Source organism: Bufo bufo, chromosome 3 (genome assembly GCF_905171765.1).
Source record: "Bufo bufo chromosome 3, aBufBuf1.1, whole genome shotgun sequence".
Lineage (NCBI taxonomy): Eukaryota > Metazoa > Chordata > Amphibia > Anura > Bufonidae > Bufo > Bufo bufo.
The window spans coordinates 425,366,799-426,520,231 of record NC_053391.1 but is presented as its reverse complement, the minus strand read 5'-3'; the positions used below and the strand labels follow the sequence as shown (position 1 = coordinate 426,520,231).

General features: G+C 42.6%; 3 protein-coding genes, 1 long non-coding RNA gene and 1 pseudogene across 7 annotated transcripts; 3 read left to right on the top strand and 2 right to left on the bottom strand.

Moving 5' to 3' along the window:
- The first annotated feature begins 179,661 nt into the window (after positions 1-179,661).
- On the top strand, positions 179,662-724,062 carry FRMPD4 (FERM and PDZ domain containing 4). The gene is given in 20 exon segments (XM_040424984.1): positions 179,662-179,724; positions 272,802-272,930; positions 496,699-496,815; positions 597,464-597,624; positions 625,156-625,258; positions 686,546-686,591; positions 687,049-687,157; positions 693,010-693,013; positions 697,593-697,629; positions 697,632-697,694; positions 705,222-705,353; positions 707,595-707,714; positions 708,192-708,328; positions 710,280-710,406; positions 711,946-712,035; positions 712,376-712,558; positions 713,679-713,814; positions 714,736-715,773; positions 716,042-717,289; positions 722,291-724,062. Coding segments are annotated over 20 exon segments (5,367 nt in total). The 5' UTR covers positions 179,662-179,683; the 3' UTR covers positions 723,637-724,062.
- Positions 724,063-765,891: 41,829 nt separating this feature from the next.
- On the bottom strand, positions 765,892-769,555 carry LOC120995641. Its single transcript, XR_005777639.1, has 3 exons — positions 769,477-769,555; positions 769,024-769,118; positions 765,892-766,171 (listed from the first exon to the last, which is right to left on the bottom strand). It is a non-coding gene; the product is annotated as an uncharacterized LOC120995641 (long non-coding RNA).
- A 34,255-nt stretch (positions 769,556-803,810) lies between these two features.
- On the bottom strand, positions 803,811-804,846 carry LOC120993452 (annotated as a pseudogene).
- Positions 804,847-860,273: 55,427 nt separating this feature from the next.
- Positions 860,274-929,839, top strand: PRPS2 (phosphoribosyl pyrophosphate synthetase 2). The gene is made up of 7 exons (XM_040424983.1): positions 860,274-860,587; positions 900,795-900,978; positions 920,842-920,940; positions 926,678-926,802; positions 927,708-927,881; positions 927,966-928,125; positions 929,492-929,839. Exons 1-7 carry the CDS (start codon positions 860,466-860,468, stop codon positions 929,582-929,584), a joined length of 957 nt encoding a protein of 318 aa, XP_040280917.1. The 5' UTR covers positions 860,274-860,465; the 3' UTR covers positions 929,585-929,839.
- A 106,095-nt stretch (positions 929,840-1,035,934) lies between these two features.
- Positions 1,035,935-1,126,355, top strand: LOC120995636 (toll-like receptor 8). 4 transcript variants are annotated; one of them, XM_040424980.1, is made up of 4 exons: positions 1,035,935-1,036,105; positions 1,037,466-1,037,511; positions 1,083,076-1,083,317; positions 1,122,514-1,126,355. In XM_040424980.1, the coding sequence occupies exon 4, from the start codon at positions 1,122,520-1,122,522 to the stop codon at positions 1,125,649-1,125,651; it is 3,132 nt and encodes a 1,043-aa protein (XP_040280914.1). In that variant the 5' UTR covers positions 1,035,935-1,036,105; positions 1,037,466-1,037,511; positions 1,083,076-1,083,317; positions 1,122,514-1,122,519; the 3' UTR covers positions 1,125,652-1,126,355. The 4 variants fall into 4 exon arrangements, 3 of the variants coding, with proteins under 3 accessions (XP_040280914.1, XP_040280913.1, XP_040280915.1); XR_005777638.1 differs by lacking the exons at positions 1,037,466-1,037,511; positions 1,122,514-1,126,355 and adding an exon at positions 1,106,782-1,107,184; XM_040424979.1 differs by lacking the exon at positions 1,037,466-1,037,511.
- Positions 1,126,356-1,153,433: the final 27,078 nt, after the last annotated feature.

Here is a 1,153,433-nt window from a genome sequence, read left to right as displayed (position 1 = left end):
TTGCTATTACACTTTTTGTGATGTAAGGTGACAAAAAATTGCTTTTTTTTTACACCTTTTTTAATTATTTTTTTTACGGTATTCACCTGAGGGGTTAGGTTATGTGATATTTTTATAGAGCAAGTTATTATGGACGTGGAGATACCTAATATGTATACTTTTTTTATTTATGTAAGTTTTACACAATGATTTCATTTTTGTAACAAAAAAAATCATGTTTTAGTGTTTCCATAGTCTGAGAGCCATAGTTTTTTTCAGTTTTTGGGCGATTATCTTAGGTAGGGTTGATTTATGCGCCATGAGATGACGGTTTGATTGGCACTATTTTTGGGTGCGTGTGACTTTTTGATCGCTTTCTATTACACTTTTTGTGATGTAAGGTGACAAAAATTTTCTTTTTTTACACCTTTTTTAATTTATTTGAGCAGGCACCTTGCTACGATTTGAGCAGGCACCTTGTTCTGATCACCGCCCGCTGGGCGGCGGTGATCGGAAATACACATGACGTACCGGTACGTCATGTCCTTAAGTACCGGGACAACATGCCGTACCAGTACGTCATGTGTTCTAAAGAGGCTAAGTATAGTAGATCTTTAAAATGATGAGAAATTGTCAATCTCTTGTAACGCAACGAAAAAGCAAAGCAAGTTTTGGTTAACAACCACGTTCAGTAACTTTGTAATAAAAGTCTTTAAAGTCTTTAACAAGAAGTCAAACTAAGGTAAAAATTGCCTATGAATATTGTTTTAAAGCACAGCTATCTGAGGTGATGCGTATCCTATTAAGTAATGCTTCGATTCTACAGTCGGGGTTGTGCAGATATATCACCCTCAAGAAAGCCCAATAGTTGTTCTTTGTCAGACATAATTTCTGCCAAAGCCACACATTTGGTTAGAACGTGCACTGTTTTAATTCAACAAAGACTGCTGGCAATGCACTGTCAAATTTTATTAATGCTCCAAGCACTATAGGCTGTGAGTAAGGAAAATTGTGCATTACAGATTTGAAGTAAACAATCTATCTTGATTTATAGACATCCCAGCTTTGTGCGAGAAAAGGATTTAGGATATACAGCTGGAGAGAGTCCAAAGACTTACGTTATTAATATTGTTCTGCTGGGATGTAGGTACTGGATGAGTTTATGTACAGACAATTTAAGATTTCACAGTCAAGACAAAAATATGACTGACAAGTCCCCAGGAACATCCTACCAAAATAAATCTGCTTTACTTATATGTTATTCGAGGCCAGGTATGAAAGGCTGTTGCTTACCAGTCTAAAGGCCAATCAGAAGTGGTTGCAAATTTACCAGGGTATATTATTATCGGAAAAAATATCTAGATTCTGATCTATACCCTGTGTTCCTCTTACTTACTGACAAATGGGTCGCCCGACTGGCTTACCGGCGGCTGCTTTAGAAGAAAAGATGCGTTAAACATTCACCATTCATCATTCCTGACTCATAGGCCAGTATGAGTCAGCGTACCTTTTTTGTACCTTATATAAAATTAACAGAACACTATGGGCGACATACGCCACTGTATTCCTATACAGTGCCATATGTCTGCACCGTCTTTCAGGAAATATTTCCAATGTTTGCGTTCTATCTTCCCATTGGAGGCAATGTGCACAGTCTTACAGATGTGCTTATAGAAAAAGATGTAATCATTAAAGGCATGTAGTTTGTCCGAAACACATTTATAGTCAGGGTGCCGTGATTAATTGTATGTGCTTGCTGTATTCAAGAATAATGGATTGTCACAGCTTTTAAGAACAGTACTGGTTTTTACTTTGCTGATAGAAAGAGGTCTGGTGACCCATTGTACAGTAGGTGACATTTTAAAGGGATTCTGTCAACTCTTTTTACCCTATAGAGATGCGGAAATGCACTACTAGATCGCCGCTAGCATGTCCGCAATATACCTGTCCTATATCACTGAGTGGTTTCATTGAGTGTAAAAGATGATTTTGTATATATGTAAATCAGCCTGGTAAGGAGCCCAAGGAGCTGTACTAACTGTTCTGGAGCCCAGCCACACACCCCTGTGAAGGAGCCCAGCACCGCCTGTATCCACGAATCTCCTCCTTGCTCACAAAGTCAGATCGCCATAATCTCGCGATGTGCGAGCTCGTGCATGCGAAGTGCCGGCATAGTGTTCCTTTCCTGTGCTGGTATCAGCCTCAGGGAAGGAATTGCGCATGCGCGAGCCGACCAGCCAATTTCCAGTTGGTCAACCTCTCAGTGATTTTAGATATCAGGCCAATCAGGTTAATGAGTCGGTGTCCAATCTTAGTGCTAGGCTGGGGATTATGCTCAGAACAGTGCTGCATTTCTATTGGACCCTCCAGAGTATTGACCTCGGCATGTTTCAAGATTTAGACCTTTAGGCAATTAGGCTTCTGCTAATTCTCCTAGCTTGATTCCTGGGCTTGTTTCTAGATTTACCCCTTGTCTGCTCGCTTGGCCTGTGACATGTTCTATTGTTGTGCTGCTTCTTGCAGTCTGACTGGTTTTCTAACTATGAGCTTGCATCTGCTGCCTTACTCCACAGAGCTATCCTGTCTACCTAGCAGCCAAGGTGAAATTACCTTGCAACCAGCTCTGATGAACACCTGAGGGTAGCTTTAGATCTACTCACTGGAGTGGTAAAGAAGATTGGTAACAGATTTATAGTTTCTGGAGGTGGACAGTGACCCTGTATCCATTTATTTGATACATATGCAAATTAACCTGAGATGAGTCCTGTCCCTGACTCATCTCACGTACAGGACTCATCTCAGGGTAATTTGCATATTGATCAAATCGTTTTTTTAAATGTTTTTTTGTAAACATTAGCAGTGCAGGTGGAAAAAGTATGTGAACCCTTGGATTTAATAACTGGTTGAACCTCCTTTGGCAGCAATAACTTCAACCAAATGTTTCCTGTAGTTGCAGATCAGAAGTGCACAATGGTCAGGAGTAGTTCTTGACCATTCCTCTTTACAGAACTGTTTCAGTTCAGCAATATTCTTGGGATGTCTGGTGTGAATCGCTTTCTTGAGGTCATGCCACAGCATTTTAATCGGGTTGAGGTCAGGACTCTGACTGGGCCAATCCAGAAGGCGTATTTTCTTCTGTTTAAGCCATTCTGTTGTTGATTTACTTCTATGCTTTGGGTCATTGTCCTGTTGCAACACCCATCTTCCGCTGAGTTTCAGCTGGTGGACAGATGGCCTTAAGTTTTCCTGCAAAATGTCTTGATAAACTTGGGAATTTATTTTTCCTTCGATGATAGCAAATTATCTAGGCCCTGACGCAGCAAAGCAGCCCCCACCATACTTCACAGTTGGGATGAGGTTTTGATGTTTGTGTGCTTTGCCTCTTTTTCTCCACACATAGTTTTGTGTGTTTCTTCCAAACAACTCAACTTTGGTTTCATCAGTCCACAGAATATTGTGCCAGTACTGCTGTGAAACATCCAGGTGCTCTTGTGCAAACTATAAACGTGCAGCAATGTTTTTTTTGGACAGCAGTGGCTTCCTCTGTGGTATCCTCCCATGAAATCCATTCTTGTTTAGTGTTTTACATATCGTAGATTCGCTAACAGGGATGTTAGCATATGCCAGAGACTTTTGTAAGTCTTTGGCTGACACTCTAGGATTCTTCTTCACCCCATTGAGCAGTCTGCGCTGTGCTCTTGCAGTTATCTTTACAGGACAGCAGCAGTGCTGAACTTTCTCCATTTATAGACAATTTGTCTTACCGTGGACTGATGAATAGCAAGGCTTTTGGAGATACTTTTATAACCCTTTCCAGCTTTATGCAAGTCAACAATTCTTAATCGTAGGTCTTCTGAGAGCTCTTTTGTGCGAGGCATCATTAACATCAGGCAATGCTTCTTGTGAAAAGAAAACCCAGAACTGGTGTGTGTTTTTTATAGGGCAGGGCAGCTGTAACCAACACCTCCAATCTCATCTCATTGATTGGACTCCAGTTGGCTGACACATCACTCAAATTAGCTCTTGGAGATGTCAATAGTCTAGGGGTTCACATACTTTTTCCACCTGCAATGTGAATGTTTACATGGTGTGTTCAATAAAAAACATGGTAACATTTAATTCTTTGTGTGTTATTAGTTTAAGCAGACTGTTATTGTCTATTGTTGTGACTTAGATGAAGATCAGATCACATTTTATGACCAATTTGTGCAGAAATCCATATCATTCCAAAGGGTTCACATACTTTTTCTTGCAACTGTAAGTCAGCTAAAAATCCATATCCTGTGCATGGAAATGGGGTATCTGCAACCCTGTTCACATGTATCACGGGAAAAAAAAATCGAATTTGGAAATAAGTGAAGTGTGACTAACTTCAGCTGGAAACCCTAGGATTAGCCCCATTGAATTCAGTGAGACAAATCCTCAGAGAAATATGCTGCAGATCTTCTGCACACCAGCAGCACAACCGTGGCAGAAGTCCAAAGTCCAAAGAGCCACTGTTTTTGACATCAACATGGTGACAGCATTAGTCTTGATTTTTTTCCCAAAGAATTTGCCCACGGGAAATGGCATGCAAGTTTAATAGGCCAACTATATTTCATTTTAAACCAAGAGATTGACATTCAGCTTTGACTACTGACAGTCAGCCAATGTGTCAGATATTGTACCACCATGATAGCATCATACACTTCACATAAAGATAATGGATTTTTACATTTATGGGTGCATTCTATGTTTCTTAGCCATATATCACATTGATGCAACTCTAATGGACAAGCAAATGTATTCCCATATGAAGAGATGGAATTAATGATAATATTTCTTGAGCTAGTGTTAAAGCATATGCAAATGTATTGAATCGGAATTGTGTCTCTTCATTATCTACACAATTACCTCAACTAAATTGTGAAAGCATAACTCAGTTTATTATTAAGTGACTGATAATTAGCATTTCAATTCAATCATAAATGTTTATTGCCAGTTATACTCATTCTACCTATAACATAATTTTTCACTTATTGACAACCGGAAGTAATGTTATAAGAATGTAATATTGTTTATCTGACGATTTCACATAACTATTTGGTGGGAATTTGTTTTTTATATGAGTATTTTAATGTAATCTTAACAGGAAGCTGTAGTTTGGAGTCATATCTAATATCATTATCGAATATTAGCTCCATGCAGGGCTGCTGGGAGTTCAAGTTTTCCATGGCTTCCCTGCTGTTTACTGTCGCCTGTATTCTGTAAATAAAATGGTGATATAGGGTGTAAGTCTGAATTATCTTTTTTTATGATGGGCATTGCTACTGCATGTAAAGAGAATCTGTCATCAACTTTATGCTGCCCTCACTGAAAGAAGCATAAAGTGGTGTCAGACATGCTGATACAACCAATGTTTCACTCATGAGCTAATATCAAGTGGTTGCAGAGAACCTAAAGTACAATTATTGCAGCCAGTGCTGGAGAAGAATCAGAACTGCATGAGAAGAATCATGGTTATTCACGACCTCATACTCACCTGCCCACCTATTGATGATTAACAGTGCACCAAAACAGCCCCTACGTAGCGGATGGAGCCTTCTGCTTACAGATCCATCCAATGTTTTTTTCTGGCACCCGTGGCTGCTGAAATTATTTTGTTTGTTTATTACCTTGTTCCATATTGGAGTGGTGTTAGATATTCCATGGAAGCATTTGCACCCTTTACAAATTCTTATAGATATTGCAATCAACATAGAGCCCTAGAGCTTTTCCTGCTCATATGCCATCTGATATCATCAGGAGCAGGACAATCCTCCATTGGACGCAGATAAGTAACTACAACTGACAGTATAAATCCAAACACTATTCCGTCAGAATTTCTCATTGCTGCTCAGTCTCCCCCCCAGGCTTTGTATTTCAGCTTTACCTGTTCATATAGATTGCGTATCAAAACAAATTGCAAGTTGATATTACACTAGTTATAGGATGATTATAAACTAAACGACCACTGAAAAGGAAGCCCTGATTGGGATGGTTATTGAAAATGAACATTTATATGAATGCTTCTCGATAATTGGCTGATATAAATGTACCACCAATCACCTGATGAATGGGAAAATGCTCATTAATTGAGTGCCTCAGCAACCAAAATCATTATTTCTGAGCAGCAGATCGTGCCGTGTAGACAGGGATCTGCAGCTCCAAAACAACAAATGTATATGGGATGAGTGATTGCAGTAGTAATCCTTTGTCCCCATTCAGAAGAGATTATTAATGCATGTAAAGCATTATGGATGCAGCAGCCTGTAATCAGGGATCTGCAGCTCCAAAACTTGAGTAGCATGGTGGCTCAGTTGTTAGCACTGGTGGCTTTCAGCACTGGGGACCTAGGTTTGAAATTCGACCAAGGACAATATCTGCATGGAGTTTGCATGTTCTCCTCGTGCTTGCTTGGGCTTCCTGAGTACTCCAGTTTCCTCCCATTATGGATGCAGCAGCCTTTAATCAGGTATCTGCAGCTCCAAAACATGAGTAGCATGGTGGCTCAGTGGTTAGCACTGGTGGCTTTCAGCAGTAGGGAACTAGGTTTCAAATTCGACCAAGGACAATATCTGCATGGAGTTTGCATGTTCTCCCCGTGCTTGCTTGGGCTTCCTGAGTACTCCAGTTTCCTCCCACACTCCAAAGACATGCTGATTGTGAGCTTGTGAGTGATGATAAGGATTGTACTGTTGGTGCTATGTAAGTAAAATAAATAAGTTAATTAATTGCAGTAATAATTAATTAATTGCAGTAGCAATCGCTTGTCCCCATAGCGAGATCATTGCTGCATGTACAGTACATGCAGTTATCAGGAACATGTAACCTGTTTTTGATAATTGCTTGTGTATCGGGCTGTGTAAAAATAGTACAGACAAATATAACAAACTTTGAAATACATCAGGGAAAAATGTCTTTGTTATCCACTCTTTTCTACTTTTCCTTTCTCTGAATTCTGGGAAGAATCCATCTCAAAAGACCAAAACAGGCTACAACCTCACTGAAGGATCAGATTATATAATCTCACAGAAATCTTTGGAGAGGGGGTTGGAGCAATGAGCAGCAGAGTCAGACAGAAAGACACATGCACAATTCAAAGTTAATAATGGATGCTATACCTCACCCAAGTGCTTTATTCACATCTATGCTGCTCTGTACTTTTTTATAGTGTCCTATATGGTGCTTCTGATTTATTCTGGGTGAGTGAGAGAGAGAGTTATGTAGCAGAATATGTTGTTCATGTGTAGTCTATTGGTAGATACTTATTACAGCTAATCTCAACCTAGCAGTTCAGGGACAATTGAAATTTACAAATGGAGCCTGCAGAAAAGAAAATTGCCAAAAACACAGGTTACAAATAATATAATGGTCAAATATAGTGCTATCACTCATGGATACACACGTAACAGCATATTCGAAAAGTTCTCTGAACCTGTACAGTAGGCTTTACTCCTCCACACCTCCTTGTCACCTACTCTGCCACAAGTTGGGTTTCATACTACTACATGTGACATTTGTTTAACTCTTTCAGGATCTCCGCTGTACATGTACAACAGAAGTCCGGTCTCTAAACACGGCGCCCACTCACATGTGCAGCGGGCGCCATAGCCACCATATTTCGGCTTTTTAAAATAGCAGAGACCCGCGGCACATGTATGCTATGAGCCATAAGGCTAATCGCATACATTTTACCCTTCAGATGCCATGGTCAAATATGAGCACGGCATCTGAGCAGTCCGGAAGTGGGAACTGCGCTCTCCGGCTCCGGTAACAGCATTCCCCGGCTGAGATCAGGAAACCTGTTACACTGTTCTAATAGCCCGAAGCCTCAAGCATGCTTCAGAGTCTATTAGAGGAATATACCAATAAAGGCCACTAGGTGGCAGCACTGTATTGTTATATTGAAAATTAAGTGTTCAATGATGGCTATATAGCCATTAATGAACACAATGGGCAATCTAATGATTGCCAGTTATTTTCACCCAGGGTGACTTAAAAAAAGTAAAAAAAAGTTTTTACAAATATAAAAAAATAAAAAATATAAAAGCTTAAATCACCCCCCTTTCCTTAAAATAAAAATAAAATACATAACCAATAAAAAAAAAACATCATGGGCGTCGCCATGTGCAAAAATGCTCATGCAATTAAAATATAACAATATAAATAGCATACAGCAAATGGCGCAATAGGATAAAAAACAGCAAATTTGCCATTTTTTGTTACTTCAATAATTTTTTATAACAAGTGATCAAAAAGTCACACACACATACACTTCAAATTGGTATCACTGAAAAGTACAGGTCACCCCACAAAAAATGAGCCCTCACACAGCCCCGTACACATAACTACATAAAATGTATAGGGGTCAGCATATGGTGATGATAACGTTTTTTTTTCTCAAGTGTTTTTAATTTTTTTCAGTATTAAAGCGCAAGAAAAATAATACAAGTGTGGTATCATTGTAATCGTAGTGACCTGGAGAATGAAGGTAACAGGTCAATTTTACTGCATAGCGAAGGGTGCAAAAAAATGAAACCTTTGTCAGAATTCCACCACATTTGGAATTTTTTTTCTGCTCCCCACTACATTGTATGCAACCATAAATGGTGCCATTATGGTTGTCCTGCAAAAAAAAAAGTCCTCATAAGGCTATGTGAACAGAAAAATAAAACAGTTAAGACTAACTAAAACACAAAAATGGAAAATCGCAGGGTCTTCTAAGGGTTAATAAAAAAATGAAAAAATCTATGTAATGTGTCAACTGACATATAAATAAAGTAATAACATACACGGATTTGTGCAATATCTCTGAATTGTTTGGTGTTACATACCTTAACTATTGATCATTTGGGAATTGCTGGTAGTTTTACATTAATCTTTGGTAATTTTATGAATTTTGAACATCATTCACAATATCAACAATGTCAATGAAAATCTTAGTTCTGAAAGGGTAACTCGGTGGGTCTGTTTCTAATATGAACTTTGATCTTGGTATTCAACTAATTTGCAGAATTAATAATAATAAAACAGCTTAATATAGTGCTGTAAGGCCTTACAGTGCCCTAAGTGAACTATTTTATATCGAAGGATGACACCATGAATATAACAATAGAAAAACATAAAAATGAAAAAAATTAAGTCCTGTATATAGTAACCTAAATGGAAAATGAAGACGCAGCACACTTTCTCGGTTGGGTGCAAAATCAGGCCAATATGAACCAGTACCACGGTCCCATTCAATAAGGCGGAAGAAGCCAGCAGCACACCATTAAGATCAAAAAAACACGTGCGGTTTATTCACCCAGTGTCATGTAGCAGCGACGTTTCAACCGCTTGTTGCGGTCTTTCTCAAGCTATGTGCACATGTGTTACAACCACAATATATATATAGGTGTATCATTTCATAGTACAAAATAATCAATTAACAATAAAAGTGAACAAAATTCATAATAAATCACATTTAAAACATATAAAAATTCATCCATATCAATGTGAAAAGAATATAATTGAAATAAAGTGACGGTGCCATATGAATAATACATGATATACAGTGACAGTGCATAATAAGGTATAATTGATAATTAAAAAATACAGGTGTACCCATTGATTAGTGTGTATTAAAAGACTCACACAATCAGCTGATAGACTGCGCACGCCGAGCATAGCGGTCTCGGTGGCGTCCACACTCGGTTACTGCGCATGAGCGGGAGCAATAAGTCTCGCGATATCTCAAGCGCAAGGAAACTCAATAGTGACCACATCAAAGATGGCCTGATCCGACGGTGCTCGCATGTGCGCATGCCTACGCAATAAAGGCCACCCACTCCAGAATCATGTGATCCTTGTCACATGATCCAAATAGAATCAGGTAAACAAAACCATAAATATGTAAAGGATCTGAGCGGCAGACTGCGGGTCAGGATCGCACAAACAGCCCATGGTTCCCCATTAATCAGCGGCTAAACCGCTGCCATGGAAACCCAAGGTCAAGCATCCTTCCAACCTTCCTGCCGCTATACAGACCCATTCATGGAATACACAATGCGGGAAAAGAAAGTGTCTCACAGTCAGGACCAACCGGATCAGCAGTAAAGTCAACACTGTAATAGGGCAACAGCGGCGTCGGCACGGGTCACCATACCCTATGAGGCACTAAACAAATCCACACATGTGTCCTATATGAATAAAACAAAAACTGGCATAACCCTTTGATAGAGAAAGGGAACAACACCTTTTCTGGTATAACATTCAATTCATTAAAAACATTCAATGTGTAAATGGACCTAAAAATTGCCATATGCAGCGCGTCACATGTGTGGCACAATTCAGACATGACCATCATAAAGGTTATTTAACAAAGTATATAAAACAGAATGTGGATAGCTAATGGGGACCGAGATGCTCTTGTCTTCATGCAGAGTATCAGCCATGATCGTGATTGATAGCCGAATCTACAAATAATACAAAAAATGAAAATATTAAAAACAATTTATATTTCAGCTTGGTTGTATTATTCACATGTTCACTATATCCATATCAGGGAATACGGACAACACAGTACACGGGGAGAGACACCACTAATCTACCGTGAAGTCAACATTTAAACCATTTGGCCTGAGGGTCTTCAAGGTAAAGATCCAGAATAGCTCCCGCTTTTTGAGGAGAGCCTTCCTGTCTCCACCACGTCTACCCATCTGTATCTGTTCTAATATATGGAACCTCAAATCTTTTTCCGAATGCCCCACCTCCTTAAAATGCTTGGAGACTGGCAAATCCATTTTTTCTTTTCTAATGGAGTATCGTTGCTGATTTAAACGTGTCCTAACGTCCCACGTGGTCTCCCCAACATACCACTTCTCACAGGGGCATGACAATAGGTAGACCACGTAGGACGAATCACACGTCAAATACTGAGTGATTTTGATAATTTTATTGGTCGCAGGATTATAAAACGAATCCCCCTTAAGCACAAGGCAGCAATTCACACAGTGATGACAGGGGTAGCAACCAGTTCACGTGGAGCCACATAGTGACCTCACACTGGTCCTGCTGCTGCCCACATCAGACTTCACCAACCTGTCACCTATGTTCCGCCCTCTACGGTAAGAAAAAAGTGGGGGCGTGCGAAACTCTTCAATCTGAGGGAAACTATTCCCTATCATCTTCCAATGTTTCCTGATGACAGTCGCAATTTGCGGACTGTCAACAGAAAATTGTGAGATAAGAGGAATCCGCGGGACTCTTGTAGTATCATTGCATTGGGTTGATGTAGGATTACTATCAGCTCGCAATATACTCCCCGCAATAAGTTTCTTGGGATATCCTCGGGCAGCAAATTTCTTGCTCATTTCCTTAAATCGTACGTCCCTAGTTGATTTATCCCTCACAATCCTCTTGACTCGGAGGAATTGACTGTAAGGTAACGACTGAATCATGGATAGTGGGTGATGGCTATCAAAACGCAACAAAGTGTTTTTGTCAGTGCTTTTCACATAAAGATCTGTGGTTAAACCCTGACCCACAACCTGAACCTCTGTATCCAGAATGTAGTCTAAATGTAGCTTTTCTTTGAACTATTTATTCTTTACTATATGTACCTGTAAATGTCTAATACAAGAAGATTCTGACCTCTCAGAAGAAAGATTATGTTCATGTTTGATTGATAACCTCCAAAAAGAACAACACTGCACAACAATTTATAGAATAAAACTATACTCTTCTTTAGTACATCATATCTAAAAAAAACACAAAGATTTAAAAACAGAGCAGGAGACAATGTTAGAATATGTTTACATACAGGTGAAACTCAAAAAATTTGAATATCGTGCAAAGTTCATTTATTTCAGTAATGCAACTAAAAAGGTGAAACTAACATATTAGATAGACTCATTACATGCAAAGCGATATATTTCAAGCCGTTATTTGTTATAATTTGGATGATTATGGCCTACAGCTTATAAAACCCCAAAGTCACCATCTCAGATACCCTTTGCTCAGGGGGTATGGATTAATTAGCTGACTAGAATGTCACACTTTGAGCCTAGAATATTGAACCTTTTCACAATATTTTAATTTTAATTTGCATTAATGCAACTGCTTTTAATTTGCATTACTGAAATAAATGAACTTTTGCACGATATTCAAATTTTTCGAGTTTCACCTGTATAAGAGAGCAACAATGTTTTACAGCACAGTGCAAACCAATCATACCAGTACTGAAAGGTGGTCAACTACAAGTATATACAGTGCAAGGAATATCAAATAGCAAAATACCGACCACAATGGTTGCTGAAGCCCCAACCCCAGAAGAAACAACTGAGAAAATGAGTTGGGGTTTCAGAAACCATTGTGGTTGGTATTTTGCTATTTGATATTCCTTGCACTGTATATCCTTGTACTTGACCACCTTTTAGGGCTCATATGATTGGTTTGCACTGTGCCGTAAAACATTGGTTGCTAAATCTGCAGTTGTGGGGACTATCGATATTTTCCTAATAAATAATCGTATAGTCTTAGGCCGTCTATGTTATAACCATTTCGTGGCGTCCCACATTTTCAAATGGTGTTAAAATCAGCACAAGAGCAATGTTCGACAAATAAATATTAGGAATCTTTACTTAGCTTTATGTATAGAAGCTTATTCGCGACTTTCTGCTGATAGGCACTGTAGCAGTGGTCAAATGCTCCGCTGTAGAATATGGAGATCTTTTATATGGCGTTCCACGTGCAGTGGACTTGGCTTTCGGCGTCCCACGTGTCGTTACTTTCGAACACGGATTCGATAGTTAACCCAAGCACTGTAGCATCGAATCCGTGTTCGAAAGTAACGACACATGGGACGCCGAAAGCCAAGTCCGCTACACGTGGAACGCCATATACAAGATCTCCATACTCTACAACGGAGCATTTGACCACTGCTACAGTGCTTATCAGCAGAAGGCTGCGAATAAGCTTCTATACATAAAGCTAAGTAAAGATTCCTATTATTTATTCGTCGAACATTGCTCTTGTGCCGATTTTAACACCATTCGAAAAAGTGGGACGCCACGAAATGGTTATAACATGGACGGCCTAAGACTATACGATTATTTATTAGGAAAATATCGATAGTCCCCAAAACTGCAGATTTAGGATCCCAATCTGCCTATAGCGTTGACCTGCGTTTTTTGTGGTACTGGACATTTCAATTGGAACTCCCCCTTCCCACCATTTTAACATATTTACATTGCTCGTTTGATTGCCACTTTATGTCTTGTTTTGTGCTTTTATGATATGCCTTTTATTGTATGTTTTTACTTTTGCTGTTTTTACCACCCCAATTGTCTATTTTAGACGTGTTCAATAAATCGCTATATATTCAAATTTCTATGATTCGATGTGACTCCATATGTTGAGTGCCCTTCTACACATCTTTACCTTATAACCTTTACCTCTTGATTTGGGTGCATCAATTGCAGTTGGAGCACCATAGAAATCCTAAAGCAGGGTGAGCCACCCCATATATTCTTTGCTTTCATGTGTAAACTTTGCCTTAGGCCTCCTGCACATGACCGTAGGTGTCCCGTTGCTGTATTGCGGATTGCATTTGCGGATCCGCAATACACGGGCACCATTCCGTTGTCATTCTGTATCACGGATTTGGACCCATTCATCCCAATGGGTCCGCAAATCCGGAGATGCGGAACGGAAGCAAGGAACGGAACACTACGGAAGCACTACGGAGTGCTTTCTGGGGTTCCGTTCCATGCCTTCGCACCGCAAAAAGATAGAACATGCTCTATCTTTTTGCGGAACAGAGGGATCGCGGACCCATTCAAGTGAATGGGTCTGCGATCCCCATGCGCCTGCCCCACAGAAGGTGCCCGTGCACATGGTCGTGTGAACGAGCCCTAAGGGTGGGTTCACACTAGTGTTAGGGATTCCGTTATGGCTCTCCATTATAACATGGTTATAACGGAAAATAATGGAATCCAAAAGACTTGTATTATGATGGAATGCAACACAAAAGCCTTTAAAAGACATTCCCTTTGCTTTCCGTCCTAATTGAAGTCTATGGGAATCAAAACGGATCCGTCTGGGTCCCGTTATGCAAGATGGAAAACATCAGGACTTTGTTTTCCGTCTTGCACAACGGGACCCAGATGGATCCGTTATGCTTTCCCATAGACTTCTATTAGGACGGAAAGCAAACGGAATGCTTTTTAAATGCTTCCATTTTGCATTCTGTCTGGGCATTACGTTATTTTCCGTTATAACCATGTTATATCGGAAAGCCATAATGAAATCCCTTAAGCTAGTGTGAACCCACCCTAAGTTGAAAGCTGCAGGTATATGAAGCTCCCAGTTCAAACTACCTTATCTTGGGCTAGATTAAGGCTGGACCCATGATCCTGTTTTTTTTTCTTAGGGCTCGTTGACACGACCATATAGCTTTTTCAGTGTTTTGCGGGCCATTTTTAACGGATCCGTTTCAGTAGTAGTTCCGGTTCCGTTCCATTTTTCCATATGGCATATACAGTATACAGTAATTACATAGGAAAAATTGGGCTGGGCATAAAATTTTCAATAGATGGTTCCGCAAAAACGGAATGCATATGGAAGACATACGGAGTACATTCCATATGTGTTCCGTTTTTTTTGCGGACCTATTGACTTGAATGGAGCCACGGAACGTGATTTGCGGGCAATAATAGGACATGTTCTATTTTTGATTGGAAGGGAAAAATGGAAATACGGAAATGGAATGCATACAGAGTACTTTTTTTTTTTTTTTGCGGAACCATTGAAATGAACTATTGAAATGAGCGGACCGTATACGGAACTCAAAAAACGGCCCATATACGGAAAGCAAAAAACGTTTGTGTGAATGAGCCCTTAAACTGTAATGTAGCCTCAGCTGGAGCATTTAGTAGCAGTTCCCTCTGCAGTCACATTATTAAACAGTCTTGCCTAAAGACAGCTTGGGATAATCAGTCCTCTCCTATTTCTGACACACATATTTTTTATTAGTGATTAGTGAAATTTTTTGCATCCAATATTTTTTTTTACAAAGCAGCAGATATATTAATAATACAAACCCAGACTCCTAAAAGGACAATTGCAGTAAATTACCATGCACTGCTTTTCTCCAGCAAACAAAAGGCATTTCTATTTTTAAAGACAAGGATTTCACAATGCATTGAGCTTTATTGCAAGCATCACTTTCTCAGCATTCTCTGTCACCAGTCACCTTAGCAACTGGGAAAGAGAATGATCCTAATTAGTTATGTGTTATTGATTTGGGAGCAGCCAATATTTAGGTCGGCTTTCATGTTGTGGATTAAATTATCTGAATATATTATTTAAATTACTTTGCGAGTTGTGTTAATTGTAGTTCTACTGAAAGTCACGTAAATTGATTAGCCATCATAAAATTAATATAGTTTTCATAATGTATAAAATTATAACTGTGCTTTATAACATATTTAGATAATAATCTTGAGTAAATGAGGAAATATAATACCAATAAGTTCCTCTTGTTGTCCCACTGATTCAGTAGAATGTGTAGGAGTAAGACTCCTATAAAGGCAATGTTTTTTTTTCTAGGGTAAGGGAACTGTTATCTTAAGGCCATTTGCAACTTTCTTTCCTATCATGTACAGTAAAATATGTACAGTACATGTACAGTAATATATCATAAGACCACCTAGATCAGATTTCCTTGACATATTTCAGTTCCATCCTATAGTATACATATTAACCATCTTCTTTGAGAAGACTACCCCTCTTGAAGACCATTTGGTGGGCATGTCAAACAGTTTTCACTGTATAATGATTATTGTTAAGTGAATTGAAGTTAAAGAAATGGACTTGATGATCCGAATGTCCGGAGAAATTGTATTTACCTCGTGCTTCGTGGTAGTGAATCGATTTTCCCTGAAATAGTGGTAAAACAAAATAAACTTACCTCATCCATTTAAGCGTAAAGAGGTCATTGTGGCCATTAGAGATAAGCAAATTAGAAAAAAATTTGATTCGCCGTTTGGCAAAATTTTTCGGGAAACATTTGTTTGGATCTGAATATATTCGCAGCGAATTACGTTAAAATTAGCTATTTCCTGGCTGCAGAGAGCCTTTATAGTGGTGTAGAACACTGTGCCTTGTAGTAACACGCATAGGGAGTCTGCTTTGGTAGTGAAATAATACTGTGGGTCCGTATGACATGCAGATTACATGCGTCACTCTTAGGGCTCATGCACACGAACGTACAGTACAGACCAAAAGTTTGGACACACCTTCTCATTCAAAGAGTTTTCTTTATTTTCATGACTATGAAAATTGTAGATTCACACTGAAGGCATCAAAATTATGAATTAACACATGTGGAATTATATACATAACAAACAAGTGTGAAACAACTGAAAATATGTCATATTCTAGGTTCTCCAAAGTAGCCACCTTTTGCTTTGATTACTGCTTTGCACACTCTTGGCATTCTCTTGATGAGCTTCAAGAGGTAGTCCCCTGAAATGGTTTTCACTTCACAGGTGTGCCCTGTCAAGTTTAATAAGTGGGATTTCTTGCCTTATAAATGGGGTTGGGACATCAGTGGCGTTGAGGAGAAGTCAGGTGGATACACAGCTGATAGTCCTACTGAATAGACTGTTAGAAATGGCAAGAAAAAAGCAGCTAAGTAAAGAAAAACGAGTGGCCATCATTACTTTAAGAAATGAAGGTCAGTCAGTCAGCCGAAAAATTGGGAAAACTTTGAAAGTAAGGGCTATTTGACCATGAAGGAGAGTGATGGGGTGCTGCGCCAGATGACCTGGCCTCTACAGTCACCGGACCTGAACCCAATCGAGATGGTTTGGGGTGAGCTGGACCGCAGAGTGAAGGCAAAAGGGCCAACAAGTGCTAAGCATCTCTGGGAACTCCTTCAAGACTGTTGGAAGACCTTTTCAGGGGACTACCTCTTGAAGCTCATCAAGAGAATGCCAAGAGTGTGCAAAGCAGTAATCAAAGCAAAAGGTGGCTACTTTGAAGAACCTAGAATATGACATATTTTCAGTTGTTTCACACTTGTTTGTTATGTATATAATTCCACATGTGTTATTTCATAGTTTTGATGCCATCATAGTCATGAAAATAAAGAAAAATCTTTGAATGAGAAGGTGTGTCCAAACTTTTGGTCTGTACTGTATATTCCTTCCGTGTCCGTTCCATTTTTGCGGACCGTATACGGAACCATTTATTTCAATGGGTCCGCAAAAAAAACGGAAGTTACTCCGTGTGCATTCTGTTTCCATATGTCCGTATTCCTGTTTCGCAAAAAAATAGAACATGTTCTATTATTGCCTGCATTACGAACAAGGATAGTACTGTTCTATCAGGGGCATGGACATCATCCGCATTTTTTGCGTGCCACAAAATACATACGGTCGTGTGCATGAGGCCTTAGAATCACTGCACACTTTACTTATTAGGGCAGTCACGGGCCAAAACTGACCAAATAATTCAAGTATGAACTCAGCCTTACAGGTCGATGTTAGTGTCAAGAAAAAGTGCACCCCTTTTACACCATCGCCAGCTGATTCCACATAGATGTCTACAGAACCTGCTCTATTAAACGCGTATACAAGTAGAGCCCCCCGGACAGAGTGCAGAGGGTGTCAGCAGTAAGTTTGTGTTAACATCACTGATTAATTTGCCTTTCCTCTGATCCGTCAGAACAATAACCCACAAAAAACGGATCCTGTCTGTGGAGCATGCGCCTTCACTCGGTCAGCATTTGCTCAATAATCCATCAGTATTGCTAATGCCAAAAAATAACAGGAGTGGATGTAAAACAGAGATGACACGCAAATGGAATATTTGCATGTCTTCTGTGTTTTCTACCCACTCCTGCTTTTGGCTACCAATCATAAGCCAATTCTGATAGGACCATACAGGCCTTACAGCTGCTACACAGAGAGGATCTGCTGTGCGTCTTATTTTCCCTTCCTTCTGACAGATCAGAAGAAAGGTCAAATAAATCATGATGTGAGCCAGGCTGAAAGGCAAAATAGTGGCCCAGTCATTAAGTGGGGAGGGTAGGAACAGCATGAGAAGTCCACAGGGTGGACCTATGACATATTGATGAGGGGGAAGGAGGATACCCCAGAGTGGCAAGGTGACATAGTGTGGATATGGCAGCAGCATCAGGAGACCACAGGTAGTGAATACGTATTTCAAATTTTTATTGTAAATATCGTCACTTCGAGAAGTCGCAAATATTTAGAATATAGAGCTATATATTCGTAATCGCAAATATTCTATATTTTTTTTCACGAGCATTTCATGATCCCTCCCTGCTTTTAGCTTGTGGGCCCATGAGAAGGCTACAATATCTTTGTCAGAGCTTAGCAACATCCCTAGCAACCAATAGGAAAGATGCCTACCCCTTACTATATAAGAACCTCTCCAGCAGCCATTTCCTGCAGTTTTTTGCAGTTGTGAGAGAGAGAGAGGAGTGTTGTGCTTTGCTGTGTCATCAATACATTACATTAGATAGATCATATATATTATATAATACAGATAGTTAGTTAGTGGGAGATACTCAGTGTAGCTAAGTTAGTGATTAGTTTAGCTGATAGGTTCAAGTTCAGGGTGTTAGGGACATTGTATAGTTAGTTAGTCAGCACAAATAGATTTTACAGATAGTTAGGGGGAGATAGTCAGTGTAGGTTAGTTAGTGAGTGTAGCTGATAAAAAGTATTTCCCTTGCTGTTTTAGTGTCATTGTCTTAGTGTTTCGTGTGCTAGAGAAGGGAGGGATTATAGTCGTCGTTCGTCTGTAACAAAAAAAAAAAATTGTATTTTGTCTTAGGGTTTCTTGTGCTAGAGAGGGATTATTGTCATCATCGTTCGTTTGTGAAAAAAAAACTAAAAAAGTCTTTTGCTTGGTGTTTTAGTGTCATTGTCTTAGGGTTTTGTGTGCTAGGGAGGGATTGTTGTCATCGTCGTTCGTCTGTGAAAAAAACAAAAAACAAACAAAAAAAAGTATTTTGCTTGGCGTTTTAGTGTCATTTTCTTAGGGTTTTGTGTGCTAGGGAGGGATTATTGTCATCGTCGTTTGTCTGAGAAAAAGAAATAAAAATAAAGTCTTTTGCTTGGTGTTTTAGTATCATTGTTTTAGGGTTTCGTGTGCTAGGGAGGGATTATTGTCATCGTTGTTCGTCTGTTAAAAAAAACAAAAAACAAACAAAAAAAGTATTTTGTCTTAGGGTTTCATGTGCTAGGGAGGGATTATTGTCATCGTCGTTCGTTTGTGAAAAAAAACAAAAAAAAGTCTTTTGCTTGGTGTTTTAGTGTCATTGTCTTAGGGTTTCATGTGCTAGGGAGGGATTATTGTCATCGTCATTCGTCTGTGAAAAAAAAAAGTATTTTTCTTGGTGTTTTAGTGTCATTATCTTAGGGTTTCGTGTCTATTTTATTAAATTTTTGAACCATTTTCCCAAACTCAATAATGTTAGCCCAAATTCCCTCTTCATTTTCTCTCTATTTTTTTGGTGTTAAAAAACAGTGTTTGCAGAATCGATCACGAGTGGACGTGGGCGTGGCGACAGCCTTGGTCGCGGTCGGGGAGTCGGTTCCAGTGCTGGACCGCTGCCATAACAGGGCAACTCCTCTACCCACAGAGGGGCGGGCACAGCTGGCAGGCGCGTCTGCCTCATCAGAGTTATTTTGGGTGTGGCAGATGCCCCATTTCATCTCAGGATGCCGAGGCAGTTGTGTCATTCGTGACACAAGCCAGTGGCTCTGAGTCCTCTGCCCCGGCTCGGAGCAGCAGCAGCTCTCTGCCTCCTGCAGGACCAGCCCCCAGCCCCCATGACTCGTTACTGATGCTGTTTGACAACAACAGCGAGAGGGACATCTTGGGGGAGGTAATGCAGGAGAGTGAGCTGCAGCTTGGTCTTGATGTGCAGGACCTTTTGGAAGGGATGGAGGAGGAAGTACCGCCTGTCAGTACCCCAGCGACATCCCTTCCAACTTGTGTGGGTGGTTTCAGCCACAGAACCCCCTCACCTAGTCAGACCCAGACGTCAGCCGGGGGACAGCGGAGCCAGGTCAGGGGCTACACGTCTGCTGTTCCCCTCAGTCCACCACTGTCGACCTTGGGTCTGACAATGCAGGCGAAGAAGAGGAGGGTGACTAAGAATGGGTGCCACCTCCCTTGTCAGGTGACAGCAGCACTGATGAGAAAGGTAGGTACATGAGGCATACGGTGCACCAGGTCACCAGGGAGCCCAGTGGCAGGGGCTCCACTGGTAATGGCAGCAGGAAGCGGTGGCAGCAGTAGGTGCGGCAGCAGCAGCAGGTGCCACCTCCACCTGTGTGCACCGAGCCTGAACAGGCGCAAGCCAGCACCACCGACAAGAGGTCGGTGTGTAAGTCGCCTGTTTGGGCTTACTTTACCCTGGCAGAAGACGATCAGACAATTTGCATCTGTCAGCTGTGCCATGCCAGGGTGAGGAGAAGGAGGCCTGTTGCTCAGCTGGGTACCAGTGCCCTTACCCAGCACCCGAGAGTCAACCACTGGCCAGAGTGGGACCAGATGCAGCAGCACCATCAGCAGTGAGAAGAGGACAGCAGCTCCTGCCACTGTTCTGCAGCCACCCAACCCTCTTCCAACAATGCATTCCCACTCGCCCACGCCTTCTCCTAGAGGTATTGGTACCGGCAGCCAGACCTCTGCCTCCTCTGCACCCTCCTCTGTTGCCTGCACTGCCGTCCGGTGCCAGCCGTCGGTCGCCAAGGCATTTGAACGCACCATGGCCTACGCACCCGGGGACCGACGGGTACATTCACTCAATGGGCTCCTGGCAAGGGTTATCGCCCAACATCTGCTGCCCTTCAATATTGTGGACTGCAATCCATTCCGGTAGATGTTGGACCAGGCCCAACCCAGATGGCGTGTCCCCAGCTACGATTTCTTTGCCAGGACCGGCGTCCCTGCCCTACATCCGCACATTGTGCAGAATGTATCCCTGTTGCTGGATCATGCTGTCAGCGACAGGGTGCATCTGACAATGGATGTCTGGACCAGCAGACAAGGGCAGGGGCGCTATATCAGCTACACAGCCCATTCTGTGTCCCTCCGAGGCGCCAGGGAGGGATCATCAGATGTGCCGCACCGGGGTGTCCAGGGGAGAACTGCTGCTCTCCCTCAAGCCACTGTCTCCACCGCTGATGAGCCCCCCAGCAAGTGTCCCTGTAGCTACACAAGTGTGGGGCACGTCCTCTGCCAGGCCGTGCTCCAGCTTGTGAGCTTAGGGGAATGGAGACACACTGGACCTGATGTTCTGGCCATCCTCCAGGCTCAGGTCCTCAAGTGGCTGACACCCTGAAGGCTCCAGACAGTTGTGGTTGTCTGTGACAACTGCAGCAACCTATGCCGCTCTCTATGCTGTCAGTCTAACATGGCACATGTCCTCAACCTTGTGCATGGCCTCAACCTTGTGCATGGCCTCAACCTTGTGCATGGCACATGTCCTCAACCTTGTGGTACAGAAGTTCCTACGCACATACCTATGGTTGAGCGACATCGTGCAAAGGGTATGGAGGATTGCCAGCCACTTCTGATGCTCCCCAACCGCCACCGCGTCCCTGTCCAAACTGCAGCAGGACAACAGCCTGCCACCTCACAGGCTGATTGTGGACAGTGTGACGTGGTGGAACTCCACCCTCCACATGCTGGAGAGGTTGTGGTAGCAGCGACGGGCGGTGAAAGAGTACCTGCTGGACCAAGGCACTTTTGGGCCATCACACCCACTCCCCTACAATACCAATGCAGAGTGGGTGTAGATACATCACGTCTGCCACGTGTTTGCCCCATTCGAGCAGGCAAACAAGATGGTCAACGGGGAGAATGTCGGCCTAAATGACGTGCTCCCCATAGTGTTCCTGCTGGACAGGACACCAAAACACCTGCACGATGCTGGGGAGAGTGCCTTGGTGGAGCAAGAAGAGGCAACACTGCTCCACCAAGACCAGGCCCAGGACGAGGAGGAGGAATTTTTTGAGGAGGTTGTTGATGTCCAGGAGTCTGGGCCTGGTAAGGAGGGAGAGCCGGTGCTGGGGGCACCGTTAGTCCGGGGGTGGGGCGACTCCTAGAGGGAGCAGCAGCAGGAGGACCAAGCTGTCCTCTTCCCCATTGCTGCCCACATGCTGTGCTGCCTCCGGAGGGACCTCTGGATCAGGAAAATTAAGGAGAGGGATGATTTTTGGTTGGCCATCCTTTTAGACCCTCGCTGCAAGGGGAAACTGGAGAAGTTCATCCCAGCCAGCCGGCGGGATGCCCATATGCAACGCCTGTGGGCCTGTCTGCTCCGCTGGCTGATGGGGTGTTCACCGACAAGCGGACCCGTCTATCCACAGACTCTGTGGATACACTGACATTTATCAAAATGAATGAGTCCTGGATCGGCAGCGTCTTTTTAGCCCCCCCCCCCCCCCGTGGGTTCAGGGCGCTGAAGGGTCCCTTGTCAATCCCTCTCCTTGGTTCTCCCTCCAAAACACCGTTGTTTTTTAACTTCTATATAGATTTCTGGATGATTTTATTTATTTAGGGATGAATTTATTTATGTATTTATTTATTGATGACTTTGTTTAAATATTTCTCTATTAATAAATTCCTTTATGTATTTATTTGGCAAAGAATGTATTTTTATCAATCGATGAGTTTATTTATCTATTTTTTTATTAATTTATTAAACCTCTTATTTATTTATTCATTCAATTCAATATTATTGAAATATATATATTACACATTAAGCCCGTCAGAATAACAGGCGCTAGAACAGTAGTGCATAAACATTAGTAGGAACAGTCTATATTAAAGGGCAAGGGAACTTGACCACATTGGCTTTTTCAATTGAGTAATCGTTTCAGCCCTACTATAGTGTACCCCGTAGTCCTCTGTGTGATCTCTGGACACTTCCCTCCATACATAAACCATACTGGAAAATAGACCTCTCAGATACCAATCGCCACACAGCGCTCCACACGCTGCCCGCATCGATCTGCTCTCAGTTTCCATAATGGGCACATTGAGTCTGGAGAAGAACACTGAGGTAACGCAGCCTGCCACGCCATGTGATGATTCCTACAAGCCAGAGGGCAGCAGGACTGGCAGGGTTTAGCAGTGGCGGTACCCATGCCTCCTCACAGACAAAAGGAGGATGAGAGAGCCGCTGTTCAACCCCGCCAGTCCTGCTGCCCTCTGGCTTAGAGGAATCAGCACACGGCAGGCTGCGTTACCACAGTGTTCTTCTCCAGACTCAATGTGCCCGATATGTAAACTAAGAGCAGACTGGTGCGGGCAGCGTGTGGAGCTAATGTTGTCCTAACTTATTGTGGGCTTTGTACACCTAAAATACCTTTGAAAAAAAATATTGTCAATGGAAAATATTGCATTTTGCATGCATGGGAGCACATTCCTGCTCTAGACGAAGAACCTGCTGCTGTCAGAGGTGTCTAAGTTAATTTTTTGCGTTGCCCCGGTCTGGTGGGGGCCCATTCCTGGGAACACATTCCTTCTGCAAACAAAGAACCTGCTGCTGTCTGTTCCTGCTGAGTTAGGCCGAGCTATGTGTAGGCCTTAGACTCGACTATTACCATGTACCTGGTGCTGTTGCTGTCTGTTCTGACCATGCTGAGTTATGTGTAGGCCTTATACTATAGCATTACCATTTATCTGCTGCTGCTGTCTATCCAGATCCTGTTGAGTTAGGCCGAGCTATGTGTAGGCCTTAGATTCGACCAATACCATGTACCTGCTGCTGCTACTGCTGTCAGTCCTGATCATGCTGAGTTATGTGTAGGCCTTATACTCCACCGTTACCTTTACCTGCTGCTGCTGTCTGTCCTGATCTTGATGAATTATGTGTCAGCCTTATACTGCAGTATTGCCATTTACCTGCTGCTGCTGCTGTCTGTCCTGATCCTAGTTAGGCCCAGTTATGTGTATGCCTTATAGTACAGCGTTACCATTTACCTGCTGCTGTCTGTTCTGATCCTGCTCAGTTTGGTCAAGCTATTTGTAGGCCTTATTCTACAGCGTTACCATTTACCCGCAGCTGTCTGTCCTGCTCCTCCTGAGTTTGGTCGAGTTATGTGTAGGCCTCATACTATACCGTTAACAATTACCTGCTGCTGCTGTCTGTCCTGATCCTGCTGAGGACAACCAGAATGGACCACTTATTTTCCCTAGGACTTTATCAACTATCGAGTATTAGAATTCTCTTAAACTGGTGTGCATGCTTCATTTTTGCGCATGTGCTCTGTTCATCATATATTGTCAATATTTATATATATATATATATATATATATATATATATAAAGGATCAATTGAATAAAATACAATCATGCAGTGTTACGCTTCATTTACCAAAAAACGTTTTTTTACTTTATTTCATTTTATATGTTATAATTTTGCTTTACTTGGGTTTTGGGCAGCCCTGGTGTGGTTCTTACTAAAACTAGGTGGGGACCGCATGTGGGCTTCCCTTGTAAAAAGGACTTGTGCAGTTAACATTGTACAGGACTGATTGAGGAACCTTATTACATGTTATTATTTTTGTTCTTGTTTGTTTTAATCCGGATTTAGGTTCGAACATGGTGTTGTCTGTCGACCTGAACAGGATGCCTGACTTCCATGTTGACCTCTCTACATGGTTGGGTGTGACTGGTGTTATACTCATTAATGTGGTAGTCCGTTTTTGGGAATGAAGCGTTATTGCCACATGTGTGTATATATATATATATATATATATATATATATATGTATAAATGTATATGTATACATCTATATACACTAATCTAAAGAATTATTAGGAACACCATACTAATACAGTGTTGGACCCCCTTTTGCCTTCAGAACTGCCTTAATTCTACGTGGCATTGATTCAACAAGGTGCTGATAGCATTCTTTAGAAATGTTGGCCCATATTGATAGGATAGCATCTTGCAGTTGATGGAGATTTGACGGATGCACATCCAGGGCACGAAGCTCCCGTTCCACCACATCCCAAAGATGCTCTATTGGGTTGAGATCTGGTGACTGTGGGGGCCATTTTAGTACAGTGAACTCATTGTCATGTTCAAGAAACCAATTTGAAATGATTCGAGCTTTGTGACATGGTGCATTATCCTGCTGGAAGTAGCCATCAGAGGATGGATACATGTTCTCATTCTGTTTACGCCAAATTCGGACTCTACCATTTGAATGTCTCAACAGAAATCGAGACTCATCAGACCAGGCAACATTTTTCCAGTCTTCAACAGTCCAATTTTGGTGAGCTCGTGCAAATTGTAGCCTCTTTTTCCTATTTGTAGTGGAGATGAGTGGTACCCGGTGGGGTCTTCTGCTGTTGTAGCCCATCCGCCTCAAGGTTGTGTGTGTTGTGGCTTCACAAATGCTTTGCTGCATACCTCGGTTGTAACGAGTGGTTATTTCAGTCAACGTTGCTCTTCTATCAGCTTGAATCAGTCGGCCCATTCTCCTCTGACCTCTAGCATCCACAAGGCATTTTTGCCCACAGGACTGCCGCATACTGGATGTTTTTCCCTTTTCACACCATTCTTTGTAAACCCTAGAAATGGTTGTGCGTGAAAATCCCAGTAACTGAGCAGATTGTGAAATACTCAGACCGGCCCGTCTGGCACCAACAACCATGCCACGCTCAAAATTGCTTAAATCACCTTTCTTTCCCATTCTGACATTCAGTTTGGAGTTCAGGAGATTGTCTTGACCAGGACCTGCCCCCCTAAATGCATTGAAGCAACTGCCATGTGATTGGTTGACTAGATAATTGCATTAATGAGAAATAGAACAGGTTCCTAATAATTCTTTAGGTGAGTGTATATATGTATAAGTTTATTTTTGGTGTTGCCCCAGTCTGGCGGGGGCCCACTCCTGGGAACATATTCCTGCTACAAACGAAGAACCGGCTCCTGTCTGTTCTGGCTGAGATTGGCTCAGCTATGTGTAGGCCTTTTACTACACCGTTACTATTTACCTGCTGCTGTCTGTCCCGATTATGTTGGCCAAGCTATGTGTAGGCCTTATACTACACCGTTACCATTTACCTGCTGCTCTCTGTCCTCATGAGTTTGGCCCAGCTATGTGTAGGTCTTATACTACCTTGTTACCATTTACCTGCTGCTGTCTGTCCTGATGAGTTTGGCCCTGCTATGTCTAGGCCTTATACTACACCCTTACTATTTACCTACTGCTGTCTGTCTTTATTATTTTGGCCAAGCTATGTGTTGGCCTTATACAGGTGAAACTCGAAAAATTTTAATATCGTGCAAAGTTCATTTATTTCAGTAATGCAACTTAAAAGGTGAAACTAATATATGAGATATACAAACTAAGAAGACAGGTTGGCATTAGCAGGAGCTGCTCAAACCCACATGCAGTTGTGCATATATATAGGGGAGCAAATCCTGCACTTGTGGCCCGTTGCTAATGGCAATCCCCAGCAAAATGCATACAATGGAGGATGCCCGCGGCGAACCACAAGTACCACAATAGACATCCTACACAAGGTAACAAGTGTGGATGTGATAATTAATATAACAATATAACAAAACAATAACAAACATAGGTGCACTCTGCAGTCTCACTAATTCTCAAACTGATTTTAAAATTGAGAGATTAGTCAACATGTCCTACGGTGTAGAACATCTCTAAGCCCGGACACCACGACAAGGTTTCTCAAGTAGCCCGGGACCCTACACTCTCCTACCTGAGCCATATGGGCGATACCAGGAGCCAGTGGGCAAATTACAGGAGCATAAGGCCGACTCGCAAACAACTCACCAGTTACCTCCAGCATGTGGCCATGCTTGCAATGGGAGGAGGGAGGAGTCTGTGAGTCCCACTCAAGACTTGCTGATATAGCCCAGGCTTCACAGGTGCACCTAAATGTGACCTGTAGATGGAAAACAGGCACATTTAAATAGGAGTTTATACACCTCCAGGAATCTATATATACAAACTAAGAAGACAGGTTGGCATTAGCAGGAGCTGCTCAAACCCACATGCAGTTGTGCATATATATAGGGGAGCAAATCCTGCACTTGTGGCCCGTTGCTAATGGCAATCCCCAGCAAAATGCATACAATGGAGGATGCCCGCGGCGAACCACAAGTACCACAATAGACATCCTACACAAGGTAACAAGTGTGGATGTGATAATTAATATAACAATATAACAAAACAATAACAAACATAGGTGCACTCTGCAGTCTCACTAATTCTCAAACTGATTTTAAAATTGAGAGATTAGTCAACATGTCCTACGGTGTAGAACATCTCTAAGCCCGGACACCACGACAAGGTTTCTCAAGTAGCCCGGGACCCTACACTCTCCTACCTGAGCCATATGGGCGATACCAGGAGCCAGTGGGCAAATTACAGGAGCATAAGGCCGACTCGCAAACAACTCACCAGTTACCTCCAGCATGTGGCCATGCTTGCAATGGGAGGAGGGAGGAGTCTGTGAGTCCCACTCAAGACTTGCTGATATAGCCCAGGCTTCACAGGTGCACCTAAATGTGACCTGTAGATGGAAAACAGGCACATTTAAATAGGAGTTTATACACCTCCAGGAATCTATATATACAAACTAAGAAGACAGGTTGGCATTAGCAGGAGCTGCTCAAACCCACATGCAGTTGTGCATATATATAGGGGAGCAAATCCTGCACTTGTGGCCCGTTGCTAATGGCAATCCCCAGCAAAATGCATACAATGGAGGATGCCCGCTCCTGTAATTTGCCCACTGGCTCCTGGTATCGCCCATATGGCTCAGGTAGGAGAGTGTAGGGTCCCGGGCTACTTGAGAAACCTTGTCGTGGTGTACGGGCTTAGACATGTTCTACACCGTAGGACATGTTGACTAATCTCTCAATTTTAAAATCAGTTTGAGAATTAGTGAGACTGCAGAGTGCACCTATGTTTGTTATTGTTTTGTTATATTGTAATATATGAGATAGACTCATTATATGCAAAGCAAGATATTTCAAGCCTTTATTTGTTATCATTTGGATGATTATGGCTTACAGCTTTGGCTACTTTCACTGCTCAGACGGATCCGCTCCTATAATGCAGACGTTTGTATCCGTTCAGAACGGATCCATCTGCATTATAGTTTGAAAAAAATTCTAAGTCTGAAAGTAGCCTGAACGGATCCGTCCAGACTTTACATTGAAAGTCAATGGGGGACGGATCCGTTTGAAGATTGAGCCATATGGTGTCATCTTCAAACGGATCCGCCCCCATTGACTTACATTGTAAGTCTGGACGGATCCGCTTGCCTCCGCACGGCCAGGCGGACACCCGAATGCTGCAAGCAGCGTTCAGGTGTCCGCTCGCTGAGCGGAGGCTGAACGCTGGCAGACTGATGCATTCTCAGCGGATCCGCGTCCACTGAGAATGCATTAGGGCTGGACGGTTGCGTTCGGGGCCGCTTGTGAGCCCCTTCAAACGGAGCTCACGAGCGGACACCCGAACACAGGTGTGAAAGTAGCCTTATGAAAACCCCAAAGTTACAATTTCAGGTACCCTTTGCTCAGCAGGGGGTATGGATTAATTATCTGACTAAAGTGTGACCCTTTGAGCCTAGAATATTGACCCTTTTCACAATATTCTAATTTTAAGTTGCATTAATGCAACTCCTTTTAAGTTGCATTACTGAAATGAACTTTTGCACGATATTAAAATTTTTTGAGATTGACCTATACTACTCCATTAGCATTTACATGCTGCTGATGTCTGTCTTGATGATTTTGGCCGAGCTATGTGTAGGGCTTATGCTACACCATTACCATTTACCTGCTGCTGCTACTGTCTGTCCTGATCCTGATGAGTTTGACCCTGGACTAAAGGGGCCTTACTGCAACCTTATCGTTCAAAATTACACAAAAACAAAACAATATAAAAAAACGGAAGCACACATTAGAACAGATTTTTTTATTTTATTTACAAACATGCCTCTATGCCAACTTTTTTAGTTGGTCATGAAGTTCCAACATCTCCTGCATCTGTTGAGGTGCAGCGCCTCCATCTTCCGCATCTGCTTGCACATCATCTTCTGCATCTCGTACATGCTGGCTTCGTGCTCCTGCTGCATCTGCCTCATTTTTTTTTATTAATCAGTACTGTTAGGATAAAAATAAAATATGAAAATGACTTGCAATTCAGATTAAGAGGCATGGATACAGAATTATTTTGCTATGTGCACATATTTACCCTCTTGGGGGGGGGGTGGTGGAAACCTCCTCCTCTTCATCGTCATCAGGCGCTGGGGGGGAATCTGGCTACTGGGAGGGTCCAGCCTCTTCCACCACCACCTCTTCGCCCACATCAGATGGGGTGGCGCCTGAAGCTGCTGGGAAGGTCTGGCCTGCTCTGCTCTCCCTCCTCTCCCTCCTCGGCAGACAACACCACCACCTCCAGATTCCCTGTCGAAGGCCTGCGGCGGACGGAGGGAACGTTAACCCCTGTAATCACACAATGTTAAGAATTTAGACAAACAAGTCAGAACTCATAACAAATGCAAATTAAGTGTGGGATGTATCTAATGTAATTTTTTTTTTTTGATCAATAATTTTTTTATTGAATGGTATATCGTAAATGAGACAGTTTACAAATTATGCATAATGAACAAAAATAATATTACATACAAATAAATAATAATAATAATAGAAGGTACCAACAATGTGTACACCAGCATATACAATCAGAGTATGCACCATGTGCGGTGAGTATAAACACTGATCCCAGCGCTCCTTACACAGTATAGCAAAGGAAGTACGTCTCAAACACAAATGTACATTGTATTTATACCTCAAATCTAGAGCAAGAAGTGAGGGAGTGGAACCGCGTATGCGCTGGACAACCAAAGTAACCATGTGTTATGTGTTGCTATTCTATTTTTCATAGAGGAGGCAAAGGTAAATTCGCACTGCATATGATAATTAACCAGACCAATGACTTCGCTAGTTGATAGGGACTGTAGACCTTTCCATTGGCGAGCAATCACTTTTTTTGCAGCTGAGAGGATTTGAGCTACTATATTCCTGCTATCATTAGGTATGTCCCCTAGGCCAATGCTAAGAATCGCCAACTCCGGGGTCAGCATTCCCTTGATCCCCGTGAGGGATGTATCTAATGTAATGATGGACGGGGCGTTTTACTGGAATACAGAATGATGATTGCAGTTTATGTATATATATACAGGGAGTGCAGAATTATTAGGCAAGTTGTATTTTTGAGGATTAATTTTATTATTGAACAACAACCATGTTCTCAATGAACCCAAAAAACTCATTAATATCAAAGCTGAATATTTTTGGAAGTAGTTTTTAGTTTGTTTTTAGTTTTAGCTATTTTAGGGGGATATCTGTGTGTGCAGGTGACTATTACTGTGCATAATTATTAGGCAACTTAACAAAAAACAAATATATACCCATTTCAATTATTTATTTTTACCAGTGAAACCAATATAACATCTCAACATTCACAAATATACATTTCTGACATTCAAAAACAAAACAAAAACAAATCAGTGACCAATATAGCCACCTTTCTTTGCAAGGACACTCAAAAGCCTGCCATCCATGGATTCTGTCAGTGTTTTGATCTGTTCACCATCAACATTGCGTGCAGCAGCAACCACAGCCTCCCAGACACTGTTCAGAGAGGTGTACTGTTTTTCCTCCTTGTAAATCTCACATTTGATGATGGACCACAGGTTCTCAATGGGGTTCAGATCAGGTGAACAAGGAGGCCATGTCATTAGATTTTCTTCTTTTATACCCTTTCTTGCCAGCCACGCTGTGGAGTACTTGGACGCGTGTGATGGAGCATTGTCCTGCATGAAAATCATGTTTTTCTTGAAGGATGCAGACTTCTTCCTGTACCACTGCTTGAAGAAGGTGTCTTCCAGAAACTGGCAGTAGGACTGGGAGTTGAGCTTGACTCCATCCTCAACCCGAAAAGGCCCCACAAGCTCATCTTTGATGATACCAGCCCAAACCAGTACTCCACCTCCACCTTGCTGGCGTCTGAGTCGGACTGGAGCTCTCTGCCCTTTACCAATCCATCCATCTGGCCCATCAAGACTCACTCTCATTTCATCAGTCCATAAAACCTTAGAAAAATCAGTCTTGAGATATTTCTTGGCCCAGTCTTGACGTTTCAGCTTGTGTGTCTTGTTCAGTGGTGGTCGTCTTTCAGCCTTTCTTACCTTGGCCATGTCTCTGAGTATTGCACACCTCTTGCTTTTGGGCACTCCAGTGATGTTGCAGCTCTGAAATATGGCCAAACTGGTGGCAAGTGGCATCTTGGCAGCTGCACGCTTGACTTTTCTCAGTTCATGGGCAGTTATTTTGCGCCTTGGTTTTTCCACACTCTTCTTGCGACCCTGTTGACTATTTTGAATGAAACACTTGATTGTTCGATGATCACGCTTCAGAAGCTTTGCAATTTTAAGAGTGCTGCATCCCTCTGCAAGATATCTCACTATTTTTGACTTTTCTGAGCCTGTCAAGTCCTTCTTTTGACCCATTTTGCCAAAGGAAAGGAAGTTGCCTAATAATTATGCACACCTAATATAGGGTGTTGATGTCATTAGACCACACCCCTTCTCATTACAGAGATGCACATCACCTAATATGCTTAATTGGTAGTAGGCTTTCGAGCCTATACAGCTTGGAGTAAGACAACATGCATAAAGAGGATGATGTGGTCAAAATACTCATTTGCCTAATAATTCTGCACGCAGTGTATATAAACACACACACACACACATATATACAGGTGAAACTCGAAACATTAGAATATCATGCAAAAGTCCATTTATTTCAGTAATGCAAATTAAAAGGAATTGCATTAATGCAGCTTAAAATTAGAATTTTGTGAAAAGGTTTGATATTCTAGGCTCAAAATGTCACAATCTAGTCAGCTAATTAATCCATATCCCCTGAGCAAAGGGTACCTCAAAACTGTGACTTTGGGGTTTCATAAGCTGTAAGCCACAATCATCCAAACTATAACAAATAAAGGCTTGAAATATCTCTTTTTGTATGTAATGAGTCTATCACATATGTTAGTTTCACCTTTTAAGTTGCATTACTGAAATAAACTTTCTAATATTCTAATTTTTCGTGTTCCACCTGTATATATTTATGTATGTGTGAAATGCACGAAATCAGCTGGTTACATCATACATCTGTATCTCGCTGTTAGTGTTGAGCGAACCCAAACTGTAACGTTCGGGTTCATACAGAACTTTAGGATTTTTGGAACCCGGACCCGAACCCGAACATTTCAGTAAAAGTTCGGGTTCGGTGTTCAGTGATTTCTCTGCGCTTTTTGAAAGGCTGCCAATCAACAAGCGTTTAACTCTGTGCCCTTAGAAGCCATCACAACCATGCCTACTAATGGCATGGCTGTGATTGGCCAGTGTAGCATGTGACCCAGCCTCTATATAAGCTGGAGTCACGTAGCGCTGCACGTCACTCTGCTGTTACTAGTGTAGGGAGACGATGCTGCTGGTGATTTCAGGGAGAGAATAGGAGAGAATCTTTGCTCAAAACGTGAATCTAACTCAGTGATCTACATACATTGTGTTGTGTGGGTGCAGGGCACAATTTTTTTATCCTGCCCTGAGCCCAGTGACCGAAAAAAAAAAAACTTTTATAAGTCAGTTAGGTGGGCGGCGCTGGCCATTTTATGCAAGCTCAGTGCACCAGCACTGCATCTGAGCTTTTTGGACATTGAAATCCAAGTTTTAAAAACAGCACAAATAATCTGTTTTAAAAAAAATCTATTTACAACATCTGGTGCATTTGCAGGCTTAGTCAGTGTGCAATTTAAGCTAGAAATACAGCCATCATTTACTGGGTTTTTAAAAACACATTTTTTCCAAAAAACACAATTTTCCAGATCTGCAAGTGTTAAATTCAAGTTTAATATATACAGCCTTCATATTCTGTTACCAAAAAAACACTTTTTTGACAATATACAACATCTGGATTTTTCACCCCATAAGACGCACTTTCCCCCCCCCCAAAAGTGGGGGGAAAGTGCCCCTGCGTCTTATGGGGCAAATGCTGGCAATTTACATCTCAGTCTGCGATGTATTAGTGAGGAGGGAGGAGGGTCTGTAGTAGGCGGGGAGAGCGGCGGAGCCGTGCAGGCACTGTACTCTGGCCCGCCGCTCAGTATGTACTGTATTATACGTATTGTTAATCATCATATCTAAACTGCGCTCCCCCTGCTCCCCATGTGTACCGTACTTACCGGTACATGTCACGCTCCTGTAGTAAGCACTAGCAGCTAGCAGGCAGGCCGGGCTGCAGGCGACCGTAACTCACTGAGGTCATGTGCCTGCTCCGCCTACTTCATTCATAAAATAGGCGGAGCAGGCACGTGACCTCGGTGAGTTACGGCCGCCTGCAGCCCGGCCTGCCTGCTAGCTGCTAGTGCTTACTACAGGAGCGTGATATGTACCAGTAAGTACGGTATGCAGGGGGAGCGCAGTTTAGATATGATGATTAACACTACGTATACAGTACATTCTGAGCGTCGGGGCCAGAGTTAAGTGCCTGCACGGCCCCGCCGCTCTCCCCGCCTACTACAGACCCTCCTCACTAATACATCGCAGTCTGCGATGCTGCAGAGCATTGCCAGCATTCGCATCATAAGACGCAGGGGCACTTTCCCCCCTCTTTTGGGGGGGGGAAGTGCGTCTTATGGGGTGAAAAATCCAGATGTTGTATATTGCCAAAAAAGTGTTTAGGGATCTGTAGATGGGATAATGATGGGGGGGGGTGTCTGTGGATGGCATTATGATGGGGGGATTTGTGGATGGGACTGTTATGGGGGGATCTGTGGATGACACATACAGCAGTGTCATCCACAGATCCACTACCCCATAACAGTGCCATCCACAGATCCCCCCATCATAATGCCATCCACAGATCCCTTCCACCATCATAATGCCATCCACAGATCCCCCCCCACCATCATAATGCCATCCACAGATCCCCCCACCATCATAATGCCATCCACAGATCCCCCCACCATCATAATGCCATCCACAGACCTCCCACCATCATAATGCCATCCACAGATCCCCCCACCATCATAATGCCATCCACAGATCCCCCCACCATCATAATGCCATCCACAGACCCCCCACCATCATAATGCCACCCACAGCTCCCCCCCCCATAACAGTGCCATTCACAGATCCCCCACATAACAGTGCCATCCACAAATCCCCCACCCCATAACAGTGTCATGCACAGACCGCCATTAGTTAAAACCCACCAAAAGCACACCTTTTGGTTAAAAAAATATTTTTTCTTATTTTCCTCCTCAAAAACTTAGGTGCGTCTTATGGGCCGGTGCGTCTTATAGGGCAAAAAATACGGTAGTCAGTGTGCAATTTAAGCTAGAAATACAGCCATCATTTTCTGGGTTTTTAAAAAGACACTTTTTTGCCAAAAAACACTATTTTCCAGATGTGCAAGTGTTAAATTCAAGTTTAATATATACAGCTTTCATATTCTGTTTCCAAAAAAACACTTTTTTGGCAATATACAACATCTGGATTAGTCAGTGTGCAATTTAAGCTAGAAAAACAGCCATCATTTTCTGGGATTTTAAAAACACACTTTTTTGCCAGATTCCACTATTTTTCTGGCCTTGCAGCATCAGCACGTGTGAAATTCCAGGGTTATATACTGCTGTCAAATTCAGTTATTAAACAAACACCCGTTTGGGCAAAAAAAAAATTGTTGGCAGCATTTGCTGCAGATGTCATTAGGAGATACAGCCTTTATATACTGTCTTTCTATTCAGTTATTTGAAATAAAGCCATTTTGGGCGCAATTCTTTGATAGCGTCCTAGTGTGGATCAGGGCGTGTGAAATACACTGTTTAAATACAGGGCTTCTATTCAGGTATTTGAAATACAGCCATTTTGGGCAAACAAATTTAATTGCGGACTAGTGTGGATTAGGGCATGTAAGATACACCCTGTATATACAGGGGTTCTATTCAGGTATTTGAAATACAGCCATTTTGGGCAAACAAAATTAAAAGAAGGCCTAGTCTGGTTCAGGGCATGTGAGATACATCCTTTAAATACAGGGGTTTGATTCTTTTATTAATAAAACACCTTTTTTTGTGCAAAATACACAATTTTTCAGGCCATGCAGCATCTTGACGTTTGAAATTCCAGGGTTAAATACTGCTGCCATATTCAGTTATTAAACAAACACCCATTTGGGCAAAAAAAGTCTATTTGGCAGCCTTTGCTGCATATGTCATTGTGAGATATATATACAGTACAGACCAAAAGTTTGGACACACCTTCTCATTCAAAGAGTTTTCTTTATTTTCATGACTATGAAGGCATCAAAACTATGAATTAACACATGTGGAATTGTATACATAACAAACAAGTGTGAAACAACTGAAAATATGTCATATTCTAGGTTCTTCAAAGTAGCCACCTTTTGCTTTGATTACTGCTTTGCACACTCTTGGCATTCTCTTGATGAGCTTCAAGAGGTAGTCCCCTGAAATGGTCTTCCAACAGTCTTAAAGGAGTTCCCAGAGATGCTTAGCACTTGTTGGCCCTTTTGCCTTCACTCTGCGGTCCAGCTCACCCCAAACCATCTCGATTGGGTTCAGGTCCAGTGACTATGGAGGCCTGGTCATCTGGCGCAGCACCCCATCACTCTCCTTCATGGTCAAATAGCCCTTACTTTCAAAGTTTTCCCAATTTTTCGGCTGACTGACTGACCTTTATTTCTTAAAGTAATGATGGCCACTCGTTTTTCTTTACTTAGCTGCTTTTTTCTTGCCATAATACAAATTCTAACAGTCTATTCAGTAGGACTATCAGCTGTGTATCCACCTGACTTCTCCTCAATGCAACTGATGGTCCCAACCCCATTTATAAGGCAAGAAATCCCACTTATTAAACCTGACAGGGCACACCTATGAAGAGAAAACCATTTCAGGGGACTACCTCTTGAAGCTCATCAAGAGAATGCCAAGAGTGTGCAAAGCAGTAATCAAAGCAAAAGGTGGCTACTTTGAAGAACCTAGAATATGACATATTTTCAGTTGTTTCACACTTGTTTGCTATGCATATAATTCCACATGTGATCGCACTCTATATCCAGCATTCTGCCCTGCCTCCATGCTGGATGAGACATTGGTGTACATTTTGGCCAAAGCGTAATAAGCCACTCACCGCGTCAAGGTTGCCTCCATTTGAGTGGTCCCTATCACTAGTTCCTACCTGTTCATGGGCCATGACAGCCACACAAAATCCAGGGAATGCAGGTCAGCGTGCACGCCAAGCACACTCTGCTTTTAACCCCGTCCGGTGCCATTACAGCTTTCATCGGATCCAGGGATGCAAGTACCAACATGCACGCTGAGCCCACCATACACTTCTCCTGGAGCCAAATGGCCACTGGTAGGTTCTATACAAGCAGACTCAGTTTTATACTGACTTTAAAACCAGCCTCCAGGACAGATTAACTGGTCAGGTGTGCATGACTCAAAGGAGATCGCCACGCCTCCAATACATACTACAAAGAAAAATTTTTGGGAATTGAGTCAGCACAACCTGTATATAGGTGCAGATCACTATGGCGAAATACATACACAAACGGAGAATACAAATGTGATCGCACTCTATATCCAGCATTTTGCCCTGCCTCCATGCTGGATGAGACATTGGTGTACATTTTGGCCAAAGCGTAATAAGCCACTCACCGCGTCAAGGTTGCCTCCATTTGAGTGGTCCCTATCACTAGTTCCTACCTGTTCATGGGCCATGACAGCCACACAAAATCCAGGGAATGCAGGTCAGCGTGCACGCCAAGCACACTCTGCTTTTAACCCCGTCCGGTGCCATTACAGCTTTCATCGGATCCAGGGATGCAAGTACCAACATGCACGCTGAGCCCACCAGTTAATCTGTCCTGGAGGCTGGTTTTAAAGTCAGTATAAAACTGAGTCTGCTTGTATAGAACCTACCAGTGGCCATTTGGCTCCAGGAGAAGTGTATGGTGGGCTCAGCGTGCATGTTGGTACTTGCATCCCTGGATCCGATGAAAGCTGTAATGGCACCGGACAGGGTTAAAAGCAGAGTGTGCTTGGCGCATTTTGGGCAAACAAATTTAATTGAGGCCTAGTCTGGTTCAGGCCGTGCGAGATACACCCTGTACATACTGTTGTTCTATTCTACTATTAATTAAACACTCATTTAGGGCAAGATCCTTATTTCGAGAAATATGAGGAGAGCGTCAAATAAGGGACGTGGCCCAGGTCGTGGTGCTGCTGGTGGAGCTCCTGTTGCAGGGAGAGGACGTGGTCGATCTGTGCCAGCTACACGCACAAGTGAAAACCCTTCCTTAGGTGCGAGTAGGCGACAGAACCTGCAGCAGTATTTGGTCGAGCCTAATGCGGCTCTACGAATGGTGAGGACTGAACAAGTACAGGCGATAGTAGATTGGGTTGCTGACAGTGGATCCAGTTACTTCACATTGTCTACCACCCAGTCTCCTGCTGAAAGACCACAGTTGGCACATGCAGCCGATGTCCATCAGTCTTTCACCTCAACCCCCTGCAAATCAGCCAAGCAGTCTGAGCCCCAAGTTATGCAGAAGTCTCTTCTGCTTTTTGATGACTCTGTTAGCAGGGTATCCCAGGGCCATCCACCTAGCCCTGCCCCAGAAGTGGAAGAAATTGAGTGCACCGATGCCCAACCACTTATCTTTCAAAATGAGTACATGGGAGGACCATCGCAGCACGTCTTGGATAATGCCGAAACACAGGTGCCAACTGCTGGGGCTTTCGAAAGTGTGCAGACCGACAAGGAAGGCAGGGGTGAAGACTGGGTGGAAGATGATGTGGAGGACGATGAGGTCCTTGACCCCACATGGAATCAAGGTCATGCAAGTGACCTATGTAGTTCGGAGGAAGAGGCGGTGGTCGCACAGAGCCACCAGCACAGCAGAAGAGGGAGCAGGGTGCAAAAGCGGAGCGGCCATCCTCTAGACAGTACGCTTGCTACTGCCCACTGCAGCAAGGGACCGAGCACACAAAAGCCAGCTCCAAGGAGTTCCTTGGCGTGGCAGTTCTTCAGACAATGTGCTGACGACAAGACACGAGTGGTTTGCACACTGTGCAATCAGAGCCTGAAGCGATGCATAAACGTTCTCAACCTGAGCACAACCTGCATGACCAGGAATTTAAGTGCTAAGCACGAGCTGCAGTGGAGTAGACACCTCAAAAACCAAGAAAGGTCTCTGGCTCCTCCTGCTTCCTCTTCTGCTGCAGTCTCGGCCTCTTCATCCACCTCTGGTGTGACAGTGCCACCTGCCACCCCGCAAACAGAGGATCTTCCAGCAACGCCACCACCTGGGTCACCAAGCATCTCCACAATGTCCCACGGAAGCGTTCAGCTCTCCATCTCCCAAACGCTGGAGAGGAAGAGGAAGTACCCCCCTACCCACCAGCGATCACTAGCCCTGAATGCCAGCATTTCAAAATTACTGGCCTTTGAAATGCTGTCATTCCGTCTGGTGGAGACGGGATAGTTTTAAAGGCCTTATGGCGGTGGCTGTCCCACAGTACGTCATGCCCAGCCGCCACTACTTTTTCAGGCGAGCCATCCCTTCCCTGCACAACCAAGTGGGGGACAAAATCAGGTGTGCACTGCGCAACGCCATCTGTGGCAAGGTGCACCTCACTACGGATACGTGGACCAGTAAGCACGGTCAGGGACGTTATATCTCCATAACAGCACACTGGGTAAATGCAGTGGCGGCTGGTCCTGAAGCGGATAGCAGATTTGCGCATGTCCTTCCACCACCGAGGATTGCAGGGCACTTCAGTTTGCATCCTGTTGCTTCCTCCTCCTACTCTGCTTCCTCATCCTCTACCAGCTCCTCATCCGGTCAGCGTAACACCTTCACCACCAACAGCCAGGGGTAAACGACAGCAGGCAGTTTTAAAACGTATCTGTTTGGGGGACAAACCCCACACCGCGCAGGAGCTGTGGACGGGCCTTGAACAACAGAACGGTGAGTGGTTTGTGCCAGTCAGCCTCAAGCCTGGCCTGGTGTTGTGCGATAATGGGCGAAATCTCGTAGCAGCTCTGGGACTAGCCGGTTTGATGCACATCCCTTGCCTGGCGCATGTGCTGAATTTGGTGGTGCAGAGATTCCTTAAAAATTACCCCGATATGTCAGAGCTGCTGCATAAAGTGCGGGCCGTCTGTGCGCGCTTTTGGCGTTTTCACCCTGCTGCTGCTCGCCTGTCAGCGCTGCAGCGTAACTTCGGCCTTCCCGCTCACCGCCTCATATGCGACATGCCCACAAGGTCGAACTCCACCTTGCACATGCTGGGCAGACTGTGCGAGCAGCAGCAGGCGATAGTGGAGTTTCAGCTGCAGCACGCATGGTGAGTCACTCGGCGGAACAGCACCACTTCACCACCAATGACTGGGCCTCCATGCGAGACCTGTGTTCCTTGTTGCACTGTTTCGAGTACTTCACCAACATGGCCAGTGCCGATAACGCCGTTCTCAGCGTTACTATCTTACTTCTATGTCTCCTTGAAAAAACGCTCCTGGCGATGATGGAAGAGGATGCGGCACAGGAGGAGGAGGAGGAAGAGGGATCATTTCGTAGGGTTTCCGGCCAGTCATTCACAAGTGGCTCCAAGGGTGGGTTCCTGCACCCACAAACGCCAGGTACACAATTGTCCAGCCAGGGCACAGTTCTGGAGGATGACGATACACCTCCCACAGAGGACAGCTTTTCGTTGCCCCTGGGCAGCCAGGCACACATGAGCGATTTACATGCTGCAGTGTCTCCGCAACGACCGCCGAGTTGCCCACATTCTAACTTGTGCTGATTACTGGGTGGCCACGCTGCTGGATCCCCTTTGCAAGGACAACATACCGTCCTTAATTCCCTCACTGGAGCGTGATCGTAAGATGCGCGAGTACAAGCGCACGCTGGTAGGCACGCTGCTTGTGGCATTCCCACCTGACAGCGGGGGCACAGTGGAAGCACAAGGCTAAGGCAGATGAAGAGGTCGCCAATGCAGCTGGGGCACCGCCAGCACCTCAGAAGGCAGGGTTAGCATGGCGAAATGTGGAAAAGCTTTGTCAGCACGCCACAACAACCAGCACCACCAGCTGATATGAAACGTCTTAGCAGGAGGCAGAATTTTACCAACATGGTGGAGCAGTATGTGTGCACACGCGTACACGTACTGAATGACGGGTATACCCCCTTCAACTTCTGGGTCTCCAAATTGGGCACATGGCCTGAGCTTGCCCTTTACGCCTTGGAGGTGCTGGCCTGCCCTGCAGCCAGTGTATTATCTGAACGTGTGTTTAGCACGGCAGGGGGCATCATCACAGACAAGCGCAGCCGCTTGTCTACAGCCAATGTGGACAAGCTCACGTTCATTAAAATGAACCAGACATGGATCCCTCAGGACTTGTCCGTACCTTGTGCAGAATAGACATGTATACCGGCACTAACCAGCCAATGTTATACTGCAGCACAATTGCTCATTCTTGTATTTTGGATATTTCACACTCTTTTAGAGTGTACCCTAATTAAAAAAAATTAAAATTAAAACCAAAAACCTGTGTTGGCTACCTCGTCCTCCTCCACCGCCGCTTCCACCTACACCGCTACGTCCACCGCCTCCTCAAACTCCTACTCCATATGGAACTCCACCTCATAAATCAAAAAAAAATGTTTATTTGTACGTATTTTATTTTATGTCATTTCACTTCTTTGTCATTTACATTTTCGGGTGAAATTCACCATTTTTTGTGTGTATAGTACCACTGCTATACCTAGTAGACCGGTAAAAAAAAAATATATACAATTGTAATTTACATTTTCGGGTGAAATTCACAAATTTTAGGGTGTATAGTACTACTGCTATACCTAGTAGACCAGTAAAAAAAATTAAAAATTGTCATTTACATTTTTGGGTTAAATTCACCAATTTTTGGGTGTATAGTACCACTGGCTAAACCTAGTAGACCGGTAAAATTTTTTAATAAAATTGTGAGTTACATTTTCTGGTGAAATTCACCAATTTTTGGGTGTATAGTACCACTGCTATACCTGGTAGACAGGTTAACAAAAATAAATAAATTGTCATTTACATTTTCGGGTAAAAATTCACCAATTTTTGGGTGTGATGTAACATAGTAACATTGTACATAAGGCCGAAAAAAGACAGTTGTTCATCCAGTTCAGCCTGTCATCCTGCAAGTTGATCCAGAGGAAGGCAAAAAAAAAAACTGAGGTAGAAGCCAATTTTCCCCACTGATTGGAGTCAGGAAGGAATTTTTTATTCCCCTAGAATAAAAAATTCCTTCCTGACTCCAATCAGGCAATCAGAATAACTCCCATCACCACCTCCTCAGGCAGAGAGTTCCATAGTCTCACTGCTCTTACCATAAAGAATCCTCTTCTATGTTTGTGTACAAACCTTCTTTCCTCCAGACGCAGAGGATGTCCCCTCGTCGCAGTTACAGTCCTGGGGATAAATAGATGATGGGATAGATCTCTGTACTGACCCCTGATATATTTATACATAGTAATTAGATCTCCCCTCAGTCGTCTTTTTTCTAAAGTGAAAAACCCTCATTTTGATAATCTTTCAGGGTACTGTAGTTGCCCCATTCCAGTTATTACTTTAGTTGCAACCCATTATCTTATTGGCCTTGGCAGCAGCTGCCTGACACTGTTTTTTGCAGCTTAGTTTGCTGTTTATTAAAATTCCTAGATCCTTTTCCATGTCAGTGTTACCGAGTGTTTTACCATTTAGTATGTACGGGTGACTTGCATTATTCCTACCCATGTGCATAACTTTACATTTGTCAGTGTTAAACCTCATCTGCCACTTATCTGCCCAAGCCTCCAGTCTATCCAGATCGCTCTGTAGTAGTATACTGTCCTCTTCAGTGTTAATTACTTTACACAGTTTAGTATCATCTGCGAAAATTGATATTTTACTATTCAAGCCTTCTACAAGATCATTAATAAATATATTGAAGAGAATAGGGCCCAATACTGACCCCTGAGGTACTCCACTAGTGACAGTGACCCAATCTGAGTGTGTACCGTTAATAACCACCCCTGTTTTCTATCCGTCAGCCAGTTACTTACCAACATACAGACGTTTTCTCCCAGTCCGAGCATTCTCATTTTATATACTAACCTTTTATGTGGTACAGTGTCAAATGCTTTGGAGAAGTCCAGATATACGACATCCATTGATTCGCCGCTATCAAGTCTAGAACTTACCTCCTCATAGAAACTGATTAAATTAGTTTGGCATGACCGATCCCTCATGAAGCCATGCTGATATGGCGTTATTTGCTTATTTCCATTGAGATGCTCTAACATAGCATCTCTCAGAAAACCTTCAAACAGTTTACCCACAACAGATGTTAAACTTACCGGCCTATAGTTTCCAGGCTCTGTTTTTGGACCCTTTTTGAATATTGGCACCACATATGCCACGCGCCAATCCTGTGGGACATTCCCTGTCAGTATAGAGTTTACAAATATCAGAAATAAGGGTCTGGCTATGAAATTACTTAATTCCCTTAGGATACGGGGTGTATGCCATACGGTCCTGGCGATTTGTCTATTTTAATCTTTTTAAGTCGCTGTTGTACTTCTTCCTGGGTCAGACAGAACACTTTTAATGGGGAATTTATTTTTACATTCAGCATTTTATCTGACAGTTTATTTTCCTCAGTGAATACATTGGAGAAAAAAATATTTAACAGCTTTGCTTTCTCCTCGTCGCTCTCTGCGACTCCCCCCTCATTTCTCTTCAAAGGGCCGACACCTTCAGATTTATACTTTTTAACATTTATATAATTGAAGAACATTTTAGGGTTAGTTTTACTCTCTTTGGCAATTAATCTCTCGGTCTCTAGTTTGTCCGCTTTTATTTGTTTTTTACATGTTCTATTTTTTTCCTTATAGTTTTTTAGTGCTTCTGTGCTACCCTCCTGTTTTAGTGTTTTATATGCTTTCTTTTTGTCATTTATTGCTTTCTTTACAGTTCTGTTTATCCACATTGGTTTCTTTTTGTTCCTTAACCTTTTATTCCCATAAGGTATGTACCTCTCACAATGAGATTTTAGGATGTTTTTAAAGATATCCCATTTTGGGTCTGTATTTTTATTTTTAATGACTTTGTCCCAGTTAGTTAGGCCAATGGCCTCTCTTAGTTGGCTAATTTTGGCTTTTTTGAAGTTTGGTATTTTTGTTCCTCCCTGTAGAAACACCCTAGTAGACCGGTAAAAAATAAAATAAAAAAATGTCATTTACATTTTCTGGTGAAATTCACCAATTTTTGGGTGTATAGTACCACTGCTATACCTAGTAGACCGGTAAAAAAATAAAAAATAAAAAACAATTGTCATTTACATTTTCTTGTGAAATTCACCAATTTTTGGGTGTATAGTACCACTGCTATACCTAGAAGACCGGTAAAAAAAATAAAAATAAAAAACAATTGTCAGTTACATATTCTGATGAAATTCACCAATTTTTGGGTGTGATGTACCACTCCTATACCTAGTAGACCGAATTTTTTTTTATAATTTTCAGTTACATTTTCTGGTGAAATTCACCAATTTTTGGGTGTGATGTACCACTGCTATACCTAGTAGACAGGTTAAAAAATAAATAAATTGTCAGTTACATTTTCAGTTGAAATTCAACAATTTTTGGGTGTGATGTACCACTGTAACCCCCTGACGAAGGTACGCCGAAACGCGCGTCGGGATAACGTCATCCCAGGTACTCAGGTCTTTGTCACTTCTAGGTGAGTCCGTGCTATTTCAATCCATACTCATGGCTTGTCACACATAGTCAGGATACGGCTTCAGTGGGTCTATACAGCAGCTCCCTGCTGCGTCTTTGTGTATAACACCCTTTGGGGATACTACCTGTTATAGCTATACTGTTTGGCAATTTTGCTATGATGTTTCTATACTAGGACTCGCCTCTATCAATTAGTGTGCATGTCAATGTGACGGTATACATTTACACTCTGTAATGCTGGGATGGTGTTTTTTGCTCCTTATCCCCCTTTTTTATGGTATTTATTATGTATTGATTTTTGTAACTAATAAAGTATACTATTTTTCATTATTGGACGTCTATGAGCTTTAGTTCTCTTGTTTCTTTCCTGTATTTAAAAAGCTTGTCCAGTTATATATTGTTGGGTAGTCTGCTCATATAGCTGCACTATTGCAGTGTACACTTATTCGGCAATTGACACCCATGGTTGTTGTTTTTTTTTCCACTGCTATACCTAGTAGACAGGTTAAAAAATAAATAAATAGTCAGTTACATTTTCCGATGAAATTGTGATGTACCACTGCTATACCTATTAGACCGGTAAAAAAAAATATTAATTTGTCAGTTACATTTTCTGGTGAAATTCATAAATTTTTGGGTGTAATATACCCCTCCTCTACCTAGTTGACAGCTTAATAAATTTCCATAATTTTTCTTTAACATTTTGGGTGACAATAAAAAAAAATTTCTGTCATAGAAATCTCTACCAAGTAGACGGGTTAATAAATTTCACAAATTTTTCTGTTACATTCTTGGGTTGACATTATACAATTTTAGACATAAATAAACCCCTGCTCTGCATAGGTGACAGGGAATAAATTTTTATAAATTCTTCAGTAACTAATGCGCGCCACATCCTTTTATTCAATGCTTAAACTTTAAAAAGTTGTCACACTTTTATGCTTTAATAATTTCTCCCATAATTCAACTCTGTAATTTTAAATTTGAAAAAATGAATCCTCCCTTGGATGTGGTCACTCTTTCTCACGCTCCCTCTCTGGCCTGGAACCCTGATTCCCCGCCACCCGTGATCACCATGGTAGGCGCAGAAAAGAACATCGAAAGTTGATAGAGCAGATATTAAATTGGATCGTTAACATCACGGGGATGTGCGACATGGTGGAGCAGTAAGTGTGCACACACCTACACGAACTGACTGACAGGGGTCAGCCCCTGCAACTTCTGGGTCTCCAAATTGGGCACATGGCCTGAGCTTGCCCTTTACCCCTTGGAGGTGCTGGCCTGCCCTGCAGCCAGTGTATTGTCTGAACGCGTGTTTAGCACGACTGCAGGGGGTTATCACAGGTTATATTTCCCAATGTTTTGGGGTGTACCCTAATTTAAAAAATTAAATTTAAAACCAAAAACCAGTGTAGGCTACCTCCTCCTCCACCACCGCTTCCACCTACACCGCCACATCCACCGCCTCCTCAAAATCCTACTCCATATGGACCTCGTCCTCCTAGATCAAGATTATTATTTTTTACGTATTTTATGTTATTTAAAGTCATTTCCAGATCCACATTTGTTTGCAGAGCACTTGCCATGCTCTTAACCACATTTTGATGCCATTTGCAGCCCTCTAGCACTTTCCATGACATTTTTACAGTCATTTTAGTGCTCAAAAGTTTGGGTCCCCATTGACTTCAATGGGGTTCGGGTTCGGGGTCAAGTTCGGGTCCCAAACTCGAACTTTTTTCCAAAGTTCGGCCGAACCTGTCAAACCCGAACATCCAGGTGTCCACTCAACTTTACTCGCTGTGTGTATAAATATATATATATATACTCATGGCGAGGTAGAGATGTATGATGTAACCTGCTGATTTGATACATGTCACACCAGGTACTAAGTAATCATTTGTAAAGGGATGAAATACTTATTTGCATAACTGTATATATACATTACAGAGTGTTGGTGAGAAATACAAAAGTAATGTAGGCATTGTACCTGAGAATATTCTGTCACGGATCTCTCTAATCCGCTCCGAGTTCCTACTCTTCAAATCGAACCATTTCTTTAGTATGGCCATCTTCGTGTGCCTGCCTTTAAACTTCCGCCATAGCTCGAAACTGATCCCCCTCACGATCCTCTGCTTGTCAGACTGGACCCGGGTCCTGTCATAGCCCCGCTCCAACATTCGCTGCAGGATAAAGATGCAAGCATATAATCCCATTATTTTTTTTTAATACAAGTATTGAAAATAATGTCCTCAACAAAACAGCAAAAAGTATACAAGTCTTTGAAGGGGAAATATTAGATTTAATGCTACCATTATAAGATCGGATTGTATTGCGATTGTATGTGTGTGGGGTTTGAGCAATGGGATATTGGCCAGCTGAGCAGAGATGTACCTGTCTAGTGAAGCGACGGTACGGTATGGGGTGTAAAGCTGGTTCGCCTCCCCATGGTGCACCCTGGGTAACTCTAAATGAACCTGAAAATACTGGCGGTCAGACAAAGAAAGCTTCGCCTGAGTCCTGACCAACAGGACACAAACTCTAATCTATAGACCGTGTGTGTGTGTGCGTGTGTGGTATAAAGTGTGCGGCAGGAAAATAGATGTGCAATGTGCATGTGAGAGATATTTCTCTGCTGTCCATACATACATGCTACAGATATAGTGCTGTGATGTCACAACAATACTTAGTGCACCAATCAGTAATATCTATTGAGACCTGATAAAATGTGAAGTTGTATGTATTGCGAAAAAACATTCGCATCATAAGCGACGATTTGCGCAATTACGAATATTTAAAAACACTCTATCTGCATATAAAGTGATTGTTCTGACATGCATGTGAAATGTAATAAAATACAATGCTGTAATGTCAAATTACTTACAGTGATCAGGAATTCTTCATCACAATCGCGAAAATTGCTGCCAACCATTTTTTCTAATCTTGGGTAGTTTGAAAACAGTTGCTATATTAGACCACTCTCGTTTCGCGCATGCACAGTATGCGAATATTACATTGCCGATTTTTGCAATAAAGAAAATAATAAATGGATATATATGACAAATATTCGCCCAAATAATCGCTAAATATTGCGAATTCGAATATAGCCCCTGCCACTCGTCACTAACCACAGAGTGGCAAGGTGTTATAGTGTGGAGATGGCAGCAGCAGCAGGAGGATACCACTGAGTAGCAAGGTAACATAGTGTGGAGATGGCAGCAGCAGGAGGATACCACAGAGTTGCAAGGTGACATAGTGTGGAGATGGCAGCAGCAGGAGAATACCACAGTGTGGCAAGGCGACACAGTAGGGAGATGGCAGCAGCAGCAGGAGGATACCACAGAGTGGCAATGTGACATAGTGTGGAGATGGCAACAGCATCAGGAGACCACAGAGTGGCAAGGTGATATCGGGTGGAGATGGCAGAAGCAGCAGCATCAGGATTCCACAGAGTGGCAAGGTGACATAGAGGGAATATGGCAGCAGCAGCAGCAGGATTGCACAGAGTGGCAAGGTGACATAGTGTGGAGGTGGCGGCAGCAGCAGCATCAGGATACCATAAAGTGGCAAGGTGACATAGTGTGGATATGGCAGCAACATCAGGAGACCACAGAGTGGCAAGGTGACATAGTGTGAAGATGGCAGCAGCAGCCGGAGGATACCACAGAGTGGCAAGGTGACATAGTGTGGAGATGGCAGCAGCAGGAGGATACCAAAGAGTGGCAAGGTGACATAGTGTGGATATGGCAGCAGCATCAGGAGACCACAGAGTGGCAAGGTGACATAGCGTGGAGATGGCAGCAGCAGCAGGAAGATACCACAGAGTAGCAAGGTTACATAGTGCGTAGATAGCAGCAGCAGGAGGATACCACAGAGTGGCAAGGTGACACAGTGTGGAGATGGCAGCAGCATCAGTATACCACAGAGTGGCAAGGTGATATAGTGTGGAGATGGCAGCAGGAGGATATCACAGAGTGGCAAGGTGACATTGTGGTATCCTGATGCTACTGCCATATCCCCACTATGTCACCTTGCCACTCTGTGATATCCTCCTGCTGCTGCTGCCATCTTCACACTATGTCACCTTGCCACTCTGTGGTATACTGATGCTGCTGCCATCTCCACACTGTGTCTCCTTGCAACTCTGTGGTATCCTCCTGCTGCTGACATCTCCACACTATGTCACCTTGCCACTCTGTAGTGTCCTGATGCTGCTGCTGCTACTGCCATCTCCACAGTATGTCATCTTTCCACTCTGTGGTATCCTCCTGCTGCAATCTCCACACTATGTCACCTTGCCACTCTGTGGTATCCTGAAGCTACTGCCATATACCCACTGAGTGGCAAGGTGACATAGTGTGGAGATGGCAGCAGCAGCAGCAGGAGGATACCACAGAGGGGAAAGATGACATACTGTGGAGATGGCAGTAGCAGCTGCATCAGGAAACCACAAAGTGACCCGGTGACAGAGTGGAGAGATGGGTGGCAATACCGGTACCCGCTGATGAAGGTGGCTGAAATAAGGAACACTTGGCATCAGATGTGTGGCATTAGGCGGGTGGCAGCAGGTGGAGTAGTAGCTGAGGCAGGTAGTCAGAAGAAACCGGTCTCTTTTATCAAAGTGTTGGTGTGGCACCATGGAAGACCTAGTCTGATGCATCAGGAATTGGTGGTTGGAATTCCTGGCTGATCCACACCTGATGCATCTTGACAAAGGTCAGTCTTGGGGTAACTATGGCCCCGCCGCACTAAACACCCGCTCGGATGCCACACTACTGGCCCTTGCGGCCACAAATCCAGTTTGGCTGCCCAGTAGTCCAGCGGATCTTCAATGTGGGTTGGCAAGGCGCTGTCCAAGTATGCCACCACTTGCTGGTTCAGATCCTGCTCCAGGTCTACCTGCTGCTGGTGAGTAGCTTCTTCACTATGCGGGTGAAGAAAGCTACACATCAGCTACTGTAGACTCAGGCTGCTGCTGATGGAGCTGGTACTGCTCCTGCCACCCCACCCCTCCCCAGCAGTCATGGCAGTGGAACGTGAGCGCAGAGGCCCCCCCGGTTAGACCTGCGAGAGGATGGACGATGGCACAGATAGGCAGCGGCCAACTGACTACATAGGATGTCTCTGTAGTAGTTTAGTTTGTCCTACCGTACCTCTCAGTAGGTGTAAAAAAAGGCCCCCATTCTGGACCGGTAGTGAGGGTCCAACAAGGTGGAGAGCCAGAAGTCATCCTTCTGCTTAATGGTGACAATTCGACTGTCACTACGCAAGCAAGTGAGCATGGATCAGGCCATTTGTGCAAGTGACTTGGAGGGACTCCCTTCCTCCATCTCTACTGCATACTGACACGTTGTGTGTGGGTCCTCTGTCTCATCTTCCTCATTGCCCTGGAGCTCTTCTGGCTGCTCCTGCTCCTCCTCTCCTGTCACCTGAGTAGAAAAATCACCCATGGCTGTGCTCCAATGTCCTCCTCCCCCTCTTCCTTCTCTTCTAGTTCAGCCCCCACAGGCCTCATGTGGCCGTGAGATCTAGGCGCCACATCTCCAGTCCCCTGGCCAGCCATTGTTACCAGCATCTGTTCCAGGACATGAAGTGGAATGACGTCGTTCAGCCCGTAGTCCTGGCGACTGACAATGTTGGGGGATGCCGTTCTGCCACTGCAGCTCAAGGAGGGTGTGCTTTGCGGTTTACAAGTGGCTAAAGTGCATGCAAAGTTTCCTGGCCATTTTTAGGATGTCTTGCAGATGTGTGGAAGACTTCAGGAACCGCTTGACAACCAGATTGAACACGTGTGCCATGCAGGGCGCATGGCTCAGTCCTCCTTGACGCAGCATCAACACAATGTTCTTCCAGTTGTCGGTCACCATGGTTACGAATTGAGTTGTCGGGGAGACACTCAGGATTCGATTTCTTGATGAAGGACACAGAGAAGTTCCTCCCCTGTGTGACTCAGGCAAACGAGGTGCAGAACAGCTTGGCACCGCCGTGCCCTGCACATGTGGTATGTTGGAGGGGCACTGTGACTTCTCCCTGCAGTAGAAGCTGAGGACATGGTGGAGGATGAGGAGGCAGAGGCAGACATTGTCGCAGGACCACGGCGTGACAACGTGGAGGCGGAAGCGGCGTGACCTGGCCAAGTTGCTAGTGTGGCTGTGCAGGAACCACATTCACCCAGTGGGCCGTAAAGGACATGTATTGTCCCTGACCGTAGTTACACCTCCACATGTCGGCGCTGCCGTGCACTTTGGCAGACACTGACAGGCTCAAGGACTGGCCCACCTTCTGTTCTACATATTTGTGCAGGGCTGGTACTGCATTTTTGGCAAAGAAATGATGGCTTGGAACTCTCCACCTCAGCTCGGCACAAGCCATCAGTTCTCTGAAAGGTGCAGAGTCCACCACTTGAAAAGGGAGGGACTGCAGCACCAGCAACTTGGACAGGAGCACATTCAGCTTCTGCGCCGTTGGATGCGTGCACGCATACTGTTGTCTCTTGGCAATCGCTTTGGCGATCGATTGCCGATGGAATGACTGACGAGGAGTAAGAGCAGGAACATCTGGACCAGCAGAAGATGGGAATGGCAGACAGCTCCCTTTGGCTGAGGTGGTGGAGACTCGACTGGCTGAAACCGGATGCGTGCCACTGGGTGATGCAGTGGTAGCTGCGGCAGGCTGGACCACCACATCGAGGCCACTGTTCTTCCAGGCCACTGCATGGCGATGCTGCATATGTAGTCCCAACATTGGCACCCTGGCCATGCTTCACCTTCTGCCCACATATTCTACATGTGGCCACGTTAACCTCCTCTTGCAGCTTAATAAAAAACTGCCACACTGCCGAGTAGGTGATTTTTTCCCCCAACAGTCCGCACTGACTGACTACTACCGCCGCTGCCTCTGTGAACCCCTGCACCACTACTTCCCGGGCAGATAGGCTGCTGAGAAGAAGTTGGTCTACCACAGGTACGTTTGGCTCCCAACCTCCCACTGCTGCCACCCTGCTGACTCCCAGCCATGCTACCACCTTGCTGGCTCTGTTGCTGCCTCATGGGCAAGCGGTCACCCTCTTCTCCTGATAATGATAAAGCCCCTTCTGCACCCGGCTCCCAAGTGCAATCGGCTTCATCATAATCAAGTAATATCTGCATGTCACTGATGTCTTCCTCAACAGTCTCTGGGTCAGGAGCCTTACCGCTCGCAACACCACCTCCCACGCCACTCTCCCCATCACTACTTGGCCGCCTAGCGGAGGAATCGGCGGATGTCTCCTCCACATCTTGGCTTGGCAGTAGCTGCTGACTGTCCTCTAGTAGCTCGTCCTCGCTGTACACTGCGTGCAGAATTATTAGGCAAATGAGTATTTTGACCACATCATCCTCTTTATGCATGTTGTCTTACTCCAAGCTGTATAGGCTCGAAAGCCTACTACAAATTAAGCATATTAGGTGATGTGCATCTCTGTAATGAGAAGGGTTGTGGTCTAATGACATCAACACCCTATATTAGGTGTGCATAATTATTAGGCAACTTCCTTTCCTTTGGCAAAATGGGTCAAAAGAAGGACTTGACAGGCTCAGAAAAGTCAAAAATAGTGAGATATCTTGCAGAGGGATACAGCACTCTTAAAATTGCAAAGCTTCTGAAGCGTGATCATCGAACAATCAAGCGTTTCATTCAAAATAGTCAACAGGGTCGCAAGAAGCGTGTGGAAAAACCAAGGCGCAAAATAACTGCCCATGAACTGAGAAAAGTCAAGCGTGCAGCTGCCAAGATGCCACTTGCCACCAGTTTGGCCATATTTCAGAGCTGTAACATCACTGGAGTGCCCAAAAGCACAAGGTGTGCAATACTCAGAGACATGGCCAAGGTAAGAAAGGCTGAAAGACGACCACCACTGAACAAGACACACAAGCTGAAACGTCAAGACTGGGCCAAGAAATATCTCAAGACTGATTTTTCTAAGGTTTTATGGACTGATGAAATGAGAGTGAGTCTTGATGGGCCAGATGGATGGGCCCGTGGCTGGATTGGTAAAGGGCAGAGAGCTCCAGTCCGACTCAGACGCCAGCAAGGTGGAGGTGGAGTACTGGTTTGGGCTGGTATCATCAAAGATGAGCTTGTGGGGCCTTTTCGGGTTGAGGATGGAGTCAAGCTCAACTCCCAGTCCTACTGCCAGTTTCTGGAAGACACCTTCTTCAAGCAGTGGTACAGGAAGAAGTCTGCATCCTTCAAGAAAAACATGATTTTCATGCAGGACAATGCTCCATCACACGCGTCCAAGTACTCCACAGCGTGGCTGGCAAGAAAGGGTATAAAAGAAGAAAATCTAATGACATGGCCTCCTTGTTCACCTGATCTGAACCCCATTGAGAACCTGTGGTCCATCATCAAATGTGAGATTTACAAGGAGGGAAAACAGTACACCTCTCTGAACAGTGTCTGGGAGGCTGTGGTTGCTGCGGCACGCAATGTTGATGGTGAACAGATCAAAACACTGACAGAATCCATGGATGGCAGGCTTTTGAGTGTCCTTGCAAAGAAAGGTGGCTATATTGGTCACTGATTTGTTTTTGTTTTGTTTTTGAATGTCAGAAATGTATATTTGTGAATGTTGAGATGTTATATCGGTTTCACTGGTAAAAATAACTAATTGAAATGGGTATATATTTGTTTTTTGTTAAGTTGCCTAATAATTATGCACAGTAATAGTCACCTGCACACACAGATATCCCCCTAAAATAGCTAAAACTAAAAACAAACTAAAAACTACTTCCAAAAATATTCAGCTTTGATATTAATGAGTTTTTTGGGTCCATTGAGAACATGGTTGTTGTTCAATAATAAAATAATCCTCAAAAATACAACTTGCCTAATAATTCTGCACTCCCTGTATAGTGGAGCTGAGCCCATAGCATACATAACTTCTCTGGCTGAGGGAACAGAAAAGGACAGCGGCAGGTTGAGGACAAGTGAGGGCACAGGGCCTGCTCCTGGGCCAAGCCAACTAAGGGTTGTGTCTGACGAACCCACCAACTGTTGGCTGGGGTGTCTGATGTCACTTGGGATGAAGTGGATGTCCGAGTTAACCAATCAAGAACTGCTGGGTTGCTGTTCAAGACACGACCGCTAGATGACACCGGGAGCTCAGGCCTCTCACTGCGACTCCTGCTGCCAAGCCCCCTTACTCTGCTGCGATCTCTGCATGCGCCAGAAACATTTAGGCCTCTTCCCCTCTTCTGTGCATGGCCTGGCACTTCTCTGTCTGACATACTTTTAGTTGCGAGTCGCATTAGTTGCGAATCAAAATTTTTCGCTCGTCTCTAGGGGCCCTCTTGCTTGAAGATCCCGCGCAAAATCTTGTGTGCATGGATGTTTGATGTCAGCACATTGGCTGAAGCTCAAAAGGATGAATAAATAATTTTTCCACATTTTTTATCAACCCCTAAAATGTTTTAATATTGATTTTAGATGTTGTGATGAACGCGGCATCTGAGAGGTTCAATGACGGGGGCGGCGCAATCAACGTTCTCTGTCATTGCACACGCTACTTACAAAAAATGCACTTTGTGAGAAAGTAATTAGTCACAAAGCTAATTCCTTTTTCAAATTCGGTGAACCAGCCGAATTGAATTTTTAACAACTTCGCTCATCTCTAATAATGATTTAATCAGTAGACTGCATTAATAGGCATCTATACTGGAATTAGAGAACATTAAAATGAGACATGTATACATGAATTATTAGGAGCATGAAGTGTAAGAGTATGAACAGTACTAAATGTAGTAGACATATCCCTAGAGTACCTAGAGCTTGAGTAAATTTGTTAAAAACTAGACAGCACCAATCTAAAAAGCTCACAGCAGAAAAGACCAGCTGTCCCATCAAGGCTGCCAATTTAGTTATTCCAGAATTAATCTTTTTTCACCCCACACATTTGTTTTTCCTTATTGTAATTTATTTTTAATTTACAGCTTTCAAACTCCTACAGTTTGCTCTAGATATGTAAGAGGCCATGGGTATTTTTATGTTATGCAGTATATTCATACTTATACAGTATTCATCTATAAACAGGAATAGGTTGACTACTCAGGCATTATGTCATGGCCTTTGGTGCCTATGCAGCATCTCATCAGTTGGAGCATTCCTTAGGCTGAGTTAACACGTTGCACCTGCATTGCATCCACTGTGATTTTTTTTATAACATAATTGTGGCAAAGCGCTTTGTTTTTGCCACCATTGCTGAAAACCAAGGCAAAACACAGACACCAGACACATCGTTCCATCCTCATTGCCCCAGTGCTAAAATATAAACGGTTCTCAAATGCAACTGTTTTTTAAAGCAAACCTTGCTTGAGATTCACCCCCCTACTTCAAAATTGCCATGCTACAACTTATTTTATACCTAGTTGCCCAGGGATTTGTCCTCCACTAGTTTATTTTGTCTAGGTTAGGCATCATTGGTGTCCTTTTCATTCTGTGTAGTAAGATGGCATAAGAGCAGTAGTGCCATCCTCACTGAAGTTTGAAATTACAAAAAGGAGTATGTAATAGCCACAATAGAGATGTGGGCCTGGTCTTGTTTGAAAGCCAACAATCTAAGCTTTAAAGCAAGGCCAGCATTATTTCCTCTACATAGAGAGATATAGCCTTTAGAAATCAGGTCGGGACTGATATAAATAGTAAAAGCCGCCCTCCACCTTTTAGCTGGCTGTTATCTCAGCCAGCCTGGAAAAGGAGGGGGGGGGGGGCAGTGGGGGAGCTGACAGGTTGTAGGGAAGAGAGAAAAAAAATCTCTCATAACCCCAGGAGTAAACTTGTTTGTGGCTGACACTGTTATGGGGGTATCTGTGGATGACACTGTTATGGGGCTGGTCTGTGGCTGACACTTATTGGGGTCTGTGGGTGACACTTATTGGGGTCTGTGGCTGACACTGTTATGGGGGTATCTGTGGATGACACATAGCATCTTATGCTATGTGTCATCCACAGATACCCCCATAACAGTGTCGCTGTTTAGTGTGAATGTAATGGCAGCGGGGCCCGGTGCAGTCACTGTATTGCACCGGCCCCGCTCAGAGTAGTAATACTTTGAATAACTGTAATAATAATAACGATCTTCATTTACTACATGGTGAGGCAGGAGGCCGGGCGGGCGGCCAGGCACTGGCAGCGTAACTCACTACGTCATGCGCCTGCGCCGACTGCTTCATTCATGCAGTGGGCGGAGCAGGGGTGTCACTTAGTGAGTTACGCTACCAGTGCCTGGCCACCCACCAGGCCTCCTGCCTCACCATGTAGTAAGTGAGCGGGGCCGGTGCAATACAGTGACTGCCCCCCGCTGCCATTACAATAGGATGCTGCACATGTAGTGTCCGTGGAGTGTGTGCCAATAGAGTGGCGCCTGGCCGCACTGCGCGTGTGGGGAAGCGGGCGCATGCGCAGTGAGGCATAATGAGTAAGATAGCCGGCTCTCAGTGTGGACAGCTCCCCGGGATCTGTGACGGCTGCGCTGTCCCGTGTGCTCCGGGCAGAGTATAACTCTGAAAGCCGCTGTGCCCGGCTCCCGACGTCCTCCTCCCTGAGCGCTGCTGTCCCGCCGCTGTGCCCCCGAGCCCGGCTCTGCGACCTGGATTGGCCTGTGTGTGTGTCCGTCCGCTGAGCATGCGCACTTCTATAATCGGCACACACGCACGGACACCAGCCCTGAGCACGGACACAGGGCTTTTATTAGTATAGATAATATTTTCTCTTACTGTAATACTGACTTATATGTAGCTGTAATATGCGTCACTGGCACTGACTTTTGGCTGAGACTGCAGGCATTGTGACTGGTGGCTGATATGACTGCCACTGACTGGTAGTGCTGAGACCACTTGCACTGTGACTGGTGACGGATACAGCTGTCACTGACTCGTGGTGCTGAGACCACTGGCACTGTGACTGGTGGCTGATATGGCTGGCACTGACTGGTGGTGCTGAGAGCACTGGCACTGTGACCGGTGGCTGATACTGCTGGCACCAGTGTCGGACTGGGGTACCTAGGGACCACCAGTAAAATTTATTTTGGGGGCCCACCGTACGGATACATTCAAATATAATAAATAATCTAACAAGTTTTTTATATGAACATAAGCTGGTAGATGTGCTGTAAATTGAATATATGTATGTAGTGTACTAAATCTAATGTGTTATGTGCCACTTGTGCAGGGGGTGGGAGACTAGGGGCCCACCTTGCTCAGGGACCCACCGGGGGATTCCGCTGTACCCCTGTGGGCCAGTCCGAGCCTGGCTGGCACTGATTGCTGGCACTGACTGCTGGCTCTGACTGGTGGTGCTCAGACTGTGGGCACTGTGACTGGTGCCTGAGATGGCTAGCACGGACTGGTGGTGCTGAGACTGCAGCTGATGGCTGAAACAGCTGGTACTTACTGGTGGCTGAGACGACTGGCAGTGCCACGTGGTGCTGAGACTGCTGTCACTGTGACTCGTGGCTGATACGGCTGGCACTGACTGGTGGTGCTGAGACCACTGGAACTGTGACTGGTGGCTGATAGAGCTGGCACTAACTGGTGGTGCTGAAACCACTGTCACTGTGACTGGTGGCTAATACGCTTGGCACTGACTGGTGGTGCTAAGACTGCTGTCACTGTGACTGGTGGCTGATACGGCTGGCACTGACTGGTGGTGCTGAGACCACTGGCACTGTGACTGGTGGCTGATACAGCTGGCACTGACTGCTAGGACTGACTGGTGGTGCTGAGACTGTGGGCACTGTGACTGGTGTCTGAGATGGCTGACAAGAACTGCTGGCACTGACTGGTGGTGCTGAGACTGCAGCTGATGGCTGAAACAGCTGGCGCTGACTGGTGGCTGAGACGACAGGCAGTGCCACGTGGTGCTGAGACTGCTGGCACGTTTTGGTGTCCGCCTGGCGGTGCGGAGCCGAACGTATCCGTCCTGACTTACAATGTAAGTCAATGGGGACTGATCCGTTTACATTAACACAATATTGGTGCAATTGTAAACGGATCCATCCCCCATTGACTTTCAATGTAAAGTCAGGAGTCCCTATTTTAGGCTACTTTCACACTTGCGTTAGGTGCGGATCCGTCTGATATCTGCACAGAAGGATCCGCACCTATAAATGCAAACGATGGTATCTGTTCAGTGCGGATCCGTCTGCATAACAGCTTTTTCAAATATGAGTTTTCACTATCGTGAAAACTCAGATCCGACAGTATATTCTAACACAGAGGCGTTCCCATGGTGATGGGGACACTTCAAGTTAGAATATACTAAGAACTGTGTGCATAACTGCCCCCTGCTGCCTGGCAGCACCCGATCTCTTACAGGGGGCTGTGATCTGCACAATTAACCCCTCAGGTGCCGCACCTGAGGGGTTAATTGTGCGGATCTCAGCCCCCTGATCGGGTGCTGCCAGGCAGCAGGGGCCAGACCCACCTCCTTCCCCAGTATTAAAAGCATTGGTGGCCAGTGCGGCCCCCCTCCCTCCCCAGTATTAAAAGCATTGGTGGCCAGTGCGGCCCCCCCCCCTCCCTCCCTCCCTCCCCTGTATTAAAAGCATTCGTGGCCAGTTTGGCCCCCCTTTCAGTATTAAAAGCATTGGTGGCCAGTGCGGCCCCCCCTCCCTACCTCCCCAGTATTAAAAGCATTGGTGGCCAGTGCGGCCCCCCCCTCCCTCCCCAGTATTAAAAGCATTGGTGGCCAGTGCGGCCCCCCTCCCTCCCCAGTATTAAAAGCATTGGTGGCCAGTGCGGCCCCCCCTCCCTCCCCAGTATTAAAAGCATTCGTGGCCAGTTTGGCCCCCCCTCCCCAGTATTAAAAGCATTGGTGGGCAGTGCGGCCCCCCCCTCCCTACCTCCCCAGTATTAAAAGCATTGGTGGCCAGTGCGGCCCTCCCTTTCCAGTATTAAAAGCATTGGTGACAGTGCACCCCCCCTCCCTCCCTCCCCAGTATTAAAAGCATTGGTGGCCAGTGTGGCCCCCTCCCTCCCTCCCCAGTATTAAAAGCAATGGTGGCAGTGCTGCCCCCCCTCCCTCCCTCCCCAGTATTAAAAGCATTGGTGGCCAGTGCGGCCCCCTCTCCCTCACTCCACAGTATTAAAACCATTGGTGGCCAGTGCGGCCCCCCCCTCCCTCCCCAGTATTAAAAGCATTGGTGGCCAGTGCGGCCCCCCCCTCCTTCCCTCCCCAGTATTAAAAGCATTGTGGGCCAGTGCAGCCCCCCCTCCCTCCCCAGTATTAAAAGCATTGGTGGCCAGTGCGGCCCCCCTTCTCCCTCCCTCCCCAGTATTAAAAGCATTGGTGGCCAGTGCGGCCCCCCCTCCCTCCCTCCCCAGTATTAAAAGCATTGGTGGCCAGTGCGGCCCCCCCCCTCCCTCCCTCCCCAGTATTAAAAGCATTGGTGGCCAGTGCGCGCCCCCTCCCTCCCTCCCCAGTATTAAAAGCATTGGTGGCCAGTGCGGCCCCCCTCCCTCCCCAGTATTAAAAGCATTGGTGACCAGTGCGGCCCCCCCTCCCTCCCCAGTATTAAAAGCATTGGTGGCCAGTGCGGCCCCCCTTCTCCCTCCCTCCCCAGTATTAAAAGCATTGGTGGCCAGTGCGGCCCCCCCTCCCTACCTCCCCAGTATTAAAAGTATTGGTGGCCAGTGCGCCCCCCCTCCCTCCCTAGTATTAAAAGCATTGGTGGCCAGTGCGGCTCCCCCCTCCCTCCCTTTCTCAGTATTAAAAGCATTGGTGGTCAGTGCGGCCCCCCCTCCCTCCCCAGTATTAAAAGCATTGGTGGCCAGTGCGGCCCCCCTCCCTCCCTCCCCAGTATTAAAAGCATTGGTGGCCAGTGCGGCCCCCCTCCCTCCCTCCCTAGTATTAAAAGCATTGGTGGCCAGTGCGGCCCCCCTCCCTCCCCAGTATTAAAAGCATTGGTGGCCAGTGTGGCCCCCTTCTCCCTCCCTCCCCAGTATTAAAAGCATTGGTGGCCAGTGCGGCCCCCTCCCTCCCCAGTATTAAAAGCATTGGTGGCCAGTGCGGCCCTCCCTCCCTCCATCCCTAGTATTAAAAGCATTAGTGGCCAGTGCGGCCCCCCTCCCTCCCCAGTATTAAAAGCATTGGTGGCCAGTGTGGCCCCCCCTCCCTCCCTCCCCAGTATTAAAAGCATTGGTGGCCAGTGCGGCCCCCCTCCCTCCCTAGTATTAAAAGCATTGGTGGCCAGTGCGGCCCCCCCTCCTCCCTTTGCCAGTATTAAAAGCATTGGTGGCCAGTGCGGCCCCCCCTCCCTCCCTCCCTCCCTCCCCAGTATTAAAAGCATTGGTGGCAGTGCGGCCCCCCCTCCCTCCCTCCCCAGTATTAAAAGCATTGGTGGCAGTGCGGCCCCCCTCCCTCCCCAGTATTAAAAGCATTGGTGGCCAGTGTGGCCCCCCTCCCTCCCCAGTATTAAAAGCATTGGTGGCCAGTGCGGCCCCCTCCCTCCCCAGTATTAAAATCATTGGTGGCCAGTGTGACCCCCTCTCTCCCTCCCTCCCTCCCCAGTATTAAAAGCATTGGTGGCCAGTGCGGACCCCCTCCCTCCCCAGTATTAAAAGCATTGGTGGCCAGTGTGGCCCCCCGCTCCCTCCCCAGTATTAAAAGCATTGGTGGCCAGTGCGGCCCCCCCTCCCTCCCTCCCCAGTATTAAAAGCATTGTGGGCCAGTGCGGCCCCCCCTCCCTCCCCAGTATTAAAAGCATTGGTGGCCAGTGCAGCCCCCCTTCTCCCTCCCTCCCCAGTATTAAAAGCATTGGTGGCCAGTGCGGCCCCCCCTCCCTCCCCAGTATTAAAAGCATTGGTGGCCAGTGTGGCCCCCCTCCCTCCCCAGTATTAAAAGCATTGGTGGCCAGTGTGGCCCCCCTCCCTAGTATTAAAAGCATTGGTGGGCAGTGCGGCCCCCCTCCCTCCCTTTCCCAGTATTAAAAGCATTGGTGGCCAGTGCGCCCCCCCCCTCCCTCCCCAGTATTAAAAGCATTGATGGCCAGTGTGGCCCCCCTCCCTCCCCAATATTAAAAGCATTGGTGGCCAGTGTGGCCCCCCTCCCTCCCCAGTATTAAAAGCATTGGTGGCAGTGGCCACAGGCTAACAACCTCCCCCATCATTGGTGGGAGCGGAGCTGCATTTCCGATCGGAGTCCCAGTTTAATCGCTGGGGCTCCGATCGGTTACCATGACAGCCAGGACACTACTGCAGTCGTTGCTGCCATGGTTATTTAGCTTATACTTACATGCGCTGTCTGTGGCCGGCCGACACTCCTCCTACTGGTAAGTGACAGGTCTGTGCGGCACATTGCTTATAGCACAGACCTGTCACTTACCAGTAAGAGGAGCGCCCGGCCAGCCACAGACAGCGCAGGTAAGTATAATGCTTCTAAAATTGCTAAGTAACCATGGCAGCCAGGATTGCAGTAGCGTCCTGGCTGCCATGGTAACCGATCGGAGCCCCAGCGATAAAACTGGGACTCCGATCGGAACTCTCCGCTGCCACCAATGATGGGGGGTGATTTTAATTAGGGGGGAAGAGGGGAGGCCACACTGGCCACCAATGAATTTAATACTGGGGAGGGAGGGAGGGGGGGCCGCTCTGGCCACCAATGAATTTAATACTGGGGAGGGAGGGAGGGAGGGGGGGCAGGTGCGGCACCTGAGGGGTTAATTGTGTGGATCACAGCCCCCTGTAAGAGATCAGGTGCTGCCAGGCAGCAGGGGGCCGTTATGTCCACAGTTCTCAGTATATTCTAACTTGAAGCATCCCCATCACTATGGGAATGCCTCTGTGTTAGAATATACTGTCGGATCTGAGTTTTCACGATCTAACTCAAATCCGATGGTATATTCTAACATAGAGGCGTTCCCATGGTGATGGGGACGCTTCAAGTTAAAATATACCATCGGATTGGAGAAAACTTCGATCCGATGGAGTGTGTGCTGATTGGTTTGTGCGCCGGGCATGCGCACTTCACTAATCGGCACAAACGCGCGACAACAGCCGTGAGCACGTACACAGGGCTTTTATTAGTATAGATGAGTAAACAAGAAACTCCATTTTCTTTCTGTTTTCAAGGGCTGTGAAATCAGTCTGCAAGAATGAGGAGAAATGGGATTATACAGGCTATTGTTTATTGTGTCATCTCTTTTTTGTTTTTTCAATTTAAATTTTGAACTAGGATATTGTCTGTTACCTGATTTGAGTTAACAAATGCAAATTATACCTTTAAATCAGAGAACTGCTTCTATTACAAGGTATAATGAGCACTTTTCAGGTATCAAGTGAGCAGCATGGAAAGGAACACTCAATTAAACTGGCATATGTCAACGAATGCTGAACAAATGACAAGTATGGAGTTTGACTGTAATACGTGTTCATTGGGATTGATTTAATATAAGACCATTTAAGCAGCTGTCCTTGTTTTCCTTTAATTTGTGTGATATATCTTTTATTTCTAGCAGCAATTGCAATGTATAACTTCTACTTGTCACTGGCTAATCTATTCATTGCTGGAAAAAACATGCATAAAGATTAGACTGCATTAGAGTATAAGCTTAGAAGAAGACACCTATGTATACAGCACAGTTTGGCCCCATGTGAATGGTCCAACTACTCCTCTGTACAAACTACGAAGCAGTAATACTTCACACAGAGCAGTCTGTTGGGGTTTTACATACAGTATGTCTGTAATCTTCTGATTTCATATAGGGGCATACCTACAGTAGTATTTTGATATGAGTGTTTCTATAAAGAATTGGTGACATGCTAGCAACATCATATGGTGCAATGCAGAGTTATTCTCATCTTAAACAGTGACCATACATTGGCACATGGACTATGTAGTACAGGGACTTGTGCACAGGCTTCATGCACACACATTTGCCTTGTGCATGAGGTCTTAGGGAGATGAAAAGCATTATGCAACAGAAAAACACATTGTTGATTAACTTTTTGGAGGCTGGCTTGCACAGTTTCTTGTGGGAATTTTCCATCCTTATTTTCTACTATGACCAATAATAGACCATTGAAAAGAATGTGTTCCGTTGGTAAATTAAATTAATAATCTACAGCACAGTATTGGCTGTTACATTGGACTTTTTTTTATGTATGGCCTTCCAGATGTGTAATGTGTGGCTATACATGACTTCATCCTCATTGGGTTTTGGGGGCTGGTTGTATTTTGACAGTGCTTTGTAAATGCTGGATGTGTTAGGGCTGCTGTTGCAGTATTGGAGATTGGGTTTGACAATATAGGATCATGCATATACCCACAGACAAATAAATTTGACACAAATTTAAAGTACTCAGATTGTCCTCAAAAGTTGTGTATGAGACCCTGAAGTCTCCTAGGACTGTATCCAACTCATCAAGCTCTTTAATGCCAATATAGCATTTTTTCAAAGTGACAGTGACATATATAGCTATGGGTAAATGCACAGTAGCCGGTGGTAACAAACCGCCTGTTTAACAACACACTATCGGATTATATTTTAAAATTAAATCATATGCAGTACCCCAGACCCGGGGATATCTGCAAATGTTACAAATTGTTGATGCCATTATATTTATTTCAAATCAGTTTTTATTAATAAAAGAACATAACTACAGTTACAAATATGCTCTCACAAGGAGGATGTATACAAAAATGGATAGAATAGACAGACTCAGCATATTGGAAATACAGTTATGACGGTTACATCACTTAGTGACCTCAATATCCTAGAAGAAGAAAGTGCAGAAAAAGGGCGACTAGGAGTCAGTATAGGACCTGGGGTCTATTGGCAGTTGTCTTATTCCAGCGCCTCTTAAAATAAATAGTGCAATACCTCTTTGGCAAAACAGAGGCTACATGAACCACTGAGGTCCAATTGTCTCGGATACTGTTATCACACTGTGTGAGCTGAGCTCCATATTATAGAAAGTATAGAGAGCACAATGTAAACAGAACAATATAACTGTAAAAATAAGAAATAAAATAAACAATAAAATAAACAAATCACTCCATAAGTGTCCAGTATATGTGTCCTGAGGACCGGGGAAAGGGGGGAGTGGGGGGGAAGTTGGGGAAGGAGAGAAGGGGAGAGGTATAGGAAGGGAGCGTGGGGTTTAGTCATTGGAGTTTTGAGGCTGCGCCCTAACTGGGGCTTAACAGAGAAGCCTCATTCCTCCACCTCCATTCTAGTGTAAAGAGCTATGTTCTTTTATCTATAAAGTCTAGCCATGGAGTCCACATCTGAAGATACCTCGTTTTGGTGTGGGACTCCCAGCCCGCCAAATCCTCCAATCTGCAAATTTGGTGCACTTTGTTGATCCATTGATCTAAGGTCAGGGAGAAGTTGACTGCCAGTGAAAGGGGATCAACAATTTGGCAGCAGTGATGAGTGAGGTTATGAGATCATGTTTGAAGGGCTTGAAGGGGCACATGTGAGCCAGAGGAGGATCAATTCTTTGTCTAAGGTGACCTTGGCACCAGGGCAGATCTGGCGTAATGCTCCCTCCAGGTCCGTCCAAAATTGTTTGAGCAGTTTACACTCCCAAAATATATGTGAAAGAGTGCCCACATGGTCACCACATCTCCAGCACATATTATCTGTGGAAACCCCAATTCTGAAGAGATAATCCGGTGTTCTATACCAACAGGTAACAATTTTCAATGTGTTCTCCTGTATTTTTACACATCTAGAAAACCCATTAGAGTGAAGAAGGATTGTGGATATCTCCTTCTGTGTGAATGTACAATTGAGCTCCCTCTCCCATAGTGTGATGAAGGCAGGTTTGGGAATAGTGTGGTCCCTAAGTAGGGTTGAGTAAATCTTGGAGAGGGTCTTAGGAGGCGGGCAGTCAAGAAAAGTAAAGTTCTCTAACCAGGTTGGATCAAGTTTATGATCAGTACTTTTAAGCTTAAATTTGCGAAGAGATGAAAAGAGATCAAATGAGTGTAAGCTAGAGAGTAGTGGACCTGAATGTTGGTTGATCAGGGACAGTAGAGCCACTTCTGTAGGAGATCTGATGGCTTCTGTAATTCATATGTCAGGAAGTGAGTCCCACCATGTGGGGGTATCTTTATTTGCAATAGCTGATGGCATAGCACTCAAGGGTGCTAGGGGAGAGACCAGACCCTTAGACATTAATAGGGTGGGGTGGCTCTGCATACCTTTAACATGCCCCGTGTCATATCAGACTCATGCCCCAGACTCTATATCTAGATGACAAGACCTCTCTCTCAATCTCCAGGTATGGATTTTTCAATTGGGGATTAGCCAGTAGAGTCCAGGGTGCAAATTGAGTACCTTGGAAGCATAGCGATAAGTCAGGTATGGAGATGCCTCCATTGGATGGTTTTTGAGTGAGATGGAGATAAGGTAGTCTAGCTCTTTTGTTGTTCCACAAAAATCTTCTAAATAGTGTTTGAACTCTTGAGAAGAAGGAAGCTCGTATATATCTATAGGCAACACTTGTATCATATATAATAGCTGGGGGGGAGAACAAACGTGGAAAGAATGTTCTTTCATCCAAACCAGGAGACATATGGGACCTTCCAGTCTTGGAGGGTTTCGCTTATTTTCTGGAGTAATGGAGGGTAGTTAAAGAGGACCCAGGGGGCGTGGCTTGGAGCGCACCAGAGCAGACGCATGTCTCTGTAGCTCCGCTTCTCTCAGTCTCAAAGCGGCTCAAAGGATCCTTTCACAGAAGCTATTACTAGCCTAAATCCACCTTCAACACCTAAAGGCTTGACCCCGTCATGCTCAAGATGCCGAGGGGCAAAAGAAGACCAGGAACACCAGCTAAACTTACAAGTTTCTTCAGTCCGGCATCGCTCCAAAATGGCGCCGGCGCGCGGGAACCTGCATCTCCCACGAGTGATGAAGCTGCCCCTACCTTCGGTTCTCCTCACAGCTCACCAGCTAACAGCTCACCATCTTCTGCATCACACAGAACACAAGGCAAGTCGCAATCCTCCTCTCTATCCCCTGTTCATCCAGAGCTTATGGGTGCAGGGAAAGCTCATAACGCAGATCCCATAACGTTTGAAGCTATGAAAGAGCTACTGTCTGATTTGAAAACTTCATTTAACAATGATCTCAAGACAGCTCTCTCTTCACTAAAGGCAGATATCACTGCCATAGGGGATCGTACAGCTCATCTTGAAGAGAAAATGGAGGAGTTCACAAATGCACACAATTGCCTTGTGGACGCTCATAACTCTGCCGAAGATGACATAGCAGCTATTAAGCTAAAGTTGGCAGATATAGAAGACAGATCCAGAAGGAACAACATTCGCTTTAGGAATATTCCAGAAACAGTACAGGATGATCAACTGCAGGACTATTTGATTGATATGTTCTCGGCTCTGCTACCTCATGCCTCTAACACTGATCTACTAATAGACAGAGTCCATAGACTTCCCAAACCTAAGTCTATTCCAGCTTCTCTGCCCAGAGACACTATAGCAAGGATTCATTACTACCATATTAAAGATTCAATCCTGAAGGCTGCTGCCAAAAAGCCAGATCTCCCTGAAAGGTTTCAAGAAATCTCTCTTTTCACTGATCTGTCACCTGCTACCCTCGCCAGACGCAGGGAATTTATTAAAACCACACAAATTCTAAGAGAGCAAAAAATTCTCTACAAATGGGGTTTCCCAGTTAAACTCTTAGTGTACTACAATGGCCGTACTACAGTGTTGATATCCCCCAAGGAAGCAATGAACTTTCTATTAAAGAACGCTCTTACAAAAGATCCAGAGGAACCAAGAAGCCCTCCAAAGAAAAAACAGCACACACTTGCCCAGGAATGGACAGTAGTAGGCTCTCCTAAAGCCAATATTTCCCCCAGACAAACAACAACTTAAATACTGGCTAGTATTTAAATAAGATGTTCTACTTTCAGTCTGACCCAAACAGTGTCAGACTGGTGTGATAATGTTAGATGCAAATTATTTTTCTAACTTTCACCTCTACCCCCCACGTTATGATGGCGGCCTGGGGTCGCATTGGTTCACATAGAACCGGACTTTACCATCTCGCTTTTATGTTTTTCATGTTTTTAGTTCTATTTTATTTCAATGTTCTGCTGAAAATTATCTGTTTGTGGTACATTAACACTTTATGGTACTCCTCACTATTGCAGGTATACTTTATATTATACCCCCTCTGCGCACTTCTTTCCTCTAAAGAATTATGGTCATACAAATTGCCTCCTTGAATGTTAAGGGCCTTAATAGCCCAGCCAAACGCTCTTTTCTATGGAAGGAAGCTCACAGACTGGGATGTGATATACTTTGCGTTCAAGAAACGCACCTAAATGAAGAAGATAGCTCTAGAATTGGTCATAAAGACTTTCCCACTATCTTATTCTCACATGCTGTTAACAAAAAGAGAGGGGTTTTAATCGCTGTAAAGAAATCGATTGCCTTTCAAACTCTTTCTCTGGATGTAGACCCTATGGGTAGATTTATTATTGTTACATGCTTAATCAACAACTCTCCATATACGATTGTGTCATTATATGCCCCTAACTCTAGAACTTTAAGTTTTATTAGGTCTATCTTGGAGTCTCTCTCAACCAAAAAGAAAGGCTCCACCATCATCTGTGGAGATTTTAACCTGGTAATGGACCCTCGTATTGACAAATCGTCTCCCGTAAGTAGAAATGACAACTATAAACTTAAAGATCTGTGTCATAAAGAAGAGTTGTTTGATGCATGGAGGTCACTGCATGCCTCTGAAACAGACTACTCTTTTTTTTCTAATCCGCATAACTCATATTCCCGGATAGACTTCTTTTTGGTTGACAAATGGTTACTCCAAAAAGTAGTAGACTCCAAGATAGGCCTGATTACTTGGTCTGACCATGCCCCTATTACAATATCCATCCAAGAGGACTTCAACCTCAAACATTCCTCTCCATGGAGGCTAAATAACCTTTTACTATCTAACAAACACTATAAGGAACTAATTTCAAAGGCACTAACAGAATATTTTCAACTTAATTCTAACCCAGAGATTAACCCAACTACGCTGTGGTGCGCTCACAAGGCGGTAATAAGAGGTCTTTTTATAAAATATTCCTCAGAGGAAAAAAAGAAAAGAATGCTTAAGCTAGAAGAGTTACACAAAAAACTTAGAATCTTAGAAATAGGAAACCAAAAATCCCCAACCCCCCTTATTTCTCAAAAAATCATCAGCACTAGACATGAAATATATCTCTTGATGCAAAACAACTTCGAGAGGCACCTCAGACAATCTAAAGCACAATTCTACAGACAAGGAAATAGAGCGTCTAAAATGTTAGCCAACAAACTTAAGAACAAGGCAGCAAACACTCGAATTCCCTTCCTGTGGTCCTCCAACAAGAGCAAAATAATTAATCCCCTTAAAATTGCTGAAGAATTCGCTGAATACTATCACTCTCTTTACAATTTAAAAAATGACACAAACTCCCACCAACCAACCACAGAAGACATTAACTCATTTTTAACCAATATATCACTCCCCCTATTATCCCCAGCCCAACTTTCTTTTTTAAATAAACCCATTTCTCTACAGGAAATTCTGGACACAATTTCCACTCTTAAAATAAACAAATCTCCGGGCCCAGACGGATTTATAAATGAGTATTATAAATCCTTTTCCCATATATTAGCTCCTCATTTATTGACCTGCTTTCATAATATGATGTTAGATAAAGGCATTCCCACAGAAATGCTCCAAGCAATAATAATTACCTTACCCAAACCTGGAAAAGCCCCTAACACACCAGCTAATTTTAGACCTATCTCCCTCTTAAACTCCGATCTAAAATTATTTTCCAAAATCCTAGCGAATCGTATGGCAGACATATTACCGAGTCTGATTGACTCCGACCAAGTAGGTGTTGTCAAATACCGACAAACATCGGACGGGACAAGGCATTTTCTAGACCTAATTGAAATAGCCTATACCCGTCGGACGCCTTCCATGCTCATTTCCTTGGATGCGGAGAAGGCGTTCGACAGGGTGCACTGGGGATTTCTTAGTTCTGTTCTGAAGAAATTCGGATTCACCGGTCCCTTACTATCTGGCATTTTAAACCTTTACTCTTCTCCCCAAGCCTTTGTGTACTCTTCCGGGTTTAAATCCAACCTCTTTCCCATTTCAAACGGCACTAGACAGGGCTGCCCCCTATCCCCTTTAATTTTCGCCCTGATAATGGAACCACTTGCTACCCATATTAGATCATCCCCCCACATTACTGGCATTTCAACTCAGGGGAAAGACCACCGTATAGGTTTATTTGCGGACGATGTTCTTTTGCTACTATCCAACCCAGCCATATCTCTTACACACACTTGTAACATACTCTCCTCATTTACGAAGGCTTCCTATTATAAGATCAACACCACAAAATCTCAAATCCTAAACTTGGGAATCCCAGGGAAAACTGTAAAATCCCTAAAACTCGCTTTCCAATTTAATTGGGTTAAAAAATCAATCCCTTATCTAGGAATTAACTTAACTGCTATTCCGAGAGAATCATTTACCCTTAACTACATCCCTTTATTTCAAGAAATCAAGTCTAAACTGGCCAACATCAAATCACAAGGCATTTCCTGGTTAGGCAAAATTGCTGTTATTAAAATGAGCATCCTGCCTAAAATTTTATATTATTTCAGGAACCTACCTATCCCAATACCCATCAAATACCTCAAGGACCTTCAAAAATCCCTTTTAAATTTCATATGGGGAGGCAAATTTCACAGAATAAAAGCGGATATACTATATCTTCCCAGAAAAGAAGGCGGTTTAAACTGCCCCTCTATCATACAATATTACAGAGCTACGATTCTAGATCAACTTAAACACTTATGGCATAATGATCAGCAGAAAGAATGGTCTCGCATCGAAAAACTTTCTCTTGGGAAACATTCTCTAAAGGACATTCTTACTGCTATGTCCCTTTTCAAATTCACTCCAAAAAGCACCTTGGCCACCGTTAAAGCTATTTTCAACACTTGGGACATTATTACCAACAAACGTCACCTTTTTGCGTTACCCCTTCAAGACTACAACATCTCAGTTCTAGAATCTTATATTCCAGATTTGGACATTTCATTATGGAAAAAGAACGGTTTACATTATATTAACGATCTCCTAACAAACAACATTCTTAAACCCTTTTCGGAATTGTCACAACGTTATGATCTCCCTGTGAGGGATTTCTATAAATACCTCCAAATCAGACATGCTATAACCAACACCATGTTTACACAATTTCCTAGACTTAACAACAATAACCCATCCTCGATCCATTTCACAAAATGGCTTTTAAATCATAACATTAATAGCAAAGAAATATCCAAGTCATACAAAGTTCTCATTATTCCCTTAGAAGACCCCCTACAAACGATTAAGTCTAAATGGTCCCAAGATTTCTCCATTGACCTTTCTTCTGAACAATGGTCATCTGCACTTGATGCAATTTTTAATATGTCTAGATGTATTTCGCATTTAGAGACATCTAGGAAAATTCTATATAGATGGTATTATCATCCGATGAAACTAAATAGAATTTTTCCAGATACATCCTCAGAATGTTGGAAATGTGGAACCCCACAAGGATCCTTCCTACATTGCTGGTGGGATTGCCCCCCGGTCAAATCCCTCTGGTTGAAATCATTTTGTATCTTCACAAAAGTCTGCCAATTCCCAATTGTACCCTCACCACAATTGGCGCTTCTTTTTATTGGCATTGAAACAATTCCCTTTGACTTCAGAACTATTTTTGGTCATATATGTATTGCAACACGTTATCTTATCGCCACCCACTGGAAATCTAACCAGATTCCCAATAACCCTGATGTTATTAAACTAGTCGAGGAAAACTGTTGGTATGAAGGTGTAGCCGCTTCTGCTCTCTTTAAAAAAGGGAAATTTTACAATCAATGGGGTATGTGGTTGAAAAGCAGTTTCCATACTAATTCCATTACAGCAGACTCACTAGCTATTTAATTAAACTGTAGCTGGTTCAAAATATATCGCTAACCACTTATTTTATGTTATCAATGTCCATAATGAGATGTAATGTATACCTATGGACATCCCTATTAATGTACCACCTTACGTTATCTTACGTTATTTTATGTTAATGTACTTTACCATAAATTGCTGACTATCTGTGAAAAAGCGTACCTTTTACGATAGGCATCATCAGTAAATCTGGTTCGTTCACAATGTAATATTTTATTATCCTATGCCCCTCCTTTTCCTACCCCCTTTCTTTCCATACCTGCATTCTTACCTTATCCATTCTTCCCTACCCCTTTCCTATCCCTTCCTGTTCTTCCCTCCCCTCCTCCACTCCCTTCCCCCCCCAAAAAAAACTCCCTCATGACTACATTTGTAATCATCGCTTGATTTGTACCAATGTCATTATTCTTTAATTATTTGGAAAAATTTCAATAAAACTTTTATGTTTCAAAAAAAAAAAAAAAGAGGACCTTTTACCTGAAAATGAAAGTTAAACTAAAGATATAGCCTTACTTACATGCTCCCGGTATTGCTTATTCAGTCATTTTTCAATCAGTGCCCCCGTTTGTCCGCGCTGCCCCCCAGAATATTTGCCGCCTTGTATGCTAATGAGCCATTCGGCTCAACTGGGCAGGCACTGGGCGCTGGGCAGGCCTGAGCTGGGCGGGCCTGAGCCGCGAAATCGCTCCAGTTCTCGCGAATCTCGTGAGAACTGGAGCTTCTTCTACCTGGCTAAGAGCGGAGCACGCTGATTGGATGCGCTCCGTGCCAGGGAGAAGAATGACACGCCCGTGATAACTTTTGAAGGCCCGCCCAGTTGAGCCGAATGGCTCATTAGCATACAAGGCGGCAAATATTCCAGGGGGCAGTGTGGACAAACAGGGGCACTGATTGAAAAATGAATGACTGAATAAGCAATACCGAGGGCATGTAAGTAAGGCTATATCTTTAGTTTAACTTTCATTTTCAGGTGAAAGGTCCTCTTTAAGATGAAACAAGTAGGTCAGATCAGCTGGGATATGGACACCTAGGTATTTGATGGCATCTGAAGGCCATCGGAACGGGGAGATTTCTTTGACTAGAGCCAGCTGGGAGCCCGAAAGAGACACATTTAGGGCTTCAGACTTGTCTAAATTAATTTTTAAGTTGGACACTCTGCCGAAGTCAGCAAATATCTGTAAAATAATTGGGAAGGCTTCCAAAGGGTTTGTGATAAGCAATAAAAGATCGTCTGCAAAGGCAGCAATTTTATGTGTGAAGGTGCCCAGTTTGAGGCCTTTGATCTGGTCAGATTGGTGTAATTTTAGAAGAAGCATCTCCAGACACAAAACAACTAATGAGGGGGATAGAGGGCAACCATGGCGCGTTCCATTTCGTATAGAAAAGGTTTCGACAGAGTGCCATTTATCTGTATTTTAGCCGTGGGGGAGGTGTACAGAGAGAAAACGGCTTGGATAAATAGGTCAGGAAAATAAAAGGCTTGTAGTGTATATCTCATGAACTCCCAGCTGACCCTGTCAAAAACCTTCTCTGCATCTGCTCCCAGCTAGACCAATGGTATTTTCTTTTGTTTGGGATGATAGGCAGCATGTAGAACCCTAGAAACATTGTGTTTCCCCTCTCTTCCCTGAATAAATCCCACCTGCTCCTCTCTGATAATCTTAGGGAGGAGAGTCTATGTGCAAGGATCTTTGCCCACCATTTGAGATCCGTATTTAACAATAGACATTTAGAAATTGGGTGATAGCTACTACAGAGCTCGGGGTCTTTACCTTCTTTATGGATAATTGTGACGTAGGCCTCAAATGATTGAGGGGGGAGTGTAGAACCATGCACAGTGACACAAATTTAGGGAGTAGGGTCTTCTTAAATGTTTTGTAATATATTATATGGAAGCCATCTGGTCCCGGGCTTTTCCCAGATAGGATAGTACCAAGGACCCTCTCGGCCTCCTCCTCTGATATGGGGACAAGCAATTGGGTCCGGTTCTCGGTTGACAATGTAGGGATATCTATGTTGTGTAGGAAGGAAGAAATCATGTAATCTATGGGAGAGTGGTCCGAGGCGTCAGAGCCATCCCTAGTAAGTGGATGCAGGTTATAAAGTTCTGTGTAGAATTGATGGAGCTGTTGTGCTATCAAGGGGGTGGAAGTAACACTTGAGCCTCAAGTGGTTTTTATAGAGGAGACAAATTTTCTGGTTCTCTGTTTTTTCAACTAAGAGGACATTACCCTAGTTTCCTTGTCCCCATGGGAATAATATTTATAATGTAGGGATTGGAGTGTCTTTGCGGACTTTATATTCAATAAGTCTTTGACCTGGCGTTTAATAGAAACTAATTTATCAAGATGAATGGCTGAGTCAGAGATTTTGTGGGTGTTCTCCAGATGGGTAATTTGGCTAAGTAGCTCTTTTCTCTCAGTTTTTTAAGCCGACTGCCCAATGCAATTTATTCTCCCCTAATGAAGGCCTTGTGGGCTTCCAACAAAATAGGGTGGGAAATGGCTGGATCTTCATTAGTCCGAAAGTAAGATTCTAGCTTTTGGGTTAGGGATTGTATGTGGGATGGATTATCTACGATTGTAGTATTAAAGGGTAACTGTCATGTTTTCATAAAAATATCAATTTTATCATATGTTACTGCTGCAGCAGCATTATGCATAAAGCATTCTTTAGTTTCTTCACATGCCACTGTTTTCCTTGAGTTTTTCCCTTAGTTACAGCTGTTTTGAAGGATCTGTTTTTTTATGAGGATCTTCTTTAAGATAGCACCTCTTCCAGTTCTCTGAGGCCAAAACTGCTTTCCCTCATTTCCCATACACACTTGCTCTAGGCAGCAGCTCCCTGCCAGCCAATCAGATTGGATTACTGAGTGACACCCCTCCTCATTCTGAAGCCTAATACAGGCATGCAGTGTGAAGGACCGCCCCTCTGTCTTCCTGTCTTCTTAGCCAAAGACAGACAAGCCCTAGCAATTGTCTTTTAAGGGAACAGTGGAAAGGGACAGGGGACATTAATGAAAGCTGTTATTAAAAGGTAATAATAGTTCAAGAGCCATGAAATCTGGCAGGTGTTAGGGGCGTAAACATTAGCTATAGTTATTGTTTGGCCACTGTAGGAAGGCACAAGGGTCCATTGTTTATGGAAGGTATGTGTCACTGAGGTTCCTGGCCTCGGTGAAGTAAGAGCCGCTATTTTCAGGTGTCAGCGGCAACTAATGCTGATTGACACTTTGCTATTTTAGTATGGCTGTATAGCTGATCCGGGACGGCTCTTACTAGGAGTAGTCAAAGTGCTGGGTGGGTGATTACTCCCCACGTTCCAGACCGGGTCTTGACTGGCCTATAAAAAACCCAGCCAGCAGTGTCAGCTGGGAGTGATTACCTCTCTCTGACAGAGAAGCTCTGGCAATCGCTGGTGTGGGAACTGAGCCCTGTGCTGGGCTGAAAAGCTGAGACCTGTGTGTTGGGAGAGCAGGCCACCTAAAGCCTGCATTTGGACTGCTGGAGGCAGAACCACCGACAAGGTGACGTTTTTTGTTATGCATGAACTTTCTACTCGGTGTGAACAAAAACAAAGAGTGTATTTTGTTTGACCTGATGTGTGAATAAACTTGTACATTTGAATTACAAACTTGTACTTTGGCTCTGTACTGCACATGCTTATCCCAACTACCAGAGCGAATCCCTACACCACCCAGAGTGCCTATCACAATTAGGTATCTTCCCTCAGGGTCTGTGATCAGGGATGACATTTGAAAAGGTGTGGAGCAATGAACTGCAATCGACACAGCTCTAGATGCTGAGGAGTGTGTACTATGGTACCATATAGAGTACGTTCTGGTAGGCAATGCGGGAATGTGTCTATGGTGAAAATGTGTCTCTTGGAGTAATAGGAAATCTGCCCTCTTCCCACGGAGGAGTCTAAACATCTGGTTTCGCTTTTGTGGTGTGTTTAAGCCCCTAGCGTTAAAGGACACAATATTCAGATTTGCCATATTAAATGGAGTAAGGTAGGGTGCTGGCGTAGCCCTATCACTAGACACCTGGAGTATTTAACAAAAGTACAATACAAAGTAACCCAAAAGAACATAAAAGAACTTAGTGAGTGTGTAATAAACATGATTGTGAGGAAGAGGAGCGCCTCCGGGACCCACAGGCCACCAGTAGCGGCCCGGGAAGCCCCAGGGGGGACCCCTTGTGGAGTGGGAGGCGGGTGCCTCATAAGGCGACTGTGATGCATCTCCACCTCTACATGTGAAATAACAGGTACTTATCAGAAAGAGTCCACATGGTAAGTTATACAAGCATGCAGGTCATCAATAGTCAGTCCCGGAACTTAGGCTCCAAATAGAAAAAGGAGATCAGCAGCATACAATAGTGTCTACAATATAAATGAGGAAGAGGAAGAGAGAAAAATAAAGAGAAAAAAGACAAGCAGCAAATCAGGCTCTCAGGTTGGAGCGTAGGCTGCAGCTGTAGACGGTATTCTGGGCAGCTTGTTCTATCCAACCACTGACCAGACCTGTGACTGAGGTAGCTTTAGGAAATCAGTTGGAGAGGATATGGGAAGCCAGGATGGAATTTTCATAGGAGGAATTTCTAGCTTTTCCTAAAGCTGTTCGAGGTCCTCAGGAGAACGTATGATGGTCTGGCGGCCTCACTAAATTACAGCAAGTCCAAATGGGTAGAGCCAGCGTATAGGGATGCGTTGCGCTCTGAGAGCTTCTGTGAGGGGCTTCAGGATGCGTCTCTTCACCAGGGTGCTGGCTGCTAAATCTTGGAATATTAGTATGCACACCCCCTCATAGGAGATTTCTTTAGCTTCTCGGGCGGCTCGCAGTATAGCAGCCGTATCCAAATAGCTGAGAAGTCCACAGATAATGTCTCTAGGGGGGTTGTCTGGTATCGGCTTGGGCCTAAGGGCTCTATGTACGCACTCAATGACAACCTGTTGGGCTCTTTCCTCCCCTAATAGCTGAGTGAAGATTGAATTGAGTGGACTGCCTGTGGGATGGCCTCTGCACCAAATCTTTCGAGTAGGATCTGAAGCCTAATGTTCTTCTGTCTGCTACGGTTCTCCTGGTCCTCAATCTGCAGGAGAGCATGGTTTATATAATCTCGATAGGAGGGGTGATTGTCTCCAGCATCTTGCTGTGTTGTATAAGCTCTGACACTCTCTGTCCCAGGTGTTTCATGTCAGCCTTTATGTCCGCCAGGTCTCTCATCACTGGGGCGATAGCCTTTTTGAGGGCCTTGGTTAGGAAGGACTTAGAGATATGTGAAGGGTCCAACTCACCAGCCGCATCCAAGAGCGCCTCTGAGCTTTTCTCCTTTTGGCGCCATCTTAGGTCTCCCGGCTGGGGAAGCATCTTTCTTTTGAAGGTGTAGAGGGAGCAGTCTCCTGCATCTCTCTTCTGATTTTGACCACCTCATGGGTTATGTGGGCTCAGATTGCTTGAGATGGAGGTGATTCAGTCAGGAGCGCTGCAGTTATGCGGCCATTACACAGCACGGCAAGCTCCGTCCTTGATGCCATTATATTTGTAATGTTATATAAATACACCAGCAATGAATAGGTATGGTTGGCAGGGACAGGGTTAACCACTCTGCTCCTCACCTCTTGGTAGGAGTGCTATAAGTTATATTTTGAGTAAAGAAAGACTTTCAATCTTTTACTTCTGAGCTAATTCTTCAAACCACCTTTCCACTGCACCGATCTCCAGAGAGCAACAGCTAGAGGGAGTACACAGTGACACAACATCTCATCAGTGCCACTACCACTCCAATCCTTGTCACCGGTTTACCGCACATGTTCCACAAATTATCCTTTTAGTAGCAGATGCCTTCTGTGTTTTCTGACCTGAAAAATGGTGGTGGCGACTTTGACAGATTCGTCTGAATCAAATCGTAAAAGATTCAGATTCTGCTGGAATCAGAATTTGTAGTAAGTTCGAGAGTAATCTGATTAGTTTAGAATCATCTCTAGTCATATAGGCTATGGCAAGCCCTATTAGTTTGATGGCATCTTACTTAACAAGATGTCAAGTCCAAGTTTCTAAATTTATATTTCTTGCTGGAGCAAATCAGTAGCAGCTATTTCCTATGAAATGATGCTGTTCAATCGAAAGCGTTTGGATGGCCACCCTAAAACATTGTCATTATTATCAATAAGGCCACGTTCACACTTCAGTTATTTGGTCAGTTATTTCCATCAGTTATTATGAGCCAAAACCAGTAGTGAAGCCTACTCAGAGATAAGGTATAATGGAAATATCTGCACCTGTTCTGTCTTTTTGACCCGCACCTGGTGTTGGCTCACAATAACAGATGGAAATAAATGACCAAAAAACTGAAGTGTGAACTTGGCCTAAGCCTGTTCCTAGAAAAACTAATTAGTCATATACTATATTCTTTTATTTTTTTATTTATTTTTTGTTAAGTAACATTTCAGTATACTTTGGCACAAAACAACATGGCAGAATTATGTCAATGAATCCAGATGTGGTTTATAAATAACTCATGAATTTTAGCACCCAATCTCATCCATCATCAGAAATCCATTGGCATCATAAAGAGAAAATTGCCCTGTTATTAAATAAATTACAGCCTTCCAAGTGTTCAATGATATACATAATTGACCAATCTTGACCATGCAAAGCTCTGCTGTATTATTAAGGAACTGCAATTACAAACATCTCCAACGGGTGATCAGCATCCATCAACATAAGAACCTATTGTATCATAATTACCAGCATTGTCATTTGTAAACAACACTAGAGGATATTCAGTGCTAAAGCATTAAAATTCAGACGTTTTCAACGTATGTTTTTATTTTGGTGTCATTAAAGTCCATACATTTTCTTTCAGCCCAAATCGAAAAGAAAAAATGGAAGTCTTCCAGTTAATATGAGTAGGATGGTATAGGCTTTTCTACTGAGTGCCGCTGCAATTTAGGGCAAGTCGCAAACTAGGGGACCACACCTTGCTTGTCTGTGGGATTCAAGTTGGTTAATAAGTTCTTCCCATGTGCCATGGGATGCGGTCAACCTAATAATCAAAGACCCAGACACTTGCTGGTTAAAGGATTCTTTTATGGGCACCGCCCATAGAGCCAATTTTATTAGTTGTACATTAGGGGGTCTAACCACCCCTTCTTTAGCCATCAATTTTAATATGTCCAATCACAAGCACTTATTAAAGCATAATGGTATGGAAAAATACATCTAGACATTACATCCGGGTGCCCCTCCACACTCTATATTTCATAATGTCTCAGTGTCTGAGTAGTTTCCTATTTGCCATGTCTAACTTCTTTGTAAAGGTTACAAAACAGAACCAAAGAAAACAACAGACTATATTTCTTAATTCAACTTAAAAATTCATGCTCTTCATAGATATTAAATGAGAGACAGTTGCCCTCAGTTGTTTCTTATTTTCTGTGAATTCCCCTCTTTTTCCTCCCTATGGCATAACTTACACTTCCGAATATATTGATTGAAGCTCACAATATGATAGCATAAAGCTTCCCTTCTGTTAACAAAAATATTATCTGCATCAGCATATGCATATTCCATTCAGAAAATAGAATGTCAATAAGCAGTGGCGTAAATAGAGAAGTAAGGGCCCCATAGCAAGGATCAAACACAGGACAGAAGGGTTTCTGCCTAAACCACTTTCGGTGACCCTTGGGCCATTTTTTCCACTGCCTCATTTGCTAAAAGTTGTTCCTTTAGAGGGTAGAGTTCTGACCAAGTTTTCACCTCCAGTAGAAGAGGAGATAATCCCAACTAAGACTGGGCCCTCTCTTGCCCTGGGCCCTATAGCAGTTGCATGGTCTGCCGCTATGGTAGTTACGCCCCTGTCAATAAGTCAGCAATGAGTAGATCGTACTTTCTCTTGAAAAAGAGATTTAGTAGTATCTAGGTGTTTGTCCGTCCAGCAGCATAGGTAGTTTTTTTCCCCTTACCATATTTTTCACACTAGCGTTCGGGTGTCCGCTCGTGCGCTCCGTTTGAAGGGGCTCACGAGCGGTCCCGAACGCATCCGTCCGGCCCCAATGCATTCTCAGTGGAGGCGGATCCACTGAGAATGCATCCGCCTGCCAGCGCTCAGCCTCCGCTCCGCTCAGTGAGCGGACACCTGAACGCTGCTTGCAGCGTTCGGGTGTCCACCTGGCCGTGCGGAGGCGAGCGGATCCGTCCAGACTTACAATGTAAGTCAATGGGGACGGATCCGCTTGAAGATTACACCCTATGGCTCAATCTTCAAGCGGATCCGTTCCCCATTGACTTACAACTTAAAGTCTGAACGGATCCGCTCAGGCTACTTTCATACTTAGAAAATTTTCTAAGTTTTAATGCAGACGGATCCGTTCTGAACGGATGCAAACGTCTGCATTATCGGAGCGGATCCGTCTGATGAAACATCAGACGGATCCGCTCCGAACGCTAGTGTGAAAGTAGCCTAACAATGATTAAAGGGAAAAATGGGTGGCTAAATGGAATGGAAAAGCGCTGTTGTAACCAAAAGAGAAACAGTTGGTTTGTTGTGACCACTTGGTAAGGGGGACCTTAATAAAATAGTGTGAACAAAAACCTAAGGTGATTTTCACATGTCTCATGCATACTAAATGGACTCAATTATATCTTTCTACTGCTATATTATTTAAGGTTCATTTTGATTTAGATATTCATTGAAAAATCGGTCTCTGAGTCATAAGGTGACAACATCTATATTGCTTCAATTTTGCCTCCAAAATAATATAATTTTACCAGTGCATAAGGTAATAATACTTTATGACTAAATGTATTTTACAGTGAATACAGCAATCATAACATATCTAGCCACTTTTAATAAAGTAACTATTGTGACCAATATATTAAGCCTTGTTATATTAGACTGCAAAGCATTTGCAATCGCCTTGGAATAAATCATCCCATTAACAAAGGTTAACAGCACAATTATTTTAATTAACTACATTTTGCTGAGCTCCATGTGACTATGCCTATTATAAAAATCATTAGATTTTACTCACATACTGACATGTGTCTCTAATAGTCTGGACACAAAGCTCATTTACAGTATCTTCTACTAGAGAATTGAACAATTTGCACTAACAAATTAATTTGCTCTGTTTTGTGCAAAATGAATTACTAAGCAGCAACACTTACAGCGGTACGCACTACATATAGCTATATATCACTATGTTATGTCAGGTATGTTCTGTTATGTGAAGTTCTACGACTTTTGCTTAATGGGGATTACATGTGGAGCTTTATGCAGATTTATTTGCCCTGTATTTGAGACGTACTGTATCTTTACGACTGTGGTGATGGGCACCTGGCTTGGCTAAAGTCAGGGATTGCACATGCAGATGCTGTTGCTTTGTGCCACATGGGTTGCGTCCTAGGTGGAACCAAGTATAAAAATGAGGAGATAGAGCGCCTCATGGTCAGTCACCTGATGAGTATGGCAGAGTGCTGCTGAGCTAAACCCAGCTGATGTTTGATGTTAATGCACAGTGAAGAGGATTTGCAGCTGGGCCTGCTGAGAGAACTTAACCTTGAGATCTACAGACTGTAACGTGGTAGGTCCAAGCCTGATACTCTGGATGTAGGAAATGCCCTGCAACTGCTTGGTATAAGCACCCTGTGTATATGGATTACAGACAGTGTTCTGCTGAGTGACGATGTAGATTCTAGAAACTGCCCTGCTACCTGAAGCAACAGAAGACTTCTCTGCAACTGTTGACGGCTGCTGTTAGGGTTAGGGGATGTTGACACAATGGTTTTTGAAAACAAGCTGAAAAAATTAGCACGTTTATGACCTGTTTTTCATGCATCTTTTTTAACCAATGAATGTTCCCTTTAATACAAAGATCCATTTTCAGCTCAATGTTTTTGAAGCGGATCTACGCCAAAAAAGTGCAGAAAACGTGCAAAAAATGCATGTACTTACAAGGAACAGCTTTCCATTAATTTCAATGGGAGATTCAGCACGGATTCTGCCCCAAGATAGAGCATGCTGTTTCTTTTTTCCACATGGAAAAAAAAGGGCTGCTTCCCATTGAAATGAATGGGAGACTGTATTGAGGCATTTTTGGAGCTGATTTTGAGGCAGAAATAAAAAAGCTCCAAAGAGTGAATAGGCCTTTATTTAGCAAACCACACCTAGAGATTGTACGTCAGTAACCACCTCTGTGCCACAATATTAAGAGCAATCAATATGTTTGTGCCCTGTGCTCATTGCCTCAATTTGGGGAACCCTTGCTTATGTCCAGGCGCAGGTCTGCAATCTGCGGTGTGGCATGTGGTGGCATTTTTAAAATGATTTTATGTGTTTATTTTTTATTTTGTCTTTATTTTTTTCATTTTACACTTTGTGGTGCTCCTATAAGATCATAAAAGACCAGTGGGGAGCATTTAACATTACGTATTTATTTATCCTATAACTGGAGCCGACACATCAGCCCCAGTTACATTAGGAATATAGCTCCCAGAGACATTGCTTATGTATGTGTTATGAACAGGGAGAGGTAAGCAGGTGACAGACACCTCTGGTGGTGGCTTGGCTTTGATCAGAATAAAAGGATTTAGCATATTGAAATCCAGCAGCTTCAGGATGCCTGCATACACTTTAGGACTCTTTTTTTCTGTTTACGTTCCGTTTTTTGCGTTCCGTATATGGACCGTATATGGAACCATTCATTTCAATGGATCCGGAAAAAAACGGAAGGTACTCTGTATGCCTTCCGTTTCCGTATTTCCGTTTTCCTGTTCCATTCAAAGATAGAACAAGTCTTATTATCGTGGGAAAATTGGTATATGACACTCTGAGGTCTCCTAGGTTTTCTTAAATATCTTTTTGTTATTGCCTTTAAAATTATTATTATTTTTTTTTTACAAATGTTTGCCCTTTCTCTCCTCCAGGAGTGACACTGACATATATAGCTATGGGTAAACGCATGTTTGACAGTGTTAACAAACAGTGTGCTTAAAAACACACAGTACTGTCACATATGCTTTTTCATATTAAAAATCTTCCAGCCTTCCAAACGTGTCCATTATTGGGGGCAGATGATGTTTAAAAGCACATGGTGTAATGGGAAAAAAACTGTGACTTTTTGGGACCAAGCGTCCAAAAATGATGCCTTAATGGTGGCTTATCCCTGCCCCTGTTTTTAAACACATGAACTCCTTCCTGACATACGCTGTACATGTATGGCACAGCGGGAAGTGACTTCTCGACACACACCGCAAATGTACAGTGCGCTAATCAAGTGGACGCAAAAGTTGCGCTCACCCGATCAGCGGCAAGTGCCCAGCTGTTACATTTTTGGTGATGCTGGCGGATTAACTGCACCATCTAAGGGGTTTGCAGAAGGAGGGGGCTCCTTCTGTCTTTCCATCGGCCCCCCGCATGGCCATAACAGGGAACTGATGGTTACCATGGCAGCCCCAAGCCTTTCAAAGGTCTTAGGGCCCACCAGCTTTGCTAGCCTATGATGTCCAGTCCCCAGGCTGGGTCTCGTAGGCGAACTGTCAGTGTAAGGGCTCATGCACATGAAAGTATGTATTTTTCAGTCCGTAATACATGGATCCCCAAAAACACAGATGACATCTATGTGACATCCGTTTTGCATACATTTTTTTTTTAACCATTGTAACATGCCTATCCTTGTCCACAAGGCACATTGAAGTGAATGGTTCCACATACGGGGCACAAAAAAAAGTGAAGTGTTTTTTAAAGATAAAAAAATAAAAGTTTCAAGTAAAAAAATAAAAATAAACACCCTTTACCCTCATCAAGCCATTTACAATGAAAAAAAATATTATATAATATATATATATATATATATATATATATATATATATATATATATATATATTAGGTATCGCCACGACTGGATCTATAAAAATATCACATGATCTACTCCACTAGGTGCCAAAACAGCCATTTTTTAATTACCTTGCCTCACAAAAAGTGCAATAGTGAGCATTCAAATAGTACTATGGTACCTACCTACCAATGAAAATGTCAACTCATCCCCAAAAAAATGAGCCCTCACACAAGAACATGGCCAGAGAAATAAAAAAAAAATATATGGCTTTTAGAAAGTGGTGACACAAAAACAGGATTTTTTTTTTCAAAAATGCTGTGTAAAAGTAGTAAACAATAAAAAAAAAATATATGAAATTCATATCTCTGTAATCATACTGATCAGAAGGATAAAGATAACAACATGTTTTTCCTGCATAGTGTATGCCGCAATAACAAAACTCAAAAAGCAATGGCAGGGTTGTTGCCTTTTTTTTATCCTGCTTCACAAAAAAAGAAATAAAAAATTTAACAAAAAGTCGGATGTACCTCAAAGTAGAACCATTGATAATGACAACTCATTCCACAAAAAATAAGCCCTCACACAGCTCTGTGAAGAGAAAATTAAACAAACCTAATTGGCTGTCAGAAAATATCTGTACTGGTGCCTTGTTCAAAAGCACCATTCCTTCAAAATCTGTGCTGCCGCAAGATAGTCTTTACCTTCTGAAGCCTGCAGCATATGCAAATGGCAGTTTACGTTCACATTTATGGCATTTCTCTCCCTAGTAGAACCCACCTAACAATTTAAAGGGCGTGGTGTGTCTCAGGCTGTCTTTCAGTCTCTGAGCCAACCAGGGCAAGCCTCCCCCCACGCTTCCAATGTGTCATGTGATCCTCCATTATCTTACTCATTCTAGGTTTTCCCTGCCAATTTTCATAGTAAAATGGCTCTGTGCTCCATTTTTACACAACTTGCCCAAATTGAAATTGCTAAAACTTTTTGCGGATTAATTGAATCCAATTCATTTAGAATCTATTAGCTCATCTCTAATGTTAATCTAATGTCTATGGAAACCCTTAAAATGATGTTATTCACTATAGAGTTGGGTAATGTCAAAGAGCCAAACACAAAAGACCGGGAGACAGTTACCTGTAATTGATAATAAACCTATAAAATGCTCACCCATGTTACGCTGCCTGTCTACCTTAGGGCAGATTTACTGATCCTGTAGATGGCATAATTTTAGACAGGTTGTCTAGATCTGCACCAGATTTATCACATGGTTTCCGACTAGATGATAAATTTGGTGCATGGGTAGACACTTTTGTCTAACTGTATACCAAACTATTGGTTGGCTTACTTTGAGACATAATTTTACACTACAATTTTGGTGCAAAACTTCACATCTTAGGCAATGTCCCCTTTCCAGCAAAGCTACACCCTTTGTTTTAAGCCACTCTCCTTTTGGACTAAGCAAAATACAATTCCTCTAAACCTAGATGTCTACAACTTTTAGGGGAATCATAAGGATAATAGTCAGGATTTCTTGAGTTTGCATTGACATACTTTGCACTTTTGTCTAGATACTCCTCTGGTTTTTCTAACATGCTCCCCACTGGAGTAAGTTTGCAACTTTTTTGAGACTGTTAAAAAAAATTCTCAGGGGTAAATCTCAAGTACTGTAAAACTCATTAACATACGTAACCATGCATACTTGCCCACCCACTTTGCAAAATTGGAGTGAGTGGTATAAAGGGGTACGTGGCATAAGGTAAGGGGGTATGTGAGACTGTCCTAGCACCTAGCAGTGTTTCATTGCTAGTTGCTCAGGTCTGTCCACAAACAACTGTATCACTGTCCTCAGGATAGCAATACAGGAGAATACTGTGGCAAGGCACGGGAACCATTGTCTCCCTGCCCTGACATTCACTCCCAAAGGCTACAGGCCAGTAAGATGGTACAGGCAGCGATGACATCATCACAACCACCTGAACCGGGCTGCAAGCAGGTCAGGACATAGGCTGGAGGAGTCCAGTTTCCTGTACCGCATTACATTCAGCGACATAGAACCAGAGTGAGGTGATTATTTCAGTTTATTATTTTCTTTTGCCACCTCAGGGCAGCATACTATTGGGCCACTATAGGTGGAATTATTATTATTATTACTGAGGGGCATTTTTGGACATTATTACTACCCACGGCACTATAAGGGGGCATTTTCTCTACAGGGCACATTATGGGGCTTTTTTTTTTACTACGGGAGAGGCACTATAAGGGGGTATTAGTACTTCTGGGGGCACTTTATGAGGGTATTATTACCTCTGGGCATACTATAGGGGCTTTATTATTATTTTGAGACACTTTAGAAGGCATTAGTACTACTGGGGACACTATAAGAGGGCATGTTTACTACAGTGGCACACTATGGGGGCTTTATTGCTACTGGGGGGCATTATATGGGCTTTTTATAATTGGAGGACACTATGTTAGGCTTAATTACTACTGGAGGCACTGTGGTGGGCTTTATTTTTAACGTACAGTAAGCCACTGTGATGGGCTTTATTAGTACAGAGGCAATATAAAAAGGCATTAGTAGTACTGGATGCCCTACAGGTGGGCATTATTACTATTAAGTACCTTATGGTGGGCTTTACTACTACTGAAGGCACTATAGGGGGAATTATTACTACTGGGGGATTAAGATGTGCTACTGGGCATTTATGGGAAATATTATTACTGCTACTATGGGCACTATGGGGGCATTGTTACTTATGGGGTACAAATTGGGAACATTATTACTATTGGAGATACTTTGGAGCAATATTAATTCTAAGGGCACTCTAGGAGAGAATTATTACTATTGGTGGGACTTTTGGGAGCATTATTACTATGGTTGGCAGTCTGGCATACTATCAATTTAGCACAATTATTTTTGGGCGACATTATGTTTGCAGCACTATTACTGTCAGGAGCACTATTTTCTGGGCACAATTATATTTTAGGGCACTGTGTGGCAATAATCATTGAAAGGTACACTATCTACAGTCATGGCCGTAAATGTTGGCACACCTGAAATTTTTCAAGAAAATTAAGTATTTCTCACAGAAAAGTATTGCAGTAACACATGTTTTGCTATACACATGTTTATTCCCTTTGTGTGTATTGGAACAAAACCAAAAAAGGGAGGAAAAAAAGCAAATTGGGCATAATGTCACACCAAACTCCAAAAATGGGCTTGACAAAATTATTGCCACCTTTAACTTAATAAAGGAATTAATCGATAAAGGTGGCTCTACTGAATAGAGGGAATCCTGGCTAGGTGCACGCTCAAATGTAAGCCCCCGTTTACCAAATGAGATAGGATTATATGAATAGATCGGCACTCACAGATACAAGGGTCACGCAGATTCAATGAAAAAAATTTAAATTAAAATTTATTTAACTAAAATTCCATATACATAAAAACTTGCACAGTATGTATTGGCCGATACTCAATTGCTGAAAATTTACGGATTCAGAAGAATTATGCAAAGGATGATCAACCTGGACGGTTCTTAGAACGACTTTATAAATCGAATCAGAGGCTCATATACAATAACTCTGGTTAAATCCAAACATGCACATCTTGGTTATGAAACTGAAGATTCTTCAAATATTATACTGGATAGGTCAGTTGTGCAGGCATCACACTTCATACATCAATAGCTGCGTCTTTTTAAAGCAAACAAAAGTAGCTGGATGACTTTTAAATAGCTACACAATTCCGTTGTGAGAGCTTGCTAAAGCAAACGTTCGATAAGAACTTGATGAAACAGAAGTTCAGTGTACACACTTGTTTAAGCAGCCATTATTAGATATTCGTGGTTGTTTATCGATCAAAAATTTGCGTGATATATTTATGCGAACTTTCTGATCCAAAAGATTCGGTATAGACACACTGAAACAACGTTCATGAGGTACTCACGATTTTTTCGGCCTTACGATTCAATTCGTATATTCCAAGGCATCCGAATTACCACATGATGTTGGCGTGTGTTGCATTCATTTCCCGAATGTCCGGGGTATGTTATCGCGAGATTACCTCCGTGTCTCACTTCCTGGTTACTGAATGTCTTTAGCGAAAGTTTACTTGACTTTCATATCAGATCGATGTTTTCAAAGATGTTCACTGCTGGCAGTATTCTTAAAGTTTTTTCTTCAGATGGCACTGGAGACCAATTTATTTAAATGAACCAAACGCGTTTCGGAGTATAATTTTGGTCTTACTCCTTCCTCAGTGGTGATTTTGTGAACTTCCATGTGCCTCTTTTATATCCTGTAAGCTCCACCCAAACAATTCAGAAAGCACAAAAACTGGGGTGGAATTTTCTTTAAACTTAAAGGAAGGACCCCGAGGTCGGAAAAACACCTCCGAGGTCCTCCATCAATTCTGGAGCCCCACCCCATACTTATAAAAATCCAAATACTTCCATATCAGCGTTCAGACCTTGCGGTACTGAACGCCGATATGGAAGTACAGTATTTGGATTTTTATAAGTATGGGGTGGGGCTCCAGAATTGATGGAGGACCTCGGAGGTGTTTTTCCGACCTCGGGGTCCTTCCTTTATTCTGAGGCCCCACCCTTGTAGACGATTGCATACCCGCGTACCTAATACTGTGTGACACCTGAAAACCCTATAATAGTGAGGGGACACGACCACCGGCTCCCTGCACTTAATACGGACGGAGTCAGGGTCACCTAAAATCAAGCCAGCAAGGAAACACAATAAAGTAAATGACTTATCTGAACAAACAGCAGAAGCAGCCTCCAGCAGTGAACACCTCATCCAGGAAGTAGTATAAACTGCAAAGTGAGACAGTATGGGAGGGATTATAAAGGAAGACAATTAGTCGAAATAAGTGACACCTGGCAGAAGGAAAGGAAAGTGAAACCAAAACAAAGAACATCATACAAGAGGTAGAGAAGAACATCTGCCAGATCTTCTCACAGAACTGGCGGTGACAGTACCCCTCCCTCTACGGGTGGACTCCGGACACTCAGAGGCCACCTTCTCAGGATGTGACCAATGGAAAGCCCTAATGAGACGAGTGGCCATAATGTCCGCCACTGGGACCCACATCCTCTCCTCAGGACCATAACCCACCCAATAAACGAGGTACTGAAGAGAACCGCGGATAATGCGAGAATCCACAATCCTAGAGACCTGAAATTCAAGATTACCATCAACAATAATCGTAGGAGGAGGCAAAGAGGAGGGTACAGTGGGTTGGACATAGGGGTGGGCGATATGGCCTAAAATCTATATTGCAATATAATTTTAAGCATGTGCGATATGCGATATACTGTATATCGCAATATATTGTTTTCTATATTTGGGGGGTGTTTAAACTTTTTTTTTTTTACTTTTTATTTAATAACTATTAGCCTCCTTAAGGGCTAGAACCCTTGTCATTTTCACCCTAATAGAGCTCTATTAGGGTGAATAGGACTTTACACTCTCCCTGCTGCCCTGTGCTTTGTGCACACAACAGCAGGGAGCTGACCATGGCAGCCAGCCTCTCATGTGCTCCCCAGCCTCTGATCCGCCCCCCAGCCTCCCATGTGCCCCCCAGCCTCTCATGTGCCTCCCAGCCTCTGATCAGCCCCCCAGCCTCTGATCCGCCCCCCAGCCCCTGATCCGCCCCCCAGCCTCTGATCAGCCACCCAGCCTCTAATCAGCCACCCAGCCTCTCATGTGCCCCCCAGCCTCTCCCTCTTATCAGCCCCCTCTGGTAACTCAAACCCACCCCCCCCTCCCTCCCCAGTATTAATCATTGGTGGCAGTGGCCACAGGGTCCCCCTCCCCCCCATCATTGTTGGCAGTGGGCAGTTCCGATCGGAGTCCCAGCAGTGTAATGCTGGGGCTCTGATTGGTTACCATGGCAGCCAGGACGCTACTGAAGTCCTGGCTGCCATGGTATGTTAGTGAGCAGCATTATACTCACGTGCGCCGTGGCCTTCGGGCGCTCCTTCTTCTCATAGGCATTAGCAATGCGCCGCACAGACAGAAGAAGGAGCGACCGGCGGCCACGGTGCACGTGAGTATAATGCTGCTCACTATCGTACCATGGCAGCCAGGACTTCAGTAGCATGACTCCTGGCTGCCATGGTAACCGATCAGAGCCCCAGCATTACACTGCTGGGACTCCGATCGGAACTGCCCACTGCCACTAATGCAGAGACTGAAGAACATTCCCGGCACCCGACCTCTGACAGGACGCTGTGATCCGTGCGATTAACCACTCAACTGAGGGGTTAATTGCGGCGGATCGCAGCGTGCAGTCAAAGGGGCCGGAATATGGCTGGCACATGAACGCTACGTTGGTATTTAGGCATTCATTGGTGGCGCAGTGGCCACAGTCCCTCCCCTCCTCCTCCTACTCTGTTCTTATTGGTGGCCAGCGGCAGCCGCGCACAGTGGGGAGGGAGGGACTCTCTCCTTCTCCACTGTGCCTGCTCAGGAGAACATGGTGAGTGCCGAGAGCGCGATCATTCACTACCGGTCATATCGCGGTCCGGAGATATAGGCGATATGCGCAAAATCCATATCGTGGCACAAATTTATATTGCATATCGCTTATATCGCCCACCCCTAGTTGGACATAAGGTTTTAATAGGGACTTGTGAAAAACATTATGGATCTTCCAAGTCTGAGGAAGATCAAGATGGAAGGCAACGGGATTGATGACAGACAAGATCTTGTAAGGCCCAATAAACTTAGGACCCAACTTCCAGGAGGGAACCTTCAGTTTGATATTCTTTGTAGACAACCACACCAGATCACCAACATTCAGGTCCGTACCAGGCACACGTCTCTTATCCGCCACACGCTTATATCTCTCACTCATCCTCTTCAGATTACCCTGAATCTTTTGCCAAATAAATGAAAAAGACGAGGAAAATCTCTCTTCATCAGGTAAACCAGACTGCGGATGAAACCCATATGCACCAAAAAATGGTGACTTATCAGAGGACTCCTGGCGACGGTTATTTAAAGCAAACTCAGCAAGGGACAAAAAAGAATACCAATCCTCCTGATTCTCCGCACAAAACAGCGCAGATATGTCTCCAGATTCTGATTGACGCGTTCGGTCTGACCATTCGACTGCGGGTGAAAAGCAGAAGAGAACGACAACCTAACCCCCAAGCGAGAACAGAAGGCCTTCCAGAATCTGGAAACAAATTCCGTGCCCCTATCAGAAACGATGTCTGAAGGAATGCCATGCAATTTAACGATATGATCAACAAACGCTTGTGCCAGCGTCTTAGCATTGGGTAACCCAGGAGAGGGAATGAAATGTACCATTTTGCTAAAATGGTCCACTACCACCAGAATCACAGTCTTCCCCGAGGAGTGAGGCAGGTCCGTAATGAAGTCCATGGACAGATGCGTCCAAGGACGGGAAGGAATGGGTAACGGGAGGAGAGAACCCGATGGCCGTGAATGAGGGACCTTGGCACGAGCGCAGTCTCGCAGGCTGCCACAAAACTCTCAACCGTCTTACGAAGAGCTGGCCACCAGAATCACTGAGCAATGAGATTCACTGTGGCTCTACTCCCAGCAAGGACAGTATCGTGGTGCTCATTAAAAATCTTGTGTCGTAAAGAAAGAGGCACAAACAACCTCCCAGGAGGACAAAGATCAGGAGCCTCTGCCTGGGCTGCCTGAACCTCTGCCTCAAAATCAGGATAAAGAGCAGAGACGACCACCCCTTCAGCCAAAATGGGACCCGGGTCTTCAAAGTTCCCCCCTCCCGGAAAACAACGTGACAGGGCATCCGCCTTCACATTTTTAACCCCAGGGCGGAACGTAACAACAAAATTAAACCTAGAAAAGAACAAAGACCATCTGGCCTGTCTCGGGTTCTGCCTACTTGGCCGATTCCAAGTAGGCCAGATTCTTATGGTCGGTAAACACCGTAATAGGGTGTCTGGCTCCCTCTAACCAATGGCGCCATTCCTCAAAAGCTAATTTGATGGCCAACAACTCCCTATCTCCCACATCGCAATTTCTCTCTGCAGAGGAGAGTTTCCTTGAGAAAAAGGCACACGGTCGCCATTTGGCAGGAGAGGGACCGTGAGATAAGACCGCACCCACACCCACCTCAGAAGCATCCACCTCAACAATAAAAGGTAGAGAGACATCAGGTTGTACCAAAATGGGAGCGGAAGCAAAACTCTCTTTAATACTAGAAAAGACTTTAAGCGCATCTACCGACCACGAGGAAAAATCCACCCCCTTTTTAGTCATATCAGTGAGTGGCTTAACAACAGAGGAATAATTCAAAATGAACTTTCTGCAATAATTGGCAAAACCCAAAAACCGCATCAGCGCCTTCTGATTCTCAGGAAGCTCCCAATCAAGCACAGCACGGACCTTCTCAGGGTCCATCCTAAAACCAGAAGCGGAGAGAAGTAAACCAAGAAATTGAATGTCCGGAACTGCAAACACAAATTTTTCCAGTTTAGCAAGACCTGATATAGGTGGTCCCGATGAATCTTGAAATCAGGAGAAAAAATCAAAATGTCATCTAGATACACCAGTACAAATTTCCCCATTAAATGATAAAAAATGCTGTTCACAAAATGTTGAAGACGGCCGGAGCATTCATCAAACCAAAGGGCATAACCAAATTCTCGAAATGACCCTCAGGGGTATTGAAGGCCGTCTTCCATTCGTCCCCTTCCCTGACCCTGACTAGGTTGTATGCCCCTCTTAAATCCAACTTAGAAAAAACTTTAGCCCCAACAATCTAGTTAAACAGGTCCGGGATCAGAGGAAGCGGATATGGGTCACGAATTGTGATATGGTTCAGCTCCCTGAAATCCAGACAAGGTCTTAAAGAAGCATCTTTTTTCTTAACAAAAAATAAACCAGCAGCAACAGGTGACTTAGAGGGTCGGATGTGTCCCTTTCTCAGGCTCTCAGAGATATAAGTATGCATAGCGACTCTTTCAGGTTGGGAGAGATTGTATAGTCGTGATTTTGGCAGCTTGGCGCCTGGGATGAGATTAATAGGGCAGTCGTACTCCCGGTGAGGGGGCAACTCCTGGACACCACTCTCGGAAAAAACATCTGAAAATTCAGAGAGAAAAGATGGCACAGTCTTTGTAGAAACCTCTGAAAGAGACGCCGTGAGGCAATTCCCTCTGCAAAACTCACTCCAACCATTTATTTGCCTTGCTTGCCAATCAATGGTGGGGTTATGTTTAGTGAGCCACGGTAGCCCCAACACTAGAGGAGTAGGTAATCCGCTTAAGACGAAACATGACATATCCTCAACATGAGCGTCACCCACAGTCAAACGGATATTGTGAACTATGCCCTTTAACGATCTTTGAGAAAGTGGAGAGGAATCGATAGCAAAAACAGGTATATCCTTTTCCAAAGTGCATACCTGGAAACCATGCATTGTTGCAAATTGATTATCAATGAGATTGACAGCTGCTCCACTATCTACAAAAATCTCACAAACAATGTTCTTGCTGTCTAGCGCCACCCTGGCAGGTAGGAGAAAACGGGAACTACCAGCAAACGGCAAACCTTCAATTTCCGCATCAACCTTGCCAATAATAGCAAATGGAAAGTTTTTAGAGTTTTTTTTTGTTTTGCTTTGTTTTTATTACCCTCAGAAAACGCCATGAATCTCTTACAGGGGCAAACATTAGCCAAATGATTTATACCCCCACAACAGAAACAAACCCTCCTCTGAGAGCTGAATCCTCTACTATCAGAGGCAAGCAAACCCAGCTGCATAGCCTCCTCCTCAGAGGGGATTGAGACAGACTGAGACCCCTGCGCACTGAATGAGACAGCCCCACTGTCCTTGGGCTGAATATGACAGGAAAGAGTAGTCTCCTCTCTCTCTCTAAGACGCCTGTCAATATGAACAGCTAGAGACATGGCTGACTCTAACGACGCTGGTCTCTCATGAAAAGCGAATGCATCTTTCAACCTTTCCGAAAGACCATGGTAAAATTGACTTTGGAGTCCAGCATCATTCCAACCAGTATCAGCTGCCTATCTCCGAAATTCAGAACAATATATCTCTGCGGACTGTTTACCCTGGCATAAAAGACGCAGTTTAGATTCAGCCAGAGCAATACGATCCGGGTCATCATATATCTGCCCCAGGGCTACAAAAAATTCATCCACCGATTGGAGGGGCCGTGCCCCCACCGGCAACGAAAAGACCCAAGACTGAGCGTTATCCCTGAGCAGCGAGATGATGATTCCCACTCTCTGCTCCTCATCACCAGAGGAATGGGGAAGTAAGCGAAAATGGAGTTTGTAAGCCTTTCTAAAGCGAACAAAATTCTCACTACCCCCGGAGAACGTATCCGGGAGCGAGATCTTAGGCTCGGAACAAACTCCATGAACCGGTCAGCTGAAACTGAGACACAGTTTTACGGAGATCTGCTACCTCTGCTACCTCCAGCGAACGACCTTGCATGCGGTCAATCAAGGCTGAAACCGGATCCATGCTTAAGACGGTTATGACGGTTTATAATGTCACGGATGAAGTTAGCAGATAGCTGGAACATATAAATAAACGAGCGACTGGCTTGATCCCAAACTAAGGAGCTTATAGGTGAGCCCTATAAAACCCTAAGAGCTCTCCCTGACTGCTATGCACATGCAAGGGTCTGTATGGTAGACGATTGCATGCCCGCGTACCTAATACTGTGTGACACCTGAAAACCCTATAATATTGAGGGGACACGACCACCGGCTTCCTACACTTAATACAGACGGAGTCAGGGTCACCTAGAATCAAGCCAGCAAGAAAACACAATAAAGTAAATGACTTATCTGAACAAACAGCAGAAGCAGCCTCCAGCAGTGAACACCTCATCCAGGAAGTAGTATAAACCGCAAAGTGAGACAGTATGGGAGGGATTATAAAGGAAGACAATTAGTCGAAATAAGTGACACCTGGCAGAAGGAAAGGAGATGAGAAAGTGAAACCAAAACAAAGAACATCATACAAGTCTGCCAGATCTTCTCACAGAACTGGCGGTGACACATCCATTTCTGGGTGCTTTTTGACGTATGTTTGGGGTCATTGTCCTGCTGGAAGACCCAAGATCTTGGATGCAAACCCAGCTTTCAGACACTGGGCTCTACAGTGAGACCCAAATTCCGTTGGTAATCCTCAGATTTCAGGATGCCTTGCACACATTCAAGGCACCCAGTGCCAGTGGCAGCAGAGCAACCCCAAAACATCAATGAACCTCCACCATATTTCACTGTAGGTACTGTGTTCTTTTCTTTGTAGGCCTCATTCCGTTTTCAGTAAACAGTAGAATGATGTGCTTTACCAAAAAGGTCTATCTTGGTCTCATCTGTCCACAAGACTTTTTCCCAGATGGATTTTGGCTTACTCAAGTTCATTTTTGCAAAATGTAGTCTTGCTTTTTTATTTCTCTGTGTAAGCAGTGGGGTCGTCCTGGGTCTCCTGCCATAGCGTTTAATTTCATTTAAATGTCGACTAATAATTTGCGCTGACACTGATGCTCCCTGAGCCTGCAGAACAGCTTGGATATCTTTGGAACTTGTTTGGGGCTGCTTATCCACCATCCGGACTATCCTGCGTTGACACCTTTCATCAATTTTTTCTTCCATCCACGCCCAGGTAGATTAGCTACAGTGCCATTATCAAGCTTCTTGATAATGTTGCGCACTGTGGACAAAGGCAAATCTAGTCTCTGGAGATGGACTTGTAACCTTGAGATTGTTGATATTTTTTCACAATTTTGGTTCTCAAGTCCTCAGACAGTTCTCTTCTCCTCTTTCTGTTGTCCATGCTTAGTGTGGCGCACACAAACGCACAATGCAAAGACTAAGTGAACTTCTCTCCTTTTTATCTGCTTTCATGTGTGATTTTTATATTGCCCACACCTGTTACTTGCCCCAGGTGAGTTTAAAGGAGCATCACATGCTTGAAACAATCTTATTTATCCACAATTTTGAAAGGGTGTTAATAATTTTGTCCAGCCCATTTTTGGAGTTTGGTGTGACATTATGTCTAATTTGCTTTTTTCCCTCCCTTTTTTGGTTTTGTTCCAATACAACCAAAGGGAAAAAACATGTGTATAGCAAAACATGTGTTACTGCAATACTTTTCTGTGAGAAATACTTCATTTTTTTGAATAATTTCAGGGGTGCCAACATTTACGGCCATGACTGTATATGGTTCTAGCATTTTCTGGGGGACTGTTTCTGCAGTATAGTATTGGGGAGCACAGAGGGCACAGTATTGGGGGTGGTAGGATGGGGTGTTCAGAAGGTGGGGAGGATGATGAAAAAGCAGGAACCTAAGATGTCTGTGTGGCAAACTCTACAGAGTTCAGACATGGTTGATGACTTAAAGAAATCATTGTGGTGGTCTGGTCCAAATGGAGAAGATGAGGAACATTTATATCAAAGTAGACATCATTGGATGTAATAGGCATGTAGTGCTGTATTCTCCTGTATATTTGGTAGCATGGAATGTAATTAAAAAAGTAATAGTCGTCTATCATGGGTCCTAATGTGGCATCTATCATTTTGACAGGAAGATTAGTGCTGCATGCTGCACTATTCTTATTGTCAAATCTCAAGGAACTGCTGACAGAGGCTTGGAACAGAGCCTATAAGAGTGGAGTGAGAAGAGCTTTATTTTGTTAACATTTTAAAGTGTTAATTTCATTGGGAGAAATCACTTCAAAATGTTTGTTACTAGGGGGCAATTGGAGTAAAAAAAAGTTGAGAAACACTAATTTAAAGCATGGACAGATTGAATTTCTTAGTTAAGATTAACATTGTGAAATACAAAATTGGAACATACTTAGGCTGTAAAAGAGCTTATCTTTTTTCAGCTGTACTTTTTACACAATCCTACACGCTGGTGCCTACACTTACTGTTGCATGACTTCTGACACAGAGGACTTAGACAATTGGAAACATCGAAAAAGCAAAAGAACATTAATAAAAGCTTCAGTCTGACTCATTGTGGTTTAAATTATCCAGACCGAGCTGTCAAGCCAGACAGAAATAAAACTAAAAGCTGTAATTGTTACACTGATGGTGATGTCCCACTTTCTCGGGTGGGCACCAGTTCTGCTCCACAATCAACCAGTGTCTATCCTAGTTCCAGCACTCTAGCAGCAGGCCAGCACCCTTTCCTGTGTGTATTAGGGCTTGTATTCTTTAAACTGCTGTCTGCAAGAGTTAATCTTCTCCTGCCTGGTGAGATGCTGCATGGCTGTGTCGAATTGTTAATCAGCTGCTCCTATATAGCTATATATCTGGCTGTTTCTTTCGGTCCTTGCCGGTACAATATGTTTCTATGGTCTGCCAGACCCTGTTAAAGAGGTATTGCCATTTGTCTGCTTGTGCACCAACTTCTGCCTGACTTGAGGACTCTGTTTCTCTGCTGTCTGACCTGACTGGTGCCTTTTCACTGTACTGACCCTGAGCCACCTTCCCTGACCTGTTTGCTGACACATGTTGTAGTCTCATCCCTTGGTATTCTGCACCAGCTGGGTATGCAGCCAACCACACTGAGACTACTTCAAGAGGTAGCGGCCTGGTGCGTTCCCTGCAACAAAGGCCAAATCCCTGTATAGGGGATTAAAAGGGAGAATATCAGGGAGTGTCCAGGATAACACCCTCAAGTTTAACCTTAAGCCAAATCCGTTGGTTAGCACAGTGAATCCACATCCACTGGTCGTAACAGTAATTAATTACTATGGTGCTAGACTATACAAAATAATACTATATCTATTATACCAAAAAGATGTCTAGGCAAGCTATCTCTCATCTACAGATGAAGTATTCAGTCAACTAACAGGGATGGCATGCTACTCAGTTAAAATAACTATTAATATTTATCTAAATATCTATCATCTAATTAATATCTAATTATATACCTGTTTGTCCATCTATCCCATTCAATTTATAAATCAAAGTAACAATGCTTGTATAGAGGTTTAACTTCCTAATTTGCTGTATGACATGGGACCCAATTGTAATAATAAAAGTTAAGCCATTAGACATTCTCAGCTATTTTAACTTTATACACTGTACAAGACATAGACATATTTAAAGAGCATAATACCACAAAACATACCATATCATGGTGTTGCTAAGCTGTCCAATTTGATGCAAGTTATATAATGGCCAATAGCATTTCTATTCTTTCCAGATAGATTTTAGTGAACTCATTATGTTTATTTATTATCTCACTTACCATTGTGAAGACGTGCATTATTGTATTTGCATTGTAGCTACCCTTCAACATTATAAAGCCACATTGTAGCAGATGAAAACCCCTTGAGCTAAATAATTTCCTATGCACAGATATTGTCAACTGGGCAGTGCAAATTCAGAGCGAGGAAGAATATGTTTCTATCGCTCACAGTGTGACAAGCTGAGGACTCAGTAGGAAAATCTTTCAATCTCATTTAAACAGCATGGACTTCTGTGATAATCCATTGGGGCTCTTCAGAGTGATTCAGTAAGTAATCAGGCTCACTGCAATGCACAATTTGTGTTAATGTGCAGAAGGCGCCTTAAGTGTTATAGATTCATTATGTTTTGAAGACGATTTGAAGGGAAACCTGCTTGGTACTCTCCTTTGGTGTACTAAGAACTTTACTGAAAGGTTTATTTAGCCACAGAAACATGCTTGTGCACTAGAAATAGCATGAACGTCATTGCACATTATTTCACAGTTTTATTATTAGAGTGTTGGGTGAGATCTCTCATTCTATTCAGATAGCTCTCTGCGAAGCAATTGCTCACTCAACTGTGTTGTTGAATCTGAATGCCAGAATTTAGTGAAAGAAAAATATTACATATCTTTTTATAAAAATAATTATCTTACTCCTTCTTTTTTTAATATATGCACTTATAATTCATAATTGTAATACATATAAAAGGATTTAACCACTACAAGTAATTGCATGTAATTGTCTTGTGACACGCCGATAAATTAGATCTGCTTTGCATTTATCATCTGTAAGGGGAAAAAAAACAACCTAGTTTCATGATTTTTCCTGTACAATAACTTATAATATTAAGGCACATTGCTTGCTAATAAGAACTGGTGTACAATTTTTTATTTTTTTTAGCCCGATTACTGTATCCACTTATATGCCTGATTTACTGGCCAGTAGGAAGCCATGGTAAATCTATTCTCCAGGACTGAGAGTTACTTTTGGCCAAATGTTTTCTATGGATCAGCAAATCGGCAAAATTGGCAAATGCTTTAATAATGTAACTCGGGTAGCAGCAATAAATGTCTTACGCTACTTTCACATTTGCGTTTTTGCCTGATCCAGCAGGGATCAGCAAAAACGCTTCAGTTTCTGATAATACAATCGACTGCATCAGTCATGAACTGATCCAGTTGTATTATATTTAAAATAGCAATGACGGATCCGGCATGAACACCATTGCAAGTCAATGGGTGCCGGATCTGTTTTCAATTGTGTACTAGAAAACAGATCTGACCCTATTGACTTGCATTATGTGTCACGTTGGATCCGTTTTGCTCCGCACCCCATGCCGGACAGAAAACCGCAGCTTGCTGCAGATGCCGGACAGAAAACCGCAGCTTGCTGCAGATGCCGGACAGAAAACCGCAGCTTGCTGCAGATGCCGGACAGAAAACTGCAGCTTGCTGCAGTTTTCGCTCCGTTATGGGAATGCAACCAAACGCAAATGAATGCATTTTGGAGCATTCTGTTCTGTTCAGTTTTGTCCCCATTGACAATAAATGGGGACAAAACGGAAGTGTGAAGTGTGAAAGTAGCCTCAAAATGAAAATAAGTTATACTCACCAATTTTTTCCCTCGCCCCTTCCAGCTGACTTGATCTTCCTGGCTGCAGTGGTCACATCCTGTACATTACAGTTCACTGTGCAGCTAATCACTGTCCTCAGTAGTATATGGGACATAGTATGTTTGGGGTGCCACCACTGCACCCAGGACAACAAACACTGACAACAAGAACAGGAGCTGGAAGTAACATGGGAGAAAAGAGGTGAGTATATTTTTGTTATGTTATAGCATTTACTGCTACTGCTTGAACTTTATTTAATGCACACAACCCGTTTAATAATAGCAAATGTAATGATAAAAATCCAAAGTATGCATTTGTATAATTTCTCCGCAAAGTATTATATTTATTTAATAATGTACGAGTAATAATAACAAACTAATATTAAATATATATTCATTGTCCTTTCTTCTTATTAATGCACTCATTAATATTAAAGTAACAATAATGAATAGTATTATTCATGAAAACAATGCCATAATAATCTTTTCACATGAGAGAGCAAATCGCTTTTTAAAAGGAAACCTGCAACTTTTTAGAAGCCTCCACAGACCTGTCACATAGGCTGCACCTCAGTAGTAAAACATAAAGGCAAGTAAACTGTTGCTAACATTTTAGTGGGCATTAGCTCATTATTATTTTGCTTGTGGCCTGAAAGTTGAAGACTTAGTTTTTTGTGAGCTGATACTTTTGATTTGCTTTAAAATCTAAAATTGACACAACACTTAAAGTAAAACTCTCATTTCATTTTTAGCATATAAGGATAGTGAGTATAAGTGTTTTTGGAATACTTTATTAGGGAAATATTAAAATATGTATTACCAAACTCTATGCAAGGTCTCCCGTTACCAACCATCTAACTACTGAACTCTAAAAACTCTGGATAAATCCATAATGCAGAGGCAGGCTTCTCAGCCTTCCTCTGGTCTCCTTGTCATACCCTCTGCCTACTTACCTCAGCACTGACTCTCTGAAAGCACAATAGAGCTTACTTGTGACACGTTTTCTTGCAGACAGTATATCTGCTAGTGAAACAAAACTTTGTGGCACTCTGCTGTGCTTAGATGCCAGAAGTCGGGTTCCCACCCCATTGTCAGTGAAAGCAAATCTCCAGCAATGAAGTAGTAAACTTGTTGAATTTTATTAAGGAACGCGGCTGTACAAATAAAGTGTGATGTTTCGGCTGCCTGACACTGTTTTTTGCAGCTTAGTTTGCTGTTTATTAAAATTCCTAGATCCTTTTCCATGTCAGTGTTACCGAGTGTTTTACCATTTAGTATGTACGGGTGACTTGCATTATTCCTTCCCATGTGCATAACTTTACATTTGTCAGTGTTAAACCTCATCTGCCACTTATCTGCCCAAGCCTCCAATCTATCCAGATCGCTCTGTAGTAGTATACTGTCCTCTTCAGTGTTAATTACTTTACACAGTTTAGTGTCATCTGCGAAAATTGATATTTTACTATGCAAGCCTTCTACAAGATCATTAATAAATATATTGAAGAGAATAGGGCCCAATACTGACCCCTGAGGTGCTCCACTAGTGACAGTGACCCAATCTGAGTATGTACCGTTAATAACCACCCTCTGTTTTCTATCACTGAGCCAGTTACTTACCCACTTACAGACGTTTTCTCCGAGTCCGAGCATTCTCATTTTATATACTAACCTTTTATGCGGTACAGTGTCAAATGCTTTGGAGAAGTCCAGATACACGACATCCATTGATTCGCCGCTGTCAAGTCTAGAACTTACCTCCTCATAGAAACTGATTAAATTAGTTTGACATGACCGATCCCTCACGAAGCCATGCTGATATGGCGTTATTTGCTTATTTCCGTTAAGATCCTCTAACATAGCATCTCTCAGAAAACCTTCAAACAGTTTACCCACAACAGATGTTAAACTTACCGGCCTATAGTTTCCAGGCTCTGTTTTTGGACCCTTTTTGAATATTGGCACCACATTTGCCATGCGCCAATCCTGTGGGACATTCCCTGTCAGTACAGAGTCCGCAAATATCAGAAATAAGGGTCTGGCTATGACATTACTTAATTCCCTTAGGATACGGGGGTGTATGCCATCCGGTCCTGGCGATTTGTCTATTTTGATCTTTTTAAGTCGCTGTTGTACTTCTTCCTGGGTCAGACAGGACACTTTTAATGGCGAATTTATTTCAACATTCAGCATTTCATCTGACAGTTTATTTTCCTCAGTGAATACATTGGAGAAAAAAATATTTAACAGCTTTGCTTTCTCCTCGTCGCTCTCTGCGACTCCCCCCTCATTACTCTTTAAAGGGCCGACACCTTCAGATTTATACTTTTTAACATTTATATAATTGAAGAACATTTTAGGGTTAGTTTTACTCTCTTTGGCAATTAATCTCTCGGTCTCTAGTTTGGCCGCTTTTATTTGTTTTTTACATGTTCTGTTTTTTTCCTTATAGTTTTTCAGTGCTTCCGTGCTATCCTCCTGTTTTAGTGATTTATATGCTTTCTTTTTGTCATTTATTGCTTTCTTTACAGTTCTGTTTATCCACATTGGTTTCTTTTTGTTCCTTAACCTTTTATTCCCATACGGTATGTACCTCTCACAATGAGATTTTAGGATGTTTTTTAAAGATATCCCATTTTTTGGCTGTATTTTTATTTTTGAGAACTTTGTCCCATGTCTTACATAAAATAACATCTCATATCAATCTCATGTAAATTCATGCATAAATGTATGCAATACGTATACTATATAGAGTTAATGGAGCCTATGGGTATGCTCCTGAGATGGCAGCCAGTAGAAGTATGTTCCTATATAAACCTATATAAGAATATATAAACAATTGTATCCATCCAAACGTAAAAACACAAATGAAATAGCACTCTGCAACCAGCACTTTGCCCTGCCTCTATGCTGGATGTTGAATAAGGCATTGGTGTACATTTTGGCCAAAGCGTGATAAGCCACTCACCACGTCAAGGTCGCCTCTATGAGTGGTCCCTAACACTAGTACCTACCTGTTATGGGCCATGATAGCCACACAAATTCCAGGTAGCGCAGGTACAGCATGCACGCCAGGCACGCTCTGCTTTTAACCCCGTCCGGTGCCGTGACATCTTTCATCGGATCCAGGGATGTAAGTACCAACATGCATGCTGAGCCCACTATATACTTCTCCTGGAGCCAAATGGCTACTGGTAGGTGCTGTAAAAGCAGACTCAGTTTTATACTGACATTAAAACCAGCCTCCAGGGCAGACTAACTGGTCAGGTGTGCATGACTGCATGGAGATCGCCACGCCTCCAATATATACTACAAAGAAAAAATGTGGGGGGTTCAGTCAGCACAACCCCGTATGCAGGTGCACATCACTATGGCGAAATACACATACAAACATAAAAACACAAATGCAATAGCACTCTGCAACCAGCACTCTGCCCTGCCTCTATCCTAGATGTTGAATTGTATCCATCCCCCTGGATGTATAGTCAGTTCAATGTGTCCCCTTAAAGGGCTTCTGTCACCCCACTAAAGTCTTTTTTTTTTTTGGCTAGTTAAATTCCTTATACTGCGATATATGAATATATAATGCTCTTACTCACTTTCCCTCAGCAGTTTCTTAAAAAAACTGACTTTTATATTATGTAAATGAGCTTTCTACCAGCAAGTAGGGCGGCTACTTGCTGGTAGCAGCCACATCCTCCTTTCATAATGACGCCCCCTCCTAATGTTGATTGACAGGGCCAGCGAATGTGCTCGTCCTCTGGCTGGCCCTGTCTGCGTTCAAAATCTGGCGCCTGCGCCGTACCTGTCTTCAGTCGGATAAGTGTAGGCAATTAAGGTTGCCGGGTTTGTGAGAGGGAAGGCGGGGCAGTTTGAGGCTTGTTCACGCACTGGGCTATTTTTCGTCGCGGCATAGGTAGGTCTCTGCAAACTGCTCAACCGACACTCACGCTGAGCATACTACGATTTCCTCACAGGTCTGCCCGGCGCAGCTGCTGCCCTCACCCTCCTCCCCGTGTTTCATCTGCAGCGGTCCGGTCCATCCGGGCCGCACAACATGTGTAACGGCATCTGCCCCCTCACCTGCTCTCACCCTGCAGTCGGCACACGCACCCTCTGGCCGCCCTCACTGGCACCTCGTCGCTCCTCCAGCGCGCCATGTGTTTGTCAGCTCCCCATGTGTCGGGTCTGGTTCAGCTGGGTCCGACATGATGGCGGGAGCCCTGGTTGGTGGCACGCATATGATGATTGCCACCTACCGGCGACTGTTGGTATTGCACCTGTCTAGTGGTGCCTCATGTTGATTCAGTAGGATCTGATAATCCAGTTTAGGGTTGCTGGAGTGGTAGGGTGTTTGGGAGAGGTAGTTGTCCAGCAGGGAAATAAATGAAGTGACATATGTTAAAAAAAAAAAAAAAAAAAAAACACAGCGTTTAGCCATACTTATACTTGAGTAGCAGGCTTCTGTTGGTGAGTGCAGCTTCCGTGTCCTTCAGTAGTATCGGGGGTTGAGACGAGCCACTTAGCGTTGGCATCAGTCTGTGCTTACACACGCGTGGTTCAGTGAGTTACTTTTGTCATGCAGCTTTGACAGGGGTTGTGAGGAGCGCTATTAGGTCAGGGTAGGGGTGCCGCAGCAGTGATACGTTTGGTCACCTATTTGTTATTACTTGTTTAGGTTTTCAGTTTGGCCAGCTACTCTGCTGTGACACTGCCGGGGTAGGTTGCTGACATGGCCGTCAGGTGAGTTAGGCGCGATTCTCACGTATGGGCTCCCTTTCGTGCTTTTTGGGGTTGGCAGGGGTGGTTGAGGCCACCATCCTGGGCATACAGGCACGCAGCCCTACTTTTGCTAGTTCCACATGGTGGCGCTTACTGTCGTGGCTACTAGGGGGGGTTTGAAAAAAATTAATTAAAATTATTATTTTTTTCCCTCCATGCAGGCACTGCCAGGTCTGTCACGTCTACAGACTCGTTATAAAGCCTTCTTTCAACACACCCTGTGGCTCCTAGCCAGGATGAAGTTTCCCCTAGCACCATCCTCACATCGCTCAATCAGCTACATGCGGCTGTCAACATGATGGGTTCGTCCATGTCAGACATGCAGGCTAGGCTGGAGACTATCGAGGCCAGTCCTGCGGTATTCCGCACAGGTGTGCAGACATCATCAGTCGCCGGCTCGTCAGCCTCCGGTGCTCCTGGTGGGTCCGGTCTTTCTCACACGATAGCACCGTTCCATTTCGTACCCGCTAATATCCGACAGGATATTTTGGAGGGCAAGGACATCAATCTGGCATCTCTTCTCGTGGCTGCACACGAAGCCCCGGACAACAAGACCATTTCATGTGGAGAGGTCTCTGTTGTGCTTAAGTCTAGGGATGACAAGTTGAATAGGAAGCTGAATATCGCTGAATTTGTGTTGGCCTTCAGCCTCCATCGGGACGTGGTGTGCACCGTTAACCCCCTCAGAAGGGAGGAATTAGATTTGTATTTATTTAAGGTGGTCGATTTAGGGTACAAATACGGTGTCACCGCGTTTTACGACTACCACCATTCCTTTTCAGCCAAGGCGGCAGCCACTCTCAACCAGTGTAACCATTCCGTCACTTTGCGGGGCTTAAGGCTCCGACTTGCTCAGGTTGCGGATCCTACGCCCATACGGCAGGCTGGTGTTCAGAGAGTGGTAGCTCGTCAGGGCCTTCTGTAGCTGGCACTCCCCCAGCCCAGCCGGCTAGCAGGATTCTCTCGTCCTGCGACAAGTTGGGTCGCCATGTGAAGTATCTCGGCAAATCGCCGTTATGTAATAATTTCAATTACGCAGTGTGCCACTACAATCAATGTAGGTTGCTTCATTTATGTACGCTGTGTTTCAGGACCCACCCCTGCATTGCTTGCACGCAGAAGGGTAGTAGTCATGCAACCCCTGAGGAAGCCGGATTGCTCCGGCGATACGCGTTGGGCGCTTGTCATGTTTCCAGGTCCACTGTACCAGCTGGCCTTATGTTGGTCTGTCTGTATCCTCATTTCTAGTGGTCTTACCTTACCTTACATTTGCTTTATGGGAACCATTGTATTGCTTTATATGCTGGTTGATAACGCATACATCTATTTGCCGTAATTCAGTGGACCTGTGTGTGTCGGTTACATACATTTTATTGCATACCGCACTTTGTTCTATATTGTATTCAATTTTTTAATGCGTGTCTGTTGTTGTGTCTAATAAACTTTATATACATTTTTAATACTCCCTTATTGTCGGATGTGCATTCATGGGGTGGCTCTTTTTGACTCACTCTTGAGTCAGGTCATGAGTCATGCATGACTAAGCGTGGTCAACGTGGATCTCCTCGCCTGTTTTCTAGCCGGTCATCCAAACTCAGTTTGGGTACAGTTTGTACTCAACGGCCTACGTTACGGCTTTCACACAGGTTTGCTTGCCCTTCCTCAAGCCCCGCATGAGTGCAGGAACTTGTTATCGGCAATTAAAGATCCGGAAACAGTCACACAGTTGATACGGCTGGAGCTAGACAAAGGATATTTGGTCGGCCCAGTGGCACAGCCCCTGTTTGATTGTTGGAGGGTTAACCCGATCGGGGTGGTGACTGGCAAGTTTTCGAATAAAAAGAGGTTGATTTACGACTTGTCGGCCCGCATTCCTTACCCGTTCCCAGTTTGAATTCGTTGATCCCCTCAGATGAGTTTTCAATGAGGTACACCTCCATCGATGAGGCTATTGAGGTCATACTCAAGTTTGGCAGAGGCACCTGGTTGTCTAAGGCGGATATCATAGACGCCTTCAAACTGCTCCCCATCCAGCCAGACCTATGGCAGTGGCATGGCATCAAGTGACAGGAACGGTACTACTTTGCCAATAAGCTGACCTTCGGGTCCAAATCGAGCCCGTGGCTCTTTGACCAGTTGGCAGCCGCCTTGCATTGGGTATTGTCAGATGTCTTTCGGGTCAGTCATGTCACACATTACCTGGACGACTTCCTTCTTATTGAACCCCCGGCACAGCAGCTTTAGGACCTACAGCGCTTGCGTACGGTGTTTTCCGATCTGTGCGTGCCTATAACTTCTCACAAGGTAGAAGGCCCTGATACCGCAATTACATTCTTGGGAATTCGGCTGGACACAGTGCGCATGCAAGCTAGTCTCCCACCTGATAAGTTAGATAGGGTTAGACAGGTTGTGCATAGGTGGGCTCGAGTGAGAGTGGCGACCAGAGCGGATCTTCAGTCCCTCTTAGGCATGCTCAACTTTGCCATGCGCATCATCCCCCAGGGTAGGTCCTTCATTTCGAGACTCCTAGCATTGCTCCCCCAGGCCCGCGCGCAGGACGAGATGGTGGCTCTCGGTCCGGAGGCCATGGCAGATCTTTTAATGTGGGATAGGGTTTTAACTCAGTGGAATGGAGTGTCTTTGTTCCGGTGATCTCGGACGAGTCTCCTGTAGTCCACACTGATGCCTCGTCGTCAGTCGGCTTTGCCGCACTGCACGGCAATCATTGGTTTGCTAGTGCATGGCCGATAGCGGTCGCATCAAACCCGGGCTTCTCCTCATGTTCCTCTTTGTTCGAGGTGTATCCTATTGTAGGGGCAGCGGTTGTATGAGGCGAGCAGTGGAGGAACCGTACGGTGCTGTTCCTGACTGACAACGCAGCAGTCGTGGACATCATCATGAAAGGCAGGTCTAGTTCCACACAGATTATGTAGTTTGTCAGGAGGTTTGTTTGGCTGTCTTTGATGCATGATTTTCGTTTTGTTTGTAGGCACATTAGTGGACACCGTAATGTCGTAACAGATGCTCTGTCCCGCCTTAATTTTCAACTTTTCTTTCAGTTTTGTCCGGGGGCAGATCGGTTGCCAACGCCAACTCCTCACCAGTCCCAGTTGCGGTTGGACTATTCTCCCATCTCGCCGTAGCTAGGAGGCTGATGGCCAAGTCCCTGTCAACTAATACCCTGAGGGCTTACAAGACGGCTTGGTGCCTCTTCCTAAAGTATATTAACACCTATTGGGGTTTGTCGGATTTTGCCACTCTCAACTGAACCTGGCCTATAGCACTATTAAATTGTACCTGGCAGGTGTTCAACACCATTGGTACATGCTGTGTCCGGACCTACCGTCGCTCTTCTCAGCCCACCCTATCAGAGCGACATTAAAGGGTTTAAGGAAGATGTCCGCTAGGAAACGGCATACTCGGCAGCGTTTACTGGTGATATGTTTAGGGCTGTGGCTGACAAACTACAGGATGAACCATTCGGGCCGCAGCTTAGTGCTCTACTAGAGACAGCCATGTACCTGGCCTTCTATGGGTTGCTCAGGCCAGGCGAGCTTACGGGCGCCAACACACCTGCTAAATTCCTGCGCAAGGATCAGCTCCACCGGCACGGCTCTATATACGTCCTTACCTTGGCCTCATCCAAGACTTCTCGGCCGGGGGAATCGGTAGAGATCAGGTACTTCCCCTCTGCCAATAGGTAGTGTCCGGTACGGGTGTTAGACTAATGGTTGCTTATGGTCGGGTCCGAGCCTGCAGATTCCCCATTGCTGAAGCTAGGGGCTGCACCTTTGTCTACTGCGTCTTTTCTCAGGTTCATCCGTATTTTGTTAGCCGGTTCAGGTATTGATCCTCTGTCGATCACGGGGCACTCTTTCTGCATCGGCGCGGCGGCTGCTGCCTCCATGGATAAGGTGCCCGTACACGTCATCAAACGGTTGGGACGCTGGAGTACCTCCTGCTACATGAGCTACATCCCAGATCCCCAATGTGAGATGTCGCTGGCCTTTCGAAATTTGGTTTTGTAATGCTGTGTTAAATAAAGTATTTTCAACTTCTAGGCGTTGTATCTTTTGGCCCCTTTAGGCTACCCTTCGACAGCAGTTCCAGCATAACCCTGCTGCTCTTTAGGTAGGGGGGGGGAGAGTAGGGTTAGTTAGGGTAACATCTCACCATGAGCCGATCCGAGCACAAGTGTAGGCAATTAAGGTTGCCGGGTTTGTGAGAGGGGAGGCGGGGCATGGCCTATTTATGCCGACCTCTCCTGCTCACACTCGTCGGTTCGAGCGCTTCGGCCCTCCCAGGTACCCACCCTTCTTCTCAGGTACTCCTTATTGGGAAATATTTTTATCTGCATTATTAATAAATGTTATATTTTAGATTACCCACCTTCTGTATAATGCCTTTACTTTTGGTAATCTGGAGCGCCTATCTCATTTTGGTTTGACCTCCTTTTTCAGTATACATAGTTTACTCATTTCAATAATCGGTATGGCAGGATTTCTGGACAGTGGCATTAATACAGATACATGGTTAGAGGAGGCTAAGGAAGTTTTTTCGGACAGATCGTACCTACAGAAAAAGTGTATACCCTCCTTCAAGGTTGCCTTTAAGGAGCTCAACCGTCTCTACAAAGAACACTTATCAAGCTGGTGGGAGGTGCAGAGCCTTGATAATTACATCAAACACGGTATTGTACCCCGGGGGCTACGTATCTCTGTCACTCCTGTTTACAGGCAGAGAAGCCCGGGGTTTAATACCCATTGGGAACAACTTGCTACCAAAAGCTCACTCCAGCTAATGACTTTATTATTGGAGGAGGAGAGAATTAACCTCACTACTCTTGCTGAGAAATTAAAAACTCAAGTAGAGGTGACTAAAACTTTTTCAAGTGACCCGGATTTTCTTAATAAAGAAAAACAGCTTCAGACTACCGTTGAGAAGTATCAATACTATTTGCGTGAACGTAAGCACAGGCAATTCAATAAAGATTTAGCCGAGTTTAAAGAAAACAAAGCTTACTTGGTTCTGAGGGAGGTGCCACCTACCAAAGAGATCACCTCTGAGGTTTCCACTACGGAAACAGAACTGTCCGATAGTGACAGAGAATCAGGTGGTAACCCCGGCAGAAACAAGCAAAAATTCAACAAAAAGGGGAAGGGGAGAGGTAAAGGTAGAGGGACTACTACTGGAGCAAATCGGGGCGGTTTTTTAGACCAAGGAGTCAATTACCATCTGAGGAACCGTCCAAACAACCGAGATCAGTCGGCCCAGAGATAATCAATCTGTCTAACCACACCCTCTCTAAGAGTGAAATGGCGGTGTTATCCAAGGGACTTTCGTTTGTCCCCACTCGCCAACATGATGAGTTCACATGGGTTAAAGATCTACACCTGTTTATACGCAAGCTTCGTTGGCACAAACAATTTAAAACAATAGATAGGAAGAAAAGTCAACTTTTAGGAATACCCACAGACCTACTTCAAGATGTAGAACTACTGCATAGTTTGTCAACAGATGTACATACTTTTGAGGGACTTGGCCCATTCACCCCTTTACGTAATAAAAGTAATAAAATGCCACCAGCAGGAGACATATCATGTCTGGACGTCTTTTTACAATTAGTCACTGCAGATATTATGGAACTTCAGAAAACACACAGATCCAACAACTGCTCCTTAGAAGAACAGAGTGCTATTAAATCTCTGAGAGAGGACGTCACTATTGTTATAAAACCGTCTGATAAAGGCGGCAATACTGTAATCATGAATAGACATAGTTACCAGTCCATGTGTGAACAGATTCTGAAAGACAAGACCAGTTATCAGACATTGACTTCCAATCTCACTGCCCCGTATCTGGTAGAACTCAGGGATATCCTGTCTGCAGCCAAAACCAATAAGCTAATTTCTCTGGAAGAATTTGAGTTTATGTATCCTCGGCACCCAGTGGCGGCCACGTTCTACAGCCTCCCTAAAGTCCACAAAGGACTAACACCACTTAAGGGGAGGCCGATCGTGGCCGGCATTGGGAGTATAGGACAAAACATAGGGGTCTATATTGATCAGATATTGATGCCTTTTGTTACTGCCCTCTCGTCCTTCACCCGCGATACTATGGACCTACTGAAGCGGGTGGACGGAGTATGTATCGATGACCACTCTTGCCTTGCCAGTGTGGATGTTGAGGCCTTATACTCCTCAATACCACACGAGGCAGGTTTGAGGGCAGTTGGTTACTACTTGAGCATGCGAGGACAGCAGTTTGCGGCTCACAATGAGCTGGTCATCGAGCTGCTCAGGTTTTTACTAACTCATAATTTCTTCATGTTTGACGGCCGCCTCTACCACCAGCTCAGGGGCACGGCGATGGGTTGTTCCTGTGCGCCGTCTTACGCCAATCTGCTCCTGGGCTGGTGGGAGGCTACAACCATTTTTGGAGAGGGAGAGTCGATGACCGGGCCCATTACCCTGTGGGCCCGGTACATCGACGATATCCTCATAATCTGGGGTGCAAGTCACACAGCCTTTAAGCTTTTTGTGGAATTTCTTAATAACAATTCCATCGGTCTCCGTTTTACGTATGAGATTAGCAATGAAACACTACCCTTCCTAGATGTATGCATTTCCAAAAAATGTGGGGGGGAGCTGTCAACAAGCATCTACCGCAAAACTACAGTGACCAACTCAGTCCTCCATTGGCAGAGTAGCCATCCGATGCCTCTGAAGCGAGGTATCCCCTATGGGCAATACCTGCGCCTGCGGAGGAACTGCTCAGAAGAACAGGAATTCAAAATACAGGCGGCTGATCTCAGACAGAGATTTCTGGCTAGGGGCTATCCCGACTGTGTTTTGAAAAAGGCTTTTCAGAGAGCAGCCCACATTCACAGAGACACACTTCTAGTCCCTAAAAAGAAGCAGGAGATAAGATAAGAAAAGATAAGGTTTATAACCACATTTGATGGCTCAGCTAACAAGTCAAGAGAGATCCTTGACCGCCATTGGCCCATTCTCCTGATGGACCCTGACGTGAGTGATGTCCTATATGATTACCCACAGGTGACATATAGGCGAGGCAAGAGCCTCAAGGATTTGCTGGTACATAGTCACCTTTTACCACCCGCTGCCCCAGACACTTGGCTTAGCCGTCGGCCTGTGGGCAGTTTCAGGTGCAGCGGCTGTGTGGCTTGTAAAAGCATTGCTACAGGAAAGACCTTTTTCAGTAGCAACCTCAGGCATACATTTGACATCAGGGATTTCATTTCTTGCAGAACGGTAGGCGTAATATACAAAATCACGTGCATTTGTGATAAAGAGTATATTGGCAAAACCAAACGTGAGTTACGTAGGCGGATAGGAGAACATCTCCTCAACATAGACAAGAAACGAGATACGGCTGTGGCTCGTCACGTGTGTGATTTCCACCAAGGCGATCCGCGTGCCATTAAAGTTAACGGTATTGAAGCGGTTGCCCCCCCTAAACGTGGAGGTGATTGGGATAAGATCCTTTTACAGCGTGAAGCCTGTTGGATCTTTCTTTTGCGAACGGTCACACCAACGGGCTTAAATGAACAGTTGAATTATAGCTGCTTTCTGTGATGGATTCAGCTATGCCCCCACCTACGTATAGGTATAGACCCTGTCTATGGTTTTTCCATTATACTGCGACTTTTCTTTCATTATTGGGAACATGACCTTTTCTATTTTATTGTGTCAAGAATATATTCATTAGCCATAACATCATTGTATCTGTTTTAGTCACAATCCAGAGATCTTATCTCAGTCTTTATCTGACTAGTAGCCCAAATACTGAACTTTGCTGACGGTCCGATTCTGGGCTAATGTGCTGTGATGGCGGGGTGAGTTCCGATCGCCCTGCCACTTTGCAGCATCAGTGGACGGTTGTCATTTATCCTTGTCTACAGTGCCGCTGTTAATACAGCTGGCAGCCGCGGCGTCGCGAGAACAAGCGATGCCGCGCATGCGCAGGAAGGAGCCGGCATCCAGGGCACTTCCGTGCGCTCCAGACCTCGCTCCTGTCTCTGCAATGGGCGCATGCGTGGCGCTGACGTGCGAGCACACGAGTGCGCTCATTGGCCTTGTCACATTGTGGGCGGCGGAGGCGGCAGCCAGGTATCTATTTAAATATGTTGGGAATGCCATACAGGTTGGCGTCCCATGTGCAGTTTTTTCTGTATCGTATTTCTGCATGTTACATAGTCTCTCTATCTATAGAGACCGCCCTAGGAGGTATCCATTATCTGGTTATACCCCCATTACTGGCTGACGTATCTAGTCAGGCCGGTCTCTAGGGATGAAGGGCCTATCTTATACTTATCCCTAGTATATTTTCCCTCATCTCCCCTGATGAATTGCCTTTAATTTCGGTTTTTAGGCAGTGAAACATGCGTGTAGGGAGTTCTTTCTAGATCCTTTAGGGACATATAGTTTAATTTTTGTAAGGGACAGGTTCCGGACGGGGTCGTCCTTGTAAGGACAAGTGCCCTGTGGTGAGGCTGCTGCCTATTTCTAGTAATAGGGATACTTACATCAGTCAGCCGTAGGGCCTTAACAGGGACCCTGCACACATGTGCATCACTGCCTGACACTATTTTTTCATCTTCTACCCAATTTGGAGAAACCTCAATCGAAGGCTTGTCGGTGGTGAACGATCCGTATCCTGTTCCGCGGTACTGGTAGGACAATCGGTTACTGGTGCCGCCGTGCACTAATTTAGTGTATTTTTTGTATTCTTGTAATTTTCATTTGGGATAGTTACCCAGGTGATTTCTAGGGTTTATATTGATTTTCTATCCCAAGGTCTGTCTTATGCACACTTTATTTGGGAAATATTTTTATCCGCATTATTAATAAATGTTATATTTTAGATTACCCACCTTCTGTATAACTCCTTATTGGTGTAGCCCCCTTTAGGTTACCCTTCGACAGCAGTTTCGGCATAACCCTGCTGCTCTTTAGGTAGGGGTGGGGAGAGTAGGGTTAGTTTGGGTAACATCTCACCATGAGCTGATTTGAGCACAAATGCATGGTATAGTAAGAAATGGAATAACAGGGAGGATGGATTGATAAAGAAATAAGAAATGATAAGAGTAAAAGGAGAATTGATAAGAAGTGATAAGAATAAAAAGAAACAGAATAAAAAATGAAAAGGGGGAAGAATAGAGGTTGAAGATACAGAGGAATGATAGTATTAAAGAGGAATGAAAGTAATGAAAATAATGAAATAAAAGGGGTAATAGATAGACAGGAGGGAGGTGTGAGGGTGGTGAAAAAGGAGGAGGATTACTGAAAAACGGATACTCCAGAGGGCACCAGGATACTAATCATTTGATCTGAAATAGAAGGTGGGGAAAAAGGATTATTACATATACATAGAAAACCATAAATGCTTAAATATTAATGCAGAAGAGAAAGATCATCAGAGGTCAGATTAGGCCTTGTATTTCGTATTCCCTGTTTAACCCCTTGGGTTCTAAACTGTCAAGTTTATGTATCTAAAACGCCTCTCTCATTTTTTATAATTTGATCTGATCTTCTGCATGCTGCTATATGTTCTATAACCTGGAATTTTAACTGTGCGAGATTATGGCCTACTTGGTCAAAATGTAGGGGAACCGGTAGTAATAAGTTCTTCCGTCTGATGCTTAATTTGTGTTGACAAATGGGGTCACTATCGACCGGCACACTACCTCAAATAGGGCGCGCCTCTCAGCGTCCTCCACGCGCTTTCCCTTCAGTGCGATTGCACCTCTCTTGTTGCTCACGTCCTTCCACCTTCCTCCAGCGGCACCAGGTAATTGTATTTCTCCTAATGGTCTCCTTATTTCGGTCCTTTTCTAAAGCAAATAAGTGTCTTTTCTAAAGCAAACAAGTGACTTTTAATCCTACTAACTTCATCATTAAGGGGACACATTGAACTGATTATACATCCAGGGGGATAGATACAATTGTTTATATACAGTATGCTTATATAGGTTTATATAGAAACATACTTCTACTGGCTGCCATCTCAGGATCATACTCATAGGCTCCATTAACTCTATATAGTCTACGTATTACATACATTTATACATGGAATCACGTGACATTGATAGATGTTATTTTATGTAAGACATGGACTGTTATTTTCCTGAACTTGTGTATATGGATCCCCAACTTTGGACTCCACCTGACTTGAACCAAGGGACCCACATACTTCTAGACCATAGCTTTACAATATTTATATCACTGTATTATTGCATTTATATCGTTGTATTATGCCGTTTTGTCACTATTATTGCATTTTGTCACTTACATTGAACATATACCACCACTGCCCTGGTATATCCCTTCTATTTATTTATATTTATTGTAACGGACCGTTTCAGCAGACAAGGTGTTAAAATCCGTTTAGGCGATATGCCCCTTTCTGAGAGACAGGCACAGCTACTGCAGAACACCAACCTCCCGAACTGGATACAAAATAGCACTCCAAACTGGAACCTCACGAATAGCTGCTAGCAGACGAACAGGAAAAGCATACAATCCTGGCAATCAGTCTCTACCAGCATACAGCGGATCCCTCCAATAACGAGACAAGGCTCCGTGTTGAGGGTCAAGCAGTGGTCTGACTGTACTTCACGTACAGCCTCTTTTATTCATAAACCACAAACATAGTACTGCCCACAGGGGTTTGAAATACAACCAATCAGTAATTTACAACACATACAATGATACAACAGCAACCAATCGTTCACGCCCCCAGAGGACCAGAATGAAGACTGACATAGGACAACATATCCCCACAATGCATCATGGTTTCCTCCTCTCTGTCCAGACAACCTGAAGAGCAATCCAATTATCTCTGAGGACAAAGGGAGATCGCCAATACACATGTGAGGACAACAGAACAGACATCACCATTTTAAACACACAATGGGACAATGGCACAATAGAAACACACCCAGCATTTTCCTCCCAAGCTGACAAGTTACACTTATTATAAATTGTTACAACTTTGTGAGTTTACATTGGCCATACATATAACTTACATCAATTTAAACAGTATAACGTGGGGACAAACCTATCCAAAATTCACTTGAATCGGTTCAGGGGTTTAAAAGTTAGTATATGGCCCATAATCCTGGGGCAAGAGGCCAGCAGCCAGTCCTCTCCAAAACCCAGTGGCGAGGTTGGTTTCGCCACACATCTCCCCCCCCCCAGGGAAGACTAACCAGATACCTGACCTCACGCCGGTCGGTACCTGAGTTAGTCTGGCAGCCCACCCACAACCCAATACTGGACCTGTTGACTTTAGTAGCCTGTCTCTGTCCAGTGAGTCCACCAAGGTTATGTTGGAAGCTGGTACTCCCGGTCTCTGTGTTGCTCCCTGGCTTGGAGTGGAGGTTGCTTTGTGGGCAGGGATCAGCGGTACTCTGCCCTGGTGCCAGCGCTACCACGGAAGAAGCCTGGTTGGAGCCTGGTTGTTGGAGGGGGAGACCGACTGTCTCTACCCCCTGTGCTGTAAGTGCAGAGACCACGGTCCCATCTGCACTGTTGTGGGGCTTACTTTGTCCCCCTGGTGCGTTAAGCTGCCGCTGGGGAGAGGGGGTAATGAGCTCCTCTCCCATACATACTTCCAGCCGCTGGGGAGGGCGACCGACCGTCTCCGCTCCCAATATAGTGTCCTGCTGCTGGGGAAAGGAGACTGGGCTCTCTATTCCCTGCTGGACACTCTGCCGCTGGGGGACAGGACCGACTGTCTCTGCCCCCTGGAACTCCGCCTGCCGCTGGGGAATAGAGACTGGGCTCCCAATTCCCAAAAAATCATGCTGCTGCTGGGGGGCAGGAACAACTACCTCTGCCCCCTGTAACTCCGCCTGCCACTGAGGAGGGAGGACGCTGCTCTCCTCTCCCTGCACTTCACACTGCCGCTGGGGAATGGAGACTGGGCTCCCAATTCCCTGCAATTCACACTGCCGCTGGGGAATGGAGACTGGGTCTGTCACCTTACTGTCCTGCTGAGCCTTCTCACTGGCGTGGAACAGCTGCTGGTAGCCCTGTTCCAGCTCCATCTCCCGGGTCACCAGGTGGACCAGGTCCTGCTCAATCTCATGAGTGTCGTCCCAGTCATACCTGCTCTCCCTCCATTCCAAGAGATCATGGAACCGGGCTTGTGTAGGGCTCCCAAACTCCAGCTCTGAAAAGGTCTCCCATAACAAGCCAGGACCATCAAACTCCTCTCCCTCTGGCTTGTCATGCTCAGCTGTCCTGGGTAGGTACTGTGCCCCATACCACCAGAGCGCCTGGTAGGCATCTTCCAGCCACAGCTCTCGCCATTCTAGGAGTTCCAATTCCTTTACCCATTCCTCCCGGGGCTGCTCTCCCAGGAAGGGCATCCGCAGGGCTACTCGCTTCTGCAACCGCTGGTCTTCCGTGGGGAGTCTCTCGTCCTGCATATACTCCACAATACCCAGTACCTGGTACCAGATGCCTTTGCGGACTGCATCTCGGTCATCCATGACACCCTCATCGTACTCCACTGCTGTTTCCATTCTGGTGCTGTCAGGGTCGCTGTACTGGGACATGTGTTACCCTCAAATTGTAATTCCAGGGAATGATGTTTCTTTGTAGCTGTCCTTCTGGCTGTAGGAACGATCCCGCTGCTTGCCACCAATGTAACGGACCGTTTCAGCAGACAAGGGGTTAAAATCCGTTTAGGCGATATGCCCCTTTCTGAGAGACAGGCACAGCTACTGCAGAACACCAACCTCCCGAACTGGATACAAAATAGCACTCCAAACTGGTACCTCACGAATAGCTGCTAGCAGACGAACAGGAAAAGCATACAATCCTGGCAATCAGTCTCTACCAGCATACAGCGGATCCCCCCAATAAGGAGACAAGGCTCCGTGTTGAGGGTCAAGCAGTGGTCTGACTGTACTTCACGTACAGCCTCTTTTATTCATAAACCACAAACATAGTACTGCCCACAGGGGTTTGAAATACAACCAATCAGTAATTTACAACACATACAATGATACAACAGCAACCAATCGTTCACGCCCCCAGAGGACCAGAATGAAGACTGACATAGGACAACATATCCCCACAATGCATCATGGTTTCCTCCTCTCTGTCCAGACAACCTGAAGAGCAATCCAATTATCTCTGAGGACAAAGGGAGATCGCCAATACACATGTGAGGACAACAGAACAGACATCACCATTTTAAACACACAATGGGACAATGGCACAATAGAAACACACCCAGCATTTTCCTCCCAAGCTGACAAGTTACACTTATTATAAATTGTTACAACTTTGTGAGTTTACATTGGCCATACATATAACTTACATCAATTTAAACAGTATAACGTGGGGACAAACCTATCCAAAATTCACTTGAATCGGTTCAGGGGTTTAAAAGTTAGTATATGGCCCATAATCCTGGGGCAAGAGGCCAGCAGCCAGTCCTCTCCAAAACCCAGTGGCGAGGTTGGTTTCGCCACATTTATGTTTTGTTTTCTGCTGTAGTTTGAAAAAGGCTGTATGTAGCCGAAACGTCACACTTGACTTGTACAGCCGCGTTCCTTAATAAAACTCAAAAAGTTTACCACTTTATTGCTGGAGTTTTTGCTTTCACTGAAGACAGTATATCTGCTGCCAGCACTGATCGCTGTTAGTAACACTACCGTCTAAAGTGTGTCTTTGGGTAGTGCTGGGAAGATAGAGAGAGGAGTGGATACAGAAACACAGTACACTGACTATCAGCACTGAACCCTTCAGCCCTGCTCCTATTCTTATCTTCCTAGCGCTAACCAGAGACACACTCGGACATGCATGTCAACATTAATTATTCTTATTAATCGGACATCAGTGCCAATAATTTAATAATGATTATCATAGGCATTGTTCCAGAAGGGCAAGGGGGGCCCTAGGTTATTCCTTGCCCCCCCCCCCCGCCCCCCCGTGTGCCACCCCTCGCTGATTCCTCTTTAAAACGCTGGCCACCGCTAGTACTCAGAGTAGTATTTTGTGGCTGGTGCAGGCGGAGTGATGACATCATCGCGCCGTCTGAACTATACAGTGCGGGACACAGGCCGGAAGAGGCTTGCATCGCATCACTGCCAGCCTGATGGAGGTAAGTATAAGTGTTTATTTTTTTTATATGGTACTACTACTGGCACATGATTGGGGGGCATCTATGGGGGCACCTGTTACTGGCACATGATTGGGGGCATCTATGGGGGCACTGGTTACTGGCACATGATTGGGGGGCATCTATGGGGGTACTTGTTACTGGCACATGATTGGGGGGCATCTATGGGGCTACTTGTTACTGGCACATGATTGGGGAACATTTATGGGGGCACTTGTTACTGGCACATGATTGGGGGCATCTATGGGGGCACTTGTTACTGGCACATGATTGGGGGCCTCTATGGGGGCACTTGTTACTGGCACATGATTGGGGGCATCTATGGGGGCATTTGTTACTGACACATTATTGGGGGGCATTTATGGGGGCACATCATACTGGCACATTATTGGGGGGCACGGTGGGGGCATCTATGGGGGCACTTCTTACTGACACATTATTGGTGGCACTTTTTTACTGGCACATTATTGGGTGTCACTATAGGGGCATGTATGGGGGCACTTCTTACTGGCACAATATTGGGGGCACTATGGGGGCATCTACTGAGGCCACAAAGAAGGGGTATTTTATATGGGGAAGGGGGAGAGGAAGATTATGGGGGCATCTACTGGAGCACTATATATGGGGCATTTTATACTGGTACATTATGGGGGCACTAGAAATAGGGGGAGAAGAGCACTAGGGGGCATTTACTGGGGGCACTATATAGTGGTATTTTATACTGGCACATTATGGGGGCACTATGGGGACATTAGCTCAACTGGGGGCATTAAAAGGGGGTACTTTTTGCACTGGCACATTATAAGGAGAATCATTACTACTGGAGGGCATTATGATGGTCTTTATTACTACTAGGGGTCCATGGGGAACATGATTACTAGTATGGGCACTATATGAGCATTATTACTTCTGGGGCACATTGGAGACATGTTGGGGCACTGTAGGAGCACTATTACTACCATGTGTGCTCTAGCAGGGAATGATTCCTATTGGTGGGACTTTTGGGAGCACTATTATTGTGGGGGCAGCTTGGCACAGTATCAGCTTACCACAATTATTTTTGGGGGACCTTATGTTTACACTATAAGTGTCAGGAGCACTATTTGCTGGGCACAGTTATTTTAGGGCACTGTGTGCCAATAATTATTGAAGGGCACTATCTGCATGGTACTACTATTATCAGGGGGTTTATCTGTTTCTGCAGTATAGTATTGGGGAGCACAGCGGCACAGTATTGGGGGTGGTAGGATGATTTGTCCAGAAGATGTGAGGATTATGGAAAAGTAGTAAACTAAGATTTTGTTTGTCAAACTGCAGAGACGAGAAATGGCTGAAAAATGGTGGTCTGGTCTGAAGGTCTGAAAGGAGAAGATGAGGACAGAGAACATCTACATCAAAGAGACGTCACTGAATGTAAGAATTTTGTGGCGCTGTATTACTCTGTATGTAGGGGTGTATGGAGGGGTTAGTAATACAGTACTATCTGCACATTGTAAAGTTGTGCTTTTTTAATTTTTTGAATAATGATACAGCCATTTTATTTGATACTTTTGTGCTAATTCATTTTTCTCTTCTCTATATTAAGGGACACTATAGTCACCAGAACCCCAACAGCTAAACGTAGTAGTTCTAGTGTCTATAGAATGTGTCTGCAAGCTTTTTAATGTAAACACTGCCTTTTCAGAAAAAAGACAGTATTTACATTACTGCCAAAGAACACCTCTAGTGGCCACTCATTATTATTAAAGTTTACTACTCTACGAGGTGTGGATTTTTTTCTGGTGTGTGTGTTGTGGTGGAGGGCGTGATTGCATGCTAGGGTGTGGGAATGGCGGGATCCAGGGGGCCCAAGTAAATTCTTGCTCAGGGTCCAATCAATATTAAAGACGGCCCTGGATTTTTGCTAAACTGAAAGTACTGCCCATGCTGCCCACCCACTTCACTACGGGCTCCTCAGCAGTTGGCAGCCAAGTTAATCTTCCCCCGCCCTCCTAAGCTGCTATTGGCTGGGAGGGATAGGGCAGCACTGCCATTGGCTGCCTGTGTATTTTAGCCTAACGGGGCCTGCAGAGGCAGAAAAGAATGCGGATTGAGGATTTACCATCAGGAAACATCGTTGCGCTCCCCCTCCCCCTGCTACCATGCCTAGAGGAAAAAAGGCACAAGGACAGAGCACATCAGAACGGTAAGTACCATTTCTATCTGCGATGCACCCCTGACCATCGCCCCCTCCGTTACATGATACCCCTGACCAGCGCCCCCGGCTTTACATTCACCCCTGACCAGTGCACCCTGCGTTACATGCATCCCTGACTAGCGCTCCTTTCATTACAAGCACCCATGACCAGCGCACACTGAGTTACATGCACCCCTGACCGCCGCACTCTGCGTTACACGCACCCCTGATTGCCGCATTCTGCATTACAAGCAGAATAAGTGCTATTAGTTGCACACACCAACAACACCCACAGGTTTATTTCACAAAAGGGTGAAGAGTTTGGAGAAGTCAGGAGAAGTGAACAATATAGGACAACATAGCTGATTCAGTTATGTTGTCCTAGATTGTTCCCTTCTCCAAACTCTTCACCCTTTTATGAATAAGCCTGTGAGAGTCTGTTCATTGGTCTTCTTTAGTGACATGTTTAACATATGGGATTTTTTACACAGCCCTGGTGTTTGCTGAAACTGCTTTAAACTATAAAGAAAAGTTTTTTGAGAGTGTTTCTCAGGTGTGAAGCAATACAGAGGAAGAAAGGAAAACTCTTGAAAGCTTGTCTTTTAAGTATAAGGTTAGTACAATAAAAAGGTATCCCTGCATACCGCAATACTCTCATATTTTGTAATCTTATTTATATATACTTATTTCATTTTTTTCAGTAGTATGATTAAGTGGTGAAAATTATTAGTGCCCCCTCCATTTTTGACTGTGGTATCTTATGTGCCACCCCTATATATTGTTCCTAGATTCGCCACTGATGATTATTACCAGAACACATGCAGCTAGTAATATAAACTGGCCAGCTCCTGTAAGGGGAGACTTTGCATATAATTTTCTAATAAAATTTAGCATATAGAGTGTATTGAAAAAACATACCCACAGTCCCTAAAAGATTTAAAAAATTTAATGACATTTACACTTTCAAATATTAGGCAAACATATTTGAAATAAATTGCAAATACAGAATATCACTTAGAGCACAGAATTTTAAGACAAGAACATGAATTTTACTTTGATACTTTAATGAAAACGTCAAAGTTACATGCTGGTGGTGCTCTATAAATGCCCTTGGTACATACCTAGTCAGGTCTAATTCTCAAAGTATCACCCACAAAAAAGATCAGTCAATGTCCCAAACATTTGTCATGTTTAGTGAGACAGACAATGCCTGAATGTAATTGCTTTTGTCATCTGAGTCACTATGCATGTTGCCATAGGCAAGTCATATTGATAATCTTTACATGGTTGCAAACCAATTTTGAGCAGCTATGTCCGGACTTTGATCTGAATTGTCTTTTTCATGTTAAAAGGGTAATGTGCCATTGCAAGGCAATATATTTAGAATTACCCGAGCAGAAATTTATGTGATATGACATAATTTTTTTGCATATCAGAAAGGACACCATAGTGTATGGCAAAGTCATTCAAATACCCATAAATCTTGTCTACTAATCATTAAAAGCTAACATCATATTCTGCTATCTCAGATTTTGTACTGTGTATAACCCATGTGCCATTTCTTTATACAAATATATCTTACTGTTCTCAGTTAATTAGATATATTGATTATGATGAAAGAAAAATATATTTCAGTTATATGCAGCAATTGTATCTTAAAGGTCTGTTACTATTCAATAACTAGAGACATTTAGTACTTAGAGACAGTATGTTGTCTTCTGTTCAGTACAATGCAGTCTAAATGTTTATCAACTCTTGCTTTCTACTATTTGATTGTTCAAAATCCCAGTTTAAGCACAAATGTTTGTTACAGCTGCATTCGGACTCTATTTTGTGATTGGCATAGTTGGGAAGGTATTTTGTGTTGCACTGTGGTATCTGGCACTATTGGGAAGGTATTTTTCTGCTGCACTGTGCTATTTGCTTGCCTCTGCTAGGGAACTACTGTATTTTGTTCTGTACTGTAATATGTGGCACATCTGGGGAGGTATTTTGTGCTGCAATATAGTATTTGACACTGCTGGGGACATATTTTGTGCTATACTGTGGTTTTTCTATAGCACTCTCAAGAAATATGTTGTGCCTCACTGTGATATTTGTATGGCAGTGCTGAGGAGCTATTTTGTGCTACACTGTGGTGTACAATTGTGTGTAGTTTTGTATCTAGTGCTTCTGGGACGGTATTTTGTGCGTTGACATGGTATGCGCTGCACTTTTATTTTTCTTCTTGTTTTTATGGTGTCTTTTCAATATTTAAATGGTGGGTGGTTCATGTCTTGAAAGCTTATGCTTAGTATATCTACAGTACAGGCTTTAGCCAGCTGACTGAGCACTTGGACAACCCAATGTTGGATTTCTCACTGTCAAAGACTGTGTGGGATCTGAGAAAAATAACAGGAGCTGATTTCACTACTTCTGAATTCTCTATTCTCTCAAGCACAGTAGTCAATGGTCATTATATATAGAATAGAGGCAGAGGTGATACCGCTGCCTCTATTGGTCACAATGGTCATGTGCTGTGGCAGGCTATTCCAGAGATTCACAGACCTTACTATAAAGAATTCTCGTTGCTTCTTATAACTGAATATTTTCTTCTCCAGGCGTAGGGAGTGGCCCCTTGTTTATTGAGGGATTTTAACACAGAATAGCTTCCCTTGATATTTTTTTGTATGGTCCGTTTATATATTTGTACAGGTTAATCATGCCCCCTCCCCCCTTAGATGTCTTTTTTCAAGGCTAAACAAATTCAGTTCATTTAATCTTTGCTCATAACTAAGATTTCCCAGGTTCTTTATGAGTTTAGCTGCTCTCCTCTGTACTTTTTCCAACTCTAGTTACAGTGGAAAAGTACAATATACTGTAGAAATAAAAATAATAAAAGAGTCCCTTAATGGGACTCTGACCTTTGGGTCACAAACCATAAAAAAAGTTTTAAAAAAAATTGCACAAAAAATAACTGACCCCAAAGAAACATTTGGTGAACTTATTTTTATTATCCACGTCGCAATCTATTACTACTATTACTACAATCTTGTAGTTGTCACACTGGCCAAATAATAGGCTGAATGCCAAAACTGACTTTTGGTCACCACGCCTCCAAAAAAGAAAATGGAATAAAACATTTTAAAGTCATATGTACCAAAATGGTGCCATTAAAAACTGCAACTCACCCTTCAAAAAGACACAGCTCCACTGACCGAAGAATAACCAAGCTGTGTCAGAATTTAGTGATACAGTTCAAATAAATTTGATATCACTGTTGTGGTACTGATCTGTGAGTGCCATTAAATGCAAACCCAACCAACAATGGTTGCATGTTTTTCCGGTTCCACAAATAATTTATATGGAGCATGAATAGTGCCATTACAAAAATGGAAATCTTCCCACAAAAACAAGCCCTCATACACCTATCTCAACAAATATCTTGAAAAATACAAAAGCATACAGTACATTTTATTGAGAAGGAATAGGATTTTATTGCAGCTCTTCATTAGTAAATATGTTTATTCTTCCAATAGAAAACAACAAACTGTGTAAATATCTGTTGATATACAGCACTGACTGGAGAAAGAGTTTTATGTTAGCAAAATAAAAATAAAAAAATGATACAGTTAGGATCTTAAATACACTGACACATGTTATAACATAGTAACACAGTTGATAAGGCTGAAAAAAGACATCTGTTTATCCAGTTCAGTCTGGTGTCCTGCAAGTTGAACCAGAGGATGACAAAAAACAACTGTGAGGTAGAAGCCAAAAAAAAATTCTTCCCGACTCCAATCAGGCAATCAGAATAACTCCCTGGATCAACGACCCCTCTCTAGTAGCTATAGCCTGTAATATTATTATGCTCCAGAAATACATCCAGGCCCCTCTTGAATTCCTTTATTGTACTCACCATCACCACCTCCTCAGGCAGAGAGTTCCATAGTCTCACTGCTCTTACCATAAAGAACCCTCTTCTATGTTTGTGTACAAACCTTCTTTCCTCCAGACGCAGAGGATGTCCCCTCGTCACAGTCCTGGGGATAAATAGATGATGGGATAGATCTCTGTACTGCCCCCTGATATATTTATACATAGTAATTAGATCTTCCCTCAGTCGTCTTTTTTCTAAAGTGAATAACCCTAATTTTGATGATCTTTCTCGGTACTCTAGTCCACCCATTCCAGTTAATCCAGTTATAAATATTTAGAAATTATACAGCTTTCTACTGTAAGAGTGGATATTATTATATTGATAGCAAATACTGTACCTACAGGATATTGACACATGTTAACAGTTACCTTGAGTAAAACAGTCTGTAATCTTTATTTCCGTTATTTTCAGACCCCTGATATTTAGCTTAGAAACTGCTTCTAGTGTCTGACTTTTCTAATATGGAAGTGTACCAGTTTTGGACAATCACAGGCCAGGTGAGGTCCCTGTTTTCACCTCTCTCACTGGCTGCTGACGTTGGTCACCTGGCTTGTGTGCATGGCTATTTCCTGACGTCCAACATCAGACATCAGTGGGCAGGTTCATGGAAAAACAGGAGCAAGGAGGGGGCAGCTGCTATGGGAATTAACATGTAATGTATTCAGGTGGCAGGACATGGACATTTTAGAAGTGGTCAGCACACATGAGACCACTCCTATGGCATCACTAAACACTGCGATTATTAGGAAACAGTGATATCATCATATCGCCGTTTCTTAATACAGCAGTATATCGTGAACACCAGTATATCACTCAACACCACTCTGTACATCCTCTTGCTGATCGCTGCTGCAATTTTCTAACGCTGAAAGAAGGGAGGGGGAGAACAGAGAGAGAAGTCATAAATAGGAGTAGTGCAGTATACAGGGTGGGCCATTTATATGGATACACCTTAATAAAATGGGAATGGTTGGTGATATTAACTTCCTGTTTGTGGCACATTAGTATATGTGAGGGGGGAAACTTTTCAAGATGGGTGGTGACCATGGCAGCCATTTTGAAGTCGGCCATTTTGAATCCAACTTTTGTTTTTTCAATAGGAAGAGGGTCATTTGACACATCAAACTTATTGGGAATTTCACAAGAAAAACAATGGTGTGCTTGGTTTTAACGTAACTTTATTCTTTCATGAGTTATTTACAAGTTTCTGACCACTTACAAAATGTGTTCAATGTGCTGCCCATTGTGTTGGATTGTCAATGCAACCCTCTTCTCCCACTCTTCACACACTGATAGCAACACCGCAGGAGAAATGCTAGCACAGGCTTCCAGTATCCGTAGTTTCAGGTGCTGCACATCTTGTATCATCTGAAGGCAATCGTCTATGCTGTGAAGATACGAGATGTGCAGCACCTGAAACTATGGATACTGGAAGCCTGTGCTAGCATTTTTCCTGCGGTGTTGCCATCAGTGTGTGAAGAGTGGGAGAAGAGGGTTGCATTGACAATCCAACACAATGGGCAGCACATTGAACACATTTTATAAGTGGTCAGAAACTTGTAAATAACTCATGAAAGAATAAAGTTACGTTAAAACCAAGCACACCATTGTTTTTCTTGTGAAATTCCCAATAAGTTTGATGTGTCAAATGACTCTCTTCCTATTGAAAAAACAAAAGTTGGATTCAAAATGGCCGACTTCAAAATGGCCACCATGGTCACCACCCATCTTGAAAAGTTTCCCCCCTCACATATACTAATGTGCCACAAACAGGAAGTTAATATCACCAACCATTTCCATTTTATTAAGGTGTATCCATATAAATGGCCCACCCTGTAGATTCAGCAGTACAACCAGTAAGGTGAAGGGCTTACATACAGTCTGTAGAAACAAAATGGTAGTACATTTATAATAAGAAAACTTGTTGAAGTTCTTTTCATGTCCAATTTATAGAATTTTTCTGTCTGAATAGATTTTACCTGAATTGAAAGTGTTCTAATTGCAATGAAAATTAGCATATGAGGTATCTTGTCTTTCCCCATTGTTTTTATTTTATTTATTTTTTGACCCCCCCCCTCAAGTTCTTTCATGAAATTACAGCAATGGATAGATAATAATGTGACATATATAGATATGGGTAAATGCATGGTTGACGGTGTAAACAAACAGAAACACTGTACCATTGCATTTGTTATGCTTTTTAAAATTAAAATGTTCCAAAAATTGTCCCTTATTGGGACAGAAAATTGGAAAAACCTGTCTTGTTCTCAACAAGCATTCAAAAATTGATGCCTTTACAGGGTCAGATGCCTACACACAGGTGTCAGAAGAAACAGTGGAAACATTTGTGTCTGTGACATCACCAGGATCACTTCTAGGCGGAAGTCTCTACCTAGCATACTCATGTGAAGCCCATTAAGTCATCGGCAGTAAAAGAATACAGACCTTGCCATGTGCAATGCAACGCAGGGCAAGGGGGAGCATCGGAGCAAAAAATGCTCCGATGCTCCACTCAGATATGGTAAATGAGTGAAGAAGAAGAAGTTATATCCGGATTCAGCTCCAAACCTGGAAAACCCCTTTTAATTGGGAGCTGCAGCAGTACAGTGGATGTGGAAATGGTAGGGTAATAGTGGAATTTGGCTGCAGTAGTAGTGGCAGCAGTGGCAGCACAGGATGGAACAGATAAAGCAGTAGATGTTTGAGTGGGTGTGTAGGGGTGGCAGCAATAGCAGCAGTAGCCACACAGCATGGAACAGACAAGGCAGTAGAATAGATGTGTGTGTGTTGGTGCAATAATAGTAGTAGTAGTGGAGGCTGGTTATGGGTAGTGGCAGTAGGGGGGTATCAGCTACAGCGGTGATGGCATCAACTGCAGCATTTACCAAACATTTTGAAAAATACCTCATAAAATAGTTATTACTTTACATTTCCTATATGTCTACTTTATGTTGGCATAATTTTGCAATATTTGTAAAAAAAATTTTTGCTGTTAGGCCTCTTTCACACTTGCGTTGTCCGGATCCGTCGTGCACTCCATTTGCCGGAGGTGCCCGCCGGATCCGTAACACCGCAAGTGAACTGAAAGCATTTGAAGACGGATCCGTCTTCAAAATGCGTTCAGTGTTACTATGGCACCCAGGACGCTATTAAAGTCCTGGCTGCCATAGTAGTATTGGGGAGCGGGGGAGCAGTATACTTACCGTCCGTGCGGCTCCCGGGGCGCTCCAGAATGACGTCAGAGTGCCCCATGCGCATGGATGACGTGATCCATGCGACACGTCATCCATGAGCGTGGGGCGCCCTGACGTCACTCTGAAGCGCCCCGGGAACCGCACGGACGGTAAGTATACTGCTCCCTCGCTCCCCACTACACTTTACCATAGCAACCAGGACTTTAGCGTCCTGGCAGCCATGGTAACCATTCAGAAAAAGCTAAACGTCGGATCCGGTAATGCGCCGAAACGACGTTTAGCTTAAGGCCGGATCCGGATTAATGCCTTTCAATGGGCATTAATTCCGGATCCGGCCTTGCGGCAAGTGTTCAGGATTTTTGACCGGAGCAAAAAGCGCAGCATGCTGCGGTATTTTCTCCGACCAAAAAACGTTCCGTTCCGGAACTGAAGACATCCTGATGCATCCTGAACGGATTTATCTCCATTCAGAATGTATGGGGATAATCCTGATTAGGATTCTTCCGGCATAGAGCCCCGACGACGGAACTCTATGCCAGAACACAAGAACGCAAGTGTGAAAGAGCCCTTAGATGGACTGCAATTTTAAATGCAATTTTTAAAATGTTTAAGAAAACTTCCAAAACCCACTTTTTAAAAGACCAATTCAGTTATGAAGTCACTTTGTGGGGCTTACATAATAGAAACTACCCTTAAATTACCACATTTTAGAAACTATACCCATCAAGTTATTCAAATATGATTTTATAAACTTTGTTAACCCTTTAAGTGGTCCACAAGAATTAAAAGAAAATAGAGGAGAAATTTCAAAATTTCACTTCTTTTTGAAGATATCCAATTGTAATCTATTTCTTTCGTGTAAGGCAACAAGGATTAACAACAAAACAAAACTCAATATCTATTAAGCTTCTTTCACATGAGCAGATTCCATGTGGTTAATCCGCTGCGTGAAAGAGAGCCAAGCCCCGTTCCGGACAGCAGAGACACGGAGTATTAACATTGATTGATTGATAATGCTCTGTGCCTCTCTGTGACCTTTTTACTATAAAACCACGGTGACAACTTTATCTCAGTGTGATTTTGTAGTAAAAAGATCACAGAGAGACACGGAGCATTATCAATCATGTTAATGCTCCGTGTCTCTGCTGTCCGGAACGGGGCTTGGCACTCTTTTACGCAGTGGATTACCCGCACGGGATCCGCTCGTGTGAAAGAGCCCTTACCCTGATTCTGCAGTTTACAGAAACACCCCATATGTGTTAGGAAACTGCTGTAGGGGCACGGTAGGGATTTTGGATGGCAGATTTCACTGGGATAATTTTAAGTTAAGCAACAATACCAAATATGTCTATTTTTTTGTTTTTGTTTCAGTTTTACATAATAAAGCATTTAAAAAAACAAAATCATGGTTTTGTGTCTCCATTTTCGGAAACCCATTTTTCTTTTAAATTTTCTGCTGATCATCTTGTGTAGGGGCTCGTTTTTTGCTGGAAGAGTTGACTTTTTATTGTTACCATTTTTGGGTACATATGATTTTTTGATCGTTCAATAGTACACTTTTTTGGGGCAAAGTGAATTTTTTTTTTTCTGCATTCACCTGAGGGGGTAGAATATGTGATAGTTTTCATTGGTTGGAGTTGGTTGTTACAGACGCAACAATACCTAATATGTCTGTTTTTTTATATATTTATTTCAGTTTTACACAATTAAGAGCATTTTTGAAAAAAATCTCCATTTTCTGAAAGCCATATATTTTTTTACATTTTTCTGCCAATTGTCTTGTGTAGAGGCTAGTTTTTTTTTGGGAATAGTTGACTTTTTTGGTACCATTTTTGGGTACAAGATTTTTTGATCGTTAAATATTACAGGGGGTAGGTCATGTGATATTTTTATAGAGCCTCTCATAAGGGAGCGGCAATATCTACTGTGTCTATTTTTATGAAATTTTATTTTAATTAAAAATCACTTGATGAAGGGAAAGGGGTACTTTTTTTTTTTTACTGTAAACTATTATTTTTATAAAAACCTTTTTTTTTTTTAAATGTTTTTTCACTTTTTATTTTTGTCCCAGTACAGGGACTTCAACATTTCATGGTCTAATCCTGGTTTCAATGTAGTACAATACTGACAGTGTGCCTGCCAGACCAAGCCTGGGGGCTGAATTGCATAGGCTTCCATACATGGCAGTCCCTGAGGCCATTGTGAGGCCTGGGTTTACAATGATTGGCATTGGCTCACTGTCACCGCAACAAGGGGGGTCACTGGAGAGGCAGAGGGAGACCCAACTGTGAAAAAACTGGTTTGTCTTTAAGGGTCATCAATATCAGATTGTGTGGGAACCCCGCTGATTAGCTGTTAGAGGAGGCCTGCGCTCTGTGGTCACATGGCCTAGTTGCAGCTCAGCCCCATTGAAGTGAATGGGGCTGAGCTGCAATACCAAGCACAGCCACTATACATTGTTCAGTGCTGTTCCAGTGCGATAACAATTACCTATCCTGAGGATTGGTCATCATTATATTTACCTGGATAACCCCTTTAACCCCTTAAGCCACCATGACATACATTTACGCCATGGACTGCACTGCATTAAGCCACCATGACCTACAGGTCCGTCATGGAAGCAAACTGTCACCATGTCTAGAGACATGGTGACAATGCTGAAATCCCGGATGTTACACACAGCCAGGGTTCTCAGTTAACCGGCCCGGTACAGATGAGAGTGGTCCCGCACTGGTGATTGCTCTGATTGGCCAGTCTGTACAGATTAGACAATTAGAGGATCAAATCGCCGGCTAAAGGTTCTGATCCCCGATAGACCATGGTATGGAAAGGGTTAATAGGGGGAGGGTTCGAGTTTGGTGTTCGGGCATTTAATAAAGCTTGTTGAAAGGCTGCAGGGCAGCCAATCAACAAGCTTTTAGGCTGTGTGCCCTTAGAAGCCATCACAGCCATGCCTTCTAATGGCATGGCTGTGATTGGCTGGTGCATCATGTGACCCAGCCTCTATATAAGCTGGATCACGTGTAGCACCGCCCATTAGCTCTCAGTAGTGAAGGGACAGAAATCAGGCAGCTGAAGTGAGGGACAGTGCGATTTGTGGGTGCACTACACCATCTTTGCACCCCTGATACAGAAAGCTAATCATAAATCTGGATATTAATTCTGTGGGTGACCTACAGAGATTTTTTTGTGGGTGCAATACAACATCTTTGCACCCCTGCCACAGAAAGCTAATCATAAATCTGGCTACTAATTCTGTGGGTTTCCTACAGCGATTATTATTATTTTTTTTTTTTTGTGGGTGCAATACAACATTGTACTTTGTACCCCTGACACCCAAATATAATAGTTAATCCGTCTGTTAGGTGCACGTCATATACCCATTTAGTGCGTGAAGTACACCTGTACTGCATACGTGACAGGGAAATTGACATAGTTATTCCGTCTGTTAGTTAGGTGCAGTTCATACCCCAATTTTTATCGCGTGAAGTACACATACACTGAATATGTGACGGGGAAATTGATATAGTTAATCCGTCTGTTAGTTAGGGTCCGTACCGAACTTTACGGTTTTTGGTACCAAGACCCGAACCCGAACTTTGCCGGAAAAGTTAGGGTTCGAGTTTGGTGTTCGGGCATTTAATAAAGCTTGTTGAAAGGCTGCAGGGCAGCCAATCAACAAGCTTTTAGGCTGTGTGCCCTTAGAAGCCATCACAGCCATGCCTACTAATGGCATGGCTGTGATTGGCCGGTGCATCATGTCTCCCAGCCTCTATATAAGCTGGATCACGTGTAGCACCGCCCATCAGCTCTGAGTAGTGAAGGGACAGAAAGCAGGCAGCTGAAGTACACCTGCACTGCATATGTGACAGGGAAATTGATATAGTTAATCTGTCTGTTAGTTAGGTGCACGTCATATACCCATTTATTACGTGAAGTACACCTGCACTGCATATGTGACAGGGAAATTGATATAGTTAATCCATCTGTTAGTTAGGTGCACGTCATATACCCATATATTGCGCGAAGTACACCAGCACTGGATACGTGATATGAAAAATAATATACTTAATCTGTCTGTTAGTTAGGTGCATGTCATATACCCATTTATTACGTGAAGTACACCTGCACTGCATATGTGACAGGGAAAATAATATAGTTAATCCGTCGGTTAGTAAGGTGCACGTCATATACCCATTTATTACGTGAAGTACACCTGCACTGCAAACGTGACAGGGAAAATAATATAGTTAATTTGTCTGTTAGTTCAGTGGGTGACCTCAAAGAATGAGGAGAGCATCAAATAAGGGACGTGGCCCTGGTCGTGGTGCTGCTGGGGTTGGTGGAGCTCCTGTTGCAGGGAGAGGACGTGGTTGATCTGTGCCAGCTACATGCTCAAATAAAACACCTTCCTCAGGTGCATGTAGGCGACAGAACGTTCAGCGTTATTGTGTAGGCCCGAATACCGGTGTACGAATGGTGAGGCCAGAACAAGTAGAGGCGGTAGTAGATTGGGTGTCTGACAGTGCCTCCAGTTCCTTCACATTGTCTCCCACCCGGTCCTTTGCTGAAAGCGCAAAATTGGCACCTGCAGCCCATGGGCATCTGTCTTTCACTTCACCTCCTTGCAAATCAGCCAAGCAGTCTGAGCCCCAAGTCATGCAGCAGTCTCTTATGCTTTTTGATGACTTTGCTGGCAGGGTTTCTCAGGGTCGTCCAAATAGCCCTGCTCCAGAAGTGAAAGAGATTGAGTGCACTGATGCCCAACCACTTATGTTTCAGGATGTGGACATGGGAGGACCACCGTAGCACATCTCTGATGATAACGAAACAGAGGTGCCAACTGCTGCGACTTTCTGCAGTGTGCAGACCGGCAAGGAGGGCAGGGGTGAAGAGTGGGTGGAAGATGATGTGGAGAATGATGAGGTTTCTAGACCCCACATGGAATGAAGGTCATGCGAGTGATGTGTGCAGTTCGGAGGAAGAGGTTGTGGTCAAACAGCACCAGCCGCACAGCAAAAGAGGGAGCAGTGTTCAAAAGCAGAGTGGCTGTCCCCTAGCCAGTTCGCCTGCTACTGCCCACCGCAACCAGGGACTGAGCACACCAAAACCAGCTCCAAGGAGTTCCCTGGCGTGGCAGAGTGCTAATGACAAAACGCGAGTGGTTTGCATGTTATACAATCAGAGCCTGAAGCGAGGCATAAATGTTCTAAACCTGAGCATCACCTGCATGACCAGGCATCTAAATGCGAAGCACAAGCTGCAGTGGAGTAAACACCTCAAAAACCACGAAAGATCTCAGGCTCCTCCTGGTCCCTCTTCTGCTGCAGTCTCAGCCTCTTCCTCCCCCACTGGAGTGACAGTGGCACCTGCCACCCTGCAAACAGAGGATGTGGCAGCAATGCCACCACGTCTGTCACCGTCACCAAGCATCTTCACAATGTCCCATGGAAGCGTTCAGCTGTTCATTTTCCAAACACTGGAGAGAAAGAATAATTACCCCCCTACCCACCTGCGATCCCTGGCCCTGAATGCCAGCATTTCAAAATTCCTGGCCTTTGAAATGCTGTCATTCCGTCTGGTGGAGACAGAGACTTTTAAAAAAACTTATGGCGTACTGTCCCACAGTACGTGGTTCCAAGCCGCCACTACTTTTCCAGGCGAGCCATCCCCGCCCTGCACAACCAAGTGGCCGACAAAATTAGGTGTGCACTGCGCAACGCCATCTGTGGCAAGGTCCACAGTACCACCGACGTGGATCAGTAAGAACAGGCAGGGACGTTATATCTCCCTAACTGCACACTGGATAAATGCAGTGGCGGCTGGGCATGAGGCGGATAGCAGTTTGGCGCATGTCCTTCCACCACCGAGGATTGCAGGACATTTCTCTTTGCCTCCTGTTGCTTGCTCCTCCTACTCCGCTTCCTCCTCTACCGCCTCCTCATCTGGTCAGCGTAACACCTTCACCACCAACTTCAGCACAGTCAGGGGAAAATGACAGCAGGCTGTTTTGAAACTCATCTGTTTGTGGGAAAACAGGAGCTGTGGACAGGCATGTAACAGACCGATGAGTGGTTGGTGCCACTGAGCCTCAAGCCCGGCCTGGTGGTGTGCGATAATGAGCAAAATCTCGTAGCAGCTCTAGGACTAGCCGGTTTGATGCACATCCCTTACCTGGTGCATGTGCTGAATTTGGTGGTGCAGAGGTTCATGAAAAATTACCCCGATATGTCAGAGCTGCTGCATAAAGTGCGGGCCGTCTGTGCGTGCTTTCGGCGTTCTCACCCTGCTGCTGCTCACCTGTCTGCACTGCAGCGTAACTTCGTCCCTCCCGCTCACTGCCTCATATGCAACGTGCGCACAGGGTGGAAATAAACACAGAGTTGAGCCCTTGCTAGGACCCTCGGGATAATGAATCACAAAATAGCTAGCGGTCAAATGACCAAAAAAATAAATTTAGGGGTTCTAGCTTGTATGTATATGTACAGTACAGACCAAAAGTTTGGACACACCTTCTCATTCAAAGAGTTTTCTTTATTTTCATGACTATGAAGGCATCAAAACTATGAATTAACACTTGTGGAATTGTATACATAACAAACAATATGTCATATTCTAGGTTCTTCAAAGTAGCCACCTTTTGCTTTGATTACTGCTTTGCACACTATTGGCATTCTCTTGATGAGCTTCAAGAGGTAGTCCCCTGAAATGGTCTTCCAACAGTCTTGAAGGAGTTCCCAGAGATGCTTAGCACTTGTTGGCCCTTTTGCCTTCACTCTGCGGTCCAGCTCACCCCAAACCATCTCGATTGGGTTCAGGTCCGCTCACTGTGGAGGCCAGGTCATCTGGCGCACCACCCCATCACTCTCCTTCATGGTCAAATAGCCCTTACTTTCAAAGTTTTCCCAATTTTTCGGCTGACTGACTGACCTTCATTTCTTAAAGTAATGATGGCCACTCGTTTTTCTTTACTTAGCTGCTTTTTTCTTGCCATAATACAAATTCTAACAGTCTATTCAGTAGGACTATCAGCTGTGTATCCACCTGACTTCTCCTCAACGCAACTGATGGTCCCAACCCCATTTATAAGGCAAGAAATCCCACTTATTAAACCCGACAGGGCACACCTGTGAAGTGAAAACCATTTCAGGGGACTACCTCTTGAAGCTCATCAAGAGAATGCCAATAGTGCAAAGCAGTAATCAAAGCAAAAGGTGGCTACTTTGAAGAACCTAGAATATGACATATTTTCAGTTGTTTCACACTTGTTTGTTATGTATATAATTCCACATGTGTTAATTCATAGTTTTGATGCCTTCAGTGTGAATCTACAATTTTTATAGTCATGAAAATAAAGAAAACTCTTTGAATGAGAAGGTGTGTCCAAACTTTTGGTCTGTACTGTATGTATGTATATATATATATATATATATATATATATATATTTAAAACTATATATTTTATTATATTCTATTTAAAACATATAACAAAGAAAATAAAGTGTGTGATTAAAACTATCAGGACATAACAGAGGACATTGTTTATTTTCTGATAATGGCAGCAAACTTATAGTGCTTTTTATTGTAGCACTGTGTTGTTAGTAAACACTCTTTATTTAAATAAGCTGTGTGTTGTTATTGTGTTATATCCTCGCTTCCATGTATTAATTGGGTATTCTCTAGCCGTGAAGCGTTTGTACAATTCATCTGCTTCTTTTTTGAAAGCCTCCTCCGTAGTGCAGTTTCTTCTGGCTCTTAGATATTGTCCAACCGGTATTCCATTCTTTAATGCCGTTGGATGCTAGCTGGACCAATGGGGGAGGCTGTTTCTAGAAGTAGGCTTACGAAATATATCCGTCAGAATGCGTCCGTCACTATCCTTACAAATTGTTTAATCTAGGAAACAAATCTCACTTGGATGGATCTCAAAAAGTGAAATGCATTCCAATACTGTTGTCATTTAGTTTATTAACAAAATCAAGAAAGACTTTTTTCTCCTTCCCAAAACAGCAGGACGTCATCAATAAATCTGCCCCAAAATAAAATGTGACTTGTGAATAGTGAAAATGTCTTTGAAAACACAATTTGGTCCTCCCACCACCCTAAAAATAAATTGGTAAAAGTCGGTGCACAGGGCGTGCCCATCGTGATACCTTTCGTCTGATCATAGAAGGTACTGTTACATAGAAAATAATTGTGTGTGAGTATAAATCTCAATAAATTCAAAACAAATTCATTGTGTTGGTGAAAAGAAGTGCTTTTTGTATCAAGGAAGAATTTGACTGCTCTAATACCCAATTCATGGTCAATGTTACTATATAAGGCCTCAAGATCGAGGCTAACTAGAAACATGGATGCGTTTAGAGTGATATCATTAATTTTCACAAGTACATCACTTGTATCCTTTATATGAAGGCAACAATGTTACAAACGGTCTTAATAAAGTGTCCACGTACTCGCTCGCAGGTTGGGTTAGAGCAGTGGTTCTCAACCTTTCTAAAGCCGTGACCCCTTAATACAGTTCCTCATGTTGTGGTGACCCCCAACCATTACATTTTTTTCCTTGCTAGGTCATAACTAATTTTGCTACTGTTATGAATTGTAATGTAAATATCTGATATGCAGGATGTATTTTTATTGCTACAAATTGAACATAATTAAAGCAGAGTAATTAATCACAAATACATCCACAGATCCCCCCCTAAACAGTGCCATCCACAGATCCCCCCTAAACAGTGCCATCCACAGATCCCCCTCCCCTAAACAGTGCCATCCACAGATCTCCCCCCTAAACAGTGCCATCCACAGATCCCTCCTCCCCTAAACAGTGCCATCCACAGATCCCCCCTCCCCTAAATAGTGCCATGATGGCACTGTTTAGGGGAGGGGGGATCTGTGGATGGCACTGTTTAGGGGAGGGGGGATCTGTGGATGGCACTGTTTAGGGGAGGGGGGATCTGTGGATGGCACTGTTTAGGTGGGGATCTGTGGATGGCACTGTTATGTGGGGGATCTGTGGATGGCGCTGTTTATGGGGGAGATCTGTGGATGGCACTGTTTAGGGGAGGGGGGATCTGTGGATGGCACTGTAGGCGGATCTGTGGATGGCACTGCCATCCACAGATCCCCCTACAGTGCCATCCACAGATCTCCCTCCCCGACGCTCACAGCAGTATATTTATAAACTAATCAGTAACTACTTTAACTTTAATCATTGCTCATTGCTGAGCTCTTTACTTGGATTATAATTTATTTGGATATGGGATATCTTACTTTGTCTTAGCTCCGGTAATAGCAGGCAGTGCGGGGGCGGCGCTCACTCACTGACGTCACGCCCCTGCGCCGCCTAGTGGGAGGAGCAGGCGCGTGACGTCAGTGAGTGAGCGCCGCCCCCCGCACTGCCTGCTATTACCGGAGCTAAGACAAAGTAAGATATCCCATATCCAAATAAATTATAATCCAAGTAAAGAGCTCAGCAATGAGCAATGATTAAAGTTAAAGTAGTTACTGAATAGTTTATAAATATACTGCTTTGAGCGGCGTGGCCCTGTATATTCTAACCCCCAGGCAAGCGTCCCTGTCACCATGGGAACGCCTGGGGGTTAGAATATGTGACAAGTCATCTGACCCAAAGAGAGAGTCAAAAAGGGCCACCCCATGAATGCACATCCAACCATAAAGGATATAGAAATATATATAAAGTTTATTAGACACAACAACACACACGCATTAAAAAATTGTATACAACATAGAACAAAGTGCGGTATGCAATAGAATATATGAAACCGACACACACAGGTCCACTGAGCTATCGCATATGAATGTATGCGTGATCAACCAGCATATAAAACAATACAATAAGACACATATAGCAAATGTAAGGTAAGGTAAGACCACTAAAATTGAAGATACAGATAGACCAACATAAGGTCAAATATCAAGAGCCAAAACCTACATATCCAGCTGGTGCAGTGGACCTGGAAACATGAAAAGCGCCCAACGCGTGTCGCCGGAGCAATCCGGCTTCCTCAGGGGTAAAGGACTGTGTGTTAGGGCGTCAGTTAATATAGGATATTAGATGAGGTATAATTACGTTCACCTGTGCAGCAGGAACTGTGGCCAGTGTGTGTACATCTCAGGCTCCAGTCAGAGTAGGAAACCGGAAGTGTGGGTCACATGATCGGCTGGTGGAACGCATGGTGGAACGCATATGCGTTCCACCAGCCAAAACACAGCCACATAACAGATAGGGACACAGTGGGCACAGACAATTAGATCATAGGACAAAACTAAGTAAAATGAGGCTGTTTATAGCCGCAAAGGCAATGCCAGACAGGCTGGTAAGTAAGCCGAGCGATATTGCCAAACCGGATGTGGGTGATCACATGACCGGAAGTGAGGTGCCGCTGTGGAACGCATGGTAGAACGCATAGTGCGCTCCACTGTGAATAGTGGAGCGCACGATGCGCCCAGCACACGCACAGAGGCACGGCAGCATACTGAGGGGGACCAGGAAGGATAGGGGTGGTCTGAAGATAATAATGGGAGGCAGAACGGAGCATTTTCTGCATACATCTGGGGCAGGCAGTGTTGTACCCAATCAAACAGAGGCATATACATGATATATCACAGTAGTAAAATAGGTGCATATATAACCACTAATACATGTATAGATGATAATCATGATGGATCCACTATAATAATGTGATAATACATACATGGCAATGAACACACTGATGGAGAATAGAGCATATACATTATATGCACGATTCATGCATACAATGTATAGAGAGGACATGGACATAAATCATATGTAGCACAATGAGTGCACATGGAGGCATATGTATGCAAATGTATCAGGAATATCTGACCAAACACCTCAATTCATGGTGCTGTCAATACTCACAATACACATCCCTTAATGAGCATGATTATTAATCAGAGTGAACAATAATATGCATGTGCATAATAATAGATGACCCTAGCATATAATCCAAGATCAAAAAAGACCTAAAAAATAGGAGAGAATTGTGATAAAGTGAGACCAAAATAAAAAGACCACAAGTGTGGAAGTGAAAAGCATGGTGGATAAAGTGGTGCCCGAAGCGTGCGTGCGCAATAGTGATGAAGGTGAAGAAGTGAGAAAAACCTGTAAAGAATGACATAAAGGGATTAATACAAATCAGAGTTTAAATCATTAAACAGGATACCCATAATAATATTGTAAAGCGTAAGCCTTGCATAATCTATGCCCTAACTGCAGCCCCCGTGTAGAGCCCCCATAGAGGCAGTGAATATTTCGTGCCCCATTTGTATCATGATATATGGCCATTGCCCGTCTCAATGCAATAACTGGATAGCACACTATAGAATGAAATAACATGAGTACCTCCACATAAAGCAAGGACCCCCCCAAAAATATATATATGTACCCCCACTGTGAGTGCTCGAAAGGCATAGGGGATGTATGTGGCTATTCCTGTGTTCTTGCCCTGGTTTGTAAGATACATCCCAACTGCCTAGATGGAGGAATAGTGGATGGCCCCCAACCATGAGGGTTTAGGATCTATCCTCCATGTCAAATATGGTAAAAACCAGTGAACGTAAGTTCCTCGTTTAATCCATGTGGAGCAACTGTGTCCAAATTGAAGATCCATTTGGATTCGAGACGCAGTAGTTGAGAGGCAGCCGATCCTCCCCTCAGATTCGTGCGTACCAGATCAAGTCCCGCAATCCTAAGTCTGGAGACTATACACTGGTGACAGTCCAGGAAATGTGCAGCGACTGAGGTTAATGGTTTCTTTGCCTGGGTCCTATCCCGTCGGGCCAAGGCGATGTTTGATAGATGTTGCTGAATACGTTTCCGTACTTCCTGGCCAGTCTGACCCACATATAACTTCCCACACTCACAAATAAGTGCGTATATTACATTTCTTGTACGACAGTTGATGTAATGATTCAATGATATCACCGCCGGAAGCCTGCAGGTAGAGAAGGAATCAGCACAAATCATGTATTGGCATATATTACAATTTCCGCATGGGTATGTCCCGCGCAGTCTGACACCCCTCCCCAACCCCTGTGTAGGCCTCTGGAAATGGCTACGTACCAATTTATCCCGTAGATTTGGGGCTCTGCGTGCAATGATCTTCGGAGTTGGGTTTACATGGTCGCTCAGCTTAGGATCCGCCAATAAAAGATGCCAATGTGCATTTAGTATTGTGTACAAGTCACGCCATTGGTTATTGTATTTGGTGATAAGATGGACCTGGGTATTCCGGGGTTTAGGTTTGGATTTTAACAGTTCCAGACGGTCAGTTGTTTTCGCCCTTTCAAAGGCCCCTGATATGACTTTCTTCGGGTAGCCACGTGCTCTGAATCTGTTGGTCAAATCAATGGAGGCCTCACTGAAGTCAGGGGTGGTGGTACAGTTACGGCGCAGTCTTAGGAACTGGCCCTTTGGAATCCCTCTCCGCAGATGGACCGGGTGGAAACTGTTAAAATGTAACAGGCTGTTTGTTGCAGTTTCCTTACGGAAAAGTGATGTGCGAATGCCCTGTTCATCCAGTTTCAATCGCAAATCCAGAAAGTCAGCAATAGTGTCCGAGATCTTATAGGTGAGTGAGATGTTGAGTGAGTTGGTATTCAACAGACTGACAAACTCGGTACACTGTTCAACTGTGCCCTGCCAAAAAATCAAAAGATCATCAATATAGCGGAACCATGTAAGTACATGTTCACCGTACATGGCAGTGGGGTACACGTGTGTCTCCTCCCACCAACCCAGAAATAGGTTGGCATAGGAGGGAGCACATCGTGCCCCCATCGCAGTCCCCGATACTTGTCTATAAAACACCCTATCAAACACAAAATAGTTATGGTGGAGGACAAACTCAAGAAGGCTCACCAGAAATGTGTGGTGTGCCGGATCCCCAGAGGCTGATTTTTGGAGGAAGTACTGGATGGCTTGTAAACCATCACTGTGCGAGATGTTTGAGTAGAGGGATTCAACGTCACACGTAAGTATCAATGTCCCTGGTGGAAGCTGCATCTCCTGTAGATGTTGTACCAGCTGCATAGAGTCCCTGAGATACGATTGAAGACCCAAAACATAAGGCTGTAAATAAAAATCAAGATAAATACAGGCTTGTTCGCACAGACCCCCTATTCCCGCCACAATAGGGCGGCCCGGAGGCACAACCAAGTTCTTGTGTACCTTGGGGAGCATGTAGAAAGTGGGGGTTATAGGACTGTTGACTTCCAAGAATCCCCTCTCTTTTTTGGTGATGATGTTATATTGGCATGCAGAGGTAAGGAGTCTATCCAATTTCTTCATAAATGTTGCGGTGGGGTCTGTAGGTAATGGGGTGTAAAAATGACGGTTACTCAATTGTCTTCTTGCCTCTGCAGTATATAACCCCGTTTCCCATAGCACTACATTACCTCCTTTGTCCGCTTCCTTGATAACAAAAGCCGCATTGTTCTGTAAACTCCTGATCGCCAACAATTCTGCCTTAGACAGGTTTTTATCCTGGATTTTATTCGCTCCTAGTTTCTTAATTTCCGCTATCATGACCTGGAAAAACAACTGAATATTAGGAAAGAGGTTAAGTGTGGGAGTAATGATGGAAGGTTTGCGTGGTGTGAATTGTCGCCTTCCTGTCTCACCCTCACTTTCCTTCAATAGATCCATCAGATCCATGAAGACACCTCTTTCATCCTCAGGTAGCTGTTGTACAAGGGAAGGTTGAGCATATAGTGCTCTGAAGCACAACTGTCTGCAGAATAGATATATATCCTTAATAAATTCAAATTTATCTAGCGTGTTCATAGGGGAAAAAGAGAGACCTCTTACCAGCACTGATCTTTCCATTGGTGTGAGTGAGTATGTTGAAAGATTAATGATCCTTAAGGTGTCCTCCTCCATCAGGGTGTTTGGAATGGAGGGATCCGTTAGTACTGAGGTCGCCGTTTGCGGGTCGCATACTGATGATTGCTGCCCCTCTGCTGTGCAAATGACCTTTTTCTTGGATTTACGTAATCCTCGCCTAGTACGCCTTCGTCGCTTGTCTCGGATAAAAAACCATCACTAGAATTGCTGTTAATACCAATAGAACTAGATGCCATATTATCACTGCGGTTATTGGGGATATTGTAATTCGCACGACCCCTGCTCATATTCCGTGGGTTGCCAGCATGTTTCCATTTGTACGCCTGTTTGCATTCAAAGTCAGATTTATCTCTCTGGAATTTATTTTTCTTCCCAGTCATGACTTCCTTTTCATAACTCTCTAGATTAGCTTGTAGTTTAACCTTAAACGCTGTGACTTTATCCTCGTCCAGTTTGGACAGATTGTCCTCTAGGTTCCTGATTTTATTTCTGACCTCGCTCAATAGAGCCTTATCATGGTCAATAAGTAGACCCATCATGATTTTAGAGCATTGTAAAAGGCCCAACTCCCAATTAGACTTAAATTCGGGAGTGACCTCCCACGCTGGAAACTTCTGGACTCTGAGTCCCCTAGGGGCAATGGAGCATTTTAAATATTCCTCCAGACTACGGACATTCCACCAGACCCGAGTAAATAACCTCTGTGCCTCCGTAAGTTCTATAGTCAATTGTCTAAAATCACTGCCATTGTTGCCCACATCAACATCCACATCATGGAATACGGCTGTGACCTGCGAGTTCCACATGGCTTCCTTGGCCTCCAATGAGGCCGCCATAACAATATATCTGTACAAAACACACTAAACAGAAACAATACCAGTACACTGCACAGGGGGGGTGCCACTCCCTCAGAAAGGATAGAGTACACTTCTATCCAGGACAATTACATGAGTTTAAAGAGACAGGGGGCACACCAAATACTAAAAGGAGTGCAAAGGGTGGAAAAGCTACATGTGACAAGTCATCTGACCCAAAGAGAGAGTCAAAAAGGGCCACCCCATGAATGCACATCCAACCATAAAGGATATAGAAATATATATAAAGTTTATTAGACACAACAACACACACGCATTAAAAAATTGTATACAACATAGAACAAAGTGCGGTATGCAATAGAATATATGAAACCGACACACACAGGTCCACTGAGCTATCGCATATGAATGTATGCGTGATCAACCAGCATATAAAACAATACAATAAGACACATATAGCAAATGTAAGGTAAGGTAAGACCACTAAAATTGAAGATACAGATAGACCAACATAAGGTCAAATATCAAGAGCCAAAACCTACATATCCAGCTGGTGCAGTGGACCTGGAAACATGAAAAGCGCCCAACGCGTGTCGCCGGAGCAATCCGGCTTCCTCAGGGGTAAAGGACTGTGTGTTAGGGCGTCAGTTAATATAGGATATTAGATGAGGTATAATTACGTTCACCTGTGCAGCAGGAACTGTGGCCAGTGTGTGTACATCTCAGGCTCCAGTCAGAGTAGGAAACCGGAAGTGTGGGTCACATGATCGGCTGGTGGAACGCATGGTGGAACGCATATGCGTTCCACCAGCCAAAACACAGCCACATAACAGATAGGGACACAGTGGGCACAGACAATTAGATCATAGGACAAAACTAAGTAAAATGAGGCTGTTTATAGCCGCAAAGGCAATGCCAGACAGGCTGGTAAGTAAGCCGAGCGATATTGCCAAACCGGATGTGGGTGATCACATGACCGGAAGTGAGGTGCCGCTGTGGAACGCATGGTAGAACGCATAGTGCGCTCCACTGTGAATAGTGGAGCGCACGATGCGCCCAGCACACGCACAGAGGCACGGCAGCATACTGAGGGGGACCAGGAAGGATAGGGGTGGTCTGAAGATAATAATGGGAGGCAGAACGGAGCATTTTCTGCATACATCTGGGGCAGGCAGTGTTGTACCCAATCAAACAGAGGCATATACATGATATATCACAGTAGTAAAATAGGTGCATATATAACCACTAATACATGTATAGATGATAATCATGATGGATCCACTATAATAATGTGATAATACATACATGGCAATGAACACACTGATGGAGAATAGAGCATATACATTATATGCACGATTCATGCATACAATGTATAGAGAGGACATGGACATAAATCATATGTAGCACAATGAGTGCACATGGAGGCATATGTATGCAAATGTATCAGGAATATCTGACCAAACACCTCAATTCATGGTGCTGTCAATACTCACAATACACATCCCTTAATGAGCATGATTATTAATCAGAGTGATTATGTTGTATACAATTTTTTAATGCGTGTGTGTTGTTGTGTCTAATAAACTTTATATATATTTCTATATCCTTTATGGTTGGATGTGCATTCATGGGGTGGCCCTTTTTGACTCTCTCTTTGGGTCAGATGACTTGTCACATGTAGCTTTTCCACCCTTTGCACTCCTTTTAGTATTTGGTGTGCCCCCTGTCTCTTTAAACTCATGGGGGTTAGAATATACCATCGGATCTTCTGAGTTACTCAGCCACAAAACAAGCACCGGCGACCCCCCGGAAAGGTCGATCGACCCCCAAAGGGGTCGCGACCCCTAGGTTGAGAACCGCTGGGTTAGAGAGTCATTACCAGAGACTATTGGACGTCCCGGTATTGGTATCTTATTCTAGTGAACTTTTGGAAGTGCATAGAAGGTCACAAGTGTTGGATTCTTATTAAATAAGAATTCAAGCTCTTCCTTAGATATAAGACTTTGAGCCTTTGCCTTCTTCAAAATACCATGTAGTTCAGTGTTGATTTCAGCAGTGTGTCACTCATGAACTAAAAACCACTGAGAACCTGCATCATAATCACTGGAGCCCAGGCCTTGAAAAGAGTCAAATCTACTTGAGAAATGTCATGGTTATTCATAATCTTCTGCCCTCCCCGTCCATCTGCTGATGATTGGAAGTTCTCTCCTAGAGAGAAAGGGAGAAAACTTGGTAGAAGACTGTCAATCATCAGCAGGTGAGCATGGAGAATAGGAATTCATAAATAACCATGACTCTTCTCATGTAGATTTGACTCTTTTTCAGGCCCAATCTGCAATGATTCTGATGTTGGTTCTCGGCAACTACTTGCTTTTAACATAGAAATGACAGACAGCTGAAATCAATTCATTTGTCTCTACTTTATGCTGCCGTTAGTATGGACAGCATACAGTTGATTACAGGTTCCCTTTAAGGCCACTTTGGGAGAAAAATTTACTGAAACTCCACTCCTTGTCAACATGGCTTGTGGAATTGTCTCACAAAAATCAGAACTGTTGGCATCTTTGTAGGCTGTAAAAGTTAGTTTACTGTAGTTTTATAGTGTATTTGTTAATACTAACTTAATTTATTATTTTATAATGTACAATTTGATACCCATGTTGAAGTGGCTGCAGCCAGGGCCGGCGCTTCCATAGAGGCAAGGGGGGCAATTGCCCCCGGGCCCCCGAGTCCTTAGGGGCCCCCCTGCGCCGGCCCGCAACTAACTTTAGGCAGGACAGTCACACGGAGATGAGCGCTTCCATTATGGAAGCGCTCATCTCCAGCCATCTGTATTGCCGTCCTCAGGACAGCGATACAGATGGCTGTGCGGCAGGGGAGGGAGAGGTGTGCCCCTTTCCCTTCCTCTGATAGGCTGCAGGCACTAGACCGGAAAAGGCCTGCATCGCATCGCTGCCAAGGAGGTAAGTATAATTGTTTTTTTTCTTTTATTTCTTTCTGTACAATACTGGTGGCTACTGGCAAATGATAGGGGGGGCCCTATGGCTAGTGGCACATGATAGGGGGGGCCCTATGGCTAGTCGCACATGATAGGCGGGGCCCTATGGCTAGTGGCACATGATAGGGGGGCACTATTGCTAGTGGCACATGATAGGAGGGCCCTATGGCTAGTGCCACATGATAGGGGGGCCCTATGGCTAGTGACACATGATAGGGGGGGCCCTATGGCTAGTGGCACATGATAGGGGGGGCCCTATGGCTAGTGGCACATGATAAGGGGGCCCTATGGCTAGTGGCACATGATAGGGGGGCCCTATGGCTAGTGGCACATGATAGGGGGGGCCCTATGGCTAGTGGCACATGATAGGGGGGGCCACCTATGGCTACTGGCACATGTGGACGGGGGGCTCAGGCTACTGGCACATGATAGGGGGGCCCTATGGCTATTGGCACATGATAGGGGGGCCCTATGGCTAGTGGCACATGATAGGGGGGCCGCCTATGGCTACTGGCACATGTTGATGGGGCTCAGGCTACTGGTACATGATAGGGGGGCCCTATGGCTACTGGCACATGATAGGGGGGCACCTATGGCTACTGGCACATGTTGATGGGGGGCTCAGGCTACTGGGACATGATTGGGGGCATCTATAAGGGCACATTTTACTGGTACATTATTGGGGGACATCTATGGGGGCACTTCTTACTGGCACATTATTGGTGGCACTATAGGGGCATCTACAGTCGTGGCCAAAAGTTTTGAGAATTACATAAATATTGGAAATTGGAAAAGTTGCTGCTTAAGTTTTTATAATAGAAATTTGCATATACTCCAGAATGTTATGAAGAGTAATCAGATGAATTACATAGTCCTTCTTTGCCATGAAAATTAACTTAATCCCAAAAAAAACTTTCCACTGCATTTCATTGCTGTCATTAAAGGACCTGCGGAGATCATTTCAGTAATCGTTTTGTTAACTCAGGTGAGAATGTTGACGAGCACAAGGCTGGAGATCATTATGTCAGGCTGATTGGGTTAAAATGGCAGACTTGACATGTTAAAGGGAGGGTGATTCTTGAAATCATTGTTCTTCCATTGTTAACCATGGTGACCTGCAAAGAAATGCATGCAGCCATCATTGCGTTGCATAAAAATGGTTTCACAGGCAAGGATATTGTGGCTACTAAGATTGCACCTCAATCAACAATTTATAGGATCACCAAGAACTTCAAGGAAAGAGGTTCAATTCTTGTTAAGAAGGCTTCAGGGCATCCAAGAAAGTCCAGCAAGCGCCAGGATCGTCTCCTAAAGAGGATTCAGCTGCGGGATCGGAGTGACACCAGTGCAGAGCTTGCTCAGGAATGGCAGCACGCAGGTGTGAGCGCATCTGCACGCACAGTGAGGCGAAGACTTTTGGAAGATGGCCTGGTGTCAAGAAGGGCAGCAAAGAAGCCACTTCTCTCCAAAAAAAAACATCAGGGACAGATTGATCTTCTGCAGAAAGTATGGTGAATGGACTGCTGAGGACTGGGGCAAACTCATATTCTCCGATGAAGCCTCTTTCCAATTGTTTGGGGCATCTGGAAAAAGGCTTGTCCGGCGAAGAAAAGGTGAGCGCTACCATCAGTCCTATGTCATGCCAACAGTAAAGCATCCTGAGACCATTCATGTGTGTGGTTGCTTCTCATCCAAGGGAGTGGGCTCACTCACAATTTTGCCCAAAAACACAGCCATGAATAAAGAATGGTACCAAAACACCCTCCAACAGCAACTTCTTCCAACAATCCAACAACAGTTTGGTGAAGAACAATGCATTTTCCAGCATGATGGAGCACCGTGCCATAAGGCAAAAGTGATAACTAAGTGGCTCGGGGACCAAAACGTTGAAATTTTGGGTCCATCGCCTGGAAACTCCCCAGATCTTAATCCCATTGAGAACTTGTGGTCAATCCTCAAGAGGCGGGTGGACAAACAAAAACCCACTAATTCTGACAAACTCCAAGAAGTGATTATGAAAGAATGGGTTGCTATCAGTCAGGAATTGGCCCAGAAGTTGATTGAGAGCATGCCCAGTCGAATTGCAGAGATCCTGAAAAAGAAGGGCCAACACTGCAAACACTGACACTTTGCATAAATGTCATGTAATTGTCGATAAAAGCCTTTGAAACGTATGAAGTGCGTGTAATTATATTTCACTACATCACAGAAACAACTGAAACAAAGATCTAAAAGCAGTTTAGCAGCAAACTTTGTGAAAACTAATATTTTTGTCATTCTCAAAACTTTTGGCCACGACTGTACTGAGGCCACAAAGAACGGTTATTTTATATGGGGGCTCTGTATAGGGGCATTTTATACTGGGACACATTGTGGTGGGTACTATGGGGAAGGGGGGAGAGGACTACTACGGGGTCATCTACGGGGGCACTGAGAAGGGGTATTTTATGCTTACAAATTATGAGGGACACTGAGGGCATCTACTGGTGCACTATATATCGGGCATTTTATACTGGTACATTATGGGGGGCACTAGGGAGGAGAGGAGCACTATGGGGGCAGTTATACACATATAGCCTACACTGTGCCCCACAACATACAGTTTACCGCTACACTGTGCCCCAAAATATACAGTTTCTTCTGTAAAAGTCATCAAGTGTCATGGGGGGGCCCCTTATTGTTTTTCGCCCCAGGGCCCCATTTCACCTAGAACCGGCCCTGGCTGCAGCAGTAAGGTCAGTAATCACAAAATTACAAAAAGTTAGAGGTGTAATTCTTGCTCACACTCATTTTAAAAGATTAGTCTTGGATTAAATATTGTGACATCTTGGTGTCACTTAGCTCTCCAGGATCGTCGTCTTCTCAGCTTAGACGGTTGCCACACCTCAATAAGCCACTCCAACACTGCAGATTTGGTTGCAAACTGGCCACAACCAGCTTTATTGTCACTTTTACAGGCATCAAAACATAACCCCTAAACATAAAACCTTGGCCGTCTGGCCACTGACTACACCACCCCATCACTGCTGCTCCCCACACCCACTTCTTCTGCTGCTATTTCTGCCGTCTCCAACAACTTTTTTTGCCACTGCATGTTCCCTTAGAGAGTCTGTTTGACATACTGTACAGTAACAGTAACTGTATTTGTAAAATAAGTTATTTAATATCAATGTGGACACCCCAATAACAATAGTATTAGCCAGCTTATTAACCCCAATCAGAAAATCAAGGCCCAATTGGATTGCTTATCTAAGAAACAAGGTGGGCACCCCAAGAACAGTAAAAATAGAGAGCTTGTTTACCCTAATTTGAGAATAAAGGCATAATGGAATTGGTTATCTATTTAACAAGGTGGGCACCACAATAACATTAAAATTACACAGCTTATTCACCCCGATTTGAGAATCAAGGCCTAATGGAATTACTTATCAATAAAACAAGGTAGACACCCCAATAACAGTTAAATTACACTACTTATTCACCCCAATTTGAGAATCAAGGTGTAATAGAATTGTGTATCTATTAAACAAGGAGAGCACACCAATAACAGTTAAATTAGACAGTTTATTCACCCCAATTTAAGAAGCAAGGAGTAATAGATTTGCTTTTCTATTAAACAAGGTGGACACTGTTCAATTAGATAGCTCTGTGCAGGGATTGATGTAAACTAGTTGTCTCCTATGGCTCCCTTCAGCTTCTGCATTGTCCCAGCTATCTCCGTATGGTCTCCCTATGTTCTCCCTTCAATGAGAAAAAACTCTCCCTATGTTCTCCTTACACTCTTCCTATCCAAGATTCTACAATTAAAGCTTTGTTAAACACTGTTCCTAGCACTTGTTATGTCTCTCCCCATGCTCAGTTCACTGTAAAATGGATGAGATTGGGCGTGATTAGAATTTTCTATCGAGCTGTGACATTACAAGAGCTGGCTAGCTGCTGATTGGCTGACTGCACTGCAAAAATCGATTAGTTACCATGAAGCGCCAGGAAATTCAGATTAATTGCAAATCAAATTTGTCCTAAACTTTGGAATGAATTCCATTTTGGATGCTTTGATTCACTCAACACTATTGATGATCTAACCTGATGACACAGCTCATTAGTATTTAAGCCCTGAAAATCCCTTTAAATGTCATACTTAAACAGTCACTGTACTTTCACACAATTTCATTTAACTTAAAGAATGGTGCAAATTTCTAATTCTAAAAAATAAGCCTGCATCTACCTAAAAAAGCAGTAACGTCATGGCCACTCTGGGTCTCATTTCCACCTAATTTGCAGTCCACTGCTTATTTTCAGGCAAGATCCGTCCCTTCTAACAGAGACATAGAAGATGGCTCACAGGAATTGGGGGCATGTCAGAGCTAGCTGATATTGTGAGCATGATAGAATTGCTTCTACAAAGCTTCTGAACATCACAGGAGACCCAAAAACAAACATAGTGGGAAGTAAGGGAAAGGACGTTACAGCAGAATAGTATTGTCAGATTCCACAGAAGGGAGATGTCCATGCTTGTGAGAGAATTGCATCTAGCTGTGCAGCGGAAATATGGAATACTATGGCTGAAAAAGACATTAAGGGAGCTCAAAAAGACCTGTTCCTTCACAGTTATGATTGTACAAAGAAGCAGAGCAATTAGATATAAAAAAAAATTGAAAACTCAGCTACGCTTTAAATCTCAAATGTTGTTATTTTTTAATATTTATTTATGTATATTTTGAGTTAACTACATTTTACTATAATTTGAGTAGGAAACATTTTAAAAATAGATTTGACCTCTTGGTGTTCTTGATCCTAAGTTATCAACCTATTGTATATATACCCCAGGTGGTTAAATACCATCTTTAGGGGTTCCTCACACTGTCCTCAAGTTGTACTTTTAAGGCTACTTTCACACTAGCGTTCAGAGCGGATCCGTCTGATGTTTCATCAGACAGATCCGCTCCTATAATGCAGACGTTTGCATCCGTTCAGAACGGATCCGTCTGCATTATAACTTAGAAAAATTTCTAAGTGTGAAAGTAGCCTGAACGGATCCGTTCAGACTTTACATTAAAAGTCAATGGGGGACGGATCCGCTTGAAGATTGAGCCATATGGTGTCATCTTCAAGCGGATCCGTCCCCATTGACTTCCATTATAAGTCTGGATGGATCCGCACGGCCAGGCGGACACCCAAACGCTGCAAGCAGCGTTCAGGTGTCCGCTCACTGAGCGGAGCGGAGGCTGAACGCTGGCAGACTGATACATTCTGAGCGGATCCGCCTCCACTGAGAATGCATCAGGGCTGGACGGCTGCGTTCGGTGCCGCTTGTGAGCCCCTTCAAACGGAGCTCACGAGCGGACACCTGAACGCAGGTGTGAAAGTAGCCTAATATGCTACATGTCGTATGCTCATAGGTTTTATAGTTCATTGATGTTAATTATTTGTGTAAAGGTTTTCGGCTCAGAAATGTTGAAAAACACCACTCTGTCCAAATATACAAATGCTACCATTGACATTTTGTGGATTTAAATATAATAAATAGCAGTAAGCGAAAAAATGCTCTATATATGCCATGTTCTGTAATGAACAAAGAATAATTGTACTTTATGGCTATATTAGCTGTCAAGCTATATACTGTATGCAGTCTAATGTGAACGAATTTGTGCTGCTTATAATAACAACAACAATAAGAGGAACAAACAATCATGTTTAATGAATATTCATAGACAATGAAGCATAATGTTAAGATATATTGGTGTTCTTTGTCAGTGGTTGCACCCACTGCTTGGCATCAGGGGATACGCTTATAAGGCACACTCTGCCAAAAAGATGTCAGACATAATGTGCAATTTTTTCTTTTAAATATGTTTAATGGTTTGCGATTCTTAATTCTGCAGGGCAATAAAGAGTTGAAAATGATATATTAACTGAATTAATCATCTGTATTATTTACCTTATTGCCAATAAATGTGGGTTGGTTAACTAAATATGTTTGTTTTTCCCCACTAAGTGGAGGTTGACTGGAGGTTAGTCAAGACGCTGGTGCATGTAGGATACTTTAGACAATGACGATAACTTGCCCATGAACCATATAAACGTGCCGTTGTTTTTAAATTGGTGTCTATTGTTTTTAGGGAAAGAAGCCCATCGATGTGGGTTGCATATTCAGCATTACACTGGTCCACTGGAGAAGCACAGCATCAAAGGCTAAAATGCCTGTAAAGTGTTACTAATTAGAGCACAGGAGGTAATGCATAAGTTACATGAGTTCAGTTGACCTGAAAGGAGAAGGAAATGTAGAAAAAGCGCAAAGTAGCTGAATGTGCTTCATTAAAAGACACTTAAAAAAAGTAGGCACTTACCTCATATAACCCATGAATCCCATCCAGCTTCACTTCAGTTTAGTATGTGCAGATCAAGCATAGATGTTCATATAATTTTGAGCAAAAATAAAAGAAAAAACCTTTTGTATGGAGTGCACCGCCAATGAGGCCTGCCAAAGGACCTGCGATGACATCACTGCACTCACCACATGGTGAGTGCGGTGACATCATCACAGGTTCTTTGACAGGTCCTGCTGATAGAAGATAGAAGACGCTGCAGCAGTGCTATCAAGTGGATGAAGTGAGTTGTTTTGTTTTTTACCCCTAAATTGCCTTATTCTTTTGCATTCTGTCTTAAGAATGCTATTATTTTCCGCTATAACCATGTTATAATGGAAAATAATAAAGTGTAGTTCGGGTCCCCATTGACTTCAATGGGGTTCAGGTTCAGAGTCAAGTTCGGCTCCTGAACCCGAACTTTGAACTGAAGTTCGGCCGAAGTCGAACTTCCACGCGTTCGCTTATCCCTACTAATTACATATCTGAATCAGATATACTTCCACAATGAAGAGAAGCCAATTGACTTAGACCTAACAATTGTTCTGCTGCTGCATCTTTGGAGAGTACCATTCCACAGTTTCTTTTAATTCTGGACAGGCACTTTTAGAATTTTTTTTATATACAACACTTACAGCATGTTCACAAGAGATGAGCAAAGTATTGGAAAATTTGATTCGGATGCTTCGCCGAATTTTCTAAAAAATGTGTTTTGTGGCAAATTAGTAGTGGGTGCATTGACAATGAATGGCAATTCAGCTGCTCCTCGTCATTGTACCCCTCAGATGCCACGTTCATAGCTGATCACGGCATATGACATTAACAATAAAGTGTAAAATAAAAATAAAAAATAAATAAAATCATACTTGCCTCATCCATTTGATCACCAAGAGCTGGCCGCCACCAGCTTTATTGAAGATCCAGTGCGAAATCTCAAGCAGCCCGTAGTAACGCCACCATGTCTGCTGGCATTATATGTCACTGCGCACGGGATTTTGTGTGGGATCAAGATGGCCCTTCGTGCTCAAACAGATGAGGTAAGTATGATTTTTTTTTTTTTTTTTTACCCCCATTCAGGGAAAATCGATTCGTTACCAAGAAGCACACGGAAATTCGGCTTCGTGGCGAATCACATTTTCCCTTAAATTCGGATCTAAGTCTGTTTGCTGCAGAAACATTTCTCATTTTCACCAATGACCTAGTTTTATTAATCCGTTGTACATGTCTAAAGGCAAACATTGCATTTGCAGCCACTGTACCATTTCTTCAAATTGCAAATGACCCCCATTGCCTGCAGTCAATGATTCATTCCTGATGTTGTTATTCTAATTAAACAGAGAAAGATGCCATAATACCAATTTTGCATTTTCTATTATTCAAGTCCAGGCTTGACAAGCAACATAAAGGCAGCCACATGGAGACTATAAACATGGTTATTTTCACCGAGCTGTACAAACATTATCATTCTCTATATACCTTTATCGTATGTGTGGGTTAAACATACATTACTGAAAGGTTAATATCTTTTCTATGTAGTTGCCAAATCCGTTTGCCTGGAATGTACTGTACATCCACTAAATAGTATTCTCCAGAATCCCTAGAGGATTTCTCATATTTCTCAACTCTAACATTTCAGTGGAAACTGATAAGCGAGGGAGGCACAATGTACAGTCGGACTCCAAAGGGTTTGTTGGTTTTGACACAGCTTTCAAACATTGCTTACATTTACTTATTTTCAAGGAGACCACGTTCTATTAGTGTTAGATTAAAAATAGAGCATGATGGGAAGAGAAGCAAGATAAGAATATGCTGGAGTAGCAAAGTTTAATACTTCAGAAGAATCAAGTTTTTGAAACATGGTCTACACACTGAGAAGAACTTGGTTGGTTAAAGTATACCTAAACCTTCAGATACACTTTATTAAAATGTATTCTAAATGTGAAGGAAATTATTTTTGTAGTATATTTTAATTATTATTTTTAGATTTATTTTTACTTTTCCTAGGTAAATAATAACCTGAAGTACATGTATGTATTGCGCTTTGCAATCTATACACCCATACACATCTGTACGGATATGGAAGTACAGCCGCACTGAGCATCACCGCTCTGCCTGTACCAGGCATAGATTTGTCGTCCAACTCCTTGGTGAAATCGATAGCATTTGAAGCTTAAGTCCAGTTTCATACTGGCGTTTATCTTCCACTGCTGGAACAGCCTGCCAGGTCTGTAGTGCATTGTCAATCTGGTCGTAGCACAGCAAATATGCCGAGAAGTGGCCGGACAAAAAACGCCTTTCCCCAGAATTAAAATAAAAATACTTAACCAATTAAAAAAACACATCATGGGCATCACTGCATTGGAAAACGCCCATTCTATTAAAATATAACAATACTAATCCCATACAGTGGATGGTGTAACTGAAACAAAAACAAAAATGGCCAATTTACCATTTTTTTGTCACTTCAACTCCCTTAAAACATTTTATAAAAAGTGATCAGACAGTCACACACACTTCAAAATGGTATCAAAGTATAGATCGCTCTGCAAAAAATGAGCTCCCACACAGCTCTGTACACATAACAACATAAAAGTAAAAGGGGTCAGGATATGGTGATAAAAAAAAAAAAATTTCAAATTTTCTTTCAAATATATATTTTTTCAGTATTAAAATTCAAGAAAAACTTTAAAAGTATGGCATTATTGTAATTGTATTAACCTAGAGAATGAAGTTAATAGGTCAATTTTACTAAATAGTAAATGCTGTAAAAAACCCCCAAAAACTTTTTTTTTTTTCCCAATTTTGCCCCATTTGGAATTTTTTATTCTGCTTCCCACTACATTGTATGCAGCCGTAAATGGTGCCATTAGAAATTACAACTTGCCCCACAAAAAATAAGCCCTCATAATGTTATGTGAACTGAACAATAAAAAAGTTATGACTCTGGGAAGGTGGGGAGTGAAAAACGAAAATGCATAAACTGCAAATTGCCCGATCCGGTTAAAATTCCTTGGGTCACTGATCCTATATAAATAGATCCTAATGATCAACAACCAGTCCATAGCTATGCCTTTACATCACCAAGTTATTACTGGTCATTTAAACGGCTCCATCACTGCTTTGATGGCTTCCCAATTAATCACTTGTGGCTTGACTTGATGAGAAGGAAGTTTTAATGAGCTTTGAAAACAGTATGAAGCACTTGAACAATCATAAATGATACAAGCTCAGTGCACCATTTATAGTTGTTCAGAGGGAATAATATAAAATCCCTTTAGCTGCTCTTTTATAGACCTCAAAGTAAATCTATTAAGATCTCTCTCTCTATATATATATCTACTGTAGACATGTTATTGCTTCTGTAAATGCATCTGTTTCCATGTAGCTTATTTTCAAATGTTGCTGTAAATACTTCACAATTTGTCTTTGATCTACTTGAGAGATCCTACATGACAATGCTAAATATAGCGATTGTACCTGCTGCCCACTTTGAATCCAGCCTACAGAAATGCATCATTTTTATGAGACAATAGACTTTTTAGAGTAACTTATCAGAGTCATAAACAACGGAATCGCTTCCGCCATGCTTAAAATTGCTGTTCAGTTCAATATCTTAAAAAAGACCACATATTTTATCCCTGAGTATTCGATATACATCTTATCCAGAGATTATCAAGAAAAGTGTGTAAATAGTAGCGTCCCGTTTCCTGTAAAAAAAAAAAGCCACTACTAATAAAACATTGGATCATAGATTATGTAGAATGATTGTCTACTGTTGCAATCTAAATATAGTCTCATCTATAATTCAAGCTTTCTGCTTCCACTCAGACGTTAAAGCCACAAATGTAAGTTTTGTAGTCAGTGAATTAATGAGCATCCTTCTGTTATTTCATTAAAATAAAAGTCTTTCCATTACATTATTACCTTTAAAATGTATTTATATGTTCTGCACAATACTGATCTGCAGGTTATCTATGCCGCCCTATCAGATGGAATTAGATACAACTCCTGGCATGCAACTTTCTTAGCTATTCTCAGTAGCCCCATACTGGAGCATGCTGGGAGTTGCAGTTTCATAACAGCTGGAGTACAAGGGGTCACTGACACTTAGTGTAAAGTAATAATGGTGATGATATCAATTGTCAAAATAAGAGATTTGGGTCCTAATCTAACCCTACTTTGGCAGCAATTTTGCCTTTAGCTGAATATTTGTGTAAACTGAGACAGGTTCATTTGCTAACAAATTAAAAAAAACAACAACAACAAAAAAGACTGTTGTTGGTAGGCACTGTGGTGTATTCCTAACAACCAGACTAGCAGTCAAAACTAATCCATCCAAATCATAGGTGTACTGTCACTTTAATAAGTGCAGAGAAGGGACAGAGAAACTTTGCCATTCTAAACATGGTGGCCTGGGCAGCATATCTACCATGTATAAGTCATTAGTTTCCTTGCTTGAAAAGCTTTCTGATATGAGACAATGGGATGAGGATCTATGGGATTTACTTGCTTTTATAGAATGGCAGGATATCACAGAATTTGCTGAAACTAGGTGTGTGGACTTGCATGGTAGTGAGAGGATGCATGTTCCCTGGCTCCGCTTTTTAATCCAGCGACATCATCTTGTTCCACCTAAGTGTGCGAAAACATTTTGCAGAGACACAATGGGACACCGCTCATGGTCATTTAGAAACTTTACGTGGTTCCTCGAGTTGTGGCCTACCCAGCTGTGTGAAGCCAATGACTAAATTTCAGTTCATCCCAAGGATGTGTCCCAGCCGCTGGACTTACAAACCTTAGCATACCTGGACACATTGATTGCCTCCAAGAGCCCTAGAGATTTGTCCCTGAAGAGGTTCCAAGACTGGGTAGAGCTTTCTCTCCATCCTCATCCATGTCTGTGCCCTGTGGCCTACTCGGTCTTCAGCAGCCTGACACCACTCCATGGCCATACAAGCTCCTTCTGCTCCACATATTTTGGATGGTAAGTGACCTCATGTGACAATGTCCTACTTCTCTCCCTTATCCTCACTTGGCCTTGCTGCCTTTTAGTTTAAGCAATACAAGAAAGAACTACTCTCCTTATTATCTCCACAGGGGACAAATATCTTCTGTATGCTGTTTCCTTTATTAAAGCAAACCAGACACAATTTTTTCTGGATTGTCTGCAATCCTGTTTCTGCTGCTTAACTTTTACTTAAAGGGAACCTGTCACCGGGATTTTGTGTATAGAGCTGAGGACATGGGTTGCTAGATGGCCGCTAGCACATCCGCAATACCCAGTCCCCATAGCTCTATGTACTTTTATTGGGTTAAAAAAAACGATTTGATACATATGCAAATTAACCTGAGATGAAACCTGTCCCTGACTCATCTCACGTACAGGACTCATCTCAGGTTAATTTGCATATGTATCAAATCGGTTTTTTCTACACAATAAAAGCACACATAGCTATGGGGACTGGGTATTGCGGATGTGCTAGCGGCCATCTAGCAACCCATGTCCTCAGCTCTATACACAAAATCCTGGTGACAGGTTCCCTTTAACCGCCTCAGGACCGCCGTACGCAGGATTGTGTCCTGGCGGCGGCCCTGCTCTTCTGGGTGGACGCATATACGCGTCATCTCGCGAGAGGCGAGATTTCCTGTGAACGTGCGCACACAGGTGCGCGCGTTCACAGGATCGGATGGTAAGCGAGTGGATCTCCAGCCTGCCAGCAGCGATCGTTCGCTGGCAGGCTGGAGATGCGATTTTTTTAACCCCTAACAGGTATATTAGACGCTGTTTTGATAACAGCGTCTAATATACATGCTACCTGGTCCTCTGGTGGTCCCTTTTGTTTGGATCGACCACCAGAGGACACAGGCAGCTCAGTAATAAGTAGCACCAAGCACCACACTACACCCCCCCGTCACTTATTAACCCCTTATTCACCCCTGATCACCTCTGATCACCCCATATAGACTCCCTGATCACCCCCCTGTCATTGATCACCCCCCGTCATTGATCACCCCCTTGTAAGGCTCCATTCAGACGTCCGTAAGTTTTTTACGGATCCACTGATACATGGATCGGATCCGCAAAACACATACGGACGTCTGAATGGAGCCTTACAGGGGGGTGATCAATGACGGGGGTGATCACCCCATATAGACTCCCTGATCACCCCCCTGTCATTGATCACCCCCCTGTCATTGATCACCGCCCTGTAAGGCTCCATTCAGACGTCCGTATGTTTTTTACGGATCCATGGATACATGGATCGGATCCGCAAAACACATACAGACGTCTGACTAGAGCCTTACAGGGGGGTGATCACCCCATATAGACTCCCTTATCACTCCCCTGTCATTGATCACCCCCCTGTCATTGATCACCCCCCTGTAAGGCTCCATTCAGACGTCCGTATGTTTTTTATGGATCCACGGATACATGAATCGGAGCCGCAAAACACATACAGACGTCTGACTAGAGCCTTACAGGGGGATGATCACCCCATATAGACTCCCTGATCACTCCCCTGTCATTGATCACCCCCCTGTAAGGCTCCATTCAGACGTCCGTATGTTTTTTACGGATCCACGGATACATGGATCGGATCCGCAAAACACATACGGACATCTGAATGGAGCCTTACAGGGGGGTGATCAATGACAGGGGGGTGATCACCCCATATAGACTCCCTGATCACCCCCCTGTCATTGATCACCCCCCTGTAAGGCTCCATTCAGATGTCCGCATGTTTTTTACGGATCCACGGATACATGGATCGGATCCGCAAAACACGTACGGACATCTGAATGGAGCCTTACAGGGGGGTGATCAATGACAGGGGGGTGATCACCCCATATAGACTCCCTGATGACCCCCCTGTCATTGATCACCCCCCTGTAAGGCTCCATTCAGATGTCCGTATGTTTTTTACGGATCCACGGATACATGGATCGGATCCGCAAAACACGTACGGACATCTGAATGGAGCCTTACAGGGGGGTGATCAATGACAGGGGGGGTGATCACCCCATATAGACTCCCTGATGACCCCCCTGTCATTGATCACCCCCCTGTAAGGCTCCATTCAGATGTCCGTATGTTTTTTACGGATCCACGGATACATGGATCGGATCCGCAAAACACGTACGGACATCTGAATGGAGCCTTACAGGGGGGTGATCAATGACAGGGGGGTGATCACCCCATATAGACTCCCTGGTCACCCCCCTGTCATTGATCACCCCCCTGTAAGGCTCCATTCAGATGTCCGTATGTTTTTTACGGATCCACGGATACATGGATCGGATCCGCAAAACACGTACGGACATCTGAATGGAGCCTTACAGGGGGGTGATCAATGACAGGGGGTGATCAATGATAGGGGGGTGATCAGGGAGTCTATATGGGGTGATCACCCCCCTGTCATTGATCACCCCCCTGTAAGGCTCCCTTCAGATGTCCGTATGTGTTTTGCGGATCCGATCCATGTATCCGTAGATCCGTAAAAAACATACGGACGTCTGAATGGAGCCTTACAGGGGGGTGATCAATGACAGGGGGGTGATCACCCCATATAGACTCCCTGATCACCCCCCTGTCATTGATCACCCCCCTGTCATTGATCACCCCCCTGCAAGGCTCCATTCAGACGTCCGTATGTTTTTACGGATCCACGGATACATGGATCGGATCCGCAAAACACATACAGACGTCTGACTAGAGCCTTACAGGGGGGTGATCACCCCATATAGACTCCCTGATCACTCCCCTGTCATTGATCACCCCCCTGTCATTGATCACCCCCCTGTAAGGCTCCATTCAGACATTTTTCTGGCCCAAGTTAGCGGAAATTTTTTTTTTTTTCTTACAAAGTCTCATATTCCACTAACTTGTGTCAATAAATAAAATCTCACATGAACTCACCATACCCCTCACGGAATCCAAATGCGTAAAATTTTTTAGACATTTATATTCCAAACTTCTTCTCACGCTTTAGGGCCCCTAAAATGCCAGGGCAGTATAAATACCCCACATGTGACCCCATTTCGGAAAGTAGACACCCCAAGATATTCGCTGAGGGGCATATTGAGTCCATGAAAGATTGAAATTTTTGTCCCAAGTTAGTGGAAAGGGAGACTTTGTTAGAAAAAACAAAAAGAAATCAATTTCCGCTAACTTGTGGCAAAAAAAAAATATATGAACTCGCAATGCCCCTCATTGAATACCTTGGGGTGTCTTCTTTCCAAAATGGGGTCACATGTAGGGTATTTATACTGCCCTGGCATTTTAGGGGCCCTAAAGCGTGAGAAGAAGTCTGGGATTCAAATGTCTAAAAATGCCCTCCTAAAAGGAATGTGGGCCCCTTTGCCCACCTAGGCTGCAAAAAAGTGTCACACATGTGGTATTGCCGTACTCAGGAGAAGTTGGGCAATGTGTTTTGGGGTGTCATTTTACATATACCCATGCTGGGTGAGATAAATATCTTGGTCAAATGCCAACTTTGTATATAAAAAATGGGAAAAGTTGTCTTTTGCCAAGATATTTCTCTCACCCAGCATGGGTATATGTAAAATGACACCCCAAAACACATTGCCCAACTTCTCCTGAGTACATAAATACCAGATGTGTGACACTTTTTTGCAGCCTAGGTGGGCAAAGGGGCCCACATTCCAAAGAGCACCTTTCGGATTTCACCGGCCATTTTTTACATATTTTGATTTTAAACTACTTCGCACGCATTTGGGCCCCTAAAATGCCAGGGCAGTATAACTACCCCACAAGTGACCCCATTTTGGAAAGAAGACACCCCAAGGTATTTCGTGATGGGCATAGTGAGTTCATGGAATTTTTAATTTTTTGTCACAAGTTAGTGGAATATGAGACTTTGTAAGAAAAAAATAAAAAAAATAAAAAATCATCATTTTCCGCTAACTTGTGACAAGCGAATACCTTAGGGTGTCTAATATGGTATCAGCGAATACCTTAGGGTGTCTACTTTCCGAAATGGGGTCATTTGTGGGGTGTTTGTACTGTCTGGGCATTGTAGAACCTCAGGAATTATGACAGGTGCTCAGAAAGTCAGAGCTGCTTCAAAAAGCGGAAATTCACATTTTTGTACCATAGTTTGTAAACGCTATAACTTTTACCCAAACCATTTTTTTTTTTTTACCCAAACATTTTTTTTTTATCAAAGACATGTAGAACAATAAATTTAGAGAAAAAATTATATATGGATGTCGTTTTTTTTGCAAAATTTTACAACTGAAAGTGAAAAATGTCATTTTTTTGCAAAAAAATCGTTAAATTTCGATTAATAACAAAAAATGTCAGCAGCAATGAAATACCACAAAATGAAAGCTCTATTAGTGAGAAGAAAAGGAGGTAAAATTCATTTGGGTGGTAAGTTGCATGACCGAGCAATAAATGGTGAAAGTAGTGTAGTGCAGAAGTGTAAAAAGTGGTCTGGTCATTAAGGGTGTTTAAGCTAGGGGGGCTGAAGTGGTTAAACAGCTAGTAATCTGTAAATACCCAAGCCCTTATACAACTATCCATGTGTTAATACCTTTTCTAAAGTGTGACTCGCAGCTTATTTTTTGAGTAGTGCCATTTGTATTCTGTGAAAATACTCTGAAACCTCCCATACCTCAAGGAGAACTCGACAAATTCTTACGCAAAAGATCTGGCACTTCCACTGGCCATGCAGCTAAGCTGTCCTCATCTCACAGTCCTAATTCTTACATAGAAGAGAACTTAGACCATGATGTTGAAAAACAAGATGATGAAGATAATGATCTTGCAGTTCCCCGTGGAGCCCCAGTTACTAGATTATTTTTTTTTTTTTTAAAAAGCTATAGCCCAAGCAATGTCTCCTCTGCTGCAAGAAATCACAGAGCTTCACACAGACATTAAACAAATTGGACATAGAGTTGAGAACTTGGAAGCTGTGCAGACTGCTTCTCTTTGTTACTCTGTAGTCCTTGGCACTAAAACCACATTTCCAATATTTAAACTAAACCATGGTCCTATTGGAAGACCAAGAAAGCAGGAGCAATCATAAAAACGTTTGGCTCAAAAGAATACCTTAATCATACAGAGTCTAGAGAGAACCTCACAAATCATTATTGAACTAGTCCACAGGGCCCTATGCCCTAAACCAGGGCTGGCCAACCTGCGTCTCTCCAGCTGTTGTAAAACTACAATTTCCACCATGCCCTGCTGTAGGCTGATAGCTGTAGGTTGTCTGGGCATGCTGGGAGTGGTAGTTTTGCAACAGCTGGAGAGCCGCAGATTGGCCAGCCCTGCCCTAAACCCAAGCCTAACAAACCCCAGGGGGAAGTGATTTGTAGCCTTTTAGCTATGTTGACACGACTGAAAGTTTAACAAAGGCTAGAGAGCACTCTTTTATCACTTAACACAATTGTACTATATGACTCTTTTGAGATCTGGACCAACTACGGAAGGAGAAACTAACAAAAGAGGGAAAGCACCTTCCACTCCCCAGGATGTCTCCAGCAGGTCGGTGGCCACCTTCAGATGCTTCCAGTGGATGGAAGTGTTGTCTTGGATGCCTGTTGAGGATCTCCTTTTCCTACTATACCTTCCGAAGCCTGCAGATTGGTAGATAGCTGGGAAATTCAAATCCCCCAAGACTAAGAAGCAAGGCCTAAAGCTGTCAGAGGTCTCTTCCAGAGGACTGGGTCATCTTTATTGCACCCCTTACCCAGGGTATTGAACTGGTCCTCCCCCATGCTGTTGATCCATGGTACTGTCAGTGACCCCTATTGTAGTGTTATATTTCCAGCACATTTTGTTTCAGGGTAATTGTTGAGTTTTCAATGTTAGGTCCATAATGAATACATTTTTCATCTTGTTATTCTTATTTTGTTGTTGCTCTATTCATTGCACATTGTTTATAGGCTGCAGGTCATGCTGTTATCCTTTTGCGACTTTCTCTGCATTGCAGTAAAGGGTGCCCCCATGCCTCTCCAATAAGCCAGAATGGCTGCTGGTTCTTATAATGCTTTTTGGATTAGTATGTGTTTTCTTCAAGGCTGTTACATTTACAGCATTCTAGCATTTTTGGAAGAACTCCAACTCACAACCATCCTAAGCTGTTATTTGGGAAACTCATAAGGCTGTGATTAGGGTTGAATAAATTTCTATGGAGACTCATTTGAAAAAACAGCAAACAAAAGAAACTCCTTACTACACCAACTTGCGTCCTTAGAGCGCATCCATAAGTTGTCCAAGGTCAGAGCTACTTTAGCAGAGATTACAACTATTAGAAATAAACAGAAAGACCTTTTGAATATAAACTCCGCAAAAGTCTACCTGAGATGCAAACATAAAATTCTATGTGCACAGCGACAAAGGAGGCAAGCTTATCTTAAAACAAAAAGACAGACTGTACTTTTGTCAATAAAACTAAAAGTCCCCTAGGCTAGTATAGCAACAGCTTTCTAGGAATATTATACCTTTCTATACAGTCTGACTCAGAACAGCCCTACTCCTTCAGAGGACAAGCCTAAAGCCATAGATGACTTCTTGTCTACCTTATTGAAACCCCACAGAGGCTGCATCTCTATTACTACTCAGGAAATACTTGACACCCTAAAATACATTCCGGTTGTAAAGAGCACCAGCCTAGACAGATTCGCCATATTATACTACACAAGATTTATAAATACTCTTCTGCCATACCTACTTACCTTATTTAACATCTTCCTCCCAGGGACATCTATCCTGAAGCAGGCTTCAGAAGCACGGATAACCATAATACCTAAAGACAGCAAAGATGCATAACTATGTGACATCTATAGACCTATATATATGCCTATTGAATACAGACATAAAACGCTGGGTGAAATTGCTAGACCTATATATTAGACCTCTTCTCACATGTATCACTAATCTTGAACAAACCAGTTTTGTCAGAATCAGAGAAGTAAAAAATAATGCTAATAGAGTTCATCACTTAATCCATTATGCACGCTCTAAACAAATCCCTATAGCCCTTCTTCGTACTGATCCTGACTAGGTATTTGATAGGGTAGATTGGCTCTGTATATCTAAAGCTCTACAATGATTTGGTTTCCTGTCTCAGCTTGTTAGGGTACAGCCTTGTGCTCAGGTTTCTGCACTCAGTTTTGGAAGCCCAAATCAGGAGTGGATCATAAAAGGAGAGAAAGTACGGTATATAGGACAGATATAACTTTGAATTCACTCCTGGTTTTGGCTTCAAAAACTGCATGCAGGAACCTGACAGTGTGACAGTGACCCTACAGTGATTTTTTTCTCCCTTTATTCACAACCATGGGGACGTAACAGGGTAAATGGTACTCTCTCTGATATATTTTTCATTTCTAATGGCACAAGCCAGGGTTTCCACCTATACCCATCTTTATTCATTGTAATAATAATAATAAAATGTATTTATATGGCACCACAATATTCCGCAGCGCGTTACAAGTTCATAGGGTTCATATACAAAACAAAAATAACTGGATAATATACAACTGAAACACTAGGAGTCAGGGCCCTGCTCGCAAGAGCTTACAATTTATGAGGAATTGGGGGTTACACATAAGGTAGTTAATTGTGATAAGTAGGATTTGAGCCATTATTGAACTGACAGGAGTGGTGCTGGCCGATCTGCTTCGGGTTTGGGACTACTAGAGGATCGAGTTTAGGCCAGAGGAGTTGGTGGAGGGAGGTTTAGTCAGGGAATAGTCAGTTTAGGTAGCTTGATAAGCCTGCCTGAAAAGATGTGTTTTTAAGGCAAGTTTGAAGGTGGAGAAGTTGTGAATTGACCTAGTATTCCGGGGCAGAGTATTCCAGAGAGTAGGTGCAGCTCGAGAAAAGTCTTGAAGACGGGAGTGAGAGGTACGAATTATGGAGGTTATTAATCTTAGGTCTCTAACAGAACGGAGAACACGAGTAGGGTGGTAGATGGTAGATTGTTATTGAGACACAAATTCAAAACACCCACAACAACTCCCATTTACAAGGCCTCACTATAATAAACACAGTATACTCCACTGCTGCCTTTGTAGATGATCTTCTCATAATTCTTACGAACTCCAGCATAGCCCACCATGAAATATTATGCACTTTTGACTTTTTGGGCTCTATATAAAAATCTCTCTCTCTCTTCTACTGAAGTAGATTCACTAAAACAGACCACATCCGTTCTTTGGAATGATTGTTCAATAAAATATCTTGGGATCTGGCTCACAAAAGACCCAAAACTCCAGCAAAAATGGAACTATGGCTGTGATTAGGGTTGAATTAATTTCCATTGAGACACATTTGAAAAAACAGCAAACAAAAGAAACTCCTTACTACGCCAACTTGCGTCCTTAGAACGCATCCATAAGTTGTCCAAGGTTAGAGCTACTTTAGCAGAGATTACAACTATTAGAAATAAACAGAAAGAACTTTTGAATATAAACTACGCAAAAGTCTACCTGAGATGCAAGATTCCATTACAGGAGCTCAATAACGGAAAAAAAGCATAATATATTATACACTTTTGACTTTTTTGGCTCTATATAAAAATATCTCTCTCCCTTCTACTGAAGTAGATTCACTAAAACAGACCACACCCTTTCTTTGGAATGATTGTTCAATAAAATATCTTATCATCACAAATGACCCAAAACTCCTGCAAAAATTGAACTATGTCTCCTTATTTGCAGAGATTAAATCTCTATTATGACTTGATGACTTCCTCTTGCTTTCATGGATGAGGCATAAAATGTCCTTAAAACCTATATTCTCCCCAAAATATTGTATACTTTTACCATCATCCCAGTGCCGCTCCCATTATCCTTTTTTAAGGATATTAAAAACTTTTGTCCCCAATACCTCTAGAGAGCTAGGTGCCCCAGATTCTCATTCCCTATTAGTACAATAATAAGTATAAAGGTGGTTTAGGCCTTCCAGACCTTCATGTTTAATATCAAGTGAAATACTTGGGATGTTGGCTGCATCTGATTAGTCGTACACATCACAAGTTGAGCACAGAGGTAGAGCTTAATCTTCCACAGATGGAGCAGTCACCTACTTTGGACACAGCCTCTTTCCATGCTCTCTCTTAGCGCAATCAGCGATGTTACATTGGGTGCTCTGACGGTTTTGTTAAAGGGGTTGTCCGAGTTCTGAAAAAAAATATAGCACTGTAAATCTGATGGTCAGCAATATATACATAGGCTAAGCAAGTTTTAGTCAACAACAAAATGCTATTTCCTCATTTCCCTAGTTCTCTTCTGGCCCTTTGTTTACCTGCAATAACAACAATCTCTGAGGTTTTCCTCATGAATATTTGTGCCCCTCCTCCGGCTATGCAAAGGGAGTGAATAAAAGTGCTGCCCTGAGTGAAATGTCTGACTGCTGGGGTACTCAGCAGCATGTTGTATGTGTAGGACTACAAGTCCCAGCTGTACAATGACACTACACACAGGATCTTCCCCTTATCTGTTGTTGCGCAATGCTCTGCAGAACTCTTCCAGTCTGTCAGCTCTGTGTCTGTACAATGAGGAAGGAAGATCCAGAGCATTTGTCTCTTCATTGCCTGCAGCTGCTCAGCAAAGCCTCCAGCCCTGAGTCTGGGCTGCCGATGGTAGAAGGGGTTAAAGTTTTCTGAAGAATCCAGTGCCAGAGGAGACAGGGCAGATGGCAGTGCAGGGGGGTGTGGCCAACACAGTGACATCTCTTGCACAGGCTTGTGTACAAGACATCATCAGAGCAGGGAGAGAAGCTGACAGCAGGTCATGGGACCATCAGTAAAATTTGAGAAAAGAGCCACTGCAGATGTAGTAAGTGAATTGTAAACCCCTTACATTTGATTAGTAAGAAACATACAAAGAACAAAAAAATAACTTGGACAACCCCTTTAAGTTTATCTCTAAAGGCTGCCTGCACATGAATTTCCATGCATATTTATGTGAGTTTTTTCACCGTATCCACAGCAAAAATTTGCAATTTCTATTTGCGGATTTTGGTGCGGATTAGATGCAATTTTGCAGCAGATCTCATAATTCATTGGAAAAGGGAAAAATCCACAGATAATACTGCAAACATAATTGACATGCTGCAGATTTGGAAATCTGCACAGCAGGTAAATTTCCACCCCCAAAAAATCTGTAAAGTGTACATGAGATTTGTGTAATCCCATACACTTTGCTAGTAATGCTGCAGTTTTTCCACATGGGAATCGGTGTGGAAAAACTACATGTATTTCACAACGTGTGCAGGTGGCTGAACACTGCCTCTAGCATTTCCCAGTTCCATTCATTATCTTTTGGATGACAATTTTATTGACACTTATGGCCTCTGGAGTGAATTATGTGACATAGCCATATCCTCACCATTAACAGACACAATTATTAGTGATGATCGAGAATGCCCGGCAGAACACCTGTTCAGCTCGAGCATCTCGATGCTCGGCACATGGCGGTATTCGGCCGTACACCGCATGTGCTCGAGCGCAATGCTCGAGTCTCCGCCCCGCACGTTTCGCGGTTGCTATGCAGCCAATAAATGTATGGGTAAGTACTGCCCTCACTGTAATGCCGTAAGCATGTTGGCTGATGGCATTACAGTGATTGGCTGGCCAGAACATGCAACAACGCATGTTCTGCTCATTCTTAGTCAGGGAGAGCTGTGCTGAGGAAGGGACAGACAGTGTTTAAGAATATTATTACCACCAAAACTTTTCAGAGACCCAAAAGTCCTTTTAAGGACTATTGTGTGTGGCAGCAGCAATCTATATTTTTAGTGCAACCTGCGCTAAATAGCTAAAACTTTACAGACCCAAATGTCCTTCAAAGGACTATTGTGTGTGGCAGCAATATCTATTTTTAGCGCATCCTGCACTAAATAGCGTACAATAGTTAGGCCGCTGCAGACAGCGACATTAGCGGCGCCACATCTCCACTGTAAAGTGTGCGCATCCCAAAAAATATCTGTGACATCCAGTGTACTTTTTCCATAGATGGTGTCCATTACGGACAGTAAAATTTGCTGTGCAACATCTCCAGTGTAAAGTGTGTGCATCCAAAAAATATCTGACATCCAGTGTACTTTTTCCGTAGACAGTGTCCGCTGCGGACAGTGACATTAGCTGCGCCACATCTCCAGTGCAAAGTGTGCGCATCTCAAAAATATCTGTGACATTCAGTGTACTTTTTCCTTAGACGTTGTCTGCTGCGGACAGTGACATTAGCTGCGCCACATCTCCAGTGTAAAGTGTGCGCATTCCAAAAATATCTGTGACATACAGTGTCCTTTTTCAATAGATGGTGTCCGCTGCGGAAAGTGACATAACCAGTGCCACATCTGCAGTGCAACATGTGCGCTTCAAAAATTTATCTATGACATCCAGTGTACTTTTTCCGTAGACGGTGTCTGCTGCGGATAGTGACATTACCAGTGCCACATCTGCAGTGTAACGTGTGCACTTCTAAATTTTTTCTGTTACATACAGTGTACTTTGTCAATAGACGGTGTCTGCTTCTGACAGTGACATTACCAGGGCCACATCTGCAGTGTAACATGTGCGCTTCAAAAATGTATCTGACCTACAGTGTGCTTTTTTTTTCCGTGTAGACGTGGCGTACAGTGACATTACTGGTGGTACCTCTCCTGTATAACATCCCAAATACCTGTGACCTTTCCTGTAATTTTTCATTAGCCGCTGGAGACAGCATTGACATTATCTATGGGATAACTCCTGTGTGAGGGTGCCTGGTCCATTGGAAAAGGTCAGAAAGTCGGGAACACCATGGGGACGATGTCTGGATGCATATTGGACTCCCAGGTCGCTGCTGGGAACCATGTTGTCCGAGTTGTACGCCACATTTACAAAAATACGCACAAAACCCCCCCAAAAAAAAATCTATTTTACAGGAAAAATTGTAAGGAAACATTCTTTCCTGTATATTCAATTGTATATAAAGAGCAAGTGCTGCAATAAAATTACAAGCAAGAGGCACTCGGAAACAGCCTGTATATCACAGAAAAAGGAGGGCCTCATTCACATTGTGGTACAATTGTTCAGGTAGTGGGACTCCTACATTAATAAAACCTATGCACTAAGTGAAAGGGCTGCCAAAAATTTCAAGGAACCGGCACTCCAAAACACCCTTTGTTACATATTAAGGAGTGCATCAAACATACCCTTGAAAAATTATGATTGATGGCCTGCTGGTGACCCTCAAAAACATTTGGAGCAAGGGCCTGCTGATCTGACCATCTAAAACCTTAGAGGCTAGGGCCTGCTGTCGCATTGGTGGCTATAGATAACCTCTGGGCGATTGCACGTCCCCGTGACGGCGACAATCCATTCAGATGTCTGCCCTATCAACTTTCTATGTTCTTTTCTGCGCCTACCATGGTGATCACGGGTAACAGGGAATCAGGGTTCGATAATGGAGAGGGAGCTTGAGAAAGGGATACCACATCCAAGGGAGGTCAATGGCTGAAATCTGATTGGGTGGAGAGGGTGGGTCAAGTTATTAAAGTTCAAGAATCGAAGGAAGGCAGCAGGCGCGCGGCAATTACCCACACCCGACTTGGGGAGGTAGTGACGATAAATAACAATACAAGACTCTTAAGATGCCCTATTATTGGAATGAGTAATAAAAAATTACAGGGAATGTCACTGCAGTATTTTGGATGAGGAAACCTTATACAGGAGAGGCCCTTCTGCCGCTTTGCTGACTCTAGATAACTTCTGCCTGATCGCACGTCCCCGTTACGTCCATGATCCATTAGGATATCTTCCCTATTAACTTTCGATATTCTTTTATGCGCCTACTATGGTGATCATGGGTAACGAGGAATCAGGGTTCCATGCCGGAGAGGGAGCTTGAGAAAGGGATACCACATCCAAAGGAGTTCAATGGCTGAAATCTGATTGGGTGGAGAGGGTGGGTCAAGTTATTAAAGCAGAAACATCCAAGGAAGGCAGCAGGCGCGCAGCAATTACCCACTCCCGACTCGGGGAGGTAGTGACGATAAATAACATTACAGGACTCTTAAAATGCCCTGTTATTGGAATGAGTAATAAAAAATTACAGGGAATGTCACTGCGATATTTTGGATGAGGAAACGTTATACAGGAGAGGCCCTGCTGCTGCTTTGTTGACTCTAGATAACTTCTGCCTGATCACACGTCCCCGTCCACGTCCACGATCCATTAGGAAATCTTCTCTATCAACTTTCGATGTTCTTTTATGTGCCTAACATGGTGACCACCGGTAACGGGGAATCATTGTTTGATTTCGGAGAGGGAGCCTGATAAACGGCTACAGCTACTACTTCAAAGCAAGGCCTGCATGTGAGCTGACCCTGTAAAAGATTTAAGTCGCAGGCCTGCATGTGAGCTGAACCAGTAAAAGATTTTAGGTGCGGGCCTGTTGGTGAGCTCAGGTGGAACCGACAAACCCAACTTGAATTTGATGGCTGCATTAATCTGCAGGTGTCCGTGCTCCAGCTCCACAGATTGTTTCCATCTGCATCTTTCTAAGCAATCTGTGGCCTTAGTCTTTTATCCAGACTATGTGGCCTCCTCCTGCTGCCATCTCCATACCATGTCACCTTGCCACAAATTTGTATCTCCATGCTTCTGCTGATGCTGCTTAAAAAGCCTTAGGGTAGAGGGTAAGATCACCTGCAGGCACTCGCATATAATTTTTTAGAGGGTCAGCTCACCTGCAGGCCCTCACCTACAATCTTTTACAGGGTCAGCTCACCTGCAGGCCCTCACCTAATTATATCTAATAGTTAATTTGCGCACATAATGCCTTGCTTGGAAGTGGTAGCCGTAGCTGTTTCTCAGGCTCCCTCTCCGGAATCAAACCCTGATTCCCCGTTACCCGTGGTCACCGTGATTCACGCTAAAAATAACATCGAAGGAACATCTGAATGGATCGTCGCCATCACGGGGACGTGAGATCGGGCCCAGGTTTTCTAGAGTCACCAGAGTGGCAGCAGGCCCTCGCCCATAGTGTTTTAGATGGTCTGATCAGCAGGCCCTTGCTCCAAATGTTTTCGAGGGTCACCAGCAGGCCATCAATCATAATTTTTCAAGGGTGTGTATGATGCCCTCTTTATATGTAACAAAGGGTGTTTTGGAGTGCCGGTTCCTTGTAATTTTTGTCAGCCCTTTCACTTAGTGCATAGGCTTTAGGTGTAGGATTCCCACTACATGAACAATTGTACTACAATGTAAATGATGCCCTCCTTTATGTGATATACAGGTTGTATCAGAGTGCCTCTTTCTTGTAATTTTTGGCAGCACTTGCACTTTATATACACTGCTCAAAAAAATAAAGGGAACACTTAAACAACACAATGTAACTCCAAGTCAATCACACTTCTGTGAAATCAAAGTGTCCACTTAGGAAGCAACACTGAGTGACAATCAATTTCACATGCTGTTGTGCAAATGGGATAGACAACAGGTGGAAATTATAGGCAATTAGCAAGACACCCCCAATAAGGGAGTGGTTCTGCAGGTGGTGACCACAGACCACTTCTCAGTTCCTATGCTTCCTGGCTGATGTTTTGGTCACTTTTGAATGCTGGCGGTGCTTTCACTCTACTGGTATCATGAGACGGAGTCTACAACCCACACAAGTGGCTCAGGTAGTGCAGCTTATCCAGGATGGCACATCAATGCGAGCTGTGGCAAGAAGATTTGCTGTGTCTGTCAGCATAGTGTCCAGAGCATGGAGGCGCTACCAGGAGACAGACCAGTACATCAGGAGACGTGGAGGAGGCCGTAGGATGGCAACAACCCAGCAGCAGGACCGCTACCTCCGCCTTTGTGCAAGGAGGAACAGGAGGAGCACTGCCAGAGGCCTGCAAAATGACCTCCAGTGTCTGCTCAAACGGTCAGAAACAGACTCCATGAGGGTGATATGAGGGCCCGACGTCCACAGGTGGGGGTTGTGCTTACAGCCCAACACCGTGCAGGATGTTTGGCATTTGCCAGAGAACACCAAGATTGGCAAATTCGCCACTGGCGCCCTGTGCTCTTCACAGATGAAAGCAGGTTCACACTGAGCACATGTGACAGACGTGACAGAGTCTGGAGACGCCGTGGAGAATGTTCTGCTGCCTGCAACATCCTCCAGCATGACCATTTTGGCATTGGGTCAGTAATGGTGTGAGGTGGCATTCCTTTGGAGGGCCGCACAGCCCTCCATGTGCTCGCCAGAGGTAGCCTGACTGCCATTAGGTATAGAGATGAGATCCTCAGACCCCTTGTGAGACCATATGCTAGTGCGGTTGGCCCTGGGTTCCTCCTAATGCAAGACAATGCTAGACCTCATGTGGCTGGAGTGTGTCAGCAGTTCCTGCAAGACGAAGGCATTGATGCTATGGACTGGCCCGCCCGTTCCCCAGACCTGAATCCAATTGAGCACATCTGGGAAATCATGTCTCGCTCTATCCACCAACGTCACGTTGCACCACAGACTGTCCAGGAGTTGGCAGATGCTTTAGTCCAGGTCTGGGTGGAGATCCCTCAGGAGACCGTCCGCCACCTCATCAGGAGCATGCACAGGCGTTGTAGGGAGGTCATACAGGCACGTGGAGGCCACACACACTACTGAGCCTCATTTTGACTTATTTTAAGGACATTACATCTAAGTTGGATCAGCCTGTAGTGTGTTTTTCCACTTTAATTTTGAGTGTGACTCCAAATCCAGACCTCCATGGGTTGAAAAATTTGATTTCCATTTTTTTTTTTTTGTGTGATTTTGTTGTCAGCACATTCAACTATGTAAAGAACAAAGTATTTCAGAAGAATATTTAATTAATTCAGATCTAGGATGTGTTATTTTTGTGTTCCCTTTATTTTTTTGAGCAGTGTACAAGTAAATATACAGGAAAGAATGTTTCCTAACAATTTTTCCTCTAAAATCATTTTTATCTTTGGTTTTGTGCGTATTATTGTCAGTCTGTAAAAGTGGCTTACTACTCGGACAACATTGTTCCCGAACCATTGTGCTCGGGTGCTCAGTAGAGGATCCGAGCATCCCAATGTGTTTGGCCCGAGCCCCCAAGCACTATGGGGCTCAATCAACACTAATAATTATAAACATAAAATCACATGTGAAGAAAAACTGTGTTTTCCAAAGCATATACTGTTATAGACTGGTGATGGGGTTAATAATAATATACACTGCTCAAAAAAATAAAGGGGACACTTAAACAACACAATGTAACTCCAAGTCAATCACACTTCTGTGAAATCAAACTGTCCACTTAGGAAGCAACACTAAGTGACAATCAATTTCACATGCTGTTGTGCAAATGGGATAGACAACAGGTGGACATTATAGGCAATTAGCAAGACACCCCCAATAAAGGAGTGGTTCTGCAGGTGGTGACCTGACCACTTCTCAGTTCCTATGCTTCCTGGCTGATGTTTTGGTCACTTTTGAATGCTGCCGGTGCTTTCACTCTAGTGGTAGCATGAGACGGAGTCTACAACCCACACAAGTGGCTCAGGTAGTGCAGCTTATCCAGGATGGCACATCAATGTGAGCTGTGGCAAGAAGGTTTGCTGTGTCTTTCAGCGTAGTGTCCAGAGCATGGAGGCGCTACCAGGAGACAGGCCAGTACATCAGGAGACGTGGAGGAGGCCGTAGGAGGGCAACAACCCAGCAGCAGGACCGCTACCTCCGCCTTTGTGCAAGGAGGAACAGGAGGAGCACTGCCAGAGGCCTGCAAAATGACCTCCAGCAGGCCACAAATGTGCATGTGTCTGCTCAAACGGTCAGAAACAGACTCCATGAGGGTGATATGAGGGCCCGACGTCCACAGGTGGGGGTTGTGCTTACAGCCCAACACCGTGCAGGACGTTTGGCATTTGCCAGAAAACACCAAGATTGGCAAATTCGCCACTGGCGCCCTGTGCTCTTCACAGATGAAAGCAGGTTCACACTGAGCACATGTGACAGACGTGACAGAGTCTGGAGACGCCGTGGAGAATGTTCTGCTGCCTGCAACATCCTCCAGCATGACCGGTTTGGCATTGGGTCAGTAATGGTGTGGGGTGGCATTTCTTTGGAGGGCCGCACAGCCCTCCATGTGCTCGCCAGAGGTAGCCTGACTGCCATTAGGTACCGAGATGAGATCCTCAGACCCCTTGTGAGACCAGATGCTGGTGCGGTTGGCCCTGGGTTCCTCCTAATGCAAGACAATGCTAGACCTCATGTGGCTGGAGTGTGTCAGCAGTTCCTGCAAGACGAAGGCATTGATGCTATGGACTGGCCCGACCGTTCCCCAGACCTGAATCCAATTGAGCACATCTGGGACATCACGTCTCGCTCTATCCACCAACGTCACGTTGCACCACAGACTGTCCAGGAGTTGGCAGATGCTTTAGTCCAGGTCTGGGAGGAGATCCCTCAGGAGACCGTCCGCCACCTCATCAGGAGCATGCACAGGCGTTGTAGGGAGGTCATACAGGCACGTGGAGGCCACACACACTACTGAGCCTCATTTTGACTTGTTTTAAGGACATTACATCAAAGTTGGATCAGCCTGTAGTGTGTTTTTCCACTTTAATTTTGAGGGTGACTCCAAATCCAGACCTCCATGGGTTAAAAAAATTTATTTCCATTTTTTTTTTTGTGTGAATTTGTTGTCAGCACATTCAACTATGTAAAGAACAAAGTATTTCAGAAGAATATTTAATTAATTCAGATCTAGGATGTGTTATTTTTGTGTTCCCTTTATTTTTTTGAGCAGTGTATATGATGGCAAGAAAAGATTAATGTTATCATCTATGGTGGTCTGGAGTTGATAAAAAGATGCTGTTTTAATGCATGTATCTATTTGTCTAAGCGCCAGCATGGTCCCTACAGAATGTCTCAGGCAGAACATTTTCAGCTTCCTTTCACTGTTCTGCATTGATAGTATTGCTGTCATTTACATTAACTGTATGAATACTTTGATCACTGAAGTATTCATCTGGAGTGGTGGTGGCAAATAATGTAGTCTCTTTAAAGATGGAACCTGAAGCACAGCGAGCACCATAGCTGCCAGATGCCTTCTGGTTCACACAGCAGACATCTGTAGCTAATGACTGAGATCAGTGATAAAGCTGATCACAGACATTTATCTCCTCCGATGCCCTGGTCAAATGTGAACACGGCATCTGAGAGCAGAAAACCCAATAGCGACTTAACGCCTTTTCCTCACTGAGACCAGGGAAAGCATTCCTTAGCAGTAATAGGCCTGAGCCTGTACAAGGCTACCAGGCCTATTACAGTTATATTCCAATGTAGGCCAGCAGATGGCAGCACTGAATTAGAATATATTACATTTTCCACACACTAATGTATAAAATCACATTTTAGTGTGGAAAAGGCAATATGTTTATTGCAAGTTTATTTCACCTTTGGGGATTAAAAAATTAGAAAAAAAAAAGGTTTTTTAAAAATAATTTAAAAAAAATCATTCCATTTCCACAAAATAATAAAAAAAATAAACATCATAGACACTGCTGTATCCCAAAATGCCAGAACTATTAAAATATTTTTTTTTATCCCAGACAGTGAATGCAATAACATAAAAAAATAAAATAAAATTGACCGATTGATCATTTTTACGTCACTTCACACTCCAAGATTGAGGAAAAGTACAGATTATTTTCTTCAGTATTAAAACACCATAAAAACTACACAAATATGGTATTGTTATCATACTTACCCAGAGAATGAAGGGCACGGTCAGTTTTACCGCTTAAGGAACGTAATAAAAACAAAACCCGGTAACATTTCATTTTTTTCCTATTCCACCACATTTTTTTCCAGCTTGCTACAATGTAGTAAGCAAGTAAATGGTGCCATTAGAAAGTACAACTTGTCCCACATAAAACAAGCCCTTGTAAGGCTGAGTGAAGGAAAACATAAAAAAAACATTATGGCTCCTGGAACACCAGGAGTAATAAACAGAAACACAAAAATGGAAATTTTCTATTTTCTCAAAGGGTTAATTAACATATGCCTATCAATACTAAGTATACTTGTGTTTTGAAAAAATGTGCTCTAGACGAACTGTAGTAGATGGAGTATAAAATGTCACCAGAATCATCCTTTTTTTTTTACAATTTATTGTAGAAATTAACCCATGTTTATCAACATTGACATTTGTAATTTTTCTTTCAAGGGGCCTACAAACCAATCCATTCAAGCTTTCCTAGAATATATTCACATTTAATGCATTAGTTACAGAGGTACGACAATATTTTAAGATTCTTTGGCCATTCCATAATATTTTTACAAATGAAAGTGGGTTCTAAATTTCATTTCTTAGAGTACATGTATGCATAATACATCCATATAGGGCAGTACATCCATATAGGGCAGTATTGCCGGTATTACCACTACCGGCAATAATACTGATCACTGTAAATAAAGGTTTCAGATGCCGTCATCAAGTGAGATCACAGCATCTAATGTGTCAAACACTACCGACATCCCCTGTGGCCAATGGGGATGGCGGTAGTTGCTTTGAATGCTGACGAAACCCACAGCATTCATGCTGCAATTCTTATTTTGGCTACCAGATAGCAGGCCAACATAAGAAATGAGCAATAGACAGTAATAAACTCATTTTAAAAATACATTATTGTTCAAAATAAAAAGTAAAAAAATAGATTCTATAGGCTCATATATGAGCTTCAAAATCATTCCAAAAATTTTAAAAAAGTTAAAATATATATGTAAAAAAATATAAAAGTTTAAATCACCCCCCTTTTCCGTATACTAAAAAAATAAATATTTAAATAACCAACATTATAAACATCATGGGTATCCCCACAACTGAAAATTCCTGTACTATTAAAAAATAAAATAATTTTTCCAATACGGTGAATGGTGTAATGGAAAAAAGGGTAAAAAATTGCCAATTTGCCATTTTTTTCATTGCTTATCTTACACAAACAAATTTAATAAAATGTGATCGAAAAGTCCCACACACTCCAAAATGGTATCAATAAAAACTACAGATTGTCCCACAAAAAATGAGCTCAGTAGATATAACTTTAAAAAAGTTATGTGGGTCAGAATATGGTGCTGTAAAAAAATTAGTTTTTTTCAAAGTTGACATTTATTTTTACACTATTTAGACATAAAAAAACTATACATATGTGGTATCATTGTAATTGTACTGACCCAGAGAATGAAGGGTATTGGTCAGTTTTGCCGCAAACGAAACTACGTGGGTACAAAACCCGTAAAACTGTGGAGGAATTTTTTTACAATTCCACCCCATTTGTAATTTTTTTTACCACTTCCCACTACATTGTATGCCATAATTAATGGTGGCATTAGAAAGTACAACTTGTCCCGCAAAAAATAAGCCCTCAAACAGCTATGTAAACGGAAATATAAAAAAGTTATTGCTCAAGGAAGAATGGAAAAATATCCGATAGTGAAAGGGTTAAACAAATGGGGAAACCGTGATGTGAACCCACCCTAATATAGTGTGCACACTTCCAACTCCAGAGAGATACCTCAGCTTTGCTCATGGTGTGGTACTAAACAACACTACCAGGGTGAAGAAAGTAAAATGTGTCCCTTATTGACACCCTCCCCCCTTAACTCAAATGATATCACCGCCTTTGAAAATATTTTTGTAAAAACTTTTTTGACATGTCTACCATAGATAAAAGTTTTCCCTAAATAAAGTATACTGTTACTGTCCCTACACATTAGCAAAAAAAAAAAAAAGGCAGTTACACTTTAAAAGGAATGCGTCACCAAAAATTCTGCCAGTTAAAACCAGATAGCAACATTTTTTTTTTTCAATCTGTTTTTATTGTTTTTATTTTCTGATCATAGATTTTTTATTCTATTTCCCGAACACTATTATGGAGGCAGCCATCTTGCCTGAGCTATTCTTAACAGCATTTACAAAGCATTACAAAATTGCTCTATTGCAGCCGCATGGTCCATAGACACAATGGACAGGAAGGGACCCTACTGACTTACATGGGAAAGTCTTCTAGGCATGCTTTGTGACCTGTGCAGCGGTAATTCAACAAAGAAGGAATATATAAGATTTGACAATCACTTATTGTGAATGGTGGATCCTGTCTTATCCATACACAGAGATGATCTCATTATAGACAGGATTAGAATGAGTTAACTGCAGTAAAGTGATCTGTACAAACCAAGAAGTGGCGGCAATTATTTGATGTAGTGGCCAGCGCAAAAACTGAATTTTTTTGTTTTAGTTGAGATATAAAAAGTGACATGGAAAATAAAAAAAAATCATCAAAAATTATTTAAAAATATGTTAAACATAAAAAAAGCAACACAGGTCAAACAACAGGTCATTTTCTAATGACACATTCCCTTTAAGACACTGGTGCTATCTCCTATATACTGAATAACACAGATACACAAACACACACACAAAGAAACACATAGAAACACATACACACACAGACACTTATTTACTTACAGGCTGCAGTTTCTCTATTCTCCTTCTTCTCCTCTGGTGTGTTTTGGAGGCTAAAGGAGCTGTGATCATGTGACATGATGACATCATCAAAGGTCCTTTAGCCTACCATTACTGTTTCTCAACGATCCTTCATACTCTGGTATGTACAACCATGACAGACAAAGGCCCCCAGTGTATCTGGAGGGGGCCAGGCCTGGTCTGAATTGTACTAGAGAAGACACCCCTTTTCAACGTAGCAGTCACTTCCCCTGCAGTGTCATGCATTGCCCAGATAAATAGTGGATTATATGGCTAAGCAGAAAAGACGCTGCAGCTTCAAGTAAACCCTCTGCAAATGCATAGGGGCAGAGAGAGAAGCAAGACTGAGCATGTGTGTCCACCTCAGCAGATTTAGAGAACTGTAAACAAAAAAGCAGTTCAATAGAAGCAGCAGGTGGTGCTATACTGACATCACTTTTGGATTATTTGAGGATATAAGCACTTTTATAAAACAAAAAAGCAGTTCAATAGAAGCAGCAGGTGGTGCTATACTGACATCACTTTCGGATTATTTGAGGATATAAGCATTTTTGTAAAACAAAAAAGGTTTATAGTAATGGGCTGAATATAACTATAAATATTTTCCATGGGTTTATCCCTCTAAAGATAAGCTTACAGTAACACCTTTATGGTCAAGAATTTATGAAGATTGTAGTGTAAAGAAATTTTCTTTGCTTATTTTTGTAGATACAGTATGTCTTTAGTTACATCAGTATTAGATACATGACACTCACGAAATTGGACCCACCAGCTCAGGTCTTCACCTTGTGAGAAAGATGTAACAGATTTACATGTCTGAAATAATTTTGTTTTATTAGACATAATTCAATTTGCAAAGTAAATTATTATCCACCCTGACCTAAAGACTATAATATGGATGATTAACATTTCCATAGGAAATTGCTATTTGAGGCTTAGGTCTGGTCTTGCTGAGATTTAACACATGCCGTTTAAAACTCTGTTAGTTGGTTCTCGCGTCTTCTTGGCAACAGACTACTAACTGTCAGAAACTCAAAAGTCACCATAATAAAAATAAAAAGATTGACAGCTTGTAGTCTGTTTCCAAGGAGAAGGAGACCTTAAATGGAATTTCGCAACTTTCTGCAAGACCGAAACAGTTCTGAAAAAGTATTTTCTGAAAGTAGTTCTGAAAGGAATCTCTTTGTCCAACATACTTTTTCAATACCTAAGCAACCACAGTAAAGGTGACATATTCAGTGCAAGGAGGTATCAAACTTGGCCTGCCTAAGTACCAAGGAGAACTGTGCATGTCACATTTTGAAACTGACACACTGGCCCACATTTACTAATACTGACTACAAGTAAGACAGTATAAACTGAGACTTAAAATGATCCAGAATTATCACAGTGGCTGATGTTGGATTATAAACTGTGGGGGACCTATGGGCTGTCTAGTCCAGGGGTCAGCAACCTTTTGCACTTCAGCTTGTGTGAAACTATGACTCCCAGCAGATAAACATGCTGGGCTGTTCTTCAAACTCCCACAGAAGTGAATAAAGCATTCTGGGAGTTGTAGTTTCTGAACAGCTGGAGTGCCGGAGGTTGCTGATCCTTAGTCTAGTCTAAGTTTACACCATATTTTGGTGCAGTTTTTGAACCTGGCTATGCATTGAAGCCATGCCTCATTTCGAAGAAATCCATGTCTCTTTGTGCTAGGCCATGCCCCCGTTTTTGGCTAGTGTTGAAGAGTGTATAGATGTTGTTGTTTTTTTTGTGTAAATTGCTCCAGACTTCTGGCTCAGAGTAATTCTCCTCCATTATGTTCACATTTCATTTTAGTGCACAGTTAGGGTATACTAAGCGGTATTCTCACAACATGCCTTTTTAAAAAAAATTATTTATTTTTAACTATGCTTTTCACTGTCTCAGACCGTATGGAACACAGTTCTAAATTATCAAACCTAATTTTTATTGTATACTTTGTATCAGCAGGTTTTCCAGAGTATATGAAAACCTTAGGTTTCACCAGAGCCTAACCCATATGTAACATGAATGACCCATGAGAGTTAGAAGTTACAGGAATGGGTATAGCTTCTACCCCCAGTCAAAACAGGTTTTTTTTGTGTTGGGTAGTTCTTTAAATTAATCAGAATTCTTAAGAATCAAATCAGCCTGGTTGGAACCCCACAGCAATAAGGAAAGGAGACATGGCTTTAAGAAGGAGGGGAACACTAACTCCTTCAGTAGTTATTATCCATGTAATTGGACTGGCTTAGGCTAGCTCCTCTTTAGAGGTAGCAGTCTGGTTGTGCGAAAGGTGTATTGCTGACATAAGGGAGTGATGAGCACATATCTGGGGGCATCTCTTCTCCAATATGTGCATCACCTTTAGTCTTTCGGACTGACAAATGGATTACACTAAGGTAGTTCCCTGTTCAGACTTTTCTTATTGTCCTTTATAAACTCTACTGAAGAGCTTTTTGGTTGAAGGATCTTGTCATACTTTGACCCATTGGCACCTGTGAAAGCTGTCACTTGTTTTCTACGTGCATTAATCCTCACTTGATGACATGTTTGACACAGTATTTTGACATTAGTATAGTATTATCCTATTATTTATTCTGACCTTCATTTTCTGGAAATATCTATATTTCTGGCAAGATCACTTTTAAGGAAGACCGTCATAATTTATACAGAGCATTAGGTCAACCAAACACTAGCCTTATCCAAGTGTGGAAAGGTGTATGTTGAGTACCAGGGAAGCGCAAGGCTGCTGAGTGATGTCAGAGGGCTTGTAGAGCAGAAGGTTATAGTGTGAGCATTATGCAGAGGCAGGGGTGATTTACTGCATCTCTGGAGCTTTGCTTCCGCTCTCTGTGCTGCTTCACTGCATGCACACTGGCTGCTCCTACCTCCTCCCCTTTTGTTTCTCTTTCACTGCCTGGGATCAGCAGTCTTCAATGAAGAAAGCACAGCAAAGATGCTTAAAAGAGCTACATGGACACAATGTACAATAGCACGCTGTAAATAAGACATGCTGCAAGGAGCTTGAAGATTAGATACTGTCATATTGACATCTCTTCACAGTCATATTGGCTGGATGCAAAAAAATATAATCAATGGTCTTTCTGAGTGATTCATTCCCAAACTGCCGACCTAGGATGATACTGCGCTGCATTCTGATGTAGAAGACATCCAAGGGGAGAAGAGAGCACAGCTGCATGCATGGATGTGTTTGGCTTTGCAAAGATTGCTAAGCTATCCAGGTAAGTTTACCACTGTCACATTGTATGGATGGGGAGCATGTGTGTCCAGTGCTACTGTACCTCCTTAAAGAGGGGGGAGGGCGTTTAAGCCAAGGCATGCAATCTGCAGTCGCAGGACTAGCATTGTAACAATCAGGGTCTCGCATTGATAATAGATCAAAGCTGCCATCTCATTCCTGTGACCTATTTCCTATTTACTTCATGTTTGAATTTCTGAGACCCTCGTTATTCGGTGGAGTTATATGGGAGCACAAATCAAAGCTAGCCACATTCTGCTTTAGTGTCTAGCATCTTCACTCTGGGGGTGAATCTTCACATTGCTGTTAACAATGGACATGTCCAGAGATCAGACAGAGCTATACCACAGGTTGCTAACTGCTATGAATGTAAAGTATGTTATAGTACCTCTTGCATAGAACCTATTTAATATACTGCAGGACTATGATAGATAGATAGATAGATAGATAGATAGATAGATCTATAATAGATAGACCTATGATAGATAGATAGATAGATAGATAGATCCATAATAGATAGACCTATGATAGATAGATAGATAGATAGATAGATACAGTAGATAGATAAAACTATAATAGATAGATAGATAGATAGATAGATAGATAGATAGAACTATGATAGATAAAACTATGATAAATAGATAGATAGATAGATAGATAGATAGATAAAACTATGATAGATAAAACTATGATAGATAAAACTATGATAGATAAAACTATGATAGATAGATAGATATGAGATAGATAGATAGATAGATAGATAGATAGATAGATTATAAATAGATTGCTAGACAGATTCCAGCTGATATAGAGAAATGACTTTACTTGATACTTCTTCGGGCCTCCATCAATGTGGCAAACATCTTTGTGGCAGTGTAAAGGTTAGCTCACTGTAAAAGCACAATCGTTAATAAGTTTCTTAGCATTAATATATCTGAACACTCTTCTGGTCTGCTGCTTTACCTCGACACAAACACATTCTTATTTTGCAACAGTTGCTACAAGATAATTCCAGAGGAGTGAACAGCACGGGCCTACTTATTTTATATAGTGCAGTGTGTGTACTAGCTTACGGTAAGAAACTGAACACGTCACGTTAAAGCAGTGATCTAAGATAACCTCTTGAGTATCATTAATATGAAGAATGCACGAAGCTCACAGGAATTTCTCGGAATCACCGAGGCCTTTTATTGGAAAAGCAATGGAAATAATACCAGTTTTTATATTGCCCACACTTTTCCTGAACTTTTTTCATATTCCTAATTGTCCAGTACACCCAGTCTCAGTGCTATTGGCAGAGAACCTTTTAGGATTAAGAACCATAATATACATATTTTTTGTATAATGCAAGTATTATAACTGCAATATGAGCATTAACATAGTTTTATACAGTAATATAAATTACTCCATTTTAGTAATTAGAATATATTGTAGAAATATTTACTTTGGATATGGTAATAAAGATAAAAAATATGGGGCACATTTATTAAGATTGGCTTTTTAGATGCCGGTCTTAATAAGGCTCTGCCTTTACATAACTTCGGTGGATTCACCACCGCTTCTAGATATAAGACAGCGTCCTAGCTGTCTTACAATTAGACCATTTTCTACGCCCAAAACAGGCGTAGAAAACGGTAAATGAGACGGATCTGCCGGCAAGTCCCCGACCACGCCATGTCCACTTTTTAGACCTGCCGTGAGTGGGGAGAAGTTACAGATTGCGGCGCAAAGGACCTCTGCGCTAGAAATACGCTTAAATTAGACGTATTTCTGTTTAATAAATGAACCCTATGTATTTTAATGAGCCATAGTGGTATATAATATAAAATAACATATACTTTTGAGTATTTTATGTATTACAGTAAATATCACTGACATGCAAATGTTTTTGCGTAGGGGAAACAATAGGAATATCACTGAGCAAAAAAAAACACTAAAATATTACTTTTAATAGTATGCAAATAAAATGTAATTGATAAACCCCAACTTATATCTAAATAAACACAGGTATGATGACCTATATCAGATGTCCATGCTGAAGATACAGTATCAGCAAAGTCAAAAAATACAATAACAGCAAGGAAAACTGTATTTGCATACTACTAAAAGTTATATATTTTTTTTTTTTGCTCAGTGATATATGTATTACAGTAGTTTTAAATCTATAAAAAGATCTTCAATCTTTTATTACGCTATAGCAAATTTTGCAATAGTTTTATTAAACTTGATAATATATGATGTAATAAGAACCAGGCATATTCTTATATCATATCCTTACTATTCTGTCCCGTTGCACTCTTTTTTCCCAACAGCATGCTTGTCTTATTAAGAACCTTAAAGGAATTAAATCCCTCTTCATAGGACATTCGTTTAATTACTTGCATAAAAAGATTATAGGTCTGTGTAGTTCACTCTTTAATTTCTAGCGAGATATGATTTTGACAGTCTTGAAAAGTTGTTAAAAGTCGTTAAAAGGACACTAATTACAGTCGTCATCTGAGGCTATTTGCAACTCCAGATGCAAACATAAGATTTGCTGTCAAGAAATCAGCCGTTATGTTGATGTTGTTCTGAAACGTGGGGAATAAAAGTGCTTTCATTGCAGGATTTTCTGATTTCTGAGTGGATAATCTTCCTAAAGGATTTAGCTCTGATCACAACATTTATGAAGAAGTGCTTCCAATTCCAGTGGTGCAGATAGTACTTGCCTGTATTCCCCCATGTCTTATAATCAAGCCTCTGCACACAGCAAATGTCTACTCATTGACATCAGTCATTAGGGGTGAGCGAATCGAGCTTCGGATCCAAGATCCGATTTGTTCCTAAAATTTGTTTTAATGCTGTACGGAGTCTCTATACAGCATTAAAACAAATTGTAGGAACGAATCGACTTCGGATCTTGGATCCGAAGCTTGATTCGCTCACCACTAACAAACATCAAAGAAACACTCCATTCTGAATATGCATGCTTAGTAGTGATGAGCGGCAGGGGCAATATTTGAATTTGGGATATTTTGCCAATATTTTGTAGAACATTCATCATATATTCGCAAATTAACGATTATATTCTTGATTGCGAAAATCGGCAATGTAATAGTCGTGTAATGCGCGTGAAATTCAGACGTGGGTCACTTATGCTACATTTTTCAAACTGGTATAAATTTCCTGAGACTAGAGAAAATGGTCGGCACAGCAGAACATTAGAATAGCTTTATATGCAGATAAAGTGCTCCAATATATTTGCGCTTGTGAATTTTCGGAAATTAATGATGCGCATATTTTTTCGCAATACGTGCAACTTTTGACATCACAGCACTATGGCTGTCTGTAGCATGTATGTATGGACAGCAGAACCTATCAGCTACACTATAGATTAATCTAACCTACTGTACACTGTCTATCTCCCCCTAACTATCTGAATTATATATATAAGTTACCGTATTTTTCGCCCTATAAGACGCACCAGCCCATAAGACGCACCTTTTTGAGGAGGAAAATAAGAAAAACATTTTTTTTCACCAAAAGGTGGGCTTTTGAACTAATGGTGGTCTGTGCATGACACTATTATAGAGGATATGTGGATGACGCACTGTTATTGAGGGGGTCTGTGGATGGCACTGTTATGTGGGGGATCTGTGGATGGCACTGTTATGTGGGGGATCTGTGGATAGCACTGTTATGTGGGGGATCTGTGGATAGCACTGTTATGTGGGGGATCTGTGGATGGCACTGTTATGGGGGGATCTGTCTATGGCACTGTTATGGGGGGATCTGTCTATGGCACTGTTATGGGGAGGGTCATCTGTGGATGGCACTATTATGGGGTGGGGGATCTGTGGATGGCAATATTATGGGGTGGAGGATCTGTGGATGACACTGTTATGGGGGAGATCTGTGGATGACACTGCTATATATGTGTCATCCACAGATTCCCCCCTATATCATTGTCCCCCAATACACATGGCCCCGCCGCTCACAACAGTATTTCTAAACAGTAATCCTTAACCTTTTAATAACTTTAACTAAAGTTGCACTCTCCCCTGTATCAGCACTTACTAGCGAGCATCCGGAGCAGGCAGAGCAGCTGGCAGCATAATGTCACTCACTGACGTTGCGCGCCTGCTCCACCTGCTTCATTCATAAAGTGGGAGGAGCAGGCGCGTGACGTCAGTGAGTGACGTAACGCTGCCAGGCGCTCTGCCTGCTCCGGATGCTCATTAGTAAGTGCTGATACAGAGGAGAGTGCAACTTTAGTTAAAGTTATTAAGAGGTTAAGGATTACGGTTTAGAAATACTGCTGTGAGCGGCGGGGCCTGGTGTAAGAGTACCCGCCGCAAGTTCCCGGACTCCAGCCCCTCCTCCCTCCCCGCTGATACATCGCAGTCTGCGATTCTGCAGCATCACAGACTGCGATGTAAGATGGCAGCATTCGCCCCATAAGACGCAGGGGCACTTTCCCCCCACTTTTGGGGGGAAAAAGTGCGTCTTATGGGGTGAAAAATACGGTAACTGTCTAATGTAATACAACAAAGCACAGAGCACAGCAATGATACTGTTGTCTCTTTCATAACTGCAATAAACTGTAGAAAAAAGCTGCTGGGGAGGTTCTTATATAGTAAGAGGTAGGAAACTTTTCTATTGGTTGCTAGGGATGTTGCTAAGCTCAGACAAAGACATTGCTGCCTTCTCATTAACCCACAAGCAAGAAGCAGAAAGGGATCATGGGTTCAGATAAAAAAAATCTAGAATATTCGTAAATACGAATATATAGCACTATATTCTAAATCTTTGCGAATTCTCAAAGTTGCGATATTCACGATTAATATTCGCGATTCGAATATTCACGCCCAACACTAATGCTCAGTTTTCAGTATTTTTCATTCAGAATATTGGAACAATAAATTCAGAAGGACTTTGCTTGTAAAATCCATGTTTAAGCTGGGAACTGTACTATATTAGGGTAGAGTCACATCACCGTTTTGTTTTCTGTTCTTCTGATCCATCAGAAGAAAAGCAAAAAAGAGCAAAAAAAAACAACTGATCCTTTATTTTAAGCATCCGTTATGCTCATTTTACATCCTTTTTATCCATTTCCATCTGAGATCCGTTATTTTAGGCAGAAGAAAACGTTCTTCTTGGAGGACTTTTTCTCCCATCTAAAATAACAAATATTAGACGGAAATGGCAAAAACTAGTGCAAAATGAGCAATAAGGGATGCTTAAAATAAAGGAGCAGTTTTTTTTTCCTGTTCTTTGGACGGATCAGAAGAACAGAAAACGAAACGTTGATGTGACTCTACCGTAAGCACCCTCATGTTTTGCCGTAATACAAATTGACGTTCATTTGTGGAAGTTAGGTAGGTTTACAGTTTCCAGTCTAACAGTATGTTCTCACATGGCAAGTCTGTTGTGGATTTTCTGCAGTGGAGAATCTAAAGTGGATATGGTCAAAATATATAGCAGCAAAATTTGCAAATCATGCACATTTTTCTACAGATTTCTGTGAATTTGCAGCAGATTTAACCCCATACAGTGCCAAGGGTGAAATCCGTGACGGATATCCACAAACATAAATTGGCATGCTATGAATTTAAAATCTGCACCACTGGTGGACTGTGAGTTATCTCTGCATTGTGTAGAGGAGATAACTAAAATCTCATCCTCTTAGCTGTTACTGTAAATTCTGTGGATTTTCCTCACGCAATTCTGCTCCAAAAAATCGGCATAATTTACACTATTTATGGCCTACGTTTGCCAAGTATTTTTGTCCAATACAGGATTTACCGCTTGATCTGAAAAAAAGCTAAATCCGAAATATATACTTCATATTTGTAGCTAGAATATGTATAACCTTATGTTTTTCCTTGTAAATTTTCCTTAATTACATTTTATAAGGCACAATACATGCTTAGTTATGGCATTGTGCAAGTTCCATTTAAGAAAAAAGTGTGAAAGAATTATAAAAGACCAGATTAACACTGGGAAACAGTTGCAGAAGCAAATGCATAAGTGAGGTGGTGTTGAGGTTATGTAGAGATTGGAGCCGAGGGTTCCAGACAGTGTCGGACTGGGATGCCTAGCGCCCACCAGTAAAATTTAGTTTGGTGGCCCACCGTACGGATACATTCAAATATTACCTGTTCACACAGAAGCAAGATGCTACCATATGATTGAATATGGGGGTCCCTGCAGCACTTTTGAGAAGGTAGGTCCTGGGGAGAAGAGGACACTGGCTCTTCTATACGTAGAAGTCATCTAAGCCTGGTTGTGTCTATAATCATAAACTGGGGAGTTTCTTTAAAAATCTATAAAGTATTTTATATGAACATGGTTTGATTGAGGCGCTGTATATTGAATATATGTATGTAGTTCAGTAAGTCTACTGTGTTATGTGCCACTTGTGCAGGAGGTAGGGGACTAGGGGCCTACCTTGCTCAAGGTCCACCGAGGAATTTGCCTGTACCCCTGTGGGCCAGTCTGAGCCTGGTTCCAGATCTGTTTTCCCTTTTTGGGGAATTTGAAGATCCAGGGAGCAAATTTCTTTTATATGCAAGATTTGGGCAACTTTTTGTATGCAATTGGGGAATCATAGCTTTAGCGGCTAAGACTCCCTCAGCCCACAGTAAACTATTGAAGAGAAGCGGAATTACCTAATGTTTTTCCATAGGTATTTCAATAACAATCAGTGATAACGTCACCATGTGATAATGCTGGAAGCACGCGGTGACGTCATCATGCTCAACGCAAGTCCTTCAGCAGGCCTTTTTCAATGCACAGCAAGTGAATGAGGTGAGTATTTGTATTTTTTTTCCCGTTCTTTCTAAGACAACTCCAGCCGCCATTTGAGGAAAAATGATTTGTTACCAAGAAGCTCAAGGAAATTCGTCTTTGTTTAGATTTAAAGTTTTCCTAAAATTCGGACCGAATTCCACTTCCTGTAACATCTCCTGACATGTCTGTTTTAGAAACATCTTACATTCCCTATGTAACAAGAATTCTGCTGCATCAAGTCTTATTTCTCTATGTTGTGCTATTCCTATATTATTCCGGCTAAAAGTTGTGAATTAATTACTAGCAGATGAAGGTCCAGATGGGTGTTACCAGTTGAAGTTGTGCCTCTACACAGTCTGACAATGGCAACACTGATTGGATAATGTCAGACTGTGTAGGGACGCACACCCAACTGGTAACACCCATCTTGACCTTCATTGCAAACTGCTAGTAATTAATTCACAACTTCTAGTAGAAATAATAAAGGAATGGCACATCATAGAGTCATAAGAATAGATGTTCCAGAATTGTTATTACATGGGGAATGCAGGTCTTTACTAAAACAGATATGTTAGGAGGTGATGAGTCCTCCTTAACCACCTCAGCCCCCCTAGCTTAAACACCCTTAATGACCAGGCCACTTTTTACACTTCTGCACTACACTAATTTCACCGTTTATTGCTCGGTCATGCAACTTACCACCCAAATGAATTTTACCTCCTTTTCTTCTCACTAATAGAGCTTTCATTTGGTGGTATTTCATTGCTGCTGATATTTTTACTTTTTTTTTGTTAATAATCGAAATTTAACAAAATTGTTGCAAAAAAATTACATTTTTCACTTTCAGTTGTAAAAATTTTCCAAAAAAAACGACATCCATATATAAATTTTTCTCAAAATTTATTGTTCTACATGTCTTTGATAAAAAAAAATGTTTGGGTAAAAAAAAAAAAATGGTTTGTGTAAAAGTTATAGCGTTTACAAACTATGGTACAAAAATGTGAATTTCCGCTTTTTGACGCAGCTCTGACTTTCTGAGCACCTGTCATGTTTCCTGAGGTTCTAAAATGGCCAGACAGTACAAACACCCCACAAATGACCCCATTTCGGAAAGTAGACACCCTAAGGTTTTCGCTGATGGGCATAGTGAGTTCATAGAACTTTTTATTTTTTGTCACAAGTTAGCGGAAAATGCAGATTTTTTTTTTTCTTACAAAGTCTCATATTCCACTAACTTGTGACAAAAAATAAAAACTTCCATGAACTCACTATGCCCATCACGAAATACCTTGGGGTGTCTTCTTTCCAAAATGGGGTCACTTGTGGGGTAGTTATACTGCCCTGGCAATTTAGGGGCCCTAATGTGTGGGAAGTAGTTTGAAATCAAAATGTGTAAAAAATGACCTGTGAAATCCTAAAGGTGCTCTTTGGAATGTGGGCCCCTTTGCCCACCTGGGCTGCACAAAAGTGTCACACATCTGGTATCACCGTACTCAGGAGAAGTTGGGCAATGTGTTTTGGGGTGTCATTTTACATATACCCATGCTGGGTGAGAGAAATATCTCAGTCAAATGCCAACTTTGCATAAAAAAATTGGAAAAGTTGTCTTTTGCCGAGATATTTATCTCACCCAGCATGGGTATATGTAAAATGACACCCGAAAACACATTGCCCAACTTCTCCTGAGTACAGAAATACCAGATGTGTGACACTTTTTTGCAGCCTAGGTGGGCAAAGGGGCCCACATTCCAAAGAGCACCTTTAGGATTTCACAGGTCATTTTTTACACATTTTTATTTAAAACTACTTACCACGCATTAGGGCCCCTAGAATGCCAGGGCAGTATAACTACCCCACAAGTGACCCCATTTTGGAAAGAAGACATCCCAAGGTATTTCGTGATGGGCATAGTGAGTTCATGGAAGTTTTTATTTTTTGTCACAAGTTAGTGGAATATGAGACTTTGTAAGAAAAAAAAAAATCATCATTTTCCGCTAACTTGTGACAAAAAATAAAAAATTCTAGGAACTCGCCATGCCCCTCACGGAATACCTTGGGGTGTCTTCTTTCCAAAATGGGGTCACTTGTGGGGTAGTTATACTGCCCTGGCAATTTAGGGGCCCTAATGTGTGGGAAGTAGTTTGAAATCAAAATGTGCAAAAAATGACCGGTGAAATCCTAAAGGTGCTCTTTTGGAATGTGGGCCCCTTTGCCCACCTGGGCTACAAAAAAGTGTCACACATCTGGTATCATAGGAAAAAATGCGTATAGCAGCACAACGAAAAATTAAAGTCTTATCTTGTGGTGGTGCCAGCCGTGTTGGGAGCCAGTCAGATGTTCCCCCTTGGATGCGTCATATAGAAGAAACCGCAGCACTCTCAGAGTGCTGCGGTTTCTTCTATATGACACACATCTGGTATCGCCGTACTCAGGAGAAGTTGGGCAATGTGTTTTGGGGTGTCATTTTACATATACCCATGCTGGGTGAGAGAAATATCTCGGCAAAAGACAACTTTTCCCATTTTTTTATACAAAGTTGCATTTGACCAAGATATTTATCTCACCCAGCATGGGTATATGTAAAATGACACCCCAAAACACATTCCCCAACTTCTCCTGAGTACGGCGATACCAGATGTGTAACACTTTTTTGCAGCCTAGATGCGCAAAGGGGCCCACATTCCTTTTAGGAGGGCATTTTTAGATATTTGGATCCCAGACTTCTTCTCACGCTTTAGGGCCCCTAAAATGCCAGGGCAGTATAACTACCCAACATATGACCCCATTTTGGAAAGAAGACACCCCAAGGTATTCAATGAGGGGCATGGCGAGTTCATAGAAAAAAATAATTTCCACAAGTTAGCGGAAATTGGTTTTTTATATTTTTTTCTCACAAAGTCTCCCTTTCCGCTAACTTGGGACAAAAATTTCAATCTTTCATGGACTCAATATGCCCCTCTTTCCAAAATGGGGTCATTTGTGGGGTGTTTCTACTGCCCTGGCATTTGAGGGTCTCCGCAATCATTACATGTATGGCCAGCATTAGGAGTTTCTGCTATTCTCCTTATATTGAGCATACGGGTAATGAGATTTTTTTTTTTTCGTTCAGCCTCTGGGCTGAAAGAAAAAATGAACGGCACAGATTTCTTCATTCGCATCGATCAATGTGGATGAAAAAATCTCTGCCAAAAAAAAAAAGGAGGGGAAAGGCGTCTGCCAGGACATAGGAGCTCCGCCCAACATCCATACCCACTTAGCTCGTATGCCCTGGCAAACCCGATTTCTCCATTCACATCAATCCATGTGGATGAATAAATCATTGCCGGGATTTTTTTTTTTTTTTTTATATACAAAGTGTTTGCCAAAATATATGAAAACCGCCGCCTCCTCAGCTCATATGCCTCGGCAAACGTATCTTTTACTGCAGAGGAGAAATCTCGTCTTGCAGCGCCGCATACACTGACTTTTGTGTAATCTGACAGCAGCGCAATGCTTCTGTCAGAATGCACATCAGTGCTGCAGCAGGTCGATCGGTTGGTCCACCTGGAAGGTAAAAAAAAAACAAAAAAAAAACAGGCCGCAACGCAATAAATTTATTAACTTTATAATAACATTTGAACGGAACATATAAACTTTATTTAACTTTTTGAACTGAACGTTAACTTTTTTGCTTACCGGTGTTTTTTTTTTTTTTTTTTTTTTTTACCTTTATAAGGCAAACCTCTCCTTCCCCATGGGACAATGTGCAAAGCGCAAATCACCCAAAGATGTGACGAAGTACATTATGCACTTTATCCCAGGTGAAAGGAGAGGTTTGCAGCAGCTGTGAGTGAAAGGGCCCTAATAGCCCTGTGTGCCTGTTCCGTGAGATGCAATCCCTATGCTAAGTGTACCTGTGTGTGGTACTTCCGGAAACACTCCCCTAAGCATAGGGCAGGGTGGTCAGGGCAGTCAGGACAGAAATAGCGGGTGTCATGCCTTATTCCACTCCTGCTACAGACACGACATCTTTTTCGGGGTGACGGTTGGGTTGAGGTACCAGCAACGACATTGGGGAAATGTCGCTCGTGTAGACGGCTTACTACACTGGTGGTTGGGGCCACGGAACCTCCTGGATACAGGAGGTTTGCGATGATCTCTTCCTGAAATTTGAGGAAGGATCCCGTTCTCCCAGCCTTACTGTAGAGAACAAAACTATTGTACATCGCCAATTGAATCAAATATACAGACACCTTCTTATACCAGCGTCTGGTGCATCGGGAAACTAAATAGGGAGCCAACATCTGGTCATTGAAGTCCACCCCTCCCATGAGCGCATTATAGTCATGGACTGAGAGGGGCTTTCAATGACACTGGTTGCCTGTTCTATTTGTATTGTCGTGTCTGCGTGAATGGAGGAGAGCATGTAAACGTCATGCTTGTCTCTCCATTTCACCGCGAGCAGTTCTTCGTTACACAAGGCAGCCCTCTCCCCCCTTGCAAGACGGGTGGTAACGAGCCGTTGGGGGAAGCACCGGCGATTAGGTCGCACGGTGCCACAGCAGCCAATCTGTTCTAGGAACAAATGCCTGAAGAGGGGCACACTTGTGTAAAAATTGTCCACATAAAGATGGTACTCCTTGCCAAATAAGGGTGACACCAAGTCCCAGACTGTCTTCCCACTGCTCCCCAGGTAGTCAGGGCAACCGACCGGCTCCAGGGTCTGATCTTTTCCCTCATAGATCCGAAATTTGTGGCCCTTTCACAGAGCCTTTACAATTTGACCCCATACCGGGAGCGCTTGCTTGGGATGTATTGTTTGAAGCCAAGGTGCCCGGTAAAATGTATAAGGGACTCGTCTATGCAGATGTTTTGCTCAGGGGTATACAAATCTGAAAATTTGTTGTTGAAGTGGTCTATGAGGGGCCGAATTTTGTGGAGCCGGTCAAAAGCTGGGTGGCATCTGGGACGGGAGGTGGTGTTGTCGCTAAAGTGCAGGAAACGCAGGATGGCCTCAAATCGTGCCCTGGACATAGCAGCAGAGAACATGGGCATGTGATGAATTGGGTTCGTGGACCAATATGACCGCAATTCATGCTTTTTGGTTAGACCCATGTTGAGGAGAAGGCCCAGCAAAAATTTTAATTCGGAAACTTGGACTGGTTTCCACCGGAAAGGCTGGGCATAGTAGCTTCCCGGGTTGGCGGCTATAAATTGGGTGCCATACCAATTTGTTTCTTCCACGACTAAGTCCAAGAGCTCCGCAGTCAAGAGCAGCTCAAAAAATCCCAGTGCCGAACCGATCTGAGCTGTCTCAACCCAAACTCCAGACTGGGCGGTGAAAGGGGGAACTACAGGTGCGGCTGAAGTTGGGGACTGCCAATCAGGGTTTGCCAGCACCTCAGGGACTCTAGGTGCTCTACGGGCCTGTCTGTGCGGTGGCTGCGACGGGGTAACTATTGCACGTGCCACCGTACCAGCTTCAACTGCCTTTCTGGTGCTCGCCACTTCATCATGTTGTACGGCAGTGCTGGTACTAGGTCCAGGGAGGGCTGCGCTGCTGGTATATGCCTCACCACGTAATCCGACAGCGCCAGCCCCACTCTGCTGCTCTTGAAGCGGATCCTGCGCAACCTGTGGTCTAGCAACAAGGGGCCGGGTACGCCTGGTGCTATCAGGGACCTCAACCCCCTCGTCCGAACTTTGGGTCAGACTGCCACTGCTTTCTACAGGTTCATATTCTGACCCGCTAGATTCGTCAGATGAGGGTTCCCATTCCTCATCCGACTGGGTCAGAAGCCTGTAGGCCTCTTCAGAAGAATACCCCCTGTTTGACATTTGGACTACTAAATTTAGGGGTATTCCCTGAGACTACCCAAGAAAAAAAGCAAGCCTGTCTTACAAATGGGAGGCTAGCGAAGTACCGGAGACAGCTGCGATTGATAAAAAATATCAAAACTGATTTTTTTATCAGTTTTTTTAAGTGATTGTGCAGTGATAAAAAAAAAAAAAAATTTGTCACTGCGGCGGGGCGGGCGTGGGTGAACGCACGTGTGGGCGACCGATCAGGCCTGATCGGGCAAACACTGCGTTTTGGGTGGAGGGTGAACTAAGGTGACACTAATACTATTATAGATCTGACTGTGATCAGTTTTGATCACTTACAGATACTATAAAAGTACAAATGCTGATTAGCGATACGTTAATCAGCGAATAAGTGACTGCGGTGCGGTGGGATGGGCGCTAACTGACCCTAACTACCTAACCAAGAGACCTAAACTATCCTAAAACCTAACAGTCAATACTAGTGGGAAAAAAAAGTCACAGTTTACACTGATCACTTTTTTCCCTTTCACTAGTGATTGACAGGGGCGATCAAGGGGTGATCAAGGGGTTAATTGGGGTGATGTGGGTGATCTGGGGGCTAAATGTGGTGTTGGGTGTACTCACTGTGATGTCTGCTCCTCTGCTGGAACCAACCGACCAAAAGGACCAGCAGAGGAGCAGAGAAGCCATTTAACACCTTATATTTATAAATATAATGTGTTAGATGGCTTGTGATTCGATTTTTAAAAAATCAGCAATCTGCCAGCAACGATCATTGGCTGGCAGGTTGCTGACGAAATACTCCTTGAACTTTTGCCTTGAGCGAAATGCAGGATCTGCCCCCCCTTCCTGTATACATGCACCACTGCATATGGGATTGAGCACTACCTGCTTTTTAATACCACACCAATCTGTAGTTTGTCTATAGTGTAGTGGTTAACATTCTTGGCTGTAATGTAGAAGATTGTAAGTTCAAATCCCGCCAGTAATGTTTCAGAAAGAGAGACTAAATTAGATTTAAATATGCTGACTCGAGCATTGAGCTCCAGCACACGCGATATTCGGCTGAGCATAGCCATGCTCGAGCTGAACTGGTGTTCGGCCGAGCATGCTCGCCCAACACTACTGTATACCCATCGTAGCTTCATCAATTTACAGCTCTTAGATGCCAATTGGCTTTAAGGAGGACCCATCACCTCCTAACATGTCTGTTTCAGTAAAGACCTGCATTCCCCATGTAATAACAATTCTGGAACATTATTCTTATGACTCTATGATGTGCCATTCCTTTATTATTTCTACTAGAAGTTGTGAATTCATTACTAGCAGTTTGCAATGAAGGTCTATATATATAGTTTAATTTTTTTCTTTTTCTTTTTTTCTTTTAGTAATTACACATTTTTTACAATTACTAAAAAATATAAATTTGGCTTCTATTTCTGAAAAGTTTCTGACGGGATTTGAACTCACAACCTTCTACATTACAGCCGAAATAGAAATGCCTGATCATCTGATGATGAAAAAGTAAAAAAAATAAAAAAAAAGTTAAAACAAAAAAGTAAAAAAAAATATAAAAATGCAAACTCTTCCTTTCCCCAGAATAAAATAAATAAATAAATAAACAATCAAAATATAAACATCATAGGCATTGCTGCATCCAGAAATACTCATACTGTTAAAATATAAAAATATTTATCCCATATAATGAATGTCGTAAAAAAAAATTATTGGCTGATTCGCTATTTTTTTGTCTCTTAACTTTCCCTCCCAATTTTTTTTATAAAAAGTAATCAAAAAGTTATACACACCACAAATGGTATCAGTAAAAATTACAGCTAGTCTCACAAAAAATGAGCCCTCACACATTAAAACAGTACATTGTATACAATAGTAAATGGTGCCATTACTAAACAAAGAACCCTCAAAAAATAATGTGAACCCAAAAAGGTTATTTGAGAACTTTCGATTTTGGGACAAATTTATTTATGCCTAACTCGAGTCTGTGGATTTTACTTCATTCAATCTAGCAGGGTAAAATCAGGGATTTTGTTCTTGAATGTGTGGATGTTATGTTACAATGTCAGATGCTCTATAAATGTTCATTACTACTAGGTTTAACAACAAACACTCTAAAACATGTATTTTTCATTTGAATACTTAGATCGATTAAGTTTCTTGTAATTCTCCAGAAATATGGCCACAGCACTCATTCTGAGCGGCTGTGATGAAACATGGACAAAACAATTTCGACATTGGAAGTGGCTGCTTCCATACTTAAATATTATCTTTACCAGTATTCACAAGGGAAACATTGCTTCTAGCCTCCCTCTCTTGAATTTACACGTAATATCCTTCTATCTCCCATAGTTGATAATGCTGAATTCATGTGAGAATTGTATTTTAATACAGGAGCCTCAACTGTGTGAATCCTGCTGAGACTGTTGTGAGATTTTTTTTGTGTCCGCATAAAGTTTGATTAAAAATATTATCCTTGGCTGCGGTGCATGGTAAACTAGCTTATGCTGACAGCTCCAGGATTTAAACTTGTGTCGGGTGCATCTCCTTGTTGGCTGCCACCTTTTACTGTATCCACCGTATTATCTGTTTTGTTTTTTAACAACTAATAGAGAACATTTATTGAGAAAGTATTGTGCTTTGTGGTAGAGTAGTTTTTCGTACAAATCTAATTTGTATCATTCTTGCTTACACATTGCTCTGAAGCTCAGACTTGTTTCGCATAGCTAAAATGTTAACTAGATAGAAACTGTATTATATGTATAAGAAAAAACTAAGCCAACTGATATCACCAAGTTTGGCAGTTACTCTTCATGTGTTGTAATTTATAGGTACCCTTCAGTCAAAGGAGGATCAAAATTACTGCAGATGTTTTTTTTTGTGTAGTGAAAAGTTGTATCAATTCCTTAAGGTTTTTAAGACCTCTGTATTCTGTAGGAACTTTCATTGATTTACTTTTCACAGTACACACAGGTACAGAAAAGGGGGAAAAAATAAGGAAATATAAATGGTTTGAAGGTTTGAAGAGCAGGCAATGATTGGGACAGAACCATTTGTTCCAGATAATTTCCCACTTGTAAGGGGAAGTGATAGCTGCATTTTCCTGCTGCAATCACCTGCACTATAGGAACAAGGGATTTCTACTGGCATCTCTTGTCCCCATTCAGAATTATTGTAGTGTCCGCATACAGGGGCGGATTAAGTGCATGATAGGCCCGGGCTGTCTACCCAACTTGGGCCCCCCCCCCCCCCCTCCATTTTAGTTTTTTTTTTTTGTATGAAGAGGCTGCGGTGCTTCATAAGCGCCACAGTCTCTTCTTAGGCCATATGACATCTTCAGACTAAAAAAGAATACCCCAAATTGGGTCCTAAACTGAAAAATTTGGTCGCCAAATTTAAAATACATATAATTGTGATAAAAAAGACATGGAGGAGAATACAGCACCACATACCTCTTACATCCAGTGACATCCCCTGTCATGTAGACCTTCTCTTTCCTCTTCTCCTCCATTTGACCCAGACCACCATGGCAAATTCTTTCAGCCGCATCTCGTCTCTAGAGTTTGTAACACAGACACGTTAGATTTCTCAATTTTCCATCAACCTCCTCATCCTGGTGTCCCCACAGTGTCATCCTGCCACCCCCAATACTGTGCCCGTTGTGCTCCCCAATCCCCTAGGAACTATACTGCTGAAAAAATAGTGACCCTAATAGACATAATTGGGGTAATTTATCAAACTGGTGTAAAGTAGAACTGGATTTCCAAAAGAGCTGTCAAATATGAAAGGTGGAATCTGATTGGCTGCTATGGGCAACTAAGCCAGTTCTACTTTACAGCAGTTTGATAAATTACCCCAAATGTTCCTATAGTGTCCACAGGAGCTATAATGTCCCCTAGAGTGCCCCCAGTAATAATACCACCCTCTAGTGTGCTCCAGGCAATAATCCCTGTATAGTGTCCCCAAAAATAATAGAATTGCCCCTACAGTGCCTCCCCAATAGCAACACCCCCATATAGTAATTTCCACCACACTGCCCCCACATAGTAATCCCCCCACAGTAATTTGCCCCCACACAGTAATTTCCCCCCACAGTAATGAAGCCTATGGCGGTGATCGGCGACGGGACAGGGAGCTATGCGCTCCCGCTCCCGTGCCCCGCCGCAGTATGTGGGCGTTCGGGTCAGCGCTGGGCCCCCCAGCGGCGCTGGGCCCGTGGCTGCCGACCAGAACGTCCCTATTGTAATCCGCCACTGTCCGCATAAACAATTAGCTCACCAGGTGATCGGCCGCACCTTTGCAGCCTAATATTTGTTATCAATAAATCTTATCTGTGGATTTCTATGTCAGTATAAATCATAGCTGATTTCAAAAACAGATTTCACTTACAAAGTAGTACAAACTAAAATTAGATTTTGCTAATACTTCAGGCTAGAAAGATGCTAACCCTTGGTAGCCTTGGCAAAGAGTTACATAGTAAATACAGTCGAATAAAGACATAAGTCAATTAAGCTAAACCAAGGGATAGGTGGGTACGTGAATCCCAGAAGGAAATGAGACTCATATTTCTACATATTTTCATAAACATTAAAGGGAACCTGTCATCAACTTTATGCTGACCGTATTGAGGGCTGCATAAAATAGTGACAGAAATGCTGATTTCAGCGGTGTGTCACACATCAACTAAAAGTAAGTGGTTGCTGAGAACCAGCATCATAATCATTGCAGCCCAGGCCTTGAAAAGAGTCAAATCTTACCTGAGAAGAGTCATGGTTATCCATAATCTCCTGCACTCTCACCCACCTGCTGATGATTGGCAGTTCTCTCCTAGAAAAAAAGGGAGAAAACTAGGTAAAAGACTGTCAGTCACCAGCAGGTGGGCAGGAGAGCAGGAATTCATGAATATCCATGACTCTTCTCAAGTAGATTTGACTCTTTTCAAGGCCTGGGCTGCAATGATTATGATGCTGGTTCTCGGCAACCACTTACTTTTAGCTCATGAATGACACACTGCTGACATCAGCATTTCTGTCACTATTTTATGCTGCCCTCAGTGAGGTCAGCATAAAGTTGATGACAGGTTCCCTTTAATGTCATTTACTTTTAGGAATTAATCTAAACCCTTTTTAAAACTGTCCACTGTTCCTGCTGTGAAAACGTCCTAAGGTAGACTATTCCACAGATTTATAGTTCTTACAGTAAAGAAGACTTGACACTTCTGGAGACTGAACTTTTTCTTCTCCAGTTGGAGGCAGTGCCCCCTTGTCTTTTGAGTACATTTTACATTATACAGTTTTTCACCATATTTTTTGTATGGCCCATCTATATATTTGTATAGGTTAATCATGTTCCCCCTTAGACATCTGTTCTCGAGACTAAATAAATGTAATTCTTCTAATCTTTCTTCATAACTAAGACCCTCTATGCCCCTTTTTAATTTAAAGTCAGACATAAAACAAAGAATGAAATAAAAATGGAAAACATCAAAACTGAAACAAAGCCCATAATACAAGTATTTTTATGCAGATTTTTTGACAAAACATGCACACTGACTGGCTACTTTATTAGAGACTACCTGGCCTACCATGAGTGGAGCTTCCCTGTATGGAAATTAGACACATGACCCCCGAAGTACAGCATAATATCAGGTGAGCAAATTCCCTGTGGATTAGTTTTATTGTGGATTCACATTAGAATTGGAAAAATCAAGCAATATGAATGATTTTTTTGACAAGGCATGATCATTGGTTAAAGTAGAACAGATAGTCCAGCACTTTAGGGGGGATATCGATGCTCCGTCAGTTACGACTAAGACCAGTTACTGGTCAAAACTCATCAACTAGGATGTGCAAGTGTGCAGTGGGGTCCACCGTATGTGTTTATAATTTGCACCAATAAAGACGGAGCATTGATATCCCCCCTAAAGTGCTGTACTTTCTGTTCTACTTTTGCTTATTTGAGAGCTTGCCTGGTTCAGTCTGTACACGGGAGACACCATATGCAAGGTGAGCTGGATTTGTTTTCTATGATCATTGTTCTAGTCTAACCAGAGCCAGTATTTCAAATACTGCAAACCTTTTGGGGCTTTCTAATGTAACGGTACTAAGAGTACATGGGGAATGGTTTGATCGAGGAAACCACTCCACTGCTAACTGCCTTAACTGCTTTCAATTAGGACCCACCAATCCTCAATTGCAACTTCACACAAACGGGAAGGAACAAGTATATATACCTACAGAGGCTTGCTCTACTAAGTGGGCTTCTTATTAAGTGGAGTTAAAGAAAAGGAGTTTAATACAAGGAGCAGGAAACTAAGGTTGGATATAATTTCCTTGTGTGTTGTTGGCTTAATTCTAGGTATTCCTTCAACTACAGCAGACAGGCTCTAATTCTAAATCATATTTACTGTTTTAATTTTTTACTGTTGTAATCCCCATTTAGTATGTCTTGCACAATTGACAACGCAGTACAGTGCACATCTTGCATGATGTATGCATTCCTGGAACAGCCATTCGAGGGTGTATATCTTTGTTCAAGATGTGGGCAAATTACCCGTTTGGAATCGCAAATCGAGTCTTTAAACGGGCAAGTGGCAAAACTGAGAGGCATTGACAATTTGCAAAAGAGTTTGCTTCTCACCGAGCAAGCACTCTTTGGGGTAGATGAGGGGGAGGGTGACAGAGAGGAGGCTGAGGAAAGTGAGGTAGCTAGCTGGGTAACAGTTAGACAGCGGGGTAGAGGGAAGAGTGCCAGGGAGGCTAGCCCTGATCTAACACACCCCAACAAGTTTGCACGTTTGGCAGATGAGGGGGGATGTCAGTCCAGGGACAGCACTGCTGCAGCCGGACACTTCCTCTGCCAGCCAGGGGAATGTCAGCTCCTGTAAGCAGGGAACCAGGAGAGCAGGGCTGGGCAGACAGGTGCTGGTAGTGGGAGACTCCATTATTAGGGGAACAGATAGGGCAATCTGTCACAAAGATCGGGATCGCCGAACAGTTTGCTGTCTTCCTGGCGCTAGAGTTCGACACATCGCGGATCGGGTTGACAGATTACTGGGAGGGGCTGGAGAAGATCCAGTGGTCATGGTCTATATCGGAACCAATGACAAAGTTAGAGGTAGGTGGAGAGTCCTTAAAAATGATTTCAGGGATTTAGGTCAAAAGCTTAGGGCAAGGACCTCAAAGGTAGTATTTTCCGAAATACTGCCTGTACCACGAGCCACACAAGAAAGGCAGCGGGAGATTAGGGAGATTAACAAGTGGCTCAAGAACTGGTGTAGGAAGGAGGGGTTTGGGTTCGTGGAGAACTGGGCCGACTTCTCTATCAGCTACAGGCTCTATCGTAGGGATGGGCTGCACCTCAATAAGGAAGGGGCAGCTGTGCTGGGGAGAAAGATGGCTAGAAGGTTGGAGGAGTGTTTAAACTAGGGACTGGGGGGAGAGAAATTACATTATAGGAGGGGAAGATAGGGCAGATAGAGACCGGGGGCAAGGTAGTGGGACTGGGGGAGCAATGGAAAGAGGGACTAGAGCAGTTCAGAAGGACAGGAGCATGGTAAAAAATATACATAAACCTCTCAAATGTATGTATACTAATGCCAGAAGCCTGACTAATAAAACTGGGGAGCTGGAATTAGTGATGTGTGAGGAGAACTATGACATAGTGGGAATAACTGAGACATGGCTGGATGATAGCTATGACTGGGCAGTTAATGTACAAGGTTACAGTCTGTTTAGAAAGGATAGTCAAAACCGGAGAGGGGGAGGGGTTTGCCTTTATGTAAAGTCTTGTCTAAAGCCCACACTCCGTGAAGATATAAGTGAGGGACATGAACATGTGGAGTCACTGTGGGTAGAAATACATGGAGGCAAAAACAATAATAAAATACTAATAGGAGTTTACTATAAACCACCTAATACACCAGACTCCACCGAAAATCTACTACTAAACAAAATAGACGAGACAGCAAATCATTTTGAGGTCCTTATTATGGGGGGCTTCAACTACCCAGATATAGACGGGGAAATTGAAACCTGTACATCTCATAAAGGAAACAGGTTCTTGGCAATAACCAAAGACAATTACCTTTCATAAGTAGTTCAGGACCCGAATAGAGGGACGGCCATACTGGACTTAGTATTAACCAATAGACCCAACAGAACAACAGGTTGGGGGACACCTGGGAAATAGTGACCATAAAGTAAAAACCTTCCAATTGTCATTCAAAAGAGTGTTTCTTCAGGGAGGAACAAAAATACCAAACTTCAAAAAAGCAAACAGTAGCAAACTAAGGGAGGCCATAGGCCTAACTAACTTGGACCTAGTCCTCAAAAATAAAAATACTGCGACAAAATGGGATATTTTTAAAAGCATCCTAAAATCTAATTGTGAGAGGTACCTCACATACCTTACGGGAATAAAAGGTTAAGGAACAAGAAAAAAACAATGTGGATAAATAGAACTGTAAAGGAAGCAATAAATGACAAACAGGAGGGTAGAGAGGAAGCATTGAAAAACTATTAGAATATGTAAAAGACAAATAAAAGCAACCAAACTAGAGACCGAGAGATAAATTGCCAAAGAGAGTAAAACTAACCCTAAAATGTTCTTCAATTATATAAATGATAAAAAGTATAAATTTAAAGGTGTTGGCCCTCTACAGACTAATGAGCGGGGATTTGCAGAGAGCGATGAGGAGAAAGTAAAGCTATTAAATATTTTTTTCTCCACTATATTCACTGAGGAAAATAAACTGCAGATAAAATGCAGAATGTAAAAGTAAATTCCCCATTAAAAGTGTCCTGTCTGACCTAGGAAGATGTACATGTCACGACCATGGTTATGGTCGTGACTCTTTGGTCGCGTGCAGTTGTCAGCGGTTTGTTCTTTGTTGTCAACCACAGGTGAGGGCTCTGAGTTTGTTGCCTCACGTGTGGTTGCTGGCAGTGTAGAAGCTGGAGCTGGAGGCTAGGCAGCTCGCTGTCATGGCATGCGGTTGCCTCTGGCAACCTGTGAGTTTAAGTGTTTACTTTATATGTTTGGTGTTAGGGAGTTTGTTCTGTGTACACTTCTCCTTTTAGTGACACTTACCTTCTCTAGTGATCTCCTTTCCTGGTGTGTGTGTGTGTGTGTGTGGGTGTGGGTGTGGCTGCTTGGGCTATTTAGCTCCTGCTGGATGCCAGAAGTCTGAGGGGTACTCCTGCCATGTTTATGCTGGAGTCATCCTCCTGCTTCATTTACCATCTGTCCAGTGAGGGCCACCCTTGTGGTCATAAAAGTTAAGCATGATGTTAAGTTGATGTTATCCTTTCTATGTTTATTGCAGCTATGGATGTCCTGGTTAACTGTGTGTTTTGTGGTGTGCTGTGTTCTTAGTGTTTGTGTGGACAGCAGTACTGGTGCATGGGTTCCAGTCAGCGAGGCTGTGGCAGGTAGGTTTAGAAATGGTGTAGTTCACCTGCCATATCCATATGTCTGTATATGTTTCCCCTTCCTTGCAGCTTGGCCAGTGAGACTCCTGTTCCTCTGTGTCTTGGAGGAACAGGTCGTCTTACCCTGCTCCTAGCACAGGGTTTTCCTGAGGGATAGTAGGGACCCTAGGTTCCAGAGTATGAGCCCTCCTACCATCTGGGTTGGCTCATACAGTTAGGAGTCAGGGTCAGCATTAGGGACATGATAGGAGGTGACCTGCTCCCTGATCCTGTGTTCCTGGCCTAGCAGCTACCATCCATCCTCTTACATCGCACGGCTGAGAGTTTCCCCCACTCTCAGCTGTGACAGTACAGTGGTGTCTTGAAAAGATTAAATTAGACAAATCGCCGGAACCAGATGGCATACACCCCCGTATCCTAAGAGAATTAAGTAATGTCATAGCCAGACCGTTATTTCTGATATTTAAGGACTCTATACTGACAGAAAGTGCTCCATAGGATTGGCACATAGCAAATGTGGTGCCAATATTCAAAAAGGGTCCAAAAAAAGAGCCCGGAATCTTTAACATCTGTATTGGGTAAACTGTTTGAAGGTTTTCTAAGAGATGCCATCTTGGAGTACCTCAATGGAAATAAACAAATAACGCCATATCAGCATGGCTTCATGAGGGATCGGTCATTTCAAACTAATTTAAACAGTTTCTATGAGGAGGTAAGTTCTAGACTTGACCGCGGCGAATCAGTATTGGGCCCTATTCTCTTCAATATATTTATTAATGATCTTGTAGAAGGCTTGCACAATAAAATATAAATTTTTGCAGATGACACTAAACTGTGTAAAGTAATTAACACGGACGAGGACCGTATACTGATACAGAGGGATCTGGATAGATTAGAGGCTAGGGCAGAGAAGTGGCAGATGAGGTTTAACACTGAAAAATTTAAGGTTATGCACATGGGAAGGAATAATACATGTCACCAGTACATATTAAATGGTAAAACACTAGGTAACACTGACATGGAAAAGGACCTAGGAGTTTTAGTGAACAGCAAACTAATCTGTAGAAACCAGTGTCAGGCAGCTGCTGCCAAGGCCAAAAAGATAATGGGTTGCATCAAAAGGGACATAGATGCCCGTGATGAGAACATACTCCTGCCACTTCACAAATCAACAGTCAGACCACACATGGAGTACTGTGTACAGTTCTGGGCTCCTATGAACAAGAGATGGTTCAGAGCAGGGCAACCAAAGTAACTAGAAAAGCTACAATTTATGGGGAAATTGTGTGAAGTGTTCTTGCCGCCACCAGTAGTCTACAACTGGAGTGGGCGGAGAAACTGGGTGGAGTGGCTTGAGCAACTGTTGTGTGGTTTGAGTGGCTGGAGTAACTGTGGAAAGGCTGGACTGGGCAGAGTAACTTTATGGAGTGGGCAGAGTAACTGTGTGGAGTGTTTGGGGTGAGTAAACATAGTAAACATTACACTAACCAATTGATTGATCAAATTAAAAAAGTGCAGATAGCAAGCTTAATAGAGTGAGAAATGCATTTCAACTTGTATAAGTGCCCCAGACAATAGCCCAAACTATGAAGTATTTATATCATGCTAAACGTGCTGGCTATATGTAATTTTTCTAATCTGTTCACCATGACATGTTCCCCTGAGGAGCTTCCTCAGACAGGCTGTGTGGGCGGAGCAGCTGTAAAGTGAAAGTAAATATCCCAGCATGCATTGCAGCAAGCATCTTCAGTGGAGTAGTCACATGACATCCGCGCCCACCTCTGTTCCTATAGAGACAAGTTCCCCTCAGACTTCTGTACAGACACAGCAATAGAAAGCACACCCCAGTCCCAGCAGTAAAGAGAGGCCACTTCACTGGCGGTTGCCATCTTCAAACGGTTGTAGTTTAAAAATTATAAATCCTACAGCGAAGAGCTTTATATTGAAAGAATCACAAGACCCAGACCTACATTTTGATGCATAGTATGTCTCTGAAAATCGAAGGCATCGTCGCAGTTTAGAAATTGCCCTTCAGATTTTAGGTGGCTAGAGTGGAGTTTCAATGAATGTCAATGGGCAGCGTGAGTTGCAAACAAATGGTCATATTGTGAAAACTATCAGGACTGTGGCTTAGCCGTGGACATTTTTAGTGGCAGCAGGGATATCTGAACGTTTTGATATAAGATTTGTGTAGGTGGGCTTGAAAATAAGGGAGTGGTGGCAGTTTAGAAATCATGTCCTGAGTTTTCAGCTCACACTCTAGCTTTTGTCAGCTCCCACTCTAGTTTTGAACATTCCGCCATTCATTCCTATGGGACCAATTTCACCACAAAAGGGAAACATTCCACAAAGTAATAGCACATCAATCGGGAACAATCCGCACTTTTTGGTATATTACTGTCTATGTAGTGTAAAAACTATGGGAGGAGTTAGGGTGGTAAATTTGGCTATAATAAGAATATATATGTAAGATAACAGCAAGTGGTCTTGCCATGCAAGAACACTTAATAACTGGAATGGGTGGATTACAGTACCCTTAAAGATTATCAAAATTAGGGTTATTTATTTTAGAAAAAAGACTAAGTGGAGATCTAATAACTATGTATAAATATATCAGGGGTCAGTACGGAGATCTCTCCCATCATCTATTTATCCCCAAGACTGTGACGAGGGGACATCCTCTGCGTCTGGAGGAAAGAAGGTTTCTACACAAACATAGAAGAGGATTCTTTACGGTAAGAGCAGTGAGACTATGGAACTCTCTGCCTGAGGAGGTGGTGATGGTGAGTTTACTAAAAGAGTTCAAGAGGGGCCTGGTTGTATTTCTGGAGCGTAATAATATTACAGGCTACAGCTACTAGAGAAGGGTCGTTGATCCAGGGACTTATTCTGATTGCCTGATTGGAGTCAGGAAGGAATTAGTATCCCCTAAAGTGGGGAAAATTGGCTTCTACCTCACAGTTTTGTTTTTGCCTTCCTCTTGATCACCTTGCAGGATAACAGGCTGAACTGGATGGACAGATGTATTTTTTTCTGCCTTATAAACTATGTTACTATGTCTTATATGGTGAACAATACAGTAATTTAGAATCAATTTGCTCATCTCTAATCCTATTACTTCAGAGATTCCACTTCTAAAGTTCATGTAGTTATTTTTTTTTTTTTTGTATTTAAACTACTTTTTTTTTCACCAGTATTTCCATTGATCACTGTAATTTGCACCATGCTCGGATGTCCTGGGTTTATACAGGAGTTGGAGCAAAACATCTAAATAAAGCATTGTGATAAAGTACTGGTCTTCAATCATGGTAAAACATTGCAGACTACAAAGCTTTGATCTATAAGCACATAGACGAAGATCAGTTTACTTTACCATGCCCTTGATAAAGAGACTCCCTCTGGTACTGAACACTTGCATACAAAGAATCAAATTTGCTTAATACTGTGAAAATTATTATTGAAGTTTACATGGACATTTTCTGTTCAGATTAATTAAATTTCAATTAACTTCCCTGTATATCAGTGCATCAATGTATATTTACATTGGCCTTCTACGCACACAATAGCCTATTATCCAATGAAATGCTAAGTTGTTAAATTTTACATATTGCAGAAATAGTTGCTATTTAGATATTGTATGTATTCAAGTATGACTAATAAGTTGTCATCACATTGTATCAGAAAATGTTTTCTATGTACATTGGGGAGATTTATCTGGTGTAAAGTAGAACCGGCTTAGTTACCCATAGCAGCCAATCAGATCCCACCTTTCATTTTCAAAAGGAACTGTGAAAAATGAAAGGTGGAATCTGATTGGTTGTTATGGGCAGCTAAGTCAGTTCTACTTTACACCAGTTTGATAAATCTCTGCTTGTTAGCAGTAATTCTTATATGTTATGAATTGGAAAGATTTTTGCCTTCATACCTGTTTTGCTTGTTTTTGGTAGACATTGCACAATTCAACTTGTGTTGAAATATTATCAGCGGCAGCTTTCTGATAATAAAGCCTAAAGATGCCCTTACACATAAGAGTAAAATAACCAAACTCACTGATTTAAGCCTGGCCTCTAAGCATCTTTATGGAGTCATGATTAGACATGAGGGAAGTTATGAAAAATTTGATTCAGCTTGTTTGCCGAATTTCACAATGAAATTTAATTTGTGACTAATTACTATGTCACAAGGCGCATTTCTTTGTATGTAGCGGGTCAATGTCGGGGAACGGCGATCGTACCACCCCCCATCATTGAACCTCTCAGATGCCATGTTCATCGCTGATTGCAACATCTGAGGCTAGCATTTAAGCCTTTTAGTGGTTAATCATGGTAAAAATAAAATATCCATTTGCTCGTGTATAGGCCGTCGCGACCATCTTGACACTGCACAAAATCTCATGCGGTGACATGATGCCGTCATCACATCATCATACTGGCTGGGTGCGGTGATGTCATCACTGATGGATGGATTAGCTGAGTATGTATTTTTTTGTTTTTACCACCATTTCAGGGAAAATTGATTAGTTACCACGAAGCGCAAGGAAATTCGGCCTTTTGGCGAATTGAATTTTCCCTGAAATTCCGATCAAAGTCAATTCTTTTTAAAAAAAATGTCAAAAAAATACTCACCTCATCTATTCACGGAGAGGCTGTCGCGTCCATCTTGATTAAATAAACCCCACAAAATCTTGTGCAAGGTGACGTGTGCGCTTGCCGGGAACAGGGAAGTCATCAGTAATGACGTCACCGCGCCAGGCCAGTGTGATGATGTCATCACTTCACTGCGCAAGATTTCACATGTTTATTTTCAATCAAGATGTATGGTTTTATTTTTATTAACCCCTGAAAGGACTCAATGTTAGGGCTCATGCACACAAACGTATTTTTTTCCCGTGTCAGTCACATTTTTCTTTTGTGGACCATATGTGAAACCATTCATTTCAATGGGTCCGCAAAAAAAAAACGGAAGTTACTCTGTGTGCATTCCATTTCCATACGTCTGTTCCGACAAAAAAATAAAACATGTCCCGTTATTGTCTGCATTAAGCACAAGGATAGTACTGTTCTATTAGGGGCCAGCTGTTCCATTCTGCAAAATACGGAATGCACACGGACGACATCGACATTTTTTGCGGATCCTTTTTTTGTGGACCACAAAATACATACAGTCGTGTGCATAAGCCCTTAATGTTAGATGCCGCAATCAGCGATATACGTGGAATCTGAGGGGTTCAATAACGGATGGCACTGTGATCGCCGTTCCCCGTCATTGTGCCCGCTACATACATTGGAATGCAATAAACCTTATCTCTAAATTACTAAATAGTCATAAACACTTGTAAGATAAGAATGGCGCTATAATGAGTGTTTATAAGCTCAGAGATTAGAGATGAGGAGCTCATCAGGTGAGCTGCCTGACAGAACAGACTGAAAATTTTGATCCTGCTACTAGAGAAATTCAGCCCTGTGCAGGGAGGAGAGCTCTGAATTTTTAATAAAGACCAATTGATATAATAATTTTTAGCTCTAAATGAGTACAACACAATAATAATAAAAATTGTCCCCAAAGATGTACGTAGCCTTTAACAGATATATCTAGAACCACAATCTATTATTTATTGGTTTGGTATTAGCAGAAAATTGCTATGAATATAGCTATGCTACTTAATTCTGTGATCTCATGCTATAGAACATTCTGTCCTGTTCTGTCTGCTCCTTCATACTAATATAAGATATAAATTATTGATATATTTATTATTATTTTGCAAATTAAATGCCTGTTGCCTTGGCTAAAATTTAATACATTTCCCTTAACATATACCTTAGTCTAAATAGGGAACAGTAAAAAATCCACTAGGGATCCTTGAAGTGTTGAGATTAGTAAAAAGCAGATGTTAAAGCTGTTAACAGGCATTGAAACTGATATTACATAACTAGAGTACAGGTAAGGCTACTTTCACACTTGCGGCAGAGTGATCCGGCAAGTAGTTCCGTTGCCGGAAAAACGTATGCCAACTGATGGCATTTGTAAGACTGATCAGGATCTTGATCAGTCTTAAAAATGCCTGATCAGTCAGAAAAATGCATTGAAATGCCGGATTCGTCTTTCCGGTGTCATCCGGCAAAACGGATCCGGTATTTATTTTTTTCACCTTTTTTTTCTGTCTGCGCATGGATCCCGAACGGATTACTCTCCTTTCAGAATGCATGGGGATATGCCTGATCAGTTCTTTTCTGATATTGAGCCCTTTTGACGGAACTCAGTCCCGGAAAAGAAAAACGCTAGTGTGAAAGTACCCTTACTCGGAATGGAGTACATGCAAATTGGATCATTTGGATGGAAAGGGTTCAGAGCTGGTAGAGATGTAAGTAAGTCTTAGGATTTACTAGTAGAAACAGTGACTTTTTTTCTGCACAGCAGGTTACTGAGTAAACTTTTAATGACAGGCTTTAAAGCTTATCCATATATGCTATGCAGTGGGTTCTGCTACAACGACCCAGTCTATTCACATAATGCAGCCCTCCATTTAAGTGCAGCATAGCGGGAGGTGCACAGCAAGCTGTACACTGAGAAAGCTTTCTCTGAAATCTAGTTAGGAGCCTGAGAGAGTAGAGCAATTGTATATTAAGTACCAGAATGCTACAGATGTGATAAGTACTTGGTGATATACAGAAGATATCATGTGCACAAGGATCACATTGAGACTGAATCCACTTTACTTCTAAATATGTTAGAAGCCCATGGAGAGTATGCAGCTGGGGAATTGGATGTGAGGAAATAATGCAGACTATTATATAGTTGTTATAAGATCTTTTCATGTCTTCCATTGTATTCCGTGTGGGCCGGTTGCCGGATACTGGTGGTGTGTATCTAGGGCTATGTGTCGATGTGGCAGTGCATATTCACTTCTGTGCCCTGCGTTCTAGCCACAGATACTTTGTGGTGGGAACATGACCCTTGAGTAGGTCTCTCCTTTCTGTTCAGCAGGGCAGGGGTTAATTGCCTTGCCTGCTGTGTGTTCTGTGTTCTATGTAAGGGTTAATTCCTCTTTCTGTTTGTGTGCACCTGCGGGTGTTGCGGGCTAATGAGCTCAGCTATATGTTCTGTCTGACTCGCCCGTTGTCTGAGCAATAGCTGCTGTTTCTGTTGTTCTGTTTGCTTGTCCAGTCCTTGCCAATCTGTATGTCTGACCTGTGTCCGTTGTCATGTCTGATCTTACCTTGCCTGAGTTCCTGTTAGGGCTCATGCACACAAACTTTTTTTTTTTTTCTGTGTCCGTTCCGATTCTTTTGCGGACCGTATACAGAACTATTTATTTCAATGGGTCTGCAAAAAAAAACGGAAGTTACTGCGTGTGCATTCTGTTTCCATATGTCCGTATTTCTGTTCCGAAAAAAAAAATAGAACATGTCCTATTATTGTCCGCAAAAATACATACGGTCGTGTGCATGAGCCCTAATGCTGTGTCTGTGTTTCCCAGCTTGTTTGGTCTCAGTTTAGTTCTGTTCATGTTTTGTCATGCAGTCTGGTGCTTCTGCTCTTGTTCCAGCCTGTTTTGATGTTACAGAGACCTGACTTTAAGGGTCTATTCAGATGGTATGCCTGCAATATACGGGCACCGGCCGCGTGCACTTCATTTGCTGATGCATTGACTTGAATAGGTCAGTGGTCTGCAAAAGAGGCACGTACCCGGAAGCCCACAGAAGCGCTTCCGTATCCGCTCCATGGAATGCACATGGCTGGTGCCTGTATATTGCAGACCCGCCGTTTGTGAGCCACAATACGGGCACAGAGCCCTTAGGCTGGGTTCACACTTGAGCGTTTTACAGTGCGTTCAAACGCGCTGTAAAACGCTCAACACATGAAAACCAATGCTTCCCTATGGCCCTGGTTCTCACTTGAGCGTTTTACAGCGCGTTTGAACGCGCTGAAAAACGCCCTATGCTCAAACAAGTTCTTGAGCTTCTTTGGGGCGTTTTGACGCGCGTTTGTGGCCATAGGACACTGCAGTCAATCACACAAACGCGCGTCAAATGCGCGTTTACTATTGCAAAAAACGCACATAAAAACGTGCGACAAAAACGCGCGTTAAACACGCATATCAGATACGCTCAGGTCTGAACCCAGCCTTACAGTCATCTGAATGGACCATCAGTCTTAGTTCCTGTTCAGACTGTGTCTGTGGGTTTGTGCATTTCCTGTTCCTGCCTGTGTTCCTGAGTACAACAGGACCATCCAAGGAGATAGTGGTCTGGTCGCTAACCCAAAGCAAAGCTCCTTCCTTATTGCTGGTCAACAGAAGATGCCAGAATGTCCTTGTAGTGTCTCTTCTGTTTCATAGTTTATAAGGTTAAAAAAAAGACATTTGTCCATCCAGTTTGGCCTGTTATCCTGAAAGTTGATCCAGAGGAAGGCAAAAAACCTCTGTGAGGTAGAAGCCAATTTCCCCCACTTTAGGGGAAAAAATTCCTTCCTGACTCCAATCAGGCAGTCAGAATAACTCCCTGGATCAACGACCCCGCTCTAGTAGCTATAGCCTGTAATATTATTACGCTCCAGAAGAAATACATCCAGGCCCCTCTTGAATTCCTTTATTGTACTCACCATCACCACCTCCTCAGGCAGAGAGTTCCATAGTCTCACTGCTCTTACCGTAAAGAATCCTTTTCTATGTTTGTGTACAAACCTTCTTTCCTCCAGACGCAGAGGATGTCCCCTCGTCACAGTCACAGTGGGGATAAATAGATGATGGGATAGATCACTGTACTGACCCCTGATATATTTATAGGATAGTTATTAGATCTCCCCTCAGTCTTTTTTCTAAAGTGAATACCCCTAATTTTGATAATCTTTCAGGGTACTGTAGTTGCCCTATTCCAGTTATCACTTTAGTTGCCATCCTCTGAACCCTCTCTAGCTCTGCTATGTCTGCCTTGTTCACAGGAGCCCAGAACTGTACACAGTACTCCATGTGTGGTCTGACTAGTGATTTATAAACTAGTAGGACTATGTTCTTATCACGGGCATCTATGAGCCTTTTTATGCAACCCATTATCTTATTGGCCTTGGCAGCAGCTGCCTGACACTGGTTTCTACAGCTTAGTTTGCTGTTCACTAAAATTCCTAGATCCTTTTCCATGTCAGTGTTACCCAGTGTTTTACCATTTAGTATGTACGGGTGACTTGCATTATTCCTTCCCATGTACATAACCTTACATTTGTCAGTGTTAAACCTCATCTGCCACTTCTCTGCCCAAGCCTCCAATCTATCCAGATCCCTCTGTAGTAGTATACTGTCCTCTTCCGTGTCAATTACTTTACACAGTTTTGTGTCATATGCAAAAATTGATATTTTACTATGCAAGCCTTCTACGAAATCATTAATAAATATATTAAAGAGAATAGAGCCCAATATTGACCACTGAGGTACTCCACTAGTGACAGTAACCCAATCTGAGTGTGTACTTACCCACATACAGACATTTTCTCCCAGTCCGAGCATTCTCATTTTATATACTAACCTTTTATGCGGTACAGTGTCAAATGCTTTGGAGAAGTCTAGAATCAGCATCTGTTACAACTACTGTATTAAATTGTTAATGAACAGATGAGTACAAGACATATCTTTACATTTCATTTTGCCATAAAATTCTCCCAATAATCACACGTGTTTTTAAGATTAATTAGAAATTTTTTACAAATAACATCAGTTTGAGAGTTTTTGAATCAATAACCCAGTGACCTCAATGATGAAAAAACTGATCATGATGGGTCATACATAAAAAATGATCATGACCAATTACTTTATCATAGAATCTGCTATCTGATCTGTTTAACAAAAGCATGCTGCCAAAAAGTATGAACATTACCTTATCCTGTCATGTAACGTTATTGATTTGTATCCATTCTTGTTATGTAGGAAATGCACTTCCACTAAATGTTCTCTTAAACCCCATTCACACTTACAGTGGAATCCAGAAATTTTCGGGAGTTTACACGGATTGGCTATATGTGTGAATGCACACATCCGCAATATCTGTCTCCGATTTTACTCAGACTTTTTCTCTCGAGAGCCCTAGCACTAAATCCAGGTTTTGTCCAAGTGAGAGCATGTGTGAAAACAACTGCAAATGTTCCTCACAATCACAGTGGCCATATTGAAGTACCAGCCCCATATCTACCATAGGCTCCCTTAACGTTTCCTGTGTAGCGAAAATGCGCCTGACATTTCCAGGCCCATATCTACCATAGGCTCCCTTAACGTTTCCTGTGTAGCGAAAATGCGCCTGACATTTCCAGGCCGATAGTTACAGGTCAATTAAATATTATTATTCTACATATAACTATATATTGTATTTATATGTATTTAACTACTTTCATTGACTTTGTAATATATTTTCACCAAACAGTCACATTTATTAACCATTCTTTTTTTACTCCAATATATTGTCATCTGTATTTATTCAGGCAGGCTTGTGTATTCATTCCAGGCCACATTTCAGCTGGCTGTCTTACACAACTGTGTAACCACTAAAACAGATGAACCAAAGTGCTCCAATTGGCCCAAAAATGTGTGTATGGCACTCTGAGGTCTTTATTTTTCAATTGTTTTAATAGATTTTTCTGTCTCCCCAAATTTTTGCAACTTGAATTTTTAAAAAATTTGGGTCAAACTCAATTCTTTTAAAATCATTTGGTCATTGCTTATCACTAACCTTTATGTCCTCCTCATATGTGAGCAATGTTGTTTCTTTACAGTCTTTTTGAGCCCTATATCCCCACTGTAGCTTTCCCCCCCCCCTGTGATGCACTAATAGCTAGGTGCGCTTGTTGCCAAGTTAGCAATAGATGCTTCCCTTCTCCCCTCTATGAGCATCAGTGCACATGTGACCACTGAACTGTTTAACTGTGATACAACCCCTCTGGTTTCCTGTAGATGCTTGACTTCTCAGCCAAGTTCTCGCATCAATCTGCCATATATCTCATTTTAGCAACAAGGTGCTAACCCCCATACAGCTAACAATGGAGCCTTTAGAAACCAGGTTGGGAGTGAGATCCTTTGAAAGCTTAGAATATCAGCTTTAAAAATAAGCTTATATCTCTAATATCTCTAGCTGCTATATTTCCTGAGCTCAGACCAGTGGGGGATGGGCTGGCAAGCTGCAGGGAGACTGCAGAGAGAGCAGAGAGACATAGATTATCCTCTCCCTTTGTAACTAGTATGCATAACTCCAGGAGGAGGGCTAACAAACATCTGTGCATGTTATCCCCCACTCATTAATGACAGAGCATGCCTAATCTCTGTTTGCCACTTATGGGAGATCATTTTTCCAGAAAAGGAGTGAAAAGAGTACTATTGCTCATCTAATCATCCCTTCTGCACCTAATTAGGCCATCTACTGACAATATGACCCCAACATTTACCATTGATTAGTTCACAGTGTATGCAAATATTTTATTTATTTTACTCATATATAGCGCTGACATATTCTGCATAATCTAAGGTCCCTATCAATATGTCCTTAGAGTGTGGGAGGAAACCGCAGTACCAGGGGGAAACCCACACAAACTCAGGGAGAACATACAAACTCCATGCAGATGTTGTCTTTGGTTGGATAATATCAATAAAGTTTACTCTCCTGCCCTCTTTCGATTAAATGTGCTATTGTTGTAAAAAAAAAAAAAATGGTAAAACATGAAAAAAGTGCACATATTTGGTAATTACACTAACCCAGAGAACACATTATTTATGCCACATAGCGAGGAGGGGGGCATTCAAAAGGTTTCTATAGCGTCCAACATTTTCTAGTTATGCCCCTGGTGGTATAGAAATAATATGCAATAAACATTCCATAAATAACCTGTTTGGGTTCCTATAAAAATAAAAAAATAAAACATCAATAGTATCTGACTAGGCTTTGTTTTCTAAAAGTGTAAATGGCAGCATGTCAATATCCATCTTTTTTACTTTGAATGTGGGGAATTATGCATTGAGTAACCAAAGCACTAATGTTGAAAGTGGATCAGCGAATGAGCACATCAAATTAAGATCAGGACGAAAAACAACTTATGCTATGAATAAAGGAAAATCGAGTAAAAAAAACGGGGAGACATCAACCGGTTCATAGACCAATATACAATCAGAGACAGACAAAGAAAAAAATATTGCGAAAAAGAAATTAAAACAAGAGAAAGTGAAAAAGAAATAAATGAATCATTATCATTAATATTTCTGACCGGGAACTTACCAGCTATGAACATTCACTATTAGAAAAAGGATTAGGCTTTGTGTCTAAACATGAAATTACCAATTTAGATTTTCTGGTTGATTTTTATACATTTTGTAGGCAACTAAGGTTTAAAATGTTTTGGTCTGAAAGCATTGCTAAAACTAAACTGGGTGTGTCTCCTTTAAATGAACTGCCTCCTGCATTGACAGGTAGCAGAGCATTTGACCCAGACATTTCAAGTGAAATGTTTAAATCTTATGAATTAGCTGTAATGAAAGAAGTTACATCTAAATAGTCCCAAGTAACAGCAAATAAAAATAACTGTACCAAAGAAGAAAGAAAAGCATTAGAAAAATTACAAAAAGGATCCATCTATTATAATTAAAAGAGCCAATAAAGGGGGGCTATTGTCCTTATGAATCGAAGTGCATATATAGCAGAAGCACATAGACAACAAGACGACGAAAATACATACAATAAAATTAAAAGGAGATCCAACAAATATATACAGTACAAGAAAAAGTTAGAAATATTATTAATGGACTAAAAGTATTTAAGTTGTCTGGTTGCACCTGATAGCCATGCATGAGTAAGGGGGCGTGACCCCCGAAACGTCGCACATGATGGAGTAGGTTACAACTCGGCATCTCAGAAACACAGGCCTGCGAGCCTTGAAACTGCTTTTAATGTTTTGCAAATAAAGGACTGAAAGTGCAAGCTCTTCATAAAAAGTGAGTAGCAAGTTCCCCTCACTCATACATGTAAGCTAAGATCTATATACAACTGAATTATATTGGCATTATAACTGCTTACACTATAGACATTCACAAATGAGCAATTAGCAGGGATCATGTACTGTACAACTAATAGGAGCCTAACCAAACCCCCTGACTGCAACTAGGAAGTCATGTCACTGGACACAGTGCCTAGTACATTTACGGCCATTTCCTATCATTTTTCCTAGAGTAGAAGTGGCTGTCTTCCCAGCGAAGAGAAGTTTGTTTGAAGTGTCCTCAAGATGTGGCACTTTTCAGGGGAGAGTAGGATTTCATCTTGTCATTATTTTATAGTACTCACTGTGATCTTACAACACTTTCTATGCATGATAAACTTTTTGGGGGTCAATAGTTAAGACCAGCGTTTTAGACACCGGTCTTAATAACCTTTTGCGCTGGTGGTGGATCCGTCGGAGCTATGTAGAGGCGCCGGCCTGTATATAACTACGGCGCATCCACTGCCAGTCTAAATGTAAGACAGTTTCCTTGCTGGCTTAAATTTAGACCATTTTCTACGCCTAAAACAGCCGGAGAAAATTATAAATGAGGAAAATCATAAATGAGACGGGCCTGCTGGGAAAAGTCCCAGATTGTGGCGCAAATAACCTTTGTGCCGCAATCTGCAACAGATAAACGCCAGAAAACTGTGTATATCTGATAGTAAATGCCCCCCTTTCTTTTTATATTCAGTTGTACAATATGGCTTGATTAAACTGTTAGAAAGCAGAAGCAACTTTAATCCATAAAAACAGCAATCATGGTACCTGTAAGTCACCAGCGTGTGCAGTGAATGCCCAGAAAAAAAACTTTTATTCATATGTAACTAGGATCCAAAGTGCCCAGCTAGGTGGGCTTTCCTTTTAAAAGTGCCCAAGCCCTCCTTCTTTTCCCAATGTTTGCTCCTTCTCTAGCCTCCTAGGCCTTTCTCCCCTCTCCCCTGACGCCATGGCACTTTGATACTAAATCTCATGCAGGCACGCTCTGAAGCTCTTCTGGCCCCTGCACACTACATTCCATTTTGTGGGCTATTTCCCCAGGGATATGTTCTAAGCAGGCACTGGGGTCCTACGCTCTTGATGATCAGCACATCAGAGGGTGCATTTCTGAGATTTTGTTTTTAAGCACTATGACGTTAGGGGATAGGGGAGTAAAGCCCGAGAGGTTAAGGGAGGAGCAGGCATCAGGGAAAACAGTAGGGCTTGGTCACTTTGAAAAGGAAAGGCCACCTAACTGGGCACCTTGGATCTGATTTGCATATGAATAAAAGTTCTTTTTCTGGGCATTCACTGCACAAGCTGGTAACTTACAGGTACAGTATGATTGGAATGGTTTTAACATGTACGGCTGGCCATTGCAGGTAGTTTTATTAGTGAAAAGTGGTTGACAGATTCCCATCTATTTTGGCCTGACGGGCTGTCCATCTAATGTATATTGGGGTGTCCTGCCATTTCTGCAATGGCAGAAGGATCTGGCTAATGAATTTCAACATGACCACTAATTTTGTTCATGTGTCAAGTGTGCCTGTGTATGAGAGAGTCCAGAGGAATAGCTGTTAATTGAATGAGCATTTGGCCTACAGCTATCTAAAGTGCATGTCCCGCCAGTTTTTATCCCTATAATGTACTGTGAAATCGGGGTGTAGAGCTCTTTTGATGCTGGCTGTGGGTGGCAAACATATCTTTTAAGCTCTCCAGGAGAAATGAGTTATTACGTGGTGCCAATTCAAATAAATGGGCGCATGCTGTGACTTCCAGAGCGAAGCTGATCTTGGCAGTAGATTTCCACTGGTTAATAGAAGGTGTTATTGAGCTGGAATCCACCTCCAAAATGTGTAAGTGCCTCAAAATGTGCATCAAACAGAAAATGTTATACAATACTTGCTTTATTGCAAATAAACAATTTGGGCTCAACAAAAATGATGTTTTATGTAGGCTATATGAGTAGGGAATGGATATATGTGATTTTGGTTTTAAAAGGGTTGTCAAAGAGAATGATTTTATTTAAAAACAAGGTCAGATGCGATAAAAAGCAAATTTCATGACTTACCTCACTGCTGCCATCCCAACACTGCTCCGGTCGCGGGAGGACCTCTTTTTCCAAACTCGACACACAATTGTTTGGACTGCCTGATCAGTGGCTGACATGAGTCATTGCTGTGGAGAGTGATTGGCCGAGCGGGCAGTACAAGCCCGAGAACAGGAAGTAAAGAGCAGCGGAGACTGGACCAGCTGCAGAATAAAAGTGGTGAGGAGAATAATGATTGTTTTATTTATTTTTGAACTCATTCCAACTGTGTTTTTAAATAAAATGATTCTCCCAGAAAACCCTTTTAAATATTTAAAAGAGCCGAACGTGTATAAAATTTCTCATGCTTTACTAAATGAAATGGCTTCTTTTTACAATAAATACACATACGCAGATGACAAAACACAAGCAGAGTGGCAGTATAAACATAGAAAAGTGAAATTATTACATCAATGATCATATACACTGTATGCCTTATAACTAAAAGCTTGTACCTTTTAACTCTCTCACTGCCTCAAATTTGGGTTCACTTCATTCTCAGGCCAAAAAAGACATTTTGCATCTTCTTTTTAGATTAAAATAGGCTGCACTATCATTGGTAGAAATTGTAAAGTAAAATTATGTCCCCATAATGGCCAGTTGAGTAGTCGGCCTATCTGTTCTAGCAGTGTCACATGTACATCTACATTGTTATATAGATATTTTATGGGTGTAGTTTTTCCTAGGGAGTAGAATTTGTCCTCATGTTAGCTGAGAAGTTGGCCTTTAGGCTGCAATAGTGTCATATTTTTCATTGTGCACAAATCCTGTATAAATGCAAAAAATCTAAGCCTTCTAACGTCCTAAAAAAATAAAATGACATTCTCGAAATAGTGCAAACATAAAGTAGACATATGGTGAATGTTAATTAATAACTACTTTATGAGGTATCACTATCCATCTGAAAAGCAGAGAAATTCAAATTTTGAAAATGTCTGTAGATAAAGGTAAAACATATTGACTTATAGGTACCTTTAACATGAAGTACAATGCGACACGAGAAAACAGTCTCAGAATCGCTTGGATAAGTAAAAGCGTCCCAAAGTTATTACCACATAAAATCACACGTCGGATTTGCTAAAATAGGCTCTGTCAGGAAGGTGAAAAATGGCTGTGTCCTGAAGGGGTTATTTATGTATTGTTTACTTATGATGCACTCGATAATGATGTCATAATAGATCCGTTTATAATAAATTTTATGAATTTTTGATACTTTGATTAGCAGTTTCTATAAATATTTTTTTTATTTAGTCTGAAATACACTTAATTTATTTTAGCACAATTTATCACAATACGCTCTAACCCATATACTGAAGAGCCAGTATTTTTTTGTGATGTCAGTCTAATTCACTAGTTCAGACTAGCTTGTGACCACAGCATGATCAAAGGGATTTACCATAGACAGTAGTGGTAACCAGGAAGAGAGAAGAAAGACTGCATGTGCACACTGCCGCGCGCCGTCTCCTCATACAACTGATCGGCAGAGGTTCCGCGTGTCGGACCCCCGCAGATCTGATATTGATAATCTATCCTGAGGATAGGTCATCAATAGTAAAAGCCCTTAGAACGCCTTTAAGTACTTGCATAAATTGCAATCACTCATAGAATGTGAAATATGTAGCGTGAGATAACAAGCTTTTTGGGGGGGGAAATGATTTTGTCATGAGATGTCTATCCTATGTGAGTCCATGTGCTGCCTTCCAGAGGTTGTGATAAGTATTGCAGCCTAGGGTTTCAGCGATAGGGTTTTACTAGCATATCACAATATTGTATTAGGAGAAAACCAAATTTGAAAAAAAGGTAAGGATGGACGCATCTGTATGTCCATGGTTAGTTATACATTTAAGAAGGCCACCATTCTTACTTTGAAATGAAGGTGGTGCTTCCTCTCACTTAAAGTACAAAATTTAGCAGTAAGTACATCATAGACAAAGTACACAAGGATAACATCAATTATTTTTTTTTAAAGAAACATAGGGGGAAATTTATCATTCTCTCACATCACTTTTCTGTACTAAAAAATTTGCAAACGCGATTGCAGCGATTGCAGCGCAGAAGATATTAAAGAGCGGCATAAATCTCCCGAATAGAACCTTCAGTATTCACTAACCTTCTGAGTATAATTAACAGTACTTACCTCCCCTCACTAAAGGTTAGAGAGGCATACTGCCTGTGGTGCATCTGTTTGCCACACAAGCATCCTATTACTGCTTAGAACTGAGTGGCTCCATCACATGGAAAGGCTAATGAGATGACTGAGGGCATGGGATTATCAGGAGACATCCCATAAGTGCATTCTAGTCAATCCTAGTGACATATAAACAAGTAAAAGTACACTAATAGTGAGAATTAAGACAGTTTAATGTCAACCCAAAACATATGATAATGGACTAAATATTCTCAGTAGTGAGAAAAATGAGATGTGTGCAACATGCCTTGGTAACTGAACCCCAGAAATTTATGGCACTCTCTTACTGACCACTCTGGGACACTTTTGCACCTCACACTTTCAAGCTAGAAGCTTATGGCCTTGATCCCATGGTAGCCAGTCTTATATGGGAATCAATTTATAGCCCCCAGAATAACTTAGAGATTTATGTTTCATTCCACTGTGTAGATTCATTCAATAGTAATTGTCATTTAACCACTTATATGAACAGATACTATACTTTATCTGCCATTACTTAAAACACAAAATGACCCAGAACACCACCAGTTTATAATAATTTGGATAAAACATAAAAACACAGTACATTTATTTAAGCATGTGATGAACTCTGTGATAGATATAATTACATAGCGAATATTGTTGACATATTAAGGGCTTATTCATTCTAATTGCGCCAATTTCCTACATACAGTTGCAAGAAAAAGTATGTGAACCCTTTGGAATAATATGGATTTCTGCACAAATTGGTCATAAAATGTGATCTGATCTTCATCTAAGTCACAACAATAGACAATCACAGTCTGCTTAAACTAATAACACACAAAGAATTAAATGTTTTTATTGAACACACCATGTAAACATTCACAGTGCAGGTGGAAAAAGTATGTGAACCCTTGAATTTAATAACTGGTTAAACCTCCTTTGGCAGCAATAACTCTTGACCATTCCTCTTTACAGAACTATTTCAGTTCATCAATATTCTTGGGAGGTCTGGTGTGAATCATTTTCTTGAGGTCATGCCACAGCATCTCAATCGGGTTGAGGTCAGGACTCTGACTGGGCCACTCCAGAAGGCGTATTTTCTTCTGTTTAAGCCATTCTATTGTTGATTTACTTCTATGCTTTTGGTCGTTGTCCTGTTGCAACACCCATCTTCTGTTGAGCTTCAGCTGGTGGACAGATGGCCTTAAATTCTCCTGCAAAATGTCTTGATAAACTTGGGTATTCATTTTTTCTTCGATGATAGCAATCCGTCCAGGCCCTGATGCAGCAAAGCAGCCCCAAACCATGATGCCCCCACTACCGTACTTCACAGTTGGGATGAGGTTTTGATGTTGGTGTGCTGTGCCTCTTTTTCTCCACACATTGCATTGTGTGTTTCTTCCAAACAACTCAACTTTGGTTTCATCTGTCCACAGAATATTTTGCCAGTACTATTGTGGAACATCCAAGTGCTCTTGTGCAAACTGTAAACGTGCAGCAATGTTTTTTTTGGACACCAGTGGCTTCCTCTGTGGTATCCTACCATAAAATCCATTCTTGTTTAGTGTTTTACGTATCGTAGATTCGCTAACAGGGATGTTAGCATATGCCAGAGACTTTTGTAAGTCTTTAGCTGACACTCTAGGATTCTTCTTCACCTCATTGAGCAGTCTGCGCTGTGCTCTTGCAGTCATATTTACAGGACGGCCACTCCTAGGGAGAATAGCAGCAGTGCTGAACTTTCTCCATTTATAGACAATTTGTCTTACCCTGGACTGATGAACAGCAAGGATTTTGGAGATACTTTTATAACCCTTTCCAGCTTTATGCAAGTCAACAATTCTTAATAGTAGGTCTTCTGAGAGCTCTTTTGTGCGAGGCATCATTCACATTAGGCAATGCTTCTTGTGAAAAGCAAACCCAGAACTGGTGTGTGTTTTTTATAGGGCAGGGCAGCAGTAACCAACACCTCCAATGTCATCTCATTGATTGGACTCCAGTTGGCTGACACCTCACTCCAATTAGCTCTTGGAGATGTCATTAGTCTACGGGTTCACATACTTTTCCCACCTGCATTGTGAATGTTTACATGGTGTGTTCAATAAAAAAATGGTAACATTTAATTCTTTGTGTGTTATTAGTTTAAGCAGACTGTGATTGTCTATTGTTGTGACTTAGATGAAGATCAGATCACATTTTATGACCAATTTGTGCAGAAATCCATATCATTCCAAAGGGTTTACATACTTTTTCTTGCAACTGTATCTACAACAGCGAATGTAAGGAATGAAAGCATGATAAGATCATAAAATAACAAGATTTCCGTTCAAGTTAAAGGCTCACTGAGTTTTGGTAAAACGTTTGATATGTCAAAGAGGCAAATCAAAAGTTTTGATATGTGGCTGTGTGAGCGCCAAGAGCCCCAACGATCACTAGAACGAGGAGAGAGAAGCACTCCCATATCCTGCTCTCTCTCCTTACTTGAAAGAAATTAAGACAGGCTCGTAGACTTCTATGCAGCCCATCTCCTGTAGGGAGAAAGTAGGGGTCTCAGCAATCCACTTTTGATATGTCTGTATACAAAAAGTTTTACCAAAACTCAGTGACCTTTTCAGTAGTGCAAGTAATATTAGTTTCAATGTAATAGCGCCTCTTTTGCCTGGCAAATCAGCTCTTTGTATTTCAAGGTTTTCATCATAATGCAAATACGCTAAAGAAGAAAATAAACTACGTTTTAATGGCATCGTATTTCATTGTTAGAAAAGTAACTGAACCATTTTGTAGGTACTACACGATCCTTTTTCTTTTTCTTTTTTTTTACCCACGTCGATAGACGATGTTAAATTCTGCTTCAGAGGTTACTTGATCAGAGGAATAGGTAATAAAAAATTGACAGCACTAACATTAATCTTTTACTTATCTTGAAGGTTGCTTTTTGGGTTGAGAAGGCTAAGCACTTTTCTTTGCTATAAACTAAGCTATTGCAAACTGATACATTAATGAAATCTAATTTGAAATTTTGGATGCGTAGATGAAAAGGTGTAACGCTTGGCTTGGAACATGAATATATTAACTAATTTATACTGTATCATTATATGAAGAGCAATATTTTGAGATTATAGTTATGTTTTATAGCTCGCAGATCATTCAGCGTTATGCCTGTAGAGACCCAGAATTTGTTCCCACACTTTGCATGCAAAAATGTGCAGGATCTACTTATTTAGTCCTTGGAGGCACAGATCATGTAACACAATGACCTTCAATGGAGCAGTAGTTGCTTTAGTCTATGCTTCTATGCCTCTTATAATGCAGTGCTTCTCCGATAGCGAGCTCCTCTATTTTCATGCGGTTTGCATCTTTTAAATGCTCATTTTAAACAGAAAGTCATAACCTGTCATAACCATATATTGATTCATTTTACTCATTTACCTATATTGTAAATAATATTTTTCTTTATAGACTTTTGTTCCTTATTGTTTACAAAAGTAAATTAACTTCAATGCTGGTTGCATGCTTTTAGGGCAGCTCTACATGACAAACACATTTGACCTAAAGGGATTTTCCAGTAATTAAATACTGATGACCTATCTACAGGATCTGATCAGTGGGGGTCCAACTTCCAACACCACCAGTGATCAGCAATATCAGCAATAGGTCGGCAATATTCAGACAAGCACTGCGGCCTCTTCATACTGTACTAAGAACATCACCATACAGTATGTTGTATAGTGGCTGTGCTTGGTATTGCAGCGCAATCAAACACAAATGAGACTGAGCTTCACAAAGGCCATGTAACTGATGGACCTGAAGTCACAAGCCTAGGAGGTGCCACAGAGCTCATCTGAGCACCATGGTTCCTTCAAACAGCTGATCGTGGAGGTGCCAGGAATTGAATGTGCACCAATCTGAGATGGATGACCTCTCCTACAGATAGTGTTTAGATTCCAGAAAACCCCTTTAATTTTATTTTTTTATTTTTATTATTTTTATAAATGATCTTTCTATAGATATAAGCGTGAAACTAAACCATACGTACATGAGAAAATGACACGTCCATTCAGTTCAACAAGGTCAAGTGAGAGGATGTGGGTGAAAAGACGTGGTTAAATGACATATAAAGTTTAGCATTTGCATGCTGTGTATTAATTGATCTTACATTGCTTGAAGTCAGGACATCCTTTATTCATTAGGATCATGCTAGGAGCTGTGAACTGCTGCCATGATTGTTGCTGTAGATTTCAGCTTACTGCTTTCCTCCAGTGATAATATGAGGGAGGAGGTAGTCTGCTATAGATGTCAGTAGAGTTGAAGTAAATGGAAGGGGTGGGTATAGCTGGTTATGTCACTCACCAGCAGCTGCCCACTCCAATCTGAAGCAGTTTGCTGAAAGGAAACCTGTGGGGGATGGAGGCTATAAGTATTTACCTTTTCTTCATTTTTTTTTTATCACCACAAGTTGTTTAGGCACCCTATGTGAGCCCTAGACCATAATGATTGCGGAGTTAGTGGACAGGACAATCACCATATCTGTTGCTAATCTGAGTACTGGATGTAAACATCACAAAGTATACAGAAATTACATATGCTGCTTAGCCAAGTGAGAAAAATGTTCTCTCTTTCTCCTAAGTGTTATTTCATTAAATATTTGACATTTTGTCCAGAAAAAGTAACTAAAGATCCTAACCTAACTTAACCCTTAGGCCCCTTTCACACGAGCGAGTATTCCGCGCGGATGCGATGCGGGAGGTGAACGCATTGCACCCGCACTGAATACTGACCCATTCATTTCTATGGGGCTGTGCACACGAGCGGTGATTTTCACGCATCACTTTTGCGTTGCGTGAAAATCGCAGCATGCTCCACTTTGTGCGTTTTTCACGTAACGCAGGCCCCATAGAAATGAATGGGGTTGCGTGAAAATCGCAAGCATCCGCAAGCAAGTGCGGATGCGGTGTGATTTTCACGCATGGTTGCTAGGAAACGATCGGGATGGAGACCCGATCATTATTATTTTCCCTTATAACATGGTTATAAGGGAAAATAATAGCATTCTGAATACAGAATGCTAAGTAAAACAGGGCTGGAGGGGTTAAAAAAAATAAAAATCATTTAACTCACCTTAATCCACTTGCTCGCGATGCCCGGCATCCTCGTCTGACTCTTTTACTGTATAGGACCTGTGGAGAGCATTAACTATAGTTTAAGGACCTGGGATGACGTCACTCCGGTCATCACATGGTACGTCACATGATCTTTTACCATGGTGATTCACTATAATTAATGCTCTCCACAGGTCCTATACAGTAAAAGAGTCAGACGGAGATGCCGGGCATCGCGAGAAAGTGGATTAAGGTGAGTTAAATGATTTTTATTTTTTTTTAACCCCTCCAGCCCATGTTATAAGGGAAAATAATACTATTTACAGAACACCGATCCCAAGCCCGAACTTCTGTGAAGAAGTTCGGGTTTGGGTACCAAACACGCACGATTTTTCTCACGCGAGTGCAAAACGCATTTCAATGTTTTGCACTCGCGCGGAAAAATCGCGGGTGTTCCCGCAACGCACCTGCACATTTTTCCGCAACGCCCGTGTGAAAGAGGCCTTAGGATACCGGAGGTTTTTTCCTTTTTGCTTTTTCATTTTTCTTCCCTATCTTCCTTGAGCCATAACATTTTTATATTTCAGTTCACATAGCTGTATGAAGGCTTATTTTTTGTGGGACAAGTTGTACTTTCTAATGTCACCATTAATTATGGCACACAATGTAGTGGGAAGCAGTAAAAAAAATTCCAAATGGGGTGGAATTGTAAAAAAACACAATTCCACCACAGTTTTACTGGTTTTGTTTGCACAGTGTTCCGTTTGTGGCAAAACTGACCCATGCCCTTCATTCTCTGGGTCAGTAGGATAACAACGAAACCCCATATGTATAGGTTTTTTTATGTTTAAATAGTGTAAAAATAAATTTTAACTTTAACCATATTTTGATCACCATAACTTTTTTATAGTTATATCTACTAAGCTGTGTGGGGGCTAATTTTTTGCGGGACAATGTGTAGTTTTTATTGATACCATTTTGTAGTGTGATCCGTTTTTTAGTAAAGGTCTAAGGTAGATGACTATTCGGTGTCACGGAGTTCAGTCTGTATATCCATTTCGTTTCCGCCCTTAAGATCATTTTGTCCCAAACTCCACCCCTCCTTGGTTTGGGGACATGTTGAATGCCTGTAAACTTGAGACAAGTAATATCCCCACCGTGACACTGGTTTATATGGCGTGGCACTGACGTGTCTTTTTTGTTTTGAACATCATTTACATGGTCTCTAATGCGACGCCTAAACTCTCTCTTTGTTTTGCCCACATAGTTAAGGGGGCAAGAACATTGTGCCAGGTATACTACACCTGTAGTTAGACATTTCACAAAGTCACGAATAGAGTACTCTCTAGTGGTGTTGGAACCGGTGAACGTCTTAGTTTTCAATACCTGACTACAGGCCATACATTTACCACACTTAAATGTTCCTAGGGGCTTCCTTGAAAGCCAATTACCTGGATTTACTGGAGGCTGGTAATGGCTATTTACTAGTCTGTCCCTCATGCTGTGCAGAGTTTAAAATGATATTGATACGACGCGATCGTAATCAAACACTTGCTGAATTTTTAATCAGCCGGGGACGTGGAGTAAGGTCCCCATAGCAACAATGTACGCCCATTGACCACGTCACTTCCGGCTAGTAACGGAGCGTAGCGAGCCCGGCCCTGTAGCAGGCGGCACCTTGTGACTGCGCGTCTCTGTGCGGAATTGGCTGGCAAACTCAGTGGGAGTAGTCGGTGTGGCACACCTACAGGGCCCATTGGTTGGTTTAACTTGTGGGTGGAGCCTAGCGCATTGAAAGAGACTCCAGTAAGTGAACACCTTTCCACTGCCACAACTTACAAACAGAGCGCTGCCACTGCTGATAATGCTCTGCGACATATCCATGTCCCTGAAGAGCCAATCTTCACTTGGCGAAACGCGTCGGATGATGGAACAGATCTACTAGGGAGGTAAGCGTATAGGGAACTTTAGCACAGGCCTGAGGTTCCAGAGGCTGGGGGTCATCCTTCTCAGGGCTTGTGCACCGACTACAGCCATTGAGGGATTCCCTGCCTACAGACTAGGTGACACAGGGAAAGTGCTTAGGGAGAGAGCTACCCGCCCCTTTATCTATAATAAGGCCACCACCCTCTATATAAGGAACAACATCAGGCCACGTATGTGACTACATACCCTGCTTACCCTCTAAATAGTGCAGAAATTCACTTTATTTAGTGTCTCATTTATTTTATTAGAAATAAATAAAAGTTATATTTTAACTTTCAACAACAAGGCATACTCAGTCCAGTATATACATTTTGTAGTGTGTTTGATTCTTTGTTACATAGTTAATACATAGTTAATACGGTTGAAAAAAGACATAAGTCCATCAAGTTCAACCAAGGGATAGGTGGGGATGCGAATCCCAGAAGGAATTGAGACTTAGATTTCTACACGTTTTCATAAGCATGAATGTTGTTTACTTTTAATTAAATTAAGAATTAATTAAGAATTCATCTAAACCCTTTTTAAAACTGTCCACTGTTCCAGCTGTGACCACGTCCTGAGGAAGTCTATTCCACAGCTCTACAGTTCTTACAGCTTTGACACTTCCGGAGACTGAACTTTTTCCTCTCCAATCGGAGGCAGTTCCCCCTTGTCTTTTGAGCACATTTTGCATGGAACAGTTTTTCACTGTATTTATTGCATGGCCCATTTATATATTTGTATAGGTTAATCATGTCCCCCCTGTGGGGATTTTCTCTGGTAGACAGGCTAGCAGATGCAGTACAGAGGCAACCACAGTCTTTAACTTAAACAATTCAGTGTTTAATTCACACATAAGGAAAAACAAAAAGTAACGGTTTGCAGCCTTGGTGCTCACACCATAAAAAGTCCACAGAACCAAAAGCCTTCACCTGGTCAGCAGTTTTTCCACCCGCAGTCCACAGCAGGCTTTTGGGCCTGTTTCCCAGCAGGCATCTCTCAGCCCTTTAGCATGGCACAAGTTCTCAGTTCCCAAACACACAAAGACTGACAGTGCTCCACTGTCAGAGAGGAGTAATCCACACACAGCTGAGACTGCTGGCCGGGTTTGATATAGGAAAGTAAAGACCCGGCTTGGAACGTGGGAGAAGCCACCCACCCAGCACTTTGGCTACTCCCAGTAAGAGCCGGCCCGGATCAGCTTTACACCCATACTAACAGCAAACAGTGTCAATCAGCACTAGCTGCCACTGACCCTTGAAATTACTAGCTCTTACCTCACCCAGGCCAGGAACCTCGGTGACACATACCTTCCGTCAATGACGACAACCTTGCGCCTTCCTACACCCCTTAGACGTCTCTTCTCATGATTAAATAAATTCAATTATTTTAATCTTTCTTCATAACTAAGGCCCTCCATGCCCCTTATCATTTTAGTTGCTCTCCTCTGTACTTTATCCAGCTGTAGTGCATCCTTTCTATGGACTGGTGCCCAGAACTGAACTGCATATTCCAGATGAGGCCGCACCAATGCTTTGTAAAGTGTCCCTGCCCCGGTATTCGGTATTACATCCCTGCCCCGAGATCACATTGTATTACTTTTTTGGGGTAAGAGAAGCAATGAAAAAATGGCAAATTGGCCATTTTTACCCTTTTTTTCGTTACGCCATTCACTGTATTGGAAAAATATTCTTATATTTTAATAGTACGGGTGTTTTCGGGCGCGGTGATACTCATGATGTTTATATTTAAGTATTTATTTTTTATTATACAGAAAGGGGGGTGATTTAAACTTAATTTTTATTTATTTTTACGTTTTTTTTTGTAATGATTTTGAAGCTCATATATGAGCCTACAAAATCAATTTTTTTTATTTTGAACAATCATGTATTTTTAAACTGGACTTATTATTTAGAATTGCTCATTTCTTATGTTGTCCTGCCATCTGGTAGCCAAAATAAGAATTGAAGTTTGAATGTTCTCAGCCTCTTCAGCGAGGCTGAGCCCATTCAAACCAATTATCGGCATCCCCATTGGCCGCAAGGGATGTCGGTAGGATATCCGGAAGTGCAAGCTTCCAGGTTTTTGCGCATTTAGATGCTTTGATCTCACTTGATCACGGCATGTAAAGCCTTTAATTACAGTGATCGGCATTATTGCTGGTTGCGGTAATTAGCCGTAGGTCTCTGCTGACACCCGCTGCTTGTGCGAGCGCCATGTTTGCCTATCGCTCCAGCGCCGTATATGTACGGTGCTGATAGCAAAAGGGTTAAAATACTCAGCTTTAGAGACAAACTTTCAATGAACAATATATTATTCTAAGTATTACCATATTTTTCTCCCTATAAGACGCACCTAGGTTTTAGAGGAGAAAAAGAAGAAAAAAATATTTTTCATCACACCTCAGATCGGACTCCCAATTTTAATCAGATCTCAGATCAGACCTCCAATCAGAACCTCAATGTTAATCAGACCTCAGCTCAGACCCACAATATTAATCAGACCCCCAAACAGACCTCAGCTCAGACTCCTAATGTTAATTAGACCTCAACTCAGAGCCCTATTTTTAATTAGACCACAGCTTAGACCCCAAAAAGACCTCAGATCAGACCCCCATTATTAATCAAACCCCCAATAAGACCTCAAATCATATCCCCAATGTTATTAAAGACCTCAGATCAGAAAAAAAAATCAACTCAAGTCTCCTGTTCTGGAACCCGCTGCCATTGCTCCTGAGATCTTGCGCTCTTTCTGCGATGTAGTCCTGTTGCCCCATGTCTTACACTGTGAGGTCACAGAGCATGCCTATGTCATCCTGTGAGCAGGTCACAGCACAGTGTGTGGCAACTGTCAGATGAATACCAGGGAGCAGTGAGTACACAGCCAGCAAAGGGACTATGCTCTACGGTCATACTGTACTAATGAGTGCTTCCATAATAGAAGTGCTCATTAGTATTTACCTTGTAAGATGTGATGGAATTTTTCTTATAGGGCATAAAATACGGTATACACCTGAGAAAGGAGAGAACAGATACTTAAAGTGTTTCATAAAAAATCAACTGATAGTCCAAATAAAAAGCCAGAAAACCTACATTTACAAAACTCCTTTGCACACAGAGTTATCCCTTCCCTTTATGGTTAAAATAAGTAAATAAGACATATTTAATTTTCAGAAAATTCTATTTTTCACTATACTTGTGATCAGATAGACAGGAAAAGTGGATCATTATATATTCAGTGGCCAGTTTTGTCTGACCATCTGCTGAATACAACTTTTTCTGATACATTGTAATATCAGTGTTATTATGATTGTTACATTGTAACAACCCTATGCTTAGCTCTATCATCCAATAGTCACTCGCCATGAAAAACAATAGGAGATTTACTAATCTTATAGACGGCATACATTTAGACAGGCTGTCTATACCTGCACCAGATTTATCCTAGTGGCTCAGGCTGGATGATAAATGTGGTACATGGCTAGATACTTTTCTCTTAACTATATATCCACTATTGGTTGGCTTTGCTTATGACAGAATTTTACCAAAAGAATTGTGGAGCATCTTGGACCATGCCCCTTTTTCTGCTAAGACACACCCTTTTTCTGTTAAGCCATGCACCCTTGTCGAGCTACGTGCAGTGGAATTGTCTAAAATCAGATGCCAAATATGTGCAGAATTGTGCAAATCTGTACCAAATTTTGGCGTAATATACAAGGTCCTGGTACACTCACATCTTTGTTTTTTGTTGTGTATGTGCCACCCTCTGAACACTTTTACAGCTTGCAGTATCTGCCATGCTCCAGTTCTTCATCCTTAGTCATCTTAGATTCAATGTTTGTAAGATTGTGCACTTTACTAATTATTATAATATAATAATCCCTGTACACAAAGGGGCACATTTATTAAGACCGCAGTTTTAGCTGGCACAGGTCTCTCCATAACTTTGGCGCATCCAGCGCCAGTCTAAGGCCTCTTGCACACAGCTGTATGCCCTCCGATATATACGGTCCGCGAGCGGGCCATATGTCCCGGAGCGACATTGATTGTGCGCACGGGAGCGCACAGCATCATAGATTACGATGATGCTGTGGCCGTCGGGCGCCCGTGGGTCTATTGTCCCACACTCATAAGATCATATGGGTGCAGGACAATAGCCCCGCGGGCGGCCCGACGTGCACAGCATCATTGTAATCTATGATGCTGTGTGCTCCCGTGCACACTATTGTGCCGCTTCGGGACATATGGCCCGCTCACGGACCGTATATCTCGGAGGGCATACGGTCGTGTGCAGCCTCCGAGTTGTCTTACATTTAGACCTTTTTCTATGCCTGAAACAGGCACCCAAACCATGCCCACAATTTTTGGCCTGGCATGAGCAGGGCGAAGTCACATATAGAGGCGCAACTAACCATTGTGTCACCATCGGCGCCTGAAATATGCCTGATATAAGCATATTTCAGTATAATAAATGACCCCTAAAAAGTTCAGATTTCATAATAAAAAGGCCATTAAGTGCATTAATGCTTTTGTGCTTTTCAAACCAATCTTTTAAAAAACTCTTGTAGTTTCTTATATTACAGTGGAAATTTCTCTGCATTGGTGAATTATCTTTGTGATGGACAAAATGTTCCACTTCTGAACAGCGGAATGCCAACAATTCAGTGTTTTTTTCTAGTTTTTCTAATTCTTTTTCAAAAAAATGTGTTCTATTTTTATTTCAAAATGTATAGTTTTTTCTTGTAGAGGGACATTTACATTTTCAGCCAGTAGATAGGGAGAGAGCTGCAGCGGAAAGGACCCCCCGCTGCAGCAGAAAGGGCACCCCCCGAGCTGTCAGCTTGATATAAATCTAGCAGAGCAATTGTACTAATGAATGGGGAGATCTCTGGATACATGTGAAGTACAGGGCTGGTTCTAGCTTTGTTAGAAAGAGATTGTCATGTACTATATGATGTCTGATGTTTATTTTTTACATCAGTCATGGATAACCCCTTCATTCCCTTGCCATATCCATTTTTTTCAAATTGTAATGTACTGTTATGTATATGAGCTGCATACTCCCCACTTCTTTGTCTGGAGTAGTCTAAATCTCCTGCCACTATTTACTTCCTCCCTGATTAATATAGTAATAATCTGAATTGCCGGGCATGTCTAGCTGTCATGGAATCTGTTAGTTCCTATGATGAAATGCAGTATTTCTGCATTTAGTAGTCTATTTAAGTCTTTATACATTGACTTTACTTGTCAGTCAGCAATTATTTCTGCACAGGGACTAAGCTAAATGTACTTTTTTTTTAATGTAATTTAATAACAGTTTCTTTATAAATGGTTAGGGCCAAGCCTAACTTAAATTCAGATTTTAAAGGGGTTTTCCATCTTAAATAAAAGCTTGGACATCCTGTTTACATGTGCTTAAATAAGAAATGAAATGACACCCCTTTTTCCCCTACTTCTTCCAATGTTGAGCTGATGTCATCTTTGTACCTTCAGTGGGCTCAGCAGTACACGAGATGTCACTGCCAAGGCCAATTGGGTGCAGCAGTGAACTGTGTGCATGGAACATCACATCTGCAGCCAGGAACGCATGCAACCCATTTAAGTGAAGTCACACAAGTTTAGCATTTTGAGTAGCATTTAAGGAGCTCCTGGCACCTTTTTGTTCTTTACAATGATTTTTTAATATAGAACATATAGAAGTAAAAAAGACAAATCTGACAGAGAGCACTAGGGAGGTAGCTTTGGAAGCGTTACCTCTACAGAGACTTAATGTATTTATAATGATGACACACACACTGCATTTTTGCCTTAGTCAATGGCAATACAACTGTGGTAGGGAAACTAAATATTTAACCCTTTAAGGGTCTGACCAATCTTTTCAACTCTATTCAGTTTTTCATCCTCACCTTCCTAGAGCCAGAACTTTTTTGATTTTTACATTGACATGGCCATATGAAGGTTTGCCTTTTGCAGGATTCGTAGAACTTTTAATAGCACTACTTAATGTTTCATATAATGCATCATGAAACTGTAAACAATTTATTTGCAGTGTGAAATTGATTCTACATTGATGGGTTTCGATTTTATGCCAGTTCGTTTTTATGCAGTGTAAATACCATGATGACCTTGTTCTGTGTGTCTGTTTTGCTACGTTTAAAAAGTTAACCCTTTTGTCATTGCTGATTTAGAGGGAGCTGAGTACTTCTGTGAGCAATCCTGCTCTATAAATGTACTATAACTAACAACTCCAGTCCTTAGAGCTGATGCAGCAGTCTGTGAACACAGCCTGATCAAAGAAGATTTCCCCCAGTGATCTGATTGGAGGCTGGGAAAGCCCTCTGCAGTCATCCCTGGGGACCTAGAAAGGACATCAGGACTACAAATTCAGTAATCCTGCTGTTAAGGCCCCACTAACTTCTGTCTGTACCATAGAGACACAGAGCATTATGTATAAAGCTGAGCGTATGTGTGTATGTATGTCTGCTAAAGGAATCGGTACCGTCGCATTTACAATCATGAAATTTGGCACACAGGTACATCAGGTCTCCGGAAAGGTTTTAGTACCGTTCCTGAGATATTCCCAAAAAATGCATTAGCCAATAGAGGCTTGGTCACATGACCCTTATCAGCCAATAGAAGCTTGCAGGTCCTCCAGTCTCCACATACACAGTTTTACTCCAGGTTTCCATAACAACCCAGCCATTTATCTTAACTGCTGTAGGAGAGCTTTAAAGGAAATCTGTCACCAGGATAATCGCTATTGAAGTAAATCCATGGCCTAATAGCACTTAGTACCTTATTTCCAGATGTGCCTTTGTTCCAGTAATAGATGTTTTTTATTTGGTATGCAAATGAGCCAGTAAGGTGCCCAGAGGGGGCGTCACTCTTGCAGGAAGGAGCCAAGACATGCCCCCTGCCACAATGTGTCCACCCTCAAAAGACTTAAAAACCCATCCCAGGTCCCTGATATGGTTAGGCCAGGCCCCTCCCAGTCGTGAGCCGCCAGGGATTGAAAAAATGAAGGTAAAAATCAACTGTCAGCTGCAGGGGTGGGAGGGAGGGTGACTTTCTCCCTGCAGCTTACACTCAGACAGCACTGTGCTGCTGTCTTAGAGTGAGCTGTTCAAAAGGACACGCCCCTGATCTGGTTAGGCCACACCTTCTCCCACTCCTCAGCCGACTGAGATTGAAAAAATGAAGTTAAAAATCAACTTCTAGGTGCCGCAAAGCCATGCCCCAATCTGATTAGGTCACGCCCCCTCCACTCCTCAGCCGACAGAAATTAAAAAAAGGAACGTAAAAATCAACTTCTGTCAGCTGCAGAGGTGGGAGGGAGGGTGACTTTCTCCCTGCAGCTGACACTCAGATAGTACAGTGCTGCTGTCTTAGAGTGAGCTGTTCAAAAGGACACGCCCCCAGATCCAGTAAAGACCACTGTTAAGGGGGTGGGCCCCTGTGGAGGTCACTGTCAAGGGGGTGGTATGCTGTGAAAGTCACTGTTAAAGGGGAAGGCTGCTGTAAAGGTCAAAGTTAAGATGGTGGGCTGCTGTCGAGGTCTAATTTTAAGGGACAGGGCACTGTGGGGGGGTCAGTGTTAAGGGGTGGTGGCCTGTGGAGGTCACTGTTTTTGGGGCGGGTTGCTTTAGATGTCACTGTTATAGTGGATAGTGCTGATATCTTTTAACGACACACACAAACATTAATGAAATAGATTAAATATACCCGAGCTAAGCCGGGTCCTTCAGCTAGTACATTATAAGAATAAAATAATTCTATAAGACAGTAATTCCTTCATGGGATTATAAAAAAATTTGTAAAATTTTACATTAAATAAGAGTTTGCCAAAGAAAAAAGCTATTATTTTTCAGAAAACATTTTATTGTGCATACTTCACGTAAAGGCAAAAACTGCAGTTATTAGGTATCCAGACGATTGAAATAACCTAACAAACTCATTTTCTGGTTATATAGGTTGAAATATGTACAGTATAAACACTAAAATATAAAAGCATAGTCAAATCACCTTTTCTGCATTTGGAACACAACAAATGTATATAAATTACTAGCAAATTTTTATGTACTCTGAAACAGCACAAAAAAGTGGACTTTTTCTCATATAAAACTAGGCCATGTCAATGAAAATAACAAAAGAAAAGTTATGGCTGCTTGAAAATGAACGGGAAAAACTGAAACAAATAGCTGGTTATCAAGAGGTTAAAAATACAAAAATAAACTTTTTTGTTTTTTATTCAGTGAGTTGGGAAAGGTTTACTTTTAATTTGTAATATTTGCAGATTTTATGTTTTTTTTTATTAAGTTTTATTTTTAAATTTTTTAGTTCCATTAGTGAATTCGAACATGTGATCAGTCAGTCAACACACTGCAGTATTTCTCTATTGCATGGTAGGGTATGGTGATTTTACTGCCATCCTATTAGGGTCCATTCACACGTCTGTGGTGTATTGCGGATCTGCAATACCCCCGGCCGGCACCCCACATAGAACTGCAGACAAGACTAGGACATGTTCTATTTTTTTGCGGAGCCGTGGCCCGGAAGTTCGGGGCCGAAGCCCAGAAGTTCGGGGCCGAAGCCCAGAAGTTCGGGGCCGCGCTCCGAAAATGCGGAGAGCACATAGCGTGCTCTCCACATCCCGTTCTGCCCCATTGAGAATGAATGGGTCCTCACCCGTTCCCAATATTGCGGAACGGATGTGGACCCATTTGCGGATGTCTGAATGGAGCCTTACACTGTGCTAGAGCCTTAATATAGCTGGCCTGGGGGCCTTTACAAGGCTTGCAGCTGCTGTGACAACTGCTTGGAACTGCAAGATTGTTACGTCAAGGTGCATAGTAAAACTGGTTATTATATGACTAATTCTAACTACGATAACACCAATCCTGGTAGTTGAACCCCTTAGATGCTGCAGATTGCTAGCAGAGTTACATGGTGGACCCACTCAGATGGACTGGTTCAGTCAAGTTCCACTCTCAACTGTATCAATGTCCACAGGAAAATTGTGGAGGAATTGAGTTTTTTTTTCTGATTCCATCATATTTGGAATTAGTTTTACTCCTCCCACTTCATTGTATGCCATATTAAATGGTGGCATTAGAAAGTACAACTTGTCCCACGAAAAAACAAGCCCTCATATAGATTTGTAAACAGAAAAATAAAAAAGTTATGGCTCTAGGAAGAGAGGGAAGAAAAATGAAAATGCATAAACAAAAAATCCTCCGTTATCCTAAGGGTTAATGGTGGTAAGATTGGTCTTGGCTTAATGTTTTTATTTATTAAACGTATTCAGTAACTATTTAGTGCTAATGGTCATGGTGTGGTGATAGTGATTGAGGTTGTATACAAGTAAAGCAGAATTACCAGTTAAGACAAAATTTACTTTTTTCTCTTTGTCCTTAGGCAGCACAAAGTGGGATGTAAATAGCAAAAGAAGAAAGAGAGGGTAAATCTTGCAGTACAGCACTAGAAGTTAGATGTGAGCTTGCAGTGATACACATGTTTAGACAGTCCAGATCAAGAGACCGCAGATGCTTGAAGATAGATTATTGTTAATGGAGTGGAAACTGAATGGGCAGATCGGGACCTTACTGAAACAAGGGGAGAGGTCCCCTTCTCGAGAATAGAACTGAAATGGTCTCTTTACATCCTAAAAATGAAAAATCTTTCTAAAGATCATCTGTTAGGCAAAACTACATGTAGACATTGTTTCCTATTAATATCTTCCATTGGAGGGACATTTAGTACCATTGAGGGCAAGACCCAGAGACACGATTCCAAAAATGAAGAGGGGGGTCTAAAGTTTGCCCAGTGGATTTTAACTAAAGATTAAAGAAAGCCTAAACACTTTTATTGGATGCTGGACTTTCCTTGCATTTATAATAGAATATATCATATTATGTAAGCTATATCAAATATGGCATAAAAAAAACATAAAAACAAATGCAGAGTTGCTTTTTTTCCCCATTTCCCACAGAAAAATGATAAAAGTCTAATTTTTTTCAGTAAAACTTGTTTTTATTCAGCAAAAGCATTTCAAAGTGTGGATATATCACATTTTAAAGTGTGGATATATATGCAAACCTATAAGAGTCCTGATAGCAATGAATGGGAAAATGACAAAGGTTGAATTAGAAACACTGATATATAAATTTGGTGTGACTCATAATGTAGTACTCTATAGAATAACATTATGTGTACTACACAGTGCATGGTGTAGAAAAAGGCAAAAAAAATAGTGTTGGGTGAGCATGCTCTGCCGAACACTAATTTTATTCGAGCATCGCCAATAAATGTGCGCGGTGGGAATGGCACTCACTGTAATGCCGTAGCCATGTTGGCTACTGGCATTACAGTGATTGGCTGGCCAGAACGCATCATCAGGTGCTATATAGCACCCGATGACACATGTTCGGCTCAGTCTTAGGCCTCATGCACACAACTTTCAATGGGTCCGTGGAAAAATCGGAAAATGCACCGTTTGGCTTCCGCGTCCGTGATCCGTTTTTCCAGTCCGTGAAAAAAATAGGACCTGTCCTATTTTTTTCACGGACAACGGTTCACGGACCCATTCAAGTCAATGGGTCCGTGAAAAATCACGGATGCACACAAGATAGTCATCCGCGTCCGTGATCCGTGTCCGTTTTTCCTATCATTTTCAATGCAAACTTGACTTCGTTTTTTTTTTTCACTTTTCATGTCCGTGGATCCTCCAAAAATCAAGGAAGACCCACGGATGAAAAAACGGACACGGATCACGGAACAACGGAAAACGTTTTTGCGGACCGCAAAAAAAAACGGTCGTGTGCATGAGGCCTTAGTCAGGGAGAGCTGTGCTCAAGAAGGGACAGATAATGTTGGGAGTGAAATAGTAATATTTTAGTGAAAAAACTTGTTAGAGACCTAAAAGTCTTTTAAGGACTATTGTTGTATCTGGCAGCAATATAATTATTAGCGCAGCCTGTCCTAAATGGCGTGGAATTGTTAGAGAGACCCAAAAGTCCTTTTAAGGACTATAGTTGTATCTGGCTGCAATATATATTATTAGCGCAACCTGCGCTAAATTGCGTGCAATTGTTAGTGCTGCGTCTGATAGTGACCCAACCTCTGCTACAGCTTTTATTTTACATTTGCGCGACTAAATATCTGTGACACTCAGCGCAAGTGTTTGGCCGCTGGTGACAGCGACATTACCAGCAATACATCTCCTGTATAACGTTTGCGCATACTAAATATCAGTGACATTAATTCAGTGTAATTTTTTATTAGCCACTGGTGATAGCGACATTACTTGCGCTATACCTTTCCACCGCAACAGGCTGGATGAGGCAGTGGGGTGGCAAAAGGGAGAGGGCGGGCCACACCAAACAGGCTAGAAACTGTTCCCTGGAGCACCCTCTTGAGGCAATCTCCCTTGCTAAGGGATAGGTGTTCCGCAGTCTGGCGCTTTTTTGAGGAAAGTGCGGATGATAAAAGAATTGTCATTTGCAACCTGTGCCGTATCAAAATGAGCAGGGTCGTGAACACTAGCAACCTCACCACCACCAGCATGATCCGCCACATGGCATCAAAGCACCCTAATAGGTGGGCCGAATGCCTGGGTCCACAATCAGTGTCTGCGGGTCACACCACTGCCTCCTCTTCCCCTGTGTTACGTGCTGGCAGATCCCCTGTCCAAGACGCAGGCCTGGATGCCTCCCACCATGCACCTGGACCTTCGCAAGCACCATCAGCTAGCACATCCACTTCTGTGTCCCAGCGCAGCGTGCAGATGTCTATACCCCAGGCCTTTGAACGAAAGCCAAATACCCAGCAACCCACCCACAGGCCATAGCACTAAATGCACACCTTTCCAAATTGCTGGCCCTGGAAATGTTGCCATTGAGGCTTGAGGACACTGAGGCTTTCCGCAGCCTGATAGCAGTGGCCGTCCCGCGTTACTTTGTCCCCAGCCGCCAATATTTTTCACGGTGTGCAGTCCCAGCCTTACACCAGCATGTGTCCCGTAACATCACTCTTGCCCTGACCAATGCAGTTATTGGGAAGGTACACTTAACGACTGACACATGGACAAGTGCTTTTGGCCAGGGACACTACATTTCCCTGACTGCACACTGGGTGAACATTGCGGAGGCCAGGAGCGAGTCGTACCCTGGGATGCCACAGGTGCTACCGACGCCAAGGATTGCGGGCCCTACTTCCATCAGGGTTTCCACCACCACCTACGTTAGTAGCTGCAACCCCCCCCCCCTTCTCCTCCTCCACCTCCTCCTCCACTTCCATCTCTGAATTATCATCTTGCAGCACCAGTCAGTAGCTGGAAGCAGTGCAGCACTGCAGTGGGGAAGCAGCAACAGGCCGTGCTTATACTGATCTGCTTAGGTGGCAAACAGCACGCCGCCGCAGAGCTGTGGCAGGGTATAATGGACCAGACTGAGCTGTTGCTCTCGCCACTCAACCTAGAACCAGACATGGTTGTGTCTGATAATGGCCGTAACTTGGTGGTGGCTTTGGATACTCGCCAAGCTCACACACATACCATGCCTCGCCCACATGCTCAACCTAGTGGTTCAGCGGTTTCTCAATATCTACCCCAATTTGCCTGAGCTACTGGTGAAGGTGCTCCGCGTGTGTGCCCATTTCTGCAAGTCATAGACAGCTTCCGCCGGTCTGGCAAGCAGCACTTGCAATTGCCAGCTCACCGACTGTTGTGCGACGTGAGCACACGCTGGAACTCGACGTTCCACATGTTGGCCAGGCTTTGTGAGCTGCAGAGGGCAGTAGTGGAATACCAGCTGCAACATGGTCGTCACCTTTCCAGTCAGCTTCCGCTCTTCGCAAGCGAAGAGTAGACATTGATGTTTGACCTCTGTGAGGTTTTACGCAATTTTGAGGAATCAACACAGACGGTGAGCTGCGATGCAGCTATTATCAGAGTAACCATCCCACTTCTGTGTAGGAAACTCTCGCTACTCACAATGAAGGCGGACGCTTTGCATGTGGAAGAGGTGGAAATGGGAGAAGACAGTACACATGGGTGATAGCCAGACCACCCTCAGTTTGTCTTCTTAGCGCGAATTGGATGATGATGATGATGAGGAGGAGGAGGAGGAGGAGGAGGAGGAGAAGGAGACGGTTGTCTTCGCTAAAGAGGGTAGTACCCATGGAAGTTTTATTCCATCTGTTCAGCGTGGATGGGTAGAATAGGAGGAAGAGGATGAGGAGATTGAGAGTCATTCTCCTGATGAGGACAGCGAAGTCTTGTCTGTTAGGACTCTGGCACACATGGCTGACTTTGTTAGGCTGCATTTCCCATGACCCTCGCGTTGTACTCATTTTGGCCACCACCGATTACTGGTTGTTCACCCTTCTCGACCCCCGCTACAAAGAGAACTTCTCATCTCTCATTCCTGTGGTGGAGAGAACAAGCAAAATAGTGCAATACCAGAAGGTACTTGTGGAAAAATTGCTCCAAAAATTTCCAGCTGACAACGCTGGCTGCAGAGTACGTAATTCCTTGGCCAACCAAGGAGGGGATACTAGGGGAACACACAGCAGTTCCAACAGAGGCAGGGCAACACTCTCCAAGGCCAGGGACAGTTTTATGACACCCCTCCAGCACCCTCAACCTGATGTGCGTCCTAGTGTCACAAGGAGGATGGTTTTGGAAGATGGTGAAGGAGTACATAGCAGACTGTGTCAGCGTCCTCAGTGATCCCTCTGTGCTTTACAACTATTGGGTGTCCAAGCTGGACACGTGGCACGAACTTGCCTTGGAGGTGCTGGCCTGACCCGCTGCCAGCGTTTTGTCAGAGCATGTATTTAGTGCTGATGGGGGCATAATAACTGATAAGCGCATCCGCCTGTCAACTGAAAATGCTAACCGGCTGACTCTTAAAAAAATTAACAAGGCCTGGATTTCCCCTTCTCTACTCCACCAGAGGAAAGCGGCTGAACATAAAGGCACTTTAAATGTGGCTTTTATGGTGTATTGAATGCCATGCACACACTAAAAATTGTATATGGTTCAATCTTGCTTTTCTCGTCCTTCTCCTCCATCATATCAACATGCTTATTAGGCTGTCCTCGCTCCTAATGTATTAGATGTCAGCTCAGAAGCAGGCACTTGCCCATAATGTTATTGAGGGTCACCAGCAGGCTTTTGCCCATAATGTTTTTGAGGGTCACCAGCAGGCCCTCAACCATAATGTTTTTGAGGGTCACCAGCAGGCCCTCAACCATAATGTTTTAGAGAGTCACCAGCAGGCCCTCACCCATAATGTTTTTGAGGGTCACCAGCTGCCCTCGCCCATAATGTTTTTGAGCAGGGGTGCACAATCGGCGACCCGGGGGCCACATGCGGCCCTTGATATCATTCTGTGCGGGCCCCAACCATCTGGTGACAGACATGTATGTATATGTCTTGTGGCTGCTCACATGCATTTTTCATGTATTCTCCCATTAGATGAGAATCCTGTAGGAGTAACCAGACATTTATAGTATATACTGTATGTACAATACGCCATAAATACAATATTTCAGTTGGTAATACCCCTTTAATTTCTATTTCTGGCCCTTGGGATTCCTTCAGTCTGACAATGTGGCCCCCGACCAGAAAACATTGTGCACCCCTGTTTTAGAGGGTCACCAGCAGGCCCTCACCCATAATGTTTTAGAGGGTCACCCATAATGTATTAGAGGGTCACGAACAGGCCCTCACCCATAATGTTTTTGAGGGTCACCAGCAGGCCCTCACCCATGTTTTAGAGGGTCAGATCAGCAGCAGTCATTCGCCCCTAATATTTTAGAGGGTCAGCTTAGCAGCAGGCCCTCACTCCAAATGTTTTAGATGGTCAGATCAGCAGCAGGCCCTCGCCCCTAATGTTTTAGAGGGTCAGCTCAGCAGCAGGCCCTCGCCCCTAATGTTTTAGAAGTTCAGATCAGCAGCAGGCACTCTCCTCTAATGTTTTAGAGGGTCAGCTGACTGAGCAACAGACCCTCACCACTAATGTTATAGATGGTCACATCAGCAGCAGGCCCTCGCCCCTAATGTTTTAGATGGTCAGATCAGCAGGCCCTTGCTCCAATAGTTTTTGAAGGTCACCAACAGGCCATCAATCATAATTTTTCAAGGGTGTGTAGGATGCCCTCTTTTATGTGTAATAAAGGGTGTATTATAGTGCCGGTTCCTTGTAATATTTGGAAGCCCTTTCACTTAGTGCATAGGCTTTATGAATGTAGGAGTCCCACTACCTGAACAATTGTACCACAATGTGAATGAGGCCCTCCTTTAAGTTGTATACAGGTTGTATTGGAGTGCCTCTTCCTTGTAATTATTGGCAGCACTTGCACTTTATATACAACTAAATATACCGGAAAGAATGTTTCCTAGCAATTTTTCCTCTATTGTCAGTCTGTAAAAGTGGCGTACTACTCGGACAACATTGTTCCCAGCAGCAACCTGGATTTACAAGATGTATCCAGACATCCTCCCCATGCTGTTCCTGAACCATTTCAGTGGTGTTTCCATCAATTTCTGACCTTTTCCTGTGAACCAGACACCCTTCCCTCTTCAGAGCAGGGGGTGCCTGGTTTAATGCTCAGGTTCTCCGATTGACTTCCATTTTGCTTGTGTGCTCTGTAGAGCACCCGAGCATCCCGAGGTATTCTACTCGAGCACCCGATTATTTTGGTGCTCGACCAACACTAGTAAAAAAGCATGGCAGAAAAGTAGTTTTTTCCAATAAAAATAAAAAAATAAAAAATGCATGGTGGAAAAACCCTTCAGTTGCTTTAAGTAATTAAATATTTTTTTTTTTTTTGTAACAGGTTATCTTAAAGTACAATTGTATCATAACCCATCCTTTATAGAAGCAATTATTCTGAAATGTTATTTGACAGAGAAGGATTTTTGTCATACAAAAATGTAATTATTATTATTTTTTTTTCTGTAAAGAGCTGTTTATCCCTTATACTATGTAAACAGCCATTATCACAGACACGGGAATCCTAATGGACAGTTTAAAAACATTAAAGGATGCTTCTTCTACACGTCTGTAAATACTGCTATTATCACCAGAACCTCAATTTCATTGACGTCATGCAGGTCTAACGAGCAATCCTAGGAAAAGGGTTCACCACTTTAAGGCCCCCTGCACACGGCCGGTTTTTTTTCCAGTTTACTGGCCGTTTTTTGTGTTCCGTATACAGTCCGTATACGGAGCCATTCATTTCAATGGTTCCGCAAAAAAAACTGAATGTACTCCGTATGCATTCCGTTTGCGTATTTCCGTTTTTCCGTTCCGTTCTAACATAGAACATGTCCTATTATTGCCCGCAAATCACGTTCCGTGGCTCCATTCAAGTCAATGGGACCGCAAAAAAAATGGAACACATACGGAAATGCATCCGTATGTCTTCCGTTTCCGTTCCATTTTTTGCTGAACCATCTATTGAAAATGTTATGCCCAGCCCAATTTTATCTATGTAATGACTGTATACTGTATATGCCATATGGAAAAACGGAACAGAAACGGAAGCACAACGGAAACAAAAAACGGAACAACGGATCTGTGAAAAACAGACCGCAAAACACTGAAAAAGCCATACGGTAGTGTGCAATAGGCCTAAACAGTATAATCCAAAAGTATAGTGTACTTGGGTTTAAAAAAATTATTTGATTTCTATTTCAGCTTGGAGTAGTCATGTTTAAAAAAAAATATTGTGCATAAGTCAAATTACTAAAGCTGTCAGGTGGTGGAAGTCTGTTCCTAGTCCAGCCTAAGAATTAAAAAAAAATCCATCCTCTTTAAAAAATACTAAAATAATATTTAACCCCTTAAATACTCAGCCCTATTTCACCTTAAGGACTTGGCCATTTTTTTTCAAATCTGACCAGTGTCTCTTTAAGTGCTGAAAACTTTAAAACGCTTTGATATATCCAGGCCCTTCTGAGATTGTTTTTTCGTCACATATTGTACTTCATGACACTGGTAAAATGAAGTAAAAAAAATATAATTTTCTTTATAAAACAATACCAAATTTACCCAATTTTTTTTTTAAAAATTGCAAATTTCCAAGTTTCAATTTCTCTACTTCTATAATACATAGTAATACCTCCAAAATAGTTATTACTTTACATTCACCATATGTCTACTTCATGTTTGGATCATTTGGGGAATTATATAAAAAATTTTGGGGATGTTACAAGGCTTAGAAGTTTAGAAGCAAATCTTGAAATTTTTCAGAAATTTTCAAAAACCCAATTTTTAGGGACCAGTTCAGGTCTGAAGTCACTTTGCGAGGCTTACATAATAGAAACCACCCAAAAATGACCCCATTCTATAAACTACATCCCTCAAGGTATTCAAAACTGATTTTACAAACTTTGTTAACCCTTTAGGTGTTCCACAAGAATTAATGGAATATAGAGATACAATTTTCCATTTTAATAATTTTTTTTGCAGTTACAAAGCAAGGGTTAACAGCCAAACCAAACTCAATATTTATGCCCTGATTCTGTAGTTTACAGAAACACCCCATATGTGGTCGTAAACTGCTGTACGGGCACACGGCAGGGCACAGAAGGAAAGGAATGCCATACGGTTTTTGGAAGGCAGGTTTTGCTGGACTGTTTTTTTTGACACCATATCCCATTTGAAGCCCCCCTGATGCACCCCTAGAGTAGAAACTCCATAAAAGTGACCCCATCTAAGAAACTACACCCCTCAAGGTATTTAAAACTGATTTTACAAACGTCGTTAACCCTTTAGGTGTTCCACAAGAATTAATGGAAAATAGAGATACAATTTCCAAATTTCACTTTTTTGGCAGATTTTCCATTTTAATAATTTTTTTCCAGTTACAAAGCAAGGGTTAACAGCCAAACCAAACTCAATATTTATGGCCCTGATTCTGTAGTTTACAGAAACACCCCATGTTTGGTCATAAACCACTGTACGGGCACACGGCAGGGCGCAGAAGGAAAGGAATGCCATACGGTTTTTGGAAGGCAGATTTTGCTGGACTGTTTTTTTTTACACCATGTCCCATTTGAAGCGCCCCTGATGCAACCCTAGAGTAGAAACTCCATAAAAGTGACCCCATCTAAGAAACTACACCCCTCAAGGTATTCAAAACTGATTTTACAAACGTCGTTAACCCTTTAGGTGTTCCACAAGAGTTATTGGCAAATGGAGATGAAATTTCAGAATTTAAATTTTTGGGCAAATTTTCCATTTTAATCTATTTTCCCAGTAACAAAGCAAGGGTTAACAGCCAAACAAAACTCAATATTTATGGCCCTGATTCTGTAGTTTACAGAAACACCCCATATGTGGTCGTAAACTGCTGTACGGGCACACGGCAGGGCACAGAAGGAAAGGAATGCCATACGGTTTTTGGAAGGCAGGTTTTGCTGGACTGGTTTTTTTGACACCATATCCCATTTGAAGCCCCCCTGATGCACCCCTAGAGTAGAAACTCCATAAAAGTGACCCCATCTAAGAAACTACACCCCTCAAGGTATTTAAAACTGATTTTACAAACGTCGTTAACCCTTTAGGTGTTCCACAAGAATTAATGGAAAATAGAGATACAATTTCCAAATTTCACTTTTTTGGCAGATTTTCCATTTTAATAATTTTTTTCCAGTTGCAAAGCAAGGGTTAACAGCCAAACCAAACTCAATATTTATGGCCCTGATTCTGTAGTTTACAGAAACACCCCATGTTTGGTCATAAACCACTGTACGGGCACACGGCAGGGCGCAGAAGGAAAGGAATGCCATACGGTTTTTGGAAGGCAGATTTTGCTGGACTGTTTTTTTTTACACCATGTCCCATTTGAAGCGCCCCTGATGCAACCCTAGAGTAGAAACTCCATAAAAGTGACCCCATCTAAGAAACTACACCCCTCAAGGTATTCAAAACTGATTTTACAAACGTCGTTAACCCTTTAGGTGTTCCACAAGAGTTATTGGCAAATGGAGATGAAATTTCAGAATTTAAATTTTTGGGCAAATTTTCCATTTTAATCTATTTTCCCAGTAACAAAGCAAGGGTTAACAGCCAAACAAAACTCAATATTTATGGCCCTGATTCTGTAGTTTACAGAAACACCCCATATGTGGTCGTTAACTGCTGTACAGGCACACGGCAGGGCGCAGAAAGAAAGGAATGCCATACGGTTTTTGGAAGGCAGATTTTGCTGGACTGTTTTTTTTTTACACCATGTCCCATTTGAAGCCCCCCTGATGCGCCCCTAGAGTAGAAACTCCAAAAAAGTGACCCCATTTTAGAAACTACGGGATAGGGTGGCAGTATTGTTGGTACTAGTTTAGGGTACATATGATTTTTGGTTGCTCTATATTACACTTTTTGTGAGGCAAGGTAACAAGAAATAGCTGTTTTGGCACCGTTTTTATTTTTTGTTATTTACAACATTCATCTGACAGGTTAGATCATGTGATATTTTTATAGACCAGGTTGTCACGGATGCGGCGATACCTTATATGTATACTTTTTTTATTTATGTAAGTCTTGCACAATGATTTCTTTTTTTAAACAAAAAAAATCATGTTTTAGTGTTTCCATAGTCTGAGAGCCATAATTTTTTCAATTTTTGTGAGATTACCTTGGGTAGGGGTATGATTTTCGCAGGATGAGATGATGGTTTTATTGGCACTATTTTGGGGTGCGTGTTACTTTTTGATCACTTGCTATTACACTTTTTGTGATGTAAGGTGACAAAAAAAGCCTTTTTTTACACCGTTTTTATTTTTATTTTTTTATGGTATTCACCTGAGGGGTTAGATCCTGTGATATTTTTATAGAGCAAGTTATTACGGACGCTGCGATACCCAATATGTATACTTTTTTTTATTTATGTAAGTTTTACAGAATGACAGCTTTTTTAAAACAAAAAAATTATGTTTTAGTGTCTCCATATTCTGAGCCATAGTTTTTTTTATTTTCTGGGCGATTGTCTCAGGTAGGGGCTCATTTTTTGCGGGATGAGGTGATGGTTATATTGGTACTATTTTGGTGGGCAAACGCCTTTTTGATCGCTGGCTGTTGTACTTTTTGTGATGTAAGGTGACCAAAAAATGGTTTATTTAGCACAGTTTTTATTTTTTATTTTTTACGGTGTTCATCTGAGGGGTTAGGTCATGTGATATGTTTATAGAGCTGGTCGATACGGACGCGGCGATACCTAATACCTAATATGTCGATGTGTAGTCTGATCTTGCAGCTATACTTCCTTCCATCTGCCCCTTCATTTTTCCTAACATACCTTTAGTTGGTTTGCGGTTTTGTTTTTTACCCTCTGCTTTCCCGGAGCCATTACTTTTTTATTTTTCCATTCACATAGCTGTATGAGGGCTTGTTTTTTGTGGGACAAGTTGTACTTTCTAATGGCACCTTTATTATTGCATACAACGTAGTGGAAAGCTGGAAGAAAATTTCAAATGCAGTGTACTTGGGAAAAAAATACAATTCTGTCACAGTTTTATGGGTTTTGTTTTTACGGCGCTCCATATGCGGTAAAAATGACCTGTTCCCTTCATTCTCTGGGTCAGTACAATTACAGAGATACCACATTTATAGAGTTTTTCTTGTGTTTTAATACTTTAAAAAAATGTAAACTTTGGACATTTTTTATTTTAATTGCTATATTCTAACCTCTATAAATTTGTTATATTCACGGATATACTCTTTTGACCAGGGGAATGCTAACATCCTGTTGCAAAGTTATTCATAAACTTCCTGTAGGAATAATAGAAGAACAACACAACATACTATTATAAGCAAATATGCTACAGAGTTATTTCTTGGGAAATGTAACTGTTAGGCTTCTTGTACACAAAGGATGCATGCCCGTGGCCGTATTGCGGCCCGCATACGGCGCGTCCGCAATACACGGGCACCGGCCCATGTGCACTCCGCATCACGATGCGGACCTATTTACTTGAATGGGTCCGCAATCACGGAGATGCGGAACGGAAGCACGGATCGGAACCCCACGGAAGCACTACGGAGTGCTTCCGTGGTGTTTCTGTCCGTGCCTCCGCACCGGAAGAAAATTGAACTTGAAAAAAAAAAATTGTGGTGTGGACGGTTTACGAACCAATTCAAGTTGAATGGGTCTTCTCTTGATCCGTCCCGGCCTCCGCACCGACGTTGCCCGTGAATTTGGGTCCGCAAATTGCGGTCCCCAATGCACGGAACGGATGCACAACGTTCATGCGCAAGAGGCCTTAGGCCCATGGTTCCTGCCTGCCACATTTCTGCTGTACTCAGTGTGTGTGTGTGCCACGCTACTCACCATGCCATCCATTGTTCTGACCTCCAGCATTCTCTGCAAGCTGCCGCCACCATGCTGCTGCCCAGTGCTCCGGTCTCTGTCTCCTTAGGGAGTTTGAAAGCTCTGGCCTCTTAAAGGGTAAATGCTAAACCCTCCCCAGCCAATGGCTAGTGGTAACTGGATATTTAAGGCACCCTCTCCAGGCAGAGGGTTTCTGAGCTTCAAGGTTCCTTGGTGACCAGCAAAGAAGTATAGTGTTTCAGCAATTCTTCTGTGTTTTGTCTGCAATTTTTCTGCGTTATCTCCTGCCTATGTATCGAGTGTGTTGCCAGTCGTGACCCGCCCTGCATGTGTTATCCTGCACTTTGAAAATTTGAGACATACACACCTTCTTCTATCTAACCGTATTTGTGCTCTTTTACCATTCTATATAAATTATTTTGTTTTAGCTTCAAGTGTATTAAATAATCTAAAAGGATAGGACTATTCAGTAATACAAACAAACAAGTGAGGCTGGCGGCCATAGACGCAAACATCTTTCTCCAAGTCTCTAATTTGCACCTAATTTTCTGTAAAAGTGGAAAAACATTTTCTTCCTCATACCTTTCAACCTTTCTAGTGACTACAATACCTACTGTAAATATCTAAATGACTGTACTAACTGTAAATTACCCAACATCCCTTGGCCCAAAGCCAAACCAGTTAGTTGGCACAATGTGTCCACACTAACTGATCTGTGACAGCAATTAGTTTCTAAAGCAAGACAGGTCAAAAGAGGTGACAAGTCCTTTCTAACAGTAAGCAGGGGACAGAAGGAGCATGGTAGAACATGACTTTATGCATATTGCAGCCATGCATACTAAATCTGGTATCATTTGGGTTGTAACCCTGTAAAACCCACTGTTGTAAAATTGCAACATTACCTTTAGCTCTTTTGAAAAGATACCTGTAAATGTTTTTTTTTTTAAATGATATTTTTATTTTTTTACTGCAACAAGCATTGATAATCATCTATCACATGGCAGTAAAGGAGTTAAGGTGTACCGCAAATAAGACATGATCCCAGTTAAACTTCTTAATTAAAGTTTGCAGAATGTAAGAGACTTTTTTGCAGATTGTGTTTGATGTCTAACTTGAAAGTAGTGCCATGGAGCTATGCCATCTGTTGGTTAATTGTTTCTGTTGAAAGATTGTAATTATTTTATGTTTTGGTATTTTTCAGATAGGTCAGCAAAGTTTGGTTTACAAAATCATCTTCCAATTTTAGTGAATAATGTTTAATTTGCTATTACGGCCCAGATGCGAGTTTGAGTTTTATTTAGAATCTCAAAGCAATTAAGGGTTGGGGTAAAAGGAAGTTATTTAGTCAGAAATCATTGAACTATTATTCTATGGAGTGAGTTACAGTATGTGTGTGGTGTGTTAAGAGATTTCTTTCATTTCTACTGATAAGCGATGTCATTTGAAAGGGGAAAAAGAAGCATCAATGCTGCTTATCCTGTCAGCGGAAAAAAAGTCCGGATAATGAACTCTAAAGCTGCCAAACAGAATGTTAAATAAGTCTGTCGATTTGGACTCAATCTGAATACTTAAGAACACTTAAGACTGGAATATAGTGGTCTCAGTGATTCCATTGGATTAACTCCATTCATCCACTCGGATTATATTTGGTAAGCATAGGAATCGTTTAAAGGAAAATAAATTATACAGTATAATATAGATCTACATAATAAAAGCTGTACAATTAATTGATTCCAACCACAGATCTTATGTCTCCTTGATTCAAGTGATGGTGCAGGGAGGAGGGTCTTATTATGGTCAGTTATCCCAATCTTGATTAGGAATAACAACAAGTTCTCTACTAAAATAGTTTTGCTATTTAAATTTCAATATAGTAGTAATTAGTATTGAGCGATTCGAGCTTTGGATCATAAGTTTCTCATGTTGGCTAATCTTACTACTAGTGTTGAGCGAATCGATCTTCGGATCATAGATTCAAAGTCAATTTGTCCAAACAATTCATTTTAATGCTGTACGGAGACCTGCCTCCGCACTCCGCACAGCATTAAAATGTATTGTCTTTGTGGAGGCAAAATTAATTTCACCCTAAGTCACGTGAGACTATTGAATGAATTCGGTGTTCAGTTTTACATCTTTAAAAACATTTCAAATCCAGAATTCAAATCCGGACTATAAAATGCAACTAGGATTTGGAGGAGGAAAAAATATATTTTTCTTTACACCTCAAATCAGAACCCCATTCTTCATCAGACCTCATATTAGACCCGCCATCCCCTAACCTCTATCAGCCTCAGATCCATAATGGATAGCATTTAAAGTATAAAACACACTGCCACTTTTCCCTCACTTTTGGGGAAAAAGTGCCTTTTATAGTCTGAAAAATATGCTAGATAAGTAGATACTGTAGATAAATGGAGCAAAAGATATGATAGACATAATTAGAGATGAGCGAAATATATATTTTGAAATTCGTTCACACTTCATTTTGTGGTAAAAGCAGAATTGCGTTATGGATTCCATTACCATGGACCAGAATGCAATTCTATGATGGAATGCATAACGGAATGCCTTTAGAGGCATTCAGTTATTCATTCCATCATAATAGAAGTCTATGGGCTGCAAAACAGCTCTGTCCCGTTTCCGTTATACAGGGGAGTCCTCTCCGTGGTAACAGAATCCATAACGCAATTCTGCTTTTACCACTAAACGAAGGGTGAACGAATTTCATAACATGAAATTCGCTCATCTCTACATATAATAGATAGTGTTGTAGACATGCGTACAGACAATGGTTGTGTAACCACTTTACCAAGTAACTGGCTTGTCGTTGGACCAAACCCTAAGTCCGTTATTCTGGTACCTCCCCAGTATTCAGTCTTTAACCCCTGTACAGGGATATTGACTTCACTGCAGGTCAGCGAACAGACTGCTACCTTCTAGTTTGGTCCCTGTGTACCGTACTTGGCAGCTGATTTATTGAGGTTAGAAACACTGGTGAAAACACCAGAAACACAGGCATGGCACAAAACACTCTCAAAAAGAGTTGCAGGAACCCATTCACACTTGGTAAGAGCTGTAGAAACCCATTCAAGCTCGGTAAGAGCTGTAGGAACCCGTTCATGCTCGGTGAGAGCTGTAAGAACCCGTTCACTCTCGGTGAGAGCTGTAGGAACCCGTTCACGCTTGGTGAAAGCAAGGCATACTGGCAAGCAGATACCAAATGCACAGGAGTCAGACATACAGACTTCGAGAATTTGGACACATGGACTACAGAAACAGAATTTCGGAACCCAGACATACATAGAGGATACTGGATGGTAGTAGTCAAGACGCCTTGGTAAAAGGCAGCAGAAGAAGCTCACAGGACACAGTTCAGACACAGCAGTTACAGGAATATGGACTGAAGCCGGTACACACAGACAGACAGATAAGCTCCATACACACTTTAGCTGAGCACATACAATCCATGGCAAGGTCAAGCAAACAGTGTATGTAGAATGCATAGAAGAGACACAGAGTGCAGTCAGACACCAAACTGCCTAAAGAAAGACATGCTGCAAGACATGAAAGAAAGACATGATTGCACAATCAGAGCATGTCACAGCACTCAAGAGACATCCACCAAACTGACACAGATCTTAAGACTAAATAGAAGACTTAATGAATAGTGTTGGGTGAGCATGCTCGAGCACGATGCGCGAATCTCCTCCCCGCACGTTTGTTGGTTGATACGCAGCCAATAAACGTGCGCGGAATTACTGACACTCACTGTAATGCCGTAGTCATGTTGGCTACTGGCATTACAGTGATTGGCTAGCCGGAACGCATCATCGGTGCTATATAGCACTCGATGACACGTGGTTCGACTCATTATTAGTCAGAGTAACCATATAAGAAGTAACAGATAGTGTAGTAACAGATAGTTGTTTGTTAGGCAGGTTTTACTGGTGAAAGGTGTTAGAGACTCAAACGTCCTTTTAAGGACTATTGTTTTATCTGGCTGCCATATATATTATTAGCGCAACCTGCGCTAAATTGCGTGCAGTTGTTCGGCTGCTGTTGACAGTGACACAACCTCTGCTACATCTGTTGTGTTACATTTGCGCTGTGAAATTCAGTGCAATTATTTAGCCGCTGACAGCGAAATTACCTGTGCTACATCTCCTGTATAACGTTAGCACATCCGAAATATCAGTGACATTCAGTGTAATTTTTTTCGCCGCTGGTGACAGCGACATTACCTGTGCTGCATTTCTTGTATAACGTTTGCCCATCCTTAATATCAGTGACATTCATTCAAATTTTTTCACTGCTGGTGACAGCAACATTACCTGTGCTACATCTCCTGTATAACGTTTGCTTATCCTAAATATCAGTGACATTCAATTTAATTTATTTGAGCATACACTTACAAAACCTGCGCTACTGTACATGTGACATACTTGCAAGCATATATATAATTTAATATGCTCAAGGCGAGCAGTAAGGGACGGGAAAGTGGCCGCACTGCTGATGGTGCACGCAGAGGCCGTGGCCCTGGGTGCGGTGAAACAGACTCATACATGATACCTAGCTTCATTTCCCAGATTGCAGGGCGGAGCAGGAGACCACTCTCGAAGTCACACCAGTGCGACCAGGTGGTCGGTTGGATTGCAGCAGATAATGCTTCTAGTCGGTTAAGCACCACCCTGTCTTCCACAAAGTCCAGTCTCAGTAGCCAAGAGTCTGGTCAACAGAATCCTCACCCTGATCCTCCTTCCTCCCACCATGGAGAGTCTTGGCAAACAAGTGATCCCACACTCGGATATTTCGAGGAGCTCTTTTCATCGCCATTCCTTGATTTGGCCCTCTCGCCAAGCCCGCTTGAAGAGGGACATGAGGAGATCTTGTGCACTGATTCCCAAACTCTTGAGCATCCACAGTCAGAAGAAGATGACGGTGGGGAACGGTAATTAGCGTTTCACGAGGTGGATGATGATGATGAGACAGTTGCCAATAAGTCAACGGCAATTAGTGTCTCAAGAGGTTGATGATGAGGATGAGACACAGTTGTCAATAAGTGAGGTTCTTGTTAGGTCAGGAGGATGACCAGAGTGAGGAAGTGGAAGAGGATGTGGTGGATGATGAAATCACTGACCCAAACTGGGAAGGTGGCAAGCCGAGCGAGGACAGCAGTACAGAGGGGGACGGATCCGCAGCACCGCAACAGGCTGGAAGAGGCAGTGGGGTGGCAAAAGGGAGAAGGCGGGCCACACCAAACAGGCCCGCAACTGTTCCCCGGAGCACCCCCTTGTGGCAATCTCCCTTGCCAAGGGGCAGGTGCTCGGGCAGTCTGGTGCTTTTTTGAGGAAAGTGAGGACGATAAAAGAATTGTCCTTAGCAACCTATGCCGTATCAAAATGAGCAGGGGCGTGAACACTAGCAGCCTCACAACCACCAGCATGATTCACCACATGGCATCAAAGCACCCTAATAGGTGGGCCGAACGCCTGATCCACAATCAGTGTCTGTGGGTAACACCACTGCCTCCTCTGCCCCTGTATTACGCGCTGCCCAAAACACAGGCCCGGATTCCTCCCGCCGTTCACAGGAACTTTGCAAGCACCATCATCTACCACATTCACTTCTGTGTCCCAGCGCAGCATACAGATGTCCATACCCCAGGCCTTTGAACGAAAGCGCAAATACCCAGCCACCCACCCACAGGCCATAGCACTAAATGCGCACCTTTCCAAATTGCTGGCCCTGGAAATGTTGCCATTTAGGCTTGTGGACACCGAGGCTTTCCGCAGCCTGATGGCGGTGGCCGTCCCTCGTTACTCAGTCCCCAGCTGCCACTGTTTTTCCCGGTGTGCCGTCCCCGCCTTACACCAGCACATGTCCCGTAACATCACCCGTTCCCTGACCAACGCAGTTATTGGCACTGATGTCACACTGGGTGAATGTTGTGGAGGCCGGGAGAGAGTTGTACCCTGGGATGGCACAGGTGCTACCGACGCCAAGGATTGTGGGCCCTACTTCAATCAAGTTTTCCAACACCACCTACATTAGTGGCTGCAACCCCCCCTTCTCCGCCTCCACCTCCTCCTCCACTTCCACCTCTGAATTCTCATCTTGCAGCAGCCATCAGTCAGTAGCTGGAAGCAGTGTAGCACTGCAGTGGGGAAGCAGCAACAGGCCGTTCTGAAACTTATTTGCTTAAGTGACAAACAGCACACTGCCGCAGAGCTGTGGCATGGTATAAGGGACCAGACTGAGCTGTGGCTCTCGCTACTCAACCTAGAACCAGGCATGGTTGTGTCTGATAATAGCCGCAACTTGGTGGTGGCTTTGGAGCTCGACAAGCTCACACACATACCATGCCTCGCCCACGTGTTCAACTTATTGGTTCAGCGGTTTCTCAAAACCTACCCCAATTTGCCTGAGCTACTGGTGAAGGTGTGCCGCATGTGTGCCCATTTCTAAAAGTCATCTACAGCTGCCGCTGGTCTGGCAACGTTGCAGCAGCACTTGCAATTGCCAGCTCACCGACTGTTGTGCGACGTGAGCACGGGCTGGAACTCGACATTCCACAAGTTAGCCAGCCTTTGTGAGCAGAAGAGGGCAGTAGTGGAATACCAGCTGCAACATGGTCGTTGCCATTCCAGTCAGCTTCCACTCTTCACAAGCGACGAGTGGGCATGGATGTCTGACCTCTATGAGGTTTTAGGCAACTTTGAGGAATCAACAGAGCGGTGATGCGGCTATTATCAGCGTAACCATCCCACTTCTGTGTCTACTAAAACTCTCGCTGCTCACAATGAAGGCGGACGCTTTGCATGTGGAAGAGGTGGAAATAGGGGAAGACAGTACACAGGGTGATAGCCAGACCACCGTCCGTACTTCTTCTCAGCGCGAATTGGATGATGAGGAGGGGAAGCAGGAGACGGTTGCCGCTGGGTAGTACCCATAGCAGGTTTATTTCATCTGTTCAACATGGATGGGCCGAAGAGGAGGAAGAGGATGAGGAGATTGAGAGTCATCCTCCTCATGAGGACAGCAAAATCTTGTCTTTTGGGACCCTGGCACACATGGCTGACTTTTAGTGTTGAGCACGAATATTCGAATAGTGAATTTTTATTGCAAATATGGCCACTTCGAGATTTCGCAAATATTTAGAATATAGTGCTATATATGTTTTAGAGGGACACGAGCAGGCCCTCGCCCCTAATGTTTTAGATCATCAGCTCAGCAGCAGACCCTCACCCCTAATGTTTTAGAAGGTCAGATCAGCAGCAGACCATCACCCCTAATGTTTTATAAGGTAAGATCAGCAGCAGACCCTCACCCCTAATGTTTTTGAAGGTCATATCAGCAGCAGATCCTCACCCCTAATGTTTTATAAGGTAAGATCAGCAGCAGACCCTCACCACTAATGTTTTATAAGGTAAGATCAGCAGCAGACCCTCACCCCTAATGTTTTAGGTCAGATCAGCATCAGACCCTCACCCCTAATTTATTAGATGGTTAGATCAGCAGCAGGCCCTCGCGCCTAATGTTTTAGATGGTCAGCTCAGCAGCAGACCCTCACCCCTAATGTTTTAGAAGGTCAGATCAGAAGAAGACCCTCACCTATAATGTTTTATAAGGTCAGATCAGCAGCAGACCCTCACCCCTAATTTTTTTAGATGGTCAGCTCAGCAGCAGGCCCTCGCCCATAATGTTTTAGATGGTCAGATCAGCAGCAGGCCTCGCCGCTAATGTTTTATATGGTCAGCTCAGCAGCAGACCCTCACCCCTAATGTTTTATAAGGTAAGATCAGCAGCAGACCCTTCCCCCTAATGTTTTATAAGGTAAGATCAGCAGCAGACCCACACCCCTAATGTTTTATAAGGTAAGATCAGCAGCAGACCCTCACCCCTAATGTTTTTGAAGGTCATATCAGCAGCAGATCCTCACCCCTAATGTTTTATAAGGTAAGATCAGCAGCAGACCCTCACCCCTAATGTTTTATAAGGTAAGATCAGCAGAAGACCCTCACCCCTAATGTTTTAGGTCAGATCAGCATCAGACCCTCACCCCTAATTTATTAGATGGTTAGATCAGCAGCAGGCCCTCGCGCCTAATGTTTTAGATGGTCAGCTCAGCAGCAGACCCTCACCCCTAATGTTTTAGAAGGTCAGATCAGCAGAAGACCCTCACCCCTAATTTTTTTTAGATGGTCAGCTCAGCAGCAGGCCCTCGCCCATAATGTTTTAGATGGTCAGATCAGCAGCAGGCCTCGCCCCTAATGTTTTATATGGTCAGCTCAGCAGCAGACCCTTACCCCTAATGTTTTATAAGGTAAGATCAGCAGCAGACCCTTACCCCTAATGTTTTATAAGGTAAGATCAGCAGCAGACCCTCACCCCTAATGTTTTAGAAGATCAGATCAGCAGCAGACCCTCACCCCTAATTTTTTTAGATGGTCAGCTCAGCAGCAGGCCCTCACCCATAATGTTTTAGATGGTCAGATCAGCAGCAGACTCTCACCCCTAATGTTTTAGATCAGCATCAGGCCCTCGTCCCTAATGTTTTAGAGGGTCACCAGCAGACCCTTGCTCCTAATGTTTTTGAGGGTCACCAACAGGCCATCAATCATAATTTTTCAAGGGTGTGTATGATGCCCTCCTTTATGTGAAATAAAGGGTGTATTGGAGTGCCGAATCCTTGAAATTTTTGGCAGCCCTTTCACTTAGTGCATAGGCTTTATGAGTGTAGGAGTCCCACTACCTGAACAATTGTACCACAATGTGATTGAGGCCCTCCTTTTTGTGATATACAGGTTGTATCGGAGTGCCTCTTCCTTGTAATTTTTTACAGCACTTTATATACAGACTTATATACAGACTTTATATACAAGTAAATATACAGGAAAGAATGTTTCCTAACAATTTTTCCTCTAAAATCTATTCTATCTTTGGTTTTGTGCGTATTATTGTTAGTCTGTAAAAGTGGCATACTACTCGGACAACATCGTTCCCAGCAGTGTCCTGGGAGTCCAAGATGCATCCAGACATCCTTCCCACATTTTTTCCGAACCATTTCAGGGGTGTTTCCATCAATTTCTGACCTTTTCTCATGAACCAGACACCCTCCCCTCTTCATAACAGGGGGTGCCTGGTTTAATGCTCGGGTTCTCCCATTGACTTCCGAGCACCCGAGCATCCCAAAGTGTTCTATTCGAGCACCCGAGCACTTTGGTGCTCGATCAATACTATTAATGAACCAATTAGTCAAACAGATGCAGCCACAGACACACAGCTAGAGAATGAATAGACCTTGCAATACAGGCCGATAAGGGATACATGCACATTGGCACAATTCACACCACAAGTAACCAAGACTATGATACATGGAGCAGTGGCAACATGGCTGTCACGGATGGTAAAAGGCCACTATGATAGATGGAAAGATGGATAGATAGATACCATTTACTTTTAAATAGATTAAACATTCAGCACTTAATCTCAGCATTGCTTTATATTTATAGTTACATACCTTTTTGTACAGCTAAAAAGCTTTGAAATGCTATTGAGAATGAATGAATAATAGACAGGAAATAAATGCATTCAGCTAATGGCATATTTACTAAATAACTTCATCCATTTGTATCAACATTTGATCTGTTAAATTAAATTTAGCAGCATTTGTCTCTGTTCTCTGCATTGTATATATGCTTTTAATTACATCAGGTTATGGATGCTTCCAGTGAATCTTTCTTTAGACTGAAGTATTGAGGAGCCTAAGGCAATAAAACTACTCTGACTTGGTTTAATCATTACCTAGTTTCCTATGACGAGTATCTGAAAGGCCACAAAAAATCAAATGCATTAAGCATGAGTGAATAATGTCATAAGCTGTCAGGATATATGGGATAAAAGTATTATGCAAAGGGCATAGTTTTATGATATGTATTGACTGATGACTTGCATTATGTTCACTGTTGCTGATCTATATTATCACTGTATGTCATATTGTATTGTGAAATATTCAGCCATTCTCTATGATTATACATAGGCAGTGAGGTGGATAAGTCACCTTAAAGTAAATGTCCAACCTTGAATACCATTTTATTTTTTCAGTTTAAATAGGTTCAAAATGCTATACTAATTAATCTCTTAGGTTACTTTCACACTTGCGTTAGAGGATTCCGGAACTGCCTGCCTGATCTGGAAATCCATATGCAAACGGATAGCATTTGTTTCCGGATCCGGATGCGGATCCGTCTTACAAATGCATTGAAACACTGGATCCGTCTCTCCGGTGTCATCCGGAAAAACGGATCCTGTATTTATTTATTTCACATTTTTAAAGGTCTGCGCATGCGCAGACCGGAAAACCGGATGCGGTTTTCCAGAACACTTAATACTGGATCCGGCATTAACACATTTCAATGGAAATTAATGCCAGATCCAGCATTCCGGCAAGTGTTCTGGAATTTTGGCTGGAGAAAATACTGCAGCATACTACAGTATTTTCTCTGGCTAAATACCGTAAGAGTGACTGAACTGAAGACATCCTGATGCATACTGAACGGAATGCTTTCCATTCAGAATGCATTAGGATAAAACTGAAGCGTTTTTTTTTCCGGTATTGAGCCCCTGTGACGGAACTCAATACCGGAAAACTTTAACGCTTAAAAGTACCCTTAATTTATGTTTTAGTAGTCAGAGCTCATTTTTTTCTAAGCTCCAAATCATCTGCGAATACAGTGTATTTATATATATATATATATATATATATATATATATATATATATATTAATTAACATGCTCTCATATCTCTGAGTGGTTTTATTGAGTGTAAAAAATGATTTTGTATATATGTAAATCAGCCTGGTAAGGAGCCCAAGGAGCTGTACTAACTGTTCTGGAGCCCAGCCACACACCCCTGTGAAGGAGCCCAGCACCGCGGGTAACCAGGAATCTCCTCCTTGCTCAGAAAATCAGATTGTCGTAATCTCGCGATGTGCAGTTCATTCCCTGAGGCTGATGCCAGCACTGGGAAGGAACACTATGCTGGCACTGCGCATGCGTGAGCTCGTGCATCGCTAGATTACGGCGATCTGACTTTCTGAGCAAGGAGGAGATTCCTGGATACAGAAGGTGCTGAAGTCCTTCACAGGGGTGTGTGGCTAAGCTCCAGAACAGTTAGCACAGCCCCTTGGGCTCCTTACCAGGCTGATCTACATATATATATAAAATCATTTTTTACACTCAATAAAACCACACAAAGCTATGGGACAGGTATATTGTGGACATGCTAGCGGCAATCTAGCCGTGCATGTACGCAACTCTATAGGGTAAAAAGAGGTGACAGAATCCCTTTAAAAATGGTGCCCTTTCAGGAGCTGAGCGGATACCATAGCCGGAAGGTGACTGCTTTGTTAAACATCCGCTGGCAGTGTCCATGATCAGAGGCATCTGAGAGATGATTTACCAGAAGTTGTCTGCTCCTGGTGACTGGATAACCACCCATGTATAGAGATTGCAAGAGCTGTTTGGTAGCTATAGAAGCCGGGAGCCTTGTGAGGGCTCCCCGGCCTGCCAAAACAAAATTCCTTTTGACCTCTGCCTTCAAGTTATGTGAAAAGGTAATACCATTTACATGTTCGCCATGTTGTGCTATTATTCTTTCCTCCTGTAGTCTAAGAAAATAATTAAATGGATGGCAATTCCTTTAAGAATGCTGCAGCCATGCTGATCTGCTTGTCACTGCTGGTACCACACCTGGTTCCCCCAGTAAACAACTGCATTTCTCGGGGAAAGTCACGACCAGCAGGAATTTCATCAAATAATAGTGCATGTAATACAAGGACAGCTCAGGGCCACCAGAACAGGAGCTGCTCTGGTGGTCTTCAATGTTATGGCTCTCATAGCGGAACGTGTCATGCTAGAGAACCCCATCTATGATGTCCATCTGCCTCATAGGGCATATAGACAGAGGTTGCCCTTATGAGGCAATCCTTTTAAGAGTATTTTTTCATGAGCTATTTTAACATTTATGTGTGGTGATCGGAAAGGTTACAATATGACAATGCTATGGTATTGTCAAAGAGGTCTTAATTTAAATCTGCATGTCAACGTGTTATGGATTGAAGAAATACACTTCATCTTGCTGTGTCCAGGGCTTAAAACATAGATTAGAATCTACAAAAAAATGTTGTCATGTGATTATGTAATCTTGTCTTTTCATGTGTGCTCTGCTGTACAAGATCATGAAGTATTCAGATTTTATTCCAAAGCATTAATGACTCTGCCAAGAGAATGAGCAGATGGCATTTCTGAGTATCATATAGTATAGTGGGCTTTTAATTAATGGCCTCTGGATAGATCAATTAATTAAATACCACTGCCAATAATGTGTAGAATTCAATCTGCCTGAAGCTGAGATATTTCAGAATGTAAAAGCCAATGCCTACAAAATAAAGGTTTGTCTAGGTGAATATAATGACTTGGATGGATGCACAAAACATTTCTGTATCCCTAGGAAATTCTTAGCTGTAGATATTCTGCCATTCATGCTCATGACTCCTCTAATGTTTTTTTATTCATTTAAATAACACCAAAGAGTGAGATAGTTAGTTGTATGTTGTGATAAGAATGCATTGCTTTTTATGTGCAACTTTTTGTAGTAAAGAAAGAAAACATTTAAATTTAAAGAGGATTTTCATGATTAGAATTTAGAGTGATGGTTTGTCATTTATTTTAAACTTAAAGCAGTTGTCTGAGATGATAAAAAATCTCAACCAAGCCCACAACTAGCGTAAGATGAAAATCGTCTTATACTCAATCTTCTCCCTACTGCCATTCTCTGCCGTTAAGTGCACATTGACGAGCAGGTGTATGACATGCAACCACTGCAGCCAATCTCACTGTTATACCACTGAGAATGGTGATTGGCTACAGTGGTCACATGCCATATATACCAGCAATTCACTGCTGCAGTTTGTAATCAAGCAGGAAAACTGGACTAGCACCGCAGAGAATGGTGCTGAAGAAAGGGGTGAAGTAATATAAAAAAATATATATTTTTGGAAGACAAGCTTTGCTTTATTATTTTCAGGCTGATATAAGCCTTATAAAACCCTTAAAAGATATTTACCTTGTTGTTTTTCTTTTGTATAACCCATCTAAGCAGAGATTTACTATTAATTGATTTAATAAAAAAATAATTGCAATTTTAGCTGCACAACCCTCCAGTGGGCCCAAGGAAACTGTCCAAAATAGATTATAGTAAATCTTGGGAGAGATGTCTGCAGGCGCTAGGGACAGTGATAGGAAAGACTTGATTGTGGTGAAAAAACAATTTATAAGTGCAGGGAATACATAGGGAGGAATCGTTCCACAGCATTTGTGCAGAACAGGATTCAGTAGGGAAGGTTACAGACTGGGTAATAGGAACAATCCTATTACACCTTGCTGCACTGACTGGGGATCCAAATTGCCATTATACAGCTCTGTCATTCCAGCAAACCATTCTTGTTATTGGGGTGCAAGTGCTGTTTGATACAGCCATTAACAGGGTTAATTACAAGGAAATAGTTCTATGTCTTATTTCCCCTTGTGCGGTGCAGTTATATGTTGTAAAGCCCCGTTTGCCATGTATTAGTGGCAAAAGAAAAATATATTTGCCCTAGTGCAGTGCAGAGATATATTCTACAGCCCTGTTTGCCGTGTATTAGTGGCGAAATAACGCCGTTCAGCGTTGCACTTATCTGTTGAAAATCCTTTTGTGTAGTGTAAAAGTAGATAAAAAATTGTGCCTAATTGCCGTTCAGCAGTGCAGTAATATATTCTACAGCCCTGTTTGCCATATATATGTGGCAAAATAAAAATATATTCTCCGTTCAGCGTTGCACTTATCTGTTTAAAAGCCTTTTGTGTTGTTTAACAGTAGAAAAAAATTAGGGCCTGATTGCCGTTTCCAAAAAATTTGGCGAACCAGCGAATCAATTTTTTTTTTAATTCACTCATCTCTAATTGTGATATCAAACAAAAACACAACATATAACAGAATACAGTGTATAATTGCATACATAATCCTATAGTGACTTCATTACAAAAGAATACAGTACAGATATAAATACAAACTGTAATTGTAATATAATGGTGTAGAAATAAAGACAAACATAAAATAACAATGAAACATATAATATAAATGAAGACAGAACACAGATTATAAACAGACATGCAGGGAGATTTATGAAAATGCCTAAAAGATAAACTGACTGTTTTTCCTAGCAACCAATGATTTCTTTTGGTGTGCATGAAAATGAAAGCTGTGGTGTGATTGATTGCCAGGGGTAACAAAGAAAGTTTTTCTTTTAGAACGTATCATAAATCTCCCCATAGAGCATTGTGCCCAAATCACAGCAGAATACAACTTAGGCTACTTTCACACTGGCGTTTCTGCTTTCCGTTTCCGAGATCCGTCATGGGCTCTCACAAGCGGTCCAAAACGGATCAGTTTTGCACTAATGCATTCTGAATGGAAAAGGATCCGCTCAGAATGCATCAGAATGCATCAGCTCAGTCTCCATTATGCTTTGGAGGCGGACACCAAAACGCTGCTTGCAGCGTTTTGGTGTCTGTCTGACAAAACTGAGCCAAACGGATCCGTTCTGACACACAATGTAAGTCAATGAGGAAGGATCCGTTTTCTATGACACAATCTGGCACAATATAAAATGGATCCGTCCTCCATTGACTTTCAATGGTGTTTAAGACGGATCCGTCTTGGATATGTTAAAGATAATACAAACAAATGCGTTCTAAACGGATGCAGACGGTTGTATTATCTGAAAGGATCCATCCGTGCAGATCCATGTCGGATCCACACCAAACGCGAGTGTGAAAGTAGCCTTATAGATGAAGACTAAGGCCTCTTGCACACGACCGTATGTATTTTGCGGTCCACAGAAAATGGAGCCGCAAAAAATACGGATGACATCCGTATGCATTCCGTATTTTGCGGAATGGAACAGCTGGCAGCTAATAGAACAGTACTATCCTTGTCTGTAATGCGGACAATAATAGGACATGTTCTATTTTTTTGCGGAACGGAAATACAGACATACAGAAATGGAATGCACACGGAGTAACTTCCGGTTTTTTTTGCAGACCCATTGAAGTGAATGGTTCCGCATACGGTCCGTAAAAAAAAACACGGAACGAACATGGAAAGAAAATACGTTTGTATGCAAGAGGCCCAAGGCTAATGTCCAGCGAATCGAAGTTAACGAAGTGGACTTCGATCCAAATTCCAGGAAAATTTTGATTTGTCATGATTTTCCTCTCGCTTCGTGGTAATGAATCAATTCTTCCTGACATGGCGGTAAAAAAAAAAACATACTCGCCTCATCCATTTGATTGTGGACAGGCCGTTGCAGCCCTCTTGATTTTTTCTCAGTCAAGATGGCTGCGACAGCCTTTCTGTGATCAAATGGATGAGGAGAGTATGTACTTTTTTAACCCCTGATTAACCCCTGAAAGGCCTCAATGTCACTCTCACTCAGATGCTGTGATCAGCATCTGCGGCATTTAAGGGGTTCAATGATGGGGGTGTCTAGATCGCCGTTCCCCGTCATTATGCCTGTCACATACAATGGAATGCGATTCATGGTGAAGTACTTCATAACTAATCAAATTTCTTGTCTAAGTTCAGTGAAGGAACCAAATAGAATTTTTGAAAACTTCGCTTATGACTAAGGCCATTTGTAGTGTTGAGCGAAACAAGCTTCGGATCATAGATCTGAAGTCACTTCGGTAAAAACTTTATGCCCTAGAGGTAGTGAAAGGGAATGAGGCTACTGGTTCCTTCCCAGGTGAACGAACCAGCATCTCCCTGAGGCCTAGTAACAATAAGCACAAGGGAACAACCAAACACAAAGAGCAGTACAACTTATCTAATAGAAAATGGATAAATGGATGAGCAGGAACACAGGTACGGTCCACACACTAACTCTTCCAAATCCAAGCAGAGAATATCAACTGCATGGTATGAAGTGTGAAACCAAAATAAATAGAGAAGCAGTAATGACCACGGACTGCACCTGACAAGAGGTGTGATCATTACCAAACAACAACACTGAGAATCAAGAGACTGTCAGTTAGCCTCACGTGCAGCCAGTCTCTCTGATCTCCTAACCTCTGTCACAGAAGGTACCATGACATCCGGTGAAGCAAATTAGTTATTCCTGAAGTTTAAAAATCGGTGGCCGAAAATAGAAGTTTAAAAATCAGTGGCCGAAGTTATTCACCAAAGTCTCACGAGACTTCGGAAGTAACTCACTTGGCCTCACCAGAGCCCATAGATTTTAACCTCTTAAGGACATAGGGCGTACAGGTACGCCCTTGTGCCCTGGTACTTAAGGACACAGGGCGTACATGTACGCCCTGTGTATTTTCGTTCACCGCCGGGCGGCGGGCGGTGATCGGAACCCCGTGCCTGCTCAAATCATTGAGCAGGCACTTGGGGCAAATGCGCCGGGGGGTCCGGTGACCCCCCCATGTATGCGATCGCAGAAAACCGCAGGTCAATTCAGACCTGCGGTTTTCTGCGTTTCCGGGTTGTTCGGGTCTCTGAAGACCCGATAACCCGGAACAGGATAGTGATGGTGGTGTGATTTCACCCCACCAATCACCATCCAGCGATCCTGAGTGGTGATGGTGACATCACCACTTAGGATCGCTTTCCGATTGGTCTGTGGGCGGTCCGGCGCCAAATTCAAAAGAGGCAGGCGCTCCTCTCCTCCTCCTTTTGTGTTCCGGAGCCGGAGGAGAGAGGAGCTGCCTGCACGTGTGCCCACCATCGTTGCCAGCACCCCCAGGACCCGATCTGTGCCCCCAGGACCCGATCTGTGCCCCAGCACCCCCCATCAGGTACATAGGGACAGCATAGGGAAAGTTTGTTTTAGGCAGGGAAAAAAAAGGGAAAGTTAGTTTCTGAACTTTTCTTACTTTGATTGCATCACCCTAAGTTAGGGTGTCTGGGGTCCACAGCACAGCTGTGTGACCCTAGACCCCCCCAGGGGTGCTGCCACTTGTCCCCCCCCCCCCCCCCCCCCCCCCCCCCCCCCACCTTTTTTGGGGTGCATTTTTTTTTTTTTTTTTTTGTACGCTGATTGTGGCCGGCACTTAGTGTCCGGCCACTGTTAGCGCATCGCACACCCCACCGCTGATCAACTTCGGACAGTTGATCAGCGGTTTTGATTTTTTTCCCCCACATTTTTTGCCCTTTTTTTAGTTAGTTTATTTTATTTTTTTTCTGTTAGTTTTAGGGTGAGTTCGTGAACACCCGTGCCCCCACACACACGCACACAAAATAAAGAGTTACACACACGCACATATACACGCAGACACACACTCCCCTATGGCCCGCCGGACGTTCTCGGCCGAGGAGGCATACGCCCAGCTTGCCTCCGACTCCGAGAGTCCCAGTGAGGATGAGGATGACCCCACATTCCTGTTGTCATCCGCATCCTCCTCATCATCTAGCGATGATGATGAGCCCCCAAGGCGGCGGAGACGCCGCCAGGCGGAGCAAGGGGACCGCCATGTTAGGGACCCTGTGGCCCACACTAGTACGAGCAGCTCTGGGGCTCGTACTGGTTTCCCGGCCCACTAGTTAAATCCACCGGAGCCCCCTTCCGGTGAACTTGTCTGGTGTAGCCCAGAGCGATACGAGCCCGTGATTCCTGATTTTGTAGGCCAATCAGGAATCCAGATTTCCACAGTGGGCTACACTGAATATGACTTTTTTTGTCATTTTTTCAGTGACCCACTGGTAAATCTGATGGTGGAGCAGACGAATCTGTACGCCCAACAGTTCGTCGCTCAACACCCGGGCTCCTTTTTGGCCAGGCCCGGTGGCTGGACGCCGGTCAGTGCAGCCGAAATGAGGATATTTTGGGGCCTCGTGCTGCATATGGGCCTGGTCAAAAAACCCAGTGTCAGGCTGTACTGGAGTGGGGACGTCCTATACCAGGCCCCACTTTACAGTACAGCCATGACACGCTCCCGGTTTGAGGCCATCCGGAAATGTCTGCATTATTCCGATAATGCAGCATGTCCCCCCCGAGGTGATCCTGCCCATGACCGTCTGTATAAGATACGGCCGGTCATCGATCACTTTGGGGCCAAATTCATGGAGGCCTATGTACCTGGAAGGGAGGTCGCGGTTGATGAGTCTCTCATTGCGTTCAAGGGGAGACTCATTTTCCGCCAGTATGTGCCCTCCAAGCGGGCGAGGTATGGCGTGAAGCTATACAAAATTTGTGAGAGTACCTCAGGGTACACTTACAAATTTCGTGTGTACGAGGGGCGAGATTCCCGGATTCAACCCCCAGAATGTCCCCCCACTCTGGGTGTTACCGGGAAACTTGTGTGGGACCTTATGTACCCACTGCTGGATAAGGGTTACCACCTTTACGTGGATAACTTTTATACCAGTATCCCCTTGTTCCAGTCCCTTGCCGCCAGATCCACGTCCGCTTGTGGGACCGTGCGGAAAAATCAACGCGGCCTCCCTGCCCACCCCCTCCAGGTACCTATCCCCAGGGGTGAGACCCGTGCCCTTACCACTGGAAACCTGTTGCTGGTCAGGTATAAGGACAAGAGGGATGTCCTTATGCTGTCCACAATTCATGGTAACGGCATCACCCCTGTCCCTGTGCGAGGTACCGCGGCAACGGTCCTCAAGCCCGATTGTATCGTCGCCTACAATCGGTATATGGGAGGAGTTGATCTCTCGGATCAAGTCCTCAAGCCATATAATGCCATGCGCAAAACCCGGGCATGGTACAAAAAAGTTGCGGTCTACTTGGTGCAGGTTGCCATGTACAACTCTTTTGTACTATCCCGAAGCGCTGGCAGCACAGGGACATTCCTCCAGTTCTATGAGGCAGTCCTCAAGGCCCTGATCTTTTCGGACCGGGAAAGAGCAGGCCGGAGTACCTCGGGAACTGTAGGTGCCCGGATCGTCCCTGGCCAACACTTTCCAGGTGTGGTCCCCCATACTGGAAAGAAGGGACGAACCCAAAAAAAGTGCAGAGTGTGTCGCAGGAGGGGGATACGGAAGGACACGACTACTCAGTGCGACACGTGCCCCGATCATCCGGGCCTCTGCATTGACGGTTGCTTCAGGGAGTATCACACTTCCATGGAGTACTAAATTTATATCCCAATTTAGCACTGACATCGGATAAAAAAAAAATGGTTCTCAGACCTGAGACACCCAAAAAAACTAAAATAATTTATTAAAAGTAGACATGTTAGGTATCGCCGCGTCGGTAATAATCTCCTCTATAAAACTACCCCATGACCAACCCCCCCAGATTAACACGGTCAAGAAAAAAAAAAAAAAAAAAGGTGCAAAAAAAGTTTTTTTTTGTCACCTTACATAATAAAAAGTTTAATAGCAAGCGATCAAAAATTCATATAGCCCCCAAAATAGTGCCAATAAAACCGTCCGCTCCTCCCGCAAAAAATGAGCCCCCACATGAGATAATTGGATAAAAAAAATAAAAATAAAATGACCCTTAGACTTTAGAGATACCCAAAAAAAAGATTTGTATCAAAAAAGATAATATAGTCAAAAACCTAAATAATTGTAAAAAAAGTAGACTTATTAGGTATTGCCGCGTCCGTAAGAATCTCCTCTATAAAAATATCCCATGACCTAACCCCCCAGATTAACACGGTTAAAAAAAAAAAAAAAACGGTGCCAAAACCGCTATTTTTGGCACTTTTCCATTTCAATCCGTTTTTTCCGGTAACAAAACAAGGGTTAACAACCAAACAAAACTTAATATTTATTACCCTGATACTGCAGTTTACAGAAACACCAAATTTGTGGTCGTAAACTGCTGTATCAGTAAAAGGGAGGCCGCAAAAGGAAAGGACCGACATGGTTTCTGGAAGGCCGATTTTGATGGCCTTTTTTATTGACACCATGTCCCTTTTGAAGCCCCCCTGATGCACTCTAGAGTAAAAACTCCCCAAAACTGACCCCATCTAAGAAACTACACCCCTCAAGGTATTCAAAACTGATTATACAAACTTTATTAACCCTTTAGGTGTTCCTCAACAGTTAATGGCAAATGGAGATGAAATTTCAGAATTAAAATTTTTGGTAACCTTGCCTCACAAAAATGTAATATAGAGCAACCAAAAATCATATTTACCCTAAAAATAGTCCCCAAAAAAATGCCACCTTATCCCGTAGTTTCCAAAATGGGGTCACTTTTAGGGAGTTTCTACTCCAGGGGTGCATCAGAGGGGTTGAAACAGGACACAGTGTAAATAAACCGGTCCATAAAAATCAGCCCTCCAAAAACCAAACGGCGCACCATTCACTCTACGCCCCGCTGTGTGGCCGTACATTAGTTTACGGCCACATATTGGGTGTTTCTGTAAACGGCAGAGTCAGGGCAATAAAGATACAGTCTTGTTTGGCTGTTAACCCTTGCTTTGTTAGTGGAAAAAATGGGTTAAAATGGAAAATAAGGCAAAAAAATGAAATTTTAAAATTTCATCCCCATTTGCCAATAACTCTTGTGCAACACCTAAAGGGTTAACGACGTATGTAAAATCAGTTTTGAATACCTTGAGGGGTGTAGTTTCTTAGATGGGGTCACTTTTAGGGAGTTTCTACTCTAGGGGTGCATCAGGGGGGCTTCAAATGGGACATGGTGTAAATAAACCAGTCCATAAAAATCAGCCCTCCAAAAACCAAACGGCGCACCTTTCACTCTACGCCCCGCTGTGTGGCCGTACAGTAGTTTACGGCCACATATTTGGTGTTTCTGTAAACGGCAGAGTCAGGGCAATAAAGATACAGTCTTGTTTGGCTGTTAACCCTTGCTTTGTTAGTGGAAAAAATGGGTTAAAATGGAAAATTAGACAAAAAAATGAAATTCTCAAATTTCATCCCCATTTGCCAATAACTCTTGTGCAACACCTAAAGGGTTAACGACGTATGTAAAATCAGTTTTGAATACCTTGAGGGGTGTAGTTTCTTAGATGGGGTCACTTTTAGGGAGTTTCTACTCTAGGGGTGCATCAGGGGGCTTCAAATGGGACATGGTGTAAATAAACCAGTCCATAAAAATCAGCCCTCCAAAAACCAAACGGCGCACCTTTCCCTCTACGCCCCGCTGTGTGGCCGTACAGTAGTTTACGGCCACATATTGGGTGTTTCTGTAAACGGCAGAGTCAGGGCAATAAAGATACAGTCTTGTTTGGCTGTTAACCCTTGCTTTGTTAGTGAAAAAAATGGGTTAAAATGGAAAATTAGACAAAAAAATGAAATTCTCTAATTTCATCCCCATTTGCCAATAACTCTTGTGCAACACCTAAAGGGTTAACGACGTATGTAAAATCAGTTTTGAATACCTTGAGGGGTGTAGTTTCTTAGATGGGGTCACTTTTAGGGAGTTTCTACTCTAGGGGTGCATCAGGGGGCTTCAAATGGGACATGGTGTAAATAAACCAGTCCATAAAAATCAGCCCTCCAAAAACCAAACGGCGCACCTTTCCCTCTACGCCCCGCTGTGTGGCCGTACAGTAGTTTACGGCCACATATTGTGTGTTTCTGTAAACGGCAGAGTCAGGGCAATAAAGATACAGTCTTGTTTGGCTGTTAACCCTTGCTTTGTTAGTGGAAAAAATGGGTTAAAATGGAAAATTAGACAAAAAAATTAAATTCTCAAATTTCATCCCCATTTGCCAATAACTCTTGTGCAACACCTAAAGGGTTAACGACGTATGTAAAATCAGTTTTGAATACCTTGAGGGGTGTAGTTTCTTAGATGGGGTGATTTTTGGGTGGTTTCTATTATGTAAGCCTCGCAAAGTGACTTCAGACCTGAACTGGTCCCTAAAAATTTAGTTTTTGTAAATTTCTGAAAAATTTCAAGATTTGCTTCTAAACTTCTAAGCCTCATAACATCCCCAAAAAATAAAATATCATTCCCAAAACAATTCTAACATGAAGTAGACATATGGGGAATGTAAAGTCATCAGAATTTTTGGGGGTATTACTATGTATTACAGAAGTAGAGAAACTGAAACTTTGAAATTTGCTAAATTTTTCCAAATTTTTGTTAAATTAGGTATTTTTTGGTGCAAAAAAAAATAATTTTTTGACTTCATTTTACCACTGTCATGAAGTACAATATGTGACGAAAAAACAATCTCAGAACGGCCTGGATAAGTCAAAGTGTTTTAAAGTTATCAGCACTTAAAGGGACTCTGGTCAGATTTGCAAAAAATGGCCTGGTCCTAAGGTGTAAAAAGGCTGTGTCCTTAAGGGGTTAATGCTGTACGGAGACCGTCTCTGTACAGCTTTAAAACGAAGTTTGGAGCGAATTGACTTCAGATCTAGGATCCAAAGCTCAATTAGCTCAACACTATGCATTTGGACCATATGAAAATAGAACACAACTTACAAATGAAGAGCAATGTAATTTAGACTTTTTGAAAATAGATGACTTACTAATGAAGAACCATTCTACTGTGACATCACAACATAATAAAGCATATAAAAGACAAAGGACATTGTGACATCAACATAATGGAGCAGAACTTATAAAGACTAAGGCCATTTGGACCTCTTGAAAATAAAACAAAACTTACAAATGAACACAAAGGTAATTTGGCCTTCTTGAAAGTACATGTAATAACATGACTTACAAATGAAGAACCATTCTTATGACATCATATTAGGGTAGATTTACCAAAATTGGGATAAAGGAAAACTTGCTTAGTTGCCCATGGCAACTAATCAGATTCCACCTTTCGTTTTTCCAAGCTCCTTTGGAAACTAAAAGGTGGAATCTAAATGGTAGCTATGGGCAACTAAGCACGTTTTCTTTTGCACCAGTTTGATAATTCTCCCCCAGTTAGTCTTTTGACAATAGGACAATAGACCATTATAACAGAGCACTGTCTAAAGGCGGGTTTACATGCTCTGATCTAACAGCCGATTGTCGGGAAGGAAGCGTTCCTTCCTGACAGTCGTCTGCTCGTTCAGTGAAGGAGACCACTGCATTTACATGCAGCGATCACTTCCACAGTATGAGGAATCGCTCGTCCTCATACAGCTGCATTGTTTCTGGGCAGTATCTCTGGTTAGACAGAACAATCTGCTGCCCAGAAATAATGATTGATGTGCTTCAATCGTTCATCAGTTGATCGGTGGCACATTTAGAAGGCCAGATTGTCAGGAAAGGGGGTTCACAGGAACGCTCATTCCCAATATTCTGCCTGAATATTGGGCAGTGTAAATCCACCTTAAGAAGGAAGGCACAGGACATTGTAATACCTCAAAAGAACTCAACTTTTAAATGAAGACACAGGTCATTTTGACATCTTCATATTAAAAGCCAGCTTATAACTACAGACATGGGTCTTTGTGGCATCAGCACAATAGAACACAGCTTATATATCAAGACAGAGGCCATTATTACATCATGCCAAAATAACACAGCCTTAAAGGAAATCTGTTCCCAGAGACCTCTCTATCCACCTGTTTGCTTAGACACCTAGCAGTAGTTCTCCTGATAGAAACACTGTTTTTCTTTTGTTGCTCTGGGGCTCCGTTCCCGAGTTACTTCTTCTTAATATGCAAATTAGTTATTTGGTGCAATGAGGGCATCACCGTTGCTCTTGTTGTACCCAAGCTCCACCCATTTCTGTGACTAGCTCCTCCTTCACTGCTTTGATTGACAGGGACAGGTAGAGGCAAAGCAGCCAGGTAGGTGCTGGCCATAAAAAGGAGTGGAGCTTGGTTGCAACAATATTGATATTTTCATTGCACTAAAGGTCTAATTTGCACACAAATTAAAAATTATAACTTGGAAACAAAGCCTCAGATCAACAAAAGAAAAACTGAATTTTAATCAGGTGACCCCCAGCTACATTATGTGTTTAGGCAAGAGAGATGGAGGTGCCTGGTGATAGATTCCCTTTAAAGGACATATGTCAGTAGGATCAACCCCATTGAATGTTTCTTCATATTGCTCCATTCAAGAGAAATAAATGTTGTTAGAAATATGCAGATTAGTGTTTAAATGCACTGACGGATCTCAATAGCGGAAAGGGAAAGCGCAGATGTGAAAGTAGCCTGACGTGTGTTTTAGTAATTGCTTATATTCCCCATGTAATATCAGTTCTGGAGCATCTATTTTGTATGATGTGCCCTTCCTTTATTATTCCTGCTAAAGGTTATGAATGAATTACTAGGAATTTGCAATGAAGGTCCAGATGGGTGTTACCTAGCAATTCATTCATAACCTCTAGCTGGAGTAATAAATGAATGGCACATCACAGAGTCATAAGAAGAGATGCTCCAGAATTCTTATTACAAAGGTGATGCAAGCATCAGGGATGCTAACAGCTCCTCTTTAAGCACCTATTTCTCCTAAAAGCAACATTTATTTATGCACTTATATAGCGCTACTATATTCTGCAGCGCTTTACAGATATTAGCATCACACTGTCCCCAATGGGGATCACAATCTAAGTTCCCTATCAGTATGTCTTTGGCATGTGGGAGGAAACTGGAGTGCCCAGAGGAAACTCACGCAAACACGGGGAGAACATACAAACTCCATGCAGATGTTGTCCTTGGTCATTTTCGAACCTAGGACCCCAGCGCTGCAAGGCACCAGTGCTAGTCACTCAGATTGTTCATAAGAATTTTATGTTTTTAAACAGCAGGGTCAGCCTTAATACAGTTGATCCTACGCTTTCAAATAATGGCTCATAATATTGTAAAAATGTGAGCAAAATAGAATAAAGTCATTCATCATTGTGACCTGCTAGTTAATAGACTTAATTATAAAGAGTAGCAAGCCAAGAAAGTTGTAATAGATGACAAAATGGTATAATTTGAATCATAATGTCCTGGTATAGTGTGTCACTGCTGATCTCTGGTTAAAACAAAAGCTGCAATCAGTTTATAGTAATTTATTGTAATGTACTATATACGATATATGTCAGAATGCTAAGGCTAGTTTCACACTTGCGCTAAAATCTTATGGCAGGCTGATTGAGTAGAAGAACAGCGTGCCAGAGTTCCTTGCATTGGACCCATGGGCTACAATGGGACCCAGCGGGGATTCATCCTGTTTCCAGCATTAGTGCCGGGATTCAGCAGTACAAAGACCTCTGCAAGCACTAATGCTGGAAACAGACCATATCCCCGCCATATAGTCAATAGGACCTGGCGGCCCCTGCCGGCTATGCTGGATGCTAGGAACTCAGGCAGGCTGTTCCTGTCTGGTACAAAATTTTAAAGCTAGTGTGAAACTAGCCTAACACACCGAAATACATTTATTTGAAAAAAGTGCATGACTTTTAACAAGGTAATAAAAGCAAAATGCATATTTCACAGCTCAGGAGTCGTACAAGACGCAGCAATCACCAAAACACAGAAGTATCAGCGTGATCTACATTCTCACTTCCCTGGCTGGCATCACTGTGAGGAGGAAAGCCTTGATCTCTCTACACTTCAAAGATCCAGGTATCACTTTTGTTCCAGCTTTTTTTCTCATGAGGTGCAGTAAAACTTGTTCCTGAATGTATTGCATACCTTCAGAGCTCTTGAATATTGGGTTTGTATTGTGATGTTATTGTTTTACATGATTTTTTTTATACAAATCTGTCTTTTGGTCAGTAAGCGGAAAGCAAGCGCTGTGTTCTGAATACTTACTGAATGAATAACTCGTTCCGCGGGGCTTTTCATGATCCAAATGTAGAGGTTTCCTTCTAATAAGAAATTGTACAGTGTTGTTTAAATTGATGAAATTTATTGACATTCTAATTGCAATAATTTAATCCTCGTTATTAGGGATGATCGAAACGACTTCGGATGAAACATCCGAAGTCAATTCGCATAAAACTTCATTCTAATACTGTACGGAGCAGGAGCACCATACAGTATTAGAATGTATTGGCTCCGATGAGCCATTTCCCGAACTCGTGTTCGGTTCCAAGTGGTACCTTGGAACTTAATCCGAGTTCAGGAAATGTTTTTTTACAGTAGAAATCAATTTATGAAGTTATTACACGAAGTCTCGCAAGACTTCGCAAAGCAATAATTTTGGCTCATCGGAGCCAATACATTCTAATACTGTACGGAGCTCCTGCGCTGTACAGTATTAGAACAAAGTTTTATGCGAATCGACTTCGGATGTTTCATCCGAAGCCGATTCACTCATCCCTACTCGTTATTATAATTCTAATGTACATGTGCAATGAGGCAAATATTATTTAGAGCTATCAAAGGAGACCTCACTGGAGCAGAAACCTTAATTTATGAATAAACCATCATATGCTATAAATTAAATGAAAATATCACTTTTCCATACATGACAGGGCGGGAAAATAAAATCATTCAATGTGTTATACCTTTCATTTATGCAATGTATGTTGCAATAAATTATATGTATTTTACGCTCATGGTTCATGAGTAATGTCAACCTGAGTAGGAACAGTCCCTAAAGGCCCAATGCATGGTGGGCCAGTTTCCTTAATTAAATGATATGGTACATTAACATAAATCAATGTGGCAAACTGTTAAGATTATTAAGCTGTAGCGGCTATCACCAATGTTTGCTTAGGCCGGGAGATAAGCTAAATGTAATGGTAAACTAAAATAGAACATTCTGCTGACTTCAATTATTGAGGGGAAAAAAAAGGGATAATTAACCCGCTAAAAAGATGTACGTTGCAAATATTCTCTCTGGCGAGAGTAGCGTACAATATAACTGTAGTTCAGTGAGATACATTTAATATTTTTTTCTTTAGTTTTTAATTTCTTCTCTGTCAAACAGAGGTCAAGCTACAGTTTGCTGATTAAGACAGTGATATGCTCTTCTATTGACCGTAGCCACCAAGAAGGCCTTTTAGTGAGGGAATCAATTGATGTTCTATGCTGCAATGCAACACGAAAAGCAAAGGAAAAAAAATCATCCTTGTTTCCATGGCAAATGTTCTTGCATTAATTAATTCAATGCAAATTTGCAGATAGTTTAGTACAGAAATAAAATTCTCCTAGAAAATGATAAAAAAATGTTAAAGAAACCGTGGTAATTTGTCTTTAAACTGCGCTTTTATTTTTTATTTGTTTCTAATTTATCTTGGGACCCCTTTGGGAATGAAATTGTTAGGTAGTTCATTAATACTTGTGGGATAATGATTTCTGTGCCTTAAAACCCAATTACGGTACAGTATTGGCTAAACAAGGCCAGGTTCAAAATTAAACTATTATAACATATAGAATGCCCCGGGCTTATTACTGACCCAATCCCAAATTATCTAATGCCCAACATAATGTCGATTACCAAAGCTCTAAGAAATGTGCAGTATATCAGGACTCTATGCGGGAAAAAGGTTAATCAAAACTTATACCTGTATATAGAGGAAAATGTTGGATAGCGGTCCTACATCTGCATAGACCCCCTAATCGCAGAAGGTCTATCCAGTCTAATCTTCCATACATTTTTTACCATATTCTTTATACCATATTGTTCTTGTCTTTGATTGTGTTTTTGTTTTATTTGTGTTGTGCATCATTTTACATTTTATGATGTATGTGCACTGATCCCATGCTGGCTTAAAGTGTAACTGCCATTCTATTTTTATTTGTGCAATGTGTAGGGGCAGTGATACTGACCATTTTTGTAATATACTTTACTGAAATCATACATATCTATTCTGAATTTTTTTTTGAGCCTTAGCAACACTCCTGTCTTCTGTTTATATAACATTGGAGACTTGCTGACACTCACTCACAGAAGATAGAGGAGCGTTGCTAAGGCTACTCTCACACTAGTGTTTTTTGCGGATCCGTCATGGATCTGCAAAAAAAGCTTCCATTACAATAATACAACCGCATGCATCCGCCATGAACGGATCCGGTTGTATTATGTCTTCTATAGCCGTTTTCTATTATGCCAGATTGTGTCAGAGAAAACGGATCCGTCCCCATTGACCTACATTGTGAGTCCGAATGGCTCTGCTTCGTCAGGCGGACAGCAAAGCGCTGCAGGCATCATTTTGGTGTCCGCCTCCAAAGTGACTGATCGGAGGCAAACTGATGCATTCTGAGCGGATCTTTTTCCATTCAGAATGCATTAGGGCAAAACTGATCTGTTTTGTACCGCTTTTGAGAGCCCATGACGGATCTCGGAAACGGAAAGCCAAAATGCTAGTGTGAAAGTAGCCAAAGGCTAGAAATGGGCCACTTTAGAGCTATTTTTCTAATAGAAATATATGATTTGAGTAAATAAATTATATTACAAAAATGGTCAGCATCACTGCCCCTATACATTACAAAAATAAAAAAAGAATGTCAGTTACATTTTAAAATATTAGCATCCTATATGTTAATAGTCTGGTGGATGATTTTCTGGATATAATCAATCCATGTCTTCCTGTCATGGCTCTTTCAATGCTTCATTGTTTGGACTTTAAGCATGGGAAACAATCTTGCTCACATTTTTCAGTCAGACCATATAGAGCCCTACCTGTAGTGATTTAATTAGATTATCACACATTATGCCAATCAATGCAATGCTCTTCTGTGTGCGTCTTAATCTAGGCCTATTAAGAGAGCAAAAGAGCTGTCATACTGTTATCCCAATTCTATGCATACCATTATCACGAGGATTACCTTTCAGATAACTTATTCCCCTTACAGCTGAAGTAAACTGACAATAATTACCTATGTGTATAGGAGAGTTTATCATTTGTCTTAACTTCTAAAGAAGGACAATATTTTATATTTAATTTTCAATCACATATTAATGACAAAATGAAAAAGTAAAAAAGCCCCCTAAAAAGTTATTTTTATGAATGTTAAGTTTGTAAAACACCCCTTTTTGATTATGGAGAGTCCCTTTAATGACAGTTCACATGTTTTACATCCTGTTGAAAGGTCCTTTTTTGGTTAAATCTATCCTCAAAGTAGACTGGGCACAAAATTGATGAAATTCTGCTGAATTGTAGAATTCCCTGCTTTTTTATTTGAGGTTTACCTGACTAGTAATTTTAAATTAAGCAAAGTCTGAATTAGTAGATGTGGAATTTTTGAATGGTACACAAGACAAGGGACACATAATTTGTCTTTAAACAAAAGGCACTGTGAAGGAATCACAGTATAGTTTTCAGATGTATTTAAGACCTTACATGAGATAATAGAGTGTGATGTACAACAGACTTCAAATGTGTAAATCTTATAAAATAAACATGAATACAAAAAGAGAAGGACTAAAGCTTTTGCTTTACACCTGAACTGTTGATGACACTGTGCAAGCGCATTTAGATTACCAGTTACAATGTACTATACATGCATAAATCAGCAAAGCCTTATCAGATTTCTAGGAACATTGCATTGATACCTGTTACGATTTCACATTCAGATTCAGGAGTATAGGTAGGACATTTGTTGTAGGTGATATAGTCCCAACTTATACAGTGCACTTTTTCCTAATGGTCAGGGTGGATTTGTTGTTCTGGGAGTATGATATGCCTTAATTTTTAAATATACCGCATGATGATTATGATATATATATATATATATATATATATATATAAATTGCATTGATGAACTATATGCACACTGTATTGCTTGGTTGGAATAATTCACGTCTGTGAAGTTGATAACATGTTGATAACAAAATTACAGTAATTACAGTTGGCATTTGTTGATCGTTTATGACTATCAGTATTTGATCAGTGGGAGTCCAACACCTGGGACCCCCCAATCAGCTGTTTGAGAAGGCAGCCATGCATGCAGTAGTGCCACGGCGCTCTCGTACCTTTCCCTATCCTATGTGACTTTGCATTCATCAGTCTCCTTTGGCCTTGGAACAGCCCAGCTCCATTGAAGTGAATGAGGCTGAGGTGGGATATCAAGCACAGTTGCTAAAGAATGTACGGTGCTGTGCTTGATGAGCAGGAGAATGCCCCAGTGCTCACAGGAGTGCTGGTGCCTTTTCAAACAGCTGATCATCGGGGGTCCCAGGTGTCAGACCCCCGCAATCAGATACTGATGACCTATCCAGAGGATAGTAAATCTGCAAAAAAAGGGGGTTAGTCAGCACCTCCCAGAGCGCAGGTGCACGCTGCCATGGCAAAGACCTAGAGGAAAAAAAGAGACAATGCAGCAGCACCCTGCATACCAGATAAAGTACAATAATGCTATAGTCACAAAAAATATTATAGTGCTAATGCTACGCTTATTTATAAAGTGAGATGCTTGGCCAATGCATTTTGTACAAAACCATCTGAGCCCGTCTGCCGAACGTCAAGGCGATCTCTGTAAGACGGGTCCTAACACTAAATACTACCTGTTATGCACCATAATGACCGCCATAAAATTCAGGGAGTGTTGGACCCACATGCATGCTGGGTCCACTCTGCCTTTTACCATTTTTTTGTGCCATTATGGCCTCCATTACAAGGGATGCAGGTACCAACATGCATGCCGAGCCCACTCTATACCCTTCCTGGTGCTAGACAGCTTCCAATGAATGTAGTGAGAGCAGGCTACAGCTTTATACTGAAACTAATTGAAATCAGCCTATGGGGCAGACAGGCTAATCAGGAGTGCACGACTCGCTGGAGTGCCACATCTCCAGCATAGTAAATCTGCAAAAAAAGGGGGTTAGTCAGCACCTCCCAGTGCGCAGGTGCACGCTGCCATGGCAAAGACCTAGAGGAAAAAAGAGACAATGCAGCAGCACCCTGCAAATCAGATAAAGTACCGTTTATACAGCAGCTCATGATGGGTCAGCATTCCTGTATTTTTGCAGACCATATACGGAATCATTCATTTCAATGGATCCGCAAACAAATTAGAAGGTACTCCGTTTGCATTCCGTTTCCGTATGTCCGTATTTCCGTTTCGCAAAAAAATAGAACATGTCCTATTATTGTCCGCATTACAGATAAGGATAGTACTGTTCTATTAGCAGCCAGCTGTTCCGTTTCACAAAATACAGAATTCACACGGACATCATCTGTATTTTTTGCGGATCCATTTTTTGCAGACTGCAAAATACATACGATCGTGTGCATGAGGCCTAAGTCTCGGAAAACCCTTTTAACCCCTTAAGGACTTAGGACGTACCGGTACGCCATGTTTGCCGAGTCCTTAAGGACTCAGGACCTACCGGTACGTCCTAACTTTTAAACGACATTGCGGCGAGGCGGGGGTTAATCGGAACAGGATGTCCGCTGAAATCATTCAGCGGGCATCCTGTCACAACGCCAGGGGGGGGGGTCATTGCGATCGCGGCAAACCGCAGGTCAATTCAGACCTGCGGTTGCGGCTTTTACCTGGTGCGTCGGCGTTGCCATCGGGTCCCCATGCGGCTGTAGGGGGGACCCGATGGCATGGAAGGCATCGTGCTGCCTTCCGGTGACAAACCTGTGAGATCCAGCCCCCCTGGATCTCACAGGCCGGAAGCTGTATGAGTAATACACACTGTATTACTCATACAGCCAATGCATTCCAATGCAGAAGTATTGGAATGCATTGTAATGGGGATTAGACCCCCAAAAGTTCAAGTCCCAAAGTGGGACAAAAAATAAAGTGAAAAAAAAAGTTTAAAAAAAAAAGTTCCCCCCCCCCAAAAATGTAAAGTTTCAAGTAAAAATAAACAAAAACGTCTTTTTCCCCCCTATTTTTTATTAATATTTTTTTACTTTATTTGGGGAAAATAAGTATACATATTTGGTATCGCCGTGTCCGTATCGACCGGCTCTATAAACATATCACATGACCTAATCCCTCAGATAAACACCGTAAAAAATAAAAAATAAAAACTGTGCTAAATAAACCATTTTTTTGTCACCTTACATCACAAAAAGTACAACAGCAAGCGATCAAAAAGGCGTTTGCCCACCAAAATAGTACAAATCTAACCGTCACCTCATCCCGCAAAAAATTAGCCCCTCCCTGACACAATCGCCCAAAAAATAAAAAAACTATGGCTCAGAATATGGAGACACTAAAACATCATTTTTTTTGTTTTAAAAAAGCTGTTATTGTGTAAAACTTACATAAATAAAAAAAAGTATACATATTAGGTATCGCCACATACGTAACGACCGGCTCTATAAAAATATCACATGACCTAACCCCTGAGATGAGCACCGTAAAAAATAAAAACTGTGCTAAATAAACCATTTTTGTCACCTTACATCACAAAAAGTGTAATAGCAAGCGATCAAAAAATCATATGCACCCTAAAATAGTGCCAATTAAACCGTCATCTCATCCCGCAAAAAATGAGACCCTACCTAAGATAATCGCCCAAAAACTGAAAAAACTATGGCTCTCAGAATATGGAGACACTAAAACATGATTTTTTTTGCTTCAAAAATGAAATCATTGTGTAAAACTTACATAAATAAAAAGAAAGTAGACATATTAGGTATCGCAGTGTCCGTAATAACTTGCTCTATAAAAATATCACATGAACTGACCCCTCATGTGAATACCGTAAAAAAATAAAAATTAAAACGGTGTAAAAAAAGCTATTTTTTGTCACCTTACATCACAAAAAGTGTAATAGCAAGCGATCAAAAAGTCACACGCACCCCAAAATAGTGGCAATGAAACCGTCATCTCATCCTGCAAAAATCATTCCCTACCCAAGGTAATCGCCCAAAAACTGAAAAAAATTATGGCTCTCAGACTATCGAAACACTAAAACATGATTTTTTTTGCTTCAAAAATGAAATCATTGTGTAAAACGTACATAAATAAATAAAATGTATACATATTAGGTATCGCAGCATCCGTGACAACCTGGTCAATAAAAATATCACATGATCTAACCTGTCAGACGAATGTTGTAAATAACAAAAAATAAAAACGGTGCCAAAACAGCTATTTCTTGTTACCTTGCCTCACAAAAAGTGTAATATAGAGCAACCAAAAATCATATGTACCCTAAACTAGTACAAAAATACTTCCACCCTATCCCATAGTTTCTAAAATGGGGTCACTTTTTGGAGTTTCTACTCTAGGGGTGCATCAGGGGGGCTTCAAATTGGACATGGTGTCAAAAAAAAACTGTCCAGCAAAACCTGCCTTCCAAAAACCATAGGGCATTCCTTTCCTTCTGCGCCCTGCCGTGTGCCCGTACAGCGGTTTACGACCACATATGGGGTGTTTCTGTAAACTACAGAATCAGGGCCATAAATATTGAGTTTGGTTTGGCTGTTAACCCTTGCTTTGTAACTGGAAAATAATTATTAAAATGGAAAATCTGCCAAAAATGTGAAATTTTGAAATTGTATCTCTATTTTCCATTAATTCTTGTGGAACACCTAAAGGGTTAACAACGTTTGAAAAATCTGTTTTGAATACCTTGAGGGGTGTAGTTTATAGAATGCGGTCATTTTTGGGTGGTTTCTATTATGTAAGCCTCGCAAAGTGACTTCAGACCTGAACTGGTCCCTAAAAATTGGGTTTTTGAAAATTTCTGAAAAATTTCAAGATTTGCTTCTAAACTTATAAGCCTTGTAACATCCCCAAAAAATAAAATATCATTCCCAAAATGATCCAAACATGAAGTAGACATATGGGGAATGTAAAGTAATAACAATTTTTGGAGGTATTACTATGTATTATAGAAGTAGAGAAATTGAAACTTGGAAATTAGCATTTAAAAAAAAAAAATTGGTAAATTTTGTATTTTTTATAAATAAAAATGAACTTTTTTTTTACTTCATTTTACCAGTGTCATGAAGTACAATATATGACGAAAAAACTGTCTTAGAATGGCCTGGATAAGTCAAAGCATTTTAAAGTTATCAGCACTTAAAGTGACACTGGTCAGATTTGCAAAAAAGTCCTTAAGGTGAAATAGGGCTGAGTCCTTAAGGGGTTAAATGTATAAATTACTTTAAAGTAGTGGTGATCAGATAATGCACAGACCTTTCTCTGGCTGCAACAACTACTCGCTAAGTAACACAAATGACTCCTTTTGAGCTTAGGATCTTGTTTTATTTTGGCCTGAACTTTGACAGATGTGAGGCCCAGAAATCGCCATGTTTGACAAGGTGAAGTCCCAATAAAACAAAATAGGAATAGTTCCATATAAATATGCGGTGGTCCCCAACATACAGTGGCCTCAGGATACAATATTTTCAACTTAGAAAGGTCTTTTCTGGGCCATTATATGTTGAACCTACACTCAACATACAGTGCTTCAGACTCAAACACAAACTGCCCTCTGTATTTACCAGGATGAGCTGCTCCTTTGGAAGTCAGGTGAGAGGGGCTCCATTTTTTTTTCCTGGTACAATGTGTGCTATACAGGACCCTTAAGAACCTCCTGCTCTCATCATATACAGTGATTTACAATGGCCATAATTTATTCCTGGCTGTTGTATGTAAGGATTTGCTTTATCTGTCTTAGTTATCTGCTTACTTTTCTTAAATATACATTTTCTCTTATCTTTTACCAATTACTAATTTTCCATAGCGTTATAGTCTCATGTTACAATGGTTTCAACTTACAATGATCATCCCAAATCAATTAATATTGTATCTTGAGGGACGTCTGTACAGCATTAAGGAAATAAGGGCAACTGATGAGAAATCATATGCTGTGGTCATAAAACTGAATTTGTCATTTCCCTGTTGTCAGTGTGATGGACTGGAATGTCTGTTCTGAGAGTGTGTTGATAGTTGACTTCTCTGTTCCTTCCGATTATCAAACGGGAGTGAATAAATAGGCCAGAGGTATTGAGAAGGTTATTGACATCTACACAGAGCTTAAGTCAGGTCCACAGGCATGGTGACATCTATGATCTGTTTAGTATAGTCAGTGACTTTCTCAAATGGAGTATTTATTCAGCGCTCTCACGCGCTGCATGTTTCAGTACTGTGGAAAAAATGAGGTCTTGCTAATGTCCTCTAACAAATTATCTCCTATTGCCCCTTTGTCTGTCCTCCCACATTTCCATAAAGAAGGCGGTGATGATTTCCATAGATCATGGCTTTACCTAACAGACCTTAAGATTTCTGATTTGGTTAGGGCTACAGACCTCCCAAAGTTCCTAAATCACGCTAAGACCTACATACCAAGTCATTTAAGGTCAGTCCTGGTGGAAATGGACATGGAAATCAACTGCAAAAAATACAGGAAAATGTGTACACAACCCCAATCTGATCCTACATGGCTTGAAAACTATTCTCTACTGCCAAACTCCCCCCCCTAAAACCCTTTCACGGCTCTACTCCCAGTTGATGTTAGAGTCTATCGTTGAAAGGCCTATTTACCTAAGAGCATGGAAAAGAGAACTGCAAACTACCATTTCTGATGAAGATGCTAGTTTTATACTTAAACACTCCCATGGCTTCTCTAGGTGCATACGCCTTTAGGAGAATTCTTTTAAAATCCTATCGCAGTGGTATAGAACCCCAGACTTTTTGCATAGAGCTTACCTTTCCCCCACGGATAGGTGCTGGAGATGCCAAGAGGGGTCAGGCACCATTTCCCACATCTGGTGGTCTTGCACAAAAGTTTCCACCTTTTGGAAAGAAGTGGAACACATCATTAATAAGGTTTGCAATTCCCTTGTCTCTCTAACCCCAGACCTTGTCTTACCATGGTTACCCCAGAGGGATTTCAAACCAGCCCTTTAATAACTTAATCACGCACATGATTTCAGCAGCTAAGTATATTGTTCCTATTAAATGGCAATGTACAGACCCTCCAACGGCTAAAGAATGAATAGATAAGGTACACCAAATTTGCCTTATGGAGGAGTTGGTGGGATGGGAGAGGGGCAGAAGAGATGCCTTTCTAAAAATCTGGCAGCCTTGGTTGGAGTTCCATAGATCCTACACTGGGACCTAAAGTTTTGATTTTTCTACGGAGTTAAGACGTCTCCCTTTAGCTCCCTTACTTATTACACATGCCCTCTTCAGTGTAGTGTAGGGAGGCAAAGCCATTGACTCGCCCAAGCAATAATCTGTTAGTTTCCACGCAGGAGTCACACATAACTATATGTAGCACAAAACACAATGGGGAACTCACCTACATACTTACTAGCTGCCACCCAGTAAAGTTACCTTTACAATCATTCTAAGATCCATACTCAGACCAACCTGGTTGATCTGTTCTCATGTTAACCTGTTCACTTTTTATTTATGTTTCTTCGACATATAAATGCTTACTGTTTACAGATTATCACTATACGGTGACTCCCATACCTCAGCTTTGACTACGGTCTAATTTCCTACCTGATGATATTGTATCTTTTCACAATAACCTGTGTGTCACCTGCTGTCATTATGTGCCACAACCATATGCACTACAGCCGCTTTTACTTAAATGGAGATTGTCCATTTACGTACAATAAGACAAACTGTAAACCAGCCTTACTATTATTTGCTTGTATCTGCCTTTGTTATTATTCTCTTTTCTTTTTTGAAACTCCTTCTTAAAATAAAGAATATACAAAAAAAATTGAGTATTTATCGCTGGTTGTGGTACAATTCTCCTTGGAAAATAGAACACAGGAGAAGTGGCAACTCCTACCCTAGTAAACACAAATGTGCGCATAACCTACAGACAACAGGATTACTGATGAGTGCCTATTTGGTAGAATAAATCCTTATACTGCTTTTATGGTACATGCTCTTTTCTGAATCAAAATTCTTTCAATCCTTTTCTTCACTAATGTTCTTCTAGCATGTCTTCCTCTAAAAACACTCTTAGTGTAGGGGTCCTATTATTATGATACAAAAGAGGGAAAAGAAATAGGAAAGTAAAAAAAAAAAAACAGAACTTGGATTTTGCCAGAGGGACATGTGGAGCAGAAGTTTTAAGTTAAAAATACACTTTTTGAAAACATTAAATTATGTCGACATATGCCTGAGGTTAATTCTATGCCCAAGTAACAAAAACAAGCATTCTTTTTATACAGCAATCCTTAAATAGTGGTCGTTAGATGTAAACCTTACATAAAAAGTTGAAAAATGCACATGAAATATGACAATAATGATATAACATATGAAGACAGGCATTAGGAATAAAAGCAAATAAATGATTTACTTGCACATACATTTTACATAAATTGTGAAATAATTTTACTAAAGTGTCCCTTCTTTATTAGAATGTAGATATTTTAAAGGGGTGACTCATCAGGACAACTATTTTTCAGATTGGAAACAGTTCAGCTTATCACTGCATCTCCAGCTTTAGAAGCCAATGACGATCAGTTGTTATTGCAGATTTAATCTGCAGCCAGCCATACAATTACTACACTTCCCCTCCACTCATTCAAATAATGTCTCACCATCTAATACTGTACATGCATGGGCTAGGTCAGCAAGAGCAAGGGCTTCATTTTGTCAGTGCCTCTCCACTCTAGCTAATAGAGCGGGGTTCTGAAAAAGGATAGCCTCTATAGCATCCATATGTCCTAATTTTTATGGATAGGGGTTATTTTGACATGGCAACCCCTTTAACAGTATACATTATATACAGCTCTTAATGGGGTAACCCAGTTATGTGAAATTATGCTCTAGCCACAGGATAGGTAGAGGTCTTACCACTTGGCTCCCCACCAATAACAAGAATGGGAACCCAGTACCCCATGGAGCAGCCACTTGAGCATGCACACAGCCACTCCCTTCATTTCTATGGGAGTTTCGGAAATAGCTGAGCACTGTACTTGGCTATCCCCAGCGGTAGGACCCTCACCAATCTGGCATCTATTAAGAAATGTTGCTTACCACTTGTGTCGAGCGAACCAAAGTATTCCAAGCGGAATTCGGTCTGAAGATTAGAAAAAATTCAATTCGCAACAAAGCCAAATTTCCCCACGCTTTGTGGTAGCAAATCAGGTTTTCCTAAAATGGAGGCTGCATGTGTTGCAAAGTGAAAGTAAGCAGCTCGAGAATGTGAGATCACCCATAATGCTATGCAGCCAGCCAATCACATGTAGCCATCCCTTTTCATGTCACAGCCCTATAGAAGCCTCATCCGCACGATCTTTGCCATTGTCCTATGAGCTTAACATAGGGAGAGACATGGCAAACGCTCATGCACTAGGGACAGTGTTGCTGCAATAATCCAGCGGCCATGTTTGATCATCCACCATTTTCAGCATCCGGTTTTAGACCTAATAATTTTAAATGTGAAATACCATTAGGTTCATAGTAGGGAGGGATTCCAGACCTTATGGAGAGATCAACATGAGATTATGGTCATCCCTTTTGTGAATCTCTCAATTGTATTGCTTTGAGGAATGTTTTACTGCCTAAATGCTGTGTACCATCTCTAGTGCTACACTGGGGACAGGGCTGCTGCATACACGCTCCGGCTCCACTGATCCCTGCCAGAGGGAACCGGAGCACACCCGGAAGCCTTAACACTGAGATTGGGCCACCAAGTGGCAAGAATATGATTATCAGAGTGCCCTGGGTATACCTGATTTATAGCGATTTGTGACTAATTCGGAACAAATCAAATTTCTTGGTGAACTTTTTCAAAACTTTGCTCATCTCTACTCAGCACAATAGAATTTTGAACTATGCACATTTATTTCAGCGGCGTATCACTCATGAGCTAAAAGTAGGTGGTTGCTGAGAACCAGCATCATAATGATTACAGCCCAGGCCTTGAAAAGAATCTACCTGAGAAGAGTCATGGTTATCCATAATCTCCTGCTCTCCTGCCCATCTGCTGATGATTGGCAGTTCTCTCCTAGAGAGAAAGGGAGAAAACTAGGTAGAAGCCTGTCAGTCATCAGAAGGTTGGCAGGGAGGGCAGGAGATTATTTGACTCTTGAAAGATTTGATTCTTTTCAAGGCCTGGGCTGCAATGATGCTGGTTCTCAGCAACCACTCACTTTTAGCTCATGAATGACACACCGCTGAAATCAGCATTTCTGTTACTATTTTATGCAGCCCTCAGTAAGGTCAGCATAAAGTTGATGACAGGTTCCCTTTAAGCTGGCTATAGATGTAGAAATCATTGCTAGTTTTCTGTTGAGATCCTTACAGAATGCAATGGCAATATAATGTCTTATGATTATAAAAAGCAGTGATACTACTTCCTACCAGCCTGGCTCAAAGGTGCACCAGACTCCTCTCATTATCAGACACACTATGGCAGGAGAAATGAGAGCAGGAAATACCTACCAGGGCTAACATCCTAGTGCTTGATGAGTCGAACTGAAGATGACATTTTCTTGTATAGGCATATATCCACAGTCCCAGCACTATAAAGATATAGTTCCACTTTGTGTTGGTAGTGTGCCCTGGCCAGCAGCACGTCTTCTTCAATCAAAGCTTGCGCTTTGGTTACAAGAGCTTACGGAAGCTGAAGAGGATCAAAGAGGGATTGTTTGATCCTCTTCAGCTTCCGTAAGCTACAGTATTATGACGACAAAAGGTCTTATTATTATAGTCTGCATTTGTATCATGTTTGGCTTGCTTGAAAACACCAAGGTTTTTCTCATCCAACGTATAAAGTAAATTTATTATTAGCTTGAACTACTTAGAAACTTTAAAGCTATAATACGAATATACTAGTGAAAGATTAAGGGGTAAAGCTCACTGATATGTTCAAGTAGGTAGAGATTGGATGATAATATCATTTCTTACAGTTCGATTCAACTCTGATTTATCCAAATCAGCCATGGAATCTCTCTCTCCCGAATTCATCTAAGATTCTGTTTATTTGCAAATTTCAAATTAGGTCGACTTTTGATTCTATAGAATTGATTTGATCATCTGTAATAGTAGGTATTGAGTGAATACTACTGTAGGCTAATACATAACTCAAGCTTTACCTATGCACTTATGTAAAATTAAATGAAATTATTATGTAGAGAAGTATTATTGAGATATATTTAATGTAAAACGTTTATGGGCAGCATGGTGGCTCAGTGGTTAGCACTGTTGCCTTGCAGCGCTGAAGTCCTAGGACAACATCTACATGGAGTTTGTTTGTTCTCTCCGTGGGTTTCCTCCAAGTACTCCGGTTTCCTCCCATACTCCAAAGGCATACTGATAGGCAGTGGCATACATAGAGCAAGGATCAAACCAGGCCCTCACAACCCTGCCTCATTTGCTAAAAGTTGTTCCTTTAGAGGATAGAGTCCTGACCAAGTTTTCGCCTCCAGTAGAAGAGAAGATAATGCCAACTATGGTCTTCTGCTATGGTAGTTACGCCCCTGCTGTTAGGAAACTTAGATTGTGAGCCCCATTGGGGACAGCATGATGATAATGCCTGTAAAACGCTGCTGAATATAGTAGTGCTATATAAGTGCGTAAAATAATACAATCAAGCATGATGAACCCTATTAAATCAGGCATATTTCCAGGTAGGGTTGATCATGCTGAGTAATATGAAATCTTTATTTTGTCTCTAGGGTGAACTGCAACAAAGATATGTCAATCACCAAGGGCTGGACTGAGACCTTGGCGCAGCATTAACACAACATCTCTGAGCTCTTTACACTCCCTTTGATTGGTAGGTCAAGACATCTCGTCTAGCCCTGTGTTCTCGTGCCTGTGCTAAGTTGGCTCAGTGACTCGATGATTGTGCAGTGGATCTAATGATGCTTTTCAAGTTCATCAGCTCAACTGCACAAGTGCCAAGTCACTGAGCCGCCTCAGTGCAGGCACAAAAGCACAACCAAATCAAAGGGGAGGGGGAGTGCACAAAGCACTGAGGCATTGTATTAGTGGTGCTCCAAGAGCTTAGGCCAGCCTCTTGGGGCTTGAAATTGCTATTTTGCATAAATTAAAAATTAAGATATCTCTGCTGCAGTTCACCCTAAAGACCAAAGAAAGGTGTCATTTTACTCAGCATGATAAACCAGGCAATATGTCTGATTTAATAGGGTTGATCATACTGACATATGCTCTTTAATACTCATTTTCTGAGGGTTAGGCAAATAATTTCTATAGAAAAATTTATGTAGCCTTACTCAGATCACCCAATAAAATCCCATATAGCAGATCATAAGGAGCAAGCCTATAGAGGCTAGAGAATTATAGTTGCACCCATGCTTTAAAGACTGAGATAACTTAAAAGGTTCCTCTGCCCCATATCAGGACACCAACTGTAACTGGTGATAGTTCAGGGTCCCTGTTTTATCTATCTATCTATCTATCTATCTATCTATCTATCTATCTATCTATCTATCCTATCTTTTAAAGTCTGTAACTCACCTGTCAGGTATATAATGCAGCACCCATTCCCATTGTTAAGAATTTCTAACAATTTGCAATGTCACTGAACTGGATTTGTAAAATGACAAGTTCCCTGGGGGTACGGAGGCCAGATCAACTGTCAAGATAAATTGAGATAATAGTAGTGTAGCTGATAAGAACTTTCTATCTCTTTCTATCTTTTATGTGCTTTAATGATGCTTTATAGTTATATAAATGTATCCAATCTGACTTGAATCCTATAACTACCTAGACATGTGTATAAAATAATAAAAGAACTCAGGTTTTCTGAAAGTGCAGTATTGCTACCTTGTACTTATTACTGACATTTGAAAAGTGGCTTTAAATAGTGCAATATGTGTGAAGGTTGGTAATTTTCCTTTACTTTGCTATTTAAAATTACTCTATTAAATAGAGAATGCAGATATGGACACTAGAGTAGAGCGAAGTTTTGAAAAATTTGATTCAGCAACTTTGACAAAGTTTGCCAAGAAATCTGTTCTGAATTAACTTGTCAGGAATCGCCACATGGAGCAGCCATGCTATGGGCGGGCTGCAGCCATGCTATAGTAAAGAACTGTATAGTCGGTCTTCATTGTTAATGGCTATGCAGCACTTTAATGCACCTTTAAACAGGGGCTGTTGCTAGTATGGGGTTTGGCTGTTTTGTTTGAGGGACAATATGCATGTTACCACGAGCCACAAGGAAATTCGGATTTGTTACAAATTGAAGTTTTCCTAAACTTCATGCCGAATTCCACTTTGGATGCTTCACTTTGCCCAACATTATTGGACACAAAGAGAAACTCTTCAGTGTATTACCAAAATTCTTAATGGATTTGAACCTCTCGAAGACCCATCCAATTATTATTTTAGCATTTTTGTTTTTTCCTCTTCTTTCAACAACCATAACTTTTTTAATTTCTCCATTCACATATGAGGACTTATTTTTTGTGGCAGTTTTTAATCATGACATTTAATTTACTATTGTCATGGCCTTTGCTGTGTGTGCCGTGACACTTTCGCCATGCTTGCAGTTGCCCTTGGCAACGTGTTGTGGTTATAGCATGCAGGGGCAGTGTCACGGCCTTTGTTGCGCCATGACGTGTTTGCCACGCATGCTGTTGCTTGCGGAAACAGGTTGTTTTTTATGCTTGTGTGTGCACTTCCCCTTTAGGTTGTAGTCTCCCTCTGTCTGGTGCTGTAAGGATTAACTCCCTGACTGGGTGTGGTCACTTGGCTTTTATCTCCTGTGGCTTCCTGGCTGTAGTCAGTTGTACTTCAGCTGTCATTGGTGCTGGAGCTCTGCTCCAGTCCAGGGTGTTCTATCTGCCCAGTCCTTGAGGGCCACCTTGTAGGACATCGATGTCATCTGCAATGTCATTGTTGTATGTTTGGTGTGGGTTTATGTTGAGGGTTTGTTGTACGTCTTGTTTGTTGTTACATATCTGGATTGTTGTTGGTTTTTGTCCCTACATGTGTGCAAGACGTTACCCTGTGTGTGTTGTACCTACGGAAGGGGGCTGGTTTCTCAGAGGGGTGTACCATAAGTCTGTATGCAGTGCTGCCTGGGCTGCAGTGCACCTTGCTGTTTCGGGTCCAGGCAGTATCAGGAGTGCTGGATATCTGTGTGTGGTGTTGTTTGTACGGTGTCCTATTTGGTGTGTGGGCACCTGTACTTATGCACGGGTTCCAGTCGTGGTCGCTGCAGCAGGTAAGTGTGTTTCTGGTGTACTTACCTGCCGACTCTGTTGCTGCATGTGGTCTTTTTCTTTCCCTGCTGCTAGGCCATTTGAGACTCCTGTTCATCCGTGTCTGGGAAGAACAGGTCATCTCTCCCCTGCTCCTATGTGAGGGATTATCAGGGAGACTCAGGGCCAAAGGTATCCTGGTATGAGCCATCCTACCATCCAGGTCCGCTCATACGGTGAGGTGTTAGGGTGAGGATTAGGGACGCTTTAGGAGGTGCCCTGCTCCCTGATTCCGGCATCCTGGCCTAGCTGCTTGCCCTTTATACCTGACATTGTACGGTGGGGGTTTTTCCCCACTCCCTATCGTGACAACTATATCTTACATTGAAAAATGGAAAGAAAAATCTGGCTGAAATAAAAAAATTTATATATATTTACTGAATAAATAAAATTTACTATAATCCTACAATAATCATATTATACTTTAATTTATCCAAAGCTGGCCTAGTACTTTATATAAGCATTATCCAAAAAAGCTGAAATCCAGCTTCCAATACAAACGTGGCAGCTTTTATTGAAAGTAATATAGGATATTGACTTTACGCTTTGTTCCCGGCGTGTTCCATGCTTCCGCCATCATTCACAGCCAGGTGAGCGCACCTCACTTCTTTTTCTGTTTATACAAGCATTGAGCCAGATATACTAAGACTGACGTTTCATATGACAGTTTCAGTTTAATGACCATTAGCACATAATGTTTCAAATGTATTCAAATTAAGCTTGGTGTATCTTCTGGCAGTCGATGCACCAGAAATTCAAATCTACCCAACTGTGCATTGGTGTAGATTTGTAATATAATTAATGCCAGTCTCCGTCATAAATTTTTGTAAATCCAATGAGTTGTGGCCACACCCCTCCCAGTAAGCCTCTTCAAATGTTATCAATACTTTCGATAAGTGGAAAGAAAAGTGAAAAGTTGCAAGTTGTGTAGGATCATTTGCATTGCTATACCGTACCAGTGGTTTGAGCAAAGCTCAGTGTTGGAGGAAGAATTGGGGTATGTGAATAAGATTGTTTAATACCCATGTTTAATACCCAGTTTCCAGTCTTATGTGGAGAAAAAAATTACACCCAGCTTTAACTACATGGTGTCTCTGTGGATCGGACTGGCATTTCCACCACATCTCACAGATGCCAAATTAGATGGAGATCTTGAGAATTTAAAACCTTGGACTCTTTGTCAAGTTCCTCAAACCAATCTTGTACAATGTTTGTACCGTGGCACGGAGCATTACATTACAGTTACTGAAAGAGTTCGCTGATTAGTGAATACCATTGCCAGGAATGCCAGCCCCATAGAACTCAAAGTTTCCCAGCAGATCAATGCATGTATCCTAGTGCCAGCTCTTCCCTGGGTAAATGACACATATCTTTCTAAAAGCAATATCTTGCTATTCATATGATGTAAAAGAAAGCATGATTTATCAAATCAGACCCCCTTCCTCTATTGTTGCATGATCCAGTCCACAAGCTCATGTGCTTTCAGTGGTGTCAGCATTAGAAATGTAACCAGTCTGTGGCTATGAAGCATACTACAGAGCAAACTGTGATGCACTGTATCTTTTGAAACACAGCGAATATTAGATTTTTCAGCAATTTGTGTTACAGTATCTTTTCTATGTAACCAGAAGGGCCGCCTTCTCTACTCATGCACATCAATAAGCATTGAGTGCCCATGACCCTGTCATCATTTTACTGGTTGTCTTTCACTGGTTGACCACTTTTAGTAGTTACTAACCACTGCATACTGGGAAACCCCACAAGACCTGCTGTTTTTGAAGATGATATGACCCTGTTATCTAACCATTACAATTTGGCCCTTGTCAAAGTCACCCAGATGCTTACAGTTGCCCATTTTTACTTTCTTGCAAGCTTTACATCAAGAATTGATCACTTTTTGCCTAAAATATCTAGATAGTTACTGTTATTCAATTCACCTGTCACTGGTTTTAATGTGATGGCTGATTTATGTCAGGAGCAGCAGGACAGCCAGCTATATAAAAGAAATTGCACAGACTCTACTGCTACAATTTGTTTCCTTAATTTTTAGGAATGAAATAAGCATAAAAAGCTTATTAAATAATGAAATGCTGCAACATATGACTTTTCATTCATAACCGGGGAATACTTTATAGAGTTTTGAAGGGGTTTCCCCACTAATAGAATTAAGTACATATCCACAGAATAGGAAATAAATGATTTATCAGTGGGATTCCAACTGCTGGGACCCGCACTGATCAAGAGAATGGGGGCCTTGAACTGCCCCAAGGAATGCAGTGGTGCAACGTTCACTGCATTCACTTCTATGAGACTTCCAGGTACAGCGCTATTTGAAAAATGAATGACATACTGATGCCATTCAGCCAGAAAAACAGACAAATGGAATGCAGTCTCTAAGTCAACAGTAATTCCACACTAATGTGGATTTAGTGGAAGTACAATAACATGGTTGGGTTTCCAATACTCATCTGAAGACGCCCTATTCAGGGCTACAGTGCAATATTCTTTATCTAGGCTGAATACTCACTTTTTTCCTTCCTCTTTGTCCTGCTGCCTATTTCCATTCTCCCAGGAAGGATAAAAAGGTTTGAATACCATTTGCAAAAAATCTGAATTAGTTAAGGTGTTTGGATTACTTTAGCAATCTTAATTCGATTAATGTAGACCTGACAGGTTAAGACTTTGTTAATTTTGGAATTCTGATAATTGGTTCGCATCTGGGAAAGTGAAACAGCTGTTGTTTGTTGCTAAAAATAATTTGTAGAGGAACGTTTCCTAATATTTGTTTCTCAACATGTCTCTCAAAGGATTCAAAGTGAATCTCAGACAATCTGGTGTTTTCAATGAAGAAATGGCCATATTGTAGAAAATCCTCAGGTCTTTTTTCTACATTACATACAATTACTGATATATATATATATATATATATATATATATATATATATATAATAAAAGGCACTGTTGTAGCTTTCATAACTGTATCTATTATCTAGCTACATTTATGACCACACACATGTTTACCTATAACTGATTACAGTCTTCCTACTGATAATACTAATAATTGCATACAAACCAAAGGTAATAAAATAATGAGTTTTGCATGCAATAGAAAATGACTGCCTGCACTGTATGTAATACAAATATAGGACAATGTGTGTAATATTTGCTCACATTTAATTATGATCCTTGGTCACTGAATGGGAATAAACTCATACCACTGTTTAAGCTCATAGGCCTGACTTTGACAACCTGTTTTAAGATCCACGGAAGAGTCATGGTAAAATCAAATACATTTCAATGTAGAAAACAACCATTGTGTCATACTCTACTAAAGCCCTTTTCACACCACCTCTATTAATTTCTGTTGTTCTGCTCCATTATAGGAGCAGAACAATGAAAATAACAGAAGTGTCGGATTCGGGACATAACTGACCCAAACAGAACCAAATCCCATTGATTTCATTTCAGTTTCCATTTGGGTGTTTGATTTTTTTTAGCAGAGAAAAAAGTCCTGCATGCAGGACTTTTCTCTGCTGTTTGTGACCTAATCACAAGCCCCGAATACAGATTTGAGTAAGGCCTAACCTTGCAAATGCCCCACAGCATCCATTCTGATTCTTTATAGTTCCCCATCAGTCTCCTGTCAACCCACAGGAAATGACTACTCAGCCAATCTTGGGCAAGGGTAGATTAACACCAGTTTTTGGCCAAGTAGTTATTTCCTGTATGTAGAGAGGGAGCAGGATGGCAGGAAACCATGAAGCACTTGAATTGGAGTAGAGGAGGATTCCTAAGGTTAGTAAAGTATGACTTGTTTTATTATTTTACACCGTATGCAGCTCTTTTGAAAAAATGTTAAATGGACCATTTGCCATTTATTTTTAAATCTGCTAAATATTGATAAATGAGTAGTGGTATGAGATCTGCATTATGCAGTTCCTATAATTTATTTATTAACTTTTTTTGTGGGGCGGGCAAAAAAAAAATAATTCCATTGTTTTTTAATTTTCACCCTGTTCATCACATGGTGTAAATAACGTTTTAACCTTATTCTACAAATCAGTGGGGAATATTTATTAAGCTTTTTACAACACAATTGTGGCATAACAAAGTCTCAAATTATGGGGTACACCATAAATGGAGCACACCATAGGGGTGGGGCTTATTGAGATGGACAGAGCTTCATGCGGTCTAATGTATTTACTATCACTTACCAGGCTGGGGTAGACTGGAGTTTCTGGAACACAGAGGGACCTAGATGCAATAAATTTATTAAGAGGCATTTAATTCTTAATAAATCAGGCTCATTTTACTCCATTGTAGGGGGATCAAGACTGGCATATGGGAACGCTAGTCTTGAAAAATCTCCCTCATTATGTTTAGACCAACACTAGAAATGTATATCATGCTTTACTATTTTTGTACACCAAAAGCATTTTAAAAAGAAGATCTCTTTTTACCTCACTACATTCTGATGCTTGTTTTTTGCGGGACAAGATGTGCTTTCTAATGGCACCATATACAGATGCATAAAATGTGGTGAGAAAAAATTCTGAATGGGGTGGAATTATAGCAAAAGACACCATTCCGCCACAGTTTTATGTGTTTTTTTTACACCATTTACTATGTGGTAAAACTGACCCATTACTTTTATTCTCCAGGCCAGTACGATTATGGCGATATCGCATATGGTATTGCATTTTAATACTGAAAAAAAAAAATGGAAAAAGTTTTTTCTTCTTGTCATCACTATATGACCCCTCTAACTTTTTAGTAGTTTTGTGTACAGAGTTGTGTGAGGAATAATTTGAGCAACTTTTTGAACTCTTTGTTTTTAGCACGCGGCGATGCCCATCATGTGTATTTTTTATTGTTTACATATTTTTATTTACATTTTGTTGAAAGGGGGGTGATTTGAATTATTTTTTTTAAACTTTTTTTTACGCTTTTTTTTTAATGGTTCCCATGGGGAACTATAACAAGCAATCATCAGATTACTTGTCTCATAGGCTCTGATGCATTAGCATTGGAGTCAATAAGAATTTTACTATGGAGCCCTGCCACAGCACACAGGAGGACGGGACTGGCATGTCTGTTGGTCATTGACATTAGTTCCGGTTGTCTGGTGTATGAAACAGACACCCGGCAGCTATGGCACCTACTTCACACGCCAGCGGGTGTCATTTTTTAAATGCCTGACCGCCAATGTAAATTTTGGTTGGGTGGTCGAAAAGGGTTAAAATTCAAATACATAGAGTAGGTAATATTGTACCAAAGTGTGACATAAATTCACATCAATTACATATATATTGTATCACAGCACAATAAATGCTAAATAGTTATGTTGCCTAGTATGCATACAGATAGTAAATAAAGTGCATAATACACAAAACATAAATGCATACAGTACCCTATAATGGGTGGCATCTGGTGTTTCCCCTCATTTGGGAGTGGTACGAATAGGAATTACCAGTCAAAACAATGAAAGCTGACATGCACAGGTGAAAAACATGACAGTACCTTTCTCCATAATGACACATACACCATAAATCCCAGCCAGTCAGATCCCAGACCCATTGCATGGTGACATCACGAGTACACCACATAGTGGTACACGCATGATGTCTTCACTTTACGCCAGCCTCTAGTCCATCTGCAGCAAATCACGTGCATGTGCAGAGTGTGTGTATCAATTAATGGGGGACAGCTGGATTTAATAACACTGCAGGGATTACATAGCTATGTGCCTCACAAACAAAAGAAAAAAAAATGAATCCCCTTAAGGACCCTGCCATATTTCACCTTAAGGACCATGCCATTTTTCGCAAATCTGAAATGTCTCAGTTTTTGTAGTGATAACTTTAAAACACCTTTACTTATCCATGCCATTCTGAGATTGTTTTCTCGTCACATATTGTACTTCCTGACAGTTGTAAATTTAAGCCAAAATATTTCATTTTTATTTATAAAAAAATACCAAATTTACCAAAAATGTAGAAAAATTTCCAAATTTCAATTTCTCTACTTTTATAATAGATAGTAATACCTCCATGGTTTTTGGAAGGCATATTTTGCTGGACTGGTTTTTTGACACCATGTTCCATTTGAAGACCCACTGATGCATCCCTAGAGTAGAAACTCCAAAAAAGTGACCCCATTTTAGAAACTACACCCCTCAAGATATACAAAACTGATTCTACAAACTTTTTTAACCCTCTAGATGCTCCACAAGAATTGATGGAAAAAAGAGATGAAATTTCTGAATTTCACTTTTTTTTCAGATTTTCCATTTTAATATTTTTTTTTTTACACTAACAAAGCAAGGGTTAAAAGCCAAACAAAACTCAATATTTATTTCCCTGATTCTGTAGTTTACAGAAACACCCTATATGTGGTTGTAAACTGCTGTATGGCACACGGCAGAGCGCAGAAGGAAAGGAACGCCATATGGTTTTTGGAAGGCAGATTTTGCTGGACTGTTTTTTTTTACACCATGTCCCATTTGAAGACCCCCTCATGCACCTCTAGAGTAGAAACTCCAAAAATGTAACCCCATTTTGGAAACTACAGGATAAGGTGGCAGTTTTGTTGGTACTATTTTAGGTACATACGATTTTTGGTTGCTCTATATTACACTTTTAGTCAGGCAATGTAACAAAAAATAGCTGTTTTGCCACAGTTTTTATTTTTTGTTATTTACAATGTTTATCTGACAGGTTAGATCATGTGGTATTTTTATAGAGCAGGCTGTTACGGAAGCAACAATACCAAATATGACTTTTTTGGGTTGTTTGTTTGAGTTTTACATGATAACGAATTTTTTTTTTTTTGTGTGTCTACATTCTGAAAGCCGTAGTTTATTTTTATTTTTTGGGCGACTGTCTTATGTAGAGGCTCATTTTTTGTGGGCTATTTTTATTTATTTAAGTTTTACACAATGATATCATTTTTGAAACAAAAAAAAATCATGTTTTAGTGTCTCCATAGTCTGAGAGCCATCGTTTTTTTATGTTTTGAGCGATTTTCTTAGGTAGGATGTCATTTTTGCGGGTTGAGATTACAGATTGATTGGTACTATTTTGGGGTTCATACAACTTTTTGATCGCTTGCCATTACACTTTTATCGATGTAAGGTGACAAAAAATGGCTGCTAACACAGTTTTTTTTTTTTTTTTTGGGGTTCACCTGAAGGGTTAGGTCATGTGATATTTTTATAGAGCAGGTTGTTTGTTACGGATGTGGCAATTTACGTTTTACACAATAACATCATTTTTTAAACCAAAAAATTATGTTTTAGTGTCTCCATATTTTGAGAGCCATATTTTATTTTTTGGGCGATTATCTTCAGTAGGTGCTCATTTTTTGCAGGATGAGTTGAAGGTTAGATTGGTTCTTTTTTGGGAGACATACGACTTTTTGATCACTTGTGTTGCACTTTTAGTGATGTAAGGTGACAAAAAAATGTTTTTTTTTAGCACAGTTTTTATTTTATTTGTGTTCATCTGAGGGGTTAGGTCATGTGATATTTTTAAAGAGTGGGTCGATTTACAATTTTTATTTACTTTATTTTGGGTAAAGGAAGCTTTTTATTTTACTTGAAACTTTTAATTTTTTTATTTACAACGTTATTTTTAACAATGTTTTTCACTTTTTTTTTGTCTCACTCTGGGACTTCAACTTTTTGGAGTCTGATCCCCGCCGCGAATCGGGCATCTCCTGCACCCACCCTATTATGACGCCGTACATGTACAGCGCTAGTGCTTTATATGTTAGTTATAAATGAGCTGAAACTAGCAATGGGGTAGATGGCAGATTCCTCTGTGTATTATGTGTGTCAATCACTTTCTCTGAGAGGTGCTGTACTAGTATACAAAGTACAAGCGAAATAACATGGAACTGTCCTCACCATAGACCAGGAAAAAACATTGTAAATTGTACCCTGAGGCCATTATAATTAATGTGAATTTTTACCACATTTTGTATTGTATGTATTGTGGAGGAGGGTGCTTTTAATATTTTTATATTTATGTATGAATTAATTCAATAAAGGTTGTGTATGTATATATATTATATATATATATATATATATATATATACACTGAACAAAAATATAAACGCAACACTTTTGGTTTTGCTACCATTTTGGATTAGCTGAACTGAAAGATCTGAAACAATTTCTACATACACAAAAGATCCATTACTCTCAAAAATTGTTCACAAATCTGTCTAAATCTGTGTTAATGAGCACTTCTCCTTTGCCGAGATCATCCATCCCACCTCACAGGTGTGGCATATCAAGGTACTGATTAGACAGCATGAATATTGCACAGGTGTGCCTTAGACTGCTCACAATAAAAGACCACTCTGAAATGTGCAGTTTGATCACACAGCACAATTCCACAGATGTTGCTCCATACAATTAGCATGCTGACTGCAGGAATGTCTACCAGAGCTGTTGCCCGTGCAATGAATGTTCATTTCTCTACCATTTCTCATCCAACCGGCCTCACAACTGCAGACCACGTGAAACCACACCAGCCCAGGACCTCCACATCCAGCATGTTCACCTGTATGATCGTCTGAGACCAGCCACCCTGACAGCTGCAGCAACAATCGGTTTGTATAACCAAAAAATGTCTGCACAAACTGTCAGAAACTGTCTCAGGGAAGCTCATCTGCATGCTTGTCATCCTCATTGGGGTCTGGACCTGACTGCAGTTCATCGTCGTAAACGACTTGAGTGGGCAAAGGCTCACATTCGATGGCGTCTGGCACATTGGAGAGGTATTCTGTTCATGGATTAGTCCCCGTTTGTACAGTTCAGGGCAGATAGCAGACAGCATGTGTGGCGTCGTGTGGGTGAGCGGTTTGCTGACGTAAACGTTATGGATCAAGGTGGCGGTGGGGTTATGTTATGGGCAGGCGTATGTTATGGACAACGAACACAGGTGCATTTTATTGATGGCATTTTGAATGCACATAGATACCTTGACGAGATCCTGAGGCCCATTGTTGTGCCATTAGTCCACGACCATCACCTCATGTTGCAGCATGATAATGTACGGCCCCATATTGCAAAGATCTGTACACAATTCCTGGAAGCTGAAAATATCCCAGTTCTTGCATGGCCATCATACTCACTGGACATGTTACCCATTGAGCATGTTTGGGATGCTCTGGATCGGCGTATACGACAGAGTGTTCCAGTTCCTGCCAATATTCTGCAACTTCGCACAGCTATTGAAGAGGAGTGGACCAACATTCCACAGGCCGCAATCAACAACCTGATCAACTCTATGCAACGGAGATGTGTTGCACTGCGTGAGGCAAATGGTGGCCACACCAGATACTGACTGGTTTTCTGACCCCCTCCCAGTAAGGCAAAACTGTGCACATTTCAGAATATTCATGCTGTCTAATCAGCACCTTGTTATGCCACACCTGTGAGGTGGGATGGATTATCTCGGCAAAGGAGAAGTGCTCACTAACACAGATTTAGACAGATTTGTGAACAATATTTGAGAGCAATGGGTCTTTTGCTTATGTAGAAAATTTTTCTGATCTTTGAGTTCATTTCATGCAAAATGGGAGAAAAGCCAAAAGTGTTGCGTTTATATTTTTGTTCAGTGTATCTATCTATATCTATATATTTATATATATATATATATATATATATATAGTGTATCTATCTATATCTATATATATATATATATATATATATATATATGCTGATGAGCAAAAGGGTAGCAGTGTTTTGAGCTTTTGACTTTCAAGCTCCATATTTCACCATCCACTACAACTTCGAACATGACACAACCATCATTTCATAGACAATCATCTTGGCTATCTCATCCATATATATTGGACTTGCAACTATTTAGCATATGATTAGTTATGCAGATTCTTGTCATGTAACTGCATTGTTACTGTTTTGCTCCTGGTGGTGGAACAATCTTTTTCTTCCTGTATAGTACGAATTACAACCTGTTCTCACATTCCCTAATAGCTCAGTGTGTTATAAGGTAGATTAAAGGTCACTGGTTCGAATCCAGGAGCAGTCATGAAGAAGATTTCCCAAGAAAAGAGAAACAGCATCATCCAGCTCACCTTAACGGTAGCTCAGAAAAATTGGCAAACTGCATCATGTGAGTACCATGACAGTTGGAAGAATACAAAATGAAGTCCATCCATCCTTTCCAAAGCCAAGAGGTGGATGTCCAGGCAAAATATTGGAGTCAACAAGGTCAGTTCTGGCGTGACAAACAAGACAGTGGAGGTGGCTCTTATGCTTCGTAATAGTGAGATCACAGACGTCCATGCAAGCACTGTGTGACACGCATTACACAAGTCCGGAATGGTGGCCCGAAAAAAGGTGAAGAAGCCTCAACTTCAATATCGTCATAAGAAGTGTCGGCTCGAGATTGCAAAAGAGTACGAACAGTGGACAGTAGAAGATTGGAAACTGGTGATTCGGAGCGATGAGATGAAAGTCAATAGACTGATGGGTGCAAATGGGTCTGGAAGAAACAAGGGAAAAGGTGGCCTAACAGATCGAGAAATTAAAGGAATTGTCAATTTTCGGTGGAGGAATCCTGATGATATGGGGTTGTTTCACAACTAAAGGTGTGGGTATTTGACCAGGATGGATGGTAGTCCCAATGGTGAGCTATGTGTGAGTATCCTACAAGAGAAGTTACTTCATACACTCCAGTATTATGGGTATGAAAAGGACGACATAGTGTTCCAGCAGGACAATCACACAGAGCATATGTCGAGATTGGCGAAGAAATGGTTCAATGACAATGAAGTAGAGGCGCTGGATTGGCGTCCACAGCCTCCAGACCTCAACCCAATCGAACACTTGTGGGTAGAGTTGAAGAAAAAGCTGTATTCGTACCCAGGTGATTCGACTAATATGTAAACGGAAATTGGTTGGCACTCCACTAAGATTAATGTTATGATGGTCAGTGATAGGGCAAAGCCCGGATATAATCAGACTTTATAAATCACGGCACTTCAAATAGAAAAATATATTTGCAAGTAAAAAACTATTTTATTCCATCCTTGAAGTACATATGTTAATAGTGGCCAATGTTTCGGTTCATCCCGGACCACGGCCGCTATAATGAGAGGAAGACAGCATGCAAAGATATTTTTCTATTTTGAGTGCCTTGATTTATAAAGTCTGAGTTGATAATATGCACCAACATTGGGAAAGTGTAGAAGAGTCCTGGGAACCGATTTTGATCGAGCCATGCTTGAATCTGATCAAGAGCATGCCTAGAAGGATTAAAGCACTGAAAACCTAAGGTGGATTTACAAAATACTAACAAAATAATAAAAATTTTAATTCAGAATTTTAGGAGCAAAACAATAACAATGCAGTTACATAACAAGAATCTGCATAACTAATCATATGCTAAATAGTTGCTAGCTATTTTATCTATTAGATAGCCAAGATGATTGTCTATAAAATGATGGTAGTCTCACGTAAAAAGTTCAAAACATTGTTACCCTTTTGCTCATCAGTATATACACTCACCTAAAGAATTATTAGGAACACCATACTAATACGGTGTTGGACCCCCTTTTGCCTTCAAAACTGCCTTAATTCTACGTGGCATTGATTCAACAAGGTGCTGATAGCATTCTTTAGAAATGTTGGCCCATATTGATAGGATAGCATCTTGCAGTTGCACAAAGGGCACAAAGCTCCCGTTCCACCACATCACAAAGATGCTCTATTGGGTTGAGATCTGGTGACTGTGGGGGCCATTTTAGTACAGTGAACTCATTGTCATGTTCAAGAAACCAATTTGAAATGATTTGAGCTTTTTGACATGGTGCATTATCCTGCTGGAAGTAGCCATCAGAGGATGGGTACATGGTGGTCATGAAGGGATGACATGGTCAGAAGCAATGCTCAGGTAGCCCGTGGCATTTAAACGATGCCCAATTGGCACTAAGGGGCCTAAAGTGTGCCCAGAAAACATCCCCCATACCATTACACCACCACCACCAGCCTGCACAGTGGTAACAAGGCATGATGGATACATGTTCTCATTGTGTTTACGCCAAATTCAGACTCTACCATTTGAATGTCTCAACAGAAATCGAGACTCATCAGACCAGGCAACATTTTTCCAGTCTTCAACAGTCCAATTTTGGTGAGCTTGTGCAAATTGTAGCCTCTTTTTCCTATTTGTAGTGGAGATGAGTGGTACCCAGTGGGGTCTTCTGCTGTTGTAGCCCATCCGCCTCAAGGTTGTGCGTGTTGTGGCTTCACAAATGCTTTGCTGCATACCTCGGTTGTAACGAGTGGTTATTTCAGTCAATGTTGCTCTTCTATCAGCTTGAATCAGTCGGACCATTCTCCTCTGACCTCTAGCATCCACAAGGCATTTTTGCCCACAGGACTGCCGCATACTGGATGTTTTTCCCTTTTCACACCATTCTTTGTAAACCCTAGAAATGGTTGTGCGTGAAAATCCCAGTAACTGAGCAGATTGTGAAATACTCAGACCGGCCCGGCTGGCACCAACAACCATGCCACGCTCAAAATTGCTTAAATCACCTTTTTTCCCATTCTGACATTCAGTTTGGAGTTCAGGAGATTGTCTTGACCAGGAGCACACCCCTAAATGCATTGAAGCAACTGCCATGTGATTGGTTGACTAGATAATTGCATTAATGAGAAATAGAACAGGTGTTCCTAATAATTCTTTAGGTGAGTGTATATATATATATATATATATATATATAGTGACACAGTGAGGGGTTGTGTCTGGAAAGGCAGGTATTTTCCTCCCAACATGTGCAGCTGGGCTGGTTTCCAGCCAGGTGAGGTCAAATACCGGACCAGAGTTTAAGTGCCGGTCCGGGTTTTGGCAGCACCTGGCTGTCCTTAATTAGGCTGCTGGGCCCTTGAAATGGTGGACCTGGTGGAGTGCTACGAGGCTACTAAAACTGCTACAGGGGGTTCTTTTGGCAGTCAAACCCCCTAAATTTCCATCCCAGACCTGGCAACTTGTACCAACCAATCCCATCCGGGGTGTACCCTCTATGGACCTGGCTCCGATAGTATGCCAGGAAGCTGTGTGCAGCAGGTACCTGTCAAAGCGGGGAGTGGGAAAACCCCCCACCATACAATGTCAGGTATAAAGGGGAAGCAGCTAGGCCAGGACACCAGGATCAGGGAGCAGGGCACCTCCTAAAGTATATATTAGCCTAGAGATTGGACCCTTTTAAAATGTAGCTTTTATTAGTTTAATTTAAAAAGCAAAAAGTATCACCCTATGATAACTGGGTGAACGAAAAATATATATCAGGACAGGATATCGCCCAGCTACCACCGTGAATTGGTGCAAATAATAAATAAGATGCAAATTCCAAGGGCACTTATGACATTTATGAGAGGTGTGGGATTTGGGGAAAAGGTTAGGGCACTTATTATGGGTGCTGGGGATGATTCTCTCCCTGTACCCGCCCTAGGTTAACCCTTTGTCCAGGGATGATCCCTGATGGTGGGATCACCCTGTCCCCGTACCTACCCTGTCTGGCCCTGTACAGCCATGTACCTTGGGAATTTAACACAAATACTGATGTTGATTTTAACCCCGACGCGTTTCCCCACTAGGGTTCATCAGGGGGTCGGTTAAAGGATGATAATTGTTATGAATAACATCATGGATTAAAACAGGATAAATAGATAGATAAAAAGTGTACATACTATGTCCTGGATGATACCGTGAGGCAGGCCATACTTGGGGCAGGATAACTCACACAGACTCTCTTATCGATGAAGAGGGATGTCACCTGAAAATAAATAAAACGTTGATATTTACTTACTAGATCGCCCATCTCTAAAGTATCCCTAATCCTCTCCCTAACTCCTCACGTATTAGCGGACCTGGATGGTAGGACGGCTCATACCCTGGATACCTTTGGCCCTGAGACGCCCTGATAATCCCTTTCATAGGAGCAGGGGAGACACGACCTGTTCTTCCAAGACATGGAAGAACAGGAGTCTCAAATGGCCTAGTTGCAAGGAAAAGTAGGAGACTGTATGCAGTAACTAAATCCGCAGGTAAGTACACAGAAACACACTTACCTGCCACAGCCATCATAACTGGAACCCGTGCATAAGTACAGGAGCCCACAGACCAAACAGAACACCGTACCAACAACACCCACACACAGGTATCCAGCTCACCAGCTACTGCCTGGACCCCATGCCGCAAGGTGCACGGCAGCCCCAGGCAGCGCTGCATACAGGCTTATGGTTCACCCCTCCGGGAAACCAGCTCCCTTCTGCAGGTACACAACACAAGCAACAAGTCTAGCAAACATGCTGGACTACAAACACCAAGGGACCAGACATGTAACAACCACTAGACAAGACAACAACCACCCATACATAAATATCAACAAACATATGCAAGGGTAGTGAAGGGAGGACAGAGGGAAGAAAACAGAGAGACATCGCAGGAGACATCGATGTCCCACTAGGTGGCCCTCAAAGACTGGGCAGACAGAACACCCTGGACTGGAGCCACAGGAAATAAAACCCAAGTGGCCACACCCAGCCAGGGAGTTAACCCTTCCAGGAGGAACCAGGAGAAGGGGAGCAAAGAACAAACATGCAGACAACCATACGTTGCTTCTGGAAACCAGCATGTACGGCAAAGGTTTAACAGCGTACAACACCGAGGCCGTGACAGTACCCCAAAAACTCTAAACCACCTGTGCCAGGTGGCGGTAGGAGACACTTCAGCGGAGGCTCTGCTGGACTCAGGGAGTCTGGTTTCCCTAGTAACGGCTCCCCTGGTACGGTCAGCGGAGTATACTGGCGGAAAAGTCGGGGTCATGTGCATCCATGGAGACTTAAAAGACTATACCACCACCCTGGTGTCTCTAACCACAGGGGCTGGCAGTTGCCCAAAATCTACACTACAAACTTATAATAGGGAGAGACTTCCTGGGCTTCCCAAATCTGTGGCCTGCTGTGAGAGTCACTGATACACTGAACCTGAGACCAAAGGACCAGCGGTAGGGGTGACCGCCACTTCGGTGGAAGATGGGGAGACAACCCCGCTAAGTGTGATGGTGGGAGACGTGGAGGACTTGCCGCCGGGTTCTCAATTGGCAGACCTCAATGTCTCTGGGGATAATTTTGGTACCGCCCAACGTCGGGACCCAACCCTGTCCCACGCCTGGGAAAATATGTTAATATGTGCTAAACTGACACCACTCCCTCATTTTCAAGCCCACCTACACAAATCTTATATCAAAACGTTCAGCTATCCCTGCTGCCACTAAAAATGTCCACGGCTAAACCATAGTCCTGATAGTTTTCACAATATGACCATTTGTTTGCAACTCATGCGGTCCATTGACATTCATTGAAACTCCACTCTAGCCACCTCAAATTTGAAGGGCAATTTCTAAACTGCGACGGTGCCTTCACTTTTAATATTTCAGAGACATGACAGATTATGCATCAAAATGTAGGTCTGGGTCTTGTGATTCTTTTAATACAAAGCTCTTCGCTGTAAGATTTATAATTTTTAAACTACAACCGTTTGAAGATGGCAACCGCCAGTGAAGTGACCTCTCTTTACTGCTGGAACGGGGTGTGCTTTCTATTGATGTGTCTGTACAGAAGTCTGAGGGGCTTTTGTCTCTATAGGAACAGAGGTGGGCGGAGATGTCATGTGACTATTCCTCTGAAGATGCTTGCTGCAATGCATGCTGGGATATTTACTTTCACTTTACAGCTGCTCCGCCCACACAGCCTGTCTGAGGAAGCTCCTCAGGGGAACATGTCATGGTGAACAGATTAGAAAAATTACATATAGCCAGCACATTTAGCATGATATAAATACTTCATAGTTTGGGCTATTGTCTGGGGCACTTTGGATTTTTGATACCTAGGGTGGCCAACCCCTTTAACGGGGCATGAGCGTTGCTAGGAAACAGTGGTTGTGAACACTGATTATCATCAAACAGATAGCACACCTTCACCTCCATTCTACGTCAAGATGCTGAGACCCCCCAAATGCATGTGGTCATACCTTCATCTGCTAGGCTTGATAATGCTGCTAATGTTTTTATAAATGTATGTTTTAATGTAACTGTGAAGCACTTTGGGCAACAACATTGCAATTAAATGTGCTATATAAATAAATACAAGCTGAAATGCGCAATTTTTAATTTTGATCAATCAATTGGTTAGTGTAATGTTTACTATCTTTACTCACTCCAAACACTCCACACAGTTACTCTGCCCACTCCATAAAGTTACTCTGCCCAGTCCAACCTTTCCACAGTTACTTCAGCCACTCCAACCACACAACAGTTACTCAAGCCCACTCCACCCAGTTACTTCGCCCACTCCAGTTGTAGACTACTGGTGGAGGCAAGAACACTTCACACAATTTCCCCAGAAATTGTAGCTTTTCTAGTATTAGTCTATTGTTTCAAATTTACAATTTCTCTACTACCACTACAACCAAACTCATGCTGACTGGAACTAAACACAATTTTCTGCTAAAGTCATGCTCAGCTAATATTCTGCAATGGGATGATTTTCAGACATACAGTACTAATACAGACCATTTGGAAAGTCTTCAGATCCTTTCACTTTTTGCACATTTTGTTATGTTGCGGCCTTATGTTAAAAAAAAAAAAAAATATGTAACCCATTATTGTGCACCCATTATTGTGCACCCAGTGCCCCATAATGACAGAGTGAAAAAGGAAAAACTAAAACACTGCTTGACATAAGTATTCAGACCTTTCACTCAGTACTTAGTTGAAGCACCTTTGGCAGTGATTATAGCCTCCAGTCTTTTTCGGTATGAAGCCACAAGGTCTATACACCTGGATTTGGGTATTTTCTGCTTTTCTTATCTGAAGATCCTCTCAAGCTGTGTTGGGTTGGATGGGAACATTGGTGGACAGCCATTTTTAGGTCTATCCAAAGAAGTTCGATTAGGTTCAAGTCAGGGCTCTGGCTGGCCACTCAAGAACATTCACAGAGTTGTTCCTAAGCCACTCATGTGTTCTCTGGGTTGTGGTCTTAGGGTCATTGTCTTTTTGGAAGGTGAACCTTCGGCTCAGTCTGATATCCAGAGCACTCTGGTTCGGGTTTTCATTAGGAATAACTCTGTACTCCATTCAGCTTTCCCTCAACCCCAGCCAGTCTCTCTGTCCCAGCTGCTGGAAAACACCCCCACAACATGGGTGATGCTAGGGAGGCTCGTTCCCTCATTGCGACCTGCTATTGGCTGTTCCGCGCGTCACCGGATGTTTTGATATGTGCAACGGGGAGATGCAGCGGTGGCCATGCCAGCATCAGAAGCGACACAGGTGCTGGGGAGTGAGGTAAGTACAATCCATGTGAGGGGCTCGGGAATTTGTGGAGGGGGCCTTTTTGAAGTTGGATAAGCCCTTTAAAAAGTAAGATATTTTGTGACTACAAAACTCCACCCAAAAGGGTTTGTAAAAAAAAAACAAAAAAAAAAAACATTACATTAATAGTGTTCTTTACAGGGCAAAAAATATCCCTGCAAAAAAAAAAAATATAAAACAAACAAAAGAGTGTATCACCCTGAGGATGAAAACTAGTAATCTCTATATTTTTCCCATCATTTACAGAATGAAAACAAATGCTTTTATTGGGTTCCTTTCAATCTCACCATGTAACTATGACCTTAATCAACTCTCTGGAGATTTCCTTAGGATATGTGTGAAAACAGAGCTCTGTTGTAAGATAAAGGAGTGGAAAAAGATGAAAAGATCACAAAATCTGGTGTATTGTTTTTATTGTAGAGTATTTGATCCTGGCTTCTACATTTGCTAATACAAATAACATTTTCATGAATATATGGAATTTACTATAATCAAGAAAAAGAAAAATATGGAGTTAGGAATGAATATGTACCAGTCTAGATATATTTTTACAGCAGGCATAGATGCATTGTGTAGAACACATTTCCAATAAGAGTTGCCAGAGAAAAATTTACATTATCCTTCCAAGTAATTAATGCTCTTGCCTATAATTGCCTATAATTGTCAGTAATTGGGTGCAGGTGGAGTATTTGAAAGACATTTGGCTATATTCTATAAATAAATTATAGCTAAGTTTTACTTGCAATCATATTAGGTTCATTAAAAAGTCACAAAACTAGAAAATATAATGATAATCATATGTACTTATATATTGTTTTCACAAAGCAGAAGTGTGGTTCATCAAGCAAAGCTAGCACTGTGCTAGCTCCTACCAGCTAAAGATTTCAGTTTTTGGCACACAAACTTCAAGAGATTCGCCAAAATTGAGAAGAGGCACGTGCTTCTTATTAAATTTGGCTCAGCTTTTGCCCATGGATTTTATACTAAGAGCTTAGTAAATTTCCCCCATTGTCTTTTTGGTCTTTTATGTGTGACGAGAAAAAATTCATTCTGGTCCACTTACATGGAAATTAACTATATACCGTATATTACTCAGCTAGAACTCATTACAGACCTCTAGGCACTCTTCTATTTGAATAGAAATGTTAGTATAAGATAGTTTGTGGACTGAATTCATGCTGTAAAGCTTAACGTGTAGTGTTTCTTCTGGTAGGTTGCCAAGAATCATTAGACGACAGTTATCTTATATCAGAACAATGTTTCACTTCAGTGGCACCACTCTCAGCTATCTCAGAATAAGCACTGTCTTTAGCTGAGTTTTCTTTCCAGCATAGACACCATTAATTAAAGTATCTTTCTTAGACTTTTTAGATTTCTTTTAACACTGTACAGCTCCTACTAAAATCAGTATAATGAGTGGGTGCTTATCTCTGAAAGCTATTTCCCACTTGGCTCCTTTTCGCCTGGTGTTCCCATTCCTTTATATATGACAAGGTTTGCATAATCCTCTATCCTTAAAGCCCTAACAAGCAAAACCTCTATCCTTAAAGCCCTAACACAGCTCATAAATCATATCTACCACACATGGTCATGGTTAGGTCCTCCAACAAATTGGAACAAACATTTAACCATTTGCACACGCATCACTATTTATTCAATGTATAATGTAATGTGAGTCCCCATGCAGTTAATGACAACATTCAATCTCTAATATTGTAAGAAACCTGGCCTTGATATACTTTGGATTAATTTCAACCAAGGCTTAGTCAACAGTGCTACTAAAACATACATTAAAGGAGTATTATGGGATTTTACAAGTGATAACTTATTCTCAGGATAGGCCATCACTATCTGATCTGTGGGGGGTCTGACACCCTGCTGATCAAGGAGTTAATGGGAACAGTGCTGCAGTTATCAGCTCTGTCCTCTACAGCAGCATTCCTCAACTCCAGTCCTCAGGGCCCACCTGCTGGTTATGTTTTTAGGATTTCCTTAGTAATGGAAAGGTAATATAATTAGTGTCAATGAATCAGGACTTTTTACAGGTATTTATTCTGTGGGATATTCTCAAATCATGATCGTCAGCTGGGCCCTGAGGACTACAGAGGAGGAACACTGCTCTACACAATTGGCAGAGCTGAAAGTCAGCGCCTACGCTCCTGCAGAACAGCTGATTCATGGGGTTGACTCCGATGCGACACTCAAATGATTATGTGAACTGTCCCTCATGTCTAGAGTAATTGCAGGGAAGGAAGAGAGGGAAGTCTGTGAGGTGAAGAGTATGTCAATTTCTGAAGAGCAGAAAGTGATATCAGAGGGATCTCATAAAGTGAATATTTTGTCAATATTTAATTATTTTGTTATTTCCTATGGTGTTAAGGACCTTTAGTGTACAGAGCATCTTGAAAAGTTGCATACTGGAGATCAGAGTGAAATTGGAAGAGATATATCATCCTATGCAATGAAAAAACTGGCTCAGTTGCCCGAAGCAACCAATCAGATTCAAGCCTTAATTTTTCAGAGCTCCTTTGGAAAATGAAACGTGAAATCTGATTGGTTTCTATGGACAACTAAGCCAGTTTCCCATGGCACCAGTTTTGATAAATAAACACATATTGACAGGGAACTTAGATTTTGAGCTTCATTGGGGACAGCAAGTGATGATAATGTCTGTAAAGCACTGTGGAATATTTTCATTATGGAAAAGAACATTAATGGAGTTTCCCCTCTATAAATAGGAGTATTTTGTTTTCTCTGAAATGCATTTTCATGTGCATAAATAAGAATGTCCATAAGAATTAAAGCCAGACAGTAACAAGATCATTTACATTTGCATCATACACCAGATGTAATCATTAAGACAGTTTATGCTAGCCAGTGTTTACAATTTTATAAAGCAGTTGAATTTTTTCAAATAATGTTTTAAGTTTGTTTGAATTCATAAATTAGTAAATGAATGCTTGAACATTAACTCGAGTCGAAAATGCATATGTGCTCTCTTGTGTAATTAAACCACATTTATTATCATGGCACAGTAATAATTCATGTAAGTGTATCTATTTTGAGACAAATCAATTACAATATTAAAACATCTTCAATTACGTTTGGAAACTGTCCAGATTCCGAAGGAAATACTGAAGAGAGACCACATGGCACAGAGTAATGCATTATATGGGGGAAATCCATGTGTAATATTTTACTGGTTTCATCTTTATTAAGAGGGCATCACACTATATTCACTCGTAGTGCAACGTAAATGGAAAGTATTTTTGAGATTTAGCAGTTTTTCTTTAATTTCTAGTCAAATGTTCTGATGCGTCAGATGTAGTAACTTTTGACAGTCACCTGGTCCCTACTATACTGGAAAAAGGTAGGTTCAGGAGCAGCACTACATACGGCTTATGCAGAGCAATAGAGGAAACCATGCAACAGCTGGGCAAGAGACCACAGATCCAACGCGGTCCACCAGTAAATAGTAGATATAGAAGGCCACAGCAGCATATCCAACAGGTTCTTCTTTATTATTGAAAACTCACAGCATAGTGTACAAAAAATGGCAACGTTTCGGCTAAGTATTGCCTTTGTCAAGCATATGTTACAAATGTGAAAACCAACATATAAATCTAAAAACTAGTAACTGCCACAATCATAATAACCCAATCAACAGTAAGATCGGTTGACACACCTACATAAAATCAAATCACAATGAGGCTATATCCAGCTACCCAGCTGTTTCAAATGGGCATATGCGAGTGAAGCACATTCACCTGTATGGAGGAATCGAGAGTAGGTATCGGCATGGCGTCTAGCGTTCCAATGTTGAAGGTGCGCATGTCCATGTACGTCATCAGGTAGTGGCCGGCTCACATCATTCAGCCGCGACCACATGTGACGTAGCCAAGTAACGCGAAACAAAAGAGGCAACATGGCAACCAATAGAGTGCGCCCGCACCACCGACTTCACAAATCGGCATGCAGGACATGTGATCGGAGAAGCATCCAATACACAACCACATAGCCATAATGTTTTGTTTCGCGTCATGTTGCTATATTAAGGTTCCGCCATGCCGATATGTAGCCAAGATCCTCCAATAAGCAGTCTCGATCAAATCACATAAAAACGAGTATAGATGTATAGCAAATTATATTACATATACTGTAAAAAGTCATTGTGTTGAAAATTACCTCGTTTAAATGGGCAAATATATGGGTGTGCAACCACTATTAAACAAGACAAAAACACAGAAATGAAGTGGCAATTCTGGAGGAGCTGCTCAGCCCTCTCAGTTTATTTAAAGTGGTATGTTCAAATTCGGGGACACCTTCTATCAGCAACAGCGGGGTGTGGCCATGTGGTCCAATGTGGCCCCAACCTACGCTAACATCTTCATAGCCGAGGTGGAGGACAGGCTGGTGTACCATTCCCCATTCTATGGGAGGGTCCTGTGTTGGTGGCGCTACATCGACGACATCTTCATGATCTGGACTGGTACAACGAATGAGTTGGAAGAGTTCCACGCACATTTGAATGCGGGTGTACCAGGATTGCAGTTCACGGTGACATCTTCAACTAGTGAATTGCAGTTCCTGGATGTACGGGTTTATGTGATGGAGGGTCAAATCGCTACGGACCTCTATCAGAAACCCACTGATAGAAATACCCTTATCATGCATGACAGTTATCACCCACGCAAAATGCTTGACTCCATACCTTGGAGTCAACTATTAAGGGTCATAGAATTGTTTCTGATGACCATATATGTACACAGAGGGTTGATGCCATGTGTAATCGTTTTATTGAACGTGGCTACCCTAAGACATTACTTAATAGGACTAAACATAGAGTGACGTTTAGATTGACAGAGATTCTGCACTTCAAAAATCTACAAAAGCCAGATCCGTGGCTAGGGTTCCTTTTGTCTCCATCTTCGGCCGGGACAGTGGTGACATTGCTCATGTCCTCAGAAAGAAATGGCATATACTCCAAAGGGGGTTGCCAGAGATAGAAGAATTTAAGTCCCCGTCGATGATGGCATACAGGAGGAACCCTAGCCTACGTGATAGATTGGTAAAAACCGATGTTGGTGACCAATCTAGGACTGTACAAAAATTGCTTGCTCCACGTAAGAATGGTACTTATCCATGTTTGTCTTGCTGCAATTGTGGCAATGTCCTCAAAGGGAACCTTTTTTTTACCCTTATAGAGGTAGAAAATATAGGATAAATGGTTATTACACCTGTAGATCACGTGACGTAATATATGCCATCCAGTGACCCTGTAGCCTCACCTATGTAGGGGAGACTACTATGGAAGTCCGTAAACGGATTAATAAACATAAGAGCACTATTCGCAAGAAAAACATGGATAAACCTGTAGCTAAGCATTTTGTTGAGGCCAGACACTTTGTGAACCAACTACGCTTTAGGGTGATAGACAGTGTAGGTTTCCTACGTAGAGGGGGAAATAAGGACGCCATACTGAGAAAAATGAGAAAAAAAGAACTCAAATGGATTTACACGCTGAGGTCCTGTCACGGAACCATGAACCAGACGTACAACAAGAGATAAGTGAAAATAAGAAGGCTTTATTGAAAATAAAGCTGTAAAGCAAAAGTCCAAACGGATGGTGAAACCGAGCAGAGTCTTTGCGAAGCCAGAGGTCAGGAACCAGAAGGGTAGTCAGACGAAGCCAGGATCAGGAACCAGCAGGGTAGTCAGACGAAGCCAGGATCAGGAACCAGCAGGGTAGTCAGACGAAGCCAGGATCAGGAACCAGAAGCAGCAGCAGTCTTAGAAGCATGTGAACACAAGAGGACCAAGCAAGGAACTGAAGCCACAGACCTCCTATATATATGAGCTAGGCATCCAGCTCCTCCCAGTGGGAAGGAGGAGCCGCAGGGTGGAAGGCTACAAGAAACCCAGAAACCAAGATGGCTGCCAGCACATGTCAAACGAAGGAGAACAGCAAGAAGGTAAGACCATGACAGTACCTCCCCCTCAAGGGCCCCTCCTCCGCGGAGCACAAAACGGTTTCTGAGGGAAGCGTGCGTGGAAGGCTCGGAGCAAGGCAGGAGCATGGACATCTGCGGAGGGAACCCAGGAACGCTCCTCTGGACCATAACCACGCCAATGGACCAAAAACTGCAACCGACCACGGACCAGGCGTGAGTCCAGGATATTGCTCACCTCATATTCCTCATGATTGCCCACTTGGACCGGACGAGGCCGAGGAACCGAGGAAGTGAAACGATTACACACCAGTGGCTTCAACAGGGAGACATGAAACACGTTGGAGATCCGCATGCCAGGAGGAAGCGCAAGGGCATAGGCTACCGGGTTTACCCTGCGAAGCACTCGGAAGGGACCAACAAAGCGAGGCGCCAGCTTGGGAGTGGGCACTCGAAGGTTGAGGTTGCGGGTGGACAACCATACATGGTCTCCGACCTGGTAGGAAGGAGCAGGCGCTCGTCTGCGATCAGCCTGGAGTCTCTGGCGCTGCGCAGAGACCTCAAGGGACTTCTGGATCTGTACCCAAGAAGCACGTAGGACGGAAAGGTGATCCTCCACAGCCGGAATATCCTGGGGAGAGAATACCTCCGGTAACACGGCAGGTTGGAACCCATAATTGGCCATGAAGGGAGACGTCCCAGAGGAAGAGTTCACCGCCGTGTTCCTGGCAAACTCAGCCCAAGGCAGGAGGTCAACCCAATTGTCTTGGTGATCGGAGACATAGCAACGAAGGAATTGCTCCAAGGCCTGATTGGATCGTTCTGCGGCCCCATTGGACTGAGGGTGGTAGGCCGAGGAGAAGGAGAGATGAATCCCCAACTGGGAGCAAAAGGCGCGCCAGAACCTGGACACAAACTGACTCCCCCGATCCGACACAATCTCCTTGGGCAAACCGTGCAACCGGAAGGCCTCCCTGGCAAAAATCGTGGCCAACTCTTGTGCAGAGGGTAACTTCTTGAGAGGAACACAGTGGCACATTTTGGAAAACCGATCCACAATCATGAGAATGACCGTATGGCCTCGGGATGCAGGGAGGTCCACAATGAAATCCATCCCCAGGTGTGACCATGGGCGCTCCCCGGTGGCTATGGGTTGCAGAAGGCCCAACGGAAGGTGCCGAGGGGACTTACTCTGGGCACAAACGGAGCATGCCGCTACATATGCGGCGATGTCGGAACGTAGGGAAGGCCACCAGAACAGACGTGAAACAGCCCAGGACAGCTGATTCTTTCCAGGATGCCCCGCGGTCTTGGAGTTATGGTAGGTTCGCAACAACCGAGTGCGCAACTCCTCAGGCACAAAACATCTGCCGTTGGGTCTCCCAGAGGGAGCACCAGATTGAGCCGCCAAAATCTGCTCACCCAGGGGAGAGGTCAGGCTGGTGCGAATGGCGGCCAGGATCTGATTCGGAGGTATGACCGAAGTCGGAATCGACTCCTCCCTGGACAGCTCGGAGTACTGCCGTGATAAGGCATCCGCCCTGATGTTCTTGGAACCGGGTAGGTAGGAGACCACGTAATTAAAACGTGACAAGAACAGAGCCCATCTGGCCTGACGTGGTGTCAATCTCTTGGCCTCAGAAAGGTAGGTCAGATTCTTGTGGTCCGTCAGGATGAGAACCGGAACCACCGAACCCTCGAGCAAGTGCCTCCATTCTTTAAGGGCCTGCACGATGGCCAATAACTCCCTGTCACCAATCTGATAGTTGCACTCCGCGGAAGACAGTTTCCGGGAGTAAAACCCACAAGGAAGCAGAGGACCCTCTGGTGTTCTACGCTGAGACAGAAGGGCGCCTACTCCCGTCTCAGACGCGTCCACCTCGAGGACAAAGTGCAACCCAGGGTTGGGATGCGACAGAATCGGAGCCGACACAAAGGCGGACTTTAGGGCCTCAAAAGCTCGGATGGCCTCGAGCGGCCAGACCTGGGAATTACTGCCCTTCCTGGTCAGATCCGTGAGAGGCTTGGCCAGCATGGAAAAGTCACTGATGAACTTCCGATAATAATTGGCGAAGCCCAAAAAGCGCTGCAGGGAACGAAGACCACTGGGCTGGGGCCACTGTAAGACAGCCGAAACCTTCTCAGGATCCATGGAGAACCCCTCAGCGGAAATGATGTAACCTAAGAAGGTTACCTGGGATCGGTGAAATTCGCATTTCTCAAGCTTACCGAACAGCTTGTTCTCTCGTAACCGTTGCAACACTCGTCTGACATCCAGAATGTGGGCCTCCATGGATTCAGAATATACCAAGATGTCATCCAAATAGACCACCACACACTGCTGCAACAGGTCACGGAAAACATCGTTGATGAATTCCTGAAAGACTGCGGGCGCATTGCACAACCCAAAGGGCATAACCAAGGATTCGTAATGACCGGTCCTGGTGTTAAACGCGGTCTTCCACTCATCGCCCGCCTTGATCCTTACCAGGTTATATGCCGCCCTCAGGTCGAGTTTGGTAAAGACCGTGGCCCCTTTAAGGCGATCGAACAGCTCGGAAATCAAGGGTATCGGGTAAGCGTTCTTGATCGTGATGCGATTGAGACCCCTGTAATCGATGCAAGGCCTCAACTCACCGCCCTTCTTTTTCACAAAGAAAAATCCAGCCCCTGCCGGGGACGAAGATTTGCGAATGTGTCCGCGTGAAAGCGCCTCCCTCACGTACTCCTCCATGGCCTCATTCTCCGCTACCGACAGTGGATAGACTTTGCCACGAGGAGGAACGGCACCAGATTGTAACTCTATGGCACAATCGTATGGGCGGTGCGGAGGTAGGGCAACCGCGCGCACCTTATCGAATACATCCCGGTACTCCTCGTATTCAGGAGGCAACAGAGAGTCCGAGGAAGTACACAGCAACTTGACAGACCCATGGATGCAACTAGCCCCACACTGCGGTGACCACGAGAGGATCTCGACCGATCTCCAATCAAAAGTCGGATTATGCTTCTGGAGCCAGGGGTACCCCAAGACCACCGAGTAGTGTGGAGACGAAATAACCTGGAGGCAGACCGACTCTCTGTGAACGGCACCAATGGCTATCCCCACTGGAAGGGTCTCATGAGTCACGTGTGGCGGCAGAAGGGGTCTGCCGTCTATCGCCTCAAGAGCCAGTGGGGAACCTCGAGCCTGCAGAGGAATGGAATTGGCGGCAGCGAACACACTATCAATGAACAAACCACCAGCACCAGAGTCCACCAACGCCTGGGTCGTCACCGAGCCCCCGACCCAGGAGAGGACAACAGTGATCAGTGGTTTGTCAACACGGGAAACCGGGGACGAGGAGACTCCACCCAAGATCTGCCCCCGACAGGATCTCAGGTACGAGCGTTTTCCCGGACGGTTCGGACATGCCAACCGAAAATGCCCACCGAGACCACAGTACATGCATCGGCCCTCGCGTCTCCGGAGTGCCCTCTCCCCCTCGGACAGGCGAGCAAACCCCAGCTGCATGGGTTCACCCCCAGACAAGTCATCCCCAGGAGGCGTGGGAGGAGAGGGAGGCACGGGTGGGACAGCAAACGTAGGCACCAATCTGTTAGAAGACCTCCGCAGGTTCTCCTTAAAGGAAGGTCTCTCCCTGAGTCTGGTGTCAATCAAAATCAGGAAAGAAATAAGAGACTCGAGCTCAACTGGTAGGTCCTTAGCTGCAACCTCATCCTTCAAGGCATCCGAGAGACCATGAGAGAAAGCAGCGACCAGAGCCTCATTATTCCAGCCCACCTCTGCTGCCAGGGTACGAAACTCAATGGCGTATTCAGCTACGGATCGTGAACCCTGTCTGATGGACATAAGGAGCTTCGCAGCAGAGGCAGCACGAGCCGGCACATCGAATACCTTCCGAAGAGAAGCAACAAAACCGGAAAACTCGGCAACCACCGGATTGTTGTTCTCCCATAAAGGGCTGGCCCAGGCCAAGGCCTTGTCCGAGAGCAGCGAGATCAAGAAGCCCACCTTTGATCTCTCAGTGGGAAAGGCATGTGGCAGCAACTCAAAATAAATGCCCACCTGGTTAAGGAAACCTCGGCACTGAGTTGGCTCTCCCCCAAAGCGCTGTGGAAGAGGGGCAGAACCGGTCATACCCCGAAACACCGCAGGCGCAACAACAGGTGTCGGGGTAGACTCTGGCGCAACAACCGGAGCGGCAGTAGGAGCGAGCCCAGGAGCGACAACCGACCCATCGGCAACGGGAGCGAAATGAGCCGTGCATTCAAGCAGGGTTTGCAACGCCACAGCGAACCGACCCAACAGGTGATCCTGCTGATCAAGTCTGGCAACCAGCGTGGGTAGCGAGGATGGCCCTGTACCGTCAGAATTCATGGCTTGGTCCTAATGTCACGGAACCATGAACCAGACGTACAACAAGAGATAAGTGAAAATAAGAAGGCTTTATTGAAAATAAAGCTGTAAAGCAAAAGTCCAAACGGATGGTGAAACCGAGCAGAGTCTTTGCGAAGCCAGAGGTCAGGAACCAGAAGGGTAGTCAGACGAAGCCAGGATCAGGAACCAGAAGCAGCAGCAGTCTTAGAAGCATGTGAACACAAGAGGACCAAGCAAGGAACTGAAGCCACAGACCTCCTATATATATGAGCTAGGCATCCAGCTCCTCCCAGTGGGAAGGAGGAGCCGCAGGGTGGAAGGCTACAAGAAACCCAGAAACCAAGATGGCCGCCAGCACATGTCAAACGAAGGAGAACAGCAAGAAGGTAAGACCATGACAGGTCCCTACAGCCATTTGGACTCAATCTTGAGTTCAATGTGGCAGGAATCAGCTAGACTCTCATCTGTTATGTAATATATGTTTTAATGTTTTATTACAACAATTTGAACATACCACTTTAAATAAACTGTTCAATAGTGGTTGCACACCCATATATTTGCCCATTTAAACGAGGTAATTTTCAACACAATGACTTTTTACAGTATATGTAATATAATTTGCTATACATCTATACTCGTTTTTATGTGATTTGATCGAGACTGCTTATTGGAGGATCTTGGCTACATATCGGCATGGCGGAACCTTAATATAGCAACATGACGCGAAACAAAACATCATGGCTATGTGGTTGTGTATTGGATGCTTCTCCGATCACATGTCCTGCACGCCGATTTGTGAAGTCGGTGGTGCGGGCGCACTCTATTGGTTGCCATGTTGCCTCTTTTGTTTCGCGTTACTTGGCTACGTCACATGCGGTCGCGGCTGAATGATGTGAGCCGGCCACTGCCTGATGACGTACATGGACATGCGCACCTTCAACATTGGAATGCTAGACGCCATGCCGATACCTACTCTTTATTCCTCCATACAGGTGAATGTGCTTCACTCGCATATGCCCATTTGAAACAGCTGGGTAGCTGGATATAGCCTCATTGTGATTTGATTTTATGTAGGTGGGTCAACTGATCTTACTGTTGATTGGGTTATTATGATTGTGGGAGTTACTAGTTTTTAGATTTATATGTTGGTTTTCACATTTGTAACATATGCTTGACAAAGGCTATACTTAGCCGAAACGTTGCCATTTTTTGTACACTATGCTGTGAGTTTTCGATAATAAAGAAGAACCTGTTGGATATGCTGCTGTGGCCTTCTATCTCTACTATTTACTGGTCCCTACTATGTCCATTTTAAATAGATTTGTCTTATTCTTATGATGGATTCCGTTTCTTAATGCAGATTATTCTTACCAGTATCTGAAAACAGCTTAAATGTGACCATGGCTTGCTTATCAACTCTCCTATTGGCCAGCTAATGACACTACCACTCTCCAAAGAACCCTAAAGATCTGGCAGTGACGCTTTTCACCAGAAGAGCTTGTAGTACCTATTGATCTGAAGCGAAAGGATGAATGCCAACCCTAGCATGTGGATTTTTTAATTTGGTTGCCTGGCAGTTAAACATTTCTTACAAAAGGCTCAAAATGGATTAATCAACATAAAAGAATAATAACAATAACCTCACTGATTCCTTCCTCTCCCAATCAACCGTTCACTGGCTGACCCACCTTAGAAAAGAGGTAATTTCCTGGGTGTCAAGAGGCAGCAGGAAGTATAGACCATCAGAATAGGAACAGCAAGGAGTCAGCAACATTAGTACTTATTTTATTAAAATTTTTGTCCGAGCCTTTATTCTGGGTTATTTATAAGACATTTTAACCACCAGATGATGTAAATTTTACATTTTTTTAGAAATGCAATGTTCCTGGCACTTCCAGCAAACAGCTTATTTTCCAGGCCAGACAAGCATTCCCCCCTGCAGTGACCATATTACATGACTCCCACCAAGCATCCGCAGTGCTTACCCATAGCCGTGTCCATTTTCTTCTTTCCTAAAATGCAACCACAGCTTGTTTGTCTATACAGCAATGGTAGGTTACTAAAGCAACCACTGCCTGGCCTGCCTGCCTATTTAAAGGGATATTGCCCTTAGATTTCATGAAGGCTGAAGCTTTTCCTAACTGCCTCCTTGTTGTCTATATGACTGTAAAGCCTTGGATACTACAGGGAGTGCAGAATTATTAGGCAAGTTGTATTTTTGAGGATTAATTTTATTATTGAACAACAACCATGTTCTCAATGAACCCAAAAAACTCATTAATATCAAAGCTGAATATTTTTGGAAGTAGTTTTTAGTTTGCTTTTAGTTTTAGCTATTTTAGGGGGATATCTGTGTGTGCAGGTGACTATTACTGTGCATAATTATTAGGCAACTTAACAAAAAACAAATATATACCCATTTCAATTATTTATTTTTACCAGTGAAACCAATATAACGTCTCAACATTCACAAATATACATTTCTGACATTCAAAAACAAAACAAAAACAAATCAGTGACCAATATAGCCACCTTTCTTTGCAAGGACACTCAAAAGCCTGCCATCCATGGATTCTGTCAGTGTTTTGATCTGTTCACCATCAACATTGCGTGCAGCAGCAACCACAGCCTCCCAGACACTGTTCAGAGAGGTGTACTGTTTTCCCTCCTTGTAAATCTCACATTTGATAATGGACCACAGGTTCTCAATGGGGTTCAGATCAGGTGAACAAGGAGGCCATGTCATTAGATTTTCTTCTTTTATACCCTTTCTTGCCAGCCACGCTGTGGAGTACTTGGACGCGTGTGATGGAGCATTGTCCTGCATGAAAATCATGTTTTTCTTGAAGGATGCAGACTTCTTCCTGTACCACTGCTTGAAGAAGGTGTCTTCCAGAAACTGGCAGTAGGACTGGGAGTTGAGCTTGACTCCATCCTCAACCCGAAAAGGCCCCACAAGCTCATCTTTGATGATACCAGCCCAAACCAGTACTCCACCTCCACCTTGCTGGCGTCTGAGTCGGACTGGAGCTCTCTGCCCTTTACCAATCCAGCCACGGGCCCATCCATCTGGCCCATCAAGACTCACTCTCATTTCATCAGTCCATAAAACCTTAGAAAAATCAGTCTTGAGATATTTCTTGGCCCAGTCTTGACGTTTCAGCTTGTGTGTCTTGTTCAGTGGTGGTCGTCTTTCAGCCTTTCTTACCTTGGCCATGTCTCTGAGTATTGCACACCTTGTGCTTTTGGGCACTCCAGTGATGTTACAGCTCTGAAATATGGCCAAACTGGTGGCAAGTGGCATCTTGGCAGCTGCACGCTTGACTTTTCTCAGTTCATGGGCAGTTATTTTGCGCCTTGGTTTTTCCACACGCTTCTTGCGACCCTGTTGACTATTTTGAATGAAACGCTTGATTGTTCGATGATCACGCTTCAGAAGCTTTGCAATTTTAAGAGTGCTGCATCCCTCTGCAAGATATCTCACTATTTTTGACTTTTCTGAGCCTGTCAAGTCCTTCTTTTGACCCATTTTGCCAAAGGAAAGGAAGTTGCCTAATAATTATGCACACCTGATATAGGGTGTTGATGTCATTAGACCACACCCCTTCTCATTACAGAGATGCACATCACCTAATATGCTTAACCTCTTAAGGACATAGGGCGTACAGGTACGCCCTTGTGCCCTGGTACTTAAGGACACAGGGCGTACATGTACGCCCTGTGTATTTTCGATCACTGCCGTGCGGCTGGCAGTGATCGGAACCCGGTGCCTGCTCAAATCATTGAGCAGGCACCTAGGCTAAATGCGCGGGGGGGTCCCGTGACCCCCCCATGTCGGCGATCGCGGCAAACCGCAGGTCAATTCAGACCTGCGGTTTGCTGCGATTTCTGAAGTTTCTGGTCCCCGCAGTCCCTGACCGCAGGGATCAGAAACTTTATATGCCAAAAAAAGTGTTTTATTTACCCCCCCCCTGCACCCCCGAATGATTTTTATGGTGGCGGGAGGTGCAGGGGGAGGGTTGCGGGCGGTGTGGGCGGTGCGGGAGGCGGGCGGTGCGGCAGGCGGGATCGCGATCCCCCGCCCGCCTCCCCTTGTATAATCGTTGGTGTCTAGTGGGTATACCAGGGTGCCAGCACATTGCTGGCACCCTGGTATAAACGGCTGACATCTGCGATGCGATGTCAGCCGTTTAACCCTTTCCATACAGCGGTCCGTACGGACCGCTGTATGGAAAAGGTTAACAGCGCAGGGAGCTCCCTCCCTCTCCCATCGGGGGGCTGCTGTGCCTTTGCAGCCCCCCGATGGGGAGGGAGAGAGCCCCCAGAGAGCCCCCCGAGAGATCCCCTCCTTACCCTTCCCCGTCTGCGAAGTTCTGAGCAGTACTGAGCAGACGGGGAAGGTTCCCATGGCAACAGGACGCCTCTCAGGCGTCCTGCTGTCCATGGTGCTGAACAGATCTGTGCTGAATGGCATAGATCTGTTCAGTGTAAGTAAAATACAGTACAGAACAATATATATTGTACTGTACTGTATTATTGAGACATCAGACCCACTGGATCTTCAAGAACCAAGTGGGTCTGGGTCAAAAAAAAGTGAATAAAAGTGAAAAAAAAGTAAAAATCAAAAAACACATTTATCACTGATAAAAAATGAAAAAAATAAAATTCCCTACACATGTTTGGTATCGCCGCGTCCGTAACGACCTGATCTATAAAACGGTCATGTTACTTTACCCGAACGGTGAACACCATAAAAATAAAAAATAAAAAACTATGATGAAATTGAAATTTTGCCCACCTTACTTCCCAAAAAAGGTAATAAAAGTGATCAAAAAAGTCGCATGTACGCCAAAATTGTAACAATCAAACCGTCATCTCATCCCGCAAAAATCATACCCTACCCAAGATAATCGCCCAAAAACTGAAAAAACTATGGCTCTTAGACTATGGAAACACTAAAACATGATTTTTTTTGTTTCAAAAATGAAATCATTGTGTAAAACTTACATAAATAAAAAAAAAGTATACATATTAGGTATCGCCGCGTCCGTATCGCCCGGCTCTATAAAAATATCACATGATCTAACCCCTCAGATGACCACCGTAAAAAAATAAAAATAAAAACGGTGTAAAAAAAGCCATTTTTTGTCATCTTACGTCACAAAAAGTGTAATAGCAAGCAATCAAAAAGTCATATGCACCCCAAAATAGATGCCAATCAAACCGTCATCTCATCCCGCAAAAAATGAGACCCTACTTAAGATAATCGCCCAAAAACTGAAAAAACTATGGCTCTTAGACTATGGAGACACTAAAACATTTTTTTGGTTTTAAAAATGAAATCATTGTGTAAAACTTACATAAATAAAAAAAATTGTATACATATTAGGTATCTCCGCGTCCGTGACAACCTGCTCTATAAAATTACCACATGATCTAACCTGTCAGATGAATGTTGTAAATAACAAAAAAAAAAACGGTGCCAAAAAAGCTATTTCTTGTTACCTTGCCGCACAAAAAGTGTAATATAGAGCAACCAAAAATCATATGTACCCTAAACTAGTACCAACAAAACTGCCACCCTATCCCGTAGTTTCTAAAATGGGGTCACTTTTTTGGAGTTTCTACTCTAGGGGTGCATCAGGGGGGCTTCAAATGGGACATGGTGTCAAAAAAACCAGTCCAGCAAAATATGCCTTCCAAAAACCATATGGTGTTCCTTTCCTTCTGCGCCCTGCCATGTGCCCGTACAGCTGTTTACGACCACATATGGGGTGTTTCTGTAAACTACAGAATTAGGGCCATAAATAATGAGTTTTGTTTGGCTGTTAACCCTTGCTTTGTAACTGGAAAAAAAATATTAAAATGGAAAATCTGCCAAAAAAGTGAAATTTTGAAATTGTATCTCTATTTTCCATTAAATCTTGTGCAACACCTAAAGGGTTAACAAAGTTTGTAAAATCAGTTTTGAATACCTTGAGGGGTGTAGTTTCTTAGATGGGGTCACTTTTATGGAGTTTATAATCTAGGGGTGCATCAGGGGGGCTTCAAATGGGACATGGTGCCAAAAAAACAGTCCAGCAAAATCAGCCCTCCAAAAACCAAACGGCGCACCTTTCACTCTACGCCCCGCTGTGTGCCCGTACAGTAGTTTACGGCCACATATGGGGTGTTTCTGTAAACAGCAGAGTCAGGGCAATAAAGATACAGTCTTGTTTGGCTGTTAACCCTTGCTTTGTTAGTGGAAAAAATGGGTTAAAATGGAAAATTAGTCAAAAAAATGAAATTCTCAAATTTCATCGCCATTTGCCAATAACTCTTGTGCAACACCTAAAGGGTTAACGACGTATGTAAAATCAGTTTTGAATACCTTGAGGGGTGTAGTTTCTTAGATGGGGTCACTTTTAGGGAGTTTCTCCTCTAGGGGTGCATCAGGGGGCTTCAAATGGGACATGGTGTAAATAAACCAGTCCATAAAAATCAGCCTTCCAAAAACCAAACGGCGCACCTTTCACTCTACGCCCCGCTGTGTGGCCGTACAGTAGTTTACGGCCACATATTGGGTGTTTCTGTAAATGGCAGAGTCAGGGCAATAAAGATACAGTCTTGTTTGGCTGTTAACCCTTGGTTTGTTAGTGGAAAAAATGGGTTAAAATGAAAAATTAGACAAAAAAATGAAATTCTCAAATTTCCTCCCTATTTGCCAATAACTCTTGTGCAACACCTAAAGGGTTAACAACGTATGCAAAATCAGTTTTGAATACCTTGAGGGGTGTAGTTTCTTAGATGGGGTCATTTTTGGGTGGTTTCTATAATGTAAGCCTCGCAAAGTGACTTGAGACCTGAACTGGTCCCTAGAAATTGAGTTTTTGTAAATTTCGGAAAAATTTCAAGATTTGCTTCTAAACTTCTAAGCCTTATAACATCCCCAAAAAATAAAATATCATTCCCAAAACAATTCAAACATGAAGTAGACATATGGGGAATGTAAAGTCATCACAATTTTTGGGGGTATTACTATGTATTACAGAAGTAGAGAAACTGAAACTTTGAAATTTGCTAATTTTTTTCAAATTTTTGTTAAATTAGGTATTTTTTGGTGCAAAAAAATTTTTTTTTTTGACTCCATTTTACCAGTGTCATAAAGTACAATATGTGACGAAAAAACAATCTCAGAACGGCCTGGATAAGTCAAACCGTTTTAAAGTTATCAGCACTTAAAGGGACTCTGGTCAGATTTTCAAAAAATGGCCTGGTCCTAAGGTGTAAAAAGGCTGTGTCCTTAAGGGGTTAATTGGCAGTAGGCTTTCGAGCCTATACAGCTTGGAGTAAGACAACATGCATAAAGAGGATGATGTGGTTAAAATACTCATTTGCCTAATAATTCTGCACGCAGTGTACACCTGGTACCTATGGTCCTACTCCTGGTTCTGACTCTTGGCTATTCCTGATTATGATCCTGCTGTGGCCATTAGATACCATGTCTTGTCATTATGGTACAACTCCTGGTTCTGATTCCTGTATACTCATTGCAAAATTACTGCTCTTATGCTTGGATATTTTGCCTGGTACTTGCTTTCTCGCAAGGATGTTGCTGTCTCATCCTTTGGAATGTCACATCCTGACTGCTCTTCTGGTGATGACCTTTGGCTCTGTTTCTTACCTCATTGTAACAGTGCAATAGCCACCAATGGTGGTGCTTCAGATTTTTTAATCATCTTAGTCTAGCCTGTGACAAATTGATTGCGGCTTAGGCTGCCTTCACATCTCTGTTTCGGACATCAAGCTGCCTGATCCGGCGCAAATGCTGGCTGTTGGCCGGACAAAAAATCATTGCATGCATTGGTTTTTGTCCAGTCAAAACATGGCATTTAGGCCAGAAATTGGCCAGATTACCACAGTCAATGGGGATCCAGCGATGAAGTAGAGGATCCATAAGAGTTGGCAGGCTCTGTGCCGGATTTCCTCTGTGCTGGAACAGTCTGCCGAATCTCCAAACGGAGAAGTGAATGAAGTCTTAGAGAGTCTACATTCTGATACACAACAAGGAGTTGTCTTCATGAGACAGACCCTATAATTTCTTGCACCCTTCTTTGCACACATATTTAGACATCTCCTTGCCATTTACAGTAGAAAAACAAAACAATTTTCAGTTTACATAAAGTAACTATTTCTCCACATACATTACTTCTACCACAATTATTTCTTGCCTTAGTTACTAAATATGTAATAGTGCTTCACTACATTAACAATGCTAACAGTTATATCAAAACTTTCATAATGACTTTACTCAATCATAAATGCTGTTTTTATAGCTCTGTGATATTCTCCTTGCTTTCCAGTTAATTTATATGAAAGAGAAAAGAGATGTCTCTCCCTTCATTAAAGGGGTTGTCTGGGTTCAGAGCTGAACCCAGACATACCTCCATTTTCACCCAGGCAGCCCCCCTGACATGAGCATCGGAGCAGTTCATGCTGCGATGCTCTCCTTTGCCCTGCGCTAAATCGCGCAGGGCAAAGGCATTTTTTGGAGATCCGGTAACGTACCGGGGCTCTCCATGAGACTGCCAGGAACCCCGGTGACGTTACCGGCACTGATGGGCGGGATTAAGCCCGCCCATCAGAGCCGGTAACGTCATCGAACACACTGCTGGGCAGAAGTTTCCACTTCCGGCAGTGTGTTATTTAAAACAAAAGAGCCCGTGCCCTGCACGATTTAGCGCAGGGCAAGGAGCGCATCGGACCATCAGATGCTCCGATGCTAGCCTCAGGGTATGTCCGGGTTCAGTTCTGAACCCGGACAACCCCTTTAAGCAGTAGCAGTGAAAGAGTTTTTTTTTTAAGCCATTACAAAAACAGAAAAACAATACAACACAAAGTATTTCAACTTAAAAGAGAAAAATGTCCTCACTTATTTGTATTTTCCCAGCTTCTTAAAGTGGTTTTCCAACAGTTAAACATTTCTTACAAAATGCTCAGAAAAGAATACGCAAAATGGAAGAAGCAACAGCCTCTCTGATCCTCCCAAACAATTTACTGCCTGACAAACCTTAGCAAAGCAGTCAATTCCAGCATGTCAAGAAAGACACCAGCAGCATCTATAAGTAACTCTCTGCATAGACACATAGCTGTATTTCACCTGAATAAAGCACTCTTTCATTGGGGGTGGGGGGGTCATATTGTGTTTTAATTAGACTTTAATTAAAGTTATATTTTATTGAGAGGGTTTTCTTTTCACGTTGATAATATTTATACATTCTGTCCCAATCTAGTCTCGAAATGGTGATAGTTTGCTGTTTTTATTTTGATGATCCGAGGCTCTGTTTCGGAGCTGGACTACTGTTTCTTAAAATGCAAATTAGACATTTGGTGCAACAAGGGCATCACTGTTAATTCTCATTACACCTAAGTTCCACTTATTTCTGGCCACCCCCTCCATCACTGCTTTGACTGACAAAGTTCAGGCAGTGGCAAATCAGCGTGGGAAGGGCTGGTCACAGAAGTTAGTGTGCAATGAGAGATACGGTGACGCCCTCCTTGCACCAAATGCCTAATTTGCATTTTAGGAAAAATTATAACTTGAGAACGGAGCCTCAGATCAACAAATACAATGTGTTAATCAGAACTACAGCTATGGGCCTATGCAAACAGATATGGAGCTTGCTAGGTACAGATTAACTTTAACCTTTGTATCTAGCTGAATATTTCCAAATAAATATTGCATGGGTAAAGCTGAATTAAATGGTCATGAACGTTTTTGCAGTTTCCTGTACCTACTTACATGGTGTGGTTATAGAATATCATTGCTCCAAAGAAGATATTGCTTGATATGTAGCTAGCACCACAGATACTTATGGACAGTAACGTAAATGACAATATACTTACACCAAGTGATACATTGTTAGGCTTGTTGAAAATTCAACATAATTCTGCAATAAACTTCAGTTGAACAGAGAACATTCATTTTATAACATGAATGAGCGTATAGATGGCTAAAAAGCATCATGGTCAGAAAACTTTTCATCTGTTACCTTACCAAAGAATTCATTCATGGAATCCTGCAGTACATAATCCCAAACAAGGTCATCTCTTGGACTCCTTGAAATAAATTCTTAAATTAAATGGGCCACCATTTTTTTCCCGCCAGTTAAAAACAGATAGTGTCACATATCCTTTTTTTTTTAATTTCCTTTTATTTTATAATTACAGATATTTTTATTCTATTTCCCGAACATAATTAGGGTGGCTGCCATTTTGATGCTATTTTCTGCTACGCCATTTGCAGTATTGGAAAAATATTTTTATATTTTAACAGTACAGACGTTTTCAGACATGATGATGCCCATGATTTTTATATTTTTTTTATTATTTATGTATTTATTTTTTTATTCTAAGGAATGGCGGGGTGATTTAATTTTTTAAGTCTTTATTGCCCGCGATTGGCATTATTGCATGTCGCAGTCATTAGCCGTGGGCCTCTGCTGTTTGAAACAGCAGAGACGTGCCGACCATGGCGCCCGCTGCATGTGCAAGCAAGCATCATGTTTAGAGATTGCTAGGTAGCGAAAGGGTTAAACATAAAAATATGATTTAAACAATGTCATTTTGTGATGAAACATTTCCGTTAACTCCTTAGGGCATGTTCACACATCGGTTTCTGACACTGATTCGGATGTGAAAACTGCATCAGAATTAGAGTGGTAAAGTACCAACATTATATTGTCTTATCGATCACATCTGACCCTATATACTGAGTGAATAGTTGGTGCTATCTACGGCATATTTAGCAACCACGTGAACATTGTGTGCTACTACTGAGACGCCAACACCAAACCTATATCAAGAGTGGTAGAGTACCAACAAGCTAATTGTCTTGTTGACCACATCTGGCCATACACTGCGTGCAGAATTATTAGGCAAATGAGTATTTTGACCACATCATCCTCTTTATGCATGTTGTCTTACTCCAAGCTGTATAGGCTAGAAAGCCTACTACCAATTAAGCATATTAGGTGATGTGCATCTCTGTAATGAGAAGGGGTGTGGTCTAATGACATCAACACCCTATATCAGGTGTGCATAATTATCAGGCAACTTCCTTTCCTTTGGCAAAATGGGTCAAAAGAAGGACTTGACAGGCTCAGAAAAGTCAAAAATAGGGAGATATCTTGCAGAGGGATGCAGCACTCTTAAAATTGCAAAGCTTCTGAAGCGTGATCATCGAACAATCAAGCGTTTCATTCAAAATAGTCAACAGGGTCGCAAGAAGCGTGTGGAAAAACCAAGGCGCAAAATAACTGCCCATGAACTGAGAAAAGTCAAGCGTGCAGCTGCCAAGATGCCACTTGCCACCAGTTTGGCCATATTTCAGAGCTGTAACATCACTGGAGTGCCCAAAAGCACAAGGTGTGCAATACTCAGAGACATGGCCAAGGTAAGAAAGGCTGAAAGACGACCACCACTGAACAAGACACACAAGCTGAAACGTCAAGACTGGGCCAAGAAATATCTCAAGACTGATTTTTCTAAGGTTTTATGGACTGATGAAATGAGAGTGAGTCTTGATGGGCCAGATGGATGGGCCCGTGGCTGGATTGGTAAAGGGCAGAGAGCTCCAGTCCGACTCAGACGCCAGCAAGGTGGAGGTGGAGTACTGGTTTGGGCTGGTATCATCAAAGATGAGCTTGTGGGGCCTTTTCGGGTTGAGGATGGAGTCAAGCTCAACTCCCAGTCCTACTGCCAGTTTCTGGAAGACACCTTCTTCAAGCAGTGGTACAGGAAGAAGTCTGCATCCTTCAAGAAAAACATGATTTTCATGCAGGACAATGCTCCATCACACGCGTCCAAGTACTCCACAGCGTGGCTGGCAAGAAAGGGTATAAAAGAAGAAAATCTAATGACATGGCCTCCTTGTTCACCTGATCTGAACCCCATTGAGAACCTGTGGCCCATCATCAAATGTGAGATTTACAAGGAGGGAAAACAGTACACCTCTCTGAACAGTGTCTGGGAGGCTGTGGTTGCTGCTGCACGCAATGTTGATGGTGAACAGATCAAAACACTGACAGAATCCATGGATGGCAGGCTTTTGAGTGTCCTTGCAAAGAAAGGTGGCTATATTGGTCACTGATTTGTTTTTGTTTTGTTTTTGAATGTCAGAAATGTATATTTGTGAATGTTGAGACGTTATATTGGTTTCACTGGTAAAAATAAATAATTGAAATGGGTATATATTTGTTTTTTGTTAAGTTGCCTAATAATTATGCACAGTAATAGTCACCTGCACACACAGATATCCCCCTAAAATAGCTAAAACTAAAAACAAACTAAAAACTACTTCCAAAAATATTCAGCTTTGATATTAATGAGTTTTTTGGGTTCATTGAGAACATGGTTGTTGTTCAATAATAAAATTAATCCTCAAAAATACAACTTGCCTAATAATTCTGCACTCCCTGTATATACAGAGTGAATGTTTAGTGCAACCTATGGCATATTTATAACCAGGTGAACATTGAGTTTACAACACAAGGCTCTATTGGAACAAGCACCGTTTTCATGAAATGACATTTGTTATTGTATGGTCTCTTATTGTTGACAACAGTGCTATTGAGGATAACAGATTTACCGTTGATTACAGCTTTTAGATATATTGCGATCGCTTGCTAGCTGGTCACCCCCAGTATATTTTTATTATATATTTTTATATATTTGTGTTATTTTATTTTACTTATATTTCATTGTATGACTGTAATAAATATTCATAGATGTCCTTATGACCCGATATAGAGTGCCCTCCGTACACATATATATTTTGCATCAGAATTAGGCCTCTTGCAGACGACCGTATGCCCTCCGATATATACGGTCCGTGAGTGGGCCATATGTCCCGGGGCGGCATTGATCGTGCCCACGGGAGCACACAGCACCATAGATTACAAAGATGCTGTGCAGGTCGGGCTGCCCACGGTGCTATTGTCCTGCACTCATAAAATCATATGAGTGCAGGACAATAGCACCACGGACGGCCCAACGTGCACAGCATCTTTGTAATCTATGATGCTGTGTGCGCCCGTGCGCACCATCAATGCCGCCCCGGGACATATGGCCTTATGGTGGAGAAAAAAAAAGCCTCAAATCTGTCTCCCATTGAATGATATTTTTGTTTTAGCATGTTAAAAAAGCATAGTCAGTATCTTGTCTTGGTTTCAGAGCCAGAAACAGTGCTGAATCCATGACTGGTGATCACACACTGATAAAACCCATTGAATAATAAAGCCTCATTTACTCATCATTGTTTTGGTCAGTGATTTCCATCAGTGATCGCGAACCAAAGCCAGGATTGGAGCATCACAGACATGAGGTATAAGGGGAAGATCTGTACCTGTTCTGTCTTTAGAGCCGCACCTGGTTTTGGCTCACAATCACTGATGGAAATCACTGACCGAACACTGATGTGTGAATGAGGCATTACTCGATAGATTCTCAGCCCTAATACAAGCACTGCATTCTCTTCTCTGTTTACCTGCTTGCTGTTGACATCGCAGCAATGAGCAGTGTAATTACAGTTCTGCCGTAAAACCCCTGATGTGTGAATGAGGCATTAGGCAAGATCCCTAACCCAAAACCTACTATGTAATGACCAAAGGTCGGAAAAAGAGAAAAGATAGCTCTGCTCCAGTAACACAGAATACTATGGTGAGAAGAACAGGGTATCAAAGTTATAAGCACATATTTAGCTTGTGCTTCTATAATGTAACATATCAGTATTTACCAGACATAAGAACATAAGTTTGCAGTTTTATTTGGCAAAATGATTGTTCACAATTCGTGTCATAATGAATCACTCGTAGCTGAACAGAATGTATCATGTGTCATTGACAATAACATGAGAATACAATATGCCCTCATAAATTAAAATACAGCATCTGTGTAACCCTTTAAAAAAACACAATGTACTCATGCAAAAATATTGTATGTGTGTAAAAGGGCATAGGCATGTATAGAGGATATACAGATACATTATACTAGTTTAAAAGCAGCTTCCAGTTTGCATATTTTTGCCCAAAAACATTTTCTGGGAGAAAAATATTAATGGCATATCTTTACATGGTCTATATGCAACTGCAAGTGATTGTGCCTGGACTGTAATGCCAAGCACAGTCGCCATACAATGTACAGTGCTGGTATGCTGTGAGGAGGCAGCAGCACTCACTCAAACGCTGCTCCCTTTACATTCAGTGGCAGTGCTGGGTGTTTCACAGTGTGCCCGCAACCACTGCGTAAGATGGGTTAAATAGTGCAATGTTTATTTCCTTCCCAAAGGCTATGTGTATGAAAGAGATAATTAACTAGCCGGCTCCCTGGCTCGGTTGCTACTTAGTTGCTAGATGTGGGCTGGCTCCCGCCTAGACTTTGCAGAAGCTGCTGTGTAGTTAGGGTGTGAGCAGTGTGTGAGGCTGCATTTCGGAGTTGGAGAGTCTGCTAGAGAGAGAGCAACAGCAGGCAGAAAATAGATACAGCAGCCTGTGAGCTAAGAAGAACCTCTGAGAGAGAGAGAGAGAGAAACTGAACTTAAAGCGGTTGTCCGGGTTCAGAGCTGAACCCGGACATACTCATAATCTCACCCAGGCAGGCCCCCTGATGTTAGCATCAGAGAATTTCATGCTCCGATGCACTCCCTTGCTCTGCGCTGGATTGCGCAGGGCAAGGGCTCTTTTATTTACAATAACACACTGCTGGGCGGAGGCTTCCACCCAGCAGTGTGTTTGGTGACGTCAATGGTTCTGATATGCGGGCTTTAGCACTAAAGCCCGCCCATCAGTGCCGATGACATCACCGGGCTCACTGCTGGGCGGAAGCCTCCGCCTTGCAGCCACATGGAGAGCCCGGTACGTCACTGGAACTACAGAAAATGCCTTTGCCCTGCGCGATTCAGCACAGGGCAAATGAGAGCATCGGAGCATGAACTGCTCCGATGCTCAAGTCAGGGGAGCTGCCTGGGTGAAAATGGGGATATGTCCGGGTTCAGCTCTGAACCCAGACAACCCCTTTAAAGGATATCTGTCACCAACCTACAACATTTTTATTTCCTTGTCTGGCATTGTAGTCAAATATAGCTTTATGTTCAATTCAAAGTTCAACAGTGCCCCCCAGAAAACGCTTTTAGAAATATGCAAATAAGGCTGAATAGAGCCCAAGATGCTGTACTTATCCATTGTGGAAAACAACCGTGCCCATGAGCAGTGAACCCCGCTCCTCTTCTTCTTCTCTCCTAATAGCTCTGCCGACCATGCTGCTGCTGTAAAATCTTACACACCTTTCCTTTGCCCGCATGGTCTGTATTTATCTGCTGCCAGCAACTTCATTAACTGACTCAATAATGCCACTGTGTTCTCAGCTTCCAGGTCAACTGAACTGTATATACGTTTGGCGCATACACAGCTCAGTTCATATGCATGTGCAAGATTTTACAGTGAAGGATGGTGACAGGGCTCACCGGTGATAGACATGACTGGGCTCTATAAAGGAAAAGCACAGCCCCTTGGGCTCCTTTCAGCCTAATATGCACAGAGAACTTGAATTGGACATAAAAGTAGAAATGCCTATAGCAGAGCTTTTTGCATTTAAAAACACTGTAGGGATCTGAAAAATCCCCTTTAAGGGATGGTGGAGTGGCCATTACAAAGGGAGAGTGCTGAAAAATAAAAGCCAGTGAAAAGGTAACACATATATGCCCATTTTGGACCTCACTGTATTGTAGTTGGGGTGATAAGCTTTGGGTTTTCTTTGTCAGCAGAGAGAAACAGACTTAGGGTTCATGCACACGAATGTATTTTATTTCCGTGTCTGTTCCGTTTTTTTTGCGGACCTTATGCGGAACCATTCATTTCAATGGGTCCGCAAAAAAAAAACAGAAGTTACTCTGTAAGCATTCCGTTTCCGTATGTCCGTATTTCTGTTCCGCCAAAAAATAGAACATGTCCTATTATTGTCCGCATTACGGAAAAGGATAGTACAGATCTATGAAGGTCCAGCTGTTCCGTTATGCAAAATACGGAATGCACACGGATGTCGTCCGTATTTTTGGCGGATCCATTTTTTTGCGGACCGCAAAATACATACGGTCGTGTGCATGAGGCCTTAAGGGAAATTTCCTAAAACATCTGTAAAGACTGCGCTTGAAAGTGTCTGCTTGATCCATTAAATTGCCTCAGTAAAGTACAGTGAACTGTTTGCACCAACACCTACATTGCTACCTCATTGTAGTGTGTGGCAGTTCAACATTCTGGTCCCCAGCCTTGCACCTCACAATGTATCTACACCAAGGGCACCCCACCAAACTCCAGGAAGGAGCCCCAAAGCCAGGGAGTGTCCTGAAGAGAAGAAAAGGTGTGCCCTCCCCTTCATTGCATGGCCCCAGGGAATGCCATAGTGAGGGCTGCCACCATAAGTCACTGCCACTTCCTCCCCTGTCCACCATTCCTCGGGCCTTGCAGTTGAACCCCTGATCAGATATTGATGACCTATTTTGAGGATAGGTCATCAATATAGTATTTCTGGAAAATCCCTTTAAATAGGGAAAGGGAGAAAAAAGGAAAATCAAAGAAATAATGAGAAGATGAAGGATTCAGTATATACAGTCATGAAAAAAAGCAAAGCATACCCTTTTTAAATTCCATGTTTTTCCATTTCAGGACTTAAAAAACTGGTCCTTAAAAGGTCTCCAAATCAAATGAACAACACACAACAGATTCAACTGTTTCATTACTCAACAAAAATGAAGCCAAAATAGGAAAAGCCATATGTTAAAAACTAAGTATGCCGCAAGAATAAATAACTTGTAGAACAACCTTGTAGAGGTAGAGCAGGATGCTTGAATCCCCTCCCCGCATGTTTGTTGGCTGCTACGCAGCCAATAAACATGTAGGTAAGTACTGCCACTCACTGTAATGTCGTAGCCATGTTGGTTACTGGCATTACAGTGATTGGCTGGCCGGAACGCGTCATCGGGTGCTATAAAGCACCCGATGACACGTGGTTCGACTCAGTGTTAGGCTACATGCACACAACCGTTGTGTGTTTTGCGGTACGCAAATTGCAGATCCGCAAACCACGGATGGCGTCCGTGTGCGTTCCGCAATTTGCGGAACAGCACGGACAGCCATTAATATAACTGTCTATTCTTGTCCGCAAAACGGACAAGAATAGGACAGGTTATATTTTTTTTGTGGACCACGGAACGGAGCAACGGATGCGGACAGCACACGGAGTGCTGTCTGCATCTTTTGCGTCCCCATTGAAGTGAATAGGTTCGCATCCAAGCCGCAAAAACTGCAGCTCAGATGCAGACCAAAACAACGGTCGTGTGCATGTAGCCTTAGTCAGAGAGAGCTGTGCTGTAGAAGGGACAGATAGTGTATGGAATTGATTCAATTGAATTTTATTTTTTTGTTAGGCAGGGTTGGTGTTAGAGACCTTTTAAGGACCATTGTTGTGTCTGGCAGCAATATATATTTTTAGCGCAACCTGCGCTAAATTGCTAAAACTTGTTAGAGAGACCCAAAAGTCCTTCTAAGAATTATTGGATGTGGCAGCAATATATATTTTTAGCGCAACCTGCACTAAATTGCCAAAAGTCCCTTTAAGGACTATAGTTGTATCTGGCTGCAACCTACGCTAAATAGCTAGCAATTGTTTGGCCGCTGCAGACAGCGACATTATCTGCGCTACATCTCCTGTGTAACATGTGCGCAGCCTAAAAATATCTGTGACATCCAGTGTGCTTTTTTCGTAGATGGTGTCCGCTGCGGAGAGTTAGATTACCTGCGCTACATCTCCTGTATAACGTTTGCACAGCCTAAAAATATCTGTGACATCCAGTGTACTTTTTCCATAGACGCTGCAGACAACGACATTATCTGCGCTACATTTCCTGTTTAACATGTGCGCATACTAAAAATATCTGTGACATCTAGCGTACTTTTTCCAGACGGTGTCCGCTGCGGACAATTACATTACCTGCGCTACATCTCCTGTATAACATTTGCCCATCCTAAATATCAGTGACATTCAGTTTAATATATTTTCGCATACACTTACAAAACCTGCGCTACTGTACGTGTGACATACTTGCAAGCATATATACCATTTAATATGCAGAAGGCGAGCAGTAAGGGACGGGGAAGTGGCCGTGCTGCTGATGGTGCACGCAGAGGCCGTGGCCCTGGGCGTGGTGAAACTGTGCCTGCTGCCACAGCACAAGGAACACACTCATCCATGGTAACTAGCTTCATGTCCCTGTTTGCAGGCCGGTGCAGGACACCACTCTTGAAGTCAGACCAGTGCGACCAGGTGGTCGGTTGGATTGCAGCAGATAATGCTTCCAGTCGTTTAAGCACCACCCTGTCTTCCACAAAGTCAAGTCTCAGTAGCCAAAAGTCTGGTCAACAGAATCCTCACCCTGATCCTCCTTCCTCCCACCATGGAGACTCTGGCCAAACAAGTGATCCCACACTCAGATATTCTAAGGAGCTCTTTTTCATTGCCATTCCTTGATTTGGGCCCCTCGCCAAGCCCGCTTGAAGATCGTGTGCACTGATGCCCAAACTCTTTAGCATCCACAGTTACAAGAAGATGATGGTGGGGAACGGCAATTAGTGTTTCATAAGGTGGATGATGATGATGAGACACAGTTGTCAATAAGTGAGGTTGTTGTTAGGTCAACAAGTCAGGAGGATAACCAGAGTGAGGAAGTGGAACAGGAGGTGGTGGACGATTAAATCACTGACCCAACCTGGAAAGGTGGCAAGCCAAGCGAGGACAGCAGTAGAGAGGGGGAGGGATCCGCAGCACCGCAACAGACTGGAAGAGGCAGTGGGGTGGTAAAAGGGAGAAGGCGGGCCACACAAAACAGGCCCGCAACTGTTCCCCGGAGCACCCCCTTGCAGAAATCTTCCTTGCCAAGGGGTATGTGTTCGACAGTCTGGCTCTTTTTTGAGGAAAGTGCGGACGATAAAAGAATTGTCATTTGCAATCTGTGCCGTACCAAAATGAGCAGGGGCATGAACACTAGCAACCTCACAACCACCAGCATGATCTGCCACATGGCATCAAGCACCCAAATAGGTGGGCTGAACACCTGGGTCCACAATCAGTGTTTGAGGATCACCCCACTGACTCCTCTTCCCCTGTGTTACGTGCTGACCAATCCTCTGTCCAAGACGCAGGCCCAGATGCCTCCCACCTTGCACCTGGACCTTCGCAATCACCATCAGCTAGCACATCCACTTCTGTGTCCCAGCGCAGCGTAAAGATGTCCATACCCATATCCATGTTATGGTGACTGCACCTGTTGTATTGGCGGTCAATCACATTTAAAACAGGCCCACTCGCTTGCAGCCAGTGACCACATTGTTTGTACAGTTGAACAGCCACTTGTAGTATATGTTTAATATATTTTACTACATGGCACGGCAGAACATTAGAATAGCTTTATATGCAGATAGAGTGCTCCAATATATTTGCGCTTGCGAATTTTCGGCAATTAATGATGTGCATAATTTTTCGCAATACATGTAACTTATATAGTAAGGGGCAGGCAACTTTTCTATTGGTTGCTAGGGATGTTGCTAAGCTGTGACAAGGCCTTCTCATTGGCCCACAAGCTAGAAGAAGGGAGGAATGATCACCTGATGTGTACTGTGTTTAAAAAAAATAAAAACAAAAAACCAATATTCGTCATTCCGAATATACAGCACTATATTCTAAATATTCGCAAATTCTCAAAGTGATGATATTCGCAATAAAAATTTGCTTTTCGAATATTGGCTCTCAACACTAGAATGCGGTTTTAGCAGTAAAAAGCGTCTGAAGTACACTGTATATTGCATTGGTATAAGAAGTCAGTTTCTCCAGTAAAAAATGTTTGAACTACACAGTATGCTGCAGTAATAGAATGTGTTCACTAACACTGGCAATGCAGTTTTAGCACTAAAATGTGTTTCACCTGAACAGTATCTTGCAGTAATACCACATATTTTTTGTAGTAAAAAGAAAAGGTGTTCAATAACACAGGTTTAACAATGGCGTTATTGCAGTATTGCTTTTGCTGTAACTTCCCATTATCTTGTAGTAACATTAGTGTAATGCACTGAAATGCCCAATTACAGATGGTAAATTTAACTGATTTTTAGAAAAAACATTTAGCATTTGCAGTAGAATGTCTGTTATTTGGGGGCTTACAATAAGTCTATGAAATGTAGAAATGGCATTTTACAAAAACAAAAGCTTTGTAATGCAGAACTAGTTGCCAGCAAGCTGCATATAACAACTGAGACAGTGACCACTAGCTCCCTCTCTCTTTATGCTTTCTCTGATCAAACCCTAAAATATACCCAATGATATCTCCCTATTCTCTCCCTATAGTCTCCCTATCAAAATAGATTATTGCCTTGTGTCGGTAATAGTCTATTGACAGACGCTGACACAAGACATCCTTCGAGGTCACTAGTTGAGCACAGAATGGCATTTTATGAGGTTTTCGGCAAAGGACCATTCTAAATTTGCCTGATCAGGCTTTCTGACAGTCTCTGAGCCTCCCCCCAACTTTCTCCCAGTGTCATGTGATCCCCTACCGCTATCTTCTGGGGAAGATGGAAAATGAAAGGTGGAATATGATTGTTTGCTATGGACAACTAAGCCAGTTCTACTTTACACCAGTTTGAAAAATCTCTCCCCTGGATGATGATGATTAATTATTATTATTATTATTTTTCCCTGATATGTAAAACCATGGAGTTCAAAGAGGGTGTACTTTGCTTTTGTCATGACTGTATATTGACAACATACAATTTTAATATCAAACTGGTGTTCGATACAACCCAGAATTATTGCATGGTGACATACACTCACCTAAAGAATTATTAGGAACACCATACTAATACGGTGTTGGACCCCCTTTTGCCTTCAAAACTGCCTTAATTCTACGTGGCATTGATTCAACAAGGTGCTGATAGCATTCTTTAGAAATGTTGGCCCATATTGATAGGATAGCATCTTGCAGTTGATGGAGATTTGAGGGATGCACATCCAGGGCATGAAGCTCCCGTTCCACCACATCCCAAAGATGCTCTATTGGGTTGAGATCTGGTGACTGTGGGGGCCATTTTAGTACAGTGAACTCATTGTCATGTTCAAGAAACCAATTTGAAATGATTCGAGCTTTGTGACATGGTGCATTATCCTGCTGGAAGTAGCCATCAGAGGATGGATACATGTTCTCATTCTGTTTACGCCAATTTCGGACACTACCATTTGAATGTCTCAACAGAAATCGAGACTCATCAGACCAGGCAACATTTTTCCAGTTTTCAACAGTCCAAATTTGGTGAGCTTGTGCAAATTGTAGCCTCTTTTTCCTATTTGTAGTGGAGATGAGTGGTACCCGGTGGGGTCTTCTGCTGTTGTAGCCCATCCGCCTCAAGGTTGTGTGTGTTGTGGCTTCATAAATGCTTTGCTGCATACCTCGGTTGTAACGAGTGGTTATTTCAGTCAACGTTGCTCTTCTATCAGCTTGAATCAGTCGGCCCATTCTCCTCTGACCTCTAGCATCCACAAGGCATTTTTGCCCACAGGACTGCCGCATACTGGATGTTTTTCCCTTTTCACACCATTCTTTGTAAACCCTAGAAATGGTTGTGCGTGAAAATCCCAGTAACTGAGCAGATTGTAAAATACTCAGACCGGCCCGTCTGGCACCAACAACCATGCCACGCTCAAAATTGCTTAAATCACCTTTCTTTCCCATTCTGACATTCAGTTTGGAGTTCAGGAGATTGTCTTGACCAGGACCACACCCTAAATGCATTGAAGCAACTGCCATGTGATTGGTTGACTAGATAATTGCATTAATGAGAAATAGAACAGGTGTTCCTAATAATTCTTTAGGTGAGTGTATAGCAGGTATACTGTATTTGGAAAAGTAATATAAGGATTTCTTTTATCAAATTAGTTGTCAATTCTCAAGTACCACTAAATACAGATATAGTACATAAAAAAAAAAAAAAATACAGAACTACAAAAGCAATAACAGATATACATTTCTTTATGTTTGGTTCAAACAGGGAATATTTAATTTGCCCAGCAATGTTTTGCAGTTAATTAAGTAGTGATATTTTTCCATTTTCTTTTCTTTTGAAATTGAGTGTGGATCTCTGGGGCTCAGTTACAGCATGGAGCATGCTTATTAACACATCAATGGACACGCAGTTTTTTGCACACACTACAGTATAGCCATAGTCCCTGAAACTTGACCTATATGGACAGGGGTGGATTGGCTATAAAGCTGGTGGGTGCCCATGGTGCTGCAGATGTCAGCCATTTACATAATGATCTGATGCTCTCAACATTAATTAATGCAGGGAGCATCAGGTACTTATGCACCTGGCCAACATCTGCAGGTGCCCCCATGAGCTCAACTGGGGCCACTTTTAGTTATTTTTTTCGAGGGCTACTTTAAGTTCCCAATCCGTCCATGCCTATGGACTTTATTATTACATAATGTGCTAGAAATGAAAAGTGACAGTTTCTTTTTCCCTGAGAATACATTTGATGGTTTCAACAACTACTGCATTTGTGTCTCAAATTTGTGGAAAGATCACATATGCTGATATGTTTTATTGCAGATTTGTTGGGTTCTTTAATGTTATAAAGTATGTTGACTTTTTTCACATAGTATCAACAGTATTCAGACATTATAATATGCATGCTTGGTTCTATTTACAGGAGGTTTCCAGACTTCACATATTGATGAACCATCCTCATAACAGGTCATCAATATCCAATCGGTGAAGGTCCGACACCCAGCACCCCACTGATCATTTGTTCCCTTCAGCTCTCAGTGCCAGAACTAACACTTGGAATGGAGTAGAAAGCACAGCTCCATTCAAAGTGTAGCAGCCCTGTGAGATTATAGCGGCTTAGCTCCCAATCAGTTGAATGGGAGCTGAGCTGCCATGATCCAGCATGGCCACTACACTGTGAACTCTGTTTCTGGCTCTGTTCAGAGTGCTAGATTCCAGCACCAGAGGCTGCAGGGGACCACTCATTACACAATGTGTCGGAAGTTAAACCCCCACTGATCCCCCTTTAGGGTCCATTCACACATCCGCAGTGTTTTGCGGATCCGCAAAACACCGGGCTGGCACCCCAAAAGAAAGGTCTAGTCTTGTCCACAGCTGCGGACAAGAATAGGACATGTTCTATATTTTTCCGGAGCTGCAGAATGGAAGTTCAGGGCCGTGCACCGGAAATGCGGATGCGGACACACTGTGTGCTGTCCGCTTCTTTTCCAGCCCCATTGAAAATGAATAGGTCCGCACCTGTTCCACATAATTGCAGAACGGATCCGGACTCATTCAACGGACGTGTGAATGGACCCTAAGCAAGCAGGTCATTTTCAGCTTATGGAAAAAAATAATTTAGCAAATCTTTGAATGTTGTCACTTATCCAAGTGTTTTTTCTTGACACATTATATTTTTATTTCTTACCTCTATTTTTTTTATCCAAAAATTATAGGAAATTTGGAAAAATTTTAAATTTTCTAAATTTGAAGACAGATAGTGATACCTCACAAAATAGCTGTTAATTTACATTAATCATACTTACTACTAGTTGTTTATGTTGTCATCATTTTGCAAATGTCCCTTTATTTTTTTAGGACATTGCAAGGCTTAGAATTTTAGAATAAATCTTTTGGATGCCAATTTTATTGACACTTATGGCCTCTGGAGTGAATTATGTGACATAGCCATATCCTCACTATTAACAGACACAATTATTAGTGATGATCGAGAATGCCCGGCAGAACACTTGTTCGGCTCGAGCATCTCGATGCTCGGCACATGGTGGTATTCGGCCGAACACCGCATGTGCTCGAGCACAATGCTCGAGTCTCCGCCCCGCACGTTTCTTGGCTGCTATGCCAACTGAGGATTGGTTTGCGGGCACCATGTTTCTTTCAAACAGCCTCTGGGGTACCAGTACAGCTATTTTCTGGCAGCCATATGTTGTTTAGTTTTCTTGACGGAGCTGTGTGGGAACTTAGTTTTTGCAGGATCAGTCACCATTATCATTGATACTATTTTGAGGAATATATGACTTTTTTTCATTTTATTTAGCATTTTGCTAAGCAGGATAAAGAAACGGAGCAATTCTGCCATTACTTTTTTTCAGTTATGTTATTGTGGCATGCACTGTTCAGAAAAAATGACATTAATTTTATATTGGTTATCTTCTACTTTTATACAATTAAAGCATTTCTTGAAAAAAAAAAAACATGTTTTAGTTTTTAGTCATTTTATTTTTATTTTTCTGGCAATGTTCTTATGTGACCAAAAATGGCTGCCCTGGCATAGTTTTTATTTACAGCAATAACTTGTTGGGGTAATCATGTGATAATTTTATACTTTATTTATTTATTTATTTATGTATGTTTTATTTTTTTTATTTTTTTTCAGTCCCACCAAAGGAGTTCAACTTTTGAGCGTCTGATCCCTGTTTCAATACATTCTGTATTGTACTATAATTAAACTGTCAGTTTCACACCATGGCATGGTGTTAGAGAGGGAGCTCCCTGCCTTAGATGCTGTGGTTAGCATTGACCGCAGCATCTAAATGAAGTTTTCAGGCAGCAATGCAGCGGATACATCAGGGGGCAGGCTGTTAGTAACAGCCAGGCCCCTGTACAGATTAAGTAAGTAAAGCTCATGTGCCTGCTCAATCGGAGCGCCATATATGTATGGCACTTTTAGCAAATGCTATCCACGCCCCTCATCCTATAGGGAGTTAATATGCATACCATGTTCCTAGTTCCACTAGTTCTTAAACAGAGTTTGAATAAAGCATATAACATTTATTTTCAGGAGCAAACATTTTCTTACAGCTTGCTGAGTCAGAGCTCTCCATCTTCTACAGTATTTGCCATTGTTCAGTCATTTGTGAAATTATTATTTCAATGTTTATATTTTAGCTAAAAGTGGAAATACAATAGATTCCCAGTTTCTTCATAAAAAGTTATTATTGAAGGTGGCTTGTCCTTAGCAAAAGCAAAAATAAACCAAAGTAGCAAGGTTTTCTATCAAGCATCCATTTTAACAAGTGAGGAGATCTGACACATTGTCATTGAAGCATAGAATCTGCCTTGCAAAGTGTAGAGAGAGCATATGCAGCATGTCTGCAGAGCTGATATATAGCTCCACAGCAGGCGGCATGTTGGCACAGAAACTGCTGGATGAAATACAGTAGTGCCCATGCTTTCACCAGGGCAGTGATTTAAGCCTCACAATGACCCATGAAGGCATTACAATTATACTGTACTCCACACTAGAAGGTTCATTTAAAAACAATGACATTTACACTATCAGCCATAACATTAACACCACTTGCTTAATACTGTATAGTATCCCTTGAGCCACCACAACAAAATCCTGACACTCGTTCATTTTTCATGGTTTCACACATCAATTTCAACCACTAATATATTCCATTCCTTGACAGGGGTCATTGTAAAAATATAATTAATGGAATTCACTTGTATGTTATAGCTGCTTGGTACATATTCATGACATGTACAGTCGTGGCCAAAAGTTTTGAGAATGACACAAATATTAGTTTTCACAAAGTTTGCTGCTAAACTGCTTTTAGATCTTTGTTTCAGTTGTTTCTGTGATGTAGTGAAATATAATTACACACACTTCATACGTTTCAAAGGCTTTTATCGACAATTACGTGACATTTATGCAAAGAGTCAGTATTTGCAGTGTTGGCCCTTCTTTTTCAGGACCTTTGCAATTCGACTGGGCATGCTCTCAATCAACTTCTGGACCAATTCCTGACTGATAGCAACCCATTCTTTCATAATCACTTCTTGGAGTTTGTCAGAATTAGTGGGTTTTTGTTTGTCCACCCGCCTCTTGAGGATTTACCACAAGTTCTCAATGGGATTAAGATCTGGGGAGTTTCCAGGCCATGGACCCAAAATGTCAACGTTTTGGTCCCCGAGCCACTTAGTTATCACTTTTGCCTTATGGCACGGTGCTCCATCGTGCTGGAAAATGCATTGTTCTTGTTCTTGGAAGAAGTTGCTGTTGGAGGGTGTTTTGGTGCCATTCTTTATTCATGGCTGTGTTTTTGGGCAAAATTGTGAGTGAGCCCACTCCTTGGATGAGAAGCAACCCCACACATGAATGGTCTCAGGATGCTTTACTGTTGGCATGACACAGGACTGATTGTAGCGCTCACCTTTTCTTCTCCGGACAAGCCTTTTTCCAGATGCCCCAAACAATCGGAAAGAGGCTTCATCGGAGAATATGACTTTGCCCTAGTCCTCAGCAGTCCATTCACCATACTTTCTGCACAAGATCAATCTGTCCCTGATGTTTTTTTGGAGAGAAGTGGCTTCTTTGCTGCCCTTCTTGACACCAGGCCATCTTCTAAAAGTCTTCGCCTCACTGTGCGTGCAGATGCGCTCACACCTGCCTGCTGCCCTTCCTGAGCAAGCTCTGCACTGGTGGCACTCCGATCCCGCAGCTGAATCCTCTTTAGGAGACAATCCTAGCGCTTGCTGGACTTTCTTGGACGCCCTGAAGCCTTCTTAACAAGAATTGAACCTCTTTCCTTGAAGTTCTTGATGATCTGATAAATTGTTGATTGAGGTGCAATCTTAGTAGCCACAATATCCTTGCCTGTGAAGCCATTTTTATGCAACGCAATGATGGCTGCACGCGTTTCTTTGCAGGTCACCCTGGTTAACAATGGAAGAACAATGATTTCAAGCATCACCCTCCTTTTAACATGTCAAGTCTGCCATTTTAACCCAATCAGCATGACATAATGATCTCCAGCCTTGTGCTCGTCAACATTCTCACCTGAGTTAACAAGACGATTACTGAAATGATCTCAGCAGGTCCTTTAATGACAGCAATAAATGCAGTGGAAAGTTTTTTTGGGGATTAAGTAAATTTTCATGGCAAAGAAGGACTATGCAATTCATATGATCACTCTTCATAACATTCTGAACTATATGCAAAGTGCTATTATAAAAACTTAAGCAGCAACTTTTCCAATTTCCAATATTTATGTAATTCTCAAAACTTTTGGCCACGACTGTAGATAGATAGATAGGAGTAGGGTATATATATTGAACATAAGGTAGTGGAAAAAAAAATTGTTGCAAGCACTGGGAGCTCAGGATACCGAAAACTCAAAACTACAGGAAACTACAAGAATAGTCTGAACAGTCACTAAGACATGACGGCAGGTTTCTAAGATCCAGGCAGCTTACTTGAATCATAGATGATGGGAGACACAGGATAAACAGGCTGGCAGACTGGAAATTTAGCGGGGACACAGACAAGGCAGACACATTGGTTTAACTAAAATAGACAGAACTGAGAATGAAACTGAAAATGCAGGAGCACACAGGCAGGGCAGGCACAAGCTGGAGCACAGACAAGAACAAATTGTTAGAGTGATGTCACAATTGCTCACCTGAAAAGAAGAATCATCTAGACCTGGAAGGTAGATAAGTAGTCCAATGGCTGAGACAATCTGGAGCACAGGAGTAGCGGAAGGACGCAGCGGCGGATAACAGTTCTGGTCAGTAACAAGTTAGCACAGCAGTTTAGGATTAGGCCGAAGCATGGTCAGGTAACAATCCGAGTTCGGTACACAAGTAAGCACAGCAGTTATTAGGATTAGGCAGAAACGTTGTCAGGTAACAATCCGGGTTCGGTACACAAGTAAACATAGCAGTTTAGGATTAGGCCGAAGCATGGTCAGGTAACAATCTGAGTTCGGTACACAAGTAAACATAGCAGTTTAGGATTAGGCCGAAGCATGGTCAGGTAACAATCCGAGTTCGGTACACAAGTAAGCACAGCAGTTTAGGATTAGGCAGAAGCGTGGTCAGGTAACAATCCGAGTTTGGTACACAGGTAAACACAGCAGTTTAGGATTAGGCAGAAGCGTGGTCAGGTAACAATCCGGGTTCGGTACACAGGTAAACACAGCAGTTTAGGATTAGGCAGAAGCGTTGGCCGGTAACAATCCAAATTCAGTACACAGGTAAACACAGAAGTTTAGGATTAGGCAGAAGCGTGGTCAGGTAACAAACCGAGTTTGGTACACAAGTAAGCACAGCAGTTTAGGATTAGGCAGAAGCATGGTCAGGTAACAATCCGGGTTCGGTACACAAGTAAACACAGCAGTTTAGGAGGACGCTCAGGAGCTAGATAGAGGCAGGAAGAACATATAATCTGGCAAGGAGGAAATGGTGAGGTCTGGTTTATATTGGAAGTTCCAAGGTGTGGCTGATTAGGCAAAACGAGTAGAGAATAGATTATCCAAGACTAGAAAACTATTCACTAGGTTGTGGAGTGGAGCTGTCCCAAGTAGCCAGTAACTCAGTGAACAAGGCTACCACCCGGGATACAGGAGTTTCCTGGTTCGATTCCTGACACAAATGCAGGATAAACACCAGTAAATATCAATAGCACAAGATTGTCAGAACACCTTTCCAGGTCACCAGGGAATCTAAAGCTCAGGCACCCTCTGACTGGGAAGAATGTCTTAAAAACCCAGGGTCTGCCAGCCAATGGCTGGGGAGAAATTTTAAAGTGTGTTTACTGGCCCTTTAAGACCTTGCCCTAAGGAAAAAGAGGCTGAAGCATGGAGGCTGTAGCATGAGTATTATACCAGCAAGGGAGGGCGGGGTAGCTGCAGACATAGACAGCTGACCTAACATTAGATGAACCATGATCTAAATTAAAGAAATATATGCTTAACCCCTTAAGGACACAGCCTTTTTACACCTTAGGACCAGGCCATTTTTTTAAAATCTGACCAGAGTCCCTTTAAGTGCTGATAACTTTAAAACGCTTTGACTTATCCAGGCCGTTCTGAGATTGTTTTTTCGTCACATATTGTACTTCATGACACTGGTAAAATGGAGTCAAAAAAATAATTTTTTTTGCACCAAAAAATACCTAATTTAACAAAAATTTGGAAAAATTAGCAAATTTCAAAGTTTCAGTTTCTCTACTTCTGTAATACATAGTAATACCCCCAAAAATTGTGATGACTTTACATTCCCCATATGTCTACTTCATGTTTGAATTGTTTTGGGAATGATATTTTATTTTTTGGGGATGTTATAAGGCTTAGAAGTTTAGAAGCAAATCTTGAAATTTTTCAGAAATTTACAAAAACTCAATTTTTAGGGACCAGTTCAGGTCTCAAGTCACTTTGCGAGGCTTACATAATAGAAACCACCCAAAAATGACCCCATTTAAGAAACTACACCCCCTCAAGGTATTCAAAATAGATTTTGCATACGTTGTTAACCCTTTAGGTGTTGCACAAGAGTTATTGGCAAATGGGGAGGAAATTTGAGAATTTCATTTTTTTGTCTAATTTTTCATTTTAACCCATTTTTTCCACTAACAAACCAATGGTTAACAGCCAAACAAGACTGTATCTTTATTGCCCTGACTCTGCCGTTTACAGAAACACCCAATATGTGGCCGTAAACTACTGTACGGCCACACAGCGGGGCGTAGAGTGAAAGGTGCGCCGTTTGGTTTTTGGAAGGCTGATTTTTATGGACTGGTTTATTTACACCATGTCCCATTTGAAGCCTCTGATGCACCCCTAGAGGAGAAACTCCCTAAAAGTGACCCCATCTAAGAAACTACACCCCTCAAGGTATTCAAAACTGATTTTACATACGTCGTTAACCCTTTAGGTGTTGCACAAGAGTTATTGGCAAATGGCGATGAAATTTGAAAATTTCATTTTTTTGCCTAATTTTCCATTTTAACCAATTTTTTCCACTAACAAAGCAAGGGTTAACAGCCAAACAAGACTGTATCTTTATTGCCCTGACTCTGCTGTTTACAGAAACACCCCATATGTGGCCGTAAACTACTGTATGGCCACACAGCGGGGCGTAGAGTGAAAGGTGCGCCGTTTGGTTTTTGGAGGGCTGATTTTGCTGGACTGTTTTTTTGGCACCATGTCCCATTTGAAGCCCCCCTGATGCACCCCTAGATTATAAACTCCATAAAAGTGACCCCATCTAAGAAACTACACCCCTCAAGGTATTCAAAACTGATTTTACAAACTTTGTTAACCCTTTAGGTGTTGCACAAGATTTAATGGAAAATAGAGATACAATTTCAAAATTTCACTTTTTTGGCAGATTTTCCATTTTAATATTTTTTTGCAGTTACAAAGCAAGGGTTAACAGCCAAACAAAACTCAATATTTATGGCCCTAATTCTGTAGTTTACAGAAACACCCCATATGTGGCTGTAAACTACTGTACGGGCACACGGCATGGCGCAGAAGGAAAGGAATGCCATACGGTTTTTGGAAGGCAGGTTTTGCTGGACAGTTTTTTTTTACACCATGTCCCATTTGAAGAACCCCTGATGCACCCCTAGAGTAGAAACTCCAAAAAAGTGACCCCATTTTAGAAACTACGGGATAGGTTGGCAGTTTTGTTGGTACTAGTTTAGGGTACATATGATTTTTGGTTGCTCTATATTACACTTTTTGTGCGGCAAGGTAACAAGAAATAGCTTTTTTGGCACCGTTTTTTTTTTGTTATTTACAACATTCATCTGACAGGTTAGATCATGTGGTAATTTTATAGAGCAGGTTGTCACGGACGAGGCGATACCTAATATGTATACAATTTTTTTTATTTATGTAAGTTTTACACAATGATTTCATTTTTAAAACAAAAAAAATGTTTTAGTGTCTCCATAGTCTAAGAGCCATAGTTTTTTCAGTTTTTGGGCGATTATCTTAAGTAGGGTCTCATTTTTTGCGGGATGAGATGACGGTTTGATTGGCATCTATTTTGGGGTGCATATGACTTTTTGATTGCTTGCTATTACACTTTTTGTGACGTAAGATGACAAAAAATGGCTTTTTTTACACCGTTTTTATTTTTATTTTTTTACGCTGATCATCTGAGGGGTTAGGTCATGTGATATTTTTATATAGCCGGGTGATACGGACGCGGCGATACCTAATATGTATACTTTTTTTTTATTTATGTAAGTTTTACACAATGATTTCATTTTTGAAACAAAAAAAATCATGTTTTAGTGTTTCCATAGTCTAAGAGCCATAGTTTTTTCAGTTTTTGGGCGATTATCTTGGGTAGGGTATGATTTTTGCGGGATGAGATGACGGTTTGACTGTTACAATTTTGGCGTACATGCGACTTTTTTGATCACTTTTATTACCTTTTTTGGGAAGTAAGGTGGGCAAAATTTCAATTTCATCATAGTTTTTTATTTTTTATTTTTATGGTGTTCACCGTTCGGGTAAAGTAACATGACCGTTTTATAGATCAGGTCGTTACGGACGCGGAGATACCAAATATGTGTAGGGAATTTTATTTTTTTCATTTTTTATCAGTGATAAATGTGTTTTTTGATTTTCACTTTTTTTTTCACTTTTATTCACTTTTTTTTGACCCAGACCCACTTGGTTCTTGAAGATCCAGTGGGTCTGATGTCTGTATAATACAGTACAGTACAATATATATTGTACTGCACTGTATTTTACTTACACTGAACAGATCTATGCCTTTTAGCACAGATCTGTTCAGCACCATGGACAGCAGGACGCCTGAGAGGTGTCCTGTTGCCATGGGAACCTTCCCCGTCTGCTCAGAACTTCGCAGACGGGGAAGGGTAAGGAGGGGATCTCTCAGGGGGCTGTCTGGGGGCTCTCTCCCTCTCCATCGGGGGGCTGCAAAGGCACAGCAGCCCCCCGATGGGAGAGGGAGCTCCCTGCGCTGTTAACCTTTTCCATACTGCGGTCCGTACGGACCGCTGTATGGAAAGGGTTAAACGGCTGACATCGCATCGCAGATGTCAGCCGTTTATACCAGGGTGCCAGCAATGTGCTGGCACCCTGGTATACCCACTAGAAACCAACGATTATACAAGGGGAGGCGGGCGGGGGATCGCGATCCCGCCTGCCGCACCGCCCGCCTCCCGCACCGCCCACACCGCCCGCAACCCTCCCCCTGCACCTCCGGCCACCATAAAATCATTCGGGGGTGCAGGGGGGGTGAATAAAACGTTTTTTTAGGCATATAAAGTTTCTGATCCCCGCGGTCAGGGACCACGGGGACCAGAAACTGCAGAAATCGCAGCAAACCGCAGGTCTGAATTGACCTGCGGTTTGCCGCGATCGCCAACATGGGGGGGTCACGGGACCCCCCCGCGCATTTAGCCTAGGTGCCTGCTCAATGATTTGAGCAGGCACCGGGTTTCGATCACTGCCAGCCGCACGGCAGTGATTGAAAATACACAGGGCGTACATGTACGCCCTGTGTCCTTAAGTACCAGGGCACAAGGGCGTACCTGTACGCCCTATGTCCTTATGAGGTTAAAGGGGTTATCCAATCCCTATAATGATCCCTCGAATACCATGGCCCCGCCTCTAGCGCATACTTTCCTGCTCTCTGGATCCCTGCACAGCAGCAGCTGCATCTCCCAGCGATGCTAGGGAGGCTGATCACTGTTTCGGCCTGCTATTGGTTGCTCCCCCTGTTGCCAGGTGTTTTGATCCGTGCAACAGGGAGATGCAGCGGAGGCTGTGCATGGATCCGGAGGGAGTCGGTAAATATGCTCTAGAGGAGTGGCCTGGGCATTTTGGGGGTCATTTCAGGGATTGGATAACCCCTTTAAATTTGATATAAGTATGTTTCTATTATCAAAGATAGAAGATTAGGTTCCTTATCCAACTTAGGCTATGCTACTTTTATGGGTCATTCACCTTTTAAGTGACAATGATGGCTTTTGAAAAGACACAGAATAACTGAAGAGTAAGGCACTGTCAGGATTGGAAGCCAGCATTACATTAAGTTGGTAAGAGTGAGTTGTGGAAACAACATGGTAAGCAAGATTCCTTATGTCCTGTTATCTAAATCGTCCTACATAAACCAAGGACCATTCTAACAGTAGTAGTATATTAAGGTTCTGTAGATGAAAAGTACGGATACATATGTGTGGTTTCATCTCCTCTTTAAATATTGGTTAATTCCACCAGCTGGAAGTGTAAGTGGCAGGCCACTGTGGGAGGAACAGATTACTTGCATTATTTTAGTGGTTTGCATTGAGGATCCAATGTCAAGTCCATCAGTCTATAGCTATCATTTTACTAATGGAGGCTGTAGGACTGCAATCGAATAAATAAACTAAACGAGATTTCAAAAATGTTTTAAGAGCTAAGTTTAAAAAATATTAGTAACCTAGCTAAAGGGGTTATCCAAGACTTAGAAAGACCACACAGAGTGGCTGACCCGTGGTGGGGGTTCATACTTACCTGGTCTATGCTGCTGGGTTCCTGCTCCATTGCCATCTCCATTTTTTAGTGCCAACATATTGAATATTATTTTAGATGCCTGAACATTTTACAGTTGCAGAGCAAGCTTCAAATTTGTTGTCTGTGAATATATAAATGCGTGGTAATAGGTTACCCATAACTCAGGATTACTTATATATGGATTTATGGTAATATTTCTTAGCATAGGAACTGACTTTTAAAGGGTTTCTACCACCAGAAATACTGTTATGTAGCTGACTGATATAGTCATGCGCTAATGTCAGCACTACATAACAGTATGTTTCTAACATTAGTCCCTGCAGCCGTTTTTGTTAAAAAGGCACTTTTATTATATGCTAATGAGCCTCTAGGTGCTATGTGGGTGTAAAATCAGCACCTAGAGGCTCCGTCTACTCACCCATTATCCCGCCCAGGTCCAGTGTTGTGCCCGCCCAGCTCCTCTTGATTGATGGCACGGTCCGCCGCATCTCTGCCGAAATCCTGCGCCTGCGCCGTTCACTTCTGTCTTCGGCGCAGGCGCAGGGAGTGGAGGCCGCTCTCCTTATGCCGGCTTCCTCACTGTGACGTAGTCGGCGCAGGCGCAGTGAGGAATCCGGCACCAGGATCGCATCATTCACTCACTGTGCCTGCGCCGAAGACAGAAGTGAACGGCGCAGGCACAGAATTTCGGCAGCGATGCGGCGGACCGTGCCATCAATCAAGAGGAGCTGGGCGGGCACAACACTGGACCTGGGCGGGATAATGGGTGAGTGGACGGAGCCTCTAGGTGCTGATTTTGCGCCCACATAGCACCTAGAGGCTCATTAGCATATAATAAAAGTGCTTTTTTAACAAAAGCGGCTGCAGGGAGAAATGTAAAAAACATACTGTCATGTAGTGCTGACATTAGCGCATGGCTATATCAGTCAGCTACATAACAGTATTTCTGGTGGTAGAAACCCTTTAACATAAAGTACAGTTTCTTTGTAAAGGGCACTCTCATTCTCAGGATAGTTCGGGGTTGTAATGGTCAGACCTCTTGAAATTTGTATGAAAACACTTGTAAGTAAATGCTAAGGAGATTAGTATTTGAGGCAAGCATTGGTCTCGGTGGTCATGTGGGGTTCATGCTGAGGCAAGTTACTGGCTACAGTGGTCACATGAATAGTGATGGCACGTGAATGCTACAGGCTTAGTGTAGGTAGTGGCAGAGCATTAAAATAGTTGAGTATGGCGTTTTTCTTTCTTTTATTCCATCCCTTCTCTTTTTAAATCTTGGAAAACTTTATTAAATGTGTTCATCCCTAACTTTCCACGTGAGAAAGTTTTACACACATGTTATGTGAACTGAAGGCAGAATATAGAAGTGATAAAAATATGTTCTTTTCTTATAGCATAAAAATAAGCAAATTAATCAGCCTACATATTAGAGCAAGAAACTCTCCTCCAGCGATTCCATGAACCTTTCACTGGTAATATTTGCAAATGATGACACAAAATACTCATGACAGGTAAATAAGCAAGAAAACATCCCTTACTGCTAGAGAGGTTATATATCCGCTTGGTCCAGAACAAGTACATCATTTAGAAACAACATTTATTGATTAATGTATAATACTGTATATATTGCCTATAATATATCATCTAGTAATAATATGAAGTTGAGAAAAATAAAATTAATAGGAAATTAAGTACAAGATACTTCCTTTTGTGGCATACAGAAAAAATAGAGTTATGTAAATGATAACATCTGTAGGTCTGCACCACATGACAAGTTCTACTATATAATTTTTGAAGTATGGGGATCATGGACTGTGTCACCCTTAAATTAATGAAAAACTAGTTACCGTTATAATTTACTTTCTGATTCAAAATTGCTCCCATTGTTAGATATTCTCATTACTTCATTATAATGGTGCCCCCTAGTGTTTAATCTGTAACGTGATCTTTCATCTACTAGGTGGTCACATATGCTCAGTGTCATCCTTCAACTGTCTCCAGTCGTATCTTCTGGTAGAAGCTGTGACAGTTGACCGAGAGAGAATTGTGGGAGAAAGGACACACCCCCTGGGATGTGATAGGGAGAGAGCTGCAGCAGAAAAGACATGCCCCCAGAGCTGTGATAGGGAGTGAGCTGCAGCAGAAAAGACATGCCCCCTGAGCTGTGATAGGGAGTGAGCTGCAGCAGAAAGACATGCCCCCTGAGCTGTGATAGGGAGTGAGCTGCAGCAGAAAGGACACATCCCTGAGCTGTGATAGGGAGAGAGCTGCAGCAGAAAGGACATGCCCCCTGAGATGTGATAGGGAGAGAGCTGCAGCAGAAAAGACACATCCCTGAGCTGTGATAGGGAGGGATCTTCAGCAGAAAGGACACATCCCTGAGCTGTGATAGGGAGAGAGCTGCAGCAGAAAGACATGCCCCCTGAGATGTGATAGGGAGTGAGCTGCAGCAGAAAAGACACATCCCTGAGCTGTGATAGGGAGTGAGCTGCAGCAGAAAAGACATGCCCCCTGAGATGTGATAGGGAGTGAGCTGCAGCAGAAAAGACATGCCCCCTGAGATGTGATAGGGAGTGAGCTGCAGCAGAAAAGACATGCCCCCTGAGCTGTGATAGGGAGAGAGCTGCAGCAGAAAAGACATGCCCCCTGAGCTGTGATAGGGAGAGAGCTGCAGCAGAAAAGACACATCCCTGAGCTGTAATAGGGAGAGAGCTGCAGCAGAAAGGACACATCCCTGAGCTGTGATAGGGAGAGAGCTGCAGCAGAAAGGACACATCCCTGAGCTGTGATAGGGAAAGAGCTGCAGCAGAAAAGACACATCCCTGAGCTGTGATAGGGAGAGAGCTGCAGCAGAAAGGACACATCCCTGAGCTGTGATAGGGAGAGAGCTGCAGCAGAAAAGACACATCCCTGAGCTGTGATAGGGAGAGAGCTGCAGCAGAAAGGACACATCCCTGAGCTGTGATAGGGAGAGAGCTGCAGCAGAAAAGACACATCCCTGAGCTGTGATAGGGAGAGAGCTGCATCAGAAAAGACACATCCCTGAGCTGTCAGTCTGAAGAGAATCTGATAGAGCAATTGGAGCAATGAATGTGCAGCTGGTCCTGTAAATGCTCAATTTGCAATAAATCTGGCAACCGGGCAAGCCAGGGAATTGTCACCGAGCTGTTAGTGTCCCTTGTATCACTGTTAGAAAAGACGGACTGTCATATGCGATGGCTCCCCAGATCATGTCGTTCCACTGCAAAGGGAGGATTGAAGCGCTCACCATGAAACCTCCATACTTTAACCCGACCATCGTGAGATCCTTAACAGACACAGATGAGATACATTGAATCAGCTCACCTCCAGACCGTACATCAGTGTATGAACACAGGGCTGGCTGGCAGACAATGCAGGAATTATATAGATATAGTTAGCACTCAGATAAAATCTATAATTGTTTATTAAGTCCTTATTATCTCACATCATCTATAGCGACAAATCTAGGTTCTGTTAGCTTAATAAACTTACCTGTGCAGGCTCCAGCGCTGCGATCCTTAGCACGGCCGCGCTTGGAGAGATGCGTTTCTGAGCCACGCCCCCTGGTGACAGCATCCTTAGTAACAGGATGCAATGCTCTGTTTCTCCCCGCAGCAGGCGTTTGCTGGGGGAGATTAGTAGTGGGCTGATTGCTCAGCTGCTCTATTACTGTGTGCTAGTTTTTCTCAGGCAATGGACCTATCATGTTCTGATCCAGGAACTCTACGCTCTATTTAAACCCCTTCCTTGCCATATACCAGTGCCAGAGATAGTCTTGTTTGGCTCACTAGCTAGGTTCCTTGTTCACTGCTCCCACATTTGTGTACTGTTTCTTCTGTACGTCTGACAACAGCTTGCCTTCTGACCACCATCTGTCTCTCATTTGGTACTTAGTAGCCCATCTGGTTCTAACCCATTTCCGTGTGACTCTGCTTTGGTGTTTGTCTGTTAGTGTTTGTCCGTCTCTGCACTTATTTAGAGTAGGGACTGTCATCCAGCTGCGGTTCTGCCAAGTAGGGCTTATACTGCAAGTAGATAGGGAAAGCAGGCTGGGTTCTAGGTTAGAGCTCACTGTCCTTGTCTGTCCCTACCTAAAGGCCTTACAGTTAGAGATCTTTATAGATTCGTTCAGAATTCTGATAAAATCCAAAATTCTTTATTAAATCTTGGAACACATAGAAAAATTAAAACCCCTCCGCATTTTGGATGATCAAACATCCTTAATCTTATTGCTATGATTAAGGGGGTTTGATCACCTGAAACGCGTAAGCCAATGGATTTTAATTTTTCTATGTGTTCCAAAGGCGGCAGTAGCAGTGACAGTAGTGGCTCTATGACAGAGTGGGGAGAGTGGCAATTGTAGTAACAGTAGTGGCCCCATGACAGTAGGGAGGGTGTCAGCAGCAGTGATGCACACAGTGACATATAATACCTGCCTTTAATACTGAAGAACACTAACTACATCTCTAAAATAACAGATTAACTCTAAATATCGGTGCAATGCACAGTGACGCACATGGTGGTATATTACACCTGCCTTTAATACTGAGGCACAGTAACTGTATCCCTAACAGAACAGATTAACTTTGAATGTCAGTGCACTGCACAGTGATGCACACTGCAATACACTCTCCCTGCACTTTTCCTGCAATTTTTCTGCACTCTCCCTGCATTCTCCCTGCACTCTCCCTGCATTCTCCCTGCACTCTCCCTCCACTCTCCCTCTTCAATATTGTCCTATTAATAGTTTGCAGCAACACTGCCCCTAGCACATGAGCGCTTGTTGTGTCTCATCCAATGCTCAGCTCACAGGACAATGGTGGAAACCGCACAGGGTGAGTCATGTATTGGGCTGTGACATCACAGGGGATGGCTATCTGCAGATTGGCTGGCTGCAAGGTATTATGGGTGATCTCGCATTCCTGGGCTTCTTACTTTCACTTTGTAACAAGTGCAGCTTTCACTACAAGAAAATTTAGACTAGCACATTCATAGTCACAGGTGCACATCCATAAAGCTAGCATGCAGAAAGCAAACAAAAAAATCGTATGGCATCACAACATTACTCATACAAAACAATAAAACTGGGGAATAGGGATTATTCTGAATTAAAGTGGTATTATACCTATTATACATGTAAAAAAAATTGAAGCTCTTTGCACACATTTTTGATCAAACGTGTGGCGGGCCCATCTACCAGGCATCAAGGTGGCTTCTGCAGATGGGTACCTAACACTAACAGAAGTGCCTCTCTTGGGCTGGACCTAAACCTACAATGTTGACACCTGGTAGATGGGCCCGACACACGTTTGATCAAAAATGTGCGCAAATAGCTTCCATTTTTTTCATGTATAGTAGGTATAATACCACTTTAATTCAGAATAATCCCTATTCCAAAGTGCAGCTTTTACAAAACTTCTAATCAAATTCCGCCTCAAATTCTTTGATTCGTTCAACCCTAATCAGCACCAGTCATGACCAACTGATTTGTAAATGACAGTAAGAAATGATGGGTGTGAGTACCCTGTGGAATGTTGTAAGGAACCTCCTGCATTGGATAGAGTCAAACACAATATTACATCATGTAGAGCATTCCAGGAGCCCATCCCCATCTATCAACAGAAGGACAAAATATGACCAGAGAGGGGTTGGCAAGTATAAATCGTTGTTCATGGTTCATAGAATAATAGCAAAATTACAATATATTGAATACATAGACAATGTACAGCGCTTCCTTTACACTCTCCTATAGCCCATAGCTGTATGTTGATTTCCTTGCACGTTGGAAATTAGAGTCATCATTTATGTGCATTGATTGTTTATACCACTTTCAGTGTCCTTGCTCAGCTTCTTTCATGTACTTAGATCTGCTGTGAGACTGCACAGATGGAACAGAAGTGGCATTTAACTGTCTTTGAGGGCTGTCAAGGGAAAAATAAGAGTAATAATAAGTTCCCAGCAGTATAAAATGGAACAAGGTTAAAGTCCCAATTCCAGTGTGAAAATTGAAAAGAAACATACCTCATATGCTAAAGTCCCTGGTAGAGAGAACATAAAGAATGTAATCTCATTAGCTGACATGCCCTGTGCAATAATTAATAGGCACGATAAAACATTTGTGCTTAGCTAACATTGTTATAATTTTTTAATAAATTCATTAGTTTTTAGAAAAGCATAAATGTATGTTCTCTAGTGATGAGCGAGCATGCTCGGCCGAGTACCGGTTCGGCTCAAGCATCGCTATGCTCGGCACGTGGCTGTACTCGGCCGAATACCACGTGTGCTCGTCGCATGGCTCGAGTCTCCTCCCCAGCAGCCAATCAACGTTCAGGTAAGTAATTCCCTTCAGTGTAATGCCATAGCCATGTTAGTTATTAGCCTTACACTGATTGGCTAGCCGGAACACGTGATACCAGTTTATATAGGAGCCGACGTCGCAGACAGTAGGCAGAGACAGAGAGCGTTTTGCTGGAAATTCACAGATTTAACTCCAAAAAAGCCATTGAAAGACCAAACAGTCCTCTTAAGGACTACAGTGTGTGTTTGACAGCAGTGCAGCACCATTTTTATTTTATTTTTAACCAGGGGTTAAATTCAGCAGTATCAGGGACAGGCGTCTTCAGGAAGGGACAGATAGTGCAGGGTTGGAAAATCGCTGTTTTAAGTACCCAAAAGCTTTTAAAAGACAGAAAGATTTGATATTAGTGAGATCTACAGTATGCCATCAGAAATCAGTGTGTTTAGCAGACATTATAAAAAGAGGCTTATTCACTAGAGTGTGATCTACAGTACGCCATCAGAGAAATTATTTTTCTGGGGAAATTAACCTAATTTGTGCCACATCTGTGTGTGCGTTCAATCCGCAACCATCATATTCAGTATTCCAGCAGAGAATTATTTATATTTTGGGCAAATTTAACTACTTTTGTGCACATCTGTGTGCGTTTAGGCCGCAACCATATATACAGTATTCCAGCAGAGAATTATTTGTATTTGGGACACATTTAACTACTTTTGGGCACATCTGTGCGTGCGTTCAATCCACAAACATTATATACAGTATTCCAGCAGAGAATAACCTTTATTTGGGACAAATGTAACTAGTTTTAGGCACATCTGTGTGTGCGTTCAATCCACAAACGTTATATACAGTATTCCAGCAGAGCATAACTTTGATTTGGGACAAATGTAACTAGTTTGTGGCACATCTGTGTGCGTTCAATCCACAAACATTATATACAGTATTCCAGCAGAGAATTATGTGTAAGAAAGGGTGTATTGGAGTGCCGGTTCCTTGTAATATTTGGCAGCCCTTTCACTTAGTGCATAGGCTTTAGGAGTGTAGCAATGTACCTGAACAATTGTAGCACCATGTGAATGAGGCCCTCCTTTATGTGATATACTGGCTGTATCAGAGTTCTTCTTCCTTGTAATTTTTGGCAGAACTTACACTGTATATACAATTGAATATACAGGAAAGAATGTTTCCTTACAATTTTTCCTCTAAAAATGTTTTTTGTCGGTCTGTAAAAGTGGCGTACAACATGGTTCCCAGAAGCGACATTGGAGTCCAAGATGCATCCAGACATGGTCCCCCTGCTGTTCCTGATCAATTTCAGAGGTGTTTCCATCACTTTCAGACCTTTTCCTATGAACCAGGCACCGTCCCCTCATCCGAGCAGGGGGTGCCTGGTTGTCTTCCATTGACTTCCATTATACTCGGGTGCTCGGCCGAGCACACGAATATCGATATGTGTTCGGACCGAGTACCCGAACACCCGAACACTTTGGTGCTCGCTCATCACTAATCTTCTCGCATAATTATAGCTATTTAAATGATTACAGTGTATATCATGATCAGGGTAGTAATTTAACATAATAATAAAGAAAAACAGTTACAAAAACAATACCCTTAACCACTTCCCAAAATCTGCCATGCATGTACAGCAGAAGTCGGCTTTTTAAAGATTGTGCCCACTCAGGAGTTGAGTGTTCTCCATAGCCTGCAGGTAGCCGTTTTACTCAGCACTCAAAGCCAGTGTCTAGAGACAACTGATTGCACACAATTAACCCCTCATTCTGACCATGGCCTCTGAGAGGTGAGTTACTGGGAGCTGCTGTTAATTTGCTAGGGCAGCAAAGATCCTTCTGAAAGCTCCCAGGCCTGTCATAGTTAAGTTCCTATCGAGGCTTCCCTCTGGCAGTGCTGAATAGAAACACAGAAGTTGTACCATGCAGTCTATGATATAAGCTATCTAATAATTGTATGTTCAAGTTCTCATAAAATAAAGTAAAAAAAAGTAATTAAAAAAGTTAAAAATAAAATAAAACATTGAAATCACCTTCTATGTATGAAAATGCCAGAAGTATTATAAACAGTATTTATCCAGTATGGTAAACACCGTAAAAAAAAATAATAAAAAAAAAAAATGGGCAAATCAACGCATTTGGGTTGATTCAGCTCCCAAAAAAACAGAATAAAAAGTGAGCAAAAGGCCATGCATGCCCTCAAATTGTATCAATAAAGACTATAGATTGCCACTCCAGAAAAATAGTCTATCACAGCTCTGTAAACATAAAGGCAAAAAAAAAAACAGTATGGGTGGCAGAATATGTCAACACAAAAAAAAAAAATTCTACCTTTTTTATTTACATATTAAAACATAATAAAATATATACATTTGGCATCATAATTGTACTGATTAGAAAAATTAAGTAAAATTTATCAGTTTTACCGCACAGTGAACACTGTAAAAAACTAAACCCATAAAAGAATGTAGGGATTTTTATTTATTTTTCAATTCCACGCTATTTAGATTTTTTCCAGCCACTTAAGGCCCCCATACCTTTTGTTAGCTGAACAGTTGGCAGTCTAAGGTATATGGGAAGCTTTTGACTTTCCTCTGACAGATATTGTTGGGGAAAAACAAGATCAGATGCTTTGAATTTTCTCATCCGATACTTTTGTTCTCACAAGAGGGAAGCCATTCCCGGATGTGTCTGGCAGTGGCTCACTCTTCGCTTCCTATTGAAAATGCATATGCAATTGACTGAATTAAGCATGTATATGTGTGGGCTGTCAGGAGAGATGGCAATTGAACGTGTGCAGTACGGGGACCTTTAGTTGATGTGGAGAGTGATATTCTTACCAATTTTGATTTTTGTCTATCATTATCCTAATAAAAAGAATTCCGCAGCACTTCCAAGGCGTAAAATGAAAAAATAGTTCTTTATTTACCAGACAGCAACGTTTCGATCCTTCTCTCTGGGATCTTTCTCAAGCAGTGAACAAATACTAGCATAGCATGCTTTTTATACAGCTTAGTGTCATTAATCAATAAACATTTCTCAATTGATATATATTAATAAAATAATGAATAAATGATCAAAAAACATAATGCAAACACGTGAATTCATAGATTGTGTAAATAATGGGTTCCATATAAATAGGATATAGAATTAATATCAAAAATAACATATTAATAGTGCAATACAAATATAAAGCGACATGATTCATGATTATATCCATCTGATCATGATTAGCGATGGTGAATAGTGCAGGTGTACCTGATAAAAACATTCACAATCCAAGAAGGTCCTTCGGTGGAGATGGGACACAGACCACATGGAATTCGGCGTATCAATAATGAAACTGCGCATGTCAAAGGACCTTAAAGATCCAGCTCATCATGTGATCTATGTTTTCGTCACATGATCGCTGAAATCATAATGTTAGAGTTCACGCCCTCTCTTAGGACAGCGTCATGCGTTCCAGGGTGGAGCGCACAATATCCACTTGTATAGAGGAATCCAAGCGCCGCACTTAACAAGTGACGCGCACGCATCCCCATGGAGACCAGCAAATGCTACTAGGTGTCGAACCCTCACGGCACATACTCAGCGGCACGGACACAGTCACAGCGTATCACAGAAAAAGCATATGGGAGTACATCAGGATGTGAAAACAGCTCAGGGAGAATTCAAATTTAACCTAGTATCTTTATCAGTATCTGCATATCAATAATAGTAAAAGCGTATGATAATACCTTAAGCAATCAATGTATCGTATATGACCCACTGGCCAAGTATATAGTAGATACCCCTAGTCTTACGAGGAGTCGTAACTGTGAATCCTGTGTGGGTAACACAAGTCCACAGTAATGAATTGCCGCAATTGTCAGTAAACACCCATCCCTGGGGGTCAACATGGCAAATTGATAGCTACATCCTCTAGATTACGGGGAATAAAATTCAATCCTAACGAACCAAAGACAAACAACTCCCAGTTTTCAACACATCCAAATATGTAACACCCAACCTGCTGAGTCCGTTTGTCCATGACGGTCACCAAGCCGAAAACATGGACCGCAAATGGCGCGACCCCACAGTAAGCAACTGATCACCAAACAAGTAATGTAATATATGAATTTATTAAAATTAAAAAAAATTCAAGGCATAAAGTTGTAATCATGAACAATTGTTATTATAGTATTCCATGTTCAATCAATGGTCTGCTTGTCCAATTTGATTATATTTTCATGTCCACCTTTCATATTACGGACCAAACTTGGATTGTAAACTGCAGAGACAAAAATATATACGATATGATTACATAATATATCACCCACAGTATTTAAACAGGGGGTACTAGTATATATAACCCCCCAGGAACAAAAGGTCAATAACATCCACAACGCCATTAGGATAAGATCCACGGTCTGAAGTCTACATTCAGTCCTGCCGGTTTTAACGTATTAAGTCTAGAGATCCAAAGAATCTCACGTTGTTTCAAAAGGAGTTGTCGATTGCCACCTCCTCTAGGAGTAGGTATATGATCTATCAACATACACTTCAAATCGCATTCATGGTGATCCAAATCCACAAAGTGTTTGGGGACAGGAAGATCCATTCGTTTTTTACGGATCGTGTATCTATGTTGGTTGATTCTGGATTTAAAATCCAATGATGTTTCACCAATATATAGCAGTTGGCATGGACACCATAATGCATATATCACATATACCGAATCACACGTTAAAAAATGTCTAATTGTGTACTTTTTTTGTGTCATAGGATGTGTAAACACACTGCCCTTATGCATATATCGACAATTCACACAGTTCAAGCAAGGGAAGCTGCCCAATTTTGGACAGCGTAAATATGTTTGTCCAATTGATCGTTGTGGACCAATGTCTGTGTGCACTAATTTATCCTTCAAATTTTTTGGTCGCTTATATGACATAAGGGGAGGGTGTTTAAATTCCTCAATGTCGCCAAATCCACTTCTCAAGATAGGCCAATGCCGTACAACTATCTGTTGGACCTGTTTACTGTTTTCAGTATATGTACTGACTAGTGGAATTCTATTTGTCTTCTTTATGGTTGCTTTTCTATTTCCCAATAGCTGATGGCGAGGTCTATGTTGTATGATCTCAAGATGTTCACTTAACAATGATGATGGAAATCCTCTATCTCTAAAACTCTGTGTCATGCACTCAAGTGTACCCCCAAGTTCATTCTCATCACTTACTATGCGTTTTGCACGTAAATATTGGCTTAGCGGTAGTGACTTAACCATCGCCCTGGGATGTGCACTATTGAAGCACAATAGAGTATTTCGATCCGTTGGTTTACGGTACAATGTTGTAGAAAGTGACTGTCCTGTCAGTGTAATAGATGTATCAAGGAAATGTATTTGTGTCTTAGAATATTCAAGAGTAAATTTAATGTCAACATCTATAGTGTTCAAAAATTGAAAAAATTCAAGAAGTGAAGATTCAGGACCTGTCCAGATCAGAAAAATGTCATCTATGTATCGCCACCACCTCAGCACATGACAGAAGTGGGGCGATACATAGATGTGTGTGTCCTCAAGGAAGGAGACCGCCATGTTTGCGTAGGTCGGCGCCACATTAGACCCCATGGCGGTCCCCTTCCTCTGAAGGTAAAAATAATCACCAAACAAAAAATAATTGCATGTCAAGACCAGATTCAATAGCTGTAAAATGAAGTCCTGACACTCCGCTGAGTATCCAGAATCAACCAAAGCTCTTGTCACCACCGCTAAGCCAAAATCATGTCTGATCGAAGTGTACAGACTAGTAATATCAAGGGAGGCTAAGATGGCCCCACACGGTACAGAAACATCAGTTAATTTGTTAAGAAAATCTGAAGTATCTTGAATGTACGAACGGGCGGTTAAGGCATACTGTCTCAATACTTTATCTAGAAAAATAGATATATTGCATAGAAGAGAACCCCTCCCAGAGACTATGGGCCTACCTGGGGGGGTCTTAACATTTTTATGTATCTTGGGAAGTAAATACAGAAAAGGAGTCATAGGATGCGCAACAGACAGAAACTCCTTGAGTATATCATCAATGAGACCTGCCTGCAGCGCCACCTGTAGAACCCCTTGAATTTTTCTCTCTATATCCCATCTGGGATCAGTATTAAGTCTTTGATATATCTCACTGTCATCAAGCTGCCTCTGTGCTTCTGCTATGTATTGATGAGTGTCCATGACCACAATCGCACCACCCTTATCAGCAGATTTGATGGTGAGGCTGTGGTCATGGACTAATTCATCAACAGCATGCCATTCTAATTGGGTCATGTTAGGATGTCTAAATTTACTATTACTGTTAGATTTTAAGGCATTTATGTCTTTCATTACTGCTTCAATAAAAACATCAATAGCAGGAGAGGACGAAGGAGGTATAAACTCACTCTTGTTAAATAAACCAAAATCACACAATCGCATCTCAGTAATTTTAGTGTCTAAATTTTTTTTAAAAGAATGTGTGTTAAACCAGGTTTTGAGCTTTACCCTGCGGAAAAATTGATGTAAATCCGCCTCCAATTGGAGCCAATCGGTCTTGCTATTGGGGCAGAAGCTCAATCCCTTGGATAACACTTTTAATTGTACATCAGATAATACATGTGAAGAAATATTTACCACAATGTTAGATTGAGTCAGGTCAGTTTTTTCACAAAGGTTTTTTTGCTCCTGGTTTTTATATTGGCGGTGTCGATGGTGTTTTCTCCCTCCACGTCGTGTTGGTTTCTTATGGTTTGATTGACCGTGTGATCTAAAAAAGGTTCTGGCAGCTTATTGTTATGCTGAGAAAAACCCAAGTCCTTAGTGGGAACCTTTTTGTTTAATCTTGAATACCGAGATTGAGACGATGGCTGGTGATTCATAGACCAATTATATACAGTTCCTGTATTATAGTCAGCAGCATCGCGTTGCCATTTACTCCGCTTTGTATCCTGTATTTCTCCCTTTAATTTATCCAAAAATGGTTGCAATTTGGAAATATGGTCATGATAATCCTCGGTAGACAATAAGGTAGACAAAGTAGCCTGTAGCAAGTCTCTTTTTTCTGTAGTTTCTCTCAAATCTTTTTGAAGAAATTCTATGTTTAATAAGATCAAGTCCAATGAAAATTTGTTGGCAATGGATTCATATTTAATTCTAAATTCATTGTCATGCATGTACATGGTCGGTTGGGAGTGAGTCCTTAGTCCTCTAGGTACTCTATTTAGCTTGAAATATTCACTTAATGTGATAAGATGTAATTCCAAACTCACCATTTTCTTAGATAATCGTTCAAAGTCCCTTTTTGTATCAGAAATGTTGGGTGTAGACAAAAAATCGGCATCTCCCTTGTAGGCGTTGAGGATGTTGCTGGCTTGTTCCTGAGAGTACGAAAAGACGCCTGGTATGGCTAAATCCACAGTGGGGCAAAAAGTATCCGTATTCATGTTTATGAAGATCAAGCGTGCGTAGCTCCCCTGGTCGAGATATGTAAGAAAAAAGGCAACAGGAGCCGCACTGCGACAAACGATGTCAGCGGAGTGCAAGCGGCTATGAAGGCGGTCCCCCTCCAAAGCATATAATAAAAAGAATTCCGCAGCACTTCCAAGGCGTAAAATGAAAAAATAGTTCTTTATTTACCAGACAGCAACGTTTCGATCCTTCTCTCTGGGATCTTTCTCAAGCAGTGAACAAATACTAGCATAGCATGCTTTTTATACAGCTTAGTGTCATTAATCAATAAACATTTCTCAATTGATATATATTAATAAAATAATGAAAAAATGATCAAAAAACATAATGCAAACACGTGAATTCATAGATTGTGTAAATAATGGGTTCCATATAAATAGGATATAGAATTAATATCAAAAATAACATATTAATAGTGCAATACAAATATAAAGCGACATGATTCATGATTATATCCATCTGATCATGATTAGCGATGGTGAATAGTGCAGGTGTACCTGATAAAAACATTCACAATCCAAGAAGGTCCTTCGGTGGAGATGGGACACAGACCACATGGAATTCGGCGTATCAATAATGAAACTGCGCATGTCAAAGGACCTTAAAGATCCAGCTCATCATGTGATCTATGTTTTCGTCACATGATCGCTGAACCCATTATTTACACAATCTATGAATTCACGTGTTTGCATTATGTTTTTTGATCATTTTTTCATTATTTTATTAATATATATCAATTGAGAAATGTTTATTGATTAATGACACTAAGCTGTATAAAAAGCATGCTATGCTAGTATTTGTTCACTGCTTGAGAAAGATCCCAGAGAGAAGGATCGAAACGTTGCTGTCTGGTAAATAAAGAACTATTTTTTCATTTTACGCCTTGGAAGTGCTGCGGAATTCTTTTTATTATATGCTTTGGAGGGGGACCGCCTTCATAGCCGCTTGCACTCCGCTGACATCGTTTGTCGCAGTGCGGCTCCTGTTGCCTTTTTTCTTACATATCTCGACCAGGGGAGCTACGCACGCTTGATCTTCATAAACATGAATACGGATACTTTTTGCCCCACTGTGGATTTAGCCATACCAGGCGTCTTTTCGTACTCTCAGGAACAAGCCAGCAACATCCTCAACGCCTACAAGGGAGATGCCGATTTTTTGTCTACACCCAACATTTCTGATACAAAAAGGGACTTTGAACGATTATCTAAGAAAATGGTGAGTTTGGAATTACATCTTATCACATTAAGTGAATATTTCAAGCTAAATAGAGTACCTAGAGGACTAAGGACTCACTCCCAACCGATCATGTACATGCATGACAATGAATTTAGAATTAAATATGAATCCATTGCCAACAAATTTTCATTGGACTTGATCTTATTAAAAAAGAATTTCTTCAAAAAGATTTGAGAGAAACTACAGAAAAAAGAGACTTGCTACAGGCTACTTTGTCTACCTTATTGTCTACCGAGGATTATCATGACCATATTTCCAAATTGCAACCATTTTTGGATAAATTAAAGGGAGAAATACAGGATACAAAGCGGAGTAAATGGCAACGCAATGCTGCTGACTATAATACAGGAACTGTATATAATTGGTCTATGAATCACCAGCCATCGTCTCAATCTCGGTATTCAAGATTAAACAAAAAGGTTCCCACTAAGGACTTGGGTTTTTCTCAGCATAACAATAAGCTGCCAGAACCTTTTTTAGATCACACGGTCAATCAAACCATAAGAAACCAACACGACGTGGAGGGAGAAAACACCATCGACACCACCAATATAAAAACCAGGAGCAAAAAAACCTTTGTGAAAAAACTGACCTGACTCAATCTAACATTGTGGTAAATATTTCTTCACATGTATTATCTGATGTACAATTAAAAGTGTTATCCAAGGGATTGAGCTTCTGCCCCAATAGCAAGACCGATTGGCTCCAATTGGAGGCGGATTTACATCAATTTTTCCGCAGGGTAAAGCTCAAAACCTGGTTTAACACACATTCTTTTAAAAAAAAATTTAGACACTAAAATTACTGAGATGTAGAGATGGCCCGAACTATCCGACGGCGAACAGTTCCCGGCGAACATAGCTTGTTCGCGTTCGCCTCTGCCGGGCGAACACATGCGATGTTCGGTCCGCCCCCTATACATCATCATTGAGCAAACTTTGACCCTGTACCTCACAGTCAGCAGACACATTCCAGCCAATCAGCAGCATACCCTCCCTCCCAGACCGTCCCACCTCCTGCACAGCATCCATTTTAGATTCATTCTGAAGCTGCAGTCTTAGTGAGAGGAGGGAGACTGTAACTGCTGCTGATTTAATTGGGAAATCGATAGCTAGGCTAGTGAATTCAGTGTCCACTCCAGTCCTGAAAGACTCATCTGATCTCTGCTGTAAGGACAGCGTCCTGACAGCACCCCAAAAAGCCCTTTTTAGGGCTGCAACATTAGTCTGCTTTTTTTTTTTCCTTTATATACATATTGCAGTTGCCTGGCCTGCCTGTGTGTGAGGAGCTGCAGGCCCACAGACTGTAGTGTGCCCACTGCCAGTGCTCACCCCTGTCATTCCGTGTGGCACAGGACTTTGCTTAAAAAAAGGCACTTAATTTTTACACTTTAATCTAAGGTTAGTTGCCTGCCAGTGTGTGTCAGGCTGACTTCCACTGACTGTAGTGTGCCCACTGCCAGTGCCCACCACTCATACCGGCTGGCACAGGACTTTGCATAAAAAAGGCATTTAATTTTTACACTTTAGTGTAATTTCAGCTGCTTGCCTGCTGCTAGTGTGTGTCAGGCCGACTTCAACTGACTGTAGTGTGCCCACTGCCAGTGCCCACCCCTGTCATCCCGTGTGGCACAGGACTTTGCTTAAAAAAAGGCACTTCATTTTTACACTTTAATCTAAGGTTAGTTGCCTGCCAGTGTGTGTCAGGCCGACTTCAACTGACTGTAGTGTGCCCACTGCCAGTGCCCACCCCTGTCATCCCGAGTGGCACAGGACTTTGCTTAAAAAATAGGCACTTAATTTTTACACTTTAATCTAAGGTTAGTTGCCTGCCAGTGTGTGTCAGGCTGACTTCCACTGACTGTAGTGTGCCCACTGCCAGTGCCCACCACTCATACCGGCTGGCACAGGACTTTGCTTAAAAAAGGCATTTAATTTTTACACTTTAATGTAATTTCAGCTGCTTGCCTGCTGCTAGTGTGTGTCAGGCCGACTTCAACTGACTGTAGTGTGCCCACTGCCAGTGCCCACCCCTGTCATACCGAGTGGCACAGGACTTTGCTTAAAAAATAGGCACTTAATTTTTACACTTTAATCTAAGGTTAGTTGCCTGCCAGTGTGTGTCAGGCTGACTTCCACTGACTGTAGTGTGCCCACTGCCAGTGCCCACCCCTGTCATACCGAGTGGCACAGGACTTTGCTTAAAAAATAGGCACTTAATTTTTACACTTTAATCTAAGGTTAGTTGCCTGCCAGTGTGTGTCAGGCTGACTTCCACTGACTGTAGTGTGCCCACTGCCAGTGCCCACCACTCATACCGGCTGGCACAGGACTTTGCTTAAAAAAGGCATTTAATTTTTACACTTTAATGTAATTTCAGCTGCTTGCCTGCTGCTAGTGTGTGTCAGGCCGACTTCAACTGACTGTAGTGTGCCCACTGCCAGTGCCCACCCCTGTCATACCGAGTGGCACAGGACTTTGCTTAAAAAATAGGCACTTAATTTTTACACTTTAATCTAAGGTTAGTTGCCTGCCAGTGTGTGTCAGGCTGACTTCCACTGACTGTAGTGTGCCCACTGCCAGTGCCCACCACTCATACCGGCTGGCACAGGACTTTGCATAAAAAAGGCATTTAATTTTTACACTTTAGTGTAATTTCAGCTGCTTGCCTGCTGCTAGTGTGTGTCAGGCCGACTTCAACTGACTGTAGTGTGCCCACTGCCAGTGCCCACCCCTGTCATCCCGTGTGGCACAGGACTTTGCTTAAAAAAAAGGCACTTCATTTTTACACTTTAATCTAAGGTTAGTTGCCTGCCAGTGTGTGTCAGGCCGACTTCAACTGACTGTAGTGTGCCCACTGCCAGTGCCCACCCCTGTCATCCCGAGTGGCACAGGACTTTGCTTAAAAAATAGGCACTTAATTTTTACACTTTAATCTAAGGTTAGTTGCCTGCCAGTGTGTGTCAGGCTGACTTCCACTGACTGTAGTGTGCCCACTGCCAGTGCCCACCACTCATACCGGCTGGCACAGGACTTTGCATAAAAAAGGCATTTAATTTTTACACTTTAGTGTAATTTCAGCTGCTTGCCTGCTGCTAGTGTGTGTCAGGCCGACTTCAACTGACTGTAGTGTGCCCACTGCCAGTGCCCACCCCTGTCATCCCGTGTGGCACAGGACTTTGCTTAAAAAAAAGGCACTTCATTTTTACACTTTAATCTAAGGTTAGTTGCCTGCCAGTGTGTGTCAGGCCGACTTCAACTGACTGTAGTGTGCCCACTGCCAGTGCCCACCCCTGTCATCCCGAGTGGCACAGGACTTTGCTTAAAAAATAGGCACTTAATTTTTACACTTTAATCTAAGGTTAGTTGCCTGCCAGTGTGTGTCAGGCTGACTTCCACTGACTGTAGTGTGCCCACTGCCAGTGCCCACCACTCATACCGGCTGGCACAGGACTTTGCTTAAAAAAGGCATTTAATTTTTACACTTTAATGTAATTTCAGCTGCTTGCCTGCTGCTAGTGTGTGTCAGGCCGACTTCAACTGACTGTAGTGTGCCCACTGCCAGTGCCCACCCCTGTCATACCGAGTGGCACAGGACTTTGCTTAAAAAATAGGCACTTAATTTTTACACTTTAATCTAAGGTTAGTTGCCTGCCAGTGTGTGTCAGGCTGACTTCCACTGACTGTAGTGTGCCCACTGCCAGTGCCCACCCCTGTCATACCGAGTGGCACAGGACTTTGCTTAAAAAATAGGCACTTAATTTTTACACTTTAATCTAAGGTTAGTTGCCTGCCAGTGTGTGTCAGGCTGACTTCCACTGACTGTAGTGTGCCCACTGCCAGTGCCCACCACTCATACCGGCTGGCACAGGACTTTGCTTAAAAAAGGCATTTAATTTTTACACTTTAATGTAATTTCAGCTGCTTGCCTGCTGCTAGTGTGTGTCAGGCCGACTTCAACTGACTGTAGTGTGCCCACTGCCAGTGCCCACCCCTGTCATACCGAGTGGCACAGGACTTTGCTTAAAAAATAGGCACTTAATTTTTACACTTTAATCTAAGGTTAGTTGCCTGCCAGTGTGTGTCAGGCTGACTTCCACTGACTGTAGTGTGCCCACTGCCAGTGCCCACCACTCATACCGGCTGGCACAGGACTTTGCATAAAAAAGGCATTTAATTTTTACACTTTAGTGTAATTTCAGCTGCTTGCCTGCTGCTAGTGTGTGTCAGGCCGACTTCAACTGACTGTAGTGTGCCCACTGCCAGTGCCAACCACTGATACCGGGTGGCACAGTAGCTTGCCGATAAATAAGGCATTTAATTTTTAGACAGTAGTCTAAATTCAGTTGCTTGCCTGCTGCCAGTGTGTGTCAGGCCCGCTTCCACTGACTGTAGTGTGCCCACTGCCAGTGCCAACCACTGATACCGGGTGGCACAGTAGCTTGCCGATAAATAAGGCATTTAATTTTTAGACAGTAGTCTAAATTCAGTTGCTTGCCTGCTGCCAGTGTGTGTCAGGCCCTCTTCCACTGACTGTAGTGTGCCCACTGCCAGTGCCAACCACTCATACCGGGTGGCACAGTAGCTTGCCGATAAATAAGGCATTTAATTTTTACACTTTAGTGTAATTTCAGTTGCTTGCCTGCTGCCAGTGTGTGTCAGGCCCGCTTCTACTGACTGTAGTGTGCCCACTGCCAGTGCCAACCACTGATACCATCTCCCCGTTCGAAAAATCTATTCAATAAATGGCACCCAGATTGGGGACGTTAGAGGGATTAAACTGATGAGAATAGTACTACAGAAAATACCACTCATATCGGGTGTGACAGTAAATTGCACGGCGCAGACGCAGTCACCGTGGATAAAAACAAAGGGGAGGGAGCCAGCGTTTTTTTAACCATCTCCCCGTTCGAAAAATCAATTCAATTGACCTTTCGGGGACCCTTGGTGTTGTACGTGGCTGGGTGGAGGAAGAAACCTTCAATGACATCACCGGGACGTGGCTAGCTTGGTATCCAACCTTGTGCAAATGGGGAGTTTGCGGTTGTGCAAATGAACTGTTTGCGGTGCATTAAAAGGGGAGTTTGGTCTGTCAATGTCTGTGATGCGGGCGTAACCCTTACACTACCTGATCGATACAACATCATACCTGATCGTATACACACACTGGATGTTTTAAAGCACGTTATTCCAAACAATTTAGGAATGTTAGTTGATTTATGCCCTTTATGGATTAAAACCCGACTCTGCGTCCACTACGTAATTTTCCATGGGAGTTTTGCCATAGATCCCCCTCCGGCATGCCACAGTCCAGGTGTTAGACCCCTTGAAACAACTTTCTCATCACTATTGTGGCCAGAAAGAGTCCCTGTGGGTTTTAAAATTCGCCTGTCTATTGAAGTCTATGGCGGTTCGCCCGGTTCGCCAGTTCGCGAACATTTGCGGAAGTTCTCGTTCGCTGTTCGCGAACTGAAAATTTTATGTTCGCGACATCACTACTGAGATGCGATTGTGTGATTTTGGTTTATTTAACAAGAGTGAGTTTATACCTCCTTCGTCCTCTCCTGCTATTGATGTTTTTATTGAAGCAGTAATGAAAGACATAAATGCCTTAAAATCTAACAGTAATAGTAAATTTAGACATCCTAACATGACCCAATTAGAATGGCATGCTGTTGATGAATTAGTCCATGACCACAGCCTCACCATCAAATCTGCTGATAAGGGTGGTGCGATTGTGGTCATGGACACTCATCAATACATAGCAGAAGCACAGAGGCAGCTTGATGACAGTGAGATATATCAAAGACTTAATACTGATCCCAGATGGGATATAGAGAGAAAAATTCAAGGGGTTCTACAGGTGGCGCTGCAGGCAGGTCTCATTGATGATATACTCAAGGAGTTTCTGTCTGTTGCGCATCCTATGACTCCTTTTCTGTATTTACTTCCCAAGATACATAAAAATGTTAAGACCCCCCCAGGTAGGCCCATAGTCTCTGGGAGGGGTTCTCTTCTATGCAATATATCTATTTTTCTAGATAAAGTATTGAGACAGTATGCCTTAACCGCCCGTTCGTACATTCAAGATACTTCAGATTTTCTTAACAAATTAACTGATGTTTCTGTACCGTGTGGGGCCATCTTAGCCTCCCTTGATATTACTAGTCTGTACACTTCGATCAGACATGATTTTGGCTTAGCGGTGGTGACAAGAGCTTTGGTTGATTCTGGATACTCAGCGGAGTGTCAGGACTTCATTTTACAGCTATTGAATCTGGTCTTGACATGCAATTATTTTTTGTTTGGTGATTATTTTTACCTTCAGAGGAAGGGGACCGCCATGGGGTCTAATGTGGCGCCGACCTACGCAAATATGGCAGTCTCCTTCCTTGAGGACACACACATCTATGTATCGCCCCACTTCTGTCATGTGCTGAGGTGGTGGCGATACATAGATGACATTTTTCTGATCTGGACAGGTCCTGAATCTTCACTTCTTGAATTTTTTCAATTTTTGAACACTATAGATGTTGACATTAAATTTACTCTTGAATATTCTAAGACACAAATACATTTCCTTGATACATCTATTACACTGACAGGACAGTCACTTTCTACAACATTGTACCGTAAACCAACGGATCGAAATACTCTATTGTGCTTCAATAGTGCACATCCCAGGGCGATGGTTAAGTCACTACCGCTAAGCCAATATTTACGTGCAAAACGCATAGTAAGTGATGAGAATGAACTTGGGGGTACACTTGAGTGCATGACACAGAGTTTTAGAGATAGAGGATTTCCATCATCATTGTTAAGTGAACATCTTGAGATCATACAACATAGACCTCGCCATCAGCTATTTGGAAATAGGAAAGCAACCATAAAGAAGACAAATAGAATTCCACTAGTCAGTACATATACTGAAAACAGTAAACAGGTCCAACAGATAGTTGTACGGCATTGGCCTATCTTGAGAAGTGGATTTGGCGACATTGAGGAATTTAAACACCCTCCCCTTATGTCATATAAGCGACCAAAAAATTTGAAGGATAAATTAGTGCACACAGACATTGGTCCACAACTATCAATTGGACAAACATATTTACGCTGTCCAAAATTGGGCAGCTTCCCTTGCTTGAACTGTGTGAATTGTCGATATATGCATAAGGGCAGTGTGTTTACACATCCTATGACACAAAAAAAGTACACAATTAGACATTTTTTAACGTGTGATTCGGTATATGTGATATATGCATTATGGTGTCCATGCCAACTGCTATATATTGGTGAAACATCATTGGATTTTAAATCCAGAATCAACCAACATAGATACACGATCCGTAAAAAACGAATGGATCTTCCTGTCCCCAAACACTTTGTGGATTTGGATCACCATGAACGCGATTTGAAGTGTATGTTGATAGATCATATACCTACTCCTAGAGGAGGTGGCAATCGACAACTCCTTTTGAAACAACGTGAGATTCTTTGGATCTCTAGACTTAATACGTTAAAACCGGCAGGACTGAATGTAGACTTCAGACCGTGGATCTTATCCTAATGGCGTTGTGGATGTTATTGACCTTTTGTTCCTGGGGGGTTATATATACTAGTACCCCCTGTTTAAATACTGTGGGTGATATATTATGTAATCATATCGTATATATTTTTGTCTCTGCAGTTTACAATCCAAGTTTGGTCCGTAATATGAAAGGTGGACATGAAAATATAATCAAATTGGACAAGCAGACCATTGATTGAACATGGAATACTATAATAACAATTGTTCATGATTACAACTTTATGCCTTGAATTTTTTTTAATTTTAATAAATTCATATATTACATTACTTGTTTGGTGATCAGTTGCTTACTGTGGGGTCGCGCCATTTGCGGTCCATGTTTTCGGCTTGGTGACCGTCATGGACAAACGGACTCAGCAGGTTGGGTGTTACATATTTGGATGTGTTGAAAACTGGGAGTTGTTTGTCTTTGGTTCGTTAGGATTGAATTTTATTCCCCGTAATCTAGAGGATGTAGCTATCAATTTGCCATGTTGACCCCCAGGGATGGGTGTTTACTGACAATTGCGGCAATTCATTACTGTGGACTTGTGTTACCCACACAGGATTCACAGTTACGACTCCTCGTAAGACTAGGGGTATCTACTAAATACTTGGCCAGTGGGTCATATACGATACATTGATTGCTTAAGGTATTATCATACGCTTTTACTATTATTGATATGCAGATACTGATAAAGATACTAGGTTAAATTTGAATTCTCCCTGAGCTGTTTTCACATCCTGATGTACTCCCATATGCTTTTTCTGTGATACGCTGTGACTGTGTCCGTGCCGCTGAGTATGTGCCGTGAGGGTTCGACACCTAGTAGCATTTGCTGGTCTCCATGGGGATGCGTGCGCGTCACTTGTTAAGTGCGGCGCTTGGATTCCTCTATACAAGTGGATATTGTGCGCTCCACCCTGGAACGCATGACGCTGTCCTAAGAGAGGGCGTGAACTCTAACATTATGATTTCAGCGATCATGTGACGAAAACATAGATCACATGATGAGCTGGATCTTTAAGGTCCTTTGACATGCGCAGTTTCATTATTGATACGCCGAATTCCATGTGGTCTGTGTCCCATCTCCACCGAAGGACCTTCTTGGATTGTGAATGTTTTTATCAGGTACACCTGCACTATTCACCATCGCTAATCATGATCAGATGGATATAATCATGAATCATGTCGCTTTATATTTGTATTGCACTATTAATATGTTATTTTTGATATTAATTCTATATCCTATTTATATGGAACCCATTATTTACACAATCTATGAATTCACGTGTTTGCATTATGTTTTTTGATCATTTTTTCATTATTTTATTAATATATATCAATTGAGAAATGTTTATTGATTAATGACACTAAGCTGTATAAAAAGCATGCTATGCTAGTATTTGTTCACTGCTTGAGAAAGATCCCAGAGAGAAGGATCGAAACGTTGCTGTCTGGTAAATAAAGAACTATTTTTTCATTTTACGCCTTGGAAGTGCTGCGGAATTCTTTTTATTATATGCTTTGGAGGGGGACCGCCTTCATAGCCGCTTGCACTCCGCTGACATCGTTTGTCGCAGTGCGGCTCCTGTTGCCTTTTTTCTTACATATCATTATCCTAGCTAGCTTAAATTATGCACTGTATCCAACTACAGTATGTATATTGGTGTAGCGATCTAAACACTTTGGTAGGTATTTCATAAAAACAATATTCGGCACTGTATTTATGCTTATCTTCTCGTGTTTTTTTTTTCCCCCTTATGGATCTCTATAGGAGCAAAGTACCTGTTTAAAGTATGCAAGATAAAAATCCACTAAAAGACAGCAAAAATCCCTGCAAAAAACACATACCATTTTTTACTATTAAAAAAATAAATAAATTAAAAAAAACGCCATCAGGAGACTTCAGATCTGGGAGGTTATTCTCCCTTCAGCACCTTGTTTTTGTAATTGTAAATAGAAACTATAAAAAAGTATATTGTGATATCTTGATGTGACAGTGACAATGATGAATTTTATTTTATTTTATAAATCTTATCTAATAATTTATGTTGACAAATATTTAAAGCAAATTCTATGCATTTCTATGCATGCTTGCATTTTTTATATATTTCAAGCCATTGTTGAACACAACAAAAATTCTTATTTTGACAAGTGTTCAGGTTATTAACAAGGCACTAAACACGACCACTTGTTCTGTTGAACAACGAAGAATGCTCATTAACATTAGACAGCCATGTCAAATGGTGAATCACAGCTCCTACACAAAACAATGACGTGCAAGCAGTTAGCCGAAATGAATAATAAGTAGGTTAATACACATCTCATTTCATGCAGATGACGCTGAATGCCCTTTACAGTGATTGTAAAATGCTATATTATGGCTCCATGGTTTAAAGGGAACCTGTCACCATGAACATGATGGTCTGAGTTGAAGGCAACATGTTATAGAGCAGGAGTACACAAGCAGATTGATGTATAGTTTTATAGGAAAAGATTCAGTATAGCTTATATATCATTTATGTAAATTCCTGCCTATTCTGGGTTTAGTAATCAAGGAGGCGGTCCAGTCAGTGATCGGCGGCTATCTGTGTATACACAGTCATAGAGCGAAGGTTGTCAATCACTGATAGGACCGTCTCCTTGACTTCAAAGCCCAAAATGGGCAGGAATTTAAATAAATGAACTACAAGCGTAACTGAATCTTTTCCCATAAACTATGTAGAAATCTGCCCATTACCTCCTGCTCTATAACATGCTGCTGCAGCTCAAGTACCCTGTTCAATGTGACAATTTCCCTTTAAAGCCAATGCCAGGGCTTGATCCCATGTTTGGAGATTAGGGCATCCGTTCCCAAAGATTCTCTTTGGAAAAGCCTTTCCTAATCTCCCAGGATAGGATCTAATCTTGTTCTTGTTACAGAGTCATCTGCATGAACTATAAGTGTATGTGGTGGTACAGCATCTCCACAGGAATGACCCCATTTGCAAAAATGTCAGATACAGATTTGCTAAATGTTGACATCCTAGCACTGGGTGAAATCAAATTAACATTTTCACTCTTAGCATTTTCAATGTATTGCAATCTCACAATTTGTATACAGTAATTTGATATAAGTCATTAACATCATTCTTCTATATTTTTTCCTGAAGACCATCTATCTTGTCTTTTGGACTTTTGGATTACTGTCTACAATAGGAGCCTTTACCCACTGCTATGTGTAATAAGAGATGAGTTAAGATTTTACTCTTTGATCTTACCCTTGGACAAAAACGGGATTACATAATGTCTACACAACTTTTCATTTCAGGGACATGCAGGAAATCCTGCATACTGAAAAAAGACTGTTGACATGTTTTTCTTCTGCGCACTTGTACCATTCATTTCTAGATTTAAAATTTTTCTTTAATACCAATTTCTAGGAGTGTAACAGAGCATGCTGGGCCACTTACCATGCTTTAAATGGGACCTCCATACCACATTCCCGTGCCTTAGTGACCGCCAATCGCATTCCCCCCAGAATATGGGACCCCCCCAGATCAGACAATAAAAAACCCACATAAAATAGACAACTCTCCGTACTCCTAGCTTCTCTTGCTAGAGCAGTGACGAGGTCTAGAGGGGAAGGGGGCCTGTTTTTAGATTCCTTGTCGAATGACATCTATATGAAACAGCACTCTCCTCACATCATGGGGCCTAGAATTGGATCCTCCCTTGCTCCTCCATGTGGCTATGTCTGTGCAACAGAGCAAACAATGTCAAACGCAGTACATTACATTATGGTAATATTGATTTTAAGCAAGTGCCCACAACCAGCCCCCTTAAATAGAAAATTCATACTTACCTGCACCACGCTACTCTGGTGAGTAGCGTGGTGAAAACAAGAGAGATCTGTCAGATAGACTCCTGAGTCTTCCGTCTATTTGAACTTCTAAGATCTCTCCCAGGGCCGGCGGTGACAATTATTAGTCCTTCAGACTAAAATGAATTATGTCACTAAGGGGTTAAAAAAATTCTGTTGTATCCCCTGAATTGTGTGCCAACAAGATTTACTGCAGACACATATTAAAAATATACAATTAATTTGACTGTTAGGAGGTTAAGCAGTTATGGACTATAATGAAATCACACATAGAAGCAATAATTTAGTATACTAACATTGATATAACAAGTAGAGTGCTAACCAATAATCTTTTGTTAGTTGACATGTTGAGATTGTTGTCCATCAACAATAAATGCATGTTTCGAGAAAGCTCAGTTATGTATTATTTACTTATGGCCTTGAGCTCACACAATCCAGAATTCGTATTGAACTTTTAGTCTGTGTTCTCATTCACATTGGAGGTTCGGTCAGGTGCCTTTTCCACAGATTGTATAAAAAATGCCAAACGCAATAACTTAGCATGCCATACCCAGTGGACCCCATTATAGTCAGGGCAGTCTGTTGGGTGCCGTTGCTGTCTGTCATATTAGTGTTTTGTTGTTTTGCTCTTATTACAGAGGAAAGCTACAGAAATGATTAGTGCATATCCTTATGTGTAGAAAGGTATAGTCATCAGTCTTCAAAAAATACAAAGCTTGCTATCATTTGTTTTACGATACATATTAATTAAAATTATAATAAATTGGAAGACTGATTAAATTGCTTTAATGTTTCTGTGGAGCTGTTTTAATTTATAATAAATTAAAATGGATATGCGCTCAGCTGTCATGAGAGACAATTGGAAAATAAGTCCGTATCCATATAACACCAATAGCACATAAATATTTATAAAAAAAAAAAATAATATTCTCATTTTCAACATGGAGAAATGCAGACCAGAAATGCAGACAAAATATTGTGGAAACATGTTTCAGTAGTAGTGATGAGCAAAGATTTCAAAAATTCTATTCAGCTGCTTCATCGAACTTCAACAAGAAATTAAATTTGTTACAAATTATTTCATAACAAACTGCATTGCATTCCAGGGAGCGGGTGCAATGACGGGAAACGGCGATTGCGCCACCCCATCTTTTAAATCCTCAGATGCCTCATTTAATGCTGGTCAAGGCATCTGAGAGTCACATTCAGCCTATCAAGGAGTTAGTCAGGGGTTAAAACAAAGAAATACATACTCACCTTATCCATTTGCGGCTATCTTAATTGAAAAAAAATGCCACTATTGTGGTATGCGCTGACATGGTGACGTCACCACATCATCACGCTGGGCGGGCGCAGTGATGTCATCGCTGAGGACGTGGTGACGTCACAAGTCAGCTCGCATAAGAATTGGTGTGTTTTCTTCAATCAAGATGGCCGTGACGGCCTCTCCACAATCAAATGGATGAGGTGAGTATGTTCTTTTTTTACCGCCATTTGAGGAAAAATTTATTAGTTACCACGAAGGGTCAAGAAATTCAGATTAAAATGTTTCCTGAAATTCGGATCTAATTCCACTTTGTTAACTTTAACTCGCTCAACACTATTCAATAGTTTATACAGAGGGTTAAAATGCAGACTACAACTACTATGTGGCGAAATACCAAAAAGCCAATTGCCTTTGTTTATCACAACAACAGCATAAATATAGTGTAAGGATGCAATAAAATGTGCTGACTTTTACAATAAATCTAGTATTTAAATTGTCAGCTAGATTTTCTTTTTTCACCAGTGCAGGGAAGTAGGAACATTACAGATGTCTGAAACCCACCCACCACCCACCACCCACACTACCATTTCATACATCCTGATTTCGTTGTAAAATATTAAGAAAAGCTGTTGTATTTGTTCACACTTAATGATTTGTCTCTTTAATGGAATGTGTTGTCATGTTAGGGAGCAGAATGTACTACAGTATTTACAGTGCTTTTGGATGGCAAGATATTTCAATACAGAAGGACTTCAAATTGTCATATTAAATAAATAACTATACTTTAGTGATTTCTTATGATTGCTTGGAGTTTTATAATATTTTGTAATTAATCAATACTGATATATATTTTTAGTTTTGTTATCCACAAGCATGTTATAGCACAGGCGGACCTGAGAAGATTGATATATAGTTTTGCGGGGAAAGATCTCTGCGCTTTCTGAACTTAAAGGGAATCTGTCACCAGATATATCAACATTAATCAGCTGACATGCGAGATGTGCGCTTGTCCGGTGAATGTAATGCTGTCGGTTCCTTCTGCATAGGTGGGTGCAATGGTAGAAAACTGCTGTTTTATAATATGTAAATTAGCCCCTTGATATATTGTGGATAGTACTATTGTATCCAGAAGCTCCTTTTCCTTTCTCCTGTGCCGTGTCTCCACCACTTGACTGACAAACATATTCACACCTGGCCCAGAAGTCTTGTGGGAGTGCATTCGGCACATGCGCTGTACATAAAATGGAGCGCCCGGTGATTTTACTGTGCACCATGATAGCCTTTGAGAGCAGTGGCATGATATTAATGGATCGCCTGTGGCTGAATGCTCAGCTTGTAGCCAATTGTTATACAAACACTCTGATGGTTTTTGTAGACACTGTTTGCCTCCCTAGGCTTGGGATGTGATGTCCAATTTCACTTGAAGTACAGAATGGATAACTATGCTTCATTCTTCTAATCAGACGATCCATCCATGCTGAGGCCCACATGGGCACTAAAGGCTAAACCTAAAGATGGCGAACCACCAATAGACATTATCTGCAAGATCTTTAACTCTCACCATAGGGATGACCTATTAAGGGCTGCTAGGGACGCAAAAGATTTAACCTTTGAGGGCTCACCTATTGCGTTTTTTTAAAACCTGTCGCAAGTTACTCTTAACAAAAGAAGACAACTGAAACCAATCACAGATGCCCTCCAAGCAAAGGGGTACCCTTATCGTTTCCCTTTGGCCTAGCGTTTACAGTACAAGGTACCACCAAATATATCCGTCAACCTTTCTTTGAGATTATCGGCCTGGACCCTTCAGATGTTCCTTCCTGGCTCCAGATTACTGACAACGCAGAGCCTCCTAAGCTGCCTGAAGCATCCCCCTGGAAGACACCTAGCAGGCGGGACCCCCGGAAACGCCTGACAATTCCAGCGGACTAAGCTGCTTGTCACCACAATGCCTTTCTCACTTGTTTCCACTGTTCAATTTAACATGTAGTCTGCAGACATCTCTTTATTCCTTTAGTTAAGAAAATGTTGTTTTTCTAAAAACGCTATCTGTGGGGAGGGTGGGCCTTCGCTTTAGGGCGCTGCAACGATTATGTGGCGTCTGGGTGGGGGGACTGTCTGCTACACTGCTTGTAAAGGGGGAATATTAATCACTAATATTTATGCAAATATCAATAATTAACATTCATAAATGGGAGGAGACGTCTATTGATGACTCCGCCTATTTATACCTTTATATAACAATAATAATACAATACTTTGCCTTTACCTTACGCTAATCACTAAGCTAGCTGCATGCGCCTTACTGAACTAACTATCGCTAATAACCACACATTACACAGATAGTTATATACCAACAATACACTAAGCACGCAATACACTAATGTAACGGATCACCTGGCACCCCGACTGAGTACCTCTGTTGACTGATGCTCCTAGCGTTTTCCTGAGGTTTCCAAGCACTCTGGCAGACACCACAATCACCGAACCTGAAGAAGCAGATAAATCCTCTTCAAGCATCTGAATGCTGTAGACAGTTGAATACGAAACCATACGAATAGGTTTTCACTCCTAGCAGTCAAACTGGGACAGCATGCAATAAATCCTCCCCCAAGAATGAGACGACACTTCACCTTGAGGGTTAAAACAGGAACTCCCTTTATTTAGACACAGCACACTACTTTAAACTCAACAGCCTCATTTACATACAATAGGGCACCTAGAGGACTCTGGTACAAGGAAGGGTGGGGGCCAGACAATAGCACGAGCTGATGGGAGATTGAGAAGGGACAGAACAGCTGGTTTAAACTGGTGTCCCTGCGACAACACATTGCTGGAGAAACAATGGGACAGGAAAAAGGAGGAGGAGAAGAGGCACAGAACACCAAATGTCTGTAACATGCAAACATTACAGCCAGGGCAAGATATATACAGTCCACAACACACAGCAATACAAAATACCACATGCCCAAATTGCATTCCACGTACCAATTTACCAGGGGTCATAGTCAGCAGGTAGGAGGCGGGCAGCCAGGCCTCTCCAATGCCCAGTGGCGAGGCGGGTTCCGCCACAACTAACAATACAGTACTATAAATACAGCACTAAACTACACTACACGGTTCCCAAGTTCCACCTACAAACTAACTATACAATACACACATATAAGGGGGGCACAGATCATATAAGGGGGCACAGATCAACCAGGGACCACATATTTCCCACAGGGCCAACATGAGCCCCTGTGGGCCACTAAGGGCAGATGTGCGCAGATGCTTGGCACATCCGCGCACATCATCCTATGAAGTGACCATTAATGCATGTATATATATATCATACAGGCATGCACGTGTTTGCATGCATATATGTATATATATGCATGCGTCTCAACCCTAGCTCAACACTGCTCCTACCCTTAACTCTCAGGAGTTTACACAACTTATTGCTATGCTACGGAGGGCCTCTGCCTCCCCCATTAATGTGCCTGTTCTCTCACTAGAGGTGACAGGAATACTTTGATTTGCTATTTTATATAACAGTTTTTCTTCTTTTATTCATTTTTGCTCTACTGTACTATGTCTTCTGTTAACGTGACCACATGGAATGCGCGGGGATGATATGTTCATTCTGGCCATATTCGCATTATACAAGCATCCTACTGCCTCCATCCGTGTAAATGGCACACTTTCTTCCACATTTTTGATTCGAAATGGTAGACGACAGTGCCAGCTGTCCCCCCTGCTCTTTGTTCTTACTATGGAAACCCTCATACAACACATTCGAAAACACCCTGATATTAAGGGCTTCCATGTGGGAGGTCGTGAACACCCAATGGCAGCATATGCAGACGATTTACTCCTCTTAAAGGGTTTCTGTCACCCCAATTTTTGCTATTAAACAGGCTGACATTATAGATGTGAAAATGTCACCTGAATTTAACTCTGCATTTTTTTTATTTAAGTATGCCCCCGTTTTTGTGTAATTTTAACTTTTATTATATGCAAATGAGCCTCTAGGAGCAGGGGGGGTATTGCACCATGATACGCCCCATCATTTTCACATCTATAATGTCAGCCTGTTTAATAGCGAAAATTGGGGTGACAGAAACCCCTTAAAGTCCAACCCAAACACGTCCTTCCCTATATTGTCTAGTATATTTGATAATTTCCAAACCCTCTCTAACTTTAAGATTAACACATCCAAATCAACAGCTTTAGGCCTCATGCACACGACCGTTGTTCCGTTTTCCGTTTTTTTTTTGCGGACCCTTTGAGTTTCAATGGGTCCGTGGAAAAATCGGAAAAAATGCACCGTTTTGCAGCCGCACCCGTGATCCGTGTTTCTTGTCTGTCAAAAAAAGACCTGTCCTATTTTTTTGACGGACAACGGTTCACGGACCCATTTAAGTCAATGGGTCTGTGAAAAAACACGGATGTACACAAGATTGCCATCCGCGTCCGTCATCCTTGTTCGTAGGCTACTTTCACACAGACGGATCCGCTGATCCGTCTGCATAAAAGCTTTTTAGATCTGATTTTTCACTTCATGAAAACTCAGATCCGACAGTATATTCTAACACAGAGGCGTTCCCATGGTGATGGGAACGCTTCAGGTGAGAATATACTAAAAGAACTGTGAACATGACTGCCCCCTGCTGCCTGGCAGGTGCTGCCAGGCAGCAGGGGGCAGACCACCCCCTCCCCCCCCTGTATTTAACTCATTGGTGGCCAGTGCGGCCCCCCCTCTTTCCCCTGTATTTAACTCATTGGTGGCCAGTGCGGCCGGCCCCCCCTCCCTCCCTTGTATTTAACACATTGGTGGCCAGTGCGGCCGGCCCCCCCTCCCTCCCTCCCTTGTATTTAACACATTGGTGTCCAGTGCGGCCGCCCCCCCCCCACGGCCGCACTGGCCACCAATGTGTTAAATACAAGGGAGGGAGGGGGGCCGGCCGCACTGGCCACCAATGTGTTAAATACAAGGGAGGGAGGGGGGGCCGGCCGCACTGGCCACCAATGTGTTAAATACAAGGGAGGGAGGGGGGCCGGCCGCACTGGCCACCAATGTGTTAAATACAAGGGAGGGAGGGGGGGGCCGGCCGCACTGGCCACCAATGTGTTAAATACAAGGGAGGGAGGGGGGGCCAGCCGCACTGGCCACCAATGAGTTAAATACAGGGGAGGGAGGGGGGCCGCACTGGCCACCAATGAGTTAAATACAGGGGGAAGAGGGAGGTGGGGGTCTGCCCCCTGCTGCCTGGAAGCACCTGCCAGGCAGCAGGGGGCAGTCATTTACACAGTTCTTTTAGTATATTCTAACCTGAAGCGTCCCCATCACCATTGGAATGCCTCTGTGTTAGAATATACTGTCGGATCTGAGTTTCACGATCTAACTCAAATCCGATGGTATATTCTAACAAAGAGGCGTTCCCATGGTGATAGGGATGCTTCAAGTTAAAATATACCATCGGATTGGAGAAAACTCCGATCCGATGGTATAAAAGGGACTCCTGACTTTACATTGAAAGTCAATGGGGGACGGATCCGTTTGCAATTGCACCATATTGTGTCAACGTCAAACGGATCCGTCCCAATTGACTTGCATTGTAAGTCAGGACGGATCCGTTTGGCTCCGCACGGCCAGGTGGACACCAAAATGACATTTTTTTCATGTCGGTGGATGCTCCAAAAATCAAGGAAGACCCACGGACGAAAAAACGGTCACGGATCACGGAACAACGGAAATCCGTTTTGCGGACCGCAAAAAAAAAACCTTCGTGTGCATGAGGCCTTAAACATTTGATGCCCATCCAGGTTAATTGATAGTGCTAAGGCTAACACTTCTTTTACATGGTCCTCTACGTCTATCAAGCACTTTGGCATACAGCTGTCCCATTCTCCAAGCAATTGGTTTGATTTAAAGGGATTCTGTCACCAGGTTTCACCCCTGTCAGCTAAACATATGCTGATGTTCAGGGCCTCATCAGGATTCCTAATGTGGGCTTCTAAATGTAGATACATCTACCACGCTAATTTTGTCTTAGGATCCGTAGCTTGTTTTTGAAATATACATTGATTAACGGTCTCTGCAGGGTAACGCACGCCACATTGATTCAACCATAATGTATAGGGGGTGTTGGTTTCCCCGATATAGAATAGCTATATGGTGCAGTTCAGCTCTCCACAGTTTTAGACTGGCACAAACATCCTCATATTAAACTATATGTTTGCATTGAAGAAGAAGTGGCAGGTTTCTCCCTCACACAGGTGTTAATTTAGGCTCGGCTTGGCGAGCGCTTGCCCACAGAGATCTCAATTCTGATGAAAGCCCTACTCTTAGACTGGACGAGATTACCACAGATCTCTGACTTCTGGGCCCACCCTTTCCCTCTTATGAGACTGGGTGATCTGATGGGATTATCTAATCCATTTGCCAAGATGTGGCCTTCTACACAAAGAGTATTGAACAAGCAAGTACTGGGTGACATACTGACGTAGGGTGTGTTTCTTGATTTGTCTCTTCTGAAAACTAAACCCTCCTGCAAAGGAGTGAATCACCTCATACACTCTCACCTAATGTCCAACTTTACAGATTTGCCCAATAAAGGAAACCTATACAAAGCCCTCTCTTGGTTTGAAAAACTGGCAGCTCAACAGTCCCAGTCCCCAAAACTGATATCTAGCGCTTGTAGTCTCACTAGAAGATATTAAACTATCCTATATACCTGCATGGGAAGCGGAATTGGATACAACACTAACCAATGAGGAGATTAGGGAGATTTATACTAAATGCTGTGGTCCCTCTAGATGTGTAACACTTCAGGAGACCTCTTATAAACTAGTGAGTAGATAGCATAAAACCCCAGTTGCAATATATGCAATGTATCCCTCGATCCCACCCACCTGCTAGAAGTGGGACATACACACATATATGGTGGGATTGCCAGTCAATTCAACCATTCTGGAATACAGTGGGAGAAATATTGCTTAAGGTATTCCTGGGTTCCCAGACTTTGGATCTTAAGATGCTGGTCTTGAATATCATCCCCACCTCAGTCTCGTTTTTTAATCACTCTCTCTGGAAACAAATGTTGCTAACCGCGAAAGCTACTCGTATGATTCCTTTGTACTTGAAACAGGTGATCGTTCCCCCTGTTTCTCATTGGTTTCGCAGGGTTGGGCGAACTCAGCTCCGCTACCTCTTAGTCTCACATCATATATCGCATGGTCTGGACACCTTGGCTAGACGTACATTCTTATCTGTCTGATGCATGAGGAGGGGTTGAGAAAGTTCAGGTCTTATGGGTCTGTTCCCCGCGCATCCCAGAAACATTCCGATAACGTTCATTCCAGAAACGTTCATTCCAGAAACGTTCACTCCAGAAACTCGCACTGCAGAAATGCGTAGTCCAGAAGAGCATATGCCTGATGCGCATTAGTATACTATGTTTAGGGGATACATTTCCCTACATACTACTCTGAGGATTCATTGGGAGCAGTCTTCCTTTTTGTGTTTTTGTTTTGGTCTTGGCCAAAAAAAGTCTGTACTATTATGAAAAACATTATGAAAAAAGTGTAAAGTCAGGGATACTTTTCTAACTAGAGTTATATAGTTGTTTTTAAATTAGGCATCAGCAAAATGTATTTTAAAGTCATTGGCACATTTTCTAATAGCCATTCCTTATCTATTGAATCTCTGAAGATTACATTTACTTTTTAAACTGTGATAGACTACCTTGTAAGTGACATTGTTGTAGAATGATGGAAAAAGGTTGCTTTTTGACAGAGTTTCTCATAATAAATCAGTAAAAAATAAAGCGATACAGTGCATATTTTAGAAGACTTTTTTGACATGTGACAAATTGTAGACTTTGTAAAGTGATAAATTTTTGCAGAGCTGTGAAGATATTTTTTCTGCTGAAGCTTAAAGATATGCATGTCCTTATGCTAGGCATAATATTAACATAGTTTCAGACCATTCTTTCAGCAGTTACTTTGTGGCAGTGTAGTAGACTAGCAAAGTACAATAAGTGGCATACTAATGCCTTATGGAAGTATATTTTATGTATATATATATATATATATATATATATATATATATATCATATTGCTCAGCATGAATTATAACATACCCATGGAAAATGTATTCACACAACCATGCAGCATGTTTGATGGCCACATGTTACGTTTTGGGCTCATTAGACCACAGAACAATTTTCGACTTGATCTCATTGTCTCACATGCCTAATGGCAAATTGCAGTCAAGATGTCAATTTTGACAGCTATGACAAGACTTCCCTTCTGGCGGCATTACAGGGGTACAAAGTTTTTCCATCTCCAATTGCAAAATGCAATTTAGGAGTGTTGTGGTAATAATAGTTTTGCATTCATTATTTTATAACTGATATAAACCTAGGTCACTTGGTGTTAATTCATTCATACTTAAAGAGCCATACTTAAAGAGCCCTGATGTACTGGTACTTAAGGACACAGGGCGTACCTGTACACCCTGTGCATTTCCGATCACCGCCGCACGGCGGGCGGTGATCGGAACAAGGTGCCTGCTCAAATCATTGAGCAGGCACCTTCTGTCAATGCGGAGGGGGGTCCTGTGACCCCCCGTATCAGCGATCGCGGTGGATTAACCCCTTCTAGAAGGGGTTTGTGTTTGAGGTAGCGCATCAAGTCCCCGCGCTGCTGTGGCGGGGACTCGATGTCTCAGAAGGCAGTCCGATGCCGTGCAGAGGCTGCCCAATGCCTTGCACGGCATCGGGACCTGCCTTCTACGGGAGCCGAGGAGATCCAGCCTCAGGCTGGGTCTCCTAGGCAACCTGTTTGTGTACTACTCACTGTAGTACACGAACAGGCAATGCATTACAATACAAATGTATTGTAATGCATTGCAGAGGGGAAATAAAGTAAAGTAAAGAAAAAAAATGTTTTTAATAAAATTTATAAAGTAATAAAATTAATAAAGTAAAAAAAGAAAAAAAAACATCCCTTTCAGCTTATTTTATAATAAAAAACAGAAAAAAAACACACAAATTAGGTATCGCAGCATCCATAATGACCAGCTCTATAAATATATCACATGATCCACCCTGTCCGATAAATTTTAAATAATTGGTGTAAAAATAAAGCCATTTTTGTCACCTTACATAACAAATCACAAAATGTGCAACACCAAGTGATCAAAAAGGCGTATGCCCCCAATATAGTACCAATCTAACTGTCACCTCATCCCGCAAAAAAATTTGCTTCTCTCTAAGCCAATCGCCCAAAAGATTAAAAAAAACTATGGCTCAGAATATGGAGACACTAAAACATCAATTTTTTGGTTTCAAAAATGCTGGTATTGTGTAAAACTGACATAAATAAAAAAGTAGACATATTAGGTATTTCCGCGTCTGTAATAACCTGCTCTATAAAAATATCACATGACCTAATCCCTCAGGTGAATACCGTAAAAAAAAAAACGGTGTAAAAAAAGCCATTTTTTGTCACCTTACATCACAAAAAGTGTAATAGCAAGCAATCAAAAAGTTATACGTACCCCAAAATAGTGCTAATCAAACCATCATCTCATCCCGAAAAAAAAGAGCCCCTACGCAAAACAGTCACCCAAAAAATAAATTAAATTATGGCTTTCAGAATGTAGAGACACTAAAGAATCATATTTTTTTTTAAATGCTCTGTTATGTAAAACTGAAACAAATAACCAAAAAAGGTTGTCATATTTGGTATTGTCACGTCCGTAAAAACCTGCTCTATAAAAATACCACATGATCTAACCTGTCAGATGAATGTTGTAAATAACAAAAAATAAAAACAAAAAGTGTAATATAGAGCAACCAAAAATCATATGTACCCTAAACTAGTACCAACAAAACTGCGACCCTATCCCGTAGTTTCCAAAATGGGGTCACTTTTTTTTGGAGTTTCTACTCTAGGGGTGCATCAGGGGGGCTTCAAATGGGACATGGTGTCAAAAAACCACATATGGGTGTTTCTGTAAACTACAGAATCAGGGTCATAAATATTGAGTTTTGTTTGGCTGTTAACCCTTGCTTTGTAACTGGAAAAATGGATTCAAATGAAAAATTTCGTTGTTTTTGTTTTTATTAAAAATTTTGCGCTCCACAAATTGCGGATCCTCAAAACAGACACCAGCCATGTGTGTTCCGCATTTTGCATACCGCACATGGCTGGCACTATAATAGAAATGCCTTTTCTTGTCCGTGTCTGCGGACAAGAATAGGACATGTTCTACTTTTTTACGGGGCCACGGAACGGAAGTGCGGATGCGGACTGCACACAGTGTGCTGTCCGCATCTTTTGCGGCCCCATTGAAAATGAATGGGTCTGCACCAGTTCCATAAAATTGCGGTACAGATTTTGACCCATTTTGCGGACGTGTGAATGGATCCTTACTCTGTCCTTTGTTTTTACAATTTGCATTGTAAGCATGGTAAATGATTATTTATAGTGTTCAGTGTTCATCAACATAAAAAACAGCATTAAATTACCCAGAGTACTAACATACATACTGTATGTTCTGAAGAAACTAATAATGTTTTTAAAGGTGTTTTTCTGGTAGAAAAAAATAGTTTTATAGTGTTAAAGGTGCTATGCAGACATAAAAAAGCAGCACTCATTTTAAGAATAACCTGCCACTCCCATACTGACATTTCCCAGTCCCTCGCTGGCTGCAATGGGGACCTGCTTCTCCTTTAGCAATACAGAACATATTTTTAATCTAGCAGAAAATCCCTTTAACCACCTCAGCCCCCAGTGCTTAAACACCCTGAAAGACCAGGCCACTTTTTACACTTCTGACCTACACTACTTTCACCATTTATTGCTCGGTCATGCAACTTACCACCCAAATGAATTTTACCTCCTTTTCTTCTCACTAATAGAGCTTTCATTTGGTGGTATTTCATTGCTGCTGACATTTTTACTTTTTTTGTTATTAATCGAAATTTAACGATTTTTTTGCAAAAAAATGACATTTTTCACTTTCAGTTGTAAAATTTTGCAAAAAAAACGACATCCATATATAAATTTTGCTCTAAATTTATTGTTCTACATGTCTTTGATAAAAAAAAAATGTTTGGGTAAAAAAAAAATGGTTTGGGTAAAAGTTATAGCGTTTACAAACTATGGTACAAAAATGTGAATTTCCGCTTTTTGAAGCAGCTCTGACTTTCTGAGCACCTGTCATGTTTCCTGAGGTTCTACAATGCCCAGACAGTACAAACACCCCACAAATGACCTCATTTCGGAAAGTACACACCCTAAGGTATTCGCTGATGGGCATAGTGAGTTCATAGAACTTTTTATTTTTTGTCACAAGTTAGCGGAAAATGATGATTTTTTTTTTTATTTTTTTTTTCTTACAAAGTCTCATATTCCACTAACTTGTGACAAAAAATAAAAACTTCCATGAACTCACTATGCCCATCACGAAATACCTTGGGGTCTCTTCTTTCCAAAATGGGGTCACTTGTGGGGTAGTTATACTGCCCTGGCATTCTAGGGGCCCAAATGTGTGGTAAGGAGTTTGAAATCAAATTCTGTAAAAAATGACGAGTGAAATCCGAAAGGTGCTCTTTGGAATGTGGGCCCCTTTGCCCACCTAGGCTGCAAAAAAGTGTCACACATCTGGTATCTCCGTATTCAGTAGAAGTTGGGGAATGTGTTTTGGGGTGTCATTTTACATATACCCATGCTGGGTGAGATAAATATCTTGGTCAAATGCCAACTTTGTATAAAAAAATGGGAAAAGTTGTCTTTTGCCAAGATATTTCTCTCACCCAGCATGGGTATATGTAAAAAGACACCCCAAAACACATTCCCAACTTCTCCTGAATACGGAGATACCAGATGTGTGACACTTTTTTGCAGCCTAGGTGGGCAAAGGGGCCCATATTCCAAAGAGCACCTTTCGGATTTCACTCGTCATTTTTTACAGAATTTGATTTCAAACTCCTTACCACACATTTGGGCCCCTAGAATGCCAGGGCAGTATAACTACCCCACAAGTGACCCCATTTTGGAAAGAAGAGACCCCAAGGTATTCGCTGATGGGCATAGTGAGTTCATGGAAGTTTTTATTTTTTGTCACAAGTTAGTGGAATATGAGACTTTGTATGAAAAAAAAAAAAAAATCATCATTTTCCACTAACTTGTGACAAAAAATAAAAAATTCTACGAACTCGCCATGCCCCTCACGGAATACCTTGGGGTGTCTTCTTTCCAAAATGGGGTCACTTGTGGGGTAGTTATACTGCCCTGGCATTTTCCAGGGGCTCTAATGTGTGGTAAGTAGGTAAATGACCAGTGAAATCCAAAAGGTGCTCTTTGGAATATGGGCCCCTTTGCCCACCTAGGCTGCAAAAAAGTGCCACACATGTGGTATCTCCGTACTCAGGAGAAGTTGGGGAATGTGTTTTGGGGTGTCTTTTTACATATACCCATGCTGGGTGAGAGAAATATCTTGGCAAAAGACAACTTTTCCCATTTTTTTATACAAAGTTGGCATTTGACCAAGATATTTATCTCACCCAGCATGGGTATATGTAAAATGACACCCCAAAACACATTCCCCACCTTCTCCTGAGTACGGAGATACCAGATGTGTGACACTTTTTTGCAGCCTAGGTGGGCAAAGGGGCCCATATTCCAAAGAGCACCTTTCGGATTTCACTCGTCATTTTTTACAGAATTTGATTTCAAACTCCTTACCACACATTTGGGCCCCTAGAATGCCAGGGCAGTATAACTACCCCACAAGTGACCCCATTTTGGAAAGAAGAGACCCCAAGGTATTCGCTGATGGGCATAGTGAGTTCATGGAAGTTTTTATTTTTTGTCACAAGTTAGTGGAATATGAGACTTTGTATGAAAAAAAAAAAAAAAAAAAAATCATCATTTTCCACTAACTTGTGACAAAAAATAAAAAATTCTAGGAACTCGCCATGCCCCTCACGGAATACCTTGGGGTGTCTTCTTTCCAAAATGGGGTCACTTGTGGGGTAGTTATACTGCCCTGGCATTTTCCAGGGGCCCTAATGTGTGGTAAGTAGGTAAATGACCAGTGAAATCCGAAAGGTGCTCTTTGGAATATGGGCCCCTTTGCCCACCTAGGCTGCAAAAAAGTGCCACACATGTGGTATCTCCGTACTCAGGAGAAGTTGGGGAATGTGTTTTGGGGTGTCTTTTTACATATACCCATGCTGGGTGAGAGAAATATCTTGGCAAAAGACAACTTTTCCCATTTTTTTATACAAAGTTGGCATTTGACCAAGATATTTATCTCACCCAGCATGGGTATATGTAAAATGACACCCCAAAACACATTCCCCACCTTCTCCTGAGTACGGAGATACCAGATGTGTGACACTTTTTTGCAGCCTAGGTGGGCAAAGGGGCCCATATTCCAAAGAGCACCTTTCGGATTTCACTCGTCATTTTTTACAGAATTTGATTTCAAACTCCTTACCACACATTTGGGCCCCTAAAATACCAGGGCATTATACCTACCCCACAAGTGACCCCATTTTGGAAAGAATAGACCCCAAGGTATTCGCTGATGGGCATAGTGAGTTCATGGAAGTTTTTATTTTTTGTCACAAGTTAGTGGAATATGAGACTTTGTATGAAAAAAAAAAAAAAAAAAATCATCATTTTCCACTAACTTGTGACAAAAAATAAAAAATTCTAGGAACTCGCCATGCCCCTCACGGAATACCTTGGGGTGTCTTCTTTCCAAAATGGGGTCACTTGTGGGGTAGTTATACTGCCCTGGCATTTTCCAGGGGCCCTAATGTGTGGTAAGTAGGTAAATGACCTGTGAAATCCTAAAGGTGCTCTTTGGAATATGGGCCCCTTTGCCCACCTAGGCTGCAAAAAAGTGTCACACATCTGGTATCTCCGTACTCGGGAGAAGTTGGGGAATGTGTTTTGGGGTGTCATTTTACATATACCCATGCTGGGTGAGAGAAATATCTTGGCAAAAGACAACTTTTCCCATTTTTTTATACAAAGTTGGCATTTGACCAAGATATTTATCTCACCCAGCATGGGTATATGTAAAATGACACCCCAAAACACATTCCCCAACTTCTCCTGAGTACGGCGATACCAGATGTGTGACACTTTTTTGCAGCCTAGATGCGCAAAGGGGCCCAAATTCCTTTTAGGAGGGCATTTTTAGACATTTGGATACCAGACTTCTTCTCACGCTTTGGGGCCCCTAGAATGCCAGGGCAGTATAAATACCCCACATGTGACCCCATTTTGGAAAGAAGACACCCCAAGGTATTCAATGAGGGGCATGGCGAGTTCATAGAAATTTTTTTTTTTTTGGCACAAGTTAGCGGAAATTGATATTTTTTATTTTTTTCTCACAAAGTCTCCCGTTCCGCTAACTTGGGACAAAAATTTCAATCTTTCATGGACTCAATATGCCCCTCACGGAATACCTGGGGGTGTCTTCTTTCCGAAATGGGGTCACATGTGGGGTATTTATACTGCCCTGGCATTCTAGGGGCCCTAAAGCGTGAGAAGAAGTCTGGAATATAAATGTCTAAAAAATTTTACGCATTTGAATTCCGTGAGGGATATGGTGAGTTCATGTGAGATTTAATTTTTTGTCACAAGTTAGTGGAATATGAGACTTTGTAAGAAAAAAAAATAATAATTCCGCTAACTTGGGCCAAAAAAATGTCTGAATGGAGCCTTACAGGGGGGTGATCAATGACAGGGGGGTGATCAATGACAGGGGGGTTGATCAATGACAGGGGGTTGATCAATGACAGGGGGGTGATCAATGACAGGGGGGGTGATCAATGACAGGGGGGTGATCAATGACAGGGGGGTGATCAATGACAGGGGGGTGATCAATGACAGGGGGGATGATCAATGACAGGGGTGGTGATCAATGACAGGGGTGGTGATCAATGACAGGGGGGTGATCAATGACAGGGGGGTGATCAATGACAGGGGGGTGATCAATGACAGGGGGGTGATCAGGGAGTCTATATGGGGTGATAACCACAGTCATTGATCACGCCCGTGTAAGGCTTCATTCAGACGTCCGTATGCGTTTTGCGGATCCGATCCATCTATCAGTGGATCCGTAAAAATCATGCGGACGTCTGAATGGAGCTTTACAGGGGGGTGATCAATGACAGGGGGGTAATCAATGACAGGGGGGTGATCAGGGAGTCTATATGGGGTGATCACCACAGTCATTGATCATGCCCCTGTAAGGCTTCATTCAGACGTCCGGATGCGTTTTGCGGATCCGATCCATCTATCAGTGGATCCGTAAAAATCATGCGGACGTCTGAATGGAGCTTTACAGGGGGGTAATCAATGACAGGGGGGTGATCAGGGAGTCTATATGGGGTGATAACCACAGTCATTGATCATGCCCCTGTAAGGCTTCATTCAGACGTCCGGATGCGTTTTGCGGATCCGATCCATCTATCAGTGGATCCGTAAAAATCATGCGGACATCTGAATGGAGCTTTACAGGGGGGTGATCAGGGAGTCTATATGGGGTGATCACCACAGTCATTGATCATGCCCCTGTAAGGCTTCATTCAGACGTCCGGATGCGTTTTGCGGATCCGATCCATCTATCAGTGGATCCGTAAAAATCATGCGGACGTCTGAATGGAGCTTTACAGGGGGGTAATCAATGACAGGGGGGTGATCAATGACAGGGGGGTGATCAGGGAGTCTATATGGGGTGATAACCACAGTCATTGATCATGCCCCTGTAAGGCTTCATTCAGACGTCCGGATGCGTTTTGCGGATCCGATCCATCTATCAGTGGATCCGTAAAAATCATGCGGACATCTGAATAGAGCTTTACAGGGGGGTGATCAGGGAGTCTATATGGGGTGATCACCACAGTCATTGATCATGCCCCTGTAAGGCTTCATTCAGACGTCCGGATGCGTTTTGCGGATCCGATCCATCTATCAGTGGATCCGTAAAAATCATGCGGACGTCTGAATGGAGCTTTACAGGGGGGTAATCAATGACAGGGGGGTGATCAATGACAGGGGGGTGATCAGGGAGTCTATATGGGGTGATAACCACAGTCATTGATCATGCCCCTGTAAGGCTTCATTCAGACGTCCGGATGCGTTTTGCGGATCCGATCCATCTATCAGTGGATCCGTAAAAATCATGCGGACATCTGAATGGAGCTTTACAGGGGGTTGATCAATGACAGGGGGGTAATCAATGACAGGGGGGTGATCAGGGAGTCTATATGGGGTGATCAGGGAGTCTATATGGGGTGATCAGGGGCTAATAAGGGGTTAATAAGTGACGGGGGGGGGGTGTAGTGTAGTGTAGTGGTGCTTGGTGCTACTTTACTGAGCTACCTGTGTCCTCTGGTGGTCGATCCAAACAAAGGGGACTACCAGAGGACCAGGTAGCAGGTATATTAGACGCTGTTATCAAAACAGCGTCTAATATACCTGTTAGGGGTTAAAAAAAACACATCTCCAGCCTGCCAGCGAACGATCGCCGCTGGCAGGCTGGAGATCAACTCTCTTACCTTCCGTTCCTGTGAGCGCGCGCGCCTGTGTGCGCGCGTTCACAGGAAATCTCGCGTCTCGCGAGATGACGCGTATATGCGTCCACTGGGAATGAATCAACCACCTCCAGGACGCGTCTGTGCGTACAGCGGTCCGGAGGTGGTTAAATAGCTGAACCCCTGAGTCACATCTCAGCAAGTCTCTTGATTGCATCAGAATATACTGTATGTTGAGACAATATATACCATGCACTATAATTACATAGCAACATAGTTAGGGGGTTAGCCAAAAATACCTAATGTAAATCCATCAAGATCTACATTTTATACTTGCAAACCACACTTAATCCAGTGGAAGGCAAAGACTAGTTGCTTGGGATCAACCAATTTACTGTAGAGTGGAAAATGAGATTACTAACTATTCTATGTATTAAGATAGCAAGAGGGGTGAAGGCTGAGAGAGTAGAAATACTGGTTCAAAAAGCAAGAAAACGAGGCTTTCCCTGTTGACTTTTACCTGATAATGCATTATCACATTTTACCTTAATCCCTGCCTTACAAAATGATTTTCCGTTTTTCCTTTTTAGTTATTTACTACCTGCCTTCCTGGAGCCCATGGGCGTTGCTAGGTAAAAAAATTCGGGGCCTGGGCCCCTGATGTTTTTTCCAAGGCCCCGAATGTACTGCCTGCCTGCTAGATACAACTGTATTACCATCCTCAGGACGGCAATACAATTGAATCTAATGCCCTGCAAGAGCTGAAGGACCTGTGATTACATCACAGGTCATGTGATCAGTGCTAAATGCAGTAGCTGAAAAGGACCTGTGATGATGTCACCAACATGTGACCAGTGTGGGAGAGGATGGCTCAGCAGTGAAGAGAAGTCCTGCGAAGAAGCTGTGGTGAGGTTTTCTACATGAGGAAAGGTAAGTGAAGGAGTAGATTACTCAGTGTTAAAGGCAAAGCAATGTTGGGAGTTGTAGTTTTTTAGCTGGGACTGTATGTTAGGACTGAAGGGAGGGAAGTTATTTACATGGGACAGTGGGGTGGAGTGATGTTATTTAAATGGGACTGAAAGTTGAGGGGTGATGTTATTTACATGGGAATGCATGTTGGAGGTGGCTGGGGCAGGGTGATGTTATTTACATGGGACTATATGTTGAAGGCAGCTGTGGGAGGGAGTGATATTATTTACATGGGACTGAATGTTGAGGGGTAATGTTATTTACATGAGACTGTATGTTGGAGGTAGCTGGGGAGGGGGTTATTTTATTTACATGGGACTGTATGTTGAAGGTGTCTGGGGGAGGGAGTGATGTTATTTACATGGGACTGATTATTGAGGGGTGATGTTATTTACATGGGACTGTATGTTGAAGGCATCTGGGGAGGGGGTAATGTTATTTATGTGGGACTTTATATTGTAAGGGGAGGAGAGATGGTGTGATGATATTTACATGGCAATGTATTTTGGAGGGGGCTGTAGATAGAGAGAGATGTTATTTACATCGGACTGTATATTGGAGGGGGCTGGAGAGATGGTGTGATGGTATTTACATGGGACTGTATGGCAGAGGAGAGAAATAATGTTATTTACATGGGACTGTATGGTGGAGGGCCTGAGGAATTGTAATTTCTGAGGACAGTAAATGAAGGAATATAACTACAGGGGGCACTGCAGGGAGCATTATAAATACTGGGGGCACTTCAGGGTGAGCATTATAACAGTAGGGGGCATTATAAATACTGTGGGGGCATTTTAAATCCAGGGGACATTAGGCATTCTTATTACTACTAGGGGCTCTATAAGAGGGACTTATAGATCTACATTATTTCTACTAAGAGCATTATGGGGGTCTTACTACTGAGGGGTCTGTAGAGAGCTTTATTACCACTGGGGGAACAATAGGGGGCCTTATTTTTACTGGGGGCTCTGTAAGGGCATTATTAATACTAGGGGGCTCTTTTACTAATGGAGGCACTCTTAGGGAGCACTATCACTGTTGGAGGCACTGTAGGGGGCAGTATTACTAATGAAGGCATTCTAGAAGGGAATCACTATTGGTGGGACTATAAGGAGTACTATTACTATGGGGGGCACTCATTTTTTTTCAGGATAGTATTTGAGAGTACAGAAATGTGAGGAAGCTAAGATGTCTGTGTGTCACACTCTGCAGAGACGAGGTGCAGCTGAGAGAAGTTGTCCGGACGGAATGGAGAAGATGATGACAGAGATCTACATCAGAGAAGACGTCACCTGGGAGGCAATGGATGTGAAAGGGACATGCTGCTATATAGCAAGTACAGGGGGGTTTAACTGTTGGTTAGAGAATTGGGCCATATGCATTGGGGCTTGGGCCCCAGATATCTTGATACCCTAGCAATGCTCCTGCTGGAGCCATATTTTCTTTCCATTTTTCCATTCACATATAGGTGAAACTCGAACAAAAATTTTATATCGTGCAAAGTTCATTTATTTTAGTAATGCAACTTAAAAGGTGGAACTAATATATTAGATCCACTCATTACATGCAGTGAAATATTTCAAGCTTTTATTTGCTATAATTTGGATGATTATGACTTACAGCTTATGAAAACCCCAAAGTCACAATCTCAGGTACCCTTTGCTCAGGGGGTATGGATTAATTAGCTGACTAGAGTGTGACACTTTGAGCCTAGAATATTGAACCTTTTCACAAAATTCTAATTTTAAGTTGCATTAATGCAATTCCATTTAAGTTGCATTACTGAAATAAATGAACTTTTGCACGATATTAAAAATTTTCGCATTTCACCTGTAGATGTATGAGAGTTTGTTTTTTGTGGGGCAAATTGTACTTTTTATTGGCACCAATTAATATTGTATATGATGTAGTGAGAAGCTGGAAAAACATGTACAAAAAAAGAGCAAGGATTTAACAAGGTAAAAAAATCTCATTTTATTAATTATAAATCACATGAACATTACAGGTGAGACTCAAAAGGGACAGAACATGGAGACTGGGCCACAAAAGGGCTCTGCAATGTGGAGAATCACAATGGGGGATAATGTGACCATATACATCAGGTAACAGACAATTAACAGAAGCTGTGAATATTGGAGTAGTTGCGGGTGCAATTGCTGTCCCCTAGTGTTGAACAACTACCTAGCTCTTATTCCTGACGAAGCCTACGTGGCGAAACACGTGTTGAGGTCGAAGCAGTGGGGGAACCGTGTCACCATTTTTCAGCAGCAACATGGGTAGGTAACATGGTATCTGGATTAGGGTGGGACTAGTGATTTACAGCTATTGTTATATGCCATCTTTATGAGTAGTATTGCACTGTCCAATTACACCCTACAGCATCCATTGCTTGGTATCTGGATTAGGGTGGGACTAGTGATTTACAGTTATTGTTATATGCCATCTTTATGAGTAGTATTGCACTGTCTAATTACACCCTACAGCATCCATTGCTTGGACGCTGTGAATAAGAGCTAGGTGGTTGTTCAACACTAGGGGGACAGCAATTGCACCCGCAACTACTCCAATATTCACAGCTTCTGTTAATTGTCTGTTACCTGCTGTATATGGTCACATTATCCCCCATTGTGATTCTCCACATTGCAGAGCCCCTTTGTGGCCCAGTCTCCATGTTCTGTCCCTTTTGAGTCTCACCTGTAATGTTCATGTGATTTATAATTAATCAAATGAGATTTTTTTACCTTGTTAAATCCTTGCTCTTTTTTTGTACAAGTTGCAGTAAGTTGGGGAGTGAGGTTCGGTTTTTGGGTTATTGTAGGCTCTAAGCTGGAAAAACATTTCAAATGGGTTGGAATTTGAATAAAAAAAATTTTATTCCGCCATACAGTTTAATGGGTGTTGTTTTTCCCATGTACCAAAACTAACATTACCTTCATTCTCTGTAAATTAGAAAAATGATACATAGAGGTTCTGCTATATAAGCAATTTTATTAGACATGACAGTATCAGTCTCATGCTGTGGTACAATAGGATAGTTGAATAATAGGAACATATACTGGAAGTCATCCAATGATAGTACCTCAATAGTACACCAGAATAATTGTATGGTAAATGCACATATTATAAAAGGAGGATATAGAGGGTAATATATACATTACAATAGATATAGTTATTTGGACATTCCCAAATGTATATTGGGTAGACTGTCCAGACCATTGTTCCCCCTAAATTAGCCAGACTATTATTCCCTCTAGGTCAATGGGGACATATGTCACATTCAAATGTCACATAAATGTGACCATCAAAGCTAGTCTGTGTGTAGACTTGCAATTGAAACCTCCTAAATAAAACACGCATAAGAGATGTTATTATTTAGACCCAGTGCTCTCACAGTTTGCATTCTAAAAATCCACTGGGCTTCTTTATGTAACAACGTATAGGTCGGTGACGTGTTCGATCCCCTGAAACTTCACCCCCTGTTTTTTTCCAGCATGGCATTCATTCACATGCCTCATTATGAATGTCTGATAAATGTTCGCCTATCCTTTTTTTAAATTCACGCTTTGTTTTGCCAATATATTGCTTGCCGCAGCCGCATGTGTGTGAGGAGATAGATCACTCCTACCATTTTGCAATTCAGAAATGATCTCAGTCCATATGTAATCCCTGTGGTTGTACTTCTAAATTATTTGCCTTTCTGGATATATTTACAGAAGGAGCATGTACCACATGGGAATGTGCCATTGGCATCATTCCTCAGCCACAATTTCGGTGGTTTCAGGGCCTGATACAGACTGAACTAGATGGTCTCTTAGGTTATGATTCCACCGGTAGGTGATTGAGGGATGTTCTGTTAACAGGTGCCCAATATCAGGGTCAGATTTTAAAATCCCCTAATAGGACAAGATGATTTCCCTAATCTCACGATGGGATCTATCATAGAAGCCAATGATCCTACACGTGGTATCTTCCTCATTTCTCACTTTAGGAAACAAAAGTTGTTCCCGGTTGCTACTCAGTGCGTGCTGATATGCACTTTTCACAGTTTCATGTGGGTAGCAACGGTTCTTATAACGGACTTGAAGATCCCGGGCTGCCACCTTAAAATCTCCTAGCTCAGAGCAATTTCTCCGGGCTCTTAGGTACTGCCCTTTTGGGATACCTTTCTTAAGGTTCTGTTAGCTGGCCACTGTCCCATTTGAGGAGGTTGTTGGTTGCAGTAAATTTCCTAAAAAGATTCGTCACTATCCTTCCTGATGTGTCTAATGCAATGGAGAGGTCCAAAAATGATATTTGTTTGGCCTTTATTTCGGATGTAATAAATAAACCCAATTAGTTCATGTTCAGCTCTGACACAAACTTATGAAATTCAGACTCCTGCCCTCTCCATAAAATCAGCACATCTTCAATGAATCGTAACCAAAGTGCTATTGATGACGTAAATTGTTCCATGCAACCCGAAAAAACAACCTCACTCTTCCACCAGCCCAGGAAGAAGTTGGCATAGGTCGGAGCACATGGACTCCCCATTGCTACACCCCTGAGCTGGTGGAAGATCTGGCCTGCAAATTAGAAGATATTACGTGTCAGAATAAAGTTGATTGATTCCATAAGGAAGATATTGTAACATCGGCAATGTTCACCTCTTTGCCGAAGAAAAAACTGTATGGCTTGGCATCCTTTATCGTGTGGGATGGAGCTATATAAGGTCTCTACGTCAAGGCTAGACAGCCAGGTTCCCACCTCACACTGGACCCCATCTAGTTGTTTCAAAACGTCCATTGTATCTCTCACATAGGATGGGAGCCCTTCCACAAATGGTCTTAAAATTGTGTTGACGTACAGTACAGACCAAAAGTTTGGACACAGCTTCTCATTCAAAGCATTTTCTTTATTTTCATGACTATAAAAATTGTAGATTCACACTGACGGCATCAAAACTATGAATTAACACATGTGGAATTATATTAATAACAAACAAGTGTGAAAAAACTGAAAATATGTCATATTCTAGGTTCTTCAATGTAGCCACCTTTTGCTTTGATTACTGCTTTGCACACTCTTGGCATTCTCTTGATCAGCTTCAAGAGGTAGTCCCCTGAAATGGTTTTCACTTCACAGGTGTGCCCTGTCAGGTTTAATAAGTGGGATTTCTTGCCTTATAAATGGGGTTGGGACCATCAGTTGCGTTGAGGAGAAGTCAGGTGGATATACAGCTGATAGTCCTACTGAATAGACTGTTAGAATTTGTATTATGGCAAGAAAAAAGCAGCTAAGTAAAGAAAAACGAGTGGCCATCATTACTTTAAGAAATGAAGGTCAGTCAGTCAGCCGAAAAATTGGGAAAACTTTGAAAGTAAGGGCTATTTGACCATGAAGGAGAGTGATGGGGTGCTGCGCCAGATGACCTGGCCTCCACAGTCACCGGACCTGAACCCAATCGAGATGGTTTGTGGTAAGCTGGACTGCAGAGTGAAGGCAAAAGGGCCAACAAGCATCTCTGGGAACTCCTTCAAGACTGTTGGAAGACCATTTCAGGGGACTACCTCTTGAAGCTCATCATATTCTAGCTCAACCTAGAATATGACATATTTTCTGTTGTTTCACACTTGTTTGTTATGTATATAATTCCACATGTGTTAATTCATAGTTTTGATGCCTTCATAGTCATGAAAATAAAGACAACTCTTTGAATGAGAAGGTGTGTCCAAACTTTTGGTCTGTACTGTATATCTAACCAAAATGTGGCCAATGTTTCAGTGATTTCTAAATGTTATAACGATTGTCACAACAGCATTGTTTCTTGTTCTAATTATTCATTTATAGGGATTGTCTAAACCTATTTGTGGGGGTGACTGCTCCAGGAAACTCAGTTTCGATCTGGAGTTCCAGAGGGTTAAACTCCCATCAAGATCTAATTTACTTTTTTTGCTGTGCTGGCTGTAGTTGCCCAATATTATATTTTTGTACATTCATTGAGTGTGTGTGTGTATATATATATATATATAAAAAGAAAAATGGCGGCACTGGCTTCAGAGGAGAGGTACGGGTGCACGTCTCAAGGGGAATGGACTTGTAACCCCAATAAATGTATCCAGAAAAAAGAGAGGCACTCCGGTAAGTAAAAGCAAGTGAACCCTTTATTCACCCAGGTGGTGCAACGTTTCGGCTCCAAATATGAGCCTTCCTCAAGCCTTGCTTTTACTTACCGGAGTGCCGCTTTTTTTTCTGGATATATATATATTTGAAAAAAATTACCGGCAGCACCACCAACCCAAAAAACTAAGTAGAAAGGGTGCACTGCCCGAGTATGGTAACTGGTGCTTACCCACTGATACGGAATAAAGAAATCGGACTGCACTCCAGATGAATCTTCAGTGAAAAAAAGATTTATTCACCCATGAGGTGGCACAAGCGACGTTTCGGCTCACATATGGGCCTTTCTCAAGCCTACTTATTGAATCACCACCCTTGAGGTGTGATGCTTTCATTGAATGGTACTTCCACACCTGTTTTTTAAGGAACTTATGTAACGTAATGAACTTGTAAGTGTACCTGTGTACCCCCAGGCTGGATGTTTTATCTGATTGAATAAAAAAGTCTCTTCAGGATCCCTGTTTCAGTGCTGGATATTGTTTTCCACAATTCTCATGACTGTATCACTCCTGTTTAAAGTTCATGAATGAATTGCAAGCAGGCTGAAATAAAGGTTCCAACTGGGTGTTATCAATGTGGGGAGGAGTTGGGGTGGTCCTTGTCTGATGCTATCCAATCAGTGCTTCCAGTGTCAGACTGTGCAGGGACAAAACCTCAAGTGTTAACACCCAGTTGGATCTTTATTGCAGACTGCATGCAATTCATTCATAAACTTCTAGAAGAAATAATAGAAGAATGGCACTACATAGTGTTATAATTATAGATGCCACTGAATTATTATTGTATGGGGAATGAATATGCAAAGTTGTATCTCTCTAGAAAGAGAACCATCTCGCCAGTGCCACAATTGGAAGTGTCCCCCTATGAGTCAAGATCTGACTTCCCAACATGCCTTGGGATTTGACAAGGAATGTAGCTAAGCCAGATATCCATCTGTAGACAGGTGTTTCAGGGTGCTTTCCCCTCATCAGTATAGAATAGGATTCCGGCTGTTTCAGTGTGATGCCTTAAATGTGACTTAAGCAGGGTGCTGAATCTCCTTAAAGAGACCAGTCCTTTATGGAGAGTTACTAGAAGTACTCCATGATATAGAGATTTTTTGGCAATACTCCATGGGAAATGAATAAATAAAGAGGAATCTCCCAAGAAAGGGAACAATCTTGTCAGTGCCACCTTTTGGAAGTGGTTCCCTATGAGTCAAGATGTGACTTTCTAATAAGTCTTGGGATTTGACAAGGGAATGCAAATAGTTAGGGTACTTTCACACTTGCGGCAGAGAGATCCGGCAAGCAGTTCCGTCGCCGGAACAGGTAAAACGTATGCAAACTGATGGCATTAGTAGGACTGATCAGGATCCTTATCAGTCTGAAAAATGCCTGATCAGTCGAAAAAATGCATTGAAAATGCTGGATCCGTCTTTCCGGTGTCATCCGGCAAAACGGATCCGGCATTTATTTTTTTCACCTTTTTTTTAGTCTGCGCATGCACAGACCGGAAGGACGAATCCAGCATTCCGGTATTCTGAATTCCGGATCCGGCACTAATACATTCCTATGGGAAAAAATGCCGGATCCGGCATTCAGGCAAGTCTTGATTGTCCGGAGATAAAATCGTAGCATGCTACGGTTTTCTCTTTTGCCTGATCAGTCAAAATGACTGAACTGAAGACATCCTGATGCATCCTGAACGGATTACTCTCCATTCAGAATGCATGGGGATATGCCTGATCAGTTTTTTTTCCGGTATAGAGCCCCTGTGACGGAACTCTATGCCGGAAAAGAAAAACGCAAGTGTGAAAGTACTCTTACCAATTCAGGAGATAAAGTGGTTCCAAAGGAAGAACTTCCCCTTGTTTATTTTTTATTTTTTTATTTTAACAGTGAAACTTAGCTGATAAACCATACGCTATACAGTATCAATAAGACCTAAATAAAAGAAGTAATGGCAGTCTGATGCTAATATTTTGTTTCTGAAAGTTTGGATTGACACATATTCCAATGTCCTTGGTAATCGTAGAGCAGTACAGACAGGCCACTAAAACGCTTTAATCTCTGTTTCTTCGTTTTAATGATCCAGCAGCCTTGTGTATTGTAAGGAATGTGAGGCAGTGTAATTGGGCTGGCTAATACCAGGCAGTGTAACTCTACAGCATGGCTGTAATGAGAGCTCATTGGGAATGCAGTCCTAGGCTGTCTCAGCATTAGGCATTCTCCTCATGTTTCACATAAATGCATCCTGTCCTCATGAGAGGATGGGCAGTGCATTCCTCTTCCACATTCAAAGTGAATGTTAGCAAAGGGAAGATAATAGCAAACACAGAACAACCTTAGCATTTTCAAGCTCAAAGATCAAGTCCTTTGGATCTATTTTTTTTTTACCACTAGTTCCATTGAATGAAATATAAATATATAGAGAGTTTTTCTTTTGCTAGAATTATGGACTGCAGTATTGCGTGAGCTACCTAGCGGAGGACAGCAGCATAGGATACCACCCCGAGATGGAGCTTACATGACGGGATTTCGCTTTTTCACCTGTTGTCGGATGCTTTGCTGGTGTATAGACACCGACGATGGAAAGGCAATGTTTATTGCAAACTGATATTTTTCCATTTTTGCTTTGACACCTTCTATTGCTCAGCAGTGCCTCTTAATTTGGACTATTGTATTTCATATACCAGCCTGAAAGCAGAAGCTGTGACTTTGTCACAGTCCATGAACCATTTTATTTAGTATGAATGGGCAGAAGCAGCAGCAGCAGAAAGAGGAGCCAGAGGAGACTCTTGAATGTGAACTTGACATGTTTAACCACAATGTATTCAATGCGAGCTGCTGAGTTCAGACACAGCTACCCCTCTCTCTGGGAGCTGCAGGCATCACTTTACCATTATACTCTTGGGGGGCAGGCTACAAAAAGCAAGGGAAAGGTAAGATTTACAATTATTCTCAAGCGCCTTCATTTTTGTAGTCAGAGAGTGTGACTGTACTTTTAAAAGGAAAGGCAAAGGCAATTTGTCACTGTGACAGTAATGGCATTTGCTCTAGGTAAGGCAATAGGTAAATAAACTATGTTAGCATTGTCTCCAGGATGAAGCCTTGCACTACTAGAAGGTATTATTTCCTCAATATGATATGTGTGCTGCATGTTTACCTGCTGGTTTTTAATAGATCATAGCATTTTATGATGTAGCAGAATTCAGTTAGCCTGGTGCAGCAGATATGCAGAATATTTTACCTGGCAAAGCACACGCACTATACCAATGCACTTTGTGGTTTTCCATAGGTAGGTAATCTACTTGGAGATCTAATGTTAAATAAACCTGTACAGTGAAAAAGTTAAGGGACCATGCTGTGCTTACATGCTCTATTTAATAGGATGTCACTGTGTCCCTTTATACATTGTCTATGTCTGTATTCTGTAGAACGCAGTCATCCTTTGATGGTGGGTGCAAAGCAAGCACAAGACAAATAGTTATAGAATACAGAATTCAGTGATGAATTATTCCAGGGCTGAACATCTCCTTACTACATGGAAGTTGATGACAGCAGTTTGTCAAAAATAGTAGTTCCTTTTTTTACCCCCATGATTATGAAATTATAGCGTAACGGAAATCTAATGAATTTCTAGCAGAGAGCAGAAGCTTAACGCTGTGCTATCTTCCACGTCTTGGTCGGTATGTTATATGTACTGTGAGTGTGTATGTGCGCCAATGTCTAGGACTATCAGTGTTTGATGGTAAATGGCTGTTATCTTAATCTAAAACCTGTATCTAGGCCATGCATTATGTTCATTACTATTACTGTAATGTAAACCTTTATTATACGGTATAAACTGGCACAGGAGACAGGCCACACTGAATATAATGGAAAGTATTTGTTTAAGTGTGTCTTACTTTAAAGCAGTTGTGACTAGCTCTAGAATGTGCTGAATCATAAGCCTCATTCCTGGTACCACTTGTGGCAGTGTATGCCATTTAACTATTTCATCTCTGAAATTCAGACACCTAACTTGGAGGAGATGTATGTTGCTGAAATACTGGTCTGAAACGAATTGCTGGCTGCTTGTGAATTAAAATCCCAAAAGTCCACTTAGTTTTCTCTTTTTTCTTTTATTGCAGGAGAACATTTCAGCGAGTATTTTCACGGCGTGTAGTCGATATATTTTTGCCATAGAATATACATCTGTAACTTTTATTGTTATGTTCATATTTATTAGCTAGTAAAAAGCCAGAATTTGGAACTTCATTGTAAATTTATAGTTATTAATGGCACTGAAATGCTGTAATACTTGCATGTTGATTTGGTCTCGGTTATAGTACTTGATAGCAGAGGTTGTGGCATCATTTTTTGCATTCAATAGATGCATTGTGCCTATTTCTTATATGATCTGGAAATAAAACTTTTAATTTGATTATAATGAATAAATGGGAGATTTATCAAGTCCTGAACGTCAGAATTAGGTAGAGGTTTCACCTACAGATTTTGAGTGAAAATTTGGTCAGAATTTCAGAGTAGATCACTTTGCACTTGTGCCAAATTTATTATTACCGAGCACTATTTTAATAAATTTTGCCAGGTGCGCATGGCAACACCTATATAAAAACTAACCAACTAACCTCAAAAACACCTACAATGATATAGTCTGCCCACAATATATATATAAAGGGTTGTCTAGGATTGACTTATATTTTTTTATTTTACCCCCACTCTGCTCGACCTATGAAGGGAAGCATACTTACCTGCTCCCAGCTACTCATTTCTGGCTCCATGGGTCCCTAGTTGTCTTCACTGCACTTTGGTCCCTACATGTAAACTTCAGGCATGCACATTGTCACATGCGGCCCTGCAGCCAATGACTTGCCTCAGCAGTGACAAGTCCCTTAAGCAGTAGGTGATCCAGCAGTGAAATGCTGCTTGGGGACACATCACCACTGAGACCAGTCATAGGCTGCAATGGAGCACGTGACCACGTCCATGCTGGAAGTCTACATGTGGTGAACGAAGCACAATTAAGAAAGCCAAGGGCCTACTTAGGGATGTCAGTCTTTGGACATAACTTTGCTGTTGTCCATCCAGGTCTGGGAGAACTCAGACAAGTTCTGCAGATAGCACACTGTGGGGAAGAATTTGATTTGGACTGAATCTGACAATTGATTTGTGTGAATCAGAGCCACAACAAGTTTCAAGAACTTTCCAATCAGTTTTAAAATCAAAATACAAAGGTGTATTTCTCAAGGATGAATGAAAAATGTATGTTAAAAGGTATCTAAATTTAAAGGCAAAATATCACATTCTAGATTTATAATGCTTGGGTGCCCACCTCCATTGTGTGTGGATTCAATATATCTCATTATTTTGCAGTTGTTTTATACCTTTAGTATGTCAGGAGGTATAAAACCTAAGTCAAGACATAATCTGAGGCTGGTTTTTGCTCATGTGTTCAACAATGAAGCAGTAATCAAACCTATAGGTGGTATCTTGGACTCTACACTTCTACCTAGTAAGGCCACATACACATTAGTGCATTTTGGCAGACTCAGGAGACTCTTGTGACAAATTAAAAGGATACTACGGTTTCAGAACTTTGTGTATCAATTCCTCAAGACATCTCTGTTTTCTGTCTTTTAATGGCCCTTCATTGTTCATTTCTAGGTATAAATTGTGGTCATGTGACAGAGGTGCACATCTGACCACATTTTCAGTACAGTTGTAGTCTTCTAATGAGCCCTATGTGATCAAAAGACGTCTCCTATTGGATCTCTGTAAGCAGATATCAAAACTGTTAGGAAAAATATGCTGGAAGATTGCATAACTTTTTATTATACAATGACTTGCTAAAACCCCTTTAGTTCTGAAATAATGTGTAAAACACTTCTCGTTAAAATAGTGAAAGTAAAAAAAAAATAATGCTCTAAGCATAATGTACCAAAAGATAGAAAGATTATACTGTACCACAAATTCAACACTATGAACATATTTGAAAGCCAAAACTTCTGCTTCATGAGAAGGCACATTTTCACATGCACTAAATAGTCTGTCTGCTGTTATAGACTTCTAAATAGCATAATAACAACAGCCATAATGATACTAATAATAATCATGCTCTTTCTTTAAGTTCAGTAGAGTAATATCAGTCATACTTTGCTTTTTTTGGGAAGCTGTTGACGTAAATACACTTATCAAATGCATTCCTGTGATAGCTCTCAGAATGTGAATATCCTATTGGACAGGAGCAAAGTCAAAATACTTAGGCTACTTTCACACTTGCGCTTGATCGGATCCGTTCTGAACGGATCCGATCATATTAATGCAGACGGAGGCTCCATTCAGTACGGATCCGTCTGCATTAATAACTTAGAAAAATTTCTAAGTGCGAAAGTAGCCTGAGCGGATCCGTTCAGACTTTCAATGTAAAGTCAATGGGGGACGGATCCGCTTGAAGATTGAGCCATATGGTGTCATCTTCAAGCGGATCCGTTCCCATTGACTTACATTGTAAGTCTGGACGGATCCGCACGCCTCCGCACGGCCAGGCGGACACCCGAACGCTGCAAGCAGCGTTCAGCTGTCCGCCTGGCCGTGCGGAGGCGAGCGGAGCGGAGGCTGAACGCCGCCAGACTGATGCAGTCTGAGCGGATCCGCATCCATTCAGACTGCATCAGGGCTGGACGGAAGCGTTCTGCTCCGCTCGTGAGCCCCTTCAAACGGAGCTCACGAGCGGACAGCAGAACGCTAGTGTGAAAGTAGCCTTAGCCATGGCATACCTAATCACACCGTACAATGCAATCCACGATTCTCTACAGCAGAGTTGCAGTTTGCATAAACCTTCCCACAATCGGCACAGCTAATGTTCCTATGGGTTACAAGCCTATTGTATCTCAAAAGTATATTTTTTTTTTTGTTCATGCCAGAGCAGTCAGGACTACTTTGGTACAGACACTGGGACAGTTTTAATAATACTATAGATGGCATCGACTGAAGGGCCCTTTACACTGGACAACTCAGCAGGCGATTGTTGGGAAGGAATGGTTCCTTCCCAGCAAGCGCCTTATCTTCAGTGAAGGAGACCACTGCACTTGCATGCGGCGATCTCCTCCACAGTATAGGGAGGAGCGATCGCTAACTCCATCTCTCGTCCCCATACAGAATCATTGTTTGCTGGCAGCAGAACACTGCTTAGATAGCACAATCTGCTGCCAGCAAACAACGTTTTAGGTGCCTGCACAAACAAACATATTACCCCACAAACGAACCTTTCAATTGTTCATCGGGTAATCACGACACCTTTACACCACCAGATAATCGCTAACAAGTGTACCTATGAATGCTCATTACCGATAATCTGACAGATTTTGTAATGGGGCCCTTAGATCGGCTGCCTACAAATGCCCTAGATTTATCACAGTGGCTCAGGCTGGATAATAAATTTGATGCATGGCTAGACACTTTTGTCTAACTTTATACAAGCTACTAGCAGAAGGAATCGGCTTTGCACGGGTATATTTCATCTATTTCATTTAATGTCTGTGTAGGTCATTAAAAGATATCGACAGTATCCCCCATAACAGTGATCTCTACAGCACCCTGGCCTTAACACTGACCTCCATAGCGTACCATCCCCTTAACTGTGACCTCCATAGTAACTGTCCCCTTAATAAAGACCTCCACAGTGCCTATCCCCTTATCAGTGACCTCCACAGCATCCTGCCCCTTTAACAGTGACCTCCACAGTGGCTGCCGCTTCATTAGCGACCTCCACAGTACCCCATCTCCTTAACAGTGATTTCCACAACACTCTGTCCCCTTAACAGTGACCTCCATAGCGGACCATCCCCTTAACTGTGACCTCCACAGCAGCCTGCCCCTAGCGTGGACAGAGGTCCGGTTTTAGGTCGGACAGTCCGACTTTCAGACTTCCTGTCCTCTGTCTGGCGCAGGGCCTGGATGGACATAGGGATGTTATTTTGAACAGCTCACTCTCCGACAGCAGCATTGTGCTGTCTGAGCATGAGCTACAGGGAGAAAGTCATCCTCCCTTGATCCCCTGCAGCTGACAGAAGTTGATTTTTACCTTCATTTTTTCAATCCTCAGCCAGCTGGGGCGGCGCATGCCCAGTGGCGCTGTTGAAGCTGTTGCCCTCAGTCTTCTTATCATCGCGCAGGCGCAGGCAATCACCGGCACTGCGCCTGCGTGGGATTTCAGCTGCGGGCGAGAGGAGGATCGGGGGTGTTTGCCGCAGAGCACGGCGCTGGGGGGGAAGAAGCACTTAGCCTCGCCTCTGGGAGGTGATTTAGGCGATCTTGGAGGAGTTCTTAGTTTTCAATTTAGGCGGGCACGGCACTTCAGAGGGGCGTTCCTGGGCACCGTGGACAAAGAATAACGCCCCTCTGGGCTCCTTACAGCTTCATTTGAATATCATAAAAAGCGTTTTTTTGAAGAAATGACAAGACACATAATAAAAAGAACAAGACATATGGAAATAAGGTACTTTATTAAACATGGATTCATAAAAAAAAAAAGTGCTAATATGCTAGTGACAGATTCCCTTTAAGGCTGTAATGTAACAAAACATGAAAAAAGTCATGGGGGTGAATACTTTTGCAAGGCACTGTACAGGGAGTGCAGAATTATTAGGCAAGTTGTATTTTTGAGGATTAATTTTATTATTGAACAACAACCATGTTCTCAATGAACCCAAAAAACTCATTAATATCAAAGCTGAATATTTTTGGAAGTAGTTTTTAGTTTGTTTTTAGTTTTAGCTATTTTAGGGGGATATCTGTGTGTGCAGGTGACTATTACTGTGCATAATTATTAGGCAACTTAACAAAAAACAAATATATACCCATTTCAATTATTTATTTTTACCAGTGAAACCAATATAACATCTCAACATTCACAAATATACATTTCTGACATTCAAAAACAAAACAAAAACAAATCAGTGACCAATATAGCCACCTTTCTTTGCAAGGACACTCAAAAGCCTGCCATCCATGGATTCTGTCAGTGTTTTGATCTGTTCACCATCAACATTGCGTGCAGCAGCAACCACAGCCTCCCAGACACTGTTCAGAGAGGTGTACTGTTTTCCCTCCTTGTAAATCTCACATTTGATGATGGACCACAGGTTCTCAATGGGGTTCAGATCAGGTGAACAAGGAGGCCATGTCATTAGATTTTCTTCTTTTATACCCTTTCTTGCCAGCCACGCTGTGGAGTACTTGGACGCGTGTGATGGAGCATTGTCCTGCATGAAAATCATGTTTTTCTTGAAGGATGCAGACTTCTTCCTGTACCACTGCTTGAAGAAGGTGTCTTCCAGAAACTGGCAGTAGGACTGGGAGTTGAGCTTCACTCCATCCTCAACCCGAAAAGGCCCCACAAGCTCATCTTTGATGATACCAGCCCAAACCAGTACTCCCCCTCCACCTTGCTGGCGTCTGAGTCGGACTGGAGCTCTCTGCCCTTTACCAATCCAGCCACGGGCCCATCCATCTGGCCCATCAAGACTCACTCTCATTTCATCAGTCCATAAAACCTTAGAAAAATCAGTCTTGAGATATTTCTTGGCCCAGTCTTGACATTTCAGCTTGTGTGTCTTGTTCAGTGGTGGTCGTCTTTCAGCCTTTCTTACCTTGGCCATGTCTCTGAGTATTGCACACCTTGTGCTTTTGGGCACTCCAGTGATGTTGCAGCTCTGAAATATGCACGCTTGACTTTTCTCAGTTCATGGGCAGTTATTTTGCGCCTTGGTTTTTCCACACGCTTCTTGCGACCCTGTTGACTATTTTGAATGAAACGCTTGATTGTTCGATGATCACGCTTCAGAAGCTTTGCAATTTTAAGAGTGCTGCATCCCTCTGCAAGATATCTCACTATTTTTGACTTTTCTGAGCCTGTCAAGTCCTTCTTTTGACCCATTTTGCCAAAGGAAAGGAAGTTGCCTAATAATTATGCACACCTAATATAGGGTGTTGATGTCATTAGACCACACCCCTTCTCATTACAGAGATGCACATCACCTAATATGCTTAATTGGTAGTAGGCTTTCGAGCCTATACAGCTTGGAGTAAGACAACATGCATAAAGAGGATGATGTGGTCAAAATACTAATTTGCCTAATAATTCTGCACTCCCTGTATATATGTCCTTCTTTATATATATAGATTGGTTGGCTTAGTTTGAGACACAGTTTTATGCCACATTTGTTTGGCAAATCCGGTTCTAAATGTTGTATAACACCATGCACTTAGGGTCTGTTGAAATCCAAAAGTTAAACCAGAGTTTATTTAAATTCTTTTTTTGCATTAGAGAGATATTATCTTTACCCTACGTTTTTCATATTATAAAGTACAAATGGTAAGAAACTTTACTAACTTGAAAGCACTAATAATTCAGATTTTAAGAAAGTAGGACTTTAGTGTTACAGAGGTCAAGCAAAGAGAAGGTAAAACTGTTCGTGGGATTTTAGGCAAAATGTGAACTACAGTACATCATGACTTTCCTGCTAGATTAGTCACACTTTTCCTCATACGTGTAAGCTTTTAGGCTTTTGCTAAAACAGCATAAAAGGACCAGGCTGAAAAGCAGACAACCTTGGGAAGTAACCTACAGTGTATTTCAAATAATTGAAACTCCATAAAGAAGTCTTGTCGGCCTATTATGTAATATCACTTAGAGCTGCAGTAGCATCAATCATATTTAATTCACTTGTAGTGAAAAGTCTGGGATAGCTTAATGTGGTAAGATACATTGTCTAATTTTCCAGTATAATTTCCTATAATTTGGTTTGTAAGTGTTGTGTGACCACAGCTGCAGAGGGGGCAGTGTTATCATAGTAGCATCTCATTAATATTGGTGGGTTATGTGAGTCTCTTCATTATTAATACTTCTGAGAAAAAGAAGCACCACCTCCTCTTTGTTAAGCCGTATCAACATCATGTTTGGGTTAAAAAGCTAAAGATGTGTTCCAAGTATTTTTATATGCATGTGGCATAAATTTGTGAAAAATGGGCTGGAACCAGGATAAACCGTACTGGCAGGTGACCACTGCAATCAATCATTGGCCACAGTAGTGATCTCGGCAGGTATGGCACATGACTATATGCAGCCAGTGATTGCCAAGAATGCGTGTCCAGCCGATATGAACTGATGGTGCTGTGGTCAACTAGTACTGGAGCAGCAGGGATAATATGAGTTTTTCTACACTAATATATGCCATATGCAGGTTCATTTATGGATAACACTTTTAAGTTTTCACTTTCACTTTTATCTTTTTCTTTCTTCTCAAAATACTTGTATATTCCAAAAAATATGTAATTTTATTTCAATACATCAACATCTCTACCATTCACTTCATGTATCTCTTTTTTCAGCCTTGCATAGCTTTTTTTAATGCACTTTTCAACAGTGTCAACAGAGTATTCAGATGTTAACAATTTAAAGTGTCACTAATTTTTCAAAAAAACATTTGATATGTCATAGGAACATATAAAAAAAAGTTTGATCAGTGGATGTCTGAGTTCTGAGACCCCCACCGATCTCTAGAACTGAGCCCATCTCCTGCAGTGAGGAGAGAGAGTGTCATATGTGCATGCTTCTCTCCCCTTGTTCTAGAAGTTGTGAGGGTCTCAGAATTAAAACGCCCAATCGATCAAAATTTTCATTTTTCTCTATGACATATAAAAAAATGTTTTGAAAAGTTAGTGATACTTTAAAACATGATAAAGCACACTCTCAGCACATGTCTGGCCCGTAGGAACCTTTGGGGAAATCTTGTGGAGCATTTGCATACTGTTTTTACACTATAAAGTGTGTGTGACCAGACCTGCCATCAACATGGGCAAATATTGGGGCCCACTGCTGTTTTTTACTCTACATATTCATGTCCAGTGTAGTTTTCCTCACAAAGGATAATAAGAAAAACTACACTGCACATGAATATGTTCTCTTACCTCCCATGTAGATTGTCCTTAGACAGAAGACATTGGGGAAAATGTCTCAAGATATTTCCTTATTTTTAGCCATTCCTTAGTCTCTCTAACCTCTGTTCCTGTGGAATCTCAAAATCAGGCCTACTGTATGAAAGTTAGAAACACTAACAGTGAGCTATATTGATTTATTAGAAGATTTTCTATGCCCAAAAGCCCTAATAGTAATCTTCTTTATAGGCATAATATGCTTATATATACAGTTAGGTACATATATATTTGGACAGAGACAACATTTTTCTGATTTTTGAAATTACAGTGAATGTCAATGGCTTACCCGCATGCACAACCGTGATGTGGTGCTCACTCCAGGGGCAATACCCCAAGCCCCGGAAGATAGACAAAAGTGATTAGAATTAAAGGTTTGAGGGCACTCAATTTCCAGGAGATCAAATGGAGATTAGCACTTTCATTCAAATAAAAACCTTATTTATTGATATGTAGTAAAATATAATATATAAAAAATAGCAATAGCTATAGAGTATGCGTGTTCTTGGCAAAACACCAGTCTGTAGTCTATAATGGTACCAGTACTCTGGTGTAGGATGAATCCTTGTGTGGAACCCCATATGGAGGGTCTGTGTGGATACCAGTGCTCACTCCTTATATCAGGTGTAAATTGCTGTTTATTGAGCGATGCCCCCCACCCAGAGTGTTATTCCAACAGAGTCCACAGAAAGTTGTAACAATCAATCATATGGTATGATACAGATAAAACAAAAAATATTGTGCAAATTTGTGCATTGAAGACCGCTGCAGAAGAGGATAGATATGTCTAATCCAGATTCTTCCCAATGATCACATTGATAACCAGTCCCGCTATATTGCAGTATGATGATTCTGCCAGGAAGTCAATATCCTGAAGGGTACGGTAGATTGAAATTCAAAGTGTCCTCCTATAGTCCATTACATCAATCACCCTCGTTGGGATTAAACCAACAGCTCTAAGTTCACTGTATTATGAGGGATATAGATATCGGAGGTGTATATGTATATGTCCACACTGTCCAAACACCTCTGCAGTACTCTGTAGATTACCGCTGTTCTATCACTGCGGTGTTATAAATAACGCCGTACTTGGTGTAATCATTAATCGGCATATATTATCCCTTGAGGTATTAAGTTTGTAAATCTGTAAATTTGCCACAAGGGCTACGTTACCCTCCTGTGGAATTGGTGGGATGCTGCCGGCTTGCGTGTATCCTGCGATGCTTGCGATGATGAGTGCTCCAGTCGGCGTCCCTCGTGTGCTTGGATCACCGTTCTCTTTTCTGTAGCGCTTTCTCTCATTCAGGGATACTTGTTCTCAATTATGGTCAGTTAGCTACCCTTATATATTTCACTGTTTCAGATTAGCAGTCAGTCCACCTGATGTGTGCCGGCTTGGGTTCAGACAGTATATGAACCCAAGCCGGCACACATCAGATGGATTGACTGCTAATCTGAAACAGTGAAATATATAAGGGTAGCTAACTGACCATAATTGAGAACAAGTATCCCTGAATGAGAGAAAGCGCTACAGAAAAGAGAACGGTGACCCAAGCACACGTGGGACGCCACGAGGGACGCCGACTGGAGCGCTCATCATCGCAAGCATCACAGGATACACGCAAGCCGGCAGCATCCCACCAAGTCCACAGGAGGGTAACGTAGCCCTTGTGGCAAATTTACAGATTTACAAACTTAATACCTCAAGGGATAATATATGCCGATTAATGATTACACCAAGTACAGCTTTATTTATAACACCGCAGTGATAGAACAGCGGTAATCTACAGAGGACCGCAGAGGTGTTTGGACAGTGTCGACATATACATATACACCTCCGATATCTATATCCCTCATAATACAGTGAACTTAGTGCTGTTGGTTTAATCCCAATGAGGGTGATTGATGTAATGGACTATAGGAGGACACTTTAAATTTCAATTTACCGTACCCTGTAGGATATTGATATCCTGGCAGAATCATCATACTGCAATATAGCGGGACTGGTTATCAATGTGATCATTGGGAAGAATCTGGATTAGACATGTCTATCCTCTTCTGCAGCGGTCTTCAATGCACAAATTTGCACTATATTTATATTAATATTATATCTGAGTTTTTTAATATAAAAAAAATTACATTTTTATTTGTATTTTTATATATTTTTATATATATTTTTTCCCTTTTTTGTAGCTCCTTTTTTCACTATTTTTTCACTATTTATGCACTACTTTTCTATCAAATATATGTTCGAATAAGGAGTGAGCGCTGGTATCCACACAGACCCTCCATATGGGGTTCCACACAAGGATTCATCCTGCAGCAGAGTACTGGTACCATTATAGACTACAGACTGGTGTTTTGCCAAGAACACACAGTCTCTATCGCTATTGCTATTTTTTTATATATTATATTTTACTACATATCAATAAATAAGGTTTTTATTTGAATGAAAGTGCTAATCTCCATTTGATCTCCTGGTAATTGAGTGCCCTCCAACCTTATAATTTTTCTAATTTTTGTTCTGTACATTACCACAATGGATTTTGAACAAAACTATTCAGATGCAGTTAAAGTTCAGACATTCAGCTTTAATTCAGTGGGTAGAACAAAATGATTGCATAAAATGTGAGGAACTAAGGCACTTTTAAACTCAATCCCTTCATTTCAGGGGCTCAAAATTAATTGGACAAATTGTAAATAAAATATTAATTTCTAATACTTGGTTGAAAACCCTTTGGCAATGACTGCCTGAAGTCTTTAAATCATGGACATCACCAGACACTGTGTTTCCTCCTTTTTAATGCTCTGCCAGGTCTTTACTGCAGCGGGTTTTCAGTTGCTGTTTGTTTGTGGGCTTTCTGTCTGAAAGTTTAGTCTTTAACAAGTGGAATGCTCAATTGGGTTCAGATCAGGTGACTGACTTGTCCATTCAAGAATATTTCACTTCTTTGCTTTAATAAACTCCTGGGTTGCGTTGGCTTTATGTTTTAGGTCATTGTCCATCTGTATTATGAAACGCCAACCAATCAGTTTGGCTGCATTTGGCTGGATTTGAGCACACAGTATGTCTCTGAAAACCCCAGAATTCATCCTGCTGCTTCTGTCCTGTGTCACATCATCAATAAACACTAGGGACCCAGTGCCACTGGCAGCCATGCATGCCCAAGTCATCACACTGCCTCCGTCATGTTTTACAGATGTGGTATGTTTTGGATCATGAGCTATACCATGCCTTCACCATACTTTTTTCTTTCCATCATTCTGGTAGAGGTTGATCTTGGTTTCATCTGTCCAAAGAATGTTCTTCCAGATGTGTGCTGGTTTTTTAAGATGTTTTATTTTTAGCAAAGTCCAATCTAGCCTTCTTATTCTTGAGGCTTATGAGTGGCTTACACCATGCAGTGAACCCTCTGTATTTACTTTCATGCAGTCTTCTCTTTATGGTAGATTTGGATATTGATACGCCTATATCCTGGAGATTGTTGTTCACTTTGTTGACTGTTGTGAAGGGGTTTCTCTTGACAATGGTAATTATTCTGCGATCATCCACCACTGTTGTCTTCCATGGGCGTCCAGGTCTTTTTGCATTGTTGAGGTCACCAGTGCTTTCTTTCTCAGGAAGTACCAAACTGTAGATTTTGCCACTCCTAATAGTGTAGCAATTTCTCGAATGGGTTTTTTCTGTTTTTGCAGATGAAGGATGGCTTGTTTCACCTGCATGGAGATCTCCTTTGACCGTTTGTTTGCTTCTTAGAAAAATCTTCAAAATGCAAGCACCACACCTCAAATCAACTCCAGGCCATTTATGCACTTAACCTCTTAAGGACACATGACGTCACAAAAAGTGTAATATAGAGCAACCAAAAATCATATGTACCCTAAACTAGTACCAACAAAACTGCCAACCTATCCCGTAGTTTCTAAAATGGGGTCACTTTTTTGGAGTTTCTACTCTAGGGGTGCATCAGGGGGCTTCAAATGGGACATGGTGTAAAAAAAAAACTGTCCAGCAAAACCTGCCTTCCAAAAACCGTATGGCATTCCTTTCCTTCTGCGCCCTGCCGTGTGCCCGTACAGCTGTTTACGACCACATATGGGGTGTTTCTGTAAACTACAGAATCAGAGCCATAAATATTGAGTTTTGTTTGGCTGTTAACCCTTGCTTTGTAACTAGAAAAAAAATATTAAAATGGAAAATCTGCCAAAAAAGTGAAATTTGGAAATTGTATCTCTATTTTCCATTAAATCTTGTGCAACACCTAAAGGGTTAACAAAGTTTGTAAAATCAGTTTTGAATACCTTGAGGGGTGTAGTTTCTTAGATGGGGTCACTTTTATGGAGTTTCTACTCTAGGGGTGCATCAGGGGGGCTTCAAATGGGACATGGTGCCAAAAAAATAGTCCAGCAAAATCAGCCCTCCAAAAACCAAACGGCGCACCTTTCACTCTACGCCCCGCTGTGTGCCCGTACAGCAGTTTACGGCCACATATGGGGTGTTTCTGTAAACAGCAGAGTCAGGGCAATAAAGATACAGTCTTTTTTGGCTGTTAACCCTTGCTTTGTTAGTGGAAAAAATGGGTTAAAATGGAAAATTAGGCAAAAAAATTAAATTCTCAAATTTCATCGCCATTTGCCAATAACTCTTGTGCAACACCTAAAGGGTTAACGACGTATGTAAAATTAGTTTTGAATACCTTGAGGGGTGTAGTTTCTTAGATGGGGTCACTTTTATGGAGTTTCTACTCTAGGGGTGTATCAGGGGGGCTTCAAATGGGACATGGTGCCAAAAAAACAGTCCAGCAAAATCAGCCCTCCAAAAACCAAACGGCGCACCTTTCACTCTACGCCCCGCTGTGTGCCCGTACAGCAGTTTACGGCCACATATGGGGTGTTTCTGTAAACAGCAGAGTCAGGGCAATAAAGATACAGTCTTGTTTGGCTGTTAACCCTTGCTTTGTTAGTGGAAAAAGTGGGTTAAAATGGAAAATTAGGCAAAAAAATTAAATTCTCAAATTTCATCGCCATTTGCCAATAACTCTTGTGCAACACCTAAAGGGTTAACGACGTATGTAAAATCAGTTTTGAATACCTTGAGGGGTGTAGTTTCTTAGATGGGGTCACTTTTAGGGAGTTTCTTCTCTAGGGGTGCATCAAGGGGGCTTCAAATGGGACATGGTATAAATAAACCAGTCCATAAAAATCAGCCTTCCAAAAACCAAACGGCGCACCTTTCACTCTACGCCCCGCTGTGTGCCCGTACAGTAGTTTACGGCCACATATTGGGTGTTTCTGTAAACGGCAGAGTCAGGGCAATAAAGATACAGTCTTGTTTGGCTGTTAACCCTTGGTTTGTTAGTGGAAAAAATGGGTTAAAATGAAAAATGTGACAAAAAAATGAAATTCTCAAATTTCCTCCCCATTTGCCAATAACTCTTGTGCAACACCTAAAGGGTTAACAACGTATGCAAAATCAGTTTTGAATACCTTGAGGGGTGTAGTTTCTTAGATGGGGTCATTTTTGGGTGGTTTCTATAATGTAAGCCTCGCAAAGTGACTTGAGACCTGAACTGGTCCCTAAAAATTGAGTTTTTGTAAATTTCTGAAAAATTTCAAGATTTGCTTCTAAACTTCTAAGCCTTATAACATCCCCAAAAAATAAAATATCATTCCCAAAACAATTCAAACATGAAGTAGACATATGGGGAATGTAAAGTCATCACAATTTTTGGGGGTATTACTATGTATTACAGAAGTAGAGAAACTGAAACTTTGAAATTTGCTAATTTTTCCAAATTTTTGTTAAATTAGGTATTTTTTGGTGCAAAAAAAATATTTTTTTTGACTTCATTTTACCAGTGTCATGAAGTACAATATGTGACGAAAAAACAATCTCAGAACGGCCTGGATAAGTCAAAGCGTTTTAAAGTTATCAGCACTTAAAGGGACTCTGGTCAGATTTGCAAAAAATGGCCTGGTCCTAAGGTGTAAAAAGGCTGTGTCCTTAAGGGGTTAATTGAGAATGAAATAATAAAGTAATTATTTTCCGATTACTTTTGGTCCCTTTAAAAACAGGGTGCCTCATGTAAAGGAGCTGAAACTCCTAAACCCTTCATCCAATTTTAATGTGGATACCCTCAAATGAAAGCTAAAAGTCTGGACTTTATGTCCATTATTTCACTATAACTTGAATATGTTTTAGTAAACAGGTAATAAAAATAAAATTTGTGTCCGTGTCCAAATATACCGATATATCTCTATACAGAGTCATGCACCGTGCTTACACTGGACCATATAGTCCCTTGATGTGGCTGTAGCAATTGAAGGGTGGATCAGGTTATTTTCAACCTTAGATGTTGGGATAGGTGTCTGCTGTCGGCAGCTGATAGGGAAAATCCAGGTTTACATAAGGCATTATTGCCCACCTGAATAACTAGTGTAGATCAGGGATTTAGGGAATAATAGGGGCAGCCATCGTCATCTTACCCTGACTCACTGTTATCCAGAATACCGTTATACCACATCGTGGGGTAAGATCGTACCACTTTTTATCTTGAGCACTGGTTATTATCTTTTCACTTATTATTTTACTGATTAAATGAAAAGTTTAATTTTAAATAAGATTGTCCTTTCGAGTGGCAGCATACCTCAGCTTGTTAAATTGTATGTAAAACTGGACAACATTGTTACACTGACACTACTAGGACAGAGACTGTGGCTGATTACAGTCTGTTCATGTGAATGACTCCTAAGGGCCCACTTAAACCTGGAGCCAGCCTTGTGTAACATTTGACCAGACAGGTTTTCCCTAAAGAGTAAATGTTGAAGTTTGTGTAGTATGGTACAAGTTTCCACTGAACTTGTAAAAGTTAATTTATTACTTAAAAGTAGTACCACATTATCATTTATATACAACTGCTGTAAGTGTGGCACACGTCCAATACAATTTGTGCCATTATCGTTTTGAAAACTACACTTTACTTAAATGTGCCCCATAGGACCTTGTGACATTTCAAGACATCTAATCGTAGTTCCTAAATACCAAGCATCTGCTCAACTGTCTAATTGTAGATGTATGAGATGTATAATTCTGTACCAGATTCATTGAGGTGAAGAAATTCTACCCTTTGTCACTTGAATAAAAAATTCAAAACATATGACTCATTGTAAAATATATGATATATACTATCTAACTCTAGTATCTAACCAGTTTACGCTAAGGAATATTTGATGGACCCTGTAACGGATCTCCTGGCACCCCGACTGGGTACCTCCATTGATGGATGCTCCTAGAGCTTCCCCGAGTACTCCAAGCAGTCCGCTTGACACCGTAACCACCATAGGAATAAGGAACGGCAACAGCTCTTACAAGAGCTAGGGGTTATAGCCAGGGGAATATACAGCGTATAGCAATTCCCACACACACATGAGACGAGGCTCTATGTTGAAGGTAAAATAGGAACTCACTTTATTGAAGACCAACTCAATATATATACAGTTCAAGAAGTCTAACAACATAATGCAATCAACCATGAACAACGTGCAAACAGACATCTCCCCCCCCCCCCCACTCTGTAATGAATGAATAGGGAGAGAGGAGACAGATGTGATGGGATTATCTCCTGAGTGTATCATAAGGTGATCTACTCATCTAGGAGTCGGCTGCTCCTAGAGTCAGCTATCTTAATCCCATCACTAACACAATCAGTGGGAGACTCAGTGCAGAGTTAACCCCTTTTTGTGTTGCTGAATTCACACCCTGAACCTTTAATGGGCAATAGGAAATATGTGACATATAAATTCCACACATAAATCAGGGTTCATAGTTCCTTGTAACCCCAAAAGGTCTGAGGGGGTCTCCATAGTCCGTAGGAAGGAGGCTAGCCCTCAGGCTTCTCCAGCAGCCCCAGTGACCGTTCACTCCATCACATTTCTCCCCTCCCAACAGTAGACTAAACAGGTACCTGACCTCCTGTCGGTCAGTGCCTGAGTTAGTCGAGTAGCCTCCCCATAAACAAACACTGGTCCTGTTGAACTCTGGGGCCTGGCTCTGTTCTGTATGTCCCCAGCTGTTGAGTGTGCGTCTGTTACTCCTTGCTGCATTGTTGCTCTCTAGCTTGGAGCTGTGGGTACTTGGTGGGCAGAGGCTGACTGCGCTCTGCCTAGATTCCAGCTCTTCCGCTGAGGTAGCCTGTGGGGAAACAGGCTCTGGACAAGAAGATAGGGGAGGGCAGAGGCCGACTGCACTCTGCCCAGATGCCAGCTCTTCCGCTGGGGTAGCCTGTGGGAACTCAGGCTCTAGACAAGAGGATAGGGGAGGGCAAAGGCCGACTGCACTCTTCCCAGATGCCATCTCTTCCGCTGGGATGGGGTCAGGGAATCCTACCCCCAGGACCTGGTTGTGGATCGGCTGTGAAGAGGAGGGATCGCTTACTTCCTCCTCCTAGCATTCCTGCAGAGTTGGTTGGGGATCTGTATCGGCCGTCCAGCATGCCTGTAGGTCTGGTGCAGAGACCGCAGTCCCATCTGCTCCATCGGAGTTAGGGGTGCTGTCCCCCTGTGGTTGGGGAGAGAGACCGGTTGTCTCCTCTCCCTGCAAGGTACACTGCTGGGGAATGGAGACGCTGCTCTCCTCTCCCTGCAAAACATTCTGCCACTGGGGAGCAGGTCCGACTGTCTCTACTCCCTGAAACTCTGGCTGCCGTTGGGGAGTCAGACCGACTGTCTGGACTCCGGGTAACGGTGGCTGTAGTTGGGGATCTGGACCGGCTGCCCAGCATCCCTGTAGTGCAGATGGAAAGACTTCGGTCCCATCTCTACCTGCCGTCGGGAGGTCTTACCAGAACCAGTCGATGAAGTTCCCTACTTTGGGAGCTGGTAGGGAAGCAGGGGGTATCGCCGCCCAGTCTTCCCAGTTGTAGGATGGCAGATATGGCTCTGCTTGTCAGGTAGGTTGGGGCTGAACGGAGCTGAGCAGGTGTTGGTAGGTCTGCTTCAGCTCCCACTCCATTGTTACCAGGTGCGTCATGTCTTTGCTCACCTCCCATCCGTCAGTATAAACATACATGCCCATCCGGTAGTCGTAGATGTCCCAAAACCTAGACTCCTCCATGCTGTCGAGATCAATGTCCTCCTCCAAGGCCTCCCATAGTAACCCAGGTCCATCATAATCTTTTCCTTCGGGTAAGTCGTGCTTGGCCGTCCAGGCGGTATGTTGAATGACATGCCACCTTAGGGGCCGGTAAGCGTCCTCTAGCCAAAACTCCTTACATACCAGGCTCTGGAGCTCTTTTACCCACTCGTCCAGGGGCTGCTCTCCCAAGAGACCAATCTGCATCACCATACGCTTCTGTAGCCGCTGCTTATAACTGGGGAGACTCACCTCGCCGCCGCTGGGCATTTTCCAGGGCATCATACCAGACTTCCTTTCTGTCTGCATCCCTGTAGTGCCTCCTCGTCATGGAACACTGTCCAAAGACTAGCCGATTCCATCCTGCTGTATCCAGGGGCGCTGTACGGATACTAGCGTTGCCCTAAATATACTCCATGAACGGTGTCTCCGAGCTGCTTCTCCTCGCACTAGGATGCCATCCCACTGCTTGCCACTAATGTAACAATCTCCTAGCACCCCGACTCGGTACCTCCGTTGATGGATGCTCCTAGTGCTTCCCGAGGGCTCCAAGCACTCCACTCGACACCGTAACCACCACAGGAACAAGGAACAGCAACAGCTCTTACAAGAGCTAGGGATTATAGCCAGGGGAGTATACAGCATATAGCAATCCCCACACACATGAGATGAGGCTCTATGTTAAAGGTAAAACAGGAACTCACTTTATTGAAGATCAACTCAGTATATATACGGTTCAAGAAGTCTAATAACATAAATCAATCAACCATGAACAACCTGCAAACAGACATCTTCACCCCTCCATAATGAATGAATAGGGAGAGAGGAGACACATGTGATGGGATTATCTCCTGAGTGTAGTCATAGGGTGATCTACTCATCTAGGAGTCGGATGCTCCTAGAGTCAACTATCTTAATCCCATCACTAACACAATCAGTGGGAGACTCAGTGCAGAGTTAACCCCTTTTTGTGTTGCTGAATTCACACCCTGCACCTTTAATGGGCAATAGGAAATATGTGGCATATAAATTCCACACATAAATCAGGGTTCATAGTTCCTTGTAACCCCAAAAGGTCTGAGGGGGTCTCCATAGTTCTGAGTCCATAGTCCGTAGGAAGGAGGCTAGCCCTCAGGCTTCTCCAGCAGCCCCAGTGACGGTTCAGTCCATCACAATATATAGGGAGATGTGTAATTGTTGTATCTTCACAACTATTGCTGAAGGGAAACAAAAATCTACATGGCTTAAAAAATAATTTGTTTTCTCATACAATTGAGCATTTGTAGCAATGAGCTGAAACCTTGGAGTGATGTATTAGAGACTTCTTGTTCAAAGATTTGTTTTCTTCTGTTGTCTTCTTTCCAACCATTGAATGAACATCTCTAGAGGGGTACACTCAGAGGTTATCAATCACCTAGACAGATTTAGAAAAGCAATATGAATATACAGTACCACAACATCTTCCTTTCAGTCAATAGTCCTCCTGTATCATCTTAGTGTAGCTCTCTCCATGTTCCCTAAATTAGTACCTGCAATGAAACTTCTCCTTTTCCCATTTAACTTCCCTCAGCAATTAATCTATAATATTGTCTGCATATTTATTTAGTAATTTATCTAATTTACTTTACTCCATAAGGCGACATTCACACGAAAGTATTTTGTTTCTGTGTCTGTTCCGTTATTTTTGCGGATAGGATGCAGACCCATTCATTTCAATGGGTCCGCAAAAAATGCGAATAGCACACCGTGTGCTATTCGCATCCGTATGTCCGTTCCATAACCCCGCAAAAAAAATAGAACATGTCCTATTCTTCTCTGTTTTGCGGACAAGGATAGGCATGGTTACAATGGATCCGCAAAAAAAACTAATGCCATACTTTTTTGCAGATCTGAAACCGCAAAACACATACGGTCGTGTGAATGTAGCCTTACTTATATGATTTTACGTTGTGACATATACAGACATTGTAATAATTCAGGACCGGGTGTCCTCAGGGCACAGACACTGCTCTCTATCCGTCACGTGTGAGTTTATATGACAAGTAGGTAGTGTGCATGGTGATGTGACTGCAAATAATCACATAAAGAATTCAACTGCCGTCGCTTGCATGGTCAACAGTAGATAGCTGCTTTAAGCTGCAAGACTTAAGATCGGGCATTTCATTATCTGTCCTTCTGCTACAAGCAGAATTAATTATTTTGACTTTGTAGGAAGAAGCTGTCCAATTGGTGTTGTAATACTGAGTACGCTTTGTGCATGACAATGTTTGCAGGAAGAATATATTATGCAAAAAGTAAAATAAAACAAATGCAAATATGATGGCAAGCAGTGAAAGATTGTTGTACCATTTTTAACCTAAGAATTTAAATACATGACACTTCTAATAAAGCATTTCACTTTAATTATTAATTTCCTCTATCTGCAGGACCAGGGCAGTTTTCATGGCTTTTTTTTTATCTCACTAAATTACTGAGGAGCACTGTATTGAAAAAAATATATTGACAGGTCTGTGACAGGTTACTGCATTGCTCAACTGGTTATATAATATTAGAGAGTGCCTCCATTCAGTTTATAGGGTCCTACTTATGAATGTGTTATGTATAAGAAGCTGAACACTATGGTTTATTACCTGAAATGTATAACTGGCCTCAGTTATACATATATATTTGGATGGCCATTCCATCCTATACTGCATTTAATTATAAAGACTAAAGCTGGGAATGAACACAAGATAGCTGTTGGTTGAATGCTCGCTTGGCTGACTGCCTACTTCCCTGGGCTTTCATTAACATGCATGCTCAGCTAAGCATGCATGTTTATTTCTGCAGGGAGACAGAGACAATTTTCAGTGGAATCTGATGAAAAGAATCTGTCTGATGAACTTAAAGGTGGCAATAGGTGTAAAGATGATCATTAAAGGGAGTCTGTCAGCACTTCTGACCATGCTAAACTGATGACAGCACTAGGTATGGGCTAGATAGAGCAGTACAAACATATTTTGGTGGAGATTTTCTTATCAGAACTAGTGAAAATATAAAGTTTTACTCTGCCAAATTCTGCTGTCCCAAGCACCCAGGGCAGAGCTTCACAGTCCCTCCCCTCTGTTCTAAGTGACAGCTGTCACTCAGAGCAGAGAGGAGGAGCTATGAAGCAGCTCATGCAGAGAGCACTTCACAGTAAAGCGCTGCCTACATGGCACATTTAAGAGAGCAAAATATGGCAGGATTAAACTTCATATTCACACTGCTCCTGACAATAAAAGCTGCACAAAAGGTATATTTGCCCTGCTCTTACTAGCCCTATCAAGCGATGTCAACAATTTAGTATGATCAAAACTGCTGATAGACTCCCTTTAAGACACTGAAAAGAAAGGATGACAGTAATTGTATGATGCTAAAATGGTCATTACTAGCAAATGCAAATTGCTCCATTGCTAAGGGCATGCATACAAGGTTTCCATAACCACCTCGAGAATAAGTATTTTTCCCTTTCTTGGTATAATGCATTTTTTATGTCTGTAGGCTATTACTTTGGCATTTTGTATTTTACTGCAATACTTTGTTCATTGCAGGGGCGTTGCTAGGGTGTCAAAAGATCCGGGACCTGAGCCCCAATGCATATGGCCCAATTCTCTAAGGCCTCGTTCACACGGGCGTCGCGTGTGAGGGCTGGATAGGATGCGAGTGTGTCGTTGGAAAATGCAAGATTTTTCCACGCGAGTGCAAAGCGTTTTAATGCATTTTCTATGCGATTTTCATGCAACACACAAGTGATGCATGAAAATCACCGCTCATGTGCACAGCCCCATAGAAATAAATGGGTCCTGATTCAGTGCAGGTGCAATGCGTTCACCTCACGCATTGCACCCGCGTGGAAAACTCGCCCGTGTGAGAGGGGCCTAAGTTGACCAACCGACCCCTAAGTCTGCTATAGCTATACAGCTATACAGCAGCACTTACCTCTCACATCCAGTTTTTCCCAGGTGACGTCTCCTCTTATGTAGATCTTCTCTGTCATCATCTTCTCCATTCCTTCCGAACAACTTCTCTCAGCCACGCCTCGTCTCTACAGAGTGTGACACACAGACATCTTAGCTTCCTCACATTTCTGTACTCCCAAATACTATCCTGAAGAAAAATGAGTGCCCCCCATAGTAATAGTGCTCCTCATAGTCCCACCAATAATAATTCCTTTCTAGAATGCCCTCATTAGTAATACTGCTCCCTACAGTGCCCCCAACTGTGATAATGCTCCCCAAGAGTGCCCCCATTAGTTGAAGAGCCCTCCAGTATTAATAATGCCCTTATAGAGCCCCTAATAGAAATAAGGCCCCCCTATTGTTCCTATCTACCGACCCCTCAGTAGTACCGACCCCTTAGTACCGACCCCTCTTAGTAGAAATAATGCGGATCTATAAGTCCCTGCTATACAGCCCCCAGTAGTAATAAGAACGCCTAATGTCTCCTGGATTTAAAATGCCCCCACAGTGCCCCCAGTATTCATAATGCCCCCTACTGTTATAATGCTCACCCTGAAGTGCCCCAGTATTTATATCGCCCCCTACTGTTATAATGCTCGCCCTGAAGCACTCCCAGTATTTATAATGCCCCCTGCAGTACCCTCTGTAGTTATATTCCTCCGTTTACTGTCCTCAAAAATTATAATTCCTCAGCCCCTCCACCATACATGTAAATGTAAATAACATTATTTCCCTTCTCCTCCATAGAGTGCTATGTAAATACCATCACACCATCTCTTCACCCCCCTCCAATACACAGTCCCATGTAAATAACATCCTTTTCTATCCACAGCCCCCTCTAAAATACAGTCCCATGTAAATAACATCACACCATCTCTCCTGCCCCCCTCAATATACAGTCCCACGTAAATAACATTACCCCCTCCCCAGCCGACTTCAACATACAGTCTCATGTAAAGAACATAACCCCCTCCCCAGCCGCTTTCAACATACAGTCCCATGTAAATAACATCACCCCCTCCATATTTAGTCCCATATAAATAACATCACTTCCTCCCCCAGTCACTTTCAATATACAGTCCCATGTAAATAAAATCACCCCTCCCAAGCCACCTCTAACATGCAGTCCCATGTAAATCACATTACCCCTCAACATTCAGTCCCATGTAAATAATATCACTCCCTCCCACAGCCGCCTTTAGCATATAGTCCCATGTAAATAACATCACCCTGCCCCAGCCACCTCCAACATGCATTCCCATGTAAATAACATCACTCCCTCAACTTTCAGTCCCATGTAAATAACATCACTGCACCCCACTGTCCCATGTAAAAAACTTCCCTCCCTTCAGCTCTAACATACAGTCCCAGTTAAATAACTACAACTTCCAACATTGCTCTGCCTCTCACACTGAGTACCTTACCTCTCCTCATGTAGCAGACCTCACCACAGCTTCTTCCCAGGACTTCTCTTCACTGCTGAACCATCCTCTTCTGAACTGGTCACATGACGGTAACATCATCGCAGGTCCTTTTCAGCTACTGCATTTACTGATCACATGACCTGTGATGTCATCACAGGTACTTCAGCTCTTGCAGGGAATTAGATTCAATTGTATTTCCTTAATGAGGATGGCAATACAGTTGTATCTAGCAGGCAGGCAGTACATTCGGGGTCTGGGACAAAACATCAGGGGCCCAGGCCCCGAATGTTTTAACCTAGCAACGCCCCTGGTTCTATGTGTTTTAAGGTATAGCACTGATCAGTTTTAGGAATTAAGTTCATTATCTAGTATTTTTGTTGACTAATTTCTGCACTGTATTCTGCTTTACCATGTTGGGTAGACTTGAATTAACATGGAGTCGGAGTCGTGTTTGTTTAAATATTTTATTTGTATGTGTCTACATCTGTTATACTTTGATAACATTGAAGTACTTTTTGGTTCCATGGAGATACATTTTTCTATTGGTGGTGTAGGTATGTTATTTAATACATACTGGTTGCACTCATTTGTAGTACCTATGGTGCTCACCCTCTCCATTATTTAAGTGAGATAATGCAGAAATAGGTTAAAATGGTTTAAATAGTGCTGGTTAAAAAAAGAAAAAATTGCATTATGTATGTATGTTAGTAAGCTTGCTAGGCTGGAATCAAAATGTCTTGTATATGACCAGCTTAGTGTAACCGTGACATTTTCGTCACTTTTAGCATGTGTTAATGGAGCTGTGGCATTATGCATAAATCAATCTTTAGTTTATTCACATACCACTGTTTTCCTTGAGCTTTTCGCTAAGTTATGACTGTTTTGAACCCTACAATATGAGGATCTTCTCAAGATGGCTCCTCTGCCAGTTCTCTGAGGTCAAAAATGCTTTCCCTCACTTCCGATACACTTCCTGTAGCCAGCAGCTTCTGGCCAGCCGATCAGATTTGATTACTGAAAGACATGCCTCCTCCCTCTGAAGCCTAATGCAAGCATGTAGTGTAAAGGACCGCCCCTCTGTCTTCTGTTTACACTAAAGGGGAGACAGAAAAGCACTAGCAACAATCTTTTAAGGGCCCAGTGGAAAGGGACAGGGGACATTAATGAAAGCTGTTATTATAAGGTAATTACAGATCTTTTGACAATCATTGACAGACTAACTCAGCTATACATACCTAATTCTAATAAACTAGCAAATTAAACAAATGTGACTGCTACACTTTAAGGATGAACTCTGTCATATCTTATCAGTGATGTGGTTAGGGGGTTTCAGAAGTAGAAATAACTACTGGACCACAACAGGAATACTGCAGACGACCTTCTTGCTACATTGTCTTATTTTTAATGTTCCTTCTTTATTAATCAAATCATGACATAGAGAAATGACAATATTTAGGCTCCATTCACACGTCCGCAAAATGGGTCCGCATCCGTTCCGCAAAGGACCCATTCATTCTCTATGGGGATGGAATGGATGCGGACAGCACACAGTGTGCTGTCCGCATCCGCATTTGCGGAGCACGGCCCCGATCTTCAGCTCCGCAGCTCCGCAGCTCCGCAAAAGATAGAACATGTCCTATTCTTGTTCGCATCTTGCGGACAAGAATAGGCATTTCTATGGGGGTGCCGGGCTGGTGTGTTGCGGACCCGCAATTTGCAGGTCCGCTACACACCACGGACGTGTGAATGCAGCCTTAAACCTCTGCTTACCACTGAGCATTTTTTAAGCTTAAAAGACCCAGCCATAACCAAGGGTTGAACTATTGCCATTTCTCTGCATGTCATTGTTTTATTAAAGTTGGAACTTTTAATGTGGATATAGTGGCTTCATCTGTTTTTCCTGGACTAATACACATTGCACATTCAGATATTTCAGTGGTTTGCACTGAACTAGACTGCTAAGAGCTTGTTAACATAAAAAATGAAAAATAGAAGAAAAACATCCACTTTAATCCTAGTTTTTTAAATGGATATTTTAAAGGAGTTTTCTGATTGTTACAAGTTATCACGGAATAGAGGATAACTATTAGATCAGTGGGTGTACCACCACTAGGACCCCCACCAATCATGAGAATTGGGATTCCATAAGCCTTGGAGTCCACTAAAGTAAATGGAGCGGCAGGTCAAGCATGCACACTTCCAACACATTCATCTGTACAGGAGTTCCAGAGAGTACAGAGCTCTACTACTGTTTCCAAGTTAGAGAAATAGCATAGCTTGCACCATAATGGGAGCTATGGGAACAGTGAGCACTAGCACGGTCTGCTATTTCCCGGCTGGCTGGTGGTCAGGACTGTGTCTCATCTTGCACTGTGGTTGTGCCACACTTTTATCATACATATAGTTTGTATTACATAAAATTGCCACAAATAGCCACCTAGCTTGACTGTGATGTAACTTTTACTTTCTAATATTCAGCTAATAACTCTATTATGTAGTTTGCATTATGGCAGACTTCAAGGAAAGGTAAAAGATGTATATCCATAACTAGTGTTCAAAAGTGAAGCATTCGAAGCGGAATTTGGTTCAGAGTTTAGGAAAATTTTGATTCCAAACAAACTTGAATTTCCTTGCGCTTCGTGGTAATGAATCAGGTTTTCCTAAAATAGTAGCTGCACGTGTTACAAAGTGAAACTTAGTGTAGAGGAGACAAGACTGGAACACAAGATCACCCATAATGCTGTGCAGCCAGCCAATCTGCAGATAGCCATCCCCTGTGATGTCACAGCCCTATAAAACCCTCATCCCGCGCAGTCTCCGCCATTGTCCTGTGAGCTGAGCATAGGGAGAGACGTGGCAAGCACTCATGTACTAGGGACAGTGTTACTGAAAACAATTAATAGAAGAATATTGGAGTGGGAGAGTGCAGTTAGACTTATTCTGCGTCAGATTTATTTATTCCTACATTTACTTATTCCTACATCAGTCGTAAACTAAAATATATAATTCAATATCAATAGGATGGAAGCCTTTATTATTCCACTGCCAGCATGCCAACCAATACCATCCAGTCTGCACCCCTTAGGGTGACCAGGTCTTAATGATGACCATCCTCATCTTTTGCTGGCTTTACTTCTTCCAAATCATCCTTCGAACTCTCCATATCTTAGAAAAGTCAGCAAGATGTAGAGAGAGGAAGAGATTGATGTTCCTGATAACATATTCTCATCGATATTAGATGATGTGGAAAAGCAGATGGCAGAAGAAGGGCCCCCTCCTGTAAGGCAGGAGAGCGCTGGGGGTTGGAGAAGTGGGTATGCCAGAGCTGATTAATATTCTGTGTTTACTGTCAAATAACCGACAGAAGATTACCGACCAGAACAGGGATAGTATACATATTATTCCCCCAACCTAACCAGCCCACACCCCCATACCAGCAACAGCCCCTGTTCAAAGGTGCCAAGTGGCCATTAACAATGAAGAAGGACTATACAGTGCAGTCTTCATTATTAAATTAAAGGCACCTGCGGGCTAATTGGCCTAAGGCACAGTGGTCTGGGTATACCTGATTTATAGCGATTCATGAAAAATTAATTCTGAAAAAAAAATAATAATCTTGGTGAACTTTGGTGAAGTTGCCAAATCAAATTTTTCAAAACTTTGCTCATCTTTAACAATAACTATGAATCAGGCTGGGAATGGACAATCGTTTGGCAGACAGCTATCTAATTTCATCCTCCCATACATATGCATGCTTGGTGTATCTCCTGAGAACAAAGTAATTGGGAAGTTAAAATCCAATCTGTCCTATCCTTAGCTTCCATGACATCAGATATTGGAGGAGTCAGGAGACACATACACATTTGATGGTCAGGCAAACCCACCAAAATCAGCAGGTTCAGCCAACATAGCTCTAATGTATATTGCCAGCTTAACCCTTCTGATAATCATGTTTGAAAGTATATTAGCAAGTACTCATAATAACACTTTCTAGGACTGCATATATTGTGAAATTTAATATGTTACAATATGGAAAGAAGTATCTCCCAGGAAAAGAGAACCATCTCGCTAAGGGCACTTTCTGGAAGTAGCACCCTATAAGTCAAACTAAATGGTCTCTATACAGCTGTTCTTTTTAAGGAGAGCAAACACCCTGCTTAGGCTGCATTCAAGCCATCGCACTCAGCCAGCCAGAATCCTTCTCTGTAATGACGAGAAGCAAGGCCCGAAACAGCTCTTTATGGGTGGATATTTTTGTTTGACTATCTTCACGTTCCAAAGTTTGTTGAATAGAGAATCACTTCCAGACGGTGGCGCTAGCTCAGGAGATACCTTTTTGCATATTTTTTTGCCCATGGAGCATTGCTAATAGGTCTCCATACACAGCTGGTCACTTTAAGGAGAGCCAGAACTCTGCCTAAGCTATATTTAAACAATAGAACAATAGTTCAATACTACTTTGAATTACATTATTAAATTGAAAAAAACATGGGGGGCATTCATTAAGCTAATTATGCCATTATTGTGACGTAGAAAAGTTGCAGATTATGGTGCACGTCATATTTGTGCCATAATTAGCGACTTTTTAAGCTTCTCCACACTTTTCTGAAGTGCCAAGAAAAGGGGACAGGGCTTTGCGTCACCCACTGGATTTACTATAACTTTCTCCTGAAACTGGTGTAAGTTATAGCTGAAGTATATGCCCGCCCCTGGCTGGTGTAGACTTCAGGATCTGGAACACTCTGCCTTTTAATAAATTAGCCGCACCTCATGCGCACCTCAAGACTGGTGTATTGGTATGCTAGTTTTGATAAATGTCCCTTAATAGATTTCAACCAAGTGCTCTACATCAGAACTGGTAGCTCAAATTTTCAGACATGCTAAACTATTACCTAAAAGTGAAAACATCTCCAAATAATTCCATCACAGTTCCTAACCACATTTACAAAACTTGAACGTAGGAGATGAAGATAGCTTACTAAATGATCTTTATGTTTACTGGGATAAGAAAAGGAAGGGTTATGTCATGTCTAAGGATTGAGAGATATCACATTGGCCATCAATTTTGTCCAGACCTCTTCCTGCGTAAGGCTAAGAAATTGTAGGAACAAACAAATCCTGTAAATGAAATGTGTAAAATGTGACCTATGTAATTTAATTCACAATTTGTAGATTTATGCTGATGCATAAATGTATTTAAATGAAAATTCTGTCATTTTCTCATTTTTCTCGTTTCAATTACATTTCCCCAAATGTCTTTTATTTGGTTTCTGGTTATTAGATTTACATTTACAGATCAAGGAGTCACGGTTTAAGAGCACACTTGCTCATTTCATTTGCTTGCTTGTTTGCAAAGAGGGTAAGATTATAAAGTGTATAAATAATTGATGGGATACATTGTTGGTAAAACATGCATTTAGCAGTTTCTAGAAGCATGATGCAGAAAAAAAACATTAAATACTGTCATTTTCAATAAATCAAGGTAACCACAAGTACAATACAAAGTTTCTGGACAGAAAAATACTTTTGAGCATGTCCTGGTATTGCAAAATGATATGTGAAAACTATTGGGAAAATACACTAATCTCAGACCAGCCAGGGGCGTAACTACCATATCGGCAGACCATGCGACTGTTATAGGGCCAAGAGCAAGAGGGGGCCCAGTCTTAGTTGGTACTATCTGCTCTCCTCTTGTACTGGAGGTGAAAACTTGGTTAGGACTTTATCTTCTAAAGGAGCAACTTTTAGCAAGTGAGGCAGTGGAAAAATGGCCCAAGGGCCATTGAAAAGGGTTTAGGCAGAAACCGTTCTGTCCTGAGTGGGGGGCCTGGATTGATCCTTGCTATAGGGCCCTTACTACTCTGTGTATGCCACTGAGACCAGCTAAATACAGTATTTTTCAGACTATAAGGCGCATCAAACTATAAGACACACCCCAGGTTTAGACAACAGAAAACTAGAAAAAAATTAAAAAAAATTACTTATTCAAGCTTCCCTGGTGGTTTAATGTGGAGTGATCAATGTCACTAACTTTGGGGTCTAGGGTACAGGGGGTTAATAGTTTTGGTGAGTTCATGTTAACATTTCTGTGTCATCTGCTGACCTTTGTAACAAACAGTAACAAACCTTATTAAATGTATCTATTAAATGAATGCATCACCTGTCATTGCTCTGTAGTGTCACGCCACATTTGTTCTTCTAGATTATTTATTTTTTTAGATATTTTTTTTACTCTGCATGATCATGACATTATACAAATACATGCACACAGCTCTGCAGTTTGCACATATTATGCACACACACAGCAGTACAGTAACCACATTATACACACACAGCTCTGCAGTGCACTGATTATATATACACACAAACACATTATATACACATAGCTATGCTGCATGCACAGGTGACATATATATGCACAGACACAGTTCTGCTGCATACACACATGTAGTAAACAGCTGATACTTAAGAAGAAGTATAATATTAATACAAAATGCACCAAGATTTCTCTTGTACATATGTGAAAAAGTAAGACACATTTTAAGTTGCCTTAATGTATCAGACATCATGAACCATTGTAATAATTCTGGCGCATTTAAAGACCTCTCTAGATTAGTAGCTTGTCTAAATCATAGTAAATCTGGGCCACAGTTTTATTTCATACATGTCCAGCTCTAAGAATTCTAAAAACACCACCTCGAGTCTCCTCTCCGCACGTTGGATTGCAGCAGATAATGCTTCCAGTCGGTTAAGCACCACCCTGTCTTCCACAAAGTCCAGTCTCAGTAGCCAAGAGTCAGGTCAACAGAATACTCGCACTGATCCTCCTTCCTCCCACCATGGAGAGTGTTGGCAAACAAGTGATCCCACACTCGAATCCGAGGAGCTCTTTTCATCGCCATTCCTTGATTTGGGCCTATTGCCAAGCCCGCTTAAAGAGGGACATGTGGAGATCTTGTGCACTGATTCCCAAACTCTTGAGCATCCAAGAAGATGACGGTGGGGAATGGCAATTAGTGTTTCACGAGGTGAATGATGATGATGAGACATAGTTGCCAATAAGTCAACGGCAATTAGTTTCTCAAGAGGTTGATGATGAGGATGAGACACAGTTGTCAATAAGTGAGGTTCTTGTTGGGTCAGGAGGATGACCAGAGTGAGGAAGTAGAAGGAGACAATCGCGAATATATTGGAGCACTCTATCTGCATATAAAGCTATTGTAATGTTCTGCCGTGCCAACCATTTTCTCCAGTCTCAGGAAACTTCTAGCAGCTTAAAAAAAGTAGCTATAGTGACCCACACCTGTATTTCGCGCGCATTACGTAAATATTGCATTGCCAATTTTTCGCAATCAAGAAAATTATCTCAAATTTGTGAATATATGACGAATATTCTACTAAATATTTGCGAAATATCACGAATTTGAATATTGCCCCTGCAGTGGGGAAGCGGACACAGGCTGTGCTGAAACTAATTTGCTTAGGTTACAAATAGCACACCGCCGCAGAGCTATGGCAGGGGATAAGAGACCAGACTGAGCTGTGGCTCTTGCCACTCAACCTACAACCAGGCATGGTTGTGTCTGATAATGGCCATAACTTGGTGGCGGCTTTGGAGCTCGGCAAGCTCACACACATACCATTCCAAGCCCACATGTTCAACAGCTTTCTCAAAACCTACCCCAATTTGCCTTAGCTACTGGTGAAGGTGCGCCGCGTGTGTGCCCATTTCAAAAGTCATCTACAACTGCCGCTGGTCTGGAAACGCTACAGCAGTGTTTGCAATTGCCAGCCCACTTACTGTTGTGCGATGTGAGCAAGCGCTGGAACTCCACGTTCCACATGTTGGCCAGGCTTTGTGAGCAGCAAAGGGCAGTAGTGGAATTCCAGCTGCAACATGTTCGCCGCCTTTCCAGTCAGCTTCTGCTCTTCACAAGCAACGAGTTGGCATGGATGTCTGTCATCTGTGAGGTTTTAAGAAACTTTCAGGAATCACCACAGATGGTGAGCAACGATGCTGCTATTATCAGCATAACCATCCCACTTCTGTCTCTACTCAAATGCTCGCTGCTCACAATGAAAGCGCACGCTTTGCATGTGGAAGAGGTGGAAATGGGGGAAGACAGTACATAGAGTGATAGCCAGACCACCCTCAGTTCGTCTTTCAGTGTAAATTGGATGATGATGAGGAAAAGGAGGAGGAGACGGTTGCCTCCGCTACGGAGGGTAGTACCCAAAGCAGGTTTATTCCATCTGTTCAGCGTGGATGGGCCGAAAAGGAGGAAGAGGAGGAGGAGATTGAGAGTCATCCTCCTGATGAGGACAGCGAAGTCTTGTCTGTTGGGACTCTGGCACACATGGCTGACTTTATGTTATGCTGCCTTTCCCGTGACCCTCGCATTATACGCATTTTGGCCAACACCGATTACTGGTTGCTCAACCCTCTCGACCCCGCTACAAAGAGAACTTCTTATCTCTCATTCCTGTGGTGGAGAGGACTAGCAAAAGGGTGCAATACCAGAAGGTCCTTGTGGAAAAATTGCTCCTAAAATTTCCTGCTGACAATGCTGGCGGCAGAGTACATAATTCATTGAGCAACGGAGGAGGGTAGACGAGTGGAACACACAACAGTTCCAACAGAGGCAGGGCAACACTCTCCAAGGCTTGGGACAGTTTCATTACACCCTGCCAGCACCCTCACCCTGATGCATGGCCTAGTGTCACAAGGAGGGAAACGTTTTGGAAGATGGTGAAGGAGTACATAGCAGACCGTGTCAGTGTCCTCAGTGATCCCTCTGTGCCCTACAACTATTGGGCGTCCAAGCTGGACATGTGGCACGAACTGGCGCTCTACGCCTTGGAGGTACTGGCCTGCCCTGCTGCCAGCATTTTGTCAGAGTGGGTATTTAGTGCTGCTGGGGGCATAATAACAGATAAGCGCATCCGCCTATCAACTGAAAATGCTGACTGGTTGATTCTTATCAAAATAAAGCCTGGATTGTCCCTGACTTCTCTACTCCAACAGAGGAAAGAAGCTGAACATAAAGGCACTTTAAATGTGGCTTTTATGGTGTATTGAATACACTGTATTCCCATGCACCCCTTACACCACAAGAAAGGGTATATGGTTCAATCTTCCTTTTCTCGTCCTCCTCCTCCATCACATCAACATGCTTATTAGGCTGCCCTCGCTCCTAATGTTTTAGAGGCTCAGATCAGCAGCAGACCCTCATCCCTAATGTTTTATATGGTCAGATAAGCAGCAGGCCCTTGCCCCTAATGTTTTAGAAGTTTACCAGCAGGCCCTTGCTCCTAATGTTTTTGAGGGTCACCAGCAGGCCATCAATCATAATTTTTCAAAGGTGTGTATGATGCCCTCCTTTATGTGTAATAAAGGGTGTATTGGAGTGCCGGTACCTTGTAATTTTTGCAGCCCTTTCACTTAGTGCATAGGCTTTATGAGTCCAACTACCTGAACAATTATACCACAATGTGAATGAGGCCCTCCTTTATGTGATATACAGGTTGTATCGGAGTGCCTCTTCCTTGTAATTTTTGGCAGCACTTACACTTCATATACAAATAAATATACAGGAAAGAATGTTTTCTAACAATTTTTCCTCTAAAATCGATTTTATCTTCGGTTTTGTGCGTATTATTGTCAGTCTGTAAAAGTGGCTACTCGGACAACATTGTTCCCAGCGGTGACCTGGGAGTCCAAGATGCATCCTTACATCTTCCCCATGCTGTTCCCGAACCATTTCAGTGGTGTTTCCATCAATTTCTGACCTTTTCCCGTGAAACAGATACCCTTCCCTCTTCAGATCAGGGGGTGCCTGGTTTAATGCTCGGGTTCTCCCATTGACTTCCATTGTGCTCGGATGCTCTGTAGAGCACCCGAGCATCCCAAAGTGTTCTACTTGAGCACCAGAGCACCCGAGCACTTTGGTGCTTGATCAACACTACTGAATACGTATTAATGAAGCTGCTGTGTTATACCGTTCACTTTCATATGTTTCCAACTTTAGGTTTAATACTTATTGCATTGTATAAAAAAAAATATAATAATAATAATAATAATGATAATAATAATAATAATAATAATAATTTACTTGTTTTTCCTTTATGTAACAGGTGACAACCAATAAAGGCAGCGTTTATAGTGCCCCTGGGGGTTATCACAAAGATTTCTAAAGTGACTTTGCTATATTATTAGTAACTATTGCCAAGAATTAAAACTGGATGAATGTAACTATGTTTTCACCCTCCATTCCCATTTCTTCTACTCTGCTTGTGTCATTTCAGTCATTGCAGCAATGCATAGGAATGTGGGATGACAAACAGCAAAAAAGTAATTATTAATAAAACATTAAATTCTAATCAGAAAGCAGATATATCCTGTATCTATAACCTATGAGCTGCACTTATAGTGGCTTTTCTATGTGCAGGCATGTGACATCATTGTGAGATGAAAATTGACTACATTTCTGCAAATACCATATGGATGAATGTCAGTCACAGAAATTTCTGTAACAAATCTGTCTCAATGTACCCTTACAAGGAAATGCATTTACATGATGTCCCATGAAAACGATTTGGATGCAAAATAGTCCGGGGTTCATTTTATCTCATAGGGTAGAGGTGGATTAAAGGGGTTGGCTCATCTCAGACATTATTGGCATATTGCTAGGATAAGCCATCTATGTCAGATAGGTACTAGTCTCACCTCTGGGAACTGCTCCTATCTTCAGAATGAGGAATGGAGAGCGTGCCTCCTCTGCGTGGTGTGCTCTCCTTCATTTTGCGGGCCCCATTCTGGAGATAGAAGAGGATCCCAGATGTGGGACCTGAACCTATCTGACATATCCAGGCAGCTACGATGTAAACCATTGCTACTTCAGCTTTAATTTACTTTGTATTCTTATATTATTTATATTGTTTTCATTTTCTGCCAGGAATTTTGTAGCAATAAAAAAAACAAAAAACTGATGTACTTTAGTATGAAGACACCTTTATTTCCTCAGCTAAATTGTAGCAAGAACAGTTATTGAAAACTCATTTTAAACTGATGTGTGATTATGAGCATTTTTTTTTGACACATTCTTACACCATTATGCTTTTGAATAAGCAATGGCTTTTAAGAGAACTGTATATGTGTCTGAAGCAAATAATGAAATAATACATCAGTGAATGTTAGAATTTTCTTGTTCCTAAACTGTGATCTTTGGTACATTGTTATATGAGAATCAGAAAGCATAGCTGTCATTTGAGATGATTACTTTAGTAGTCAAATTGGACACAGTAGGAATCTTTGATCTTCAAAAATATAACTGCTGGCAACACCCGTGTACTGTACTCATTTCTTAATTTAAAAAGGATATTTCCTAAGTGCTGAACATCAAACAAGTCTAAAAGTGTTTTAATAACTTTCTCCAATTATTCATAAAGTAAAATGAAACCTTTGTGGAGCTGCGGTGGTCAAACATAATGTACGTAATGCATTTACATGACTTCATGTAAATCTACTTAGAAACGAGACAAAACTGGGCGTGCTTCTTGAAACAAGCAGCAGAAGTAAAACCAAATATGTGAAAACCCTTCAAAGATCAGATACCTTAGAGAGTAGTATCAACCACATTTATTTTGCTCAGAAAGGGAAATATTCAAAGGAGATGACATATACATGTTTATTAACCATCAGGATTGGTGCCCATATGACAGAAAAAAGAACCGGAGAACACACCTAGTGTACATCATTTGAGGCGATAATAAATTTGCCATTGCTCTCAACTTTAGCAGTGCATTGTATTGTATAATACTACGAATTTCATTCAGCTTAGGGTGGTTACTCACTACTTCTTCAGATCATTATGAGAAGTTTATGTAAATGTAATCAAATTCTGATAGTTCCACTGAATTTCAGTTGTATCCAGAGTTTCCCATTGGTAATTTTTCATTAGAGTGGCCTTCAGATGGCTGCATACCTACATACAGTATGTTGTTATAGCACTGGATAAGACTTTCCCACACCTCTGCAGTGAGCTTGTGGATTTCCTCTTTTGTATTATTATGCAGCTGAACTCCCTTTTCAGGCACTGACTTTTCAGGTAAATAGTTTTTCATAGAAAGCATTTTTGGCTAGCTGGAATCTTTCAATAAAGTGTACTTTTAATTACAAACAGCTTTCCATAATTCACAGTTGAAATCCATCTCCACAGAGAATGCTTCTTATAATCTACACTGAGATATCAGGTTAAGGCTACATTCACACGTCCGTGGTGTGTTGCGGACCTGCAAATTGCGGGTCCGCAACACACCAGCCCGTCACCCCCATAGAAATGCCTATTCTTGTCCGCAAGCTGCGGACAAGAATAGGACATGCTCTATCTTTTTGCGGAGCTGCGGACCCAAAATCGGGGCCGCGCTCCGCAATTGCGGCTGCAGACAGCACACTGTGTGCTGTCCGCATCCATTCCGTGCCCATGGAGAATGAATGGGTCCGCACCCATTCCGCAAAATTGAGAAAAGGATGCAGACCCATTTTGCGGACGTGTGAATGGAGCCTAAAGGTGCTTATAGAGGTCTATGGAGAGGGGAGTGGGGAACAGGAGACTAGTCGCTATGATGTCTCCCAGAAAAGGGGATCCTGCTCCCTTACCTCTCTGTCCTACATTCTCATAAGTAGCACCATGGAAGACATTATGAAACAGTACTGAGCAATGCAACTGTGAATCCAGCACTGGAGCCAGCAGCAGCAGGACTTTGCATTGGCTTCCTCTCCATACACTGCTCGTGGCAACATGTAACCTGATCTCTCAGTAAAACTGAAAAGTCATCTCCTCTCTGGAGACCAATTTGATCAGTGAATTCAGAGTGAGCCAATAGTTTAGGCAGGGAAGTGGGGTTGGAGGACAGTAGCCTGATAAGTAGAGAAAGACAAAAGGGGAGAGTTATCAAACTGGTGTAAAGTAGAACTGGCTTAGTTGCCCATAGCAACCAATCAGATTACATCTTTAATTTTCACTAGGAGCTATCAAAAAGGAAAGGTGGAATCTGACTGGTTGCTATGGGCAATTAAGCCAGTTCTACTTTACACCAGTTTGATAAATGACCCCAAAGTTTCTTATCTTCTTGTACTATTAAATGAAGGAATATTGATTATAATCAAATGTTGTCCTACAGCTCTGGGGCCTTGGTTTCATACATTCCTCTGTTTGTGTGGGTTTCCCCTGGATTCTCTGGTTTTCTTATAAATAGAGATGAGCAAGCAAAGTTATGAAAAATTTGATTCGGCTGCTTTGATGAATTTTACAAAGAAATTTGATTTGTGACGAATTACTCTGCTATGACGCGCATTTCTTTGTATGTAGCAGGCGCAATGAGAGGGAACGGCTATCATGCTGCCCCTGTCATTAAACCCCTCAGATCATTGCTGATTGCGGTATTTGAGGCTTCAATTTTGGCTTTTCAGGGGTTAATCAGGGTGAGAAAAATAAATAATTCAGCATTTATCTTATCCATTTCCTCGCGTAGAGACCATTGTAGCCATCGTGATTGAAGACACCACGCAAAATCTTGCACAGTGACATGATAACATCATCACCCTGGCTGGGCGTGGTGATGTCATCTCTGATTACCACATCACCACGCTGGCGCGATGATGTCAACAGTCACTGCACAAGATTTTGCATGATTTCTTTAATCAAGATGGCAGCAATGGCCTCTCCACGAGCAAACTAATTAATCCCTTAAAGGCCTCACTTTTAATGTCAGAGGCCGTGATCAGTGATTAATGCGGCATCTGAGGGGTTCAATGATAGGGGACAGCATGATTGCCCCACACTGTCATTACGCCCGCTACATTTCGATTCGTAACAAATAGAGTTTCCTTGTTAAATACAGCTAAACAGCTGAATCGAATTTTTGTTAACTTCACTTATCACTAATTATATGTATTGGTATGGTTTATTCAGAATAGAATATACTACAGAATAGACAACAGACACATTTACATTAATTTACACCAGCAAATTGGCTTTAAATATAACAGAAATGTATGCTATATCAAACATGTGCAAGCCGCGGTACTATTATTTAAACCATCAGAAATGAGAAAAAGCAAAACCGCATACAAAGGCTTCACATCTCCATATTAAAATGTATTATTTATTTAACAACACAAAACAAAAGTTAAAAAACATTGTAAACAATTAAGACCATGTGTTAGGACAAAGCAATATGTCCAATATAGATCCCTATGGTCACCAAGATATTAAGGAGTGAGAAATGAGAAAAAGCAAAACCGCATACAAAGGCTGCACATCTCCAAATTAAAATGTATATTTTATTTAACAACACAAAACAAAAGTTAAAAAGCATTGTATATAATTAAGACCAAGTGGTAGGACAAAACAATACATCCAATAAACATCCCTATGGTCACCAAGTCCTAAATATGGACAAATGTAAGCTGCCAAAGAGGTACAAAATTCATAATATGCGATAAATATAACATCAAATAATGCTAATACTTATCAAATGTGGATAAGGCAAGCAGGGTGCATAGGTGCAGCGCCCCTTGCTAGGTAAACCAGCTTCCTCAGGGCTCTTTTTTTTAAAAGACCTCTGAAGAAGCTGGTTTACCCAGTGATACACGTGGGGTGCTGCACCTATGCACCATGCTTGCCTGTATCCACATTTGATAAGTATTTAGCATTATTTGATGTTATATTTATTGCGTATTATGAATTTTGTACCTTTTTGGCATCTTACATTTGTCCATATTTTGGACTTGGTGACCATAGGGATGTGTATTGGATGTATTGTTTTGTCCTACCACTTGGTCTTAATTATATACAATGCTTTTTAACTTTTGTTTTGTGTTGTTAAATAAAATATACATTTTAATTTGGAGATGTGCAGCCTTTGTATGCGGTTTTGCTTTTTCTAATTTCTCACTCCTTAATAAATTAGACATATCTTGCTCCAAATGGTAGGCTTTTAATGTTGCTTTTAGTAAATGTGCTTTATTGTGTGTCTAATTTATTAAAGTATTTCAACTTGTCAGGCATCACTTTATTGGACCCAGAATTATCTGTTATTTCAATAGGATTGACATATGTTCCTACTAATTGATTTAATCTATTTGAATGGCTGAAAGATCTCAATTTGTTTGTCTGCAAATTGAGATGGCACAAAATAGTCATGCAGACAAATAAAAAGAGATGTCAAGAATTAGAACTGGACCTTGAAGACCTACAGGGTTTTGAGGACTTAATTCAATTACTTGACGATAATGAAATACATAGGGGACAGAGCCCTTTTACCACTCTGAAGAACAAAAGTACAAAAACACCACCCAAAGTATGAGGAGAACATATAGAGCTTTTTCTGAAGTCACTCATTAGGGACCTTGAGCAATTGGTGACAGATTCCCTGAGTGAATCTAACAACTATGCTTTCAAAGAAATGGAGGGTCTGAAATGTCTCAGTAACAATAAGGACATGGTTGTAAAATCATCAGACAAGGGGGGTAATATCGTGATCTTAAATTTTAAACAATACTGATAAAATTTCTTGATTGATCTTGATGCAAGCAATTGGAATTTCTTTATGATCGTTTGCTGTTTTTAATTATAGTATAGTAATCATCAGCTTTACCTACACAGTCAGGATGAATTATCAGAATGACAGTACCTCTGCCATCATCCAGTGTCACGGTCTCTCCTGTGACAGGGGTCAGAAGATCTAAGAGACTGGTTGTACGTGATCTGATCTGACAGCCTCTCTAGTTTCACTCTTCTGTGTTGTTGCTGGGTATAACCACACCTCTAGTCTCAGGTGTAGCTTAAGTGGTCATTCCTTCTCCTCTATTAAGTCTGGCCTCACCCATCATGCTATGCGGTTGATAGCTCCCTTTGGTTGTGAAGAGCTGGTGTCTGGTTCTCCTCTGAGTTCCTGCTTGTCTGCTTTTTTTGGAGTTAAGTGTCTTTTCCCTATTTCTTGTTCGTTGTTTTCCCCTACCTTTTGGTATTAGGCCTGTGGGAGTCTCCTGTTCCTTCAGCTGGGAAGGAACAGATCATCTCTTGTCCTGACACTATTTCCAGGGCCCTTTAGGGTCAGATAGGGCCCAAGGTTACAGCGTATGAACATACCTACCATCAAGGTCTGCTCATACTTATAGTAGTCAGGGTTAGGGATTCACTTGGTGGTGACCTTTCCCCATTTCCCTAGTTTCTAGGCCTAGTACCTTTTCTCTTCCCTCTTGTGGTCGGTGTGAATTTATCCTCCCACACCGCTCCGTGACATTATCAACCGCCGAAAACGTTCATTTTTGTTTGTGTTAGTGAGGCTATGGATTCTATCGTTGCACTGGCTAGACAATTGCAGGGTCTGTCTTTGGAGGTAGCCGACCTCCACACGCAGATCCAGGGATCACAGGCTGCTGGTGCCAGTAGTAGTTACAAGGCCTGTCCTGAACCTAAGGTTGCACTTCCGGACAGATTTTCAGGGGAAATTGATAATTTCATTTGGTTCAGAGAGTAAATTGTACTTTAAGTTCCGTCCGCTCTCATCTGGGGATGAGAGTCAAAGAGTTGGTATTATCATTTCGTTGCTTAAAGGGGACGCTCAGTCTTGGGCTTTTTCTCTACTGACCGGATCACTGTCCCTCCGGTCAGTAACATAGTAACATAGTATATAAGGCCAAAAAAAAGAAATTTGTCCATACAGTTCGGCCTGTTATCCTGCAAGTTGATGCAGAGGAAGGCAAAAAAAAAACTGTGAGGTATAAGCCAATTTTCCCAACTTAAGGGGGGAAAAATTACTTCCCGACTTCAATCAGGCAATCAGAATAACTCCCTGGATCAACGACCCCTCTCTAGTAGCTATAGCCTGTAATATTATTACACTCCAGAAATTCATCCAAGCCCCTCTTTTATTGTACTCACCATCCCCACCTCCTCAGGCCGAGAGTTCCATAGTCTCACTGCTCTTACCGTAAAGAATCCTTTTCTATGTTTGTGTAGAAACCTTTTTCCTCCTGTTGCAGAGGGTGTCCCCTCGTCACAGTCACAGTCCTGGGGATAAATAGATGATGGGAGAGATCTCTGTACTGTCCCCTGATATATTTATACATACTACCGGTAATTTGATCTCCCCTCAGTAGTCTTTTTTCTAAAGTGAATAACCCTAATGTTGATAAATTTTCAAATGAATTTTTCAGAGCTCTAGGTCTTATCTGCAATGATCCGGATCGGATCTCCCTGGCTGAGACTAAGTTATGTGGTTTCGGCAGGGAGAACGTTCTGTGGAGATCTATTGCTCTGAATTTAGGAGATGGGCTACGGATATGGAGTGGAATGATCCAGCTCTCCGTGGCCAATTCTGTCAGGGATTATCCGAGAGGCTAAAGAACGCGTTGGCTTTTCACAAAAATCCTGAATCATTGGAAGCGGCTATGTCTCTTGCCATATGTATTGATAGACGCCTGAGAGACATAAGGTCCCTCCCTCTCAGGACGAATCATCATATAATGCGACAGTTTCCTCTGACACTATGGGTGGAGAGACTCCTGAGTTTATGTCTGGTGATGAGCCTATGCAGTTAGGGGGAGCTACCTCTGGGCCTGCTTAAAAGGGTTTTAGTCATAATAAAAGAGTATGTTTTGTTCTGTGGAAAAAGAGGACATTTTGCTAATGTTTGTCCTTACGTTCAGTGTCAAGGTGAAAACGAAAAGAAAAAAATGTTTAGTTCCCATATTACTCTAGGTGGTATGGGTGGGGAGTCAGAAAACCTGCTTTTGTCATTTACTGGTAGTACCCGATTTCTCCTGTCTGCCGAGGTGGCGCTAGAGTCCAAAATGGTGGGAACTGAGGTGTTTATTGACAGTGGGGCAGGGGTTAACCTAGTTGATGGTCAGTTCATCCGTACGCATGGGTTAACTACAATTTCATGGGAAAAAAATATTTCAGTGTTTGCAATTGACTCCTGCCCACTTATTTAGAAATGTTTGTCACAGATGGTGCAGGACATCCGTTTAAGAGTAGGTGATTTTCATCAGGATTCCATTTTGTGTTTTGTGCAGGAGTGTCTGCTTGCTCCGTTGGTTCTGGGTTTACCTTGGTTAAGTAAACATAATCCTACCATTGACTGGCAAGCGAGACAGATTCTCAATTGGAGTGATTGTTGCATGGAAAACTGTCTTAATACATCTTTTTCTGTCTCAACCACTAAAGCTGTACCCACTTTCATTTCTGATTTTTCTGATGTATTTTCTGAGAGTGGTTGGCGGGATTTACCCCCACACCGGGAATATGATTGTCCCATCTATCTTATTCCCGGAGCGAAGTTGCCCAAATCCAGGTTATATAACCTTTCTGAACCCGAAAGAGCCATGTGAGAGTATATTGCTAAAAGTTTGGCTAAGTGACATATTAGACCTTCCAAATCCCCAGTGGCAGCAGGGTTTTTCTTTGTAAAAAAGAAAGACGAAACTCTTAGGCCATGTCTGGACTTCCGTGAGCTCAATCGAATTACGGCCCATGATCCGTACCCCCTCCGCACCGTGATCCTCTTCTTTATCATCTATTTGGTGGAAAATTCTAAATAATTGGAAAAAATGGGCAACAAGTATAAATGTATGGCTGACAAGAGACGTATGAATGGTTCAGACTTGAGAGTGGGTTATTCTGTGTGGCTGTCCACAAGAAACATTAAGTTGAAAGTACCTTTTTGGAAGTTGGGCCAAGGTTTATTGGTCCATATAAGATCACTGCCAATATTAACCTGGTAGCCTTTCATCTTGAACTTCCTCAGGCTTTGAAGATTCATAATGTGTTCCATAAGTCATTGTTGAAAAGATGTGTCGAACCTGTTGAACCGTCCTTGCCTTTTGCTCCTCTCATGGTAGATAGTAATCTGGAATTTCAGATCTCCAGAATAGTTGACTCCCGAATTCTCCGTAGATCCCTCCCGTAACTCGTTCACTGGAGGGGTTACGGACCAGAGGAGAGGATGTGGGTTCCAGCGGCCGACGTTAATGCTAGTCGTCTGGTGAAAGACTTTCACAGAGTTCATCAGGATAAAGTCAGTCCGAGGTGTCCGGTGGCCACCTCTAGAAGGGGGTACTGTCACGTTCTCTCCTGTGACAGGGGTCAGAAGATTTAGGAGACTGGCAGCACGTGATGTGATCTGACAGTCTCTCTGGTTTCACTCTTCTGTGTTGTTACTCGGTATGACCACACCTCTGGTCTCAGGTGTAGCTTAAGAGCCCATTCCTACTCCTCTATTTAGTCTGGCCTCACCCATTATGCTATGCGGTTGATAACTCCTTTTGGTTGTGAAGAGCTGGTGTCTGGTTCTCCTCTGAGTTCCTGCTCGTCTGCATATTTTGGAGTTAAGTGTCTTTTCCCTATTTCTTGTTCGTGGTTTTCCCCTACCTTTTGGTATTAGGCCTGAGGGAGTCTCCTGTTCCTTCAGCTGGGAAGGAACAGGTCATCTCTTGTCCTGACACTATTTCCAGGGCCCTTTAGGGTCAGATAGGGCCCAAGGTTACAGCGTATGAACATTTCTACCATCAAGGTCTGTTCATACTTATAATAGTCAAGGCTCGGGTTAGGGATTTACTAGGTGCTGACCTTTCCCCCTTTCCCTAGTTTCCAGGCCTAGTACCTTCTTCCCTTTCCTCTTGTGGTCGTTGTGGAGTTATCCTCCCACACAGCACCGTGACATCCAGTAGAGTGATTATTGAGTGCAGCACTGATGGGATCACCCAAGTATTGAATCGATGCATAGTATGAACATAACTAACCTTACTTGACTTCATCCTGGGTGACCTCAGTGGGAACCTTCATTTATTCTCATTATCATGTTTTCATTGTGTTTGCATTTATTGAATTGCATACATATGCTACTAACCTCTAGTGCTGTATTGTGCTATGAACACCTAAGCATGGCGTCTATTCCATTAGTACCTGTACCACCTTGTGTGAACAACTGACATATGTGTACCTATGTAACGATTTTACCTGAGTGGATTTTTTATGCGACTGTATTTGGTAGCTGTTAAGGGTTCACATTAGTGGGGTCATTGATTATTAATCTTTACTGTATAAGGGAATGGCATTTGTGACCATAATTTCATCCTCTTATATACCAATTGTGGGACACCTTTTTTCCCCTCTTTGGTCCTCTGATGAACTGTGATAAGACCCTCACAGGGAAACACGTCAAGATTTTTCTTGATATGATACACAGATTTGATCGTGGGATTTTCCTTGATATGGCTTCCAATGTATTGGTCTTGTGGATTAATTCATTTATCGACTCATACTGATGTATACGTACCTTTGGTGGCAGTTTATTCTGTGTTAGGGACAACTCAGGGTGTACAGGAGGTTCCTGACACGTGATTGCCCCTATCAGGGCAGCCATTCCATTTTTTAGGAAGGGCCTATCAAGTGTAGGGATAGCAGAGAGAGATATTACTACTCTCACCAGCACCCATAGGCCCTTACTTTGTGATATATAGCATATTTGGGAATTTTAGATATTATTGAATAAAGGTTACGGTGGTGGTGGTTCTGTGATTTACAGACAAGTGGTAGTAGATAGCTACAGGTGTAATCTGGCAATTCAATAATGTGTACGACAATCTACAGAAGGCATTTTCAGACATATGGTGCACACTACACCTACACTGCAGTTATACATTGATGTATGATAATTGGCATGATGGTTTTTACTTAAAGGGAATCTGTCATCTGGATTTTAGCTACCGAGATTTTCCTATCACTAAATCAGTCTCCAAGATTTAGTTTAAATAATAATTTTATTAATATGCAAATTATCTCTATAAGGGGACCAAGGGGATGTTTCTTCGACCGTTGGAGCCCAGCACCACCTTTCTGTTAATTATTCACTCCTCTCCTCGCTTTTTTTTTTTCCAGTGTGCTGTAATCTCGCGCATGCGCCCAGGTTACACTGGTCTATGCCCGCGCAGTGTCCTGGCAGCAGCTTCATGGAGGCAGGCACTTCACGGAGGCAGGCAGAAGTGCGCAGACAGCTAGCGCACGCGCGCCTGGTTCTGTGAAGCTGCTGCCAGGACACTGTGCGGGCCCGGACCAGTGTAACCAGGGCGTATGCGTGAGACTACAGCGCACTGGAAAAAAAAAATAAGCGAGGAGAGGAGTGAATAATTAACAGAGGGGTGGTGCTGGGCTCCAAGATAATGGGCGCAGCTGGGCCCCAACAGACAGAGGAACATCCCCTTGGGCTCCTTATAGAGGTAATTTGCATATTAATAAAAGCAATATTTTTTTTTTTACCCTAAATGACTAGACAGATGGGGTAAGAGTAGTATATTTTAAACTAAATCGTGGAGACTGATGTAGTGATGTGAACATCTCGGTAGCTAAAATCCAGGTGACAGAATTTATCTGAAGTATATACTGAATCTTGCATTTGGCTGTAAACTATTATTCAATCTGATCCTTAAATAGGTCTGAAATAATAAGGAATATTTGAACTTTCTTTATATGTTGTTCATGAACTCAGCAAAATTCAGTAATTTATTGACATTATGGTGTAAAGAGTGCTATATTACTATATTCTTCTGCAGATACTGCAGTCAGAGCAATGGCTTCTAAAACAAATTTGTACTGTCATTCTGCAAACACTGACTAAGCTATGCAGGGGTATTATATTAGCTTTTCAAAATCATACTTCCTAATTCTGCACAGGAGGTCATCTATTTTTTCATGGATGGCTTGTTTTATTCTAGTCACGCTTTGTGTAGATAATTTACTATTTGTATTACTTCTTGTAAAACTTTATGAGGTATTAATAAAACACAATCTATTCTTAAAGAGGTTAGCCCACCATAAAAACATATAAGGATTGGTGATGCTTTCTTTTAATTGCTAAAACCCCCACCGATCAATACAACTGGGCATTTGAGCCTCTGTATGAATGGAGCGGTGGAGAAAGCCAAGGGCTGCTGTCAGCTTCTACTATCTATCCCACTGATGCAAGGAACCTCATGGTTGCTGCTACCATTGTTTCATGTATTTAATTTTAGTTTCATTAATTAAGTGTAAGTAGATAGAAGAGAAATAACCGGTTATTATTTTTAAATCATAGCTAATTTAAATTTTTTAAAACCTCCTTGGGTGTGTGATATTTTAGACACACATACTTCCTACCTGTATTACCTGTATTATCTGTACAGAAAGGGTAGCAAGGAGTGTTTGCTTTATGGCTGCCAAATTAAACTAAATGAAATTTAAATTATTACATTATTACTTTCTTCAGGGTGTGGAGCACAGCCCTCACCCCTAGAGACAAGGAATTGACAGTAAGATACAAAAAGAGGGGTGTGTGTGTGTAGTGATGCAAATGAGCTCTTAACAATCTCTGCCTCTAATGCCACCAGATGTAAGGCAGCTATCCTATAAGTCATAGAATAGCAACCTACGCCTTGAGACATGACTTTGATAATAAATAAGCCAGCACCTCATCTGCAGACAGCTGTTTCGGGGTGATTGAAGTACTGGCTTAACTGGGTGAGAGGCCTAAGTCAGGATTTGGGGGGTACTATCTCTACTTGGGGAGAGAGCGCCTTAATCGGCATTAGGAGACTTATAAGCCATACATGCTCCTCTGGAATTCTGGGAAGAAAGGGATGCAAATGAGCTCTTAACAAGCTCTGCCTCTAATGCCACCAGATGTAAGGCAGTGTTCCACCCTTTAAATAGGCCTTGAGACAGTGTTACTATCCTGCCTTACGTAGGCCTCCAGCAGTGCAAACGAGCTATCTTCTGTCATTATATAGCCCCCTTCTGTAATGATAAGGGGATGACTCTGCTGACCTTGTCCAAGTTTACACAGCAGAGATCTATTTGTGTGTGTTCCAGTGGTCAATGTGAAAATTAAAATATTTCAGAGTTTTTATACATACACTGCCTGTCCAAAAAAAAAGTCGCCACCAAAAAAAAGCCTTTAGCTTTGATTACGGCACGCATTCGCTGTGGCATTGTTTCGATAAGCTTCTGCAATGTCCCAAGATTTATTTCCATCCAGTGTTGCATAAATTTTTCACCAAGATCTTGCATTGATGATGGTAGAGTCTGGTAGAAGCCTTCTCCAGCACATCCCAAAGATTCTTAAAGGGGTTAAGGTCTGGACTTTGTGGTGGCCAATCCATGTGTGAAAATGATGTCTCATGCTCCCTGAACCACTCTTTCGCAATTTGAGCCCGATGAATCCTGGCATTGTCATCTTGGAATATGCCCGTGACATCAGGCAAGAAAAAATCCATTGATGGGATAACCTGGTCATTCAGTATGTTCAGGTAGTCATCTGACCTCATTCTTGGAGCCAATACTGTTGCTGAACCTAGACCTGACCAACTGCAGCAACCCCAGATCATAGCATGCCCCCACAGGCCTGTACAGTAGGCACTAGGCATGATGGGTGCATCACTTCATCTGCCTCTCTTTTTACCCTGATGCGCCCATCACTCTGGAACAGGGTAAATCTAGACTCAGACCACATGACCTTCTTCCATTGCTCCAGAGTCCAATCTTTATGCTCCCTAGCAAACTGAAGTCTTTTTTTTCTGGTTTGCTTCATTGATTAGTGGTTTTCTTACGGCTACACAGCTGTTCAGTCCCAATCCCTTGAGTTCCCTTCGCATTGTGCGTGTGGAAATGCTCTTACTTTCACTATTAAACATAGCCCTGAGTTCTAATGTTGTTTTTCTTCGATTTGATTTCACCAAACGTTTAAGTGATCGCTGATCACGATCATTCAGGATATTTTTCCCGCCACATTTCTTCCTCGAATACGATGGGTCCCCACTATCCTTCCAGTTTTTAATAATGCGTTGGACAGTTCTTAACCCAATTTTAGTAGTTTCTGCAATCTCCTTTTTTTCTCTGCTTGATGCATGCCAATGATTTGACCCTTCTCAAACAGACTAACATCTTTTCCACGACCACGAGATGTGTCTTTCGACATAGTTGTTTAAGAAATGAGAAGCAACTCATTGCACCAGTTGGGGTTAAATAACTTGTTGCCAGCTGAAAGATAATCGCCCATGCAGTAATTATCCAATAGGAGGCTCATTACTATTTGCTTAGTTAAATCCAGGTGGCGACTTTTTTTTTGGACAGGCAGTGTAGAAAGCCATGTAATATTATTTTGTTTTTTTCAGAATTTTTATATATTCAGAGTTTTTTGTGAGAAAAAATACAAGCAACCGCAAACATTTTCCTTGCGGTACTGCCAGTGTCAGGGATCACAGGAGTTAGAGAAACTTACCTAACACAACAGCTTTTCCTTTCACCTATAAAGTTTGATTGCCTGTTCTCTTGAGTATCTGTAACTGGGTATCAGGAATTAATTTACTAACGTTGGCTCAGTGATGAAGCTGAACAGGTTTTACTTGTCACTGACAGTCAAATAAAGCTTAAATATGAACAGGCTGCTTATGTTGCTACATTTTTAGTAATAGGCTCAGATTTATGGCAGCCTATTGCATGTGTAACAATGGCCATTACCATGACTGATACACCCAGCATTCGCCAGCTGACAGGGCACCTCATGCCAGCTTTGATGTTGATTATAGGTAGTAATTTGATGAAACACATGGTCAGCACAGTACATCCATTTTACAGCTTCTGATGTCAGCTTTATTTGTTGCAATTTATATTTCCTGTGTAGATTCATGTGGTTGGTTATAAATTCTTTTAACCCTTTCGCTACACTCCCCTTTTTAACAGAACCCTCTGTGTTAGATTTGCCCTTACCCAAGAAGTACTTGCCCCGTTGCTGGTCAGTGATAATGCCCCCCTGTTGCCTCCTGGGTGCAGACTTGCTAAAGTACGTGGTGCCCTCAATGTCCAGAAACTTTGTTTATTAGCCGTTAGTGATAAAACTCCCTGGTCCATCTTTTTGTCAGTACTCCTGGAAGATGAGAAGGAAGCCCTGCTTGCGGGAATGTCGGGCCATCTGTGGGCTATTGGACCGATGGATGTTGGCAAGCTCCCAGTTCCTCCTGTGGAAGTGGTGATGAAACTTGGCATCCCACTTCCTAGAAAGATGCAGTATCTCTTGAGTATGGCACAGTCAGGTGCCATATATCAAACAGTCCAGCCCCAATGCTATCCCTCACTCTGGGTGATAAAGAAGTAGTCCTGTTTTGATTGATACTGGAGCAGCCAAGACAATTGTCCAGCAAATATGGCGCCCACTCGCTAGTGCAGCAGGCCTCATGGCCGTAAGATCTAAACTGTTTCACACAGCAGAGACCTGTGGCTAATTACCGTTACTGGCAATAATGCCGATCGCGGTAATTAAATGCTTTAGATGCCGTGATCAAGTGAGATCACAGCGCCTAAATGCACAAAAACCCGGAAGCTCATGCTTCGGGGCTTCTTATCAATGCCCCATGTGGCCAATTTGGGCATCAGTGGTTGGGATGAACACTCTCAGCCTTGCTGATAAGGCTGAAAGTGTTCATGGTGAAATTCTTATTTTGGCCACCAGATGGCAGGCCAGGATAAGAAATTAGCAAAGTTGACTGTAAATGGCAAATCTCTGCTAAACCAAATTAAAAAATTTAAAAATATAATTAATAAACTCCTATATGAGGCACAAAATAAACACAAAAAAATGTAAAACAAATGTTAAAAAATAAATAAAAAATATATAAAAGTTTAAATCACCACCCTTTCCGTATAATTAAAAAATAAATACCTAAATAACAATATATATAAACATCATGGGTATCACCGCGACTGAAAACGCCCCTACTATTAAAATAGAAAAAAAAATTCCAATACGGAGAAAGGCGTAATGGAAAAAAGGGTCAAAATGGCCGATTTTCGATTTTTTCATTGCTTCTCTTAACCAATTTTTTTTAAATAAAATGTGATCAAAAAGTCACACACACTCCACACTGTATAGACAGCATCTCTCTTGTCCATGGGCTGTCTGGTATTGGAGCTCAGCCCCATTCACTTGAATTTGGATTACAGACAAATACAGTCCATCGACCACAGTAGTGTTTTTTCTTATTTCTATTTCTATAATAAAACCAATACAATTATGAATACCAAATTTATAAGCAAATGCTAAGCAAATATATTCTCCATTTTTACATGAATTACAAAGGGACAATAACTAAAACTAAATATGTGATTTCAATATGATATTTGCTTATACGTTTTTAACATGGAGATGTTTGTTTTGGATATAGCTTTTCCATATTTAGCACATCATTTCACATTTTTGGTAATAAAAACAATTCTTTAAGTCAATAGACAATTCGCTTGCAGCACCCAGAATATTTTAAATTGTTGCTAGTAGTGAGTTCTTTGCAAGCTTAAATGCTGATGTATGTTAAAAGGTCTTGTTTTTCCTTCTAAGACGGTAATTATATTTTTGATTATTTCAGAGTTAATTGGAACAAAAATGGCTTGTTCTTAATGTGGAATTAGTTCATTAAAGGCCAAAGTCTCTAAGGAAAAAAACTCCTTTAATTGTAAACTAAGACATTAAAATAAGGGAAATAATGATATTAATCTATTTAAACTTTGTTTCTACACCTCGATCAGTTTACACAGTCATTTTAGCTTGTAAATTTATTAGAATATGCTATATAATCACAACTTTTTTCCAGTATTCCAGTGATATATCTCATGCATATTGTAATTCATTTAATTTGTGTTCTGCATGTGCTGTACAGTATATCTATTGTTAATATACATAGATATATTGTTGACCAAACTATCTTTAGGTGACAATTATAAGATCTGGTCCCAACATTAACGTTTATGTTTATCCAGGAGGGAAAAGAGGAAATTGTAAGCTTGACTAGGTCAAATTTATTTGTCTTTTCCCTTCTCAGGCAGACCTGAGGTGGGGATGGTAATCCACTATAGATTGATGGTAGATCCCAATAACAAACATCAAGGCCCTGATTTATTAGGACCAATGTGGTCTAAAATGGTCTACACCACTGGTGTATTTTATGACGAGGGGCAGGCCTTGTCATAAATTAAATGACTTTACCGGCAGTACATGTGCCAGACTGAAATCTATGGCAACTCGAAGTTGCCATACATTTAATTCATTATTTAGGCCAGTTTATGATAAATGTGCCAGGGCTGATGGCTCCATCCACACAAAACCCTTAGCATGCCCCCTTTTCAGAAACTGGTGAAAAATTCACGTCACTCACCAAAAGTGTATAATCCTGTTTCCTATAATCCATGAAGAGGAAAAACAGGAGGATAGCACACAGTAGGCAACCTACGGGCATTTTGCATCCTCAGATGCTTTTCAAGGCCTTGAGATAGCGTCTGAGAACGTGAAACGGCTGTAGGTTACGTGCTGTGTGCTATCCTCCTGTTTTTCCTCTTCATGGATTAAAGTAAACAGAATTATAAATTCAGTCAGTGCTTCAGATTTATTTTCTCATGGATTCAAGTTTCTGGACTATTGCAACTGCAGAGCATTGCTAATACATATGTGTGAAACCTGACACTTCCGAGACTGACGGACATGGAGAGCTGACTAACTCTAAGGTGTTAGTTTCCTTTATACCCCATACACTTTGACAGTGCTCTCTTTGTATGACACATTGCAATATTGTCCCCATACAGTGATTATCCCTCCTTTTTGCCCCCTCAGTGTAATGATAGCCCCTTAGTGCCCTCTCATGACTTTTAAAAAGTCACAGTGATAAATTAACATAGCTAACCATGCCTACTTTCCCACCCACTTTTCACAACTTGGGTGAGTGTGTACAAATGCAAAACATATTATATTAAAGCAGAATTGGTTATACAAGCATATTGATTACTTAAGCCTGTCAATGATCTCACAAGAAACATTCCAGACTATCCAGAAGACCAGGGAGGAAAGCAGACTCCCTGGTCCTTCTGCACAATAGCAAATGATGTATTTAATTTGGCCAATCATGCCACACACTTGTAATTTGTGTCAACAATGGTCAAAATTTTCAAACATGATCACATTTTCATATGACAGAAGTCTGCCGTCAGCCATTGCGACTTATCATTCATGTTATTTCTTCAAATGTGTATGGCCAGCTTCAGTATGGTAAAGGCTCTTTTCTCAAGGCTATGGGCATGATGAAAATGGCAAAAAATAAATTTGATGTTCTACATACAGTCAGGTCCATAAATATTAGGACATCGACACAATTGTAACATTTTTGGCTCTATACACCACCACAATGGATTTGAAATTAAACAAACAAAAAGTGCTTTAACTGCAGACTATCAGCCTTAATTTGAGGGTATTTACATCCAAATCAAGTGAATGGTGTAGGAATTGCAACAGTTTGCATATGTGCCTCCCACTTGTTAAGGAACCAAAAGTAATGGGACAATTGGCTTCTCAGCTGTTCCATGGCCAGGTGTGTGTTATTCCCTTATTATCCCAATTACAATGAGCAGATAAAAGGTACAGAGTTCATTTCAAGTGTGCTATTTGCATTTGGAATCTGTTGCTGTCAACTCTGAAGATGAGATCCAAAGAGCTGTCACTATCAGTGAAGCAAGCCATCATTAGGCTGAAAAAAACAAAACAAACCCATCAGAAAAAGAGCAAAAACATTAGGCGTGGCCAAAACAACTGTTTGGAACATGCTTAAAGAGAAGGAACGCACCAGTGAGCTCAGCAATACCAAAAGACCCAAAAGACCACAGAAAACAACTGTGGTGGATGACCGAAGAATTATTTTCCTGGTGAAGAAAACACCCTTTACAACAGTTGGCCAGATCAATAACACTCTCCAGGAGGTAGGTGTATGTGTGTCAAAGTCAACAGTCAAGAGAAGATTTCACCAGAGTGAATACAGAGGGTTCACCACAAGATGTAAACCATTGGTGAGCCTCAAAAACAGGAAGGCCAGATTAGAATTTGCCAAACGACATCTAAAAAAGCCTTCACAGTTCTGGAACAACATCCTATGGACAGATGAGACCAAGATCAACTTGTACCAGAGTGATGGGAAGAGAAGAGTATGGAGAGGGAAAGGAACTGCTCATGATCCTAAGCATACCACCTCATCAGTGAAGCATGGTGGTGGTAGTGTCATGGCGTGGGCATGTATGGCTGCCAATGGAACTGGTTCTCTTGTATTTATTGATGATGTGACTGCTGACAAAAGCAGCAGGATGAATTCTGAAGTGTTTCGGGCAATATTATCTGCTCATATTCATCCAAATGCTTCAGAACTCATTGGATGGTGCTTCACATGCAGATGGACAATGACCCAAAGCATACTGCAAAAGCAACCAAAGAATTTTTTTAAGGAAAAAAAGTGGAATGTTATGAAATGGCCAAGTCAATCACCTGACCTGAATCCGATTGAGCATGCATTTCACTTGCTGAAGACAACACTGAAGGGAAAATGCCCCAAGAACAAGCAGGAACTGAAAACAGTTGCAGTAGAGGCCTGGCAGAGCATCACCAGGGATGAAACCCAGCGTCTGGTGATGTCTATGCGTTCCAGACTTCAGACTGTAATTGACTGCAAAGGATTTGCAACCAAGTATTGATTTATGATTATTATTCTATCCCATTACTTTTGGGTCCTTAACAAGTGGGAGGCACATATGCAAACTGTTGTAATTTCTACACCGTTCACCTGATTTGAAAGTAAATACCATCAAATTAAAGCTGACAGTCTGCAGTTAAAGCACCTCTTGTTCGTTTCATATCAAATCCATTGTGGTGGTGTATAGAGCCCAAAAAATTTTAATTGTGTCGATGTCCCAATATTTATGGACCAGACTGTATATTGATCAACTAATTTGAATTCATGAGTGTATAAGCAGTTTATTTTGCCTTTCTCTCAAATGCTGTACCTATGGAGTATTAATAGTAATGTCAGAGTAACTGGACTTGTTGTAAACAAGTCCAGTTGCTCTGATTTATTTATACTATTATACCATGACATGGAATGAATTCGAACCTTCAAAGACATGTATCTATGGGAGTTGATCATGATGGAAATGTGTTTTGTTTCAAGTACCTTCGTATCTTTTTAACGATTCAACATTTCTGTCCAAGTTGACTGCATTGATTTCTCAGATCAGTTTGTATATTGCCATTTTATCTAAAAGGTAGCTCAGTATAAGGTGGATTTTATTAAAGTTTAAAAACTGAAGTAATGTCTATGGGCAATAGCACCTGATGTTAAGTATTAATGTTTTATTTTTCATTGATTGAAGTAAACATTTCTAAACAAGGAAATAATGGAAACCTCAAGCTATTTTCATGGAATTTGGAATTGTTCACTAATAAGTATTTCACATTGGCCACAGAAACATGAATGCACAAGAGAATGGAAAGAACCCAGTAATCATAATAGAACTAAATTAAGCCTTCTTAGCAGGTGTAGAAGCCACCTCAATGACTATAAATCACACAGAAAGGCTTTTCATGGCACAGCATTAAAAGAGCTTATGCTTATAAATCCTTACTATTTTCACATGTTACTTATGAAGTTCAAACATATATTCATATGTGTGCAGTATAGTATTGTAAATGTTGTGCATTAGAAACATCATTAGGATACTAAATTAAAGGGAACCTGTCACCAGTTTTATGGTGTCCTAACTAAGGGCAACATAAATAAGTGACACATTCTCTTAGCAAAATGCTGGGTCACTTTCTTTAATTGACCCAGTCAATCTGCCAACATCGTGTATTGAAAAGCTCCAGCTGATAATGATGAGTCCTGAATATTCATGAGCTCCTGACTCTCCCCGCCCACCTGCTGCTGAATGACAGTTTGTTTCCATATGAATCAGCAGCAGGTGGGCAGGGGAGTGGCTATAGCTCTGAATTAAATATACGCTGGACTCAATGACATCACGCTGGACTCCAATCAGCTCATTAGCATGCGGCATGTGGCATCTTTGGGTGTATATTATGAGGTAACCATCTGTCACACCAGTAAGTGAATACATCTAAGGCGCTTTTTAGTAGTTAATGATTGTATATAATTAGTTAGATTATAATCAAATATCCACATGACAGGTTCCCTTTAAGCTGTTGACTGCTTTCACAATTTATGCTGATGTGTAGCAAAAACTGCATAGTACCATATTACCCAGAAAAAAACTATGGCATAGAATACTTTTGAGTTAATGAATACAAAAGTATTATAGGAGTGATACAAGGGGTGTTCAATAAGTTATCTTCCTGAATATAAAAATAAAACATTTTCTGAGAAAATTGAACTTACTACTTTTTAATTTAATCCCCCTAACTTTAACTCACTTATTCCACTTCGCCTCCAGTAATCAGATGCCGTTAGAATAGGAGACTTCTTGCTCCTGCAGTTACCCTGCTACCGCATCTTTGACTGCATCAGCAACAGGAAATCATTTCACATATAAATTTATTCAAGTTCTGAAAGAGAAAGTAATCACTGGGAGCCAGGTCTGGATTGTAGGGTGGATGGTTAAGCTCCACGAAGTCGCATTTTCTGACAGCAGCTTGTGATTTGCAAGACTTGTGAGCTTGCGCATTTTCATGAGACAGCAACACATCGACAACTTCCCACGGCATTTCTCTTTGATTGCCTCACATAATGCCTTCATAGTTGAAGCATAGGTGTTTCCAGTAATTGTTGTTTCGTGTGGCATGAATTCTAGTAATAAAACACCTTCTGTATCCCAAAAACTGTTGCCATGATATTTCCAGCTGACTGCTGCACATGGAATGTATTTGGAGTTGGTGACCCCTTGTGCTTCCACTGCATGGACACTTGTTTGGTCTCAGGATCATGCTGGCAGATCCATGTTTCTTCACCCTTAATAATTAGATAATATAAGTCTCCTGGATTTTCTCTAAGCATGTCTAAATTCTCTTGACTAAATTGCTATCGACAAGTTTTTTGCACAGGCTCACCTTTCGTGGCACCCATCTTTGACACCATCAATGATACTGGAAACTTTGCCAACTGAAATGCCAAATTCATGAGCTATAATACTGACTTTGACCTAATGATCTTTCAAAATCATAGCCTCCACTTTATGGCACATTTCCTATAAAGATGCTTCAACAGGTTGCCCCAATTGATTCCCATACCCATTTAAACTGCTTGGCCCAATACTTTACTTGGTAATAGGAAGGTGCATCATCAGCTATACAGCTATCATCCGTTCATGGATTTTTTTAGGTTCCTTTTCGAAGCTCCAAATCCCTCACATTCATTGTAGACATACACTGTACTGCAATTGCCATTCTGTCACTTCCAGTTTTTTCATTAGACTGAACTTCTACTGTGTGTGTTACATGTCCAGACAAGTCTTAACCTACAGGGGCCAGGTCAGCTCTCTAACACTGACAGAACATGCTGGGGTAGATAACTTATTGAACACCCCTCACATCTAAACAGAAAAATTACATTGCCAGGACTTCTTCTTCAGGCAAGATTATAAATGAATTAAAAATAAGAAACAAGCACAACAATTACAGGATGATACATCAAAACATATGAATGGGGAGATACACAATTAAGATAAGACAAAGCAACAAAAACTGTGGTTGCCATATGATCACTTCCAGGACTTATTGTTCTTCTTTACATTGAACATAATCCTTAATAACATTAACTGTATGTTTGGGGTCAATGTCCTGCTGCAGAATAAATATTAAAGGGAACCTGTCACCGGGATTTTGGGTATAGAGCTGAGGACATGGGTTGCTAGATGGCCGCTAACACATCCGCAATATCCAGTCCCCATAGCTCTGTGTGCTTTTATTGAGTAAAAAAAACACGATTTGATACATATGCAAATTAATATACAAGAGTCATATCTTACTTGTGTGACCAGAGAAGAGTCATATTTTCAAGCTCTGACTCATCTCAGGTTAATTTGCATATGTATCAAATCGTTTTTTTTACACAATAAAAGCACACAGAGCTATGGGAACTGGATATTACAGATGTGCTAGCGGCAATCTAGAAACCCATGTCCTCAGCTCTATACCCAAAATCCAGGTGACAGGTTGCCTTTAAGCAAATTGAACATCTTCTTGATGTTATTGCATGGTGGATAAGTATCCAGTGCTGAATTGCAAGCCCAGACTTGCAAGGAACCACTCTATTTCACTGTTGCCTGCAGACACTCATTATTGTACCACCCTTTAGCCCTTTAGTTAACAACTGCCTTCAGCTGCCATGCGCACATTCAACAGGTCAATCAGTTTCATAGGTACAAATCTGCTGACAAACGCCTTTTTAGACCACTTGTGATGATATGCCTTTAATTTGCTGCAGTAAGTTTCTTTGGGAGACCACTATGTCTACGAGCCTTAACATTGCCCATTTCTTGGTGCTTTTGCAACAGAGCATATTTTAAATCCTAATTTGCTTTGCAATCTTTTTCATAGAGAGACCTTGCTTATACAGCATAACTACCTTGTGTCTTGTTGCTTTGGTCAGTCTTGCCATGGTGTATGACCTGTGAAATAAAACTGTCTTCCACAACCTCATCTTTTTAGCAACATTTGGCTGTTCCTCACCCACTTTTAAGTCCCCTAAACCACTGTTTCAATTTCAGTTAATGACTGTATTTCACCCTATATATGAAAATGAAGATTATTATCACCTGTTTGGTGTAATTGGTTAATATCATACACCTAATTATAATCCTACAATATCCATGGCTTTGTGCAAGTATACCTAGAAGAATTGATGCTTTTTGAATGCAGAGTGGGGCAACAACAAATACAGTTGTGTTCCAAATTATTCAACCCCCAATGCTGTAAAGGGTTTTAGGGAATTTAGTGTAGATTTGTAATTGTGTTCAGAATGAAATCTTACAAGGACTTTTTAAAGAACCAAATGCAACTAAAATGACATCAATTGTTTTTGTAATACAGTATTAAATGTTTTTTTTTTGTGATTTCTTCATTGACACAATTATTCCACCCCTTAAAGACTACCACTCTTAAGAACAGAGGTTCATTCAAGTGTTTTCGATCAGGTATTGAAAACACTTGTGGATGTCAAGGAGCAGCAATCAAGCATAATAAGCACCAATTAGGCAGATTTAAAAGGACTGTGATACTCAGCTCCTTCTAGACATTTACTGGTATGTTTACAAACATGGTGAAGTCAAGAGAATGGTCCAGGAAGACAAGAGATTAGGTGATTTCTCTTCACAGGTAGGGCAATGGCTATAAAAAGATTGCAAAGATGTTAAACACACCAAGAGACACCATAGGAAGCATGATTCGCAAATTCAAGGCAAAGGGCACTGTTGAAACGCTACCTGGTCGTGGCAGAAAGAAGATGCTGACTTCGACTGCTGTGCGTTACCTGAAGCGCAAAGTGGAGAAAAGTCCCCGTGTGACTGCTGAGGAACTGAAAAAAGATTTGTCAGATGTGGGTACTAAAGTTTCAGCTCAGACAATAAGGCGCACACTGCGTAATGAAGGCCTCCATGCCAGAACTCCCAGGCGCACCCCCTTTCTGTCTCCAAAGAATAAGAAGAGTTGACTGCAGTATGCCAAAAGTCATGTGGACAAACCACAAGTTTTGGGATAGTGTTCTGTGGACTGATGAAACAAAATTAGAACTGTTTGGGCCCATGGATCAACGCTATGTTTGGAGGAGGAAGAACAAGGCCTATGAAGAAAAGAACACCTTGCCTACTGTGAAGCATGGCGGGGGGTCAATCATGCTTTGGGGCTGTTTTGTTTCGACAGGTACAGGGAAGCTTCAGCGTGTGCAAGGTACCATGAATTCTCTTCAGTACCAGGAGATATTGGATGAAAATGTGATGCAGTCCGTCATAAACCTGAGGCTTGGGAGACGTTGGACCTTTCAACAGGACAATGATCCCAAGCATACCTCCAAGTCCACTAGAGCATGGTTGCAGATTAAAGGCTGGAACATTTTGAAGTGGCCATCGCAGTCACCAGACTTAAATCCGATTGAGAACCTCTGGTGGGACTTAAAGAAAGCAGTTGCAGCGCGCAAGCCTAAGAATGTGACTGAACTGGAGGCTTTTGCCCATGAAGAATGGGCAAAGATACCCGTAGATCGCTGCAAGACACTTGTGTCAAGCTATGCTTCACGCTTAAAAGCTGTTATAACTGGAAAAGGATGTTGTACTAAGTACTAAGGTTGAATAAAACTGATAATGATGTGAGCACAGAAAAGACATTTGTGGTTATTTCATTATAAATGTTATGTTATATTTGTCTGACTTACAAGTGCCTCTTTGATTTAATTGTAAACAAGATGACTGAAATGATCAAAATCAATGTCAAACTGGCCAAAACACTCAATTTGAGTGGGGGTTGAATAATTTTAAACACAACTGTATTGATTTGATTTGAATTAGATTTCTCATTTGTTCACTTTGCAGTTTCTTAATTGATAAAAACTTAAACTTTTGTGCAATTTTGTACATTTACAATGAAAGTCAATGACAAATGTAATCAATTGTATACACGCAGAATCATATATATATATATATATATATATATATATATACACTCACCTAATGTCACGACTGTGACTGATCCAGACAGGTCTGGGAGGAGAAGGTCGCAGCGACTTGCTACTCGCGATAGCTTGTGAGTTTGCTCCGTGGTTCAGGGTATGTCATCTGGGTTTTGCCTTGTGAACCTTTTTGTCCTGACTGGGAGTTTGTAGGCATCCTTCTCAGGTGAGTCCTGTCTGCCACTCCCAGCTACTATATTAGTTTCACTTTCACTTGCAGTCATTGCCAGATATAGTCCTTACTTCCAGTTCTATTCTGACCTTTGAAGGAGATCGTTTGATGGTGTGGCTGTGGAGCTCTTGTCCGGCGTGGACTGTCGTGTTTGGGATCGCCTTCTCTGCTCGTGACTGGATAAGTCTATCTCTGATATAGTTTGTTTGTTGCTGTCTTCCCCTGCTGTTCTCCTAGACATGAGTGATGGTGACTAGTGCTCCCTTCGGCCTTTCCCCACTCTAGGCTTGTTAGGGTGACTGAGGGTTTTAGGCATCCTGCTCGCCGCACGGGTTCACACCCCGTCTAGGGTATCAGGGCAGACAGGTGCCAGCTTAGGGTTAGTCAGGGGTGGCCATACTATTCCCATCCGTAGATAAGGGTCCCCCTTCCCCTCCGTCTGGTGCGACACGACTGCTGCTGGAGATTTGAGGGATGCACATCCAGGGCACGAAGCTCCCGTTCCACCACATCCCAAAGATGCTCTATTGGGTTGAGATCTGGTGACTGTGGGGGCCATTTTAGTACAGTGAACTCATTGTCATGTTCAAGAAACCAATTTGAAATGATTCGAGCTTTGTGACATGGTGCATTATCCTGCTGGAAGTAGCCATCAGAGGATGGATACATGTTCTCATTCTGTTTACGCCAAATTCGGACTCTACCATTTGAATGTCTCAACAGAAATCGAGACTCATCAGACCAGGCAACATTTTTCCAGTCTTCAACAGTCCAATTTTGGTGAGCTCATGCAAATTGTAGCCTCTTTTTCCTATTTGTAGTGGAGATGAGTGGTACCCGGTGGGGTCTTCTTCTGTTGTAGCCCATCCGCCTCAAGGTTGTGCGTGTTGTGGCTTCACAAATGCTTTGCTGCATACCTCGGTTGTAACAAGTGGTTATTTCAGTCAATGTTGCTCTTCTATCAGCTTGAATCAGTCGGCCCATTCTCCTCTGACCTCTAGCATCCACAAGGCATTTTTGCCCACAGGACTGCCGCATACTGGATGTTTTTCCCTTTTCACACCATTCTTTGTAAACCCTAGAAATGGTTGTGTGTGAAAATCCCAGTAACTGAGCAGATTGTGAAATACTCAGACCGGCCCATCTGGCACCAACAACCATGCCACGCTCAAAATTGCTTAAATCACCTTTCTTTCCCATTCTGACATTCAGTTTGGAGTTCAGGAGATTGTCTTGACCAGGACCACATCCCTAAATGCATTGAAGCAACTGCCATGTGATTGGTTGACTAGATAATTGCATTAATGAGAAATAGAACAGGTGTTCCTAATAATTCTTTAGGTGAGTGTATATATATATATATATATATATATATATATATATATAGGGCACATGTTCAATAAACTAGCTTTAAAATGATAGCAATGTAGTCTCTAATAAAATATCCTGCCTAGGCAGAAAGAGGCTTGAATTTTTATTCTCCATAATTAAGCTTTAAGAGGAGGAATTATTAGTGTTCTGCAGCCCTTAATACATATAAATGGCTGAATCATTTCCCAAATGCAGATATCTAAAAATGTTGAAACTCATTCCAGTGTTTATTCATTGTAACAGTGATGAGATTGTTAATCCTTTTAACGGTCCAGTTTAGTCTAAGTATAAATAAATATAAAGCTGCTTTAACTGGTATGGAAGCAAACAAAATCATTTCAAGAGAAAGCAGCTACAGAAAACAAAAGCATCTCCTCTGAAACCAGTTAGAAGGCAGCCTATTCACTAATCAGATTGTATAGTGTTTGACATATGGACATTACCAGAATAGACTTTCTCCTAGGAAGGCAGTTGTCCATCACGACACATTGAACAACTTTCTGTACAACAGACCATTTTCACGGAAAAAAGATTCAGTAAATGTTCCAAAATAAGCTCTAAGCGCAATTATAAAAATGAAACAAATGAAAATCTGCCTGTTGATATGCAGCAGGAAACAACTACAATAATTTCAATTCAGAATAATATACAATGAGTGCATAATACATACAATCTACATAATGTATCACACATGAGAATAAATGGTGCCTTTTCTATTAATACCGATGCATTATATGTGGAATTTGTATCGTTATGTAAAAGGGCGCTGGGAGGCTTAACTCATCACATTGACATTGACCACACTAAAAGAAAAACATGTTTCAAAGTGAGATGCTACTAGAAATGATCCAGCTAAGACCTTATCATATCTAAAGGCACCATAGATATTACAATACTACTATTGACAAGTTAACATTATCCACAATGAGTTATCAAGATAATGTAATGTTCACAGTGCCATTAAATGGAGCATTTCCTCAGGTGCATTAGTCTTGTAAGAATAATCAGCCTGTTCTTTATGTTACATATGATAGATTTTATGATGATGCAATTATAAAGGGTACAAATTGGCCAAGAGTATGGTAGAAACCAGTCTATTGCGTGTAGTATTCATCCTGATACATCCTAAGCAATATACAAATTATGGTGGCAGGGAAGTGTCATAATTTGCTGTTATTTGTAACCATTTTATTTTAGACTCAAAAAGGTTTTCCTACCAAAAGAGGAGATGGCATATGTTAGGATATGTGATCACTTTCTGTTGAGTGGTGATTTGACTAATAGAACCCCACAATATTCAGAATAAAGGTGTCACAGCACTAGATAAAAATTGTAGCTCCTTTGTTTCTTGCTTTTAAAATCTCTTTTTATTACATTTTGTCAAAAACATTTCAAACACTGATAAACATCAGAAAGATATTAGGAACAGTACAGAAACATTGTTTTCATACAGCTGAATTCTGTGGTTCGTAATTGAGAGATATGATTAATTGTTAATCGAGTAGCAATCTAATAACAAAAATATGAAGTAATATCTGGAGAAGACAGGGGGTAGGAGGGTAGAGTAGAAAGCTTTCAGGTATTTATGAAAGCAACAATTAGAAGACACTTTCTGCAAGGTTTCAATTTGTAGCATTCAGTCCACAAATTTTGGAAGCTCTTTCACAGTTTTCCCAGTACAGAGATCCACCCCATGTGAAAGAAACTACACCACAGCCATATTCACCTGATGTGCAAGGAACTACACCAAAGCCCTATTCACCCGATGTGCAAGGAACTACACCACAGCCCTATTCACCCGATGTGCAAGGAACTACACCACAGCCTTATTCACCTGATGTGCAAGGAACTACACCACAGCCTTATTCACCTGATGTGCAAGGAACTACACCACAGCCTTATTCACCTGATGTGCAAGGAACTACACCACAGCCCTATTTACCTGATGTGCAAGGAACTACACCACAGTCCTATTCACCTGATGTGCAAGGAACTACACCACAGTCCTATTCACCCGATGTGCAAGGAACCACACCAAAGCCCTATTCACCCGATGTGCAAGGAACTACACCAAAGCGCTATTCACCTGATGTGCAAGAAACTACACCACAGCCCTATTCATCTGATGTGCAAGGAACTACACCACAGTCCTATTCACCCGATGTGCAAGGAACTACACCACAGCCCTATTCACCTGATGTGCAAGGAACTACACCACAGCCCTATTCACCTGATGTGCAAGGAACTACACCACAGTCCTATTCACCTGATGTGCAAGGAACTACACCACAGTCCTATTCACCCGATGTGCAAGGAACCACACCAAAGCGCTATTCACCCGATGTGCAAGGAACTACACCAAAGCGCTATTCACCCGATGTGCAAGGAACTACACCAAAGCCCTATTCACCTGATGTGCAAGAAACTACACCACAGCCCTATTCATCTGATGTGCAAGGAACTAAACCATAGCCCTATTCACCCAATGTGCAAGGCACTACACCAAAGCCCTATTCACTCAATGTGCAAGAAACTACACCAAAGCCCTATTCACCCGATGTGCAAGGAACTACACCACAGCCTTATTCACCTGATGTGCAAGGAACTACACCACAGTCCTATTCACCCGATGTGCAAGGAACCACACCAAAGCGCTATTCACCCGATGTGCAAGGAACTACACCAAAGCCCTATTCACCTGATGTGCAAGAAACTACACCACAGCCCTATTCATCTGATGTGCAAGGAACTAAACCATAGCCCTATTCACCCAATGTGCAAGGAACTACACCAAAGCCTTATTTACGCAATGTGCAAGGAACTACACCAAAGCCCTATTCACCCAATGTGCAAGGAACTACACCAAAGCCCTATTCGCCAGATGTTCAAGGAACTCCACCAAAGCTCTATTCGCCCAATGTGCAAGGAAGTACACCAAAGCCCTATTCACTCAATGTGCAAGGAACTACACCAAAGCCCTATTCATCTGATGTGCAAGGAACTACACCACAGCCCTATTCATCTGATGTGCAAGAAACTAAACCACAGCCCTATTCACCCGATGTTCAAGGAACTCCACCAAAGCCCTATTCGCCAGATGTTCAAGGAACTACACCAAAGTCTTTTTCACTTAAGTGAATCTGTGTTACAGGTCCCTGCACCATATGCCATAACATTCTATGATGCATTCTATTAGGCAGACTAGATGGGCCAAATGGTTCTTATCTGCCGACACATTCTATGTTTCTATTATGCTCTTGTCTCCTTATGAGCTAGCTAGAGCAGTGTTTCCCAACCAGTGTGCCTCCAGCTGTTGCAAAACTACAACTCCCAGCATGCCCGCACAGCCAAAGGCTGTCCAGGCATTCTGGGAGTTGTAGTTTTGCAACAGCTGGAGGCACACTGGTTGGGAAACACTGAGCTAGAGCATTATATGATACACAATCATGAATTAGGTTGCTCTAATGAACATCATCCAGAAAAATACTAAAATACAGAATGCTTAAAAATAGATCCTTAATTAGACAATCTAGCCTGGCCAGTTCTTTTCAAGCTAAGACCTCCTGTTACACAAAGCATCCTATGTGGAGGAAATGTAATACAATGTTTGGATTTAACAAAAGAGAGCTCCATTTTATTACCTTTAAGTCCTTGGGACTAATACTATAACACTCCATAAGGATCCATTCGCACATCTGTATGTGTTTTGTGGATCCACAAAACATGGACACCTGCATTGTGTGTTCCGCATTTCGCGAACCGTACATCCCCGACACTATAATAGAAAATGCCTAATCTTGTATGCAATTGCGGACAAGAATAGGATATGTTCTATTTTTTTCGGGAACGGAATTGTGGACCCGGACAGCACATAGTGTGGCCCCATAGAAATGAATGGGTCCGCAATTCCGTTCCGCAATATGCGGAACAGAATTGCGGACATGTGAATGGACCCTAATACTCTGTATCTATAGATTAGTATTTGTGGACCAAAATGTCAAACTGAATTTGGATTGCCTCCCTTGTAAATAAAGTTTCTCGGATTGCAGAGCTCCTTTTTGGAGAAAAACCCATGTATTCTAAGATTGTAAAATCTGCAGGATATTTACAGTATTTTTGTAATAAAAAATTGTGCTTTTCTTTGCAACATGTGCAGGTTACCTATTGCACCTACATTTAGTAAAACATACAACAACTTCCTCACATCAAGCACAAGGTTATACCCAGAACATATGACACTTTGATTTTGCAAACCCTCAGCTAAAAAATAATCAATGAGAGCCCTTACACACCCCTTCCCTCCAACGGCTCCATGCACAAAGTCATATAGCACCCTAGTATGTACAAAGGGGTGAAGATAACAAATTCATACATTTTACACTAGAGATGGCCTTGTGGTTCACCCGGCGGTCTTTTCACGGCGAACTTTGCTCGTCTCACGGTTCGCCGAACAAGCGAACATATGGCGATACTCTTTGGCATTGTGCCGAACTTTGACCCAAGACACATCCATCTGTTGGGACAGGACAGCCAATTGAAACATTTCAGCACATGGACACACCTCCTGCCCTATGAATAAACCCAATCTGGCAGCCATTTTACATTCTATTTTTTGCCAGTGTAGGGAGAGGTTGCTGTGTGGAGCAGGGGCAGACTGTTAGGGACACCAAACGCTGGCTAATAGGGCCACAAAAGTCCTTTTAAGGACTGGCATAGGTGTGCTATCGATAGGTGTGACATACTGAGGGGTGTAATATACTTATAATATGCTTTCTAACATAGAAAGTATATTATAGTGCATTTGTATTGTGCAGCAGTTGTGTGCGGTTCTGCTGCGATACTGCAGCTAGACAGAGTGACAAACGCTATTGGAATAACTAATTGCAACTGGTGTGATATGTTGCCCCAAAAAAAACTGATTAAGGGGTGCGATATACCTGCTTCCACAAAATACTGATTAGGGGTTTGATATACCTGCTCCCACAAAATACTGATTGAGTGGTGTGATACACTAGCTCAGGGGTGGCCAACCTTACAGACACAAAGAGCCAGGAAAAAAAATCGTATCACTGCCAGGAACCACAAGCTATCCGTTTACACAAATATGCGTGCACACGACAGTATTACTGCAATTGAGTTATCAAACATTTAAAAGTGCATTTAAACCACCTTTCCTACCTGTAATGTAGACAGCTTTAGTGAGACTTCTGGCAATCTTTGTTTTTCACAATGTGTTTCAAGATTTCTCAGATGACACCCCATGCTCAGATGACCGCCCCATGCTCAGATGACCGCCCCATGCTGAGATGACCGCTCTATGCTCAGATGACCGCTCTATGCTCAGATGACCGCCCCAGGCTCAGATGACCGCCCCATGCTCAGATGACTGCCCCATCCTCAGATGACCGCCCCATGCTCAGATGACACCCTTATGCTCAGATGACACCCTTATGCTCAGATGACCGCCCTATGCTCAGATGACCGCTCTATGCTCAGATGACCCCCTTATGCTCAGATGACCCCCCCATGCTCAGATGACCCCCCCCATGCTCAGATACCCCCCCCCCATGCTCAGATGACCGCCCATATGCTCAAACACACTTGGTGTGCTGGGCAGTGGCACCAGTGAAAAAAAAGGCAGAGCAGCAGTGACAGAGAGACTGAGGCCAGCAGCAGCCATTTCAGTCAGATTAGAGCCAAAGCTGCAGAGTGGCTGTAATCAGACTAAAATGGCTGCTGCTGGCCTCAGTGAGTCTCTCTGCCACTGCTGCACTGAGTGCCCACTGCCTTGCTGTCCACCATTAATATTCATTAAAATTTACTATGGAGCTGGAAGTAGGTCCTCCTTGCTTGCTGCGCCACTTCTTGCCACCCCATTGACCCAGCCTGGGGGTGTGGGGCCGTGGGCGGGCACATTGGCGGCTGGTGGCGGGGATAAGCACTGCAGGTTCGCCTTCTCTGCCGGAGGAGGAGGCGGAGCTGCAGTGAGTGACTGAGTCACGTGCCCGCTCTCGGTGCTCTGAGTCCTCTCCACTCTTCCACCTCGTTCCAGCCTTCCAGCGCTTCACTTACGCGCTGCAGAGAGGAGAGTAATCGCTGGCCACACCGCTCCCCTGCGAGCCGCAAATGAAGGCTCAAGGAGCCGCATGCGGCTCGCGAGCCGCGGGTTGGCCACCCCTGCACTAGCTATCACAAAATATTGATTGAGGGGTGTGATACACCAGCTTCCACCAAATATTGATTGAGGCCTGCGATACACCAACTTCCACCAAATATTGATTAAAGGGTTTGATTTACCAGCTTCCACCAAACACTCATTAAGGGGTTCAATATACCTGTTTCAACAAAATACTGATAGAGGGGATTGATATACCGGCTTCCACCAAATATTGATTGAGGCCTGCAATACACCAGCTTCAACCAAATATTGATTAAGGGGTTTGATATACCAGTTTCAAGCAAATACTCAATAAGTGGTTCTATAGACCTGTTTACACAAAATGCAGATAGAGGGCATTCATATACCAGCTTCCACCAAATATTGATTGAGGCCTGCGATACACTGGCTTTCACAAAATAATAATTAAGGGGTTTGATATACCAGCTTCCAGCAAATAATCATTAAGGGGTTCTATATACCTGTTTCCACAAAATACTGATAGAGGGGATTGATATAGCGACTTTCACTAAATATTGATTGAGGCCTGCGATACACCGGCTTCCACCAAATATTGACTAAGGGGTTTGATTTACCGGCTTCCAGAAAACACTAATTAATGGGTTCTATATACCTGTTTTCACAAAATACTGATAGAGGGATAGAGATACCTGCTTCCACCAAATATTGATTGAGGCCTGCGATACACCTGCTTCCACCAAATATTGATTAAGGGATTTGATATACCAGCTTCCAGCAAATACTCATTAAGGGGTTCTATATACCTGTTTCCACAAAATACTGATAGAGGGGATTGATATACCAGCTTCCACCAAATATTGATTGAGGCCTACGATACACTGGCTTCCGCCAAATATTGATTAAGGGGTTTGATTTACTGGCTTCCAGCAAATTCTCATTAATTGGTTCTTTAGACTTGTTTCCACAAAATACCGATAGAAAGGATTGATATACCGGCTTCCACCAAATATTGATTGAGGCCTGCGATACACCGGCTTCCACCAAATATTGATTAAGGGGTTTGATTTATCGGCTTCCAGCAAACACTAATTAAGGGGTTCTATATACCTGTTTCTACAAAATACTGGTAGAGGGGATTGATATACCGGCTTCCACCAAATATTAATGGAGGCCTGCGATACACCAGCTTCCTCCACATATTAATTAAGGGGTTTGACATACCAGCTTCCAGAAAATACTCAATAAGTGGTTCTATAGACCTTTTTACACAAAATACTGATAGAGGGCATTGATATAGCGGCTTCCACCAAATATTGATTGTGGCCTGCGATACACTGGCTTTCACAAAATAATGATTAAGGGGTGTGATATACCAGCTTCCAGCAAATATTCATTAAGGGGTTCTATATACCTGTTTCCACAAAATACTGATAGAGGGGATTTATATACCGACTTTCACTAAATATTGATTGAGGCCTGCGATACTCCGGCTTCCAACAAATATTGATTATGGGGTTTGATTTACCGGCTTCCAGAAAACACTAATTAAGGGGTTCTATATACCTGTTTCCACAAAATACTGATAGAGGGGATAGAGATACCGGCTTCCACCAAATATTGATTAAGGGATTTGATATACCAGCTTCCAGCAAATACTCATTAAGGGGTTCTATATACCTGTTTCCACAAAATACTGATAGAGGGGATTGATATACCTGCTTCTACCAAATATTGATTGAGGCCTACGATACACTGGCTTCCGACAAATATTGATTAAAGGGTTTGATTTACTGGCTTCCAGTAAATTCTCATTAATTGGTTCTATAGACTTGTTTCCACAAAATACTGATAGAAAGGATTGATATACCGGCTTCCACCAAATATTGATTGAGGCCTGAAATACACCGTCTTCCACCAAATATTGATTAAGGGGTTTGATTTATCGGCTTCGAGCAAACACTAATTAAGGGGTCCTATATACCTGTTTCCACAAAATACTGATAGAGGGGATTGATATACCAGCTTCCACCAAATATTGATTGAGGCCTGCGATAAACTGGCTTCCACCAAATATTGATTAAGGGGTTTGATTTACTGGCTTCCAGCAAATTCTCATTGATTGGTTCTATAGACCTGTTTCCACAAAATACTGATAGAAAGGATTGATATACCAGCTTCCACCAAATATTGATTGAGGCCTGCAATACACCAGCTTCCACCAAATATTGATTAAGAGGTTTGATTTACTGGCATCCAGCAAATTCTCATTAAGGGGTTCTATAGACTTGTTTCCACAAAATACTGATAGAAAGGATTGATATACCGGCTTCCACCAAATATTGATTGAGGCCTGCGATAGACCTGCTTCCACCAAATATTGATTAAAGGGGTTTGATTTATCGGCTTCCAGCAAACACTAATTAAGGGGTTCTATATATCTGTTTCTACAAAATACTGATAGAGGGGATTGATATACCGGCTTCCACCAAATATTGATTGAGGCCTGCGATACACCGACTTCCACCAAATATTGATTAAGGGGTTTGATTTACCAGCTTCCAGCAAATACTAATTAAGGGGTTCTATATACCTGTTTCTACAAAGTACTGATAGAGGTGATTGATATACCGTCTTCCACCAAATATTAATGGAGGCCTGTGATACACCAGCTTCCATCAAATATTGATTAAGGGGTTTTATATATCGGCTTCCAGCAAATGCTTATTAAGGGATTCTATATACCTGTTTCCACAAAATACTGATAGAGGGCATTGATATACCAGCTTCCATTAAATATTGATTGAGGCCTGCGATACACCGGCTTCCACCAAATATTGATTAAGGGGTTTGATTTACCAGCTTCCAGCAAATACTCAATAAGGGGTTCTATATAGCTGTTTCCACAAAATTCTAATAGAGGGGATTGATATACCGGCTCCAACCAAATATTGATTGAGGCCTGCGATACACCAGCTTCCCCCAAATATTGATTAACGGGTTTGATATCCCAGCTTCCAGCAAATACTCATTAAGCGGTTCTATAGACCTTTTTACACAAAAAACTGATAGAGGGGATTGATATACCGGCTTCCATCAAATATTGATTGAGGGCTGCAATATACCTTCTTCCACAAATACTGCTCTTCTATAGGGACTTTGTCACAGGGTCATTTTGAAAATGACAGGCAGAGGAAGAGGCAGGCTATTCCGCAGGGGTGGTAGGGGTCGGGCAGGTGCACCAGGCCAGGGCCTAAGTGAGTAGTTGGAGAAGGTGAGTGTGATTATGTCAAAGGACGCACCAGAGTTGGTTGAGTGGCTCACTCAGCTTTCCACTTCTACACCCTCCTCATCCTCTGTATCTGCACCCTCCTCGCTCTTTGCTGTGTGCACCCCCAAAGACACCACCACCACCACCATAGCCCCTCCACTCGAGTCAGAGGAATAATTTTCCCATCCATTCCCAGACCATACCGATGCACAGCTATTCTTGGCATCGGATGAGGAAGTGGAGGTAGCAATGGTTGCCACCCAGTGGTCTGACGACAGTACCCAGATCAGCCCAAAGACGGAGGTCCCTGCTATTGCTTCCTACTCCGAGATCTCTAATGTCAGTGGTGGTGAAGGTGACGATGATGACGTGTCGATGGATGTCACGTGGGAGCCAACAAGAGAGGTAGAGGAGGGGAATTCAGAGAGAGAGACAGAGCAGCAGATAATGGGTGAAAGGAGTAGAAGCAGGAAGAACTTGCAGTGCACAGGAGGCAAAAAGCAGACTGCAAATGTATCTGGAGCGAGCCATCCACCATGCATGGTCACATCTGGCGCTCCCAGGATGCCGGCACATGGCTCCGCAGTGTGGGCTTTTTTTAACGTGTCAGCTGCTGACAATAGTGTTGCCATCTGCAGCCTGTGCTGTCATCGCACAAGTCGCGGTAAGCCCAACACTCACCTAGAGGCGACTGCCTTAAGAAGGCACCTGGCCTACCATCATCGAGACCATTGGGAGCAACACCGTCAGAACTCACAAAGCCACACTCCTGGCACTCCACGTCCTGCCTCTTCTCCTTCTCCTTCTCCTCTCTCCTCCCATTTGTCCTCCACTCCACCTTCCATCGTGCCGTTGTCATATTCATATGTCAAAGGGCAGGCTTCCATGGCCCAAATGTTCGAATGTAAAAAGTTAATGATGCCGGATAACCCTCTTGCCCAACGGCTGACTGCTGGCTTGTCAGAACTGCTACCCCGCCAGCTACTGCCATATAAACTGGTGGACTCGGAGGCATTTAGAAAATTTGTGGCCATTGGCACACCGCAATGGTAGGTCCCCTGACGGAAATATTTTTCCCAGAAGGGCATCCCAGAGCTATATGACCACGTTCAGCGGCAAGTGAATGTATCTCTGGCACACAGTGTCAGTGCCAAAATACATATGACCACAGACACGTGGTCTAGCTAACACGGGCAGGGAAGGTGCATAACTTTTACTGCCCACTGGTTGAACCTGATGGCTGTCAAGCATGCAACCCGTGGCACCCATGTGGATTTGGTGTTACCGCCACAGATTGCATGCAGGCCTGCCTCTTCTTCTCCTCCTTGGCTGACTCCTCCTTTTCCACTGCTACCGCCTCTTCCGCTGCACCCCCCAAGTTCCCCAGAACCTATCCGACGTGCCAGGTGAGACGTTGCCATGCTGTGCTGCGGCTGTTGTGCCTGGAAGCCAAGAGCCACACCGGTCCTGCGCTGCTTTCAGCTCTGCGGCCACAGGCCGATCAGTGGCTAACCCCGCTCAATTTGACAGTTGGTAAAGTGGTGTGCGACAACGGTGGCAATCTGCTGAGCGTGCTGAAACAGGGCAAAATGAAAAACGTGCCATGCATTGCAAATGTCCTGAACTTAGTCGTGCAGCGACTTGTTGCCAAATACCCCGGGGTCCAGGATGTCTTGCGGCAGGCCAGGAAAATCTCTGCCCATTTTAGAAGATCTTACACGGCCATGGCTCGCCTTGCTGACGTTCAGCGGCGACACCACCTGCCCGTCAGACGTCTGATTTGTGAGAGCCCAACACGCTGGAACTCCACCTTGTATATGCTTGATAGGCTGCTCCAGCAGCAACGTGCCATTAACGACTACCTGTATGAGCTCTGCAGCAAGACAGGTTCTGGGGAGCTTGGTTTCTTTACACCGTGCCAGTGGCTGCTCATGCACGACGCATGCAGACTTCTGCGTACATTTGATGAGATCACCAAACTAGTCAGTCACAGTCATGGCACCTTCAGTGACATCAGACCTTACGCCTTCTTTCTGGAATGTGCATTGCTTCGTCTCATTGATCAAGTTGTCCAGGAGCAGGGGGTGGAAGATGAGGAAGTCGCAATGCTGAATGAATTCCCAGGGGGGCTCCTCCTTCTGAGACAAGTCAGCAGGAGTCTGAAGATGAGTTACAGGAGGGTGGTTCCTGGGGGGGAGGAGGAGGAAGAAGAGCAATAAGAGCAGGCTTTAACCTTTTCATGGATCCCTGGTGTTGTCCGTGTATGGGGGGAGAAGACCGAGGACGACATTCTTCTTGGCGATGAGCAGGAGCCAGGTCGCTCCAACGCTTCCAATTTAGTGCAAATGGGGTCCTTCATGCTCCAATGAAAAGGGACCCCGTATAAAAAGCATAAAGGGCAATGACCAGTACTGGGTGGCAGCGTACTTACAAAATAGCAGAAATGTTACCAGCATCACAGAGGGATGTCAGAATGCAGCATTGCCTTGCTGCGAGAGATTTTCCACCCACAGAGAAACAGTTGCGGGTACCAATTCTACAGCGCATGTAAGAAGAGGGCGGTTTGAAGATGTGTTGGTCACTTCATATATGAGATCATTCTTGCAGCCAACCCATCGACAGCCGCCCTCTGGATCAAGTTCCAGGGAACGCCTAGACCGACAGGTGTCCAACTCCATCGGGTTAACGACCAAGGTGGACGCTCTGAGAAGCAAGGAACCCCTGGACTACTTGGTGTGCACCCTTGACCTGTGGCCAGAGCTGACACAATTTGCCATGGAACTCTTGGCTTTCCCCTCATCGAGTGCCTAGCTCACGACAGTGTGGACTACCTCACATTTCTAAAAATGATTGAGGCATGGATCTTGGAGGAATTCAACACCTGTGATGACCACGTTTAATTTAATTTCCTCATGCCAGCCCACACATATCAGCCACCGCCCAGAACAAATAATGGTCCCTGTCTTAAGTTAATACGGCGGCATAAAACGCCTTTTCTGTCTGGTGAATGCCTAATGTTTGGGGTCTGTACTCCACTGGCTTGCAGTAAAATTTGTGTCCAATGACCATCTAATATACCTCCAGCCACATAATCACTTGATCTTTTCTGTACGGTGAATGCTTCATTCTTGGTGCCTCAGAGGAATTCAACACCTGTGACGACCACATGTTATCTAATTTCACCTATTATCATTTGGGATTTATTCAAGAGGGGGGATTTCGTTAGCCATGTTTTTAATCCAATTTTGTATCTTTAGTTCTTTTAAATATATATATTTGACATGTATTTGTACTGGCCTGCAGCAAAATTGTTATCCAATGACCGTCTAATATATCTCCAGCCACATAATCACTTGATCTTTTCTGTCCGGTTAAAGCTTAATGTTTGGGGCCTGTACTCCACTGGCCTGCAGCAAAATTGATATTCATTGGCCGTCTAATATACTTCCAGCCACATATTCACTTGATATTTTCTGTACGATGAATGCATAATTTTTGGGACCTATAATCTAACTGGCCAACAGTAAAATTGTTATATGGTGACCGCCTAATGTACCTCCAGCCACATAATCACTTGTTCTTTCCTGTAAGGTGAATGTCTAATGTTTGGGCCCTGTACTCCACTGGCCTGCAGTAAAATTGTTATCCAATGACTGTCTAATATACCTCCAGCCACATAATCACTTGATCTTTTTTGTCCGATGAATGCCTTATTGTTGGGGCCTTGGAGGAATTCAACACCACGTGTTACCGAATTTCACCTATTATCATTTGGGGTTTATTCAAGAGGGGGAATTTCATTAGCCATGTTTTTAATCCAATTTTATATTTTTAATTATTTTAAACATATGTATTTGACATGTATTTGTACTGGCCTGCAGTAAAATTTATATCAAATGACCGTCTAATATACCTCCAGCCACATAATCACTTGACCTTTTCTGTATGGTGAATGCCTAATGTTTGGGGCCTATACTCCACTGGCCTTCAATAAAATTGATATCCATTGACCGTCTAATATACCTCCAGCCACATAATCACTTGATGATTTCTGTCCGGTGAATGCCTAATGCTTGGGGCCTGTACTCCACTGGCCTGCAGTAAAATTGTTATGGTCACGGATGAAGTTGCAGATAGCTGGAACGTATAAATAGACGACCGACTGGCTTGATCCCAAACTAAGGAGCATATAGGCTCTCCCTGACTGCTATGCACATGCAAGGGTCTCAATGGTAGACGATTGCATGCACGTACCTAAGACTGTGTGACACCTGAAAACCCTATAATAGTGAGGGGACACGACCACCGGCTCCCTGCACTTAATACGGATGGAGTCAGGGTCACCTAGAATCAAGCCAGCAAGGAAACACAATAAAGGAAAAGACTTATCTGAGCAAACAGCAGCAGCAGCCTCCAGCAGTGAACACTTCATCCAGGAAGTAGTATCCAATGACCGTCTAATATACCTCCAGCCACATAAACACTTGATCTTCTCTGTACGGTGAATGCCTAATGTTTGGGGCCTGTACTCCAGTGGGCTACAGTAAAATTATTATTCAGCGACCGCATAATGTACCTTGAGCCACATAATCACAGTTTCTTTTATGTCAGGTGAATGCCTAATTTTTAGGGCCTGTACTCACGTGGCCTAAAATAAAATTTTCCTAGGCTCCAGCAGGGCACATTTTTGAGAATTTCCCTTTAACTCCTTAAGGACCGGGCTCATTTTCACCTTAAGGACCGGCCATTTTTTGCAAATCTGACCAGTGTCACTTTATGTGGTGATATTTTTAAAATGCTTTGACTTATCCAGGCCATTCTGAGATTGTTTTTTCGTCACATATTGTACTTCATGACACTGGTAAAATGGAGTAAAAAAAAAAATCATTTTTATTTATAAAAAAATACCAAATTTACCAAAAATTAGCAAATTTCCAAGTTTCAATTTCTCTACTTCTATAATACATAGTAATACCTCCAAAAATAGTTATTACTTTACATTCCCCATATGTCTACTTCATGTTTGGAGGTATTCAAGATATTCAAAACTGATATTACAAACTTTGTTAACCCTTTAGGTGTTCCACAAGAATTAATGGAAAATAAAGCTAAAATTTCATTTTTTTGGCAGATTTTTCATTTTAATAATTTTTTCCCAGTTACAAAGCAAGGGTTAAGAGCCAAACCAAACTCAATATTTATGGCTCTGATTCTGTAGTTTACAGAAACACCCCATATGTGGTTGTAAACTGCTATACGCGCACACGGCAGGGCGCAGAAGGAAAGGAATGCCATACGGTTTTTGGATGGCAGATTTTGCTGGACTGTTTTTTTGACACCATGTCCCATTTGAAGCCCCCCTGATGCACCCCTAGAGTAGAAACTCCAAAAAAAGTGACCCCATTTTGGAAACTACGGGATAGGGTGGCAGTTTTGTTGGTACTATTTTAGGGTACATATGATTTTTGGTTGCTCTATATTACACTTTTTGTGAGGCAAGGTAACAAGAAATAGCTGTTTTGGCACCGTTTTTATTTTTTTTTATTTACAACATTCATCTGACAGGTTAGCTCATGTGGTATTTTTATAGAGCAGGTTGTCACGGACGCGACAATACCAAATATGACAACTTTTTTTGGTTGTTTGTTTCAGTTTTACATAACAAAGCATTTTTTTAGTTTATGATTCTTTAGTGTCTCCACATTCTGATAGCCATAGTTTTATTTATTTTTTGGGCGACTGTCTTGTGTAGGGGTTAATTTTTTGGGGGATGAGATGACATTTTGATTGGCACTATTTTAGGGTGCGTATGACTTTTTGATTGCTTGCTATTACACTTTTTGTGATGTAAGGTGACAAAAAAATGGATTTTTTTACACCGTTTTTTATTTTTTTTACGGTATTCTCCTGAGGGGTTAGGTCATGTGATATTTTTATAGAGCAGGTTATTACAGACGCGTTGATACCTAATATTTATACTTTTTTATTTTTGTAAGTTTAACACAATAATATCATTTTTAAAACCAAAAAAAAATCATGTTTTAGTGTCTCCATATTCTGAGAGCCTTATTTTTTTATTTTTTTTGGGCGATTATCTTAGCTAGGGTCTCATTTTTTGTGGGATGAGATGACGGTTGTATTGGCACTATTTTGGGGTGCAAATGACTTTTTGATCGCTTGCTATTACACTTTTTGTGATGTAAGGCGACAAAAAATGTATTTTTTACACTGTTTAAATTTTTAGTTTATTACGGTGTTCACCTGAGGGGTAAAGTCATGTGATATTTTTATAGAGCAGGTTATTACGGACACGGCGATACCTAATATGTATACTTTTTTTATTTACTTAAGTTTTACACAATAACAGCTTTTTTAAAACAAAAAAATTATGTTTTAGTGTCTCCATATTCTGAGCCATAGTTTTTTTCTTTTTTGGGAGATTGTCTTAGGTAGGGGCTCATTCTTTGCGGGATGAGATGACAATTAGATTGGTACTATTTTGGTGGGCATATGCCTTTTTGATCGCTTGCTGTTGTACTTTTAGTGATGTAATGGTTTATGGTTTAATGGTTTATTTAGCACAGGTTTTATTTTTAATTTTTTATTTTTTATGGTGTTCATCTGAAGGGTTAGGTCATGTGATATGTTTATAGAGCCGGTGGATACAGCCGCGGCAATACCTAATATGTGAACTTTCTATTTTTTACCAATTTTTTTTTACTTTATTTGGGGAAAATTACATTTTTTTTTTTTTTTTTACTTGAAACTTTTAATTTTTTGGGGGGGAAACTTTATTTTTTCAACTTTTTTTCACTTTATTTTTTGTCCCACTTTGGGACTTCAACTTTTGGGGGTCTGATCCCCTTTACAATGCATTCCAATACTTCTGTATTGGAATGCATGGGCTGTATGAGTAATACAGTGTGTATTACTCATACAGCTTCCTGCCTGTGAGATCCAAATGAAATTAAAAGTGTAATTTATATGTTTAGGGTAACACAATGAACATTTAGAAACACTCAGTGAGGGTATCATAGTAGAGGGGACAGGTTCCCTTTAAGTACCAGGACATCATGACGTACTGGTACGTCATATGTCCCTAAGAGGTTAAGATGCATAAAAATGACCCATGATTAAAATACATATTTTTTGTAGGATTTTTTGTCATTGATCCCCCTCTAGTATGTCACTGTCCATGTTGTGCACTTTCAGTAAGTATTTAGTGGCTGCAAATATGACCTGAAGGTTTTTCAGGTTCGCCTACCATTAAACTGAATGGGGCCCACCGCAAACTTGCGGTTTGCGAGCATTTGATCGCGTTTGCTCGATTGCGTTAGCGAATCGTCCCGGATGATGTTTGTCCATCACTATTCGAAACCCAGGTACCAACTTTCTCCCCCAGCCTGCTTTCTATTATCTAAGGTATTACACATGTTAACTAGACATACTTTCTTAGTCCTGATAAGGTAGTCTACATCCATTGTATTACTGAATCTGGCTAGTATATAATAAATTCATCTGTTCAACACATCTTAAATTTATGCAAATACCATAATCCATAATAAATTAGAAATTAATGGGTTGACCACATACCTGGAATTGTGATCCTTGTAAGTGTTAGAAACTATAATATTTAAGAAAGCACTCAGGATTTTTTTATAATATTTTACAGTACATATGTTGCTAACTCACCACCAGTATTCTAGCAGTGTCATTTATTAAACCTAACACAGTTGCATCCATACCTTTTGAACCTTTCATAAGACCTCAAGTCTGACATCAGCGCAGAACTTGCTCTAATGTGTAAAACTTCTGATATGTAAACAGAGACATGGTCTCTCCTGTTTGGCTGACTTTCTGTGAACTATGGAGTGACATCATCAACTATCAATTCCTTCCTGCATCTCACAGGCCCCTCCCCACACTCCAAATTCTTCTGTGTAAGGCCTCATGCACAAGACCGTTGCCCTGCCGTGCCCATATTGCGGCCATCAAACAGCGGGTCCACAGTACACGTGCACCGACTGTTTGTGCATCGCATCATGGATGCAGACCCATTTAAGTGAAGTGCACTCCACTCCACGGAGAGCTTCCATGGAGTTTCTCTTCGTGCCTCTGCACCGCAAAAAAATAGAACATGGTCTATTTTCTTGTGGTGCAAACGGATCACGGACCCATTCAAGATGAATGAGGTCTGGATCCGCAAATTGTGGTCCCTAATGCACAGAATGGCCGGGCAATGGCCATGTGCATGAGGTCTAACTCTGTATTCTGTTGAAGATGTAACATATCCTCTATCTAAAGGACCAGAAGTGCAGATATTTAGTAGATGAGCATATAAAGTGAACAGCTGTAGTTCGATAAACCTCCTGACACACCTCTGTGTGTGCTGACTCTCCAGTGTAGTTCTATGAGATGTAGCTTCACACTGGTCTCCCTGCCTCCTGTATTTAAGAGCTAAAATGGGGGAGAGACATGAGAGGGCAGAGAGGGGAGACAGGCTCAAGGTGTATCACATAGGAAAACATACAGAGACTGCAGTGTGAGAGGACAGCAGCTGTGTCTCTAATCTGTCATGGCTGCCATTACACAGAGCAGTGCAGTGTCATGAGACTCTGTCTCTGTAAAGTCAGGCATAATGGGAAGTGTAGGATTCATTAGGAAAACCATATGTGAGGGGAGAAGGAATCAAGATGGCTGACAACCCACAAACTACACATCATATAAAACAGGAATACATAAGGCATACATAAGAGCCTCTGTCTTATTCTTTAAAAAAAAAGGTCTATCCTGCACTATATAGGCAAAGAAAAAAAATCCCATTCTTGCAATTTTATAGTGTTATTTGTATGCATTGATAGTACTGTTTCACTTTGTTTTTTACCGTCTCTGGTACACTGGAGCACATAAAATTTTAATTGAATATAAAGAAAAACCTTCCAGTAATAAGTAGAGGTGTCTAAAGCTATACTAATAATATCGATTTATAAGGTATTTATATACAGTAACTCTTTATACAGTATCTTTTGATATTCTGGTCATTTTAAATTAAAGGAGTTCTCGTGGACTTTCACATTCATGTCCGTCTTCATTCCTTACACTGTCAAAAACACTTATTTATATGGTTACATGTGTACCCATGTGTACATTTATATGGGTTCAATGAGCTGTGGAAATAGAATAATTTCAAATTTTCAAAATTTATTAAATTGCATTCATTGTGCTGAATTTGGCAGTTTAGGAGGTCAGAGTCCCACCAATCAAACAATGATGACACTGTATATCCTGAGGATAGGCCATCAATGTTAACCTTTTAAGTACCGGGCTTATTTTTTGCTTTGCATTTTCCTCACGTTCCAATAGCCATAACTATTTTATTTTTCTGCTCACATAGCCATATGTGGGCTTATTTTTTGTGGGACAAGACGCATTTTTTATTTTTGAATTGGTAACATTTCATTTAACATGTCTTTTATTGGAAAATGGGAAATAAATTATTTGTGGGGGTTAAATAAAAAAATAAAAAACATAATTCCCCCAAGGTTTTTGGCGTTTTGACATCACGCCGTTCACTATGCGCTAAAAATGATATGATGTCCTTATTCTGTAGCTCAATATGAAACCAAACTTGTATAGGTTATTTTTTGTTTTCCTACTTTCCAAAAAATAAAAACCTTTGAAAAAAATCTAACTGTTCTTTGCATCACCATTTTCTGACAGCCATAACTATTTAATATTTCGGTTTACAGAGCTGTATGAAGGCTTATTTTTTGTGTAACAAACTGCAGTTTTTATTGGTACCATTTTTGTTGTACATACAACTTTTTGATCACCATTATTCAATTTTGTTTGGGCGGGGGAAAGGTGATTAAACAATGACGAATTGCATGTTTTAAATTTTTTTTCCCATTATAGCATTCACCGGACAGGAATTAAAAAAATTATATTAAGATACTTCAAACTTTTTTAGATGCCTATTATGTTATTATTTATATTGTTAATATATTTAATATGTAAAATTAGGAAAGGGGGTGATTTAAACTTTTAATATTTGAATGTTTTTTTTTTACTTTTTTCCCTTTTAAAAAAAAAAAAACAACAACTATTAGACCAATTAGGGGGCTAGTACATTGAATCTTTTGATTCCCTCCCTCTTTAGCTTAATAGAGATCTATTAGGGTGAATAGTATTTTACACTCTCCATTCTGAGCTATGCCTAGTACAGGGATGGCAAACCTGAGGCTCTCCAGCTGTTGCAAAACTACAACTCCCAGCATGCCCAGACTGCCTATAGCTATCAGCCTACAGCAGGGCATGGTGGGAGTTGTAGTTTTACAACAGCTGGAGAGCCGCAGGTTGGCTATGCCTGGCCTAGTGCATAGCTAGCATGGAGATTGCCATGCCAGGCATGGATTGCTTCAGCAGCATCCAGGCAGCCATGGCAACCGATCAGAGTCCTGAGATTTCACTGCAGGGGCTCGGATGGCAAAATCATAAGACAGAGGGAACTGCATTCCTCAGCCTTCACTCACAGGTGATTCAATGAAGGAGTCGCGCTGCCTCACTTTGGCTATATTTCCTGAGTCTTGATAAGGATAGGATACATCAGCTTTTTAGTGCTGCCAAACATTGGGATTCCACCAGAGGATAGTCTTTGTCACAAAACAACTCTTCTGTAGATAAAATGGTTAAGGCACATAGTGAAGGTCCACCAATCTTCAGTATAGAAATAGGTTTTATTATACTATTTATAGTATATTTATATTATAGTATAAAATCAATAGGCATAGAATAAGGTATAAAAGTTGTCCGTAGTTACAAGACCGCCCGACCCAGGTTTCACCACAATAGCTTCATCAGGAGCGGATATTACACCCACATGTGGGCGTTCCTTTTATATGGGTCTTGGGATGACAGAAAACATACATACTCCTCCCACCCCCTTCCATTTAAAACACCCATTTTCTTAAATTCCATGAAATATATAAATAGTAACATTCTTTAAACTTACTCTTTCTCTTACTTTAAAATAATACAGTAACTTCAATCATTATCAAATCTCATTATTCCAATAATATAAAACATAAACCGGCTAGTATTTTTTCACTATATTCATACGTCATAAATCCATTCATAAAAAATTCACCTGTGAATTTCACTAATCAATGAGAATTCCTACTCTAATCCATTCATCGCTACTTACTGGCATTATTTCACAATACTCATACGTCCTAGATCCATTCATGAAAAAGGTCCACCCTTTGATTTTTACTAGCGCATGAGAATTCCTACTCTAGTTCATACATCGCTACTAAATCCAACTATTCACACCTATTCAACCAGGCAGAGTCTAAGATCAAAGTCGATGTTCAGACCATCCGGTTGCAGGGACTGCATTTTGAAAGTCCATTCTACGTCCCGGCAATTGATTGCCGCCACCGCATCTCCACCTCGCCAATTCAGTTTTACTCTTTCTATCCCTGCAAACCACAATCCCTTTGGATTTTTTCCATGCATTTTTTTGAAATGCATGGACACACTGTGGGTCTCAAGACCTTTTTTAATATTATTAATATGTTCTTGGATTCTTGCTTTTAGTTTGCGCATGGTCCTCCCGATATACACTCACCTAAAGAATTATTAGGAACACCTGTTCTATTTCTCATTAATGCAATTATCTAGTCAACCAATCACATGGCAGTTGCTTCAATGCATTTAGGGGTGTGGTCCTGGTCAAGACAATCTCCTGAACTCCAAACTGAATGTCAGAATGGGAAAGAAAGGTGATTTAAGCAATTTTGAGCGTGGCATGGTTGTTGGTGCCAGACGGGCCGGTCTGAGTATTTCACAATCTGCTCAGTTACTGGGATTTTCACGCACAACCATTTCTAGGGTTTACAAAGAATGGTTTGAAAAGGGAAAAACATCCAGTATGCGGCAGTCCTGTGGGCAAAAATGTCTTGTGGATGCTAGAGGACTGAAATAACCACTCGTTACAACCGAGGTATGCAGCAAAGCATTTGTGAAGCCACAACACGCACAACCTTGAGGCGGATGGGCTACAACAGCAGAAGACCCCACCGCGTACCACTTATCTCCACTACAAATAGGAAAAAGAGGCTACAATTTGCACGAGCTCACCAAAATTGGACTGTTGAAGACTAGAAAAATGTTGCCTGGTCTGATGAGTCTTGATTTCTGTTGAGACATTTAAATGGTAGAGTCCGAATTTGGCGTAAACAGAATGAGAACATGTATCCATCCTCTGATGGCTACTTCCAGCAGGATAATTCACCTTGTCACAAATCTCGAATCATTTTAAATTGGTTTCTTGAACATGACAATGAGTTCACTGTAGTAAAATGGCCCCCACAGTCACCAGATCTCAACCCAATAGAGCATCTTTGGGATGTGGTGGAACGGGAGCTTCGTGCCCTGGATGTGCATCCCTCAAATCTCCATCAACTACAAGATGCTATCCTATCAATATGGGCCAACATTTCTAAAGAATTCTATCAGCACCTTGTTGAATCAATGCCACGTAGAATTAAGGCAGTTCTGAAGGCAAAAGGGGGTCCAACACCGTATTAGTATGGTGTTCCTAATAATTCTTTAGGTGAGTGTATATTAGTCCACAGGTTCATACGTTCACAAGTAATTTCTCCCTTAATGTCATAAATCTGACCATTTTTAGATGTTATCTTTTGAATATTTATTTTCTTTTTTTCTGCTGTGGTGCGGTTCCTGCATGCAATACTTAAACCGCACCATGTGAATTGTTTTTTTCTTCCCTTTTTAACCTTTATAGGGACGTGGCTATGCACCAAAAACATCCCTCAAATTTGTTGCTTTCCTAAATAAAACTTCGGGTTTGTCAGGGATAATATCCCCCAGAGTCGGGACATTTTTTAATATTGACCAATTTTTACGTAGCGAGTTTTTTTAACGGTCCCACATATGCACTAAACACCTAAAATCCTTCTCTTTTTCCTCGCTACATCTTGATTCTTTCTTATCCCTTGTTTCAACAATTTACATGATCTTTACTAAAGCGTCCTTGTTGTACCCTTTCTCTTCTGAACATCGACTTTGATCTTAAACCCTGCCTGGTTAAATAGCTGTGAATAGTTGGATTTAGTAGCGATGTATGAACTAGAGTAGGAATTCTCATGCGCTAGTAAAAACCAAGGGGTGGACCTTTTTTATGAATGGATCTAGGACGTATGAGTATTGTGAAATAATGCCAGTAAGTAGCGATGAATGGATTAGAGTAGGAATTTTCATTGGTTAGTGAAAATCACGGGTGGATTCTTTATGAATGGATTTATGACGTATGAATATAGTGAAATAATACTAGCCGGTTTATGTTTTATAATATTGGAATAATGAGATTTGATAATGATTTAAGTTGTTCCTGTATTATTTTAAAGAGAGAGATCATGTTTAAAGAATGTTACTATTTATATATTTTATGGAATTTAAGAAAATGGGTGAATTAAATGGAAGGGGGTGGGAGGAGTATGTATTGTTTTTAATGTGAATTCAGTCCGCTTCACATGGTGGTCTGCGACGCCAGTAGAAGAACAGAAAGCACAGTGGTGAACTTTTGTTTTTTGTTTTTATATACATTTTATATTTTTCCATTTTTTCTATTTTTATTTTTATTATTTTCATTTAAAGAGACTTCACTCACAGGTGCCACAATCAGTGTGGAGTTTAAATAACAGGGGTGGCGCAAACGCCGCTCCCCGTTAGTGCAGCCAGAAATGCTGCATATGGTGCAGGCTCACAGTAGAGGCCTGCTCCATACATCCCCTGTATGTCAGGGTGGTTAGAGGGGTTAAGATTGCAGAAAAACCTTTAATAGTCCATATGGATCCAGAACTTCCAGTATACCTCTTTTCCTCAGTTCTTTTGAATGAATATAAGAATCAGATTTTAATGTAATTTCTTAATGATCTCTAATACGATTTGCTCTGTTTAGGAATAGTGCAATCTTAAAGGGGTTATTCCATGACTAATGTAAAAAATGAAAATCAGACATCATATAGTACAATTGGATTAGTAGAACTACAGGTAACAGCACTCTGCTAGTCAATTGCACAAAGACATAAGCAAACACTGAAAGAATAAATGCTTGGTGGTCATACTTACTGCAAATGCAGCTAGAAGCTCTTTGCGAATATAATTGATCAAAAATATTTCGGGCCCATCTACCAGTCGACAAGGTAGCTTCTAATCAGATGGGTCCTACTCTAACATGCCTCTCCTGGGCTTACAGCCTACAATCTGGGCAAAGTAGTACCAAGCTGTATCCTACACATGCCTCTCCCAGGCTGTGAGCCTGCAGTATGGGCTGAGTAGAATACAGCTGTACAAGCTATCTACTAATCCAATTGTGTTGTGTCAGCCAAGGTAGCGTGCACCTGCGTTCTCATATTCACTTATTATGGAGGTGCTGGTTCGTTTATTTTTCTTCCACATCATATAGTACATGACAATACCTTTTTAACAAAGCTAGAACCAGCCCTGTACCTCACATGGATCCAGAGATATTCACATTGAAGGATGAAACTGAGCATGTGTGGCCTTCTCAGTGAGCAGGACAAAGAAATAAGAAAAAAACTAACAGCCTGTGGAGCTATACAGATACATGTTATTGAATAACTCAGTGGCTATATAAAGTTTTTAATTACATGTAATTACAAAAGTATTCAGATTCAGGTGCTGGTTTGAAAACTGTAGAATATTTTTCCTGGGACAACCCCTTTAAAGTGTAGGTTTACATAGCTTTTACATATAAAAAAAAAAAGAATATATTTTCACTAATTTATTAGCTTGACTTGTCTGCTGCAGACTCCTCTACTCATAATACTGGATATAAAACATTGGTTGCATTTTAAACATTATGGGGAGAATTTATCATGAGGGGAAAATATTAATTTAGTTTTGCTTGAGTCTGCGTTGAAGTACTTTATGTCCCATTTATCAAATGTCTCATGTTACTTGATAAATGTGTCTTATCCTTAGACCTAACACTCTTGACTAGAGAAGCTACTCTAGTTTTCCTACTCCACCGTCCTCCTGGAGCAAGATTGCAATTTTTTTTTTTTAAGTCTCACTGATAAATCTGGGATGAAACTTATTACCATAGCTAACTACACCCAAATTTCCACCCACATTACAAAACTAGAGTAAGTGGTGTAAAAATGCAAAAAGCGAGTGCAAAAAAAGTCGCTAAATATTGTGTAATTGTTTACATTTTGTGCAAGCAAGTGCAAAAAGTAGCAGAAGCCCTATTTTTGTAACTTTTGTACACCAAAATTCTGTAGCGAAGGTATGATAAATCAGGGCCTAAGTTTGCATTTGTAGTTTTGACTAACCCCTTACAGCCATTATAAGGCAGTCAGAATTTGCTCCTGACTTAGGCCTCATGCACACGACCGTTTTTCGGGTCCGCATCCGAGCCGCATTTTTTGCGGCTCGGGTGCAGACCCATTCACTTCAATGGGGCCGCCAAAGATGCGGACAGCACTCAGTGTGCTGTCCGCATCCATTGCACCTTTCCGTGGCCCCGCCAAAAAAATATAGCATGTCCTATTCTTGTCCATTTTGCGGACAAGAATAGGGATGTCTACAATGGGCTGCCCGTTCCATTCCGCAAATTGTGGAAGGCACAAGGTTTTTTGCAGACCGCAAAAAATGGCATGGTCGTGTGCATGTAGCCTTACTAGTAGAAATTTATTTTACTTTACAGGTAACGAGTTCAAACAGGTAATAAGTGCCGAGTAGGAGGGCTTCTTAAAGAAAAACTAACAAGTCTGTGAGAGCCAGAATTCTTGCTGATTTGTAGGTGATTAAATACTTATTTCATGCAATAAAATGCAAAATAATTATTTAAAAATCAAACAATGTGATTTTCTGGATTTTTCTTAGATTCTCTCACAGTTAAAGTGTACCTACGATAAAAATGACAGACGCCTCTATTCTTTGTAGGTGTGAAAACTTGCAAAATCACCAGTGTATCAAATACTTATTTTACCCACTGTATATATATATAACTACACTATCATAATTTGAGTCAGTTTCTGCTGTACTCCACAGTAAAATATCTCATATGTTTAATTTTTAATATCTATATATAAAATTAAATTAAATTTGAACATAATGTAATAAATAACATTTTAAGCTAAAAAATCTTCTATATTCAATTAAAAGAAATCAAGAAAACATATGGATATTTTATTTAAAAAAACAAGTTGGTACTATGTTTGACATTTGACATGTATGATACTAACAATGAACAATAGTGGGGAAGCTATAGATGGCAACACGACCACGACCTAGATGATTATATAGGTGAACTTATCCTGTACTACTCAAAAGAACCAATCTTAGACAAGTTATTACTTCTTCCACTGATTTTAATATATGCTCCACCAACAAGCACATTTTGTCCTTTTTCTGGCCTTGAAGTAAGGTTATTAAGGGAGCCTCAGAGCAGCCAGAAAATCCAATACTTAGAATTTCACATAGCACACTATTTTGAATCCAAGTTGAGGTAAAAAAATAAGTGGAAAACATATTTGCTGTGTTGCAAATAGTAACCACCTTCCTCACTTGGTTGAAACATAAAATCAATTAATTGGCTTAGCTGCCGACAATGGTAATAAAGACAGCATCTAGGAAAACATTCTAAGCATTGTTCACTCTGCAAATCTTCTTGGTCCTATTTCATAAAATCTGAGGGCATCTCAGCCAATATGCCAAAGGCTTTAAAGTACATCATAATCTGCAACTGCAAAACTCTTTCTGAATACCAGCCAAAAGAAAGAATTTGTTACTTGTAGAGTTTAACATGCCATATGCTGCATCAAGGCATCAATACATAATAAATCACTAGCTGAGAAAAAAAATTAGGTGACCCAGTTTAGGACAATAAGCCCTACTGGCAAACTGTTCACTTCATGTTGCCATTTGTACATATTTCATAAGTAAGAGAATAGAAAGTTGAAGGAATATTCATATATTTATTAGAGATATGGTGTTTGCCATAGCAACCTATGAAAACAGAGAAAAATTGCTGCTGAAATGGTGGTTAATCAATTTGTTGCAGAACATAGTTTTGCATCATTTTTACTAAATAGATAAATATGTTTAAATGTGTTTGAGAGATTTACTGTAGAAGCCCAAGATTTATTTACTCCAGTATAGTACTGATAATGGTTAATGTCCTCTTTATAGGCATTGTCTGCTATTTGCTATTGATGACCTATCCAAAAGATAGGTCATCAATATCAGATCAGCGGGGATCTGACTCCCGGTACCCCCGCCGATCAGCTGTTTGAAGAGAAGGCAGTGCTCGTAAAAGCGCTGCCTTCTCTGTTCTATTTACCCACTCACAGCAGCAATTGCAGTGGTGAGCAGGTGTAATTACAAGTATTGATTATTTACAATTGGTCACTAGGACCAGTGGTTGTCTCTAGGTTGACACGTGTTACTTAACGTTATATTTAAAATATAACATTTATTTCTTATCACTAATATTTGCTACCTAGTACTAACATAATTAAAATTATCAGCTGTGTCTGCACTACCGCTATTGATAGCCTAAGTCTAGCAATATAGCTAGCTGGAGGACTGCACTTCACTTTTATCTGCCTAGTTTACTCACCTATTTCCAGACGGCATCCACCGTGCACTGTTCGGTGCACACTGTTTTGTCACAGTGCGCTGCCCTAGGATCAGTGAGTGCCCTCCTAGCTCTCTCTAGTCGCTCATTCTAGTTACTTGGCTATAGCTTTGCTTTACACTAGCTGGCTAAAACATGCATAGATCACAATCTGCCCCCCGACATGTTTCGCCAAGCACTTGGCGTCTTCAGGGGTATGGGCAGTGAACTGTGAAGGGGCGGGACCAGGCTTTTAAAACCTCCCTGTCAGCGTCATGATTCCGCTGGCTACTGTGTGTCTCTTTTATTGCTGAGACACACAGTAGCCAGCAATAAAAGAGACACACAGTAGCCAGCGGAATCATGACGCTGACAGGGAGGTTTTAAAAGCCTGGTGAGTGCGGTGACGTCATAGCAGGTCCTGAAGAAAGAAGAGGATACCGGCTGCGCAATCAAGTGGATGAGTTTTTTTTAACCCCCTCAATGGCCATTTTATTTAGCATTCTATCTTAAGAATGCTATTATTTTCCGTTATAACCATGTTATGACGGAAAATAATAAAATCACCCAAACACTGAACCCGAACTTCAGTGAAAAAGTCCGGGTTCGGGTCCGGATACCCGAACTCGCAAAGTTTGGTACGAACCCGAACTTTGCAGTTCGGGTTCGCTCAACCCCACATCTGAATAAAATGTGCATCTGTCGTAACAAGAACATCAAGAGATTTGGAAGTGACCTTATAGCCTTTATCTTTAACATGTTTGTCTATAATTTTCTTTCTAATCTCTTGAGACAACTCTCTCCTTAGCTTTGGTCCATGTTCAGTGTGGTACACACCATGATACCAAACAGCGCAGTGATTACTTTTCACCTTTTAAATAGGCAGATTGACTGGTTACCAGTTTGAAGACACCTGTGATGCTAATTACAGGACACACCTTAATTTAACATGTCCCTATGGTAAAATTATTTTCAATCTTTTCTAGGGTACCATAATCTTTGTCCCGGCCAGTTTCATTACTTTGTTTTTTTTTCATTTATTTTTTAACCACAATTCAAAAGCAATGTCTGATTTTCATTAGTTGATTTTCAGTAAATTTTATTTATTTATTAGTACTTTTATCAGTTTCAAGTTATTTCAGTGACCATTGTGGGTTTTTGTTCATTAATAGAAGGGCACCAACAATTTTGTTCATACATGCATAATCTCATGTCAGTGGGGCAGCTATGGAAACAGTTTGGGTTAGTGTGAGAGTTTTATTTTTCCCTTTATTTGTGTTTTATGTTTTTTTCTTTTTATATATGTGTGTTTATATGTTGTTTGGTACATTATAAACCCATTCTTTCTTCTTCTCTGGGTATCTGTACAGGTAGTATCTGTAAATGGTTTGTTCCTATTGTTATGTAATGTTATCTACGCCCAGCATGACCTGGTATGATTGTGTTTATATGTTGTTTGGTACATTATAAACCCATTCTTTCTTCTTCTCTGGGTCCTTGGCTGTCAAAGACAGCTAGATTTTAAGAGCAGGAGCTTTAATGCAAAGAACATCTCTGCAGAATAGGGGCCTGTACTGCCTGTCATCAGTAGGTGGTGGGAGGTTGTTAAGGAGTTAAAGTTAGTGAATGATGAAAAGCACTGCATACAAAATGTTTTTAAAAATGACATGAAAACTGCTCGAAACCCATTTTTATAAGTGATAAAATTATGAAAAATTGTGGATGTGATGGATCCTTAAAGACTACTGGTTATTTTCTAATGTATATCAAGGCTAATGAAGTCACATGTAAGGGGGTGATAAAACTCTAACTGACTGCTACAGTCTACTATACCCTATTACAAAAATGTGCCTTTGAACTGAACTTCATTATTGTGTTTAGGCTCCATTGAAGGGGCATGGTTGTTAAGTTGATATGTTCTGTTGTGTGCTAATGCCCTGTGTATTGTTAGTGCATTAAAGGGGTTGTACCACAAAAAATACTCTACTGTTTTCAAACCAGCACCTGGATCTGAATACTTGTGTATTTGCACGTAATTAAAAATTTTGTAAAGCCCCTATGTTTTTCAATAAAACATTTCTGTATAGTGCCACCTGCTGTTTGTTCCTTATTTCTCTGTCCACCTTGCTAAGGAAGACACAAATGCTCAGTTATGTATCAGAAAGGACCCCCCCCCCCCTCAAGCTGCCATAGAAAGCACACAGATCTGAGTTATCAGCTTGAAATAAATCTAGCAGAGAAATTGGAGCAGTGAATGGGAAGATCTCTGAATCCATGTGAGGTAGAGGGCTGATTCTAACTGTGTTAGAAGGAGATTATAATGAACTAACATGCATTCATTTGCAGGTACTAGACATGAACTTCTTTGTGCTCAGTGACTTACTATCATGTTAATGAGTACAGGTGGTTAACACTCAATGCTATATCAGTGCATCACTGTGATGGCATAAGCTTAGGAACTGGGCCTGCACCATCGCTTGAAGGTGGCAGCTTGAATACTGATCCTACTTGTGGGATTGGAGATCACTCAGATCACAGCAGTTTGATTCCTCAGATGCCGCGGTCAATAGTGACAATAGTGGTACTTGAGACTACTGGACTGCTGTGTTGCTTGGGTCTGCTGAGGCTAGAGAGTCCTTCATGATTGACATTGACCCTGTGGAGTCTGGGAATGGTTCTTAACTAGTGGACCAGTGTGTGTGTCAGTGTTGTGAAAGGCCTTGTTGCTGTAACTGAGGAAAGAGTCCAGTTATTGGATTGTGCCAAGCTACATCAGCCCTGTGTTTCTTTGACACCATTAGTTTATCAGTGAATCAGAGAACAGTAACCATTTGGCTGTGTGCCCAGCAGAGATTTGTAAGGCTGTGTGCCTTTCAGAGAATATAACTATTAAACAATGTGCTATTGTAGTGTAATGTCCTAAATAGACTTCCCAAGTTGAATGTAGTAAAAAACATTTACATATAAGGATTCACAATTCTTAATTAATAAACAAAGATTGAAGTTGAAACTGAAGTTTGATTGTTTATTTCTTTTGTAGTCACAGAGCGAAGTCTTCAGGGTGGCCTCCACCGACTGGGACCTGGAATTTGCCGCAAGGACCACCATATGGATGGGAGATGGCGACAAACAGAGACGGGAGAGATTTCTTCATCAGGTGCGAACTGTGTCCACTTATCTATCCAATATAATGGGTATAATATATATACAGTCGTGGCCAAAAGTTTTGAGAATGACAAAAATATTAGTTTTCACAAAGTTTGCTGCTAAACTGCTTTTAGATCTGTGTTTCAGTTGTTTCTGTGATGTAGTGAAATATAATTACACGCACTTCATACGTTTCAAAGGCTTTTATCGACAATTACATGACATTTATGCAAAGATTCAGTAGTTGCAGTGTTGGCCCTTCTTTTTCAGGACCTCTGCAATTCGACTGGGCATGCTCCCAATCAACTTCTGGGCCAATTCCTGACTGATAGCAACCCATCTTTTCATAATCCCTTCTTGGAGTTTCTCAAAATTAGTGGGTTTTTGTTTGTCCACCCGCCTCTTGAAGATTGACCACAAGTTCTCAATGGGATTAAGATCTGGGGAGTTTCCAGGCCATGGACCCAAAATGTCAACGTTTTGGTCCCCGAGCCACTTAGTTATCACTTTTGCCTTATGGCACGGTGCTCCATCGTGCTGGAAAATTCATTGTTCTTCGCCAAACTGTTGTTGGATTGTTGGAAGAAGTTGCTGTTTGAGGGTGTTTTGGTACCATTCTTTATTCATGGCTGTGTTTTTGGGCAAAATTGTGAGTGAGCCCACTCCCTTGGATGAGAAGCAACCCCACACATGAATGGTCTCAGGATGCTTTACTGTTGGCATGACACAGGACTGATGGTAGCGCTCACCTTTTCTTCTCCGGACAAGCCTTTTTCCAGATTCCCCAAACAATCGGAAAGAGGCTTCATCGGAGAATATGACTTTGCCCCAGTCCTCAGCAGTCCATTCACCATACTTTCTGCAGAAGATCAATCTGTCCCTGATGTTTTTTTTGGAGAGAAGTGGCTTCTTTGCTGCCCTTCTTGACACCAGGCCATCTTCCAAAAGTCTTCGGCTCACTGTGCGTGCAGATGCGCTCACACCTGCCTGCTGCCATTCCTGAGCAAGCTCTGCACTAGTGGCACTCCGATCCCGCAGCTGAATCCTCTTTAGGAGACGATCCTGGCGCTTGCTGGACTTTCTTGGACGCCCTGAAGCCTTCTTAACAATAATTGAACCTTTTTCCTTGAAGTTCTTGATGATCCTATAAATTGTTGATTGAGGTGCAATCTTAGTAGCCACAATATCCTTGCCTGTGAAGCCATTTTTATGCAACGCAATGATGGCTGCACGCGTTTCTTTGCAGGTCACCATGGTTAACAATGGAAGAACAATGATTTCAAGCCTCACCCTCCTTTTAACATGTCAAGTCTACCATTTTAACCCAATCAGCCTGACATAATGATCTCCAGCCTTGTGCTAGTCAACATTCTCACCTGAGTTAACAAGACGATTACTGAAATGATCTCAGCAGGTCCTTTAATGACAGCAATGAAATGCAGTGGAAAGGTGTTTTTGGGATTAAGTTCATTTTCATGGCAAAGAAGGACTATGCAATTCATCTGATCACTCTTCATAACATTCTGGAGTATATGCAAATTGCTATTATAAAAACTTAAGCAGCAACTTTTCCAATTTCCAATATTTATGTAATTCTCAAAACTTTTGGCCATGACTGTATATATATAAATATATATATATATATATATATAATTTGTATTTCTCTTAATGAATGTGAAGAAATCACTGTATAATAATATGGTGCTGGAGAAGCGGCAATCATCAGGGCCATGTTAAGTATCAAATCAATCAGTCCGCTAAGCATAAATATGGAAATCTACCATGATTTAAATCAGGCCACAAGGAACATGGGATACACCAATATTTTTTAGACATAGTTATGCTAGGTATAGCACACATCTTTGTTAATAAAGTACAATAAGTATTATTTCTGCAAGATTGATATTCTCCATATTTATCTTCTCATGACGTATTTTACACCTCTGAAGTTTCCAGCAGGTACAGATTTTTATGAATATATTGGAATGAGTGAAAGAATGTTTTTTGCAATTTGTGGATGTTACAAAGATAGTAAATAATATGATTTATAAGGGACGGGAGAAATTTGTTACTGAAATGTAGACCTCTGAGTAAAAAGCATTATTGTAACTGAGTTCACTTTGTAATAAAAAATACTTCTACCTAAAGCCCATTGCGAGTTTCAATGTTTAGATGAATAGAACCTTTGCTTTGATAGACAGGTTGATGAAGAAAACAACAAGGAGTTCACTTCTCTCCATCTGGAATGTACAGGCATTGTGCAGAAGTTTAAGTTAACCCTTAAAGTTAAAAAAATAGTAAAATATATGGGGATGATTAATAATCCATATACTTCAGGAGTTTTTTGAATTACACATATACTTCAGGAGTAGACATAATAGATGTACAGCTTCACAGAAACCTAGCAATCAAGGACCACCACATTTCCAAATTCCTGTGCTGAGTAGTCTGTTTTTCTTAAAGGGGTTTGTCAGCTCCATCAACTGTATAGTAGAGGGAGCACATTACTACTGTGCTGGTTCCATTAAAGTCAATAGGATCAGCAATGCAGTGACAAGCTCTCTCTGTCACCAATGTTACATCCAAATGGCTGATCAGTGGGGATGCTGGGCCAGGCATGCAGTGGTTGTAAGGGTGTATCCAGTGGTGTAACTAGAACTGACTGCACCCCACAGCAAATTTTTCAATAGTGTTCCCCCCCAGGAACTTCTTTGCAACCCCCACTCCTGTGGCTAGTCAAGATCAAGCTCTCAGAAGAGGCCTGGCAGCTGCTCTGTTCGTTTCCTACAGTATCACTGTATATAATGTCATTGTACAGTATAATACTGTTAAGGGGACTCTGACAATAAAATCTTTTAGTCCTTCTCCTGAGAGGGCCCCTTGTGAGTTTCGGGGCCCAACGCAGCTGCTTCCCCTGCTTTCTCTATAGCTACACCCCTGGGTGTATCTCTTCTTCCTCTCAGAGCACACCCTGGATTTTAGGGGTCTCCTACCTGGTGGTAGCTGAGGTATCCTTGATATTAGAATGAGCTGTGGGGTGCAAGGCAGGAGAGAAGATGGAGGGTTAGAAGATGGTGGAGGCAATGACCAGGCCCATTTGGTTGGAATAAATGGAGTCATTCTTTACTGAATAGAGCAGGGGTCTCCAAACCCCGGCCCGCGGGCCAGAACCGGCCCGCTTGTGCGTTCGATCCGGCCCGCCCGCAGCTGGCAGGTTGCAGGAACCAAATCCGCACAACCGCCCATGCTGTCACGCTTGTGTTGTGTGTTCGATTCCGCGCCCGCCCGCAGCTGACAGGTTGCAGGAACGAAAGCCGCACAACCGCCCATGCTGTCACGCTGTGCTTTTTGATTGGCTGCTGGGACCGCCGATGTCCCGGCAACCAGTGACGTCACAGGTGCGGCACCTCCCCTCTTCCCGCCCGCTGTTTGAAATAACAAATCCACGTGTGTAGCAGCGGGCGGGAGTCGGGACTCAGGAGTCCAAGAAGAAAAAAAAAAGAAGAGGAGCAGAAGCCGGCTACAGCGGAGGCAAGTGTTGCACAACGCTGATGGGGACACAATGGGGAACGCTGACATTGCTGTGCTGCGCTGATGGGGACACAAGCTGCTGAGGACACATACTGATGGGGATATTGCTGTGCTGCTGGGGACACTGCTGATGGGGACTTTGCTGTGCTGATGGGGACATTGCTGTTCTGATGGGGACACCGTTGATGAGGACACGGGTGTCCCCATCAATGGTGTCCCCATCAGCACAGCAATGTCCCCATCAGAGGTGTCCCCATCAGCGATGATGGGCACACTGCTGATGGGGACAATTCTGTTCTGATGGGGACATTGCTGGGGACACCGCTGTTTGGCACACTGCTGATGGGGACATGGGTGTCCACATCAATGGTGTCCCCATCAGGATAGCAATGTCCCCATCAGCGGTAACCCCATAATCGATGTCCCCATCAGCACAGCAATGTCCCCATCAGAGGTGTCCCCATCAGCGGTGATGGGGACACATGCTGCTGGGGACACCGCTGACAGGGACATTGCTGTGCTGATGGGGATGTTGCGGTGGACACTGCTGATGGGGACATTGCTGTTCTGATGGGACATTGCTGGGGACACCGCTGATGGGGACATCATCGGTTTCCACATCAGCACAGCGGCGTCCCCATCAGCAATGATGGGGACGCTGCTAATGTGGAAACTGCTGATGTGAACATTGCTGTGTTGATGGGGACATTGCTGAGGACACCGCTGATTGGCACACTGCTGATGGGGACAAAGGTGTCCCCATCAATGGTGTCCCCATCAGTACAGCAATGTCCCCATCAGCGTCCCCATTCTGATGGGGACATTGCTGTTCTGATGGGGACACCACTGATAGGGACACGGGTGTCCCCATCAACCGCGTCCCCAAAGGCAGTGTCCCCATCAGTGGTGTCCCCATCAGCTGCTAATGGGGACTCCGCTGATGGGGACATTGCTGTTCTGATGGGGACATCATTAATGGGGACATTGCTGTGCTGATGCTGACATTGCTGTTCTGATGGGGACATTGCTGTGCTGATGGGGACACCGCTGATGGGGACATTGCTGTGCTGATGGGGACACCGCTGATGGGGACATTGCTGTGCTGATGGGGACAACGCTGATAGGGACACGGGTGTCCCCATCAATGGTGTCCCCATCAGTGGTGTCCCCATCAGCACAGCAATGTCCCCAACAGCAGCGTCCCCATCAGTGGTGTCCCCATCAGCACAGCAATGTCCCCAACAGCAGCGTCCCCATCAGTGGGTGTCCCCATGATGGGAATATTGTTTTTCTGATGGGAATATTGTTTTTTTTATGGAAATATTTTTTTTTTTATGGGAATATTGCTTTTCTGATGGGGACATTGCTGTTCTGATTTGGCCATTGCTGTTCTGATGGGGACACCGCTGATAGGGACACGGGTGTCCCCATCAATGGTGTCCCCATCAGCCGCGTCCCCAACAGCAGTGTCCCCATCAGTGGTGGCCCCTATCAGCTGCTAATGGGGACTCCGCTGATGGGGACATTGCTGTTCTGATGGGGACATCGTTGATGGGGACATTGCTGTGCTTAAGGGTGACACGGCTGATGGGGACATTGCTGTGCTGATGCTTACATTGCTGTGCTGATGCTGACATTGCTGTGCTGATGCTGACATTGCTGTGCTGATGGGGACATTGCTGTGCTGATGGGGACATTGCTGTGCTGATGGGGACATTGCTGTGCTGATGGGGACATTGCTGTGCTGATGGGGACATTTTTGTGCTGATGGGGACACCGCTGATAGGGACACGGGTGTCTTTGCGTTGTTTTGCTAAAGTTTTTTCTCTTTTGTTCTCAGTCATATCATGCTGATTACAAAAACGATCCATGTAAAATATATACATTTAATTTAATACATAACTGATTTTTTTTTCCGGCCCCCGAATACTTGTAAAATCTTCAATGTGGCCCTCCTGTTGAAAAGTTTGGAGACCCCTGGAATAGAGGATGGGAGTTACAGTATAAACACAAGCAGCATGCACAGTTCTCAGATATTCCACAGAGCAGGATTTTCCCAAAGGCTGCAAATTGGATGATGCAGTGATGTTATTAGTACTCCCTGAGTCTCTTTCTATAGGTAGTAGCAATCTTCTAGCCACTGTGAGTAACTATGACCACCCACATTTCCGCCACTACCATTCCCATCCTCTACAACATCACCATCATGCACCGTTATTGACACAACCGCTGATGACCACCTCACATGAGCAAGAAGGGAGAGCAAGAACGTCTCTCTTCCTGGCAAACTCAAGCTATCCTTGCATTATATGGACTGCTATTAATCTAAATGGCTGCCATGTGATACTACATTTTCTCTGCAGCAACTACTAAACTCAACAGTTTGCCAAGGCAAGAAAAGTAGGACCCACAGTGATTAGCTGATCTCAGTCTGAAAGGGGTATAGTTTCCAAAATGCGGTCACTTTTTGGGAATTTCCACTGTAGAGGTACCTCAGGGTTTCTTGAAATTCGCCTGAAAATCATTCCAGTGAAATGTGCTCACCAAAAGCCATATGGCGCTCCTTCCCTTCTGTTCCCTGCCGTGTGCCATATACACCAGTTTATGACCACATATGGGGTGGTGCTGCATTCAGGAGAAATGAATAAGAAATTATGGGGCTCTTTTTGACCTATTACCATTTGTGAAAATGGAAAGTTGGGGCTAAAGCAATTTTTCATTTTCATGGCCAAGTGTTTCTAAATTCTATAAAAAGCCAGTTGGGTCAGAACACATGATACCCCTCTAAAAATTTCTAGTGGGGTTTAGTTTCCAAAATGTGGTCACTTTTGAGGAGTTTCCAATGTAGGGGTATCTCATGGTCTCTTCTATTATGACAAGGCACCCAAAAACCATATAGTGCTCCTTCCTTTCTGTACCATGCCATTTACCCCTATAGCAACGCATGACTACATATGGCGTGTGTTTGCAAACTGAAGAATCAGAATTATAAATATTGTGTTTGTTCTGCTGTTAACCCTTGCTGTGTTACAGGAAAAATAGATTAAAATGGAAAATCTGCAAAAAAAATTACATTTTTAAATATCACCCCCATTTTGCACTGAAACAATAGATGCAAACATAATATATGGACTAAGCCCTCACTCTAATAATAAAATATGAGACTCTCAGGTAATATATTTTGATCAAAACACATCTGTGCCCGCCTACCCATGCCAAGGTGGACTCAGTCAGGCAGGTCCTACTCTAAACCTAGCTATGCCATATGTCACCTATATTCAGGAGAGCAGACCCTGCACATATAGTGTGCTGCTCCTAGTTACCTCTGTGTGCATTAAGCAACCAATGAGAGGAGGAGCACACACAACTATATGTACCACCTCAAGGTCGCCTGCTAGATAGGAGGGGCAAAAGTGCAGAAGAATGTACACCTTTGGTTATGGATTTTTAGAAGACCGGTAGAGATGAGCGAAGTTCTCAAATACTCTATTCAGCTGCTTCACTGAATTTTACAAAGAAATTCACTTCATGAACAATTAATTTGTCACAAAAAGCATCTCTTTGTGAGTAGCGAGTGCAATGACGGGGAAAAGCGATTGTGTCGCTCTCTGTCATTGAACCCCTCAGATGCCATGTTCATTGCTGATCGCGGCATTTGTGATGACCATTAAGGGCTGGTGTTAATATGTTAAAAAAAATACTCACCTTATCCATTTGATCGGGAAGAGTCTGCCGTGGCCATCTTTATTGATGATCCAGTGAGAAATCATCACGCTGGCTGGCATGGTGACGTCATACGTCACCACGCATTAGAACCTCTGGAGTAAAATAATAAATGCAACCCCCAAAAAGTGTCCTCATTTTGGAAACTTTGAAATGTTGTTTGTGATAAATAATGTGCAGTGGACCATACAAAGTGAAAATTGCAAGCTTTCCACAGATATGGTATTTCAGTGCCCAATATGATGTGCTTAGTGTATGCCATCTGAGACATACCACACCCTTAAATTGTTAGAAGGGTTTTACTAGATAAGAAATGCCTTAAACGTGAGTGTAAACTGCTGTATAAGAACATGGCAGGGTTCAGAAGGAAAGGAGCACCATTTGGCTTTAGTAGTGTGGATTTTGCTAGAATGGTTTTCTGGTGCTACATCACATTTACAGAGCCCCTGATGTACTTATAGAGTGGACATAAGTGACCTCAATTTGGAAACTACACCACTCAAATATTTTGTAATGGGCTGGAGTGAGCATTTTGGCACCAGGGGTATTTTTGCAGACAATGTAAAATAAAAATTGAGAAAATTGAATGAAAAAAAATTCTACAGATATGGCATTTTGGTGTCCAATATGTCATGTCCTGCTGGTGCCAACTGAGACTCACCACTCTCTTTAAATTGTTAGGTGGTTTCTACTGGATATGGAAATGCCATAAATATGTCAACTTAAACTGCTGTTTGGGTACACTGCTGGGTTCAGAAGGGAAATACAGCCAGTTTGATTTTTCTGTGCAGATTTTGGTGGATTGGTTTACGGACACCATGTTGCTTTTGAAAACCCAATTTTTATTGGTTCCATTTTGGGGTACAAACAGCATTTTAATCACTTTATATTTTGCTTTTTGGGAAGCAGGATAAGGAAATACAGCAATTCTGCTATTGCTTTTTCAGTTTATTATTTTGGCATACACCATGCAGGAAAAATGTCATATCATAATTATTCTGCTGGTCAGTATTATTACAGCGATACCAATTTTATATATGTATATATATATATATATATATATATATATATATACATATATATATAAAATTGGTATCGCTGTAATAATACTGACCAGCAGAATAATTATGATATGACATTTTTCCTGCATGGTGTATGCCAAAATGATAAACTGAAAAATATATATATATACAGTACAGACCAAAAGTTTGGACACACCTTCTCATTCAAAGAGTTTTCTTTATTTTCATGACTATGAAGGCATCAAAACTATGAATTAACACATGTGGAATTATATACATAACAAACAAGTGTGAAACAACTGAAAATATGTCATATTCTAGGTTCTTTAAAGTAGCCACCTTTTGCTTTGATTACTGCTTTGCACACTCTTGGCATTCTCTTGATGAGCTTCAAGAGGTAGTCCCCTGAAATGGTCTTTCAACAGTCTTGAAGGAGTTCCCAGAGATGCTTAGCACTTGTTGGCCCTTTTGCCTTCACTCTGCGGTCCAGCTCACCCCAAACCATCTCGATTGGGTTCAGCTCCGGTGACTGTGGAGGCCAGGTCATCTGGCGCAGCACCCCATCACTCTCCTTCATGGTCAAATAGCCCTTACTTTCAAAGTTTTCCCAATTTTTCGGCTGACTGGCTGACCTTCATTTCTTAAAGTAATGATGGCCACTCGTTTTTCTTTACTTAGCTGCTATTTTCTTGCCATAATACTAATTCTAACAGTCTATTCAGTAGGACTATCAGCTGTGCATCCAGCTGACTTCTCCTCAATGCAGCTGATGGTCCCAACCCCATTTATAAGGCAAGAAATCCCACTTATTAAACCTGACAGGGCACACCTGTGAAGTGAAAACCATTTCAGGGGACTACCTCATGAAGCTCATCAAGAGAATGCCAAGAGTGTGCAAAGCAGTAATCAAAGCAAAAGGTGGCTACTTTGAAGAACCTAGAATATGACATAGTTTCAGTTGTTTCACACCTGTTTGTTATGTATATAATTCCACATGTGTTAATTCATAGTTTTCATGCCTTCAGTGTGAATCTCCAATTTTCATAGTCATAAAAATAAAGAAAACTCTTTGAATAAGAAGGTGTGTCCAAAATTTTGGTCTGTACTGTATATATATATATATATATATATATTTATTTTTTTACTTTTACACAAAGCATTTAAAAAAACAAACATGTTTTTGTTTGCCATATTTTGAGAGCCATATATTATTATTTTTTCTGATGGCCTCGCGAGGGGTCATGTATCAAAAACCATACAGATGAATATTCATCAAATAAATACTGGATCTAATCCATAACTTGGCCGTCTGTTGCTCACGATTAGAATTAGGCTATCACCTGTGCAAATGTCACCTCAATCAGAGGTCTGAAAGATGTGGTGATTAAAGAATGCACCCCGTACTGTCTTTAACCCCTCCATGTTTGATATGCACATGTGCAGAACATTTTGATTGGTTGAATGAAAGTTATATATATATATATATATATATATATATATATATCTTAGTGGACAGATTCTGAGCCAAGAACTGACCTCATAAAACTTGGTTGTAAAAGGCGATTAGAATACACACTAGCCTTTCCCTAATATCAGAGACAAGGGGTGCTAGTGGTGGAATCTACAGACCTTCTTAAGATACAGTCAGGTCCATAAATATTGGGACATCGGCACAATTCTAAAATATTTGGCTCTATACACCACCACAATGGATTTGAAATGAAACGAACAAGATGTGCTTTAACTGCAGACTGTCAGCTTTAATTTGAGGGTATTTACATCCAAATCAGGTGAACGGTGTAGGAATTACAACAGTTTGCATATGTGCCTCCCACTTGTTAAGGGACCAAAAGTATTGGGACAATTGGCTTCTCAGATGTTCCATGGCCAGGTGTGTGTTATTCCTTCATTATCCCAATTACAATGAGCAGATAAAAGGTCCAGAGTTCATTTCAAGTGTGCAATTTGCATTTGGAATCTGTTGCTGTCAACTTTTAAGATGACATCCAAAGAGCTGTCACTATCAGTGAAACAAGCCATCATTAGGCTGAAAAAACAAAACAAACCCATCACAGAGATAGCAAAAACATTAGGCATGGCCAAAACACCTGTTTGGAACATTCCTAAAAAGAAGGAACGCATCTGTGAGCTCATAAACACCAAAAGACACGGAAGACCACGGAAAACAACTGTGGTGGATGACCGAATAATTATTTCCTGAAGAAAACACCCTTCACAACAGTTGGCCAGATCAAGAACACTCTCCAGGAGGTAGGTGTATGTGTGTCAAAGTCAACAATCAAGAGAAGACTTCACCAGAGTGAATACAGAGGGTTCACCACAAGATGTAAACCATTGGTGAGCCTCAAAAACAGGAAGGCCAGATTAGAGTTTGCCAAACGACATCTAAAAAAGCCTTCACAGTTCTGGAACAACATCCTATGGACAGATGAGACCAAGATCCATTTGTACCAAAGTGATGGGAAGAGAAGAGTATGGAGAAGGAAAGGAACTGCTCATGATCCTAAGCATACCACCTCATCAGTGAAGCATGATGGTGGTAGTGTCATGGCGTGGGCATGTATGGCTGCCAATGGAACTGGTTCTCTTGTATTTATTGATGATATGACTGCTGACAAAAGCAGCAGGATGAATTCTGAAGTGTTTCGGGCAATATTATCTGCTCATATTCAGCCAAAAGCTTCAGAACTCATTCGACAGCGCTTCACAGTGCAGATGGACAATGACCCAATGTATACTGCAAAAGCAACCAAAGAGTTTTTTAAGGGAAAGAAGTGGATAATTATGCAATGGCCAAGTCAATCACCTGACCTGAATCCGATTGAGCATGCATTTCACTTTCTGAAGACAAAACTGAAGAGAAAATGCCCCAAGAACAAGCAGTAACTGAAGACAGTTGCAGTAGAGGCCTGGCAGAGCATCACCAGGGATGAAACCCAGCGTTTGGTGTCCTATGCGTTCCAGACTTTAGGCTGTAATTGACTGCAAATGATTTGCAACCAAATATTAAAAAGTGAAAGTTTGATTTATGATTATTATTATGTCCCATTACTTTTGGTCCCTCAACCAGTGGGAGGCACATATGCAAACTGTTGTAATTCCAACACCGTTCACCTGATTTGGATGTAAATACCCTCAAATTAAAGCTGACAGTCTGCAGTTAAAGCACATCTTGTTCGTTTCATTTCAAATCCATTTTGGTGGTGTATAGAGCCAAAAATGTTAGAATTGTTTCCATGTCCCAATATTTATGGACCTGACTGTATGTGTGTGTGCCTTTAGCTTTGTCATTTATTTGGGGACAACTTGTTTGATGAACTGGTCAAATTTCCTGCTACCCCCAGACAACTGGACTTCTAGTGTTTTTAAATTCTGGAACATCTCAGTGATTAGATGGAAAATATTTGTAATGATGGCTGCATTCAGCTCTCTGCCCTAATGAATAAAATAGTATTTATGCCACATTGGCTACATTCATATTTAAGCAGCAATCTCTCAACTCCAGATTAGGAGTTTTTCTTTTTCTCCCAGACATTAATACCATAACAATTCATATCCATAATCCCACTGACTTTAATGTAATGTATTCTTTGTCTAAAGCCACCATGTGCTCACTTACCATTGTGCTATAATTAGAAATTGGTCATATGACCAGATTTAAAATAGAAAATTCACTTTGGCTTGAAGGATAGATGTATTGTTTGTTAAAGGAAAATTCTTGTTAGAACAGTTTCACATTCATTTTAGCTGTACTATTTGATAACTATCAGTCTGCATGGGTTTGGGTAACTGCATTGCAACAGATTCTACAAGTATAAGCTATTCCAACATGATGGACATATATTGTAAGTATGGTAGGTAGAATTATTTAATGGAGGCTGTTGGCTTTACTGAAATGTCAACTAAATAGTTTTATTCCCCATAAGATAATTCAGGAGAATTTTTTTTACATTCTACATTGTTCCGTTCTTCCTAATGGTGTAATAATACATTGACTACTGGAGGTACAAGTTGGGGGGTATCCATGCACATTGACATTGTCCATTAACATTGTCCAATCAGTGCGGACACTGTCAGAGTATGTAGGGACACAGCTCTTTGAGAAGGGGAACGATAACAACTAGTTGTCAATGCATTAATACATTTTTAGGAGGGATTACAGTAGAATGACACAACATAGAATTATGAATCTATGGTATCGAGTAATCAACTCCTGTGTAAAATAAAACCTTCATTGTCTATATCAACCAATCAGATCTTGGCTTTTAAGTCTTAAAGGAAGTCTGTCACCCCGATTTTGGACTATTATTGAAAGTAATACACGAATAGTACCACAGATTAGTTCAGATCGCTATTTTTTTTATTTCCCTACTGCCCCTGGTTTTCCTGCTGTCAGGACTCCATATCTGCAATACTACTCATATATTACTGTAGATAATGGTCCATAATCGGGGTGAGAGATTCCCTTTAAGCTGTGCAGCACATTTATTAGAATAGTGCATGAAGGGAAATGAGAGGCAGGCTGAGGAGCCATGGATTCCCAAGGCATCCAGCACTGGACTGGGGCAACTCAGATTTTAAAATTTCTATGTGTCCTAAATAAAGTTTTTGGATTTTATTCACACGTGATGCATGCCTTCCACATATATACATGATATATACAGTCTATGACAATGAAGGGAGTCATTTACTAAACAGAAATACACCTAGAATAGTCATCTAAAAATGCTAGTCTTAATAAATGACCCCCAAAGTTTTCAATGATACAGTGAGATAACACCATTTAATTTGATTTTGCATTTAGTATAAAGGACATTTTTCTTATATGTCTACCTGTGACTCTTGTGGCTGGATTGCCTTTGTGCTTCACGCATTTTGTTCAAGTTGTGATTGCTACCTAGCAGTATTATTCACCATTTAGTAGGGATGGCGGTGTATGTTAATATAACAAATATGAACAAAAGAGCAAATATGTCATTTAGTTGTCACAGCCGATTGTCGGGAAGGAAGCGTTCCTTACCAACAGTTGGCTGCTCGATCAGTGAAGGAGACCACTGCATTTACATGCTATTGCGATCCCTCGTCCCCATACAGAATCACTGTTTTTGTGCAGCAGCTCGCTGTTTAGACAGCATAATCTGCTGCCCAGAAAAGATGATTGATGTACCTGCATGAATGACAGGATCACCTGATGAACGAACGTTTTGCTTGTTCTTTGGGTGATCTGTTGGCACATTTAGATTGAGGAATGAGCATTCACAGGAACGGCTATTCCCGATAATCTGCCAGAAAATTGGGCAGTCTAAATCCGTCGTTGATGCTATTATTTAGTAGTGATGAGCAGCAGGGGCAATATTAGAATTTGCGATATTTCGCGAATATTTTGTAGAATATTTGTCATATATTCGTGAATTTGAGAATTCGAGAATATATTCTTGATTGCGAAAATCGGCAATGTAATATTTGCGTAATGCGCGCAAAATACAGGCGTGGGTCACTTATGCTAAATTTTTCAAGATGGTATAAGCTTTCTGAGACTGGAGAAAATGGTTGGCATGGCAGAACATTAGAATAGCTTTATATGCAGATTGAGTGCTCCAATATGTTCGCGCTTGCGAATTATTGGCAATATCTGCTACACTATAGATCAATTTAACCTACACTATCTCCCCCTAACGATCTGAATTATATATATATAAGTTAACTGTCTAATGTAATAACACAAAGCACAGAGTACAGCAATGACACTGCTGTCTCTTTCATAACTGCAATAAACTTTAGAAACTAGCTGCTGGGGAGGTTCTTATATAGTAAGGGGTAGGCAACTTTTCTATTGGTTGCTAGGGATGTTGCTAAGCTGTGACAAAGCCTTCTCATTGGCCCACAAGCTAGAAGAAGGGAGGGATGATCACCTGATGTGTACTGTGTTAAAAAAAAACAATATTCGTCTTTACGAATATATAGCACTATATTCTCAATATTCGCGAATTCTCGAAGTGCCGATATTCGCTTTTAGAATATTCGCGCTCAGCACTATTATTTAGTAGAAGTTTTGGGGTGGGGAGCAACTGTCAGAATTGGGACACCTAACTTCTTACTGTGTGATATTTTCTGACCTTCAATTTTGAGAGGTGTTTGTGTACTTTTCTGCTGTTTTACTAGACTTACTGACTCTGGTTTTGTGAACATTGTAATTCAATCTGGCTGTGTAGACCTTAAGTGGGACAGATATCATAGGAAACATTCAGAGATATTGACTACAGATATTTTATTGCTGAAATACATAACTTTTATATTATTTCTATTATGTATATACAATATATATATATATTTATTTATTTATTAACATGGTGTCTGAAAAGGTATTGAATGGGTTATATATCTCACCTAGTCTGCCTAGATGGGTGACAAAAAAAAATCTGGGAAAGCTGGGTTTGCTTCAGCAAATTGTTTGCTGAGGTCTTTTGTGTATTTGTTTATTTTTTATGGAATGACAGGCAGAATTGGTAGTTGGATCTGCCATGCCCTCCCCACTACAGTGCACCATTTTGTCCTAGCTTAGAGAAGCCCAGGTGGAGCTGCTGGGGCTCATTACTTGAGGAATAATACAGGGCTAGAGGATTTAGTAGGAGCCAGAGCCTGAGAATCTGCAAATGCTTGTTGTGAGAAGACTGAACTCCTGGTTATATTTAGGTGAGGTTTTAGTTAGAGCCCAGGGGGGCATGTATTTTTGTATTTTTATTGTATTTTTTGTTGTTTCCATTTGCTACCTTAGAATTACTTAAAGTGACTGTTCAACTTTGATGTCACTGTGTTGTTTCGGACAAAATAAACCAAATTTGAACTTTTAAACCTACGAAGCCTGGGAATTGTTTCACTGACAGCCCTGCCCTCACAGATATCTAATATATAAAGCTGAGTGTGTGTGTGTGTGTGTGTGTATGTATGTATGTATGTCCGTCCACTAAATAAATCTGCACCGTCACACTTACAATCACGAAATCAGGTGTCTGGGAAGGACGTACCCTTCCTGAGAAAATTCCCCAAAAAAGCATTAGCTTATATAGAAGCTTGGTCACATGACTTATATCAGCCAATAGAAGCTCGCAGGCCGTTAGCCTCCACATACACAGTTTTACTCCAGGTTTCCTTAACAACCCAGCCATTTTTCTTCACTGCTATAGGTGAGCTTTAAAGGAAATATGTCACCAGGATAATCGCTATTGAAGTAAAACCATGGCCTAATAGCACTTAGTACCTTATTTCAAGATGTGCCTTTGTTCCAGCAATAGATGTTTTTATCCTCTGAAAATCCAGTTTATTTGGTATGCAAATGAGCCAATAAGGTGCCCAGAGGGGCGTCACTCTTAAAGGAAGGAGCCCAGACACGCCCCCTTCCACAATGTGTCCACCCTCAAAAGACAAACTTAAAACCCCCGCCCCCAGGTCCCACTAAGCCACGCCCCTGATCTGGTTAAGCCACGCCTCCTACCACTCCTCAGCCGACGGGGATTGAAAAAATGAGGGTAAAAATCAACTTCTGTCAGCTGCAAGGGTGGGAAAGAGGGTTACTTTCTCTATGCAGCCCACACTCAGACAGTACAGTGCTTCTGTCTTAGAGTGAGCTGTTCAAAATAACACACCCCCAATCCGGTTAGGCCACGCCCCCTCCCAAAGATTGAAAAAAATGAAGTTAAAAATCAACTTCTAGGTCCCGCTAACCCACGCCCACAATTTTGTTAGACCACGCCCCTCCCACTCCTCAACCAACAGGGATTGAAAAAATGAAGTTAAAATCAACTTCTGTCAGCTGCAGGGGTGGGAGGGTGGTGACTTTCTTCCTGCAGCTCGCACTGTGCTGTCTGAGAGTGAGCTGTTCAAAAGGACATCCTTGTGTCCATCCAGGCCCTGCGCCAGACGGAGGACAGGGAGTCCGAAAGCCGGGCTGTCTGTAAAGGCCACTGATTGCTGTAAAGGCCACTGTTAAGGGGGCAGGCCCCTGTGGATGTCACTGCCAAGGGGGTGGTGTGCTGTGAAACTCACTGTTAAAGGGGAAGGCTGTTTTAACGGTCAAAGTTAAGGGTGGTGGGCTGCTGTGGAGGTCCAATTTTAAGGGAGGGGGCATTGTGAGGGCTGGGTCAATGTTAAGGGGTGGGGGGCTGTGGAGGTCACTGTTAAGGGGGCGGGGTGCTGTAGATGTCACTGTTATAGTGGAGAGTGTTGATATATTTTAACGACACACACAAACATTAAATGAAATAGATTAAATATACCCGAGCGAAGCCGGGTCCTTCAGCTAGTATATATATATATATATATATATATACAGTACAGACCAAAAGTTTGGACACACCTTCTCATTCAAAGAGTTTTCTTTATTTTCAGACTATGAAAATTGTAGATTCACACTGAAGGCATCAAAACTATGAATTAACACATGTGGAATTATATACATAACAAACAAGTGTGAAACAACTGAAAATATGTCATATTCTAAGTTTTTCAAAGTAGCCACCTTTTGCTTTGATTACTGCTTTGCACACTCTTGGCATTCTCTTGATGAGCTTCAAGAGGTAGTCACCCAAAATGGTTTTCACTTCACAGGTGTGCCCTGTCAGGTTTAATAAGTGGGATTTCTTGCCATATAAATGGGGTTGGGACCATCAGTGGCGTTGAGGAGAAGTCAGGTGGATACACAGCTGATAGTCCTATTGAATAGACTGTTAGAATTTGTATTATGGCAAGAAAAAAGCAGCTAAGTAAAGAAAAACGAGTGGCCATCATTACTTTAAGAAATGAAGGTCAGTCAGTCAGCCGAAAAATTGGGAAAACTTTGAAAGTAAGGGCTATTTGACCATGAAGGAGAGTGATGGGGTGCTGCGCCAGATGACCTGGCCTCCACAGTCACCGGACCTGAACCCAATCGAGATGAGTTGGGGTGAGCTGGACCGCAGAGTGAAGGCAAAAGGGCCAACAAGTGCTAAGCATCTCTGGGAACTCCTTCAAGACTGTTGGAAGACCATTTCAGGGGACTACTTCTTGAAGCTCATCAAGAGAATGCCAAGAGTGTGCAAAGCAGTAATCCAAGCAAAAGGTGGCTACTTTGAAGAAGCCAGAATATGACATATTTTCAGTTGTTTCACACTTGTTTGTTATGTATATAATTCCACATGTGTTAATTCATAGTTTTGATGCCTTCATAGTCATGAAAATAAAGAAAACTCTTTGAATGAGAAGGTGTGTCCAAACTTTTAGTCTGTACTGTATATATATATATATATATATATATATATATATATATAGTCTAGCCAAGAAATTCCAGTCAGCGAGTGTTGTTTTGGGCTAAAATGTTAGGAGGGTCAATAGTCTGTCTAGTTTTCTCTTACTTCATTATAGCAAGGCCAAGAGGACTGTGCACCATGACTTTATACAGATAGAAAGTAACACAATCATCAGTGAATCAATAAGCCAAGGTCTTGCACTCAGGCGTTCACTATTACAGGAGTAAATAGCAGTAAATCTATGGTAGAACTGGATACAACAATTCAATATAAATAGATGTTCTTAAAACTTGTTCAAAAATATTGTTTTATTAAAAAGGAACTTTACAGATTTGAAGGCAAGCTACTAATTATGGATGATAAATTTTGCCTTTGGCAATATCGATCTGATCACAATAACATGTGCATTCTTAGAACTCCCCATATGTTTAATGTGGAGTGCTAATGGAGATTCAGGATCAATTTTAATCTGCTCATCCATTCAGACCGATGGACCATAGGAGCTAGTATCTCAGTAGAATAATGCAGCATGCTGTGCTATTTTTCCTATTAGATGTGACAAATTTTTATGGAGGCTCCTAACCTATAATCAGAGCCCATCAGAGGACTTTATGCAATTGTTGCTTTGTATTTAGCTCCAACAGAAATTCCTCAATTGGATAGGACTGTATCCACTTCTCTTTTATAAGCAGAATTAGATCTAGTAACATAGTAACATAGTACATAAGGCCGAAAAAAGACAATTGTCCATCCAGTTCGGCCTGTCATCCTGCAAGTTGATCCAGAGGAAGGCAAAAAAAAAACTTTGAGGTAGAAGCCAATTTTCCCCACTTTTGGGAAATAAAAAATAACTCCCTGGATCAATTATTACGCTCCAGAAATACATCCAGGCCCCTCTTGAATTCCTTTATTGTACTCACCATCACCACTTCCTCAGGCAGAGAGTTCCATAGTCTCACTGCTCTTACCGTAAAGAATCCTCTTCTATGTTTGTGTACAAACCTTCTTTCCTCCAGACGCAGAGGATGTCCCCTCGTCACAGTTACAGTCCTGGGGATAAATAGATGATGGGAGAGATCTCTGTACTGACCCCTGAAATATTTATACATAGTAATTAGATCTCCCCTCAGTCGTCTTTATTCTAAAGTGAATAACCCTAATTTTCATAATCTTTCAGGGTACTGTAGTTGCCCCATTCCAGTTATTACTTTAGTTTCCCTCCTCTGGACCCTCTCCAGCTCTGTTATGTCTGCCTTGTTTACAGGAGCCCAGAACTGTACACAGTACTCCATGTGTGGTCTGACTAGCGATTTGTAAAGTGGTAGGACTATGTTCTTATCACGGGCATCTATGCCCCTTCTGATGCAACCCATTATCTTATTGGCCTTGGCAGCAGCTGCCTGACACTGGTTTTTGCAGCTTAGTTTGCTGTTTATTAAAATTCCTAGATCCTTTTCCATGTCAGTGTTACCGAGTTACGGATGACTTGCATTATTCCTACCCATGTGCATAACTTTACATTTGTCAGTCTTAAACCTCATCTGCCACTTCTCTGCCCAAACCTCCAATCTATCCAGATCCCTCTGTAGTAGTATACTGTCCTCTTCAGTGTTAATTACTTTACACAGTTTAGTGTCATCTACAAAAATTGATACTTTACTATGCAAGCCTTCTACAAGATCATTAATAAATATATTAAACAGAATAGGGCCCAATACTGACCCCTGAGGTACCCCACTAGTGACAGTGACCCAATCTGAGTGTGTACCGTTAATAACCACCCTCTGTTTTCTATCATTGAGCCAGTTACTTACCCACATACAGACGTTTTCTCCTAGTCCGAGCATTTTCATTTTATATACTAACCTTTTATGTGGTACAGTGTCAAATGCCTTGGAGAAGTCCAGATATACGACATCCATTGATTCGCCGCTGTCAAGTCTAGAACTTAACTCCTCATAGAAACTGATTAAATTAGTTTGGCATGACCGATCCCTCATGAAGCCATGCTGATATGGCGTTATTTGCTTAGTTCCGTTGAGATGTTCTAAGATAGCATCTCTCAGAAAACCTTCAAACAGTTTACCCACAACAGATGTTAAACTTACCGGCCTATAGTTTCCAGGCTCTGTTTTTGGACCCTTTTTGAATATTGGCACCACATTTGCCATGCGCCAATCCTGTGGGACATTCCCTGTCAGTTAGAGTCCGCAAATATCAGAAAAAAGGGTCTGGCTATGACATTACTTAATTCCCTTAGGATACGGGGGTGTATGCCATCCGGTCCTGGTGATTTGTCTATTTTAAGTCACTGATGTACTTCTTCTTGGGTCAGACAGGGGAATTTCTTTTTACATTCTGCATGTCATCTGACAGTTTATTTTCCTCAGTGAATACATTGTTATTGGTGTTAGGCCTCTGGATGTAAGCAGAGAGGTTTTCCTCTGCTTACAGCAAACATACAGTAGATTCTGAAGATGGCGATAAATTCAAATTTAGAGTATATTAGAAAATTGTATACGTGTTTATACAGTCTTAAAGCTTCATTGAAATAACACTTAAAAACCTTTTTAAAATGTCATTCTTAACAGTGTTGCTAAGGAAACATAATTATCCTTAAATGGTTCAGTACAGTGCAAATCAGGGATGCCCAACCTGTGGCCCTCCAGCTGTTGCAAAACTACAACTCCCAGCATGCCCAGACAGTCTACAGCTTTCAGCCTACAGCAGGACATGATGGGAGTTGTAGTTTTACAACAGCTGGAGGGCCGCAGGTTGAACATCCCTGGTGTAAATGAATAAAAATAAAAAAAGCTAAGCATTCTCACTTCTCTTATCCCCTGCGACTCTCGTGCTTTGAGGTTGCCTGGTCCCAGGCCTCTATTCCTAGTGATGGTGGACACCAATAACTGGATGCAGTGGTCACATGTCCCTGTGATGAGACATCTTCACTGAAACAAGATGTAGAGAGTAGCAGTCGTCTGGTCAGCCCTGGAATGCTCCTCTTTTTTAAAGATATCTTTTTCCCTGAACAACCGCTATAAGGGTAATGTATTGCAGGCATACAGTACACTAGGTTAAAAAAGTATTTGTTGTGTGGTACCAGTCAAATATTCTATGTGTACAGATGGCCCATTATGATCTTGAACATCCAGCAGAAATAAATATACATGCAAAACATGTAAAGCGACTTTCTGCAAAATATATTTAGTGCAAGGAATCTGATATAACAGATGCAGATATGCCATTAGCCTTCATAAATAATAGAAAGCATTTCCAATGATTTTATGTCACATCAAGCAAACTTAAAAATTAATTCATTGTCAAATTGATATCTATCTGTATATTTGTACCAATCTACATTGGTGCTTGAAAGTTTGTGAACCCTTCAGAATTTTCTATATTTCTGCATAAATAAAACTAGAGGTGAAACTCAAAAAATTAGAATAATCGAGCAAAAGTCCATTTATTTCAGTAATGCAAATTAAAAGGAATTGCATTAATGCAGCTTAAAATTAAAATTTTGTGAAAAGGTTCAATATTCTAGGCTCAAAGTGTCACATTCTAGTCAGCTAATTAATCCATACCCCCTGAGCAAAGGGGACCTGAGATTGTGACTTTGGGGTATCATAAGCTGTAGGCCATAATCATCCAAATTATAACAAATAAAGGCTTGAAATATCTCGCTTTGCATGTAATGAGTCTATCTCATATGTTAGTTTCACCTTTTAAGTTGCATTACTGAAATAAATGAACTTTGCATAATATTCTAATTTTTCGAGTTTCACCTGTACATTAGATTTTCACATAAGTCCTAAAAGCAGATAAAGATCACCAAATCCAATAGGTCAAAAATGTTAGACTTGGTCATTTATCGAGAAAAATTATCCAATATCACATGTCTGTGAGTGACAAAAGTATGCAAACCTTTGCTTTCGTTATTTGGTGTGACCCCCTTGTTCCAATAACTTCAACTAAATGTTTATGGTAATTGTTGATTAGTCCTGCAACTTCGGCAAAGAGGATTTTTAGTCCATTTCTCCATACAAAAGAGCTTCAACTCGGTTATGTTGGTGGGTTTCCTCCCAAGAACTACTCACTTCAGGTTCTTCCCCAACATTTGTATTAGATTAAGGTTAGGACTTTGATTGGCCATTCCAAAATTTTGAATTTATTCTTGTTTAACCATTCTTCGGTAGAGCAACTTGTGTGCTTAGGGCCGTTGTCTTGCATCAAGACCCACGTTCTCTTGAGATTCAGTTCACAGACAGATGTACTGACAGTTTCCTTTAGAATTTGTTGTTTTATCAATGATGGAATGCACAGCAAAACAGGCCCAAACCATAATACTATCCCCACCATGTTGAACAGATGGGATGATGTTTTATGCTAGAATGCAGAATTTCCTTTCTCCAGACTTGCTTCTCATTTAAACCAAAAAGTTATATTTTGGTCTCAGTCCACAAAACACTGCTCCAAAGCCTGTAAACTGTAGTAATATTTCTTTTGGAGAGCAGTGACTCTCTTTTTGCATTCCTGCTGTGTACACCATTGTTTCAGTGTACTCCTGATGATGGGCTCATGAACATTAACATTAGCTAATGTGAGAAAGGGCGTTAGTTGCATAGAGGTTACTAGTGTTGAACGAATCAATTTTCATTTTAAATAGCATCACCAAAAATTCTTAAAAAATATGTTCAACATGAAAACATGATTTAAAAAATAGCTCATTTTCTGATGACACCTTCCCTTTAAGTTAACCATTATATGCGCTCAGGCAGCCAGTTAGGAGTGTGTCAGCCAATGAAGCCTGACTGTTTTAGTAGCAAAAACCAAGTATGTAAAGATTTGCGAAATGTGACCTAATTAAAGAATAGCACAAGTTAAGGAACGTTTTTTAATTTTACTTGACTATAGAATATGTACAAGGGGCCTCAAGGTCAGTCTCCTAAGAATGAATAGAGAATTAACTGTCTTCCTGTCCTGTGTCAGTTGGAGATTAGATTCCTGGTCACATTACACAGCTGAGAATCAGAAGGGAGGTTATAACTCACGAATACAATCAGTGGTAAAAAGATTACCTTCACTACAGATTACATCATGTACATTTATAACAGATAATAAACATTTTTGTGGGAATGCTACTTTAACCCCTTAAGGATTCAGCCCTATTTCAGCTTAAGGACTTGGCCATTTTTTGCAAATCTGACCAGTGTTACTTTAAGTGCTGATAACTTTAAAATGCTTTGACTTACCGACACTGTACTTCATGACACTTCTAAAATTGGGTCAAAAAAGTAAATTTTTTTGCATAAAAAAATACCAAATTTACCCAAAATTTTGAAAAATTAGCAAATTTCAAAGTTTCAGTTTCTCTACTTCTGTAATACATAGTAATACCCCAAAAAATTGTGATGACTTTACATTCCCCATATGTCTTCTTCATGTTTGTATCATTTTGGGAATGCCATTTAATTTTTTGGGGATGTTACATAGCTTAGAAGTTTAGAAGCAAATTTAGAAATTTTTCTGAAATTTTCCAAATCCCACTTTTATGGACCAGTCCAGGTCTGAAGTCACTTTGTGAGGCTTACGTAATAGAAACCACCCAAAAATGACCCCATTTTAGAAACTACACCCCTCAAGGTATTCAAAACTGATTTTACAAACTTTGTTAACCCTTTAGGTCTTCCACAAGACTTCATGGCAAATGGACATAATTTTTTTTCCAGGAACAAAGCAAGGGTTAACTGCCAAACAAAACTCAATATTGGTTGCCCTGATTCAGTAGTTTGCAGAAACAGCCCATATGTGGTCCTAAACTACTGTTTGGCCAAATGGGATGACATAGAAGGAGGGGAACGCCATATGGGTTTTGCAAGGCAGATTTTGCAGGACTGGTTTTGTTTATACACATGTCCCATTTCAAGCCCCCCGTTGCACCCCTAGAATAGAAATTCCAAAAAAGTGACTCCATCTAAGAAAGTACACCCCTCAAGGTATTCAAAATGGGGTTTACAAACTTTGTTCCACAAGAGTTAATGGCAGATGGAGAAACAATTTTCGAATTTCTATTTTTTGGAAAATTTTCCATTTTAACCCTTACTTTATTACTGGAAAAAATGGGTTAACAGCCAAACAAAACTCAATATGGGTTGCCCTGATTCTGTAGTTTGCAGAAACACCCCATATGTGGTCGTAAACTACTATTTGGCTAAACGGCAGGACATAGAGGAAGAAGAACGTCATATGGTTTTTGGAAGGCAGATTTTGCTGGACTGGTTTATTCACACCATGTACCCTTTCAAGCCCCCTGATGCACCCCTAGAGTAGAAACTCCATAAAAGTGACCCCATCTAGGAAACTACGGGATAAGGTGGTTGTTGTTTTGGGACTATTTTTTGGTTGCTCTATATTACACTTTTTTGAGGCAAGGTAACAAAAAAATTTTAATTCTAAAATTGTTTTGTGGAACACCTAAAGGGTTAACAAAGTTTGTAAAGTAACTTTTGAATACCTTGAGGGGAGTCGTTTCTTAGATGGGGTCACTTTTTTGGAGTTTCTAGTCTAGGCTACATCAGGGGGGGCTTCTAATGGGACATGGTGTAAATAAACCAGTCCATCAAAATCTGCCTTCCAGAAACCATATGGCGTTCCCTTCGTTCTGTGCCCTGCCGTTTGGCTATATAGCCATTTACGACCACATATGGGGTGTTTCTGCAAACTACAGAAAAAGGATTCAAATGGAAATTTTGCCAAAAAATGGGTGTTTTGGCACCGTTTTTATTTGATATTTTTAACGCTGTTCATCCGAGGGGTTTGGTCAAATATTATTTTTATAGGGCAGATTCTTACGGACGCGGCGATATCTAATATGTCTACATTTTAAAATTTATTTCGATTTTACACTATATTATCATTTTAGGAACAAAAAAAAATTATTTTAGTATCTCCATAGCCTGGGAGCTACAGTTAATTTTTTTTTTTTCTTGGAGGACTATCTAATGTAGGGGCTCATTTTTTGCGGGATGAGATGGCGGTTTTAATGGCACTAATTGGGGGTGCATATGACATTTTGATCGCTCGCTATTACACTTTTTGTGATGTTCGGTGACAAAAAATGGCACTTTTATGCTGTTCATCCGGGGGGGAAGGGGGGGGTTGGGTTAAATGTTATTTTTATAGAGAAGATTTTTACGGACGCGGCGATGCCCAATATGTATGGCTCTCATACTTTGGAGACACTAAGCAGGCATCCTCAAACTGTGGCCCTCCAGATGTTGTAAAACTACAATTCCCACCATGCCCTGCTGATAGCTGTAGGTTGTCTGGGCATGCTGGGAGTTATAGTTTTACAACATCTGGAGGGCCGCAGTTTGAGGATGCCTGCACTAAAACTAATATTTTTGGGGAAAAAAATTGTTTCCGTGTCTCCAAAGTCTGAGAGCCATAGTTTTTTTATGTTCTCTAGGGGACTGTTGGGGATTATAAAAATTTAGTACTCCATGGAAGTGTGATACTTCCTGAAGCAATCGATAACGCAGAGGCCCGGATGATCAGGGCAAGTGTCACATTGAGTGGTGGTGTCCTTCCGTATCCCCTTGTGACACACTCTGCACTTTTTTGGGGTCCGTCCCTTCTTTCCAGTATGGGGGACCACACCTGGAAAATGTTGGCCAGGGACGATCCGGGCGCCTCCAATTCCCGGGGTACTCCGGCCTGCTCTTTCCCGGTCTGAAAAAAATCAGGTCCTTAAGGACTGCCTCATAGAATTGCAGGAATGTCCCTGTGCTGCCAGCGCTTCGGGATAGTACAAAAGCGTTGTACAAGGCAACCTGTACCAAGTAGACCGCAACTTTTTTGCACCATGCTCGGGTTTTGCACATGGCATTATATGGCTTGAGGACTTGATCAGAGAGATCAACTCCTCCCATATACCGATTGTAGTCGACTATACAATCGGGCTTGAGGACCGTTGCCGCTGTACCTCGCACAGGGACAGGGGTGATGCTGTTTCCGTGGATTGTGGACAGTATAAGGACATCCCTCTTGTCCTTATACCTGACCAGCAACAGGTTTCCACTGGTAAGGGCACGGGTCTCACCCCTGGGGATAGGTACCTGGAGGGGGTAGGTAGGGAGGCCGCGTTGATTTTTCTGCACGGTCCCACAAGCGGACGTGGATCTGGCGGCAAGGGACCTGAACAAGGGAATGCTAGTATAAAAGTTATCCACGTACAAGTGGTAACCCTTATCTAGCAGTGGGTACATAAGATCCCACACGAGTTTCCCGCTAACACCCAGAGTGGTGGACATTCTGGGGGTTCAATACGGGAATCTCGGCCCTCGTACACACAAAATTTGTAAGTGTACCCTGAGGTACTCTCACAAATTTTGTACATTTTCAAGCAATACCTCACCCACTTAGTGGGAATGTATTGGCAGAAACTGAGTCTCCGCTTGACTGCAACGAGAGACTCATTAACCGCGACCTCCCTTCCAGGTACGTAGGCCTGCGCAAATTTGGCCCTGAAGTGATCGATGACCGGCCGTAGCTTATACAGATGGTCACGGGCAGGATCAACTCGGGGGGGACATGCTGCATTATCTGCATGATGCAGGCATTTCCGGATGGCCTCAAACCGGGGCCGTGTCATGGCCATACTGTAGAGTGGGGTCTGGTAGAGGACGTCCCCACTCCAGTATTGCCTGACACTGGATTTTTGCACTAGACCCATGTGCAGCACGAGGCCCCAAAACGTCCTCATCTCGGCTGCACTGACCGGCGTCCAGCCACCGGGTCTAGCCAAAAAGGAGCCCGGGTGCTGGGCAAGTGGCAGTACTCCTGGGTGGGTCTAGGGTCTCACAGCTAAGTGCTGTGGAGCCCAACCACCAGAGACAATAAATCAGATAAAGTTATTTTTTTTTTGTTTTTTCCCCTAACTTTTCCCTTCTATCCCTGCCTAATCATGCCTTTCCCTCACTGACCCTGACCTACCTGGAGGGTGATGGGTGCAGGAGGGTGATGGGTGCCGACGGGGGGATCACAGGAGCTGGTGCTGGACGGTGCTGGACGGTGCAGGTGCAGCAGCAGGAAGAGGAGGGGAGAGAGGAGCGCCGGGAGTTTGAATCTCCCGCCTCTCTCCAGCACCAATCAGCACCAAGGACAGCACCGCCAGCACCAAGGACAGCACATGACCCCCCCCCGGCGTTGTGACAGGCTGTTCCGATTAACCCCCGCCGCGCCGCAATGTATTTTTAAAGTTAGGACGTAGGGACCTGGGTCCTTAAGGACTCGGGAAACATGGCGTACCGGTACGTCCTAAGTCCTTAAGGGGTTAAGTGAGATTGCACATTTACATATCTTATGGCTGACAACATTTATATTTAGACAATCTGTAAAACTAGTCCATGGCACACAGAATAAAATGTGCCCATATTCCTATCTCTGACACAATTCTATGATTTCATGGGAAGTATGTACGCCGTTCCTGAGATCCCCTGTGCTGCCGAAGGATGTGTCTAATTTAGGTTTGTTTCACATCAGCATTAAGCAGATCCGGCAGACTTTTCCGGCTGGGAACAGCCTGCCGGATCCTCCACTGCTGGGCACCACTATTCACTGCCATAATTCCGTCTGGCTCTATTTACTATAATGGGGACCGGTGGAGATTCATTCGCAACTTGGCAAATATGCAGACAAGTGGGCGGACAAATACTGATACTTAACACACATATGAAACAGGCCTTATAGCGAGGTGTAAATGGAGACAAATGTGCCAGACCTGCTGGCCCAATCATTGCCACACATCCTTTTTGGGAAGTGGAGAGGGCGGCATAGAAACGCTACTTGTAACAATATTTTGATGTAATGACATTTAAACATTTTAAACACAAAAAAACTGACAAAGGAAGATAATAAATCTCCCCCTATGTTTACAATATGAAAACTCCATTTTGAACAGAGATTAGCATATTTACATTATATGTTATGTAATTACGATATATCATTTTTTTCTTTGTTCATGTAAAAAGTAGTTTTCTGGAATTCTATTAATTTCCTGTTTCAAGACTTTAGCGCATTGCGGGAGAACAGAGGGCAGTTACAAAGAAAGAGATCAGTTGTTAGGTCAAAATTCTTCAGCTATAAGTACAGCTATAAGGCTGGTTTCACATCATGTTTTCCGCCTCCGTTTAATGTATACATTGAACGGATGTTTCAAACTGATGCCATACAGTAGCATCTGTTCCACTGTAAAAACAAAACAAAAAAAAGTATACTTTTTTTACCATTGTAAAGTTTTAGTTTTTTTTACGGGACTCTGCACTGTGGTGTGCTGCATTTTTGCATTCATTTTTCCAGCGTATATGTCAAACAGAGGCATAAAACGTGATGGGGACCCACCCCAAGGCTTCCTATTTTAAACACTGATCAGCAAAATTACAAAAAAAACTGTAGATATTGTTAAAAAGGTTTTTCAAACACCTTTACAAATGGTGGCATATCACTGGAATATAGCATTACTTGTTGGTCGGGGGGTATATGCCACAGCCTTTCAATGGACCTTGAATCCTCTATTTTTTTGCTTCTTTTTTTCCATACATATTTAGTGTCATTGTCATGTGGCAAGTTCTTTAATCATCTGACAGATGATATCATATTATCCTCTAGTATTGAAGAATGCTGGATTGTATGACAGAGCTGCCCAAACTCTGGTGCACCAATGCTAGTCTGTCTATTCCTTAACTTACTACTTAATTTACACCTTTAGAGTTGTTAGTTTCTTATGGTAAAATATTGCCCTATTCACCATATAGTGTGGTACTGTGGCCAAATAACTCTACCTTTGCCTTGTTTTTCCAGGGCACATTGTTCCAGATGTCCTGGCATTTGCTTAGGTAGGTTTTCATGGGGCAACTTTAGTTTTGCCCTAATCAGAGATTCCTTTGGATCTAGTTTAGCGATGCCATTCAACAAGTAGCAAACTAAGCAAAATGTCTAAGGTTTAAATAAGACAGAGTCTTCCAAGATCTTCTCCAACCATGTTCATATCCCCATTTTGAAGTCCCCTTTAACATTTATTAATATAAAATCTTTCCTTCTAAGGAAAGGTCCAAGGTGTATTTGTAGTCAAGTAGGCATATGGTGCAATCAGTGCTATTTAACATATCCAACCATTATCCAACCAACCACATTTCTATTGGTCATGCTGATATATTTGGATTATCTATTCTAAAATGAAGATTTATCTAGTCTTGCTGGGGGAATGCTTATTCTATCCTTGTACTGATGGCTAAGTTACAACCTAGTTAGAATTCAGACATGTTTGAAATAAATCTTATTTCTTTTGAAAGAACAATTCTATATAGAGCAATGAATATTCTTTTTTTCCTCAACATTTCTGAGCCCTTTTCTACGCGTTAACATTGGGTAGCTCAGTTAACCTTAAATGTCCTTAGAGTCATATAGCTATCTTCTTTTTATCAGGGCAGATTTCCTGACCCTGTGCTCTCAGTAGCTTGCAACAGTCTTAAAGAAAATACTTGTAAAAGGAGTTTTGCAGGGGATGGAAATGTGTTTAATATACTACATAGCTCATTTATTTTTAACGTAATGAAACAAGATTATTTTAAACATTACCTAAAACAAGAACTTAGGGGCTATTGACAAGTTTTGAGTCATTTTTATTGTTTAATTTAAGTGTATTCTGGGCTACAAACATCTTTGTATTAGTTTAAAAAATAAAATGAAAATCTGTTAGAAAGACAGTCTGATGGCTTATTCTCCTGCACCTCTCTGAACCTCTAAGCAGTTTTATGTCCAAATCAAAGTTGAAGTTAGATTTGAGCAGAAATCAGCTAAAAAATGTGTTCTGAAGAGGTCAGTGAGGGGCTATAGAATAGACTGTCAGATGAATTCTTTGATGGATTTATCATAGAAGAGCTTTCTGCACTTGGGTATGTACTGTGATAAATAGTTGTGGAAACCAAGCCAAGCCATGCAAAATATTTTTTTAAAACCTATTCCAAACTTTTTGTTTAGCCCAGAATGCATGTAAATCAGTTTTGCAAATGAGGGCTTCAATGTATCAGAAATTGTGGCCAGCTGAGAAGCTGAGGTGCAATGGGAGGCTAGACCCAACCCCTCAGTGCACTGGAACCCTCATCTGAATACCATAAGTATCATTTTAATCAACAGGCTCAACGCTACCAGGCAGTATGCCTGGTTTAATAGGTTATGCACATGAGCATTGTTGTTTTGCGGTCCGTTTTTCACAGATCCGTTGTTCCGTATCTGAGTTTCTTTTTCTCTGATTTAAGTTCTCCTCCATTCCGTTATTCCACAAAACATATCCGTGTAGTTTCCTTATGCGATCCGTTTTTTTGTGGATCATAAACGGAAATATTAACTTATTAATCACCAAATACAAATTGGGCTGGGCATAGCATTTTTACAGTATGGATCTGCAAAATAAGGATGAAATACGGATGTGTTCCGTGTGCGTTTTGTATTTTTTGAAGACCTATTGACTTGAATGGGGCCTCGTACCGTGATTTGCAGACAATAATAGGACATGCACTACTTTTTTGCGGAACGGAAATACGGAAACGGAATGCACACGGAGTACCTTTTGTTGTTTTTGCGGACAAATTAAAGTGAATGGTTCCACATACGGTCTGCAAAAAAAAAGTAACAGAAGCGGAAAGAAAATAAGTTCATATGCATGAGCCCTAACTGTAACTTTAGCTACCTTTTGACTTGAAGTAAGGCTGGGGGGAGTCTTTCAAGACAAGCCCCGCACATTGGTAGAACAAAGAGGTCTGTTTTAAAACATTGCATTTTGTATTCCTTTACCCCCCCAGCTATGAGATTGCCATAGGGCTGGCTGGCAGGGCAATGATTTATAGAAGTTAAGTTGATTTAAATAAAGATAAAATATATAATTCGGTGCTTCAAGGAAAAATGGGGCAGATTTACTAATAGTGTCACACTTTGCACTAAGAATACTAATCACAGTCTTAATATTAGATAAATTTACTATTCTGGTGCATGGACCTTTGTAAATTTGGAGTATTATAAATCCTGCACCAGATTTATGTTAGAATTCTATACTTGCGACCAAAATTTGGCTGTGTGACTTAAAATGTGTCTGGGCACCAAAACTGTCTAGTTTAACTTTACACCTCCTACATTATAGGTCGGTGTAATTTAACTTCAAAATGCACCAAAATTTGGGTGCATTTTTGACAGCCTTAGGGGCATTTAGGCAACTTCTCCCTTCCCACAAAGCCATGCCCTTTCTCGCACAGCCGCGCCCCTTGTCAGGCAAGGTATAAAGCACTTATAAAAATGTGTAAAACAGTTGGTAAATGTGATGCAAAGCATGCATGCCAGTTTTGGTGCAAAATATGCCCAAAAAACTTTTAATAGTAAATCTGCCCCATAGTTTCTGCCTATTTGCACAAAGAACTTAGGGGGTCATTTATTAAGACTGGTGTTTTAGATGCCAGTATTAATAACCCCTGCGTAGGCGGTGGATCAGTTAAAGTTGCTAAGTAACTTTGGCGCACCCACCACCAGTCTAAATCTACGCCAGCTTCCTTGCTGGCATAGTTTTAGAACATTTTCTATGCCTAAAACAGGCGTAGAAAATTATACGGGATATGGGCCTGGCGGCTCGCCCCCTTCCCCGCCCACATGATACCCCCTTTTTTAAACCTGGCATGAGCAGAGTAAAGTCGCAGATTGTGGCGCAAATAACTGACATATATCAGTTAGTAAATGACCCTCTTAGTTTTATGGAAACTATGTTAAAAACAACAATAATTAAATATTATTTTCAACCATATGTATGTTGCCATAGCTGCTAGTTCTTGCGTGCCTGTTAACAAAAGACAAATTGATTCTCATCCCAGCAGCAATTAACTTGGCAAATGAAGCCTCAGCACTTAATCCATCCAAGAATTTGTCAGATAGGATATAGACTTTTTAAAATATATTATTTTTAACCTATTGTCTTCCTAAGATGGTTTAACTATGTCATATGAGATGCTGTTGTTAATGGAGATAACTGGAAAAATAAAAAAGGAATAACTTTTTTATATCAAATACACTAAACAAAGAAAGAGCAGAAAAAATTCTCAATATGTTTATACTAATTTGATCCCTTGTTTCAGTTATCACTTAGCTACCTGTCCAAGCTCCTGTCTATCTTGTTTCCTTACAATCATCTAACAGTTTCAATATCTCATTTTGATTCGTTTTTATTTGTCTTCTTTTAGCCATACTTTGATCACACCAATCTTTTGTTTGGAACTACCCCTTGCTGCCCAATTCCGCTGTTTGCAACCTTTTTGCTCATAGAGAAACTCTTTCACCATTTCTGCTTATCCTCTCAGGAACCCATTAGGTTTCTAGTGACTTCTTGGCTCTTAGATCTACTTTACTCTCAGGCAGACCTCTTTTTCAATGATACTACCAAAACACTAACCCATACTTTTATCATTTCCAGCAAGCTTTAACTTTACCCCTAACGTGTTAAATACATTGTTGCAGCAAACGTTCATTCGACTTTTTGAAGGCTTTTGTTAGGTGTTGATTTTACGTTTGCTTCAAAAATGTTTTTAATGTGTCATAAAGTTAAAGTTTACTATGTCTGAATCCGAAATCCAGCATCAATGCTATTATTCTTGTCATTTGGTAGCACTTTGCCCTTTCCCCCTGTCACTTACTACAGTGACCTATTATAAAGTCCCCAATGATATTACTCCACTTTTCAAGTACATACTGTGGGTATTTCTGTTCACATTATGCCTATGCTTGCATATTCAGAAGTATTTAAAATCCATTTATCTATATATGGCTGGTACACCATGCATTATATCCTTTTTTACATTATTTTATCTCTTCCTAATCTATTCTAGATTATAAAATTTCAGGTGGGGTCCTCTCCTCCTACTGATTCTGCTTTCTAATTGTTTTATCAAAAATTGTAAGCCTGTTACTTCCCTGTCAGAATGACTATACAATATAATACAATATCCACAGAAACAAAAAATAATATAACACGTGTGGGAACATATCAGATACCCCAAATAAAGTAATCTACTACCACACATTGAAGTACAAAAGACAAATACATACGACAATAATAGAAACAGTAAAATGCAGGGGATGTCTCTGCTCTTTGTACTGCAGACATTAGGTGCCAATTCATTAATTACAATTCGTTTTCAGCGTGGTTTCACTTTGGTGTGAACCACTCTGCGGATTATTTTTTGCTTGCTTTTTTCGCCACTATGGTCGTGCCTGCAGTCCAAACATCTCATGTGCTTTAGGGATACATTTTCATGTTATTGCTTTCTTGTGGTCATATACCTATTTACTATTTTGTCATGACTATCTAATTTGTGGGGAGCCATTGTTCTACATTCCAACACCCCCTGCATTTTACTATTGCTATTATTGTCTTATGTATTTGTCAATAAAGATGTTGATTTTTGTACTTCAATGTGTGGTAGTAGATTACTTTACAATATAATACAATGCTGCAGAATAACTTTGGTACTTTACAAATAAAGACTAATAATAGTAAAACTAACAACCACAACAACTCTGTATTGTATTTATATGGGGAAATGGAATTCTCTGATATTGAGCTCTGAATTTTCTTCTTTTGCATGCACCCCCTTCTACAAACTTAGCATTGGAATTCTTAAGAAGCTATCTATAGTTGTGACCATAGGTGCAAGAACATCTACATTTACAGAAGCATCAGAATGCAGATTAGGTAGTAATTTGAGCTTTGTTACTCTGCTACACCTGTAGATGTACCTTAAAGAGGTTATAAGTGGGGCACAATTCTGATACATATCTGTACATAAATGAAGTTACCCTCAGGCACTCTCCAAGATACATGGAATAAAATTATGGATGATAGCAATGTAAATTAATTAAGATGAAAACCCTCAGAGACAGCAACCAGGATAAAGGGTAAGAGGTAACCTAGATCGCCAATTAGGAATTGCAATTTATGGAATTAAAATGCATTGTGCTGAGTGCAAATTGCAGATAATCCTGTAAGTGCAGGGATCCAAAGAGACATTTACTAGCATTAAAGGGAAGCACTCCTTGGAATGCCTTTTATCCCATTGTAGAGAATTAGGACTGCCCTGTAGGGAACCCAGCAGATAGAATAACAGTAGTAGGCAGGTAACATTTTTGACAGCAATGCATCTAGTCATCTCATCTGCAGTCGCCAAAGACGTGAAGTACTTCAACCCTTATTACAATGAGAATTTTTTTTCTTCATATTATCCTGGAATCACAATTTGATTCGAAGCTAATTTTGTAATCTACTAGGACATGGCAAATCTCAGATTGAAATCCACAGCTCAAGAGTTCTTCTTAGCAGACAATTGCATTCAGTTTGTTAAAGCTAAATAAATTGTTCTTTAATATGTACAGCATGTAACCATAACTAGACCTTGGCCCATTAAAAACTTTAGCTATATAAATATGCATACACAGTGGCAGAGAGAAGGTTACTTTCATTCCATAGAGACATCTACAAATTTATTTCTGGTCAAAAGGTCAGCAATGCATTAGTGAGAAATGGATTAGTGGCCCTCTGGCAACAGTGCTTCTACTCATTTACAGTAAATTTTTAATACATTATGTTAAAGTGTCTTGGCCTACTAGATTGAAGTATCTCTCCATAAACTAGATTATATGCAATCTGCAGAGAATGCCGAGCTGATGCTATATTATATTAAACTATATATTGGCTGGTTAACAGACATGCAACCTGAAGCTACTGGACTCCAAGGCAAACGCTGTAACCAGCCCTACGTTACCATGTAGCATTTATAATTCTGGTGTCTTCTTATGTTGAAAGGAATCTATGTGATCCCGTAGGCAAAAGGGCCCAAATGTAACTGTTGCCTATAAACCCTTTATAGCTATAGTGTGCTGGTTAATGATCTTTTCCTTAAAGAGGAACTTTCATGCGATTTTATTAAGGGAGATATATACCTGTACTTGCAGGGTACCCCCACTGAAGTGGCATCCTGCTTGATTTTTTAAAATATGCCTCCTATGCCCCACTGTGCCCCGTCGGATTTCTCTTACTCAGTATTCTAATACTGAGCATCGGAGCAATGAGCAGGAGACTGAGTCTTTCTCTGTGGGCGTCTCTTTATCCCTGGCTGTAGCGCTGTCCAATTGCAGCGCAGAGAGTCACAGCCAGGGAGGTTTTTTCTCCCTGGCTGTGATGCTCTGCGCTGAGCCCCCTACATAACCCCTACATAACCCGTTAACACTGACCCCAACACAGTGCCCTCTCTCCTTAAAATGGGACCTTCACAGCAGCCCGCCCCTTTAACAGTGAGTTCCACAGCACCCCACTCCCTTGAGAGTGACGTCCACAGGGGCCGACCCCCTTAACAGTGACCTCTACAGCACCCACCCCTTAACACTGACCATATGTCACAGTCCCCTTAACTGTGACCTCCACCATTCCCGGCCCCTTAACAGTGACTGCCACAGTCTGCTCCTCCCATAACAGTGACCTCCACAGTGTCCGCCCCTTTAACATTGACCTCCAAAGCGGCCTGCCCCTTAACAGTAACATTCACATTGCCCTCCCCTTTAACAGTGACCTCCACAGCGGCCACCCCTTTATTAGTGACCTCCACAGTACCCCATCTTCTTAGCAATGACTTACACAATAATCCGACCCCTTAGCAGTGACCTCCACAGGGCTCCGTTCCCTTAAAATTTGACCTCCACAACACCCCGCCCTCTTAACAGTGACCTCTACAGCACCCCGCCCCTTAACACTGACCTCCATAGCGGACCATCCCCTTAACTAGGACTTCCACCATTCCCTGACCCCTTAACAGAGACCTCCACAGCGCCCGCCCCTTTAACAGTGACCTCCACAGCATCTAGGAAGAGTGTATTGCAAATTGCATATCTTAATTCAGTTGGCATATCTGAAAACAGCTGATTGCCGGAGATCCTCACCAATCAGATACCGATGATAACCTATCCAGAGGATAGGTCATCAGGAAGCAAAAGTCGAAAAACTCAGTTAAGATTTTAATCAAATGGGTTTGCAGAAAGAAAAAATTGTTCACAGCACAATTAGTCTGTTTAACAAGGGCTAATTATCCACGCTCAAAAAGTATTATATGTTTAGTATTGGAGTTGGACAATCAGAACTGTTGCTATAGAGACTAATATCTTGCTAAAATAGATATTTGTGCTCTGCTAAATATCTGTACTTTATTCATAACAAAACATAGCTTATTTCTGGAATATACAGTGGGATGCGAAAGTTTGGGCAACCTTGTTAATCGTCATGATTTTCCTGTATAAATCGTTGATTGTTACGATAAAAAATTTCTGTTAAATATATCATATAGGAGACACACACAGTGATATTTGAGAAGTGAAATGAAGTTTATTGGATTTACAGAAAGTGTGCTATAATTGTTTAAACAAAATTAGGCAGGTGCATAAATTTGGGCACTGTTGTAATTTTATTGATTCCAAAACCTTTAGAACAAATTATTGGAACTCAAATTGGCTTTGTAAGCTCAGTGACCCCTGACCTACATACACAGGTGAATCCAATTATGAGAAAGAGTATTTAAGGGGGTCAATTGTAAGTTTCCCGCCTCTTAATTTTCTCTGAAGAGTAGCAACATGGGGGTCTCAACAACTCTCAAATGACCTGAAGACAAAGATTGTTCACCATCATGGTTTAGGGGAAGGATACAGAAAGCTGTCTCAGAGATTTCAGCTGTCTGTTTCCACAGTTAGGAACATATTGAGGAAATGGAAGACCACAGGCTCAGTTCAAGTTAAGGCTCGAAGTGGCAGACAAAGAAAAATCTCGGATAGACAGAAGCGACGAATGGTGAGAACAGTCAGAGTCAACCCACAGACCAGCACCAAAGACCTACAACATCATCTTGCTGCAGATGGAGTCACTGTGCATCGTTCAACCATTCGGCGCACTTTACACAAGGAGATGCTGTATGCGAGAGTGATGCAGAGGAAGCCTTTTCTCCGCCCACAGCACAAAAAGAGCCACTTGAGGTGAGCTAAAGCACATTTGGACAAGCCAGCTTCATTTTGGAATAAGGTGCTGTGGACTGATGAAACTAAAATAGAGTTATTTGGCCATAACAAAGGGCGTTATGCATGGAGGAAAAAGAACACAGCATTCCAAGAAAAACACCTTCTACCTACCCCTATGGGGGTGGTTCCTTCATGTTGTGGGGCTGTGTGGCCAGTGCAGGGACTGGGAATCTTGTCAAAGTTGAGGGACGCATGGATTCCACTCAGTATCAGCAGATTCTGGAGACCAATGTCCAGGAATCAGTGACAAAGCTGAAGCTGCGCCGGGGTTGGATCTTTCAACAAGACAACGACCCTAAACACTGCTCAAAATCCACTAAGGCATTTATGCAGAGGAACAAGTACAACATTCTGGAATGGCCATCTCAGTCCCCAGACCTGAATATAATTGAAAATCTGTGGTGTGACTTAAAGAATGCTGTCCATGCTCGGAAGCCATCAAACCTGAATGAACTAAAGATGTTTTGTAAAGAGGAATGGTCCAAAATACCTTCAACCAGAATCCAGACTCTCATTGGAACCTACAGGAAGAGTTTAGAGGCTGTAATTTCTGCAAAAGGAGGATCTACTAAATATTGATTTCATTTCTTTTTTTGTGGTGCCCAAATTTATGCACCTGCCTAATTTTGTTTAAACAATTATAGCACACTTTCTGTAAATCCAATAAACTTAATTTCACTTCTCAAATATCACTGTGGGTGTCTCCTATATGATATATTTAACTGACATTTTTTATCGTAACAACCAACGATTTATACAGGAAAATCATGACGATTAACAAGGTTGCCCAAACTTTCGCACCCCACTGTAATTTTCAAGGACACTGTCCATATCATGAGCAGTCACATCTAAGAATAGTCTACATGTGTTGGGGTTCTGTTACCCCAAGCTCAATTTAAGGCCTTATGCATGACATGAACATGTCTGTGTAGCAATCTACAGATGGTAGGTCCACAAAGTATGGATGTAGTCCATGTGCCGTTTGCATTTTTTTTGCACAGCCATTGACTTCAATGTATCCGTGGTACATATTTTGCAGACACCGCTGCCTTCTCAAACAGCTGATCGGCAGGGGTCCGGGGTGTCGGACCCCGCCGGTCAAATGCTGATGATCTATCCAGAGGATAGATCATCAGTATAAACAAACTGCAGAACCCCTTTAACTTTAGACTTAGGTGTATAGCCAACTTCAAAGTGTGCTGGAAGTAGGATTCTAGTACAAGTGACAGTTTTAATGAAGAATCAGGTGGAAACAGGATAACATTTAAGTTGCAGAGGATAGATCACCAGCTTAAAAAAACTGCAGAACCCCTTTAATCAAAATGGACAGTTTCAACCAAAACAATCATTCATCGGTTGAAACTTAGCAAAATCATTTTAGACCGATGACAGACCATTATCACTTAAAAAAGATGGTAGCCAATTTTAGTCCTATAGTTAGAGGAAAGATCTTACATTCCAAGAAAGATTGCTTCATTGAAAGAACATTCCTAAAAATATTTTTTTAGCCGTCCATCACCTGGCTTCACTGAACATGTATGAATGGTTAGAACAACTGAAACACCTAATAGTGACTAAAAATGTGAGTGGCTGTGTCTGCAATATGATTGTTCACCAGATGAATGTTTGCTCAACTGCTGTTCAACCATCAACCAACTTCTATCTAATATGTATGGACACGGTCTGTGTGTTATCTTTTTACCAGGCCCTGGGTGATGTAGTGTAGGAAGTGTGTCACTAATCCAGCAGCAGATTCTTCTTCCTTGTCATTCCTATTATTTTCCTATCAGCTATGGTGTGTTCTGAAAAGAGAAGGAGAAAATAAAGTAATAAAACATCAGTTTTCTTTAGATTGGTATGTTATATGTAGTGGTGATCGAGTATTCAAAAATTTGATTTGGCTGCTTCACCGAATTTTACAAATTACTTAGTCACAAAGCTCATTTCTTTGTAAGTAGTGGTTGCAATGACAGGGACCAACGATTGCACCGCTCCCCATCATTCTACCCCTCAGATGCCGCGTTCATAGCTGATTGCGGCATCTGACAGTAATAACACAGTGTAAAATTAAATCATACTTACCTCATCAATTTGCTTGCGATGGGCCGGTCATCTTGATTGAAGATCTTGCGCAAAATCTCACATGGCCCGTGATAATGTCGGGATTTAGCAACAAGATCTTCAATCAAGGTAGCGGCGACCAGCCCTTTGCAAGCAAATGAATGAGGCAAGTATGATTTTTTTGGGTTTTTTACTGCTATTCTGGTCCAATCGATCCACTACCACGAAACACAAGGAAATTTGCCTTTGCGACGGATCGAACCTTCCCTGAAATTCAAAACTTTACTAGAGCTCAACTCTAGTTACATGCATAAACACAGCTGGTATGAAATCGCTACTCTTTAAGTGCACATACTGAATTATACCAGAATTTAACCAGAAGGGGACCACAGGTAATTACAGACATATTTACTGCAAACAATGTTTCAATTTTTCATCTTACTCTTCCCACTTTTCCACAACCTCCTGAAATATCCCCACATCCATTCACCCACCAAGGAACTATCCATCTCATCCTCCATCATGCCTTCTCATCTGTTTCTGTGAGACCCAGAAAGGAAAGTTTTTGAAAGATAAAAAGTTCATGAATGTGGGACAGTTTGTTACAGACAGAGCATGCATTCCATAATGCTCCTGCAAGAGGAACCAAAGTAGCAGGGGTCAGAGGAATGGTTATTAGGTTTAGGGGTTGTAGAGATTTGTAGAAGGAGATTTGTAGTGGGACATGGAGGGGGTAGTGGGGATTTGCTGAGGGGGGCCTGGATTTGAAGAGATATCACCAGCAATAAGGAGAAGCAGAGAAAGTGTTAATAGGTGAGAATAAGAGAGGGCATGAGGTATCTGTGTGTGTTTGGGAAGGAAGTGTTTTATGTTTGCTCAACTGCTGTTCAACCATCAACCAACTTCTATCTAATATGTATGGTCACGGTCTGTGTGTTATCTTTTTACCAGGGCCTGGGTGATGTAGTGTAGGAAGCGTGTCACTCATCCAGCAGCAGATTCTTCTTCCTTGTCATTCCTATTCCATTCCTATTCTATTCCTATCAGATATGGTGTGTTCTGAAAAGAGAAGGAGAAAATAAAGTAATAAAACAGCAGTTTTCTTTAGATTGGTATGTTATATGTAGTGATGATCGAAGTATTCAAAAATGTGATTTGGCTGCTTCATCGAATTAGCAAGAAGATCTTCAATCAAGGTAGCGGTGACCAGCCCTTTGCAAGCAAATGGATGAGGCAAGTATGATTTTTTTTGTTTTTTTACTGCTATTTTGGTCCAATCTGGTCCGCTTTGCGACGGATCGAACCTTCCCTGAAATTCAAAACGTAACTAGAGCTCAACTCTAGTTACATGCATAAACACAGCTGGTATGAAATCACTACATAGTTTACCAATGCTTCAGTCTCCTTATTGCAATTTACTACACTGTAACTTCCTTGTCTTTAGTTACAGCCAACTTACCATTTACAACAGCTTATTTAAAGGAAACCTCACGCTTTGGATATGCAAGTTCAACTGCCCACAGTATCTGATTCATGCACTTATGCACTTTTAATTTTATTCCCGCTGTATGGAAATTAGTCTGTTCAAGTCATGGAGGCCTGTGTTTTACTCCTTGAAGTCAACGTTTCCTAACCTGTCCTCACCTCCTGCGTATTGATTGATGTTCTCTCAGGCAGGAAACGTTATCCCAGGTCTCATTAGAAGAAATGCAGGCTCTGACAATCATGCCGTAGGAGGCGGGGATCGGGGAAACCTTGACTTGGAGGAGTAAAAGACGGGCCTTCTTGACTTGAACAGACTGATTTCCATACAGTTGGAAGAAGATAAAAGTGCATTTTTAGCACACTAGTTAGAATACCACAACGGGAACTAATCCCAGAGCCCCATAAGGGCATGAATAAGGTTCTGTGGGCAGCTAAAATTGCATATCCGAGATGTCAGGTTCCCTTTAAAACCTCAACTATTGTGAAGTCTTTTGTAACATGTATTTCAGAACTATCAAGATGAGATCATAAAGTTCACTCACTGAGTCAATTTATCTATATGACTCACAGTAAACACCAGAAGCAAAGGGAATGTTGTTTTCCTGCTTTGAACACTGAAAATGATTTATCTATTAATATGGAAAATAATGAATGAGATTTCAATGTGATTCTTAAAGGGAATCTGTCACCATGAAATGTTAAACCAGACGCAATGGTTTTTAGTACTAGTTCAGTTGAATGTAATGATAATTTCACTTAGCCATCCATTGTTTTATTCTGGAATAATTACTTTTAATTTTAATCCAGATGCAAATGAGTAGTTAGGGGCACCGAGGACAGACCCAAGCCACTTTATGCACGCTTGCTCCTCCTGCTTCCTCTGGCAAACCCTCCCTCTTCTTTTCTTTTAAATGATCTTTTTAATAAAGAAAAAAAAAATATGGACAGAGGCATATCAATACGAAAGTCATATTAGGTGATACATTTTTCCATCACATTATACACTGTTTGTTTCCTGGGTCACAACCACCCTACAACTAGGGTTGGATGATATCAAAAATATTCCCATGATAATGATATTAAGAAATGTATCGTGATAACAATATATATTGCGATAAATACCCATTTGGAAAAAAATAACTTGGGGCCACAAGGAGATTATACAGTATGGGGACTACAAGGAGACATTATACTATATGGGGGCTACAAGGAGATATTATATTGTATGGGGGCCACAAGGAGAGATTATACTGTATGGGGGCCACAAGGAGATATTATACTGTATGGGGGCCACAAAGAGACATTATACTGTATGGGGACTACAAGGAGACATTATACTGTATGGGGGCCACAAGGAGAGGTTATACTGTATGGGGGCCACAATAAGATATTATACTGTATGGGGGCCACAAGGAGAGATTATACTGTATGGGGACTACAAGGAGACATTATACTGTATGGGGGCCACAAGGAGAGATTATACTGTATGGGGGCCACAAGGAGATATTATACTGTATGGGAGCCACAAGGAGACATTATATACTGCATTGTCTGGTCGCTGGGCAGGCAATGGGTTACAAGGAGACATTATATACTGCATGGGCAGGCAGTGGGGCACAAGGAGACATTATATTCTGTATAGGCAGGCAGCAGGGCACAAGGAGACATTATATACTGTGTGGGCTGACAGCGGGGCACAAGGAGACATTATATACTGTATGTGCTGGCTGTTGGCAGGCAGCGGGGCACAAGGGGACATTATATACTGTATGGGCTGGCCACTGGGCAGACAGCGGGCCACAAGGAGACATTATATACTGTATGGGCAGGCAGCGGGGCACAAGGAGACATATTCTATATGAGCAGGTAGCAGGGCACAAGGAGACATTATATTCTGTATGGGCTGACAGCGGGGCACAAAGAGACATTATATACTGTATGTGCTGGCTGCTGGGCAGGCAGCGGGGCACAAGGGGACATTATCTACTGTATGGGCTGGCCACTGGGCAGACAGCGGGCCACAAGGAGACATTATATACTGTATGGGCAGGCAGCGGGGCACGAGGAGACATTAGATACTGTATGGGCTGGTCGCTGGGCAGGCAGCGGGCCACAAGGAGACATTAATAACTATATGGGATGGCCTCTAGGCAGACATAGGGCCACAAGGAGAAATACACTGTATGGGCTGGCTGGGCAGGCAGTGGGCCACAAGGAGACATTATATACTGTATGGGCAGGCAGCGGGGCACGAGGAGACATTAGATACTGTATGGGCTGGTCGCTGGGCAGGCAGCGGGCCACAAGGAGACATTAATAACTATATGGGATGGCCTCTAGGCAGACAGAGGGCCACAAGGAGAAATACACTGTATGGGCTGGCTGGGCAGGCAGTGGGCCACAAGGAGACATTATATACTGTATAGGCTGGCCGCTGGGCAGGCAGTGGGCTACACGAGTCACTATACTGCATGGGGCCACCAGGAGACATTATACTGTCTGGACTCAGGAACTATACTGTAAGGGGGGCATAAGGTGACATTATACTGTATGGGACAACAGTTTGTAACTCCCCCCATCAGTTTAATAATGGCCCACATACAGTAATGTCTTCTTGCTGCTCCTGTATGGGGGCAACAGGGAGACATTATACTGTATGAGGCTATTATACTGATGGGACTCATGATGACCTGTATATTATTCCCTAATGCCTGCTATGAAAGATCAAGTGCCATCACCATGTGCAGTGCAGCTTGCAAGCAGGGCCAGGGCCGTAGAAGACATAGACAGACAGTATAACCTTTATTTATGACACCCGGGCCGTTAGGGACTCTCACTCCTCTTCTCCCATCTTGGCTTGGACACAGACTGCTGACTGACTTTGCCCGCCTCACTCCTGTGCTTGGCCAGTGGGCAGAGACTTGAATATGTAAGCGAGGAGGAGCTGGGGGCAGCCGCTGCAGGAACTAATTTGTTATTTAGGGTACGCATATGCATGATGTAGCGGCTGGCTGACACAGATTTAGGAGCAGTCAGCCCGCATATAAATACTCCTATGACGTCACAAAATACTGCGGTTATTTGGAAACAGCAATATCGCCATATCACTGTTTCTTAATACCGCGGTATATCGTTGACACCGGTTTACCGCTCAACCCTACCTACAACCCAGCAGCAGTGGCCGTGCTTGCACACTATAGGAAAAAGCACAGCCCTCTGGTGGCCAAGACTGCGGGCCTGCACATAGTGTGCAAGCCTGGCTACCGCTGCTGAATTGCAGGGTGGTCCTAAACCCTGGACACAAGCATTGTATAATAATGTAATGAAAACGTGAATCAAGCCAGCAAACGAGGTAATATGGACAATCACAATACATTAGTAAGTGCCTTGTATTCTCTTTGTCTACATAATAAATGCCATTTGCTGACATGAAATTACCCCTTTAAATAACTTTGAGAAGACAGAAGCTGGGCAGCAGAACAGAGTCAGCACCAGGGTTGACTCCTTGGAAGTGAAATAGTAGACGCTATATTTTGGGCTAATGTACATGAAAGTAGTACAGTTCCATGCAATCTTCGAATTGTATGAAGCTGTATTATTGCACTTACAAACTTCTTTGTGGTATGCATTGCTGTACATTGTTATGCCTCTGATTTCATTTGGAGGAATGAACAATTTATTTTTTTCCTGTCAGCCTACAAATGAATTCTACAGGACAAATGTGTAGCATGCTCTATTGGATCCTATATAAACTATTTGATTGCCAAGGATGTATCTCATACATCCTTGCATGGAGGAGCTTCAGCAGCCAAGGACGTATAACAAATGGCTCAGGCTTCTTAGGTTATATAGCAACTTGAGATATGTCTTAAAGCTAAGAATCTAATAACGCCAGAAATGGAGCTGAGCAAAGTGGGAACTGCAGACACCTGCAGCTCTCACACCTACAACAATTTCTAAAAGTTCTATCTCTGGCTGTATCAGAACTAGCATTGCAAACTGTGTTATGTTTTAAAGCTTACATTCTTAGCTTTAAAACAAAACATGGCTGCTATACAGTTTCAAATAGAATAAGTTGAAGTAGCCCCCCTTCTCCTTCAGCCATCTATGATCTCAGCCAGCGTGGAGGAAGAGGGCAGTGTGGGATGTTATTATGGGCTATATGGAGAGGAAGAGGGGTAAAATATACTTATACATATTGTAGCTCCCCCCTATCAATCATATACATGTTCTCTGATTGTGATATATGGGTGTTTTGTTTTTCAGAAAAGAAGTGAGTAATTGCCCCTTCATATCTAACTAGGATGTTTATTGATACCGCAAGCAAGAAATATATCTGCATTTGCATCATAACAGAGCACATAACTCACCCAAACACTTGCACCACAAACTGTTTAAATTTTACACTGTCCCTATCATGTCCAAACACAATAGTTTGGGTAAAATACAGTATGCTGACCACTTGATACCTGTTACATGGTACAGTAATAGCGATTACCACTAAAGAGGAGATCTGTCAATTAGTAAATACATTTTATTTACTGTCCCTATAAACAATCATTTTCAATCAGCTGTACAATAAAAAAACTGCAAGACCACTTTTCATTTGGGTGTAATACAGGTGATTTTTTTGCGCACATAATATGGATGCATCACTGGATCCCAAGAGTTATGGTTCAGGTGTGGGACAGGAGCAATAAAGTCTAAATTTGCTTACCAAAATGTATCTTTCTTTGAGTCCAAAGGCAACACATACAAAGGGTTAATGTCTTGCTCCTCCCATCTAGGACAGAAGATAAATCATTAGTAAATCAGACTAATTAACCTCCCCTATAAAGGAGTGCACACCCACTAGGCACATGTGTTTTTTCCAAGCAATGTCTTTTTCAGGGAGAGATATATGTGCTGCCTTTGGACTCAAGGAAAGATACATTTTGTTAAGCAAATTTAGACTTTTCTTATCGTCCTTTGGGCAGCACACACAAAGGGATCTGAAAAGAAGTATTAAACAAGGGGGGGAGAATAAATAGCAGCCTTAATAGTCACTTGTCTGTCAAAGGCTGAATCGCAAGCACCAGATACATCCAAATTATATTGTTTTGTAAAGATGCATGGAGAGGACCATATATCAGCCTTGCATATTTGATCCAATGCCTTTTTTTCCCTCTTTTCTCTGCCCAAGCGACTAAGTGGACTGAGTTGAGTGTGCTGTAATTCCACCTGGTAACTGGCATACTAGAAATTTAGAAGCAAACTTTAAAAGTTGGCTTGCTGGCTTTTATATTTCTCTATAACAGCTGATCAGCCGACCTAAAGGACCCTGGTTCTCCAATGACCAGTAAATTAAGCTAGTCTTGTTCAACTGATTGAGGATTCTGATAGAGCAATTTTTTAACCTGCATTCATGTCAGATGAGAGCTTTGGTAGGATAAAGGGCATCAACCTTAAAATCAAGTCTTCCTAATGTACTTTTACATATGGTCCATGATAAAGCTTGCAAAGTCTGACATCTTCTTGGATGATGCAATTGCCAACAGAAATAAAACCTTCCAATATACAAACCTAAGTGGTACTTCTGTAAGAGGGCCAAATAGAGATTCAACCAGGGTCTTGAGGAGAACAGCCCGATCCCATGCTGGAATAGAAGGCTTAACCAATTAATTTAAATTGAATAAAGAACGTAAAAAAATGCATGAATGCACGAAGGTTCCACCTGTACAAGCAGTGGCAGCCGTGAAATGCACTCTTACAGTGTTAGGTTTAACCCAAACTGGAAACCTTCCTGTAAAAAAAAAATCCTGAGTTTCTGGCTTGATCACCTTGATCACGAACCAGACTTGATAAACATTGGTTTCTTCCTGAAACAATGCTGGTTTGCAATTTACACTAATACCCATGTTACGGCTTCTATCGAAGAGGTCAGGAAAGTATAAGTTTGTAGACAGAGCTGCTGCCTGGCCTGATCTGATAGCGATCTTGACTAGGAGTGGCGGGTGCAGGGGGGAAGGTTGGCTTACACAGAAGTTGCTGGGAGGGGAGCCCTGTTCAAATATTTGCTGTGGTGCCCAGTTATTTCTACTTGGTCCTGACTGGCACTTGGTGATGGGACCTTAGATCTCACATCCACCTTGATTTCTGTATCTGCTCTTGTTAGAGCTTAAGCAACCAGTTTCTGGAGTCTAACTTGAAGCTAAGGGCCGAGTTAGTGCCACAACTAACTTTGTAAAAACACCAGGCAATGATAAACCAAAGACCAGTGAATTGAACATGAGAAACCCTGGTGAGTGATGGCCATAAAATCATCCTGCTGGTGAATGTTGATAACAAAACAGAAATTGATATCATGAATTTTTTCCGAGAAGGTATTTGTTTAGACATGTCAGATCTAGCCTCCATCTTACCTGTGGCATTGGCACTTCATACACTCTTGAAAACACTCCAGAGATTTCCTGGGAATAAGGTCAAGATTTTCCTGTGAAGTTCTGAAACAACCACCATATGAGGCCTTGTGAAGGGTTGACTTATTTGCCTTGGGGGAGGGGGGGGGGGTAATTTCTTTAACCTGAGGGATTAACCTGGGTACAAGATTCTATCCAGGTGTCTGACGTAATCTTTTCACAATTTGAGAAGAGGTTTTGTAATTTTGCTCCCACCGGAAGCCTGGTGTCCTAAATTTGATGTTACCCTGTTTTAAATTTCTATTTTCTATAGCTTGGAGAGCCTGAACACTTAGAATTTACTCTTCTATATCTGACCTTTCTGAGCCCCTCTTAGGTGATCTTTGGAATAAAAATGACAAGAATGAAACTAGACCTAGAGGTATATTGTGGAAAGGAGACCCCTCTGTAACAACGGTTGATGCTAAATATAATTAATTTGGTGAGGAACAAAATGGCGCTAACAGAATGTCCCTCTGCACACAGTGTCTATGGGGATCACATGAACTCAGAGGCACATTTAGGGCCCATTAACATGAAAGTATTTTTTCTTTCCAACACGTCCCTCAATTTGCAGATCTCATACAGACCCATTATTACAATGGGACAGAGAGACACAGACAGCACACGGTGTGCCATCCGAACCTGCACATCCATTCCACAGCCCGAAAAGATATAGAAAATGTCCCACCCTTGTCCGTATTGCAGACAAGAATGGGCATTACCATCTTAGGGCAGGATGTTCTGAACTGCAAATGCAGAATGCACATGGCGGCATCCATGTCCTATGGATTTGCAACTTGTGGTCCGCAAAATTGGATATGGTTCTGTGAATGGACCCCCAATCTTAGTTGACTAAGCGAGACTTCATGGGGAAGAAATCCCTATGTCACTAGGAAACTGAAGCCAAGGAACCTTTGCACTCATCCATAGACAAGGAATTACTATGTTTCAGCAGGGAAACAATCTTTCTGACTAGAAGTTCCCTGACAGGGAATAACCGACTGCCAGAAAAAAAGTCTTCCTAGCCAGACTGGCCACTGGGATATTACCTTAGGGGGATTTCCCCACTGAGCTGGAACTGCAGGATCTTTAACACACCGCTGTAATATAGCTCCCACATGTCACCTGTCCGGCTGGGACCACACTCCTGCCATGCATCCCTTTAATACCCTATGGATTTCATCCATTTTGGGCTCATCACCTCTAGGTGCAACCATTTCAAGGTGAGCTAGCACAGCTTTTAATAATGAAGGTAAATTAAGGTATGCCATCATGAAACAAAGATCTTCAGAATCCTCCTGATCACAGAGACAGAGTCCACATCCAGATGAGATGAGGCAGGAGATAAGGTAAAAGAAGTTGGAGATAAGCAAGGTCTTCTAGATATATGAGCAGAAAGGACTAGAGTGAAAGCTTCTGACCGCTGAGAAGTAAACCATTCCACAACCTCTGCACTATGGGCCAGATTTATCATTAGCTCAAGTCAGAATAATGGAGTGAAAAAGTTGCAAATTTTTGCGCAATCGCTTAAACTGCGCAAAAATGTGGCGTGTTTTCTTATGTAAAGGAATCTCTAGACAGATTTACTATTGCAACAATTTAAAAAGTCGCAAAAAAGTTGCAAAAAATGTGCAAAATCATTCTAGTGTGGACCATGCTTATCTTATGCGACTTTTTAAAAGAACATGCAACTTTTTTGTAAAGACGTGCAACTTTTTTAAAGCCGCTTACTGACGGATAAACTGCTATTGTCAAACCACATTTATCACAGTCTTAAAGGGACGATCATAAATCTGACTTAGCTAAAACTGACTTTAGCCATATGTGAAAGTGGAGTGAGCTGTCAGAGTAGTGATAAATCTGGCCCTTTGTCTGCACTGGAGACCTTCAGCTGGGAGGCAATGGTGCAGACATCTCCTACATTGTCCACAGTTGGTGCAGACATCCCCTACATTGTCCACAGTTGGTGCACATACTAACATTAGCTTTATGGGATTCTTTGCAGAGTTCTGTAATTGTAACATATTAATTCACTCACTCATACATACAAACTACATATGAGCCCATTCCAGGACTCAGGATCCTTAAAGCTGCTGTGATTCCGCTGCTTCAGTAAGATCTCACCCCTGTGTAGAGCCACAAATGTAGGTGAGTTAAAAACGACTCTGATAAAACAAGGCACAGTTTTAACTCATGCCATTTTGTGACAAACTATTGAAATAAATTGCTATTCTGAATTAGTGACTTTTAAAAATACCTTTATTTTGTTATAGTGCGGGTATAGGTATGTTCATACCAAAAAGGTGTACTACAATTTCAAAAGGATTATATATAAATTTCTTTTGACAGGGGAGTAGTGACCCCTGGCTAACACATATGCTAGTGATACAAAAAACTGTCAATAGACTAAGGCGGATCGAGGATCAAATCAAAAAATAGTGCACGGTCTGAGGAGGGCAGGGCAGACAGGATGCTTACCCTAAAAGCCCTAAAAACTGCTCAGCCCAGGGTAACCCCCTGATTGGTGGAGGTTCCTTGTCCCCGAACCTAGGACTGTCAAATCCCTAGATTAACCCTGACCAGGAAAAAATAATAGATATACAATGACAGTATCAAAAAATAAATAAATATATACCGGAGGGGACCGGGCTACTGGGGGAGTTTTGGCCAGCACCAGCACTATGTATCACGTGTTGATGTAGTTATCTGGCCTTCTGGTAATGTTATATCTACGCTCCCTCCATTGATCATCTATAGCTAAGTATGGGTTCAATTATATTGTCATCTTTGTATCATTGGTCACATCTACATCTTTGCTGGACCTTGTCCAAATGTCTACCTACCTCCTGATGAGCCTGATTATATACAGGTGAAACGCGTTGAGGTCTGTGTTATAAGATGTGCATATTTTAAAACGTGCGTACTGTGTATTGGAGTGGAATGGTGATCCCCCGAGCATCTGGACCCCCTTCCACTCACTTGTTTGTATTTATTTTTGAGTTTCGGAGAGGAGAGGTGGTGACCCTGATCATCTGAACCACCGGTCCCCTCCGGTATATATTTATTTATTTTTTGATACTGTCATTGTATATCTATTATTTTTTCCTGGTCAGGGTTAATCTAGGGATTTGACAGTCCTAGGTTCGGGGACAGGGAACCTCCACCATCAGGGGGTTACCCTGGGCTGAGCAGTTTTTAGGGCTTTTAGGGTAAGCATCCTGTCTGCCCTGCCCTCCTCAGACCGTGTACTATTTTTTGATTTGATCCTCGATCCGCCTTAGTCTATTGACAGTTTTTTGTATCACTAGCATATGTGTTAGCCAGGGGTCACTACTCCCCTGTCAAAAGAAATTTATATATAATCCTTTTGAAATTGTAGTACACCTTTTTGGTATGAACATACCTATACCCGCACTATAACAAAATAAAGGTATTTTTAAAAGTCACTAATTCCGAATAGCAATTTATGTTAAACCCTTGTGATAAATTGATCCAATAAAAATCAAATTATTAGGCAATAACTATTGAAATACATTGAAAGAGTTAGTCAACCTCTTGTGCCGTTTTTTTTTTACTTAATATGTTACCCATCGAGTTCAGTTTAGCTGCACCTGTATACTTCTACTCCAAAATAGCACCTGAGATGGAGACACTGCTGCAAGCCTGAAGGGAATAACAGTGCTTGTAACAGCCAAACCAGAACTTCTCACAGGGACATACCCTGAAACATACATTGATAGTTTGCAGTGAACACCCGCTGCATATGAGAAACTTACCCTGTATACTCCAGGATAAATCTCAGCTCAGTCATCCCATGGAACACCCGATGGGGAAAATAAACTCTGGAAACCACTTCCAGTTCAGTAATGTCATGCAGTTAATTCTGGAGCACACCTCCAGCTATATAACATGCATATAACTCTGAAAACCACTTCCAATTCAGTCATGTCATGCAGTTAATTCTGGAACACACCTTGAGCTCTATAACATGCATATAACAATGGATACACCTCCAGCACTTCATATGATACATGGAACTTTGGAAACCACCTCCAGTTATAAAATACCAGGCTTAGCAACCATACTGGCCTTCACAGCAGCAGGAGTCACTGTATGTGTGAGCTTCATTGTCCTAGACAGAAGAAATTAACATGTCTGCCTAGTGGATGTTAATTAGTCTGATTTACTAATGATTTATCTTCTGTCCTAGACGGGAGAAGCAAGACATTAACCCTTTGTTTGTTCTGCCTGAAGGACGATAAGCAAAGAAAGATATATTAATGAGTAGGATATATTTATTGTTATATTTATGTAAATTACCTAGTTGGAGCACCAAGGGGCTGGCTATAGCGCTAGGAGCATTGATAGCACAATGTCTCATGTGCTTTCTCATCTCCCAATCCCCTTTGAATGTTAGGGCTGGGCAAAATAAAATCTGAAAGTTTAGTTTAATTTATCAATAAGCAAGTTTGGGTTTGGGGAGGAACTGGACTGATTTTCCATCCAATTCACAATGCTTTAGCCTACTGCATCAGAAGTGTCTTCAAAATCAGAATTATGAACTTCAAACAAAATGAAAAACAGGCTGCATACCAAAGAAAGACCACTAAATATTGATATGTTACAAAGGTTTATTAAAATATACTGTAATTCAGTGTATAATTCGGTGTTAATTCTTCAAGAACACAGGAAATTTGAAAATCCATAAAAATGCCATATACTTTGCTAAAGAATGTAATGTCAAAAACATAGCAGAAAAGCTGTAACAAAATTAAGTAATTTCCAGGGACACTTTGCTCCTGAGCTGATGTATTGAAGCCTATGATGCATGATATTGCACTATAGCACTACACAGACTATCTTGAAATAGTGACTGAACTTGAGTATATCTTTTTTTCTCAAATCTATTTTTATTGAACAAACTACTTTATCACAACAAGAAAAAGAAAAAAATACTCACAATGCATACTATGAAGCAAGAGTAATATACAATGTTATGGGTGATATTCCACTGATCTACTAGAGAACAAAAAAAATATCAAGAGCTAATGAAATTCATAGATTGGTGGATACCCATCAAACAATGTTACAAAATAAAAAAAATAAGATTTGTACTGTTCATGAATGTAAACTGAAGTTCAAAGCAGTGTATGCAGACAAGTTAATTTTAAGAGAGAGTATAAAAGTAATTACATGGAGAGAAATAAAACCAAAATATGAACGTAAGAATAAAGCAGTGGTCATGACTGCTATGGAGCACAGCATGGAGCACTGAAGCATCTATTACAAATTCCAATCGGTGTCTTGGAGATTTGCTTTTTGTCACTGGTCACCACCTTCCTTCCCTGCATCTTTCAGGATCTAAAGAGCTGGCACAGGCAATGTTATTTTATTCAGGTCCACCAATTAAACAGAGCAGGGGGTTAACTATAAAAAGTTATGCCATATATCAGTTTTAGAAGCTCTTGGGTAGAGACTTCTTTCTAGATTGCATTAAAGAAAACTTGTTCATAAGTTTAAAGTTTACAACCATAATACTCTCTTTATTATTTGAGCAAGAGTAGAAATTATAGACCTGATTATTAGTGTTGGACGAATTGAAGCCAAACAAATAGACTTGGATACAAATTCAGGAAAAATTAGATTTGCAGCAAAGCTGAATTTCCTCGTGCTTTGTGGTAACTAATCTATTTTTCCTGAAATGGCTGTAAAGAAATTGATTGAAGATACCGCTGTACCGATGGCTGTACTCATCTTCCCTGGTCTTCATCAGGGTCCCACTGTGTACTGTGTCCTGACCATGCACAGCTTCAGGATGTAGTGCATGTATGCATGCACTATGACCTGATGCTGTGCATCATCAAGTCACAGTACACAGCCAGGTAAGTTTATTTATTTTATTTGTAACATATGATCTGAGGTCTGATGGGGGTGCAGTCTGAGGCAAATGGGGGCTCTGGGGTCCGATCTGAGGCTGATTGGGTCTGGGTTCTGATTTGAGGCTGATTGGGTCTGATCTGAAGCCAATTGGGGGACTGATCTGATTCTGATGGGGGCTGGGGGGACTAATCAGGGCTGTTCTGAGGCTTATTAGGGCTGGGGGGTCCTATTTGAGGTTGATTGGAGCTGAGGATGATTGAGTCTTTTCTGAGGCTGATTGGGGGTTTGATCTGAGTCTGATGGGGGGCTAATCTGAGGGTAATTGAGGCTGGGGGGGTCTGATCTGAGGCTGATGTAGGCTGGGGTCTGATGGGAGGCTTAGCTGAGGCTGATGGAGGTTGGGGAGTCTGATCTGAGGCTGATGGAGCTTGGGGATCTGATTTTGGGGATTGATATAAGGTCTGATAAAAAAAAGGTATCTGATTTGGGTGTCAGCTCTGAGGTCTGATGGAAAAAAATTATTTTCTTATTTTCCCCCTTCAAATTTTAGGAGCGTCTTATTGTACGGCGCATCTTATAGTCTGAAAAATATGGTAGTTCTTTTTACCCCCTAATTTTTTTTTTTTCGGCTTGAGCTCCGACTGGACATTCTTAGGGTTTTGAGGGGTTATGTTATTATGTTTGGATATAATTGTTTGTTGACACTATCTATATAAATTTGGATATTATTATTTATTTTTATAGTTTTGTATTATTGATGAAATGTAATAAAATATACAAAAAAAAATAATAATTAAAAAAAGGTTTTAGATGTTCCCCTTCCCAAGAATGAACTAGCACCATGTAAAAGGGCATGGAAATGTATCACCAATCCACAGGATCAGTGCTATAAAGAATTGCTTGCACCTTGTTACTGAAGAGTTGCAGCAATTATAAATATTGTCATCAGGTCAAAGTTGATTATGTTTAGCTCTGAATAATTTTTGAAGAAATTTATAAATATTTAACCATTTAAGGATTTGCAGTCTTTATGTGAAAATGTTTAGTTGTAAGATGAATCACTTATTGATGTAGCCGAAATTTCTCTGTAAGCCAGTTTTACATCCAGGCATGTGACCTTGCTTCTGGTGTTCATCTCATGCTTGTATTCTGAACAGGTCTCCTCTCACCCTCCCTGTAGTACAGGATGTAACATAGCACATGCCACTCATATCATAGCAGCCAATATCCTGGGAAATTAATGAAATTGAGTTTTTTATGCTGGGCAGTAAATAATAATAATAATAATAATAATAATAATAATAATAATAATAATTGCTCCAGCTCTAGGAGCATCAACTATTGAACATTTAGACAGGTTCATTTACTTTTGTTAGGTACTATTAACCCTCTTCTGACTTGGCGTTTCTCAGTTTTTTCGTTTTTCAATCCCTGCCTTCCCAGCGTCATATCTTGTTTTTATTTTTACGTTCACATAGCTGTATGAGGGCTTTTTTTTTGCGGGAAAAGTTGTACGTTATATAAAGCCACCAATTAATATTACATAGGATGTAGTGGGAGGCATAAAAAAAAGTCCAAATAGGGTGGAATTGGAAAAAAAATTCAATTCTGCCACAGTTTTTATTTTTTTATTTTAGAGCGGTAAAACTAACTTGTGGTCTTTGTTCTCCAGGTCAGTATGAATCCGGCAATACCACATATGTATAGTGTAGTTTTCCTTGTGTTTTAATACTGAAAAATAAAATATAAACTTAGGAAAAAATTATGTTTTTCTTTTCATCGCCATATTTTGACCTCCATAATTTTTTTATAGTTATGTCTACGGAGACATATGACAATCTGTAGTTTTTGCTAATAATATTTTGATCTCTTTTTATTCAATTTTTATTGAAGATAAAGTGATGAAAAAACAATGAATCAGCCATTTTTATTTTTTTTGTTACTCCATTCATATTATAGGCTAATTTGTTTTATTTTTTAATAGTACTGGCCTTTTAATAAACGGCGATGCCCATTATGTTATTTTTTTTATTATTTAGATTTTGGGGAAAGGGGGTGATTAGAATTTTTCCATAGTGGACCAAAACTTGCAATCATCAGATTGCAACTTGTACAGAATAATGGAAAATGGTCTAGTATAATGTACAGAAAATACTATATCCCAGTTCAGTGCTGCCACCTGCTGGCCTGAACTGGGATATAGTACAGGCTGCGGCTTATTATTAGAGAAGGGTGCTTTCTCTGATTTCCACCAGGGAAAGAGAGCCTGACCTGGAAGCACGCGCTTTTTCGCATTTGACCACGGCATCTGAGGAGTTAAATTTCCACCGATCGGGGACATTAGCTGCGGGTTCCTGCTGTATGAAACAGCAGGCACCCGGCGGCTATGTTGCTCAATCCGCAATGTTTAAATACTCAAAATCTGTCTTGTTTTGCTTTTTTTTTTTAAGCTTTTTTATCCTGCAGCTGCTTTTCTCAGCCTGTGGGTTGGTCACCTTGTCTGTGTCTTTGCTTGCTGTGAAAAGCATATATCTTCAATTATAAACTGTTACTGTGCTCATCCTTTCACACAAGGTTTATGAAAAAAAGAAAATGTATTATGTGATATAAAGCACAGCTTCACAGAAGGGGCGTTTTGGACCTGCAGATCTTGCAACAGTTTATTCAGTTATGTTCCATTTGAATCGGATATTACAAAATGAGTGACAAGAGAGCAGGGTAGATTCTGTACAGTACATGTAGAGGAATGTGAAGAATGTTCTGCTTGAGACCAGTATGAAAATGAAACATAGAGCTGATGGTATATCAATGAAAAACAAAAGATGTGAAGACTTCTTAACTGAGCAAACCAAAAACACATCTCCAACATGTAAATGTATTTTGTTTATACATTGCTAAAAAAAATGTGTATACTCTAATTAGAGATAAGCAAATCTATTTGCAGATTCATAGACTCGTTACAAATCTTAGATTTTTTTAGGCACTAAATTGAACCCTGATCTTTTCTGGTTCGATTCAGACGAATCTTGTAAAACAGCGTCCAGCACCATTTTATTGATCTATTGTCAGTGTGCAAAGGCACCAGAGAGGAAGAAGGCCTGACACATGACTCATACAGGAACTGGGGGTGGGCTTTCCCTGATTGGCTCAGAGGCTGACACACAGCCTCTATGAGCCAATCAATGTGGACTAAAGAAGGGAGGTGCCTGTAAACAGCTACAGAATTGTCATTGCGTGCTTAGTTTTTGACCAGAGAGGACCATCTCTGCAGGAGGACAATTAATCATTTAGTGAGCAATTATCTAGTGCTAGGGGATAGATTAGACCGTTATTATTTTATCATTACTATTATTTAAGGGGTGGGTGCAGCACCAGTCCACATAAGTGAGTGTACATAATCCATCGATAGTGTGCTGTCACCACAAGGCAGAAGGATATTGCAGTCAGTTGCGGTAAAGCACTAACCGCAGTTTGTGGTGGCAACTATAAAAATAGTTTTTGTCACGGGGTTCCGAAGGTGCACTCGGTCCCCCATTGCCCGCAGAACTGTTGCTTAGCTTTTGGAATGAGGTTCTGTGTTTGACCTCATTCCCAGGGCGGCTTTACTAGCTGGGTGGCTCCTTGCTCCTAAGTCTGCCTTGAGCGCCGAGCTGATCACTCGGTGCTCGACTGGTTGGTCTGTTGGTCATGTGACGCTGGCCACGTCACATGACCCTCACTCCCCACTATAAATACAGGCAGCCTGCTGGCTACAGGTTGCCTGTTAATTTCTACTTACCTGATCCTGTTCCTTGACCATCCTTTTGCCTTATCCTCCTGTACTGCGCATCCGTCCTGGTATTGTGACCTCGGCTCCCACCTGACTACTCTCTTAGGACTCCTCTTGTACTTCTCTGCTCTCCTGGTATTTATGACCCCGGCTTCTCCTGACAATTCTCTGCTTGCTCCATTTGTACTTTGCAGCTTTCCTGGTATTGACTCGGTCCGTTCACGTCCTGTAGTTTGTCTGCCTGTCATCCCTGCACTTACTCCAAGTTAGGGATTGCCGTCCAGTTGTCCCCTGTTTTTAGGACTCGCGAGGCAAGTAGGCAGGGCCAGGGGTAAGGGTGGAGCGCAGTGGTCACTTCCATCCCCCCTGTGTGTGTGTGTACGCGACCGTTACAGATTAACAGGCCCAATAACCACTGTATTATGAATCCTCTGGTGACCCTGACTGACTATGTCTCTAATCTGACGCAGATGGTGCAGGAGTTAGGGGAAAAACTCAGCTCTTTTGAGTTAGGGCAAGGCTCTTCCACTCCTCAGGCCTCCAGTCCGCATTTTGAGCCCCAGATTAAGCTCCCAGAAACCTTTTCTGAAGACCGGAAGAAGTTTCTCTCTTTTAAGGAGAGTTGCAAACTTTACTTCCGTTTGCGCCCCGTGTCCTCTGGCCCCGAGAGTCAACGCGTGGGCATTATCATTTCCCGATTACAGGGTGATCCCCAGGACTGGGCGTTCTCTTTACCTGCTGGCGCCAGTTGTTTATATTCTGTGGAGGGGTTCTTTCAGGCCCTAGGTACCCTCTATGATGAACCAGACAGGGCTCTAGTAGCCGAGACGGCTCTAAAGGCACTGGTTCAGGGCAATTTACCAGCAGAGGATTATTGCACCCAATTCAGAAGGTGGTGTGTCCCCTCAGGATGGAACGAACCAGCCCTGAAGAGTCAGTTCAGGTCAGGTCTGTCTGATAAATTAAAGGATCTTCTGGTCAGTTATGAACTTCCAGAGACCTTAGAGGAGATGATGACCCTTGTTGTCCGACTTGACCGACGGGTTAGAGAGAGACGACAGGAACAACAGTTCTCTTCCCAGATGGTGGTCCAGTCAGAGGCCTATCCCAGAGACAATGCTGAGGTCTCCACCGAGGAACCCATGCAGGTTGGCATGACCCGAGGGAATCTTCGCCGCAGACGTGGAGAATGCTTTTACTGTGGAGATTCTGACCATTGGATCAACCAGTGTCCTAAGAAGGTCCTCTCTGTCAAGTCTCCTAAGGCAAGGCAACCTAAAGACCAGGTACACCCTGAATTTTCTAAATGTAAGCTTTCGTTACCCATTACGATTTCTCTGGGAGTAGATAAATGGCCGGGTAAGGCCTTTATTGATTCTGGCTCAGCGGCTAGCTTTATTGACTCTGAGTATGCTGTTAGATTGGGTATTCCTATGTTTGCCTTACCAACTCCTATCCATGTCATGGCTATTGATGCTACTCCTCTTATTGGTGGTACGGTGAGCTTATGTACCTCGGAGATTTCTCTAACCGTGGGTGTGTGCCACTCAGAGAGATGTTCGCTTCTAGTCCTGGAGAACCTACCTGCTGAGGTGGTACTAGGGTTGCCTTGGCTCTGACTACATAACCCCACTATAGATTGGTCCAATGGGGAGTTGGTGAGATGGGGGCCTAAGTGTGACTCGTGCCTGTCCGTGGTACAGGCTGGGGTCTCAGTAAAGTCTGATATTTTACCCTCTGTTGTTAGAGAATATTCTGATGTATTCTCATCACCAACCCCGGAAGTTCTACCCCCCCATAGACCTTATGATTGTACCATAGAGCTAGTAGAGGGGGCCAAGTTTCCTAAAGGACGAATTTATAATCTTTCTATGCCCGAACGCAAGGCCATGGAAGATTATATTAAGGAGAGCCTTGGTAAAGGGCATATTAGACCTTCTGTCTCTCCTATAGGGGCGGGGTTTTTCTTCGTTAAGAAAAAAGATGGTGGTCTTAGGCCATGTATCGATTACCAGAGATTAAATAAATCACTGTTCAGAATAGATACTCCCTCCCATTGATTCCGGATTTATTTAACCAGGTCCTGGGGGCAACCTGGTTTTCCAAAATTGACCTGAAAGGGGCATACAATCTAATCCGAATCAAGGAGGAGACGAATGGAAGACGGCGTTCAATATTCCGGTAGGACACTTTGAATATCAGGTGATGCCTTTTGGACTCAGCAATGCCCCAGCTGTGTTCCAAAACTTCATGAATGACATTCTTAGGGAGTTCTTAGGTAAATTTGTTATTGTCTATCTTGACGACATTTTGATATTCTCTCCTGACTTCGAATCCCATGTGTCTCATGTTAGACAAGTATTAGAGGTGTTGAGGGAGAATCAGCTATCCGCTAAACAAGAGAAATGTGTCTTTGGTGTGCAGGAGATTCTGTTTCTAGGGCATGTTCTGACTCCTCACGCCTTCAAGATGGATCCTGGTAAGGTACTAGCAATTAAGCAATGGGTAAGACCTTCATCCTTAAAGGCCTTACAACGGTTCTTAGGTTTCGCCAATTACTATCGTAAATTTATTATGAATTTTTCCGTAATTGCTAAACCGTTGACCGACCTTACTAAGAAAGGGGCGGATTTGGAGAATTGGTCTACTGAGGCCATTTCTTCATTTGAAAAATAAAAAAAGGCATTCAGTAGCGCTCCCATTCTGATCCAGCCTGATCAGGAGAAACCTTTTATTGTGGAGGTGGATGCGTCCTAGGACGGCGCAGGAGCAGTCCTTTCACAAGGTCCTGCCAGCCTCACTAATCTGAGACCATGTGCCTTCTTCTCCAGGAAATTCTCTCCCACGGAGAGAAACTACGACATAGGGAATAGGGAGCTGCTGGCCATTAAATGGGCATTTGAGGAGTGGAGGCATTTTCTGGAGGGGGCAAGGCATTGTGTAACTGTTGTCACTGACCATAAAAACCTTATGTTTCTCGAGTCTGCTAAGAGGTTGAATCCCCGTCAAGCCAGATGGGCTCTGTTTTTTACTCGTTTTGATTTTTCCATCACGTTCAGGCCGGGAAGTAAAAATGTGAAGGCGGACGCATTATCTCGGAGTTTCCAGGCTTTTCAACCTACTGAGGTACCACCTGAATCCATCCTACCAGCAAAAATCTTCTTAGCAGCTCTTACCCAGGATATCTCGGCTCGCATTAGGTCGGAACAACATCTGGCACCGGTATCCACCCCAACAGATAAGTTGTTTGTTCCCGTACAATTTCGTCTCCAGCTGTTGGGTGAGTGTCACGATTCTGCCTTTTGTGGACATCCGGGTGTTGAGGGCACTAAGGATCTGGTTTCTAGATCTTATTGGTGGCCCACTCTAACTAGGGATGTCAAGTCCTATGTGTCAGCCTGTGAGGTTTGTGCCAGGTCCAAGACACCTAGGACTCGCCCTGCTGGTAACCTACGACCCCTACCCATTCCCAGTAGACCCTGGTCCCATATCTCGATGGACTTTATAACTGACCTACCGCTGGCGGAGGGTAAGACTGTAGTGTGGGTAGTGGTGGATAGGTTTAGCAAGATGGTCCATTTCATTCCCCTGTCTAAACTCCCGAATGCCAAAACCCTGGCGTCTATTTTTGTGAAAGAAATTGTTCGATTGCATGGTATCCCGGAAAATATTGTTTCGGACAGGGGTGTGCAGTTTGTGTCCAAATTCTGGAGGGCCTTCTGTCAAAGATGTAAAATTTCGTTGTCTTTTTCTTCTGCCTACCATCCTGAGAGTAATGGGCAGACTGAACGCCTTAATCAGTCTGTGGAACAATTCCTGAGGTTGTATGTTGCTGATGACCAGCAATTATGGGTCAAATTCCTTCCGTTGGCTGAATTTGCTCTGAATAACCGTGTCAATTCTTCTGCTGGGGTCTCCCCTTTCTTTTGTAACCATGGTTTTCATCCCCGTTTTCATTCTGGGTCGTCCGTCTCCTCCTCTAACCCTGAAGCTGATAAACTCTCCTCCGAACTGTGCACAGTTTGGGCCCGGGTTCAATCGAACCTAGAAAAGGCTCAATGTTCTCAAAAACTCAAGGCCGATAGGAGACGTTCAAGGGGGGTAAACTTTCAGGTTGGGGATAAAGTATGGTTGTCCTCCAAGAATCTATCTCTCAAGGTAACTTCTAAAAAATTTGCTCCTCGTTTTATTGGACCATATAAGATCACGGAAGTGATTAACCCGGTATCTTTTAGGTTGGAGCTGCCTGAGTCATTCCACATTCATAATGTGTTCCATAAATCTCTGCTTAAAAAATGTTTTGAACCGGTAGTACAATCAAAAGCCTCGCCTCCGCCAGTTCTTGTTAATGATGCTGTCGAGTATGTGGTGTCTAAAATAGTGGATGTCAGGAAGGTGCGTAATTCCTTGCAGTACCTGATTCACTGGAAGGGGTATGGACCTGAAGAGAGATCTTGGGTACCTGCCAGGGAGGTTCATGCTCCTAGACTTGTTCGTAAATTTCATTTAGAACACCCTGAAAAGCCATCGCCTGAAGTCTTGGGTCCGGTGGCCCCTCGTAAAAGGGGGGGTACTGTCACGGGGTTCCGAAGGTGCACTCGGTCCCCCATTGCCCGCAGAACTGTTGCTTAGCTTTTGGAATGAGGTTCTGTGTTTGACCTCATTCCCAGGGCGGCTTTACTAGCTGGGTGGCTCCTTGCTCCTGAGTCTGCCTTGAGCGCCGAGCTGATCACTCGGTGCTCGACTGGTTGGTCTGTCGGTCATGTGACGCTGGCCACGTCACATGACCCTCACTCCCCACTATAAATACAGGCAGCCTGCTGGCTACAGGTTGCCTGTTAATTTCTAGGTTCCTGGCTATTTGTTGGACTGCTGAATACTTACCTGATCCTGTTCCTTGACCATCCTTTTGCCTTATCCTCCTGTACTGCGCATCCGTCCTGGTATTGTGACCTCGGCTCCCACCTGACTACTCTCTTAGGACTCCTCTTGTACTTCTCTGCTCTCCTGGTATTTATGACCCCGGCTTCTCCTGACAATTCTCTGCTTGCTCCATTTGTACTTTGCAGCTTTCCTGGTATTGACTCGGTCCGTTCACGTCCTGTAGTTTGTCTGTCTGTCATCCCTGCACTTACTCCAAGTTAGGGATTGCCGTCCAGTTGTCCCCTGTCATTAGGACTCGCGAGGCAAGTAGGCAGGGCCAGGGGTAAGGGTGGAGCGCAGTGGTCACTTCCCTCCCCCCTGTGTGTGTGTGTACGCGACCGTTACAGTTTTTTTTCTCAAATAACACCATGTGTGTTTAAACTGCCTCCAATAAGGGACACTTGTTGGAAGCTTTGAAATAGGAAAGAGCATGAAACGCGCCATGGCATGATGTGCTTTTAAACACGCCGCTTTTTAACGCCTTTAAACATGCCTTTATCCAAAGCTATGTGTGTCAGTGTCACTTTGGCATGATTTTCTACTGCTGTCATTCATACCAAAGCTTAGGGAGGGGGGATGGGCTAGGGAAAATGAAAAAAATTATATAACAAATTAAGGAAACGAGATAGGAGCTTTTCATGAGAAATCAGCATGTTAGAGGACTAGAGGGGGTTATATACCAATTTCCAGGGGAATTGGAGCAATTTTGGTTCATAACAAATAGATTTGGACCCAAACCAAACCATTTGAAAAATTCAACGAATCTGAAACAAATCGAATCTTGGAAGATTCACTCATCTCGAACTCTAATACTATAATATAATAGTGGTGCCAGTCATTTTATAAACAGTTACCTATAGGTCAAGCCAATCCCACTTATATGCTCACAATAAATGTTCTTCTTCAGGTATGTAAAGCATTCCTGAATATAAAGAAGAGCTGTGAGAATCAAGATTTGATCAGAATGTAGCTTACTTGCCGTGTTACTAGTGCATTACAAACAGCATCATACATATCAAAGGCATCTTTCCATAAATACTCCTGGGTCGATGAGCACTGGTTATTCATCCATGTGCATGCAGTGAGCAGCACACAAAATAGCAGCAGTTGGTAAATCATATTACACTGAAGTTCTTGCTTTGTTGTTTTTTTTGTTTGTTTTTTTCTTGCATGTGACTGATTCCACTCCGGGGGCTAAAACAGTTTTTACATTTTATTTTTGAAGTCTTATACATTTACAGCAGTACTGTGTCTGCTACATTTAAACATACCAGATATTTCAGCATATTAATAGTTTAGCTTTGAAAATTGCTTGTAGATATGATTTCTGCTTATTTTATTGTTGTTTACCTTCAAACCTCATCCTCCCTAATTTTATTTACTGCCCTTTTTTCTAGTTTGTGTTGTAATATTTTAAAATACAGTATAGAGAATAGAAAATGATTTTATAAAATATGAATTTAAATCTAAATAAAAAAAAAACAAAAGCCATAAATCCTTGACTAAAGCATAATTTTTTTATGTTATAAAAATATTTCAAAGATTGAGATGAGAAATACAAACAAGGGATTTCTAATGTACTTAAAACAATAAATCTGCAACTATGGGGAACCAATCCTTCTTTGTGTCTTTTGTATATCTTGCTGTCATCAAACAAATGTTAAAGGAATTGTGTCATCAAAAAATTACCTATTGTTTAAATCATGTTTTTAGGTTAAACATTTTTTTGAATTTTTGGGGAGTTTGAGTTTTTTTCATTTCACTGTCTATATTAAAACATGAATATAAGCCTTCAATTTTCACACTTGCCACTAGGTCTAATAATAGGTCCTGATTTCTAGTTCTGTACAGGTAACCTTTCATTAGCTATTATCATAATCACCATAGGCAGAATTACAATGACAAGTAACACCTTATCAGCTTCCTCCTGGGTTCATAGAGCATGACTTGAAAACTCACCCATATATGTCAATGAGGTCAGCTCCTGTCCATGTGTCTATGGCCCATGTAGCTGCTCTCAAAAGAAACATATTTAGGCCTAGTGTACAGTGTGAAAATTGTAGGATTATATACGATTTTTTAATGCAGATATTGATGTGGAAAATAAAAAAAAAATTACCAAAAATTCTAAAAAAATATGTTTCCGATAAAAATGTGATTTACACAATAGGACAATTTCTGATGACACATTCCCTTTAAGATGTAGGTACATAGCTGAGTCCTGACCATAGGTGTTAGCTCTTTTGTGCTGGTCCATACTATGGTGTAGCTACTGTTTTGTTTCCCCAATATACAAGTCTTGGTCCTACTCACTGGACTGGATATTAAATATTGCTTTTCTGCAGTGCACATACAATGCTGCCCTTCAGATGAGGACTGGTTCAAAAGACATCTAAAAGAAGCAATTTATTTCAAAATGAAGAAACCAAGCTTGAATAGAGGTGGAGAGGTGTGACCTCTATTGACTGCCACTCCGAAAGCATTTTAATCCCACCAAAGAGCTCCAGTCATGCAAATTACAATCCAACTCCAACTCCATGAGGTCCATGACCTCAAATTGATGATGAACTAATTATGCTGACTAAACCATGAGTCACCAATATTTAATGCTGGGTATTTTATGTATTAGTCATTCCAATTGAGAAAGCCAGTCAGCCAGACTAGCAAAATGTCTTCAAGAGAGAATTTAAGTCCAGTTGCGCTAATTTATTACTACTCATATTGTTATGTTCTAGCAAAGGTTCTACCAACCACTAGAACATCTCAAGCAAACAAACGCAAGGCAAAGACACGACAGTGAGCTGGAAACTGGATAAGCAGGTAAGGGACCACTGGAAGGAAATTCCACTGAACCAAGTGCACTGGTTTTACTTGGGGCCAAACACAGGTCAGAGACTCAGTGAGCCCTATTCTTTACAGAGCCCCAGATGGTGGAGATAACCTTAGCCAAGGCTCACTGGCCGCACCTCCAGGATGGTCCCGATGCATTTGGCCACTTACCTGCAGAGACTGCTGGTGCAAGCACCAGCAGTCCACACAAGCAAGGACTGGAACCTGAACACACATGCTGGAACCCGAACAAACCGCACAGGACACAGTACAGACAAGACAGACAGGAACTGGCAAACAAGCAGCTGCCTGAACCCCATGCAAAATGACACATGGCGGTCTCAGGAAGAGCTGCCCAAACAGGCAGACAAGCAGATGCCTGAACCACATCCGGAACAACACATGGCAGTCACAGGTATAGCTTCACAAAGAATAGATGTCCTCCCTCCGGAGAAACCAGGAGCCCTCTCACCGAAGGCAGAACATGCACAAGACAGTAACAGAATAGGTTAAGCACTGCCAGGCTAACATAGACACTGAACAAATACAGATAAGAAAGAGATGTCCTCCCTCCAGAGAAACCAGAAGCCCTCTCACCGAAGGCGTAAACAGGACTAGCAGTTCCCTGTTCCCCCTCCACGTTAGTCCATCAGCAAACAGACAGAGCTGCATACAAGACATAGAAAGGAAGAAGTCTGGACCCCAAAAGGATGGCACATGGTGGTCACAGACAAAACATGTAACAGACAAGCAGATGTCTGGACCCCATGTGGAACGACACATGGCGGTCCAAAGCAGAGCTGCACACACTGGCAGAAGTGTGGACCCCATGCAGGATGAAACATGGTGGTCACAGACCAGAAACGGAACCAAAGGGACATTTATGACTTACTAGGTGGCCTCAAAGACAGGGCAGATGGAATAACCCGGGTCAGGTGCATAGCTCCTGAACCCAGCAAGGCTGGAGACAGACTGATTCCCAGGCTCACAGCTAAAAGGATATTATAGCAGGGTGAGGAGGTCATCTGACCACCTACCAGACACACCCAGAAGGAACAGGGAAAGTTAACCCCAAATGAACCAGACACCAACACGTAAAAGAGCATCCACAAATACAGGCACCGTTCACACAAACAGCTACAGCCAGCACGCATCACACAACCAGCCAGAGAGAAGCACCATAGCTAGAAAACAGAGTGCATGCAGACAGCCTACACAGCTATGTCTAAGGAACTACCTAGTTTTGGACATAGGGAGACAGATACAAGCAACAGTTCACACAAAGGCTGCCCAAACTACAAATCACTCATGGTAACCAGCCTACACAGCATCCACCATAGCCAGTACGCCAGAGCAACCAATGTGAGCAAACCCAGCAACCCTTGTCACAGTGAACCACGCTGTGACAGGTATACCATGACCCTGATGGATTAGAACTTTCTCAGAAATACCTGTAGAAAAGGTATGTAAAAAGATTAATTCTGGGACCCCACTGGAGGATGACACATTAAGAGGCAGACATATAGAAGTGAACTTGAATTAAACATTACTCCAAAAGTGGTACAACTATTGATGGTTACATAAAAGGCATGAAGATTATTGGATAAAGTCACAACTGGGTACAGGGCTTGTTAGTTAGGTAGCCGCTTAAAGGCGCAGAGCTTAGGCATACAAGCTTAATGGTTACAGTTTCTATTAGATTATTGTCTTGGGTTTGTACACAATGTAATAGTTGCAATCTGTGGTGAGCATACAGAGTAAAGGTTACAGTCTCTAGAGGGAACACGGCATAATGAGCTCTCAGATCAACTCACAATAATGGAGGATGGCATGCAATAATAATATTCTCTTGTTAGAGCAGAATTCTCCATGGCTTACCTCTGCACAAAGGTGCAGGTTCTCTACAAGAAACAATATGGAACCACTTACAATATATCCAGGGACACTTCTGGGAAAGGGAATTCTCCAATTTGGCAGTCCCAAACTTGGGTGCAATCTGTAAAAGGTGAAGACAAAGAAGTTGGGATTTCCCCAACCCCACAGGATCTCGAGATCACAGGTTTTAGTTTGACATGCTGGTCAGAACCAATTCCATTTACAGAGCAGTAGCTCCCATATGTCTTGTTTCGCTTGTTTCAGCTATACCTGACACTCTGTATGCTCATTAATCGCTTAATTAGAAGAAGAAAATTAATCTAATACTCCCACTAACTTGAATTTTGATGTTAGCACTATTTTAATCTTGATTGATGTATTTGCTGTTATGATAAGGGCGAAAGTAGAATGAAGTGCATAAGCAATTTAATCTATTTTTATTACCAGTGGAATAAAGAACCTGTGCAGTGCTGGACCACTTCTAGTTGACACTATACATTCACTGCTCACTAAACATCAGCAACAATGACCACAAGGTTCACCGGGCTGCCCCATTCATAGAATAACTCAACCTTGTATGGAGTCCACGTAGAGTCCATGCACATTGACAGAGACTCATTTTTCCCATGTGCCCCCTGCTTAACGCACAAGTAATGTAAACATGACAATGCGCCAATAACAAACGTGACATAGCAAATACAGTGGAACAAGTTTGCTTTAAGGGTCCATTCACACGTCCGTAAATGTTTTGCGGATCCGCAAAACACCGACACTGGCAATATGCGTTTCGCATTTTGCGGACAGCACATCGCTGGCACTCTCATAGAAAATGCAATTGCGGACAAGAATAGGAAAGCACATTCTGGCCCCATTGAAAATAAATGGGTCTGCACCTGTTCCGTAAAATTGCGGAACGGATGCGGACCCATTTTGCGGACGTGTGAATGGAACCTAAAGGGCATCTGTCAGCAGATTTGTGCCTGTGACACTGGCTGACCTGTTGCATGTGTGCTTGACAGCTATAGGCATCTGTTTTGGTCCCATGTTCATATGTGCCCGCATTACTAAGAAAAATGAAGTTTTAATATATGAAATTAAGCCTTTAGAAGCAATGAGGGCATTGTTGTTAAACCTAGAGGCCAGGTGCGTAACTACCATAGTGGCAGACCATGCGACTGCTATGGGGCTAAGGGCAAGAGGAGGCCCAGTTTGTATCATCCCCTCTTCTACTGGGAGTGGAAACTTGGTCAGGACTCTACCCTCTAAAGCAGGGCTGGCCAACCTGCGGCTCTCCAGCTGTTGTAAAACTACAATTCCCACCATGCCCTGCTGTAGGCTGATAGCTGTAGGCTGACTGGGCATGCTGGGAGTTGTAGTTTTGTAACAGCTGGAGAGCCACAGGTTGGCCATCCCTACTCTAAAGGAACAACTTTAAGCAAATGAGGCAATGGAAAAAATGGCCCAAGGGTCATTGAAAAGGGTTTAGGTGGAAACCCTTTTGTCCTGTGTGGGGGCCTTGGTTTGATCCTTGCTATGGGGCCCTTACTTCCACTACTAGAGGCTCTGTTTTCTCTGCAACTGCCGTGCCCTCTGCACTTGTGTGTGTCATGGGAACACAACAAAATGGAGCAGAATGCATTCTGGTGCACTCCATTGCATTGAATTCAGTTTTGTCCCCATTGACAATAAATAGGGGGAAAACTGAAGTGTTTTCCTCCGGTTTTGAGATCCTATGACGGATCTCAATACCGGAAAGGAAAATGCAGATACCTCCACAGCACTCGCCCATTTAACAGTGACCTCCACAGCACTCGCCCATTTAACAGTGACCTCCACAGCGACTGGCCCTTTAACAGTTACCTCCACAGTACCCCGTCTCGTTAACAGTGATTTCCACAATAATTCGCCACCTTAGCAGTGACCTCCACAGAGCTTTGTTCCCTTAAAATCTTCACAACCCCCCTTCCCCTTAACAGTGACCTCTACAGCACCCCGTCCCTTAACACTGACATCCATAGCAGATCATCCCCTTAAGTGTGAACTCCACTGTTTCCTGCCCCCTTAATAGAGACCTCCACAGTGCCCACCCCTTTAACAGTGACCTCCACAGCGTCCCGCCCCTTTAACAGTGACCTCCATAGCGGCCGCCCCTTTATAAGTCAGCTCCACAGTACCCTATCTCCTTAACAGTGATTTCCACAACACCCCACCCCCTTAACAGTGGCCTCTACAGCAATCTGCCCCTTAACACTGACCTTCATAGCAGAGCGTCCCCTTAACTGTGACCTCCACAGCAGCCTAACCCCTTAACTGTGACCTCCACAGCACTCCGCTCCCTTGACAGTGTCATCCACAGCGCTCTGCCCCTTTGAAGCTGACCTACAGCAGTGAAGAAAAATGGCTGGGTTGTTAAGGAAACTTGGTGTAAAACTGTGTGTATGTGGAGACTAAGGGCCTGCAAGCTTTTATTGGCTGATAAGGGTCATGTGACCGTGTGTATGGCAGTTGGGATATGAAGAGAAAGACCTGATGGCTTCTATTGGCTAATATAGGTCATGTGATGTGCCATATTTGCATTTTTGGTACGGTACGCGCTAAAGAGCTGAGACTCTCTCTAAAACCTTCCTGATGTACTGTGTGCCAAATTTCGTGATTGTAAATGCAACGGTGCAGATTTCTTTAGCGGACATACACACACACATACACACATACACTCAGCTTTATATATTAGATGGCATTAATTAAAGTGTAAATTCCAAACTTCACTGTACATAATTGGGTGTGCATTACATTTTTCAAAGAAAGACCAGTTTGTATTTAATTAAATATAATATGTAATAGGTTTCTGGCATCCATGAGCTCAGTTTGTGTGCTGCAGTACACGGCATTTAGACAACAGTGTAAAAACATAGCGCTTGTTTTATGCTCATCAAATTCAGTCACGTCATATCATATGATGCTACTTAATACTGTGGGTTTACCACATCATGCTTTGCTGTAGGCAATAACTATAGCTGACAGTTTTGCGCTTTTGGAGTTCAAAGGAAATAAGTTGCTTGAAAGACGATCATGTGAACTAAACTTAAAACACATGATATTCCCAGGAACTAGAGCAGGAAGGTGAAAATTGTGCCTGTTCTCTGGTTTGATATTGGAAGTCTCTATGGTTATATAAATTACCGCATTGGTTAAGGATCTCTGAATTGCTGCCAAAGGCTAGAAAACCTGGCATAAGCCTTTCCTTAGCTATAATAAGGTAAGCAACATCTATTCTATTTGACTTAGCAGCAATTACCATAATTATTTCTCTCTTTATTTAGGTGCATGGTGATATTGCATGTTTCTTAGTTTAGACTAAAGTTAATTGTAGTAATTTTTATTGTAATTATCACAGTTGACTTATGATCTCAGCTTTATTGAGAACTTACATGGAAGCTGAACTACTGAAACATTTGACTGAAGTGTTTGACACTTTCCATAGTTTCACTTAATTACAGACAAAGTCTCTGTCACAGTAAAAATAGATTAAATATTATACATTTCAGTATAGTTTAACAATGTTAAAAGGGGATAGGTCATCAAGTACTAACATTTCGGAAAACCCATTTAAATCTTAAGGATTTAGTCAATTCAGAGAAAGTTAATAGAAGGCACTTACTAATGTATTGTGATTGTCCATATTGCCTCCTCTGCTGGCTGGATTCATTTTTAAATCACATTATACACTGCTCATTTCCAGTTGTTATGACCACCCTGCAATCCAGCTATGGTGGCCATGCTTACACACTATAGGAAAAACCGATGGCCTCTGTGGTGGACACGACCGTGGGAGCATGCACTGGCCACCTTGTATCTGTGCTGCAACGATGGTCGTAAACCCTGGAAATGAGCAGTGTATAATGTGATAGAAAATTAAATCCAGCCAGCAAAGGAAGCAATATGGACAATCACAATACATTAGTAATTGTGGGCAAATGGTTTAAATGCTGTTTAACTAATGTACTGTATGTGGCATACTGCTGCTGTTTATATCCAGTGTTTATATCCATTTCATTTTGATTATTATTATTATTTATTTGAAAGCTCAATTAATTCCATACATAATATAAAACACCACACGTACAACGTGCATGAACTTGGTAACAGACTTGGTACAGAGGGAAAGGGGACCCAGCCTGCAAGAGCTTACCATCTACAAGTGAAATTGAAAAGACACAGTAGGTGAGGATGAAAGCTGTTCTTTTGGCTGTCTGGTGGCAGCATACTTATTGCAGGTGGTAGGCTTTCCTGAAGAGGTGGGTTTTCAGGTTGCTTTTGAAGGTTTGGATGTTGGACAAAAGTCTGATGTGCTGGGATATTGAGTTACAAAGTATGAGGAATGCACTTGAGAAATCTTGTAGGCGATTGTGCAAGGAACAGACAAGGGGAGAACGCAGAAGGTATTGTGAGGATCGAAGATAACGTGTGGGGTTGTGTTGGGAAATTAGGTCTGAGATATAAGTAGGGGACAGATTGTGGATTGCAGGGGCAATATTTTGTAGAATATTCGTCATATATCCACGAATTCGAGAATTCGCGATTATTTTCTTGATTGCGAAAACCGACAATGTAATATTCGCGTAAAGCGTGCGCAATACAGGCGTGGGTCACTTTTGCAGAATTTTCTAAGCTGCTAAAAGTTTCTTGAGACTGGATAAAATGGCACGGCAGAACATTAAAAATGGGTTTATATGCAGATAGAGTGCTCCAATATATTCGCGACTGCGCAAATCGGCAATTAATGATGCGCATATTTTGGCGCAATACGTGCAACATTTTAGCAGGTCTGACTACATATTACTAATTGGTGCACTAAGTATTGTTGTGAACTTGTGACATCACAGCACTATGTCTGTAGGATGGATGTATGGACAGCAGAACCTATCACACTACCTATCACCCTGCACTGGAACCTCAGCTACACTATATCAGGATCTAACCTACACTGACTATCTCCCACTAACTATCTGTATTATATATATAAGCTAACTATCTAATTTAATTACACAGCAAAGCACAGAACACAGCAATGACACTGCTCTCTCTCTCTCTCTCTCTCTCAGAACTCCATAAAACTACAGAAAATGGCTGCTGGGGAGGTTCTTATATAGTACAGGGGTAGGCAACTTTCCTATTGGTTGCTAGGGATGTTGCTAAGCTCAGACAAAGACATTGCAGCCTTCTCATTGGCCCACAAGCAAGAAGCAGGGAGGGATCATGGGTTCAGATGAAAAAAAAATCTAGAATATTTGAAAATACGAATATATAGCACTATATTCAAAATATTTGTGAATTCTGAAAGTGCCGATATTTGCGATTACTATTCGCTATTGGAATATTTACGCCCAACACTATAGATAACCAAGATAACACTGTGCAATGTGTTATCAGAGTCAATTTTAGCTAGGCTACATCTGTATGTTTCACATGCTGGGCAGCAGGTTGGGTCACTGTCTAGTGAGTAGTAGAGCAGCACATTTGTGTTCTCAGTGTACTGTAGACAGTAAGTAATTACAGCACTACCTTATACCTTGCAATAGAGGGGCATTCAGACAGTTGTAAATGAAGTCAGTGGAGCATATTTGCATTGACAAAAGTTGCATACCAGTTTTCAGGTGCTTTAAGAATCTCTGCTGTTCTCTGCACTTTTTTAAAATAAAAAAATTAATTTTGCTAATCTACTTCTAAGTTACTTCTAAGGTCTAAATTTGTCTATGGTTGGCATCTCAAATGCCTTTCTCTAGTAAATGTGCCCTGATGTCTATGAGAGGGTAGGAGAATCAAGACATTTCAAGTCCTTTACATTTATAATCCAACCCACATCAAGCCCTGGTACAACCAAAGCAAAGGTGTAGCACAGAACTGGGCTTGATGATGAAATAAAAAATAACTACTTCCTGGCTATAGTGACATAATATGGTAAACATTTAGACACATTTAGGTATTTTTTTTTTCTTCATATGATCCCCTTTAAATCCTTACACCTTCTGGGCTTATGAGTTGACTGGGTGATCTCAGTAAATAATTAGCAGTCTTGCTGTTTGAGTTTGAATACAGAGATAGCTATAAATTATATCGTACTACAAATTATGCTCTACCATGTGTGGATTCAAGTCAATATATTAATAAATCACAAGCAATAGATTTAGATATACTTGCTTAGAAATGCACTCCTACATTACTATGTAATGATGCCAAATATTCAAATTTCTAGACCACAACATTGTACAAGACTAGCCAAGATTAAAGGGTTTTTCTGAGTTATATTAAAAAATAAAGCACTGTAAATCTGATGGTCAGCAATATATAAATAAGCTAAACATGTTTTAGGGATAAAAATATATTTACAAATTTTCCTAGTTCTGTTCTGGCCGCTTTGTTTACATGCTGTTGCAGAGCTATGGGGGTGTGTAACAACAATCTCTGAGGGTGTCAACAAAGACTGGCTTGTCACTCCAACGAGCACAGCCCACAATGGCGTCCAGTGCACAGAGGCAGACCTGCTCCCTCCTGCTCCCTCAGGCTTATGCATGGGAAATCATCAGAGGAGGGAAAGAAGCTGATGTCACAGGTCATGTGACACTCAGCTAACTAGGAGAACAGGACCACTGTAAATGAAGTAAGTGAATTGAAAACATACAAAAAACAAAAAAATAACTTGGACAACCCATTTAATTTGTGTGCTCTAGTATTCCAGTCTTTAGTTGAGTTTCTCACGATTGCTTTTGTATTGAAATATAAAATTGTTCACCAAATAGGAAGTGTATTGAACTCTCCATGTCTAGTGGGCAGTATGGTGGTAGGGGTATGCTGCACTTAAGGGCAGTTAGCATGTATATTGCATGCAACTGAGACGTGTCATCTAATGATATTTCCTTTTAAATTTTTCCTACATGATCAGACTCTTAACTGATAGGTGGACTAGCCAGTAACTGCTCTAAAGGTACTTCTAAAGGGTGTGATCTTCTCAAAGAAAAGTCCTACATTCTGTACATTAGTGATATAAGGGAAACGTCAATGTAAAGAAGTTTTAGCATAGAGGCATGAAGTACAGTAAACCTTATGTTATATGATCATAGAATCACATTAAAGTGAATGTGCACAAAATCTATTTTCTGACAGTTGATGCAAACTAACAGTATCTCTCCCAAAAAGCCAACTGAGAATGGTGGCCTGGCCTACAGAATGGGAGTCAATGGTAGGTGGGGGTTTTATAGGTGGGACTTTCACTAATCAGACATTTTTGGCAAATCGTAAAAATCTAAGGTGGAAAAACCCTTTAAATATTTCTCTCTCACAAGTTCCTGCAATTTGTAATCTTGTTAAATTAATAATGATAAAGAGAGGCAAACATTGTAGATATTCTGATTTGTGGCATTAAAGCACAAACAACTGCGGTTAAATATATAGTTGCAGTTTATCATTACAATTAATAGTTTTAATACACCACCTCTGAGGCTGACTATAAAATTAAACTGAAAAATACTGAAATAAGTTACATTTAATCTATGTTTTGTTTTATTGTTCCTTTTCTCAGTCATTAGATTTTAGCTTTTCAGTGTATAAATTATATAGTATTTTGAAGTGAATCTGTCTTTGCAACCTATATTGTACAGCCAAACATTTATACTATATGTTTTCCTTTTAAATATCTTCATTTATTTATCAGGAGTAGTAAAACATTTTATCCAGGGTTTGTATTTTTATATGGTCCCTCCACTTAACATTGTTTTATAGAAAATAATGCTTTGAATACTTTTTTAAATACACCGTCTGATATTATATGCCTCTTATCTCTATTGGATTCTATATGAATTTAAAGGGAACATGGCCCCGGGATTTTGTGTATCGAGCTGAGGACATGGGCTGCTAGATGGCCGCTAGCACATCTGCAATACCCAGTCCCCATAGCTCTGTGTGCTTTTATTGTGTAAAAAAAAAAAAACGATTTGATACATATGCAAATTAACCTGAGATGAGTCCTGTCCCGGACTCATCTCAGGGACAGGACTCATCTCAGGTTAATTTGCATATGTATCAAATCGTTATTTTTTACACAATAAAAGCACACAGAGCTATGGGGACTGGGTATTACGGATGTGCTTGTGGCTATCATGCAACCCATGCTCTATACCCCAAATCCCGGTGACAGGTTCTCTTTAATATAATTTCTATTTTTGAGACTGCACAGAATTGAAATATGGTGGTGTGCCTGAGTCCTAAATAAAGAAAATACTCCCAAAAAAAAGCATGTCAAAATATCAAACACTTAAGGACTATAGAAAACTTTGAGGGCATCTTTTATTATTGCATTCTACTCATTTTGGACTCCAATATTTTTTTAATTGGCTTTTATTAAATATTTTAAGCCCTTTTCACTGTACAGATGTCAGTCTTTGTGTATTAGTATCTGGTGTTCCATCATATAAAAGCCCTGACAGCTGAATTGTAGCTTTTATTTCTGAACTCCTTCAAACCATATTCTTATGAGTTTGATAAGAATTTAGCTATAATGAGTTTATGAGCTGTCAGGAATTCAGAAATAAGGGCCATACATAAGCTGTCAGGGCTTATATCTGATGGGACTCACTGTGAACAGAAAGCCTGCTGCTCTGAAAAAAAAAAAACACTGACATCTCTACAGAAAAAAGGGCAGATTTTTTTTTAATGAGTAGAATGCAATAATTGTAAAATTTACCCCAGATGTGTCCATAAGCCTTTAATGTTAATGTGGCCTAAAACAATAGCATCATAGCATTTATTGATTGGTGGGTTGATTGATTTTTGCTTGTTTGCTTTTTTTTAGCTATGCAGCTATATAGTTCAATTTCGTTTTTTTTTTTACTCCTATAAAGTTAACTGCTGGATAGCTATTAAAGGGAACCTGTCACCGGGATTTTGTGTATAGAGCTAAGGACATGGGTTGCTAGATGGCCGCTAGCACATCCGCAATACCAAGTCCCCATAGCTCTGTGTGCTTTTATTGTGTAAAAAAACGATTTGATACATATGCAGATTAACCTGAGATGAGTCCTGTCCCTGACTCATCTCACGTACAGGACTCATCTCAGGATTATTTGCATATGTATCAAATCGTTTTTTTTACACAATAAAAGCACAGAGAGCTATGGGGACTGGGTATTGCGGATGTACTAGCAGCCATCTAGCAACCCATGTCCTCAGCTCTATACACAAAATCCCGGTGACATGTTACCTTTAACATTTGTGAAGGGTTGGAACTGAATATTTGAACAAAACTAACCATTCTATATCCTCTGTTTACCTAAGTAGTAATGCTAATAAATGAATGTATTAGGGCATTTTTGGACATAGATGCTGGAATAATTTTATAAACTGTTTAGGTGTATTTATTCCATTTTATATTAGAGTTTTAGTATTAGATTTTATTCAAACATGCAGAACATGTCCTTGTAAGTTTGCTATATGATGTAAAAAGTAGTAATAGAACATATATAAAGGAGTGATTAAATTCTATACTCCCATTATTCTCAGTTAGGCTTCAGCGAATCGACCTTCGGATCATAGATCCGAAGTCGATTTGTTGAAATTCTTTGATTTTAATGCTGTATCCATACAGCATTAAAATGTATTGACTCCGTGGATCCAAACTTCATCTCGCTCGAAGTCACATGGGACTTCGGGAATTACTAATGTATTCACATCTGCATATTTAAAAACTATTTAAAATAGGAATCCAAAGCGGACTTTGGTAACAAGGTACCAGCCAGGACAAAAGCCCACTTCGGATTCCTATTTTAAATTGTTTTTAAATATGCAGATATGAATACAGTAGTAGATTATCCAAGTCTCTCGCGATTTTGGCCAAGATGAAGTTTGGCTCCACAGAGCCAATACATTTTAATGTTGTATGGGTATAACATTAACATCAGAGTTTTTGAACAAATCGATTCGCTCAAGCCTGTAACCATCACGTCCAGTTTACTTGGGTCATTTCCAATGGTTGGCAGGTCCCTTATTGTCTTGCGTGCAACCAAAAGTCGTAATGTAGCCCTAGCCTATCTCAGTATCTGACAAATAATACTGAATCAGCTCTCAGTTGAAACATACATTTTGTGAAGAACCAGCATAATAATCTCATTGACTGCACAAGATAAATCTAATCTTTGGAAATCTCAGTTATGAGATGCAGAATAATTTGTTTGTTCACTATGCATACAAAGCAGGTATTTCTGACAAATTTCTTCTAGAATCAACACCTAAGCATGACAAAACATCATAATTTACCAAAACTTTCTGAATGCTTTTCAGTTTAAATGTATTGATGATTTTAATCTAGACTCTATATTCAAGTAGATTTGTTTTTCCACCAAAAGTCCAGTTAATTGATCCAATCTTAAAGTTATCAAGATAAACAGTTCCAGCAAATACAGAGGACACAGTAATTAATTAATGACCACTACTCTGATAAGGTACAAAACACTAGCATATTAATTTTGCCTAACAAGTAGATTACAGTTTTCAGTTTACTTACCAGATATTAAAACTATAGTTAGTCCAAATTCTTGCACTCTTTCAAAATTATTGCTGTTAATATCTTCGGAAAGTACAAAATTTTCATGTAAAATAATAATAATAAATATAATTATCAATGTAATTGAAATAGAAGCATATTATATTCTATATTGAAGATGCCACTGTAACTGTAATCATTACAGAGTGCTATGCATGGAAAGTGGTATGAAACATAGTCTATGAAAATATTTAAATATACAAATGCTAAAAAACCAAGGTCAGAGCAGGTAGGGCCCCTAAATGATATTACATTTTTACAGCACGATCTGTCAATCAGCAGCTTCTAAGGTCAGCAGAAAATTGTCATGTAGTAAATGAGACATGCACTCATGAGTCAGGGATATAATATTACAAAGCTTTGGTGCGGCCTCATCTGAAAAGAGTTCATTTCTTGGCCCCAATTAATAGAAAGGATACACTGGAGCTTAAAAAAGTACAAAAAAGAGGGACTAAACTAATAAGCATCTGAACTATGAGGAAAGATTAAACAAATTTAAGTTGTTTTGTTTTGGGAAGAGGCATCATTAACCTATATAAATATGTTAACACCTTCCCGACCAGCACCGTGCATATACAGCGCAAGCGGAGACTTTAAAAATTCATACAGTTTCATATAGCAGACACCCATGGATAATGTCCGCAACCATTGGTAATGCCGAATGTAGACTTAACCCTTCAGATGCCGTGGTCAAATGTGACCATGGTATCTGGACGCACTAAAACCTGGTAGCGCGCGCTTCCAAGTGTTCTACGGCTCCCTCTGGTAAGGTTTGGGGGAGCCTGATGCAGTGTTCAGCAGCCCCTATCCTCATGTATGACACAAGGCTACTGCACATTAGTTCCTATGGAGCCCCTGTGGCACCCATAAAACCCATAACTCTGTTGCAGAATTGCATTTTTTTTCCAATTTCACCCCATTTGGAATTTGTTCCAGCCCCCCACTATAATAAATGGTGGAAGTAGAAATTGGAACATGTCTCTAATGGCTATGTGAACGGAAAATAAAAACGTTATGGCCAAAAAAGGGAAAAATGTAAACACAAAAACAAAAAAAATAAAAAATCTCTGAGGCTGAAAGGGTTAATGGCCATACAATAAAAATGGTAAAAAGCTGCTCCATATTAAATCCCCACAAAAGACAAGGGGACACTGCCTCTATCTGGAGAAGAAAAGGTAACAAGGCTTCTTCTTTATTGTAAGAACTGCTGCAGTAAGAACTACAAAGATTTGCTTTACAACATGCGGAAAGCACATACAAAATAGAACTCATTGAAAGTCTGTTGTGAGCATGCTCTGTGACATCCAGCATTCTGTGTGCAAAGAAGGGGTTGGAGATGAGCTGTCCCAATCAGCAATTGTCGGTGGGGTGATACTGTGCTATGTGCTGCCAGCTTTAGAACAGAGGTTTTAACGTTCACTGGAAACTTGCCCAGTGCTGATAATGGGATGATGTTGTATACACACAAGAAGCTATGATGTTATTTCTACAAAATGAGAAAGGTTGGCCATTTGTGAAGGCCCAGTAGCAAGTAAATAAACAGGAATATTTCAGGATTTTGGCAAAGACATTTATTTGATAATCTTCTATCTCCTACCTCTTCATAATACCATATCTATGGTCTATGTTCTGCCAATGATGTAAGATTTAAGCTTATATTACACATTCAGATAATTGCGCAGATCATAGCTAACAAGCGATCATATGGTTATTGATGATCTGGCAATGTAATACCGCTGCCAATTACCCTATGACCACAAATGCTTGTTCATGGGGTAACTGGAATCTTTCAGCAGTGTGCAAGCATGACCACCACTACTGGATTGCAAGATGGTCGTAGCCATGGAAATGAGCAGTGTATAATGTGATGAACAAATTAATCAAGCCAGCAAAGGAGGCAATATGGACAATCACAATGCATTAATTGTATTATCTTTGTCTATAAAAATCATGATAAATGTCATTTGCTGAAATGAGACAACCCCTTTTTTGCAAAGCCTACAAACTTTCTATGGCATTTACATCAGCAAAAAAACTATACACTAGGAGCTTCATGGCATGGGTTTCCATGGCCGAGCAGTTGCATGTAAGCCTTACATCACTAATCCGTTCTGTCGAGCGACAAATCATGCTTCTCTAACTGGCAATCTGATAGATGAGTCTGGATTTGGGACATGCCAATAGAACATTACCTGCCTAACTGAATTATTCCAAGTGTATGGCTTAGTGGAGAAGGGATAATGCTATGGGATTATTTTTCAGGGGTTGGCCTAGACCCCTTTGTTTAAGTTAAGGGAAATCTTAATGTTTCAGCATACTGAGTTATTTTAGATAATTGTATGCTTCCAAATTTGTGGGAACAGTTTTGGGAAGGCCTTTTCCTGATTATGACTGTGCCCTAGTACAGAACAAGAAGGTCCATTAAGGCATAATTGAGTTTGCCGGAAAGAACTTGAATGGCCTCCACAAAGCCCTGACCTCAACCCCATTGAACATCTTTGGGATAAACTAGAACAGAAATTGCCAGGCCCTCTCATTTAACATCAGTGTCTGACCTCACATACAGTATGTTCTTCTAGATGAATTGGAAAAAATACACACAGGCACACTCCAAGATCTTGTAGAACTTCCCAGAAGAGTGGAAGCTATTCCAACTCCCTATTAATGCTTATGTATTTAGAATTGAATGTCATAAAAGCTCCTGTAGGTGTAATATGTACATTTAGGTATCTCAATACTTTAGTCAATATAGTGTACTGTATTATATCTGTCCCTAAAAGATAAATATTAAAACCTTATTGACATCTGCAGAACATGCACAGTGGATATCTGGTCTGCTGAGCGGGCACCATAGCTGGTCAGTTTCTGCTGTTTTACACAGTACACACCCAGTGGCAAAGTTGGCGATAACCCTGATCACAGACTTTTAACCCCTCAGATGCTGGGGTAAATTGCGACACCTAAGAGGTCTTTTTCCAGGAGCACTGAACTTCCAAGGCCTGAACTGGAGCCAATACTGTGACAGCCTCTGGCCCTCTAAGGGTCCAAGGCCTGCCACAGCAAGTTTCCTGTGAAGGCTTACTTGGGGCAGAGCTCTATAGGAACATAGTGAATCTCCCTTAGACTGCTATGGGAATTCATTGCAATCTATGGGAGAAGTGATAAGATGATGGCATGTTCCAGTCTCTTAGGATGACTTTTAAAAAATGTTAATAAAAGTTTTTAAAAATATAAAAACTTTAAAAAAAATCCAAATAACCCCTTTCCCCATAATAAAAATAAAAAGAAACATTTAAATAATAATTATAATCACCACATTCCAAAATGCCTAAAGAAATTAAATATAAGTGTTTTTTCCCCAAAAGGTGAATGGCGCAACAGAAATTCGATTCACCATTTTTTGTTGTTTCACCTATGAAAAAAATGACTAAAAGTGATCAAAAATGTATACACACCCCCAAAATGGTGTCATTAAAAATGTACAGTAGATCACTCTGCAAAAATAAAAACTCCGTAGATATAAATTTGAAAACGTTATAGGGGTCAGAATATGGTGATTTAAAGAAAAAATTTATGTTTTAAGCTTTAAAGCACAAGAAAAACTATAAAAATATGATATTACTGTAATCATACTGACCCAGAAAATGAAGGTAACAGGTCATTTTTACCAAACCAGGGAAATGCCATAAAAAAAAACCCATAAAATTGTGCTTTGTTTTCCAATCCCAACCCATTTGGAAATTTTTTCCAGCTTTCTATTTTATCATATATAATATAAAATGGTGCTATTACAAAGTTCAACTTGTCTTGCAAAAAAAAGCCCTCATACATCTATGTGAACATAAAATATTAAAATGTATGGCTCTGGCAAGGCAGGCAGTAAAAAATGAAAATGAACAAACGGAAAATCGTTCTGAAGGGGTTAATCATCTTGAAAAGTCTTGATATATACTAACTGTATAGGGAAAAAGCAAATTGCTGATATCTGTTAACTGTGTTTTTCATTTTATTCCATTTTGTGCAAAATGATATATTTGCATAGTTTGGTTCCATGTGGCTTGCTGCTCATATTAGATAATTAAAAATGAAGCTAAAAGTAAATGAGTTTACGCTCAGCATGGTGATCAGTAAGATGAACACACACTAAGCTATGTTCACTTCTAAAATGTCATTCTAAAATATGTTTTGTATCTTGAACTAGTCTAAATCACTAATAAATACATGCCTTGACATTACCTTCAATTCTGATGTATTTTTTGAAAGCCAGTCATTTTCCCTAGCATATGCTCTTCCAGATGGTGTCAACCAAATTCTCCCAGGGTGCTGAAAAATGACCTTCTATTAATTGCCAAACTAAATAGGCCCATCACAAAATACCTTGGTGTTTTAGAGAAAATAACAATGCAATATAATGAAATAAAAAGCATCATAATGATTATTATTTGATTTATCATATATATATATATATATATAAATATATATATATATATACACTACTCACAAAAAGTTAGGGATATTTGGATTTCGGGTGAAATTTATAGAAAATGTAAAATGTTCACACTACATCGATATTATATTATGAAAGTAGGGCATTTATGAAGAAGCATGCAATGGTGATTTCCTTATCTCAATTTATTTAAACAAAAGTCAACAGTGAGTGACATACCGCGCCGCCTCTGTCACGTGGGACGCCACGTGGAGGTGCAACTGACCTTGTGGGACAACCACGTAGGTCCTTGCAGGGCAAGGATACAACATACGATCAGGACGATTAAAGCAGCGTGGAGTGGTAAAGTACTGAACCCCCTATTGTGATACAACATAATGTTTTAAGTATCAATGATCGTAAGAATTCCTGTACACTCCAACTGTATACTCCTATAGCATGAACATTTGAGAGAAACATAGCCTGACACGCACAGTATCTTAGTATTGAACTACTAACTCAGTGACTAAGCACTAAAATACTAACTGTATCGTATCCTGCGTGCATTTTACTTTGGAGTATTCAGCGTGCATCAAACCGTAAATATCAAACAGTAACGATCAAATATTGAAACATCAATTTATGTGTACTCAGCGTGCACTCAACTTTTGTGTATTCAGCTTGTATCCAGCTTGCACTCAGCACTTTTATGTATTCAGCAAGCACCTGGCACTTCATGTACTCAGCTCATATCCAGCATTTGATGTATTCATATATGCAATATTGAATTATAAGCTCCTGTGTAATCAGCGTGCAATATACCTTTATGTACTCAGCTTGCACCCAGCACTTTCATGTAATCAGCTGGCACCAGGCACTTTATGCATATAGCTTGTACATACATCCAAGGTTTAGCTTTCAGTGCATATACACATGCTGCATACAATCAAAGGAGGACCCTCCTTATCTTATTTGCATACTCTTTCATTGTATATTTTATTTTATAATATTTTTGATCAAAAGGTATTTTAGTAGTACTATCGTTAAATAAAAGTTTATCCTTTTACAATACATTGTCCATCTCTGTGCCCCTATATATATTTTTTTACAATCAGTTTACATCTATCATTGTCATGTGGCCTTGAGCATCAATTATAGCTTGACAACAACGTCTCATGCTGTTCACAAGTCGACTTATTGTCTGCTCAGGCATGGCATCCCACTCTTCTTGAAGAAAGGCCCTTGGGTCATTGAGGTTCTGGAGAGTTATGACAGAGTTATGAGTCTCTACATGGCGACTCAGCTGATCCTATAGGTTTTCAATGAGATTAAGGTCTGGAGAAAGTACAGGCCACTCTATTTGAGGTACCCCAGTCTCCAGCAGCTGTTCCCTAATGATGCGACCTCAATGAACTGGTGCATTCTCGTCCATGAAGGTGAAATTAGGCCTGTGTGGTTCATGCAAAGGCACAATGACTGGATTAATGATGTTATTCAAGTAGTATGGGCTTGTCACTGTACCATTCACAAACCTGCCCACACTGTAATGACCCACCACCAAAGGCTCATCTGGTGACAACAGTGTCTGATGCACAGCGCTCTTCTTGACGTCTCCAACATCGTTGGTGGCCATCATTTCTGCTGAGTGTGAATTAACTTTCATTAGTGAACAGCACTGAGGCTCACTGGTCCCTGGTCTAGCATAAATGCTCCCTGGCCCATGTAAGACGATGACGCCTATGCCTGGTGGTGTGGTCAGGTACCTTTGCAGGTTGTCTAGCACACAGACCATGCTTATTGTGACAAACTCCCCTCTTTTGAGTTTGTCACGAGTACTTGGAGAGGACTACTTGCCAGTCTCTTACCATGTGATTATGGTCCCATGTTGAATGTACCTGTTTTATGCAATAGCTGCATAGTTATATAGTTTCATGTATTTTGCTGTCTTTTGCTACCATGTGGCTAATGGAGTCTTGCATCTGTCCTTGGGAGATAAGTGGATCACTTCTCAATTGTCTCCAGGACAAAAGACTGTGTAGAACCGGTTTTAGGCAGAAAAGCCATGAGTACAGCCAGGCCAAAGAGACTTTTACTAAGGGTACTTTCACACTAGCGTTTTTCTTTTCCGGCGCTGAGTTCCGTCCTAGGGGCTCAAATCCGGAAAAGAACTGATCAGTTTTATCCTAATGCATTCTGAATGGAGAGTAATCCATTCAGGATGCATCAGGATGTCTTCACTTCAGTCTTTTTGACTGATCAGGCTTTTCAGAAAAACGTAGCATGTTGTATTTTTACCTCCGGCCAAAAATCCTGAACACTTTGACTGAACGCCGGATCCGGTCTTTTTCCCATTGACTTGCATTAACGCCGGATCCGGTGCTGTGTGTTCAGTCAAACCGGATTCGGCTTTTGCATGTTAAACCCGAAAAATGTGAAAAAAAAGTTAAAGTCCATAAATGGCGGATCCGTTTTTTCCAATGCATTTTTTCATTGTGATCAAAATCCTGATCAGGATTCAAATGTAATCCGTTTTCACACGTTTTTCCGGATCCGGCGGGCAGTTCCGGATTAAAACAACGCTAGTGTGAAAGTAGCCTAACTTTTGAACCCCTGGTCTGATTCGTGCCATTTTGCAATATGTTGTTCCCCTGAATGGATTGATTGTGAATATGTATTTGTATAAAGATTGAATGTATATTTTTAAAGTTACAGCACGTGGGTAAAAACTGTATTTTTCCTGCCTGCGATAATTATGTTAACCATTGTGTACCATAATTATATCACAGGCAGAGGGGAGGATTTTATGTGGGTTGTAACCTTTGTGTTATTGGTTAATGTATATTTGTTGTGGGTGTCTCCCTTGCAAGGGAGCAGGGCATAAAAGAAAGTGTACTTTTGAATGCCTGTGGTTTCTTCCAGTAAAGTCTTGTTCCAGCATTCAGCTTTGGCTCATGTATGGACTTATTTGGCGATACCAGCGATACTGGCGATACCAGCGATACTAGCGATAGTAGCGATTTATTGCTCTGTGGATTATTTGGCTGTGCTATTTCATGGGAAGAAGGGAATACTAGACGGTGACACAGATGATACCGTCACACGGTATACGGTATACGGTTTTGGGATGGTCTTATGTGACACTTGGGTGCCTCTCACCTTCCTTAAATGTGCCTGGAGTTGTGTGGCAATCATCATCCAGTTCCGCAGGACATTGTTCACAATGAAGCAGTTATCAGTGTGGGATGTGGTCAAAGGACATCCTTCTATGCCTTTCTGTTACTGTTCCAGTCTCTCTTTATCTCTATTGCAACCTGCTGATGACACTCTGTGACACTCTAAGTTCAATGGCCACTTCCTTATGAGAACATCCTGCTTTCAGCCTTGAAGCCTCACAATGGCGAGGTACTGTTGATCAATTGTTACGTGTCATCTTGGTCTCATGATGGCAAAATTGGAACAGCATGATGAGGAGGACTGTTTAAATACAAATGCTAATTGAAACAGGAAATTTATTGGGCGATTCATGGATCAAACACCTGTTGTGAATTTTGTTGTTAAGCTCCTTGTTAGAGAACAGCAAGTTGTGCAAAAAGTACTGAAATATTGAACAGTTGGACATGTGCATTCAAAAGTTTAGAGAAGGTCACATTAAGTTCACCTGTAGAGTGCATTTTAGGTTCATCCTGAAATTTTACTCACAAGCCAAATATCCCTACCTTTTTGTGAGTTGTGTATATATATATATATATATATATATAATGTAAACAACTAGTTTGTTGTGTGCACAGCCCTAATATGTTTCTAAAATGCCCCTAAATCAGCAGACTACGGTATTTATGATCATGTCATGAATTTGTCATAGCATAAACTGGAGTATAATTTATAGGACAGCTCTAGTGCTATATGTATACACTATTAGCTTACTGTGTTTCTATCACTGGCAAACTTTAACTTATCGTGTTAAATACACAGGTTGTTCGATGGATTTTGTTGCCTTAAGTGCTGCAACAGTGTACTTAAAACTTTACATGTCAAGTTAAAACTTGCTTTGTCTGTTTATATGGAAGTCTAAATTGATGGAACTGATGGTTTAAAAATATTATTTTTTCTAAATTCAGGGAGTGGTAGCACTTACTCCAGGGCCTCGGAGTACAAGGGGTCTCAAAGTCCCCTCTGCAGTAAACAAACACCAGTATTATATATGACATAGGAATCGGGGACCCTATTACAGACTTTCACTATATGAATAATACTATGAATAATTCAGTAACAATTACTTTTAAAAGTTTTTTTCAACTGTATGGCATTTTAACCACCTCCGGACCGCCTAACGCAGGATCGCGTTCCGGAGGTGGCAGCCCTGCGCAGAGTCACGCATATATGCGTCATCTCGCGATGGCCGAGATTTCCTGTGAACGCGCGCACACAGGCGCGCGCGCTCACAGGAACGGAAGGTAAGAGAGTTGATCTCCAGCCTGCCAGCGGCGATCGTTCGCTGGCAGGCTGGAGATGTGTTTTTTTTAACCCCTAACAGGTATATTAGACGCTGTTTTGATAACAGCGTCTAATATACCTGCTACCTGGTCCTCTGGTGGTCCCATTTGTTTGGATCGACCACCAGAGGACACAGGTAGCTCAGTAAAGTCCCACCAAGCACCACTACACTACACTACACCCCCCCCCGTCACTTATTAACCCCTTATTAGCCCCTGATCACCCCTGATCACCCCATATAGACTCCCTGATCACCCCCCTGTCATTGATCACCCCCCTGTCATTGATTACCCCCCTGTAAAGCTCCATTCAGATGTCCGCATGATTTTTACGGATCCACTGATAGATGGATCGGATCCGCAAAACGCATCCGGACGTCTGAATGAAGCCTTACAGGGGCGTGATCAATGACTGTGGTTATCACCCCATATAGACTCCCTGATCACCCCCCCTGTCATTGATTACACCCCTGTCATTGATCAACCCCCTGTAAAGCTCCATTCAGACGTCCGCATGATTTTTACGGATCCACTGATAGATGGATCGGATCCGCAAAACGCATCCGGACGTCTGAATGAAGCCTTACAGGGGCGTGATCAATGACTGTGGTGATCACCCCATATAGACTCCCTGATCACCCCCCTGTAAAGCTCCATTCAGATGTCCGCATGATTTTTACGGATGCACTGATAGATGGATCCGATCCGCAAAACGCATCCGGACGTCTGAATGAAGCCTTACAGGGGCATGATCAATGACTGTGGTGATCACCCCATATAGACTCCCTGATCACCCCCCTGTAAAGCTCCATTCAGATGTCCGCATGATTTTTACGGATGCACTGATAGATGGATCCGATCCGCAAAACGCATCCGGACGTCTGAATGAAGCCTTACAGGGGCATGATCAATGACTGTGGTGATCACCCCATATAGACTCCCTGATCACCCCCCTGTAAAGCTCCATTCAGATGTCCGCATGATTTTTACGGATGCACTGATAGATGGATCCGATCCGCAAAACGCATCCGGACGTCTGAATGAAGCCTTACAGGGGCATGATCAATGACTGTGGTGATCACCCCATATAGACTCCCTGATCACCCCCCTGTAAAGCTCCATTCAGATGTCCGCATGATTTTTACGGATGCACTGATAGATGGATCCGATCCGCAAAACGCATCCGGACGTCTGAATGAAGCCTTACAGGGGCATGATCAATGACTGTGGTGATCACCCCATATAGACTCCCTGATCACCCCCCTGTAAAGCTCCATTCAGATGTCCGCATGATTTTTACGGATGCACTGATAAATGGATCCGATCCGCAAAACGCATCCGGACGTCTGAATGAAGCCTTACAGGGGCATGATCAATGACTGTGGTGATCACCCCATATAGACTCCCTGATCACCCCCCTGTCATTGATTACCCCCCTGTAAAGCTCCATTCAGATGTCCGCATGATTTTTACGGATGCACTGATAGATGGATCGGATCCGCAAAACGCATCCGGACGTCTGAATGAAGCCTTACAGGGGCGTGATCAATGACTGTGGTGATCACCCCATATAGACTCCCTGATCACCCCCCTGTCATTGATTACCCCCCTGTCATTGATTACCCCCCTGTAAAGCTCCATTCAGACGTCCGCATGATTTTTACGGATGCACTGATAGATGGATCGGATCCGCAAAACGCATCCGGACGTCTGAATGAAGCCTTACAGGGGCGTGATCAATGACTGTGGTGATCACCCCATATAGACTCCCTGATCACCCCCCTGTCATTGATCAACCCCCCTGTCATTGATCAACCCCCCTGTCATTGATCACCCCCCTGTCATTGATCACCCCTCTGTAAGGCTCCATTCAGATATTTTTTTGGCCCAAGTTAGCGGAATTTATATTTTTTTTTCTTACAAAGTCTCATATTCCACTAACTTGTGTCAAAAAATAAAATCTCACATGAACTCACCATACCCCTCACGGAATCCAAATGCGTAAAATTTTTTAGACATTTATATTCCAGACTTCTTCTCACGCTTTAGGGCCCCTAGAATGCCAGGGCAGTATAAATACCCCACATGTGACCCCATTTCGGAAAGAAGACACCCCCAGGTATTCCGTGAGGGGCATATTGAGTCCATGAAAGATTGAAATTTTTGTCCCAAGTTAGCGGAACGGGAGACTTTGTGAGAAAAAAATTAAAAATATCAATTTCCGCTAACTTGTGCCAAAAAAAAAAAATTTCTATGAACTCGCCATGCCCCTCATTGAATACCTTGGGGTGTCTTCTTTCCAAAATGGGGTCACATGTGGGGTATTTATACTGCCCTGGCATTCTAGGGGCCCCAAAGCGTGAGAAGAAGTCTGGTATCCAAATGTCTAAAAATGCCCTCCTAAAAGGAATTTGGGCACCTTTGCGCATCTAGGCTGCAAAAAAGTGTCACACATCTGGTATCGGCGTACTCAGGAGAAGTTGGGGAATGTGTTTTGGGGTGTCATTTTACATATACCCATGCTGGGTGAGAGAAATATCTTGGTCAAATGCCAACTTTGTATAAAAAAATGGGAAAAGTTGTCTTTTGCCAAGATATTTCTCTCACCCAGCATGGGTATATGTAAAATGACACCCCAAAACACATTCCCCAACTTCTCCTGAATACGGCGATACCACATGTGTGACACTTTTTTGCAGCCTAGGTGGGCAAAGGGGCCCATATTCCAAAGAGCACCTTTAGGATTTCACAGGTCATTTACCTACTTACCACACATTAGGGCCCCTGGAAAATGCCAGGGCAGTATAACTACCCCACAATTGACCCCATTTCGGAAAGAAGACACCCCAAGGTATTCCGTGAGGGGCTTGGCGAGTTCCTAGAATTTTTTATTTTTTGTCACAAGTTAGTGGAAAATGCTTATTTTTTTTTTTATTTTTTTTTTCATACAAAGTCTCATATTCCACTAACTTGTGACAAAAAATAAAAAGTTCCATGAACTCACTATGCCCATCAGCGAATACCTTGGGGTCTCTTCTTTCCAAAATGGGGTCACTTGTGGGGTAGTTATACTGCCCTGGCATTCTAGGGGCCCAAATGTGTGGTAAGGAGTTTGAAATCAAATTCTGTAAAAAATGACCTGTGAAATCCGAAAGGTGCTCTTTTGAATATGGGCCCCTTTGCCCACCTAGGCTGCAAAAAAGTGTCACACATCTGGTATCTCCGTAATCGGGAGAAGTTGGGGAATGTGTTTTGGGGTGTCATTTTACATATACCCATGCTGGGTGAGAGAAATATCTTGGCAAAAGACAACTTTTCCCATTTTTTTATACAAAGTTGGCATTTGACCAAGATATTTATCTCACCCAGCATGGGTATATGTAAAAATAAATAAATCATAATTTTCCGCTAACTTGTGACAAAAAATAAAAAGTTCTATGAACTCACTATGCCCATCAGCGAATACCTTAGGGTGTGTACTTTCAGAAATGGGGTCATTTGTGGGGTGTTTGTACTGTCTGGGCATTGTAGAACCTCAGGAAACATGACAGGTGCTCAGAAAGTCAGAGCTGCTTCAAAAAGCGGAAATTCACATTTTTGTACCATAGTTTGTAAACGCTATAACTTTTACCCAAACCATTTTTTTTTACCCAAACATTTTTTTTTTATCAAAGACATGTAGAACTATAAATTTAGAGCAAAATTTCTATATGGATGTCGTTTTTTTTGCAAAATTTTACAACTGAAAGTGAAAAATGTCATTTTTTTGCAAAAAAATCGTTAAATTTCGATTAATAACAAAAAAAGTAAAAATGTCAGCAGCAATGAAATACCACCAAATGAAAGCTCTATTAGTGAGAAGAAAAGGAGGTAAAATTCATTTGGGTGGTAAGTTGCATGACCGAGCAATAAACGGTGAAAGTAGTGTAGGTCAGAAGTGTAAAAAGTGGCCTGGTCTTTCAGGGTGTTTAAGCACTGGGGGCTGAAGTGGTTAATGTCATATATTGACACATCCATATATGCAAAACATTGCTACTTGGTACCAGTTTCAGTAATGAATCTCTTTTCCCATTAAAAAGAATACTGTAATATAAAAAGTATCTAATTTGAGTAGTGTGACTGAGCTATTAAAATTGCCCATATACAGTAGCTAAAGATGATACTCTAGACTCCAATTGTTCATTTCATAGCAGCAATTAATAATGTTCCACTATCAATTTGAAGGTGAGAGCTTCAAGCTTTGTCTTAGTCTTATGCCTTACTCACACCCCTGTGTTTGGTCAGTGATTTCCATCAGTTATTGTGAGCCGAAATCAGAATTGGAGCCTCCACAGACATAAAGTATAAGGGAAAGATCTGCATCTGTTCTGTGTTTAGACCCTCACCTGGTTTTGGCTCAAAATCACTGACGGAACACTGACCGTGTGAATAAGGAATTAGGTTGTACTTTGTTTTAAACTTAGCTTATGTTCCTTTATGAAATATAGATTATAGACCAATTATATGAAGAACTTGTCAGTAAAGAAATAATCACTGGTTAAAGACTGTATAGACAAAATCAGGAAGACCATCAAAGATATCCCATTTGAAAATAAAGACACAGGCCCCTATTTACTAATGTGAGGGCACCTAGATGTTGTTGTTACAATTTGGCACACTTTTTTCTACTATTTGGTGCATTTAGTTTTAGAAAACAGTTCCTAGCTCAGTAAGTGGTGAGGCCTAATGGAAAAGGGGTGTGGTTTCCTGGAAAAAGGGCATGGCCCCAGATGCCACATTTTGCTTTAAAATTGTGCCCCAATTCTGACATTAAATTCCGTTACAAAGTAAGCCAATCAATATTTGGTATAAATGTAGAAAAAGAAAGTCCTGCACCAAATTTATCATCCAGCCAGAGCCATAAGTTTAGGGTTAGTAAATCTGCCCACAGTTTTAAATGCCGTCTGTCAGCAGGTTTGTACCTATGAAACTGGCTGACCTGTTGCATGTTCGCTTGGCAGTTATAGGCATCTGTGTTTGTCCTATGTTCAAATGTGCCTGCATTACTGAGAAACATGAAGTTTTATTATATGCAAATGAGCTCTGAGAGCAACGGGGATGTTGCAGTTACTCCCTCTGCAACTCCCTCTGCAACTGCTATGCCTCCTGTACTTTGATTGACAGGGCCGGGCAATATAAATATCATGCCTGGCCCTAACTTCTCCTACAGTCAAAGTGCAGAGGGCGGGGCATTTGCAGAAAAAGCTGAGCCTCTAGGAGTAAGGGTAACAGCCCCATTGCTCCTACAGGTTCATTAGCATATTTTAAAACTTCATATTTCTCAACAATGGAGGCTCATCATATGAACATGAGAACAACACAGATGCCTTCAGCTGCCGAGCGCACATGCTATAGGTCAGCCAGTTTCATAGGTAAAAATCTGTGGCAGCACTATAGCAGTATTTCTATTTAATTGGAGTGCTCTCTCCAAAGCCCTTTGTACCATAAATATTCATACAAGATCAACAGGATCATATCTGCTGCCTTCTTTATACCATAATATTGATCTGAAGAAGTGCTTAAAGGGAACCTGTCATGTGGATATTTGATTATAATCTAACTAATTATATACAATCATTAACTACTAAAAAGTACCTTAGATGTATTCACTTACTGGTGTGACAAATGGTTACCTTATAATATACACACAAAGATGCCTTTATTGTCACTGTACAATACAATGTAATACAATGTACAAAACAATGAAATGTTGTTTGGAGCAATCCTAGATGCCATGGACAGAGGAACAAGAACTGACATTTAAACTAAAGCATTAGACTAGAAAAAAACAACAACATTGCACTAGAAAGCCACTCCCCTGCCCACCTGCTGCTGATTCATATGGAAAATAACTGTCAATCAGCAGCAGGTAGGCAGGGAGAGTCAGGAGCTCATGAATATTCAGGACTCATCATTATCAGCTGGAATTTTTCAACACAAGATGTTGGCAGATTGACTGGGTCAAATAAAGAAAGTGACCCAGCATTTTGCTAAGAGAATCAGTCACTTATTTATGTTGCCCTTAGTTAGGACACCATAAAACTGGTGACAGGTTCCCTTTAATGTACAAAAAATATCAAAGTATTAAGATCATTTATAGTTCTGTCTTCAGGAAGATTGTGAAAGCAAAACTTGAGTAAGGTTTTCTAAATTCAAATGATATCTACACATAAAAGTTGGCCCAAGTTTTAGACTGGAGGCTGTCTCTTGCAGGTTGCGCCCACGTGATATGATCACGTGACCGGAATTGGATCACATTACCGGAATATTCCGGGGAGGAGCGCGGGGCAGGCTGCAATCGCGGCTGAGCGCAGGTGATTGATTAAGCCGGACCAGAAAGAAGCCTTAGGGAGTACTAGATGATGGAGGTCCGATAGGATTGTGAACTAACAGGGAGGGTATTTGCGCTCTTGTGCACACGAATTGATGAATTTAAAATGCCAAGCTGTGATACGGTGTATAAGGTGAGGTGTCCATTGGCCGTTGCTCTCAGTGTCACCACTACGTATAGGTGAATGGTGATGGTAATCACAGTGTGAGGATTTCCTATTGGTAGTGTTTAAAGCTGGGTAATTGTGAATGTGAATTATTTGATTTGATTGGTTTACCAAAATGTGGGTGTTACGATATGCCCTATATAAGACATGGGGGAACACTTCATACTATGCTTGACAAAGACTACCGCGTAGTCGAAACATTGCAGCTTTTATTAGCCTCTTTGTACATTTTTCATGGACTAACCACTATTAAAGCAACTTTTGGAAGAATATGCTGCCATCATCAACTATTTGAATTTCTATTAATGGACTTCAGTGGATCTGGAGTCATAGACGGGCTGTTGCATGCCTTCCAATGAGGAGTCAGTAAGGTACTGAAGTGCTGCTCTACAAGCTATTGATTCTACAATCAGGATAAGTCATCAATATGTGATCGGTGGGGGTACAACTCTTGACATCCCCACTAAAGATGAGCGAATGTTTCAAAAATTCGATTCAGCCGGTTCACCGAATTTTTTGGAAAAATGCGATCAGAATTTATTCACTGCGAATCGCGTTATTATATATTTATTTATAGTAGTGTAGAACACTGTGCCTTGCATAGGGAGTCTGCTGTGGTAGTGAAACAATACTGTGAATCAGTATGACAAGCACATGACAGGTGTCGCTCTTAGAATCACTGCACACTTCACTTATTTGGGCAGTTAAATACGTCACAAAAGATTTTACCACATAAAATTAACACTGATTACAATTTCTTTTACCACTGAAATACATCACAAAAGATTTTACCGCATGTTACTACAGCGCTGAGTGCTGAATAAGATTTGTTTTTCCACCAAAATGCGTCACAAAAGATTTTATTGCATATAACGGAGCACGGAGATGGAGAGGGTGTTCGGATTCCCCCTGCACTATACAGACGTCTCAGAAATAAACTGCTGCTCCCGACAGTAGGTCCTGGGAAGGTCATGGAGCGTCCCGGTCATCTGGCATCTATTCGCTCCGCTGAAGGATTATTTTGAAAGTGTGTAGAAGCCACACGGGGCCCCCACGCTGCAAATTTATCATGGAGACATCATGAAGATTATACCGCATATAACTACAGCGCTGAACGCTGAATAAAAAGAGTTTTTCGACTGTAATACATCAATAAAGATTTTACTACATATAACTACAGAGCTGAACGCTGATTGCAATTTGTTTTTCCACCGAAATACATCACAAAAGATTTTACCACATATTACTACAGCTCTGAACGCTGAATAAGATTTGTTTTTCCACCGAAATATGTCACAAAAGATTTTACCGCATATAACAGCAGCGCTCGACTCTGAATAAAATTAGTTTTTCCACCACAATAAGTCACAAAAGATTTTACCGCATATAACGGAGCACAGAGATGGAGATTGTCTTCTGATTCCCCCTGCACTATACGGATTCTCAGAAATGAACCGATGCTCCCAACAGCAGCTCCCGGGAAGGTAATGGAGCGTCCCAGGCATCCGGCATCGATTATTTTGAAAGTGTGTAGAAGCCACACGGGGCCTCCACTCTGCAGATTTATCATGGAGGCATCATGGAGATTTTACCGCATATAACTGCAGCGCTGACCACTGAATACATTTTATTTTTCGACCGAAATACTTTAATAAAGATTTTACCGCATATCCACTAAATTAATTATGTTTTCGACAGAAATACTTCAATAAAGATTTTAACGGATATAACCGCAGCGCTGAACGCTGAATAAAATTAGCTTTTACACTGAAATACGTCAATGAAGATTTTACCACAAATATTACTGCAGCGCTGAACACTGAATATATTTAGTTTTTCGACCGAAATACGTCACTAAAGGTTTTACCACATATAACTGCAAAAGTGAATGCTAATATATTTTTCTTTTGTACTGAAAAAGGCCAGTAAACGCTTTTAGCAGAAATAAATGCACCAGTGAAGTGCGTATATTTTTTTCCTTTTTGTACTGAAATAGGACACTGAATGCTCTCACCACATATAACTGCAGAAGTACACTCACCTAAAGAATTATTAGGAACACCTGTTCTATTTCTCATTAATGCAATTATCTAGTCAACCAATCACATGGCAGTTGCTTCAATGCATTTAGGGGTGTGGTCCTGGTCAAGACAATCTCCTGAACTCCAAACTGAATGTCAGAATGGGAAAGAAAGGTGATTTAAGCTATTTTAAGCGTGGCATGGTTGTTGGTGCCAGACGGGCCGGTCTGAGTATTTCACAATCTGCTCAGTTACTGGGATTTTCACGCACAACCATTTCTAGGGTTTACAAAGAATGGTGTGAAAAGGGAAAAACATCCAGTATGCGGCAGTCCTGTGGGCAAAAATGTCTTGTGGATGCTAGAGGTCAGAGGAGAATGGGCCGACTGATTCAAGCTGATAGAAGAGCAACGTTGACTGAAATAACCACTCGTTACAACCGAGGTATGCAGCAAAGCATTTGTGAAGCCACAACATGCACAACCTTGAGGCGGATGGGCTACAACAGCAGAAGACCCCACCGGGTACCACTCATCTCCACTACAAATAGGAAAAAGAGGCTACAATTTGCACGAGCTCACCAAAATTGGACTGTTGAAGACTGGAAAAATGTTGCCTGGTCTGATGATTCTCGATTTCTGTTGAGACATTCAAATGGTAGAGTCCGAATTTGGCGTAAACAGAATAGGAACATGTATCCATCCTCTGTTGGCTACTTCCAGCAGGATAATGCACCATGTCACAAAGCTTGAATCATTTCAAATTGGTTTCTTGAACATGACAATGAGTTCACTGTACTAAAATGGCCCCCACAGTCACCATATCTCAACCCAATAGAGCATCTTTGGGATGTGGTGGAACAGCAGCTTCGTGTCCTGGATGTGCATCCCTCAAATCTCCATCAACTGCAAGATGCTATCCTATCAATATGGGCCAACATTTCTAAAGAATGCTATCAGCACCTTGTTGAATCAATGTCACGTAGAATTAAGGCAGTTCTGAAAGCAAAAGGGGGTCCAACACCGTATTAGTATGGTGTTCCTAATAATTCTTTAGGTGAGTGTATAATGCTTATATATTTTTCCATTTTGGACTGAAATAGGCCACTAAACGCTTTCAAGACATAACCGCCACCGACGTGAACTGAGAATGTATTTTTCTTTTTGTACTGAAATAGGCCACTAAACGCTTTCAACACAAATAACTGCTGAAGTGAACTGAGAATATATTTTTCTTTTTGTACTGAAATACAAAATAACACATATAACCGCCGCACTGACTGACTGCTACCGCTGCTATTTCCGTGAACCCCTGCACCACTACTTCCTAAGCAAGTAGGCTGCTGCAAAGCAGGTGGTCCACTCCGGGCACCTTTGGCTCCCGACCTCCCACTGCCACAACCCTGCTGACTCCCAGCCATCCTTTCAACACATATAAACGCCGATGTTTAGTCTTTTTGTACTGAAATAGGCCAGTAAACGCTTTTAGCAGAAATAAATGCACTAGTGAAGTGCGTATATATTTTTCTTTCTGTACTAATATAGGCCACTAAACCCTTTTGCCACAAATAACTTCACCAGTGAAGTGCGTTTATTTTTTTCTTTCTATAATTAAATTGGCCACTGAACGCTTTTGCCACAAATAGGTGCACCAGTAAAGTGCGTATATTTTTTTCTTTCTGTACTGAAATATGCCACTAAACCCTTTTGCCACAAATAACTGCACCAGTAAAGTGCATATATATTTTTCTTTCTATAATGAAATAGGCCACTAATCCCTTTTGCCACAAATAAGTGCACGAGTGAAGTAAGTATATTTTTCTTTCTGTAATGAAATAGGCCACTAAAAGCTTTTGCCACAAATAAGTGCACCAGTGAAGTGTGTATGTTTTTTTCTTTCTGTACGCTTTCAACACATATAACCGCCGACGTGAACTGAGAATATATTTTTCTTTCTGTACTGAAATTGCCCAGTAAACGCTTTTAGCAGAAATAAATGCACCAGTGAAGTGCGGATATTTTTTTTCTTTCTATAATGAAATAAGGCACTAAACCCTTTTGCCACAAATAGCTGCACCAGTGAAGTGCGTATATTTTTTTTCTTTCTATAATGAAATAGGCCACTGAACGATTTTGCCACAAATAAGTGCACCAGTGAAGTGCGTATATTTTTTCAATCTGTACTGAAATTGGCCACTAAACGCGGTTGCCACAAATAAGTGCACCAGTGAAGTGCGTATATTTTTTTCTTTCTATAATGAAATAGGCCACTGAACCGATTGCCACCAATAACTGCACCAGTGAAGTGCGTATATTTTTTCTTTCTATAATGAAATAGGCCACTAAACGCTTTTGCCACAAATAAGTGCACCAGTGAAGTGCGTATATTTTTTTCTTTCTGTACGTTTTCAAAACATATAACCGCCGATGTGAACTGAAAATATATTTTTCTTGTTTGAAAAGATATAAGCCAGTAAAGGCTTTTCAACATAGCACTTGCACTACAAGAACAAATTGCTGGAATGACAGAGCTGTATAATGGATATTTGAATCCCCAAATTATCTTGTAAATCGCTTTTCTAGCACTGTCCCTAGTGCCTTCTGACATCTCTCCCTGCACTAAGATGCTGTGAAATGATTCCTCCCTATCCTTTCCCTGCACTTATAAATTGCTTTTATGGCACTGTTGCTAGCGCTTTCTGACATCTCTCCCTGCATTAAGATGCTGTGAAATGATTCCTTCCTATCCTTTCCGTGCACTTATAAATCTTTTTTTTCAGGTTTTTTTTTTCACTAAGAGGTTTTTCCAATTGCTGTCCCTAGCGCCTTCTCACATCTGTCTCTGCACCCAGAACGCTTGAAAATGTCTGACTCTAAGATATCCGCCGTATTTATAGGGCTATGACATCACAGGGATGGCTGGCAGCTGATTGGCTGTATGCATGGCATTGTGTAGCCGCCATTGTAGCTGCCATTTTAGGAAAAATTGTGATTCGTTACCACGAAGCGGAGGAAATTCATATTCATTGCAAATTGAATTTTTCCTGAAATTCGGATCGAATTCCACTTTGTCTGATTCGATTCGCTCACCTCTAATCCCCACCAATCAGTTGGTTGAAGAGATTGCGGTGCTCAGAAGGGGATACACTTCACAATTATTTTGGGCTAAATGAAATCTTACAACTACAATGTCTTAAAAAAGTATTCAACACCCCCTCCACTGATGTTTTCTTGTTTTATTGCATTACAACCTGGAATGAAAATAGATTTTTGGGTGATTTATACCATTTGATATACACAACATGCCTACAGCTTTGATGAGGCTATTTCTTACTGTGACACCAACCAATAATTTAGCCACAAAATACAGAGAACTTTAAAGGGGTCCATCTCACATATTGGTGGCATATCACTAGGATATACCACCAATGTTAAACAGGTGCGGGTCCCTGAGACTCACACATTTGTCTAGAATGGGTCCACCAGTATCCTCCACTCACTTCAATGGGAGTGCCGAAAATAGCCGAGCAAATGGAGCGGAATGGAGAGCCTGCCCCGCATGCATGACCTGCTCTCTATTCACTTTTATGGGAGCTCCGAAAACAAGCATGCTCTGCTGTTTCCAGAACTTCCATGGAAGTAAATAGACAGAACAATGCACAATCATGACCAGCTTTCCATTCACCTCCATTTGCTTGGCTATTACCGGCATTCCCACTGAAGTGAATGGAGGGTGGCCACACTTGTGTGGTGCTTCCTCGTTCACTTTGGGGACCTCGTTTTAGAGATAGGTGAGGGCCCCACCTCTAGGACCTGCACCTATCTTACATTGGTGGCATATCCTAGCAATATGCCACCAATGTGTGAGCTGGACCAACCCCTTTAAAGTTCTCTGTATAAGTATTCTCTGTGCATAAGTATTCATCCCTTGAAAGTAAATGATTTGTGGAGCCACCTTTTGCTCCACGTACAGATGCATATCTCTTTGACTATATTAACTTAGTAACTGTAGACACTACGAATTTTGCCAATTCTTACACACAAAACTGTTCAAACTCCTTCAAGTTAGATGGTTTGCATAGGAGTACAGCAGTCTTCAGGTCATGCCACAAATTCTCAATGGGATTGAGGTCTGGGCTTTGAATAGGCCATTCTGAGACATTTAAATGTTTCCTCCTAAATCACTCTAGTGTAGTTTTAGCAATATATTAAGGGTCATTATACTGATGAAAGGTGAACTTCTGTCTCAGACTAAAAAATGTTTTCTTCAAGAATTGCGTTGTATTTATTTACATGCATTTTTCCTTTGATCCTGATCAATTCTTCAGTGCCTGCTGATGAAAAGCATCAACACAGTATGATTCTGCCCTCACATGCTTCACTGTAGAAATGGTGTTCTTGGGGAGGGTGGAAGTGTTGGGTTTGTGCCATACATAGCATTTTCCATGATGGCTAAAAATTTACATTTAGTCTCATTTGACCAGAGAACCTTTTTACATACTTTTTGGCAAGCTCCAAGCATACTTTATGTTTTTCCTGTAAGCAATGGATTTTTTCTTAACCACTCTTCAATAACAAAAACAACTCTGTGGAGAGCACAAGTTATAGAGGTCCTATGGAAAGATACTCCCATTTCTGCTGTGAATCTTTTGAGCTCCTTTAGTATCAATCATTGTGTCTTTGTTGACAGTTTTGGTTGGTGACTTGCCAGGTTTGTAGTTGTGCTATATTCTAACCAGGGGGTGAATACTTTTGTAAAGCACTAAACATTGCCTAGATGACACATTCAAACTCCTTGAGGCTCCCCCCAAGATTTTTTTCACTCTTTTTTTTAATGATCAAGTGTCCTAATAATTCATGTCTGTTTTAGTACATTTTATTCTCCATGAAATAACAATTATGGGACATCTTTTCCTAGAACTCATTGGTGCAGAATTACTAAGACTGGTGATTCATATGCTAGTCTGAGTAAAAAGACAACTGGAGATTTGAAAAATGTATTAAAAGGCATATTCTTCTCAATATATTTGGTGCATCTTACGTCAGTCTATGCATCAAAAATTCCAATCTCTGACAACTATAATTAACTCTACTTTCTGCCATAAATTATAACAAATCTAGTGGGCTGTGGCTGGATATTTCTCAGCTTTGCAAATGTGCACACTGCACATTTCCACATTGTTTTTTGAAAACCTGTTACAGTTCTGTCAAGTTGTATAAAGGTCATGAGTAAATCCAGCCTGAAATTCTCAATCCACTCCTGATTTTGGCTTCCAAGACTGCATCACAACACCTGGCTGTGTGGCCATACCCTAAAGGGTTTAAAAGGGTTTTCCAGTTTCAGCAAGAAACCAGACAATGCTGGTAAATGGGCTAAGATAAAAAATGCATCACTACTTACCTAGCAGATCTTGGACCTTTCCTAAGGCAGGCTTTGTTTACCTGGCTGTAGCACTGACATCACATCAACAGCACATGACCACTGTAGCCAATCACTGAACTCAGATATAAGCCTTGAAGAATTTTGCCCTTCTGATTTCATTTGATTTTATACTTAGGTTTCTTATTTTGATTTATCGCACAGATTTTTTTATGATGTTTTTCTGCACTATTGTAGTTTTGGTGTCTCTTTTTGTACCAGCATTTTTGAGTTCACCGTTTGGAGTAAAAACACCAGCTCCAGATCTCAGCTGAAGGTCCATGTGAAATATGGAATGCAGGACACACAAATTTTAGTTTTTTTTTGCTACTGTTTGTGATGACTGATTATTTTTTTTTACTCATTTTGGCTCAGTGCATATTAGCGGTAGAGAATTATTTCCTGTATTGTGGGTGTATTTTAAAGACACAATAAAAGTTTCTAATCTTAATTGTTAATTATACAACATTTCCAAACTATCAGACTTTCTTAAACACAGTTTCTTCTGAGCTAGATGTATTGAGATAATTAACACCTTTTGTTATGTCCCGTCTGCTAAATGTGTAATTGCAGATCACAACTAAAGAGCAAGCCACAAATGGGGATAATAAGGCTGTACCTTAGGCTTCTTTCACACCAGTTTTTTGGCTTTCCGTTTGGGAGACCCGTTCAAGGCTCTGACAAGCGGTCCAAAACGGATCAGTTTTGCCCTAATGCATTCTGAATGGAAAAGGATCCTCTCAGAATGCATCAGTTTGCCTCTGAACAGTCACCATTCCGCTCTGGAGGCGGACACTAAAACGCTGCCTGCAACATTTTGCTCTCCGCTTGACGAAACTGAGCCAAACGGATCCGTACTGGCACACAATGTAAGTCAATGGGGACGGATCCGTTTTCTCTGAAACAATCTGACACAATAGAAAACATATCCGTCTCCCATTGACTTTCAATGGAGTTCATGACAGATCCATCTTGGCTATGTTACAGATAATACAAACGGATCTGTTCATGACGGATGCAGGTGGTTGTATTATTGTAACTGATCCGTTATTGCAGATCCATGACGGATCCGCCCAAAACATGTGCGAAAGTAGCCTTACAATGTACTATAGTGTTCACATTGATCTCTGTTCTATCGGTATACAAACACTAGAGCTGAACAGTACGATATATTTTTTCCACAGTCACTTGACACAAACACCGAACTTTGAAGACCCCCGAATCGAAAGCTGCCAAATCAACCCTCCCACGCCTAGAAATGTGGAAATGAGGAGAGATCCAGTTCTCGGTTTTGGGTTTGTTGCAGGGAGTGAAAAACCAGTTGTTGTCCGTTCTGTAACACCAGGTGAGTGGCTCCTTAATAAATATCTATCTTGCAGATGATGATTCTGGTTTTTAATCAATGATGATGTGATAAATCAATATCCAAAAATATATTTTTCTTGTTACTTCCAGAGGCCTTTTTTATATATATATATTACCATAAATTGGAAGAGATACCTAGAAGGAGGTAGTCTCCTAGTAAGATCAAATCAGGCACCATTTGTGGTTCTTGACCAAGCCATGACAATGTAAGGCTACTTTCACACTAGCATTTTCCACTATTGAGATCAGTTTTGTCCCCATTCATTGTCAATGTGGCAAAACTGAACTGAACAAAACTGAATGCACCAAAATGCATTCCGTTCCATTTGGTTGCGCTCCCATCGCAAACAGAATAACGCTGTCACAATAGAAAACGGATCCATCCCCCATTGATTTTCAATGTTGTTCATGACAGATCATGGCTATAGAAGACATAATACAACCGGATCCGTTCATGACGGATGCATGCGGTTTTATTATGGTAACGGAAGCATTTTTGCAGATCCATGACGGATCCGCAAAAAACGTTAGTGTGAAAGTAGCCTAATCCAATTTTTTTATGGATCCAGCACCTTGGAATTTAGTATAAAACGTAATTTTTATATACATGATTAAAAGAACTCCATGGTGTCCTAAGGGGGATGTGTTTTGCTGAGATCACGCTTCATCAAGGGCTTGATGAAGCGTAATCTGTGCGAAACGCATCCCCCAAAGGACACCATGGAGTTCTTTTAATCATGCAAATAAAATGTACGTTTTATTCTAAATTCCAAGGCGCTGGATCCATTGAAAATTTGTTATTGAAATCTCTCATGACCCCAGATCTGGGGGAATTATCTGTGCTGCCTTTTCCTTCACATTACGGGAGTGTCTGAATTACACAAATTCAGCGTGAGCTGTGCAAAACTTTTTAGTTTTTTTCTTGTGAATGTAATCCAACCTCATTCAATCCCATTTAACAACTTTTATTTTAGGGTTATTGTTTGTAACAGTTTAATATGATGTACAGACGTCATCTTTTTAACAAAGAATGCATTCAGAAAATAATAAAAAGCAAGACATCTAGCTGATCATCTGACTAAATATGACTGTAATAAATATACAGCTTGTGTCCTTGAGAGCAAGAGCCACTCTCTCAGAATGGTGTTTCAAACGGTGGACTGACTTCTACGATGTTCATATGCCTTAATTGCTAATGCAGTATGATTAGACTTTGTCTTCAAGAGAAAAGCCCTTTAACTGCATAAGGCCTCATGCACACGACCGTTGTGTGCATCCGTGGCCGTTGTGCCATTTTCCGTTTTTTTTCGCAGACCCATTGACTTTCAATGGGTCCGTGGAAAAATCGGAAAGTGCACCATTTTGCAGCCGCATCCATGATCCGTGATTCCTGTCCGTCAATGGGTCCGTGAAAGAACACGGATGCACACAAGATTGGCATCCGCGTCCTTGATCCGTGGCCGTAGGTTACTTTCATACAGACGGATCTGAAGATACTTACCTGCTGCGCTGTCTGTGACCGGCCGGGAGCTCCTCCTACTGGTAAGTGACAGATCATTAAGCAATGCGCCGCACAGACCTGTCACTTACCAGTAGGAGGAGCTCCCGGCCGGTCACAGACAGCGCAGCAGGTAAGTATGATGCTTCTAACTCCGCTGCCACCAATGATCTGGGGGGGGGGGAGAGGGGAGGCCGCACACTGGCCACTAATGATATTAATACAATAGAGGGGAGGCCGGGGGGGGGGGCGCACACTGGCCACCAATGATAATACAATAGAAGGAGGGAGGGGGGGGCCAGGGGGGCCGCACACTGTGCCACCAATGAAAATAATGCAATAGAGGGAGGGGGGCGGGGGGGCCGCACACTGTGCCACCAATGAAAATAATACAATAGAGGGAGGGAGGGGGGGTGGGGGGGCCGCACTGGCCACCGATGAAATTAAAACTGGGGAGGGAGGGGGGTCTGCCCCTTGCCGCCTGGCAGCCCCTGATCTATGGGATAAGAATCATTAATGAATAACCCCTTTAAGTTTGAATTGTTTTCAAGACTACCATTAATATATGATTCCACTGTGTTAAAACTGTTTTCAAAAACATGGCTTGTGATAAATGTAATATTTCTATGTATTGTACAGCCAGAGTATGAAGTCTGAGATCTTTGAAGGGAGAACTTACATTAAATACAAGATATTTGGTCATCTGCTTGGCCAGAAGGCAGGAACATACATGGGTTGTACAGTGCAATTATTTTTAGGACTCTTCAACATTAAAGGCACTTTCACATTTTTTCCCCTCTGGCCTGTTAGAAATGTACATGATGTAAATTGTAGTGAAGTCAGTCTTTTTGCTGGTGGCTGTAGTTGTGAGTTATCCATTTCTGTCCTGTCATGGGACTGACACCCAGATTCTCCAACTGACACAGCATCTTGTGTGGTGAGGAAGTTAGTTTCTCTATTCCATCCAACGGGAGTTTGTGTATAGAGAACTGACTTCTTGTCCACACAGAAGACGTTGTGTCAGAGTGTTGAGCAAATTACATAGCAGAGGAACAGAAGGGAGTAGATAACTCAGTTTAAAAGATTTAAATTATGTACTTTACTAATGGGCCAAAAATACATTTTTTTGCGAGAGTGCTTCCTTAGGTTGATCACAGGCTGTCCAATTGTTAGGACCTGCATCAATCAGCTGTAATCTGTGGGGAAACCTATCAGCAAATATTCAATGTCCTGCAACTGGGTCCTCTAGCCTGACAGCAGCCATTTTAGCTGCTTTCTACTGTAGCTAGTCAAAGAGAATTTGGTGTGGGATTTCGCTTAACTGAATCAGAATTCTCTTCTAGTGTGTTTGAAAATGGGTGTTGCAAATCAGACAACCAGAAAAATCAGATTTTTTTTTTACTAAGAAATATACTAATTTACTAATTTAGGTTCAAATTTAAATATGCTCCTGTGTGTGAGATAATCATGTCCATTGGTTTTATCTCATTGCATTTAGCACCAGTATTTTTCCATAGATTAGGTGAGCAGCCTGTGCTTTTAAAATAATAAAAAAAACTCGCTGAGACGGCCATCATAGATTGAGGGAGCATGGAGCTGCTTCCTAGTATGGTCAATAAATCGCTTTGAAGAAGTCACATAGGGAAGCAACCTTATATATAACCTTTTTATAGTGAATGTACTAATTACCGTTCCAATTCAGTGTAGTTCTATGAGTTACCCCATATGGTGTCTGCCATTCAGAAAATTTATTCCTTCACTTAAAATCGGAGTAAACGACAGGCAGGTAGTAATTTAACTTTACATCAAATACTGAGGTGAGTGAGCTGGAACACAACTGTAATTAGTTGGTTTTAGTAGAGTATTTGTTATGCTTGCAAAATAGCCATTTTGCTACTATTGAGCAGCAGTGCATTTCAGAGATTGATTAGAAAATGGGGAAGAGAATGGAGTCGATCACAGTAGAAATATACACTGCTCAAAAAAATAAAGGGAACACAAAAATAACACATCCTAGATCTGAATTAATTAAATATTTTTCTGAAATACATTGTTCTTTACATAGTTGAATGTGCTGACAACAAAATCACACAAAAATAAAAAAATGGAAATCAAACTTTTTAACCCATGGAGGTCTGGATTTGGAGTCACACTCAAAATTAAAGTGGAAAAACACACTACAGGCTGATCCAACTTTGATGTAATGTCCTTAAAACAAGTCAAAATGAGGCTCAGTAGTGTGTGTGGCCTCCACGTGCCTGTATGACCTCCCTACAATGCCTGTGCATGCTCCTGATGAGGTGGCGGACGGTCTCCTGAGGGATCTCCTCCCAAACCTGGACTAAAGCATCTGCCAACTCCTGGACAGTCTGTGGTGCAACGTGACGTTGGTGGATAGAGCGAGACATGATGTCCCAGATGTGCTCAATTGGATTCAGGTCTGGGGAACGGGCGGGCAAGTCCATAGCATCAATGCCTTCGTCTTGCAGGAACTGCTGACACACTCCAGCCACATGAGGTCTAGCATTGTCTTGCATTAGGAGGAACCCAGGGCCAACCGCACCAGCATATGGTCTCACAAAGGGTCTGAGGATCTCATCTCGGTACCTAATGGCAGTCAGGCTACCTCTGGCGAGCACATGGAGGGCTGTGCGGCCCTCCAAAGAAATGCCACCCCACACCATTACTGACCCAATGCCAAACCGGTCATGCTGGAGGATGTTGCAGGCAGCAGAACGTTCTCCATGGTGTCTCCAGAGTCACATCTGTCACATGTGCTCAGTGTGAACCTGCTTTCATCTGTGAAGAGCACAGGGCGCCAGTGGCGAATTTGCCAATCTTGGTATTCTCTGGCAAATGCCAAACGTCCTGCACGGTGTTGGGCTGTAAGCACAACCCCCACCTGTGGATGTCGGGCCCTCATATCACCCTCATGGAGTCTGTTTCTGACCGTTTGAGCAGACACATGCATATTTGTGGCCTGCTGGAGGTCATTTTGCAGGGCTCTGGCAGTGCTCCTCCTGTTCCTCCTTGCACAAAGGCGGAGGTAGCGGTCCTGCTGCTGGGTTGTTGCCCTCCTACGGCCTCCTCCACGTCTCCTGATGTACTGGCCTGTCTCCTGGTAGCGCCTCCATGCTCTGGACACTACGCTGACAGACACAGCAAACCTTTTTGCCACAGCTCGCATTGATGTGCCATCCTGGATAAGCTGCACTACCTGAGCCACCTGTGTGGGTTGTAGACTCCGTCTCATGCTACCACTAGAGTGAAAGCACCGCCAGCATTCAAAAGTGACCAAAACATCAGCCAGGAAGCATAGGAACTGAGAAGTGGTCTGTGGTTACCACCTGCAGAACCACTCCTTTATTGGGGGTGTCTTGCTAATTGCCTATAATTTCCACCTGTTGTCTATCCCATTTGCACAACAGCATGTGAAATTGATTGTCACTCAGTGTTGCTTCCTAAGTGGACAGTTTGATTTCACAGAAGTGTGATTGACTTGGAGTTACATTGTGTTGTTTAAGTGTTCGCTTTATTTTTTTGAGCAGTGTATATCTCTTGGTATAAAATTCACAACAAGCAATATTTGATTGAAACAGATGTTCATTTCCTTACAGGTATTATTTTTCAAACCAAACTACTAATAGAAATGAAATTGTTGATAAATAAATGAACCAATGCACAAAAGAGACATTTTATTTCACTTCTTGGTTCTTGAAGCAAACCTCATTCGTATGCAGCATATAGCCTGTTACAGACTGTTCCAGAGGGACAAACGTCACACATTGTGAGACACAGCATAAAGTACTGCAATAAGAGAATACAAATAAGCAAACGCATACATATCTACACAAATGGAGCATCATGTATTTCTTTCTAGAACAGGGATGTAGCAACATCATTATGGGTATAGAAATAATAATATTTAATAATAAAATCCCTGTGAGAGTGTGCTGTGTCCGTGTGTGTGTAACCAGTTTTGCACTGGGCATGCACACACACACATACACACACAGTGCTCCACAACTGTTTAATCCCTTCCATGCCACGGTCCTTAGGGACCACTGTCTGCAATGGGCTAACTATCGGGCCGCTGCTCTGCCCTGGCAGCAGCCCGATGCTTGAAGGGTAAAGCTCCCTCCCACCCCACTGTGTGCGGCTGCCGCTGCCCATCAATGAGGGCAGAGAGGAGTAGAAGGAAGGGACTGTGGCCACTGCACCACCAATGAATATAGTTAATGCTTGAATACAGACATAGCATGTGTGTGCCGGCCATATCCTATACCCAGCCCCCGGCCGCTTTGTCGCTGCAATCCACTGAGGGGTTAATTGCGGCGGATCGCAGCGTGCAGTCATAGAGGCCGGGTATGGGATATGGCTGGCACACACAGGCTACGTTTGTATTCAAGCATTAACTATATTCATTGGTGGCTCAGTGGCCACAGTCCCTCCCTTCTACTCCCACTCTTCTCAGTATTATATTAATTGCAGTCCATGCCCCCGCCCACAGTGCGTCCCTCTCCCCCCCAGAGTATTAAATCATTGTTGGCAGTGGCCCCGGGGCCCCCCCTCCTCACCCATTGGTGCAGTGGCAGCTTTTGATCGGAGCCCCAGCAATGTAATCCTGGGGCTTCGATCGGTTACCATGGCAGTCAGGACCCTACTGAAGCCCAAGCTGCCATGGTAAGCTTCCGGCTGCCGTGTGCACTAAGCACAGGGCAGCAGGGACAGTTTAAAGTCCTATTCACCCTAATAGATCAAGGGTTCTAGCCCCTAAGGGGGCTAATAGTTAGTAAGTAAAAAGTTAAAAAAAATATTAACCCCAAAAAAATATAGAAAATAATATATTGCAATATATATCGTTATCGCACATGCTTTAAATTATATTGCGATATAGATTTTAGGCCATATCGCCCAGCCCTAAGTTTAATACACTGAAGTACTCTACATAATGTACTGCAGTGTATTGTAAGCCATCAGACCCACTGGATCTTCAAGAACCAAGTGGGTCTGGGTCCAAAAAATTAAAAAAAAAGTGAAAAAAGTAAAAAAGAATAAAATACAATTTCTATATACACACATAATTGTTAAAATTTTTAAAATAAAAAACACTAAACATGTTTGGTATCGCCGCGTCCATAAGGACCTGATCTATAAAAGGATCATGTTACTTTTACCGCATGGTGAACACCATAAAAAAAAAAAGAAAAAATATGATGGAATTGCAATTTTGCCCACCGCACTTCCCAAAAAATGGTATAAAAAGCGATAAAAAAAAGTCATATGAATCCAAAATCAAACCATGACTTCATCTCACAAAAAATTAGCCCCTACATAAGCCAATCGTCACAAAAATATGGCTTGCAATGAACAATAGCAACACTTGTGGCCTGACACAAACAGAGACCCTATATAACTAACTACAGGCCTGGTCTCAGTCTCTAGACGCCAACACTGTAATGAGGTGCGTGCACGATCTTACTGACCCAGGTCTGCTCTGCATCTCTGAACAGAACAAATGCCTCTCCAACAAGCATGCGGTCCCGCAATGTATGTAGCTTTGCTCCTCAGCTCTCATCAGCGTTCCTGGAAGCAATCCTCATTCCTCTGGACAGGATGAGGGATGCTCTCACACCTAGATGCCGTCGGATCCTCTGCTGACACAGTTCCTCAGTTTTAACTCCCTCTAAGATGGCTGCTTCCTTTCTCTTCCTCTCCAGGCTCTGTGTAACTCCACCTCTCATGAATATGGAAATATATGCAGTCTGTAGCTGTGTTTAGGTAACAGCGGCTTCTTGTGGCCAAACAGCAGAATGTCAGTCCCGATCATTTAATTTAATCTACACAAACAGTGTTCAGACAAGGAGAGCTGTTTCCCCATCTCACACAGCTGCCAACAACTTAAAGGTGCCACATGCAGTGCCACTGGTTTGGGAACGATGGTATATATTACATTGTGTGTTCATTTCATGATGATTACCAATTTATACTTTATTCATTTAAATATTTTTATTGAAAGACAAAGCAGCTGATGGAATCTTATGGATAAACCCCTTATTGACTCTTTACGGAGGTCACTAAGCAGCCTTAGGCTGGGCCACCGCCTTTTCACAGACTCCCTCTGTATCCCAAACGAGATTGTGGGGTGCCGACAGTACAGGAAGGCTGGGGCGTAGTGTAGGCCTCAGGCCTGCCTCCAGCATTTCCCAGCAGGCTGCACCTCTCTGGCACAGCCTGCTGGTCAATGTCAGTATAGCACTGACATTAAAATGCATCGCACTATAGGAATAGTGCAATGTATTTTAGAAGCGCTCAAAACATCGTCTATTATAGTACCCTTGTGGGATTATTAAATGGTTTAAAGAAAGTAAAAGAAACATTTATTGAATTTAAAAAATTCCAATAAAAAATAGATTTTTTTTCTCTAAAAAACAGCTTTTCAATGGAAAAGAATAGCAAAAATAAAATCTCCTCCACATATTTGGTATTGCTGTGTCCATTATGACACGCACTATGCAATTATAATATAATATATCCTGTATCGTGAACAAAATGTATACATTCCTACAATAATTTCTTTTGTGGCATTAATTTAAACTTGTTAGGCTATTGCTGGAGAACAGCAAGCATATCTTGAAAATTGTGACACAGCGGAAAAATGATACACTCAAGTACCTGATAATCACTTAGTTAATGACAGAGGTGTCATGTTAATCAGCATTGGAAACCATCTCGTTTCATCATCAAATTTTGAATTGAGTCTAGACTTTACATGCAGAGAGGATTTATATTTCAAAGCGTGTCTCTTCTGCCAACTTAAGAGGTTTAGCAAGTAAAGCTTATTGTTTATATAGTTCTCAGGATCTCTGCTTGCTGTCATTCAGTTGGGACCTTCATGGTTTACTTTCAATGAAAAAAGTCATGGTCATGTGATGGACACAAAGATGCTCATCTTCTTGCAAAATAGAGCTCTGGCTGAAATTTTAACATACTTAGTCAACATTTCCTTAAGCAGAGTGTTCCACATTGAAGCGGAATTCTGGTAGTAAACTACATTTATAGATAGATGAGGATTCAGCTTACTTATGTGCCTCTGTGAATGCACGGAATCACTGCAGAACCACAGCAATACCAATGTACAAGAAGAAAAGATTCCAGCTTCCATAAAAACTGTGTAATTCCGTTTTGGCTCCAGTAAATCCAGTAAATGCAGAGACATATACACAACTTACGAGTTTCAGGCCATACACTAGCCCTTAATCATCGTTATGGCTTCTCTTTTTGTACATAAATTAGATTGATAATATTATATAAATGGGGGTGTAGTGTTTTTAATCTGGAGTTTACATTGTCAAAATAGATTCTATTATGGTGCTAGCCCTTGGCCACTACTTGAATACACTTTAGGGGAGATTTACTAAACCACAATTCTGGCTAAATTTGCACCATAAAAACGAGTTTACATGTATTATTCCAAATTGATATAATGTTTTAGACAACCTTTGTGCCTCACTAGACAAGAGGTTGTGACAGAGAGTGAAAGGGGTGAGGCTTTAACAAAAGTAAATGGCCTAAACACACCAAATTGTGCTAAAATTTTACCATAGATATTTATCTATAGTAAGACAATGAAGACGTGGCATAAAATTAGACAAAAGTGTCTAACTTATTTAACATGATGCTCAAAATCTATCATACTGCTTAAGCACTGTGATAAATTTGATAGATCTGCTGACTTTCTCTTGCCTCTAACATTATGCCATCTAATGTTTAGACAAGATTAGTAAATCTGCTCCACTGTGTTCTTTCTTTCTTTTAACTTTGTATTCAACTTTATATTAAATGTTTTCTATGGGTTGCATTGCTCTCTGGGGCAACATTTACATCTGACCATGCTCAGCTCAAGTAAATGGTGCTGATCTGCATTACTAGGACAATTAAAGCGATGCTTCTTCTGGAAGAAAGTAGACATTTATCTTTCAAAAACTAAACTTTGTGTTCTCTCTATCTACTAACCTACCCAAACCTGATATCTCCCTCTCACTGTGCGACACCATCATCACTCCTAGGCAGCGGGGTGACGTTTGACACTGATCTTTCCTTCACCCCCTACATCCAATCTCTCTCCCGCTCATGTCGCCTGCACCTCAAAAACATCTCTAAAATCCACCCCTTTCTCAGTATGGAAACAACAAAAACTCTCATTGTTGCACTGATCCATTCCCGCCTAGATTACTGTAAATCACAATTAATTGGTCTCCCCCTCACCAGAATTTCCCCTCTCCAATCTATTGTTAATGCAGCAGCCAGGGTCACCTATCTGTCCAACCACTACTCCGATGCCTCCATTCTGTGCCAGTCATTGCACTGGTTGCCCGTACACTATATAATCCAATTTAAACTGCTCGTCCTCACCCACAAAGCTCCCCACAGTGCTGCACCCCCCTACATCTCTTCTCTCATCTCTGTCTACCTCCTACTTGTGCTCTTTGTTCAGCCAATGACTTACGACTGACTTCCACAATAATCCGAACCTCTTATTCCCGGCTTCAAGACTTCTCCAGAGTTGCACCGATTCTCTGGAAGCCCTACCCCAAGAAATTAGGTTAAATCACAATATCTAATATCATCTTTTTAGGGTGGCCTATCACATCCCCTGATCTAACTCCTCTCCATATAGCCCATTTTATCATTTCCTGAACCTGATCCTCCACCAAACTCTCCACTGCACTCATGCACCCAGAAGCACTTCATATATTGGCTGCTGACCGGCTCATGCAGCTTTATATCTGCTCCCTTATTCTCCCAAGATGGCTGAACCATTCTACAAAACAAGCACTTAGCTTTTGTGTCACCCCTATCTCCTCATAGATTGTAAGCTCTTGCAAGCAGGGTCCTCATTCCTCTTGTTGTAATTATTGACTTGTCTGTTGCTATGTTATTTATGACTATTTGTACATGAACCCCTGAACTGTAAAGCACTGTGGAATATGTTGGCGCTATATAAATAAAGATTATTATTTATCTCATACAACCCCTTTAAGGGTATTCCTCTGATGTTGAGTACTTAGTTGAAAAGTACTTTCTCAATTAAGTATATATTGTCACTGAATATACTGCTTTTGAAAATGCTCACACCTAGATATTCCCTAATCATTGACTGTACATAGCCATCTGTGCGTCCTTTTGGTTGGTCTCAGATTTGCAGATTTGCCCCTGGTCTCTCTGTTCTTCTGCAAATCTTTACGTACAAGTTTCTCATAATAGGCTTCTGTAGCTTCTGCATCTCGCTGCTTGAATGATGTCTTAGTGGAGGATCACACGCTTGCTATATATTTTTTTCTATGCATAAGAATGTTTCATTAATTCTCCATAACATCCCTCTTGGCCCTTATATTCTTCTATTTCTATAATTTCTCATTTCTTTTTTTTCGACTTTTATCTTAACTTAAGATTCTTAACCCATTTCAGCATTAGCAAGCACATGTACATTGCAGAAAAAGGTCCCTTTGCCACATTTTGAATTACATGTATGTGATGACGATCTCTCTGGACACAGAAACTGTGTCAAAATGATCATTTACACTAGCACTAATGCTAGTGACTCTATTCCTGACTATTTAAACACTTTATGCTAACAATGTAGATCATGGTGCTAATGAATGGTGAGGACTACCAACAAAAGGATCACTGGAGATGACTGGAAATTTGGTCCTGAGCCACAACCACTGCACACCTTTTAGTTATCTTCCTGCGTCATTCTGCATCACATTACCTTTTCCCAACCCTCTGATAATAATCATATTAATAGGTCATTTTACACCAATCTAATCAATAGAAACTGGTAGATTTATCTTAATTATGTGCCAACTGTAGTTACACAAAAGCACTACTATGTCAGAGTATGTTCACAATGGGAAAAACAAGTTTATTTACATGCAATTTTTTTCTGCTCATGGTTATATAAAATGTATAGTGGAAAAAAAATAACATGTTCATTCTTGGTGCAGACTCCACATTGAATCCACATACAAACTTCCCATTGAAATGTGCAAGATAAAAAATCACGTCAAACGCCATATCCATCCATAGCATTAGATCTTACTGGACATTTGACATTAGTTAAGATGTAAGAATTGAGGTGGCAGAAAAATGTAAAGGACACAAACTGAACCTACAAGGTGCCAAAAAAAATGAATTATCAGTATAACAAAGTATTTTCACTTCCTAAATAGTTATTGTGTTCATTTACTACCACAAAATAGGCAACATGCACTCTCTTTGGCGAAACACCACCATATCTCATGTAGCCACTTACTGTGGGGGATATCTCATTCACCCAAGGCAAGGTTCACATCACCATTTAGCTTTCTGTTCTTCTGAGCCATCAGAAGAATAGAAAAAAAAACCATATCAGTTATTTTGAGCATTAGTTATGATCAGTGTGCATAATTTGTGTCACTTCTTTCAGTAGTTTTCTGCTAATATTTACGTTCCTCTGAGACAAAGGAAGAACAGAAAGCTTAACGTTGAAGTGAACGTGACCTGACTTGTACTCTGCTCTGTACTGATGAGGGACAAGAACCCAAATTATTGCATCCACTGATGGGTGCCACTGTTTTAGCTGGTATGAACTAATTTGAATCAAATTTCACAAATTAGGGAAAAAAAATTACAGGGTTAATCACTGTTTGACATACTATGCACCTGATTCTTATCTTTTGTATCGTTCTCTTAAGATAAAAAGATATGGTCAGCAACTGCAGGTTTTTTGGTCCTTTTTAGTAGTTATGACAATTGATAGGAAGTCAATGTAGAAAGCTGCATATATTACTCCTGGTGAATGCAAGCACTGACATTACTTTAACCATGAAAAAAGTACCCCAAGCATTTAGATCTTTCTACTCACTCATCAGGACTCCAGTCCTCTCAGGGTTAATTAGCATGGTTAAAATCATTGCATTTGACAATACACGTGCACAGTTCAAATATTTATACACAATTGGTAATTTTCTTCTCTGTGGATCTGGTTAAATAATATACCCGAAAAACGGGTGACATTGAACTAAAGGAAAGTCAGCCTAGCTGATAAAAGATTCATTAACAGGCAGATAATTGTTTTAATAATTCACAAGTTTCGAGCCTTGTCTTTGTTTTTCGACAATTCTATTGAGATGTTGCCGGGTCATTAAAACATCATTAAAGTAACTTTAATTCCTTGTACAAGACTTCGATTTCTAAGAAAGATGCAGAACACAAGCTGGGTTTTACAGTTTATTTTAGATATTATTTTTGGAGGATATTTTTTCAGCCCTGTGGCAGTACTAGAAGTATTTCTTACCATAAAACTTAATACACTGGAAGTTTGCGTAAAAAAAGTTGCAGATGACAAAAGGAGAATAATGCTGGATATGGCAATCAATAAAATCCCAATTGTGTTTACGGAAAGTACAGCTAAAAAAAGAATTTCACTTACATTTTTATTCCACTGCAAACATTGTTTGATCAGTGGGAGTCCATTGACTCTAATGGGCCACCCTGGTGTTATGGCACCTAGTAGAGCAACACAGATGTGGTCGAGGTATCATAGAACAAACCAGAATGAATTTGATATTTATGGTATATTCTGTTACCATGCCATACATGTATTTTATATAGATACTTCATCAATTGTTAGAAAAATATTTATTTACAACTAAAAAGTTATATGACTTATAGAGATGAGCGAATTATTGAAAAGTTTGATTCGGCTGATTCGGCAAATAAAATAAAAATTCCCTTTGTGACGAATTACTTAGTCACGAAGAGCATTTTAATGTAAGTAGCGGGTGCAATGACAATGAGCTGCGATAAGTGCTGCTCCCTATCATTGTACCCATCAGATGCTGCGTTCATACATGATCGCAGCATCTGAGTGTAAAAACTGTGTAAAATTAACATAATTTTTTTTAATCAAACTTACTGCCTCCATTTGCTCGCGCTGGGCCGGCCGCTGCCATCTTGCTTGAAGATCTGGCCTCTCTTTGTAGCAATAATCTATGGCGATCTCCTCCTTTTACTGGCATATGGACTACTTCCAAATTTCAACATGCTACTATCCGTATGAAGATAATCTCTGTCATGCTTTACTAATCTGGATGATCCAATCCCTGTCTTTATTGATCTGACATGTTCCCTGAACGTCTTATAGAAACATCTTTTTGTCTTCCCTATGTACAGCAGAGTCTATCACAGGGGCACAATACCACATGTACCACATAATCTGTTTTGCACCTAACATACTATATGTTTTATCCCACCTAGAAGAATAAAAGCCAGAAATATGTCAATTTTATTGGAGAGGCACTGGAGTCTATTTTGCAGCAGTGTTCAAAGAGGGCTAGTTATTCTCAGTATGGGTCTTGGGATGCGGCAATGCAAAAGCTTTTTTTTTTTTTTTTATTAAAGGTAGTAAAACGTGAAATATGCCTAAATTAGGTGAATTTCAGGAGCAGATGGTGTCGCAATGGTGTCGCAATGGCTCACGTCAGATCTAAAATAATGGGCCTGGCGTGGGCGGAGAAGGTGGCGGGCCGGCAGACCTGTCTCCTTTATCATTTTCTACGGTTGTTTTAGGCATAGAAAATGGTCTAAATGTAAGCCAGCTAGGGAAGCAGTCTTATATTTAGAACTAGTGCTGAATGCACCAAAGGTATGGAGAGGCCGGCGCCTCTTTATAATGGTTTTAGATGCTGGTCTTAAAAAATGTGCCCCTATGTGTATTTGGTATCACTGTAATCATAGTGGCAGGGAATAAAGTTATAATGTTAATTATGCTGAAAAATGAATGCTGAAAAATTTATAACGTAAAAACTCAATGGCAGTATTGCATTTTTTTTTCCCATCCCCTGCCAGAAAGAGTTAATAAAAGTTAACCCAAAATGGTGCTATTAAAAATACAACTTGTCCTGCAAAAAAAACAAGCCCTCATACAGCTATATCAATAAAAAAAAAACGTAAAAAAAGAAAACGCTTGGTCACTAAGGCCCAACACAGGCTGGTCATTAATGGGCTAAAAAAAAGCTGTAAAGACAGATATTTCTTGTCACTTTTGTAAAACGGCAAGAAAACCAGCTTAACATAGGAGGCAGTATGATAAGCAAATAGTTCCCCTAACAGCTCATTCAGACGGCCGTATGTGTTTTGCGGACCACGTATACCAGCCCGTGTGGACCGCACATAGCTGTCACTCTTCTAGAAATTGCCTATTCTTGTCCGCAATTGCGGACAAGAATAGGACATGCTCTATATTTTTTGCAGGGCCGCGGACCGGAACAATGGATACGGACAGCACACGGTGTGCTGTCCGCATATTTTGCAGCCCCATTGAAATGAATAGGTCTGCACCTGTTCCGCAAAAATGCGGAACGGGTTCGGAACAAAACATATGGCCGTCTGAATGAGCCCTAAGAGTAATAGTGCCACATACAGTGCCCCCTAAAAAGCTGTAAGTGTAGATGTGGATACAGTAGAATGTAACCCTTGCCTAGAGAAACAGCGATAGCTACTTCTTGCATTGGTCTTGATAAATATTGGCCAATGATTCATATTTGTACCGTCACATTATAAGTGGATGGGATTAAAAAAAAATGTTAGTCTTATTTTCAGAGCAGTGAAAGGGTTTATTCATATGCAGCAGATTTGTCTCAGAAATGTCTGTGACTGTCCCATTAACCACCTCAGCCCCTATAGCTTAAACACCCTTAAAGACCAGGCCACTTTTTACACTTCTGACCTACCCTAATTTCACCGTTAATTGCTCGGTCATGCAACTTACCACCCAAATGAATTTTACCTCCTTTTCTTCTCACTAATAGAGCTTTCATTTGGTGGTATTTCATTGCTGCTGACATTTTTACTTTTTTTGTTATTAATCGAAATTTAAAAAATGTTTGGGTAAAAGTTATAGCGTTTACAAACTATGGTACAAAAATGTGAATTTCCGCTTTTTGAAGCAGCTCTGACTTTCTGAGCACCTGTCATGTTTCCTGAGGTTCTACAATGGCCAGACAGTACAAACACCCCACAAATGACCCCATTTCGGAAAGTAGACACCCTAAGGTATTCGCTGATGGGCATAGTGAGTTCATAGAACTTTTTATTTTTTGTCACAAGTTAGCGGAAAATGAGGATTTTTTCTTTTTTTTTTTCTTACAAAGTCTCATATTCCACTAACTTGTGACAAAAAATAAAAAGTTCAATGAACTCACTATGCCCATCAGCGAATACCTTTGGGTGTCTAAATTCCAAAATGGGGTCACTTGTGGGGTAGTTATACTGCCCTGGCATTCTAGGGGCCCAAATGTGTGGTAAGGAGTTTGAAATCAAATTCTGTAAAAAGTGGCCGGTGAAATCCGAAAGGTGCTCTTTGGAATGTGGGCCCCTTTGCCCACCTAGGCTGCAAAAAAGTGTCACACATGTGGTATCTCCGTATTCAGGAGAAGTTGGGCAATGTGTTTTGGGGTGTCATTTTACATATACCCATGCTGGGTGAGATAAATATCTTGGTCAAATGCCAACTTTGTATAAAAAAATGGGAAAAGTTGTCTTTTGACAAGATATTTCTCTCACCCAGCATGGGTATATGTAAAATGACACCCCAAAACACATTCCCCAACTTCTCCTGAATACGGAGATACCACATGTGTGACACTTTTTTGCAGCCTAGGTAGGCAAAGGGGCCCACATTCCAAGGAGCACCTTTCGGATTTCACCGGCCATTTTTTACAGAATTTGATTTCAAACTCCTTACCACACATTTGGGCCCCTAGAATGCCAGGGCAGTATAACTACCCCACAAGTGACCCCATTTTGGAAAGAAGACACCCCAAGGTATTCGCTGATGGGCATAGTGAGTTCATGGAAGTTTTTATTTTTTGTCACAAGTTAGTGGAATATGAGACTTTGTAAGAAAAAAAAAAATCATCATTTTCCACTAACTTGTGACAAAAAATAAAAAATTCTAGGAACTCGCCATGCCCCTCACGGAATACCTTGGGGTGTCTTCTTTCCAAAATGGGGTCACTTGTGGGGTAGTTATACTGCCCTGGCATTCTAGGGGCCCAAATGTGTGGTAAGTAGGTAAATGACCTGTGAAATCCGAAAGGTGCTCTTTGGAATGTGGGCCCCTTTGCCCACCTAGGCTGCAAAAAAGTGTCACACATGTGGTATCTCCGTATTCAGGAGAAGTTGGGGAATGTGTTTTGGGGTGTCATTTTACATATACCCATGCTGGGTGAGAGAAATATCTTGGCAAAAGACAACTTTTCCCATTTTTTTAAACAAAGTTGGCATTTGACCAAGATATTTATCTCACCCAGCATGGGTATATGTAAAATGACACCCCAAAACACATTCCCCAACTTCTCCTGAATACGGAGATACCACATGTGTGACACTTTTTTGCAGCCTAGGTGGGCAAAGGTGCCCAAATTCCTTTTAGGAGGGCATTTTTAGACATTTGGATACCAGACTTCTTCTCACGCTTTGGGGCCCCTAAAATGCCAGGGCAGTATAAATACCCCACATGTGACCCCTTTTTGGAAAGAAGACACCCCAAGGTATTCAATGAGAGGCATGGCGAGTTCATAGAAAAAAAAAATTTTGGCACAAGTTAGCGGAAATTGATTTTTTTGATTTTTTTCTCACAAAGTCTCCCTTTCCGCTAACTTGGGACAAAAATTTCAATCTTTCATGGACTCAATATTCCCCTCAGCGAATACCTTGGGGTGTCTTCTTTCCAAAATGGTGTTATTTGTGGGGTGTTTGTACTGCCCTGGCATTTGAGGGTCTCCGCAATCATTACATGTATGGCCAGCATTAGGAGTTTCTGCTATTCTCCTTATATTGAGCATACGGGTAATGAGATTTTTTTTTCCGTTCAGCCTCTGGGCTGAAAGAAAAAAATGAACGGCACAGATTTCTTCATTCGCATCGATCAATGTGGATGAAAAAATCTCTGCCAAAAAAAGAAAAAGGAGGGGAAAGGCATCTGCCAGGACATAGGAGCTCCGCCCAACATCCATACCCACTTAGCTCGTATGCCCTGGCAAACCAGATTTCTCCATTCACATCAATCGATGTGGATGAATAAATCATTGCCGGGATTTTTTTTTTTATATATACAAAGTGTTTGCCAAAGTATATGAACACCGCCACCTCCTCAGCTCATATGCCTCGGCAAACGTATCTTTTACTGCAGAGGAGAAATCTCGTCTTGCAGCGCCGCATACACCGACTTGTGTGTAATCTGACAGCAGCGCAATGCTTCTGTCAGAATGCACATCAGTGCTGCAGCTAGTCGATCGGTTTGTCCACCTGGAAGGTAAAAAAAACAAAAAAGAAAAAACCAGGCCGCAACGCAATAAATTTATTAACTTTTGAACAGAACATATAAACTTTTTTTAACTTTTTTAACTGAACGTTAACTTTTTTTTGTTTAGTTTTTTTTACCTTTATAGAACAAACCTCTCCTTCCCCATGGGACAATGTGCAAAGCGCAAATCGCCCAAAGATGTGGAGAAGTACGTTATGCACTTTATCCCAGGTGAAAGGAGAGGTTTGCAGCAGCTGTGAGTAAAAGGGCCCTAATAGCCCTGTGTGCCTGTCCTGTGAGATGCAATCCCTATGCTAGGTGTACCTGTGTGTGGTACTTCCGGAAACACTCTCCTAAGCATAGGGCAGGGTGGTCAGGACAGTCAGGACAGAAATAGCGGGTGTCACGCCTTATTCCACTCCTGCTACAGACACAACATTTTTTTCGGGGTGGCGGTTGGGTTGAGGTACCAGGAACGACACTGGGGAAATGTCGCTCGTGTAGACGGCTAACTACACTGGTGGTTGGGGCCACGGAACCTCCTGGATACAGGAGGTTCTCGATGATCTCTTCCTGGAATTTGAGGAAGGATCGTGTTCTCCCAGCCTTACTGTAGAGAACAAAACTATTATACAGAGCCAATTGAATTAAATATACAGACAGTATATTGGTTGAGTTCCTCATCTCGTTAGTCTATCTCAGCTGTCATGCAGTTGGACTGATTGCTGCCCTTTAAGTTCCTCCCCAGAATGCAGTAGTGTGCGGCTTATACAACTTCCTGGAGTGTGTGTGCATGCTGTTACTAGTTCTCAGTCCACAGTCCCCAGTCGTCTGCAAGATAAGTGCTGTTTATGTATTTATGATTTTCTGTTTTCTGGATCCAGGTGACCCTGACTCCCTCCGTGTCTGTGTAGGGAGCCGGTGGTCGTATCCCCTCACTATTGTAGGGTCTTCAGGTGTAAGATAGTCGAGGTTCGTGGATATGCGCCCATCCACCTTTGGGGTGGTTGCATAGGCTGAGCAATAAGGGAGAGCGGCAGGTCTCATGCAGGGCTCTCCCTTTTGTTCCTTAGTTGTGGATCCAGTGAGTCATTGTTTATATTGTATTGTCTTGTTTCCTGTACACCATCCGTGACATTATAAGCCGCCAAAACCGTCTCAAGCATGGATCCTGTTTCACTTTTGGCTGAACGCCTCCAGGGTCTTTCATTGGAGGTAGCTGATCTCCGTAGGATTTTTTCTCAGTTTCAAGTGACCGGTTCAGCTTGCGTTTGTGGAGTTTGTGCTGAGCCTAAGATCTCGCTCCCGGATACGTTCTCTGGGGGTAGTGAGAATTTTGTGCTTTTTAAAGAGGCTTGCAAACTCCATTTTCGCCTTCTTCCCCATTCCTCTGGTGATAAAGAACGGAGGGTGGGGATCATTGTATCGTTGCTCAGGGGTAACACTCAGTCTTGGGCCTTTTCGCTACCGGAGGGGGCACGGCCCCTCCGCTCAGTGGATGAATTCTTTTTAGCCCTGGGTCAGATATATGATGATCCGGATCGTATTGCTCTGGCTGAGTCTAAACTACGTCTGTTATGCCAGGGTAAACAATCCGCAGAGATATACTGCTCAGAATTTCGGAGATGGGCAGCTGATACTGGTTGGAATGATGCTGCACTCCGAAGTCAATTTTGCCAGGGTCTTTCAGAGGGATTGAAAGATGCATTTGCCTTTCATGAGAGGCCAATCTCCCTGGACTCTGCTATGTCTCAGGCCGTTCGTATTGACAGGCGTCTTAGTGAGAGAGGAGAGATCTCTCCTTCCTGTCATACTCAGTCCCGGGACAGTGCAGCAGTCTCATTCTGTGCGCAGGGGTCTCAGTCACTGTCAGCCCCTTCTGAGCAGGAACCCATGCAGCTGGGTTTGATTGCCTCAGACAATAGAAGATTCAGCCTGCATGGGAGGGTTTGTTTTTGTTGTGGAGGTATAAATCATTTGGCAAATGTTTGTCCCTCTAGGAGATTCAGGCAGTTTTCTGGGAGTAATAAAGAGACAAAAAGTAAAAAATCTTTTAAAAATGTTCCGTCTGTTACTATTGGCAGGGTTGAGGCGGAAATTGAAGGTTTTCCGTTTGCTTGTAGTTCCCGTTTTGTCCTACCTGCTAGGGTGGCGCTAGAGAGCAAGAGCATTTTTTGTGAGATTTTTGTGGATAGTGGAGCAGCTGTCAATCTCATTGATAATCAATTTGCAATAACTCATGGTTTCCAGGTATGCACTTTGGGAAAGGATATTCCTGTTTTTGCTATTGATTCCGCTCCACTTTCTCAGAAATCATTAAAGGGCATAGTTCACAATATCCGTTTAATTGTGAGTGATGCTCATGTTGAGGATGTGTCATGTTTCGTCCTTAGCGGTTTGCCTACTCCTCTAGTGTTGGGACTACCCTGGCTCACTAAACATAACCCCACCATTGATTGGCAAGCGAGGCAAATAAATGGTTGGAGTGACTTTTGCAGAGAGAATTGCCTCATGACATCTGTTTCTGAGGTTTCTACTAAGACTGTACCACCTTTCCTCTCTGAATTTTCGGATGTCTTCTCTGAGAGTGGAGTTCAGGATTTGCCTCCGCACAGGGAGTATGATTGCCCTATTAATCTCATCCCAGGCGCCAAGCTGCCTAAATCTCGTTTATACAATCTCTCCCAACCTGAGAGGGTCGCTATGCGTGCTTATATCTCTGAGAGTCTGAGAAAAGGACACATACGACCCTCGAAGTCACCTGTTGCCGCTGGCTTTTTCTTTGTTAAGAAAAAAGATGGTTCTTTAAGACCTTGTCTGGATTTCAGGGAGTTGAACAGTATCACTATTCGTGATCCTTATCCGCTTCCTCTGATCCCGGACCTGTTTAACCAGGTTGTTGGGGCTAAAGTCTTTTCCAAATTAGACCTAAGAGGGGCATACAACCTGGTCAGGGTCAGAGAAGGAGACGAATGGAAGACGGCTTTCAATACCCCTGAGGGCCATTTTGAGAATTTGGTTATGCCTTTTGGTTTGATGGATGCCCCAGCCGTTTTTCAGCATTTTGTGAACAGCATTTTTTATCATTTAATGGGAAAATTTGTATTAGTGTATTTGGATGACATTTTGATTTTTTCTCCTGATTTCAAGACTCATAAGGAACACTTACGTCAGGTCTTGCTCATTCTGCGGGAGAATAAATTATACGCAAAACTGGAAAAATGTGTGTTTGCAGTTCCAGAAATTCAATTTCTGGGGTTTCTTCTCTCCGCTTCTGGTTTTCGCATGGACCCCGAAAAGGTCCGCGCTGTGCTTGAGTGGGAGCTTCCTGAGAATCAGAAGGCGCTGATGCGTTTTTTGGGCTTTGCCAATTATTACAGGAAATTTATTTTGAATTATTCCTCTGTTGTTAAACCACTCACTGATATGACCAGAAAGGGGGTAGATTTTTCTTCCTGGTCGGTAGAGGCGCGTAAGGCCTTTTCTAATATCAAGGAGAGTTTTGCTTCCGCTCCCATCCTGGTACAACCTGATATTTCGTTACCCTTCATAGTTGAGGTTGATGCTTCTGAGGTAGGGGTGGGTGCGGTCTTGTCTCAGGGTTCCTCTCCTGCCAAATGGCAACCGTGTGCCTTTTTCTCAAAGAAACTCTCCTCCGCAGAGAGAAATTATGATGTGGGAGATAGGGAATTGTTGGCCATCAAGTTGGCTTTTGAGGAATGGCGCCATTGGCTAGAGGGAGCCAGACACCCTATTACCGTGTTTACTGACCATAAAAATCTGGCCTACTTGGAGTCAGCCAAGCGTCTGAACCCGAGACAAGCCAGATGGTCTTTGTTCTTTTCAAGGTTTAATTTTGTTGTCACGTTCCGCCCTGGGGTTAAGAATGTGAAGGCAGATGCCCTGTCACGTTGTTTTCCGGGAGGTGGGAATTTTGAAGACCCGGGTCCCATTTTGGCTGAAGGTGTGGTGGTCTCTGCTCTTTTCCCTGAATTGGAGGCAGAGGTGCAGGCAGCCCAGTCAGAGGCTCCTGATCTTTGTCCTCCTGGGAGGTTGTTTGTGCCTCTCGCTTTGAGACACAAGATTTTTAAAGAACACCACGATACGGTCCTTGCTGGGCACCCGGGGGCAAGAGCCACACTGGATCTCATCGCTCGGAGATTCTGGTGGCCTGCGCTTCGTAAGTCAGTTGAGGGTTTTGTGGCAGCTTGCGAGACTTGCGCTCGTGCCAAAGTCCCTCATTCACGGCCATCAGGTCCTCTCCTCCCTTTGCCCATTCCTTCCCGTCCTTGGACACATCTGTCCATGGACTTCATAACGGACTTGCCTCTTTCCTCGGGGAAGACTGTGATTCTGGTGGTGGTGGACCGTTTTAGCAAAATGGTGCATTTTATCCCTTTTCCTGGTTTGCCCAATGCTAAGACGCTGCCGCAGGCATTTATTGACCACATTGTCAAATTGCATGGTATTCCTTCAGACATAGTCTCTGATAGGGGCACGCAGTTTGTTTCCAGATTCTGGAAGGCTTTCTGTTCTCGCTTGGGGGTTCGGTTGTCATTCTCTTCTGCTTTCCACCCGCAGTCGAATGGCCAGACGGAGCGCGTCAATCAGAATCTGGAGACATATCTGCGCTGTTTTGTGGCGGAGAATCAGGAGGATTGGTGTTCTTTTTTGTCCCTTGCTGAGTTTGCTTTAAATAACCGTCGTCAGGAGTCCTCTGATAAGTCACCATTTTTTGGTGCATATGGGTTTCATCTGCAGTTTGGGACTTTCTCGGGAGAGGGGTCTTCTGGTTTCCCTGATGAGGACAGATTCTCCTCGTCTTTGTCATCTATTTGGCAAAAGATTCAGGATAATCTAAAGAGCATGAGTGAGAGATATAAGCGTGTTGCAGATAAGAGACGTGTGCCTGGTCCGGACCTGAATGTTGGTGATCTGGTGTGGTTGTCTACCAAGAATATCAAATTGAAGGTTCCCTCCTGGAAGTTGGGTCCTAGGTTTATTGGGCCTTACAAGATCCTGTCTGTCATCAATCCTGTTGCCTACCGTCTTGATCTTCCTCAGACTTGGAAGATCCATAATGTTTTTCATAAGTCCTTATTGAAACCTTATGTTCAACCTATTGTACCCTCGCCTTTGCCTCCTCCTCCGATTATGGTTGATGGAAATCTTGAATTTCAGGTCTCTAGGATTGTGGATTCTCGTCTTGTCCGCGGTTCCCTCCAGTACCTCGTTCATTGGGAGGGTTATGGTCCTGAGGAGAGGATGTGGGTCCCAGTGACGGACATTAAGGCCTCTCGTCTCATTAGGGCTTTCCATAGGTCCCATCCTGAGAAGGTGGGCTCTGAGTGTCCGGAGTCCACTCGTAGAGGGAGGGGTACTGTCACAGCCAGACAGCTGAGAAGCTCTGACAGGAGCCTTTCAGATCCTCCTCCTTGAATTTCTTTGTTTTGGTTGAGTTCCTCATCTCGTTAGTCTATCTCAGCTGTCATACAGTTGGACTGATTGCTGCCCTTTAAGTTCCTCCCCAGAATGCAGTAGTGTGCAGCTTATACAACTTCCTGGAGTGTGTGTGCATGCTGTTCCTAGTTCTCAGTCCACAGTCCCCAGTCGTCTGCAAGATAAGTGCTGTTTATGTATTTATGATTTTCTGTTTTCTGGATCCAGGTGACCCTGACTCCCTCCGTGTCTGTGTAGGGAGCCGGTGGTCGTATCCCCTCACTATTGTAGGGTCTTCAGGTGTAAGATAGTCGAGGTTCGTGGATATGCGCCCATCCACCTTTGGGGTGGTCGCATAGGCTGAGCAATAAGGGAGAGCGGCAGGTCTCATGCAGGGCTCTCCCTTTTGTTCCTTAGTTGTGGATCCAGTGAGTCATTGTTTATATTGTATTGTCTTGTTTCCTGTACACCATCCGTGACACCAACATCTGGTCATTGAAGTCCACCCCTCCCATGAGCGCATTATAGTCGTGGACTGAGAGGGGCTTTTCAATGACACGGGTTGCCCTTTCAATTTGGATTGTCGTGTCTGCGTGAATGGAGGAGAGCATGTAAACGTCACGCTTGTCTCTCCATTTCACCGCGAGCAGTTCTTCGTTACACAAGGCAGCCCTCTCCCCCCTTGCAAGACGGGTGGTAACGAGCCGTTGGGGGAAGCCCACGCGACTAGTTCGCGCGGTGCCACAGGCGCAAATCTGTTCTAGAAACAAATGCCTAAAGAGGGCCACACTTGTGTAGAAATTGTCCACATAAAGATGGTACCCCTTGCCGAATAAGGGTGACACCAAGTCCCAGACTGTCTTCCCACTGCTCCCCAGGTAGTCAGGGCAACCGACCGGCTCCAGGGTCTGATCTTTTCCCTCATAGATCCGAAATTTGTGGGTATAGCCTGTGGCCCTTTCACAGAGCTTATACAATTTGACCCCATACCGGGCACGCTTGCTTGGGATGTATTGTTTGAAGCCAAGGCGCCCGGTAAAATGTATTAGGGACTCGTCTACGCAGATGTTTTGCTCAGGGGTATACAAATCTGCAAATTTCTGGTTGAAATGGTCTATGAGGGGCCGAATTTTGTGGAGCCGGTCAAAAGCTGGGTGGCCTCTGGGACGGGAGGTGGTGTTGTCGCTAAAATGCAGGAAACGCAAGATGGTCTCAAATCGTGTCCTGGACATAGCAGCAGAGAACATGGGCATGTGATGAATTGGGTTCGTGGACCAATATGACCGCAATTCATGCTTTTTAGTTAGACCCATGTTGAGGAGAAGGCCCAGAAAAATTTTAAGTTCGGAAACTTGGACTGGTTTCCACCGGAAAGGCTGGGCATAATAGCTTCCCGGGTTTGCGGTTATAAATTGTGTGGCATACCGATTTGTTTCTGCCACGACTAAGTCCAAGAGCTCCGCAGTCAAGAACAGCTCAAAAAATCCCAGGGCCGTACTGATCTGAGCCGTCTCAACCCGAACTCCAGACTGGGCGGTGAAAGGGGGAACTACTGGTGCGGCTGAAGTTGGTGACTGCCAATCAGGGTTTGCCAGCACCTCAGGGACTCTAGGGGCTCTACGGGCCTGTCTGTGCGGTGGCTGCGACGGGGTAACTACTGCACGTGCCACCGTACCAGCTTCAACTGCCCTTCTGGTGCTCGCTACTTCACCATGTTGTACGGCAGTGCTGGTACTAGGTCCAGGAAGGGCTGCGCTGCTGGTGTATGCCTCACCACGTGATCCGGCAGCGACAGCCCCACTCTGCTGCTCTTGAAGCGGATCCTGCGCAACCTGTGGTCTAGCGACACGTGGCCGGGTACGCCTGGTTCTATCAGGGACCTCCACCTCCTCGTCCGAACTTTGGGTCAGAGAGCCACTGCTTTCTACAGGTTCATATTCTGACCCGCTAGATTCATCAGATGAGGGTTCCCACTCCTCATCCGACTGGGTCAGAATCCTGTAGGCCTCTTCAGAAGAATACCCCCTGTTTGATATTTGGGCAACTAAATTTAGGGGTATTCCCTGAGACTACCCAAGAAAAAAAGCAAGCCTGTCTTACAAAGGGGAGGCTAGCGAAGTACCGGAGGCCGCTGCGATTGATAAAAAATATCAAAACTGATTTTTTTATCGCCGCAGTGCGTGTAAAGTGAATGTGCAGTGATCAAAAAATAATAATTTTTTGTCACTGCGGTGGGGCGGGCGTGGGTGAACGCACGTGTGGGCGACGGATCAGGCCTGATCGGGCAAACACTGCGTTTTGGGTGGAGGGCGAGCTAAGGTGACACTAATACAATTATAGATCTGACCGTGATCAGTTTTGATCACTTACAGATACTATAAAAGTACAAATGCTGATTAGCGATACGCTAATCAGCGAATAAGGGACTGCGGTGCGGTGGGCTGGGCGCTAACTGATCCCTAAACTACCTAACCAAGGGGCCTAAACTAATCATAAAACCTAACAGCCAATACTAGTGAAAAAAAAAAAAAGTGACAGTTTACACTGATCACTTTTTGTCTTTCACTAAGTGATTGACAGGGGGCGATCAAGGGGTTAATTTGGATGATGGGGGTGATGGAAGGTGATCTGGGGCTAAGGACAGTGTTTGGTGTGTACTCACAGTTCAGTCTGCTCCTCTGCTGGATCCAACCGACGAAAAGGACCAGAAGAGGAGCAGAGAAGCCATATAACAGATCATATTTACTAATATGATCTGTTATATGGCTTGTGATTCGATTTTTTAAAAATCAGCAACCTGCCAGCGACGATCATTGGCTGGCAGGTTGCTGATGCAATTCTCCTCGAACTTTTGCCGGCCCGCGATGCGCATGTGCGGGCCGGCTGTGACCGAAATCTCGCGTCTCGCGAGAGGATGCGCCGGCGCGTCTAGGCGGAATGAATCAACCACCTCCAGGACGCGTCGCTGCGTTCGGCGGTCCGGAGGTGGTTAAACTGAATGCTCCTTGTATGTGCTTCTCTCCAAAACCAAAAATTTGAGATTAAAAGAATTGCTTGCCTGATAAAGATGAAGGAATTAATTCTACACGAATCAAATTTGTTACGAATTTTCAAAAAATTCTAATTCCAAATGAAGCCAATATTTTGGTGATTTATTGCGCAAAGAGAACCACAATTTTACATATCAAATTCAGTACACTAGCGAGAAAAACAGGGCAGGAAGTGTGTAGATAAAAGATCCGTTGAACCCAAAATGGGCCCTGGCTGGCAGGTTTGCCAATAATGCCTTGCAGTCAGCCTGACAGGCAATCGGGATGGGCGATATTAACTTATCTAATAGGCTCTATGTAAGGTCCACTATTCTCAGCTCAGCCACTGATGTGATAGGACATGTTTGTCACAGGCACAGCAATTGAAGACACAAAACACTTTAGCATCTTACAGGTACAGTGTTAGGGATTAGGAAGATTATTTAGTTAGGTAGACTGAATTACTTAACAGAAAGACAGCTAGAGATAGGATAGAGTGAATTAGTTCATTTTGTATGTTACAGGGCTTGAGCTGTTCACCTATCTATCTATCTATCTTTAAATACAGACTTTCTTGCACTGCACATGAGTTTTTAAAGAAACAGTACTATTTTTGTATGTGCAGGAGCCAGCTAACAGCCCAATTAAGAAAAGAAAAACTAAGTCCACTGTCTGATGATACCTTAAGCATAGTAGTTGCACTGTAAACTGTACAATTGTGCCTTTTTCCCCAAAAACATGTTGCAAAGCTTCTCCAGTTAGTAAGTAAACAAAAGGCATATTTTTCAGCATCACTGGCATCAATTATGTTTTTGCTGCAGGCATTATGCAATTGCACCATGTGTTTCTCCAAAGCTATATATGACATTATATCTGAGGAAGAAGGTGATTCACATTCTAAAAGCATTCTAAATGTTTCTAACAAATATAGACTAATTGACATTGGAGCATTTCATTTCACAAACTATGAATCAGTATTAAATAAAATATGAGTAAGTGCAATCATTTGTACAATAATTATGACATTTGACCTTCTCTATGCAGTCTTGCAATTACTATGCCATAGCAAATGATACATTGTCAACATGAATTAAAGAATTAATTACATCCTTTTAGCTTGCAGGAGGTGCATTATTTCAATGTATACATTTTTTAATGTTTCTAATATCTCTTTCTTTGCTTTTGGTACAGGTGGTCCCTCTGAAGGGAAATTAGTCCCAGGAGACCAAATCATAATGATAAATGAGGAGCCTGTCAGCAGTGCCCCAAGGGAGCGAGTGATCGACCTTGTCAGGTAAGTGATATGTTTTCTCCTTTTAATTCACCATACCCAGCAATAGCCTTGTGTCTGTTGCCACTAGTAATAAAACATTAATGCACAGCACAAATTATCTTTTTCTTGGATAGGCACTCAGAATACTGAGCAGCTGGGAATTCAAATTGCATTGTCAGAGAGATGAGCCTTTCAGTCATTTATATAATGTAATAATTTTTGGAACTGTTGAAGCTTTTGGTTACAAAACTAAAAAAGTTCCTGGCACTACAAGGATAACAGTGATTTTCCACAATACTAAGAAAAGATTCCCGCTAGGACACAGGATATTTGTAATAATTGGCACCTATGGTTATTACAAGCGAAGGGATTTAGGCCAATAGATGCGAGATTACTCACAAACACAACAGCTTCAAGCTATCATTTACCACTGCCAGCACCTGCTAAAAAATAACTCCAGCCACACAAAGATGACAAATGTTTAGAGCAGGAAGATTCCACGTTACTTTTACACACTTCTTTCAAAACAGTAATTTTCCACTTTTTATTTTATTTTATTGCCTTTATGGAGAATTCACATGCAGCAGATTTATTGTAAACATTTTGCAACTGTTCCATTCATCTAATTTAAGAGGGATTAAAGAGGACCTTTCACTAGAATAAAACATCTAAACTAACTATACAAACATGGAGAGCGGCGCCCAGGGATCTCCCTGCACTTACTGTTATACCTGGGCGCCGCTCCATTCGCCCGGTATAGCCTCCGGTATCTTCATAGTTAGGCTCCACCCAGGGGAACCGGCCGGCGTCTCATTCTCCCATGCTGTAGCGCTGGCCAATCACAGCGCTCAGCTCATAGCCTGAGAGGCTTTTTTTTCTATACCGGGCGAACGGAGCGGCGCCCAGGTATAACAGTAAGTGCAGGGAGATCCCTGGGCGCCGCTCTCCATGTCTGTATAGTTAGTTTAGATGATTTATTCTAGTGAAAGGTCCTCTTTAAATGGGTTTTGAAGTCTTGATCTCAAAGGGAGCAGCGCTGTAGTAACGAGCTCCCTGTGCTACAAAGTTAATGGAGCTATGTAGTTCTGGCACCGACATCCAGCGATTAAGCTACACCCAATAGCTGATTAGTGTTGGGCGCGAATATTCGAATCGCAAATTTTAATCGCGAATATCGCCACTTCGAGAATTCGCGAAGATTTTTAATATAGTGCTATATATTCATATTCGAGAATATTCTAGATTTTATTTTCATCTGAACCCATGATCCCTCCCTGCTTCTTGCTTGTGGGCCAATGAGAAGGCTGCAATGTCTTTGTCTGAGCTTAGCAACATCCCTAGCGACCAATAGGAAAGTTGCCTACCCCTTTACTATATAAGAAACTCCCCAGCAGCCATTTTCTGTATTTTTTTGCAGTTCTGAGAGAAACGGCAGTGTCATTGCTGTGCTCTGTGCTTTCCACTCATTACATTAGATAGTTAGTTAGATAGCTTATATATAATACAGATAGTTAGTGGTAGATAGTCAGTGTAGGTTAGATAGTGATATAGTGTAGCTGATAGGTTCTGCTGTCCATACATACAGTACATCATACAGACATAGTGAGGTGATGTCACAACAATACTTAGTGCACCAATCAGTAATATATAGTCAGACCTGCTAAAATGTTGCACGTATTGCACCAAAATTTGCACATCATTATTTGCCAATTTGCGCAATCGCAAATTTATTGGGTCACTCTATCTGTATATGAAGATATTGTAATGTTCTGCCATGCCAATCAGTCTCAGGAAACTTCTAGCAGCTTAAAAAATGTAGCAAATGTGACCCATGCCTGTATAAGAAAATAATGGTGACTTCTCGAATTCGCGAATTGATTACGAATATTTGCAAAATATCGCAAATTCGAATATTGCCCCTGCCGCTCATCATTATAGCTGATCAGTAGGGATGTGAGGTGTTGGACCCCTGTGGATCAGCTAGTGATGGCCTATTCTGAAAATAGGCTATTACTTAGTAAAAGCTGGAAAACCCCTTTAATATTTGATTACCTAGTTAATTAAGAGGGGCTACTAGTTGATTACCTAGTAATCTAGGGTAGAAGAGGAATATATTATTTATTTCCCAGCTGGTCAAATTCTAGACATGCAGAAAAGTAATCAATTTTTATGATAATCTTTGATTATTCATATGCCAAGTATATGAACATCCAAGGTCAATAGCGTTGCTCTGAGAAGCCTACCAGAATTATCTGTTTTCTCTATTTCTGCCTCTCAGAAACGAGGTTGTAGTAAATCAGATGAAAGCAGAAAACCATACCTTGATTCTCACAACTGGTGTACTGTATCAATGTTCTACATTTACATTCTAAAGTATAGAGAACAACCATGAAATGTTGCTGAAAATAGAGCATATTCAAAGCTGTAGATATTATCTATGGAATTTATCATTTACCATCCACGCCAGTTTTCTGGCATGAAAAAGTTGCAAACCTCATGATTGTAACTTTTTAAATGCCATTACTCTTAAATATAGGTGCGAGTAGCATTTCTACTCTACCTTTGCCACTTTGCCACTTTCTCCAAAAGGGGGCACAGCGAGGGGAGGGGAGGGCAAGTGGGCATGGCAAATTTATCTTCTTTTACTCCAGTTCTCTGGCATACAACAAGGCTGCAATCTATGGCAGCTCTGAGCTACCGTAGATTTCAGTCTAGTCATACAGATTGCGAGAGGATGTGCCTAATTTATGAGAGCTGTTTGCCTTGTAATAAATTAGGCTCATCCTCCAGCAGGGCAGTGAATATCATAGACCATGTTGAGAGTTTTATAAAAACAGTTGTCACTTAAGATCAACTGACTAGTATAGACTGCAGCCCTCTTAACCTCTAAGATGAAATTACTGTATATCATAAATGCAGCTAGCATACTTGATTTCATTCTATGCCTAATACACAAAAGTTCATATGTTCTATATGAGTGGATCATTCATCATTCCAGTACTAGGTTAATTAAAATACTCGTTTTTCTGATCTTAGTTCCAGCTTTACTAGAAAGAAAACAAATATCACTGTAAACAGAAAAAAATTTGAAGTCTAAGGGCTCATGCACACGACCGTGCCATTTTTTTTGGTCCGCAAACCGCGGATCCACAAAAAACGGAAGCCGCCCGTGTGCCATCTGCAATTTGCGGAACGGAACAGGCGGCCCATTGTAGACATGCCTATTCCTGTCCGCAAAACGGACAAGAATAGGACATGCTATATTTTTTTTGCGGGGCCTCGGAGCGGAGCAATGGATGCAAACAGCACATCTTTTGCAGCCCCATTGAAGTGAATGGGTCCACATCCGAGCGGCTCGGATGAGGACCATAACTACGGTCATGTACAGTGCATGAGGCCTAAAATGAATAGCTTACATGCCCAGCATATTTAAATATTAGGTTAACCCTGCTGCATTTCCATTTGCTGTACAAAGATTGATATTAGATCATCAACACTTCTGTGCAAATCACCAGACACTAAGCCAGAATGAAATCCGAGGAGAATTCAGCTGAGGCCTGTAGACTTCTGAATACTGCCCTGAATCATTCAAAATTTTAATACAGATTTTTCTACATACAAACTGGGATACATTGCTCAAAGATAAATATATTTAAATATACACACCCTTTAAGCATTTTAAAAGGGTTTTTATTGGAGTTCGATATTGATGAGCTATTCTCAGAATAGCTCATCAATATTTGATTGGTAAGGATTTGACACCCAGCACTCCTGCCATCAGCTGCTTGAAGAGGCTGCAACATTACGATAAGTGCTGCAGCATCTTCACAGTATAGCAAGCACAGCACCATTCATTGTATAGTGGCTGTGCTTGGTATTGCAGCCCAGGACCATTTATTAGCATCGGACTAAGCTGCAAATAAGCTATGTAACCAATGAACTGTCATCACAACCTAGAAAGAGGCCACAGGTCTCAGTGGAGCGCCGTGGCCTCTTCAAAATACTGATCAGCGTGGATGTCAGGAGTCAGACCCCCACAGATCTAATATTGATGACCTGGCTATTTCCCATGGATTTATACAGAATTCAACAGAAAAAAATGGCCTATCATGGACCATTTATGATATTTGCATCTTCCTAGGTGGCAGAGTGGCCTTTGAGTCCCCTTAGGCACTGCAGCCTAGGTGCAACTGCTATTTCTGCTCCTCTTATAGCTGCTCCAGGATTGCTTTTAAAGGGGCTGTGTCACCAAAGACATTGGTGAGATATAACTAGACCCCATTCTAAGAACCTGCACCTCTAGAATGGGGCCCCAAAGTAAAATGGAATAGTGGCCATGCTTGCACGGTATGCTCTTAATTCACTTCTCGCTTGGCTATTTTGGGAAGTCCCATAGAAATTAATAGAAAGCTCACCACGCAGGCACGGCCACCACTCCATTCACCTTTATGGAACAGCCGGAAACAGTCAAGCCAGTGCTCGACTATTTTTGGAGCTAGCTACCGTAGAAATGAATAAAGAGCACACGGTGCAAGCACAGCCACTGCTCCAATCACCTCTATGGGACTGCTGGGTATGGCCAAGCCAGCATTCAGCAATTTTCAGAAGTCCCATAGAAATAATTGGAGTGTGGCAGCCATGTGCAGCTGTTCTCTGTTCACTTTGGGGGTCCCATTCTGGAGATAGGAGCAGGTCCCAGTGTCACGCTTCAGTGTGGGAGGAAAACACCACACAAAGCATAGGAAGGAAGGGGGAAACAGGGAATCAGGCCTGAGAACTAGGGAAGGGAGATGGACACCTCCTAGTGAAACCCCTAACCAAAATCCTGACTGACTACCAGTATGAACAGACCCTAAAGGTAGGTCAGTTCATACGTAGGAATATCTAGAGTCCTATATAGCCCTATAGGACCCTGGTACTGGTACAAGACTACCTGTTCCTTCAAAAGGAAGGACGAACAGGAGTCTACTTCAGGCCTAATACAAACAATAGGGAAATACAACACACAGAACGCAAATAAAATACAAAAGGGAAAGGAAAGACTTAACGTCAAAGAGGCTCTGAAAACACCAGGAACTCAGCGGAGATCCAACCACAAACAATCCACAGGCACAGAAACTATAAACCGCACAGCATAGTGGGAAAAGCAACTATAAATAAGGAAGGTTAAATGACTACATAAGCAACACCTGGAGGCAAGGGGTGTGGCCATTACCAGAAACAACACAGACACCTATTGATCCACAAGTAAAACCTGTCAGATCAAACCACATGTTGCCAGTCTCACAGATCTCCTGCCACTCACTGTCGCCGGGACGTCTGTATGTCTCGGTACGTCCGTGACACCCAGAGATGAGACCTGCACCTATCTGACATTGGTGACATATCCTAGCAATATGCAACCTTTAATTGAAAATCATAAAGATGGTAAGACATGGAACCCACATTATGTTAAATATGTTTTATGTCACACTCACAGTAGATGAAACAGAACTGTTACTGCAGAGAAGATATAAAGGTAATGATTAATGGAGCATTAAAAATAGTTATTTCCTGCAAGCCTACCATAGTATTACCTTATATAATAATCTCTACAGTGAAGTAAATCTGCATGCAGACATGTCTATAAAATGAATATAGAATTACTATTATACATACTTGTTTATTTCTGCCAAACTGCCTGGGGCCAAAACTGTAAGAAATTACCTTTTCCTTTGTTGTTTTGTTGCCCAGTACATCATCGGCTTGTTTTCCAAGGAAAACTCACAAAACATTAAGAGTAGCTTGTAGACCTTTGCTATTCACTGTTCTGTAATAAATAAAAAGGTGTTCTTGCTATTATTAAAAAATCGGATTTACGAAGCCTATAGAGCTGCTTCCGACCATGCATTTTTAATAGGTTAATACATGAAAAGAACATTTTTCTCTTCTTAGAATAGAATACTGTAAAGAGAATACTTAACTAATGGGTAATAGGAGCCTTAACTGTCTATTGCTCTTCATAACATCTACAGGTGAAACTCCAAAAATTTGAATATCGTGCAAAAGTCCATTTATTTCAGTAATGCAAATTAAAAGGAATTGCATTAATGCAGCTTAAAATTAGAATATTGTGAAAAGGAACAATATTCTAGTCTCAAAATGTCACACTCTAGTCAGAGAATTAATCCATACCCCCTGAGCAAAGGGAACCTGAGATTGTGACTTTGGGGTTTCATAAGCTGTAAGCCATAATTATCCAAATTATAACAAATAAAGGCTTGAAATATCTCGCTTTGCTTGTAATGAGTCTATCTCATATATTAGTTCCACCTTTTAAGTTGCATTACTGAAATAAATTAACTTTGCACAATATTCTAATTTTTCAAGTTTCACCTGTATATGGAAGGAACATTGAGCATTTTATATGTTATATTGAGTATCACAGTTCTGACATGTAATGAGTAGTCCACTCTTAAAAATCGTTACAGCTAAAAATAAAGACCATCTTAAGTTGAGAAAACTGTAATAATTCTAACATAAAGTCATGTAAGAAAAGCAGCACAATGGGGGAGATTTATTAATACTGATTCAGGGCGCAAGACAAAATCTGCTGTAAGCTTGAAGCAACACAAGGTTGAACCTGCCATTATCTTCTTCTATAGAAATGGAAGAAAAGAACATTGCAGAACATTTTCAGGAATTAAGCTGAATCCTGTCCCTTTTTTTTCCAACATCTTTTTATGTGATGAAAAAAGCAGAGTATGAAATTAATAAATATGATGTTGATCTATGGTAATAGTAAATTGATAAATCTGTCACAATGAGTTCTCTAAATACATATACATATGCCATAAGGTACCCAAGTCTGATTTGTATGAAAACATGTATAGGTGGCATTAAATACAGTCAGTTATGACTGTGGATTATTCAAAAGATGAATTCAGTAGGTAATTTTATTTGGACATAACCTGGCATAGATACAGTTGCAAGAAAAAGTATGTGAACCCTTTGGAATGATATGAATTTCTGCACAAATTGGTCATAAAATGTGATCTGATCTTCATCTAAGTCACAACAATAGACAATCACAGTCTGCTTAAACTAATAACACACAAAGAATTAAATGTTACCATGTTTTTATTGAACACACCATGTAAACATTCACAGTGCAGGTGGAAAAAGTATGTGAACCCTTGGATTTAATAACTAGTTGAACCTCCTTTGGCAGCAATAACTTCAACCAAACGTTTCCTGTAGTTGCAGATCAGACATGCACAACGGTCAGGAGTAATTCTTGACCATTCCTCTTTACAGAACTGTTTCAGTTCAGCAATATTCTTGGGATGTGTGGTGTGAATCACTTTCTTGAGGTCATGCCACAGCATCTCAATCGGGTTGGGGTCAGGACTCTGACTGGTACACTCCAGAAGGCGTATTTTCTTCTATTTAAGCCATTCTGTTGTTGATTTACTTCTATGCTTTGGGTCGTTGTCCTGTTGCAACACCCATCTTCTGTAAAATGTCTTGATAAACTTGGGAATTCATTTTTCTTTCGATGATAGCAATCCGTCCAGGCCCTGACGCAACAAAGCAGCCCCAAACCATGAGGCCCCCACCACCATACTTCACAATTGGGATGAGGTTTTGATATTGGTGTGCTGTGCCTCTTTTTCGCCACACATAGTGTTGTGTGTTTCTTCCAAACAACTCAACTTTGGTTTCATCTGTCCACAGAATATTTTGCCAGTACTGCTGTGGAACATCCAGGTGCTCTTGTGCAAACTATAAACGTGCAGCAATGTTTTTTTTGGACAGCAGTGGCTTCCTCTGTGGTATACTCCCATGAAATCCATTCTTGTTTAGTGTTTTACATATCGTAGATTCGCTAACAGGGATGTTAGCATATGCCAGAGACTTTTGTAAGTCTTTAGCTGACACTATAGGACTCTTCTTCACCTCATTAAGCAGTCTGCGCTGTGCTCTTGCAGTCATCTTTACAGGACGGCCACTCCTAGGGAGAGTAGCAGCAGTGCTGAACTTTCTCCATTTATAGACAATTTGTCTTACCATGGACTGATGAACAGCAAGGCTTTTGGAGATACTTTTATAACCCTTTCCAGTTTTATGCAAGTCAACAATTCTTAATGGTAGGTCTTCTGAGAGCTCTTTTGTGCGAGGCATTATTCACATCAGGCAATGCTTCTTGTGAAAAGCAAACCTAGAACTGGTGTGTGTTTTTTATAGAGCAGGGCAGCTGTAACCAACACCTCCAATCTCATCTCATTGATTGGACTCCAGTTGGCTGACACCTCACTCCAATTAGCTCTTGGAGATGTCATTAGTCTAGGAGTTCACATACTTTTTCCACTTGCACTGTGAATGTTTACATGGTGTGTTCAATAAAAACATGGTAACATTTAATTCTTTGTGTTATTAGTTTAAGCAGACTGCGATTGTCTATGTTGTGACTTAGATGAAGATCAGATCACATTTTATGTCCAATTTGTGCAGAAATCCATATCATTCCAAAGGGTTCACATACTTTTTTTTGCAACTGTAAATATAGCAAAAATAACATGAATTTTTCAAGCAGGTTGTTGGAGAATGTTTATGCATCTGTAGTTATTTCATAAAGTCCTTTGATCACAGCAGTATGGGCATTGTTTGAATCAAGTAGCCTTGGATATAAAGGAGGGACGGGTGAGGACAGGAGGGGGAATAGAGTGACAGGTGGATTAGCAGGTTTGTAGACATAGTGACCATGATGCACCTCCACTGTATCTGTAACATGGCAAACAATGAGAACTTCCTGCTTTAACCCAAGAATAAGGATTTAAAGCTACAAATGGCTGAACTTTGATGGGAGAATATTCTCAAAAGCACTGCATGTTGGGATCTGGCATGTTATTGTTACATATCTTCTCTAATATCAAAGCTTATGGCTTTACTTATTGCATCCTGTATTTACTAGCACAGTCTCTAGCCATATTTGGCCATATTTTATTTTATATATATATATATATATATATATATATATATATATATATATATATATGAAATAGCATAATCATATTTGATAAAAGTTTCATACCAGGGACATGGTAAATGTACCACAATAGGTTTCAGTGCTAGCCACTGGAGTCCACAGTGTTTATGAGCATTGTCTCCAACTGCACACCCACCTCTGATTAACAACTTTCTCTCTTTGCACAGTAAAGGGAGAAAGCTGTCAATCAGCAGTGGGATTGCTGGGATGAATACAAGGTCGTGAATGCTAAGTTTCCAGTGCTTGACTCATGGTGCATCTGATAAACAGTGATTTTATAAAACACTACTGCAAGAAACGAATGAGTGACAGAGCTGGAACCAGGAAATCTGTCAATACTCTAAAATAAAGAGGCATAAACCGTGTGACAGCTTCCCTTTAAAGGCAAATCCCTCATTACAAAGGTTCTTATCTTGTTGTTGATCTGAGAGATATTCAGTGACATCTAAGTGCAAAACGAGGAATTGGTTAGAGCATACCAAAACTGTTATATATATTTTTAAACTGTTACAAATGCTGAAGGCTCTGTATAACACATTGATGCAGGGATACCAATACTGATGTGCTATGCCAGGCTTTAGCGGAGCGAGGACAAGCAGGAGCAGCGATATGCTATGCAGAGCTCCTGTCATGGCTACTGTGTACTAATTCTGTATGCACTGCAGTGAAAAGCTCTATAGAAAGGCCTGAACTTTAGTGGTGAGCAGCAGTGGCAATATTCGAATTCGCAATATTTTGCGAATATTTGGGCGAATATTCATCATATATTTGCCAATTCGCGATTATTTTCTTGATTGCTAAAATCAGCAATGTAATATGCGCGGAATACAGCCGTGGGTCACTGTTGCTACATTTTTTAAGCTGCTAGAAGTTTCCTGAGACTGGAGAAAATGGTTGGCACGGCAGAACATTACAATAGCTTTGCATGCAGATAGATTCCTCCAATATATTTGCGATTGCAATATTGATGCGCATATTTTGGCGAAATACGTGCAAGTTCACATTTTATCAGGTCTGAATACATATTACTGATTGGTGCACTAAGTATTGTTGTGAACTTACCCCATAGTCACACATTCAGTGATTTCCATCAGTAATTGGAACCCAAAACAGAAGGGGTTCCTCCACCAAGATAAAGGTATAAGAGAGGTATTTGCACCTGTTTTGAGTTTTTGACTGGCACCCGGCTCACAATTACTGATGGAAATCACTGACCAGTGATGTGTGAATAAGGTCATAAGTACATGAAAATCAGCCCTTCAGATTTTGTCTAAAACCAGGATTCAGCTTTCTAAAATCTAAATTTTTATATTTTTCTAGAGGGTCAAAGTTATGCTTATCACTAGAGCAAAATGATTTTCGAAATTGCTACTTTTTGTAATAAAATACAAAACATCAGCTGGAACTGGCAATATACATAATATGAGGAACACTCTGTTGCCTCTAAAAAAAAGTCACAAGTGTACAATTTATTTTTAAAATAGTCGCTTAAAATATTTGCTGTTTGTTGCATCTTTTCTTCTATTTTTGGATCTACTTATTTGTTTATTTGTGAATGTTCTTTATATTGGTTTGCTAATTTACATGGTAATTTACATGGAAAGGGTCTCTCTCTGAGACCAATTTACACATCTAATTATAGGACCTTGGATCTCTTTTTCTAGGTAACCCTATCCAGGGATTAGAAAACTAGAACATCAATGCAACTGTTATTTTAAATGGTTTGCTTCCATAAAAGTTCCATAGAATAAAAAGAAAGGCACCATAGCAGGTTCTTCTTTCTAAATGTATGTGTGTGTGTGTGTGTGTGTGTGTGTGTGTGTGTGTGTGTTTGTGTGTGTGTGTGTGTGTGTGTGTATGTATTAAAAAAATGTTTAAGAGAAGACAATAATTGTTCAATGACATGACCCCAATGTCCAACAAGGTTGAACTGTCAAATATAGAAAACTTGGATATCAATTCACAGTGATAGTATGAAATACATTCGGTCAATGGGGAACATTTATCAAAACCGGTGTAAACAAAAACTGGCTTAGTTGCCCATAGCAACCAATCAGATTCCATTTTTTAGTTTCCAATGGAACTGTGAAAAATAAAAGGTGAATCTGATTGGTTGCTATGGGCAACTAAGCCAGTTTTCCTTTACCCTAGTTTTGATAAATCTCCCGCAAAATCTTTCACAAATGCATCCCATCCATGTTTACTTAAAGCTATGGCACCATTTAGGGACTTCATTTTGGTCAGTAGATACATTACGCTTAAAATCTGTAACAATAATTCTAAGCTTAAGGGCACAGTCGAAGGAAAATAAAGCAAAGCACAATTAAACACTGCCCCTAACCTCCGTAGCACTGTTAGTTGCACCAAAGTGATTTTTCCATGTTTACTTGATCATGTTCCATCTCTTGTGTTCATGGCATTCTTTGCTTCCCCATGTCTGCAAATAATCCCTTGCTATTCATGTTATATTATCCAATCTTAATCTGGCACAAGATAAATGCCTGTTCCAAGAACTATATACACGTGGACAAAATTGTTGGTTCCCTTGTGTTAATGAAAGAAAAACTCACAATAGTCACTGAAATAACTTAACACTGACAAAAGTAATAATAAATAAATAAAATTACTGAAAATCAGCTAATGAAAATCAGACATTACTTTTGAATTATGGTTCAACAGAATAATTTATAAAACAAACTAATAAAACTGGCCTGAACAAAATCGATGTCCCCCTTAACTTAATATTTTGCTGCACAACCTTTTGAGGCAATCACTGCAATCAAGCGATTTCTGTAACTCTCAATGAGACTTCTGCACCTGTCCACAGGTATTTTGTCCTACTCTTTGTGAGCAAACTGCTCCAGTTGTCTCAGGTTTGAAGGGTCCATTCACCAGACTGCATGTTTCAGCTCCATACACAGATGTTCAATAGGATTTAGACCAGGGCTCATAGAAGGCCACATCAGAATAGCACAATGCTTTGCTCATAGCCATTCTTGGATGTTTTTAGTTGTGCATTTTGGGTCATGACTCATTATCCTGTCAGAGGACCATGACCTGCAAATGAGACCAAGTTTTTGACACTGGGCAGTGCATTTCGTTCTAGTATGGTAGTCTTGAGATTTCATTGTACCTTGCAAAGATTTAAGACACCCTGTGCCAGATGCAGCAAAGCAGACCCAAAATATATCCGAGCATCCTCCATGTTTTACAGTGGTTGCAATGTTCATTTCTTTGCATAAAAAATATAAATGGTGGGTGATCTCAATTAAAACTTAGCTTTTATTGCTCAATTAAAATAAAAACCCAATACGTACCCTATTTTATAGAAGCCTAATAAACTGGATGTTTTATCTTGGAATTGGTGAGTGCCGCTGTCTCCTTCTCATCTCTCTCCTAAAAACCCAATAACAAATGGTGAATAAAGCACACACCAAGTGCAAAACATAATAGCACACAATAGCATAGATGCACAAATGCTATGCCCAACAAAGAGGGGGTAGGGGGTAGGGACAGGGGGGTGCTGGGTCTCTTCCCCTAGAAATCCTTCCGCTATCAGGTCCTTACACAGGGGATAACCACCCTCACCCTCACCAGGGCTTTACCAATGTGCTGTTCCCTCCTACTAAATATGTCCCTTGATTGTCCTATGTTGTGCCAGTTGACTGCCCAATTTCGTCAGGGAAAGAGATAGTACAGAGGGAGACCTTATGCTTAAGGCAAATAGCATAAACATATAGCTTTAGCAATACACATATGATTCTTTCCAACGCATTTCATTGGCCTAAAGCCAACTCATCAGGGGACTCAGAGCAATGTGTTATACTGATATTAAAGCAAAATGACCATCAGATAACAGGTAACACTTGGTATTGTATTTATAGCATAGTGAAACAACCATAATATAGTAGGTGAAAATTGAAACTTAGCTTATGGGCAAGGAAGATGGCAACACCACATTTGGTTTGGCACTGTGGTGTGGATTACGCCATCCACTTTTCCCCAGCATAGAGGCCCACTGTTTATTCAATAGCTGCCGGTGTTCAGCCGAGCCTATGGCAGCAGCGCAAGTATGTCCGCGCAGTGGCACTTTTTATAGCCGACCACGCTATACTATAGCCCAACCCCCAGCACATGACCCATCACGTGATTGGGAGCCCGTGACGCAATCGCACATGGGCCATCATGTGATCAGACGGGGTCCGGGACAGCAGTCACTAGATGAATGGTGGGTCTGCCTGATAGGTCCCAGGCACACCCACTCAGTGACGCTGCACAGGAGGCATAAAGGAACGGGAAAGGGGATGTCCATTGAGCGAAAAACATCCCTGTCAGTCTCTACAGAATAGCGCTGCATATATCACAGTGCTGGTGTGGAGATCCACTAACTGCAGCAAGGTACAATGACTATGCCCAGTTACACAAGGGCTAAAATTGGCATAAGAATTTAAAGTACAACAGAGTCTAGTAAACAAGGTCAAGCATCAATAGAGGTCCTCCTTGAGGTCCCACTGCAGAGGGGGTCCCTGGTGAAGTTCAAATATAGCAGCCATAGAATAGTTGTTCACTAAGGCCCTTTGGGTGGGTCGTTTTTAATTCAAATATCCACCAGGTCTCCCTCTGCAGTATCCTTCTTTCCCAATCACCACCCCTCTTTAATGGGGGGGACAATCTCTATCCCCATAAACCTTACTTTGGAGTAATCACCGCCATGCATTAGATCAACATGTTTTGCTAAGGGGTTGTCCCTTCTGTGATGTAGATCTTCCAGATGCTCTCCAATTCTTCTCTCGTGTGGTTTTTTCCATATATTCTACTCCACAGTCACATTCTTCCCTATACAGGGAGTGCAGAATTATTAGGCAAGTTGTATTTTTGAGGATTCATTTTATTATTGAACAACAACCATGTTCTCAATGAACCCAAAAAACTCATTAATATCAAAGCTGAATATTTTTGGAAGTAGTTTTTAGTTTGTTTTTAGTTTTAGCTATTTTAGGGGGATATCTGTGTGTGCAGGTGACTATTACTGTGCACAATTATTAGGCAACTTAACAAAAAACAAATATATACCCATTTCAATTATTTATTTTTACCAGTGGAACCAATATAACATCTCAACATTCACAAATATAAATTTCTGACATTCAAAAACAAATCAGTGACCAATATAGCCACCTTTCTTTGCAAGGACACTCAAAAGCCTGCCATCCATGGATTATGTCAGTGTTTTGATCTGTTCACCATCAACATTGCGTGCAGCAGCAACCACAGCCTCCCAGACACTGTTCAGAGAGGTGTACTGTTTTCCCTCCTTGTAAATCTCACATTTGATGATGGACCACAGGTTCTCAATGGGGTTCAGATCAGGTGAACAAGGAGGCCATTAGATTTTCTTCTTTTATACCCTTTCTTGCCAGCCACGCTGTGGAGTACTTGGACGCGTGTGATGGAGCATTGTCCTGCATGAAAATCATGTTTTTCTTGAAGGATGCAGACTTCTTCCTGTACCACTGCTTGAAGAAGGTGTCTTCCAGAAACTGGCCGTAGGACTGGGAGTTGAGCTTGACTCCATCCTCAACCCGAAAAGGCCCTACAAGCTCATCTTTGATGATACCAGCCCAAGCAAGTACTCCACCTCCACCTTGCTGGCGTCTGAGTCGGACTGGAGCTCTCTGCCCTTTACCAATCCAGCCACGGGCCCATCCATCTGGCCCATCAAGACTCACTCTCATTTCATCAGTCCATAAAACCTTAGAAAAATCAGTCTTGAGATATTTCTTGGCCCAGTCTTGACGTTTCAGCTTGTGTGTCTTGTTCAGTGGTGGTCGTCTTTCAGCCTTTCTTACCTTGGCCATGTCTCTGAGTATTGCACACCTTGTGCTTTTGGGCACTCCAGTGATGTTGCAGCTCTCAAATATGGCCAAACTGGTGGCAAGTGGCATCTTGGCAGCTGCACGCTTGACTTTTCTCAGTTCATGGGCAGTTATTTTGCGCCTTGGTTTTTCCACACGCTTCTTGCGACCCTGTTGACTATTTTGAATGAAACGCTTGATTGTCCGATGATCATGCTTCAGAAGCTTTGCAATTTTAAGAGTGCTGCATCCCTCTGCAAGATATCTCACTATTTTTGACTTTTCTGAGCCTGTCAAGTCCTTCTTTTGACCCATTTTGCCAAAGGAAAGGAAGTTGCCTAATAATTATGCACACCTAATATAGGGTGTTGATGTCATTAGACCACACCCCTTCTCATTACAGAGATGCACATCACCTAATATGCTTAATTGGTAGTAGGCTTTCGAGCCTATACAGCTTGGAGTAAGACAACATGCATAAAGAGGATGATGTGGTCAAAATACTCATTTGCCTAATAATTCTGCACGCAGTGTAGATGACTCCCATAGAACGACAATTAATAAAACCCTTAATAGAGTATTTCTTTTGTGTCACATTGCTGGTAAATGTACGGCCCTGGGCAATGTATGTGTAAGCTACACAGCTATTACAGTGGTAACACTCACTCACAGGGTGTAGCCACCCCTTTTTCTTTTTGGGTGACCCCCACAGTAGTGGCTGTGGATGAGGCGATCCCTTAAGTTTCTTCCCCTACGAAATGTAATTTCTGATATTTAAAGGGAACCTGTCACCGGGATTTTGTGTATAGAGCTGAGGACATGGGTTGCTAGTTGGCCACTAGCACATCCGCAATACCCAGTCCCCATAGCGCTGTGTGCTTTTCTTGTGGAAAAAAAAAAAGATTTGATAGATATAAAAATAAACCTAAGATGAGTCCTGTACGTGAGATGAGTCAGGGACAGGACTCATCTCAGGTTAATTTGCATATGCATCAAATCGTTTTTTTCCCACAATAAAAGCACACAGAGCTATGGAGACTGGGTATTGCGGATGTGCTAGCGGCCATCTAGCAACCCATGTCCTCAGCTCTATACACAAAATCCCGGTGACAGGTTCCCTTTAAGGACTCTATACTGACAGAGTGTTCCACAGGATTGGCGCATAGAAAATGTGGTGCCAATATTCAGAAAAGGTCCAAAATCAGAGCCTGGAAACTATAGGCCGGTAAGTTTAACATCTGTAGTGGGTAAACTGTTTGAAGGTTTTCTAAGAGATGTGATCTTGGAGTACCTCAATGAAAATAAGCAAATAATGCCATATCAGCATGACTTCATTAGGGATCAGTCATGTCAAACTAATTTAATCAGTTTCTATGAGGAGGTAAGTTCTAGACTTGACAGCGGCGAATCAATGGATGTCGTATATCTGGACTTTTCCAAAGCATTTGATACTGTACCACATAAAAGGTTAGTATATAAAATGAGAATGCTCGGACTGGAGGAAAATGTCTGTATGTCGGTAAGAAACTGGCTCCGTGATAGAAAAAATAGGGTGGTTATTAATGGTACACACTCAGATTGGGCCACTGTCACTAGTGGGGTACCACAGGGGTCAGTATTGGTCCCTATTCTCTTCAATATATTTATTAATGATCTTGTAGAAGGCTTGCAGAGTAAAATATCAATTTTTGCAGATGACCCTAAACTATCTAAAGTAATTAACACGGAAGAGGACAGTATACTACTACAGAGGGATCTGGATAGATTGGAGGCTTGGGCAGAGAAGTGGCAGATGAGGTTTAACACTGACAAATGTAAGGTTATACACATGGGAAGGAATAATGCAAGTCACCCATACATACTAAGTGGTAAAACACTGGGTGACACTGACATGGAAAATGACCTAGGAATTTTAGTGAACAGCAAACTAAGCTGTGTCAGGCAGCTGCTGCCAAGGCCAATAAGATAATGGTTCGCATCAAAAGGGGCATAGATGCCCGTGATGAGAACATAGTCCTGCCACTTTACAATTCACTATTCAGACCACACATGGAGTACTTTGTACAGTTCTGGGCTCCTGTGACTAAGGCAGACATAGCAGAGCTGGAGAGGGTTCAGAGGAGGGCAACTAAAGTAATAACTGGAATGGGTGGACTACAGTTCTTTGAAAGATTGTAAATTTAGAGTTATTCACTTTGGAAAAAAGACGACTCAAGGGAGATCTAATAACTATGTATAAATATATCAGGGGTCAGTACAGAGATCTCTCCCATCATCTATTTATCCCCAGGACTGTGACTGTGACGAGGGGAAATCCTCTGCGTCTGGAGGAAAGAAGGTTTGTACACAAACATAGAAAAGGATTCTTTACGGTAAGAGCAGTGAGACTATGGAACTCTCTACCTGAGGAGGTGGTGATGGTGAATTCACTAAAAGAGTTCAAGAGGGGCCTGGAGTGTAATAATATTACAGGTTATAGTTACTAGAGATGGGTCGTTGATCCAGGGAGTTAGGGTACTTTCAGACTTGTGTTAAACTTTTCCGGTATTGAGTTCCGTTCTAGGGGCTCAATACCAAAAAAAAAAAGATCAGTTTTATCCTAATGCATTCTGAATGGAGAGCAATCCGTTCAGTATGCATCAGGATGTCTTCAGTTCAGTCACTGTACGGTTTTTGGACGGAGAAAATACCACAGAATGCTGCAGTATTTTCTCCATCCAAAATTCCAGAACACTTGCCGGAATGATGGATCCGGCATTATTTTCCATTGAAATGCATTAATGCTGGAAAGTGTTCCGGAAAAACGGATCAGTTTTTCCGGATGCAACCGGAGACACGGATCCGGTATTGCAATGCATTTGTGAGACGGATCCGGATCCGTCTACAAATGGTATCTGTTTGCATACAGATTGCATAGAGATTGCGACTAAACTACCTGCCGGAATCCAACAGCGCAAGTGTGAAAGTACTCTTATTCTGATTGCCTGATTGAAGTCGGGAAGGAATTTTTTCCCCTAAAGTGGGGACAATTGGCTTCTACCTCACAGGTTTTTTTTTGCCTTTCTCTGGATCAACTTGCAGGATAACAGGCTAAACTGGATGGACAGATGCCTTTTTTCAGCCTTATAAACTATGTAAAACTATGTAAATACTAGAAAACAAGGTGTATACAGTCTTTTATCTTTAGTTCTACTGAACACAGAAGATTATATGTCTGTAACATACAGAGGCGTCCAGCCTGCCTCTTTTCACCACTCCATTCTCTATGTGGATGTGCCCTACATATCCCTGCCCATCAGCCCACCCATCTGACTTGTTACACGCAGGCATCTTAAGAGCTCAGTAGAAAGCTAAAGAGTGAAGACAGACTCTTCTTAGGGTACTTTCAACTAGCGGCAGGGGACTTCGGCAGGCTGTTCCGGCAGATGAACAGCCTGTCGGATCCGTCCTGCCACTAGTTTACGTGTACCCCCGGACTGCCGCTCCATCCCCATTGACTATAATGGGGGCAGGGGCGGAGTTCCGGCGGCAGCGCACGCCGAGATTCAGCCGGACTAAAAGTACTGCATATGTTCCCAATGTCTGATATACTTAGAATGTAGCCACCCTCATTTCTATTGGACTGCAGAAAATATCGGAGCGGCGCGCTCTGCTATTTTCAGAAGTACCATTGAAATTAATGGGAAGCACGCAGCGCAAGTGTGGCCACTGCTCCATTCACTTCTATGGGGCTGAAGGAAATAGCCATGCCAGCGCTTGGCTATTTTCTGCAATCCTATAAAAATGAATGGAGGGCAGCCGAGCATGTATGAGTATACCTGTCAGACATTGGGCACATATCCAAGCGATATGCCCCCAATGTCCAAGATAAGAATACCTCTTTAACTGTTAGACCTACATCTAAACTGCCCAATACCACTATGTCCTCCACTACTGCTACTGAAGTTGAGGAAGCAGAATACTCTGTTTATCTAGGTTCTGTAAGTCTCCACCCACTAACATAGAAAACAATTTTAGATTTAGAGATAGAGAAAAAAAACTGCTAAAATGCCAGCTACAAGTCATATCATGGCAAAAAATAGTGTTATTCCTCATGCACAACCACATGGCATAGAAAAATTAGGTGAAAACTACTATGGGGTAGGTTTGCACAAACCTTGGTCCATCTCATCCTCTTTGCGGTTGACCCTGTTCCATTCCTGGCCAATTCCTGATACTGTTGGCAACTATGAAATAATGGGTCAATCTTTCAGTACCTCTGCTGTAGCCCCTCTCCAACCTACCTGCTTGGCTCTCCAAGTTCTACAGGAACCTGGCTGTTCTCTGTCTATATCTGCTCTCTATGGTATTTTGTGTCAGCCTTTTGCTGAAACAATGTTTCTGTCCCATTTCTCATGTAGGGTTCTTCTGGATACTACAGGTATACGCCTTACTGACCATCTGAGTGCCAAACACCCATATGTCCCCTGTATCCACTCACTGGAACCCACTCCTCTGTGTTCTCACGTGGACCACAGAGACTCATGTACCAAAGCCCTGATCAAATCATTCTCACTGACTTGTGAACCTACATAGAACTGTCACAGGTCCTACACACATACAACACCAGCAAGGAAAAACCAACAATAGACAATGCATTTCTGCCGAAGAAGACACAAAAATATATGACATTTTCTAAATTACTGTACATCACAAAGTAATTTCCTGAAACATCAGAGGGGTTAACAGTATATGTAACAAAATAATAATTACATCATGAATCTGTCCAAGGAAAGGAGTCCATCATCTTACAATATGTTTACCCAAATACTGCTGTAAAACAGGAACATGTATTGCTGCATTAGGCATTTAACTCCTTACCGACCTCCGCCATATGTGTACTTCAGCACTTTAAAGATGGCACCTGCTTACGTGTGCAGTGGGCGCCATAGCCACCGAGTTTCTGCTATTTCAAAATAAAACAATATTTATCCCATACGACAGATGGGGTAACAGAAAAAAATAATTCTAAACAGCCAATTCGTCATCTTTTGTCACTTCACCTCCCACAATTTTTTTTATAAAAAGTGAATAAAAAGTCACACACACTTCAAAATAGTATCAATGAAAAGTACAGATCACCCTGCAAAAACTACATATAACTACAAAAAAGTTATAGGGGTCAGAATATAGTGATGAAAATAAAAAAATATTTTTTTCTCAAGGTTTGTATTTTTTTTTCAGTATTAAAACGCAAGAAAAACTATACAAGTGTGGTATCATTGTAATCATAATGGCCTGGAAAAAGAAGGTCATGGGTCAATTTTAGTGCATAGAGAACACTGTAAAAAAAAACATAAAACTGTGGCAGAATTGCATTCTTTTTCCAATTTCACCCCAATTCGCTTTTTTTCTAACTTCCCACTACATCATTTGCAATATTAAATGATTCCATTAGAAAATACAACTTGTCCCGCAAAAAAAACAAGCATTCATATGGCTACATGAACGGAAAAATAAAAAAGTTATTGCTCTGGGAAGGCGGGGAGTAAATCGCAAGGTCCTTTTAGGGTTAACTATTAGGCTGGTTTCACACAGGCGTTGCGGGAAAAGGTACGGGTGCGTTGCGGGAACATTGGCGATTTTTCCGCGCGAGTGCAAACATTGTAATGCGTTTTGCACTTGCGTGAGAAAAATCGTGCATGTTTGGTACCCAAACCCGAACTTCTTCACAGAAGTTCGGGCTTGGGATCGGTGTTCTGTAGATTGTATTATTTCCCCTTATAACATGGTTATAAGGGAAAATAATAGCATTCTGAATACAGAATGCATAGTAAAATAGCGCCGGAAGGGTTAAAAAAAAATAAAAAATTATTTAACTCATCTTAATCCACTTGCTCGCGCAGCCCAGCATCTCTTCTGTCTTCATCTTAGCTGTGTGCAGGAAAAGGACCTGTGGTGACGTCACTCCGGTCATCACATGGTCCGTCACATGATCTTTTACCATTGTGATGGATAATGTGATGACCGGAGAAGTGACGTCACCACAGGTCCTTTTCCTGCACACAGCTAAGATGAAGACAGAAGAGATGCTGGGCTGCGCGAGCAAGTGGATTAAGGTGAGTTAAATAATAATTATTTTTTTTTAACCCCTCCAGCGCTATTTTACTATGCATTCTGTATTCAAAATGCTATTATTTTCCCTTATAACCATATTATAAGGGAAAATAATAATGATCAGGTCCCCATCCCGATCGTCTCCTAGCAACCGTGCGTGAAAATTGCACCGCATCCGCACTTGCTTGCGGATGCTTGCGATTTTCTCGCAGCCCCATTCACTTCTATGGGGCCTGCGTTGCGTGAAAAACGCAGAATATAGAACATGCTGCGATTTTCACGCAACGCACAAGTGATGCGTGAAAATCACCGCTCGTGTGCACAGCCCCATAGAAATGAATGGGTCAGGATTCAGTGCGGGTGCAATGCGTTCAACTCACGCATCGCATCCACGCGGAATACTCGCCTGTGTGAAAGGGGCCTTAACCTGTGTTCTCATACTAGAACCCCTCTAGGTACTAATTACTTGTTTGACGTTTCAGTCTACGTGTTCCACTTTTTCCCTAATTCTGGAAAAAACTGTTTAAATTAAAACATATGAAATTAGTTCAAGTATTTTATGCTATTTTTATGCATTTTCGGAATCAGAAAAGCATACCACTCCTTGTACTTTCACTCATTTGCAATTTTTCATGGTGACAGCAGCTAGGTATCTATTATATAACTGCCAGCATTGCTTTTACAGGGTTGTTTATCAAGAAAATTCTGAATTATAATGTGCTTGTTCAGTAAATTTTATACTGCACTAGCCAGATATTTCATTTTATTCACTCAGAATAACCAGGCATGAACTTATAATACTATTGCTATGTCTTCTCATATCTGTAAAAATATACATTAAACTGCTAAAGAGCTAATTTATGTTACTTTAAAGTATTGTTTCATGTATTTATTTTTGCTTGTTTTTAGATATTAGCTGACATTGAGTATCAGAACTAAACAGAATATAACATTTTCTGAGAACATGAGAGCTCTACATAACTCTATAGTTATAAGTGTCATAACAACATGCTCACTCCATATTGCAGTGTAGCTCTGCCATCCTCACATGCTGGTAACTAGTTTTCTCAGTCACCCATTTGTCAACAATGTACAGTAGTTCCACAAATACTTATTTACTATGTATTAAGTGGATCCCTGAATAATAGTGATGGGCATGGCAAAAAAGATTTAACATGTGACTATGTGTGTAAAATTGTTTTCTAAAGATCCAGCTACACCAAAGTTTAAAACAGGTATGCTCAACCTGCGGCCCTCCAGCTGTTGCAAAACTACACCTCCCAGCATGCCCGAACAGCATATACAGTTGCAAGAAAAAGTATGTGAACCCTTTGGAATGATATGGATTTCTGCACAAATTGGTCATAAAATGTGATCTGAACATCTAAGTCACAACAATAGACAATCACAGTCTGCTTAAACTAATAACACACAAAGAATTAAATGTTACCATGTTTTTATTGAACACACCATGTAAACATTCAGGTGCAGGTGGAAAAAGTATGTGAGCCCCTAGACTAATGACATCTCCAAGAGCTAATTGGAGTGAGGTGTCAGCCAACTGGAGTCCAATCAATGAGATGAGATTGGAGGTGTTGGTTACAGCTGCCGTGCCCTATAAAAAACACACACCAGTTCTAGGTTTACTTTTCACAAGAAGCATTGCCTGATGTGAATGATGCCTCGCACAAAAGAGCTCTCAGAAGACCTACGATTAAGAATTGTTGACTTGCATGAAGCTGGAAAGGGTTATAAAGTATCTCCAAAAGCCTTGCAGTTCATCAGTCCACGGTAAGACAAATTGTCTTAAATGGAGAAAGTTCAGCACTGCAGCTACTCTCCCTTGGAGTGACCGTCCTGTAAAGATGACTGCAAGAGCACAGCACAGACTGCTCAATGAGGTGAAGAAGAATCCTAGAGTGTCAGCTAAAGACTTACAAAAGTCTCTGGCATATGCTAACATCCCTGTTAGCGAATCTACGATACGTAAAACACTAAACAAGAATGGATTTCATGGGAGTATACCACAGAGACAGCCACTGCTGTCCAAAAAAAACATTGCTGCACGTTTACAGTTTGCACAAGAGCACCAGGATGTTCCACAGCAGTACTGGCAAAATATTCTGTGGACAGATGAAACCAAAGTTGAGTTGTTTGGAAGAAGCACACAACACTATGTGTGGAGAAAAAGAGGCACAGCACACCAACATCAAAACCTCATCCCAACTGTGAAGTATGGTGATGGGGGCATCATGGTTTAGGGGTGCTTTGCTGCGTCAGGGTCTGGACGGATTTCTATCATTGAAGGAAAAATTAATTCCCAAGTTTATCAAGACATTTTGCAGGAGAACTTAAGGCCATCTGTCCACCAGCTGAAGCTCAACAGAAGATGGGTGTTGCAACAGGTCAACGACCCAAAGCATAGAAGTAAATCAACACAAGAATGGCTCAGCCCTATTTCACCCTAAGGACTTGGCCATTTTTTGCAAATCTGACCAGTGTTACTTTATGTGGTGATAACTTTAAAATGCTTTTACTTATCCAGGCCATTCTGAGATTGTTTTTTCGTCACATATTGTACTTCATAACACTGGTAAAATGGAGTAAAAAAAAAACATTTTTATTTATAAAAAAATACCAAATTTACCAAAATGTGGGAAAAATTAGCAAATTTCCAAGTTTCAATTTTTCTACTTCTATAATACATAGTAATACCTCCAAAAATAGCTATTAGTTTACATTCCCCATATGTCTAATTCATGTTTAGATCATTTTGGGAATGCCATTTTATTTTTTGGGGACGTTACAAGGCTTAGAAGTTTAGATGCAAATCTTGAAAATTTTCAGAAATTTTCAAAAACCAATTTTTTAAGGACCAGTTCAGGTCTGAAGTCACTTTGTGAGGCTTACATAATAGAAACCACCCAAAAATGACCCCATTCTAGAAACTACACCCCTCAAGGTATTCAAAACTGATTTTACAAACATTATTAACCCTTTAGGTGTTCCCCAAGAGTTGATGGCAATGTTTTGCCAAATTTTCCATTTTAATCCATTTTTCCACTAGCAAAGCAAGGTTAACAGCCAAACAAACAAACTCTATATTTATTGCCCTGACTCTGCGGTTTACAGAAACACCCGATATGTGGTCGTACACCACTGTACAGCCCCACATCAGGGCGTAGAGGGAAAGGAACGCCGTGTGGTTTTTATTAAGCAGATTTCGCTGGACTGGTTTATTTACATCATGTCCCATTTGAAGCACCCTGATGCACCCCTAGAGTAGAAACTCCAAAAACCTGACCCCATTTTGGAAACTACGGGATAAGGTGGCTGGTTTTTTTGGTACTATTTTAGGGTACGTATGATTTTTGGTAGCCCCATATTACACTTTTTGTGAAGCAAAGTAACAATAAATAGAAATTCTGAAATTTCATCTCCATTTGCCATTGACTCTTGTGGAACACTTAAAGGGTTAAAAAAGTTTGTAAAATCAGTTTTGAATACCTTGAGGGGTTTAGTTTCTTAAATGGGGTCACTTTTTGGAGTTTCTACTCTAGGGGTGCATCGGGGGGGGCTTCAAATGGGACATGGTGTCAAAAAACAAGTCCAGCAAAAACTGCCTTCCAAAATCCATATGGCATTCCTTTCCTTCTACGCCCTGCCGTGTGCCCGTACAGAGGTTTACGACCACATATGGGGTGTTTCTGTAAAGTAAAGAATCAGGGCAATAAATATTGAGTTTTGTTTGGCTGTTAACCCTTGCTTTGTTACGGGAAAAAATGGATTAAAATGGAAAATTTGCTAAAAAAGACCTGTTTTGGCACCGTTTTTATTTTTTATTATTTACAACATTCATCTGACAGATTAGATCATGTGCTATTTTTATAGAGCAGGTTGTTACGGATGCAGGGATACCTAATATGTTTTTAAATTTATTTAAGTTTTACACAATAATATCATTTTTGAAACCAAAAAAACTTTAGTGTCTCCATAGTCTGAGAGCCATTTTTTATTAAATTTTTTGGGCCATTGTCTCATGTAGGGGCACATTTTTTGCGGGATGTGACGACGGTTTGAATGGTACTGTTTTGGCATACATACGACTTTTTTGATCACTTTTATTACCTTTTTTGGGAAGTAAGGTGGGCAAAATTTAAATTTCATCATAGTTTTTATTTTTTATTTTTTATGGCGTTCACCGTGCGGGGAATGTAACATGACATGGTCGTTACGGACGCGGTGATATATAACATGTGTAGGGAATTTTATTTTTTTAATTTTTAATCAGGGATAAATGTGTTTTTTTTTATTTTTACTTATATAGTGTACTGCACCGTATTTAACTCACACTTTGTCTGAACAGATCTTTGCCTTTTGCACAGATCTGTTCAGCACCATGGACAGCAGGATGCCTGAGAAGGCGTCCTGTTGCCATGAGAATCTTCCCCGTCTGCCACAACTGAGCAGACGGGGAAGGCGAGGGAGGAGGGCTCCCTCCCTCTTCACCTCTTCCATACAGCGGTCCCTACAGACCGCATCATGGAAGGGGTTAAAACGGCTGACATCTGCACAGATGTCAGCCATTTGAATCAGAGTGTCAGCAATGAGCTGAGACTCTGATTCAACCGCTCGGCCATCCTGAGAATAAACGGGGGCGGGTGGAAGATCGCGCACCCACCCCCCACACTGCCGCCTCCCTCCCGCCCGCCTCCCGCACCACCCACAATATCCCCCCCCCCCCGCTGCGCCCGCAGGCACAAAAACACAGAGGGCTGCAGGGGGACCGCAGGGATCAGAAACTTGCATAAGCGCTACAAACCGCAGGTCTGAATTGACCTGCGGTTTGTAGCGATCGGCAATGCGGCGGGGTCACAGGACCTCCCTAGGCATTGTCACAGGGTGCCTGCTGAATGATTTCAACAGGCACCCAGTTCCGATCACTGCCGGCCGTATGGCAGTGATCAAAACTACACAGGACGTACCGGTACGCCCTGGGTCCTTAAGGACTCGGCAAACATGGCGTACCAGTACGTCCTAAGTCCTTAAGGGGTTAAATAGAAGAAAATACGCCTTCTGGAGTGGCCCAGTCAGAGTCCTGACCTCAACCCAATCAAGAAAGCGATTCACACCAGACATCCCAAGAATATTGCTGAACTGAAACAGTTCTGTAAAGAGAAATGGTCAAGAATTACTCCTGACCGTTGTGCACGTCTGATCTGAAACTACAGGAAACGTTTGGTTGAAGTTATTGCTGCCAAAGGAGGTTCAACCAGTTATTAAATCCAAGGGTTCACATACTTTTTCCACTTGCACTGTGAATGTTTACATAGTGTGTTCAATAAAAACAAGGTAACATTTAATTCTTTGTGTGTTATTAGTTTAAGCAGACTGTGATTGTCTATTGTTGTGACTTAGATGAAGATCAGATCACATTTTATGACAAATTTCTGCAGAAATCCATATCATTCCAATGGGTTCACATACTTTTTCTTGCAACTGTAGCTATCAGCCTACAGCAGGGCATTGTGGGAGTTGTAGTTTTACAACAGCTGAAGGGCCGCAGGTTGAGCATGCCTGGTTTAAAATATATTCACATATGCTAGCCATTTTTGGTGCACTTTTTGCCTTCTTTTAGTTTTTTTGTTGTCTTTAAAAAAACATACGGAAAATTCCTGACAAGAATATTTTCTATTGTGGCAGAGAAAACGGATCCGTCCCCATTGATTTGCATTGGGGGTCATGCTGGATCCGTCTTGCTTCGCATCCCAGGACGGAAAGCAAACTACAACTTATTGCAGTTTGCATTCCGGTATGGGAGCGCAACTAAACGGAACGGAACGCATTTTGGAGCACTCTGTTCTGTTCAGTTTAAATTTGTCCCAATTGACAATGAATGGAGACAAAACTGAAGCGTTTATTTTCCAGTTTTAAGCCCCTGTGACGGATCTCAATAACGGAAAACTAAAACGCTTGTGTGAAAGTAGCCCAAAGGGGTTTTCTGAGATATTTTATCGATGACCTAAATTCCTGACAAGAATATTTAGGATTATTGCCTAAAAATCAGCAGTCTGTTATTAATTGTCTATAAAATCTTTCTTATATATAAAAAGAGCTAAAAATATTAATTTAAAGGTTTTTTTTTTGAGATATCTTTACCAATGACCTAGTCTCTGGATAGGTCATCAGTATGTGATCTGTTGGGGTCCAAAATCCGGGACCTACGCTACCTTCTCACATCTTTCCCTAGGATATGTGATGTCCCTTTGATTGGTCACATGGCCTAGGTAAAGCTCAGCCTCATTGAAGTGTATGGGGCTGAGCTGCGATACCAAGCACAGCCGCTGCACAATGTGTGGCACTATGCACGGTGAGCAGAGAGAAGGCCACGGTGGAGTGCTGGTTTCTTCTCAAACAGCTGATTGATCATCAGTAACAATGTAAAAACTCTTTTAATGAGAAGACTGCACAACTGGACTTTATCTAGGTGTCATCTTTCTATGTACTAATGTTTTCTCCTTGTACTCAGGTCCCCCCACAAATTTACAGTAGGGCCAAATTGTATAACATCTAAATGATCACAAGAATAATGTTAAAAAACATATATGACTAACAGGCTACAAATATACAGAAATAATGTTAGTAAACAGAAGAAGATGAAGCAGCAAAGAAATCCCTGCTGATTGTAACAATTCAATGATTTCTCATTTAATGAAGTACTCCTACAAAAATGTTTATTCTTTGACCTATAAGAATGGAACATGATGTAAACTGTAGTGAAGGTAATCTTCTTACCAATTACTGTATGTGTGAGTAATAACCTCCCTTCTGCTTCTCGGCTGAGTCATATGACCAGCATTTTATGTGTGGACAGGAAGCCAATTTCTCCATGTATTCCTATAAGAGCCTCAATTTCAGTCTCATAGGAATGAATAGAGAAGTAAATTACGTCCTATCCTGTGTGAGTTGGCGATCAGAGTGCTGGTCACATGACATAGCTATGAGATATCCAATGCACAGTACACATAGAGAAAAGGAAATACTGCTCCCCTATTAGTCTGTAGCATACCCTTAGAAGCAGTAGAACCATGGAGGATGACAAACAGCAGTAATGTATTGCTAACAATCCAGCACTGGGATGTGATCTAAAATCCTGATCCCTTAGTGAGCTGATAAACTAAGTAAACTAACAGTAAACTATGATCGAATGATGAGTGCAGAAAGCATAAGGGGTGGAAGAAAGGACTGATAAATGGGGAATGGTATTCTTCTCTAATTAATTATATTCCATATTTTTTTTAATCGTTGCTTTTAATATTGGAACAGCATTAACATACTAATATCAGTTTATAAATCGCTGAATACAATAGCATTCCAATTATACAGGGTATGCACCCATATTCAGACATAGCATTCGATGAATTCTTCTGCCTAATTAGATAAAAGATTGACATTTAAGTGTTTGATTAAGTAAAATGTAATGATGTAATGACAAAAAGTAATAAGCAACATATGTGCATTTAAATAATTTGACTGGCTTAACATAATGTAATAATTATTTATTTTTCTAAGGAAATAAAAAGCAAAAACATATGTTGATTGCTATGCATTGCATTTATTAGGACACTAGCACAAATTTCCAGCATGTCTGGCATTGAAATGACGGTAAAAGGATAAAAGTATGTGTCTATCATGGATTAAATTAGCTAAATTAATTGAAACGATCTATGGTGTTGTTTCTTCCAATTTTAGACAATTATGGCATATCCCACAGGGTATGCTATAAAGGCAATGCAGGTACAGGTACAGGTCCAATCAGGAGAATGGGGATCTGATGACTCTTGTCCACTGACTGCTGTCCTAGAATTATGGAAAGAGGCAGACATGCTCCCCATGTTCCTGATAGATGAGGCTCTCATAGGTTCAACCCTCATGAATTTATGGCATATGCTGTGAATATGTCACACATGTTTAAGATAGGAATACCCCTGTAAACGCAAGGCTAATCAAGAAATATTAAGGAGGGAATTTATACCAATACCCAAGTTTTTTCGCGTGACCCACGGTCAGTATCGGGTAGGTGGATGCGTGCCTGTCTTGGCTGGCATCTCCTTCGCTCTGCTCCCCTCTGCCACTTCGGATTGCTAGGGCTTGCAGTTCGCACTAGTACTCACACTTCAAGCTCGTGCTGGCACGCTTTTTAGCGCATGCAAGTTAGATGTATCAAAACGCCAATCTTTGCTACTTCTTTACCTCACGGAATGGATGTTCTCTTTCCAAAATAATGACATCAGAGATTTATTCAAGATACCGCAATTAACCTCTTATTCACCTACCCGATACTGACCGTGGGCCAAGCGAAAAAAACTTAGGTTTCTGTAAAAACATTAAGGAGGGAATTTATCATGAGTGTAATATAATTGTAGTAGCGCAATTCACCCTGCAGGACTATATATAGAGCCTCTCTTCTACTATTACAGTTAACTGTACCACGGCAATTACATCAGAACATATATAAAATATCAGCTTGGAGTGACATTATTTTGACATCAGATATAAATCAAAGATTTCTTTTAGGAATTAACTATATATACCGCACCTTGTGATCTGAGCTTAACTTGAATTTGCGTGAGCTCTGCAATTAGAAATATAAGAGGGACCGTGACTGTGAGAAAATTTGCAATTATTAATTGTTTTATGTTTTTATATAAATTATTTTTAATGTCATATAAAATGTGTATTGATTACTTGAGAGCCGGCCATTTATTTGAATAATTTGCAATTTTAGCTAAGTAGTTATAGCAGGCCAAGCACTACTCTGGTGAGCTTTCTACGTTTGTTATATGTATAATATAAATTAGACTTTATAAAACGTTGCAGTGATAAGTGAAACTCATTAACATACCTAACCACACTCACTTTCCCACCTACCCAATAAAACTGTAGTGAGTGGGACAGAACTTTTGCTTGGAGACAGACTTTTGGCACAGAGACAGAATTTTGTCATATGTGAAAGAAATCATAATTCTATACACTGTCAATCTTTACCAACATCCAAGCCCCACTGGCCCCACAAACAGGGGGTCAGGCGGCACCACAACTTTCAACTTTATAATGCAGACATAGTTGTGGATAAACAGGGATTGCATAGCAAAAAGGCATGATAACTGCATGGGCCAGGCAGGTCAGACCCCGCAGGCCCCCTCCCTCCTTCACTTAGGACCCATCACCTATGAAGCTGCAGCGCAAACCAGCTGGACCTACAGCCTTAGTCACAGGAGGCCCCATACTCACAGTGAGGAGTCTACAGCTGAGCAGGTGACATCTACTACATTATCTGTACTCAGAGAGATCACTGTGTGTCATCTGTACTCAGAGAGATCACTGTGTGTAATCTGTACTCAGAGAGAACACTGTGTGTAATCTGTACTCAGAGAGATCACTGTGTGTTATCTGTACCCATAGAGATCACTGTGTGTTATCTGTACTCAGAGAGATCACTGTGTGTTACCTATAGATCTGAACTCAGAGAGATAACTGTGTGTTATCTGTACTCAGAGAGATCACTGAGTGTTATCTGTATTCAGAGAGATCACTATGTGTTACCTATAGATCTGCATACAATGGAGGATGTCGGCGCGGTCCACGTGCACCACAAGAGCACGTGGTGTAGGTGTGGCTCACAGTCTGGCTTTGCTCACATTGCACGACCACAGTATTCATGCTGGGCTTTTGTGTGGAAGCTTGGCTGTGAGCTGAATTATATCCCCTCAGACCTGTAAAGGAAAAGAGAGAAAAGAGACAGGAGGCCGCGCCTCGTGTGTGTGGCTGTATTTACGGTCTAAGTTCACTGTATACAAGAAGCGCTTACCGTGTTTTGTTGTGATAGTCACAACAACTGTAGAAGGCTTGTGCTGGTATTCTCCGGTCCAGCATGCGGGTCCTGTACTGCTGCCAAAGGTTCTTTTTCTCTGCACCAGAGGTGACAGAAGAAAAAAGTGAGAAGTAAAAGGTAGTGGTTTTGGAACCCTTTTGCGGCGCTGGAAACAGGAGGCGGATTTTCATAAAATACTTTTTAGAGAATAAAATAGCTTGTTTATTTTTTGTGTCTTGTGACACAAAAAATAAAAAGCTATTTTATTCTCTAAAAAGTATTTTATGAAAATCCGCCTCCTGTTTCCAGCGCCGCAAAAAGGGTTCCAAAAACCACTACCTTTATACCCTCAGACCTTGTTCACACCATAGTTAGAGCAGCGGTTAGGACCCTCTGCCATGCTGAGTGACCGTGACATGGTGCATGATGGGCTCCGATATTTTCCTGACTGGAATATATTGGCGAAAGTCTCAGCTTTTAATACTGCATTTATGACTTCCAGTATAGTCGTAGCATTTCTGTTTGGTGATTCTCTCTCTGTGTTTCATATGATTATTTGCTACATTCTGTGTAGTTTGCTCTTGTGGTGCACGTGGACCGCGCAGACATCCTCCATTGTATGCATATTTTGCTGGGGATAGTCGATTACTGCGGTCCACGTGCGGTCGGGCTGCTCCCCCAATGAAGGACACGCCACAGTGTTAGAGCTGAGCGGCTCCTCCAGAGTTGCCACTATATTTCTGTAAGAACATAATATGTATGAGATTTGATTAAAGGGCAAATTTTTTATTAGCTTTTTTGTCTGCTCTTCCAGTCTCCCAAGAGCCATTTTTTTAAATTTTCCAGTCACATGGCCATGTCATGACTTATTTTTGTGGGCAACTTGTATTTTAAATGGCACCATTTAATTAACCTTATCATATATTGGAAAATGAGGGGAAAATTAAATGTGGGATGAAATTGAAAAAGAAAACTAACACAATTCCGCCATGTTTTTTGGGGTTTTGTTTTTACAGCATTTATTGTGATTTAACAATGACATGATGAACTTATTTTGTGGGCCAGCACGATTACAGTGATACATCTATTGTTTTACTTCTAAAAATCACCTCCAGCCTGGTAAAACTGAGTTAATACCTTAACAATTATGTAGCCGTTGGCCACCACAGTGGGTGCATGCGGCAAGCCGAGATATGTACACCCAGAAATACAGGAAAGTGATTATACACTAACATTATACCCTGCCTTAGGAGATCACTAATTACAAAATGTTTTAAATGTTTATGTTTACAAAAAATACAAAAAGTAGTGTGGGAGGGATATTTTTATTAGCTAACCAGAAAAATTACATTTGCAAGCTTTGGGAGCACAGAGGCCTCTTAATTAAGCAAGACTTAATGACTTGTAGAAATTCACATTTAAAAGATGTTACACCAAAATATAGTACATTGGGTGATACATCGTTAAAATAAGCTAGAACAAATAAACTAAGGTTTTTGTTTATAGATAGATGTTAACAAACAAAAGGTTTTGAGATTTAGTCTAATGGGAAGTGTGTGTGTGTGAGTGTGTGGGGGGTGTTAAATTGACTCTGTCAGTGCCTGGAATGTTGTTTTTATCTTGAATTCCCAAATTTTTCTTTCTGCTATTCTTCAAATTACTGTTCAATATTAAGACCTTTATAAAGGAATGAATAGCTAGCAGTGTAGAATAAAGGTCCAGATGTGTGTTACCAGTTGGGGGTGTGTCCATGCACAGTGTCGCATAGGTAGGGAACAGTGCAGCCCTGTACACCACTAGCACACTGTCACCTAAATGGCAGCCCACAACTTGCCAGCAGTTCCTGACCTAAAAGGGAATCTTTCCCCAGTTTTATGGTGTTCTAAGGCATAATAAACGTGTGACTGATCCCCTTAGCAAAATGCTGGGCACTTTTCATTTTGCTAAAATCTTTTATTTTACAGCACCAACCCATGCCAACGAGTCCTGATATTCATGAGCTCCTTATCTTCTCTGGCCCTGCTGCTATCTCAGGTTGGAAAGAAACTGTTAATTAGTGGCTGGTGTAGAAAGCCAGAAGCTCATGAATATCAGGACTCTATCAGGCATGCTATGGAACTGTTAGGACTTAGCAGCATAAAACTGGTGAAAAACTCCTTTAGCCAGGTGCAGGGGACTAAAACTAGTGGGGGTAAAAGAGTAGTCAGACAGAAAGAGGTCAAAACCATGACCAGATCCAAAATTAAAGGATAAGTCAAAATCAGGTCAAAGGTCCCAACCAGAGGGTAATGTCAGAACTAACACATGACCACAAACACAGAGTCAAATACCAGCCAGGGTCAGTGCCATAAGATAATCACAGAGGAATAAATTGGTACTCAGTAGCAAGTTCAGGGACAATCCAAAGGTCAGAATACCAGGAATCCAATCCCACTAGTGAGGCAAAGAAGACCAAACACAGGCAACTGTTGCCAGCAACTGCTTATTTAAATCTCCCACTGATGGGAGCATGCTACTCCGGCACTGAGCCTGAATTGGCATGGTGCCCAAGCTCTTTGATAGGCCGGCCAGCCTGACTGTCAGTGTGGCTGGTTGCCACAGCAACAGAACGACCAACAGAAAGGCATGGACAGATAGGTACATGACACACAGTGTAACACTGGCAGCACTGACTGGATAGTGTCAGACTGTGCAGGGACACCCCACCACTGGTAACATGCATTGTACCTTCATTGGACAATGGTGACAATTAATTCATATCTTCTAGCAGGAATATAAAAGGAATAGCACATCATAGACTCAAAAATAGATGCTCCAGAATTGCTATCCCATGGGGAATGCAAGTAGTAACTAAACAGGGACATGTCAGGATAGGCTGAAGGTCCTCTTTAAGTGTATCATACTGTGGTCTGGTCCAGAGACATGTTTACCCCAGGTATATCTAGATTCTTTCTTATTGTGTATTGTGTAGGTTTATCCTGGATTGCAAGTTTCTGATTAATTTCACAATGATGCCCTCATTGGGGCAGCTTATAGGCCCTATTATGTATATATTATGTATACCACTTTAGAAGGTGTACAGGAGAAGGCTTTAGTAATTTTGTGTGTTGGTTTTGTGTATACAGAACATACATTTTTTTTACTGCTACAAGGGAATGTGCCAGTCCTCTGATGGTAATGATAGGGCACTTATGACAAGTATGTGTCTTATTCCAATATGGGTTTGAATACTTAAAATGCTCTTGTGGCAGTTGAATATGAAGCACTTGGCATACCCTATTGTTGTCTCCTTTTGTTTGTAATCCAAGAGGCTGCTTCTTGGAATTTTTGTGCTTCTGTGATCTGTTTTCATCTGTAACCAGAAATGGTTATCCCTGTTATACAACTGTGATCCTGATGGTAGAAGATGTTTTCTGTCTTCACTGTCTAAATGCATCTGGGACATATCTCAGAGCTAGGCTGTTAGATGGGCTTGTGTGTTTTGGATGGGAAGCTATTCCCCCACTCAGATATGCTGGTCAGCTATGAGTTTATTATAGATTTTTGTTTGTATGGTTATTGATTTTGATGTATATGGTCATGTCCAGAAAATGTATCTCAGATAGTAATTAGCTAAGAGTGACTCTTATATTTGGATGGGACTTATTGAATGTATTTATTAAAAGTTGGAAACTTATCTTAAGATATTGTTCAGATTACTAGGAAATGATCAAAATAATAGAAGCATGCAGAATAATTAAACATTAATAAAAATGTGTTCACTAGTCTGTCCATAAAAAGGTTTGCATATTGTGGTGACATTTTGCTGTCCATGACAATTCCCATATACTGCATGTATACAGTATGTCTTTCTTAAATGAAAAGTAATTGTGATGGAAAACAAACCTGATCAGTAAGCACAATATGTATTGCCCATTCCACATATATTTCTGGCTAACACAATGCCACACGCTATGCCATCGCTTGTTCCCATGCTGTACAGTGGTTTGCCAGCGGCAGATCGTAATTAGCACAAACTGCCGCCGGCAAATCCTGATCTTTCTGCATGCTTACAGATCTGTCAATCAGCGGCAATATCACACTGCAACGAACATCGGCAGAAATCTGTCCGTGTAATATATCCTTTAGACCACGTGTTCTTAGCGTCTATCTAAAAAAGTGAAGATTAGCTGTGATTTGTGGTCACTGTCTTCAGAGCGAAGTTCTTAAAAATTATATTTGGCTGCTTTGCCAAGTTTGGCAGCTTCGTCATGAAGGCATTTCTTTGTAAGTAGCGGTTGCAATGACGGGGAACAGCAATTGCGCAGCCCCCCCGTCATTGAACCCCTCAGATGCCGCCGCTTATCGCTGATTGCAGGATCTGAGATTAAAAATGAGGGTCTTTCAGGGGTTAACCAGTTTAAATAAATAATACTCACTTTATCCATTTTAGCATGAAGAGGCCGCCACAGCCATCCAGTGTGAAATCTCGCACAGTGCATGATGATGTCATCACGCTGGCTAGAGTGGGGATGTCATACGTCACCACACATGAGATTTCGTGTGGAATCTTCAAGAAAGATGACCGTGGCAGCCTCTTCGAGCTCAAATGGATGAGGTGAATCTGATCCCTGTAATGGTGGTAAAGATAAAAAAATCTTTACCACCATTACAGGGAAAATTGATTCGTTACCACGAAGTATGAGGAAATTCTGGTTCGCGGCTAATCAAAATTTCCCTGAAATTCGGATCGAAGTCCACTTCTGATACTTCGATTCGCTCAACACTAACTCCAAATAAAAGTTATTATTTAAGGGAATATATTGGTGAGATTAGGGATTCAATAAATAGTCGTGCAGTATAAGATTACAACCCAAGGACAGTCCCCGCCAAGAGTTCTTGCTCTACTGCTGCAGGAATTGAAAATCACAGATCTACCTTCAAATAGCCTCTAAATTGTTCTTTTAAAACATACAGCTGAAAAATCATGTTTGTTCTGACTGAGTTGACTTGCCACCTATTTATACAAATTATAATATTCAAACCAAAATGTGATACTATAAGTCAGGGATGTGTGTGAATACAGTGAAAGGAATGTATATTTAGTGTGTGAGCAATAGAAATAATCAGTGAACTGAACATCACTTCACAGACAGCACTTATACTACAGCTCATGAATTGCAGGAGTTATTGTTTTGTTTGCATATTCTTTTGTTCATTTTAACATATTTAGGCAGAAACCTACAATATTAATGGCTCACAAGCTTCTACGTGCAGTTTTTTATTCTGATATCTATATAACAGTATGGTGATGAAAGTAATGCACATTATTACAGATTTGGGCTGTTTGTAATCAAGGGTGTAAAAAGTATTTCCTACACTGTTCTTTCTACAGTATTTCTCAAAGACTAAAGGTGGATTTCGATGTTATAAATAATTATCAGGCAGTATTAACGGGAATGAACGCTCTTTGCCACAATCTACCCGTGTAAAGGTCCTACCAATCACCGATAAATGAGCAAAACGCTCGTTCATCGAGTGCTCCTATCATTCGGGCAGGCACCTAAATATCATTTCTGGGCAGCAGATCTTGCTCTCTAAAGAGCGATCTGCTGCCCAGAAACAATGCAGCTATATGAGGATGAGCGATCCCTGTTCATATACTGTGAAGGGGATCGCTGCATGTAATGGAACGGTCTCCTCATTAAGCGAGCAGCGACTCTCAGGACGGAACGCTTTCTTACAGACAATCTGTTGCTCAGTGCAAGTCTCAATTTGTTAACAAAATGTTTTTATTGACCTAACGAATTTAAAAAATGAAGCAAATACAGCTATCTCCTTCCTATTTTTTAATGACCCATCATTAGCATAAGGTAGATAAGAGATGGAAAAAATTATAACTGAAAGATCAGACTACACAAGGTTTGCTTGTAATACAATATAAAATTAAGTGAAGTTGGACACAGACTTTAGAAATTAACCCCTATTACTAAACTACCAGGACCCCTATCTCTAGTAAAATTAGTGCTGTTTAAACACTGCTCACAAAAATAAAGGGAACACTTAAACAACCACAATGTAACTCCAAGTCAATCACACTTCTGTGAAATCAAAATGTCCACTTAGGAAGCAACACTGAGTGACAATCAATTTCACATGCTGTTGTGCAAATGGGATAGACAACAGGTGGAAATTATAGGCAATTAGCAAGACACCCCCAATAACAGGAGTGGTTCTGCAGTAGGTGACTGACCACTTCTTAGTTCCTATGCTTCCTGCTGATGTTTTGGTCACTTTTGAATGCTGCCGGTGCTTTCACTCTAGTGGTAGCATGAGACGGAGTCTACAACCCACACAAGTGGCTCAGGTAGTGCAGTTATCCAGGATGGCACATCAATGCGAGCTGTGGCAAGAAGGTTTGCTGTGTCTGTCAGCGTAGTGCCAGAGCATGAAGGCGCTACCAGAGACAGGCCAGTACATCAGAGACGTGGGAGGAGGCGTAGAGGAGGGCAACAACCCAGCAGCAGGACCGTACCTCCGCCTTTGTGCAAGGAAGAGAACAGGAGGAGCACTGCCAGAGCCCTGCAAATGACCTCCAGCAGGCACAAATGTGCATGTGTCTGCTCAAACGGTCAGAAACAGACTCCATGAAGGTGATATGAGGGCCCAACGTCCACAGGTGGGGGTTGTGCTTACAGCCCAACACCGTGCAGGACGTTTGGCATTTGCCAGAAAACACCAAGATTGGCAAATTTGCCACTGGCGCCCTGTGCTCTTCACAGATGAAAGCAGGTTCACACTGAGCACATGTGACAGATATGACATAGTCTGGAGACGCCGTGGAGAACGTTCTGCTGCCTGCAACATCCTCCAGCATGACCGGTTTGGCATTGGGTCAGTAATGGTGTGGGGTGGCATTTCTTTGGAGGGCCGCACAGCCCTCTATGTGCTTGCCAGAGGTAGCCTGACTGCCATTAGGTACCGAGATGAGATCCTCAGACCCCTTGTGAGACCATATGCTGGTGCGGTTGGCCCTGGGTTCCTCCTAATGCAAGACAATGCTAGACCTCATGTGGCTGGAGTGTGTCAGCAGTTCCTGCAAGACGAAGGCATTGATGCTATAGACTGGCCCGCCCGTTCCCCAGACCTGAATCCAATTGAGCACATCTGGGACATCACGTCTCGCTCTATCCACCAACGTCACGTTGCACCACAGACTGTCCAGGAGTTGGCAGATGCTTTAGTCCAGGTCTGGGAGGAGATCCCTCAGGAGACCGTCCGCCACCTCATCAGGAGCATGCACAGGCATTGTAGGGAGGTCATACAGGCACGTGGAGGCCACACACACTACTGAGCCTCATTTTGACTTGTTTTAAGGACATTACATCAAAGTTGGATCAGCCTGTAGTGTGTTTTTCCACTTTAATTTTGTAGGTGACTCCAAATCCAGACCTCCATGGGTTAAAAAATTTGATTTCCATATTTTTTTTTTGTGTGATTTTGTCGTCAGCACATTCAACTATGTAAAGAACAAAGTATTTCAGAAGAATATTTAATTAATTCAGATCTAAGATGTGTTATTTGTGTGTTCCCTTTATTTTTTGAGCAGTGTATATTTATCTGCATCCTACACACTTAGAAGACAGGAGCATAAGGCCGACTCACAAACAGCTCACCAGTTACCTCCAGCATGTAGCCATGCTTCCAATGGGAGGAGGGAGGAGTCTGCGAGTCCCACTCAAGACTGGCTGATATGTCCCAGGCCTCACAGTTGCACCTAAATGTGGCCTGTAGATGGAAAACAGGCACATTTAAATTGGAGTTTATACACCTCCAGAAATCTATATATACAAACTAAGAAGACAGGTTGGCATTAGCAGGAGGTGCTCAAACCCACATGCAGTTGTGCATATATATAGGGGAGCAAATCCTGCACTTGTGGCCCGTTGCTAATGGCAATCCCCAGCAAAATGCATACAATGGAGGATGCCCGCGGCAAACCACAAGTACCACAATAGACATCCTACACAAGATAACAAGTGCGGATGTCATAATTAATATAACAATATAACAAAACAATAACAAGGACAGGTGCACTCTGCAGTCTCACTAGACCCTAATTGAGAGATTAGTCAACATGTCCTACGGTGTAGAACATGTCTAAGCCCGGACACCACGCCAAGGTTTCTCAAGTAGCCCGGGATCCTACACACTTAGTCAGTCAGTCTCTCTCTCTCTCTCTCCCAGGCCCCTATTTAAAAAAATTGTGTGACCATTATATTTACTAGACTCCATGATCAGTGAGGCAGGAAGTTATGTCAATTGCAAACAGGACGATATAATTTGGACCTGAAAGAGGAAGCCAACAAGAACATGATTGCAGTGATGTTACATGGCATGATTTATCTGTCACAAAAGTCACATATTTTTTTCCCCTTGATTTTAGGGTTTATTATAATTTGGAGCTTAGATTGCATGAATCCTACCTCCTATTACTCAGTAAGAAAAAAAATTGTTGGCAGTTACAATTTTTGAATGTCAATTGACTGTACATTCACAGTTTCACACCAGAACTTATGGAAAAGAGTGTGAAAATTTGTATAAAGATTAAGGAAGCAAGTTTTTTGCAATTAACTAAATTTGTAAAGCATAAAGAATTCCACCATTTGAGCAGGAAATAATAAGGAAGTAAATAACTGTAGTTTCATAGTTTAGCAAATAAAGTTTATTCCCTATTCAATGAAAAAGTATACAATCTGTATAATTTCTTATGGTTTACAAGATTTGTGTCATTGAGTCATTTAATGGGATAGGAACTTTTTCTACATCCATAGCATAAAAATCTGTCCTGGTCATATGATTACATAAGTGCACGGCTGGTTTTATTTCTCAGAGTTGTGTCTTGTAATGAGCCATTCATCTGTTGTCCATCCCATCACCAGGAAAGATTTTTATCCCCTACAAGTAAGCAATAAACATTCTGGTAAGGATGTGATACAGAAAGTATACTGGAAAATTGTAGCGTACAACCTGTATTTGCTGGAATTGTACTACACTTTTACATGTCACCTCTTGTTCATGTCACTGAAAGACCCACATTTAATAACTAGTTTACACCTTGTTATAAACACAGCCTTGAAAAAAATATATATGTGAATAAGTAGAAATGTATGCAGAAAAGGTAGATTTTTGCACCACACTAGCAAAAGTTGAAAGATTGTGACCTAAAACTTTGGCAGCCTGTAGTGACCAGTCGGTTTTGGGCCTTAGTGACCAAGTGATTTGTTTTCTTCATTTTTTCATTGTTGCGTTCCAAGAGGTATACATTTTTTCAATTTTTCTGTCAATTTACCCATATCAGGCTTGTTTTTTACAGAACAAGATTTATTTTATTTTTTTTTAAAAGACTTTTTGTGCATCACCGCATGCCCATAATTTTTTTTTCTACAAAGCTGTGGGAGGGCTTGATTTTTGCGGGACGACTTGTACTTTTCATTTGTATCATTTTGGATACTTAGCACTTTTTGATTGCTTTTTATTCAAATTTTTTTGAGGTGACATGGTGATACCAAACCTTTGGAAGAGATTTTAGTTTTGCATTTCTTTCCATTGAAATTTTTTTTTGGGGGGGGGGAAAGGTCTATTTTTACCTTGGAGATTTTGTTTATTTAATAAAACTTTAAAAACTTTTTTTTAACTATTTACTAGTCCCACTAGGGGACTTTAACAAGCAATCTTTTAATCACTTCTAAAATACATTGCAATGCTTATGCTATTGTCAATGCTATTCTGACCTCTCTGGTGCAGCCTGCTAAGAACACACTCTAGTCAGGCCTCCATTAGGATCCAGGCTGCCATGTGAAGACATTGGCACACCGTGATCTCGTTCGCAGAGTGCCGATGGGAGACAGAGGGAGTTCCCTCGCTCTAAACTACTTAGGCATCTAAGTGGTTAAACGACCTAGATCGGTGCATTTGCCTTTCCAGGTCGTTAGAGCAGAAGCTTAGCTCTCATGTAAGAACTAAGGCCCTGTTCTCCACTGCATAGGAGACCCATGCAGTGCTTAGACTAGGCTGCTATAAAAAGACAGCAACCCTGCCTAAAGCCTTTTTGTAACTGCCATAAAAAAAGTTTATTTGTGGTCACTAGGGGGGTTAAGCAAAAAAAATTGAGCAAAGATAATTTTGGCACATATCAATGCTTGCTATTTTTCAGAAAATCTAAAAAGTGCCAAATTTATTGCTAGACATGCACATTTTAATAAATGTGTAACAATTCACTCCAACAATCTTTTTTTTTAGACTGGCATATAAATTGCCATTCTTAATAAATCTGCTCCATAGTGTTCAGAAGGTCACCAAAAATGTGACTGGTTATTTTATGTTCTTTTGCACCAGTTTCCTCAACTATTCCAAAATACATTTAGAATCATTTCTCTGATCCATTCATGTAATGTAAGTGTTTTTTTAACTGAATGTTATTTGTAAGAATTGGAAATGTAAAATGCATGATGACATAAAATCTGTCTGTGCCAAAGCCTGGCATAACAATGTAGAATTCAATGAATGTGCTCAGCTTATGTACCATGCATAGTTTTAAGCAGGTTGAAAGTAGGGAGGGGAAATATTTGCCATCTGTTCAAACTGCACAGCGGGCAACATTAAGTATCCTCTCAGCTATGCAAAGCACAAGCTTGCTCTACAGAATTTCTGCTGCCACTGCTTCAAAAACTCAGTATTTTTCATTACAGCAAAAATCAATCATCACGTCTTAGAGATCATTTGTGATTTGTCTTTCAAAAGTTCCAGCTTATTTCCCAAGGCCTTGCTAGAGAATGCAGTTTTATTGATTATTTGCTAATTTAACAAAAAGTACACAATGTGCCCAAGTTATAATGTCTTGAGGCACAGCAATTGTTTAGGTTTCAACAAATATGACAGAACAAGCTACTCATAAATCTAACAAAGGGTTTAATCTATGAGTATTGACTTTACTTGCTGTACTCGCTGTACATGAACCCCCACGACTACCCAAAAGTGCATAGAAAATGGTCTTCTAGAGCACCCAACCAGTGTGCCTCCAGCTGTTGCAAAACTACAACTCCCAGCATGCCCGGACAGCCTTTGGCTGGAGGCACATTGGTTGGGAAACACTGTTCTAGAGAGCGGTTACTGCACACTTGCACAGAAGAAGGCATGCAGGAAGTGAAAATCTGTCCCAGTTTTTTTTTCAAAGAGGTGGTCTTTTAGAGAAGTTTCACTATATATATATATATATATATATATATATATATATATATAAATATATACACTAGCTGAAGGACCCGGGAATATTTCATCTATTTAATTTAATGTTTGTGTGTGTAGTTAGAAGATATCGACAGCATCCACTATAACAGTGACATCTACAGTATCCCGCCCCCTTAACAGTGACCTCCACAGCCCCCACCCCTTAACACTGACCCTCCCACAGTGCTCCGTATCCTTAAAATGTGACCTCCACAGCAGCTCACCCCTTAACTTTGACCTTCACAGCAGCCTACCTCTTTAACAGTGAGTTCCACAGTACCCCACCCCCTTGTCAGTGACCTCGACAGCACTCGCCCCTTAGCACTAACCATAGGTTACAGTCCCCTTAACTGTGACCTCCACCATTCCCGGCCACCTTAACAGAGACCTCCACAGCGACTGCCCCTTTAACAGTGACTGCCACAGTACCATGCTCACTTAACAGTGACCTCCACTGTAACCCGTTCCCTTAAAAGTTACCTCACAGTACCCCGCTGCCTTAACAGTGACCTCACAGTACGCCGCTGCCCATTTAATAGTGGCCTCCACAGTCCCTTCCTTTCTTAACAGTGACCTCCACAGTGCACGCCCCTCTAACATTGACCTCCACAGTGATCTACCCCTTTAACAGTAACATACACAGAGCTCTCCCCTTTGACAATGACCTCCACAGCGGCCGCTCCTTTATTAGTGACCTCCACAGTACCCTGTCACCTTAACAGTGATTTCCACAATAACCCACCCCCTTAACAGTGGCCTCCAGAGCTCCATTCCTTTAAAATGTGATCTCCACAACATGCCGCCCCCTTAACAGTGGCCTCTACAGCACCCTGCCCCTTAAAACTTACCTCCATAGCAGACAGTCCCCTTATCTGTGACCTCCAACGTTCGCTGCCCCGTTAACAGAGACCTCCATGGCACCCGCCCCTTTAACAGTGACCTCCACAGCATTCTGCCCCCTTAACAGGTACCTCCACAGCAGCCCGCCCCTTTAACAGTGACTTCCACAGTGGCCGCCCCTTTATTAGTAAACTCCACAATACCCTGTCTCCTTAACAGTGATTTCCACAACACCCCGCCCCCTTAACAGTGTCCTCTACAGCAATCTGCCCCTTAACACTGACCTCCAAAGCGGACTGTCCCCTTAACTGTGACCTCCACAGCAGCCTGCTCCTAGGGTGGCCAGAGGTCCGGTTTTAGGCCGGACAGTCCAGCTTTCAGACTCCCTGTCCTCCGTCCAGGACACAGGGCCTTGACAGACACAGGGATGTCCTTTTGAACAGCTCACTCTCGGACAGCCCTGCCCCTCTAAAGCTGACCTACAGCAGTGAAGAAAAATGGCTGGGTTGTTATGGAAACCTGGTGTAAAACTGTGTGTATGTGGAGATTAAGGGCCTGCAAGCTTCTATTGGCTGATGTATTTTTTGTGAATATCTCAGAAACTGTACTTGCTAGAGTGTTGAGACCCGGTCTAAAACCTTCCCGGACACCTGATATACCTGTGTGCCAAATTTTGTGATTGTAAGTGCAACAGAGCGGATTCCTTTAGCGGACATACACACAGCTTTATATATTAGATATATATATAAATAGCAGAAGGAGCTAACTTCACACGGGTATATTTAATCTATTTCATTTAATGTTTTTGTGTGGCCTTAAAAGATATCAACAGTATCCCCCATAACAGTGACCTCTACAGCACCCCGCCCCCTTAACAGTTATCTTCACAGCCCTCCACCCCTTAACACTGACTCCTCTACAGTGCCCCGCCTAGTCAAAATATGATCTCCACAGCTGTGCATCCCCTTAACTGACCTTCACACCAGCCCACCATTTTAACAGTGAGTTTCACAGCACCCCACTACCTGGACAGTGACCTCCTCAGGGGTCCGCCCCCTTAAAAGTGACCTATACAGCACCCCACCCCTTAACACTGACCTCCATAGGGGACCATCCTCTTATCTGTGACCACCACTGTTCCCTGCCCCTTTAACAGTTACTGCCACAGTACCCCGTTCCCTTAACAGTGACCTTCACAGTACCCCGCTCCCTTAACAGTGATCTCCGCAGTGCCCATCCCCTTAACTGTAACATCCACAGTGAATGCCCCTTTAACAGTGAGCTCCACAGCAACTGCCCTTTTAATAGTGGCCCCTGCCCCCTTAACAGTGACCTCCACAGCAGCTGCCCCTTTAATAGTGGCCCCTGCCGCCTTAACAGTGACCTCCACAGCGCACTGTGACAAGAGACATGCTGCGACTGCCACACGACAGTCGCAAAAAATCCATCCATAGTGTAGTTGTGCACTATGTGTCGTGCGACACATGTCGTCGTGTAGCCCTAGCCTAAAGCTGACCTACAGCAGTGAAGAAAAATGGCTGGGTTGTTATGGAAACCTAGAGTAAAACTGTGTGTATGTGGAGACTAAGGGCCTGCAAGCTTCTATTGGCTGTATGGCAGTTGTGATATGAAGAGAAAGACTTGCAGGCTTGTATTGGCTAATGCAGGTAATTGTTTGGGAATATCTGAGGAACAGTACATCCTAGAGAGCTGAGACCCGGTCTAAAACCTTCCTGGACACCTGATGTACCTGTGTGCCAAATTTGGTGAAGATTGGTCCAGTTGTTTGGTCGCGCATAAAGAACAGACAGACAGACAGACAGACGTTCAGACAGACACTCATTTTTATACATATAAGAGATAGACAATACACTACACAATGAACTATTTATTAAATAACCTCTTGGGTATGCAGGATGAGAATACTCATCCTAAACAGCGGGTCCTTGCTACAACAGGATGAGCATTCTCGTCTTGCAGTTAACACTTTCCCCACACACGCAGTCTTGATCAGCTGCAGGGGCCCGGCTGTTACTGATGGCGGAATATAGGAGGTTCACAGAGGGAGGGAGCTCCCTCTCTTACCCCATCAGGTCCCCACACTGCGATGTCAGAATCCCAATGGTTGCCATGGCAGCCCCAAGCCTTGCACAGGCCTTGGGGCCCTACAGCTACAGAGGCCTTTGAGGCCTAGCTAGCCACCAGGCTGGTTCTCATAGGTGAACTGTCAGTGTAATACACTGACAGTCAATGCAGTATAGTATAGCATGTATTGTACTGCATTAAACCAGGTATCAGACTTTTAAATGGGACATAAATAAAAAGTAAAAAAGGGCTTGTGCACATGACCATATGTATTTTGTGGTCTGCAAAACACAGATGGTGCTCTTATACTCCTGGGCCCTGTTGTATGTCCAGGCAAAAGATTAGGGCCATATGTAGGGTGTTTATAAAACCAGGAAGCATGGCATAATAATACGAGGGCATGTTTTTCAAACTGGCACACAATGGGCACAACTTATTGGACACTGAAATGGCATATCTGTGTAAAAATTATTAATTTTTGCAGAAGATCTGTAGGGTGAGAAAGTTTACTACAACCCTTGTTACATACTGTGAACGGTGTGGTTTCTGTAATGGGGTCACTTTTTGGGGGTGTCTTTTTTATATTTAATCTTAGAGCCTCTGCAGTTGTTGTCCAGTGCTGTATAAATCACCAATCTAGACCTCAAATGCACATGGCGCTCTTTCTCTTCTAAGCCCTCCGGTATGCCCACACACCAATTTATAACCACATATGGGGTGTTATATTCAGTAAGAAATAGGTAATAAATTGTGGGGTCCTTTTTCTCTTATAACCCTTTAAAAAAATGACAAATCTGAGCTTAAAGGAATATTTTCTTGTAAAAAAATAAATTATGTTTAATTTTCACCTCCAAGTGTTTTTAAATTCTATGAAACATCTATTAGCTCAAAGTGCACTCTACACTCCTAGAAACATTAATTGGGGGTGTTTTTTCCAAAATGGGGTCACTTTTTTTGGGGGGGGGGTTTTATCGGTGTACCTCAAAGCCTCTACAAATGCAACATGAAGCCCAGAAACCATTCCAGCAAAATCTGCCCTCCAAAGGCATATTGAGCTCTTTCCCTTCTAAATCCTGTGGTGTGCTGCCATATTAAGTAGAAATTGCGCAACAAATTGGGGGGGTCTTTTTTCTCATATTGCCCCTTGTGCAAATGAAAAATCTGGGGCTAAAGCAACATTTTATTGGAAAAAATTTGATTATTAATTTAAACAACTAAGTGTTTCTAAATTCTATTAAATGTATGTGCGCTCAATATACCCTTCAATAAATTCCTTGAGGGGTGTAGTTTCTGTTTGAGGGTTTCTACTCTATGTGTTCCACAGGGTCTCTTCGAATATGACATGGCACCCAAAAACCATTCTAGCAAAATCTTCCCTTCAAAAACCATATGGCGCTCCTTCCCTTCTGATTCCTGCCATGTGCTGAAACAGCACTTTATAACCACACATGGTGTGTTGCCATGTTCAGGAGAAGATGCTTAACAAAAATTGGGTGATTTTCATCCTGTTACCCCTTGTGAAAATGAAAAATTGGGAGATTATGCAACATTTTATTGGAGGAAATGAAATTTAAATTTAAATTTTCGCAGCCACGTGTTTCTAAATCCTATGAAACGCTTGTGGTGTCAAAGCGGTCAGTACTTCCTTCAATAAACTCCTTGAGAGGTTTAGTTTCCAAAATGGGGTTACTTTTTGGGGATTTCTACTGTAGGGGTACCTTTGGGTCTCTTCAAATGTGACATGGTGCCAAAAAACCATTCCAGCAAAATCTGCCCTCCAAAAACCATATGGTGCATCTTCTCTACTGAGCCCTGCAGTGTGCCCATGCATCAGTTTATGACCACATATGTGATGTTTCTATAAATCACAGAATCAGGGTAATAAATATTGAGGTTGGTTTTGCTGTTATCTCTTGCTGTCTTGCAGGAAAAAATTGATTAAAGGGGTTTTCCAGGGATTTTCATACTGATGACACACAAGACCCCCGCCGATCAGCTGTTTGAGAAGGCACCAGTGCTCCTTTGAGCGCCACGGCATTTCCACAGCTTACCAGGCACAGCCCCTTACATTGTATATTGGCTTTGCTTGGTATTGCGCTCAGCCGTATTGAAGTGAATGGGGCGATACCAAACACAGCCACTATACAATGTACGGCGCTGTGCTTGGTAAGCTGTGGGAAGGCTGTGGCACTCACAAGAGCATGGGTGCCTTCTCAAACAGCTGATCGGCAGAGTTCCCCAGTGTCGGACCCCACATATTGACTCAAATTTACCACTAAGATGCAGTACGATGTGTCATGAGAAAACAATCTAGAAAATCGCTTCTACCACATAAAATGACATGTCAGATTTTCAAAATCTATCTCGATCCTTAAGGTGAAAATTGGCTGAGTCCTTAACGGATCAAAGTGGTTGGCCCATCTGGGACATTGATGGTATATCGTTAGGATGTTGCAGCAGTCTATTTAATGCATTAAGTTAATGCATGCTACATAAGTAAATTATATATTAATGTTTTATGTGTCAGTTTACAGTTTAAACGTCCAGCTGAATTGGTAAATAAATTATAGTAGGATCATCAAATATGAAAAAATTCCAGCAGAATTGACCCTCTTAAAACTTAACTTTTACTTAGTTCTAATTATAAAATAATACCACATACGTGGTTCACCAGTGAATATCTGTGAAACAAAATATATATAGTGATAAGTACTTATACAGAGTCACCAACCATTGATGTGGTTATGAAGGTTGGTGTACAAAGGGCAGCGATGGGGAGTATTGGAGTGTCTATCCTATCCCTATACTTACCCTCTATAAAGCCTCAGCCCAGGGACGTCCCCTGATGGTGGAGACTCCTTGTCCTCGAACCTGGACTGACTGTCCTACGTACACCCTCCTCTCAATGACCAATAGTCCGGCAACCTGCATATAAGACGGATATAGCTAGTGTCACAGGTTAGTTATCGCCTGTCTTGACAGCAGCCCATGTAGATGGAAAAAACATATGGTGTGAAGGTGTAGGTCCCACCTCTGGCACCATACAAAAGTCCCTTGGAAACGTCACGATAATCATACGTTCCCAGGCTTTTTAAAGCATAATCCCCGATGCGTTTCCCCTATTTTCAGGTTCATGAGGGGGTACATAAACAGTCATGGGTAAACCGTCTTATTAAAAGATAGTTATGATATATTGTGATGTACTTATATTATGAAATAATAATACAAATGGAGGATACAGAACCAGATAGCGCAGATAATGATATGTGCAAGGACTCAAGGGGACCAGTCAGATATATCCCACCTGTTGATAGAAGGCAGAGATGTATCAGGGTAAAGCCTTAGTCCAATTTGGACTTATATCCCCTACTATTCATAACACTTACTTAGCATCAGACATGGTCATCATTATCAGGAGCCCATTCAGATAAGGACCAATACAATGTCCAGAACTGTAAAAACATATATTATACAGTATATAAGGCTCTGATGTATACCACAAATCTAGCTTGCCAAGTTCAGTTAAAAGGTCCTGTACTCACACTTCCTTGCGCTCTGGTATCGTACCGTTCCTCCAGATAGTCACACATACTGTTATTTTTAGCTTCCCTAAATACCCCCATACCAGCTGTTTGAAATCGGCGCTTAAAGGAACGCCAGGCAGTCACTTCCGGTATACTCATTGCTGGGCAACCAGACGTCTTGCTTACTGTCGTCGCATCAATCAAAAAGGTATATTTGCTCTTATCTGTGCAGTCGTTCAGAAATAAACCCGATTATACTATTTTAAAGTTTACATACATTTCAGAGTAAACTGACACCGTTTAAAGGATACCCGATACAGTTATGAGTCCCCAAAATATGGGTAATTACAATATCAGAGCCGCATCATATAGCAAGAGGATGTATGTTAATGATTGACCATATGTGTAATCGACAGTTTCCTTGACACCCCCCCATATTCTGCTGGAGTGCCACAGGCAACATTGCAGCTAGGGTATAGCGGGGGTTTAGGAAAGAGGGGTATAAGCGAAGATCAGTGTGGACAAATATCAGAGAATATATATATTATACACCATTCCACCTAGGTGCAAGCCCTGGATAGCGGGCAGCACCAGGCATCTGTGTGATATTAGACGCCAAACATTAAAAAAACGGATACTTCCCGTATCCTGCCAATTTATCAAAACTCATCATACCGAGAAGGCTTATTCATGATCAGAGTGATCAGACTGGGCACATCCTCCACAAACTATAAAAAACAAGAGAAGGTAAGTCTCTCGTTAATTCCAAGAGGTACCTGAGAATTAAACCGGTGGATCCACATACATTCTTTCTGGAGAATTTTACGATCCCAGTCACCTCCCCTTGGGGATGGGGGGGATCATGTCCAAGATCGAAAACTTCAGACAGTTGAGGTTACCACCATGGACGTCGTTAACATGTGACGCAACCGGAGTGATGTTTTTCTTAACAACGTTGTTCACATGTTCGCAAATCCGTCGCCTGACCTCTCTGATGGTTTTTCCTATGTAATCCATAGGACATGGACACTGGCATACGTACACCACCCCTTTGCTCCTGCAGTTATAGAAGTCTCTAATTTTAAAGGTTTGTCCAGTTACCGAACACGTGATCGTTTTGGCTGTAGAAATGAATGCACATGCCTTGCACAATCCACATCTATACATACCGCAAGGTTTGCGGTCGAGCCTTGTCCCCACTGCACTTGGTGTCGTGTAGTGGCTGTGGACCAAACGGTCTTTGAGGCTCCTCCCCCGTCTATATGTGATGCTGGGTTGTGCAGTAAGCACATCCCTAAGGTCGGGGTCCATATGTAAGATGGGCCAATACTGTCACGGCCTATGGTGTGCTTAGTGACATTTTCCTTCACTTGGTTGCCCGTGACTGCGTTTGGTGGCAGTGTCTCGGCCTTCTGGCTGATCCCCAGGACATGGTTGCCATGCATGCCGTTGCCCGCGGCAACAGGTGAAGTCTGTGTTTATGTGTGTACTTCCCCTTTAAGTGGCCGTCTTCCCTTGCTTTGAGTTGGAAGAGTTAACTTCCTTCCTAGTATGTGTGCACTGGGTGTGTCTGTGTGTGGGTGTGGCTACATGGGCTATAAAGCCTCAGTTTAGATCAGTAGTCTGAGGGGTACTTCAGGCATTGCCAGCTGGAGTCATCCTCCTGTGATATACCATCTGCCAGTGGGGGCCACCCTTGTGGTCATAGCTTTATGTTACAAGATGTTATGATATTCACAGGTTGAACAAATTCCTGTTCAGGGAATTCGATAGTAGAATATGGTCAACAAATTACATAGTCACAGTGATGCCATGATTCTAAAATATAACTTTTAATATGTATAAATAAACTAGTCAATGAATCCCTCTAAGTAATAGTTAATCAATCAATATAGAAAAAAAAGGAAAAATAATTTTGAAAACTAGGGTCAGGATGATATAAGTTGTTTGTTAATGGTTAGTAGATGTTAATGAAACCTATATTAGGGAGGTAATAGCCCTATTAAGGACCCTAACGTAGTAGCCCTACCTAGTACGAAATAGCCGCCCCGATAGGGGCGATCCCGTTTCTCGTGCCTCCTAGAGTCCCTAGTTGACCCTGCAGGGACGGATGCCTATATACGGGGGACCCTATAGAGATGCCTGGGCTATTCTACACAAGAAAAATAATAAATGTACACAGATAATAAAACCCAGTGACAGACTAGACCCAAATATGAAAATATGAAATATAGAAAATACAAAAGTGAGATGTCCCTACGCGTTTCGCCTGGTTGGTGTCAGGCTCATCAGGGGACATATTTAGCAAAGAATACCTATCACCATAGAATAATACAAATATTATTACATATATATGTATAGAGATTTTTATTTCCTTTTTATATTTTTCCCCTCCGTTTGAGGGTACGTAAAAAGATATTAGGAATTAGAATAGAATAGGCCAGTGCTTTAGATTAATAGGATGATTAGATCAGTTGCCAACAGCAGGAGAAAAGTCGTGAAAAGATGAACAGGAGGAGGTAACGATATTGATGAAAAAAACCCTGCTCATTCATCCAACTCGTGCTGAGGGCTGTGGCCAGACTGAGATACACCGAACCGTATATTTAGATGTATACTAGTCTGTCTGTTACATTGAGACTCTACCTCTGAACTGTTAACATCACCACAAGTAATGCCAATAACGGACATTAAATATCAATCAAAAATTAGAGATGGTCCTCCTGATATTAGTTAGCTATAGACAATGGCTAACATTTTAAACGGTATATATAAATACCAACACCATTCAATATAGAAACTGTGGACTAGTAGCAGCTGATTTGTATCAATAATACTTGCGTGCCCAGTCGGGGCTGGATGAGTCAATGATAATGTCCACAGCTCCGAGTGTATATGGCAGTAGTAGCTTCAGAGAAGAACCTGTGGTGATGGCGTCCGGTGGATCAGCGGCGAGATGTTGCCGGCGTTCCCACCTTTTAAACCCTAACTTCCGGGTATCGGGTCACATGGGTGACCACGTGATTGTGATGACAGAGAGCGTCCGACGTAAGACGTCGGGCGCCTGAAACCAGGCCTCGTTTGGGAATGAAAGGGATAGCGTCTGACGTGAGACGCACCCAGGGAAACACTGTATGTCTAGTATTAGACCGTGACTTCCGGATCACAGGGGAAAGTCACGTGATCGCAAGGCTGGGCAGCGTCCGGCGCCATGCAACGATGCGTAGATAGCAGTAAGAGGTAGATCTAATGTGTCAAACGGCATATTTTCCTCAGTGACCGCAGTATCGGTCACATGACTAGCAAAGTGGGGCCAGACAATTGCTTATTGGGTCAGGCCAACTCCAAAATCATGAAAGCAGAGCTAGTAGCTAATATATAAACCACATTCAATACGTGGCATTATTAGATCAGTCCCATTGAAGATTAATAACACCCACATTACCTATAACATTAAACAGTGGTGGCCCATACAAAATTTAATAAATGGATATTAAGATATATTAGGCTTATGACGTCATAATTAGACTTGCCAAAATGTATTAGATTTTATTTTAATTATTAGAGAGAGTAATTGACAAAAAATAGATAGATGTATATATAAATGAAGGGTCCATTGATGCAGGGGTGGATCCCTCCCCCAATATTTAATAATAATTATGTTATAAAGGATATAATAATCCTGTAGGATAGATGAAACGTCTTAAATGAAACACGCAAAGTCTATAGATTCATTTAAACCGGATGGAATAACAGTATTAAGCCTGTGAATCCACCTTGATTCTTTTTGTTTCAACAATTTATCTAGATCCCCACCTCTTCTTGACGTTTTTATGACTTCAATCATTGAGAAGTGTAAAGTTTTGACAGATCCTGCATGTCTACTCCAAATATGTCTTGATACGGGTTTATCCCGTTTATTACGGATATCCCCGATGTGCTCTAGGATCCGTTTTTTAAAAATCCTTTTGGTCTTGCCTATATACTTAAGTCCACAGTCACATTAAGCCAGGTATATTACCCCAGATGTATTGCAGTTGGCAAAGCTGCGGGCATGGAAGATTTGATTTCCCGCACTATCAGAAAAGGTTTTTCCTAGGGTAATAAATGCACAGGCTTTGCATTTACCGCACTTAAATGTGCCCATCTGTCTATTGGACAACCATGTATTCATATCTGGAGGCTCAAAGTGACTGTGTACAACCGTGTCGCCAACATTGCGACCTCGTCTATAGGTAATAGATGGATTCTCGGAAAGTACCTGTGTTAAATCAGGATCTGTCTTTAACAAAGCCCAATAACGGTTTAGAATATCCCGAACCTGGTGGGATTCTGAATCAAAGGTACCAATAATTCTTATTGGATCCAGAGAGTTTGTTGTCTTTATTTTTGGGCGTAATAGAGCAGTACGATCTTTTGCTTTGGCCCAATCCCATGCTTGATATAGGCACGGGCTTGTTACAAGATGTTATGAAGATGTTTGTTTGGTCTTTATTCTTTGCAGCTTATGGTCCTGGGTTCCTGTGTGGTGTGTGCTGTGTCAGTTTGTGTTGTTGTGGACAGCAGCACTTGCACATGGGTTCCAGGCTTTGTGTCTGTGGCAGGTGAATGCTGTGTTTGTGGCATGTACCTGCCATTGCCATAAGTTGTATATGTTTCCCCTTCAATGCAGCTTGGCCAGTGAGACTCCTGTTCCTCCATATCCAGAAGGAACAGGTTGTCTTACCCTGCTCTTAGTTTAGGGCCACCCTGAGGGCTAACAGGGACTTCAAGGTTCCGGAGCATGAGCCCTCCTACCATCAAGGTCGGCTCATGCAGCTAGGAGTCAGGGTCAGATTAGGGATGCGATAGGAGGTGACCTGCTCCCTAATTCTGTGGTCCTGGCCAAGTAGCGACCTTATATTATACAGTATATAAGGCTCTGATGTATACCACAAATCTAGCTTGCCAAGTTCAGTTAAAAGGTCCTGTACTCACACTTCCTTGCGCTCTGGTATCGGCTGAAAGTTTTCCCCATCCTCAGCCTCGACAGTATGACCACAATGGCTCCTCACGTGGCATCACCTTCGGGAGAGGGTGCAGCATGCATCGCCATCTTGTTATGGGGTGCATGCGCGTTCTCCGGAGGGAGAGCGTTAGGGGGTTGCACCGTTTACGGCACGGTGAGTGGCTTTTCCCGGCCATTCCTTTGTCACTGTTGTCTGTGTTGGTGTCCCCTTGTTTGTCATTCCCCTCCCCCCCTCCCATTGTTTTTTGTGCCTCACCAACTTTCCCCTTTTGATGTTGGGAGGGGCTTTGAGGGGTGGGAGTATCCAGCCTTCGAAAGAGGGCGCAGCATGTGGCGCCTGCCTCTTTCTGGCACACATACTTATCCTCCGGAGGGAGGGTGAAAGGGGAACCCTGATACTGTGCAGTTCTCTGTGGCTGTTGCTGCAGTGTCTGTGAACTGGCACTAGTGGTTGGGTTTCTCCTCATCCACGTCTCAGTGGTTCGCTCACTTATGTCGGTGTGGTTGGCTGCAGTCCTCGTTAGACTGGCTGTGTTGTATGCTGGGAGAGGATGCATGCTGGCAGCGACTTTGTGGGAACCGTGTGCTGAGAGTGGACGCAGTGTTCGGCGCGGTCTCTTCGGGCTGTTTCTTTGCTGGTCTCCGGTTCCTGTGTGTTGCTCCAGAGCCTGGCAGTCGGCTCCTGGTTCCTGTGTGTTGTTCCAGGGGCCGGCAGCAGTCCTGGGGAGACACGCATGCTGACACTGATTCTGCTTTCTTTTCCCTTCTCCCTTCCCTGTTTGGGGTCCCACACTGGGTTTTCCTTTTGTGTTGGTGAGGGGGCTTTTAGGGGTGAGAGTGTCACGGCCTATGGTGTGCTTAGTGACATTTTCCTTCACTTGGTTGCCCGTGACTACGTTTGGTGTTGTATGCATGTGGTGGCAGTGTCTTGGCCTTCTGGCTGATCCCCAGGACATGGTTGCCATGCATGCCGTTGCCTGCGGCAACAGGTGAAGTCTGTGTTTATGTGTGTACTTCCCCTTTAAGTGGCCGTCTTCCCTTGCTTTGTGTTGGAAGGGTTAACTTCCTTCCTAGTATGTGTGCACTGGGTGTGTCTGTGTGTGGGTGTGGCTACATGGGCTATAAAGCCTCAGTTTAGATCAGTAGTCTGAGGGGTACTTCAGGCATTGCCAGCTGGAGTCATCCTCCTGTAATATACCATCTGCCAGTGGGGGCCACCCTTGTGGTCATAGCTTTATGTTACAAGATGTTATGAAGATGTTTGTTTGGTCTTTATTCTTTGCAGCTTATGGTCCTGGGTTCCTGTGTGATGTGTGGTGCGTGCTGTGTCCGTTTGTGTTGTTGTGGACAGCAGCACTTGCACATGGGTTCCAGGCTTTGTGTCTGTGGCAGGTGAATGTTGTGTTTGTGGCATGTACCTGCCATTGCCATAAGTTGTATATGTTTCCCCTTCCATGCAGCTTGGCCAGTGAGACTCCTGTTCCTCCATATCCAGAAGGAACAGGTCGTCTACCCTGCTCTTAGTTTAGGGCCACCCTGAGGGCTAGCAGGGACTTCAAGGTTTCGGAGCATGAGCCCTCCTACCATCAAGGTCGGCTCATGCAGTAGGAGTCAGGGTCAGATTAGGGATGCGATAGGAGGTGACCTGCTCCCTAATTCTGTGGTCCTGGCCAAGTAGCGACCTACCATCTCCTGGCATCGCACGGCTGAGGGTTTTCCCCATCCTCAGCCGTGACAAATACCTTTTAAGAATTGAGACAACCTGTGTGTTTGCTGAGTCAAAGGTCGAAATAAGGCGTACTAGCTGTTGTCCGCTCTGTGTCTTAGGTCTAGGGACAAGGAGTTCTGTGCGGTCTTTATCTAGGGCATTTTGAAAGGCCCCCCTAAGGATCGTTTGGGGGTAACCCCTTTCTTTAAATCTAGTCTGAAGTCTTTTGGCTTCACCGTGAAATGTCTCATTCTCAGAGCAATTCCTCCATGTATAGAGGTATTGGCCCCTCGGTATACCCCGTTTGAGTGGTATGGGGTGATGACTGTCCCAATGAAGCAGTGAATTGGTTGCAGTCGTCTTTCTGTACATGCCCGCACTGAGTCTCTCTCCTTCTTTTGTGACGAGCACATCCAGGAAGGGGATGCAATGTAGATCAGATTCATATGTGAACCGCAAACCAATATAATTGGTGTTAAGGGCCGCTACGAATTCTCTGAGTTTCTCTGACCCACCCTTCCATACGACAAAAATACATTTAAGGACAATCCCGACTTTGCGAGACGGGAAACCTCGCTTCAAGTATCCGTTGAAAGATTCCAAAATATTATAAAAGAGAGAAAACATAAACTATTTATTCGGGATCTTTCCGAGTTCAGAGAGAACCGGGCGTATACTCAATTGTCCAACAAAAGTAAACCAGCAACATCCGAGATATCTACATCTGAGATAGATTCCTCTGACACTGAACCATCAGCGGGTACATACAGAGGCAGAGGTGGTACCCAAACTAAGAGACGTGGTAGACTATGGCAGAAAGAGGGGGGAGGCGGTGGGAGGGGCCGGGTAGGGGGAATGGGATACCCCGCTGGCCCATCATCTTTCTCTGCTGCTTCCTCCTCCAACAGCCTCTCTTCCCCACAACCATCTTTTTTAGAAAGAAGTCAGGCCCCGTACCAGCTTCGGGACGGGGGCAGGACGGACAGGGTCTGAGGGGAGGTCTTCAGATCATCAATTTGACGACACGTACACTGAGCACACTGGAATTAAATGCATTAAGCAAAGGGTTGTCATTTGTACCCACTACAAACTTCTGTCTATTTACTTGGACGAAAGATTTAAATCTGTTCAGCCGGCGCCTTTAATGGCACAAGTTTTTCAAAGATAGTAATAGACAAACGTGTGAAAGGCTTAGTCTGAGCGAGAGGGACTCCATGGCTTTGCATACACTATGTGAGCTAGGGGAGGAAGGCAACCGAAGACCGGGTCAGGGTCCATTTACCGACCTTAAACCTAAAAGTGGCAAGATGCCCCCAGCCATGAACTATGAGTGTGTGGACATCTTTTTACAAATGGTGATTAATGACCTGGAACAACTCGGACACGTATCTCCCCGTCATTTCAATCTCTCTCAGGCAGAGATGTGAGCATTAATCTCGCTTGAGAATGATAAATCTATCATAATCAAACTCTCTGACAAAGGGGGGAATCTGGTTATCCTCGACCATACAGCCTACCAGAGTATGTGTCTTGATCTCCTGAAGGACAAGGAGGGTTATAGAATATTGCCTGCTAATCCATCCACCTGCTTCTTTGACGATCTTAAAGACATTCTAACTGGAGCCCTGGTAGAAAGGGTTATCTCCCCAGCGGAGTATGACTTTCTCCTCCCTGCTCATCCCACTGTAGCCACCTTTTACGGACTACCTAAGGTCCATAAGGGTATCACACCGCTTAAGGGTCGTCCGATCGTCTCTGGGGTGAATTCACTAACCCAGAATTGCGGTGTATACATCGATCGGGTGCTGGGGCAGTTCGTCGTGTCCCTCCCGTCATATACGAGGGACACGATGGACTTCCTCAGCAAGATCGAAACTATTAATGTGGACCCAGGATGTCTATTGGCCAGTGTGGATGTCGAGTCCCTTTATAGCTCTATTCCACACAGCAAAGGTATATACACGGTGGAGCACTTTCTGAAAACCAGGGACATTCACTGCAGAACCCATAACGCCTTCATTCTCAGACTTCTCGAGTTTGCTCTGACCCACAACTTCTTTTTATTTAACTCTCGCTTCTACCACCAGCTCAGGGGGACGGATATGGGGAGCCCGTGTGCCCCCACGCATGCCAACCTCTTCCTGGGCTGGTGGGAAGATGTATACGTGTTTCCAGATGTATCAACCTGGTGGTCCGAAAGGATCATCTTCTGGACACGATACATTGACGATATTTTAGTCGTATGGAAGGGTGGGTCAGAGCAACTCAGAGAATTCGTAGCGGCCCTTAACACCAATGATATTGGTTTGCGGTTCACATATGAATCTGATCTACATCGCATCCCCTTCCTGGATGTGCTCGTCACAAAAGAAGGAGAGAGACTCAGTGCGGGCATGTACAGAAAGGAGACTGCAACCAATTCACTGCTTCATTGGGACAGTCATCACCCCATACCACTCAAACGGGGTATACCGAGGGGCCAATACCTCCGTACATGGAGGAATTGCTCTGAGAATGAGACATTTCACGGTGAAGCCAAAAGACTTCAGACTAGATTTAAAGAAAGGGGTTACCCCCAAACGATCCTTAGGGGGGCCTTTCAAAATGCCCTAGATAAGGACCGCACAGAACTCCTTGTCCCTAGACCTAAGACACAGAGCGGACAACAGCTAATACGCCTTATTTCGACCTTTGACTCAGCAAACACACAGGTTGTCTCAATTCTTAAAAGGTATTGGCCCATCTTACATATGGACCCCGACCTTAGGGATGTGCTTACTGCACAACCCAGCATCACATATAGATGGGGGAGGAGCCTCAAAGACCGTTTGGTCCACAGCCACTACACGACACCAAGTGCAGTGGGGACGTGGCTCGACCGCAAACCTTGCGGTATGTATAGATGTGGATCGTGCAAGGCACGTGCATTCATTTCTACAGCCAAAATGATCACATGTTCGGTAACTGGACAAACCTTTAAAATTAGAGACTTCTTTAACTGCAGGAGCAAAGGGGTGGTGTACGTATGCCAGTGTCCATGTCCTATGGATTACATAGGAAAAACCATCAGAGAGGTCAGGCGACGGATTTGCGAACATGTGAACGACGTTGTTAAGAAAAACATCACTCCGGTTGCGTCACATGTTAACGATGTCCATGGTGGTAACCTCAACTGTCTGAAGTTTTTGATCTTGGACATGATCCCCCCCATCCCCAAGGGGAGGTGACTGGGATCGTAAAATTCTCCAGAAAGAATGTATGTGGATCCACCGGTTTAATTATCGGGTACCTCTTGGAATTAACGAGAGACTTACCTTCTCTTGTTTTTTATAGTTTGTGGAGGATGTCCCCAGTCTGATCACTCTGATCATGAATAAGCCTTCTCGGTATGATGAGTTTTGATAAATTGGCAGGATACGGGAAGTATCCGTTTTTTGACTGTTTGGCGTCTAATATCACACAGACGCCTGGTGCTGCCCGCTATCCAGGGCTTGCACCTAGGTGGAATGGTGTATAATATATATATTCTCTGATATTTGTCCACACTGATCTTCCCTTATACCCCTCTTTCCTAAACCCCCGCTATACCCTAGCTGCAATGTTGCCTGTGGCACTCCAGCAGAATATGGGGGGGTGTCAAGGAAACTGTCGATTACACATATGGTCAATCATTAACAGACATCCTCTTGCTATATGATGCGGCTCTGATATTGTAATTACCCATATTTTGGGGACTCATAACTGTATCGGGTATCCTTTAAACGGTGTCAGTTTACTCTGAAATGTATGTAAACTTTAAAATAGTATAATCGGGTTTATTTCTGAACGACTGCACAGATAAGAGCAAATATACCTTTTTGATTGATGCGACGACAGTAAGCAAGACGTCCGGTTGCCCAGCAATGAGTATACCGGAAGTGACTGCCTGGCGTTCCTTTAAGCGCCGATTTCAAACAGCTGGTATGGGGGTATTTAGGGAAGCTAAAAATAACAGTATGTGTGACTATCTGGAGGAACGGTACGATACCAGAGACTATATGGTATTATTTTATAATTAGAACTAAGTAAAAGTTAAGTTTTAAGAGGGTCAATTCTGCTGGAATTTTTTCAGTTTACAGTTTGCTGCAACAGTGCATATAACCAATTAGATGCTAAGGTTTGATACATCTGTATACATATTTATTTCATTTCATTTTCTAGACTATGCATCTTCCTTGTCCCTTTTAATGCAGATTCAATTGCCATTAATATTTTTAGAATGCCTCTTAAGATGCACCACAAGAATGCTTTGTATTTTAGACTATTTTAGCAACACAAATCATTGCTCAAACGCCTGTGTTCCATCATTTTCACATTAATGAAAGACATTAAAGAATGAAAGAAGATTTACTTAGCTTAGTCAATTTAAGCCCATGGCATATTCTGATCTAATACTTTGCTCAAAATTAAAGTAATTTATGAATGTGTCCTGCTGATTATTTGCTTCAAAAGACAAGTACAATACGTCAGTAATCCCAAGAACAATGTCACTGGAAGATTCCTCATAATTGCAAAATATGTCTTAAAGGGAAATTATGAAACTTGTATAAGCTTTTTTTTATTTTGTGCATACCTTTTTCCTCCAGAAATATTCTATTTTTGCAGGTGGCATGTCTTGCTGCCCAACTACAGACAGAGAAGGTTAAGAATTCATCTTGACCATGCACATAAAGTGAACAAACTAGCCAACATGTTGATATTTCAGAAGAAACTCAGCAGTTTCTGCAGACCAGGCAATATTTCCATTAGGGTACAACCACATGATCAAGTCTCCTCATGCAGTTCATAAAAAGAGAAAAATCTTAACTTAGGGTACTTTAACACTTGTGGCAAAGTGATCTGGCAAAATGTATGCCAACTGATGGCATTTGTAAGACTGATCAGGATCCTGATCAGTCTGAAAAAAGCCTGATCAGTCAGAAAAATGCATTGAAATGCCGGATCCGTCTTTCCGGTGTCATCTGGAAAAACATATCCAGCATTTATTTTTTTCACCGGAAGGATCCGGCATTCCGGTATTTTGAATGCCGGATCCAGCACTAATACATTCCTATGGAAAAAAAATACCGGATCCGGCATTCAGGCAAGTCTTCAGTTTTTTTGGCCGGAGATAGAACCGAAGCATGCTGCGGGTTTATCTTTGTCCTGATCAGTCAAAAAGACTGAACTGAAGACATCCTGATGCATCCTGAACAGAATGCTCTCCATTCAGAATGCATGGGTATAAAACTGATCAGTTATTTTCCAGTATAGAGCCCCTAGGACGGAACTCTATGCCGGAAAAGAAAAACGCAAGTGTTAAAGTACCCTTACAGAAGTTAATAATTCTCCTGTTTTTGGCTTCCAGGCAAACCTGACCATGTGCTGTACCCTAAGGCTGACTCAAAGGTTTTACAAATATTGCAGCTAAAATGTGTGTAAATCCATACTGCACAAACTTATGCAGGGCTGTGCTGGAGTGTGTAGTGCTAGAAACCAATATGTCACCCATTTGTAGTCCTAGTAGAACAAGGCCTAAAGAGAAATATTCATCTCGAAGGATTCATGAACTATTTTAACTTAACAATGGACAATGCTGCTGAATAGAAAACTGTTAAAATATCATTTAGCAACAAAAGAATACTGTACAGTAAAACTTAGTCCTGAGTGAACCATTTACATGGAATTTTCATGGAGCAGTTGAAGGACATTTAAGATTATACGGAAAATAGTAGGCTCTGTGAGAGGGAGAGTAATGGAAAAGGACATTAAAATATTGCTATTGGAAATTTTATCTCTTTTTGCCATTGTATTGTTGTACATACAAGGCAATATTAAGGCTTTCTATTTTCAATTTTACAATTTTAATGTATTTATTATCATTCTTACAGAGTTAATACAAACTTTTACAGTGTATTTCCTTGGTTTATTCTAAATATTACTAATTGTGATTGTTATTATTATTAACACTTAATATATCACATGTTTGTGTGTTTTCTTACAGAAGCTGCAAGGAATCAATACTTCTTACAGTTGTGCAACCATACCCAGTGAGTAGAACATAAATGAATGTTTAACCATTAAAGGGGTTGACCCACAATGGACCTTTATCACCTATCCACATTACAGAAGCTAAATCTCTTATCACTGGGGTGCCCCATACTGGGATAACCACTGGTCACTAGAAAGGGAGAGTCAAGCCCCATGTTCCTCCTAATTGCCCACCCGGAGTCTAAATGGTGCGGTGGTCCCTTATTTCTCCAGGCAATCTGAGGACTCTAGATTCAAGTCATTTTATTCATAACCAAGCTGAATCTGCCGACATATTCGCTACAATCCCGACCCAAAACAAATTTCAAGAAATTTGCTTATGTCTATCTATATTCTAGTCTCCATATTTTATTCTATATATATTTTCTACTTGTATAATGTATTTGCTTTCTTATTAAACAATTGCTTGATTATGACAAATAATGTTAACAGTTTGCCTTGTGTTTTTTTCTTAAGTCACCAAAATCAGCATTTATTAGTGCAGCAAAAAAGGCAAGATTGAAGTCCAATCCTGTTAAGGTTCGATTTTCAGAGGAAGTGATCATCAATGGACAGGTTTCGGTAAGTGTTGTATGCAACTATTATTTACCACAGGTTTCCAAGATAACTACCAATCATTGGCTTCATATTCTTTGCCTATCTTCTTAAAACCTATTTTTGTAATTTTCATCTAGACTCCCACTATCTTAGGCCTCAGCTTTGTAGGGAACCATAATAGGGCAATTATAGAGGTTCATGTGACCCTTTGCTTGAATACTGTACGGAGCGAGCGCTCTGTACAGTATTAGAATGTATTGGCTCCTATGAGCCAAAGTTATTACTTCGCAAAGTCTCGTGAGACTTTGCATAATAACTTCATAAATCAATTACTATTGTAAAAAAACATTTCTGAAACTCAGGTTCAGTTGAACCGAACCCGAGTTCAGGAAATGTTTTTTTACAGTGTAAATCAATTTATGAAGTTATCACCCAAAGTCTCGTGAGAGTTCGCAAACTAATAACTTTGGCTCATCAGAGCCAATACATTCAAATACTGTACGGAGTGCTCACTCCGAACAGTATTCAAACGAAGTATTATGCAAATCGACTTCGGATGTTTCATCCGAAGTCGATTCGCTCATCCCTAACCATAACAATCAAAAAAGGTGTCACTGTGTAAACAATATTACTAGTATCTACCCAAATTGCATAATGTGAAGCCACAAATATGAGTGCTTATATTTCTTTTCACAAGCTTTATCAAACTTAATCTAATTATTTACAGTGGATCTAAAAAGTCTACACAACCCTGTTAAAATGTCAGGTTTTTGTGATGTAAAAAAATGAGACAAAGATAAATCATTTCTGAACTTTTTCCACCTTTAATGTGACCTATAAACTGTACAAATCAATTGAAAAAATATAAAAATAAAATAATATGGTTGCATAAGTGTTCCCACCCTTAAACTAATACTTTATTGAAGCACCTTTTGATTTTATTACAGCACTCAGTCTTTTTGGGTATGAGTCTATCAGCATGGCACATTTTGACTTGGCAAGATTTGCCCACTCTTCTTTGCAAAAACACTCTAAATTTGTCAGATTGCGAGGGCATCTCCTGTGCACAGCCATCTTCAGATCACCCCACAGATTTTCAATCGGATTCAGGTCTGGGCTCTGGCTGGGCCATTCCAAAACTTTAATCTTCTTCTGGTGAAGCCATTCCTTTGTTGATTTGGATGTATGCTTTGGGTCGTTGTCATGCTGAAAGATTAAGTTCCCCTTCATGTTCAGCTTTCTAGCAGAAGCCTAAAGGTTTTGTGCCAATATTGACTGGTATTTGGAACTGTTCATAATTCCCTCTAGCTTAACTAAGGACGCAGTTTCAGCTGAAGAAAAACAGCCAGAAAGCATGATGCTGCCACCACCATGCTTCACTGTGGGTATGGTGTTCTTTTGGTGATGTGCAGTGTTGTTTTTGCTCCAAACATATCTTTTGGAATTATGAACAAAAAGTTCAACCTTAGTTTCATCAGACCATAACACCTTTTCCATGCTTTTGGGAGACTTCAGATGTGTTTTTGCAAAGTGTAGCCTGGCTTGGATGTTTTTCTTTGTAAGAAAAGGCTTTCGTCTTGCCATTCTACCCCATAGCCCAGACATATGAAGAATACGGGAGATTGTTGTCGCATGTACCACACAGCCAGTACTTGCCAGATATTCCTGAAGTTCCTTTAATGTTGCTGTAGGCCTCTTGGTAGCCTCCCAGACCAGTTTTCTTCTCATCTTTTCAACAATTTTGGAGGGACATCCAGTTCTTGGTAATATCAATGTTGTGCCATATTTTCTCATGACTGTCTTCACTGTGTTCCATGGTATATCTAATGCCTTGGAAATTCTTTTGTACCCTTCTCCTGACTGATACTTTTTAACAATGAGATCCCTCTGATGCTTTGGAAGCTCTCTGTGGACCATGGCTTTTGCTCTGGGATGCGACTAAGACTCAGGAAAGACCAACTAGAGCAACTGAACTTTATTTGGGATTAATCATAGGCACTTTAAATGATGACAGGTGTATGCTGATAACATGATTTTGAACGTGATTGCTTAATTCTGAACACAGCTACATTCCCAGTTATAAGAGGGTGTGCACACTTATGCAACCACATTATTTTAGTTGTTTTTTTTGTTTTCTTCCCTCCACCTAAAAGATTTCAGTTTGTTTTTTTAATTGAGTGGTACAGTTTATAGGTCACATTAAAGGTGGAAAAAGTTCTGAAATTATTTATCTTTGTCTCATTGTGTGTAGACTTTTTATATCCACTGTATAGCATACTTCATGATATAATCTCACATTTCTAAGACAATGCTACAGCAAAACAAAAAATAATGCTATTTTCTAATTTGAAAAATAAAAAACAGCAGTTCCAGATTTTATTTTTAAGATAAAATTAGATATTGTCATAGCACTCTTTTAAGAAATGACATTTAAAATTGTAACATCTTGGCAGGGGAAAACTGAGTTAGGGCCGTATTACGAACGTATTTTATTTCCGTGTCCGTTCCATTTTTTTGTGGCCCGTATGCGGAACCATTCATTTCAATGGTTCCGCAAAAAAAATGGAAGTTACTTCGTGTTCATTGCATTTCTGTATGTCCAGTCCACAAAAAAAAGAACATGTCCTATTATTGTCCACATTACGGACAAAGATCACACTGTTCTATTTGGGGCCAGCTGTTCCGTTCCACAAAATATGGAATGTACATGGACTTCATCTGTATTTTTTGCAGATCCGTTTTTTGCAGATAGCAAAATACATGCGGTTGTGTGCATGAGCCCTAATGCTCTCTAACTCTGGTTTAACTGGAGTCCCTCATAGTTACTGCTGTGATAGCTTCACATCAAGTTAAGTTGAGATCTAAAAAATTGTATTCAAAGCCCTTTAAGCTTTTTCCCTGCATGATTGCGTGGCACATCACCACTATGTAAGAAATACTTCAAGGGCGTGGCTATAGTTGATGTACATACTTTGGCTTTTCCTCAGCGGATTTCTGGCATAGATTTCACCCTTTTCCCAGAGGGTGAAATCTGCCGAAAATCCACAACTTTTCAGTGATGTATTTCACAGCAAATGAGCACCATTTGATATGGATTTTGCTGTTGAAGAATTTCAGCATATACACTCAATTTTCTGCTGCACAAATCAGACCCCCTGCAAATGGCCAGTAAACTGGTAACCTTTCTGTCTGAGGATCAGTGGAGGTTTTGGCAATCATATCCTCACTGATATCACCAGGCAATATGCTATCACTTATAACAGTGGTAAAATCCATTTGGGGCACCTCAATTGTAGCTAAATGGTAGTTTGAGCTTCAAAGGAAATCTGAGGAAGCCTGATACTCAACTTATGAGAGTCCAAAAACTGTTCTTCTAAAACTCCCTCATGCTTTCACATTGCAGCTCTGTTTCTCAGATTGGCTGCTGTGTATACGCTGTAGCCAATAAAACATCATAGTAGACAGTGCAGTCAATGGAGGGATTGTGAGCTCACAGTATAACATGAAATATACTTGTATATGACACTATAATAAATGAGCATTGAACATGATCTAATATTACAATACAGTATACAAAGTAGACTCTAGTTTTTTCAACATGATATGCTGTTCTGCATTCTTGATGAACACTAGTATGTAGACTCCTGTGCATGCTTACATACTATTCTCCATATAGGAGAAAAATAGTGCGTGGAACAACTTCTTGTCTACTTGTGTGTGGACATCACTTGGCGCCATCACGGCCACAACTGTTGTACATGAAATTTATTTTATTGATACATCTATGAAACAACATATTTCTGATTAAAAATACTCCTTTTTCAAGTCTTGGAGAGGAGGTCAGGGGTTGCACATAGGAGCCTACAGGATCTAACTGGCGTGCTGATAAAATAAAAGAAGTGTCCTGTACAACAGTAATGGCCGTGATTGCACCAAGTGATATCCACAGACAGGTAGACAAGAAGTTGTTCTCCTCCTGAGAGTTGGCCCCACAATACAGAAAGGATCTTTACGAAATTGGCGGCATCAACCACTCTTTATTAAAGGCTTTCCATTAGGCTAGGTCTACACGACGACATTTGTCACGCGACAATAAGTCATGCGACAGATAGGGCACAACTACACTGCAACATTTGTCGTGCAACATTTTGTAGCACCAATGTCGCGCGACAATTTTTATAATGGCAGTCTATGGTGTCGCACTGTAACATGTGACATGCTGCGACTGTGACGCGACAGTCGCAAAAAAAACCATCTCGAATGGATTTTCTGCGACTGTCGCGTCGCAGTCGCAGCATGTTGCATGTTGCAGTGCGACACCATAGACTGCCATTATAAAAATTGTCACGCAACATTGGTGCAACAAAATGTTGTGCGACAAATGTCGTCGTGTAGACCTAGCCTTAGGCCTCTTTCAGACGGGCGTTGCGGGAAAATGTGCGGGTGCGTTACGGGAACACCCGCGATTTTTCCGCGCGAGTGCAAAACATTGTAATGCGTTTTGCACTCGCGTGAGAAAAATCGCTCATGTTTGGTACCCAAACCCGAACTTCTTCACAGAAGTTCGGGCTTGAGATCGGTGTTCTGTAGATTGTATTATTTTCCCTTATAACATGGTTATAAGGGAAAATAATAGCATTCTGAATACAGAATGCATAGTAAAATAGCGCTGGAGGGGTTAAAGAAAAAAAATAATAATAATTTAACTCACCTTAGTCCACTTGCTCGCGCAGCCCGGCATCTCCTTCGTCTCCTTTGCTGAACAGGACCTGTGGTGACGTCACTCCGGTCATCACATGATCCATCACATGATCCATCACCATGGTAAAAGATCATGTCATGGATCATGTGATGACCGGAGTGACGTCACCACAGGTCCTGTTCAGCAAAGGAGACAGAAGGAGATGCCGGGCTGCGAGAGCAAGTGGATTAAGGTGAGTTAAATTATTATATTATTTTTTTTAACCCCTCCAGCGCTATTTTACTATGCATTCTGTATTCAGAATGCTATTATTTTCCCTTATAACCATGTTATAAGGGAAAATAATAATGATCGGATCTCCATCCCAATCGTCTCCTAGCAACCGTGCGTGAAAATCGCACCGCATCCGCACTTGCTTGCGGATGCTTGTGATTTTCACGCAACCCCATTCACTTCCATAGGGCCTGCATTGTGTGAAAAACGCAGAATATAGAGCATGCTGCGATTTTCACGCAACGCACAAGTGATGCGTGAAAATCACCGGTCATGTGAACAGCCCCATAGAAATGAATGGGTCGGTATTCAGTGCGGGTGCAATGCGTTCAACTCACGCATCGCATCTGCGCGGAATACTCGCCCGTGTGAAAGGGGCCTTAGTGTTGTGCCTAATCTAGCACAAAACTAAAAGTTGAGCACCATCCCTTTTTAAATACTTTGGGCCCTAGTGCTTTCCTTTGTCTGTTTTGCCGTTTGGTGCTATATTATCCATATAACCAGTGCATGCCTTTATATTTATTATTATGCCACTAAGATAACAGAAAATTCTGTACTAAGTTTGTCATTATCTGTAAATACAGTATAATATTGAATTCCCCTTCCCCCTTTAGTAGTTTCATAACATACATTTGTCATTATCATCATTATCACCATTATCATCATTGCTAGCATCAAGAAAAGGGGAGCTATATAAACCTCTGGAAACTGTATAAATATCTATTTTTTTTTTTATTTTTTTTTTTCATTTAAAATGAAATGGTATTTTTAATGCTTGGTGTGTTTCATCAGATATACTGCCTTGGCTATCACTAGCTCTTCTGGAAAAAATGTTAATGGCACAATAATAATTCATCACAAGAATGGAAAATCTGCAGCATTTATTGCTATTTTGCAGCAAGCAGCAGTGTTCCATTTTCCAAAATCCATCTAACACAAGCTATATTTATAAGAGATGATCCATTTAGGCTTAATAGTACATTCAAAAGGTCAACAATGTTTGTTGTGTCAATTACCTCTATGCGGTATGATAGGAAAACTAGCATGCTGAAAGAAATAATATTGAGCAATGACCAGCATGATTTGGTTATTTTTCCTCTTTAGGCTACTTTCACACTCGCGTTCGGTGCGTATCCATCATGGATCCGCACAGACGGATCCGTTCAGATAATACAACCGTCTGCATCCGTTCAGAACGGATCAGTTTGTATTATCTTTAATATAGCCAAGACGGATCCGTCTTGAACACCATTGAAAGTCAATGGGGGACGGATCCGTTTTCTATTGTTCCAGATCGTGTCATAGAAAATGGATCCGTCCCCACTGACTTACATTGTGTGTCAGGACGGATCCGTTTCGCTCAGTTTCGTCAGACGGACAGCAAATCGATGCAAGCAGTGTTTTGGTGTCCGCCTCCAAAGCGGAATGGAGACGGAACGGAGGCAAACTGATGCATTCTGAGCGGATCCTTTTCCATTCAGAATACATTAGGGCAAAACTGATCCGTTTTGGACCGCTTGTGAGAGCCCTGAACGGAGCTCACAAACGGAAAGCCAAAACGCTAGTGTGAAAGTAGCCCACAAATATTTTTAGAAGTTTTTTCAGCACAAACCCACATAATGATTTCTTGACAATAATAGAAAGTTTGTTTAGTGCTTTGATAAGAAAAGTAATCGTCAAGGAGAACAGGGACTGTTTTTCTGCTTTTCTGAGTCACATCCACAATGAAATCTGTTATTAATTAGTGAATCACCAGCTTTAATACAATTAACTGTCTTGTGATAAGGACACAACAAATTCTAATACACTTCATCCCACTGCTTTATCACAAAAGAAAAGTTACCCACCGTCTCCCTACAGCATTCAAACCATTGGTCCAAAATAGACATTTAGCTTGTGCAACTGGACAAGCACTTTAGTAGTATTGACGTGTAGAGATGGCCTTGCGGTTCGCCCAGCGGTCGTTTCGCGGCGAACTTTGCATGTTCGCGATTCGCCGAACATGCGAACATATGGAGAAATTCGCAGCCCGCCATATTCTTTTACATTGTGATGAACTTTGACCCATGACACATCCATCAGGTGGTACAGGACAGCCAATTGAGATGTTTCAGCACATGGACATACCCCCTACCTTATAAATAAACCTGATCTGGCAGCCATTTTACATTCAGTCTTTTGCCAGTGTACGAAGAGGTTGCTGTGTGGAGCAGGGACAGGCTGTTAGGGACACCAAATGCTAGCTAATAGGGTCTCAAAAGTTATTTTAGGCACTAGTATAGGTGTGCTATCTATATGTGTGATACCCAGAGGGGTGCGATATACTTATAATATACTTTTATAATGAGTCAAAAACACATAGATCTATATAGTGATCACCTGGAAGTCAGGGGCCTAGGGGCTAGGGGCTTACTAGGGCCATTTTTATATAGGGTAAGGTTCCGGACGGGGTCGCTCTTATCAGGGCAGGTGGTCTGTGGTTAGGCTATCAGGGCCAGAATAGCACCCCCCTGTAGGGCAATATCAGGGACAGTTCTTTGTCCACCCTGTCCTTTAATACCACATCATCATCTAGCCCAGGGATGGATGTTTTTTTTGCTTTCCCTCCTGGATTCATGGATGTGCACTGGAACCCCCCCGGATTGTGGTAGGACATAATCGTTTCTGATTTGGTGCCGCCGAGCACCTCATTTAGTGCCGCCGAGCACTTTATTTTCATTTTGAGGGATATCTTTTCCATTCACACGTCCGCAAAATGGGTCTGCATGAATGGGACCCGCCGCGAACTTGCGGTTCGCGAATATTTGATCGCGTTCGCGAACTGCCCCGGCAGATGTTCATCCATCACTATTGACATGTACAATTCAAAAGGTTCTACACCAATATTATATTTTGCAAAATATGGTTAGTGTGGCAGTGAGAGACAGGGAAAGGCTTGGCTAACGCTTCCAATGTCCTCCACTGCCTTTTCTCTGCTACCCTTTTGAGCTGAGGACCATGAGTAATCTGAGATACGCAGGTTGCCATAGAGGTGCTGACAAACCGCACTGAAAAATCTATGATTTAGCTATTCAAATCTACGCTGGAATGGAGAGCTGAAAGGTAGGAAACATCATAGTGTTTTTGACATTTCCTTTCTTTGTATGACAGAAAATCGTATGAAAGAAAAATATTGTAAAATGTAAGATACGCTTTAGAGAATATATTTAGCATATTTCTAAATGTTAAAAAAATCTAATCTTGATAGGTCTAAGTTGCAGGTCCTTGACCCCCATACACATGCACAATAAATCTTGGCTATGTGTTGCTGCCACTCTGGAGGCAACCTGTAGGTTTGGCACCGGTCTGGTCAAATGGAGCTGTATAATTGCTGTATAAGAATCACTAACGCCTCTGGTATGATGTAACCTTTGAACACTTTTCACTGTCCAATTAATATTGTTTACACAGTGAGTTGATTTCCTAGACATGAAAAATCATGTATATGCTTCTATTATTGTAAACATCTGTGAGCAGGGGAGGACTGGGAACTGGGCCCCCATTCTTTTGTCGGGGTTCAAATTGATGGAAGGCAGGGCCAGCAATACCATATTGAGGCCCATTATGGCATCCCAACAGAGCCAAAATACTACAGTCCATCACAAAATACTGCCGCCAAAAGCACAAAAACATAGCCAAAAACGTCAATTGGCCGGCCAAAAATGAGGGCTCAGACGGCCCCCTGTGCCATCGGCCCACCGGGAGATGGGATTTCTATGTATGGTCTATGGTTAATCCGCCCTGCCTGTGTGAATTAGGCCTTGTGCATATATGGTAGATATTTCCATTGTGGAAATAGCTTGTTATCTGTGGGCTAAATCCATGTGATACAAGTAGATTTTCTATCAGTATTACTTTGGCAGTGGATTAAAACTGCACTGCAGATCCAAAATTCACTTCTTGATCTCAATCCACAATATGTTTTCTGCACCTATTAGTTCACATGCTTCTTGTACTTTTGTTGTAGATTTTAGGTGCACAATCCAAGGTCATACTCACTAACATTTCTATTTGTGGACATAGTCTTAATAATGGCATTTCTTATGTTAGCTGATTTAAAGAGATTGTGTTTCATTGTATTAGTCATTCAGTTTTTTTTACTAATTGTTTTATTTACACTAATCCGACACAACATTAGATCTACCTGCATAATAATTTTTAGCCCCCCCCCCCCCCCCATTTCCTGAAATAGATCTGACCCTTTTGAGACACAGACCTTTGGAACGGTTGCGCTATTGGACACCAATACTAGCAGCAGAATCTTTAAGTCTTTGTAAGATTCTAAGGTGGGGCCTCCATGGATCTGACTTGTTTCTTCCAGCACATTCCACAGATGCTCAATGGGTAGAGATCTGAGAAATTGGAGCCAATGAAAATACCTTGAACTTTATTCCTATTCCCTCAACCATTCCAAAAGAAGTTTGCCGTTTAGCAGGGTGCATTATCCTGAAGAAAGAGGTCACTGCTATTAGGGGCATACAATAAAGGGCTGCACTTTGTACGCAGCAATGTTTAAAGTAGGTGGAAACATGTAAAAAAAATCCACAGTGAATGCTTGGACCCAAGGTTGTAACAAGAACATTGCCCAGAACATTCACTGCCTCCACCACCTTATCTTCTACTCATAGTGCATCTAGTGCCATCTTTTCCCCAAGTGACACCATGAAACCAGTCGTACTCATGATGTGAACAAAAACATGGATTTATCAGACAGGACCACCTTCTTTTTTTGCCCCATATCTTGTTTGATGTTCATGTGGTCCATTGAGGCTGCTTTTGGAAGAAGGAGACGGGTCATCATGGACATCATAGGCTACAAAGTCCAATAGAAAGGCTAGCTGTGGTGCCAGTATTCACTTCCAGCAATTTGTGCTTGCAGTAATCTCCCTATTTGGGATTGTGGGCCAGACTGGTCAGCCTTCACATCGGACACCACATCACTAAGCTTTGGGGACCCATGACACGTGTACTGTTGTCCTCTCTTGGATCATATTTGGTAGGTACTAACCACTGCATACCATGAATAACCCACAAGACCTGCCATTTTGGAAATGATGTGACCCTGTTTTCTAGGCCACTTACAATTTAGCCCTCGACAAAGTCGTTAATATCCTTCCACTTGTCAATTTCTTCCCCACGTTCAAGAGCTGACTGCTGACTTGCTGCTTAATATATCCCCACTCTTGAAAGGTTCCCTTATCACTGATGTATTGATTCAGTAATGCTGATTTAAATATGTCCATGGTATTATCCTGCCTACATGTACTGTACCCATTCTATGGTTGTCAATAAGTCACATAGTCATGGAGATCAGATTACTTTACTGTTCAATAAATGTACTGATTGATAGCTATGGACCGTTTTGTTTACACTTTATCATCTAAAAATGTAATGGGAAAAGAATATGCTAAATTAACCTGTTTCTTCCTTACATTTCCATAGGACACAGTCAAGACAATTCACTTCTGTTCATGCCAAATGTTCCTAAAAGTGTAATTTAGAAATGGGCAAACCAAATCCTTTTCGTTTTGACAGTGGTACTTCTATAAAGGTAAGATCAAATACAAGATTATGTATGTCTTATTTTCTACTGTATAATTTGCCCAATGACCAATCCTCTTTAAAAGATTATACATCTTACTAAATGATCCAACCTGCTTGCATGTAGGAGATAGGGGTCCTTGGACAAAAGAAAGGCCATACCCCTCAGCAGCCACAAAGGCATTATCTCAAGTACAGCATGGATGTTACACTCAATCCTAGGCAGGTTCTTTAGGTTAGTTCTGTAGTGGCAACAGCTTCTTGTCTGAGAGAGAATAGGACATACAGTATTTCACACAACTTAGGCTACTTTCACACTGCTGTTTCTGGGTCCGCCTGTGAGATTCCGTTTCAGGGCTCTCACAAGCGGCCCCAAACGGATCAGTTTAGGCTTCCAATGCATTCTGAATGGATGTGGATCCATTCAGAATGCATCAGTTTGGTTATGTTCCGCCTCCATTCTGCTCTGGAGGCGGACACCAAAACGCTGCTTGCAACGTTTTGGTGTCCGCCTGGCAATGCGGAGCCAAACGGATCCGTCCTGACTTACAATGTAAGTCAATGGGGATGGACCCATTTACATTGACACAATATGGTGCAATTGTAAACGGATCGTCCCCCACATTGAACTTTCAATGTAAGTCAGGACGGATCCATTTGGACTTACACTTAGACTTTTTTTTTGACAGGACTAATGCAGACGGATCCGTTCTGAACGGATACCAGCGTTTGCATTATAGGTGCGGATCCGTCTGTGCAGATACCAGACGGATCCGCACCTAAACGCAGGTGAGATTAGTAGCCTTACATAACAATGCCCTTTTTGCATTAGTATACAAACCATTAAGATACAATATCACTTTGGTACATCCATTTCAAAACATCCCTCAACTCCTGGTTACCACCACTTGCAGAGCTACCTATAGTGGAGGGGTTAGGGGATGGGTCCTCAACTACACTCTGGCACTTGTATACAGGAGAGTGCAGAATTATTAGGACAAGTTGTATTTTTGAGGATTAACTTTTATTATTGAACAACAACCATGTCTCAATGAACCAAAAAAACTCATTAATATCAAAGCTGAATATTTTTGGGAAGTAGTTTTTTAGTTTGTTTTAGTTTTAGCTATTTTAGGGGGATATCATGTGTGTGCAGGTGACTATTTAATGTACATAATTATTAGGCAACTTAACAAAAAACAAATATATACCCATTTCAATTATTTATTTGTACCAGTGAAACCAATATAACATCTTCAACATTCACAAATATACATTTCTGACATTCAAAACAAAACAAAAACAATCAGTGACTAATAAAGCCACCTTCTTTGCAATGTGACACTCAAAAGCCTGCCATCCATGGATTCTGTCAGTGTTTTGATCTGTCACCATCAACATTGCGTGCAGCAGCAACCACAGCCTCCAGACACTGTTCAGAGAGGTGTACTGTTTTCCCTCCTTGTAAATCTCACATTGATGATGGACCACAGGTTCTCAATGGGGTTCAGATCAGGTGAACAAGGAGGCCATGTCATTAGATTTTCTTCTTTTATACCCTTTCTTGCCAGCCACGCTGTGGAGTACTTGGACGCGTTGTGATGGAGCATTGTCCCTGCATGAAAATCATGTTTTTCTTGAAGGATGCAGACTTCCTGTACCACTGCTTGAAGAAGGTGTCTTCCAGAAACTGGCAGTAGGACTGGGAGTTGAGCTTGACTCCATCCTCAACCCGAAAAGGCCCCACAAGCTCATCTTTGATGATGCCAGCCGAAACCAGTACTCCACCTCCACCTGGCTGGCGTCTGAGTCGGACTGGCGCTCTCTGCCCTTTACCATCCAGCCACGGGCCCATTCCATCTGGCCCATCAAGACTCACTCTCATTTCATCAGTCCATAAAACCTTAGAAAAATCAGTCTTGAGATATTTCTTGGCCCAGTCTTGACGTTTCAGCTTGTGTGTCTTGTTCAGTGGTGGTCGTCTTTCAGCCTTTCTTACCTTGGCCATGTCTCTGAGTATTGCACACCTTGTGCTTTTGGGCACTCCAGTGATGTTGCAGCTCTGATATATGGCCAAACTGGTGGCAAGTGGCATCTTGGCAGCTGCACGCTTGACTTTTCTCAGTTCATGGGCAGTTATTTTGCGCCTTGGTTTTTCCACACGCTTCTTGCGACCCTGTTGACTATTTTGAATGAAACGCTTGATTGTTCGATGATCACGCTTCAGAAGCCTTTGCAATTTTAAGAGTGCTGCATCCTCTGCAAGATATCTCACTATTTTAGACTTTTCTGAGCCTGTCAAGTCCTTCTTTTGACCATTTTGCCAAAGGAATAGGAACGTTGCCTAATAATTATGCACACCTAATATAGGGTGTTAATGTCATTAGACCACACCCCTTTCATTACAGAGATGCACATCACCTAATATGCTAATTGGTAGTAGGCTTTCGAGCCTATACAGCTTGGAGTAAGACAACATGCATAAAGAGGATGATGTGGTCAAAATACTCAATTTGCCTAATAATTCTGCACGCAGTGTATAGTACATATTAGTGAGTTTTCCTGTCTGGCAGCTCAGCTGTTATGGCATTATCGTAGGGCAGGTGTTGTAGTGAGGCCCCCCATGCAGCTCTGCAAGTGAAGCAACCAGTCCTCCTCACATTCTAGGATGGGTTGAAGGTGGCCTGGAGAACCCTTTAATGTACAGTATAGCTGAAGGAGAATGGTCACTTATAACTCACTTTTCCTAATGAATATGTAGTCTTTATAGCAGTGGCAATTGCTCCTGAACTATTCATGAATTGCATAAATTATGCATTGCCTATACAATTGTATAAGTGATAGCCAATAGAGATTCATTCTATGATTACTTCAGGGGGAAGAGAATTAGTCCACAGGTTTCATTGTCAAGTGTATCCAGACCTTTAGACAACAGCTTGTATTTTACAGGTTTTATGGCAGACAGCAGCTCCTCTCCAATTTTTTTCATGACCAAGTTGGTAACCTTTTGTACTCAGCTACACATTTGTTTTAATGGTTTTGAGACTCATCCTCATCTCAGTAAAACATTGTAATAACATAGTATCAATGCCGTTCAGCACCAGATACACGGATTTCAATCTGCCAAAGCTTGACCTTGTAATAGTGATGAACAGAGTCTGTCATTGTTTTATCATTTATATGAAACGTAGCCTTCCCAAACAACACAAATTGACGATGAGCTATTGTAAACATATACTGAGGGACCTATTTAATAAAAGGTCAATAAATTGTGAAATTACATATGGCTTATGCCAGATGTGCCACGACAATATGCCGTATTTATAAAGTGTCCTGAGAAAAGAAAATGAAAGGTGTAGTTCAGAGGTTTGCATTCTTTGTATGATTTTAGAATGCATTAAAGGTCCCGGGTTACACCACGGAAACATGCCCTTTCCTTTACACATCCATCACACCCATTAAAGTCTAGGGGTCCTTGAAAAAACACAACATAGATGCTCTTGAAATACATTTTTTACCTGAGCAATATATGTGGAATACGGATGACACATGGAGGTAAAAAAAAAAAAAACGGGGACACAGACCAAACACCGATCCTTCCATGAACATCTTCACAGTGGAACCACTGACCATCTTGTCACTGATGTCATCACGGATACAGATGTGTAATAAGCCTAAAGCCAGCACTGCTATGCAGGGAAAGTCACCAAAACTGCAGAAGTGTACCACTCTATTCTGATGATCAGTGGGGGAGCTGAATTTTCACCCCAAATGATTACAGAGTGATAGTATAGTCTAGCAATACGTCATTACTTCCTGTAGTGACCAAACCCGTTTAATTATATAGGGACCACACAGCAATGCAGGACTTTTCAAAAGGTTAGACCCTCCATACTGCATAAATTAAAATCAATCCATTAAAGAAAATGTGTTGTGAAGACTGAACCCCTATTATATGTGCCCCATTAGGGTATATGAATGTCATATCCCACTCACAAACAACATCTCTTACTCTGGCATAGCCAGCCTGTCCTTTTATTACGTTTGGCTATGTATGTATTCTACATCTGAAAGGTCCCATTTAATACTCAATCCCACCTCTGCAGGGAGAAATGTAGGGCTGGATATGTCCATGCTAAGTTAGTAATTGTGCACTAGGAAAGTCTGGGAATCTACCAGATAATGGCTAACGAGCGTTCATAGCCAGTGTAAAGGTGCCACCGATTACACGATGAACGCGCAATCGGGTAAAATAGATCATTTGTGCGGACACAAAAATAATCATTTGTCTGAAGCAGACCGTGCTGGGTAAACACACTCTGCTGCCAGAAAACGAGTCTGTATGAGGACAAGTGATGGCTTATGATCACTCCTCCCCAGAATGTGGAGGAGATTGCTACAGGTAAGAGCAGCGGTCTTCTCCGCTGACAAGCAGGCGCTTGCTGGGAAGGAGTGCTTCCTTTCTGACAATCGCCTGCTGTATCATCCTGTCTAAAGGGACCTTAAGGAAGTCTAAGTATTAGGTCATGTACAGTACAGGATGACAAATGCTTGTATCCTGATTTTTTTTTTTTTCTTAGATTTTCCTAGTGCACAATTACTAATTTAACATGGACATATCCAGTTCCGAGATAACAGGCCCTTTGTTGAGCATGGGTATAACTGTATCACAGGTGGAGAAGGAATGCTCCAGAATTCTTTAAAAGGGGAATTTGTCACCTCTAATATTTCCAGATAGTGACACTCGGACCATAGACACAATAGACTGGTTGAGACTCTCTAAATTCTATGAGGGTGTCTCTAAAGCATGCTTTGTGACCTGTGCAGAGGTTTGTACAAGGAGGAAGGAGATAAGCTCTGACAATCACCTATTGTGAATGGTAGATCCTGTGTTATCTATATATAGGTGACATCTGTGATTGTTATCCTGCCTGTGATGATAGTGAGATGCGTACTGATGTGATCTGTACAGACTAAGAAGTAACCCTATTATTGGGCCTAGTGGCCAGTGCAAAAACTGACAGATTTGTGGATTATTTTTAAGTATAGATAATAACATGGAACATTTTTAAAAGACCACCAATCATTCTTTAAAATGTTTAACATAAAACTTGACTTCAACAGTTGGTCATTTTCTGGCAACATATTTCCTTTAACCCCATAGTGACCACCCATACATGTTTTTACGGCGGTCACTAAGGGTCCTTAGTCTAAGCGATGCACGGGTCCCCCGTCCAGCAGGGAGCGGGGGCCTGGCTCTCACATGAGAGCCGCGGCCCTGCTCTAACAGTCCGGGCCGGCAGGAGTGCCAATCCAGGCTGTTTAACACTTTACATGCCGTGAGCAATGGCGGCAAACGCATGTAAAGTGCTGACAGAGGGAGTGAACTCCCTCTGTCTCCCATCAGCACCCCGCAAATGCAATTGTGGGGTACCGATGTGTGCAAAGGCTGGTTGGGGTCTCATGTAGGCCCTAGACCAGCCTTGAGTAATTTCCAGCAGGCTGCGCCTCTCTGGCGCAGCCTGCTGGTCAATGTCAGAATAGCATTGCCATTAAAATGCAATGCACTATAGGGATAGTGCATTGCATTTTAAAATCAATCAAAATACTATTTCTTATAGTCCCCTTGTGGGACTATTAAGTGGTAAAATAAAAATAATTATCAGCTGCTTCCTTTAGAGAGACAATGCTACCTGGCAGTGGCATATATGCTTTTTTACCATTATTCCTCCTGTGCACATTCTACAACATAGAGCACCATTTCATCTCAGAATAGGACTGCTGTTATGTAATGTGATTTTAATCATAATGGTAAGCTGCATGGTCCACAACAAAACATACACCAGATACTCTTTCCTCCTTTGTGTCAGCCACTAATTAGAATTGCCATTATAAGTAGATTATGCGTTAATATCCTCCTATCAGAGGGAATCACATTTCTGATCAAGTTTCAGCACTTGGATTTGTCGTGGACATTAAAGTCGTTTGGGTCCTCTGCAGATCCCCCTGTCTCATTAACGGGACCAATCAGTCTCTAAACTGTGATATTGCAGCTGCAATGTTTAATTGGTGCCGTAATCTACCTAATCCAAAAAATGTCTATCTGCTTTCCCATTACTTCTCTCATTGTACTTAACATTTCCTGTTTAACAACCCATGCCATCTGTCTATGTCACATGCAGAAGCAAAGCTCCGCAGCCCAAATTAGAATCTTATTAATTTATTTGCATAGGTATTTTTAGAGAGTTATGGATGACATATACATTAATATGATTTCCTATGCTCGTTATTTTAATGTGTTCTTGCTGAAACTAATGCAACTACATAATAACCCATTGGTGTATTGACTTTGACTCAATCTGCAATTTGTAATCCATTGGTAGATTTGACAGTCAGTGAATGAATGAAATGCAATGTCGACTGTTTAAACAAGAAATCTGCCTCCATCTTCCTTGCTTGTTTGTTGGGAGGTGATAATCCTGTACAGGCCTCATTTAAAATGTCACATATAAGGGCTTTCATACATGTACTCTTTCCCATATTATGTTATTTCTCATGATCACAGCTAGATTCCTTGCCATCAGTAGGTCCTGTAGCATAAATCATTACGGTGCCAGGCGTCGTCATCCAGGACAGAAGGGCCTGCTGTTTGCATCGCCCCCCAAGTCTTTTGTCTGATCTACTTGTTTGTTAACAAGGCCATTCCTATCGAGAGGGGTATCCTGAATAGGTTCTCATTAACTGCCTGGGCTTCCCCTATGGTCCATACACCCTTGCTCTCTCTGTCAATTTATCCCAGATACATGGTTGTACAATGTCATTGGTCTCTAAAAATGTAAAGGCATTGGGGGCGATTTATCAAACTGATGTAAAGTAGAACTGGTTCAGTTGCCCATAGCAACCAATCAGATTCCACCTTTCATTTTTCAAAGGAGCTATGAAAAATGAAAGGTGGAATCTGATTGGTTGCTATGGGTAACTAAGCCAGTTCTATTTTACAGCAGTTTGATTAATATCCCCATTGTCTTCTATAGACAACCCTATAATTAAAGTGGTTGTGACAAGTTTTAAAGTTATCCCATAGCCACAGGATAGAGCACAACTAATTAACCACTGGGACCTTCACCAATCCCAAGAACAGTGGTCCTTTTACCTCTATATGATAGAGCAGTAGGTCGAGCATGCGCCCGGTTGCTTCATTCATTCTTTGAGACCGCTGGAAATAGTCAAATGCTGTGTTTAGCTCTCTCTGACACCCCCATAGAGAATGAATAGAGTGGCAGGGCGCATGTCATCAGTTGTACCCCCAGCGACCAGTTAGTAATCCTCTATCCTTAGAATAAGATAACTTCTAAACTTGGCACAACCATTTTGTTGCGCTATGAGCCTTCAACTCAATTAAGAACCCACTGTGGCTCTCAACAAAGGACTGCAAAATGAAGTCAATGGATATCATTTCCATGGATGGCATCTAACATTACTTTTTAATTCAACCGTTCTCGTCAGCAAGATTCCTTATGGTATGATTTTCTTACAGGATGTTATATTAACACTCCAAGAAAAGCTTTCAATAAAGTGCATAGAACACTTTTCCTTGATGCTGGAGCAAACAACTGAGGGAGCTGGAACCAAACTCCTTTTGTTACATGAACAGGAGACACTAACTCAGGTTTATTTCTCTTACAGAATATTTTAAACAATGAAAACAAGATAAGAAATTGTATTGTATTGTGTTGCATATGAAAGTAAAGATGTCAGCTAATAATGGATTTACAGTGCCTTGCAAAAGTACCCCCCCACACACACCTTGGTGTTTTTGTTGTTTTGTTACATTGCAAACTAGAATGAAGACAGGTTTTTGGGTGGTTTGTATAATTTTATTTATGCAACATGCCTACAACTTTGAAAGTGCAAAATAGTGTCACAAACCAGCGGGTGTGAACCCACTGTGCCACGTGTCCCACCTCCTCTAAGGTCGTTGTCTAAGTGTACCTCTCGATTTTTCACAGTACCCCTGATGGTGGGGATAGACATTCCCGAGGGGAACACCAGGTCGCTACCTCTTGAGGAGGAAAGGCACACGAGGCAGCTGGTCCAGGCAGATCGGGAGGTATCTGAGTAGGTACCAGAAGTACAAGCGTAGTCAGGCAGGCAAAGTTGTTACAAGGAGCAAAAGTGCAGGACCGAAGGATGAGGCAGACGCGTAGTCAGACAGGCAAAAGATCAGGGCAGGTGGCACAGGTACAGGTCAGGCAATTCAGGTCGGCAACAGGAGAGTCAAGGCAGGCAAGCAGGGATCAGACGAGTAGCAGAATCCAGGAACAAGGTATAAGTCAGGAGCACACATGAGTATCAGGAACTTAGCAAACACAAGGATCTTGACACTGAGGTATCTGGGAAGGGGGCTGAGCCACTTTAGTACCTGCAGGAGAGCCTGGGTTGGTCAGCGAGGTCACATGATCCACCCAAGAAGCCCAGGGAATGATGCGCGCTGCCCCTAGGGCAGTGTAACAAGAAACCAGCAGCAAGCCTGCTGTGGCCAGGGCTGAGTGGAACCTGTGGAGCAGATTCCTCAGCACCACAGTACGTACAGCGACAGAGCCCAGGACTGCAGTGGTGGACGGAAGGATCACCGCTGAGCGGGGCACCCAGGACCACGGTGGTAAGTGGGGGAACAGCGGAGTACAGAAGCCGCTGTTACAAATAGCAATGTCTCTTCCATAAAGCTTCACGCTGTAGTGTCAATGGCTTACTGTGGTCCTATGGAAATACACTTCCAATATTGGATCTTTGGATCTCCTTCAGTGTTATGGTTTATGTCTCTGTTTAATCTCTGATTAATGCCCTTCTTGCCAAGGTTATGAGTTCTCTTGTCAGATTTGTAGTTGTGCCATATTCTTTCCATTCTGTTATAATGGACTTTATCTTGCTTCATGAGATGTTCAAAGCTTGAGATTTTTATTATAAAATATTCACACCCTGATCTACACTTCTCCACAGCTCTGTCTCTGACCTGTTTGTAGAGCTCCTTGGCCCTTCTTGTTCTTGCTTAGTAGTGTTGAAGATTTCAGGGCCCTTCAGAACATGAATATTTATAGTCACATCATATGACAGATCATGTCACACTTTGCACATGATTGAACTATATGGGTTTGACAACAAAAGTGATGTTCAGTTTTTATTTATCTCTTTAAAAAAATAAAAAACAAACTCCCTTCTCCTCCACTTATGGTACACAATGTCTACACTGGCTACTACCAGCAAATAATGACCTCAGCGTTGATGTGCGCTGGCACAGCACATGACCACTGCCACCATTGAGGCCATACCCCCTTAAATTCAAGGTTGTAATAAAAACCAGAAAAAATACGAAGGAGGGTGGGTACATTTGCAAGGCACTGTACATGAACATGTTTACTTGGTGGAGTAAATTGTTGCTGCAGAGGCTAGGTTGTGACAGAAACCGTTGTCATATGATGGTTACCATCTATAATATTAAAATTAGGTTTGGGTATAAATAAATAAGAAACATTTGAATTAGATATGTCAGAAAATATAGCAAAGTTGCACAGTACACAATATGCATTATTGTATTACTCCAAACTACTATGGTTATGAAGCAGAGAAGGAAGGTAGAGTTAAGTAATACATGCCTGCAGGATCGGACTGCACACAGGGAGGCACATTTACTGAAGACTAGAGTTTCCAATGCTCGTGGAAAAATTACAACTCCAGTAAATGTGCCCCTAAGGATGTTTTTATCATCAATAGCCATATAGCTACAGCATTAGCAACCCTGGTGCACATAGGTTTGCATAGGAGCTGAATAATAAAAAAAAGACTTTTAAGAAAAGGATTTAAGTAAAGTATGTTACTCAGATTTCTACTAATATCTTTGTCTAATGACTAGGTGACTCAAAGACCCAGCTCACATATGATGAGATGCCTGTTTAGAATTAGCTTTGTTCCAAAGGATCCAATTGACCTACTTCGGAGGGATCCTGTTGCTTTTGAATATTTATATGTGCAGGTAAGAAATCTTTACCATGCAACAACATATTCTAGGTCCCGTGTGGATTACATCTGAGGAAGGTAGGTGTCAATATTGTATGGTCTACATAGTGTTCAGTTTAATAGCAGTTAGGTAAAATAGTAATATATTCTTGTATAGAGGGTACAAAATAAAACAGTATAGGGGACCTTCTGAAATGCCACATTTTCTAATGTAAATTATTAAAAATGAATACGCTATCATACAGGATGGAGGTGATCTTAGTAGATTTTGTTCCTATCCATTACATTGAGCTCAGTCTTCATAGACCCTGCTATATGACACTTAGGTTTTATTGATACTCTTCCTGCAAGCTTATGATGTACTTGATGCAGAACTTTGACAGTGATGCTATTTATTATACTCTTCGTGTAAGTTAAGCACATCAATTTTAAAATGCTGCATGATATTGTCTGTCATTCTGAGTCTAATGCGCCATCTGTTGGACAATTACAGAGTTGCAATGACGTTGTTCAAGAAAGATTTGGGCCAGAGCTGAAATATGACATTGCACTGAGATTGGCAGCATTACAGATGTACATTGCAACAGTCACCACAAAGCAAACACAAAAAATCTCATTGAAATATATCGAGTAAGTATCATAAAAGATCTGCTTGTTTATCCACAGTACTTTTTATATTGTTATAGGCATATTATATACATAGTCAAGTCACATTATTATGACCACTTCCTACTTTAGACTTTGGCAGCTCAGAGTTCATGAAGAAAGTCATGTTTCGACAGCTGGCTTTGTGGGTATATAAGGTGTGCGATAGGCTGTCTGCACACATATCTTCGATGTCATGGGTAAAAGGGGCGATTTGTCAGAGTTGCAAAAAGGGATGATTATCAGCTTTCAGGCCAAGTGTGGCAGCATTTCTGAAATGTGCAGTTTGTGAGCTGTTCACCTGCTGCTGTGGTGAAAGTGTCCATGAAGGTGCACAAGAGTGGACTAACATGCTACAGTAGAGCAGCTCACTGACAAAATGAACCAGATTTGTGTCTAAATCAACAGTTCAGCAAACCCTACAGTGTATGGGGCTCCAAAGCAGACAGATGGTCACTGCACCTCTGCTAATGAAGTTGCATCTGCAGAAAAGCTTAAATTTTTGCCGCAGTATCGCAATTGGACTTCTGCTGATTGGCCAACCAAGACTTCCATGTACTACCCTGTTGCCCTAATTTCCCAGACTTGAAACCAATTGAACATCTGTGGGACCACCTCGATAGTCATTTTTGCTCTATGGATCCCCTCCCATGCACCCTCCAGCAGCTCTAGCAGCTCCAGCAGCTGTCCTTGTTGCACACAGCGGTTACTTTGGATACTAGCTGGTGGTCATAATAATGTAAATCGACTGTAATAGACCAAAATTCTGAATGTTCGTGTCACTTGTCCTAATGCAGAGCAATTGTATAAAGTCACTAGGAATATGAAAAAAAGTTGTAGAAATCCAGCTCCACTTTGATAAAGGAAAATAAATTTATTTTTCTTTATCAAAGTGGAGCTGGATTTCTACAACTTTTTTTCATATCATTACCCGTTGCCTGACTTGGGTTATCCGTGCTCACAGCTGAAGGAGGGGCAGGTGAGAGCTGCTGAATTTTCTCTTTTTTTTAAAGTTACTAGGAAGTAATATTTCTATAGATAGGCTTTTTCTGATAAGCATTTTAATTTAAAGTGGACCTTTCACTAGAATAAAAAATGTAAACTAAGCATACAGACATGGAGAGCGGCGCCCAGGGATCTCCCTGCACTTACTGTTATACCTGGGCGCCGCTCCGTTCTCCCGGTATAGGGTCCGGTATCTTCATAGTTAGGCTCCACCCAGGGGAACCTGCCGGCGTCTCCTTCTCCCAGGCAGCGCTCAGCTCATAGCCTGAGAGAAAAAAAAACCTCTCAGGTTAGGAGCTGAGCGCTGCGATTGGCCAGAGCTACAGCCTGAGAGAAGGAGACGCCGGCAGGCTCCACCCAGTTGAACTGAACATATGAAGCTACCGGAGCATATACCGGGAGAACGGAGCGGCGCCCAGGGATAATAGTGAGTGCAGGGAGATCCCTGGGCGCCGCTCTCCATGTCTGTATGCTTAGTTTAAATTTTTTATTCTAGTGAAAGGTCCTCTTTAATGTCACTATTACTATGAAATAGACTGGATTCATATGATGAACAATGCTGGTTTGCAAATGTCAATGCAAGTAACTGAAATCTATTCACTTCATGTAAAATACAATATAATAAAAATAATTATGAAAATGTATCAGAGTAATATCTTACAAAAGAGGTTTCCTCACATTGATAACCACTTACCGATACATTTGCCTGATAGCTGTAGGGCACATGGGGATCATGGGGGAGTTCCCATTTGGAGCCAACCTAAATGAGCCACAATAGAGAGCTAGGATGTCATGGCCAGACATGGTCACTTTGTAGACCACCTGTTGGTAAAGGTAACAGATTAGTAGTTCATATTACAATTGCTTTGCCTGATAAATCTACTCACCTTAGATATAAGCACAAGAAATAAAAAAGTATTTATACTTGCAGAAAGGAATGGGGACTTGCAACGTTCCTTCCGTCTGCAGTTCTACAAAGCATGAAGGAAAAGAACATAAAGAAGGCGTTGTCACATCTTGTCAAAGCTAATCAAAACCTGGTGCCTCCAGGCAAAAAGGTAAAAAAAATATATCTAAGGAATATACAATCTAAAACTGGAAGAGTGCAAAAATTGGTATAATGAAGAATTTGCAAAGTGTACTTTTGCCTTTCTCTCTTGGCCCAGAAGTAGATGAAGTCAGTAATAACATTTTCATGCTTTAGATTTGGTTATGTCTGTATTATAAAACCAACTGAAATATCAACAATTGGGGAGAAATACTGTAGATCCAGGCCACCTGGACATTTTAACTATATTTTCCATGATAAACTGTATGTATCTGTTGATTGGGATACATCTTTAATTGCTAAAAGTTGCATGTTTTCAAAGCAAAACTATCAATGATCTTCAAATATACAAAAAAAATGTGGCATAAGAGCTAGGGTTAAAATCATATAGGCCCAGATTCACTAATCCTAAAAATGGTGTAAGCTTAGGCCAGTTGTCTAGACCTGCACCAGATTTATCACAGGGGCTCAGACTGGATGATACATTTTAGTACGGGGATAAACACTTTTCTCTGTACCAATTATTGGTTAGGTTACTTTGAGACAGATTTTTATGCCAGAATTGTGGTGCAATTGTGGCACAAAATAGCCTCTTTTAACACACACCACTTTTTTGTAAAGAGCCCTTTCTGCTAAGCCCTGCCCCTTGTTGATCATGTCAGAAAAAAGTGTAGAAACGCTAGATTTACCTGATTGCACCACTTTTTTAGACAGATTTTTGTTGCAGACACATTAATAAATATGGGCCACAGTGCTCACTGACTTTGGACCTGACCAACAGTATTCTTTTTTTTTGCATACAGTTGTTCTGAAAAAAGTGGTTGACCTTTTGGAATACATTTGAACTTTAATAAAGAACATATACTGGGCAGTATAGAGATGTAGTCAAGTATGCCAAAGCCATATACAACTGTATGCCTGCACAGCTGCATACTTCTGCAATTGACTTTTATTAAGAACATATGGTAGGCAGTATACAGATGTAGCAAATGGTAACTTGACTCTTAATACATTAAATGCACAGTTGCAGCAAGCTTTAACTTGACATCTTAAATGAGTTTTGTTGTTTTAAGTGTCAATTTAAAGTTTGCTGCAACTGTGTATTTACTGGGTTTGTCAATTTAATGTTTGCTACATCTGTAGGTGCAGGTTTGCTATTGTCTATGTTAACAATGAAGGGGATGCATGATTCGCAGGAGCACAGGATCCTCCCTATTGAGCTGATCCAGGGGGTCACCCACTACTGATAAAATATAGATCGCTTACCCTAGAGATGGACTATTGATATGTATGTCCTGGAAAGACCATTTAAAACTAAGTAACAAGATATTTGGAAATGTCCATAATCTAATGATTACCAACTTCTGCTACACAACCTACTTATCTATGTTTCACTGTAACATTTCATTATCGTTTTGTCACCCAACTTCCTATTTTTAGCAATACAGAAGAAGATAATGCTATAAATTATGCTGATTGGTATTTTTATTAAGCAGGATTTTTATAATGAAGTCATTTTAAGCAAAACACTATTTATTTATTTTCACAGCTGTCTGCTCTGCAAGCCAAAGTGCACTATCTGAAGTTTCTTAATGACTTACGATTATATGGTGGACGTGTATTTAAGGCAAAATTGGTTGTAAGTGATTTTTTTTTTATACAACAATTAATTCAATATATTAAAAAAATTTTGTCTGTATTTAATTAATACTCCAAAAATAGGGATCATCAATATTTCCTGGGCAATGTTGCTTCATCTTCTACAACAAATATGCATGGAAATTATGGAATTCATTTTCAAAACTGCACAAATATAGATGTTGCCTCCTTGCTTTAAATTGGAATACATTCCCTATACATATTCATCTAATCAACAAACTCATCTATAATGCTTACTACTTTATTTTTAGCTTTGCCTTGAAAGAATGGGCGGTGATGAAGCAGAAGCACTCAACACTTTCTTTTCCTTGTACATACAGCAGGGAGAAAAACATTCAGATGTGACCTTGTTAGTTGGTCCACGATACGGCATCAGCCATGTAATCAACACAAAAACGAATCTAGTCGCCCTGCTTGCAGACTTCAGCCATGTCAATCGAATTGAAATGTATACAGAGGACAATGTAACCGTTAGAGTGGAGCTTCATGTTCTTGATGTGAAGGTAAGTGCAGTTCTTTGATGTTCTCAGACTTGGATTAAAAAGTTGTACATTTATGAAAGCATTTCCTTCCTATTAATAACGCAAGTTTACATATTTTTGTTAACTTTTTGTTATTTTTATAAGAAATTCAAAGAACAGAGAACTTCAGCTTGACATGGTGAAAAAACATTGGGGGAACTTTATCATCTGCGGTGGTTTTGGTGTCAGTTTTAAGTCTGTCTTTGAGTTTAAAGTCTGTCGTTGCACCAAAATTAGGAAATGTCACGCAGTTATATTTGGTGCAAGTGCAATGTGGCATAGATCTATGTGTGTAAAAGTACACCAGGGGTTTGCCTGGTGTGGAGATGCAACTTTTGCAAATGTGCAGAGTTTCTGCAAAATATTTTAGCGTGCCTCCAACAATCTTAAGATAAGATAGCATTAGTATGGCCAGGCAGAAGATGTTCTCTTAAATAAATTATGTGGACAAAATCACAAAACGTACATGACATGAAGCTTTTTATGACATATATTTAAATAATTTAAATCTAAGTTCAGTTTAGGCTGAAATTTTATTCCCACCAATAACTTTTGCGGCATACAGACTAAAAGAATACTGGAAGACGAGTTAGCTAAATAATTGTGTTTTTGGGAATGACTATCATTTTCTTCCCTTATTTTGTCATGCTCCATAATGATCATGTCGAAAGTAAGATAATTGCTTGCTATAAGCAAGCAGTTATCTATAACTAAGCAAACTTATAGAACCGGAATCATAGGACAGGCATACTCTTTCTAAAGGTCATTAGAGAGACTTATAGAAAAAAAAGAAGCACATGAAGTCAGCTCACCTATACAGAATACTGCTTGAAATGCTTAATCCTCTGTCCTTGTGAAACTAAATAAAGGATAGTTTTTAACTAAGTTTGGTTCTCGATATGTATACGGATTATTGAATATTATCCCCACAGTCAACAAATGTGTTGGCATGGGTAACATATTTGGAATCAGTCATAATGTAAAACCAGACCATATTTCACCAATTCCTTTTTGCTTTGACAGTATTAGAGCTATTTTCATTTATGCAGATAATTATTTTGTCATCTATGTTTGATATCTAACATTTATTTCAATTTCACAGCCTATCACGCTGCTTATGGAATCATCTGATGCCATGAATCTTGCCTGCTTAACAGCAGGTTATTACCGACTATTAGTTGATTCAAGACGGTCAATTTTTAATGTGGCAAATAAAAACACAGCAAATCAAGAATCAGGTAAGATAGCATTTATGGATTGTTGAACACAGTATATTGTACACACAACACACTTGGAACAAAGAAAAAGAAGCTAAAATTGTCACTCATGATGTAGGCAGGTACAAATTGACAGAAGGCAGGAAAACATAAGTAGACAGGGCCCAGCACATGTAGACAGAGTCTGCAATAACAGTACAACACAAAATATCACCCCAACAGAACCAAATACCACAGTGCAGCACAAAATACTGCCTCAGCAGAACCAAATCGTGCATTGCAGCACAAAATACATCCCCAGAAACTATCCCTCCTTTTTGGTCATAAATAGCTACCATGTTATGTCCTTCCCAATTGTTTCTAATTAAGATACGTAGCAGGAGAGGTCTGATGTGGGCCCCATCTCTTAACCAGCCCTACCTTCAGCATGCTGCCTGGACTTTTCCTTAGTAATGACACCTATAGTGGTCCCAGTTGTATGCTTTCCAAGTGGCCAAAGGAAAAAAATAAAATACTTGAGTCCCATTTCATGTCACCATCTTTGATACAGACCACAGGCCTTTTCCAGCTTGTGGCCTGGGACATGTATGTCCTTGCACCATTTGTAGACTTCCTCATATACTGGCATGTGGCCTATGAGGATAAATAACAGGGCAGTGATACAGTTGAATTCAGGAGTGCACCTGTGAGCGCCAGCCAGGTACATAGACACCTGATGCGTCCAGCTCTAATTAACACTGAGAGCATCAGATCATTATGTATCTGGCCAACAGCCTTCGAGGAGGGCTCGGGTGGACCCCTGGTCATCAGCCAACCGGGAAATCTCCTTGTAGACCTCCCCTACTACATGGTAGTGAATGTTAAGCTTGACTACATGCATTTTGTAAGCACAGAATCCATATTAAATTTATATTTCCTATTTTTATATTTTTATTTCCATAGGAAATGAAATTCGCACTAAAATGAACTATCATGATTGTGATTGGAATTATTTACCAAAATCAACTATCTTTGCTTATGAAGAAAATCAGGAAACTCAACAAATATTCGCAGACTTGAAACAACGAAACACTCAAGTTTCAGAAAGTCCACTGCGTCATAAAGACCAGCGGAGTTTGTACATAGAGACTACATTTAATTCAGGAGAACTTGATCAGCAACTAACCAAACAATGTAACCATATAGATTTGGAAAACAGCATCAGTGTAAGCCAGCCTGCATTGCTATCTCTGTCAGGACTGGAACACATTAATACAGCACAAGACTCTCCAAGGAGTGCAAAGGTGTCTTTTATATTTGGTGACCATAACCTAGACTCCCTTAACCCACAGACACTTGGCTATGAAAGATTGTTGGATGAAAGTCCTGAAATGTTGGATAAACAAAATATAATTTACTTAAATAATGCCAATATTAAAGACCTAGATTTGGCATCCGATGCTGAAAGCATTCAGTATGCTGCTAATGCTGTTTATGCAAATATATCTGAAAGTAAAATGTTTGGTGCTGCAGAAGGAATCGAAGAACCACTTCTACATGATATATGTTATTCTGAAACCACAGACGATGTTGAAGATGAAGATGAGGCCAGTTGCGAAGAAGATACAATAGGACCAGAGGATACCAGAACAGATATCCTTAACATGTCAGGATCCAGTGATGACATTATAGATTTGACTTCACTTCCACCACCTGAAGGAGATGACAATGAAGATGACTTCCTGTTGCATTCCTTGAACATGGCCATTGCTGCTCCTCCTCCTGGATTTAGAGACAGCTCTGATGAAGAAGACTGTCCTAATCCATCTGTGACAGCTGTCAGTGTATCTAACGATGACATCCCAGTGTCGCTTATTGATGCAGTACCGACAAGTGCAGATGAAAAATGTGAGACAATCCTAGAAGAAACGGTGGTTTCAAACCTTCAAGCGATGCAAGAATTGGCTGTGTCAGAAGACAGCCAAGCAGATGACACCTCAGGTTCTTTTACCATTGTGACATTCATTTATTAGTGTACAAAATCCATTATCCCTTTGAACCATCTCATAATTTTTTATATTTGTGTTACAGTTCATCATAATTAAACCATCTTTTCCTTTTTCCCCTTGGACCTGCCATTATTTTGTATAATTCTTGACATTTATATGAAACACTCATGTTATTTAAAAGGTATGGTTATGGTATCATACGGAACATATATTCTGTTTAGTCATTTTTTTGTTTACTAATTTTCTTCTCTATCGCATAGGTGTAACAATATTAAGAGCATATAGCCCTGAATCATCTTCAGATTCCGGAAATGAAACCAATTCTTCAGAAATGACAGAGAGTTCTGAACTAGCTTCAGCGCAAAAGCAAACAGAAAATCCAGCACGTGCAATATTGCCCAACATTGATGGATACCGGGCTCTGATGCCAGAGCAGATGGAAATTTCTGTAAATAAGAGCCAATATGGATGTATATCTTTAAAGTCTACTTCTTCCTTAGCAAATCGTCAGGCTGTGGAACTCCAGTCAAAAGCTGTGCCTTCAAAACAGATCCTTCATTCTGATAACATAGAAATGGAGCCAGAAACCATGGAGACAAAATCTGTTACTGAATACTTTAACAAGATGCAAATGGGCCCTTTGGTGTATGCTTGTAAGAGGAAAAACAAACCAGATACAGAAATAAAAACACATTTTGATGTAAATGTTACAGTCAAAAAGCAATCAGGTAAACGAACAGAAAATGATGGTGAACTAAAAACAAAGTTTGAAACACTCCCTTCGAAAGACTGTCAGCTCCTGAGTAATTTTAACTTGGAAAGAACTGCTTTTCGGAAGGACAATCAAAGATGGTATAGTACTACTGAGAAGGGAGCAATAGAGAAAGTGCCAGGGGGTTCAGTATATGTAAAGACATTGCCAAGGCTTTCTGGAAAAACTGAAACTGATAGTAAGGATGACCCAAATGTGGAAACTTCTCTTTCAGAACAAGAGGACATATTTATTTCCAATGCAGCTTTTATTTCCTCTTCCAAAGAACTTGGTGACTCTGAAGCTGATGGTACTTCTGACGAGCACATTTCTAAGCTATCAGACGCCGATAAGAACATAAATCGTATTTGTGAGTACCATATTGCCAAGAGTATGTCATCATTTCAGAGCGAAGGACATTTCTCTCTGCAAAGTTCCCAGTGTTCTTCTGTGGATGCAGGTTGTAGTACTGGTAGCAGTTCATGCGCAACTCCTGTAGAGTCTCCTTTGTGTACTACTGATGCTAAACATATTCTTTCTGATGGATCAGTAAAGGCTGGGAGTTACATGAACCCTGATGAGAGACAATCAATGCTTCCAAATCATGGGACAATATATCCAGAACTGCATCAGCAAGGTGATACAGCTTGTCACAGGATGACCGTGCCAGTTGCACATACACCAGTGAATGCAGACCCATTGTTTGGAACCTTGAGAGAGGGATGTCATCGGATTTCTAAAATTAAAGAAACCACAGGTACATCACTAATTGTTTTACATATCAGTCAACCAGTTTTAATTTACTGAAGTAATTCTATGATTTCTCTTGTAATCCTTCTACATCAATATATGAAAGCTGTGTAAAATATATGATATTTCCATTGATTTGGTGTTCACTGCCATAACTCTGTGCAGCACACATGGGATGGAAACATTAAATTATATACAGCCACAGATCCAGATTGATTGTGCTTGCTTGTCTTCAAACACTCTGTAATTATGTCATTTTCACATGTTTTTTTTTTTTCCATCCTGTGGATTCCATTAAAAAACATATACATATATTGTTTTACAGTGGGAGCCTATGGGCGATAAATGCCACTGTATACCATCTTTCACAAGCATCGGTTAAAACTATATATAGGATTTCATGACATATCCATTAAATGGATGCCAATATGCATCTGTCACATCACATAATGTTTGAATTGTGAGCTTTTCCAGCTAATACATTCAACGGAGACATAAAATGTCAACAGGGACGAGTTGAAAAAATTACTTATGCTTATTTATGTCTATAATTAAAAAGTTGCTAAACCTTATACAATTTGCATCTGTATGGCTCCTTTTCTAGGGTTTGGTCTAAGGGGAATTGAGTTGAGGTGAGTTACTTCTACAGACAGCTTAGCAGTTGTGTCAGGTTTTACTATAATGATGCCACAATATAGTAGGAGCAGTAAGGCACCTCCATGCTCAAGGTGGGGTCAGTTGACCTGGAAAGTTTGCTACTGGGGAGGATAAAAATCACACAGCTTGGTGTCTTATTCAGTCATGTATGTCATATAGAGATTATTTGTGTTGATTTAAAATATTGGGAAGAAACCAAAGGTAACCAATTACAGAACAGCTTTTACCCTTTTATTCTGCTTGTGAAAAATAAAAGCTACACTGTGATTGGTCACAGTTGGCAAAAAAATAAAGTTTTCTTTTAGACAATTTTAAAACTGAAAAAGTGAGCAGTCATCCACTGTACAGACATTTTACCATTATATTATGATTATATGTTGACCAGTACCTGCCAATTCTGATTCCAGTTTGATAACTAGCTTGTTAGATGGAAATACTTGTATAACACAGACACCAGGTTATGCATAATTTTGTTCATAGACAGTTGACTCATCCGAAGTTACACAGTGATGCCAGATGATAACTCTTTCCTTCAAAGTCTTTCTGTATTGCCATTGGATCAGATTCATGAAATGCAGAGTACTTTGAACACATCTTACTACTTGGTGGAACAGCAGCTACATGGACGGAAACCAAATAGAATTTGTGTGAGAATTTTTATAGTGGTCACTAAGGGGCATAAGGCTGGGTCGCCGCGTTTTCACGGTGGCCTGGTCTAAAGCAGTGCAGGGATCCCACGGACAGCGGGGCTCGGCTCTTACATGAGAGCCACGCTCCTGCTCTAACAGCCCGGACTGGCAGGAGCGCTGATCCAGGCTAATTAACCCCTTACATGCCTCAGGCAATGGCACCCGCCACATGTAAGCAGTGACAGAGGGGGCGGACCCCCTCTGTCTCCCATCGGCACCCCACAAATGTGATCCCTGGGTACCGATGTGTTTAAAGGCTGGCTGGAGCCTCGTATTATCCCCAAGCCTCCCTTGAGTGCTTTCCAGCAGGCTGCACCTCTCTGGCACAGTATAGCACTGACATTAAAATGCAATGCACTATTTACCACTATTAAGTGGTAGAAAAGTAAAAGAAAATGTATTAAATAAAAAGATTCCATACGCTTTTTCAATGAAAAAAAATGCAAGAATAAAATCTCCTCTCCCCACATGTTTGGTATTTCCACGTCCGTAACGACCCGCACTACACAAATATCATGTAAATTATCCCCTATGGTGAATGCTTTTAAAGAAAAAAAAATTGTAGAATTGCTAATTTATTCTTAATTGCCACCGACTGATTAGACACTGAGTCTTGCCACAAGGGGGCAGAAAAGTGCTTATTCCTCTGCCCTATAAAAAAAGCTAAATTCTTATCAAACTGATAAGAATATGGCTTCAATAAGTGTTTATGCCATCAGGATTTTTAACCCCATGTCTCTCAGAAATGGCTAAAAAAAAATTTAAGGAGTGATTGTAAAAATTATTTTTAGCCCGAAATGAGTAAAGTGCAATCATAAAAAAATGACACAAAGGTGTACATAGCCTTTAAGAAATCACTGTATTGTAGCAATCAGTCCTTCCCTTTTGCTGCTTAAAGGGTCACCAACTTTCTATTGTTTAAATTAAATATTTATGTTAAAGATATATTATAAAAAAATGTTACAGATTTTTTTTAATTTTCTATGTCGCTGTCGAAATGCCAGCAAAGAACCCTGAAATCTTGCTATTTTCACACTGGCCACTAAGCCTTTCTCATAGACTCCAATGCGTTATGAGGATCTTACTAAGCAAAAGCCTTCTGTCACACAGGAGGATAGGTGCCACTGCTAATGAGCGCCGGCTCCCCCGATCCCCACCAGGTGAGGCAGAGCACACAGCATTCAGATGTCGTGGTCAGAATTGACCACGGTATCTGAAATGTTAAATGTCCATGGTTGGCATTACCACTGATTGCTAAAACAGGAGCAGGTGCCATATTTAAAGTCCAGACCACCAACGTAAATATTGGTATAGCGATCGGTAAGGGGTTAACATCACAGGCAGAATTACAATGAAAGCTAACAGCTATATGTAGATAACACAGTCACAGAGCATGCCTATCTAACTCTCCCCTAAATATCAATGAACATCTCCAGTCCATTGTGGCGTATAGTCAATGTGTCACTGCAAATGGTGCACCACAATAATATGCAACTAACAAAAAAGGCTAAACCCTCACGCTGATGTTAAAAAATTAGATTTTAGCCAATATATTCCGGTCAAGAACATATCGGAGCCTGTGCACCCCGCCAAGGTATCTTAGTGTAACGCGGGACCTACCGCTAACCTACCTGTAGTGTGTGAACACTGTCCAATAGGTGCCAAGGTCCGACTCACAGCCAAACTCCCACATACCTCCAAAGTAAGATCACTAATACAATGGGAGGAGGGAGGAGGCTGTGAGCCCCACCTATAACAGGCCATGTGACACAGGCTACCAGGTGCACTAGAATGTTACTAATCATAAGCGTTCGCACATTCAATACATATTAAGAAAAATCACAGAATAGAGTGGCCTTTTAGGGCTCGTTCACACGAGCGTATTTTGCGTTCCGTATACGGGCCGTTTTCTGCGTTCCGCATACGGTCCGTATTCGGAACCATTCATTTCAATGGGTCCGCAAAAGATGCAGACAGCACTCTGTGTGCTCTCCGCATCTATTGCTCCGTTCCGTGGCCCCGCAAACATTTTGAGTCCTGTCCTATTCTTGTCCGTTTTGCGGACAAGAATAGGCATTTCTATAATAGGCCTCCTGTTCCGTTCCGCAAATTGCGGAAGGCACACAGGCATCATCCGTGTTTTGCGGATCTGAAATTTGCAGACCACAAAAAACGGCACGGTCATGTGAACGAGTCCTTACTGCTCAAAACCCAAATACTGTAGCGTATTTATAACTGGGGGAGCAGATCCTCCACATGTGATTCGCTGCAAACGGCAATCCCCAGCAAAAATGCATACAATGGAGGATGCCGGCAGTGGACCACATGTATGGTCAATGTGGCTGTTGTAAAGCATATATCTAAATGTTGACAGCAGCTCATTCAGCATGACTGCCCCATAAGAAGATTAGAAAAAGGAATATGTTTCATTATGAGTTACATCCTAACATAGGAAGTTGCAACTCTCACATCCCAGCTGCGGCACAGTGTCTGATGAAGGCCTGCTAGCCGAAAACTTTCACACACTGCCGTTTAACTATATGTACCAAGCAAACTGAGTAATAAAAGACAAACTCAAAGAAACAGAATTCTGCTGTGATTTATATCTACTATGTCTAAATGTTGACAGCCGCTCATTCAGCATGACTGCCCCATAAGAAGACAAAGATTAGAAAAAGGAATATGTTTCATTATGTGTATGCTAATTCGAAAAAAATATATACAGTACATATATATGTGATACTTTTCCTTTAAGACTGAAAAGGCTAGACCCATGTTTTGTGACTTACTGTTGATAGTTACCATATAATTCTATTGATATTAACTAGGAAGGTCTAGCACTCTATCACATATGCAAGTTGCACACATTCTGGATCTGAAACACTGCACGCTTAAAACTTTTTTAACATGTATAGTTTAAAATTGACTTTTATGTTAAACTCATCATAATTGCATATATGTTAGAGCTGTGTTCCTTCCTGATCAATTAGCAATGTTAACAGTCATAGACAGGACATCAAGTGCAGTGCCATATTTGTTTAGGGTACTTTCACACTTGTGTTGTTGGATTCCGGCAGGCAGTATGCAATCTGTATGCAAACGGATACCATTTGTAGACGGATATGGATGCGGATCCGTCTCACAAATGTATTGCAATACCGGATCCGTCTCTCCGGTTGGCATCGGGAAAAACGGATCCAGTATTTATCTTGTTTACATTTTAAAGGTCTGCGCATGCGCAGACTGCAAAACCGGATCCATTTTTCCGGAACACTTGGGGCCGGATCCGGCATTAATGCATTTCAATGGAAAATAATGCCGGATCCAGCATTCCGGAAAATGTTGCGGAATTTTGGACAGAGAAAATACCGCAGCATGCTGCTGTATTTTCTCTGTCCAAAAACCGTACAGTGACTGAACTGAAGATATCCTGATGCATACTGAACGGATTGCTCTCCATTCAGAATGCATTAGGATAAAACTGATCAGTTTTTTCCGGTATTGAACCCCCTAGGACGGAACTCAATGCCGAAAAAGTTTAACGCAAGTCTGAAAGTACCCTAACCTGAATTTTGTGAAAATTCACATAATTGCAATATTTTCATGTATTTTTTCAGAAATGCTTAACAAATATCTCTGCTTTTCTACTACCCCTAGTGTAGCTTTGACAGAGCCTGCAAAAGGAAGAAGAGATGGCATGCCTACAGCTACTATTAAACACTCGAAAGGTGACCCTAATGCATCATTCAGCATTTGCTCAGAATCAAATGTGCCAACTGAGAACCAAGACTCTCTCCATTTTCACCAAGAGAACCAGACCTACACAACAGAGATAGGTTCCCACCAGTTTGACATCATGGGAGGAAGTTTGAAAATGCCACATAATAGAAAGGTACTAAGAAGGAGCAGCAGTGTCATAACAAAATCCTCGGGCACAGAGGTAACAGACAAGAAAATCTCTTCAATAAGCCTGTGCTTGGATGGGGTGGAAACAGGTCCATCCAAGTCTGAAAAGAGACTTGAGCTTCCATTAGGAAAAAAAATTGCTAAAAGTTGTTCCCATAGTTCTGTGAATTCACTCAGTGAAAGCAAAGATAATAAAAGGTCAAGCTCAACTGGTTCTATGCAAAAGGTACAAAAACAGTCTAGGTCCCTGCCATTGCTGAAAATAGATTCAAGCAACTGGAGATGTCGGGGCCCCTTCAGCTACTGCTTTCAAAACAGGGGAAAGAATGCTGATGATGAAGACGATGAATTTGAAGCTGTAGATCATGGTAATAACAATGAAAATAAAGAATTATCATGTGTGTATCTACCACAATCACCAGTAGAAGCTCAAAAAGGAGAGTTTTTCACAAATGGAAGTAAAGATATAGAATCACCCAGAGGCAGTATAGTAATGGCCACAAAACATACCGAAGAGGAACATTTTGCTGGGCAAATTGAGTTGAGTGTCCAAAACATGGATTTTGATGAAAAGATTTCCAGAATAAATGCACTAAAAGAAAAAGTTTATGCAATACCTGATGGGTTTCATGCTGCTCAAAGGGATGCGAATGAGTTACTCTGTCTAATACGATCAAACCATGCCAGAAAGGGGGAAGATGCAAGCTTAGAAACCTATGACCATGAGCTGTCTCAATATAAACAACGACTGTCTGTTGAATCAAGACAGCTAGGAAGTGCCTGCAGGAAGATGGCCACCGCAGACAAGGGCCCAGAGGAAATGCTGTCAGCTATGACCTCAAGTTTTCAAATTCTCTGTTGTTTAACAGAAGCATCCATGAGATTAGTAAAAGCAGTGAATTCTGAATCACAGCAGCAAGAAATTGTAGCAAAAATAGATGAGGTGGTACTGAACTACATCTGTTTGTTGAGGGCTGCAGAGTCTACATCTGCAAGGATGTTCAGTGATCCCAGTGTTAAACTTATGGCTCGACACTCTAGTACTATGGCTGCCGTTGTAAGCACACTAACTCGTTCTCTTAAAACGCTTTTGAACAAATAAGCTAAGATAGTCACTTCATATACTACCTTAACAAAGCCATACATAAACCTTTTCTTTACATATGTATACACCAATGTAAATTGCATTATTCCCCCCTATCCTAACCTCCTATCCAACACAACACATCTGTCCCATCCCCAGACACCATACTGAGAAATGGCATTACTCATTAGCAAAAATGCTGATGTGATGCAACCTCTTGTAAAAATGAAGCATCTAAGAGCCTAATGAACCTCAATTACTTATCTTGCATTATCTGCAGGCTTACTACATTAGCTGTTAACCCCTGCTGCATCTCCCTCTTTTTCCTCCAGCCCAGTCACATTAGAAATAGCAAATGGAATCATAATGTAAATAAACAGTATTTAATATTTTAAATTATAATTTTTAAGCTCTGAAAATGATGAAATATGTTTAAAATCCAAGAAGGTATTATGATTTACTAGAGAATATATATATATATAATAAATTGATTTTTTTTGTTCATGCTGTTTATGTGTCATAATTTACACAAAGGTATACAAATGTATCAAAAACTTTTGTTTCACAATGAAATCCAATTTTGTTAATGGAGTTGTACAGATTTTGACAAAAGGGCCTTCTTTTTTCTATAATCAGCACCGCCCTTGCCCATGGTCTGTGAGTGGTATTGCATCTGTTCTACATTCAAATGAATACGGCACACCTACAATAACTAGGCAAACTGCAAGAACAGTGGCACAGTTTTTGGGATAAAAGCAGACTTTTAGCATTCTAATACAAGAGATAATGCTCAGTTTACATTGGCTGTACAGTATGGTTGGGGTTTCGAGGCTCCTGTGGGGCCCACTCATGCCTGTAACATTGTAAAGCAGTCAGTCTACCATAGGCAGTATGGCCAGTACTGCTATATGGGGCCCTACGTCTCCCAGCAATGCCCCCTCCTTTCCTCGCAGCACTGTGACAAGCTGTCTGTGGGGAAGAGCTGAAGACAGAAGTAACAGGGAGCATGGCGAGGAGCAGGAATGACCAATGGCAGCAAAGAGAACAGGGAGCATGGCGAGGAGCAGGAATGACCAATGGCAGCAAAGAGAACAGATGCAGTCAGTGAGTTAGTCTGAACTTTCTCTTCTCTGAAGGATGGAGGTCAGGGGGATCATAAAGCTGCTGCCAGTCTGTGTACATAGCTTCAAATGAATTTAGTTTTTATGCTTCTGCCTTCCTCATAATGGTCAAAGAGTCCCAGAAACTTTGTTTTCCTCCTCAGACCCCTGTCATCTTCACTAAGTCTCCCACAGAAACCTTTACCGATAGTGTTTCCCACCTCCTCCCAGCCACCTTATCTCACATAACCACACAGTGCTCCAACTTCATTCACCCCCTCCTCTGTCCACATAGCTCCTTTCATCTTTTGACTCCCTCTAACATGGCTTCTGTCCACCTAACAAAGCTCCTGCTACTTTATGTCCCTCCCTGCTCCTTAGCTCTTGCACAGGGCACTTGCCACTTACTGTCTCCTTGCCACCATTCATAGAGGTAATGCAACCTACTTATTGTGTTTCTCCCCCTGCACCCCCACAGAGACTCTGCCACTTTGTGCACTCCTCCATCCCATACAGAGCCCCAGTCACCTGCTTCCATTTGTTTTCATTACTTACAACCTTAATCCTCTGCAACCCCCGGTCTACTCTTCCCTCATATAGCCAATATCACCTTGTACCCTCCACAACCCCCCCTCCCCAGACCCCTGCCAGTTTGGGACTTCCTGCTGACATGCCCTGTAATGACACTATGCCTTTTATTTTAATCAGATGTCCATTCACCTCATTCTCTCTCTCTTGACTCCTTCATGCACATACCAAGCTAAGTATGTACAGTGAGGAACAGAAGTATTTAAACACCCTGTGGTTTTGCAAGTTCCCCCACCAAGTATTTAAACACCTGGGAAAATCAGTGTTAATATTTGGTACAGAAGCCTTTGTTTGCAATTACAGAGGTCAAACATTTCCTGTAGTTCTTGACCAGGTTGGCACACACTGCAACAGGGATTTTGGCCCACTCCTCCACACAGATCTCCTCTAGATCTGTCAGGTTTCAGGGCTGTCACTGAGCAACATGGAGTTTCAGCTCCAAAGATGTTCTATTGGATTTAGGTCTGGAGACTGGCTAGGCCACTCCAGAACCTTGATATGCTTCTTACGGAGCCACTCCTTGGTTATCCTGGCTGTGTGCTTTGGGTCGTTGTCATGTTGGAAGACCCAGCCACGACCCATCTTCAGTGCTCTGACTGAGGGAAGGAGGTTGTTGCTCAAAATCTCACAATAAATGGCCCCACTCATCCTCTCCTTAATACAGTGCAGTTGTCCTGTCCCCTTCGCAGAAAAGCACCCCCAAAGCATGATGTTACCACCCCAATGCTTCACAGTAGGGATGGTGTTCTTGGGATGCAACTCATCCTTCTTTTTCCTCCAAACACAACGAGTGAAGTTTAGACCAAAAAGTTCTACTTTGGTCTCATTTGACCACATGACTTTCTCCCATGCCTCCTCTGGATCATCCAGATGGTCATTGGCAATCTTTAGATGGGCCTGGACATGTGATGACTTGAGCAGGGGAACCTTCCGTGCAACGCATGATTTGAAACCATGACGGAGTAGTGTTCTACTGACAGTGATCTTTGAAACTGTGGTCCCAGTTCTCTTCATGTCATTGACCAGCTCCTCCCTTGTAGTTCTGGGCTCATTCCTCACCTTTCTTATCATGAGTGATACAACTCGAGGTGAGATCTTGCATGGAGCCCCAGTCCGAGGGAGACTGACAGTCGTCTTTAGCCTCTTCCATTTTCTAAGAATTGCTAATACAGTTGATCTATTTTCACCAAGCTGCTTGGGAATTGCCCGTAGCCCTTTCCAGCCTTGTGGAGGTCCACAATTTTGTCTCTGTTGTCATTTGACAGCTCTTTGATCTTGCCCATGGTAGTAGTTGGCATCTGACTGACTGTGGGGTGGACGGTGTCTTTAAAGAGCTCAGACAGGTGCTATTAAGTTAGATTAATGAGTAGAGTAGAGGTGGACTTTTTAAAGGTACAGTAACAGGTCTTTGAGATCCAGAATTCTTGCTGTTTCTTAGGTGTTCAAATACTTATGTTCAGAAGTGCAAGACAAATAAATTAGTTGAAAATCATACAATGTGATTTCCTGAATAATTTTTTTTTAATTGAGATAGACGAGGTGGCAAATCATAATGAGGTGGTTATTATGGGGGACTACCACTACCCAGATATAGACTGGGAAACTAAAAGCTGTACATCTCATAAAGGAAAAAGGTTTTTGGCAATAACCAAAGACAATTACCTTCCCAACTGGTTCAGAACCCAACTAGAGGGACGGCCATATTGGACTTAGTATTAACCAATAGACCTGACAGAACAACAGATATGCAGGTTGGGGGACACGTGGGAAATAGTGACCATAAAGTAATAACCTTCCAATTATCCTTCAAACAAGCATTTCTACAAGGAGGAACAAAAATACCAAACTTCAAAAAAACTAAATTTAGCCAACTAAGAGAGGCCATAGGCGTAACTAACTGGGACAAAGTCCTCTAAAATAAAAATACCGCCACAAAATGGGATTGTCACGGCTGTGTCATGGTCTGGTGTAGTGGACCATGACACTTTTGCCGTGCATGCTTGTTGCTGGTGGCAACATGTTGTTGTTTTGCATTTCCCCTTTAAGTTGTGTGTCCCTTCCCATCCTGGTGTGTTCGGGGTTAAGTGGTGTGCTTGGTGGAGCTGGGTGTGGCCTCTGGCTCATTTATACTCTGTTGTGAGGCTGAAGGTCAGTTTGTTGCTTGCCTGCATATGTGTAGGAGCTCTGCTCCTTTTTGGATGTCTATCTTACCTGTGTGAGGGCATCCTAGTTGGACATCGTTTGTCTCCCTTGTCTCCTTTCCCTTCCTCACCTGTTATGTTGTTGTGGTTCATGTTGGGGTTTAGTTATTTATGTCATGTCTGGTGTTCCATGTCAGGTCTGTTTGGTGTTGTGATCTGCATGGATGTTTGATATTTTCCCCAGCCTGTTGTTGAACCATTAGCCTTTATGCAGCGCTGCCTGGAGCTTCCATGCATCTGGAGTTCGCACGGAGGTCCGGGTAGATGTTTGGCGCCGTCTTTCCATCTCTGCTGTGGCAGGTAAGTGTTGGTTGTTACTAGTGTTCTGTTGTTGCACTGTGTACTTATCTGCCGTCCAGTTGCTGCATTTGGTCTTTTCCCTTCTGTTACTAGGCCTGTGGGAGACTCCAATTTATCCATGTCGTGGGTGAATCGGCCGTCTCTTATTCCTGACTTCCTTATTGCAGGGACCGATAGGATCAGTAGGGCCCAGGTTCGAGAGTTTGAGCCCCCCTACCATTGAGGGCGGCTCATACAGCCAGAAGGTCAGGGATAGGATTAGGGCGGCTGTAGGAGGTGACCTGCTCCCTATCCCTGTTTTCGAGCTTAGTAACAGCTCCCATTATACGTGGGGGGGTTTCCCCCACTCCCCACCGTGACAGGGATATTTTTAAAAGCACCCTAAAATCTAATTGTGAGAGGTACATACCTTATAGGAATAAAGGGTTAAGGAACAAGAAGAAACCAATGTGGATAAATAGAACTGTAAAGAAATCAATAAATGACAAAAATAAAGCATTTAAATCACTAAAACAGGAGGGGGGCCAGGAAGCACTGAAAAACTATAAGGAAAAAAATGGAATATGTAAAAAACAAATAAAAGCCGCCAAACTAGAGGCCGAGAGATTAATTGCCAAAGAGAGCAAAACTAACCCTAAAATGTTCATGAATTATATAAATGGTAAAAAGTATAAATCTGAAGGTGTCGGCCCTCTACAGAGCAATGAGGGGGAGTTGCAGAGAGCGACGAGGAGAAAGCAAAGCTATTAAATATTTTTTTTCTCCACTGTATTCACTGAGGAAAATAAACTGTCAAATGAAATGCAGAATGTAAAAGTAAATTGCCCATTAAAAGTGCCCTGTCTGACCCAGGAAGAAGTACAACAGCAACTTAAAAAGATTAAAATAGACAAATCGCCAGGACCAGATGGCATACACCCCTGTATCCTAAGAGAATTAAATAATGTCATAGCCAGACCCTTATTTCTGATATTTACAGACTCTATACTGACAGGGAATGTTCCACAGGATTGACGCATAGCAAATATAGTGCCAATATTCAAAAAGGGTGCAAAAACAGAGCCTGGAAACTATAGGCCGGTAAGTTTAACATCTGTTGTGGGTAAACTGTTTGAAGGTTTTTTAAGAGATGCTATCTTGGAGGATCTTAATGAAAATAAGCAAATAACATCATATCAGCATGGCTTCATGAGGAATCGGGCATGTCAAACTAATTTAATCAGTTTCTATGAGGAAGTAAGTTCTAGACTTGACAGTGGTGAATCAATGCATGTCGTATATCTGGACTTCTCCAAAGCATTTGACACTACCACATAAAAGGTTAGTATATAAAATGAGAATGCTCGGACTGGGAGAAGATGTCTGTATGTGGGTAAGTAACTGACTCAATGATAGAAAACAGAGGGTGGTTATTAATGGTGCACACTCAGATTGGGTCACTGTCACTAGTGGAGTACCTCAGGGGTCTGCAGATGAGGTTTAACACTGACAAATGTAAGGTTATGCACATAGAAACATAGAATGTGTCGGCAGATAAGAATCATTTGGCCCATCTAGTCTGCCCAATATATCTGAATCCTATGAATAGTCCCTGGCCCTATCTTATATGAAGGATAGCCTTATGCCTATCCCATGCATGCTTAAACTCCTTCACTGTATTTGCAGCTACCACTTCTGCAGGAAGGCTATTCCATGCATCCACTACTCTCTCAGTAAAGTAATACTTCCTTATATTACTTTTAAACCTTTGCCCCTCTAATTTAAAACTGTGTCCTCTTGTGGTAGTTTTTCTTCTTTTAAATATGCTCTCCTCCTTTACCGAGTTGATTCCCTTTATGTATTTAAAAGTTTCTATCATATCCCCTCTGTCTCTTCTTTCTTCCAAGCTATACATGTTAAGGTCCTTTAACCTTTCCTGGTAAGTTTTATCCTGCAATCCATGTACTAGTTTAGTAGCTCTTCTCTGAACTCTCTCTAGAGTATCTATATCCTTCTGGAGATATGGCCTCCAGTACTGCGCACAATACTCCAAGTGAGGTCTCACCAGTGTTCTGTACAGCGGCATAAGCACTTCACTCTTTCTACTGCTTATACCTCTCCCTATACATCCAAGCATTCTGCTGGCATTTCGTGCTGCTCTATTACATTGTCTTCCCACCTTTAAGTCTTCTGAAATAATTACTCCTAAATCCCTTTCCTCAGATACTGAGGTCAGGACTGTGTCAAATATTCTATATTCTGCCCTTGGGTTTTTACGCCCCAGGTGCATTATCTTGCACTTATCCACATTAATTTTCAGTTGCCAGAGTTCTGACCATTCTTCTAGTTTTCCTAAATCCTTTTCTATTTGGCGTTTCCCTCCAGGAACATCAACCCTGTTACATATCTTTGTGTCATCAGCAAAAAGACAAACCTTACCATCGAGGCCTTTTGCAATATCACTTATGAAGATATTAAACAAAATTGGTCCCAGTACAGATCCCTGTGGAACCCCACTGGTAACATGACCTTGTTTTGAATGTTCTCCATTGACTACAACCCTCTGCTGTCTGTCACTCAGCCACTGCCTAATCCACTCAACAATATGGGAGTCCATGCTCAATGACTGCAGTTTATTGATAAGTCTTCTATGTGGGACAGTGTCAAAAGCCATACTAAAATCTAGATATGCGATGTCTACTGCACCTCCACCGTCTATTATTTTAGTCACCCAGTCAAAAAAATCTATAAGATTTGTTTGACATGATCTCCCTGAAGTAAACCCATGTTGTTTTTCATCTTGCAATCCATGGGATTTTAGATGTTCCGCAATCCTATCCTTTAATAGGGTTTCCATTAATTTGCCTACTATTGATGTCAGACTCACTGGTCTATAGTTGCTCGATTCCTCCCTACTACCTTTCTTGTGAATGGGCACGACATTTGCTAATTTCCAATCTTCCGGGACGACTCCTGTTACTAATGATTGGTTAAATAAATCTGTTAGCGGTTTTGCCAGCTCACCACTAAGCTCTTTTAATAATTTTGGGTGTATCTCATCAGGCCCCTGTGACTTATTTGTCTTCACCTTAGACAGCAAACTTAGAACATCTTCCTCTGTAAAGATACATGCATCAAATGATTTATTAGTCATCCTTTCTAGTGGAGGTCCTTCTCCTTTTTCTTTTGTAAAAACTGAACAGAAGTATTCATTAAGGCAGTCGGCTAGCCCTTTATTCTCTTCTACATACCTTCCGTCCTTTGTTTTTAATTTAGTTATTCCTTGTTTTAATTTCCTTTTTTCATTTATATATCTGAAGAATGTCTTATCCCCTTTTTTCATAGACTGAGCTAGTTTTTCTTCTGCCTGCGCTTTAGAAGTTCTTATAACTTGCTTGGCCTCTCTGCCTAATCTTGTAGATTTCCTTATCTTCATTGCTCTGTTTTTTTTTATAATTACAAAATGCTAGCTTTTTATTTTTAATGATTTGGGCCACTTCTGCTGAGTACCACAGTGGTCTCTTCCTTTTTTTCCTTTTATGGCACATGGGAAGGAATAATGCAAGTCACCCGTACATACTAAATGGTAAAACACTCGGTAACACTGACATGGAAAAGGACCTAGGAATTTTAATAAGCAGCAAACTAAGCAGTAAAAACCAGTGTCAGGCAGCTGCTGCTAAGGCCAATAAGATAATTGGGTTGCATCAAAAGGGGCATAGATGACCGTGATGAGAACATAGTCCTACCACTTTACAAATCAGAACTGTGTACAGTTCTGGGCTCCTGTGAACAAGGCAGACATAGCAGAGCTGGAGAGGGTTCAGAGGAGAGCAACTAAAGTAATAACTGGAATGGGGCAACTACAGTACCCTGAAAGATTATCAACATTAGGGTTATTCACTTTAGAAAAAAGACGACTGAGGGGAGATCTAATTACTGTGTATAAATATATCAGGGGACAGTACAGAGATCTCTCCCATCATCTATTTATCCCCACTGTGACTGTGACGAGGGGAAACCCGCTGCATCTAGAGGAAATAAGGTTTGTACACAAACATAGAAAAGGATTCTTTACGGTAAGAGCAGTGAGACTATGGAACTCTCTGCCGGAGGAGGTGGTGATGGTGAGTACAATAAAGGAATTCAAGAGCGGCTTGGATGAATTTCTGGAGTGTAATAATATTACAGGCTATAGCTACTAGAGAGTGGTCATTGATCCAGGGAGTTATTCTGATTGCCTGATTGGAGTCGGGAAGGAATTTTTTTCCCCTCAAGTGGGGAAAATTGGCTTCTACCTTACAGTTTTTTTTTTTGCCTTCCTTTGGATCAACTTGCAGGATAACAGGCCGAACTGGATGGACAAATGTATTTTTTTGGCCTTATATACTATGTTACTATGTTACTAAATTCTGTCTCTCAGAATGCACCTACAATGTGAATTTCAGACCTCTCCATGATTTCTAAGTGGGAGAACTTGCAAAATCACAGGATGTTCAAATACTTCTTTTCCTTACTGTATATGAATTCAGTAGGGAGAAAGGAGAAAGCAACTGCCAGACATTTCTGGCAGCACCTTATCTCGCTTGAGAACAAAAGGTTCTACAGATGATGAGAGTCACATGTATGGGGGCGTTTACCTTCTTTACTCCCATGCTCATTTTTCAACCCAGGCTCTTGGGAGCTGAAGAGAACCTGTGAGTTTGTTTTGGGGTTGACTATACTCTAGGGAGTACAGGACGAGGACTACTTAATCCACCAATGGTCAGGATTTCTTGGGATCTGTCTGAAAATAAATACATCATAACGGTCATGACTTCATTAAGAATGAAAGCTATGATGGTAATGTGAAGAGCCTCATCTGTCATCTGTGGCAAATTGATGTTTAGCATATCTTTAGCTTTGGAATGACAATGTTAATATAAAACTTTGTGATGTGTCTGTCCAGAGAAAAATGTCTTGTTCTGGAGTTATCAGCTGCCCCACCCCACGAGATAGACTGCCTACTCACAGGATCAGATTACATAATCCCATTTATACTGCTCAGTAATGTTTTAAAATGTCCTATATGGAGCTTCTCAGTCATTCTGAGTGAGTATGTGACAGGAAGCATAATTTCCTGCCTCCATGTGTAGTCTATATGGAGCAACTAGCCTCTAGATACCAGCTCTAAGAAAACTTAAAATTAGAGATACAGCATGCAAAGTAAAAAAAAAAACTGCTAAAGTGCCAAATATAAGTAATATAATGGTCAAAAAGTTATCAGGAACAACAGGCATGTTTGAAGACTGCATGTATGTTTTAAGCCTTAGGCTTCATTTACACTTGTGCATTTTGGTCAGTATTTTGCATCAGTATTTGTATGCCAAAACCAGGAGTTGAACATGACAGTTTTAGGTTGTATAAGTATGACACTTGTAAGTGTATGTCACGTCCCCAGAGGACCAAGGCAGACTTCCGGGACGTCTTGGAAACAGGACAAAGGCAGATAGATACAGACCAGTGACCAACAGAACACTTTATTACACATGTAATAAATGAACATGACAATAATAGGTATGCAGGTTCAGCAATAGTGGTAGAATTACCACAGAACCAAATGCACCGGCAGACCAGAGGCAAAACCCAGGAGGGTGAAGAGCCAGTGAGCACCATTCTTCAAAGAGTACCTGGTGGTGGGGATGAACTGCACTGATCGCACCGCCAGGAAGGTCCCGGTACACTTGGCTCCTACCTGCAGAGAACCTAGGACAACAGGACTGGAACCCAACCGAACACAGGACATGGATCCGATGACAAACGGGAACCAGCACACAAGCAGATGCCTGGACCCCATGGTGAACGGAAAAATGGCGGTCACAGGCAGAGCTGCACACAGACTAGAGATCCTCCCTCCAGAGAACCCAGGAGCCCTCTCACGAAGGCAGGATATTCATAGGACATGAACAGAAGCAGTAAGGCACTGCAGGCAAGACATGGAACAGACAGGATCAGGGGCGTAGCTATAGGCTCATGGGCCCTGATGCAAGAGTTCAATTTGGGCTTCCCCTACCCTCAATACCGTTTCCTAACACCACCAGACCCCTGCACGCCCACCATGCCCAATGGCAAAACTAAAATCTCACAGAGAAAATACATTTTAATCCAATAAGTGCATAATAATGATGATAAGGATGCCATCTAAAAGTAGTAATTTTTTTTAAATTGAAAAATCATATGTCTCTCACTGTCATAAAGCTAAACTAACAGGATTGTGCTCCACACCTAGTTTATCACGCCGCCAGTTAATACATCCCTGATGTATTAACTGACCAAAAACATGGAGATCCCAGTGCCAGCTGCCTTGCTGGTGGACGATTGGCATATACTTCTGCTGTGGGCCACAGGCAGCTGGCACTGGGATCTCCATGTTATTGGTCAGTTAATACATCAGGGACCCCCTGGCATAGCTAAGTGCACACTGGGTGATCCATAGGTAGGGCCGGATGGCTGCCCTCATCCACCAGCCCGTCCCTAATGCCAGTCAATACCCCCTTAGGAAATCTCTCATCAGATGTGAGAGCAGCAGCGATCGATCAGCCAGGATTAATGTGCACAGTGGGAGGCCTCCCTTAGGCAAGTGACAAACTGCCCCCCTCATTCTTAGGCAAGTGACAAACTCAGCTCTTCTACATCTACAATGAGCAACTACAACAAATGTAATGCCAAACTGCAGTTCCTCTATGTGGGTCCAGTGGAAGCTATCCAAGGCATCACAATCACATAGAGGAACTGCAGTTTGGCATTACATTTGTTGTAGTTGCTCATTGTAGATGTTTCAGAGCTGGGTTTGTCACTTGCCTAAGATTGAGGAGGGGGGGGCAGTTTGTCACTTGCCTAAGGCCAGGGTAAGGGGGGCCTCCCACCCAGGCTGTGCACATTAATCCAGGCTGATCGATCCCTTCTGGCCTGCTGCTGTACTGCCTGCAGTCACATCTGATGAGAGTACTGACTGAAATTTGTTTCCTAAAGGAGGGGGTATTGACTGGTCTGGGGCTGCTGGGCTTAAGTTATCACTATGTCACCGCCACCGGCGCTCCCACCAGGCGGCTTAGGGCCCCCGGACTCACTCAGGGACAGTCACAGACACTTAGACTGGTCTGGACCGGACCACCAGGACCCCGGTCCGGTCGGATGGACCAGCCACGCTCACCTCAGCAGACAGTCGCACTCGTCGCTGGCTCAGGATAGGAGGAGGGGAGCTCTCAGCCAGGAGAGGAGTCAGACAGTGAGTCACTCGCAGCCAGCACCGCTGCACACAGCTTCCTCTTCCGTCCTCAACTGAAGCCACTCCCCCTCCCTCCTCACTTAGCCTGCCCTGCACAGTGCGCATCACGCAGGGCCTCGCCTCCGCCCCCTGTGAATCTGATTTCACTCAGTTATCAGCTGCGGGCCACGTCCTCCTGGCTTGAAGGGGCCCCGTGGGCCCCCCTGACTTAGGGGCCTGGTCGCAATTGCGACCACTGCGACCCCTATAGCTACGCCACTGGACAGGATCAGAAGCAGTAGGCACTGCCAGGCTAGACATGGAACAGACAGGATCAAGACACAGAACAGGTACAGAAGATCAGGCAAGGCTGAATATCTTAATCCGTAATTATACATGCCATAAATATCCATGCAGAAGTCAATAGTTAGCGGAATATAAGAACAGTACTAAGCCAGTAGTGAAACGTTAGCAGAAAAAAGTACAACTGAAAGATTTACATATCTGCTGTGTTTTGGACCCACTCCAGGTTGGCTTACAAAAAATAAATAAATAACACATATAGACCAATTTATTTTGACTGGCATGTCATATGTCTTGGTAAAAAAAATAAAAAAAGGTAGTGGTGTAAGATGCAACATATTTATTTAGAGGCCTATTAATACATTTCACACATCTGTTGGCTGCCATTGTGCCAAAAACTCAAATCTAGAATGAAGAAAATGTGATCTGCACATCGGGGTTTGATAAGGTCCAGGTGCGCGTAGAGGGCTGATGCCAATCTCAGAGTATATTATAATCCACCTCACTCCTGGAATAGCTTTATCAATGCTTTTTTAATAAATCATAGACATTAATTATATGCCATACAGTATGTTCATATCCAGAGTAATTTTCATGTTACATTAATATCCGAATGTTTCGGTCAAGTAACTTTTGTCAGTGGAATCTGTGAATAGATATATACAAATATTGTAAATATGAAGGACATGGGCTGTATGGGTAAGTATACTGCTTTAAAACGGACAGTGCCAGGAGTGACAGTAGAAGGCAGCTATAAGGTGTAAGGTGCTACCTGTGGCAGTCGAGTTTCATTTTGTGTCTGGATGTGGGCCTATCCATGCCTGCACTGACTTGAAGTAGGCGCTCTGGACCGCGTGAACGGCAGGTGACATCACGATGGGCTACGTTACCGCGTCGGCGCGTGTATGCACAGGCGCATTGCAGGTACTTGCAAATGAATGCAGAGGAAAGAGGGCAAGTCTCCCGGCACAGGGGCGCGATATACAGGAATGATTGAGTTGGAATGTAACTGTAATATAGGATGGATTGTGTGTGCTAAACTTGGCAATAAAGGAATGTTTCCACTATGTAATTAATAAAAAAAAGTTGCAATGATAAGTCAATACATTAAATTATATACAAAACGGATATGCAAATCATGGAACATAATTTTCAATCAGTTAGAGCACAATCAAGCATGGTAATATTGTAAGATAATCACTTCAGAAGACATGGTAATCGAAAAAGGGAGGCAAGGTTAGTTACAGGAAGACATTAGTAAAGGGATCAGCAACATGGTGAGAGGGATGGGAAGAGGGAAGGGAAAAAAAGGTAGGATGGGGAAGGTAAGGGGAAGTAGGGGTGGAAGGAGGGTGGGGAAGGGAGGATTCTCATCCATGATGACCGTATCTCATTCACCATGTCTGTGGAAGAAAAGAAAATCACATTATTTTCAGAAATTAAAGAAGAAATTGCATTTTCTGTTAAGTCCTTTAGGTGTGAGCATACCCAGCCTGCGAATCCAATAAGATTCTCTTTGTTGTAAGCCTAATATCCGGCTTCCTCCTCGTCATGGTGATGGTACATATTCTATGATCTGAAATCTATGCCACCCATAAGTATAAAAACATCCAAGAAAGGAAACAATTTTGGACTAATCTCTGAAGTGAACCTTAAATAATTTAAATTGCAAGTCAATATGTTCACAAGTGTTTTTCAACTGTCCATTCCAAATGACCAATGTGTTATCAACGTACTGCACCTACAGCCGAATGTACTTTATGCCATGATAGTTGTCCTTTCGAGTGACCAGGGATCCCTACCACCAGCCCAGGAACAGGCTAGCATTTGTGGGGGCACACAGGCCCCCAATGACAATTTCGTTAAAACTGAAAACATTTCTGGTCAATGGACTTTAAGCCCTTGGCGACCTCCACTGTATATGTACGGTGGAAGTCACCACTTCGGCTACCCTACGGCTGATCGTATACATTAAAACCCTCAGATGCTATGGTCAAATGTGACCACGGAATCTGAGTGGTCAAGAGGAGGGAGCCGCACGCTCGCACACCCATAACTGCCTTCCTTAGCTGAGATCGGGGAACCTGTTATGGTATAGTAATAACCCAAAGCCTCAAGCAGGCTTCGTTAGCTATTACTAGTATGTACCAATACAGGCCAGCAGGTGGCGGCACTGTATTGGTACATTGTAAATGGAGTGTTCTATGATGGCTATTTAGCCATCACAGAACACAAGGGGAAATCTATTGATTGCCAGTTGTAGCCATACAGGTTGACTTAAAAAAAAAAGGGCAAAAAATCTTTTTAATTTTTTTTATATATATATATATATATAATTCAAAAAAAGGGCCACAGCAGCACAAGACCAGTGCAAGTGGGTGCAGATGTTCTCACAGCCGCAGGCTCACACGGCTATCGTAAGTATAGCATCAAAGGATGAGGCAGCACTCCAAATACAGTGAAAGAAATGGTGGATCTTTATTCCCCTTGCAACGTTTCAACCGCTCGATGCGGTCTTTCTCAAGCATACAATACAGTGTCATACCCGGGTATATATACCCATAATGCATAGCATAAAACAAAGTGGTAATAATCCAATTACAAAGAAAAACACACATGAAATACAATAAAAATATCAAAATCGTGAGTATCATATTTATAGTGAGTCGTATATTCCAATATAACATATGAAAAATCAATAACCATACTGTAGACAAAACAGTGCATCAATTAGTGATAATAAGTCACATTACCATAATGTGATATCACCTGTGTATGAGTATAAAAAGTGATCGTAATCAATAAAGTTTAAAAACAAATCACGCGGCAGTGCAAGGACCTAGGCGCCAGCCGTCCGTATCCTCATAATCGAACTGCGCATGCCCAGAATCCCAGCACCGTCAGCCCACACAGACGCAGCCCAGCGACGTCAGAGGTCATGTGAACAAACACATGACCTGCCAGACCATCACGTGGCTCACCCGCGGGAGGTGACGGGCCGCGTCACGCAGGCGGTACAAGGCGAGCGTCGCCACGGCAACGACGCCGGCATTATCGACGTCGTTGCCCCAGCAACCGCCAGCCAAACAACGCCGGCAGTGACACGCCCATGCCGGAATGAATGGGCAAGCGCAGCAAGATGACAGGAGACAGGAGAGAAAACAGAGGGCATAGCAATCCTAAAATTACAAAAAAACATAAAGGGAGCATATATACTCCAACCTGGTGACTATTATACAGGTTTACATATCAGAGTGAACGTGGCATATATGTATAACGGCACCAAGAGGGAACACCCTTCACTCATGTGCCATACAAATATAAATAAGGTAGGGGGACAGGGGGCAGCGGTCCAGCCATTCTCATGGGACGACCACTGATCCATAAAGGGTGAAGGGTCAAGGACACGTCCATGCCCACAACCCCTAATCCAAAAACTGTCCCCCAAACCCCTATAGGGATAATTAAAGAAACCACCACTCATAGACAACCTTGTACAGTCAACCCTCATGATATACAATGTACTGATTACTACAACGCCCCATTCTCCCCCATCACCAGCCTCTCAATCAAAGGACGTAGACAACTGTATCCCCCGTCCACAAGCACCGCCACTAGAGTGTAGATGACAAATTTCTAGAGAAAGAAAACAGAAAACGGAAAAATTAGTTAAAACATAAGTACAAAATTAGCTGTAAATCCAGTCATCACAGTCAATTGTATAATGTATGACACCTATCCTGTTTTCATATACCAGGGCAAAACAAGAAGCGGATCAGGCAGTCAGAAGGAAAGATCTGCCAGTCCCCAAACACTTTGTGGAGGCTAACCATAAGGAGAGGGATCTTAAATTTGTAATACTGGATCATATCACCCTGTCCAGAAGGGGAGGTGATAGGATATTGGCCCTTAAACAGAGGGAATTAAGATGGATCCATCGCCTCAATACCCTGAGACCGTCTGGGCTCAATATTGACTTCAAGTGGAATGTGATATAGGATGGGGCTCGTGCACTATGACTGCCTGATCCGCTTCTTGTTTTGCCCTGGTATATGAAAACAGGATAGGTGTCATACATTATACAATTGACTGTGATGACTGGATTTACAGCTAATTTTGTACTTATGTTTTAACTAATTTTTCCGTTTTCTGTTTTCTTTCTCTAGAAATTTGTCATCTACACTCTAGTGGCGGTGCTTGTGGACGGGGGATACAGTTGTCTACGTCCTTTGATTGAGAGGCTGGTGATGGGGGAGAATGGGGCGTTGTAGTAATCATTATATTGTATATCATGAGGGTTGACTGTACAAGGTTGTTTATGAGTGGTGGTTTCTTTAATTATCCCTATAGGGGTTTGGGGGACAGTTTTTGGGTTAGGGGTTGTGGGCATGGACGTGTCCTTCACCCTTCACCCTTTATGGATCAGTGGTCGTGCCATGAGAATGGCTGGACCGCTGCCCCCTGTCCCCCTACCTTATTTATATTTGTATGGCACATGAGTGAAGGGTGTTCCCTCTTGGTGCCGTTATACATATATGCCACGTTCACTCTGATATGTAATAATTTTAGGATTGCTATGCCCTCTGTTTTCTCTTCTGTCTCCTGTCATCTTGCTGCGCTTGCCCATTCATTCCGGCATGGGCGTGTCACTGCCGGCGTTGTTTGGCTGGCGGTTGCTGGGGCAACGACGTTGATAATGCCGGCGTCGTTGCCGTGGCGACGCCCGCCTTGTACCGCCTGCGTGACGCGGCCCGTCACCTCCCGCGGGTGAGCCACGTGATGGTCTGGCAGGTCATGTGTTTGTTCACGTGACCTCTGACGTCGCTGGGCTGCGTCTGTGTGGGCTGACGGTGCTGGGATTCTGGGCATGCGCAGTTCGATTATGAGGACGCGGACGGCTGGCGCCTAGGTCCTTGCACTGCCGCGTGAGTTGTTTTTAAACTTTATTGATTACGATCACTTTTTATACTCGTACACAGGTGATATCACATTATGGTAATGTGACTTATTATCACTAATTGATGCACTGTTTTGTCTACAGTATGGTTATTGATTTTTCATATGTTATATTGGAATATACGACTCACTATGAATATGATACTCACGATTTTGATATTTTTATTGTATTTCACGTATGTGTTTTTCTTTGTAATTGGATTATTACCACTTTGTTTTATGCTATGCATTATGGGTATACAGGGAGTGCAGAATTATTAGGCAAGTTGTATTTTTGAGGATTAATTTTATTATTGAACAACAACCATGTTCTCAATGAACCCAAAAAACTCATTAATATCAAAGCTGAATATTTTTGGAAGTAGTTTTTAGTTTGTTTTTAGTTTGTTTTTAGTTATAGCTATTTTAGGGGGATATCTGTGTGTGCAGGTGACTATTACTGTGCATAATTATTAGGCAACTTAACAAAAAACAAATATATACCCATTTCAATTATTTATTTTTACCAGTGAAACCAATATAACATCTCAACATTCACAAATATACATTTCTGACATTCAAAAACAAAACAAAAACAAATCAGTGACCAATATAGCCACCTTTCTTTGCAAGGACACTCAAAAGCCTGCCATCCATGGATTCTGTCAGTGTTTTGATCTGTTCACCATCAACATTGCGTGCAGCAGCAACCACAGCCTCCCAGACACTGTTCAGAGAGGTGTACTGTTTTCCCTCCTTGTAAATCTCACATTTGATGATGGACCACAGGTTCTCAATGGGGTTCAGATCAGGTGAACAAGGAGGCCATGTCATTAGATTTTCTTCTTTTATACCCTTTCTTGGACGCGTGTGATGGAGCATTGTCCTGCATGAAAATCATGTTTTTCTTGAAGGATGCAGACTTCTTCCTGTACCACTGCTTGAAGAAGGTGTCTTCCAGAAACTGGCAGTAGGACTGGGAGTTGAGCTTGACTCCATCCTCAACCCATAAAGGCCCCACAAGCTCATCTTTGATGATACCAGCCCAAACCAGTACTCCACCTCCACCTTGCTGGCGTCTGAGTCGGACTGGAGCTCTCTGCCCTTTACCAATCCAGCCACGGGCCCATCCATCTGGCCCATCAAGACTCACTCTCATTTCATCAGTCCATAAAACCTTAGAAAAATCAGTCTTGAGATATTTCTTGGCCCAGTCTTGACGTTTCAGCTTGTGTGTCTTGTTCAGTGGTGGTCGTCTTTCAGCCTTTCTTACCATGGCCATGTCTCTGAGTATTGCACACCTTGTGCTTTTGGGCACTCCAGTGATGTTGCAGCTCTGAAATATGGCCAAACTGGTGGCATCTTGGCAGCTGCACGCTTGACTTTTCTCAGTTCATGGGCAGTTATTTTGCGCCTTGGTTTTTCCACACGCTTCTTGCGACCCTGTTGACTATTTTGAATGAAACGCTTGATTGTTCGATGATCACACGTCAGAAGCTTTGCAATTTTAAGAGTGCTGCTTCCCTCTGCAAGATATCTCACTATTTTTGACTTTTCTGAGCCTGTCAAGTCCTTCTTTTGACCCATTTTGCCAAAGGAAAGGAAGTTGCCTAATAATTATGCACACCTAATATAGGGTGTTGATGTCATTAGACCACACCCCTTCTCATTACAGAGATGCACATCACCTAATATGCTTAATTGGTAGTAGGCTTTCGAGCCTATACAGCTTGGAGTAAGACAACATGCATAAAGAGGATGATGTGGTCAAAATACTCATTTGCCTAATAATTCTGCACGCAGTGTATATACCTGGGTATGACACTGTATTGTATGCTTGATAAAGACCGCATCGAGCGGTTGAAACGTTGCAAGGGGAATAAAGATCCACCATTTCTTTCACTGTATTTGGAGTGCTGCCTCATCCTTTGATGCTATATATATATATATATATATATATATATTTGTGATCGGGGCTATATGTGACAGAACCTAACTTACCTAACTCATAAAAAATGTCAACGGTCTGATTTGTGCCATAACCGTTACCGTCGGGAGTATACCTGAAAGAGGGCATACCCTGTGGAAGAGTAAAGAAAAAGGGCGAGCTGGGAGGGGAACACTGCTGCTGCTGTCCGTGCCCTGATGACAGGGGGTGAGCAGCTGATAAAGGGCAGGGCGTCCCTCCCACAAATGCAGGCCAATACTCGGCCTTGCTACTTGTGATCGGGGCTATATGTGACAGAACCTAACTTACCTAACTCATAAAAGATGTCAACTGTCTGAGTTGTGCCATAACCGTTACCGTCGGGAGTATACCTGAAAGAGGCCAAAAACCCAGCAAGGAAAGCAAGACACTTTATTAAACATTACAACACCAATGTCTGAAAGGCACATGAAATCTCCCCCGTGGGGTTGGGAACATATCGATTAAAACAGGAGGAGCGCCACCGGCCCAATTTGCGAATGATGTGAGCCGGCACTTGATTCTTGGACGCGGCAGATGCCGCCCCAATCCTAAAGGAATGACCTGACACGGAGAGTGGGTCCAAGCCTAAATTACCTGCCAGCATACGTACATGTGAGACGAACTGCGAGGTGGACAATGCTACTGTCCCGCAGGGCAGTTTTAGGGCCGAGAGCGCCCAAAGCCCCAGACAACTGCTGAAGTACGTGGACTGGACACCATTTGTGCGCTGTAGGAAAAAATTTAATGCGGGTAGGGGGCCCTGACTGGGAAGTCTAGGTCAAGGGTAGGGAGAGGATGAAACCTTCTGAGCTGGGGGCCAACTGCCATCGAGCTAGAAATGGCCTACAGGGTGATGACGAGGAGAACTCTCCTGGCCTCATGAAACCATAAAAGGCCAAATAGATGGCCGCTTTGATTACCAGGCTTTGTAGGGCCCCGAAGGGCCTTAAATCTAGCAAATCAGACATGTCTCTGAATATCTGTCTGGAAATGGGCTGTCTACGGGAGTTAACACCGGGGGTACTATTCTGTAGACCTTTCAACGTGGCCTTGACCACATGACTGGAAAACAAAGATGTTAAATTAGGATGGGAAAGGGATAAATGATGTTGCACCCCTGACAGGTAAGTCCTCACGGTGCCATACGATAGGTGCCTGTGCACATGACAGTATCCAATAAAGGACAGTATGCGGTCGATATGACCGAAAGCGCCTGGCGCGTGTTCTTGTAGGAAGGTACAGTACAGCCGCCAGCCGGTGTTGTACGCTTTGGTGGTATTGGCCTCAAGAGACCTGGAAAACAGCCCATGGGCAACGGCTAGGTACTTGTTTAGTGGATAATTAGCGAGGCGGGATGAGGAGATGGGGTCCTTGATGAGTCGGCTTCGGGACAGATCTGGAAAAACAGAGAGTAATCATGCTTAGCTAGGGCGTCAACTGCTACCGTCTGATCATCATGTATGAGGGAGCCGTGGACCAAGAAATGGTGCTGGAGGGACAACTGCACCAGACGCCTAAGGAAGGCCATGGCCGGGTGTGACTTAGTTTTGCCACTCTGAAGGATGGAAATGACGGAGGAACTGCCAGAAGTAAAGACCACGGTACGGCCTGTCCAAAGGCTACCCCAAACGTAAGCTGCTGCTACCATGGGATACAAGTGCCCCACCTCCGCTGATTGACGAACTCCCGTGGCCTCGAGCAACTCCCTTGGCCAGGTCCCGTTTAGCCAATGGGGGCCAAAAATTGCAGCGTAACCTGTGTTCACCGCCCCACTGGAAAATAAGATGGGGGAGTTATCTGAGACTGCTGGAATAAACATGGACACGCCATTCCAGTGAGTTAAAAAATGATCCCACATCACTAAATCTGATAGCGCCTGATTATCCAGAAATACCGGACTGTCCTGACAGGGGGCCTCTGACAGGAGAGGTAGTAACCTTGCTACAAAAGACCTACCTTGAGGGATAACGCGCATGGCAAAATTAAGCATGCCCAATAATGATTGCAGATGTGCTTTCGTAGTGACCCTGCCCACAGTGAAAGTGTGAATAATATCCCGGACCCTGACCAACTTGTCTACAGGTAACCTGGCGGACATGCTTCCTGTATCCAAGACAATGCCCAAAAAGGTAATGACAGTGGCAGGACCATCAACCTTTTTCGGAAAAATGGGAATCCCTAATTGCGCGAATCATGCTAGGAGACTTTGGAGATTGCCTTGCGGGCCCTGAGGAGACTCAATCAGCAGGAAGTCGTCCAGGTAATGTATCACATGTTCGCACTCAAACCTATTTTCGAGGATCCAATGTAGGGCTTTTGCCAGTTGATCGAAAATCCAAGGGCTGCTACGGGACCCAAAAGTCAATTTTGTGGCAAAATAATAATACGAATTCCACTTGATCCCATGCCATTGCCAAAGCTCTGGCCTGATCGGGATTAACTTAAACGCATCTGATATGTCTGCTTTAGATAAAATGGCCCCGGGACCTGTCGCTAAGATCAGTGCGATAGCCTGATCAATGGAGGCGTACACCATACTGGCCTCCTCTGTCGGTATGAGAGAATTAAGACTAGGCGCGTGTGCGCCATGAGTAGCCGACAAATCGAATATCAGTCTCTCTTTGTTGTTGAACTTACCTGTTACGACCCCTATGGGGCTGACCCCCCACCGCTCGAAAGGGGATGTTGTAAAGGGCCCGATGATGTACCCCTTCACTAATTCCAACTGTAAGAGCCTATCTATGGAAGCAGGGTTCAGTGAAGCGGATTGCAAGTTTCTACACTCGTGAGTATCTTCAGGTAATGCCACTAGGCCTGTGTGAAACCCCGTGGTAAACCCAGACACTAGGAAATAACAAAAGAAAGTATCCTCGTGCCCCTGCAGGTAGAACTTCAGGAGATCCACATTCACAACGCTAAAGTAATGTTTGTCAGATTTTAATGAGCAAGTGACCTTCGGGTGAGCCCGGAAACAGTTAACACAAATGTGCAACAGGCGGCATTGACTATAATTGCATGCAGAATAATTGTAATTGTTGCATATTTGTGACCTGCCCAGGTACTTAATGGGACGGCCAAGTTTGTCCACGGTTGCCTGCTGAGCACCAACAGATGGACCTGGGATAGGAGCAGAAGGATTGGACCTTGGTGTACTAGCTGCATTGTGACACCATTCGCTAGTGTGGTATATGGATTGGCAAGAAGAAAATGCCAGAGCTTTCAGTCCAGCAAAATGCCTGCAAAAGATCTCTGTGTCGATGTTGGACCAATTCGTGGTGAACTGGAATTGGCTGAGGGCCGCTGCAGCCTTCGCGGAAAAGGAGCAATGGTAGTCGTAGAAGCCGAAGCCCCCATATTTGTATCCAAGCTCCGTGACCCTGAACAAGTAAAGGTCCAATTCTTCCCTCCTATCCGGTCGCACAGAACAAATGATGTCTCGGTACAAACTAAAAGCAAGTACAAATTCTGGTATGGTTAGTTTCCTACTAAGCCTGAGGTCGCGACCCTTCAGGACGACAGAGACATCGCCGCAAGCGATGACCCTATTGTCTGACAGGTCACGAGTGGCGATCAGCAGAGAAGCTAAGTTCACATCCCTCCCATCGAGAATGTCCTTTTTAATGTTGGCCGGGATAAAATGGGCTGGCGTGACATTGGGTACTGAAACAAAGTTACCTGCAGTACTAGCCACTGGGGTAGTCACAACCGGTAACAGTGCAGCAGGTGAAGCCAAACCACAGACCCTTGACTCCACTGACTCCAATCTAGATTGTACGCTAGACATGGAGGACGTGAGACTATTGAGCATGACATGACGCTGCGTCAAGGAGGTCTGCACCGTGGACATAGAAACATCTTGGTGACTTGGTTCTGCGGGGGTGGACACCAGTAACCGATACAACTCAGCCTTGCGGGCTGCAGCTGGGAAGGGAATGCCTCTCTTAGTTAACTCTGACATGAGTTTAGGCACAGTCCAATTGCGCAGAGAAGGAATACTCCCAGAATCGGATGCCCTTGAACCAAAATCTTCCCCAGATGGATCCACGACATCCGAGACGTGTGACATGATCAGACTGTTAAAACAAGCAAAATGTATGGAACGTCACTATCACAATCTAGAGAGCTGCTGACTACCCCGTGGAACACAGAAACCACCACCGACACTGCAGAAACTATCATGCAAAGAAAAAAGACACCGATTCTGGTGGACCCAACCAGCTGCAGCAAAGTGTGAAGCGGAAAACGTGTAAAGTCTAAGTGGCGGACCTTACCACAAATGAACGGTACACGGGGCGAGTAGGACAAAACCGGTTACAGACATTTTAACAAACCAGCTTACCATGTCTCCATTCCGCATGCCGCTGCCTCCCCTTTTATCCCCTGAAAAAACACCCCTAACCTGCCCCATGCCACGAGATATGATGCCGAAATTAGTCGGACGTAGTCTCGCTGACTCCTGCTACCTGCGTGCAAGTCACGTGGGAGCGGGGCGTGCTGCTAGACTGCCGTTCCGGTGTGGGGATGTCCCTTCCTCACCTTGAAGGGACCAACCCCACCGACCGGACTGGAGAAGCGCTGCTGTGACATGACAGCCTCCCTTACCTGGGACTCGAGCCGTGCGACCGGCCGCTGCTGCTTCTGCGACGCGGAGTCAGCTGACCGGAAGACCGCTGGAAGCTTCTGCTGACGTCGATCTGCCGGCTGAAGATTCGGAGCGCTTGAAGCAGGGACACGAACACTGCTGCTGCTGAACACTGCTGCTGCTGTCCGTGCCCTGATGACAGGGGGTGAGCAGCTGATAAAGGGCAGGGCACCCCTCCCACAAATGCAGGCCAATACTCGGGCTTGCTACATATATATATATCAGTGCTGCCCATAATTATTCATACCCCTGGCAAATTTTGACTTAAAGTAAATTTTATTCCACCAGCAAGTAACTTTTTGACGGGAAATGACATACAGTCAGGTCCATAAATATTGGGACATCGACACAATTCTAACATTTTTGGCTCTATACACCACCACAATAGATTTGAAATGAAATGAACAAGATGTGCTTTAACTGCAGACTGTCAGCTTTAATTTGAGGGTATTTACATCCAAATCAGGTGAACGGTCTAGGAATTACAACAGTTTGCATATGTGCCTCCCACTTGTTAAGAGGCCAAAAGTAATGGGACAGAATAATAATCATAAATCAAACTTTAACTTTTTAATACTTGGTTGCAAATCCTTTGCAGTCAATTACAGCCTGAAGTCTGGAACGCATAGACATCACCAGATGCAGGGTTTCATCCCTGGTGATGCTCTGCCAGGCCTCTACTGCAACTGTCTTCAGTTCCTGCTTGTTCTTGGGGCATTTTCCCTTGAGTTTTGTCTTCAGCAAGTGAAATGCATGCTCAATCGGATTCAGGTCAGGTGATTGACTTGGCCATTGCATAACATTCCTCTTCTTTCCCTTAACCCCTTAAGGACCCAGGACGTACCGGTACGCCCTATTTCCCGAGTCCTTAAGGACCCAGGACATACCGGTACGTCCTGACTTAAAATCTGTATTCCGGCGCCCCAGGGGTTAATTGGAACGGGATTTCGGCTGAAATCATTCAGCCGGCATCCCGTAACAATGCAGGGGGGGGTCATTTGACCCCCCCGTATCGGCGATCGCAGCAAACCGCAGGTCAATTCAGACCTGCGGTTTGCTGCGCTTTTTGCAGTTTCTGATCGCCGCGGTCCCTGACCGCGGGGATCAGAAACTTTAGAGTGGCTAAAATAAATATTTTTCACCCCCCCCGGGTGTCGCATGCGGTGGGGGCGTTGCGGCAGGCGGGCGGTGCGGCAGGCGGGATCGCGATCCCCCGCCCGCCTCCCCATGAATGATCGTTGGCTTCTAGTGGTTATACCAGGGTGCCAGCATATTGCTGGCACCCTGGTATAAACGGCTGACATCTGTGAAGATGTCAGCCGTTTAACCCTTTCCATACCGCGGTCCGTACGGACCGCTGTATGGAAAAAGTTAACTGTCATCGGTCAGGGAGCTCCCTCCCTCTCCATCGGGGGGCTGCTGTGCCTTTGCAGCCCCCCGATGGAGAGGGAGAGAGCCCCCAGAGAGCCCCCCTCAGCCCCGTGCTTACCCTTCCCCGTCTGCGAAGTTCTGAGCAGACGGGGAGGGTTCCCATGGCAACAGGACGCCTGCTCAGGCGTCCTGCTGTCCATGGTGCTGAACAGATCTATGCTGAAAGCATAGATCTGTTCAGTGTAAGTAAAATACAGTACAGAACAATATATATTGTACTGTACTGTATTATACAGACATCAGACCCACTGGATCTTCAAGAACCAAGTGGGTCTGGGTCACAAAAATGTAAAAAAAAGTGAAAAAAGTTAAGATAAAAAAAAAACATTTTTTACTGAATAAAAATTAAAAAATTAAAATACACTACACATATTAGGTATCGCCGCGTCCGTAACGACCTTATCTATAAAACGGTCATGTTACTTTCCCCGCACGGTGAACGCCATAAAAATAAAAAAATAAAAACTATGAGAAAATTGAAATTTTGCCCACCTTACTTCCCAAAAAAGGTAATAAAAGTGATCAAAAAAGTTGCATGTACGCCAAAATAGTACCAATCAAACCGTCATCTCATCCCGCAAAAAATCATACCCTACTCAAGATAATCACCCAAAAATTGAAAAAACTATGGCTCTTAGACTATGGAAACACTAAAACATGATTTTTTTTGTTTCAAAAATGAAATCATTGTGTAAAACTTACATAAATAAAATAAAAAGTATACATATTAGGTATCGCCGCGTCCGTATCGACCGGCTCTATAAAAATATCACATGACCTAACCCCTCAGGTGACCACCGTAAAAAAATAAAAACAAAAACCGTGTAAAAAAAGCCATTTTTTGCCATCTTACGTCACAAAAAGTGTAATAGCGAGCGATCAAAAAGTCATATGCACCCCAAAATAGTGCCAATCAAACCGTCATCTCCTCCCACAAAAAATGAGACCCTACTCAAGATAATCGCCCAAAAACTGAAAAAACTATGGCTCTTAGACTATGGAGACACTAAAACATTTTTTTGGTTTCAAAAATGAAGTTATTGTATAAAACTTACATAAATAAAAAAGATTGTATACATATTAGGTATCGCCGCGTCCGTGACAACCTGCTCTATAAAATTACCACATGATAAAACCTGTCAGATGAATGTTGTAAATAACAAAAAAAAAAAACGGGGCAAAAAAGCTATTTCTTGTTACCTTGCTGCACAAAAAGTGTAATATAGAGCAACCAAAAATCATATGTACCCTAAACTAGTACCAACAATACTGCCACCCTATTCCGTAGTTTCTAAAATGGAGTCACTTTTTTGGAGTTTCTACTCTAGGGGTGCATCAGGGGGGCTTCAAATGGGACATGGTGTCAAAAAAAAACAGTCCAGCAAAACCTGCCTTCCAAAAACTGTATGGAATTCCTTTCCTTCTGCGCCCTGCCGTGTGCCCGTACAGCGGTTTACAACCACATATGGGGTGTTTCTGTAAACTACAGAATAAGGGCCATAAATATTGAGTTTTGTTTGGCTGTTAACCCTTGCTTTGTAACTGGAAAAAAAATATTAAAATGGAAAATCTGCCAAAAATGTGAAATTTTGAAATTGTGTCTCTATATTCCATTAAATCTTGTGCAACACCTGAAGGGTTAACAAAGTTTGTAAAATCAGTTTTGAATAGCTTGAGGGGTGTAGTTTCTTAGATGGGGTCACTTTTATGGAATTTCTAATCTAGAGGTGCATCAGGGGGGCTTCAAATGGGACATGGTGTCAAAAAAACAGTCCAGCAAAATCTGGCTTCCAAAAACCAAACGGCGCACCTTTCACTCTACACCCTGCTGTGTGGCCGTACAGTAGTTTACGGCCACATATGGGGTGTTTCTGTAAACGGCAGAGTCAGGGCAATAAAGATACAATCTTGTTTGGGTGTTAACCCTTGCTTTGTTAGTGGAAAAAATGTGTTAAAATTGAAAATTAGGCAAAAAAATGAAATTCTCAAATTTCATCCCCATTTGCCAATAACTCTTGTGCAACACCTAAAGGGTTAACGACGTATGTAAAATCAGTTTTGAATACCTTGAGGGGTGTAGTTTCTTAGATGGGGTCACTTTTAGGGAGTTTCTCCTCTAGGGGTGCATCAGGGGGCTTCAAATGGGACATGGTGTCAAAAAACCAGTCCATAAAAATCAGCCTTCCAAAAACCAAACGGCGCACCTTTCACTCTACGCCCCGCTGTGTGGCCGTACAGTAGTTTACGGCCACATATTGGGTGTTTCTGTAAACGGCAGAGTCAGGGCAATAAAGATACAATCTTGTTTGGCTGTTAACCCTTGCTTTGTTAGTGGAAAAAATGGGTTAAAATGAAAAATTTGACAAAAATATGAAATTCTCAAATTTCCTCCCCATTTGCCAATAACTCTTGTGCAACACCTAAAGGGTTAACAATGTATGCAAAATCAGTTTTGAATACCTTGAGGGGTGTAGTTTCTTAGATGGGGTCATTTTTGGGTGGTTTCTATTATGTAAGCCTCGCAAAGTGACTTCAGACCTGAACTGGTCGCTAAAAATTGAGTTTTTGTAAATTTCGGAAAAATTTCAAGATTTGCATCTAAACTTCTAAGCCTTATAACATCCCTAAAAAATAAAATATCATTCCCAAAACAATTCAAACATGAAGTAGACATATGGGGAATGTAAAGTCATCACAATTTTTTGGGGTATTACTATGTATTACAGAAGTAGAGAAACTGAAACTTTGAAATTTGCTAATTTTTTTCAAATTTTTGGTAAATTAGGTATTTTTTTGTGCAAAAAAAATAATTTTTTTGACTTCATTTTACCAGTGTCATGAAGTACAATATGTGACGAAAAAACAATCTCAGAATGGCCTGGATAAGTCAAAGCGTTTTAAAGTTATGAGCACTTAAAGTGACACTGGTCAGATTTGCAAAAAATGGCCTGGTCCTTAAGGTGAAAATGAGCCCGGTCCTTAAGGGGTTAAAAAACTCTTTGGTTGCTTTTGCAGTATGCTTTGGGTCATTGTCCATCTGCACTGTGAAGCGCCGTCCAATGAGTTCTGAAGCATTTGGCTGAATATGAGCAGATAATATTGCCCGAAACACTTCAGAATTTATCCTGCTGCTTTTGTCAGCAGTCACATCATCAATAAATACAAGAGAACCAGTTCCATTGGCAGCCATACATGCCCACGCCATGACACTACCACCACCATGCTTCACTGAGGTGGTATGCTTAGGATGCTGAGCAGTTCCTTTCCCTCTCCATACTCTTCTCTTCCCATCACTCTGGTACAAGTTGATCTTGGTCTCATCTGTCCATAGGATGTTGTTCCAGAAGTGTGAAGGCTTTTTGAGATGTCGTTTGGCAAACTCTAATCTGGCCTTCCTGTTTTTGAGGCTCACCAATGGTTTACATCTTGTGGTAAACCCTCTGTATTCACTCTGGTGAAATCTTCTCTTGATTGTTGACTTTGACACACATACACCTACCTCCTGGAGAGTGTTCTTGATCTGGCCAACTGTTGTGAAGGGTGTTTTCTTCACCAGGGAAAGAATTATTCACTCATCCACCACAGTTGTTTTCCATGGTCTTCCGGGTCTTTTGGTGTTGCTGAGCTCACCGGTGTGTTCCTTCTTTTTAAGAATGTTCCAAACAATTGTTTTGGCCACTCCTAATGTTTTGCTATCTCTCTGAAGTTTTTTTTTTTTTTTTTTTTTTTTTTTCAGCCTAATGATGGCTTACTTCACTGATAGTGACAGCTCTTTAAATCTCATCTTGAGAGTTGACATCAACAGATTCCAGATGCAAATAGCACATTTGAAATGAACTCTGGACCTTTTATCTGCTCATTGTAATTGGGATAATGAGGTAATAACACACCTGGCCATGGAACAGCTGAGAAGCCAATTGTCCCATTACTTTTGGTCCCTTAACAAGTGGGAGGCACATATGCAACCTGTTGTAATTCCTACACCGTTCACCTGATTTGGGTGTAAATACCCTCAAATTAAAGCTGACAGTCTGCAGTTAAAGCACATCTTGTTCGTTTCATTTCAAATCCATTGTGGTGGTGTATAGAGCCAAAAATGTTAGAATTGTGTCGATGTCCCAATATTTATGGACCTGACTGTAGGTGTCTCCCAAAAGATAATAAGACGATGTACAAGAGGCATTATTGTGGAAAAAAAAAACATTTCTCAGCTCTTATTTACATTTGAGCAAAAAATACAAGATGTTCCGCACTGTGGAAAATCTCAGAGGACGTGGTCGGAAGCCAAAAGTGACACCTGTGCTGGCCAGGAGGATAGTTAGACAGGTGAAAAATAATCCAAGGATTACCACCAAGGCCATCCTGGTGAATCTGGGCTCTACTGGTGGCAATGTCTCAAGGCAGACAATCCAACGGACACTGCACACTGCTGGGTTCCACGGATGCAGACCAGGCACACAAAAGCTCGCTTGGCCTTTGCAAAAGCTCATCTGGACAAAGAATAAGACTTCTGGTCTTCTGTGTTATGGTCAAATGAAACAAAAATTTAATTGTTTGGTCACAATGATGTTTCCTTCATTTGGCGTAAAAAAGGAGAAGCCTTCAACCCAAAGAACACTATCCCCACTGTCAAACATGGTGGTGGGAACCTAATGCTTTGGGTGTGTTTTTCAGCCAATGGACCAGGGAACCTAATCACAGTGAACGGCACCATTAAAAAAGAGCAATACATGAGGATTCTCAACGACAACATCAGGCAGTCTGCAGAGAAACTTGGCCTTGGGCACCAGTGGACATTTCAGCATGACAATGACCCAAAACACACAGCAAAAGTGGTGAAGAAATGGTTAGCAGACAACAATATTAACGTTTTGGAGTGGCCCCGCCAGAGTCCAGACTTGAATCCAATTGAGAATCTGTGGAGGGAGCTAAAGATCATGGTGATGGCAAAAGGACCCTCCAACCTGAAAGATTTGGAGCTCATTGCTAAAGATGAATGGGCAAAAATACCTGTGGAGACATGCAAAAAGCTGGTCTGCAATTATAGGAAGAGTTTGATTGCTGTAATAGCCAATAAAGGCTTTTCTATTGATTATTGAGAAGGGTATGAATAATTTTGGACTGGACACTTTTTGCTCAAATGTAAAGCTGAGAAATGTTTTTTTCCCCACAATAATGCCTCTTGTACATCGTCTTATTATCTTTTGGGAGACACCTATGTCATTTCCCATCAAAAAATTACTTGCTGGTTTAATAAAAGTAACTTTAAGTAAAAATTTGCCAGGGGTATGAATAATTATGGGCTGCACTGTATATATATATATATATATATATATATATATATATATATATATATATAAAAGGTCAAATCACCCCCTTTCCCTAAAATAAAAATACATAACCAATGAAAAAAAATACACATGATAGGCATCACCATGTGCAAAAACGACCGTGTTATAAAAATATAAAAAAAAAATTTATTCCATATGGCAAATGGCATAACAATTTACTATTTTTTGTCACTTCACCTCCCCCCAAAAAATGTAATAAAAAGTGACCAAAAAGTTGCACACACTTCAATATGCCCTCCCCCCACACACAAAAAAAATAGCCCTCATACAGCTCCACAGGGGCGTTGCTAGAGTCTCAAAAGATCCGGGGCCCAAGCCCTAATGAATATGGCCAGGTTCTCTAAGTTTCCCCCTCCCTCCCCCCACACACTGCATTTTGCTGTACTTGCTATACAGCAGCACATACCTGTCACATCCAGGGTCTCCAGGTGACGTCTCCTTTGATGTAGATCTTCTCTGTCATCATCTTCTCTATTGGGTTAGTATAACTTCTCTCAGTCGTGCCTCGTCTCTGCAGAGTGTAACAGACAGACATCTTAGCTTCCCCAAATTTCTATCATCATCCCCCAAACTGGAGTCCCCACAGTGTTATTCTGCTGCTCGCTGTGCTCCCGAATACCCCCAAATACTATCCTGAGGAAATATGAGTGCCACCATAGTAACAGTGCTCCTCATAGTCCCACCAATAGTAATTCCCTTCTAGAATGCCCCCATTAGTAATATTGCCCCCTACAGTGCTCCCAACAGTGATAATGCTCCCCAAGAGTGCCCCCATTAGTAGAAGAGCCCTCCAGTATTAATAATACCCTCACAGAGCCCCCAGTAGAAATAAGGCCCCCTATTTTTCCCCCAGTGGTAATAAAGCTCTCTACAGACCCCTCAGTATTAATAAGAACCCCCATAGTGCTCTTAGTAGAAAAAGTCAGATCTATATGTCCCTCCTATGGAGCCCCCAGTAGTAATAAGAATGCCTAATGTCCCCTGGATTTATAATACCCCTACAGTTCCCCCAGTATTTATACTGCCCCCTGCAGTGCCCCTTGTAATTATATTCCTCTGTCCACCATACAGGCCCATGTAAATAACATCACACCATCTCTCCTGCCCCCTCCAAAATACAGTCCTATGTAAATAACATCACTCCCCTCCCTGCAGTCCCTCCAACATACAGTCCCATGTAAATAATACTATTTCCCTCTCTCCGCCATAGATTCCTATGTAAATAACATCACACCATCTCTCCAGCCCCCTCCAAAATACAGTCCCATGTAAATAACATCACCTCCTCCCCAGCTGCCTCCAACAATCAATCTCATGTAAACATCACCCCCTCAACATTCAGTCCCCTGTAAACAACATCATTCCCCCCCACCAGCCACCTTCAACATACAGTCCCATGTAAATAACATTGCCCCCTCAACATTCAGTCCCATGTAAATAATATCACTCCCTCCCACAGCTGCCATCAACATACAGTCCCATGTAAATAACATGACCCCCTCCCAAGCCACCTCCAACACACAGTCCCATGTAAATAACATCCCTCTATTCAGCCCTAACATACAGTCCCAGTTAAATAACCACAACTCCTAGCATTGCTCTGCCTCTCCCTTGACTTACCTCTCCTCATGTAGCAGATCTCACCACAGCTTCTTCCCCCAGGTCTTCTCCTCTTCACTGCCGTCCTCTCCTGCACTGATCACATGATGGTGACATCATCGCAGGTACTTCTTAACCACTGCCTATTTTGCTGGTCACATGACCTGTGATGTCACCACAGGTCCTTCAGACTTTCCAGTGTATTAGATTCAATTGTATTGCCGTCCTGTGGATGGCAATACAATTGTATCTAGCAGGCAGGCAGGACATTCGGGGCCTGGGACAAAACATCAGGGGTCCAGGCCCCGAATGTTTTAACCTAGTAATGCCCCTGGCTCCGTCCACATAACTACAAAAAAGTTATGGGGGGGGGGGGGCACAAGAAAAACTATACAAGTGTGGTATCGTTAGAAAACATTTGGTGCATCACAAAATGAAAATTTCTGTAAAGAAGACCCAGGACTGTTGAGCAGCTACAATCCTACAACAGAAAAGAATAGGACAACTTTCCTCTCCCAAAACTCCAGTAATTGGTCTCTTCACTTTCTAGATGTTTACAGACTATTGTACTATTGTTAAAAGAAGAGGGGCAGAGGGCATGCCACACAATGGTAGACGTTATCCTGTCTAAGCTATTATGCGATGTGTTGCTGCCATCATATTCTAAATGAGATATCATTATTATTATTTTCACATAACGCTAAAATGTGTCACTTTCAACATCTGATAAGTGTGAACTGATCTATTGTAAATAAAAAATGAAATTTGAAAATCATTGCATTCTGTTTTTATTTACATTTTACACAGTATCCCGACTTTTTTGGAAATGGGGTTGTATGTATGTTTGGCTTCTCAGTTTACTCTACCAAAAAAAATATAGATGATGGGAGATTTGGTTTAATAATAACTGAAGAGTCACAGATTGAAGAACATTGCAGCCCAACACAGTACTGTACTGCAATCTTCTCTGTTCTCAGGATGGTTCCTATATTCTCAGTCCTCAGCATGACTCCACTCTCCTTACAGGTTCCAGACATTGCCTTTATTCTTGGCAGTCCCCAGTATGGCTCCACATCCTTCTCAGTCCCCAACATGACTCCTTGGTCCTTAGCATAGCATCTTGTCATTCCTCCTAGCATAAATAAAGATCCCATTACACAGGATGATGTACAAGCAGATTGTCGGGAAGGAAGTGTTCCTTCTCAACAATCTGCTGATCACTAGTGGAGGAGACCGGTGCATTTACATGGCTAATGCCATCGCTCTTCCCCATACAGACTCGTTGCAGGAGATCGTGCTTACACAGCATGATCTGCTGTCGGGAAACAAGGATTTTTGCGCTGCACTAACGATCCAATTACCTGATGAATGAGCCTTAGTGGCCCTTAAAGCTGGGTATACACATAAGATAACATCGGCTGAATGATCCTTTGGCTGACAGCTAACAATCCTGATCCTCCCATACATATGCATGTTTGACTGAACATTCATATGTAGTGAATGGGAAAAAAACAAGTGCCAGACACCTCTGGCAGCTGCTTATCTCCTGAGAATAAAAGTATTGTATAATTGAATTGAACATGCCTGATCCAAATCTCTCCATATACATTAGATGGCTGCCAAAATCTGTGGAATCAGCTAACACAGATTTAATGTGTATGGCCAGTTCTAAACACAATACTAACAATATGAACATTATATAACTTGTTTTAAATACCTATATTGGCCTCTTGTTCCCATAAAACTCAGCTCTTAGTGGAGTGAATGTCTCTTCAGCTCCTGTCTCTGGTGAATAATGATTCTAGCAGCATAAGCTGGGGGAATTCCCAGACAGGCTGTGTGTGAGGCTGGTTTTGATTGTTGAAAACTCTTGCTGTATCAGAAGCTGGCTGTGATTAGTCTAGACTTCTGCCCAGCAACAACAGATTAACACTATACTTTCTGTTGTTTCTGCTGTGTCTGAGCTTACCGTTCATTACAAAATGAATCTTAAAGGCATATTATCCGCAGCAGATAGTCCATGTACATAACACATGTTGAAAATATATCACAAAATGGCGGTATGCATAAGATGGTGGTTCAACTGTTCAATCTTGTCATTCAACATAAAATGGTGGATATATTTCTCTCTTGAGTATCGGTACTCTCACTTTAAGTTATTTAAGTACTTTATGATCTCTCTGAGAGGTATATCTGAGGTCTAACTAATAGTTCACTTGCAGTATGCAGTTAGCAGTGACTATTTGCAGATTGGTTGAGTATGATCAGGTATGGTTGTATGCAATTTGGATTGCAATATGTTTGTATGGTATTTGTAGTAGTTCACAGTTTGCAACTGTAGCTTGCAATTTGCAATTTGTATTTGTACTTTGCAATTGAATTTGTATGGTTGCAATTGGTGGAACTGTGGGTAAACACATATATATCTAGTTCAGTATACAGTTCTAAACACAATACTAACAATATGAACATTATATCACTTGTTTTAAATACCTATATTGGCCTCTTGTTCCCATAAAACTCAGCTCTTAGTGGAGTGAATGTCTCTTCAGCTCCTGTCTCTGGTGAATAATGATTCTAGCAGCATAAGCTGGGGGAATTCCCAGACAGGCTGTGTGTGAGGCTGGCTGTGATTGGTGAAAACTCTTGCTGTATGAGAAGCTGGCTGTGATTAGTCTAGACTTCTGCCCAGCAACAACAGATTAACACTATACTTTCTGTTGTTTCTGCTGTGTCTGAGCTTACCGTTCATTGCAAAATGAATCTTAAAGGCATATTATCTTTTTCTGCTTCTGTGAACACAAAATATATAACAGTTATATGACATCCAAACATGATGTCACAGTAAATAACTCTGCATTTGTCTTTAACACATTAACATAGGAACTGTATAAAGGCTATTGGCAGGTTTAGCTGTACACACATATAGCTTATATGTGTGTACAGCTAAACCTGCCAATAGCCTTTATACAGTTCCTATGTAAACTAGCAACCTAGGACAGGTCTTAGCTGGCCACCCACACTCCCGCCAAAATTACCTATTATTCTATGTTTTTAGTGGTAGGACTTCAACATGAATTTGAGGACTGAATTTGAGAACTGGTTAAGACTACCTCCATGCACAACTATCAGTGGCTGGCTGCTATTTATACATACACAGAGAATGCGATCAATCACTGATAAGATGTCCCCCGCAGTGGTGCAGCTATAATGAAAACAGGAGAAGCAGCTACCACGGGGACTGAACTCAGAAGGGGCCCACCCAGGCCTAAAATAGTTTTTTGTCAGAACCCCCTCAACAGTATTATACAATGACATTATACACAGTTACAGTATATACAGTGACATTATATGTAGAATATATGTGTAGGAAATGGATGGAGCGGCTGCCGGGCATGGTCTGAGATAACGATGTTGACTAGCCACAGGAGTGGGGGTTGCACAGGAGGACGGGCTTATGAAATTGCTGCGGATGGGGGGTGGTTCAAAAATTTGCTGTGGGATCAGTCAGTTCTAGTTACGCCACTGGTCCCCCGTGTACAACTGAATTCAGAAAGAGCAGAGATTTAAATGTAAATTATGCGGTTTACTTAATCTATTACCACAAAACTATATATCAATCTGCTCATCTTCTCATGCTCTTTAACATGCTGCCTTCAGATTACACTGCATTTCACGGTGACAGGTTCTCTAGAATTTTTATTCCTCTAATCAAAAGCTCCTTGCTCAACAGGCAGTGGCCAGAGGACCCACAGCCCACATACCCTCTCCCCCAACATTAGACCCTTCTGAGTCCAGCAAAGTCCAGTCCAGTTAATGTCAAGATGCTGTGGTCCACAGCTCTTACAAGTTCCTAGAATTGGCTGGCATCAGGACTTTATTGCAGACCCTGAAGACTAGAGAAACTAGAAGCAAGTAGAGGTAAGAAAATGCCTGTTTTGTTTTTATCTGAACTGGGGTCTGATTTAGTGGTATGGACTTTGGCAGGGCCGTCTTTACTGCAGGGCAAAAGGGGCAGCTGCCCCGGGCCCAGTTGCTCCTGGGGGGCCCAAGCAGCATTTTACTTGGATTTTACTTGGGCCCCCTATATTTTGTTGCCGTCGCCGCCCGCCGGCCATGTAACATCACAAAGTCACGGTCCGGACTATAGAAAGAGACTGAGTGAGGAGGGGGTGGGGCCCGCAGCCGCTCTACGCTCTGCTCTGCTGCCTGGCCTGCCTGTCTCTTTAACAGAGCAGACCAGTGGCTGCTGGAGCGTGACGCAGCTGAGCTGCCGCACAGGCAGAGAGAAGAAGGAGGCGGAGCGAGCCCCAGCCAGCAGCCACAACAGACACAGCCTGAGCCAGCCAAGCAACTAACAGAACCTACAGGTATTTGGTAGCCATGAAGGGGGGCTCATATAGGACAGGGGGACAGTGTGTGCTTTCCTGCTACTACATCAACCCCCCCCCCCCCCCAGGGATTTTGGGGGCCGTTAAAGGTTGGACTTTAACTCCTTGCTGCTGATGTTGAGTGTGCCAGTGTGTGTGTCCGTCCCTGTGTGTGTGTGTGTGTCTGTCCCTTTGTGTGTGTGTGTGTGTCTGTCCCTTTGTGTGTGTGTGTGTGTGTCCGTCCCTGTGTGTGTGTGTTCGTCCCTGTGTGTGTGTGTGTCCCTTTGTGTGTGTCTGTCCCTGTGTGTGTGTGTGTCTGTCCCTTTGTGTGTCCGTCCCTGTGTGTGTGTGTCCGTCCCTGTGTGTGTGTGTGTGTGTGTCCGTCCCTGTGTGTGTGTGTCCGTGCCTGTGTGTGTGTCTCTCCCTGTGTGTATCACCATGCCCACAGTGTTCCTATGTCTTGACGCAGCTGCTTCAGAACGTTCTGTGCGGGGCAAGAGGAAGAAGATGGAAGAGGAGGCAGCGCCAGCATGGAGTCCGTGCGATAGACACAGGGAGGCACACTAAGGACGAAGGTAACACTTCCACATGATCTACACTAGTGTTACCTGTGGTTTTACATAGGACTGCAGGTAACACTACTACATTATTTAGCACTAGTGTTATCTGTGGTTTTACATAGGACTGCAGGTAACACTACCACAAGGTTAGCTCACACAGGGCGCCTGAACACCTAAGGCCGGCCCTGGCTGCGCACCCCAGCGCCAAGGGATGACGTCACTGATGTAATATGCCTCTTATATGTGGAGAGCGGTGATGTCACAGATGTAATATATCACCTATATATGGACAGCGGTGATGTCACAGATGTAATATATCACCTATATATGGACAGCGGTGATGTCACTGATGTAATGTATTACTTATAAGTGATATATTACATCAGTGACATCACCACTCTCCACACATAAGTAATATATTACATCAGTGACATCACTGCTGTCCACATATACCGGTAAGTAATATATTACATCAGTGACATCACCGCTCATCACATATATGTGGAGAGCGGTGATGTCACTGATGTAATATATCGCCTATATGTGGACAGCGGTGATGTCACTAATGTAAAATATCACTTATATGTGGAGAGCGGTGATGTCACTGATGTAATATATCGCCTATATGTGGACAGCGGTGATGTCACTGATGTAATATAACATTATATGTGGACAGTGTTCATGTCACTGACGCAATACAGCGCTCCAGATGGCGACCAAAATGGTCGCCAATGCGCCTTAAAATTTGCAGATGGCGACAAGACTTGTCATAGGCTACAGGCCTGAGGTCTATTTGGTAGTGAAATCCCAGCGCAGGCAGGCGTGATGATGTCATCACGCCCGCCTGTGCCAGGACGCGGTGAGGTGTGCGCGTCTGCGTTGCACCATCCCTCGCCGTACCAGCAGCTAGTGAGAGCCAGTGAAAGGAAACAGGTGAGTATAAGATTTTCGCTTTTTTTTAAGGTGTGGGAAGGCGGGATCCAGGGGGCCCAAGTAAATTCTTGCCCAGGGTCCAATCAATATTAAAGACGGCCCTGGACTTTGGTATGGTATAAGAGGAGCCAAATTTAAAATGTTGACATGAAGCACAGCACTTTTTAGTTACCTGGAAGAAGGCAAGACAAGAAAGTAAGAGCTGAAAGCTTCCTCATCCCTGAAATCTTTCTGTCCTCTGCTAGACCTTGCTTTCCCACTCTGCATTCATTTCATTGGACACAGAAGCACAGTAAAAAGGGCAAGTAAATAAGGATGTGGTATTTCCGAATGTATTGCCAGACCAAAAAAAAACTACTCAAAAGTGTGGTTACAAGTCAGAGTGAGATTTTTTTTGAAACAGGGCCAGTGTACATAATCTACAATGTAATTGCAAATACATCACTGAAAAATATCATATTTAGGGCTCAAGTCCAAGAGCGTACATGTATTGCGGACTGTGAACGCACTGACGTGGGCCCACATCTGCCAGATACGACCAAAGATAGGGCTTCACCTATCTCTTTGTGGTGTGGAGGCACTCAGAAGCTCACAGAGGTACTAGGAAGTAGTGATGAGCGGCAGGGGCAATATTCGAATGTGCGATATTTCGTGAATATTTTGTAGAATATTCATCATATATTGGTGAATTCGAGATTATATTCTTGATTGCGAAATCAGCAATGTATTATTCGCATAATGCGTGTGAAATACCGGCGTGGGGTAGGCAACTTTTCTATTGGTTGCTAGGGATGCTGCTAAGCTGTGACAAAGCCTTCTCATTGGCCCAGAAGCTAGAAGAAGGGAGGGATGATTACCTGATATGTACTGTGTTAAAAAAATAAATAAAAATATTCGTCATTACGAATATATAGCACCATATTCTAAATATTCGCTAATTCTCGAAGTGCCGATATTCGCGAAAAAAATTAGCTTTTTGAATATTCGCGCTCAATACTACTAGGAAGTGATTCCGGGGGCTTCTGATGCATGCCTCCGCATCACAAAAAGTTAGAACATGTTCTATCTTTGGATTTTGAAGAAAAAATGAGTAAAATTCTAGCTAATAGAAGATGCCCAATGTGTGACTTTTCTGCTACTACCTATAGTTTAAGAGTTTTTGGTTTGTGGCATGCATGCTGCACTGACAGATCTCTAAAATAAATTACAGTATCAATAAGATACCGCATTAGCATCCTCTGGTACCCTCTTTATAGTACCAATTAGAGGTCTTAATGTAAGTCTGTATGCAAAGGAGTCAGTGTGACAGATTCCAAAAATAGCATTAAATAACACTAGATGGCGCTGATGCTTTGAATTCAAACCGCAACCATTATAAGGAATTCATAGATGTCTAGGAAATTAGTGAAAGCCTTTAGTTATATAAGGGGTCATTTATTAAGACCGGCGTTTTAGACGCCGGTCTTAATAAAGCCCCTGCTCTGGCGGTGGATCGCCAAAATTATGTAAAGGCGCAGGCCTCTACATAACTTCAGTGTGTCCAGCGCCGCTTCTAAATGTTAGCAAGCTGGCTTACATTTAGACCATTTTCTACACCTAAACCTGACGACCTATCCCCTTCCCCGCCCACTTTTTTAGACCTGGCGTGAGCGGGGTAAAGTCGCACATTGTGGCCCAACTAACCATTGCACCGGAACCTGCCCCTTAAATATGCCTAACATAGGCGTATTTCAGGATAATAAATGACTCCCATAGTCCCTGACTTATCAAGGCCGGTGTGTAGTTTCCCAGTCTTGATGTGGCTTGCTCTGTCGGAGGAGTCTTGTAATTAATCACGAGGTACCATATTCTGGTGTAAATAATGATAATTTAATTGGGCCGACAGTGCCACCCTCACCACACACCCTTTTTGTAGACTTGGTGAGGGCAGCGTAAAATGCAGATTATGACTAGAAAACTTGCAGATGCATTGAAAAGTTGCAATCTAGCAGTGGTGGCCATGCTTGCACACTATAGGAAAAAGTGCCAGCCTCTCTGGTAGCCAGGAATATGGGAGCTCACATAGGCACTCCTCGTATCTGTGGTGCAGCGGTGGCCACAACTCCTGGAAATGAGAAGTGTATAATGCTATAGAAAAAAGAATGAAGCCAGCAAAGGAGGCAATATGGACAATCACAATACATTAGTAAGTGCCTTGTATTAACTTTGTCTAAATGATTTTCTGAAGTGAAACAACGTCTTTAAATAGAGCAGCATATACCCGCTTACAAGTCTGCTATAAGTTTAAAAATGGTATCCTATATGAGGAGACCCTTATTAGTTTTCTTTCCAATTTTAACACCCACCTTTCAAGGAAGTGTATAAAGCTTATTGACTTTTAACCCTTTCCCCATTGCCAAACGTAAATTTGTTGGTGGACGGGCATTTAAAAATGGCGTCCAATTGCGAGCAGAGTGGACGCCATAGTCATCAGGTGCTTGCTATTTTAAACAGCAGGCACCTGGAATTAATGTCTGAGACTGGTGGTAATGCCGGTCATGGACATTTAACCTTTCAGATGCCGTGGTCAAGCGTGACCACGGCATCTGGATGTATTAAAACCCTGAAGTAGACATTTCCGGGTGTGCTCTGGCTCACCCAGCGGAGATCGTGGGAGTCCAAAGCATTGTACAGCAGCTTCTGTCTTCCTGAGTGAACAGAAGCTACTTCACATCAGTTCCTATGGCGTCCCTGCCTGTGGTAGGGCTCCATAGGAACATAGGGGGACATTTATGAATACTGACGATTTAGATGCGGATCTTCTTCTCTTCTGTGATGGCGGTTCATCCACCTAAGTAATGTAGAGGTGCAGAGTAATACACATAAACTGCTGAGTAATATACATAATCATAATGTGCAAGTGCATACGAGCATCTGATTGAGAAAGTAACAACATAAATAAATCACATATTACCCATCGTGCATATCTATAAATAATAGAGCTATTTCTTGTCATATAATGATATTCATGTCAGTTACTGTATTTTAGAAATTTAGAGAGTAATTTTGTTGGTACCATGATTACCTTAAACAATTACACTTTCAGCATATACTGTATGTATATTAATGTTTCTACCAATTCACAATCTCTTAAGTACTTCAGATTCCATCAGAGGTAATTACTTGACTCTGCCACCAGGGGGGTGTTCTATAGTAATATTAATGCATATGTACTAATAGGTTTCTTTATGGAAACAAAAAAAAAAATAGATTAAGGCCAGTATTAACTAGGATATTTAATTAAATTATGTAATTATTTATTTATAAACAGTCTGTCCATTTACAAATAAAGTGTTACACATTCTTTAACTCCTTCTGCATTTACCACATTAGTGACCAAAAATGTTTTGCATTGTTTGTTCATTGCCTTCCAACAGCTATAACTTTTTTCTTTTTCTGTCTATGTAGCCATCTAAGGGCTTGTTTTTTACAGAACAAGATGTATTTTTTAATGACACCATTTTGGGGTACATATAATAATTGATTAACTTTTACTAACTGTTTTTGGAGAGGAAAGGAAAAAAACAATGACATATTTTTACATAAATTTTGTGACGTTCACTTTGTGGCATAAATAACAATACCTTTACTCTCTGGGTCAGTGCTAAATATTTACACTCACCTAAAGAATTATTAGGAACACCATACTAATACGGTGTTGGACCCCCTTTTGTCTTCAGAACTGCCTTAATTCTACGTGGCATTGATTCCACAAGGTGCTGATAGCATTCTTTAGAAATGTTGGCCCATATTGATAGGATAGCATCTTGCAGTTGATGGAGATTTGAGGGATGCACATCCAGGGCACGAAGCTCCCGTTCCACCACATCCCAAAGATGCTCTATTGGGTTGAGATCTGGTGACTGTGGGGGCCATTTTAGTACAGTGAACTCATTGTCATGTTCAAGAAACCAATTTGAAATGATTCGAGCTTTGTGACATGGTGCATTATCCTGCTGGAAGTAGCCATCAGAGGATGGAGATATGTTCTCATTCTGTTTACGCCAAATTCGGACTCTACCATTTGAATGTCTCAACAGAAATCGAGACTCATCAGACCAGGCAACATTTTTCCAGTCTTCAACAGTCCAATTTTGGTGAGCTCGTGCAAATTGTAGCCCCTTTTTCTATTTGCAGTGGAGATGAGTGGTACCCGGTGGGGTATTCTGCTGTTGTAGCCCATCCGCCTCAAGGTTGTGCGTGTTGTGGCTTCACAAATGCTTTGCTGCATACCTCGGTTGTAACGAGTGGTTATTTCAGTCAACGTTGCTCTTCTATCAGCTTGAATCAGTCGGCCCATTCTCCTCTGACCTCTAGCATCCACAAGGCATTTTTGCCCACAGGACTGCCGCATACTGGATGTTTTTCCCTTTTCACACCATTCTTTGTAAACCCTAGAAATGGTTGTGCGTGAAAATCCCAGTAACTGAGCAGATTGTGAAATACTCAGGCCGGCCCGTCTGGCACCAACAACCATGCCACGCTCAAAATTGCTTAAATCACCTTTCTTTCCCATTCTGACATTCAGTTTGGAGTTCAGGAGATTGTCTTGACCAGGACCACACCCCTAAATGCATTGAAGCAACTGCCATGTGATTGGTTGACTAGATAATTGCATTAATGAGAAATAGAACAGGTGTTCCTAATAATTCTTTAGGTGAGTGTATATATATGTATATATATATATATAAGTTTTACTACTCACAATACAACCCTTTTAAAAATATGCTTTTGCATTGCAGCATCCTGTTTTATTTTTCTTTCTATGAAGCTGTGCAAGGGCTTGATTTTTGTAGGACGACTTGTAGCTTTCATTGCTATTATTTTCGGCTACTTAAAGTATTTGATTGATTTTAGGCATCATGGACATTACTGTATAGTTGGTCCGCGTCTGATCCGCATTTCTTGCAGATCGAACACAGACCCATTAATTTCTATGGGACCAAAAAAAATTCAGACAGGTGTCATCTGTGTGTTGTCCACATCTATTTGTTCACATGTTCCTTTCTCCAAAAAAACATAGAACATGTTCTACTCTTTTCTGTTCTTCAGACAAGAATAGACATTTTTACAATAGTGTGGGGTGTGTGGGATGGGAAAGTGTGGGTCGCACATGATCGGTATCCGTGTTTTGCAGATCCGCAGTTGCCATATTTGCTACTGACTGTGGCATCTGAAGGGTTAAATGTCTAACATGGCGTTATTTTTGACTCTAGTCACTGTACATATGTGCTAGATGTGTAACAGAGCCAGCACCCACTGCAGATGGATCAGCCTCAGCATTTGACTCTGCTCTATTCACTCTTTGCAAACATACGATTTTCTAATGAGTCTGCGTCTAAAATCTGTTTAAAAAGCTGCAAAAAGGGGCTTAGTGGGAAGGGTGGGGCTTCACAGGAAAGCCAGCATGGTCTAAGATGCGCATTTTGAGCTACAATTCTGGTGTAAAATTCTGTCTCAAAGTAAGCCAACCAACAGTTGGTATAGAGTCAGAGAAATGTGTCTATCCCTGCACCAGATTCATCATCCAGCCTGAGAGACTGTGATAAATCTGGGGCAGGACTGGACAGCCTACCTAAGCTTATGTCATCTATAGGATTAGTAAATCTGCACATGGCACACACAAGGTTAAGCTTTACAGAACATGTTACTTTTTTAAGTAGCCATTCTTTGCTTGTAACATGCTTTGGAATACATAGCATTGGGCCATTTATATGGATACACCTTAATAAAATGGGAATGGTTGGTGATATTAACTTCCTGTTTGTGGCACATTAGTATATGTGATGGGGAAACTTTTCAAGATGAGTGGTGACCATGGCGGCCATTTTGAAGTTGGCCATTTTGAATCCAACTTTTGTTTTTTCAATAGGAAGAGGGTCAAGTGACACATCAAACTTATTGGGAATTTCACACGAAAAACAATGGTGTGCTTGGTTTTAACGTAACTTTATTCTTTCATGAGTTATTTACAAGTTTCTCTTTGTTTACAGCCATTGACATGTCGCCGGGGTTAACACGTGAGGAGCGGATAGTAATTGTGTTGATGTCTGGTGAACGGAGTAACCGGGTCATTGCAGCAGATTTCAATGCAAGACACCCTACGAGACACCCATCTCCCATGCTACAGTTAGCAAACTGCTTGCTAAGTTTCGTGAAACTGGTTCAGTGTTGGATTTGCCAAAATGTGACGCATGAAATCTGTCTCTAATGAAGAAACATCAGTGGCTGTCCTAGTTTCATTCAGCAAGAGCCCACAGCGTAGCACTCGCCGCATGTCACTGGAGAGTGGCATTAGTCGAACATCCCTTCGGCGGATATTAGCTACTCACAAATTGAACCCTTACAAACTCCAGCTACTGCAGCATCTCAACGAGGATGACCCAGATCGGCGCACTGAATTTGCAGAATGGGCAAAACAAAAATTGGAACAGGATCCTCAGTTTACGCAGAAGATTTTGTTCAGTGATGAGGCAAACTTTTATGTGAATGGTGAAGTTAACAAACAAAACCACCGCTATTGGTCTGACACTAACCCACATTGGATAGATCCCTCCAAGACTGTTGGAACAAAAAAATTGATGGTATGGTGTGGTATATGGGGTACAAAGATAGTGGGGCCATTCTTCATCAATGGAAACCTCAAGGCCACTGGATATGCGAAATTGCTACATGATGATGTGTTTCCCTCTTTATGCACTGAAGCTGGCACGTTCCCTGAGTTTTTCTAGCAAAGTGGTGCACCACCACATTATGGGTGTCAGGTCCGAGCATTCCTAGATGAACAGTTTCCTGGAAAGTGGATTGGTCGTCGTGGGCCAGTTGAATGGCCCCAAGGTCTCCCGATCTGACCCCCTTAGACTTTTATCTTTGGGGTCATCTGAAGGCAATTGTCTATGCTGTGAAGATACGAGATGTGCAGCACCTGAAACTACGGATACTGGAAGCCTGTGCTAGCATTTCTCCTGCGGTGTTGCTATCAGTGTGTGAAGAGTGGGAGAAGAGGGTTGCATTGACAATCCAACACAATGGGCAGCACATTGAACACATTTTATAAGTGGTCAGAAACTTGTAAATAACTCATGAAAGAATAAAGTTACGTTAAAACGAAGCACACCATTGTTTGTCTTGTGAAATTCCCAATAAGTTTGATGTGTCACATGACCCTCTTCCTTTTGGATTCAAAATGGCCGACTTCAAAATGGCCGCCATGGTCACCACCCATCTTGAAAAGTTTCCCCCCTCACATATACTAATGTGCCACAAACAAGAAGTTAATATCACCAACCATTCCCATTTTATTAAGGTGTATCCATATAAATGGCCCACCCTGTACAATGTTATTATTACACTGACAGGCAACTTACTAGGCAACCTTAGTGGCAGATTCTGGTGGCAGGCCTGGTGAACTTTCTGAGATTTGTGTCACAGAGAATCAATAGCCAGACAGAGGGAGCTTTCTCCCTTAGATGCCACAGTTGTTACTCCAGTTAAACTGACTGGATTAGAGATAGCGCTGATCTTTGTATTTGCAGTAGGAGAATGGTTGTACATTACAGGTGAGCTCCCGCCATGATCTTGTGGGGAAATAGTGCACATGAGATCATAATGGAGATATCCGTCATGCTGAGGGAACTGGCACCTGCTTAAAATGGATATATCTGTAATAGATAGTTGCATAGCCTTGTTCGTTGCCAGAACCCGGGGCAAGCCAAGTGTTGAACCGCCTCACCTATGGATACACCCCCTTTTATAGAACCACGACTCACAATATATGGTGACCAAAATTACCAATAATAACAGTATATAAAGGCCCCAGTAATTAATAATTCTATTTAGGTCTCCACTCAGTGGCTTACTTGTGATGTCTTCTCTGACTGGAGTCATTCTCATTCCTTTTTTTCTTGATTCTGGAGAGATCAGTATGATGATGTCTCCTGATCGCAACTTGCCCCTAAATAATTTGACACACAGAACGATATTTAGTAATAATGCCTCCTTTTCCCCCCCACTTAGTAATAATCCTCATTTAGGTCCTAGTCCCAATTAGTATTAATTTAGCAATTATAATGCCCCTCTCTAGTGCTTCCAGAAGTTATGATCTCCCCTTTTGTGGCCCAGTAGTTATAAAGCCCCCTATAGTGCTCTCAGTAGACAATGTTCCTGTAATACCCTCTGTACATATAATGTCCCCAGTAGTGACCTCTTTGCATATAATGTCCCCCAATAGTTGCCTCTTTACATATAATGCCCCAGTACTGTCCTCTGTATATATAATGGCCCACCCCCTATGTAGTGTCCTCAGTAGTGACCACAAAAAAAAATACTAATTTCTCTTCTGCCGGGTCTCAGGAGGTGATGATGTTGTCACGCCATCTATAATTGCACACAATAAACTAATAATAAACATATAATATATACAAACAAATATACTGAATATAACACATACACTCACCTAAAGAATTATTAGGGACACCATACTAATACGGTGTTGGACCCCCTTTTGCCTTCAGAACTGCCTTAATTCTACGTGGCATTGATTCCACAAGGTGCTGATAGCATTCTTTAGAAATGTTGGCCCATATTGATAGGATAGCATCTTGCAGTTGATGGAGATTTGAGGGATGCACATCCAGGGCACGAAGCTCCCGTTCCACCACATCCCAAAGATGCTCTATTGGGTTGAGATCTGGTGACTATGGGGGCCATTTTAGTACAGTGAACTCATTGTAATGTTCAAGAAACCAATTTGAAATGATTCGAGCTTTGTGACATGGTGGATTATCCTGCTGGAAGTAGCCATCAGAGGATGGAGACATGTTCTCATTCTGTTTACGCCAAATTCGGACTCTACCATTTGAATGTCTCAACAGAAATCGAGACTCATCAGACCAGGCAACATTTTTCCAGTCTTCAACAGTCCAATTTTGGTGAGCTTGTGCAAATTGTAGCCTCTTTTTCCTATTTGTAGTGGAGATGAGTGGTACCCGGTGGGGTCTTCTGCTGTTGTAGCCCATCCGCCTCAAGGTTGTGCGTGTTGTGGCTTCACAAATGCTTTGCTGCATACCTCGGTTGTAACGAGTGGTTATTTCAGTCAACGTTGCTCTTCTATCAGCTTGAATCAGTCGGCCCATTCTCCTCTGACCTCTAGCATCCACAAGGCATTTTTGCCCACAGGACTGCCGCATACTGGATGTTTTTCCCTTTTCACACTATTCTTTGTAAACCCTAGAAATGGTTGTGCGTGAAAATCCCAGTAACTGAGCAGAATGGGAAATACTCAGGCCGGCCCGTCTGGCACCAACAACCATGCCATGCTCAAAATTCCTCAAATCACCTTTCTTTCCCATTCTGACATTCAGTTTGGAGTTCAGGAGATTGTCTTGACCAGGACCACCCCCCTAAATGCATTGAAGCAACTGCCATGTGATTGGTTGACTAGATAATTGCATTAATGAGAAATAAGACAGGTGTTCCTAATAATTCTTTAGGTGAGTGTATATTAATAGAAAAAAAAACACTTGTATTCGATAGCAGGTACTCTTTAATAAGAACGGAAACTGCAAATCCAAAAGGATCATAGGTCAAGCTCACAAATGCAATGTTAGCTAAACTATGCAGACATTGCAATACTGTGCTCAACTAAGTAAACACCAAAGGTCTCTTACAAAAGTAAATACTTATAATAAAGAAAAGTGTAAAAAAATGTTGTGTTATTCATGAATACTCACTATAAGCAGATGGCTCTATATAAACAGACTTTAGGTTTGAAATGTATGAATTTGTTCATTACAATTTAATATTTTTCATACATTAAATGTCAATGACTGCTTAAAAAGGAACCTGAGGGCAGTGTAGTGGCTGATCTGCTGATTTCAATGCTCTATCATTTCTGTGAAGGCAGTCAGTGCTTTTAGAGTACCTGCTCTGCGCACCAGCGCTGTGAGAGAGATGAGTTTGATGAGGCTCCCTGTGCTCTTGGGAACTTTCATTGTACCCTTCTCCAGATTTTTGCCTCCACACAATCCTGTCACCGAGTTCTACAGGCAGGTCTTTCCTTCTCATGGTTTGGTTTTTGCTCTGATACACTTTCTCAGCTGTGAAACCTTATATAGATAGGGGTAAGCCTTTCCAATGTGCAGTCAATTGAATTTACCAAAGGAGGACTTCAATCCAGATGAAGAAACATGATCAAGTGGGAGGTCCCCAGAGCTAAATTTCAGGTGTCATAGCAAAAGGTCTGAATAGGTACAGTACAGACCAAAAGTTTGGACACACCTTCTCATTCAAGTTTTCTTTATTTTTATGACTATGAAGGCATCAAAACTATGAATTAACACATGTGGAATTATATACATAACAAACAAGTGTGAAACAACTGAAAATATGTCATATTCTAGGTTCTTCAAATTAGCCACCTTTTGCTTTGATTACTGCTTTGCACACTCTTGGCATTCTCTTGATAAGCTTCAAGAGGTAGTCCCCTGAAATGGCCTTCCAACAGTCTTGAAGGAGTTCCCAGAGATGCTTAGCACTTGTTGGCCCTTTTGCCTTCACTCTGCGGTCCAGCTCACCCCAAACCATCTCGATTGGGTTCAGGTCCGGTGACTGTGGAGGCCAGGTCATCTGGCGCAGCACCCCATCACTCTCCTTCATGGTCAAATAGCCCTTACTTTCAAAGTTTTCCCAATTTTTCGGCTGACTGACTGATCTTCATTTCTTAAAGTAATGATGGCCACTCGTTTTTCTTTACTTAGCTGCTTTTTTCTTGCCATAATACAAATTCTAACAGTCTATTCAGTAGGACTATCAGCTGTGTATCCACCTGACTTCTCCTCAACGCAACTGATGGTCCCAACCCCATTTATAAGGCAAGAAATACCACTTATTAAACCTGACAGGGCACACCTGTGAAGTGAAAACAATTTCAGGGGACTACCTCTTGAAGCTCATCAAGAGAATGCCAAGAGTGTGCAAAGCAGTCATCAAAGCAAAAGGTGGCTACTTTGAAGAACCTAGAATATTACATATTTTCAGTTGTTTCACACTTGTTTGTTATGTATATAATTCCACATGTGTTAATTCATAGTTTTGATGCCTTCAGTGTGAATCTACAATTTTCATAGTCATGAAAATAAAGAAAACTCTTTGAATGAGAAGGTGTGTCCAAAATTTTGGTCTGTACTGTATGTCCATGACAAATTTTAGTTTTTCCTTCTTAATAAATTTGCAAAAATTTTTAAATTATGTTTTCACTTTGTGCAATTTATTGAGTGCAGATTGATGGAGGAAAACTTTTTTATTTTAGCACAAGGTCACAACATAACAAAATATGAAAGGGTCTGAAGACTTTCTGAAAGCATTGTATTACAATGTTTGTTTTAGCAGTTGTACCTGGCTTGAACACAAACTCTGACAATGTCCAGAGTAGGAAGTTGTGTTTGTTACATGCACATGACTGTTGCCTGTTTAGCAGTCTGCAAATTGCGGATCCACAAAACACGGATACCAGCCGTGTGCATTCTGCGGAACAGAATGTCCGGACCATAATAGAATAGTCCTATCCTGGTCTGTAATGCGGACAAGAATTGGACATGTTCTATATTTTTGTGGAGCCACGGAATGGACATACAGATACGGAGAGCACACGGTATGCTGTCCACATCTTTTGTAGCCCCATCGGGGCGAACGTGGACCAAAAATACATTCATGTGCATGCGCCAATAGGTTCTATTCATATTTTGTGGCTGTGTTGTGTTTTTTATGTGGATTTCCGACATTCCAAATTCGATTTTGCTGCTGTTTTGGAAAACCACGGCAAAAAAATTAACCAAGGCAGCAATGATTGAATACAGCCTAATGTAACAGCACAGCAACAAGCAGCAAATGATTTGCTTTTAAAACAAGTCAGACTAATGGGGTTAGATATTTGGTACATACTGGGGGGATTCTCTCTGGTAGGCAGGGTAAACGGACGCAGCATAGAGGCAACAACAAGTTTGTAAAGAAAAACCTCAGTGTTTATTCACACATAAGGCAAAAACAAAACGACATTTTGCAGTCTTGGTGTTAGTTCACACAATGGAAAGACCACAGAACAAAAGATCACCTTGTTGGCAGTTTTATCTCCAGCGGTCCGCAGCAGGCTTTAGGGGGCCTTTTTCCCCAGCATGCGGCTCTCAGCCCTCCAGTACAGCACAAAGCCTCCGATCCCAAACACAGAGACTCAGCTGCTGAGTCCAGCTGCCTATTTAAAGGACAGCCAGGTGCTGCCAAAACCCGGACATGCACTTAAACTCCGGTCCGGTATTTGACCTCAACTGGCTGGAAACCAGCCCAGCCACACATGTTGGGAGAAAAATACCTGCCTTCCCAGACAAAACCCCTCGCTGTGTCACAATACTTACAGATCATTTTTCTGAAGCTGCATAATAGACAAAAGTTTTAAGTTTAAAGATGTGCCACAATGATCAAACAGCTTGCACCATTTGATAAATTTGGCGCAATGCACTAAAACACAGATTTAAGCAAAACTGACTTCAAACATTTCCCTCAAGATAAAGTCTCCAATATAGTCTAAAAATGAAGCAAAATCATTGTTATTATGCAGATGCTAGTGTTTATCGCGAATATTCTAATCGCAAATTTTTATCGCAAATATCGGCAGTTCGAGAATTTGCGAAGATGTAGAATATAGTGCTATATATTCATAATTGTGAATATTCTATATTTTTTTCATCAGTAACCTCTCTTCTTGCTTGTGGGCCAATGAGAAGGCTGAAATATATTTGTGCTCGCGGCTACTAGTAAAAGAACCTACCTCCCCATTTACTCATAACAGATGCTAATGGTTTGAGTTGTGCCATAACCGTTCTCGTCGAAGGTACACCTGAAAGAGGCCAAAAAACCAGCATGAAGTTCAAAACACATTTATTAAGATATTACAACGCCCAACTCTGAAAGGCACATGAAATTTCCTGTACAGAGTTAGGAACATATCTATTAAAACAAGACGAGCGCCACCGGCCCAACTTACGAATAATGTGTGTCGGGACTCGATTCTTGGAAGCAGCTGACGCTGCACCTATCCTAAAAGAATGTCCTGAAATAATGAGTGGGTCTATACCTAATTTGACGGCCAAAATATGCACATGAGATACAAACTGAGAGGTGGATAGAGCCGCCGAACCGAAGGGTAACAAAGGAGTATCGGTACCGCGGTCGGTTAATGCCCCTGACAACTTCTGTAACACCTGTACTGGACACCATTGGTGCGTTGTGCGGAAAAATCTGATCTGAGTAGGGGGACCTGATTGCGAAGTTTTGGTTACGGGTAAGGACAGGATAAAACCCTCCGAGCTGGGGATTAACTGCCTGAGGGCCAGAAAAGAGCTACTGGGTGACGAACAAGTGAATTCTCCTGGTCTCATGAAGCCGTAAAAGGCCAAGTAAATGGCTTAAATCCAACAAATCGGACATGTCTCTAAATACCGTGCCGGAAATGGGTTATCTACGGGAGCTTAAACCTGGACTACTTTTCTGCAAACCTTTTAAAGTGGCCTTGACAACATGACTTGAAAACAACGAGATTCTCTCTGGATGTGAGAGTGACAAATGACGTTGGACACCCGACAGGTAAGTTCTGACTGTACTATGTGAGAGGTGCATTTGTACATGACAGTACCAGATAAAAGACAGTATGTGGTCAATATGACCAAAACCGCCTTGTGAATGCTCCTGTTGGAATCTACAGTACAACCGCCACCCGGGGTTGTATTCTCTAGTAGTGTTAGCTGAAAGAGACCTGGAAAATAGCACATGGGCAGCGGCTAAGTATTTATTTAGCCCAGTATTAGCGAGGCGAGATGAGGAGACGGTGTTCTTGAGGTATCGGCTTCGGGGCAAACCTGGGAAAACAGAGAGTAGTTATGCTTAGCTAGAGTGTCAACTGCTACCATCTGCGCGTCATGTACAAGGGAGCCACAGAACGGGAAATTATGCACAAGCGACAATTGCACCAGACGCCTCAAAAACGACATGGCCAGTTGTGACCTGGATTTACCACTGCTCAGGACACTGACTGTGGAGGGACTATCGGAAGTGAAGACAATGGTACGGTCTGCCCAAGAGCTACCCCAAGCATAAGCCGCCGCCACCATGGGATATAACTCCCCCGCCTCTGTAGAGTGGAAAACTCCCGTGACCATGAACATCTCTACTGGCCATGTCCCGTTCAGCCAATGGGGGCCAAAAACTGCAGCGAAACCAGTGTTGACAGAACTACTCGAAAAAATTACGGGGGAGTTCTCTGAGACTGCTGGAACGAACATGGATACGCCGTTCCAGTGATTCAAAAAATGATCCCACATGACTAAATCCGATTGCGCTTGACTATCCAGGAACACCGGACTATCCTGACAGGGGGCTTCTGAAAGGAGTGGTAATAAACGTGCTACAAAAGACCTACCCTGAGGAATGACGCACATCGCAAAATTGAGCATGCCTAATAGTGATTGTAGCTCAACTTTCGTGGTGACCCTACCAACTATGAATTTATGAATGACTTCCTGGACCCTGATTAATTTGTCTACCGGCAACCTGGCGGACATGCTCCCGGTGTCCAAAATAATGCCTAAGAAGGTAATGGTGGTAGAAGGACCATCCACCTTCTTGGGGAAAACTGGAATCCCTAACTGCGCAAAACAAGCTAAGAGACTCTGTAAATCTTCCTGTAAGCCCTGTGGAGATTCGATCAGTAGGAAGTCGTCCAGGTAATGAATGATGTGTTCACAACCGAACTTGTTCTCAAGGATCCAGTGTAACGCTTTTGCCAACTGATAGAAAATCCAGGGGCTGCTTCGGGATCCGAAGGTCAACTTCGTGGCAAAATAATAAGAGAGTTTCCACTTAATTCCGTGCCATTGCCAAAGCTCTGGCCTGATCGGAATTAATTTAAAAGCGTCTGATATGTCCGCTTTGGACAGAACTGCGCCAGGACCTGTAGCTAAGATGAGCGCAATTGCCTGATCAATAGAGGCATATACCATGCTGACCTCCTCGGCTGGTATGAGGGAATTCAGGCTTGGTGCATGTGTACCGTGAGGGGCTGACAGATCAAAAATTAGTCTCTCTATTTTACTAAATTTACCCGTGACCACCCCTATAGGACTGATTCTCCAACGTCCGAATAGGGACGCTGAAAAAGGTCCGATGACGTAACCCTTGTCTAACTCAACCTGTAACAGCCTATCTATGGAACCAGGATTGTGTAAAGCGGACTGCAAGTTCCTACATTCAAAGGTGTCATCCGGTAAGGCCACGAGGCCTGTGTGGAAACCAGTCGTAAAGCCAGAGACGATAAAATCGCAAAAATAAGAATCCTCATGCCCCTGCAAGTAAAACTGCAAGAGATCCACATTTACAACGCTCATGCAATGTTTATCTGTTTTTAATGAACATGCTACCTTTGGGTGAGCGCGGAAACAATTGACGCAAATGTGCAACAGACGGCACTGGCTATAATTGCAAGCAGAAAAATTGTAGTTGTTGCAGATCTGTGACCTGCCCAAGTACTTAATAGGACGGCCGAGTTTATCCACAGACAAATTCTTTTCGGCAACATCCGACGGACCTGGGATAGGAGCAGAAGTATTGGACCTTGGGGCATTGGCCGCGTTATGACACCCTTCGCCCGTGTGGTAGATAGACTGGCATGAGGCGCATGCCGGGGCTTTCAGCCCTGCGAAATGCCTACAGAATATTTCTGTGTCAATATTCGCCCAGTTGGTAGTAAACTGAAATTGGCTAAGAGCCGCTGCTGCTTTAGCGGAAAATGAGCAATGATAGTCATAAAACCCGAAACCCCCGTATTTGTAACCCAGCTCCGTGACCCTAAATAAGTAAAGGTCCAATTCTTCCCTCCTATCAGGTCGTACGGAACATATGATGTCTCTATACAAACTAAAAGCGAGTACAAATTCTGGGATGGTCAATTTCCTACTAAGTCTGAGATCGCGACCCTTCAGGACGACAGATACATCACCACAAGCGATGACCCTATTGTCCGATAGGTCACGAGTGGCAATTAACAGGGAGGCGAGGTTCACGTCTCTCCCATCGAGGATGTCCTTTTTAATGTTGGCGGGAATGAAATGGGCTGGAGTGACATTGGGCACGGTAACAAAGTTACCTGAAGTGCTAGCTATTGGTGCAGCAACGGTCGATAACTGTGTGGATGGTGACCCTTGACTCCACTGACTCCAATCTAGACTGTACATTTGAGACAGAAGACGTCAAACTATTAAGCATGACATGAAGTTTGGTCAACGAAGTTTGGACAGTCGCCATCGAGACCTCTTGCTGACCAGCTTCTACTGGGGTGGACACCAGCAACCGATACAGCTCAGCCTTCCGGGCCACGGCCGGGAAAGGAATGCCTCTTTTTGTCAACTCAGACATAAGTTTAGGTACAGTCCAATTACGCAGTGATGGAATACTGCCGGATTCTGAAACCCTGGAACCAAAATCTTCACCAGAAGCATCCACGACATCTGACATGTGAGACATGATAAGACTGTGGGAACAAGCAAAATTTGACGAACGTCACCATTACAGTCTAATGACCTGCTGACTAACACCCGTGAAGCTATACCGACACCATATCTGCTGAAACCATCATGCAAGAAAGGAGCAAGCGACCCTGGTGATAGCATGACAGCTGAGGGAAAATAAACAGAGGCAGGGTGTTGTAGAAAGCAGAAAACGTGTAAAGCCGTGGAGAGAGGACCTTACCAGAAGAAAGGAACACAAAGCCTCCGTAGCACGGACTCTGTAGCGACCGAGAAAAATGACCTGTCCACACAAAGTAACCAAAAATGAGAAACTAACTTTTTTTTTATTTTTATTTTATTTCTCTCTCTCTCTCTTTTGGGTATGAATCGTGACAATCGATGCTGCACGAGTCAGTGTGAACCTTACGCTGAGTAAATTGGAACAAGTGTCTAACATTTAATAAAGACCTGCCCTGCGTACAGATAAACTTAGTTACATAACGGCAAAATTACTGCCACAAGTAACCTGCATAGCTGTAGGACATACCGCACATCACCGTAAGGTGCATCTAAGGTTCAAATAATAATATAAGGGGCCCACGCAAAAATGGCGGACTACCGTGCCCACAAGATACTGCTATAATAACGTGTACCAAGTGCACTTGATAGTGCCCATAAAATACTGCCAATGGTAAATTCCATGACTTATGGAACAAAATCACACCAATGCCATCACAGTAAGGTATACTATTTAGAGTGCTCTACTACACCTTAACTCTATATCCCCAAAATCTGCATGATATTACAACCCTACCTAGCTAAGAGCACGGCGGCCCGTGCCAGACTTTATCCCACAGATAAGAGTAAGCTGAAGTTACCCACCCCCCTCCCCTATCCTACCCCCTAAAAATCTCCCCCAATATAGCTAATAAAGTAACTTAATGCGATGAACCATACAAACGGAGTCGCGCGGACTCCAGCTACCTGCGTGCAAGTCACGTGGGAGCGGAGCGTGCTGCCAGACTGCCGTTCCGGTGTGGGGATGTCCCTTCCATTCCTCAAAGGGACCGACCCCACCGACCGGACTATCGTGCCAATGCTGCACTAAGAGGCAGCTGTAACTTACCCGCCGCACGAGGGTTCTTCCTGTGACGCTGGACTCCCGGCTGGATACCAACGCTGCTGCCGTCCGTGCCCTGTAAGGGAGGTAAGTGGCTGATATAGGGGCAGGGCGCCCCTCACACAAATTCAGGCCAACAAATCGGCCTTTATACTTGTCAAAGCTTAGCAACATCACTAGCAACCAATAGAAAATGTTGCCTACCCCTTTGGTATATAAGAAACTCCCCAGCAGCCATTTTCTGCTGTTTTTTTTGCAGTTCTGAGAGAGAGCAGTGACATTGCTGTGCTCTGTGCTTTCATCTGGATCCTATTCCTTATCTAATTACATTAGATAGTTAGTTATAGTTAGCTCATATATATAATGCAGATAGTTAGTGGGAGATAGTGTAGCTGAATTACTGTTTCTCTGCTGTCCATACATACATGCTACAGACATAGTGCTGTGATGTCACAACAATACTTAGTGTATCAATCAGTAATATCTACTCAGACCTGATAAAATGTGAAGTTGCATGTATTGCACAAAAAATATGTGCATCATTTGTGCCGATTTGCACAATGGCAAAAATAATGACAGGAGATCACGAATTCTGGTATTCGCGAATTTATTGTGAATATTATGGGAAAAATTTGCGAAATATCACAAAAATTTATATTGCCTATGCCGCTTCTCATTAGCAGATGCAGTGTATTAAGATCTTATCACAGAAGAGAAAAGGGGGCGGTATGTTAGTCAGCTATACAAAATAATAGCAGTGTGTTTAAAAAAGTGAATAAAGCTCAAAATCCTTCTAATAGCTTTTATTCCTATACACACAAATGCATTGGGAACACTACACATTCTATTCCAAATCAAAACATGAAGAAAAATATATCAAATTTGTGTTGTTCCTCGAAAACAATTGACGAAAAGTGAATATTAGTCTGTTCCAAAAAATTGCAGTGTTTGTATTCTTCTTTACAAACTCAAACATTGACTATATAAACTGAAAAATAGTATGAGAAACATCCCCATATCATGATGCTTGCGCCACCATGCTTTACTGTCTTTACAGTGCACTGTTGCTTGAATTCAGTGTTTGGGGGTCATCTGACAAACTGTCTCAGGCCACTAGACCCAAAAAGAACATTCTTACTTTCATCAGTCCACAAAATGTCTCTTTAGGCAAGTTAATGTGCTCTTTGGCAAATTGTAACCTCTTCAGCACATGTCTTTTTTTCAACAGTGGGACTTTGTGGGAGCTTCTTGCAGATAGCTTGGCTTCACATAGGCGTCTTCTAATTGTAAGAGTACTCAAAAGTAACTTTAGATCTTTTTTGATCTTCCTGGAGCTGATTGTTGGCTGAGTCCTTGCCATTTTGGCTATTCTTCTATCCATTTTAATGGTAGTTTCGCTTTCTTCCACGTCTTTCAGGTTTTGGTTGCCATTTTAAAGCATTTGCGATAATTTTAGCTGAGCAGCCTATCATTTTCTGCACTTCTTTATATTTTTTCCCTCTCCAATCAACTTTGTAATCAAGGTACACTGTTCTTCTGAACAATGTCTGTAATGACCCATTCGCCTTAGAATTTCAGAGAGAAATGCACTGTATCCAGCATGTACATTATTTGCTGCCTTCCTTCCTTAACCCCTTAAGGACTCAGCCCTATTTCACCTTAAGGACTTGGCCATTTTTTGCAAATCTGACCAGTGTCACTTTAAGTGCTCATAACTTTAAAACGCTTTGACTTACCCAGGCCGTTCTGAGATTGTTTTTTCGTCACATATTGTACTTCATGACACTGCTAAAATTGGGTCAAAAAAGTTAATTTTTTTGCATAAAAAAATTAAATTTTTACCAAAAATTTTGAAAAATTAGCAAATTTCAAAGTTTCAGTTTCTCTACCTCTGTAATACATAGTAATACCCCCAAAAATTGTGATGACTTTACATTCCCCATATGTCTACTTCATGTTTGTAGCATTTTGGGAATGATATTTTATTTTTGGGGGATGTTACAAGGCTTAGAAGTTTAGAAGCAAATTTTGAAATTTTTCAGAAATCTTCAAAATCCAACTTTTTATGGACCAGTTCAGGTTTGAAGTCATATTGTGAGGCTTAGATAATAGAAACCTCCAAAAAATGACCCCATTCTAGAAACTACACCCCTCAAGGTATTCAAAACTGTTTTTTCAAACTGTATTAACCCTTTAGGTCTTCCACAAGAGTTAATGGCAGATTGAGAAACAATTTAGAAATTTCTATTTTTTGGAAAATTTTCCAATATAATCAATTTTTTCCAGGAGTTAAACAAGGGTTAACTGCCAAACAAAACTCAAAATGAGTTGCCCTGATTCTGTAGTTTGCAGAAACACCCCATATGTGGTCGTAAACTACTGTTTGGCCAAACGGGAGCACATAGAAGGAGGGGAACACCATATGGGTTTTGGAAGGCAGATTTTGCAGGACTGGTTTTGTTTATACCATGTCCCATTTGAAGCCCCCTGTTGCACCCCTAGAATAGAAATTTCAAAAAAGTGACTCCATCTAAGAAAGTACACCCCTCAAGGTATTCAAAACTGGGTTTACAAACTTTGTTAACCCTTTAGGTGCTCCACAAGAGTTATTGGCAGATGGAGAAACAATTTAGAAATTTCAATTTTTTGGAAAATTTTCCAATATAATAAATTTTTTCCAGGAGTAAAACAAGGGTTAACTGCCAAACAAAACTCAAAATGGGTTGCCCTGATTCTGTAGTTTGCAAAAACACCCCATATGTGGTCGTAAACTACTGTTTGGCCAAACGGGAGCACATAGAAGGAGGGGAACACCATATGGGTTTTGGAAGGCAGATTTTGCAGGACTGGTTTTGTTTATACCATGTCCCATTTGAAGCCCCCTGTTGCACCCCTTGAATAGAAATTTCAAAAAAGTGACTCCATCTAAGAAAGTACACCCCTCAAGGTATTCAAAACTGGGTTTACAAACTTTGTTAACCCTTTAGGTGCTCCACAAGAGTTATTGGCAGATGGAGAAACAATTTAGAAATTTCAATTTTTTGGAAAATTTTCCAATATAATAAATTTTTTCCAGGAGTAAAACAGGGGTTAACTGCCAAACAAAACTCAAAATGGGTTGCCCTGATTCTGTAGTTTGCAAAAACACCCCATATGTGGTCGTAAACTACTGTTTGGCCAAACGGGAGCACATAGAAGGAGGGGAACACCATATGGGTTTTGGAAGGCAGATTTTGCAGGACTGGTTTTGTTTATACCATGTCCCATTTGAAGCCCCCTGTTGCACCCCTAGAATAGAAATTTCAAAAAAGTGACTCCATCTAAGAAAGTACACCCCTCAAGGTATTCAAAACTGGGTTTACAAACTTTGTTAACCCTTTAGGTGCTCCACAAGAGTTATTGGCAGATGGAGAAACAATTTAGAAATTTCAATTTTGGGGAAAATTTTCCAATATAATAAATTTTTTCCAGGAGTAAAACAGGGGTTAACTGCCAAACAAAACTCAAAATGGGTTGCCCTGATTCTGTAGTTTGCATGAACACCCCATATGTGGTCGTAAACTACTGTTTGGCCAAACGGAAGCACATAGAAGGAGGGGAACACCATATGGGTTTTGGAAGGCAGATTTTGCAGGACTGGTTTTGTTTATACCATGTCCCATTTGAAGCCCCCTGTTGCACCCCTAGAATAGAAATTTCAAAAAAGTGACTCCATCTAAGAAAGTACACCCCTCAAGGTATTCAAAACTGGGTTTACAAACTTTGTTAACCCTTTAGGTGTTCCACAAGAGTTATTGGCAGATGGAGAAACAATTTAGAACTGTAAATTTTTGGGGGAAATTTTCCAATATAATCAATTTTTTCCAGGAGTAAAACAAGGGTTAACTGCCAAACAAAACTCAAAATGGGTTGCCCTGATTCTGTAGTTTGCAAAAACACCCCATATTTGGTCGTAAACTGCTGTTTGGCCAAACGGGAGCACGTAGAAAGAGGGGAACACCATATGGGGTTTGGAAGGCAGATTTTGCAGGACTGGTTTTGTTTATACCATGTCCCATTTGAAGCCCCCTGTTGCACCCCTAGAATAGAAATTTCAAAAAAGTGACTCCATCTAAGAAAGTACACCCCTCAAGGTATTCAAAACTGGGTTTACAAACTTTGTTAACCCTTTAGGTGTTCCACAAGAGTTATTGACAGATGGAGAAACAATTTAGAAATTTCTATTTTTTGGAAAATTTTCCAATATAATCAATTTATTCCAGGAGTAAAACAAGGGTTAACTGCCAAACAAAACTCAAAATGGGTTGCCCTGATTCTGTAGTTTGCAGAAACACCCCATATGTGGTCGTAAACTACTATTTGGCTAAACGGCAGGACATAGAAGAAGGGGAACGTCATATGGTTTTTGGAAGGCAGATTTTGCTGGACTGGTTTATTTACACCATGTACCCTTTCAAGCCCCCTGATGCACCCCTAGAGTAGAAACTCCATAAAAGTGACCCCATCTAGGAAACTACGCGATAAGGTGGTTGTTGTTTTGGGACTATTTTAGGGGTAAATATGATTTTTGGTTGCTCTATATTACTCTTTTTTGAGGCAATGTAACAAAAAAAAAATTCTAAAATTGTTTCTACATTCGCTATTTAGTTTTGTGGAACACCTAAAGGGTTAACATAGTTTGTAAAGTAACTTTTGAATACCTTGAGGGGTGTAGTTTCTTAGATGGGGTCACTTTTTTGGAGTTTCTAGTCTAGGCTACATCAGGGGGGGCTTCTAATGGGACATGGTGTCAAAAAAAAAACTGTCCATCAAAATCTGCCTTCCAGAAACCGTATGGAGTTCCCTTCGTTCTATGCCCTGCCGTGCGGCTATATAGCCATTTACGACCACATATGGGGTGTTTCTGCAAACTACAGAATCAGGGCCATAAATATTGAGTTTTGTTTGGCTGTTAACCCTTGCTTTATTACCGGCAAAAAGGATTCAAATGGAAATTTTGCCCAAAAATTGATGTTTTGGCACCGTTTTTATTTTATATTTTTAACACCGTTCATCCGAGGCGTTTGGTCAAAAGTTATTTTTATAGCGACGACTTTTACGCACGCGACGATGCCCAATATGTATGGCTCTCAGACTTTGGAGACACTAAGCAGGCATCCTAAAAACTGCGGCCCTCCAGATGTTGTAAAACTACAATTCCCACCATGCCCTGCTGATGGCTGTAGGTTGTCTGGGCATGCTGGGAGTTATAGTTTTACAACATCTGGAGGGCCGCAGTTTGAGGATGCCTGCTCTAAAACTAATATTTTTTTGGGGAAAAAAAAATTTGCTGTGTCTCCAAAGTCTGAGAGCCATAGTTTTTTATGTTCTCTAGTGGACTGTTGGGGATTATAAAAATTTAGTACTCCATGGAAGTGTGATACTCCCTGAAGCAATTGATAATGCAGAGGCCCGGATGATCGGGGCACGTGTCACATTGAGTAGTGGTGTCCTTCCGTATCCCCCTCTTGTGACACACTCTGCATCTTTTTTGGGTTCGTCCCTTCTTTCCAGTATGGGGGACCACACCTGGAAAGTGTTGGCCAGGGACGATCCGGGCGCCTCCAATTCCCGAGGTACTCCGGCCTGCTCTTTCCTGGTCCGAAAAGATCAGGTCTTTGAGGACTGCCTCATAGAATTGGAGGAATGTCCCTGTGCTGCCAGCGCTTCAGGATAGTACAAAAGAGTTGTACATGGCAACCTGTACCAAGTAGACCGCAACTTTTTTGTACCATGCCCGGGTTTTGCGCATGGCATTATATGGCTTGAGGACTTGATCAGAGAGATCAACTCCTCCCATATACCGATTGTAGTCGACGATACAATCGGGCTTGAGGACCGTTGCCGCGGTACCTCGCACAGGGACAGGGGTGGTGCTGTTACCGTGGATTGTGGACAGCATAAGGACATCCCTCTTGTCCTTATATCTGACCAGCAACAGGTTTCCACTGGTAAGTGCACGGGTTTCACCCCTGGGGATAGGTACCTGGAGGGGGTGGGCAGGGAGGCCGCGTTGATTTTTCCGCACGGTCCCACAAGCGAACGTGGATCTGGAGGCAAGGGACCTGAACAAGGGAATGCTGGTATAAAAGTTGTCCACGTACAAGTGGTAACCGTTATCCAGCAGTGGGTACATAAGGTCCCACACGAGTTTCCCGGTAACACCCAGAGTGGGGGGACATTCTGGGGGTTGAATCCGGGAATCTCGCCCCTCGTACACACAAAATTTGTAAGTGTACCCTGAGGTACTCTCACAAATTTTGTATAGCTTCACGCCATACCTCGCCCGCTTTGTGGGAATATATTGGCGGAAACTGAGTCTCCCCTTGAACGCAACGAGAGACTTATCAACCGCGACCTCCCTTCCAGGTAAGTAGGCCTGCTGAAATGTGGCCCCAAAGTGATCGATGACCGGCCGTATCTTATACAGCCGGTCATAGGCAGGATCACCTCAGGGTGGACATGCTGCATTATCGGAATAATGCAGACATTTCCAGATGGCCTCAAACCGGGGACGTGTCATGGCCATACTGTACAGTGGGGTCTGGTATAGGACGTCCCCACTCCAGTATTGCCTGACACTGGGTTTTTGGACTAGACCCATATGCAGCACGAGGCCCCAAAATGTCCTCATCTCGGCTGCACTGACCGGCGTCCAGCCACCGGGTCTAGCCAAAAATGAGCCTGGGTTTTGAGCAACGAACTGTTGGGCGTACAGATTCGTCTGCTCCACCATTAGATTCACCAGTGGGTTACTGAAAAAAAAACTAAAATAGTCAATTTCAGTAAATCCCACTGTGGGAATCTGGATTCCAGGATTGCCAGCAAAATCCGGAATCTCAGGCTCAAAGTCCACTGGGGGACACCAGCTAAGTTCATTGGCAGGGGGCTCCGGTGGACTTATTTGGTGGGCCGGGAAACCAGTATGAACCCCAGGGTGGCTCGTACTAGGGTGGGCCACAGGATCCCTAGCATGGGCTGGTGGTGGTTGGGGGCTGGTGGTGGGGGGGCAAGTGGCAGGGGGGGGTCTGGGGTCTGATCGATGGATCAGAAAGAAAGAAAAGAAAGTTTAGTGTAAAAGTTTTTGGTTTTTTTTTTCCTAACTTTTCCCTTCTTTCCCTTCCTAACGGTGCCTCTCCCTCACTGACCCTAACCTACCTGGGTGGCGATGGGTGCAGGAGGGTGATGGATTACGATTAGGGGGACTCAGGAGCTGCACGCTGGACGGTGCTGCACGGTCAGGGTGCTGGACAGGAAGAGGAGGGGAGAGAGGAGCGCAGGAAGTTTGAATCTCGCGCCTCTCTCCCCTGCACCAATCAGCACCCTGGACAGCAGTGTTCAGCACCAGGGCCAGCACCGCCTCTCCAAATCCTCGGACTGCGATAGGTGGTGTATAATTACGCCAACGATCGCAGTCTTTTTCCGGTTCATCGGGTCACAGGACACCCGAATGGACCGGAAACGCAGAAAACCGCAGGTCTGAATTGACCTGCGGTTTTCTGCGATCGTCGATACGGGGGGGTCAAATGACCCCCACCTGCATTGTTACGGGATGCCGGCTGAATGATTTCAGCCGAAATCCCATTCCGATTAACCCCCGCGGCGCCGGAATAGCAAATTAAAGCCATGACGTACCGGTACGTCATGGGTCCTTAAGGATTCGGGACCCATGCCGTACCGGTACGTCCTAAGTCCTTAAGGGGTTAAATAAGGGCAATAATTGCCACCTGTTTTTCAAAGAATAAATGACCTCACTCATTGAACTCCACACTGCTATTATTTTGAACATGCCCCTTTCAATAAGTGATTGAATTACAGAGAATCAGCAGCATGCATGTCATGACTGTTGGGTCTGTTGGGTTTCTGTTACTCTACTACACCTGCTAGTAAATTATTTGCCATGTAAAAATATAATTTCTACCAAAAACAGTGATTGATCAGGTTAGTGATGTCTGACTGCTATTATTTTGAACACAACTGTATATATTTATTACGAAACACATAAACATTACTAGAAATTACTTGTTTGTAAATATTTTATTATATCTTTTCATGGGACAACACTGAAGATATGACACTTTGATACACATAGCCATTAATGACTAAGCCACTGGCAAGAAAAGTGAGTACACCCTAAGTAAAATGGCCAAATTGTGCCCAAAGTGTCAATATTTTGTGTGGCCACCATTATTTTCCAGCACTGCCTTAACTTTCTTGGGCATGGAGTTCACTAGAGCTTCACAGGTTGCCACTGGAATCCTCTTGGTGGATGTTAGAGACCTTGTGCTCCTCCACCTTCCATTTGAGGATGTCTCACAGATGCTCGATAGGGTTTATGTCTCAATAAACTGTAGCTGCCCACAGCACCAAACCATGACACTCCCACCACCGTGCTTGACTGTAGGCAAGACACACTTGTCTTTGTACTCCTCATCTGGTTGCTGACACCATCTGAACCAAATAAGTTTATCTTGGTCTCATCAGACCACAGGACATGGTTCCAGTAAACCATGTCCTTAGTCTTCTTGCAGGGGCGTAGCTATAGAAGAAGCAGGGGAACCGGCTGCTTTGGGGCCCTGACCCAGAAGGGGCCCATCCAGGAGCAGGAGGACTAAAAGATTTTGTCAGGGCCCCCTCAACAGTATTACACAATGAAATATTATACAGTGGCAGTATAGACAGTGTAGGAATGGAGGTGGCTTGAAAGGAAGGGGTTGTGAAAAAATTACTGGGGGAGGGGGGCCCCATTCAAAAATTTGCTGTGGGGCCCAGTCATTTCTAGCTACGCCACTGTCTTCTTGTCTTCAGCAAACTGTTTGCAGGCTTTCTTGTGCATTATCTTTAGAAGAGGCTTCATTCTGGGACGACAGCCATGCAGACCAATTTGATGCAGTATGCAGCGTATGGTCTGAGCACTGACAGGCTGACCCCCCACCCAATCTCTGCGGCAATGCTGGCAGCACTCATATGTCTATTTTGAAAAGACAACCTCTGGATGTGACGCTGAGCGATTACACTAAACTTCTTTGGTCGACCATTGCTAGGCCTGTTCTGAGTGGAACCTGTCTTGTTAAACTTGGCCACCGTGCTGCAGCTCAGTTTCAGGGTGTTGGCAATCTTCTTATAGCCTACATAATTAGGTAGAGCAACAATTCTATTTTTCAGATCCTCAGCCTTCTTTGCCATGAGTTGCCATGTTGACCAGTGACCAGTATGAGTGTGAGAGCAATGACACCAAATTTACTTATCACAATCACAGTGGGAAGCATATTTATTTTGCCATGGAAAAAAAGCAGGTAGTCTACTAGCTAGACTAGCCAAGGGACAAAGACCCTCGACCAATATATCAATCCTTAGAGATAGACATGGAGGGGTGAGCTCTCACTCGAAAGAAATAAATAAGATCCTGACAGACTTTTATGACAATCTGTACAGATCTCCTCTGAAACCAGCAGAAGAAATGAAAGATTAGTTGAAAGGCTTCCTATTACCAACACTATCAGAACTAGACAGGGAATCACTTAACACCCCAATTACCACAGAAGAAGTCAGTAAAGCCATTAAAAACCTAACCTCCAAATATACACGGGATACATTCATGGCACAGGTATACCAACCCAAACAAATATGGCACATATAAAGGTTTTGCCAAAGCCTGGTAAGGAGCATACATTAGCAGCTTCATATCGCCCAATCTCATTGATCAATGTAGATCTTAAGATAGCTTCTAAAATACTAGCTGACAGACTGGCACTGATACAAAGCGCAAGTAAGCTTTGTACAAGGGAGGGCTGTAGTTACAAACATTCGTAAGGTCCTGACAGTCCTAGACGAGGTAAAGGTGCGCCCTGCAGCTCATGCATCCCCAGCTATAGTCACTATTGATGCTGAGAAAGCTTTTTACAATGTAGAATGGGGATGGGTGGGAATTGTATTGGACGGTATGGGCTTCTGTGGCCCATTTCGGCAATATCTTATGGCACTATATACTAACCTTCAAGCTAGAATACACACCCCTGGATTTCTCTCCAGCCCTTTCAGCTTGAGCAAGGGCACCAGGCAGGGCTGCCCGCTCTCCCCACTTATATTCAACCTAGCAATAGAACCCCTGTCCCACAAGCTAGGAATGAGAAACAATATAGAGGGCATCAGGATAGGTAGAACAGAGCTCAAACACGCACTCCTGAAACACCTATTCCAGCTTTTGGCAGAGTTTTGTAACTTGTCAGGCTACAGGGTAGCCAAATTGGAACTATTGTTCTTGGGCTGCAACCCATCAAGGGAAGGTAACCAACCTCTAGAAGTGCGAATACAAATGGCTTCCAGATCTATAAAGTATCTGGGTATCCACATTAGGAAGACACCTGAATCCCTGTATATATTAAACTATCCACCATTTATTAAAAAGATTCTAATGGATATAGAGCGCTGGATGAAATATCCATTGTCAATGGGGGGGGGGGGGGGGGGGCGAGGCTAACTTTAAAAAATGATATGTATACCAAAACTCCTGTACCCCATGCAGACCATTCCTCTACTCCTCAAACACTCCGATATTAACACTCTGGAAATCGCATTTAGGTCTTTCCTATGGGTGGGAAAGAAGCCCAGAATATCACTGGCTAAGTTGCCTAGCATTGCCGGACCTAAGGTGTTATAACTTGGCCAGCCTTATGAGGCCCTGCATACCTACTTCAGTTAGAACCAGTTTATTAGTCAAAGATACTATTGCTGCTTGGAAAGGGTCATGTAAAATATTCAATCTACCTTTCATGCTCTCTAAATACATGGGCATCTGGGGACACCCGGAATATCCAGCAGGGCTAGAATCTAAACACTTTGTAATATGGAGGGCTGTGGGTATCAAGTATGCAAAGGATATGTGGAATATGCAAGAAAAGCGATGTTATTCTTTCACTGAACTTAAGGAGATACATCAGCTAGGGAATAAGCACCTATTGGCATGCATACAGGATAAGAAGGGTAATTACTAATGAGGGATGGAGGGAAAGACATTTCCGGATGATCCATAAAGCCATATATGGATTCCAGTATGCTTCCCACACTCAAACCCAGACCAGATTGACTAATTGATTGACTAACTGCCTAAAGTGCCAACTCGGAGGCTCAGATATGTGCCATGGGGTGTGGTCTTGCCCGGAATCAAAGAAATTTTGGAAATTAATCAGGTCCCAAATTAAACATCTGAGAATGTTGATTCCATTGACTCCCGAACTTGTCCTGTTCCATGTCCCTCCTGAGGGCAAGACGATAACCCCAATAATCCACATATCACTCCTAGCGGCTAAACGTTGCCTCTTCAGGGACTGGCTACAACCCCATGTCCCGTCATCAACAGATGTTTTCAGTCAGATTAAAATATGCTTTAATATGGAGAGAGTAGAGGCAGAACAATACAAAGGAAGGTATGTAAAAAAAAAAATTGGGAGATGGGAGGTCTTTGTCAATGCGGTGTTCTCGGATGCCGAATTAAAAGATCTGATGAAACCCTTTTTATCATCTGAATGGGACCTAAAGAGGAAAATTGAAAACACCCTGGGGAGACTTCAGGTGGATTAAAGATTAGCAAGGAATATGATTCTGTCAAACGAAGAGAGCACTAAAAGGGGAGAGGGGGGAATGTTGAGGGTTCACATGTTGGTATGTTATGTTATTATGTCTGATCATATACGATGGACTGAATGTTCAATCTAAATGAGGACTTTCTGGCTTACTATGTACTGTATGTAATTGATCTAATATATGTTGCATTGACATAAAAAAAAACTCCAATAAAGTTTATATTAAAAAATGAAAAACACCAAATGTAACACACCTGTTCCCCAGTCACACCTGAGACCTTGTAACACTAATGAGTCACGTAACACCGGGGAGGGAAAATGGCTAATTGGGCACAATTTGTCCATTTTCACCTAGGGGTGTACTCACTTTTGTTGCCAGTGGTTTAGACATTAATGGCTGTGTGTTGAGTTATTTTGAGGGCACACCAAACCACTAACTACTTTATATTGTATCAAAGTGTCATATCTTCAGTGTTGTCCCATGAAAAGATATCATAAAATATTTACAAAAATGTGATGGGTGTACTCACTTTTGTGAGACACTGTGAAGCCAAACCCAACACAAATAACCATATACAAATACACAGTTCTGCAAATAATATAAAACATTCAGTAAAATTGGCTCATTCTGGGCTTTGAAGTAAAGGAGACGGTCCTATCAGTGATTGATAGCCTTCCCTCTATGACTGTATGTACAGAAATAGCTGTCAATCACTAATAGGACTGCCTCCTTGACTTCAGAGCCCAGAATTAACAGGACTTTAAATTAATGAAATACAAATTAAACTGAATGTTTATCTGCTCAGCTCCTCCTGCTCTATAACATGCTGCCTGCAGATTGGACTACATTTTTATAGTGGCAGATTCTCTTTAAGGGGTACAATAGAAATCAGAGAAATACATTTATAGGGGTTGTCCAAATTAAATTAAATCAAAGCCCCTGTAAATGTGCTAAAATTATAAAATAAGCAATACTTACTCCTTTCTCCTCTGTTATATCCAGTGATAAGCTCTGGTCTCACCACTGCTGATGTCATCCTTCTGGCTGCAGCAATGAAATTCGGTACATGTAGCCAATCATTGGCCCCAGCAGTACACAGGACATTACTACTGAGGCCAGTGATTGGCTGCAGTGGTGACATGTGTGCTTGGAATGTCATCACTACAGCCAGGAAAACAGTAGCAGGGAGGGCCGGAGTGCATTACTGTTGTTGTGGTTTTTGCTGCAGATTCTTTGAAAGACAGCCTTTTCCCCCCAAAGGTTTTAATTTAAATAAGTGTGTGGGGGGGAATGGGACATAAAAAATTTGCTGTGGGGCCCAGTCAATTCTAGCTATGCCCCTGCCTTGATATATGGTGGGCAGCATGGCATGATTTCACTTTATTCTAGATGAGCTATCTGGCGATCCTAGCAGTTCAGAAGGAGTGAAAACTGCTGACAGATTCCTTTATATTTGAAATGAATTACATTCTCAGACAATTTAAAAGTATACTCGGTATAGGTCATCAATATCAGATCAGTGGGGGTCTGACACCCAGCACTCCCATTATGAGTTGTTTCGGGCAGGCACTGGAAACTATAAAATGGACGCAGCCAGCATCAGAAGACCTTGTCCACTGTGAAATCTTACAAACAACAACTATGGCACTCTCAAAAGATTACAATATCAATCATAATTTATTAAATACACGATTAAAAAACTTATACACAAAGGAGAAAATAGCAGGCTAGATGATTAAAGCTAATACAGATAAATAGCAGGGGCTACATCAAATAAATATATTCTGAATATAAAAGGTAAAGTGAATCATTCAAAATCGACAAAATCGACATTATCAGTACCCAGTTCGTGACTCCTATATACCCAAATATCCTAAATACAAATATTGATATTGATTAAAACCTGATAGCTTTAATCCCATATATAGTGTAACAATGTCCAACAAAATGGTCTCACCAGGCATTACATCTGCAGTGTCCTACTACGTGGCCGTGGGCACCGCAAACTTGTTTTATTGTGTTTTATTGTCATATATTATGCCTGTATGCTGTACTTCATCTCATGTCATATTCTCCTATGTCATTATGTCATTTTTACATGTAAGATCCTTTACACAGGCCTAGTTAGGGTGCACTACACTAGTTTCTCCACAAGATGGGGCAGTGTTACAGTGTATATATAGTTTAGCTCAGGCCCAAGTTAGGAGTTCAGACCAGTTTAGTCAGAGAGCAGCCATGAAGTAGCTGCTTGCTGGAGGGAGGCCTCCTGCCTCTCTGCTCTCTCCCTGTTGGCTCCACAACCCAGGGTTAAAGCCACAAGATTCCACCCAGAGGTGAGAAGTCCACTTCTACAGCTCACTCTTCCAGGGTGACCAGTGTCCAGCTACTAAAGCAAGTATTCAAGAGGATTTTTATATTGTCTTAACCTCTTGGGGACACATGACGTACCGGTACTACATGATGTCCCGGTACTTAAGGACACATGACGTATGTGTAGTTCCGATCACTGCCGCGCGGCGGGCGATGATCGGAACTGGGTGCCTGCTGAAATCAATCAGCAGGCACCCTGGAACAATGCGCGGGGGGGGGTCCTGTGACTCCTTTCCCCCCCCCCCCCGGTATCGGTGATTGCTGCAAACCGCAGGTCAATCCAGACCTGCGGTTTGCTGCGTTTCCGGGTTATTCAGGTCTCTGGGGACCCGATAACCCGGAACAGGATGGTGATCGGTGGTGACATCGGTGGTGACATCACCTCTAAGGATCGCTTCTGATTGCCTGCAGGGCGGGCGGGAGGTTCAAATTATTGCAGCGCTCCTCTCCTCCTCCTTTCTGTGTCCGGGAGGGATGAGAGAGGAGCCTCCAATCGGATCCCCAAGAGCCAGCACCCCCATCTGTGCCCAGCATCCCCTTCTGACCCTCCACAGTGCCATCTGGCACTAATAGGTATTAAGGGAAAGGTTAGGGACAGGTTCGGTAAGGCAGGGATATTCAGGGAAAGTTTAGTGAAAAAAAAAAAAAGTTTTAACTGTTGCATCACCCTAATCGGGTCTCTGGGGTCCACAGCACAGCTGTGTGACCCTAGACCCCCCAGGGGTGCTGCAGCTTGCCCCCCTGCCCCCTCCCCCCCCACATACACAGTTTTTATTTTATTTTCTGCGTACGCTGACTGTGGCCGGCACTCTTAGCATCCAGCCACTGTTAGCGCATCGCACACCCCACCGCTGATCAGCTTCGGACGGCTGATCAGCGAGTTTGAATTATTTTTATTTATTTTTCAAATTTTTGGGCCTTTTTTCTTTTCTTTTTTTTTCTGTTAGTTTTAGGGCAAAGTCCGCGAACACCCGTGCCCACACACACATGCACACTAAATAAAGATTTCTACACACGCACACACACTCCCCTATGGCCCGCCGTATGTTCTCGGCCAAGGACACATACGCCCAGCTTGACTCCGACTCCGAGAGCCCCAGTGAGGACGAGGATGACCCCACTTTCCTTTTGTCATCTAGCAATGATGATGAGCCCCCAAGGCGGCAGAGACGCACACCAGTTAAGTCCACCGGAGCCCCCTACTGGTGAACTTGCATGGTGTACCCCAGAGCATTTTGAGCCTGCGATTCCTGATTTTGTTGGCCAAGCAGGAATCCAGATTCTCACAGTAGTCTTTTTTTCAGTGACCACTGTGAATCTGATGGTGGAGCAAACGAACGTGTTCGCCCAACAGTTCATTGCTCAACACCCAGGCTCCTTTTTGGCTAGGGCCGGTGGCTGGACTCCGGTCAGTACAGCCGAGAGGAGGACATTTTTGGGCCTCGTGCTGCACATGGGCCTAGTCAAAAAAAACAGTGTCAGGCATTACTGGAGTGGGGACGTCCTCTACCAGACCCCACTTTACAGTACGGCCATGACACGTACCCGGTTTGAGGCCATCCGGAAATGCCTGCATTATGCCGATAATGCAGCATGTGTCCCCCCCCCTCCCCCGAGATGATCCTGCCTATGACCGCCTGTACAAAATCAGCCCGGTTATCGATCACCAAATTTTTGGAGGCCTATGTACCTGGAAGGGAGGTTGCAGTTGATGAATCTCTCATTGCTTTCAAGGGGAGACTCATTTTCCGCCAGTATGTTCCCTCTAAGCAGGCGAGGTATGGCATGAAGCTGTACAAACTTTGTGAGAGTACCTCCGGGTACACTTACAAATTTTGTGTGTACAAGGGGCGAGATTCCCGTATTGAACCCCCACTCTGGGTGTTAGTGGGAAACTTGTGTGGACCTTATGCACCCACTGCTAGATAACTTTTATACTAGTATCCCCTTTTTCCAGTCCCTTGCCGCCAGATCCACGTCCGCTTGTGGGACCGTGCGGAAAAATCAACGCAGGCTCCCTACCCACCCCCTCCAGGTGCCTATCCCCAGGGGTGAGACCTGTGCCCTTACCAGTGGAAACCTGTTGCTGGTCAGATATAAGGACAAGAGGGATGTCCTTGTACTGTCCACAATTCATGGTAACGGCATCACCCCTGTCCATGTGCGAGGTACCGCGGTAACGGTCCTCAAGCCCGATTGTATCCCCCATACTGGAAAGAAGGGACGGACCCAAAAAAGGTGCAGAGTGTGTCACAGGAGGGGGATACGGAAGGATACCACCACTCAGTGTGACACGTGCCCAGATCATCCGGGCCTCTGCTCTATTGGTTGCTTCAGGGAGTACCACACTTCCATGGAGTACTAAATTTATAATCCCCTTCCCCAATTTTAATTCCATTTAGCCACTGACAATTGGAAAAAAATATATATAGTTCTCAGACTTGAGAATATTATACAATATTATTTTGTAAAACTAAAATAAATTAAAAAAGTAGACATATTAGGTATTGCCGCGTCCGTAAGAATCTTCTCTATAAAAATACCCCATGAACTAACCCCTGAGATGAACGCCGTCAAAAAAATTAAATAAAAATGGTGCAAAAAAAGGTCTTTTTTTGTCACCTTACATCACAAATAGTGTAATAGCAAGTGATCAAAAAGTCATATGCCCCCCAAAATAGTGCCAATAAAACCGTCCTCTCATCCTGCAAAAAATGAGCCCCTACCTAAGATAATCGGCTAAAAAAAAACAAAAAACTGACTCTTAGACTATGGAGATACTAAAATATTTTTTTTTTGTTTATAAAATGATAATATAGTGTAAAACCTAAATAAATAAAGACATATCAAATATCGCCGCGTCCGTAAGAATTTGCTCTATAAAAATACCCCATGACCTAACCCCTCAGATGAACACGGTCAAAAAAATAAAATAAAAACGGTGCCAAAACAGCAATTTGTTGGCAAATTTTCCATTTAAAACCGTTTTTTCCAGTAACAAAGCAAGGGTTAACAGCCAAACAAAACTTACTATTTATTACCCTGATTCTGCAGTTTACAGAAACACCCCAAATGTGGTTGTAAACTGCTGTATGACCAAATGACAGGGCGCAGAAGGAAAGGAACGCCGTATGGTTTCTGGAAGGCAGATTTTGATGGCCTTTTTTTTGGCACCATATCCCATTTGAAGAACCCCTGATGCACCCCTAGAGTAGAAACTCCATAAAAGTGACCCCATCTAAGAAACTACAACCCTCAAGGTATTCAAAACTGATTTTACAAACTTTATTAACCCTTTAGGTGTTCCTCAACAGTTTATGGCAAATGGAGATGAAATTTCCGAATTTCTATTTTTGGTAACCTTGCCTCACAAAAATGTAATATAGAGCAACCAAAAATCATATGTACCCTAAAAATAGTCCCAACAAAACTGCCACCTTATCCTGTAGTTTCCAAAATGGGGTCACTTTTATGGAGTTTCTACTCTTGGGGTGCATCAGGGGGGCTTCAAATGGGACATGGTGTAAATAAACCAGTCCAGCAAAATCTGCCTTCCAAAAACCACACGGCGCACCTTTCCCTCTACGCCCTACTGTGTGCCCGTACAGTAGTTTACGGCCACATATGGGGTGTTTCTGCAAACATCAGAATCGGGGCAATAAATATTGAGTTTTGTTTGGCTGTTAACCTATGCTTTGTTACTGGAAAAAATGGATTAAAATGGAAAATTTGCCAAAAAATTTAAATTCTTAAATTTCATCTCCATTTGCCAATAACTCTTGGGGGAAACACCTAAAGGGTTAACGACGTTTGTAAAATCAGTTTTGAATACCTTGAGGGGTGTAGTTACTTAGATGGGGTCACTTTTATGGAGTTTCTACTCTAGGGGTGCATCAGGGGGGCTTCAAATGGGACATGGTGTAAATAAACCAGTCCAGTATAATCTGCCTTCCAAAAACCACACGGCGCACCTTTCTCTCTACGCCCTACCGTGTGCCTGTACAGTAGTTTACGGCCACATAATGGGGTGTTTCTGCAAACTACAGAATCGGGGCAATAAATATTGAGTTTTGTTTGGCTGTTAACCTATGCTTTGTTACTGGAAAAAATGGATTAAAATGGAAAATTTGCCAAAAAATCAAAATTCAGAAATTTTATCTCCATTTGCCATTAACTACTGTGGAACACCTAAAGGGTTAACAGCGTTTGTAAAATCTGTTTTGAATACCTTGAGGGGTGTAGTTTCTAGAATGGGGTCATTTTTGGGTGGTTTCTATTATGTAAGCCTCACAAAGTGACTTCAGACGTGAACTGGTCCTTAAAAAGTGGGGTTTTGAAAATTTCTGAAAAATTTCAAGATTTGCTTCTAAACTTCTAAGCCTTGTAACGTCCCCAAAAAATAAAATGTAATTCCCAAAATGATCCAAACATGAAGTAGACATATGGGGAATGTAAAATAATAACTATTTTTGGAGGTATTACTATCTATTATAAAAGTAGAGAAATAGAAATTTGGAAATTTGCTAATTTTTCAAAATTTAGGGTAAATTTGGTATTTTGTTATAAATAAATAAAAAAAAATTTACTCCATTTTACCAGTGTCATGAAGTACAATATGTGACGAAAAAACTATCTCAGAATGGCCTGGATAAGTAAAAGCATTTTAAAGTTATTCACACATAAAGTGACACTGGTCAGATTTGCAAAAAATGGCCTGGTCCTTAAGGTGAAAATGAGCCCGGTCCCTAAGGGGTTAAAGTCATAAAGGATAGCAGACGGCCATACTTAAAGGCTTCCCAGGCACCTTTGCAACCAGGTGTAGGACACAGCTTCCGGCATCCACACCTTCCAGTTTAAACCCTGAGGACAGATAGGCCATCTGTCAGAAAACACTGGAAAATAGAAGTTCATGGATTCAGAAAACCACCTTCATTCAGGTTAGAATCAGGCGAGAGTTTTTACGAGCCAAAGACTTTAATTACTTCAAAGCCTAGTCTGAAGCAGTAACTTTATTATATATATTTAGGACAAAGAGCCTGTTTCTTCTGAGGACTTACATTACCCTACCCCTGTATGCATGAGACTGTATTTTTGTACTGGGATGTACCAAAGACTGTTTTATAAATTGGATGGAATTGTTACTATGAGCAAATTTCAGTAAAAGTTATAAGTTGGATTGCACCATCCTTGCCTCAGTCTCCAGTTCCTCAGTTAACACTACAGAAAATGGTTGTACCACCACAAAAGGTACAGGCGTCACGACTACAAGGGACCTTGCCATAGGCACATTAATACAGACCATCAAGGGCATCTCAAATCACCATCTGGCCTGTGTCCCTTACACCAGAATGTGCCCCAGAGGATTCTTGTGCCGTTCTCCTTATCACTTATGCGAGCCTGCCCAGGGACGACATAACCGTGAGTAACCAGAACTGTATTTACCTCTGCCCACCTATTGCCCACACCGTGACCTCACATGTAATTCTCCTGTTGGTCTGGCATACCGCACATCCAACATACATACCCTGTGACAGAGTAATAATAATTGATACAGCCCCACAGGCTGGACACCTGTACGCGCGTTTCACCTCTATGTGCGTCGTCAGGAAGCGGTAAACAAATGAAGACCAGGGTATATATAGGTAATCTAGAGGTAATAGGCACAGACTCAAATCATCTGTGTGTCACCTTTTCCCCAAAAGGACCTGAAACGGCCAACTGAAGTGCGCTCATGCGGCAGTCATCACGCAACTGTGACCCAATTACACCAAAGCGCTGGGTCACGTGACGCAAGGAAGCTGGTGCGCACAGCCAGCAAATAGAGTCACAGCGCATGCGCCGGACTGCGATTTAGAAACAGGGGCAATGTACTGTAGATTGATCACAAGACTCAAAACAGTATCTCTACTTGTACCTATTAAATATGCATACAAAAGTGACATGTGCTAAGGTAACCTTACTATAAATAAATGTGCAATTATATTTCATGATTTAGGGGCTATAAACCTGCAATAGTGATAGGTGCGTAAGAATTAGAAGTCCTCTGTTGGAGGCATCATAGTTAAAGCGCAAATAATTTGTCATACAATAATCAATAAAAAAAAAAATATATATATATATATATATATATATATATAAAAAAATAAAGGAAATTCACACTAAAAACAATAAGCAAATGTGTAGTGGTTGTGCCAGGGCACTGAAGCTCAGTTTCCATTCAAGTGAATGGAAGCTGAGCTGAAGTATACTGGAGCCTTCTGCTTCTGCCTCTGTCCATTGTACAGTTTTCCTGGTGCTGGCCTGAAACAGCTGATTGGTATGGTTGCTGGGTCTCAACCCCCACTGATCTGATATTGATGACCTGTCCTGGAAACCTCTTTAAGAAAAAATTTCTAGCCCTTTGTATTGATCCTTAGAAAGATGAAGTGAGCTCTGAGGAGCCTGTGCAGGGGATGGTAGTGGCCATGATGAGGTGTTGTATCACAGTGTACTCCATCAGGCCACTGCTTCCTGGGGGTCTATGCAATGGAAAGGTGGTTAGAAGAATCAGGCCAAAAATAAAAGTATAACAGTCTGTATTTAGTTAGTGCAAAACATAACTTATGGGACATCCAGCAATAGTAGGTACAAAGTCCAGATTCGGTCACCAGGTGATGAGATATGGTGGCTGGTTAGGTTGCAATTAAATGGCACTAGCAGACACTTGTGGAAATAGGTGTTCACAATGTGATACAGGATTGGTATTTCACTGGCCTGGAAGAGTTCTAGGTGATGGATGTCTGAGCCATAGTCCCTCACCTGCAGCATGGTCTGTAAAGCTGTGGTTTCGCTAAAGACTGTGCTGTTTTTGGAAGCAGTGTTCTTCATTCTGATACTCTTCGAGGAGTGAAGGACCCAGAGGAGTAGCTGGTTACTGTGCCTTGGAGTAGGAGCTCTGGCATGTGCTTCCTATCTCCTCTTTGTCTGGACTCAAGCTCCCCTTCCTGGCAGGAAGTAAGCCTACTCCTGTTAGCCCTGTTCTTGCCAACCATTGCCAAATATATGACTGGAGTACAAAGCAGAACGTAAACCATTATACATAAAATAACAATACAAAACATAACAAGCAATTACAGTTACCCATAGGTTTGGGGTACTGCACAGACACCTCAGCTATGTTAGCCATGAGTGCTTCTATTTGCTAAATGTTGCTGTTCTCTTATTTCTTTTAAAATACTTATTATTCATGGCATGTTACTTAATGGGGTTGTCCGGGAATAAATATCTTTTCACTGATGCTCACAACCTGCCTCTACTATGGAAATGATCATACTTACATGCTGCTTGCCTTGCGGGTTCTTCTCATTGGCTCCCAGGTGTCCATCTTCCGGTCTGTGGCTTGATTACTTCCTCCTGGGAATGGGCATGATTACTTGCTCCAATCATCAGCTTCAGTGGTGATGTGTCTCTTGTGAACATGTCACCATTGAAGCCAGTCATTCTCTGCAGCAAACCATGTGTCCATGCTGTGGACCGAAAGATGGCCACACCGATGCCAGCATGCAAGACCAGAGCAGCAGGGAGCAGCTACTGTAAGTATGATTCTTTCCATAGTGGAGGCAGGTTTTGAGCATCAGCAAAAATTTATTTATTCCCAGACAACTACTTTAAAGAATATTTCCATCCAAAAAGCATAAATATACAGTAATTGTATGCAGTCTTAGGGTATATGCACACCGAAAGTTGCTGCAGAAATGTCTTCAATCATCCCATTCACATGAATGGAGCTTGCAGAAATACATGTGATTGCAGCAGTAACAACCCCATGGACATGTATGGAAGACATTTTTGGTCACAGAAATTTCTGAAAGATTGCAAAAGTAAATCTTATCAATAAAGCTACTAATGGCATTCACAAATATGTGTATAAATAGTTATGTAACATGTGGCTGGAATGACAGGTGAATAATGTCCTTGCCCCTGCATTGTGACCTTATACCTACCTGGAGCATTACATCATTTTCACATGTTTGACTTCTGTGTATTTGGTTTCCCATTATTGCACTAGAGTGTACTGATGTGGAATTGGCACCCATTCAAAAAGCTTTCTAAAATAACCATGGAACACTGTTTATTGATCTGCTCGCTGCTTAGTATTGTTCGCAAACATATGCCTTATTTGCAAAGGCATGGTCTGACTTAGCTGAATGGAGCCGGGATTGAAACACTGCCTATTTTCAAAGTTACATTCATATTAAAATCAGTTGCAGAGAAATGCTCATATTCAAGAAAACAAGACAGAAAACTATTTAAAGTATGCATTGTTTTACACCAAAGAAATGTCATCCCAAGAATATCCCAGTCAGTGAAGGCATTATTATTCTGCCAGTACATACCATTTGCTGTATATTGTCTATAATCTGTTTCACAAAAATAAAAGCATTGCCATTTCCATCTAGTCTTCTCCAAGGCTGAGAAGTATATTAAATATTTATGTCTTGTGTGTGAGAACAGGCGAGTACAAGGACATAACAATGCTTGGAGTCTCAGTGAAAGAAATCACACAAAACAAGGGATATGTGTGATGGCTATGAAGAGCATTCATACTAAGGCCTCATGCACACGACCGTTGTGTGCATCCACGTCCGTTCCGTCATTTTTCACAGTTTAGCAGAGGTCCCATTCATTTCTATGATGTGCTGTGAAAAAAAACTGATAGTCCTCCGTTTTTACTCCATGTCCGTGATTCCAGTCCGTCCAAAAAATATAACCTGTCCTATTCTTGTCAGTGGAAAACAGAGGACGGACCCATTCAAGTCAATGGTTTCGTCCAAAAAAATGGATGCACAACTGGTATGTCATCCGTGTCCGCGTCCGTTTTTTTCTACAAGACCTTGGTGCAATAAAATTACACTTTTCATTAACCTTCCTTTTTTTCCCCCTGTCAGACAAAAAAAAAAGGAAGACACAAGGAAACACAACTGAAGCAAAATCGGACACGGACCACTGAAGCCAAATCACTGACAGTGAAAAAACACTGTCGTGTGCATGAAGCCTAAGGCATACAGCCAGGGGTGTAGCTATAGAGGAAGCAAGGAAAGCGGCTACTTTGGGGCCCGAACTCAGAAGGGGCCCACCAAGGAGGAGGACTAAAAGATTTTATTGTCAGGGCTCCCTCAACAGTATTATACAATGACATAATACACAGAGATACTGTAGGGAACAGATGGAGTGGCTGTCTGGTCTGAGAGACCTGATCTTGGCCAGCTACAGGAATAGGGGTTGCACGGGAATCGGGGGTTGCGAAGAAGTTGCTGGGGGAAAGCTGTTCAAAAATTTGCTGTGGCGTCCAGAAATACAGTAAAATCCTCATTGACTCAAAAAGTTTGTACACACCCCAAAATGGTATCACTGAAAAGTACAGATCACTCGGCAAAAAAATGAGACTTCACACAGCTCTGCATACATAAATACTAAAATGTTATAGGTAGAGATGAGCGAATTTTTTAAAAATTCAATTCGCCGGTTCACCAAATTTTTGGGGAAAAATTTGGTTCGATACGAATTTGTTTGTGGTGAATTACGCTAAAAAACCTCTATTTCCTGGCTGCAGAGAGCCTTTATAGTCGTGTAGAACACTGTGCCTTGCAGTAACAAGCATAGGGAATCTTCTTTGGTAGTGAAATAATACTGTGACGTCACTGATTATTGATTATTTTGGCCTTCCTCTGATCCGTCAGAACAATAACCCACAAAAAACGGATCCTGTCTGTGGAGCATCTGCCTTCACTCGGTCCGCATTTGGTCAGTAATCCATCAGTATTGCTAATACCCCAAAAAATCCAAAACAGAGAGGATACGTGAACAGAATTTTTGCATTTCGTCTTTGTTTTGTACCCACTCCTGCTTTTGGCTACCAAATCACAAGGCAATTCTTTTTATTTTTTTTAACGGGGAAGAAAAAAACTTTATTTAACAAGCAGGACTTTAATTTAACACACATAAAATATAACACAGAAGGGGCTAAACCACAAGACTTAAAAGAGAAACTGGAAAAGAAAAGTGCTTCATCAACAAGAATAGATTAACGACCAATGTCGAGGTGACCACTGTAGAAAGGCGCAAGGGTCCATCATTGATGGAAGGTATGTGTCACTGAGGTTCCTGGCCTCGGTAGAGTAAGAGCCAGTTTTCATGTGTCAGCAGCAGTTGCTGTTTGACACCTAGCTATTTAGTATAGCTGTATAGCTGATTTAGGACGGCTCTTACTGGGAGTAGTCAAAGTGCTGGGTGGGTGAGTACTCCCCACGTTCCAGGCCGAGTCTTGACTGGCCTATAAAAAACCCAGCCGGCAGTGTCAGCTGGGTGTGATTACCTCTCTCTCTCTGACAGAGGAGCTCTGGCAATCGCTATATTGGGATCTGAGCCATGTGCTAGGCTGGAGGCCTGAGTTTGGGAGGTCTGCTTTGTCCTGAGCAACGCCGATTGGGTGTGAACTAACACCTAGGATAACAGTGTTGTGTTGCTGTATAAGCTGTCTAGGTGTGAACGAACACCAAAACTGTAAATGGACTGTCGTACTGTTTTGTTGCCATAAGTGTGAATGAAACACTGAAGTTTTGAGTTACAAACTGGTCTTTGCCTCTATACTGCGTCCGCTTGTCCTGTCTACCAGAGTGAATCCCCCACACCACGATGTTAATGCATATTCATCATGAAATGTATGGGTTTATGGCTGACAGTCCAGCAAACACGCTGACTCCAGCTCATTCCTACAGTGCAGGCTACACAATCACAGCTGGAAGGTAACTGGTCGGTACAGGCAACATCCGAAAATCTTCATAAAAAAGCCTTGGTATGTGCATGTCTCACATCCGCTGTAACAGAACGGTACGAAGTGGTATAACATGTAGTAAGCACTGCAGGGATCATGTCTAAGACATGTAACATGTCCGGAGGTCCCGAACATTGTGGACAAGGTCTGAGATGAGAGTCGTCCATGTGTTCAATACTGGATGTTATTGATGGCCAGCTCCGTGATGAATCCAAGCACATGGATTAGGTAGTCCTTACTGAGGAACTTTTCCTTCATAATGCGCTGATGCCACAGATGCTGTCTACTTGATGAGCTGGGTTGCTGAGAAGTGGATTCTAAAGTGTCTGAAGAACTGCGAGTAAAGACATTGGAATAAATTGTCCACTTCCTCCAACGTGACCTCGTCCTTTGATTTATGAATATCATTCCATAAAGTCTTGAAGTCCTCTGCGTGGATGGCATAAGAAATGTCCATGCGAGGTTCGACGAGCACAGAGAAAACAAGCTCTGTGACCGACACTGATCCAGACACATCATACCCGGTCCACATCGCTGCTAGCCACGTAAGGTCCTGAGAACTGATCACCAGCTTACCGAAACAACAGTCAAAGTTTCTTTGGAACCACGTCCCTACGATAGCCTTGAGCGCCTCTGAGCTATTATACAGGAAGAGCAGGAGGCAAGTAAATGTCTTTGGTAACACCTCCAATAGATCGTCCTCTGTGTATGTCCCGCAGAACCAACCTGTCCACACAATCCAGTCCTCTGTGCTTGCCTTGGTGAGTGGAGGCTTTGATGAAATGTGTATGAGCACAGCCAGTGGATCTCTGTCCTTTCCTTTGAGTCCAGGTAAACAGGAAAATGTGGCTTCTAGGTTCGGCTCTGAGCCCACTTCAATGGCAAGACACTTCTGCTTCTCGGCAGCTATGTGGGCGGACAGGTGCTTGGAATACTCTTTCAGTCTGGTGTATGAGAAATTATACATTGGTGTCACACTGTACAGAGTCCATTGTTTTTGAAAGAGCAAAGCAGCCTGTGCCGGATCAAGAGTTTCCTCCAAGGGGGTGCACTGCGGGATTTTTCTTTTAGAAAAGCTACACAATGCAGACCTTCAACCTGCAGAGCTCAAGCTTCCGGGAGGATACCTCGGGCTGTGAAAATGACTGCTCCTTCATGCCGATGACCTAATTCTGGGGGTTAACACCCCATCCGTTGGTGTTTGCATATCCTTGCGATAAATGATGTCCCCGTTCACTGACTGTAAACAGAGATCTTGACAGACAAATGTATCAAACTCTGCCACCATCTTTCTAGGCACTACGTCTCCAGTCCCCGGACCAGCCAGATTTACCAACATCTGTTCCAGGACATGAAGCAGTGGAATCACATCGTTCATCCCGTAATCAGGCGACTGACAAATAACGTGGCCTCCCTAAAGGGCCTGAGCAAACGGCATGTGTCACACATAAGCTGCCACTGGCTGACACTGGTTGGCTGTAACACGAAGTTACACAGGGGACTACTCCTGTCCGCTTGGATCATCAAGAAATCGTTGATGGCCTTTCTCTATTCGTATAGTCGGTTTAACATATGGTGGAATTCCAACGGGTGGAAACATTGCATATCAGCCTATTTTGGGGGATGCCGTTCTGCCACTGCAGGTCAAGGAGGATTTGCTTTGCGGTGTACGAGTGGCTGAAGTGCTTTCAAAGTTTGATGGCCATTTTTAGGATGTCTTGCAGATGTGTGGAAGACTTCAGAAACCGCTTGACAACCAGATTGTACATGTGTGCCATGCAGGGCGCATGGCTCAGCCCTCTTTGATGTATCAGCGACAACATGTTCTTTTCATTGTTGGTCACCATGGTTCCGATTTTGAGTTGTCGCGGAGAAAGCCAGGATTCGATTTCTTGCTAAAGGACATGGAGCAGTCCTCCCCTGTGTGACTCTGTTCGCCCAGGCAAACCAGGTGCAGAGCAGCGTGAGAGTGATGAGAGGGGTCGCACATGGCTTGCATACACTACATGCCTCCAACATAATTCTTGGATCTCTACATGAAAATAATGTATTTGGTGTAAATCGTGCGAGGGGCATAGTTGGAGACATTGACTTCACAAGAGATACAGAGCAGCGGAGTTTGCAATGAAATAAAAAGTTTCACCACTGCGTAATTCAGCCCATACCACAAAAGGAGGTGTACAATCACCCATACATTTTCCGAAAAAAAGCCACTGTCACATAAAGAATTTCACCACTAAGTAGTTTGGTCCATACCGCAAATGGAGGTGTACAATCACCCATACATTTTCCCAAAGAAAGCCTGTGTCACATAAAGAATTTCACCACTAAGTAGTTCGGTCTATACTGCAAAAGGAGGTGTACAGTCATCCATACATTTTCCCAAAGAAAACTTGTGTCACATAAAGAATTATACCACTAAGTAGTTCGGTCCATACCGCAAAATGAGCTGTACAGTCACCCATACATTTTCCTAAAGAAAGCCTGTGTCACACAAAGAATTTCACCACTAAGTAGTTTGGTCCATACAGCAAAAGGAGGTGTACAGTCACCCATACATTTTCCAAAAGAAAGCCTGTGTCACATAAAGAATTTCACCACTAAGTAGTTTGGTCAATATCGCAAAAGGAGATGTACAGTCACCCATACATTTTCCCAAAGAAAGCCAGTGTCACATAAAGAATTTCACCATTAAGTAGTTCGATCCATACCGCAAAAGGAGGTGTACAGTCATCCATACATTTCCAAAGAAAGCCTGTGTCACATAAAGAATTTCACCACTATGTAGTTCGGTCTATACAGCAAAAGGAGGTGCACAGTCACCCATACATTTTCCCAAAGAAAGTCTGTGTCACATAAAGTATTTCACCACTAAGTAGTTTGGTCCATACCGCAAAAGGAGGTGTACAGTCACCCATACATTTTCCTAAAGAAAGCCTGTGTCACATAAAGTATTTCACCACTAAGTAGTTTGGTCCATACCGCAGAAGGAGGTGTACAGTCACCCATAAATTTTCCCAAAGAAAGCCTGTGACCGAAGAGCTGAAAGCAGTGCAGCTCTTGGCTTCCAGGCACAACAGCCGCAGCACAGCATGGCAACGTCTCACCTGGCACATCGAATAGGTTCTGGGGAGCTGGGGGAGTGCAGCGGAAGAGGCGGTAGCAGTGGAAAAAGTCAGATGAGGAGGAGACGGAGGATGGAGTGGGAGGAGGAGAAGAAGAGGCAGGCCTGCGTGCTTGACAGCCGTCAGAAGGTTCACCCAGTGGTTAGTAAAAGTTATGTACCTTCCCTGCCCATGTTTGCTAGACCAGGTGTCTGTGGTCAGATGTATCTTGGCACTGTGTGCCAGAGATACATTCACTTGCCGCTGAACATGGCCATATAGCTCTGGGATGCCCTTCTGGGAGAAATATTTCCTTCCGGGGACCTTCCATTGCAGTGTGCCAATGGCCACAAATTTTCTAAAGGCCTCCGAGTCCACCAGTTTATATGCCAGTAGTTGGTGGGCTAGCAGTTCCGACAAGCCGGCCGTCAGCCGTTGGGCAAGAGGTTATCCGGCGTCATCAACTTTTTACGATCGAACATTTGGGCCACATAAGCCTGCCTTTTTCCAGATGAATGCGACGACGGCACGGTGGAAGGTGGAGTGAAGGACAAATGGGAGGAGAGAAGGAGAAGAGGCAGGAAGTAGAGAGCCGGGAGTGTGGCTTTGTGGGTTCTGACGGTGTTGCTCCCACTGCGTTCAGTTATGGGAGGCCAGGTGCCTTCTTAAGGCGGTCGTCCCTAGGTGAGTGTTGGGCTTACCACGACTTATGCGTTGACAGCACAGGCTGCAGATAGCAACACTATTGTCAGCAGCTGACACGTTAAAAAAAAGCCCACACTGCGGAGCCATGTGCCGGCATCCTAGGAGCACCAGATGTGACCGTGCATGGTGGATGGTTCGCTCCAGATACATTTGCAGTCTGCTTTTTGCCTCCTGTGCACTGCAAGTTCTGCCTGCTTCTCCGCCTTATCTGCTGCTCCATCTCCCCCTCTGAACTCCCCTCCTCTTCCTCTCTTGTGGGCAGGCACGTGACGTCCATCGACACATCACCATCGTCACCTTCACCACCACTGACAGAGATATCGAAGTAGGCAGAAACAGCAGGGACCACCCTCTTTGGGCTGATCTGGGTACTGTCGTCAGACCACTGGGTGGCGGCCATTGCTACCTTCTCTTCCTGATCCGATGCCAAGAATGGCTGCACATCGGTAAGGTCTGGGAATGGATGGGAAAATAATTCCTATGACTCAAGTGGAGGGGGTATGGTGGTGGGGGTGGTGGTGGTGATGTCTTTGGGGGGCACACACCGCAGAGAGTGAGGAGGGCTCTGATACAATGGATGCAGAGGGTGCATAAGAGGAAGGCTGAGTGAGCCAATCAACCAAGTCTGGTGCGCTCTTTGACGTAATTGCACGCACCTTCTCCAACTTCCCACTTAGGCTCCAGCCTGGTGCACCTGCCCGACCCCTACCACCACTGCGGAATGGCCTGCCTCTTCCTCTGCCTGTCATTTTCAAAATGACCCTGTGACAAAGTCCCTATAGAAGAGCAGTATTTGTGGAAGCAGTTATATAGAACACCTTAATGAGTATTTGCTGGAAGCAGGTATATCAAACCCCTTAATCAGTTTATTTTGGGGCAACAGGTATATCACACCAGTTGCAATTAGTTATTCCAATTGCATTTGTCCCTCTGTATAGCTGTGGTATCTCAGCAGAACCGCACACAAATGCTGCACAATACAAATGAACTATATAGAAATTATATTATAGGTATATCACACCCCTGCCTCAATCTTTTTTTTTTTTTTTTTTTTTTGGGGGGGGGGGGGGGGGGGAACTGGTATATCACACCAGTTGCAATTAGTTGCTCCAATAGTGTTTGTCCCTCTGTATAGCTCTAGTATCGCAGCAGAACCGCACACAACTGCCGCACAATATAAATGCACTATAATGTACTTTCTATGTTACAAAGTATATTATAGTATATCACACCCCTCGGTATGTCACACCTATCGATAGCACACCTATACCAGTCCTTAAAAGGACTTTTGTGGACCTATTAGCTAGCGTTTGGTGTCTCTAACAGTCTGTCCCTACTCCACACAGAAACCTCTCCTTACACTGGCAAAAGACTGAATGTAAAATGGCGGCCAGATCGGGTTTATTTATAAGGTAGGGGGTGTGTCCATGTGCTGAAAGGTCTCAATTGTCTGTCCTGTCCCACCTGATGAATGTGTAATGGGTCAAAGTTCTGCACAATGCAAAAGAATATGGCGCCGCCGGACATCGCCATATGTTCGCAAGTTCGCCGTGAAAAGACCGCTGGGCGAACCGCAAGGCCATCTCTATTTAGAACAGGTGATTGGTGGGGATGCTGAGTGCCAATCTGATATTGATGACCAAACAGGGGGATAAGCCATCAATATCTAAAAGCTGGACAACTTATTTGAAGGTGGTAGCACTGTATTCTGCTACAGTATGTAAATGAGAGAAGTAAAAAAATAAAAAGGTGAACGGAAGGATGAAGATTATGGGGGTCATTTATCAAACTGGTGTAAAGTAGAACTAGCTTATTTACCCAATGCAATCAGATTCCTCCATTCATTTTCCAAAGGAGCTGCCCAAAATGAAAGTTGGATTCTGGTTGCTATGGGCAACTAAGCCAGTTCTACTTTACACCAGTTTGATAAATGATCCCCTAAATGCCTAAAGCCATATGTGTTGCAAATCCAGTCCTACAGGTCACTTTACAAAGGACAATTAGAGACACACAGTGGTTAAACAAATCTTCAGGCAACTGAAAACAATAGAGGACCAGTATGTCCAGCAGGACTGCATACTGATGTAAAAATGTTGTCGCAATAAAACAGACTTTTTTTTTTATGGAACACTTCAGATATTTCTTGAGAAGAATGAGTTTGCCATTGAAAATAAGTAATATCATGGGAAATATTGAACCATAAATCTTAAAGGGGTTGTCCAGTTGTACAATTATTTAGAGAATGGCTGAGCAGGAATTTACTGCATGTCAAAAGGGACCAGGAAACAGCTAAAATCAAACATTTCCCCCTGTCAATCTGCACTTAATACCCCATAATGAGAAAGTGAAAACAGAATATTAGAAATTTTGCTAATTTAAGAAGGAAAATCTAAAATTTCACACAGACATATGTATTCAGACCCTTCGCTATGACACTTGACATTTCGCTCTAGGGCATCCCATTTCTCTTAATCTTTTAGATCTTAAAGATGTTAATCCTTGATATGTTTCTACATCTTGATTGGAGTCCATCTGTGGTAAATTCCTATGATTTGTTTCCTTAGTCTGATTAGCCTGTATTGTACTATTGTTTGTATCTCTGGTGTTCTGACTTTCAGATTCTCCCTGACCTCAGTCGTGACTGCCATATATTTCCTGAGGTGATCTCCTGACACTGAAGCCATCTGGTATTTGACTCTGCATTTGTAATTTGTCTTGGTATTGACCGTATCTCTCTGGTTTGGACTCTGTCCAGATTTAGACTTTTGCTTTTGGATTTTGATCCAGTCCTGGTTCTGACTTCTTTCTGTTTGACTTCTCTTATCCCTTTAGGTTAGATCCCTGTGCTTAGCTAAGAAGGGACTGTCATCCAGTTGTGGGCCATTGCTTATGATGGAGCTTGCAAGTGGTGCAGCTGAAGTTAAGGTCTTCACTGTCCTCTACCATTACATCAGGCTTGAAAAAGTTCCTGTCCACGGCTGAAACATTGTATGAAAACGGGCAAATATAACTTTCTTGCACATTGAATCTCTTCAGGAGTGCTGATAAATTTTCTTTTATATTGTGGATACCTAACAGGGATCAAGAATATCAGCACCTGTATCTTCTGATACCGCATAAGTGACCAGGAACGAAGCAACGGGGAGTAGAGGAGTATGGGGATTTCAACGGGTAGAACATGGTGCAGTGGTCTGTTAAAAATGTCTACAAAGCTGTGTGATACTGTTATGTCTCTGTTCATGAAGGTACCTGTGCCTGTGTTATCAGGAGCATCACACATATCTTGCTATAATGAAATGATAATGAGAAAAACTTCTATAAACCATCATTTATCCACTTATATGTAATGGGGGTGTTCATGAATTTCATAGAATCCCATAGCCAAACTTAGTATTTGATATTTTGAACTTTGCCAGTATTCCCCTCACTGTGCAGCATTCAGTGCTGCCCATAATTATTCATACCCCTGGCAAATTTTGACTTAAAGTTAGTTTTATTCAACCAGCAAGTAATTTTTTGACGGGAAATGACATAGGTGTCTCCCAAAAGATAATAAGACGATGTACAAGATGTACAAGAGGCATTATTGTGGGGGGGGGGGGGGGGGGGGGGAATTCTCAGCTTTTATTTACATTTGAGCAAAAAGTGTCCCAGTGGACATTTCAGCATGACAATGATCCAAAACACACAGCAAACGTGGTGAAGAAATGGTTAGCAGACAACAACATTTTGGAGTGGCCCAGCCAGAGTCCAGACTTGAATCCAATTGAGAATCTGTGGAGGGAGCTAAAGATCAGGGTGATGGCAAGAAGACCCTCCAACCTGAAAGTTTTGGAGCTTATTGCTAAAGATGAATGGGCAAAAATACCTGTGGAGACATGCAAAAAGCTGGTCTGCAATTATAGGAAGCATTTGATTGCTGTAATGGCCAATAAAGGCTTTTCGATTGATTATTGAGAAGGGTATGAATAATTTTGGACTGGACACTTTTTGCTCAAATGTAAATAAAAGCTGAGAAATGTTTTTTTCCCACAATAATGCCTCTTGTACATCGTCTTATTATCTTTTGGGAGACACCTATGTCATTTCCTGTCAAAAAATTACTTGCTGGTTGAATAAAACTAACTTTAAGTAAATATTTGCCAGGGGTATGAATAATTATGGGCAGCATTGTATAGTATCAGGAGCCTGCCTACCCTGGTGATAAACCTCCTTTTCCAGCACATTTCTAAGGGTTCAAGCACACTTAAGTATTTCCTTTCAGCGTGCTTTAAACCATACAATGACCTTACATTTTAATAGAGTCATTGTCATTGTACAGTTTGGCTGACCCAAGACTCTCACTGCAGGTCCTACTCTTGTGAGAAAGAAGGGGATTGCACACGGAAGTTGTTTTTAAAGGATTTGTGATTTTTCAGACTGAAATTTGTATGTTGCCGTTTGCAATTTCCCTGAGTAGAAAAGTGGAGGATTTTGTAAAGAGGTTGTCCACCTTCGGGGGTTTTTGGAGACAAACCCTCTCACATCACTTGACGTATCGAGCGAAGCTTACTTACTTGCTCCCCACCCTTATGTTCTGTCATCTTCGTTCTCCTACTGCTGCTATCTCACTTTGATCCCACTGGCATCCCATGGCACTACAGCCAATGTCTAGCCCAAGTGGTGACATGCACACCTTGTGTCACATGACTCCCATTTGTCATGTGATCGTAATTAAAGTCATCTTCGTGCAAAATGGATACATTCTCCATAACTTATGTTATTCTGCTGCAGCAAGTGATGACTAGTGCTCACACCAAGCAAGAGTGAGGGCCTGGATAACTTGCAGGTTTTAGTCATTAGTTTAAAACTAATATTACATATGCCTGTCATAGTGAAAAGTCCATTGGCACAGGCTGTCCCATTAAAAAGTTTTTGTAGTTTTCAAACTAGCACCTCAATATAGCCAGAATTAACCCTTTCATGACCAGGCCCAAAAAAGGCATGAATGTGGAGGCAACTTTTTGTGATTTTGTGCATGTGGTGGTTTAGTGACCGTAGCCTTTTTATTTGTTTGACTACCAAAATTTTTATTTATTTTTTACTTGACACTTAGGACTTTTTATTAGAATGTTTTTTTTTCTTAGTTTTTTTTTTTCCTTTTTTAGGTTTAATTTGGAGGAAAACCGCTAATTATTATGAAAAAGGAATTTTTTTTAAATTATAGATTTTTATTAAATATTAAAACTGACACAAAAATTAATTATTGCAATGGGGTCCCTATTTTGTGATGATCGTTTTCAAATGTAACATGTATAGGTTTGAGCAAACGGGATGACTATGCTGACGGTTTCTGTTAGCGACTGCAGTTAAAAACTATTTTTAACATTTTTTATTTGTATTTTTTAGCATTATTTTTTTTTTTACTTACATTTTATTTTATTTTTGGCACATAATATGTCCCCCAGGAGGTTATTAAAAGACCTCTGGAGGACACTTACTTTTTTTTCCCCACTGTTCCACTGTAACTGGGGCATCCACAAAAACCCCAGTTACAGGGGAAAACAGCCCCCTGTGGGGGAATTACACATAGGCAGAGCTGATCAGGGTCTCCTTAGACCCTGCAGCACTGCTCCTGCTCCTGCCCCAGACACCCCCGCCAGGACTAACAGAGCCACTTCCTGCTGTCCATACCTATGCTTGTGCAGTGCTGTCCTCCAGGCACAGGAGAAGGCAGAAGCAGTAATAAACAGCTCCTGTCTTTTCCTCAGGGTCCCTGCTGTGTCTCATAGCCGGGACCCAACCTGCTACTGCTAGATTGCAGGAGCAGGAGCTTTAATCCCAGAGCTGGGATTAAAGCACTGCTTGAACATTTACAGTCAAGTCCATAAATATTGGGACATCAACACAATTCTAACATTTTTGGCTCTATACACCACCACAATGGATTTGAAATGAAACGAACAAGATGTGCTTTAACTGCAGACTGTCAGCTTTAATTTGAGGGTATTTACATCCAAATCAGGTGAACGGTCTAGGAATTACAACAATTTGCATATGTGCCTCCCACTTGTTAGGGGACCAAAAGTAATGGGACAATTGGCTTCTCAGCTGTTCCATGGCCATGTGTGTGTTATTCCCTCATTATCCCAATTACAATGAGCAGATAAAATGTCCAGATTTCATTTCAAGTGTGCTATTTGCATTTGGAATCTGTTGCTGTCAACTCCCAAGATAAGATCCAAAGAGCTGTCACTATCAGTGAAGCAAGCCATCATTAGGCTTAAAAAACAAAACAAATCCATCAGTGAGATAGCAAAAACATTAGGCGTGGCCAAAACAACTGTTTGGAACATTCTTAAAAAGAAGGAACGCACTGGTGAGCTCAGCAACACTAAAAGACCCGGAAAACCACGGAAAACAACTGGTGAAGAAAACACCCTTCACAACAGTTGGCCAGATCAAGAACACTCTCCAGGAGGTAGGTGTATGTGTGTGAAAGTCAACAATCAAGAGAAGACTTCACCAGAGTGAATGCAGAGGGTTCATCACAAGATGTAAACCATTGGTGAGCCTCAAAAACAGGAAGGCCAGATTAGAGTTTGTCAAACGACATCTAAAAAAGCCCTCACAGTTCTGGAACAACATCCTATGGACAGATGAGACCAAGATCAACTTGTACCAGAGTGATGGGAAGAGAGGAGTATGGAGAAGGAAAGGAACTGCTCATGATCCTAAGCATACCACCTCATCCGTGAAGCATGGTGGTGGTAGTGTCATGGCGTGGGCATGTATGGCTGCCAATGGAACTGGTTCGCTTGTATTTATTGATGATGCGACTGCTGACAAAAACAGATGTGCTTTAACTGCAGACTGTCAGCTTTAATTTGAGGGTATTTACATCCAAATCAGGTGAACGGTCTAGGAATTACAACAGTTTGCATATGTGCCTCCCACTTGTTAGGGGACCAAAAGTAATGGGACAGAATAATAATCATAAATCAAACTTTAACTTTTTAATACTTGGTTGCAAATACTTTGCAGTCAATTACAGCCTGAAGTCTGGAACGTATTGACATCACCAGACGCTGGGTTTCATCCCTGGTGATGCTCTGCCAGGCCTCTACTGCAACTGTCTTCAGTTCCTGCTTGTTCTTGGGGCATTTTCACTTCAGTTTTGTCTTCAGCAAGTGAAATGCATGCTCAATCGGATTCAGGTCAGGTGATTGACTTGGCCATTGCATAACATTCCACTTCTTTCCCTTAAAAAACTCTTTGGTTGCTTTTGCAGTATGATTTGGGTCATTGCCCATCTGCACTGTGAAGCGCCGTCCAATGAGTTCTGAAGCATTTGGCGGAATATGAGCAGATAATATTGCCCGAAACACTTCAGAATTCATCCTGCTGTTTTTGTCAGCAGTCGCATCATCAATAAATACAAGAGAACCAGTTCCATTGGCAGCCATACATGCCCACGCCATGACACTACCACCACCATGCTTCACGGGTGAGGTGGTATGCTTAGGATCATGAGCAGTTCCTTTCCTTCTCCATACTCCTCTCTTCCCATCACTCTGGTACAAGTTGATCTTGGTCTCATCTGTCCATAGGATGTTGTTCCAGAACTGTGAAGGCTTTTTTAGATGTCATTTGGCAAACTCTAATCTGGCCTTCCTGTTTTTGAGGCTCACCAATGGTATACATCTTGTGATGAACCCTCTGCATTCACTCTGGTGAAGCCTTCTCTTGATTGTTGACTTTCACACACATACACCTACCTCCTGGAGAGTGTTCTTGATCTGTCCAACTGTTGTGAAGGGTGTTTTCTTCACCAGTTGTTTTCCGTGGTTTTCCGGGTCTTTTAGTGTTGCTGAGCTCACCAGTGCGTTCCTTCTTTTTAAGAATGTTCCAAACAGTTGTTTTGGCCACGCCTAATGTTTTTGCTATCTCACTGATGGAGTTGTTTTGTTTTTTCAGCCTAATGATGGCTTGCTTCACTGATAGTGACAGCTCTTTGGATCTTATCTTGGGAGTTGACAGCAACAGATTCCAAATGCAAATAGCACACTTGAAATGAACTCTGGACATTTTATCTGCTCATTGTAATTGGGATAATGAGGGAATAACACACACATGGCCATGGAACAGCTGAGAAGCCAATTGTCTCATTAATTTTGGTCCCCTAACAAGTGGGAGGCACATATGCAAACTGTTTTAATTCCTACACTGTTCACCTGATTTGGATGTAAATACACTCAAATTAAAGCTGACAGTCTGCAGTTAAAGCACATCTTGTTCGTTTCATTTCAAATTCATTGTGGTGGTGTATAGAGCCAAAAATGTTAGAATTGTGTCGATGTCCCAAAATTTATGGACCTGACTGTATATACATACTATCTGCACAGGGCATGTGCAGATAGGACGCATATACCAAGTGGGCAGTCAGGAAGGGGTTAAAATGTCTCTATATAGCACAACCTGTTTTTTCTATTTTTTATTACTTTGTCCACCTTGTAGAGGTTAATGCATATGCTCAGTTTTATCACTGAACTGCCTTCTTAGCTGTGATAAGAAGAAATCTGCAGCAGTAAGTACACTCCCTCATAGCTGCCAGTTTGATTTAAATTTAGCCAGGAGTGGACTTGCCTTAGACCCTACATAGAAATTTCCCGTTAAGCCGATGCCCAGGGGCCACCAAAGCTCTCCCCACAGCTGCTTGCCAGATACATAATCTGACATCCGGCACCCACCGATTAGCTGTTTGAAGAGAAAGCAGCACTCATACGAATGCTACCATCTCTTCTCTGTATACCTACTTGCCAAAGCATTTGCAGGGGTGAGCAGGTATAATTACAAGTATGGCGTCCCCTTTCAGTTCAGTGGGAGGGCTCCATCCTATTTACTTGAACAGAATGGAGCCATTCCATAGAAGTGAATGGGGATGCCATAGTTCTAATTACACCAGCTCACCGATGCAATTGCAGAGAAGGAGGGTGCAGATGCAGATGAGGAGGGTGCAGAAGCGGAAGGCTGAGTCTGCCACTCAACCAAGTCTGGTGCGTCCTTTGACGTAAACGCACGCACCTTCTCCAACTTCCTACTTAGGCTCCGGCCTAATGCACCTGCCCGACCCCTACCACCCCTGCGGAATGGCCTGCCTCTTCCTTTGCATATCATTTTCAAAATGACCCTGTGACAAAGTCCCTATAGAAGAGCAGTATTTGTGTAAGCAGGTATATAGAACACCTTAATGAGTATTTGCTGGAATCAGTTTATTTTGGGGCAACAGGTATATCACACCAGTTGCAATTAGTTATTCCAATTGCATTTGTCCCTCTGTATAGCTGCGGTATCTCAGGAGAACCACACACAAATGCTGCACAATAAAAATGCACTATATAGAAAGTATATTATAGGTATATCACACCCCTGCCTCAATTAGTTTTTTTGGGGGGCAACTGGTATATCACACCAGTTGCAATTAGTTATTCCAATTGCATTTGTCCCTCTGTATAGCTGCGGTATCTCAGCAGAACCGCACACAAATGCTGCACAATACAAATGAACTATATAGAAATTATATTATAGGTATATCACACCCCTGCCTCAATCAGTTTGTTTGGGGGTCAACTGGTATATCACACCAGTTGCAATTTGTTGTTCCAATAGTGTTTGTCCCTCTGTATAGCTCTAGTATCGCAGCAGAACCGCACACAACTGCTGCACAATACAAATGCACTATAATATACTTTCTATGTTAGAAAGTATATTATAGTATATCACTCCCCTCGGTATGTCACACCTATCGATAGCACACCTATACCAGTTCTTAAAAGGACTTTTGTGTCCCTATTAGCTAGCATATGGTGTCCCTAACAGTCTGTCCCTACTCCACACAGCAACCTCTCCTTACACTGGCAAAAGACTGAATGTCAGCCCTCAATGTTTTCAAAACTGATTTTACAAACTTTCTTAACCTGTCTTATGTAGGAGCTCATTTTTTTCGGTATGAGATGATGGTTTGATTGGAACTATTTTAGGGTGCATATGACTTTTTGATTGCTTGGTATTACACTTTTTGTGATGTAAGGTGACAAAAAAATTGCTTTTTTTTACACAGTTTTTATTTTAATTTTTTTACAGTGTTTATCTGAGGGGTTAGTTCATGTGATATTTCTATACAGTAGGTTCTTACAGATGCGGCGATACCTAATATGTATACTTTTTTAATTTATTTAGGTTTTACACAATAACAGCATTTTTGAAACAAAAAAATATCATGTTTTAGAGTCTCTCCATAGTCTGAGAAACAAATATTTTTTTTTTTTTGGGCGATTGGCTTAGTTAGGGCTGATTTTTTGTGGGATGAGGTGACGGTTAGATTGGTAATATTTTCTGGAAAATATGCCTTTTTGATCGCTTGATGTTGCAGTTCTAGTGAGGTGACCAAAAAAAAGTTTTTTTAGCATTTTTTTTTTTTTTTACGGTGTTCACCAAAAGGGTCAGGTGATATTTTTATAGAGTAGGTCGATACGGACGCGGTGATACCTAATATGTCAACTTTAATTTTTTTTCCCTATTTTTAATAATTTTTTTTTTTACTTTATTCTGGGAAAAAGTTTTTTATTTTTTTGAAACTTGGAAAAAAAAAATCTTTTACTTTTTTCACTTTTTTTTCACTTTTTTTTGTCCCACTTTGGGACTTCAACTTTTGGGGATCTGATCCTCTTTACAATGCATCACAATACTTCTGTATTGTGGTGCATTGGCTGTTAGGCCCCTTTCACACGGGCGAGTATTCCGCGCGGATGCGATGCGTGAGGTGAACGCATTGCACCCGCACTGAATACCGACCCATTAATTTCTATGGGGCTGTTCACTTGAGCGGTGATTTTCACGCATCACTTATGCGTTGCGTGAAAATCGCAGCATGCTCTATATTCAGCGTTTTTCACACAATGCAGGCCCCATAGAAGTGAATGGGGTTGCGTGAAAATCGCAAGCATCCGCAAGCAAGTGCGGATGCGGTTCGATTTTCACGCACGGTTGCTAGGAGACGATCGGGATGGAGACCCGATCATTATTATTTTCCCTTATAACATGGTTATAAGGGAAAATAATAGCATTCTGAATACAGAATGCATAGTAAAACCATGTTATAAGGGAAAATAATACAATCTACAGAACACCGATCCCCGGGTTTGGGTACCAAACATGCGCGATTTTTCTCATGCGAGTGCAAAACGCATTACAATGTTCTGCACTCGCGCGGAAAAATCGCGGGTGTTCCCGCAACGCACCCGCACATTTTCCAGCAACGCCCGTGTGAAAGAGGCCTAAGTGTATTACCAGAGTAATACACTTACAGCCTGCTTTCTGTGAGATTCAGGGGGCTGGATCTCACAGGGTTACATGGAAGGCAGCCACGATGCCTAAGGAAGACATTGGGCTGCCTTCCCTGCCATCGGGACCCAATGGCTGCACCGATCCCCGCACAGACCGCGGCACATCAATAGTTAATGCGCCGACATCTGTGTTTTCACCGATGCTGGCGCATACAGCAGGGGTCCGGCTATAAGGGACTGCCAGACCCTGCCCCTGATCGGGCGGGTGCAGGATAAGCGCGCAGTAATAGTACGGAGCTGGGCGGCAAGTCACGTCCTGCTGCGCCGTACTATTACGGCGCTGGGCAGGAAGGGGTTAATATTTGATATTTATTAATTCATGAAAGATCTTACTATCATGTCCAGTAGGTGAAGTAGCTGTTTTTATACTTCAGCAGCTCACTTCTGTCACGTCTGGTAGGTGAAGGATCTACTTTCTATCTCAGCAGCTTCCTTTTATCTCTGCCACCACATTGTAAATGAGATGTACAGTACAGATAGTAACATAGCAAGTATGGTTGAAAGAAGTCCTTCAATTTAAACCTACAATTACTTGTTATGATGATCGAGAGGAAACCGAAAAACCCCTGAGGGCTAGTAGTTTTCCTCATATAAGGGGAAAAAAATCCTTACTGATCCCAAATATGGCGATCGGAATAAAACCCTGGATTGTTGGTGCTCAAATCTAAGTGGATGTTAAAGGGTTTCTACCACTTCGTTTTCACATAATTAGCTTTCAGACACTAGCGATCCGCTAGTGTCTGCTCTACCAAACCATCCTAATATAATAGCTTTTGGGGCAGCCGTTTCGCTAAAAAAATAACTTATATTGATATGCTAATGAGCCTCTAGGTGCTATGGGGGCGTCATTAGCACCTAGAGGCTCGGTCTACCTTCACAAAATGCCGCCGCCCAGCGCCTCCCTCCAGCCTGCTCATCTGCTCCGGAATGCGATCCTCCCTGTGAGCGTATTTATTCGGCGCATGCGCAGTGAATGTCTGACCGCTTTCTGCACAGACATCTCCACTGCGCCTGTTCCTCGGAGCACTATGACGTCATCGGCGCAGGCGCAGAGGAGATGTCTGAGCAGGGAAGCGGTCAGACATTCACTGCGCATGCGCCGAATACAGACGCGCACGGGGAGGATCGCATTCCGGAGGAGATGGGCGGGCTGGAGGGACGCGCTGGGCGGCGGCATTTTGTGAAGGTAGACCGAGCCTCTAGGTGCTAATGACGCCCCCATAGCACCTAGAGGCTCATTAGCATATCAATATAAGTTCTTTTTTTAGCGAAATGGCTGCCCCAAAAGCATGGATGGTTTGGCAGAGCAGACACTAGCGGATCGCTAGTGTCTGACAGCTAATTATGTGAAAGTGGTAGAAACCCTTTAAGTGGTGGACATTCAGTAGTTTTGTCAAATCAGGTTAAAGGGAAAGTCCAGTTAAGTTGTCTTATCCGGTGTTTGCTGTAAGAAGACAGATATACAGTTAGGTCCATATATATTTGGACAGAGACAACATTTTTTGTTCTGTACATTACCACAATGGATTTTGAATAAAACAATTAAGATGCAGTAGAAGTTCAGACTTTCAGCTTTGTTGGCAATGACTGCCTGAAGTCTTAAACTCATGGACATCACTGAACGCTGTGTTTCCTCCTTTTTAATGCTCTGCCAGCCCTTTACTGCAGCTGTTTCCAGTTGCTGTTTGTTTGTGGGCTTTCTGTCTGACGTTTAGTCTTTAACAAGTGAAATGCTCTATTGGATTCAGATCAGGGGGCTGACTTGGCCATTCAAGAATATTCCACTTTTTTGCTTTAATAAACTCCTGGGTTGCTTTGGCTTTATGTTTTGGGTCATTGTCCATCTGTATTCTGAAACGCCGACCAATCAGTTTGGCTGCATTTGGCTGGATTTGAGCACACAGTATGTCTCTGAAAACCCCAGAATTCATCTGGCTGCTTCTGTCCTGTGTACCATCATCAATAAACACTAGGGACCCAGTGCCACTGGCAGCCATGCATGCCCAAGCCATCACACTGCCTCCTCCGTGTTTTACAGATGATGTGGTATGTTTTGGATCATGAGCTATACCATGCCTTCGCCATACTTTTTTCTTTCCATCATTCTGGTAGAGGCTGATCTTGGTTTCATCTGTAGAGTTAAGCGTACACCTGGAAGTTCGGGTTCGATGGGTTCGGCCGGTTCGGGACCCGAACTTGACCCTGAACCCGAACCCCATTGAAGTCAATGTGGACCCGAACTTTGGAGCACTAAAATGGCTCTAAAAAAGTAATGGAAAGGGCTGGAGGGCTGCAAAAGGCAGCAAAATGTGGTTAAGAGCATGGCAAGTGCTCTGCAAACAAATGTGGATAGAGAAATGACTTAAAATAACATAAAATACGTAAAACATAATAACAATCTTGATCTAGGAGGAGAAGGTCAATTTGGAGAAGGAGGTTGAGGAGGCGGTGGATGTGGCGGTGTAAGTGGAAGCGGCGGTGGAGGAGAAGGAGGTAGCTAACACTGGTTTTTGTTTTTGTTTTTTATTTTATTATTTGTTTTTGTTTGTTTAAATTTAGGTAGACCCCAAAACATTGAGAAATATAAAAAATAAAACAAAGAGAAAGTGCGCTGGAGTACAACAATGGCTGGGTGAGGCCAGTATACATGTCTATTCTGCACAAGGTACGGAAAAGTCCTGTGGGATCCCTGCCTGGTTCATTTCAATGAACGTGAGCTTGTCCACATTGGCTGTGGACAGGCGGCTGCGCTTGTTTGCGATAACCCCCTCCTGCCGTGCTAAACAAACGTTCAGACAATACACTGGCTGCAGGGCAGGCCAGCACGTCCAAGGAGTAAAGGGCAAGCTCAGGCCATGTTCCTAATTTGGAGACCCAGAAGTTAAAGGGGGCAGACCCATCAGTCAGTACGTGTAGGCTTGCTGACAAAGCTTTTCCACATTTCGGCCATGCTAACCCTGCCTTCTGAGGTGCTGGCGGTGCCCCAGCTGCGTTGGCGAGCTCTTCCTCCTCCTCTGCCTTCGCCTTGTACTTCCACTGTGCCCCCGCTGTCAGATGGGAATGCCATCAGCAGCGCATCTACCAGCGTGCGCTTGTACTCGCGCATCTTATGATCAGGCTCCAGTGAGGGGAATTAAGGACGGTACGTTGTCTTTGTAACAGGAATCCAGCAGCGTGGCCACCCAGTAATCAGCACAAGCTAGAATGTGGCCAACTCGGCGGTCGTTGCGGAGACACTGAAGCATGTAATCGCTCATGTGTGGCCGGCTGCCCAGAGGCAACAAAAAGCTGTCCTCTGTGGGAGGTGTATCGTCTGTGTCATACCAGAAATGCAGCACAGGGCAAAAAGGTACTTTGTTGCTGCCAAAAAAAAGGTTGTTTTTTTTAACCCTAAATTAAACAGATGGATGTAACTGAGATTATATTTCACTCTCACAAGTGAAGCACAGGGGTTTTTTACATAAAAAATGGTGGATATGTCACCCCTACAATGGAACAGATGGATTTGTTGAATTTATGTGCCTGCCTGTCACATGTGCAGGCCTCAGAGGTACTTTACACCCAAAAATGGGAATTTGAAGTCCTGCAGCCTTTCAACATGCGCCATTAAATCGCTGAACACCGAACTCGAACCCAAACTTTTACGAAAATGTTCGGGTTCGGGTCCAGGTACAAAAAAAAAAATAAAGTTCGGTACAACCCTATTCATCTGTCCAAAGAATGTTCTTCCAGACGTGTGCTGTTTTTTTAAGATGTTTTTTTTTAGCAAAGTCCAATCTAGCCTTCTTATTCTTGAGGCTTATTAGTGGCTTGCACCGTGCAGTGAACCCTCTGTATTTACTTTCATGCAGTCTTCTCTTTATGGTAGATTTCGATATTGATACGTCTATATCCTGGAGATTGTTGTTCACTTTGTTGGCTGCTGTGAAGGGGTTTCTCTTCACCATGATAATTATTCTGCGATCATCCACCACTGTTGTCTTTCGTGGGTGTCCAGATTTTTTTGCATTGTTGAGGTCCCCAGTGCTTTCTTTCTTTCTTAGGATGTACCTAGCTGTAGATTTTGCCACTCCTAATAGTGTAGCAATTTCTCGGATGGGTTTTTTCTGTTTTCGCAGATAAAGGATGGCTTGTTTCACCTGCATGGAGAGCTCCTTTGACCACATGTTTACTTCTCAGTAAAATCTTCAAAATGCAAGCACCACACCTCAAATCAACTCCAGGCCTTTTATGTGCTTAATTGAGAATAAAATAATGAAGGAATCGCCCACACCTGCCCATGAAACAGCCTTTGAGTCAATTGTCCAATTAATTTTGGTCCCTTTAAAAACACGGTGCCACATGTAAAGGAGCTAAAACTCCTTAACCCTTCATTCAATTTTTATGTGGATACCTTCAAATGGAAGCTAAGTCTGGACTTTATGCCCATGTCCATTATATAACTATAACTTAAATGTGTTTTTACAAACAGGTAATACAAAAAAAAGTTGGTGTCAGTATCCAAATATATATGGACCTAACTGTACATGTCTGGGTCATTACCTGATAGAATAGACACTTTCCACATCATGTAATCTTTACAGGGACAGTTAGCTCCTCACATTAAGGGTCCATTCACACGTCCGTAGAATGGGTCCGGATCCGTTCTGCAACGATGCGGAATGAATTCGGACCCATTTATTCTCTATGGGGCCGGAAGAGATGCGGACAGCACACAGTATGCTGTCCGCATCCGCATTTCCCTAAGAAATTCTGGTCCGCAGCTCCCTAAGAAAATAGAACATATTCTATTCTTGTCCGTAATTGCGGACAAGAATAGGCAGTTCTATGGGGGTGCCGACCGGGTGTATTGCGGATCCACAATACACTACGGACGTGTGAATGGACCCTTAATGTGCTATTACACTGCCCCAGGACAGTTGTATTTGGAGAGTTGTGCTGGATCCTGTGAAATTAGTACTGGCACTGCAAGTACCGATGGTTGAGAACACATCCATTAGTGCTTGGTTACACCGGCCTGATTACACAGGCCTATGTAAATAGAATGATTGAGGAGCGACTGCTACCGGATATTCAATATTTGCAGCACATCCCTGATTACACAGAGAGATTTTCTGCCGATATAATCAAGCATATTTTATCCTGACGAAAGATGCCCATCAACCGATGAACGAGCAAATGCTTGTTGATTGGCTGCTCCATTATATGAGCTAATTATCCTGTGAACACCACAAACCAATAATGGTGGGGTCTAATAGGGGCTTTATACTTTAGACATAGAGGTATTCTTCGAGTATCACCACTACTAGTCACTCAAGGATAGTTAAAGTACCTTTGTTGGATAAAAATAGGCTAATTATTATTAACCACTTAATGGATGGAAGTAAATATTAGGCTAGAATGACACCACACAAATCCCAGTCACATATTAAAGTTCCACATATATCTTTGGCACACCCTTTATGTGTCTATAGTTACCTCCTGTATTTACACCCCGGGCTACTTACATTGTCAAATTGGAATGGTGGGTGGCTTTAGCTATGTTATGTAGACAGCAAAATGGATCAATGTGAAGTGATGGTGGTAAGCTGGAGGTCACAGGCCGTGATGGAGACATTGTAATAATCAGAATCCACTATAAAACATGAAATAAAGCATGAATCAATTTGTTTCTAATGTCCATTGACCATCTATGAGAGATCTATTAATTGCCTTCTTGGTTGGCATGAAAACTTGAGAGGAATGGCTTCTCTTCACTCCATACTCACCTGTTATAGTAGAATCTATATACAGTATATGATGATCTGCCGTGGTCAACATTGGCTCATCTACTGGTGTTACTTCTGGCAGGGCTGCCTTTTATAGCATGGTGAGAGGTAGTTTGTGGAATTCAGAGATGGAGAATATTGATAGATTTCATAGGCTCTTCTGGTTTGAGTTGGTCATCCTGTCTCGGCCTAATAGAACGTTAAAAATGAAAATAATAAAGTTTTAATAGAACCAAACATAAAAAAGGGAATAGAACTGTAGTAGGTATAAAAACCAGGCAAACAGGAGGTCTAGGATGTGGAGAGGGATTGATTACTATCCACATTCAAGATCACCTGACTAATAGCCTATTGTTTGCTAACATTGAATGTCATGACACACCTGTGTATGTGTGAACTACAGCAAACTAGGCTACTCTCTGCGCTACACTAGGGGCAGGGACTCACATACATAGACCTAATCCAATAATACATCTGTCCCTGTGTTGCTTGCAACAAGCCATGGACAGATAGAATGGACCGTCTACTGAGTATCATAAGCTGGTGTAGGTAAAGCACTAGCCCTGAGTGCTGCCCTGCCTGGTAAGCGATATATAACACATCAGATCGCTCAACGCGTTTGTACGTGGTTAGGATGTGCCATGTATCATCAGGAGCGATGTATAGATTTTAGGTGTCAGGTATAACATAGCTGCCGCACTTTTGCATGCAGGCACTGGCGCGGTGATGGCAGTACGCGGGCGAAGACACGCCGGGTAGAAATAGTCTAAGCCCCGCCCCCCGGAGGTAGGTGCAGTCATGAGGAACCAATCAGGAAGGAAGGCGCGTCAGCCGACACGCCTCCTGACTCGGCCGCATGAAGGTATGGCATAGTCAATCCGAAGGGTGCGCGCAAGCGCACTAGCAGGTATGGGGGAAATTTGATTACTATTCAAAAAGTCAAGTGTCCAGTCTGTATATGGTCGAAGGGGACATATACAGGAGGGCATAACAGAGAAGGGCCGCAACATATAGCAGTGCAATTAACCACTATAGTACCATCTGAATGGGGGCGGGAAACCATGCGATTGAACTGTATAGCCCAGAGTGTATATGAGCTAATAATAATAATGACCGTAATATGGGCAAACCAAAAGGATAAAAAAGTGGGTGTCGTCAGTCATATTAAACTGGTAAAACAGCGCACACCGCAGGAAACCAAAAGAAAGGTGGACCTAATGAAAACAGCAATAGACAGCGTGGTGAGAAGCTTAATGTATCACTGGCCACAAAAAGGAACACATCACTAAGATAATAAAGTGGGTGTGGTCAGTAATATCGCATTGGCATATAAACGTGTCACGATGGGCACACCTGGTATTAGATTATTTACATTTGGTCACTAGGACCATAGATGTCCCTGATTTACACGTGTTATTAAGTCTAAAAATTAGCATTTATTTCTTGTCCTTAAAATGTTGCGAACACTACTATTAAAATAATCAGCAATGCATGCTAGATACATGTATAAATAGTACCAGTGATTCTGTTTGCTGAGTGTTACCACTGGAGGGCGCTTATGTCCAGTAGCTGTTTAAGGCTCTCCTGCCTGTTAGAATAATGCTCCGATACTAAGTAATTGCGCTCTGTTGTTATCACAGTGCGCTACTTTCAACAGCAATCGCCCTCATGCGGTACACTCTCTCATTCTTTATCCTCTACAGATCACTTCCTAGTCATGCATAGGCTGGCTAAAACACGCTATCTGCCCCCCGACATGTTTCGCCAATGTACTTGGCGTCTTCAGGGGTTTGGGCAGTGAAGTGTGTGTTGGGGGCGGATCCCGGTTTATAAGACCTCCCTATCGACGTATCTATTCTGTTAGTCAATGCGTGTCCCTCTTTCTCTGACTCAATCACGCTCAGCCAATCTTAGTGTGTCTACCATCTGTAGTTCTTGGATGGCTCCTCCTCATATTTCGACAGCCAATGATGGTTCATCTGCGCCGTGTGAGTTGCGCTAACACTTAAGCTAGGTTGCCGGTCTCTGTGGTCATTTGCGCATGTCTGGGCACTTAGCTGCTGGTTCAAGTCAGTTCTACCTATATGCGCTCCTCCGTTCTAGATGACGTCTGAACTGTGCGCCGTCATCCATGTGCACATGTCATCTGACTTAGTGCCAGTGCCGTCCGATCGTGGAGCGCATTGCGGCTGCTCAGGGTGATAGTGCAGAGATGTCAGATCAGTGAGATACTTTTATTCATTCTCCCCTGTATCTTACAGGTCCTGACGCACCTTTGCAATTATCTCATTGCGTTCTTATTATCTAGCCTTATTTTAGGCTTCTTATGACAACATATCTGAATATGCATTCCCTCATTTCATCTATATTAATATCCTTTACTATGATGTGGTATTTCTACCACCCTCTACATTTGCCTATGCTGTACTTCTTCACTCCCTTTTTATATCATTACAGTCTTAATGCCTTCCTGTTCTTGATTTATTCTATGGGGTAAGTCTGATGTATATATCCTAACATTATTCCGGTGGCGATATCTGTACTTGATTACATCCACTAGGTCTGTATTTTATTGTTGTTGGACATAAACTGCCCTATATCAGTATCTATTTTTTCATTTATATATTACAGGTTCCTGTAGGATCCCACATATCCCAGGACTCCCTCAACTCGCACCACGTGAGTATTTTTAGATGCATACCAGTGCAGTTAGGCTCGTGCTCATTATTGAATGTTTTTTCTTGGTTTTAATATACTTTTTATTATTTTTGTTATCCTTTTTTAGGTTTTATCTATTAAATTATTATTATTTTATTTGAATTATATATTTTTAGTGATGAATACTAACTTAATTTATATGTGCTACCCATGCCTTAATAAATTTGTGCTCTCTTATAATTTCTGTATCTATTTTTCCATTTTTGTATTGCAGGTTCCTGTAGGATCCCACACATTCCAGATTTCCCTCCGCTCCAACCACGTAAGTATTTTTTAGTACATATCTGTGCAAATAGGCTCATGCTCATTTTTGAAAATTATTCTTACTTTTTAACATACTTTTTAATATTTTTATTTTATTTTTTGGATTTGTTCTATTGAATTAATATTATTTTATTGAATTTAATTTATGTGTTTAATGATGGATTACTCACATCGTTTTGGTGTGCTTCCCATACCTTGATAAATTAGCGCTCTCTTTAATTATATTTATTAATTAATTTTGTCACTTCTTATTGATAATAGTTGACAGATCTAAAATTATTTTGAGGATCCTAATGATCCTGGTGGATAGGGGTTACCAGTTATTATCTCTTCACTCATTGTATTATGTTTTTATTTTGTTATTATTATTATTTATCTACTTATTTTTATGGATCTTGATTTCTAGGAATACAGATGTATTTGAAGGGATTCGCATATAATTTATGTTGTTCTGTGCATCTAATTTCTACTTATTGTACTCACATATATCTGCTTGGTACTCCACCATATCTAACAGAATAGTATCAGTATTCTAATTAATTTCTTAGTTTCCTGGGAGTATCTTGGTCCGTCCCTTAGTTACACATCTTATATGGTTCATACACATTTCTTCTGTTTATATTCTAGTTAATTAGTTATTCAGGAATCTTTTTCACAAAAATGAGGCATAAGTGAATCCCTCATTCAGGCCATGTGGGGCCAGACTGCCTAGCCGATATATCCATCTAGTTTCTAGTTGTTGTAATCTCTGGTCTAGGTTACCCATTCTTGGGCCTGGTTTGAGTTTTTGTATTCCCCAGACTCTCAAATTTTGAACATTATCATTATGTATATAGTGCATATGTCTTGAGAGGGGTGTATCGCCAGTGGTGTTGATCATGCTAAGGTGTTTTGAGATTCGTCTTCTGAGTTCTTGCGTGGTTACCTGGTATTAGGCCACTGTAGATCGGCAATAGGTATCGCAATTGTACAAACCGGATTCCAAAAAAGTTGGGACACTAAAAAAATTGTGAATAAAAACTGAATGCAATGATGTGGTGATGGCAAATGTCAATATTTTATTTGTAATAGAACGTAGATGACAGATCAAACGTTTAATCCGTGTAAATGTATCATTTTAAAGGAAAAATACGTTGATTCCAATTTTCACGGTGTCAACAAATCCCAAAAAAGCTGGGACAAGTAGCAATAAGAGGCTGGAAAAAGTAAATTTGAGCATAACAAAGAGCTGGAAGACCAATTAACACTAATTAGGTCAATTGGCAACATGATTGGGTATAAAAAGAGCTTCTCAGAGTGGCAGTGTCTCTCAGAAGCCAAGATGGGTAGAGGATCACCAATTCCCACAATGTTGCGCAGAAAGATAGTGGAGCAATATCAGAAAGGTGTTACCCAGCGAAAAATTGCAAAGACTTTGCATCTATCATCATCAACTGTGCATAACATCATCCGAAGATTCAGAGAATCTGGAACAATCTCTGTGCGTAAGGGTCAAGGCCGTAAAACCATACTGGATGCCCGTGATCTCCGAGCCCTTAAACGACACTGCACCACAAACAGGAATGCTACTGTAAAGGAAATCACAGAATGGGCTCAGGAATACTTCCAGAAACCATTGTCAGTGAACACAATCCACTGTGCCATCCGCCGTTGCCAGCTGAAACTCTACAGTGCAAAGAAGAAGCCATTTCTAAGCAAGATCCACAAGCTCAGGCGTTTTCACTGGGCCAGGGATCATTTAAAATGGAGTGTGGCAAAATGGAAGACTGTTCTGTGGTCAGATGAGTCACGATTCGAAGTTCTTTTTGGAAATCTGGGACGCCATGTCATCCGGACCAAAGAGGACAAGGACAACCCAAGTTGTTATCAATGCTCAGTTCAGAAGCCTGCATCTCTGATGGTATGGGGTTGCATGAGTGCGTGTGGTATGGGCAGCTTGCATGTCTGGAAAGGCACCATCAATGTAGAAAAATATATTCAGGTTCTAGAACAACATATGCTCCCATCCAGACGTCATCTCTTTCAGGGAAGACCCTGCATTTTTCAACAAGATAATGCCAGACCACATTCTGCATCAATCACAACATCATGGCTGCGTAGGAGAAGGATCCGGGTACTGAAATGGCCAGTCTGCAGTCCAGATCTTTCACCTATAGAGAACATTTGGCGCATCATAAAGAGGAAGGTGCAACAAAGAAGGCCAAAGACGATTGAACAGTTAGAGGCCTGTATTAGACAAGAATGGGAGAGCATTCCTATTTCTAAACTTGAGAAACTGGTCTCCTCGGTCCCCAGACGTCTGTTGAGTGTTGTAAGAAGAAGGGGAGATGCCCCACAGTGGTGAAAATGGCCTTGTCCCAACTTTTTGGGGATTTGTTGACACCATGAAATTCTGATTCAACATATTTTTCCCTTAAAATGGTACATTTTCTCAGTTTAAACTTTTGTTCCGTGATTTATGTTCTATTCTGAATAAAATATTAGAAGTTGGCACCTCCACATCATTGCATTCAGTTTTTATTCACGATTTGTATAGTGTCCCAACTTTTTTGGAATCCGGTTTGTATGTTAAATAAAACACGCAAATGATACCGCCTCATTCAGTCCCTTAGGGTGTACAGTGTCTAACGTAAAAATCCATTGCATTTCTTTGCAGAACAGCAGTACATCAATGTCCCCTCCACGAATTGATTTTTTAATGTGTTCGATCCCTTGAACCCTGAGTACATCAGAGTTACTGCCGTGGTGGTCACACACATGGCGTGCCACAGAGGTATCACCGTTGTCACTGATGTCAGATAAGTGTTCGCCAATGCGTCTCCTCAGTTTGCGTCTGGTCTTCCCTACATACTGTAAACAACACTGACAGGTACGTAGATACACAACTCCTACTGACGGGCATCTGATAAAGGATCAGATGGAAAATCTTTCCTTCGTCACCTGTCTCGTGAAAGATGTCCCTTTCATGATATTGCCACAGATTTCCAATCAGTGTGTATTTGAGCCATGTATCTGGTGTCGGATGTAGGTATATGCTATGGACCAGACGGTCGCATCTGTTAGAACTGTGACGGTATGTGATGGAGGGACATTCTGACATCAGATCTCCAATGTCTGGATCAGACTGCAGGATGGACCAGTGTTTCTGCAAAATGTCACGTACCTGTTTGTGTGCGCTTTATTGTACGTGGCTATGATCCTCGGGGTGTTGTCCCCCTGTACCCTGTCCTTGGGGACCAGTAGTTGTTGGCGGCCAATGCTCATAGAGTGATGAGAGGCCTTTTTCAGCATGTGCTGAGGATATCCCCTATTCGTGAAAGGGGTCCTCAGGTCAGCTGCGGCTGCCCTGAAGTCACGCAGTTCTGAGCAGTTTCTCCTAGCCCTCAAGTACTGGCCTTTGGGGCTGGCACTCCTGAGGGCTAGAGGATGGCCACTGTCCCAGCTTAGCTGGCTGTTAGTCGATGTCTGTTTTGCGGAACAGATTCATGATGATCTTATTGTCTGTCCCCACAGAAATGGTCAGATCCAAGAACGCAATTTCTTGTTCATTGATGTCTGACGTAAAATACAGACCTAGCTGGTTAATATTAAAGGGGTTCTGCACTTTCATTTAACTGATGATCTTTCCTCTGGATAGATCATCAGCTTCTGATCGGCGGGGGTCCGACACCCGGGACCCCCGCCGATCAGCTGTTTGAGAAGGCAGCGGCGCTCCAGCAGCGCCGCGGCCGTCTCACTGTTTACCGCCGGGCCACCGGCCCACTGACGTCACGACTAGTATCAACTAGCGTGGGCGCGGCTAAGCTCTGTTCACTTGAATGGACCTTAGCCGCGCCCACGCTAGTTGATACTAGTCGTGACGTCAGTGGGCTGGCGGCCCGGCGGTAAACAGTGAGAAGGCCGCGGCGCTACTGGAGCGCTGCTGCCTTCTCAAACAGCTGATCGGCGGGGGTCCCGGGTGACGGACCCCCGCCGATCAGAAGCTGATGATCTATCCAGAGGATAGATCAGCAGTTAAATGAAAGTGCAGAACCCCTTTAAGCTCTGCTACAAATCGGGTGAAACTTTCTTTAGTCCCTTTCCATAGCAAGAACATGTCATCAATATACCTAATCCAAATTAATATCGATGACGTGTACTGATCCATAGTTTCATTGAAGACAACCTCTTTTTCCCACCAGCCCAGATAGAGGTTTGCATAGGTCGGGGCACAAGAACTGCCCATCGCAACTCCTCTGAGCTGGTGGTAAAATTGGCGGTCACAGAAAAAAATGCACCAAACGGATATGCCACTGACTATACTAGCTAGTCATACAAGCAGATATTAAAAGCTGAGACTTTTGCCAATATATTCCTGTCAGGAACACACCGGAGTCCATCATGCAGTGGCATATCCGTTTGGTGCAGAAGTCGCCTAGGTCAAAAAAGTCTAGATTACCTCACCTTTATTAAGATGAATGAGGCATGGATCCCGAAGGTACTGACAGTGGGGGATGCATTTGACTAAAAAAGGCCTAATGAGATGCCTTGGGCTAAAAATGGTCCACACGCTGCTGTATTTAATCTCTGCATGCCGGATGACTTGCGTGACTTCCCCACCACCAACTAGGGTTCAAGCCGCAATGTTTTAGTGCACTTTCTGCCTGGAAAACATCAATTTGCAGCAGCTGCAACAATACCTAATTTTTCTGGCCTCTGGTGCTGCACTTTGGCTGCAAAAATAAAAAAAATAAAAAGGCACATACATGTGTCAATTCCCCTTCGGGATCGTTACCTTGTTGTGGTGAAGGGGCTTGCGTATCACTATGAAGCAATCACCTCTATGAGTGTGTTGGCAATGTTGGCACACCCCAGATGATAAGGTCGTTGCTTCATTGTGAACAGAACAAAAGCGATCGGCTGGATAATTTTGCATAGGAAAAACATTCATTTTCTTTGTGATCATCTAAGGTGATCATTAAAGCCTACTAGGCCAACAATGGGCCCACACTGCAGAATCATTGTTTTCTGGGCCACTTAACTGTCACTGAACTACCTCAGCACGACCATAGGCCTTGAAAAACCGCCATTGCCTGCAATCTCCCAAATGTGCGCACGAGCACAGTCATCACTACACCAAGATTGACGCATAGAGGAATAAAATTTATGTTATGAGTGTGTCAACTATTGACAACTCTTTGCGGTTGTCTAAAATCTATACGATACACGTCTCCTAATAGGGGACGTAACAGGGATTAAACTGATAAGAATAGTACTACTTAACACACCACTCATATAGGGTGGCACAGTACATTGCACGGCGCACGCGCAGTGCCCCAAATTGGAAGTAAGAGGACCGACCAACCATCTTTTCCCATCTCCCGGTTCCTAAAATCTATTCCATACACCGGCCCCTAATAGGGGACAAAACAGAGATTAAACTGGTAAGAACAGATTTTTTTAATAAAAAAAAAAGAGGACAGCCTCTGCAGAGCTGGGTATTTTTTGGCCGCATTACTGAACGCTCATGCACAATGGCTGTAGGCTCATGTGTCCTTTTGCGGAGGTGACAAACCTGGTCAGTCAAACCCAAGGCAACATCATCGACCTCATCCCATATGCGTTTTTTCTGGAGCGTGCCCTGCACAGAGTGCTGGATCAGGCCGTAGATGAGCATGAAGAGGAAGAGTTGTGGTCACCATCACCACCAAAAGCAGCCTTGTCGTCGTCGATTGCTGGACCTGCGGCAACGCAGAGAGAGGAGTCTGAAGAAGAGGAGTCAGAGGAGGAAGGTGGCTTTGAGGAGGTGAAAGACCAACCACAGCAGGTGTCCCAGGGAACTTGTTGTCACCTTTCGGGGACCCTTGGTATTGTACGTGGCTGGGTGGAGGAAGAGACCTTCAATGACGTCAGTGAGGACAAGGAACGGGACATGGCTAGCTTGGTATCCAACCTTGTGCAAATGGGGAGTTTGCGGTTGTGCAAATGGACTGTTTGCGGTGCATTAAACGGGGAGTTTGGTCTGTCACTGTGAAGCGGGCGTAACATTTACACTACCTGAGCTCCTCGTGCACTAGCTTCTGCAACTCAACCAATGGTTGCTCTCCACACTTAAACACGCCCTCCTCCTCCTTCTATCACATACACTTTAGGAAGTGGCTGGATTGTGGAGTCTCAATTTAGCTTGGACACAGAAAACTAATGGTAATGGTCTCTATGAATGAAACCCAGGCTGCTGCATAGTATTTCCTATGGAGCCATAGCCTGTTATAGGCTCCGTAGAAAATATGCGATTTTCTTATACAGTACAGACCAAAAGTTTGGACACACCTTCTCATTCAAAGAGTTTTCTTTATTTTCATGACTATGAAAATTGTAGATTCACACTGAAGGCATCAAAACTATGAATTAACACATGTGGAATTATATACATAACAAACAAGTGTGAAACAACTGAAAATATGTCATATTCTAGGTTCTTCAAAGTAGCCACCTTTTGCTTTGATTACTGCTTTGCACACTCTTGGAATTCTCTTGATGAGCTTCAAAAGGTAGTCCCCTGAAATGGTTTTCACTTCACAGGTGTGCCCTGTCAGGTTTAATAAGTGGGATTTCTTGCCTTATAAATGGGGTTGGGACCATCAGTTGCGTTGAGGGGAAGTCAGGTGGATACACAGCTGATAGTCCTACTGAATAGACTGTTAGAATTGGTATTATGGCAAGAAAAAAGCAGCTAAGTAAAGAAAAACTAGTGGCCATCATTACTTTAAGAAATGAAGGTCAGTCAGTCAGCCGAAAAATTGGGAAAACTTTGAAAGTAAGGGCTATTTGACCATGAAGGAGAGTGATGGGGTGCTGCGCCAGATAACCTGGCCTCCACAGTCACCGGACCTGAACCCAGTCGAGATGGTTTGGGGTGAGCTGGACCGCAGAGTAAAGGCAAAAGGGCCAACAAGTGCTAAGCATCTCTAGGAACTCCTTCAAGACTGTTGGAAGACCATTTCAGGGGACTACCTCTTGAAGCTCATCAAGAGAATGCCAAGAGTGTGCAAAGCAGTAATCAAAGCAAAAGGTGGCTACTTTGAAGAACCTAGAATATGACATATTTTCAGTTGTTTCACACTTGTTTGTTATGTATATAATTCCACATGTGTTAATTCATAGTTTTGATGCCTTCATAGTCATGAAAATAAAGAAAACTCTTTGAATGAGAAGGTGTGTCCAAACTTTTGGTCTGTACTGTATATATATACCGTATTTTCCGGCGTATAAGACGACCCCCAACTTTTCCATTTAAAATAAAGGTTTTGGGCTAGACTCACCGTTTAAGACTACCCCTGAATACCCAGCCCTCCCTGTCTTCCAGACGATCTTCTCCAGTCCAGGGAATTGACTGGGATCTGTGGATGGCACTGTTATGAGGAGGGGGATCTGTGAATGGCACTGTTAGGCTCCATTCACACGTCCGCAAAATGGGTCTGCAACCGTTCCGCAATTTTGCGGAACGGGTGCAGACCCATTTATTCTCTATGGGGACGAAATGGATGCGGACAGCACACAGTGTGTTGTCCGCATCCGCATTTGCAGTGCGCGGCCCCGATCTTTAGGTCCGCAGCTCCGCAAAAAGATACAGCATGTCCTATTCTTGTCCGCAGCTTGCGGACAAGAATAGGCATTTCTATAGGAGTGCCGGGCTGGTGTGTTGCGGACCCGCAATTTGCGGGTCCGCAACACACCACGGACGTGTGAATGCAGCCTTATGGGGAAGGGGATCTGTGGATAACACTGCTATGGGAGGGGGATCAGTGGATGACACTGCTATGGGGGAATATATGGATGACACTATATAGCATCTTATGCTATATGTGTCATCCACAGATCCACCCCATGACAGTGTCATCCACAGATCCCCCTCCCCATAACAGTGCCATCCACAGATCCCCCCTAAACAGTGCCATCCACAGATCCCCCCTAAACAGTGCCATCCACAGATCCCCCCTAAACAGTGCCATCCACAGATCCCCCCTAAACAGTGCCATCCACAGATCCCCCCTAAACAGTGCCATCCACAGATCCCCCTCCCCTAAACAGTGCCATCCACAGATCCCCCTCCACGCCGCTCACAGGAGTACATTTATAAACTGTAATCCGTAACTTTAATCATCGCTCATCTCTTTACTTGGATACCTTACTCTTAGCTCCGGTAACAGCTGGCAGTGCGGGCGGCGCTCAATCACTGACGTCACGCGCCTGCGCCGCCTAGTGGGAGGAGCAGGCACGTGACATCAGTGAGTGAGCACCGCCTGCACTGTCTGCTGTTACTGGAGCTGGGAGTAAGGTATCCAAGTAAAGAGATGAGCGATGATTAAAGTTAAAGATTACAGTTTATAAATGTACTCCTGTGAGCGGCGTGGCCCTGTATATTCTAACCCCCAGGCAAGCGTCCCCGTCACCATGGGAACGCCTGGGGGTTAGAATATACCATCGGATTTAAGTTTTCACGATCTCACTGAGATCGGGAAAACTCAGATCCGATAGTATATTCTAACCCCCAGACAAGTGTCCCTGTCACCATGGGAACGCCTGGGGTTTAGAATATACCATCGGATCTCGGACGGGACTTGGCAGGACTCGGGGAGACTCGCTGTGCTTCGCTGTCAGGATGTCCTCCTTGTGCGTCCTTCATCTTCCATCTGAGCACAATTGGAAGACGGATGAGTCATAGCAACCTAATTTTAATCTTAGGTAAGAATAGCATATACTGGGGACATAAATGTGGTTTTTAGGAGTTATTTACTAAAGAGCCAAAAGTTAAAACATGGCAAACAAAGTGATATTAATCACCAAAATCCAATATTGAAAAAAATAAAATGTGACAGTTATCCTTTAATGTTGCTGTAGGCCTCTTGGTAGCCTCCCAGACCAGTTTTCTTCTCGTCTTTTTATCAATTTTGCAGGGATGTCCAGTTTTTGGTAATGTCACTGTTGTGCCATATTTTCTCCACTTGATGATGTCTTCACTGTGTTCCATGGTATATCTAATGCCTTGGAAATTCTTTTGTACCCTTCTCCTGACTGATACCTTTTAACAATGAGATCTCTCTGATGCTTTGGAAGCTCTCTGTGGACCATGGCTTTTGCTGTGGGATGCGACTAAGAACATTTCAGGAAAGACCAACTAGAGCAGCTGAACTTTATTTGGGGTTAATCAGAGGCACTTTAAATGATGGCAGGTGTATGCAGACTCCTATTTAACATGATTTTGAATGTGATTGCTTAATTCTGAACACAGCTACATCCCCAGTTATAAGGGGGTGTGCACACTTATGCAACCACATTATTTTAGTTTTTTTTGTTTTCTTCCCTCCACCTAAAAGATTTCAGTTTGTTTTTCAATTGAGTGGTACAGTTTATAGGTCACATTAAAGGTGGAAAAAGTTCTGAAATGATTTATCTTTGTCTAATTTTTTTACATCACAGAAACTTGACATTTTAACAGGGGTGTGTAGACTTTTTCTATCCACTGTATATGCCTATCTATCTATCTATCTAAAAAGCAAAAAAAGAAAAGCGGCACTATCAAATAGGTGGGTGCAATCCCCCTAAGGACCATTGACCAGGATCCACTTGATTTTTAAGTGCTGCCTCTTTTTTTACTTTTTGTATCTATTTATCTATCTATATTTGTGTATATGTATATATATATATATATATATATACACACACACACACACACACACAATACTGTACAAACATTTTAGACAGGTATGGAAAAATTTTGCAGAATAAGAATGTAAACAAAAATCAAAGTGTTAATGGATTATTTTTATTAACGAAATGCAAAGTGAAATCTAAATCAAATCAATATTTGGTGTGACCACCTCTTTGCCTTTAAAACAGCATCAGTTCTTCTAGGTACACTTGCATAACGTTTTTGAAGGGACTAGGCAGTGAGTTTGTTCCAAACACCTTGGAGAAAAGCAAAATATCTGGGGGAAACCAGGCACTGTTCATCACCTGTCCAATACAATCCCTACACTGAAGCATGATGGTGGCAGCATCATTCTGTGGGTGTGGTTTTTAGATTCTGGGACAGGAAAACTGGTCAGGGTTGAAGGAAAGCTGAGTGGAACAAAATACTGAGATATTCTTAATGAAAACCTGATCCAGAGTGTTCTGGATGTCAGACTAGGTCGAAGAGTCACTTTTCAACAAAACAATGACCCTAAGCACACAACCATGAAAACACAGGAGTGGCTTAGGGACAACTCTGTAAATGTCCTTGAGTGGCCAACCAGAGCCCTACCTTGAACCCAATCGAACATCTCTGGAGAGAACTGAAAATGGCTGTCTACTGGCAGTCCTTATCCAACCTCAAATGTGGCAGAAGGGGAAAGGAACTCATAGAGTAGTACATAGATATAATGATGTTTAGGAATAAAACGTGTCAATCGTTATGCTCACCTTTTGGTGTTGTGCATACACAGGCAAACACTCGTGAGGGCGAAGGGTTGGTGCTGCCGATCTCTCAGTCCTCATGAGTAGAATTGCCGGTTTTCCAGAGGATTGATACGGAATGCAATAGGGGGATGTGTACTGGGATAGTGCACAAATATGATACCTCTTGGCGCAAATACACGACCTCAGTGGAAGTATATAGAATCTTTTTATTATTATTATTGATTGGTACAGAGCGACAACGCATTTTGGAGTGAATGTACTCCTTTCTCAAGTCTAAAAAAAAACACAATATTGGTAAGAACTGATGTAAAGCAATAGAGGGTGAAGAAGAAAATATATATAAAAAGGAAATATAATGAATGATAGTAAAGAATAAAATTTGTTCAATAAATAAAAAAGGTTAGAATATTTTTATGGAAAATTAAATATAGTACATAAGTAGGCATACAATGGACAGTGCTAGGGGCACATAGATTGTGTTTGTAATACATGGTACATAATTTGAATAGCAAATAAAAATGATGATACATGATTAAAATTACATTAAAAAAATGGTGGTAGAAAAAAGGATCATTCAAGTATTTGGATTGAGGAAGGATATGATTCGAGTAGCGAAATAAACATAAAAATGATAAGAATAATAATGATAATAATAATAATAATAATACATGGTTAAAATAACATAGAAAAATGGTGGGAACGAAGGGATAACTTAAGTATTTTGAGTGTTTGGATTGAGGAACGACATGATTCAAGTAACAAAATAATAATAATAATAGTAATACATGATTGAAATCCCATTAAAAAAAAAATGGTGGGATAAGGCTACTTTCACACTTGCGGCAGAGGAATCCGGCAAAACGTATGCCAACTGATTGCATTTTAAGACTGATCAGGATCCTGATTCGTCTTAAAAATGCATTGCAAGAACAGATCCGTCTGTCCGTTTGTCATACAGACAAATGGATCCTTTTAGATTTTTTTTTCACATTTTTACTGGTCTGCGCATGCACAGACCGGAAGGACGGATCCGGCATTCTGGTATTTTGAATGCGGCACTAATACATTCCTATGGAAAAAAATACAGCGGTTTTATCTTTTGCCTGATCAGTCAAAAAGACTGAACTGAAGACATCCTGATGCATCCTGAATGGATTTCTCTCCATTCAGAATGCATGGGGATAAAACGGATCAGTTATTTTCTGGTATAGAGCCCCTAGGACGGAACTCTATGCTGGAAAAGAAAAACGCAAGTGTGAAAGTACCCTAAGCATTTGGATTAAGGATGACTTATCATATATGTACACTGCTCAAAAAAATAAAGGGAACACAAAAATAACACATCCTAGATCTGAATTAATTAAATATTCTTCTGAAATACTTTGTTCTTTACATAGTTGAATGTGCTGGCAACAAAATCACACAAAAAATACACTGCTCAAAAAAATAAAGGGAACACTTAAACAACACAATGTAACTCCAAGTCAATCACACTTCTGTGAAATCAAACTGTCCACTTAGGAAGCAACACTAAGTGACAATCAATTTCACATGCTGTTGTGCAAATCTGATAGACAACAGGTGGAAATTATAGGCAATTAGCAAGACACCCCCAATAAAGAAATGGTTCTGCAGGTGGTGACCCCAGACCACTTCTCAGTTCCTATGCTTCCTGGCGGATGTTTTGGTCACTTTTGAATGCTGGTGGTGCTTTCACTCTAGTGGTAGCATGAGACTGAGTCTACAACCCACACAAGTGGCTCAGGTAGTGCAGCTTATCCAGGATGGCACATCAATGCGAGCTGTGGCAAGAAGGTTTGCTGTGTCTGTCAGCGTAGTGTCCAGAGCATGGAGGCGCTACAAGGGCAACAACCCAGCAGCAGGACCGCTACCTCCACCTTTGTGCAAGGAGGAACAGGAGGAGCACTGTGCCAGAGCCCTGCAAAATGACCTCCAGCAGGCCACAAATGTGCATGTGTCTGCTCAAACGGTCAGAAACAGACTCCATGAGGGTGATATAAGGGCCCGACGTCCACAGGTGGGGGTTGTGCTTACAGCCCAACACCGTGCAGGACGTTTGGCATTTGCCAGAGAACACCAAGATTGGCAAATTCGCCACTGGAGCCCTGTGCTCTTCACAGATGAAAGCAGGTTCACACTGAGCACATGTGACAGACGTGACAGAGTCTGGAGACGCCGTGGAGAACGTTCTGCTGCCTGCAACATCCTCCAGCATGACCGGTTTGGCATTGGGTCAGTAATGGTGTGGGGTGGCATTTCTTTGGAGGGCCGCACAGCCCTCCATGTGCTCGCCAGAGGTAGCCTGACTGCCATTAGGTACGGAGATGAGATCCTCATACCCCTTGTGAGACCAAATGCTGGTGCGGTTGGCCCTGGATTCCTCCTAATGCAAGACAATGCTAGACCTCATGTGGCTGGAGTGTGTCAGCAGTTCCTGCAAGACGAAGGCATTGATGCTATGGACTGGCCCGCCCGTTCCCCAGACCTGAATCCAATTGAGCACATCTGGGACATCATGTCTCGCTCTATCCACCAATGTCACGTTGCACCACAGACTGTCCAGGAGTTGGCAGATGCTTTAGTCCAGGTCTGGGAGGAGATCCCTCAGGAGACCGTCCGCCACCTCATCAGAAGCATGCACAGGCGTTGTAGGGAGGTCATACAGGCACGTGGAGGCCACACACACTACTGAGCCTCATTTTGACTTGTTTTAAGGACATTACATCAAAGTTGGATCAGCCTGTAGTGTGTTTTTCCACTTTAATTTTGAGTGTGACTCCAAATCCAGACCTCCATGGGTTGAAAAATTTGATTTCCATTTTTTTAATTTTTGTGTGATTTTGTTGTCAGCACATTCAACTATGTAAAGAACAAAGTATTTCAGAAGAATATTTAATTAACTCAGATCTAGGATGTGTTATTTTTGTGTTCCCTTTATTTTTTTGAGCAGTGTATAATATGGAAATCAAATTTTTTAACCCTTGGAGGTCTGGATTTGTAGTCACCCTCAAAATTAAAGTGGAAAAACACACTACAGGCTGATCCAACTTTGATGTAATGTCCTTAAAACATGTCAAAATGAGGCTCAGTAGTGTGTGTGGCCTTCACATGCCTGTGTGACCTCCCTACAACGCCTGTGCATGCTCCTGATGAGGTGGCGGACGGTCTCCTGAGGGATCTCCTCCCAGACCTGGACTAAAGCATCTGCCAACTCCTGGACAGTCTGTGGTGCAACGTGACGTTGGTGGATAGAGCGAGACGTGATGTCCCAGATGTGCTCAATTGGATTCAGGTCTGGGGAACGGGCGGGCCAGTCCATAGCATCAATGCCTTCGTCTTGCAGGAACTGCTGACACACTCCAGCCACATGAGGTCTAGCATTGTCTTGCATTAGGAGGAACCCAGGGCCAACCGCACCAGCATATGGTCTCACAAGGGGTCTGAGGATCTCATCTCGGTACCTAATGGCAGTCAGGCTACCTCTGGCGAGCACATGGAGGGCTGTGCGGCCCTCCAAAGAAATGCCACCCCACACCATTACTGACCCAATGCCAAACCGGTCATGCTGGAGGATGTTGCAGGCAGCAGAACGTTCTCCACGGCGTCTCCAGACTCTGTCACATGTGCTCAGTGTGAACCTGCTTTCATCTGTGAAGAGCACAGGGCGCCAGTGGCGAATTTGCCAATCTTGGTGTTTTCTGGCAAATGCCAAACGTCCTGCACGGTGTTGGGCTGTAAGCACAACCCCCACCTGTGGACGTCGGGCTTTCATATCACCCTCATGGAGTCTGTTTCTGACCGTTTGAGCAGACACGTGCACATTTGTGGCTTGCTGGAGGTCATTTTGCAGGGCTCTGGCAGTGCTCCTCCTTGCACAAAGGCGGAGGTAGCGGTCCTGCTGCTGGGTTGTTGCCCTCCTACAGCCTCCTCCACGTCTCCTGATGTACTGGCCTGTCTCCTTGTAGCGCCTCCATGCTCTGAACACTACGCTGACAGACACAGCAAACCTTCTTACCACAGCTCGCATTGATGTGCCATCCTGGATAAGCTGCACTACCTGAGCCACTTGTGTGGGTTGTAGACTCAGTCTCATGCTACCACTAGAGTGAAAGCACCGGCAGCATTCAAAAGTGACTAAAACATCAGCCAGGAAGCATAGGAACTGAGAAGTGGTCAGGTCACCACCTGCAGAACCACTCCTTTATTGGGGGTGTCTTGCTAATTGCCTATAATTTCCACCTGTTGTATTTCCCATTTGCACAACAGTATGTGAAATTGATTGTCACTCAGTGTTGCTTCTTAAGTGGACAGTTTGATTTCACAGAAGTGTGATTGACTTGTAGTTACATTGTGTTGTTTAAGTGTTCCCTTTATTTTTTTGAGCAGTATATATATATATATATATATATATATATATATATATAGAGATAGAGAGAGAGAGAGAGAAAGAATATATAAAATGGAGAAAGGTTGGTCAAGGTGATCAAATGAGGTAGTCAGCGTTGGTGGGTGTGAGGGGGGGAGAGGGGAAGGGACTACTTGTTTATGGTCAAGGGGAGACCACTGTAGATGGGGAATTGGAGCAGGGCCGGGCTGTGAATTGATAGAAAGACACGCAAAAAATGAACTGAGGGGTGGGTGAGCAACTTTGATCTTGTGGGATAACATAGAGATGGAGCATACTAATAACTGTGTAACATGTGAACAAAGCCAGTATCCTAGATGAGAGAGAAACGAAGGCAGGGGATAACAAGAGGAGAAAGGAAGGAAGGGGGATGTTATTATTACCTTGGGATCCGTGCTGGTGCAGATAGCGCGGCTTCTCACAGGGCTGTTGAGCAAATGAATATAGGAAGTATGACATGGAGGGTCTTGAATTGAAAGGGGTGGCAAAAGAACAGAGGCTGAGGTACTTTGCAATGATGTGTTGTATAAAATTGCTGACGGGTAATCAATGATATAATGGAAAGAATAGATTAATGTATAAACTGATATATTGAAATGCAGAGTGAAATTGAAAATTGGGGTCTCAGGAAGGAAGAAGTGGGGGAGAACTGAAGGTGACTACCTGTGGAATCTGTGCTGCTGCAGATGGCGCGGCTTCCCACGTGTGTGGGAGCGCGCCTTCTAGACCGGAGGGGAGGGGGGTGGGGCTTAGGACTGACAGCTGGCTTGGCCCAAAGGATCGGAGCTGTCTTTACTTAGTATTGCGTGTGCTGACTATGCACTGGGTGTCAGGGAGCTGCAGCTAGCTTGCTATATCAAAAACGAAGATAAAGCTGCTTGCCTATATCAAAACGGATATAAGGCTGCTCATGATGAAGGAACTATGGGGATTTAGTGAAATACTTAAGTTATCCCTCTTCTCCCACCATAAACACCATAAAAAGGAAACTGTGTCAAAAAAAGCCATTTTTGTCACCTTACATCACAAAAATTGCAACACCAAGTGATCAAAAAAGCGTATGTCCCACAAAATAGTACCAATAAAACCGTCACCTCATACCGGAAAAAATGAGCCCTACATAAGAAAATCGCTCAAAAAAGAAAAAAAAAACTATAGCTCTCAAAGAACATGGACACATTAAAACATAATTTTTTTGCTTCAAAAATGCTATTATTGTGTAAAACATAAATAAATAAGAAAGAGTATACATATTAGGCATCGCCACGTCCGTAACGATCTGCTCTATAAAATTGTCACTTGACAGAACCCCTCTGGTGAACGCTGTAAAAATAGATAAATAAAAACTGTGCTAAAACAACCAGTTTTTTGGTCACCTTGCCCCATAAAGTGCTATAATGAATGATCAAAAAATCATATGTACCCAAAAATAGTACCAATAAAACTGGCACCTTATCCCCTAGTTTCCAAAATGGGATCACTTCTTGGGAGTTTCTACTATAAGGGTGCATCAGGGGGGCTTCAAATGGGACATGACATCTAAAAACCATGTGGCGCTCCTTTTCTTCTGCGCTCTGCCGTGTGCCCATACAGCAGTTTATGACCACATGTAGGGTGTTTCTGTAAACCGCAGAATCTGGCTAATAAATATTGAGTTTTGTTTGGCTGTTAACCATCGATGTGTTAAAGAAAAAATTGTATTCAAATGGAAAATCTGCCCAAAAAAGTGAAATTTTAAAATGTGATCTCCATATTTCTTTAATTCTTGTGGAACGCCTAAAGGGTTAACAAAGTTTGTAAAATCGGTTTTAAGTAACTTGAGGGGTGTAGTTTCTACAATGAGGTCATTTATTGGGGTATCCACCATGTAGGCCCCACAAAGTGACTTCAGACCTGAACTGGTCCATAAAAAGTGGGTTTTGGCAATTTTCTTAAAAATTTTAAGAATTGCTTCTAAACTTCTAAGCCTTCTAACGTCCTAAAAAAAAAAAAATGACATTTCCAAAATGATGCCAACATAAAGTAGACATATGGGGGATGTTAAGTAATAAATATTTTATGAGGTATCAATTTCTGTTTTAAAAACAGAGAAATAGAAATTTAGAAAATTGCAAATTTTTCCAAATTTTTGGTAAATTTGGGATTTTTTTATAAATAAAGGTGAAATATATTGACTTAAATTTATGACTAGCATGAAGTAGAATGTGTCACGAGAAAACAATCTCTGAATGACTTGGATAAGTAAAAGCGTTCCAATGTTATTACCACATAAAGTGAGATATGTCAGATTTGCAAAATTAGGCCTGGTCAGGAAGGGGGCAAATGGCCCAGATGTGAAGTGGTTAACCATGTATTATTATTAGCATTTTTATGTTTATTTCGCTACTCGAATCATATCCTTCCTCAATCTAAATACTTGAATGATCCTTTTTATCCCACCATTTTTTAATGTAATTTTAATCATGTATTATCATCATTTTTATTCGCTAGTCAAATTAGGCTTCGTTCACATCACCGTTCAGCCTTTCCGTTCTCCTGCTCCGTTTAGGAACAGGAGAACGGAAAGGACGGATAAGGCACATAACTGACGCCAAACTGAGCCCTTAGGCCCCCTAGACTAAAATGGGGTCCGTTATGTTTCCGCTCAGAAGATGATTTTGAAGCGGAGACAAAAGTCCTGCACGCACAACTTTGTCTCCGCTTCAAAATCATCTTCTGAGCGGAAACATAACGGACCCGATTATAGTCTATGGGGTCTTAAGGGCTCCGTTTGACTCAGTTTGGCGTCAGTTATGTGCCTTTTCCGTCCTTTCCGTTCTCCTGCTCCTAAACGGAGCAGGAGAACGGAAAGGCTGAACGGTGATGTGAACGAAGCCTTATGTACCATGTATTACAAACACCTTCGGGTGCCTTAGGGACTCTACCTTTTAATCTATGTGATGATCAGCTACTTAGCTCTGTCCACTGTGCAGTGGCTATACCTGGTTACTGCAGCACTGCTCCCAATTAAGAGAACCAGGTCAAATTTGCTAATTTTTACACAAAGATAAACTAAACAGGCTAAGGCCTCATGCACACGACCGTTGAGTGTTTTGAGGTCCGCAAATTGCAGATCCTCAAAACACGGATGGCATCCGTGTACGTTCCGCAATTTGCGGAATGGCTTGGACACCCATTGATATAACTGCCTATTCTTGTCCGCAAAACGGACAAGAATAGGACAGGTTATATTTTTTTTGCGGACCACGGAACGGAGCAACTCAGTGTGCTGTCTGCATCTTTTGCTGCCCCATTGAAGTGAATGGGTCCGCATCCAAGCCACAAAAACTGCGGCTCGGATGTGGACCAAAACAAAGTTTGCGTGCATGAGGCCTAATACTGCATCAGATTTATCACAGTGACTGACAATTTTGGTGCATCTTTAGACTACCGTATACACTCCTAGTTTACACCACCAATAAAAGTTTCTTTTTTGTTGTTGCTGCATTTTGAGACCTATATTTTTACATTTCCATCAACAAAACAACATGAGGGCTTTTTTTGTAGGAGGGGCAGTAGATTTTCATTGGTACCATTTTGGGGGGCATAGGATTTTGGGGGGAGATCAAAAAACATCCTATTTTTAGTCAAAATATTGCTGTTGTTTTTTGTTTGTATTTTTGTGGTGTGTATTGTGTCGGATAAATAACACATTAGGTTTATAGTACAGATCTTACTAATTGCAGCAATACCTATCATGTACTCTGTTTGTTTTTCTAATAATACAACTTTTTCCAAGAGGAAAAACATTTTTACTTTGTATTTTCTTTAATATTTATTACTATATTTTTTTTACCCTTTTTTAGTCCCACTTGTATACTTGACCATGTGATTGCTTGATCTTCTGCATTTGTAGGGTTAGGCAACAGTTGTGTGTGCGCCATCCTTGCACAGTAACTGTAGGTCAAAGTGCGGTACGTTAGTGCTCACCTGGACATACAGGTATATCAAGTTACAGCAAGAGGTTATGAGAGTGTACAGTCGTGGCCAAAAGTTTTGAGAATTACATAAATATTGGAAAAGTTGCTGCTTAAGTTTTTATAATAGCAATTTGCATATACTCCAGAATGTTATGAAGAGTGATCAGATGAATTGTCTTTCTTTGTCCTTCTTTGCCATGAAAATTAATCCCCAAAAAAACTTTCCACTGCATTTCATTGCTGTCATTAAAGGACTTACAGTGGTTTACTTACCTGGTGCGTCTCAACTGCCATGTTCTACCCTTATTAGGGTCCATTCACACGTCTGTAGAATGGGTCCGGATCCGTTCTGCAATGTTGCGGATCTAATCCGGACTCATTCATTCTCTATGGGGCTGGAAGAGATGCGGACAGCACACAGTGTGCTGTCCCCATCCGCAATTCCCAGAGCGTGGCCCCGATCTTCCAGTCCGCATCTCCCTGAAAAAATAGAACATGTTCTATTCTTGTCCGCAATTGCGGACAACAATAGGCAGTTCTATGGGGGTGCCGGCCGGGTGTATTGCGGATCCGCAATACACTACGGATGTGTGAATTGTCACCTGCAGTGAAGAAGCTTTTTTTCATCAGCAACTAAAAAGTGGAAAAAATGAAGGAAAAAAATATTGGCGGTTATAACTTGCTGTACTGTAGATTATAAAAACTTTGTCTTCACTGTATTCACAGTTACAATTAAGTTGCTTTCTATACTGTAACTGCCACACCAGGAAATATTTCAGCTGTATATTACCAAGAAGGTTCAGTGATCAAAAAATAATTAGACTGATGCCCTATGGAGTTCCAATACTTGATGCACTTCCTGATTTTGAATGAACAGACATTAACAGGTCTGGAAGAAAAATGCAGAGTTTTGGAGAAATAGAAGACTTCTCAAAGACTTTGGCTGCAGGCGCTGTATGCCAGTTGGCAGGTACAGACAGACGTGACAGCAAAGCTTTGCCATACAGTAGGTCGCCTATGCACATTTATTTTCAGGGACTTATGATTAGTTCTGCAGCCTGAGTGGTATAAAACAGCATAGTCAGGCTGCTCTCATGGTGCAAAGCCTAAAGCTTTCATGTTATGTCTGACACCAGTTCTCGGAGACAAACTGTCTAACAACCAGAATGTCCACAGCAATGAGTTCTGTGATGGTGACTTCTGTGTTGGTTACCACAGCAATGTTCAGATAGCTAGAACATTTACAGCAACCAGTTTGCCTCAGATTACTCAGGTCTTCTGCTCAACAGGCAGAAGGTATAGGCACAAATCGTGTGATAAATGTCTATCTGAAAGCAGCCTTAGGCCCCCTGCACACGTGTGCTTCCCATTGCCGTATTGCAATACACAGGTGCCGTTCCGTGGGCATTGCGCATCACGGATGCGGACCCATTCACTTGAATGGGTCCGCAAATCCAGAGATGCAGAATGGTACGGAACGGAAGCACGGAACGGAACCCTACGGAAGCACTACGGAGTGCTTCCGTGGGGTTTCGTCCCGTACTTCCGTTCCGCAAAAAGATAGAACATGTCCTATCTTTTTGCAAAACGGCCGGATCGCGGACCCATTCAAGTGAATGGGTCAGCGATCCGCTGTGGCTGTCCCACGGACTGTGTTTGTGCATTGCGGCCTGCATTTTGCGGGCCGCAGCATGGCCACGGGGTGCACACGTTCGTGTGCAGGGGGCCTTAAGGTGTAAGAACAAAAGAGATCCAAAGCATGGCACTCACCATAGAAGTCTTCCTTTATTTAATCCAGCAATCACATACAAAAAGGACGGGAGGGTCAGGGCTCATGCACACAAATGTATTTTCTTTCCATGTCCGTTCCGTTTTTTTTGCGGACCGTATTCAGAACCATTCATTTCAATGGGTCCGCAAAAAAACCCGGAAGTTACTCCGTGTGCATTATGTCCCATTTCCGCATGTCCGTTCTGCAAAAAAATAGAACATGTCCTATTATTGTCCGCATTACAGACAAGGATAGTACTATTCTATTAGGGGCCAGCTGTTCCGTTCCACAAACTTCAGAATGAACACGGACGTCATCCGTATTTTTTGAAGATCCATTTTTGTGGACCGCAAAATACATACAGTCATGTGCATGATCCCTAATACAGAAAAAAAGTCAGCCTTAATGCTCATGCACATGACAGCATGTATTTTGCGGTCCGCAAAAAATACGGATGACGTCTGTGTGCATTCCATATTTTGCGGAACAGAACAGCTGGCCCCTAATAGAACAGTACTATCCTTGTCCGTGATGCGGACAATAATAGGACATGTTCTATTTTTCCTGCGAAACAGACATATGGAAATGGAATGCACACGGAGTAACTTCTTTTTTTTTTTTGCAGATCCATTGAAATGAACGGTTCTGCATATGGCCGCATAAAAAACTAAACGCAAAGAAAATACGTTTGTGTGCATGAGCACTTAAGGTTTCGTTCCCACTGACATCATGTGCAACAGTTTTACAGGATCCATTATGACTTGTTTATATAATAGATGATAAAGGATTCTATAGACTTTGGTTTCTGCAAGGACAGGGTGAACCCTTTATAAGTCACTCAGATTCTTTACTTACTATTGATCATCAATCTTTTAAAAGATTATCATTGACAATTGTTGGTCCTGTGTGTATCCGCCCTATGCATGATGGCAGTAGGAAATTTCCAGCCCTCTTGCAAACTCCAATGTACCAACTGTATCAACGCATCAACTGTACCAAAGAAAAACCTGCTTTCATTACTCAACACTATTGGTTGCCATTCATGGCCACATCAGGAGGGTTGGAGAGCACCTACCATTATAGTGTGGAGACACATAGGACCAACACAAGTGTGGGACACCATTCGCTACCATGGCTATTCCCATCTTATATTCATGGAGGGAACACTGACCAGCCTTCGGCATGACCTGGGTATAGTCCTGCAGTTTTATTTTTATTCAGGAGAAATGGCATACCAACACATGCTCTTCAGAGTATCCAGAAGCTCCCCTGGACAACTCGATTGCCAGATCTCTCCCACATCAAGAATGCCTGGGACTGGATGGAGTGATCTCCCATGTATAGCTGCCGACAACCACCATGGTTGAACTACAGGTCTAAGTTGAATCAGCTTGGAATGACATGCTACATGTAACAGTCGTGTACACACCAACACAGGGGGGAGGGAAGTGACCACTGTGCTCCACCCTCACCCCTGGTCCTGCCTACTTGCCTTGCAAGTCCTAATGACAGGGGACAACTGGACGGCAATCCCTAGCTTGGAATAAGTGCATGGAGGACAGACCAGACAAACAACAGAACGTGAACGGACCGAGTCAATACCAGGAGAGCAACGAAGTACAAATGAAGCAAGCAGAGAATAGTCAGGAGAAGCCGGGGTCATAAATACCAGGAGAGTCATGAAGTACCAAAGGAGTCAGCAGAGGATCGTCAGGAGCAAGTCGGGGTCAGAATACCAGGAGAGCAGCAAATGTACACAAGGAGCAGGTAGAGGATCGTCAGGAATTCAGCAGAAGGTAAGTACACCAGGTAAGACAAAATCGCAGGTGGAACCTAAATAACAGGAAACCTGTGGCCAGAAGGCTGCCTGTTTAAATACTGACTAGCAGGGGTCATGTGACATGGCCAGCGTCACATGACTCACCCTGCTGCATAGGACTGAGCACCGAGTGCCCAGCTCGGTGCTCAAGCTTATCCTGGTTGCTGGGGAAACCGAGGACTCCGGCCGCGCTGAGGCGAAGTGCGCGGCCGGGTCCGTCCCGCCCCCTATCACCTAGGAGATGAGGACGCTGCACGCGTCCTCGCTCCTGCACAGAGACGGGCGCTGTCGCCGCTGCGGAGAGCGAACGCATCGCTGGCGCCCCGTGACACTACAGGGATATATCCAGTATTTGTATGACCAATACCATGACAGAGTAGCAGACTATATCATAAAAAGGGGAGATCCAGTATTAATGTGACTCTGAAGCAATATATACGCAGTGCTGTAAAACCCAAAATAAAGGGTGCACTAACTTTGTTGTGTGATCATTGATCAAGCACCACTAGCAGTTTATACTTTTTCAATCTCAGCTCAATTGCATTCAATTTTCCAAGTATTTTTATTTCATTTTCCAGTAGTGTATATAGGGAAAAGTGGATCTTTTGAATTTTTTATACTTTTGCCCAGTTTCTTAAACTTTTTTTTATGTTTTAGTCCCCTTTGTGAACTTGAACATGTGATCTTTTGATCACTTGTACTATGCACTGTAATACTCTTGTATGACATGGTATAATAATTCTGACAGGCATGCTAATACATTCGTGAAAATTCATGTTTTTCACATCTTGACCTACATGTGACCAAAACTTTGCAAATAGCATGATGTCTAATTTTCATAAAGTTTTCTTCAATGTGACTTTATGAATGAGTAGCTCTATGTAACATTTAGAAACAGATATAGCCAAGTATTTATTCAGACAAATAATGTAATTGTATATATGGCTTATAACTACATATGATTTTTATGCCTCTGTAGCCAGTCTCACATGACCATTATCCTGGTGTGTATTTCCTGCTTGTTGATGTCTAGTACACTGAACACGTCACACACATAGTATAGGTTGTCACACATCAAGTGCCCTGTCTCAACTGCTCCCTGGATCTCTTCCCTTCCTCCCATTTTCAGGAGAGATTTGTTTCACACGCTGCTCTGAGAATAATTCAGAGGTAGTGGGCAAACGAATAGCAGTGCAGAGAGGGCATTACACACAGGGGTGTACTGGAAAAAAAAACTAAAATTTGCCCCATTTTGAAGGCAGGACCAAATTAACACAAGGTGGGGCAACACAAGGAGGCGGGGTCAACAATACCATAGTGCAAAATAGCATCCCAGCAGAACCAAATAACACAGTGTAGCACAATATACTGCCCCAAAAGCTGGTCCTCTGTAGTGGCCATTAATAGCTACCATCTTCTGTTCTCCTCCTCCACTTGTCTGTGGAGAAGGGGGCTTAGAAGGTGAGGTGTAGGCCACAGCAGTTGAATTCAGGAGGGTATGTGTGGTCGCTGGCTAGGTACATGAGTACCTGATTCTCACAGCGCTAATTACTGCTAAGAGCTCATTATGTACCCAGTCAGTGGCAGAGAGGAGGGCTTAGGTATGGTCCATGGCCAATCCGCCCGATTACACAGCAGGCATCAAAGAACTACCTTACAGCTTAAAATAGATAGACATCCGGGCAGGTGTAAATAGGCAGTGTTTTTGAGAGGGGAGAGGAATCATGGGACTGTAATTCTTCACATTGGTAATCCCTCCTACAACAAGCCCTGTAAGCATCAAAACAACGGTCCATCACAGAGTTTTGCAAGACAGTAAGAAATACTTACTTCAGTGCTATGGTGGCATCATTTGGTAAGCATAAAGACAAATACTGATACTTTTATGTATTTTATAAGCCAGGGAAACCCCAAGATACCCCTAGGTGTGGGTGTACTTTAAATTTCCTGTAAATTCCAAAAGTTTCCAAAACACATCACAATCTAAGATTATGCCTTAAGAAAACACCTCAGTTGGACATACATTTATATATTAACCCCTTATGGACCGGGCTCATTTTCACCTTAAGGACCAGGCCATTTTTTGCAAATCTGACTAGTGTCGCTTTATGTGGTAATAACTTTAAAACGCTTTAACTTATCCAGGCCATTCTGAGATTGTTTTTTCGTCACATATTGGACTTCATGACACTGGTAAAATGGAGTCTAAAAAAATAATTTTTATTTATAAAAAATACAAAATTTACCAAAAATTCGGAAACATTTGCAAATTTTTAAGTTTCAATTTCTCTACTTCTACAATACATAGTAATACCTCCAAAAATAGTTATTACTTTACATTCTCCATATGTCTACTTCATGTTTGGATCATTTTGGGAATGATATTTTATTTTTTGGGGATGTTACAAGGCTTAGAAGTTTAGAAGCAAATATTGAAATTTTTCAGAAATAAAAAAAAAACACTTTTTTAAGGACCAGTTCAGGTCTGAAGTCACTTTGTGAGGCTTACATAATAGAAACCACCCAAAAATGACCCCATTCTAGAAACTACACTCCTCAAGGTATTCAAAACTGATTTTACAAACGTCGTTAACCCTTTAGGTGTTCCACAAGAATTAATGGAAAATAGATACAATTTCAAAATTTCACTTTTTTTGGCAGATTTTCCATTTTTATATTTTTTTTTACAGTTACAAAGCAAGGGTTAACAGCCAAACACAACTCAATATTTATTGCCCTGATTCTGTAGTTTACAGAAACACCCCATATATGGTCGTAAACTGCTGTACGGGCACACAGCAGGGCGCAGAAGGAAAGGAATGCCATACGGTTTTTGGAAAGCAGATTTTGCTGGACTGGTATTTTGATACCATGATCCATTTGAAGCCACCCTGATGTACCCCTAGAGTAGTAAACTCCAAAAAAGTGACCCCATTCTAGAAACTACACCCCTCAAGGTATTCAAAACTGATTTTACAAATGTTGTTAACCCTTTAGGTGTTCAACAAGAATTAATGGAAAATAGAGATACAATTTCACTTTTGTTGGCAGATTTTCCATTTTAATATTTTTTTCCAGTTACAAAGCAAGGGTTACCAGCCAAACCAAACTCAATATTTATGGTCCTGATTCTGTAGTTTACAGAAACACCCCATATGTGGTCGTAAACTGCTGTATGGGCACACGGCAGGGCGCAGAAGGAAAGGAATGCCATACGGGTTTTGGAAGGCATATTTTGCTGGACTGTTTTTTTGACACAGTGTCCCAAAAAAAGACTCAATTCGCACTGTACTGAGATTTAACATGTGGAACTATCATTATTCTGATGAAACAAATGAGGTCACCAAAGAAGAGACCAGTAGTCTATCGTTATGTCAGATCCACTTCAGAATGGACTCTATTACAAAGGTTGTCCTAGAATGGCAATATCCCACCTATTCATGGAATGGGTGAAAAGTATCTGACCGGTGAGGGTCTAACCACTAGAATCCCCACCAATCACAAGAATGAGGGTCCTTTGTCCATCATTTGAATGGGGTAGCAGCTGGGCATATTTACTGCTGCTCCACTCAAAACCTATAGGATAGTAATATTTAATGATCATAAATTCCCTGCTGTTGGTTTGTAGATTAACAAATAACATGAAAAAGAGATTACATTCTGTTAAAAACACTTTCTCTAGGACAGTGAACAAAAGCAGGGCTGCAGTAACCTGGCCCACTACACAATGAAGAGAACTGTATTTCCAGCTTCCATTATTAGCGGTAGTTCCAGCATTGATGGCTGCAGATAACAGATGAACGGAGGGGAAGGGGGAAGTGCTGGAAGCCGGGCCCCCACCATTTGATATTGATGTCCTATCCTGAGATCATCAATACTGTTAACTTGGAAAACAGCTTTAAAACATTCCCACATATGGACGTAACTGTACATCCAGATTGCATGTAATTTACCACAATTTGGCGTACAGTTACACCTGAAATATAAAGTGTCACAGCCCCGGAGTCTCCACTGTCACAGACAGCAAAGACACTGGACCAACTAACCAGACTAACCAATGAGAGCCTAGTTGCCCCAATAGTTCGTGACTGTGGAGGTCAGAGCCTGAAATTAGGTATGCCTCCTGTGCCCCCATCTTGACCCCTGTAGCTTGCCATATGCCTCCGTGAGCTCCATTACTGTGTGAAGATGGCTGCGGCTCAGGAAGCGAACTGTTTTTGTGACCTCACCTCCTGAAAAAATTTAATAAGTGGTCAAAAAGTCATAAGTATCCCAATAAAAACTACAACCTGCCCCTTAAAAAACAAGCTCTTACACAGTTACATTGGCGAAAAAAAATAAAATGTTATGGATGTTAGTAAGTGGTGATACAAAATCTACGGTAACTTATTTTTAATACAAAAGTGATTTTATGCTGAAAAAGTAGTAAACAGACTAACACTAAATCAGTTTGTAGGTATACGTCCCTTATTCACAAAAATTAACTAGCTTGAAGAACATTAAAAATCTAAATAATAAACATTGTTCACCAATAAATATTTATTATTTAGATTTTTAACGTTCTTCAGGCTAGTTAATTTTTGAAAAAGTAGTAAAAAATAAAAATAAAACTATATATATTTGGCATCACAATAATGATATCATATTTACTGCATGAAGAACCCCATAAAAAATAAAAATAAAAAACACTAACAGAATTGCAATTTTTGCCCACTTCACCTACAAAAAAGCATAAAAAGCAGTCAAAAAGTAATTTGTACTCCAAAATGGTACAAAAAAAACCTACAGCTTGACCGGCAACAAACAAGACCTCACACAGCTCAGTCAACCAAAAAAAATCTAAATCTTGTTGCCCCTAAAACAATTTCAGCAAATTCTATGTTAGAAAATCCCGATGTTGCTCTTTCCCTTCTGAACGCTGACATGCCTCCAAACCGCTTACAATGACATATGTGTTATTGCCGTATTCAGGAAAAAATGCATAATAAATTTTGGGGTGCTTTTTCTTCTGTTAAGCTTTGGGAAAAAGAAAAATGTGGGGCTAAAGTAACATTTTATTGGAAATAAAATGTAATTTTTCATTTTCACAGCCAAGTGTTTTTAAATACTTGAAAACATTTACAAAATTATGGCAACATAAATTAAACATATGGTGAATGTTAAAGAAGACCTTTCACCCGAATAAAGTATCTAAACTGACTATATAGACGTGTAGAGCGGCGCCCAGGGATCCCCCTGCACTTACTGTTATCCCCGGGCGCCGCTCCGTTCTCCGGTTATAGCCTCCGGTATGTAAGTAGTTAGGCTCCACCCAGGGGAACCTGCCGCGGTCTCCTTCTCCTATGCTGTAGCGCTGGCCAATCGCAGCGCTCAGCTCATAGCCATGTTAAATTCTCAAACTAAGGCCTCATGCACACGAACGTATTTTCTTTTCGTGTCCGTCCCGTTTTTTGCAGACCGCATACGGAACCATTCATTTCAATGGGTCCGCAAAAAAACGGAAGTTACTCCGTGTGCATTCCGTTTCTGTATTTTCGTTCCTAATGTCCTATTATTGTCCGCATTACGGACAAGGATAGGACTGTTCTATTAGGGGCCAGCTGTTCCATTCCGCAAAATACGGAATGCACACGGACGTCATCTGTATTTTTTACGGATCCGTTTTTTGTGGACCACAAAATACATACGTTCGTGTGCATGAGGCCTAACCCTTTCGCTCCAGCCCTATTGTTAAAGACATACTTGAAAAACATAGTCTGCCCGAAACCTCTGAGGCCGCCAAGGAGTTGGCAAAACATGTTGGGGGGCAGCTTGTGAAGAGTTTTTAGACAGAGTGTGAATGTGAGATGAGATAAATTATACTAACTGCATTGAATAGGGGAGCCTCCTAGTTAGCGTTGCACCGTGAATCAAACAGTGCAAGCACTTGGTGAAAAAGCCAAAAGCAACTAACTCACAGACACAGCTGACAGTTTTAAATAATAGTAATAGGTAGAAACTATTTTATAAGAAGAAATAAATGTTACGTTTTATTTAACATTACAAGTGGCACATGTAATTAAGGCCTCTTTCACACTTGCGTTGTCCGGATCCGGCGTGTACTCCATTTGCCGGAATTACACGCCGGATCCGGAAAAACGCAAGTGAACTGAAAGCATTTGGAGACGGATCCGTCTTCAAAATGCGTTCAGTGTTACTATGGCAGCCAGGACGCTATTAAAGTCCTGGTTGCCATAGTAGTAGTGGGGAGCAGTATACTTACAGTCCGTGCGGCTCCCGGGGCGCTCCAGAATGACGTCAGAGCGCCCCATGCACATGGATGACGTGTCCATGCGATCACATCATCCATGAGCGTGGGGCGCCCTGACGTCACTCTGGAGCGCCCGGGGAGCCGCACGGACGGTAAGTATACTGCTCCCCCGCTCCCCACTACACTTTACCATGGCTGCCAGGACTTTAGCGTCCTGGTAGCCATGGTAACCATTCAGAAAAAGCTAAACGTCGGATCCGGTAATGCGCCGAAACGACGTTTAGCTTAAGGCCGGATCCAGATTAATGCCTTTCAATGGGCATTAATTCCGGATCCGGCCTTGCGGCAAGTGTTCAGGATTTTTGGCCGGAGCAAAAAGCGCAGCATGCTGCGGTATTTTCTCCGGCCAAAAAACGTTCCGGTCCGGAACTGAAGACATCCTGATGCATCCTGAACGGATTTCTCTCCATTCAGAATGCATTAGGATAAAACTGATCAGGATTTTTCCGGCATAGAGCCCCGACGACGGAACTCTATGCCGGAAGAAAAGAACGCAAGTGTGAAAGAGCCTTAAGAGACAATCATTGGTCCTAGTGACCATTTGTAAATAATGAATCTTGTATCTCGATCACGAATCCCCACGTCCATGTTTCGGCCTAGTTATAAGCTACCGCGGGTTGGTTTCTCACCCTACATAATCCCGTTAACGGACCGGGCTTATATCAAACGAGAAGCTGGTGGCAGATTTCCCGGGCTGAGAAGGTGCTGTTTCACGGCGGCAGTGAAAAGGCTCCCTCAGCTTGTTGCCTCTCTATGCCCGCGTGGACAGGACGTGTCTGTGTAAACTGTACCAAGCTGACCTTACCTGCTCCTCTGGAGGGCGTAACGTCACGCTTTGGTAACAAGTGACCATACTGCGTCTCGTGAGCTCGACATAGGTGACGTCAAGTGGGCACGAGGTCTGGTATTCGTCACAGGCACATTTATAGTAGAGTTAATGTCCCCATAGTGCCCCCTTATAATGTGTACCAGCACAAAGAATTACTCCTTTTAGTGCCCCAAGTAGAGAAAATATCCCCATAGTGCCCCCTATAATGTGTCAGTACAATAAAAAAGGAGCCCCTTTTGTGCACCAGTACAAAAAAATGCTTCTTATGCGTGCCAGTAAAAATAAAAAAGCTTCTATTTAGTGCCTCCAGTAGAAACAATGTGCCCACATAGCCGCCCAATAGCATGCTGCCAAATAAAAATAATATTCTCTATAACACTTACCTCCTCCAGCTGTCTACTGGCCTCTTCCGGTCTGTGTCCTAAGCTGCAGTGATGGCCAGCGAACACATGTGATCTGCCATCTTAACTGACAAGTCCGGCGAGGCACAGGTAAGTCCTTACCTGTGCCTGTGCGCAAGCCGGTCTGAAATGAAATGCGGTCTCCGGTAGCAGGCAGTTCCAACAACCGCCCAACGGCTAATTTATTCACTCCTCATCGCCGACCTCATATGCCTGGTGCACCGTAATCTCGCGCATACGCCGTGGAAAGACCAGTCAGCGCATGCGCAATGTGTTCTGTGAGGCCGATGCCAGGACACCGCGGGGGAGCTGACAGGCCTATCCACAGCACATGCGCGAGAATTCGGCGCACCAGGCGATGAGGAGTGAATACATTAGCAGTGGGGCGGTGCTGGGCTCAAGGAGAAGGGGTGCGGCTGGGCTCCAACGGACAGAGGGACAGCCCCTCGGGCTCCTTATTTAGGTAATTTGCATATTAATAAAAGCGATTTTAGACAAATTACAAGACACAGGCAGTAATACTAGTAAATTGTAATATAAATCATGGAGACTGATGTGGTCATGTTAACAGCTCAGTAAGTGAAATCCTGGAGACAGAATCCCTTTAACTCAGGTGGGCATTTATCATTCCTCCATGGCCTATGCAGTTCTGGCATCAAGAAATTGCAACTTTGGGGGCATGCCATGCTTGTGGAAATATGTTCAATGTTTTGGGGACTTTGTACACCACTCACCGCTTTTCTAAAGAAGGGAGTGGAGCAGGGTGGGAAGTGGGTGTAAGGCTACGTTCATGATAATACAACCGCATGCACCCGTTATGAACGGATCCGGTTGTATTATGTCTAAAATAACCAAGACAGATCCAACTCTAAAACCATTGTAAGAAAACGGATCTGTCTCTCTCCGCATCTCAAGACGCACTCAAAAACACTGCTTGCAGCTCTTTTGTGTGGGTCATGGGAACGCAATAAAACGGAACGGAATGCATTCTTGTGCACCCTGTTCCCTTCAGTTCAGTTGTGTCCCTATAGTACAGACCAGGGATGCTCAACCTGCGCCCCTCCAGCTGTTGCAAAACTACAACTCCCATCATTCCCGGACAGCCTACATGGTGGGAGTTGTAGTTTTACAATAGCTGGAGGGCCACAGGTTGAGCGTCCCTGGTATAGACAATGAATGGGGACAAAACTGAAGCGTTTTTCCCCCCTATTGAGATCCTATGACTATGGGATCTTCGTAAGAGGCATGCTCCTTTTGATAATTGTGGCACTCCTGATGCCAGTGGGCATACTTAAAATGCCCCCCTTAGCACTTTTATTTGGTGCGTGTGACTGATAAGATAAACAGCAGAAAATGATGGATGTGAGAGAAGTGGTGCAAGGCTTCATAGACATGGCTGTCAGGGTCTTTCTGTGATAAATCTCTCACCGCAATGTAACACGGAGCTGCCTGCTGCCAAAATGACGGCTACACCTCTGACCGACACCCAATGATAATACACTGGAAGTAACGTGGGTGACTGTGACTGCCATGAGCACCGCACACACTGCCATGAGCACCGCACACACTGCCATGAGCACCGCACACACTGCCATGAGCACCGCACACACTGCCATGAGCACCGCACACACTGCCATGAGCACCGCACACACTGCTATGAGCACCGCACACTGCCGTGAGCGCAGCACACACTGCCATGAGCACCGCACACACTGCCATGAGCACCGCACACACTGCCATGAGCACCGCACACACTGCCATGAGCACCGCACACACTGCCATGAGCACAGCACACACTGCCATGAGCACAGCACACACTGCCATGAGCACAGCACACACTGTTATGAGCACCGCACACACTGCCGTGAGCGCAGCACACTGCCGTGAGCGCAGCACACACTGCCATGAGCACCGCACACTGCCATGAGCACCGCACACTGCCATGAGCACCGCACACACTGCCATGAGCACCGCACACACTGCCATGAGCACAGCACACACTGTTATGAGCACAGCACACACTGTTATGAGCACCGCACACACTGCCGTGAGCGCAGCACACTGCCGTGAGCGCAGCACACACTGCCATGAGCACCGCACACACTGCCATGAGCACCGCACACACTGCCATGAGCACAGCACACACTGCCATGAGCACAGCACACACTGTTATGAGCACCGCACACACTGCCATGAGCACCGCACACACTGCCGTGAGCGCAGCACACTGCCGTGAGCGCAGCACACACTGCCATGAGCACCGCACACTGCCATGAGCACCGCACACTGCCATGAGCACCGCACACACTGCCATGAGCACCGCACACACTGCCATGAGCACAGCACACACTGTTATGAGCACCGCACACTGCCGTGAGCACCGCACACACTGCCGTGAGCGCAGCACACTGCCGTGAGCGCAGCACACACTGCCATGAGCACCGCACACTGCCATGAGCACCGCACACACTGCCATGAGCACCGCACACACTGCCATGAGCACAGCACACACTGTTATGAGCACCGCACACTGCCGTGAGCACCGCACACACTGCTATGAGCACAGCACACTGCTATGAGCGCAGCACACACTGCCGTGAGCACCGCACACACTGTTATGAGCACAGCACACTGCTATGAGCACAGCACAGTGCACACTGCCGTGAGCGCAGCACGCACATCTTCCAGTCAGACAGGCGGAGGCGGGAAAAGAGGGCGGTCTGACCCTCAGACAGGAGGACCTTCCGCCATCACTTCCTCTCCAGCTTCCCCCACATGACACCGAGCAGTGCGCCGTGATAGCAGGAGAGAGGACAGCTCAGCGCCAGCCTTCTCCTCAGCCGCGGGACCGCGGTCCTCACCGTCTGCTCCGGGCTCACCCCCCGCTCCTCCATTCCCCTCGTAGCTGCAGCCCTGCACACAGCCGCCATGCCTAATATCGTGCTGTTCAGCGGCAGCTCTCATCAGGATCTCTCCCAGAAAGTGGCAGACCGCCTGGGGCTTGAGCTGGGCAAGGTGGTCACCAAGAAGTTCAGCAACCAGGAGACCAGGTGAGCGGAGCTGGTCAGGTTCATGCGTAGCTGCGACATAGCCGTGGGAATGGACGCGATATCATTGCTGGCCACGCTGAGCCCTGGAGTCACATGTGGGGGCGGCTCATTCATAAATATTGAGTCTGCCATAGCCGGGATCGGTGCACGGAGAGCTCTAGGTCGTGTCCAAGTAGATACGATGGTACTGACGGGTCCAGTTGTGTGATCCCATCCATCTGGACCTCCATTACTGGCTGGTCACTCGGCTCTAGTCATCTGTGGGCTGACTGGAGTCTAACATGTTGTGTGTGTTCCAGATACATTCTGTCCCTTTAAGAGGTAATGGAGCAGATGTGTGTTCCCTGAGTGGGTTCTGATCAGACCATGCTTTACTGTTTGCTTCCTAATCAGAGCTGGCCAGCATTTAGCCTTCAGTTACTACTGTTCATCTCATGTATACAGGAGTAGCCGTATTCTGTCATGCTGTGGAAGTATTAAAGGGCTATTCCAGTTACTACATGTTATCCCCTCTCTGCTTTATAGGGGATTGCTCATTGGTTTGGAGTCTGACTTCTCAGACCCCCAGTGATCCCATGAACAGTAGTCCCTGTCCTAATGGAGTGTTAGGGGGAGCATGTGCCTGGCCGCTCCATTCATTCTCTATGGGACTGCTGGAGAAGGCAGAGTTCAGCTCTGGGGAAGCTGAATGCTAACACTGCATAATTCTCGTCTTTTTATTTCTTAGTAGTTTCTCAGTTTTCTTCTTTCGTTTGGGTGTATTATTTTAGTCTTATGGGCCCTTTATGCTACTTTCACACTGGCGTTTTGGCTTTCCGTTTGTGAGATCCGTTCAGGGCTCTAACAAGCGGTCCGAAACGGATCAGTTTTCCTCCGTTCAGTCTCCATTCTGCTCTGGAGGCGGACACCAAAACGCTGCTTGAGCCAAACGGATCCGTTCTGACACACAATGTAAGTCAATGGGGACGGATCCGTTCTCCATTGACTTTCAATGTTGTTCAAGATGGATCCGTCTTGGCTATGTTATAGATAATACAAACGGATCCGTTCTGAACGGATGCAGATGGTTGTATTATCTGAACGGATCCGTCTGTGCAGATTAGGGATCGACCGATATTTTTTTTTTTTTAAAAGCCGATAATCGGTGAACTTTCAGGCAGATAGCCGATAATTTATACCGATATTTTACATCTCATAATATATATATTAGTTGGTAGTCACTGAGGTGGTGGAAATTAGCATTTGGCACTAGTATATTATACATTAAATTAATAAAGCCCTTAGTTGGTAGTCAATTTATAATATACTAATGCCAATTTCCACACCATCCCCCCCTCCTCTCTTTATTAACCCCTATCAGACCTCAGATCAGACTTTAACCACCTCCGGACCGCCTAACGCAGGATCGCGTTCCGGAGGTGGCAGCGCTGCGCACAGTCACGCATATACGCGTCATCTCGCGAGACGCGAGATTTCCTGTGAACGCGCGCACACAGGCGCGCGCGCTCACAGGAACGGAAGGTAAGAGAGTTGATCTCCAGCCTGCCAGCGGCGATCGTTCGCTGGCAGGCTGGAGATGTGTTTTTTTTAACCCCTAACAGGTATATTAGACGCTGTTTTGATAACAGCGTCTAATATACCTGCTACCTGGTCCTCTGGTGGTCCCCTTTGTTTGGATCGACCACCAGAGGACACAGGTAGCTCAGTAAAGTAGCACCAAGCACCACTACACTACACTACACCACCCCCCCGTCACTTATTAACCCCTTATTAGCCCCTGATCACCCCTAATCACCCCTGATCACCCCATATAGACTCCCTGATCACCCCCCTGTCATTGATTACCCCCCTGTCATTGATCAACCCCCTGTAAAGCTCCATTCAGACGTCCGCATGATTTTTACGGATCCACTGATAGATGGATCGGATCCGCAAAACGCATCCGGACGTCTGAATGAAGCCTTACATGGGCGTGATCAATGACTGTGGTGATCACCCCATATAGACTCCCTGATCACCCCCCTGTCATTGATCACCCCCCTGTCATTGATTACCCCCCTGTAAAGCTCCATTCAGATGTCCGCATGATTTTTACGGATGCACTGATACATGGATCGGATCCGCAAAACGCATCCGGTCGTCTGAATGAAGCCTTACAGGGGCATGATCAATGACTGTGGTGATCACCCCCCTGTCATTGATTACCCCCCTGTAAAGCTCCATTCAGATGTCCGCATGATTTTTACGGATGCACTGATAGATGGATCGGATCCGCAAAACGCATCCGGACGTCTGAATGAAGCCTTACAGGGGCATGATCAATGACTGTGGTGATCACCCCATATAGACTCCCTGATCACCCCCCTGTCATTGATTACCCCCCTGTAAAGCTCCATTCAGATGTCCGCATGATTTTTACGGATGCACTGATAGATGGATCGGATCCGCAAAACGCATCCGGACGTCTGAATGAAGCCTTACAGGGGCATGATCAATGACTGTGGTGATCACCCCATATAGACTCCCTGATCACCCCCCTGTAAAGCTCCATTCAGATGTCCGCATGATTTTTACGGATGCACTGATACATGGATCGGATCCGCAAAACGCATCCGGTCGTCTGAATGAAGCCTTACAGGGGCATGATCAATGACTGTGGTGATTACCCCCCTGTCATTGATTACCCCCCTGTCATTGATTACCCCCCTGTAAAGCTCCATTCAGATGTCCGCATGATTTTTACGGATGCACTGATAGATGGATCCGATCCGCAAAACGCATCCGGACGTCTGAATGAAGCCTTACAGGGGCATGATCAATGACTGTGGTGATCACCCCATATAGACTCCCTGATCACCCCCCTGTCATTGATCACCCCCCTGTCATTGATTACCCCCCTGTAAAGCTCCATTCAGATGTCCGCATGATTTTTACAGATGCACTGATAGATGGATCGGATCCGCAAAACGCATCCGGACGTCTGAATGAAGCCTTACAGGGGCATGATCAATGACTGTGGTGATCACCCCATATAGACTCCCTGATCACCCCCCTGTCATTGATCACCCCCCTGTCATTGATTACCCCCCTGTAAAGCTCCATTCAGATGTCCGCATGATTTTTACAGATGCACTGATAGATGGATCGGATCCGCAAAACGCATCCGGACGTCTGAATGAAGCCTTACAGGGGCATGATCAATGACTGTGGTGATCACCCCATATAGACTCCCTGATCACCCCCCTGTCATTGATCACCCCCCTGTCATTGATTACCCCCCTGTAAAGCTCCATTCAGATGTCCGCATGATTTTTACGGATGCACTGATAGATGGATCCGATCCGCAAAACGCATCCGGACGTCTGAATGAAGCCTTACAGGGGCATGATCAATGACTGTGGTGATCACCCCATATAGACTCCCTGATCACCCCCCTGTCATTGATCACCCCCCTGTCATTGATTACCCCCCTGTAAAGCTCCATTCAGATGTCCGCATGATTTTTACAGATGCACTGATAGATGGATCGGATCCGCAAAACGCATCCGGACGTCTGAATGAAGCCTTACAGGGGCATGATCAATGACTGTGGTGATCACCCCATATAGACTCCCTGATCACCCCCCTGTCATTGATCACCCCCCTGTCATTGATTACCCCCCTGTAAAGCTCCATTCAGATGTCCGCATGATTTTTACGGATGCACTGATAGATGGATCGGATCCGCAAAACGCATCCGGACGTCTGAATGAAGCCTTACACGGGCGTGATCAATGACTGTGGTTATCACCCCATATAGACTCCCTGATCACCCCCCTGTCATTGATCACCCCCCTGTCATTGATCACCCCCCTGTCATTGATCACCCCCCTGTCATTGATCACCCCCCCCTGTCATTGATCACCCCTCTGTAAGGCTCCATTCAGATATTTTTTTGGCCCAAGTTAGCGGAATTTTTTTTTTTTTTTCTTACAAAGTCTCATATTCCACTAACTTGTGTCAAAAAATAAAATCTCACATGAACTCACCATACCCCTCACGGAATCCAAATGCGTAAAATTTTTTAGACATTTATATTCCAGACTTCTTCTCACGCTTTAGGGCCCCTAGAATGCCAGGGCAGTATAAATACCCCACATGTGACCCCATTTCGGAAAGAAGACACCCCCAGGTATTCCGTGAGGGGCATATTGAGTCCATGAAAGATTGAAATTTTTGTCCCAAGTTAGCGGAACGGGAGACTTTGTGAGAAAAAAATTAATAATATCAATTTCCGCTAACTTGTGCCAAAAAAAAAAAATTTCTATGAACTCGCCATGCCCCTCATTGAATACCTTGGGGTGTCTTCTTTCCAAAATGGGGTCACATGTGGGGTATTTATACTGCCCTGGCATTCTAGGGGCCCCAAAGCGTGAGAAGAAGTCTGGTATCCAAATGTCTAAAAATGCCCTCCTAAAAGGAATTTGGGCACCTTTGCGCATCTAGGCTGCACAAAAGTGTCACACATCTGGTATCGCCGTACTCAGGAGAAGTTGGGGAATGTGTTTTGGGGTGTCATTTTACATATACCCATGCTGGGTGAGAGAAATATCTTGGTCAAATGCCAACTTTGTATAAAAAAAATGGGAAAAGTTGTCTTTTGCCAAGATATTTCTCTCACCCAGCATGGGCATATGTAAAATGACACCCCAAAACACATTCCCCAACTTCTCCTGAATACGGCGATACCACATGTGTGACACTTTTTTGCAGCCTAGGTGGGCAAAGGGGCCCATATTCCAAAGAGCACCTTTAGGATTTCACAGGTCATTTACCTACTTACCACACATTAGGGCCCCTGGAAAATGCCAGGGCAGTATAACTACCCCACAAGTGACCCCATTTTGGAAAGAAGACACCCCAAGGTATTCCGTGAGGGGCATGGCGAGTTCCTAGAATTTTTTATTTTTTGTCACAAGTTAGTGGAAAATGCTTATTTTTTTTTTTTTTTTTTTTTTCATACAAAGTCTCATATTCCACTAACTTGTGACAAAAAATAAAAACTTCCATGAACTCACTTTGCCCATCAGCGAATACCTTGGGGTCTCTTCTTTCCAAAATGGGGTCACTTGTGGGGTAGTTATACTGCCCTGGCATTCTAGGGGCCCAAATGTGTGGTAAGGAGTTTGAAATCAAATTCTGTAAAAAATGACCTGTGAAATCCGAAAGGTGCTCTTTTGAATATGGGCCCCTTTGCCCACCTCGGCTGCAAAAAAGTGTCACACATCTGGTATCTCCGTAATCGGGAGAAGTTGGGGAATGTGTTTTGGGGTGTCATTTTACATATACCCATGCTGGGTGAGAGAAATATCTTGGCAAAAGACAACTTTTCCCATTTTTTTATACAAAGTTGGCATTTGACCAAGATATTTATCTCACCCAGCATGGGTATATGTAAAAAGACACCCCAAAACACATTCCTCAACTTCTCCTGAATACAGAGATACCAGATGTGTGACACTTTTTTGCAGCCTAGGTGGGCAAAGGGGCCCACATTCCAAAGAGCACCTTTCGGATTTCACAGGTCATTTACCTACTTACCACACATTTGGGCCCCTAGAATGCCAGGGCAGTATAACTACCCCACAAGTGACCCCATTTTGGAAAGAAGAGACCCCAAGGTATTCGCTGATGGGCATAGTGAGTTCATGGAAGTTTTTATTTTTTGTCACAAGTTTGTGGAATATGAGACTTTGTATGAAAAAAAAAAAAAAAAAAAAAAATCATCATTTTCCACTAACTTGTGACAAAAAATAAAAAATTCTAGGAACTCGCCATGCCCCTCACGGAATACCTTGGGGTGTCTTCTTTCCAAAATGGGGTCACTTGTGGGGTAGTTATACTGCCCTGGTATTCTAGGGGCCCAAATGTGTGGTAAGGAGTTTGAAATCAAATTCAGGAAAAAATGAGGAGTGAAATCCGAAAGGTGCTCTTTGGAATATGGGCCCCTTTGCCCACCTAGGCTGCAAAAAAGTGTCACACATCTGGTATCCCCGTACTCAGGAGAAGTTGAGGAATGTGTTTTGGGGTGTCTTTTTACATATACCCATGCTGGGTGAGATAAATATCTTGGTCAAATGACAACTTTGTATAAAAAAATGGGAAAAGTTGTCTTTTGCCAAGATATTTCTCTCACCCAGCATGGGTATATATAAAATGACACCCCAAAACACATTCCCCACCTTCTCCTGAGTACGGAGATACCAGATGTGTGACACTTTTTTGCAGCCTAGGTGGGCAAAGGGGCCCATATTCCAAAGAGCACCTTTCGGATTTCACAGGTCATTTTTTACAGAATTTGATTTCAAACTCCTTACCACACATTTGGGCCCCTAGAATGCCAGGGCAGTATAACTACCCCACAAGTGACCCCATTTTGGAAAGAAGAGACCCCAAGGTATTCGCTGATGGGCATAGTGAGTTCATAGAACTTTTTATTTTTTGTCACAAGTTAGTGGAATATGAGACTTTGTAAGGAAAAAAAAAAAAAAAAAAAAAATCATCATTTTCCGCTAACTTGTGACAAAAAATAAAAAGTTCTATGAACTCACTATGCCCATCAGCGAATACCTTAGGGTGTGTACTTTCAGAAATGGGGTCATTTGTGGGGTGTTTGTACTGTCTGGGCATTGTAGAACCTCAGGAAACATGACAGGTGCTCAGAAAGTCAGAGCTGCTTCAAAAAGCGGAAATTCACATTTTTGTACCATAGTTTGTAAACGCTATAACTTTTACCCAAACCATTTTTTTTTTACCCAAACATTTTTTTTTTATCAAAGACATGTAGAACTATAAATTTAGAGCAAAATTTCTATATGGATGTCGTTTTTTTTTGCAAAATTTTACAACTGAAAGTGAAAAATGTCATTTTTTTGCAAAAAAATCGTTAAATTTCGATTAATAACAAAAAAAGTAAAAATGTCAGCAGCAATGAAATACCACCAAATGAAAGCTCTATTAGTGAGAAGAAAAGGAGGTAAAATTCATTTGGGTGGTAAATTGCATGACCGAGCAATAAACGGTGAAAGTAGTGTAGGTCAGAAGTGTAAAAAGTGGCCTGGTCTTTCAGGGTGTTTAAGCACTGGGGGCTGAGGTGGTTAAAGGGAACCTGTCACCGGGATTTTGGGTATAGAGCTGAGGACATGGGTTGGTAGATGGCCGCTAGCACATCCGCAATACCCAGTCCCCATAGCTCTGTGTGCTTTTATTGTGTAAAAAACCGATTTGATACATCTGCAAATTACCATGAGATGAGTCAGGGACAGGACAATTTATTATAATGGAAAATAATAAAGTGAAGTTCGGGACTCCATTGACTATTATGGGATCCGGGTTCAGGATCAAGTTTGGGTACCGAACTTTGACCTGAAGTCCGGCCAAACCTGGCGAACTCTAACTTCCACGGGTTCGCTCATCCCTAGTTTTTATACAATAAAACATTAATACAGTAACCTAGGAGGAATCTCACCAGAGTGTCCCCTCTCTTTTTTTTTTTTCTTTTACAGATGACCGTGGGTGCCACTGTTCGTTTATGGTGCCTGTGACTGTCCACAGAAATGCCACATGTGAAATTCATCCTTAAATGGGTATTCCCATCTGGGACATTCATGGCATATTGCTAGGGCAGAGATCAGCAACCTCTGGCACTCCAGCTGTTCTGAAACTACAACTCCCAGAATCCTCCTTTCACTTCTATGGGAGTTACAAGAACAGCCAAGTACTTGTGCATGCTGAGAGTTGTAGTTTCACAGCAGCTGGTGTGCCGGAGGTTGCTGATCCCTGTGCTAGGATATGCCATCAGTGTCATATAGGTGCAGGTCCCACATCTGGGACCTGTTCCTATCTCCAAAATGGGATCCCCCAAAGTGAACAGAAAGCAGCCACTCATGCGCCTTCCGTTCACTGATATGAGAGTTCCAAAAAACAGGTGAGGACAGTCTGATAGGGGTGATTGGAGAGGTGACCGCGCTTACATGGGGCCCACTTCAGTCACAGCCATGGGAATTATGAAAATAGCCAACCGTGCTCTCTCTCTCCCATAGCCGTACATGTTCAGCGTGCTTTCCTTCATTTTGGGGGCCCTATTCTCTGGATAGGTGCAGGTCCTACCTTTGGGACCCCCACCTATCTGATATTGATGTCATTTCCTAGCTATGTGCCATAGACTTTAAATGGAGCAGCATGCATGGTGGGCCGCCGCTCCATTCAAACTCTTGGTACCTCTGGCCTTGTGGATGGGGGTATGTGTGTAGGTCTCCACAGTTAGAACCCCACCAATCTAGAGTTTAACACTTGTCCAGTGAATAAGCCACACGTGAATTTAGTTTGCTGCTGCTATTAAAAGGTTGAGAATCCAGCCTTACAAGTGTTTTCCAGGATCACTGTAGTTTTTAACAGATATGCTCCTGATGTTGCTTACCTCATGGACATCTGGGAATGCGGATCTACATGAAATAATAAAAGGAGGTTACCATGTAAGTGTTCTGTTCATTCCCTGGTTGTACCAGAGGGTCACTTTAAATATTCATGATCTACTCTTAGGATTGATCATATCTGATTGGTGGGGGCTAGCCCTGTGACTAAACGTCCATCAGTCACACGACCTGTGTATAGCTCGGTCCCATTCGGGTGCAATACTAAGCATAGCCGCAGGACAGTGCTGTGCATGTGACCTGTAAAGGGTCCGCGGTGTGCCAGAAGTCTGAACCTCTCCGATCAGATATTGCTTTTTCCTGGTAAGTCATCAGTCAGTTTCCGGAAAAACACATTGGGCTACTTTCACATCTGAACTTTCCCTTTCCGCTATTGAGATCCATCATAGGATCTCAATAGTGGGGGAAAACACTGAACTGAAGGGCACTAAAATACACTTCGTTCTGTTTCGTTGCGTTCCCATGACGTACACAAAAGCGCTGCAAGCAGAGTTTTTGAGTGCAACCTGGGATGAGGAGCAAATCAAATACAAAAACAGAAAGTCAGTCCTGTGTCCCAACACGGACAAATTACTTGCGCTGCTGCAGGTCCCGAAGTAGTGTGGTAGGTCGTTCACACTGATATAGACAAGTTAAAAGGGGTTTTGGAACCGCGCTGCTAGAGACTATGTCTCCCGGTCATCAGTGAATGAAAAAGGGTGTCAGCCCCTCTCCTCAATATCCGCCGGATCCAGTCCTCCCCAGACCTCTTTCACTTTCCATGTAGCCTCAAAACATGTTTTGAGGCTACATGGAAAGTGAAAGAGGTCTGGGGAGGACTGGATCCGGCGGATATTGAGGAGAGGGGCTGACACCCTTTTTCATTCACTGATGACCGGGAGACATAGTCTCTAGCAGCGCGGTCCCAAAACCCCTTTTAACTTGGGATGAGGAGCAAGACTGATCCGTGATAACTCGCAATGTGTAAGTCATTGGAGTCTTACAATGGTTTTAGTGCCAGATCGTCATGGCTATGTTAAAGATAATATAACGGATGCATGCAGTTGTATTATCACGACGGAAGCGTTTTTGCTGAGCCATGACGGATCCAGAAGTAGCCCTAACCAGGTTGATAGATAAAGCCCTTATTACATTTGTGTGGCGTTTACATGCGTTCACTCACATTCCAGTGTTTTATAGTGACACTGTGGATCCCGCGTTCGCTGTCAGTATGTTAGATGCGTTTGTAAAGCCATTAAGCCTCATTCACACATCAGTGTTCCACGGACGTGTGTTGTACGTGTTCTCCACAGACAGCACACGTCCCCATTCATTTTAATGTGTGTATTCAGACATCAGTGTTTTCAGCATGGATTCATGCTCTATTTTGTCCGTGTTCACGGATCCATCATGTCCATAGTCCATCATGTTATAGTCTATGGGTCTGTGAAAAACACGGATGCAATCAGTGTTTCACAGATCATTAAGATGAGATGCTTTGAAAATTTATTTTTCAGCTGTTCAGTGTCAGTGAAACACGGATGCAACACGGACAGCAAAAAACAGACACACGGATCCTTCACGGATGCATCACTGACCACCTGCTCACGGATTTGAGCACGGACGTTTGAATGAGGCTTTGATAGCTGTAGTCTTTTAAAGAGCTTATCTGTCTTCAGACATTGGTGGGATATCATTTCTATAGTAGTTTGAAAATAGCCGAGCTCTGCGCGTTGTGCTCTCCATTCATTCATATCTGTGGGGCTGAAAATAGGCGAGTGCTGCGCCCGCTCAGCTCTTTTCAGAACCGCCACAGAAGTGTCTGCGTGCTATCCAGTTTTTTCGGATAGCACACTGACCCCTTCATTTCTGTTGCAAAACTACAACTCCCAGCATGCCCGGACAGACTGGCTGTGCGGGCATGCTGGGAGTTGTACTTTTGCAACAGCTGGAGGCACACTGGTTGGGAAACACTGGTCTAGGGATATAAAGGGTCCGGGATCTCTGAGGACAGTTTGGTATGTGTAGCCCAGCACTTACTGGAGTATTTGGTTTTGCTGCAGCCCAACCATTGCTAATGCTATAGTGAGCCATGTGACAGGATTTCTTCGTAATCTAATCTTGCTTAGGTAATTGATTCCCATGAGCCAGTGTAATTATGAATGCTCGATATCTGCTTGTGGCATGATTTCAACCAGATCTGCCAGCTGCTGCGTCCTCATCATGTGTGCCAACATGAGCATGTGTTACCTGTAGACTGGCATCAGATGCACAAGGTGACAATATGTGACAATAAGCATCCTGCGGATTTGATAGTCTGTAACATCATGGCCTGAAATCTGCTGTAAATCTTCACAAATCTAGGTTGTCCAGAGTAGCTGTTTGTGAGCAGGAGGCGTCACCGCCACTATTAATGGCATGTGTAGCGTTTCAAGTCAACCCCTGTAGGCTTGAGTGAAGCGAGCTTCGGATCATAGATCCGAAGTCGATTCGTTAAAAAAGTTAGTTTTTAATGCTGTTTCCGTGCAGCATTAACCCCTTAAGGACACAGCCTTTTTACACCTTAGGACCAGGCCATTTTTTGAAAATCTGACCAGAGTCCCTTTAAGTGCTGATAACTTTAAAACGGTTTGACTTATCCAGGCCGTTCTGAGATTGTTTTTTCGTCACATATTGTACTTCATGACACTGGTAAAATGGAGTCAAAAAAAAATTTTTTTTTGCACCAAAAAATACCTAATTTAACAAAAATTTGAAAAAAATTTGCAAATTTCAAAGTTTCAGTTTCTCTACTTCTGTAATACATAGTAATACCCCCAAAAATTGTGATGACTTTACATTCCCCATATGTCTACTTCATGTTTGAATTGTTTTGGGAATGATATTTTATTTTTTGGGGATGTTATAAGGCTTAGAAGTTTAGAAGCAAATCTTGAAATTTTTCCGAAATTTACAAAAACTCAATTTCTAGGGACCAGTTCAGGTCTCAAGTCACTTTGCGAGGCTTACATTATAGAAACCACCCAAAAATGACCCCATCTAAGAAACTACACCCCTCAAGGTATTCAAAACTGATTTTGCATACGTTGTTAACCCTTTAGGTGTTGCACAAGAGTTATTGGCAAATAGGGAGGAAATTTGAGAATTTCATTTTTTTGTCTAATTTTTCATTTTAACCCATTTTTTCCACTAACAAAGCAAGGGTTAACAGCCAAACAAGACTGTATCTTTATTGCCCTGACTCTGCTGTTTACAGAAACACCCCATATGTGGCCGTAAACTACTGTACGGGCACACAGCGGGGCGTAGAGTGAAAGGTGCGCCGTTTGGTTTTTGGAGGGCTGATTTTGCTGGACTGTTTTTTTGGCACCATGTCCCATTTGAAGCCCCCCTGATGCACCCCTAGATTATAAACTCCATAAAAGTGACCCCATCTAAGAAACTACACCCCTCAAGGTATTCAAAACTGATTTTACAAACTTTGTTAACCCTTTAGGTGTTGCACAAGATTTAATGGAAAATAGAGATACAATTTCAAAATTTCACTTTTTTGGCAGATTTTCCATTTTAATATTTTTTTTCCAGTTACAAAGCAAGGGTTAACAGCCAAACAAAACTCATTATTTATGGCCCTAATTCTGTAGTTTACAGAAACACCCCATATGTGGTCGTAAACAGCTGTACGGGCACACGGCAGGGCGCAGAAGGAAAGGAACACCATATGGTTTTTGGAAGGCAGATTTTGCTGGACTGTTTTTTTTGACACCATGTCCCATTTGAAGCCCCCCTGATGCACCCCTAGAGTAGAAACTCCAAAAAAGTGACCCCATTTTAGAAACTACGGGATAGGGTGGCAGGTTTGTTGGTACTAGTTTAGGGTACATATGATTTTTGGTTGCTCTATATTACACTTTTTGTGCGGCAAGGTAACAAGAAATAGCTTTTTTGGCACAGTTTTTTTTTTTTTTTGTTATTTACAACATTCATCTGACAGGTTAGATCATGTGGTAATTTTATAGAGCAGGTTGTCACGGACGCGGAGATACCTAATATGTATACAATTTTTTTTATTTATGTAAGTTTTACACAATGATTTCATTTTTAAAACCAAAAAAATGTTTTAGTGTCTCCATAGTCTAAGAGCCATAGTTTTTTCAGTTTTTGGGCGATTATCTTAAGTAGGGTCTCATTTTTTGCGGGATGAGATGACGGTTTGATTGGCATCTATTTTGGGGTGCATATGACTTTTTGATTGCTTGCTATTACACTTTTTGTGACGTAAGATGACAAAAAATGTCTTTTTTTACACTTTTTTTTTTTTTATTTTTACGGTGGTCATCTGAGGGGTTAGATCATGTGATATTTTTATAGAGCCGGGCGATACGGACGCGGCGATACCTAATATGTATACTTTTTTTTTATTTATGTAAGTTTTACACAATGATTTCATTTTTGAAACAAAAAAAATCATGTTTTAGTGTTTCCATAGTCTAAGAGCCATAGTTTTTTTCAGTTTTTGGGCGATTATCTTGGGTAGGGTATGATTTTTGCGGGATGAGATGACGGTTTGATTGTTACAATTTTGGCGTACATGCGACTTTTTTGATCACTTTTATTACCTTTTTTGGGAAGTAAGGTGGGCAAAATTTCAATTTCATCATAGTCTTTTATTTTTTATTTTTATGGTGTTCACCGTTCGGGTAAAGTAACATGACCGTTTTATAGATCAGGTCGTTACGGACGCGGCGATACCAAACATGTGTAGGGAATTTTATTTTTTTCATTTTTTATCAGTGATAAATGTGTTTTTTGATTTTTACTTTTTTTTCACTTTTATTCACTTTTTTTTGACCCAGACCCACTTGGTTCTTGAAGATCCAGTGGGTCTGATGTCTGAATAATACAGTACAGTACAATATATATTGTTCTGTACTGTATTTTACTTACACTGAACAGATCTATGCCTTTCAGCACAGATCTGTTCAGCACCATGGACAGCAGGACGCCTGAGAGGCGTCCTGTTGCCATGGGAACCTTCCCCGTCTGCTCAGAACTTCACAGACGGGGAAGGGTAAGCACGGGGCTGAGGGGGGCTCTCTCCCTCCCCATCGGGGGGCTGCAAAGGCACACCAGCCCCCCGATGGGAGAGGGAGGGAGCTCCCTGCGCTGTTAACCTTTTCCATACAGCGCTCCGTACGGACCGCTGTATGGAAAGGGTTAACGGCTGACATCGCATCGCAGATGTCAGCCGTTTATACCAGGGTGCCAGCAATGTGCTGGCACCCTGGTATCCCCACTAGACACCAACGATTATACAAGGGGAGGCGGGCGGGGGATCGCGATCCCGCCTGCCGCACCGCCCGCCTCCCGCACCGCCCACACCGCCCGCAACCCTTCCCCTGCACCTCCCGCCACCATAAAAATCATTCGGGGGTGCAGGGGGGGGGTGAATAAAACTTTTTTTTTTTAGGCATATAAAGTTTCTGATCCCCGCGGTCAGGGACTGCGGGGACCAGAAACTTCAGAAATCGCAGCAAACCGCAGGTCTGAATTGACCTGCGGTTTGCCGCGATCGCCGACATGGGGGGGTCACGGGACCCCCCCCGCGCATTTAGCCTAGGTGCCTGCTCAATGATTTGAGCAGGCACCGGGTTCCGATCACTGCCAGCCGCACGGCAGTGATCGAAAATACACAGGGCGTACATGTACGCCCTGTGTCCTTAAGTACCAGGGCACAAGGGCGTACCTGTACGCCCTATGTCCTTAAGAGGTTAAAATGTATTGGCTCCATGGAGTCAAACTTCGTCTCAGCCGAAGTGGAGCAAGACTTCAGTGAATTACTTCAGTATTCCTATGTGCATATTGAAAATCATTTTAAAATAGGAATCCGAATTGGGCTTTGGTACCGAGGAAGCAGACAGTAGTACAGCCGATTCCTATCTTAAAATGTTTTTCAATACGCACATATGATAATCCGAAGCTCGATTTGCTCAAGTTGAATCCCCTATTCACAGTATAGGGGATAACTATTAAATTGGTGGGGGTCCTACCTCTGAGATCCCCACCAGTCCTAAGAACAGAGACCCGTCACCCCCGGGCGGTCGCACATGCACGTAGCTGCTCTATTCATTTCTATGGGAGTCCGGCGATAGATTAGTACATCGCTCAGCTACCTCCGGAATTCCCATAGAGGCTGGTTGGGCATGTATGTGGCTGCGCCATTCATTTCAGGGGAGCTGCAGGGGGTACGGGGATAACTTGAAAGAACTGGAATACCCCTTTAAGGTGCTATTGCACAATTGACAGTTATTCTACTTTGTTAATAGGGTTGGGTCCACAAACAGTTAACACCTAGCCACAGGATAGGTGATAAATATATGATCACTGGGGTCTGATGGCCGAGACCTCCACTGATCACAACAGTGGGGCCCCTGAGTCCCCTGTGTAAATGGGGCAGTAATACACATGCATGACCACTGCTTCATTAACTGTGGGATTGCTGAGTAAAATACTCGGCTATGCCCAGTGGTCCCATGGAGATAAATGTAGTGGTTACCCGTGCACACTGAGGGTACCTCCATACGATGCGGACTATGCAGGTTTCTTTTGGTGCACATTCCCATGCGGAAAACCTGCAGTGTGGCACAGTACTAGCAAAGTGAGTGAGAGTAAAGAAATCTCATGTACACTTTGTGGATGTTTTCCGTGTTTGCAGTTTTAGCTGCGGATTTCACACTTTTTAAATAAGGAGTGACATCTGAGACGTACTGAGATTTGTGTGTATAATCTGCATTAGGGCTGCAGCTATCGATTATTTTAGTAATCAAGTATTCTAACGAATTTAAACGTTTTCCTTTATAAAAACTCATCAGCCCCCCCCCCCCCCCCCCCAGTGCCACCATCTGCCACTCCTAACCATAAGTCTCCGCACACTGCACTGTCATACTGTTGTCACACAGGTCATAGTGCGTGTTTACGTGCTCTATGTCTTGACGATGTGTCAGGAGGACAGTGCAGCCTGGTGTGGATGACCACGGAGCGGTGAGTAATAGCAAGCGCTTCACTTACGCTCCGTAGTCACATGACACAAACAAATCCCTGATGCAAAATATTTGCATCAAGGATTTTTTTTGTATCGAGTAATCGTTTTAGCCCTAATCTGCATGTTAACCCATGTGTAGGTACTCTCAATTTACACAGAAAACTCTGGACTCCTTTTCTTATGATTGGTGGGAGCCCCAGTGATCGGACCTCCAGCCGATCATGTGGATAGGTGATCACTGTTAGTGGGCCAACCAGTAATGAATAAAACAATGTGGTCTTCCTTATTCCTGGAGTAGATTAACCCAGTTTTTTTTCTGTAGGGTTTATTTGTGTTTCACCCCATCTAAATTGTTCCACCGTGTTGCTACTTTCTATTTTTTCATCATTTTCTCTGCTGTACTTTTTCCTGTCCTCTATTTGCCATTGAAATATTCCATACCGTAGCTGTTCCAAAAAGATAGGACCACTACAGTAGATGAGTACTAATGACTAGGGATGAGAACTTTCAAGTTCGGCATACAAGGTTCAGGTTATCTAAATTCCGTTATGGTCCGTGGCAGCGGAATCCATAAGTTATGGTCTGTTTTAGGTGTAGAAAATGGTCTTTTCGCAAAAAATGAGCCCTCACACCGCACCGTACACATAACTACTAAAAAATGATAGTGGTCAACTCAGAATACGGCGATGAACAGAAAAAAAGATTTTTTTTTTTTTCTTTTCTTTTTTTCTTCAGTATTAAACACAAGAAAAACTATACAAATGTGGTATTGCTGTAATCATACTGACCCCGAGAATGAAAGTGACAGGTCAGTTTTACCGCAAAGGGAATGCAAAATTGCGTGATTAAAAACCGCACACAAATCCCCACTATTTCTTGAGGATTTTGTGAAGTTTTTGGTGCGGATTTTCTGTGTATATTAAAGGGAACGTGTTGCCGAAATTTTATCTGCCAGTTAAAACCAGCTAGTGACACATATCTTTTTATTTTCTCATTGCGGACATTTTTATAGTTTCCTGAACGTGATTATGGGGGCGGCCATCTTTTCCCGAGCTGTTCTTAACAGCATTTTAGGGCTGAAAAGTTTACTCTATTTGAATCGAGTAATTCGACACAAAAAAAATCCTTGATGCAGATTTTTTTTTATCGAGGATTCGTTTGTCATGTGACCACGGAGCGGGAGTGAAGCGATTGCTAATTCACTGCTCCATGGTCACCCGCTGGTCCGTTCCTTGCTGCACTCGGCTGAGGGAAAGTTTGTGCTTGCGTCCAGCTGCCATGCCTGTCGGCAGTCTGCTGCCTTTCAGTGTGGAATGTTCTTCCAGCAGCCTCATCCTCCACGCACCCCCTTTGGTTTTAGGCTGCAGGATGAAGAGGATGTGGGTCACCTCGCCCCCCGCCCGGGAGGAACAGGAGAGGGCGCTGCAGGAAGCCAAGGACACGCTGAACCGGCCACCCGAGCAGATCAAAGGGGAGATCTAGGAGGAGAATGACTGGGCACAGGGTAGGGGCATGGCCGCGGGCAGTTTAAATCCCCGGCCCTTCAAAGAGCCTATCTGAGTGGTGGGCAAGAAGCCTGCGGATCCTGATGTCAAGCAGAAGCGGGACAAGATCAAGGAGGTGAGGAGCCTGGGGAGTGGGGCTGGTGTAACAGGTGATGCCTGCCACTGCTGGTACCATGTGCTGGCACTGGAAGATGACATGACAGGTCACACTGGTGCAGAGGAGGGGGCGAGACTTATAGCCTAGGTGGCACTTTGTCCTGGCTTTCTGTTATACATGTGGTTCAGGGCTCAGTGCCAGTTTACAGCGTTATTCAGCTTATTGTGGTAGCTGGCATCTACCAGGCATGATGCTTCTCCACAGCTTAGGCAGTGGGGGGGCAGCTGGTGGCACTGGGGGATGATAGTGGAGCCGATACACTAGGGCTGATCGCACAGGGACAAACGAAGGGTGTTGGGGACTGATGGCAGGGGATCTGAGTTTTTATATAGGAAAACAGTATTTAATTTTTTATTATTAGATTACTCGATTCATCGTAAAAAATAATCGGTAGAATACTTGATTACTAAAATAATCGTTTACTGCAGCTTTACAGCATTTAGAGAGATGCTTTACAGCAGCCACATGAATATAGACACAATGCACAGGAGATAAATCATTGACTTCTATGGGAAAGGTTTCTAGGCATGACCTGTGCAGAGGTCAAGATGGAGTAGAAAAGCTGTGACCATTACCTGTTGTGAGTGGTGGACCCTACGTTATCTTGATATAGGTGATATCAGCTTATTACAAGTAGGATTAGAATGACTGTTAACTGCAATAAAGTGACCTGTTGGGGATATAAAGCAAATGCTTTATATCAGGCATGCTCAACCTGCAGCCCTCGAGCTGTTGTAAAACTACAACTCACACAATGCCCTGCTGTAGGCTGTCTGGGTTTGCTGGGAGTTGTAGTTTTGCAACAGCTGGAGGGCTGCAGGTTGGTCATCCCTGCTTTATATGAAAGGAAAAATTTAGAAGGGAATTGATCCTAGAGGTGGACATATATAACCTCAAAAAGAGTTTGTCGTTAATTTAATTATATTGTGCAATCAGTAAAACATGGTACAAGCGTTTATGCAAAAATATAAATGATTTATTATACAGTAACTTAAAATACAATCAAAGCTTAATCGATAGTAAAAACTCCACTAGATGGCTCTAACACGAATTCCTGCGTTCCATATCACCTCTCAAACATAAAAATGTAATACAAGCGTCCCGACGACAATTATGAGAGATACACAATAAACTTAATATTGATTAAGGTAGATACGAACGCTTGCTCTGCTCAAACTATGACCAATCTCTGATATCGGGTAGTATTGCTACACCAATTATAAATTATCAGGCCAGATATTGGCTATGGAATTGAATATTCCAGTCAGAGATTTTTCTCAGCTATCAATATTGGATCTTTTATTCAGTAATATGCATCTTTACTGAATAGTGATAATATTGTAGTACTTTAAAATTATACATCCACACTAAAGCGGGGAGTTACTAAATATCAAGCCAATTCAATCAATACTACACATAATAAAATGATACGTTACCCGATAATGCAGGTGATATGCAGAGTCTAAGGGAAGTCAGCTCTGAAGTCCGTTCTGATCGTTGGGATTTTTCTCCTGGGGTCTCTCCTTTCTTTCTTTGTTTCTCTGTTTTTTTATTTTTATTTATTTTTCCTGTGTGTGTGGTTTATGATCACAAACTTATCAGTTAGACACACCTTCCTAACCGGAGTTTTCCAATCAGTCGGTTATGCCTATACATATGATAATGACTGTTATGTCACTATCACCTAGAATGCATTTCAACTGTTGGCACAATGTTACCTATTCATACCTAGGTGGCACTATTACATAAGCTATTAGCATCATACTAGTAAGGGTTAAATGTCCAGGTCTGATTTAGTCTTGCATTCCATACACATAACATAAGGAATCATAAATCTGAGCCAAGGGATTAACTTTGACACATGGACCAATTAAAACAGACGTTTGGGTACCATTTGAGTCATTTCCCAAGCTACTAAATTTATGGTACCGATAAGAATATAATGGACCTTGTATTCTCACAAACATGTGTCTCATCTGTTACTCCAAAGGTTGATTGTTAGTTAAAATAACACTATCTTGCTAACGAAGTTTACACTTAAAATTCTTCTCATCAAGCTTTAGGAGTGTATGCGTTCCTAGTGAGAAATATATAAGATAATAGATGTATTGATGTCCTTACTAATATTCAATAATATAGTACAATACATATGTCTTATTGATTATTTTATACTAAAAACTAAAGTTCATTATACATATAAATCACAGATTTTCTGCTTCATCAGTAGACCTTAAACCATAGGGATAATTAGTACCAGATGCGTCTAGAAAATATCCTTATCTCAGTCATAAATTTATAAGGAGACAAGAATGACTCTTCTCAGACTGGTACATCTACAGAGAAGAAATTATATGAACTGTGTTCTCTCCATGAACCTCTTTCGGCCTACTTTAAAATATATATATGTAGAGATATAGATATAAATGTTATACACCTATGAAAAAGCACAACACTGTACATACCAAGAAGTGACACCTGTTATTAGGCTTAGAGCCCTGCAGGATTTTGTTCTTGCTGCCCGGAGTTCTCACACTTTTTAGCCAATGGCATTTATCATGTAGAGAAAGTTAATACATGGCACTTACTAATGTATTGTGCTTGTCCATATTGCTTCCTTTGCTGGCTGGATTCATTTTCCCATTGTATTATACACTTCTCGTTTCCATGGTTACGACCACCCTGCACTCCAGCAACGGTGGCTGCTCTTGCACATTGTAGGAAAAAGCATCATCCTATACGCCAGGGCTGGCCAACCTGCGGCTCTCCAGCTGTTGTAAAACTACATTTCCCACCATGCCCTGCTGTAGGCTGATAGCTGTAAGCAGTCTAGGCATGCTCCAAGTGAGGTCTCACAGAACACTGGTGAGACCTCACTTGGAGTATTGTGCGCAGTACTGGAGACCATATCTCCAGAAGGATATTGATACTCTAGAGAGAGTTCAGAGAAGAGCTACTAAACTGGTACATGGATTGCAGGATAAAACTTACCAGGAAAGATTAAAGGACCTTAACATGTATAGCTTGGAAGACAGACGAGACAGAGGGGATATGATAGAAACTTTTAAATACATAAAGGGAATCAACAAGGTAAAAGAGGAGAGAATATTTAAAAGAAGAAAAACTGATACAAGAGGACATAGTTTTAAATTAGAGGGGCAAAGGTTTAAAAGTAATATCAGGAAGTATTACTTTACTGAGAGAGTAGTGGATGCATGGAATAGCCTTCCTGCAGAAGTGGTAGCTGCAAATACAGTGAAGGAGTTTAAGCATGCATGGGATAGGCATAAGGCCATCCTTCATATAAGATAGGGCCAGGGACTATTAATAGGATTCAGATATATTGGGCAGACTAGATGGGCCAAATGGTTCTTATCTGCCGACACATTCTATGTTTCTATGTAGTTTTGCAACAGCTGGAGAGCCTCAGGTTGGCCAGCCCTGCTATATGCACTTCCATGGTACCAGCCACCAGAGAGGTTGTCTTTTTCCTATAGTATGAAAGCATAACCACCACGGCTGGATGACTGTGGTAGTAACCATGGCAACAAGACGTGTATAGTACAGTCGAAAAATGAATCAAGCTAGCAAAGGAAGCAATATGGACAATCTCAATACATTAGTAAGTGCCTTGTATGAACTTTCTCTACATAATATATAGGGCTGCAACGATTAATCAAAGTTATTGATAATGTTTGATAACTGAATTTGTTGTCGACTAATCCAGTTATCGAATAATCGGCTGATTCGTTGCTATGCGGGCGGGAGTGGGCTGTCAGGCGCTATGCCTGCGGGTCCTTAACCGGCAGTAACTTTTACTTGAACTTTAAGTTGTATTACCTTACAATGAAGCTCCGGTAACAGGCAGAGCGAGCGGCGGCGTAACGTCACTTACTCATGTGACGCGCCTGCTTTGTTCATAAAGTGGGCGGAGCAGGCGCATCACGTGAGTGATTGACGTTACGCCGCCGCCCGCTCTGCCTGTTACTGGAGCTTCATTGTAAGGTAATAAAGATGCGCTGATTTAAAGTTCAAGTCAAAGATCCCCCCCCCCCCTCTCCATAACGGGGTGCCCTCCACAGATACCCCCCCCCCCCCTCCATAACGGGGTGCCCTCCACAACAGGTTTTAATATGGCCTTTGAACATAATTTTTCAAGTAAAATCATATAAACCCCTTTTTTTTTTTTTTTTGTCATTTTGGTGTTATCGACAACTAATCGATTATTCAAATAATAGTTAGCAGCAGCCCTAATAATTTATGCCATTTACTGAAGTGACACAACCCCTTTTAATGTTTCGTCTTAGTCATTCTCTGCACAGGGGTATTCCCAGCTTACTAGTTGTGCGTCGCTCCCTGCGAGTGCTGCTGCGCAGGTAAAGCAGAGCCCCTACCACTTGAACTCTGATGGAATTTAGAGGTTCTTACAGAACTAAATTCTATTGATATATCTTCCTTTGTCTGTGATAACAATAATTCTTTAAGGCTATTTTCACATATCTGCATTGTTAAACCTGGTAGACTGTTCCAGCAGAGGAGCAGCCCGCTGGGGTTTCCCATATACAGCGAAGTAGACGGCAGTCATGACGGAAACTGTCCGGTTCCCTTTATAGTCAGTGAGGTCTGGCGGTGAACGGTCCTCTCCTGCTATTTCACTCGGATGTGAAAGTAGCCTAATAAAGATAGAGGAAAGCTTTTGGTCTAGAAGAAATCTAGGTCCTGTTTTTAATCTTCGATGTCGAGTGTCTGCAGTATGGATCATACCACTAGAGGGGGGGGTCGGTTTCATCTCTGTACAATTACGAGCTTGCTCTTATCTTGGCAAATGTCATATTGCTAACATTGACATTATTTGTGTTTGCTGTCTTAATTTGAAAGTAAAATTCTAGTCGTCAAGGTGATCCCAAGAACCCCAGCACAACATGAGCACCTGCTGCAGACGGAAAACTGTAATATATAACTTCTTTAAAAGGGGTTTTACGGCAGAACTGTAATAACACTGCTCATCGCTGCGATGTCAACAGCAAGCAGGTAAACAGAAGAGAATGCAGTGCTTGTATTAGGGCTGAGAATCTATCGAGTAATGCCTCATTCACACATCAGTGTTCGGTCAGTGATTTCCATCAGTGATTGTGAGCCAAAACCAGGTCTGGCTCCAAACACAGAACAGGTACAGATCTTCCCCTTATACCTCATCTCTGTGGAGGCTCCAGTCCTGGCTTTGGCTCACAATCACTGATGGAAATCACTGACCAAAACACTGAGGCTTAACTAGACACTAGTGTTGAGCGGACTTCTGTTTTAAGTTCAGCGTCTAAAGTTCGGCTTCCGGTTAGCGAAGAATCCCGATATGGATTCTGAATTCCGTTGTGGTCGGTGGTAGCGGAATCAATAATGGCCGATTATTGATTCCGCTACCACGGACCACAACGGAATTCGGAATCCATATCGGGATTCTCCGCTAACCGTAAGCCGAACTTAAAACGGTTAAAAAAAAAAGTTTGCTCAACACTACTTGACACAAAAAAAATCCTCTGCAAATTTTTTGCATCGAGCATTCGTTTGTACAATGTGACTACGGAGCGTGAGTGAAGTGCTTGCTATTACTCACCACTCCACGGTCTCCCGTCGGCTGACACTGCACTGTCCTCCTGACGTACACACGTAGTCAGGATGTTGTGCAGGTAAGTGCACACTATGACCTGACACTGGAAGAGCTGTGGAGTGTCGGCAACTCCCCTATCAGGAAAGGTAAGGGTACTTTCACACTAGTGTTATTCTTTTCCGGTATTAAAATCTGGTAAAGGGTCTCAATACCAGGAAAAAAAATCAGTTTTTTCCCAATGCAATCCGTTCAGTATGCATCAGGATGTCTTCCGTTCCGTCCCTTGTTGTATGGTATTTGACCGGATCCAAGTGTTCCGGCCAAAATCCCGGAACACTACTGCATTTCCATTAAAATTTATTAATGCCGGATCCGGTACCAAGTGTTTCGGAAATTACCGCATCGCCGGGTCCGGTCTGCGCATGCACAGTGCTTTCTAGCTGTTAAAAAAATGATACCGGATCTGTTATTCCAGATGATACCGGAAAGACGGATCCGGTATTTCAATGAATAAGTCTACTGGATCCGGAAAAAAAAAGATATCAGTTTGCATACGGATTTCCGTATACGACAGGCAGTTCCGGCGACAGAACTGCCTGCCGAATTCTTCTAACGCTAGTGTGAAAGTATCCTTAGTATTTAATTTCACTGGCGAGGGGGGAGGTGGAGCTGATGGCATGGAGGGGGCTGGTGAGTTTTTATAAAGGAAAATGTTTTTAATTAGTTTTTTCTTATTAAAGTACTCGAGTAATTGTTAGATTAATTGGTAGGATACTTGATTACTAAAATAATCGCTAGTTGCAGCTAGGGATTGACCGATATTGATTTTTTTAGAGCGGATAATCTGAACTTTCAGGCAGACAGCCAATAACTTATACTGATATTTTATATCTCATAATATATATTATATTAGTTGGTAGTCACTGAGGTGGTGGAAATTTGCATTTGGCACTAGTATATTATAAATGTAAATGATAAATGAATAAAGCCCTTAGTTGGTAGTCAATTTATAATTTACATTTATAATATACAAATGACAATTTCCACACCATCCCCCCCCTCCTCACTGACTTTATTAACCCCTATCAGACCTCATATCAGATGTTTATTAACTCCTATCAGATGAATTAAAATTTTAAAAAAAACTCCTCACCTCTCCTGCGCCGCGGCTCCTCTTAATCTCCGGGTTCGGCGTCTCGCTCCCCTGTTTTCTCCGGCCCACGCTGTAGGGTCAGGTCATGTCCTGACGCTGTACAGGGTCAGGACAGTGCAGCGCGGGCCCCATCAAAAAAGACCAGGGAGGCTGAGTATTGTAAGCGCTTGCGGCTTCTTCCCCTCTCTCGGCACCCGATGCATACTAGTGCACGCTTCCGTAATGGAAGCGCTCACTAGTATTCGCTTTATACGCATTATTGGCATATCGGCAAGGATAGCTGCCGATAATGTACAAAATCCTGAATATCGGCCGATAATATCGGTACCTCCGATAATCGGTCGATCCCTAGTTGCAGCTCTAGCTTGTATGGGCGCTGTGTTGTCTTCAAACATCTGATCCGTTGTGGTAACGGCTGTTAGCCCCTAACCGATCGGGTATTGATGACCTGTCCTGATTTTGGTTTCCAGAACTGCATGCCTTTCCATGTGGTCTTACCCTTAGCAAGTGAAATGACCATTAAAAAAGTAGTGAAAATAAAGCCACTTGTCTGTTTTAGTGGAGGGAAGATAAAAAAAGCCAACTAGCAACAACTTACTCTATGTCCCGTGGGATCTAAGGCTCCATTCACACGTCTGCAAAATGGGTCCGCATCCGTTCCGCAATTTTGCGGAACGGGTGCGGACCCATTCATTCTCCATGGGGACGGAATGGATGCGGACAGCACACAGTGTGCTGTCTGCAGCCGCAATTGCGGAGCGCGGCCCCGATTTTGGGTCCGCGGCTTCGCAAAAAGATAGAGCATGTCCTATTCTTGTCCACAGCTTGCGGACAAGAATAGGCATTTCTATGGGGGTGACGGGCTGGTGTGTTGCGGGTCCGCTACACAACTCGGACGTGTGAATGTAGCCTAAGGATTGCGCATGTTGAAATCTAGCGTGGCTGCCCCATATTCACTGTGATATTTGTCATCATGGGACGTTTGGGAGATCCTCATACATCGGAGATTGTCACAGTCCCATCAGTACTGGAAATGGAACTTGACTGCATTAGGCTAAATGGCATGGCATCATATTTATCTACAATTTTCAACGTTGGAATATCTCCGGACGATTATACTTTCAGGATTTCTTTAGTTCTTTATTTTTTACAGGTTCTAGAATTGTCAGTGTATCAAAGATTTCTAGGAGAAATAGAAATAATTAGATTGGACTCCTGTATTAATCTAATAATGCTATTTCATGCTTGTGGTTGTGCAGGCTGTCATGTTCTTACTCTGTTAGAGCAATGTGCAAGCTATAGCTGATGACCTTACTTCAAGGGCAGTCCTACTTTTCCTCCTCGAGTCCAGAAAGTTGCTGTGGAAAGTCTAGGCTAGTAATAATGGAGCCTGTAACCTGATTCCATTGTGACTTTGTACAACTTTACATAGAACTCAAAGTGGCTATTTATGTGACTTTTCTATGCTTTCTGTATAAACGTTATTTTCAATTTTGCTGCCTTTGCTTAACACTTATTTAACTTAAATTTTTTTTTGTGGTGACATTTTTTTTTATGCTTTACATTACCCTATTCCTTGTACAGGTCATGAATATTGCCGCAATACCACATAGTTGTGTGTGGATTTTTTGCTTTTAACACTTTTGCAAAATTCACTTTTTTGCCTGCTTTTGCAAAAACCTTGCTAGCTAGATGGTAGCTGTTAAGTAATTGGCTTCTAAGCCACCAAAAAGATCTTGTAAGAATGCATGAGTTTCACAACTTTTTTCTTTTAAACTAGCCCAAAAAGGCCTAAAGCCACCTGCACACAAGTGCAGGTGAACACACATAAGATCTGCACACATTTCCTTGTGGATTTATGTGCATTTCTGCACCATATCCAGCATATTGTGCGTATTTGTCTCAGATCGTACCCCATCCGCAGCTAAAATCGTAAGCATAATTGACATACTATTTATTTTGAAATCTGCCCAGCAGGTCAATTTCTGCAGAGAGAAAGACCTGCAAAGTGTGCATGAGATTTGTGTGATCTCATACAGTTTGCTGGTACTGTTTTTTAGGATGGGAAACCGCATGGATAAACCCCACATATTCCACAACGTGTGCAGGTGGCCCCACACTGTGCAGAGGATACGCATGAAATCTGCACCTAAATCAGCACTACTTAACGCGGTTTTGGTGTTTTATTTAGGCTGTGCTTTGGGATGTGATTTGTCTACTTTCTTTGCTGTATTATGTTTTTTTTTTTCTACACAAAATCTGTGTGGAAAAAGATATGCATAATTTGCAGTTTGTGCAGTTACCTTAGGCTACTTTCACACTCGCTTTTGTTGCAGATCTGTCATGGATCTGCACAAACGCATCCGTTCAGATAATACAAACTGATCTATGCGGTTGTATTATCTGTAACATGGCCAAGACGGATCCGTCTTGAACACCATTGAAAGTCAATGGAGGACGGATCCGTTTTCTATTGTGCCAGATTGTGTCACAGAGAATGGATCCGTCCCCACTGACTTACATTGTGTGCCAGGATGGATCCGTTTGGCTCAGCTTCATCAGGCAGACAGCAAAACGCTGCACGCAGCGTTTTGGTGTCCGCCTCCAGAGCGGAATGGAGACTGATCGGAGGCAAACTGATGCATCCTGAACTGATCCGTTTCGGACCGCTTGTGAGAGCCCTGAACGGATCTCAGAAACGGAAAGCCAAAACACCAGTGTGCAAGTAGCCTTAAAGGCTATGTACACTTTTGGGGTCCTTTTTGCATTGTACTTCTTTTTTCAATTGGTCTTTATTAAAAAATGATATATTTTTTTTTTACTTCTGATGCCGACATGGCCGCCGTTGCATCTCCCCATCGCATGGATGAAAACATCTGCCATCGGGGTGCAGCCAATAGCAGGCCGTGATGGGAACAAGCCTCCCTAGTGTCACCTGCGATGCTAGAGGATCATTCCCATCTCGGCCTGCTATTGGCTGACCCACCTTCGATGCGGCCATGCCAGCATCAGAAGCGATGCGGGTGCCGGTGAGCATGGCAAGTTCAATCTGTGTGAGGGGCCCAGGCATATGGGGGGGGGGGGGGGGAGCATCATAGGCATTGGATAACCCCTTTAAGGGTTCGTGCACATGAGTGATTTTCACATGCGGGTGCCATCTGTGTTTAAAACAGACTGCACTTGCAGGGAAAATCGACCCATTAAAGTAAGTGGGTTTATGCACATGGATGTCTTTTTCTCATGCACAATCGCTCTGCATGAAAGAGAAATGTACCAAGTCCCTCATTGCTCATTCAAGTCAATGTGTCAGTGCAAAAACAAACAATCACACTGAAAGATGGTCAGTTGTTTTTTTTTTGCAGATTACTAGGAGAGAGTAATATACATAGTTTATAGGGCTGAAAAAAGACATCTGTCCAGCTAGTTCAGCCTGTTATCCTGCAAGTTGATTTCAGAGGAAGGCGAAAAATGCTGTATGCTATTTAGTTTTTTCACATATGTGAAAAACACATGAAAAGAATGACATCTATGCATAAAAAAGTGCATTATTCCATCTTTATTTCTCTTGCACGAAATTTTACAGTAGGCACTATGCATTTAGAAAGGTAGTGGTCCACGGGCATCCACCAGACCCATGTTTGTCCATCACACTGCCATGTAGTAAAATACACTGCTCAAAAAAATAAAAGGAACACTTAAACAACACAATGTAACTCCAAGTCAATCACACTTCTGTGAAATCAAACTGTCCACTTAGGAAGCAACACTGAGTGACAATCAATTTCACATGCTGTTGTGCAAATGGGATAGACAACAGGTGGAAATTATAGGCAATTAGCAAGACACCCCAATAAAGGAGTGGTTCTGCAGGTGGTGACCACAGATCACTTCTCACTTCCTATGCTTCCTGGCTGATGTTTTGGTCACTTTTGAATGCTGGCGGTGCTTTCACTCTAGTGGTAGCATGAGACGGAGTCTACAACCCACACAAGTGGCTCAGGTAGTGCAGCTTATCCAGGATGGCACATCAATGCGAGCTGTGGCAAGAAGGTTTGCTGTGTCTGTCAGCGTAGTGTCCAGAGCATGGAGGCGCTACCAGGAGACAGGCCAGTACATCAGGAGACGTGGAGGAGGCCGTAGGAGGGCAACAACCCAGCAGCAGGACCGCTACCTCCGCCTTTGTGCAAGGAGGAACAGGAGGAGCACTGCCAGAGCCCTGGAAAATGACCTCCAGCAGGCCACAGATGTGCATGTGTCTGCTCAAACGGTCAGAAACAGACTCCATGAGGGTGATATGAGGGCCCGTTCCCCAGACCTGAATCCAATTGAGCACATCTGGGACATCACGTCTCGCTCTATCCACCAACGTCACGTTGCACCACAGACTGTCCAGGAGTTGGCAGATGCTTTAGTCCAGGTCTGGGAGGAGATCCCTCAGGAGACCATCCGCCACCTCATCAGGAGCATGCACAGGCGTTGTAGGGAGGTCATACAGGCACGTGGAGGCCACACACACTACTGAGCCTCATTTTGACTTGTTTTAAGGACATTACATCAAAGTTGGATCAGCCTGTAGTGTGTTTTTCCACTTTAATTTTGAGGGTGACTCCAAATCCAGACGTCCATGGGTTGAAAAATTTGATTTCCATTTTTTAATTTTTGTGTGATTTTGTTGTCAGCACATTAAACTATGTAAAGAACAAAGTATTTCAGAAGAATATTTAATTCAGATCTAGGATGTGTTATTTTTGTGTTCCCTTTTTTTTTTTTTGAGTAGTGTATGATGCCATCTATTGCACAGTTCAGTTTGCAAAATTTCTGATCAGATTTAAAGCTAAAATTAGTTTAAAGGGAGTCTGTCACCTCCATATGGCCATATACAGTGCTTACATGGCTCTGTAACACACCTATACAGGATTGTAACGGTACCTTTGTTCTTTTCTTTAGACTTGCACAAGCAGGAAAAACTAAGTTTAATTCATATGCAAATGAGCACTCACTAGTGCCCAGGGGCGGCGTTCAGTGTGTAGGTGCCCAGGCTGCTCTGCCTTCTTTTCACTTTACTCCTCCCCAGCCTCTGCCTTTGCCCACCCTCCAAGTCCGGACCTATCGATGAGGCAAGAGACTTGGAGGGTGGGCAAAGGCAGAGACTGGGGAGGAGTAAAGTGAAAAGAAGGCAGAGCAGCCTGGGCACCTACACACTGAACGCCGCCCCTGGGCACTAGCGAGTGCTCATTTGCATATGAATTAAACTTAGTTTTTCCTGCTTGTGCAAGTCTAAAGAAAAGAACAAAGGTACCGTTACAATCCTGTATAGGTGTGCTACAGAGCCATGTAAGCACTGTATATGGCCATATGGAGGAGACAGACTCCCTTTAATCTCTAAGGCTGGCACTGCATTTATTTCATATTTTTGGTAGCTTAGGGCTCTTTTAAATTATACAAATTGTGTTCAGTGAAACTCGCACCATTTCTCAAGCAAGTTCAGTCTGTTTTGTCTGCAGTTGCGTTCAGTGTTAAATTTTTTTCCACGTGGGTGCAGTCAGTTTTGATGCGTTTTTCACGCGTGTGAAAAAAAAAAAAAGATTTACAAACAACATCTCCTAGCAACCATCAGTGAAAAAGGCATTTTATCCGAATACAATGCATTTTTCACTGAAGCCGCATTCACTTCTATGGGACATATGCACAGACACATTGAAATGAATGGGTCAAGATTCGGTGCGGATGTTATGCGTTCACTTCGCGCCTTGCAGCCGTGCGGAAAATTCTCTTGTGTGAAAAGGGCCTAAGAGATTCCTTCTAACACTGGATAGACAAAGTAGGAAGCCTAAACCCAGGCCCCTCCTCCTAAACTTCCAAGCTCACGTGCACTTCCGTCAGAGGGGGGATGAGAGGGTGGGAAGACATGGCTGCAGCATGAGAGAAGAATACACTGACTTTTTATATTTTTGTTTACGGTCTGAAGTTCTGATATGGGACAGGAGAGGAGCAATAAAAAAGATTTACATGTTGGTTCTTCTTATTTGCTAGCATTCTGAAGTGGAAGTGTTTAGGCATAACAGCAGCACAGCCAGTAGACCATTCAGTCTCAGAGCAGGACGGCGTCAGCACAATTGGCTGTGTAAGGGAAACTTTATAAAAAGGCTTCCCATGGCCAATCGGGCTGAGAACCATGGGGGACACTTACTAATCACGTTGCACCAGAATTGTAAAATGAGCCAAAAATAATGGCGTTTTGATTTGCGCTAAATATATCAACTATAAAAAAAAGGGTTTTGAATGTCAAACTTTGCAGGGCTACCAAATTGGCATATATTACACCTCATTTATCAACTTATGTTTGGCTTAAGAGGCAGGAAATGTAGTGGTAGATGAAGTTGTTTCTGAGGTAGTATAAATTGTTAAAAAGACGATCGGCAGGTCAGATAGATGCGACTTTAATTCAAAAAGTCCCAATTTTAGCGATTGTCACATATTGGCCCTAAAGGAGTTGCACGTTTATAATCAGTTGAATATAGATGCATTGTCACAAATACAATTACCGTAAATGTTGCATTTTCATACACGTTTTAAAGGTCACATTTATAAAATGACAAATTATTAGCCTACACTTACAAAAGACACATTTTAAAAATAGCGTGCGCCTTTTGATGAATGAGGTGAAAAAAATCACCACTTTAGATTTGTGATGTAAGGATTTTTCTGGCACACAATTATTGATTGTGTAATTCCGGGTGTCAGCCGGAGTGATAAAAAGTACACTACTATGGGAGCACTATTTTTCTGGACTGATGAATCCTGTTTGACGGACAACCATGGCGAACTCTAGCTACCGGAATAGATAGTGCAGACCAGATCGGTGCCTGGCCTAACCAATATACAAACTCGGATAGGTTCCACCTCTGTTTAACTCATCCAGCAGGCTGTTCCAGCAGAGCGTGCCGGAGTTCACCAGATCTGACCTAGAAGGATACTGTCGTTCACCACTGGGCACCATTTACTATAATGCAATCTGGTGGCATCTGGCCAATTTCCAGTATGAGTACAGTGTTTTGGCCAGACAAAAAACACTGCAGATACCATTATAGTCAGTAGGGTCTGCTGGAACAGCCTGCTGGATCACTTAAAGGGAACCTGTCACCGGGATTTTGTGTATAGAGCTGAGGACATGGGTTGCTAGATGGCCGCTAGAACATCCGCAATACCCAGTACCCATAGCTCTGTGCTTTTAGTGTGTAAAAAAAACCGATTTAATACCTATGCAAATTACCCTGAGATGTGTCCTGTCCCTGACTGATCTCAGGTTAATTTGCATTTGTATCAAATCGTTTTGTTTTTTTACACAATAAAAGCACACAGAGCTATGGGGACTGGGTATTGCGGATGTGCTAGCGGCCATTTGGCAACCCATGTCCTTAGCTCTATACACAAAATCCTGGTGACAGGTTCCCTTTAAACTTGGGGTGTTAACTCGACTTCTTGCTACATTGACTTGAAATGCCTGTTTTCTTAGTACAACCTGTTGGCCATGTTTCTGTCTTCTCACTGGTTGGCTCCAGAGCACTGCTGGTGCTGTTAAGATGGCCTATGGGCTGAACGTCCCTAAGCGTTACAGTAATAGCTCAGCTGTTTTACTGTTCTCATAGGCATAATTATTCTTATCTCTCACCCTGTAGTGTTCTCTACACGTAATGTGGAGTGCATAAGATTACAGAAACCACTAAAACCTGCAGTCGATATTCTGGCCTCAGCTGAGTTGTGCAATGTGTGGTTATTGAAGGACATTTAAATCAGAATTCTGGTGCAAATTGTGCAACAAAACTCTGCAACACACGTCTTTCCACACTTTTTGCACTTTATTAGACTGTTTTGATATATTTATATATCATACACACTCTGATTCATCAAGGCGACTGTCTTGATACGGTCTGCGGTGCTGGAGTAGTCATATAATTTGACTAGGTGCAGGCCTAGGCGTAAATTGCCTTCTCCAGCAGTCCCTGCACCAGAATGAAATCTTCGGATGAGCCTGATGGTCCTGCCCATACCCCACCTTCTCCATGGCCCCTTTGTCGTAAACCTTTTTGGCACGGAGTAAAATGACAGAACGTGTGGAGAAGTTTGTATGGCGTTCAGGTAAACATGCCGTGCTCATCTGTTTCAGAGCTCCCATTGGGTCCGCATGGGGTGGCAGCATGCATCCTCGATTGCAACTCCTTACTAACTCCTCTTCACTTGTGATGTAAAATAATAGCATAGAAAAAGCTTGAGTGGCACTACGTGTATGTCATAGTAGTCCTGTACTGATAACGTCACAGATGCAAACCAAAGCATATATAGATCATCACCGGTGGTGCTCTGCATTGAGAGGCAATATCCTAAAAAGTCCAGTGCACAAGGAAAAGAAAATTGCGGCACTCACCTTCGGATGTAAAAAACTTTCTTTATTCTTCCATTGCTTAAAAATGGGTCAGCGGGACAGACAACATTTGATGCCCATGTGAAAAAAAACAGCGCCGGCCGTTTCGCGCTTGTATGCGCTAGTTGAGGCCAGAGGAAGTGCGAAACGGGCGTCAACTTTTTTTTTTACATGGGCATCAAATGTGGTCTGTCCCGCTGACCCATTTTTAAGCAATGGAAGAATAAAAGTATTTTTTTTACATCCGAAGGTGAGTGCCGCAATTTTCTTTTTCTTGTGCACTGGACTTGTGATAAATGTGTTTGCTGTAAAGTTGGCAAGTTCTGTGGGTGAAGATCCTGGACCTCTATACTGTAGTTGTGTAACGGAACAAGCACTGTTTGGGCTGCTGTGGACATTGGTAGTGTTGAGGTGCCTGCTGGGTACAATATTTCAGTGGGGCTTTAATCCATTGGATGACGCCTTTTTTCCATAGTATAAACTGGAGACTAATCCACTTGGGCCAGGGAACAGTTTTCAAATGTTTTTTTTGCACATAAGCATTTCCTTTTGAAAAGGGAATTAGAACATTAGGATTGCGCTGAATGAGCTGATGGAATGCCGGCTGCGGCTCATGCATGAGTAACGTTTGCTGTGCCAACCTCACATTGGGCTGTTTGCCTGGCAAAGCATGTTACTGTGAAGTAATGCAAGTTTAAATAGAAAGTATTTCTGACCAGCAGAATCTGAGCATTCCTTTCCAGTAAAGGTGCTCTCCATCTAGGACTGCACGAAAGGCGCGACCCACGGTTTTTATACTCCCTGCTGCTGTGGTTTGTTTTCGGTTTAAATGGCTTGTGTAGAATTTCCCTTACAATTGTTGTTTAACACGTTTTTGGGGTTTTGTTAATGGGTTTACTGATTGCCTACCAACAATGTTTTGGTAATGTATGTGTGAAGGTGAGATGACGCCGTACACTAAGCAGTCAGGTTGCCATGGGCAAGGTGGAGCAAATGGTAACGCTGCGTTTACATGATCGAGCACACAATTGTCAGGAAGGAAGCGTTCCTTCCCGACATTCGACTGCTCGTTAGGGGAGGTGAAGCGTTGCATTTACATGCCACAGTATGAGGATGAGGGATTGCTACTGCTGTCGCTCATCCTCATACAGCTGCATTGTTTCTAGGCAGCAGATGGCTGTTTAGACCGCACAATCTGCTGCTGAGGTGTCCCACCAACAAATCATTTCACCTGATGAATGAGCATCTCTCGATCATCGGATGATCCACGGCACCTTTAGACAGACAGGTTATTGGAAATGAGCGTTGGTAGGAACGTTCATCCCTATTACTCTGTCAGGTAGGGTAAACCGGCCTTAAAGGGGTTTGTGTGCCTTTTTACTATTGATGACCTATCCTCGGGATAGGTCATCAACCTCTGAGGGTCCATTCACACGTCTGTGTAACACGGACACCGGCAATGTGCGTTCCAGCACTTAATAGAAAATGCCTATTCTTGTCTGCAATTGCAGACAAGAATAGGATATGTTCTATTTTTTTCGGGATCGAAATTGCAGACCCGGAAGTGCCTCCTAGAGACCCCGACACGCGTTTCGCGTCAGCTTCCTCTGTTCGCTGCAGCAATTGCAGTGGTGAGCAGGTGTAATTACAAGTATGGCGTCCCCATTCACTTCTATGAGGCTGCTCTGTGCGTACTACAGTGAAAGAGGACGCCATACTTGTAACTACACATGCTCACCACTGCAATTGCTGCAGAGAAGGCAGTGCTTGTTCTCTTAAGACTCCCGAGGATATGTCACCAATAGTAAAAAGGGGACAACCCCTTTAAGACTTTGAGCTATTCAGAAGATGTAGACTAACCTGCAGCCCTCCAGCTGTTGCAAAACTACAACTCTCAGTATGCCTGGACAGCCTACAGCTATTAGTGCATGCTGGGAGTTGTAGTTTTGCAATAGCTGGAGGGTCGCAGGTTGAGCATCCCTGATGTAGACTATGCTGCTTCAGGTTAAAGGGAACCTGTCACCGGGATTTTGGGTATAGAGCTGAGGACATGGGCTGCTAGATGGCCTGCTAGCACATCCGCAATACCCAGTCCCCATAGCTCTGTGTGCTTTTATTGTGTAAAAAAAAATGATTTGATACATATGCAAATTAACATAAGAGTCATATCTTATGTGACCAGAGAAGAGTCATATTTTCAAGCTCTGACTCATTTCAGGTTAATTTGCATATGTATCAAATTGATTTTTTAACACACAAAAAAGCACCCAGAGCTATAGGGACTGGGTATTGCGGATGTGCTAGCGGCCATCTAGCAGCCCATGTCCTCAGCTCTATACCCAAAATCCCGGTGACAGGTTCCCTTTAACAAAAGAAAAATATGAAAAGTCCAAAAAAGGAGAAATACATGTAGGAAATTAGCCTTTAAGATGTAAAGTGAGGGAGGAGGATCAGCACCATGAACTGATCTTGTAGCGCAGATTTGCCAGAGAGGGAGAAGAGCATTCTTAATTTCCATGGATGTCATCCATAAAATGTTCACTATAGAGGATATGTCAGATACAGAGAGCTGTGCAGGTATCTTGTCTATAGGGAAGCCAGTATGTACCATGTCGGTGTACTGTATAAACAGTGTGGCATCACTGACGCGACTTCGGATTGCTATTTTAAAATGTTTTTAAAGACTCAGATGTGATTACCAAATTAATTCAACAAAGTCTTCGGGTGAGAAGAAGTCACTGTGTCAGGTAGGGGTTAATCTGTGAAGATGTGTGTGGTCAGTGTGTCTGTTTTTTGCTCTGTGTCATCTGCTTTCCATGGACACTTATTTCCAGAGCATCTCCTATCAGTGGTCATTGAAAAACGGACCAAACACGGATGCCATCCGTGTGGCCAGTGATTTTTATTTTATTTTTATTTTTTTTCCCCAGACCTATAGACCTCAATGGATGTTTTTGGTCCGCATCATGGTTCAAAGTAGTGCATGTCTTTGTTTTAGTTTTTTTTCACTGACCCGTGGTCAGTAAAATAAATACTGAGCATATGTGCTGTCCTCAGAAAAGCTGCCTGCAATCACAACTCTCATTCGTCAGGTTATCCTGTCTTTTTTAGCCGGCACCAAAAATCATTGTTTCCGTGCAGCAGATGTCCCTGTGTAAATATCAATTCAGCTCTAATCTCCTGGTGACCAGGCAGTTATTGGGAACGTCCTGTTCGTTTCCAATAATTGCCTGCTAAATTGCTCCATGTGAAAGGGCTTTTTTGTCTTGGCTACAATAAGCCCCATGTGTTGAATGTATTTAGTGGGGGAGATTTATAGATTTATCATAACGGCTGTAAAGGGAAACTGGCTTAGTGGCCCATAGCAATCAGAATTCCCCTTTTATTTTTTTCAGCGCTCCTTGGAAAATGAAAGGTGGAATCGGGTTGCTAAGGGCAACTAAACTAGTTTGGGTAAATCTCCACCAGTCTGACGTGTGCTTGGGCCGCCTCACGTTCCGGACTACTCTGTACAGGGCGGTGCAATAAGTATATTAGACTATGCACGCAAGTTAGCGTAAGCTAACTGTCATAAAGGTGCGTCCACACGCAAAAATATGCCTGAAAAGCCGTAGCATATATGCCATGTGTGAACATACCCTGATGGTTCCACATGGTGTTCGGCGTAACCTCTAAGCTATATTCTTCATAGGCGGCACGACATGACTGGATTTTTTTGCAGGTCACAGAAGGCTTGATGGTTTGCAAAAAATGCGGACAGCACACAGAGGTCATCCGTGCAGCTGTTCCGTAAATGATGGAACATGTCCTATTCTTGTCCGGTTTGCAGACAAGAATAGACCTTTCTATAACAGGACTGAGGTAAGTGCAGGAAGTACACGGCCTGTATCCATATTTTCCGAACTGTGGCAGCTGTGTGCATGAGGCCTTATAGCCTTCACACACCTGGCGAAGGATAAGCTGTGAAGCCCTAGCCGGCTGCAGACCCCTGACCTCTGCACAAGAGGCTGTTTACAATAGTTGATTTCTTCCCGCTCAAGATATTTAATGTCCTAGATGGGTATCTTTTTTATGAAAAAAAGTGCCATCAACAATGCTGGTGAATTCCTAGTTTTCTAGCTGTTATCAGCATGTGAAATGCCAAACTGAAAACATTTGGCTGTGATGTGGTTAAGCAATGTTTTCCATGTATTTATTATCTCCTGTCCTGTTTCCTGGTCATCAAAGTGTGCAGAATTGTGTGCCTATGTGGGGTGGGGGTGCCCTCATTGCACCAAATGCGTAATCTGCGTGTTAGGAAAAAGTATCTCAACTCGAACAGAGCCTCAGATCGGCTAAAGGTGAACCAGAGCTATGTGTCCATGCAAACAGTTTGATGGAGAGGTCGCTGGGGACAGAGTATACTTTTTAATAAGTAGATGATATTAGCATTGTCTGTACACACAGAAATGGATTTTAGAAAAACGAGTGCAAAGGATAGTAATTCCCCATTATTGCTTGTGTTCACAAGAACAGGGTCCTATGCCCCCTGAAATGAACCGAGCGGCCGGTCGCCATGCAAAATTTCCATAGAAATGAATGGAATGATGGCACGCATGCCTGACCGCCCGCTCCATTCATTACAGGTGGCTGCAGGGGGGTACAGGTGGCTGCAGGGGGGTACAGGGCCTCAATTCTTGTAACCAGAATATGTCTTTAATCTGTAAAGTATTGAATCAGTTCAAAAATAAACGATAAAGATTTGAACATTTATATGCAGTAAAAGGTTATCTGGGAATGATTTTAAAATGCGCAGGAGAAACCTGTCCTAGAATGTGAGCTGGACTGGTTCCCTCCACTTGCCGGGCTTCCAAGGGGGGTGAGGGGGCAGGGCCTCACTACACAATGCACTGCTCTACTGCAGATGGTAATGATGTGACCCTGCCTAAGATATGCTATAATGGCTGAGCAGCCCGACAGGAACGCTTACCAATGTGTAGTATATGCAAGTGCCAGAGCATAGTGTATAGTGATTCCCCCCCCCCCTCCCCTTCCCCAGGCGTCTTTCCTTTTTGCTAGAGCTAGCGCCCTATGGCAGCTCATGTCCTTTCTGCTGCAGGTTTTTCCCTTTGGGTATGCCCACATAGCGTGGTCGTGATGTGTTCATGCTGTCATTAGGAACCACAGCATCTCATTTCCCAATAGAAGTCAATGAGGAAAAAAGGTTTCGGAGACAAACTTGGCACAAAGTTGTGATGACTATGCCTGTTGTATATATGGGCAATCACACGCAAAACTTGCCCACCTGCTTGCGGCTGCTGACCACATTGTCTGTACAGTTGATCAGCCACTTGCGGTATATGTTTAGCATGTTTTACCCCATGTATCACTATCTGAAGTTTAATCAGAAAGATGAAGGACCATGTCAATTCTCATTAACTATTGTGGACAAGAATGATACGCTCATGTGAGAGAGCTCTGAGGGTAACCCTTGCAGGAATCGCACTCCATGTGAGAAAGGGATCCCACGTCCTGGACTTTAGGAAGTGTGACCTTTCTGTAACAGAATCATACTTGAATGAAGCTGTCACTAGGATTCTGCTCCAGAAAGGTCAGGCAGAGGCACACAGTATCTTCATTAACGATAATGCTGTGCACTTCTCTAGTCCAGACCGCACAATCTCTCTCGCTGAGCGCCATTTCCACAAGGGCCACGCCAGTGTGAAAGAGCCCTAAAAGCATGAGAGTGCCTGTGGTAACTGCATTTGGTCGTTCCGTAATTGCAGCACAAGCTCACCGTGTGGTTGGACCCCATACCTCTTAGGGGGGTGTCGCCTTGCCTCTGCAGCTTTAACGTCATAACTTCTTACAGCACATAGAGCTGGTGGCATTAGAAGGAGGGAACTGAGCATGTGCGTCCACCTCAGCCAAGTGCACAGAGAAGTAAGGAAAAGAACAAACAGCAGGTGGCACTATCCAGATACATCTTATTGAAAAAATACTTTTTGTGGGACCATTAGTCTCGCCTCTAAATGTGAGACTAATGGTAGCCATAGACATTGTGGATCTTGGCCAAACGTGCAGATTTTTGCAGGATCAGGGACCCACGTAAGGCTACTTTCACACTTGCGCTTTCCCTATCTGCTATTGGGATCGGTCATAGGATCTCAATAGCGGGCGGGGAAACGCTTCAGTTTTGTCCCAATTCATTGTCAATAGGGACAAAACTGAACTGACGGCAGCGGAATGGTCCAGAATGCATTCCATTCAGTTTGGTTGCGTCTCCATCATGAACAGAATAATGCTGCAAGCAGCGTTTTTCTGTCCGCGATGTGGTGTAGAGTAAGACGGATCCGTCCTGACACACAATGCAAGTCAATGGGGACGGATCCGTTTTCTCTGACACAATAGAAAACTGCTCCGTCCCCCATTGACTTTTAATGGAGTTTATGACGGATCTGTCATGGCTATAGAAGACATAATAAAACCGAATCCGTTCAGGCAGTTGTATTATCATAACGGAAGCGTTTTTGCTGTTCCATGACGGATCTGCAAAAACCGCTTGTGTGAAAGTAGCCTAATGTGTATGGTGGTGTGCAGACCTTCTCTCCGGTGACTGATGTCTGAGCTGGAGAAGGGGGTCTTGCAGTTGAACTTCAGCTTCCCCAGTCCTTTGTCATGGAGGATGAGATTCAGCTAGAGGTGTCTGGCAGAGTTCTAGCCCAGCGTGGTCGGGTCTAACAAGTGTTCAGCCGACAGCGCTCTACTGTGCATGCGACCCATACAGAGCTGCAGAGGGAATATCGGAATTGTGCATTAATCCTTGGGGACAGATTTTTATTTACTGTACATAACACATTGTTTTATACACAGTGCTCACTGTTTTAGATTTAAGTAGTCATTCTAAAAGCTTTATGTAACCTATAATTAGATTATGCCTTTTAACCCCTTATGCTTTGTTCATATCTATATTGGACAAACGAACAGAAAAAGTAATGCAAGCCAGAGACGGCCCCATCACGTGCTACATGAACTGTGTCCAACTCATCCCATTAACTGTAATGGTGTTCCAATGGGTTTTCTTCCTAATGAAGCCTCAAACATAGATATGAATTGAACCTTAAAGTGGTTGTCCAGCCTATGAGCTACCAGCCCCAATGTTCTTAACCTTTGGCCAATTAAAATAAAACCACTCGCCCTTCTGTAGGCCCACAGTTCCTACAGTGGTGTCCAATTCATGCTAACTTTTAGTCCCCCCTAGACTGGAAGTGACTTGGTCCTGTGACCGCTGAAGCCAGTGATGGGCTTCAGTGTACATGTGACTAAGCTACTTCTAGTCTGATGACCAGAAAGTGGCTGAGAACGGGCCAGCAGGGCAAGAACAGTGGGACAGGTGGCCAAAGGTTAAGACCACTGGGTTGTCTGCTTTAAAGAGTACCTTGTGTTTGGATAAATTAAGTGGATAATAGTGAATTGCATTAATGGCATTTCTTCTGTCACAGGTTATTTTACTCAGGCCCACAATAAGAAACTTGCAGTGCAAATTCTACTTAAAGGGTTATTCCATTCTCAGGCGTTTATGGCATTTCTACAGAATGCCATAAATTTCAAATTTCTGTCTAGAACGGAGTGGTTGGTGCTATGCAAACAACCATGCGGGTTGTGCTACCCTGTTTCTATGACTCCCATACAAGTGAATAGAAGATTTGGAAACGGCATAGCCCGATGAGCTTTGCTGTCTCTGCATCTCGCCAATCTCACGAGGCATGTTCTCTGATGGATTTGTTGGAGGCGCCTATTTCCAGAAAAGTAATATAGTTACTGATATAGTTTTGTCGCAGATTAACCCTTTCTGAAACATCTGTAAATCTGTATTTCTTGTGTTTTATTTATGTAGTGTAGAGATCGGTGAGAGCGTAAGAGGGGAAGATGTGTATATCGTACAGAGTGGCTGCGGCGAGATCAACGACAACCTAATGGAACTACTGATCATGATAAACGCCTGCAAGATTGCATCTTCTTCCCGAGTTACAGCTGTCATTCCATGTTTTCCATATGCTCGACAAGACAAAAAAGACAAGGTATTTGCCTCTTTTTTTCCTGATTAAATTCATTAAGCCTAACATAGGTTTGACCACATCCAGTAGGGTGGTAGCACTAAGGCTGGTTTCACACATGCGGCACAGCGATCCGGCAGGCTGTTCTCTGGATCTGGCATGGCCCGATAGTGCCGTGTACCCGCAGAACCTCAGACTGTAATGGGATCTGGCAGGAGTCCGGCTGGTCTCTGACATAAATGAGGCAGAGCTGCTGGTTCCCATTACAGTCAGTGGGCTCTGGCTGTAAACAGCCGTATGTGTGAAATTAGCCTTACCCATGAAAATACAAAGCGGAGAAAAGTGAACACTGGTGGTTCAAATATTATTTTTTTTCCTTAGACCGCATACAGTTAAAGGGCATCTCTAGATTTGTGCCTGTGACACTGGCTGACCTGTTACATGTGCACTTGGCAGCTTAAGGCATCTGTGTTGGTCCCATGTTCATATGTGCTGAGAAAAATTAAGTTTTAATATATGTAAATGAGCCTCTAGGAGCAACAGGGGTGTTGCAGTTACACTTAGAGGCTCAGCTCTTTCTACAACTGCCGCACCCCTAGAGGCTCATTTGCATTTATTAAAACATCATTTTTCCCAGCAATGCAGACACATAAGAACATGGGACCAACATAGATGCCTTCAGCTGCCAAGCGAACATGCAATAGGTCAGCCAGTGTCATATGTAGCTGGGTGATGGCTGCTGACTGGTGGGACTACACAGGGAGGGATATCTGCTGTGACAACTGGAGAAATTGTCAGAGGAGGGCTGCAATGATGAATAGGGAGTGACTGGTGTGATATCTTTTGGGGGTGGCTATTACTCTATAGCAAGATCTGATGGGGACATAGCTGTGACTGCTGGGCGGGCTACTTTTATGACTTCAGACTTTGCAAAGTGAGCCTGCTGGGGAAAGAAGTGGAGGCTAGAATTTGGAGGACAATTTTTACCATTAGAGGGGAAAGGAAGAGGGCAACACCCAGGACAAAGCTTGAGGTGGAAAATCCAGGTTCACACATTCCACATGGTAAAGCCCAGATTACTAGAGGTACATGTTAAAGATGGTCCAGAACCCCATTGATCTCTGGAAGGAGCGTTAAAGGGGTATTCCGGGTTGGTTGAAGTTATCCTCTATCCTCATGATGGGGGATAACTATTAGATCAGTGGGGGTCCTACTGCTGGGTCCCCCAGGAACACGAGAACGGGCACCCCATACCCCCTGCATCACATCTGAAAAGAACGGAATGGCCGGGTGGACATGCACGTTACTGTTCCATTCGTTTCTATGGGAGTTCCGGAGATGTTATCCCCTATCCTGTTGATGGGAGTATAATTTCAACCAACTGGAATACCCCTTTGACCCGCTGGTGTCTTTCCTGTTTTGTAATTGGGTATTTGGCAGCCCTCGCTCTCGGACAAGTTCTGTCAGTTGTCGTGGACTATAGATTGTGTCTCCATGCAATGCTGAGCTCAACAATTTCTCACTTGGTAATTTTGCAGTAAAAAAAAGTGCATTAGGTGAACAGCTGAATGTCTAATAAGCATCATTGAGTTAACGATTAATTTAGTTTCCTGCCAAACGAAGAGAGCTGGTGTGGGGATGCTGACAGCAAATGCTCAAATTAGGAGCTCTAACGGCCTTTCTCTGCATTCATGGCGTGCTGTGCTGCGTCTGAGTGCACGGTGTTTTGGTAATAAGTCGTACTTGATTATAATCCAGTTTTTTTCCTCTTGGTACTAGCTATTCAGCCTGTAGATTGACAAACAAAAAGCATGGATCATTTTTGCTGGTTTTAGATTACTATTTTCCAAGCTAAAACGCTAGGGATAATTTCACACCAAGTTTTCCATCGGGATGCATTCCGTTTTACAGACAGCATCCGGACTGAACCCTCATTGGGTATATGCACATGACCATCTGTATCTTGAGCCGTTTTTCACGCAGGACTGGTTCATTGCGCCAGTGAATGACAACTGACAGCACACTCATGGTATCCATACGCAGTCCATCTTTCACTGATTGCTGGTAGATGCTGCGTGTGAGTCTTCAGTTTTTCTTCACTCACATGAAAAATAGATGCAATCCTGACAAAAAAAATTGTAACGCACACTGTACAGTCAGACAGACCCGATTCAGCTTGCTCGCAAAACCAACCGTTTTTCATTGAACCGACCCTGACACATTGAGTATCGCCCATGTGAAAGAGGTCTAAGGGAGGTGTCACCTACAGCTTTTTGTGGTGGATTTAGAGCCAAATTCAGAAGTTGATCCACTAGGAAGGAGAAATAGAGCTGATTCACACTACCATGATCATCCCAAGAAGAAATGGCCTGTGTGTCGGCTGCATTTCTCGGACCGACGGTGGCTCCCCTGACCCAAACTGACTGTATCATGTTGATTTATGGTGCAGTCAGTTTGGGTCAGGTTAGCTGTGGTCTGTCCGGGAGATCCGGCTGACACGAGGGCTGGGTTTCCCTGGCTGACTGCAGTTGTGGCAGTCCGCCCCAGTCCATCCTTGTTGTATTTCTCCTGCCCTTCCAACTCCTTTCTGGCTTTGGCTCAAAAGAGCACACATGACACCACCCAGAGCCTATTAATGTCTTGTTTCTGTAATCCACCCATTCCCTTAATTACTTTGGCCACTCTCCTCGGCACCCATTCATAGAGCTGTAGTTGTGTATCAGTGGACCCTAACTTATTTCTATAATTTTATTGATAGGCAGTTATTGTAGTGAAATTAAAGGGGTTATCCAGGAGTTTGATATCGATCACCTGTTCTCAGGAAAGGTCATCCATATCGGATCGATGGGGGTCACTTGAATAGGACTGAGCTGCACTTGGGCCATGTGACTGATATACAGTGACGTTACAGAGACCTAAGCAATCGTGGAGCACTGTGCCCACTTTGAACAGCTGATTGGCAGGGTCCTGGGAGTCAGACGCCCACCGATTCTGATATTGATTTGGTCATCATTGCCAAATTCACCGATAAACTTTCACTCAGAGGATGCTTCACCTTAATTTCTAATTTATTTCTTTTTTTCTGTCCACATAAATGTCCTTCTTACAGGATGTGCTGTAAAGTAAAATACACGGTTATTGGGAGTATTTTTTAGGTATACTGGCACATTGGCCAGTTAACCATTTATAAATGAGAGTTCCAATGACCTCTTAGGAAATGTATTAGACACGCTTTCCATTACACTTCCTACCTGTCCTTTGAGATTGCTTATTGATGTAACTCACGCTTGCTTCCTTTTGGGATGAATGAAAATTTTCTAAATGAGTTCAATAACTCCCTATGCTTTGAGACTGGACAGTGATGCTTGCAATGTGTGTAACACAACTACGTTTCAGTTATACTTTGTGCAGTTTTGTAGAGGTCTTATTCGGGCTGCTATTACACACAGGAGCAAGCTGTTTTAGGCCTCATGCACACGGCCGTTGTTTTGGGCCTCATCCGAGCCGCAGTTTTGGTGGCTCGGATGCGGATCCATTCACTTCAATGGGGCTGCAAAAGATTCGGACAGCACTCCACAAAAAAAAAAAAAAAAAATGTCCTATTCTTGTCTGCGCTTTGTGGACAAGAATAGGCAGTTATATTAACGGCAGTCCGTGCCAACGCCATCCTTGTTTTTTCGGACCGCAAAAAACACAACGGTCGTGTGCATGTAGCCTTAAAGTGACTTTCATTATTGGGAGAGGAATCCTTTCATAGCTGACTCTTAAAGGGGTTGTCCGGGATTGGGGACATTGCTCTAATAGTACAAGTGTGGCATACACATTACATACAAGCAGGTAGTACCTTTGTCACAGATTTCTGCAGCCCCGTTTTCATCTTTGAAATTCATGGCCGGAAGTTACTGTTTTCTTCTCCTCAGTGACGTACTGGGTCCCTTGCAGGCAAGCAAAGCTTCCTCTATCGCTGCTCAGGGAGCCCGGTGACGTCACTGGCAGCAAATGAATCGAGGTGAATATTGATGAGGGGGCGGAGTTACAGCGGCTGGCCGACATCCCGCTAAGCCCCGCCCCTTAATCCGCTAAGCCCCGCCCTTCCAGTCCGGTGAGCTGCTGAATGAATTGAGGTGAATATTGATGAGGGGGCGGAGTTACAGCGGCTGGCCGACATCCCGCTAAGCCCCGCCCCTTAATCCGCTAAGCCCCGCCCCTCCAGTCCGGTGAGCTTCTGAATGAATTGAGGTGAACATTGATGAGGGGGCGGAGTTACAGCGGCTGGCCGACATCCCGCTAAGCCCCGCCCCTCCAGTCCAGTGAGCTTCAGAATGAATTGAAGTGAATATTGATGAGGGGGCGGAGCAGAGAGACAGCTGTAACCACCTGATGCTGCGCTGCCCCTGGACCCACAGGGCAGTGCGTCCGGAAGTCAGGTAAAGATAAACAGATATATAAACAATGAGTGGGGGACCGTTGGAGCCACATAGAAGTGGCAAAAATAGCTGAAAATGTATGGAGGCCTTTACTTAGATGTGCATTGTGAGTAAACGTGTTTTTAAAAAAAAAACATTTGGTCCCGGACAACCCCTTTAATTGTAACTTTATATTTGACATTTTTTTTAGTCAGGCATAAAAGACACTGGGAATGATCGGGATTTCATGAGATGGCAAAGGTTTTAACGTGCAATAAATTTGACATTTGGAAAATGCAGAATAACACGTTTAGTACATTTAGCTAGACAGGTTTCCCTTTCTTATGCAACCTCATGACTGGTATACCAATATTGTGGATGGAAAAAAATACTGTAGAGTTATTTGCTAAAGTGGACTTGTCACCTTTAAAGGGAATGTGCCATTTCTTTTCGTGAGTTATGTCACTATACAGGTGAAACTCGAAAAATTTGAATATGGTGCAAAAGTTCATTTGTTTCAGTAATGCAAATTAAAAGGAATTGCATTAATGTAGCTTAAATTTAAAGTTTTGTGAAAAGGTTCAGTATTCTAGGCTCAAAGTGTCACCCTCTAGTCAGCTAATAATCCATACCCCCTGAGCAAAGGGAACCTGAGATTGTGACTTTGGGGTTTCATAAGCTGTAAGCCATAATCATCCAAATTATAACAAATAAAGGCTTGAAATATCTCGCTTTGCATGTAATGAGTCTATCTCATATATTTCACTTTTTAAGTTGCATTACTGAAATAAATGAACTTTGCATAATATTCAAATTTTTAGAGTTTTACCTGTATATTTAAAAAAAAATATATAATCCTGCAATTTTCACACTGTACACTAGGTCTAATAATAAAAGAGAAGATATGGGGCACTCCCTCGTGTGATACCATCTAGGTAATCCCTGAGGGGCAATACACCTTAGGGTACTTTCACAATTGCGTTAAACTTTTCCGGTATTGAGTTCATTCCTAGGGGCTCAATACCGGAAAGGAACTGATCAGTTTTATCCTAATGCATTCTGAATGGAGAGCAATCCGTTCAGGATGTCTTAAGTTTAGTCACTGTGTACGTTTTTTTGGACTGAGAATACCGCAGCATGCTGCAGTATTTTTTCCATCCAAAATTCCGGAACACTTGCCGGAATCCCGGATCTGGAATTATTTTCTATTGAAATGCATTAATGCCGGATCTGGCACCAAGTGTTCTGGGAAAACTGGTCTGGTTTTGCGGTCTTTAATGCGCAGACCTTTAAAAATGTGTGAAAAAGAGAAATACCAGATCCGTTTTTCTAGATGAAAACTGGAGAGACTGATCCAGTATTGCAATGTATTTGTGAGACTGATCCGTATCCGTCTACAAATGGTATCCGTTTGCATACAGATTGCCAGATCCGGCAGACAGTACAGGCGATGGAGCTGCCTGCCGGAATCCAGCAACGCAAGTGTGAAAGTACCCTTACCGAATCCTGTTGTGCAGACCTGGCACAACACTAGTGAAGGGCAAAGATCCTCCACACCAGGAGAAGACCTAGGCTGCTCTGCCTACTTTGATAAGGCAGCCTAATGAAGATGGCGGACCGCCGTTGAAAGGCGTAGCTGTTTTTTTTTTAAATGTGCTGTTATATAATCACCTACCTCGAAGTATCACAACTTATCAGCTCCCTCCTGACCTCTCCACATGTCGGAGCATGTCTAGACACCTCTCCCAGATAAGTCAGTGGGGTCTCCTCCTGTTCTTGTGTTTGACCGATGTAGCTGTTCTCAAGACAATAAGGTCTAGGTCTACACGACAGACAGGGCACAACTACACAGCAACATTTGTCACACCAATGTCGCGCAGCAATTCTTATAATGATAGTCTATGGCAGGGCTGGCCAACTTGCGGCTCTCCAGCTGTTGTAAAACTACAATTCCCACCATGCCATGCTGTAGGCTGATAGTTGTAGACTGTCTGGGCATGCTGGGAGTTGTAGTTTTGCAACAGCTGGAGAGCCGCAGGTTGGCCAGCCCTGGTCTATGGTGTCGCAATGCGACATGCAACATACTGCGACGCGACAAGTCGCAGAAAAATCCATCTCAAATGGATTTTTTTGCGACTGTCACATATCGCAGCGTGACACCCTAGATTATCATTATAAAAATTTGTCGCGCGTGTAAAAGTGGCGCCAATTACCAGATGAACGAGCAAACACTCTTTCATCGGGCAATCGCAATTTTTAAGCACGAAAAAAAATTGATTTGCCAGCAACAGATCGTGCAAATAATAATTCTGTATGGGGGTGAGCGATGGCATTTGCTATCGCTCCTCCTCATACTGTGGAGGAGATGGCTGCATATAATGGCAGCGGTCTCCTTCATTAATAAGCAGGCGATTGTCGGGAAGGAAGTTGGCCTGTATTAGACCTACATGGGCATTATAAAGGTCAAAGGTGGATTTCCACCGCCTGATATTCAGGTAGATTATCAGGAACAAAAATGTCCCTGAGAATGCTCATTCCTGACAGTCTGTCCGTCTTTCTGTGCTGCCGATCACCTGAGGGACGAGCGAAACACTCATTCATTGGGTGATCTTGTCGTTCCTGCAGTCGCCTAAATTATCAGCAGGTTGTGCGGTCTAAACTGCAATCTGCTGCCCAGAAGCAATGCAGCTCTATGAGGATGAGCGATCACATTATCCATCCCTCGTCCTCATACTGTGAAGGAGATCGCTGCATGTAAATGCACCCGCATCTAACTGTCGGGAAGGAATGCTTCCTTCCTGACAATTGGCTGCTCCCTGGCCCGTGTAAACCCGCCTTAAGTCTTAAGACCATTCACAATAGGTGATATCGCAGCTTATCAGCTCCCTCCTGACCCCCCCACAGGTCACAGCATGCCTAGACACCTCTCCTATAGACGTCAATAGGGTCTCTTCCTGACACATTTTTAAAATACAGTGACATGGAAAAAAAATAAAGTTTCGAAGTGATTTCAGCAATTCCTTCTGTTTATTTTCGGTGTTGTGCTCCTGTAACAGAACAGAATAATGGAAATGCTGATGTAAAAGAGGACTTTACTTGGTGGGATGTTTCCTGGTACTGAGTAACATTTGGTGGAGTCATTTAATGCTGATTAAAGACACAAGATAGCCTTTTTCAAGGTCCCTTTTGACTCGGGTAAATATTGTTGGAATAGTTGTGAGTTGTTTAAATAACCTCTAGTGTGGAGAAAGCTACGGCTTAGTTCCCAGGCTGCAGAACTTCAGGAAACACACCTGCTCCAACAAGCGCAGGTTTCTGATGGGTTTGCACTTTTTTTTTATATATATAACAAGTATCCTTTTGTTATGTTTGTGTACACCTTCCCATGTGTGTGTAAAAAGTAGAAGGGTCCAGCTTCTGATAAAATTACATCCTTTATTCAATATGGTAAAATCCATACAAATCAAGACAGATGCAAAATGACTCGTTTCAGATCTCAAGTTAACTATCCTTACTTATGATATAAGTAAGGATCGTTAAATGGAGATCCGAAACGCGTCGCTTTTGTATGGATTTTACCGCATTAAAGGATATTGTTTTATCAGAAGCTGGACCCTTCTACTTTTTACAGTTAATGTTGGCTTTGTCCTGGCCATATCCGTGCCTCTCTAATATGATACCCAGGTGAGCGCTGCAATTTGACTTTCTCGATTAGGGATCGACCGATTATCGGAAGTACCGATATTGGGGATTTTGCATATTATCGGCATCTAACCTTGCCGATTTAATGCGTATAAAGCGAATACTAGTGAGCGCGTATGGAAGCGCTCATTAGTATGCATCGGGAGCAGGGAAGAAGCAGCAAGCGCTTCCGATACTTGGCCTCCCTGGTCTTCTTTGATGGGGCCCGCGCGGCACTGTCCTGACCCCTTAGGCTACTTTCACACCTGCGTTAGGTGCGGATCCATCTGGTATCTGCACAGACGGATCCGCACCTATAATGCAAACGCTTAGGCTACTTTCACACCTGCGTTCAGGTGTCCGCTCGTGAGCTCCGTTTGAAGGGGCTCACGAGCGGTCCTGAACGCAGCCGTCCAGCCCTGATGCATTCTCAATGGAGGCGGATCCACTGAGAATGCATCCGCCTGCTAGCGTTCAGCCTCCGCTCCGTGAGCGGACACCTGACCGCTGCTTGCAGCGTTCGGGTGTCCGCCTGGCCGTGCGGAGGCAAGCGGATCCGTCCAGACTTACAATGTAAGTCAATGGGGACGGATCCGCTTGAAGATGACACCATATGGCTCAATCTTCAAGCGGATCCGTCCACCATTGACTTTCAATGTAAAGTCTGAACGGATCCGCTCAGGCTACTTTCAGACTTAGAAAATTTTCTAAGTTATAATGCAGACGGATCCGTTCTGAACGTCTGCATTATAGGAGCGGATCCGTCTGATGAAACATCAGACGGATCCGCTCCAAACGCTAGTGTGAAAGTAGCCTTAGATCCGTTCAGAATGGATCCGTTTGCATTACCATGAAAAAAAATATCTTTTTTTTTTTTGTTCATGATAATGCAAACGGATCCGTTTTGACTTTACATTGAAAGTCAATGGGGGACGGATCCGTTTGAAAATTGAGCCATATTGTGTCAACTTCAAATAGATCCGTCCCCATTGACTTGCATTGTAAGTCTGGACGGATCCGTTTGCCTCCGCTGGGCCAGGCGGACACCCGAACGTTGCAAGCTGCGTTCAGGGGTCCGCCTGCTGAGCGGAGGACAAACGGTGCCAAACGGATGCATTCTGAGCGGATCCGCATCCACTCAGAATGCATTAGGGCTGGACGGATCCGTTCGGGGCTGCTTGTGAGAGCCTTCAAACGGAACTCGCAAGTGGAGCCCCGAATGCTAGTGTGAAAGTAGCCTTACAGCGTCGGGACGTAGTGCGTGCACTATGACCCGACGCTGCACGCTGTCAGGTGATAGTGCAGCGTGGGACGTAGAACACATGGGAGTGCGACACCGGACCTGGAGATGAAAAGGAGCTGTGGCGCAGGAGAGGTGAGGAGTTTTATTTTTATTTTATTCATCTGAGGTCTGATAGGGGTTAAAGTCAGTGAGGAGGGGGGATGGTGTGGAAATTGGCATTTGGCACTAGTATATTTTATAAAATATAAATTGACTACCAACTAAGGGCTTTATTAATTAATAATTTACATTTATAATGTACTAGTGCCAAATGTAAATTTCCACCACCTCAGTGACTACCAACTAATAGAATATTATAATATATAGGTATAAATTATCGGCTATTGGCCTGAAAGTTCACCGATTATCGGTATCTGCTCTAAAAAAATCAATATCTGTCAATCCCTACTTTCTATATCTGCCTTCCCATGCTTGTGCTGTAGACTGGCTGTGCTTTGTTATATTGCTCCTTCGTATGGCCTATGGTAAAAATCCTTAGGAAACTTCATTATGAAATTGTTTTATAGGTTTAATAAAATTTTGACTTGCCTATAATCACTGTTACATAAGATTTTCACATCTTGCAGTCTGATCATACAAGAACAGTAGTATCTTATAAGCCACACGGAAAAGAACGTTTCTACGAAAGTTAGTTTTTATTAGTCTGCAGAATAGGTCCAGTGAAGTGTGGGACTGTGCTGCAGTTCCCTGCCCAGGAGCATCGCTTTGCAAAGCAAAACTGTAACATTGGCCCATCATTTTGAGAATTCTTGAGGTCCTGAGTTGTTTGCCACCGATCAGAGACTGGTGGCATTGGTTCTGCAAAAACGCTTCCATTACAATAATACAACCGCATGCATCTGTCATGAACAGATCCAGTTGTATTATATCTTCTATAGCCATGACGGATCAGTCATGAACACTATTGAAAGTCAATGGGGGACTGATCCGTTTGGGGGACTGATACGTCTTGCTTTGCACCACATGGCAGGCATCGTTTTGGTGTCCGCCTCCAGATTGGAATGGTGACTGATCGGAGGCAAACTGATGCATTCTGAGCGGATCCTTTTCCTTTCAGAATGCATTAGGGCAAAACTGATCCGTTTTGAACCGCTTGTGAGAGCCCTGAACGGATCTCGCAAACAGAAAGCCAAAACGCTAGTGTGAAAGTAGCCTTAAAACAAGCACTTATACGGCTTTGTTGACTGAAAATTTTAAGTTATGGGTTTTGAAATGCGGAGATTGCAGCCTTAGGGCTCATTCAGATGGCCGTATGCTGTCTGCAGAAATGCAGATCCATTTTTTTATTTTATTTTTGTGGATCACATGCTGACCCATTCATTCTATGGGGCCGTTTTCTTTCATTCCACCGCTCCACAAGACAAATAAAACATGTCATACTTGTCAGTGAAAATCAGGATGTCGCCCCATTGAAGTCTATGGGTCCGCAAAAATTTTATTTTTTATTTTTTTCCGGACATGCTGAACCGTCCACAAAAAAAAATGGATACTCATTTTTGCGGACAGCATACGGCCATCTAAATAAACCCTTAGAGGGATGTTACAGGATTTTAATATAGGTGACCTTTTCACAGGATAGGCCATCAATATTTGATCAGTGGGGAGTTGACACCCCACTCACCTGAAAATCATCTGTCCCAGACTTTAACGCCATCCATTGTGTAGGAAACTGATTAACCCCTTAAGGATCCATGACGTACATGTACTTCATGTCATGGTGATCGGGCGGGTGCAGGAACTGCGCCCGCCCGGTCAGCTGCAGGGGTCCGACAGTCACTGATAACTGGACCCCTGCTGCATGCGCCAGCATCGGTGAAATCACTCATGCAGGCACATTAACCCTTGATATGGCGCGGTCAGCGCTGACCGCGGCGCGTGCGATGTCCGGCGGGGATCGGTGCTGCTGTGATGGGGACCCAATGGCATGGAAGGCAGCGAGATGCCTTCCTTAGGCATCGGGCTGCCTTCCGGTGGAGAGCCTGTGAGATCCAGCCCCCTGGATCTCACAGGCAGGAAGCTGTATTACTCATACAGACCATCACAATACAGAAGTATTGTGATGCATTCTAAAGGGGATCAGACCCCCAAAAGTGAGTCCCAAAGTGGGACAAAAAAAAAGTTTCCCTAAGTTCCAAGTAAAGTCATTTTCCCCAAATAAAGTAAAAAAAAAAAAAAAGGGAAAAGTAGACATATTGAGTATCGTCTGTATCGACCGGCTCTATAAACATATCACATGACATAACCCCTCAGATGAACACTGTAAAAAAACAAACTAAATAAGTGTTGAGACTTTTTTTTTATCACCTTACATCACAAAAAGTGTAATGGCAAGTGATCAAAGTCATATGCACCCTATAATAGTACTAATCAAACCGTCATCTCGAAAGAAATGAGCCCCCTACACAAGACAGTCGCCCAAAAAATAAATAAAACTACAGCTTTCAGAATGTGTAGACACAAAAAAATCTTTTTTTGTTTTTCAAAAATGCTTTATGTAAAACTGAAACTAACAAGTCATATTTGGTATTGTCGCATCCGTAACAACCTGCTCTATAAAAATACCACATGATCTAACCTGTCAGCTGTTTTGGCACCATTTATTTTTTGTTATTTACAACATTCATCTATTTGTACCTTGCCTCAAAAAAGTGTAATGTAGAGCAACCAAAAATCATATGTACCCTAAAATAGTACCAACAAAACTGCCACCTTTACTTGTAGTTTTCAAAATGCGGTCACTTTTTTGGAGTTTCTACACTAGGGGTGCATCAGGGGAAATGAGACATGGTGTCAAAAAAATCTACCTTCTAAAAACCGTATGACGTTCCTTTCCTTCTGCGCAATGTCGTGTGCCCGTACAGCAGCTTGACACCATATGCAGTGTTTCTGTAAACTACAGAATCGGGGCAATAAATATTGAGTTTTGTTTGGCTGTTAACCCTTGCTTTGTAACTGGAAAAAAATGGATTAAAAAATGAAAAATCTGCCAAAAAAGTGAGATTCTGAGATTTCATCTCTATTTTCCATTAATTCTTGTGGAACACCTAAAGGGTTATCAAAGTTTGTAAAATCTGTCTTGTATACCTTGAGGGGTGTAGTTTCTAAAATGGGATCCTTGTGCGCTAGTTTCAGCTCACTCTTATCTAGATGTATCTGTGTCCCTCATTGCTGCTAACTTATTTACTGAATCTTGTACTCAAAGATGCTTCAATCTCTAAAAACCCTCAGCAGTAGTGAAGCATCTTGGAGTACAAGATTCAGTAAATAAGTTAGCAGCAATGAGGGACACAGATACATCTAGATAAGAGTGAGCTGAAACTAGCGCACAAGGATCAGCACTAGGGATGAGCGAACCCGAACTGTATAGTTCGGTGTTCGGCGCTTTCTTAGCGCTTTTTGAAAGGCTGAAAAGCAGCCAATCAACAAGCGTCATACTACTTGCCCCAAGAGGCAATCACAGCCTTGCCTACTATTGGCATGGCTGTGATTGGCAAGTGCAGCATGTGACCCAGCCTCTATATAAGCTTGGGTCACATAGCGCTGCACGTCACTCTGCTGATACAAGCGTAGGGAGAGGTTGCAGCTGCGACGTTAGGGCGAGATTAGGCAGATTAACTCCTCCAAAAGACTTCATTCAGTGATCGATCTCCAGCTGTGGATCATTGAAGTGCTGATATTCAATTGCTCACTTTTTTTAGGCTGCCCAGAGCGTGTTTATATCACTTTTTTTCTGGGGTGATCGGCGGCCATTTTGTGGCTTGTGGTGCTCCAGCACAAGCTACCACCAAGTGCATTTAACCATCAATAGTGTGGTTATTTTTTGCTATATCCTACATCAGGTGCAGGCTGAGCCTGTGTCACCCAAGTGCATTTAACAATCAATAGTGTGGTTATTTTTTAGCCATGTACTACATCAGGGGCAAGTTGAGCCTGTCACCCAGCGCCTAAAAAATAGGCCTGACATTTATATTCCTCCAAATCAGTACTGTTTTAGCTGGTCAAGTTATTTTTAGTGACCGTAAAAGCACAGTTTTTGTTCTGGGTTGAAAAACAATTCCCAAATTTGCAATTCTCAATATTAGTGGTTTCTGCTATATCAGGCCTACTTTAAATCTATCCCTAAAAGGGTAGATTAGATTGAAGGTGCTGATAGTGTCATTCTGAAAAACTTAACACACACGCTACAGTGCAGATACAAGTCTAATTCTGTGATTAAACCTATACCTGTCACACAGCGCCTAAAAAAATAGGCCTCACATTTAAATTCAGCTAAATCTGTCATTACTGGTGTGCCTGTATTAGTGTAATACGGTACCTAAATAGATAGCCGGCAGTGTTAGGTGTCTGTAAAAAAAAAAAGGCCTGAATTTTAATTCAATACATTGGGCCGAATAATATTTTTCTTATTGTGGTGAACGGTAACAATGAGGAAAACATCTAGTAAGGGACGCGGACATGGTCGTGGTGGTGTTAGTGGACCCTCTGGTGCTGGGAGAGGACGTGGCCGTTCTGCCACAGCCACACGTCCTAGTGTACCAACTACCTCAGGTCCCAGTAGCCGCCAGAATTTACAGGGATATTTGGTGGGGCCCAATGCCGTTCTAAGGATGGTAAGGCCTGAGCAGGTACAGGCATTAGTCAATTGGGTGGCCGACAGTGCATCCAGCACGTTCACATTATCTCCCACCCAGTCTTCTGCAGAAAGCGCACAGATGGCGCATGAAAACCAAGCCCATCAGTCTGTCACATCACCCCCATGCATATCAGGGAAACTGTCTGAGCCTCAAGTTATGCAGCAGTCTCTTATGCTGTTTGAAGACTCTGCTGCCAGGGTTTCCCAAGGGCATCCACCTAGCCCTTCCCCAGGGGTGGAAGAGATAGAATGCACTAACGCACAACCACTTATGTTTCCTGATGATGAGAACATGGGAATACCACCTCAGCACGTCTCTGATGACGAAACACAGGTGCCAACTGCTGCGTCTTTCTGCAGTGTGCAGACTGCACAGGAGGTCAGGGATCAAGACTGGGTGGAAGACGATGCAGGGGACGATGAGGTCCTAGACCCCACATGGAATGAAGGTCGTGCCACTGACTTTCACAGTTCAGAGGAAGAGGCAGTGGTGAGACCGAGCCAACAGTGTAGCAAAAGAGGGAGCAGTGGGCAAAATCAGAACACCCGCCACCAAGAGACTCTGCCTGCTACTGACCGCCGCCATCTGGGACCGAGCACCCCAAAGGCAGCGTCAAGGAGTTCCCTGGCATGGCACTTCTTCAAACAATGTGCTGACAAGACCCGAGTGGTTTGCACGCTGTGCCATCAGAGCCTGAAGCGAGGCATTAACGTTCTGAACCTTAGCACAACCTGCATGACCAGGCATCTACATGCAAAGCATGAACTGCAGTGGAGTAAACACCTTAAAAACAAAGAAGTCACTCAGGCTCCCCCTGCTACCTCTTCTGCTGCTGCCGCCTCGGCCTCTTCCTCCGCCTCTGGAGGGACGTTGGCACTTGCCGCCCAGCAAACATGGCATGTACCACCAACACCACAACCTGCGTCACCAACCATGTCACACGGCAGCGTTCAGCTCTCTATCTCACAAACATTTGAGAGAAAGCGTAAATTCCCACCTAGCCACCCTCGATCCCTGGCCCTGAATGCCAGCATTTCTAAACTACTGGCCTATGAAATGCTGTCATTTAGGCTGGTGGACACACACAGCTTCAAACAGCTCATGTCGTTTGCTGTCCCACAGTATGTTGTTCCCAGCCGGCACTACTTCTCAAAGAGAGCCGTGCCTTCCCTGCACAACCAAGTGTCCGATAAAATCAAGTGTGCACTGCTCAACGCCATCTGTGGCAAGGTCCACCTAACCACAGATACGTGGACCAGTAAGCACGGCCAGGGATGCTATATCTCCCTAACTGCACACTGGGTAAATGTAGTGGCGGCTGGGCCCCAGGCGGAGAGCTGTTTGGCGCACGTCCTTCCGCCGCCAAGGATCGCAGGGCAACATTCTTTGCCTCCCTTCTCCTCCTCCTCCTCAGCTTTCTCCTCCTCTTCTTCCACCTGCTCATCCAGTCAGCCACACACCTTCACCACCAACTTCAGCACAGCCCGGGGTAAATGTCAGCAGGCCGTTCTGAAACTCATATGTTTGGGGGACAGGCCCCACACCGCACAGGAGTTGTGGCGGGGTATAGAACAACAGACCGACGAGTGGTTGCTGCCGGTGAGCCTCAAGCCCGGCCTGGTGGTGTGCGATAATGGGCGAAATCTCGTTGCAGCTCTGGGACTAGCCGGTTTGACGCACATCCCTTGCCTGGCGCATGTGCTGAATTTGGTGGTGCAGAAGTTCATTCGCAACTACCCCGACATGTCAGAGCTGCTGCATAAAGTGCGGGCCGTCTGTTCGCGCTTCCGGCGTTCACACCCTGCCGCTGCTCGCCTGTCTGCGCTACAGCGTAACTTCGGCCTTCCCGCTCACCGCCTCATATGCGATGTGCCCACCAGGTGGAACTCCACCTTGCACATGCTGGACAGACTGTGCGAGCAGCAGCAGGCCATAGTGGAGTTTCAGCTGCAGCACGCACGGGTCAGTCGCACTGCGGAACAGCACCACTTCACCACCAATGACTGGGCCTCCATGCGAGACCTGTGTGCCCTGTTGCGCTGTTTCGAGTACTCCACCAACATGGCCAGTGGCGATGACGCCGTTATCAGCGTTACAATACACTTCTATGTCTCCTTGAGAAAACACTTAGGGCGATGATGGAAGAGGAGGTGGCCCCGGAGGAAGAGGGGTCATTTTTAGCACTTTCAGGCCAGTCTCTTCAAAGTGACTCCAGAGGGAGGTTTTTTGCAACAGCAGAGGCCAGGTACAAATGTGGCCAGACAGGGCCCACTACTGGAGGAGGAGGAGGAGGATGAGGATGAAGCATGTTCACAGCGGGGTGGCACCCAAAGCAGCTCGGGCCCATCACTGGTGCGTGGCTGGGGGGAAACACAGGACGATGACTATACGCCTCCCACAGAGGACAGCTTGTCCTTACCTCTGGGCAGCCTGGCACACATGAGCGACTACATGCTGCAGTGCCTGCGCAACGACAGCAGAGTTGCCCACATTTGAAAGTGTGCGGACTACCTGGTTGCCACCCTGCTGGATCCCCGGTACAAAGACAATGTGCCCACCTTACTTCCTACACTGGAGCGTGATAGGAAGATGCGCGAGTACAAGCGCACGTTGGTAGACGCGCTACTGAGAGCATTCCCAAATGTCACAGGGGAACCAGTGGAAGCCCAAGGCGAAGGCAGAGGAGGAGCAAGAGGTCGCCAACGCAGCTGTGTCACGGCCAGCTCCTCTGAGGGCAGGGTTAGCATGGCAGAGATGTGGAAAAGTTTTGTCACCACGCCACAGCTAACTGCACCACCACCTGATACGGAACTTGTTAGCAGGAGGCAACATTTCACTAACATGGTGGAACAGTACCTGTGCACACCCCTCCACGTACTGACTGATGGTTCGGCCCCATTCAACTTCTGGGGGTCCAAATTGTCCACGTGGCCAGAGCTAGCCTTTTATGCCTTGGAGGTGCTGGCCTGCCCGGCGGCCAGCGTTTTGTCTGAACGTGTATTCAGCACGGCAGGGGGCGTCATTACAGACAAACGCAGCCGCCTGTCTACAGCCAATGTGGACAAGCTGACGTTCATAAAAATGAACCAGGCATGGATCCCACAGGACCTGTCCATCCCTTGTGCAGATTAGACATTAACTACCTCCCCTTAACAATATATTATTGTACTCCAGGGCACTTCCTCATTCAATCCTATTTTTATTTTCATTTTACCATTATATTGCGGGGCAACCCAAAGTTGAATGAACCTCTCCTCTGTCTGGGTGCCGGAGCCTAAATGTGTGACAGTGGCCTGTTCCAGTGGTGGGTGACGTGAAGCCTGATTCTCTGCTATGACATGAAGACAGATTCTGCGCTGACATAAGGCCAGATTCTCTGTTACGGGACCTCTCTCCTCTGCCTGGGTGCCTGGGCCTAAATGTGTGACAGTGGCCTGTTCCAGTGGTGGGTGACGTGAAGCCTGATTCTCTGCTATGACATGAAGACTGATTCTGTGCTGACATGAAGCCAGATTCTTTGCTATGGCATGAAGACTGATTCTCTGCTGATGTGAAGCCAGATTCTCTGCTATGGGACCTCTGTCCAATTGATATTGGTTAATTTTTATTTTATTTTTTATTTTAATTCATTTCCCTATCCACATTTGTTTGCAGGGGATTTACCTACATGTTGCTGCCTTTTGCAGCCCTCTAGCTCTTTCCTGGGCTGTTTTACAGCCTTTTTAGTGCCGAAAGGTTCGGGTCCCCATTGACTTCACATCCAGGTGTTCGCTCAACTCTATTCAGCACCTCACAGTCCCAGGCTAATCGTAGCAGCACTGTGGGAATAACAGGGCTCGTATACTAAAAAGTAAACTTGAAAAAGAATGCAACCCACAGTTTTAACAAGATTTAATTGGTCTATTGTTTTATATATTGATACTTATTGTTAAAACATAACTTTCAATTAATAAGGACATATGTGAAAATAAGGCAGTTAGTCTGAATGACCTTAAGTGGTTGAAGCATGGCACTCCTCCATTGAAGAACACCCAGGTGACACACATGCCATGTGAGCTAGCAATGCAGTGTATTAATTTTAGTTGATGAGATGCTGTAAAATATCATAATTTAGCAATCCTGCAAAGCTACAATAACCCTATGTATTTTATTTATTCCATGATCTTATTTTACTCACACATTCAAAACCTCCACATTTCTGTACATTCACGTATTCAATTATAGTGCAGAAATAATACAGCTTAGGGCTACATGCACACGAACGTTGTTTGTTTCCGTGTCCGTTCCTTTTTTTGCGGATGGTATGCGGACCCATTCACTTCAATGGGTCCGCATTTTTAAAAAAAATTCATTGCGGACCGCAAAACACTTACCGTTGTGTGCATGTAGCCTAATACAAAATTTGTGTTGTTTACCCACAAGATGGCAGTGTTTGACAAAAAACTACATGAATAGGGCTATCGATTCTCAAAAAAAGTATGTTCTCACATCTTGCACCGTGCTAAAGCTTTTTCTTGTTCTTTCCTAATGTGTACCTGTTAATATTATATATTTTATCCTATGGATTTTTTGGGGGGCGTTTAATCCAATGATAATCTTCAGGCCCTTTATACTGACCTCTCTAAGGGCAAAACAAAGTAGTGACATGCATTTTAAGAGAGCGTGCATCTTGGGCTAGGGTTACATGGCGACATGTGTTGCGCAACAAGAATGGTACAACTACATTGCAACGTTTTTAGTAATGACGGTCAATGGTGTCGCACTGCGACACGCTGTGATTGTGACACGACAGTCACACAGGAATCCAATTTGGATGGATTTTTGCATCTGTCACACTGCAACACCATTGACTATCATTATAATGGCGCGCGACACATGTTGCCGTGTAGCTGTAGCCTTATTTCTTGCAGCTCACTGCCAGAGTGGGGTCAGATAAGTTGTACAGCTGCACCCCCTCCCCACATATCATAACTTCTCCCGGACTACAGTGCATGAATAGGTAAGTGACAGGGCTTTGTGATCTGCGTCTGTCACTACCTTATGTTGCCCTTAGTGAGGTTCCCTCTAGCGTAACATTAAACCCGCTTTTGTCATGACCGGTCAGTGACTGTTACATGACCCATTGCACATAACCTGTGATTCCTGAAGCCCTGGTGATTTTGCACGTATGTTTGTCATGTTCTCAGGTTACGCTGAGAACATGACGAGGATGCATTGTTCTGGAACCTGCTCGGCTCTTGTCCTGCCGCGTTGGCACACAAGCCGCACATGCACTTCTGCCGTTTGCACACTGTTTATCAAGGTGCACTTGATTTCTTTGGGCCTTAGGCCAAGTCACTATTTTATTTTTTCCAGCCTGGCTGGTGGTGTCATTTACTGGAGCGCCTGTTGTACATTGTAGTGAATGGGATTTGTTTAAAAAAAAAAAAAACTTTAGGCCTCATGCAAACGACCGTTTTTGCGGCTCTGATACGGACCCATTAACTTCAATTGGGCTGCAAAAGATGCGGACAGCACTCAGTGTGCTGTCTGCATCCGTCGCTCCGTTCCGTGGCCCTACTAAAAAAATAGAACATGTCCTATTCTTGTCCGTTTGGCACACAGGTGGCTTCTGTTTTTTGCGGATCCGCGGTTTGCGGACAGCAAAAAAAGGAACAGTCATGTGCATGTACCCTTACAACATGGTGAGTTGATTTTATTTATTTTTGAGCATATTGTGTTATTCTTTTCAGCATCAGCACCGCAACATAAAAACTAAATGACTGCCATCTCATTTTGCTGGTACATGCGAGTTCTCCTCTAAAATATGCTTCAGTATTTGTATATGTTATGATGTTCATTATCGTTGTTTTTATTTTAACAGAGCCGTGCCCCAATATCTGCGAAGCTGGTGGCAAACATGCTTTCTGTTGCTGGAGCTGATCACATTATCACCATGGATCTCCATGCCTCTCAGATACAGGTATCCAAATGTAATTAAATGTATAGGATCTCCACTTTATTTTCAGACATTGGGTCATTCACTTAAGACCAACCCTTCACACTGGTCTTGGTAAAAACCCGGCTTCACACAGTCTGCGTGCACCAGAGCAGAAATTTACTGCAGCCAGAAAACTGGCGCAAATGTTAAAGTTGGACCATGTAATGCCCAACGACACTAAGTACTTTTTGGAAAAGTAGTGGCAGGGTATCAGAAAAGGTAAAAAGTTGCACATTTTGTTGCAATATGGCACTCGAATCAAAATATGCAATTTTTCTACCCCTATTTTTCTGGGGACTAATGACTAGAGCAACCTTTGGAGCTTGGGGCTGGCACTTCATGGCCTATAGTCATCCATAGCCCTTGGTAATTATGTTAACATGGGTATAGTCTGAGAATCGGGTGCACAACCTGCGGCCCTTGATACCATTTAGTGCGGCCCCCAACCATCTGGTAACGGATAGGTCTGTCTATTTTGCGGCTGCTCAAATGCATCTTTCGTGTATTCTCCCATTAGATGCGAGTCCTGGAACTGGAACTAGACATCTATAGTATATACTTTGTATTTATGGCATATTGAACACAGTATTTCAGTTGTTAATACCCCTTTAAATTTTATTATCAGCCCTTAACGTTGGTTCATAGAAACATAGAATGTGTCGGCAGATAAGAACCATTTGGCCCATCTAGTCTGCCCAATATACTAAATACTATGGATAGCCCCTGGCCCTATCTTATATGAAGGATGGCCTTATGCCTATCCCATGCATGCTTAAACTCCTCCACTGTATTTGCAGCTACCACTTCTGCAGGAAGGCTATTCCATGCATCCACTACTCTCTCAGTAAAGTAATACTTCCTGATATTACTTTTAAACCTTTGCCCCTCTAATTTAAAACTATGTCCTCTTGTAGCAGTTTTTCTTCTTTTAAATATTCTTTCCTCTTTTACCTTGTTGATTCCCTTTATGTATTTAAAAGTTTCTATCATATCCCCTCTGTCTCGTCTTTCTTCCAAGCTATACATGTTAAGGTCCTTTAATCTTTCCTGGTAAGTTTTATCCTGCAATCCATGTACCAGTTTAGTAGCTCTTCTCTGAACTCTCTCCAAAGTATCAATATCCTTCTGGAGATATGGTCTCCAGTACTGAGCACAATACTCCAAATGAGGTCTCACTAGTGCTCTGTAGAGCGGCATGAGCACCTCCCTCTTTCTATTGGTAATTCCTCTTGCTATACACCCAAGCATTCTGCCAGCATTTCCTGCTGCTCTGTGACATTGTCTGCCTACCTTTAAGTCTTCTGAAATAATGATCCCTAAATCCCTTTCCTCAGATACTGAGGTTAGGACTGTATCACTGATTTTATATTCTGCTCTTGGGTTTTTACGTCCCAGGTGCATTATCTTGCACTTATCAACATTTAATTTTAGTTGCCAGATTTTTGACCATTCCTCTAGTTTTCCTAAGTCCTTTTCCATTTGGTGTATTCCTCCAGGAACATCAACCCTGTTACAAATCTTTGTGTCATCAGCAAAAAGACACACCTTACCATTGAGGCCTTCTGCAATTTCGCTGATAAAGATATTAAACAATATGGGTCCCAGAACAGATCCCTGAGGTACCCCACTGGTAACAAGACCTTGGTCTGAATATACTCCATTGACTACAACCCTCTGTTGCCTGTCCCTCAGCCACTGCCTAATCCATTCAACAATATGGGAGTCCAAGCCCAATGACTGCACTTTATTGATAAGCCTTCTATGTGGGACAGTATCAAAAGCCTTACTAAAGTCTAGATAAGCGATGTCTACTGCACCTCCTCCATCTATTATTTTAGTCACCCAATCAAAAAAATCAATAAGATTAGTTTGACATGATCTCCCTGAAGTAAACCCATGCTGTTTTTCATCTTTCAATCCATGGGATTTTAGATGTTCCACAATCCTCTCCTTAAGTATGGTTTCCATTAATTTCCCCACTATTGATGTCAGGCTTACTGGCCTATAGTTGCCCGATTCCTCCCTACTACCTTTCTTGTGAATGGGCACAACATTTTCTAATTTCCAATCTTCTGGGACGACTCCTGTTGCCAGTGATTGGTTAAATAAATCTGTTAATGGTTTTGCTAGTTCACCGCTGAGCTCTTTTAATAGCTTTGGGTATATCCCATCAGGCCCCTGTGACTTATTTGTATTAATTTTAGACAGTTGACTTAGAACCTCTTCCTCTGTAAAGACACATGCGTCAAAAGATTCATTAGTCTTCTTTCCCAACGGAGGTCCTTCTCCTTCATTTTCCTTTGTAAAAACTGAACAGAAGTATTCATTGAGGCAGTCAGCTAGTTCTTTATCTTCTTCCATATACCTTCCTTCTTTAGTTTTTAATTTGGTAATTCCTTGTTTTAGTTTCCTTTTTTCATTTATCGCCTTTTTTCCCTGACTGAGCTAATTTCTCTTCTGCCTGTGCTTTAGAAGCTCTTATAACTTGTTTGGCCTCTCTCTGCCTAATCTTATAAATTTGTCTGTCATGCTATCTTTTTGTTTTTAATGATTTTGGCCACTTCTGCTGAGTACCACAGTGGTCTCTTCCTTTTTTTGCTTTTGCTGACAAGCCTAATGCAATCTTCTGTTGCCTTCAATAGTGCCACTTTTAAGTAGTCCCATTTCTCCTGGACTCCAATTAAACTGTTCCAGTCTGATAGGGACTCGTATACCACTAATCTAATTTTAGAAAAGTCAGTTTTTCTAAAATCCAAAACTTTTGTTTTTGTGTGGTGTGACTCAGTCACTGTACTAATAGTAAACCACACTGACTGGTGATCACTAGATCCCAAGCTTTCCCCTACAGTAATATCAGATACCAAATTCCCATTTGTGAATACTAAATCTAAAATGGCCTCCTTCCGGGCTGGCTCCTCCACTACTTGCTGTAGAGATAATCCCAGTAGGGTATTTAGAATATCTGTACTCTTGGCAGAACTAGCTATTTTGGTTTTCCAGTTTACATCTGGAAGATTGAAGTCTCCCATAATGATAGCTAAAATGACATTGAAGGGGGAAGTTATTTCCTCAACTAGTAGATCATCTAATTCTTTGACTTGGGTAGGTGGTCTATATATAACACCTACATGAGTTACCTTATGATTATCAAGCTGCAAGGTAACCCAAACTGACTCTAAATTGTTCTCGCTAACTTGTATCAAATTAGATTTTATGCTATCTTTCACATACAGGGCCACCTCTCCCCCCTTCTTGCCTTCTCTGTCTTTCCTATATAGAGAGAACCCTGGTATTGATATATCCCAGTCATTACTCCCCTTGAACCACGTTTCCGTAACAGCCACTACATCTATATTCTCAGATGCCATTATAGCCTCAAGCTCATTGATCTTATTCCCTAGACTGCGAGCATTTGTAGACAAGACTCTGAGCTTGTCATTTCTTAACCTTTGTGCTACTGGCCTCTTCTGGCATTGTTCCAGGGGGCAGTCGGACTGCTGGATTATCACTCTTTTGCCCCCCTTTCCTAGTTTAAATGCTTCTTAGCAAATACTTGGAACTGTTCACCGAGGACATTCGTTCCCTTGAGAGAAAGATGCAAACCATCTTTCTTGTACAGTTCTTTTCCATTCCAACAAGAGCTATCATGAGACACAAAGCCAAACCCTTGGTTCAGACACCATTCACCAAGCCATACATTGAATTCCTTAATGCGCATCTTCCTGTCATGCTGAAGGTTATGCACAGGCGAAACAGTTGATGCAACCTCCCGTGTATCCTTTCCAAGTGTATGAAAAGCTTCTTTCACCTTTGAAACCTCATTGCAAGCCAGATCGTTTGTCCCAAGATGGAGAATAACATCCACTTCCCTTTCCTGCTTTGCTTGGCTAACTATATTTAGGATCCGTCGTCTATCCCTGCTAGCGGTAGCACCAGGGAGACATCTCACAACACCATTCTCCTCAAACTTCACACCTCTTATGATGGAATCGCCCACCAACAGCTGCTTACTATCAATCCTCACCTTCTCCTTTTTGTCTTTGGCTGCAGTCTTACATACTTTAGGCATGGGAGATGATTGTTTCTCACCCACTGTGCTTGAGCCATCCTCCATGTTGCTCTTGCACTCTGATAGTGCTGCAAATGAATTATGGAGAGCCACAGACTGTGGGACATGCCTTTCTATCACCAGTCTACCTGAACCTACAGTAACCCATCTTCCATTTCTAGGGGGCCTCTGTGGCAGTGGCATTGCAATGTTCTCAGCCTGAGTTTGTTTAGTGGTTAATTTAAAAATCTCATATTTCAAAAAGGTAATTTCCTGCTGCATTATGGAGAGCTGTCTACAGATCAGACAGTATCCAAACCTTTGAAGAGTGGAACCTGAAATAAAAGCACAACAATTCCTGCACAGAACCAGATCTGCCATTGTAAAGAGGGGAAAGATTTTAAACAAACAAATCTTACTTGTTTAGATTGTGTCCACCTCCAGATTACCTCCTGAGTATCTCCTGAATATCTCCAATGCACTTATAACAGCAGCACTTGAAATAGCAGCTTCTTGAAACAGTGTCTGAGTATTCACCAGAAACACCACTGAAGAAAACGTTGTGCACCGCTGCTGCAGATGGACATGGCTACACAAGAGCGATATGGCACTGCATTTCCATAGCTTACTCTAGTCATGGTCTGTTTGCCATAAGCAGGGATACATTTGTAAGGCCTCTTGCACACGACCGTATGGCTTTTTTACAGTATTTTGCAGTCCGCAAAAAATACAGATGCCGTCCGTGTGCATTCTGTTTTTTGCGGAACGGAACAGCTGGCCCTTGATAGAACAGTACTATCCTTGTCTGTTATGCGGACAATAATAGGACATGTTCTATCTTTGAACGGAAAAACTGAAACGGAAGGCATACGGAGTACATTTATTTTTATTTTTTGTGTGGATCCATTGGGGAAATCTCGTGCCGTTCAGTGTTCGGCGCAGGCGCAGTGAGGCAGTCACTCACTGCGCTGAATACGGGATGGCGCAGGCGTGAGATTTACACGGCAGACAGGGCCGGCAGTAGGAGACCACCGCTGCCTGGTCCTGTCAATCTAGTGTAGCAGGGCGTGGCCAGAGGTGGGAGAACGGAGCTTCTAGGAGCAGTTCTTTTTTCTTGTTATCTTGCTAACTGAATCAAAATTTGGGTATTGTGACGACTGTACTTCCTGCCTGGTCACTAGATTTTTTTGCCAATCGAGTATTTATGGGACCTGCTTGGATGCCAGCCATATGCTAGTGTGCGGGTTCTACAGGCCCAGCTGCAACATTTGTGGGCAAATGTGCCACAGAATACTGTATAGAACCTGTATGCCAAACCATCTTGTATCCAGGTTGTTAGCGGTGGCCTAGCAGGGTACTAGAGCCGCCTCCTTTGTATTGTATGGTGTTCCCTAAGAAACACATCCTGTCTTGTCAGTGAGCGTAGATTATGCATATATACTATGCATGTACCCTTTCACATAGGTGGTGTGGGGGTTGGGTAATTCAATATTAATTACTTTTCTGGATTGGGACTAGCAGTTTTTTCTTACTATAGCAGGTGCTTGGAAAGTTTTGCTAATTCAATATTATTTTTATTTATTTTTTGGCAAAGTTACAGCTACACTCGGCAGATTTTACTTCCAAGATATACTTTCGTAATCGTTTTGTTTTTTGTTTTTTTTTATATAGGGTTTCTTTGACATACCTGTAGACAATCTGTATGCTGAACCTGCAGTACTCCAGTGGGTTAAGGAGAACATTCCTGAATGGAAGAACAGTATCATTGTGTCTCCTGATGCTGGCGGTGCCAAGAGGTACTACGATTATCCCAGGATAGAAAATTAAGAAGAGACTGTTAATAAGAGATTTTATTTAAAGGGAACCTGTCACCAACTTTATGCTCACGTCACTGAGGGCATCATAAAATAGTGACACAAAATGCTGATGTCAGCGGTGTGTCACTCATGAGCTAATAGTAAGTGGTTTCTGAGAACCAGCATCATAATCATTGCAGCCCAGGCCTGGAAAAGAGTCAGATCTAGATGAGAAGAGTCCTGGTTATTATAATCTCCTGCTCTCTCACCCATCTGCTGATGATTGGCAGTTTTCTCCTAGAGAGAAAGGGAGAAAACTAGATATTAGACAGTCAGTCATCAGCAGGTGGGCAGGAGAGCAGGAATTCATGAATAACCAGGACTCTTCTCAGGTGGCCGGGACTCTTTTCCAGGCCCAGTCTGTAATGATTGTGATGTTGGTTCTCGGCAACCACTTACCGTACATTTAACTTATAAATTACAGGCCGCTGAAATCAACTCTCCTGTCTCTACTTTATACTGCTGTTAGTATGGGCAGCATAACGTTGATGACAGGTTCCCTTTAAAGGGAAAGCAAACCAAATAATTGGTCATACTAGGCAAAACCATGAATGGTAGAGGTGGTACAGAAGAAAATTTTAGCATCTTTGTTGCTCGCCTTTATGTTTAAATATCACTATCCACTAGAGGGCACCAGTTTCCTTCTGTACTTCTTTACACGGTCTTCATATTGTCATACGTAGTTACATAGTTTGTAAGGCTGAAAGAAGAAATGCGTCCTTTCAGCCTGTTATCCTGCAGAGTTCATCTGTGAGAAGATGTTTAGTGGCTTATCTACTAATTTCCATATTATTTAAGTTAATTTATATTTTAATCTTAACAACATTGTCTTTATCTCTTTGCAGAGTGACTTCGATTGCGGACCGACTTAATGTTGAATTTGCACTAATCCATAAAGAACGGAAGAAAGCCAATGAGGTCGATAGAATGGTGTTGGTTGGAGATGTAAAAGACCGCATTGCTATTCTCGTGGACGATATGGCTGACACATGTGGCACTATATGCCATGCTGCTGACAAGTGAGTCTTGGTACATTGTAAGGCACACACCTTTATAAAATATGATATCGTGTGTGGTAACATGTGTTTTTTCCCTTTTAAAAGGTTACTCTCTGCTGGCGCCACAAAAGTTTATGCAATTTTAACACATGGTATTTTCTCTGGACCTGCAATTTCACGGATCAATAATGCAGCGTTTGAAGCTGTAGTCGTAACTAACACAATCCCACAAGAAGATAAAATGAAGCACTGCTCAAAGATCCAGGTACTAAAACAAAGTCAAATTATTCAGCAAATTGATCACTCCCACCAAAGACAGGGTTGTGGGTAGCAGGATTCCTCACACTAATTACGTGAAGTGTCTCTTCACTTGGATATGAAAACTTGTAGCTTTCTGTTGTCACTGGCACCACAGAAGACTCAATCCTTTTGGTAGCAATAATGAATACTGTTGAATTCATGCATTTTGTGTACTTCTTGTAGCTTGTGCCATCTCCTAGCTGTGGACCACCAGGCAAATTAGTTGACCTGAAATCTAGTTCATTTACTTTATTCAAAAGTTTCCATGGGGCTTTTCCATGTCATTCCGGAGGTCCTCGTACAATGGGCTTAGCTAATTCTAACTATATGCTAAGGCTACCTGTAAACGGTGCAGATTACACTCTGTTTTTCCACAAGGATTTTGATTCAGAAAAACGACAGGCTAATACAGTACCAGCCAAGTGAGTGAAATGTGACAAATCTCATGTACACTTTGCATATCTTTTCCATGTGGAAATTGACCTGCCATACAGATTATAAAATCTGCATCAATTGTTTGCAAAGTCTGAAATTATTGCAAGTCTGTGCAGTAAGTCTGTTTGAAAACCTGTGTGCGGATAGCCTAAGTCCGCGTTCACATCTCTGTTAAAGTGATTATCCGAGACTAAAAAATGTCCCCGATATGCCCAGGCACGCTCACACTGAATCTACTAACCTGGCTCCCCGCACCATTGCAGCTGCTTCTCCCTGTGCGCGGATGAAAAAAAAAATTTTTTTTTTTTTTGTTAGCCGCCAATGGCAAACGGGGGACGAGCCTTCCTACCATCGCAGGTGACTCTAGGGAGGCTCGTCTCCGCCTGCCATTGGCTGCTAAGCACCCAACCCCACCTGACACCAGATGTTTTCATCCACATACTGAGAGAAGCGGCGGTGCAGGGAGCCAGGTAAGCGGATTCAGGCATATGGGGGACATTTTTTAGTCTGATAACCCCTTTTAAGGAGATCCGGTGCAAGTGTCAGCTGGACAAATAAACTAGGAAAAAAATAATAAGCGGCCAGAACAGCCTGCTGTAGCTCCTAACGGAGATGTGAACGAGGCCTAAAAGTATTTTAGTTTACCTAGAAGGTAGTGCTCGTAACCAGCTGCCTAAATGATAAGTGACCAAGGTCAGTTGTGTCTGGGTCATACAGGCGCATGCCGGCTGCAACATGAAAGCTACTTTTAGAGAGTTTTCTTTACACTATTATACTTTCCTAAATTACACAAGTGTCATAGAGACAGTTTTGCCACTAAATGTCCAATTTCAGCCAGTAACAATCTCAAACCTTAACATGAACTATGAACTTTTCTTTTTCTTTTCCTTTGTCAGGTCATCGACATATCCATGATTTTAGCGGAGGCGATTAGGAGGACGCATAACGGTGAATCTGTGTCATACCTCTTCAGCCATGTCCCATTATAAAAGATGTATTTCTTGCATGCAACAATCTTCTACATTTTTTTTACGCAGATTTAACCAAAAGCCAGACAATAAAATGCCTGTTAGCATTTCAAAGAAACTGTACCTTTCCCCCATCCTTGGAAGTGTGTGGATTAGCAAGACAATAGTATTTTGAATGCTTTCTCCATATGGCAGTGCGGAAGGCAATCCTTGGGTTCAAACTGGTCATACCTTTCTGATTTATATTTAATAAAACCTTTTGTGGATGTCTTTGGGTACATTTGTGGCTGTGTACTTGCACAAGATGATTTTCCAGTGAATATTGCCGGCTAGTTTTGACACTTTGAATGTTAACTTTTCCAGTGAAAAGTTTTGGGGATTTAGGGTTGTTTGGGAACAGTAAGGGTATATTATAGGGCAATAAATCCTGTTTCATACTTTATGCAGTTATTAGCAGATATCTAGTAACTAGATTGTCTTTACAAGACTGGGGTAGTTTTAGTCGAGTACTACTGTTAAATTTTAAGTGCTAAATTCATACTAATAAAAATCAGCTTGTGGAGTAAGTAGGAGAGATTTAAGATGGCGTTTTAATTACCTGCATTTCAAATCTCTTTCATGGGAAACTCTGTTTGGGGCTCTACTGCAAAATATGGTCTTATATTCAGGTTTAATATCCACGTGGAAAGAAGTTGCATGAAACCTTGTTAACATCATAGAAAATGTGACCATATTGGCTTAAAAATCTAGGCATATATCTTGGTGTAAAGCTGAGGTACACAACCTGCAGCCCTCAGACTTTGTATATGGTCCCAAATGATCTCTGGCACCCCCATATTTAGGACTTTTGTTCAGAACTCTAGAAAGTAAGTGGTGAGGTGGCTAGGTCGGAGTGCAGCTCTCTTCACTGTAGTTTATAAGAGTTGCCAAAAGCTTGGATGTTCCATAAACTACAATGAAAATGGCTGCTCTTGTCGTAACCACTTCAATGACTCCTCTCTAGAGTTCCAAACGGAGAAGCCCTTTCACCCAAAAATTAGAAGTCCCAGAAGTGGGCCACTTCTATCAAAATTTTTTGGCCTTGTTGATATGCTATAAATGTCTCGGTGGAATACAGTTATCGTTTAATGCGGCCCTTGGGAGTAGTAAAATTTTAGTGTGGGCCTCAGACAAGAGAAGGTTGTGCAGCAGTGGCGTAAAGGCTCCTACATCTGGCTACTTATTAGAAATATTCTGATCTTCTTCTATGGGTAATCTATGTGCCTGAGATCCTCAGTTGCTAGAACTACTTCTCTTAGGAGCTCTGTGGTAATCCTTAAAAGGAGGAAAGAGTCTCTCACCATGAAATTGACTGATACAGCAAGCACAATGCCTTGTAGGGTTAATTCAGCTGAATGTAATGAACCTTTTAGTGATCCATTGCGTAATTCTGAACACAATGTACTTTTCATTCATATACAAATGAGCAGTTAAGTGCACCAAGGGTGGGCCCAAGCCACTCTGTGCAACCTTGCTCCTACTGTTTCTTGTGCCAGACTCTCCCTCTCCTTGATTGACAGGGCCAGGTGAGAGGCCTATGCAAGAACCTGGTGCTGCTAATTGAGGAGAATGAGGGACTGGCAGAAAAAGCAGGGGTGCACAAAATTGCTTGGGCCTGCCCTTAGTGCTCTTAACTACACTCTTTTGCATGTGGACTAAATGTACTTTTTTCTCCAGAATGAAGCAGTGGATAGCTAAGTGAAAGTTACCATTACTTCTGCTGAGCTAGTTCCAGAAGGTAGTGAATTTCTTGATGACTGAGTCCTTTTAATATGCTGAAGTGCAGGATCAGAAGTAAGTTTGACCTTCGATTGTAATGGTAGGTCGGTTTGTACACTCTAGCATTTTAGTCTACATCTTCTCAACTATGACAGTAAGAAAAAGTAATAAAAATCTCTGCCCCTACCTGCCCACCCCTTCAAGAAGAAGTTTGAATGAATGACTGAATACGGTGGTGGTGGGGGGTAGAACTGCCATTGCACACAAACCCTTAGGCCCCTTGCAGACGAGCGTTCCTCCCGCAGCGAGTTCACAACGTAGCTCCCGGCCTGACCTCCCAGCACTGCCGGGGGTCACATAGCATTATATTGATTTATGATGCTATGTAACCCTTACAGTTCTGGAATGTATTGGATAATACTGGCATAATGCTGCCAGAACTGTAAGGGTTACATAGCATCATAAATCAATGTAATGCTATGTGAATCTCGTCAGTGCTGGGAGGTCAGGCCGGGTGCTGCGGGAGGAACTCTCGTCTGCAAGGGACCTTAGGTGTATTATAACATGGATAAGTGTAAGTTAAACTCCCTCTCTGTGCCCACCCCAATTTCTTTCTTTTTCTTTCTTAGTGGAAATGACCTTTTAAGTTTTAACAAAGCTGATGTACACCTTCCTCATATTACACCTCTTTTTGTCAATGCTGTTATGATTTTTATATTGAATATCTTCTGTTCACACGCTGAACTATTGAAAATGGGATGCCCAGCTGTTTGATGCAATATCTACCGGTTTTCACTAAACGGCAGTAAAGGTTCCCGCAAATATCACCAAAAATATGCACAATGACCAAATGGGCAAAATAGTCCTCTCTACAGCCAACAAACCATTAGAAATCAGACCTGTTCCTTGTTTGGTGTGAAATATTGCAGGCAATATCAGAAGAGGGTTGCTATGTGTCTGGTGTAGATTGTTAATGTTTGCTGCGTGGTTACCATATATTGTCGAAATACATACACCTAAAATGTTTTCCTTATTGACCCTTCTGCTGCTGATTTTGCTTATTTAAGAAAAAGCTATATTTTCCTCAAATGAGTTGCATTTTTCCATGAAAGTTACAATTTGACTATAATGCTGTGTATTGACTGCATCTGACATGTCATGGCAGAATCCTTCTGAAGGTGAGCTGTAATCTTTTCATTGCTCATAAGACTGAATATGTATTGTATCAAAGCAGAATCGAGTCAGAGCTGCACCGTACATTACTTCTTGTTCTCTTAATGTTTGTTTTTTTTTGTTTTTTTCATCTGTCTATTTTGCAATTCAGTTCAGAATAATATTTTTGCTTAAATATCAATAAATTGTACCTTGTATGTCGACCTATTTATCTTTTTGTGCTCCATTCATCCGTAAAACACATACAGACGTCTGAATGGAGCCTTACAAGGGGGTGATCAATGACAGGGGGATGATCAGGGAGTCTATATGGGTGATCAGGGGTTAATTAGAGGTTAATAAGTGACAGGGGGGGTGTAGTGTGGTGCTTGGTGCTACTTATTACAGAGCTGCCTGTGTCCTCTGGTGGTCGATCCAAGCAAAAGGGACCACCAGAGGACCAGGTAGCAGGTATATTAGACGCTGTTATCAAAACAGCGTCTAATATACCTGTTAGGCCTCCTGCACACAGCCGTTTTTTTCCCCCGTTTACTGGCCGTTTTTTGCGTTCCGTATATGGTACCATTCATTTCAATGGTTCCGCAAAAAAAAAAACGGAATGTACTCCGTATGCATTCCGTTTCCGTTTTTCCGTTCCGTTTTAACATAGGACATGTCCTATTGCCCGCAAATCACGTTCCGTGGCTCCATTCAAGTCAATGGGTCAGCAAAAAAAGGAACACATACGGAAATGCATCCGTATGTCTTCTGTTTCCGTTCCGTTTTTTTCTGAACCATCTATTGAAAATGTTATGCCCAGCCCAATTTTATCTATGTAATTACTGTATATGCCATACGGAACAACGGATCCGTGAAAAACGGACCGCAAAACACTGAAAAAGCTATACGGTCGTGTGCAATAAGCCTTAGGGGTTAAAAAAAACAACTCATCTACAGCCTGCCAGCGAACGATCGCCGCTGGCAGGCTGGAGATCCACTCGCTTACCTGCAGTTCCTGTGAACGTGCGCGTGTTCACAGGAAATCTCGCGTCTCGCGAGATGACTCATATATGCGTGACTCTGCCTGGGTGAGCCGCCTCCGGAACGCGATCCTGCGTTAGGCGGTCCAGAGGCGGTTAAAGGGAATCTGTCACCTGGTTTTATAATTTTAAGTTGTCACCATTGCCATGTTCAATAAACTACCTTATTTCCTGCAGTGGTCTTTCTTCATTTCGTGTTGTCATTTTGATTTAAAAAAAAAAAAAAAAAAGCTCTTTTTCTGTTATGCAAGTGAACCTCCAAGGTACCCAGAGGGGCTTTTCTTTTCATCTCTGGAGCCCAGTAACCCCCCCCCCCCCCCCTGCAGTGCCCAGCCCACCATAATTTGAAGCCCAAGCACGCCTCCTGATCCAGAAATATCCTTACACAGCCGAGGCAAACAGCGCCACCCCCTCCGCTACGTCATCTTTAATTTTCCAGATACGCCCCGTTATTCTTAATGTAGGCTGCCGGAAATCTTGTGCAGGCGCAGTGCCGCCGACTGCCTGCGCGATCATAAAGCTACGGAGGCACCTTGCAGGTTCATTTGCATAACAGAGCTTTTTTATCAAAATGACAACACGAAATGAAGAAAGACCACTGAAGGAAATAAGGTAGTTTATGGAACATGGCAATGGTGACAGCTTAAAATTATAAAACCAGGTGACAGATTCCCTTTAATTCACCAGTGATGAACTGGAAGCTGAGCAAGCCCTTTCAGATATAAACCTCACTTTAGTTCCATCACCAATTATTATGTTTTTGGTTTCTCCTTGGTATGTATTTCTGCAAATAAAATTTCTTCAACAAATCTGCCTTGTGTGAATTTACCAGTATGGTATGTCTCTCCAGGGTTTACTACATTACTATTTGACCTCTCCTTTGCAACACACGGGGGGGACTTTGTAAGACTGGCATTTCATATGCTTTTCTTAATCTGTATTGAGCTGGAGTAATATGCAGCAAATTTATTATGGCAATGAACAGGCCCACATTTCTGCTATAAATTATGGTAAATCTATCAGGCTGTGTGGCCAGGCCTTCCAACTATTCTTGTCAGGCTACATGCACACGAACGCATTTTGTTTCCGTGTCCGTTCATTTTTATTTGCGGATAGGCTGCAGACCCATTTATTTCAATGCGTCAGCCAAAAATGTGGACAGCACACTGGGTGCTATCCACATCCTTTTGTTTGAGTAGTCCTGCAAAAAAAAAAAAAAAAAAAAAAAATGTCCAATTCTTGTCTGTTTTGTGGACATGGTTACAATATATCCGCAAAAAAAAAAATAAAGGATGCCATACGTACCTCATCATTTTTTATTTTTTGGTGCATCTGCAATTTGTGGACCGCAAAACACATACGGTCGTGTGATCGTACTACCTTAGGCTACTTTCACATGTGCGTTTATGCTGTACAGTTTTGAGATCCAGCATGGGGTCTCAAAAACCACAGCAAAATACATCTTTTAGAATAATACAACCTGCTGCATCCATTCAGAATGGATCCGGTTGTATTGTATCGAAAATGAAGAAACCGGATTCGGCAGTAAAACCATTGAAAGTCAATAGGTGCCAGAACAGGTTTTCTCATGTCCAGCTTGTTCCGTTTCCCCAGCTGGACACAAAAAAAAGCTGCTTGCAGCAATATGGTGTCTGGCGTGGGAGCGCAACAGTTTCCCCCCCCCCCCCCCCATTAACAATAAATGGGGACAAAACAGAAGCGTTGTGCTGCGGGTTTTAGACCCTGTGCTGGACAGCACAACGCAAGTGTGAAAGTAGCCTAAAACCGTGATTGGTAAAACAGGGAAAAGTCACACATTTCTGTGAAAAATATAGTGTCAAAAGATGTGCACTCATTGATAAGTTCCTGCCACCTTTGTAAGGGCATTTGACAAATTTTTAATGCTCCATCCAGTTTTTTGTTCCACCTGAGCAGGACCAAGAGAGGGATTGTTGATTACTTAGAATCAGATCTTCACACAAGTCCTAAAAGTAGATAATAACCCCAAAAAAATAAAAATATATTACAAAAATATTTCTTGATTTGGTAATTTATTGCAGAAAATGGTCCAACATCACCTGTCTTTGAATGGTAAAAGTATGTGAACCTTTGCTTTCAGTATATGGAGTGACCCTCATCTGCAGCAAAATCTGCCACTAAACATTTCCGGTAATTGTTGATCAGTTCTTCAGATCAGCGTGGAGGAATTTCAGCCGATTGCACCTTACAAAACAGCTTCAACTCTGTTAGGCCTCATGCACACGATCATAGCAGTTTTTGAAGTCTGCAAGACACGGATGCCTACCGCGTGCGTTCCATATTTTACAGAAGGGTGTGTCCTGCCCTCTTTAGAGGCAAAATGGATAAGAATAGGACATGGTCTATATATTTTATTTTTTTGGGCAGCACACTGTGTGCTGTCCCCATTGAAACTAATGGGTCCGCATCTGATCCATAAAGTGTGGATTGGATGCAGGCCAAGTCTATGGTTGTGTGAATGAGACAATTTGTTGGTGGGATTCCTCTCATGAACCACTCACTTCCATTACTATTGGATTGAGGTCAGGACTTTGACGTTGCCATGCCATAACTAACTTTTTATTATTGGCTAGCCATTCTTTAGTAGGACATTTTGTGTGCCTAGGGTCGTTGTCTTGAGATTCAGCTCACCGACAGATGTCATGATGATTTCTTTTAGAATTTGCTGGTATAATTCAGAATTCATAGTTCCATTAATGAAGGCAAGCCATCCTGGCCCAGAAGCATCAAAGAAAGAAAAGGGAATAAATCCCCAAAAAGAAGAGTGTTAGTTGCAGATACCCCCTGGATAAAAGCCAAGAAGGGGGTCCTTGGAATAACTACCAGGCGCCAAGGAAAGGAGAGAGAGGGAGAGAGAAATTGCTGGTGGCTAAAAAAAAAACAAATAATATATATGGTGAGAGGGTGGCTGGAAGTGCAGCAATAACAGCAGTATATAATATCAGAAAAAGAACAAAAGGCCCAGCCAGTCACCTTAAAGAAGAAAAATCAGGTGCAAGAAGAATCCAATGGAAATGGAGAATAAGGTCTTTAAGGTGCAGACTAATAGATAATCAGGTGTATATAGAAAAGGTCATATATAGAAACTTAAGTGTAGGCCAATCTAAAAATAAAATCCGTACGTGCCAATGAATAACTATTGTAAGATATCCTTAAAAATAGAAACAAAGGTAAGAATACGTATAAATAACGCACTTCACGAGGGGAGTCAGTCTATGGGATAAAGCTCAAGATACCCATAGGCTGAACTCCCCCGCCAGGATCGCTTGTAGAATCACAGGAAGGACCACAGTCACAACGGAGGGTACTTCAGGACAATTCCCTTTTATTGATAATCTAGGCTCAACACGTTTCGGGGGTTTAAACAAGCACCCTCTTCCTCAGGAGCAAACAATATACACAATACATACAAACATGAACATACAGCGGTATCCATTGGCTTCATATACCTGTCTGAGTTAAGTGCCAGCTTGGAGAATGCAGATGGCGAGGAGGGAGCGGGAAATTATGTCACTTCCAGCTCCCATGCGTTTCAAAGTGGAACACATTTAAAATGTTTAATAACTACTATGGAGGCAGGGTGTGATGAAAGATACTCGTAAGACCATATCCCCGTCCAATATGACTATATATATATATATATATATATATATATAAACTATATGTAGGTAGGGGGTGGGGTGATCGGTAGAAGGGCCATGGCTCGTCCGGGACCAGAAGTGCGCTGCCTACGGACTCTGGAACGCAGCTATGGAGCGCAGAGGCCACCCACACTTCCAGCCTGAAAAGAAGTGTGTGGTTATTGGATATCGGGAAGAAGGCCCGCTCCAGAGCGTGCGCAAGCCGGAAACAGGGTTATAAATACCAATAAATTAATGTAAAAAACTGGGCAGGCAACTTCATCAAGATATCCAGCGACGTAAAAGGAATAGACAAATCAATACCATAGGGTAAAAGTATATGGAAAGGATATATATATAAAAACCTACATAAAAGATATCATAATGTTTTTTGTCCTGCACACAGATGGACATATATGAAAATAATAATAGTAAATGTGTATATATATATATATATATAAAAAGTGCATGTGCGTTCAATTAAGAGAATATAAAAACCAATTCATATATATAAATGATAAGATGAATAACTACACATATATAGATAAAAGTTGATGAAAATTCATAATAAAAATATTGTACACCGAACAAATATATATATATATATATATTATACACACACACTCATAAAGAATGCATGTACATATAGGTGGGGTCTAAAGATGATATGTAAAAGAATATGGCGGGCGTGAATATTGCCATATGTTCGGCGAATTGCGAACGCGCAAAGTTCGCCGCGAACCACAAGGCCATCTCTTGACCTGTAAAAAAATATCCAAATGTGACCCTAGTCACACGTATATGTCCCTATATGTACAAAGCCTGTCAGTGGAGTATAGGAAAGGAGAGCTTATGTGGGGACTAGGGAACAGTCAGAATTATGGTTGTGAAATAATACAATTATAGATTCAAGCTTGAGTGGCCCTATTTGTATAAAATTGTATATTTAAAAATCTAAAATATACAGTATATACACGCAGATATAGCCATATCTGCAAATATGGCCACAGGTAGCTGAATAAATAAATGAGTATCAATTTATTTACTCATTTATTTATTCAGCTACCTGTGGCCATTTTTGCAGATATGGCTATATCTGCGTGTATATACTGTATATTTTAGATTTTTAAATATAAAATTTTATATAAATATATAGGGCCACTCAAGCTTGAATCTATAATTGTATTATTTCACAACCATAATTCTGACTGTTCCCTAGTCCCCACATAAGCTCTCCTTTCCTATACTCCACTGGCTTTGTACATATAGGGACATATACGTGTGACTAGGGTCACATTTGGATATTTTTATACAGGTCAATAGAGATGGCCTTGTGGTTCGCCCGGTGGTCGGTTCGCAGCGAACTTTGCGCGTTCCCAATTCGCCGAACAAGCGAACATATTCACGCCCGCCATATTCTTTTACATTGTGAAGAACTTTGACCCGTGACATATCCATCAGCGGAAGCCACCTTGACGCCTGGTAGATGGGCCCTGGGCCCGACACGTATGTGCGCTAAGAGCTTCCATTATTCATTTATAGTCGGTATTGTACCACTTTTATCTAGAATGACTCCCATTTCTTAGCTCTATTGTTTGTATATATAACGGTGTGCAGCCATTTTGTTTTTTGTAATTATGTTTGCTACATGGATATGCACCAGTGATCCTGAAGGTTCTAGTCAAAATTTTCTTGCAATATATTGAGGGTAGTACCTCTTTTAGACTGAACATGCCCATCTACCTGGGACTTCTGAACAGAGTAGGTTTGTAGCTGGTTCCTACACTGCCCTGAATATTGTATGCTTAAGTAAGTCCAAAGAGAGGCAGTATATTAGTTTAGGGACCCATCTGCGGAAGCCACCTTGACGCCTGGTAGATGGGCCCGACACGTATGTGCGCTAAGAGCTTCCATTACTCATTTATAGTCGGTATTGTACCACTTTTATCTAGAATGACCCCCATTTCTTAGCTCTATTGTTTGTATATATAACGGTGTGCAGCCATTTTGTTTTTTGTAATTATGTTTGCTTCATGGATATGTAGCTGTGATTCTGAAGGTTCTAGTCTAAATTTTCTTGCAATATCCATCAGGTGGTACACCCTACCTTATAAATAAACCTGATATGGGCGCCATTTTACATTCAGTCTTTTGCCAGTGTAGGGAGAGGTTGCTGTGTGGAGCAGGGACAGGATGTTAGGGCCACAAATCGCTAGCTATTAGGGCCACAAAAGTCCTTTTAAAGACTGGTATAGGTGTGCTATCGATAGGTGTGATATACTGAGGGGTGTAATATACTTATAATATACTTTCTAACATAGAAATTATATTATAGTGCAATTGTGTTGTGCAGCAGTTGTGTGCGGTTCTGCTGCGATACTAGAGCTATACAGAGCGACAAACGCTATTTGAACAAATTATTTCTACTGGTGTGATTTACCAGTTGCCCCCCCCCCCCCCCCCAAAAAAAAAAAACTAATTGAGGCAGGGGTGTTATATACCAATAATATACTTTCTATATAGTGCATTTAGGTAGTGCAGCATTTGTCTGCGGTTTTGCTGCGTCACCGCATCTACATAGAATGACAAACACTATTTGAAGAAATAATTTCTACTGGTGTGATTTACTAGTTGCCCCCCAAAAAAACTGATTGAAGCAGGGATTTTATATACCAATAATATACGTTCTATATAGTGCATTTAGGTAGTGCAGCATTTGTCTGCGGTTTTGCTGCGTCACCGCATCTACACAGAGTGAAAAACACTATTTGAAGAAATAATTTCTACTGGTGTGATTTACCAGTTATCCCCCCCCCCCCCCCCCCCCCCCCCCCCAAAAAAAAAATGATTGAGGCAGGGGTGTGATATACCTTCTTCTACAAATACTGCTCTTCTAAAGGGACTTTTTGTCACAGGGTCATTTTGAAAATGACAGGCAGAGGAAGAGGCAGGCCATTCCGTAGGGGTGGTAGGAGTCGGGCAGGTGCACCAGGCCGGAGCCTAAGTGTGAAGTTGCAGAAGGTGTGTGCGATTACGTCAAAGGATGCACCAGACTTAGTTGAGTGGCTTCTGCACCCTCCTCATCCCCACTATCTGCACCCTCTTCACTCTCTGTTGTGTCCACCCCCAAAGACACCACCACCATATCCCCTCCGCTCAAGTCAGAGGAATTATTTTCCCATCCATTCCAAGACCTTACCGATGCGCAGCCATTCTTTGCATCGGATCAGGAAGAGGAGGTATCAACGGTCGCCACCCAGAAGTCTGGCGACAGTACCCAGATCAGCCCAAGGAGGGTGGTCCCCGCTGTTGCTGCCTACTCCGAAATCTCTAATGTCAGTGGTGGTGAAGGTGACGAATCCAATGATGACGTGTCGATGGACGTCACGTGGGTGCCCACAAGAGAGGAAGGGGAGGAAAGTTCAGAGGGAGAGACGGAGCAGCAGATAGGAAGGAGAAGCAGGCAGAATTTACAGTGCACAGGAGGCAAAAAGCAGACTGCTAAGGTATCTGGAATGAAACATCCACCACGCACGGTCACATCTGGCGCTCCCAGGATGCCGGCACATGGCTCCGCAGTGTGTTTTTTTTTTAAATATGTCCGCTGCTGACAATAGTGTTGCCATCTGCAGCCTGTGCTGTCAGCGCATAAGTCGCGGTAAGCCCAACACTCACCTAGGGATGACAGCCTTAAAGGGAATCTGTCACCTACTTTAACCACCTCCGGACCGCCTAACGCAGGATCGCGTTCCGGAGGTGGCAGCGCTGCACACAATCACGCATCTACGCGTCATCTCGCGAGACGCGAGATTTCCTGTGAACGCGCGCACACAGGCGCGCGCGCTCACAGGAACGGAAGGTAAGAGAGTTGATCTCCAGCCTGCCAGCGGCGATCGTTCGCTGGCAGGCTGGAGATGTGTTTTTTTTAACCCCTAACAGGTATATTAGACGCTGTTTTGATAACAGCGTCTAATATACCTGCTACCTGGTCCTCTGGTGGTCCCCTTTGTTTGGATCGACCACCAGAGGACACAGGTAGCTCAGTAAAGTAGCACCAAGCACCACTACACTACACTACACACCCCCCCCCCCCCCCGGTCACTTATTAACCCCTTATTAGCCCCTGATCACCCCATATAGACTCCCTGATCACCCCCCTGTCATTGATTACCCCCCCTGTCATTGATCAAACCCCTGTAAAGCTCCATTTAGATGTCCGCATGATTTTTACGGATCCACTGATAGATGGATCGGATCCGCAAAACGCATACGGACGTCTGAATGAAGCCTTACAGGGGCGTGATCAATGACTGTGGTGATCACCCCATATAGACTCCCTGATCACCCCCCTGTCATTGATTACACCCCTGTCATTGATCAACCCCCTGTAAAGCTCCATTCAGATGTCCGCATGATTTTTACGGATCCACTGATAGATGGATCGGATCCGCAAAATGCATACAGACGTCTGAATGAAGCCTTACAGGGGCGTGATCAATGACTGTGGTTATCACCCCATATAGACTCCCTGATCACCCCCCTGTCATTGATTACACCCCTGTCATTGATCAACCCCCTGTAAAGCTCCATTCAGATGTCCGCATGATTTTTACGGATCCACTGATAGATGGATCAGATCCGCAAAACGCATACGGACGTCTGAATGAAGCCTTACAGGGGCGTGATCAATGACTGTGGTTATCACCCCATATAGACTCCCTGATCACCCCCCTGTCATTGATTACACCCCTGTCATTGATCAACCCCCTGTAAAGCTCCATTCAGATGTCCGCATGATTTTTACGGATCCACTGATAGATGGATCGGATCCGCAAAACGCATACGGACGTCTGAATGAAGCCTTACAGGGGCGTGATCAATGACTGTGGTGATCACCCCATATAGACTCCCTGATCACCCCCCTGTCATTGATTACACCCCTGTCATTGATCAACCCCCTGTAAAGCTCCATTCAGATGTCCGCATGATTTTTACGGATCCACTGATAGATGGATCGGATCCGCAAAACACATACAGGCGTCTCCCTGGAGCCTTCCAGGGGGGGTGATCACCCCATATAGACTCCCTGATCACCCCCCTGTCATTGATCACCCCCCCTGTCATTGATCACCCCCCCCCCCCCCCCCCCCCCGTCATGCTGCATTCAGATGTCCGTATGATTTTTACGGATCCACGGATACATGGATCGGATCCGCAAAACACATACGGACATCTGAATGGAGCCTTACAGTGGGGTGATCAATGACAGGGGGGTGATCACCCCATATAGACTCTCTGATCACCCCCCCTGTCATTGATCACCCCCCCCTGTCATTGATCACCCCCCTGTCATTGATCACCCCCCTGTCATTGATCACCCCCCCTGTCATTGATCACCCCCCCCCCTGTCATTGATCACCCCCCTGTCATTGATCACCCCTCTGTAAGGCTCCATTCAGAAATTTTTTTGGCCCAAGTTAGCGGAATTATTTTTATTTTTTCTTACAAAGTCTCATATTCCACTAACTTGTGTCAAAAACTTAAAATCTCACATGAACTCACCATACCCCTCACGGAATCCAAATGCGTAAAATTTTTTAGACATTTATATTCCAGACTTCTTCTCACGCTTTAGGGCCCCTAGAATGCCAGGGCAGTATAAATACCCCACATGTGACCCCATTTCGGAAAGAAGACACCCCCAGGTATTCCGTGAGGGGCATATTGAGTCCATGAAAGATTGAAATTTTTGTCCCAAGTTAGCGGAACGGGAGACTTTGTGAGAAAAAAATTAAAAATATCAATTTCCGCTAACTTGTGCCAAAAAAAAAAAAAATTCTAGGAACTCGCCATGCCCCTCATTGAATACCTTGGGGTGTCTTCTTTCCAAAATGGGGTCACATGTGGGGTATTTATACTGCCCTGGCATTCTAGGGGCCCCAAAGCGTGAGAAGAAGTCTGGTATCCAAATGTCTAAAAATACCCTCCTAAAAGGAATTTGGGCACCTTTGCCCACCTAGGCTGCAAAAAAGTGTCACACATCTGGTATCTCCGTACTCAGGAGATGTTGGGGAATGTGTTTTGGGGTGTCATTTTACATATACCCATGCTGGGTGAGAGAAATATCTTGGCAAAAGACAACTTTTCCCATTTTTTTATACAAAGTTGGCATTTGACCAAGATATTTCTCTCACCCAGCATGGGTATATGTAAAAAGACACCCCAAAACACATTCCTCAACTTCTCCTGAATACAGAGATACCAGATGTGTGACACTTTTTTGCAGCCTAGGTGGGCAAAGGGGCCCATATTCCAAAGAGCACCTTTCGGATTTCACTGGTCATTTTTTGCAGAATTTGATTTCAAACTCCTTACCACACATTTGGGCCCCTAGAATGCCAGGGCAGTATAACTACCCCACAAGTGACCCCATTTTGGAAAGAAGAGACCCCAAGGTATTTCGTGATGGGCATAGTGAGTTCATAGACCTTTTTATTTTTTGTCACAAGTTAGTGGAATATGAGACTTTGTAAGAAAAAAAAAAAAATCATCATTTTCCGCTAACTTGTGACAAAAAATAAAAAGTTCTATGAACTTACTATGCCCATCAGCGAATACCTTAGGGTGTGTACTTTCCGAAATGGGGTCATTTGTGGGGTGTTTGTACTGTCTGGGCATTGTAGAACCTCAGGAAACATGACAGGTGCTCAGAAAGTCAGAGCTGCTTCAAAAAGCGGAAATTCACATTTTTGTACCATAGTTTGTAAACGCTATAACTTTTACCCAAACCATTTTTTTTTTTACCCAAACATTTTTTTTTTTTATCAAAGACATGTAGAACAATAAATTTAGAGCAAAATTTATATATGGATCTCGTTTTTTTTTGCAAAATTTTACAACTGAAAGTGAAAAATGTCATTTTTTTGCAAAAAAATCGTTAAATTTCGATTAATAACAAAAAAAGTAAAAATGTCAGCAGCAATGAAATACCACCAAATGAAAGCTCTATTAGTGAGAAGAAAAGGAGGTAAAATTTATTTGGGTGGTAAGTTGCATGACCGAGCAATAAACGGTGAAAGTAGTGTAGGTCAGAAGTGTAAAAAGTGGCCTGGTCTTTCAGGGTGTTTAAGCACTGGGGGCTGAGGTGGTTAAAGGGCTTCTGTCACCCCACTAAAGTCATTATTTTTTTTTGGGCTAGTTAAATTACTTATTATGCGATAAATGAAAATATAATGGTCTTACTTACTTTGCTTCAGCAGTTTCTTCTAAAAACGAACTTTTATAATATGTAAATTAGGTCTCTACCAGCAAGTAGGGCGTCTACTTGCTGGTAGCAGCTGCAGAAAACCGCCCCCTCGTCGTGTTGATTGACAGGGCCAGCCGGGATCTCCTCCTCCGGCATTTCAAAAATCGCGCGCTTGTGTTCATTCGGCGCAGGCGCTCTGAGATAAGGAGGCTCGCCTCCTCAGCACTCCCTCAGTGCGCCTGCACCGATGACGTCTTCTATTTCGGTGATGTCATCGCCGCAGGCGCACTGAGGGAGTTCTGAGGAGGCGGGCCTCATCTCAGAGCGCCTGCGCCGAATGAACACAGGCGCGCGATTTTTGCAATGCTGACAGGGCAGGCCGGAGGAGGAGATCCCGGCTGGCCCTGTCAATCAACACGACGAGGGGGCGGTTTTCTGCAGCTGCTACCAGCAAGTAGATGCCCTACTTGCTGGTAGAGACCTAATTTGCATATTATAAAGTTCGTTTTTAGAAGAAACTGCTGAAGCAAAGTAAGTAAGACCATTATATATTCATTTATCGCATAATAAGTAATTTAAGACTTTAGTGGGGTGACAGAAGCCCTTTAAGCTTTCAACATTGCCATGTTCAATAAAGTATCTTATTTCCTGCAGTGGTCTTCTTCTAATTTCGTTTTGTCATTTTGCTAAAAAAAAGATATTTTTCTGATATGCTAATGAAGCTCCAAGGTGCCCAGAGGGGTGTTTATTTTTCCTCTCTGGAGCCCAGTAACGCCCCCCTGCAGTGCCCAGCCCGCCTTAATTTGAATCCCAAGAATGCCTCCTGATCCTGAAATAACCTCCCACAGCCCCAGCAAGCTGTTCCGCCCCTTCGCCACGTCATCTTCTACCTTCAAGAAATTCCCCGTTCTTCTTCCTGTTGGCCGCTAGAAATCTTGTGCCTGCACAAGGCCTGCGCGATCATCAAGCTCTTGAGAGCAACAGCCTCAAAAGTCTCACTGGGCATGCGCCGAGCCCAGTGACATAATCTGAGCGCTGTTGCCTCAGGAGCTTGATGATCGTGCAGGCGGTACTGCGTCTGCGCAAGATTTCTGGTGGCCGACAGGAAGAAGAACGGGGCATTTCTTGAAGGTAGAAGATGAAGGGGCGGAACTGTTTGCTGGGGCTGTGGGAGGTTATTTCAGGATCAGGAGGCATTCTTGGGATTCAAATTAAGGCGGGCTGGGCACTGCAGGGGGCATTACTGGGCTCCAGAGAGGGAAAAAAAGCCCCCCTGGGCACATTGGAGCTTCATTAGCATATCAAAAAAAGAGCTTTTTTATCAAAATGACAAAACAAAATAAAGTAAGAAGACCACTGCAGGAAATAAGGTACTTTATTGAACATGGCAATGTTGAAAGCTTAAAATGCTAAAAGCAGGTGACAGATTCCCTTTAAGAAGGCACCTGGCCTCCCATCACCGAGACTAGTGGGAGCAACACCGTCAGAACCCACAAAGCCACACTCCCGGGGCTCACCGTGCTGCCTCTTCTCCTTCTCCCCTCTCCTCCCAGTTATCCTCCACTACACTTACCACCGTGCCGTCGTCGGGTTTATCTGGCAAAAGGCAGGCTTCCTTGCCCTAAATGTTCGAGCGAAAAAAGATAATGACGCTGGATAATCCTCTTCCCCAACGGCTGACCACTGGCTTGTCAGAACTGCTAGTCCACCAACTACTGCCATATAAACTGGTGGACTCGGAGGCCTTTAGAAAATTTGTGGCCATTGGAACACCGCAATGGAAGGTCCCTGGAAGGAAATATTTCTCCCAGAAGGGCATCCCAGCGCTATATGGCCACGATCAGCGGCAAGTGAATGTATCTCTGGCACACAGTGTCGGTGCCAAGATACATCTGACCACAGGCACGTGGTCTCACAAACACGGGCAGGGAAGGTGCATAACTTTTACTGCCCACTGGGTGAACCTTCTGACGGCCGTCAAGCATTTAACCTGTGTAGATTTGGTGTTACCGCCACGTATTGCATGCAGGCCTGCCTCTTCTTCTCCTCCTACTCCATCCTCCCTCTCCTCCTCGGCTGACTCCTCCTTTTCCGCTGCTACCGTCTCTTCTGCTGCGCCCCCCAAGATCCCCAGAACCTATTTGACGTGCCAGGTGAGACGTTGCCATGCTGTGCTGCGTCTGTTGTGCCTGGAAGCCACACCGGTCCTGCACTCCTTTCAGCTTTGCGGTCACAGGCAGATCAGTGGCTATCCCCGCTCGATTTGACAGTTGGTAAAGTGGTGTGCGACAACGGTGCCAATCTGCTGAGCACGCTGAAACAGGCAAAATGACACATGTGCCGTGCAGGGCACACGTCCTGAACTTAGTCGTGCAGCGATTCATTGCCGAATACCCCGGGGTTCAGGACGTCTTGCGGCAGGCCAGGAAAATCTCTGGCCATTTTAGAAGATCTTACACGGCCATGGTATGCCTTGCTGACATTCAGCGGCGACACCACCTTCCCGTCAGACGTCTGATTTGTGACTGCCCGACGTGATGGAACTCCACCTTGATAAGCTGCTTCAGCAGAAACGTGCAGTTAATGACTACCTGTACGAACTCTGCAGCAGGACAGGTTCTGGGAAGCTTGTTTTTTTTTTCCACCGCGCCAGTGGCTGCTTATGCGCGACGCATGCAGACTTCTGCGGCCATTTGATGAGATCACCAAACTGGTCAGTCGCAGCCAGGGCTCCATCAGTGATATCAGACCTTACGCCTTCTTTCTGGAGTGTGCATTGCGTTGTGTCATTGATCAAGCTGTCGAGGAGCAGGAAGATGAGGAAGTCGCAATGCTGGATGAATTTCAGGGGGGCTACGCCATCTGAGACAAGTCAACAACAGGAGTCTGAAAAGGAGTCAGAGGAGGATGGTGCCGGGGCGGAGGGGGAGCAAGAAGAGCATGCTTTAAATGTTTCTGGGATCCCTGGTGTTATCCGTGGATGGGGGGAGGAGAATGAGGACGACATTATCGTGGATGATGAGCAGGAGCCAGGCCACTCCACTGCTTCCAGTTTAGTGCAAATTGGGGCCTTCATGCTCCAGTGTTTGAAGAGGAACCCCCGTATAAAAAGCATAAAGGGCAAGGACCAGTATTGGGTGGCAACGTACTTAGACCCCCGGTACAAACACAAAATGGCGGAAATGTTACCACCATCACAGAGGGCTGTCAGAATGCAGCACTTCCCGGCTTTTGCGGGCGCTGGCAGAGGAATTTCCACTCACAGAGAAACAGTTGCGGGTACCAATCCAACAGCGCATGGAAGAAGAGGGCAGTTTGAAGATGTGTTGGTCACTTCGGATATGAGATCATTCTTGCAGCCAACTCATCGACAGCCGTCCTCCGGATCCAGCCTCAGGGAACGCCTAGACCGGCAGGTGTCCGACTACATCGGGTTAACGGCCGATGTAGACGCTCTGAGAAGCAATGAACTCCTGGACTACTGGGTGTGCAGGCTTGACCTGTGGCCAGAGCTGGCACAATTTACCATGGAAATGTTGGCTTGCCCCACGTCCAGTGTCCTGTCCGAAAGAACGTTCAGCACAGCAGGGGGGATCGTGACCGATAAGCGCACTCGCCTAGCTCACAACAGTGTGGACTACCTCACATTTCTAAAAATGAATGAGGCATGGATCTCTGAGAAATTCAACACATGTGACGAGTCGACCATATTTGATTGAAATTCCTCATTACAGCCCACAAATATCCGCCACCACCCAGAACAAATCATTGTCCCTGTCTTAGGTAAATACAGCGGCATAAAAGGCCTTTTATGTCCGTTGAATGTCTAATTTTTGAGGCTTGTACTGGCCGACAGTTACATATTTATCCTGTTAATGCCTAATGTACCGCCAGCCACAGAATCCAAAATTATTTTCTGTCAGGTGAATGCCTATTGGCAAATTTTTGGAGCCTGTACTACCCGACAGTTACATATTTATCCTGTGACCACCTAATGTACCTCCAGCCACAGAATCCCAAATTCTTTGCTGTCAGGTGAATGCCTATTGGCTAATTTTTAGGGCCTGTATTGGCCTACAGTTACATATTTATCCTGTGAAAACCCAAATGTACCTCCAGCCACAGAATCCCAAATTCTTTGCTGTCAGGTGAATGCCTATTGGCTAATTTTTGGGGCCTGTACTGGCCTACAGTTACATATTTATCCTGTGACCGCCTAATGTACCTCCAGCCACAGAATCCAAAGTTGGCTAATTTTTGGGGCCTGTACTGGAGTGGCAAGTTCTCACAATACTTAGTGCACCAATCACTAATCTCTCATGGGACCTTATAAAATGTGAAGTTGTGTGTACCGTGAAAAAAGAAATCGCATCATTAGGGATTTTCGCAATGGAGCTTTTTTAAACACTCGATCTGCATATACAGCGATTGTTATAACATGCATGTAAAATTTAATCAAATACACTGCTTTAATGTCAAATTACTTACAGTGATCAGAAATTCTTCCTCAATGTCGCGAAAATTGTTGCCAACCTTCTTTTCTGATCGCATCCAACTTCGATCTGGTGGAAACCCAGTTGCTGTAGTAGGCCGCGCATTTTTTGCGCAAGCGCATAGGCGAAAATTACATTGCCGATATTTCGCATTGAAAAAAATTATGAATGGAGAACGCAAATTCGAATAATACATCTGGTATGTCACTGTCCATGTTGTGGGACTATTTGTGCACTTCTAGTAAGTATTTGGTGGCTGCAAATATAACCTGAAGATATTCCAGGTTCGCCTGCCTTTAAAGTGAATAGGGCCTTATTTAATTTTAAATTGGTTTTTATATTCTCTTAATTGAACGCACATGCACTTTTTATATATATTTATCCATTTACTATTATTATTTTCATATATGTCCATCTGTGTGCAGGACAAAAAACATTATATCTTTTATGTAGGTTTTTATTTTTATATATATATATATATATATATATATATATATATATATATCCTTTCCATATACTTTTACCCTATGGTATTGATTTGTCTATTCCTTTTACGTAGCTGGATATCTTGAGGAAGTTGCCTGCCCCGTCTTTTACATTCATTTATTGGTATTTCTAACCCTCTGTTTCCGGCTTGCGCATGCTCCGGAGCGGTGGGCGGGCCTTCTTCCCGATATCCAATAACCACGCACTTGCTTCAGACCGGAAGTGGCCCTTCTACCGATCACCCCACCCCCTACCTGCATATAGTTATATATATAGTTAGTCATATTGGACGGGGATATGGTCTTATGAGTATCTTTCATCTCACCCCGCCTCCATAGTAGTTTTTAAACATTTTAAATATGCTTTCCACTTTGGAACGAACCATAAGTGACGTAATTTCCCGGTCCCTCCTTGCCATGTGCATTCTCCAAGCTGGCACTTAACTCAGACAGGTATATAAAGCCTATGGATACCGCTGTATGTTTATGTTTGTATGTATTGTGTATATTGTTTGCTCCTGAGGAAGGGGGTGTTTGTTTAAACCCCCAAAACACGTTGAGCCTCGATTATCAATAAAAGGGAATTGTCTTGAAGTACCCTCCGTGGTGACTGCGGTCCTTCCTGTGATTCTACAAGCGATCCTGGCGGGGGAGTTCAGCCTATGGGTGTCTTGAGCTTTATCCCATAGACTGACTCCCCTTGTGAAGTGAACTATTCATACGCATACGTATACTTACCTTTGTTTCTGTTTTTTAACCCCTTCCCGACTGCCATACGGCTATATACGTGCTAGCTGCACATACCCCGTGCAGCTAGCACGTGTATAGACGTCATGGCAGCTCTTCAATCCAAGCGCTGCAAAACGCTTGGATTAAAGCTTCTGCCCCTTCCCTGCTGCTGTCACGGACAGCATACTGTTAAGTAATGCTGGCAAGGGACCAATCAGACCAATCGGTCCCTTGCCGGCAATCGATCGCGGCAGTGTAAAAGTGCCTGTCCAGGCTATGATCTGCACTCTGCAGATCAGAGCGTGAAATCAGGTAATGTGTCCTTGTGCCCCCTGATCTGTGGTCCCCATCTGTGCCCCCCCCCCCATGCACCTCCAACCCCCCGTGAGCCCTGCCTCTTTGCTGGGCATGCTCTCTCCCGTCCCGTCATCTGTCCCCGCCTGCCCCTGATGCGGCGCCCCCCCATGTATCCTACCCCCAACTGTGCACCTGATGCGGTCCTCCCCCTCTATGCCCCCTGCCCCCGATGTGGTCCACCTGCTGTATTTCTGTTCCTGATCCGCCGCCATCAGCAGCGAGTGTCAGCTCTATGCTGACACTGCTGTAAACCCTTAGATGCCGCGGCAGCAGCATCCATGGGGTTAATAGAGGAAGGGGGCTCCCTCTCTCAAGCATCGGGGCTGCCGTGCGGCGATGATTGCCATGGCAACCGGACGCTTTGCAAAGGCGTCCGGTGTTGCCATCTACAAGAAATCTGATAGTACTATACTTTGCAATGCAAGAGCATTGCAAAGTATAGTACAGCCATCAGCCCCACTGGATCTTCAAGATTTAAAAAAAATGTTAAATAATAAAAGTAAAAAAATAAATAAAAATGTAAATTAAAATAAAATAAATTGCCTTTTACTATTTAAAAAAAAATAAAAAAATAGACATATTAGGTATCACCGCGTCCGTAACGATCGGTTCTATAAAGATATCACATGATCCACCCTATCAGATAAACACCATAAAAAATATAAACTGTCAAAAAAAGCCATTTTTGTCACCTTACATCACAAAAAGTGCAACATCGAGCGATCAAAAAGGCGTATTTCAAACAAAAATGTACCAATAAAACCGTCACCTCATCCCGCAAACAACGAGACCCTACATAAGAAAATGTCTCAAAAAATAAAAAAAAACTATAGCTCTCATAACATGGAGACACTAAAACATAATTTTTTTAATTTCAAATATGCTATTATTGTGTTAAAGTGAAATAAATAAATAAAAAAAAGTGTACATATTAGGTATCGCCACGTCCATAACAACATGATTGACAAAAATATCACATAACCTAACCCCTCAGGTGAACACCGTAAAAAAATGTTTAAACAGCGCCAAAAAAGCTATTTTTGTCACCTTAAATCACAAAAAGTGCAACACCAAGCGATCAAAAAGGTATATGCTCCCCAAAATAGTACCAATCAAACCGTCACCTCATCCCGCAAAAAATGATACCCTACTTAAGACAATTGCCAAAAAAATAAAAAAGCTATGGCTCTCAGACTATGGAGACACTAAAACATCATTTTTTTTTGTTTCAAATTTGCTATTATTGTGTAAAACTTAAATAAATAAGAAAAAGAAAAATATATACATATTAGGTATTGCCACGTCTATAACGATCTGCTCTATAAAACTGTCACATGACCTAACCCCTCAGATAAACTCTGTAAAAATAAATAAATAAAAACTGTTCCAAAACAACCAATTTTTGGGTCACCTTGCCCAAGTGTAATAATGAATGATGAAAAAATCCTATGTACCCAAAAATGGTACCAATAAAAACCTCAACTCTTTTTGCAAAAAACGAGCCCCTGCACAAGACGATTGGCTGAAAAATAAAAAAATATGGTGTTCATAAAATGGAGACACAAAAACATAATTTCAAAAAGGCTTTATTATGTAAAACTGAAACAAACAAACACATGTGGGGTGTTTCTGTAAACCGCGGAATCGGGGTAATAAATATTGAGTTTTGTTTGGCTGTTAATCCTCAATGTGTTAAAGAAAAAATGTATTAAAATGGAAAATCTGCCAAAAATGTGAAGTTTTGAAATTTTATCTCCATTTTCCTTTAATTCTTGTGGAACACCTAAAGGGTTAACAAAGTTAGTAAAATCAGTTTTGAGTAACTTGAGGGGTGTCGTTTCTACAACGGTGTCATTTATGGGGGGTTTTCACTAGGTAAGCCCCACAAAGTGACTTCAGACCTGAACTGGTACTTAAAAAGTGGGTTTTGGAAATTTTCTAAAAATTTTTAAGAATTGCTTCTAAACTTCTAAGCCTTCTAACGTCCTAAAAAAATAAAATGACATTTACAAAATGATGCAAACATGAAGTAGACATATGGGAAATGTTAAGTAATAAATATTTTATGAGGTATCACTTTCTGTTTTAAGAGCAGAGAAATAGAAATTTTGAAAATTGCAAATTTTCCAAAATTTTGGGTAAATTTGGGATTTTTTCATAAATAAAGGTAAAATATATTGACTCAAATTTATGACTATCATGAAGTACAATGTGTCATGAGAAAACAATCTCAGAATGGCTTGGATAAATAAAAGTGTTTCAAAGCTTTTACCACATAAAGCGACACATATCAGATTTGTAAATTTTGACCTGGACACTGGGGCATCAATGACCCTTGGTCATGAAAGGGTTAAGGATATCTTCCAATAGTTGTTCATTGGCACGTACTGATTATATTTTTAGATTGGCCTATACTTATTAAGTTTCTATATATGACCTTTTCTATATACACCTGATTATCTATTAGTCTGCACCTTAAAGACCTTATTCTCCATTTCCATCGGATTCTTCTTCCACCTGATTTTTCTTCTTTAAGGTGACTGGCTCCCTCACTGTGGGTGGGCCTCTTTTGTTCTTTTTCTGATACCAGAAGCATCAAAACAGGCCTAAACATTATACTACCACTACCGTGTTTTACAGATGGGATGTAGTTTTTATGCTGAAATGCAGTGTTATCTTTGGAGAAAGGAAAACACATCTCATCTGTTCATAAAACACTGTTCCAACAGCCTTCTGGTTTGTCCAATTTAGCAAATTGTAGATGGGCAGCAGAGCTCTTGGGAAGAAGCAGATTTTTCGTTGCAATCCTGCCATGCACATCATTGTTCATTGTCCTGATGGTGGACTCATGAACATCAACATTAGCTAATATGAGAAAGGCCTTTAGTTGCTTAGAGGTTACCTTGTATTCCTCTGTGACCTTGTGGACTATTAAATGCCTTGCCCTTGGCATGATCTTTGTTAGATGACCACTCCTGGGGAGGGTAATGATGCTCTTGATTTCCCTCCATTTGTACACCATCTGTCTGACTGGATTGATTGAGCCCAAACTCTGTTTTGTAACCTTTAAAACCCTGATGAGCATCAACCACTCTTCTGAGGTCCTCATAAATCTCCTTTGTGATATGATTCACAAATTTGTTGTGAAGATCAGACTTTAATAGATCCCTATTCTTTAAATAAAACAGGTCGCTCACTCATACCTGATTGCCATCCCATTGACTGAAAACACCTTACTAATTTCACCTTTAACCCCTTAGTGACCAAGACTGTTTAGGCCTTTATGACCAAGCGTTTTTTCTTCCTTTTTTCATGGTCTCGTTCCAAGAGCTATAACTTTTTTATTTTTTCGTCTATATAGCTTTATGAGGGCTTGTTTTTTACGGGACAAGTTGTAGTTTTTAATGGCGCCATTTTGGGGTACACATAACTTTCTGATTAACTTTTATTAACTCTTTCTGGGGCAAAAAATAGCAATACTGCCACTGCGTTTTTACATTATAAATTTGACGGCGTCCATTTTTCGGTACAAATAACATAATATCTTTATTCTCTGGGTCAGTACGATTACAGTGATACTAAATACTTATAATTTTTTTTACGTTTTACTACTTTTTTGTTGCAATAAAACCCCTTTTATTAACCAAAAAAATTATTTTGCATTGCCACTTCACAAAACCCATTTTTTGTGTGAGGGCTTGATTTTTGAGGGACGACTTGTATTTTTCATTGGTATCATTTTGGAGTAAATGCCACTTTTTGATCGCTTGTTATTACATTTTTTTCGGTGGAAACTAAGAATAAATTAGAAATTCTGTCTTTTTTTTTATTTAATTTTTTACGGCGTTCACCATAGGGGATAATTTATGTAATATTTATGTAGTCCGGGTCGTTACGGACGCGGCAATACCAAACATATGGGGGATATTTCCTTTTTGCTATTTTTTTTTATTGAAAAGCGTATTTTCAATGGAAAAAAAAGCATTTTTTTTATTTTATTCGAATTTTTTTTATTTCATAAATGTGTATTTTTTTTCTATTTTTTTTACTACTTAATAGTCCCACAAGGGGACTATAATATACAGTATTTTGATTGCTTTTAAAATGTAATGCATTATCTCTATAATGCATTGCATTTCAATAGCAATGCTATTCAAACATTGACCAGCAGGCTGCGCCAGAGAGGCACAGCCTTCTGGAGGTAACGGAAGACAGGCTCGGGGCCCTGATCGGAAGCAAGGTAAGCTTAACACATCAGCACCCCGCGATCGCATTTTCCGGGTGCTGATGGGAGACAGAGGGAGTCCGCTTCCTCTGTCACCACTTTACATGCAGCGGGCGCCATTGCGCCCGGCATGTAAAGGGTTAAACAGCCCGGATCGGCACTCCTGCCGGTCCGGGCTGTTAGAGCAGGGCCCCGGCTCTCGTGTGAGAGCCGGGGGAGCCGTGCAGCGCTTAGGCTGGGCCGCCGTAAAAATGCGGCGGCCCAGCCTAAGGCCCCTTAGTGACCGCCGTAAAAACACGTATGGGTGGTCACTAAGGGGTTAAATTATCTGCTAATCCTAAGGCCAGTTAAAGACAAGTGTATTTAGTCCAGAAAACATGCTTCTATTGGGAGCAGAATTTCCTGGACTGAACACTGCTCCTCTGATGTAAACTGGCAGCATCGTAATGAGTCAGGCCTCATGCACACGACCGTTCAGTTTTTTGCGGATCCGCAAAAAACGGAGGCCGCCCGATTGTCTTCCGCAATTTGCGGAACGGAACGGGCGGCCCATGGTAGAAATGCCTATGCTTGTCTGCAAAACGGACAAGAATAGGACATGTTATATTTTTTTTCGGGGCTACGGAACGGAGCAACGGATGTGGACCACACACGGAGTGATCGGATGCGGACCAGAACTACGGTCATGTGCATTGGCCTTATGCCAATGTGAATTTCTTCCTGAACTGTAATCACATAATGATGCGACCACGCGGTCAGGTTTCTACATGCAGTTATGGAAGCCAGGACTGAATTCAGAAAAGAGGGGATGTCACATATGTCCTTTATACTTTCTCTCCTCTTATGATCCACTCCTGGATTTTGGCTGCCAAAACTGCATGCAGAAACCTGACCATGTGGCCATACCTTTAGGCCACCTGCACATGTTGCGGAATACATAATTTTTCCACCAGGGCCGTAACTAGAAGTGACTGGGCCCCACAGCAAATATTTGTAAGGGCCCCCCCCCCCCAGCGCGCTTCGCACCTTCCTCCTCCTGTGTAAACCCCACTCCTTTGGCACAGTGTAGAGGTATACTGTATATTGTGTGGCACAGTGTAGCGGTATACTGTATATTGTGCGGCACAGTGTAGCGGTATACTGTATATTGTGTGGCACAGTGTAGCGGTATACTGTATATTGTGTGGCACAGTGTAGGCTATATGTGTATAACAAACATATTTCACATGAAAACTTACAGTTACTTGGCTTGGCCCTTGGGGATCTCGGACGCCACTTCCACACTTTGGCCGGGGGCTCGGCGGAGCTGATGTTGTGTTTTATCCTAATGAGAAAGATTTCATAATAAGGATTTGGAGAAGGGGCAGTGGGGTCGCAGAGCAGGGAGAGGCTGGTGCTGCTACTAGGGGGTCATACCATGGGGGAGTAATAAAGCCCACCATAATGCCCCCCCCAGTAGTAATAATTCTCCTTACAATGTGACAGTGCAAAAATACCCCCTTGTAATGCCCCCAGTTGAGCTAATGTCCCCATGGTGCCCCCATAATGTGCCAGTATAAAATACCCCTATATAGTTCCCCCAGTAAATGCCCCTTAGTGCTCCTCTCCCCCCTTCCTGCTAGTGCCCCCCATAATGTACCAGTATAAAATGCCCCATATATAGTGCCCCAGTAGATGCCCCTCAGTGTCCGGCCTCTGATAGGCTGCCGGCCTAGTGTCCCCCATAATGCCCCCCCATCATGTGCCAGTATCAAGTGCCTCTCTCCCCCCCCCCACATATCCCAGTATCATAGTGCCATCTCCCCCCCCCACAAAAAAAAGTGCCAGAATCAAGTGCCTCCCCCCCCATGTGCCAGTATCAGGTGCCAACCCCCCCTTCCCCCCCAGGTGCCAGTATCAGGTGCCAACCCCTCTCCCCCCCATGTGCCAGTATCAGATGCCTCCCCCCCCAGGTGCCAGTATCAGGTGCCAACCCCCCCCCCCAGGTGCCAGTATCAGGTGCCTCCCCCCATGTGCCAGCATCAGGTGCATCCCCCCCATGTGCCAGTATCAGGTGCCAACCCCCCTCCCCCCCCAGGTGCCAGTATCAGGTGCCAACCCCTCTCCCCCCCATGTGCCAGTATCAAGTGCCAGTATCAGGTGCCTCCCCCCCCCATATGCCAGTATCAGGTGCCAACCCCCCCCAGGTGCCAGTATCAGGTGCCAACCCCCCCTTCCCCCCCCCAGGTGCCAGTATCAGGTGCCAACCCCTCTCCCCCCCCCCCCCATGTGCCAGTATCAGGTGCCTCTCTCCCCCCCCCCCAGGTGCCAGTATCAGGTGCCAGTATCAGGTGCCTCTCTCCCCCCCCATGTGCCAGTATCAGGTGCCAACCCCCCCCTCCCCCCCAGGTGCCAGTATCAGGTGCCAACCCCTCTCCCCCCCATGTGCCAGTATCAGGTGCCTCTCCCCCCCCCCCATGTGCCAGTATCAGATGACAAATCCCCCCCCCCAGGTGCCAGTATCAGGTGCCAACCCCTCTCCCCCCCCCAGGTGCCAGTATCAGGTGCCAACCCCTCTCCCCCCCATGTGCCAGTATCAGGTGCCTCCCCCCAGGTGCCAGTATCAGGTGCCTCTCCCCCCCCATATGCCAGTATCAGGTGCCAACCCCCCCAGGTGCCAGTATCAGGTGCCTTCCCCCCCCATGTGCCAGTATCAGGTGCCAACCCCTCTCCCCCCCCCCATGTGCCAGTATCAGGTGCCTCTCTTCCCCCCCCCCCAGGTGCCAGTATCAGGTGCCTCTCTCCCCCCCCCCATGTGCCAGTATCAGGTGCCAACCCCCCCTCCCCCCCAGGTGCCAGTATCAGGTGCCAACCCCTCTCCCCCCATGTGCCAGTATCAGGTGCCTCCCCCCCCCCCCCATGTGCCAGTATCAGATGACAACCCCCCCCCAGGTGCCAGTATCAGGTGCCAACCCCTCTCCCCCCCCAGGTGCCAACCCCTCTCCCCCCCCCAAGTGCCAGTATCAGGTGCCAGTATCAGGTGCCTCTCTCCCCCCCCCCCCCAATGTGCCAGTATCAGATGACAACCCCCCCCCCAGGTGCCAGTATCAGGTGCCAACCCCTCTCCCCCCCCCAGGTGCCAACCCCTCTCCCCCCCCCAGGTGCCAGTATCAGGTGCCAGTATCAGGTGCCTCTCTCCCCCCCCCCAATGTGCCAGTATCAGATGACAACCCCCCCCCAGGTGCCAGTATCAGGTGCCAACCCCTCTCCCCCCCCCAGGTGCCAACCCCTCTCCCCCCCCCAGGTGCCAGTATCATGTGCCAGTATCAGGTGCCTCTCTCCCCCCCCCCCAATGTGCCAGTATCAGGTGCCAACCCCTCTCCCCCCCATGTGCCAGTATCAGGTGCCTCTCCCCCCCCATATGCCAGTATCAGGTGCCAACCCCCCCAGGTGCCAGTATCAGGTGCCAACCCTCCCTTCCCCCCCCATGTGCCAGTATCAGGTGCCAACCCCTCTCCCCCCCCCCATGTGCCAGTATCAGGTGCCTCTCTTCCCCCCCCCCCAGGTGCCAGTATCAGGTGCCTCTCTCCCCCCCCATGTGCCAGTATCAGGTGCCAACCCCCCCTCCCCCCCAGGTGCCAGTATCAGGTGCCAACCCCTCTCCCCCCATGTGCCAGTATCAGGTGCCTCTCCCCCCCCCCATGTGCCAGTATCAGATGACAACCCCCCCCCCAGGTGCCAGTATCAGGTGCCAACCCCTCTCCCCCCCCCCCCAGGTGCCAACCCCTCCCCCCCCCCAGGTGCCAGTATCAGGTGCCTCTCTCCCCCCCCCCAATGTGCCAGTATCAGATGACAACCCCCCCCCCAGGTGCGAGTATCAGGTGCCAACCCCTCTCCCCCCCCATGTGCCAGTATCAGGTGCCAACCCCCCCTCCCCCCCAGGTGCCAGTATCAGGTGCCAACCCCTCTCCCCCCATGTGCCAGTATCAGGTGCCTCTCCCCCCCCCATGTGCCAGTATCAGATGACAACCCCCCCCCCAGGTGCCAGTATCAGGTGCCAACCCCTCTCCCCCCCCCCCAGGTGCCAACCCCTCCCCCCCCCCCCAGGTGCCAGTATCAGGTGCCTCTCTTCCCCCCCCCCAGGTGCCAGTATCAGGTGCCTCTCTCCCCCCCCATGTGCCAGTATCAGGTGCCAACCCCCCCTCCCCCCCAGGTGCCAGTATCAGGTGCCAACCCCTCTCCCCCCATGTGCCAGTATCAGGTGCCTCTCCCCCCCCCCATGTGCCAGTATCAGATGACAACCCCCCCCCCCCAGGTGCCAGTATCAGGTGCCAACCCCTCTCCCCCCCCCCCCCAGGTGCCAACCCCTCCCCCCCCCCCCAGGTGCCAGTATCAGGTGCCTCTCTCCCCCCCCCAATGTGCCAGTATCAGATGACAACCCCCCCCCCAGGTGCGAGTATCAGGTGCCAACCCCTCTCCCCCCCCAGGTGCCAACCCCTCTCCCCCCCCCCCAGGTGCCAGTATCAGGTGCCAGTATCAGGTGCCAGTATCAGGTGCCTCTCTCCCCCCCCCCAATGTGCCAGTATCAGATGACAACCCCCCCCCCAGGTGCCAGTATCAGGTGCCAACCCCTCTCCCCCCCCCCCCAGGTGCCAACCCCTCTCCCCCCCCCCAGGTGCCAGTATCAGGTGCCAGTATCAGGTGCCTCTCTCCCCCCTCCCAATGTGCCAGTATCAGATGACAACCCCCCCCCCCCAGGTGCCAGTATCAGGTGCCAACCCCTCTCCCCCCCCCAATGTGCCAGTATCAGATGACAACCCCCCCCCCAGGTGCCAGTATCAGGTGCCAACCCCTCTCCCCCCCCCAGGTGCCAACCCCTCTCCCCCCCCCAGGTGCCAACCCCTCTCCCCCCCCCCAGGTGCCAGTATCAGGTGCCAGTATCAGGTGCCTCTCTCCCCCCCCCCAATGTGCCAGTATCAGATGACAACCCCCCCCCCCCAGGTGCCAGTATCAGGTGCCAACCCCTCTCCCCCCCCCAGGTGCCAACCCCTCTCCCCCCCCCCCAGGTGCCAGTATCAGGTGCCAGTATCAGGTGCCTCTCTCCCCCCCCCAATGTGCCAGTATCAGATGACAACCCCCCCCCCCCAGGTGCCAGTATCAGGTGCCAACCCCTCTCCCCCCCCCAGGTGCCAACTTCTCTCCCCCCCCCCAGGTGCCAGTATCAGGTGCCAGTATCAGGTGCCTCTCCCCCCCCTCCCAATGTGCCAGTATCAGATGACAACCCCCCCCCCCAGGTGCCAGTATCAGGTGCCAACCCCTCTCCCCCCCCCCCAGGTGCCAGTATCAGGTGCCTCTCTCCCCCCCCCCCCAATGTGCCAGTATCAGATGACAACCCCCCCCCCAGATGCCAGTATCAGGTGCCAACCCCTCTTCCCCCCCCAGGTGCCAACCCCTCCCCCCCCCCCCAGGTGCCAGTATCAGGTGCCAGTATCAGGTGCCTCTCTCCCCCCCCCCAATGTGCCAGTATCAGATGACAACCCCCCCCCCAGGTGCCAGTATCAGGTGCCAACCCCTCTCCCCCCCCCAGGTGCCAACCCCTCTCCCCCCCCCCAGGTGCCAGTATCAGGTGCCAGTATCAGGTGCCTCTCTCCCCCCCCCCCCCCCAATGTGCCAGTATCAGATGACAACCCCCCCCCCAGGTGCCAGTATCAGGTGCCAACCCCTCTCCCCCCCCAGGTGCCAACCCCTCTCCCCCCCCCCCAGGTACCAGTATCAGGTGCCAGTATCAGGTGCCTCTCTCCCCCCCCCAATGTGCCAGTATCAGATGACCCCCCCCCCCCCCAGGTGCCAGTATCAGGTGCCAACCCCTCTCCCCCCCCCAGGTGCCAACCCCTCTCCCCCCCCCCCAGGTGCCAGTATCAGGTGCCAGTATCAGGTGCCTCTCCCCCCCCCCCAATGTGCCAGTATCAGATGACAACCCCCCCCCCCAGGTGCCAGTATCAGGTGCCAACCCCTCTCCCCCCCCCAGGTGCCAGTATCAGGTGCCAGTATCAGGTGCCTCTCTCCCCCCCCCAATGTGCCAGTATCAGATGACAACCCCCCCCCCCCCCAGGTGCCAGTATCAGGTGCCAACCCCTCTCCCCCCCCCCAGGTGCCAACCCCTCTCCCCCCCCCCAGGTGCCAACCCCTCTCCCCCCCCCCCCAGGTGCCAGTATCAGGTGCCAGTATCAGGTGCCTCTCCCCCCCCCCCCAATGTGCCAGTATCAGATGACAACCCCCCCCCCCAGGTGCCAGTATCAGGTGCCAGTATCAGGTGCCTCTCTCCCCCCCCCCCAATGTGCCAGTATCAGATGACAACCCCCCCCCCAGGTGCCAGTATCAGGTGCCAACCCCTCTCCCCCCCCCCAGGTGCCAACCCCTCTCCCCCCCCCCCCCCAGGTGCCAGTATCAGGTGCCAGTATCAGGTGCCTCTCTCCCCCCCCCCCAATGTGCCAGTATCAGATGACAACCCCCCCCCCCAGGTGCCAGTATCAGGTGCCAACCCCTCTCCCCCCCCAGGTGCCAACCCCTCTCCCCCCCCCCCAGGTGCCAGTATCAGGTGCCAGTATCAGGTGCCTCTCCCCCCCCCCCAATGTGCCAGTATCAGATGACAACCCCCCCCCCCCCAGGTGCCAGTATCAGGTGCCAACCCCTCTCCCCCCCCAGGTGCCAACCCCTCTCCCCCCCCCAGGTGCCAGTATCAGGTGCCTCTCTCCCCCCCCCAATGTGCCAGTATCAGATGACAACCCCCCCCCCCAGGTGCCAGTATCAGGTGCCAACCCCTCTCCCCCCCCCCAGGTGCTAACCCCTCTCCCCCCCCCCCCCAGGTGCCAACCCCTCTCCCCCCCCCCCCAGGTGCCAGTATCAGGTGCCAGTATCAGGTGCCTCTCTCCCCCCCCCCCCAATGTGCCAGTATCAGGTGCCAACCCCCATGTGCCAGTATCAAGTGCCCCCCGCTCCCCCCATGGCAGTAACAGTCGGGTATTAAAAAAATATATATAAACACTTCTACTTACCTCCATGTCAGCGATGCGATGCAGCCTCTTCCTGTGTCCCGCCCTGTATGTCCATATATGGAGTCAGTGCTTATATTTCAGAAAAGGTTTCTGCTGGGATTCGAACCCACAACCTTCTGTATCAGAGGCAAAGCATCTAACCACTAGACCATAGGAGACACCTTGCTGCTGACTGAAAAAATTTGAGAATTTGAGACTTCTACTGTTATAGCTGGCTAAGTGTACATCTATACACATGACAGCTGCTCATTTATAGAGATATAGCAGAGCTGAGTGTGCTGGGACAGCTGTCATATAGAGATATAGCAGTGCTGGGTGTGTTGGGGCAGCTGTCATGTGTATAGCTGTACACTTAGCCAGCTATAACAGTAGAAGTCTCATTTTTTTTTCAGTCAGTTGTAATGCAGCCTTTATGGCTGTGAGGGTTAATGCTTTGCCTCTGATACACTCAGACTTTGGAGGTTGTGGGTTCGAATCCCAGACACATCAGAAGACTTTAGGAGACAGAAAGATTAGATCATATTAGCGAGGGAGTCCTGGTCAGCTGCTGTGAAGGGGCCCTGAACAGTTAAGACATCGATAGAACTTGAAAATAAACTGTCACACACGCTGCCGACGCCGGGCCCCGAAGCAGCTGCTTCCCCGGTAGTTACACCACTGTTTTCCACGTGGATTCCCATACAGAGAAACTACAGCATGTTACAGTACCAGCAAATTGTAAGAGATTACACAAATCTCATGTACACTTTGCAGATTTTTTTCTGTGTGGAAATTGACTGCTGTGTGAATCTGTAGCATGTCAAGTATGTTTGCGGTTTTAGCTTTGGATTTCACCCGTTTTTACGGAAAGTTGATATCTGCAGCATAGACATTGCGGATTTTGGTGCGAATATGCTGCAGAAATACACATAGGTCCCCACGGAAATTTGTATGGATCTTATATGCATTCCCCGACGTTCATGTGCAGGTGGCCTTATGCTGTAACTAAAGTTCAGTAGACCCGCAATGTGAATTCACTTCAGAGGTGCAGTGTTTATTCACTTCAGAGGTGCAGTGTTTATTTGGTGAAATACTGCTTTCACAGAGTGTTTCCCAGACTCAATACGCTTGTCTGAAACTGGCCTAATGGTTCACATTTGTTTGCCAGTCATAGATCTGATATTGGATCATTTTCCTCAAATAAATGACCAGGTCTAATATTTTTATTGATTTGGTTACTTTATCTGCTTTTAGGACTAGTGATGATGTTTTAGGTTAAATTTATAAAGAAAATTAAAAATTCTCAAGAGTTCACAAACTTTCAAGCACCACTAAACCCGCTAAGCATATGCATGCACACATACAGTATGCATTTTTTTTAACCTGTGTTCATGTATTTCATATGGGAAGGAGGAGTTTGTATTTATTTTTATGAACAAGCTTTGATATTTTGCTATCTCCTTTTATTTTTAAATGGATAAGGGCTAATGCACGCGGCTGTAGACATTTTTTTGTGGATCCGCAAAACACGCATACCTGCTGCATGCCTTTCGCATTTTGCGGAATGGAACATCCAGCCCATAATAGAACTGTCCTATCATTGAATTGAATGGGTCCGCATCCGACCCGCAAACAAAAAGATAGAACATGTCCTATTCTTCTCTGTTTTGCAGACAATTATAGGCATTGTTAAACAGATGCAACATGGACGTCACCCTTACTCTTTGCAGAACCGCGTTTTGCAGACCTCAAAATACATTCGGTCGTGTGAATGCACTCTAAAGCTAAATCTCTTCCCTCTATTTTCTATTGTTGCCAAGTTAAAAATATCTGAGCTATGTTATGCTGGTAATTGTACCGGAAGTATTGCTTCAACTAGGCATGGAAATATTTTGAAATACCCAAGACGTGTACAGTATATAAAGAACTGACTTTGCATCAGCGAACTTTCATTTTCTGATGAAATGAAACTCAGTACTTCTGAATGCTTTCAGAAATATTATGGTAATACCATAAACTATTGTATATAGAGAGTTTTGTCTTTCACTGCGAAGGGTGAGAATTTGTTAATTTATTGCATGTAATTTTCCTTTAATGTTTAAAGGCAATGTACACCTTTGGGGCATTTCTTTTTATTATTGCATTATACTCCTTTTGAGCTAAAATGTTTTTAGCTCAAATTGGTCTTTATTAAAAATATGGCTTCATTCTTTATGTACAGAGCTGACATGCTCTAGTAGCCCGCTTTGGATTTCCTGTCTTTTTCTTCAGACCAGGAGCAGACGGACTCATTATCTCTGCTCTCTGACATTATATACACTCATTATAGCTCAGGTCTTATCTTACTGATAAGAATGTGGCATAAAGAAGTGTTTATGACCTCTCAGTAGTTTAGAGATGAGGTTTATTATCTGACCAGCACAAAGTCAAAGGGAAAGTACCAGTCACATAGCTAGAAAAACAGTTTGCTCAATATTTTTAATAAAGGCCAATTGAAAAAATTATTTTTAGCCAAAAATGAGTAACATGCAATCATTAAAAAAAATTGCCTCTGAAGGTGTACATAGCCTTTAATTTCAAGTAAAAATGCGTAAGGAGAATGCATCATAAAATGACCTCCCCCCCCTTTAAAAGGGGTATTCTAGCTATATATCTATTATTAGTCCAATGGGGGTTCACTGCCTGGACCTCCACTGTTCACGAGAACAGGGGCCCGTACCCTGTGGAGTTTCCTGAAATGAGCAGAGCAGCCAGTTTGGCATGCATGCAGCCGTTCCATAAATTTTTGTGGGAGTTCCAGGACTAGCTGAGTTATGCCCTATCCTGTGGATAACTGGAAAACCCCTTTAAGACTTCCTTCACAAACAGATGCATGTATTTTTTTATAGTATATTTTTAGTGGCTTTTTTTTTCTTTATACACAAACTAATTAGATGATGTGTTTTTTTTTTCCCTATAGAGGATGAGATGGAAAAGCACCTGAAACAAATGCCACTGCTTTAACAATTCTCCAAATTGAATAAAATGTCAGTAGCAAAAACCAAAAAATATGTACAGCATTTCATATTTTCCACAGACTTTAAGCCAACATCTGTGGCTGGCATTTCTAGACTTCGCACTACAGCAATGCTGTTGCTTCCTGTTTTCAGCAGCTTGATTGTATGGACTGAGACAGGCAGAGTGTTTAACCCCCTCCACCTGTATGCTTTTAGGGCAATTTTTTGGGTCGCATTCCAAGAGTTGCAACTTCTTTATTTTTCTGTTGATGTAGCCATATGAGGGCTTATTTTTTACTTAACAAGTTGTAGTTTATGACCATCATTTTGGGGTGCAGGTAGCTTACTGGTTAACCTTTAGTAACTCCTTATGGGGATGATGGTAAAAAAAACAGCAATACTGTACGTTTTCACGTACTGTAAATTTTGCAACATTCTGGTTCCATACGGCTACAGTGATACTAAATACATAGTAACAGTTTATAAGGCTGAAAAAAGACATCTGTCCATCTAGTTCAGCCTGTTATCCTACAAGTTGATCCAGAGGAAGGTGAAAAACCCTTGTAAGGTAGAAGCCAATTTTCCTCATTTTAGGGGAAAAGATTCCTTCCCAACTCCAATAAGAATAACCTCTGGATCAACGACCCCTCTCTAGTAGCTATAGCCTGTAATATTATTACACTCCAGAAATACATGCGTCTTGAACACTCACCATCACCACTAGGGATGAGCGAATTTCATGTTATGAAATTCGTTTACGCTTCGTTTGGTGGTAAAAGCAGAATTGGCAGAATATGGATTCCGTTACCATAGACCATAACGCAATTCTACGACGGTATGCATAACGGACAGCCTATGGCGGCATTCCGTTATTCATTCCGTCATAATAGAAGTCTATGGCCTGCATAACGGATCCGTACCAGTTCCGTTATGCAGGAGAGTCCTGTACCGATCCCTGATATATTTATACACGGTCATTAAATGGTAAAACATTTTATTTTTGCAACGTTTCCTTTTGAAAAGCATTTCTTTTAAATTGGAAAATGGTGTTCATTTTCCAATTTTTTTTTTTTTACTTGGTTTGCTTCTGTAGTACACTATACTGCTTATGCAGTACAGTGTATTATACTGTCACTACTATACTGACAGGTATAATATATTGTACATGAATAGGGAGCTGCTCACTTGAATGGTCACCAGGTACGTTGCAGTGATATTACTATGCATGTCATTGCCCCCAGTACATCTAGAATACAAAAATTAATCAACTTTGCAAAGGTCTGAATTACACATATCCTATGTTAGCATCAAGAAGGGGAGCTGTAGAATAGTTAGCCAGAATTAGAGGACTGGTAGAAGAGGATAGCCAGAATTAGAAGGATTAGCCAGAATTAGAGGACGGGTAGAAGAGGATATGACTGCAGGATCAGAATACACAGTTTGTATGTAACACAAAACTGGTGTAAAGGAAAACAGGCCTATAGAAACAAATACGATTTCATTTCATTTTTCAGAGCTCCTTTGGAAAATGAAAGGTGGAGTCTGGTTGCTAGGTGCAACTAAGTCTGTTTTCTTTGGCACCAGTTTTGATAAATATCCCCCTATATAGTCTACACTGGAGCTATAAAACAAAACTGAAAATTTTTGATCAACACCTGTTGCTAAGTCGCTTAATTTTTAATTTTGTAAATATTGAGAGAATGATAAAATTTGTAATGGTAGTTATTATAGACCTGATATGACAAAAATAGTAAGTAGAAGAGGAACTGCTGCAAAGTAGGCCACAGAGGTAAGTATCCAATCGCACAACAAGCAGGAAGAATTTTAGACTTCAAACTACAGTGGCCCAGATTTACTAATCGTAAGATTAGACAGGCTGTCTAGTCCTTCACCAGATTTATCATAAATCAGGTGCAGGGATAGACATTTTTCTCTGACTCAATAACTTTTGGTTGCCATACTGTGAGACAGATGTTTATGCCAGAATTATGGTGCAGCTTAAACCTTGTCCCTTTCTGCTAAGCCATGCCCCCTAGACGAGCTTGTTGGAAAAAAGTGTAGAAACCCTAGATGTTTTAGTTTTGAGGCAGACACATTAGTAAATCTGGACAAATGTTGTTTGTATGTCCTACACTAATATTTGTCCTATGATTATGTTCAAACCCGATAAAGAGGAAATGATCTGACATGGTGGGATAGACACAGAGTATACTGAAGATTTTCAACTTGATGGCATTTCTACAAATAATTGAGCATGCTGCAGATTTGTAAAAAGCAAAAAGATACACATTTGTGGTAAAATCTGCAAAAGGAATAGTCTAATACAGGCATGGCCAACCTGAGGCTCTCCAGCTGTTGCAAAACTACAACTCCCAGCATGCTTAGACTGCCTGCAGCAGGGAATGGTGGGAGTTGTAGTTTTACAACAGCTGGAGAGCCGCAGGTTGGCCATGCCTGGTCTAATACATGTGGACTATAGTTTACAGGTACACGTCAGACTTTGCATTAGGCTACTTTCACACTAGCGTTAATATTTCATCATAGGGTCTCAATACTGGAAAAAAAAACTCTTCCGTTTTATTCCCTATTCATTATCAATGGGGACAAAACGTAACTTTACAGAACGGAATGCTCCAAAATGCATTCCGTTCCGTTCTCATAACAGAGAGCAAACCGCAGCATGCTTCCGTCCTGGGATGCGGAGCAAGACGGATCCGTCATGACCCACAATGCAAGTCAATGGGGAGTTTTCTCTGACACAATAGAAAGCGGGTCTGTCCCCCATTGACTTTCAATGGAGTTCATGACGGATCCGTCTTGGCTATGTTAAAGATAATACAACAGGATCCATTCATAATGGATGCAGATGGTTATATTATCAGTAACAGAAGCGTTTTTGCTGAACCCTGCCGGATCCAGCAAAAACACTAGTGTGAAAGTAGCCTTAGTAAATCTGCTTAGAACACCGCTCATATTTGTGGACTATCTGTTCATCTAACTCATCTGAGGGCTTACATAAAGAAATCAGCATTACTACAATATTTAAATCTAAAGTTTACCCCAAGAATAACACTTGAAAATACCTCCCATATCCAGTAGGGGAGCTAGCACTGTGGAATCACATTACATTCTATAGAGCTAGTTCCCCTACTGCATGCAGAAGCCAAGAAGGAAGCTTTGTGTGAGTAGCCTGCAACATAGATCACGCCCGATCCATGTTGCTAGTTGGAAGCTAAATCTACAGGTGAAACTCGAAAAATTAGAATATCGTGCAAAAATCCATTTATTTCAGTAATGCAAATGAAAAGGAATTGCAGTAATGCAACTTAAAATTTCAATTTTGTTAAAAGGCTCAATATTCTAGGCTCAAAGTGTCACACTCTAGTCAGCTAATTAATCCATACCCCCTGAGCAAAGGGGACCTGAGATTGTGACTTTGGGGTTTCATAAGCTATAAGCCACAATCATCCAAATTATAACAAATAAAAGCTTGAAATATCTCGCTTTGCATGTAATGAGTCTGTCTCATATGTTAGCTTCACCTTTTAAGTTGCATTACTGAAATAAATGAACTTTGCACGATATTCTAATTTTTTGAGTTTCACCTGTATAAGAGCTCTTATGGAATCCACTGCGTGAAAGAGTGCCAAGCTCCGTTCCAGACAGCAGAGACACGGAGCATTAACATGATTGATAATGCTCTGTGCCTCTCTGTGATCTTTTTACTATAAAATCACGGTGACAACTTTATCTCACTGTGATTTTGTAGTAAAAAGATCACAGAGAGGAACAGAGCATTATTACTCACTTTAATTCTCCGGAACGGGGCTTGGCTCTCTTTCACGCAGCAGATTAACCGCACGGCATCCGCTCATGTGAAAGAGCCCCAAGGCCTCTTGCACACGAACGTAATTTCTTTCCGTGTCCGTTCCGGGTTTTTCTGCAGACCGTTGGCGGAACAATTCATTTCAATGGGTCTTTAAAAAAAATGGAAGGTACTCAATCTGCATTCCGTTTCCGTATTTCCATTCCGCAAAAAAATAGAACATGTTCTATTATTGTGGGCATTACGGACAAGGATAGTACTGTTCTATTAGGAGCCGGCTGTTCCGTTCCGCAAAATACGAAATGCACATGGACGTTGTGTGCATGAGGCCTAATACAATGATTACTGGTCAGACTCCTGTCCTATAAGGCAGGGATACACGGCGCTGTGTTGTGCGATATTGCATCTAATGATTGTCAATGGTGTGGTGTAGTGGTTCATCATTAAACAATTGCAGAAAATACAACACTGTTGGATTTTTAGTTGTAAGTTGCAAGTGACTTTGCCATCGTAGACGATAATGCAATGTGCCTTTTCTGTGACTTGATTTGTGTTTTTACAGCCAAATCACGGTCAATAGTTGTGCAACATGTTGCTGTGTTGCCCCAGCCTGTTCCTTTTTCTGTATACTTCTGATGCAAGAAGAACTACTTCCTCCTCTTGGGCTAATGTCTTTGAGCCAAATATCTATCTATGAATGAAGCTTCCCCTTTTTTTTTTTTTTTCCAGCTCACCTGACAGTTATGGTGAGAAAACCAATTCATGTGCTCAGTCTAAGACCTGAACTATTTGCATAGTGACATGTGGCAAACGCACGCAAAGTGTAAAATACCATAAATAAAAATGACTTAGATTTACATCTATACAGTTACAGTCAGAGCAACAGAGGTTCCTCTACAACCAAGGCACAGCAAAGATAAAATGGAGATCACAACACCTTTAGCACAGATAATAAAAATACCCAGGCCTTAGATTTACATCCATACATTTGCAGTTAGTACACAGGTTCCTGTTCATACCAGGCACAGCAATAATAAAATGGAAACCACCTGGCCTGGTCTCTAAAGGAACAGATAATCGTGGCACAGGTAGGAAGCGGTACAACACTTTTAGGACAGGTAGGTAGAGTTACAGTACAATACAGGTAAAGAGCTGTACAGTACATAGATTAAGTAGGGATCGGTACAGCATGTACATAGCACAGGTTAAGAGCTGTACAGGTATACAGTATATATGTAGCACTGAAGGAATCTACAGAGGGAGCCAATAGACATCATATGAGTGCATGCTCTTTAGTAAGACAGCACCCACTGATTGGCTGTTTTCTGTGATCAATCAGTGAACTGTAAATGCAGCCTAGCTAGATCTTGGTGACAACTGATAATAATTGGGCATACAGCTATAAGCCTGTGTCAACTCAATGCACAAAGTAATAGAAGACTAAAAAGTCATCTCTATGTAGAATCATTAATTTCAAAGTTAAACTATACAGTACAAATAACAGAAAAAGCAGATACACTCCAACCATGCTGAAAAAAAACGCTACATAGAAGTGTCAGCAATGTCTTGCCCTAAATGGTAACATTCAATGCCCATCCGAAATAAACGAATCAGAGTCAAATATGTTTATGAGTCTGTTATTTATAGACAGCCCTCTAGGTCCTTGCGTCTTAACAACTCCTATCAGGGGATATTTAGAAATTGCCAAATCTGGCTGAGCGAACTGAACACGTAGGGCCGCTCTCATTTGTAAGTATGAGAAGAAGATGTTTCTGGGAACACCATATTTAGTAACTATATCAGTAAAGGACATCAAAAAATTGTTATTCATAAACATCATTTAGAGTAGAAACTCCATGGGACGACCACGTGTCCGGGCCATACATTGAGGCAAGTTGGTCCAGAGACCAGTTGTAACACATGCCTCTCTTGGGCCTTTAGCCTACAATCTGGGCAAAGTAGGTTACAGCTATGTAATCCTGCTGATTGGGCATGTCCGCCACAACTGCCATGATATGTGTTAGGGATTTGCTTTCCTGTCACACACTCTGGGCTACCCTATGGTGTCAAGTATTTATTTCATATAAGATATGAAATCATAAAAATTATGATTTCATATTTTAATGAAATATGAAAAATGTAATTGGCGGACATATATAAACGCCAGTTCTTTTATTGATGAGATCTAAAGTCAATTCGAGCAGCTAATGAAACAGGGTGCAATTAATTATATAAAATATAATTTATTACAAATAAATACAGTAAAAATGGTATACAAATTAATACAAGGACAATATCAAAATTGACCACAAGATGGTGCTCCACAATTTACGCCAGGCTCACTTAATTTAATACACTAAGTACAATACAATGCTACTTTTTTTTTAAATCAAATTATTACCGATTAGTGTACTGGTTATCAAAACATTATAATGCAACGAAAAAAACAAAAAACAATAGAAATGAATCTGTGGAAAGTCCCTTATGCTCAATCAAAGAATATGGCAGTAAGAGACACCTTATAAATACGCCCGTTGGCCTGACTACGGATAATAAAATCCGATCAGAGATCCCACTCTGATAGAAATATTACGGGAATTCTAATGATGTGCACGGTTATTTCCATAAAATTACTGTTTTAACACTATTGACCCACTAATAATGGGGTCTCAACTAATATGCCAATTGGAGCGATTTATAATTACTGCAAATGAAATAAATTATACATTACCCCTGGCTTTGGGATAAAGAGCTTTTAGAAGGGACCCAGCTTTCCAAGATTTAGATCTGTCAGTTTCTTTTTGCGAGCCTCGGGTGTGTCCCTGGAAGAATTCCTTAGGGTGTAGGGAGCTTTTTCTTAAGACTGATAGTGATCTGTGACGTCCTGTGGTGCGTTCCTGACGTGTGAAGTGATCCTCCCCGATCTCAAAACTGGATCAGATATTCTAATCCTTATCTATGTCCATCCCCTCTTGGATTAGGGATTTCCAATTAGATAAGGTGGGTGTGACGTATGTTAATCATGGGGATGATGTCACTTAATTGGCATTCCTTAGAAATTTCTGCCCATCAACCACTTGATGGCACTGTTGTTTCATATATGAAATTTAAATGTTCAGGAATGCCAAATGCACTTATATCTAACCTGTTCATATGACTTTCTTAACCTTTTCCCATTACATCAAGCAAGGAGGTACTCTTTCTGACACTTTGCTCAGACCGACTGGCGGTATTAGAAGTTTTATACCAATAAAGGCTGAAACCAGCCACTATATGCACGGCCACAAAACATGAAACTCCTACAAATGCAAAACACACCAGCGGTAATGTTCATACAAATCTTTATTAAACAAATATGCATACAAACAAGATAAATAGTTAATTTAATGATTAAAACCCAGAAGGGAAATGCAAAGAAGTGTGGATGAAACCCCCCATACCAGTAAGTATATCATTGCATAATTGTTGCATAAAGTTGCTACTGCCTGTGTGGTACACCGGAGACTGTATACAAAAAGGATGTAACAATCAATGGGCTCAGTCAGTCTTATCAATATATACAAATGCACCACAGGACTGAGAATAAAACCTGGGAGGTTTGAGAAGACCAAGGAGCATAACACTATACAGGGTACCGCTAGTCCACGGTGTCAACACACAAGCAGCAATGCTAGCATACTAAGTACATGACAAATGACCAACCTGGCTGGAGGGACGGCCCGACGTTTGTTTCGCTCACTGGCTTTTTCACAGGTATTAGAAGTGTCCCTAATCCTTGAATTTATGGGGCAGATAAGAATACAATAGTCCTTAGAAAGTTTTATCCAGTTTGTGTATCTTAGCCATCCAAATGACTAAGTGCCATCTAAGATAACTGAGCTCTTCTCTAAAAGAAGATCCTCTTAGTAGAAAACCAGCTTATATGCTTCTACAGAATATACTCTCATTGATACATATGTGGCATAATATATATATATAAATATATGTGGCATAATATATATATATATATATATATAAATAGATACAATGATACATTATCAATAACTGGATATGAATATACAAACATTATATATATCATTGGTTAAAATATATTAAATTATATGCAATCACACGTGAATATATACTTTATACTGGTGATTATATGGAATAACGCTGCATACCAGTGTCTTAAGCAATAACCTCTCTTGACCCCGTTATTTAAGACAGTTTATGTGAGACCCATTATATTCTTTAAGATACCACATCTGTTGGCAATAACTTTTAAAACAATATACATTGCATGCTACTGACTTTCCGTACCAGTTAAACTTATCCTGACCTTTTCTGGCTTATTCCAATAGAGAGTTTGGCCTCTTAAAGGTAATGTGAATGTCCATTTTGGTTCTAATATTGTCAGACCTTAATATGCAGATATAAATATGCCCGACAATGGAGAGGGAGAAGACATATTGTGAACGCAGGCCATAGGGTAGATAAGTTTAGATGGTGGCATAGAAAATATTTGGCCATTGGCAATGTTGCTTGTGACACCCATGAAGTGATGAGGCATAGTTGCTGAAAGTGTGTTTCCTTCTCAATGCACCTTGATTCCTTCCTTTGTCCCCGCCTGGAGAACTTATTTCTCAATGACACATGCAGTATAATGTCAGAAACAGTTCTGTTTATTCCTTACCATACAGGCCTTATATACATCCATCCATACATACAAGAACAGCTGCAGCTCTCATTACAATAATGCTGACTAGGAACAGTTCCTTATACAGACAGAAAGTCAATGTAAATATAGTCACCTTCTAATATGATGTCACCCAACCTCCTGTCCTTCATACAGATCACACAGCTTATTCTATTTAACCCTTCAATCCCCTCTTAAGTCATGAATATGACTTATCTTCTTTCTCTCATAGAGAGGTATGTAGCATATGATTGTCCAGGGTCTGTGGGTTTTGGACACATTACACAAAACATCTGTATGAGGGAAGGGATACATTGGATACAACAACATATGACAATCAAGGAAGCAATTATAATTATAATACGGATCAATAATGTTCTTAACCAACTCAAATCCGGCAGCCAGCTCAATAACCAGTCCCACCAAGAGGATGAATCAACATCTTTCCTGATATTATTAGCAATTTCATGTAACGCTTGTATATGGGACTGGAATGATCAGATAAATTAAAGTAACACATTCCTTTAAAATCTTGACATCCTATATTGTGTTTAAGTAACAGATAATCTACAGTGAATCTAGTTTCTAGCACTGCTCCTCTTACGCCTTGTATATCTAAAAGCATGTCTGATAAGGCGATAGAGGTATGATTCAGAGATTTAGCTAAGTCACATGCAATAGAATTTATAGTATGAGTATTATATATAGCCAGTCCAGGCACTCCCAATATAGAGGCGCCCAAACTTGTATATTCTGTACGGCTGAGAAGGGGTAAAGTAGAGTCACAGTCTCCTGATAAAGTCTTGGTAACCGATCTGTAAGCTCTCCTGATAGGGGGTTGACTGGGAAGAGCCAAAGTCAGCCTGGATAACGCACAGGGACCTCCAATAACATTAGCAGGAATGTAATTGTAAGTGCTGTTACCACAAAACAAAAACCATCCCTTAGGGAGCATTATATTATACACTGCTCAAAAAAATAAAGGGAACACTTAAACAACACAATGTAACTCCAAGTCAATCACACTTCTGTGAAATCAAACTGTCCACTTAGGAAGCAACACTGAGTGACAATCAATTTCACATGCTGTTGTGCAAATGGGATAGACAACAGGTGGAAATTATAGGCAATTAGCAAGACACTCCCAATAAAGGAGTGGTTCTGCAGGTGGTGATCACAGACCACTTCTCAGTTCCTATGCTTTCTGGCTGATGTTTTGGTCACTTTTGAATGCTGGCGGTGCTTTCACTCTAGTGGTAGCATGAGACGGAGTCTACAACCCACACAAGTGGCTCAGGTAGTGCAGCTTATCCAGGATGGCACATCAATGCGAGCTGTGGCAAGAAGGTTTGCTGTGTCTGTCAGCGTAGTGTCCAGAGCATGGAGGCAAGGAGACAGGCCAGTACATCAGGAGACGTGGAGGAGGCCGTAGGAGGGCAACAACCCAGCAGCAGGACCGCTACCTCCGCCTTTGTGCAAGGAGGAACAGGAGGAGCACTGCCAGAGCCCTGCAAAATGACCTCCAGCAGGCCACAAATGTGCATGTGTCTGCTCAAACGGTCAGAAACAGACTCCATGAAGGTGATATGAGGGCCCGACGTCCACAGGTGGGGGTTGTGCTTACAGCCCAACACCGTGCAGGACGTTTGGCATTTGCCAGAGAACACCAAGATTGGCAAATTCGCCACTGGCGCCCTGTGCTCTTCACAGATGAAAGCAGGTTCACACTGAGCACATGTGACAGACGTGACAGAGTCTGGAGACGCCGTGGAGAACGTTCTGCTGCCTGCAACATCCTCCAGCATGACCGGTTTGGCATTGGGTCAGTAATGGTGGGGGGTGGCATTTCTTTGGAGGGCCGCACAGCCCTCCATGTGCTCGCCAGAGGTAGCCTAACTGCCATTAGGTACCGAGATGAGATCCTTAGACCCCTTGTGAGACCATATGCTGGTGCGGTTGGCCCTGGGTTCCTCCTAATGCAAGACAATGCTAGACCTCATGTGGCTGGAGTGTGTCAGCAGTTCCTGCAAGACGAAGGCATTGATGCTATGGACTGGCCCGCCCGTTCCCCAGACCTGAATCCAATTGAGCACATCTGAGACATCATGTCTCGCTCTATCCACCAACGTCACGTTGCACCACAGACTGTCCAGGAGTTGGCAGATGCTTTAGTCCAGGTCTGGGAGGAGATCCCTCAGGAGACCTTCCGCCACCTCATCAGGAGCATGCACAGGCGTTGTAGGGAGGTCATACAGGCACGTGGAGGCCACACACACTACTGAGCCTCATTTTGACTTGTTTTAAGGACATTACATCAAAGTTGGATCAGCCTGTAGTGTGTTTTTCCACTTTACTTTTGAGGGTGACTCCAAATCCAGACCTCCATGGGTTGAAAATATGATTTCCATTTTTTTTTATTTTTGTGTGATTTTGTTGTCAGCACATTCAACTATGTAAAGAACAAAGTATTTCAGAAGAATATTTAATTAATTCAGATCTAGGATGTGTTATTTTTGTGTTCCCTTAATTTTTTTGAGCAGTGTAGATAAAACTGGGGGTCACAATGGTCTTATTACAACTCATGGAATTATCCAGGGAGCTATCAAGCCTACTATTCTTTTTACAAGTGTCGTCAATATAATCATATACACTATTCTTAGGTAATCCACTTTTTTGTCTCTATTATCACAATATAAAGTCATATCATGGGAAAAGGTAAAACAAGTTTCAGCTGCAGTCACGTTAATAGTAGTTATTCTAATATTATCCCTGCTATTTCCTAATTTCTGACACTCCCCACAGAAGTCATACAAGGGAATAAAAGATTGTGTATTGTTAGCCATCGCCCAGACTTCAAGGACGGATTCATCGGGTGTAGGCACAGCAATAACACATGTTTGTATAAGATCCCGTGGGCTCTGTAAGTCTTTAAAGCACAATGAACTAACATTTAGGGCATTTGCCATCCTGACTATGCTATTCTGTTCAGAATAAAAGGGGACGGGAGCAAAGGGATCTTTTATATACTGGCCGATTATTTGGTGCACGGCAGAAGAAACTCATCTCCTCTGGGTGATAAATACATGTAGTAATAAGCCAGACTGGCAAGAAAACACAAAGATTAATAATTATCAGCAGACAAACAAATCTCCCAGAATATTGTGGGGTCATCATCTTCAGCCTGTGGCAAGGCACTTTTCAGGGAAACTTCTTCTGAGTTCCCCTCTTTGTTCAGGGAATTCACACCTGCTTCACCCTCTTTATCTTTGTCTGTCACCGGAGAAGAAGCCTCAGGGACCCTTTTCACTCTGCTAGCGTGAATCCAGATTGGAGCCTCTTCTTTGAGAATCGCTGTTCTGGTGACTGCTACCACTCGGGTGGGTGGTCCAAAACGGAACTCAGTCTGTTAGTGTTCTTTTGCCAGGCGCTGGACTATCACCACGTCTCCTGGTTGGAAAGGATGCGTAGGTTTCTGTGGAGAGAAAGGAGATGCACGAGCAATATCTTGTTCAAATTTGATCTAAAGTTTCTACAAGTTTCCTCACATATTCTGCCTGTACTACTTCTAGATCCCCTTTTTCTATCACAGGGGCCTTTGGACCCCAAGGGGTGGGGAAGGGTCTTCCCATTAGGACCTCAAATGGTGAGTAACCAGTATTCTTATTAGGCTGCATCCTAATTTCTGAGACATATAATACACCTTGAAACATAAGATTGTACCTTTGATCTAAGACCTGGTATAAAAAAATCTCTCCGAATGAGGTCAGTGGTTGCCTGTGCTCCCCTATGGCTAAGACCATGATACTGTGCAATAAAATCGGGGCGCTTGCAACTGGGATACATGGCTTCCCCTCCTTGCAGACAAGACCCGTATCAGGGTCTTGTACTGCACCTACCGACTGCCATGCTATTTTGTCACTACTGTTAGCCAAATCCTGGAGGCTGAGCAATAGATTGTCAGTAAGGGTAATGTCTGGAACTAGGGAGGGCATTTGAACAGTTGCTGCCGTTCTAATAGCAGCCTCTTTTGCTGCCTGATCCGCTAGGGCATTCCCTTTAGCTATGTGCATTTGGAGACCAGTATGTGCCTTACAATGGATAATAGCAACTTTGCTTGGTAATTGGATGGCGGCCAGGAGATCATATACTAGGGTGGAATGTGAGACTTGTCTCCCATCTGCAGCTATGAAGCCTCTCCTCTGCTAGATTACCCCATGATCATGTACAACCCCAAAGGCATACTTGTAATCGGTGTATACATTTACATCATTCCCCTCAAAAAGACAACAAGCTCTATTGAGGGCAATCAGTTCAGCTGCTTGGGCCGACTGAAAAGGTATAGGATTCGATTCCAGTATAACATCAGGGAGCTGAACCACAGCGTATCCTGCATGATAAGTGTTGTCATTAGGGCGGGAACAAGATCCATCCACAAAAACATCAGGTGCTCCTTCAATGGGTGTGGACTGTAAGTTAGGCTTAGGTGAGGTATGTTCATGTATAAGTTCAGTACATTCATGGGGAGGAGGCAAATCATCCTGCTCTCCCTTGTAGCCAAGTAGGGCATTCAGTATAGCCATGGACCGAATGTGGGTGCTGAGTATTTGATATGAAGTTGAGGATTAGATAGCAACAAAACTTCATATCCACTCAGTCTTTGTGCTGACATATGTTGCGTATGTAGGTTCTTCAATAGGGCCTGAACATTGTGTGAGGTATGCAGAGTAGTGGGATGACCTAGGGCAGTGGCGACTCTAGGAACAATATATAGGGGGGGGGCACAAAGATACCACAGTCAAAAATGGGGGGGGAAAAAACAAAATAAGTATATATAAATAAGATTACAAAATACGAGAGAATTGCGGTATGCAGGGATACATTTATAATAAAACAATTTACTTACAAAAGAAGCTATTCAGTCGTCTGCTGTGCCGTCCTCTGCTTGCTTCCGCGGATTCTTTCCCCTTCTTTCTGTCTCTTGTCAGTGCGCAGGCGTACTGTTATGGTGGATCTGTGAAGACACACTGTTATGGGGGCATCTGTGGATGACACTTATTATGCCTCTCATTAGCCCCCATATGCTGCCTCTCATCATTAGCCCCCATATGCTGCCTCTCATCATTAGCCCCCATATGCTGCCTCTCATCATTAGCCCCCATATGCTGCCTCTCATCATTAGCCCCCATATGCCTCATCATTAGCCCCCATATGCCTCATCATTAGCCCCCATATGCCTCATCATTAGCCCCAATATGATGCCTCTCATCATTAGCCCCCATATGCCTCTCATCATTAGCCCCCATATGCCTCTCATCATTAGCCCCCATATGCCTCTCATCATTAGCCCCCATATGCCTCTAATCATTAGCCCCCATATGCTGCCTCTCATCATTAGCCCCCATATGCTGCCTCTCATCATTAGCCCCATATGCCTCTCATCATTAGCCCCCATATGCCTCATCATTAGCCCCCATATGCCTCATCATTAGCCCCCATATGCCTCATCATTAGCCCCCATATGCCTCTCATCATTAGCCCCCATATGCCTCTCATCATTAGCCCCCATATGCCTCTCATCATTAGCCCCCATATGCCTCTCATCATTAGTCCCCATATGCCTCTCATCATTAGCCCCCATATGCCTCTCATCATTAGCCTCCTTATGCCCCCAGCAGCCACATTTTTTATAAAATAAAAAAACACTTACCTCTCCTGCTCCTGGACGCCGCCTGCCTCTCCTCAGTCGACTGTGCTCTGAACTGGCACGCACAGCGTGAGGTCACAGAGCACCCTCACGCTGTGCGCAGCCCTGCACAGCCGACAGCCGAGGACCAGGACGTGGTAAGTACAGAGCGTTCACCACTTCCTGGTCCCTCGGTTCTAATGAGCGCTTCCATAATGGAAGCTCTCATTAGTATTCACCTGGGGGAAAAGATCAACACAGGGGGGGGGGCGATTGCCCCCCCTCGCCCGCTCCTAGCGACGCCACTTACCTAGGGTGATAGGCGTGGCCATCTCAGCGACCATAGCACAGGCTGCCAAACTCCGGAGGCACGCAGGCATGCCCTGAACCTGTACGGGAACCACTTTTGAGAAAAAAGCAACAGGGCGGAATTTACCTCCATGATCTTGCGCCAGGCCATTTAATGAAGTCAGACATATCAGTATTAGTGGCTTGTCTCAGAATATTATCATAGTAGGAACAATTAGCAATCCATTGGCGGCAGTAACCAATCATGCCAAGAAAGGTTAACATGTCCTTCTTGGTTTGTGGGCGGGGCAGACCCAGTACAGAGGTAATTCTGGCATGGCGGATTTTCCTCTCACCTTTACTGAGAACAAAGCCCAAATACTCAACACGTTCCATACACCATTGTCATTTCTTCCTAGAAACTCCCCTCCCTTTTCTGCTGTTACCCGAGCTCTGTCTATGCAACGTTATGAGGAGAAGAAGGGGGGCAGGGAGCTGCGCTCTGGGCAGCGTCTGAACTATCTCCCAACAGATGCTTTGAAGAAGTGTGCACTTTGAAAGGATGCTAGAGTGTCATCTCTTCTCCTCCTATCTCTTCTTCCCTTTTGAGCCAATGAAATAATGCCTGGGCCTCAAAGTACTGCCCTTTTAATCTAAGTCATCTTTTGGAAGGGATGGATATATCTGTGGGATATTTCCTAAATAGGGAGTAGGAGGCTTCCGGAGTGAACCCCTTGTCAATTCTTTTTCTAACTCATGTTTCTTTTTATATCCCTCCTGGTTCTCTGCCTTCTGTCTGTGAACCATTTTATTTGGTCTATCATACCAGTATGTTGCATAAGTAAGGCAATTGTTCCCCTCCCGACTGCATGTACTGCATGTCCCACTGGGGGTCTGGACCATAATATGGGTAAGCTTCAGTGTCACCCAAACATAACCCTTTTACCATATCCATATAGAAGGTGTCATTAGCCCCTTCCCGAAGGAACGAATTTATACTCTTCATCCCCTCTGTCCACCCTGCCATATTATCCACCCAGGGAGTAACTAAATAATAATCAGTCCCACAGACCCAGGCTACATAATCCTTACATGTTTCTCCAACATTCGGAGGGGGTGGAGAGACCTTTCCTTGCTTTGCACCCATTTCTTATAACTTAATTGAGACGGAGGCAGAGCAAAACCCTCCCCAAGACTGGCTGTACTGAACCGTGAAGGACTTATGTCTATGCACAACTTCCTTCTCAACTGTCTGTTAGTATTATCCCTTAAAAGTTACTTGCGTTCACCAGTTACTGGGTTAGTGGGTTTATCCAGGACACACACAATAAAGTTAGTACATTTGTCACAGTATCATTTGCTGCTTACCTCCAGCACATAAATTACTTAATGCTTCATAACATTATAATATAACATAAAGCATAAGAAAGCGACAGAAAAGAAGCAATAGACAGTGGGTGACAAGAGAAATCAACGTGCAGACTCTATATGAATTCTTCCCAAAATAATTCCTCTGGTGATTCCTTCCCTAAAGAATTTATCTGTCAGACTTGGCCAGTAGTCTATTTACAGTCTATCTTGCCTAAAGATAGATACAATTTCTTTCATTCTATCTTGCCTAAAGATAGATTCCATTTCTTTCAGTGTGTCTAAAGCGGATTCAAAATAGAAGCAACAGAAAATTTTACGGAAAGCATCGGAATGTCCCCAGTCCTTAAAGACAGGAATGTTCCGTTACTTACCGAATTCCTGTGTACTCTATTCCGCGGATGAACCCCCAGCTGAAAGTGTGTTTCCTTCTCAATGCACCTTGATTCCTTCCTTTGTCCCCGAAGACAGGCACCTGGAGAACTTATTTCTCAATGACACATGCAGTATGATGTCAGAAACTGTTCTGTTTATTCCTTACCATACAGGCCTTATATACATCCATCCAAACATATAAGGACAGCTGCAGCTCTCATTACAATAATGCTGACTAGGAACAGTTCCTTATACAGACAGAAGGTCAATGTTAATATAGTCACCTTCTAATATGATGTCACCCAACCTCCTGTCCTTCATACAGATCACACAGCTTATTCTATTCAACCCTTCAGTTGCCCCGCTAGGTAATATACATACAGTAGAAGTCGGGAAGAGCCATACCACCATTAGGCTTAGGGTGCCTAAGCACTTCCAAACTGAGCTTAACCCGTGAGTGACCCCATATAAACCTTCTAGTAAGTTTTTCCAGTTCAAGAAAAATCCTTTTAGGAATATCGACTTCTGAGTGTTGAATACTTGGGTAATATAATGAATGACAGCAGAGGCAGGCATATGTACCCCAGACTTAGAATAGAATGGACTTCAGCATCACTATGTAGTGCATGCAGAAAAGGAGCTGCTCTGGTTAGAAAGGGGTAAACAACTTACTACTCAAACATTGTGACAAAAAGAACGAAGGGTATGGCTACATGATGTCACGTGATAAATGGGTACCATTACACTGTGACATTTGTGTCGCAGTGATGTCAGATGACATTTTTTGTAATGATAGTCAAGGGTGTCGCACTGAGACATGCTGCGACTACGACACGACAATCGCACAAAACTCTAACTTGGATGGATATTTGTGTGACTGTCGTGTAGTAGTCACAGCATGTTGCATGCCACAGTGTGACACCATAGACTAAATTTACAAAAAATGTTGCATGACGTTACTGCAACAAATGTCGTCATGTAGCCCTATTGTGGCATAAAAAGTCACAAATTATGGCACGCACCATATTTGTGCCATAATTTACGACTTTTCAAGTTTCTCAATACTTTTTTTCGGTGGTGAGAAAAGACACTTCCTGCCGCCCACTCAATTTACTTAAACTTATGCCTGAAATTGGCATAAGTTCTAGCCCATGGCTGGTGTAGACTTGAGTTTCTGGCGTAAGGAGGGGCAGAGATGCACCTATTTTTTTAAGAGGCATCTGCTTCTTAATAAATTAGGTGCATATTAATCCAGCACAGTGGGGTCAAGACTGCCGTATGGTAATGCCAGTCTTGATAAATGTGTAACAAAGAGCACAAAGTGAAAACACAATGCCCCAGATTCACTAATGCTGTAGATGGAGTAAGCTTGGACAGGCTATCTACAGTGCCTCAATCTTGATGATAAATCTGGAGCAGAAATACACTCTATGGAAACTATTGGTTGGTTTACTTTGTTGGTTTACTTTGCGCAATTTTTGGGCAAAATGTCACCTTTAGGTCACACCTTATATACTGTACATGATTAATGCAACATATATCAATTATTTATCATGGCAGAAAGCAGGGGCATAGCTATGGGGTGCAGAGGTAGCAGTTGCTACTGGACCCAGGAGCCTGAGGGAGCCCAAAGACCCTTGTGCCACATAAGAAGACACTGTTATTATACAAAGTGCACGCTGGGAGGGCTCTGTTATAGATTTTACACTGGGGCCCAGAATCTTCAAGTTACACCTCTGGCTGGAGGGAAGGGGTTAGGTCAAGAATTTGGCATGGGGGAGTGCCATTTCAATTTTTACCTCAGGCAGCAGGAGGGCTATGTGCTCCCCTTCCTCTTGCCACAAAGTGCTGAGGGATGGGGGCGCAAGTTGAACTCTTGCACGAGGGCCCATGAGCCTTTAGCTACTCCCCTGGCAGAAAGTATGTGATAAGGACCATAAATCACATTTCCATTGCACTAGCTATTATTACACAGAACAATTATTCCAATGGAAAAGTAACTATTTATGGCCACTGAGTTAGTGAGGGTACGGCCACACATGCAGATTGTATGGATCAAAAAAGGAGAGAAAATACAAGACCCCTTGCAGACGAAAGTGTCCGGATTAGGTCCGGATGCGTTGCGTCTGCGTTCAGTGAAAACAGTTTTGCCTGCGTTCTAATTTTTTTTTTTTTGCAGGGGTGCAATGCGTCTTGCACTCGCGTGATAAAAAACTGAATGTGGTACCCAGACCCGTACCCGGACTTCTTCACTGAAGTTCGGGTTTGGTGTTCTGTAGATTTTATTATTTTCCATTATAACATGGTTATAATTGAAAATAATAGCATTCTTTAATACAGAATGCTAAGTGTAATGTCAATTGAGGGTAAATTTTTTTTATAAAAACATTACTCACCCCATCCACCTGATCGCGCAGCCGGGATCCTCTTCTTTGATCTTCTTGAAGAACTTTCTTCATTCATCAGGACCTGTGCTGACGTCACCTGGTGGTGAGCTCAATGACGTCAGAGAAGGTCCTTTTGCAGGTCCTTCAAGAAGAACAAAGAAGAGGATCCCGACTGCGCGATCAAGTGGATGGGGTGAGTAATGTTTTTATTATTTTTTTACCCTCAATTGACATTTGACTTAGCATTCTGTATTAAAGAATGCTATTATTTTCTATTATAACCATGTCATAATGGAAAATAATAAAGTAATTGGGGTCCTGGGTAGCTCATCCCTTGTCTCCTTAGCAACCATCCGTGAAAATCACATCGCATCTGCACTTGCTCGTGGATGCAATGCGATTTTCACGCAGCCCCATTAATTTCGATAGGGCCTGCGTTGCGTGAAAAACGCAGAATATAGAACATGCTGTGATTTTCATGCAATGAACAAGTGATGTGTGAAAAACATCGCTCTTGTACACAGCCCCATTGAAATGAATGTGTCAGGATTCAGTGCGCGTGCAATTTGTTCACCTCATGCATTGCACCCGTGCGGAATACTCGCGGGTGTGAAAGGGGCCTAAAGGGCAGGTAAAACATCTTTTCTTTTTGTATCCACACCTGTTTTGGCTTCAAAAACTTCATTAAAAAAAAACAGAACAGGTGGTTGTACCCTTACAGTGAAAGCTGTGTTTTTAGCACCTTCTGGCTGATATAGGGGAGCAGAAGATGGGCACCCCCTCTGTTATATCTTTATGGCCTGTGAGAGCACAAGGGTTGTCACTTAGAACCCTTTACGTCTAAAGGGTTATCCTGGATCAATATTGATTGCCTATCCTTGGGATAGGCTGTCCTTTTCAGATTTGTGGGGGTCTGACTCTTTACCCCTGTCAATCAGCTTTTTAAAGGGAGCACCTCAGTCCTTCTATCTGCCCTCCATGTGGTTAGTAGTGGCTGTGCAGGGTATTGCATCTTCATCCCATTCAGTACTGTTAGGCTGCATTCACACGTCCGTGGAACACAAACCGTGAGATACCGGACTGGCATCCTGCTTAGTGCAGGAGCGCACAGCGTCATTGGTTGCTATGACGCCGTGCGCTTCCTGCTGCCGCCGCTGCACAGTGATGCACTCATATGATCTATACGAGTGTATTTCTGTACTGCGGCTGCAGCAGGAAGAGCACGGTGTCATAGGAACCAATGACGCCGTGCGCTCCTGCACTAAGCAGGATGCCAGTCCGGTATCTCACGGTCCGTGTGTAGTGTCCCACTAGATAGGCGTGGGCACTACACAAGGGTTAATTGGTGTGCGTGTTACTTCTACTCACAAGGGACAGAAATGTTATATTTTATTATGCATTTAATGAATCTTCTAATGTGTTTTCATGTGCAATGTTCCCCTGTGTAAATGCTTAGCAGGCCTAGTTGGGTGTAGTTAGACATCCCAGACACTAGAGGGAGATAGGGAGCCCCTAGTATAAATGTCCAGGCCCAGACAGGGAGGAGGGAGTGCAGAGTCAGGAGTCTGTGGAGACAGAAGTCAGAAGGCACCAGCCAGAGATATGCTGAGGGCCTCCTCCTGACATGCAGCTTGATAGCCCCGGCTGCTAGCTATGACCAGGAGGCTAGTGAGGAAACCTAGCCTGCCTGAAGTCCAAGAGAGCCTTAGTTAGCTCAGAAATCAGGCTGGAAGCAAGCTCCTTTGACAGGACGACTACCTGCGGGGAGGCTGAGCTTCTTACCTACAACAAAAGAAACTCCCCAGACATTATGGAACCGGGAGTTCAAAAGGAATTATGAAATGAACGCACATCTTAGCCATACACACCGGTCACCTTTTTGAGACCCTGGGTCTGAGACGGACGTTCTCACGGACTTCGCACTTTTGTTTGACTTAGGGAAGGGGAGATACGGAGCACTCCTAGTAGGGACCAAATAGCAACGCCGTTTTTTGTCTCTAAATACACCAGATATCTGGGTGGATCCGTTGGCACCAGAACCATCTCCCTATGACCTTCATGTGAGGAGCTATGATCCATAATTTGTTTCTGGATTTTTGGCAACCAGGCCAAAGGCAGGGGGAGTGGGATCCTTCCAGGAGGAGGGAGGGGCGTGACCAACTAAGGGTTAACTGCCCTTGCAAGGCAGTGGCCATGGTCTTTCTCTGAAGGGAGGTCACGGCAGGTATCGTGTTTGGAGGATCCTGGAAATCCTGCTTACTTCGCTGCCACCCATGTGACTATAGTCTCCAATATTACAGCCTCCACGACTACAGCATATCCAGTAACTGACTTTTATCTGTTAACTTTGACTGTACCATCACCTGTATTTGCATATCTCACCATTGCATACAGTATATCCTGTGTGTATATAGTGTTGTGTCTAGTGTGACCTTAAGGCAATTAAATATATACTTTAATCTTGCATTGTTCTTTTGTCTCAATCCACGAATCCACACGTCCGTGTCACTATATTATATTACATGCTACCTGGTCTGGTTTCTGGCCCGATATTAATGGACCAGGCTTATATCTAACGAGGAACTGGTGGCAGTCTACCAGGCTACTATGGCAGTGAAAGGGCACTCTCAGCGTGTCAGGGTTGTGAGCGAGTGTTGTGCCATGTCAAAGGTTGCGTGGGTCACCCTCTCTCGCTCCCAGTGCCTCCCTTTGCCTATGTGGACAGGGGGTGTCTGTGTACAATTGTGCCAAGCTGACAATAGATATTCCCAGGGAGTGCTGAACATCTCATCTTGGTAACCAGTGACGAAACCACACCGCATGAGCCAGACCTACAGTGATGTCAGGCTGGTCTAAAAGGTGTGGTTTGTCACACGAGCTATAGCATTTTATACTGTATATGATCTGTGTGTTATACATTTACTGTATATATACAGTACACAAATGGAAAGGAGAGGTTATTTGTTATTAGATCATGGAAGAGTAAGTGATATATGTCACGTGTATGTCAAAAGGCAATCCCCGTTACACCACTTAATGCCTATTTCATGATGGGTACACCTAGTGTGGTGCAGATCATTAATAATTACAGTAATTAGTTTTGTCCGACAATTGTTAACCTTCACGTGCCACTTAGATTAATGGCTTTTAATGAGTTATGGAAGACTAACATAACTAGATTACTGCCTTTGCAAAGTATATACACACTTCCTGTACCTGTATGAAAACCTCTAGTGAATTCTGACTGGTTTTGTTATACAACATTTTTTTTATACATTTGCATACTGCAGTTGTACAGTTGGCTTTCCTTAAAGGGATTGTGCAGTGTCAGAATATTGATGACCTATCCTCAGGATACCAGCACCCCTGATGCTGTTTGAAGATGAGCAGTTGTTTTTACACTGCATTGCCGCTAGTGCAGCATCCACAGGAGTGCGATAACCCCTTCAGCATATTTTGTGTATCTCACAAAAGTGTACTCACTTTTGTGACATACTGTATATTTAATAGGTAACTTATATAAATATAAAAATTTATATATCTCCACAACTATTATAGAGAAAATAAATATATAGTTTTTCTCATCATGATCACCTATCACACCTTTCTCATCATGATCATCATATCACCTACCAGATAATATGTCTGGTTTAATAGAGTTGATTATGTTGACAGATGATCATTAAGCCATCATAGAATCAATCAAACAGATTATGTACTTTATGACTATAGTTGATACCTTGACTTGGTTTCAACACACTTAAAGGAAATGTGTCACCAAAAATGTTATCTGCCAGTTAAAACCAGTAACACATCTCTTTTTTTCTAATGTTTTTATTTGCTGATTGCAGATTTTTTTTAATGAAAAACAGGTTAAACATAAAAAAGTGATTTAACCCCTTAACGCCCAGCGCCGTAAGCGCCGTACATGTACAGTGCAACCGGAAGTGACTTAACACCCAGCAGCGTAAATTTACGCTGCGCTGATCGGGCGGGTGCAGGAGCTGCGCCCACCCGATCAGCAGCAGGGGTCCAGCAGTCACTGATAGCCGGACCGCTGCTGTATGCGCCGGCATCAGTGAAAACACCAGTGCCAGCGCATTAACCCTTGATGTGCAGCGGTCAGCGCTGGCTGCGGCACGTGTGATGGCCTTACGTGGATCCGAGCTTCCATCGGGTCCCCGTGCTGCTGTAATAGGGACCCGATGGCAGGGAAGGCAGCCTGATGCCTTCCTTAGGCATCGTGGCTGCCTTCCGGGAGAGCCTGTGACAGTCTGTAATACCCTTACAGCCAATGCATCACAATACAGAAGTATTGTGATGCATTGTAAAGGGCATCAGACCCCCAGAGTGGGACAATAAATAAAGTGTAAAAAAAAGTTGAAAAAATTAAAAGTTTTACAAAAAAATTAAAAATTTTAGGTAAAAACAAGCGTCCTTTTCCCAAAATAAATTAAAAAAAATAGTAAAAAAAAGAAAAGTAGACATATTAGGTATCGCCGCGTCCGGATCGACCGGCTCTATAAAAATATCAGATGACCTAACCCCTCAGATGAACACCATAAAAAAATAAAAATAAAAACTGTGCTAAAAAAAACATTTTTTGGTCACTTTACATCACTAAAAGTGCAACATCAAGCGATCAACAAGACAGATGCCCCTCAAAATAGTACCAATCTAACCGTCAGCTCATCCTGCAAAAAATGGGTCCCTACCTAAGACAATCGCCCAAAAAATAAAAAAAAATATGGCTCTCATACTATGGAGACACTAAAACATGATTTATTTTTGTTTAAAAAAAGATATTATTGTGTAAAACTTAAATAAATAAAATAAAGTACACATATTAGGTATTGTTACATCCATAACAACCTGCTCTATAAAAATACCACATAACTTAAACCCTCAGATGAACACGGTAAAAACCTTACATCACAAAAAGTGTAAGGCCCCTTTCACACGGGCGAGAATTCTGCGCAGGTGCAATGCGTGAGGTGAACGCATTGCATCCGCACTGAATCCGGACCCATTCACTTCAATAAGGCTGTTTAGATGAGCGGTGATTTTCACGCATCACTTGTGTGTTGCGTGAAAATAGCAGCATGTTTTATATTCTGCGTTTTTCACGCAACGCAGGCCCCATAGAAATTAATGGGGATGCGTGACTATCGCAAGCATCCGCAAGCAAGTGCGGATGCAATGCGATTTTCATGGATAGTTGCTAAGGAGACGAGGGATGAGTTACCCGGGACCCCATTTACTTTATTATTTTCCATTATAACATGGTTATAATGGAAAATAATAGCATTCTTTAATTCTGAATTCTGAGTAAAAAGTCCATTGTGGGGTTAAAACAAAAAAAATTTAACTCACCTCATCCTTTTATTTATTTTTTAACCCCACAATGGACCTTTTACTTAGCATTCTGAATTAAAGAATGCTATTATTTTCCATTATAACCATGTTATAATGGAAAATAATAAATATACAGAACACCGATCCCAAACCCGAACTTCAATGAAGAAGTCCGGGTTCGGGTCTGAGTACCACAGTCAGTTTTTTATCACGCGCGTGCAAAATGCATTGCCCCCGCGTGATAAAAACTGAACATCAGAACATTATCGCAGTCAAAACTGACTGCAATTGCGTACCTACTCGCACGATTTTCCCTGATTTTCCCTCGTCTGCAAGGGGCCTAATAGCAAGCGATCAAAAAGTCATACACACCCCAAAATCATACCAAACTGTGATCTCATCCCGCAAAAATGATACCTAAGGCAATCGTCCAAAAAAAAATAAAAAATATAGCTCTCAGACTATGGAGACACTAAAACATGATTTTTTTTGTTTCGAAAACGATATTGTTGTGTAAACCTTAAATAAATAAAAAATATTAGGTTTCGCCACGTCCATAACAACCTGCTCTATAAAAATACCACATGACCTAATCCCTCAGGTGAACACCTTCAAAAAGATAAAATAAAAACTGTGCTAAAAAACATTTTTTTGTCACCTTACATCACTAAAAGTGCAACACCAAGTGATCAAAAAGGTGTATTCCCCCCAAATAGTACAAATTTAACCGTCACCTCATCCCGCAAAAAAATGAGCCTCTATCTAAGACAATCGCCCAAAAAATAATAAAACTATGGCTTTCAGAATATGGAGACACTAAACATGATTTTTTTTGTTAAAAAAATGCTCTTATTGTGTAAAACTTAAATAAATAATAAAGTATACATATTAGGTATAGCTGCATCCGTGAGAACCTGCTGTATAAAAAATATCACATGAACTAACCCTCAGATAAACACCGTAAAAATAAAATAAAGCTGGTGTAAAAAAAGCAATTTTTTGTCACCTTACATCATAAAAAGTGCAATAGCAAGCGATAAAAAAGTCATACGCACCCCAAAATTGTAACATAAAACAGTCATCTCATCCTGCAAAAAAAGAGATCCTACTAAGACAATTGCCCAAAAAATAAAAAAAACTATGGCTCTCAGACTATGGAGACACTAAAACATGATTTTTTTTTTGGGCAAAAATGATATCATTGTGTAAGACTTACATAAATAAAAAAAAAGGATACATATTAGGTATTGCCACGTCCATAACGACCAGCTTTATAAAAATACCACATGACCTAACCCCTCATGTGAACGCCGTAAAAAAAAAAAAAGGGTCAAAAAAGGCATTTTTTGTCACCTTACATCACAAAGTGTAATACCAAGCGATCAAAAAGTCATATGCAGCCTAAAATAGGAACAATCAAACCTTTATCTCATCCACAAAAAATGAGACCCTACCTAATGCAATCGCCTAAAAATACAATGGCTCTCAGAATATGCAGACACTAAAACATGATTTTTTTCAAAAATGTTTTATTATGTAAAACTGAAACAAACAACCAAAAAAAGATAGATATTTGGCATTGTCGAGTCCGTAACAACCGGCTCTATAAAATACACATGATCTAACCTGTCAGATGAATATTGTAAATAACAAAAAATAAAAACGGTGCCAAAACATTTATTTTTTATTACCTTGCCTCACAAAAAGTGTAATATAGAGCAACCAAAAATCATATGTACCCTAAAATAGTACGAACAAAACTGCCACCTTATCTTGTAGCTTCCAAAATGGGGTCCCTTTTTGGAGTTTCTACTCTAGGGGTGCATCAGGGGACTTCAAATGGGACATGGCAGCTTAAAATTATCCCAGTGAAACCTGCCTTCCAGAAACCATATGGCTCTCCTTTCCTTCTGCGCCCTGCCGTGTACCCGTACAGCAGTTTATGACCACATATGGGGTGTTTCTGTAAACTACAGAATCAGGGGTAATAAATATTGAGTTTTGTTTGGCTGTTAACCCTTGCTTTGTTTAGCGGAAAAAAAATTGACTAAAATAGAAAATCTGGCAAAAAAGTGAAATTCTGAAATTTCATCTCCATTTTCCCATAATTCTTGTGGAACACCATAAAGGGTTAAAAAAGTTTGTAAAATCAGAATACCTTAAGGGGTGTAGTTTCAAAAATGGGGTCATTTTTGGGTGGTTTCTATTATGTAAGCCGCACAAAGTGACTTCAGACCTGAACTGGTCCTTAAAAAGTGGTTTTGGAAATTTTCAGAAAGATTTCAAGATTGCTTCTAAACTTCTGTGACCAAAAAATAAAATGGCATTCACAAATGATCCAACCATGAAGTAAACATATGTGGAATGTAAAGCAATAACTATTTTTGGAGGTATTACTATCTATTATAAAAGTAGAGAAATAGAAATTTGGAAATTTGTTAATTTTTCCCAATTTTTTTTAAATTGGTATTTTTTTATAAATAAAATTGAGATTTTTTGACCTCAATTTTACCATTGTCATGAAGTACAATATGTGACGAGAAAACAATCTCAGAATGACCTGGATAAGTAAAAGCATTTTAAAGTTATTACTACATAAAGCTGACACATGTCAGATTGGCAAAAAATGGCCTGGGCAGAAAGGTGAAAAATGGCCCGGTCCTTAAGGGGTTAAACAGCAAGTCATTTTCTGATGACACATTCTCTTAAGTTTCTTTCAAAAGTCAGTGATTTGGTCAGTGTTTGGTCAGAGATTTCCATCAGTGATTATTAGCTAAACCCAGTAGTGGAGGCTACATAGAGATAAGGTATAATAGAAAGATTTGGCACCTGTTTCTGTGGTTTGGATCGGCACCTGGTATGATCAATTAATTCTATTAATATTATTAATACTATAGTAAAATTAATACTATGCTACTGCATGGTAATCAAAATCACTGAAAAAGATAAAAAAAAACATCCTGCACAATGTGATAAATGAATATGCGGATGTGTATTGGCTACATTTATAAAGAAATTCACTGTAAATAATGCACAATAAACACAATAGATGCAAATATAAAATATAGACTAAGCCCTCATTCTGATATGTTAAAATCTGAGATTCTTAGTCAATATATTTTGATAAAAACACATCTGTGGACTCAGTCAGGCAGGTCCTACTCTAAACATATCTATGCCTTTGGGTATCTACATTCAGGAGAGCAGACCCTGCAGGTATAGTGTGCTGCTCCTAGTTACCTCTGTGTGCAATCAAGCATCCAATGTGAGTAAGAGCCCGCACAGCTATATGTACCACCTAATCAAAGTTTTTTGTGCACTTTTTCCCCACCTATCCCACAGGTGACTTTGATTACGTGGTACATATAGCTATGCGGGCTCCTCCTCTCGTTCTGATGCTTGGACTGCACACAGAGGTAACAAGGAGCAGCACACTATATGTGCCGGGTCTGCTCTTGTGAATGTAGGTGCCCAATGGCATAGATAGGTTTAGAGTAGGACCTGCCTGACTAAGACCACCTTGACGCTGATAGGAGGGCACAGATTTTGATCAAAATATATTTGCTGTGAGTCTCAGATTTTATGATATCAGAATGAGGGCTTAGTCTATATATTATATGTTGTGTTAGTTAGTGTTGGACGAGCACCAAAGTGCTCGGGTGCTCAAGTAGAACACCTCGGAATGCTCGGGTGCTCTACCGAGCACAATGGAAGTCAATGGGAGAACCGAGCATTAACCTCTGAAGAGGGGAGGGTGTCTGGTTCACAGGAAAAGGTCAGAATTGATGGAAACACCACTGAAATGGTTCGAGAACAGCACGGGGAGGAATCCTTGATGCATCTTGGACTCCCAGGGACACTGCTGGAACAATGTTGTCCGAGTAGTACGCCACTTTTACAGACTGACAATAATGCACACAAAACTGAAGATAAAATCGATTTTAGAGTAAAAATTGTTAGGAAACCTTCTTGTATATTTACTTGTATATACAGTGCAAGTGCTGCCAAAAATTACAAGAAAGAGGCAATCTGATACAACCTGTATATCACATAAAGGGGGGCCTCATTCACATTGTGGTACAATTGTTCAGGTAATGGGACTCCTACAAGGGCTGCCAAAAATTACAAGGAACCGGCACTACAATACACCCTTTATTACACATAAAGCAGGGCATCATACACACCCTTGAAAAATTATGATTGATGGCCTGCTGATGACCCTCAAAAACTATTGGAGCAAGGGCCTGCTGATCTGACATCTAAAACATTAGGGGCGAGGGCCTGCTGCTGAGCTAACCTTCTAAAACATTAGCGGCGAGGCCTGCTGCTGCTATGTGACCATCTAAAACATTAGGGGTGAGGTTCTGCTGTTGAGCTGACCCTCTAAAACATTAGGGGCGAGTGCCTGCTGCTGATCTGACCTTCTAAAACATTAGGGGCGAGGGCCTGCTGCTGATCTGACCATCTAAAACATTAGGGGCGAAGGCCTGCTGCTGATCTGACCATCTAAAACATTAGGGGCGAGGGCCTGCTGCTGATCTGACCATCTAAAACATTAGGGATGAGGGGCTGCTGCTGAGCTGACCATCTAAAAAATTAGGGGCGAGGGCCTGCTGGTGACCCTCTGAAACATTAAGAACAAGGGCCTGTTGGTGACCCTCAAAAACATTATGGGCGAGGGCCTGCTGGTGATCCGCTAAAACATTATGGGTGAGGGCCTTCTGGAGACCCTCTGAAACATTAAGAACAAGGGCCTGTTGGTGACCCTCAAAAACATTATGGGTGAGGGCCTGCTGGAGACCCTCAAAAACATTATGGGCAAGGGTCTGCTGGTAACCCTCAAAAACATTATTGGCGAGGGCCTGCTGGTGACCCTCAAAAACATTATGGGTGAGGGCCTGCTGCTGAGCTGACCCTCTAAAACATTAGGGGTGAGTGCCTGCTGCTGATCTGACCATCTAAAACATTAGAGGCGAGGGCCTGCTGGTGATGCTCTAAAACATTAGGGGCGAGGGCCTGCTGGAGACCCTCGAAAACTTTATGGGTGAGGGCCTGCTGGTGACCCTCAAAAACTTATGGGCAAGGGCCTGCTGGTGACCCTCTAAACATTATGGGTGAGGGCCTGCTGCTGAGATGACCCTCTAAAACATTAGGAGCGAGGGCAGCCTAATAAGCATGTTGATGTGATGGAGGAGGAGGAAGAGAAAAGGGAGATTGAACCATTTACCCTTTTTAATGGTGGAAGGGGTGCATGGGAATACAGTGTATTTAATACACCATAAAAGCCACATTTAGAGTGCCTTATTTTCAGCCGCTTTCATCGTTGGAGTAGAGAAGTCAGGGGCAATCTAGGCCTTGTTCATTTTTATAAGAGTAAACCGGTCAGCATTTTCAGTTGACAGGTGGATGCGCTTATCAGTTATTATGCCCCCATCAGCACTAAATACACGCTCTGACAAAACGCTGGCGGCGGGGAAGGCCAGCACCTCCAAGGTGTAGAGCGCCAGTTCGTGCCACGTGTCAAGCTTGGACACCCAATAGTTGTAAGGCACAGAGAGGGATCACTGAGGACGATGACACGGTCTGCTACGTACTCCTTCACCATCTTCCAAAATGTTTCCCTCCTTGTGACACTAGGCCGCGCATCAGGTTGAGGGTGTTGGCAGGGTGTCATAAAACTTTTCCAGGCCTTGGAGAGTGTTGCCCTGCGTCTGTTGGAACTGCTGTGTGTTCCCCTCATCTCCCCTCCTCAGTTGGCCAAGGAACTACATACTCTGCAGCCAGCGTTGTCAGCTGGAAATTTTTGCAGCAATTTTTCCACAAGGACCTGCTGGTATTGCACCATTTTGCTCGTCCTCTCCACCACAGGAATGAGAGATGAAAAGTTTTCTTTGTAGCGGGGGTCGAGAAGGGTGAACAACCAGTAATCGGTGTTGGCCAAAATGCGTACTACGCGAGGGTCACGGGAAAGGCAGCCTAACATAAAGTCAGCCATGTGTGCCAGAGTCCCAACAGACAAGACTTTTCTGTCCTCATCAGGAGGATGACTCTCAATCTCCTCATCCTCTTCCTCCTCTTCTACCCATCCACGCTGAACAGATGGAAAAAAACCTGCTGTGGGCACTACCCTCGTCGCGGAGGCAACCGTCTCCTGCTCCTCCTCCTCCTCCTCATCATCCAATTTGCGCTGAGAAGACGTACTGAGGGTGGTCTAGCCATCACCCTGTGTACTGTCTTCCCGCATTTCCACATGCAAAGCGTCTACCTTAATTGTGAGCAGCAAGTTTGAGTAGACACAGAAGGGGGATGGTTACACTGATAATAGCGTTATCACTGCTCACCATCTGTGTTGATTCCTCAAAGTATCGTAAAACAACACACACATCAATGCCCACTCGTCGCTTGTGAAGAGCGTAAGCTGACTGGAAAGGTGATGACCATGTTGCAGCTGGTATTCCACTACTGCCCTCTGCTGCTCACAAAGCCTGGCCAACATGTCAAAAGTGGAGTTCCAGTGCGTGCTCACGTCGCACAACAGTCGTTGAGCTGGCAATTGCAAGCGCTGCTGCAGCATTGCCAGAACGGCAGAAGCTGTCGATGACTTGCGGAAATGGGCACACACGCGGCGCACCTTCACCAGTAGCTCAGTCAAATTGGGGTAGGTTTTGAGAAACCGCTAAACCACTAGGTTGAACACGTGAGCGAGGCATGGGATGTGTGTGAGCTTGCCAAGCTCCAAAGCCGCCACCAAGTTACGGCCATTATCAGACACAACAATGCCTTGTTGTAGGTTGAGTGGTGAGAGCCACAGCTCAGTCTGGTCCCTTATCCCCTGCCACTGCTCTGCGGCGGTGTGCTGTTTGTCACCTAAACAGATCAGTTTAAGCACGGCCTGTTGTCGCCTCCCCACTGCAGTGCTACACTGCATCCAGCTACTGACTGATGTCTGACTTGTTCTGCAAGATGATAATTTACAGGTTGAAGTGTAGGAGGAGGCAGAGGAGGAGAAGGGGAGGTTGCAGCCACTAACGTAGGTTGTGGTGGAAACCCTGATGGAAGTAGGGCCCGCAATCCTTGGCGTCGGTAGCACCTGTGCCATCCCAGGGTACGACTCGCTCTGGTGGGAGGAAGGAGTATCAGGGTGAAGATTCTGTTGACCAGACTCTTGGCTACTGGGACTGGCCTTTGTGGAAAACAGGGTGGTGCTTAACCGACTGGAAGCTGTCATGCCTCGTCCTGACGGTGTGCGGAGGTCGGCCAGGATAGCAGCACGAGTTTAGTGTTTTGTTTTGGAGCCGTGCTGGATCCGCCTCCCATCAGGTGCACTGGGTGGGGTTATGAGTTTAAATAGCACTCCACCCCAGTGCTCTGAGCGGATTATATTATTCACTTAGGTCTTGGAAGCTGGAGAGGAAGGTTGTCTGTTCCAGCGCAGAGAGATAAGTGTGGTTTCTTGTTTGATTGTTTGGTATCATCTTCCCCATCCAGGTTCTGTGCGAGCAGGCTTCTCCTATTTCCCCTCTTCACCATCTCAGGGAATTTAGGGTGTTTCAGTCCAGGCACGGGGACACTTCATACCTACCACAAAGGTATGCATGTGGGCTGAGCAGTGCAGGGAGAGAGGTCAGGGATAAGTTAGGAGGTGACCCTTCCCCTGTCTCTCGCCTAGAGCCTGGTTGGTGGTTTAACTGTTAGTCTTTGTGCACGTCCGCCGTGACATTATAATCCGCCCAGAACTCTGACTGTCATTGCTCAGCGGTTTTGTAATGGCGTCAATTGAGGCATTAGTTGACCGCATGCAGGGGCTATCCCTAGAGGTTGCGGAGCTGCGGGGTTCGGTCGCACGGTGTCAGAGTGCTCTGGCATCAGGAGGAGGTCAAGTTTGTGTGGAGCCTAAAGTGGCTCTTCCTGATCGATTTTCAGGGGTACGGATGACTTTGTCCGTTTTAGAGAGTCCTGCAAATTGTACTTTCGGCTGCGTCCATCTTCATCAGGTGATGAGGGTCAGAGGATAGGAATAATTATTTCTCTGCTTAAAGGGGACGTGCAATCCTGGGCCTTTTCTCTGCCGCCTGGTTCTCTGGCCCTCCGGTCGGTGGAGGAATTTTTTAAGGCTCTGGGATTGATCTACCATGACCCAGATCGTGTCTCGATGGCAGAGTCGAGATTACGTAATTTATTTCAGGGGGAACATACTGCAGAGGCTTATTGTGTTGAGTTCAGGAGATGGGCTACTGAATCAGAGGGGAATGATCCTGCATTACGTAGCCAGTTTTGTCAGGGGTTATCTGAAAGACTGAAGGATGCCCTTGCTTTTCATGAATACCCAGACTCTTTGGAGAACGCCATGTCATTGGCAGTACGACTAGAGTCTAGACAGATGTATCAGAGAGAGGTATAGGGCTTCTCCTGCACGAGGTATCCCTTCTGTGAGTGGTTTCGTCTCTACTGCCTTCCCGGGTGATGTTACAGGTAACGCGGGGGTAGCAGAGGAACCCATGCAATTGGGTCAGATTTCTTTCCATTCGGATAGTAGAGACTTTAGGTGATCGCACAAACTATGTTACTATTGTGGAAAGAGTGGTCATTTTGTTTTTGCTTGTCCTTATGTTAAACCACAGGTGGTAGAGAAAAAGAAAAAAAAAAACTTCCCTGACACTTGGTAGCATGAATGGTGTGGTGGAGCAGGCAGGTATGCAAGCTCCCTGCAGTTCCCGTTTTCTCCTTCCAGCTATGGTGGCGCTGGAGTCAAGAAATGTTTTTTTAGAGTTGTTCCTTGATTGTGGTGCTGGTGTAAACCTAATTGACTTTCTTTTCCTCCAAGATTTAGGACTAAGTACTTGCACTTTAGAGAATGAGATTCGTGTTTTTGCAATTGATTCTTCCCCTCTTTCTCAAAGAAGCCTTACTTACATTGTTCATGGTATTCACTTAAGGGTGGGTGATTCACATGTGGAAATTATTTCTTGTTTTGTCTTAAAGGATTTGCCAGCTCCTATAGTTTTGGGGTTGCCATGGTTGACTAAACATAACCCAATTATAGACTGGCAAGCGAGACAAATCATCGATTGGAGTGAGTTTTGTTCGGATAATTGTTTTGTCACTTCTATCTCTGGTGTGTCCACTTCGGCTTTACCTCCGTATCTCTCAGATTTTGCTGATGTATTTTCGGAGGGTGGGGCTCAGGAATTGCCCCCTCATCGTGATTATGATTGTCCAGTCAATCTCGTCCCAGGGGCTAAGTTGCCAAAATCTCGGCTTTATAACCTTTCTCAACCCGAAAGAGAGGTCATGCGAAAGTATGTCGCCGAGAGTTTGGCAAAAGGGCATATTAGACCATCTAAGTCTCCAGTGGCAGTGGGGTTGTTCTTTGTGAAGAAAAAGGATGGATCACTGAGACCGTGTTTGGATTTCCGGGAATTGAACCGTATTACTGTCCGGGATCCATATCCCCTGCCTTTGATCTCTGACCTTTTTGATCAGATTGTTAGAGCCAAGGTGTTCTCCAAGTTGGATTTGAGAGGGGCCTACAATCTGATCAGAATCAAGGAGGGGGATGAGTGGAAAACGGCCTTCAATACGCACGAGGGTCATTTTGAGAACCTGGTTATGCCTTTTGGGTTGATGAACGCGCCAGCAGTATTTCAGCGATTCGTCAATGACATTTTTCATCATTTGGTGGGGAGGTTCGTAGTAGTTTACCTGGATGATATTTTAATTTATTCTCCTGATCTGAAGACCCATCAGGATCATGTGAGACAGGTTTTGACGATCCTTCGGGAGAATAAATTATATGCTAACTTGGAGAAATGTTTGTTTGCGGTGCAAGAGCTTCCATTCTTGGGATACCTGCTTTCTGATTCTGGTTTTCGTATGGACCCCGAGAAGGTCCGGGCGGTTCTTGGGGTTTATGAATTATTATAGAAAATTTATTTCAAACTATTCTACCATAGTAAAACCTCTCACTGATATGACCAAGAAGGGCGCCGACGTCTCTGTCTGGTCAGATGAGGCATTGCAGGCCTTTTCGGCTATTAAGAAGCGTTTTGCGTCCGCTCCCATTCTGGTGCAGCCGGATGTGTGTCAGCCATTTGTTGTGGAGGTTGATGCATCAGAGGTGGGGGTTGGAGCGGTACTGTCACAGGGTTTATCCCCGGGCAAGTGGGTCCCGTGTGCCTTTTTCTCCAAGAAGCTCTCGGTCGCAGAGAGGAATTATGATGTTGGAGATAGAGAGTTGCTGGCGATCAAAATGGCCTTTGAGGAATGGCGCCACTGGTTGGAGGGGGCAGTTCACCCCGTTACGGTATATACAGACCATAAGAATTTGGCATACCTGCAATCTGCCAAGCGTCTGAACCCTAGGCAAGCCAGATGGTCACTGTTTTTTTACCAGGTTCAATTTTGTGGTTACCTTCCGCCCAGGGGTCAAGAACGTCAAGGCAGATGCCTTGTCTCGCAGCTTTCCTGGGGGAGGTGATTCAGAGGATCCTGCGCTTATTTTAGCTGATGGGGTGGTGGTCTCCGCTCTATACCCTGAATTGGAGATGGAGGTGTTGGGAGCCCAGGAGGGGGCTCCTGGTTCTTGTCCCCCAGGGAGGTTGTTTGTTCCTGAGGGCCTGCGATACAAGGTGTTCAAGGAACATCACGATACTGTCCTTGCTGGACATCCTGGTGGTAAGTCCACCTGTGATCTGGTGTCCCGGAGGTTCTGGTGGCCAGGGTTACGTAAGAGCATTGAGAATTACGTGACAGCCTGTGAAACCTGCGCTCGGTCAAAGGTTGCTCATACTCGACCGGCTGGTTCACTTCTTCCATTGTCTATTCCGTCTCGTCCTTGGACACATTTGTCTATGTATTTCATTACGGATCTGCCGAGTTCCTCCAGGAGAACAGTGATTTTGGTGGTGGTTGACCGTTTCAGTAAAATGCCTCACTTTATATCACTAACTAGTCTGCCTAACGCTAAGACTCTGGCGCAGATTTTTGTGGATAATATTGTGAAATTGCATGGTATTCCTTCGGATGTGATCTCTGACAGGGGAACGCAGTTTGTCTCCAGGTTTTGGAGGGCGTTCTGCTCTCGGCTTGGCATTCAACTTTCTTTCTCTTCGGCTTTTCATCCGCAGTCGAATGGTCAGACGGAGCGTACTAATCAAAACCTGGAGACCTACTTGAGGTGTTTTGTGGCTGAGAATCAGGAGGACTGGTCCTCATTCTTGTCCTTAGCAGAATTTGCGTTGAATAACCGTAGACAGGAGTCCACGGGTAAGCCATTTTTTGGCTCCTACGGTTTCCATCCTCAGTTTGGTACCTTTTCTGGGACTGGTTCCTCTGGGATGCCAGAGGAGGAGAGATTCTCTTCTGCCTTATCCTCCATCTGGCGGAGGATTCAAGGGAATTTGGAGAAGATGGGTGAGAGGTATAAACGAATGGCTGACAAGAGACGTGTGACTGGTCCGGACCTGTGTGTGGGTGATCTGGTATGGTTGTCCACTAAGAATATCAAGTTGAGGGTGCCATCTTGGAAACTGGGTCCAAGATTTATTGGTCCGTATAAAATTTCTGCGGTGATTAATCCTGTAGCGTTTCGGCTGGATCTTCCGCAGACTTGGAGGATCCATGATGTGTTCCACAGGTCGTTACTAAAAAAATATGTGAAACCAGTGGAACCATCGCCATTGCCTCCTCCTCCTCTTCTGGTCGAGGGAAACTTGGAGTTCGAGATCTCCAGGATTCTCAACTCTAGAATTCTTCGGGGTTCCCTTCAGTACCTGGTGCACTGGAGGGGATACGGCCCTGAGGAGAGGATGTGGGTTCTGGTGCTAGATGTCAACACCAGCCGACTGGTGAGGGCTTTTCATAGGTCCCATCCGGATAAGGACTGAAGGTGGTCAGTCAGGTGAAGACAGGAGTGTCTCCCTGATTACTGCTCTTAGAACACGACAATTAAACTAAAGGGGGCAGTAACTACTAAAATATGACTTTTAATGATTAAGGAGTAAAACAACGGCCCCTACAGACACACAACAAATAAGATACAAACATACACACACTGGTACATCAAATGTGACCAGTAACTAGAGAAATTGGCAGGTATGAATGATGGACTGGACCAAGATTGCAGGCCGAGCACGGCTGTATCACATGTAAATGAGTAAGCCCTAGTAACTCCCTGCTTGGCCTGGTCCGCCCTATAACCAAAATCCTCTGGACGGGGTCCAAAAAGCCCCGCAAGGGGTGGCCCAGACAGGAACTCTTAACCTATATAGATGACCCTGGTGAGGCCCTCACAGGTAGAAAGAGAAAAAATGCGTCCAGAGGAACAAGGAAAACATACCAGATTAACAAAATAAGCGTAACCCCACCAGAGAATTATCCACAAGGGTGGATAAGGTGAAAGGAATACTCAAGTGTCCCGACGCGTTTCTTCACACAGAGTATGCCCCAGGATTCGTCAGGGGACACGGGGCAGCACTACAGTCAGGTTACGGCTGAATTTTTGTATGGCAGCGGTCGGTCACCCCACCACTGTGAACACCACCACCCTGGGTCACAGCCCTCTGGTGGAATTGGAGCCATACGCCTGACCGCTGCCATACAAAAATTCAGCCGTAACCTGACTGTAGTGCTGCCCCGTGTCCCCTGACGAATCCTGGGGCATACTCTGTGTGAAGAAACGCGTCGGGACACTTGAGTATTCCTTTCACCTTATCCACCCTTGTGGATAATTCTCTGGTGGGGTTACGCTTATTTTGTTAATCTGGTATGTTTTCCTTGTTCCTCTGGACGCATTTTTTCTCTTTCTACCTGTGAGGGCCTCACCAGGGTCATCTATATAGGTTAAGAGTTCCTGTCTGGGCCACCCCTTGCGGGGCTTTTTGGACCCCGTCCAGAGGATTTTGGTTATAGGGCGGACCAGGCCAAGCAGGGAGTTACTAGGGCTTACTCATTTACATGTGATACAGCCGTGCTCGGCCTGCAATCTTGGTCCAGTCCATCATTCATACCTGCCAATTTCTCTAGTTACTGGTCACATTTGATGTACCAGTGTGTGTATGTTTGTATCTTATTTGTTGTGTGTCTGTAGGGGCCGTCGTTTTACTCCTTAATCATTAAAAGTCATATTTTAGTAGTTACTGCCCTCTTTAGTTTAATTACCCATCCGGATAAGGTTGGTCCAGGGTGTCCGGGGGTCACCCGTAGAAGGGGGGGTACTGTCATGCTTCGTCCTGACGGTGTGCAGAGGTCGGCCAGGATAGCAGCACGAGTTTAGTGTTTTGTTTTGGAGCCGTTCTGGATCCGCCTTCCCTTCAGGTGCACTGGGTGAGGTTATGAGTTTAAATAGCACTCCACCCCAGTGCTCTGAGCGGATTATATTATTCACTTAGGTCTTGGAAGCTGGAGAGGAAGGTTGTCTGTTCCAGTGCAGAGAGATAAGTGTGGTTTCTTGTTTCATTGTTTGGTGTCATCTTCCCCATCCAGGTTCTGTGCGAGCAGGCTGCTCCTATTTCCCCTCTTCACCATCACAGAGAATTTAGGGTGTTTCAGTCCAGGCACGGGGACACTTCATACCTACCACAAAGGTATGCATGTGGGCTGAGCAGTGCAGGGAGAGAGGTCAGGGATAAGTTAGGAGGTGACCCTTCCCCTGTCTCTCGCCTAGAGCCTGGTTGGTGGTTTAAATGTTAGTCTTTGTGCACGTCCGCCGTGACAGAAGTATTATCTGATGCAATCCACTGGACTGACATTAAGAGTGGTGTCCTGCACCACCCTGGAAACTGGGACATGAAGCTAGGTATCGTGGATGAGTGTGTTTCTTGTGCTCTGGCAGCAGGCACAGTTTTACCGTGCCCAGGGCCATGGCCTTTGCGTGCACCATCAGCAGCATTGCCACTGTCCCGTCCCTTACTGCTCACCTTGCGCATATTAAATGGTATACAGTGGATATAAAAAGTCTACACACCCCTGTTAAAATGTCAGGTTTCTGTGTATTGAAAAAAATTAGACAACGATAAATTTATTTCAGAACTTTTTCCACCTTTAATGTGACCTATAAACTGTACCACTCAATTGAAAAACAAACTGAAATATTTTCGGTAGAGGGAAGAAAAAATATAAACATAAAATAATATGGTTGCATAAGTATGCTTTGGGTCGTTGTCATGCTGAAATGTGAAGTTCCTCTTCATGTTCAGCTTTCTAGCAGAAGCCTAAAGGTTTTGTGCCAATATTGACTGGTATTTGGAACTGTTCATAATTCCCTCTAGCTTAACTAAGGCCCCAGTTCCAGCTGAAGATAAACAGCCCCAAAGCATGATGCTGCCACCAGCATGCTTCACTGTGGGTATGGTGTTCTTTTGGTGATGTGCCGTGTTATTTTTGGGCCAAACATATCTTTTGGAATTATGGCCAAAAAGTTCAACCTTGGTTTCATCAGACCATAACACCTTTTCCCACATGCTTTTGGGAGACTTCAGATGTGTTTTTGCAAAATGTAGCCTGGCTTGGATGTTTTTCTTCGTAAGAAAAGGCTTTTGTCTTGCCACTCTACCCCATAGCCCAGACATATGAAAAATATGGGAGATTGTTGTCACATGTACCACACAGCCAGTACTTGCCAGATATTCCTGCAGCTCCTTTAATGTTGCTGTAGGCCTCTTGGTAGCCTCCCAGACCAGTTTTCTTCTTGTCTTTTCATCAATTTTGGAGGGACGTCCAGTTCTTGGTAATGTCACTGTTGTGCCATAGTTGATGATGACTGTCTTCACTGTGTTCCATGGTATATCTAATGCCTTGGAAATTCTTTTGTACCTTTCTCCTGACTGATACCTTTTAACAATGAGATCCTTCTGATGCTTTGGAAGCTCTCTGTGGACCATGGCTTTTGCTGTGGGATCCGACTAAGAAAATTTCAGGAAAGACCAACTAGAGAAGCTGAACTTTATTTGGGGTTAATCAGAGGCACTTTAAATGATGGCAGATGTACAGTACAGACCAAAAGTTTGGACACACCTTCTCATTCAAAGAGTTTTCTTTATTTTCATGACTATGAAGGCATCAAAACTATGAATTAACACATGTGGAATTATATACATAACAAACAAGTGTGAAACAACTGAAAATATGTTGTATTCTAGGTTCTTCAAAGTAGCCACCTTTTGCTTTGATTACTGCTTTGCACACTCTTGGCATTCTCTTGATGAGCTTCAAGAGGTAGTCCCCTGAAATGGTCTTCCAACAGTCTTGAAGGAGTCCAGCTCACCCCAAACCATCTCGATTGGGTTCAGGTTCGGTGACTGTGGAGGCCAGGTCATCTGGCGCAGCACCCCATCACTCTCCTTCATGGTCAAAATAGCCCTTACTTTCAAAGTTTTCCCAATTTTTTGGCTGACTGACTGAACTTCATTTCTTAAAGTAATGATGGCCACTCGTTTTTCTTTACTTAGCTGCTTTTTTCTTGCCATAATACCAATTCTAACAGTCTATTCAGTAGGACTATCAGCTGTGTATCCACCTGACTTCTCCTCAATGCAACTGATGGTCCCAACCCCATTTATAAGGCAAGAAATACCACTTATTAAACCTGACAGGGCACACCTGTGAAGTGAAAACCATTTCAGGGGACTACCTCTTGAAGCTCATCAAGAGAATGCCAAGAGTGTGCAAAGCAGTAATCAAAGCAAAAGGTGGCTACTTTGAAGAACCTAGAATACGACATATTTTCAGTTGTTTCACACTTGTTTGTTATGTATATAATTCCACATGTGTTAATTCATAGTTTTGATGCCTTCAGTGTGAATCTACAATTTTCATAGTCATGAAAATAAAGAAAACTCTTTGAATGAGAAGGTGTGTCCAAACTTTTGGTCTGTACTGTATGCTGACTCCTATTTAACATGATTTTGAATGTGATTGCTTAATTCTGAACACAGCTACATCCCCAGTTATAAGAGGGTGTGCACACTTATGCAACCACATTATATTTGTTTGTTTTTTGTTTTGAATTGAGTGGTACAGTTTATAGGTCACATTAAAGGTGGAAAAAGTTCTGAAATTATTTATCTTTGTCTCATTTTTTTACAGCACAGAAACCTCACATTTTAACAGGGGTGTGTAGACTTTTTATATCCAATGTATATGCTTGCAAGTATGTCACATGTACAATAGCGCAGGTTTTGTAAGTGTATGCGCCAATAAAGTACACAGAATGTCACAGATATTTTTAGGATGCGCACACTTTACAAGGAGATGTAGCACAGATAATGTCAATGTCACCATCGCCTAATAAAAAAATTACACTGAATTAATGTCACTGATATATAGGATGGGCAAACGTTATACTGGAGATGTAGTGCAGGTAATGTAACTGTCCGCAGCGGACACCGTCTGCGGAAAAAGTACACTGGATGTCACAGATACACACACGTTACACAGAGATGTAGCGCAGATAATGTCGCAGTCACCAGCGGCGAAAAAAATTACACTGAATGTCACCGATATTTCGGATGCGCTAATGATATACTGGAGATGTAGCGCAGGTAATGTCGCTGCCACCAGCATCAAAAAAATTTGACTGAATGTCACTGATATTTCAGATACGCAAACGTTATATAGGAGATGTAGCGCAGGTAATGTAACTGTCCGCAGCGGACACCGTCTACGGAAAAAGTACACTGGATGTCACAGATATTTTTAGGCTGCGCACACATTATACAGGAGATGTAGCGCAGATGTCGCTGTCTGCAGCGGCCAATCATTTGAAAGCTATTTAGTGCAGATTGCGCTAAAAATATATATTGCTGCCAGATACAACAGTAGTCCTTAAAAGGACTTTTGGGTCTCTCAAGCAATTCCACGCAATTGAGCGCAGGTTGCGCTAATAATTATATTGCTGCCAGATACAATAGTCCTTAAAAGGACTTTTGGTTCTCTAACAAGTTTTTTCAATAAAATATTACTATTTCACCCCCTACACTATCTGTCCCTTCTTCAGCACAGCTCTCCCTGACTAAGACTGAGCCGAACACTTGTCATCGGGTGCTATATAGCACCCGATGACACGTTTCGGCTAGCCAATCACTGTAATGCCAGTAGCCAACATGGCTACGGCATTACAATGAATGGCAGCACTTACCTGCACATTTATTGGCTGCGTAGCAGGCAACAAAAGTGCGGGGAGGAGACTCGAGCATCGCACTCAAGCACACGCACTGTTCAGCCGAACACCACGATGTGCCGAGCATCGCGATGCTCGAGTGAAAATGGTGTTCGGCCGAGAATGCTCGCCCAACACTAGTGTTAGTGCATTATTTTCACTGATTTTTCTTTTACTGCATGGTGATGCATAAATATGTGGCTGTCATTCAATGGCTCGTCTCTTGGGTAGACAGAACTATAGCTTCCAAGCATGTGATGTTATACGTATTGGACCTACAAAATATGTAGGAAGAGTTTGTAAAAGTTTTGGGGGTTTTACGTGTTCTTATTGTTCTTGTTTCTCACGACAATCTTATTAGTGATTTCTTTATGTATATATAACACCAAATATACAAACTGAAAAGAATGGCGTGATATTAACCAAGCAGGACGTGCTCAAACCCACATGCAGTTGTGCATATATATAGGGGAGCAGATCCTGCACTTGTGGCCCATTGCCAATGACGATCCCCAGCAAAAATGCATACAGTGGAGGATGACCGCAGCGAACCACAAGTACCACAATAGACATCCTACACAAGATAGCAATTATGTGGATGTGATAATCAATATAACAATATAACAAAACAGTAACAAAGACAGGTGCACTCTGCGGTCTTACTAAACCCTCAAACTGATTTTAAAATTGAGAGATTAGCCAACATATCCTATGGTGTAGGACATGTCTGAGCTCGAGCACCGCGCCAAGGTTTCTCAAGTAGCTGCTTGAGAAACCTTGGCGCGGTGCTCGGGCTCAGACATGTCCTACACCGTAGGATATGTTGGCTAATCTATCAATTTTAAAATCAGTTTGAGGGTTTAGTAAGACCGCAGAGTGCACCTGTCTTTGTTACTATATATAACACCAAGCCAAATATAAAGGATTTGGGGATTCACAGAATTTTGCTGGTTTTATTGCATATGATACAGAAGATGAAGCAGTCTCAGATTGGGTGTTTACAAGAGATAGTTAAAGCACGTGAAAGATCTGGAAACAGAATGTGTGATTGTGTCTTTCACGAGACTGGCTGCCCATTTTGGAAAACCTTGAAAACAGTATTCAGCAAAGCCGATATAACATGTTTGGGCTAATTGACAAAAGTGTCAGAGCAGGGTTTTCAAGACAGCAGTGTATATGGTGCATCAGCATCTTATTCAAGAAAAAGTTAATATAATCATTGTGATATATCTTGAGAAAATACTGGCCCAGACTATTTAAGATGAGGGAGAAGTTATCTGAGAAGACTTTTATACTGGCCCTCAAATCCTAACATATACATTTAATTTTGGCACTGCTTGGCAACTGCACTTAAAACTGGCATACATAAGGGCCTATCAGGAAATGACCAGCCTGTTGTGGACCTTAGTGACCAAGCATTTTTTCCTTTCCCCCACGACAGCACTACAGAGAGAGAGGATCCTCCCCCAGGGACAGGAAACCTGCAGAATAAAAAGGTGGAGCCTCTCTCCCAACTGGTTTCCTGTCCCTGGAGCGGGGAACCTGCAGTTTTCTTTCAGGTACCACTAGTCTGCAAGTCCCAGAAGTTCTGGAGGACTAGTTGGTAACATACCTGCTTGGGTCTATCGCCCATAGGTTGGACAGCCTGGACCCTAGGTGCCGGTGGAGGTCCGGGGTCTCTATCCGGTGCTTGCGGCGGATGCGTGTGCCCCTCCAGGGGAGTAAGGCCATGCGACACTAGAGAGAGAAAAGGAAGCAGCCCCAGGGGGGTGATGCATTCCTATGCACGCGTCCTGATCAGGGGTGTTTCTGGCGTGTGAATTCTGAGGGCAGAACGGCTGAGTGCGCTTCACAAGGACACTTCCGGTAAGCATGTGAGTTCCATGTGACGCACTTCCGGTAGGTGTGCGTTCCATGGGTGCGCTTCCGGTTTGGGGATCGTGCCCGATGCGCGTGGCCTCCGGGAGAGGATCTCGCCGGCAGGTCTGGTGGGTCCTGGACTACTGTCTCCTGTGAAGATCATTTCTGCCCTCCTGTTTAATACCAGTCCTGCTGGTAAATTCTAAATGTCGTGTTCTCCTTCCATATCTCCTTCCAGAGTTTCTGTGATATTGTTTCTGTCTCAGATTCTAATATCTTCCTAGCCTCATGGAGGAAGAAAAAAAAAATTTGCCAGTCCAGTGGTGTTGACTACGGATGCTAGTCCCTTTGGATGGGGGGCCCACTTTCTAGACCAGGTCATTCAAGGGAAATGGTCTCTGATACAGAAGACGTTTTCCTCAAACAGAAAAGACTTACTGGCTGTGAGGCTAGCTTTAGAGAAAGCGATACCCCTAATTTATTCAGATCATATAAGAATAATGTCGGACAATCAGGCAGCAGTAGCATACAGTCATGTGAAAAAATTAGGACACCCTTTGAAAGCATGTGGTTTTTTGTAACATTTTTAATAAATGGTTATTTCATCTCCGTTTCAACAATACAGAGAGATTAAAGTAATCCGACTAAACAAAGAAAACTGAAGAAAAGTCTTTTCAAGATCTTCTGTAAATGTCATTCTACAAAAATGCCTATTCTAACTGAGGAAAAAGATAGGACACCCTTGCCCCTAATAGCGAGTGTTACCTCCTTTGGCTGAAATAACTGCAGTGAGACGGTTCTTGTAGCCATCTACCAGTCTTCGACATCGGTCTGAGGAAATTTTACCCCACTCCTCAATGCAGAACTTTTTCAGCTGTGAGATGTTTGAGGGGTTTCTTGCACGTACAGCCCTTTTCAAGTCACCCCACAGCATCTCAATGGGATTCAAATCTGGACTTTGACTTGGCCATTCCAGGACTCTCCATTTCTTCTTTTTCAGCCAATCTTTGGTTGATTTACTAGTATGTTTTGGGTCATTGTCATGTTGCATGGTCCAGTTCCGCTTCAGCTTTAATTTTCTAACTGATGGTCTCACATGTTCTTCAAGCACCTTCTGATACACAGTAGAATTCATCGTGGATTCTATGATGGTGAGCTGACCAGGTCCTGCTGCAGCAAAGCAGCCCCAAACCATGACACTTCCACCTCCATGCTTCACAGTTGGTATGAGGTTCTTTTCTTGGAATGCTGTGTTTGGTTTACGCCAAACATGTCCTCTGCTGTTGTGTCCAAATAATTCAATTTTGGACTCATCTGTCCAAAGAACATTATTCCAGAAGTCCTGGTCTTTGTCAACTTTATCTCTGGCAAATGTCAGTCTGGCCTCGATGTTTCTCTTGGAAAGCAAAGGTTTCCTCCTTGCACACCTCCCATGCAAGTTAAACTTGTACAGTCTCTTTCTGATTGTAGAGGCATGTACTTCTACATCAACAGTAGCCAGAGCCTGCTGTAGTTCTCGAGATGACACTTTAGGGTTTTTGGAGACCTCTTTTAGCATCTTGCGGTCTGCTCTTGGGGTGAACTTGCTGGGGCGACCAGTCCTGGGCATGTTGGCAGTTGTTTTGAAAGCCCTCCACTTGTAGACTATCTTCCGGACAGTGGAATGGCTGATTTCAAAATCTTTTGAAATCTTTTTAAATCCCTTCCCAGACTCATAGGCTGCTACAATCTTTTTTCTGAAGTCCTCTGACAGCTCTTTTGCTCTCACCATGGTGCTCACTCTCACTTCAACAGTCAGGAGCACACCAAACTAAATGTCTGAGGTTTAAATAGGGCAAGCCTCATTCAACATGCAGAGTAACGATCTACTAATTATGTGCACCTGGTGTGATATACCTGTGTGAGATCTGAGCCAATTTAAGAGGGAATACATGTGAGGGTGTCCTATCTTTTTCCTCAGTTAGAATAGGCATTTTTGTAGAATGACATTTACAGAAGATCTTGAAAAGACTTTTCTTCAGTTTTCTTTGTTTAGTTGGATTACTTTAATCTCTCTGTATTGTTGAAACGGAGATGAAATAACCATTTATTAAAAATGTTACAAAAAACCACATGCTTTCAAAGGGTGTCCTAATTTTTTCACATGACTGTATGTAAATCATCGGGGGGAAGGGGACACAAGATCTATGTCCCACATGAGAGAAGCAACCCTTTTGTTTTAGTATCTGGAAGGACGAGTCAGTCACGTCTCCGCCCTCCATATAACCGGCAAAGACAATGTCCAGGCGGATTTTCTAAGTCGACACCAGTTGAGACAGGGGGAGTGGTCAGTAAATCAGGAAGTCTTCTTAAAAATAGCCAGGTTATGGGGTCTTCCTTCCATTGATCTGTTTGTCACCAGAGCAAACAGGAAGGTGGACCGTTTTTGCTCTCTCAACCCGATGGAATCCCCGAATGGGGTGGATGCTTTTCTCCTGAAGTGGAATTTCCCCTTGAGTTATGCTTTTCCTTCTTTCCAATTGATTCCATTAGTGCTCAAAAAGATCAGGAATGAGGGAGCAAGATTGATACTAATAGCCCCTTTCTGGCCAAGGAGAGCTTGGTTCACTCTCCTAAAGTCTATGTCTCTTTCAGACCCTTGGATCCTTCCGGAGACTCCGGACCTTCTCAAGCAGGGCCAGTGTGTCATCCAGAAGTCAGGGGTTTGCATCTAACGCCCTGGAATTTGAAAGGGCACTATTAATTAAACAGGGGTTTTCTGAGGCCCTAGTGTCCACCTTGTTAAAAAGTTGACAGGCAGTAACTGTGTAAATTTCTGCTAGTGTTTTTTAGGGGTTAGGTCAGGTTTTGTACCATCGGAAACCTCTGTTTTCCAAGTCCTGGAATTTCTGCAGAAAGGGCTGACTGAGGGACTAGCTAAAAACACTCTAAAAGTTCAGGTATCTGCTCTCTCTGCCCTTTTTCATAAAAACTTTGCCTCTAACCCATGGGTGGAAAGGTTCTTTAAAGCAGTGGACAGAATTCTACCGGTAAAATCTCCCAGTATGGCCCCGTGGGATTTAAACTTAGTTCTAAATGCGTTGACCCATCAACCATTTGAACCGTTGTCTTCCTGTTCTGTAAAACTCCTTACCTTCAAGCTAGTTTTGTTAATAGCTTTAACCTCCGCCAGAAGGATCAGCGAGATCCAGGCTCTCTCTTTAAACCCCCCTTTTATGTCAATTGCCAAAAGTCCCATCTAGGATTAATAGACTTCAGGAAATTGTACTTCCAACCTTTTTTTCTGATCCTCAAGAGAGACTCAAGAGGAGAGTAGGTTACACTGTCTACACCTTAGGAGATGCCTTTTTTCTTTTTGTTCTATTTTTGGGGAGGAACAAGGGAAAGGTAGTCTCAAAAGGTTCTCTATCTAGATGGATTAAATCAGTCATTTCCCTAGCTTATTCCTTGTCTGGTAGTCCCCCTCCAAGCTCTCTTAAGGCACATTCCACTAGGGCTGTCTCCACTTCTTGGGCTGAAAGATCTAATGCCTCCATTGAGTAAATCAGCAAGGCTGCCACGTGGTCCTCTCCTTCAACCTTCTATAGGCACTATCGTCTCCAACTGAATTCTTCCTCTGATCTCCTGTTTGGTACCAGGGTTCTTGAAGTGTGCCCCATTCCCCCCCCCCCCCCCATAAGGAAGGGGTGTTCTATGTAATCTCTCTCTGTGGTGCTGTCGTGGGGAAAGGAAAAAATTATGATTACACTTACCGGTAATTGGATTTTCCAGACCCCACGACAGCACCCTTCCTGGGGTTTTCATGGTTCCCCTTTTTTTCATGCACTGGGTGTTTAAAAAAATAAAAAAATAAAATATATATATATATATATATATATATATATATATATATGGCTCCCCCCGTGTGGCCATCGGATGATGAGCCGGAGCTTGTGTGCAGCAGCCCCTGTCTTTGTGAATGACAGGAGGCTGCTGCATAGTATTTCCTATGGAGCCCTTGCCTGTAATAGGGCTCCGTAGGAAACTAGTAAAATCATCATAGATTCCAATCACTGGCGTACATACAGGGGTCGCAGTTGCGATCGGGCCCGGCCGCCTGTGGACCCCTGGCCTCTGCAGTAGTGCTGTACCCGGGGCCCAGTGCTCCTCGTTTCCGCGCGGCCCACCCCTTTAATATACAGTGCTGCTAATAATTATTCATACCCCTGGCAAATTTTGACTTAAAGCTACTTTTATTCAACCAGCCAGTAATTTTTTTACGGGACATGACATAGGTGTCTCCCAAAAGATAATAAGACGATGTACAAGAGGCATTATTGCGGGAAAAAAAACATTTCTCGGCTTTTATTTACATTTGAGCAAAAAGTGTCCAGTCCAAAATTATTCATACCCTTCTCAATAATCAATAGAAAAGCCTTTATTGGCTATTACAGCAATCAAACTCTTCCTATAATTGCAGACCAGCTTTTTGCATGTCTCCACATGTATTTTTGCCCATTCATCTTTAGCAATGAGCTCCAAATCTTTCAGGTTGGAGGGTCTTCTTGCCATCACCCTGATCTTTAGCTCCCTCCACAGATTCTCAATTGGATTCAAGTCTGGACTCTGGCTGGGCCACTCTAAAACGTTAATGTTGTTGTCTGCTAACCATTTCTTCAACACTTTTGCTGCGTGTTTTGGGTCATTGTCATGTTGAAATGTCCACTGGTGCCCAAGGCCAAGTTTCTCTGCAGACTGCCTGATGTTGTCATTGAGAATCCTCATGTATTGCTCTTTTTTCATGGTGCCGTTTACTGTGATTAGATTCCCTGGTCCATTGGCTGAAAAACACCCGCAAAGCATTAGGTTCTCACCACCATGTTTGACAGTGGGGATGGTGTTCTTTGGGTTGAAGGCTTCTCCTTTTTTATGCCAAATGAAGGAAATATCATTGTGACCAAACAATTCCATTTTTGTTTCATCTGACCATAACACAGAAGACCAGAAGTCGTCTTCTTTGTCCAGATGAGCTTTTGCAAAGACCAAGTGAGCTTTTGTGTGCCTTATTACTTGCTGGTTGAATAAAAGTAACTTTAAGTCCAAATTTGCCAGGGGTACGAATAATTATGGTCAGCACTGTACTTACCCTCCTCGGCCGGCGCTTCACTGTCCTGAGCGCGTACAGCGTCAGGACGTAGTGCGTGCACTATAACCTGACGCTGCACGCTGTCAGGTGACAGTGCAGCACCGGCCGGGGGTCTTTGGCTGATCTGAGGTCTGATGGGGGCTGAGTGGGGGTCTGATGGGGGTCTTTTGGCTGATCTGAGGTCTGATGGGGGCTGAGTGGGGGTCTTTGGTCTGATCTGAGGTCTGATGGGGGTCTGTGGGCTGATCTGAGGTCTGATGGGGGCTGAGCGGGCTGATCTGAGGTCTGATGGGGGCTGAGCAGGCTGATTGGGGGTCTGAGTGGGCTGATCTGAGGTCTGATGAGGCTGAGCTGGCTGATATGAGGTCTCTCTGCAGTGGCAGAGAGACTCACTGAGGCCAGCAGCAACCATTTTAGTCAGATTACAGCCACTCTGCAGCTTTGGCTCTAATCTGACTGAAATGGCTGCTGCTTGCCTCAGTCTCTCTGCCACTGCTGCTCTTAGGCTGGCCAGACGTCCGGTTTTAGGCCTGACAGTCCAGTTTTTAGACTCCTGGTCCGGCACAAGGCCAGGACCGACGGCCAGAAGTCCCTCTTTTTTGTTGTTGTGGATGATAGGACGGCGGGTCCGGTTCAGGCACGGTCACTTTAAGTACTAATGGCAGGGGGCAGGGCCTGGCAGCATGTCCGGATCACACTGCGCGCTTACGTGACGTCACAAAGTTATCAGCGCTGCAGGTCCGGCAGGAAGTTGGGAACAGAGGAGCGCGGGATCCACTGCTAGTCTGACTCTATATTACAGTCACTCACCCCACCTCGTTCTCTCTCTCTCTCTCTGCCAGACATTTCAGCCAGCCTGAGCCAGGCCCAGGAGCAGCACTCAGCCAGCCAGAGCCCACAGTGAGCCCAGCCAGCCTCCAGCCTTGCCAGTTGCCACTGACTTTCAGCAGGTCGATTTAGCAGCTTTAAGCCTGAGCCAGCCCAGGTAATAGTTACTATCTGGCCTTGGTATATTCTGTATTTTATTATATGTGAGCTGGCCTGGTATAAGTTATACTTCTTCTTGTATCTTATACCAGCTGTACATATATATTCATTTACAGGAGATACCCAGGTTATACCAGCATGTTCCATATCACTATATACAAGATGTATAACTTATACCAGCTGTACATATTTAATTATATACAGGAGATACCCAGGTTATATCATCAGCGTAGTCCACTATGTACAAGATGTTATACCGTATATAATCCTCTTGTATATAGTGATATACTATATATATATATATATATATATATATATATATGCGGCAGGGGGGAAGTGGACAGCGACGGGGCCCCATGGATTGTGTGTACGCCACTGATTCCAATGCTAGTGCATTGGAGTCTATGATAGCAATCAGATGATTGATTGTTAGTTCCCTATGGCAGTGGTCAGCAACCCGCGGCTCTGGAGCCGCATGCGGCTCTTTTGAACCTTTGCCGCGGCTCTGGCATGGGCATGAGCAGTGTGTGTGCGGCGAGAGCAGTGTGTGCGCGGCGGCGGGGCAGGCACTGTGCGGCAGCGGCTGGGCAGGCACTGAGATGAGCGCTTCCATTGTAGAAGCGAAGCGCTCATCTCCATAGTGATCTGTTTGCATCGCCGTCCTCAGGACAGCGATACAAACAGAAGGCTGTGCGGATGAGCAGGGCAGGGAGGTGTGTCCCTTTCCTGTTCCTCTGATAGGCTGCCGGCACTACTAGGCCGGCAGCCTATCAGAGGCCGGCGTAGGCGGCGCGATGACTTCATCGCGCCACCTGAGCCGTACAGCGCTGGAGTCGGGACACAGGCCGGAAGAGGCCTGCATCGCATCGCTCCAAAGAGGTAAGTATAAGTGTTAATTATTTATTTTTTTAACTGGCAGTCTGGCACATAATGGTATTATACTGGCACATGATTGGGGAATTTGGGGGGGGCCCCTGGAATTACTGGCACATGATTGGGGGGGGGGGTCTGGTATTACTACTGGCACATGATTGGGGGGGGGTCTGGTATTACTACTGGCACATGATGGGGGGGGGGGGGTCTGGTATTACTACTGGCACATGATTGGGAGGTCTGGTATTACTGGCACATGATTGGAGGGGGGGTCTGGTATTACTACTGGCACATGATTGGGGAGGTCTGGTATTACTGGCACATGATTGGAGGGGGGTCTGGTATTACTGGCACATGATTGGAGGGGGGTCTGGTATTACTGGCACATGATTGGAGGGGGGTCTGGTATTACTGGCACATGATTGGGGGGTCTGGTATTACTGGCACATGATTGGAGGGGGGTCTGGTATTACTGGCACATGATTGGAGGGGGGTCTGGTATTACTGGCACATGATTGGAGGGGGGTCTGGTATTACTGGCACATGATTGGAGGGGGGTCTGGTATTACTGGCACATGATTGGAGGGGGGTCTCGTATTACTGGCACATGATTGGGGGACTGGTATTACTGGCACATGATTGGGGGTGGTCTGGTAAAGGTAAATTAAATATTTTAATTAGCTATTAATTTGCAAAAATATATTTTACATTGTTAAGTGAAAAAGTCCTTTTTTTCTTCAGATTGACAGCTGACTGCACGATCCTGTATATAGCATTAAGGTAAGAAACAATATATGCAGTGTTATATTTGTTTTAAATGTCGCAATGGTTTTGCGGCTCCCAGTTTTTTTTCTTCCTTCGGAAACGGGTCCAAGTGGCTCTTTATGTCTTAAAGGTTGCAGACCCCTGCCCTATGGGAACCATAAAAAAGTGTAAAAAAATAAAAAGTTGTAAAAAATAAATAAAATAAAAAAAATTCAAATAACCCCCTTTTCCCAAAATAAAAATAACTTAAAAAATAAATAAAAAAAATACACTTCATGGGTGTCGCAATGTGCGAAAAAGCCCATAGTATAAAAATATATTCCCCATACGGCAAACAGCAAAATGAAAATGGCCGATTTGCCGTTTTTGGTCGCTTCGTTTTCTACAAAGAATTAAATAAAAAGTGATCAAAAAGTCATACACACCCGAGAATGGTATAAATGAAAAGTTCAGATCGCCCAGCAAAGATCAGCTCCGTACACATTACAAAAAAAGTTATAAGGGTCAAAATATGGCGACAAAATAATATTTTCCCCCTTTTTAATTTTGTCATCACTATCAAAACACAAGAAAAACTGTACATATAATGTATTGCCGGATTCAAACTGACCTGTAGAATAAAAGTAACTGGTCAGTTTTATCGCACATCAAACGTCGTAAATAAAAAACCCGTAAAACTGTGGTGGAATTGTTTTTGCAATTTCACCCTATTTGGAATTTTTTTTCCTGCGCTCCCACTACATCATATGCAATATTAAATGGTGGCGTTGGAAATTACAACTTGTCTCGCAAAAAATAAGCCCTCATATGGCTATATTTTTCTTTCTACGGAGTTATGTGAGGGCTTGATTTTTGCGGTATGACTTGTAGTTTTCATTGGTATTTTTGGGTAATTAACACTTTTTAATTGCTACTTACCGTATTTTTCGCCCTATAAGACGCATCGGCACATAAGACGCACCTAGGTTTTTGAGGAGGAAAATAAGAAAAAAAATATTTTGAACCAAAAGGTGTGCTTTTGGTGGGTTTTGAACTAATTGTGGTCTGTGGATGGCACTGTTATGGGGGATCTGTGGGTGACACTGTTATGGGGGATCTGTGGGTGACACTTATGGGGGATCTGTGGGGGACACTTATGGGGGATCTGTGGGGGACACTTATGGGGGATCTGTGGGGGACACTTATGGGGGGTCTGTGGGGGACACTTATGGGGGATCTGTGGGGGACACTTATGGGGGATCTGTGGGGGACACTTATGGGGGATCTGTGGGGGACACTTATGGGGGATCTGTGGGGGACACTTATGGGGGATCTGTGGGGGACACTTATGGGGGGGATCTGTGGATGACACATATATAGCATCTTATGCTATGTGTCATCCACAGATCCCCTCCATAAGTGTCCCTGTAGTGAATGACCCTCAATACACGGGCTGGGGGCTGGCATCTGCTTTTATAAAGACAGCGGGGCCCGTGCAGTGACTGTATTCTACTACACGGGCCCCACTCACTGTATATTATTGTATCTCTAATAGTAAATTGTTATGCATAAAATCGCATAATGAGCGCTGTGTATTACTTACAACTACAGTACAAGCGCTCGCCGCTCGGTAGGTAGCAGAGAGGAGGGAGGAGGCAGGCCGGGAGGACGGGCGCTGGCAGTGTGAGTCATACGTCACGCGCCTGCTTCATTCATAAAGTAGGCGGCGCAGGCGCGTGAAGTATGACTCACACTGCCAGCGCCCGTCCTCCCGGCCTGCCTCCTCCCTCTTCTCTGCTACCTACCGAGCGGCGAGCGCTTGTACTGTAGTTGTAAGTAATACACAGCGCTCATTATGCGATTATATGCATAACAATTTACTATTAGAGATACAATAATATACAGTGAGCGGGGCCCGTGTAGTAGAATACAGTCACTGCACGGGCCCCGCTGTCATTATAAAAGCAGATGCCAGCCCCCAGCCCCTCCTCCCTCATGGCATCGCGGCGGGTGTATCATTGAAAACTCGGCAAAATCAGCAGCATTCGCCGTATAAGACGCACTGCTATTTCCCCCCCACTTTTGGGGGGGGGGAAGTGCGTCTTATACGGCGAAAAATACGGTATTAAGTTTTTTCTGGTGGTGTCTAAGAATAAGTTAGCAATTATGGAATTCTTTTGTTTTACGGTGTTCGCCTTAGGGGATAATTTACATGATATTTGCGTAGTGCGGGTCATTACAGATGCGAATATTTTATTTTTGCTTTTTGCTAAAATTAAAAAGCGTATTTTTTATGGAAAAAAGCTTATTTTTTATTGGAATTATTTTTTTAACCACTTAATACTCCCACAAGGGGACTATAGCAGGCAATCTTTTGATTGATTCTAAAGTACTACGTACTATCCCTATAATGCATTGCATTTTACTGTCAGTGCTATTGTCCAGCAGGCTGCACCAAAGAGGCACAGCCTGCAGGGGAACACTCAAGGCAGGAATTGAGGTCTACATCAGTTCCCAGCCAGCATATACACACATCGGCACCCCGCGATCGTTATTCTGGGGTGCTGATGGGAGACAGAGGGTGTACACTCCCTCTGTCACCACTTACATGCAGTGGGCACCATTGTCCATGGCATGTAAGGGGTTAAACTGCCCGGATCAGCACTCCTGCTGGTCTGGGTTGTTAGAGCAGGAGCCCGGGGGACCCGTGCAGCGCTAAGACCTATTGACTGCCGTAAAAAGGAATATGGATGCTTACTAAGGGGTTAATACAGTATATATATATATATATATATATATATATATATATATACACTGCTCAAAAAAATAAAGGGAACACTTAAACAACACAATGTAACTCTAAGTCAATCACACTTCTGTGAAATCAAACTGTCCTCTTAGGAAGCAACACTGAGTGACAATCAATTTCACATGCTGTTGTGCAAATGGGATAGACAACAGGTGGAAATTATAGGCAATTAGCAAGACACCCCCAATAAAGGAGTGGTTCTGCAGGTGGTGACCACAGACCACTTCTCAGTTCCTATGCTTCCTGGCTGATGTTTTGGTCACTTTTGAATGCTGGCGGTGCTTTCACTCTAGTGGTAGCATGAGACGGAGTCTACAACCCACACAAGTGGCTCAGGTAGTGCAGCTTATCCAGGATGGCACATCAATGCGAGCTGTGGCAAGAAGGTTTGCTGTGTCTGTCAGCGTAGTGTCCAGAGCATGGAGGCGCTACTAGGAGACAGGCCAGTACATCAGGAGACGTGAAGGAGGCCGTAGGAGGGCAAAAACCCAGCAGCAGGACCACTACCTCCGCCTTTGTGCAAGGAGGAACAGGAGGAGCACTGCCAGAGCCCTGCAAAATGACCTCCAGCAGGCCACAAATATGCATGTGTCTGCTCAAACGGTCAGAAACAGACTCCATGAGGGTGATATGAGGGCCCGACGTCCACAGGTGGGGATTGTGCTTACAGCCCAACACCGTGCAGGACGTTTGGCATTTGCCAGAGAACACCAAGATTGGCAAATTCGCCACTGGCGCCCTGTGCTCTTCACAGATGAAAGCAGGTTCACACTGAGCACATGTGACAGACGTGACAGAGTCTGGAGACGCCGTGGAGAACGTTCTGCTGCCTGCAACATCCTCCAGCATGACCGGTTTGGCATTGGGTCAGTAATGGTGTGGGGTGGCATTTCTTTGGAGGGCCGCACAGCCCTCCATGTGCTCGCCAGAGGTAGCCTGACTGCCATTAGGTACCGAGATGAGATCCTCAGACCCCTTGTGAGACCATATGCTGGTGCGGTTGGCCCTGGGTTCCTCCTAATGCAAGACAATGCTAGACCTCATGTGGCTGGAGTGTGTCAGCAGTTCCTGCAAGACGAAGGCATTGATGCTATGGACTGGCCCGCCCCCGTTCCCCAGACCTGAATCCAATTGAGCACATCTGGGACATCATGTCTCGCTCTATCCACCAACGTCACGTTGCACCACAGACTGTCCAGGAGTTGGCAGATGCTTTATTAGTGCCTATTACTATCTCCATGGGTAATAACAAATCTTCTGTTAAGGCCTTTATTGACTCTAGTTTTGCTGCCAACTTTATTGATCTTAAATTTGCACTAGGGTTGGGCATTCAGATTTTGACTCTACCCACTCCCATCCATATCATGGCGATCGATTCCACTTCCCTGGTGGGTGGTACCGTGAAGTATTTCACCTCTGACATATCATTGACTGTGGGGGTGTGTCACTCTGAAATATGCTCCCTGTTAATTCTTGAAAACTTACCAGTAGAGGTAGTACTGGGGATGCCTTGGCTCCAGTTGCATAATCCTATTATTTACGGGACCAAGGAAGAACTGGTGAAATGGGGGTTAAAATGCTACTTGTGCTTGTCTGTGGTGCAAGCTGGGGTCTCAGCAGAATCCGATATATTACCTCTAGTCTTAAAGGAATATATGGATGTATTCTCCTCATCTGACCCCGAGAGTCTACCATTGCGCCATTGAATTAGTAGAAGGTGCCATTTTTCCCAAGGGACGCATCTACAATCTTTCTAGGCCTGAACACAAGGCCATGGAGGATTATGTTAAGGAGAGTCTCAGTAAGGGGCACATCAGGCCTTCTATATCTCCTATGGGGGCGGGATTCTTCTTTGTAAAAAAGAAGGATGGAGGCCTCAGACCATGTATCGATTATCGGGAATTAAATAAGATTACAATCAAGAATCAATACTCCCTCCTGTTGATTCTCGATTGGTTTAACATAGAAACATAGAATGTGTCGGCAGATAAGAACCATTTGGCCCCTCTAGTCTGCCCAATATTCTGAATACTATGAATAGCCCTTGGCCCTATCTTATATGAAGGATGGCCTTATGCCTATCCCATGCATGCTTAAACTCCTTCACTGTATTTGCAGCTACCATTTCTGCAGGAAGGCTATTCCATGCACCCACTACTCTCCCAGTAAAGTAATACTTCCTGATATTACTTTTAAACCTTTGCCCCTCTAATTTTAAACTATGTCCTCTTGTAGCAGTTTTTCTTCTTTTAAATATTCTCTCCTCTTTTACCTTGTTGATTCCCTTTATGTATTTAAAAGTTTCTATCAGCGATCTACAGACAAATAGTTGTGTGGGTGCAGGGCACTATCGTTTTACCCTGCCCTGAGCTCATTAACCAAAAAATACTAACGAGACGTCTTTCTTCCAAGCTATACATGTTAAGGTCCTTTAATCTTTCCTGGTAAGTTTTGTCCTGCAATCTATGTACTAGTTTAGTAGCTCTTCTCTGAACTTTCTCCAAAGTATCAATATCCTTCTGGAGATATGGTCTCCAGTACTGAGCACAATACTCCAAATGAGGTCTCACTAGTGCTCTGTAGAGCAGCATGAGCACCTCCCTCTTTCTACTGGTAATGCCTCTCCCTATACACCCAAGCATTCTGCTAGCATTTCCTGCTGCTCTATGACATTGTCTGCCTACTAGGGTTGAGTGAACCCGAACTGTAAAGTTCGGGTTCGTACCGAACTTTATGATTTTTGGACCCTGGACCCGAACCCGAACATTTCCGTAAAAGTTCGGGTTCGGTGTTCGGCGCTTTCTTGGCGCTTTTTGAAAGGCTGCACAGCAGCCAATCAACAAGTGTCATACTACTTTCCCCAAGAGGCCATCACAGCCATGCCTACTAATGGCATGGCTGTGATTGGCCAGAGCAGCATGTGACCCAGGCTCTATATAAGCTTGAGTCACATAGCGCTGCACGTCACTCTGCTGTTACAAGTGTAGGGAGAAGATGCTGCTGGACTTGTGATTTCAGGGAGAGAATAGTAGAGAATGTAACTCAGCGATCTACAGACAAATAGTTGTGTGGGTGCAGGGCACTATCGTTTTACCCTGCCCTGAGCTCATTAACCAAAAAATACTAACTTTTAGAATTCTGTTAGTTAGGTGGGTGGCGGCCATTTTATGCATGCTGAGCTTTTGGGACATTGCAAATCACAATTTTTTTTGGGCAAACTACAACATCTGGATTAGTCAGTGTGCAATTTAAGGTAGAAATACACCCATCATTTTCTGGGGTTTTAAAAACACACAATTTTTTTCAAAAAACAGTATTTTTCAGATCTGCAAGTGTTAAATTCAAGTTTAATATATACAGCTTTCATATTCTGTTAGCAAAAAAAGACTTTTTTGGCAATCTACAACATCTGGATTAGTCAATGTGCAATTTAAAGTAGAAATACACCCATCATTTTCTGGGGTTTTAAAAACACCCTTTTTTTTCTTCAAAAAACAGTATTTTCCAGATCTGCAAGTGTTAAATTCAAGTTTAATATATACAGTTTTCATATTCTGTTAGCACAAAAAGACTTTTTTGTAAACCTACAACATCTGTATTAGTCAGTGTGCAATTCAAGGTAGAAATACACCCATCATTTTCTGGGGTTTGAAAAACACCCTTTTTTTTCTTCAAAAAACAGTATTTTCCAGATCTGCAAGTGTTTAATTCAAGTTTAATATATAAAGTTTTCATATTCTGTTAGCAAAAAATGACTTTTTTTTGCAATCTACAACACCTGTATTAGTCAGTGTGCAATTTAAGGTAGAAATACACCCATCATTTTCTGGGGTTTGAAAAACATACTTTTTTTTTCAAAAAACAGTATTTTCCCACATCTGCAAGTGTTAATTTCAAGTTTAATATATACAGCTTTCATATTCTGTTAGCAAAAAAATAGTTTTTTGGCAATCTACAACATCTGTATTAGTCAGTTATGCAATTTAAGGTAGAAATACACCCATTATTTTCTGGGGTTTGAAAAACACACTATTGACAAAAAACACTATTTTCAGGCCTTGCAGCATCAGCACGTGTGAAATTACAGGCTTATACACTCACTAAAGAATTATTAGGAACACCAATACTAATACGGTGTTGGACCCCCTTTTGCCTTCAGAACTGCCTTAATTCTACGTGGCATTGATTCAACAAGGTGTCGATAGCATTCCTTTAGAATGTTGGCCCATATTGATAGGATAGAATCTTGCAGTTGATGGAGATTGAGGGATGCACATCCAGGGCACGAAGCTCCCGTTCCACCCACATCACAAAGATCTGGCGACTGTGGGGCCATTTTAGTACAGTGAACTCATTGTCATGTTCAAGAAACCAATTGAAATGATTCGAGCTTTGTGACATGGTGCATTATCCTGCTGGAAGTAGCCATCAGAGGATGGGTACATGGTGGTCATGAATGGGATGGGACATGGTCAGAACAATGCTCAGGTAGCCGTGGCATTTAAACGATGCTAATTGCACTAAGGGGCCTAAAGTGTGCCCAGAAAACATCCCCCACACCATTACCCACCACCACCAGCCTGCACAGTGGTAACAAGGCATGATGGATACATGTTTCTCATTCTGTTTACGCCAAATTCGGACTCTACCATTTGAATGTCTCAACAGAAATCGAGACCCATCAGACCAGGCAACATTTTTCAGTCTTCAACAGTCCAATTTTGGTGAGCTTGTGCAAATTGGTAGCCTCTTTTTCCTATTTGTAGTGGAGATGAGTGGTACCCGGTGGGGTCTTCTGCTGTTGTAGCCCATCTGCCTCAAGGTTGTGCGTGTTGTGGCTTCACAAATGCTTTGCTGCATACCTCGGTTGTAACGAGTGGGTATTTCAGTCAACGTTTGCTCTTCTATCAGCTTGAATCAGTCGCCCATTCTCCTCTGACCTCTAGCATCCACAAGGCATTTTTGCCCACAGGACTAGCCGCATACTGGATGTTTTTCCCTTTTCACACCATTCTTTGTAAACCCTAGAAATGGTTGTGCGTGAAAATCCCAGTAACTGAGCAGATTGTGAAATACTCAGACCAGCCCGTCTGGCACCAACAAACATGCCACGCTCAAAATTGCTTAAATCACCTTTCTTTCCCATTCTGACATTCAGTTTGGAGTTCATGAGATTGTCTTGACCAGGACCACATCCCTAAATGCATTGAAGCAACTGCCATGTGATTGGTTGACTAGATAATTGCATTAATGAGAAATAGAACAGGTGTTCCTAATAATTCTTTAGGTGAGTGTATACTGCTGTCAAATTCTATTTCTAAAAAAACACTCATGTTGGGCACAAAAAATTTAGTTTGCAGCCTTTGATGCAGATGTCATTGTGAGATACACCCTTAATACATTTAGGTTACATTCAGAGATTCCAAATACCGCCATTTGGTGCACCAATATTGAATTCAGGCCTACACTGGTTCATGCCCTGTGAGATACCCCCTCTACATACAGGGGTTTGAATTAGGCATTTGAAATACAGCCATTTGAAATACAGCCATTTTGTGCAAAGATATATTTACTTCAGGCAACAGAGGTTCAGGCCCTCTGAGATACTACCTCTACATACCAGGGGTTTGAATTAGGCATTTGAAATACAGCCATTTGAAATACAGCCATTTTGTGAAAAGATATATTACTGCAGGCCTACACTGGTTCAGGCCACATACAGGGGTTTGAATCAGGCCATTTGAAATACAGCCATTTGAAATACAGCCATTTTGTGCAAAGATATATTTGCTGCAGGCCTTACAGAGGTTCAGGCCCTCTGAGATACTACCTCTACATACAGGGGTTTGAATTAGGCATTTGAAATACAGCCATTTGTAATACACCCAATTTGTGCAAAGCATATATTTACTTCAGGCCTACAGAGGTTCAGGCCCTCTGAGATACCCCCCTACATACAGGGGTTTAAATCAGGCATTTGAAATACAGCCATTTGTAATACACCCCTATTGTGCAAAGATATATTTACTTAGGCCTACAGAGGTTCAGGCCCTGTGAGATACCACCTCTACATACAGGGGTTTGAATTAGGCATTTTAAAATACAGCCATTTGAAATACAGCCATTTTGTTCAAAGATATATTTACTTCAGGCCTACACTGGTTCAGACCGTATGAGATACCCCCCTACATACAGGGGTTTGAATCAGGCATTTGAAATACAGCCATTTGAAATACAGCCATTTTGTGCAAAGAATATATTTACTTCAGGCCTACACTGGTTCAGACCGTGTGAGATACCCCCCTACATACAGGGGTTTGAATCAGGCATTTGAAATACAGCCATTTTGTGCAAAGATATATTTACTTCAGGCCTACACTGGTTCAGACCGTGTGAGATAGCGGTATTTGGTCGGGCCTAATGATGCTCTACAAATGGTGAGGCCTGAACAAGTACAGGCGATAGATTGGGTTGCTGACAGTGGATCCAGTTCCTTCACATTGTCTCCCACCCAGTCTCCTGCTGAAAGACCACAGTTGGCACCTGCCAGCTGATGTCCATCAGTCTTTTCACCTCACCCCTTGCAAATCAGCCAAGCAGGTCTGAGCCCCAAGTCACGCAGCAGTCTCTTCTGCTTTTCGATGACTCTGTTAGCAGGGTTTCCCAGGGACATCCACCTAGCCCTGCCCCAGAAGTGGAAGAGATTGAGTGCACCGATGCCCAACCACTTATCTTTTAAGATGAGTACATGGGAGGACCATCGCAAGTATGTCTCGGATGATGACGAAACACAGGTGCCAACTGCTGGGGCTTTCGAAAGTGTGCAGACTGACAAGGAAGGCAGGGTGAAGACTGGTTGGAAGATGATGTGGAGAATGATGAGGTCCTCGACCCCACATGGAATCAAGGTCATGCGAGTGACCTATGTAGTTCGGAGGAAGATGCGTGGCAGTTCTTCACACAATGTGCTGACGACAAGACACGAGTGGTTTGCACGCTGTGCAATGAGAGCCTGAAGCGAGGCATAAACGTTCTCAACCTGAGCACAACCTGCATGACCAGGCATTTAAATGCAAAGCACGAGCTGCAGTGGAGTAGACACCTCAAAAACCAAGAAAGGTCTCTGGCTCCTCCTGCTTCCTCTTCTGCTGCAGTCGCGGCCTCTTCATACACCTCTGTATTGACAGTGCCACCTGGCACCCCGCAAACAGAGGATCTGCCAGCAACACCAACACCTGGGTCACCAAGCATCTCCACAATGTCCCACGCAAGCGTTCAGCTCTCCATATCCCAAACACTGGAGAGGAAGAGGAAGTACCCCCCTACCCACCTTACCTGTTACTGGCATCTGAAATGCTGTCATTCCGTCTGGTGGAGACGGATAGTTTTAAAGGCCTTATGGCAGTGGCTGTCCCACAGTACGTCGTGCCCAGCCGCCACTACTTTTCAATCCCTTCCCTGCACAATCAAGTAGGGGACAAAATCAGGTGTGCACTGCGCAACGCCATCTATGGCAAGGTGCACCTGACTACGGATACGTGGACCAGTAAGCACGGTCAGGGCCGTTATATCTCCATAACAGCACACTGGGTAAATGCAGTGACGGCTGGGCCTGAGGCGGATAGCAGTTTGGCGCATGTCCTTCCACCACCGAGGATTTCAGGGCGCTTCAGTTTGCCTCCTGTTGCTTCCTCCTCCTACTCTGCTTCCTCATCCTCTACCGACTCCTCATCCGTTCAGCGTAACACCTTCACCACCAACATCAGCACAGCCAGGGGTAAACGACAGCAGGCAGTTTTAAAACTTATCTGTTTGGGGGAATAGGTCGCCAACGCAGCTGGGGCACCGCCAGCACCTCAGAAGGCAGGGTTAGCATGGCTGACATGTGGAAAAGCTTTGTCAGCACGCCACAACAACCAGCACCACCAGCTCATATGGAACGTCTTAGCAGGAGGCAGCATTTCACCAACATGGAGCAGTATGTGTGCACACGCCTACACGTACTGAATGACGGGTCTGCCCCCTTCAACTTTTGGGTCTCCAAATTGGGCACATGGCCTGAGCTTGCCCTTTACGCCTTGGAGGTGCTGGCCTGCCCTGCAGCCAGTGTATTATCTGAACGTGTGTTTAGCACGGCAGGGGGCGTCATCACAGACAAGCACAGCCGCCTGTCCACAGCCAATGTGGACAAGCTCACGTTCATTAAAATGAACCAGGCATGGATCCCTCAGGACTTGTCAGTACCTTGTGCAGAATAGACATGTATACCGGCACTAAGCAGCCATTGTTATACTGCAGCGCAATTGCTCATGTTTGTATTTTGGATATTTCATACTCTTTTGGAGTGTACCTTAATTTTACAAAATTAAATTAAAACCAAAAACCTGTGTTTGGCTATCTCGTCCTCCTCCACCGCCACTTCCACCTACTCCACTACGTCCACCGCCTCCTCAAACTCCTACTCCATATGGAACTCCACCTTATAAATCCATTTTTTTTTTGTACGTGTTTTATTTTATATCATTTCACTAATTTGTCATTTACACTTTCTGGTGGAATTCACCAATTTTTGGGTGTATAGTACCACTGCTATACCTAGTATGCCGGTTAAAAAATAAAAAAAATTGTCATTAACATTTGCTGGTGAAATTCAACAATTTTTGTGTGTGAAGTACCACTGCTATACCTAGTAGACAGGTTAAACAATAAAAAAAATTGGCCTCTTACATTTTATGGTGAAATTCACAAATTTTTGGGTGTGATGTACCACTGCTATACCTAGTAGGCCAGTTAAAAAAAAATATAAAATTGTCATTAACATTTTCTGGTGAAATTAACCAATTTTTGGGTGTATAGTACCACTGCTATACCAAGTAGACCGGTTAAAAAAATAAAATAAATTGTCATTAACATTTTCAGGTGAAATTCACCAATTTATGGGTGTATAGTACCACTGCTATACCCAGTAGGCCGGTTAACAAAAAATATATATTTGTCAGTTACATTTTCAGTTGAAATTCAACAATTTTTGGGTGTGAAGTACCACTGCTATACCTAGTAGAAGGGTTAAACAATAAAAAAAAATTGTCTCTTAAATTTTATGGTGAAATTCACTAATTTGATGTACCACTGCTATAGCTAGTAGGCCGGTTAAAAAAGAAAAAAAAATTGTCAGTTACATTTTCTGGTGAAATTCAGCAATTTTTTTGGTGTGAAGTACCACTGCTATACCTAGTAGACCGGAAAAAAATAAATAATTGGCAGTTACGTTTTATAGTGAAATTCAGCAATTTTTTGGTGTGATGTACCACTGCTATACCTATTAAACCGGTAAAAATATAAAATAACATTTGTCAGTTACATTTTAGGGTCAAATTCACAAATTTTTGGGTGTAATATACCCCTCCTCTACCTAGTTGACAGCTTAATAAATTTCAATAAGTTTTATTTTACATTTTCGGGTGACAATAAACAATTGTTTTCTGTCATAGACCCCTGCTCTACCAAGTAGACAGGTTAATTAATTTCTGTAATTTTTCTGTTACATTCTTGGGTTGACATTATACAATTTTAGACGTGAATAAACCCCTGCTCTGCATAGGTGACGGAGAATAAAATTTCTGAAATGCTTCTTTAATTGATGCGTGCCAACTCCTTTGATTCAATGCTTAAACTTAAGCAAGTTGTACCACATTTAAGCTTCAATACTTTGTCCCACTTTTCCGCTATACTCTTTTGGCCAACATTTGCGCCTCAATAGCTTTTCCCACAATTCCGCTTGACTCTTTTGGCCCACATTTGGGCTACTGTAATTTGTCCCACATTGCTCCTCAATAACTTTTCCCACATATTCTTGATCCCAAATTTTTTAAATAAATTTATCTCCCTTAAATTTGGTCTCTTTTTCCACGCTCCCTCTCCGGCCTGGAACCCTGATTCCCCGCCACCCCTAATCACCATGGTAGGCACATAAAAGAAGATCGAATAAAGCAGATATCAAATTGGATCGTGAACATCACGGGGACGTGCGACATGGTGGGTGGGGCAGTAAGTATGCACACACCTACACAAACTAACTGACAGGGGTCAGCCCTGCAACTTCTGGGTCTCTAAATTGGGCACATGGCCTGAGTTTGCCCTTTACGCCTTGGAGGTGCTGGCCTGCCCTGCAGCCGGTGTATTGTCTGAATGTGTGTTTAGCACGACTGGAAGGTTATATTTCCCAATGTTTTGGGGTGTACCCTAATTTAAAAAAATAAAAATAAATTTAAAACCAAAAAGCAGTGTAGGCTACCTCCTCCTCCTCCACCGCCACTTCCACCTACACCGCCACATCCACTGCCTCCTCAACCTCCTTCTCCATATGGACCTGGTCCTCCTAAATCAAGATTATTATTTTTTATTTTTACATATTTTATGTTATTTTAAGTCATTTCCCTATCCACATTTGTTTGCAGAGCACTTGACATGCTCTTAACCACATTTTGACGCCATTTACAGCCCTCTAGCCCTTTCCCTGACATTTTTACAGCCGTTTTAGTGCTCAAAAGTTCGGGTTCCCATTGACTTCAATGGGGTTCAGGTTCGGGGTCAAGTTCGGTTCGAATTCGGGTCCCGAACTCGAACTTTTTTCAGAAGTTCGGCCGAACCCGTCGAACCCGAACATCCAGGTGTCCGCTCAACTCTACTGCCTACCTTTAAGTCTTCTGAAATAATGACCCCTAAATCCCTTTCCTCAGATACTGAGGTTAAGACTGTATCACTGATTTTATATTCTGCTCTTGGGTTTTTACGCCCCAGGTGCATTATCTTGCACTTATCAACATTAAATTTTAGTTGCCAGATTTTTGACCATTCCTCTAGTTTTTCTAAATCCTTTTCCATTTGGTGTATCCCTCTAGGAACATCAACCCTGTTACAAATCTTTGTGTCATCAGCAAAAAGACACACCTTACCATCGAGGCCTTCTGCAATTTCGCTGATAAAGATATTAAACAATATGGGTCCCAGAACAGATCCCTGAGGTACCCCACTGGTAACAAGACCATGGTCTGAATATACTCCATTGACTACAACCCTCTGTTGTCTGTCCCTCAGCCACTGCCTCATCCATTCAACAATATGGGAGTCCAAGCACAAAGACTGCAATTTATTGATAAGCCTCCTATGTGGGACAGTATCAAAAGCCTTACTAAAGTCTAGATAAGCGATGTCTACTGCACCTCCTCCATCTATTATTTTAGTCACCCAATCAAAAAAATCAATAAGATTAGTTTGACATGATTTCCCTGAAGTAAACCCATGCTGTTTTTCATCTTTTAATCCATGGGATTTTAGATGTTCCACAATCCGCTGCTTAAGTATGGTTTCCATGAATTCCCCACTATTGCTGTCAGGCTTACTGGCCTTTAGTTGCCCGATTCCTCCCTACTACCTTTCTTGTGAATGGGCACAACATTTGCTAATTTCCAATCTTCTGGTTAAATAAATCTGTTAATGGTTTTGCTAGTTCACAGTTAAGCTCTTTTAATAGCTTTGGGTGTATCCCATCAGGCCCCTGCGACTTATTTGTATTAATTTTAGACAGCTGACTTAGAACCTCTTCCTCTGTAAAGACACATGCATCAAAAGATTAATTAGTCTTCCTTCCTAACTGAGGTCCTTTTCCTTACTTTTCCTTTGTAAAAACTGAGCAGAAGTATTCATTGAGGCAGTCAGCTAGTTCTTTATCTTCTTCCATATACCTTCTTTCTTTTGTTTTTAATTTGGTAATTCCTTGTTTTAGTTTCCTTTTTTCATTTATGTATCTGAAGAATGTCTTATGTCCTTTTTTCACTGACCAAGCAAATTTCTCTTCTGCTGAGTACCACAGTGGTCTCTTCCTTTTTTTGCTTTTACTGACAAGCATAATGCAATTATCTGTTGCCTTCAATAGTGCCACTTTTAAGTAGTCCCATTTCTCCTGGACTCCATTGAAACTGTTCCAATCTGATAGGGACTCGTACACCACTAATCTAATTTTAGAAAAGTCAGTTTTTATAAAATCTAAAACTTTTGTTTTTGTGTGGTGTAACTCAGTCACTGTACTTATAGTAAACCACACTGACTGGTGATCACTAGATTCCAAGCTTTCCCCTACAGTAATATCAGATACCAAATTCCCATTTGTGAATACTAAATCTAAAATGGCCTCCTTCCGGGTTGGCTCCTCAACTACTTGCTGTAGAGATAATCCCAGTAGGGAATTTAGAATATCTGTACTCCTGGCAGAACTAGCTATTTTGGTTATCCAGTTTACATCAGGAAGATTAAAGTCTCCCATAATGATAACTTCCCCGTTCAATGTCGATTTAGCTATTTCCTCAACTAGTAGATCATCTAATTCTTTGACTTGGCTAGGTGGTCTATATATCACACCTACCTGTGTTACCTTATGATTATCAAGCTTCAAGGTAACCCAAACTGACTCTAAATTGGTCTTGCTAACTTGTATTAAATTAGATTTTATGCTATCTTTCACATACAGGGCCACCCCTCCCCTTTCTTGCCTTCTCTGTCTTTCCTATATAGAGAGAACCCTGGTATTGTTATATCCCAGTCATTACTCCCATTGAACCATGTCTCAGTAACAGCCACTAAATCTATATTCTCAGATGCCATTATAGACTCAAGTTCATTGATCTTATTCCCTAAACTGCGAACATTTGTGGACAAGACTCTGAGCTTGTCATTTCTTAACCTGATTATAGAAACCTGATTATAGAAAAAGGTTTAGAGTGGCACTGCAAAATATATCAAAAAACCCTTTTTTTTTTTTTCAACAACAAATCCTCAACCAGGGTACTGGGCAGGTGTACTTGCGCTGTGAGCGATGTCGGCGGTGCTCTGTCCCACATGTAACCAGTCAGTTACGGCTTCAATAGTATTGCACAAGTAATAGACAAAAGGATGGCACTCACCGCTGATGCGCTGAAAATGATTCTTTTATTCCTTCATTCCTGGTAGGGAGCGGACAACATACACAAAATGCTCCAGCTGAGTTTAGGCGACGGCCGTTTCGCACCTCAGTGCTTTGTCTGGCCCGTAATCAGGTGAAGTAATTCACCTGCTCTTAAACAGACTCAAAATGTGATGCGATTTTCTCTGCGCCCACCAGGTAGAGCGTACTTGCGGTGCTCACCTGTGTGCGTCAGAGACAAGTCACGTCACAGTGAAAGATAAACAATAAAACCAACATATAAAACAGTACCAAAAACAACATGATTATTGCTGAGACACGATACTGAGAGGGCCCGGACATCTATAAGAATACCCCATATCAATTTTGTCATTCAGACCCGAAGGTCCCATTGCACCCGCCCGCAGGATCCACTTACTTTCTCGCCTAAGGAGATCCCTGTGTCTATCTCCCCCTTGTGGTGAACTCCGCACCACTTCTATACCAGCGAAACTGAGGGTAAGATGATTTCCTGCGTGTTCATTCCTCACATGTTCTATCAGTCGCATGCAGCCCTTTCCTGTGGTAAGTGAATTTATGTGCTCCCTAATTCTTTCCTGGAGGGTCCTTATCGTCTTGCCTATGTAGAACCTGCCGCATACACACTTGATAAGGTAAACCACAAATTTACTCTTGCAGGTAATGAGGGTATTAACCTTATGTTCAATCCCTCCAAACCTAAGTGTGTTCCATTGAGGGTTTAACCTGCAGCACGAGCAATGCCCGCATCTGCTGTTACCCTTTGGTCCCCAGTTTTCCAACCAGGTCATAGGCTTTTTTTCCTGAAATCTACTGCGGACTAGCCTATCCTTAAGTGTGTGGCATTTTCTAAATGCTATAATGGGTGTCACATTTTTGATTTCTTTTAAAGACTCGCTCTTTCAAGTATGGACCAGTTGTCCTTTATGACCCTCCTGATCTGGGAGGCCATGGGTCCATACTTGAAAGAAAAGACAAAAGGGTGGGGGCCAGCTTTATCCACAACTTCTTCTTCTACTCGATCCCTGTCGGGGGAGACCCGATCCTTTTGGGGGTTTTTTAGGCCACTTTTTTCATAGCCTGGTTTAACAGTTTCAAGGGGTACCCTCTGGCCAGGAGTCTATTTTTTAATTCCAACGCTTGTCGATTATAATTGACCTCAAACCTGTTTATGCGTTTGAGTCGGACAAACTGGCCATAGGGTACCGCTTTTTTCACACTTGGGGCATGGTAACTCGAGTAATGTAAGAGCGAGTTGGTGGCCGTTGGTTTACGATACCCCTCGGTCACCAACTCGCCGTCCCTTACTGAGATTTCAACATCCAGAAATTCCAGACTGTCGCCTCAAAACTTGTGTGTGAACAACATGTTCATGTCGTTGACCGTATTTAGATGCTGTACAAAGTTAGCAAATTGGACCTCTGTCCCTGTCCATACTATGAGGACATCATCGATGTACCTCAAGTATGTGTGTATAAAAGGGAGGTAGGGATTAGACAGCGCATAAACATATCTGTCCTCGAATTTGGCCAAATATAAATTCGCAAAGGTACATGAGACTGGCGTTCCCATGGCAGTACCGAACTTCTGCCTGTACCACGCATCCCCGAACCTAAAGGCATTGTGCTTGAGAATGAGCCCCAGTGCATCGCTAATGAAGCTGGAGAACCTCTCACTTTTGCCTGTGCTGGTCAAAATGTCCATGACTACCTCAATGCCTTTATCTTGGGGGATGCGCGTGTACAGGCTCTCTACGTCTAGGGATACTAACTTGAAGCTCTCCTGCCAGTGTACAGATCTTAGTGCCCGAAGTAGATCCGAGGTGTCCTTGAGATACGAGGGCACCCGACTCACCATGGGTCTAAGAAGCCAGTCAATATAACGTGACAAAGGTTCAGTCACTGACCCAACCCCGGACACAATGGGTCTGCCCGGGGGCTAGGTCAGTGACTTGTGGACCTTAGGTACAAAATAACATGATGGTTTCGAGGGGAATTGCGGCAGCAGTTTCTCTGCCGTCTTCTGTGACAGGGTGTTTTGCTCTCAGTGCTTGTGGAGAAGCCTCCGTAGCAGATTCTGCACCTGATGTGTGGGATCTGTAAGCAACCTTCCATACACCTCATTGTTGTGGAGCTGCCGATGTGCCTCTGTCACATAGTATTCTTTAGTCATCAGGACCACATTGCCCCCCTTGTCTGCTGGCTTTATGACAATATCGTCACGTGCTTGTACCCACTTCAGGGCTTTTTGTTCTCCAACATCCAGATTTCTAGCATCCTCGGGGCATACTAAAGCTTTCACTCCTTCTAGGACTTTTTGTTAGAAAATGTCAATCGAGCTGCCAGCAGACAAGGGGGGATTAAATGTGGACCTGACACCCCCCCAAAAATCCTCCCCCTCCCTCTCCCTCCAGTTGTGGGGTGGTGGTGTCCAAGGATGAACCCGTCATCCACTCTAGACATGCTATCTATGTAGGGTCAAAATTGTCCGTGGTGCTAAATCCCAAAGGACCTATGAGCGCTGGCGATTCACCTCTCTAACCTCCCTTTTAGTATACGGGATTCTATTGAATAATTTATTCAATGTCAATTTTCTGACTGCTTTGTATAGATCTATTTCGAACCCGACCGGGTCAAACTGCTCCACCAGGCTGTAGTTGAGCCCCCGGTTGAGGACCCTCGTACAGTCTGGCGGTAGCACGGAGCTTTCTCGTCTGCCTATTATCCTGAGAGTAATGGGCAAACTGAACGACTTAATCAGTCTGTGGAACAGTTTCTCAGGTCATTCAGTCGAACCTGGAAAAAGCTCAAAACAGTATTAAAATCAAAGAGAATAAGAAACGTTCTAAGGGGATGGATTTTCAGGTTGGGGAGAAGGCGTGGCTATCTTCTAAAAATTTGCATCTTAAGGTGGCCTCCAAAAAGTTTGCTTTATAGGTCCGTATGAGATTACGGAAGTGATTAACCCAGTATCTTTTAGGTTGAAACTGCCCGAGTCTTTCCACATCCATGATGTCTTCCACAAATCTTAAGAGACATTTGTGGTTTCCAAGATATTGGATGTTAGGAGAGTCCGTAACTCTTTACAGGACCTGGTGCACTGGAAAGGTTATGGACCGGAGGAAAGGTCTTGGGTACCAGCTTGGGATGTTCATGCCTCTAGACTGAGAAGCTGTCGTCTGGGGCCTTGGGTCCAGTGGCCCCGCGTAAATGGGGGGGGTACTGTCACGCTGCCGGGACGGCCGGGGCACGCTCACATCATCAGCGTGCCCGGCGTCGTCCATTTTCGTAGCAACCACATGGTTACGGGGCGCTCTGTGCGGGGACGGCCGGGGTGCGCTCGCATAATTAGCGCGCCCGGCGTCGCCAGTTTCCGGGGGAACCATGATGGGGCTCGGCTGTATTGGTCACATGACTACACTAGCACCCTATTTAAATTGGCAATCTGCTGGCCACAGATTGCCTGTTATTGAGGTCCTTCCTGCGTTTTACTTGCCTGGTGTTCTGATCTTCTGCTCGTGTTTTAACTTCCCGGCTGTCTCTGCCCTTGGTCTTGGCGTTTCCTCCTGGTTTTGACTTCGGCTCCTTCCTGACGATCCTCCGCTTGCTCCTCTGGTATCATGCTGCTCTCTTGGTTTTGACTCGGCTTGTTTTACGTCGCTTTGTATGTTTGTCCGTCTTCCCTGCACTTACTTAAGTTAGGGTTTGTCGACCAGTTGTCCCTTGTCTCTAGGACTTGCAAGGCAAGTAGACAGGGACAGGGGTGAGGGTTGAGCTCAGTGGTCACTCCCCCACACCCTGTGTGCGTGACAGATATCAGCCATTTTACATATCAGAATTTGGGCAAAATGAGAAGATGGAGAAGGAGGACCACATGACCCCATCCCTGTGGACTTGACCATCATGCCTTGCCTCAGCCAATCATGAGGGATCTGCAATATTTTTCTGGGCTTGTACATTGGAGGGATAGCACATCAGTTACAATAGAGGAAAGAAAGCTTAAAGCAGAGAATAGTTTTGACATATGCAATTTGAACTCCTGCAGCCTGATTCAGCAGAGGTATAGACTGCTGAATGGAGTTCACTGTATCAGGCATAGCTGGAACCACTGGATCCCCATTGATTACAATAGGATCTGAAGGGGAACTGGCAGCTTTCCAGCATAAACATCAGTTTCCAGACAGACATAAAAGTCATGCATGCAGGACTTTTTGTCCAGGTGAAATCCAACATTTATGCTGGAAGGCATCCAGATCCCATTCAAAACCAATTGTAGTTAATGGGGATCCGATAGTGCAAGTCTGCATGGTCTGCAAATGAAATAAGTGTTAACTGGTTGCTGATTGTTCATCGCTACATTAACACAATTCATCAGCAAACCTTGTGGACTTTGGGCCGCACCACAACCCTAATGTAATGGCTTGGCCTTACAGGGGCCGCTACATAGGACACTGCCTGTATAGTTTAATGGCATTCCTAATATGGAAAAGGCATCTTACATTACAACTCAAGACGAGATCTATATTTTACAACGTGAATTCCTAATAGTTCAATGTGAAATATTTATAGAAAATTGTGAATGTAATTATGCAATTATTAAATAAGATGTATAAATAAATCGTACCATAATGCAGGGAAATAAAAGTACTGGGCATGATGAAAATATACGAGTTTGTAAACTTCCCTTTTTAACCAAATAAAATGTTCAGATAGCACAAGACATCTGTCAGAGATCCTACAACTTCCTGTTTAAGTGTTAACCTCCTGTATGAACATGCGACCATGTTGTGAGACTTTATGAGGAAGAAAGTTTAACCTTCATTCTCTTCATTATTGCTGTCCATTACACGGTAAAAGTAGTACTGGTCTGAACTCCACCATAGCTCAGAGGTGCCTCAGATATGGTAAGTCTCTTTTAAGTCTTTTTAAAATATTGTTTAGACTGTGTTATGTATAAACTAATATACTAGTATACTTTTGTGGTAATAGTAAATTAGGTAATTTCCATGCATTGTACTGTGACACCTCGATCTAATGGAAGGAACAACTATGTTATATAAGATCACAAACTGTTTTTAGTTGTCCAATAAATGTGACAATGTGATAGGAAAACCATTCTTATATTGGTGTTTCTTCTTGTAGTAAACTACATGCAGTTATTAATAGTCCAAAGTTACTACGCGTGCGATATCATTCATGACAGTGATGACAGTGACAGTGATTTAGCAGATATTTTATTTAGAAAATAATATCTAGATTTATGATATCTCATGTATAGGCACTTGATGTTTTTGTCTAATGCGCTCATAAAGCTGTATTGACCAGATAAATTTGATATATACAGGTGAAACTCGAAAAATTAGAATATCGTGCAAAAGTTCATTTATTTCAGTAATGCAACTTAAAAGGAATTGCAGTAATGCAACTTAATATTAGAATATTGTAAAAAGGTTCAATATTCTAGGCTCAAAGTGTCACACTCTAGTCAGCTAATTAATCCATACCCCCTGAGCAAAGGGTATCTGAGATTGTGACTTTGGGGTTTCATAAGCTATAATCCATAATCATCCAAATTATAACAAATAAAGGCTTGAAATATCTCGCTTTGCATGTAATGAGTCTATCTCATATGTTAGCTTCACCTTTTAAGTTGCATAACTGGAATAAATGAACTTTGCACGATATTCAAATTTTTCACCTGTATATGTTTGGTTGGTATATATTTGTGTATCTTTTTTCAGAAGCACTAAAAGTCGTAGCCTGCTGCAATGTTTTGATTTTATCTGGATGCCAAATAAATATTCACAGTGTACATTTTCTACAGTGGGAGTCAATGATGTATGCAACTGTATAGGCACACACTAGCATATGCCTTAGGCATGTATGTTTAATGTAGTTCTCAGACATAACGTTAACAGTGTCTACTGTATGTGCTGTTTCAGATTTTTTCAGTATTTTCATCTCGTAGCGTAGCAAAGATATATTATATACCTTCTATGTTTAACCTATTAAGGACACAGCATGGTTTGGTACTTAAGGGCACATCAGTTATTTCCTTTTTTTATGTGCACATTTCAAAAGCCATAACTTTTTTTGTTTTGCTCTCAATATAGCCATATTAAGGCCTGTTTTTTACGATAAAAACTTTTACTTGAAAACATTTTTTGTATCGCTGCATTCAAAGACCCATAACATTTTAATTATTTGAGATGTGGAATGCTAAAAAAAGACAATAATTTTGTCTTTTTTCTGTTCACCATATAGAATAAGAAAATGTGATCATTTTATTGTATGGGTCATTACGGACAAGGTAATACCAGTTACGTAAAGGTTAAAAATATTAAAAAATATTTTTGCATAAATAAACCTGCAAGTGATGACTCAGGCTCAGCTTCTAAGCCCATGCCATCCCAGCATCTGTAATAGTATGTCGCTGAGTCTTTACTATATACTTGCAACAACGTACTTTGCTGTGGCTTAAAAGGGATAAACAATATTTTTGAAAAATGTTAAAAAGGGTGCATATGCTGTCTGTCTGTACTTTACTTTACATGACTAATTAATTGAATTATGTTTATTACAACCACTGATCATGAAAATACAATACCAGTCAAAAGTTTGGACACATCTTTTCATTTCATGGTTTTTCTTTTCTTTTTTTTTTATTATATATATTGTAGATTCCTATTAACCTCTTCAATTTTTTGAAAATCTGACATGTGTCAGTTTATGTGGTGATAACTTTAAAACGCTTTTACTCATCCAAGCCATTCTGAGATTGTTTTCTTGTCACATATTGTACTTCATGATAGTGGTAAATTTGAGTCAAAATATTTCATTTTTATTTATAAAAAATACCAAATTTACCAAAAATTTTGAAAAATGCGCAATTTTCAAAATTTCTATTTCTTTACTTTTAAACAGATAGTGACACCTAATAAAATAGTTATTACTTTACATTTCCCATATGTCTACTTCATGTTTGGATAATTTTGTAAATGACATTTTCTTTTTTGGGACGTTAGAAGGATTATAAGAAAATTTCCAAAACCCAATTTTTAAGGACCAGTTCAGGTCTGAAGTCACTTTGTGGGGCTTACATAATAGAAACCACCCATAAATGGTCCCATTTTAGAAACTAAAGAAAACTGATTTTACAAACGTTGTTAACCCTTTAGGTGTTCCACAAGAAATAAAGGAAAATGTAGATGAAATTTCAGAATTTCAGAACATGTTCTATCTTTTTTGCGGGGCTACGGAATGGACATATGGATGTGGACAGCACACGATGTGAATGAGGCCACATCCTATCCGCAAACAAAAAACGAACGGACAAGGAGATAAAAAGCTGCACAGAGAGAATTTTGCCCCTAAAAATAAAAAAATACAAGTTAGCTAATACACTATATGTACAGTGCCTTGCAAAAGTATTCACCCCTTGACTTTTTTCATATTTTGTTACATTACAGCCTTAAGTTCAATGTTTTGTTAATCTGAATTTTACGTGATGGATCAGAACTCAATAGTCTAAGTTTGTGAAGTGAAATGAGAAAAATATATAAATAAAACTATTGTTTAGAAATAGAAAACAGAAAATTGCCACATGCGTATGTATTCACCCCCTTTGTTAGGAAGCCCAGAAAAAGCTCTGGTGCAATCTATTACCTTCAGAAGTCACATAATTAGCGAATTGATGTCCACCTGTGTGCAATCTAAGTGTCACATGATCTGCCATTACATATACATACCTGTTTTGAAAGGCCCCGGAGGCTGCAACACCTAAGCAAGAGACATCACTAACCAAACACTGCCATGCAGACCAAGGAACTCTCTAAACAAATAAGGGACAATGTTGTTGAGAAGTACAAGTCAGGGTTAGGTTATAAAAAAAAAAAATCCAAATCTTTGATGATCCCCAGGAGCACCATCAAATCTATCATAACCAAATGGAAAGAACATGGCACAACAGCAAACCTGCCAAGAGACGGCCGCCCGATAATCAGAGAGCTAAGGTAACCCTAGAGAAGCTGCAGAGTTCCACAGCAGAGACTGGAGTATCTGTACATAGGATGACAATAAGCTGTACGCTCCATAGAGTTGGGCTTTATGGCAGAGTGGCCAGAAAAAAGCCATTACTTTCAGCTAAAAACAAAAAGGCACATTGTGAGTTGGCGAAAAGGCATGTGGGAGACTCCCAAAATGTATGGAGGAAGGTGTTCTGGTCTCATGAGACTAAAATTTTACTTTTCGGCCATCAAAGAAAACGCTATGTTGGCTCAAACCCAACACATCACATCACCCAAAGAACACCATCCCCACTGTGAAACATGGTGGTGGCAGCATCATGCTGTGGGGTTGTTTTTCAGCAGCCGGGACTGGGAAACTGGTCAGAGTTGAGGCAAAGATGGATGGTGCTAAATACAGGGATATTCTTGAGCACAACCTGTAGCACTGTGCGTGATTTGAGGCTAGGACGGAGGTTCACCTTCCAACAGGACAATGACCCCAAACACACTGCTAAAGCAACACTTGAGTGGTTTATGGGGAAACATGTAAATGTGTTGGAATGGCCTAGTCAAAGCCCAGATCTCAATCCAATAAAAAATCTGTGGTCAGACTTAAAGATTGCTGTTCACAAGTGCAAACCATCCAACTTGGGCAAAAATCCCAGTGGTAAGATGTGGCAAGCTCATAGAGATTTAACCAAAGCGAATTGGAGCTGTGATTTGCAAAGAAAAGGGGGTTAGTCAGCACATCCCAATGTGCAGGTGCACGCTGCCATGGCTAAAAACAGAGGGGGAAAAAAGGACAATGCAACAGCACCCTGCATACCAGATAAAGTACAATAATGCCATAGTCACGAAAAATATTATAGTGCTAATGCTACGCTTATTTATAAAGTGAGATGCTTGGCAACTGCATTTTGTACAAAACCATCGGAGCCCGTCTGCCGTACGTCAAGGCGATCTCTGTAAGACGGGAACCTAACACTAAATACTACCTGTTATGCGCCATAATGGCCGTCATAAAGTTCAGGAAGTGTTGGATCCACATGCATGCTGGGTCCATTCTGCCTTTTACCATTTTTGGTGCCATAAATGCCTCCATTACTTACAAGGGATGCAGGTACCAACATGCATACTGAGCCCACTCCTTACCTTTCCTTGTGCCAGAGGGCTTCCAATGAATGTAATGAATCCCCACTAATCTGATATATATACTTTATCTGATATGCAGGGTGCTGTTGCATTGTCCTTTTTTTCTTTGGAACTGTGATTGCCACAAAAGGTGGCTCTACAAAGTATTGACTTTAGGGGAGTGAATAGTTATGCACATTGACTTTTTCTGTTATTTTTATCCAATTTGTTGTTTGCTTCACGATAAAAAAAAACATTAAATGTACATTAAATGATGCAAATCCTCAAACAATCCATGTTAATTGCAGGTTGTGAGGCACCAAAATACGAAAAAAGGGGGGTGAATACTTTTGCAAGGGACTGTACCTCAAAATGGTTCCTAAAAAAACTGCAACTCTCCCCGTAAACTTCAAGGTCTCATATAGCTAAATTAAAAATTCAAAAAAGTTATCACTGTTGGAGCAAAAAGGGGAAAAAATCTACAATAAAAGGTAGCATTTTTGTGAGAGTTTTTCATAATTTAAAAGTAATCTGTTACCAGCAGCCTCCTACATAACTAATTACATAGACTCATAGCTCTAGTTCACCTGATTAAAACTGCGGAAACCAACTCCATCCACTACACAGTGGGTGAAGCTGTGTCATTCTGGTGCCTACTTCTGGCAGGTGGGGGTGCGTGCTGTTGAATCCCCACTAATCTGATATAATACTAAATTTTTAATATAGTGTAGGCACAAGGATGTTAAACATTTTTGGAATGTACTTTATTAAGGAAAGATTTTTCTTTCTACTAGAAGGAGTCTTTTTAGCAAAGCTCTAACCTTTCGCTAAGGAGAATCTGTGTTTAGTCTTCATTCTGCAGAAGATGCCTGTGTGTAACATGCAGAAGCTTCTAGTCGCTTCTTGTCACTACCCCAATGCCTGACTATGGACATGGGGCCTATCACTGTCCTTCACCCTGCCTATCTGACTTGTTACACACAGGCATATTTAGTGCTCAGTAAACCGCTGAAGACTGAAGACTGATAGAAGACTCTTTAAACCGAAACAACAGTTACACTTTAATGCTTATATTTAAATAACCATGGGGAGATAATGGTCACTCTTAATAACCAAAAAATGGGTACCCAATTATAAATACAAGAAAAACTAAATTCGTGGGTGACCTCAATTAAGACTTAACTTTTAAAGGGAACCTGTCACCGGGATTTTGGGTATAGAGCTGAGGACATGGGTTGCTGGATGGCCGCTAGCACTTCTGCAATACCCAGTCCCCATAGCTCTGTGTGCTTTTATTGTGTAAAAAATAGATTTGATACATATGCAAATTAACCTGAGAGGAGTCCTGTCCCTGAAATGAGTCAGGGACAGGACTCCTCTCAGGTTAATTTGCATATGTATCAAATAGTTTTTTTGACACAATAAAAGCACAGAGAGCTATGGGGACTGGGTATTGCGGATGTGCTAGCGGCCATCTAGCAACCCATGTCCTCAGCTCTATGCACAAAATCCCGGTGACAGGTTCCCTTTAATACATCATTAAAATAATATGACCACAAAAGAAGCGGAAGACCGCCCGCGAGGGTGTAACACACTTATCACAAATCACTCAGTGGTGAATAAGTACAGTATTGTTATATTAGTGCCAGGAGACATACAGAGGGAACGGGGGGTATGGACGGGAATGGAAAACGGGGTCTCTTCCTCCTAGTAAGCCCTCCTCTAATGATCATAAACGCTGGGGTCAACAAGCTCACCATAAACAGGGCGATACCACTGTGTGTCTCCTTCCTCCTAGTATAACCCTTAATGTCCCTATGCAGCGCCAATTGACTGCCCAGCTTCGTCAGGGAAAAGGAGCAAGCGGAGGAACTGCCAACTGGCACAGTAGAAGAAAACACAAAGATATAGCTACATAAACCAAATACGCAGGTATATGATGTCCTGCCCAGGCATAAACATGTAATTATGCACAGAAAATCAAGCAGTATATAGCTATGTCCCAATATCACTCTTCCCACATGTTTCGCTAAGCTAATAGTCATCCAGCCAGGGTTGTGGCGGCAGCGTGTGGCTGCCGCCACAAGCCTGGCTGGATGACTAAAAGCTTCAGAGAAAGTAGAGGGCTGTGCTTTGAGGGCAAATTACTCCATTAGATTGACCAGATGGAGCTTCTGCCGTTGCTGTTAAGCTAAGTTTTACCTGTTATTTTCACTTTATTTATTGCTCAATCTTTTGTTATTTTGTTGCTGTAAGTCCCCTGATGAGTTGGCCTCAGGCCAATGAAACGCGTTCATTAACAAAGCCCGATTCAGATACAGCAATCCGAACCCGATTCGTTCAACCCTAATTATAATGATGTAATAAATCAGCTAGTAAGTTGAGTCTCAGGTGATAGTGTGGATGGCTCAGTGACACCTTCAATTCCACAGAACCTAAATGATGACAAATTGTCTTGGTGACAGGATGCACAATGTCTAGCTGGCCGTGAAACATTCCAATACATTACTTTGGATTTGTTTGTGATGTAGGGCTTGTAAGGTAAACCAGCTCACCTGCCACATATATTGCAGTCCTTGGGTGCACAGGAAACCATGGTGAGACCTCTTGAGGCAAGGAAAAAAGAGAAAAACGATCCAGCACTCCTGAAATTTTTGAGCCGTCAGTTCTTTTATTGCGGTGATAAAAATTCGTACAGTGGTACAACCTCCATATGTGTCATTCGCAGTCTACGCGTTCCGAACTAAGCAGTTCATATTCATGACTCCATGTGGAACTTTAGTCCATGTAAAATATATATAGACTCCTGAGGAAAAAGGGTTCCTCCTTTATAGGGGAGGAGGCCACTCTGGTGTTTTAATTATCTAGCTAGATCCAAAAGTCCACATGGTAGTTGAAAACATTATCACATGTGGGGCGATGTGCCTGCCATACCCTCTTTCATGGAGTACTTAAATAATAATCCTTATAATTTAAAATTCACATTTTAATACAATAGTACATCCATGAATTTTCTTGATCTGACGCTTTTAGGTATACCACATCATTAAATCATTACTTCCACCTATCGCAAGCCAGTTTCAGGACATACCATGCTAAGAGCTAATAGTCACCATCCAATACACACGATTAAATCAGTGCCAGTGGGAGAATTTATTAGGGCCAGAAGAATCTGTAACAGCGAAGTAGCCTACATCTCCGGCAAAAAAAACTGAAGACTTGCCTGAATGCCGGATCCGGCATTTTTTCCCATAGGAATGTATTAGTGCCGGATCTGGCATTCAGAATACCGGAATGTCGGATCAGTCCTTCCGGTCTGCGTATGCGCAGACTGAAAAAAAGGTGAAAAAAATAAATGCCGGATCCGTTTTGCCGGATGACACCGGAAAGACGGATCTGGCGTTTCAATGCATTTTTTCGACTGATCAGGCATTTTTAAGGATCCTGATCAGTCTTACTAATGCCATCAGTTGGCATCCGTTTTGCCTGGCGACGGAACTGCTTGCCGGATCTCTCTGCCACAAGTGTGAAAGTACCCTTACCTGTGCTGGGAGGTCTGGGACCTGAGATAAAGGTTTGCCCTGAAGAAGGCAGAAGCCGGTGAGACACTAATAACAATGTGTCCTCGTTCCTCTGGGTGGAGACATCTCCTGGAGACAGAAGCTGAGGTAGAAAGGGGGCAGAGATTCTGCAAGTCTGCAAACTCCCCAGCTATTAGCAGGTTAAACACTCTAAGGCTCCATTCACACATCCCGTGGTGTGTTGCGGACCCGCAAATTGCGGATCCGCAACACACCCGCCTGGCACCCCTATAGAAATGCCTATTCTTGTCCGCAAGCTGCGGACAAGAATAGGACATGTTCTATCTTTTGCGGAGCTGCGGACCTGAAGATCGGGGCCGCGCTCCACAAATGCGGATGCTGACAGCACACTGTGTGCTGTCCGCATCCATTCCGTCCCCATAGAAAATGAATGGGTCCGCACCTGTTCCGCAAAAATTGCGGACCCATTTGCGGAAGTGTGAATGGAGCCTAATCCTCTTTGACTGCAGATAATGCTTAGCTCAGCAACCAAGGGCACAAGCTGCCTGGTACTTAGCCCCATGCACAGCTTCATGTGTGATCTGCAGCCCCACACAGTATGTCTCAGTGAGTACCTGGCAGAACTGCTGGCAATGGACGGCTACAAGTAAGGGCCAGGGGCAGATAAGGGCCAGGGGCGCATACTAGGGCCAGGGACAGGGCACAGATAAGGGCCAGGGCCCAGGGGCGCAGACAAAGACCAGGGGGTCTCAGAAAGGGCCATGGTGGCGCATACAGGGGTCAAGGGGGCAGACACAGGTCACGGGCTGTGCTAAAAGAGCCAGGGAGGCACAGACAGGGGCCATGGGATGTGCTGACAAGGGCAAGGGGGGAACACAGGCAGCGGGCACACACATACCTGGAAAGCTGTGCGCTGCTGTGCCACTGCCTTGCTGCTTCTCTTGCCTGCCGCGCTGTCTCTCCCGCCTGCCATTACCTCCTCAGGTCAGTACTGTAACTTGGTAATTATAACAGCGCGCTGTCGGATTGTACTGGCTTGATTCATGCACACACTGTCTGGCAGTAAGATGTACGGGGGGGGGGGGGGGGAGGCGGGCCCCCAATGTTGCTGACGCCGCACTGTAAGGGCCTGGCCTAAAAAACTGTATTAAAACTTGACTGACATGAAACGCTGCTGGGCCCCTTATCAGCCCGGGCCCCGAAGCAGCCGCTTCCCCGCTTCCCCGGTAGTTACGCCACTGCATGCAGGTATACCACACCCACAAAAACCTTTAGTGATTCAGAACACTGTTCAGACTTTGCAATAAAATCCTACATCAATTGTAATAGTTCAAATGTTATTTATATCATTTGTACCCAGTGTGATCTTTTATATGTGGGGAGCACCACACGAAAATTGAAGACTAGAATACTGGAGCATCTCAACTATATAAATAATGCATCCTATGTGAACATTTCAGGGGCTGCCAAACATTTTGTAGATAGACATAATAGAAGTGCACACACCTTTAGTGCCTTTGGAATAGAAAAAGTGTCTCCTTTAAGAGGTGGCAATGTCAAAAGAATGCTGCTACAGAGAGAGGCATTTTGGATATTCAGATTAAAAATCAGATATCTCAAAGGCCTGAATTACAAGAAGGAATTAATGCACTTCTATTAGGCATTCTTCTTTTTTTCATTTTTTTTTCCTCTTCTTTCTGGTATTACAGGATCAAGTCCAGGATATCGTTCTTAGTTGTTTTTCCCTGTTTCCTATTTTATGTCATATAATTTTCGATTGCCTAACCAAAAATTTAATGTACATGACACAGATTATCGGACTATTGGTAAAGCACATGGCTTAGATCCAGTTTCTCGATTATTTTATTTGTGCATTAACAGTACAGACCAAAAGTTTGGACACACCTTCTCATTCAAAGAGTTTTCTTTATTTTCATGACTATGAAGGCATCAAAACTATGAATTAACACATGTGGAATTATATACATAACAAACAAGTGTGAAACAACTGAAAATATGTCATATTCTAGGTTCTTCAAAGTAGCCACCTTTTGCTTTGATTACTGCTTTGCACACTCTTGGCATTCTCTTGATGAGCTTCAAGAGGTAGTCCCCTGAAATGGTCTTCCAACAGTCTTGAAGGAGTTCCCAGAGATGCTTAGCACTTGTTTCGCCCTTTTGCCTTCACTCTGCGGTCCAGCTCACCCCAAACCATCTCGATTGGGTTCAGGTCCGGTGACTGTGGAGGCCAGGTCATCTGGCGCAGCACCCCATCACTCTCCTTCATGGTCAAATAGCCCTTACTTTCAAAGTTTTCCCAATTTTTCAGCTGACTGACTGACCTTTATTTCTTAAAGTAATGATGGCCACTCGTTTTTCTTTACTTAGCTGCTTTTTTCTTGCCATAATACAAATTCTAACAGTCTATTCAGTAGGACTATCAGCTGTGTATCCACCTGACTTCTCCTCAATGCCACTGATGGTCCCAACCCCATTTATAAGGCAAGAAATCCCACTTATTAAACCTGACAGGGCACACCTGTGAAGTGAAAACCATTTCAGGGGATTACCTATTGAAACTCATCAAGAGAATGCCAAGAGTGTGCAAAGCAGTAATCAAAGCAAAAGGTGGCTACTTTGAAGAACCTAGAATATGACATATTTTCAGTTTTTTCACACTTGTTTGTTATGTATATAATTCCACATGTGTTAATTCATAGTTTTGATGCCTTCAGTGTGAATCTACAATTTTCATAGTCATGAAAATAAAGAAAACTGTATATATGTAATTTTTTGCATTTTATTCAGTGTTAACTATGCTTTGTATTTTTTACTGTTGGGAATCACAGTTTTAATTAATCACATGTCATAATGTTTTTAGCTACCATGTGGACTTTTGGATCCATCTAGATAATTAAAACACCTGAGGGGCCTCCTCCCCTATAGAGGAGGAACCCTTTTTCCTCAGGAGTCTATATATATTTTACATGGACTAAAGTTTCACATGGAGTCATGAATAAGAACTGCTTAGTTCGAAACGCGTAGACTGCGAATGACACATATGGAGGTTGTACCACTGTACGAATTTTTATCACCGCAATAAAAGAACCGACGGCTCAAAAATTTCAGGAGTGCTGGATCGTTTTTCTCTTGTTTGTGATGTACTCTGATATTGTTACCTTTAATTTTCTAATGGCACAACCATTGTTACAGGATGTGCACAAATTTATTTTCACAATTAATGAGGTTACTGATGCTGCAATTATGCATACTGAAATTGTATCTGTAGTGTATTTGTTCTGCAAAAGGGTTACAGTGAAGTAACAGAAATTTCTCAATCCACCAAAACATAAAAAAATCAGTAAGAGAAGGAGAGAATCTCACACCCATGGGGTTCCCTGGACCTGAAAAATGAATTCTCCATGTAAAGAAAAATAATTGGATTTCAGGAGACATCTAGTGACATTTATATTGCATTCATACAAGCCCTCAGTACAGTATTTGTAAAGATGATATGTCAAGGCCATAAGTGCCATCATGTAAAATGTGAGTAAAGAGTACTAATATGGCAGATTACCCAGTGTTAGCCCAGCGGTCCGCGCCGGCGCTGCTGCCCCTACCCGTGGGCACGGATGCTGGGCTCCCTCTTTCTCTCCTGCTGCCATGCACCGTGCTGACAAGCGCGGGCATCAGGTAGCTTAACTGTTGCATCTGTGCTCCATGCCAGAGTTTACTTCCTGCTGGAGACCTGTACTGTTAGGGCTTGTATGGGTGTGTCTCTCCTCACTTGTGAGGCAGCACGTACACACCCTCTGTCTCACCAGCCTATGGCTGGATTGCAGGAGGTATTTAAAGGCGCTTCTTACCACAGGAAGATGCCTGAGCAACTCATGGTCACTAGCTTGCCTAGTTCCAAGTGTGAAGGTGTTTTTCAAGTTCTGCTTGCTGTGTACCGAACCCTGCTTTTGGAATTATCGGATTTTGCCTGTTTGCTGCCTGCCTCTCACCTCCGACTTCGTTTACGGACCTTGCTTGTTTGCCGCCTGCCTCTGACCTCGGACTTTGTTTACGGACCTTGCTTGATCTCTGCCTGACTCGGGGACTGCTCTGGAGAGGCGCCTCGCAACTACCATAACAACCCAAGCCTATCCTCACCATCAGAGGCTCTAGTGAAGACCAGGTAGTTGCTTAGTCACGCCCCTCTAGAATATGGCCAGTAAGTGGCGCACTGGGACCCTAGACCCCCCCAGGGGTGCTGCAGCTTGCCTCCTTGTCCCCCCCCTTCACCCTTTTTTTCTGGGGGCGCAAGTTTTATATTTTTTTCGTATGCTGACAGTGGCCGGCACTCTTTAGCATCCGGCCACTGTTAGTGCATCACCCACCCCACCGCTGATCAGCTTCGAACGGCTGATCAGCGAGTTAGAATTTATTTTTTATTTTTCACGTTTTTTTGGGCTTTTTTTTCTTTTCTTCCTGTTAGGTTTAGGGAAAAGTCCAGGAACACCCGTGCTCCCACACACGCGCACACCTAATAAAGATTTACACGCACACACACACGCAGACACACACTCCCCTATGGCCCGCCGGACGTTCTCGGCCGGGAAAGCATACGCCCTCCTTGCCTCCGAGTCTGAGAGCCCCAGTGAGGACGAGCATGACCCCACGTTCCTTTTGTCATCCGCGATCTCCTCATCATCAAGCGATGATGAGCCTCCAAGGCGGCGGAGACGCCACCAGGTGGATCGAGGGGACCGCCATGCTAGGGACCCTGTGGCCCACCCTAGTACGAGCAGCTCTGGGGCTCTTACTAGTTTTCCAGCCCACCAGGTCAGTCCACCTGAGCCCCCTGCAGGTGAACTTGGCTGGTGTACCCCAGAGCGATTTGAGCCCGTGATTCCTGATTTTGTTGGACAACCAGGAATCCAGATTTACACAGTGGGCTTCACTGAATACGACTTTTTTAGTCATTTTTTCAGTGACCAACTGGTAAATCTAATGGTGGAGCAGACGAACCTGTACGCCCAACAGTTTGTCGCTCAAAACCCGGGCTCCTTTTTGGCTAGGCCCGGTGGCTAGACCCCGGTCAGTGCAGCCGAGATCAGGACATTTTGGGGCCTCGTGCTGCACATGGGCCTAGTCAAAAAACCTAGTGCCAGGCTGTACTGGAGTGGGGACATCCTCTACCAGACCCCACTCTACAGTACGGCCATGACACGCTCCCGGTTTGAGGCCATCCGGAAATGCCTGCATTATGCAGATAATGCAGCATGTCCCCCCCGAGGTGATCCTGCCTATGACCGCCTGTACAAAATCAGGCAGGTTATCGATCACTTCGGGGCCAAATTTTTGGAGGCCTACGTACCTGGAAGAGAGGTCGCGGTTGATGAGTCTCTCATTGCTTTCAAGGGGAGACTCATTTGCCGCCAGTATGTTCCCTCAATGCGGGCGATGTATGGCGTGAAGCTGTACAAACTTTGTGAGAGTACCTCAGGGTACACTTACAAGTTTTGTGTGTACGAGGGGCGAGATTCCCGTATTCAACCCCAGAATGTCCCCCCACTCTGGGTGTTAGTGGGAAACTTGTGTGGGACCTTATGCACCCACTGCTAGATAAGGGTTACCACCTTTACGTGGATAACTTTTATACTAGTATCCGCTTGTTCAGGTCCCTCGCCGCCAGATACACGTCCGCTTGTGGGACCGTGCGGAAAAATCAACGCGGCCTCCCTGCCCACCCCCTCCAGGGGGTAAGGTTACCAAAAATTTAAATTTTGAAATTTCATCTCCATTTGCCAATAACTCTTGTGGAGCACCTAAAGTTAACATAGCTTGTAAGATCAGTTTTAAAACCTTGAGGGGTGTAGTTTCTTAGAAGGGGTCACTTTTACGGAGTTTCTACTCCTGGGGTGCATCAGGGGGGCTTGAAACAGGACACGGTGTAAATAAACCGGTCCATAAAAATCAGCCCTCCAAACACCACACAACGCTCCTTTCCCTCTACGCCCCGCCGTGTGGCCGTACAGTAGTGTACGACCACATATGGGGTGTTTCTGTAAACGGCCGAGTCAGGGCAATAAAGATACAGTCTTGTTTGGCTGTTAACCCTTGCTTTGTTAGTGGGAAAAATGGGCAAAAAAATGAAATTCTGAAATTTTATCTCCATTTGCCAATAACTCTTGTGGAGCATCTTAAGGGTTAACAACGTTTATAAAATTAGTTTTGAATACCTTGAGGGGTGTAGTTTCTAGAATGGGGTAATTTTTGGGTGGTTTCTATTATGTAAGCCTCACAAAGTGACTTCAGACCTGAACTGGTCCCTAAAAATTGGGTTTTTGAAAACTTCTAAGCCTTGTAACATCCCCAAAATATAAAATATCATTCCCAAAATGATCCAACCATGAAGCAGACATATGGGGAATGTAAAGTAATAACTATTTTTGGAGGTATTACTATGTATTATAGAAGTAGAGAAATTGAAACTTGGAAATGTGCAATTTTTTACAAATTTTTGGTAAAAACATTTTTTTTTATAAATAAAAATGATTATTTTTTTACTTCATTTTACCAGTGTCATGAAGTACAATATGTGACGAAAGAAAAAAATCTCAGAATGGCCTGGATAAGTCAAAGCGTTTTAAAGTTATCACTACTTAAAGTGACACTGGTCAGATTTGCAAAAAATGGCCTGTCCTTAAGGTAAAATATGGCCGTGTCCTTGAGGGGTTAAAGATAATACAACTGGATCCATTCAGAACGGATGCAGGTAGTTGTATTATCATGACAGAAGTGTTTTTGCTGATCCATGACGGATCCAGCAAAAACACTGGTGTGAAAGTAGCCTTAAATGTAGAAACCATACTTTAACATTAAATATAAAATGCAGAAAGCTTTTACAATGTGTAATTATAGAACTGTATTATAGCTGAACTGTCAAAAATTAATTAATTTTTTTTTATGGGTTTTCCGGGAGTACAGTATTGGTCATCAAGTTCTGATCAGTAGGAGTTAGACTCCCGGCACCCACACCATCAGCGTTTTGAAGAGGTTGTGGTGCTCTGTTGAATGCTGTGGTCTCCTCACAGCTTACCAAGCACAGCACCATACATTATATAGTTGCTGTGTTTAGTTTTGATTTAGTTTTGGTTTAAAAGATGCGCATAAACCATGTTACCGATGAATGTTCTATCACTGACCTAGGAAGCGGCCTCTTCAAACAGCTGATTGGAGGAGTTGCCAGGATTTGGACCCCCACTGATCAGATATTAATGACTAGTGTTGAGCAAAGCGAGCTTTGGACCAAACTTGTTTTGAATGTTGTACTGAGATCCGTATGGGCTCCGGCAAGGTGAAAATTGTTATCTCTGAACTCTCGCGAGACTTCGATGAACAACTTGGGCATTCGGTTTTACAATTTGAAAACCTTTTTAAAACTTGAATCTGAAGTCGGCTTCGGTACTGAGTTATCTCTGACTTTGGCGATAATGAATTCCACCTCACCGGAGCCCATACATAATACATTTGATCTCCGTACAGCATTCAAAAGTTTTGACTGTAGCCACTTCGGATCTATGATCCGAAGGTCAGTTCGCTCAACACTATTAATGACCTAGAAAATAGAAGAAAATAGTTCTAGCAGTTGAAATAAAACTCAGTTGCACTTTATTTCTTCTTGTAGCAGCTGACTTACATAGACACAAGCCTTCACCCCATCATGGTCAACACGTTTCAAACACAGGTGTGTTCTTAGTCGTAACCTAATGAGATTATCCTTTAAGGGCTTTAAATACACTTCACACCCCCAATCAGATTGGGGATGGGAATATACACACCCCCTGCTAAGGAATGCTCATTATCTTGACACACATAACAAATAGAATCCACATAAAGTTACATCAAATGGGACATTACAGGCTGTAAGATGGCAACTTGTATAATCCCTACCACAAATTAAGTCCACAGCATGAAAAAACACACAATGTGATCAAAATAAAAGAAAAAAATAATACAATAAATTTCCTTAGTTTACATTGTCAAAGATAAAATAATAAAAAATATATTAATACTCTTTTGACAACATATAATGGAATTTGTTTTATGTTTACATAAAACATGAGAAGAGGAAATATTATATATTATATTAATAAATGATATACTAATATTATTAATTGATTTTAACCCCTTAGTAACCACCCATACGTGTTTTTACGGCGGTCACTAAGGGGCCTTAGGCTGGGCCGCCGCGTTTTTACGGCGGCCCAGTCTAAGCGCTGCACGGCTCCCCCGTGCAGCGGGGAGCGCTGACCTGGCTCTCCCTGCTCTAACAGCCCGGACCGGCAGGAGTGCCGATCCGGACTGTTTAACCTTTTACATGCCGGGCGCAATGGGGCACCGCTGCATGTAAAGTGGTGACAGAGGGAGCGGACTCCCTCTGTCTCCCATCAGCACCCCGAAAATGCGATTGCGGGGTGCTGATGTGTTGGGAAGCTTACCTTGCTTCCGATCAGGGCCCCGAGCCTGTCTTCAGTTATTTCCAGCAGGCTATGCCTCTCTGGCGCAGCCTGCTGGTCAATGTTTGAATAGCATTGCTATTGAAATGCAATGCATTATAGAGATAATGCATTACATTTTAAAAGCAATCAAAATACTGTATATTATAGTCCCCTTGTGGGACTATTAAGTAGTAAAAAAATGTAAAAAAAAAATACACATTTATTAAATTTAAAAAAATCCATAAAATAAAAGAATATGCTTTTTTTCCATTGAAAATACGCTTTTCAATGAAAAAAATTGCAAAAAGAATATATCCCCCATATGTTTGGTATTGCCGCATCCGTAACGACCGGGACTACATAAATATTACATAAATTATCCCCTATGGTGAACGCCGTAAAAAAAAAGAAAATAAGACAGAATTTCGAATTTATTCTTAGTTTCCACCGAAAATAACAAGCGATCAAAAAGCGGCATTTACTCCAAAATCATACCAATGAAAAATACAAGTCGTCTTTCAAAAATCAAGCCCTCACACAATTCCAAATAAAAAAATAAAAAAAGTTATGGGTCTTGTGAAGTGGCAATGCAAAATAATTTTTTTGGTTAATAAAAGGGGTTTTATTGAAAAAATAAGTTGTAAAACGTAAACAAAATTATAAGTATTTAGTATCACTGTAATCGTACTGACCCAGAGAATAAAGATATTATGTTATTTGTACCGAAAAATGAATACCATAAAATTTATAATGTAAAAACGCAGTGGCAGTATTGCTATTTCTCCCCATCTCCCTCCCAGAAACAGTTAATAAAAGTTAATCAGAAAGTTATGTGTACCCCAAAATGGCGGCATTAAAAACTACAACTTGTCCCATAAAAAACAAGCCCTCATAAAGCTATATAGACGAATAAATAAAAAAGTTATAGCTCTTGGAACGAGACCATGAAAAAAGGAAGAAAAACGCTTGGTCATAAAGGCCCAAACAGGCTTGGTCACTAAGGGGTTAATATATATCAATAATAATACATAAGCTCTTTTCTCATGTTTAATCCCATTGGAGATCTGGTGTTCAGCCTAAAAATCCAGAATGCCTCTCTCTGTAGAATCATTTTTTTAATATCTCCACCTCTAGGGGGGCCACCACTTTTTCTATTGCAAATGTTTGGAAGCTCTTCAAACTGCGGTCATGTAAAGACATAAAGTGTTTGTCTGCGTTCGATGTACCCAGGCAGGAATGATTAGTTATATAATTAATATGTTCTAATATTCTGGTTTTAAATTTCCTAGAAGAACTGCCTACGTACATCAGATCGCAGACAACACACCGTATAATATAGACTATGCCCTCTGTATTACAATTGATGTAACTTTTAATTGGAAACTCCCAGGTATGTTTTGAATCATGAGAACTTTTGGCAGTCACAGTATATTTACATGTTTTACATGGATGACTTCCACATCTTGAAAAACCCCATGTATTTCAACCAAATATTGGTTTTGGTTTGGTCACATTAGAGAAAAATGAGGGGGAATGAGTATTAGATAATATATATAGCAAAAATCAAAGTTAGGGCGAGCACTCAACACTTGGACCAAAGAAGTGATAGATAAAATATCTATTAAATCACTATATATAACACGTGTATATTACAATCATAAAGACTAAAATATAGGGATAAAATACATATTAACAGATGCCACATATAGGGATAAATGAATCGTGACGATCACTGATATCAGGGAGCTGGTATAGTACCGTGTATAGTCTATCACTTGTATCAGAGCAACTAGTATAATGGTAGTCAACCAGGACGGTTATATGCAACAATGAGCTGATGTCCCATGCGCAAATAAAATAGTCAATGAGTAGTGCTGGCTTGTATGCGCTGCTCCGGTATTGATGACGTAATAAAGCAGCTGAATCAAACAATTGCTACTGTTGTATAGACACGTGTCTCAGTGTCCTTAGATAGCGGTGATTCAATATAGTAGTCGTGCACATTCAAAAGTATGCCTGGTCGCATACAATCTGCAATTATAATGTTCCTACCTTCCTCTTATTCAATTGCGAGGACGTCTCTGTGGACGTGTGCAGTGGATAGGCGGCAGGTGAATAGTTCCGGCGTCTGGATGGTAACTGCTGTAGTTCGCTGTCCCCAGATCTCGCGGGATTTAGAAAGTAGTATGTGTCTTCGACGGCCCAAAGCGTCATAAGACTATGAAACCAATAGATGGCACTGTTCATCTTGTTAGGGCACTAGTAAGTGAGGCACCCTGCTCAACAGAGTCCACACACCATGTAGCACTCAGCCTATAATAGCCTGCGCTAACACTGAGGTGTATATCGGATTGCTGCTATCATTCACACATCTAGCACTTATCTGTGGTAATATAAGCTTGTTAGGGTGTATCTGAGGACTATTGCCCTGCTTGTAATGACTCATGAACAGCACCATCTATTGGTTTCATAGTCTTATGACAAGACTATGAATCCAATAGATGGCGCTGTTCATGAGTAGTGTTGATCGCGAATATTCTAATCGTGAATTTTCCATGCAAAAGGCGGAGTGGTACACGGTGTGTGGACTCTGTTGAGCAGGGTTCCCCACTTACTAGCGCCCCAACAAGATGAACAGCGCCATCTATTGGTTTCATAGTCTTATAACAAGACTAATAGTTTTGTCATAAGATTCATTGTCTAATAGTCTTGTCATAAGACTATGAAACCAATAAATGGCGCTGTTCATGACTCATGAACAGCCCCATCTATTGGTTTCATAGTCTTATGACAAGACTATGAATCCAATAGATGGCGCTGTTCATGAGTAGTGTAGATCGTGAATTTTCCATGCAAATGGTTTTTCAGCTGAAAAACACAGCATATTCTGCTCATTTGCAGGTCTTTCCCATATGCCCATGTTTATGCAAATTAGTTTTTACATGAAATTAGTTTATCAAGTACTATTACCGAACCTCCCTTGTCTGCCATTTTAATTACCACGTCATTAATACCAGTTAGTTCTTTTAACGAGGACCTTTCATGGTTTTTAATTAATTGAGATAAATACCTTTACTTGCAGGGTACTGATGGCTGATGCAGCATCGGTACAGGGAAGAGGAGATGCCAGGGTTTCTCAATGGGCGTCTCCTTCTCCCTGGCTGTGCCGCGATCCAATCACAGTGGAGAGCATTACAGCCAGGGAGGAAAAAAAAGCTCACCTTCTCCCTGCCTGTGACACTCTCCTCTGTGATTGGATCGTGGCATAGCCAGGGAGAAGGAGATGCCCATTGAGAAACCCTGGCATCTCCTCCTCCCTGTACTGATGCTCAGTATTAGCATACTGAGCGGGAAAAATACAGGGGGGCACAGCGGAGCGTAGGAGCAATATTTAAAAAAATCAGGCAGGGTGGCAGCATTAGCGGGGGGTGCCCCGCAAGTTATGGTCCATTCACACATCCGCAAATGGGTCCGCATCCGTTCTGCAATATCGGGAACGGGTGCAGACCCATTCATTCTCTATGGGGCCGGAAGAGATGCGGAGAGCACACTATGTGCTCTTCACATTTCCGGAGAGCGGCCCCCAAACTTTCGGGCTTCGGCCGCGAACTTCCGGGATGCAGCTCCGCAAAAAAATAGAACATGTCCTATTCTTGTCCGCAATTGCAGACAAGAATAGGCAGTTCTATGGGGGGTGCCAGCCAGGTGTATTGCGGATCCGCAATACACTACAGACGTGTGAATGGACCCTAAAGGTATTTATCTCAATTAATTAAAAACCATGAAAGGTCCTCTTTAAAGCTGATTTTTATTTTGTCAATAGATATTTCTATGATGCTGAGGATTCAGCTGGACACTCGTGGACACATAGTGAGACTAAAACAAATTTTATGGAATTTTCCTTTAAAGAACAAGTCTCGCTAGTGTGTCTTACGAGTTTACAGCATGAAAATGAGGATTCAGCTGAGGTTAATATGACAAGTGATCATTTTAGGGTGTTAAACCCTCAGTTTTATCCTCTAAAATCTCGCACCCACAGTATGGATGTCTTTCAAGAAACTATAGAAAAGGAACTAGCTGCCATGCATGATACACAATGTCATATTGTTACTCATGATAATTTAACACATAAACAAAAATTTGCTTTAAAAGAACTAGCTGGTCTTAATGACGTGGTAATTAAAATGGCATGGAGGTTCGGTAGTAGTACTTGATAAACAAATTTATCATCAACAGATGATGGGTATACTATCGGATATCTCCACATATCAAAAATTGGATAGTAATCCTTTGAATCAATACCAACATGAATATATTAAAATTTTCTGCAAAGGCAGAGATTTAGGATTTATAACAGACAATTTGCTTTTTTGAATGTGGAATCTCCGGTTACACCCATCATCCATGCTTTACCTAAAGTACACAAAGGTACTAATCCGGCTCCCCTACGACCTATAGTTTCAGGCATAGGTTCACTAACTGAAAGGCTAGGAGAGTGGTTGGATTCCCTTTTGCAACCATTGGTAAAAAGAGTCCCTGGTTATATAAAAGATACTTCGGATATGTTATGTTGAGATGCTTTTGTGATGTTAAATGAAGAATCAAATCCACATGGATAGCCAGGGACATTGTTTCATTGTACCCATCAACTCCACATAATGTGGCCATTTTAGCGTTAGAGTATCATCTTTGACAATGCAAACTAAGGAAATTAATTGTATAATTTTTCCTTTTTATTTTGTTCACATTGTGCATTTTTCATACTGTGGACCTAATTTTTGGTATGGATTATGTATTAGTTGCTATCTTACAGCCTGTAATGTCGCATTTGATGTAATTTTATGTGGATTCTATTTGTTATGTGTGTCAAGATAATGAGCATTCCTTGGCAGGGGGTGTGTATATTCCCACCCCCAATCTGATTGGGGGTGTGAAGTGTATATAAAGCCCTGCAAGGATAATCTCATTAGGTTACGACTAAGAACACACCTGTGTTCGAAACGTGTCAACCATGCTGGGGTGAAGGATTGTGTCTATGTAAGTCATATGCTACAAGAAGTGACTTGATTGGCACATTCCGTGCACAGGGCTGTGGATTATGAGGTGAGCTGGATTCTCTATAATGGATATTAATGACCTACCCTGAGGATAGACAATCAAACAGCAGGGAATTGTACTCACAGAATAGTGTACATAGAGAGCAGCAAATGCAATGTTTCGGCTATGAAATAGCCTTTATCAAGCATATCAACAAGTGATAAATCACAAACATATATAGTGCATGTGGCACCTCCCAATACTTCTAGGAGGCCAATCAGACATCCACCAAATACCTCGATTCACCATCAGCGTGCCTCTGATGCTATTGTGCATGTCTGAGGCGTCATCACAGGGTGCCACGTATATCTCCAAGTGCCAAACCGCGCATCACTCATTACAATCACGTGACCATCCCCTGACTGTCACATTATCCAAATCCCGCCTCTTGAAACACATCAACAAAGAAGCGTGTCTACATCACCATGGAGACTCCGCCTTATAGTAGATGTAAAACATAATATATCCTTGCCTTCACAGATGTAGCTACTCTATGTGGCAAGATCACTGCACAGAGCAACCCAACACTTCAGGGGCAAAATGTGCTATATAACCACATAATTAAGAAAGTATGTAAAAAAGATCACTATTTAACGTGTGAGTATACACACTCACATATTAAATAGTGATCTTTTTTCTGAATAGTGTTGAGCGAGCATGCTCGGCCGAATACCAGTTCGGCTCGAGCATCGCTATTCTCGGCACATAGCGGTACTCGGCCGAGTACCGTATGTGCTCGAGCGCGATGCTCGAGTCTCCTTCCTGCACGTTTCGCGGCTGCTAAGCAGCCAATAAACATACAGGTAAGTACTGCCCTCACTGTAATGCCAGTAGCCATGTTGGCTACTGGCATTACAGTGATTGGCTGGCCGGAACTCGTCATCGGGTGCTATGTAACACCTTATGACGCGTGTTCGGCTCATTCTAAGTCAGGGAATGCTGAGCATAGGAAGGGACAGACAGTCTAGGGAGTGTAATTGAATATTATTTCTGTACAAAAACATTTCAGAGACCCAAAAGTCCTTTTAAGGACTATTGTGTGTGACAGCAGCAATACATATTTTTAGCTTATCCTGCACAAAATACAGTGTAATAGGCCGCTGCGGACAGTTAAATTATTTGCGCCACATCTCCTGTGTAAATTGTGCGCATCCCTAAAATATCAGTGACATCCAGCACACTTTTTCTGTAGACGGTGTCCCCTGCGGACAGTAAAATTATCTGCGCCACATATCCTGTTTAAAGTGTGCGCATACATAAAATATCAGTGACATCCAGTGCATTTTTTCCATAGACGGTGTCCCCTGAGGACAGTTAAATGATCCACCACACATCTCCTGTTTAAAGTGTGCGCATCCCTAGAATATCAGTGACATCCAGTACACTTTTTCCATAGACACTGCGAACAGTGACATTACCTGTGGTACCTGTCCTGTATAACGTTTCCTCAACACAAATACCTTTGTACATTTTTTTGCACATACACTTACAAATCCTATGCTACTTTACGTGTGACATACTTTCAAGCATATATCACATTTAAAATGAAGAAGACGAGCAGTAAGGGACGGGGAAGTGGCCGTGATGGTGCACGCAGAGGCCGTGCCCCTGGGCGCGGAGAAACAGTGCCTGCTGCCAGAGCACGAGAAAAAAAATCATCCACGCATGACAACACTCTTGAAGTCAGACCAGTGCGACCAGGTGGTCGGTTGGATTGCAGAAGATAATGCTTCCAGTCGGTTAAGCACAAGCCTGTCTTCCACCAAGTCCAGACTCAGTAGCCAGGAGTCTGGTCAACACAATCCTCACCCTGATCCTCCTTCCTCCCACCATTTACAGTCTGGCCAAACAAGTGATCCCACACTTGGATATTCCGAGGACCTCTTCTCATCGCCATTACTTGATTTGGCCCTCTCGCCAAGCACGCTTGAAGAGGGACATGAGATCTTGTGCTCTGATTTCCAACCTCTTGAACATCCACAGTCACAAGAACATGACGGTGGGGAACAGCAATTAGTGTTTAATGAGGTGGATGATGATAAGACACAGTTGCCAATGAGTCAACCGCAATTACTGTCTCAAGAGGTTGATAAAGAGGATGATACACAGTTGTCAATCACTGAGGTTGTAGTTAGGTCAACAAATCAGGAGGGTGATCAGAGTGAGGAAGTGGAAGAGGAGGTGGTGGTCGATGAAATTACTGACCCAACCTGGGAAGGTGGAAAGCCGAGCGAGGACAGCAGTACAGAGGGGGAGGGATCCGCAGCACCGCAACAGGCTAGAAGAGGCAGTGGGGTGGCAAACGGGAGAAGGCGGGCCACACCAAACAGGCCTGCAACTGTTCTCCGGATCACCCCCTTGCGGCAATCTCCCTTGCCAAGGGGTAGGTGTTCCGCAGTCTGGTGATTTTTTTTAGGAAAGTGCGGACGATAAAAGAATTGTCATTTGCAACCTGTGCCGTATCAAAAACAGCAGGGGCGTGAACACTAGCAACCTCACCACCACCAGCATGATCCGCCACATGGCATCAAAGCACCCTAATAGGTGGGCAGAATGCCTAGGTCCACAATCAGTGTCTGCGGGTCACGCCACTGCCTCCTATTCCCCTGTGTTACATGCTGGCTAAATGTGCAACTTTCCAAATTACTGACGATCCTCTGCTGACTCCTTTGGTACTTCACATCTCTCCTGGTATTTATGACCCCGGCTTCTCCTGACAATTCTCTGCTTGCTCCATTTGTACTTTGTAGCTTTCCTGGTATTAACTCGGTCCGTTCACGTCCTGTTGTTTGTCTGTCTGTCATCCCTGCACTTATTCCAAGTTAGGGATTGCCGTCCAGTTGTCCCCTGTCATTAGGACTCGCGAGGCAAGTAGGCAGGGCCAGGGGTAAGGGTGGAGCGCAGTGGTCACTTCCCTCCCCCCTGTGTGTGTGTGTACGCGACCGTTACAGATTAACAGGCCCAATAACCACTGTATTATGAATCCTCTGGTGACCCTGACTGACCATGTCTCTAATCTGATGCAGAGGGTGCAGGAGTTAGGGGAAAAACTCAGTTCTTTTGAGTTAGGGCAAGGTTCTTCCACTCCTCAGGCCTCCAGTCCGCATTTTGAGCCCCAGATTAAGCTCCCAGAACCCTTTTCTGGAGACCGGAAGAAGTTTCTCTCTTTTAAGGAGAGTTGCAAACTTTACTTCCGTTTGCGCCCCGTGTCCTCTGGCCTGGAGAGTCAATGCGTGGGCATTATCATTTCCCGATTACAGGGTGATCCCCAGGACTGGGCGTTCTCTTTACCTGCTGGCGCCAGTTGTTTATATTCTGTGGAGGGGTTCTTTCAGGCCCTGGGTACCCTCTATGATGAACCAGACAGGGCTCTAGTAGCCGAGACGGCTCTAAAGGCACTGGTTCTAGACAATTTACCAGCAGAGGATTATTGCACCCAATTCAGAAGGTGGTGTGTCCCCTCAGGATGGAACGAACCAGCCCTGAAGAGTCAGTTCAGGTCAGGTCTGTCTGATAAATTAAAGGATCTTCTGGTCAGTTATCAACTTCCAGAGACCTTAGAGGAGATGATGACCCTTGTTGTCCGACTTGACCGACAGGTTAGAGAGAGATGACAGGAACAACAGTTCTCTTCCCAGATGGTGGTCCAGCCAGAGGCCTATCCCAGAGACAATGCTGAGGTCTCCACCGAGGAACCCATGCAGGTTGGCATGACCCGAGGGAATCTTCGCAGCAGACGTGGAGAATGCTTTTACTGTGGAGATTCTGACCATTGGATCAACCAGTGTCCTAAGAAGGTCCTCTCTGTCAAGTCTCCTAGGCAAGGCAACCTAAAGACCAGGTACACCCTGAATTTTCTAAATGTAAGCTTTCGGTACCCATTACGATTTCTCTGGGAGTAGATAAATGGCCGGGTAAGGCCTTTATTGATTCTGGCTCAGCGGCTAGCTTTATTGACTCTTAGTATGCTGTTAGATTGGATATTCCTATGTTTGCCTTACCAACTCCTATCCATGTCATGGCTATTGATGCTACTCCTCTTATTGGTGGTAAGGTGAGCTTATGTACCTCAGAGATTTCTCTAACCGTGGGTGTGTGCCACTCAGAGAGATGTTTGCTTTTAGTCCTGGAGAACCTACCTGCTGAGGTGGTACTAGGGTTGCCTTGGCTCCGACTACATAACCCCACTATAGATTGGTCCAATGGGGAGTTGGTGAGATGGGGGCCTAAGTGTGACTCGTGCTTGTCCGTGGTACAGGCTGGGGTCTCAGTAAAGTCTGATACTTTACCCTCTGTTGTTAGAGAATATTCTGATGTATTCTCATCACCAACCCCGGAGGTTCTACCCCCCCATAGACCTTACGATTGCGCCATAGAGCTAATAGAGGTGGCCAAGTTTCCTAAAGGACGAATTTATAATCTTTCTATGCCCGAACGCAAGGCCATGGAGGATTATATTAAGGAGAGCCTTGGTAAAGGGCATATTAGACCTTCTGTCTCTCCTATGGGGGTGGGTTTTTTCTTCGTTAAGAAAAAAGATGGTGGTCTTAGGCCATGTATCGATTACCGGAGATTAAATAGAATCACTGTCCAGAATAGATACCCCCTCCCATTGATTACGGATTTATTTAACCAGGTTCTGGGGGCAACCTGGTTTTCCAAAATTGACCTGAAAGGGGCATAAAATCTAATCCGAATCAAGGAGGGAGACGAATGGAAGACGGCGTTCAATACTCCGGTAGGACACTTTGAATATCAGGTGATGCCTTTTGGACTCAGCAATGCCCCAGCTGTGTTCCAAAACTTCATGAATGACATTCTTAGGGGGTTCTTAGGTAAATTTGTTATCTTGACGACATTTTGATATTCTCTCCTGACTTCGAATCCCATGTGTCTCATGTTAAACAAGTATTAGAGGTGTTGAGGGAGAATCAGCTATCCGCTAAACAAGAGAAATGTGTCTTTGGTGTACAGGAGATTCTGTTTCTAGGGCATGTTCTGACTCCTCACGCCTTCAAGATGGATCCTGGTAAGGTAATAGCAATTAAGGAATGGGTAAGACCTTCATCCTTAAAGGCTTTACAACGGTTCTTAGGTTTCGAAAATTACTATCTTAAATTTATTATGAATTTTTCCGTAATTGCTAAACCATTGACCGACTTTACTAAGAAAGGGGCGGATTTGGAGAATTGGTCTACTGAGGCCATTTCTTCATTTGAAAAATTAAAAAAGGCATTCAGTAGCGCTCCCATTCTGATCCAGCCTGATCAGGAGAAACCTTTTATTGTGGAGGTGGATGCGTACGAGGATGGCAGGAGCAGTCCTTTCACAAGGTCCTGCTAGCCTCACTAATCTGAGACCATGTGCCTTCTTCTCCAGGAAATTCTCTCCCACGGAGAGAAACTACGACATAGGGAATAGGGAGCTGCTGGCCATTAAATGGGCATTTGAGGAGTGGAGGCATTTTCTGGAGGGGGCAAGGCATTGTGTAACTGTTGTCACTGACCATAAAAACCTTATGTTTCTCGAGTCTGCTAAGAGGTTGAATCCCCGTCAAGCCAGATGGGCTCTGTTTTTTACTCGTTTTGATTTTTCCATCACGTTCAGGCCGGGAAGTAAAAATGTGAAGGCGGACGCATTATCTCGGAGCTTCCAGGCTTTTCAACCTACTGAGGTACCATCCTACCAGCAAAAATCTTCTTAGCAGCTCTTACCCAGGATATCTCGGCTCGCATTAGGTCTGAACAACATCTGGCACCGGTATCCACCCCAACAGATAAGTTGTTTGTTCCCGTACAATTTCGTCTTCAGCTGTTGGGTGAGTGTCACGATTCTGCCTTTTGTGGACATCCGGGTGTTGAGGGCACTAAGGATCTGGTTTCTAGATCTTATTGGTGGCCCACTCTAACCAGGGATGTCAAGTCCTATGTGTCAGCCTGTGAGGTTTGTGCCAGGTCCAAGACACCTAAGACTCACCCTGCTGGTAACCTACGACCCATACCCATTCCCAGTAGACCCTGGTCCCATATCTCGATGGACTTTATAACTGACCTACCGCTGGCGGAGGGTAAGACTGTAGTTTGGGTAGTGGTCGATAGGTTTAGCAAGATGGTCCATTTCATTCCCCTGTCTAAACTCCCGAATGCCAAAACCCTGGCGTCTATTTTTGTGAAAGAAATTGTTCGATTGCATGGTATCCCGGAAAATATTGTTTCTGACAGGGGTGTGCAGTTTGTGTCCAAATTCTGGAGGGCCTTCTGTCAAAGATGTAAAATTTCATTGTCTTTTTCTTCCGCCTACCATCCTGAGAGTAATGGGCAGACTGAACGCCTTAATCAGTCTGTGGAACAATTCTTGAGGTTGTATGTTGCTGATGACCAGCAATTATGGGTCAAATTCCTTCCGTTGGCTGAATTTGCTTTGAATAACCGTGTCAATTCTTCTGCTGGGGTCTCCCCTTTCTTTTGTAACCATGGTTTTCATCCCCGTTTTCATTCTGGGTCGTCCGTTTCCTCCTCTAACCCTGAAGCGGATAAACTCTCCTCCGAACTGTGCACAGTTTGGGCCCGGGTTCAATCGAACCTAGAAAAGGCTCAATGTTCTCAAAAACTCAAGGCCGATAAGAGACGTTCAAGGGGGGTAAACTTTCAGGTTGGGGATAAAGTATGGTTGTCCTCCAAGAATCTATCTCTCAAGGTAACTTCTAAAAAATTTGCTCCTCGTTTTATTGGACCATATAAGATCACGGAAGTGATTAACCCGGTATCTTTTAGGTTGGAGCTGCCTGAGTCATTCCACATTCATAATGTGTTCCATAAATCTCTGCTTAAAAAATATTTTGAACAGGTAGTACCATCAAAAGCCTCGCCTCCGCCGGTTCTTGTTAATGATGCTGTCGAGTATGTGGTGTCTAAAATAGTGGATGTCAGGAAGGTGCGTAATTCCTTGCAGTACCTGATTCACTGGAAGGGGCATGGACCTGAAGAGAGATCTTGGGTACCTGCCAGGGAGGTTCATGCTCCTAGACTTGTTCGAAAATTTCATTTAGAACTCCCTGAAAAGCCATTGCCTGAAGTCTTGGGTCCGATGGCCCCTCGTAAAAGGGGGGGTACTGTAACGGGGTTCCGAAGGTGCACTCGGTCCCCCATTGCCCGCAGAACTGTTGCTTAGCTTTGAGAATGAGGATCTGTGTTTGACCTCATTCCCAGGGCGGCTTTACTAGCTGGGTGGCTCCCTGCTCCTAGTCTGCCTTGAGCGCCGAGCTGATCACTCGGTGCTCGACTGGTTGGTCTGTCGGTCATGTGACGCTGGCCACGTCACATAACCCTCACTCCCCACTATAAATACAGGCAGCCTGCTGGCCACAGGTTGCCTGTTAATTTAGGTTCCACCTGTGATTTGGTCTTTCCTGGCGTACCTGCCTCCTGCTGAATTCCTGACGATCCTCTGCCTGCTCCTTGTGTACTTTGCTGCTCTCCTGGTATTTGACCCCAGCTTCTCCTGACAATTCTCTGCTTGCTCCATTTGTACTTTGTAGCTTTCCTGGTATTGACTCAGTCCATTCACGTCCTGTTATTTGTCTGTCTGTCATCCCTGCACTTATTCCAAGTTCCAGTCAGCTTCCGCTAATCAGAAGCGAGGAGTGGGCATGGATGTCTGACCTCTGTGAGGTTTTAAGATACTTTGAGGAATCAACACAGATGGTGAGCAGCAATAACGCTATCAGCATAACCATCTCACTTCTGTGTCTACTCAAACACTTGATGCTCACAATTAAAGACGACGCTTTGCATGTGGAAGAGGTGGAAATGGGGTAAGACATTACACAGGGTGATAGCCAGACCACCCTTAGTTCGTCTTCTCAGCAGGAATTGGACGATCAAGAGGAGGAGGAGGAGCAGGAGACGGTTGCCTCCGCTACAGAGGGTAGTACCCATGGAAGTTTAATTTCATCTGTTCTGCATGGGTGGGCATATAATTTTTTAGAGGGTCAGCTCACCAGCAGGCCTTCACCTACAATCTTTTACTGGGTCAGCTCACCAGCAGGCCCGCACAGAAAATCTTTTACAGGGTCAGCTTACCAGCAGGCCTGCACCTCAAATCTTTTACAGGGTCAGCTCACCTGAAGGCCCTCGCATTTTATTTTTTAGAAGGTCAGTTCACCTGCAAGCCTGCACATAAATTTTATTACAGGATCAGCTCACCAGCAGGCCCGCACCTCAAATCTTTTACAGAGTCAGCTTACCAGCAGGCCTGCACCTCAAATCTTTTACAGGGTCAGCTCACCTGAAGACCCTTGCATTAAATTTTTTAGAGGGTCAGCACACCTGCATGCCCTCACATATAATGTTTTACATGTTCAGCTCACCTGAAGGCCCTCGCATATAATGTTTTAGAGGGTCAGCTCACCAGCAGGCCTGCACCTAAAGTCTTTTACAAGGTCAGATCACCAGCAGGCCCTCGCATATAATTTTTTACAGGGTCAGCTCACCAGCAGGCCTTAACCTTCAATCTTTTGCAGGGTCAGCTCACCAGCGGGCCCGCACCTAAAATCTTTTACAGGGTCAGCTCACCTGCAGGCCCTTACCTAATTATACCTAATAGGTAATTTCCGAGCATGCTGCCTTGCTTGGATGTGGTAGCCATAGCTGTTTCTCAGGCTTCCTCTCTGGAATTGAACCATGATTCCCCCATTACCCATGGTCTACATGGTTTGGGCTGAAAATAACATCGAAAGTTGATAGGGCAGACATCCGAATGGATCATTGCCATCACGGGGACGTGCGATCGTCCCCAGGTTATCTAGAGTCACCAAAGCGGAAGCAGGCCCTCGCCCATAATGTTTTAGATGGTCAGATCAGCAGGCCCTTGCTCTAAATGTTTTTGAGGGTCACCAGCAGGCCATTAATCATCATTTTTCAAGGCTGTGTATGATGCCCTCCTTTATGTGTAACAAAGGGTGTTTTGGAGTGACGGTTCCTTGTAATTTTTGGCAGTCCTTTCACTTAGTGCATAGGCTTTATGAGTGTAGAAGTCCTACTACATGAACAATTGTACCACAATGTGAATGAGGCCCACCTTTATATGATATATAGATTGTATCAGAGTGCCTCTTCCTTGTAATTTTTGGCAGCACTTGCACTTTATATACAAGTAAATATATAGAAAAGAATGTTTCCTATAAATTTTTCCTCTAAAATCGATTTTTTTCTTCGGTTTTGTGCGTATTATTGTCATTCTGTAAAAGTGGCATACTAATCGGACAACATCATTCCCAGCAGCGAGCTGCGAGTACAAGATGCATCCAGACATCCTCCCCATGCTGTTCCAGAACCAATTTGTGGTGTTTCCATCAATTTCTGACATTTTCCTATGAACCAGGCACCCTCCCCTCTTCAGAACAGGGGGTACCTGGTTTAACCACCTCAGCTCCCCTAGCTTAAACACCCTTAAAGACCAGACCACTTTTTACAATTCTGCACTACACTACTTTCACCGTTTATTGCTCGGTCATGAAACTTACCACCCAAATGGATTTTACCTCCTTTTCTTCTCACTAAAAGAGCTTTCATTTGGTGGTATTTCATTGCTGCTGACATTTTTACTTTTTTGGTTATTAATCGAAATTTAACAAAATTTTTGCAAAAAAATGACATTTTTCACTTTCAGTTGTAATTTTTTTTTTAAAAACGACATCCATATATAAATTTTTCTCTAAATTTATTGTTCTACATGCCTTTGATAAAAAAAAATGTTTGGGTAAAAAAAAATGGTTTGGGTAAAAGTTATAGCGTTTACAAACTATTGTACAAAAATGTGAATTTCCGCTTTTTGAAGCAGCTCTGACTTTCTGAGCACCTGTCATGTTTCCTGAGGTTCTACAATGCCCAAACAGTAGAAAAAACCCACAAATAACCCCATTTCGGAAAGTAGACACCCTAAGGTATTCACTGATGGGCATAGTAAGTTCATAGAACTTTTTATTTTTTGTCACAAGTTAGCGGAAAATGATGATTTTTTTTTTTTTTTTTCATACAAAGTCTCATATTCCACTAACTTGTGACAAAAAATAAAAACTTCCATAAACTCACTATGCCCATCACGAAATACCTTGGGGTGTCTTCTTTCCAAAATGTGGTCACTTGTGGGGTAGTTATACTGCCCTGGCATTTTAGGGGCCCTAATGTGTGGGAAGTAGTTTGAAATCAAAATGTGTAAAAAATGCCCTATGAAATCCTAAAGGTGCTCTTTGGAATTTGGGCCCCTTTGCCCACCTAGGCTGCAAAAAGGTGTCACACATCTGGTATCGCTGTACTCAGGAGAAGTTGGGCAATGTGTTTTAGGGTGTCATTTTACATATACCCATGCTGGGTGAGAGAAATATCTTGGCAAAAGACAACTTTTACCATTTTTTTTATACAAAGTTGTCTTTTGCCAAGATATTTCTCTCACCCAGCATAAAAAAATTGGAAAAGTTGTCTTTTGCCGAGATATATCAACAAGTTTTTTTTGTTTTTTCTCACAAAGTCTCCCTTTCCGCTAACTTGTGACAAAAAATAAAATTTTACATGAACTCCCCATGCCCTTCACAAAATACCTTGAGGTGTCTTCTTTCCAAAATGGGGTCACATGTGGGGTATTTATACTGCCCTGGCATTTTAGGGGCCCTAAAGCGTGAGAAGAAGTCTGGAATATAAATGTCAAATATTTTTTATGCATTTGGATTCTGTGAGGGGTATGGTGAGTTCATGTGAGATTTTATTTTTTGTCACAAGTTAGTGGAATATGAGACTTTGTAAGAAAAAACAAAAAATAAAAAAATATCAATTTCCGCTAACTTGTGCCAAAAAAATGTCTGAATGGAGCCTTACAGGGGGGTGATCAATGACAGGGGGGTGATCAGGGAGTCTATATGGGGTGATCACCACCCTGTCATTGATCACCCCCCTGTAAGTCTCCATTCAGAGGTCCGTATGTGTTTTGCAGATCCACGGATCCATGGATCGGATCCGCAAAACACATACGGACGTCTGAATGGAGCCTTACAGGTGGGTGATCAATGACAGGGGGGTGATCAATGACAGGGGGGTGATCAGGGAGTCTATATGGGGTGATCACCCCCCTGTAAGGCTCCATTCAGACGTCCGTATGTGTTTTGCGGATCCGATCCATGGATCCGTGGATCCGCAAAACACATACGGACCTCTGAATGGAGCCAGCCTTACAAGGGGGTGATCAATGACAGGGGGTGATCAGGGAGTCTATATGGGGTGATCACCCCCCTGTAAGGCTCCATTCAGACGTCCGTATGTGTTTTGCGGATCCGATCCGTGGATCCGTAAAACAATTACGGACGTTTGAATGGAGCCTTACAGGGGGGTGATCAATGACAGGGGGGTGATCAATGACAGGGGGGTGATCAGGGAGTCTATATGGGGTGATCACCCCCCTGTCATTGATCACCCCCCTGTAAGGCTCCATTCAGACATCCGTATGTGTTTTGCGGATCCGATCCATGTATCCGTGGATCCGTAAAACACATACGGACATCTGAATGGAGCCTTACAGGGGGCTGATCAATGACAGGGGGGTGATCAATGACAGGGGGTGATCAGGGAGTCTATATGGGGTGATCTGGGGTTAATAAGTGACAGGGGGGATGTAGTGTAGTGTGGTGCTTGGTGCTACTTATTACAGAGCTGCCTGTGTCCTCTGGTGGTCGATCCAAGCAAAAGGGACCACCAGAGGACCAGGTAGCAGGTATATTAGACGCTGTTATCAAAACAGCGTCTAATATACCTGTTAGGGGTTAAAAAAATCGCATCTACAGCCTGCCAGTGAACGATCGCCGCTGGCAGGCTGTAGATCCACTCGCTTACCTGCAGTTCCTGTGAACGTGCGCGCCTGTGTGCGTGCGTTCACAGGAAATCTCGCGTCTCGCAAGATGATGCACGGATGCGTCCAGGAGAAATGAATCGACCGCCGCCAGGATGCATCCGTGCGTTAGGCGGTCGGTAAGCAGTTAATGCTCGGGTTCTCCCTTTGACTTCCATTATACTAGGTTGCTCGGTCGACACTACAGTGCTCGATCAACACTACCCCTGAAGTGTTGGGTTGCTCTGTGCAGTGATCGCGCCACATATAGAGCAGCTATATCTGTGAAGGCATAGATATATTATGTTTTACATCTATTATCAGGCGGAGTCTTCATGGTGATGTAGACGCGCTTCTTTGCTGATGTGTTTCAAGAGGCGGGATTTGGATAATGTGACAGTCAGGGGATGGTCATGTGATTGTAATGATTGATGTGCGGTTGGGCACTTGGAGATATACGTGGCACCCTGTGATGACGCCTCAGACATGTGCAATAGCATCAGAGGCACGCCAATGGTGAATCGAGGTATTTGGTGGATGTGCTCCCTTGGCTTCCTCCCTTCATACGTCTTTTTAATTAAACACTACTGCAAATAATGAGTTTTTGATTAGGATCACTATAAAATTGGTGGCTTTTAATGTTGGGGCGTTGTGTAATTTGTCTGATTGGCATCCTAGAAGTATTGGAAGGTGCCACATGCACTATATATGTTTGTGATTTATCACTTGTTGATATGCTTGATAAAGGCTATTTCATAGCCGAAATGTTGCATTTGCTGCTCTTTTTGTACACTATTCTGTGAGTACGAAGAATAAAGGAATCATCTGGAGATGCTTCCATTGCCTGCTGTTTGATTGTTAATCTGTGGACTGCTGTGGATCTGCGGTCGTGGACTGGCTGTTGCATTCTGGATAGGTCATTAGCCCCGTGGGTGCTGCTTATCATATTTATTTACAACCCTGAGGATAGGTCATCAATATTTTACTCTTGGAAAATCCCTTTAAACATTCACTATTTAATATTTTTTAAAGGGAGTCTGTCACCGACTTTGAGCGTTTTACGCCAATGTAAAAATAGTATCTGTATTGTGTCTTTCACATGTCCACAAACGGAAAAATATATTTTATAACTATATGCAAATTAGGGCCTGCAAGTGCCCAGGGGCGGCGCTATGGCCGCAAGTGCCCAGGCCCCTCTCTGATGTGCCCAGATAACCGGCCCCCTTGGATTTCTTTGGCCCGCCCTCCTCTCCTTATTCATGCTCCTCCTCTGGTTTAGATCTCATGCGAGCGCCGGTCACGCGTATGTGCACTGCTCTGCCCACTATGAATGGTCTTAAACACTTAAAGTAGGTGACAGATTCCCTTGAAAGCAAAGTATAACGAAACATTTGCGTACAACATTGTCATTACAAAATCATACATACTGAAAATTTGCTCATGAGAGTATAATAAAGAACATGAGAAAACCAACAGTTTTAGTTGACGTTTTCAGTCAAGCTGGATTTCTTTTGGTGTTAAGACCTTTTTACATATAATGAGGACCACAGTAAATTTAAAGAGACTTTATAAACTAAGTATCAGGGTATGTAGGGCATAGTGCAGGGATCTTAGGCTACTTTCACACTTGCGTTTGGAGCGGATCCGTATGGTGTCTGCACAGACGGATCCGCTCCTATAATGCAAACGCTTGCATCCGTTCAGAACGGATCCGTCTGCATAACTGTTTTTTTACAGATCTGATTTTTCACTTCGTGAAAACTCAGATCCGACAGTATATTCTAACACAGAGGCGTTCCCATGGTGATGGGGACGCTTCAAGTTAGAATATACTAAAAGAACTGTGTACATGACTGCCCCCTGCTGCCTAGCAGCACCCGATCTCTTACAGGGGGCTGTGATCCGCACAATTATTGTGCGAATCATAGCCCCCTGTAAGAGATCAGGTGCTGCCAGGCAGGAGGGGGCAAACCCCCTCCCTCCCCTGTATTAAATGTGACCAGTGCAGCCCCCCTCCCTCTATATTCATTGGTGGCCAGTGCGGCCCCCCCTCCCTCCCCAGTATTAAATGTGACCAGTGCGTCCCCCCTCCCTCTATATTCATTGGTGGCCAGTGCGGCCCCCCCTCCCTCCCCAGTATTAAATGTGACCAGTGCGGCCCCCCTCCCTCTATATTCATTGGTGGCCAGTGCGGCCCCCCCTCCCTCCCTCCCCAGTATTAAATGTGACCAGTGCAGCCCCCCTCCCTCTATATTCATTGGTGGCCAGTGCGGATTCCCAGTATTAAATGTGACCAGTGCGGCCTCCCCTCTTCCCCCCCTAATTAAAATCACCCCCCCCCCCCATCATTGGTGGCAGCGGAGAAGTCCGATCGGAGTCCCAGTTTAATCGCTGGGGCTCCGATCGGTTACCATGGCAGCCAAGACGCTATTGCAGTCTTGGCTGCCATGGTTACTTAGCAATAAATAGAAGCATTATACTTACCTGCGATGTCTGTGACTGGCCGGGAGCTCCTCCTACTGGTAAGTGAAAGGTCTGTGCGGCGCATTGCTTATAGCACAGACCTGTCACTTACCAGTAGGAGGAGCGCCCGGCCGGTCACAGACATCGCAGCTCGCAGGTAAGTATAATGCTTCTAAAAATTGCTAAGTAACCATGGCAACCAGGACTGCAGTAGCGTCCTGGTTGCCATGGTTACCGATCGGAGCCCCAGCGATTAAACTGGGACTCCGATCGGTACTCTCCGCTGCCACCAATGATGGGATGGTGATTTTAATTAGGGGGGGGGGGAAGAGGGGAGGCCGCACTGGTCACATTTGATACTGGGAATCCGCACTGGCCACCAATGAATATAGAGGGAGGGGGGCTGCACTGGTCACATTTAATACTGGGGAGGGAGGGGGGGGGGCTGCACTGGCCACCAATGAATATAGATGGAGGGGGGCCGCACTGGTCACATTTAATACTGGTAAGGGAGGGAGGGGGGGCCGCACTGGCCACCAATGAATATAGAGGGAGGGGGGCCGCACTGGTCACATTTAATACTGGGGAAGGAGGGAGGGGGGGGCCGCACTGGCCACCAATGAGTTAAATACAGGGGGGAGGGGGGGTCTGCTTCCTGCTGCCTGGCAGCACCTGCCAGGCAGCAGGGGGCAGTCATGTACACAGTTCTCAGTATATTCTAACTTGAAGCGTCCCCATCACCATGGGAACGCCTCTGTGTTAGAATATTGTCACGGCCATGGTTATGACCGTGACTCCTGAACCGCATGCGGTTGTCAGCGGTTTACTTTGGTTGTCAATCACAGGTGAGGGCTGTGGTATTTGCCTCACCTGTGGTTGCCGCTGGCAACAGTATGTATGTGGCAGCGTAGCAGTCTGAGCTGTGCCATTGCAGCTTGCTATGTTGTGCATGCGTTTTTGTGTGTATGTGTGCACTGTGTTTTATGTTATTGTGTGCACGTCCCCTTTAAGTGGTGTTTTCCCTTCCCTGGTGTTGGAAGCAGGGCCGCCATCAGGGGGGTAAAGCCGATACCCCAGTAAGGGGCCCGGACCCCGGGGGGGCCCGGCCAGTCCCGAGCCTTTTTTTTTTTTGTGTCAGACAGTGAGTGATAGGCTACAGGTAATCCGTATCCTGCTGCAGTAACTTTAAATAAGCGCTCATCTCTTTACTATCTTATACTGACTCAGCTCCGGTAACAGGCAGTGCAGGGGGCGCTCCCTCACTGATGTCACGTGCCTGCTCCTCCCACTAGGCGGCGCAGGCGCGTGATGTCAGTGAGTGAGCGCTGCCGCCCGCACTGCCTGTTACTGGAGGGAGCTGAATGTAAGGTAGTAAAGAGATGAGAGCTGATTTAAAGTTAAAGTAACTGTCTGCAGGATACGGATTACAGTTTATAAATGTATACTCCTGTGAGAGGCGGGGAGGGGGATATATGGATGGCGGTACAGTTATAGGGAGGGGGATCCATGGATGACACTGTTATGGGGGATCTGTTGATGGCACTGTTATGGGGGGGGTCTGTGGATGACACTTATGGGGGGGATCTGTGGATGACACTGTTATGGAGGGGGATCTGTGGATGACACTGTCATGGGGTGGATCTGTGGATGACACATAGCATAAGATGCTATATACGGTATGTGTCATCCACAGATCCCCCCCCCCATAACAGTGCCATCCACAGATCCCCCATAATAGTGTCATCCACAGATCCCCCATAATAGTGTCATCCACAGATCCCCCATAATAGTGTCATCCACAGAACACTGTTATGGAGGGGGATCTGTGGATGACATTGTCATGGGGTGGATCTGTGGATGACACATATAGCATAAGATGGTATATGCGGTATGTGTCATCCACAGAACCCCCTCCATAACAGTGTCATCCACAGATCCCACTCCATAACAGTGTCATCCACAGATGCCCCCCATAAGTGTCATCCACAGATCCCCCCATAACAGTGCCATCCACAGATCCCCCATAACAGTGTCATCCACAGATCCCCCATAATAGTGTCATCCACAGAACACTGTTATGGAGGGGGATCTGTGGATGACACATAGCATAAGATGCTATATACGGTATGTGTCATCCACAGATCCCCCCATAAGTGTCATCCAGAGATCCCCCCCATAACAGTGCCATCCACAGATCCCCCATAATAGTGTCATCCACAGAACACTGTTATGGAGGGGGATCTGTGGATGACATTGTCATGGGGTAGATCTGTGGATGACACATATAGCATATATGTGTCATCCATGCGGTATGTGTCATCCACAGATGACTATATGCAGTATGTGTCATCCACAGATCCCCCCCATAAGTGTCATCCACAGATCCCCCATAACAGTGTCATCCAATGATCTCCCATAACAGTGTCATCCACAGATTTCCCATAACAGTGTCATCCACAGATCCCCCTCCATAACAGTGCCATCCACAGATCCCTCTCCATAACAGTGACATCCACAGATCCCCCTCCATAACAGTGCCATCCACAGATCCCCCTCCATAACAGTGCCATCCACAGATCCCCCTCTATAACAGTGCCATCCACCGATCCCCCTCCATAACAGTGTCATGCACAGATCCCCCATAACAGTGTCATGCACAGATCCCCCATAACAGTGTCATCCACAGATCCCCCATAACAGTGTGTCATCCACAGATCCCCCATAACAGTGTGTCATCCACAGATCCCCCATAAGTGTGTCATCCACAGATCCCCCATAACAATGTGTCATCCACAGATCCCCCCATAACAGTGTGTCATCCACAGATTCCCCATAACAGTGCCATCCACAGATCCCCCATAACAGTGCCATCCACAGATCCCCCATAACAGTGCCATCCACAGATCCCCCCCATAACAGTGACTGGAGCAGACTTGCTGATAAACACATCTAGGCCACCACCAGTCAAGGTAAAAAAACTAACAATTGTCCATAATGTAATGTAGTGTAGGGGGCCATGTAATGTTTTGAAGCCAAAATGGCACAGATGACCACCAAGAATATCTAGAATATCTAAAATTAGCTGTTCAAGTAAAATGTTGTATGAAACAATCATTAAAAAGGTGACTGACAAAAAGGGGCGGGTCAAAGGGTGTGGTCAATGGGCTGAGTCAAGGGGGGCAGCAAAATTTGCTTTCGCCTGAGGGGGGGGGGGGGGGGGGGGGGGGGCCCAGGCCTTGAGCTGTGTAAGGGGCCCCAAAATTTCTGATGGCAGCCCTGGTTGGAAGGGTTAACCTCCTTCCTAGTGTGTGTGTGCACTGGGTGTGTCCGATTGTGGGTGTGGCTGCATGGGCTATGAAGCCTCAGTTTAGACCTGATGTCTGAGGGGTACTCCAGCCTTGTTGTAAGCTGGAGGAACTCTCCTGGTCACATTTCCATCTGCCAGTGAGGGCCACCCTTGTGGTCATAAATTGTGATACACCATGTTATGTGATGTTCAGTTGATATTTTCCTGTTGTATATTGGTGCAGCTATGGATCTGGGTTCCTGTGTGTGGTTGTGTGTTTGCTGGGTTCATTGAATGTTGTGTGGACTTCAGCTTGCCTGCTCAGGGATCCAGTCAGCAAGGCTGTGGCAGGTAAGTGGAACTAGTTCACATTACCTGCCATATCCATAGGACTGTTTGTGTTCCCCTTTTTCCCAACAGCTTGGCCAGTGAGACTCCTGTTCCTTCGTGTCCAGAAGGAACAGGTCGTCTTACCCTGCTCCTAGGTGAGGGCCATCTTGAGGGCTAGCAGGGACTTCTAGGTTCCGGAGCATGAGCCCTCCTACCATCAAGGTCGGCTCATGTAGCTAGGAGTCAGGGTCAGGTTAGGGATGCGTTTAGGAGGTGACCTGCTCCCTAATCCTGTCGTCCTGATCGAGTAGCGACCATCATCTCTGTTCATCGCACGGCTGAGGGTTTTCCCCATCCTCAGCCGTGACAAATATACTGTCGGATCTGAGTTTCACGATCTAACTCAAATCCGTTGGTATATTCTAACATAGAGGCGTTCCCATGGTGATGGGGACGCTTCAAGTTAAAATATACCATCGGATTGGAGAAAACTCCGATCTGACGGTATATTAATAAGGGACTCCTGACTTTACATTGAAAGTCAATGGGGGACAGATCCGTTTGAAATTGCACCATATTGTGTCAACGTCAAACGGATCCATCCCCATTGACTTGCATTGTAAGTCTGGACGGATCCGTTTGGCTCCGCACGGCCAGGCGGACACAAAAACGCTGCAAGCTGCGTTCGGGTGTCCGCCTGCTGAGCGGAACGGAGGCCAAACGGTGCCAAACTGATGCATTCTGAGCAGATCTGCATCCACTCAGAATGCATTGGGGCTGTACGGATCCGTTCGGGGCCGCTTGTGAGAGCCTTCAAACGGAGCTCACAAGCGGAACCCCGAACGCAAGTGTGAAAGTAGCCTAATAGCACTAACTATTTTTTTCTGGGTGGCGCTCCGTTCGCCCGCTGTGGTCCCCATTTTATTCTCCCACCCTGCATGCTAATTTTCGCATTGGAACAGGGAGGAGGAGACAGCCCTGTTTTCTCTCTGGCTGTGACGCTCTCCGCTGCGATTGGACCTCTCACAGCCAGGGAGAAGGAGACGCCCATTGATAAACAGGGCAGTGTACTGCAGAAATTTGCATACAGGGCAGTAGAATTTAACGGGGGCCACAGCAGGCGAACGGAGCAGCGCCCAGAAAAAATAGTAAGTGCTATTAGATCCCCGCTGTATGCCCTACATACCCTGATACTTAGTTTATAAAGTCTGGACCCATGAAAGGTCCTCTTTAAGCATGAGCATTCCTACCAACTCTTGTTCCTGATCAATGAGCAAACCAATGTTCATAAGGTGATCACATCTTTTATGTGGCACATAAAATCATTGTTTGCTGGTAGCAGATCATCATGTGTACACAGAGATCTGTTGCAGGCAGATAATGAATGTGTATAGGGATGGATGATATAAGTAGTGACTGCTCGTTCCTATACACAGGAGATGATTGCTGCATATAAATGTAGCTCTCCCCTCTACCCAATGAAAAGCAATTATCAGGAACAACTGGTTTGTTCCAGATAATTGCCTATCAACCGACCAGTGCCAAAAGTCCTCCACTGTGTTTTTCAAATCTACACTATAACAGTTTTAGTACCCTGTGATTTATTTTTGCATACTGAGTACAATTTCAGGAAGGAAAGCCAATAATCACTCTTTGCCTGTGTTCTGTAATTGTTAGTACAATGTATCACAGATTATCAGCTTCACAATACCATAAAAAGCAGCTCCAAAATAAAAAATATAGGCACGATTACATCAAAAATAGATTATTTAGAATTGCATAAGCCCTTTGAGCAAGATTAGCAACAGTGCTCATTCACGGAACTGACAAGCTGACAAATACTTTTATAGAAGCATATCCTTAATCAGGCTTGGTGAAGGCAAGTCCATCAGGAGATTTAAAGGGGTTGTGCCAGTAGTATAAATATATCCCACCCAACAGATATTGCTGTTATATCACTTTACCCACATACCACCATTTAGCGAAGCTGCCTTATTCTAAACTTATTAGCCTACTATTGTACCCTGCAGCACATCTGTTTTGATATTCAGTTGTTGTAGGATACATCCTGCATTGGAACCTAGAAGCAATAAAACATAGGAAATGTCATTGGTAAGAACAAATGGCGTTGTTAGTGTCATATGATCTTCTTAGGACACATCTCGCTGTCCTAAGGCATGATGGGACAGCAGACATTTGACAAATGATAAACTAGGATTTAAGCAAAAGAAAACTGAAAACAAGGTAAATTTGAATAAATTAAATCTAAGGAGGAATGGAAGCTAGAGTAATTAAAGGAGTTGGCCACCTTCTGGTTACTAATATAGTCTTTGTTGAAATTCTGCACCATTTTCTATATTTCATGAGGTATACTCCCTTATTTACAAAATCTTTTGTACTGTCAACAGAGGTCCTGTCCATAAAATGGCTGCTGATGGAGGATCATGTTACCAGCACCTTCCTTCTTCACTTGTTCTGCTGTGATTTTAGAGTAGGTGGAGTGTGTTTAAATGCAGAGTGCATTACATGAAGTGATTTGCCTGGTCACATGACCCTCCAACAGAAGCCATTTTATGGACAGGACCTCTGTGTGGACAGCACAAAATATTTTCTGTACATGGAGGCATATTATATAAAATAGTGTAGAATTTCAACAAAAGCTATACTGCTAAGTGCCATATAATCATCACCTGTCTATCGATTGTATTTGGTATATGCTAAGTCCAGTGTCATGGGAGTCTATACACTAGGCTAGGTTGACATAGAAGCTGGCGAAGAGGATTCGAAGCATGGGGACAGATGTGCTAGGCTTTCATTACGGAAAGAATAAGGTCCAAGGGGAGACTGATAGAGATGTGGACTACATTCTTTGATTCAGCTAAGAAAGCTCCCACATACTTTAGCTCTCAGACAACACCTTATCTTCTCCAGAGCACAAATGTTCCATCCTACCCAAGAGAACACGCCTCCTTGCTACGTCATATATTCTGTTCTGCTGTTAGTGAAAACTCCATTACAAGATGGCGCCTATAGCTAGATATTTACATAGTTCACATACCACAGTTAGTAAAACAATGCACAATGGGCAGATGCTAAGTGTTATCTCTTTGAAATTGCACCATATTGTGTCAACGTCAAACGGATCCATCCCCATTGACTTGCATTGTAAGTCTGGACGGATCCGTTTGGCTCCGCACGGCCAGGCGGACACAAAAACGCTGCAAGCTGCGTTCGGGTGTCCGCCTGCTGAGCGGAACGGAGGCCAAACGGTGCCAAACTGATGCATTCTGAGCAGATCTGCATCCACTCAGAATGCATTGGGGCTGTACGGATCCGTTCGGGGCCGCTTGTGAGAGCCTTCAAACGGAGCTCACAAGCGGAACCCCGAACGCAAGTGTGAAAGTAGCCTAATAGCACTAACTATTTTTTTCTGGGTGGCGCTCCGTTCGCCCGCTGTGGTCCCCATTTTATTCTCCCACCCTGCATGCTAATTTTCGCATTGGAACAGGGAGAGGAGACAGTCCTGTTTTCTCTCTGGCTGTGACGCTCTCCGCTGCGATTGGACCTCTCACAGCCAGGGAGAAGGAGACGCCCATTGATAAACAGGGCAGTGTACTGCAGAAATTTGCATACAGGGCAGTAGAATTTAACGGGGGCCACAGCAGGCGAACGGAGCAGCGCCCAGAAAAAATAGTAAGTGCTATTAGATCCCCGCTGTATGCCCTACATACCCTAATACTTAGTTTATAAAGTCTGGACCCATGAAAGGTCCTCTTTAAGCATGAGCATTCCTACCAACTCTTGTTCCTGATCAATGAGCAAACCAATGTTCATAAGGTGATCACATCTTTTATGTGGCACATAAAATCATTGTTTGCTGGTAGCAGATCATCATGTGTACACAGAGATCTGTTGCAGGCAGATAATGAATGTGTATAGGGATGGATGATATAAGTAGTGACTGCTCGTTCCTATACACAGGAGATGATTGCTGCATATAAATGTAGCTCTCCCCTCTACCCAATGAAAAGCAATTATCAGGAACAACTGGTTTGTTCCAGATAATTGCCTAGCAACCGACCAGTGCCAAAAGTCCTCCACTGTGTTTTTCAAATCTACACTATAACAGTTTTAGTACCCTGTGATTTATTTTTGCATACTGAGTACAATTTCAGGAAGGAAAGCCAATAATCACTCTTTGCCTGTGTTCTGTAATTGTTAGTACAATGTATCACAGATTATCAGCTTCACAATACCATAAAAAGCAGCTCCAAAATAAAAAATATAGGCACGATTACATCAAAAATAGATTATTTAGAATTGCATAAGCCCTTTGAGCAAGATTAGCAACAGTGCTCATTCACGGAACTGACAAGCTGACAAATACTTTTATAGAAGCATATCCTTAATCAGGCTTGGTGAAGGCAAGTCCATCAGGAGATTTAAAGGGGTTGTGCCAGTAGTATAAATATATCCCACCCAACAGATATTGCTGTTATATCACTTTACCCACATACCACCATTTAGCGAAGCTGCCTTATTCTAAACTTATTAGCCTACTATTGTACCCTGCAGCACATCTGTTTTGATATTCAGTTGTTGTAGGATACATCCTGCATTGGAACCTAGAAGCAATAAAACATAGGAAATGTCATTGGTAAGAACAAATGGCGTTGTTAGTGTCATATGATCTTCTTAGGACACATCTCGCTGTCCTAAGGCATGATGGGACAGCAGACATTTGACAAATGATAAACTAGGATTTAAGCAAAAGAAAACTGAAAACAAGGTAAATTTGAATAAATTAAATCTAAGGAGGAATGGAAGCTAGAGTAATTAAAGGAGTTGGCCACCTTCTGGTTACTAATATAGTCTTTGTTGAAATTCTGCACCATTTTCTATATTTCATGAGGTATACTCCCTTATTTACAAAATCTTTTGTGCTGTCCACACAGAGGTCCTGTCCATAAAATGGCTGCTGATGGAGGATCATGTTACCAGCACCTTCCTTCTTCACTTGTTCTGCTGTGATTTTAGAGTAGGTGGAGTGTGTTTAAATGCAGAGTGCATTACATGAAGTGATTTGCCTGGTCACATGACCCTCCAACAGAAGCCATTTTATGGACAGGACCTCTGTGTGGACAGCACAAAATATTTTCTGTACATGGAGGCATATTATATAAAATAGTGTAGAATTTCAACAAAAGCTATACTGCTAAGTGCCATATAATCATCACCTGTCTATCGATTGTATTTGGTATATGCTAAGTCCAGTGTCATGGGAGTCTATACACTAGGCTAGGTTGACATAGAAGCTGGCGAAGAGGATTCGAAGCATGGGGACAGATGTGCTAGGCTTTCATTACGGAAAGAATAAGGTCCAAGGGGGGACTGATAGAGATGTGGACTACATTCTTTGATTCAGCTAAGAAAGCTCCCACATACTTTAGCTCTCAGACAACACCTTATCTTCTCCAGAGCACAAATGTTCCATCCTACCCAAGAGAACACGCCTCCTTGCTACGTCATATATTCTGTTCTGCTGTTAGTGAAAACTCCATTACAAGATGGCGCCTATAGCTAGATATTTACATAGTTCACATACCACAGTTAGTAAAACAATGCACAATGGGCAGATGCTAAGTGTTATCTCTTTTCTTATTTTCATATGTTAGCCAATGTAACAATGTCACATGCCTCAGGGGGAATGTCCCTCTGATGTCTATATAAACTTCTGTACTTCCTGTAATAAACAAGAATTTGCTTTGACCCCAGTGTGTGTGTCACAGTTATTTTCTTCCGTGCATGTAAAACCCTTGGGTTACTATTTATTTAGGAGCAGTAGAGCAAACGTGATCTTCCCTGATTTAGGGGCATCTTCCACACTGCTTAACTCCATTCAGTGAATGTAACTGAGCTGCAATACCACACAACCTTTGGACAGCTACGGTACTATTTGTAGAAAAAGAGCAATATTTATTTCACCACCTGGAACCACAGCCAGCTAATTCAAAAACTGCTACCAGTCTTCCTTAAAAGAGTTGTCTCACTTCAGAAAATGTCATTTATTGTGTAAAGAAAGTTAATACAAGGCCCTTACTAATGTATTGTCATGATTCATAATGTTTCCCTTTTTGGCTATACTCATTTTTCCATCACATTATATAATTCTTATTCCTATGGTTACGACCACCCCTCAATCCAGCATCGGTGGCTGCGCTTGCACACTATAGGAAAAAGCGCTGGCCTGTGTGTGCTTCTATGGTCCTGGCCACAAGAGAGGAGAGTACTTTTTTTCCATAGTGTGCAAGCACGGCCACCGATGCTGGATTGCAGGGTGGTCGTAACCATGGAAACGAAAAGTGTATAATGTGATGGAAAAATTAATCTAGCCAGCAAAGGAAACATTATGGATAATAACAATACATTAGTAAATATATTGACTTTCTCTACATAATAAATGCCACTTGCTGAACTGAGACAACCCCTTTAATGACTGTGATTGGTAGGAAGTTAAGGCTTGATGGACTTGGCTGATAGAGACCAGGCTTATGTCTGCAGAGTAAGGTAGCATAAGACTTATGTAAGCTCACTATTAGAAGACCTACCAGAATGACCGGGAAGGTACAAAGAGTAGTTGGCAAGCAGGGTCCAAACCAAGGGAAACATACTGTATACAGCCAATACAAAAGACAAAGGGTAAATCCAGAGACGCGCCAAAAGTCATTATGGCAAGAGAATCCAAAGAAGCTGAATCAGCAGACAAAAGGTTCATCCAAAAAGCCAAAGGACAGTTCACCAGGAGTTTAGAGTAGCATAATGCACAAGAGCCAGGGCACAGATGAATCACAAGAAAAGATAGAAAGAAAGAGTTAGACATAAAGGGATTGTCCAGTATTAGAAATACATGACTCCTAACTTCACCACACATGTCAATAGGTTGTGTGTGGTATTGCAGCTCAGCCTTATTCACTTCAAAGGAGCTGAGCTGCAATATCATACACAACCCATGGACAGGAGTGGCGCTGATTCTGGAAAACAGTAGCCATGTTTTTCCAGTCCTTTAAATCTCCTACCTAGTTCTGGGATTGGACCCCGAGCCAGGGACCCGATTGGCTTGGCGTCCATACTCACTGATTGGTCTATCAGCTGGAACTTGACTTGTCGGCATAGCAACCCTCCTGACACAGTAATGCATAGGATCGTATACGGATAAAGAATCGTTGCTACGATAGCTCGTCCCCATACAGTCCCCTTCTTGGTTGGAAGCATAGATCTGTTTACACATAGCAATGTATTGTCAAAGAACAAGGGTTTTAGGTAGCACATTAGAAACGGAATCACCCGATGAATGAGTATTTGCTCAGTTGTCATGTGTTCACTGGTACCTTTACACTGGACAATTATCAGGAATGATCTTTAGCCTGTATAAAAGTGCCTTTACTCATAATGATAATTGGGTCTTGCATGGACTTTCATGTGTCTGATTACCATGAGTTTCTCCTTCACTTGTGTAAACTATATCAATGTGCCTAGACTTTTGTACAATGAGAACTAGCGTTTCTTCAATCACACAAATTCTGTTGTAACTAATGTAATTGAGGATTTAGTTATTATATTCTTATAACTCTTTATAATAATTATTTGTTCACACAGGTTTCGTAGATGATTAAGCAGGTTAGATCTACAATTAATCTGCTGTAAATTCTTGCTTGCTGTGACATCTACAGTACAACCCCCAACCTTAGATCCTTTTGCAATAACAACCATTCAACGGGATAAAGCACTGAGGGCCAACTTTTAAGAGTATTTCGAAAACTCAAGCACTGGGTACAGAATCTTTATCTTACGTTGAATAAGTGCTTTCTGATACACCGTGTAAGACTTGTGAATTCACTGTAAGTATTTTTTGTTTGTTACATCATGTTGTGGAAATTTTATTAGGATGTGTATTTAATATATTGTGTATTGTCATCATGTCTCTCAGTGTCAGGGTAAACAATTGGAGTGGATATCTTTCCGTGTATGTCCTGTCACAGCTGCTGGGCGCAGGGGTCTCTGTCGGCGAATGGTCCATGTGCTAAGCGCTTGGCTGTTGGCCGGGGGAGACTGATGTGTTCAGCAGAGCAGTGTTTTGTTGGCTGATGTATGGACGCCGGCTAGGGCCCCCGCGCAAGGCGCGGATTTATTGGTTTGGCGTGGATGCATTTGTTAAGAGAACAATATATGAAAGGAACGTGCATTTGTTGTCTCTATGATAATGATGTTGTCCTGTAAATAAACATGCACGAGGATCATAGTAACTCTGGCATTGATCACTGAGCAAGGCTGGATAAAGTTCGCTTCAGTGGTTATTGTATACATGTGTTTTTTAGCTGGGAATGTTCTCATCTTCCTATGTCATCACTTCCTGTATGTCATCACTTCCTGTATCCTTGTCTTGGGCCAGCCCCTTTTACACCTTTTGTGAGTAAATAAAAGAAACAGACTGGGCAGGGGGAAGGTAGTTGCTCAGCAGAACTTAACATGAAAACACCTTTGGCTGACTGCAGTTGAGATTTTTACCTTTCCTTACACAAAGTTTGATGTGAGCGGATTACAACTATTAATATTTCTACAACAATCAATTAGTCATAACATTAAACGCTTGCCTACTTACTATTGTGTAGGTGTCCCTTATGGTGCCAAAACATGGAAGCATGGACTCAACCTTTGAAGGTGGCATGTGGCACCAACTGTTAGCAACATGTCCTGATCACTTCAGGTGACACTCCAGAATAAGCTCTCATGTGACCAGATGGTCTAGCCTTCACTCTCATGTGCATAAGTGAGCTTTGGGTACCATGACCCTGGTGCAGGTTCAGAAGTTGTCCCATGTTTGACCACAATTAGTAGGTACAGTACTAATCACCACAGCATAGGGGATAACTAGCAGATCTCTGTGGGTCCGACTGCTGGGTCCACTATCAATTCTGAAAACAGGGGTCCTGTTCCTCCCATCTGAGATCTGATGAAAAACCTTGCAAACTTGGCACAACCCCTTTAATGTCACAAACTGACTGTTCATTTGCTGTGGAATGAAAGGTATTAATTGAAAAGTGGGAGATAATTGAAAAATTCTGCTTTTTGCTGTAAATTAAACTGAGTGTGGCTCTGGCCTCTCTATTAAGCCTCATGCACACAATAGTATCCTTATTTCAGTCCGCCAACCACAGTTCCACGAGATACGGATACCTTCCGTGTGCATACCACTTTTTTTCCACTCCCATCAATAGAAATGGCTATTCTCGTCCACAAAATGGACCAGAATAATACATGTTCTATCATTTGTAGAAAGACCACATGGATACGTGTGCATGGCCCCAAAGAAATGAAAAGATCAGTGTGCTATCCACAAAAAATGCAGATAGTACACTGAAGAAGGCTAACATTTTCCAATTTTTGTAAAGATTTGTAAGAGGAATAGTCATAGAGACATCAAAAATTGGCTGATGGAGGATACAAATGTAATGCAATAATTTTGATTAACAACACTAATGACATCAAAGTGGCTTTGTACATCAAAATCCGGGCCAGACTTTCTATCTAACCGCTATCATGGTCCAAGACAGGATTTTGTTCCTACTGGATCTCAATCAGGAAATGGGATATAAAAAGGTGGTAAGGTGGGTTCCAGATTACCACTGAGGAAGAAGTCAGAACCCATAAGACTTCGAAACGCGTATGCGAGAAATTTGGACCCTCTAATACCACCATTTCTGCATACGCTACAGACTACCAGGATCTGCACCTCTCTCTTATCTGCTGGCTGAGAACAGATTGTCCCGTGCCTACTAAAGAACTCCCTGGATCCATATTGTTCAATTCCACCTTAATTGGATCAACCCAGGATCTGAGCACTAGGGACGTTGAAACAGCGGAGACCAGAGGAAAGGCCATATTTCGCTTTGGAGGTAAGGGAGTAGTACAGCTCATAAAGAGGTGGGACTCCACCAGAGAGCTGGAATCCCGAATTATTCAAGCTAATTTGTTAAATTTGACACAGTGTTTCTATAACGAAATATTGACTTTGTGAGCCGACCGAATATATGGTGTTGGATCGATACAACACCTGCAACTCACAGCCAATAATCGAACTGAAACCAAGTCCTACTATCTGTGAAAATTATACAAATGCATTCCAACATGTTTAATGGCGATCATTAATGCCAAATATCTGGTGACCATCTAATCGAGATTCTGGTTTGAATGACTATTATATCTGTTAACCAGAGCATATTGTGAATTGCGGTTATCGAATTTTTGTGGTTATCGAATATATGGTGATGGTTTGATTGACATCCAGCCTGAACGATCACCTTATTCGATGACCTGATTACATTTGCTGCTAGGCACATAGGTTCAACCAATACCCTATTCCTCAGCTATTTAATATACCTAATCGTCATTTTAGTGATGTTTTAATGGTTTTATTGTGTATTTCTTGTACAATTTACGTATCTTGTATGATGATTTTAGATGTATGATTTTTGTGACCTGCAGAATATCTGAATATAATAAAATTAAATGTTTGAGCAGTCTTCCGGATATATGAGTGCCATATCTTCCTTAACTACCTTTTTGCATTAATTTTTGGTGTGTGGAGTTCACACTGAGATATTGAGCACCATCCCATCCCCATTGATTAGTAGAGCCACCCCATTCTGCCAATACATTTTCTTCCTACTAACTCCATTTGGGGTAGAGCTCACTACCAAAGAGGATGGATATCTGGAGTCATGCTGAAAACAAAAGACTAAATGTAGAGTCATTCAACTTTGACGTTTCGGATACAAGCATGAATATTTATAACTAATCAATGATTTATTCAGGGAGGCCGAATCTCTGCTATTAAAGCAATTACGGCAGAGATGGGAAATTAAATCACTGCAACAGTATATCCATCGGGATATTATCCCAAGGGGACTGAGTTTAAACGAGATTCCAGCCCAGGACCTATGGGATCCGGAATTTGAAATAGAATGGAATGCATTGCTGAAGGAACAGTCAAAGTTGTTAATATTACTGATTATTAAAAGGAGGATAGTGATGTTGGATAAAATAGTAAGCCAGTTAAATCTAGTGAAAGAAAAAATAGATAAATTACCGAGGGATGATGAATATGAGTTGTGGCAACAAAGGCTATGCAAAAGCCTGGCCAAAACAGAGCATGATATTATAAATAAAAAATCCCCAAAAATAGTAAAGAATCCCTCAGCTAATAAACAAGACGCAAACAGGCAACAGGAAGCTTCAAATGGGAATAAGGGTATAACAGGGGAAAGACAAGAAAGGGATGACTTAGGCAATAGATACACAATTCCAGTTAGTAACAAATTTGAGCTATTAACAGAGGAGCATTTTTTAGATGTAACTCCGTCACATCACAAAGTACGGACACGAGGGAGAGCACAACAGTCCCCAACACGGAGTCACCAACGGAATTCACCAGGCACACATCAGTACAATTTAAGGCACAGACAGGGAGAACAGACAAGTATGGGAGAACAATACAGAACAGCACGAGACACAGCTCACCAGTTCAGCACGAGACACAGAACCCGAGACACAGATCACCAGTCCAGCACGAGACACAGAACACGAGACACAGATCACCAGTCCGACACGAGACACAGAACAGTATGAGACACAGATCACCAGAACGAGAACACAGGGACACTCATTGGGAGGGAAGAAGAAGAGGATAGGAAGGGGAAGAGGGAAAAGGAACACGAAGACACAGATAGAGGATCCATCACAGTGGTAAATTTGAGCAATATGATATTAACACAAACCCAAACAGCACTATTAAATAAAAGGCTAAAATTTGCACCGACACAAAAGCTTAACCATTTCGATGCATATATTGGCATCGAAAAATTTGTGAGAAAACTGTGCCTTAAGAAATATCATCTTAAGAACCCAGTGGAAAGGCCTATGATAGTTACACAGGAATATACACACACCGACCTAAAAAAGAAATCTAGAAAATATCCCATACAGGAGTTAAGCCAAGAGATCATCGCCTTTCGCCAATCAGTCGAATATGACCTGAGGAAGATTAAAAATAATAATAGGGGTAGTAATATCACAAATCAGGAGATTCAGGCTATAAAAGAATTACAAACGAGAGAGAATGTGGTGATTAGACCGGCCGATAAAGGGGGGGCTATCGTAATTTGGGGAGTAGAAGAATATAATGTGGAATGTATGAAACAATTGGAGGATGAGACCACATACACGAAATTGAAATCGGACCCAACCAGGTTATACCAAGAGGAGCTCAAACAATTATGTGAAAGAGGAGTCTCCAGAAACATACTAAACAAACAAGAGCATGATTTCATATGTGATACACAAGCAAGGATACCTATGTTTTACTGTCTGCCGAAAATTCACAAGAATCCCATACAGCCACCTGGCCGACCGATCGTGTCTGGGATAGGCTCTATTACAAGCAATCTGTCAAAATACATAGACAGTCATCTTCAGCCGACAGTAAAAAATATGAAGACATACATTCGAGACACGACACAAATTATAGAGATCTTAGAGAGGCTGACCTTTAACCCCGAATGGACACTATGCACATTAGATGTGCGGTCTTTATATACTATTATCAATCACCAACAAGGGATAGAAGCCATGAGGGATCAATTGATAATGGAGGGTAGACTAAAGAGAGAACAAATAGTTTTCTTGGAGGATAGTGTGAACTTCATCCTATCCCACAATTACTTTCGCTTTGGGTCAAGCTATTTTGTCCAAAGGTGTGGTACCGCCATGGGCACCAGGTTCGCCCCCAGCTATGCCAACCTCTTTATGGCAGATTGGGAGGAGAGGTTCGTCTTACCCCAGCTGGGGACGGACCTGGTGCTATGGTATAGGTACAATGATGATATTATCCTAATATGGAATGGGGATGGGGGATCTCTAACTTCCTTCATAGACACATTGAACAAAAATGATAGGAATATATACCTCTGATCAAAGATTTATGGTGAAAGTATTGAATTCTTGGATTTAAATATCCGGATTGAAGGTGAGATGGTAATATGTAATACTTTTCTGAAGGATGTGGCAAAAAACAGCTTTATCCCCTATACAAGTGGCCACCTTCCCAGGTGGCTACTAAACATACCTTATGGGCAATTTCAACATATAAAACGCAATTGCACTAGGGATGAACAATTCGAAGAGGAGGCCCGAAAAATGAGGGAACAATTTACAGCTAGGGAATACCCTCAAGCAATAGTCGATTCATCCCTGGTGAAAGTGCAACAACTAGATAGAAATTTATTTTTTGACCAGGCGCAATTGAGGAGAAAAAATAAGGATGAGGAAATTATAAGAATGGTTTTGCCCTTCAATGCCCAGTATAGAAAAATACAACAAATAATTAAAAAACACTGGCACTTTCTAAAGGGGGATAGAGTGATAGGTTCACTGATCCCGAGTATACCGCAGATCGTGTACAGTAAAGCTCCTAATTTAGGTCTTAAGGTAGCCCTCACGACAAAGAGGAAGAAGACAAACAAAAACACAATACAGAAAATGTTAGAAATCCATGGTTTCTATAGGTGTGGTGTGTGTATTAACTGCCGAACAACATGTTTTCCACAGAAAACTCTTGAGATAATATCCCCGATAAACCAACTTAGACATAAAATAAAGGAATATCTCACGTGTAACACTATGAGTGTCATCTACGCAATAAAGTGCCCATGTAATAAAATTTATGTAGGAAGGACCAAACGGATGTTAAAGACAAGGATTGCGGAACATCTAAATAATATCCGAAAAGGCCACATGGATCACCCACTCTCAAAACACTTTAAGGAATATCATGACCAACAAACAAAAAATCTAAGCTTCGCAGCGATAGAAAAGGTCGAATTGGATTGGATGGGTGGGAACCATGTGGATAAAATGTCTAGAATAGAACCGAGATGGATCTTCGAGTTGGATACCCTTATCCCACACGGATTAAATGCCGAACTTGAAATTTTAGTTTTTTTTATAAATATAAGAGGCTCTTGGGTGGGTGCCTGTCCACTGATGCACAGTCGGATGGTATTTCTATTACGTACATCCGACTGTTTATTGGTGGAAGGCACCCACCTTGTAATCAACCATATTCTCATATTCATCAATACAAGCCTTCGCATCACATATATGTCCGAAAGTTTTAATTATTCATGTTTTACTAATGTTTTTTCTATTTATGTGTATTTTTAAAATTAGTTATATGATGATTATTTACACGATGAGGATTATTCTAATAATTAAAAAAGAGGAAATAAGGATATATCTTGAGAAAGAATTGAGATAACTTCAAATCCTTTATCCAAGTTGTTAGGAATGTCTTTCCAGCAGCATTGGTCAAAAAAACGCATTGGGGGAAAAAACCATGCGTTTTTTTGTTCAAAAGCAATATTTTGACACATTACATCGATCTGATAATTAAAAACTATGGACAGATGCAATAATTTTGATTAACAACACTAATGACATCAAAGTAGCTTTGTACATCAAAATCCGGGCCAGACTTTCTATCTAACCGCTATCATGGTCCAAGACAGGATTTTGTTCCTACTGGATCTCAATCAGGATATGGGATATAAAAAGGTGGTAAGGTGGGTTCCAGATTACCACTGAGGAAGAAGTCAGAACTCATAATACTTCGAAACGCATCTGGGAGAAATTTGGACCCTCTAATACCACCATTTCTGCATACGCTACAGACTACCAGGATCTGCACCTCTCTCTTATCTGCTGGCTGAGAACAGATTGTCCCGTGCCTACTAAAGAACTCCCTGGAGCCATATTGTTCCATTCCACCTTAATTGGAGCAACCCAGGATCTGAGCACGAGGGACGCTGAAACAGCGGAGACCAGAGGAAATTTCGCTTTTGAGGTAAGGGAGTACAGCTCATAAAGAGGTGGGACGCCACCAGAGAGCTGGAATCCCGAATTATTCAAGCTAATTTGTGAAATTTGACACAGTGTTTCTATAACGAAATATTGACTTTGTGAGCCGACTGAATATATGGTGTTGGATCGATACAACACCTGCAACTCACAGCCAATAATCAAACTGAAACCACGTCCTACTATCTGTGAAAATTATACAAATGCATTCCAACATGTTTAATGGCGATCATTAATGCTGAATATCTGGTGACCATCTAATCGAGATTCTGGTTTGAACGACTATTATATCTGTTAACCAGAGCATATTGTGAATTGCGGTTATCGAATTTTTGTGGTTATCGAATATATGGTGATGGTTTGATCGACATCCAGCCTGAACGATCACCTTATTCGATGACCTGATTACATTTGCTGCTAGGCACATAGGTTCAACCAATACCCTATTCCTCAGCTATTTAATATACCTAATCGTCATTTTAGTGATGTTTTAATGGTTTTATTGTGTATTTCTTGTACAATTTACGTATCTTGTATGATGATCTTAGATGTATGATTTTTAGTAATTTGTGACCTGCAGAATATCTGAATATAATAAAATTAAATGTTTGAGCAGTCTTCCGGATATATGAGTGCCATATCTTCCTTAACTACCTTTTTGCATTAATTTTTGGTGTGTGGAGTTCACACTGAGATATTGAGCACCATCCCATCCCCATTGATTAGTAGAGCCACCCCATTCTGCCAATACAAATGTAATGTTATTTGTATTGTTTGCAGTAAGAAAGTGAAGAGGGTTGATATTGGAAGGTATAGTGCTTTCATGCTTTGTGATATTTTTCTTATATTTGGTATTATTTATGTTATTGCATTGTAAGGGAAAGAAGGGAAAAAGATAAATTAATTTGGGTGTTTGGAGTGGGTGTGGAATGAGAATATGATCCCTTTATTAGTTATTGTCATTATGTTTTATTTATTGTGTTATTGTTTTATATGTATTATTAGTAGTGATGAGTAAGGATGAGCGAACCCGAACTGTATAGTTCGGGTTCGTACCGAATTTTGGGGTGTCCGTGACACAGACCCGAACATTTTCGTAAAAGTCCGGGTTCGGGTTCGGTGTTCGGCGCTTTCTTGGCGCTTTTTGAAAGGCTGCAAAGCAGCCAATCAACAAGCGTCATACTACTTGCCCCAAGAGGCCATCACAGCCTTGCCTACTATTGGCATGGCTGTGATTGGCCAGTGCAGCATGTGACCCAGCCTCTATATAAGCTTGGGTCACGTTGCGCTGCACGTCACTCTGCTGATTCAAGCATAGGGAGAGGTTGCAGCTGCGACGTTAGGGAGAGATTAGGCAGATTAACTCCTCCAAAAGACTTCATTTTGTGATCGATCTGCAGCTGTGGATCATTGAAGTGCTAATATTGACTTGCTCACTTTTTTTAGGCTGCCCAGAGCGTTTTTAGATCACTTTTTTTCTGGGGTGATCGGCGGCCATTTTGTGACTTGTGGTGCGCCAGCACAAGCTATTACCAAGTGTATTTAACCATCAATAGTGTGGTTATTTTGTGCTATATCCTACATCAGCTGCAGGCTGAGCCTGTGTCACCGAAGTGCATTTAACCATCAACAGTCTGGTTATTTTTTGGCCATATACTACATCAGCTGCAGGCTGAGCCTGTGTCACCGAAGTGCATTTAACCATCAACAGTCTGGTTATTTTTTGGCCATATACTACATCTGGTGCAGGCTGAGCCTGTGTCACCCAAGTGCATTTAACCATCAACAGTGTGGTTATTTTTTGGCCATATACTACATCAGGGGCAAGTTGAGCCTGTCACCCAGCGCCTAAAAAATAGACCTGACATTTCTATTCAACCAAATCTGTACTGTTTTAGCTGGTCAAGTTATTTGTAGTGACCGTAAAAGCAGACTTTTTGTTCTGGGTTGAAAAACTATTCCCAAATTTGCCATTCTCAAAATAACTAGTTTCTGGTATATGAGGCCTACTTGAAATCTATCCCAAAAAGGATATCTTACATTGAAGGTGCTGATAGTGTCATTCAGAAAAACCTAAGACACACGCTACCGTGCAGATAGAAGTCTAATTCTGTGATTAAACCTATACCTGTCACATAGCGCAAAAAAAAAAACAGGCCTGACATTTCTATTCAACCAAATCTGTAGTGTTTTAGCTGGTCAAGTTATTTGTAGTGACCGTAAAAGCAGACTTTTTGTTCTGGGTTGAAAAACTATTCCCAAATTTGCCATTCTCAAAATAACTAGTTTCTGGTATATGAGGCCTACTTGAAATCTATCCCAAAAAGGATATCTTACATTGAAGGTGCTGATAGTGTCATTCAGAAAAACCTAAGACACACGCTACCGTGCAGATAGAAGTCTAATTCTGTGATTAAACCTATACCTGTCACACAGCGCAAAAAAAAAACAGGCCTCACATTTCTATTCAACCAAATCTGTACTGTTTTAGCTGGTCAAGTTATTTGTAGTGACCGTAAAAGCAGACTTTTTGTTCTGGGTTGAAAAACTATTCCCAAATTTGCCATTCTCAAAATAACTAGTTTCTGGTATATGAGGCCTACTTGAAATCTATCCCAAAAAGGATATCTTACATTGAAGGTGCTGATAGTGTCATTCAGAAAAACCTAAGACACACGCTACCGTGCAGATAGAAGTCTAATTCTGTGATTAAACCTATACCTGTCACACAGCGCAAAAAAAAAAAACAGGCCTCACATTTCTATTCAACCAAATCTGTACTGTTTTAGCTGGTCAAGTTATTTGTAGTGACCGTAAAAGCACACTTTTTGTTCTGGGTTGAAAAACTATTCCCAAATTTGCCATTCTCAAAATTGTGGTGAACGGGAACAATGAGGAAAACATCTAATAAGGGACGCGGACGTGGACATGGTCGTGGTGGTGTTAGTGGACCCTCTGGTGCTGGGAGAGGACGTGGCCGTTCTGCCACAGCCACACGTCCTAGTGTACCAACTACCTCAGGTCCCAGTAGCCTCCAGAATTTACAGCCATATTTGGTGGGGCCCAATGCCGTTCTAAGGATGGTAAGGCCTGAGCAGGTACAGGCATTAGTCAATTGGGTGGCCGACAGTGCATCCAGCACGTTCACATTATCTCCCACCCAGTCTTCTGCAGAAAGCGCACAGATGGCGCATGAAAATCAAGCCCATCAGTCTGTCACATCACCCCCATGCATATCAGGGAAACTGTCTGAGCCTCAAGTTATGCAGCAGTCTCTTATGCTGTTTGAAGACTCTGCTGCCAGGGTTTCCCAAGGGCATCCACCTAGCTCTTCACCAGGGGTGGAAGAGATAGAATGCACTAACGCGCAACCACTTATGTTTCCTGATGATGAGGACATGGGAATACCACCTCAGCACGTCTCTGATGATGACGAAACACAGGTGCCAACTGCTGCGTCTTTCTGCAGTGTGCAGACTGAACAGGAGGTCAGGGATCAAGACTGGGTGGAAGACGATGCAGGGGACGATGAGGTCCTAGACCCCACATGGAATGAAGGTCGTGCCACTGACTTTCACAGTTCGGAGGAAGAGGCAGTGGTGAGACCGAGCCAACAGCGTAGCAAAAGAGGGAGCAGTGGGCAAAATCAGAACACCCGCCGCCAAGAGACTCCGCCTGCTACTGACCGCCGCCATCTGGGACCGAGCACCCCAAAGGCAGCTTCAAGGAGTTCCCTGGCATGGCACTTCTTCAAACAATGTGCTGACGACAAGACCCGAGTGGTTTGCACGCTGTGCCATCAGAGCCTGAAGCGAGGCATTAACGTTCTGAACCTTAGCACAACCTGCATGACCAGGCACCTGCATGAAAAGCATGAACTGCAGTGGAGTAAACACCTTAAAAACAAGGAAGTCACTCAGGCTCCCCCTGCTGCCTCTTCTGCTGCTGCCGCCTCGGCCTCTTCTGCTGCTGCCGCCGCCTCGGCCTCTTCTGCTGCTGCTGCCGCCGCCTCGGCCTCTTCCTCTGCCTCTGGAGGAACGTTGGCACCTGCCGCCCAGCAAACATGGGATGTACCACCAACACCAACACCAACACCTGCGTCACCAAGCATCTCAACCATGTCACACGGCAGCGTTCAGCTCTCCATCTCACAAACATTTGAGAGAAAGCGTAAATTCCCACCTAGCCACCCTCGATCCCTGGCCCTGAATGCCAGCATTTCTAAACTACTGGCCTATGAAATGCTGTCATTTAGGCTGGTGGACACACACAGCTTCAAACAGCTCATGTCACTTGCTGTCCCACAGTATGTTGTTCCCAGCCGCCACTACTTCTCCAAGAGAGCCGTGCCTTCCCTGCACAAACAAGTGTCCGATAAAATCAAGTGTGCACTGCGAAACGCCATCTGTGGCAAGGTCCACTTAACCACAGATACGTGGACCAGTAAGCACGGCCAGGGACGCTATATCTCCCTAACTGCACACTGGTTAAATGTAGTGGCGGCTGGGCCCCAGGCGGAGAGCTGTTTGGCGCACGTCCTTCCGCCGCCAAGGATCGCAGGGCAACATTCTTTGCCTCCTGTCTCCTCCTCCTCCTACTCAGCTTCCTCCTCCTCTTCTTCCACCTGCTCATCCAGTCAGCCACACACCTTCACCACCAACTTCAGCACAGCCCGGGGTAAACGTCAGCAGGCCATTCTGAAATTCATATGTTTGGGGGACAGGCCCCACACCGCACAGGAGTTGTGGCGGGGTATAGAACAACAGACCGACGAGTGGTTGCTGCCGGTGAGCCTCAAGCCCGGCCTGGTGGTGTGCGATAATGGGCGAAATCTCGTTGCAGCTCTGGGACTAGCCGGTTTGACGCACATCCCTTGCCTGGCGCATGTGCTGAATTTGGTGGTGCAGAAGTTCATTCGCAACTACCCCGACATGTCAGAGCTGCTGCATAAAGTGCGGGCCGTCTGTTCGCGCTTCCGGCGTTCACACCCTGCCGCTGCTCGCCTGTCTGCGCTACAGCGTAACTTCAGCCTTCCCGCTCACCGCCTTATATGCGACGTACCCACCAGGTGGAACTCCACCTTGCATATGCTGGAGAGACTGTGCGAGCAGCAGCAGGCCATAGTGGAGTTTCAGCTGCAGCACGCACGGGTCAGTCGCACTGCGGATCAGACACACTTCACCACCAATGACTGGGCCTCCATGCGAGACCTGTGTGCCCTGTTGCGTTGTTTCGAGTACTCCACCAACATGGCCAGTGGTGATGACGCCGTTATCAGCGTTACAATACCACTTCTATGTCTCCTTGAGAAAACACTTAGGGCGATGATGGAAGAGGAGGTGGCCCAGGAGGAAGAGGAGGAAGAGGGGTAATTTTTAGCACTTTCAGGCCAGTCTCTTCGAAATGACTCAGAGGGAGGTTTTTTGCAAAACCAGAGGCCAGATACAAATGTGGCCAGACAGGGCCCACTACTGGAGGACGAGGAGGACGAGGATGAGGAGGAGGTGGAGGAGGATGAGGATGAAGCATGTTCACAGCGGGGTGGCACCCAAAGCAGTTCGGGCCCATCACTGGTGCGTGGCTGGGGGGAAACTCAGGACGATGACGATACGCCTCCCACAGAGGACAGCTTGTCCTTACCTCTGGGCAGCCTGGCACACATGAGCGACTACATGCTGCAGTGCCTGCGCAACGACAGCAGAGTTGCCCACATTTTAACGTGTGCGGACTACTGGGTTGCCACCCTGCTGGATCCCCGGTACAAAGACAATGTGCCCACCTTACTTCCTACACTGGAGCGTGATAGGAAGATGCTCGAGTACAAGCGCACGTTGATAGACGCGCTACTGAGAGCATTCCCAAATGTCACAGGGGAACCAGTGGAAGCCCAAGGCGAAGGCAGAGGAGGAGCAAGAGGTCGCCAACGCAGCTGTGTCACGGCCAGCTCCTCTGAGGGCAGGGTTAGCATGGCAGAGATGTGGAAAAGTTTTGTCACCACGCCACAGCTAACTGCACCACCACCTGATACGGAACGTGTTAGCAGGAGGCAACATTTCACTAACATGGTGGAACAGTATCTGTGCACACCCCTCCACGTACTGACTGATGGTTCGGCCCCATTCAACTTCTGGGTCTCCAAATTGTCCACGTGGCCAGAGCTAGCCTTTTATGCCTTGGAGGTGCTGGCCTGCCCGGCGGCCACGTTTTGTCTGAACGTGTATTCAGCACGGCAGGGGGCGTCATTACAGACAAACGCAGCCGTCTGTCTACAGCCAATGTGGACAAGCTGACGTTCATAAAAATGAACCAGGCATGGATCCCACAGGACCTGTCCATCCCTTGTGCAGATTAGATATTAACTACCTCCCCTTAACAATATATTATTCTACTCCAGGGCACTTCCTCATTCAATACTATTTTTAATTTCATTTTACCATTATATTGCGGGGCAACCCAAAGTTGAATGAACCTCTCCTCTGTCTGGGTGCCGGGGCCTAAATGTGTGACAGTGGCCTGTTCCAGTGGTGGCTGACGTGAAGCCTGATTCTGTGCTATGACATGAAGACTTATTCTGTGCTGACATGAAGCCAGATTCTCTGTTACGCGACCTCTCTCCTCTGCCTGGGTGCCTGGGCCTAAATATGTGACAGTGGCCTGTTCCAGTGGTGGGTGACGTGAAGCCTGATTCTCTGCTATGACATGAAGACAGATTCTGCGCTGACATAAGGCCAGATTCTCTGTTACGAGACCTCTCTCCTCTGCCTGGGTGCCTGGGCCTAAATATGTGACAGTGGCCTGTTCCAGTGGTGGGTGACGTGAAGCCTGATTCTCTGCTATGACATGAAGACAGATTCTGCGCTGACATAAGGCCAGATTCTCTGTTACGGGACCTCTCTCCTCTGCCTGGGTGCCTGGGCCTAAATGTGTGACAGTGGCCTGTTCCAGTGGTGGGTGACGTGAAGCCTGATTCTCTGCTATGACATGAAGACAGATTCTGTGCTGACATAAGGCCAGATTCTCTGTTACGGGACCTCTCTCCTCTGCCTGGGTGCCTGGGCCTAAATGTGTGACAGTGGCCTGTTCCAGTGGTGGGTGACGTGAAGCCTGATTCTCTGCTATGACATGAAGACTTATTCTGTGCTGACATGAAGCCAGATTCTCTGTTACGCGACCTCTCTCCTCTGCCTGGGTGTCTGGGCCTAAATATGTGACAGTGGCCTGTTCTAGTGGTGGGTGATGTGAAGCCTGATTCTCTGCTATGACATGAAGACAGATTCTGCGCTGACATAAGGCCAGATTCTCTGTTACGGGACCTCTCTCCTCTGCCTGGGTGCCTGGGCCTAAATGTGTGACAGTGGCCTGTTCCAGTGGTGGGTGACGTGAAGCCTGATTCCCTGCTATGACATGAAGACAGATTCTGTGCTGACATAAGGCCAGATTCTCTGTTACGGGGCCTCTCTCCTCTGCCTGGGTGCCTGGGCCAAAATGTGTGACAGTGGCCTGTTCCAGTGGTGGGTGACGTGAAGCCTGATTCTCTGCTATGACATGAAGACAGATTCTGTGCTGACATAAGGCCAGATTCTCTGTTACGGGACCTCTCATCTCTGCCTAGGTGCCTGGGCCTAAATGTGTGACAGTGGCCTGTTCTAGTGGTGGGTGACGTGAAGCCTGATTCTCTGCTATGACATGAAGACAGATTCTGCGTTGACATAAGGCCAGATTCTCTGTTACGGGACCTCTCTCCTCTGCCTGGGTGCCTGGGCCTAAATATGTGACAGTGGCCTGTTCCAGTGGTGGGTGACGTGAAGCCTGATTCTCTGCTATGACATGAAGACAGATTCTGCGCTGACATAAGGCCAGATTCTCTGTTACGGGACCTCTCTCCTCTGCCTGGGTGCCTGGGCCTAAATATGTGACAGTGGCCTGTTCCAGTGGTGGGTGACGTGAAGCCTGATTCTCTGCTATGACATGAATACAGATTCTGTGCTGACATAAGGCCAGATTCTCTGTTACGGGACCTCTCTCCTCTGCCTGGGTGCCTGGGCCTAAATGTGTGACAGTGGCCTGTTCCAGTGGTGGGTGACGTGAAGCCTGATTCTCTGCTATGACATAAGGACAGATTCTGCGCTGACATAAGGCCAGATTCTCTGTTACGGGACCTCTCTCCTCTGCCTGGGTGCCTGGGCCTAAATGTGTGACAGTGGCCTGTTCCAGTGGTGGGTGACGTGAAGCCTGATTCTCTGCTATGACATGAATACAGATTCTGCGCTGACATAAGGCCAGATTCTCTGTTAAGGGACCTCTCTCCTCTGCCTGGGTGCCTGGGCCTAAATGTGTGACAGTGGCCTGTTCCAGTGGTGGGTGACGTGAAGCCTGATTCTCTGCTATGACATGAAGACAGATTCTGCGCTGACATAAGGCCAGATTCTCTGTTACGGGACCTCTCTCCTCTGCCTGGGTCTAAATGTGTGACAGTGGCCTGTTCCAGTGGTGGGTGACGTGAAGCCTGATTCTCTGCTATGACATGAAGACAGATTCTGTGCTGACATAAGGCCAGATTCTCTGTTACGGGACCTCACTCCTCTGCCTGGGTGCCTGGGTTTAAATGTGTGACAGTGGCCTGTTCCAGTGGTGGGTGACGTGAAGCCTGATTCTCTGCTATGACATGAAGACAGATTCTGCGCTGACATAAGGCCAGATTCTCTGTTACGGGACCGCTCTCCTCTGTCTGGGTGCCGGGGCCTAAATATGTGACAGTGGCCTCTTCCAGTGGTGGGTGACATGAAGCCAGATTCTTTGCTATGGCATGAAGAGACTGATTCTCTGCTGACGTGAAGCCAGATTTTCTGCTATGGGACCTCTGTCCAATTGATATTGGTCTTTTTTTTAATTTTTTTAATTCATTTCCCTATCCACATTTGTTTGCAGGGGATTTACCGACATGTTGCTGCCTTTTGCAGCCCTCTAGCTCTTTCCTGGGCTGTTTTACAGCCTTTTTAGTGCCCAAAAGTTCGGGTCCCCATTGACTTCAATGGGGTTCGGGACGAAGTTCGGTTCGGGTTCGGATCCGGAACCTGAACATTTCCGGGAAGTTCGGCCGAACTTCTCGAACCCGAACATCCAGGTGTTCGCTCAACTCTAGTGATGAGCGAATCTCAGGATAAATTAGATTCGCCACAAAGCTGAATTTCCTCGTGCTTCATGGTAGAGAATCGATTTAACCTGAAATACTTATGCTATCCATTTGCTCGCATTGGGATGGCCGCTGGCATCTTGCTTGAAGATCTCGCACGAAATCCCATGCACTGGGACGTATGACGTCACCATGCCAGCTGGTGTGATGATGTCATGTCGGGCCGCGCAAGTTTTCACTGTCAGATCTTAAATCATGATTGCCCTTCCGGGGCAAATGGATCAGGTAAGTATTATTTATTTTTTTATAAATTTTACACTCTGTTATTTTTATCAGATACTGCGATCATGTATGAACGCGCCATCTGAGGGGTACAATAACAGAGAGCGCGCAATCGCCATTCCTGTCATAGAAATGTGCTTCGTAACGAAGTAATTCGTCAAAAAGCTGATATTTTTTTTTTATTAGTTCAATTTTCCAATTATTCACTCATCTCTAGTTATTAGGTTTGTTGTAGGCTTTCTGTTTGGTGTGAAGATGTGTGGTGAGGGGAGATGAATGAGGTAAGAGATACAGATGTAGCAGTTCTAAACTTGATTGTGATATCATCTCACAGCATGATATTAACTGACAGTAGCTATTATGACAATTAGCCACTTTATTAACAGACGATTTTCAGTTTTAGGCCTCTTTTACACGGGCGTTACGGATTGGGGCCGGATAGAATGCGGGTGCGTGGCGGAGAAATCGTGCGAGTGAGCACATAATTTCAGTCAGTTTTGACTGCGATTGCGTTACGTGGTTCAGTTTTTTCTGCGCGAGTGCAATGCGTTTTGCAAGTGCGTGCGAGAAAAAGCTGAATGTGGTACCCAGACCAGAACTTCTTCAATGAAGTTCGAGTTTGGGTTAGTTGTAGTGTAGATATTTATTATTTTCCCTTATAACATGGTTATAAGGGAAAATAATAGCATTCTTTAATACAGAATGCTTAGTAGAAGGTCAATTGAGGGTTATAAAAAAAAAAAAAAAAACTCCATAGCTGCCAGTCTCTGCTCTTTCTTCAGGACCTGTGGTGACGTCACTGAGCTCATCACATGGTCCATCACAACGGTGATGGACCATGTGACTGGACCATGTGATGTGACGTCACCACAGGTCCTTTAGCCGGCAGCTCATGATTAAAGAAGTAAGAAGAGATCGGCAGCTACGCGATCAAGAGGAGGAGGTGAGTTAATTTTTTTTTATTTTTAATCCCTCCATCCACATTTTACTAAGCATTCTGTATTAAGAATGCTATTATTTTCCCTTATAACCATGTTATAAGGGAAAATAATAATGATCGGGTCCCCATCCCGATCGCCTCCTAGCAACCATGCGTGAAAATCGCACCGCATCCGCACTTGCTTGCGGATGCTTGCGATTTTCATGCAGCCCCATTCACTTCTATGGGGCCTGCGTTGCGTGAAAAACGCACAAAATAGAGCATGCTGCGATTTTCACGCAACGCACAAGTGATGCGTGAAAATCACCGCTCATGTGCACAGCCCCATTGAAGTTAATGGGTCCGGATTCAGTGCGGGTGCAATGCGTTCACCTCACGCATTGAACCCGGGCGGAAATCTCGCCTGTGTGAAAGAGGCCTTAGTGTTTTAATTTTTTACTCCTGGCCTTCCCGGAGCCGTAACTTTTTTATTTTTCAATTCACATAGCTGTATGGGGGCTTGTTGTTTGGAGGATAAGTTTCTAATGGCAAACAATGTATTGGGATGCTGGAAAAAATTCCCAATGGTTTGGAATTGAAAAAAAAAAACAAGATGCAATTTTTATAGTTTTTCTTGTGTTTTAATACCTCCATAACTTTTTTATAGTTACATCTACAGAGCTGAGTGAGGGCTCAATTTATGTAGAAAGAAGGATGCAGTGGTGCCGATTTGGGATGCAGTAGTGCCTATTTTATTTTTATGTTCTTTGAAACATAAAAGCTCCGTGTAGTGTTTAAAGGGAAAACCACTTCTTTGAATCCCCGGAGGACGCCAACCGGTGGATTGAACAAATGGAATCCTATCCATCCGAAAGTTATGACAATGACTGATAGAAAAGTGGACATCGCCGTACCTGGGTCTTCACTGAGGACAATCTAGAGGACTCTGGGAATGGGCGGATAAGTATAAGGTTCCATGTTTGTTGAGAGTTCATGTTTATACTACCGCCATAATGCTCCAGAGTTGTAATTTGGTGCCATCTACTGGTAATGACTTTAATAGCCACACTTGTGCTGTTCATTTGTTTAGGTGAAACGCCAAGAGTTAACTGTTCCAAAATTCCATCTGTTATACTGTTTTATTGCTACCCGGGTCTCTACTACCGAGACCTGATCCGTGAATGCGGATATGCTGTTGCCTTCTATGCTGCGGGTTACAGGAACCTTTTCTGTGCCTCATGTCCTGTTCTGGGACTATCACAAGTTATTTTTGTTGGGGATTCTATGTTTATTGCTCACTTGGGCTCAGAAGGTCGATATGGAAGGTCGATATGTATGCCTGCACTGTTCTATATTTGGGGTACAATTCTTCCTAATTGCCATGTATATCCCGCCGCCATATTCCTGCGGTGCCATAAGGGAGGTAATGTCATGGGTATATCAAGGGCCACAGGTGCCAATCCTAATGTTGGGCGATTTTAACAAATATTTAGATCCTTCTATGGATAAACTTCCACTGCCTCCTAACCTAACAAATTCTGGTGAGACTTCACTGACAAAATTCAATACTCAGAGAAATGGATCTGCATGATTTGTGGAGAATTAGATACCCCCAGGAACGGCAGTACTCCTGTTTTTCTACTTCTCATTGGTCCCTATCCAGAATAGATTTACCCATTGGGTCTCTAGAAGCACTATCCTATATCTCTGTTATAGAATACGTACCGCGCTGCCTCTCTGATCATTCGCCTATCCATATAGAACTGAGGTTTGGAAATGATAGAGGGCGCTATGGTTCGGTGCTCTGGAGACTCAATCCCTTCTGGATACAGCTATTAGACAGGGAAGACCGCCTAACGAACTAAATAAATGAATTTTTCAATCTCAATAAAGGATCAGCAGCTATAGGAACAATATGGGACGCCATAAAAGCATATGTAAGAGGCCTCTGTATTCAGAAAATTAATAGACGCAAAACTAAAACTAGGGAACTCACTAAAGCTATACAGCAGGAAGTGACAAGAAGTGAGCAATTGTATATCAGTACACCTCCCAGCAATCTGAAACTGTATGGAAAAATGCACAATCTAAACTTACTGACCATTTATTGCATATAGCAGATAATAAACGTTTTTTCATCAAACAAAAATATTTTGAGGCAGGGGAGAGTACGGGTAGTTTACTGGCCAGAGTCGTCCGGTCACAAGAGGGTTCGTCCAGAATAGCAGCAATTAGAACCATGGATGGGGCACTCTCGGTGGAAAATTCAGTAATCCTTGATACATTCCATAAATATTATAAAGAATTATATTCTTCTAAATTGACCATGGGAGAAGATGATATAAAGGAGTATCTTGGGCGAATATCAATCGCTAAATTGTCTCTAGAATCTGCTGCATACCTGGATAAACCCCTCACTTTGGAGGAACTTGAGCTCCTTCCCTAATGAAAAGGCCCCAGGTTCAGATGGGTTGCCCGGGGAATCTTTTAAACAGTACAGAGACTGTCTCCTCCAACATCTTTTAGAAGCCTTTAATGATGCGCTGCGAACTGGGATATTACCTACATTTATGAGGGAAGCGATAGTGGTGGTTATTCCAAAACCCAATAAGGACCCAATAAGACCCGACTCCTATAGACCCTTTTCTCTCCTATCAAATTATGTAAAACTTTTGGCCAAAGTATTCGCCAATCGGCTTAATAAAGTAATTATTCCTTTAATACATAAGGATCGGCGGGCTTCATGCCAGATAGGAGCACGGCCAGTAATCTTCGTTGATTATTCCTGAATATCCAGAGGCCTTTAAATACCGGGGGTTGCTGTACAATAATTTCCTTAGACGCTGCCAAGGCTTTTGACAGCGTAGAATGGGAATACCTATGGGAAGTTTTGGAGGTCATGGGCTTCGGCCTGGGATTTATTTCTTGGGTCGTTACTGTATAACTCCCCGCTAGCAAGGATTAGGGCAAACAGGATTCTTTCTAATCAATTTCCATTGCATAGGGGCACACGGCAGGGTTGCCCCTTATCTCCCCTATTATTTGCAATTGCAATTGAGCCTCTTGCTTGTCTTTTACATACCTCCCCAGACTGGAAGGGATTTCCAATAGGGCCCTGGGATGAAAAGTCTCATTATACGCAGACGATTTATTATTATACGTGGGAGATCTACAGAAGTCTATAGACCCCATAATGCACGAAATTACCGATTTTGGCAAATATTCCGGCCTAAGAATAAACTGGGACAAATCCACGATTCTTCCATTAGATCCCACCCCACCACAATTGGACCTCACTCGCATTCCCTTGCAGCTAACCACTCAATTCAAATACTTAGGAGTGATGATAACACCGATACCAACTGAATACATAAAACTGAACCTGGAGCCATTAATTGCTAAATTTGTAGTCAAAACTAATACTTGGTGCAAATTACCTCTTACGGTGGTCATCTGAAGGCAATTGTCTATGCTGTGAAGATACGAGATGTGCAGCACCTGAAACTACGGATACTGGAAGCCTGTGCTAGCATTTCTCCTGCGGTGTTGCTATCAGTGTGTGAAGAGTGGGAGAAGAGGGTTGCATTGACAATCCAACACAATGGGCAGCACATTGAACACATTTTATAAGTGGTCAGAAACTTGTAAATAACTCATGAAAGAATAAAGTTACGTTAAAACCAAGCACACCATTGTTTTTCTTGTGAAATTCCCAATAAGTTTGATGTGTCATATGACCCTCTTCCTATTGAAAAAAACAAAAGTTGGATTCAAAATGGCCAACTACAAAATGGCCGCCATGGTCACCACCCATCTTGAAAAGTTTCCCCCCTCACATATACTAATGTGCCACAAACAGGAAGTTAATACCACCAACCATTCCCATTTTATTAAGGTGTATCCATATAAATGGCCCACCCTGTATATTACACAATTCACCGGTATGGATCCCACAAAGGATTTTTTATAAGATTCAGGGGATTTTTAGATCACTGATATGGAAAAAGAAACAGCCAAGAATCCACATAGAAACACTCCAAAAAAGTAAGGAAGAGGGTGGATTATCTCTCCCGAACCCATGGTCCTATTATATAGCCACACAACTACAACACGTCAGTGCCCACACTATGAAACAAAAAGCGCCTATTGCCTCATTAGAAATGAGCAAACATCATCCCCTGGGTTAAAAAAACGTCCTACATTTTCCCTTTTGGCCGAGGTTTGGACAAAATTTAAAGAATTAACGAATCTGATAGAACTCAATGACATTACGCCAATATGGCGAAACCCCCAAAATGATTTTTGATTTAAAAAAAAAAGAAACCTGGTGGCTAATGCACCTGTTCCACTCCAGAGCAGGCGCCATCTTTAACCCCTTCCTGACTGCCATACGCCTATAAACGTGCTATTTGCACATGCCCCGTGCAGCTAGCACGTATATACACATGCTGACAGCGCTTTAAACCCAGCGCTGATCAGCACTGGGATTAAAGCTCCTGCAATCTAGCAGGAGCAGTTCGGGTCCCGGCTGACAGACGCAGCAGGGACCCTGAGGAGAAGACAGGAGCGGTTTATTACCACTTCTGTCTTCTCCTGTGCTGGCAGGAGGACATCACTGCATGGGGAGGAAGCAGGAAGCTTCCTCTGTTAGTCCCGGCGGTCACGTGACCGCCGTGGTGTCTAGAGCAGGGGCAGGAGCAGAGCTGCAGGGTCTAAGAAGGCCCTGATCAGCTCTGCCTGTTTGTCATTCCCCCTCAGGGGGCTGTTTTCCCCTGTAACTGGGGCTCCTGTGGGTGCCCCAGTTACAGTGGAAACACAGAAAAAAAAAAATCCAAAAAAAAAAATGTCGATGTCCTCCAGAGGTCTTTTAATGACCTACTGGGGGACAGTTTATGCGCCAAAAAAATTCAAATATAAGTTTAAAAAAAAAGAATAAATACATAGAAAAAAATTGAAAAAAAAAAGATTAAAAATACTGTCGCTAACAGAAACCGTCACCATAGTCGTCCTGTTCTCTCAAACCTATACATGTTATATATGAAAATGATCGTCACAAAATAGGTAACCCATTGCAATAATGAATTTTTGTCAGTTTTAATATTTAAGAAATAAAAAGATATAATAAAAAAAATATACTTTTTAAAAATAATTTGCAGTTTTCCTCCAAATAAAACCTAAAAAATGAAAAAAAAAACCTCTAAAAAAACATTATAATAAAAAGTCCTAAGTATCAAGTAAAAAAAAAAAAATCCCCAAAATTATTTTTGTAGTCAAACAAATAAAAAAGCTATGGTCACTAAACCATCAGGTGCACAAAATCACAAAAAGTTGCCTGGACATTCAGGCCTTTTTGGGCCCGATCATGAAAGGGTTAAAGACCCTACCAAGATATATAGTCGTACTGAGGTAGGGAAGTGGTTAAAAATTCTTGCCATTGTTTATTTAAGATGAGGATTGCTATATCTGAAGCAAGATTTGGTCACTACTGGATAGGATTGCTTTGACTGTGTGTTATCGTGGTGTTGATGTAGATTTAATGTTTTGTTTTCATTGATTAAGAGCAGGTGTGCTCGAAACGCGTAGACGATCCTCTGCAGACCTACGTTAGGAGGTTGGGATTCTCTTGCTGCACAAACAAATTTTTTGTACTGTATTTAATAAAGGAACCAAAGAAAAATCTTCTAACTGAAAAGTGCTGGACGTGTTTATTGTCTTGGATATGCCTGGGATCTCATCTCACCAGTCCGTGCACTGACCTTCATGGGATAATGCTGTTTCACATGCGTACAAAGGTGAGCTGGATAATCTAATATTGCCACATATATAAGAATAACAAAAATACTTGGGTGTGAATGTGGTGTATGTGATTTATAGTACTGATACCATTGTGTGTTGTTTTAATGTGATTTTATTTTATCACTTGATAGATTCATGTAAATATTTATGGACACAGGGATCTTCTATGGACGTTCTGAATATTGTTTTTCATTGGACTGATTTTTATTTGTTTGTCAACTCTATTTTAATATGTCTGCATACAATCCCAATTCCCAAAAAGTTGTGACGTGTAAAATGTAAATAAATGCAAAAAAAAAAAAAAAAAACAGAACCAGCCTGCCTGAAGTCCAGACATTTAACCAATAGAAAACATTTGGTGCATCATGAAACGAAAAATCCAAAAAGAAGACCAAGGACTGTTGAGCAGCTAGAATCCTACATCAGACAAGAAGGGGACAACATCCCTCTCCTAAAACTTCAGAAATTGGTCTCCTCACTTCCCTGACAATTACAGACTGTTGTTAAAAGAAGAAGAGATATTACACAATAGTAGACATGGTCCTATCCCAACTTTTTTAGATGCTTTGCTGAGATCAAATTCTAAATTAGTTTTTTTCATGAAATGTTTCACTTTCAACATCTTATATGTATATTCTATGATCTATTGTGAATAAAATATGGGCCTATGAGATTTTTAAATTATTGCATTCATTATTTTTTATTTTTTTATTTACATTATACCTAGTGTCCCAACTTTTAGGGAATTGGGGTTGTATATGTGCAGTGCAGCAGCACAATCCAGGCTCCAACAAGCACGAGCTATCCACCAGGTCAGGTGAGTGATTAGAGGTAGAGTTGCATGGCATATTTCCTCCTCCTAACCTCCTCCTCCTAGGTCAGGAAAAGGGTTTCTGAGTTTTAGAAGGCAGGGATAAAATATCACATCAGGAATTCTCAGTATGGAAATATTGTAGCATTCCAATATCATGGTATTACTAGCATACCATCAGTATACCACCCAGCCTTAGTTCTGGAATAGGTGTATACAGCTTCTTTTTTTTTTTTTTGCTGTTCATAACAGTGTAAAAATACAAGCATTAAAATGCTAGGTGCTTTGGTAGCAAGGAGCCATTATGTTCCACCCCAGGGGCCAATGCCGTCTGAGCCCTCTTCATGGCCACAGGTCACATAACAATCTGATGCTCTCAGCATTAATTAATGATGGGAGCGTTAGGTACTTATGCACCTGGCAAGCAGCTGCAGATGCCCACCTGAATTCAACTGTATCACTGTCCTTAGTATGGTGATAGGGCAGTATGTTATGCTGCAATGTGGTATTTCGTTTTACAGGGGCGATATTTTGTGCTGAACTATGGTATTACTGGCTCCACCTACTTTTGTTGTCCCAGTTCACCCCTGATATTACGGATCACAACACACTGCATATTTTGTCAACCCCCTGGAGTAATTTATTATGCCACTTGTTTTTGCGATCTGATTTATATTGGTATCACGACATAAAGGTGTATTCCTATCTCGGCCTTTCATGGTAAAGATGGTAATAACCTGTGTGCGCTTTGGTTGGGATTGTGGCTGGAATTATGGAAAAATCTCTGCTGGCTACACTTTGTTGTCTCCATAATTCCCATAGCAATGAATAGCAAGCTATGCAGTTTCTGGTAACTTGGGAAATATAGCTAGCTGTGTAATGCTGTTTGCATAGCTCCCATTCATTGCAATGGGAATAATGAAAACAGTGGAGCACAGCTGGCTCAAATGTTTCCATGACTCCACTGACCCCTCACTGGAACTTATTCTGGTTATTCCTGTCTTGGCTATGAAAGTCCAAGCTTGGGAATACCCTTTTAAGAATTAGATTCCAGGAACACACTTGGAAACATTATAGCAACATGGGATAAATATGTTAAAAGATAGCAGCATTGGAGAGTTTGTGAGATTGGAAAGGTTTCCTTGGCATCCTTGATTTCTTTTTTTATTTATTGTAAGTTTGTTCAGTCATTTTGTATGTAGGCATCACTTTTTCCACACTTCTGTGCACAATGGGGGGAATTAATGAATCCCTGCACTCTAAAATTCTGGCTTCAAAAAGTCAAAAACTAGAGCTTTACATCTTACTAGGCGTATTTGCTCAAAATGTTTGCATTTTTGCAACAGTCACTCCAGTTAAGAAAAGAGGGTGGGAAAGTGGACATGGTTAGCTTGTCAAATTGATTTAAGCCAGATTTACAGTATCAACTGCAACTTTTTAAAACTGTTTAAAAAATTGTTGACATAAAAAGTGGAGTAACATCTCAAAACAAAAGTATTAGACATAAAGATCCACCAAATTTATCAAACATGTGATAAATGTGGCGCATATTATGGCAATGCAGACTAATACAAAACTGACTGTAAAGACAATTATACCTTCAGGGGGCCTTTCATACAGATTCCCTCTACACATGTGGCTTAACCTGTGTAGAGAAGCATACTGATCTGCTCCATGCTGCTTTCTGTATGACGTCGGACACATGGCCACTGCATCTAATAGCAGCAGTGATGGTCGCCATGCGTCATGTGACCCAGTGACATGACACATGGGCATCACGTCACCACTTCGGCAATCTATTGGCTGCATTGGCCACGTGACCTTATTAAACAGGAAGTTTACCAGTAGAGATCGGAGCACTGCAGTAGCAGCAGGGGAGTGAAGGAGCTGGAACCCAGCGGCAGGGAGCAGGTATGTACGTTTCCCTCTGTAGGTTCAGCCATGTGGGTGGGTGTGGCAGAAAGGCCACTTAAGGTGGACAACCCCTCATGCTAAGTCTTTATATACAATACATTTGGAAAGTCTTTGGACACTTTTTTCACAGAATTTCTTTTTTTAAATCAAGTTTTCCCCGCATCAGTCTGCACTCAGTACCCCATTATTAAGAAAGTAATTTTGCTAATTTCTTAAAAAGGAAAAACACCTGAAATTTAGCTCTGGGGAGCCTTTTCTCTTGATCATCCCTCAGATGTTTCTACACCTTGATTGGAGTCCACCTGTGGTAAATTCATTTGACTGGAAGTGATTTGAACATCCCTGTCTATACAAGCTCTCACAGCTGACAATGTATATCAAAGCAAAAATCAAGCCATGAGGAGGAAAGAACTGCTTGTGGAGCTCAGAGACAGGATTGGAGAAGGGTACAAAAACATTTCTGCTGCACTAAAAATTACTAAGAGCACAATGGCCCTTCATAATTCTTAAATGGAAGAGGTTTGGAACAACCAGGACTCTTCCTAGAGCTGGCCTACCCACCAAGCTAAGTAATAAGGAGAGAAGGTTCTTGTTAAGAGAGGTAATTAAGAACCAAATGGTTACTCTGGCTGAAGATACTGTGCACAAATGGGATAAACCTCCAGAAGGTCAACCCTCACTGCAGCACTCCACCAATCTGGGCTTTATGACAGAGTGGGCAGGAAGAAGCTTCTCCTCAAACAAAGACACATGAAAGCCCGTCTGGACTCTGCAGCCAGCCAGTAGCGCAGTGGCAACACGTGAGGTGCACGGTGGACCGATGAGGGGCCAAAATATAGCACACAGTTCATCAGTTTACTCAGGGTTAGCAGAAAGCCTCCCTGGGCTGGCAGCACAGTGTTGAGGTGGACAGCACAAAATCCTCCGGGGCACGCTCTGTGGTAGGGAAGCATCAGCCAAGATGGTGGTTGAGGTGCCCTTGATATTAGGGGTGCTTAGGGTGCTTGTTGCGGCTGAGTCCCTTGATGGTTTTTTCCGTGACGCCAGTACCGTTAATGGTGGTAAAACCAATAGTGGTAATAATGAGGTAGACAGTGGTGAAATGCAACTCACAACTTTTACTGTTGATTACTTTGGTTGCAGCAGTACAAAAATGCAGTCTCTTGATGTTACAGAGTTGATTCTGCAAATCCACTGTTTCTAGGCTTTTTAGGTTTGATTTGGAGCTTAGCAAGATATTTTCTATATCAGTGCAATTTTTGGTGAGGTTGCCGGAGGCTATGGTATCCTTCACCTGAATATCCCAAAGGTCCTTGATGCCTGATTTGTGGCTTTTATCCTTTGGATAGATAAGTCCTTTTTCCTTGTCCCTCTCTGGACTAAACTTTTATCAGAGCAGAAGTGCTAGATCAGCACTCTCTCACTCTCAGCAGACTAAATAATCAATCAACGTTTATAACCTGTACTGAGTGTGCCTTATTGTATTTAAATTAAGATTTAACTTTTAATTTCATATATATAAAATAATAGAGACTGTGGAATATAGTGAATTCCTGCCTAGTTAGGGAAAGAAGGATAGGTACTCTATTAATAGGGTAGGGCCTACTAGAGAGACTGTAGGGGATATTTACTGCATGTAGAAAGTGGGCCTGGATGGACCAATAAACTTTCCCGATATGCTAACCCTACTTGGCCTAGTCTAGTCAATGGAATAGCCTCACTGGCTGTAGTCGGGGCACTCGTCCTTAGAAGGACGACCCCCAGCCTCAGGAACCTCGGGCCTAGAGTAAGTGTCCCTATGCTCTTACCTCCCTAATTGGTGTGATCTGTGTCCTCCTCCGACGCGTTTCACCAGGTAAGAACCTGGCTCTTCAGGGAGAGAAAAGGAAATGTTCGGGCGCCTGGAGCAGTGGCTGTGCGCCTATTAGGATCAAGCTGCAGTGGCAATGTGGTAATGCAGTTCAGTCTTTTTATGTGCGTCCCGCTCCACCTCTATTCAAATTGACCAATCGGTCAGGTTGTGGGCTGCGCATTGTATAGTTGCCCTCCCTCCCAGTTACCTGTCAGATCGTGGTGGGGATACATTCAGCTAGGTGCCGCTTACTCACTTCGGCGGTCTCGCTGCTCTCCGCTGCTAGACGGAAGTGACATAGTACTGGGGAGTGGCTAGTTGTCATGGGGATCTCACGCCGCGTCCCCGGCCGGCTCACTGTGTTGTAAGATGCTGGTTAGCGCTGACTATGTGTCATCTTGGGCTAGATGAGATTGAGAAGAGGTAATTAGCAATGACACAGTTAGACATTACATCGTACCTAACTGATCTCGATCTTATGTTGTATTTCAGGACATTATAGTGTCTCCATTGGCATATTCTCCAGGGTAGATAGACCCTTACATAGGAGAACATGTCAAAATGGATGGATATATATCTGACTACCATACAGGTGTATATTCATGATCATCAGAAATATATATTGTCTTTATATATGGTACTGGGCAGAACAGTGAATGTGGAGGTATATAAAGTCCATATGTATGTACATATATAGGTGTATATACATGTACTAGATGCCAAGACGTGCCACTGACGTATCTTTGTTGTTTTCAATGTCATTATGGTGTTCTCTAATCCGTCGCCTGAACTCTCTTTTTGTTTTCCCTACATAGTCAAGGGGGCAGGAGCACTGTGCCAGGTACACTACACCAATGGTTAGACAGTTCACATAGTCACGTTTGACATACTCTCTGCCTGTGTGTGAGCATGTGAAGGTCTTGGTCCTGAGTACCTGGCTACATGCCCTGCATCTCCCACACTTGTAGGTACCAAAAGGTTTCCTTGACAGCCAGTTGCCAGGATTAGTGGGAGGCTGATAGTGGCTGTTAACTAGTCTGTCCTTGAGACTTCTTCCCTTTCTATAAGTAATCATAGGGTATGGCCCTATCATGTCCTCCAGATCCGGGTCCGTCCTAAGAATATCCCAGTGCTTAGAGAGTATCCTTCTGACCTCTTGATGAGCATCATCAAAGGTCCCTATGATACGAGTCTTTTTTGAGGGTATGATAGATTCCAGCCTACTTTTCTTGGGTATGAGGAGCATGTCTCTATTCTCCGAGCATGCTGTCTCATATGCTACCCTAAGTACTCCGTCTGGGTATCCTCTTTCCCTAAATCTATACCGTAGGTCCTTACTTGCACTTTTAAATTTGCTCATGGTGGAGCAATTACGCCTAAGTCTTAGGTACTGGTCTTTAGGTATGCCCTTACGTAGAGCATAGGGATGGGAGCTCTCCCAGCGGAGTAAACTGTTGGTAGCTGTCTTTTTGCGATAGACAGAGGTAACTATGTTATTGCTTTGGCCTCGCTCAATGAGTACATCTAAGAATGGTAGTGAGTCGTGACTAGATTCAGATGTAAACCTTAGACCTAAAGCATTATCATTAATTATCTCCATAAACTCCGTAAAGGAGTCTTCAGTCCCTCTCCACAATACAAAGACATCGTCGATGAACCTCAGCCATAGAACTATTGTGTCTTGCCACTTCTCCATTTTCTCTGAACCAATGACATTGGCCTCCCACCAGCCCAGGAGCAAATTAGCGTAAGAAGGCGCACAGGAACTTCCCATCGCCGTGCCCCTGAGCTGGTGGTAGTGGCGGTTGTCAAAGACAAAAAAGTTCTTAGTGAGGCTGAAGTTCAGAAGTTCCAGTACAAATTGATTGTGTCTGGATCATCTTTTATCTCTCATAGATAGGTAACTTTCCACTGCCTTGAGGCCTAAATCGTGTTTGATCGAGCTATATAGAGCCTCAACATCAATGGACACAAACATGGTTTCATTATCTATACATACACCACTCAGTCTCAGCAAAAGGTCAGAAGTGTCCCTTATATATGATGGCAGTGTCTCCACAAATGGTCTTAGGATTTTGTCCACATAGATGCCTATATTTTACCCTAGGCTTCCTACCCCTGACACTATTGGACGCCCTTTAAGGGGTATAGTGCCCTTATGGATCTTAGGTGTGGAGTAGAAAGTGGCTGTGACCGGGTATGTTGGAAGAAGGAAATCTAGTTCTGTCTGGTCAATTAGTTTTTCTCTCAGTCCCTGGTTTAGTATTTCTCTCAGTTCTGAGAGAAAGAGTGGTCCAGGATCCTGTGATAAGATTTCGTATGTTCCCCTATCCTGCAGGATGTCTAGGCACATATTTTTATATGCATCTTGATCCATTATGACCAGATTTCCCCCTTTATCTGCTGGTTTTATTATTATATTGCGATCTTTTTCTAGACTGATTAGGGCTTGATATTCTTCATTGTTCATGTTTGATGCCCCCCTAGTGATGTTTATAAATTCAAGGTCCCTTGATACTAATTTGTAGAATATGGACACACTAGAGTCTGGTAGAGGTGGTGGCATCTGAGTACTTTTTAATTTTAACTCAGTGAATGGACCCTCTGCTCTATCCTTATCACCTTCTTCCATAAGTTCTACAAGAGTGCGTGTAGCTTCCAGCTCTCGGGGATTCATGTTAAGCTCTTCAAGTGTATTACGGTCCTGTAGGCAGAAGTGTTTGTGCCAGAGTAGTTTACATGTGAATAGGGCTAAATCTTTGCTCCATTCAAACGTATCGTATTTTACTGTGGGAACAAATGACAGGCCTTTGCTTAGGAGGGATATGTCACTGGAGGACATGTTATAGGATGAAATATTGATGATTTGCGTCTTGTTTGGTGTGTTCACTTGGTGTCCCCCTACACTTTGTTTCTTAATTGATAAGGCATCTGTGTGGGGGCCTGGGCCAAAAAAGTAGAGGATGATGCAGCTGAAGATGAGTGGGCAGGTGTAGGTCCTGCAGTGTTGCATGTTTGATAGCTTTCCCCGTAGGTATTCCTAGCTATTCTGGGTCTCCCCCTGCCCCCTCTCCCTCTGTATCTCTGTCCTCTGCCTCCTCTTATTCTACCTTGTTCACTTTCAGATCCCTCTGCTTCTGAGGAGGAGATCTCAATAGGTGTTTCTTTATGTTGGGTTTTGCTCAAGAAGAGATATGCTCTGTTTTCTTTAAACTCTGTTGAGTCTCGTACGTATTGCTGGTGCTTACGTTCTCTGAAGGTAAAGTGAAACCTCTCAATAGTGTTTTGCAGAGTTTCCTCTTTGATGGCGAATTGGGCCTCGTCTTTAAATCTAAGAGCCTGCTCTCTCAGGTTATCCACCCTTTTCTGCTTGCAGTCAAGGTTCAGTTTTTCTTCCTCAAGGAGCAGGCGCATAAACCTGTGAGAGCTGGCTGTGGCTTCCTCCTCCCACTTTTTGATAAGACTTGTATTTCTCAGTCTATCTGCAGGGGTCAGGTTAATTCTTAGCCCTTTTGGAACAATGTTTTCTTTAAGGTAGTGGTCCAGAGATTGTATTTCCCACCATGATACAATTAAATCTTTGTATGCTCCTGTCAGATCTTTAAACACGTTTTTGATGTTGGTAGTTGAGTGAGTCTGGATGTAGTCAGTGTCTGAAAACACGCTTTTAGCCTCTGTAGCCCACGCTTCCAGGTTTGGACTTGCAGACAGGAAGCCTGCCATTAGCGTTATATGGGTATTGTAAATATTCAATACGTTTATGATTGGTGTCTAAGTATAGGTAGACCCTCTCATAAATAATCCTCAGTAGTCTCAAAATGTTTATAACCTGTACTGAGTGTGCCTTATTGTATTTAAATTAAGATTTAACTTTTAATTTCATATATATAAAATAATAGAGACTGTGGAATATAGTGAATTCCTGCCTAGTTAGGGAAAGAAGGATAGGTACTCTATTAATAGGGTAGGGCCTACTAGAGAGACTGTAGGGGATATTTACTGCATGTAGAAAGTGGGCCTGGATGGACCAATAAACTTTCCCTATATGCTAACCCTACTTGGCCTAGTCTGGTCAATGGAATAGCCTCACTGGCTGTAGTCGGGGCACTCGTCCTTAGAAGGACGACCCCCAGCCTCAGGAACCTCGGGCCTAGAGTAAGTGTCCCTATGCTCTTACCTCCCTAATTGGTGTGATCTGTGTCCTCCTCCGACGCGTTTCACCAGGTAAGAACCTCGCTCTTCAGGGAGAGAAAAGGAAATGTTCGGGCGCCTGGAGCAGTGGCTGTGCGCCTATTAGGATCAAGCTGCAGTGGCAATGTGGTAATGCAGTTCAGTCTTTTTATGTGCGTCCCGCTCCACCTCTATTCAAATTGACCAATCGGTCAGGTTGTGGGCTGCGCATTGTATAGTTGCCCTCCCTCCCAGTTACCTGTCAGATCGTGGCGGGGATACATTCAGCTAGGTGCCGCTTACTCACTTCGGCGGTCTCGCTGCTCTCCGCTGCTAGACGGAAGTGACATAGTACTGGGGAGTGGCTAGTTGTCATGGGGATCTCACGCCGCGTCCCCGGCCGGCTCACTGTGTTGTAAGATGCTGGTTAGCGCTGACTATGTGTCATCTTGGGCTAGATGAGATTGAGAAGAGGTAATTAGCAATGACACAGTTAGACATTACATCGTCCCTAACTGATCTTATGTTGTATTTCAGGACATTATAGTGTCTCCATTGGCATATTCTCCAGGGTAGATAGACCCTTACATAGGAGAACATGTCAAAATGGATGGATATATATCTGACTACCATACAGGTGTCTATTCATGATCATCAGAAATATATATTGTCTTTATATATGGTACTGGGCAGAACAGTGAATGTGGAGGTATATAAAGTCCATATGTATGTACATATATAGGTGTATATACATGTACTAGATGCCAAGACGTACATACATGTATATACTCCACATATCATAGGAACGGTTTATAGGAAAGGTATTCATTTAGACCATTTGGGGTAACCGATTTCATTTTATAGATCCACCTCGTTTCAGCCCTCAAAATCATTTTGTCCCAGTCTCCTCCCCTCCTGGGCTTGGGCACTTGTTGGATGCCTATGAATTTGAGGCAGTCAGAATTTCCGCCATGACAGAGGTTGATATGACGTGCCACTGACGTATCTTTGTTGTTTTCAATGTCATTATGGTGTTCTCTAATCCGTCGCCTGAACTCTCTTTTTGTTTTCCCTACATAGTCAAGGGGGCAGTAGCACTGTGCCAGGTACACTACACCAATGGTTAGACAGTTCACATAGTCACGTATGACATACTCTCTGCCTGTGTGTGAGCACGTGAAGGTCTTGGTCCTGATTACCTGGCTACATGCCCTGCATCTCCCACACTTGTAGGTACCAAAAGGTTTCCTTGACAGCCAGTTGCCAGGATTAGTGGGAGGCTGGTAGTGGCTGTTAACTAGTCTGTCCTTGAGACTTCTTCCCTTTCTATAAGTAATCATAGGGTATGGCCCTATCATGTCCTCCAGATCCGGGTCCGTCCTAAGAATATCCCAGTGCTTAGAGAGTATCCTTCTGACCTCTTGATGAGCATCATCAAAGGTCCCTATGATACGAGTCTTTTTTGAGGGTATGATAGATTCCAGCCTACTTTTCTTGGGTATGAGGAGCATGTCTCTATTCTCCGAGCATGCTGCCTCATATGCTACCCTAAGTACTCCGTCTGGGTATCCTCTTTCCCTAAATCTGTACCGTAGGTCCTTAGCTGCACTTTTAAATTTGCTCATGGTGGAGCAATTACGCCTAAGTCTTAGGTACTGGCCTTTAGGTATGCCCTTACGTAGAGCATAGGGATGGGAGCTCTCCCAGCGGAGTAAACTGTTGGTAGCTGTCTTTTTGCGATAGACAGAGGTAACTATGTTATTGCTTTGGCCTCGCTCAATGAGTACATCAAAGAATGGTAGTGAGTCGTGACTAGATTCAGATGTAAACCTTAGACCTAAAGCATTATCATTAATTATCTCCATAAACTCCGTAAAGGAGTCTTCAGTCCCTCTCCACAATACAAAGACATCGTCGATGAACCTCAGCCATAGAACTATTGTGTCTTGCCACTTCTCCATTTTCTCTGAACCAATGACATTGGCCTCCCACCAGCCCAGGAGCAAATTAGCGTAAGAAGGCGCACATTTTATATATATGAAATTAAAAGTTAAATCTTTATTTAAATACAATAAGGCACACTCAGTACAGGTTATAAACATTTTGAGACTACTGAGGATTATTTATGAGAGGGTCTACCTATACTTAGAAACCAATCATAAACGTATTGAATAATCAATCAACAACCACTGACCTGTCCCCTGTCCTGACTCACTAGGCCTGAACTAGGTATATATAGAACCTAAGTTATATCCCCATCTAGTGGTGGGATGTATAAATTACACCTAATCTGCCTGGTAACAGGGATTTTGCAGATACATTAGTACAAAGTACCACAATACAACATAATGCAATTGACAAGGTAAAAAGTGCTTTTAAGCAGTGCCCACACACACGTAGTGGAACGCTGCAACTCTTAGACTCAAGATTTTCTAGTTTGATGAAACCAAGACTAATCTTTTTGGCCTCAATTTTAAGTGTTATTTCTGGAGGAAACTAGGGACTGCTCACCATCTGTCCAATACCATTGCTACAATTAAGCATGGTGGTGGCAGTATCATGGTTAAGGAGTGTTTTTCAGGCACTGGGACAAGGAGACTGGTCAGGGTTGAGAGAAAGCTGAATGGAGCAAACTACAAATATTGTTAAAGGGGTTATCCTGGAAAAGATAATGATGACATCTTCAGGATAGGTTATCATTATCACATCAGCAAGGGCCCAAGTTCCGGGCATCCCTGCGATCAGCTGTTTCAGGGTGCTGCTGCACTCACCGAAGCTAGGGTGAGCGATTCAAGCTACCGGCAGTTTTCTAAGGACAGTGCTGTACATTGTATAGTTGCAGTGTTTGTTATTGCTACTCAGCCTCATTGACTTGAATGAGGCTAAGCTGAAACTAGGCCATGTGATCAAACTACAGTGATGTCACTGGCCTAGGAAGAGTCTTTGCTACTCAAGGTCTTTCCTATCAGAAGATCAGCAGGGGTTCCAGATGTCACACCCACACAGATCTGATATCGATCATCTATCCTGAGGATGAGTCATAAATATCTATTCCTGGATAACCCCTTTAATGAAAACCTTATCCAGAGTGCTCTGGACATGAGACTGGGCTGAAGGTTCACCTTTCAATAAGACAATGACACTAAGCACACAACCAGGACAACACAGGAGTGGCTTAGGTGCAACTCTGTGAATGTCTTTGAGTGGTCATGATTTGAATCTAATTGAATATCCCTGGAGATACCTGAAAGTGTCTGTCCATCGACGGTCCCAATTCGACCTGACAAAGCTTGAGAGGATCTACAGAGAAGAATGGCTGAAAATTACAGGGTTACAGTCTGTTTAGAAAGTATCATAAAAATCAGAGGATGAGTTTGTCTTTATATAAAATCCTGTCTAACGCCCACACTATGGAAAGATATAAGTGAGGTAAATGAACATGTGGAGTTCCTGTGGGTAGAAATACATGGAGGCAGGAACAATAATAAAATACTGATAGGGGTTTGATATAAGCCACCTAATATATTAACAGAGTCCACAGAAAATCTACTACTAATGGTAGTAGATGACATGGCAAATCATAATGAGGTTGTTATTATTCAACCACCCAAATATAGACTGGGAAACAAACCTGTAGACCTTATAAAGGAAACATGTTCTTGGCAATAACCAAAGACAATTACATCTCCCAACTGGTTCAGAACCCGACTAGAAGGACGGCCATACTGGACTTAGTATTAACCAATAGACCTGGCAGAACAACAGATGTGCAGGTTGTGGGACACCTGGGAAATAATAACCATAAAATAATAACCTTCCAATTCTCATTCAAAAGAGTGTTTCTTCAGGGAAGCACAAAAACACCAAACTTCAAAAACTACAATTTGACCAGCTAAGAGAGGCTATTAGCCTCACTAACGTTCTCGGAAATAAGAAAGCAGAACTAAAATAGAACTGCGAGAGGTACATACCGTATGGTAATAAACAGGGGAGGAACAAGAAAAAAACTTTGTAGATTCATAGAAATATGTAAAGGGAGCAATGAATGACAAAAAAAAAATTAAATTGCTAAAACAAGGTAGTGAAGAAGCATTGAAAAACTATAATGAAAAAAATAGAATATGTAAAAGACAGATTAAGGCTACTTTCACACTAGCGTCGGGGCTCCGCTTGTGAGCTCCGTTTGAAGGGTCTCACAAGCGGCCCCGAACGCTTCCGTCCAGCCCCAATGCATTCTAAGTGGATGCAGATCCGCTCAGAATGCATCAGTCTGGCAGCGTTCAGCCTCCGCTCCGCTCAGCAGGAAGACGGATCCGTTTGAAGTTGACACAATATGGCTCAATTTTCAAACGGATCCGTCCCCCATTGACTTTCAATGTAAAGTCTGGACGGATCCGTCTGAACAACTTTCAGACTTAGAATTTTTTTAAACTATAATGCAGACGGATCCGTTCTGAACGGATACAAACGTCTGCATTATAGGAGAGGATCCATCTGTGCAGACACCAGTTGGATCCTCTCTGAACGCTAGTGTGAAAGTAGCCTAAAGCGGCCAAGCTGGACACAGGGGAATTCATTACCAAGGAGAGTAAAATCGACCCTAAAATGTTCTTCAGTTTTATAAATGGTAAAATGTTTAAACCAGAGAGTGTTGGCCCATGCAGAGTGATGAGGGAGGAGTTTTAGAGAGGGATGAGGAGAAAGCGAACACTTCTATATTTTAAGAGAACTAAGTAATGTAATAGACTGACCTTTATTTATGATATTTACTGACTCTACAATGACAGGGAGTGTTCCATAGGATAGGTGCTTAGCAAATCTGGTGCTAAAATTCAAAAAGGGGTCAAAAATAGAGCTTGAAAACTTTATGCCGGTAGTATACTGCTACAGATCTGGATAGACTGGAGGCTTAGGCAGAAACGTGGTGGATGAGGTTTAACACAAAAAATTGTAAAATGATGCACATGGGAAGGAAAAATACATATTGTACATGCTAAATTGTAAAACACTGTGTAACAGTGACATGGAAAAGGACAACTGTAGAAACCAGTGTCAGGCAACTGCTTCCAAGGCCAATACACTAGTCAAACTGCACATGAAATACGGTGTACAATTCTGGGCTCCTGTGAACAAGACAGACATAGCAGAGCTGGAGAGGGTTCAGAGGAGGACAACTAAAGTAATAACTGGAATGGGTGGACTACAACTACATGAAACTGGAATCCTATCCTGCAAATGGTCCAGTTGCCTATGCAACAGTGCAATGCCAGAAGCTTCTCCTGTAAGCGAGTTAAGAGATGGGGAAGGGGTGGAGGACTTTATAGGGACGCTAAAAATAAAATAACAAACCAACTTTATTTTGTTATTTACTTAAAATGGAGGACACCATCAAGGGATGATTTTTTACCCAATATTACACACAAGAGCCATATATGCGTAACTACGCAACTGAATGCATGAGTGTGAATATGACCACCTTTGCTCTAGTGTCTATTATTGAGCGTAACCAATAGTAACTGTTCAACCCACACTATGCGTCAGTGATATGCAGCTCTGGTGTAATATCACTAGTGAGGCTCAGTGGTGCCGAGGTATGGTATATCTCTTAGTATTAGGCCTCTTGTCGAGTAGGTCACTAATACTCCACACCCCTACTACCTTACTGAAGAAGCCTCACTAACAATAAGCATTAAAAACTAACTAATGTTGTCTGGTATATCTCATTAGATCTACTGGCACTGGCTGTAACTAGATACTGGTTCAACGCATTTCTGGTATTCCAACCTCTTCAGGAACCCCGTCGCTACTCCTGCCACTAAAAATTATTATCAGTAGAACAAACAAACATATAGCAATCACGCCACCTCTCAAGTGGCAGCACTCCCAACACTAGTGTGGCCGTGAAGCGGCCGCCGAAGGCTGAATGCTATAACAGATGGCTCCTCCCACCACCATCCGGCACATCCAATCAGCCATCCGCTGCTCCGGAGGCAGGAGCGCCTCTCCGAGACACTCCCCCGGGCAGACGTCAGCCGCACCATATGAAGGCCAGTCTTACGTGTACAGGTACAATACTTGTTTATTACAGGAATACTCCGGAGAATTTTATTGAATGTCAGGCGGTCAAAAACCCATGAATAAGGGCAATGCAAAACCAGATAGAAACATGGAAAGGAAATGAAAAATCGCATATCCTATATTCCATATGTCTATTGATGCATACATAATCTAAAAACCATCATCATAAGAGCATTGTATTAGAATCAGGAGGGGGACACTTAAACCTCTGAAAAAAGGTGTTAAGACATTGTTGTTGCACAGAGGCAGAAGATATAAACAGCCCCTGTCACTCAAATATTTATTCCCCCCACTACTGAGGTCACATACGATCATGGTCCCCATTATTCCATTAACATATAATTATGGTTATTATAGTTAATGCGATTCCGCAATTATGGGTAAATGATACAAAAGCACTACTTTTGCTTTTCTCGCCTACTTTATTATGCATATCAGCGCATCCTGTGCTGTACATGGTATTTGTGTTTGGGCTGCTATTCACTACAGTAACACATGCTCCAAATACAATACAGAACATCATTACATTAAAGGGGTTGTTCAAAAAAAATATCTGTTTTCTCTTCTTGAACCAATAAAGTCTCTCTATAGGTTGTGTCTGGTATTGGAGTTCAGCCCTATTCACATATATGGGCATGAGTTTTAATATGGACTCAGACAATGAACTCTCTGCTTATGGAAAAAAATTGCATAAATTTTTAAAATCTAGGATAACCCCCTTAGGATAAAATCCTGAGGCAGATCTTTAAATATACCACTACATTATAAGGTGAATCTATATACACTCCAAAGAGCATAATCCATGTTGTTGAGCTCAGTGAGAAATGATTTTGGAAACTTTATAGAAGCTTGGCCAACCACTCTAAATGCAACAAAACATAAAATGGAGACTATTAGCTGCATTGATATAAAGGGTGCAATGGTTGCAGTCAATTATAAAGCTACGGTGCCTAAGAGGGCCCAAATGTCACACTGTCACATAGGAAGACACCAGAATTATAATTGACAAATGGAAGCGGGTATCCTGTTACAGATATTGCATTGTGGTCCAGCAGCAATTCTGATAATCTTTTATGTGTTTGACTTGAGTTTACTGTTCATACGTAACAAAATATGTTTTGTTTAAACATTTTACTACCTTAACCTCATGTATATTTTTTTTCTTTCAGGATAAAATGTTAAACTATTTGAGGAACACATACATCAAATTAGTGATAATGGCTTGTTTTCTTGGAGTTGGCAGTTCTTCGCCAACCAACAAGACTATTCCATGCTCTATTACAGAAAAGAACAACTCTGTTGTCTTTGACTGCAGTGCTCGTAGTCTGAAAACAGTGCCACATCCTAGTGACTATAATTCAAAATCTGTTGTCCTGTTATTAAAGCAAAACATCATACAGAACATAGATCAATCATGTTTTCAAGAATGGCAAAATCTTACAAAAATAGACATAAGCATAAATCACTATCCAAAGTCAAGACTTGACAATGTCAATAAATGTAAAAGAGGACTTGAGATAAGAAACGGAACATTTTCCAACTTGACAAAACTGGAGCAGTTAATCATAGACTCTAATTATTTATGTGAAATTCCTCCTGGATTGCCAGACAGTATAAGCATGTTGAGTTTTCAGTATAACTATATTTTCTCAATCAACAGGACAAGTTTCTCTAGCATTAAGCATCTGAGGAAACTAAATTTGGGACGTAACTGTTATTATGGTAATAAATGCCCTGGCAAATTGGACATTGAAAATGGAACATTTACAGACTTGAAGGAATTAACTGTGCTAAACCTGTCATTTAACAACATAACCAGTGTGCCACAGGACTTGCCTTCATCACTGAAAGAACTTCATTTAAGCAATAACAGGATAAAAGTAATTCACCGAGATGACTTTAAAAATCTAGTAAACTTAGAAATTCTTTATCTGAGTGGGAACTGTCCACGATGTTATAATGCTCCATATCCATGCTATGAATGTCCTGGAAAATCTTCTATTGAAATAGATGAGTTTGCTTTTCAAAACCTTGCAAACCTTAGTACACTTCACTTAGGCAGCACATCTCTGAGCTCCATTCCAAAAACATGGTTTCAGAACACAACTCGGTTAAAAATTCTAAATCTTGCATTAAATTACTTAATGACTGAAATTTCAACAGGAGAATTTTTCCGTTATTTACCTTCCTTGGAAGTAATCAACTTAAACTTTAACTACAACTTTCGATCTTATCCCAAAAATATTAACATTTCTGAGAATTTTTCAAAATTAGTATCACTTAGGGAGTTGTACATAAGAGGTTATGTGTTTAGAGATGTTACTGCTAAGAACTTGGCCCCACTCACAAAACTAAAGAAATTGACTATCTTGGACCTTGGAATAAATTTTATTAGAAATGTTGACTTTGATTTATTTAAGAACTTCCCAAGTCTTTCTATACTTTATTTATCTGAGAACAGAATATCTCCTTTTTCTGAAACCATTAACAAAAGCAATACTATAGAGACCTTTTACAGTAGTTTCTCCAAACCAATACAGTCACAATTTTCTCTTCTTTTATGGTATGATACTGAAACCTCTCCAGCAATTATTACTCCAGAGAATCAACTTGTTAAACCCCAGTGTAGTAAATATGGCAAAACATTAGACCTAAGCTCAAATAGTATTTTCTTCATTGATCCAGAAGAATTTAGGGCATTTTCAGATATTGCTTGTTTAAACTTGTCTTCAAATGGGATCGGTCAGGATTTAAATGGATCAGAATTTATTTATTTTCCAAATCTAGCGTATTTAGATTTGTCATACAATAAACTAGATTTTGCTTCCTTCGGTGCTTTTCAAGAACTAAAACAGTTGGAAGTCTTGGATATAAGTTATAATGATCACTATTTTATTGTAGAAGGTGTAACTCATCATCTGCACTTCATTGAAAATCTTCACAAGCTTACCATTCTAAACTTAAGTGGTAATAAGATCTCTACTCTTACTGAGCCTGAAATTAAAAGCAATTCTTTGAAAGAATTGAGGTTTGCAGGAAATCGCTTGGATGTCTTATGGGGAAAGGGAGACACACGCTACTTAAATCTATTTAAGCAATGTACCAATCTTTCACTGCTTGATATTTCACATAACAAGATCCTTATAATGCCTGATGAAGCATTAATTAACCTACCTACAAACCTTTCTGAACTTTATTTAAATCATAATGAATTACAGTTTTTTGATTGGAAGAATTTGAGATACTTTAAGAACCTGAAGATTCTTGACTTAAGTCACAATAGGCTAACAATGATAATTGCACATTTGAGCAATTATACACAATCTTTGCAAACACTTATAATCAGTCACAATTCAATCCAAACTTTAGCAGATGGCTTTCTTCTCAAAGCTGTAAGTCTTACTCACCTTGATTTAAGTTTCAATCTTATTCAGTCCATTAATAAGTCAATATTTTTGTCTGGGAATGATAATTATCTAAAGGTTTTAAAACTGAAAGGAAACCCATTTGATTGTACATGTGAAATCATTGACCTTGTGCAGTGGATCATAAAAAATAATGTCACCATTCCACGGCTAGCCACTGATGTTACTTGTGCCACACCTAATAACTGGAAGAAGAAAGGGATTATAACTTTTGACATACAGACCTGTAATGTGGACATGATAGCAATGCTGCTGTTTCTAACATCATCACTGGTAATTGTTCCACTAACTGCATTACCAGTTCTGAAACATTTGTTTTATTGGGATGTGTGGTATATATACCACTGGTGCAAGGCAAGATTCAAACGTTTCAAAGTTTGTTCTTCGGGGAGCGTGTATGACGCATTCATCACATATGACGAGACAGATCCAGCTGTTACTGACTGGGTTTATAATGAACTTTGCCACCAGATTGAGGACAATGGAAACAAAAGCATACTTCTCTGCCTAGAAGAAAGAGACTGGGAGCCAGGAAAAGCTGTCATAGACAATATTGCACAAAGTATTAACCAAAGTAAAAAGACATTATTTGTTCTCACAAAAAAATACATAAGAAGAGGAAAGTTCCGGACAGCTTTCTACCTGGCCATGCAAAAGCTGATGGATGAGAATATGGACGTAATTGTCATTGTACTGTTACAGCCTGTTCTACAAAATTCCCAGTACCTGAGACTCAGGAAGAAAATCTGTAAGAGTTCTATTTTGGAATGGCCCAAAAATCCCAAAGCAAAACCCTTATTTTGGCAAAAAATGAAAAATGTTTTATTGACAGAAAACTATACCAGATACAATAATATGTATACTGATTATATCGCTATGTAGAAGTGAAATATCATTAAAATGTGATATGTTGAATAATGAAATGTACTCCTGTTGGTCCTATTAGCTGGGGTTCCTTAGACCCACCAGAGGAGATGATCTTGAGGTGCCCCTTCTACCTATATAGAACATCTTTGTTGTTATAATTGTGCACACACGACATATGTTATCAATCATACTATAAGAAATATACCCTAGTGACAATTGATTGTCTCCAAAGCCATCTCCAAATGGGACAGTCTTCTGCTGGATCTTTGGGGTCCATTACTGGTACTTTTGTGGGTCAGTCTTACCATGGATGCTTGACTGGACATAATATCAGCTGACTGCCTCTGGATAAAGGATGTGGACTTGCAGTGAACAGCTGATTGACAGCTGTTCTGGTGAGACAATGACTTTAAGTGGAATCAATCAACATGTTACAAATACTAATTAATGAGACACTATGATTTTGTTTCATATCATTTTTCTGTTATAAAGGTATTTTTTATTTGTATTGTTATTCCTGTTTTACGTGCATCTTGCTGCATTCCCAAACTTAGATCTCATTCCTTCTAAAAAACAAAACAAAACATATCATATAAAAGCTTTAAAGGGTTTGTTCATCATCGGGAGGCCATCCAGCCAGGTTTCCCCATTTGGTCAGACCTGCTCCCCACCACTGGGCTCTGGCTCCTTCAGTTCTCGGCTATCGCTGCCTCGCTCTACACGTGGCCGCTGCAGCAATGACTGGCCGCAGCAGTGATGGGTCGACCATGCATCAAGTGAGCCAGTGACATGACACATCGGGGACACATCACCACTGCAGTCACACGACTCGCAAGGAGACTGAAGGAGACAGAATCCAGGTAACTATGCTTGCCTCTGCAGGTCCAATCATGATGAACAATCCTTTAATGCCCTTCATTCATCTGCTGTTCTAATACTGCCTTACCCTGGGCTAGGTAGCAACATTTAAATACTGTCTTACTTCAGGTACCTTCCTCTTTCTCTTTTTAGCCTGTAACATATGAACAGGGCTCTGCCCCAATGTATCTTGTTTACAAGGTTTGTACAGTTGTCTGGTATGAATCATTGAATTGACTGTAAAAATGTATGATTTATATTGACATGGGAAATGATGGAGCAATATTAATAAACAACTAACTGTACTAACACTTAGGCTGAGCATTTTTCATGATCTCTGCTTTCTGTCATTGAATAGACACATTCATTGCCTAACATTGCTCATATTTCTGCTGTTTGAATTACAAGCATGTATAGATTTAATGAAAATCTTTTCACTTGTTACAATTAGAATTAGAGATGAGTGAATGGAGCTTTGGATCCTAGATTCGTTTTAATACTGTACAGAGATTTGTCTCCATACAGCATTAAAATGTATGGGCTCCTGCAAGGCAAATTCATTATGACCGAAGTCTCGCGGGACTTTGGGATTTGATTTTACAACTTGAAAATCATCTTAAACCTTGGTTCCGAAGTCGGCTTCAGTACCAAGGTATCAATCGGTACTGGAACTGACTTGAAATACCTGTTTTAAAATGTTTTTCAAGTTTAATAATCAAATGCCAAAAAGACTTTGGTGATAACTCATTTCGCCTCGCCGGAGCCCATACATTTTAATGCTATACGGAGATGGATCTCCGTACAGCATTAAAACAAAGTTTTGAGCGAAGCGGCTTTGGATCCAGGATCATCCCTAGTTATAATGCAAATTCATTTATCACACATATGCCCCATATAACAGAGATATTTCTTACAATTTCAGCTGATCATGAGTTGTATAAGTTTGTAATGTTTTGAACAACCAAGCAAAACTTTAATGGTGAAAGAGCAGAGTTAGGGCTCATGCACATGACCGTTGTTTTCGTCCACAACCAATCCTCGTTTTTTGTGGGTTGGATGCGGGCCCATTCACTTCAATGGAGTCACAAAAGATGTGGACAGCACACAGAACATGTCCTATTTTTGCCTGTATTACGGACAAGCATAGGATAGTTCTATTATAGGACGGGGCTGTTGGACGTTCCATTCCGCAAAATGTGGAACGCACACAGCCTGTATCCGTGTTTTGTGGATCTTCAGTTTGCGGACAGCAAAGCAGGCAACGGTCGTGTGCATGAACCCTTATCCAGATGAACCCTTATCCAGATGAAATAATATATAACAAATCAGATTTTACAAGTGATTATTTTGCTATCACTATGTGTTTTTTTTTTTACATTTTAAAACTGTACTTTTTCTGCTCCCTTTCCATAAATTCTTGTGTTTCTCTTTGGGTGTCATGGAAGGGCCTCTCTGCCACCACAATGTGGGTGAGACTATAGGGTGTAAACACTATTCCTCAGCTTAGTCTAACACTGACCCCTCACTGACACTGCTTATTGAATATGGCTGATAAGTCCCAATATCACACTCACCTGCACTCTAGCAGTAAACAGATGACCTGGATAAGTCACAACTTATACTCTACAGAGATGCTTAGGGTTCTGCAAAGGTACAGTGCTTTAAGGGATTCTCCCATAAATGTAAAACTTTTTCCTCATTTTCTGTGGGTGAGCAGCAGATCAAGCACCTGCATCTCTCATGATGCATTACAATTAGCTCCTGTTAATCCCTTTCTCCCCAACATAGGAAATTATTCTTCATTTAAAGGGGTAGGCCTATCTCATACATTGGGGGGCATATCGCTATGATCTCCATCTCTGAGACCTGTATCTATCTCAAAAACAGAGCCTGAAAAGTGAGCTGGATCAGCTATTTTCATCAGCCCATAGAAGTGAATGGCCATGCTTACGCGGTGCATTTCTTGTTCATTTCCATGGGACTTCCGAAAATAACTGAGCACTCCTAGGACATACACCTATCTCTAAAACGGAGCCCGCAAAACTAGTTGGCTCAGGTATTCCCATCATCCCCAGAGAAGTGAGCGGAGTGGTGGCCACAATTGCGCGGTGCGCTTCCCATTAATTTCTATGATATTCTTAAAACAGCTGAGCGCGCTGCTTAGCTATTTTTGGCACTCTCATAGAAATTCATGTAGAGCAGCCGCGAGTGCGCATTCTGCTCTCCTTCACTTTGAAGGCAACGTCCTAGAGATAGGTGTGGGCCCCAGATATCTTAGCAATATAGCCCTAATGTATGAGATGTGCCAACCCCTTTAAAGCCCCAGAGATGCATATAATATTTAATGCTCTTCCCCATTTCGTTCTTTAGGAATTTGATGAATTTAAAAGTAGCGTCTGAAGGAACATTTAAAATAGAAAACAAAAAATAGAATAGAACTGGGGAAAGAAAACCTGGTGAACACAGTGTAGACAGGGCCGGTTCTAGGTGAAATGGGGCCCTGGGGCGAAAAACAAGAAGGGCCTTCCCCCCACATGACACGTGCTGACTTTAACGTCCCGTATTGTAAACAACAACCAGAACCAGGGCGGCCCCATGGCACATTTCTCCAGCAGTGCCAGCACATGCACAGACATCTCTCGTCTGAAATGTCTGTGCATGTGCTGGCACTGCTGGAGAAATGTGCCATGGGGCCGCGCGGCTGCCCTGGTTCTGTTTCTACTGGAGAAATGTGCATGGGGGGGGGGGGGGGGAGTCATGAGAGATGTCTGTGCATGTGCTGGCAGCCACTGTTTGTCAAGTCTCAAAGTGGCAGGCAGAGCGGGGCTCAGAGCGGCAGGGGGCCCCCTCCTCTGCATTAGTCCGGACCACGCGCCGCCCGGGACTCCATGCGCAGCTAGCAAACTTAGCAACGCCGCCAGGTCAGAAAGAATTATAGAATAGTATTGCGGGCCGGCGCTGGGGGCCCCTAAGGACTCAGGGGCCCGGGGGCAATTGCCCCCCTTGCCTCTATGGAAGCGCCGGCCCTGAGTGTAGATAGGCAGAGATATTACTGTGGGCTCAGATGAAACACCTCTCTCCCAGGAGTGTTCACAATATTAGATGACACTCCTGGACGTGTGATCATCTGTGCTATTATGTTCTGCCCACAGCACAGACAAATATGAAATATTGCTACTGAATAACTGGCCTCAAACCTCCGTCAGATACACTGTGTTAGGTAATGGCAGTTATACCCACAGTTGAAAGATCTACTGTATATACTGGCCGATTAGGGATAGAGTAAAGCTAAATTGAGAGACTAACAGGGATTACCAATGTATTATATGACACTATTATGCTCTACCCAGGATTGGCCTGTTTGTCTCACTCAAAAGATACGATCCTGCCCTGATAAACCTAGATGTGGCGAAACGCATAAAGCATAGAGGGAAAAAATTCCAAATGGGGTGGAATTGGAAAAAAAAACGCAATCCCTCCACAGTTTTACGGGTTTTGTTCCCACGGCATTTCGTTTATGGCAAAACAGACCCATGTCCTTAATTCTCTGGGTCAGTACGATTACAATAAAACCCCATATGTATAGTTTTTTTTAATGTCTAAATAGTGTAAAAATAAATGTAAACTTTGAGAAATTTATTTTTTTAACATCACCATAGTCTGACCCCCATAACTTTTTTATACTGAGCTTTTTAGGGGTTCATTTTCTGCGGAACAATCTGTACTTTTTATTGATACCATTTTGGAGTATGTGTTACTTTTTGATCACATTTTATTAAATTTTTTGGGGTAAGAGAAGCAATGAAAAAATGGCAAATCTGCAATTTTGACCACTTTTTCAATTACGCCATTCGGTGTATTGGAATTTTTTTTTCTATTTTAATAGTATTGCCGTTTTCAGTCGAGGTGATACCCATGATGTTTATATATATTGTTATTTGGGTATTAATTTTTTTATTATACGGAAAGGGGGGTGATTTAAACTTTTATATATTTTTTAATTTTTTTTTAATTTTTTAAAAAATTTTACTTTTTTTGTGGTCATTTTGTGCCTCATATATGAGTTTATTAATTATATTTTAAATTTTGGTTTATCAGGGATTTTATATTTGCCATTTACAGTCAACTTTGCTAATTTCTTATCCTGGCCTGCCATCTGGTGGCCAAAATAGGAATTTCAGCATGAACACTTTTAGCCTCATCAGAATTGGCCACACGGGGCATCGGTAGGAAGCGCTTCCGGGTTTTTGTGCATTTAAGTGCCGTGATCTCAATATATCACGGCATCTAAAGCATTTAATTACCGCGATCGACATTATTGTCGGTCACGGTAATTAGCCGCAAGTCTCTGCTATGTGAAACTGTAGAGATCTGCCGGCTATGATGCCCGCTGTACATGTATGGCGCTGGTAGCGAACGGGTTTTAAGGATGCTAAAGTCCTTCCTAAGTGATAAGAAGAGGTTGATATTGGATGACATGACACATGCTAACAGACCAATCCTGGCTAAACAATAATAGAGTCATATAATACTTTGCTCCTATGGTAATCCCTGTTGGTCTCTCAGTTTAGCTTTACTCTATCCCTAATCGGCCAATATATAGATTTTTCAACTGTGCCATAACTAGAGATGAGCAAATCAAATCCCATTAGGTGGAATTTGATTCGAATTTCAGGGTAAATTCGATTTGCCTAGAAGCCAAATTTCCTCGTGCTTCGTGTCAGCGAATCGATTTAACATGAAATAGTTTAAAAAACAAAAAAATTCTAACTTACCTCCTCCATTTGCTCGCGACGCAAGACTAAATCATCATGTCAGCCAGGATTTCGGCCGAGATGTTCAAGCAAGATGGCGGCCGGCCCGGTACATGGAGGGAGGCCTTAAGTTTGATTGATTTTTTTTTATTGTTAATTTTACACTCAGATGCCACATTTATGTATGAACGTGGCATCTGAGGTGTACAATGACAGGGCGGTGCTATCGCAGCTCCCTCTCATTTCACCCGCTACTTACAAAAATGCGCTCCGTGACGAAGTGATTCGCCACAAAGCGAATTGTTTTGTGTAATTCGGCGAATCAGCTGAATCGAACATTTAAAGCGAACCTGTCATCAACTTTATGCTGACCTAAAATAGTGCAGCATAAAGTAGTGACAGAAATGCTGATGTCAGCGGTGTGTCATTCATGAGCTAAAAGTAAGTGTTTGCTGAGAACCAGCATCATAATCATTGCAGCACAGGCCTGGAGAAGAGTCAGATCTACCTGAGAAGAGTCATGGTTATCCATAATCTCCTGCTCTCTCACCCATCTGCTGATGATTGGCAGTTCTCTCCTAGAGAGAAAGGGAGAAAACTAGGTAGAAGACTGTCAGTCATCAGCAGGTGGGCAGGGAGAGCAGGAATTCATGAATAACCAGGACTCTTCTCAGGTGGCCGGGACTCTTTTCCAGGCCCAGTCTGTAATGATTGTGATGTTGGTTCTCGGCAACCACTTACCATACATTTAACTTATAAATGACAGGCGCTGAAATCAACTCACCTGTCTCTACTTTATTCTGCCATTAGTATGGGCAGCGTAAAGTTGATGACAGGTTCCCTTTAAGAAATTCACTCATCTCTAGTCATAACCTAACACAGTGAATCTGACGGTGGACATTGTTCCACAGTGTATCACCTACTTGATACAAGTGTTGTTGGAAACAGATACACTGTGGTTTGAGGCCAGTTATTCAGTAGCAACATTTCATATTTGTCTGTGGGCAGAACATAATAGCACAGATGATCACACGTCCAGGAGTGTCATCTAATATTGTGAACACTCCTGGGAGAGAGGTGTTTCATCTGAGCCCACAGTAATATCTCTGCCTATCTACACCGGGTTCACCCGGTTTTCTTTTCTCAGTTTTATATACGGTAATTATTCCATAAAATTATTTTTTGATTTGTATTTTATACGTTCCTTCAGGCAGTGATTGTGTATTTAAGGGACGTAAACCTTATTCTACTTTGAATTAGTGATTACTTGACTATGGCCATACTGATAGAGGAAGCTGAGCATGTTAGTTTACCACTGAATGCAGGACCAGAAGGATAAACAGCAAAAAATATATGGAACATACATAAATTGCAGAAATAGTTATTAAAACAAAAAGTAAACAAACAAACAAACAGAAAAGTCCAATGTTTAGCGATTCCCTATTTTAAAATCATTTTTTGCTGCCAGGGATAGAGGCAGAAAGCATACACAAATTGAAATGGATTGTATCCTCCATTTTTGTCATCTTAGAATAAATGGACCATTACTTTTATATGCTCCAGCACTGAGGGGGGGTTGGAACGGCGATCCTCCATCCTGGCTCAGCCCTCAGGAGGGTTGTTTATGTTATTTATGCACAATCCCACATACCCTTTTCAAATAGCAATTATTAACCACTTAAGGACCACAGGTTTATACCCCCCTAAAGACCAGGCCCTTTTTTACAAATCGGCACTACACTACTTTCACCGTTTATTGCTCGGTCATGCAACTTACCACCCAAATGAATTTTACCTCCTTTTCTTCTCACTAATAGAGCTTTCATTTGGTGGTATTTCATTGCTGCTGACATTTTTACTTTTTTTGTTATTAATCGAAATTTAACGATTTTTTTGCAAAAAAATGAAATTTTTCACTTTCAGTTGTAAAATTTTGCAAAAAAAACTACATCCATATATAAATTTTGCTCTAAATTTATTGTTCTACATGTCTTTGATTAAAAAAAAATGTTTGGGTAAAAAAAAAAATGGTTTGGGTAAAAGTTATAGCGTTTACAAACTATGGTACAAAAATGTGAATTTCCGCTTTTTGAAGCAGCTCTGACTTTCTGAGCACCTGTCATGTTTCCTGAGGTTCTACAATGCCCAGACAGTACAAACACCCCACAAATGACCCCATTTCGGAAAGTAGACACCCTAAGGTATTCGCTGATGGGCATAGAGAGTTCATAGAACTTTTTATTTTTTGTCACAAGTTAGCGGAAAATGATGATTTTATTTTTTTTTCTTACAAAGTCTCATATTCCACTAACTTCTGACAAAAAATAAAAGCTTCCATGAACTCACTATGCCCATCAGCGAATACCTTGGGATGTCTTCTTTCCAAAATGGGGTCACTTGTGGGGTAGTTATACTGCCCTGGCATTCTAGGGGCCCAAATGTGTGGTAAGGAGTTTGAAATCAAATACTGTAAAAAATGGCTGGTGAAATCCAAAAGGTGCTCTTTGGAATGTGGGCCCCTTTGCCCACCTAGGCTGCAAAAAAGTGTCACACATGTGGTATCTCTGTATTCAGGAGAAGTTGGGGAATGTGTTTTGGGGTGTCATTTTACATATACCCATGCTGGGTGAGAGAAATATCTTGGCAAAAGACAACTTTGTATAAAAAAAATGGTAAAAGTTGTCTTTTGCCAAGATATTTCTCTCACCCAGCATGGGTATATGTAAAATGACACCCCAAAACACATTCCCCAACTTCTCCTGAATACGGAGATACCAGATGTGTGACACTTTTTTGCAGCCTAGGTGGGCAAAGGGGCCCACATTCCAAAGAGCACCTTTTGGATTTCACCAGCCATTTTTTAAAGTATTTGATTTCAAACTCCTTACCACACATTTGGGCCCCTAGAATGCCAGGGCAGTATAACTACCCCACAAGTGACCCCATTTTGGAAAGAAGACATCCCAAGGTATTCGCTGATGGGCATAGTGAGTTCATGGAAGCTTTTATTTTTTGTCAGAAGTTAGTGGAATATGAGACTTTGTAAGAAAAAAAAAAAAATCATCATTTTCCGCTAACTTGTGACAAAAAATAAAAAGTTCTATGAACTCTCTATGCCCATCAGCGAATACCTTAGGGTGTCTACTTTCCGAAATGGGGTCATTTGTGGGGTGTTTGTACTGTCTGGGCATTGTAGAACCTCAGGAAACATGACAGGTGCTCAGAAAGTCAGAGCTGCTTCAAAAAGGATTCTAGGAACTCACCATGCCCCTCACGGAATACCTTGGGGTGTCTTCTTTCCAAAATGGGGTCACTTGTGGGGTAGTTATACTGCCCTGGCATTTTCCAGGGGCCCTAATGTGTGGTAAGTAGGTAAATGACCTGTGAAATCCTAAAGGTGCTCTTTGGAATATGGGCCCCTTTGCCCACCTAGGCTGCAAAAAAGTGTCACACATGTGGTATCGCCGTATTCAGGAGAAGTTGTGGAATGTGTTTTGGGGTGTCATTTTACATATACCCATGCTGGGTGAGAGAAATATCTTGGCAAAAGACAACTTTTCCCATTTTTTTTTATACAAAGTTGGCATTTGACCAAGATATTTCTCTCACCCAGCATGGGTATATGTAAAATGACACCCCAAAACACATTCCCCAACTTCTCCTGAGTACGGCGATACCAGATGTGTGACACTTTTTTTGCAGCCTAGATGCGCAAAGGTGCCCAAATTCCTTTTAGGAGGGCATTTTTAGACATTTGGATACCAGACTTCTTCTCACGCTTTGGGGCCCCTAGAATGCCAGGGCAGTATAAATACCCCACATGTGACCTCATTTTGGAAAGAAGACACCCCAAGGTATTCAATGAGGGGCATGGCGAGTTCATAGAAATTATTTTTTTTTGGCACAAGTTAGCGGAAATTGATATTTTTTATTTTTTTCTCACAAAGTCTCCCTTTCCGCTAACTTGGGACAAAAATTTCAATCTTTCATGGACTCAATATGCCCCTCACGGAATACCTGGGGGTGTCTTATTTCCGAAATGGGGTCACATGTGGGGTATTTATACTGCCCTGGCATTCTAGGGGCCCTAAAGCGTGAGAAGAAGTCTGGAATATAAATGTCTAAAAAATTTTACGCATTTGGATTCCGTGAGGGGTATGGTGAGTTCATGTGAGATTTAATTTTTTGACACAAGTTAGTGGAATATGAGACTTTGTAAGAAAAAAATAATAACTTCCGCTAACTTAGGCCAAAAAAATGTCTGAATGGAGCCTGACAGGGGGGTGATCAATGACAGGGGGGTGATCAATGACAGGGGGGGTGATCAATGACAGGGGGGGTGATCAATGACAGGGGGGGTGATCAGGGAGTCTATATGGGGTGATCACCCCCCTGTCATTGATCACCCCCCTATAAGGCTCCATTCAGATGTCCGTATGTGTTTTGCGGATCCGATCCATGTATCCGTGGATCCGTAAAAATCATACGGACATCTGAATGCAGCCTGACAGGGGGGGTGATCAATGACAGGGGGGTAATCAATGACAGGGGGTGATCAGGGAGTCTATATGGGGTGATCACCACAGTCATTGATCATGCCCCTGTAAGGCTCCATTCAGACGTCCGTATGCGTTTTGCGGATCCGATCCATCTATCAGTGGATCCGTAAAAATCATGCGGACGTCTGAATGGAGCTTTACAGGGGTGTGATCAATGACAGGGGGATAATCAATGACAGGGGGGGTGATCAATGACAGGGGGGTGATCAGGGAGTCTATATGGGGTGATCACCCCCCTGTCATTGATCACCCCCCTATAAGGCTCCATTCAGATGTCCGTATGTGTTTTGCGGATCCGATCCATCTATCAGTGGATCCGTAAAAATCATGCGGACGTCTGAATGGAGCTTTACAGGGGTGTGATCAATGACAGGGGGGTGATGAGGGAGTCTATATGGGGTGATCACCACAATCATTGATCACGCCCCTGTAAGGCTCCATTCAGACGTCCGTATGCGTTTTGCGGATCCGATCCATCTATCAGTGGATCCGTAAAAATCATGCGGACGTCTGAATGGAGCTTTACAGGGGTGTGATCAATGACAGGGGGGTAATCAATGACAGGGGGGTGATCAGGGAGTCTATATGGGGTGATCACCACAGTCATTGATCACGCCCCTGTAAGGCTCCATTCAGACGTCCGTGTGCGTTTTGCGGATCCGATCCATCTATCAGTGGATCCGTAAAAATCATGCGGACGTCTGAATGGAGCTTTACAGCGGTGTGATCAATGACAGGGGGGTAATCAATGACAGGGGGGTGATCAGGGAGTCTATATGGGGTGATCACCACAGTCATTGATCACGCCCCTGTAAGGCTCCATTCAGACGTCCGTGTGTGTTTTGCGGATCCGATCCATCTATCAGTGGATCCGTAAAAATCATGCGGACGTCTGAATGGAACTTTACAGGGGTGTGATCAATGACAGGGGGGTGATGAGGGAGTCTATATGGGGTGATCACCACAGTCATTGATCACGCCCCTGTAAGGCTCCATTCAGACGTCCGTGTGCGTTTTGCGGATCCGATCAATCTATCAGTGGATCCGTAAAAATCATGCGGACGTCTGAATGGAGCTTTACAGCGGTGTGATCAATGACAGGGGGGTAATCAATGACAGGGGGGTGATCAGGGAGTCTATATGGGGTGATCAGGGGTGATCAGGGGCTAATAAGGGGTTAATAAGTGACTGGGGGGGGGGTGTAGTGTAGTGGTGCTTGGTGCTACTTTACTGAGCTACCTGTGTCCTCTGGTGGTCGATCCAAACAAAGGGGACCACCAGAGGACCAGGTAGCAGGTATATTAGACGCTGTTATCAAAACAGCGTCTAATATACCTGTTAGGGGTTAAAAAAAACACATCTCCAGCCTGCCAGCGAACGATCGCCGCTGGCAGGCTGGAGATCAACTCTCTTACCTTCCGTTCCTGTGAGCGCGCGCGCCTGTGTGCGCGCGTTCACAGGAAATCTCGGCTCACGCGAGATGACGCCTATTGGCGTTAGCGTAGCCTGGGGGAGCCGCCGCAATGACGCCTTTCGGCGTTAGCGTGGCGGCAAGCGGTTAAATATTATACAACATAAGTCCAATCCCCGATGGAAGAAGTAACAAAACATAGGGGGAGATTTAACAAACTGGTGTAAATTAGTGAGCGGCAGGGGAAATATCCGAATTCGCGATATTTCGTTATATTCTACATTCTTTTTTTTACTCGAAAATCGGCAAGTTAATGATCGCGCAATATGCGAATATTACGCGATCAATACAGGCGTGGGTCAAAAACAAATATATAGCACTATAGAATATAGTGCTATATATTCGTATTTTTGAATATTCTTCATTTTTTTCCATCTGAAGTTATGATTTCTCCCTGCTTAAGTTGCTTGTGGGCTAATGACTTATTGGCCCACAAGCAAGAAGCAGGGAGGAATCATGTGTTCAGATGGAAAAAATGATGAATATTCAAAAAATGAATATATAGCACTATATTCAAAATATTTGCGATTTCTCGAAGTTGCGATATTCGAGATAAAAATTTGCATTTCGAATCTTCGCACTCAACACTAGTGTAAATTAGAACTGGCTTAGTTGCCCATAGCAACCAATCAGATTCCACCTTGTATTTTCCAAAGAAACTGTGAAAAATGAAAGGTGAAATCTGATTGGTTTCTATGGGCAACTGAGACAGTTTTCCTTTACACCAGTTTGATAAATGCCCCCTATAGTTTGTAAAGCTGAAAACATCCACTCATCCTGTTCAGCCTGTTATCCTACAAAGTTGATCCAGAGGAAGACAAAATGCACTCTGTGAGGTAGAAGTAAATTTTCCTAATTTAAGGAGAGTCAGAATCAGACCTATTGGTGGTCATAAAGAGGTTTTATAGAAAGTCTTATTGAGTCATGTGACATCATAGGAAAGTCTTCAAAATTGAAGGTGGTGCCCCATCAAGAACATTAGCAGTGAAACAGCTGATGGGTAATGTGGAGGTGGGGGAGTGAGTCTGCCCAGGTGCAGGAACTGTCAGACATGGTAAGTAGGCACTTGACACTGTTTTGTTACATAGATGCATCAATATTCATATGTCTGAATGTATTGTGGTTATGTGAACCATGAAATGCATGGGAAAGTCCCGGAAGGGGGGTATATCTCTCCCAGATTCCTCAGCTGGCTGAGGTGAGTGAAATCCAGGATAATGCTGGCTTTAGCAAACATAGTTGCTGGAGCTATTTTCTTTATTTATTCAGGGCTGGATTTTTCTTGGATTGGGTTGGTAGGTTTTGGCAGTGGGACCTCTCAATCCACCCCCTCAGTCTGGGGCAAGCTTTTTCCCTAGAAGGAAGGGATTCCTGGGTGAGGCCTGCTCTAATCAGGGTGGGATAAAGCACCTCCCAGGATGCCAGTCTGGGGGAAGAGAGAATTGTGATACAGAGACCTGTGGAGGGTCTGTGTGGTCTCAGTCACGAGGGCTGAGGGGCCACAAGGCTATGTGACACCTGATACCTTCCCTGTGTGTGGACTGTTTGGCTGTGCAAAGCCGGACCTATTTGGACGTGTGAACAGGGCTCTGCAAGTAAGGTAGGGACGTTATTTTGTTTAGGTAGTGCCTAGACAGGCAGGTGTTTATTTTGGTTCTGTTTGGAGTGCTATGTTTTGTGTTGATGTGCCTCAATAAAGCACAAGTTTGGATCTTAAACCTGGTGTCTGTGAGTGCGACCCCCTGTGAGAGCGATCCCTCACAGTATAGATAAAACTGCATTAGGTGTTTATAGAAAGCTTGTACAGAAGGCATCTTAAAAGGAACAGTTGAAAACATGTTTTATAATAAAACATATTCCACCACCCACTAAGGGTACATTCACAGAACTGTCAGATTTTCATGGCCATTTTCCATCTATTTTTGTCCATTTATCTCATTTTAATGAGAGATGAAAGAAGCACGGCGCTCCTAGAGTAATATGTTTAAGTACTGGACAATGTAAAAGGGCACAACACCATGTCTGGCAAGGTATCAGTATATGGCTGCCACGTGTCCCTGGATCCACACGCCAAACGCAGGAGTGGGTGGAATCTGTACAGCGATAGAATTATCCGGTATTGTGACCGCGCTGCCAGGAAATACTCATCAGCAGGTAGTTGGCTCCAAAGATTGTCTTTATTCCGACTATGTGTTATGGGGGCGGAATGCTCCCTTCAGCAGGTCCAGTCATATTGACTCAGGTCAATATGACTGGATCTGATGAAGGGAGCATTCTGCCCCCTTAAGGAGTAGTCCGAAAAAAGACAATCTTTGGAGCTAATTCTCTGCTGATAAATATTTCCTGCGCGGTCCCAAAACTGGATCATCCTATTGCTGTATCTGATTTTACCTTCTGTTTGGCATCCATTTTTAACAAACATTAGATTGTTAGATTTCATTATGTATTATTATTTCAGTATAGAAAGGGCCAATACATAAAAAAAACAACAACAAAAAAAACATAGGCACTCATGGGAATGCTCTCTATGCACTGGAAACAACAGGACCTGACACCTCTAGTGTGATCATGTGACGTCACAATGCTGGGAGTAGGGATGAGCGAATCGACTTCGGATGCTTCATCTTAAGTTGATTTGTATAAAACTTTGTTGTAATACTGTACAAAGCAGGAGCTCCGTACAGTATTAGAATGAATTGGCTCTGATGAGCCGAAGTTATTACTTTAAGAAGTCTAGCGAGACTTAGTGTATTAACTTGTAAGTATTAATTATTACTGTAAAAAACTTTGATACCAAACTCTGGTTCGGTTCCAAGGTACCACTTGATATTTTATCATTATATATTAAAAGTTATGTTTTATTTTCCATGCCTTCTGTGAAGTTTACCTAGCATGGTCTACGTATCACTTCAGTATATAATGTTTCTGTGATATATTGGGAATCCACAGTAAGGTAATAAAGCTTTTTGGGTCTGCAGCACTACTTCAGACAACAAGCAGGTGGTTTTCCCCTAATTGGACCACTGGGACCTCCACAATGATAGCTCAGGTACTTCAGAGGCAGAGGTAGACTCTTTTGCTTCTAAAATTGGTTCAGGAATATGATCTGGCTCAATAGAAGTGGTGGTAGCAGTGACCGGTACCAGTACCTGGATTTGTGGCTGGAGGTGCCACTGGAGTGGATAAAGTATGGAAGGCAACTCTGTTCATTTCTCATTTACTGAAGACAACTGCAGCTTGGGTGACTTATCTACTTCCCTTTGCTGCCCCTGAACAGGTTCTTGAAAACATTTCTTGAGCCAGCTGTGGTGCACCAGCTGATTGCATCTATGCTCCCAAAGGATCTCATTGACTTCGGGTGAAGGTACAGCTACCAGTATATGACTCACTCTCCCAGTGACTGACCAGTTTGCTAACTCTGTGATTATTTATGAGCCAGACCTGGTCTCCAGGCTGTAAGGGTCTGGCATGGAAATGGAGATCAAAGTCCTATTTTTGCTTTTGCTGGACCTTCTCTATTCTGGAGTCTATGATTTCTTTGGCATCCTTCAGATGCCACTGATGCTCCTTGACCCATTCGGTTTGGGGAAAAAGTTGCTCAGAATCTGGCACATGGATATCAAGGGCAATGTCCACAGACAGGGGCCTGTGTCCCCCAAACATGAGGTAATATGGGTTGTACCCAGTAGAACAATGAGTTGTATTATTGTACAGGTACACAAGTTAAAGGGGTTGGCCACTCTGTTAGCACTTATTAAAACTGGAAAGAAAGTAGGGAGATTACACTTACTAATATATCATCTTAAGCAGATCTGCCTGGTTTTCCTGCTATTGGCAGCCACACCCCCTCCTGTCCTGCTCTCACCACGCCCCCTCCTGTCCTGCTCTCACCACGCCCCCTCCTGTCCTGCTTTTACCACGCCCCCTCCTGTCCTGCTCTCACCACGCCCCCTCCTGTCCTGCTTTTACCACGCCCCCTCCTGTCCTGCTCTAACAGCTGCCTGTCTCATCCATCCCTGCACATGCCATGGAGGAGCAAACTCGTCCATGCCTGAAGGAGTGTGCTGCTGTCTGGGTCCTAAAGCACCCTGCTTGTATCAGAGGTGCTTTCCTTCTGTGACTGGCACTCCTGGCTGTGCCAGGCTGGCAGGGGCTTAGCAGGGACACTTGTTAAAAGCTGAAATAAAGAAACTTTTACAGGAGGAAAGCAGACTGTGAGGAGAAGCTATGATGGCAGATGCAGAGCTCAATGACTGCAGGCTCTGCCCCCTCTGTCTCTCCTGTACTGAGAGCATCCTGCTTTATGTGAGGATGTAGCAGAGCCAGGATGGTGCTGTGGACCACAAACTGTAAGGAATCCAAATGCCTGTCTGGTTTATGGCCCCTCTGCTCTGTGTTATTATCACACACATGTTTATTACAGCCAGACCAACAGTTCAGGAGCTTTAACCCCTTCTGTGCTGCCAGTATGGCTGAGGTCAACTGTCTCAACTGTAAATGTGTGTCCTCTCCTTCCTGCACACTGTATATAGGGATATGTGTCATCCCCCATACAGTGATATGCGACCCCCACCATTATATATACTGATGTGTGACCCCCCCACTATATACTGTACATACTGATGTGCGACCCCCACCACTGTATATAGAGATCCGTGACCCCCTGTACACTGTATATACAGATTTGTGAGCCCCTGTACATTGTATATAGAGATCCGTGTCCCCTGTACACTGTATATACACATGTGTGAGCCCCTATACATTGTATATAGAGATGTCTGACTACACTCGTTCTCCCTTTTTCCCCAGGTGAAGGGCAGTCATATTTTCATAGATGATTTCTAGGCTGTCAGCTGGGAGTAAGTTGTGTGATGATAGACAGGATCTCGTATATACATTTAGTCGTAGACTACTGGTTGCCTACTCTTGACATGTGCATTTATGTAGTATTTTGTATTGATTTAAAATATAGCTTTTATTATTTGTGATAATACTAAAATGAATTTTTTCCAATAATTATCTAACCTACTAGTTAAAACTCTCTCTGGACTTCGAGATGGTGCTTCCTTTTCTATTTATTTTTTGATTTTTATTTTTATACACTATAACTGCAGCAGTGGTGATTAGTTAGCAGTTGCTATCAATTAAACAGCCTTTGTGGATGCAGGCTGTCTTATATTTCAATACTGTATTTATACCTTATCTTATAGTAATTAGGTGGTTATTACTGGTATATTTTGGCTCCAGCACTTGGATACTTTAGAGCCAGCCTGCTTGCTGCTCGTTGTCCAGCATTATAAGCAAACGCAGCAAACCGCAATAGTGGGCCAATAGACTGTTTAAACAGAGACAGGCTGTCACAAATAGTCAGCGATCAAAGCATTTAGACTACAGAAAGAGCACTACCAGCAGACAGTGGTGCGCATAGCAGCAGCTATATAGGAAAAGTTACAGGGCAATTACAGGCAACAATGTTGCAATAAATAGGCTACAGTCACAAATCTTGGACAACGAGCAGCAAGCAGGCTGGCTCTAAAGTATCCAAGTGCTGGAGCCAAAATATACCAGTAATAACCACCTAATTACTATAAGATAAGGTATAAATACAGTATTGAAATATAAGACAGCCTGCATCCACAAAGGCTGTTTAATTGATAGCAACTGCTAACTAATCACCACTGCTGCAGTTATAGTGTATAAAAATAAAAATAAAAAAATAAATAGAAAAGGAAGCACCATCTCGAAGTCCAGAGAGAGTTTTAACTAGTAGGTTAGATAATTATTGGAAAAAATTCATTTTAGTATTATCACAAATAATAAAAGCTATATTTTAAATCAATACAAAATACTACATAAATGCACATGTCAAGAGTAGGCAACCAGTAGTCTACGACTAAATGTATATACGATATTAAGTGCCTCTACATGTGCAGGGTATATATGAATGTAATATATGATAGACAGGATGCTCCTCGCTATGTGAGCAGATCGATTTGTACAAATTTATTCATCAGAGTTCTTGTGCAACAAAGGGATGTCCCCCCACTCAAAAGATCCCCCTCCTCCGGCAGTCCGTGCACGTAAACAAAAATCTCTGACAGCTAAGAGCTGCCATAGATTTCTGACTTCATTTGAGTCAGAAAACTAGCGAAAAGGAACATAAATTTGTTGGGGTGACTGGTCACCCCCCCCCCCCCCCTTCTTGCCATTGCCACGCCCTTTTTTTTTTTTAAAGGCACAGTTAAAAAGTTGCAAACACATAGTTTGCAAGTTTTTAACCCCACTTTTCAGAGACAAGGAAAATGATAAATCTCCCTCTCTATTCATTCTGTTCATGGCTTACCCCCCCCCCCCCCCCAGAAACATATATGTGGGACGGGTAGTAAACTCTCTTTACTGCTGAGACTAGGGTGTTCCTTCTATTACTATGTCTGTATAGCTTACTGCTGGGACTGAGGCGTTCCTTCTATTGCTATGTCTGTACAGCTTACTGCTGGGACTGGGGTGTTCCTTATATTACTATGTCTCAGGGCCGGTGCAAGGATTTTTTCCAACACAAGCGAAGCTACATTTTGGCGCCCTCCCCCTCCCCCGCCCCAGAAGTTGAACTCTATAGTCCAGTTGACCCATTGTTGTCCGTTTGCAGCCGTAATACAGACGCTAAAATGCTCCAATAGTTCGGCCATGTGAAAGCAGAGAGGTTTTCATGTTTTATGTAAATATGGCTTAAAAATAAGCAAGATAAAAGGCACAATTAAAAAACAAACAAACCAAAATCAATGTAAAGAACCATAAGAAGGCAAATAGCGCATGCACACAACCGCCATTTTCTGACCCATTCATTTCTATGGGTCTGAATTTTTGCAACTGTTCTGCAAATTACAGAGCAAGTCCTAGTCTTGTTCATACTTTCAGAACATAACAGCCCTTGCAATTGATGGGTGTGAGAAAAATACAGAACGCATGCAGAAGGACCCCCCCCCCCCCCCCCCCCCTCGCAGCTCATCTGGCCCTGGTCTTGTCTGCAGCAGCTGGCTTCTCCTCTATGTGATCCTGGTATCTTCTCTCTGCTTCAGACAATCACTAGTTTGAGTATTTTTGCCCTCTAAGACGCACCTAGGTTTTAGAGGACGATAATAGGAAAAAAATATTTTCCATTACACCTCAGGTCATATCAGCAATCAGACCTCAGATCAGACCCCCAATGCCTCAGATCAGACCCCCATGTCAGCCATCAGCCCCCATGTCAGCCATCAGCCCCCCATGTCAGCCATCAGCCCCCATGTCAGCAATCATGCCCCCATGTCAGCCATTAGCCCCCCCATGTCAGCCATTAGCCCCCTATGTCAGCCATCAGCCCCCATCCATCATGCCCCCATGTAAGCCATCATGCCCCCGTGTAAGCCATCATGCCCCCATGTCAGCCATCAGCCCCCCATGTCACATTTCTCCCCCCTCCATGTCACATTCCCCCCCCTCCATGTCACATTCCCCCCTCCTTTTTACATAATCCCCTCTGTCACATCACCCCATGTCACATTTCTCCCCCTCCTTGTCACATTTCTCCCCCTCCTTGTCACATTTCACCCCCTCAATGTCACATTTCTTCCCCTCCATCTATGTCACATTTCTCCACCATCCATGTCACATCACCATCCATGTCACATTTCTCCCCCATGGCACATTCAGGGCCGGTGCAAGGATTTTTGCCGCCCTAGGCAAGATAAAAATTGCTGCCCCCCCTCCCCCTTATCAGATGATCTGCCCATATCATGACATCACATATGTTCACGTGACGTCCTCCATGGTGGGAGGAGTCAGGGAGGGGTCAGGGGGTTCAGTCCAGATCAAGATCATTCAGGGTCCAGGAGGGCGGCAGAGCTCCGCCTCCGCTCCACCCTCAGCTGCCAGCCAGGTAAGCTAGCATAGCAGACGCAGTTAGTCACTCAGTCAGACCACCAGAGAGACAGACACAGACAGCACAGCGGTGTCAGACTGTCATTGTCACTGTCAGTGTGACAGACAGTCTCAGTCAGACTGTCTCTCTGGTCTGCTGCGCTGGTGCACCCCCGCCCCACCCCCACGGCTTCACTGAACTCTGTGGATGACGCACTGTTATGGGGGGGATCTGTGGATGACGCACTGTTATGGGGGGGATCTGTGGATGACGCACTGTTATGGGGGGGGATCTGTGGATGACGCACTGTTATGGGAGGATCTGTGGATGACGCACTGTTATGGGAGGATCTGTGGATGACGCACTGTTATGGGAGGATCTGTGGATGACGCACTGTTATGGTGGGGATCTGTGGATGACGCACTGTTATGGGAGGATCTGTGGATGACGCACTGTTATGGGAGGATCTGTGGATGACGCACTGTTATGGGAGGATCTGTGGATGACGCACTGTTATGGTGGGGATCTGTGGATGACGCACTGTTATGGTGGGGATCTGTGGATGACGCACTGTTATGGGAGGATCTGTGGATGACGCACTGTTATGGTGGGGATCTGTGGATGACGCACTGTTATGGGAGGATCTGTGGATGACGCACTGTTATGGGAGGATCTGTGGATGACGCACTGTTATGGGAGGATCTGTGGATGACGCACTGTTATGGGAGGATCTGTGGATGACGCACTGTTATGGGAGGATCTGTGGATGATGCACTGTTATGGGGAGTGGATCTGTGGATGACGCACTGTTATGGGAGGGGATCTGTGGATGACGCACTGTTATGGGAGGGGATCTGTGGATGACGCACTGTTATGGGAGGATCTGTGGATGACGCACTGTTATGGTGGGGATCTGTGGATGACGCACTGTTATGGGAGGATCTGTGGATGACACTTATGTCATCCACAGATCCCCATAAGTGTCATCTACAGATCCCCCATCAGATGCATCAGTGTGGAGGGAGGAGGCGGAGACACTCATGGTGGGGCCCGATGCAGTGACTCTACTCTAATACACCGGGCCCCGCCGCAGCTGTTAAGTACATTCAATCCGCAATTACTGTACTGTACTTACTGTAGTACCTTATGTATAGCATTAAGACGGCGCAGACCAGAAGCTCCCTCGGTCATGCGCCGCCTGCCGCAGCTCTTTCCTCATGCGCAGCCTGCCTGCTTATCTCACTTTATGAATGAACAGGCAGACGGGCAGGCGGCGCATGAGGAGGGAACTGCAGCAGGCGGCGCATGATCGAGGGAGCTGACGGTCAGCGCCATCTTAATGCTATACATAAGGTACTACAGTAAGTACAGTACAGTAATTGCAGAGCCATTCGGATTGAATGTACTTAACAGTTGCGGGGCCTGGTGTATTAGAGTAGAATCACTGCACCGGGCCCCGCCATGAGTGTCCCCCGCCTCCTCCCTCCACACTGATACTTCGCTGGCCGCGCTGTGCAGCATAGCAGCCAGCGAAGTATCCGCAATCCGCTTTATAAGACGCACGGCCATTTCCCCCCCACTTTTGGGGGGGGGGGGAAAGTGCGTCTTATAAGGCAAAAAATACAGTAAATAATAAACATATTGCATTGTCTACTGACTACTTACCAGTCCAGGACAATAAGATGAGCTGGTCTCACCTGCAGTCTGGCTCTGGGGACTGGTCCTCCTGGAGACAAACACACGGTAGGTAGTAAATCACCAATGTCGCCCTGGGGTCCGTCCATCCTGGGGAAGAAGAAAGCAGCTGCACCTGTCCTGCTGCACTCCAATCCAGGTAGGATGGTCTGGACTGGAGCCCACTTCTGTTCTGTTCTGTCCCAGAAGAACTGTCTAGGACTTTAGGAGAAGGCAATTTAGGCACTGCCGCCGCTGCTGCCGCACTGGGGTAGGGGAGGCAAATTGCTGGTGGCTGCTGGGCTGCTGCTCAGTGTGCAGCCTTCTCTCCCTCCTTCGCTCCGCCTCCACCCCTCTCTCTCTCTGTGTCACGTGACGTGCTCAAGGGTGGAAGGAGTCAGGGGGTTCAGACAGTTCAGATCGATTCAAGATCATTCAGGGAGCCTGTGAGGGCAGCAGAGCTCCGCCTCCGTTCCACCCTCAGCAGCCAGCCAGAGCCAGGTAAGCTAGCACTGTGCACAGCAGGCGCAGCCTCGCAGACTGCAGTTAGTTACTGACTCACTACTCACTAGTAGGAGTCAGACTCAGACTACAGCAGTGACTGTGAGCCGGCAGCCGGAGGCGGCCCGGCCGGAGATTCTTTAGAGCGGCAAAGCGCTCACCCTCAGCTGCTCAGGCGGCGCGGCGCAGCATTACGGGCGCCGCCGGCCGGCTGCCCGAACTTAAATTATAACCAACGTTTTGTTTTTTTTTAAGCCGCAATGGGCGCCCCCTGCTAAATGGCGCCCTAGGCGACTGCCTAGTTCGCCTTACTGGTGGCGCCGGCCCTGGGCACATTATCCCCCCCCTGGCCGGCCCTGGCCCCATCCCCATGTCACAGACTACAGACATTGTCCCCCCTCCCATTATGTCACGGTCACCACCACCCACCTCTATTTATAATTGTTGTTTGTGTAATAATTTCTTTAAAACACATTTATGCCGTGCACTCTGGTGCTAGTGCGCTCTTTAGTGACCACCTGTCCTGCTGCTACGGCAATCTGGCTGTGTGTGAGTCAGACTCACAGACACAGTCAGCTCCCTGCTGCCGCCCGTCGCCGCTGTGCCACTCGCCAGTCACACCCCCCTGGCCTGACCCTGTGCCCGTGTTGCCATGCTGCCGGGCCTGTGCCGCTCTGTGAGTGAGCGCCGGGGCCGCACGGCGCATGCAGGCTGGGGCGGGTGGCCGGCGGCGCTGCGGCGCAACTCACAAGTAAGTGATAAAGAAAAAAAAAAGAAGGTTCATTTTTCCGCCCTCCCCCAGGGTGCGCCCTAAGGCAGCCGCTTGGTCTGCCTTATGGTAGCACCGGCCCTGCGTATGTCTATACAGCTTACTGCTGGACTGGGGCGTTCATTCTGTTACTATGTCTGTACAGCTTACTGCTGGGACTGGGGTGTTCCTTCTGTTACTATGTCTATACAGCTTACTGCTGGGACTGGGGCATTCCTTCTGTTACTATGTTTGTACAGCTTACTGCTTGGACTGGGGCGTTCCTTGTATTACTATGTTTGTACAGCTTACTGCTGGGACTGGGGCGTTCCTTCTGTTACTATGTCTGTACAGCTTACTGCTGGGACTGGGGCATTTTTTCTGTTACTATGTTTGTACAGCTTACTGCTTGGACTGGGGTGTTCCTTCTGTTACTATGTCTATACAGCTTACTGCTGGGACTGGGGCTTTCCTTCTGTTACTATGTCTGTACAGCTTACTGCTAGGACTGGGGTGTTCCTTGTATTACTATGTTTGTACAGCTAACTGCTTGGACTGGGGCGTTCCTTCTCTGTTACTATGTCTGTACAGCTTACTGCTAGGACTAGGGTGTTCCTTGTATGACTATGTTTGTACAGCTTACTGCTTGGACTGGGGCGTTCCTTCTGTTACTATGTCTGTACAGCTTACTGCTGGGACTAGGGTGTTCCTTCTATTACTATGTTTGTATAGCTTACTGCAGGGACTGGGGCGTTCCTTCCATTGCTATGTCTGTACAGCTTTCTGCTGGGACTGGGGCGTTCTTTCCATTACTATGTCTGTACAGCTTACTGCTGGGACTGGGGCGTTCCTTCTAATACTATGTCTGTACAGCTTACTGCTGGGACTAGGGCGTTCTTTCAATTACTATGTCTGTACAGCTTACTGCTGGGACTGGGGCGTTCCTTCTATTACTATGTCTGTACAGCTTACTGCTGGGACTGGGGCGTTCTTTCAATTACTATGTCTGTACAGCTTACTGCTGGTACTGGGGCGTTCTTTCTATTACTATGTCTGTACAGCTTACTGCTGGGACTGGGGCGTTCTTTCTATTACTACCTCTGTACAGCTTACTGCTGGGACTGGGTGTTCCTTCTATTACTATGTCTGTACAGCAGTTTTTGATAATGTCTGAGGGGCTCTTGTCTCTATGTGAAAACACAGGTGGGCGGGGATGTCATGTGACTGCTCCTCTGAAGATGCTTGCTGCAGTGCATGCTGGGATTTTTACTTTCACTTTACAGCTGCTCCTCCCACACATCCGGTCTGAGAAGCTCCTCCAGGGAAGTGTGTCATGGTGAACAGGAAAAATATATAGCCAGTACATTTAGCTTTAGATATTAATACTTCATAGTTTTGGCTATTGTCTGGGGCACTGTGGATTTTTGATACTTAGGGTGGCCAACTCCTTTAAGTGAGAAGCAATAGCCAGTCAGCCTTTTTGTGAGGTGGAACAGCCTTGAGCATATTAATGATTGCCTGATTCCTTTCTTCACACAACCCATTCCCTTGTGGGTGGTAAGATGTAGTCCTCAGTTTTTTTGCAGTGGTATAGAGCACAAAGTTCATAGAACAACTGGGACTCAAATGCTAATGCTTGATAAGTGAGTATCTTGTCAGGACACCTATATGGCAATAAGAAGCTGTTGCAGCAACTGTAGTCTGGTATTTCACAGGAACAGCCACTACAAACTTGGTGTAGTGATCTATGATAGTCATGGCGTACATATACTCAAATCTACTGGGTTTGAGTTTTATATGGTTGGTGGCCACGATTTCCAGAGGATTTTTACTCACTATTGGATGAAGAGGGGCTCGCTGGTCATGTTTCTCCCCTCTAGCCGCAGCACAGGTCGGGAACTCACGACACCAGGTTTCGATGTCAGGCGTCATGCCAATCCAGTACAAGCGCCGCCTAGTGGTGGCGTCAGTCTTTTGTGTTCCAAAATGCCCTGACCTGTTACGGATGGTTCCGTCCTTTTTCTTCACCAGTACATGGGGGCAGACCATGGGCTGTCGTTATACTGGATGACGTTCGCTTCTTTCATATCAGCTTCTTCACCTGCTGGTACATGGTGGGAGGCACGTCTCTGTATTTTTCTTTGTGCCTGTTGGCAATGATATTTAACTAGGATTCAAGGGGTTGAGTCTGGCACTTTTCAAACACCACTTGGTGTACAGTGGTCACCTGTGACCTGGTGTGTAATAAGGCTTCATAGACAACTCCATTGATACAGATCACAACTTCGGGTCAGGAGCCCACATATTTAGGCATTGAAATCTAGTACTCTTCCTCCTGAGGGGTGGTCTTTGGCCTTGGGAGAAGCCTGTTTAACTGCCAGCAGGTTCTATTGGTTTGTCCATATCTACGACAATCTTGGCAGACAGATTTCTTGGTCTCTTTGTACCATTCATCCAACAGCCTACCTGAAGTCAGGTGTTGGTCCTCTTTTGGACCAGAAGTAGGTCGACTGCCAAGTTGCGGAATTCTTTTCTGTGTCTTGGGATAATGCTCCAGCTGGTCCAGTTGTTTCCTCATCTTCTCCATGCTTTCGGATAGGGGGGAGACTTAGTTGGTTAAGGCAGCAACAGCATCCAGGACAAGAGCTTGGGCTCCATGCTTGGTGGTACAGCTGTGGACTGCAGGCAGAGAAATGAGCAACAAGTTACTGTTCTCAGAAGATTTGGGCTTACAGTCTCTCCCCAGGATACCAATGGCAAATTCTTTAAAATCAAAGAAAGAAGTATCTGGGTGCTGAGCTGACAGCATCTTTAGCTGGTTCTTTAGAATTTCATCAGTTACACCTTTGATAAACTGCTTTCTCACGGTTTGATCCTTAAGCGTTCTCTGTATATGGGGCCTGGGCATTCTGTGTGGGGGGTGTTTATAGGTTTGGATAACCCCTTTAAGTTCAGAGGCTGTCCACATCCAAAGCCTGTAGTTTATGTACTGTATCCTTTGCTGTTTGGATTGTTTTTACAGGATGCAATAAAGACTGCATTTATCTGGGAATTGGATGCTAGAATATACGGTACCTCCTTCTCTCATTTCATTGGTTTAGGTTCACAGACATTTCATGCATCATGCATTTCATGAAGCCGGCAGGTGAGCTGTATTTTTTGATCCTATTGAACTGTGGGACTTTTGTTTATGCATCACAAAGTGACGTGACAACTATGTTTTAGATGACACTTTATACTAAAGAAAGGAAACATTCATAATCATCACATTAATAGGGTTGGTCATGCCCGAAGAGGCTCTTTAACCGCCTCCGGACCGCCTAACGCAGGATCGCGTTCCGGAGGCGGCAGCCCTGCGCAGAGTCACGCATATACACGTCATCTCGCGAGACGCGAGATTTCGCTTAAAGCCGGCCCGCACATGCTCATCGCGGGCCGGCAAAAGTTAGAGGGGGTCACGTCATCAGCTTGCCAGCCAGTGATCGTGGCTGGCAAGCTGATGATTTAAAAAAAATTGAATTAAAAGCCAGATAACACATTATACTTGTAAATATGATGTGTTAAATGGCTTCTCTGCTCCTCTGCTGGTCCTTTTCGTCGGTTGGTTCCAGCAGAGGAGCAGACATCACAGTGAGTAGCACCAAACACTTCACTTAGCCCCAGATCACCCCCCATCACCCGAATTAACCCCTTGATCACCCCTTGATCGCCCCTGTCAATCACCTAGTGAAAGGAAAAAAGTGATCAGTGTAAACTGTCACTTTTTTTTTCCACTGGTATTGACTGATAGGTTTTAGGATAGTTTAGGTCCCTTGGTTAGGTAGTTTAGCGATTGTTTAGCGCCCAGCCCACCGCACCGCAGTCACTTATTCGCTGATTAGCGTATAGCTAATCAGCATTTGTACTTTTATAGTATCTGTAAGTGATCAAAACTGATCACAGTCAGATCTATAATTGTATTAGTGTCACCTTAGTTCGCCCTCCACCCAAAACGCAGTGTTTGCCCGATCAGGCCTGATCGGTCGCCCACACGTGCGTTCACCCACGCCCGCCCCGCCGCAGTGACAAAAAAATTATTATTTTTTGATCATTGCACAATCACTTTACAAGCGCTGCGGCGATAAAAAAATCAGTTTTGATATTTTTTATCAATCGCAGCGGCCTCTGGTACTTCGCTAGCCTCCCCTTTGTAAGACAGGCTTGCTTTTTTTCTTGGGTAGTCTCAGGGAATACCCCTAAATTTAGTAGTCCAAATGTCAAACAGGGGGTATTCTTCTGAAGAGGCCTACAGGATTCTGACCCAGTCGGATGAGGAATGGGAACCCTCATCTGACGAATCTAGCGGGTCAGAATATGAACCTGTAGAAAGCAGTGGCAGTCTGACCCAAAGTTCGGACTAGGAGGTTGAGGTCCCTGATAGCACCAGGCGTACCCGGCCCCGTGTCGCTAGACCACAGGTTGTGCAGGATCCGTTTCAAGGGCAGCAGAGTGGGGCTGGCGCTGACGGATTACGTGGTGAGGCATACACCAGCAGCGCAGCCCTCCCTGGACCTAGTACCAGCACTGCCGTACAACATGGTGAAGTGGCGAGCACCAGAAGGGCAGTTGAAGCTGGTATGGTGGCACGTGCAGTAGTTACCCCGTCGCAGCCACCGCAAAGACAGGCCTGTAGAGCCCCTAGAGTCCCTGAGGTGCTGGCAAACCCTGATTGGCAGTCACCAACTTCAGCCGCACCTGTAGTTCCCCCTTTCCCCGCCCAGTCTGGAGTTCGGGTTGGGACAGCTCAGATCGGTTCGGCCCTGGGATTTTTTGAGCTGTTCTTGACTGCGGAGCTCTTGGACTTAGTCGTGGCAGAAACAAATCGATATGCCACTCAATTTATAGCCGCCAACCCGGGAAGCTATTATGCCCAGCCTTTCCGGTGGAAACCAGTCCAAGTTTCCGAAATTAAAATTTTTCTGGGCCTTCTCCTGAACATGGGTCTAACCAAAAAGCATGAATTGCGGTCATATTGGTCCACGAACCCGATTCATCACATGCCCATGTTCTCTGCTACTATGTCCAGGGCACGTTTTTAGACCATCCTGCGTTTCCTGCACTTTAGCGACAACAGCACCTCCGGTCCCAGATGCCACCCAGCTTTTGACCGGCTCCACAAAATTCGGCCCCTCATAGACCACTTCAACCAGAAATTTGCAGATTTGTATACCCCTGAGCAAAACATCTGCGTAGACGAGTCCCTAATACATTTTCCCGGGCGCCTTGGCTTCAAACAATACATCCCAAGCAAGCGCGCCCGGTATGGGGTCAAATTGTATAAGCTCTGTGAAAGGGC

Bases quoted from the DNA above. Each gene is read 5' to 3' on its own strand.
- LOC120995636 (XM_040424979.1), top strand. From the start codon at position 1,122,520: ATGTTAAACTATTTGAGGAACACATACATCAAATTAGTGATAATGGCT.
- PRPS2 (XM_040424983.1), top strand. From the start codon at position 860,466: ATGCCTAATATCGTGCTGTTCAGCGGCAGCTCTCATCAGGATCTCTCC. The intron at 860,588-900,794 runs GTGAGCGGAGCT...TTATTTATGTAG, and splicing joins TTCAGCAACCAGGAGACCAG to TGTAGAGATCGGTGAGAGCG. The intron at 927,882-927,965 runs GTGAGTCTTGGT...CCCTTTTAAAAG, and splicing joins ATATGCCATGCTGCTGACAA to GTTACTCTCTGCTGGCGCCA.